The 850,985-nt window shown below is 36.5% G+C and overlaps 2 protein-coding genes and 1 long non-coding RNA gene across 5 annotated transcripts; 1 reads left to right on the top strand and 2 right to left on the bottom strand.

Moving 5' to 3' along the window:
• Window positions 1-6,678: 6,678 nt before the first annotated feature.
• LOC145672741 (mpv17-like protein 2) lies at window positions 6,679-58,455 on the bottom strand. Of its 2 annotated transcripts, XM_081741913.1 has the most exons (4): window positions 58,040-58,442; window positions 55,692-55,930; window positions 51,280-51,408; window positions 6,679-6,920 (listed from the first exon to the last, which is right to left on the bottom strand). In XM_081741913.1, exons 1-4 carry the CDS (start codon window positions 58,245-58,247, stop codon window positions 6,768-6,770), a joined length of 729 nt encoding a protein of 242 aa, XP_081598039.1. In that variant the 5' UTR covers window positions 58,248-58,442; the 3' UTR covers window positions 6,679-6,767. The 2 variants fall into 2 exon arrangements, with proteins under 2 accessions (XP_081598039.1, XP_081598040.1); XM_081741914.1 differs by lacking the exon at window positions 51,280-51,408 and having other exon boundaries at window positions 58,040-58,455.
• A 7,084-nt stretch (window positions 58,456-65,539) lies between these two features.
• Window positions 65,540-624,146, bottom strand: Dscam2 (Down syndrome cell adhesion molecule 2). 2 transcript variants are annotated; one of them, XM_081742257.1, is made up of 31 exons: window positions 623,818-624,146; window positions 560,322-560,483; window positions 452,537-452,683; window positions 378,317-378,434; window positions 349,232-349,680; window positions 334,662-334,806; window positions 296,816-296,967; window positions 266,126-266,236; window positions 245,546-245,707; window positions 205,915-206,199; window positions 167,543-167,662; window positions 155,138-155,314; window positions 152,125-152,272; window positions 149,485-149,633; window positions 146,230-146,361; window positions 143,966-144,266; window positions 141,824-141,996; window positions 138,327-138,473; window positions 131,614-131,769; window positions 127,773-127,890; window positions 125,767-125,945; window positions 119,999-120,268; window positions 117,820-118,001; window positions 112,331-112,580; window positions 107,500-107,643; window positions 101,196-101,333; window positions 95,287-95,427; window positions 84,385-84,521; window positions 81,263-81,422; window positions 76,756-76,843; window positions 65,540-73,014 (listed from the first exon to the last, which is right to left on the bottom strand). In XM_081742257.1, the coding sequence occupies exons 1-31, from the start codon at window positions 624,116-624,118 to the stop codon at window positions 72,762-72,764; spliced, it is 5,595 nt and encodes a 1,864-aa protein (XP_081598383.1). In that variant the 5' UTR covers window positions 624,119-624,146; the 3' UTR covers window positions 65,540-72,761. The 2 variants fall into 2 exon arrangements, with proteins under 2 accessions (XP_081598383.1, XP_081598382.1); XM_081742256.1 differs by lacking the exon at window positions 205,915-206,199 and adding an exon at window positions 205,368-205,652.
• Window positions 624,147-698,692: 74,546 nt separating this feature from the next.
• Window positions 698,693-712,690, top strand: LOC145672740 (uncharacterized). Its single transcript, XR_014128632.1, has 3 exons — window positions 698,693-699,390; window positions 710,218-710,314; window positions 712,618-712,690. It is a non-coding gene; the product is annotated as an uncharacterized LOC145672740 (long non-coding RNA).
• The last annotated feature ends 138,295 nt before the right edge of the window (window positions 712,691-850,985 follow it).

Here is an 850,985-nt window from a genome sequence, read left to right as displayed (position 1 = left end):
CCAGAGAAGATATCCCATGAAAAAAATAGAATAGGAAAGCTGGAAGAAGATTTTACAAAGAAAAACACCCGAGAATTTTACAGAATTTTTAAAGAGGAGCTACAAGGATATCAGCCACCCACCGTCCGATTGAGTCACTCATTCTCCTCTCGCTCTCTAAGACGCTCGAGCGAGCGGTGCAGCCACCATGTCTGTGCTTCAAAAGTTAAGATATTAGTCTAGCGACGGACGACAAGGAAAACTATCAACTTATGGCTGACCATTTCAAAACACTATTAAACTGCGAAGAACCTGTGGAAGGACCAGATACTCAGAATCTATTCCACGTGAACCAGACTCCAAACCACCCTGGACGAGATCAAGTGTATAATCAACAAGCTTAAAAATTATAAAACACAAGTAAGGACGGCATTATCGCAAAAATGTGGAAAATCGGAGTAGATATCGCAGCAGAAACAATTCACCATATCATAGAATAAATCTGGAAAATTGAAAGGATCCCGTAAGACTGGAAATGTGCCCGCATACACCCACTTCACAAGAAGAGCAACAGGACAGACATCAATAACTACAGAGGAATCTCTCTATTTTCAATTACATACAAGATATTGTCCGATGTCCTGCTGAACAGACTCGAAGACCACCTCATCGGTGAATACAAAGCTGGCTTTAGAAAAGAGAGGTCATGCGTTGATCAAATATTTAACCTCACATGCATTCAGAAAGCACGAGCTCTGAGAATATTTGTAGACTTCGAGAAGATGTACCACTTGATTGATAAACAGACTTTATTTAACATCCTGGAAGAGTTTGGAATTGACAGAAAAACAAGAGAAATAATAAAAGAAACTTTGACTGATATAATTTTGAAAGTCAAATTCTTCGTAGAAATCTCTGATCCATTTGAAATAAAAAGAGCAGTCAGACACGAGAACGGTTTATCACCAATTATTTTTAACATCGTTCTGGAGAAAATCATGAGAACATGGGAGGAAGCCTTGGAAGTGGAAGGAATAAGAAGAACCCAGCTCGGAAGCAAATGTCAGAACCTAGAAATTAAAAGTTTGGCTTTCGCATATGATCTTGGCCTTTTAACCCGAAACTGAGAATATGCTCAAAAGAAACTAAATAGTTTGAAGGAAATTGCACACAATACCTCACGAAAACACAATTTATCCATTACCTAAGAATTCAAGTTGTAGATATAAACGTAAGAGATCATGTTCCTGCCCAATTATGTCAGGTCCCCTTGACTTCTACACGTCTCTAAACAGTCGAGTTTGTTTTGAGTGTTTAATTTATTGAACCTATTATTTATTCGACCTCTCTATCTGGAATAGTCTATATGATATAGTACATTTTGGACTCAAAGTTTTGTTTATAGTATGTAAATCTGGACTTAGGAGGATGGAGAGAACTTCCCAGCGCATTTCGGCCAGAGTTGTTGTTGTCACATTGGCCGTGTGAGGGCGGGCATTGTATGGAGAAGAATGACATTTCCAGACAACATCCCAGGTCTTTTCTTGCGAATAGACTTTCGTACAGCACCAGTCAACAATGTGGAGTAATATTGGGCATTAATTGTGCTCCCTTTGTCCAGAAAATCTACATGGATAAAGCCCTTCATGTCCCAAAAGATACTTACCATGATCTTTCCAGCGGACGGCTGCGTTTTGCTTTTCTTGGGCGGCGAGGAACCCTTATGCCACCACTCCATGCTGCTTCTTTTGGTCTCTATGGTTGAATTATGCAACCATGTTCCATCACATATGATGATGGATTGCAACAATTCATCACCTTCGGGTCGAAACCGATTCAGAAGCTGTTCATAGACCGTCATGCGTGTCCACTTCTGATCAAATGTCAGCTGGCGGGGAACCCACCTTGCACAGATTTTACGGAAGCGTAAGTGGTCGTGAATGATTGTCTCAACACTCCCGAAACTGATATTCACCTAGGCAGCAATATCCCGCACTGTTACTCGCCGGTTCTCAAGAATCATTTGCTCACTGGTGTGACTGCAGTCGGACGAATGTGTCCATGCGCTTCATTTGTCACCTGCTCCCGTCCTTCGCGAAACTGTTCACACCATTCGTACACTCTTGCCCGTGACATCGTTTGTTCACCATATTGTGTTTGCAATCTTCTGAAAATCTCAGCTGGTTTAACTTTCTCCTTCACAAGAAATTTGATTACATATCGCTGCTCCAGTTACAGACACACTGCTTGCCGCCATGTTCGCTGCAACTGCTGCGCATGCGCCAAATACGTCATGCCGGGCGGTAGTTACTCGAGAAGGAATATATTACGTCACCAGCAAGTTTCATGATCCAGCTATTCATCGATTATTTACGTACGAAAATCCCTGTCAACCTTGAACGACCCTTGTAAACTTAAATGCCAATCGCAGTGACACTATTAATCTTATCAACCCCGAGTAGGCTACTATGGCCTCCATAGTAATATTGCTATCTTTAATTATTTTTACATGCCATTACCTTTCCACTCCATCCTTACGCGTGCTAGTAGTATCTTATACGCGCAGTATATTTTTCTAGATTGTAAGTCATGAGGTAACAAATTTGGTTAAATTGTTTCAGGCGTTCCAGTGCTATGCTGGAACATACATACATACATATATATATTCCATAAGAATCTGCTATTTAGATAGACATAATTTATCTCGTCCGTAACAGTCTACGTAAAGTTTGCGGACAACAACGCAACGTTAAGAACTTTTAGTGGCGAGTCTGAAAATGTAATTACTGAGAATAGTCCAGTAAAGATAAGGTTGAGAAAGAAACAAATTAGTAACAAACTGAAAAATGGTATGGAAGTAGGGGAATATGTCAGGAATAACATACTAAAAGTCTTTTAAAATTCCACTGTAGTTTTTCCCGCAATTTTCAAAAATGTCTGCCATCTTCAGACGACGACAAGGAATTCATAGAAATCGTCACCCTTTAGGTTTATTCCTCTCGCCACCTCTCTAATTATCACAAAACCATGAATCATATATGATTGGAAATCTTGAAAGACACAAAATAAATATACTTAAATAACATACATCTCCATCGTGCTAATTTTCTAGAAGAACATGAAGAAGAGAACAGATTTTTTTATTACAAAAATGTATATTTTCAGAAATCATAGGAAGTTGCAACACTGACAGTTATTGAACATCAACAAAACAACATCAACAGATGTCCTTGATATTTATCTCAAACATAGCCAACAATGACACAAATCACAGCAATACAAGCTGAGAACAAAAATGATAACCATTATTATTTTCTGAACTCTCTGTATAAAAGTGCATAAAGTGACACACAATCATAGTCAACATCTTGCTAATAAAATCAGAAAAATAAACACACTGCTGAACAAGACTGCACTTATTTAATATAAAAACACATTTACACGTGACGTTTCGATCTTCTAGCCAAGAGTGTACGTCTGATGAGGATCTTGGCTAGAAGATCGAAACGTCACGTGTAAATGTGTTTTTATATTAAATAAGTGCAGTCTTGTTCAGCAGTGTGTTTATTTTTCTGCATAAAGTGACATTCACTTTCACGGCTCTAGTCACCTTTTAAATTACACAGAAGAGTTGTATATCATTGGAAATCTTAAGAAACGTAAATTCGAATGAGGTAAAACTTATACTAATCAAACCCAATCTGTGGAAGAAACGTAAAACCCAAAATTTCGGGACAAATGGAGACCAGTGGGTGTATGGATGCAGAACCAAATGATGAAAACCATGGAGATAAAAGAGGTAAAATGATAATCTCATTGACTTCTAAAAAATAAGTCTGGATGGACTATTTACAAAAGTGTTCTTAAAGTGCATACTAAAGTCTAATATAAACATTAAGTTTGATTTGAAGAATACCAGTAGAAAAATTGCATTCCAGTTATAAGCAAGACATTTAGAAACAAAATTACATTCAAATGACTATTGCAGTTGAGAGTGATTTTAAGTGTGTGAATTACGGTTTTCCCATGCAAAGGAGACTACCAATTTCTGTTACTTTCTAATACTGTCAATAAATAATTTTTCTGCTATATTTGTGTGGTGTAAAACTAAATGTCATAAAAACTTACTCCATTGGGGAAAACATATGCCATTTTTAAAGTAAATTAATAATTATGATAGTGAAAACAGTGATGGAGTTTTGTTAACATACGATAATTATCAGTGTTGCAAATTTTAAACAATATATATGAAAATCGCGTTTTGGCCTGAAATTTTGGGTTTTACGCTTCTTCCACACATTGATTAGTACGAGGGTGGGCTGTTAAGTTCTCGACCCAACCCAGAAGGACTTGAGCTGCAGAATGAAAGTTTGAGGTTATTCAACATAGTCCCCTCGAAGGTCAACACACTTGGCACTTCGATGCTGCAACTTCTCCAACCCCTCCAAAAAAATTCTCAAGGTCTGCAAAAAAACTGTTCCGCAGCTGTTATAATCTCTTCATCACTGTGAAATTTCTGTCCTTTCAGTGCTGTTTTGAGTTTTGGAAACAGATAATAATCAGAAGGGGCAAGATCTCGCGAGTAAGGTGGGTGGTCAATACACTGAAACCCTAGGTTCCTCAGAAAATCCATTGTTCTGCCAGCCTTGTGGACCGGAGCATTGCCCTGCTAGAACAAGACACCTCGTGTCAACTTTCCCCGGCGCTTTTCTTTAATAGCGTCCTTTACCTTAGCCAGCAGACTGCAGTAATACTCTGCAGTTATGGGCTTAGCCCTTTGGAAGGTAGTCTGAGAGCAAAACACCATCCTTATAACACAATATTGAGGCAAGCACCTTCACTGCGGACTTTTGTGCTTTGAATTTTTTGGGCCTTGGAGATCCTGAGTGGCGCCACTTGCATGACTGCTGTTTGGTTTCCGGATCAAAGTAATGCAACCACGTTTCATCCTGCGTAACAAGCCGATTCAAAAAATCGTCCTTGGAGTTCGCAAAATCACTGCGACTGTAAAATCATCTGCGATGATCTCACACGTTCGCGTTTCTGATCTACGTTCAAACATTTCGGAATTCATTTCGCAGTAAGCTTGCGCATGTCCAACTGATCATGGATTATTGACCCAACAGGTTCTTTGAATATGTGCACTTTATCAGCTATCTACTGAAGCGAAATCCGTCTGTTGTTCAAAATCAGGTCATGAATATGGTCCACTTTTTCCGGAGTTGACACTGATACTGGCCTGCCACACCTGTCACCATCTTCTGTAGAAAATTTACCACGCTTGAAGTTCGCACACCATTTCTTCACAGTATATCTAGCATGCAACCATGGACTTCCTTGGGCGACTACTGTTGCAGGAAGAAAAAGTTGATTACACCTTGCAACTCCTCTTTGGCGAATTTGACATCTGGCTCCGCCATGGTTCATTCAATTATCTGTAAACTAAAAACCGTTCATGGTAGAATCGTGAAATTTGGTACTTAAACATATAAAAAGATCAACATTTCACTTGACATCAATTACATGAGGGTAGTACATTCGGAAGGGAGTCGGGCCGAGAACTTATCAGCCGACCATCGTATAATTGTTACATTGATTTGTATACGTGTTACCTTGTTGATTAGTATAAATGTGAGCTTGATTAGATACCTTGATTAGAACACCTAAATTAGTATAGTTACGTTTGATTAGTATAAGCGTTACCTCGTTCGAATTTACGTGCCTTAAGATTTCCAAAGATATACAACTCTTGGTTCTGTGTAATTAAAAAGGTGACTAGAGCCGTGAAAGTGAATGTCACTTTATGCACTTTTATACAGAGGTCAGAAAGTAATATTAGTTATAATTTTTTTCTCAGCTTGTATTGCACTGATTTGTGTTATTGTTGGGTATGTTTGAGATAAATATCAAGAACATCTGTTGGTGTTTTGTTGATGTTCAATAACTGTCAGTGTTGCAAACTTCCCATGACTTCTGAAAATGGAACCGCGGTGGCTCAGTGGTAGAGCGTTCACCTCTGGTGCTTGGGGTCCCGGGTTCGATCCCAGCCCCCGCCAAGTGAACTTTGTGGTGAACAAACACCGTGTGCGTGGGTTTTCTCGGGGTTCTCCCGTTTCCTCCCACTTTTTTCATTCCACCATTTCATTCATTACTCATCATCACCGTCTCCTTTAGCCTAACCGGCATAACCGTGGGACGTAAAACTCAAAGATTTCATTTCATTTCATTTTTTTTTCTGAAAATATACCTTTTTGTAATCATCGAAATAAATGTTTGTAATGAAAAAGCTGTTTTCTTCTTCCTCTTCTTCTAGAAATTTAGCACGATGGGGATATTTGTTATTTAATGATGTTAATTTTGTGTCTCTCAAGCTTTCCAATCATATATGATTCATTGTTTTGTGATAATCAGAACAGTTTATAGAGGAATAAACCTAAAGGGTGACGATTTCTATAAATTCATTGTCGTCGTCTAAAGATGGCGGACATTTTTCAAAATTTCGGAAAAAACTAACGTGGAATTTTAGGAGACTTTTAGTATGTTATTCTTGACGTATTCCCCTACTCCCATACCAATTTTTAGGTTGTTACTAATTTGTTTCTTTCTTGGCAGAAAAATGAGCTGTCTTTACTGGACTAGAACAGACCAGGTCCCTGATAGGCCTTACATTTAGTGCTGAGAAATGATATACAAATAATCTGATATTTTCAAACAGTTTTATAAGAAGTACTTACAAGCTACAGTAACAATCAATTATACAGTTACGTGTTTATATATCACACTTGCTTTTAATACTTTTTAATATTAAATTCATTGTCTGAATCTCTATCAACCACACATGTATAACCTGGTTCACGTAGCGCTTTCCCTCTTCGATTATACAAACTAAAATCTAGTACAGAAGGGAACAAGTCAGCTGGGGTTAGCTTCTCAAACGTATCCTGGAAGCAAAATGAATATATTTGAAACTGTATAGTAGTACAGAACACTACTAACTTAAACAAGAACGCTCCTACAGAGCAATCGAAAAGTAACGCACATCAAAGCAAGCAAGCACATTTTTCTTGTTTAGAGTAAAAGCATCAGTGGTCGTCACTGCACCAGTAGTCGTCATATACGCATTAAAATCTTTAAAATAAGACAAATACATGAGATTAAAAGCTTAGATATACGCTGCTAGCTTCGTTACACTCTTTCTCACAACGTCACGTGACATATAACAACAGAATCCTCGGTGGAGAAATGCTTTGGGGAAAAGGTAGCAAAGTGTGTGATGAAACTATGTGCAGGAGAATGTTCACTTGTGTAAAAGAATAAGCGAATCAAGTATGTATCGAGAATGTTCACTTATCAATTGCGATACTTTACTTTTTATTAACCTGTGTGGTTGAACCTTATATTTAATATCCCTAGAATAAGTTGTCGTGCCAGATTTTATATCTACGAGCAATTTTAAGAGTTAATGGATGTGGCGACTACTAGATCACATTTGACTCACTTGTACTAGAGTTCGCCACACCTGACGACTACTGGATCATACTTTGTATATTAAAGGAACCAATAGTCGTCACGGGAATAAAGTCAGCACAACTTTTGCCTACTTTATTAAAACTGTGAGCCTTGCTCTTTCGCTAGTTACACCCAAGACTGCGAAATCCTAGGGGACGGGGAGAATTCCCTCACTAAATGTTTTTGGAAGAAAATTCCTCCCACTAAAAACCTGCTGGGGGAGAATAAAATGAAATAATATTAGAAGTTTGTAAGATAATTACAGTAATCCATATGTAATTAGAGCGTATTTCATATCTAATTAATGGGTGATCTAGTGGTTAGCAGTATCCCAGACAACACGTACGTGTACGACACATGTGCACTATCCATGCATAAGCCGTACATTTGCACATGTGCATTTGTGTGGATGATGAACACATACATAACCCGTGCATAAGCCGTACACGTGAATTTGCGTGGATGAAGCACACATACATAACCCGTGTATGTGCACATGTGCATTTACGTGGGTAATGAACACGTACATAACCAGTGACTAAGTCGTGCATGTGCACATGTGCATTTGCATGGATAAAGTACACATTTACATAACCCGTGTCTAAGCCGTTACATACACATGTGCATTTGCATGGATGAAGCACAAGTACAGAACCCGTGCTTAAAGCCGCTATGTGCACATGTGCATTTGCATGGATGAAGTACACATTTATATAACCCGTGCTTTAGCCGTTATATACACATGTGCATTTGTGTGGATGCAGCACACGCACGTAACCCGTGCTTAAGCCGTTATGTACACATGTGCATTTGCGTGGATGCAGCGCACGTACAGAACCCGTACTTTAGCCGTTATGTGCGCATGTGCATTTGCATGGATGAAGCACACATTTATATAACCCGTGCTGTAGCCGTTATATACACATGTGCATTTGCATGGATGCAGCGCACGTACTTAACCCGTGATTAAGCCGTTATGTGCACATGTGCATTTGCATGGATGAAGCACACATTTATATAACCCGTGCTGTAGCCGTTATGTACACATGTGCTTTTGCGTGGATACAGCGCATGTACATATCCCATGCTTGAGCCGTGCATGTACACATGTGCATTTGCGTGGATGAAGCACATTTAAATTACCGGTGCTTAAGCCGTTGTGTGCACATGGGTATTTGCACGGCTACTACACGTGTGTATGAGACGTCCATAATACCGTGCAAGCGTATAGTTTTACTTTCATTCTTTTGCTCTCATTCTCATCAACAGAAAGTAACCTCCATTTTTGGTAGGGGTCGTTTTTTCTCCAGGCGGTGTTGTAGATACTTGTCGACGAATAACAGCTGAATGATTGTAAAAACTCCATAACGTCCACTGAACTAGGATACAAGATCAACAGGTGGCAGCATAGTACTGATGTAACTACTGTCAGACAGTTCATAGCTTTACAAAATTATTTTCATGACCTATTACAGCAGAATATGTTGCGTTATTTGTTACTTGGCAAACATGTCAAAGATACTACCTAACGCTTTGCTCGTTGCAAATAATAAACTCCAAAATTAAATTCTCACTGACAATTATTAGTTACTTGTTATATACTTTGAAGGTGATGTCTTTGCAGTTACGACACATCATCAACTCAGAATTCAGAATCGATCTTCGATTCATAGGTCTGAGAATTACTAACGCTCTGTGAGTTACTAATACTACTTTTGTTCACTCAGGGAGGATTGCTCTGCTCCAGGCAATCGACATCCCCTTGAAGTCCGTATTGTTGACTCAAGTGGGAGCCCGTGGCCATCATCATCACCTATTCTTTTCATCATCTGTTTTGTGGAGGGCCAGTGATCGCACTGACCGACATCTCTGCGAGGACGTATTGCTGCCTCAAGTGAGAGCCACAGTGGGCTTCCCCTATCACCTCATCTCATTGCATTTTCCTCTCATCTCCATTGTCAGAGTCGTCTAACATCTCAAGGGATGGCATCAGGTGGCCATCCGGGACTACCGCCGTTACCTCCGGGCCCGTCTATCGAACCTACCTCGGTGGGTAAGGGGGCCGACCGCAGACAGCAAACTACATCGCAAGGCAAGAATACTGGTAGATCCCGCTCTCGTACTCCGGATAAAGCTAACAGCACTTATCATCAACCACCAACTAAACGCCATCATACTGTAAGTGATTCTGAACAATCTGTCAGTTCAATGAATTTAGACGACGACAAAGAATTTCCATCTCTCCAGGATACCACCAAACCGTGTCTGTACTCATTTCTCCTCACCAATTTTGACACAAAGTTTGAAAATACAAAACTAGCTTTCCAGCAGCTTCTAAAATATCTACCACGCGCTTCTGTAGCACAGATAGTTCGCACTCGCAACGGAATCATCTTCAAATCTTACGATTCTAACTTCTTAACTACTGTGCGCAATAAGTGCAGTTTTGAAATCTTTGGAAAGCACGCAAATCTGAAGCGACTTGAACCTAAGGCATTTCGACAAGCACCGCCACCACGGAAAACACCGGCTCTCTCGGTTGTCATTAGAGGGGTCGACCCTTCTCTAACAGACGACGAAGTCATGGAAGAGCTCACTCTTGAGGGACACTCTATTCTAAAGTGCCTTCGTATTAAAAATGACCAAGGAGCTACCTACATGGTACGAGTTTTAACAAATTCACAAACCACTATCGATGATCTCCTCACTCATGGTGCCCTCATCTATAAAAAGAAACATCGAGTTGAGCCATCAAAGTCGCCGCCACCTTTACCATTGCGGTGTGAGCGCTGCCAAGCATACAACTCACACCCAACGTCAAAATGCACCCAGCCGAGCAAGTGTGGGTACTGCAGCGGAAACCACGAAACGAAAGCTTGCACCAACCTAACGAAGCCACCTCAATGCTCTACGTGCCCGGAACAACACCCCACATATAGTTATCGATGCAAAGCAAGGCCAACGGCCGAACCTTTGAATCCGGAGCTCACTGTTCCGTTGCGACCCGTCTTACCAGAAGTTCAACAACATGTAGCACCACAACCTCTTGGTGAAGCAATTTCCGTACAGCAACTCCTTTCATTCTTTACCATAGCTTTGCAAAACATTCACCCGTTTCTCCGTCAGCATATTCTCCAGGTGGTCAATCATGCAGCCCGCATTATCTTTAAATATTCTTTTCAAGCTACTTACTCTGGACCTCATGTTTATTTTCACGCCACCCCTCTTGAGGAATTACATGTCTCCTCCGCCACTTCCAACACTACTGCTGCACCTTAATCATGGGTATTTCTCTACTGTTTCTTAATATTCGATCACTTACTTCCCAGTACACTCTCTTCGAACAGCTACTTCTCGAAGAAACTATTCAGGCCTTTCTTCTGAACAAAACTCTTCTTACTCCATCTATGACGTTCAGGATACCTCGATACACCCTACTCCGTTCTGATTCTACCATCGCAGCACGCCGAGCAAATGGGGGAGTAGCCATTGGCTTCCATCCTTCGATTAGTCACCGCCAATATCACCCTGCATTGACTAATGTTCCAGAGTATCTCATTACTACGCTGTACTTCCATTCCCTTTACGTTACCGTAGCTACCATATATGTACGCCCTGGACACCCCATCCCACGCTCATTCTTTCTCTACATCTCCAATCACTTTAAATACTATATCATCATGGCCGACATCAATATTCATAGCCGCCCGGATAATCAGAAACAAAGCTTCCTTGACTTCATTACTACTCATACCACCGGTCATATTTTTGATATACCTAAAGCAACCAGACCCATCACAAATACCACACCTGACGTAGTCATTTCTTCTAGCAATCTCTTCCAGCGCTGCACTCTCGAAGTGCTCGATTCTATAGGTAGTGATCACCTTCCCATAAAACTTCATATCGACCAACCACAGGCTCCTCCTCTTCGTTTGCTACCTGAACCTCGTCGCGTTCCACGATTTGATCAAGCAAAGTGGGATGATTATCGCACCACTATTACTGAAGAAATGGTAACCATCGAGCCTCCTACTACCGAAGATGATCTCTACGCACGGGTCTCTGAAATCACTCACTCCATTCATCACGCTTCTGACCTTCACATACCCACAACTGAAATATCCAGGTACCAACCACGTTTACCGCCAAACTACCTACCTCTCATACATCGTTCTCGCGAATTCTTTCGCGAATATCAGCGCACTGGTAACCTAGAAGCTCTTCGTCATCATCGCCAACTTCAGCGCACTGTGCGTAACTACGTCAAGGCACATAAACTTCGGAACTGGGTGAAGACGTGTAACAACTTAGCTGAAACTTCACACCCTACTAAGTATTGGAAGCGATTTCATATGTTGACTGGGAAGCTTACTCGCACACCATATCCGCTGTTAGTAAATAACCAACCATTACACACAGACGAAGAGAAAGCGAACGCCTTTGCAGACCACCTGCAGACCACCTTTACCCCATTCCCATCTGATTTTGTTCAAAGACATCCTACTGATCGCTTGAACTTATCATCTCCATATCTACAACCCAGTGCAGCACACATTCTTCCAGACGACAATCCTCTCACAGCTCCAATTTCTACATCTGATATCGCCACCGTCGTAAACCGCAAGCGCAACACAGCTCCTGGTATCGACCACATAACTTATCGTCATATCAAAGAGGCTCCTTACTGTCTTCTTTTGCTTCTTTCATATATATATTCTTTTATTCTCCGGACTGGCTACATCCCCTGTGACTGGAAGACTTCTTCCACTCTCATGTTTCTTAAGCCCAACAAACCTCCAGATTCTGTTGCTTCTTACCGACCAATACAATTAACCTCCGTATTTAGCAAAATTCTTGAGCGTATCATTGTCATCAGATTACATCACCATCTTTCTCAATATAATCTCTTGCCTGTACACCAAGCTGGTTTCCGACCTAATTTCAGCATCAATGATCAATTGCTCAGACTTCTCAACCTAATCACGAATCATTATAACACTGCTCGGCCATCATGCCTCATTCTTTTTGACCTAGAGAAGGCTTTTGATAAAGTGTGGCATTTAGCCCTCATGTTTAAACTTCACCGTTTTAGGCTTCCACTCTGCTACCTCCGTTTCATATTCCATTTTCTTTCTAACCGCCTATCTTATGTTACCATCAATAGTTCCTCATCACATCCGATCTTTATCCATTCTGGTGTACCTCAAGGCTCCGCTCTCTCGCCTCTTCTATACCTTCTGTTTGTAGCTGATATGCCAACTCTTCCTCCCAATGTTCATACTTTTCAATATGCAGATGACACTGCCTTTCTTTGCAAGGCCAGAACTATTCAGCAAATCAATTCTGCACTCCGCCTAGCAATAGACTCTTTTCTCCGATGGTGTGCTAAGTGGCGCCTTCATATTAACTCGACTAAGACTCAAGCTATAGTCTTCATACCACCTCGAAAACGTTCTCGAGTTCAGAAAAACCCCAATCTACTTAATCTAGAGGTTCACGGCACACGAATATCACCTACTAAACAGGTTACCTATCTTGGTATCATAATCGATCATCACTTAACTTGGCGGCCGCATCTTCACGCAATCATTCGTAAAGCGTATGCTCGGCTCAATTTACTAAAACGTCTAGTTGGTACCACCTGGGGATTGCAACCCACTACAATCCTTAATACGTATAAGGTATTCTTACGTCCAGTTCTAACTTATGGTCATCCCGCTTGGGTTGCTGCACTACCTTTTTTCTATCAGAAATTACAAGTTCTTGAAAGGCACGCATTTCGTCTGGCTTATAGGATCAAGCTTCCCAGTCCGACACAGGAGCTTTACGACCGTATCTCTTTTCCTACCATTCTCCGTCATCTTGAACAGTTGCGACTAAAGTTCATCACAAACCGGTTTCAGCAACGTCATCCATTACTTCTAGATACTATGGATGCCGACCGCCACTATAATTTAGGATATCAATTTTCTACTTGCCCTCTATCCCTACTTTTCTCTTTATATCTCAAAACCATTCCACCAGACCATCCAGATCATTTTGTCGCTTCAGCTTATTCTTCTGATCACCTTCCATTTCATATATCACCGTAACCTATTGTGCTAACAGGGCTCCACTTGTCTACATTACTGTCCAGAGCAGCCCCTGGACAAGAAGATAATCCGCATTCGTCTCACTAACATATCCTTGTGTTGTCCTGTCATATGCACTTCATTGTCATTTTTTTCCCCTGTCCTCATGATTATGAACAAAGTTCATAATGTCCAATGAAATTGAATAAAATGCAATAAAAGCAATAAACTGAAATTATGATCTAAATAAAATAAATGATTCTTTCCGCTTACTATTACTTCCCATAGACCACCTCCAATATCCTTCCTTCCCCAGTCTCTGCATTCCTCACCCCGGATAGAGGGCGTAACCCTCGCAAGGGAGCTAGCCTTCGGCTAGCACTAAAAAAAAAAATTTGCAGTTACATACTTTCCCAGAGCTTGCTCTGAAGCGTTATCAAGTGCATGATAACGTGTTTTGAACTATCCTTCCTGTTCCACATCCTGAGTTTCTTGTCTGTCTCTTTCTTGAGATCTTCTCGTCAGACTTATCCAGTCAAGGGCGGTCGGATCTACGGATCGAGCCAGAGGGGCTGCTCCACCTGGACAGCTATCCAAACGGGTTGTCCTACCTTCATCATCTCATTTATCACCCTATCATCGGTCACGGTCACGGCTTATTACTTTCCCGGTCTGCAAGATGGCGGACCCACATGCTTCGGGTGGACCCAAAGTGAATGGTCGACACGCTAATCTACCACCTGTTTTTCTACCTCCTCCCTCCTCTTCGGCCACGAAGGTGGTCAAGCGGAAGGATACGGGTAATAGAGAACGCACTCAATCGGGCAGTTCAAATGCTTCTACGACATGAAACGTTTCCACGCGGTCCAGATCACCACGAAGCAAGCAACTCTATTCTGATACTGTAACGCAGCCTTGCCATCAGGCGAAAAAGCAGCATCGAGATAAGCCATCAGATTCTTCGGATATGGATGCAACCGATGACCACACTGCTAATGAAACCAACCATACTCAGTCATCATTCATGAACAATCACATCTCTCCGGATAAGCCCTGTCTTCACTCATTTCTTCTTCAACAATACGATACAAAGTTCAGCAACGAAAAGTTCATCACAATTCAACTCCGAAAATATCTACCTAGCATATCTTTAACAGAAGTCATTAAAACCAGGAACGGATACATCTTCAAATCGCAAGACCCACAATTCGCCACTACAATCCGGAATAAGGCTTCATTTGAAATCTTCAGCAAACAGGCTACCCTCACCTCCCTCAGCTCAACTCGACGCAAACAAGCACCTCCACCAAAACGACCTCCACTACTCTCAGTAGTGATTCGAGGAGTTGACCCAACCTACAGTGATGAGGAGATTCATGAGGAACTTCAATACGAAGGACATATCATCAGCAAAGTCATACGTATTCGAAACAATTCTGGTCCCACTTACATGGTACGTGTCCTAACTTCCTCTCAAGACACCATCGATAACCTCCTCACGGCAGAGGCACTTATCTATAAACGTAAACATCGTGTCGAACCATCGCGTCCTTCTCCACCTTTGCCTCTCCGGTGTGAAAAATGTCAGGTATACAACTCGCATCATACTTCTCAGTGTACAAACTCTACTGTCTGCGGTTACTGTTCAGGGCCCCATCAAACTCGCATCTGCCCAAACATGCAACAGCCTCCGAAATGTCCCACGTGCAATGATCAACATCCCGCATATAGTTATAAATGTAAAGGTAAACCTACAGCTCAAGAATCTCATCCAGAGCTTGTTGTACCTTTACGGGCAGCAGAACAGACCGCTTCTACCAACCGCACCGTTAACGATCCTGTCACCGTTAGCAAACTACTTGAATTCATTGCTCTGACATTACAAAATATCCATCCATTCCAACGTCAACATGTTCTTCAACATATCATTAATTCCGCCAAATCTACTTTTCATGTGTCATTATACGCTACATACTCCAACAACTACGTTCACTTCCACACCACCAAACTCGAAACAGCAGTATAATTATATCAACTATGGATATCATTTTCTTATTTCTCAATATCCGTTCTCTTCTTAAAAACAAAGCAGTATTTGAGACTCTCTTACTGGAAGAAAACGTTACAGCATTTCTGTTAAATGAAACCTTTCTGAAGCATACTACCTCCTGCACTATTCCGCGCTACACTTTATTACGTCATGATAGTCTCATCCCAGCAAACAGAGCCAACGGAGGCGCTGCGATAGGTTTTCGTCATTCAATTCCATTTCGATCACACCAATCTCCTGTATTACATATCCCCGAATACGTCATCACTACTTTATATTTCAAAAATATCGCTCTTACTCTAGCCACAATCTACATCCGCCCCGGCCTTCCCATTCCTCACGACTTTTTTTCACACATCTCTCAATCATATAAACATTTCATTATACTCGCCGACATCAACCTTCATAGTCGTTCTCAAGCAGAGAGAGATGACTTTACTGACTTCATTACGGTCCATATCAGCGGTACTCTGCTTGCACTACCGTCCCCAACTCGTCCCATCAGTAATACTTCACCCGATATAGCCTTGGTTTCCAATACTATCATCAGCCGTTGTACAGTAACTGTTCTGGACTTAATGGGGAGCGACCATGCGCCCATCAAGCTCACTTATCACTCCGGTCTTACTTCTTCTGCATCATTACCTTCACCACGTCTATCACCACGTTATGATAAAGCTGATTGGCCATCTTATCGCTCCTATATATCAAACGCACTGACAGATTACGAATCCCCAACTACACAAGACGAACTAACGCACCAGGTCGATACTATCACTACTACAATTCAACAGGCTTCCTCTCTATATATCCCACAGTCCGAATCCATCCCGTACCGGCCAAAACTCCCACCACAATATCTAGCTCTTGTCCGTCGCTCACGCCAGTCATATCGGGAATTCCTGCGCACCCGGAATCCTGAAGCACTCCGCCTTCATCGTCAACTCCAAAGAACAGTTCATAACTACATTTCGGCTTATAAATTACGCCAGTGGGTGAAAACCTGCAATCATCTTTCCGACACAGCTCATCCTACCATGTACTGGAAGCGCTTTAATGCACTCTGTGGTAAACATGCCAGGACTCCATACCCTCTCCTACTACATGATGCCCCACTTCATTCAGACACAGATAAAGCAAACGCCTTTGCTGATTATCTGCAAGGAATATTCACCCCATCCGAGTCGGACAACACAGGCATACCTCATCCAGTCGATCAAGTGAATCTTAACTCTAGATCTTTGCAACCGAACACCACCCATGTCCTCCCCGACCACTGTCTCACTAGTCCTATCACAGTTTCCGAAATCTCATCTGTCATCCAGCGAAAACGAAACACTGCACCTGGCTTCGATTCTATCACTTACAGACACATTAAAGAAAGTCCTATAGCACTACTTACACTTTTAGCCTTTATTTATACGTTTATCCTCCGAACAGGATTTTTTCCTACCGACTGGAAAGTGTCTAAAACACTCATGTTCCCCAAACCTAATAAGCCTCCATCGAATGTCTCGTCCTATCGCCCCATACAGTTAACGTCTACATTCAGCAAAATATTCGAACGAATACTTGTGAAACGCCTCCATCCTTATTTACTCGACCGCCAACTACTCCCAACACACCAAGCCGGTTTTCGACCATCATTTTCTATCAACGATCAACTAGTTCGCCTCACCACTCTCATCACCAATCATTACAATTCCATTCAACCTTCCGTTCTACTCCTCTTTGATCTTGAAAAAGCATTTGACAAGGTTTGGCATCTGGCACTCATATACAAACTCATCAAATTTAAGTTTCCGATAACCTATGTTCGCATTATTTATCACTTCCTCGCCTGTCGCATTTCATACATTGCCATTAATGAGCAGCTTTCACATCCTATTTTTCTCATGTGTGGGGTACCTCAAGGCTCTGCTCTTTCCCCTCTCTTATACATCCTGTTTGTTGCAGATCTTCCGCAGCTGCCTCCCAACGTTCACCTCTTCCAGTATGCTGATGACACTGCTTTCCTTGCTCTAGGCAAAACCATCCAAGCCATAAACACTTCATTACAAACAGCTATAAATAATTTCACCCACTGGTGTTCTAAATGGAAGCTCAAAATAAATGCCTCTAAAACTCAAGCAATTACTTTTGTTTCACCTCGGAAACGTACCAAAGTTCATCGCAATCCATCCCTCCTATCGCTCACTGTCCATGATACACCCATCATTCCAACACGCACTGTCACATACTTAGGCATTATCTTCGATCACCATCTCACCTGGAAACCACACCTTCAAAGTGTCAAAACTAAAGCCTACAACCGACTGAACTTGCTCAAACGCTTAACCGGTACTACCTGGGGTCTTAAAGCCAACGTTGTATTAAACACATACAAGGTCTTCCTCAGGCCAGTTCTTACATATGGCTTTCCGGCTTGGATTTCCGCTTCATCCTCCTACTATGAAAAACTAGCCATTTTTGAAAGACATGCCTTTCGCATTGCCTTTCGAATCTCTCTGCCAAGTCCGACTCGTGATCTCTACTCCTTGATCTCATTTCCTATCATCCGCTATCACCTTGAAGCACTCCGTTTAAAGTTCATCACTCAGCGTTACACACACCATCAACCTCTCCTCTTTGAAACAATGCATCATCTTGCACTTCACTTCGCTCCCGCACGATACCATTATACCCCGCTTCACCTTTTGTTTACATTATACTGCTACACTGTACCACCAGACCACCTCGATCGACAACTCCTTGACGACTATCGCCTGCATGTTCATCTCCCTCATATTTTTCCATCATTTTGTGCACAGTGATTCCATCATTACTAACAGGGCTCATCGCGTCTTCATTAGCCTAGAGCAGCCCCTAGGCAGAAGATAACCGCATTTGTCCGTCTAACAGTTCTCATAATGTGTTGTGGCGTCCAGTGCACCTCACTTCATCTCTCATCTCCATTAGTGCTTATAATTTCAAATTGTACGTTAGTTTATATTCCAATTTCGTTAGTTTTCCTTTATTGCTTATTGTTACGAGATCATTTATTCACTATATTTTTTTTCCGCTGCTATATCCACTTAAATTCGATAGTTTATTTCTTTTGTCATGTTTTGTTTTGTATTCTTACATTTACTATATTATTTTCGTTATGTTAACATTTATATAAACATTTGAAGTTCCTTCTACCTTGTTGTATGTTTATGATCGAAAAGATCATAAAGACCTCAAAATAAACGATGATTAAATAAAGATATCAATACAACAGCCCATAGCCCATCCATCAATTTCCTCTCTTCTCCTATACCTTTAACTACCCTTCCCTAAAAGAGGGTGTAGCCCTCTGAAAGGTTGCTAGCCGATGGCTAGCCTTAAAAAAAAATTGCAGTTACACACTTTCCCAGAGCTTTGCTCTGAAGCGCCACTGAGAGAACAGTGACGAGTTTTGAAAATATCCTTTCTTCTCCTGATCCTGAGCTTTTTCCCTGTCTCTTTTGCGCGACCCGTCTGTCAGACTGATCAAGCCAAGGGCAGCCGGTTCTACAGATCGAGGCAGGGGACCTGCTCCCCCTGGACAACTATCCGAACGGGTTGTCCTACCTGCTCATCTACACATATCATCCATCTTCTCGAGTATAACTCCGGTCTCCTGACAACAGCTCGTTATTTACGATGGCAGACCCAGGCTCAGGCAGTGGAGCATCTTTAGAAAGTCGACATGGAGGCTTACCACCAGTCTTCGTTAGCCCACCTGCTATCTCCACGAAGGTGGAGAAGCGGAAGGACTATGCTGAGAGACAAAGACGAGCTTCTGAACGCTCGACCGCCTCCACTACATCAGCTGGTTCTAGATCTCGATCTCGATCTCCACGGAGCCAACCCAGTTACTCTGATAGGGTCAAAAACTCGCCTCCTGCTAAGAAACACCATATTGATGTTACCGAATCATCTGACATGGAATCCGACGTTTCACCGACAGTACGCCGATCATCAACATCTGTTCATCCTGTTTCTTCTTCACCTCACTGCTTTTTGCTTCAAAACTTTGACGCTAAATTCACCAATGAAAAATTCATCATCCTTCAACTTCGAAAGTACCTACCAAGCATTCCACTCACTGAAGTTGTAAAAACCCGCAATGGATTTATTTTCAAATCATCTGATGCTAACTTCCTATCTACAGTCCGTAATAAAGCCTCGTTCGAGATTTTTGGAAAAAATGCTACACTTGTCTCCTTGAACGATCCTCGTCGTAAGATACCACCTCCTCCAAAACGTTCTCCGATGTTATCTGTAGTTATCAGAGGAGTCGATCCATCATATTCTGATGATGAAATACACGAGGAATTGCGCAACGAGGGGCACACCGTTGATAAAATTATTCGCATTCGTAACAACACTGGGCCTACTTACATGGTGCGAGTATTAACCATATCTCAAAATACAATCGACCATCTGCTTACTCATGGTGCCTTCATTTACAAGCGCAAACATCGCGTTGAACCCTCTCGATCGTCTGCGCCATTGCCATTACGATGCGAAAAATGTCAAACGTACAACAATCATGCAACAGCGCATTGCCCAAACCCCACTGTATGTGGGTATTGCTCTGGCCCACATTTAACTCGTGTTTGCCCTAATATGAACCTTCCACCTCAATGTTCTGCGTGCGCGGAACGCCACCCTACCTATAGTTATAAATGTAAACGCAAACCATCACCAGACCAAACACACCCAGAATTAGTAGTTCCATTACGTACTCAGTCTACCTCCACCAACACAGAAACTTCAGTAAATGATCCAGTCACCGTTGGTAAACTGTTAGAATTTCTCACATTAGCACTGCAGAATATTCATCCTTTCCATCGTCCACACATCCTTCAGCAACTCACTCTTGCCGCTAAAGCCACTTTTCATGTAGCTCTGTATGCCACTTACTCAAACAATTATGTTCACTTCCATACTACACCACTCGAAACATCTGTTTAATATCTTGGTCGTCATGGATATTAGCTTTCTGTTTCTAAATATTCGTTCAATCACCAAGAATAAAACTCTTTTCCAAGCACTCCTACAAGAAGAACACATCACTGCTTTTCTTCTGAATGAAACTTTTTTGACTCAGTCCATGCAGTGCAGATTTCCCAACTACACGCTGCTTCGCCATGATAACATGACACCAGCGTTAAGGGCGAACGGTGGAGTTGCTATGGGCTTTCGCCATAATCTACCATTCAGACAACATCGCTGCCCTGCACTAGCATTACCAGAACACATTGTAGCTACTTTGTATTTTAAATCCATCGCTCTTACTTTCGCTACCATCTACGTCAGACCCGGCACTCCAATTCCGTTAGATTTTTTCTCTTACATCTCCAATAACTTCAAACATTTTCTCATCCTCGCAGACGTAAATTTTCATAGCCGCTCTGCTCATGAACGCACCCAATTTCAAGATCATATAGCATCTCACACTTCAGGAATTCTTCTCAACCTTCCTTCGCCCACACGCCCAGTTTCCAATACCACACCCGATATTGCAATTACCTCCAATACAATAGTTACACGTTGTACTGTGGCAGTCTTAGACTTACTAGGTAGTGATCACGCTCCCATTAAAATCACATATCATACTGGTCTCGTCCCTTCACAAGCAGCAGCATCGCCTCATCTCACACCACGCTACGATAAAGCAGATTGGGCCAATTATCGCACTTACATCTCTTCTACCATCGACCATTCTCATTCACCTACCACTCCTGACGAGCTTTCGACGCAAGTCACCACTATAACCACTGCTATTCAGCAAGCTTCAGCTCTATACATTCCACAAACTGAATCAGTACCTTATCGACCTAAACTACCACCTCACTACCTCGCTATGATCCGTCGTTCTCGTCAGTGTTATCGCGAATACCTGCACACTCGAAACCCTGACACCTTACGTCTTCACCATCAACTCCAGAGAACTGTTCGCAACTATATTACCGCTTATAAGCAACGCCAATGGATCAAAACATGCAATCATCTTGCTGAAACATCGCATCCCACACTCTACTGGAAACGCTTTAATGCACTCTGTGGAAAACTCACTAAGACTCCCTACCCCCTTCTACTAGATGATACAGCCATTCATTCCGACCAGGATAAAGCGAACGCTTTCGCCAATCATCTTCAGGCTATCTTTACACCATCTCCACCTGATCATATGTTCCACCCTCATCCTGCTGAGGCAGTAAATACTCAATCTAAATCTCTTCAACCTGCTGTGACTCATAGACTTCCTGAACATGTTCTTACTGCTCCGATTACAGTCGAAGAAATTACTTCTGTTGTCCGGCGAAAACGCAATACAGCTCCAGGATTCGATCGTATCACCTATCGCCATATTAAAGAAAGCCCCATCACACTACTCATGCTTCTATCACTGATATACACCTTTATACTTCGCACTGGCTTTTTCCCGATAGATTGGAAGGTATCAAAAACCCTAATGTTTCCAAAACCGAATAAACCACCATCCGAAACTTCATCCTACAGACCGATTCAGTTAACCTCCACTTTCAGCAAGATTTTCGAACGCATTCTCGTCAAACGCTTACATCCATATCTAGCAGATCGAAACATTATTCCCTCTCATCAGGCTGGTTTTCGACCTTCCTATTCAATAAATGACCAATTACTTCGCCTTTCTACACTTATTACCAATCATTATAACTCCGTACAACCGTCATGTCTGGTTCTCTTTGATCTTGAAAAAGCCTTTGATAAAGTTTGGCATTTGGCACTTATCTATAAACTCATTAAACTCAAACTTCCTATCACAATCATCCGCCTCATCTATCATTTTCTCGTCTGCCGTTTGTCATATGTCGCTATCAATGATGCACTCTCTCATCCTATTTTTTTACTGTGCGGTGTGCCACAAGGATCTGCCTTATCACCTTTATTGTATGTCCTCTTCCTCGCAGACTTTCCCGAGCTACCTCCCAATGTTCACCTGTTACAATACGCCGACGACACAGCTTTTCTGGCACTCTGCCGAACTATCCAACAAATCAATGCCTGTCTTCAGGAAGCTATTAATCGCTTCATAGCCTGGTGTCGCAAATGGAATTTGACAATAAATGCTGCCAAAACCCAAACTATAGTATTTATTCCGCCACGCAAACGCACCAAAGTTCATCGCAACCCTTCTTTACTTTCTCTTACAGTTAACCAGGTTCCCCTCCGGCCTTCAAAAACAGTAACCTATCTTGGGATAGTTTTTGACCACCGTCTGACTTGGACCCCACATCTCAAATCAGTGACAACCAAAGTACGAAACAGACTTAATTTATTGAAGCGTCTCACCGGCACTACCTGGGGCCTATCTCCAAGTATAGTCCTTAATACTTACAAAGTTTTCCTCCGACCAGTCATCACATATGGTTTTCCAGCTTGGATCTCCGCTCCACTATCCTATTATAAGCAACTTGATATTTTCGAACGGCATGCCTTCCGCCTTGCCTTTCGCATATTTCTCCCTAGTCCTACTCGTGACCTGTATTCACTAATCACATTTCCTATTCTCAAATTTCATCTGGAGACACTCCGTCAAAGATTTATCACCACACGTTACACTCAACATCATCCTCTTCTTTTCGCCACTATGCACTATCTTGCACTCCATCCCACCCGACCCCGATATCATTACACACCGTTACACTTACTTTACACCCTTTATTGCTACTCGCTTCCCCCTGATCACCTAGACCTCACACTTCTGGAAGATTATCGTCTGCATGCTCATCTACCTCATGTTTTTCCTTCATATAGTGCACAGTAAATCCTCTTGTAACTAACAGGGCTCCTACTGTCTTCATTAGCCTAGCGTTGCCCCTAGGCAGAAGATAACTGCATTCGTCTTCCTAACATCTCCCTTGTGTTGTCCTGTGCTTGCACCTCATCTCATCTTTCACGTTCATCTTTTTATCATGATTTAACATAATATTATTGAAGCTTACGTACGTCCTTTCTCTGCCACTATATCAATTTGTCATCCATGATCTATGCCTGTATCTCCTTACAGATATCTTCATATGTTCCATTATCTATTATTATCTATATGTATATTTGTTCCTATCATTCATTATATATATATATATATATATATATATATATATATATATATATATATATATATATATATATAGTCATTTTGTACTATGTAATTTATATATGTTTAAGTTATATATATGTGTAGTTTTTCCTCCTCACATCCTAATGATTATGATCGCAAAGATCATAATGACTTACACAATGATATTAAGTTAATAAAGTAAATAAATAAATAAATTACCTTCACTTAGACCAGCCATCCTTAACCAAACTCCTACTTTTCCGTCAAATCTTCTCCTGAAAGAGGGTGTAGCCCTCTCAGAGGTAGCTAGCCTCGCGCTAGCATTAAAAAAAAAATTGCAGTTAACGATGGTGTTACTGCGTAAGACACCAAATATATAAACTCCTTTTTTCGTTGCATCTCAAATTTGCTTTTACATCACCTCTGTACTACGAGGAAATCACCTGTTTACTACATATAAGTCATCTGGGTACTGCTTCAAATAATCTCTATCGTATATGCAAATCATCTGGTTACTGCGTGTAAATCACCTGTGTGTTACGTGTAAATCATCTCTGACCTACATGTAAATCATCTGGGTGTTACGTGTGAATCATCTCTGTCCTACATGTGAATCACCTGGGTACTGCGTGTAAATCACCTGTGTGTTACGTGTAAATCATCTCTGTCCTACATGTAAATCACCTGGGTACTGCGTGTAAATCACTTGTGTGCTACATGTAAATCACCTGTGTGCTACATGTAAATCACCGCTGTCCTACATGTAAATCACCTGTGAACTACATGTAAATCGAATACGTGCTACTTGTAAATCACCTGTGCGGTAGGTGTAAACCACTTTTGCAGGACATGTACGTGTGCATTGCACATGTGCTGTGCACGTGAAGATGTTGAATAGGACCTGGCATGTATATGTGCATCACATGTACAGGCGTGCATTTATACAGATGATGCACATGTTGCATCCGTGCAATTGTACATGTACTATACGGATACTGTACGTGCATTGTGCTGTCTGGGATAATTCCTCTTTTCTTTTACTCTCCAGAATCTTTCCCCCACTTCGATTATCATGATTTCACACCCTGGTTACACCCCGATGTGGTGAATCATGGGCAAGTACGTAGCTAGGGAGTTGGTCCGTAGGGTGTAGTCCCCCCTAGAAGATTAGTTAGCAATTTTCCCATTTATTTTAAAGGTGGTAATAGTTTGAGCCCAAAGCTGTGTGATATTTCGATCGAACAATTGATATTTTTAAATATCAAAATATCGATATCGAAATTTTTGGTCGAAATGTAAATATTTTCAATATATTTTATGTTTCTATATTTTCGGTTTTCATATTCTTTATATTTCGATATTGTGATATTTTGATATGTCGAACAGGTTTCGATATTTTGTCGATATCGATTATCGATATCTAAATCCAGACATCGCAAAGCCCTATGCAATCCCATCCGAAATGAAGTTCTTGGCTGATTAGGGATGGGCACTAGAAGAGACGAAACAGAATTTTCGTTTCGACATTCGAGACGAGACAGAACCTTCACGGCACCTTTTCGAGAAGAGACAGCCTCAAATCTTGTCTTGTCTGTACCCCTAGGCCTGATTGTGAGTTATATATATAACGCTAATGAACAATAACAAGTAAATACAATATAGATAACTAAAAATATTATTTTAATTCTTCAGTCCTTAAAGTGAAGTATAGTTATTAAACGTAGTTTTATATTGTACTCTTAAGGTTAAAGTGATATGCAGTTAACCTTTGAGTTCAGTTAACATTTTTTCCCCTGAAATTGCTTTTAAAAATTATGTAAAAAACATTTTTATTTTCTTTCTTCTGAAGTGACGCACAGTTATTAAGCTTAGTACTTTATACTCTATTCTTAACCTTAAACTGATAAACAATGAGTTTTTGAATAAATTATGTCACGTTATGTGAGTGACGAACACTGGCACAAAACCCTGACGACTACTGGAACATTTCGACTTTGAGATGACGACTACTGGTGTAATATAAGGGATTTAAAAATATATTATTTTTCCTTCAACGATTATTCGACTTTGAATTCTAAATACATGGTCATGTGCAGGAAGGATCAATGTGTCTTTCCAACTATGGTACTGCTCTGAAAGATTCAGGATGCTCAGAGAAGAGACAAAAGAGTAAGTTTTCAATCTTAAAGTGGCGAACTGGGTATTTCACCTTAACGTAAAAACTACAAGACATACAGAACAGTACACATTAATAATGACTAGTATCTTACATAGTACGTGACAAGACAAAACTGAACTACGCAGCTTCAGTGCTGCTGTGCGAATCATTGATGAGAACATATTAAAACATATATACCGTAATTAGATTATCGTTTTCATAGTAGGAGCTCCTTCGTGGCTAAGCGGTTAGCGTACGCGCCTTTGGCGTGGGAGACCCGGGTTCGATTCCCGGCGGGAGCTCATGTGGTTCGGATTCCACGTTAATCAGTAGGTCCACGTCTCATATAGCCTCGCTGCTGAACGGGACGTTAAACTCAAAATCAACTCAACTCAACGTTTTCATAGTAGGAAACTGGCGATGGAGGGACGATTGAGCATTTCGGATTTCATTTCGCAATAACGATTTGTTCAAAGAAACTTGGACAATCAGACTATATATTTTTGAAATTGTACAGATTCTTATATATCTAATAGAAACATCTGAAAAAAGTGCAACTTAGAAAAGATCAATGCAGCGTTGAACCGCCTTTTGGCCTCAGTACAGATCTGATACGATGTGGAATGGAGTCATAGAGGTAGTGAATCGTAGCAAGCGGAATATTACACTACTGAGCATCAGCGCCAGCCCTAGAGAATTTGCCACCCCCTACTCCAGAAAGAACACATCTTAAAAGTCACAATTTTTAGTATGTTACCCATCATGAACAAGGGAGAGGGAAACAGCACTCACACTCAGAAAGGCCTAAACACTACAAATAGAATTTCGTTGTGTCTGTTTTCTTTAAATAATAATCTATTATGTTAGTGAAAGATAAAGCAAACACACCTGCAGAGGAAAGATGGTAATTCTTTTTATAGAATTCAATATCGAGCTTCAATCTCAAAGTATGAGTTTGCAATTCCAGTACAATTAGCTCTTTTATCTTTATTTCTTGATTTTTCTCCTACATCTGCCCAAAAAATAAAAAAATCTTGTTTCCACCTTCAATGATAAGGAACTTGTTTGTAACAAACACAAGACACTAGTTTTCATATCATATCAAAACTGTGATAGCTAACTACATGGAACAGGTGTTTGCTACTGTTTGAGAATTGAAAAATGAAATGAAATCCTTGAGTTTTACGTCCCACGATTATGCCGGTTAGGCTAAAGGAGACGGTGATGATGAGTAACGAATGAAATGGTGGAATGAAGAAAGTGGGAGGGAACGGGAGAACCCCGTGAAAACTCACGCACAAGGTGTTTGTCCACCACAAAGTTCACTTGGCGGGAGCAGGGTGTGAACCCGGGACCCCATGCACCAGAGGTGAACGCTCTACCACTGAGCCACCGCGGGCAGGTGCTCTATAGTGTGCTAATAACGGATCACTGAAGGAAAGAATAGGAGCACGAATCATTGTGATTTGATCCATTCGTTCTAGGCATATGAATTGTTCGGTTGTATATATTAACAGTATTTTATGTATTGTTACGTTGAGAACTGCCCAAGTGAATTTATCGTGTGTATGTTAGTATGCAGCAGTCTGATTGCATTAGGGTATCGGCACTAGTTACTAAGGCAAAGTACCAACATTTTTCAAGTCGCAGTAAAAAGAAGCTCCGTACATTTATAAGTCATATAATAATTTTATTCCAACAGTTAAGTTTTTCAACGAGATTTTGATGATTTCCAGCCAGAGGCAGATCTAGCCCTGGGCCGGAGGGTTGTGATGAGCAAATGCAAGACCATGACCAAGACCCGGCTGGTCTTGGTATTGGTTTCGGTTTTGCACATCCAGTCTTGGTCTTGGTCTTGCGCTGGAACCCTTGATCTTGGTCTTGCACACCCAGTCTTCGTCTTGCTTGCAAGAGTCTTGCTTTTAAGAAAGCATATGCTTTTCATATGTAAAATTTACTCTGAGTATAAGGGGTAATAAATTCTACAATGCGCCAATAGTAACAGAAATACAATGCATGTTTTTAAATGTAATATAGTTTACTTTCATGTAAATAGATGATAATGTACACCCAACCACAAAAGTATCTCCCCCCTAAGTGCTCTAATTTCATTACTTGGGGTCCAGGTCATTTGCAATTGTGAGAACGCCTAGACGGATGCAACCCAACTTGCACGTAACTTTTCTCGTCACTGACAGCAGTTGGTAGCACTGAGTCAAGTTTTTATGCAAATAAAATTGTGAGTAGATGACGCACGAAACATTTCTTCATTCTGAGATCAATCTTTCTGGTTCAGAGCGTGTTGTTCAATGAACATTATATGTTAATCTCAATATTGCTGTGTATGTAATGTATTATTTCTTTATATACTGTATGTTTAGAGAAATAAAAATACTGACCACGCATGAATCAGAAAATGCTTGAAAGTAGCTGAAAATATCAAATCTAAAACAACTGCTGGAAATAAGTTAGTAAATGATTGCCTTCATTGAGAGACCTTCCCCAATTTTTCTCATTCCAACATCTTTTTCTTTCTGGAGGAGAAAAGATCTTTCTTGTGACATTGAGTATGTATTGAAATTGAAACATTTGAAAAAGTTAGAACCTGACCGGGATTCGAACCCGTGTCTACCGAATAGAAGTTCAATGCGCTAACCTACCGCGTCACTTCATCTTCCATCTAAACTATTAGCTAGTTAAAAGCATTGCATGTAAGACTATACACAAAATACTCATACTAATACTCGTATAAGGAGACGTTCCTTATGAGTGTCACAATTACTTACTCGAGGTTTCCTTCTTTAACTCAAAAACAAGTAATATAGACAATCATCAATGAGGAAAATGTCACGAAACGTTCTTCAAGATGAGGCTACCTCATAGTTTTAACTATGGTTCCGATTTACATTACTGCAATTATTCCTCTCCGTAACTTCTAATTTCTAAAGAAGAAAAGCCGGCAGAGATTATTTTCGCATTATTTGAATTGCATCAACACGTGCACGAATAGTGTGTACTATGTTTATTTAACATAACTACTAGTTTATTTTAATATCTTTGTATGAGAAATTGATGGCAGAGAACTGCGCTTACAGTGACCCGGGTGCGAATCCCAGCGTGGCATTTATATTTTTCTTTATTGGAAGGTATCGTTTACGTAATTGATATTGTACTTCTGTTATTCGTTTATTATTATTATTATTATTATTATTATTATTATTATTATTATTATTATTATTATTATTATTATTATTATTGCAAAGGCGAGACTTGGGTATATATTTTATATTTTTTGAATTTTCTGATTGGATTTCACGTCTTTTTGTTGAATAATCAACACACTCCATTGAAAGGGACTTGGCGGAGGGAAATATCATCCTGTTGCTTTTTATTTGTTTACTTGCATGCTACATCAAGCCTGGATACTACATTTCATCTTTCTATATCTAAGGGAAGCGCCCTAAAGGTTTTCATGATCATAAGAGAGTAAGTGAATAAGTGATGAGATCAATAAACTTTGCGTATTAACAACATTTAAAGTATCAGGTTGTCGGAAAAGTCATGACGTATTTCGGTAAAATACGACAAATGATGATTTGTGGATATACTGGAGATGTTCGCATCATGCAATAGTTTTGTCATGAATAGCTAAGATGTTGAGCCCTTTGAGTATTAATATCGCTCTTTGTTTGGTTTGGTTTTAAAGATTTCACGACACATAGAAGATGGAAGACCAAAAATTGCATGTTCTCCATATTTTAATCTTTTACTTGTGTGCTTTTGTCCCTGTTCTTAAAGAGTTACTGGAAAAATTGTAAAAGTGAGTAAAGGGACATTAAATGTCAAATCAAGTCATCAGACTTCTCCATTTCGGATTTTTGTAAAAGAATGGTGCACAACTTTATTTCAGTGGGAGATGAAAAAATTCCAAATATTACCTCTCTCCTCCTGAAAGTGTCCCCGTACAAGGTGTTCACAAATGTCAAAAAGGGCATTTTTTCAGTTACAGTGATTATTAAAAATTGTCATTAAATGGCTAATATGTGCACTACAGACGTGAAACAAACAACATTAGAAAGCCTAAAGATTGCTCTACAAGTTCCATTATATTGAAAAAAGCTGTAAAATAAAAAGTAACAATTGAAAAATTAAAATTAAAATGTGAATTTGAATTTCGCATAGAAATCCCCATGCCGTAAACGTCGCCAACATCTAGTGGCCCACTTGCCGGTAAATGTCAATCGGCACAATAGCGACGCGTCGAAGAATTGCCGCTAGTGTGCCACTGGAGGCAGGATTTCGTCGAGTCGAAAAATATATCTAGAGTTGGGGTATTGAAGTTACCACCGCATAGCAGCGAGGACTTCATTTTGGTCCGCGCTTCTTCGATTTGTCGCGGGGAATCGCAAAGGGACCAACACGAACTATCGCCAGTCATGTGTATGCGGTTATTATTATATATTATTATTTCCTGACGAATTGTTCCTAAAGTGAGCTACGGGGGTCAAGAGTAACCCCTGGCTCTACATCATGAAGTGAAAAATCTTGAGGTGAGTGCGTATAATTGTATGAATTTATATGACAACTGTAGCCGATCATTTGAAAGTGGATATGGGAGAGCCATGAAATAAAGTAAATAGACGCGCATCATTTTGTTATAAAATTACAAGGCGAACGGACTTTATCTGATCTCAAACGGTTATCCTCGAATATACATGGTTGCAGGAGCACTCTGATTAGCCAAATTAACCCGGGAAAGCCCGGTGTCCCCTACAGGGGACAGCAGTTTAAATGCCTCATATTTTCCACCTGAAGGAAGTATTTCGGTTATGTTTGGAGTTTGGGAAAGTATCTAGTCTGAAGATCACCTAGCACTACTGTGCGATTTTAGGTCCGCCTAGCGGCGGAGATATGAAGTACAGAATTACGCATTCTGCGGCCTGAGTGGCTGTTTGCACACTTCACTGCATGAAAATGGCTGCCAAGAAAGGAAACAAGTGACTATATTTTTTTAAACTCTTGATTTATTATCTTGAAGTATTCATGTTCACATATAAAATGTAAGGTTTGGTCACAAATGAATAAAAGTACTTATAATTTTGCAAAAAGAAGGTGTCCCCTGTAGGGGACACTGGGCACTGTACGTACATAATCTGTTTCTTTGTATAATTTCCGATTTTGAGAACATAGTTTGAATATATTATGTCGTAGATTTCTGACACTGTATACAAAATAAATACGCAATACTTTGCTTATTATATACTAAGTTTGATTTACGTCCAGTTTTCGTCAAAGGCGAAAAAGGCCTTCGAGAACGGTTCTTGTCTACAGAAAGGTTTTCAAGATGAATTTATCTAACTACTACATAACAATGCTACTCATTGTTGTAAGTAAAGTAAAAAATTAAAAAAAAAACAATTATAAAAATTGCATTGTATTGCTGAAGTTTACATAACCAAACCAAACCTAATCAAATCTCCCTAGCCCAATCTGTTTGATTACGTTTTCTATGTGTAAGTAGGTTGTGCTTTGTGTGATAATTTACGTGAAGCTAATTTTCTTTCAGCCTCAAGCTCCATGAAATTGTAGAAAATCCACTAAGATTTGACTATAAACTGTGGTCGCTGCCACCCGAACAGGTTTTTTGATTGCTTTTGAACCCTATCAGGGACCTCAGTATAGCAAGCTACCGTATCAAGAGATCTTGGTCTAGATCCAGGTGTTGATTTGGATATGGAGTCTAGGTTACCGCAGGGCCTTGGATCTTACAATTTTTATTTTGATAACTTTATATAACATTGTCACTTATTGAAACTTTGTCAGCGCATGGAAATGGAGGCACTGGTACAGTACGAGAGAACGGTATTCAGAAATAACCGTTGCAAGAGACAAAGGTACTGAAAAATAAGAAGAGAAGCTCGTTCTCTTTGGCAGCAAAAAGTGATATGGCACGATAATAGTATTCTGTTACAAAAATCTCTGTGGACAGCCCATCTCTTATTCAAAAATACAATAAATATATAGGGGGAGTCGACAGATTCGATAAAAATATACACTCAATGCGAATTGCTTTCCAAGGGAAAAAATGGTGGTTCCCTCTCTTCGCGTTTGGTTTGGATGCCATTCTCATAGTGCATGGCTAATGCTAAAAAAAATGCGGCCAAGGTTAAAAACTCACTTATTGTCAATTAATGATTGTTCAAATTTACTGCGGTATTTATGGGAAGCCATCTGTGAAGAGTGTTACTTGTAGTGCACCATTAGATCAACGAGTTCCGAATGGTGTTCCCCTCAACTCTGACCCTAAGGAAAATGTACAACAGAAGTGCACATAAAGAGGTGTGGTTTGTGCCACAAACACACAAGAATCATATGCGAAAACTGTGAGATTGGGTTACATGTTCGTTGTTGGTATGACCTTAAAAGCCAAAAGTAAACATTGGAGGTCCCTATTGTAATTTGCGTTCTGTAATGCTATTGTTTTACCTTGCTTTGAGCAGCGTATTGAAATGTTATAACCAGAATATCCGTATCTAATATTTTGCATTTTGTATAGTTATTCTATGTATACGTGATATTTGTGTTCATTTATATTTTATTTACAATAAAACCTCTATCTTTTAAGTCAATAGTCGTTTCAATATGTGCCCATTGTATTTCTAATGCCCAGTGTCCCCTACAGGGGACACCCCTATTTCTCCGCATTGGGTACACGTATGGAAATATTTTCACGATAATCTCGATTTAGTGTCTATAAAGGACGCAAACAACAAGAAAATTATTCAATACCCACTTTGTAGTAAGTATGGGCTTTCCCGGGTTAAAAATACCTCAAGGATTTATGCATCTACAAGCGACTTTTCTTCATCTCCTTCGTGGACAAGTCGAAAGAGCACGCGCCTAGTAATCCAAAGATTGGTGGTTCGCGCCCACCCCGGGACACTTTTTTCAAACTTTTTTTTAGTGTTTTTCAGACTTTCTTAATGTAAACAAATTACGCATGTAGGCGATTTAACATATTTTCGGGGAGTAATTTTGTGTTTCATTGGCGTTTACCTTTAGTAAACGCCAAGGATAAGACAAAGTTGCTTATATTTTCTTGTTTATATTTTTATTTATATTTTGTTTATATATTTTTTGTTATATTTGAGTATCTTGTTTATATTTTTCCATGAAACGATTTTAACTAGGTATTAGTTTGGATGGAAGGTTAAGTGGCGCGGTAGATCAGTTCTGCTCGTGCTTTCGAGCAGGTCACATCGCTGATTCGTGTGGTCTTACTGAGAGAAGGTACAGCTACCCATACATTCATCGACGTACCTTGTGGTTTATTTCTAAAGTTTATAACCTTCAGGTTTTTGGTGCGTAGTACCTTGAGTTTTCAGTGTTAAGCAGTTTATTCAGTGATCAAGATATGGAATACAAAAAAGATCTACATATTCAGTTACTATTTGACCGGAGATTTCGTAGTTCTAGGCCAAATCCCAGCCAGATATATCTCTAGTTAGCCGATCAGTTTCCTGGTATTTTGATAATCTAAGTACACTACAATTACATGCGGAGTCATAGAGTATTTTTATTAAGTTCAAAAATCAATGTGCTTATGAACAGTTTGCTTCAACCGCTCCGGCTTCTGTTGCATTTCATCATTCGGACGGCAATATCAGTGACGTCAGGATCGTCGCAGTCAGGGATTCAGTGAAAGTAATACATGTGTACGATTACCCTTTAGAGTGTCCTCTTTTGATGCTTGAAGAACATTTTCGTCAGTATGGACTAGTTCGTAAAGTTGAGCCCCAATTATGGAGTGCGCCTTTCTCTTTTGGTATATACAGTGGAGTGCGAGTTATTCATATGGAACTCCAAAAACATATTCCGTCCCGGATTATAGTGCAGGAGTGTAGAGTCAGTGTGTCGTCTGAAGGACAGCCAAGCACCTGTTTCCAATGCCAATTTAATTTCCATACCATCTCCTGCTGCATTCTGAAGAAAGGAAAATCTACTACCAATGTCGTTGAACAGACCCCCTTCGTATGACCGGAATTGGAAAAGTACAACATTCTTGGATCCAGACGGGCCCCTCAACTGCCACCTTGGACTCCAACTCAGGCCCCTCTCGAGTACCTGTAATATCTGATACACATGTGTTTCCATTGCCGACGTAACAATCCACGATTACAACGACTCGTCAAAAGTTTCAGGTGCTCCCTTCCCAGGATAATACTGCGATGGAAGTTCTACCTCTTGCTTCTTCTCATCCCTCCTCTCAGGAAGTTTCTATTGTATTGAGTGGTTCCCCTAGTGAGAATAACAACGCTTTAGTAACCTCTCAAGGAGAACAAACATCAATGTCAATTACATCTGACTCTAATTATAAGCAAAAACGAAGGAAAGTGGCTCGTCCTTCTCAAAAGAAACAAAAACACAGCTTTATTTCTGAAGATGTCCCCGAGATAGACAGAAGAAAACAAGAGAGCTCCGTTCCCAAGTTCATTCTACCTCTGACTCAGAACTGCCGTGACGAATAGTGTTTACATTCTGTGCAGCTGCCTATTGTGCTTCACTTTCAGTACGCCTCAAGCAGTGTTTGTTTTGCTAGCATGTCTTGTAGTATATTTTCTTTTTTTGGAAACGCAAGTGTATTCTTTTCGGGGCATGTTCTTTTCACAACGTGTGTGGTGTTTATAGTTTTGACGAGTCATGTATCCTTTACCTTTAGTATGTATTTATATTATTATTTAATATTTGTATGGTATACAATGTCCCTAGTGAACTATTTTCAGGTTCTTTTGATTAATATACACAGAATTAGTTCAGAGTATAATAAGATTCTACTAAAGAACTTTATTGATAATCGACGTCCAGACGTCTGTTGTATTCAAGAACTAACGTTCCCGTCATTAAATTTTCTCAGTGACTATGATTCAATTGTAAATATAGAACGTTCCACTAGGGTTGCGCCTTTGATTCGTCAGGGACTGCAATATGACAGAGTGGTACTGTCTCCCGGTAGTCGAGCAATTCCTTGTTATATTCAGAATATATGTTTTCTAGGTTTATACTAGGGAAGGCCGATTCCGGAATTTTTACTTTCCGGAATCCGGAAAGTAAAATCGGAAAATTCCGGAATTCAGAAAAATTCCGGAATCCGGAAAAAATCCGGAATTCAGAAAAATTCCGGATTTCGGAAAAAATCCGGAATTCGGAAAAATCCGAAATTCAGAAAAATTCCGGAATTCGGAAAAAATATTTTTTTTCTTTTTGTAATCCTAAGAATTTTGTTCAAATGCAAAGGAACAAATTTCCTTTTTGTAATGCTAAGAATGTATGATGCAAGTTAAGCTGAAACTTACATCCTAAAGTATACACTACTCAATCTTACCATGGTTAATGAGATGTAGTCCAAAAGTACGATGTACTCCTAATATTTAATTTTTGTTTTACTGTAATATTGTCCAGAGGTAATACATATATCACACTGAGATAAACAACTTGACATAGTGAAGATGTTATCATACGTAGTTTTCCAGAAAATCGTGAGAAACGAATTTTTATGAAGTTAAAATATGCGTCTCTTGTTGCCAGTGTGACGCAATTGGTAACTTTTATGCTGGAATAGTCTTATTATTATTATTATTATTATTATTATTATTATTATTATTATTATTATTATTATTATTATTATTATTATTATTAATCGTTTATGTACTGTAAAAGAAAAATATGAACCGTTAAGTAGTAGATTTTATCTGTTGTTTTTGATATCTTCTAACAGTAATAACAAACTGCTTGTAAATACGCAATGATTATCAAGGACAATGGCATATTAATGTAAGGACTACTTTGCAGACTAGCAATAAACAATACCAGATAAACAATAGTTCCAAAAAAAGTAATTAACTTGGGCATGTCAATGTTCGCGAGAATATAGGGACGCATTGAGAGACTAGCAAAGAGCGTTGTGTTATTATTACTCAAAGGGCCGTACGATGGAGGCATTAACGCTAATGTTAATGGCACTAATGAGCACTTGTTCTAACGGTTAACCTCATTTTTGAGATGATTCTTAGAAGTGGGCGTGTTGGCATGCAGTTAGAAGACTTATATCCATTATTTAAAAAGCACACGTTATCTGTGGAGTACTAACGATTTGCGTCACTATCGAACACTAACATAGCACTAGCGACGTTTAAAGTCGAAATTGGAGTCTGACATTAGTGGCTTGTCAACTTCACGGACATTATATTTTCGTTGAATGCGAGAATTTTGCGCCCGGGAAATTTACGCCCTACCACAAAAATAGGAAAAGAATGCGCACGCAATATATTTGCACTGGGATGTTTTCGCCCTACCGCAAAAAGAGGGGAAAATGCGCCGGCTATATATTTGCACTGGGATGTTAGCGCCCTACAATTCAACTTATTTTTGCACTGTGTAAAGTAACTTCCACTCACACTTGAACTAGGCTTGCCTCTCATCGTCTCAGTGAGTTACTCCATCCGTTATAATATTCCGAACAAATGAAAAAAAATAAAATTTTAGTTTACTAAAGGGCAATCCATACAAATACAATTTTTCATTATACTACAAAATTTACAATAAAAGTATAAATGACTGATATATAATTATTTATTAATATAATCAAAGAGTATAATTTAATCTACAAAAGGCTGTTTGGCTCTACCCAGATATCTCTGTTCACAATCCTTGCGAGTTGTTTGGCTTTTTAGGACACAAAATATAGAAAAGAAAATGTAAAGTGAATGTAAAATCAGTTCAGTAATATTATCAAGAAAACTATGTACAGTGTGTTTACTTGCTGGAATTACACTTCAAACACACAATTGCGTTGTCGTTCTTTCAGAAAAAATGTTCCGGGGGGCACAATTAGTATTCCGGAGGGGGTCACTATTATTATATTATTATTATATTACACACTTAGTATTATTATATTATAGACGTATTATTTTGGTCTCCTCCGAGGGGGCACTCTGAGAGCTCTGGGGAGGCCAGTGTTCCCCCAAAATCGTCTCTGGAAGAAGCAGTGATTGCGTTGATCCGTTGTGTTCTTTTGGCTTATATTGAAGTTTATTCTCCCCTTATATAGCCACAATGAAAATAAATCACAAATGGCATGGTTGTGGGGGGAGGATTGTTTATGCTGTAATGTCAGCCCCTCCGAGCAAATGCGTAAGCTCCAATAGGTTCTTTTATTTCGCAGGGCTTAAACTTCCCGGTGGAGGTACATCGCAGGCGCAATTTTCCCTGTTCTTGAGGTAGGGCGCAAATTTCCCAGACGCAAAATTCTCGACACCGTTCGAATGACCTCGGAAGACGATATCTTTTTCAATACTTTTTTAAATATTTTTTACTCGTTATTTCTTCATAGCTTCTTATTAAAATACTTACTAATATATCCTGATTTTATTGTCCTAACCAATCAATATGGGTATGTTGTCAGTAAAATATTTAGATTGATCGAGCCTCTGGTGTGTAACCACAGTATTTCATATCATCCCCCCATTAGAAATCTTGGCTAAACGAACAAATATATGTTGCCAATAAAATAGTTTAGAATGATTGAGCCCCTGGAAAAATAACCACAGTATTTCGTGACAGACCCCCCCTTCCTATTACCATATTCTAGCTACGTGCCTGACTCAGCTAATTCTCTACATGCTTTACCAAGCACACATTTTCTAAAGCGGAAAATGCTCTCTAAATACCTAAGCTCATTATTTTCAGCAGATGCACAAATTGGGTAACATTCTATCTACATGAATGTTATATATGTCGATTACTGGAAACCGCTTCTCGCTATCTATTACGATATTTACTATATAATGATTAACGTTAAAACCGGAAACGGTTGATTTGTACTGCATCCGGTTTGAATATTACATTCATCAGGGAACTCGATTCTTAACTATTGACTCTGTACATCGTGGCCAAAATTGATGGTAATCCATCAGATAGTTCTTGAGACTGTTTGTTTCACTGACGGACAGAATGAATATATGGCTATAGAATTTTGATAAACTAAATTCGTTAATGAGTAATGATGGAACAAATATAAGAAAGGGAACCAAGAGTAGGCCTACCACCGGAAAAATTTTCGAACACAAAATTAGCCATCGAAAACCCACATGTCCTGGGTTAGAATACCATAGATGAAAACTCTACCACTGAGTCATCAATCACCCGCTTATTAGTTTTATTAATTATTATATTAATATAAATTAATGAATGCGTGCTTATGTTAATTATTGAACAATTACATTGTATACTTCGTAGTCAAAAATTATAAATTTGTATTTACTGTACATACAGTGAGCGCAGAAAGTGTTCGTACACCCATGCTGTTGAAACGAGAATGCCTGCGAAAAAGAAACATAAAATTTAAGAAGTGTAATAACACACACAATATGAATAATGAAAACTAAGCTTTATGAATATATCAATAAAGAACCACAAAGACAAGTTTAATGGTCAGAAAGTAAATAAATTCCTTAGAAAGTGTATAGAGTAGACGCAAAAAGAGATCGTACACCTGACGTACGAATACGAAACAAAGATACCACAACTGGGGTTCACTAGTATTCACCTAAGTATACCTTAAATTGCATAAGAAAGGTAAGTCTTTGAGAAAGATAGCAAACCTTGCAGACAGGCCTCGTTCAACAGTACAAACAATAATTGCGATGTATAATGTTTCTATCACTGTGCGAAACAAACAAACAAACAAAAAAACTGGAAGACCAAGAATGTTGAGTGAACAAGATAAACTTTACATTATTAGGGAAAGAAAAAAGGTTCCGAAAAGTAGTGCTGTGCAATTGGCAATGGATCTGGAAACACGCGGTGTTAAAGTATCAGCCAGTACAGTGCGGAATATTTGCAGGGTATCATGGTCGGATAGCCAGGAAAATGTTATGGGTGAACAAGACAAATCGTATAAAGAGACTAAAGTTTGAAAAAGAATATAAAGATAAGGGATCAGGCTTCTTACTGGAATAGGGTCATATTTTCGGACGAAAGTAAATTTAATCTTATCGAATCCAATGGGAGGCGTATGGTATGGCGCAAGGTGAATACAGAGATGAATCCTCAAAATCTCGTCCCTAAAGTAAGACACGGAGGAGGGTCCGTGCTCGTCTGGGGTTGTATGAGTGCCTCAGGAGTGGGTCGTCTCCACTTTATCGATGGAGTGATGATCCACAAAGTGTATATTAACATATTAAAAGAAAATCTCCATACTAGTGCGCAGAAAACAATTTATTGTTCAGCAAGGCAACAACTCCAAACATACAGCGGAAAATACTCGATTGTGGCTACTCTATAATACCTTGAAACAACTTCGCACACCTCCCCAATCCCCAGACATGAACCCCATAGAACATCTATGGTCTGTTCTGGAGACAAGAATGAGAAGGCACAGCTTCTCTACTAAAGAAGGCCTGAGAAAAGCTATTCAAGAAGAATGGGACATAATCAGTCCCGAAGCTACAGAACTACGAACTACTACAGGTGAAATCAATGCCACGAAGGCTACAGACTATCATTAACGCACAGGGTAATCCCACAAAATATTAAATAACGTAATATACTTTATAAGCATTAATTCAATCATAAGTGTACGGTGACTTTTTGCGTTTACAAAAAAGGAATTCTCTCTTTTCTTCTGAACAAAACAGTGATTGTCTTTGTTTGGCCTTTCTCTTGTATATAGAAATAAAATGTATGAATGTGTAGTCTTAATTCTGGTTATATATATATTTTCCACCTCCCGTTCTCATGCTAGCTGTTTTCAATATAAAGTATGCACGGTGTACGAACACTTTCTGCGCTCACTGTAGGTATGTTGACAATAAGCGAATGTTATTAGAATATTTGTTGAGATTTCTTTTCCTTCACTGCCTTTCGCCTGGTTAAAAAGTAGTTTGCAGTGCTTTGGAGCAGCTGCAGGTGGGAACGCGATAATGTTTGAGACATACCGGCGACTTTTTTTTGTGTGAAAATAAGACCTTCCTCATAAAGCAGTAAATAACTGCAGTAGCAATTGTCTACGTAAGTGATAAAGACATATCCAACTACAAGAAACTAATACAGTATATATATTCATTATTGTGTCTCTCTTTTAACAGCTACTAGCTAGGGATGGCCAATTCCAGAATTTTTACTTTCCGGAATCCGGAAAGTAAAATCGGAAAAATTCCGAATTTTTTCTAAATTCCGGATTTTTTCCGGATGTCGGAATTTATCTGAATTCCGGAATTTTTCCGAAATCCGGAATTTTTCCTAATTCGGAATTTTTCTGAATTCCGGAATTTTTCCGAAATCCGGATTTTTCCGAATTCCGGATTTTTTCTGAATTCCGGTATTTTTTGAATTCCGGAATTTTTCCGAATTCCGGAAAGTAAATTTTCCGACTCCGGAAAACAAAATTTCCGGAATCCGGATAATTTTGGCCATCCCTAGTTTATACAGCCCTTCTAGCTTTGTACGTACACAGGAAAGGGGGAATTTTACGCATCTACGATCCCAACTTTATTGCCTCCAGGAATTTCGTATAGTATCTTGGTTGGTGATTTTAACGCTCCCGGGATTCACTCACTCCTGTCCTGTCTTGTCCTTCGTTGGTAGAGCTTGTCCGAGTTATGAAATTGAAAGACGCGTTATTCGTGTTTCAGCCTCTGCATGTTTTTTCATATTGCTCTGTAACTACTAAAAGTCGTATCGATAGGGCCTATATTACTGAACGCCTCTGCTCTGCGGTTCTCCAAATGGCTACAATCCCAATAGTCTTTTCCGATCACGCCGCAATTGAAAATAGTTTTAAATTACCTTTTTGTTGCCACCTTCTAGAGGCTCTTCTTATTGGAAGATGAATCATGAGTTAATGCTACGGGTAGCCTTTTCCCCTCGTTTCCTCTACTAGTGTCGCATGCAGAGATACTACCCAACTGTAAACTAATGGTGGAACCTTTACTGCAAACCGAAAATTCGTAGCTTTTTTCTGTGGCGTGGCCAAATTGTGCGTGCGGATGATCATCATTTACATTAATTCTTGTATCGAGCATTTCGCGAGGTCTGGTTAACCTCTCCTTCGCTTACAAACCTTGCCCATATCAATAGTATCTAACAGCGTTTTAAAACGATTTATTCCCATGATTCCCTCCAAGCCCATTTATCAGATGATTTTACCACCGTTTCCCGGATGAAAGTATTACTATTTACCAAGTCAATTTACTTTTACGACAGAGACGTTATACGACTATTAATTCTCTAGTTCTGGGAAACGGTACGTCCACAAGGGGCGCTACACAAATATTAAGTGAATTTACACACTATTATACGGATTTCACGACCGAGCGCCCCGTGGATGCTAACCAGACCCCGGATTTTCTCTCTATGATATCTCAGCCACTTTCAGGTGCACGATAGCAACACTTTTATGCAACCGATTACTGCGAATGAAATTTTCGCTGCCCTTCGCCGGGTTCGTGGTCGTAGCTCCCCTGGGGAGGACGACTTGACGCTCCAGTTTTATAAATAATATTGGACATACCTCAGCACTCATCTCACGGCTTTATTTAATGCTTACTTATCTGGTGAACCTTTTTGTCGAAACACGGCTCTTATGGTGCTCATTCCCAAATCCACTTCTGCGAAAGTGGTTCAGGACTTTAGGCCCATTTCTTTATTACCCGCGGATATTAAATTATTCACGAAAATCCTTACAGCTCGTCTACGCCCAATTATGCCGCACTACATCCGTTCGTTTCAAGCTGCACTTCACTCCACACATAATCTTACGTATACCCTTCGCTCTTTGCGGGATCTGTTTTTCTACTTCCATTTTCAGCAAGTTCCGGCAGGTGCTCTAGCCGTAGATTTAGAAAAGGCATAGGGCAGTCTCAACCACAGTTTTCTTATGCAGATTCTCGAAGCTTGGCAGTTTCCCATAGCATTCCGTGCAGTCATTGCGAATTTATACTATACGCCTACTTTCAGCATTCAAATTAACGTACATCTTTCCGCTCTTATCCCGATGAAACGGGGTCTTAGACAAGAGTGTAGTTTATCAACTATACTATTTGCTCTCGCTCTAGACCCTTTGCTCAGGAAATGGGCAATATTACATCCTCCCGGGCCTTCTTGTTTTCTTACCCAAAACATTTTCGCGTTTGCTGATGACATCAATATTAGCGGTGTGGTTCCCACGCAGCTGGCGAGAGTCTTCGATGTGTTACAGCGCTATGCCTGTTGTTCAGGATTACATTACAATCCACGAAAAACCCAGGTACTCCAATTCAATGATTTTCGTTTACCCAATTCCGACACCGAGACTCCCCAAATACCGCATGTCTTCTCTGTGCGGATCTTAGGTGTCCCTTTTACGTAAAACCCTACCCCTTTGTATGACAAAGTTTGGTTACCACTCCTAACCGAAATCCGTCACCTGTTGTATTCTCAGCGATTTCGTCGTCTCCACTTATTGCATTGAATCCATTTTATTAATATTTATGTGGTTTGTAAACTATGGTACAGAGCGCGCATTTTCCCATTAGCGGAAATCTACGCGAAACGATTTGAATCTTTATTTTTGTGGAATATTTGGCGCGTTTTTTTCTTTCGCATCCCACGTCCGGCCCTTTACCTTCCCCGTTCTATGGAAAGTTTAGGACTTGTCAATATACGACTTAAATGCCGAACCTTGTTTATGCTTGACTTCTATACAGCCATCTATAACGCCGAGTCCTTTACATACCAGTGGATCCGATGTTTTTGGCCGAGTTATGAGTTCCCTCTCAACCCCCCGTTCATTCAATTCTATGACTGTTGCCCGTCTTACATTCTCTCATTAATACAGTACTGGGCCTATGCTGGTGTTTCACTAAGCCCTGAGGGACATACTTCACGTACCTTGTACCATTTACTTGCGTCTTACACTTTCGATTCGACTCTCTTACGTATCCCCCAGCATTTTCCACAGATTCATTGGTCGCAAGTTTGAGCTAACATCTCTGCCCCCGTTTTGCTTTCCTATTTCCAGGCGATCTGGTTTCAAGTGGCTTCAGTTAATACCCACCCGTGCTCGTCTCTTTGAGCTGCATCGTCTCCCTGACGCTCAGTGCATCAGATGTACCCAGGAAGACATGCTGTCCCACCATTACACTTGTTGCATGGGTGCTCTAATTATTTGCAATTGCCTCACGACTTTATTAGGAAGAATTTGCCGGCGCCTCCCCCCCCCCCCATCAGTTCGCAGTGTCCTATATTTTGTTTCCAGATTTCCAGTTTTTCCCACCTACAAAATATCACGCCGTTCTTTTTCTAGTCGCATGCACCATCGTTTACATTCACCGCTACGCCCCGTTGATGGACGTTCACACTTATTACGACTTTCTTAAACGCACTCGTTACAAGCTTTTTTCGTCTGCGTTGGATAAGCGGTATTTTAGTCAATTTCTAGAAGTAGTACTTTCGTGAGTTCTCCTTTTCCTGTTCGTTACTGCTAGTTTCCATTCGGAAGCGCTCTCAATTGTTATGTTAGTCTTAATAGATATGTTTGTGTCTCCGTATTGTTATCGTGTTTAGCTACGGAGTAAACCGTATTATGTAAACTTTTGTAAAGTCTTATCCAGTCCCGTACATGTATAATAAAACTCAGTAGGTGAGTGGTTAGCGCATTGAACTTCTATTCGGTAGACACGGGTTCGAATCTCGGCCAGGCTGAGACTTTTTCGAGTGTTCCTGTTTCAATTTCAATTTCAATGCATACTCAGTGTGACAAGAAAGATCTCTTCAGTAGAAGAAAAAAGTGTTGGAATAATGAGAACTGGAGAATGGCTGTCAATGGAGACAGTGATTTACAAACTTATTTCCAGCAGTTGATCTAGATTTGATATTTTCGTCTACTTTCGAGCATTTTCTGATTCATGTGTGATCAGTGTTTTTATTTCTTTGAATATACAGTATATAAAGAAATAATACATTACATTCACAGCAATATTGAGATCAACATATGATGTTCACTGGACAACACGCTCTCAATCAGAGAGATTGATCTCAGAATGAAGAAATGTTTCGTGCGTCATCTACTCACAATTTTACTTGCATAAAGACTTGACTCAGTGCTACCAACTGCTGTCAGTGCCGAGAAAAGTTATGTGCAAGTTGGGTTGCATCTGTCTAGGCGTTCTCACAATTACAAATGACCTGGACCCCAAGTAATTGAATTAGAGCACTTAGGGGGAAGATACTTTTGTGAGTGGTTGTACAACATAGTCGATGACCTTTACTTTTTTTAATAGTTGCCCACGCTTTACTACTCATGAGATAAATCACAACGTTTTTAACAGATCTAATACTCAACTGGTTCCCAAAGTGGGGAAGCTATCCCTAAGACACATGAAAGAAAATCAAGACGGCACAGATTACTGAAATATCATGAACTGCAAAATTACTTTTACACTCTAAAGGTGTTAGATTTTTTTTTCTTTTCAGCCACGATTAGCTGATCTTTATGTTGGACCAACTTCCAATTAAATATTGAGACTTTGTTTTACTGTTTACAATATGTTCTCTATGGGACGAAAATATGAACATTACGCAAAAGTGTTTTTTTAATGCAGGCTTTTGATACGTGGGTATGGAGAAAAAAGGGAGAGAATTAGCTGGGTTGAAAAATAAACTAATGAGAAGGTGTTATAAATAATAGCAGTAGGGGAGGAAAGAAGAATTATACATGTAATTAAGAGGAACTGGTAGGGACATTGGCTGAGGAACTGTATTATGAGGGACGTGCTAGAGGGTATTGTAGGAGGAAAGAGAGGGAGGGGTGAAGGAGACTATAGTTAAAGGAAGATATTAAAATAGAAAATTGCTATATCACTCTCACTTATGAATATAGATTATTTATTGTTGTATATAATGTTATATCGTTCAATTCTCGATGTGCCGTATATATATAAGGAAGCTAAAAGTTACATTGATAAACAATTATTCAACGTAAAAACAGTACTGGTATTCAGTTAAGTAATATCGGTACTTGTGCAAGACTTTTGCGCAAAAGTCTTGGTCTTGGTCTTGGTCTTGCACCCCTTGGTCTCGGTCTTGGTCTTGTATCGGGATTCTTGGTCTTGGTCTTGGTCTGGCATGCAAGACTTTTGCACAAACAGCAAGACCCTCTTATGCTCTTCACTACCGGAGGGGCCTAAGCCCCCAGTTTTTTTATGATAAAAATAATTGAAGCTATTACTTATATATTTTTCAAAGTTTATAGTAAATTCACGATATACCTATCATAGTCTGGGTTCTCGTTGCCTCCATTCCCCGCCCCAGTTTTTACCTTCTAAATTCGCCTCTGTTTCCAGCGAATTTGCGTCGTATTACACCTTGTGTAATCTTCAAGGTTTGCATTCCATTTTGAGTTACTCTAGTAATCTGACCTGGTAAAAGCTCACACGATTGACTGAGAGCGGGCGGAGTTGAGCTTCAGGCAGTACTTACCAACCCTGGATGACATTCCGACGGTATTTACCTATACTGGATCCCTGGAAACGTTTCAAACTTTACCAAACTCAATAGAAACAACTTGCATTAGAAATGATGCGGCCTCCAAATATAGAAGCTTGAAGTGGAACGTTGATCATAGTTGGCGCAAAAGGAAATAGAGAAGATCGGCGAGGGGTCTCATTAGGACGAAATTAAACTACCGCTAATTTTACAGTTTTACTGTAATATCTTCAAAACTGTAACTTAGGTTAACGAAATATATATTTTATGTGTAAACGTACTTAGATATCTATTGGGTCGTAAATTACAATGGCCTCATTACCTTCAATAACTTAGGACCCATCAAACCTAAATCTGGCACTGGTAATGACCATATTTAATGATAGATAAGAAAGAAAGAAAGTTGCTAAAAAAGAAAGAGATACGTCACAATCAAATCAATATAAGTTTGTCTCCATCTTTTATCGGTGACGAGTACTATCTATATACCTCTTGTTAACACGATGCATAATATCTTGTACCCGTTTTATTTGTTAGAATATCTGAATGATGATATAGTACTATATATAATGATATAGTACTATATATACTGTTACTACGACTTTACAAAAGTAATTTACAACATAATATACAGAGTGGCGTAGGGAAATGGTAACTTTTAAATCACGTAAAATGAACACGGATAAACACAAGTGATGGAAACGCATCTACAGAATATATGCCATTAGTAATAATAGTTACATATCATTTTACTTCTTAAACACAACATCAGAAGGATACCATTATTTCAGCCCTGCACACGGAAACCTCTCGATTTTTCGATGTATTGTATCTCGAGGAGTGACACTGGTTTCTTGCTCACTATTTCGTTTGTTTCACTTCACCGCTATTGCAGGTGTGTGCTGTACACTTGGCTTTTCCGATGTCTCCACACATGCAAAATCATTGCAAAATGCATTCAGGAGGCAATGGAATAGCACCATTACACAAAGTGACCTGCCTTCCAGTGAACGTAATTCCATTACCTTTCCAATGTTTCATCATTACTACATATAAAGGTAGCCAAGAAAGTTCTCTCGCTTTTTCACCTACCACCTTCGACAGGCCCGTACCCAGCCCAAAAATTTAGGCGGGGGGGCCCGGTAGAAGTTAGGGAGGCCCGACCCAATCATATTATACTTCATCACCATATTATAGTTCATTTGCAAGCCTACCTTGAAACTTTTAGGGGGCCAACCAAAGTTTAGGGGGGCGGCCCCCTAGCCCCCCGTGGATAGTGGCCTGACCTTCGAACGGCGATATGTCACCTAAGACGTACCTGGAAGATCAAAAATAATCCTCATCACCATCGACGACCTTCTCTCAACGTTCTGGAAGACCATCGCGGTAGAACTTGGTGGGCCGTGAAGCGAAGAAGGTATCAAGTGCATTTTACACCTCTACTAAGGATCTGAACTGGCGTCCTCTAAGGTGATTGCACAAGGAATGGAACAGATGATAATCGGACGGTGCAATGTAAGGGGAGTATGGCGGATGCAATACTGTTTCCCATTCAAGGCGTAGAATGATATCCCCTGTCATCCTAGCCACGTGGGGCTTAGCGTTGTCCTGTAACAGGAGGACCCCTTTGCGCTTCAGCGTTTTGCGTTTTCCTTCAAAACGGCTCAACTGCTGACAGTACACAGTTGCATTGATACTCTGACCAGCTGGTAGAAGTTCCTGATGCACGATGTCGTGAGTAGTCCATTAAACACACAGGAGGACCTTCTTTTGGTGCAATGCTGGTGTTACCTGTTTTGGAACCGGTTCATGGGATGCTAACCAGTGACCACAGCGCCGTGAAGCTTCGTACAGGACCCACTTCTCATCATATGTCAACATCCTTTCCAGAAATGGCTCCTTCCTCAGACGAGACAGCAAAGAAATACAAGTGTCTGCAGGGGTGTAGCCAAGGGGGGGCCCATCGGGGCCGTGCCCCCCAAATGGTTTCCTGGCCCCCCCAAATGACCAACTTTTAAAACATAATAGTAAAATTATCTCGCTTCATTCATTTAAAAGTAACAAAGTTTATTGACAATTAATAATTTATGGTAAAATAGTATGGAGAAATTGTTTTTCCATACCGATCGAAAAATAGTATAGTATCTCTTCCTTATACCGATCGAAAAATGGGATACTTTTTGTGACAGCAGATTGCACAATTTACTGCGATTTATATTTGACAGTTTGAAGACAAACGTTTTAACAAGGTACTACAAATACAGCCATAAAACAAAGTACTAAACTGATTTGTAAGTACAGTGTATTTTTATATGCTTTAACAAGTATTTTAAAAGACATAGAGGATGGAAAATTTGGTGAGAAACAATGCTTTTATTCAATTTGGGTTTCATTCGCTCTCTCTTTTATTTCTACTCACGAGGAAACGGTCTTAAATGTAAACAACCGATTTTGCTGGGGTCGGGATATGTGTTACGGGAGACCGAAGTAGGAGACACGTATTTTGGCGTTTGGACCCATACGCAGAAATTTCCGAAATACGGGCTCTCAAAGTGGCCCTACATTCCATAACTAGGAAGCGAATGACGTTACTGGTACAGAATGTTGGCTTGAGTTGGAATGTTATAATATATCCAAAAGTATGGGACTTGTGTTTGTTGTTAGGTCCCACAAAAAGGAATGTCGAATATACAGGGTCCGATATTGCTAGATTTTCAATAAGGCCATGAAGTTAGAAATACAAGCGAAAAACGCAAACATTCTTTCGCTCCGTTGACACCCTCGTGGTCAGCAGATCCCCCTCGACGGCTCGTGCCAGCTGAACATCTGTTCAGAATTGCATGGGTACCACATACGCCGACTTCATGGCCTTATTGAAAATCTAGCAATATCGGACCCTGTACATTCGACATTTCTTTTTGTGGGACCTAACAACAAACACAAGTCTCATACTTTTGGATATATTATAACATTCCAACCCAAGCCAACATTCTGTACCAGGAACGTCATTCCCTTCCCAGTTATGGCATGTAGGGCCACTTTGGGGCCCCGTATTTCGGAAATTTCTGCATATGGGCCCAAACGCCAAATAACGTGTCTCCTACCTTGGTCTCCCGTAACACACATCCAGACCCCAGCCAAATCGGTTGTGTACAAGTAACGTCATTCGTTTCCTAGTTATAGCATGTAGGCCCACTTTAGGGCCCCGTATTTCAGAAATTTCTGCGTATGGGCCCAAACGCCAAAATACGTGCCTCCTACCTTGGTCTCCTGTAATACATATCCGGACCCCAGCCAAATCGGTTGTGTACAAGTAACGTCATTCGCTTCCTAGTTATAGCATGTAGGGCCACTTTGTGGTCCCGAATTTCGGAAATTTCTGCGTATGGGCCCAAACGCCAAAATACGTGTCTCCTACTTTGGTCTCCCGTAACACATATCCGGACCCCAGCCAAATCGGTTGTTTACACTTAAGACCGTTTCCTCATCAGTGTAATAAAATAATTATGTTTTTTTAGTCACGAATAATAAATAAGTATATTTGTCAGGAAACCGTAAAGAAATTAAGTGAAATTTCAAAGAAAATCAATCTTGTATAGATAGGTTCTGTATACAATGTCTTAAATTTAAATATAAAGGTAACCAAGAAACGTGTTGTTGCTTTTTCACACACCGCCTTCGAACATCGATATGCCACCTAACCTGGAAGATGAAAGATAGTCCCCATCAGCATCGACGACCTTCTGAAAACGTTCTGGAAGGCCATGGAATCCATCGCCGTAGAACGTGGTGGGCCGTGAAACGAAGAAAGTATCAGGTGCATTTTGGACTTTTACTAGGGATTTGAAATGGCGTCCTCTAATGTGATTGTCCAAAGAATGGAACAGATGATAATCGGACGGTGCAATACGCTGGGAATATAGTGGTTGCAATATTGTTTCCCATCCAAGGCGAAAAATGGTGTCCTGAGTCATCCTAGCCACGAGGGACTTAGCGTTGTCCCATAAACGAGGACACATTTGCAATTCAGAAGTGATGGCTCCAGAGTTTTGAGTTTTTGTTGAGCACAGCTCAACTGCTGACATTACACAGTTGCATTGATACTCTGACCAGCTGGTAGCAGTTTCCGATGCACGATGTACCAAACACACAGAAGGACCTTCTTCTGGTACAGTGCTGGTTTCGGTTGTTTTGAAATCGGTTCATGGGACACTAACCAATGATGACGACGCCGTGGAGCTTCGTATAGGACACACTTTTTAACACATGTTAACGTCCTGTCCAGAAATGGCTCCGAAACAGTAAATAAACACAGGCGACTGCCGCGTTGCCTTCTGACCCGGAGTCAAAATATGAGAGACCCATGGACCCAACTTGTAGTGCTTCACAAGTTGATGGATGTGCTGCCGAATGGTTTCTCCACACACTGAATTGTAGTCCCAGTTCCTCTTTGTACATGTGTTGGTCTTCTGGCACGTAGTGTTTTCGGGTGTTTTGTCATCGTCCTTAAACTTGTTAAACCATCGCTGCAATGTCTGCGTCATCACGACACTCTCACCAAAGGCCTGGCATATCTTCTGTCCCGCTACAGCGGCGTTTGACCTCCATTTGAACTCGTTCAGCAGACATGCTCTTATGACGCTCTGTGGAAGTCCCATGTTCCCTCTGTCTTTATGCAAGTTCATGGTGTGTCTGAATTGCCACAACCAGGTAGTATGTTGGATATGCCTACAACAACATCTGACTTTCGCCTTATTTCCACTCGCATTCAACTCACGATGTGAGGTCCAATTGAACACAGACCTCCACGAAAAGGGACAGAACTTTCTTGGTTACCTTTATAGTTATGCACAAAAGTATAGCGTTTGGTCCCGGGCAGTAGTTCTGGATTAAGCATAATAAAAACTATCTTGAATATAATTTATGGATAATAATAATAATAATAATAATAATAATAATAATAATAATAATAATAATAATAATAATAATAATAATAATAATAAGAAGAAGAAGAAGAAGAAGAAGAAGAAGAAGAAAAAAAGAAAAAGAAGCTAAAATAGTGTTTTTAGTTTTGCAGACTAGCAGCAATACATTTTTTAGCTTTGCACATTGTAGCTGGCCTTCCCTCAAAAACGACGGGGCCCCCCTACACAAACCTGCTGGCTACACCCCTGAGTGTCTGCTTACATTGCCTTCTGGCCCCGAGTCAAACCATGTGGGGCCCATCGACCAAACTTATGCTTTCCAAGTTGATGGAGGTGCTGCCGAATGGTTTCTCCACTCACATTAAATTGTAGTCCCAGTTCTTTATATGTCTGGCCACTGTTCGCCTCAATTGCTGCCTGAAGATCTTTATTTTGTACATATGTTGGTTTTCCGTCACAAAGTGCGTCTTAGAGTGTTTCGTCACCGTCCTTAAACTTGTTAAACAACCGCTGCACTATTTACGTAATCATGACACCCTCACCAAAGGCCTATCTCCCGCCCGCTGCAGCGGCGTTCGACCCCAGTTTGAACCCGTACAGCATACACACCCTTATGCCGCTCTGTGGAGATTCCATGTTCACTCTGTCCTTACGCAAGTTCACGATGTAACTGAACTTCCACGACCAGGTAGTATGTTGGATATACCAAAACCAACAACTGACCTTCGCCTTATCTTCATTTGCATTCAATTCACGGTGTGAGGGTCAATTGAATAGAGACATTCAGAAAAAGCGACAGAACTTTCTTGGTTATCTTTATAGCAAAGTCTTCTGAATTATCATATCGGTTTCGAACAAATGCACGCGATACAATGTCGCCAATTGTTAGATTCAAATTTGCCGTTTCTCTGTGCCACCCTCCATGAGTAAAAGACTTTTAACCTTACGTTGTGTTTAGCGTATGATAATATGATGTCCCACAAGAGCTGAACAATATTAATGTACATCACTCGATAACGTGAAGGAACGAATCCAAAATTTATAAACTGCGCTGGGGGCCAGATAAACCAGTCACACTGAAACAAATAGATAATAATACCATTAAACATATCCAGCCTCGCTGCTGAAAGAGGCAATAAACTAAAAATCAAATAAAAAATTAAATAATTACGATTTGTATGGGCGGTTGAACCCTAATACTAAATACTAAACTATAATATTTTGTAATACTAAAATACTAAACTATATTTTGTAAAACTAAAATACTAAACTATAATATTTTGTAATACTAAAATACTAAACTATAATATTTTGTAATACTAAACTACAATATTTTGTAATACTAAACTACAATATTTTGTAATACTACAATACTAAACTATAATATTTTGTAATACTAAAATACTAAACTACAATATTTTGTAATACTAAAATACTAAACTACAATATTTTGTAACACTAAAATACTAAACTACAATATTTTGTAACACTAAAATACTAAACTACAATATTTTGTAATACTAAAATACTAAACTACAATATTTTGTAATAATAAAATACTAAACTACAATATTTTGTAATACTAAAATACTAAACTACAATATTTTGTAATACTAAAATACTAAACTACAATATTTTGTAATACTAAAATACTAAACTACAATATTTTGTAATACTAAAATACTAAACTACAATATTTTGTAATAATAAAATACTAAACTACAATATTTTGTAATACTAAAATACTAAACTACATTATTTTGTAATACTAAAATACTAAACTACAATATTTTGTAATACTAAAATACTAAACTACAATATTTTGTAATACTAAAATACTAAACTACAATATTTTGTAATACTAAAATACTAAACTACAATATTTTGTAATACTAAAATACTAAACTACAATATTTTGTAATACTAAAATACTAAACTACAATATTTTGTAATACTAAAATATTATACAGGTGGTATTGTTGGTTCTACTGGAGCTTAGCGCCCCTTTCAGTACCACGATTAGACAAGAAACAGGAATTCGTGAAGTTTTCGCGTGGTTTATTCAATGGGGAACGTGGGAAACCATTTATTGACGGCGAATTAATGAAGGATTGTATAATTACAGCAGTGGAAGAAATGTGCCCTGAAAAAGCTATTTAAAAAACATCAATTTGCCAGCATAATATTGTCGCTCGAAGAGTAGATGGTATTACAGAAAATATATTAATTCAATTATCTGACCAAAATCGACATTTATATTGGTGTTCTTTGGCTCTAGATGAGCCAATAGATGTTTCAGATATTGCTCAAGTGTTGCATTTTATTCGAGGGATAGATAATAAATGTAGTGTAATGTCATAAATGTAGTGTATGAAAAGCTTCCTGATATACGTACACAGTAAAAAAATGCTTGTGTTAATTCAACTCAATTTTAACACAAGGCAGTGGTTCCAGCGTGAGTACCACTATGCGGTGTTACTTCAACACATACCCCGCGGTGTTGGCGTTTAACACAGGGGGTATGTTACGTCTTTAACACAACCACCAACTTTTCGGTTACTAGCCGCGTGCTCTTCCGACTTGGCCACGGAGGCGATGAAGGAAACGTCGCTTGTAGAGGGATAAATTATTGAGATCTTTTGAATGTGGCTAATCAGAGTGCTCCTTTAAGCCGCGTATATTTGACGATAACCGTTCGGGATAAGATAAAATCTACTCGCCATTTAATTTTATAACAAAATAACGACGATCTATTTACTTTATTTTATAGTTCTTCCATATTCACTTTCAAATGATCGGCGACAGTTGCCATCTAATAAAGTTGATGTGTTTGTTGCTTCTAGTACACAATCGCTTAAAAAAAAGAAGCAATAAATGCATCAAATGTGAGAGATGAAATTTTGCGTATACCTGGATTTGTTTAAGTATTTCTTTCTTCTGTGTTTGTCTGCAGCTTCAATTCATAAGCCTTTATAATTAGATGCCCAACATATTTGGCAATCATGCAGAAAACAACACTGAAGATTCTACACTTGTGTTAATTTAACACACAGGTTGTGTGTCATTTCAACTACCGGCATTTGACACACAACTCCAAATGGAGAGTGAGTTGTTCGTGTGTTATATTATAACACAATCGTGCTAACACATAGGCTTGTCATTGAAATAACACAACGATTTTTTACAGTGTGGCATTCACAGCATGACCACTAAACAAAAATATTTTTAAAGGAGTTGAAAATGCTGTGTATCGTTATTGATGGTGGTAAAAACATTTATGCAAAACGAAGTTGTCGTTGCTCTCGTATCAAAGACCGTAGAAAATGACAGTGGTTCAAAAACCATTAATCGTACATTAGAGTTGCCATATTTCAAAAATGAAAATCCAGGACGCTACTAAATTACAAGAATCTTTGAAATGCTTAAAATGAAAAGAAGTGTTATATACTAATTTACTTTCTTCTATTAGATAGAGTTGTTCAAGCATTACGTAAGCATATTTTTTTGTCATTTTAGTAGGCCTACTCCTCCCTAGTTAAGCAAATGTAAGCCCCCCTCCCTCTATCCCTGGTAACCCCAATGTAACGAATGCTTCTCTGAATGCCAAAGTGGTTAAATCGTGAACTTAAGAGTCTTCATCCCGGCGAAATTAAAATACCACTAATTTTACAGTAATTATGTGATATCTTCAAATAGATAAAAGATAATCGAAATATGGAACAAGAGCGCCCTAGACAATATTCTTTTTTTTTTTCATGAGGTACTGTTATCACAAGTCACCTAGTGGCTTTCCGTTTTCAGCTGTTTAGAAACGCGAAAATAAATGCCGATTTTCAAAATAGCTCGAAATCGAAAGCAGATAAGTGAGTCGTGATAACGGTTTCTCATGTAAAATAATATTGTCTAGGGCGCTCTTGTTCCACATTTCGATTATCTTTTATCTATTTGAAGATATCACATAATTACTGTAAAATTAGCGGTATTTTAATTTCGCCGGGATGAAGACTCTTAATTAAATCCATGTTTTATGTACTGAAGTTTTTTTCAACTTTTGAATTGCCATACTCAGAAGTTGAAGAAAATAATTATATACTTAATGCTGTGAAATAAGCAAACTATAATATTCCCTTCCTGTCTTCATCGCTGAAATCCGGGACATTTAAGCGTCCCGAGAAATATTTTTGGGACACCGAGACGCAGATCTCGATCCTGTGACGGTTCCAGATTTTCCTATCGTGCATTGCATCATTCATCAACAGTCTTTGTTTGGAAAATGCTTGGATATGTCAAAAGTTTTAAAGCCAGTCATATCAACTGTTAATTATATCATATCATAAGTGACCAGTTATCATCTATTCACGAGTTTATTGAAGAGATTGTAGAAAATGACTTACCATATTATACTGTAGTACGCTAGCTTATCTACAGAAAAATTCTAACGCGATTATTTGAGCTCTGAACAAATAATCAAAATTTTCTTAAATAAAAAGAATAGTCCTCTGGCTGAGTTACACAACAATGCGTGGTTATGGAAGTTATCATTTTATACAGATGACCTTCATTTAAAATTACAAGGAGAAAAACAGCTTCTGCCTAATTTATACACTCATATTAAGTCCTAAATAAAAAATAAAAAATGTTCTGTTTCAATTCCAATTCTATAAATATTAATATACAGTTTGTTACACGTCTTTAATGGGAATTGCTAGAGCATTGACATTTCTAATTAATTCTCTGGTTTACCGGTAATTTGTCAAATTTGATAAGTCAGAGATAAGTAAAATTTGATGTACTACATAGTTATAGGAGAACAAACTTTAATATGTTCATACGAACCTGGAACTAAACTTTAACAATTTGTTTGCCAGAGGTCATTAATGAATTGCGTAAAACAAACCCAATCATCCCATCATTCTTCACCACGAAACGCCAATTCCCACCCATCACATCAAACTGGTGATTCTTTTTTTGTCCAGTAAAAATGTCGAATTAACGACTCATTGTCCATACTCACTGATTTATCACCTAATGACTTCCTTTTGTTCCCGCACATGAAAAATAAGATGTGTGGTGAGCAATTTTGTCGCCTGAATTGCTCGACTGCTGCACGAATTCCGAACAGCAGTGTCTGAGGAAGCTCTATCAGGATGGAAAGAATGATCTCCAAGATTGGTTTGAGCATATAAAAACGTGTGCCGATCTTAAAGGTGAATACGTAGAAAAACAGCAAACCCATTTCCAGAATTTTACATCTTTTTTTTTTTTAAATATTGATTGCAGAATTTTTTTCCAGCAGCATTCGTAATACTTGAAAGACTTAAGATATTATGTTTTGTACCTTGATGCTAATGCCACTTACCATATAGAGGACTGGAAATTTCTTCAAAAACTCATCGTATCCGACCCATATCGTTCCACGCTCCACTATGCTCATGGTTGCGAAGAAATAAAATGCGAAAGTAGGAGCTGCACAGAGTTGGTCCACGAGTACTTTGCGTAGAACTGTTCTAAAATTCTTAGTCGGTATTTTACGGTCTAACCATGTGTACCAAATATGATTGGGTACACCTATGGCTAGCCCTGTAACAACCATCTTTCCTGAAATCACAGAATTGAAAATAAAATGCTATATAAGGATCACATTTTCAAACATTATCCTAGATTATTGACTGTTAGTGTTTTGCTTTGTTGCACCCTTTAGTCTCCACTAAAATTGTCATGTATTCCCTCTCGACAAAGTTCTTCTGAAGGATGGAATTCAAAACTTGTTGTTGGTTAATTGATAGATACCACTCATTACGAAGCAATGGTATTTCTAAAATAAATTGATTTTTTTTAACTTAACAAAGACTTATAAATTTGTAAAATTCAACCTCTTATATATATTTATCCCTTCTTGGAAGGGAAAAAGGGCCGCGGTTGTTCAGTGGTAGAGCGTTCACATCTGGTGCATGTAGTCCTGGGTTCGATTCCAGCCCGCACCAAGTCAGCTTTGTGGTGGACAAACACCGTGTGGGGAGGTTTCTCGGGGTTCTCCCGTTTCCTCCCACTTTCTTCGTTCCACCATTTCTCATCATCAATGTCTCTTTTAGCCTAGCCGGCATAAGTGTAAGAGGTAAAGCTTCAAGATTTCATTTCATTTTCATTTTTCCACCTAAACCGGTGAAAATTTTTATATTTTAATATACACTGGTTTTCATGAGCATAGCATATTTACAGTTCGTGCAATAAACATTGACCTGAATTGTCCCATGCACCACAAATGTGTATACATGTTTGAAAGAGTAATACCGCAGATGAAACACAAACGGAAAGAAACAGCTCTCTCGCAAGGATTTAGAACTTAATGAGTAATGATGAAGGAATATAACGAAGAAGATTTCAACCTATCATCGTACTTTTTTTCTTTTCTTTTTTTTAAGATAAGGGTAAGTGTAATCTGGGCACTAATGTGTGGTAGGTGGCCAATTCAAACAACCAAGGTTTTGGGGGAGGGGGAAAAACTAGATTTAAAAGAAAAACCATGTTTATAGGAGACATGAGTTCATGTTACGAAAGGGTAATTATTGTGTGAGTAACCCGTAAAGGATGAAAATATAGTATACAAGTTTTTGAAAGTCGTGGCCGATCTATACAAACCGTGAAGGTAAGTACAATTAAAGTTACCATGAAATACCAAGCCTAATTTAACCTAACTTAAACTAACCTAACCAAACCAAAATTAGAAAATATTTATCAAAATTGGAACAATTTTTACCAAAAAATGCTGACCCCAGAAAAGCCAACATATGCCCAACAACTGTATCTATTCCGCATCAGGACAGTACGAAACTGGTGGGTCTGCGGGATACGTCAGTAGGCAGCTGGTGCAAACAACGATAAATTTGAGCGAGCATAAACTATTATTCATGCTATAGGTGGGCTACCTGGCTACTAAAAGCCTCAATTCGATTGCTCTTGTATGCTGTGTTTATAAGTACTGAATTTTAAAGTAGTATACTGTTTTAAAGTGTATGATATATAGGAAACAAGCCCGTATCCACGGGGGGGGGGCTAGGTGGCCCCCTAAACGTTTCACCGTAGGCTTGCAAATGAACTATAATATGGTGATGAAGTACAACAAGATTGGGTCGGGCCCCCCGTAAATTTTTGGGCTGGCTTCGGGCCTGATAGGAAATAACTCTCGTGACAGAAAACACACAAATTGTCTGCTGTAAACACTATTGTAAGTACTCAGAATGGCTTGTGTATAGCCCGCTCCCCCCAGTTCTTTGTCACCGGAACTGGAAGAGTCACTACTACTACTTATATCGAGAACAGAACCCAACCAACCCCTGCGGGGCGTCTAACCCGTTCCTACTACTACTACTACTACTATTGCTACTAACAACAACAACAACAACAACAACAACAACTACTACTACTACTACTACTACTACTACTACTACTACTACTACTGCTACTACTACTACCGCTACTACTACTACTACTACTACTTATACTAAAACTTCCTTACCACAACATTTACATCTTAAATCTTTATAACATGCGATTCCGATTCATTATGAACTAGTATGAATCGTTAGAATCACTATGATTCGTTAAAAATCACTGGGGGGAGCGGGCTATACTCAATCCCTCAGAATTTTCAACAAATAGGCTATACGATAATAGTAATACTCAAAAAAATGACTGATATAAATTTACCTGTTCTGTTCAAACACCATTCTGGCTTTTTATTTGGTGGTGCTAGTTGACGTTCTACACCTTGCTGAATTAAATCCCCAAGACCAAACAAAATTCCACAGCTCGCTGTATTTGTTAGCCAAAGTACTTTGCGACTAAATAATGCATCTCTCGTTACTTTTAGAATTTTTAGTACAGTTCGTACCTTGTTAGTTTGAGAAAGAGGCATATCTCTCGTCTTTTTTTTTTTTAAACTACATTATTCTCTAAATGTTACATTTCACTTCACTTCACTGATAAGATACATGCCCCGGTGATAACAATTTAACTTGGAACCTGGAAATCGTTCACGTTCACATGGACAGGGCAACTTGATACTAACATGTATAAATCAATTTTTATTATCAATCAATATTAGTGATAAACTGGGTTCTATAGCAATAGCTGCGACTACATATATATTAAAACAGACGCAAAGGTTTAAAAAGAAGATACAAGATGTATTTTGTAAACGATTGACAATAGAGTTGACAAAATTCTGAAAATTTACAGGTAGAATGTTTGGCTAAAAGGGAATTACCGTGGCCATGTTTTTTTTTTTTTTTTTTTTTTTTTTAACTTTTTGGGTTTAAAATATAGATTTCGATGAGCTGTATCCAATGGCACCCCTTTTGATTTCTGGAACCGACCGCTTCAAGGATAAAGTAGGGGTCAAAAATAAAAAGTGGGATCATTTGGGCAATGCGGACATAGCTCATCGAACCCTCCCTCTCCTCAAAAAAGTTGAAAAATACTGGTCCACGTTAACTCCCTTTTAACCAAATGTTTTATATTGAAAGAAAACAATATGTTATTGCCTAAGAATGTAATTTAACTACACAACATACCCATAACGTAAGTGATTGTGAAGAAATAAGAGAGCATAAGTCAACTGCGAATACGAATAAGCTTTCCGTAAAGAAAGAATTTTGCAATGCCGAGGCCGAAGGTCAAGTTATGTTTCATCTTTCTCTTCGCAAAAAGTTTATTTACTTGTTTGTTTTGTACTTTGAAGAATGAAATCCAATACCCTGCGTAAAACGCGAAATGAAATGAAATTAAATTTTTCAGTTTTACGTCCCACGATTATGCCGGTTAGGCTAAAGGAGACGGTGATTATGAGAAATCCTACGTAAAACGCGATAATTATAAATAAATATATGATACAAATTAGATAATTTACGGTTTAGCGTAGTGTGCGACTTGAATGTCTCTCAGGGGGGATAAATTCATCCATATTTGTACCAGCCATCACACATACTTACACACATATTTTACAAAACAAATCTTATTCAAAAATCTTAGTAAAAATTAAGCCCAATGATCCGGAAATTGTAGGTCGACTTTTGCATAAATAACATTATATTTATATCCATTATGCTTTTGCTGCCATAAAGTAAATCTGCACCATAGAATGGAGCACAGAAAATATAATTTTTGATGACACTAGAGGGAAAAAGATGTTAGGAGATTTCATCTTGCCTATCAACTCGCACTTCACCTTGCAGTGTATGCAGGCCGGTAGCCAACCCAGAAATGTAGGGGGGGCGGTAGAAGTTAGGGAGGCCCAACCCAACCATATTATAGTTCACTTGCAAGCCTACCGTGAAAATTTTAGGGGGCCAGTGAAAATTTTTGGGGGGGGCCGACCCACCCTAGCCCCCCGTGGATACTGGCCTGAGTGTATGCACCAAACTGTCCCACTTCTTTTCACTTTGACAAGCATCTTTCCAATCATCTCGCTGCACAATTAATATTGTGGTGTTCATTATTTTTTTTCTGACAGAAATTTGATGGAAAGACGCTGTTTAACTTTCGTAAATGGTGCCCATCCGGAAGTAAAATCAATTTCAATTTTTACTACATTTATATTTACGTTACGGAAAATGAAACTCAAAATGCACCACTTTTTATAACAAGTCATATAGCTTCAAAGACGCATATACAAAAGTAAATTCTGAGTTTTTGCATCCCCAACTCAAAGTAAATCTTCTTTGCAAATCTTCCAGTTGTGCCCTTTCATGTTTTACATAGAGGAAAACATGACTTGGAAGAGGTATAAACAGGGTGCGAATTACCGGGGGGGATGAGGGGGATTTCCCCCCTCAATCACATTTTGTTCCCCCCCCCCAAAGAAGTCAGCTGAAGTATCCCCACCGGGGATGCTCGCTTTCCCCCTCAAACTATGCTTAGTATAACTCCAAATTTCACTGATTTTTGTTATTTCTTGTAAATTTAATCTTCTAGCTGTATTTCGAAATGATCGATGTAAACTGTTCAGTTTTGGTCATTTCTACTTACCACCTAATTACCCACTATTTTCAACGTTGTTTAGTAGAACTATATTATTATGACTACGGTTGTTACTTGCAACTGTACCTTCGTACCCTTCAGTTCGTCATCGTTTGTGAATTTGAATGTACTAATTGCGTATAACAAAGCCACATATAGATTTATAAATGTTCTTAGCGGTTGGCCAAGAAGAAATAAACAAATAGCTTCTTCTACCATACATGGCGAAGTTCGGATATGTCTTATTCATCCTCTATATTTGTATCGATTATCATCTTATTTTAATTTTTGTTATAACATGTTATTTCATTTTCCAGTCTATTCTTTGTTAGCACATGGTCTTCATTCCCTAGTAGGTTGTGTGTATACAACTCAACAGTTGCATTTAATTTGTGATAATTAGCATAGTAATCACTGCTTTTACAGTTTACGGAAATGAACTTTTGAAACTGTACTCAAAATCTGAAATATAGGTATTCTCTCGTAAGTATATGTTAACGTACACGCTGGGGGATACGCTCCTAGTGAGCAGACATGTTAATGAAGGTGATTTTTAGGTTAATAAGCGAATAATTCAAGATTTGTTTCAGCATTTGTTAATACGACTGGTTCTCCGTGTCTGTATAAGCATTTCAACTAGAGCGGTTTTTTTTTTTTTTTTTTTTTTTTTTTTTTTTTTTTTTGTAAGTTAACCCTTCATTTTTCCATCTTTTCGCTGTACAGTTTGCTGTCCACGCAATTAATGTTGTCTGAAAAACTTCAGTGTAATGTTTTACTTTATTTGAATAACGTAGCCCATAGTGAATCAACTCATCTTCAACCTAACAGTAAAGTAATTTTTAAGTGTTGACTTTCCGTGCCCATCACGGAATCGATATTTGGAGAAAAAAGTCGTGATGAGCACAGCTTTAGGGGGAAGTAGAAGCACAAGCTCGAAATTTGAATTGAGAGATTTTAAATATTTGGCCTTCGATTTGACCCTGATGTGAGAAATCGGGGCCAGCAACAATCCATTTCTTATTTGATAGGCTAATATCTATTTTTGTAGATTTTCTTAAAAAAAAAAAATGTCCGGTTTAACTGATAATTTTAGTGTTTTTCACAAGACTGAAGTAGGTTTCTTTTCGCAACCTGTATGTATTAATGCAAAGTGGAAGCTTTCAATATGAAAGGAAAACTTAACATATGCTTGTGATCATGGCTCTCGCCCGAGCCAAATTATTAACTAAATAAACCTTAGAGAGCTACGGGGACAAGAGTGAGTACAACATTAAAACACGTTCAGAAAGGTTTAGTGGGGTGTGTGTGTGTCAGACAATATATATGTGCATAGTTATTGTCGGTAGATTTATTAAATTAATAAATCTCTTATTTATTACCAGGGCCCGGATTTTGTTGACAAGTTTTGTTTTAGTCAACTTTTTTCTGTTACGCATAAGACAAGGCAAATTCTAATAAAAACGTTATCCATCAACTCTAGGTTCTAAAAATATATATTTTTAGGGTCAACTTTTGGTCACTTTTTGCCGTTTTGAAATTTCAGGTCATTTTTTAATATCTTAAGGTAACTTTTAGGTCACTTGTGGTCTTTTTATTCGTTTTCTTCTACATAAGGAAATCTTTAAATGAACACGGTTTACAGTTGTGGAAAAGACGAAGTTGAATAATCTCTTTTCTTGCTTCCTGACTATTGGGTGTGGGAAAACTGCATTCTTAACAAGCTAATGAAAACTAAACTGTAACTGGTTAACGAAAAGTGGGGGTTGGTAGGTGTCCAAACAGATAGTTTTGGGTTGTTGACCACAAAGGATGTGATCACCTGAATAACTAAAAATGCATTAGAAGGCGTACAAGGATTTTAAACAGGGTTTTTATCTATTATTTTCATGAAGTCTACACTTGCGAACTTTTATTGTTTAAGAGTGCTTCCTAGTTTCATCTCGGGAGTGAATTGACGCGTTCAGTACGTACAATGCCGTACAATGGACTGATCAATAGAAATAAATGATCAATGGACTGCAACTAACTGAAACAAAACTTTTGAATATGAGAAACAAACGTTAATTAAAATCCAATGGATATTTTAAAAATGTCAATGTTTTACGAAATAAACATTTAAGAAAACGCAAGTTTTAGGTCAATTTTTGTGAATTTTACGGGCATTTTACAGGAATTTTAGTGTCATTTTATAGGTCACTTTCTAGAAAATTTTAGGTCAACAAGATCCGGGCCCTGTTTATTACAGATGTCACACACACACACACACACATATGTATTATGTCTCATTTTGAAATTTGAACCTTCAGACTATGTCCTTTGGCCTAATTTTATCCCCCCCAATGTAGATTATCTAATTCGCACACTGGGTATAAATCTATATAGAGAGCTATAAATGAAAATAACTATGTTAATGACTTAATAACTCTTCAACCACCCAAACGATCTTGATCAAATTTTCAACATAAATGACGTTTGGACCTAGGATAGTGTTCATCATTTCTCTTTGACGATGCAACTTAGTGGAGTAGGAAGGGGAGATATTTAACACATTCGCTGCTGAGGACGCCCATCGGCGTCCAGTAGATAAATTTGGCATCTGCGCCGGGCGCCGCTCGTCCCTGCAGCTGATTCACTTTCCCGCCACCGATAGTGTGCACATGCAGATATTGGCGGGAAAGTGAATCAGCTGCAGGGACAAGCGCCGAGCGGCGTCCGGCGCATATGCCAGATTCATATTTGCGTCATCAGCAGCGAACGTGTTAAAAATGATAAAAAATTACATATTATGGTGTCGAAACCATAGTTTTCAGGGTCACTGAGATGAACAGTGACACTTTCGCTGCCGTTTAAATTCAAATTCAGCCCCTCAACTTGGTGGAGGATATATATATATATATATATATATAGATGATCGATAATGACCGTTATTAGTGTCGAATCCATAGTTTTCGGGGTCGCTGAGACGAACAGTGACACTTCCGATGCTGTTTAAATCCAAATTCAGTCCCGGGACTTTGGAGAGGGAAGATATATATATAAATGATCGGAAATGACAGCGTCGAATCCATAGTTTTCAGGGTCGCTGAGACGAACAGTGACACTTCCGATACCTGTTAAATTCAAATTCAGTCCCGGGACTTTGAATAGGGGAGATATATAAAAATGATCGAAAATACCCACTATTAGAATCGAATCCATAATTTTCGGGGTCGCTGAGACGAACAGTGACACTTCCGGTGCCGTTTAAATACAAATTCAGCTCTTTGTGTCCAAACTAAAATCTATCCTCCCCGTGAGAAGAACAGGTATTCTGCTAATAATAATATAAACACAAACTTGATATCAACAAATATAAATTTTCTTTGTGTTAAGTGTATACATAGCTACATGTGATATGCAATACAAAACTGAAAAGTGCTAATGGTAGTTATAATAGATCTTCAAACAGCATATGATTTGGTTGGGTTAGAACAAATCTTAGAAAAAAATGTACAAATTAAAAATTCCTTCAAATATTATTAGATCAGTATCTATCTATCTTATTATTTAGCAGAGAAACCTGCATTAAAATAAACAACTCTTACAGCCATTCTCGATAAACATCACTTGGAGTACTACAAGGTAGCAAACTGGACACAATGTTATTTAATACTTATATGACTGAGTTACTATAAAAAGTATATGATAAAATTTCTTTCTCTTCTTTTCGCAGATGATTTAAGAATTGTTTTACAGCACATGTAATTTAAATAAATTAAAGATTAAACTAGAAAATACTTTAGTCTGATTCTCATATATTTTGAGTAGCTTATTTGGTTCGAATTATAGGTTATACCGTAGATCCATGTCTCATACAGCCTCACTGCTGAACGGGATGCTAAATTCAATATTGTAATTTCATGTGTAGAAGTTTATTTTTGTCCCTTTTCTTTTTCATTTTTATTTATATTATAAAACTGAAAGTGACTATGTTTGTGATTCTTATTTTCCTGAACCACACAACCGATGTCGATAAAATTTTCAACATTCATGAGGTTCGGACTTGGGATGGTTTTCATCATATCTCTTTGATGGTGTAACTTAGGGGAGAGGGAGGGGAAGATATATAAAAATGATCGAAAATGACTGATATTACTATCAAATCTATAGTTTTCGGTATCGCTGAGATGAACAGGGATACCTTTTAATCCATGCAACTAAAAACAAAAACGGCCAAACGTGCCAACTTAACCCAGCGAAGCGTGTAACTGATGCAAGTTATATACAGTGTTAGAAGTGGGAAAAAAAACAGAGGTGGTATGTTTTATTACGATTTTATCTCGATATACTGGCTATCTAAATGTTGAAATGTAGTGATGGTATGTTGCCTAAAAAATTTCAATTCTTTTTCCATGACTGAAAACCATTGGAGAGCTTCTCTGTAGTAACGGGGGGGGGGGGAGGGGTGATATATGGAGACACTTTGATCCTCGCCAAGAACTTTCTGAAAAAAAGAAAGAAAGAAATATCCCCTTATACTGTATTATAGAGAATTATACACACAAATACTCAAGAACCGAATGAGGATATTAACAATTTCCTGCGGGAAAATTCTAGGTTCCTCACTTGACTGTGGGACATTCCAAACCCCAGGAAGGTCCACCTCCTAGTCCCTGAATCTGCCCATGCCAGGCACTTATATGCATTAAGACAAGAAGACATACACACATAACAAAAAATCAAAAGAATAGTACATCAAAATATAAACTAGATGGACTTCTTTCAAGACACCTCATTTTAAAATCAAAAATTTGGATAAAGATAACAAAAATGTCAGTGTTGTCAACTTGGAAATTATTTCTACATATGAAATAAAATATTTTTACGTGCGCAGTTATTCGTCAATTACTGTGTATAAAAATAGTTTTATTAAATATATCTAGCATCTACTTTACAGCGACGGTATGTTTTAATCATTGATAAACCAGAGGCGGTCAGCCTTTATCACTGAAAAACCAGAGGCGGTATGGCATACCACCGCATTCCGTCTCACTTCGACCACTGGTTATATACATATATATAAAAAAATAAAATTCAGTTTATAATAAAAGTTACAAAAATAAATCATTCACACTCAGTAATAACTATTCATCACGTTTGAAATGAGACAGGGAACAACAGTAAGTAGACAAAATAAAAATGATTTAAATGTAACGAATACTATATTCTTTATTGTAACAATTGTAAAAATAATTGAACAACACATTTAGATACATTTCTTTTCTCTTAAAATATGTACAGGAGAACACAGACAGTCAATCGTATAATGCGTCTTAACATGCGTAAATTTTAAATCATTTTATACAAAGCAACATTTACACTGAAAAGAATAGATACAATTGGGTAAAAGTATCGTATAAATTGTTGGCTCATATCTCGTTACTCACAAGGAAGTTCAACAATATATTTGAATGAAGTTGTATAATCGAGAGACTAATTTGTGTATGTATTTTGATTACAATTTTGTTATTAACAGATTCAGCGAAATTATGAATTTTTGATTGTCACTTCAAAATGATATTTTTATTCCAATAAAGAAACGATAATTTAACATTATATAGGTGTCTACGAATTCACAAACTAATAAATTTGCTAAATTTAACAATGTGATGGTAGAGTAAATGATAACTACTTTATTCTTATGATTAAATATTATTTCGACATATATTTGGTGCATTGACTGATGTTGATGTTTAATTGACAATTAGCGATTTTGTTTTGTTGTTTCTAAATGATTAATCATGTTTAAATTTTTCATGAATTTGGAATTATTTTGTTTTCACAAAATATCTGCGTGTATAATTTGATATAACATACAATGTTTGAAAAAAAAAGGAGAAATATCTGACCACGATTATTTGATTATAAATGTATAAAATATTTTGGTCAAAATATTTCATAAATCAACCGAAATTTTCAACGTAATACTAATGCTGTAAAATATATTTTAAATCAAAATATTTAACCTTTTTTTAAAATCCAAATATCATTGCGATGTATCACTTAATGCCCTGCTTTTTCTTTTTAAAAAATCGGGCTTTAAATATACCAAGAAGTTAATTTTTGTGAGTTCTATTAAATATTATGAAACTTTCAAATAATCTTTTTGTAAAGAAAAAAAAGTTATCTAATATCAACATGATAATAATAATTATTATAGAATATTAAAACGTATTTCTAATAAGAGCAACCGTATACAAAATTAGTTGTTTTAAAAAAGATATTGTTTTCTTAGATCACGAAAACAATAAATATCTTAATTTCAACATTAATATATTTTTATACAGTGTAATTTATATGCTTTAAATTTTAATCAGTACCTTATGTGTTAAGGACATTGCGTTAGGACTTTTCGTATCAGGAGAATGTGTGATATCTGCAAGAAATATTAGCAAACTTTAAACAAATTACCAACAGTGAAATATCAGCTTAAAATATATATTTAAATATCGCGAACTGGCACATTCAATATAGATTAATCATAATCTTTGAAGCCTCATGTTATCGCATTGAATGAGCTCTAATACTAGTTACCAACGGTAACAATAATTTACAGAGCAAAACCAGAGAAATCGTATAAATTTTCGCTTTCTCTCAAAGCATTAAATTGTTGCGTGCAAGTTTACTTTTGGCGCATCACTCGAAAAAATTGTTGAAAACTTATAATTCTTTCATTAATTTCCTTCTTATTGTCTCTTAAATGATTTGAGCTAAGCGACATGAAAATATTTCACTTGGCATAGATAAAATTCAAGGGGCCCATCAGAGGTAATTGCCGAAAAATTACAATTATTTTACAATTTAAGTATTTATACGGAGTCCGGGTGTATGGCATAAAAACTATTGCAAAAACACAACCAACGTGTGCTAGGTGGTTACTAAAAACTACGAATGCCATCTAACCAAGTCAGGACAGGGCGAAGCTGGGAGGCCCGAGTGCTAGCAAGAGATTGAGTCTGAAGGGAGCAGGCACGTCAGCGACGGTGGCTAGGCGCGTAAGGGAGATAATGAAAACAAGTGGGTGCGTGCAATGATACGAGTTGCAATTGCACTTGTCATGGTTTCATTCTAATAGCGCTCCATTTGTAAACATAAAATACAACTTCTGTGCATTGTGCAGAAAAACGCCGCCCGTGGAAAACAGCATCTAATGCAGTCGTCTTTCATATGTACTCACTTATTTTATCCGTCGTAAAGCACTTTAATATTTTTACATTTCAACCCTACACTTGTAAACCTAAAATACAGGTATATTACTTTGTATTTAATTCTATCGCCTGCAGAAATTTGATCTTTATAAATATCTATTTTCATGCAAAGAATTGAATTTTACCTACGAATCTTCCAAAATGTGGTACGCCAAAGTAAACCAGCACTAATTGCTGTTTTGTTTACATTATTGATATTTGGAATTCTTATATTTGTGAGGAATTCATAGAAAACACTGTCATATATGTATGATACACAATGAATGCAATTTACTTTTATTTCCAAAAAGAATATAGTGTAACAGTCAATATTCATTAACCATGTAACAGGTATATTATACATACAATCAAGTATGAAAGTTGAATTTCGTAATAATACAGTTTTGAAATGTAATTTCCATTGAAGAACCGTTAATTTAAAAATCGCTACAATTCTTCATCCGTGCCTACAATAAAATTATTTTTCCTACTCTAATTACAAATCGTATCAAAATTTGTCGTAATTTAGAATAACAATTATGAATCGTGTATATTTTTTTCTAAAGTCACACTTTTAGTGAATCAAAGTTTATAAGCAAATCTTGAACTTCTAAAAAGTTTGTAACTTTTTATTAATTTTTAATAAATATCATTAATATTTTGTTATCTCTTTTCTTAGTAATTCTCAATTATTGAAAGGAACTAATGAAGTATTACATACTCGCCAAAAGATTTAAATTTACCATTTTAAAGTTTTCCAGTAGTAGTAGTAGTGGTGTTGGTAATAATCAATTTTATGGGAAATTTGTATTCTCGTAAATGCGGAGTATTTTCTTTCTACAGTCATAAATAGACATATAGATAGATTGGATAAAAAGAGTAGAGGCAACACTGTTCTTTCGTCAGAGAGCTATGTTCCAGAGTACTACAAGATTTCCGTAGCTGATAAAGGAATGTTAGATGACGAAACGTGGTGAGTGGTAACGACTGTGTGTTATACAGTCAAAAGCAACAGCACTGTAAAATAAAGAAGGAATGTGGAAGCACCATACTACTATCTTTAGCAAAAATGAACAACGTGCGGGATCAAGATTGAAATAGTACAATCTTGTGGGCGCAGGTACAACAATGTTTTCAGGTGCTTTGTGATGATCTTTTAACAAAATGAAGAAACCACTTACAGGAAGCACTGTGACACAAGGGAAGCCATTAACCGTGCCATATGGCAATCTCTGCGCAACATCGACAAAAGATTGGCGCGCTGACGGTGTACGACACCTTCCACGAGTGTGGCAGAAGGTGATAGAGATGGGAAACGAAATGTAACAGGAATTCTTTTGTGTATAAAGCCAGATATGGATTAAAACAATGTTGCTATTACTTTTTATCTACAAAGTTAGGTACATACTTTCTACATGACATTCTGTCATTAATTTCCTAATAAATTGATTAATTAACACACAGATTTCAGTACAACACGAACTCTCTCTGTGTTAATTAAAGAAAGCTGAATTACTATTGGTCGATTCGTCTGGAAGTTATGACAAAGGAACATATATTGTACGAATATCGCTGGTGGCTGCTATTACTGTTCATTACTCTTAATGGAATAATTGATATACTTTTTCTTCAAATTGAGAATTTTGAATAAGTAGCTTTGCAAAGTAATGCGTGAATAGTAATACTTAATCCTTACTTACTGCTGCTTTGTGGAAAGAAACAAAGACGAAATGAAACTGAAAACATTTTTTATTTCACCTTGGTATTATAGGTTTAATTAATGTCTTCGGATCGATTGACATTGGAGTTTAAGTTCCTGTTCAGCATTGAAGTTACATAAGATGTGGACCTACAGCTTAATGTGAAATCTGAGTTACATGAGCTCCCACCAGAAATCGAACCCAGGTTTCCCGTCCGAAAACGCGTACGCTAATCATGTAGCTACAAGGGAGTTCATCCTCGGATCGAAAGATACCAACAACATATTTTATATTCTTTCATTTTACTGTAATTCTACTTATACTTTACAATATTTTTATCTATTTATTCAGTAGTTTCCTATTATGGTTTGCTATATTAAGCCCTTATACTGACATGTAAGAAAACAAATACACCTAGGTATAACATAATAAAGTAATTAAATAAATTCTACTAATCCTTAGAATATATTTCGAAGTAACAATATTTCACAAAAAATCTACTTTCCAATTGATGAATTTGAGCAATGATATAATTTAGTATCATGACGAAGAGAATTTTATTTCCCACAAAAAGTCATAAATAAATTAGTGGTCCAAGTTTGAAGTTTTTACATGATGTACTCATACTAATTACTGCACGAAAAATTGTAAAATGTTAACGTTGTAACGAAATAACGAAACGTCATGACCATCTTTAATCTTATAGATTTAGAAAAAAAGTTGAAAACAGATAAATATAAATTTCAGAATTAGATAGCCGAAAGTCTGGAAAGGTTGGAGGAAATTCTTGTAATTAAGTGTCTAGTATCACCATAATGTATGAAATTGCAAACGAATGAATAAATTTGCATTTCATATTCTAATATACGGTGACTCAAAAGATCTCTAGGAAACGTTAACAGTAGTACTCCCAGAGCTGTAGTCGAGGGTACACGGCGGTACACGGCGTATACCATCTGCTTAATCGTAGTCATTAGAGTGTACCTTCTACTTCAAAGCGTATAGTAGGCCTACTTTTAACTTTTGTTTCGTTTATATTTATTTATTTATTTAGTTAGTTAGTTAGTTGGGCCATGACTCTAATGATAACACGGCGTCGGGATGTGGCGTCCCCATCTTCCAGTTCTTTGGAACTGCAGTCAGCCACTGGTTCTTTAGGTTGGGGGTTATGCCGAACCGATCACCCGGCATTTAAAACTTGGGATCGAGCACTGTAGAAAGATAAGCCTCGGATATGGACTGCTCTTTTTGGGTGCCAACCTTGCTATGGCCTGTTTATGATAAATGGATTTGTGGTTTTAAGACGCATGGACCCGGAGTCGTGGGACGGGAACCGCACGAAATAGATCGAATTATGCCGTGAATGGTTGGTAAGAGTCTTTGGAAGTGGTGATTTAAGTAAGAAGTGTCATCAAGAAGGTGGCATGAAATGCTTTTAGACTATAAAGTAATGTATTCTTTAAATTTTACTTGAATTAATACATGCGTTTTCATTAAAAAAAAAAAAAAAAAAAAAAAAAAAAAGCCTTCTATGTCTTTTATGATGATCGTAGATGGTCACAAAACAGCGTATATCCTCTGAAAATTTTAGGACTACAGCACTGAGTAATCCTAAGACTAGTGGCGACGCTAGAGAAAGCAAGGGGCGAGAGTCCCCCGTTGGTTATGTATACCCCAAACAGGCACGTAGCTATGGAGGATCCGGATCCCGTTCGAAATCAGAAATGAAAAAAATTAAGGATGGAACAAAAAGAAACGAGAAAAAGAAGAATTAGAGTTAGAAATAAATGTTAAATAAGCAGTAGCCAATGATAACGCAAACTTGAGCACAGCGTTGTCGGCATGTGCCCTTTTCATTGTTTCCTCTTCGTTCCACCCTTACGAGGAACGCATTACCCGAATTACTTGCAATATATGGTGGCGAATGAGTAGGATATCCTGGAAAAGTCAGGGAATTTGAAATTTCTAGAAAAGTTACGGAATTCTCAGAATTTCTGCTACTAGTAAGGGAACTTCTAGCTTTTGAAAACATAGTGCCGTTCTGTAATAGTGTGGCGGTTTTTTTAATCATAATTTTTCGTCATCGCTTCTCTGCAATATTAAACATGTTATTTATTTCAGGAACTGTTTTCTATTGCTCCTTTAACTTGTAATTTGGAAGAGACATCAGCTGACGGAATAATAAAAACAAAAAGTTATGTAAAAAGAAAGTTCTGTTAACATTTGATTCAATAGAGAAGGGAAAACTGATATTGTAAAATATTTTACAAGATATTATTGGATATGTACTTTTTATAATAGTTGAGGTGATAATGAAAGGAAAATTGTTATATGTGAATGAACAGAGGAAGGAACGTACATATTGTAAAATCTTTTTCAACGCTTTTTTAAAATATTCTTTTACTCGAGATTTCTTCATAGTTTGTTATTAAAATGCTTACTAGCCTATCCTCATTTTGAAGTCCTAACAAATTAATATATGTTGCCAGTGAAATAATTTAGGTTGATCGAGCCCCTGGTGTGATAACCACAGTATTTCACATCATGCCTCCCCCCTCCCCTTACGAAATCCTGGCTACACGAACCCATGTATGTTGCCTGTAAAATAGTTTAGATTGATCGAGCCCCTACTGTGATAACCACAGTATTTCATGTCACGGACTCCCCATTATGGAAAGGGAGGAATATGAAACTTGTTTACGTTGGTCGCATTTGCTTCAATCTAAAATATACAAGTACCTAAAATAACTTATATCAAATAAGAATAGGGTATGATATTTCTGTATGATTCCACATATGTATGTGGCTAAATTAAGAAAATAAGTAAGTCAGACGTGTTACCAACTTAACATATTTTACTGTACAGCGAAATCTTTGTCAGTTGGACACTCTTAGATCAACATCCAACTTATACAAGTGTCCCAAAAAAAATTATATAATTTGCACATGATCATTTCCATAATGTTCCACACATACACATGTGGCTAGATTGAGAAAGTAGGAAATTTCGAGATATCACCAATTGTATTTTACTGTACAGCAAAATCTTCCTAGAGTGGCTACCTTTAGCTCACTGTCTAGTTCGAGTGACGAAAGTAAACTTATAGCACATGGTTATTTCTACAAATTTCCACAAACATATGGCTAAATTGAGAAAGTAGGTAAGTTAGCGATGTGGCTAACTGAACAGTTTTACTATATAAATATCAAAAGTATCGAGATATCCAAGTTTCGAGGATTCATCCTTAGTTACAACTTCAACAATAAACAAAAAGAAAAAAATGTATGGTAAATTCGTAACAGAACTTGAATCTTTGGTTATTTCGCAATTTTTACTTTCAGCACTTTAGTAAAGTTTATGTTTACTGACCTTTTAGTTCATTCTTTTTAAATAAACTATTAAAGCCAGTACGTCATTTATACTTTAAATATTTAAAGTTCTATTTTTAAAAGATCTTTTTTTCTTCTTTTTCGTTATTAATTAAATTACACGGCAATTGAGAAATCTTGATTGGCTTGGGAACCTGTCTGTGACCACAAAGATGATCTCAGTCCCAATTTTAATTTCTTCAATGTGTCTATGTCACACTCGGCTTCACTCAGTTCTGGTCTGTCGGGTGTTCCCCCAAACGAGGTGGGCTGTGGACAACAAAACGTAGACTCTGCTACTGTGGTCGGAGGGAAACCGTGGCCTCCCATATTTCTGAAGGAGACTTTGCTCGGAACTAGCCACTTCGTTCTGCAAAGAAAGAAAAAAAAAAAAAAGGACGAAAAATGATTTAAAGTAACTTTTCTACATAAAAGATCTTACTTGATCTAATTATCATTAAATTTACAAACAGCACAACAAAGATACCGACAAAAATGGAAGAAATTACCACATATAAAGATTTTGGCGTAAATATTACATGTAATTTATCATTTATTAACCATATCACTGAAGTGGTCCTTAACGTCTATAGACAGCTTGGTTCTATTATACGGAACACCAGAAATTTAAATGATGGTGTAGTTATGTTTATGTTGTATAATAGCTTGATTCGGACCAAAATAGAATATTCATGCCTTGCTTAGACTATATATTATAAATCACTTCACAAGAAAATAGAAAGTATTCAAAAGAAATTCGTAACGTATCTCTATTTTAAAACAATGGGAGCTTTCGCTACAAGAAACAAAATATCGTATAAAACCCTTTTAGATAAATGTAGCTATGTTAGTTTGAGTAACAGACGTGAACTTTTTCAACAATTATTTCTCTATAAAATTACGAATTTTTATGTTGACAATATTAATTTCTTACAAAAAAAAAAAAAAAAAAAAAAAAAAAAAAAAAAAAAAAAAAAAAAAAAAAAAAAGGACTCAATGCTAGACCAGGCTATCTACTGTATGTAAGCAACATCTGTTGACTGTAGATGTTCCAAAAACTGAAATGTATAAAGGCTCATCATTATATAGAATATGCAGTAGGTTTAATAGCATATCAATATTAAACAAAGATCTAGATTTAGCATTACCTCTGTCTCTGCATACAAAGAAATTAATATATATATTGTGTTAGAATGTAAGGCTATTATTTGACTTTTAATGGTTTCTTTACTTGTAATACTGTTCACATTTAATGGCTTTATACTCTGACGATAGTTATGATTGTCGTTGTCAGATATCTACAGGAATTTTGTCAGTATTCTTATAATTACTATTATGTATAATAATATAAATATTATATGAACTATCTATATTATGTACCTTCTGTAACTGGAGATTCTATTCTCCGTTCAAGGACAATAAATAAATAAATAAATTAACGACAGTCCTGTGTTAACGGGATTTCATTCACATTAAAGTCTAAACTCTCATATAGATTGCAAAAAAGTTTGCTTGGAAATATAGTTTACAAAGAAACTTTTCAGAATATTAAAATTATAGTATGGACAACTTGAATTGCTCATGTACTTATTTAGTAACCTGTTAATGCTAACAACCTTAGAATGATTAAAAGGAATGTATTAAATACGGGCTAAGTACTTATCTTACTTTAAGTATACCCCTTAATAAGGTGCAGTTTCTTCATAGAACCTATTAACAAAATGAAAGATCTACTTTTAAATTTTACTTTACTAGAACGAGAGAGCCGAAACTCAATCTTGTTCAAGGTGCACTGGAAAAAAGTTGGACTTACATTATTAAGCTATTTAACTATACAAAATATTACTAATCACCAGTTGGGATTCTTAACTCAATATAGTTTTTCATACGTAGCTTGGAGTATTGTTTTCAAGACAGATCTTTCGATTTCTCCTTGAAGTCTAATTCGTAACATTCAGGTTGTTGTTATCTTGACATTATCCATCTTTTAGAACTTCTTAGCTTTCTGTCGGTTCTCTGATCTGATAAGGACCTATTATCAAGCGCAACGCTTCAAATTTTGTTGATTGCAAGGATTGATTAATTGTATTTCAATTTCATTCTTCAGCACCGACGCTATGCGTGACTAGATGCACTGCTTAAAATTAGATCTGAATTGCTTCTCTTTATCCAAGGCGAACTCCTCTAGTGGAGATCATGAATCCCTGGGTCACACGCAACGAAAGCCGTTGTTAATATATAGTTTAGCTCTGAGAAAAACCAAATTAAATAATTTTGACTCGTGTATGTTTCTCATAATGTCTTGAATGTGCAGGGTGGTAGATGATTTTGGGAGGCGATTCCTTATATGAAATGAAAGAAAAAAGTTCTAATAAACATAGGCCGAAAAAAGTTTCCTTTCTGAGTTATGATCCATTGAAAATTCAAAAAATCACTTTTCAAAACTCCCTAACTTAGAAACTATAGGACCTATCCCAAGCGGTTTAAGGAATTACACAGGAACTATTATGTGCTCTATTTAAATATCCATGTTTTACCATTCTCTGTTATCGGTGAAAGGAACTGTAAAAAGGAAGTTAAAGTATAGAGATACTCCTTTAAGTACTAGTGGTGCGTTCATTTCGCTGGTACCGGTGAATTCTGAAACATGGATATTTAGATAGAGTGTATATTAGTTTCTGTGTAATTCCTTAAACCGCTTGGGATAGGTCCTATAGTTTCTAAGCCAGGGCGTTTTGAAACATGATATTTCGAATTTTCGGTAGTTCATAACTCTGAAAGGAGACGTTTTTCGACCCATGTTTATTAGAACTATTTTCTTTCATTTCGAATAAGGAACCACCTCCCAAAGTTTTTCGGTGGAGTTACCGACCATCCTGTGTATACGATTTTTTCCATTGTTCTGTGTTTGTTCTTTTCTTTCTTTCTTTTTTCTTTTTATCTTTTTTTTTCTTGTAATGGCTGTCTTTTATTAGCTTTACTGTGTAGCATTACAAGAATAATGTAAAATTAATCTCTATTACTTATTGTAAAGGGAACAATAGCTCTGTAATAGGTAATAATGATAAATAAATAAATAAACAAATAACAGATGATATTGTTTTCCAAGATAGATGCCACTTAAGTAAGTGATTCACCACGACCAATCTACGCAAGCGTTCGTGTTCTCTGAAATATTATGAATTGTAATGGTGATGTGTATATTTTTGAAACTACAAACCTCGTTTGTTACAAGAAGTATGTATATGTCAATAATTACCCGATATCATAATTCTTTTCACCACTGAGCCTATATAATACGTGAACTTATAGTTTAATATGGACATGTACCACATGTGTTCTTTGCAAAGAAAGAAAAAATCTTTATGGTCCTTATATGCAAGTATTTTACATTTTGTTCCCGAACGATTCTGTTCTAACTTCTCATCTATATATGTATGTTCTTTGATGTTGTATTCCCTCAACTGATAACAGCTATCTACATCTATGGGTCAGTGGCAAAGCGTTCATCTCTGGTGTATGGGGTCCTTGGTTCAATCCCAGCTCGCGCCAAGTGAGCTTTGTGGTGGACAAACAGTGTGTGAGTGTGTTTTCTCGGGGTTCTCCCGTTTTCTTTCACTTTCTTCATTCCACCATTTCATTCATTTCTCATCACCGTCTCCTTTAGCCTAACCCGCATAACCGTCGGACGTAAAACTAAAATATTTCATTTCATTTTTTTTAACATCTACATCTATGGGTATACTCTCCTATGGGCATTAATGCTAAATTAATTGATACTCTCTTTATCGCATATTAGGTTGTCGTCATGTATCTACAGAAGGGGCGCCTATTAAGTTTAAATGCAATCTAACCCGGAAAAAAATAAAAGCATTAAAAAGAAGTAAACTATGTATCATATAGTAATACTAAGGAGATTAGGTTGAGTTATTTACAGTAGAGTTGGAACTCAAAATATTCCCACAAACAAGTTTCCTTTTGTCTTTTTTTTTTTAACATACATAGATATCATGATTTTAATAGAATGTTTTACATTTTTTTTAAAAAAAAAAATCAGATTGACAGCAAATTAAATATATCTAGTAAAATGAGGTCTTGAAAATAATTTTACCTCAACTTTCCTCTTCGAGGAAACGACCGCTGCTCAGAGATTGATACATCCGAGGATGTCGTTGATTGCGTAGGATGGTAAATTATATCTGAAAAAGAGGGGCAATACTTAAATATAAATTATATCAAATATTTAATATAAAATATTAAGTACAAACAGTCAAAATGTATGATTTTTACCCTGATAGAAATTAAAATAAAACCTAGGTTTTCTTCCAGTTCTCGCATATCCATCAGTTATAAAAATAATCTATTATCTTGAGGAATACTTTCCGAAGAAAAAATTCAAACCGTTATGTTCAATATAGGAAAAGCTAAAAACCAGTATAAAGGGTAAAATAAAGATCTTACTGATTCTAATATGTTTATCACGTGTAAAAATCTTACATATTCAGAAATATTTCTGTAGTTAGAGCAGACACGTAGCCAGGATTTCATAAAGGGGGGGGGGAGGTCCTTTACATGAAATATTGTGGTCATCACACCAGGGGCTCGATCATTCTAAACTATTTTACTGGAACATATACTGGTTCGTTTAGCCAGAATTTCGTAACGGGCGATGGGGGAACGTGACATGAAACACTGAAGACCCAATCAATCTAAACTACTTTACTATCAACATATATTGGTTTGTTAGGACAATAAAATGAGGATATGTTGGTAAGTGTTTTAATAACAAACTACGAAGAAATCTCAAGTAAAATAATAGTAATAATAAAAAAAAGTTTTGAAAATGATTTTACAATATTTACGTTCTTCCTCTGTTCATTCAAATATAACAATTTTCCTTTCATTACGACCTCAACTATTATGAAAAGTACATATTCACTATCATAAAAAGTACACTCATGTCCAAAATGCAGATCCATGACTGTCTTCTTGTAAGAATATAATTTGATAATGATTTTGCAGGATACTTTTAATACTGATACCATGTGTATAATCTGGAATTGTGTAGACCCTATTTGTCTTAAATTTCATAGGAAGAGAATTATGAAAGAATTAAATACGAAAATTATAGTAAATGAAACGAAATGTTGCTAAATGGACAAGAAAGTTTTATTTTTGTTTTATTGTTCTATTTATTGCTCTTTTGACATAATTTGTCACTTACATGTCTTTGCCGATTATACACATATTAACATTATAAGAAATACCGGGCGAATTTGTTATCGAATTATACTCCTACAACATATTTATAGACACGCGACAATAATTTTGGACATGAATGTACAAACTCAATAATGTCTTGTAAAATATTTTACAATATCTGCGTTCCTTTCTCTGTTGAATCAAATGTTAACAGAACTTTCTTTTCACATAAATTTTTGTTTTTATTATTCCTTAAACTATTGTCTGTTCCAAATGACAGGCTAAAGGAGTAGTAGAAAATTGTTTTTGAAATAACATTTTTGATAGTGCAAGGATGCGATGACGAAAAATTATGATCTAAAATGTCCACGCTGTTACACAACCGGCATTATGCTTTCAGAAGCTTGAAATCTCCCTGACTAGTAGCAGAAATTCTAAGGATTGCGTAACTTCCGGAAATTTCAAATTCCCTGACTCTTCCAGGATACCCCACACACCTCGCCACCATGTATTGTAAATAATACAAATCTCATCATAAGAAAGAGTAACCAAAAGCTTTCTGTAGTTTTTTTTTTTTTTTTTAAGTTTTAACGCCGATTCTTCTTTTTCTCATTTCATTTCGTTCTAACCTTCCTTAATTATTTCATTTCTGGTCTCGAAGGGGGGGAAGGGGGGAGAGGTCCGGACTACGTGCCTGGTTAGAGTAAGATTTATGAAAATTGGAAGTGATATTTACTCTGTTTTGTTGACGAGCCTTTCAAAGCTTGAATGTTAAGTGTCTCTAAACAATGGTTTCAGTATGTTTGTATTTTAAGCATTTTTATTTATTTATTTATTTATTTATTTATTTACAAACATAATTCCAGATGCAGGAGAATGCCAGTTTACACTGGAATATCTAACAAATCTAAGAGAAAGTAATAATAATAATAATAATAATAATAATAATAATAATAATAATAATATATATATATATATATATATATATATATATATATATATATATATATATATATAATATCTAAGTAATAACAAGAAAGGTTGACAATATCTGACTAGAATTCATCCATTAAAATTACGTCTTAGTACAGAGTTATATGCAGTTTCAGAATTAAGTAAATCTAGGGTCCATGTGATATTTCATTGTATAACTTAGGAAGCCCATAGAACAGAGAGCGTTGAACTATTGACAGTCTAGATCGTACTACATGAAAAAGATGAGTGTTACGTGTTTGTCTGAATGGAATTCAGAAATACAATTCTGAGAGTAACGTTTCGGATCTGAACTGGCCATGTGTGAGTTTGTAGAGATATTTGAGATCACTGATTTTATGACGAGTGTCAAGTAGTTGAATATTTAACTAACTAACTAACTAACTCTATGGCCTATGGAACCCGGAGGTTCAGTGCCGCGTTCACAAAAGCTCTCCACTGACTTCTATCCGTAGCTAACTGCATCCAGTTTCTACTTTGTATTCCAATCGCTGTGAGATCCATTTTAATATTGTCCTCCCATCTGCGCCTAGGTCTTCCTAATGGTCGTTTTCCGATTGGTCTTCCAGTCAAGACTTTGAAAGCGTTTCTACTTTCTTCCATTCTAGCTACATGACCCGCCCATCTAAGCCTCCTAGACTTGACGACCCTAACAATGTTGGGTAAACCATATAAACTATGTAGTTCCTCGTTATGAAGTTTCCGCCATTCCCCATTCCCGTTCCTCTTGGGTCCGAATATTCGTCTCAGGATCTTGTTCTCAAATACTTTCAGTCTATGTTCTTCCCTCAGAGTAAGTGACCATGTTTCGCAGCCATACAGAACTACAGGCATGATTATCGTTTTATATATTTTAAGTTTCAGATTTCTCGACAGAATTTGCGACAACAAGAAATTTTGAACCGAATAGTAACACGAATTCCCTGCTTTTAGTCGACATTTAATTTCTCCGTGAATATGATTTTCCTCTGTTAATATTGATCCTAGATATTTGAAAGTATCCACTTTATCAAAAGTATTATTTAGTATTTTAACGCGTCCATAATTTGCTGTGTTCCGGTCCCGACGCACTTCCATGTATGTAGTTGAATATTTAGTGTTCGTAATAATTTGTGCTTTGTCATCGCACAAATTGTCATAACAATTTGTGCTCTGAAACGTACTAGTGCCAGGAAGAGGTTTAGAATTGTTTAGTTGGGATAGGTTTGTGGAAGCTGCCATTTTACATATAGGTGAACAATATTCCAATTTAGGAGAATTTATTGTCTTGTAGAACGTTGCTAAGGAAGAGAGGTTCCGCATCTCTGTTAATCTCTACAAAAATCCTAAAAGACGCATCGATCATATATCTATATCTATCTATCTATCGATCTATATATACATATATATATATATATATATATATATATATATATATATATATATATATATGAGGGTGATACTTATTTATCAACTTCCTGGGCGCTCTTATATATATGTGACAGCCTCACCTCCTAAAATGGTTCCATATCAGGCCAATGCAACCCATGAAACAAATTAGTTCAATTAAATAATATAGAATGGTACTCCAAATGATGTCAAATTTTAAATGCCTTTACGGTGTACAATTTGAGACAAGTTTTGAAAGACAGTTGTAAGTTAATAAATAGATATTAGGAAAGTAACAACTATTAAACGATTAGAGATTAGTTGGAAATAACGTCAGATGCGTGTTTGTAATGAACAGTTATCATAAAACGATATGTCACATGACCCCTTTCCTATTATAAAGTTTAGAACTATATCCAAGATGGCGGACTTCAAAATGGCCGCCACGATGGTGGTATACAGTAGAAGTTGCGATTCTATCTCCATTATAACTATCCAAAATATGGTGTTACTCCCTCTAGCCATTCCATACTTACAAGGTATATTTGCTTCACATTGTGTACTGTAAATGTATTTTAAAATTTAAGGTTTCTTGAGACACCATTTTATATTACTTAATTGAACTAATTTCTCTCATGGTTTATTTTGGTCTGATATGGGACTCTTCTTGAGGGTAAGACTCAAAAAGAAGTTAAAAATTAGGACCATCCTAATATATAAAGAGAGACTTGGGGGAACACTATGGAATGTCACATTTTCTAACTTTCGAGTAAGTTGGAAAACAAGGTTTAACAAACATTCCCATGCAATTCAGTGCAATGACACATGCCAAAAAAGGTTCCCCTGTCATTTGTAGATACATATTCAATATTAAACTACCTACATACTGTTCTGTTGTTCAATCCCAACCCATTCCACCCAATAATTTAATTTCACCGCAAATAGTGCACACTATTATGTTTACCCGAGCCGTTCATATGTATGTGTATTGTAACAAAAACGTTACAAATAAGTAATGGCTGAAAACCTTTACAAAATACGCATAATTAACTTACTATGTGTTTTATTTCTTCTGGAGTCTAACTGACTGGAAGACTCAGTACGACTGGACGTCAGGTGTTCCTGATCTGAATCAGAACCCTGTGAATCAAATTCTTCACTTTCTACTTCGGACGATCTTTTGCTCGGTCTTCTGCGGCGAGAAGATTTGGAATCCTGCAAAAAAGTAATATAGAAATAATTTAATACTAATCTTTGGCTACTGGAAGACTATATTAAATCGGAATACCAGAGCGGAGGAAAAATATGACTTACGAATTAATATTGCTTTCGTAAAAGGTACTTTTAGTTATTTACATCTTTATTTATCTGTAACACTGGACATCTTTTTAGCGACGAAGTTCACTCTTACAGATTACAGGTCGTTAATAACGACCTATAAATTTTTGACATACAATATTGTACAACTTCAATTTATGTCACCAAAAACCTGGAGAAATTTTCATAGGTGTTTTACACATCAAATTAAATGAGATTATTTAATTGTGTGGACAAACGATAAACAGGATAGTCACATACATAATGAATGCATTTAACAATTGGAGCAGGTTTTAAGATAATAATGCTTGTCGTCGGAGTGTCGACAGACGATACTAAGAGAGATTCAAAAACCTTGCTTTGTCTTCATCACCGTTATCGGTGTTAATTAAATGCAACAGACATGATGTTCCTATGTGCTACAAATGTATAGAAATGGAATTATGTATTTGAAGAATTGAATTATATATTTGAAAAATTATAAGAAAAATTACAAATGGCGATCGTCGCCATTTGCATTTGTTGGCCAACCAAAGGATTGAAATGCCTGAATTTAAGACTTTATATAATTAATATAATTTAGAAATGTAATGTAATTGAGTCAAAATCGAGTATAAATAAGGTCAAAATCGAGATAGAATGAAATTTTCAAAATTAGGGATGTGTAAGTGTCATAATCAGGAAGGGAGTTCAAGCGGTGAAAGAGGGCTTATCATCCAGGTGGTCGGGCAGAAAAATTGGGGAAAAGTAAGAAATTAGTAAAATAAAATGTGTAAGGTAATTGCGGTTGTGTTTGCAGAGAGTTGTTTAGATGTATATGTAATGTAAAGTGTAAACTTCCCACTTATTTCCCTTTCTCTGCACAGCACAACACTAAAACGATGTTATCACTTTCACTGTCACTGCCGAACTCCTTCTAAAACCTTCTCTTCGGTATCATTGTTTGTTATTCTTTCGCACTATTATCATTTTCTTTTTCTTCCGTCTTTGTTACTCTCCGACGATGAGCTGTTCAAGGCTTGAAAGCAAAATGTGTTTGATGTTTAGTATGCTTAAATGTATGCGCTCTATTTGCTCTTTTTATCTTGATATATTGTTACTATTGTTACTGACTTTTCTAAATACATTTTTACTTTGTTTACACTACACAACAGTATATTTTGTGATATGATATAGTGATATTATACCTAGGTAATAATAATATACGAGGGAAGATCAGAAACTAAGTTACAAGACCGATATTTCTGGAGCAAAGAGGAGTGTGCGGTAATTTTAATACATGGAGTTGGCAACTGTGTAGAATTTCAGCCACCCACCGCCTTTGGCGCTAGTTGTAGGTAAACACAAATGGCGACTCGTTTGGAAACTGGTCTTATGAAGACGTTCGATCAATTATTCGATTTTTGTGGGCGAAACGTGTAACCGCGGCTGAAATTCAAAGGCAACTGGTAGAGGAAAGGAAATTTGCGGCTAGTAGAGGAAACGTCACCGACGAGGAGCGCAGTGGCCGAGCTAGCACGGCGTCAACAGATTTGAATATAGCTCGAGTGGAGGGACTGATTCAAGACAACAGGAAGATGACGTTACGGCATCTGATGGCAGAATTGGGAATGTCGTTCGAAAGGACTTAGGAGGTCGTCGCTTCTCATTAGATGAAGAGGTTACTATCTGTTGACTGTATTGATTGTATGAAGTAATATATACACATTTCACTGTAAGTTTTGTAACCTTACTTTCTGGTCGCCCCTCGTATTATACCTATACACCCCCACACACACATACCGACCCCCCTTATATATATATAACCAAAAGAAACGTCTCTTAGTACTATCAACAATTATATGTAACTTTTTTTTTTATATATAGAAAAGTTTATCATGTCACAACTTTAAGAACGTAATATTAAGGCTCATAGTGGTCTGGTCTCTTGTAAATAGTTGAAAAGTGACTAAAAGCACACGAAAAAGTGACCAAAATCTCATCATGCCCCTTTTTTCCTTTGTCAATTTCTCCATCACCTTTCTGTTTCTTGTTGTTTTGTTTCATCTTTTCTTCTTTACATCTTTTTGAGCTTCCTCCTTTCTTAGGTTTTCTAAGTATGCTTTGTAGTTACGGTAAGCAGACTTTTAGCAGATGTAAGAAGCTTCTGAGTAAGTAGAACCAGTTCTGGCTTATTTCCGAATTTCTTCATCCCAGACATTATATTTAACTTAGCATTGAGAATTTTCAAAGCCATGAAATATTCAAATTCATCACCTACTCTTAAGAAGAACATACAAGAAGCATAACACAAGACGAACATGATGAACCACACACACAACGTTAAGTGGAGCGTCAACTATTACGAGAGAAAACTAATACTATTATAATAGAAGAAAGAATGGACACAGAAGGGTTCTCAACCCCATCTTGAGAGCTTAAGCACCCCACCAACCATCCACTGTGCTTTAGAAAGAATAAAAGCTGAAGTGAGAATAAAGCTGACTGTTTCACATGTGGCAGCAAGTACTGAAGCTTTCAGAAGAGTAATCAGTTACAAGTTTCTGCCTTTTTTCATTTATTTTTGTAATATTTTTCTTAGAAAACTGCCAATGCAAAACATAAATCACACGAAAAAGTTACTTTACCTCCCCCAAAAAGTAACTTTTAGTGACAAGTTTGAAATAAAAAAGTAACTTTTAGTGACCAACTTGCAAAAAAGTAACTTTTAGTTTAAAAAGTGACTCGCTATGAGCCCTGTAATATGACTATCAATATTTCAATTTTGGCTCTTGAGCGACGTCATATCGGTAAAAATTTTAAATGTGATACCATTATTTTAATTTGTAAAACTATACTCAAGAAGCAACACTCAACTTACTGGTTGTGGCGGTGAAGCGCATCCATCCGTTAAGGCGTGCTCGTGATAAATGAAACTGTGGAGTAATGTGTTGCTGGGATGACTCATCGGTTCGGCCAAATGAAATGTTGCATACGGAGAAATATCTTCGGAACTTTCTGTAAACAAAGAAAGAACAATGTAAATAAAATAGGTGACTTTACGGAACTCGCCTGTAACTCTATCCATCACGACTCTGGAACTCACTAAAGAAATAATAAACACTTCTGACCAGAGTATATACACTTGTTTATTAAAAACTAAATTACAGTGTAACGATTTTGACAACTTAACGTTGTATTCATCAGACACTAAGTACCCGGCTATTTGAGGCGATCGCAAAGCGTATTTATTGCTCATGCGTACTCTTGGAATACGCTGACCATGTATTTAAATGTAGATGGCTAATCATAAACGCGAAAGCAATAAAATCGCTGAGAAAACGTCAGCTTGAGCGTATTTGGTGCGGGTCGGAACAATAGACCGCCTGCTGTTTAAAAGATTTCAAAAGGAAGGGGAAAAAAAAGGAAAGACGTGTTGCCAGACAAAGGGATTGTAGCAAGAAACAGCTGCTTGGAAGATGGTTTGTGCAGAGTATTGGAACTCTGCTATTACACACCTGGACCTGGCAAAAAGACCTGGAAACCCTGACTGGCTCACAGTGTGATTTACACATCTGGTGAAAGTAAAATTACTGAATAGCCACTTTGGCCGCGTTCGCTACAGGGGGAAACGCTTTCTCAAATAGCCTAAGACTAACTGAAAGAGATATCTTAGAGCGTAGATATTTATACTAAAAGTGAAAGTACTCAAATTCCTTGTGTACATGGGAAGCCACCTGAGTTATACTTTCCCGCGCGTCATCTGTCGGCCACCTGCCCTGACTTAATTACCCTCCCACCTGTGTTTATCTTTTTCCAGACATCTGTAACACACCTGTAATTGAATTATAAACAGAAACAATATATGTGTTTATTAAGATGCCTTAAATGTGTATTTTGTATTTGGAAGGGGAAAAGAAGGTTGATTTTGGTTTACTATTTACTATAGAAGTTACGAATTCTGTTTCTAATATAAAGGTGCTCCTGTTTACCGATAGCTACATGGATTAATAAAAGTGATAAAAATCTTGTGAATAAAACATTTATCTTTAAACAAAAGTCGATTTGATACGAAAATTCAGTTTCTATTATTATTATTAATCAACTAATAATACCAAGGATTCATTAGAGTAAGATCACAATGTTTAAACTGAAGGGCAAATGGTTTCTTCGTTACGAATCACCCTATGCCGTAAGCGTCGATGGACCACCGATGGACAACTAGCGACATCTCTCCAAAAATTGGCGGCTCCGCAGTGACGATCTGCGGTGGCCCCACTTCCGTTTTGAAAATTACATCACGAGTGGACCACCAGCGGCAGATACGCGACGAAGCGCCAAAGAACCACAAAATTACTCCCCCAAAATATGTTAAATCGCCTATATGTGTATTTTTTTTACATTAAGGTGAGTTTAAAAAACACTAAAAAAGTTTTTAAAAAGTACCCCGGGTTGGGTGCGAACCACCAGTCTTACTATTACTCGGTCCATGTTCTTCCGACTTTTTTTTTAAAGTTCGTCCCAACCGGGATACTGTTCGCCATGAGCAGTTCGCGCAATTTCTGTGTAATCCAAACATGACAGGGACACACACATAGAAAGATTCAGGACAGTTAAAATTCCGACCTTGCTCTTAAGAGGGATTCGAGCCCCCAGTGGATTGCGCCTCATGATCCGAAGCAGAACGCTCGACGAATTGGCCACGGAGGCGATGAAGAAAATGTCGCTTGTAGAGGAATAAATCGTTGAGGTCTTTTTAATTTGGCTAATCAGAGTATTCCTGAAACCATGTATATTCGAGGATAACCGTTTGAGATCAGATAAAGTCCATTCGCCATGTAATTTTATAACAAAATGATGCGCGTCTATTTACTTTATTTCATGGCTCTCCCATATTCAATTTCGAATGATAGATGATTACCAAATGTCTTTTTTTTTTTTTTTTTTTTTTTTTAGGGGAAGGGTGGATACTGTTGAAAGCAATTTTGCATTCTTGACAAACTTGTGAAAAGCTTCTCACACTTTTCTTTTTTTTTTTTTTTTTTAAAAAAAAACTTTTTCATTATTTCATTTCCTTTTATTCATTTTTTCGCTTTTGATTTTTTTCCCTTGAATGATCGACGATAGTTGTCATCGAAATTCATACAATTATACGCACTCATCTCAAGATTTTTGACTTCGTGATATAGAGGCAGGGGTTACTCTTGATCCCTGGAGCTTATTTTAGGAACAATTCTTCAAAAAATATATATATATATATATATATATATATATATATATATATATATATATATATATATACAGACTGTCCCATAATTCGTGTGTAAACTTTAATTTCATAGTACTCAGAACTGGTAAAAGCTAGAACTGTGAAATTTGCAGGCAATTTAGAGGAAGGTCAGAAGATTTGTTTGATAGCAAAATGAGATCGCGGGTATTATTGTTTGCGGAGTTACAGGGTCAAAGGTCAAAATGCGATTTTTTCCTTATGGGATTTCAATGTTAAATAGTAGTCTCACATGCCATTTTTTTGAATATCCATCTCCGGTAGCAAAAATTGGTATATCGACATAAATTCTGATCCGAAACAATGTGATAACGAGAAATTTGGGCAATCGTGACCCGGTGACCTCTAGCAGGTCATCTGTGACCCTTGAAGAAAAAGCTCCCTTTTCAACAGCTTATTGTACACAACTAATTCAGTTGAAGATAATGTTAAAAAGACATATGCACAAAGGATCTACTGAACATCCTTTTTAGCAAAACGAAGAGGTCAGCAATATCATCAGAGGTCAAAGGTCACGTAGTTAAAATGTCATATTTGATGTGTTAACAAATAAGAAAGTGTGACATTGGAAATAATGCTTTGAAGTGCCATAGAACACATGCATAATGATCCTTCCAACGAGTGTGTATGGGCATAGGGAAAAGATCATCATAAGAGGTCAAAGGTCACGCAGTTAAAATTTCATGTTTGATGTGTTAGCAACTATGAAACTGTGACGTTTGAAAAATGATTTGAGCTACCATGGAACACATGCATAAAAGGTCCTTCGAATTGGTGTATATAGGCATAGGAAAAAGGTCAACAATGTCATAAAAGGTCAAAGGTCACGCAGTTAAAATTTCATGTTTGAAGTGTTAAGAAGTATGAAACTGCGATGTTGGAAATAAGAATTTGAGCTGACGCTGGACACATGCAGAAAAGATCTTCCAATTGGTGTGTGTGTGAGGTCAACAGTATCGTAAAAGGTCAAAGGTCACGCAGTTAAAATTTCATGTTTGATGTGTTAGCAAGTATAAAACTGTGGCGTTTTAAATATGGATTTGAGGTTCCATAGAACACATTCAGAAAGATCCTTCCAAGGGGTGCACATGACCATAATGAAAAGGTCAATATTGCCATAAGGTGGAGAAGCCTAATTTTGTAATTCAAATGCTGCAAGCAATGGTAGGCATGTTTCTGTGATGTTTAAAACAATGATGTGCTAAACTTAAGTTCACTCTGGGTATAAGTGTCTTTGTGAAGATTTTTTCAAGAGTGTCTGGAGTTATCTGTTCAATGGTACGCTGTATCGATCGTCGAAGTTCTTCAAGTGATACTGAAGGAGTTTTATAAACTTGTTGCTTAAGAAAGCCCCATAGAAAGAAGTCGCATGGGGTTAGATCAGGACTTCCAGCTGGCCACTCAACATCAGAAACTATACTTATTAAACGGTTTCCAAACCTTCCTCTTAAAATTTGCAATGTTGCCCTAGTACGATGTGCTGGAGCACCATCCTGTTGAAATCACATATCATTGTGTGGATCAAGATTTAAGGGATTAAGTTCATGGAAAAGAAATTCTCGCAACATATTTTGGTATGTAAGTTGATTAACGTTTCTTTCCAAGAAAAATGGCCCTATTACAACAGTTGCTGTTATTCCCATCCACACGATAATACCCCTTTGATCTACACAGCGTTCAATTCTTTCCGCCGGTGGACTGGGTCCCAAGAACCGTTCATGTGACGAAGACACTGTTCCATTAAAAAAAACAGCTTCATCTGACATTATAAGTTGAAATAAAAAATATGGGATTTTCATTTAATTTGTCTATCAACCAGTTACAAAATAAAATTCTGGCACCGAAATAATCATCATGTAATTTATTTACAATCTTCATACGGTACACCTTAACCTCAAGCACACGCAATATCCTACTCAGCGAACTTCTTTTAACGTTGGATGCAACACTCCGGCGACGGATTGATTTTCTTGGTGAACTAAGCACAGAACGAACCACTTTGCGTTTAGTATCCTCGGTAGAGATCCTTACAAGTGGTCCTGCCTTTCGTTGTCGCTGAGAAAGATGTTCCTTTCTAAAACAGTTATTCCGAAACTGTTTGCAAAGATGAAGAATTTGGGTATTGCTTATTTTCACACCCCACCATGCAAACGCCTTTCTCCGCGTTTTTTTAACCTACCTACTAAGAACTGTATGCAAATCGGCACGTTGTTCCTTTGTTAGAATATCCACTGTGACTTACACAATCACACACACACACACACTTCCAAACACGTAGGCCTATGAGTATAGGGAAAATAAGAAATACAACAGCTTTTGTTTTCTTACACACTCACAAGACACACAATACTCCCAAACACTCAAGATACACAAACTCATTTAATTTTAAGCTCAACTCCACACTCCACTGCCTCACTGTCTCTGTACAACCAGATTATCATTCTAGCAACACCAAACCACCCTTGTGAACGAAACAGACTGATTATTTGACGTGAGTTCAAAACATATACAGGTCGTGTTTATGCTTCAGTCATGAAAGGGTATAAATAAACGATAAGAGTGCGTCTCTTCCTACATATGGGGAAGCAATTTATTTCCAGTTGAATTATTTTTATTTTCTATATTTCCTGGGTAAGCATCAAGGAAATATTAAGGCTGCCATATTTATTTTTCATGAGAATAGGGACATCTTTGTTCTCCCCTCAAACTTCACAACACAATGCATTGCTTGGAAACAGATAGTGTCTGATGAAGCCAAAATGTTAGTTGGCGAAACTGTAACATGTATGCAGTTTTTTATGTGAATATATTGTTTTGCTCAGCAAATAGTTTGTTTTTGTTTAAGTATATACAAAGCAAAGCTTCTACTTATGGAAAATATTACCAAATAATATGTTTTTTAGAATCTAGACGAAAGAAAATCCTGCACCCACTATGCCCTAGAATGTCCTGCAAACAATAGTGCGCATTCTATAATGACTTCCTAAAATTAAGTATTCTTGTTATTTAAAAGAAAAGATTTCCGAGAGCCCAAATATTCTTAATTTTATATACCATACCAACTAAATTAGTTCTCAAACATTACCGTCTCATACTTGCCAATATACGAACTATAAACTTCTTATTTCGTGACCTTTGACCTTTTATTACACTGTTGACCATTAATTATGCATGTATTCCATGGGCGCCTTTTTGCATGTATTCTATGGCAGGTCAAATCACTTTTCAAACGTCACACTTTCATATTTGCTAACACAAACAATCATGTTTTAACTGCGTGACCTTTGACCTTTTATGACATTGTTAACCTTTTTCTAAGACCATGGACTCCCCTTGGAAGGACCTTTCTTTATCCATGTGTTCTATGCGAGCTCCAATTATTCTTTCTAACGCCACAGTTTCATACTTGTTAACACATCAAACATGACATTTTAACTGCGTGATCTTTGACCTCTTATGACATTGTTGAGCTTTTTGCTATGCCCATACACACCAATTGGAAAGACCTTTATGCATATTTTCTATGGCAGCTATGGCTCCCTTATTTCCAACATCACAGTTTCATACTTGCTGATATATCAAACATTAAATTTTTACTGCGTGACCTTTGACCTTTAAGGACGTTCTTGAACTTTTTCCTGTGCCCATACACATCCGTTGGAAGGACCTTTCTGTATGTATTCTATGGCACGTCAAATCATTTTCAAACGTCGCCGTTCCATATTTTCTAACACATCAAACATGAAATTTTAACTGCGTGACCTTTGACCTTTTATGACATTGTTGACCTTTTTCCTATGCCCATATACACCAATTCGAAGGACCTTTTATGCATGTGTTCCATGGTAGCTCAAATCATTTTTCAAACGTCACAGTTTCATAGTTGCTAACACATCAAACATGAAATTTTAACTGCGTGACCTTTGACCTCTTATGATGATCTTTTCCCTATGCCCATACACACTCGTTGGAAGGATCATTATGCATGTGTTCTATGGCACTTCAAAGCATTATTTCCAATGTCACACTTTCTTATTTGTTAACGCATCAAATATGACATTTTAACTACGTGACCTTTGACCTCTGATGATATTGCTGACCTCTTCGTTTTGCTAAAAAGGATGTTCAGTAGATCCTTTGTGCATATGTCTTTTTAACATTATCTTCAACTGAATTAGTTGTGTACAATAAGCTGTTGAAAAGGGAGCTTTTTCTTCAAGGGTCACAGATGACCTGCTAGAGGTCACCGGGTCACGATTGCCCAAATTTCTCGTTATCACATTGTTTCGGATCAGAATTTATGTCGATATACCAATTTTTGCTACCGGAGATGGATATTCAAAAAAATGGCATGTGAGACTACTATTTAACATTGAAATCCCATAAGGAAAAAATCGCATTTTGACCTTTGACCCTGTAACTCCGCAAACAATAATACCCGCGATCTCATTTTGCTATCAAACAAATCTTCTGACCTTCCTCTAAATTGCCTGCAAATTTCACAGTTCTAGCTTTTACCAGTTCTGAGTACTATGAAATTAAAGTTTACACACGAATTATGGGACAGTCTGTATATAATAATAATAATAATAATAACCTGATTCATACGACTGGCGATAGTTCGTGTTGGTCCCTTCGCGATTCTCCGTGACGAATCGAAGGAGTGTGAACCAAAATGAAGTTCTCGCTGTTACGCGGTGGTAACTTCAACACCCTGACTCTAGACATCTGTTTCGAATCATGCACTTTTTACTCGAGCACTCCGGATGGTTCCAGAAGATCTAGTAACCACTTTTGTAGCTTAGACTGTCTTTATATATATAGTTCGTTCAAAGTATATATAGTTATATATAGTCGAGTTCAAAATACATTCTACGGGTCTACTGGCTAATGTGCTTAAATATTACCTATGATTAATTAATGTCATTTGTATTTTGCTTATTGTTACAAGCAAATACTTTGTATTATTTACTTTTGTTTACAAAAATTGTATTTCCATTGTAACAAAAGGCTAACTTTAAATTGCTTTCATTGCTGTGCCTGTATTATCGTACAGCAACAACACTATTTTCAGTTAATGATTTAATAGAGGTGAGAGTGAAATCTATTATGTCAATACTTGATACGAAGGATAATAATAATAATAATTGGAAATTATTGAGTATATTCGCGAGAAAATAGATGCACCTCACTGTACCAGTCAGTAATGCACATGTTGAATGAGTGTTTTGTGTAATGAAAGCTTTATGATCCGATGATAGAAACAAGGTGTCAACAGAATTCGTGATAACTAAAAAAATTATGTTCAGTTGAACTTGAAAACGTCATATCAATCTTCCCAAAAACGGTTCTGGAAAACTTTTCTTCAGCAGTGAGGACTTCCAAAAAAAAATATGAATAATAAAGTAAGTGTCTGTAATCACTAATGCTTTGTGTTATTTTCATTTAATTCGCTACAGTACATATTTCATTAGTAATAATGATAGTGTTAGTAATGGTGGTTATAAGTGTTAGAAGCAACAGTGATAACAACATGCAAAAACTAATAAAATAACAAAACTTACTATTGTAACTGTGGTCCTTTTCTTTTAGCTTAAGTTTCGCAATCATTTCGATTTGCTCGAGAGCCATGTTCGCAATCATTTGATGCTCCTTGTAGGCCTGTAATACCATCATTGAGTACTTATCTGAGTCCTGTTAAGAAAATGAATCCCCAGTTTCTTAGCTATACTAGATTAATAAAACACTTACTACAAGGTAATGACACCGTCCTATTACCTACGCAAACTTCTAAGAACAACATAAGCTGACTTGCTGGATGACAAAGCCTACAAAAAATTAACCAAAAATTCGACTCAATCGTCGAGAGGAAAATCAACCTATTGATGAATAAATCTGGACTTTCCGAAGATCTCCGCAAAAGTCTGTCGGCACACAGAAGTCAATCATCTCGACTCTATGATATACGAAAAGTTCACATGAATGGTGTACCTCTGAGGCCTATTGCCAGCGCCATAGAGAGTCCACGTATCGCCTCGAAAAGTACCTCACATCAACGTACTTGGAAACTATCCGTTACTTGGAAACTTGAACATCACATTAAAAATTTATCTGATTTTGTTAAGATCCTGAAGAACCTCAAAGCAAATCCAAACGACCTCCTGGTCAGTTTCGACGTAGTTTCTTCAGTCACAAGAATTCTATCAAGGATACGATGCGGATGGTACGAAATCACTTTAGCTCGGAACTAACTTTCTGAAATTTGTCAACAGTTGCCATCCTCAGACCAATTTACTATGGAATTGGAGCAAAATGAATGCCTCCCTTTTCTTGATATTCTTGTTCGCCGTAAACTTGATGAAACATTATGACACAACGTACATAAGAAGCCTGCATACACGGATGTTTATCTCAATGCAAGCAGCTGTCATCACAAGCCACACTTTCTTACAGTGCTAAACACTTTGGCTCACAGAGCAGTCTTACAAGTCACACTTTCTTACAGTGCTAAACACTTTGGCTCACAGAGCAGTCTTACAAGTCACACTTTCTTACAGTGCTAAACACTTTGGCTCACAGAGCAGTCTTACAAGTCACACTTTCTTACAGTGTTAAACACTTTGGCTCACAGAGCAGTCTTACAAGTCACACTTTCTTACAGTGCTAAACACTTTGGCTCACAGAGCAGTCTTACAAGTCACACTTTCTTACAGTGCTAAACACTTTGGCTCACAGAGCAGTCTTACAAGTCACACTTTCTTACAGTGCTAAACACTTTGGCTCACAGAGCAGTCTTACAAGTCACACTTTCTTACAGTGCTAAACACTTTGGCTCACAGAGCAGTCTTACAAGTCACACTTTCTTACAGTGCTAAACACTTTGGCTCACAGAGCAGTCTTACAAGTCACACTTTCTTACAGTGCTAAACACTTTGGCTCACAGAGCAGTCTTTATAAGTGACCAGGAAAGTTTACAAGAGGAACTCAGACATCTTCGTTCGACCCTACAAAGAATGGCTATAGTCTTACAGATACCAACTTGCCAAAAAAGGAACCGTTACTTCCATGGGCGCCCGAAGGGGAGAGCAGGGTGGGACCCGGGCCCCTCTCTGGCTCACGAAAATAGATACATAATATAGCAAACCAGAAATACCAGACGTAATATACCAACCATGAAGATAGGCCCCCTCTCTAGAAAATTTTCTTCGGGCGCCCCTGGTTACTTCCCAACACAAAGAGATAGAAAAAGTCAAGAGTAAGGATCATTTCTCCACCACCGAATTGTTTTTCATCAGCCACACCTCTAGCAAACTCGGCAGAATACTTGCCAGACTTGGTATAAGAGTTATTCGCAGACCTCCAGCCAACATAAAATCGTTACTGAAATCGGTGACGGACAACCTGCACCTGCGCACTCCTGGAGTATCGTATACCTCGTGAATGTGTCTGATCACATGGAGCAAACTGGACGCACCGTAGAACAACGATGCAAAGAACACAACAGCTACATCAGACTTCAGCAATTGGAGAAGTCAGGAGTAGCAGAGCATAGGTTAGAGCTGGTATATAGAGTTAATTTTAATGCAAATACCACTATAGTAACCAAATGAAGTATTTTTTTGGGACAGAATAATAAAGGACCCCATAGCCATCTCCATGAAAGCAATTATCTCAATAGAGACAATTAGTTTCAACTCAGTTTCATTTGATTAGTCCTTTTCAGGAACAAAAAACAGGCGCTCAACGAAGGCACTTCTCGTAACTACAACAACCAATCAAGAGCCAGCATTTCCTTCAACCAATCACAGGTCTCCATTCATAGCTCCGCCTCTACGTAGTCACTATATATGTATGTCCACATATCTCCGGACTCTTCATCAAAATCCCCGAAGATGAATGCAATGTCTACATTCGAAACGTAAGAAGTCAATGTGTCACCTAACTGTTAGTCTGTGAAAACTTACTAGAATCCCAAACTACCAGAATTCAACATTGAAATTGAAAGTGGTAGTTCTGTAGCTGATCGTTGTAGTAAGGTAATATAAATATCGTCCCCAAAATAGACTAAGTACATCTAGTCAACTATTAATAGCATTTCCATTCATTGAAGTATGAGGCCGCAGTAACTCAATGGTAGAGTGTTCACCTGTGGTGCATGGGGTCCCAGGTTCGATTCCAGCTCGCGCCAAATGGACTTTGTTGTACACAAAAACCGTGTGGATGGATTTTTTGGGGTTCTCCTGTTTTCTTCCACTATACAGCATAACCGTGTTATATAAAACTGAAAGATTTTCATTAAAATATTTACACGAGGTGAACTATAACTTATTAAACTTATTCCATTGACTAATTTGTTAACTCCTTTCTTAAATGCGTACAAGTATTTTAATATACGTATACAAATTTTATCAAATAGTTTCATGTCATAAATAAACTTTACAGGAAATATTGCTACTATATGTGATTTGTTCTTAAGTTAGATCTGTGCAGACATACCTGGTATTTTATCTGCTGCAGAATTTACTTTATGGATTGTAGCATAATATTGTTCCCTTTGTTGAGCTGCGTTGTGTTTGTTATCTAGTGAAGCGGCAAGTTGTGAATCATGTAGAGGTTTCCCTTGTCCGAAAAGGTTTCCTGCAACCAATCATTCAAATAATAATTTTCCAACAATTAATAATTAAAATAACTGGTTTCCAACAATTAATAATTCAAACGATAGGATTCCAGCAATTGAAAATTGAAGAAATATGTTTCCTACAATTAACAATTCAAATAATAGGTTTCCAACAATTAATAATTAAAATAAACGATAGGATTCCAGCAATTGATAATAATTGAAGTAATATGATTCCTACAAGTAATAATTCAAATAATAGGTTTCTAACAATTAATTCAAATAATTGGTTTCCCACAATTGATAATTCAAACGATAGGATTCCAGCAATTGATAATTGAAGTAATATGTTTCCTACAATTAAGAATTCAAATAATAGGTTTCTTACAATTAGTATTCAAGTAACAGCTTTCCCGCAATTAGTAACTCAATTAATGTTTCCTATAATTAATAATTTAAATAATAGGCTTCCTACAATTAATAATTCAAATAACAAGTTTTCTACATTTAATAATTCAATTAATATGTTTCCTACAATTAATAATTCAAATAATAGGTTTCTTACAATTAATAATTAAAATAATTGGTTTCCAACAATTAATAATTCAAACGATAGGATTCCCGCAATTGATAATTGAAGTAATATGTTTCCTACAATTAATAATTCAAATAATAAGTTTCTTACAATTAGTATTCAAGTAACGGCTTAACCGCAATTAGTAACTCAGATAATGTTTTCTATAATTAATAATTTAAATAATAGGCTTCCTACAATTAATGATTCAAATAACAAGTTTTCCACATTTAATAATTCAATTAATATGTTTCCTACAATTAATAATTCAAATAATAGGGTTGTTACAATTAATAATTAAAATAATTGGTTTCCCACAATTAATAATTCAAACGATAGGATTCCAGCAATTGATAATTGAAGTAATATGTTTCCTACAATTAAGAATTCAAATAATAGATTTCTTACAATTAGTATTCAAGTAACAGCTTTCCCGCAATTAGTAACTCAAATAATGTTTTCTATAATTAATAATTTAAATAATAGGCTTCCTTACAATTAATGATTCAAATAACAAGTTTTCTACATTTAATAATTCAATTAATATGTTTCCTACAATTAATAATTCAAATAATAGGTTTCTTACAATTAATAATTAAAATAATTGGTTTCCAACAATTGATAATTCAAACGATAGGATTTCAGCAATTGATAATTGAAGTAATATGTTTCCTACAATTAATAATGCAAATAATATATTTCTTACAATTAGTATTCAAGTAACAGCTTTCCCGCAATTAGTAACTCAAATGATGTTTCCTATAATTAATAATTTAAATAATAGGCTTTCTACAATTAATAATTCAAATAACAAGTTTTCCACATTTAATAATTCAATTAATATGTTTCCTACAATTAATAATTCAAATAATAGATTTCTTACAATTAGTATTCAAGTAACAGCTTTCCCGCAATTAGTAACTCAAATAATGTTTCCTATAATTAATAATTAAAATAATAGGCTTCTTTCAATTATTAATTCAAATAACAAGTTTTCCACATTTAATAATTCAATTAATATGTTTCTAACAATTAATAATTCAAATAATCGATTTAATGCAATTCATAATTCGATACAAAATGTGGTATTATATCAAGATTTTTCCGATCTTCTAAAAATGTTATCTTGCTTGCTAAAGTAAAGTTATCTGATTATATGTGATACATTTAAGTCGTTACATAAAACACTACTGTCTATTATATCGTAGGATTTCATTAAGAATAGGTTTATAGTAAATCATTGATCCTAGCATTTATGGTCTACATTAATATATGCATACTAATGATAGGTATGTACTGAAAATTAAGGGATCAATTTTTATGTAATACTTCATATATCATGGCACAAGCTATAGGATTTATCAGAGATAAGTCTTCTTTTAATATTTCAGCATATATGTCGAAATGAATGATGACTGTGGAGTTGCTCTGTGAGAGAAAGACAGAACACATGAAATTAAATAGTCTGTAGAGAAATAAATTTTACGGACTATTTGTTTTAACTAAACGTACCATTGCGTAAAGTATATTTAGAAATATACTTTACGCAATGGTCCTCATAAAATCCTCACTCTTTTAACTTATTTCCTTGTCCGCTTATCCTTACAGATGAGGTCAGGAAAGAAGGCGTTCCTTTTTGAAGAGTGCTGACGAGTGGATTTTGAGACAGCTGAGGTATAATGGAGTAGATACGGGTTCCCACGATCATGGTATAGAGTAGGAAATATTTGGTATGGTGAGGGTGGGATTCTTTAAATTAAGATGTTACATATTGATGGTAGGTTTGAAGTACTTCAGTATCGAGATGTCCATTCTCAACTCTGACGTCAGCATCGAGGAATATGCTAGCCTGGATGATTCAATGATTGAATTTTATTAAAACATGTATTATTTGGAGACAGTAGAAATAGTTCCAATTCTGTGGGTTTAAATTATGAAAATGTCATCGCTGAATCGAAGCCAGATAAAAGATTTAAGTTTTAAAAAATGGAGAATTTATTTGTCCAAGACTCCTCATAAATAAGTTGGCGCATGAGGGATCCATGGTAGTGCTCTTAACTTGCAAATGTATAGTTGTTTCTAGTTGGTACATATTGACTAACTGGGTTTGTGAGATTCAGGATATATGTTTAAGAATTCTTTAAGGATACTGAGCCATGGTGTAGTGGAATACTGGTACACATTATTATGATTCGGAAGCTAAATCGAAACAACCAAACACAAGATAACAACGTAAAAAATCATTTTATTTTTGATTGAAATTACGTGATACCATGATCAACTCTTATATTTTCCCCTAATTAATCATAATCAATTTAAACTTAAAATAATATTTCATGAAAACAGTCATGAATGATAATTAGAAATACAGGGTGTACAAAAATTTGTCAAAATATTTTTGGGAACAGATTTCTCACATCAAAGTAAGAAAAAAAAAGTTCATATGGATCGGTGGTCGGAAGTGCATAGTTTCGTAGTTAAGGTGCCGAAAACGTGAAAAAATGAACTTTAAAGGTCCATAGTTCTACTATAATAGGACCCATCATAGTCGGGTCAAGACATCACTGAAAAACTACCACGTGAACTACTCTCTTTCCAGCCTTAGAACAAAGTAGACGTAAAGAAAGCGAAATGTATTACTCCGCGGCTCACACGTGCTTTGGCAGCGAGAGACGTGGACAGCAAGATCGTCTGCTAGCTTACTATCGTCGCATAATTTCCAAAGTGTAAGGCTACGGTTGGTTGGTAAGTTAATTAACGCACTGACACTGACTACTGCTGTGATGAAAATATGTATTTTCTTAAATCGTTATATAAACGAGATTGCCTCTGTTCTTGTTGTCCTCTTTTATGTTGTATAACACGAAACGAAGATGGATTATTGTCACTCATCGTCGCTATGAAACTCTGCATTCTACAATTTCAAATGAGCGGGGTCGTCGCGCAAATGCATACGCATGCGCAGTACATGCTATATGTCCAAGTAAAGGTAAGGTTGAAATAAAAGCTACATCTGTTGTTGAATATTATATATATTGCGTTTATCATCACAAAAGACAGAATAATTTCAGATATCTTTATTAGAAATTATTATTTTAGTAGGGATTATATTGCGGTAGGATACTAGTGTAGTGAGATCAACAACCAATCACTGGTCATCGACTCCGTGGTAGTCAGGTGGGTTTGTTTACATCCACTTTTTTCTAAGGCTGGAAAGAGATTATCTAAATGTCCATCTTCCAGAACCTCTGGTACTTGCACAATCATTTCTAGAGAGGCTCTTTGGGAGTACTTGATCACTCTCCACCTACCTCTCTAAAAAATGGTGTGCAAGTACTGGAGCATTCTTAAACATAGATATTTGGATAGTTCACATACCAGTTCCTCAGTGATGTCTTGACCTGACTACGATTGGTTCCATACTAGTGGAGCTATAAACTTTTAAAGTTCACTTGTTTCATGTTTTTGGCACCTTATAACTCCTATACTATCTAGTTTTGAGCATAGGTCCATATGAATTTTTATCTTATTTTGTTGTGAGGAATCTGTTTCCAAAATATTAAGACACATTTTTTGTAACACCCTGTATATAGTTAATAACTTTCTTAATATATTAACAAGGTAATTTGTACAATTTATTATATGTAAATTAACAATCAACTTACGTAGGTGATTATGGTCCGATACCAATATCGATGCTTTTTCTTCAACTTGTTCGGGAGAAGTTTGTAAAGAATATAGTATGCTACTGTAATCTTGTTTAACTTTACAGTGGCGAAGGGTCGTAAGAGGCCCTGAGGTCCGGCCTACCCATTTACTTTTAGAAATTATAATTTATAATTATTTCATTTTCCTGGCACAGAATGTATGATAGTTTTGTAAGTTGAAAAATAATATATTGTTCGATGAAGAAATCGTGGTTAGCACCACTGCTGGGAGGCTCACCGAGTAGTGTCTCAAGCTGCAGTAGAACTACCGCCAAGCTACTCAGAAAATCCCGCGAGAGAACGTGTTTGTAATAAATAACCTGCGAAAGAGACCGGCCTCAGCGCTTATCGACTTTCGTTTCTACATAAAGCGTTTCTCTCGAGACCTTCGATTTCGATTCGATATGTCAAACGAATAAAGAGCAAGAGTGAGGCCCCATTCGGTACGAACTTTGCTTAATTTTGCGGACTATAACGTAACGCAAAAGCTGGAACAAGCTATGTGCCACGCCTATTGTCGCAAACTAACGCCCCTTTATTCCGTTACGTTGGCGCAAATTCATACGAAATCAGATTCGTTGAGTTAATTAGAATTGAGTAGAGAGTGTGTGTTCTTGAGATGTTGTGAGTGACATTTTTTTCTTACATTGGCAAAAATGAATGAGAGAAAATTCCAGTAATTGAAGAATATGAACATAATATAATTCCTATTAAAGAATCCTCTATGTGAGTGGTCTTTTGAAAATTGTGTTATTAAGGAACAAAGACCAACTCCTGTGTTGAAAATAGAACAACAGAGGGCAAGAGAGTTCTGCATGCATTGGTACAAACAAATATTTGTAGTTGTTGACATTAAGAGCAGCATATGAAAAAATATTTAAGTCTGATTCTGTTTTTAAAGGGGAATCAAGTGACAAATAAAATGACTTCGTTGAATGCTTGTCATATGTTTTGAACAATATAATTAAAGACGAAATTTTACAAGCAGAGTTTATTTCAATACAAGTAGACGAAACAGCATGTTTCTTGTGAAGCGCAGATAATGTGATAGTCCATCTTCCCCATCCGATCACACCTAATTGAAACAATTAAATTACATTACGGCGAATTAAGATCAGGTATGAGTCAAATACGTGAATTTCGTTATGAAAATTGAGATCCGGATTGAATAAGTGCTGTCGATGACCTACAATTACATTAAATTCATGTGAATTTGTCTTCTTGTGTTTCTGTAGTAAGATAGTTATGTCCGTCGATAATCTGTTTCTTCTTCTTCTTCTTCTTCTTCTTCTTATTATTATTATTATTATTATTATTATTATTATTATTATTATTATTATTATTATTATTATTATTATTACATTGGGCCTACCCTCTTAAAACTATCACCCTTCGCCACTGTTTAACTATAAAATTAAAATTTAGACTCTAGCCTACAAATACAATTCTTGTTTTACACTACTTTAATTATTCTCTATTCAGTTACTTAAATAAAGTGACCGCTTACTATTTCTTTGGCAAAGACAAGCCGCTACACTTGCCCCTACTAAAGCCAACGTTGAAAGAACAAGAGGAACAATTATTCGAACATCTGTGTAGAACGTCTGGGTTTTTGTAGTTCTCACCAATTCAGGAGGTGGTGGTTCTGTTAAAAAAAAAATCATAAAATAATTAATAATGTAATAAATATTTCTATATATTATTTTTACTAATTGATAAATTATAAAATTTTCAAGTTTTAGCATCAATTACTCGCTTCGCTAGGTTAAAATAAGAAAAAGTAATAGTATATTCCGTTAGTCAGCCACTTTTTACTATTACTGAATTGCTTTCTGATATTGGTCATTTTCGATCATTTTTATACATCTTCCCCTCTCTGTCCCCCAAGTTGCGGGGCTGAATTTGGATTTAAACGGCATCGGAAATGTCCCTGTTCATCTCAGCGACCCCGAAAACTATGGATTCGACACTAATATCGGTCATTTTCGATCATATATATATTTGAACAATTCAACAATCAGCATCCTAGGCTGAAGTTCACCCTTGAACGTGAATCTGATAACAGCCTTCCATTTCTAAACCTATTGATTACCCGATCAAACAATAAATTTATTACAAAAGTATACCGAAAACCTAATGCAGGCACTGCTTACATATATCAACAGTCAGCTTATCCGCCAATGTACAAGGCCAATATTTGGAAGAACTTCTTTCGTAGAGCATTATTAATCTGTGACCGTCAAAAAGATCTCAATGAAGAAATACAGTTTTTATATAAAATAGGACAAGAAAACGGTTATAAGCTGTGTATTTTACAAAAATGGTTTCATCAAACATGTAGATCGCTGAAAGTCCCCAAAACAGTAACTTCCAAAGAAGCAACAACTAGGATTGGAATTCCTTATTTTCCACAACTTTCAACAAAAATTCAGCGTATTCTTGCGAAGCATAACATATCTGCTTCAACTATTTCCCCCAAAAGTTTACAAAAACATCTCACTGGATTTAAAAGCTATTTTGTCGATCCATTAAATAAGGCAGGTATGTAGCGCGTCCATTGCGAATGTGATTCCTCATACATTGGCCAAACTAAACGTAATATTAGCACGGGTGTGAAGGAACATGTTAGACAATCAAAGAAGTAACAAGAAGAAGGCATGTCGGGTTTGGCGCTTCATCTAAAACAACATTCACATAATATAAAACAGGTTAGGGTAATAGGTTCAGCAAAATAAAAATAAAAATAAAAAAAAAACGGGAAATTAAAGAATCATTCTTTATTCATAAATAAAACTACATTGAACCTTGATACTGGCAACATTGATCGAGCTTGGGTACCTACCTTTGATGCATACTTTGGATCTGGCAATAGTGGCCTAACATATACACAGCGTTCTTTTTGATTCAGTTCATTCTTTTTTCACTCTGCTCTGGTCATCTCAGGATCTTTTTTTGTACGTTACTTTTATATAGTGCTATGTATTCCTGGTTTTACTCCTTTTATCTCCTTTCCGTTTTAATCCTGTTTACCTTGCCACTGAGGAAGGAACCAGCTGAGAATTCCGAAACGTCAAAATCTTTAAATTTTTCAAGGGAGGATTCATTGCTAAGTAGCCAATTTTTTGTTAATTTCAATAACCTCTTCATAACAGACAGAAATTATTCTCGGTTCTGCTACACACACACACACACACACACACACACACACATATGTACATAAGAAAATAAAAATACACGCATTATCTTTTGCAGTATACGAATATAGTAACACATCCCCCAGCAATAATATTACTTAACGGAAATGAATTTCTCCTTCATCCCTCCAAGTAACTCAAATACGTATTAAATAGAGTATTTTCATATTGAAGTTTACGTATTTACGCTCAAACATAATGTATTTTCTGTATATTACTGCATACAATTACCGTTGTGAGATATTAAATTTCTGTAACCTCTCTGTAACGGACACCTCTCAGTAACGGACAAAAATTTATGTTCCATTGGTGTCCGTTATTCAGAGCTTTCACTGTATTGCAGAAACGGCTATTTGCACCCGTCACATGTACTGACTATTTAATACACGTATGAAAATGATACTATTTTATTTATAATGAGAAACACCACAGTGCGTCACACTAATTCTTAATAGTAAACAATCACGCTAATAGATGTCGCTACGTGCATTATCGGTTGTGTACGACGAAGTTCTTGAACAATTGCATAAATATATAGTACGAAGTTTATAGTGGTTGGTGAGTAAACTCGACAGAGGAGGCGATGTAGTTTAATCTTACTACTGTAATTTGACGACTAGCACGAAAGATTAATCTTCAATTAAGATATTAGCAATACACTTACAGTTAGACATAAAATTAAACTACAATATTTTCTCTATGTAATTAGATAAATTATTCGCGAGAACGTAAACTAAAAATGTTTATTAATGAAAATCTGCACGGACAGCACATTATCCTATTTTCACTCTTATTTTTTGTATAGTACTTTATGGGTGGGTTAGTTCTTCCGTGTGAAAACCATATTTAAACCATAAAGTCGGAATCAATCCAAGAAAAGGAATATCGTACTCCTTTTAAAGAGATAATTAGGTCCAATAATATATATATTATTAATATATACTTTAATATATAATAATAATAATAATAATATATATATACTTTCCGAAAAAATGTTTCCTATGTTACTCAAACATAAAATATTTTTAGACAGATTGGTGCGAAATTATATACACACCTAAGATTAAAAAAGTGGATCGTAAAAACTTGATAAGCTGCTACAAGAATTAACTAAAATATAAGTTTGTACATTATATTGTATTATGAAATTTCAAGATAAGTCTCGAAGTTACAGTAGAAAGTATTATGTGAGTGCGAGATTGTATTAGTCATCTATATATTAAACTGCTAGATTCATATGTTTGTCTCCAATCCTTTTGACAATGAGATCTCGAAAACCACAGGTACTAACAATGTGCCGTTTTTGCTGGTCGATTCCAAATTTTCTGTAAATTGTCCAATTCTAATTGAATTTTGTAAAAAACGTGGCCGTTATTTCTTTATTACATTGTTTACGGGTACGCTAGAAATGTTGAAATTTTAAAAAAATAAAGCATCATATCCTATTAGTTATACATTCCAACATAACAAAGTTGTATACAGAGGTTGTATGTCTCTCCGTATTTGCTTCATGGCCAAATGATCATGAAAACGAAGGATAACCATTTCTTTAGGCTAAGATGAATCTTTATTTTTTGGAGTGTTTTGCCCAATGAACACCATATATCACTGATATTATAATGAATTATGTATGTAATGTATTTACTTATTACATACTGCATACAAGAAGATAGAAAACATTGATCATACATGAATTAGAAACTCCAATTGGATGTAGGCTCAAATCTTGCAAACGGTGCGAGATATTGACAAAAATAATCGAAAAAAATTTCCTCTTTATGATACCCCTAGCCAATTTTTACCAAGCCGTCCTTCACTTGTGTCTATAAAAGAACATATACAGATGTGAGGAATGACAAGGAGATTCATGCTCATATGTGAATGGTGCGCTGTGTGGAGGGCGCAGGTTCAGCTAGGTTTTTTTTTTTTTTTTTTTTTTTTTTAATAATTCAACTTTGATATTAATTGTAATATAACAATTACACCATAATTGTAGTAAGCGTTAATATGTATATTAAAGAAGAGCCTGACATTGCTTAATACATTTTGCTGATAAATAAGAGCATTCCATTGTCGTTGTTTATAATAAGGAGTATGTTTGGTACATCTTATAGTAAATCAATAGTAAGCACTCAAATTGTCAACGTGATGGCGCTTTAGTATAAGAGAAAAGTTGAAACGAATGTAAAGGAATACATTAGAGATGCGAAGAAGATTCTGCGATTTCAGTTTTGTCAAAACACCTAAGTTTCTGAAACATAAAGGAAATAAAAATCAATCCCAAAACTACTTCACACACCGAAATAAATATTTTTGAGCTATTCTTATAAGATCTAAAATTCTAACGTTGAACTTTAATAAAGGTAATTCAGACAAAAATTGAGACTGTGTCATTAATAGCTTTGTTCGAAAATACGAGGTCCACAGAAACTAATTTTGTCAATTTATAGAATACAGTATTGTTTGTTGATGTTTCGCTTGGAGATGTCATGCAGGAGCAACAGTTGTATATAATTTGGATCTGGCAACAATTAATTTCAAGCATATTTAGTTTATACAGTGTTAATTTCTCGGTGAATATGTAAATATGTAAATAATTTTCAGTGTTTATTAAATCATATATATTTTTCATGTTTTTAAGAATTAGTGTCATGTTTTGAAGCATTTTGTAATAACAAATTGTAGCCATCTTGTGAACTGTTGTAATTACAGCGTTTTCTGTTAGAGGAAGACATTTGGTGTTGTGATAAATGTGAGTTTATCGTTCCCTACTTCTGTTTTTCGAAATACGGCTGACGAAGAGAGCAGTGAATTCCTGAAATATTTCAGCAATAAAGTTTGCAGCATAGGTAAATACTGTATTTAACTTTCGTCGTTCTTGAAAATACATAAAAAAAAGGTAAATTATGATTTATGAAATCCAAAATAGTCCTAAAATCTCTCTTGTTAAGCAAACTGTTTAATTCGTGAAAATCATTTGTATTTATTGTTACATATACATCTTACGGTTCATAATTCAAGCATTGATTCTTTGATAATACAAGTACGATTGCAAGAACCGATTCTAATCTTACACAGTATACTAAAATGGAAAGTGACTATATTTGTAACTTCATAGTTCTTGAACCACCCGACCTATCTCGATCAAATTTCAGCATAAATGAGGTTTTTAATCATTTCACTTTGACGGTGCAACTTAGGAGGGGGAGGGGCAATGGTCGAAGTGAGAAGGTATGCGGTGGTATGCCATACCGCCTCTGGTTTTACAGTGATGAAGGCATACTGTCTCTGGTTTTTTAATGATTAAAACATACCGTCACTGGAAAGTAGATGCTAAATACTTCTAATAAATCAATTTTTATAGACAGTAATTGACGAATAGCTTCGCACGTAAAAGGATTTATTTTTTATGTATAAGTAATTTCTAAGTTGACAACATACATTTTTATTATCTTTTTCCTACTTTTTGTTTTTAAAATGGTCCGTCTTAAAAGAAGTTCACGTAATTTATATTTTGATGTTTATATTGAATTGTTTCTCTTTTTATGTATGTATTTATGTATGTGTGTGTGTGTGTGTGTGTGTGTCTTCTTGCTTTAATGCATATAAATGTCGTGTTTTGAGCACGGGTGGATTTATCGGTTGTCTGCTGTAGGGACGGAACTTCCGGGGGTTTGGCATAACCCACGGTAAAGTGGGGAGACCAGAAGTTTTCCCGCGGGAAATTGTTAATATCCTCATCCGGTTTTTCAGCATTTTCGTGTATACTTCTCTATAAGATAACATAAAGGGAATATTTTTTAATTTTTTTTTTCAGAAAGTTGTTGGCGGGGGATCAAAGTCTCTCCATATTCCCCCCTTGTTACTACAGAAAAGTTCTCCAATGGTTTTCAGTCATTATGTAAATTGAAATGTAATGTTTTAGGCAACATACCCTCACTGTATTTCAACAGTTAGATAGCCGGTATGTCGAGGCAAAATCGTAATTAAACATACCGTCTTTGCTTTTTTTCCACTTCGAACACTGAGGGGAGGGGGGCTATATATAAAAATGATCAAAAATGACCGATTTTAGTGCCGGGGTCGCTCAGATGAACAGTGAAACTTCCGATGCTGTTTAAATCCAAATTCAGCTCCGCAAATTGGAAGAGCGAGTATATATAAAAATGATCGAAAATGACCAATTTTAGTGCCGAAGTAATGTTTTCGGGGTCGCTGAGATGAACAGTGAAACTTTCGATGCCGTTTAAATCCAAATTCAGCCCCGCAACAAGGAGAGAGGGAGATATATATATATAAAAATGATCGAAAATAACTGATATTAGTGTCGAATCCATAGTTTCGGGGTTCGCTGAGACGAATATTGACACTTTCGATGCCGTTTAAATTCAAAGTCATCCCTTTATGTCCAAAATGAAACGTATTCTACCCGTGCAAAGAACGGATATCTGCTAGTAATAGAATAAAAACTAATGGTAATTTCGATACAAACATTGTAATTAGAGGTTATGTTGGGTTGCATTATGTCACAGGAGATCTTACTTTTTATGTAGTTTCGGTTATGAATTTTATTGAAATTATTCTTTCCATTGAAATTATAAGATATATTACACTTACCACCATCTTTTGTCAAAGTAACGAAAGTGTATTCTGCTGTTGTTGACCCAGCTAGATTGTGAGCTGTGATTTGAAGATTATATATCGTTGCTGGGGAAAGGCCTGATATAATAAATTTACGTTGTGGTTTCAAATCGTTAGAAACTGTAATGAAAAATAAAATACTATATAACATTTTATCTATATGATTTTCCTTATACAGTGTGTTTCAAAACAACACCGACAACATTTGGGAGGTGATTCCTGACACCAAGATAAGAAAAAAGTATAAACTAATCTGGGTGGGTGCACAAATGCTTTCTTTCGGAGTTATAGGCGGCCAAAAACATGAAAAAATGAACTTTAAAGGTCCATAGCTCCAACACTAAGGGACCTACCGTAGTCGAGTCAAGACTTCACTTAACTAATATTTGCGCTATCCGACAGTACATGTTTCAGAATTCTAAAGTACTCGCGCAACAATTTGTATAGAGGGAGTTTGGCTACGGACATATAATTTGAAGTACTCGCCAACAACCTCGATAAAAATTGTTGCAGAAGTACCGCAGGATTCTGAAACAACGATACTCGGATGGAGCACATATTAGTTCCTAAGTGAAGTATTGACCCGACTACGGTAGGTCCCATAGTTTTGGAGCTATGGATCTTTAAATTTCATTTTTTCATGTTTTCGACAGCGTATAAGTCCGAAAGGATGAATTTGTGCACCCTGATTTATCTATACTTTTGGTGTCATCTTGGTATCAGGAATCTTCTCCCAAACATTGTCGGTGTTCTTGTGGAACACCCTGTATATATTACGATTTCAAAATTGAAGTATATCTAATTTCTACCTCTTTTACTTATAGAGCAGTATAAATTTCCTTATCTTACATCATTGTTTTCACTCAATGTCAAACGATAGAACAACATTGGGGAAAATATTTACACTATTACTTCATGGAAATTAAATTTAAAAAAAAAAAAAAAATACTGTTTAAACAGAAAAACTACTGAAGTCTACCATAGAATATATTTTACTGCTTGCCTCCGCTATATCAAATTTATTTACGATAGCTATAGAACTGGACGAGAAGATGAAATCTCAATCCAACAACATCGTAATGCTTTTGTCAAAACTAATCAAGACACACATAAACTATTTTGTTAATAATTTCGTCATGCATATCCGGATGAATAAAATAATTTTAAAATACGATATTAAAAAACAAGTATCTTCTTAAACATTACTTTTATCCTTCAGTTGCTACATTTATGCATATGTAAACTATCAATATAATAAATCTCATTATCATACTTTTTTTTAGATTACAATATAGATATGTGTACAGGTTTATAGTTAGATATTCAGAATTCAGATACAATATTATGAATGTATTACAGTAATTTGGTTAGTATTTACTTATTAAATTTTCCAATCTTATACATATACATTCAATATACATATAATGTTGACGTATTTCACTCATACGCATATACTACCGTGTTTACAAAATTCTAAGACGCACTTTTTTGTCGATTTTTTCCCTTCAAAATCAAGGTGTGTCTTAGATTTGAGTTATGCAAATTTAAGCCAGATTAGATGGAGTTTTGCCAAAAATTGCTAATCCCGTTAGTCACGATTCTGTAAAGAATGTATATTTTGTATGTACGAACAAAATGCAGAACTAAAATAGTGCATTTTACGCGAGATAAATGCCCTTTGAAATTAGCCCGCAAATCAGTGGAAAATGAAAGAGATGAATCATTCTTGTAAATTTACGACAGCGGAGATTGTTCCTTCCCCTTCCACATACTGTGGCTGGCGTCTTCCTCTGTTTAAAGAGCACAAACAGGTGAGTCACACATCTTAAAGCACGACAATTGATAACAAAATTAGGAGTTTAAAAATACTGCAAAACAGGAAGTTGGAGGCACAAACGGGTTTGGAAGGGAAGAGGGTGACGCGGGTGAGTAAGTCATTGTTTGGGAATGACAACCTGCTTCCCTGAAGATTTGCAGGTGCAGTTTTAAAGTTGACGCCTTCCGGCATTGGGGCCCGTTTGTTCGTAATATGGCTACCATTTGTTCCTGTGCCATCTGATAGAAAAGAACTGTTGAAAGATTTCCAGAGTGATACCGGTACTTTATGGACACCGGTACTGCGTGATACCGGCCAGAGTGATACCGGTACTGCGTGATGAGTGACAAGCGAGTTCATTATTCTGCTTCTTTCAGGCGAAAAATAATACTTCTTTTATTGAAAACTTCAACAAATCAATGCAGTATACGTTTTTTTCTTTGTTTTATTTATTTTCGCCAAGGGTGTCTTACATTCTAGGACTTTTTTTTTTCAATTTATCTCTCAAAAATTCGGGATACTCTTACATTTGAGGGCGTCTTAGATTCGCGTAAATATGGTATATACGAAAAATACAAATGACAGTTAAATGAATAAATTAATTGTCTTTACATGACAACTTCCACGAAACAAAATCTAACTGTGTTAATGATAGTCTAGTAATAGAATATTCACTAACAACCAGAACATTCTGGTCACTTCACTTATGTTTTTCACTTGATTGATTTTTTTTTTTTTTTCAATACCACGGTTACAAAACCTTTTATCTCTGCTACGGTTATCTTTGATTATGTACACATTGTGGTGTGCATATTTAATAAACTATACACGATTTTTATCACACAATAATAGGACAAAGATTTATCTGAGACTTTGACAATTACTAAGTTAGCTAATAAAATATAGCATATGAGAGGGGTATAAATAGATGCAACCTCAAACAAATATATTATTTTTCCTTTGAACATAATAGCATAATAAAACTATATTGAGTGCAAAAATAGCAATAATAATAATAATAATAATAATAATAATGATAATAATAATAATAATAATAATAATAATAATAATAATAATAATAATAATAATAATAATAATAATAAATTGTACAATGAATAATTTTATTCCTTAGGTAAGCTTGAGAGTCACAGAGGGTCATACCGATAATGTTGAGTTTAGAACGTTTATCTTAATATACTGCTGGGAAAGTAACATGTGCTATCTTCGCTTTTTAACATTGATATATGTATGAAAAAATTTTTTCCTGTTCTCTTTGAAGTAGACAGAAATTTTAATGACTCATGAAGAGTGAAAGACTGGACCAAGACTCAAACCCGGGATTTCCGGCATGCCTGACGATACGTTAGCCGATATACTTCCCAGAACAGTCACACACTCTCTAACTCCTGGAGTCGGTGTTCTCCACTCAGACCATATGGCTTGTATCACAGCCTTGTTGCTGTGCTGGGACAAATCAGTGTCCATATATTGAGGACATCTTTTGACGGTTATAATTTCATATATATTAATGAAAGAAGAAGGTGTAGTGGTTAACGCAAGGGCACGGTATGGCGGAGATCCCGGGTATGAGTCTCGGTTCAATTATTCACTTTTTTACTCTTTGTGTGTTACTGAATTCGCACCTACAGTAAAAATAAGTTTAAATTGTTTGTAGGGATTTTAATGGTTTGATTTTTTTATTGACTTCTTCAAATCCACAGTATAACCAATTTTTAGTTTAAGTAGTATATGTATATAGATATAGATATAAAATAGTAGTATATATATATAATATATATAGTACTACTATATATATATAGATATTGTAGTATATATATATATATATAGATATAGATAAAAGTAAATGACATTTAACTAAACTTGAAGATCATTTTAGTTACAGATTTCTTTAATTCCTGAATTTTTAGAGTATCAAGCTTTCGGCTCTCCCTTGGAGTCTTGGTCCCGAAGGTTAAAAAAGAAAAGAAAAAAAAAAAACATCACAGAATAAAAAGGAACGGACTTACCAAGGGAAGAGCTGTATTGTGCAAAAGCACGTTATCAAGTGCGTTAGCGATCTCCAGATGAGGTTACAGCGAACTAAAATATGGCGGAGTCAATTTGTGCGTCTTTCCCTGTTCCTTGTTGGAAGGTTGCCAACTCATGTTGTTATTTTTATTGTCATACCAATGCTGTGAAAATTTTGTAATTACCCCCTCTTATTCATCACTCAACTATTCTTTATCTAGATTTTATTTTTTATTTTTAATGAATAAATACATTTTCAACAATCAGTTTGTCTACACGATTTCTAGCTCCAAATAAAATTTTCGAATCTTCTATCCTGTGTTGCGTTTCTTTTAAATGTTTCAATAAAGCTGATCCCGGCGGGAGCTCATGTGGTTCGGATTCCACGTTAATCAGTAGGTCCACGTCTCATATAGCCTCGCTGCTGAACGGGACGCTAAACTAAAATCAACTCAACTCAATAAAGCTGACACCGCATTTTCCTGTTTTGAATTGCTAATGTGTTCCTTTACTCGAACTCTTTCTTCCTGTTTTTAACCTCCGTTTGACCAAGACCCCAGGGGAGAGTCGAAAGCTTAGAACTCTAAAAATTCAGAATTACAGAAATATATATGTAGAAAGATAGTTAGAATTCCTGAGCGTAGTTTTACAGTGTCTAAACTTGAACTAATCAGTAAAAATCACATCATTAAAATTTCAACCCATTTCAAAGAAAACAGAATACGTAATTCCTTATATTAATCAATGGGCTAGAAAGTAAATGTGCCGGAAGTATAGAGAAACGTTCAGGCATAAGCAGTTAGAACAAAGTAGTAGGACTGTATAATTGTAATTTTGATCAAGGGTAAAGATTATCCATCCTAACTCTTAATCATTTAAGTAAATTTCAGCATTACTGTTTACCAAAAATACCAGAAACTGCTCTTAACAATAATGTGACAGGAACAACTGTAATCAACTTACCTAGTGTCCAATGGTTATCCTTAGATGTTCTATATTGAACCACGAAGTACAACATTGGACACCCATTATTTGGCCAAGTAAGTAATAATAGGGACACGGAAGTGGAATTTGGATGCAGAATATCTGTGGCGGATGGTATTCCTGGAATATGTCCTTGCGTGCGTACTACTAGTGTAGTACTTGCAGGACTTGCTCCAATACGATTATGAGCTACTAAGTAAATACGATAGTTGGTCCCACATTGAAGGCCCTACGGAGAAGAGAAACTTATTGTTTAAGACAAAGACATAAGAAGTTGTGATTTTGTTTTAACCTAATGTACAAATAATAACAAAGTGACCAAATTCATATGTAACCTCTTAAGATGAAACCCAATCGTAAAGTACAGTATAACAATTCAGTTGGTCATTCTTATAACTAGGCTATACCTTCAATGAATGAAGATCATTCATACTTCATTATTACTTTCTAGACTCTCTTTCATTGAATGAAGAAGACTATTCATACTTCATTATTACTTTCTAGACTCTCTTTCATTGAATGAAGAAGACTATTCATACTTCATTATTACTTTCTAGACTCTCTTTCATTGAATGAAGAAGACTATTCATACTTCATTATTACTTTCTAGACTCTCTTTCATTGAATGAAGAAGACTATTCATACTTCATTATTACTTTCTAGTAGAGATGCAAGGGCTCGGAAAAAAACCGGCTTTTTTGGAAAAAAACTCGTTTTTTTCTGCTTTGCTTTTTTGCTTGGGAAATTTTGGGCTTTTTTCAAAATACTGCTTTAAATTGATAAAACAAACTTTGTATCGCTTCTCTATAACACAAAAAATCATTTAATTAGTGGTTGATGCTGATAATAATATAAAACATCGAAAATAAACTATGAATTTCGAAAAAATATTTCAAACAATTTTTCTTCAACATATTTACATTATGAATTCCACAGGATTAACCAATGTATATAATAAGAATTTTTTAACCTCCTATATACAAAAGTAAGCAGAGCTGGCAAGAACCGTGGTTGTTTTTGAAAATGCCAAAAACCCGTTTTTTGGGGGATGTTTAAACCAGGCTTTTTTGACTTAGATTTTTTGCTTTATGTATTTATATTACATATTCACAGAAATAAGTTTGTTTCGCCTTGATGTTATTATGCAACAGCGGGATTATGCCGGAAGAACTCCCATAAGTTTAAAGAAGTGCGGTCAGTAAATTTATTAAGTTGAGAATCTCCCGCCCTAGCCATTGGGAAAATCCCGTCATTACTTGAAATGTAAGACAATAACGGGAAAATCCTGTTATTGCTTTGCATGTAAAATTTAAAGGTCGACGTACCATAATCAGTACGCTAAAACTGAGGTATTAAATTACAAATACGTAGATATCATTGAAAGTCCAATCCAAGCAAACGTTGGAAGCTACGTAGGCAATCGATAAATTTTGCCAATTTCTATCAATATATTTAAGCAATATTGGCTTCTTTATAAAACAACACGCATTTAGGCATGCAGAAATATACAATTTGGTTTGTTTCGTATATTTAGGCTTAACATCCTTACGAAATACCGAGGTTATCAAGGAGAAGACTTTCGCTTAAACTGACATCCGAACCGCTACTTGGGTTACGCATGAAAGGTTTGTGGTTCGACCGAGAATTGAACATGGGACACCTTGATTAAAAGGTGAAAGGGAAATAAAACTATTGCAGGTGGTTTGATATCTGGAAACGTTACCATGAAGTTCACACGATTCGCATTTTTCATTCTTTTTATTTTTGTGGTTTAAACCAGTTATTAAAAAAAAAAAAAAAGTCGGTGTAAACCAGCCAACCCTAAAAGTAAACACTTCTTTTTAAAGAATACACAAATAACTAGCAAAATAGTATGTAGTATTTTTACTTCAAAATATTCCATACCCTCTTTTTGAAACAAAATAAAATTAAAATAAAACATAAGAGAAATACTTAGATTTATATGATACACTTAAAGGCTGCACATCTAGAGCTTTTGGTTCTGTATATTCTTGAAATTCTACAGTTAAGTTTTATAGAACCACCATCACAGTTTACCCAATCCTCAAGTTTTCTGAATTTTTAACAAGAAGGATTCAACATATCATTACTGAACTCCCCCCTCCCCAAAAAAAAAAAAAAAAAAAAAAAAAACTACGGAATATATTTAAGTTAAGCTAAATACAACTCCACAACAAACATGACTGAGTGATTAGCTTTTGCGCTTCTATCGGGAAGTCCGGGATTCAACCAGCATTCGACCATTCTGACAAAGCTTTTCTTCATTCCATCTGTGAATGTATCAATAGTGCGTGTACTGTGAGTTGGGCGACTTCCTTTTTTATTGTTTTTAAATCGTTATTATTACTAATTACCAGCAGTGACGGTTTTGCGAAGGTTAGGGGGGCGGTCTTTCGGACTGAAGCCCGTTCCCCAAAGTTACGGAATGTCTGCAACAAACGAAATATCTATTATTTATACCTTTACTCATAAACTTTAAGCTCCCGTCAAATAAAAATTACGAATGTTTAAAAAAACTAAACATTAGTAAGAAACCCTTCCCAAAATACTTTTCTAAATCCGTCACTGTTTCTCAGTATAAAATGATTTTTAAAGTTGTATCCGGAAGATTATTGCTAAACATATAAACGAAACGAAATATTATGCCTGTACTCATAAACTTCAAGCACATCCCAAATAAAATTAGGACTTTTTAGGAAACGAAACAATCAGAAAAAACCCTCCTAAAGTACTTTTCTAAATCCGCTACTGATTATTTGTATAAATTGGTATTCAAGGTTGTGTCCGGAAAATTATTGCTAAATCACTTCACAGCTACAGTATAACAGAAATATGGAAGTACGGCTTGACGGATATATTGAAAAACGTACGCTTTGACGGATAAATAGAGAAACGGGCAAGTTTAACTTTTGCGCTAGAAGCTAGAGTACTAAAAGCTCTTAGAAATGAAACACGGATGACAAACTAGAGAAGAAAAGAGATGTCGATAACTCAAAAGTTAAAATAAAGTTAAATAGCCTCTAAAATTACCCTCAAATACTACATTCTTCATGTTAGCTTTAATTCGTAAAACACGTGCTCCATCCATCTTGATGGTGAATTTCAGAGCAAAATATCACATTCAGGTCATGGAATTCTCATCTAACTATAGAATATACTATAAGAAAGCTATTTAGATAGAAAAACCATGAAGTTGAAAAAAGCCAAAATTTCCAAAATTCTCGTTTTTTTCCCAAAAAAGCCGGCTTTTTATGTGAAAAAAAACCATCGATTCAAAAAAGCCGGCTTTTTTGCATCTCTACTTTCTAGACTCTCTTTCATTGAATGAAGAAGACTATTCATACTTCATTATTACTTTCTAGACTCTCTTTCATTGAATGAAGAAGACTATTCATACTTCATTATAACTTTCTAGACTCTCTTTCATTGAATGAAGAAGACTATTCATACTTCATTATAACTTTCTAGACTCTCTTTCATTGAATGAAGAAGACTATTCATACTTCATTATTACTTTCTAGACTCTCTTTCATTGAATGAAGAAGACTATTCATACTTCATTATTACTTTCTAGACTCTCTTTCATTGAATGAAGAAGACTATTCATACTTCATTATTACTTTCTAGACTCTCTTTCATTGAATGAAGAAGACTATTCATACTTCATTATTACTTTCTAGACCTTCCTTCATTGAATGAAGAAGACCATTCATACTTCATTATTACTTTCTAGACCATATTTTCATTGAATGAAGAAGGCCATTCATACTTCATTATTAGTTTCTAGAACATACCTTCATTGAACGAAGACCATTCATACTTCATTTCTTCTTTCTAGATCTTCCTTCATTGAATAAAGAAGACCATTCATACTTCATTATTACTTTCTAGACCGCGCCTTCATTGAATGGAAGACCATTCATACTTCATTATTACTTTGTAGACCACGCCTTCATTGAATGAAGAAGACCATTCATATTTCATTATTACTTTCTAAGTTGTTTACTTGCATAAGATGCACTTCCTTTGAATAGATAGTGGCAAACCTAGACAGGTTTCATAGTAATACATATTTTGACAGATATATTTTGTATATTATTTCTATATCTTTTCTTTAATGTCTCTTGTTGAAGAAACTAACTGTTGGTACAGGAGACTATGAGTTCGATTAGCAGTGGTGGTAAATGTAGTTAAGATCCTACATTAAAGTGTAGATCCATGCATCTATATGTTCATGTGCTCTTCCATACATTTACCATAATACTTCTCGCTAAAAAAGTTCACCTTTAGTGTAGAAGACTCAACTTCGGTTTCCGTAATGGTAATCCATTTATATATTTTTTGACAGTGTTGCCATCACTTTCAGACTTGAAAAAATATGTGTTGTGTCTAAAGGTTTTACAACATTTTGAACAAAAGATCAGTGATGTGTCTCCCCAAAATTTTTTTAACGATTTAAAAAAAAAAAAAAAAGTTTCTCAGTTGCAACAAGTGACCTGCTAATAGTGGCAGCATACCTATGATGATGATGATGATTATTATATATACTGTATATTTGAAATTGTGCTTTATATACAACATGAAAGAATGTGGTAAATGATAAAATTCATAGTCAAAACACATGACATCCCCGATACTATGTAAACATGATAACATGAGCAACACTGTTACTATTAATGTATACGTTCGAAATGAAATGAAATCTTTAAGTTTTACGTCCCACAGTTATGCCGGCTAAAGGAGACGATGATGATGAGAAATGAATGAAATGGTGGAATGAAGAAGGTAGGAAGAAACAGGAGAACCCCGAGAAAACCCACGCACACGATGTTTGTCTACCACAAAGTTCACTTGCCGCGAGCTGGGATCGAAACGAGGATCACATGTACCAGAGGTGAACGCTCTACCACTGAGCCACCGCGGCCCTAATGTGTACGTTCGAAAACACTCATAGTTTACTTCATGATTTCATAAAATTTAACCTTAAAGAACTACAATACAATTAGTTTCTCTTGGCATAAAATGAACTTGTTTTGTTTTTATTAACATGCTCATAGCCTATATAGTAAAGATTACTACTTGTTCCGCAATTTACGAAACATCGTGTTTTTGTACACTCAAATCCCGTGTTTCGCAAAAGTGATCCGAGCGTGTGACGTTTTGTAGATTACGGGACAGATAGCCATTATATTTACAAGCTACCACATAGGCTTAAGTACGTTATTACAATCAAAGCGATTGTCTGTGTATTCGTATTCGTGGGTGTGAAATAATCATTGGCGAATCTAATCAATTAAGATACAAGAAATCGTCAAGATTTCTTTACATATAAAATAAATAACAGTATAACAATAAATTTTTTAAAGATTTTGTACATACTTCCATATTTGATCTACAATTTTGTTGTCGACAAATATTATCATTACTAAGAAACAATTTTCGCTTACCTTAAGTTCATGATCATTAACATAACGCGGAAGATCAACTTCTTGCCAATCGCCATGGTCCCTTCTATAATTCAATGTAAAGGCACTAAGAGGCGCTGCTCCATTGTCTCCGGGTTTCCAGTGGAGTAAAATACTGCTCATCGTTGTACTAGTCACATACAAAGCTGGCGGAGCCGGTGGCACTAGTAAATAGGCAAATAAATAAATAAGTAAATAAATAAATAAATAAATAAATAAATAAATAATAAACTTTATTTACGTGCTGAGAACAGCTGAAATGCAGCAAAAATACTGCACTTTATCATACTCTACAGCATTATTTTAACACTATAATATAGTAAAAGGGATAAATAATAATCAACTTTTTAACATAAATTAATAATAAAGTAAACACTGGCAGTGTAGTTTATGTCAATTCCTGAAACACTGACGAGAGACATTAAAAATTAAAAGTAAAGATAAAAAAAATCACTAAGTTATATTAAAAATTCTAAAATATTATCACATTTTAAGATATGTATCTCTTATAGCTTGTTGTAAAAATCCTAAAGATTAAAATATGCTTTCTATTATGTGGTTACAATATTTTTTTTTCCCCTGTAACATATATTGGAACTTTAAAATCCACATTTTTAAAAATATAGTGTCGGTTACATCGGTTGTCAAGTATTTTTTCTACAACTACAGAGTCAATCAATTTTCTCCTGTCAGTCAGTAGCTCCAATTTTCTAAAATATGTTTTTTAGTGTTCATACATGCTAGGGTAATAATCCAGTTCTAACTTAAAAGAAAGTGTTCTAGAACACTTTTGGACCATTTCAAGTTTGTTCTCTAGAGTATTTGTTAGCCTGTTACAAATCACCGATGGATATTCTAGTTTACAACAACAACAACAGCAACTACCACTACTACTACCAGGGCCGGATCCAGGCTTGTCTCAGGGGGGGGGGGGGGTGCACCAATAACTACCAAACTAACCAATCACACTGAAACTCTTCAAAGTGACATGTGACAATATTCTTTACACCTGACAACACTGATGCATAGAACGGAGGAAAGTATTTTGCAGAACGGAGGATTGCAAGTATTACACAGGAAAAAAATGTTCTCTCCTCCTGGGTTGTGTTTTCTTTCCTACTTGACAATGTTATATTGTTTTTTTTGGTGAATCCTTTTCCTTATACCTTTAGAAAATCGACTTAAACTTTTGCTTTTGCAAAGTTCTGCTTTCTTTTAAGCCGCAAACGGAAATATGATGGCAGAAAGTTTCGAAAAGTGTTGCTATTTTCACTGCTAGCTTCTCATTTTAAATAGTGTATATTTACAACGAGGGAGGGGTGCATTTGCACCTTTGCACCCACTAAATCTGGCCCTGGCTGCTACTACTACTATTACTACTACTACTACTACTACTACTACTACTACTACTACTACTACTACTACTACTACTACTACTACTACTACTACTACTAATAATAATAATAATAATAATAATAATAATAAATACCTAAGATAAAAATTAACGACAATTTTGCTATGGATATTACAATTCTCTGTATCTAAGACACTCTTGCTAGCTTTTAAAGCTAAAATGGACATCAATCGCATGAGCTTGAAATTACTATAACAACGACTACTAAACATATTCTAGAGTACGTTTGTTTTGTCTTGGCACACTTCCAGCAGCTTTTGGTTAGTTTTAAAAGTTTTCTGCTAGCACTCACATAAACGTTTTAATCCAATAGACGTCTTATTAATTTTGTCGTGTAGGTGACGTTAGTTGTCAGCCAGCCCACCAAATGATGTCATTGCTATTTGGCGGGTAATGGAAGTACTTAGTTGCCACACGCGAACAAGTGTGTTACAGTGATTTGTGAGTGGTGTCGTGTTTTGCTGTTTCCTAGCGTATTGTAACTCACAACTTAACTGTGGTGTGGCAAGAATGCGTAACAGACAGATCCATCCTTTAGGCGAGAAGCGTGCCAAGATAAAACAAACGCACTCTAACTATATCTATTTTAGCTATACTAACGATATCTATATCAATTTTGCTATCGATATTACAATTTACTGTATCTCAAGCACTCTTGCTAGTTTTTCAAGCTAAAATAGATATCAATCGCATGAGTTTTAAATTACTATAACAACGACTACTAACTATATATTATTATAAACTTACCTTGTACAACAAGACTATAATGAATACGATCTACACCTTCACTATTTTGAGCCTGACATGTATAATTTGCTGTATCTGATCTTTGGACATCATCAAGACGCAATGCTCCAGTATCCAAAAGATGCAGTCTCCCGGAACGTCCAATCAGAGCAACTCCGCGAAACCACTCCCATCTAGGTGGCGGATTTCCAACCACTTGACAAGAGAGTATAACTTGTGATTTCCATGGTCGAACCATATGCCCACCAAACGAATAAATACGCGCTGGTACTGAAATGAAAAAAAAAAAAAAAAAAAAAAACTTCGAATGTAACTAGATGTTTGGTATTCTTGTAACTACAGATCAGATAGTAGCCACGCGCTTATTTAATAATGTGAGGATATGATAAAAAAATAAACGAATTGAATTTTAATTTGGGGGATCTATGTTTCAGTTTTAGTAAAATTTATTTTGACTGTTGCGTTTCTATATTGCCTATGTTATTGTGTAAATGTCTAATATTGATTATTCTTTGCATTTTCGTCAAAATCAGGACTTTATCTCTTGTTTGAAGAAAAGTTTCCAGAAATTTAGAAAGAACAAAAAACGAACTTTCTTCAGGTTCAGATCAAACTGTATTTCAGTATCTGGAAAGAATAACACCACAAGAAATGTTAGCGAGTTATTGCAACCTAAGAAGAACAAGCACATGTTAAAGAGAATTGGATAAGTGTTCAAAAAGTAAAAGTGTACCATTCCAGAAGTTCTTGCAGAGTTCAAACATGCCTTAATTACATCCGTGAAAATATATTGGTTTAGGTTTTAAAAGTTGTGTTGTACGACCAAAAATACAGAATTATAAATTGATGACTTTACAAAAAAAAAAAAAAAAAAAAAAAAAAAAAAAAAAAAAAAAAAAAAAAGTGGAATCACAATTAATGATTCCTAATGATTGATTACCAAAATGTATTAAGTTAAAATATACACCATGTTTCAAAAAAGAATCATCCGATTTCAAATAATCCTAAGTTGGCAGCTTTATCAAGAATGAACCGTCGGAAAGAAGAAATTCTCAAGTTTCACGTGGTTGAAGGTAGATTGCAGTAATGCTTTTCCTTCACCAGCCACTTCAATCTTTGTAAGGATGTTGACTACACAGCAGATAACATTTTGCGTTCTATGCTTCGCAAGCGTGAGTCCGTAACGATTGTTCAACGTGAATTTTGTCGACAATATTCTGGTTTTAAAGCTCCTACCACTCGAAGTATTAGACGATAGTATAAGCAATTCCTAGCAGTCATCCCCGCGTGTCAGAAGAAAATGTGGACAACATCTGACAGTTTCGCACGTAAGCCTGAAGAATCTACCGTATACCGTGACTATTTTCCAGCCTAGTTTTAGTGCCTATTTCCCATGTTTTAGCACCTATCTTTCTGCCTATTTTCTGTTTTTAATGCTTATTTCCCCGCATATATTCCATGTTTTAGTAACTATTTCCTTGCCTATTCTCTACGTTTTTAGTGCCTATTTTTGTTTTTAGTACCTATTTGCCTGTCTATTTTCTATTCTTTAGTATGCATTTGTCGGCCTATTTTGTGTTTTAGTACCTATTTACCTGCCTACTTTCTATAATTTAGAGCCTATTTACCTGCCTATTTACCATGTTTTTGTGGCTATTTGACTGTCTATTTTGTTTTAGTGCCTGTTTTTCATGTTTTAGTGCCTATTTTCCATGGTTTTTAGTGTCTCAACATATGGTTTTCACTTATATTTGAAATTAATTTTTCATTCATTCATTAGTAGTGATCATCATATATGTTAACTTCCTATAGTTAACATCATATATGTTAAGATATAGTTTCTTAATCAGTAATATACGAGGAAGAGTCAAATGAGAACCTTAAACAGAGCAATCTATCACAGAACTGACACAGTTTCAAAAATTACTACCCCATTCATACACTAATTGCAGGAATAAGCACTTGATATATTCTTTAATGAATTTCGAAAGTTTTGATGTTTTCCTGCTTAAAAGAAATAAAAGAATTGTTTCTCATTGGAGCATTTTGCCATTAGCGTCGCCATTTTTACAGTAGTAATCTATCCTCATGTAACATTCCAATTTAATGCTGCTATCTTTCGGTTATTTTTCAAACCTGCCTTTCATGAATTTAAACGTGCTTTTAAGGTTTTCATTTGGCCTTACTTCATATTAGTAAGTCTACTAATTTGATATCTCAATCTAGATAGATATTGTATACTTTATAAGAGAACATTGTATATCACCGATTTGATTGGTTTACAATTTTAGCGTATCAAAAATAAAATCTCGTATAGTGGATACTGTGCTCTGCCAATCCAATCATTCTGTTATCTACTTAAGGTCTTTTTTTTTTTCCTATTGTCTTCTTATTGTTCTGCCCTATCCAAAGAATTTCTTTCTTGACTCTTTTCAACCCATATTTTATTTATTTATTTATTTTAGATTTTAACGTAACACGATTATGCACTGAGGCGATGATGACGACATTGATGATATAGTGGAATAAAAGAAGTGGAAAGAAACTTATGAACTTTGAAAATATCCTGCATACGGTATTAGCCTACCACAAAGTTCAGTTAGCGAGAACTGAAATCGACCCAAGGAGCCCATGCACTAGACGTGAACGCTCTAACACTGAGCCACCGCCCCCATATTTTATGTATCCCAAACATTTTCATCATGTGAACAGTGTTTTCCTCCATCTTAAACAACCCTCTGTAATTATTCTACTTAAAAACTTTTGTAATTCCTGAATTTTCTTTAAACTTCCAAGCTTTCGACTCTCCCCTTGAGTCTTGGTCACAGAGGTTAAAAACAGGAAGAAAAAAAATAGAAACATCAAGGCGGTAATTACAAAATTTTTCAATAGTATTGGCATGACAATAAAAATAATAATATGAGTTCGTAAACTTCGAAAAGGAACAAGAAAGCGCACAAATTGACTCCACCATATTTTAGTCTCTATTCTTTTTCTTCCTGTTTTTAACCTCCGTGACCAAGACTTCATGCAAGAGTCGAAAGCTTGGATGTTTAAAGAAAATTCAGGAATTACAGAAATCTGTAAGTAGAATGGTTGTTAGAATTGCTGAACGTGGTTTTGTATTGCCTCTGTAATTATTTTGCAGGACATTAAACAACGAGCATGTATTTACGAAGTATCGATGCGTTACCGTGACTAATTTCGTACATTGAACCAATATTTTCTTAGACGAATATTTTTCTCAAAACATTGTTTTTCTTCTTTTAAGGTTTCAGCCGGTATTCACTCCCCTGCAAGTTAACTTGTATCTACCAATTTTTAAATAAATCTCGTATAAAAGCACTCTCAAAAATTTTTCTCTCAGCAAACAGACAAATATGCATATGAGTGTGTGCGTCGCGTCTGCGACGGAGATCGTGGTGATCCTCTCGTCTCCCCAAATAAGGTGCTAAAATTCAGTGCAAAAAGCAAACGTCGTCTCTAAAAATTCCTGCCTATGGGTTGTCATAGCTATTTTTAGCTTTGACATCACCATGCTGTATCGAGAGCCGATCCACTGCATAGCAACGCGAAGAAACGAAAAAAAACTAAGCTAGTCTAACAAGTGTGCCCGGTGAAACAACGAGTCACCATGGAAGCTTGTTGGGGCAAGTAATCACATAACATTTTGTTAAACATAGCACATTAATACGTTAAAAATACATTAATAATAACAAAAATGTAGTCTAAAAATAAAAACTCAAAATCTCAAATCATTTGCACATGATTGTTAACTTTAAAATCATCTTAATAATACGAAGCAGCAAAGCAGCGTAAAGTATCCTGTTCATCGCAAAGAAGATAGAATAACAACAAGGGAATTCGCCCCGAACCTTCAGGACCTTCCCCTCTGGAACCACCAAAAGTGATCTTTCTCCAGCATCAAATCGAGTGAACAGTGACAGTGCAAGATTGTAAAAAATAACGATGTAACAAAACATAACCGGTAACCCGCGACAAACGCGTCTTCCGCGCTTACAGCAATAATTAATGGGCCGAGTATTAAATCTTGTTATCATATTCAATTATCCAAATCAAAGTGCCAAAATGTAAAGTAATATATGTTTGTGCTGTTTTAGTGTTGTTAATTAAAGTAAAAAGTGAAATCTTGAGTATCCTTTACAAAATAATTATCATGGCATAAATTTACATTTGTTAGTTTTAAAAAATAATCTAATTTACTTTTCCATTCAGCACAAATAACCAGTGCCTATGCAACGTAATAATTTCCACATTATTAAATTGCATCAGCACTGAAAATACAATTAAAATCAGCTTTTGTGTCAATTTCCCAAAACGTTCTAACCCGAACTCTAAACCGTGTTGTCCAGTGGCTATATGGTCAGCTTTGGTAAACGATCCAAACTGTTATTCAAATCTAAAGAAAACGTATTAATCGTAAAAAATCGAATCCCGAACCATTGTAAATGCCTTATCCCAACTAAAGACATATAAGGTTCGAAACCCAGTATTGTTATAAAATGTCTTCCCAACCAGGGACATACCAGGTTTGAACCCTGAAATTGTTATAGTACATGGCGTTTGTTCACCACAAAGCCCATTTGGCGCGAGGTGGAATCGAATCAGGGACCCCAAACACCAGAGGTGATCGCTCTATCATTGAAGCACCGCGGTCCCCTCGATATCGAGTTTGCAACTAATACATTATTTATTATTGTCATAACAAGTTCATCAACTTTCATTTTATATCTTACTCATATTACTTGAAAGCACTGATTAAAGCAAATTTAACAATTGACTAGTGTACTTTAAAATACAAAATTATTATCTGGTTCACGCTTGTTTTGATTTAGTAATTAAAAATAGAAATAACACACAGTCTCTGAGCAGCAAAACACAAAGTTTTTTATTAAAATATCGATGTGTAAAAGTTTCGACAGCTAACCAAACCTTTGGCTTCACCAGACATATTATAAGCCAACATTAAGTTTTGTTCTAAGCTGAAAAAAAGTGCCAAAGAAGCTCACGAAATATCAAAATCAGTGTATGGCTTTGAAGTAGTGGCACTCAAGACTGTTTACAAGTGGTATGAACAATTCAGAAATGGTAAGAAATCGGTTGAAAACGAGCAACGATTGAGACGTCATTCGACGTCAAAAACAGATAAAAACGTGCAAAATGTGATAGAAACGATTTTTTTTTAAACACGCGAAATGACTATTTGAGAGTTTTCTGGAGAACTAAACATCTCGTATGGGGCCGTAAATGGCTTTCTTCTTCCTTACGAAAACGAGCCGTGCCACACCTTGCTTTTGATCCGCAAGTTTTTTGGCCGAAAAATTATTCCTGTCTGTCCACATTCGCTGTGCTCTCCAGATATAGCACCATGCGACTTCGGGCTTTTCCCAAAAATTAAAACCGTGCTTAAAAGAAAACGTTTTGACACCATTCCTGACATTGAGAGATTCACAACAGAGCAGCTGAACGCTCTTCCGAAAGAAGCCTTCCAGAAATGCTTCCAGTCATGAATTCAACTTTGGGATAAGTGCATTGCTAGCCAAGTACTGTACTTTGAAGGAGATTAAATCAAATTCCATGTAAGCTTATTAGCTTGCTTTGTTTCTAATAAAATTATTCACCTATTTTTTGATCACACCTCGTATATATATATAGTAATATTAATTACATTGTTACATAATTGACACAAACTTTATATAAATATAAAATTACATTACAGTGTAAAATTGTAAAATATATAAACTTACCTCTTAACGTTGGTGCTTGGGATACGACCCGTGAACTTACTCCTTCTCCCACTCTAGTAGAAGCTGTTACCCAGTACTGGTACTCAACCTGTTGCTTTAGGCCTTTGGCTTCGTACATTGTATTCTGACTAGGTAAATTCCACTTTTCTTGATTCAATTCCTGTCTACCGTCAACTACCCTGGAAAATAATGGAATTCATTTTATCGTTTTGAAAAATGTAAGCAAACAAAGAAGGAACATCAGTGGTAAAGAAGGAAGATCTATGATACTTACTTCCACCAAAAGTTTTATAGTATTTATCTACTTGCGTTTCAATTACATATAAATTTTATATGTTTATATTTATATATATATATTTCTTCATTAATTTTCGATTTCCAATCCTATTTATCTTTTATACAATTTTTCCCAGCAATTTGTCATTTCTTCGCTCTTCTACACAACTACTGACCTACCCATCCTCTTAGTTTTATCTTCTTCACTATACTTCGCATTAACTAAACTTACAACCACTATCATGTGACCACGTGATCTCGATTACAACATGTTTGAGCCAAAATGAGAAAGTTAACACGCAAATTCTTAAATGAAATACAATTAGTTTGTGGTTTCCATGAGAACTTTTAAGAAAATAAAGCTCCAAACATGCTACCATCCTGTAAATCACACTTTGGGCTCAAATGGTATCATTCTTTAAATCAAACTTTGAGATTAAATGATACCATCCTTTAAATCACACTTTGGGCTTAAATGATACCATCTTTTAAATCACACTTTGGGCTCAAATGGTACCATCCTTTAAGTCGCACTTTGGGCTCAATTACAATATCTTCCAGCGAATGTTAAAAGGGGTTCTCTCATATTAAACTTACATTAACTTTATCTAGATCATCTCTATTTGTTGTGACAACTTTTGTACTGTTGTTCATAAGAATAGTACGACCACATCTCACACAGTTTAAACCTAGGAAATATATTGTAAGATTCCACACCTTCTAGTGTATGCTATTTCTTCAAACACATGTCTCAATTGTAAACACGTGTTATTGTATACAAACACAATCATCAGCAGACGATAATAGAAGGACACCAAGAAGACACGAAGTTGGTTCTGATGGGAACCGAAGACGAATGACCCGCTCCTTACTACCTCCACTTGCAGATGACACCCATAAAAGAGGTCCACAACAGAGCAGAAGCATTAGTAAATAGCTGATCATTAACCTTCTCCGGGGGCCGCACTGCGCTATGGAGAATTCCTTTTAAACCCTTATCTCTGAAGACTGCTGTGAGCGAAAGATATATCCTAACAACAACCTATCTCCCGAGGCTGCAATGAGCGACGGAGGATCCCTCTAACCGTCTCCCGAGGTCGTTGTGCACAAAGGAGATTCGTTTAATAAACATACCCCGGAGGCTGCAATGAGCGAAGGGGTTCCTGTATAAAATTGAATCTAAACTGAACCTATATTACACCTATATACTGTGTGCTGAGGATCTACTAAACTTTGGAAACACTTTTTATTGTATTACAAAGAAACTTTGTAAATTGATTAAAGAAAGTTATTTTTATAATAAATTATTGAAGGGTTTAACCCGACCGTTTTATTTGAATCTACCGAAAAACGTTACAACATGGACTCATGGCTGCTTTGAGACCATCATTCTGCAGTTAATACAAAATAAATAAATAAGTAAATCTACAGATGATAAGGGAACATTAGAAGATAAATTAAAGATGTAGAAATTGCTGTAATAACAAATTAATAATGAATTCTAGCGCCTTCTTTTTTTTTATCAGAAGAAAGAAAAACACTGAGGAAAAACGTATTTGCTCAGCACTTAAAATTTGAAAGGAATGAGGGCAAACGCAAAATAGGTAGAATAGAATTGAAATATGGTAATTTCACAATATCTGTAATTAGGATAAACTTTTATAAGGCACCTAAGGAGGAGCAAGAATAGAAACAGGTTTGTGAAAACAAAGCATATGTCAATTACTTACCTGCTGTATAAGTTGTACTTGGTTATAATTCCATTTGGATCTGTTGGAGGAAGCCACGAGATTATTAGAGATTGGGAAGAACTTACAACAACTTTTATATCTGCTGGAGGACCTGGAACTAAGAAAAAAAAGCATATATTACTATTAGAAATAAAAGAATAAATACGAGAAACAAAATCAGAATAAATATAAGGGAATAGTATGATTCAATCTCTTTATTCAATTTATTATGCAGCAGATTATATCGCGAACCATAAGTTTATTATATATGGCAGCGTTTCTCAACCTCTGTGTCGCGATACATTGGTGTGTCGCGAGATTTTTTTAATGTCTTCTTAAGCTCTTCCGCAAAGAAATTATCTTTAAAAGAAAATAAAAATTTATCGCCAATCGACTTGATTTCACACTTGTCTTCCAAGCTTAAAGCTGAAAAGTTTGCTTTTAACGCTGTTAATTTTTGGGTCTCAATCAAAAGTGAATATCCGGATATCACAAATAAAGCCATATCTGTGTTACTGCCATTCTCATTCTACTTATGCGATTCTGGATTCTCTATATTGAAGAACATAAAACGTGACTACATGTCTCGCCTCCTTGATGTGGACGCTAGTAGGTCTGTCAAGAGTTCGTCCACGCATAGATATGCTGTGCAAAAATCGTCAGGGACAAATATTTCACAAGTTTTAAGTTTGATGTCATCTTATATTTCTGATGGTAATATTTCTTTCTCATATTTCTGCTTAAGAGTCATAAGTTTCTTTTATGTTAATATGTTTCTATTCAAGAGTCTTACATAATTTGCTCGTGAGATTTGTATCTCATAGCCGTTCCATAATAATAATAATAATAATAATAATAATAATAATAATAATAATAATAATAATAATAATATATGCATTTTTATGTTTTCTTTTTTGCATCTAGGAAAAGACTCACATGCAGGGGTGTCTCAGAAAGTTTGAAACGTACTTTGGTGTGTCAAAAAAAAAATAAATAAATAAATAAAAGGTTAAAAAACGCTGATATATGGTAACAAGACAAGATTTATACTATATTTATTAATTTTTATTTTAAATAAAAAGTATACACTTGGTATTTATGAACTCTTGCTTATTTCCGCTGCTAGGTTATCTGTTGTCAACTCTATATAATGGACGAAGTAACCATCTAACCTACTGAAACATCTCATGGAACAAGATTACTAGAGTCAGTATTTTTCTTATTTCCAATGTTGTCTAGTTTTACCTACTGAAGTAGCAGAAGAGTTTCTTTGCTCATTTATGTGAATAGTGGGAGAATAACTTATATAGTTGTGTAGCAACATATAAATTTATTGAAAATAACGTGTTCGTTCACGTGCTTGCAAGTACATCTATAATGTGACGACTCTAGAAAACGAACATGAATTGGATTAATACAGCATTAAAGAAAACATGTTACACTATTACAAGTGGAAGATATATCCACAGAATATCAAGTAACGGAGCTTGAACATATTTAAGTTAAGCTAAGCTTGCTCGGGAGAATTTTTAGAAGGAAGAAGAACTTTCCTTTACATGAAACAAAACATGAATTGTACATTTTAACAGTTAATTTCTAAAGCTTGCTGACTTTTTGTCAAGCTCTGGCATTATAAGCTAGATTTTCTTAGCATAACAGAACCGTAAGAATCGAGGTTTGCGAGGATCTAGCAACTATGCGTATGCATCTTCTCTTCGGTGCAAAATACACCGGTTATCCTATCATTATACAGGAATGGAAATTGTAGGATAGTTACCATATTGATACGATTTTTTACTTTGACTTATCGAGCTTCCAAGATTTTAATATTTGAATGGATTGAGATTTGGACAAGTTTTAGGTAAATAAGAAGAAAGAAAAACTAAATTTTACGATAGATACTTTAATCAAAATATTAATTAAAAATAAATAATTATATTATCTGCCATTCTTTCATCTCCGTTTTTAATAGCATTAGAAAGGACGTAACCATGATTGATAAGAGATATTAACAATAAATTAACATTTTTATTAAGATTTTATCGTAGAGTTTATAGAGCAGGTTATTTTCGTTACTTACCCAAAACTTAACTAACTCTTCTTAATTAATTTAAAGTCAAAAGGCTCGGAAGAAGATGGCAGTCACGACCCACCAAAAATTCAGCAAATTTTGTACAAAACAATAGGATACTAACAAAGGAAATACTAATTTTTATAATAATATGTTCCTTGCACAATATTGCGGGATTGCATAAGACTCTAGGATTAATCAATCTGTCATGCGTGGTTTCAGATTTAATTCTATACGAACGCATGGCTTTATTAAGTGAACTCAGTGATATAAGCCGTCGGACAAAGTAAACTAAATCAAACTAATTTCAGTGTTTGAATAGGAAAGTCCTATAGATTCGAATCTTGTTCAGGTCGACCAATTTGACAATTTTCCAATCATCATGCGAATCCACAAACAGAATAACCGCATATTTTCCACAGTGAAAATACACTTTGATAACTACAATCGAAAGGATAAAACCCATAACAGAATACTCGTAAGTGCTTAAATCTTGATTTCAAAGTTGGCTGATCCCATAATTTTCTTAAGAAAGGTCTGATCATAAACAACTATATCTCTGGCAAATAGTTTTATCCTGCTTCGAATTTTTTTTACTACATGAACTTTCTTGTATATTATTGTCAGCTATGAACTCATTTTAATTTTGACCAAAATGTTACGTATATATTTAATTAAATAATTCTGAAAGAATTTGTTCGTTTTAAGAATGTTATTCTGGGGTTTACTTTTTATTATTATTATTATTATTATTATTATTATTATTATTATTATTATTATTATTATTATTATATACATTACCATTAATGGGCAAATTACCATTAATAGAGGCTGTAAATATTTTGTCCCTAACATGTCAATATGAAATTTCAAAAATTTTTAAATGCAATTCTATTCTTATAGATGTCTCTTAAAAGTTGGGAGTATGATACACAGGAACTTGATTATTTAATGGTTTTATTTTGACTGAATGTTAGTTGTACAAACAAGAACCTTTTCAATTATTTTAACATCTTGGCACACATCTCTTTGCACTAGGCAGTCTATCTCTCTCCTTTTTCCTTTTTTTTTTGAACATACACAAAAAAACTTCACTGTTGCCAGATATAAAACTAAACATTATATTTGCAATATCTAACAATGTCCCAGTATATAAATACTTCACAAGTGTTAACGATTATTCACATATTATTGATATCTTTACTGCTGACTTTCTGTCTATTCAGATGCAATTCATTACCAATCACTTGTTATACATTTTATTCTTTTTTTGGATCTTTTGATTTGTATTGGTTTGCTTTTATCTTATTTTGCTGTTTTTCGTGTATGATTCTTATTATTGTCGCTGTAATTTTTTATTCTAATTGTCTTTATTCTATATGTTATACTTCAATGTATTTTTGTACCTTTAAATTTTTAAGCTTTACGATTTTTTATGCATGCTCTTTTGTTTGTATTGTTAACTTATATATTATTGCTGTTTGGAAATTGTAATTGGACTTTTTGTCTGCAATTTCTTAATACCAATAAAATTATTATTATTATTATTATTATTATTATTATTATTATTATTATTATTATTATTATTATTATTATTATTATTTGAAGTATTCGTCTACCAAAGTTAACAAACAACCTTGTTTTACGCTGGTTAGAAGCTACAAATGACCTGGATTGTATTTGGTTGAAAGCGTCTTGCAACAATTCTGTGATTTTTTTTTTTTTTTAAATATTTACTTTAATAGTAGAGAGGCTAGAAAAGAATCTTACCATCTTCATCTGTTCTGCAATATAAAGTACGTGAAATGACTCCATCGCCAACAGATGTATATGCTAGAAGATGGACACTGTAATTAGTAAATTTTCGAAGCCCATTGAAAACTGTTGTAACAGCGGTCGTCTTCTTCATTTCGGGACGCACTTCATCTGAAAATAAATCATTTAGGAAATTAAAAAAAAAACAGTTGTATATAGTTAAACTAATAGAGATTTTCAGTGAGGGCAGTTCATGTTTAACAGTGAGGGCAGTTCATATTTAACAGTAAGGGCAATTTATATTTAACAGTGAGGGTAGTTCACATTTAACAGTGAGGGCAGTTCATATTTAACAGTGAGGGCAGTTCATATTTAACAGTGAGGGCAGTTCATATTTAACAGTGAGGGCAGTTCATATTTAATTTCGCATTAGATAAAAGTTTATAGATCACAATTTACTCAATATTTTACTTAAATGTAGTTTGACAAAAGTCCAAGCATTCACACATACACATAACATAAAACACTTGTAGAACTGTGGTAAACTGCAAATAGACTTATGCAATATTAAGAACTGGTGTGACAATAACAAGTTGAAGTTGAACGTAAATAAATGCAAAACTCTTTCCTTTACCCGCAAAGAAAACACCATTAAATATGACTATTCTATTGAAGGAACTATTTTAGAATCACCTACTTTAATTAAAGATCTAGGAGTTCTATTTGATCCTAAATTAAGTTTTACTTATTATATTGAAACAATTGTTAATAATTCATACAGAAATCTTGGCTTTGTTATGAGAATAGGTAACGAGTTTCAAAACGATGCCACATTAATGAAACTCTACTTTTGTTTTGTGAGATCGCTATTAGAATATGCGACTCTGTCTTGGTCACCAAAAACACAAAAACACATAGGTATGATTGAAAGAATACAATCAAAATTCTTGAGATTACTTGCTTATAGAAAAACTAGCAGCGTTCACCCCGCTTCGCTGCGGTCACCCCGGAACGCAATAAATTTTGTTACTTAGATAATTTTTACTTTTTCGCTTTCAAGTGATATGATAAAAACCATAGAAGATTGCAGTAAATGTTAACATTATATCGCCTGTCATTTATGTTAACCCGCCCCGCTTCGCTGCGGTCACCCCGGAACGCAATAAACTTTGTTACTTAGATAATTTTTACTTTTTCGCTTTCAAGTGATATGATAAAAACCATAGAAGATTGCAGTAAATGTTAACATTATATCGCCTGTCATTTATGTTAACCCGCCCCGCTTCGCTGCGGTCACCCCGGAACGCAATAAACTTTGTTACTTAGATAATTTTTACTTTTTCGCTTTCAAATTGCAGTAAATGTTAAAATTATAGCGCCTGTCATTTATGTTAACCCGCCGAGTCACATGGTCATGCGGGTTGCATATAAATACGTTTATTTTTACCTATGATGAACTAATAACAAAGGATTTGTACGTATGGACACTTGAATGGTCAATTATCTCAAGACACTGGTAATTAAAAATTAAAGTGATATGATAAAAACCATCTAGGGTCCAAATCCTAATAATCCCCCAAAAATGAAAGAAATTGGTTCAGCCGTATTAGCGTGATGAGTTCACAAAGGATTTGTGCGTTCTCTTTTATATATATAGATTGGCATATATCCAAAAAAATGAGTCGTATTCAGAAATAGTACAACACTTCAATATGAACACGTTGAAACAATGGAGAAAACATACGGATCTTTTATTTTTACACAAATTACTACATGGTAAAATTGACTATCTCAATCTTACTTCGAAGATTCAATTGCATGTCCCGTCAGGTAAAACCTGCGTAGGAAATTGCAGTACATTTTACTGCAAAAAAAAGCAAGAACAAATATCCTCTCTAAGTATCCTAGATGGAGGATGAGTGCTTCCTACAATGCAATTGAAAGGATATCTCCTATAGATGTTTTTGGAATGTCGGAGACAGTACATAAGAATAGACTTAAAAATGTGTGTGGTAATGAAAATGTATAAATGTATAATCTTGTTAAAAAATATATTACTGTGGGTAAATGTACTACTAAGGAACAACACTGTAAGTGGGCCTAGAGATTGTTGTGTTGAATAAATAAATAAATAAATAAATAAATAAATAAATAAATAAATATTTGGATGTTCAGAGTGAGTTGCAAAAGTAATGTCTAAACTTAGACATTACGTCAGTAAATAATGCAACGATATCTAGACTTTACAAGCCTCATTTGTAACGTGCTTAGTTCATACTTTCATTTTACCACCGTGAAAAATCACTCTTTTCTTATCAAATATGAATTCTGCAAGATTTCTCTGGGTTGGAGTCTTAAAACGTTGATAACAGATTATTCAAGTGCTGTAAGTTACGGAATAAGGTTTGTTCAATGCATACTTGAATAACTGGAAAAGATGGGATGAATTTTGTTAATATACTATCTTTGAAACATTCATCAAAAATTATCCGGCTGTGAAATGTTTCACAAACTCCTTTAAGAGCGAAAACACGACACTACATCAACTAGAGCGTCTACAAAGTGCTTAATAGAAAGACTTGTCCGTTCTCGGAAAGTGCGTCTAAAGACGCAATCTTTTGGATCTATTCTTAGCATCGTCCTGCCATCACCCCCCCCCCTCAAAAAAAAAAAAAACTATCTGAGGAGTAATGAAAACAAGGTTCTTTTTAAAGGGGTTGTAATAGAATTAGAGGAAACATTTGTAAGAAAGGGAAGTTCAACCATAGTCCAATTTAAATCGTTACTGAGAAGGACAAAACTCTAAAGATGTTTTGGTGCTATTCCAATTATTTTGTAACAATCTGTCAATGTGGCAAGTTTCACTATTTTGCTGCAAAGTATTTCTGCTATTACAAGAGACAAGTTACCATAAAGAAGTGTGTCTCATCTTCAATGACATTGATGTATGGATGGGTGAATCCTAACATACTTCCGGTATAATTTGTATTCAGTGACTGCCAAAGAAATGGGCTACATTTGAAATTTGGATAGTTCGATTTCATTTGGGCCTGTAAATATTATAGTGATAATTGGTTTTATTTTGTCTAAATTTCGGAAACAAAAAACTTTAACGAATCAACTTATCACACCAAAGATATCTAAACTCACGAGTCAGTTGCTCAATCGGGTTCGAGGAGGCAAACTAAAAAAAAAAAAAAAAAAAAAAATGTAGTGAACGTAAGCCGAGCCTGAGGATGAATGAGTGTGGCTGGGCTGAGCGTGAGTGAGATTAGTGACCTTAAGCCTAATGCAAAATGGCTATCTATAGACCAGGCATGGAAGGTATGGAAAAATGCATGAAAATAAATATGTATTATACTAGGTCCGTCAAAAAAAGAATGTATACACACTGATCTATCAGAAAATTTCGTCTCTAACCAGAAGGTTACATGTTTGGGGAAAAGTAGAGTTATATTTCATCAACGGTGACATCAGAATCATCGGACTAGCTGCACAACCCAATTAGTGGCAAAAGAGTTACATCAACATGGCGAACGGATGTTTGAGCTTTAAACAGGGGAAGCAGATTATTAAGTGGTACTGGAAGTTTGAGAATGTTGCTGCGCTTTAGGGACAACGAAATGCAAGTATCTAACTGATATACCTTCAAGGGTAACAACACGTCTGTGTCTGGTTCTTATATATCTGCGAGACAAATTCGAGGTTGATGGAAAAATGTGTGTGATATGCACAGCTAAACCGATCAGAGTGCAAGTGCTGTGTTCTCAGTTGAAGTGAAGCCGTTTCAACGTTCACCACTAAAATCTTTAAGGGAAGAGTCACGTGACAGGGATGTAAATGTTAGTAGTATATTACGCATGCTAAGAAAGGTAAGTTGTGTGTGTACATTCAGGCAAAGGATGGTGCAACAGCTAAGTGACAACGACCTAGATCCTAGAATATAATTCTGTGAATGCGTTCCGGAGATAGTTACACTTAAACCGGGATTTGTGGGTAGCATTGTTTGGTCAATGAAGCACCATTCAAGCTTAATGGAACAGTCAATAGGTATAACTATGTATGTTTGTTTAAAGATAATCCCCATATTACTGTTGAAAAGACTACGAATTCGCCTGATGCAAATGTATGGTGTGGTTTGTCTCCAGGAAATCATTTGGCCTTTCCAATGTAACTGGAGAAGGTACTTAACAATGTTTGCTGATTATAGTTACCCTACCATTCGTGCAATGTACAGCAAAGACATGTTTTATTACCAACAAGATGGCTCCCTGCCGCACTATCATAAGGGTGTGCAAGCATACATGAATCAAAATGTACCGGGCCAGTGGATAAGACGCAGGAGACCAATCGAGTTTCCTAGACGCTACCGAGATCTTACCCTGCTCGTTTTTGTTTTCTTATGGGGAACAATAAAGGATAAGGTGTAAACCACGTAACCTGGGCATACTGTAGGTTGAGATTCAAGGGGTTCACGCAGAAATCCCATTGAACACTTTGGGGCGAAACACGAAAGCATTCATGACATTTTGAACATTTACTTAAACCATCATTTCGAACATTCAGTTTGACGAGAAAGTACACTTACGTTTCAAGTTGAACTGTAACCTTACTTTTTCCAGTAATTTAACCTTGTAGGTTGAAAAATAAATTTCCTATGACAGTTCAAAATGTAAATACATTTTTTGACGCATCCAATATACCGGCCTATGATTTCTTTACTTAGTGTTCAATTACTTCGAAACAAAAATATACAATTTTTGGAACTTTACATTTTCGTTGTCACTCACATGGAAACTTATTTAAGTAATATATTACAAAGAATCTTCCACATACGGAGTTTTCCAGCAGAGTATTGCTCAAATCATCACACTCTGTCCATTAATTTTTGCCTCATGTCGTCGTTTTCCTGGAAAACGTTCCATTTTTATTTATGTAACAACACGACCTCCACTGCCTCAGGGTCAAATACTGATGCACGTGTGTCTACTAGAGAGTTTTCGACGACTAACAACGTTTAATATGGTTATTCAAGCAAATTTTCATCTACGCATCACCGTACACAATATTAACTTTTTATAATTTCTCAACTCGATTACTTCTGTTCGTTCTTTTAACTACATTCCGTTAATCCTTTATTTAAGCAGCTCCACATTTGTCCTCATGACTCAAAGATAACGAAAGTAATGTTGAGCTTCTCCGCATTATGCACACTGAAGATGAATGTTCTGAGCAAAAGTTACGCCATTAGTTTTATAAATTCTAAACACGAATCCACTACCGAATATTCAGAAACTTGTCAACAACATTTTTCCTAAGTGCAGGGTCTCATATTAAAAATAGATGTTCAAGGATGATAGTAACCTAGTCTTCCATTCCCCCCTCCCCCCCAGGGAAGTATACTAAGGCTCTGTAGAAAGAGGAGACTTTGTAGCATTCATGTAAATTTTAAGAAAAAATCTGGGTTGATACCTTCTCTAGGCGGAGGATGCCTTTAGAAAGCCATTTCAAAGACATTAACACTTAAAACCGGATCAGATCTTAATATTCAGATAAATATAACAGTTCATACTTAAGTACAATGTGAGAAATGCCCCATTCCTCCTATGAGCTATGATACAACACTGAAAATTATTCTAGTGACATTAACAGTCAAAGTTCTTACTTCAAATACCTCTCCAGTGATACGATCTTCGTTAAAATGTCTTTTTCTCGTATTATACTATATAGCTTTTATATCTTTAAATTTTTGGGTAAATATTTACATTATTTCTTCTCGAATCACTTCTAAAATTTCAATTGCACATATTGAATTATGGATTCCGTTGCTGGAATATCCGATAATGTTACATGCAATTAAATACAGGGTGTTTTAAAATGAGTGTCGAGGTTTTAAGGGTTTGTAGTATTTATTACATTTAACATACAATTATAAACAATACATCAAATGAAAGAGCAACTCAAACAGTTTTTGCTATAAGTGTTTGATGTGAGCACCATTCGTCACACGGCACACATCAAGTCGATAGACGAGAAAGACCCATAAACTTTCCGCTGGGATATGGTACAAAACACATTCAATTTAAGGGAGTCTTGTTGCAACTGTGCCATCTCGTGGGGATTTGCTGACCTCCAGATGCGAACATTATGAGTGTTCATATCGCCACTTTGGTGACATGTTGACTCATCGCTAAATTTCTCTTTAAAATTCTCCACACAGACGGTTACATTGTAACTACAGATTCAGTCTTTGCAAAACGTAAAACACAGGAGGCTTTCTGTTCACTAATCATCACCTTCGCTACTAGTGCTTTCTAACGGCAAACAGAGGAAACAGTGCATGTGTATACGTGCGTACAAAACTGTTTAAGTTGCTCTTTCGTTTGCTGTACTATTTATAATTTAAGTTAATTGTAATAGATACTACAAAGTCTTAAAACCTGAACATTCATTTTGAAACACCCTATATAAATTCACAAGTGCTATCCCTTCTGAAGGATAGTTGACGATTTTGCTTACATTAAAAAGGAAAATGAAGAAAAAACAAGCTTAAATAATGTTAACTTTAACTAGAATAGCTTAAACAAGTTTATTCTGTAAAATTTTGTCTTTCTTAAGTTAATCTTTAGTATCTACAGAACAATAGTATTTAAATGTATTAATAACAAATGGAAAGGTTTCGTCAATCTATTTAAGTTGACATATGCTAAGGTAGAGTCCATACCCACCATACCATTCCTCCGCTGGTTCGTACTGCAGCTTGTATCCTTTGATGTTCCCATTAGTATGTGACGCTGGTGGAGGCTGCCAACTAACTTGTAAACTCTGAGATGTTAATGCAGTACATCGGATATCCTGTGGTGGCATGCTTGGAACTGGTTCAGAAAAGAAAGTACAAAAATTACAATACATTATTTATCATCATAAGCAATAATGAAACAATGATAACAAGAAAGATTTCGGCATGTTACCCTTCATCCGCTCGCGCCCGCGGCAAATTGGCCGTCATTTTTTAGTTTTTGTGTGCCCTTCTTCCCAGACCTCAAAATTATAGCTGGAGGGGTGTGCACTATTTACACTTCCGCCCTCTAGATTATGTGCGGTTACAGTCTAACCAGCGATTACTTCCAGCTCAGTACAATCCCAAAGTTGGTAGTGGACGGCCAATCTGCTGTCAGCGCAAGCGAAAACGTGATTTTTTTTTTGTTTCGCATTTACATAAAAATGTAAGTAAAAGTTTTAGTATTTTTCATTCGCTGTTTCATTTTTAACTGCCCTAACATAAAAAATAATACAAGAAGACCATATCTGTACGAGTTAGCATTAGAACTAATAAATGAAAACCTGAAAGCTCGTTCTAAAATCTCAACTTTGCAAAAAATTTTGCTGCTGTTCTTGGCACAATACAGAAAGCAAACTACCGATAATGAACCAGTTTAGCCAATCCGAAGAGGTATTTGCTCCATCTACGGGTTAAGAGAAAACAACATAACTCGCCTTGATTGTAATGATTGTGGTAAAAACGTGTCCAGAAAGCACTCAACCATTATTTGCAACACATGCTAGCAATCTCAGAACGAGAGCAGTGACGTGGATGTTGGTTAACTTAGAAACTGCCTTGAATATACAGATTGTGGAAAAACATGTGCAAAAAGCACTCAATTATTACTCCTGCTTGCAGTAAATGTCAGCAATATCACAACGAGCTCAGTGACATGGATGTTGATTAGGTTAGATTCTGTTCTTTTGTGTTTTGTTCACTGTGTGTTTATTCATATTTAGCAGTGTTGTAATTTAATGTAAATGTATATTTTTGGTCAATAATGATTTGTCTTAATTTCCTAAACGTAATTACTCCAAAATATACACTTTGCATCATGTACAATGCTGAAAAATGTGAATAATCGATGACGGTCAAATTGCCGTCGGCGCGAGCGGAAACGTGAATTGGCAGTACGCGAGCGGATGAACGTTAAACGAATAATTTAGTTGCTGATAAATCTATTTATGGATTGAGTATAACCCGCTCCCCCTAGTGATTTTTAACGAATCAGAGTGATTCTAACGATTCATATTAGTTCATCGTGAATCGGAATCGCATGTTATAAAGATTTAAGATGTAAATCTTGTGGTAAGGAAGTTTTAGTATAAGTAGTAGTAGTAGTAATAGTAGTAGTAGTAGTAGTAGTAGTAGTAATAGTGGTAGTAGTTAGTAGCAATAGTAGTAGTAGTACTAGTAGTAGGAACGGGTTAGAAGCCCCGCAGGGGTTGGTTGGGTTCTGTTCTCGATATAAGTAGTACCGGTAGTAGTAATAGTAGTAGTAGTAGTAGTAGTGACTCTTCCAGTTCCGGTGACAAAGAACTGAGGGAGCGGGCTATACACAAGCCCTATTTATTGTTCATATGTCATATTTAACGCGCAAAGCCACAGTAAGAACTATTAGCGAACTGAATGCTTTATCGCATCTATATATTAGCCCTAAGTTCATTATAGTATTATTTCTGGAACTAATTAAAACATAGTTTACTCACTAAATGTTCAATGATAACACTCAAGATAAAATATATATATTTAAACTGATGTATTTTCCGAAGATTTTCTGTTTTTACCTTTTTATTTTTCACAAAATCCCTTCTTTATAATTGAGAATACATCCACTATTAATATATAAGAACCATCTAGAAAAACATGTTTACGGACACAAAACTTAACAAGTTAAATGTTCAGGTCTGGCCGTAAAGAAAAATGATATCATACGATACGAACTGTTGTCCACATCAACATATACATATTTATAAATGTTATCGTTATAGCATATTAAGCAATGATGTTACACTTGTAATAAGATAGATCTTAGAACTATAGAAAAAAATATGTGAATTTGATATTACTCAAAGCAAGACTCGCCAATTAACAAACAAAAATAAATAAATAAATAAAATCTTTTAATCATATGGCCCGTTACTTCTGTTTCATCCAATAGAGCAAATACGAACTAGGGAGATTAGAGTCCCACTTATTCAAATCCCTTACACGAACTTTACGGAAGAATATTAGAGACAGGTTATTATAATTATTATGATACTGTTATCTATATATTAAAATACTAGGTTTATATGTTTGTGGTCAAGAAAAGTTTCTATGTTTGTGGGCAATTCTTTTGATAATGATATCTCGGTAAACCACAAGCTCTAAAAGGATACCGTTTTCACTGATCGATTGCAAATTTCGTGTAGATTGTTCAGTTCTAATTGAATATTTAAAAAATGACCATTATTTCTTTGTTAAATTTTTTAGAGACACATTGGAATTATTGAAATTTAAAAAAAGTAAAGCATCATATCCTACAAGTTATACATTCCAACACCACTTATTTGTATACGGGCTTAGTATATCTTTCAGGTGTTTGTTTCATCGCCAAATCATAATGAAAAACGAAGGATTACCAATTTCTCCAGTCTAAGATGAATTTTTAATGTTTGGAATGTTTTGCTCAATGAACACCATATATCACTGACATTATAAGTCATTGTGTGTGTAATGTATTTACTTATTACATACTGTATGCAAGAAGAAAGAAAACACTGATCATACATAAAGTAGAAACTCCAACCGGAAGTAGGCTCAAATCTTGCAAACATTGCGAGATATTGAAGAAATAATCGAAAAAGATCTCCCCTTTATGATACCCCTTGCCGATTTTTATCACGACATCCTTCACTTGTGTCTTCAAAGGAATATGACAGATGCTATGAGGAATGACAGGAGATTCATGCTCATATGTGAATGATTCGCTGTGTAGAGAGCGTAGGTTCAGTCTATTATAAAATAAAAAGAATTATTATTCAGATGACTATGAATATTTGATAAGACCAAACTTTACTGGAAAAAGAAAATTTATTGATAAATTGTTTATTTAAATGGCGTTGAACAATAAATATTGTAGTGAATATTGTTTTAAAAATATAGGAATAAGAGTGATAACTTATAATATAGGGAATCAATCGACATTACTTGGATGTCGAAAATGTGAAATACGAAAAACAGTGACAAAATTTAAACTGAACTCATGTAAAATAAAAAAATAAATAAATAAATAAATAATATTAAAAAATTACCAGTGACTGAGCGTTCGTCACATAGAGTAAACTAATTATTTGTAGTAACAAAGATCCTCATTATATAGAAGTATTATGTAAATTTGGTAACACATGTACAACTCACCATCTTCCAATGTTTGAGCAGAAACTGGTTCAGACAATGGTCCAGCGCCAACACGGTTAAAAGCCTGAATTTGAACGGTGTATTTTGTGAACTTGTTCAGATCTGTTAACATAAATTCTCCCTTCTCGTCACCTTCAAGCTGTACCGTTGTGTAGTTAAATCCAGAACCTGAGCTATAATACATAAAAACAGGGGTAAAATTAAATATTTTCTGTTTAATATATACTGCATAGGGAAAAAGGTTTATGACTGTTAGTATTTTAATATACACTGTACATAATTTAACTATATGTGAGTTCTATAAAGAATATTTATAACTAATAGAAAATATGGTAACGTATGCATCTTTACGCTCACTCTTTATAATATAAGAATGATTTTATTATTTATTTAAATAGCAATTACTCATGTATATAAATGAATAGGAAAAACATGGCAGTAACTCAGTACAAAAAATGGGAGTATAAATAATTTACTCACAAAACTTTTAATTCTTTTAGTTATATTAGCTCTGTTGGTAATCCAGAAAATCGACATTTATAATCGAAATTTATAATAACAAGCTAAGAAGGCATAAAAGAAGATGGAATGAAATAGCATCTCTGAAGGATCAGCCCGAGGAAGTTAACCATTACTTTAGCTAACGAAATTATTGTTTAAAGAGAATAGGAATCAGATAAAGAAGTGAAATAATTCTTGTATAGTAGTGGAACTTATATCACTGATCATATTGTGCTTTTATTTAAAGATCTTCATCCATGATTTAACAAAAATTAGAAATAAAATAATAATCAACTTTCATATTATTATGTCCCACAGAATGTGATAAAAGTTGCAAGTATAACTAAATAAATATCTAAAAGAAGCCGGAGAAATTAAAAGTGAATTGAACATTGGATACACAGCCATGTCTTCTGCGACTAACGTGATCTCCTCAGATTGGAGATGCAAGGGTTCAGCAAAAAACTGCTTTTTTGCTTGGGAAATTTTGGTATTTTTTGAATATTTCAGCTTTAGTGAAGAAATAACAATATTTCCCATCTTTCTTTTCCCTTTATTTATTTATTTATTTATACATAACATGAAGAAGCATTTAATTACTGTATTTTGAAGAAAAAATATTTATGAAGGTTCATTAGAATTGATTTGAGATCAATTTCTAAGTAAGTTAAATAAAGTCAAAGGATAAACATAAACACGTACACACACACACACACACACACACACACACACACACATATATATATATATATATATATATATATATATATATATATATATATATATATATATATATATATATATATATATAGATAGATAGATATATAGATATATATATGGATTTAGGGGGGGTGCAAATGTGCACGTGCACGTCCACTTCGTTGTAAATATACACTAACCAAAGCTAGCAGTGAGTTTTGCAAAATCAATAGTTTAAGTCAATTTTTTGAAGGTTGAAGGAAAAGAATTCATAGAGAGCAGATACTTAACATTTCCAAAGGAATTTCTCATTCACATCACAGATGCCTAAAGGCATTTAAAAACCTCAAACTTAATTCAAATGCACTGGTAGTTATTGGTGCACCCCCTTCAGAGAACTTTGGATCCGGCCCACGACCTGTCGACCGGATACACGACCTGTCAAAGTTCTATGTAATAGTATATATAAAATTGACATGTATTTAATGATAAGTTTGTAGTTCCCATACAAAAGACACTTAAAAAAATAATTTCTATTTGACAATTGTACCACAGCAACTATAGGCGTTTCTGGTAACAGCATTACGGAATAATTTTGAAAAAGCTTAAAAAGCTTAAAAAAGTATAAACGTTTACACGTGCTACTGAAATAACAAGGATCTTTTATCTATAGTTACTCTGTGTGTCTATTCATAGTTTTATTTATCTTAGTGATGTACATCTATGATAGTTGAACAGTATGTGTTTATTTTTAGTTTTTGTAACATTCCAAGTTTATTTGGATTAGGCAAAATTTTGATTTTTTTGGACAGTATCTTCGGGTGGGCCATATTCATGTTTTATTTTGCTGAATTCTTATTATTTTTATTTTGAAATCCTTTATAAAAGTAATCTTTGAAATAAAATACATTAAGATAGACAAATATTGTTTCCAAACCGTACCTTTCTTCTCTGTAACCAACATAGTATCCTTGTATTCGACCATGTTGTACCTCTTTCAAAGGTGGTAACCAAGTGACTCGTATCGCTGTAGAAGATATGGGCTGAAGAGTTAGATGTTGTGGGGGTCCTGCAGGTCTTTGAGGCTCAGTGGTCACCAGCAGCTCGGCACTAGGTTCACTACGACCAACTGGTCCTTCAGCCATTACACGAAATACGTATTGCGTCGCTGGCTGGAGATTTTCTACAAGGTAAGTCTGCTCAGATCCCTGTTGTTCCTGCATTAAAGCTTTATCCCATGATTCTAAGATAAATACAAACAGATTCTATCGATTAATTTTATTATGGTATAGTACTGATATCTATGTATAATACTGCTAAGTTTTGCAGTTACCCATTATTGCATTCTGTATTTAATTAATCTAAACTGTTTCGGTAATTTCTATTACCTTTATCAGTAGAATTGGGTAATTTGTTGACAAGTCATTTCACCTCTCAACATGTCATCCTGCATTTTTGCATATACCTAACTTAAGAATGAGGCCATAAACCTTGATGATCAAATTTGTTACGCATCATTCTTCATTTACACACAAGTGCAAGACGACATTTTGGGAAAGTGAAATGATTTGCCCATAAGTGATCCAATTTTACTGATGAAGATAGTAAGAAATATCGAAAAGATTTAGATGAATTAATACAAAACGCAATAATTGGTAAGTGCAAAATTCATTTTATCATTATTACAAAAATTAATCAATTTATCTCATTTAAGAAGTATGTCTAGTTATTACTACGGGATTACTTTTTTCTATAGTATACCATACCTTTAGTCAGAGTCGTCATTTGGGGAGGGCAGGGGTAATTGTACCCCTGAGTTTCAGAAACATATGTTTTTTTTTTTTTTTTTTTTTAATAAATTGTATACTAATATATTAATAAAGAACGTCAAATCCTTACGTCGGTGGGCAATCTTGTGTCCTCCTGGCAAAAACTGAAAAGATGCTACTGCCTTCAACTAATTCTTCCCGTAACAAAAGGAAGTATACCGTAGAAGAATGCTTCGTGTTTTACATAACTACATTATACCTTGTAGTTATTATAGTAATCAAAGAGTATATGCAGCAGTTTTAGTATTAATATTAATGTAATTAAAATCGTATTCTTCTTCCAAAACCCATAATGTTGTAGTTCTAAATACAGCATTTCTTTATTGTTGATTAGGTTGCCACCTCTTGACAAGCCTAAGGTGGGACATACTTATCTAACATATATAGATCGTTGCTTTCTCATACCCAAATTTCCACATGGAAGAATTTACTAAGAATAATATAAAGAGATATGTGCATTCATGAATAAAACTTGCGGTGAAAATTTAAACCAAAAACATGAAATCAGGCCGGTAGCCAGCCCAAACATGTAGGGGGCGGTAGAAGTTAGGGGAGCCGGATCCAACCGTATTATAGTTCATCCCCATATTTAGTTCACTTGCAAGCCTATAGTGAAAATTTTAGGGGGCAGTAAAAATTTAGGGGGACCCGGTCCCCCTAGACTCCCCTGGATACGGGTCTGCATGAAATAGACAACTCGTAGCGCCAACTTGCTGAACACAAGTTAGAAACTATTGAACATGCCAAACATGATTGGTGGTGATTTCAATGCAGCTAACGTAAAAAGAAATATTGATATCTTGATAATCATAGTACACTCGTGGGTCGAAATTTACAAATGTTACTATGAATTTCTGTCGCATATTTATTGAATTTATGAATAATCTGGTGTCCCACTATATAATGCACCCCTTTAAGGCGTAATTTGGTAAGTTGAAAATTTTCTTAAAATTCAAGATGAGAACCCTATTGCTGATGAATTCAAAGACACTGTCATACGTGGTTGATTTTATTGCCAGCAAAAGTACAATAGCGGTATATGAAAACTAGTATCACGATGTAGTATGTGCCTGAATGTGTATAATGAATGTGTTGATTGTACATTGATTAAATTTTGTAAATTAAATTAAAGTAAAGCGTGCAAATTCTGTATCATAAATCTTCCCGCAAAATCGTTTGTTGTTTGACACCAAAATGTTCTTACTATTTTCTGGACGACCATCGTATTTACATATTCTGGTTCAAAAATTATATTTTTTCCATTTCTTTCATGTTAAATGTTTATAAATATTAAATATTCGAGATAAACTATACCTATTCTCTACGGTTATCCATGTTAGAAAGAAATATATCTGGTTTAAGTTGTAGTACCCTTACCTCCGGAAATTTTATGCTGTATTATATACTTTGAAACAATGCTATAATCTTCTGAAGAGTGGCGCCATTGGATTTTAACAGCTCTACTGCTCACCATGGTGCTCTCCAAATCAGCTGGTGGTCTAGGAGGCTCTAGGAAGAAGAACAAGTAGGTGACTTAAATAATTGAATGTGGCTTGTGGTAAATAATAATAATAAAAATAAATTCTTGAAATCTTTTTTTTTCAATGATAATTGATATCTACATTGTCCAAGCTTTAAGATATATTAAACTCTGTATGAGAAAACAGTCATTACTAGATCATTTCGTGTCATCACCTCTGATAATCTAGAAAGAGAAAACGTCTATTTTTTTGGTAAAATTATACTGAATATTAATGCATATTATTATAACTAACTAACTCTATGGCTTAAGGTTTAATGCCGCATTTACAAAAGCTCTCCATTAACTTCTATCCTTAGCCAACTGGATCCAGTTTCTACTTTGTATTCCTATTTCTGCGACGCATATTGTTATAAATAAAGAAACCTCTGATTAATCATGTCTTTGAGGAATACTGATCCAACATTTATACACACGTTTAATATTGAAATCCACATTATCACAGTTATTTATAGATAATCATCGAATTGATAGGTAAAGTATGAAGTACTTCCGCTAGTACTTTCGATGCCATATGTTTCTCGTGAGTTCTAGAGAAAAATATTAAATATGAAATTTACAATGATTCTACTTTGTGTTGACCTATGAATTTTATAACGGAAGACAAAATTATAATTTTGGATTAAAAAATAAAATAGATCAAAGATAAGAGAAGTAAGGAAAAGTATTTTGTTGAAATAATATAAATCATACATCGGTCAGTGCTTTTCTTTTTTAAATAATACCCATACTGTTTACAACTGAAATTGCAATTTTCGTACCCTTGCACTTTCGTTGTCATCAGAAGTGACGAAAATACTTGAGTCATTCCTACAGAATATACCACTGGGTTGCATAAAAGCTAAAATGTTTGGGTGAGTAATGCACTTTAGATAAACACACAGTTCTTTTTTCTTTTCATTTCAAATATCATTCTACCTATTACATACGTTATCAAGTTATATATCTATACGAGGATTGCAAAACATGATATGTATATTTGCACAGGAAAATAAATTACAACCTTATGAATTAAATTTAAAATAATACTTTCAGTTCACTAGTGAAAAGGAAATATGTATATATACTGCTAAATAGGGAGACTTTAATTAAACCGTTATCAACTTTTTCAGGATATATATATCAATTTGAACAACTACCAGAGTGAAAAATTAGAATATGGCCAAGAAATAACGTCATGTTTTGCAATCCTCGTATAGATTTAATTCATGAGGTTGTAATTTCCTTGTCTGAATAAATATACATGTCATATTTTGTCATCCTCGTATAGATTTTATTCATAAAATTGTTATTTGCTTTTCTGTATAAATGTACATGTCATGTTTTGCCATCCTCGTATAGGTTTAATTCATAAGATTGTTATTTGCTTGTCTGTATAAATGTACATGTCATGTTTTGCCATCCTCATATAGATTTAATTCATGAGGTTGTAATTTCCTTGTCTGAATAAATGTACATGTCATGTTTTGTCATCTTCGTATAGATTTAATTCATAAAATTGTTATTTGCTTGTCTGTATAAATGTACGTGTCATGTCTTGCCATCCTTGTATAGGTTTAATTCATAAGATTGTTATTTGCTTGTCTGTATAAATGTACATGTCATGTTTTGCCATCCTCATATAGATTTAATTCATGAGGTTGTAATTTCCTTGTCTGAATAAATGTACATGTCATGTTTTGTCATCTTCGTATAGATTTAATTCATGAGGTTGTAATTTCCTTGTCTGTATAAATGTACGTGTCATGTTTTGCCATCCTTGTATAGGTTTAATTCATAAGATTGTTATTTGGTAGTCTGTATAAATGTACATGTCATGTTTTGCCATCCTCATATAGATTTAATTCATGAGGTTGTAATTTCCTTGTCTGAATAAATGTACATGTCATGTTTTGTCATCTTCGTATAGATTTAATTCATAAAATTGTTATTTGCTTGTCTGTATAAATGTACGTGTCATGTCTTGCCATCATTGTATAGGTTTAATTCATAAGATTGTTATTTGCTTGTCTGTATAAATGTACATGTCATGTTTTGCCATCCTCATATAGATTTAATTCATGAGGTTGTAATTTCCTTGTCTGAATAAATTTACATGTCATGTTTTGTCATCTTCGTATAGATTTAATTCATAAAATTGTTATTTGCTTGTCTGTATAAATGTACGTGTCATGTCTTGCCATCCTTGTATAGGTTTAATTCACAAGATTGTTATTTGGTAGTCTGTATAAATGTACATGTCATGTTTTGCCATCCTCATATAGATTTAATTCAAGAGGTTGTAATTTCCTTGTCTGAATAAATGTACATGTCATGTTTTGTCATCTTCGTATAGATTTAATTCATAAAATTGTTATTTGCTTGTCTGTATAAATGTACGTGTCATGTCTTGCCATCCTTGTATAGGTTTAATTCATAAGATTGTTATTTGCTTGTCTGTATAAATGTACATGTCATGTTTTGCCATCCTCATATAGATTTAATTCATGAGGTTGTAATTTCCTTGTCTGAATAAATGTACATGTCATGTTTTGTCATCTTCGTATAGATTTAATTCATAAAATTGTTATTTGCTTGTCTGTATAAATGTACGTGTCATGTCTTGCCATCCTTGTATAGGTTTAATTCATAAGATTGTTATTTGCTTGTCTGTATAAATGTACATGTCATGTTTTGCAATTCTCATACATGTAGATTTATTGATACTGGCAATGTATATTGTAACTTAATTGTTGTCTAAAGTAATAAATAGTTATGAAAGAAATTATTATTTCAGTTTTCACATCTTGCTGATTCAGGAAAAAAGCTCCAGTAAAACCAGCAATCAGAAGTAAAGCTCTTGTTTCCTAGTTTCAACAAGTAGTTCGTGTTCAGAATTTATGTGCAAAAATTGCCGTGCAGTGTCGGAATAACGAAACATACACATAACAACTACAAATAAAGTTTTACTTTTGAAAGAGTTCCTCTCTGAATACTTTTATAGATTATGTTCTATTGGTAGTCTGTATAGATTTAATTCATATAGTTTAGAATTTTATTATCTCGTATCTTACACGTACAGATTAAAGAAGAAGAAGAAGTCAGCAGTTTACCTTGTACTTGAAGCTGGTGTAATTGTTGATCTCTGCCATAGACATTGCTTGCGTGACACACATATCCACCGCTATCCGAGGGTAATGCATGATTGATGTGCAACTTAGAAATGATACCGTTCGAGGTAGCTTCTTGTTTTACTGACATCCTGGATACAATAATGAGAAACAAAGAAAGAATGAGGGGCATATGTAAAAATGAAATTGTGAATACATAAATCGTTCTGACTTCATTGATTGTGATGTTTATATAAAGTCGAGTTGACTAAGAGGTCACTTCGTGGTCGAAATGTGCTTTCTGTCCATGTGTTCCTATGTTCTTGTTTCTAATTAAAAAAATAATAAAAAGAGTAGTGATTCGGTAGTTTGGCGGTTTAAACAATGAGTTCAGTCTCATATAGCCTTTATATTGAAAAGAGATGTTAAGCACCAATCAACGAAATCGGTTATGGTTAAATAGTGTTACGGGCTTCTATGGAGGAGGAGGATACTTTAAGAGCCTTTTTTTAAAAAATACCTTTGACTTGGTTTCTATACAAGCCCTTTTTGGTTGTCATCATTGGGAAAACTGTTGCAAAGCATTACAGATAGCTTGCCAATTTAAAATATTCAAGTTTATTTTTATTTAACTTCCCTTCGTTTAATATTACAGAGTAGAGAGAGTTTCATCATTTAAGTTTATGTAAGAAACAGCATTATGAAATTGGTACTCATTTTAAAAAAATGCCGACCTGTGTATGTACACAGCGTTACACTTCCGTAAATCCGGTCCAGAATATAATGCATTTCGAAGATATAGGAACAAAGTTACAAGGGATTGAAAATGTGATGGTTTTAAAAAGAAAACACCTTAAGTAAGTAACACATTCACTCATGTACATTGTTTTCAATAAACTTAAAAATATCAATTTACAGCAGTTTGATATCTCAAACCGTTCTGGTTATGTTTATTTGCTTTCTGTGATAGTTTCGGTGCACGTAAGTGGTACCGTACACTATTAGTCACCCATGGTTAGTGTTTTATATACTGTTATTTATGGGCCAATATGTATGTGAGCTCTGTGATTTCATTATTCTTCTTATATTAAGCTATTGAGGATAATAACAGGAGCGGCACTCGAAACTATATCTCTGACATGCACACATACATTGGCATTGTAAATATACTATTTATTTAAGAAAACAATTATCAGATAATTTATTTCATTTGGATTCTAAGATTTTATGCCCTGTTTTAAGCATACAATGTGTAAGTAAAATTGATAATTCATGCACGGATTAAATTAATAATACCTATTACTGAATAATTTTCTGGGGAGCTACGAGGGTCATCCAGAAAATAAAGACTGTTTAATTATACAAAATTAAAAACAGAATATTTATTGAAAAAAAAATCTGTCGCATACCTGAAGCTTCTTTCATTTCTCTACATAATCCCCACCTTCATTTAAACATTTGTTGTATCTGTTCAAGAGCTTCAGAATTCTCATGTTATACTCTTAAGCCGCTAGTTTATTAAGCCAATCTGGTCATTACGTTCTCCAACTCTTCAGCACTTTAATAACATTTACCATCCAGAAACTCTTTCAGCTTAGGAAAAAGATGGAAATCGCTAGGAGCAAGACTCGGAGCTGCGCGGCGGAAATGGGCGAACGTTTTTTTTTTTTGTTTGAATACAGTGACCACCTGATTTAATGAACTGGCAGCAGAAGAGTATAACATTTAATTCTGAAGTTCGTGAAAAGATATGATAAATGTTTAAATGATTGTGGTGCTTATGTAGAGAAGTAAGGGAAACCTCAGGTATGTAATCGCCTGGATTCTAGTCGGGTTGCTATTCGTTTGTCAATTTATTTGTAATCGCCTGCATGTACATGTAAATAGAACGTAAAAAAAAGAGTTGACGTTAATTTTAGTCCACTGGCCACCACGCACAAAACATTGCGATAGCTCGACTGTGGGATCATTCAGATAACGAACTGCTAAAGCGATGTGGCTGGCGTCGCCCTGGTGCTCAAGACACCTGGTGTGTGCTTTGGGGTCACAGTATTTCCATAAATGATTGGAGAATACACTTAATTCAGTTCCAAATAACCACAGAACATAGATTTTGCATATTACTAAGTTAGGGAGAAACACTGAGAAGCTTCGTCGCTCACTGAAATGTTCTCACTACAAACTAACGTTTTAGATATATATATGAAAAAACGATAAAAGACATTTTCGTTCAATTAAGTGAGAAAGAAGCAATTCCCACCAAAGAAAGAACTTATTTGTGTCGCAGAATAAAGTATAAACCGAAAAAAAAATAATTACTGTCTTTCCAAACTGTACAAAGCGTTCACAAAAAATATTCTATAACCTGGTGACGGTTATAGGTATATAACTGAATTGTTTCCCTCCCAGAAATATTATGTTTTAAATTTTGCATAATTAAACAGCCCTTACTTTCTGGATGACCCTCATATTTGCCAACACATATAAGATTGTTAAAATCATCTCCTCTGAGGAAAAGATAAATCGCATACTGCTTTATAGTTAACATTTTTAAAGACGAGTAACTGCTCGTGATGAGTAACTATGTATGAATGATAGCTTATATTGATCCAGTAACATTAAATACTGTTAATTTGCAATTACCTGTAGTTAAAAGCAGAGTTAAATATCTCTTTTCCCCTCATCCATGTAACGTTCAAAGGTGAGTCTCCAACAACCTCGCATCTAAGAATCGCAGAATCCCCTTCTTTCACTGTCACCAACCGAGGTTGATTAGGGAAGTAGGGAGCAGCTGAAAATAAACAAAATTTATTCACTTTTAATATTTACTTGTTGGTTTAGAGTTTAACACTTTGAACACCGAAGACGTACGACAATGATTATACAACTAAACGTGAGACCTGTACAAAATTAACTCTACTCGGAAATCAAGTCCGGGTTTCCTGCATAGAAGGTAAACATGTTAACCATTTAGACGAAGGAGTATAGTAAGTTAGTATCAATAACTTACTGTGTAGTATAAGAAGTGGTAAGCCATTTTTAGACCATTATGCAATACAAAGTCCTCAATGCTCACGTGGGCCCGCATGTATTTTTACTAATATGTATTTTTATATGAATTTTAATGGTTATATGTATTTTTTTTTATGGATATAAGATATTTGGCATAATTTGAATTCAATTTGTATTAAAAATCCTCATATATGCCTTCTTTGACCCTTGTCTGCAACCAGACACACATCTGAATGGGTCTCCGCAGAGTTACAGAGAAATCGGCGCTCTTGATACAACATGGTCTCTTTCGTAGGATGTTCCCTATTACATTTGAATAATCGATTGGAGAACTATAACGTGAAATGTAACTTTGAAGAGCGTAACAAAGAATAAAACTATATGGTTCCAAACCATGGATTTGGTACATCATAGTCGCTAGGTGGAATAAGAAGATTTACAGTGGCAACACTGACGTCGATCTTCAGACCTGAACTTTCACTCTCATATATATGACAGTATTTCTGATAGTTGGAAGTGTATTAAATGACAACGCAGATTCAAAATTCTCCTAAATGAAGTGCGCTAAAGACGGTACGTGACGATTCGAGAGTTGCATTGGAGCCTACTCGAGATATCGAGGACTACACATGGTTTTCCGAAATGATTGTCGGGGTTTCATAATTAAATCTGGGTGTTTGGCACAGTTAACGAAAGCGCATATAAGTGTAATATAACTGAACAGGTTCTTGTTCGTCATTTGTTTCAATATCTGTTTCCAGGTTATACCGCTAGGCGACAGTTGTGCAGCGTGGCTGACATTGTTAGTGAAAAGGCTTTTTGTGTCCTTGAATATCCGTCAGAATTGTGCAACGACATTTTCTTACATGTTATAGGAAAGATGCGCCGTCTGGAAATTCTATTAGAAGGTGGTACGCACAGTTCAAGGAAAAAGTTGCATTGGCAAAGCAAAAGCAGAGATAAACCTTCAGCGTCTCAAGATGTTGTGGAACGAGTTCGTGCAGCCTACTTACGAAGCCCGAAGAAATAGATTGCTGCTGGAACTTGTAATTCAATGTACAGCTTTATGACGTATTCTATGTAAACGTCTATCCATGAAACAAGTCTCACTCAGATGCCAATACCTGACGACCGCCATGTACAGGAAAATTTCTGTGCTGATATGTAGGTGTTCATGGCCAAGAATAACAATATTTTTCCGAGATCCTGGCTTTTACAGACGAGGCGACATTTCATGTAAGTGGAAAAGTAAATGCACACAATGTGCGGATTTGGGGAACGGAAAATCTGTACGAGTTTGTTGAGTTAGTTCGAGACTCCTTAAAGTGAATGAATATTGAACTGTGTCAAGAGATAAGGTTTACGGATCCTTCTTTTTTCATGAAGGAAACGGTTACGGGATTCATTTTCCTTGATATGTTGACCGGGTGGTAATTTCATCAACTAGATGAAGATAGTAATACTTACTGACCTACATGCACATTTATTGTGCACAACGAGATGAGATCATCTTGAACAGAAAAACTACCACCAATAGCGTCATTTCAGATTTTACCAGGGAGGGCCAAGATTGTCCACTGACATAAAAGTTCCACATTTTTCATTAGTTTATTAGCATACAACTTATTAATACAAGGGGGCGGCAATTGTCCATTGTCCTCTTGAAATGACGCCACTAGATTGAATATAGAAGTGATGATGACGGCAAACTTCTAGCATGGCCGCCACGTTTCCCAGACCTTTATCCTTGCGACTTTTCTCTGGACCTACGTAAAAGATGTATTTTACTATTCTCCATTACCGCGTACAATTGACGAATTAAAGGCGTGCATAACCAACACCATCCACAGTGTTATACTTGACATACTTGGCAGCGTATTGCAGGAAATGGACTACTGCATAGATATCTGCAAAATTGCCAAAGGAGAGCACATTGAACATTTGTACCTAATAGTTTACAATCAAACTCGGTGAGCTATCTGAAATTTTCTGACATTCTCATATTTGTATGTGTGTATCTTCATTATATAAAATATAGTGCTTGTTTGTAACCCCATTAATCATTTTGGAAAACCCCGTATTTCACGAAGCTGTGACACAATGTTTAGATATATTATGTACAAAATGGATGCTAAAAAATTGACTGGCGAACACAGAAAGAAACGGATCAGTTACACATTTGATCGTAACACAGAAAATAAAAGATTCCGTTTCTGTACAACATTATGACGGGCGATGAAATATGGGTCTGTTATCATACTCCAAATCCGGAACAATGACCGCTTCAAGAGTGGCATACGCATTCCCCTTCATCGAAAAGTTCAAAAGAAGGAGGCGTATGACGTTCGTTCTAGAAGCTGATACCACGACTGAACACAAGTGCTTTGATACTACTGGTGGTGGAAAAAATACTACTGTAAGTTATATCTATATCTTGTATTCTTAGATATATTGTAAAGTAACAGTTGCTACACATGTATAAATGGGGAGAACATACTTTTCGCACATATCTCGTATATTGCATCTACAATTCATCAACAACAGAACATATATAAATGATTTTTAAAATAATAATAATAATAATAATAATAATAATAATAATAATAATAATAATAATAATAATAATAATAATAATAATACTTACAATTTACTGTAAGATGAACAAGTTTCCCAGGAGCTGTACCAATTCCATTAGTTGCTTGACACAAATAGTAACCCTCTTCACTTTCCTTAACGTTCTGCAGCATCAAAGAGCCGTTGCTGAAAAATTTCACTCCTGGAAATTGGCCTTTTATTTCCTGATATTCACCCGACTTCCCATCTGGAAAGAAAGAAGCAATTATAATTATTTTGATGGGTTAAATTCCAATGATAATGTTATCATATTGGTAGGCAGGCTGAAGTTGATGCAGTTGACCAATCTTCAAAAGCAAAGTGGTTTGTGAATCAAGTTTGTAAACCTCATGGTGGAATGTCAATTACTGGTGGTTTATGAAAATGAAGTCTAGAAGTTATGTCTTATAGCTTACCTGGCAAGCGGAAGTATTCTTGGGAGCAAACCTTCAAGACACTTCCGAGGTAATATGGAATGGAAAGTATTGTCTCCTTGATTGACATCATAGCAGTGTTTCCAGGGGCGTCATTTCAACCTTTGCTTGAGAGGGGCAAGAGCACCATCGATAAAAGACTTTCACGTTTAGTACTAGAGGGGCAAAGGGACCGCGGTGGCTCAGTGGTAGAGCGTTCACCTCTGGTGCTGGGGGTCTCGGGTTCGATCCCAGCCCCCGCCAAGTGAACTTTGTGGTGGACAAACACCGTTTGCGTGGGTTTTCTCGGGGTTCTCCCGTTTCCTCCCACTTTCTTCATTTCATTCATTACTCATCATCACCGTCTCCTTTAGCCTAACCGGCATAAACGTTGGACGTAAAACTCAAAGATTTCATTTTTCCCAGGGGAAAATCCAGGACCGACTTCTGAAGGGGGCGGTGGGTTGTCATACTGCTACTTACAGCTACTTTTAAGAGCTTCAAACTCTGGGATGGGTTTTATTTATATACATAAAATAAGAAAGCTTTCTCTTCTGGGGGACGATCGCCCCCTGGATCCCCCACTATGTATTCCTCAAACTCTTGGGGAGATAATTGCCCTGTCCTCCCCCCTAAATGACGTCCCTGAGTGTTTCTGGTCAAAATTAAACAACAATCATATGAATATGCTGTAATGTTTTACCATCGTGACATAATGTATATAATTCCATAGTTTCAAAGACATGTCATATATGCTGTGGACATTATTCATGAGAATGTTTCCAACTCTGTCAATTTTAATATTTTGATTTTGCGCTTTGCATTCATAAAATGACGAAAATGAGGAAACGGTTAACGCTTTTAAAGTGAATTTTTGAACACAGTTGTCAGTTTGGATTGACCTGCGTTTTTATCATCACACTTTGCTTGCAGTGTTTATTCTATGAGAGGAAACGGAGTTTATTTTTTCGCAGAGAATACTGGCTGATTCGCTCTTGAAATGACTTTTTAAGAAATTTGTTCACCAAATCTCCTTTAAATAGGGTGTCACACAAAAGGATTTACAATGTTTGAACTTTAATAACTCGAACTAAAATAAACAAAACATATTTTTTAAGTCACAAAGATGTTCAAAGTATCACTGATGTTCAAAATATTAAATATTGTTCTAAAGTGGAATTTGTTCAAAAATGGCAGCAATATATCGTTGGCAACGTTGTGAAACAGACCGACAACCATGTGATAGAGTTTCCATTGGAATGGATTTACAGGTATCTTCACGTTTCTCATGGGATCCAGTATACGTGGTTTTGTGGCGTAGTCAGTTTTTTACAGAAGCTCTCCACTGCCAAAAAAAGTCTCATTCAGAAATTGCCGAACGTCTCGATGGTAATGTGGTGGTGCGTCGTCTTGTCGAAAAAAATCTTCATTTGGAAATAGTTCATTAACAGCTGGCACAATCCCCCCCCATCAGGATTCTGCCACCTACAGTCGGACAATTTGTCCATGCCGACCAGATGCCGCAGTCGGATTGCCGACGCCGGACGCCGGCGTCTTTCAGCGCAATTTTCGACCGGGACGAATAGTTGCATTGCCGAGGAGTCGGCAAAAAGGCAGAAATGAGCATTACATGCGCTGGCGCCGCCGTCGGAAAGTTGTCTTGCTGAGCAGTCGGCAAACAGCCGTAAAGGCGCAGTAAATGTGCTGGCGTCGCCTTTGAAAAGAGGCCGGCATAAGGAGTCGGCAGAGGGTCGGAAAGAGGCCTTTCCGACTGTTTTGCCGACTGACTTTCGGCAACAGTCGGCAAAGGGCATTTTATTTTACGATTTTCGATCGCTTACCGCCTCGGCAAAAAAAAATTTGAACAAGTAGATCGTCGTGCCGCCGCGGACGGGTGCCGGCTGCCTCCGGCGGTCCGCCACTGTCGACGGCGGCAGTCCCTCTTTCCGACCGCGACTTCCTGATCCTGTACCCTACACTTATCACTGTTCCATCGTGTTCTCCATCCTCCAGGAAGATTAACAGCTCGTTCTTCCATAACATGGGGATTATCTCTTGCCCAGTACACACAGTTTTGGTGATTGATGCTTCCATTCAATTTAAGTCATCTCATTAGACCAAATAATGAAATCAGTCAACTATTCATTATCGTAAATTCATTCATAAAATTTAAAACGCCTATCCGAATCCTCATTGATTGTGTGAAGTAATCTGGGAATGTAGGGTTTCCACTGTGCTTGCTTTAAAATGCGGTGAATATTGGCTTTTTGCTTACACATAATTCACGCGAAGCTTGCCGCATGGACTTCTCACGAGATCTTGTGAAAGTTTGTAACATTTCTTGCACTCTCCTCTTTCCACTACTGTTTTTTCTCTTGTCACACCGTTCCTTCTTCAGTTCACACACAGTTCCTTCCCTCTCAAACTTGTCGCGTAATTTCGTATTTGTTGCACGTGATGGTAGCGTAGTATCAAATTCTACCCGCCATCGTCTCTGCACTTCTTTCATGTTCTCACATTTTCCAGAAACACTTTAAAATCTATTTTTGCTGCTGAAAGGAAAAATTACCAGCAATATTGTCAATTACTTATCGCTACTGGCAACAGGACTAAAAATAGAAGAAAAACAAAACAAATGAATGAGAAAGAAAACATAAACAAATGAATGGCTACACACAGTAGTCATAAGAGCGCCAAAGAATAATAATTGATCAGGTTATCTTTAATACCTTTTCTGTTTTTAATATTCAAATAGTGTAAACTCCTTTGTAGAACACACTGTATTTACCATGTCCGTTAGTCCGTCCGACTGTCCGGGAGACAAAAATCTCGAGAGCTATTGGGTCGAATCATCATCAAATTCAGTCAGAATTTGAAGATTAAAAAGCTAGGAATCGAGTTGATTTTTAGACCCGATATTAAATTTTAAAAAACGTGGTAAAAATTAACCACTTTTGGATTGAACGTTGATCACGAACTGTAGAGCAAATAGATAGACAAGTGAATTTCTGCAATCGATTAAGTGTTCCAAAAATACATTGTCTCCATCATTAACTCTTTACTTAAACCGGAAGAGGTTGAAATTCACTACAACTTCTAGTTTCAATATTGATCTAGAAATACAACAAAAATAATAATAGATTACGAGAAGTATTTTTTTTGGAATCGATTTACCGTTCTAAGAATAGATATCATATATTCTCTTAACTCTCTATTCAAACCGGAAGTAGCACACATCAACCACTTCTGGTTTGGACATTAATAGACATAGAACCAAAGCTGTAATAGATAGCAAGAAACAGTTCCCTGTCATTTAAGCGTCTCAAAAATATATTCCATTTCCACACTAATCTGCCTATTAAAACCGGAAGTGGCAGAAATGTACCACTTCCGGTTTAAACGTTGATCTCTTATAGAGTTGATCCCTAATAGGCTGAGAGAAGGTGTTTTCTTTAATCGATTAAAATTCACAAGGATACTTTTTATTTCCATTTTTAAGTCTCAAACACCGTTTCCCTTGGCCTAACGGACATAATCATGGGAATTCCGATTTCACCATACTACCACTTCCGGTTTGAATAATAATTGAAAAATATCACACCATTAAAAACCAAACTCCTTCACGTGGTATACATGTGATATTGCTACTTGTTCACATTATCAGCACTGAAGTTGAACTATGTTTGATCATTTCATTTTGAATCAAATACGCATCATAAAGGCATGTGAGAAGAAAATTCAAAAATTTTCCATAAACCTATTCTTCCGTGCGAAGAACGGACACTTCAGTCAATGTTATACAACAAAACAGTTTAGTATTTTCTTATAGGCCAAATATCTACAGGTTTAAGTTTATGGTGTGTGAAAGTCTATCGTCCGGTTGTTAATTTTTTATGCTACATAAATGATCTTGGATATTAACATTGAACAGTCTATTAAAAAAAAAAAAAAAAAAAAACTTCGCTGTCAGTAATTTACGAAACTTCTAGAGAAAAGTGGCAGGGAAAACGTGTAAAGCTTTCATTTTCCTCTTTCTGTCTTTCATTTGGGTTCTATTGCTGATCGGCGTTAATGCAATTCAAGTCTAGCATTAAAACAGTAGTTCTAATGTTTTTTACAGCCACGGTGTTGACAAGGAGCACCAAAATCCAAACAAGAAAACAAGAAATAAAACTTTCACAAGGCAAGTACTAGAGGATGGGATAAAACTTTCCTCCGCTAGAAACATTTGTCATTTTAAACTTTGAACATTTTGTGTTTAGATAATCAAATATCTGGAATACTGACAAAAAAAAAAAAAAAAATCTCGTCTTGAAATTTTCATATTCTGCAGAAAGAAAATGTCTTTGATTGGTTGATTTATATTTACATCCTTCGTCAGCAGCAAGGCTATATAGAAGGAGACCCTCAGTTTAAGTTCAGATATGAGAGGCTATAATGTTTTCGATGTCGGAATGCAGTTAGTAGTGGATAGAAAATGTGTATCTCAGACATAACTTTAAGGAAAATTGTTGCTATGTGTGACATTACGAAAATAGTTGGAAACTTGATAGTTATGTTAACGGAAGTCGTAATAAAGTTATCTGAAATATTTAGAATGGAGTAGTGGATTAATCTAGATGATTTATGGAATCCTATGTGAATTAAATAAAATGAAATCTTTAAGTTTTACGTCCCACGATTATGCTGGATAAGCTAAAGGACACGATGATGATGAGAAATGAATGAAATGGTGGAATGAAGAAAGTGGGAGGAAACGGGAGAACCCTGAGAAAACACACGCACTCAGTGTTTATCCACTACAAAGCTCACTTGGCGAGAGCTGGGACCGAACCAAGGACCCCATTCACCAGAGCTGAACGATCAACCACTGAGCCACTGCAGCCCCTATGTGGATTAAACTAGATGAGTTGTGGAATGCTATATGGAGTAATCTAGATGAGTTATGCATTTTAAGTGGATTAATCTAGGTGATTGATGGAATTCTGTGTGGATTAATTTAGGTGATTGACGGAATCCTGTGTGGATTAACCTTGATGATTGATTGAATCCAATGTGGTTTAATCAGTGTTGGGTAAGTTACTTGCAAAAATGTAACGCGTTACAAGTTACTTTACTTTCTCTTAAAATGTAACGCGTTAGTAACACGTTACTTGCCCCCAAAAAGTAACTGTTACTTTACTTCGAAAGTAACGCGTTACTAACGCGTTACTTTTAGGTCCGAAACTTTAAAAATGTGAAAAAAATATGGCTTCATTTTTCCGTACTACTATTACTATCGCTATTATTATTATTATTATTATTATTATTATTATTATTATTATTATTATTATTATTATTATTATTATTATTATTATTATTACTGCACGTTCTGAATCGCTTTATGTAAATGCAAGGACAAATTTTTACTTGATATATGAACATTTTCATATAATGTAACATTGATAAAATGCCATACTGCGTTACTCGTAGGGATGGACACGAGCGAGTTTTCTTTGACACTCGATTCGACTAGAAACAGACATCTTTGAGCTCGACCCGAGAATTCGACTCGAAAAATTTCCTCCAGGTCGACTTGAATTGGGGTCGAGTTTCGAGTCAACTCGAGCCAAATCCGGTGTGTAGTTTCGAGTACATTCTTCAAGTATATTGCATAGACAGTATAATTATTATCAATTACACTACTACAACTTATTATAATAATAATTATTATAATTATTATTATTATTAATAATAATTATAACAACAAAAAGAAAGATAGGCGGTTTGTATTTGAATACTAAAAAAACTAGTTGATTGCCAACCTCGGTAGCCGTGAAGTCTAGGAGTCAAGGACATTGTTCACGAGCTTCTAAATTTGGGTTGAGGGTTTTGAGTATTCGGGCTCGAGCCAAACACTGTTAAAAGTTATAGGGCACTGGCCAGATATCTTCAAAACTGCTCGGCCTGGGTTTAGAATTGTCAATGACTCGAGCAGCTTGGCTCACAGCTCATTCACTATCGACCCGAACCGAGAAGTGAGCCGAGCCAACAGCTTACAAAACCGACTCGGCTAGAGCCCTCGGCTCAGTTGAGCCGAACCGAGCAAATGGCTCATCCCTACCAAGCCAACTCGAGGCGATGGTTCACCCCAAGTGAGCCGGCTCGAGCCATCTTCTCAGTTGAGCCGAGCCGAGCTGAGCTTGTTATAAAAAATCTCTTGTGGTCTCGCTATCGAGACGAGACTAGATGCAAGTAGTGTCCCCTCTCGTGAGCAAAACTAAAAGTATTCCATATTACTGTTTAGCTTACATTTCTCATGGCTTTCAATTCCAGTGTAATCAGGCCATGATTTCAAGGCGACTTAAAACGAACGAGCCATTTATCAAACTCGACTGGACTCGAAAATTGACGCGAAAAACTGAATCAGCTCGGAACTCGACTCGAGGATATTACCCTTGACTTGACTCGAAACTCGACTTGAATTCGAGTCGAGTCGAGTTTTAGCTTGACTCGTGCTCATCCCTTAGCGTTAGAAAAAAATGGTTGCTTATTATTCTGCTAAACTAATTATATAATAATAACAATGTTGTTATGTAAAATTAAAAATAAAGAATATAGAGAAACATTACACTACTCTATAATCAACGGGACTGTAGGATAAGCAAACTGATCTGAAAGAACTCCAATATTACATACCATCAGCAAACTATTTTCTAGTAATAAAGTAGGCCTGCTCATCAGAACACAGTTTATTCATATTAAACCCTTACTGTAAATCGTTAATTATGGCACCCTAGTTGTTGATAAATATTTTCCGCCGGAGCACTTCAGACACTTTACTTTTAAATTCTGTCCACCATCATCCTCAGCTCTTAAGAAAAAAGTATTCTTAAGAGTTGAGTAAAATGTTCGAACGGTAAAATATTTTCGTTCTACATCTTTATAAAAACAACACCAATCAAAGTAAAATAGACTACCGGTATCATTGCACTTCTAGTTCACTCACTGAATGTATTGATTTGGAGCTGTCAAAATCTACGACAAAATCTTCCGGGTGCTTGCAATCAGTATACGTGATTTCCCTAAGGTTGTCCTCATCTTCAAAAAACAGCAAGTGGCACTACGAACTTATCTGTTTCTCTGTGTGTCTGTGACTGTTGGTCACTGACATAGGTAGTTCATGCTCGATTGTTTCATTCTGAGAAATTCACTTACAGGAAAGAAACATTTATTTCCGAAAAAAAGTATACATATATTGTAGTTACTCATCCGAAATGTAACGCGAAAAAAGTAACGCAAACTAGGTACGTTACTTAAAAATTTGTAACGCGTTACCGTTACAGTTACTTTGGAAAAAATGTAACGCGTTACTAGGAAACGTTACTTAAAAAGTAACGCGTTACAAGTAACGCGTTACTTGCGTTACGTTACTTCCCAACACTGGGTTTAATTTAGTCGAGTTATGAAATCCTACGTGTATGTAGATTATTTTAAGTGAGTTATGAAAGCTGGAATGGATTAATCTAGGTGATCTATGGAATCCTATGTAGATTAAACTAAATGAGTTATGGAATCTTATGTGAATTAACCTAGGTGATTTATGAATCCTATGTGGATTAATCTAGGCAGTTATTGAATTCTACGTAGTTTAATCTAGGTGAGTAGTGGAATGCTATGTTGATTAATCAAGGCGACCTAGTGAAAGTCGGAATGGGTTAATTCTGGAAGTTCGAATAAAGATTTCATACATGAACTAAAACATATACATTTTTGTTTGTGATCAATTAGAGTACTTACCAATTAAATACGAGTAAATAATAAGAATAAATCTCTCTACCATAGTAATAAACACAGGAAAAGTATATATACCTATATCAGAAACTTCATATAGGAATGGCACGTGCCCTAACCATTACACCAAAGATGAGGGCCTGAAGAAAATATATGAATTCACTATTGCTTTATATTGTTTGGTCTCCCTTCCTCAATGACTCTTTTACCAATAAAATGTGGCGCATCCCTTTGCTAGCAGTAGTGTATGAATCTGACTTTCAATCAATTCTATACAGTTCAGGACCTTTAAAAAGGAGGAAGATAATTTGAGGACATTCTGTATGTTTGCATTACGTAAGTAACTTGGCTTTTACAAGAAATATCTAACATGACAACCTAAAGAGTAAGTTAACTTAATGTGAACATACCAACTCCATTTGACTGTGAATTGAGAAGCCTGATGGATGAGTAATTATCTCCCCAGGCGCGAAGAGAAGCTTAGACCGAAATATTTACTCTCAACGCGGCGCTTCTCCTTTCATTCTGCTTGAGATCTTAAAAGAACATGAAGAAAATTGATGCTAAGAGAAATTGTATTTTACATCTTTCAAACACCCCAACTACCATTCATCAATTTGGTTCTTCTTCTCCTCTCGTTCTTCTTCTATTTTAACAAACTTTAATTACTGAAAATGTAATTTTACGCTGTCTATACAATTAAAAGCTGTTGCTGTTAATTAAACTATTCGCTTTGACGTTGAAAGATGTAGCCTAGCTAGCTGTTGGAAGGAACGAAGGAAGAAAAAAAATAAAGCAATAAGTAAGCAATATAAGCGCTCACTAGTGACATCTGGTGTTAGCGTCCTTTCTTACTAAAATAGATGAGAAAGCCGTGATGCGTACATTACGAAAGACAAAAATAAATGAAAAACAAAAATCAATAGTATTCTTGAACGAAATTCTTGTACTCTTTGCTTTATATAACGATAAGACAGTGCTTTAAAAATGAAAGTTCCTGGTGGTTCCGGTGCGACCTTTCATTCTAAAAAGCTAATTATGCATCATGTATTATATTTATGATGTAAAATTGAGCTGAATACATTTATCAAAACGTATAAATTTACCTGACATGTAATCTGGATATTCTGAATATAATTTAATAATACAATTTTATTATCATTTAATGAAAATAATAGTAATAATAAAGTCCAAAGATGAGACATCTGAATTGATAGATTTCATTAAGCTCAACAAATTGATATGGGCTAATGTAAATCAGTGATGCCAACTTGGAACATTATAAAATCCCATCTCGAAAGACAGAAATTTCCATTTGGCTCTTAAATTTCCCACACAATATACTAATTACAAAATTAAGCTCCTTCGTGGCTAAGCGGTTAGCATACACGCCTTTGGCGTGGGAGACCGGGGTTCGATTCCCGGCGGGAGCTCATGTGGTGCGGATTCTACGTTAATCAGTAGGTAAAAAGGGATGTTGAACTCAAAATCAACTCAACTAACTAATTACAAAATTTTCAGTTTATAAAATATTAAAAATTGAAACTACTGTATGCCACTTACTTTCTTCAATATTTGAGAAATTTTTTCGTAAATTTTCGATCTTCCAAATTCCTAATACGTATTTTCCTTAATTAAAAGAGACTAATGAAATTGTTGATGGAAACAAGCACATTTTGATGTCAAAAATTTATGATTTCCATCAGGCTTCATTGCCGTAATGTTTTACTGAACGTTATGAAACTAGACTAACTTCATTCTCCACTTAATTGTGTGTGGGACGTTTTAGAAATTGGCTATTTCTTGTTTGATAATTTACTTTCTTCCGTTATGATTCTTTTTTTGTAAACGTCAGGGTACAACTAACGTTCCTTGTTGCTTTTTTTTTTTTTTTTTTTTTTTTTTTAGATTCGCAAGTTCCTACATAAATCACTTTCACACTAACCCTAACAGCACAAGATGTGCTAGGCATGTGTCATTTAAATGTCCCAGCTACTTTTTAGGTACCCGACATTTGGCACATATGATATTCATGTGCTAAGTATGTACTTCAGCTACCTAAAGGTTTAGATACTTGAAAATATAATGAGATTGTATTTGTAGTGTTTAGGACTTCCTGAGTGCGAGTGCGTTTTTTCTCCCCTTCGTTGTTCATGATGGGGTAGCATACTTAAAATCGTGAATTTTAAGATTTGCTCCTTCTGGAGAAGAGGGCGGAAATTTATGCCATTTTACGGGATAGCAAATTACCTATGGCCGGTCCTGTTCACGATTGAACTTTCTTTTTATTCTGCTGGAACATATGGTTTATTTATTTATGTTTCTGAAGTAACAAGAATATACCGTTAACTATTCAATCATATCTATTGCTTTTTATGTCTTCTAACGGTATCACCCATACTACTATCAGTGACGAACATTATCATAACAATGACGCAAATACTACTTGTTGATTGACGTTTAATGATGACATCATCATTCACATATTACTTGTGAAGGAACGAAGAAGCTTCCTTTAAATTTTGCTTATCCATCCTGTTTCCATATTACAGCCTATATATTGGTCACAACATTTAAGAAATCAACCAATAATGTTAAAGTTCTCTACGTAATTTTCCAGGAAGCATTAAATAAAGGGTATCTACATATTAGTTACATAAATGTAACCGTTGATTGTGGAGGCTGTGTATTACATATAGAAATGTTTCATACAGCTATAGGCGGACTCAGGAGAGCGAAGGGTCGTTCATCCCCACCAGCGGCACAGGTACCAGTGTTACAAAAGAGCAGTGAGAAAGAGAAAACTGAGAATTTTAATTGCCTCACTCCGAACCCTCCCAGTGTCCGCCCCTGCATACACTATATCTTAAAGCTGTCCCAGTTATAATCGACCTCTTGACGACAATTCAGTTGAATCACGCCTGTACCGATAGTGGCAACTGTTTGTGTTATCTGGTAACGCAGACGGTTGACGTTACTGAGAAGAGGAAAAGAAATACACATTCTTTAATGTAACCCCGGATGGAGAAATCCAAGAGATTAATTCAGGCGAACGAGATGGCCAGAAAATTGTTCCACCACGAATAATTTACGTCAACACTCTACGATTGAGATAGGCAGTAACTTCATATGGATGAATATGCCCGATCTTGTTGGAATATTTAACATACACCTATGTATTGATAAAATTGTGGTATTAGATAATTCTCAAGTATGCAGGTATGATATGCCAGTGATAGTGGAATCAACAGAAAAGAATGGACTCTAAATTTTGTTCACGCGTGAGACACATTTATCTTTAGTGAGTTCCGTACATGCTTGATCATGTGATGTGAACTCTCCTCGCTCTATAGACCTCAGCGCTGGTGTGAAATATGGCTTCTTCACTAAACACAATTCTGCTCAGGAAATTATCATATAACGAACCTGTTCACAATTTCCCCATAAAATTTAGTTCGATCTTCTTTGTCACTGGCACTTAAAGCTTACAAAATATGTAATTTGCATGATTTAAATTTCGGCTGCAATACCTACCCAGACGGGTGCAACTTGCAATGATGGGGTTTGAGATTGGTAAACTACATGCAACATAAAACGAGATAATATGCCGGTTACAATATTGTATGGAAATTTATTGTAAGTAATACGTTTTCTTCGCAATTAACACTATTTTGCAACAATAGACACGCTATTTTAAGTAATCAAATCAATATTTGTCTTTATACTTGTACAGTTCATAGTCTAACATAAGCACATGACATCATAATTTATTTGATGACGTATTCTTTGAAAAATGGGGACGATATAGACAACAAAAAATATTTCTTTGACTCGTAAATATGTCACACCCTAAATAAACCAAACCTTTAAAAAAATCAATTTAAAAATACGAATATTTTAAATCCGAGAAAGAAAAGAAATCAATTGAATTCTGGAAAAAGAAAGTGCGATTTTACTTTACCATGTCACCATACTCGTATATACGTAGAAGAGGAAGTTGACACCTAATTTAAAAAAACTTCGTTCTCTTGTACACGAGCAAAATACTAACGGTTGCACTGAATCAGCGGTTATGGTGTTGATGTTTAGGAACATTATAAAATAGATGTGTTGGTGATTATTTAAGCTTTCCTTGCTTTCATATATGTATTTAAATAATAAGCTACCAGTGATAGGAAAATTACTTAGTTTTGATTCTACATGCTCTACATAGAAGATAAATAAATAAAAATAGAATGTTGCTATCGTACCTGTAGCTTTTTTCCAAACAATGGTTGGAGTAGGAACTCCTTCGGCTTGACAATGTAGAATAGCGTGCTTATTCCTGGGAACACTTGTATCGGCAGGTTCCACTACAAATCGAGGTGGGACTGTAAACAATCAAGCAGAACAAATAAATATCAAGTGATTAAACAATTTTGAAATTTAAAAGCTCATTTCATAAAAGATTTAGGAGTAATTTAATTGCTTTGTAGATTAATTCAGGCGAATTTCAGGTCTAGCAAGTGCGAATTCCATTCAGGTAGGTGCGACTTAAGTCTAGTGATTGGAACTTCCATTGACGTGAATTGGTTTGAGGTAAAGTAACTGCGAATTTCATTGAGATCTACAGATGAGTTGAGATTAAGGTCTACGGAATACTAGTTTTACGCAGGATGGATGAGTTTGAACTCCAGTGAGTGAGAATTCCATTACGTTGGTGAGTTTGAAGTGCAGTGAGTATTATTGATTGAACTTAATGCCCCATGTCCCTTTTCAGCTATGATACATGAGACGGGACCTGTTGGTTAAAGTGGGACTCAAATTGCAACTCGGGTTTGTGTCTGAGGCAAGCATCCCCACCGAGAAACGAACCTAAGCATCCTCACATGTACATAAAACACGCAGAGCTGTAGTAAGTGTAAATTCCTTTGAGCTCAACGAGTTTGAAGTTTAGAGAGTGTAAATTCCTTTGAACTCAACGAGTTTGAAGTTTAGAGAGTGTAAATTCCTTTGAACTCAACGAGTTTGAAGTTTAGAGTGTAAATTCCTTTGAGCTCAACGAGTTAGGGAGTGTAAATTCCTTTGAGCTTAACAAGTTTGAATTTAGAGAGTATAAATTCCTTTGAGATCAACGAGTTTGAAGTTTAGAGTGTAAATCCTTTTGAGCTCAACGAGTTTCAAGTTTAGAGTGTAAATTCCTTTGAGCTCAACGAGTTAGGGAGTGTAAATTCCTTTGAGCTTAACAAGTTTGAATTTAGAGAGTATAAATTCCTTTGAGATCAACGAGTTTGAAGTTTAGAGTGTAAATCCTTTTGAGCTCAACGAGTTTCAAGTTTAGAGTGTAAATTCCTTTGAGCTCAACGAGTTAGGGAGTGTAAATTCCTTTGAGCTTAACAAGTTTGAAGTTTCGAGTGTGTAAATTTCTTTGAGATCAACGAGTTGAAGTTTAGAGAGTATAAATTTAATAGAGCAAGATGAGTTTGAACTCAAGTGATAGCATAATACATTGAGGCTGGTGAAGTTGAGATATAGTGAGTGTGTGTGTGTGTGTGTGTTTGATAAAGAATTGTGAGTTTGAAATCTAAAGAGTGATAATTCCAGTAAAGCTGACGAAATTGAAATCTAGTCAGTGTATATTAGACAAAAGTTGGTGAGTTTGAGATCTAGTGAGTATGAATTCAGTTGACATCAGTGACTTTGAATTTAAGAGAATGCAAGTTACATTGATTTTCACGATTTTGAGATCAAGCAAGAGCAAATTTCACTGAGGCTGTCAAGTATGAGATCAAGTGGGTTTTCGTTCGGTTGAGGTTTGTGAGTATGAATTCTACTGAAATCACTAAGTTAAGAGTTTAAAGGATGCGATTTCCATTGAGTTCTATATGTTTAGTAATCAAATAATTGAGGTTGGTGGGATTGAAGTCTAATGAGCGTGTTCTAAGTTGGTAAGTTTGAGATCTAGTGAATGCAAGTCCCATTGGGGGTGTTGAATTTGAGGTCTAGTGAGTGTGAGTTTTATTGGAGTTGATGAGTTTGAGGTCTAGTTATTGTGTTCGATTGAAGTTGGTAAGTTTGAGATCTAGTGAGTGCCAGTCCCATCGGGGTGTTGAGTTTGAGGTCTAGAGATTGTAAGTTTTATTGGAAATGATGAATTTGAGTTTCATTGATGTTGGTGAGTTTGAGCTTTAATAAGTGTGAGTTTTATTGCAGTTGATGAGTCCCATTGAGGTTGGTGAATTTGAGGTCTAATGGATGAATTTATTGAGGTTGATGAGTGGGTTTTTATCAAGGTTGGTGAGTTTGAGGTCTAGTGACTCTGTGTTCGATTGAACTTGGTAAATTTGAGATATATTGAGTACAACTCCTATTGCAGCTGGTGAGTTTGAAGTCTGTGAGTTCGAGTTTCATTGAAGTCGGTGAGTTTGAGGTCTAGTAAGTTCAAATTTCATTGAGATCGATGAACACGGAATCGGGTAAGAATGAGATTTATTAATAAGGTAGTGAGTACCAGATTGAAAGAAGGCCCCGAGTGCAAAATACACAGTTATGTGTGAAACAGTTCCCTTCCGCCATTTTGCAAAATAGATGAAATAGATCTAACATTCAATTATCGTTGCTGATAAACAGATAATCAGCTGAATGTTTTATCTTCATTATCACCCACTTCAAACCGTATATATATATATGTATAAACCGTTTGTTGATGACAACTATATTTACTTCATATACGTATATCTATCTATAATATGGTTCCCATGTTTTGTGGTATTGTAGTGGGCTATATATTTATTATCCCGTGACATTGCGTTTATTATTAGAGGAGTAATAAATTAAAAGATCACCAATAAATGTCGTGTATGTTCTTCGCATTAACATGTTCGTTGAGTAAAGGACAAAAGCCAAAATAACAGGAGATTGGGGGGAAGGCGGTGCAACAATAGAATGGTTTGAAAGCGGGGAAAGAGGAATTATATTTTGTTGGCGCTACGCCAGTGTGTCTAGCTGAATGCAGGCAATATTATTTCTCTTGTCGTCGGGATATACACACATACACACTGGTGCTCCTAATTCTGTCTCTCTTGACACTTTGCAACCTATTCCTGTGTTTTAGATTTCATTTATTTCAACCTTATTTTCACATTCTGAAACATAAATGCTTATGAATATATTCTTCTGTATACTAATGAAAATGACGAATTAATTATTTTTTGGTGCAGTCATAAATGGTCGTAAATACTTTTTCTAAACCGTGTATCTAGTGTGCTCGCATGATTTTATAGAAGAAAATGGAAATAATAATAATACTAATAAAAATGGAGCATGAATAAAATAAAATGGCGCATAATTTCCCCATTCAATTGTTATAATATTCTTAAGCGGAACAAGGGAAATGTTAAACTGAATATTATGCATGTAATAAATGGAAGCTGGTTTGGTAAAAACGGGAGTTAACGCGAATTTAATGTTTTAGTAACACCGAATATTTAAGTTAGTGTTTCTGAACCGAAAATTATACTTTCTATTTTCTTTGGAATAAATTATAATTTTACAGATTTGATTTTATTGATTTCTTTTTTTTAAACCTATTTAAATGTCTCATATGTCGTAAAAATTAAATGTTATACGAGGGATGATCGAAAAAAAAAAAGGTTACGGAGCTAAGAAACTTTATGTTGTTCACTGCAACTTAAGGAAAATGTGTTTGTAGATTAATAAGATGTCTGTCTTGGATTCTGATCATGTATACCCGAGAAGCGGACATTAAGAGTCTTCTCCCGGCGAAATTAAAATACCGCTAATTTTACAGTAATTATGTGATATCTTCAAATAGATAAAAGATAATTGAAATATGGAACAAGAGCGCCCTAGACAATATTATTTTGCGTGAGGTACCGTTATCACAAGTCCCCTAGTGGCTTTCCGTTTTCAGCTGTTTAGAAACGCGAAAATAAATGCCGATTTATCAAAATGGCTCGAAATCGAAAGCAGATAAGTGAGTCGTGATAACGGTTTCTCATGTAAAGTAATATTGTCTAGGGCGCTCTTGTTCCACATTTCGATTATCTTTTATCTATTTGAAGATATCACATAATTACTGTAAAATTAGCGGTATTTTAATTTCGCCGGGAGAAGACTCTTAAAAATAAATCGTCTGGAAAATTTGCCAAGAATAGAACTGAGGTCAGTGGCTCGGTTTCTGTCGACGAAAAACACTACACCTCTGACATTCATAAGCAGGTTGTAGAGGTTAATAGATATTGTGGTAGACTTTTTAAACTAGCATTCCCTTTCCCCTCGAGGATGGGTGAATTTTGAAATCTCTTAGAACACACAAAATATCTTATTCTACGGCAGGCTTGTACGCAGGAATTTATTTCGGGGAGGAGGTTCGAAGCATTTAGGTGAAGGACAAATTTAATATGAGAATAATTTACAAAAATCATCCTAAAATTAGACTAAATTTACAGAAATGTCGAAATTTCGGGGAAAGAAGGTCCAAGCCCCTAGTACTCACTTTCTGCATACGTCTCTATACTGCAGTGATTATCAAAATAAAAATGTAACGGATGTTTTCAATAGACTTAGTAGACAATAGCCAGGTAATTATTTAAGATTGGAAAGGAAATGAAAGCAAGTTTATTAGGCCTATTATCTTGTAGTTTCTCACTTCTCCTATACTATAGATAGATACTATAAACATACATTTTTTTAAAAGGCAGTAAATATGTTTTATAATATGCTTTTAATTATCTTACATGAAATATGCCAGGTAGTCTAAAAAGTAGTGAGCCTTTTGCACCCAAGGTGTCGTTAGTATAAAAAATCTCAGCGCATATAAGTCGGAGCGGGACAGCCCTAACGTGTTTGGCAGCTTACAGTTGAAGCTAGTAGAAGTGAAAAAAAAAAGCTACAATTCTTGTAATTAGACGTAAGACACTGCACCGTGAAAATAACTGAACTTTCCGCAAAACTGCGCTACATTTTACAATTTTATTTTGATAAATACCCTAATGCTGCGAAGGGCCCGTGAAGAAAGTTATGCTTCTTATGGATAAGAAATGTTATCAAAAGCAACAGCCAAAAGATGGTTCGGTCGCTTCTATTCTGGAAATTTCGATTTCCATCATGCTTCTCGCGGTAGGCGACCAATCACAGCAAAAGTAGATGATATTCTAACAAACGTCAAGCAATATTTGCATCACCGAGCAGTGTTAAACCATTTAGAAAAAAACTGTCTACGAAAATAAGCTCAACGTACAGATGATATATTATATGACTCAAAAACATTTACTCGATCGAATTTCTATCTGCGATTCTCTACTGAAAGTAACGGACTCGAGCTATTTCTGAAGTGGTTGATAAGTGGATAACCTAGGACAATAATGTGCGAAAAAGACCGTGGTCGAAGCTCCACAGTCTGTAGCAAAGCCCACACTGACACCAAGGAGGTGCTCTGGGTTTAGTAGGACTGGATTCACCTTGAGCTACTGTCATGGGGAAGAACGATAGACTCGGACCTGCACTGTCGACCGAAGATGGACATTCTTCCTAACCCTCTCTCTCACAACCCTCAATCGACTCCTTCACACTCATAATCATTCGCCCTCACACTCAATCAACTCACTCACACTCAAATATTGTTGATGCCCTCACCTTCACTTACGCTCACCCTCAATTGACTCCGTCACATTCACCCACACTCGCTCTCGCCCTCATCTACCAAAATGAGGGCGAGTGAGGATAGATGCAAAAAATAGTGAGGCTGCCCATCTCTGCTGTGCACTTAGGAGTTAGGAATTCAAAAGAACGGCTGGAACTGTTCAACAGAAAGGATGTCGTATACCAAATTGACAAAATTCAAACCGCATATTTAACGACCCATTAAAAATTGAAAGAATCTGGTTAGGAGGTTTTAATGCATGCGCCGTATAATTCTGACCTGGCACCACCAGATTATCATTTGCTTTGGTCTCTGCAGAGCTTCCTGAATGGTATTAAGGTAGCTTCAAAAGAGGCCTATGAAAAGATATGTGTCACAATTTCTTCACCAGAAACCACATATAATTTTGCCGGGGAAAATGATAGAAGACATAAAACAAAATAGTGCGGTGTATGACTTAATAATGTTATTTTCAAATAACAATAAATGTATTCTCAAATTTAATCTCTAAAGGCTCAATATTATTTAGACAACCTGATACTAGAAATATAGAGTAAGTATAAAAGTAATAGTAGAATAGGTGGATAGTTTACCAATAGAAAAATAATGAAATATTACTTTCACTTGCACTATCAATAAGTTAATTTTTGACAATATTTATACAATAGTATCCAAGGGCGCCCATCTGGGGGTGGCAAGGTGGAGCGTTCGCCCCCCGATAGGAAATTGTACTTGGGAATATCGAAAAACCAATAGAATTTTTACATTAGTTAAAGCAAAATTTGAAACTATATTTGAAATATCGCTTATACTTGTTCCCCCTTGGAAACCCCAACATGGGCACCCTTGATAGTATCTGAGACAGAGCTGTACTGGTTTTGAGCAGAAGCGGCACCAAACATTTTTAATTGTAAAACATATAATTAAGATTGTAATAAACATTAAATTGTTTAAAGTAATTGTTAGTAGTAAAAAATTTAATAAAAAATGAGAGCAAACCTCCCGTATATTTATCGATTAAAGCGCCATCTCTTCTCTGTACTGATGTTGAAGCGAAGGACAATTACCCAGAATTGCCAACCTCAGAGATCAAAATTATCGATTTTTGTTTTCAAAATTATCGTATAACAAAAAAAAAAAATAAATAAATAAATAAAAAATCGAATATTCGTTATGTACGTGAATGGCAATAATATTTAATAAACTTGTCTAGTAATCTTCGGTTTCAAACTCAAAATCGGCATCACTATTCACACCATTTTAAAAAAAATCCTTATTACTACAACTCTGCAAGGGTGCCCATCAGGGGAGGCAAAGTGGGTCGCTTGCCCCCTCTAGCAGAAATTGTACTTCGGAAGATGGACAACCCAATAGATTTTTTAGAATAGTTACCGCAAAATTTGAGACTACATGGGCACCCTTGCAACTCTGAACAACAATAGTATATCCACCCACTCGTAAACGTAATTGAATTTGAAGAATGGATGCAGAGTTGCCATTTGCCAATTCTCACATCGTTATTGATATATATTTTTTAGCGGGGATGATTGTCAAAATCCTCAGTGTGTGTGTGTGTGTGTGTGTCTGTGTTTTATAATTATTTAATGCACATCTACAATTTATTTGCGTATTCAAAAAAGAGTGCATGTTTTCAAACTATTGTATATTCACCTATTATCGCAAGACAATTATCATATGTATAGCATTAAGACAGAAATTATCGTATATCACAATAAATTATCATATAGTTGGCAAGTCTGCAATTATCTAGGGTTACTAATTTCTCGTGTAATGTTCTGCAGATTAAAGAAAATCAATAGTTACTGAAAATTTACTAGGCTATTCTAGAAGAGATGATGGTAATAACTAGACTGTCGCAATTTCTAACATCGCGTATGCGGTGTAAATGAAGCTGAAATGAATTGAGAGACAGTCTAACATTATAAGATGAACTAACCATTTCTTCAGTTTTGTATGTATTTTCTTGTTTCGTTTTTTTAAAGTTTTTAACAATGATTTTAGTGTATGCTGTACCTTTCTGTAAAGTAATACACAATAAAATATTATGAGTTGTGAATAACTCACTCCTTATTGCGTAAAACTCAACATTTTTGGTAACTCATCACCTTCTCAGTCCACATTAGGTCGAGTTAGCGGGACTCTACTGTAATATGACAATCATTATAGGCGTTCTCCCATTACTGGCATTCTCCCATTTGCCATAGTTGAGAAACTTCAATGCACCATGGTCCGCCAATAACGTGTTGGTCTTTACATAACAATTTTTGCTTTAAGACCGTCCATCAACTGTAGCCTTTTCAGGATTCTCCTTCCTTTTCCTTCCATCGTACGTTCCAGCACGATCTTCATGATAGAGTTCCTTCTCAAGTAATACCCCAGCCAGTTTCTCTTCTTCTTTCGAATTACATCCAAAATTGCTTTTTTCTCCCCTACTACTTTTCTGTATTTTTAACTTTTCCTTATTGGTTTTCCGTTCGCCTAAGTTAATGTCCTATGTTCTTCTTCACCCTTACATTTCGTAACTATCTATTCTTTTCTCATTGTATTTGAATAGTTTTTTGGTGCTCGTGGGTTTTCTCGGGGTTCTCACGTTTCCTTCCACTTTCTTCATTCCACTATTTCACTCATTTTTCATTATCACCGTCTCCTTTAGCCTAACCGGCATAACCGTGCAACGTTAATCTTAAAGATTTCATTTCATTTTTTGAATAGTATTTATTTATTTATTTATTTATTTATTTTTATTTTTTATTTTATTTATTTATTTATTTATTTATTTTGCTCATACTCCACACGAAATACTTTATGAATTTTTAATCTTTATTGAGAGGCCCACAAAATAGGTTACTCTCGGAATTCCTATCGTTGTTTTTATTTTAGTTCGTACTTCATGTCCTTACTAATAATATAATCTAGATAACGATAACTGAATTGCTCCTATTCTACTTCTATATTCGATATCGACTTCTTCGATTAAGGTTGAGAAAATGCAAAAATTCAACTTATGTATTATGTCAACGACCTTTCTGAAGATTTTGAATGTTATTATGCATATTATATTTCACTTTTGAATCAAGTACGTTGTAATATAGCCTATTACCGTGCAAGATTTGCAATTCTTTATTTTAACAGCCATATGTCAAACGCACAGAAAATTTCTACCTCGCAGTAATATCAGATATCATGAGCGTATATAGCACCTAGCTCCTAAGTCAACAGGCATTTCAGACATCACGAGCGTTCAGAATATGTAACCCGTTAATTCTACTATTGTGTTAAATACTACGAATGTACAGAACCTGTTAGGACCTATATATTCACTCTTCTGTCAATTCACTTACGATGAGAAAACAGATTATTAGCTATGACCAGTGGCGTATTTAGGATTTAGTTTGGGGAGGACAACACGTGAATAAGAACGTATATTTTTCCTTTTAGGTGCTGACAAATTTTAATGACGTTGCGCATAGAACAAATTTATTTCGCGGGCGGGGGGGGGGAAGGGCCTAAGCCCGATAGCCCTCCCCTTAAATACGCCCTTGGCTATGACTATATTCTCATAGGATTTTCCATTTCACTCTCAATACTAGTGATTCCATTTTCAGTCAAGACGAACTTGTTTCCTTTCTTTTCTCTGGAAATATTATGTAATACATTGATTTCGTGCTAGTTACAAACATACTGTGATTGATTATTAGTTACGTTAATCGTTTATTGATTTGAAAGAAATATCAATTTCTTTAAATGAACAGAAATACCGGAAAGAACGAGATTTATTCGATACCTGAAGAGAAAGGAAGGGATATAACCTAGATAAATCGTTCGCTTACTAGAAAACTGTAGATTCACACAATTTTATGAAAACCATCATGCCACTCTGTAAAAGTATTCTCAAACTGCACTCAAATGAATTTTCCTAAGTCACAATCTAGCTAAATAGATTTCTCGCACCCGGAAACGTAGGTTGACAACCATATTATGAAATCGTTATAATGTGCCTATAAGTATATAAGAGTTACTCAAATCGCCACGGAATGAATTTGTTACACACACATATATATAATTAAATATTGCGGTCCCAGTTCCTTTAAAATTACTTTAGTATCCATCAAGACTTACCACGATTACTATTTCAATAAATTATTTTTATTCCTTTTAAACTTTGTAATTCCTTATTACTTATCACTCATTTCACAGAAATTAAAAAAAAAAAAAAAAAAATACACCAATCAACTATGGCTTCCTCACTTATTATTACAGTGAAAATCACAAGTATCCGTACATCGACTGCAAGCTATGAATGCTCTAACTTTGTTGGAGATAGAGCATTAAATCAAACAGCACTGCATTTTCCAATAATTTCCTTTGTTATGTACAACACAAACGCTCTGAGAATGCGAAAACATAGACACAAAATGGCAAAAGAAACAAAAATGAACATGGTTTTGATGTGTCAAAAGTATTCGTACACTGAAATTAAAGACAAAAATATCCAGCTGTTCGAGCTGCTGTTTACATAGAACGCTGTCTGGCGGTTTGCAAAGTTAAACGTAACCACAGGCCAGCGAAACATCATTCAAGTGTAAAGAGTGATTAAAGACGGAAGACGTAATGGGTCGAAAAGGGACGGAGACAACACAAACAGAATGAAAAATAGTTATAAGACTTCATAACGACTGCAAATCCTTACAGGAGATATTAAATATTATCGAAAGACCATGTTCGAACTTGCATTCAATCTAGATAGATACTGCGAAACAAGCACAGTCAGAAACATACCGCAAAGAACAAAGATTGGCTTTCTGGGAAAAAGTTATATTCTCAGACACGTTGATGCTAGTGGTCTACTGTGCCACGCTTAGTTGCATGCATGGAGAGCATGCCCGCGACCGTTCGGTCTATTTGATGGACGGGTTCCGCCAAACAAGGCACCCCGCCCGTAGTTCCTCAATACGCTATTGATTTCACATGCACAAAGTGCACCGTCAAAATTTGCCCCTTAATTCTGACTCGCCTAAGCGATGTAACCCCCATTCACTGAGGGAGTGGGATACGCCCACTGCGCGGCCAGACCGAAGTCCTGAGTGCCTACCAGTAAACCTAGTCCTGAGTGCCTACCATGCCTGCCAGCGAGTCAGTCCTATCATGCTCTACAGGCATGGCGCCCGAGCGTTATAAGGCAAGCTCACCTCCCGCCCGTGTTCACCGTTACCCAGATTCCTGGGATTGTCTCCCACAAGCTACCGAATTCCACAGTATGACCACAGTCCAGCAGAGTCCAACCCAATCCGGGGCCCCAGGCTACGCCCGAGGGGGCTTGTTCAATCCCGGCCCTGCCTACCTTTATCATTCAACTGGCAACCGCCTTGTCGTGTAGAGGTAAAACGCACACGTCGAGATACTTCCGTATCTCATCCCGGACCCAATGGTACGTGTTAAGTCACCATTTGAGTTTGGTGCGGCCCACATCCCACAGTTTCCTCCCTTTAGCAGGACCAGAACCGTTACTCAGATTCCTGGGATTGGCCCCTCCCCCACCTCCATTTGGTCCCTCCGCAGGCTAGAATCCGACATTCCCCCCCGGTAGAGTCGTCCAAGCAATACGGGACTTCCTCTAGTTACGGTAGAGGTACACCGTACATTACCAGAGCCAATAACTGATGTAGACCGTTTGCTCAAGGCAGACATTGTCATTTGGGAGCCGTGTCTCCCGAGGGAGCCATGTCTCCCCTGGTAGGCCCGCCCAAACAATAAGGGGCTACCTATCTTTAACGTGTTTAGGTACCACGTACACGTTGTAGCTAAGCTACTTGTCCAAATCCCAATGGTACGTGTAAACCACCATTAGAAGGGACACCCACACCCTTCCTTCGGTAGGGTCGTTCAAACAATACGGAACTACCTCTTCTTACGTGAGAAGTCAACCGTACATTACCAGACCCAATGGCTGATGTAGACTGTCTACCTTTAAAGACAATGGCCATTTGGGAGCGGCGGCTTTCCTGGTAGGGTCGTGGCTCCTGCACCCAGCTCACACAACTGGGATGAAGGAGTGACCCACTTCCTCAGCGCTCCTGAGGTACGAGTATGCGTTAGGATACTAGGTATCCCATCCCGGTGGTTCCGACGGTAGACAAATGGTGTGGAGGAAGCCAAATACAGAGATAAACCCGAAAACTCTGGGGCCAACCATTAAGCATTGAGGTAGGAGAGTGTTAGTTTGGGAATGCATGCGTGCTTCTTGAGTAGGGAAGCTGACAATTATCGACGGTATTATGTTCCAGCATATGCACACTGACATCTTGAAGAAAAATCTACGTCCTAGTGCTGATCAAATCGGCCTGCAAGACCACTTTATATTTCGACAGGACATCAATCCCAAACATACAGCAAACAATACAAAATTCTGGTTACTATACAGTGTACCAAAACAACTGGTCACTCCTCTTCAATCGCCTGATTTCAATCCGATTGAGCATTTGTGGTGACGTACTTACTCGAAAAGAAAATCCGCAAGCGCAGCATTACGAGTAAACGTTCATTGAAAACTGCAATTAAAGAGAAATGAGCTTCTCGAACAGTCGAAGATACTCGACATTTGGTGCACTCGATGCTAATGTGCCTTCCAGCTGTAACTAGAACCAAAGGGTATCCAACCAAAGTGTTGAATCGTGCACAATCATTTTCTCTCTGGACGTTTCGTAAGTATACGAATACTTTTGACACATCAAAACCATATCCATTTTTTGTTTCTTTTGCCATTATTTGTCTATGTTTTCGTATTCACGGAACGTCTGTTTTGTAAACAATAAAGAACTTAATAGAGAATGCAGTTCCATTTGTGACAACGCTCTATTTTCAACAAAGTCGGAGTTACAGGCATTTAATCATAGCTTGTAGTCAGTGTACGGATACTTATGACTTTCACTGTATATCTTTAACAGCATAAATAAAACAAGTTTAAACAAGTCTGGCCTCAGCTATATCATTTTCTTGCACCCATAAACGGTAGAACTTATCTCATTTCATGAAAATAGCTTTGGTTCTCTCTTAAACGAATTTTCTCAAAATCAGGTTATAAATGTCAAGATTTAACTAAGGTCCTTTGTCGCACCTGGAAACGAAAACTTAAACCGCTTTCTCGCACCCAAAAAACGAGAATTTCATCTCATGTCACGAACATCATTGAATTTGTTTCCAGGATGAAATTTTCAACCAATCAACAAGAATTGTTTACTTCAGAATATATTTATATAATTTTAAAGTCTTGTAAAAAGATCTCAGATTTGGCTTAATATCCCTGTTTGAATAAAATAGTTTATATTTGTGTGTGTATGTTTCTATTAAGTAGTACAACGTCGGTTTTAAATGTTGATTAATTGTGGTATTTTCATATGATTACTAGCGTACGTGAAAGCGAGTGTGTGTGCTCGTAACATTACATACAGCTCTTGAGAGCAAAGCGATCGTTTTAATTTTCAATGGACTTATAATGTCCGTTACTGAATTCTCTGTCTCTCTCTCTCTCTCTCTGTGTGTATGTGTTTGCGCATCTGTGTGTTATTTGCGATTTTTTTTCAATTTTGAGCCCTCCATTCGATGGAGCATTGCGTCACTCTTACCGTTCTCGAGATATTGACCAAAAATGTTCCGATTTCGGGAGATTTAAGGAGCCGTGTCTCGGGAAACGCAAGTCACAGAGAGACATTATATTGGTGTTGATCGATATCAATATTGATTCAATAACAATGTCATTTATTGATTCGATAATGATTGTATCATTAATTATTGACTCAATAACAATGCGTCATTAGTTATTGATTCAATAACAATTGCGTTAGCAACTATTGATTCAAAATTAATTCATTTTAAATTTGTTATGGTAATGGTCTTCGAACATTCTCAAATGGTTTATAATAAATTTCAACTCCAGGTTTAACAGAGTGTCTACTAAAATTCCAAAATGAAATTTCGTGACCTTTTCGTGACCTTTTCTTTACCAAATCATAAAATTGCCTAACATTTTCAAGAGCGAATTTGTGCGCGACTTAGGCCGAATTTTCATCTGTAATATGCCATTACAGTCTAATGATATTATGTTCTTAATAGGAGGGTGCCCGAAATTTTTTGCACCGACTGTACTTGACGTTTAACAAAAAATTTCTGGCTGTTCAGATAATCCGTAAATTTTATTTGTTATTCTATTTCAAATTAACATGGAAAAACTGTAAAAATTCATTAGGAATTATAGTTTTGGGAATCAATACCTTTATTTATATTTTAAATTAGTTATAAGTCTTGTATATGGATATGTAAATGGATTATTACAATTCTTACGGTGTCAGTGCTATCCGAAAATATAGATCCACTATTGGACGGAACTTTCCAGATCAAATAACCAATCTAAAATTCGACAGAATTTTCAGGACCACCCTTCACCTCTCTTTTAGATACCTAGGTCCTTCTAAAATCTAGTTTAATCCAGATTCTACCAAATTTTATTCGTTTCAAAGCCCCACCGCCAAAATGCTTAGTTTTGATTGGCTGATAAACCCACGCTATGATATTAGCGCGCAATTATTCCATTCCAAGCCGGAAAATCTTGCTGACAACAGCCAGATTTCGATCGTCGAGCTTAAAAGGTCGCAACGGAGTGAGAAAAACTGCAAACAAGGTAATATTTGGGAGTTTTTTAACCTAAAATCGTTGGAAGTCTCTAGGAGCCAAAAAACTATTAAATTTCATAGTCAAAACTGGACTAAAAAAAAGCTGAAATAGTAAGTGCAACAGTGACGCCATGTTTTCATCTGCGGATCGCTATGGACAGGATTCAACAGTAGTGTGATTTCCGTCTTTCTTTTCCCAAAACCGGTTCAGAAGATCAGTGTTTCCCATCATATTTCTACCTCCCAATTTTCCTACTAATTGAGGGTTACAAGACCTGTCCATTATAGATTTGTTTATGTAGTTAGTGAGTGATTTTTTTTTTTTAATTACATACATGGCGGTATTTAATTTTGTGGTAGTCAGTCCAGTAATCACAATGCACGTGTAAATTTCAGTAAGGGCTCCTATCTGACTCCCAAATTGGGAGTACGGCTTCCAGCGGGATGAGTTGAACATTCAGTTTGTTCCGGGTTCCTGCCCCTTCAGGGCAGGGGTCCTATTGCTAGCTAATACTCCGATATGTCCCCTCAGGGCATCGATTAAATAGGTCGAGTAAAGAATATGATTTAGTAAATATAAGGGCCAGTTGGCCCTGTTCATTTCTTTCCTTTCGTTACCTTTCATAGAGCCGATTTAACATGGTAAAATCTGAATGATTTCTGTGTATATTTATTAGTATAACATGTATTAATGTAGTGTGTAGTATGAATGTGGCATGATGTGTCTTGTAGTTCGAGTAGTATGTGTATATTTGTAATGTAGTATCAGTGATAGTGATAATTAAGTGATGAAAGAGTGTGTTGGACAGTGTAGTATTTACTATGCGATAAATTTTGATTACTCCGTCATTAAGTGAACGTAATATAGTATAATAATTCCGTGTACAAGGTCACATTCAGTTGTTCAAGGGTTCATTATATCGTCGCTAGCCCTAGTGTCAAAAGTCAGTACTAACCGCCATTCTTCTGTCGAGGTGCTTAGTGATTTAGTTTCCGTGAAATTGACCTTTCTTTTCGAAATAAAACCTAGAAGGTATAATTCACAGCCCATATGAATGTACAGTTAGGTCAAGTGACCCAAGATTAATATATTCTGAAAGTTTCAACATTCTGCATAGTCTAGAAATCTAAATATTTAAATAAATAAACAATACGTAAATTTTTAACAGAAGTCGGGCGATATGATGCTAGTTCTTCGCTTTGAAATTATATTAAATGTCCATTTTTCTTCGTGGCTGTAGAATTTCATTGTTGATGCAGAATTTTATAAACATTAGACATTATCGCAGATAATTCTATTTTCAGTGAACATACATAGGATTTTTTTTTCTTTCTTCTTAATAAAGCTACCAAGTATTACATAGTATTGTGTGTGTGGTAAAAGAGTCTTGGGTTCGAGTGAGGTTGTCGTGCGGTGATCGGAATGGGAAAATGTTTGTAGTGATTATAGATTTTAAAGTATTATGATGAAATGTGTAAATAGGCTGGGCGTAGATAGAGGAAACAGGGTGTTTGTAGAATATAGCGTCGTGGCAAATGAATATTAATGTGAATATGAATATTAATAAGTATATGAATATTGTAGTAAATGAATATAGAATATAGGACACCCATATAGTTAAATATATAGTAGCCCAGTGAATACTTCGCCGTGTGTTGATATATAGATATTGAATAGATACGTGTAGCTACAAACATCTCAGGTTCTGACCCCTGCACCATAATATCACGCGGACCGGAGGGCGATATATAGTCGGACTATGGTAATACTTTGTAGTTTAATGTGTTATAATAATAATCAACCATAGTAATACCATCTGATAGAATGGGTAGCATCATATAATCGCTGACTAGACATATTGAATAATAAATTATGAAAAGACAATAGTAGTTAGACAACAGGGCTGTAGTGAATCATATCTTCTGGTCGGTTTTAAAAATAGAATGTACCACTCCGTGAGATTTTTTTTTTCTTCACGTTACCTACTCAGGCTAGCTTACAATGTTCATGGAGGCGACAGCTCTGACTGGGTACAGAATTAAAACAATTAGTTATTGAAATTTATTTTCGCGTACCCGGATGTCGACCCCTAGTCCCTTTAAGTATTTTCATTTCTTTTCTTAGTTTAATTAGACGAGGGAAATTAACGACATCCCAGACTGTGGCGTGTCTGCGCGGGGTAGCTATCGGTGAAGTTTGGCATAGAAATCACCGATCCAAAATTCAGTTTATTTAATTTTTTTTTATTTCGGCAAATCATTAGTTAGGGATATCTTAGATAATACTTCTATTCTAGTTTCATTACTGTCCTCGAACCTTCTTAGTTTTTTCTAAGGGGTCGAATATTTTTTTTCTTAGAGATTTCAAAATTGGGGACGCAGTTACCTGGTCCCTTTCCCCCTCTCCTTTTATCCTGCTGGTCTGGGCCGGATACGGGGATCGGATTTCAATCTTACAAGCCAACTCTTGTGGGATTGGTATCTGATGGACACAGAACTTGCATCCTTGGCAGCAGGGCGCCCCTTGAGTCTACGTATTTGAGTAGACCACCCTTTTTGGCATGTTAAGAATATTTTGGCTATGGATTTTGTTGAGAGCGAAATTCGACTTTTAACTTTGTAGCGTTAGTTATTTCTCACTTAAGTCTTTGGCGCCCCTATTCTTCGTCTTCCTTCTTCTCTATCTCTCTCTCTGTCTTCATTTCTTCAAGTTTTTTTAATTTTTTCAACCTTCCCCCCCCCAAGATTTTGAACTTGTTACTTACGATTTATTTAACGTACAACTCTGATCTGAAATTACCAGCTGAGACGTTGCAAGACACGATTCATGAATGGAGTAGATAATGATTGGGTCCTCCATCACATTTTGACCTATCGCCGAAATGAACAAAGACTTCGTAGTTGACGACACTTCGATTATGTTCTTTCACCGTCGTCCCTCTTAAGTTTTTTTTTTAATCCGTTGGTCACTTTCCTTTCTGTTTTGGTTTTCAATTACTTTGTAGTTAACCTGGGCCCAGAAATTGTATTTTGATTTACCTAGTTATATCTAGAAATGCTCTGTGTTACGTGCCTGCCTCACAAAGTTTTTTTTTTCCTTCATGATTTAAACACGAATTGATTATATAAAAGTTAAAAATTTATAGACGCGCGGTATCAGATAAAATTTAATTTGTTTCCAAATGTAATGTTGGAAGTCATTTGTTTTCTTGGACAATGTTGCAACCTTGTAAAATTTTATTGTTGGGGATGATTAATTTAAATGTGTGCGCATTTATTATAAATATATATATATAGAGAGAGAGAAATAAATACTTCGAAATATATGTGTAATTAGTATGTGAATATGATGTTAAAGTAAATGTATGATATTAAATGTATTATGAATATATGTAAGAGCGCTCGTGTCTGTCCCCCTAGACGTGTATTGGTTGCTATAGTTTACCAGAAGTCTTCCGACGAATTTAAGAACGTAGATTTTGTTAAGAATACCGCCGTGCACTTAAGTAATTTTCCTTTTCCTCTGAATCAATGTAAGTGATAACCTCTGTACTTATATAATGGCATGCATTGAAAAAATATCGGCAGGTCTAAACGTAACCCACATCATAACAAATATTATCCCTGAACAATTAACCTAAAACCATTGTGGAAAGTGCACCTTGAATCCTTCTCACCTACATGTGTATCCTATGACTTGACCAGTTTTTTTTTTATCCTCAATTTGAACCATCATACTCCGTACACCTGTGGAAGATCATTTTTTTTTTTTAATCCGAACCATGTATAAACATATACGAAAGTGATCCTAATGAAAGGTCTCGTGAAGTGTCCCAGTGTTGGATAAATAACTTGAAATTATTCGATTAATAAATTTGGAAATAGACCGTCTAAGAGGAGAAACTTCCTCTAGTGAAAGTTATTTTCTCGAAATCCCTAGATGGGTATAGACGTAGCAGTGTGCGATTGCAGATATAAACTGTTACCAGTTACAAACCAAATATAGACGACGAATGGTTTTGTAAACCAATAGATATATATATATATACATATAGAGATATATATAAACGACCACAAACTAAGTTAAATGGAGCGAAACGTTTTGGACACTACGACTAGTGCGTGAGTTGTGATTTGGACGCTCGAAATTATTAATATTTTAATATCTCGAAGTGAGGTAGAGACTCATATAAGTTCTAATACACCAAAAAGTTTTTTTCTTTCCTCTTTGTCCAATTTTTTTTTAAGTTAAATAAGTTTTTTTCTTTTGCGTATGTCGCAAATCATCATTTTGCTTTAGCATGCCTAAGATATGATACGTGTAATTATTTTCTTTTTGTTTTCCTTTCTTTTTCGTTTGTCAATATGATTGAATATATAAAAATTTACTAAAATATAACACTATGTACTCTATTAATATATAACCAAGAACTTGTGCGTTTAATATTTTCTTCATAATTATTTGTTTTGTCCTTTTTTTTCACTATGAATGTAATAAACTATTTGTACCTTTGTAGTTAGTTGGTTTCCTTTAAACATATATACACTGTCCTGAGTGAGTGAGCGTGTGAATGCATGATAGATTTAATATAAGTAATTTTAGTGATATCATTTGTCATATTAACATCTGTAATATATGTGTCATGTTTTAATATATGTGTTAAGGTAAATAACCTAGGTCATGAAGGACCGTCACTAATGGTTTAAATCGGCTCGAGGAGTGAAGCAAAAATAGCAGGATAAGCCTAAATACGACATCTTTCTTCCAGGAAGTTGAGACTTCGATTGATACGACACATAAATTTATATTGAGTTTATAAGTTTGATTTTTTTTTCTCTTGGCTAATTCATATGTGTGATCGATCCTAGAGGACAGAGTTCAGATGCTGGATAGTTATCAGTCACGGGTCGGAATAACTTTACAAAGAATTAAATTTCACTTTCTCATTTCCAGGTCTAGGTCTGGGCAACCCCATGATCGTGGTGAATGGAGCTAGGTCTGGGTGGTATGAGGGAACATGTGTTTATTCCGAAGCATTCCAAAATTGATTAGTTGTTAATAACATTTAGAATGATTCATCTTTCAACGACTTTCCCGACCTTTTACTATATTTCCGGAATTATCCAGTAATCTGTTTCTCATTAAAATACCCTATCTCTTTTCTTTCTTCTTTACCTACCTCCTTCTTTTACCCTTCTACTTTCTTCTCTTTCTTTCCTATTTCTAAATGAAAGAAAACGGAGTCATGATTGAGAGTAGTCGCTATTGGCACGGTCAATAAGTTGTTTCGATGAGTTTTCTTCGGGAGTCCGATATGGAATAATTAACAATAACAAAAGGTTTATTGGAAGTTACTCTATTGGAAAATAATCTGGATTTCAATCAGTAAGTGATCTTTCGTAATCGTCCTCGTTAAAGAAAATTAATTTTAGCGACTCCTCTCCAACTCTACATTAGCTCTTTTATCTTCGTTAAATTTTTACGTCTTCTTTCAATTTTGGCTAACCGTGACAGGATCTGTTGCCCTAGAAACGACGGTTTCTATGGCAACGGACAGAAGTTTTCTTTCACATCCATGCGATAGAAACGTACTTTGCTTGCGATTTGGTAGCGTCTAAAGTCGACCATAGACATTTTTGGTGGTGAATTTTGACATTTTATAGAACAAAATTTTCCAATATGTACACCTTGTCTCAAAAAGGTTGAGCGCATTCTTTATTGGTGTTTTGAGGCAATAATTTTCTAAGTCCAGCTTCGGGTATCTTCGGGAAAAAGTAAGCCAGGTTCGAACCTCCAAGCCAGCCTTTGCAATCGGGAAAAAGTTTGCAGATGTGTTTTTCTTCTTTTCAATATAATAAGACTTGTTACCAAGTGTTTAAAACAGCAACATTGATTGAAATACTTCATGATACAATATTTCGAAACTTTTTTTTTTTAATGTCAGCACATGCTTGTTTGTCATTTAGCTCTCCATACGTAATGGAACATTTAAAGACGTTAAAGAATCTTTCCATACGTAAAAGAATGCTCAAAGTTAAGAAATATAACATAATTATCGCCTGAGTACTAAAATAAAAGTCAAAGTAGAATAGAAACAGCGTTTGTAATGGATATGAATGTCATAATTATCTTGAGATCCATTATACATCGCTAGAAGCAGAGTTCTGGAAGTCCTTGTGCTAGCTCATTGGTAAGCTGTCGGATTTCAAATCATAAGGTTGTGAGTTCGAATCCCGTCTAAGTTAATCTTTTTTTTTAAATTATATTTTCCGCAATGCATGAAAAATTATATAAAATAATTACATTAGAATACATAAGTTGTGTATATATAACATAATCATTGCAGAACATAGTAATTATTATGTTTAAAATATAACATCTGAGATAGTTTTCACAGTAGGTCGGTATTATATATGAGGATGTAAATACAAGTTAAGAAACTCGTTCAATAGCAATAAATAAATCATGTAGTGTATTTATTTGCAGCTATTTGTCATATAGAGGGTAATTCTCAACATTCATAATACAGAATGCCATTTATGTTCTTGAAAAGGTATTCGATGCATAAACAGAAGGTATAAACAGATAATCCAAAGTCGGAACGCTCGCAAAAAAAAATTCATGAACCCCAAAGGTCACGTGAGCAGACTGGAATTGTCCTTATGAAGCATGCCACAGCAGAAAGTCTTTACATAGATTTTCAATTCAATTCCTGATATATGCTTTTGCAATGTGGAAGTGCCTTGAGTCGCCCTCTCTCGCTCGCTCGCTCGCTCACTCTCTATTTATACAGAATATAAAAGTGGATTTATGTGTGCATTTCAACATAATTCTGATATATCTAGAGCAATTTTAACTATATTTCTTACAGTCTGGAAAAAGAGTACTGTCGGGATACATATCAAAAATGCTAGAAACGGGTCGATATTAGTATCGAATCCATAGTTTCGTGGTCGCTTAGGTGAATAGTTCTACTTTCAATTCAAGTCCAATTAAGCTCCCATTAGTACCCAGGGTGGTTACGTAGCGACATAAAGATATCGAAATCATTCGATATTAGAATCGAATCGTAAGTTTTCAGCGCCGCTAACAGTGCAGCATTTCCCATTAGTCCACATTAATCCACATTTCACATTGGTCCCATTGCCTAGAGGGCAACATATTTGCAGAGAGCAAAGTTTAAAACTTGAATAATATTTTATTTTTTTCCGTATGAAAAAGTTATAAATCAAGAGCAAATATACTATTTCACGAACAATCCTCTTTTACTATTCTAATATGTTTAATAATAGCGTAAGAAATCTAATAGTAATTCAGAACATGTTTCACAGTTGTTATTTTTTGTTACATAGTTGTAGCTGTAGCATGTAGTGAGTGGAATTTAACTGTAATAAATTCACTAATTAACCATATTCGAATTAAGTTTTATTTTTAAGTTCGGGATGAAGGGGCGGAGAAATATGTAGTTATTGGGGGCACCGAGCTTTTCTACATTTTACTTTCAAGATCTCCATTTTTCTTTTGTCATTTGTTCTTAATAAAAAAGTTCAGTCACTTTTGGATTGTCATAGGATAGTAGGAGTTGGATTTTGGGATGCAGCCTGTGAGATTCTAGAGGAGCTAACTGCTTGAAAAAATATTTTTGAATCATCTGTAACATATGAAATAAGGATATGCATCATAAAAAATTGAAAGTAACTATGTCTGCGTAATCATCACGGTCAAATTGCAAAGTCAAATGAATTGACGTTTGGTATATAATCAGGCTCCAATCCCAACTGGGAAGTTATCATACGCGTGTCACTTTCATTATAATACATATCCTTAGGGGGAGTAGAAGTCCGAATTTTTGCGAAAAATTTAGTATCTCACAAGCCGTTCAACTGAGAGCTGAAATTCAGCATATAACTCTTTATTTAAAATAAAGAGAATATGTCCTGGCATTTTTTAAAATTATCTTTTATGAGCGGGGGGACGGGGGTGCACTTTCTATATATTGGAAATTGGTAGTGGGTTGATTTGTAAAAATAATCGAAAACGATTGATATTAGTTGAGAAACAGATTGAGTAATGCAAACTAAAGTTCTTTTTGAATTTTATACCCACTGCTTTCTATTTATAATTGTTGAAGCTGGTGTTTAATATATGGAGCGTTCCGAGCATAAGGCAATCAAGCCATAAAGTTAGAGAAAAATGGCCATAAAATTTGTAGTCTAAACTTAATTACATGGGCATTTTCAATTAGTACGGCGTGCTTAATTATATAGAAAATTAGTTTCTCTCTCTCTCTCTCTCTCTCTTTTTTTTTTTTTTTACGTTGGTCTACTTTTCCTTGATTTGAAACTTTCAAACTTCACCCTATTTTCTACTAAAATGTGTCTGTAAGGCAACAAAGAAATAATTATATATGATAAATTTAAATTCATTTTAATTTGGAAGATGAGAAACACTTTGCCATTATACAATATCGTAAAGGTCAGACCCACCAGTATTGTAACAGAGAGGTGCTTGAGCCATTAACGGTAGAAATTCAAACTCCGATAAGTGATAATTTCACAGTCTTGTTTTATTACAAGTGTAACCTCTTTATTTAATGGAGAGCAGGGGCGGATCCAGGACCGACTTCTGGGAGGGGCGGTGGGTTGTCATACTGCTACTTTTAAGGGCTTCAAACTTTGGGATGGGTTTTATTTATATATGTAAAATAAGAAAGTTTCCTCTTCTGGGGGGGGCGATCGCCCCCCCCTGAATTCGCCCCTGATGGAGAGGAGGACGTGGGCCATCGGTCAGAGTTGATGTCGATGGATTTTGGTGGGTCGGAGTTGGTCACAATGGTTCAGAGTGGTTCATAGTTGGTGGTGGGTCAGAGTGGATCACGATGGTTGATGGATCAGAGTGGGCCAATGGGGCATTTGGGTGGTGGGTGATAGTGGGTCATGATGGGTCGTGGATCAAATTTTCATTGACCCACACCATCTCTGGTTAAAATTGTACTAAAGATAAGAGGCACCGAAGATGCATGTCGGCTATTATGCTCAAATTTTGCGCATGGATAGTACTCCACCAGAAAGCAATAAATCTGAAACGGTTCACGGTATGACCTCCTAGAATTCGAGATGTAGGGGTTTGTCTGATTGGCTAAATTAAGGCGTCAATGATTTATCCTTCAACAACCAAGCTTTTTATGATCGTTTCCGTGAGGAAGTCAGAAGAACACGTGCCTAGTAATCGTAATATTGATAGTTTGCGTCCACCCCGGGTATTTGTTTTGTGTGTTTTTTTTTTTTGATTCACCTAAATATAAACAAATCACACATATAGGCATTTTGACATATTTTGGGAGAGTAATTTTGTGGTTCGTTGGCGTTTCATCGCGTCTCTGCTGCTGGTAGTAAAGTTTTCAAAATGGAACTTGGGCCACCACGGATCGTCGCTGCGGGGCCACCAATTTCTGGCGAGAGGTCAATAGTTGATCATCTGTAGTCCACCGACGCTTACAGCTTAGAGTAATGAACGATGTCTTTGCCTTGTAAAGTTCATGACTACCGACTTCGGCAGTCAACTAGCTTTTAGTATTCCTTTACTAACCATCTATTGTTCATGTTTGTACACGGTGTTGTCATAATAATAATAATAATAATAATAATAATAATAATAATAATAATAATAATAATAATAATAATAATAATAATAATAATAATAATTATTATTATTATTATTATTATTATTATTATTATTATTATTATTATTATTATTATTTATAGTAATAGTAGTATAATTGATGATAGAATAATTATTGTCTATGTATTGTCTAGGTAGGACTACACACAGGATTTGGCTCGTTTTGGTTCGACTTGACTCTAATCCGAGTCGAGTTGGAAGACATTTTTCGCGCCGAGTCCAAGAGTAGACCTCAAAGATGTCTGTTTCGAGTCGAGTCTAGTTTCAAAGAAAAATCGTTCGTGCCCATCCCTACTAATGAGAGCTTAATCGGAGTTAAGCGAAATTGAAAGTCTCACTATTTATCTAAGCGACCCCGAAAACTATGAATCTAATATCGATCATTTTCTAGCAATCTTTTATATGTATCCCCCTCCCATTCACCATAGGTAACCCGACAGCACTCTTTTTGAAACCATAAGAAATGTGGTTAAAATTACTCTAGGCCAGTGGTTCTCAATCTAATTCCTATCACGATCCCCTTTTATCACACGCTCTTGCCAACGACCCTTTTATAATATGTTTTATAATAAGCTAGTGTGGGATTTTTAACATACCTATTTCTATAATAGTAGAATCCATTTTTTTGTTTATAGTGAACAGTGCCATGGGAAATCAGCGCCCGGGGCGAGAGTATAGTACGATGTCACCGTATATATGAGTGACGTCGACAGACTAGCTACGAAGCGCCACCATGGTTGGCACGAAGCTCAATAACATTTTCAAAATAAACCCTACCTTTCCTTAATTTTGAGCACATTTTATTACGTTTTTCCTTCTATTTTACACATGTGCACATGCACTTTCCTAACATGAGTAACACACTTCCTCCGAAATTTGTGGCCCCTTTTTTCGGCGCCCGGCACTGACAGTGGATACAGTAACTGTAATATCTATATTCCCAACGACGAAGGTGCTGGTTCAAGATGGATGTTAAACTCCTTCATTGAAGAGGCCATTAACGTATCCGATCTAAGCCCACAACTTCTTGACCAAATAATAGAATGATCATGCGACAAGTCTTTGCAACTGTTTTTTTGTAACGAAGACTTGGACAAGTTCTGCCTGATGAGGAGAGAAGAATATCCTGGTCTGGGCATTGCTGCTTTAAAAGTAATAATTCCATTTGCTATATCGTACTTGTGCGAAAGTGTTTTTTTTTATGGTAAACATTAAAACAAAGATAAGAAATCGCTTATCAGTTGAAAATGGCTTGATAATGTTCGTCATGAAGATTGAACCGGACATTGCTGCACTAGTGAAATTACACCAATCTTAGGTGTTTCATTAGGTTTTAATTTTAATTGTATTTCAATGTGCAGATTTTGTTGCATGTGTATTTTTCTAGTATTTCTATATACAGTTCTTATTAGTTTTATATCATACCTCTTTGATTTAAATTCATTTTTAAACAACTCTACTAACTAACTAACTCTATGGCCTATGGAACCCGGAGGTTTAATGCCGCGTTCACAAAAGCTCTACACTGACTTCTATCCTTAGCTAATTGGATCCAGTTTCTACTTTGTATTCTTATCTCAGCGAGATCCATCTTAATATTGTCCTCCCATCTGCGCCTAGGTCTTCCTAATGGTCGTTTTCCGATTGATCTTCCAGTCAAGATTTTGAAAGCATTTCTACTTGCTTCCATTCTAGCTACATGACCTGCCCACCTAAGCCTTCTAGACTTGACGACCCTAACAATGTTGAGTAAACCGTATAAATTATGTAGTTCCTCGTTATGAAGTTTCCGTTCCCCATTCCCGTTCCTCTTGGGTCCGAATATTCGTCTAAGGATCTTGTTCTCAAATACTTTCAGTCTATGTTCTTCCCTCAGATTAAGCGACCATGTTTCGCAACCATACAGAACAACAGGCATGATTATCGTTTTGTATATTTTAAGCTTCAAATTTCTCGACAGAATTCGCGACGACAAGATACTTTGAACCGAATAGTAACACGAATTCTACACCCTTTGATAATGTTCAGTATATCAGAACAAAATTAAAAGTAATATTTAAAAATAATTTCTGGTATTAGATTCTAACTATATTTATATCTTCCGCCTATCTTCGCGATCCCCTAGGGGCCGCGACTTCCAGGTTGAGAAACCCTGCTCTAGGCATACATGAGTTATGTTGGAACATACATACATACACTTTTATGTGTATAAATGCAGATAAGAAAGAGTTGAGAGAAAGCGATTAAGGAATTACCGCTCTCAATCTCTTCACTTTACTTTTGCGATTCGCGAATTTCTTACGTGACAGTTTGGGGCTAGCTAGTTTTTTTTGTCTTGGACCACGATCCGATTTTCGATATGCTCTACCTAAATGCTGTAATGCGAATATTGAGAAGTTATCTGCGATGAAAGTAGCTGCAAATAAATACATTACATAACTTATTTATTGCTATTACACGATTTTTTAAATTTGTATTCAATATTCACACATAACACACCGACGTTCTGTCAATACCTCAGATGTTATATTTTAAAGATAAGAATTACTTATGTCGTGAAATGATATGAATATATATATTCAACTGATATATACAACTGATGATATGAATATATATATTCAACTGATATATACAACTGATGAATTGTAATGTAACTATTTTACATAATTTTCATGCATTGAGGAAAGTAGAATATCATAAAAGAATTTCACCTGAACGGGTATCGAACTCACGATTTTAACGCTCGGTGGTGTACCACTGAGCTAACATGACCGCTTTTCGGAAGTTGCTTCTGAAATATAACTGAGCTCATACGTAAATGCTCTTTTCCGTATGGAAATCACAATGACGAAACGAGAGTGGGAATACATAGTCTCGAAATATTGTATCATTAAGTATTTCAATGTTACTTTTTTCTACACTTAATACCATTTCAACATGTCTTATTATATTTAACAGAAGGAAAAACATATCTGTACATCGTTTCCCGATTACTAAGGTTGGCTTTGGAGGTTCGAACCAGCAGCTTTAGTTTACTGTTTTCCGAAGATACCCGAAGTTGGACTTCGAAAGAGTTTGTCTCAAAACAGCTATTATCATATCGCTCAATCTGTTTGGTATATGGTATATGTTTTTATACGTGTAAAGTCAGTATAACAATTCATTCTTTAAACAGCTTTTCGTATGTATTAATATTCCTTTATAAAAACTGTTTTTTATATCATTATTACGGCGCACCATTTTCAGATTTCTTTCGCGAGTCGTTGACCAAGTCGTTCCCCACTAGCGTTGCCAGACTCACAGCTCGGAATTATTCCAAAACCTGATCGAACTTATGCTAGATTCGGTCAAATTATGCTAGATCCTCATAATTACTAATTCAGGAGTTTTAAAAAAAAACGAAGTTGAGATACGATAACGTAACTTAAAATACACAGAGAGCAAGACTGCATGGATAGAACTCAATACTTCACGCACCAAAATTTTAACTCAGCTAAATTAATGCAGTCGTTGCCAGACTCAATGGCGTATATATCGTATAAATGAATGCAAAGTTTTTGTTTGCATATTTTGAAAGAAAATTACTTCGCAGCATAAGCGGAGTTGGGAATCGTCTGCTGGGGGGGGGGCAGATTTTTGGTCGGTCTCGGAGCTGTCATTTCAGGAATAAATATGATCATGAAGTCAGAAATAAAGATAGTGAAGTTGTCAAAAAGTTGGGGGGAGAATGGCCCCCATAGCTCCGCCCATGCCTCGGAGTTAAAGGATTAGAAAACCCTGGGTGGAGCCACAAAATAGCCCAAAGACGTTTCGAACTTACTTCGGAAAATAAGACTGCCTGTATGGTTTACCGACTGTATGAATCAATGGAAGAGGATACATTTCTGCCGTTCTTTTTCTTACCACGACCAACTTCTTTCTCATCTCCAGGTTTTACGGCTTTTTGATAAACTTGCTGAAATTGTGCTAGATTTGGGCAGGATGCTAAAAGCAAGATGCTAGATGCTAGAGAAATGCAAATTATGCTAGATCTAGCATCATTATGCTAGATCTGGCAACGCTGTTCCCCACAATAGGCGTGTCGTGCAAGTAACCAATCACACGTTAGGTACTAGCTTTTACCTATTGCTTCCTTCTCACAGCTCAGAACATTGGTAACTATGGATAGACGTACAGCAGTAATTACTTTATGGGAGTTGGAAGGTTATTCTGCAACTGCAGCTAGCAGGCGAGTAGGTGTCCCGGCCTCTACAGGAAGGCTATGGATTCGGAAATATGGCGCTACAGGTCAGACTGATAATTTACGATCTCCTGGTCGTCCGCATGTGTCAACCGAAGCCCAAGATGCGAGATTAGTAAACGAAGCCCGGTTAGAACCACTAAGGACGTCTAGACAGCTAAGGGAAGTTTCTCTCTTTCCTGGTAGTAAGCATACAGCTCTGCGAAGACTTCGTCATGCTGGGTTACGTGGCCGTGTTGCTGCCGTGAAGGAAAAACTCTCAGACGACCACAAAATTTACCGTCTCGCGTTTGCACAGGCGAATGTGGGTCTCAATTGGGAAAACGTAGTTTTCTCAGATGAATCCATATTCACAACATCAAAGGAGGGACGCCGTTTTGTGTATCGTCCGAGAGGCACCCGATATGACCATGGATATGTGGCTGCTTGCAATCGCAGTGGCCATGTATCTATTTTATGTTGGGGTTGGATTTCCAGTCGCGGAGCAGGACAGCTTCATAGAATTGAAGGACATATGGACAATGCTCAGTACTTAGACATTATCAGTAATATCATGGTGCTATCTGTACGGGTATTTCAGCCTGATGGTGTAATTCAGTTCCAGCAATACCAGTCGCCAATACATACTTCCCGTGTGATTCAGGAATGGTTCGCAGGGCACCCTGAGATTGATTTAATCGACTGGCCGCTCGTGGAGCAGACCTCAATCTCATGGAAAATATGTGGGCAGAAGTGAAGCGTACTCTAAGGGAAAGTTGGCCTGAGGCAGATCCACCAAGAACTCAGGATGACCTGTGGCATCTTGTTTCCGAAGCATGGCTGGAGGTAGGGGAAGGAGATAGATTTGTCACCCATGTAATAGATTCCATGCCCAGAAGAATGGAGCGTGTAATAAATTCAGAAGGGTCTTGGACACAATATTAATGTCCCCGCCTTAACTCCCGAAAACAGCCCTTTTCAGGGCTACCTAAACGCTTCTGAAAATATTTCTAGAAGTAAACCACTCCTTGTATCCGATTTCTGTGCAATCCTACTAACAAAAGAATGATAATTAGCTGTAGGCTTTGAACTCAAGACCTCTTTATTGGCAAGTCAGTACTCTACCAGTGAGCTAACATGAACACGCAAACCTAACCTGAAGAAACACGACTTTCAATTTCTGGTATTCGATGACAATGATGCTCATATACTTGGCAAATGTTGTATTCAACTTGGGATATTCCGCAACACACACACACACACACATAAACAAAGCGAAAGAGAGAGAGAGAGAGAGATGAATATACAAAAGCATATTCAACGTATTGGAATGAGACACTAAGTAACGACATTCCGTTCTAAAGAGAATTTGTGTTTCTTCCCGTGACGTTAAGGGGATCGGGAAAAGTTATGTGTCTTGAAGCAGGATACGACTTTGGATACTCTGTTTATACACTTTCTATATCCGTAGGAATATATTGTATTTCACGAATGTAAATGACATGCTGTAATGAGAATATTGAGAAGTTACATCTGTATGACAAATAGATGCAAATAAATACACTACATAACTTATTTATTGCTATTAAATGATTTTCCTAACTTGTATTTACATCCTCATATATAATACCGACCTACTGTGAAAATTATCTCAGATGTTATATTTTAAACATAATAATTACTATGTTCTGCAATGATTATGTTATATATACACAACTTATGTATTCTAATGTAATTATTTTATATAATTTTTCATGCATTGCGGAAAATATAATTTAAAAAAAAGGATTAACCTAGACGGGATTCGAACTCTTAACCTTATGATTTGAAATCCGACAGCTTACCAATGAGCTAACACAATGACTTCCAGAACTATGCTTCTAGCGATGTATAACGGATCTCAAGATAATTATGACATTCATATCCATTACAAACGCTGTTTCTATTCTACTTTGACTTTTATTTTAGTACTCAGGCGATAATTATATTCTATTTCTTAACTTTGAGCATTCTTTTACATATGGAAAGATTCTTTAACGTATTTAAATGTTCCATTACGTATGGAGAATTAAATGACAAACAAGCATGTGCTGACATTAAAAAAAAAAATTTCGAAATATTGTATCATTAAGTATTTCAATCAATGTTGCTTTTTTAAACACTTGGTAACAAGTCCTATTATATTGAAAAGAAGAAAAACACATCTGCAAACTTTTTCCCGATTGCAAAGGCTGGCTTGGAGGTTCGAACCTGGCTTACTTTTTCCCGAAGATACCCGAAGCTGGACTTAGAAATTTTTTGCCTCAAAACACCAATAAAGAATGCGCTCAACCTTTTTGAGACAAGGTGTACTTACATTTGTACAGTTTAAAAAAATCGTGACCCAAAAGCTAAATTTTGTGACTCTTTCGTGATTTCCATGACCGTTTTCTGATTTCGTGACTTTTTCGTGACATTCGTGACTTTCGTGACCGATAGACACCCTGAATATCATTTATTGATTCGATAATGATTGCGTCATTAGTTATTGACTCAATAACAATGTGTTATTAGCTATTGATTCTGCGTTAGTAACTATTGATTCAAAATTAATTCATTTTAAATTCGTTTTGGCAATGGTCTTCGAACATTCTCAAATGGTTTATGATAAATTTCAACTCCAGGTTTAATGATTACCAGTACAGCTCTGTCATTTCATCAATGAATTTCACAAAAAAATGTAAAAATTAATTAATTTTAATTTTAATTTTATTATTACCAAATATAGAAAGGAAAAACAAATATGGCGTCCTCAAGAAAGTACAGGTCACAAAGAGGAGAAACAGATACAGTTCCACAGAGGTAGAAAATGGAAACCAATTGTTTATAGAAACAAAGAATATAGACAAAAGGTCAAAGCATGCAAGCAACAGTTGTTAATATAAAAAAACAAAGACTTGTACAACACGAACAAGAAAAACAACACACAAACAACAACGAACACAAAACTACAACAGAAATCACTACACAAACAACTAAAGGAACTAGAGTGCATTTAAAATTACCTTTGTTTAAACAAACCTTTGATTTTTTATTACTTATAATAAGGCTCCAATCACCAACAGGGAAGAAGGATGAATGGTTGTTTTACAATATACCAAGTGCCAAAGCAACACAAAGAGAATGAAAATAAACTAAGAATAATAACATGTAATAGCTAATACAAAATGATTCTAATTTAAGACATTTCCGAATTTTGTTTGTCAGAAATTAATCCTGGGCATAAAATATATTTTTATATAGTAACATCTTGGTTAACTTACACCCTTGTTTCAAAGTTTTTAATTTATTTTATTGTGCATGGGAACAAGAAGTAATAAAGAAGTTGTATATTAGCCTTGTCTTTAAATAAACAATTTACCAAGCGTGCTACGGCCCGCTCAGAAGCACTCGTTGTTTCAGAAAGTGTATTCCGGGGCACACGTAGTATTCCGTGGGGGCACTGCTGCTACTATTTTATTTATTATTATATTATAGACGTATTATTTTGGTCTCGTCCGGGGGGTACTCTCAGAGCTCCTGGGGGAGCAGTGCCCCCAAAAAACATTTCTGGAAGAAACACTGCCTGCGAGAGTAATGCTCCTGGAAGTACGTTTTTTCGCGCGCTACTCTAGCCAGTTGTTTTAAGTTGGTCACAAACTTTATATCGTGGGGGGTCAAGGTGGAGCAAAACGAACCCTGCGGGGCTTCTAACCTGTTCCTGGGGCCGCGGTGGCTCAGTGGTAGAGCGTTCACCTCTGGTGCATAGGGTCACGGGTTCAAACCCTGCTCCCGCCAAGTGAACTTTGTGGTGGACGAACTTTGTGGTGTGCATTGGTTTCCTCGGGGTTCTCCCAATTTCTTCATTTCATTCACTTCTCATAATCACCGTCTCCTTTGGCATAACCGTGGGACGTAAACCTCACAGATTTCATTTCATTTTTTCTAACCCGTTCCTCCTCCTCCTCCTCCTCCTACTACTACTACTACTACTACTTCTTTCCTTCCTCCTTCTACTACTACTACTATATATCTGTACAAAACTAAGTAAATCACTTTTTTGAGTATTATTTTCATCTTATTTCAATAAAAAAATGTTATGAATTTTTTTTAAAAAAATAAATAGAATTTCCTTTTGACAGGGTTGGAACCCGTAGCAGAAGTGATTTACGTTACTAGCAGAAAGCGCTAGCACGCTCGTCTATGAGGGCCGACAGCAGCAAGCGTTTGATTTCTGGTATATGAGTGCTACGTGGCAAGAAATGGATAACGCCAACCAATCAGAACCGTGTATTTGGTTTTTACTTCCGGGAGCATTACTCTCCTGAGCTAGTCCTAGCTTGCTCGTGCCTAGACGCTATCAAAGCAGTGTTTGTAGTAGTGATGCTAGGTCCTCCCTAAGTTAAAATTTCCCTCAGGAATGTTGAAAAATTCCCTTTTTAAGATAAAATTTCCCTAATAAATTTCGTTAGGGAAATGCTGGATTAACTCATATTTCCATGTTGGAAATCAAACTATTGGCCATATGCATAAAATACATTGAATCGGGGACTAACCATTGAATCATCATCATCATCATCATAGGTATTCTGAGATTATTGGCAGGCCACTTACTGCAATTGAGAAGCTGCCATGCTCTACAGTTTTCCGCTAACCTCTTCGTCTTCACGTACGATTTTTCTGTTTTGATATCGTCCATTAATTATAGTCACCTTCGCCCTCTCCCTCTTTTTCTTTTTCTAAAACGTCCCTCATGATACAGTTTATTTTTATCAAATGTCCCAACCAGTTTCTCTTCCTCTTCGTAATAATATCTAACATTGTTATTTTTTCTCCTACTAATTATTTCTAACACCATCTCATTCGTTTTCCGCTCAATCCAGCTAATTCACTCCATTTTTCTCCACACCCACATTTCGAAAGCTTCCAGTCACTTCTCATAATTTTTGTGTAATGTCCATGTTTCTAACCCATACAGTACAATACTCCACACGAAGCATTTCCTGAGTCTTTTTCTCAACTCTTTACTCAAGGTCACACAAAATAGTTTCCTCTTCCTCCTAAAGGCTTCTTTCACCATTCCTATCCTTGCTTTTGTTTCACCTTCACATTTCATATCATTACTAACAATACTACCCAAGTATCGTAGTCACCTGTTCTATTTTCTCCTCTCCTACTTCTATATTTGACATCGATCCCTTCGTTCCAATCACCATCGCTTTAGTCTTTCTAACATTTATTTTCATCCCATATTCTTCACAGCCCTCCCTCAAGTTTTCTAACATCCTATTGCTTTTGGGGGCGATCGCCCCCCCAGAAAAAGAAACTTTCTTATTTTATATATATATATATATATATATATATATATATATATATATATATATATATATATATATATATATATATATATATAACCCATCCCAAAGTTTGAAGCCCTTAAAAGTAGCAGTATGACATCCCACCGCCCCCCCCATCAGAAGTCGGTCCTGGATCCGCCCCTGCGCCATATCATCTGCAAACCGTATAAACTTAATGATTCTACGTCCTACTAAAATGTGCAATATATATATTTGAAGTTAAAGTAATTGCATTTTTCATGACCGGAAACAAACTGAATCAATTTTATTTTTTTTAAAAAATCATTTTAATATTAGAGTTGGATCAAAAATATAGCATAACCATTGGCATCTAAGTAATTAACACAAAAATGCTTCAGCAAATAATACAAAATTACTGGAATGAAGATTGTTTTATGCAATTAAAAACAACGTCTTTTTATATGGAAAACTCTATGCACGTAATTTGGTATTTCTTTTATAACGTACGGTAGCAATAGATTCAGCTGTTGGGTGTTCCTTCATATAGTGTAATATCCAGAGTATCGCATGTAATTTGTTGGAGAACTGTCTCCATGTTTACGGTTGAATTCCTTTGTAATTAATAGCAAATTGCTCAAATACGCTTATGTTTATTGCGCTGAGTAAGCACATCTCACTGCAAAGTCTCTCAACATATTCATTAGCCGGTGAACACCGAATGATATAGCAAGCGTGTCGATTCGCTCATTAAAATGTTTTGCAGCGATGAAGGTTTTGCAAAATATACATGAAAGTGCTTTCGCAAGTCTAATCTTGGGTTAATGTAGTGAACTTTATTACTATATTTTGCTCAAATAATGTGTGAATTTGTGAAATTAAATAACCAGACATATCGGAAAACAGGTATTGTATTTGAAGCGAGCGAATGTGAGCTCCTATTATTCAATACTGTCTATCTGAAATCTGAATGTTTGGTTCCTGAAGTTAGGCTTTTGCCAACATACTTGAACATATTAGGTAATTCCAATTAGCTAGTAGGGTAGATTAAGGTAGTCAAGCTCTCATGTGGTTAAAAAAAATATGGAGGACTGAAAATTAAAATAATTAATATACATACACATTTATTTAAATTTGTGTCCATTGTTTTACTCTGACAAATCCGTTTCCATCTACTTTCCGATTGCGCTATTCTTTCATAATATTTCACTATCAGCTATCGTCCACTTTTACTATCCCGCAGGACATTATCATATGGCACTACAGATTTAATTTCGTTCCTTCTCACTTTTAGTACATACCTTGTCATCTCCAGTGAATTTTGTTCCTTGTTTTCAAGATTTGATAGGCCATCTTTCATCATCATCCATCATTTCATCAACTTTATATTGGATATACAGTATATTATGATACAATATATATCCTATCTTGCCATATCGGGGTGGTACCTAACTTATAGGTCCCAGGCCGCTTCCTTCCTTCCCCAATCCTTTCTTCCTTCCCTTTCCCCGGATTGTGTGCTCGCCGAGGGACGTCACCCCTCAAACGTGAAGGGCTAAATGGCCTTAGATGCTGAAAGCACATACATCTAAATCCTAACCTAACCTAACCTATCCTATCTTGCCAAAAGTTACCTCACACAAGGCACTGTTGGTTTGAAAGGCACCACACGTATAACTAATAGAACATCGGGTCTCTTTTTGGTTGGATTATGGCGTTTATCCTTCGGGGTAGGCAAGCCACTAAGTTCTGGTACACTATTGACGGAATTGTGCACCATTCCTCATGTAGTACGATGAACAGTGCACGTTTGGTTGTTAATCGAGTGGATCTGGCACTCAACCGATGCTCCAATTCATGTCCAAGATTTTCTATAGGATTCAGGTCGGAGCTTTGCGCCGGCCAGGAAAGCACTTCCGCCTGATTATTGTCAAACCACAACTTAATGGCGCATGCTGTATGAACAGGAGCATTATTGCGTTGATACAGAAAGGTGTCTGTCCCCAATTGTTTCCACAGTGTCGACATCATGCTACTGTCTAAAATGTCTTCGTACACACCAGAAGTCATACACCCGTCAATTGAAACTAACAGACCCAACTCAAACAAGGAGAAACGGCCTCAAACCATGACAGTACCACAACCAAATTTTACGGTGGACACAATACACACTGGTAAATACTGTTACGGTGTTCTTACGGTCAAATTACGGTGTTCTTTGTATCATTACAAACGCCTCCGCGCATTGCTGCGTGTGATTAGAGGCTTCCTGGCGGTAACGCGATCATGAAAACCAAGTACTATCACCTCTAGGCGCACTGGCCTTAGTACTTGAGCTGAGTGCAAGTCCTCTGCAACCTCTGACAAAGATGTTTGCCGGTTGTTTCGCATAATACGCTTCAGGGTTTTCCGGTCTCGATCACTTAGTTTTTTGAGCCTACCAGAGCGAGACATCGATTCAGTAGTTTCATGGCGTTTGCACTTGACTATGACATCACTAACTATGTACCGGGACATGTTTAGCTGTTGAGAAATTTCTCTGATCGCATGTCCAAATTTATGAGCACCTGTAATCATGCCCTTTCGAATGCATTCAACTCATTCCGTTGACGCATCGTAAGAGAAGGCACGCGTTTGATGCTCCAACATTTCTGCCTTCACTTATATAGCGTCAGTGATGTGATACGTCATACTGGAATCGTTTACTTGATGTCAAGCTGTGTCCGGTGACTTTTAGCAACATGGTGTAACTATAATAACGTTACTTATTAATATGGGTGACTTACACCTAGTTTTGCATCTCAGGATTTAAGATCCAATTGAGGTTATGAAAGAAAAAAGATCCGATCGGTTGTATGCATGATGAAATTGGCTATATACAGAATTGATAAGGAGCTGATAATAGGCAGACGCGCCCACAGGCGGGTTTAAGGGTACAGGTTGCGCCTGTGCGAATATTTGGGGGGAATAATTCTTCATTGAAAATGATACAATCAAACTGGAGAATGGTAAATTTTGGGGGGGAGGTCAGAATGATAAATTTGAGTAAAGAATGGTAAATTTGGGGACACAGAATAATGGATTTGGGGAGAGGAAGATAAATTTGGGGACAGAATGGTAAATTTGGGAGCGGAGAGTGAGAAATGTGGGAAGAGAAAGGTAAATTTGGGGACAGAGTGGTACATTTGAGGAGAGAATATCAAATTAGGGGGAAGAATGGTAAATTTGGGTTTGGGAGCGGATTTGTAACTTTGAGAAAAATGGGAAGTTTGGGAAAAGAATGGCAAATTTTGGAGGTTGCCCAAGTCCTTTAAAAGATGGGCATTCGGGAAAAGAGGTACAAAATACATAAGAGCAAGGAGTACTTATCGGTAATGTAACATTTAGGTTAAAAAGATTAAGCAATTGATGAGAAATGCTGATGTACAGGATGTAACGGAATAAGGGAAATACAAATCGAATATATTTTATTAAAATGTGTAATAATGCTACTTTAGAAATAAACATTATTACATATCTTAACTGCGTGGTATTGGTCTGGTATAGTCTATAACAGTTACACAGGTCAATCTAGAATAATTATCTTGTGAACTGTCATACTTGGCAATATTGCCAGTTACTTATATTTGTATACATCTTCTATCAAGCAATTACTCTTCCTTTCCAAACCAACTTTTTTTTTTAAAGAGTAAAACACTAAGTTTCCCCATTCTTCTCCATATTCAGATTTCGAAAGTTTCAAGTAATTTTCAATTGTCGTTTCTTAGCGGTCATGTTTCTTCTAGTACAATGTAATATCACACACGAAACATTTGACAAATCTTGTTCTTAATTATTTATTTGAGGACTCATAAGGACTTCGACAAAATGCAAGAGCTTTGAACTTACAATTATTACACTTTAATTCAAGGACAATTTATAATTCTAAGTGAGTTTTTGTAATATGTAGATCAACTGGAAATAATAATCCGGTGCCAATATGACTACTTAGTACAATTACATTGATTTAATTCACAACTTAATACAGGCTGATTCGGACTCATGTTTGTTTTATAATTACTTAGGCACTATTTAATACCTATTTTATACACTTTACAATTTAAAAGACTTTTTAAACAAACTTAGTGTTGTGGTTGACTTCTACTTATAACCCATATTTCTTTTTCAAGACCCATACAATAATATAATAATGTTCTTCATTATAGAATAAGTGTAGACAATGTTGCAATCTATTAAAAAATATGCTTACTTGTTTTAAACCACTTTGAAAGAAATCTAATATATATAATTCGGAAATGTCTTAATAACAAATACAATTCTAATATAAACTTTTTTTTTTTAAAAAAAATAAAATTTGGTAACAAAATTAATACACGAGAGGTTTACAAATTACAGTTTCTTTTAAGACCAGCACGTTAGGAATTTTTGACAAAGAAAAACCTAAAATAAGGAAAAAAATAAACAGGTAAAATTACAAATGAAAGTTATGTATCACTCGTAAACTACTTTACCTTGTACCTGGAGTTTGGCTGTGTACCTCACCTCAGCCGCTGCGTTGGAGGCTATACATGTGTACTCGCCCGAGTGTGAGGCTACTAGTCTAGCAACATTCAGAATGCTAGAATAAGGATCAAAATCGGAGATTTCCACTCCAAGATTGGACTCAATCTTTCTGCCGTCTTTGAGCCAAGTTATACTAATGGGTAGATCTCCCTGACTCACACCACAGACGGTGCGTGTTCGCATCCCTTCTGAAAGCCCTTCTCGGAAGGAAAAAGGCTCAACTTTAGGAGGAACTGGAAGAGTCAAGAATATATGTCAGAAAATAAAAAAGAGAGAGAAAATAATTTGATTTTTTTTTGTTCCACAAGAAAAGGGGAGTAGATTGTAATGTGCTGCTGGCGACAGAAAGCCTTAAAGAAAGGGATTCGGGCTAACAAAATAGAAAAGAATAGACAGAACAGGTAAATAAAACAAAGCCATACATTAAAACAAGCTTCGAAGATTTAAAAAAAATAATATATATAGCAGCAGTGAAGACACCCAATAAGACATTACCGTTAACCATTAACTGTTGCGTGTGTGTTACTGTAGCGGCGGCATTTTTGGCCACACAAGAATAATTGCCGTTATGTTCTGGTGTTAAACTCTCGATCAACAGAACTCTATTATATGGATTCATTTGAGTCACTGATATTCCTGGTCCAGACACCAATGGTTGCCCGTCTTTGAACCACTTTATTGACAATGGAGGGTCTCCTTTAGTCACAGTACATATAATAGTGGTTCTTTCACCCAAGTGGAGTCCCTGATCTACATGGAACGGACTTAGTTTTGGAGGTACTGAAAAAAATAGAAATAAACTTATGAATCATTTAAAAAAAAAAACATTTTTGCACGAGGAGCTAACAAAAAAATAATCGGACAACTTGTGGAAGCCTATTCTGGTGCATGGCTCTCATTGTAGAGATCGTAGTGTAGTAAAATTTGTGAAGCTATCCATATGCTTAACTCAAGCACATTTGAAAAAAGAATTGCGTAGATCAACTATGATATAATATTATTCCGTAAGCTGGTGGCTGTTATGTAAGTTGGATCAAATATTGCTAAGTTTCCACTGAAGTCGTAGAAGAAAGAGTTGTTTCATTTTGATTTGGGATATGAGTATTACTCTTGTTCAAATTTAGTTAATTTTTTAGGCCACTAATTTTTGTACCAAGTTCAATTTCTCATATGGTATTCGTTACACACTTCCACGTAAATATGCTATCTACGTAAATATGCATATGAAACCAACTTTATTTCTAAGGTTTCAGAGTTAAATTTACGTAATGACTTTGGCTAATTAACATGACATATTGCTTAAAATATGCATTTGGTCTCTGGGAAACATAAAACACATATTTAATGAACTTGTTCTCCATAATGTATCACAGTGTTCAAGAAGAATTACACACCAACATTTCCTTAAGAGGTTATCCGAGACCATAAGAAAATGAAATACTTCTCGGACAATATTACCTTAACGTTGAACAGCAATCACTGTCTAACTTATAGTAGCTACATAGTAACCATACCACCCTAGTTCAGTATGATGTAAGTTGTAACAAACAATTGACGAGCAGGAGAAACAAGTAATGAAAGTTGTGTTGTAATGTAGTAATTAATCTTTAAAGACATTTGTTTCACATCCACCTTATTCAGTGAACTATCCCGAAAGAAAATTTTCATAATGATGGTTTTGGTTACTATTAACATTACTGTTTACAAGCTTTTAACATTATTGTTCGTTTGTTTACAATGGAAATGAATGTTTCGTTTTGGGGAGGCAGAAATCAATATGCATTTAAAATGATAATAGTGAATGTTATATGTTGTTGTTTCGGGACATGGTAATGATCCATAGTAGGTTGTCAAATCTTGCAGGAAGACCTACTAACCTCTCTTTTTTTTCTACACTACTGATTATTGATTGGATAATTCTGACTGGTTAACTGCCGAAGAAGATTGTAGTTTATTAAAATAATACTTCAGATAAGTTCAAATGGAACAACAAAAATATTCGATTATGTTCAATATTGGTCGAATAGTTAGAAAAAAAAAGAGAGAACGAAATTGACCACATCTAAATCTGTTAGTCATTTATCCTTTCTTGTTAAAATGTTCGTTTTCTTACAGAAAAAGAGGGAAAAATGATAAATGTAAGTTATGGTTTTAACGATACGAAAACTTCGATGCTTTTCTTTTTTAACCATCATAGCTTCACTGAATTAATTTTGATTTTTTTAGGAGTTGTAAAAATAAAAATAAAAATGATACTTAGACAAAACTTGTTATGGTATTCACAGTATATATATATATATATATATATATATATATATATATATATATATATATATATATATATATATATATATATATATAACAAACTTTACATTAAAAATATTCCTTTTATTTCATAATATCAATTAATATTTAACATTTATTGTTTTGTACTGAAAACATTAATGTGACACAAATATGAATACACAGTAGTTTTATCAAAGGCGCCAAGGCATGAAGAAACCTGTGAAATAGAAGAAACTGACAATTAATATGAAACTAATGCAACTTAAAATTAGATAAATTTCTGTACCGTAGAGCCGAGAAGAATGCAGAGCAGACACCAACAAATGGTTTGTGTTAGTGTATAGTACACGTCGGTCATGTATCCAGGGACAGCGAACATGTAGTTTTTCAGATGGCGCGATTTTATTTTAAGAAAATAAATAACTAAAGCATGGAGCAAACTTGGTGGCGTGTGATCTAAGCGAATAAAAAGAAGGCTGTGGCGCGACTTTCGTAAAAGGGTGTAGTTAAGCAGACGAACTACAGTGCTAGCTCCTTCGTGGTTAAGCGGTTAGCATAAGCGCCTTTGGAGTGGGAGACCCAGATTCGATTCCCAGCGGCAGCTCATGTGGTTCGAGTTCCACATTAATCAGTAGGTCCACGTCTCATATAGCCTCTCTGCTGATAGGGACGTTAAACTAAAAATTAACTCCACGAACTTCAGCGCGAGCAGATGAGTAGGTTGTAGATAAACTGACGTGAATGTGTACAAAGAACCATCTCATTTGCTAACATTGTTTAAAGGGAATTCGGAGCACAACCTTTAAATGCCATCAAGTTTGTTTTATTCTTCATAATAATTATAAAGGTATAAATGACGGTGTACGATAGGAGCTCCTGTAAGGCAAACATAACGCTCCATAAATGACGGTGTACGATAAGAACTCCTGTAAGGCAAACATAACGCTCCATTCGTTAAGTCTTTTGATATTCTTATAACTTACTTCTTGTTATATCCTTTTGTATCTAGTCATTTGTGATTAATGAGCGCATAATTGATGACATTTCTTGATTTAAATCATTGTTGGATGTTCTAAGTGCAGTTTTCTAAATAAACAGTGTTGCAAACGTAACAATAAACAAAATATTAGCTGAGTAAATAAATATGCATACTAAAAAATAATAAAATACATATCTAAATGGTGCAGACATGAACAGAAGAAAACTTTGGTACATAAGCAGTGTGTTCTGCTTTTATGAAATGAACATGATGATGTAAATTGAAAGCAGTGCATGCACGTCACAGTCAGAAACATAGAGTTAAGTACACGAATGCAGGTTAGTTCTTCTGTCTCGGGTCGACTCGAGACTTGATGGCAACAAGGGGAAAACCCAAACTTAATATTCAAGTCAGACATTGTGCTAAAATTGAAACAAAAGTGGAAGATGATCGGGTATATGATATATATCAAACATTTAGTGTCCTGCACCTGTAGGATATGTGGTTTCTAGATATAATGTAACAACGTTTAACACTGTATGCAAATATTTATCCGGGGCGTCAGGTTCAGCATCGGCTTGCAAAATATCTTGAAGTAATGGATGGGAGACTGGTAGGCGAGAGAGTATATATAGTATTTCAAACGAATTTCGACCAGATGATGAATAAGATGGGGAAAATCGATGTGTTTATCTGTCAGGAAGTTCGGATATGGCAATTCTATGCGATACGCAACTCGAATGGCATGTTGCTCCAGTATAGATAAGTGGTCGTAGAACTTTGTTGCAGTGCTGCACCAAGCAATGTGGCCAAAAGTTAAAATGGGCCTAGGGGACATTTTGTATGTATTAATTAAAAGAGGTGTGTGCAAACTCTAAGTAGTTTCGGTTAGATGCCATAGAAGATTGAGCTGCAGATTAACCGTTTGTGTAATTTTCTTTAGATGCGATTTTCAGCTTAATTTAAAATCAAAAACAACTCCGAGATATGTGGTCGTAGGTGTTGGTCGAAGTGGATGGTCTTGTAGAGTAACGATAAGGTTTCGCGGGTTACGATGAACCTTCGAGCGGCGTTTAGGGAGTAGGTCGTTTAAAGTTATTCGCCATGTGTTGCATCATTTCATCAAGTCAGTGAGAGTTGATAGCAAAGTTGTACTGATCTGTTGCATTGTCTTGACTAGAGCTAGAAAGGCCATATTATCAGCATATTGAAAGAGGTACACATTGTGCTTGGGTTGAAGTATATTGGAGGCGTACAGTACAAGAGTGGACTGAGAGCAGAACCCTATGGAACTCCGGAACTTCTTCGTAGCTAAGCGGGTAGCGTACGCGCCTTTGGCGTGGGAGACATGGCTTCCTTTCCCAGCGGGAACTCTGTGGTTCGGAGTCCACGTTAATCAGTAGGTCCTGTCTTATATAACCTCTCTGCTGAAAAAGACGTTAAACTCAAAATCAACTCAACTATGGAACTCCAGAATATGGAAAATAGGGTGTGAAAAAATAGAAGATCCTACGTAAAGATATGCGATTCGATTAGTTAAAAAGGTATATGTAAAATGTACATAACTGGATGGATCGGAAGGTTTATTTTCTGCAACTTTTGAATGAGCCCAAAATGCCAGACTTTGTTGAAAACTTCTTCGAGATTCATTAAGATGAGACAAGATGGAAGGGTCTTGGTAATCACATTAATTGAAAATTCGGGTCAAAAACCTGCTTGGTGCATGGGTAGTAAATTATGTTCTTGGATATGTAGACGAAGTCTCTGTACCAGGGTTGTTTTAACAGTTTACTAAAGATTGTTGTGAGTTAAATAACATGATAAGTTACATCATGTGCCAGTTTATGAGGCTTGAGAAACATGCAAATTTTGGAAATTTTCCAATCCAGAGGATAAAACCCGTTACGGAGAATAGAGTTTAGGCTGCAACATAGGCAGTTGTAGGCAGGTATGTGAAGAGAGCGAAGCCTCGTTTAGTACCTTACGTATAGGAAATACGTCCATCGCCTGGTGCAGTATTGCGTTTCTTATGAAGTGTAAGTTGAAGTTCATGAGAAATAATTGGTGATGTAAGAGGATCTTCGTAATCAAATCAGGGGAAAAAGTGGACCTGAAAAGGTAGAAAGACGCTTGATGTCATGCCGTCCTCCGTGTGTATTTTTCCTCATTGTATTTTTTTTAGAAAGTGGGGGCGCCATAGGTATTTTTGGAAGTGAAGGGACGACATCCACCCGCGTTCCCCCGCACTTTTAACCCTGTCATCAATGATGTGTGAAAGTGATGGATGTAGAGCGGAAATAGTAGCCAAGTCTATGTGGTCGTGAAAGTGAAGTGATATTGCAGGCGTGAAAGCTGACTGAAATTGTATGCAAAAGCGTTGGTTTTATGTAGGCCAGTAAAGAGAAGGACACCATTGTTCAACAAATGATATTAAATTTTAGTACTTCTGCTTGTGAGTGTGGAAATATTTCCAAAGGCGCTGATCCAGGTTCGACCTTTATATGCTATGAGATAATTATTGGGCGATGTCATTGCTGGTGATGACGAAGACATTTTTTTTTTGCCAACATTCTCACAAATGTTGGCATGATTCTTGTATTTAAGAAAGATATTGCAGAGACAAGTTAGGTTTAGAAGGATAAACGTTTTCCTCAGAGATGGTTTGTTGAGCATCAGTGTGGAAGATGTCTGTGATAGAATACACTTCATTTTCAAACGTTGGTGCATGAAGATTAAATACCATACTATACTTAAACTGTCAGAATTTGCGCCTATCTTTTTTTTAAAAGTTAGCTAGCTATGGTGTAGCTAGCACCCATTGCGAGGGCTACACCCTCTATTTGGGAAAGAGATTTAACATTATTATGGCGAAAAAAAATAATTTCTGTTGGGCAAAGAGACATTTATGAACTGTGTTAAACCGCCATAAGTTTTATTTATTTATTTATTTATTTATTTTTGTTATACGTGAGGAGGTCCTGTTTTGTAACAAGCGGGTTTACTGTGTATGATGTGAAGATGAGATATGGGCCAGTACGTGTGATGTGCTGAGGATACTGATGATGTTATAGTCCGGATGATCGGGAGGTACGGTATATTTGTATAATGCGAAAAGCAGTGAGAGAGGTGTAGACGTGTGGAGATGGCTGTGAGTGTAGGGAGCGTCGCTGTAAACGGTTTAAAAAAATAAAGCGTGTTCGCTGTCATACCGTTGAGTTATATATTTAATACGAAGAGCTTCAATATAATAAAGAAGGTGAGGAAATGTGATGCGGTCGTACAATTCACGGGTTGGACTTGGTAATTTAATGCGGTAGGCTAGGCGGAGAGCATGTCGTTCCATTATTAACAGCTTTTCGTAATGTTTTGCGCTCGCTGATATCCATGAGGTAAAACCATATGTAAGTACGGGACAGAGGAAGACCTTGTAGGTGTTGATTACGCCTATCTATCCTGCAATCTTACTTATAGACAACTTCTTACAAAGATATCTGGGGGTGTTAGTTTTTTGAACACAACTGTACATTTGTCAAATATTTGTTGTACATTTTTTTCACGATCACGCACTCAGCATTTAATTAACTATCCTATGGGCGGTATCCCGAGCACGCACTCGCTACATTCAATTCTAAACAATCTAACATTGCTCTGCCATCTGTGATTTTTTTTTAAGCTTTAAAACTCCTATTGGAAGAGCATTATTAAAATTCCACAATTAGGGTAGAGAAGTAGAGATTTAAATGTCAGCTTGAAGAGGTAAGCAATGTATCGTTTTAACAGCTAAAACACTTAGGTAAACTGAAAGCATATCTACTTTTAATTGAAATAATTCACTTCAGAGGCGTCATCTGGGGAGGGGAGGGGCAACTACTCTTCCTGAATTTGAGGAACACATTTAAAAAACACAAAATTCTAATGTCGGTGGGTAATCTCGTTCCCCCTAATATATTCTGAAATGACACTACTGATAACCATAACTAACTTATATGGAACTACGTAACATTTTCTTTAAAGAACACATTATAAGGCATTTATTCCGAAGTTGGGCGTCCGCTTTCCCACGTTTTTTCGCTCTTATCTTCTTTCCACATTTTCTGCAATTTGTTATTAGGTTCATTAATCCGTGCTCTTCACAAATTTTTAAAGATTTTGCTCGTTATCAACGTATTGCTTCGCAAATGTTAAAACTGTTAGTTTATTGCCCTTGTACATTCGCCACGTTGATAACATAAATGCTTGTTACTCTCCCACAATGCAACTGTTCGGTTACCTTGCGCCAAGTAGTTCCCTCCGCTCGGCGTATAGTCCCATGTTTATAACCGCTTATATATAACAAATAAACGGATTTTTCGAGACCCTTATATATTATCAAGCACACAAATGATCAGATTATCCATATTTTTCCTGCAAATTTTAAAAATTTTGCTGGAAACGGACACCCAACTTTGGAACTTAACCCCATTATAAAGTAATGTATATTATGTATGTCATTATTTGTTGTTCTTGTTGGATATGGACATCTATTGTGACGACTTAAATATAATAATCTTCCTTTTACTTTTATGAATAAAAATATAGATCTGCTCAAGTTCAAAAATTGTTATTTTCTGATCTAATTCCCATCGAAATATTTTACACTTTTAACCCTTTCAAGCCGGATGGCTCTAACTTGGAACCACTAACTTTCTTGGCTTTCACAGTGTACCAAATACGCGATGAAGGATTCAAATTGGCATCGAACGTATAGTTCCCATCAGTGATGCTGGGTCCTCAAGTTCAAATTTCTCTCAGGAATTCTTTAAAAAAGTCCTTTTTTAAACATAAAATGTCCCTAATTTTCGTTCGCTAAATACCGAGTAGAAATGGGTTATTCCGATCGATTTCGGAGAGCGGGTGATTCCAATTCAAAGCAATAACTTCGCGACAAATGCTGCCATCTGACTGAGTTTGAATACGACGTCAATGTAGAGTGGGGTGTCCAACATCAGTGACTTTTAGGTGTGAGCGTACATTATTTCTGAGACATGAACAATTGACAGAAAATATGAGCTTGTAGACCGTTGGGTTATATTTTTATAATCACTGTTTATAAGTAGTTTGTGAGAACATACACCTTTTGATACGACCTGGAGTAAGATATTCGAAAACAGAGATGCTTGTGTAAACAAACAATGTGCAATAGGACGCATAATACAATGCCTGATCCAGTATTGCCAACCCAGTGTTCAAAAGTATCTATCAATGTCGGGCGATTCCAATCGACTTTTTGCGGGTGATTACGATCGCGTGTACGAAGTAGTTTATACAATTTTGTTCTTGGAATAGGGTATTCCATCATAAGTACTACACGGGAGAACCCATTTTTCTCGTTGCAAATGGGAAAGTATATCAGGGAAAACGGAAAACGCTGAAGTGATGACGATATGATGGAAGCCTTTCAAGCCGTGCGGGGTGGCTTGGCATTAAAGGCAGCTGCCAAGAGGTTTCATATTACTTATACTACCTTCGAAAAATGATTTGCAGAAGCAATGTGTCATAAACATAGAAAACATGATAAGGCTGAGGCTATGTAGGTGTTTACAGCTGATCAATAGAAACGTTGAAACAACGCATAATTAGGTTGGCGAAGTTCGGGTGTGGTCTTACAAGAAAGAACATCAGGAATGCTGTACATGTTTTTGCAGTAGCTAATGACATCCCTAACAGATTCAGTGCAGCAAAACAAATGGCAGAAAGAGACATTCTTGCATCACCCCCCCCCCAAAAAAAAGGAACATGCCAATTTCGTACCCACGAAGACCGAAACAAAGTGCCACTGTCTTGACATCAACACATCATATTGCTGCACTGAAGTTAAAAACTGGTCGGAAGAGTTTGGTTGCCGTCGCTAAATCTAAATAAAAGACACAATCAGGCAAGTTTACATAGACTAAGAAAAGGTCTCTTGACACACTGAGAAAGATCCATTCTCCGGACAGCGGTATATTGTACAAATATACGGAATCATCTTACTTACTACAGAAATCAGTACGGAGCATACGTTATCCGTATGCTACATAGACACTGCCCTTAGATGTTACATCATGCCGTTGCAAGATGTCTTATATCTAACAGTCTTCCTTATATTACACACACATATATATGTTTCCTTCGTCACCTATATGTCATATATGTCCATTTGTATATGAGATTCTGACCGCCTATATTGTTTCATACGGAAAGTACGTACAGATGGAACACTTATACAGAAAGTACTATAAAACATGCGTTTTCAGTTATACGTTTGCTGTACGTCAAGTCCAAAAACTACAAATGTAACATGCGATTTTATGTACGCCACATACATTGTTTTTTCTCAGTGCACTCTTGACGACACGGGCGACGACTCCGATTCTTGGAACGAACTACCTACCACGAAGTTTACATTTGCATCCTTGCAACGGAGACCCGCACACGATTTCTCTGATCCACGTCAGGGTGAATGTTACCACGAAGGCTGTGTGGGATCTAAGGTGGAAGAAACAATTTGTTTGCAGTAAATGTCGAATCTAAAAACGTCCTTGACATTCGATGATCATTTTCTCCTCTATGTTATAGCATAGCTACGTCTGATATTAGCGCATTATAAATTGTGTTTGTTTACATGTTCTATGCTATCATTTCTATTTATTGTGTGTTCTATGCTATCACTTTCTTTTTACTTGTTTGATCTATGATATTTCCATATTGTATGCTTAATATTAAACATAGTAATCTAGCATTTTTCGTTTTGTGTATAGCGATCGAAATCACCCATCTACATGTAGTAATCACCCGCATAAGGCGGGTATTTCCGATCGACATATATTGTAAAACTTTGTCCGATACAGGTTAAAGGTAGTGCGTTAATAAAAGAGCGTCCGGAATCAATTCTCACTATCGGCTTTTTTAAAAATAAAATTTCCACTGTAAAAAGTATTTTTACAAAATACTGTACAAACAATCTCTCCAAATTTACAAGGTTAGTTATAGGTAGTCTTTGACCGTAAGGTCGCAGATAAGATCTCTGCAAAGCTCCGAAGCAGGCTAGGCAAAGTGGAGTTAGGGGCCCAAAGCTCGGAAGCAAGCAGTGGGTTGGTTAGGTGACCACAGAGCCCTGAAGCAGGCTAAGCGCCTGAGGTTGGGATTCCCGACAAAGCCCCGAAGTAGGCTAGGCCAGGAGAAAGGAAAGGCGTAGTCCCGAAGCAGACTAGAGGCCTGGGGTTAGGTTACTCCTAATGTTCCGAAGCAAACAATAGGAGGGACACCAGTGAACTGGTACAGAAGTGCCGTCGTCCAGCCAATTTATAGGGGTTCTTGGGTGGCGGTGGCGCTGCTTTTCCGTTGACATCGTCTGCTCCGTGGCAGGGGCCAGAAGCCCGTCGTCTGCAGGTGATAGTAGTAGATCAATCTGGTGTGTGGATCTACTATATATATATAATTGTTTAAAGAGAGCATTATTATGTATCTATGGATTATTATACTGTGCTTATATCTCCATAACATACGTTTGTGCTTTTGATCATCTGTAATTACTTCAATATTATAGTGTATAATGACATTCTCAAGCCAGGCCGCTGAAGGCTTGTAAGGGGGAAAAAAGTTTGTCAGTTTGTGTGTGGGATTCTGGAAAGAAACCACGTCTTCCGTCATACTGCCACAGTACTTAGTAACTTAACATTTGTTGAAAAGCTAAATTTCCCTACATTTTATCCCATATTCGTATATCTCCCTTTTTCCTTCGTAAAGAAATTTTTTGCTAAATCTCCCTACACCATGAGAAATCTCCCTCAAACTAACATCACTGGTTCGTATTCTTTATCGGTAAACTGCAGCTGTTTGCAGTTACATCACGACTGCTTCTTTTTCCAGAATTAAATAGAACACAATATCAATGAAAACAAAATTTTCACTTGTAAAACATTTTAGATAAAAAAAAAACAGTTAAGGAAAGAAAATGTTAAAAAAAATGGATGATGAAGCACCGTCTTAACAGCATTATGTACCCCTGGGCAAGGCAGTGTGCTAACGCCCCTGCCAGAACCACTCATGGAAATAAAATGTAAATGAACTAACATGTATATGAGATGCTACTATGGCAAAGATAGACTGCAATACTGACTCTTGGATACTAAATCAGAGACAAATCACAATGTCCATTTGTAACACAAGAACATTGCAGCAATTATTGTTTTACAGCTTAGTATCGTGTGATGATTATGTAGTAGCATTTGTTTATGAAAATTACTTGACATAGACAGATTACCATGAGACCCTATGATAGTGGGACCACTGGGAAAGTGCCATCGGACTCATGCATTAAGATGGCCCTGAATAATTATTTAAAATGGATTGGGGCAAGAAGGAACATTCCAAGAAAATTCACGCAACATAGAAAGTATTATGAGGAAATAATGGGCTCAGTTGTCGTTAATACCGGTTCGAAGTCAATATTGTAGCTATTTTTCTTCTACTGAAGATTTATCGATCCATTAGTTTTAATCAACACATTATATGAGGGTAATCCAAATATTAAGGTCTTCAAAGCGCTGGGGACGCAGGGAAATAGTTTGCACGGCTATTGGCAACAGTGTTGGTTTTCTTTCCTCCCTACTTTGAAATAGCCTGCGCACACCTCACTGAGACGCTCGGTCTATGCTTGGCAGTCATTTGCAATGGTACTTCGGTTCGATGCTATCGCCAAATGTGAAGTCCGCGCTGATCGGTTTCTGAATAAAAACGTGTTAAAGTGATCGAAATTCATCGCCAATTGACAGAAGTACATGACAAGTTGTGCATGGATGTCAGAAACGTCTGCAAGCAGTCTCCAATAACATTGTTCAACAAATTTTGATCGAAAGTATGTAAATTCTTTGAAATTGCGATTTTTACATTCATTTAAGCATAATATGAAAGGAAATGATAATAGAAGAATTTTCTTAGCTCAGGTTGTGAAAAAAAACGCCCTTGTACAACAGTAGCTGTATATATACAAATGTATTAATATTTATAGAACATTTAAGCAAAATCCTTGTGAAAACCTACATTTCACTTTTTTTTATCTATTTCACTGTGATGTGATAAGCTGTGGAGTTAAGAAGTACTCTAACCTATAGCTTTCTATACCCTTGTACTTCCTTTTTCAAAATTGCGCAAATACCAGTTTCACAGCGATACAGAAAATAAAGTAACCGTGGTCAAATTAAACATTAACAATTCCGTAATAAAAATCAGTATTAACACCAAAACATGAAAAATATGTACAAATACCTTTTTGTGCAAGAACTACACTGCAATGTAGACAAAAGTTTCAAGTGATCCCTTGTACAGGATTATGTTTATTTTATTTTGAGCGTCTTTGCTTGGCTTGCCTTTTGTAGGTTACATCTGGAGCATCCCTTGCAATAGTCCAACAGTAGTCGGCCAATATGTTAGAACTCCACTTTCCCTCATATCTCTTCTCCATGGTTGCAATATCTTGATGGAAACGCTCACCATGTTCGTCACTTACTGCTTCACAATCTTCGGGAAAGAAGTCTAGATGTGAATGAAGAAAGTGGAGTTTCAGAGACATATTGCAACCAAGATTTTCGTAGCACAATAACAACTTTGCTACCAGTTGTTTGTAATTTGTTGCTCGGTGTCTTCCCAAGAACTGTGAACAAACACTCTTCAAGCTTTCCTACACAGCTTTCTCCTCACCTTGGAGAATTTCGTCGAACTTGTGATCTTTGAATAGTTGCCTAATCTGTGGCCCTATGAAAACATCTTCTTTAACTTTGGCATCACTTAATCGAGGGAATTGTCCTCTTAGGTACTTAGAGGCCTCATCCTCTTGGTTCATGCTCTTAACAAAACTTTTCATAAGACCTAATTTAATATGTAGAGGGGGAAGCAAAATTCGGTTACGATTTACCAGTGGTTCATGCTGCACATTTTTCACTCCCGGCTGAAGAGTTTCTCTGGTACTCCAATCACTTTTGCGGTAATGAGATCCACGATCTCTACTGTCCCATTCACATATAAAGCAACAATACTTTGTATACCCTAACTGCATACCTAGCAACAGTGCTATTACTTTAAGGTCACCACAAATGAGTCACTGAAAATCGTAATATTTAATGGCTTGAAGTAAACGTTTCAAGTTTTCATAAGATTCCTTCATATGAACTGCGTAACCTACAGGAATTGAAGGAAGTTCATTTCCAATATGTAAAAGCACTGCCTTTAAACTCACCTTGAACCAATCTACAAAGAGCCTCCACTCCGTAGGTTCGTAATTAATTTTAAGTGCCCTCATGAGACCATGTAAATCTTTACATGCCACAAGTGTAAAAAATGAAGTGAACACACACTGAAATATTCCGATACACTGAAATATTTACTTTTTCCTGCAATAAATTCCATTGCTTTAAGCGTGACGCTAAAATTTCGGCTTTGTTTTTCGAGAGGTCCAAGTCTCTGATTAGATCACTTAGTTCCTCTTGAGTAAGTCTATGTGGTTCACATGGAGGTTCTTCTACAACAAACGTAGGGTCCTTCGAAGTACTTGATTCAGGAGCTTCAACTTCTTGATCATCATCAGAAAAAAGATCGTATTCTTTAGATGGGTCAGTAACAGGTAGTCCTTCTCCATGTGGAACAGGGCGCATTGCAGAAGGAATGTTAGGATAGATCAAGGTCCGCTTCTTCTTCGTGGAAATTCCCTTCTTGACGGAAGGAACCATACAAAAATAACAGTCTCTGATGTGGTCGCTTGTTCCCTCCAAATCATGAGCACTGCAAAAGACATTGAGCGCCCCTTCCCATTAATCCAATTTCTTAGATTGCTGGCACAAGTGTTACATACAATGTGGGGTGCCCAAGATTTATCTTGGTCTCAAATTTTACAACTAAAGCAATATTGATAGGCTTTTCTTGTTAGTGGTGTTATAGTCTGCTTTTGTGAGGAAAATGTCACTTCCCCACACACATAGCAGAAGCTATGTGCACTGTTTACACAGTTTCGCGGCATTGTTGTTTATTGAAATCCTCAAAATGTTACTTGAAATAGTTCCAACAACTATTTAAAAATATACATTCGAAATACCAGTATTTTTGCGTACTTGTAGTTGTATTTTTATGTCCTGCACTACACAAACGTCACACCCAAAACGCTGATAACTGCACTAAACCTGTCTTTTCTAACAATAGCAGAACACTACTGACAAGGGACATCACCCAATTGTCCGGCTCCGATTTCAATGAATTTTTTATTGCTGATAGAGGTCATGTATTCATTACTCGTGATGACAGAAATTTTTGCCATGGTGCATATTTTCTATTTTTTAATAATTTTTAAAGGTTGTGATGTGGTTAATAGAGATTACTGCAGAAGTCCCTTACTACCCTTTGTAAACGGAGTGTTAATGAAAGAACAACCATGTAGACACGTATAGGGCCTAGAGGGAAGTCGTATAGTACGTATGACCTTGACGGCAGCCATCTTGAAATCCGCCATTTTGAATTAAGGTCAAGTTTTTTAAATGGAAATAGGGTAATATGATACATAATTTCGGGCTAGAATTTAATCAGGAAGACAATGGTGAAGTTAGTTTTAAGATGCGCCTATTTGGTGAAAAGTTACAGGCACATTAATTGTTTATACTTACTATGTGCGTAAGTCCCTTACCTCCGCTTCTAACCCGCGTATTAATGATGATAAGTGGATAAAGGTTTCGGTAATACATATTATGCCTAGAGGGAAGTGATACGATAAGGGTATCATTGACGGGAGCCATCTTGAAATCCGCCATTTTGAATTAAAGTGAAGTTTTGAAAACTGAAAACCATAGCATGTGGCACCAAATTTTAATAGTAAATTTTCCGCAAAAACCAATGGTATGCTTATTTTTGTTCTATAGTTAACCAGTATGAATTTATGACTCTTCTAATGTGCACGAAACGTCCATTATTCGATCTTTCAAATTGGCACACTCCTAATTTTCACGGCATGTTTTAAGATTCTAACTGGCACTTTGCAATTGTTTCCATGACTCGTATTTTCTAAATTTATTACATTTTAAAAGAGTTGCGATTTGTCAGTTCATGAATACTGTTGGGATAAGCATCCAGCAATCTTTCTGAATTTTGAAGTCTTGCCATGTAATTATTTATTTCCTATACCTGCCCTTCAAAAACTTGTTTACTGACGTGAATCATCGCAGAACGAAAGGACTCCAACTTTGCATTCAGGTAATACCGGAGACGTAGCTTGTAATGGATAGTAGATGAGATGAGAAATAAGTTGAAAATTCACTTCAAAAAAGAAAACGAAATATGATTGTTGTGTAAATCAATGGTCTTTTGTTTTGTTTTGTTTTATACTTGTATTTATTTGTTTATTGTATATTTATTTATTTATTTATTTATTTTCTATGCCAATATTTTAGCTAGACAGACAAAAAAGTCATTCGTTTTCTAGCGATTGCTGTCGATGGTTCATGTTTGTAAGATTTATAGTCAGTATTGATCGGGAACTCATTAAGTTACATCTCTTTATAAACGAGTTACCTGTTTTCATATTTTGTTGATTGTACAATCCGCGGCAAAAAACCTGCAACATGAGGATGTAAGTTTATTATGAAACTACGCCTAACAGCACAGGGAATGAACATAACGTCTAAGTGGAACGAATCATGCCAGGATAAACCTTGGCCTCCTCCCGTGCACACTTATTTTGGAGCAAAAGACTTCGTCATTTCACAATAAACTTATATGCTCATGTTGCAGGTTTTTTGCCGTGGATTGTACAAACAGTGTGTTAGGAACCGTCATATTATGTCTCTTTGATATGTTCTATCATTGCTGGTGATTCTTTAAAGTTATAAAGTTGTATTTATTTTTAAAAAATACTGTTTTTTGTTTGCGCAACATGTAGGCTACATTTCATGATAATTTTGAGTTCATGTTACACCAATTTCTTATCATTTCATTTGTATTTCTTTACACCACATAGGTCCATAGGTTCCTCAAGTACTCTGGGTTAAAATAAATAATTACACTGCCTAGGAAATTAATAATTACATAGCAAGTCTTCAAAATTCAGAAAGATTGCTAGATGCTTATACCAACACTATTCATGAACTAACAAATCGCAACTCTTAAAAAAAATGTAATAAATTTAGAAAATACGAGCCATGGAAACAATTGCAAAGTGCCAGTTGGAATCTTAACACATGCCGTGAAAATTAGGAGTGTTGCCAATTTGAAAGATCGAATAATGGACGTTTCGTACACATTAGAAGAGTCATAAATTCATACTGGTTAACTATAGAACAAAAATAAGCATACCATTGGCTTTTGGGAAAAATTTACTATTAAAATTTGGTGCCACATGCTATGGTTTTCAGTTTTCAAAACTTCACTTTAATTCAAAATGGCGGATTTCAAGATGGCTCCCGTCAATGATACCCTTATCGTATCACTTCCCTCTAGGCATAATATGTATTACCGAAACCTTTATCCACTTATCATCATTAATACGCGGGTTAGAAACGGAGGTAAGGGACTTACGCACATAGTAAGTATAAACAATTAATATGCCTGTAACTTTTCACCAAATAGGCGCATCTTAAAACTAACTTCACCATTGTCTTCCTGATTAAATTCTAGCCCGAAATTATGTATCATATTACCCTATTTCCATTTAAAAAAACTTGACCTTAATTCAAAATGGCGGATTTTAAGATGGCTGCCGTCAAGGTCATACGTATCATACGACTTCCCCTTAGGCCCTATACGTATCTACATGGTTGTTCTTTCATTAACACTCCGTTTACAAAGGGTAGTAAGGGACTTCTGCAGTAATATCTATTAACCATATCACAACCTTTCAAAATTATTAAAAAATAGAAAACATGCACCATGGCAAAAATTTCTGCCATCACGAGTAATGAATACATGTCCTCTATCAGCAATAAAAATTTCATTGAAATCGGAGCCGGACAATTGGGTGATGTCCCTTGTGAGATAAGGAACACAATGAAACCAAGCGTTCATATAGTTTCTCCAGTGTTGCCGGATCAGTGTAACATTTTAACCGAAACGAAGCGAATATATTTATTTTTAAAGCGTTATTATTAGACATGCCTGTAAAACGAAAAGTAGAGCTAATATTCGAAAACTAACTTTCAAATTTGTGATCAGCACCACAAAATCAATAAGAATTTGGCTGATTTTGTTCAATTTACATTTTCGTTGTTGAACAGTGTAATCAGTACGCACGCACCTCACAGAGACGCTGTCTTTGCTTGGCAGCTCGGCGCCATCGCCAAATTTGAAGTTCATGCAGTTCGGTCTTTTGAACACAAAAGGCGTTAAACTGACTGAAAGTCATCGCCAATTCACGGAAGTGAACAACGTCTGCAAGAAGTATAGTGAGTTCCAGTTGGTCGTACTGAAACTCACGACAAAAGAAAGAACTGGGAGATCATCAATTTTCGACAAGAGAGTCGTAAAGGTTGAGCAAACCAGTGGCCAGCACAGGTTTCCTAAGTTAAAAATATATTTGGCCGGAATGTGCTTCAGTAACGACGACGAAGTGAAAGACAGTGTTGCCAGACGAGTCAGTTGGAAAAGCAGGAGATTCGAAGATAAAAAGCAGGAGAAAGCAGTAGACACATACAGTGGTGGCGTTTGAATGTGAATCCGGGGGGGGGGGGGGGCATAAAATTTGCCAGTATTAAGGGGCAGTAGTCAAAACAAGCAATCCAAAATTCATTTCCGATGAACTACGTTGAGCAAATGTAAGGGAAAAGTCCTGATTTATATTAATATTATTTGAGACACACATGTGTGAAGTAAAACGTAGTGAAAGAGCAAAGTGGAGTGGGAAAATGTATTTTCATGCACGTAGCGATAATGTAGCTATATGATGCAGTCACACGTGACCGTGGCGTAAGACGATTTCTTGCTGACGATCGTGGAGAAATGATCTAAGCCACTCGTCCAACCCAAGTCCCAATCTAAACAACACTTATTTGTAAATCTTACATAAAGTCATAAAAACGCTAACCATAATGCATATAGAAGATGGCGTACAGTTGTATCCTTTGGATTCATATTATATACAGTAAAGCTCTATAACTATATGCTCTACAAAGCTTTGTGTATTATAACAGAGAAATTTGGTCTTTCTATGTGAGGAAACATTGAAAATTCAATATTAATAATAATATATTTCTTCAACTTCTCGAAGTAAGGAAAAAGCAGGAGATTGTTCACTTTTCATTTTCTTTCGCAGTAGATCAGTAGAACGTAGAAAAAGCAGGAGATCTCCTGCAAAATCAGTAGATCTGGCAACACTGGTGAAAGATGAGGTTCAAAGCTTGCTCAAACATATGGCTAGGGATGCGCACGAGACGAGTCGAGACAGGACTTTTCTGACAAAATTTGAGTCTAGACACGGCTCTTCCAATAGAGAAATATACATTTTTCGAGTCGAGACATCACTTTTACATCACATTTTCGAGACGAGGCAGCCACAAACCTTGTCTCGTGCGCATCCCTACATATGGCAGTGAGCTGATATGACATGGTTGTTCAAAAACTGCAATAGCGCCAACAAAAATGCATCGACCGAAATGGCGAATATGTACACAAATAAATATAAATAAGCTTTAAAATGATATAAACCTTATTAAATGTAAATGTTTCTTTGCATTTCTAAAATAATAATAAAATAGGCGACATTACTTTTGGAGTTACTATCGTAACAACTTAATACAATATAGTTAAATTATCTATTGTTTTTAATAATTGAAATAACTTTCCTGTTCGATAGAACAACAATATTCGCAATAGGCTAACAAGAATAGGTGATCCATTAATTTTCCTGAAAAGATAAAGACGTAATAGTATGTGTTAATCATTTCATTAGCAAAAGGCAAACGTTCTCATTAAGAGGCCTAATCACTGCGAAATTAAAAATACCGCTAATTTTACAGTAATTATGTGATATCTTCAAATAGATAAAAGATAATCGACACGTGAAACAAGAGCGCCCCATAAAATTATTTTACATGAGGTACCATTATCACGAGTCACCTAACATGTTAGTAGCTTTCCGTTTGTAGTCATTTAGAAACGCGAAAATAAATTCCGATTTTCTAAATGGCTGTAAATCGAAAGCAGATAAGTGAGTCGTGATAACGGTTCTCATGCAAAATAATATTGTCTAGCTAGTTCTTGTTCCACTCTTCGATTATCTTTTATCTATTTGAAGATATCACATAATTACGGTAAAATTAGCGGTATTTTAATTTCGCAGTGATGGAGCCTCTTACTTAAAGAGAATTTAAGCGAAAAGAGAGCGATTGTATTGGCATTCTTCTCAGCTCTTGGTAAAGCTTCCACAAACCTAATAGAGTAAGATACTATCTATAATGAACATATGTAACAGCTTATAATTAGATATATCCACTGTTTGCAAAGGAGTAATTGTAATTTTAGCTATTATATTTTACATTTTATGTTACTGGTTTTAATCGTAGTCAAATTTACGTTTCATAAAATTATTGATATGTTAGAAAAAGTTTTACGAACATAATACGTATCTTTTTTTAAATACTACTTCAACATTTGAGAGCTACAGTGGAGAGCCATCTTCACTTTTATGGGAATAGAAAAATTGAAGCCTACAGTCAGGGCCGGATTTGCTGTTTTTCCGTTCCTAAGCCATAGATATTTGCCGATACTCACCCCGAAATACAATATTTTAGATACAATACAATATTTCTATCAATATCCGATAGAAAATTAAAACAAACAAACAAACACACAAACAAACAAACAAACAAAAAACAAACAATGCATACCTCTGTTTCAACATTTTTGTATAAATTTTGACAAATTTTGGTATGGTAATAGGGCGTTATGAGGTGCTGATGCTCAAGAGCACTGTGCGCGGCCGCGTCGCACAACAATGCAATTGTCTACTGCCAGGTACAGCTTTAAAATTTCATTGTACGTCAAGAACCAATGATTAAAGCCAATAGTCTCGTTAAAGGAATTATTACTTGCAAAGCACTTACTATTACTTTAATCATGTTAATCATGTGTTTACTCTAAGATAGTGATGCCAACTCATGGGAAAAATAACTTTTTGTGCGATTTTTGACATTAATTTCTCCAAAAGGGACAAAGGGAATTTTCGTACAAATTGGCAGCATATATTGGATTTTTCACATATTTACTTCATAGACGTCAATAAACTTCTTTTTGTGGGCGGGAAGTGAACTAATGAGTATTCAATAAACGTGGAATCAGTGATAATTTTCAAAATTTGTTACGGAGTGGTTTATACAGTGACTTGAGAATCTAAAAATAATAAGTACCACCGAACTTATTAACAACTCTGATATTTTAACCCTCCTATGGTCCTTCAAACCTACACACACGCCCGTCCTTGGGGTCTATTTGACCCCAATTATTTAATTTCTTATAAAGGCATGCAAACATGAAAGATAGACTAAATAATAGTTAATTTAGTGTCTTGAGGTGTCTTAATAATAACAATAATAATAGTAATAGTAATATTAATAATGAATAATAACAAAATTATACTATTAGACATTGGGGTCAATATGACCCCAAGGTTTGATGTGTTACCATTTTGTTTAACAACGTTACTTAAAATAATTAAGTTCCAATATTTGGATTATATAAAAAACTAGATTAGGTCGAGGAATACAAAAATAATGAGTAACCGCAAACATAGTGCAGTTTCCTAAAATGTAATAATAGGAAATCTACTATATTAGACTTTGGGGTCAATATAACCCCAAGATCTGATGTGTTACCTTTTTATTTAACAACGTTATTTAAAATAACTAACTTTTAATTTTTGTGTTATGTAAAGAATTAGACTAGGTCGAGGAATACTAAAATAATCAGTAACCGAAAACAAAATACAAAGAAATTATTTAAGAAATATGTGTCCCTTGGGGTCATATTGACCCCAAGGCCATAGGGTTAAAAAAATACCAAACGGAAAAATGAAACATCTTTCAAAACGTTCCATACGAAATTACTGGAGAATAAAGCTTGTCTTATATAGTTTCGTTACGTTCCATCAAAGATTACGACACAAATACGTGATGCAAATACTAATTTCTAACAACAAAAGGTATTTGTTTTCGTTAAAATTTTCAATTCTCTCTCTTAATTACTTATTGGTAAACGGTTTGATTAAGATAGAAGATCTGAATTCATTTATATAATTGAAGAAAGTGAGTGACATAAAGTAGCTTCCCTTTTCATATTTTATAAATGTTGTACAGGGTGAGAAATTCAAGAGCAGAATGGGAATTTTTGCCTCTCCAAATGGGATTTTATAACATTTCAGGTTGGCATCACTGCTCTAAGAACGTTGCTGTACCTAGGTCTAAACATAGTGAAAACCTAGTGGTAAATCCGGCCCCAGTGTTGCCACACTTGGTACAATTGTACCAAATTCAGCCCTTTTTGTCATTCATCGGCCCGTTGGTACCACGTTGGCATTTTCAGCCCCTTTTGTGTAAAAGTTGGTACAATTCTACCCAATTCAGCACCATTTAACAATTACTTGTAACATTGTCTTTCAGGGAAGGTTCTAGGACCCTGAACCGGTTTTACAATTTTTTTTTTTTTTTTTTTACAAATGTCAGTTTACTTACCTTATATTCTTGTTACAGTCTATTATTCTTCTTTGGTCATGAAATGAGCAAGAATAAGGTGCAATAACTTATATTTTAATATTTTATTATAACGCACTGTTTACACAGAAACTCGGAGATGATTGATTTGTTCCTCGTTTTATATATTTTTCAAATATGGCGATAATACCGTTTTGGTTTATTGGTCACTTTGAAATAGAGACGCGTTTGGTTTCCATACAATACATACCGAAGATGATAACTGATTTCCTTTTTAATTTGCGGCCTCTGTTATACTTCCTAAGTGCGAGAAAAGTTTCATCTATTTCCACGGTTATTCGGGGCCTTCCTATTTGGATGTTTTTAAAAAGTAATTTTTTAAAGAGTACTTTCTTCATTTGGACTCTTGAAGGAGGGGGGAGCTGTTCTAGAACTCTACCTCTTTTAGTTTCGTATTATAGAACCATGTATTACACCGGTATAAAATAATGAATTCAGCCCTTTTTGTTTCAATTTGGTACTATTTTTCAGCCCACTCCAGAGCAAGGACTGTGGCAACACTGTCCGGCCCTGATTGCAGTTTGCCTTAAAATAACGGATATCTTTCGTTTGAACTTTAAATTTTCAATGTCAATAGTTCTAAAGTAATTAAAAAAAAAGAAACATTAAGAACAAGAACAAGACAATAGTATTTCAATTTTACGCGCAGTTCATAGTCGTAAGACAGTCTCGAGTATTGTAAGCAGGCCCGTATCCACGGGGGGCTAGGGTGGGCCGGGCCCCCCTAAATTTTTACTGGCCCCCTAAAATTTTCATGATAGGCTTGCAAATGAACTATAATATGGTAATGAACTATGATATGGTTGGGTGGGACCCCCCTAACTTTTACTGGCCTCCCCTAGATTTTTATGCTGGCTACCGCCCTGATTGTAAGTAGGGGAAAATCAACCTCAAAGCCAAACTGAACGTGGTCATTAAATAGTTTAAAATGTGTTCTTCATTGGTAGTATGCAGTGCCAGATTTACGTTTAAGCTAAACAAGCTGTAGCTCAGTGCTCCACTCTCTTGGGGTCCCCAAAAATTAAAGGAAATAACTGGATGTACATTTTCAAAATATAAGAAAAATAATAAATAAAATCTACATATAGCAATAATGCTTCGTGTTGTGTAGAGTCCTATGATGCAATTCTTAAATTCTTATACAGTGTATAGAAATGACATGAAATGAAATGAAATTTTTGAGTTTTACGTCCCACGGTTATGCCGGCTAGGCTAAAGGAGACGGTGATGATGAGTAATGAATGAAATGGTGGAATGAAGAAAGTAGGAGGAAACGGAAGAACCCCGAGAAAACCCACACACACGGTGTTTGTCCCCACAAAGTTCACTTGGCGGGAGCAGGGTTTGAACCCAGGACCCCATACACCAGAGGTGAACGCTCTACCACTGAGCCACCGCGTCCCCCTTATACAGTGTATAGAGTACATATTCATCTTAATACTTAAAGAGCCCCATTACCTTCAATAGCTTAGGTCTCCAACAACCCTAAATCCGACTCTGTATACCGGTATGACCTAAAATACTAGAGGGGTTGTTGGTTCAATTCTCTCTTTTTGTCCGTGTGAAAAGTTGGTGCTAGACAGACGTGTCTACATTTTACGCTCAACACCTACTGTACATTGGTCTTTAACACCACTGGAAATTAAAAGCACTTGACTTAGTTTGACCAAACTACTGATAAATTCCAGCGTAAACATATGTGTTTTAAAATAATGAATGTTATTTAACATTTTAAATAATACAAATTTATTTTGGTACTTATAGTATGAATAAATGATTACATGTTTGTAGGTTGATTACAAGGAGACAAGTTAGTATTAGAACTTCTCTCATAGATGTCACGGAATATATCTTGAAACTCATATCAGATCGATCCACATTTGTTCACTTTTTTCAAGAGATTGCAGAAAACGAGGAATAACATAAAAAAAAATTCTTTGAATAATTTAATAGTACGTTTAATATATTATTCAACAAACTTTTTTTTTTTTTTTTTTTTAATGAGGTGGTCTTCGTTTTTGTTTAACTTGTCATCTGAGGCTACTTTATAACTGATATACAGTATTAGAATTCTTTGGTAATAGTTTTCGAGATAGCGTTGAGGCATTTTATTCGAAGTTGGTCGTCCGCGTATTTTTTTTTTTTTTTTGGCAAAAAGTGTAATGATTGGTTCCTTTCTGTATCAAAATTTAATATTTTTGCAGAGCTCCACAGGGTACGTAGTTTTCTGTCTTTATTACAGCTAAATGGGAATTGGGACTTGTGTTCTAGAACCTTGCCGCCATGTTGGTTATGTTACCGTTGCATTGAAAAGTATAACTTTCTCCACGTTTCTTTAGTTATTTGCTTACCGCATTTTCTACAATTTATTTTTTAGATTTATTAAGCCTTGACTTTACTTACTTTTAATAGATTTTTCTGATTATCACCAGCCATGTTTACAAAACAAATGCTCACTACATTCCCATAATCCTATCATGAAGCCCGATGGCAAAACTTTCTTTGTCTTTCTGCGATGAGCTTTAGTAAGTCAAAAATGTTCTGCAGAAATCCCGAAGTAAAAAAATCAAGATGATACTATCATGTTTTTATTACAGCATTACATGAAGCATGGTAAACAGTTTTAAGCGGTATCCCTAGTTCGAGTTACAACTTGTAAAGTCACATTTTTTGAAAGATTTTTAGTAAAAGAAGCAGATTTAGAATATATTATTCAACAAACTTTTTTTAAAAAAATGAGGTGGTCTTCGTTCTTGTTTAACTTGTCATCTGAGACTACTTTATAACTAATATATAACTAATATATATCTTGATGGGGTCCATTTAGGATAATGTACTGTATGTTCTAATATCATCACTAAGTCCATCCTTTGCTGCTGGCCTTTTCTCCATCACATTAGTTCAGTGGTGTACCCCAGCTTTCACATGTGGCCCCAGACAATGGTACACTCAAACAAAAACATCAACATCATTAGCTTTATTGCTACAGAGTATTTGACGTAAAAGACAGTTCAAACTATATGTATGCGAGTCGTCCGTGCGTTTAAGACATCTACACATAGCAGGCATGTTTTTGTAGTTTTCTATTGGCTATTTATTTATTTATTTATTTATTTATTTATTTATTTTCCCTGTGGCAGTTTTTCTGCGCAGACGCGGCAAATTTTCTGCGACAAATTTTCTGCGACCACATCGCAGATTGCGGCACGTTCTGCTATGAGGCCGTGAAGTAACCTTACGCCAAGTAATTCCCTCCGCTTGCCAAATAGTTCTATGTTTAGAACCATTTATGTAAGAAAATAAACATAACTTTCGCTCTTCTTATACATTATTAAGCACAGAAATAAGCAAAGTATTCATTTCTTCCCAGTAAACTTTCAAAATGTTGCTAGAAACGGACGAGCCAACTTTGGAACTTAGCCCTACGTTGAAGATAAATTTTAACGTTATTCTTTGATAGGTGCAAATTGGGAATAGATATACCAGTACAAAATCACATCCCTTTTGCATAAAATTGACTCTCAGGCCTTTCACAAACGTTCTTTCATAAGCAGATTTAATTTAAGCAAGCATAATCACTATCGCTATTGTAATCACTATGGCTAAATAGAACATTTTCCAGCCCAGCCCAACCAATTATACTCAGGCGGACACTATATACAGTAGGATGGATCGAAAAAATCAAAAGTTCTCCAATTAAATAGCATTGCGTGTCAAAAGTTGTGTATTGACTAGTACAACATTCGTGAATTTTTTCATAATTTTTGTACTTTATCTTCATTCCCCACTGCAAGGGCCTCAAAATTTTGCAATTTTTAATGAAAATTTGATTTTTTGAAAATATTACTTTTTTTTAAAAAAAAAAAAAGTTAGCCAATGAAATTAAACTAGGTGGCAAAAGTTGGATAATGACTAGATTGACTACACCATTCATGATTTTAAAAGTAATTTGCATCTTTATTCCCCGCAAGGGCCTGAAATTCTGCAGTTTTTATGGTATATTCTGAGGCTTATTCTACAGCACTTAGATGGCGCAATAGTGGGTCCTCAAAAGTTCTCGGGAATTACAGGAAAAAGTTTTATCAATTGTGAGGATTTGCCACAGTCGTTGATTTTCAAACGAATGAAGGAACGTTCCCGGCCATGGAAGAAAAAGACGTCAAACCGTAGCACAGACCAAAAATATATGTGGGATATTTGCAAAGCAATTTCTGCCGGTGAGTGTTCACCGAATCTTGCATCAAGAAGTCCTGGAAAATTATTCCATGCAAGATGGATCACAACTATTAACGTAGTGCTTAGAGTGTACATAAGAACTATTGACTCATCTTCCAACTTGAAGGAACTCGTTACATTCATCATGAAAGTGTATGTTCCGATGTGGTTTTACATTAAATGTAACGCTACTATCAAGGATGCTCCTGTGAACTTATATCGTACTATAGCCTTCACGGTACTTAAGCAATAAACTGAAGCTCATTGTGAATAGGACAATTCGGCCAATGGTTTCTTCGCGTATCCGGAGAATTTACTGGTATCTATGGTCGCTGATGATCGAAAGCATATTCGAGAACTAGTTATGCGTAGAATCCTTGACGCAAGGTCAAAAGTTCAAACCAAACACCTCCTGTACGCAAGTTCAGTATTTCAGCAATCCACTTTAGTGCTCAGGCTTACATTGACCTAATCAACTGGCAGGAACGCGAAGTAGCCGAACCAGCCCTGACGAGACATTTGTCGGAGGATGATCTACACAAACGTGTAACAGAAGGTTCATTTGTCCTTCCGGCTGTTTTCCACTTGCCATGTCATACCCAAGCAGTCAAGAGGTGAGTTAAAACTGTTACCGAAACTTTGTCTGAAGTGTGTGGTATCTTAGTTCGAGATGGATATATCAGAGCAAAACTTTCGATATGTCAATTATTTTCACATTCGAAACAAAATCTGAATACAAACCAACGAGTTACAGAGATGATTTTCAAAGATAGGATGGATGGGATGGGAGCATGGGTGGAACTCTATATACAGCCAGGGGGCCACGGTGGTTCAGTGGTAGAGCTTTCACTTTGGTGCTTGGAGTCCCTGGTTCGATCCCAGTTCGCGCCAAGTGAACTTTGAGGTGGACAAACAGTGTGTGCGTGGGTTTTCTCAGGGTTATCCCGTTTCCTCCCACTTTTTCACTCCACCATTTAATTAATCATTTCATCATCACCGTCTCCTTTAGCCTAGCCGGCATAACCGTGGGACGTAAAACTCAAAGATTTCATTTCATTTTCTACATGCACCCACCTCCTCGTGCTGTGTTCTGGGTGTTTCTGGGAACCACCAAAGAAGTGCATATAAAAAATAACTTCAATGCAAAATTATTAAATTTACATAATGTATCTTAATATTATGCTCAATATATTTTTAGATATTGCTGTGAAACTGCATTTTAAAACTTGTTAAAAGTTAACGAAGATGAAGGAAAAAAAATTAGAAATCATCGAAATTGTGCTAGTCACACACAGGGCTTGAAATCTAGGCAATTCTTGAAAACTGTCAGTGTCTTCAATGAATTTTCAGATTTACGGTATGAATTTCAAAATGTTAAGGCCTCTGCAGGTATTAAGATAAAGCAGAAAAATTAATTTTTAAAAATAGGTGTTATGGTAGTGAACACAACACTTCTTAAGCAAGTGTGAAGTGATTTGGAGGATTTTAAAACTTTATATATATATATATATATATATATATATATATATATATATATATATATATATATATATATATATATATATATATATATATATATATATATTAAGTGGAATTTCACAATTTACCGTAAAAACTGCAGAATTTCATGTCTTTGCGGGGCATGAAGATGCAAATTATTTTAAAAATAATAAATGATGTAGTCAATCTAGTCGTTATGCAACTTTTGACACCTAGTTCGATTTCATTGGGCAGCTTTTTTTTACAAAAATCAATATTTTAAAAAAAATCAAATTTTCATAAAAATTACAAAATTTTGAGGCCCTTGCGGGGAATGAAGTACAAAAATTATGAAAAAATTCACGAATGTTATACTAGTCAATACACTACTTTTGACACCTAGTGCTTTTTAATTGGACAACTTTAGATTTTCTCGATCCACCCTAATATACAGTCAATATATATATATATATTTTTTAAGTTTAACGTCTCACAATTATGCTCGTTAGGCTATATAGACCAGTTTACTTTTCTTTCTTCCTGCGAAGTAATGACAAGGAGTAATGACAAGAAGTTACTTCCCCCCTGGGGGGTTTCACTATTCAGAAGTGTAAGAAGTACTGGGAAAATACGGGTAACCTTTGTTTACCACCATAGAAGATTTGTTCCCGAGAGGAATCGCAGCTCCTTTAGGAAATTTCCAACCGGGTCACCCACAGAAATTATCTCTGATGATAGGATTTATGATAAGTACGAGGATAAATCAAAAATTATCCTCAATTTTGACATAACTCTTGTTACATTGTTCATCTGCCTCTGGCCTAGTTTATTTTATTGTTATGCTATTGTGGTCATGCTATTTAAGTTTGATCCTAATTCCTCCATTTGCCTTCCTTTTGTTCCAGATACATCATGGCCGCTCCGTTATTAAACAGATACTTTCTCTTTAAACAAAATATTTCTATTGTTAAATAGCGTAATTGCTTTTGAGATAAATTATATTTTATTAACTAAATATTTAAGTTTAAATGATTTTCTTCAAACAAAGGGCAGCTTTCGTTTCAAAACGACGTAAAAATAAAATAAAGGTTTTAAAAATATTTTTTTTGTTCTAAGGATGTTTTCTGTTTTAAAAAAATATTTTTGTATAATAAAGTACTTTCTCTTTCAATAAAATTCTTTCACTTTAAAAAACACATTATCTTATATATAAAAGAGAACGCACAAATCCTTTGTTACCTCATCACGCTAATACAGCTGAACCAATTTCTTTTATTTTTGGGGGGTTATTAGGATTTGGACCCTAGATGGTTTTTATCATATCACTTTAATTTTTAATTACCAGTGTCTTGAGATAATTGACCATTCAAGTGTCCATAACGTACAAATCCTTTGTTAGTTCATCATAGGTAAAAATAAACGTATTTATATGCAACCCGCATGACCGTGTCACTCGGCGGGTTAACATAAATGACAGGCGATATAATGTTAACATTTACTGCAATCTACTATGGTTTTTATCATATCACTTGAAAGCGAAAAAGTAAAAATTATCTAAGTAACAAAGTTTATTGCGTTCCGGGGTGACCGCAGCGAAGCGGGGCGGGTTAACATAAATGACAGGCGATATAATGTTAACATTTACTGCAATCTTCTATGGTTTTTATCATATCACTTGAAAGCGAAAAAGTAAAAATTATCTAAGTAACAAAGTTTATTGCGTTCCGGGGTGACCGCAGCGAAGCGGGGTGAACGCTGCTAGTTCTTAAATAAAGTATGATTTTTAAAAAGTCCTTTCTTTAAAAAAATAATTTCCTTTTAAAAATATTTTTTCTTTTGTTTTAAAAACAAGGAAACGTAAACTAGACACTGAAAGAGAGAGAGATGAAAAGTTTGCGAAACAAATAAATCACACTAAAATGTATTTTTTTTGAAGAGATTTCATTTGTTTTTTTCCTTTAAAAAAATCTTTTGAAATGCCACGTGGAAATAGAAACACAATGTAGATTTCAATTTTACAAAATGGACTTCAAACATTCTTTAAACTTTTTTTCTTTAAACTGAATTTTTGGAAGGAGAAACTTCTTATAATAACAGATTTGTCCTGATATGTATATAAAAGATGATTTGTGATTTGTATAAAAGTTGGGAGATTGAACGGAAAGAAGTTGAAAACGGTGAGAGAGGAATAATGTTTCTAAAGTATTAAAGTTCGTGTTGTAAAAGTAAAATCCTGTAGGAATATATATTTTCTTTTACATTCTTTCTGGAGAGAAAAATATATTCCTTATCGTCTTCATTCCAGATATTTTTCTATGTTCTGAAGTTTTACACCACCAACAACAAACTACATTCGTATGTGATATATACATACATACATACATATATATATATATATATATATATATATATATATATATATATATATATATATATATATAGGGTGGGCAAATAAAAGTAGCCAGGCAAACAGAGTTTCAGGGTACAAAGAAACACAAGAAAGAAAAGGAAATAGTTCCTTAACCTGCTTATAGCAGATGTTGTAAATAATCATAACTCATCTCTTGAATGACTAAATGAATGAAAACGACACAATTTCAGGTGTTGAGACATCTTTCGGAAGTTTTTTTTTTTTTTTTTTTTTTTGTATTGTTCAAAACAGATTCTGTCTGATGCCATTTTCGGACTAATCGTTGCATTGCACTTTTTGCTGGTACTTTGACACCATGAAATTCATGAACGAACAACTGACCAACACGGGCGCCGATTTGCGGGGGGGGGGGGCACATTCAGATACAGAAAGCATATATGAGGATTTTAAGACATTCAAATTATGCCAAATATTGTAAATTCCTCGAATTTGTTTTCACGTAACTTTCTACAACGAACACCCTCTGCTCACCGATACCATCTTCAACTCACACTGACACAGCCCTTAACAAGATCTGAACCGGTGGTGTTTGTACATGTGGTGTGCGCGTCACATGGTACATTCACGTTCAATCGTATCCACTAGTCCGGGCCACTTTATTTGCCCCACCCATATATATATACCAGGAGCTGTCAAAAAGTTCCCGGAAAAGTTCTAGCTCGTTATTACCACAATATAAACATACATTTACTTGATCGGTTTCAAAGTAGCCATTGTTCTGCGATTGCTGGGAAGATCGACGGAAGTTCTCGTCTGGTATCTTCTTAAGTTCAGCCGTTGCATTGATTTTGATCTCTTCTATGATGGCGAAACGGGTATCTTTAAGGTCCATTTTTAGCTTTTGAAAGAGTGAAACCTCTCACGGTGTTAAACCGTTTTCAAGGTTATCAAAATCTCTGACACAGATTTTCTCCAATTTTTGTCAACTGAACTTGATGTTTGCGCGTTGCTCGATCTGTGAAATTGCATTAACTGATCACCACACACTACTCCGTTCACCTACGCTACTCGACACTACTCGTACACTACCTGTTGTAACATGTTGACACTTGTCAAATTCATGATTAGGCAACGCAAGGACGGTACTGTACAAGATTTATCGTAATTGTATCACAAATGCCAAAGCTACAACAATATTCCGGAAGTTTTTGACTGCTCCTCGTATATATATTCTTCTAAGGTAACTTAAAACGGAATCGGTAATAGTAATATTTTTTGCATGACGTTAAAACATGGAAAAAGGCGACATGTTCTTTGTTTTAAATATTTCTTATAAGTCTTAGTATTAATTAATTAATTGAATTTCCAGAAACACAGCCTTCAAAGGCTAATTTAATCTGGAATTATTAACGATATAGAATACATGCGCCATTTTAAAGGCTAATTTAACCTGAAATTTTTAACGATATAGAAGACATGCGCCATCTTTAAAGGCTAATTTAACCTGGAATTATTAACGATGTAGAATACATGCGCCATCTTTAAAGGCTAATTTAACCTGAAATTATTAACGATGTAGAATGCATTCGTCATCTTTGTATTGTAAGAGCCCTTGATTTCTATGGAGAATTATTTTTGGATTTCTTTAAAATGAACTAAAATTTAAATGGTTAAATTTTTTATTGATTTCTACTTCAAACTTATTTAAATGCCACTTACTTTGTAAATTAATTATTGTTACTTATTCCATAATCAAATTTAAGTAATATTTGATCTTTATATAGGATGCATCAAAAGAGATGGGCACAATTTCAAAACTCAATATTATGGAAATGAAATGTTATAAGAGCACCGGAAATTTTATTCTGTTTAGTGTGTTGTGTTATATGCTCACTATATTGTAAGTGCTCTATATGTGTCCTCCACAGACTACATCGACCAGGTACCTGAATTGTTCCTAAACTCGCTGCAAAGTGCCTTCTTATACTGAAGTCACTGCCAATATGGTTATGCTTCTGAATTCATCACAGTGGCGGATCTAGACAGCAAAAACTGGAGAGGGGGGGCAGCCAGACCCAGACTATGATAGGTATATCATGAGTTTATTATAAACTTTAAAAAATATATGAAGAATAGCTTAAATTATTTGTCACTCAAAAAACTGGGGGCCTAGGTTCCCCGTGAAGCCATATCTAGCATCTTGGTGCTAGATCTAGCATAATTCACATGCATTTAGCATCTAGCATCTTGACTTTAGCATCTTGGCCAAATCTAGCATAATTTCATTATTCCCTCTGATGAACAGAAAAAAGAATGAAAATTTAGATGGTTCACTGACCGTCGGAAATTATTCTTCTTAGTTGAAGCGATAGTTGGAACAATGAGACCAGTCAGTATTTCCGTGGTTGTAATTTATTATTGAATTCAGAGAAATGTTGAAAAATAGCAAAACGTGACTCTACAAAACATATTTACTTACCCATAGTTTTATTACTGTCAACTAAAACCTGAATGTTAGGTTATCTGGGATGTTTCTGTCCCTTTCAATTTACAACTTGAGAGGAGAGGGATATGGACGTCAGGGGACAGCTAGTAATACACTAAAAGAAATGCTTCAGGCCTGTGTCGGAAGCGGCATGTTGTGTATGTAGTTCTTTCGACCTTCCTCTCCTATAATGTGCCATTTACCAATTTATTTCATTATCATTCCTGACAGCGTCATATTAGCTTTGAACATGAATACAGTTGAAACACTTCGTTAAAATAATGGAGAGAGATAAGGGCGGGTCATTAAAATTAGTTAGGAAAGATAATTTGAAAATCTGGCATAATTTACAAAAATCTAGCATAATTCAGACCCGTGTTTGGCATCATCACGAGTCTCAAGTGTGGCAACCCTGGTCCCCCGGCCCTGGGCTAGATCCGCCACTGATCAGTTAGTAATGGAGGCACAAACACATAGTCTACAATCATCTTTCATGATCTCCAACATCATTTCAGAAAATTCTACACGTCTTTTTTTTTGGCAGTAAAGCGAAGAGCATATAATAGTTGCAGTCGGTACGGTCTCATCTGCAAACGTTGTCTCAAAACGCACCAGACAAGTACATGAGGAAGCTGAAGTTCTCTCCTCGCGAGACGACAGGATTGTAAAGGTTGCTTGTCATTTTACCAAGAAACCTATCTTTCTCTTTTGTCAATAAAGCGTTTAGATTGAATTCAACGGAAAATTTTGCTGTAATTGTTGCGTTCCGTTACTCGGCTATTGTTGCATTCGGAGAGACATCTAATATAGGTAATTAGAAACTCTATAAACTACCCTTTCAAGTAACATGCATGTCAATCAAGATAACTCTGAAATTAGAATCATCCGTTTGATAAACTGTGTATAGAAATTCATTTTGAAAAAGTAAGGAATATTTAACAAATGTTCCAAAAAAAAAAAAAAAAAAAAAAAAATCAGTAAAATTTCTTAATTCCACTTACTTTCGAATATAGTAACTCTTCATGTAAATGGATGCACTAAGAACAAAGATGGCGTACTCAACACCGTTAATGATCTACAACAGGATGTTTACTATAATTCCAAAATGAAATTTCGTGACTTTTTTGTGACCTTTTCTTTACCAAACAATAAAATTTCACATTTTCAAGAGAAAATTTGCGTGCGAATTAGGTCGTATTTTCATGCATGCAATAGAAGCGTGCTTTGCTTGCGATTTGATAGCGTCTAAAACCGACCATACACATTTTTGGTGATGAATTTTGACGTTCTATAGAACAAAATTTTCCAGTCTATATTTATATTTGTACAAATAAAAAAAATCGTGACCCAAGAGTAAATTTCTTGACTTTCATTACCGTTTTCTCATTTCGTGACTTTTTCATGACTTTCCTGACTTTCGTGACCGATAGACACCCTGTACAAGAGCAACAACAAGGTGAAACAGAAAAGGAAGGAATCGGCCAGGGTCTATATTTTAAGGTAACATCCAAGTATTGGCCTCGAAAACCCTGGAAAATTCTCGGTTCGGAAGGACAGTCATCAGTTCCGAACCCGAAACCTCCCGATTGCACTATATATTTTTTTTTCAATGTTCGTCTCAACTTGAACTCTGTCCATTTAATTGCCACCTTAATTAATCTAGATTCTAAATTCTGATAGGAACACGGACAAAGAAAACACCGATGATAAATAATTAAAAATGTCCGTGCGCCTCATAGGGACTCTAAGCTCTAATAGATGCCTTCCCAAGATTTTCGGCCTAACAACACAACAAACCCATACTACTCTGAATGTACTACGCAGAAATCATACTCTCCTAAATGTACGATGCACTAATCATTTTCTTCTGCACGTGCAATGCACCAATCATACTCATCTGAATGTACAATGCTCATACTACTCTGAGTATACGACACACTAAATATACTCTCTTGAATGTACGACGTACTAATCACACTTCCCTGGATGTGCGACGCACTAATCATACTCTTCTGAACGTAATATGCACTTATTATACACCCTTGAATGTATGACGTATTAAGCATACTTCCCTGAATGTAAAACGTACAAATCATAATGAGCCTTATGCAGAGTCGTTCTGACGCATGATTAGAGCGATACTAAAGAGTTCGACTAACATATGTTTCCTGCAGTAGTCAGGCCTTCAGTACTCCGCTAATCATACGTCAAAACGACTCTGCATAAGGCGGAATATTTTTAATGTACGACGTACTAATCATTCTCTTTTGAGTATACGATTATTAATTATACTCCTCTGAATGCACGACGCCCTAATCATACTCTTCTAAATATAAGATGCATTTATCATACTGCTCAACGTACGATTCACTAATCATACTCTCTTGAATATACAATGCACTAATTACTCAGAATGTACTAAGGTAATAGTCATTCTGCTCTGCGTGTACGAAGCACTAATCACACTCGTCTGAATGTACGCTACACTAATCATACTACCTTGAATAAAGAATGAGTCAGAAAAAACTTGGCCGCTTTCCTCCCGCCATATTTTCTAGTATATAAGATGAACATTGACAGCACTGTGCATAAGCGAAGACAGACTGCCGATCTTACTCACGAATAGATTGTCAGTTGTGAAGTGCGCGTGGTGTGGTAAAGAACGACGAGTCAGTTAGAAAAACGAAAACTAATTGTGAACAAATACCTCGAAAATCCAATTATGTCCTTAAATAAATTAAGCAAACTCGTAAAGTACCCTCGGTCTACTGTGCAAAATGTAATTAAAAAGTACACACAAGATTTAACTGTTGAAAGAAAACCTGGCTCAGATAGAAAACCAGGGACTAGCCAACCGAAGCTGGAGAAAAGGGTTACTGCATTGCTGCGTTAGAATCCGAATTTATCGGAAAGAGCAGTTGCTGGTGTGGCCAAAGTGTCTCAATCTACAGTGCACAGAATTAAAGCAAGGAAAGGCTTACGATCTTTCAAAGTGCAAAAGGTACCTAACCGAGACGAAAAGCAACAACTGACGGCAAACTCCAGAGCAAGAAAACTCTATGATCAGAGCCTTACTCAATATGAATGTTGCATTATGGACGACGAAACCTATTGTGTCGCTGATTTTAGTCAAATTCCCGGAAAGGAGTACTACGTGGCACTGAAGAGGGGAGATGTGCAGGATAAATTTAAACAACGGAAGGCATCGAAATATCCCAAAAATATTTGATTTGGCAAGCTATTTGTTCATGTGGTAAAAAAAAGCAGGGCGTTCATCACAACAGGGACAATTAACGGCGAAATTTATACGAAGAAGTGTTTGCAAAAACACTTGTATCCATTTGTGATGTTACACAGTAACTCTGTTTTCTTTTGGCCAGATCTTGCTACCTCTCACTACTCTAATGCAGCCACTGATTGTTATAAAGAAAAGGGTATCGTCGGAGTTCGAAGAGAGGCAAATCCATCAAATTGCCCTGAACTTAGGCCAATTGAAAAATATTGGGCCCACATTAAAAGAACATTGAAAACATCAAAAGGGAAAGCGGCTGACTTGAAAACTTTACGTCGCAAGTGGACTGTAGCTGCCAATCAAATAAAGATGATGATGTGCGATCTCTTATGAAACGGATTAAAAGTAATGTACGAGCATTTTTCCATAATTAGTTCTTTATGATATCTTTTGTGTGTTTAATATTTTTTACTTTATAGTCAACTAAAATATTAAAACGACCTTTCTTCTTTTCATTTCTTTACGTACTTTTTAGGTCAAAGTTACTGGCCAAATTTTTTCTGACTCATTCTTTATATGACTTACTAATGCTACTCGCTTGAATACACGACGTACTAATCATTCTCATCTGCATATATGGCGCACTAGTTATTCTCCTCTGAAAAAAATTAAATCTTTGAGTTTTACGTCCAACGCTTATGGCGACTAGGCTAAAGGAGACAGTGATAATGAGAAATTAATGAAGAATGAAGAAAGTGGAGGACATGGGAGAATCACGAGAAAACCCACGCGTACGGTGTTTGTCCACCAGAACGTCACTTGGCGGGAGCAGGGTTTGAACCCGGGACCCCATGCACCAGAGGTGAACACTCTACCACTGAGCCACTGCGGACTCTTATTCTCCTCTGAATGTACGATTACTAATCATTCGCCTCTGAATATACGACACATTATTCACACTCTCTTGAATATACGACACACTCACCATATTCCGATGAATATACGACACGCTAAAGATACTCCCTTTGAATGTACGACGCATTATTGACACTTCCTAGAATGCACGACGCACTAATCATACTTGCCTGAATGTATGACGTACTAATCATAGTTTCGTGAATGTACAATGCACTAACTATTCTCCCTTGAATATACGACACACTATTCACACTCTCTTGAAAGTACGACACACTAACCATACTCCGATGAATATACGACACATTAAACATAGTCCCTTTGAGTGTACGACGCATTATTGACACTTCTTTGAATCCACGACGCACTAATCATACTTGCCTGAACGTACGACGTATTAATAATAGTTTCGTGAGTGTACAACGCACTAACTATTCTCCCCTGAATGTACGACGCACTAATCATACTCTTCTTAATGTAATATGCACTTATCGTACATCCTTTAACGTCCGACGTATTAATCGTACTCCCTTGAATGTATAACGCACTAATCATACTATTTTTAATGGACGACGTACAAATCATGCCTCTCTGAGTGTACGGTTAATCACACTCCACTGAATGTACGACGCATTAATAATACTCCTCTGAATATACGATGCAATATTAATACTACTGTGAATGTACGACGTAATAATCATACTCATCTGAATGCACGATGCACTATAATTATTCTCCTTTGCATGTACGACGCTCGATGTATTAATCATACTACTCGGAATGTAGTGCATTAATCACACTCTCTTGAATGTACGACACACCGATGAATGTACGACGCGCTAATCATACTTCCCTGCATGCACGACACACTAACCATGTTTGCTTGAATGTACGACGTATTCATCAAAGTCTTGTAAGTGTATAGCGCACTAACATTTCTACTCTGAATGTACGACGCAATAAATATACTCATCTGAATGTACGATGTATTAATCACACTACTCGGGACGTATGCTGAACTAACTATATTCCCTTGAAAATACAGCGCACTAATCACACTCTCTTGAATGTACGATACGCCGATGAATATTCGACACACTAACCATCACTAATCATACTCTTCTGAATATTGCGATGCGCTAATCATACTTCCTTGAATTTACGAAGCACTATTCATATTCCCTTGAATGCATGACTTATTCGTGGATCATACTTCCCTGAATGTACGAAGCACAAATTACACTCTTCTGAATGCACGAGGCATTATTCATAGTCTTGTGAATGTACGACGCACTTGTCATACTCTCTTGAATGTACAATGTACTAATCACACTCCTTTGAATGTAGGATGCATTATATATACGAACTAACAGACAGACAGACCTTTCTATAAGACTTCCGATACTTACGCATAGCATAGTTTGGAAGTCTAAAAGACAGAAGCTAATTATTTGGAATCTTATACGTAGGTACGTTTTTATGTTGATTCTTTTTAAACAAATAAATAAAAAAAACAGATTGCGTAAAAATAGAAAGAATGTATTCCACAAAGACACTTGCTCAATTCTCCTCATTACTTGTGGAAAAATGTATATATTCCACGTGCACTGAACTGTATTTACAGATACTCCATTCGTCAACTTTTTCAGGGTTCGTTAGAATATTTTTCTTTTCTAAAAAGAATCTTCTCCATCTAAGTGAGATGCATATAGTTTGTTTATTTTTCTTTTCCATTTCTTTTAAAAAATTTTGATTTTGTTCCTTCCGGTTTGTTTATTACACCCACATTTTATTTTTTCCTTTTTTTAGAGAGAAAGAACTATATACGATGCATATAAAGGATGTCGTATAAAGACTTAAAAATTTAACGAGAAATGTACAAACGAAGATCGTTAGAACAAAAAAAAAAAAAAAAAAGAGTAAAGGAACAAAAAAGGAATGAAAATCTTTAGGAAAATGACATATGCAATTTAAAATATTTATTTTTAAAACATACTATTAGATAGAAAGTATTCTAGAGGCGGATAAATGGTGTATCACGTGATTAACAAAGAAGGAATAGAGCATTAGCGCCAGTACTTCATAGTTGAAGAGATTCTATAATTAGAACAAGAAGTAAGCATGGGTGTGGTGTTCACCAAAAAAGTATAACGAGGAAGAAAATATCAGGGTTTTTAAGTTGTTAGTGCACATGTAGTACAGCACGTGAAATAAAACTATCTCTGGTATTTTGTGCACACTCTAAATTTCATATATTTAGATTTACCATATTCTGATATGCCAAAGCGCAGACATACTTTTACCTCGTTTTCGTGTCTTGTTTCTTATCGGCTCCATTATTATTCACTATAACTCACCAAGAAAAAAAACCAACAAAAAACACAGAAATAAAAATATATCTAAGTACATAAACCGAGCATTGTTTAAGACTTTACTACAGACTACATTAAGTGTTGAAAATCACTGCCATTGGTTTGCAGACGCATTTGAAGTTCAAATTTTGAAAACAATTAAATGAAAGTTTGGAGCTGATATCGACTGAGAGAGTATTATCAGTCAGTTGAAACATAAGAAATTATGCTTAGTAAACATTCTTAATACATAAGGGTCTCAGACTTCCAGGTTCAGTCCAGATAGTCTCAAATTTACATAATTGGTTCCCTTCCTCCAAAGTTGTTGAAAATTCCAAATGTCCCGGTTTTTCTCCAAAACATACGTTAATAACATTCATGATATATTTTTTAAAAATAACTCTTCTATTAGTCATCGATACATAACTGATAGGAATCATTTTCTCTTTTATTAGTCATCGATACTTAACTGATAGGAATAATATACTCTTTCAATAGTCATCGATACTCAACTGATAGGAATAATCTAATCTTCTATTAGTCATTGATACTCAACTGATAGGAATAATCTAATCTTCTATTAGTCATTGATACTCAAGTGATAGGAATAATCTAATCTTCTATTAGTCATTGATACTCAAGTGATAGGAATAATCTAATCTTCTATTAGTCATTGATACTCAAGTGATAGGAATAATCTAATCTTCTATTAGTCATTGATACTCACCTGATAGGAATAATCTAATTTCTGTGAGTCATTGATACTCAACTGATAGGGATAATTTACTTTTGGTTATTTACTTTTACTGAGTCTTTACCTATTATTTAGTTAATTCTGATATTTCAGCAAAACGTTAGAGCTTAGCTATGATTATACCAGTACAAGAAATTTTCATCGGGTGTCCCGGTATTTTAGTCTGAAAATCTGGAAAACCTATCAATATATCAAGTTAATTTATTAAATCAGTACACCAAAACCTAATATACTACTTATTTCTTACAGATACTTCATAAAATTAAAATTCTATTCCAAACAATAGATTAAATATGATTAACAGTACCGATTACGGTAACTTCTCCACTTCTTTTCGCACTATGGCCTTGTTTATTCCTCGCTGTACACGTATACACCCCAGCATCTTCGTTTGCTTGCACTTGTTCGATGACCAATGTTCCATTGGAGAAGACTCGTTGGCGTGGATCGGCCGGCAATTCTCTATTATCTGCAAAATAAACATGTTCTCACTTACGATTTTAATACAGAAGCACGTATAATAAGTTAAACTATAATTATTATTATTCTGCTCCCAAATTTATCATTTTGTCCCTCAAATTTACAATTCTTCACCCCAGAATTTACTATTCTGCCTCCCAAAAATTACCATTATTCTCCCAAATTTACCATTCTGCCTCCAAAAGTATCGTTCGTCCCCAAATTTACCATTCTGCCTTCCACAATTACCATTATTCTCCCAAATTTACAATTCTGCCTCCCATAATTACAATTTTTTCCCACATTTACCATTCTAACCCCAAAATTACCATTCTTTCCCCAAATACAGGATGGTAAGAAACTATTTGAACAAACATCGGGAGCTGATTCCCGGCACTGAAATCAGCAAAATAAAGTCCTCTGGAACTTTGCTCAGTGAGAGAGAGTTTCGACAATATAAGGTGCCGAAAGCGTGGGAAGATAAACTTCAGAGGGCTGTAATTCAAAAACAACGCAACGTAGAGAGTGCGGTTTAGAACATGACACTCGAAGTCGTTTCTGAATAAAACAAAATCTTGCTAAATGGACAAGAAAGTTTTATTTTCGTTTTATTATTCATATTTTGTCTACTGCTCTTTTGACATGGAATTTGTCACATGCATGTCTTTGCCGATTATACACATAGTAAGATTATAAGAAATAACAAGCGAATTCTTTATCAAATTATATTCCTACAACATATTTATTGATATGCGACAATAATTTTGGACATGAGTGTACATCACACTGAGTATGGTGCCCACAAATTAAATTTGCGCAAATTTTTATATTTGTTTATAAGTGTTTTTCAACTCTTCCCTTATGGCGACACAATATCAATACACTTAATTTTACACTACATCCATTCACTGGTATGCGTTATAAAATATAGATTTTACTGTAACAAAAATGATTTATTTTAAACAAAAGTTATTTTTATAGGGGATTTCTGAAGCATAATACGTTAAATACATTTTAAAGTTTCAAACACCCCATCTTTATAATGTTTCATAAATTGTCACAAGTACCTTTCTGACAACAAATTTGTCCATTTCCAGGTATCATTTTGGAGTACTTGTAGTAAAATAATCACACATGTCATGAAGTAAGAAAATAAACGGTAGAAAAATAGTTGAGAATCTTGCACTTTCGCGGTGTGCCAGGATGTCAAAACTCGAAGAGCTCAAACCTAACCGTTAGATTGCGCCAATATATAGGAACAGAGACATCTAGTGGCATTATTCAATTTTACTGACATCAAATTATAGAAACCATCTTCGATCCTGTAGCTAATACGCTGAACGGAAAAATGGAAATTTAGTGTTATTTTATTATTATTTCTTCTTTCATTTTATGTATATGAATTTATAACAAAAAACCTCGCGAAACACTTGACACTGGCACGCGACACCCTAAGCAGTGGCCAGTGGCGTATTTAGGGGGGGATTACAGGCATAAGCCTCCCCTGAAATCTTACTATAGTAAAGTATATGAAATATCTTGCAGAATTTTCACATTTTCAGGCAAAGCCCCCCTCCCGAAAAAATCGTAAATACGCCACTGGCAGTGGCAGATCTAGCCCGGGAGCGGGTGGTCTAGGCCCCCAGTTTTTTGAGTAATGAAAATAAGTTAAGTTGTTATGTATATATTTTTGAAATTTTATAATAAACTCATGACATACCTATCATAGTTGGGTTCTGGTAGCCCCCCCCCCAGTTTTTACATTCTAGATCCGCCAATGACCCCAGGATATTGCAACACCCATTTGGGAAGCTCTGATCTAGAAAATAAATGAAGAAGGCGCCAGAGGCGGATCTAGAAGTTAAAAACTGGGGGAGGGGGCAACCAGAACCCAGACTATGATAGGTATATCATGAGTTTACTATAAACTTTCAAAAATGTATAAGTAATAGCTTCAATTATGTTTGTCATTAAAAGACTGGGAGGCTGAACCCCCCGGCCCCAGGCTAAATCTGCTTCTAGAAGGATTCCCCACTATCCTACATAGTGAGGATAATATTTATGTAGGGAATTGAAGACGGATTAGGTGTATATGATTTGTAGGTCATTCCAAAATCTCAAGAAAATTAATTGGATATTAGGACACTTGAGGAGCAGCTGCACTGAACCTGTCAATTACTAGTACGTTAAATAACTGTGATGTTCAACTTGTTAAGAAAAACCTGGAAGTTTATATTATATTATTTATTATTTCTAATTAAAGAATCATACAGTTTTTTATTTGTAGAAAACATTATGTCTTTTGCGATAAAATAAATACCGGTACTGCTACCTTATAACTCAGCATATATACTTCGAAAATCAGGCCAAGATGGCGTCAAGCTCGAAGTCGATGCAAAGTGGTGCTCTTATTGTTTACCTTTTTTTCGTGGTTGTGTGTAGTGTTTATGTGCGTGCTCTACTGTCTTCATGTAGTATCGGTGCTGTGACTTTCCCAAGTGAAGCATTGCCAATGAAGCATGGACTGAAGTGTAGTGGAAGATCATTTCATTTTATTGCTGCTGCCTTCACACCAAGAGGACCGCCATGTGCTCTCTCTGGTACTGCTAACAGTGACGGAGGAACTACCAGTGATTTTGTGCCAAGGTATGAGTCAAAAGCAAAAAAACAGTGCCTCATTCTCGTTTGTTTTCTCCTCCTTTGTGGTGATATTCACGTAAACCCTGGCCCACCCTGTCCATATTACCCCAGTGCTTTCAATATATATTATCAAAATGTTCGTAGTATTAAAAACAAATTACTTGAGTGCTCATTGAACCTAGGTGAGATAAGGGAACTGGATTGTTTCGCAGTGACCGAATCGTGGCTGAATGAATCAGTGAACGACAGTGAAATGAGCTTTTCAAATAATTTCACCATTTATCGTAAAGACCGCATAACTCGTGGAGGTGGAGTGATGATTTGTGTAAATAATAAGTGGAAGAGCAAGAGAAGACTGGATCTCGAACGGGATTGTGAACTCATTTGGGTGGAAGTATTTATTCCAAAGCGTCGTTCTGTGTTTATTGGGTGCTTCTATAGGCCGCACAAGAACACCCCCCAGCACATCTTAGAAGCTTGCCATGACTCACTGTTACATGCGTTGTCACACGGTGACGTCATCCTATTGGGTGATTTCAATCTTTCCATCACGTGGCAGGACAGCAAGCATGGCGTCACTAAAGATGGAAACGACAGTTATTTCATGGACAATTTTATTCATGGACTTGGTCTAGGTCAACATAATATGCATAATACCCGCAATAATAGCAATCTTGACTATATTCTCTCTAACCTAGAACCTCGTTGTGTTATCCCATGCAGAAATCTTTTTCCATCGGATCACGATTCCTTGGATGTTTCTTTCGATTTCCTCCCCTCCACTACTACAAACCAGCCCCTCAAAAGTAGGTCACAACTTCTTTGGAAGAAAGCCCCCTGGGGTGACATCTGCCGGGCTATTGAACTGTTTCCTTGGTGTTTGTTAGAGGTAGGAACTGTTGACGACGCTGTGGACTTATTTACATCTGTTGTCCACTCAGCCATAAACGACTTTGTACCGGTGAAAGAATCAAAATCGAACAGGTTTCCGGTCTGGTACGACAATGAACTTCGTGAACTTTTTAAAAACAAAAAGCTTGCCTGGACTCTATGGAAATCACATCCGAGTGACTACACATACAAAAACTTTGCTAGAATTAGAAGTCTTGCCAAGAAGGTACAGCGGCGTAAATACTTTGAATACATGGACTCAATTGGTAATTTTACTGTTAGTAACCCTAAAGTCTTTTGGTCTGTAATTAAATCTAGAACAAAATCTCCGGGCATACCGGCAACAGTTCAAGATGAAAATACTGAAGCGAGTGATGATCAAAGACCCGACCTCTTCAATAACTACTTCTGCAAAACATTTACTTCCCTTCCCTCTACACCCCATCTTCCCCCTCTCCGCTCCATCTGTTCGGACACCTTATCCAATCTCTCTACCACCCCGGGCGAAGTTCTGGCTCTCTTGCTATCGTTATCTCCACACAGATCACTTGGACCTGATAAAATTAGTCCTCTCTTTCTCAACAAAACTGCTTCAGTTATTACGGTTCCTCTATCTATCTTATTCAATAGATGCTTCAAGGAAGGGTATTATCCCACCAGTTGGAAACTAGCTCACGTGACCCCAATATATAAATCAGGACTTAAAGATCATGTATCCTCCTATAGGCCAATATCTCTTCTTTCTGTAATATCAATTATCTGCGAAAAAATAATCAAAGACAGGCTACTTAAATTCACCTCACCTTACATCCATAGTTCTCAGCACGGCTTTCTACCGAAAAGCTCAAGTCTCTCAAACTTAAGTACTCTTCTTTCCTGTGCAGTCAAATGTATGAATAACAATACTCAATTAGATGTTATCTATTTTGATCTCTCGAAGGCCTTTGATTCTGTCAGTCACATTCATCTTCTTCATAAACTCTCCAATAGATTTAATGTACATGGCAAATTTCTCTCTCTAATCACAAGCTACTTGAAGGACCGTAAACAGAGAGTTGTTCTTTCAGGGGTGACTTCTAACCCCCAACCCGTGATCTCAGGGGTGCCTCAGGGGAGTGTACTTGGCCCTCTGCTGTTTGTCCTGTATATGGATGATCTCTACACGCACTTATCAGCTCAACCTAGTGGCCTTCTGCTTTTTGCTGACGATTGTAAGTTATACAGAGAAATATCGTGTCTCCATGACACAACTGCTCTACAGGAAGACATAAATTACCTTACAGGCTGGTGTGAAATGTGGCACTTGAAACTCAACAGTAAGAAGTGTGACAGTATTACTATTACTTTGAAAAAGTCTCCTGTTCCCTCCACATACCATATCAACGATTCCCCTATCACACATTCTGCTAGTCATAATGATCTTGGTGTCATCTTTGATTCAAAACTCACATTCTCTGACCACATCTCCTCAATACTAAAGAATTCAATGCGCATGTTGGGACTTCTTTATCGATTCACCGAACTACGCACTGTTTCTTCACTAGCAACTTTTTATAAGACATTAATAGCGCCCAAGATCGAATACTGCTCTCCCATATGGGCCATGGCAGCACCTACACATCTCTCCAGACTTGATTCTGTTCTCAATTTCTTCATCGCTATAGTCCGTTTTCGTGTTCCTGCACTTCGAATATTATCTAAGAAGGAACTCTTGCGACATCTTAATATTCAGACTCCTGAAGTACGCAGAACTATCTCTGACCTGAAATATCTACATAAAATAGTTAATGGAAACTTAAGATCGGAAATATTACTTCAGGAACTATCCTTACGTGTCCCTTCCCGCATCACCCGGAATACCCACCTATTCCATCTTGCCCGTCCTAGGTTGGCTGTTATACAGAGGTCTCTTTTTTATAGAATACCAAACTGTTATAATCAAGTAACAACTGATGTGGACATATTTTCGAGCTATCCAGTGTTTGAAAGAGCAATTAAGCGAGCTTTGATGGAATAGTTTTACTCTTACACTCTTCTTTCTATGTTGTTGTTATTGTTATCTTGTTTTTTTTCTTTCTTTTGTTAGAATGTCCCTGTGTAAAATGGCAAAGTTATGCTGTATCTGGGAATTTGTTCAATAAATAAATAAATAAATAAAATAGAAAGTGGGTTACATAATACAAACTTGTATTTTTGAAACACTTCCTTTGCTAATTAATAATTCTTCAATACTGTGTGTTCGAGAGTTTATATCGCGATTGTGATTGCACTTGATATTGATTTTGTTTGGTTTTGTACAATCTATGTTCATACAGTGGCATTTGTCTCAGCTGTACCATCTACAATCATTAACATCATCTAACCATTCCTGTACGTGTTTTCTGAAAATTTCAATTGCATTATAACGAAATAATTAATCTAACAACACAACAATCAACTTATTGCTCTCAGAGCGTCAAGATCGTCTAGTTAAATTTGTTTTAGAGCTATTTCACAAGAGGTAACTGCAAGATGTGAGATCTGATGAACCTTTGCCTAAATTTTTCCCGAATTCTTTGTTGCCCTCAAAATCATTTCAATTGCTAATCAGTAGGGCAACCCACATTATGCTTTGTTTGCTTAATTATGCTTTATATTTGTTCAAATTCTGCTTTACTGTTAATTTCAATGATTGTTTAACATAAATCGTGTATAATGTATAATATTTACTATACATTGAAAATTCTAAATATCTTGATCTATTTATTAATATTTTATGCAACCAGTTTCTTTCATATTTAATGAACTTTCCACTTAATGCACTTGTAAAGAGATATGCTTTACTCGAGTCAATTTTTTTTATCACTTGTGTGTGCCTTTGAGGTGCATAAATGCAGAAAGGGAAAGTAAAAGATGCCACCAAAAGTGCTCAAGTTCAAGAGGAACACAAGTGGAGTTCTTGTGCACTTTTTGTACATTTCGAATCATCATACATAACTGCGTAGTTACACTTAGAATAAAACTTGTTTATTCATTGTTAGTGGAAAGTTTTCTTCTTGTTTTCCTTTTTTATTTTCTCCACTTCAAAGAATTACATCGAAAAGTTTACAGAAATAAGAATAAGCTCTTCATTGTTGCATTGTTATGTTCTCAAAGGTTTTGCACTGTAAATATTGGTTTTAAAAAATATTATTACAGTATGTTAAACTTGCAGTTAAACAGAATTTCCCAAGAATTGTGCTATATATTGTAAATTATGCTTTATACTTTATTTTCCGAAATTATGCTTTATTATGCTTTTAAAATTAGTTTCTTCTGAACCCTTAGACAATCACAACCATGTTGAAGGTACCAACCATATGTGTAAATTGTTGTTATGCTTTTGGGTTGCCTTACTAATCAGAATACTGAAAATTACATCGATGGTGGAATTTTCGCTTAGGATGCAATTAAATATTCTTTTGGTAGTCTTTCTTCTTCTTCTTTTTTTTAAATAAAGTAAACCTTTTAATTTAACTACCACGATTATGCACGTGATGCTAAGGCAGATGGATGATTTATGCAAGTGAATAGTGGTGGAATAAAAATCTGGGAGGAAACGGGAATATTACGAGAAAACCCATGGGCACGATGTTGTCCACCACAAACTTATTTGATAAACTAAAATAATACAAATGCAATGAAGAGAAGAAGCTCGTCCAATCCTGAATGAGCGGATTGCACTAGTCAATTGTTCCGACAAGAAACATTGTGCCTCAGCCACAGTCTAACATACATAAGATTGAGATTAGGGATGTTCGATAAGGTTGAGGACCGATTGAATTTCCGGAGTGAAAACTTATCGAATTGTCATCGGTTACCCGAAACCGTTCGAGTATTTGAAATTATCGAAGTTTAGGGTATTATCAAAGTTTCGGGGATTATCGAAAGTTCGAGTATTTGCAATTATCGAAGTTTCGGGTATTATCGAAAGTTCGAGTATTATCAGTTTCGGGTTTTATCGAAAGTTCGCATTTTATCGAAGTTTCGAGAATTTGGACGTTCTAGTCAGTGGCGTATTTAAGGGGTGCCTGCCGGACTTAAGTCTCCCGAAATTTTATTTACTATTTTAAAGTAAATGACATATCTGGCAGAATTTTCACATTTCCAGGAATAAAGTTAGCAAAGCTCCCCCGAAACAAAATCGTAAATACGTCACTGGTTCTAGTGCTATAAAAAGAAATCAGGTAATTTTGAAAATTTGATTATTACAGAAATTTCGGGTATATTCGAAACTTCGGGTGTTATCGAAATATCGGGCATTATCCAACCTTTCAATATTACTGACATTTCGATTATTGTCGAACCATTACGAAACTTCATTCGTCGAGTTTTCAAAAGTTTTCGAATGTCACCAAATTTTGTCAACCATGATTTTTTAAAAGTGGTTTTAGGACTGCTTCTTGCGCGCGAGGTTAATGGACCTCCCAAAAAGTGTACATGCTAGACTGACATTTGAGTCAAAATTTATCAATGGTCGCTTCATAGGAGAAAGAGTGAATGTTAGATGTTAAGATGGCTTTCCAAAAAATTGAGTGGTTCAGATCCAAACGTTATAGCTGTCGTGCCGTTCACTCAATTTTTTTTGTCCTTTTTAACTCGCCCTATAAGAAAGGACGGGCTAATGTAATTGCTCGGGCCATGTGTGTGTGTGTGTGTGTATATGCCATGCAAAGGGTACCAGATAGAGCAATGCGCTGTCGTACACACTTTAATATTGTAAGTTAGTGCCACAGACAACAGAATCGGCAGGTAAAAGTTGTCAGTCGCACCATTTCATTTCAAGATGATGGAAAAATAAACACACTGCTGAACAAGACTGCACTTATTTAATATAAAAACACATTTACACGTGACGTTTCGATCTTCTAGTCAAGATCCTCATCAGACGTACACTCTTTACGATCCTCTCAGAGGATCTTGACTAGAAGATCGAAACGTCACGTGTAAATGTGTTTTTATATTAAATAAGTGCAGTCTTGTTCAGCAGTGTGTTTATTTTTCTGTTTTTAGTCGCAAGACGTATGACTATGATTGTGTGTCAGTTCAAGATGGTGGCCAAAAGAAAATGAAGGCAACGAGAAAGTGACGAAGTATAATCGCGCTAATATTCTAAATTGGTGAACCGAATCGAGTAATTTTTTGCACGATTACTGACATTAGTCACTTACAGGTTACAGTCTTATTTCATGGGCTCCGGCGGGTGCCAAAAGGAAAGTTCGAAAACGGCAGAAATGAGAGTTCTTCTGCGATCTTCTCATCCGAGGAGGGAATGGGTCAGATTACTGCGGTATGTGGTCATAGACATTTCAAGATGGTTGCAAAACGGAAATTTTGGCTATAGAAAGGCGCGCTAAAAATAAAAAGACGTTCTCAAGTACCGATTTCTAATCGTTACGTATTACTGCAGTACGTGATCATAGGCATTTCAAAATGGCAGCAAAGAAGAAAATGCGGGCAACAAAATGGCAAAAATGAAAATGCGAACCAGGGGCGTCATTTCAGACTTCTGTTAAGGGGGGCAAGAGCACCACCGACATAAGACTTTTACGTTTTGTACTAGTATATTACTAGACAATCAATTAAAGTATATGTGTTTTCTCAAACTCTTGGGGGGGGTAATTACCATCTCCCACCCCTCCTAAATGATGCCCCTGATGCGAACACTAGTGGAAGAACAGGCTTAGCTTGTTTTTCACTCATATGCAGCAAGTATTTGGTGAAAAGAGATCTATTCTAAAACATATCAATAATTTGGTATAAAATCTACCTACTTCACATAGTCTACATAATACCACAAGTCGACACAGAAGAAAGAAAAGAGTCTAAAAAATATAGCTAGAATCGAAACGTACTAAACGTCAGTTGCAAAATGACAGTAAGAGATTATAGTGGTAGTAAAAATAGTAGCAATAGAAGTAGCAGTAATATTAGTAGTGAGACAACAGTAATATTAATAATAGTCGTAAACATTACGAATACGCTCAAAATAGGAACAAATACCAGGATTCAAGGCAGTTCCCCTCGGCGTAAGGCAAACAAAAATAATATGTGTATGATCGTAGGCGACCAAAGAAAATTTTCTAGGAATGGGCCATCTCTATGGTTGCTATATTACGTATGATATTTAATATACGTGATTTGTTATACGTATTACATATACATTTTCGTGAGACAAGGATTCTGGCGCCCATGTGTATGATGAAAGCAAAGAGAAACATTTTAAAGTAAGTTCCATCAAAATCGTACAATCTGTTCGAAAGTTATCATCGGACTCACATAGAAACAGACAGCGCGATCTATAGGGAGCTTCGCATCTAAAATTCCCAAAGTTTGTTTCAATGATACTCGAAATTGAGATATTACACGCAATTTCGACAATCTCAAATATTCGAAGGGATTCGAGTGCCGGATAATAAATTTTCAAAACCGAAGTTGATAAGACTTCAGCCTTATCGAATTTCCTTACCTCTACCTATATCAGAAGACATCTCCGTCCAGAAATTTAATTTAAATCCTCGAAACCGGATGCAAAATTCTCCTTTTTCTACCTGCCCTGTTGTTGGCGCAATCGGTAAAGTGACAGTATGTAGACTAACGGTGTCTTGGATTCCAATCCATTCATATGATGCATGTTTTATCTCTCTCTCTCTCTCTCTCTATTGGTCTTAAAGACATGGGGAAGAAACTCTTCTTTCACTTCATTTCAAGGGAGGCAACTTCTAAAATGAACACTCTGCATATATGTAGTGCATATTATGTTCATCTATGATAACCTCGAATACATTGTTTCTTCCAAGCACTCCGATAATCCCAAACTTTTCAAAATATTCAAATGACTCAATAAATTACGATCATACTAAGATCTTTCAGTAGTTGCTGCTTTCAAACAATTCGAGACTCACGAGTGCCTCGAACACTTTGAGTGTCTCAAACATTTCGAGAATCTCGAACATTTCGAGTGTCTCGAACAATTCGAGAGTCTCGAAAGTTTGATAATTCGATAAAATTAAAATTCTTTACCGGTGAAACGGTTTTGAAATTTTATCGAATTATTATCGATTACTCGATTATCGGAACAGCCCTAATTGGGATTGGAGATATGGTTTTCTCTCTGAGGGTTCTCAGATCATTGGTTGGACTCTACCAGATTGTGGTTATATCGTAACATTCGGTCCACCAATTAGTATGAGTTGTAGATTAATATTGGCCTATCGCAGTAATTGGAGTATATCATTACCCTTCTTCAGGAAAAAATGAAATCTTTGAGTTTTACGTCCCACGGTTATGCCGGTTAGGCTAAAGGAGACGGTGATGATGAGTAATGGATGAAATGGTGGAATGAAGAAAGTGGGAGGAAACAGGAGAACCCCGAGAAAACCCACGCACACGGTGTTTGTCCACCACAAAGTTCACTTGGCGGGGGCTGGGACCTTCTTCAGGAAGGTTTAGGTATAACGTTTCTGAAAATTCGAACAAAGCAATTATTGCATCTGCGGACCATATTCAAGGAATCAGAAGCTGCCCTTAAGACATACTACTTACTGAACTCTCGAGGGTAACCAGATGCTAAACAATAATTCTACTGCCATGCTACACTGTGAATATGTTCAATTTCTTTGAAAAAACTAAATAAACAATATCTACAACCTGTTTGCTTTTTATTCTAAACAGCCTTTATGTAAATATTTCTTAATTTAAATTTAGGAAACCATATTTCATTCTATTGTCTCCCTGTGATAATGCACTAATCTACACATCCTGAAACAAGTGGACAACTTAAAACAGTGTTGCCAGATACAATAATTATACAAGTCTAGATTACATTTTGAAGGTTCTGCTATATGAATCGTTGAAATTATTAGGCTGAGTTGAGTTGAGTTGATTTTGAGTTTAATGTCCCTTTCAGCAATGAGGCTATATGAGACGGGATCTACTGATTAACGTGGAATTCAAACCACATGAGCTCCCGCCTGGAATCGAACCCGGATCTCCCACACCAAAGGCGCGTACACTAACCGCTTAGCCATGAAGGAGCTCGAAATTATTAGGCGTTGAAACCAATTGAAGTCGGAAACAGTCCTCATGAACACTCTAGCAATCTTAAGTAATACAAGATGTCAATACAAGAATTAAAAACAAAAATGTTACAATTCATTTTCATTTACTCTAAAACGGTTTTACCTTTTCAGGACGGGCAGGGATTTCAAGAAAATCGTAGACCTTTACTTTGGCGGCCCTAGCACCCCTCCTAATTCTTCCATGGGTATGAATTATACCTTGTTGGAAATCTTATGAAACAAAGATTCTAGTAAGATAACTTATGAGGCTACCGTACCCAACCCGTAGAAGAAGAAGAAGAAGAAAGAAAGAGAAAAAGTGAAAAATTTATTTTTTTCGAAATTTGTGAGAGTCTGGCAACACTGTTTCTAGTCTTACGCTAGAAAAAATATTCTGACCTGTAGGCCAAACATTGATAATAATTATACCAAAAAATGAAGGGCAAAGGTACAATAGCTACGTAAAAAAATTCGGAAGATAGAATCTAGGTGAATCATCCTGTTCCTATTTTCCCGAGAAATTTTCGTCTACACTTACATTGGCAGGCTTAGAGACGCCCCTAAATGTCACACATAAACAAATTATATCTCGTTGGAAACCTTATAGAACAGACATTTCAGCAAAGTAACTTTCGTGTCTCTCGGACCAAATTAGTAAAAGAAGAAGAAGACAAAAATCATTTTTTTTTTCAAAAATACATTTCTTCAGATTTTGTCAGACTGTGGCAACGCTGTTAAATATCGTACGCAAGCAAAAAAATCTCAGATTTACGCCATACACTGGAGACTATGATATCAAAAAATGAAGGGTTTAGATTCAATAGGAATGGAGGGAAAAATTCTGAACACCGAACTTACGTGAATCATTCTGCATTTTTTCGATAGATTGTGGTATACGCTAACATTGGCAGGCTTGGCCACGCTCCTAATTGTCACAAACATATCAGCTATACCTCGTTTGAATCCGTATAACACACACATTCCAACAAGGCAACTTTCGTGTCACTCGGGCTAAATTAGTAAAAGAAGAAGAAGAAGACGAAAATGAAAATTTTGGTTGGAAAATCCATTTTTTAAAAATTTGTCGGACTATGGCAACGCTGTTATTGCTCGTACGCAAGAAAAAAATTCTCACATTTACGCCAGACATTGGGGACAATGATATAAAAAATGAATGGTGTAGGTGCAATAGAAATGGAGGGAAAAATTCGGAGCACCGAATCTACGTGGATCATCCGGTATTTTTTTTCGATAGATTGTGGTATACGCTAATATCGGCAGGGTTGGCCACGCTTCTAATTGTCACAAACATATCAGCTATACCTCGTTGGAAAGCTTATGGAACAAACACTCCAACAAGGTAACTTTCGTGTCTGTCGGGCCAAACTAGTAAAAGAAAAAGAAGACGAAAATGAAAATTTTGGGGGAGAAATCAAGTTTTTCGAAATTTGTCGGACTATGGCAACCTGTTGGAACTAATTTTATTTTCTACACCAATCACTTCTGCATGTTCCCAAATATGCTCTCACCAGGGTTGGTTGCATTCTGTCAAGTGCCGAGTTCTCTGAACAGCGATACGTACTTATTTTATGATAACCTGGTATATACATGTTTTTCTAGACAGTACAAATATAATACGTAAAGAAGCCATTAATGGTGGATATGTTTGCAATTATAAAAAAAATAATTTTGTAAAAAAAAATATAAAAGTAAATGCAGAAAATCTTCGGAAAATACATCAGTTTAAATATATTTTATCTTGAGTGTTATTACTGAACATTTAGTGAGTAAACTACGTTTTAATTAGTTCCAGAAATTCTAATATAACGAACCTAGGGCAAAGTAGAGGTTATAGTTGGTACGTTTGCTTTCTTTACAATTGTCTATATTGGCTTTTATTTCTGTAGTTTGTTTCTAATGTTGGTTACTTTCTTTTGCACAAGTCTCCTCTTACTTCGCAGCTTTAGATGGAAACCTGTCTGCAATTTCCTTCTGGAAATCTTATAGAGAAAGAGGTTCTTTCCCTTAAACCTCTTTGTGTTTCGGTGTTTTCTTAACCAAATTCTTTGTTCTCAAAGCAACTTTGTTTTTGTCTTTAAATCTTCCTTTTCTGTTGACGGAAAGACAACGACCAATCTTCTCTTATAAGTTGCTCAGAACCAAAATTAAAAAAAAAAAAAAAATGTCTTTTTGGTCACTCTCCATCGACAAGTTACAGCAATTCTAGCAGGAAAGCAATTAAATGCAATTTTCCTTTGTTTGTGTCTTCCACACGACGACGTTCCTTTTCCAGGAAACAAAAAGGACTTTATGATGTTTTGTTCCTAGTTTTTCCTTCTTTTAAAAAGAAAATATTGTTTCCTTGAAGAGAGAGAAAAAGTTTCTGAGTTGTTAACTACTGTAAGTTCTATATTGGAAAAATTTCTTACGTTTATGAAGAAGCGTCCAAATGAAATCTTCGGTACTTTATTTTATTTTCTTCTCATTCTGAAGGTAAAAAAAACTAAAAACAGAGGTGTAAAGAAAATATTCTTTAATTTTATTCAGTCTTTTTTCTGTATTCGTTTTATTTTCATACTTTATGGAAAATAATCCTTTTTCTTAATTTCTTTTCTAGTCTTTTATGACGTAATTTTTAATTACTCCAAGTAGCTACAAACTATAGTGCTTTAGTTTAGAATAGATTATGTTTTACATCTTCTTCCCCTGTCCTTCTCTTTAAATGAAAAATTGTGCTTTTGTGATTTTTTTCCTCGTTATTATGTGTTTTTTCTTCTTATTTTCGAAATAAACTCCTTCTTTGAGTTTGTTTCTTTTATACTGTCTGTTATTAAAAGTGTAATCCGTTCATTATTAGTTTTCCAGTTCTTGTAAGATTCTTCTCAACGCGTTTTCGCGCGGCCAGGCTTGCAGGCGTCTCCAGTTTTTATGTTTTGCTATGTCGTGGATTTTTCACATTCTTCAGAACACTGCGAAAAACCACATCCTTATTATTAATAATAATATATGTAGGCGTTTTTATAGATATTGCTTTTTGAGTTGAGTTGATTTTGAGTTTAACGTCATTTTCAGCAGCAAGTCTATATGAGACAGGACCAACTGGTTAACGTGGAATCCGAACCACATGAACTCCCACCGAGATTTAAGATTTAGGATTTAGATTACTGGGCTTTCGGCGTCTATGGCCATTTAGCCCGTCACGATTTGAGGATGACGTCCCTCGGCGAGCACACTATCCGGGGAAAGGGAAGGAAGAAAGGATTGGGGAAGGAAGGAATCGGCCTGGGACCAATAAGTTATGTACCACCCCGGCATTTGCCTGGTATGAATGAGGAAAACCCAGGAAAACCTCATTCAAGGTGGCTGGCCTGGAAAAGCGTGTTACACTTTTTCGACTGAGTGACGCCACTGGGAATCGAACCCGGGTCTCACACGCCAAATGCGCGTACACTAACCGCTTAGCCACGAAGGAGCTCGATATTGCTTTTCGCGTGAAAAATAGCTAAATAAATTTTAATATACCTAACAATTTATAAATTTGTATAGCATTTTTGGCAATGAGAAATTATTATTATTATTATTATTATTATTATTATTATTATTATTATTATTATTATTATTATTATTATTATTATTATTATTATGTATTTTATTCTGTTACGTGGACATTAAATAACAAAAATAAACATTTTGTCGCATCATACACAAGTACGATAATGCAAGTAAATTTAAAAAAAAGTAATGACAATAATATTTTAAAAAAGAAGTATCAACTTTCACGTTTTACATTCGATATTATCAAAGTAGTAGCTAATTTTAAACATGTCCCCATAAAGAATATTGCTTAAGTCCTATAGTTTTGCTAGTGATCTAAGTCACGAAAAGAAGGTTTCGGATCTTGCATCTCGGAAACTTTCTGAAGCGTTTTCCTCCAGTTGATATAAAACGTCGCAGTACATAGATGTGGTTTGTTTGTCGAAAATTATATTACAAGTCTCAAGTAATATGGTTTGTATTTCGTAGTTCCATTAAATTCCTGTATTTTTGTTGCGTTTTTCGAGCCGAGTATGTTTTGCGTTATGCTGTTGCAGCTGAGTGCGCTTTTGGTTCACGGACAAGGTGGAGCATACATTCGCTATTTTTGACGTAGAGCAGCATACATTCGCTATTTTTGACGTAGAGCAGCATACATTCACTATTTTTGACGTAGAGCAGCATACATTCACTATGTTTGACGTAGAGCATCATACATTCGCTATTTTTGACATAGAGCAGCATACATTCGCTATTTTTGACGTAAAGCAGCATACATTCGCTATTTTTGACGTAGAGCAGCATATATTCGCTATTTTTGACGTAGAGCATCATACATTCGCTATTTTTGACGTAGAGCAGCATACATTCGCTATTTTTGACGTAGAGCAGCATACATTCGCTATTTTTCACGTAGAGCAGCATACATTCGCTATTTTTCACGTAGAGCAGCATACATTCACTATTTTTGACGTAGAGCAGCATACATTCACTATGTTTGACGTAGAGCATCATACATTCGCTATTTTTGACATAGAGCAGCATACATTCGCTATTTTTGACGTAGAGCAGCATACATTCGCTATTTTTGACGTAGAGCAGCATATATTCGCTATTTTTGACGTAGAGCAGCATACATTCGCTATTTTTGACGTAGAGCAGCATACATTCGCTATTTTTGACGTAGAGCAGCATACATTCGCTATTTTTGACGTAGAGCAGCATACATTTGCTATTTTTGACGTAGAACAGCATACATTTGCTATTTTTGACGTAGAACAGCATACATTTGCTATTTTTGACGTAGAGCAGCATACATTTGCTATTTTTGACGTAGAGCAGCATACATTTGCTATTTTTGACGTAGAGCAGCATATATTTGCTCCAACTGTCCTGAATAAAGGTCAGATTTTAACGTACGACCGTTAGGTATAGGGATGGGCACGAATCGAGCTAAAACTCGACTCGACTCGAAACTCAAAGCGAATTCGAGTCGAGTTTCGAGTCGAGTCAAAGGTAACTTTCTTGAGTCGAGTTCCGAGTCGAGTCACTATTTTCAGGTCGAGTTTCGAGTCGAGTCGAGTTTGATAAATGGCTCGCTCGTTCAGCTCCTTTTAACTCGTTTTGAAAGCATTGCCTGATTAGACTGGGGGAGCGAAAGCCATGAGAAATGTAAGCAGTAATTTGAACTGTTTTTAGTGTTGCTCACGAGGTGATATTTTTAGTGTTGCTCGCTCCTTCTCGTCTCGATTAACGAGACAGACTCAAAAGTCGTGAGCACCAATATAAGTATATAGTAAGTCGTAAGTATATAGTTGTTATCATCAAGACTGAGAATTGCACTGTCGAAGTTTTGAGCCCAAGCAGAAGCTCAACCCTGGTAGTGATGTCAACCTGCTCATCTCGGTTCAACTGAGCGAACAGCTCGAGCCGGCTCGGTTATGATGAGCCACCGACTCGGCTCAGGTGAGCCATCGGCTTGAGCCTGCTCGGTTGGGTGAGTTGTTAGCTCGGCTCGAGAATGAATGAGCTGTGAGCCAAGCCGCTCGAGCCGTTGAGAATCCTAAACCCGGGTCGAAACAGTTTTGAACATGTTTGGCCGGCGCCTTATAACTTTTAACAATTTTTGGCTCGAGCCTAAATACTTGTTCCTTCGGAATTCAAATCCAGAATCTCGTCAATGATGCCCTTGCCTCCTAGACTTGACGATTACCGAGGTCAACAGTCAACCAGTTTTTTGTATTCAGATACAAACTACCTGTCTTTCATGTATATACACAATATTGTTATAATAATAATAATAATAATAATAATAATAATAATAATAATAATAATAATAATAATAATAATAATAATAATAGTAATAATAATAATAATAATAATTTGTAGTAGTAGTAGTAGTAGTAGTAGTAAGTAACATTGATAATAATTATATTGTCTATGTAGGATACTTGAAGAAAGTAATTGGAACTACACACATTTGGCTCGATTTGGCTCGACTCGACTCGAAACTCGAGTCAAATTCGAGTCGAGTTAAGGGAAATTTTTCGAGCCGAGTTCTCGAGTCGAGCTCAAAGATGTCTCTTTCGAGTCGAGTCGAGTTTCAATGGAAATTCGCTCGAACTCGCTCGTGCCCATCTCTAGTTAGGTAGGAACTCGGAGTGAATTGCCCTCCTTGTAGTTCTACAGTACATAGAGCATGATTTTATGCCCAAAACAACTTTGTTTGATGACAGTTCTGGAAGTTGGCCCTTGTTCAACCACTGTTTCTGCACATTTGGATTTTTGAAAAAATCACCCACTTTTCGTCCCATATTACAATTCACTTTAAAATAAGCACATTACGCTGATTTTGGAGCAGTTGTCGTCATATATGCACTCTTCTCTAGGTCCGAGCTGAGGTCAACTCATTAGACATAATACGACAACTGATGTTTTTTCCGAGTTAGTGAAAAAATTGACGCACTGCAGTGGACATGCCGAGTTAGTTTGACAACTGTCGTGTGCTGGTGGAGAGATTTTCCTCAATGGTGTGTAGTATAAACTCAGAATCTGTTACCCTGGGGGAAGCGGACCTTGGCTGATTTTCGACATTTTTACTACATGCACGAAATTTGTAGCACCAACAAGTTGCCGTGCTATGCTTCACTACACCTTCTCCTTTCGCGTAATATATGTTTTGGATTGCTGCCATAGCGCTATGCCCTAGTTCGAACCGATACATTAACATAATCAGACTATGTTGATCACTCATCGTTACTGCCTTTAAAACTAAAGTCTGTGACAAACATCTTGGCATTTCAGCTAAACGAATAAAACGCAAGCTCTGATGCGACGTTGCCAAGTGGTAAAGGGGTGAGGCTATGGCTATCAGGCAAACTACAGCGCGATCAGGTGAGAGGGAATACACGTGGATGTGTGCAAAATAAACGTGGCAGTATCGTTGGCCTCGCATTTGCTAGCAGCATTTAAAGGGAACTTGGAGCGCCGCCTTCAAATGCCAAGATGTTTGTCACGCCATTTAAGTGACTATATTGTATACTCCATGTTAAATAGTCCGCTTGCCATAATACCTCTTGGGCCAGTTTGACTTTGTGCTTACGGTCGATCACGGCGTATACTTCCGGCGTTCCTTTTTTTATTATTTCATTTTATTATTATTTTTTTGGGTGTGGAAATATTGGAAGACTAATGACTTATAATCGTAAAACTTATAGTTGTAGAATCACAAGCAGTTAATTGTTTTCAGCAAACAAATATACTCTTGTCAGTGGCGTATTTAAAGGGGTGGTTATTAGGCTCCAGCCCCTCCTGAAATAAATTTGTTATATACACAATTTCATTAAAGTTTGTCGGCACCCAAAAGGAAAAATATAAGTGTTTATTCCGTGTTGTGCGTAGCCCCGAAACAAAATCCTAAATACGCCACTGACTCTTGTAATACATAGAATGGTCGGTTGCGTGATAAAATGGCCACCCGTTAAAATAGATAGAACTAATAATGCTTTGAACCACGGTTGTTAATGAAAACGGAACCGGAAATGTTTTGAGTTTCCGTTCTGGAATCTAAACCAACGTTTCAATCCAGAAAGAGAACGAAATACATAAAAGAACCTAAAACCATGTTTCGTTATGCTTCAGAAGGAGAACGAACATACATTTTCATGAATCTGTTCTGTTTACAAAACCGAAATACAATTCCACATCGAGTCTGTTCACACGAAACCTAAAACCAAAATCATATTGACGTATGTAATAATAACAGTTTCACCATCATTATCGTTTGCAAACTTCGTTAGCTCAAGAACGATGTTATGCTACTGTGAAATTATAACTCGAGGAAAACACCTCCGCAGGCTCGTATCCACGGGGGGCTAGGGGGGCAGCTCCACCTAAACTTTGGCTGCCCCCCCTAAAAGTTTCACAGTAGGCTTGCAAATGAACTATAATACAGTGTTGAAGTATAATATGATTGGGTCGGGCCCCCTTAACTTCTACCTCCCCCCTAAACTTTTGGGCTGGCTACGGGCCTGCACCTACGGTAACGAAAGATAAAATATTTTGTTAAATATTGGTTCCGGTAAATGGATGCAATGAGTCTTTTCTCCTAGAACTAGGTTTTGGTTCCGGAACCAGAACCGATTTTCTCAGGATAGCAGTTTTAGTAATCAGAAACTAGTGAACGGAATTCTTTTCTTTTTTAAAAGGAAAATCGGTTCCTGTTCCGGTTCAGGCTCGGAAACCGAAACCTAGGGTAAAAAATTTAAGCCAAACAGTTCCGTTACTTGAATAACCCTACTTTGCAGACTTGTAGAGAACTGAATTCGGTGTTAAACACTTCCTTTCAGACGTCTGTATTACATCATTGTACATTATTTCGACGTGTCTGTACATGTACTGTACTTGTACTTTATATCACTTACAATATATCAGATAACAGTTGCTTAAATTGTAGACAAAAGTAAGAATTGGAAAAAAAAACAAGCAAGAGCGCCGATTTCTCTGTAACATTCGGGGGAAACATTCAGATGCAGAAAACATATATGAGGATTTTAAGACAAATTGTATTCAAATTATGCCAAATATTGTATATTCATTAACACAATCCAAGGTGCCCACATGAGCTTTAGGGGGGCGCGGGCCCCCTTGCTCTCCAGGATCGGCGCCCTTGCAAACAAGTGGAGAATTTAATACATACAGTAGTTCAAATTCACATAAAAAGTCTCGGTACTTATTCCTATGTATTTCTCTTGAATAGACTTATATAAACAATAAGAAATTTTTACCTCTTTCCCAGCGGATTTCTTCAATTGGAAAACCTGCTACAGGACATTTGAGCACAAGCGTTTCACCAGCAACAGCTGTCACCTTAGGAATCACTCGAATATATGGAAGTCCTAAAATACAGAGACAAATAAAAATCAGGAGCTTCTAATATCAATGTTACTCGCAATACAATCAATGTTAAATGGTTATTTAAAAATAATAAGAGCATTAGTAATAACCTTTAAACTACGGAGGTAAATTCTTTAACCTTTAAACTAGGGAGGTAATTTTCTTGAACCTTTGAACTACATTTAAAGCGTTTTCGTAAGGGTTTACAAAGAAGTCCATTTCTGCACTCCTATTTATCGAAGATACAAGAAACAAAAAGTGTTACAAACGTTATTGTAGTACAATTTCGAAATCAAAATATCCGTAGTTAAGGCAAGCAACAGGGTATTTTGAAAACATAAAACACGTAAGACGTGTGAGCTGATAAGGATGCGATAGCAGCGCTCCGGCGTTATTAGTAGTGTCTTAGGTGATTATTTGTACCGTCTCATTTAGGCTAACAGGGATAATTGTGGGACGTTAAATTGAAATATTATTTTTTTTTATCTGCAATACTACAGGCAAGGTAGAACGGAGGTGTGTGTTGAAACTGTCAGACGATGGCGATGCAAAATGAGAGAACTCTCTGTCTTTTAAAAAAGACAAATCGTAGTACGCGACTAATTGGCATAAGTGTATCTAAGGTGATTAATGTGCGTCTAGAGGAAAACCGGTCCAAGATAATGGCAATCTACAAAACTCATGGCAAAACAACATTGAAGAAAAGTAATACCAGATGGAGAATCGTAGACTGAATGCGGCAAAAGTGGCTGTAGAACTCAATCAGCAGTTGGAACAACCCATTAGGACAATGATAGTTTAACCGGAGGTGAATAAGCTGAAAATCCATGTTTGGGTTGCAATTTGCAAACCGCTGATTACTGCCAATAACGCTTTAGAACGTGATACCGATGTAAAGCATACCACTGACAATTCGAAACCTAGTTCTCCTTCACTTTATTTCCAAGATATATCGTGCGTATGCATAGCGGACGTCCAAAGAATATTATGCCCTTGACTCTTTCATGCCTTCCTTAAAATATGACAACGGTTCTCTGATGCTGTGGCTCGTAATTTCCATCTATTCCATTTTTCCTGTGACTAATCTCACATGACGCATTACTGCCAGTAATTATACGGTCATAGGTGACTACATGCATCTTATGGTGCAGATGTGATTTCCAGTCAATGAGTAATTCTCCAAGATGGCTACGCTTAATCACGTTGCCAGAGCTACTGAAGCCATAGTTTCATTAACATCAGAATGAACTGCAATTCTCCCCTTCCCTGTCCAATCAACAGATCGTAACATTATTGAACTCCTGTGTTCAAATTTGGAGCAAATATCGGCATCCACCTTCGCTGACTCAACTGAATCTTCCACTGCATAAAGATGAGCTGGAAAGCACTTATAAGTTGAGTGTATCTGTTTCACGACGAGTCAGGTCTGTTCTGGAGGTTAATTGTGGACACATGCCATATTAATAAAGTAAGATGCATTTTCTTCAGGTTTTCCCATTATTTTGATAACCAACCTGTATACATACATAAGGCACGAATTCAATCTGTCCTTTGGTCCATAATATATTGAGCTCCAAATTTATACCAATGAAACTGCACTTTTGGGACTTGATAGTAATTCACAGTACGCAAAACTGCACTTGTGCCCTTGACCAAATCTTCTGGAAAAATGTCTGTACACACACACACACATTCGAGGTTTGGAATTAATACTAAAATGACTTTCTTCGGTGCAGGTTAGTCCATCATATGAAAAAGTCCTTTTCTTGGGTCAGGTGATTCTCTAACACGTTCTGGACTCCTATTACTCTGACACATGTCCAAATAATTGCGTACAGATGGATAATATGCATGCAAACCGATGTGCTTCCCCTTACGGGTATAAGTAGCCCCCCTGAAGTACGCCATAAAAACGACTGTGCAAAAATCACAAATCAACTAGTGATAGATGATCACTGAAAGCGAGAATGCTATCTAACCGAGTGAAGGCAGGAACGCAATAGGGGAGCTCACGCTTTTAACACGGCGGTGCATCCGTAGGAAGCAATCGCGTCAGCGACGGAGAGAATGCACATATAGAGGATAATGCAAAAACAGTTGATATTGAATAAAATCATATAGGTTAGAGCACTTCTAATGGAGTAAATCTACATTTGTGAACATAAAATATAGGTTTCCTACATCGTGTAGAAATACTCCGCTGGTGGACATTACGAGATGCATTCAAATTATAACCTTCAAACAGTTTTCCTCAAGTCAGGACTGGTAACAGAGAGAAACGTGCTGTTTATTTTGAAATACGCAAGCACTCGTTGTCAATGCGTAACATAAATGTCAACATCGTTCGGCACACAGAACTCTACCGGTAGCGTTCTATTTTTGATACTAACTTGTAAAATGGCAACATTTTCATTACAAGAACAGCGTGTAATCATTCCTTTTTTTCCATTTGCGTGGTGTGACACCGTTTGAAATTCATCGCCAGCTGAGAGATACGGATGATGATGATGTCATTGATGTGTTTAATGTGCGTTCGTAGGCGTGACAGTTCAAAGAAGGCAGAACAGTGTGTGACAACAAACCAAAACAATCTCGGCCTCGCACAAGCCCGTCTGATGACATGATCGAACAAGTGGGAAAGTTATTTTGGAGGATCACCGAATGAGTGTGGAATACAGTGCCTCAAAAATTGGTTTTCCGTGGAATCTGTGCACACGATTCTGCATAAAGATCTGAAAATGCGAAGAGCGTCCTCCAGATGGGTGCCACGAATGCTGACGGACGACCACAAGGCTTGTGCGTGGCATGTTGTCAGGCAATGTTGACGTGTGATGGCGGCATGTGACATGGATACCGTTTATTAATTCAGAAACGAAGAGCCAGTCTGCTCAGTGGAAGCACACAGCTTTACCGCTACTCCCCCCCCCCCCGCCAAAAAAAATCGGGTAGACGCCAGTGCTCAAAACATGATCGTATCCATGTTCTGGGAAAGCGATGGAGTAATCCTTACTCATAGGTAAGGATACTACGGTGAAAGGTGCATCATACGAAGATGATTTGAAGAAGAAACTTGTTCCAGTATTGCGTTAAAAACGCTCGAAAAAGGCTGCACCTGTGCTCTTCCCCCAAGACAACGCGCCAGCGCATCGGGCGAACGTGACGAAATAGTTTCTCCGTAACAACGACTTCGCAGTGATTTCTCATGCTTTCTACTCACCTGATCTGGCTCTTAGCGATTTTAGGCTTTTTCCAACGATGAATGTCACTTTCCTTGGTCGCACATTCACTAGCCGTGCCGTTATTGCATCAGTGATTTTCCAGTGGACAAAACAGACTCCTAAAGAAGCTTTCGCTGAGGCCACGGAATCATGGCGTCGATGTTGTGAAAAATATGTACGGCTGCAGGGAGATCACGTCGAGAAGTGACAGAATTGTATTGTGGCTAGTTAGTGAGAAAAAAAATAGGTGGTGTTATAACTTGAATTTACTTCGTAGTATGTAACACAGTCGTCTTTGGTATGCACTTACTCATTTCTAACCCTAGTATATCCCATATAATGGTTTGACAACAGTAACAATTTACTTGAAAATGTAAAATACTATTTTCCTACATTCTGCAGAAATGTGCCGACAATGGAAACTAATATCTTAACCAATCGTCTTTCATATGCATTCACTCATTTTAACCTTAATATTATAATGACGGATAATTCTGCACCAAAACCTTTTCTTCAATCAACATTTTATTATAATGATCAGTTTGAAACTGTTTTGATAATGATCTACTGTTTTGTTTGACAACAGATGACAGTTTTCAATATCTAATTGTGGAATGCATGACCCCATTAAAAGGATATTTACTGTATTAGCAATCTTTCTTCTCGATAATGTTGTCTTAATTTATGGGTTGCCTCTTCACTCAATGGAGAGCCTGTAGGATGTATTAGTAAAATTATGGGAAATTATACTAAATACACTTGCAGTTCTATTTGTAGAGATTTTGTTATTTGTTGCATCACAGCTAAAAGACGGCATAACCGTCTGCGGCCCGCCCATCGTCTGATGGGAATGAAAGACTTGTAAAAAAAAAAAAAAAAAAAAAAGCATGGCAACGTTAAGCTGAATTGTCATCTCTGTATTTTTGTCATTTTGAATATATTTGATCTTTTAAGACCTTGGTTCTTAAAGTTCCTTGTTCAGAGCTGGAAAACATTCATGTCTAGAAATTTTAAATAACTTTTATGATGTAAAAAAAATTAAATTTTCCCGTGTTCTTAAGTGTACCGTACTGTTTCCTTTCTCAGAACTTTAGTGATTGGACTTAATTCCCTTGTGTACTGAACGCCTCATATGTGAAAGAAAGAAGCCAACTGTGAAGGAAAGCTAGTTTTCAAGAAACTGGTATTCAATTATAAATATCAATCACCTGGTCACCTCAGAATGAAATACAAGGGATGACTGAAAACTTTTGAGAATTGAGGAAACTATAAGAAGTACAGATTTGGTAATACCTTTATTTTTCAATATAATCCCCTTGGACAGCAACACACTTGCTCCAACGGTGTTGCAGTGCTCTTATCCTAGTAGGGAAAAAAAATCCTTAGGTTGTGACTACAGAAACTCCTCCACAGCTGTCATGATGTCATTAGCGCTTGCAAAACGTCGTCCTGCTAGCTCTATTTTTAAATTAGGGAACAAGTGGAAGTCTGAGGGGGCTACATCTGGAGAACAGGGTGGACGAGGAAAGAATTCAGTCACATTCGTGAATAGTAGCCGTAGGAACTGCTGATGTGTGGCTGGGAGCATTGTCATAATGGTAGAGAACGCCTCTGGACATCATTTGTGGCTTTGTTTTAAAAAAATTGCACTCGAAGTTCTCTCAAAAGGTCACTATAGTATTCTCCTGTGATGGTATCACATAATATCACACCTTGGAAATAAAAAAAGCCATCACTTTGCCAGCGAAGGGTATCACTTTTGCCTTCTTTGAGGTAGGGAAGGAGAGGTGCTTCCATTGTTTTGATTGTTGTTTTGTTTCTGGCTCGTAATGGTGTACCCAAAACTGTTCCAGAGTCATGAATCGTCAGACAAAAACGCTCACATTACGTTCTAGCAGTTTCAAGTTGTTCACGGGTAGGAGATACCGAGTGCCTTTTTGTTTGGGAATCAGAAGACGTGGGACCCACTTTGTTACAGAAGGCTTTTCCGCGCATGATAGGCCAAATATGAGTCCTTTCCCCACACGTGCTGAATAACCTTGCCCGACCTTGGTCGTTCTCGTTTATCAGGATCGTAGTGTGCGAACTGTGAGTCTTTTTTCGATGGGCCGAAAAATGCCGCCAAAACTTAATCGCCTTTCATAAGGTTACATTGTAGCCCTTTGCGACTTAAATGTTAGTGTTTCAATGATCAGGAAGCAGTGAAAACGCAAGGATGATAACAGCAGCTTGACTTTAACGAAGACTGTGATTGGCAGGTATAAGGATTCCGTAGCCCCAGTGTTCAATTCTGCAATAAAGAGAACGAGATTACGGATGTGCACGCAACTTATCACCAGTATACAGGTGATACTTTGCAAAATATATATACAAGATAATCCCGTAACTCTAAGGCAGATGGTGGATCATCTAAATGCATCTTTGGAAACTGCCAAACCGCAACTTATGCTTAGCACTGAATCTTGAAAAGATCTTCAAGGCGAGCAGTCATCCTTAATCATGCCCACCGATGGGAACGGAAGTGTTGCACTTGGAAGATGTTCGAGCAATAGAAGGTAGCAGTACGTCGCTACATTCGATGAGACGTGGATGTACCTTTCTGAAAAATGCAAGAGTCATCACTTATAGTGAAATAGGAGTGAAACGCTTCACAAAGTGTGACCGAAATGCAAAAGAAGCCTTTCCTGGAAGAGTTCATGGTGGTTACCGACCACTGTCACTGAGACAAAGTGAAAACTCGCAGGGTTCAAATCAACACGCAGCACTACCCGGAGGAAAACCTAAAGCCGATTTACGAGTAGGAGCTACTTGCAATTTACGAAAAGATATTCATATGTTCGCATCCAACGAATCAAAGCTTCACCACACACCTGACATTCTACCAGCGTATGAAGGAATCACGAGAACATAAGCAAGAAACCTGCTTAAGTGCTTATGTGCTTATGTGCTAATGTGGAATATGCTAACGAAAGTGTAATGGACTTTTGTGGATTTGAACTACTTAAAAGACCTTTTCGAAAGAGGTGTGTGGCAAATATGAGTTGACTCTTGGAACTTGAGTAAGTGGAATGGAACAAGATCTCCTTTGTAGCTCTGCAACGGAGCCTACGGCAATGGAAACTATGTTATTGTTCGGAACCAGGGGAGACAAATCGATCACTATCGCAGCTGGCGTCATTGATGTTCGTAACTATTTGGTAAGATTAATTTGGTCACATATGTGTGGAATAGTCTCTAAAGAACTTAGTGGAGCAAGAATCAAAGAAGTGAGTTATGTGGAAGGCTTCGTCGAGGGTTTTATAACTGCCATTTCCCGTAGCTTGTTGTATTACAAATGGAAATAAACGGTAATCCGGTAGTGAAATATCCGGGGAATATGGCAAATGAATATACGTTTCCCAACCGAGTAATTGTGGCACGGTTAACTTTACCACTGTGTGGCTATCAATTCATCTGCCATTCGCAAGCATTAGCTCTGCCGTGTTCAATTTTCTAATGAGTTTGGTTTATCAAAACTGCTTTATATATTCAGAGTGTGTGTCCGTGCTCCCGTCCGTCTAAGAGACAGAAAATCTCAAGCGCTTCATGGGTAATTATCAATTTTGGCCAGGATGCAAAGAGTCAAAAGTTAGGATGACTTGATGGAGGGAATATGAAAACCGGAAGTGATAGAAATCCACTACAATTTCCGGTTTCAATATTATTTACATAGGGCAGAAACAGTAAGAGATACCGGAAGCGGTTTTTTGAAAGCTATTAAGTATCTTAAGAGTACGTAAAAACCTTCTCTCTTAAGCCTTATATTTAAACCGGAAATGACAGAAATCGGTTTTAATTTTGATCAGTATACAATAAGCACGATAAAAGATAGCAAGAAACTGTTTCCTGGAATCAATTGAGCGTCCAATGATATATTACATCTCCACTCTAATATTTTTTTTTACTAAAATTAGAAGTGGTAGAAATCTGCAACCACTTCTGTTTTCAATACTAATTGAAAAAAATATCTTGCTATACAAACCAAACTTTTCACGTGGTGTACATGTGACACTGTTACTTATTCATGCACATATGTACATATTCCGATTCTTGCAAATACATACGTTGATCGTCTGGCCAGTCGCTAATAGTTTATCATGTGAGGACGGCGGAGTAAAATATTGTAACAGAACCCACTTCTTATCGCACGTCAGATAATCCTTTTTCTGACGTGACAATAGCAACAACGAAAAGACATTTGCTCGTATCATTTTCTGAGTCGCAGTAAACTCATGTGGTATCCATTGACCCACTTTAAACCGTTTTTCTAACTTATGGAAGTGTTGGTGAATGGTCTTTGCACTGCAATTAGACGCTTCTGTCCATGCCTTACATGTTTGGTCATTATCGGCCTCAACATTCGAGTCCCTCCTTGTTTATGGCTCTTTATGGATACTTGATGCTACCGATGGATTCATTGTCTTATTAAATTTGTAAAATCTATGTTATACTGTCCGCTGATTTACCACCTCCTTGGAGAGTATCTGGTATATTTTTCTCATCGTTTTATAGTGAGTGCTCCTAGTTTAAGCTCGTATAAGGCATACAGGTTCGTATAACGTTGTTTGAGATTCCCATTTTAATTGCATCGATCACAACCAGCATGCTACAAGAGGAAACAATCACTAACACGTTAACTTGCCTCCTTTTCTGTTTCTCTCTTCGAAACGGAAGTTCTAAGGAACAGGTGCAGTGCCACGGATAGACATTTTTGTTTTCATCTCGAAAGGAAGGTGTAGTGAGCAGGTGAATTGTCATCCCGAGGAACTCCGACAAAAGTTATTTTTATTTTTCACCTGGTAACGAAAAAAGTAGCAAGCAAATACAATGACACCAGGAAGAAATCCGGCAAAAGTTATTTTTTTGTCACCTCGAAACGAAAAGTGCAGCAAGCAGGTGCAGTGTCACCAGGAGGAAATCCTACAAAAGTTTTTTTCCACCTCGAAACGAAAAGTACAGCGAGAATATGTAATGTCACCACGAGGACATCTGATAAAAGCTTCTTTTTTTGTCACTTCGAAACGAAAAGTGTAACGAGCAGATGCAGTGTCACCCCGAGGAATCCCAACATTTTTCCCCACTCGAAACAAAAAACTGTAGCAAGCAGGTGCAGTGTCACACTGAGAAAAATCCATTATCCGGACAGCGGTATATTGTACAAATACAAGGATTCGTTATGTTTACTAAGGAAATCTGTACGGAGCGTACTTTATCCATATACTACATAGGTACTGCCTTTTACCCGCTTAGATATTACATCATGTCTCTGCAGGATGTCTGATATCTAACAATCTTCTGTATTTTACATACGTATACGTATGTTAAATACTTCAGCTATACGTTATATACGTCCATCTGTGTGTAAGATCCAGACCGCCTATAGACACTCTTTCTTTCGCCATGGCTGACGTCATTGAACTACCGTCTTTTGCTTGCGAAACGAGGTTGTTTACAAACGGAACAGAAGAGAGGAAGGAAACCTGGGAAGCCTGGGTAAGTACAATAGTTAACTATTACTTTAGTTAAATATTCCCATTAATTATATATTCTTTTAGTGTAACTTGCTTTAATATAGTACTAAGTAAGTAATGTAGTTTATTACTACAATTCTTACTATTGTAACTCGTAAATGATTGAGGAGAATGGAATGGGTGAATCTGAATTTTGAAAAAACTTTGAATATTAATGTTTTGAAACATATTATGTTTCAAGGTAGCAAAATGAATGTTATGTGTTTATTCATTCCATTTTATATGTGACGATTTATTACTTGGTGCAGATTTACTACAGGACTGCTTAACATAATTGCTAATAAACCGTTTTCAGCGCGGAAATTTCCTTGTGTAGTGAAGATTTAGGATTTAGATTTCTGGGCTTTCGGCATCAATGGCCTTGTTACCCCATATGAGGGATGACTTTCCTCGGCGAGTACACTATCCGGGGAAAGGAAGGGAAGAAAGGATTGGGGAAGGAAGAAAACGGCCTGGGACCTATATGTTAGGTACCACTCCGGCATTTGCCTGCTGTGAATGAGGAAAACCCAAGGAAACCTCATTCAGGATGGCTGGACTTAAAATCTTTTGATACTTTTTCGACCGAGTTCTCCCCCGGGATCGAACCCGGAACCGTTCGCACCGAAGGCGAGAGCGCTAGCGACTACCCTACGCGGGGCCACTTGTGTAGTCTAGAAAACTCATTTTTACTAGGATATTTGCAAATTTTTTTTTCTTTTTTTTCTTTTTTTTTTTTTTGCTTTTAGTTTAACGCCCCATGATTGTACATCAATGTAAGAGAGAAGGTGACAATGAGATACATGATAATGGTGGAATCAAGAAAATGTAAGGAAACTGGAAAGTCTTAAGAATAACCACACCTACAGTGTTCACCAAAAGGCTATTTGTCGGGAGCAGGAATCGAACCAGGGACCTAACGCGTCAGAGGTAAGCGCTCTACTACAAAGCTTTCTTTTGTTTAAAGAACTTGTTTACATTGAAATATATATATTTTACGAAGATACTAACATATTTTACAGCCTCACTGAAATTAAAAAAAAAAAAAAAAGTAGTCAGGGAGAGTTTACTTGTCAGATTTTTATTTTTTAATTTAATTTATTTTTATTTTTATTTATTTTTGCTTTGTTATGTTCCCTAGTTAATTAATGTTTGGGTTACTGAAAATTAAAACCTTTTTAGTATTATTGTTATGTCATCACTTTGGAACCAAAAAAGTTAGATTTTTTTTCTTGTGTTTTCATATAGGAAGTTGGTAAGTTTGTGCCTTAGCATTGGTTTGGTTTCTAGAACGTAATTGAAGGTCATGTTGAGTTGAGTCTTGGCGGGTTTAGAGTTCGTGAAGTGTCAGGCACTGCTTGTGCCCCTGTCTTCTGTCTGTGATGTTTCCTGGCTTTGGGCTGTGAGGTATTTATGTTGAGGAGTACCAACGCAGGCCGCGTGATATACAGGTAGCTTCAACAGCTACGAGTGCCAGATGTTCATCTTTCGTTACGGCGTGACTAATGCAGTATAGTACTAGGTTCAAATTCTATGGGTGGTAAAAATGGTCGTGGTGTGGTAATAAATACAACGTAATTGTTATTAGTTTATTAGTGTTTCTTCATAGTATAGTTTCACTATTTCTAGAAGGAATTAAGTATTAACGAAGTAATAAATAAGCAAAAGCACACTTTGATTGGCGTTAACTATTTCTCATACTCCATTGAGAATGTTTTGATCCTCAGTTGCGCAAACATCCAGTGTGCGTTTTTTTGTTTGCTTACACTGCCTTATAGATGAGCTCCCTCGTGGCTAAGTGGTTAGTGAACACGCCTTTGGCGTGGGACACCCGGGTTCGATTCCCGGCCGGGGGCCGCGGTGGCTCAGTGGTAGAAGGTTCACCTCTGGTGCTTGGGGTCCCGGGTTCGATCCCAGCCCCGCCAAGTGAACCTTGTGGTGGACAAACACCGTGTGCGTGGGTTTTCTCGGGGTTCTCCCGTTTCCTCCCACTTTCTTCATTCCACTATTTAATTCATTACTCATCACCGTCTCCATTAGCCTAACCATCATAACCGTAGGACATAAAACTCAAAGATTTCATTTCATTTTTTCGATTCCCGGCCGGAGCTTATGTGGTTCGGATTCCACGTTAATCTGTAGGTCCACGTCTCATACAGCCTTGCTGCTGAAAGGAACGTTAAAATCAAATCAGCACTGTTTTACAGATGCAATTGTTCGATTCCGAGTTCGAATGAAGCTTTTTACGGGCAGGGGGCGACTTTTATATATACAATCCAAGGATTTTAGTTATTAGTCAGTGATGCAATATATAGACCTATATATATTACAAAATTGAAAGTGACTATGTTTGTGACTCTTAATCTCTTAAGAGCTGCGGTGGCTCAGTGGTAGAGCGTTCACCTCCGGTACTTGGGGTCCCGGGTTCGATCCCAGCCCCCGTCAAATGAACTTTGTGATGGACAAACACCTTGTGCGTGGGTTTCCTCGGGGTTCTCCCGTTTCCTTCCACTTTCTTCATTCCACCTTTCATTCATTGCTTATCATCAGCGTCTCCTTTAGCCTAACCGGCATAACTGTGGGACGTAAAACTCAAAGGTTTCATTTCATTTTTTCTTAATCTCTTTGGAATCTTGTACTTAGGTTCACAGCGGAAGCGACGAAATAACTCGACTCATCCATTGTAGCTCTCTTCGCAACCAGTTTCCAAAATGTTGGCAATAAGTTTGCGAAACGGGATATGACGACTCCAATTTTGGGTGAAAAGTCGCTATAAAAAATAATAGAGAAATTCATTGTCTATAAGCATTGTTTTAAAGTTGTAGATGTAAACTAAACAATATGTTCTACTCACTGGCGCAAATCCGTGGGGGGGGGGATGACGGATACATGTCCCCTCCAATCTTGGAACTGAGGGGGACTTCTCCCCAATAATCCGATTTGAAATGTGTTTTTTGGGAGAAATTTGATTATTTTTGTCCGATTGCTACAAAGGAACGTGAGATAAAATAGATGTCCCCCAGAATAAGCCTCAAATCTGCAGCCTCCCAACGCTGAAAACAACTCTGATCCTCCAGAACATTGTTTTTCAACTTCATAAGTATTTTGGACATCGTCAAAAAAAAGTATGGTAACGGTCTTACCCCCCCCCTCCCAATGTTGAAGACAGATTTGCGCCGCTGGTTCTACTCACATCTTTGTAAATAGGGCGCAACCAATCCTTTAATTCAGGGATCATTTTTTTGTAAAAGAAAAAGTGCAGAATAATTAAAAGACCCCAAAGGACAAATATAACAAACATCTTCTTCGCCTTTATTCACGCAATCTATAGCTAATCTTGTTGCTATCGGTAATGATGTATTACGTGTGTTTCTCAACGGAAACTCTGCGAACTAAAGGACATCAAGTTTGTAGTTGTTCTTCGTTAGAGGGCAAGGGTAACATAACAATGCAGGATTGTGGGGCAGTGAGTATGCTGTATTTCCAAACTCTTCATCAGTTGCGCTGATTAAAACAAACAAACAGAAAAAAAGAACGTAAAAACTGTTTTGAACTAATAATGCTTCTCTACAGATGAACATTTTGTTTGGAGCAGAAAGTCGCTAAATGTGTAAGTAGGTAAATCGTCATTTAAAAATCACCCAAAAAAGTCTCCAATCGGAAAAAAATATTTTTTGTCGCTATCGTAGGGCGACCATACGTCCCGTTTTGACCGGGACAGTCCCGTTTTAGTGGCGTGTCCCGGCCGTCCCGTCAGTAGATGGAAAAAGTAGTATTCGTCCCGTTCTATGTAAATGAAAGAAGTAAATAACAAACCCAGTATCTTTACTCCTTTTAAAAGTATTAATAATTAATAATAACAAAGAGGCAAAAATTGAACTGAAATTCCCTATATTAAACATACTCTATAGTTCGCAGTACTGCTCGAAAGGCAGCAGAGGTTTTAGCAGTTGGTTGTGTGTTGAACAAATTTCAACGTGTCTTTCCTTTTTCATAAGTACCCGTTCTGTAACAAAGAGAGAGAGGAGGAAATCTGATATCAAGGCACTGATAAGAACAAAGGTAGATCTAAAAGTCTAGGGTTGCAAGAACCTGTCCCGTTTTTAACTGAAAATTTTATGGTCAACCTACGCTATCGTTGAGGTCGAATTCCCCTTATTTAGCGACTTTACCCAAAATTGGCAACATTGACCCCCACCGAACAACCAGGGTTGAATTCAGGGGGTAGCCCGGGGGGAATCTCCCCCCCGAAGAAAATTCATTCCCCCCCGGAGAAACTCCCAAAATTTCAGTCACAAAATGTAGAAATTACTTCACCCAATTATTTGCTTTTCTGTCCGTGTACGTGCAGACGAAATCCGATCTCTCAATATACATATAAATGACGCAGACCCATTCTATATAAATGTTAACATGTAACATCTAAGATAGAATACCAAATAGTGAATAAAACTTGTATTTCTTAACGCTATGACTGAGTTTGGCAGAACATGAAATTGTTAACTGTTGAAGAAAGGTTTGTATTTTAGTAGGTACTATACTCTCGCCCTATATTATATATTAGTAGGTAGCACTAGCACAGGTTGAGATACGAAAGGAAAGATAGGGAAGATCTTTCGATCATTCCATATAATCTCTCATGTCAGCAGACTTCAGTTCTTGAAAATATACAGTTCCTACATTATTTGAAATAGGGCGCCTAAATCCCATTTCTCGCATCGGAAGTAACAGACGTAAATGTGTTTTACGATTGTTAAAGTAAACACATCTTTCTTTAATTAAAAATAATTCAGTTAAAGGGTGAGATTCAGTGGGCGTCATTTAGAGGGATCAGGGAGGAACAGTTATCCCTCCTTGATTAGAGACTTATATAGAATTTATCAATATGATAATAGTATATAAGTGAAAGATTGCTATTGAAGGTGGCCAAGATCCTGCTCAGTGCCGTTCCATGGGGGAGGGGCAAGCGGGGCGACGACCCCGGGCGCCGAAGTAAGGGGTGAAAAATTCGGGAGGGAAAAAGAAAAAAGAAGGAAAGAAAAACAGAGGAATGAAATACATGTGGACATATATAAAATGAAAGGAAAAAAGTAATGAAAAGTGCTCAAAATCAAGGAAAAGCAGGGTTTACTTTTTAAAATTTTCCCACCTTTGGCGGCTGGTCTGTCGACCTCACTCATATATACGGGGATGCCGTCGTATACTCTCGCGCCAAGCGCTGATTTTCCACGACACGGCACTAATCCTACTGAAGATTTCGTCAACTAAACTATTGATGTATATGCAGTGAAGAAACCAAGGCTAATATGTTTGATTTAGAATCAGAAGTGTGAGAAAGAATGATAACTTTTTATTAAGATATTCCTAAGTATGTTTGTTTTAGGAGAAAAAATATTTCAGTTAATTTAAATCTTTTTAAAAATTTTTACATTAGTAACAAACAGTAATTACTGAATATAGGAAATAATAAAAATAGTTACTGTAAATAGCAGTTAAAGTTTAGTCTAAACTATTTTTGCCAGTCTTTATTTAATGTTTTAGATGAAATCAAACGATTGTTTTCTTAAAATTATAATCTCATTGAATATTTATCAGCAATTAGTCTCAATATTAGGTAAGATGTGTATGTGAATGGAATTGTTAAATATGCTGCTTTCTTGAAAAAAATACAGAAAAATAACCCTCCCCCGAGCAGTTGACATTCCCCCCCGGGTGTAAATGTCTGAATTCAACACTGCGAACAACACCCCGTTATCTTTAGCCTAGCCAGCATAATAGTGGGACGTAAAACTTAAAGATTTCATTTCGAACAACACTCCCAGAAACCTATTGTTATACCATTCCCAAAACACCCTTTTGTACAGTTCTCCCTATTCGAAAAAAAAATTGTAAATAGCAGTGTTCATATATAAATATGGAACTCAATTTCCCTGAATTTTCCAGGTTTTCCAGGTATTAATTTTTCAATTTCCAGGTCTAGTGGAAGAAACTAATAGTACGAGAACACATAAATTTTAAGAATACTATATTTATATATTTGAGAATGGCCACCCTTCTCCCCAATGAACGATTGCAATTAAATATTGAGTCACAAGAAAATAAATAATTAAAATAAATAAAATTTAAGTTGAAAAATATGAAGTTGAGAAACCTACTAAGGGAATTATATAATACTTTTGTTCCATACTTGAATACATTCAAAATATACAAAAATATTGGCTTGGGGAAGAAAAAAGGGCCCGCGAGATTTTAACTGATTCTTATAGTACTCGACAACAGAAATAAATTACTGAAAGAATTTTCAAAATCGGCGCAGGTAAACATGCAGAAAATCGCATTTTCATGTACCGGTTCAAAATGGGGAAGAAAAGACGACCGCGAGATTTTAATTGATTCTTGTAGTACTCGTCGAGAGAAATCGATTAGTGAAGGAATTTTCAAAATCGGCGCAGGCAAACATAGAGAAAATCTCATTTTCATTTTCCGGTTCAAAGTGGGGAAGAAAAAAGGGCCGCAAGATTTTAACTGTTTCTTGTAGTACTCGACGAGAGAAATCGATTAGTGAAGGAATTTTCAAAATCGGCGCAGGCAAACATGGAGAAAATGGCATTTTCATGTACCGGTTCAAAATGGGGAAGGAAAAAGGTTCCGCGAGTTTGAACCGCTACGATGTATGTTCACGAATGTCCCCGTCTTCTCAAATTTAGTTAATTACTGTGACACTGAAACATGTGACACAGAGTCACATTGTGGATGACTGCAATCGGCAACCACTGCACATATACTCCTCCCGCCCCACAGTTTGATTATTTCGATCCATTCCTCACGTGCTAACGGCATGGTTCAACATCTGCAAGAAAGAGGTAAATGTAACGTTCAATTGGCAATAGCTTTTCACCAAATTAAGCTGCATGAAATCTGATTGCATATTTGACATACTGAGAAAATTCTAGTCCGTGGCCATATGTATCACATATCCCATCAATTCATAAAAATTTTGAACACAAAATTACGGTCGTCCGTGTGACGTACTCCCAAAAGGCCTAATGTGTATCACCCACCTCACATTCAATGAAACCACATCCGTGTAGAATTTAGAAAGGAACTTCTTATGATGTATACAGGATGTCTCAAACGTTCCCTGACATAGGATAACTCTGTTATTATCAGAGTTACAACAAAATGTAAGAGGAAAAACATCTCGAAATATGACGTTTTCAATCTAAAGTGAACACTTTTTAAAAAAAATCGGACGAGATGTTTGTGCTGTATACTCTTTATGCACCCAATTTTAAATGAAAATGCAACGTTGTCATTTACCTGGACCCACAACATAAGTGAATGAAGTTACTGTTTGAAACGGGGGCTGGCCATCGACATGTTAGCGTAAAAGACAGTAACTTCACTCACTTACGTTGTGGGTCCAGGTAAATGGCAATGTTGCATTTTCATTTCACATTGAACGCATAGCGAGTGTACAGCGCAAACGGGTCATCCGATTTTAAAAATTCCTTCACTTTAGAATGAAAACATTATATTTGGAGACGCTTTCCAAAGTAGTATAATTTAGTTTGTTTAAATTTACAATTTAATACAAGTAGATTCGGATTTATATGCGTAGGATTTTGTATGCATCTAACTAATGAATTCTTTATTTTCATGCTTAACTTAGTGACTTGGCTTTGGACTGCAACTGATTATTGTAACCCATTATTGCTTGAGAAGAAACAAGATATCCGAATCTTCATTTGGAGAAATCAAACGTCTATTGGAAAGCTGGGGATTACAATCATTAATTTCTACATTTCAAGGTGCGTAAATTATATATTCTGTGTTTGTTGTTAAATTACTATTACTATTATTGGGTTTAGAATCAATCAAGCACTTCATGATATTTTATGGGGATCAAGATGGGTGCCGGATAGATAAGTATTTGAGCGTCAGGCTCTTATTTCTTTTCAATTTAATATTTAATCAATGATTATTTTTCTCCCTCATTATTCCACCAAATCGTATTCCAAGATCATATATCCATTTTTGATCGATATATCCATATTTTTGATCTCTTTCATATTTCTATATTTTCGATTTTTGATATTGTTTATATTTCGATATTGCTGTATTTTTCGATATTTCGAACAAGTTTCGATAGTTTGTCAATATCGATTATCTATATCTAAATTCGGATATCCCAAAGCCCTATCGAACCCCCTCCGAAATGAAGTTTTTGGCTATGGACCTGATTAGGGATTCGCACGAGACAAGACGAGACAGAATTTTTGTTACGAAATTCGAGACGAGATAGAGCTCTTCCAATAGAAACGGATCCAGTTTTCGAGACGAGACATAACTTTCGCGGCACCTTTTCGAGAGGAGACAATCTCAAATCTTTTCTCTTGCGCATCCCTACACTTGATCATGAGGTATCAAAAAAAAAAAGTTAATGAGAAATACCGGTAACATGTAAATACAATATAGGTAGCTAAAACATTTTTGTTTTCATTCTTCAGTAATGCATTATTATTAATCTCAGGGGGGCGCGGTGGCTCAGTGGTAGAGTGTTAACCTCCGGTGTTTGGGGTCCCTGGTTCGATCCCAACTCGCGCCGTGTGGACTTTGTAGTGGACAAACACCGTGCTCGTGGGTTTTCTCGGGGTTCTCCCGTTTCCTCCCACTTTCTTCATTCCACCATTTCACTCATTTCTCATTATCTCCGTCTCCTGTAGCCTAACCGGCATAATCGTGGGACGTTAAACTTAAAGATTTCATTTTTTATTAATCTCTGTATTTTATAGTGTATTCTCAAGCTTAAGGTGATGTATAATTAAATTTTGAATTCAGTTAACTTATTTTGTTTCTCAGATTGTTTTTAAAATGTATGTACAAACGTTTATTTTCATTCTTGAGAGTTTAAAGTGACGTATAGTTATTAAACATAGTATTTAATATTGTACTCTTAACGTGGAAGTGATATACAGTTAACTTTTGAATTCAGTTAACATTTTTCTCTCTGAAATTGCTTTAAAAAGTATGTAAAAACGTTTTTATTTTATTTCTTGAGTGCTAAAAGTGATGCAAAGTTATTAAGCTTACTACTTTATATTGTATTCTTAACCCTAAACTGATACACAGTGCGTTTTTGAATAAATTATGTCAAGTTATTTGAGTGACGAACACTGGTAGAAAATCCTGACTACTACTGGAACATTTTGATTTTAAGGTGACGACTACTGGTGCAAGGATTTTAAAATATTGTTTTTCCTCCAACGGCTACTCCTTTTTTAATTCTAACTACATGGTCATTATAGGAAGGATCAGTGAGTCTTTCCAACTATGGTACAGCTCCGACAGATTCACGATGCTCAGAGAAGAGACAAAATAGTATGTTTTCAACCTTAAAGTGAGAACCACTGGCGTTTTTACCCTGCTATGCAAAAGTAAGTGAGTACTCCAATGGAGTTCCAATGCGGTACTTAATTTCTGCGTTTTAGATATATGGAAATACATGTCTCTAAAATGTAAAGAACTGATTTTTTTTTTTTTTTTTTTTTTTTTTTTTACTGAAAACTGCAACTCGGTAAGCCTTATGGATACCGAGGTATGGGAAAATAAACTATAGGTATGTGGGGCTTGCATACTTGACGCTACAATTCGGAAATTGAATTAAAATATGACTAACGGCTATCAAGATGTTGTCAAATAAAGGGAGGACCAACACAGTTAAGGGGTTTTCGTGTTAGATGCTAAAATTTCCGAAATCGGTCATGGAAAGTTAATAAACACCAGTAGCAATTTCATCTTAAAGTAATTAGATATCTTCATGGGGTGTTAGAACATCATGGAGTCTACCAAAATTAAATTTTAAAAGCTTTTGAAAATATAATCTGACATTTGTAAACAGTATTTGAAATATGTATTTACCCAAAACTTCCAGCTAGTACATCTAACATCTGGAGAAACACTGTGAAATAAAAGCTTGAAATTTCGGAAACAATTATTGGTCGCAACAAAATTAAATAAGATGGTACTTCTATGGGTTAAATCAGTACCTCAGTACAATTTCGATCGAAAGATTAGTTCAGTCCTAGGTTTTCTTCAGGCAATTCCAAGGGTTCATCGAGCTGTGCAAAAGAATGAAAATTCGCTGTCAATATCTAAGATAGTAAATAAGATATAAGGAATTATATATTTTATGACGTGACAATAGAGATCTTTATGGATTTGTACTTTTGGGTCTTTCCTAAAAGAAAAAAAATTCAGAAAACTACTGTATATACCTTAATAGACAATTCAGTGGGCGGGGACACAGTAGCTTAGTGGTAGGGTATTTAACTAATCTTTTTTTTTTTTTTTTGCAGAAACTATTGGAGTATTCACTTAACCCATAAAAATACGATCATACTTAACTCCCTATTTAATTTTAAAATTAAATAAAAGGAAATATTTCAGTGTAGCGACCCACGATTATGCATTTTAGTCTCAGGGAGATTATGATTAAAGCAAGTGAATGTTGTTGACAGAATTGATGGAATGCAAAGGTGGGAGGAGAGTACCCCGAGAAAACCCACGAATACGATGTCCACTACAAACTGACTTGGCCGTGGATCGAACCAAGAACCCAATACACCAGAGGTAAGCACTCTACCACTAAGCCACTGTGCCCCCGCCCATTTAATTGTCTATTAAGGTATATACGGTTGTTTTCTGAAATTTCTTCTTCTTACAGCAAATACTCAAAAGTACAAATCCATGTGGGTCTCTATTTTTACGACGTCATAAAATACATAATTCCTTATATCTCGCTTGCTATATTAGATATTGACAAAAAATGTTCACTTTATTTCAGAGCCCGATGAACGCTTGGAATTGTCCAAAGAAAATTTAGAGCTGAATTAATCTTTCGATCGAAATTGTACTGACGAGTCTGAGGTTCTCACTTAACCCATATAAGTACCATCTTATTTAACTTTTGTTAGGATCAATAATTGTTTTCTGAAATTTCAAGATCTAATACGCTTTTATTGTATGGTGTCTCTCTAGCTGCTAGATGTACTAGCTGGAACTTTTAGGTAAATACATATTTCTAATACTCTTTACAAATGTTAAAATATATTTTACAAAACTTTTAAAATTTAATCTTGGTAGACCCCATGATGTTCTTAAACTCCATGGAAATACCTAATTATTTTAAGATGAAATTGCTACTGATGCTTATTAACTTTACATGACCGGTTTCGGAAATTTTACCACCTAACACGAAAACCCCATAACTATATGGATCCTCCCTTTATTTGACAATATCTTGATAGTCATATTTTAATTAATTTTCTAAATTGTACTGTCTAATATGCAAGCTCCACGTACCTATGGTGTCGCTTTTTATTTCACCATATTTCGGTAACTGTTAGGCGTACCGACTTGCGGTTTCGGTAAACACACACCTCTAACGTTCTTTAAAACGTTATTAAGACATATTTTAGAATATTTAGAAATGAGAGTTCTGGGAATATCATGGTACCCGAAAACCCCCATCAGGGCGTGTGTGTAGTGTATTTAATTGAAACTACTTTTGAGGTTGTTGTAAGCCCTCGTAATTACGTTTCCGAAACTGCACCATCTAGTACGCAAACTCCACAGTTCTGTAGTGTCGCTCTTTATTTTCCCATATCTCGATATCCATAAGGCTTACCGAGTTGAGGTTTTCGGTAAACAGATGTCAGTTCCTTACATTTTAGAGACATATATTTTCATATATCTAAAAAATACAGACATTAGGTACCCCATGGTAGCCCGAACACCATTGAGGTACCCACTTACTTTTGAATGGTAATACATTTTGAGTTGTTGTTCAGCATCAATAAACACTTCATAGTTTTTCTACGTGCAACCCAAAAGTCCATACCTGACCTAACAGATTTTGTCCATTTAATCTCAAAAATGTTAAGATACTTTGTATTGTTAAGTACAACCAAATTAAGCACACTGAATATAACATTTTAAATATTTTCTGATTTTTGTTGCAGGTATTTCGTGCATCAAACCAGGATTCTGCTTGAAAGACAGTCAAAAGAAGCAGTGTAGGTTGTGGCTAAAAGTACGCCCTTTCTGAAGACAGACTCAGTTGTACTTACATTATTTTGTACGAATATATAACCCTAATAAAGATACTGTACTACAAATTATTTCTTTCTTTCATAAATTATAATAAAATATTATCTCTGTTTAAAGAAAATGATTGTTAATGTTAAGTCATTTTAATTCTTTTTCTCTGTAATAAGAACATTATCCCTAGCAATATTTTTTATCTTTGTGCTATTGCGATTGGATGAAGTAAAATTCTATACGAAGCACTATTATTTCAGACATGCATTAATAACTAATGTATTGTTCTGTATGTAAGACAATGTGTATACTGAACATGTCTAGCGAAGGTGTTGTTTTAATACAGAATCTATAACTCAGCTTTTCAGTAGTCAACTTTATTGGGAATCCGAAGAAAGAAGTTAAAAAAAAAAAAAAAAAAAAAAAAATGTTGGACTTACCAGCGTGTGTGTGTTCGAATTCTGGACTAATCCAAATTATCCAGAGAAATCATTATATATTTCTTTGTTGCTATTTCAGATGTATCCTTTATCCAAGTCGTATGAAACGGAGACTTCATACATCGCTATACTTTGTATGAACTATGTTCCGTATTTACTTAATCACTTTGTAACTTTCTCTAGTGTTGACAAGGCCGCAGGTGTCAATCGAATAGTTTAGTGTTTCACTCATGTCACCTTGTGACTAAGGTACGTCCTGTCGGTATATATATGGTACTGGGTTCAATTAGCGATAAAATACATTTTTAGCGTTAAACAAATGCAAAAATCTATACGAAATGAGATACCGTGATCTCTGACTTACGGATAACACCAAGCAACTAATGGTACTGAGTGTGATTGAGTTTACTAATTACTATTTGGCTAAAATCAGTGTTCCTTTATCTATAGTTCTTTTCGTGCTTTGAATTGCAAAGTTTGAAATAACCGTTTTAAATTATTGTGTATATATATCTTCCGAGTAATTCTGAGAATCATTGCTCTTTCTTTAAGCAATGTATGAGACTGTTAAATTGCTCTTTCCTTAAAATGTTGCACTAAGAAGGATGCATCCAGGAAAGTCCAAATTTGCAGAATGTCTATAGCAGGGAAGAATAAATATGTTTAGTCGATGGCTGCACAACGCCTCCGCTGTCACCACGTTGTCACACAGCGAATACAGCGAACGTTTAAGAGTATTCTGCACTTACTATTAGGTATCGGCCTGGGAACTTTGGCGCATCTACCCAGTCTCCTTCTTGGTGTTTCATTTTTAATGGCGAGTACTGAGTAGGAATAATATTGTAAGCGAATGCGTTTCCGGCTGACACCACACTTTTAATTATTGCAACATTAAAAAAAAAAAAAAAAAAAAAAAAAACTGTTAATTAAAATGTACAGAGAAGTTATTTCTGGAAAATTCTATTCAGGCCTCTTGTGGTAACAACTGCACTTTAGTAGAAGATACTATTAAGGAAAAGAATGAGGTAAAATAATCTTTATATCGTACAAGCAATGGATGATAACAGCTTAATAAATGATTGTACGTAAATCTTGTTTGAGTTTGAATATAGGATTGTATAAGGCTGTGCATTTTGCATTATTATTGAGGTGCTGCAACTAACTAACTGCAAACCATATGATAAATTCTTACAGTAATATATCACATATTGATTTACTCTGTATGGAAACGAAAATAGTTTAATATATGGTTAACCTCCTTTGTGCCAGGGGCGGATCCAGAGTAAATCGCCCCGATCGCCCCCCCCCACAAGAGGAAACTTTCTTATTTTATATATAAATAAACCCATCCATAACAAGTTTGGAGCTCTTAAAAGTAGCAGTATTACCGCCGACCGCCCCCCCCCCAGAAGTCCGTCCTGGATCCGCCCCTGCTTTGTGCCCATAATTTTAAAATTAACGCTTGTGTCACTTTTCAACACTTGACTTTGCAGTAGCTTTCCAACGAATTAGCAGGAAGCCCAAACTTATAGGACACCCTGCAGGTAAATACATTTCTTTGGACAGTTTCACTGCTCCAAACTAAGATTTGAAAAGTGTAGTATTGTTAATTTTATTATTATTGGCACAAAGGAGATCAACCATATTTTAAGCTATTTTTTTTTTTCATACAGAGTAAAACAATATTTGACAACATTACAGTAAGAATGTATCATGCACTTTGCAGTATGTTGCAGCACTTTAATAATGGTGCACTATACGTACACTCTAGATCCTGCATATGTCCGATCCATACATTACAAGAAGGCAATACGTATTCGATACAGGTAAAATCTGTATATTTCATATGGACAACCTATTAGCTATATACATCCAATCTATACATTACATATGGCCAACCTGTACGCGACATACGTATAATCTATATGCTGCATGCAGACAGTCTGTAAGCTACATATATGCGCTCTGTATGGTGCATACGGATATTCTGTATGCTGTATCTGGACAAGCTGTGTGCGACATAAGGAAAATCTGTATAATACATACGTACAATACGTATACTGTATCTAGTCGTACGTATGGGGCACAAGTACAATATAGATGCTGTCTCGGGGTTGAACGCAAGAAACATACGTACAGAACGTATATTGCATACTTCTTGAAATCATGCTCCGTCCTGATAGTCAGTGTATGTCGTCATTATTAACCCACATGCTACATACGACCCTGACGTCACAAAGCTAGATATTACCTCCGTATATACTTGTTACTGCAGATAACGTCACACGAATGACGTCATTGCACTTGTGCAGACAGTACGTATAATACATACTTTTTCAGCTATACGTTTGCTGCAGGATGTTATATACGGTTGTACGTTAAGTCCAGAAACTACAGGAATTACGAATGTAACCTACGTTTTTAAGTATGCCACCTACATTTTTTTTCTCAGTGCACCCCGAGGAAATCCGACAAAAGTTATTTTTTTCTCCACTCGAAATAAAAAGTGTAGCTAACAAGTGCAGTGTCACCACGAGGAAATCCGACAAAAGCTCTTTTCCCACCTCGAAATGAAAAGTGTGGCGAGTACATACAGTCTCACTATAAGGAAATCTGACAAATGTTTTTTCAGCTTGAAACGGAAAGTGTAGCGAGTAGGTGCAGTGTCACAGTGAGGAAATTTAACAGTTGATTTATTTGAGTGCCTAATGGAATATTCCCTAAACATTAAGTTTATTTTTGTACTTTTCTAATACTAACGCGGATTTTAAGCCGAAGGTTTAAAAAAAAAGCAACTTTGGTTTCACGTTTGCATTTCGAAGAGAATATCTTTAAATATATATCAAAGCTTAGAATTTATCAGTTGCACTTTTACTACTTGAATTTCTCAGTTGTACTTTTATTACTTGAATTTCTCAGTTGTACTTTTACTACTTGAATTTATCAGTTGTACTTTTACTACTTGAATTTATCAGTTGTACTTTTACTACTTGAATTTCTCAGTTGTACTTTTATTACTTGAATTTCTCAGTTGTACTTTTATTACTTGAATTTCTCAGTTGTACTTTTACTACTTGAATTTCTCAGTTGTACTTTTACTACTTGAATTTCTCAGTTGTACTTTTACTCTTGAATTTATCAGTTGTACTTTTATTACTTGAATTTATCAGTTGTACTTTTACTACTTGAATTTATCAATTGTACTTTTACTACTTGAATGCATTAAACCCCATAGCTTTTCGTCATCAACAGAACAAAATAAAATATACATAACATGTAGCTTGAACTGCCTCAAGACGAAGTTAAACGAAGAATACTGAAAGATAAAAAATACAATAGCGAAGTGGTTTCTTTAGGTTTATTCGTAAAGGAAAAACAAATATTCTTATCAAATAAAATACAAGAAGAAATGTACAAAAGCTAGTCACAAGTGTACGAGCTCTTATATCTAAACATACTAGCAAATAAAACGGAATGAGTAAAAGAAGAATATCGCAAGAAGAAAAACGTGTGGTACGAGAAAACTAGATAGAACTCGAAGCATTTCCATTGCACAATTTTGGTAGATAAAATTTGTATTGGGAAAGGGAAAGAAAGAAAGGAGCTTGTAACCAAACGAAGAAGGAACATGTAAAAATGCAAATATCCGAGGAAAGTAAAGAAAAACGCTTATATAAAACACATGGAAATTTTAAGACTGAGGTATATAGACAATCTAGCAATGTACGGCTCTTAAAAAAAAAAAAAAAAAAAAAAAAAAATCAGGCACCCACTTCTCTCTTCAAAGAAAACTGTATTTTTTTTCATAAGGGGAAATAAATTAAGTAAAGTAAAGAATTTTTTAGACTTCTAAGCTATGTTATATGGAAGTGTCGGAAGTCTTACAGAAGGGTTATGTCCGTCCGTCTGTACGTCTACCTGTCTGCCGACAAGTATCAGAGCAAAAACGCTAAGATAAATCAAGAAGTGTTTCCTGGGGATGGGTGTAGCTTTCCAGGAATAGGTACCACGTCCTTTGTTAAACTGTTATTTAAACAGGAAGTGGTTAAAATTAGCCATTTCCTATTTTAATTATTTTCGCCGTAGAACAAAACGTGTAATAGATAGGGACAAGCGGTTATTAAGCGACTTAAAACAAAGAGGTAAACTGTTTGAACTGTATGTAAGTATGATTGACTGTCTGTATGAATTTGATTGAATTATCTGGAATATTGTCGCTTCGTACAAAATACATTGGATACACAGGATAAAAATACCGTCAACTATTGATTAATCTTTGGCCAAAGAGAACCCTAGTAGCAGAAACAACTTGAAAACCGCTTGCTGTAAGCGTGAATTGCAAGTAGGCCAAGCTTGCATCCAGCTTGATTGGAAAATGTGCAAGCATGCCGTAGGCTGGATTCCAGTAACGTAGTTAAATGGGGACAACCTTGCATTTAGTATTCCATTCAAACTTGACGCAAGCGTTTTACAAGTCAACTTAAGTAAATAGCCAATGAACGGCCAGTGATGTATGACGCTCTGCGAAGGGTCGAAAGAATCGCTTACAAGTACAACAAATTACAAATTGTATGAAAGCATGCATTTCAAATGCAAGCGTAGAAAGCCAAAAGCCAAGCACGCGCCAACTGGCCTAAAGCTTCCTTGCTACTACGGAAGTTATTGCTCGTCGTCAAATGGGAATTAAATTTGTGTTTATTTAAATGGTTAAAAACCCACCGAAAAAACTTTTTACTTCGAGCTGGAACACTGAGTTGGCCTACGTAAGGTCATGAGAAAAGTCCCATTTAAGTACAGACGGATCCCCATTTTTATTGAATAAGACAGTGCCCTAACTAAATTAAAGGTACCTAGCATCAAACGTGCTTGTGGTATCTTAGCGCCTAACTGAGTTGGCCAGTATTGGGTGAATTCGGACCTTATCGGGGGCTGAGAGGCTTCGGCTGAGTCCGAAATGGGAGACTAACGCGTGCCATTGGTTTGGGAGGTGGTGCTTGTGCATATATTGTACCTCAGCAGCACGGAACTTGAACAATCTGAGGTAAGCAGGAATGGGAATTGCAAGCCCATTCTGGAATTGCGGGAGATCCCGAACTAGAGATGATCGCTGCCGGGTGTTGTCAAACCGTGGGATTCAGTAACTTGGGGTCTCGATCCCACGTAGAAGGTGAGCTTGCTGTAACACTTGGGTCTAACACTGCATATACTGCTAAATTCCGGTTCGAAGGGGAATTCTCTCAACCAGTAGCTATAACCGATAGACACTCACGGGCCCTAACTGCTTGAATAAAATTTCCTTGAAGGTTTAGAGTATTGCATAGGGAATTAGATGGAAGGAGCAATTACCATAAAGTCTTTGCAATCAGTCCCAGCCGTAAGCTTTCAGGCACGTCTTATAAGATAGGATATACGAGTCATTACTGAAACTGTAACACATTGTAAGTATAGTTTTTAATATATTTCATTCTGCTCTGGTTAGAACTGTGTTTTATTTGTTAAGCTACTTATCCAGAGCCATGGTGTTTGTTCATTACGAGTCATTACATACCGGGGAAAATCACGAAGTGATGTGGATGTGTCAGTTTAGTATGTTGAGTTTTTAAATTTATTTATTTTCCTGTACATATAACCGTCTTTTACTCGTCTGAGGAAGGAATAATTTCTTATATACGGTCCATGGAAACAAACTTTGAAAAATGATTCCCGATACGAAAGAGAGTTAAATTTGTATTTTAAATGTTTTACAAAACTGCAAAATAGACACAAGGAAGCACATGTGACGTACCGGTCCAAGGACCACTACCTTATGCACAGTATTGATAGGTATACTACCCGATTAAAGCATCGGATTAGTCTCACAGTCAGTACCACAGTTAATGAGCGCAAAGATAAATTAATAAAGTAGCAAGTTCCTACACCACAATGTGATCCACAGAAGATCATACCTTTTTGTTTAGGAGTGTAACCCTTTGGGGATCCCATGGTACAATTTGTACCATACGGGGTATTTCATGGTACATGCGTTATAACTCTCCTATTTGAGCTTTTTCGTTCGTTTTTTTTTTGTTTGTTTTCCAAGTCCAGAGGCATTGTAGAAGACATTACGTATGGTTTCACACCTTCCTGCGTCGAGACATAGGAGGTAATGAAGTCATAAGTCTAAAATTTATATTTTCGTGTAATACTTTTTTGGGGGGGGTTATGTAAAGTATTTTTGGCGGGCTTATTTTTGCACGTAGAAGATTGAAATTTTGCACAAACCCGCAGTCCACCGTGTAGTATTTACCAGATTTTTTGTCAGATTTCTGCGTTAAAACAGGGGGGATCCAGAGGGTCAAAAAGTTGAAAAAAGGGATATTTTTACCAAAAAATCCCTTTCTTCGCGATTTTCGCGCCTTAGATACATGATGGAGACAAGTGAATGGTACCGCCTGAAAGACAGTTCTACTCTGAAGAGAATGATGGGCGAAACATGACCCTAGGGTAATTAGGGATGTCTCAGGGAATGTTTAAAAATTTCCCTCTCTATACTCGAATATGGGACATTGTCGGTATATTTTTTTTGGCGAGCTTACTTTTGCACCTGGAAAATTGGAGTTGTGCATAAACATTCAGCCCACCGAGTAGTATTTACCAGATTTTTTTCAGATCTCTGTTAAAACAGAATGGTCCAGGGGGGCTAAAAGTTGAAAAAAAGGATATTCAGACCCAAAAAATCCCTTTTTTCGGGATTTTCCCGCCTTAGATACATGATGGATACACGTGAGTCATACCACCTGAAAGGCAGTTCTATTCTGAAGAGAATGATGGGCGAAACATGACCCTAAGGTAATTAGGGATATCTCAGGAAATTTTTACCTGAGATCATGGTGTTTTAGGGTAATTTGGGGCATGGTGGGAATTCTTGATAAAATTTTTCCCGCTTTTGGTATTCAAGATAGAAACTTGAAATTTGGCACACACATTCAGTATACCAAGTACTATTTCTCCGATTTTTTCAGATGGCTACGTTTACACAGGACAGCTCCAGGGGGGGCAAAGTGCGAGAAAAAAATCCCCACCGAAATTTTTTCTTTGATATCATTTTTCCCGCTCCTGGTATATGGTATGAGCATACAAGTGGTACCATTTGAAAGCCAGCTCCATTCTGAAGAGAATGAGGTATGAACCATGATCCTAGGATAAATAGTGACGATGCAGTAGCTGCTTGACTGAAAGTCTAAAAAATAGCCCAAAAAACCGAGTACCGGAAAGGGGTAAAGAAGTGGCGGATGGGATGTATCAAAACAGTGCGCATCTCGTATCTGCTTCGCACTTTCGTATTAATAATAGAAGCCACTGTTTGAGTGATGTTTTGTCCAAAATAGTACATTGATATAAAGTGGCGTTATTTCTACTGCTTTGGTTTTGAATTTATAAGCTTCCTAAATAGCGGAGAACTTTCTACCGCAACTTTTAGTTCATTATATAGGGTGTTACAAAAAATTTGTCACAATATTTTGGAAATAGATTCCTCACATCAAAATAAGAGAAAAAGTTCATATGGACCTGTACCTAAAAGTGGATAGTTTCGGAGTTATAGGGTGCCGAAAACGTGAAAAAAAAAATGAACCTTGAAGATCCATAGTTTCACTATTATAGGACCGATAGTAGTCGGATCAAGACATCACGGAGGAACTAGTATGTAAACTAGAATGTATTCAGAACCTCCGGTATTTGCACAATCATTTTTAGAGAGGCTGTCTGGGAGTACCTCTTTAAAAATTGGAGTGCAAGTACTGGAGCATTCTTAAACATGGATATTTGTATAGCTCATATAGCAATTCATCAGTGATATCCTGACTCAACTGCGATAGGTACCATAGTTGTGAAGCTATCAACTTATAAAGGTCACTTGTTTTAAGTTTACGGCACCCCATAACTCCGAAACTATCTACTTTTGAGCACAGGTCAATATGGACATTTCTTTTTCGTATTTTGATCTAATGAATCTGTTCCCAAAATATTGTAACAATTTTTGTAACACCCTGTATAGGCACCGCTTTTAGTATTCTTTTGTAACACCCTGTATAGGCACCGCTTTTAGTATTCTTTTGTAACACCCTGTATAGGCACCGCTTTTAGTATTCTTTTGTAACACCCTGTATAGGCACTGCTTTTAGTATTCTTTTGTAACACCCTGTATAGGCACCGCTTTAGTATTCTTTTGTAACACCCTGTATAGGCACCGCTTTTAGTATTCTTTTGTAACACCCTGTATAGGCACCGCTTTTAGTATTCTTTTGTAACACCCTGTATAGGCACCGCTTTTAGTATTCTTTTGTAACACCCTGTATAGGAACCGCTTTTAGTATTCTTTTGTAACACCCTGTATAGGCACCGCTTTTAGTATTCTTTTGTAACACCCTGTATAGGCACTGCTTTTAGTATTCTTTTGTAACACCCTCTATAGGCACCGCTTTTAGTATTCTTTTGTAACACCCTGTATAGGCACCGCTTTTAGTATTCTTTTGTAACACCCTGTATAGGAACCGCTTTTAGTATTCTTTTGTAACACCCTGTATAGGCACCGCTTTTAGTATTCTTTTGTAACACCCTGTATAGGCACCGCTTTTAGTATTCTTTTGTAACACCCTGTATAGGCACCGCTTTTAGTATTCTAGTTTGCCTGTTGCCACTATGTTTCTTTTTATTAACGTCAGATTTCCTCTCAGTTCTTTCCCTTCTTGTGATTTACCGAGAAATGGATCAGCAAGATTTCCTCTCAGCTCTTTTCTTTTTTCTTGTGATTTACCGAGAAATGGATCAGCAAGATTTCCTCTCGGCTCTTTCCCTTCTTTTTGTGATTTACCGAGAAGTGGATCAGCAAGATTTCCTCTCAGCTCTTTCCTTTCTTCTTGTGATTTACCGAGAAGTGGATCAGCAAGATTTCCTCTCAGCTCCTTCCTTTCTTCTTGTGATTTACCGAGAAGTGGATCAGCAAGATTTCCTTTCAGCTCTTTCCATTCTTCTTGTGATTAACCGAGAAGTGGATCAGCAAGATTTCCTCTCAGCTCTTTTCCTTCTTCTTGTGACTTACCGAGAAGTGGATCAGCAAGATTTCCTCTCAGCTCTTTCCCTTCTTCTTGTGATTTACCGAGAAGTGGATCAGCAAGCTATAACGTCACAGAGCATTTACTTGGAACTGATTGATGTAAGTACATGACTAGGTAACCTAGAAATTTATTTTAAGGATGAAATATTAGTTTTTAAAAAATCAATTCTTTGCTTACCATAAATATTGAGCCTGGCTGAATGGGACACTTTTCCTGCTCTGTTCTCAGCAAGGCACGTAAACTCTCCTCCATCTTCAACTTTGACTCTGCTTATGTTTACGTGACTGATGACGTCACCGTGTACAGTTACATACTGGCCAATCACAAACCTAAAATAAAAGAAAGAATAAAATATAAGATTGAATCATACAAACTTTCGTTAATAGTTTTAGTATAAGTCGAGTGTGTGGCAGAGAGGATAAGGACTAGTATACAGGGTGGGTTCGAAAGTGTGTAAAAACCAAAATAAACTTGAAATTGATAGACTACATGATATTCTTTACTATTAAAATTCGAGCACTGAGCAGTGAGATTAGATGATTAGGATACGACTAATTCACGAAATACCCCAAAAATCCATCTTCTACTTAATCACTGGTTACAATGATTTGCAATGAACTCCTACTCAAGCTCATCTGAAGATCTCCCACCTAGGGCGGTCACTTGACGCCCATATCATTAGTAGGTTAAGTGGATGATCCTATTTCGCAATAGATCGCGATACCGGAGCATTAACTCCTTTTGGCACCTAAAAGTACTACAAGTTACTAAACCCCACGATATATCCCCAATCCAGCGTGAACAATCCATTTCTGGGATAGTTCCCCTAGTAGCAGAAATAACTTGCAAACCGCTTGCTGTAAGTTTGCATTGGAAGTCTGCTTTATTGGAAAGCGTGCAAACGTGTCGCAAGCTGGAACGAAGTTCACAAGCCCAGTATCGAGGTTACATGGGGGCAACCTTGCATTCAGTGTTCCATTCAAGCTTGGCGCAAGCGGTTTTACGCTTGCCGCAAGTCAATAAACAACGAACGGCCAGTGATGCTATGACGCTCTGCGAACGATCGTTTAGATTGGTTGCAAGTACAACAAAAAGCAGATTGTATGAAAGCACGCATTGAAAGGTCAAGCGTAGAAAGCCAAAGGCCAAGCACGCGCCAACTGGACGAAAGCCTTCTTGCTACTTGGGTCTGGATTGTATAACATCTTATGATTCCCATTTAAGAATTTTGAACAAAATGCAATATGGTGGATTTCAAGAACCTCTCTCCCGTCTTACGTTTTTCTTCTCTTCTCACCCATATCATTCACAAGGTGTTTATATTTTCTATACCATTCCAATGTTGTTTCAATGCTTACACTGCAAAATATGAATCATTGTTTAGATATGATTTGGGCATTTAATACTAATATGTCCAAAAATGTCCACAAAAATGTCTATAATGCATCCTGAACATTACTTAATAGGAACTGTCCTAAGAATGTTTATAAGGTATCTAAGCCTTCCGAAGTCTCTAATGAAAATACGGGGAGAAACAATTTTTAAAATTCGTTTCGACCTATGTAACTATGCACTGGACATATCTGAAGTTCAAGCACATTTTGAACAGTTGAAGCACGTTTTGAACAGTCTTAAAACAGTTCCTATCCACTATTCGTTCAGTGAGAGAACACTTTAGGACTTTCTGAATATGTTAAACAATGACAAGAGTGTTTTTAAAAAAATGCCCGAACCTTGATTTATTTATTTTTATAGTGTATAGACTTTTGGACACTCAGACTAGACTAGACAGGGCAATATGAACCTAATGTGGGTCATAATAATTATTTAGAATATTTTACAGAGCCAAAATGTGAGGAAATCGATCCTGTTCCTGCAGAGCTATATACTTTTTTAAATGTAGGAGTATGATAATATCATTTTCTTGGGAAAGATACAAAGAAGCTAAATAAAATACAGTGGCGTACGCAGAACTTCATCAAGGGAGGGTTCAAATACTCAATCTCATATTCTTTTATGTCAAGCGCAGTGGTAGATCTAGTCCGAGGCTGGGGTCTTACGCCCCCCCCCCCAGTTTTTTGAGTGGCAAAAATAACTTATGGTGCGATATTATTAATATATTTTTGAAAATTTATAGTAAACTCATGCTATACCATCATACGCTTCAAAAAATACAGAAACTACTTTTAGATAGTAGTAGGACACTGTACACATTACCGACACTCTTTGAACACCTTCAGATGATACATATTCATCCCTTGTAGATACTGTATTGTCCAAGTATGTCCGAGATGTATGCACAAAATGTGCAAAATATATAATTTTTTCGAACTGTGTAGAAAATAAGTGCTTTTCATATGCTACACTAGATACTGTTTTTTTTTAGAGAAGTAACGTTTTTGCACACGCAAAGCACACTTTATAAACACTATTTCATCAATTTTTCTTCAATATCTCTGCTAAAAGTGTTTCAATGGTGTTTTATTTTTGCAGATGTAGGTCAAGCGTGATTTTTAACATTATTAAATGTTTATTTTTTCATATCTTGCTCAAGTAGGGGTAATTTAAATCTCGATACACCTCTTGCGTACGCCACTGATAAAATATACCTATTTTACACAAAATTAATTGAAAATAAAGTTTCCAGTAAGAAGTCCTTTTCGAACAAGTTGGTCGGTGGGGAAACTCGATTGGAAAAGTGTTAACAGCTTTTCTAGGCCAGCCATCCTGAGGGAGGTTTTCCTGAGTTTTTCTCATTCACACCAGTACCCGGCATTTGCCGGGATGGTACCTAACATATAGGTCCCAGGCACTTCCTTCCTTTCCAAATCATTTCCTCCCTCCCTTTCCTCGGATAGTGTAATCGTTGAGGGACGTCATCCCTCATACTTGATAGGCTAACATGGCCTTAGAAGCATCTAAATCATAAATTCTAAAATCGAACAAGTTGCTAAGGTGTGTGCTTTCTCTATACACGTAGTTTCAGAGTTTAATGCTGCAGACTATCTGCGCCATCTTTGTTTACTGCCCGTTGATTTTCATTTGAAATTATTATCATTTTCTCTTTGAAATCAATTCAAATTTTAATGATTGGATTCTGGTACCAGCAAATTTATTCTTCAGATCTGGTTTAAAAGTGCTTTCCTTTCTCCAAATACATTTGCATTATACATAAAGTTTATATGACCTGAAATAAATTTGATTTATAAACATTATAAAAGCATGTATCACTAAATATATTTTCCATGACGTAAAGGACGATCAAATAAATTCGAAGGAAAAAAATGAGTTAAATTAATTAAATTTTAAGTTTTTCGGAGAAAATATTTTTTAAAAATTCCTCCTATAAATCAGTTGAAAAAATAGCGAAGATACAGATCATCCATAATTCGGAGCGGTGACACAAACCCTCTAACACAGTGGTTCTCAACCTGGGGGCGCGACCTGTTTAGGCCGGGGTTGCGTGAAGAGCGAACAAGGGAAGACAAATTACTGACAGAAGTAGCCCTATACTACATTCGTAATTACAAATATTACGGATATTGTAACAATGAGACGTTAAATAAAATATCACACAAACACAAAATAAATTGACTGTTGTTCCATTAATAAGAAAGCTAATAATAAATAAATAAATAAATAATACAGCACTACAATGGTGACAGAAGTTTTGCTGGAAATAAATATAAATTGGTGATTATTATTATTATTATTATTATTATTATTATTATTATTATTATTATTATTATTATTATTATTATTATTATTATTATTATTATTATTATTATTATTATTATTGAAGATTTGAGAATTCAATATTGCTTCTGAAGTCTTACAAAGGGTACTGGCAAGAAGAGAATTGGGTGTGAAGTATGGAGGCTCCACGAAGAGAAACGGCAAGTAAACAAAATTGGAAACCACTGCTCTAATAAGTTCGGTTTTCGGACTAGGCAAGCAAAGCAAGCTGACTAGGACCTCAGAAGTCAAGGGGCCACAAAAGAATATATTTTTTAAAAAATCAAAATTTGGAACAATTAATTCTTTCTAAATTATTATTGTTACGTTTTGTTTGGTTTGATACATTTCATTATCAATATGAAATAACTAACATATAAAGGGGAGTCGGGTAATGTGGAATACCACTGTTGCAGCGGTGGTAGTGGGTGACGTTTAGCGGAAATGTCCTCTACTACCCTGCCAAGGGCAATGTAGGCTGCCATGAAAATATGAGCTTACTGTTGTTGCAAGCGTCACAGTACGAGAAGAAAATCTAATTTGTCAGAAATACTAAACTTTTGAAGGTATGTACATTTTACTTATGTAATGTAATTTCTTGTGCGTGAGTGCACGTCATAATTATGGTGCTTAGTAAGGAAAGTATGACGTAAGAAATGAATTATGTTTGATGCGGATTCTGCCAATCAATTGAAAGTGAGGAGTTAAAATATCAAAATAGCGACGGGCGGGTATAGTGGAATACCTGTACGGAGGATAATGTGGAATACTATTCCACATTACCCGTTAATTATTCCTTTCGGTACCGGGAGCGAATGTTTTGGCGTTTTCAATTATTTTATTGTTCTTTAAGTAAATAAAGTAAAATGCATGAATTTGTGATTTGTCTGGTAATAGTTTATTAATGGCGGCACCTTCACAAATAACTCAGATGATTCTTGAAAGTGTGGCAAATCAGCCGTCGAAGATTCACGCCAGCTTCCGACAATAGTTTCTGGGGCCATTCCATCTACCTCATGAGCAGCTTCTTCTGCCATTCCATCTACATCACGAACAAATCATCCTGCCATTTCATAAGTTCCTCTGCGTCAACACACACAGAGATACATCCAAGCGAGTTCTCTCAGTTTCGCCACAAGTTGTTTCACTGTACCCTCATTAAGGAGACGCAGCTCAACTCAAGGGAGAACCAAGTCAGCAGCAGCAGTGATAACATAATCACCTTTCAGGAAGATACACGAGTCTTAAGCCTAGAAACGTCCGTTGAGGAAAAACGTCTGTTATCTACATCCGAACAGCAAGAAGTCTCATTTGCAACTCAGAATGAACAACTCGATGTCAGTCATGACAGTGATGCTACCTAAAGGGCAAATGTTCAGTGCACCTACTGCAATGGGAAAATTTCCAAAGACAATTCAGGTGAACAATGGATTTGGTGTCTCTCGTGTTATCAATGGAGTCATACTGAATGCACTGAAGGATACGGAGTTGACTTCATTTATGATGACTGCTTGCAAATTTCACACACCGTGCAGTATTATAGTGTTCTTCATCACAATTTGTTTATTGTTTTGGATATTGTTTGCTTCTTCTTTTAAGCTCGGTTTTTACGTGGTATATTCATATGTACTCCTGAAGTTGAACAAACGTACCAGTTGACGTCCCATACTGTCGATTTTCTATTCCAGTAGTCATGAAAATATAAATTGTAATATCAATATGTTATTTGGAACAGGTAGAGGATAATGTGGAATACAAATCCACATTACCCTTCACTTTTGCATGATCTCAAATTCTGTCATTTTTTGAAAATGCTTGTCAAACTCACAGAATGTAACGTGTATAGCTTCTGCAGTATTGTTTTCTTAAAGAGCATACATCACAGCATATTTTAGCATCAAACTCACTATTGTAAGTTCATTCACGTCACTTATATCGTTGAAAATAAAAACAGTATTCCACAATACCTGACTTTCCTCTATTTTATGTCAAACCGACTTTATAGTTCGCACTCAACACTGGTTACAAAGCGCTGCATAACCTCATCTACTTAACTATTCACCGCAATGATACCTTTGTGTACAACGATGTTATAAATCTAAGGATTTGGCCATATGTATCTTCATCCTATTACCTCAATGGAGAAAAAAAAAAAAAAAAAAAACGAGCATCGGCACAACAACCGAGTCTAATTGGCTATTCTCGTTTTCGCTATGAGTGTTGGCTCAAAACATTGCAATCTTATTGGGCGGAGCGGGCAGAGTGAGGGTGGCGAAACTATAACGTGTGGCTTCACACTTTTGTTGTGTAGGCAGATCCTCTATTTTATAACAGCCTTTTTTATATATTAAGAAGTATATGCACTGTAAAGTAATCTGTGGCTACAGTAAAATTGTTAAAAGTATACTGTAACGATTCGGTTAGTCTTCATCTGGAAATTGCATGTTGAAAGATTTATTTATGTATTTCGTATGCCTACTTTACTTTTACTACCTGATATATATAGCCTATATATATATATATATATATATATATATATATATATATATATATATATATATATATATATATATATATATATATATATATATATATAATGCACTAAACTGACAGGAGCTTGGAATTGGCGTAGCTATAGCTAGGTATGAGCCCAGAAAAGAATTCTGTTAAGTAAACGAATCCGCAAACTGAAGTTTGTACCCAATACCTTATGGAGCAACATTGCATATGCTAAAACTTCCTAATCCATTGAGACCTACTTCAATTCGTAAGTAAAAGAAATAAAAAAAATCAATATCTACTAAAAATAAAAGAGAAAACACTACGATCTGATGATATATTACTTTAAACTCAACCTTATGTGGTCGTAAATTTAATAAAGTTTTGCGATAACAGTCGTTTAGGGAATATAGCAAAAAACAACCAAGTTTCTTTATTCGCTTTCTAGGAAAGTTCTTGTTTCCATTTGTGCAAAGGTTCGATTACGAAAAATTTGATCCTTGAACGCAAGTTGGGGGAATATGTATGTATGTATTTGTTTTAAAGAATATGAAAAAAAAAAAAAAAAAAAAAAAAAAAACAGAATGTAAGGCATATTTCTAATATTTCACCTTTGATACATATGTTTTTCTTATATATCCATATTACATTTAGTATTACTTGTTGCTACCCTTGTATTTCTCGTGGGGGATAAACAAAAAGCTCAAATATGAATAATAAGATGGATGGGTAATTTCTACTTGTTTCTATGTTGAATGGAAAGAAAAACGCAGGACTAAAAAATGAGGAAAAATTATAGGGCGGAAAACTTTAAACTAACAACACAATTTTCTGAGACAGCTGATATTACAATTCTCTGTTGTTTCGAGGTTAGTTTGGCAATTCATCATGAATAGACTCACGCCGAGCAACGTTTGCAAATTATGCAAATTTATTTTGAACACCATGGCTCTATTCAGCAAACTCATCGGGCATTACGTACATTTCATGGTGCTCATAATTGTCCATCAGAGCAATTAATTCGAGAAACTATGAATCATTTCGCAATACGTTTACTCGAAACGATAATACTCGTACGCATCCCGTAAGACGTCGTACAGTGCAGGCAGAAGTGATTGATGAGTGTGCAGCTTAGTGTTAATGACGAACCACATGTGTCAGTCAATTCGTCGTCGTGCTCAACTTGTGTCCAGCCATTTTATGGAAAAATTGTCCGTCAAGATTCAACTGGTACAGTAATTGAAGCCAGACGATCATTCGCACCGTACATTTGGTGAATGGACTGAAGGAAACATTGCTATTGATCCAGAATTTCTTTTGAAAATTTTGTTCAGTGATCAAGCAAACTTTTGGTTAAATGGCTAGGCCAATAAACAAAATTGCCACATTTGGAGCTATGATAAGCAATAAGCCATTGTCGAAACACCATGCCGTTGGAATCATTGGTCTATATGTCTTCGAAAATGATGCTAGTCAGAACGTTACAGTCAACAATGAGCGGTACAGAGACATGATTACTAACTTTTCGTGCCTCTAGTGAAAGACTTAATGTTGCAGACATGTGGTTTCAGCAGGACGGCGCCACTTGCCACACAACGCGCGCCACAATTAATTTACTGAAAGAAACATTTGACGAACAATTAATTTCACGAAATCGATCTGTTAACTGCCCACCTCATTCGTGCAATTTGACGCCATTCGTTTATTTTATCTGGGGATGTGTAAAGTCACATGTATACACCAAGAAACCAAAAACAATTGAGCACTTGGAAGCCAACATTCGACGCGTTATTGCCAAAATACAGCCTGATTTACTTTGAAGAGTAGGGTAAATGTGAGAATTAGACTTCCAGATTACGCCATGGACACGCCAGTGCGGTGGCCACATGCTCGAAATCATATTCTCAAACATTAATGCCATAAAATTGATTGTTAAATAAAGCCAATTTCATGGATATTAAAAACATCTTTCTGTGCTTTATTTCAACATAAAGTTCTCCACTCCTAAAAAGCACTTTTTATATGTGTATGGAAGATGGAAATTTGATATTGTTATATAACTTTTCCTTTGTACGCAATGCTAGCTGAAATGCTCGTTCTTTGCACTGTAAGAATAGGTTTATGAAAATTGTTTGAGTTCCTTCTTTCTTAGGATATGCATTTCAAAGAAAGCGTAACAATAAAAGCCAGTAAAGTAATTTATTCTTGGTGTAACTTCTTTGAACCTCCTTTACCTACTCAAGATACTTCTTTTAATCAAAGTGATATGATGGAAATCCGGCTTGAGCTAGGTGCTAGCTATGGTCCAAAATGCATTTCGAACGGGTCAGCCGCCACTGCGTGGATCCGCCAATGCGGTGGTGACTATTGTGTGAAGTCATATTAGAAAAAAATTACATTTTCATCACTACAGGCTAAGGGAAGGCAACTTACCTAACAAGAATTAGGACATTACATAAATTTTTCTTCCTTTAGCTTATAATGTTACAAAACATAATTTTTAACAATCCAGAGGAAAATAACACTCCTTTAGTTCTCTCCAGTCCAGAGAGAGGGATAGGTTCAAAGGCCACTGAGAAGTTGTGTGCCGTGTGGAATATTGCACTTACAAGGGATGCGCGTGACTTCGAACGCTCAGAACCGCACGAAAATGTGCTTAGAATACAAAGCACTCGTCCCCAAAACACTGGTATAAGCTAGTCGGATGCAAAACTGCACATCTTACAACGAGAGACATTTGAATGATCACCTAAGCACCGTCAAATGACGCTAGCACACAACAGGTGCGTTTTTTACGGGAATTATTCATACCACTGATTTTGGGATGAGTGATTTATAACCTAAGCATATTTTTGCGCAGTTCTGAGAATTTGACGTCACGCACATTCCTTGTTAGAATGAAAGTGTGGTTACAGAACCGTAATGGTAATTTGGAACATGTATTTCGGCATTCTAGAAGGCACGGTATAGGACTTTGAGATGACTGTTACTGTGAGTTATATGGGAGTCTTTGAAGTTCGTGATAATTAACCAAACCTTTTTCCGGTTCTGTTTCTCTCTTGGACCCTTCTTAACTGGTTTACAGTTACACCCTTTGAATTTATGTAGGAAGACAGTTTTAAAGTGGGAATCGAATCCTATATTGTGTTTGATGCTTTCCATACAGGGAATCGAACTTGGGACCTTGTGCATGAAATACATATGTGCTAGCCACTAGACTAGGAAGAATGGTTTGTAGAGAAGTAGCTAACGTGACTATATACTGAGAATATGATCCTCTATTGGACACGCGCCTCGTAGCTATACAAGCCAAAATGTTACTTCGGATATCGCTTCAAAGTATGGGTCTCGACTCATATAACATTGGGACGTCACAAACTCTAATTAATCAGTGGGCGCGGTGACTAATAGCCAATGGTAGAGCGCGTACTTCTGTCTGGTACATAGGGTTCCTGGTTCGATCCCCGGCAACATGAGTCTGTGGTGGATAACATCGTGTCCGTGTATTTTATCGGGGTACTCCCGTTTCCTCCCACTGTATCATTCCATCAACTCTTCCATCATCATTCACTTGCTTTAATCATTCTCACCCTTAGCTTAACAGGCATAATCGTGGGACATTAAACTCAAAGATTTCATTTATTTTTTTTTCTAATTAATCAGTCAACTTTATTCTGGCCTTATTATTCTTAACAAAAGACTTAATTTGTGTTGGCTCAGTGGCTAGAGCGCTCACTACTGATGAGACAGGATACTAGTTCAATTCCAAACCATGTGAGTTTGCGATAGACAATATCATGTCCATGAGTTTTTCCATATTCTCATTCCGTTAATTCATTTTAATAATCACTCACTCTCATTAATCATCTGCCTTATTTAGTCAACAGGGTAAAGCCATAACTTCAGTTTCATCAGATTCAATTTGTAATATTTATCTTTAATTTGTACAGACAAAAAGTTACGTATTTATTTATTTGCCAAAGTTCCAGATACAGCAAAGCAACCATTTTACACTGAAACTATATAACATAGAATATAAAATTAACAATAATAAGTATAAACAAAAAACTATATAAAGGTCCATAAGTGTAGCAATAGCATTTTGAAATAAAACTAAGGTTCTATAAGTGTAGCAATAATTTCCCGTCAGAATACATTCTCAGATTTAAAAATACCTACGTCAGAAGCAATGGAGTTAAATTCAAAAGCCAGTCTATAGAATAAAGAACGCTGAATAATTGATAATCGAGGCGTGTTGCAATGAAGTAGTTCACTATTTCTAGTTCTTCTTGCAGGTTCCCGAATATTAAGATAGAAGATACGGCTTAGTATTCCCAACATTAGTAAATCTTTAATCAATTCAATCAGTAGCATTATTTTAAGTTTTGCTCAGGAGGAGGGAGAGGGAGGAAATTATGATACTCCATCGATATAGGAAAGTGCCACGTTTTTCATTAGTATGTTATCAAACTATTGATATATCAAACTCAGGGTGGGGGGCACGGTGACTCAGTAATACAGCGTTCACCTCTGGTGCGTGGAGTCCATGGTTCGATCCCAGCTCGTGCGAAGTGGGCTTTGTGGTGGACAAACACCATGTTCGTGAGTTTTCTCTTGGTTCTCCCGTTTCTTCCACTTTTCTTCATTGCACCATTGCATCCATTTCTCATCACCGTCTCCTTTTAGCCTAGCCGACATAACCGTGGGACGTACAACTGAAAGATTTCATTTCATTTTTAATTTAAACTCAGGAAGGGGACAACTGACCCCCCCCAGTAGCTCTAAATTACGCCCCTGGTTGAAATACAATTACCAAACCGAAAACATCAACAAGTTAATATGCAGTACAATTTTACTTCACATTAACACAAAAATCTAGTTATATACACAATTGATAGCGTATCTTTCACATAAGGAAAGCAAAAGTATAGTTTTAGAAAAAAAAATGAAATGAAATCTCTAAGTTTTATGTCCCACGTTTATGCCGGTTAGGCTAAAGGAGGCAGTGATGATGAGAAATGAATATAATGATGGGATGAATAAAGTGAGAGGAAATGGAAAAACCCCGAGAAAACCCATGGGCACGGTATTTGTCAACCACAAAGTCCATTTGGCGCGAGCTGGGATCGAACCAGGGAACCCACTCACTAGAAATGAACGTTCTACTGCTGAGTCACCACGGCCCCATTGTACAGCTTTAAAGAAAATAATCCCCAATAATAATAATAATAATAATAATAATAATAATAATAATAATACGCAATAATTTGCTACCAGGAAAAAATAGTATTGAAAATTAATACTTTTGTTAACTTTATCATATAATTGCACCAAATGTTTCTTTCTTTACTCAAGAGATGGCAGTGCATTACATTTAGAAACAACCATCAATCTACTGTATTAAGAAGTACGAAAAAGAAGAAAAGGAACGAGCGATTCTTATGAATACGTGAAGGATCATGTTGTAGCTATATTATTATTATTATTATGATTGCATATAATTCTCGTGAGGATAAAAAAAAAATATGTATATACATCCAAGTACGAATAATAAAGTGGATGCAAGAAAGAGAAGAAAACGTACAGAACAGAATGAACAGAAAAGAAAAAAAAACTGAAAAAAATAAAACGGAAATATACGTGGAAGAGAGGGAAAATAACGAACTCTATGCATCCAGATGGGACAATGAACAAGAAAAATAAGAATAAAAGAGGAAACGGAGAGCGATGCATGAGAGTTCGTGAGAAAGCAAGAAAGAAAGAAAGAAGGAAAAGAGAAATGGAAAATTACTTGCAGGTAGGAAGGAAGGTCTATAATATAGGCGTTTGAACAAGTCTCTCTTCTTCGTCCTAGTTAAGAACGCTTCAATAGATGTGAATTCTGAATCTCCTCCGCTAGATGGCACAAGTGGGCAGCACGCGCGCTCGTTACCTGTCTCATTTCCCACAACCCTTTTCTTCCCATCTCGTTAAGAAAGAAAAAAAAGCACTTTATTCCTCTTAGTAAAGTACATGTAACGCGTAAAAGCACGCCATATGTATGAAAGAAAGGTTTGTGCTGACGAATATAATATTCCACAGAACAACTGTTTTTTCCACCCTTATCACCAGAGCCATCTACCAATAAGATTTTAATTTTTTTTGATACACCACTACTCCTATCATGTCATGCTCCTTTAATATTCATCATGCTTTTTTTACTTTTCTTTAACATGAAACAAAAATTGTATTACGATCACCATCTCGTGTAGAACGAAAAAAAAAAACTACACTTGTGAATTGAATAATAATCATCACCCCTTTTCAAATCTTTTAACTTGAATCACCCTAGTCAGGGGTAAAACTGGATCTGAAGAGGTAGGGGGACGGTAGGTAGCGGCATCATGTCACGCTGTCCCCCTGCCTATCTTTGGCCATTGTAATTTTTTAGGAACTGGGGGGATGCAGTACATATTTTTTGGAGGTGGGAGGACGATGTCACCCAGCGTTACCCCGCATTTTTACTTCTGACCCTAGTTTAATTTGCGCTTTCGCGCAACTAATGTTGTTAGATAAAAAAAAAAAATACCAGGATGATATAAAATTTATGATATTAAAACAGGGCTCTGAAATTTGCAGAATAAAATAAAAAAAAAAAAAAACTAGTACAATATTGGTTTAAATCAGAGACATCATCTGAGAAGAGCAGGGGACCCCTGAGTTTTTAACAAATCCATACTTTTGAAAAAAATGAAATGAAATGAAATCCCTAAGTTTTACGTCCCACTAGGCTAAAGGAGGCGGTGATGATGAGAAATGAATGAAATAGTGGAATGAAGAAAGTGAGAGGAAACGGGAGAACCCCGAGAACCTTCCCCCACACACGGCGTTTGTCCACCACAAAGCTCACTTGGCGCGAGTTGGGATCGAATCAAGGACCCCATGCATTAAGAAGCAAATGCTCTACCACTGAGACACCGCGGCCTCGTCCATGCTTTTAAAATAGATTGTACTTATACTGATATATTAATAAAAAAAAAGTAAAATTCTTATGTCTGTGAGCATCTTGTCCCCTCCTGGGAAAATCTAAAACGATACTGCTGGTTTAAATACCAGTAAGTATAGTAATTCATAAAGTGCGTTTCGGAATTCTCACATGTATGAAATATAAAACGTATATCAAAATAAGTATTTCACAAGGGCTGTGACTCGATCCATATCTGTTCACAGTATTTCTTAATGATGATTTTACTGAAAATATAACTGGTATTGGAATGCAATAGTAAGATTGATACTTGGGCTAATTTTTGTGTCCCAGGGTTCCTGGTGCAAGGATTGTGGTCCTTGGCTCAAAGGTCATGGTAGAGGTCTGCACGGGCTCGGGTCGAGCCTGCGGGCCTAAGCCCGACTCGGCTTTCCGGTCGGGCTCGGGTCTACAAAGCATATATCACTTCGGGCCCGGGCCGGGTGTGGGCCGTAAATGTTTCAACATACAACCATATTTCTGGGGCCTTTTCTGGCCTCACTTTGTAAATATACAATACAACGTTATATAATTGCACCGTTCTTTCTGGAGAACTTTCAAAATACAACTCCAATGCTGTCAATAAAAATACAATTTTGCGTTAATTATAAATTTTCTGTGATTCGGGCTCTTTTCGGGCTCATTTGATTATCACGCGAGCTCGGGCCGGGCTCGGGCCTCATATTATAAATTCACGGGCCGTGCCGGGCTCGGGCTAAAAATTCAGGCCCGTGCAGACCTCTAGCTCATGGTCCAGGAGTACACAAGCCCATATTCTAAATTTTAACAATTGATGCGTTGAACAATCTCTCAAATTTCGGGAGAGGTTTATAGGACTATTTCTTAAATTTTGGAAACTGCCAAAACTGAACTTTTGGTATGGTAGAATAGGACTATTATGATATGTACAGATAGCAGCAAAATAATTGACGCATCTCTTTAATCTTACTTGTTTTTTGAAAAATTTCCGTTTCCTTTATGTTCGAAATTTTGGAAGGTTTCCACAGCAGAAAAGGTTAATGACAAACACGTTTTTAATGTTTACTGTCAATATTATTTTAAAATAAAGGAATTAGAAACAAAAGACCTTGATATAGGCAAAATTACGATTACCAACTCTGTTGATTTTTTTTTTTTTTTAGATCGGGTCGAAATTCTGTAGTTCAACGCAGAACTGAGACCTCTACGTCACTGATAATTAGTACAATGTGGATTCATATCACACAAACATCACATTTAATCAAATATTTTTAACCTTTCTTATATCTGCAGACTCCATATAAATAAAGCAAACACTAGAAATTATCTATCAAAAGAGACGAATATGGAAACGTAATGAAAATCATACTAGAGCAGATGTTTAGCATGTAAGAAATCGATAGCGCAGTTGGTTAGCACGAGAGCGTAAAACCAATTAATAAACGTGGTTGAAGGCAGTTGAAGCCCCGTACGCACATGTTCTACTATTATATTTGTTTATTTATTTTTTTTGTATGTTAGAAACAATAAATTATACATATGTTTAAAACTCATCATGATACCAAAGAAGAAAAATGTCATTCTTTCACCTGTATTACTATTTTTCATCTTTATTTCCAAAAGTTTCGTAATTATTTTCTGTATGCTCATTGGTACATAAAGAATGCTTTCCAGTAAATTCTATTTCTTAAAAGCAGTAATTTATGTAATTTTATAATTAATTTTCACATTACTTATCGTCTCCAAAGTTATATGATTGTCTCGTCACGTAGCATCACTACGTAATTAAATGCATTTTTAGAACTTTCGCCTTAATAAATGTTTACAGAGAAAATTAAATATTTAACAGGAAAGTCTGTAATGAAACAAGTAGATAGAGGGGAAGTTCTATAATGCATTTAATATCTAAAGAAAACGGAGAAATTAAAAACAAAACACTTCAGATTAAAGAGACATGTCAATTATTTTGCTCATATCTAATTATTTTGCTCATATCTGTACATCTGTGAGTCTCTTGTTCCTTTTTTAGGTAAAAATGCCAAAAATGTAAATTTGGAAGGATTTTAACCTATTTTGTTGTCTTAGATGAGGCTTGATCAAGTTAGATGGTTATACGGGATTGTTAGAAAATATTTGAACAAACTTCGGGAGCTGATTCCCGACACCCAAACCAGCACAAAAGTTCTCTGGAACTTAGATCAGTGAGGGATAGTTTCGGCGTTATAAGGTGCCGAAAGCGTAGGAAAATGAACTTCAGCGGGTTGTCATTCAAAAACAACGCAACGTAGAGAGTGCGGTTTAGAACATGATATAAATGCTCGATTGAAAAATGTATGTTTCAAACCTCCTCAAGATGTGTGCGAGGGATTCTTCAAAGCAACGTAGGGATTAGTTGCTAGGTTATAGGGAATCCCTAAGTTCCTTTGGGGAATCCCTCGCAAACATCTTGCGGAGGTTTGAAGCATACATTATTCAATAGAGCAGGTATGACTTCGAGTATCGTGTTCTAAACCGCACTCTCTACGTTGCTTTGTTTTTGAATTACACCCCTCTTAAGCTCATTTTTCCCACGCTTTCAGCACTTTACATCGACGAAACTATCCCTTACTGACAAAAATTCCAAAGGACTTTTTTTTTTGCTGGTTCGGTGTCAGGAATCTGCTCCCGAACTTTGTTCAAATAGTTTCTTACCATCCAGTATACTGTGGTTGAGTGCAGGACTCCATTCTCTTTCACAAGGCATATGCACATTAACACACCCATTTAAAATTTCGGGAGGTATCTATAAGGTCACCACCCCTTAAATTTCGAAATTATCTGAATACAAAATTTGGAAAATGTTTCTAGGATCCAAATATATTATACAATTCTGCTTATGAAGGTATGGGTAAAGCAAATTGTAATCTGGAATCGATTTCTTTCATTACCAAGTTTTATCACTAAATCCTCTTTTCTATAAACAGTACACGTATATCACAAAAATCACAATGATGTAATACTTGGATAAAATATGGTATCCCAAGCCGCGAGCAGCTTAGGGAAGGACCTCCACAGAACTCCGAGGAAGCTAGGTAGAATGTATTTAGGATCCCCAATGCTCCACGCAAGGAGAGGAGGGTTAAGAGCCTTCATCCTGACGAAATTAAAATACTGCTAATTTTACAGTAATTATGTGATATCTTCAAATACATAAAAGATAATTGAAATATGGAACAAGAGCGCCCTAGACAATATTATTTTGCGTGAGGTACCGTTATCACAAGTCACCTAGTGGCTTTCCGTTTTCAGTTGTTTAGAAACGCGAAAATAAATGCCGATTTTCAAAATGGCTCGAAATCGAAAGCAGATAAGTGAGTCGTGATAACGGTTTCTTATGTAAAATAATATTGTCTAGGGCGCTCTTGTTCCACATTTCGATTATCTTTTATCTATTTGAAGGTATCACATAATTACTGTAAAATTAGCGGTATTTTAATTTCGCCGGGATGAAGACTCTTAAAGGCCACAAAGATTCACGTAAGCTGGGTGGCTGTGGTTAGTAGTCCCACATAGTTCTGAGGAAACTAAGTGGGAAGGAAAAGAGGCCTAGAGTTCCGAGCAAACTAAAGGCTTTGGGTTAAGTTCCTCTCAAAACTCTAGGCAAATTGAGAGAGTGGAGGTGACCAGCTGAAGACTGATAATAGTGGTTGTGATCCTCTTCAGTGTGACGGCGACGATGGTGGTCCTACGTCGTTATGTGACTAACAATGGCACTGGTATTTCTTTCGCCTGCCACCGTAGTAAATCGTAGTAAGACGCACGTGGTTAATGCCTGCAAACATAAGCACGTGTAGATTGTTTGTTAACGAATCCAGTACGGAATATTACAATATAGTTGTAAATGTTGTTGGGCAAGCCTGTTACCTTTCAAAAATTCAAAATTTGGAGGTTTTTAACCTACTATCTCGTCTTTGATGAGACTTTATTAGATTACTTATACGGACGAGTACAAGGGTCAATTTTCTTTCATAAGACAGGGAACACGGTGTCTCAGTGAAGAGCGCTTACCTCTGGTGCATGGAAACCTTGGTTCTATCTCCGGCCAAGTAAGTTTATGGTGCACAACAACATGTCCGTGGGTTTTCACGAGATACTCCCGTTTTCTCCCCCACATTCTCATTCCACCATTTCTTCCATCATCATTCACATGCTTTAATAATCGTCTCCTTTAGCCTAAAAGGGCATAATCGTGGGACGTTAAACTGAAAGATTTCATTTCATTTTCTTTCATAGGACATGGGTACATTCATGTTTTCCTTTCAGAATTTGGAAGGACTACATTGGCTAACCTTTTATATTTAAAAATTGCCAAAAAAAAAAAAAAAGATTGATAAATGTTCTGTTGAACTTGAATATATATACTTCCGTAAATTCGGTTGATTCTTCTGTAAATTTGGTTGATTCTGCTTGTCCCATTCGATAGGTATAAAATTGCTAAAATCAAGTGTAACACTTCATAATTGGTGGGAAATTTGAATTACCATGAAGTGTTGTGCTTAATGTTTACTAAGATCATACTTTATTGTAACCTATGATCATATGAATGTAGGTACCCATTGTTTCTCATTGGACATGTGTAACTTGAGACATTCTTCTTAAATTTCGGGAGAGATACATTTGACCGACCCTTAAATTTTGGAATTGTCAAAAAGTAAAAGTTCGTAATATTTTTTTTAGGACTCGGATATGTGGTTTTGTAAATTTGGATGGTTTAACTTGTGTTCTTCGATGGGTTAAAAATATAAAATTCAAATTAGAAGATTTTTGACCTAATGTATCATCTTAACATTTTGAAATTTAGGGACAATTCATAGTCTAAGGTGTTGGGACAGTTTGATTGGTTGATCTCTCCCTCTGATTCACAATTTCACACTTTGAACCTTAGGATTGTAGTTAAAATAGTGCATGGTGGTCATTAGTTGAAAAAATGAGAACTTTAAACCTGATAGGAAATTATTAAAGTACACAACATCTAATATACAACAACAATAATTCACATTTTGAAGTTTAGTTACAACTTATAGTCTAAGTTCATTGGTAGAAAATTATTTTTGCTGTAATCTGATTAGTTGATAACTTTCAAATCACTGATTAACATTTTTCAAAAGTTATTGAAAAGTTTTGTTTAAAATCTTTAGTTTGAAAAACTTTGAACTATAGTATTGTAGTTTTGACTAATACTGTGATTAGTGGAAAGTTATTATTGATGCAGTCTGATTGGTTGGTCACTTTAAAATCTTTGTTTAAAATTTTTCGAAAGGTTTCAAAAGTTTTGCTTACATTTTTTAGTTTTAAAAGTTTTTCAACCACTGTGCTAAAATTGTAGTTTGAAAATTTTTCGAACCTTAGGACTATAGTTACGACTGAGTGTAAGCTCACTGAAGAAGAAATTAGAACTTGAAACCTGATAGTTAATTATTAAAACTAATTCATATGCCATAACGATAATTACATACTTTTGAACTTTAGTCATAAGTCTTAGTCTAAGTTTACTATTGGAAAGTTGACTTTGGTACAATATAATTGGGTGATCACTTTTCAAATCTTTATTAACATTAAAAAAAGTTTTTGAATTTTTTTTTTTAAATTTCTTGTGCTTTAAACTTATTTTAACCTTAGAATTGTATTTATGACTTATGTAACAAATCTTAGGCCCAAAATACCAGATAGTCAGTTATTAAAACCAACTCCAAAAACAATAATTTCATATTTTGTACCTGTTATAATTTATAGCGTAAAGCTATTAGTGGAAAGCTATCCTTGATGTAATTTGATAGATGATCACTATCAAATTTTAATTTAATCTTGTAAATTTCTTTTTTGATCACTGTTTAATTTTTTTTGTCCTAACATCTTTGTTTCAAGTTCGGACATTTTTGAACGGATTCAAAAGTTTTTTTTTTAAAATTTTTGAATAACATTTTTGTTTGAAAACTATTGCTAAATATTTATCATATATTATGTTTGTTATAGTTTGAGTCCAGAACCCCTACCAAAATTGAAGAATCAAAATTGGATATGAATTTGATAGATACTTTATTTAAAACCTGATAGGTAAATGTTAAAGTTAATTGATTTACAATAGCAATAATTTTCACACGTTTAAATCTTAGGGACAGTCTTGGTCCGGGTCATTGATGAAAAGTTATCTCTGGAGCAAGGGCGCCGATCCTGGAGACCCCTGCCAATGCACATGTAGACCCCATATATTTTTATGAATATGTATCTATATATGCATTTTTATTGTTATATATATTGTTATATGCATTTTTAATGAATATACATACAATATTTGACATAATTTGAATTCAATTTGTCTTAAAATCCTCATATACGGTATGTCTTCTTAGACCCTTGTCTGCAACCAAACACATTTGAATGCCCCCCTTCCCCCTTCAAGTTATAGAGAAATCGGCGCCCTTGCTCTGGAGCACTTTAAACTTTTACGGAAACAAACAATTACATCTTGTTGCTGTATACATGATAAAGTTTTGTAATTTTTATAATTGATTTTGATACCTTTGGGTTCTGTTGTTTAAACATATGAAATGAAAACACAAATATAATTAAAATGCTACACTTATTTCTTTTCTTTTTCTTTCTTTTCTTTTTTTTCTTTTTTTTGAAAATAAGCATCAGTTGATCATTGTCACTGTTAACCGCATACATCAATGGTAGACAAAGTGTTTGGATATTGTTTATGCAATTTATTTTGCATTTCTTGTAACAGATTTTCCTAAGAGCATACTTTTTAAACAAATGAAGTCTTTTCAAATCTATGGCAATATTTATAGATGGAAAACCGATGTCCATATTTTCACAAATTAATTATCTATTCACACAAGTATGTATCTAGGAACAACGATGATAAGCTTCACACAATCTACATACATGCTGTACAAGATGGATTACACAATTTTCAAGATAGTACTTTTTCAGAAATACATTCTGCCAAAAAGTATCTGAAATTTTTCATTTAAAAAGAAACCAGCGTAAAATATTCTGTAACTTTTTTTCTACTGTAAGTTAGCAGTACTATGCCTAGTTATGATGCTCATTTTGTTAGACAATCTCAAGTATGTCGTGCGATTTTGACAAAGAACAAAAATACTGAACAAATAGTTTGCTTGAAATCTAGTCTTGTCAATGGCATTTTGCATGCGTAATTATTATTGGAAATGTTGGGAAAAGAACTATGACGAACAAGCTTTATCCAAAACTCAAGCACACAAGTGGTATAAAGCATTCAAAGGAGGTCGAGAAGCGTGTGAAGATTTGCCTTGTTCTAGTCGTCATTCAAAATATTTGACCGCTGAAAACATCAACGAACCGAAAGAAATTGTGATGGAAAATCGTCATACAATCTTGAGAGATATCGCCTTGCACCTGCACTTTTCATACGAAATTGTTCGTTCTATTTTTATGGGCTTGGCAGTTTTGGAATGTCGTCGCCGCTCGATTTCTTCAAAAAGAGCTGAATTTTCTACAAAAAGAGTATCTGAAGCAAGTTGCTAACAAACACGTTCATTCGGTCCATATCCAATGAAATAGGGTCATTTGCCCAAGTGTCTATTTCCTCAAGTCTCTAAACTAGAGTCATTTCCTACAGTGGTTATCTTTTTTCTTAATCTGATGATCATCAACCGAAACAGAAGGGATACCTGCTGCATTCTTAGCAAATACCAGAAAGGGAGAGGAAGATATTCCGCTGCAGGCTATTATGAAATGTCTCTGATAGACAGGGTTGCAGAGTGTCAGATAAAATTGCATGTGTGTGTGTTTTTTTAAATATGGTAAACTAAGCATAGTTGTTTCAGTGTTTAAAAACGGGGTTATGAGTGAAATAACAACATAGTTTTCCCACTGACATACATGTTTACTAATATACAGTACATTACAAATCTATTCATAATTCAATTTGGCCCAAAATGACACATAATCCCTTTTAACAATGACTGATTCAATTCTACAATGCAGTATTAAATTAGCCACAATCCTACATTCATGAATCTCATTAATACTAAATGGATTTACAAGTTTGGTATGCAAACAAGTCAACTGATTGGTGAATGAAGAGAGTAAAATGAAAAAAATATCATAGGCGCTCCTAAATCAAGATAATGCTGATTGGTTTTGTCGATTACCATGGTCTTGTGCATTCAAAATTCCTACTAAAGGGGCAAACAGTCAACAAAATGTCTACATGAGCGTCATGAAGCATTTACGTGAAAATATCCGTTGTAAAACACCAGATCTGTAGAAGAACTATTCGTCGCATGGGAACCAGAGGAACGTAACTCCATTTTCGTATATTTACAGGCAAGAGGACAAAGATATTATTTTCTTAGAAAGATGTGCTTTTAATAAGCTGGTAATTGAGCTACATTACAACAGGTGATCGACAAGGAGAACAGATGGCGTTACGTTCCATTTCCACCAAGTGGAGCTTACAAAATTATGTCCAAACATGAAGAAAACGAAAACCACATTTTTGGAGTTACGTCCCTCTGGTTCTCATGCGACAAATTCATAGATTGCGCACCACAATAACGTATCAAAAAAGGCGATTATTTTGACCAAAATTTTGGCTTCAAATTCAACAAATGCTCTTTATTGAGCTCCATATTCACCTGACATAACTTTAACTTACTTTTTCTGTTTCCAAAACTCAAATTGGCATTTCGCGGAAGGCGTTTTAGGTCAATCTATCAAACAAAATTCGCTGAAGGAGCCAAAGGCTATTCCGAAAAATGACAATAAAAAGTTGTTTTGATGATTGGGTTAATCGTTTAATACGTGTAATGATTCAAATGGGACGGATTTTGAAGGCGATAAAATAAATATTTATGATTATTTAAATAGATTGTATTTTAGCAATAAATTCCGGATACTTTTTTTTTCTTTTTTTTGACGAAATGTATGCTTGTCTTGCTACACATTTCAACAAAATGCTTCACACACTACAATGCATTTGGGAAAATTTGTTACATTCAGTTTGTGACAGGTACATAGCATTATGGGTAGGGTTGCTACATTTCAAAAATGAAAATCCATGACGCTACTAAATTACGAGAATCTCTGAAATGAAAAGAAGTGTTATATTCCAATTTACTTTCTTCCATTAGATAGAGTTATTCAAGTATTACGTAATCACATTTTCAGTCATTTTAGTAGACTTTCTCCTCCCTAATTAAGGAAAGGTAAGCAGATGATTTATCCCATCCCCACTGGCAAAACTTTTTTTTTTTTTTTTTTTTTTTTAAATTTCAGAATGTGTTATGTTTCGTTGCTTTCAGAGTCTGTTTTAGCTCACTCAAGGTATGATGTTTCCTTTCACACGTTTTGTCTGCGTTGTATCCTTTTTTCAGAACAGTTAATTCATTGGCAATATGTTCTGGCGGCGTTTGCTATTTTCAAATAACTTCTTTCGTTGAATTTTTACTTCATTTCTGTTAAGAGAATAATTATATACCTAATCATATGAAAAAGGCAAACTATAATATTCCCTTCTTTTCTTCTTCGGGACATTTATGCGCCTCGAGAAATATTTTCGGGACGCCGGGACGCAAATCCTCGATTCCGCGACGGTCCCGGATTTTCCCTATTACAAGGAGCCCTATTACAAGCAGGGTTGGGAAACACGGTCTCATTACAAGCGAAGCCTTCATTACTTGCTTCATAAGAGCCTAGCGCATAACAATACAAAATACAGTTGTTGTATGTGTGTTTTATCTTATTTGCTTTCTCTTATTATTTGGAAATTACTGTATATTACAGCCAGTATTTTATCTTTAAAAATTTTTTGAGACCCCAAAAGAGTGGGACCCTAAGCTATAGCTTGTTTAGCTTATACGTAAATCCGACACTGCGTAGAAGTCTTATTTTCTCATCAAGTATTGTATGCAACTCTTCATTATTTGTGTCTAATGATTTCTATAAAGAAAATATCATATTACTCAGTGAAAATGAACCTTTTTCTTTATAATTAGATCATATTTTCAATTAAAATGTAGTGGTGAAACTAAGGAATGTATTATCATCCACTTTCTTTATGGATTACCTCCTTCCCAGTGCTGTTAACCAGAACAAAGAACATAAGTCGCCTATCCGAGTTTGAGTCTTTGACTCGATATTTCACTCTGATGAATGCGGGCTATCAGTTTTGATTATATAAGATAAGTATGATTAACGAGAACAGACGTGCGCTTTCTACGGATTCTTTTGTCACGTAAAATATCCAATATGATTTAAACACTTCGATGTGCTTTTATTAAAATGGGTTCTGATTTCCTTTCAACAAAATATCTCAGGAAAAATGAACTGGATAAATCAAATGTAATATACATTCCGTTAGAGTTCCAGAGAGAAAGAGTGCCAACCATTGAGTTCAGAAAGGCAAAATAAAGTAGCGATAAATGTGTGTGTGTGTGTATTTGGGGAGGGAAGATAATTCATTGTGCTCATTTTATTTGCGACATCTGATAGGACTTTTCTTTCCTTTCCCTTTATAAAAATGGAGAAAAAGTACTTAAGTTACCTCCTTTTGGAAAAATAATTTAAGATTTTTATGAGGTGAGAAGCCAATAGACATTCAGAAGTGTGGACCCTTGTCCCAAGAACAGGGCAGAGGGGAAGAAAAGATCGTCCAAATCCCATATATATAAAGTACGTTGGTAATGGTGGACGTGCGCGAATATTCTATAGAGGGAGCTAGTTGAAGGGGGTTTAGAACGACAGATTAAAGCGGAACCTATGAAGAGAAAAGAGAACTAAATGGGGTGACCGTAAGTTTAGTTTCATTCACGAACCGCCACTGACAACTTGTGCTTCGCTCAACGGGAAACTGTTATACCGAAAATGGTTTAGTCGTATAAAATGAAGAATGATGTCCGTAAAGTAAACGGCGGTAAAGGACCTCTAATATACTTTTGGGAGATATTTCTGCGGATATACACCTTGGAAAGCGCAGGGTAAACTGGTTTTAAAGTTTAACCTGAGAGAGCACCAAAGGTGTTGAGCAAAGTGTAGAGAGGGAGGTTTATATGCGCAGAAAACTTTTTTCGTCTCCTACATTTTATTTTACTTTCTTAAAATTCTTCGCTTCGTCGTCTTGTATCCAGCCACAGCAACGACCTTTTGCTTGATTCAATAAAGTCGAAGTTATACTTTTCCTATCCCCCGCTGGTTAACCTATCCCTTTTTATGAAATAACTTTATATGAGCGAGTTGAGAAATAGTTAAAAAAAATGACGGAAAAAGAAAGAAGTACAACCACAAATGAAAATATATGGGATTTACCCCCCAAAACAAGTTTCCTGTTGTTCCCGAACGTGTCTGGTAACATAAAAGAAAGTTTTCACGCCATTTTCAGTTCTTCTGTTCCCTTTAAAAGCTTTTATTGTTCATAAAGAGTTTCTTCTTCTTCTTCATTTTTTAAATGTCTTCACGAAATATTTCATTTTTCAAAAATCTCATTCATTTGTTCGACTCAGTATAAAAAAGGGAATCAATAAACGACAATATAGAAGAGCATTCCATTCATTATAGGACAAATAGTATGTAGGTCATTGTTAGGGGTGAGTGTGTGACACTATTAGAAGTATGTGTGTCATCATTAAAAGTACGTGTGTCATCAGTGGCGTATTTAGAGGAGGGGGTTTCGGGCTTAAGCCCCCCCCCAAAAAATCTTACTTACTATAGTGAAGTATATGAAATATCTTGCAGAATTTTCATATTTTCAGGCAACCCCCCCGTAAGTTACCAAAGCCCCCCGAAACAAAATGGTAAATACGCCACTATGTGTCATAGTTTGTAAAACAAACAATAGATAACTATCTGCTAGTTATCAATATATTTTTGAAATACCACCATCATAGGTATTTTGACATTATTGGCAGGTCACTTGCTGCAACTGAGAAGCTTCCATACTCCACGGTCTTTTGCTTACCTTTGTTTGTATGTACGATTTTTCTGTTTTGATATCGTACACACATCAATTTTATTATCTTTGACAGGGCCGGATTAAAAAGGCTTAGGGGGGCTATAGCTCCTAGCCTCAAAGTGAATCGTTGCTTCCACTCTGATCAAAATCTGAACTGGCTGTCTAAAAATAATTATGCAAAATATAAGATTAAAATATGACCAAAAATATAAAACATATTCCTTTACCTTTCCTACTGTATTTTCACAGAAATGTGTTACCGATAGACGAAGTCAGCAAGGGCCACATATTTTTTCTGGACTGGGCCTCCAGAAGGGTTAATCCGGCCCTGATCTTTGAACAATTTTTTGGGGGGGGGGGGCGCTAATGCTATTTAAGGGTTTGAAGTTTGATAGTGTGTTTAACAATTCAATTATGTTCAAAAGATGGCTGAGGAAACTTGACTTGAAGAATTAAGGACAATCTCTGCATAGTTTAAAGTTTCAATTTATGCAATGCAAGACATAAAATAAGAAAGAAAATGGAAGACACAAAATATAAAAATCGAAAGATCTCCATCGTTATGCCACTGTCTGCCTATGGTTACTTTTGTGTTGTACGAAGTAGTATCTTGATAAGACATCAATGTGACATCCCGCCCTGGACATCAAGTCTTACACAATAGTGAAATATAACACATACTGTAAGGCAGGACCGTATCCAGGGCAAGTCTAGGGGGGGCAGGCCCCCCTAAATTTTGGCTGCCCCCCTCAAATTTTTACGGTTGGCTTGCAAATTAACTATAATATGGTGATGAACTATAATATGGTTGGATCGGCCCCCCTAATTTCAGCCGCCCTCCTAACTTCAGCCGGCCCCCCAATATTTTTGAGCTGGCTACAGGCTTGCTGTAGGGCAGAAATTTTTTAAAATTTTAATAATAAATAACATGCCTGTCTGTGGCTCTGTCATCAACTTTTCGCATAAAAACGAGTCCCTTAGAGACACCAAATTGTGTGCAAATTATCAAGGGGTGAAAATATATGTAAATTTCTCGCGGTTTCTAAGACAGCCTAGTCTGTTTACAACCCGCCTTACACCTTGTTTATGCGGGATTACATAACTGCAAAGGATAAACAACTGGAAAATGGAATGACATTCTTTTCTCTCTGTTTTTAACCAAATGCTTAATTATTAAGATCATGTAACGACAGACGCTTAAGCTAGTAGTAGTAAAATAATGTGTGACTGTGGGTGACTTTTTAACATAGATCACTTAAAGCCCCCAAATTTTCTACACAGATATACTTCCATCAGATCTAATCGCCTACGAAAGCCTTTTCTCGATTTTTGGGCTCGCGGGATTGGATTCGGGGGAAGGCATGAAAGGTGAGGTTGAATGCTTACAACGAAGAATATTATAGGCGATGAATTGGAGTTTTAATGTCACTTTCAACAGCAAGACTATAAGGGATTCCAACCACATGAATTCCCACCAGGACTCGAACTTGGTTTCCCGTTTCAAAGGCTCGTGCGTTTAACCATATAGCCATGAGGAAACTCCTGATGGATATTAGAGACTAATCCATAGTTTTCGGGGTCGCTCAGAGATGAATAGTCTGGATTTATAAAACTGGCAAAGAACAGATATCCTACAATTTTTGGTTCGTATTGTTTAATTCACAGGCAACCATTAGCTGCAAAAACTTTACCAGGAAACATGAAACAGGCATTATTATTGAGTATTAAAGTTGTTAATTTGGTAAAGTCAAGTTCTCTGAATACTCATCTCTTTGATTCTTTGTGTGACGACCTCAGTGCTGAACATAAAACTTTACTTTTTCATGTGGACTTCGTTGGTTGTCGAAAGGTAATATTGCTGTTTAACCCTTTTAGGATTTCCACTTTTTGAGTTTCACTTAAACAGCTACTGCTTCCTTACTATTTATCGTAGGATTATGGTTCATACCTCGTTTTCTCCAGGATAGATCAGTTTTCAACGATATCATTCTCTTGTCCGTATTATACACCAGAAACAAGAAAATTGAAAAGAACCAGGATATTTTTCGACAACAATTTTTTCAAAATTTTTGTGCCCCTCTGGCCCGGGCCTGGGTTCACGTAGGGATCTGAATTTCTTTTTTTAAAAAATACATTGCTATGTACATAATACGTGTGCAAAATTATGTTCTTGTATCTTGAAAACTGAGTTCGGGAGAAATTTTTGAAAGTCTGAAGGTGACCCAATTTTTCATATATATATATATATATTTCAAAAATGTACTGCGTCATTCCTATTTGACCTAGAGTCATAGCTTAAACATTATTTTCTTCGGTATAAAAAGCCCTTCCCAACGAAACCAATCATATGTCCATATCATACACCTGAACCGAAAAATTAGGGAAAAATCCAGAATTTTTTTTTTGGAAATCCAATCAAAATTTTTTGCTCCTCTGGCCTAGGCTTGGGTAGACATAGGGATCCGAATTGTTTTCTGAAAATACGTTGTTATGTACATAATACGTGTGCAAAATTTCAATGTTGTAACTTGAAAACAAAGGGCAGAAAAATTGTTGAAAGTCTGAATTTAGTCTCTTTCTCTCTCTCTCTCTCTCTCTCTCTCTCTCTCTCTCCCTCTCTCTCTCTCTCTCTCTCTCTCTCTCTCTCTCTCTCTCTCTATATATATATATATATATATATATTTCTTGCGTCATTACTGTTTGGCTTAGAGTCATAGTTCAAACGTTATTTTCTTTAGTATAACAAGTCCTTTCAACGGTATCACTCACATATATGTATCATATAGCTGAACCGGAAAATTTCCTGAAAAAATCACCCCCTCGGAACACTTGCGCCCCTCGTAGCCGGACCCGGTTTCACGTAGGGATCTCGAATAAATTTTCCGCCCAGACCCGTTTGTGCCCCCAGAAAAATTTTTTGGACCTCAAGTGGGTGTTTAGCCAAATGAATTTGCCAGATTGCCTGTTTAGCCAAGAGTTTTCCAGTTACCCAATTTGTTTAGCGAAATGAGATAAGCGGCCGCCGCCTGGGCGACTGTCTGTGAGTTCCACCACACTGATAACAGCTTGCCAGCAGCTCCGGTTTAGGTTAGTGATGGCCACAAAGTTCCGGTTCTGGCAGAACCCGTTCCGAGAGAAACCGATTCTTGGAGATCCGGTTTTCAGAACCGGTTCCAGACCTGGATCCGGAAAACCCGGTTCCGGAACAAGTTCTAAAACCGGGCCCGTTCAGAGCCGAAAATCGGTTCCAATCATCCCTACTTCTTATACGCGGTTTTTCTTTCATGGAAAAGATCCTATGATGGAAACGCCGTCTGAGTGTTTCTACGTCCAATTTTTCATCTTTCCCTCGATTAAATCTACTTCTTGACAATAAAGAGTGTTATTTAAGCATGTGGAGATTTAACATCGGCTCAGACTTACTGTTAGACTCAGTTTACAATTAATTCAAGCGATATTTCCCTGATTTGTGTGAAAATACTGGTAGTGTAAATTAGCAAAAACATCTTTCCATTACCGATGAGGGTTTACTTCCATATGAAATTCAGAAGAAAGCAATTGAATTCAGGTACCAAAGAACTGTTTCAGTCAACGTATTTGGAAGAATTTTGGGTTTTGTTCCCTACATGTTTACCCAAGAGTAACAAAAGAAAGTCTTCAAAAGTTGTTGTTCAGTCGTCGACAACTTACCTCTGTGAATCAAGATTTTCAAATTGTGTACCGGTGCTGGAACCACTGACCTGTGTTAAAATTGTGCCGTATTAACACCGCTATTTTTTGCTGTATACAAACACAAGGGGCATTCAGAAAGTAATACCTCAAGCCCATTACTTGGCCAATAGTACTACATGCATTCTGAGCTGTTTATCATGTAACCGCTAAGATCCACTTGGCTTACCGAAGGACTACAGACCATCCTCAGAAGGACCAGACACCGGCCTGCTCATCTTGTTAGTGTGGGTGAGACTGAATCTTAGTTGCTATTCCCTTGCTCTACCATCTATCCCTTCACGCACCTTAAGCTACCTTTTTCTAATTTGAAACCGTTCTTTTTCTGGACCTGGTTCTTTTTCTCGATTCCAGTCTCCTCCTTGATGGTTCTCTTTGTTATTTACTGTGGCTTCTGTCTTGGATGTCGAATTTGGTTGGCGATTTTTCTTCTTCTTCCCAGACATTTCCCATTCTCCCTGAGCGTTTCCTTCAAGTAACATTGTAACCGCTCGATTAGGGTCATTGTCACAATCATGTAATGCTGTACACACTTCATCCTCTGTTTTCCTTCTGAGGATGGTCTGTAGTCCTTCGGTAAGCCAAGTGGATCTTCGGTGAAGTAGTACTGCAGTTAAGTTACCATCGACTGGTCTCCTCTCAGCAAGTCGACCCGCAACAATGACCAAGCCAAATGACCGGGCTAGAACTGACCAAGATCAAGCTTTCTCAAGTGTATTTGTCTCGACTGTCTCTCTGACGTCATGGAGGAAGCAATGGTACTGACACTCTCTCGATGACATGCACATTCAATTCCCCAAATTGACACAGCCAAAGTACATATCGATGACACAACATAAAGCAGCTATACTTCCTACTAGGCTGCTAACGTTGTCAGAATCACATAGACTAAAACCAGGAAGAGAAAGACTTCCGAGAGTCGAAGTACTTACTACTCATCAACAATATTTCTTTATTGTGTCAATGTTTACCAGGTCGATGGTCGAAGCGAGCATTGATTCGTCGTAGGTGCATGACAATGAGAGTCCAGTAGAAACAAACACATTGAGAAAGCATCTGATCTAAACAAAACTGAATTCCAGTTAACGCGTGTGAGACTGTTTGGTAGGCAAAAGGTAATAGGAAGTTACTACCAGTGTTTATTACATATCATTTACAAATACAAGGACTTCCTTGTAGTAGAGCAGACGTAAGATAATTAATTATTTCCTTGTTGAAAATCTGTCGTCAGCTGATGTCGATATCGGGTGTGAATAACATCTAACAGGCGATGAACTTCCTCTAAACAACACATGTTTGTTTATAATGGATGGATGACAGGTTCCAAACTCCAATAAAGAATATGGTCCTTGGTTCGAGCCATGCAACACTTTTATCATGGGTGAAGGGGAAAAATAGTACTCAGACGAGGAACAGACATAATCGTCTTCAACTACAAAATTAACATGAAATTCTAGAAACGGATTTGTAGTACCAGAAGAGTTTGACGAGGTCACTGTACAAATGCTTCGGAAGGGGTCTTGTCCTTCGCAGCTTGCCTGCCCCTTTCTCATTGGCAGCTGCGGGTCATGTTTTCCGAACTGTTTAACTGTTCTCTCGAATTCGGAGACCCTTCACTGTTACTGCTAGACATCTGTCTAGATCCATCATTTTCTTCTCCTCGGTCATTATTATAACTATTGTTATTGTTGTAGTATCGATTTCCATTATTTCGATATCGATTTCCTCTTCCTCTAAATCGTCGATTTCGATTATTCCCTCGAAACGAGTTCTGATTATAATTATTATTATTATAATTATTATTATTATTATTATTAAAGTTCTGAGAATACTCCGGGTTTCTCTTTTCAGTTTGACAACTACTATCAACCGTTTTATTCTGATTAAAGTTTTGATTAGTTTTGATAACCTTCGCCTGTTTAATAAATGATCTCTTCCTAGAAGGAGGTTCAAACTCGGTACGTGGACCGGTAATCGAAGACAAATTCCCAATCTGAATCATCAGATCGACTAAGTTCTGACTTGGATTAACAGATAATAATCTTACGTCATCGTAAGGTAAGCTTCCCAAAATTAAACCTGAAAGTTCCTGAAAGTTAAGATTTTCGGTAATGTTATAGTACATTTCAACCAAGAACCAAGAAAATTCCAGCAACGAGGAATATTTATTTTTGTCATACTTTAAAGATTGGAGATATCTTTTCTGCATCAGCTCGGTTTTCTTATTACAATACTGACTTTTGAATAACCGGATACAATCATCAAATGAACGGATTTCATGTAGGACAGACTGAATCCAGACTTCAGCTCCATCTCGCAAACAACTTTGAAAAGCTCTAATCTTTTCAAAATCCGAAACGGAATATCTATCTATACAACGTTTGAAATTTCTGAGAAAAGCTCTAGATGCACCAGGACGAATTTCTCCACCAAAAGTAGGAAAATAAGTAAGATCTTTTAATGAGATCTGTTTAGATTCATAATTATATTGCTGACTAGGAATCCTAGACCATATAGGACCATTGTCGAAAGGACTTAAGTTAGACACATTATAGAAAGGTGTAGAACACTGACTCAAAGGATTGATTGGATTACTAATGGAACTACCCCAACTGGGTTGACTGAATGATGAATATTTCGGAGTCGAGTGACTCGAATTCCAATTAGACATAGTATAGACTGGAGAACTACTATTGCCAAAGACAGGCACGGTATTTCCACCAATACTTGCAAAAGTGTCTAAATTAAACGGGGACTTCATCGTCGGAACACTAGGGATTGGTTTAGAAAACCAAGAAGTATTAGTTGCTGTAGTAGCGCCATTAAATAATATTCCATCCGAATGTGAAGTCGGCTGATCACTATACTCATACTTAATCTTTTCAGCAGACGTCCTATCTTTTCTGACATCTGTGAAACAAACTCTCTTAGGAGCAACACTATCGTCTCCCCCTTCAGTCTCAATATTTATTTCTTTCGAAACCGGAAACTTCGCTCTAGCTTCTTTAATTTCCTTCTGAGGCTGCTCATAACGAAGCTCGAGTTTTTGTTGCAAGACAGAGACTCTTTTAGTTAAGCTTCTCTGTTCATCACAAACCGATTCGAGAATAGTGGCAGTAGTTTCATAGCCTTCTTTAATCGAAGTTATCTCCTTGCTATTAGTATCAACTAATTCAGGCAAATTTCGCAATTCACCTTGTAATTCTTCCGCTTTTTGATTTACTTTCAAGAGGTCACTCTCGACAATTTGCAGTCGAGCCTCTTGTTCCAATTGAGATCCAGTTACCACATTTATTTGTTCACGTAGTTTGTTCGATTCCTCAACTATTTCTTTGTGTACTTCTAATTTGACTTCGTTAATTTTCTCAGCTAAGATCAAAATTTCATCATGCTGCCTATCAAACTTCTCATTTTGTTTTTGTAACTCTGCCGAACTTTTCTTGTAAGAACGCAAATAAACGCATTTCCATTGAACTCTCTGATCCACCAATAGGGGACGAGGTAACTACTGGGAATTTTAGAACATCTTGTTCTTCATTTTGGTTGGACTTAACCAAGCCACCATTTTCAAAAGATTTTTCGATTTTCCCATTTCCATTTGAGGGTTGGCAACCCTGACAAATCCATTGGTACGAATCCCGACTTATTAATTCAAACATACTATCGGATTCTTTTATCCCGACACAACGGAAGTGATACCATCGGGTACACTTTTCACACATTACTGAATCTTCCCGTTCAGCAGTTTCTGATGTTACAGACTTAAAACTTTGATTACAGCACGCGTATTCTCTATCAGAATCGGAGCTAGCAACACTGCCCCCAACTGAAATTCGCTCAGACTTTGACATATTAACGAGTACACAACAACACTATCACAAAATATATCACACAATATATATATATATCAATACAATAGAATACTTCCCTTGGGAGAAACCAACACCAGTAACCCCACCAGTGCACGTCACCGAACAGTCTGCCTCACTCTCATTTTCTTTCTCTTCTCTCTCTGTTTTTTTTCACTCTCCTTCCATCCACAATCCTACCATCAGAAAAATCCTGGCTGGGTCGCCAAAAATTGTAACGACCGCTACAATCTAAAAGCCTAGTTCAAGGGAAGTTTAATTATTGCCAATACGTAACGACCTCCTCCCTTGAACTCACCTTCTTGATCCCTGATTCGAAGTCCTAGCAACCTCGAAAGGAATCGAGAAGGGAATCTATCGCGCAACGGAAAGATAATAAAACGAAAACGAAAAAAAATGAAGAACCAGAAACTTACCTCCGGTGGATGCAGATTAGAAGAGAGAGTAATAGCTCCATTCAACTCCTTTAACAAAGTTTAACTTAAATATGTAGGTATATATGAATATTTTACCTTAGTTATATTAAGTGCGTTAGAAAAAAAATCATTTTCATATACGATTTATTAACAATGCTTCAACTCAACTGGTGTGGTAGTTAACCACACTACTACAATTAACGTAAGATGCCCATATAGTTATTATAGTACCAAGCATCGTGAAGAGGAAAAAAAACTTCAAAAGAATACATTTAGATTTCTGTCTGTCAATCTCATATCCAATTTGTTTACAATATTAACCATTATCAGATTTTCATTGTTCATCATCCATGACAGAACAGTCAACAAACCAATAGTTGAAGTAAATTGTACTGTAGGTGTTAGAAACCGTTACCTGACACTTCGTCACACCACATAAGAGAAACAACTGTATTGCCGTCACACAAAGTTACATAACATTTAAGGACTTCATATCACTCATCATAGGTACGACATAATAACAGAACAGAGTGATTCTCGCCTGCGCGAGCATCAGCTGAAAGAAGTGTTACCGCTTCCGGTTCAGTTCAGGTGCCGAAATCACAATTAATAAAGGAACGGAGGTAATATTTACTGACATCCCCGTTATGCAGCTCTAACCATGGGCGCACTTTACTACCTATTATAATGTCATAAAATTTATACGAAGTCAAATATAGTACACCTGACGTCTTAATCACCACTTCAGCATAATCGAACTCCTGTTCACACATTTCGCATAACTTAATATGCCGTAGAAACTCAAATAATAAAGTGTACAGCCGAACATCCACTGGGCAGACACAGCAACTAAAGACTCGGACGATTAGTAATAGTGTTCCCTTACGGGCGAACAAGGTGGACGGATAGTATGGACAGTAGACGGTAGATAGATAATGGACAAGATAGTATATAACACTTCGTAGAGAACAGTTGGATGAGACTTTGTATATCTATATATCAGCTAGACAAATATTGAACGAATGGACGATAGATACGTATGTTCTTATGGACAGACAGTTAACTAACAGATAGCGATTGGACTCGACATAGCTTGGAATGTCCACAACTTTGGAACGTGAAAACACTACTGAGAACAGCATCTGTATCTTGGCAACCTTACTACTATAAACATCTAAACCAATATACCAAGAAACACTGATAAATACTGTCAATATATATATTTATTATACTCAAATTTACTCAACTGGAGCCCTAATAGAAAATGTCTACGTGCACTTATAATACGTTTAACCCAATACTTGATGAACTTCACAGCAGAGAGAGAGAGAGAGAGAGAGAGAGAGAGAGATTTACGCTACTTACGACTTACATAATGAGAGAGCTGGCTAAGACTATTCGGGGCCGCGCACAGGCTAGTCCCCTATGGGAGGAGGTTTCCCCCATAGGACTCTTTACTCGGACATCGTGTCGTGTATAAGATATACCTGTAAGCCATACATTTTAGTACACAAGTGTTAATTTATATTTCTGAAGAACTCAATTCTAATAAACAACTGCAGATTTTAATTTTTAACTCTGATAAACCACTGTAGCGAATACAAAGAAGGAATAGTTTCATTCAGTAGGTTCGTGTCCCAGAATAATTTAACCGAACTAAATATATATCCGTTGACGTTTTGTAGTTCTGGTTTTACTACTAAAGTTTTCAATAAAACAAGGTTAAGTTCACTTTACTCCGACGTTCCCATGCAAAGCAGTCGTTGTAGAAAGACTTAAAGTTAGTCACATTACCTGAAACGCTGCTACCAGAAGAAGAAATGACTAAATTTCACAACATGTCACCTCTCACAAAAGAATCACCATGTGTTCATTAGGCCTTCCCCTTTCGTATCCGAATTATTCACTTTTCGTCCACAATTTAGAAAGAAGTTAGGGAGGATAACATTCTCTCTATAATTTCACTACTTGGAGCGTATTATTATGTAGAGTAAAACGATAAACTCACTCTCAGTCCATCACAAAATACAATTTCTTCTAACAGAAGAAAGAAAATTACGACGCCAACCTTGTTCGTCTTGAGGTGAAGTACACAGTATATATAAAGACAGTCATTTCACCGCTTAGCTTCTCTCTCATTCTCTCTGTTGAAAATTTCGGTGAAATTTTTATTACAGCTTTATTAAACAAAATAAAGATAATTCGCATAAAATATAGACATTCATGAACAAAATATTTATATTAAGAAAGAATACTACAACTTTATTTCGCACTATAAATCAACATTAAAGACTAGCCTCATTCCGTAACGCTCCTATGCTTGTCTATTCTCCTACTATGGACGACTCAATAGAAGAAGAAGAAGAACATTAATAACAAACTCAAGAGCAGATTACTAAGAGAATCAACGTCTAAACACAACAAAGTCTGCATTTCAACGCAATGTTTGCGAAAGAATAATAAATGTAAGGATACTTTAAATTGCCCTATTAAAAAATTACAATAATAATATGAGTAATATGATTCGAAATTCACATTGAGCCTATTAACTTGTCTGTAACAAACAAGGTATGTTTCAGTTCTCACCGAGCCTTGGAAAAGAAAAAAAATTCTATTTTTTTCTTTTCAATTTGTGACTCGACACTTAAAGAAATGAAGACCGAACAAACGATATACATATAATAATAAACAATATTTATTTAAACTAAATCTTAATTAGGATAGTTAGATAATAATTCCCTACGCTTATCTGGAGAACAATCAAATATCTTTAAGTTTTGAAAGTTTTGAGTACCTACAGACTCACCAGACAAGTTATGCAGCACTGCACAATTCTTTAGGAGTTTATGAACCAAAAAGGGCCCAATAAAACAATTAAGATACTTAGAAGTTTCTTTCTTAACAGCTGAAGAAAGATAGTGTGTTTTAACCATCACTAAATCTCCTTCTTTCAATTTTACTTCTCTTCCAGTTCGCTTCATTTTCTGACACTCTTTCTTAGGGTTACATATAGAAGTTACTATATGCTTCCGGGCTTCTGATTCCTCTTGTAGTTCAGGAGGCCACGGGAATGATCGCTTAAATGCTTCTGTAGCAGAATACGAGAGGAATAACTCCGCAGGAGTTTTCCCAGTACTACTGCAAATGGAATGATTCAGAAGCTATTGAGCCATTTTATTGGCTTAAATTGCCCTATTAAAAAATTACAATAATAATATGAGTAATATGATTCGAAATTCACATTGAGCCTATTAACTTGTCTGTAACAAACAAGGTATGTTACAATCATTAAAACATTGATGTTTAAGCTATAGAATGTCACTTGTTTCATCTTCCTATCTGTTCTCATTTCAGAGTAATGGAGCAATTCATGGCATCCAGTGGTGCCGTCCAGTTGAAACAGCGGGTTGTTGTTGAATTTGACTGCGGAAGGTTGTGTGTCCAGGAACATTCATCACCGTGTGAATGTCTACAGAGAATCAATTGATGAAGTACCTTCACGTCCTATCCTCCGCCAAAAAAGAAAAACAAAAAAAACAAAGTTGTCCCGTCTGCTGGCAAAGTGTTGTTGACCCTCTTCTAGGCTTGGGATGGTGTCGCGCGTACTGAATTTCTACGAAATGGTCAGACAGTAAACTCAGATCGCAACGTTGCCACCCTAAAGCGAATGAGGGCCAGATTGCAACGCACTCGCAAAGATAAACAGCAATTTTGCACCACGACAATGCTCATCCGCACACTCAGGAAGCACTGCAGCGCCTGAGGTTCACGGATATTCTATCTCATTCTGCAGGATAATTCGCCCTGCGACTATTGGCTCTTCCTCATACCTCAGAATCACCTTAAGAGGCCTCATCCCGGCGAAATTAATATACCGCTAATTTTACAGTAATTAAGTGATATCTTCAAATAGATAAAAGATAATCGAAATGTGGAACAAGAGCGCCCTAAACAATATCATTTTGCATGAGATACCGTTATCACGACTCACTTCTCTGCTTTCGATTTCGAGCCATTTTGAAAATCGGCATTTATTTTCGCGTTTCTAGACGGCTGAAAACGGAAAGCCACTTAGTGACTTGTGATAACGGTACTTCACGCAAAATAATATTGTCTAGGGCGCTCTTGTTCCATATTTCAATTATCTTTTATCTATTTGAAGATATCTCATAATTACTGTAAAATTAGCGGTATTTTAATTTCGCCGGGATGTGGCCTCTTAAGGGCCAACGGTACTGTTGTGACGCGAAGATGGAAGCAGTAGTTCGACAATGGTGTCGCCAGAAGCCACCACAATTCTTCGCCGACGCCATGAAACACCTTGTTTCGCGTTGGCGCAAGTGCGTTGCCCGTAATAGGGAGTATGTTGAAAAATGATGCCACCATTTGTAGGTGACATTACAAGCTTTCCACTAATATCTGTATTGGTACTATCTGTGAAACACAAATAAGGGTATCACCTTGGAGGCATTATTTCCTGAATCACCCTCGTAAATAAGAATAAAATCCCCAAAAGTTGAGCCAAAAATTACAGAACAAAACAAAACCCTCTCCTGTTAAATTTCAAATTTTGTTACCAGAACCATTATCCCAATCAACAGTTCAATTATAGAGTTATTAAATTATATAGATAGTGAACAAGCTCCGATACAGAAATAAGTATGCTTTGCGTTGATTCACTGACCACATGCCGCTCAATTTGAGCGAATTTCATGTCTCTGATCCTAGCGTTTCAGTTGTAGACTAACTCAAGAATAATAATAATAATAATAATAATAATAATAATAATAATAATAATAAAACTAAATCTTACCGTTCAACGTGAGGCAGTGGAAATCCGTCTAATGTCCATGTGATGTATGGCGGAGGGTTCCCTGCAGCACTACATTTTAAAGACACTGCTGGACCCGGTTGTAATGTCTGTTCGATGAAACTGTACAGCAGGGTTGGCGGTGCGTCTGTCAAGAAGAAAATAGAGAAAATTAATTTATGAATCTTTAATGAAATGTTACAGAATAGATGGTAGTAATAACTTTAAATTGAATCACAACGATAAGTCTGAACGACTAATTATAATCGGTAGCGTGATAGACTATTTTATTTCTAAATTTACGTATTTTATAACGAATTTTTAATAATACAAGGTATCTCCACAATCTTCAACCGATTTTAAAGTATTGTAACTTAAAAACGGGTAATAGCATGTAAAAGAAACAACTATAGTTGGGAATAGGGAAAGGTCACATTCATATGTATATTACATTCATACACACATACACATATCATACAATTACAAATTGCTGTATTCGCGTTCGGAAAACAATACAAACTTGTTATAAAACGTTAAATAAATTGTAATTATATGAAGTTTTTATGTTCGATGTGGCCTCCTCTGCCCACACTACGTACGTAAAGTCGATAGTTAGACTATTTCAATACCATGAAAACTGACGGGAGTTGACAGATGGTTGCTTAACAAACTCTCGATTGTAACAACTCAACGATTATGAAATTATACTAGTGTGTGTCTGGCGTCCTGCAGGGCAATATTAATAACTTTAGTATACACAATTTTAACAGTAACATTCACAAATAGAAACAAGAGGAAATTATCTTGTCAACGATGCCTTGGAATACAAACCTAATCTATTATATAACTCTGTTCAAGTTTAAAAACAAGTTTTTGACTTTAAAGTAATACAAACTTGATTAATCCGTTCCTGGGCTCCACGAACTCGAATTATTTTAACAGTAAGTATACTAGATTTTAAATTAAAATATTACCAAATAATACTTGTGTTGCGGGGTGTCAATGCGGGGACCCGCTTCCTGGGTTCTGGAATGCGATATCTAGCAACGCTAGCAACTTGGTTCCTAAACTTGGCCTGTTTGTGTTGGATCAGCTGAAGGATGCAATAAGGACTTCGTCTGCTTCTATTTGGAGTAATTGAGCACTTCTGTGTGACTTTGGTCTGTATGATGTCAGAGGGACAGGCGGATCAAAAGCAATTGAGAGAGCATTATCTTAGTCATTTGCGATCTGGTCATTCTGCCGATGGTCATTTGTCGTTCGTCTTGGATATTTGGAAATTTGGTCGGCCACTAGCAATTTTGGTAGTCGCCTAACTTTTCGACACACACACAGACTTCGACAACGACGTTTTGTTTCAGCCAGAGGAAGGATCATGGAACAACAAATTCGGTGAGACTATTCTTAAATTAAATTGCTATTGCCACCTCTACCAGCATACCAATTGTTAAACTTACTCTTTATTTGAATTATGCATTTTATTTAACAAAAACTCCCATCTTTTAGTGAGTGTGTGGAACGTTGCTCTTGAATAAGAATAATCTTATTAGCCCATGGCAAACAGTAAGTTGTTATTATATATTTTTTTTTAAAAAAGTAAGACAAAACAGGGACAAAGTCATTAAGTTAGCAGAGAAAATCAAACAGAATGCTTTCACTTCAACTTCTGATAATGACCTGAACGATAAAGCGAAGGGAAAACATATGGAAAAAACACACACAAAGTACGTGTGTATGGCCTTTCGGCTTCCAAAGCAGCTTTCATATTCCCGAAGCGAACAATAAAAATTCAATCATGTTCAGGTCCAGGGATTTAATATGTCAAGGGAGGTGATCAACTTAGTCCCAATGTTCCTCAAAGCTCACCGCAACAGTTCCATGTGTAAATGGGCACATTATTATCCTGGCATATGGCATTATTCCCAGAAAATGATATCTGGATCATACATAGTCAAATAAAATGGAGACATAATAAGAGGCAGTGACGCGGTCGGTAAGCATTAGCACAGGACCTACTGAAAACCAGGACATTAAGACCCACAGAATTACAGAGCCGTCGAAATGTTTTTCGGATGGGCGGAGATTTTTCCGTTCGTACGTTTCTTTAGCAATCCGTAACCCGATCCCGTATGTTTATGTCCAGCGAACTCTGAGTGTCGACACAAACTTTAGAAAGTGCTGCTTGAGTTCCTCCGTCACTTGCACTATAGTCACAGAATGGTTGTGACTGACAATTCTCTTTAATGTTTGCTGAGGCCTGTTACTGAGTGTTTTCTTTCCACCACTCTTCCTCTTTGTCGATGCGATTGAGTTTTGTAGGTCATTACCACCTTGCACGCTATTCCATACAACACGCTTAACACACTTGCTCTTTTCATCGTACTTCCACCACTTAACGGAACATCAACTATTTGCTTTCTTTTAAAATCAGAGGTCGCCCATTTTACACTATCATTATAATCAGTACAGTACACTTTGCTGTTCTACTGTTCCTCATGGTACTGATTTTGAAATCACACAGACACCACTAAAAGCCAGCTCTGCGGTCAACGTCTGACCTTTAGCAACTCAAATCTGATCTGTTTCCAACTACAGGTGTCACCATCAATATGTTCCTTGTGGATTACCCTGTTGTATTACTCCTGTAGTGCGTATTGGTTGGTCAAGGTTCGTAATATACCGTGTTACGATACATGATCGATTTCTCTGCCAGCTGGTAATTCTACAGTGTCCCTAGGAATCCTTCTTAGCTTCTCTTTCTGCCTCCTGGTAATTATATGGTGTCCCCAGGAATCCTTCTTTGCTTGTCACTTTCTGCCTCCTGGTAATTCTACGGTGTCACCAGGAATCCTTCTTAGCTTGTCTCTTTCTGCCTCCTGGTAATTCTAAGGTGTCTCCAGTAATTCTTTTCAGTTCATCTGTTTCTGTCTTCTGGTAATTTTACGGTGTTCCCAGGAATCCTCTCAGCTTGTCTCTTTCTGTCTCCTAGTAATTCTACGGGGCCTCCAGGAATCCTTCTTACACGTTAGCTTATATATTTCTACTTACTGGTAATTCTACGGTGTCCCCAGGAATTCTCTTAGCTTGTTCTTTCTGCCTCCTGGTAATTCTACGCTGTCCCAAGGAATCCTAGTAGCTTGTATTTTTCTGCCTCCTGGTAATTCTACGGTGTGTCCAGGAATCCTTCTTGGCTGGGCTCTTTCTGCCTTCTGCTAATTTTATGCTATCCCTAGAAATTCTATTAGCTTGTCTCTTTCTGCTTAGTGGTAATTCTACAGTGTCTCCAGGAATCTTTCTTAGCTTATCTCTTTTTGCCTCCTGGAAATTCTACGGTGTCCCCAGGAATCCCTCTTAGCTTGTCTCTCAGGCGCTCCTATTGGTAAGTTACCGCTGTTTGTGGATCTCGCGTTCTATAGCCCTTTTTCTGCCTTTTAGGACAGGTACTTTTTTTAACGTTGGGGATACTCCATCTGTCTTTGAGGGTCAATTCTTTGCTCCCATCTATACGGCATTACATTTATCGGGTGCGACTTTCTGTGTAGTCTCTGGACTCGACTGGGATACATTTCTGCATTCATCAGTTGTTCATCATTATATAAACACCTTAACCATGTCGAAACGGTGCTGCTGATGCTTTGGAAGCATATTCATATCTTTTATTAACTAGATCTATACTCGGTTTACAGTTTCGTGAATTCAAGAACTTTATTACTTCAATGACGAAGTACATTGTTCTGTTAATCTTTCTTAGACGCTCTTGAAATACTTTGGCGTGTAAATAATCTTGAAACGAACTTAAAAGAAATGGTAACGAGATTTCACTAGGCACAAATTCTGAATAGAAAATAATATTTTTTTAAAAAAAAATTTCGTTTACTCACTGTTCTTATGAATGGTAAAATCGGTTACAAAACCGAATAATTTATATTAGCAAATTGAGTGCTATCTATTGAAAATAAAGTTAGATTAACTTTCTGTGTTTTGCGTCTGTATGGTATATTGACTTTATGAGAAATGGTACTTCCTACTGACGTGGATTTACATCCACTACTGGGTTTTGAATTTGATACAGTTGGCCAATACATAGGTTACCGTGAAAGATTAGTCCTTATTGTATAAGTTGTTTCTTACTGCACTTTCTTGCCTCCAAGAGTAAAGATAGTGTTTGCTCAGAGGGGTTTCATGGTAGAAGGTAAAATGATTAAGTGAAGTTTTCAGCTGATGTGCCTATATATATATATATATATATATATATATATATATATATATATATATATATATATATATATATATATATATAGGCACATCAGCTGAAAACTTCACTTAATCATTTTACCTATACGATTTTACTTAATCATTTTATATATACAAAGCTCAAAATGGGGGCGCGGTGGCTCAGTGGTAGAGCGTTCACCTCTGGTGCTTGGGGTCCCAGGTTCAAACCCTGCTCCCGCCAAGTGAACTTTGTGGTGGACAAACACCGTGCTCGTGGGTTTTCTCGGGGGGTTCTCCCGTTTTCTCCCACTTTCTTCATTCCACCATTTCACTCATCTCTCATCATCACCGTCTCCTTTAGCCTAACCGGCATAACCTTGGGACGTAAAACTTAGAGATTTGATTTCATTTAGAGGGCTTAAAATTTCCGGTCGTCAGGTCGTCATTGGCGACTAGAAATTTAGAGCTGCCGACCAGTGTTCAGTAGTTTGTTTCGCAGGAAAATAATTACCACTGAGTGAGAGAAAACACGGAATGTGAAGTCTTCAAAACTTTTGTTTTCTTATTTGACTTTGAATCAGACACTGAAAAAGATTTACAGTGAAAACTTCATTACGGGATTCCCGAATTTACTTCCAATTGTCACATTTTGTGCAGTTTTACCTGTGAGTACTGCTTCATGTGCGAGATGCTTCAGCAGTCTCAACAGAGTTAAGACTGCCTACAGGAATTCACTGAAGACTGACACACTGGATGAATTGCTGATTGCACTAACTGCAAGAAAACGTAACAATAACGCTTATACATACGAACTCTACAGCTACTTGTAGCCAATTGCGAGCGAGAAGGGTACTGGGGGTGCCACGTATTCAAGGTCAATCGTCTGCTAGAGGGAGAATAAAAGAAGGTGTTCGGTGTCCGTGCGAAAAGGACTAGCTCGGGAGAGTAATGCTCCCGGAAGTAGAAACGAGAAACACAGTCCTGATTTGTTGGCGTTATCCAGTTCTTGCCACGTTCCGTTAAAATAACAGAAATCAAACGCTTGCTGCTGTCGGCCTTCGTGGCCGAGTGGGCTAGCGCCATATGCTAGTAGTAAAGTTCTCTTTTGGCGTGAGTTCAAACCCGGCCCGAGGAAAGTTTTTTTTTACATTTGTTTTTTACGTTTTTATAACACTTATTAAATTAAAATAATATGAAAATAATAATTAAAAGAGATTTATTTACTTTTGTGCAGATAAGTAGTTGTAGTACTTATGCCCTTGTACTCCATGATATAGGGCTCGTTTTGTTCCCCTTGTACTTCATGATATAAATTTTGTGACCAACTTAAAACAACTGGCTAGGATAGCGCGTAAAACAGCTGGCTAGAGTAGCGCGCGGAAAAACGTACTTCCGGGAGTATTACTCTCCCGAGCGGGTCGTGTGCGAAACGGCTCAGTAGTAGAGCGCTCACGTGTCTACTGCTAGGGATTCCTGGTTCGATCCCAGAGCAAGTAAATTGGTGGTGGACAACAGGGTTTTCTCAAAGTTCTTCCATATCCTTCTACATTCTGATTCCACCAATTCCTTCATTATCACTTATTTTCATTAAATCGTCCGTCTGCGTAAGCCTAAATGGCATAATCGTGGGACATAAAAGCTAAAAATTTAATTTAATTTCATTTAAGTATACCATCTTGCCCCACTCACCTCTACATAAACCATCTCAAAACTGAGAAGAAGATATTTCAAACGAACAAAACGATCTTAAAAAAAAAAATAATTTTTGGCATGGTGACAGGGCAATGTCTAACACCATTGCTACTAGAACAAGCAGCTTATTTGATTAGAAACATATTAGAAGGTACAGGTACATAGGACGTTGTGTCCAACAAGAGAGCATATTCTTCAGATAACAAGCTTAGACAACAAATTAGTATAGAAATGAAAACAGACTTTTCTTACAAAAGGTCTTATACATGCCTTTCCAGGGCTAACAAAAAAAAAAAAAAAAAAAATCGAGACATGATGGCTTTGGAAGTTTGAAAAGCTTGGGGGGAGGGTACAGGGAGGGGAGAAACGTATTTTTTTTTATATTCCTACTGCTTCCCAGAGGCGATTTTCTGCTTACATCTAACATCCATAGAACGACTTCGAATAGATCAACGTTGTTCTCAATACATCAAGTCTTGTTATATTTTGCTCTTGGGATCTTCTGAAGCCTTTATCCTTGGTCCTCCCCCTTCTCCCCCCCTTAGTTCTCTTTGTATAACTTTTATTTCCTTGCTGTTGGAAACTATGTTCTAGAGATGTTTTCCATCAAAAATCAAACTAAAAAAAACTGTCATACAAACACACATATCCATATATATATATATATATATATATATATATATATATATATATATATATATATATATATATATATATATATATAAAGAAAACAAACTTTTTTGCTTCTTTTCTGAAAAGGATTGAAAACCCTTCTTCCAAAGTTCCAAACGAAAACGACAACTGATGATAAGTTCTCAAGGCATCGTCATAATAAAGAAACACAGAAAAGAGAGTGTTGCCAACTAACTGATTATAAATTTCTTTGTTTGGTAACCTAGATTTAAAACAAAATGAATAAACAAATAAATGGATAAATAAATAAATTATACTGAGAATCGATGGTATGAAGTGAATCGAAAAACATTTCTTTTCTAGGTACGTGCTACATACTTGTATACAGGATGTATCAAAAGCCCCCTGACATAGGTTAAGTCTGTTATTGTCAGAGTTACACCAAAATGTAAGAGAGGAAACCGTCTCCAAATATGACGTTTTCAATCTAAAGTGAAGGATTTTTTTTTTAAATCGGACGAGCTGTTTGGGCTGTACACTCTTTTATGTGCCCAATGTTAGATGAAAATGCAACGTTACCATTTAGCTGAACCCACAACATAAAGTGAATGGGTACATGTTTGAAATGGGGCTGACCATCGACACGTTAGCGCAAAAGACAGTAATTTCATTCACTTATGTATGACGTGGGTCCAGGTAAGTGGCAACGTTGCAGTTTCATTTAACATTGGGCACATAAAGAGTATACAGCCCTAAGGGCTCGTCCGATTTAAAAAATTCCTTCACTTTAGATTGAAAACTTCATATTTGGAGACGGCTTTCCCTCTTGCATTTTGTCGTAACTCTGATAATAACAGAGTTACCCTATGTCAGGGGACTTTTGAGACAACGTGTATGCTACGTTCATATACGTACAAATCTTGAATAAATTGCTGCTGGCTTTCTCGTTCGTACATAAAACCAGCCTATTCTATTGATTTCAGGAGATTTACTAAATTTTCAACTTCCAGTAACTTATACTGATCTAATGTTGTATTAATACTATAACGTTAATATTCATAGAATATACAATTTTGCCTTTAGATCTGATTTTTCAGAGACTAAAAGACCCTTACAATAAATAATGTTTACATACAATTTTTTGATTTTGTATTTACTATATTTACAGGAATTGGAGATTTCAAGTTTGGAGGCAGATCATTAACAAGATCGGGTATGCAGATGACGTAGTTACTAGCTAGAATCGAAGAAGAACTACATGAATTGATGAATAAAGTAATTGATACTGGGAAACAATATGGAATGGAAATCAACATCAAAAAATCGAAAGTCATGAGAATATTCCGTGAAAATGCACTTTACGGGTCAGAGAAGAACAAAGAGAACTTGAAGACGTCGATAATTTCAAGTATGTGTGAAATGTTTTGACGAGAGACGTTTACTACACCAAAGAGATCAGGTCAAGAGTTTCTATAGCTAAAGAGGCATTCAGAAAGAAATTGTCTCATCTTAACTAGCAGGATTAATATTAGACAACTAGTCAAGTCTTATATACGGAATATTGGACTGTATGGTTCGAAGACTTGGACATTACGGAAGTTAGAGAAGCATTTCTAGCGTTGTATTAAGAGCTTGACTACGATATGACGCTAACTTCTGTATTTAGAAACATGTTAGTGAAGTTAACAACGACTTATATCGAAGAAGGCCAGTCACAATATCTCCGCAGGGTTATCCAAACACAATTAGAGAAATCATTATAAGAGGGAGAGTAGGCCTCTCTTATCTAGATTTCCCCAAATGTGTTTGGACATCCCTGCAGGGAAGTCGTAGCTGGCCTTCCTCTATATAAATCGTTGTTAACTTAACGAACGTATTTTTAAATACGGAAGTTAGCGTCACGTGTTAGTCAAGCTCTTAATACAACTAGCTGAATCTGCGCTGTCTGCTCAGCGCATCATTCTGTTATCACCACGAATCTCCTTCCCACTGTGCATGTCTCCTTACTCACACAGGTGAAGGACAGGAGACTCACAAAGGGACTGAATTGGTAAAGACAAACAAACAAACATAGCATTTCATGTGTAGATGTTGGCAGACACGTAGCCAAGGGGGGGGGGGTCCGGAGAATCATGATCCCTCTCCGAGACCAGAAATGAAAAATAAAATAAGGAAGGATGAAACAAAATGAAATGAGAAAAAGAAGGATTAGCATTAAAAAATTAAAAAAAAAACTATAGGAAGGTTTTGGTTACTCTTTCTTATGAGGAGATTTGTATTACAGTAGAACGTCGATAATCCGAACGTCAAAAATCCGAAACTTCAAAAATCCGAAAGCGGTCCCTAGAAGCTTTTTATATTTTGTCTTAGCGCTAGCGATAAACAAACAATTGGGTTGTCCGTCGGCATTGTGTGAAGTCAGTGTTTTTACAAAAGCTCATTCATATGTAACTGTTTGTCATGCATATTTTTATTTTTATTTTCCCTTAGCCCTATACAAGTTAAGTTCTAAGTATGAGTTACAAGAACAGTGCAATTTAGTATACGAGCAGGTTCTTCAGACACATTAAAAGTAAGTAGCCTTACGTACGGTATTGTAATTACTGTATGTATTGTATAACCACTGTACCGATAAAAGAGCATACCGTGCAGTATATTTAAGCCTAAATAGCATTTTCCTGGTTATTTTAAAAAATCCGAACAACCTGTAGTTCCAATTAGTTCGGATTTTTGACTTCCTACTGTACTTGCAATACATGGTAGCGAGGTGAGCGAGATATCCTGAAAGAGTCAGGGAATTTGAAATTTCTAGAAAACTTACGGAATTCTCAGAATTTCTGCTACTAGTCAGGGAGATTTCAAGCTTCCGAAAGCATAGTGCCGTTGTGTAACAGCATGAATATTTTTTAACATAATTTTTCTTCATCGCATCCTTGCAGTATAAAAACATGTTATTTCAGAAACAATTTTCTACTCATTCTTTAATCTGTCATTTGGAACCAACAGTAATGGAAGTTGACGGAAGTTCTGTTAGCATTTGATTCAACAGAGAAAGGAACGCAGATAGTGTAAAATATTTTGCAAGACTTTATTGAGTATGTACTTTTTATAATAATGAATATGTACTTTTTATAATAGTTGAGGTCATAATGGAAGAAAAATGGTTATATTTGAATAAACAGAGGAAGGACGTAAATATTGTATAATCTTTTTCAATTTTTTTATTATTATTTTACTCGAGATTTCTTCATAGTTTGTTATTGAAATACTTACCAACATATCCTCATTTTATTATCCTAACAAACCAATATATGTTGATAGTAAAGTAGTTTAGATTGCCCAAGCTTCTGAGTCTCCATAATTTCATGTTACGTCCCTTCCGTTACGAAATCCTGGCTAAACGAACCAATACATGTTCCAGTAAAATAGTTTATATAGGTAATGATCGAGCCTCTGGTGTGATTACCACAGTATTTCATGTCGCGGACCCCCCCATTCACGAAATCCTGGCTACGTGCCTAAATGTTGGAGTGAGTTTGTGGCAGATTTGTAGAAGTGACATGGTATCAAATGAAAATATGTTTTTCCTATAAATTCATATGCATCCAAGTACTCCTCATTGCGATTCTTGAGGCCTTTGAAGTTGCCAGCATGGAAATAGGTTTTGCCATTCAGATTTAAGCAAAGCGCCTGCAATGTCCGTCAACCCACTGTACTTAACTCTTGTACTGGTTGCATAACAAAGATATTAACCTTATCTTCGCCCTAGCTACAATATTAATTTTATAGGCTCAAAACGGCTTCTAAAATGTTGAATAAAACAATAACGAATTGGCCATAAAGATATAAACGGAATTGACCACACACATATGAACTTTTCTTGACCACAAACACATAAACCTAGTATTTTAATATATGGATGCTAAAAACGAATCTGCATAGGACCTAATGAGTCTAAACTTGTAACAAAAGAAATACTGACCAAAGCTGGATTTTAAAACTATTATGCGTTACAGTTTGTGATATCTACCAGATTCTTCATAGATATTATATGTACACACTATAGAACATAATTGAAGATGTCTATATCTTTATTTATTTTCTATAGTGTGTATATAGTAGGGATGAGCAAAACCGGAAACCTGAAAAACCGACGTTTCGGTTTTCTTCGAAACCGGTTCGGTTTTTTTACCGAAACTGGTTTCGGTTTTCTCCAAAAACCGGTGCGGTTTACACCGAAACCGATTCGGTTTTCACCGAAACCAGAAAACACAAAACACTAATTCTGTGGAAACGGAATCGGTTTCCGGAGAACGACGAAACACTATTCTGGTCAGAAATAGAACAAATTTTTGAAAAAACCGGAACTGGCTTTGAAGAATACCGAAACCGGATCCGGTTAAAAACCGAACCGGTTTTGGAGAAAGCCGATAACCAGTTTCGGTGAAAAACCGAACCTGCTTTTGGAGAAAACTGAGACCGGTTTTTTGAAATTTTTGAAAAAACGGTTTCGGTTTTTCTAAAAACCGAAAACCGAAAAACCGGTTTTTGTGCCCACCACTAGTATATAGTGTGTGATGAAGGATATGGTAGATATCAGAAACTGTGACAAATAATAGTTTTAAAATACAGTATGTTTTTAAGCTTTGGTTAGTATTTCTTTAGTTACAATATTCAACCCAAAGCCATTAATAGTGTTATTAGAGTCTAATCTTCACGAATTTTAGTGTTTGCAAATGTCCTTGATAGATGATTGCTTCTCCTTTGTAAAGTGGTGCTTTTATGAAGACTTTAAAAGACCAGTAGATTGTTGAAAAAAATTCTCATCCTATTATGGATTTTTTAAAAACAGATTGCGTAGAGCGAGCTGAATATTTGAAACTCTTCTGTATATCAGGAATTCTATTGCAATGGTTGGTGATTTTATTGAAATTAATTTAAGTTAGTGTGATCCTTAGTTCTTACACGGTAAAAGATCTACTGAGGAGTCCTATATATACACCAAGAACCATATTCCAATTTTTATTGATTTTATTGTAATTACGTGTAATACGTTCGTAACTTCCTACGTGGCGAAAAAGTAGCCCTGAGTCCTACACTGAGAAAAATCCGTTATCCGGACAGCGGTATATTGTACAAATATACGATATCCTTATGTTTACTACAGAAATCAGTACAGAGCATACGCTATTCATATCCTACATACTTTCCCCGCTTAGTTGTTACATCATGTCGCTGCAGGGTGTCTGACATCTAACAGTCTTCCGTATATTGCATATGTATAGGTATGTTACATACGTCAGCCATATGTTACATCTGTCTATCTGTATGTGAGATTCTGACCGCCTATATACAGTTCTTTCGTTAATACGGAAAGTACGTCTAAAATACGCGTATACTCTTTCAGTTACACGTTTGCTGTACGTTAAGTCCAAAAAAAACTACAGGTTTTACGCACGTAACCTACGTTTTTATGTATGCCGTATACGATTGTTCTCCTCAGTGTGTAGATATCAGAAATTATATTCCGATGCTTGAATTTATTCATTAAATACTAAGTATATTTGTTTTATTTTTTTTTAAAGTCTTCACTTTCTTTCCATAAGATGGATAAAGAGAGAGAGAAAGAGAGAAAGAGAGAGAGAGAGAGAGAGAGAATAGAAGAATGGAAGCTGTAGAAGAAGTCCAAAAATTCGCAAGCGCCAAAAGTAAATTTCCCTCAATAAGGATCACTGAACGAGTGGACATAAATCACGGAAAGGGAAAATAGATAAGAAAAACACGGACTTTTCGTTTTCTTTCCCTTCCTTTTGAAAAAGCAGACAGAGAAGAGCAGACAGCGAAAGGGTACTCAGCACTTTTAAGGCCAAGAAAACGCAAAGGAGTCATCCATGATCGTCATTTGCAAAAGATTCCGTCGTCTACTCTTTTCTTCTTCTTGTGCTTTGATTGGTTTTCCATAGATAAAGGACCAAAAAAGAGAAGAGAGAAAGAAGAACACAGAAAGAAAGTACTAAAACTAGTTCGTTTCCTCTTCCCAACCCTTCCCTCAAAGAAAGACTGAAAGTCGATAACATGAATACGTACTTTTATTCTTTACTTTTCGTCCTTATGATTTAAGATAAAAAGCATTTTATATATATATATATATATATATATATATATATATATATATATATATATATATATATATATATATATATATATATATATATATGTTGATGTTATTGTTGTTATCAGAGGGACAAGTTTCCTGGAAACTTTCAAAATTCGGTTTTGTCACGCGCCACCAATAAATGTAAATGATTTTTTTTTTTTTGATGACAAGCAAAATTTTTATCTCCAGTAAAAGATCTGCCGTGTTGTATACAGGCAGGTTTTAGAGCGTAGGTTGTGTCTAATAAGAATATTTGGGAGCAGGGTTGGTTTTGGGTAATTTTTCTACCCCTCTTTCTCCAGAAAGAACAAATCTTGAAACCCACGATTTTAAGTATGCTCCTCATGGCGGAAACATGGACATTACGTAAAAGTGATGAAAAAACGACTGGAAGCCTTCGAAACGTGGGCGTGGAGAAGAATAGAAAGAATTAGTTTTGCCGAGCGGAAAACAAATGAGAGGGTGTTAGAAATGTAGGGGAAAAAAGAGCACTTTTAGATATTATTGAGGAGATGAAGAGAAACTTGTTGGGACATTGCCTGAGAAGAAATTGTATCATGAGAAACGTGCTAGAAGATATGATGGCAGGAAAGAGAGGGAGGGGACGAAGGAGACTACAATTAATGGACGATATCAAAACAGAAAAATCGTACGTGGAGACGAAGAGGTTATGGAAGACCATGGAGCATGGAAGCTTCTCAGCTGTGGCAAGTGATCTGCCAATAAGAGCAGAATACCTATGATGATGATGATGACTCCGTCATGAACAATGAAGGAGACGGAAAGTGCACTCGCACTCAGAAAGGTCTAAATTCTACAAACACAATATCATTGAATCTGTTATGTTTTTCCTTAAATAATAATCTATTATGTTAGTGAAAAATACAGCAAACACATCTGCAGAGGAAAGACGATTATTCTTTCATTGTCGAGCTTCAATGTCATATCAGTTTGCAATTCCAGTGCAACTAGCACTTTTATCTTTATTTCTAGAATTTCCTTATACGTCTGTTAAAAATAAAAAAAATAACTTTTTTCCACCTTCAATGATAACAAACTTGTTTGTGACAAAGACAAGACTAGTTTTCATATCGAAACTGTGATAGCTAACTAAATTCAACAGATGCACGCTATTGTTCGAGAATTGAGTTCTTGCATTTGATAACAATGAAGAAATTCATGCTGGGATTTGTTTGACTATTTGCTTTAGCACCGTCAATATGACCTTCAACTAATGCGACCTGAACATGGTTTATAAATGTGACATTCAGGCAGAAGGTCAGCTTAGTAAATTTAACTACCATCACTACGAAATCTGTTTCCAACAAGAAAATATTAATTTTTAATAATATAGTTACGAGAGATTTTGCCATCCCTCGAAAACTTGCCGCCCCTACAAATGCTCGTATTACACATATGGCAGAGCTGGCCCTGTTTGGCGGACAATTCTTCATTGAAAATAGTGGAATCAAAGTGGAAAATGGTACATTTGATGAGGATAAAAGTAAATTTAGAGGGCAGAATGGTAATTTTATGGGAAGGATGTTAAATCTGGGTGGTTGTTCTGTAGCTCTTTGGGGGGGGGGGGGAATCTGATGATACGGTAGAATTTCTCACATTGGAAACAGAAGAACAGTTAAATATACTACTAAACTACAACATAAACAAATCATTTCTTTGTACATAATCGTACATTAAACCTAAGAACACCAAGGTATTTTGGTTTCCATTAAAAACTAATGACTATGGGCCTCAGAGGGCCCCCCCTTGGTGTTCCTAGGGTTAACTATTGATCAAACACTTTTCGCCCTTCTTACCATTGAATACAGCTGAGTTTAGAAAGTATCACAAAGATAGATAACTTTATGGTACTCACCACCTAAACGGAGCTCAGCTGACGCCTGCGCAGTATCCGTTTCGCTGCGCACGACGCACTGATACATCCCCTTGTCTTCCCTTTGTACTGGCTGGATTTGAAGCCTCATATGTCCACTAAGAAGTAGCCTCGCACGGGGACTGAGGAGTCGACCATCTTTGTACCACGAAACTCCTGTCACAGCAAAATCAGGGACAGCAGAGCAACGAAATTCTGCCGAGCTTCCGAGGTCTACTACTTGAAGCGGTGGAGTTAAGTCTGCGTGCAGAGGAGAAGATACCACCATTCGAAGTTCTGCAGCGGCCTCGCCGCCACTGTTATTAGCAACACAACGATATAGACCAGCGTCGTCCATTTGGACTGCTTCAATTGCCAGTACTGGGCCTAGAACACGTGACCTTGAGCTTGATTGAACAGGTACTGCCTCCCTTCCTGATAGCCTGAACCACCTACAATGAAAAATATAATTTTAAAATTAGTGAAGGAGAAATAAGAATATTTAGAAAAATCATATTGGTAGGTAAACAGTAAACTTTAAGTGTTAAAAAGAAAAAAAAAACTGTTTAATATTAGATTACGAAGAAAAAACGCTACAGAATCCTTAAATGGAAAAGGAACTTCTGCTGTAATACTTTTTAGTAAACGTCACAGCAAATCTATTGTATACACTGACAAGCAGTGACTTAGCATTAGAGAACACCGAGATACCCGGCGTTCCTCGTTCAAAAGAAAAGATGCATATTTTGTTATCCATATAAATTATTTGCTTACTCCAGGTATGCGCAAGTTGGAACAGGGGATGGGCCAATCACAGAAGACTTAGTGGCAGGCCGGTAGCCAGCCCAAAAATTTAGGGTGGGCCCGGCTGAAGTTAGGGGGGCCCGATCCAACAATATTATAGTTCATCACCGTATTATAGTTCATTTGCAAGCCTACCGTGAAAATTTTAGAGGGGGGCGGCCCCCACTAGACCCCCCCTGGATACGGGCCTGCTTACTGGTGTCAAGGGCCTTATGATATAATGTATAACGTTTTAATAACAATCGAATAACCATATTTAATAGAGACCACTAACATCACCGGAACACAAAATCTGTTATAACGGTAACCAAAAGCAGAAAAATCTATTTATTTATCATTTTAATGGGGGAATTTCGTAGTTTCTCAATGTTCCGCACTAGACTGTAAGTTCCAACGCAAATGATGTTTTCCAAAGTGGACATCAGTTATCCAGGAAATATTTTCAATTCAGATTAAGATTATGTAAAAAGGTATATTTTCAATAAGGGGTCAGGAGGGCCGGATGAAAGGGTTCAGCGGGCCGGCTATTGCATATGACTGGATTACACTCAACTTACCACTATTATTTCGATCAAAAGTTTCTCTTCTGGATGCAAGGGTCTGTCGCGTCGCTAGGACAAGCGGAAGCATTGCACATACGTGTTGCTCAGATACATCTCGCTTACCTCTTGTCATATACTACCAGGTTCATTGTTCGTACAAGAGTTGCTAGAAGTATCGGAGTTTCTGCCAAAAGTTTTCTGCTAGGATTAGAATATGCATGTACAAACTAGGAGTAGCAACAGTAAGAAAACAGAAACGACGCTTTTCTAAACCGTACTCCTTATATAAATTATAGAAAAAATGTAATTTTGCGTTATACTGTAATCGTAATTAAGGACGAACTATTAATGTCCATCGCAGATACATTATATACTCTCTCGTTACTCTACTGCGTTTCTGATTTTTATTTGCAACACTGATGATAAAAGGATACGAGTTGGTGACAACAGGTGCGGCCGTGAAAGAGGCAATTTGGAAATCCTGGAAATAGTACGTTACGTTAGAAATCATAAAACAGGAGTGGTGCCATCTGGACAACGAATCTTTACCATTGACCCCAAGGATGTTATAAAATAGAGGATCTGCTCCATATATATATATATATATCTTCATCCTATTAAATAATGAAGCCAAAAAACAATCGAGCATCGGCACATCTGATTGGCTACTCTTGTTTCCAACATCGTCTGATTGGCTACTTTCGTTTCCACCATGTTTGTTGGCTCAAAACATTACGATCCTATTGGACGGAGTGGGCAGAGTAGGGGGTGGCGAAACTGTGACGTATGGCTTCAAGATTTTATTCTAAGGGCCGATCCTCTATTTATAAGATCCTTGTTTGACCCTGATATCGGTATTCAGTCGAGATGGCATTGCGTACCAGTGAAGAACGTGCTTTGCCGTGAAGGCGTTTTACGAAAATAACGACAGCTATGTGGCTGCGCAACGTGTACGTATTTCGTGCTCATTACAATCTCGCACATCATGCCTCAGTCCCGTCGGCGCATGCTATTAAATTGTGGATAGAGAACTTTGAGGAAACGAATGACATGGCGAGAAAGAGGGGTGGAAGTGCAAAACGCGAGAGAATGTTGCAAGAGTGGAAGAAACCTTCAGCCGAATTTCCAGGCGTTCTATACGTAAACGTGTTTTGTACCTTGACATCGGATCGCAGTGTACGGCGAATATTGCACAAGGAACTGCAGTACCACTCATAAAAAATGCAGCTAGTGCAAAATTTGAATGTGGACGATGTCCCAAAGAGGCTATGCTTTTGCCAGGAATTGTTGGAACTAATGACTGACAACCCAGATCTGTGCAACAATCTGATCATGAGCTATGAGGCCAATTTTTACGTGTCAAGCTTTGTTAACAAGCAAAACTTTAGATGCTGGTCACGAGAAAATCCGGAAATAATTAATGAAAAGCCACTTCATAGTCAGAAAGTGGTAGTGTGGTGCGGCGTATCATCATTTGGAATCAACGGGTCTTACTTTCTAAAAGACGACCGCGGCAGTGCTGTTTCTGTGAATACAGAACGTTATGATCACATGTTGAACCATTTCCTAGTTCCACAGCTTACTGATCTTCCTGTAGCTGCAAACACATTCTTCCAACATGGCGGGGCCACATGCCATATCTCGTGGATTTCCATTAACGCGCTACAGAACATCTTTCCTAGTCATCTCATCTTAAAAAAAAAAAAAAAAAAAAAAAAAAAAAGTGAACATTTCCTGGCCTCCAAGATCCCCTGACCTTTCAGCGTGTGATTTCTTCCTTTGGGGTCGCTTGAAATCTGAGATCTTCCGTTGTGACCTACTACACACCATCCAAGAACTGAAGGATCAAATTTGGGAGGAAGTTAATCGAATTCTAGTGCCAAAATTGTAAGATGTGATGTCTAACTTCCGTAAAAGACTTGGAATGTGTGTGAAGGAAAATGGGGACCACCTACGTGATGTCATTTTCAATTGATGGACATTTTGTACCGTATATATATATATATATATATATATATATATATATATATATATATATATATATGTATGTATGTATGTATGTATATATATCGGGTGTTCTAAAAATGTCGCCCACGGACCACAGAGCATTATTCTACAAGTCAAAATAAAGCAAAAAATATACATATTTGTATACCTTTCGAGTCATCGTCTGGAAACACGAATTGCACTATGTGGCAACGTCGCAAATAAAGAACCATAGATTCGATCTACCAATCTATCAAATAGTTAAATCGATTCTTTCCAGATGGAATCTAAAGTCAATATTGATTGACACTAGCATCATTTATTAGTGTAGCAATCTATTCAACTGCTTTGTTGTATTCGTAGAGTAATGCTAATGGCTCCAAGTTAATGTGCGATATTTTTACATTGTGAAATTTTGATTCCCCATAACGGCTGAAGGAGGACCCGGAGGGCAAATTATCATATTACATTTTCGCTTTATTTTGACCTGTAGAAGAGTGCTCTGTGGTGCGTGGGCGCCATTATTAGAACACCCTATATATATATATATATATATATATATATATATATATATATATATATATATATATATATATATATATATATATATATATATATATATATAATTTCTATTATGCCTTTTCGAACAAAAGTTCTCTTTCAATGAAGCTTCATCGATATGAAGATCTGTCTAACCTATATACATACCGGTAACTAATAAATCTTTCGGCTTTGTTCAATAATGTCTAGGGGTTTTATAAAATTTTCTGTATCTCTCTATATTCTCACAATCCTGATTCTGAGCTATTTAAATTCTACATTACTATTTCATAGGTTTGAAGTTTTCTTCAATTATAAAGACAACTGTTGTTTGATATTGTTCTTAACTTTTTTTTTTTTTTTTTTTTTGCGTGGAATCAGTTAAGAGAGAAAGTGTGATTATATTTCTCAGAGTACAAGCTCCTTAACGGTGAGGTTCAGTACCATCGCCTCCTTTCTTTTCTATCCCATTGATTTGTAGGGGAAGTATTCTTCCTTTTCTTTGGAATGAATAAAATTTTTGATGTTCTGATTTTACTGATTTCTTCTGAATATCTATTTAAATGTCCCTTGCTTTGTCAAAATGATCTTTTAGTATATATAAGTATATTATTATTTAAATTAGATGTCATTTATGAATATTAAAAACATACAACACAGAATTTTATTTCCACAAAGTAAGAGACATTTAAATAGACCTGAAGAAAAATAATAAAAAGTAAAACCCTTAAAATCTCAAAGAAAAAGATGGAAGATTTCCTCGTATATATCAATGGGCTAAAAAAGAAAAATGGCTGAGTTATTCAAGACAAAATATGGATAGCAGGAATTCTTTAGAATAATATAGTGCTTTTTTGAACATTGTAATCACTTCATATATATTTGCTTTTCTGATTTTACATACTGTATGAAGGCTATCTGTGTTAAAACTCAATGTTATGGAATGCTACAAATTTCTGTTTAAAAAAAAAAGTAGTAGTACATCCGAAGGTATATTACATATAACTTCTAAATGATGATAAGGTTCATTACATAGGCTAATGTATATAAGTTAATATGATGTACATTGTATTTTGTTAATACAATTTGGTGTGTTTTTAGTGCTAATATAGACCAGAAAAAGTTGTGATCTTCCCTTCATTTATTCTCTTAAAGAATTCCTTTAAAACAAAGGATCTTTGCAAAGTATTATGTTAAAACACTTCATTTTTTATGTAAATGACTTCATTAACCTTTTTTCTCTATATAATGGGTATGCACTATGAGTATACTGTACATGTGGCTGTTTCATTTACGATATAAATTATTTTCTCACATTTTTCTGTTTCATTGTATACAATTAATGTATAAATCATATAGGAACGAATTAAATGAACAATTAGTTACCTACTTAATTGTTATTTTATCTTAATATGATTTCCACTTTTAAAGTGTATTTAAATAAATATTTAAGGCATAGAGTTAGAACTGACAGCTTAGTCGTTAGAACTTGTGTTTAGTGCATTTCAGTGTTTGGTTTCTACGAATCTAGTCATGGGTGTAAGCAGACAAGTGATCGCTCCGGCCACTTTTTTTTCTTTTTTTTAATACCAAAGTTACAACAAATGCAGAGACATTTTGGCTTGGCTGCTTGGATACACGTCTCTGTTTTCCATATATTGACAAACTAACATGGTTACTGTCCACTTTTTTCTTGTTTACTTTAACCTTTTTTTTTTTTTTTTTTTTTTTTTTGCGTGTAGGCTCGGTTTGAATCTCTCCGCCACCACATACCTTTTATTATAGTATTTTTATTTATAATTTTTACTTCATTAATTTTTATTTAAATCTCATTTTCCATTGGGAGTGTGATCCCTGTACTTTAAAAAAATTTAGAAAATCATTGACGTTTAAAATCCTTTTCCAATAGTTGATGGGAAAACGACAACCTAAAAAGACCGTATTTCCGACGGATTGCTGCGGCTTTTTTTTTTTTTTTTCGAAGAAAGCGTTTGCAACTAGCATAATTTGATTGCATAGAACAGTGTTGTTCCTAGTGGTCGTGATAGTGAAAGATGTGCTTTCAGGGGCAAAATGTACTGACTGTTATAAGTTTTTCACATTAGGCGCACAGACATGTTAATTGAATTATTCTTAACGTTCATTATTAGCTGCTCAGTTGTTATTTTTAGTTCGCTTTTAAGCATTTGTAAGTCATTCCCAGATACTTTTCCTCTATATAGCACTTAAATCGTACTGAGAATTGTAGAAATGTACTGCGTATGTACCGAGTGCAATATTACTGGTGGGGGGCGGGCGGTGGCTCAGTGGTAGAGCGTTCACCTCTGGTGTTAGGGGTCTCGGGTTCAAACCCTGCTCCCGCCAAGTGAACCTTGTGGTGGACAAACACCGTATGCGTGGGTTTTCTCGGGGTTCTCCCGTTTCCTCCCACTTTCTTCATTCCACCATTTCATTCATTATTCATCATCACCGTCTCCTTTAGCCTAACCGGCATAACCGTGGGACGTAAAATTAAAGATTTCATTTCATTTTTATTACTGGTGGGAATCCGCCATGATTTTCATTGCAGTGCTACGCATCTTTTCTGTCTGTCGACTGGTCGGAAAGGCAACTTTCCACCGGCGGCGCTGGCGCATTTTATGCGCCTTTCCGGTTGTTTGCCGACTGCTCGAAAGGACCTCTTTTCGATGTCAGCTTCTCAATTCTCCCACAGGCGGCATCCGACCTCTTGCCGCAGTCGAAAAGTAGCCCTTTGCCGACTGGATATCAACCCTTCAGGAAGGCAAAATTTTCACCACTTTTTAGAGTAGCTTTGCCTAAGTTTGCCTCCGTGCTATGATTTCTCATGAAGGGCACAATTGCTAGTTCTGAAAGTATATAATACTTCCATGTCCCATTCAATTTCTTGTTTTTTGGCTGAAAGTGCTGCAAAAAAGCAAAAAGAACAAATTTTGTACTGGGACACACAAAAAAATGCAAGTATTATACTTCAAGAACTTCCAAGGGTGCTTCTTGTCGAGAAATCATAGCATGGAGGAAAACTTAGGCAAGACTAATGTAAAAGCTGATGAAAATTTTGCCTTCATGCCACTTTTCGACGGCGGCAAGAAGTCGGATGCCGCCAGTGGGAGAATCGGGAAGCCGACGTCGAAAAGAGGTCCTTTCCAGCAGTCGGCAAACAACCGGAAAGGCGCATAGAATGCGCCGGCGCCGCCGTCGAACAGTTGACATGCCGAGCAGTCGGCAAACAGCCGGAAATGAGCATTAAATGCGCCGGCGCCGCCGTCGGAAAGTTGCCTTGCCGAGCAGTCGGCAAACAGCCGGTAATTAGCATTAAATGCGCCGGCGCCGCCGTCGAGAAGTTGACTTGCCGAGCAGTCGGCAAACAGCCGGAAATGAGCATTAAATGCGCCGGCGCCGCCGTCGGAAAGTTGCCTTGCCGAGCAGTCGGCAAACAGCCGTAAAGGTGCAGTAAATGCGCCGGCGCCGCCGTCGAAAAGAGGCCGGCATAAGGAGTCGGCAGAGGGTCGGAAAGAGGTCTTTCCGACTGTTTTGCCGACTCTGGCGGTCGGCAACAGTCGGCAAAGAGTCGGCAAAGGGCATTATTTTTTACTATTTTCGACCGCTTGCCGCCTCGGCAAAAGGTCGGCAATTTTGAACAAGTAGATCGTCGTGCCGCCGCGGACGGGTGCCGGCTGCCTACCGGCGGCCTGCCACCGTCGACGGCGGCAATCCCTCTTGCCGACCGCGGCATCCTGATGGGGTAGGTTCAAATATCTTCAGAGTAAAAAAGAAAAAAGTGAGATCTTTTAGGCTGAAAATTAATACTTTCTTTACAATAAATTTGCCTATATTAGGTTATAGGATTTGAACTAGTAGTAACAGAGAACTTAATATAGTTCTCGTCTATATAATAAATTGCTTACCTTTACTAATTATTAATGGAGAAGGCAAGGAGACAAGTTCTGACTTCTTGGGAGACCAAAATTAGGCTAAGGGAGACAAGTTCCGGTTTAGGCTAAGGGAGACGAAGATTAAGAGTCTTCATCCCGGCGAAATTAAAATACCGCTAATTTTACAGTAATTATATGATATCTTCAAATAGATAAAAGATAATCGAAATGTGGAACAAGAGCGCCCTAGACAATATTATTTTGCATGAGAAACCGTTATCACGACTCACTTATCTGCTTTCGATTTACAGCCATTTTGAAAATCGGCATTTATTTTCGCGTTTCTAAACAGCTGAAAACGGAAAGCCGCTAGGTGACTTGTGATAACGGTACCCCACGCAAAATAATATTGTCTAAGGCGCTCTTGTTCCATATTTTCAATTATCTTTTATCTATTTGAAGATATTACATAATTACTGTAAAATTAGCGGTATTTTAATTTCGCCGGGATGAAGCCTCTTAAGTGAAGTGAATGATGGGGAAAGAATTGGTGGAATGAAAATATGGGAGGAAGCGGGAGTACCTCGAGAAAACCCACGGACACCATGTTGTCCACCACAAACTTACTTGGCCGGGATCGTACCCTAGACCAGGGTTGCCAACTTTTCTTAAGAAAAAATTAGGACGGGACAATCGGTGTTGGAGCCCCATTACCCCCCCCCCCGAGACGAATATACATACGGCGAGTCGTTGAAAACAACGTAAATTATCGGCTGAATAACACGAACCTGAATGAATGCAGTCCTTTTTTTTTATTATTATTTTTCTGCATGGAATATGCTATCATAATGTTCGGCTGGATTATCAACTCAAAACAATTAGGGCATAGCTATGTATAAATTAAATGATGATGATGATTTTGAGTTTTACGTCCCGTTCAGCAGCGAGGCTATATGAGACGTGGACCTACTGATTAACGTGGAATCCGAACCAATTGAGCTCCCACCGGGGCTATAAATTAAAGACGAGCTGTTAACTATGTTTACATGAGTTAAATTAAAACACAAATTTGTTAAATTGATTCTATACATAAAACTGTGCGTGTAAAAGAATAAATTATTCCTTTGTAAAAATGGCCAAGTAAAATATTTATTAACTTTGAAAATCGATAAATCGGGACATTATGCGTCCCGACGATTCTCCGGTCGGGACAAGTAAGTTAGAAATTGGTACAGTCCCGACAGAATCGGGACAGTTGGTAACCCTGCCATAGATCCACGCACCAGAGGTAAGCACTCTATCACTAAGCCACCGCCCCCTCCTTTCTCCTGTTAAAATAATGATCTCAATTCAATAATGAAGTATAAAGCTTTGTTAATATTACAAAAGAGACATCCTTGGTTAGCATTATTTATCGGAATCGTCTTCACTTCTTATTTTTTCTATGATGTGGTAGTTCACGTAAATTCTTATTTTGTCGTTTGTATACACATTCATTGTAATGTTTGTGACAGTCTCGTCGTGTGCTGGCAAGGGCGCCCATGTTGTGATTTCCAAGGGGGGCAAGTATAAGCGACGTTTCAAAAATAGTTTCAAATTTTGCTGTAACTAATATAAAAATTCCATTGGATTTTCGATATTCTGAAGTACAATTTCCTCTAGGGGGCGAGCGCCCCACCTTTTCCCCCTGATGGGCGCCCTTAGTGCTGGTTGGATTGCTATATACGTATCACATAAACCATTTTCTCTTAAACCGGGAATGAAAATAAGAGCTTTATTGACGATTTGGCTCATGAACATTTATCATAAGCATTTTTTAAATAGATACATTCACAATCATTCCATGCAATATTAAGGTGAGTTCCAAAGCAAAGATAGTGTACGTTAGATGGTAGAAGATATGTCTTCTCTTTCAATGTTATTTTCTCGGATAATGTTTCATTATAATTCGGGATATATGTTCCAGTATTTTTTAAGGATAAGAAAAGTAAACAGTAGTGTGCGTCGTTTTGTGCTAATCTTGTACCTAAGAGGATGTTGTGTGGTACCATCAAAGGTATCGCAAAATCTTTCATTACATATACCAAGTATAAACGAATCTAAAACTTATTGTAGCGCAATACTAAGTTTTTTTCTTTTTGGTCCTTTATTGGAAGTGATATATTGAGATGTTGATTTCCATAGTTTTGGAGAAGTAACATTCAATGATACTACGAGATGCCCAGGCCCGTAGCCAACCCAAAAATGTAGTGGGACCGATTCAAACTTAATATAGTTCATCACCATATTATAGTTCATTTCAAGGCATTTATTTCGAAGTTGGGTGTCCGATACTTTTCGAGCAAAATCTTCATAAAAGCTATTAAAATTCATAATTTTTCAATTCCTACGTTCTTAACTGACTTTAGGGTTCCTTTCGTTACATCGTGAGATAGGAGAGAGGTTAGGTTTCGTTTGCATATACAACAGAGGTGAACAGAGGTGCACTTGCACGTCCGAACAAAGTTTACTATTTAATGCACACATTATTGCCGAGCGAGCGTTAGCGAGTGAAGGTGGGTTAGAGCCCCGCAGGGCACGTTGTTTTCAGTCTTCATTAAACTCTAATTAATAGTTTTTTTAAAAAAAAAACACTTAGTACTCCGGTTCGTACTGACAACAATAACTTACTCCACGTTTCTTCGCTGTCACTTCCTTTCCCACTTCCCACAATGTGTTGTTAGGTTCATTAATTCATTCTCTTCACATAGTTTTAGAAGATTTTGCTCGTTATGAACGTATTGCTTCACGAAATTTAACACAGTCAGTTCACATCCTGTGCATCGTTTCGGTATATTTGCCGCCATGTTGATAATATAAATGCTCGTTAGTTTCCCACAATGCAACTATTCTGTTACCTTGCGCCAAGTAGTTCCCTCCGCTCGCCGAATAGTTCTATGTTTGTGACCATTTATATATAACAAATAAAGATATTTTTCGAGATTCTTATATATTATCAAGCACACAAACGATCAAATTATCCATATCTTCCCTGTAAATTTTAAAAATTTTCCTGGAAACGGACGCCTAACTTTGGAACTTAACCCTATTTCCAAACCTACCTTGAAAATTCTAGGGGCTCAGTAAAAGTTTAGGGGGGACGGGCCCCACGGATACGAACCTGGAGATGTTTCTGTCCCTAACGGTGTACGAACGCGCGTAATATATTCTAAAAACAGGGTTTTACGCTGTATCGATGATGTTATTTGATATTTGGAGAAGAACTCAACAATGGATGCCGTATAAAATTGTGTGTTAATAGGTGCCGTGCAAAATTGTGTATATTGATAGGTTGCAGACACAAGAAAAAGATCGGAAAGCACTGCTCTAGATCAGGGGCGTACCCACGGGGGATCTACCGGATCCGGACTTTCCCAAAACGTCGTAACTCAACTACACTTTCCTAATACAACTATATTTGTATAGTAGAGAAATACTTGATACAGACTATAGATTTGACCTTACTCATCATTGTACTATTTCTTTTCTGATAAAATCAATCTATTTTTAGAGGAAGTTCGGGTATTATGGAATACCATTTTTATTTCGCTTATAACTCAGTTAATAATTGCACATTGAAACAAAAAGGAAAACATGTATGCGCCTTACATATTTGGCATTACTTATGTGTATCTTGATAAAGAAGTTTCGTTACAGAGGTGGGCAAAATTTATATTTTGTAAAGAACCCACTTTGGAGGGTAATATGAAATAGTCGGGTAATATGGAATACAAAAGCTATATAGAAAAGAAATTAGTTTTCTGTTGAACATACAACGAATACGGTGACAATATTCGTAGCTCACCCCTTGTAGCTCACCCAAGCTCACCCCTTGTATCATCAGAAAATTTGCTATATTAAAAAACACACTTAGCATTGTTGTCATCATAAATGTATATTTAATTGCCCAATACCGATAGATATTTTTGTAATCGGAATACCATACGGAATACCATGCTTTTCTTGCGGGTATTCCATATTGCCCTCCACGCCACCTTGGAAATGAAAGAACTGTTAAACGCATTCGAAGGTGTATAGGATAATGGTGCTTATCAAACTACCACTCTGTATGTTTAACGTCATAGTAAACAAAGAATAGTTGTTCTATTATATTTCAATAGGAAAATACAAGTTGTAAAACATTTACCTGTAAAAGTTTTCGCGAATAAGAAATCAGATTTTCACGTCTACCAACACAACGAATGTCACAATCACAAGGAGACTGACTGTAGAGCATCATGGGAACGTGAAGCAGTAGTTTCTTTTCTCTCTTTTTGGAAGCAACACCTCACAGGCGAGATACGATGAGATATTCCATATTACCCGACTATTCCATAATACCCGAAATCATCTATATTTTTCGTGAGAATGTAGGTGTCAATACTTAAAAATAACTTATCGTTTTTTTTTCGACTGTATACTAAATGTTTTTTCGGCTGTATAATAAATTTTTTCGGCTGTATAATAAATGTTTTTCGGCTGTATAATAAATGATTTTTTCGACTGTATAATAAATGTTTTCTTTTCGGCTGTATAATAAATGTTTTTTTTCGGCTGTATAATAAATGTTTTTTCCGGCTGTATAATACATGTTTTTTCCTGCTGTATAATAAACACCCGTTCGATATTACATAAACATAGTGCCTTGTATTATTGGACCCTCTCACATGTTGGACCTCTTCCAAAAGAAAACAAATTCTGAGTGCGCACCTTTTCGACAAAAGTGATACAAGTCAAAAAATCTTAAGATTCAAGCTCGATCTTTCACGAGATAAATGACATAACTCGTAACTTGTTTTGAAGTTATTTTATAATCACAAAGGTTTGTTCTTTTATGTGCAAAAGTGTTGTAAATATAGCTTTAAAATTATCCCAAATCCCTATTCTTTTGTTCCTATATCGTAGACTTTCAGTGAAATAGCTATTGCATCAACACTGTTCATTAGAAAGCCATGGTTCATTCTCTTCAGCATGAAACAAGCTTTCCAGAAGTGCTATGTGATAGGGTTCATAATGTACTTGAACAGAGAAAATTGGGAGAATGTCGGGAAAATTTCCTCCAGAAAACCCTCCCATCAACTTTGCACCTCTGGAGTGGTACCGGGTAAAAGCACACAATACAAATGTATTTCAAAAAATATTATAGGGGATAAAAAATGTGTATATCAAATTTTGTATTGATAGACGGAATATATGTGAGGGAAAAGTTTGTATACCAATACACGCTTTCCCCTCATACCTATTCTGTATTTCAATGGGAGTCTAAGATTTTCTTTATACTAACAGGATTAATGGACCCCAGGGACTTACTCCGTTGTCCATGGCACCTAACTTTTAGTGCATGAACATACCTTTGTTATGTTTATCGAATGGACTAAGTTTGATTCGGATGTCCGGATGAAAGGTTCATTTCTGTTCCTTGTAAGAAAAAACTCATAAGTCATGTAGTTAACCATGAAACTGAAACCACTCATATCAGTCATGGCTTCACAACTGAAATGTTCTACGTGATCTTGAACGTAGGGATATCAGACAAAGCTTCTAAGCAGGATACAACACAATGTTGCCTGTGACCATGATAAAACAGTGTTACCAATACCTCAACTAAAATTACACTGACACTGTTCTTTCTGATATTCAAACTTAGGGGTACAGGGGCTTCTCGGAAACCTTATAGACCTAATATGACGCTTTTTTAAAAAGAAAAAGATAGATTTAATTCCTCCATTTTAAGAAGGTTACGCCTTCTTTTATATTCAGATACACTGTCAACCTGGGTTATTATTATCATTATTATTATTATTATTATTATTATTATTATTATTATTAATAATAATAATAATAATAATAATAATAATAATAATAATAATAATAATAATAATAATAATAATAATAATTGAAGTTTGAATGTCGCCTTTTTAAAGTAGAGCACTTGGAGTTAGAGATGCAAAAAAGCCGGCTTTTTTGAATCGATGGTTTTTTTCCCATAAAAAGCCGGCTTTTTTGGGAAAAAACGAGAATTTTGGAAATTTTGGCTTTTTTCATTTTCATGATTTTTCTATCTAAATAGCTTTCTTATAGTATATTCTATACTTAGATAAGAATTCCATGACCTAAATGCCATATTTCGCTCTAAAATTCACCATCAAGATGGATGGAGCACATGTTTTACGAATTAAAGCTAACATGAAGAATGTAGTATTTGAGGGCAATTTTAGAGGCTATTTAACTTTATTTTAACTTTTGAGTTATCGATATTTTTTCTTCTCGATATAATTTCAGTTTGTCGTCTGTTTCATTTCTAAGAGTTTAGTACTCTAGCTTCTAACGCAGAAGTTAAACTTACGTTTTTCTATATATCCGTCAAAGCGTACGTTTTTCAATATATCCGTCTAACCGTACTTCCACATTTCTGTTATACTGTAGCTGTGCAACGATTTAGCAATAATTTTCCGTATACAACCTTGAATACTAATTTATACAAATAATCAGTAGCGGATTTAGAAACGTACTTTGGGACGGGTTTCTCTGATTGCTTCATTTTCTAAAATCTCCTAATTTTATTTGGGAGGAGCTTGAAGTTTATGAGTACAGGCATAACTAATATTGTATTTCGTTTCGTTTATATATTTAGCGATAATCTTCCGGATACAACCCTGAAGATCATTTTATACTGAGAATCAGTGGCGGATTTAGAAAAGTATTTTGGGAGGTTTTTCTTTTCTTACTAATGTTTAGTTTTTCTAAACATTCGTAATTTTTATTTGACGGCAGCTTAAAGTTTATGAGTAAAGCCATAAGTAATAGATATTTCCTTTGTTTTAGACATTCCGTAATTTTGGGGAACAGGCTTCAGTCCGAAAGACCGCCCCCCCCCAACCCTCGCAAAACCGTCACTCCTGGTAATTAGTAATAATAACGATTTAAAAACAATAAGAAATGAAGTCAGCGAACTCACAGTACACGCACTATTTCTACTTCATAGACGGAATGAAGAAAAGTTTTGTCAGAATAGTCGAATGCTGAGTTGAATTCCGGACTTCTCGATAGAAGCGCAAAAGCTCCAGTCAATCATGTTTGTTGTGCAGTTGTATTTATCTTAACTTAAATATATTCCGTAGTCCTTTTTTTTGTGTGTGTTGGTGGGGTGGGGAGAGTTCCATAATGATATGAAGGGTGTGAGCCAAGAACATGGTAACTAACAAATTTTCAATTGCTGAGTTACGCAGCATCAGATAGGCAACAACGCATACCGCTTCGTTTAATCCCTCATGTATAGACTTATGTGAAAAATCAGCTTTCCGACTTTGAAAATGGATTGTGCAGCAGAAAATTTCTAATTTCTTAAAATAGTAAAATTATGGGTTACCATGTTCTTATCTCACACCCTTCATGTTCAATCCCTCTTGTTAAAATACAGAAAACTTGAGGACTGAATAAACCGTGATGGTGCTTATATAAAACTGTAGAATTTCAAGAATATACAAAACCAAAAGCTCTAGGTGTGCAGCCTTTAAGTGTATCATATAAATCTAAGTATTTTTCTTATGTTTTATTTTAATTTTATTTTGTTCCAAAAAGAGGGCATGGAATATTTTGAAGTAAAAATACTACATAGAATTTTGCTACTTATTTGAGTATTTTTTTAAAAGAAGTATTTACGTTTAGGGTTGGCTGGTTTACACCAGCTGTTTTTCTTCTTTTTTTAAAAATAAACAACTGGTTTAAACCGAAAAAAAATAAAAGATACGAAAAATGCGAATCGTGTGAACTTCATGGTGACGTTTCCATACATCAAACCATCTGCATTAGTTTTATTTCCTTTTCACCTTTTAATCAAGGTGTCTCATGTTCAATTCTCGGTCGAACCACAACCCTTCTTTCATGCGTAAACAAAGTAGCGGTTCGGATGTCACTTTAAGCGAAAGTCTTTTCCTTGATAACCTCGGTATTACGTAAGGATGTTAAGCCTGAACATACGAAACGAAACTAAATTGTATATTTCTGCATACCTGAATGCCTGTTGTTTTATAAAGGAGCCAAAGTTGCTTAAATATACTGATATAAATTGACAAAATTTATCGATTGCCTACGTAGCTTCCAACATTAGCTTGGATTGTACTTTCAATGATATGTACGCACTAAATTTGTAATTTAATACCTCAGTTTTAGCGTACTGATTATGATACGTTGACCTTTAAATTTTACATGCAAAGCAATAACAGGATTTTTTCCGTTATTGTTTTACATTTAGAGTAATGACGGGATTTTCCCGATGGCTAGGGCGGGAGTTTCTCAATTTAAGAAATTTACTGACCGGACTTCTTTAAGCTTATATGACCTCTTCCAGAATAACTCCGTTGTTGCATAATATCACCAAGGCGAAACAAACTTATTTCTGTCAATATGTAATATAAATACATAAAGCAAAATATCTAAACCCAAAAAAACCTGGTTTAAACCAAAAAAGCCTAGTTTAAACTCTCCCCAAAAAACGGGTTTTTGGCATTTTCAAAAACAACCATGGCTCTTGCCAACCCTGCTTACTTTTGTATGTAGGAGATTAAAAAAAATGTTATTATATACATTGGTTAATCCTTTGGAATTCATAATGTAAATATGTTGAGAAGTAAAACTGTTTGAAATATCTTTTCGAAATTCATAGTTTATTTTCGAGGTTTTATATTATTATCGGCATCAACCACTAATTAAATGACTTTTTGTGTTGTAGAGAAGCGAAACAAAATCTGGTTTATCAATTTAAAGCAGAATTTTCAAAAAAGCCCAAAATTTCCCAAGCAAAAAAGCGAAGCAGAAAAAACCGAGGTTTTTTTCCAAAAAAGCCGGTTTTTTTCCGAGCCCTTGCATCTCTACTTGGAGTATTTTTTAGATATTAGTAACATTATATTAAAGTACATTTTAAATTATTATTATTGTTAATGTAAAAAATTAACACCTAAACGTACTACTTGTGAGAGGTTTATGCATGAGATATGGGGATTTTTATCACTGTTTTGAAAAGATAAAACAGAACTATATGTGTAAATTTAAAATACAAACACAAATAAGGAGTTATATTTAACATGTAGATCTATATTGTTTTAGCTAATATATGTAGGCTTATATGTTTGTGTAGCTGATATATGTCATGTTATTTTAGAGTGAATGACATTTTTAGGCTAGGAGAAAAAAAAAGGTCAACTGGCCCATACTTTACATAGATAATGATGTAGTTTAAAATCAGGAAGTCCACAAGAGGCGTACAGCTATTTTTAATGTATACATTTAGTTTATTTGAAGAACTTGTCAATGCATGTTTTTAGATCTCTATCCTCTATGACTGTTTTACTCTTTTATTTTTTGACTTTTTGTGACTTTTTTAGTATCTATTTTTGACAGACTACAACAAAGTAAACGAACCAAAGTATTTATATTTTTTTTTTAAAAAAGTGTTTGTACCGCAGCTTGTGGGTTTTAAAATTTGGGTTGAAATCATACACATGCCTTTGAGGTTTCTTTTAATCAAGAAATGTTAGTCAACTAACACTTCTTTAAAATTGAGCATTATGTCATTACTTAGAATTTAACATAACTTACCGTATGTCATGCTGTTTGATTAAATGTGTGAAAATTATGTTAACATCATTAAAACATATTACAAAATGTCCTCATTAAAGGAAATTATCTTACACTAAACCTACAACATTACGACGGCTAAAGTGCAAAACCTCATAACTCATTAAAACCAAACCTTTCAGGAGAGCAATAAACCGTTCTGCTTTAACAGTATCTTATATGCGATACGAGGTTTTAAAAGTTAGTTTCTCACGTTGTTTATTGGGTTTTCGTTTACGAGGTTTTACACACACGTAGGTTCAGATGTGGGGAATTGAATGCAACCAAAATCTAAAATTCTATAAAAAGTGAAGATTCAGGTTCAGTGGTATAGCGTTCACCTCTGGTGCATGGAATCGAGGGTACAACCCAGCCCCCGCCGAGTGAACTTTGTGATGGACACACACCGTGTGGGGGAGTTTCCTCGGTGTTCTTCCGTTTCCTCCCACTTTCTTTATTACATTATTTCATTCATTACTCATCATCACCGTCTCCTTTAGCCTAGGCGGCATAACCATGGGGCGTAAAACTCAAAAGATTTTATTTCATTTCATTTTCGCCACTGCATTCATAGACTGTATTGTGAAACTGATTACCAACATGAGTGAGCTTTGGTAACTTTTAAGAATTAAGAATGTTTTCAAGAATAATAAAAAAAACGTGGATAATAATCAGAGGTAAAAGTGGATCTGAAAAGGTAGGGGGGTGGTAGGTAGCGGCATAACGTAGCGCCGTCTCCCTGCTTATCTTTGCCCATTGTAATTTGACTAATTTCTTAGGAACTGGGGAGACGCCTTACATAATTTTTGGAGGCGGGGGAAGGCGTTCCTTCGCGTTCCCCTGCACTTTTACCCCCTGATAATAATAATAAACATAAAATAGTAAAATATATGTAAGTAAATTGTAAAAGTCACAGTTTTAAAGTGTTTAAGAGTTTACCCCCAAAAGTGTTCACGAAAAGCTTTTGCGGAGGGATAAACTGGACGGATCACCTCCAAAAACGACTTCGATTCGTAGCTTTTAAGCCTCTAACAACCCTTGCCAAAATTGATGGTGGTTAATCCAGTAGTTCTTGAGATTTTGTATCTTCCAGACGGACACACGGACAGACAGAGTAAATAAACACTTGTATAAAGAAGTTAAGTAAACTATTTATAACTGAATTTTATTGTTAAAAGGTTACGCCATTCATTAGTTTATGATCAATTTGAAGTTCTAATGGATCATTTGGTGAGACACTTATCAAAATAAGGTACCCTCGCAGGATTCGTCGCAGCTGTGTCATACTTTCTTACTAAAGTTTTTTTGTTTCCTATATGTACTGATCTAGAAGGAGGAAACTCTTCTTTATTAACACTAGGTTTTTTCTCAGTCGTCAATGTTTTTATTTGCCTGCCAATACTGCCTTTATCAACTTCAGGTTTCTTTCCGTTGTGTTTTCTTGTTCGTGTGTGAATACTACCTTTATCAACGGCAGGTTTCTCTCCGTTGTCAATGTTCTTGTTTGCCTGTGAACACTGCCTAATCAACACCAGATTTCTCTCCTTTTGGATCTTCTTGTACACGTGTGATCACTGTTTTTTTTTATTTATTTATCAACGTCAGGTTTTTCTCCGTTGTCAATGTTCTCGTTTGCCTGTGAACACTGCCTAATCAACACCAGATTTCTCTTCCGTTCCAATCTTCTTGTACATGTGTGATCACTGTTTTTTTTTATTTATTTATCAACGTCAGGTTTCTCTCCGTTGTCAATGTTCTTGTTTGACTTTGAACACTACTGCCTTTATCAATGCCAGGTTTCTCTCCGTTGTCAAAGTTCTTGTTTGCCTGTGAACACTGCCTAATCAACACCAGATTTCTCTCCTTTTGGATCTTCTTGTACACGTGTGAACACTGATTTTATCAATGTCAGGTTTCTCTTCGTTGTCAATGTTCTTTTGTTTGCCTTTGAACACTGCCTTTATCAACGCCAGGTTTCTTTCGGTTCTCAATGTCCTTGTTTGCCTGTGAACACTGCCTAATCAAAACAGATTTCTCTCCCTTTCGAATCTTCTTGTACACGTGTGAATGCTGTTTTTATCAACGTCATTTTTCTTTTCGTTGTCAATGTTATTGTTTACCTGTGAACTCTGTCTAATTAACACCAGATTTCTCTCCCTTTCCAATCTTCTTGTACACGTGTGATTACTGTTCTTTTTTTTTAAATTTATTTATCAACGTCAGGTTTCTCTTCGTTATCAATGTTTTTGTTTACCTTTGAACACTACTGCCTTTATCAATGCCAGGTTTCTGTCCGTTGTCAATGTTGTTGTTTGCCTGTGAACACTGCCTTTATCAACTCTATTTTCTTTCATTATCGACGTTCTTGTTTGGCTGCCGCCTCCAGTATTTGTTAACGTTAATTTCTAATTTGTATCGTATGTTGTCGATGATTTTATTTAGCCTACTCACACTGAATTTATGAACGTATATTGCAGAAACTAGCCACTTGCTGCTTTAACATTAAATCAGTATAGCGTAAAAACGGTAATGGTGAAAAGCAATTTTCTAAAATTATTATTGAAGCGTCCGAAGCGTATTTCCTTACTACCACTTCCAGTTACAATAATAATTGAGGAAATATCACACCAAACAAAGCTTCTTCACGTAACACTGCTATCGGTTATATACACAATGAGAAAACATTGTCCGAAGTTTGCCCATGCAATTTCCCTTCTTCTTTCATATTAACAAAAAGTATTGTGCAAGTTGGTATGAAATTGAGAATTTAAATTTTAATAATAACGCATAGATGTCCCCTAAGGCAGAATCCAGAACTTCATTAAAATTTCAGTTTATTATAAAACGTAAAGTAAAAAGCACACACATACTTTTCTAGTCTTTGTACCATTTCAAAGAGAAAAAAGCACTTTAATTATTTGTTGTCCTTGGAAAGGGAGAAGAGTAGTTGTCATATATGTATCCTTTAATAAGTACATAGTTACCATGAATTAATCTTCAGACCGTATCGCTACTTTAAAGAAGACGGCATTCTTAATGTAAAAAAAGAGCACAATTCTGTAGGGAAAGAAAAATAAAAGCTGCAGTGGATACATAAATAAGCAGAAAGCATACGCATCAACTCATGAGGAACTAATCCGAATCTCTGCCACGAGAAAAGCAGAGAAACGATTTCACGGGTGTGACGTCATATAAAAAATTAAGAAAAAGGTTAAACTCTCCGGTTTATGCTATGCGTAATTATAGGAAGTCATATGGAAGGAATTTACCAGTCCATCTGTCTGTCTGTATTCAGGTTTTAGAGCAAAAACGGTAAGAATTAGTGAGACATTTTTGTCAATTTCTGTCCCAAGAACAGACTTCATCTTCTGTGCTGGGGTTACATTTCATACCAATGTCTTGGATCGCACAGTGCTCTTCTGTTCATTGCTTTCACATAAATAGTGGATTTAGAACGGTCGTTTGCATGGAGAGGTAGGTGAATTGCCTCCTGGAAGATTAATACACGATTAATACAATACATTAATACAAAGTTTTAAGTCAAATCAGAATAAATTAGTACAATATATAATATAAACACCTACAAAAAGATAGACTTTACGCCTTGTACGGTCGTCGGTCCCCACGGTCGTCGCTCCTCTCGTTGATCCACCATTTTTTTTTAAATTTTTTTTACATGTGTCGTATCTTAACGTCATACCTTGTACCCAAACCACTTTCGTGCTACCAGAAGCCGTCTTCCCGTGAACCGATCATATGTTACCGTTCGAACATAGTCATCTGGTTACATTGCTCTTCTCCCTGACTCAACAAGGCACAGTGACACTTGACGTTTCCAGCTCGTTTGTGCATGCTTGAATAATGATGCACGTCGAGTTAATATACAGTGAGTACACAGCTAAAAATTTGTGATGTTAACACAATCCTGTGGCACCAGCGTAACTGCGACTTTTGTGTCTTATTTCATTTCTAAGAGCAAGGTGTTGTGGTTAACACAGACCTGGTGTTACCGATTTGACACAAATACGGTGTTTTTTTTTTTTTAAATAAAACCGCGTCGTTGTTACAGATCTACGTAAATGAACGAAGGAGCAAGAAAATAGGAAAAGAGTTACGGTGATTGTTATATATACGAGTGGGATCCCCCACCACAAAAAGCGGAAACATAATATTGAGGATTACCAATGTAGTTATAGCTTGTGCCGCTAGGTGTCATTAGTATGGGATATCTTCTATCAATTTGCAAGCTGGCATTATTCTGGACTGAGAGGTACATTTGAAGTGCTTCAATGTCGTGCTGCGACAAATATGGTTAATTAGTGCGTCTATTGAAGGTGATACAAAGAAACATTTTTATATCATCTGTCGACAAGAAGGAAGCCCAAATATTGCTAATTGAAACCTAAATACCCATTTATATTGTATTATAGCCTATATTTCATAGAGTCACTTAAACATATAACGTTGAATTTTATCCTCTTCACATGCGTATCGTTCAACGCTTTAAAGAATTCTCAAAAAAGTTAGATTATTTAGTTACATACGTGTTAGTGAAATCATTTGATATGAGTAAAAGGCAAGTGTATGCAATTATAAAATTTGAATTTCTCAATTCGTATTAAGAGTTTCCTTGACACATATTTCTTCTTTGGTGCTGGGTGTGGTTCATCACCAATACGTGTATATTCAAATGACAAATTTAATACAAATCGCAGCGATTCTCAACCTATGATTCGTGACTCACCAGTAAGTAACGAGTAAACTTACGGGTAGCGAAACTGTTGTATTAGACTGAACTGCTTCATATAGCTCAGGAGTTTTTAAGGATGTAAGGAACGGTTATTCTGAAATTCAGGATAAACCGTAACATACCTCATGTCACAATCTACTATATGATTAGGTGAAATAAGATTGTGTTCTGGAAGTCAAATGAAAACGAAGCTTGACACATTTTTAGAATTAACACTTTTGGGGTTTTTCGAACAGAAAGAAATAAATATATTATTTTTTTTCCTCAGTTCAAGAAACGTTTGCTTCATATCTAAAATCTAATATTTTTTCTTCTCTGTTCCGTGAAGCATGAGTGGATTCCAATCCTGGACATTGATGGAGCCAGGCCCTCTACAAAGTTTGCTTGCCCTGTCCAAAATCTTAATGTGTGAACGGCTCGGGCGAATATGATGATAAGTCACATCTTCTAATTTTCGAGTAAACTGGTAAAGCAGGTTGACCATTACCATGTAATTCAATGCATTGACACATAACAAACAAGCTTCCCTGCCATCTGGAGGTACATTTTAGAAATTAAACCACCTACATACTTTTCTGTGGTTTAATTACAGCCCATTCCGCCTAATAACTCAATTTCACCTAAAGTGGCGCTTAGTGTCACATTATTTTCGTCCGAACCGCTCATTTTTTTTAAAAAAATATTTGTTTGAAATTATGACAGTTAACACATATTTGAATACAATTCCCCTTCCAAATTTATTCAGAAATCGGCGCCGCTGGTCCCAGACCGGAGAAGGTTGAGAAACTTTGATATGTATGGAGTTGCTGTGAAATTAATGTAGGAATTTCAATTGTAAGTGTAAACTGCCATAAGTTATCTTAAAGGAATTAAATGAACTAAAAATCATAATCAACACAGTTCTCTCTACTATAGAATCCCAGTAAGATAAAAAATTGCCTTTCTGTACTGGCAAAGTCTTCGAAGGCATCATGACTTCTGTCTTGGTTGTCCAAGACAATAGGATTAGGATTAGGAATTAGATTTCTGAGCTTTCACCATCTATGGCCATGTTAGCCCTTTACGTAAGAGGGATGACGTCCCTCGGTTATCACACTGCCCAGGAAATTAGGGAGGAGGAAAGAAATGAACAATTATGTTAGGTACCATCCCGGGATTTATCTGATGTGCATGAGAAAACCCCAAGAGAAGCCCCACTAAGGATAGCTGGCCTGAGAAAAGCTGTTACATCTTTCCGACCGAGTGTCTCCACCGGGAATCGATCGAACCCAGGTTGTTGAAAACATGTCTGTACAAGAATATCTTCGGACGTTGGACAAAGTTAAAGCCGATGAGCGAAGTCTTACGAGTGGTGGATAAGGCAGGGTTTCGTATTGCAATATATGTAACCTCTGCAGTGCTGTTTATTCATATTATTGTCGTGTAATCTTTGCTGTTGACTAACTATTAACATAGATATTGTAGTTTTTTGATACATTTCGCCGATTTCTTGAATTACTAACGCTTGGATTGAGTAAGCTATAGAGGATTAGTGCCGCCACGAAGTACAGAAAGCACTTCACAATCATTATACACGTCTTTGAATGCAACATCTTCGTTGGAAAAGTTTTAGGAACAGAATCGCTATTCAACAACTGATAGAATGTATCGGTTACCAAACAACATTAAGTTTTCCTTTCTGTATGAATGTGTGTAAAATACCGAGTGATCACAACGTCCTGCCACCTCGTATGTATTACATAGACGTTAATGAATTGTTGTTTCTTATTGTTTCAGGTGATCATATACACCTAAATCATTGCTGATGAATCCACTTACACCATGGAGGAACGGGTCGTAATGAGCACATAGGCTCACGAACGACTCCTTACAGGAAAATTAATGGTATATATTTAGCATGCTTTCACTGTAAGGCTTCAGGAACCTTCCCTTCCAAAACCAACAATTTTACGGTGGGAGAAGAAAGCTCTTTGCAACTGGTTTCAGAAAAGATAAGCCTCGCTCTGGACGACCACTAACACGACTGGATTGGACTGGCCTGTGGAGGCTGCAGCGTCAGTCGAACGTTGGCCTAAAAAGTCCATTCATAAGTGGTCACAAGAATTCAGTATTCCATACTCGACATTACTAAAGCATACGAAGAATAATTAGTAGTTAAATGCATTTAAATCATTGTTTGTAAACGATTTGAGTGATAATGATATGCAGAAACGTCAACAGGCTTGTGGGGAAATGCTCGATGTCTTTACAACTCTTCCTTCAAGGGGGAAAGTGTTTTTCTCGGATAATACAACTCTTCCTTCAAGGAGGAAAGTGTTTTTCTCGGACAAGTGTGCAATGTATCCCTGTGCAACCAGAAATGTTCATTTCTGAAGTAAATAAAATCCACATTTTTTATGAAGAACTTGGAATACAACCCATCACATGTCATATCCGAGCTGCAATATCTGCAATCCACTTGGTAGGTCCATATTTCTTTGATGGTGCTGTGAATCACATTGGGTATCTCGCCATGTTACGTGATTGGTTTATTCCATATCTGCAAGACTTCTCGATCGTGTATGGTTCCAGCAGGATGGAGCACCTTCCTTATGTTATTACAATTAGAGAATATGTCAATGAGGATATCTCCTGACAAATGGATTGGATGTGGTTCTGTCTATTTACCTGCACGCGGTAGGGAGTGATCACCCCTGTAGATTTTTTCTATATCTTAGGAGCAACAACAGAGTAGAACAGAATTCAAATCGCTGTTTTATTTTGTTTTCGCTCAATTTATCCATTTTTTCCCGTTTCCCAGTTTCTCTAAACGGTCGAGTGATCAATGCTGAGTTTCTCTGTAAACTCTCGTGTCCCTTTTCACATATCTGCTTCGGTATTTTTTTTTTAATTCCTAGTCATCAGCGACAGAATGACGCCCGTGACCTTTCTTATTTTCCAAGCATGAGATTTCATTAAAGAATTTTCGGAACTGCGTTACATTGTATATTCATTATTGTTTAGAACTGTTTGGGCCCCTCTCTGACCGAGTTTAAATACGTTGAAGTAAATTTTGCGAAGATTATGTTTTGGCATCCTATTGTCTTAGGCCTGAAAATAGACGAATGTACAGAGATATTTCTTATAATGTACTATAAGTGCAGAACATAAACTTTCGAATGATACTAGCATAATATAGAGAAAACATTTATGGCAACTGTTATATGTCAAGTAAAAGCGTCCTGGATTAAATTTGTAGCCCTAACCCAATAGGATATGGCAATATCCTATTAGTTTATCAGTTCATTAGAAGTTTAAATTCTTGGTAGCCTCAAGAAAAACGGTCAATTTATTGTGCACCGCGCCAGTCATGCTGGCTTTAGTCACGGGTTACCACCGATAAAAATTGAGATGGTCCGTAGCAGGAATAGTAGGAAATATATCACGGGTCTCCAATAATCCTGTAGGAATAAAGGCTTACCATACCGGACAGTCATCCATTGAATAGCATTGTTTCGAAAAGGATTTGGGAGTGTTGAGCGTTCAGCTCCTCGATCCTGTCCTCGATACACGGTATATGGAGTTGATTTAACTATCTTGTAGCGAATCAGCAATGCACAGCAAAAAAGTTAGCCACAAAGGGCAAAAGCACACAGCAGTATAAAATATATTGCTGTACGTGCTGGGATACTGCAAAATCGCATTATGTTGGGTGATTCATTATCTTACAGATTTTTAAAAATGGATAAACTACACACTCGCAATTGGATATGATGCATTGAAATGGGAAACATGACTGGTTAATTAACAATCAATGTCATGGATGAAATCAGGTGCTATCATATGAGTCAGGATTGATACGACAGTCCACTGAATTTATGTCACCCTTTGTCTTTCACACCAAGAATCCGAGAATATGCAAGTGATATTAAAAGTAAATAAAACAACAGCCGCTTCTTAGAACATCATCGTCCTGCTTTATGGAGGGATGGCGGTAACTCCAAGCACGACTGCAGACTGTATTTCATAATATTCCCGTTGTCTCAACCACTATCTCGCGCGATTTACTTTGACAATGGGGATGAAAGATCCTTGAAAATCCTTACTTCCCTGATATGAGCACCTGTTACTTGGATCTCTTCCCTTAACTGAAAGAAACATCTAGTAGACAGCGCTTTTCCAATCGAGACGCCATTCTCCATCAATAGGGTGCAGCACTGTAGTAATGGATCATAAGTATGACATTTAAAGGCATGTACACGTTTGTAACTTCTGCAATAAGGGATTTGTACTATGTTGTTGTGCTACTATAGCTTTTTATCCAACCCTCGTAGACACTGTGCTTTAAAAGAGAGAAATGAGTTCGGACTCGATCATCTCCCTTCGTTACACCACTGAAGCGTATAAAAAGTTTTTCTTTTTTGCCAGAGGAGTATCGTGAGGAAAGTCACATCGTTAATAATGTAAAATTTACACCAAAAGCTAATGTACTGATTCAAGAATAGAGCTTTCTGAAGCTGCATAAAGATTTCTTTCCATAGCTTGTAACGATAACATTTAAATTTTTACTATTATGACGTCCCTCGAGAGCCGCCATTGTTTTCTTCATTATTAAGCAATGAAAGATTACCAGTTCTTTTGCCAATAAACGCCACTAAAACGAAATACTACGTAACAGGCAGAACATTTGGTTATCACAACATACACTTGTTATTCCGTGGCATTTCAATAACAGACGTCAGTGGGTTACCAGAGGTTTTGCAGTGGGATTCTCTGTTAAAATGGCTTGCAGTACACGTAGAGATATGTAGACACGGTATTGCGTAATTGCCGCATTGCACAAATTGTTACGTTCAACATAAAAAGGGGTCCGCTTGAATACAAAACAAGGTGAAGAAGATACAAACAGATAAATGAAAAGACCAAAACAACAACACAATATTAGTATGCGCAATGAAACCTCATTGTATTAAAGTGTTTTTTGCAGTGTTAAACTGAAAATAATTACCCTTGCAAAAAAGCGGGGTGATTTTAATTATGCTTTTTCAGCTTTGATGCATTGTATAATAGAGTTCAAAGACCCTTGTCCATCTACATGTGATGAATTCGTTTTTACATATATGTAATCTTTTTTCTTTTCCTTTCCAAAGTTATATAAAACGAATCACGTAATTGCAACCAACAAGAGAAAAAAGAAATTAAATTTAATTTCTCTGCATTAATTTTAGTAAACCAAAAAATATTAATTAACTAGTCTTGTATAATGTATGAAATATAGGAATAAATGCATCACCTTTGCATAAAATAAATTAAAATGTTATTAATTTCTTTTTTAAAAATCATTTTAGAATTGAGTTATTACTGGAGCATGTCTAAAAATTACGTTGTCTTTTAATGTTGATGTCAATTGTGTATAGAGTTTGGACAATTTAATTTGACTCACTTTTTTTAAATGTTGATGTCAGTTGTGTAGAGTTTGTACAATTTAATTTGACTCACTTGAGTTTGAGCTTTTCTAATTTTCATCCTTATATAATAAAAGGTTGTAAAGAACAGGACTTATTGTGAACGTGCAATCCGAAACACAATTGGATTTATTCATAATCCTGGCTCAAATGTACCTCTGTTTCTTGCGGTTTGCTGTATAGAATGTCCCAGTTTGAAACCACAAATAAAAATCACTCGCAATTGTGTGTTCCCATATTGCACTTTCATATGACTGTATTAAACATTGCACTGCGGATCTGGACATCCCAGCCTGTTTGCTGGACATGTACAGAATTTGTGACGTTAGTCATGTGACTTTAGTCCATCCTTCTGTTGTGTTGCTGAGATAAGTTCCCCATCAAAAGACACCTGACCTCAATCCATCCTTGTATTGCTGAGATGAGTTCCCCATCAACGACACATGACCTCAGTCCATCCTTGTGTTGTGTTGCTGACATGAGTTCCCCATCAAACGACACGTGAGCTCAGTCCATCCTTGTGTTATGTTGCTGACTCGACACGTGAGCTCAGTCCATCCTTGTGTTATGTTGCTGAGATGAGTTCCCCATCAACGACACATGACCTCAGTCCATCCTTGTGTTGTGTTGCTGACATGAGTTCCCCATCAAACGACACGGTAGCTCAGTCCATCCTTGTGTTATGTTGCTGACATGAGTTCTCCAACAATCGACACGTGAGCTCAGTCCATCCTTGTGTTATGTTTCTGACATGAGTTCTCCAACAATCGACACGTGACCTCAGTCCATCCTTGTGTTATGTTGTTGACATGAGTTCTTCATCAATCGACACGTGACCTCAGTTCACCCTTGTGCTGTGTTGCTGAGATAAGTTCCCCATCAAAAAACACGTGACCTCAGTCCACGAACATTTAACTAGCACCAACCTAATTATAGATATATGTCAGAAACAAATTTATATTTACCCAGAGTTCTAGCACTAAATATTTTAAACCCATATTCCTTACTGCTTATCGAATAACACACTTAAGGAAATAACATTAAAACTAGTTGAGTCCAGAGTCCTAGAAACATCCACCTTGCATTTGTTGTTTTATTGCAAAAACCACTGCTGTTCTCTGTGTACAAAACAAAATGTGGCGTTAGGTGTATCTTATATAAAGTGTAGTTGTATGTACTTCAAACGTCTAGAGTGTAATAACCACAAGTGCAGGGTTCCCGTAGATACCGGGGCCAATTTAGATCAATAACTCCAGTCTGCTTAAGCCTGAACCTGTCCTTATGAACACCTATGTCAATAAGTATGCATAACCCATCCCAAGCCTGGATAATGTATGAAAGAATGTTAAAATTAATATTGGCATTCTTTTACATTATTTGCAGTCTTTTATTAAGTAATCGTGCAGTACCTTAGTAATGCTTTATCTTTCCATAATAGTAGTAGACCCCTAAGTATAAGGAACAGAAAGACTTACCTGAAATCCGGGACAGGACAGCCTTGTGTAGCACACATGAGGACAGCACCCTCATCTAGCGAAACATGAACGATGGACGTATGGTCTACTATCGCAGGTGGTATCAAGCCTCTATGCTCTACGAACAAACAAAAATAGATCTACGTAAATAAAATTGTAGTAATCAAGGGTTTTTGGATCAAAAGATCCAATATATTTCAACCCAAAATTTTCTTGTATGCCTTATATCTGGAGAACTACATATAGTGTAGCTAAACCTAAACTATCACTTAACTAAGTATGATGTGCTTATTCCGTAGAAAATAAGAAAACTTGATTTAGGGGCCGTTCAAAAACATTGTGGCCCCTGATACAAAAACTAATTATTGCCCAAGATCGCAATCTTTTGATCCATTTTCTTTGATCATTCCTTAAATTCTTGTTGACAATATTTTTATAATTTTTGTTCTGATAAAACATATTACACAATAAATGATTTTCATAATTATACTTTTCTGATCGAGGTATCCTCTCTTAAGTTAAACGACTACCACTATCTCTTGAATTCCAGTGAAAAGTGGCGTGTTTGTTTTTGGACGATGTAACAATGGCATTTTAATCCATATTGGTAAAATCAAACATTTTAGTGAGATTATTATGGGGAAGTCAATTAATGAAGACAAGACATAATATGATGCGAAGTGTTAGAAGAATGCCTATCCCTGTCTCAATGATGCCAACCCGTGGGAAAAATCCCATTCTATGGGATTTTTTGACATGAATTTTTCGAAAAGAGATTTTTTTTATCGAAATTGACCACATTAATGAGATTTTTAATAATCCAACAGAAAACTTTTAGACATGATAATGAATAATATAAATCATTAATAATTGTGAAATCAATGTTAATTGTCAGTAGTGGTGTATTTAGGGGGGCATTCCGGGCTTAAGCCTCCTTAATCTTACTTACTATAGTAAATTATATGAAATATCTTGAAGAATTTTCGCATTTTCAGGCAAAGCCCCCCCCGAAACAAAATCGTAAATACGCCACTGATTGTCAGTTTTTCGACTGAAAGTACCTTATCTGGAAAGTGCATGTGGTTTGTAGAGGGTGACTTAATCATGTGTTCTCAAAAAATCAAGAGCAAAGGCAGTCATTGTACTGCATTTCAGACAACAAATTATAGGTCTACTTGTTCTCAATTAAGGAGAACACTTACTCATAAATTATTCTATAAACCTGCGCCTTTGGCGTGGGAGACCCGGGTTCGATTCCCGGCAGGAGCTCATGTGGTTCGTATTCCAGGTTAATCAGTAGGTCGTTCTCGTCTCATATAGCCTCGCTGCTGAAAGGGATGTTAAATTCAAAATCAATTTAACATTTTATAACTTGGAAAACTCGTTATTCAGATATTGAAAAAAAATTAGTAATATACAGTTGATTATTATCTCTCACATTTTTTTAAAATAATCAGTTGAGTTGAGTTGATGTTGAGTTTAACGTCCCGTTGAGCAGCGAGGCTATATAAGACGTGGACCTACTGATTAATGTGGAATCTAAACTACAGGAGCTCCCGCCGGGAATTGAATCCGGGTCTCCCACGCCAAAGGCGCGTACGCTAACGCTTAGCAACGGAGGAGCTCCTTAAATAATCAGTAATACGAGGGTTGTCTAAAAAGTATCCGACCTTTGGCCAGAAAAATAGTTGCGAATACCTGACAGATTTGGGATCCTAATCCCCTTCAAAGTAGGCCCCTTGTGCTTCCACACACTTAGCCCACCGATCCTTCCACTGCTGGAAACACCGTTGGAAGTCTTCTTTTGGAATGTTGTTCAGCTCCGTCGTCGTGTTCCGCATTATGTCTTCTCTACTCTCAAAACGGGATCCCTTCAGAGGCGTCTTCAATTTTGGAAACATCCAGAAGTCACAAGGAGCCAGGTCTGGAGAGCAGGGAGGTTGGCAAACGGTTGTAATTCCATGTTTGGCTAAGAACGTGTGGATCAATTGGGATGAATGTGCCGGGGCGTTGTCATGATGGACGTGCCAGTTCATCGCTGTCCACATGTCTGGTCTTTTGCATCGGACTGCGTCACGGAGTCGCCTCAGAACATCTTGATAGTACTCCTTTGTCACTGTTTGTCCTTCCGGTACGTACTCGTGATGCACAATTCCACGGGCATCGAAGAAAACAGTCAGCAACACCTTGATTTTGCTTCGCACCTGCCGCGCTTTCTTCGGCCTTGGAGAATCGGGATGCTTCCATTGAGACGATTGTTGTTTTGTTTCTGGGTCGTACCCGTACACCCATGACTCATCTCCAGTTATCACGGAATTCAGATACCCAGGATCAGTGTTGGTGGTGTCCAGAAGGTCCTGTGCAACGTCAAAACGGGTGTCTTTTTGTTCCTGAGACAACAACTTGGGTACAAATTTAGCAGCCACTCGTTTCATGTTCAAATCGTCACGCAAAATTGCATGTGCAGAATCTTTACTCACTCCAACATCTTCTGCAATCTCCCGCACTGTCAAACGGCGATCTGCCATCACCAAATTTCGCACCCGCTCAACAACAGCTGCATTCCGAGCAGTTTGGGGTCTGCCGCTACGCTGCTCACTCTCGACTGATGTGCGGCCATCTTTGAATCGGTTGAACCATTGTTTAATTTGTGTTACACCCATCGCATCTTCTCCAAACACCTGCTGAATCTTACGAATTGTTTGGCTTTGAGAATCACCCAGCCTTTGACAGAATTTAATGCAGTATCTTTGCTCAATTCGTTCAATCATCTTGCGAGAAACACTAAATCCGACGAACACTACCAACAGCACCTCACTTCGCGACCACCAGCTCACGACTCGCACACGCGAACGCAGTGAAAAAATTCAAGCATGCGCATTAAGGTTTCTCCTTCCACCGTGCACGGTGGCGCCGCCTGAGAGTCACTACTTTGCGTGGAAAAAATTAAGGTCGGATACTTTTTAGACAAGCCTCGTACGTGGGAAATTCAACGGCAAAATTGATTTTTTTACCTTTCGAAGTGGGATGTTATAGGTTTTGAGGTTGGCACCATTGCTCTGTCTCCGACCATAGTACAAATGCTTCCTTTCTTTCGCAATATAGAGTAACATATATGATGCATATAGATTAAATAGCTTATTTTTTTAATGTGTCAATTCAATTACTGTATCGGCACTCTTGTGTTCTTTATAAGTAGGGTTGTATCGCTGACATTCTGGCATTTAAAAGTTTCAGAGAAAGAACGTGACATACAAGATGGGAGTCAAATTGTGGTTAACGACCTTGCTTCGCAGTTGAAGTCTTCCGTGTTCGAACCAAGTTGTCCGACAACTTTACTGAGACTGCTTTCAGTTTCTCCAGTTGAATGTCGTGAATATATCTTTAAAACAAGTTTTGGCCGATTTCCTTCCTATTCTTGTTATGTTGTCAGGATCATGCTAGTAGCTCCCTTATAACATTGTAATGTTAATACGTCCACGTCCGTTAGGTCACATCGTGACTCTTGGACGAAACCGAATTTATTTAAGTTCTTTTTTTAAGCAATGTAAATCAGTGAATATTTCAGCTCAGTTCAAATGTTAATGGAATCAATCCTGGTGATTAATGTTAAATGAAAAATAACTTCAGATTCGTATTTATGGTGAAATTCTAGCCTAAAATCATGTGTCGTACTCCCTCTTCTCGTTTGAAATACTGGACCTGAACTCAAAATGGCAGATTTCCAGATGGCTGACATGATTTCAAATGGCACCATCTGGTGCGCCTTACCCCAATTACCCACATCCAAAGTTTCGTCATCATTCGTCAAGCCGTTTCAAAATAAAAACAACGGTAATGGACTTCTGTCTCATCCTGTACTATTGAAACAAAGGCGTTATAAGAATTCTAAAAGTTACAACATCACATCGTTAGATGGCAGCACACACTCTCCAACGGTTGATATTTAACAGACGAAATTGAAATTTGTAGTCGTGATCTGATCACTGGTTCAAGTTTATTGATTTTCGAGGTTACATTGAAATATAAATCTTTGTTTAACGTCCCACGCTTATGACTGTTAGGTTAAGGGAGACGAGTGATAGGCAAGTGAATGATGATGGAAGAATTGGTGGAGTGAGAAAGTATTCCGAGAAAACCCACGGACTCGATGTTGCCCACCACAAACTTACTTGGTCGGTGATCGAACCGCCCCCCCCCCCCCGACACACATACCAGAAGTAAGCGCTCTTCCACTGAGCTACCATGCTCCCCTAAGGTTACACTGTAACGTTGCGTTGCAGATGTAAGTTCGGTAAACTTAAAAAGAAAGAAAAATGTTTCTGACGTAAGTGTTTTGGTTAGAATCCTTCTCTCCTTGGTCTATGGGCTATAACGCACACCTACATTGCAAACAATTTCGGTCACATTTACTGACCAATTACCGTCAATTCTGGCTGCAGACCGAGTACCCTAAAATTATTAGTGTTAAAGTTATGGTAATACGGCATAAATTCGCCCTTTTCATGGCCTTAACCATAAATTTTACAGTAATACCTTAAATTTTAGAGTAATCGGTTGGCAGCCAGAATTGACGGTAATCGGTCAGTAAATGTGAGATATATATATATGTATTACAATGTATGGTACATGAGGTTGTAGATACGATTCTCGGTGAGAAAACGTCGAACGTACTACTATACGTTTCAGATCCCACTTTAATCTGTAGATCTCATTCTATATACACTCATTGCTGAAAAGGGTGTAATTAAACAATCAATCAATCAATTTCATGAAAATTCCCGCATGGCATATAAATGCATCCCTTGGACGTCCAAGAAACGTTAGAGTTAGGATATGAGGATGTTCATGACACATTCCATCTTCACCCGTGTTTATATCCCAGAAACGAGAGTCGCTGTAGGAATCCTATGGGACATTTCTGAACTCTTTGTGGGATATTATAGTGACAACTTTTAGATGTCCAAATATTGTCCCGTAACTGGGACACTTCATTAGTCAAAAACATCAAAGACGTAACTACTTACGAAAAAAAATGGATGAGAAAAAGTGATCTTTCACCATAAGAAGAGTGTTCACTGATTATTGTTGTTTTGAATATCTTATTACTAAAATTTTGTCTAATTTTAGGGGTCCGATTAAATATTTAAAATTTCTTGCAAATTTCTAACTAGTATTTTACAGTAATAACAAGGAACGTACGCAGGAATTTATTTTGGGGGGAAGGATCCAAATTGATTATGAGGATAAATTTTATTAAAATTTGTAAATTTACCCCTAAAATTAGACCAAATTTACAGAAGTCAAGATTTCGCAAGATGGCGGAAACTCCCTGCGTACGTCCCTGGTAGTTACTTCAGATTGAAGTTCGGCATCCATTGATATGATTAAACAAATAAATGTAATCTATTTGTCCTCTTTGATGTTAAGAACACTTTCATGAAAGAAATAAAATGAAAATTGTACCGGATCACGGGTGGGCACCTGGTCACGGGGCCGTAGCCAGCCCAAAAATGTAGGGCGGGCCCGGTAGAAGTTAGACCGGGCCCGCCCCAACCATATTATAGTTCATTTGCAAGCCTACCGTGAAAATTTTAGGGGGCAGTGAAAATTTAGGGGGAGGCCGGCCCACCCTAGCTCCCCCGTGGATACGGGCTTGTCTGGACATATCACAATACATCCATACCCTGCAGTGATGGCTCTGATACTGCTAATAGCAACCTACGTGCTCTGGGTAAAATACACCAAGTCTCACAAATATATTTTGAACTATGACACGTACGGTGATGTCCATATTACTTGTAAATATAAAGAAGCTAGTATTAGTAAAATTATACCACTAATGTTTATCATTATTTTTGTTTCAATGAAAAAGAAAAAAGAATAATTTTTTCATGTAAATCAATGGGCCATGTAAACCTAGATAATACAGATATATATTAACGATAGATGGTACACGATCTCTCAAATGCATCCATGGGGCAAGACTCGGTTAAAAGAAGGGAATGGTTTATTTCTTACAATGCAGATAGTGTAACTTCAATACAAAATCCTGTGATTTGAAACAAATTTTATTCTTCTAGTACACAAATATGAAATTCAGTCTGATTTTATTTAGAAATCATCAATAACCATTGTGGTAAGCAGGAGGAAATTGGAGGATTGCGATAATTCTACATATAAGCGCTCATTCTCTTTCATTCATCTTGATGTGACGTTAGTTAATCCTACAGTGCATGATTCTATTGTTTGTGAGAGAAAGTTTTGTAAGAGAGAAGAAAAATGAGTAAGGGAAGTACCGGCACGCTTCAAATACCATCTCAGCGGAAACTGTGGAATTACAACTAGCTTCGAACGTTCCCAACCTGGTTCAAAATGCATTAACAACTACATACCGTTACGTAGGAAAGCACATATTATATTTACCACGATGACCCATATCTGTCCCACTACATATTGTAGAGTTAATTGTTGAATACTTTATGTCCTTGGGAAATAACTTCTGAAACTCTGTAGTGTTGGATAAGATACATTGTATACATCTATCCAGGGGTAACAGTGCGAGGAACGCGGGGGACGCCGTCCCCCACCTCGTAAAAATATGTACGTCATCCCCCCAGTTCCTACAACATTACAATGGGCAAAAATAGGCAGGGGGAACGGCGTGAAGTCTTGTCGCTACCTACTGCCCCCCACCTTTTCAGATCCACTTTTACCCCTGCACAGTGGCGTATTTACGATTTTGTTTCGGGAGGGGCTTTTCCTCTTTCGGGGGGGGGAGGCTTTGCCTGAAAATGTGAAAATTCTGCAAGATATTTCATATACTTTACTATAGTAAGTAAGATTTCGGGGGGGGGGCTTAAGCCCGGAAGCCCCCCCCCCTAAATACGCCACTGCCCCTGCATCTATCATGAAGTTAAATCTTCAGTTACGCCTTGTACGGATAAAACTGGCAAATTCTTACTAAAAGTGAATGTGAAAGAATTTATAGTTTCAGAATGTCCACGGACATTTTAAAACTTAAGGGTCTAACCAGGAACCCTTCGCACCAGAGGTTAGGTGTTCTGCTACTGAACCAACATGACCCCATACATACATTCATAGCACTACTTACTGGCAGACAGGAATTTAATAGCATTTCCAACATAGTTACCAATGATAAAGTATCTGCATTCGTTTGTGAAACTCAACAAAGAAATAAACCCCGTATTACCTCCTGTACAACCCCTCTCATTTCAGTGTTTCTTCACTTAAAGTTTCTCAGTTATGAATGTGGAGAATGGATCATCACAAAGAATTTAAGAAATATAAATTAATCCAGTAAAAATAGCGTCTCAGTAAGAAGAAAACAGTAACATCCAACACATGTTTATCTGCAAATACTATAAATATCCATAAACCAGGACTTTCGCCTCAATATCTATCGTTTGTCACACTCGATAGCAGTACTTTACAATGTTTATCGCCCTTCTACTCTTCTTTTAGAGCACGCCTTTATGCAGTGGCGGTTTTAACGGGTAGGCCGGATAGACACGAGCCTACCCAAAAATTTTGAAAAATTTGTAAACGCTAAAAGATACAATAAAGAGTAAATAGATTTTTAACTATTTATATTACTGGTAGATAATTAATTAGCAAATAACATCAACCACTACTGTAAAAGTAATTCCCTACTGTTATTAATCAATCACATGTGTATATGTATCCATAATCGAGGGAGCGGGCCTATCTAAAATTAAAATCCTAAAGCCGCCCCTGCTTTTGTGGATAAGCGATTAGCGTACGCGCTTTTGGTCTTGGAGACCCGCGTTCGATTCCCGGCAGGAGCTCATGCAGTTCGGGTTTCACGTTAATCAGCAGGTCCACGTTTCATATAGCATCGCTGCTGAAAGGGACGCTAAACTCAAACTCAACACAATTCTTCTTTTAGATTACCATAATAACATAGAATTAGGTCTTACCTTAGAAGATGCGGGACCCAATTGTAAACAATTTTTGTTGGCCTGAAGTTCCCAGTCAACTATCAATGTATTATTCTTTGTAATTCAGAAGCTGGGAGTATGTATTACACTCAAACTTGGGGCCAAATTTCGAGCAATCAGTCCCACTGGCTTAAAGCCGGCCTTGCTCAGAATGACCCAAAATAATACAGGGCTTAGAAGAAAAGTGAGGTTCATTTCACATTGTGAGAACTCACATATGACACAGTATGCCTGGAAACAATTCAATCCACAATTATTCTCATTTAGGGCTAGAGATGCAAAAAAGCCAGCTTTTTTGAATCGATGGTTTTTTTTTCACATAAAAAGCCGGCTTTTTTGGGAAAAAAACGAGAATTTTGGAAATTTTGGCTTTTTTCAACTTCATGATTTTTCTATCTAAATAGCTTTCTTATAGTATATTCTATAGTTAGATAAGAATTCCATGACCTGAATGTCATATTTCGCTCTGAAATTCACCATCAAGATGGATGGAGCACATGTTTTACGAATTAAAGCTAACATGAAGAATGTAGTATTTGAGGGTAATTTTAGAGGCTATTTAACTTTATTTTAACTTTTGAGTTATCGACATCTTTTTCTTCTCTAGTTTGTCATCCGTGTTTCATTTCTAAGAGCTTTTAGTACTCTAGCTTCTAGCGCAAAAGTTAAACTTGCCCGTTTTTCTATTTATCCGTCAAAGCGTATGTTTTTCAATATATCCGTCAAACCGTACTTCCACATTTCTGTTATACTGTAGCTGTGAAGTGATTTAGCATTAATTTTCCGGACACAACCTTGAATACCAATTTATACAAATAATCAGTAGCGGATTTAGAAAAGTACTTTAGGAGGGGTTTTTCTGATTGTTTCGTTTCCTAAAAAGTCCTAATTTTGTTTGGGAAGTGCTTGAAGTTTATGAGTACAGGCATAACTAATATTTCGCTTCGTTTATATGTTTAGCAATAATCTTCCGGATACAACTTTAAAAATCATTTTATACTGAGAATCAGTGGCGGATTTAGAAAAGTATTTTGGGAAGGGTTTCTTACTAATGTTTAGTTTTTTTAAACATCCGTAATTTTTATTTGACGGGAGCTTAAAGTTTATGAGTAAAGGCATAAATAATAGATATTTCGTTTGTTGCAGACATTCCGTAACTTTGGAGAACGGGCTTCAGTCCGGAAGACCGCCCCCCTAACCTTCGCAAAACCGTCACTGCTGGTAATTAGTAATAATAACGATTTAAAAACAATAAAGAAGGAAGTCGCCCAACTCACAGTACACGCACTATTTCTACATTCACAGATGGAATGAAGAAAAGCTTTGTCAGAATGGTTGAATGCTGGTTGAATCCCGGACTTCCCGATAGAAGCTCAAAAGCTAATCACTCAGTCATGTTTGTTGTGCAGTTGTATTTAGCTTAACTTAAATATATTCCGTAGTCTTTTTTTGGGGGGGAGTTCCGTAATGATATGTTGAATCCCTCTTGTTAAAAATTCAGAAAACTTGAGGATTGGGTAAACTGTGATGGTGGTTCTATAAAACTTAACTGTAGAATTTCAAGAATATACAAAACCAAAAGCTCTAGATGTTCAGCCTTTAAGTGTATCATATAAATCTAAGTATTTCTCTTATGTTTTATTTTATTTTATTTTGTTTCAAAAAGAGGGTATGGAATATTTTGTAGTAAAAATACTACATACTATTTTGCTAGTTATTTGTGTATTCTTTAAAAAGAAGTGTTTACTTTTAGGGTTGGCTGGTTAACACTTTTTTTTTTTTTAAAATAACTGGTTTAAACCACAAAAATAAAAAGAATGAAAAATGCGAATCGTGTGAACTTCATGGTGACGTTTCCAGATATCAAACCACCTGCAATAGTTTTATTTCCCTTTCGCCTTTTAATCAAGGTGTCCCATGTTCAATTCTCGGTCGAACCACAACCCTTCTTTTATGCGTAACCCAAGTAGCGGTTCGGATGTCAGTTTAAGCGAAAGTCTTCTCCTTGATAACATCGGTATTTCGTAAGGATGTTAAGCCTAAATATACGAAACAAACCAAATTGTATATTTCTGCATGCCTAAATGCGTGTTGTTTTATAAAGAAGCCAATATTGCTTAAATATATTGATAGAAATTGGCAAAATTTATCGATTGCCTACGTAGCTTCCAACATTAGCTTGGATTGGACTTTCAATGATATCTACGTACCGGTACTAAATTTGTAATTTAATACCTCAGTTTTAGCGTACTGATTATGGTACGTTGACCTTTAAATTTTACATGCAAAGCAATAACAGGATTTTCCCGTTATTGTCTTACATTTCAAGTAATGACGGGATTTTCCCAATGGCTAGGGCGGGAGATTCTCAACTTAAGAAATTTACTGACCGCACTTCTTTAAGCTTATGGGAGTTCTTCCGGCATAACCCCGCTGTTGCATAATAACAGCAAGGCGAAACAAACATATTTTTGTGAATATGTAATATAAATACATAAAGCAAAAAATCTAAGTCAAAAAAGCCTGGTTCAAAACATCCTCCAAAAAACGGGTTTTCGGCATTTTCAAAAACAACCACGGTTCTTTCCAACTCTGCTTACTTTTGTATATAGGAGGTTAAAAAATTCTTATTATATACATTGGTTAATCCTGTGGAATTCATAATGTAAACATGTTGAAGAAAAATTGTTTGAAATATTTTTTCGAAATTCATAGTTTATTTTCGATGTTTTATATTATTATCAGCATCAACCACTAATTAAATGATTTTTTGTGTTATAGAGAAGCGATACAAAATCTGTTTTATCAATTTAAAGCAGTATTTTGAAAAAAGCCCAAAATTTCCCAAGCAAAAAAGCAAAGCAGAAAAAACCGAGTTTTTTTCCAAAAAAGCCGGTTTTTTTCCGAGCCCTTGCATCTCTATTTAGGGCACACCCAAGTGGGGGTCCAGTGGGTCTGGACCACCCTAAAACTTCGTAACTTGACATAAATTTCTACACTTTGTGTAAAACTATATTTGTTTAGCAGACATATAATTGATATAAACTAAAATTTGACTTTATTTATCATCCGTACTATTTCTTTACTGATATAAACAATCAACTTTTATCATAGTTCGTGAGAATATATATGGCAATATTTAACCAGTTGAGAATGCTCCAAGAGCATTGCCAGGACGAACTTAAGAAGAATGCAGAGATGGAGCGGGATGGATAACTGTGATTATTTTTCTTTGGCGGCAATTATTTTTCTTTTTTACAGCAAATAGCGGTACTTGAGGAGTAGCGATGGGGCCTGTCGTTTCTTTCTGTTTAGTTGTAAAAGTAAATCTTTTTATCCACACCTTCTTCTGTTTCTCGCAATATTCGCAAAATATTCTTTCTCTTTGACTTATGGTTCACGAGATATGGTTCCTTAAATCAGCCGAAATTTGAACTGCTTTTGACCATTATTTGGGGAACGGTGGCCAGTTGGCCAGTGGTCACAGGTTACCATTTGATACCAAAATGTTCACCATCCTCTTAGGAATTGATCACCACCAATATGATCTCCCTATGACTTACGGTTCCCGAGATATGTCTCTTTTAATCTCCCGAAATAGAAACTATTTTTTGGGCCAATGTCTCACAAGGGACGTATGCGAACCGTGACAGCTAGATATTTATGAAAATTGATACCTTGAGTAATTGTGGTTCGTTAATCATCGTGGTGATGGCCACTCGGTGCGGAAATGACTTGTTTACCCACTACGTATAATACATATGCCAAGCAGTTATCGGGTAAGCTGTGCCAAATTATACCCCAAGAAAGCAGGAAAACACAGAAAATGAAAAACGTATGCACGTTACTTGATACATACGGGAGAGGATACGTGATCAAGAACATGGTAGAAGTGTCGCACAAGCAGTGTTGCTATCCCAACACAAACTTATAGTTTTTTTTTCTAAAAAAAAGAACGTATACGATGTTATAGCATTAAAACATTTGGCATAAAACGTGAGAGAAAATAGCAAAACGTGGTTTACCAGTGTTGTCAAATAAGGGAGATATGAGGATCTAAAGTTGATAAATTATGGGGTACGTTCAGAAAAACGAACAAAGACTGTAGAAGGAAGAAATGTACAGTAGGAAGTAAACTACAGAATCCACAGCATCCATTGACTAACGAGCTTGATACAGGACTCACCCGAAAAAGGCCATATGCTAGAGTAGTCGTAGAAAGAAGCCCTATGTGACATAATGCGGAAATATGAACAGCAAGTCTTCCTGTAGTGCAGCAATTCCGATGGCATTTGTGTGGAATCTATATCTCGAACCGTTTTCGAGAGCTATAAAACGGACTGTCTTTGGGTTGCAACACTGCATAAATTCTTGCATGCCTTCCAAACCACAAAAACAACGGCATAGCGCCTGAAAGGAGTACAGAAACGCTGTGGCACGAAAGGTAACAAATATGTGACAATAAAGTACGTCAGATTCACTTCGCATAGACTAATGATCTGTGATAGGTGTCAGTCGAAATTATAGGAAACGTTAGGATGTCAGACAATGATGAAGACAAAACACTACATTCAGGTTAACAATAATATATAGGCGCAAGATATTTTAGCATAATACACCAATGTATACAACAGAAAAAACATAGATAGTACGGCAAAATGCGTACATTTCTCTTCTTAGCTGTACACTCGATATGACTTGATCAAGCCCGTTAGTCACTGGATAATATGCATGCTGTGATTTAATCCCTACTGTACATTTGTTCCTTCTGCAATCTTGTTGTACATTTGTTCGTTGCTGTATACGAACCCCATAATTTATCAATTTAGAGCCTCATATCTCCCTTATTTGACAACACTAGTAAACCACTTTTTGCTTATTTTGTTCATATTTTATGTCAATTGTTTTAATGCCATAAAATGGTAAATGTTCTATTTGAAAAACTATAAGTTTGTGTTGGGATGGCAACACTGCTTGTGTGATACTATTATCGTGTTCTTGGTCACGTGTCTCCTTCCCGTAGATACCAGGTTACCTGCATACATTTTTTATCTTCTGCCTTTTTCCTGTAGTTTTGGGGTATAATTCGACACAGCCTTACCCGGTAACTGCTTGGTATATGTATTATACGTAGCGGGTAAACAAGGCATTTCCGCATTGGATGACTATCCACATGATGATTAGCAATCCACAGTTAGTCAGGGTACCATTTTTTATAAATATCTAGCTGTCATGGTTTGCATACGTCCCTTGTCAGGAACGGTAAGTCACAGAGAGATGATGTTGATATTTATCAATACCTAAGAGGATGGTATACATTTTGGTACCGATATTAACTGGTGGTCATTGGTCAAACCAGTGGCAAGTTGGACAGTGGCCACCGGTTACTATTTGGTACCAAAATGTTCACCATCCTCTTAGGTACTGATCAACACCAATGTCATCTATCTACAACTTATGGTTCCCGAGATATGTCTCCTTAAATCTCCGGAAATCGGACATTTTTTGGGCAATATTTTTGGAACGGTAAGAGTGACGCAAAAAATTCCACTACTTTCTCAGATAGTTTTTGATGCTCTATGGAATGGAGGGTTCAAAATTGAAAAAAAATTGAAAATAACAGACAGACAGACACACAGACACAGAGAATTCAGTAATGAACTATTTAAGTTCGTTGAAAATTGTCTATCGTTCTTTTCGGCTATGGAATAACACCCGTTCGATACTACAGAAACATAGTGTATTGTATCATTAGGACCCCCTCAAAAACCTTGGATCCTTCGCAACAAAATTTTCTGGGTGCAAGCCTGTACCTCATTACTACATTTATAACGGCTATGTATGATAAACGTCTTCTACAACAATTAAACGAGCTGAAATTGCCATAAATACGTATGCACACGTTCACTATAGTGTTTTCTACATCTAAATACGCTCTCACAATTACCAAATATGAGTGGCACTTACTCTGATCATTTTGACTCTACATGACGGATGAAGGCTATTGTTTAATCATTTGTGTTCTTGTTTTTGTTTGCTTTGTTTATATATATCTCTTTCTTTTTGACGATACTTGGGGGTTAATTATTGATGAGTTAGAACCGGTTCGCTGGATCGAGATCTATCAATGTCCAATTACACGGGTTCATCCGACAATGGCAGTCGTCAATCTCCCTCCCGCTTCCTCCCCGCCCGACATCCAGGCAAGAGTCCTCCCGTATATCGCCGCCTTGTTGATTAGCATACGTTGAATATATGTCAGGGAAAGCTGATGATTTGTAATTAAACTCTGGACTATGATGATATAGCTCTTGCGATGCGACGAAACAGTGTTGTTTCAGTGGCGAGATGTGAAGGTTGGTTGGCCTAGGACAGAAATGAGCCCCCCCCCCCTTCCCCCGCTTACGCATCTATGTAGATTCCTGCTATCTGCTTGATAGCGTTGCAAATCGTCTCGTTAATATTCTATTGGGATTTTAGTAAAATTAGGAAGAAGCGTCAATGCATATGTACTATTCTGTAGCACAGACAATGTACGTTCGATTATTGGAGCAGATTTTGCGTTAGCACGTATCACACTATTAATATTCACAGCAAAAGAAAAAAAACGTAATTTTCATTTGTATATATATATATATATATATATATATATATATATATATATATATATATATATATATATATATATATATATATATATATATTTTTAAAAAAAGCGAAATTGCGTGCTTTCATACCAATGCATTTTTTCTTTATTTTGCATTTTTCTAACTTAAAGGTATAATAGCCTCACTGTTAACGTTCACAATCAGTGGACTGAAGTAATTATTTAACATAATTGTGGTGAGATCAGGATGCAAAAACTGACGTCATAACGCTTCGTCATTAGAATTTGAGGGGACGTTGAGAGAGAAAAAAAATAGTGAACAGAATTTGCCTCCGGAGGCAAAAGTTGAGTTTATCTGATCTCGAAAAAATGTCATATGAAAAGCTGTAATAGCTATTATAAAAGCTCTAGTCATAGTTATTATAAAAGCTGTAGTCACAGTTATCATAAAAGCTCTAGTCATAGCTATCATAAAAGTTCTAGTCATAGCTATTATAAAAGCTCTAGTCATAGTTATTATAAAAGCTGTAGTCACAGTTTTCATAAAAGCTCTAGTGATAGCTATCATAAAAGTTCTAGTCATAGCTATTATAAAAGCTCTAGTCATAGTTATTATAAAAGCTGTAGTCACAGTTATCATAAAAGCTATAGTCATAGCAATCATAAAAGCTCTAGTTATAGCTATTATAAAACGTCCAGTCATAGCTAATTATAAAAGCTGTAGTCATGGTTATTATAAAAGCTATAGTTATAGCTATCATAAAAACCACCCATTTCATTGTCTGCTGCATTACCATTGAAACTGCTTTGTTCACAATTTCTTCTATGTTTTGTGGTTTCTATGATTGGTTCTAGCTGTTCAGTTGGTTTGGGCACTTTTGAACTTCTGCGATTGGTTGTTTATCATCTGCTGCTTGGTCCTTTTGATGGTTTTGCACAGGGTCGGATTTGAGCGACAGCCATTTTCTGGTTTTCTGTGTAATGTTGGTTTTACGGAGTGTAGTTGTAATATAAATTACTTGCTGACCTGTAGTCAACTATTCTGCAGGTAAAGTGAGATAGTTTGTTAATCGGTGATTGCAGTTTGCGTATTCTTTCCCACACCTGTGACATATGGGAGAATGGTGGCAGAAATGGCTGGGGTGACCGTAGTGGAATCAATTGTAGCATGGTCTAGTTTTGCTGTGGCTTTGGATGCTTCAGCTCTGTTTTTTTAGAGTCAACTACTTTGTGGATGAAAGAACTTATGAGTTCAGGATTATGTAAGAACACTTGCACCAGTGGAAGAGGCTCCTTGTGTGACTTTATGCGTAGTACGTTGTTTAACTTCACTATGCTGCTATTGAAATTCTTTGCTTAATTTCGGCTACTACATGTTTTAGGTCTACACCGTTTGTGACCCAGGTGTATGATGCCCCTGTGTTCTTCCACTCTTACTATGTAGTTTTTTTGTCGCCTCTTGGTTGTGTTCTTTTCTTCTTATTTACTTCTGGAAAGTAACTACACCTCACATTATCACTTTGCTACTTTTCTCAAATTCTTCTGAGTTGAAATTGTTCGTGAACTCTCCTCTTCTTTTTGTGGTGAGAAAGTTAACATGTATGGCACATCACCGAGAGGTAGCTAAATCATTCTTCAAAAAGGTTTTTGAAAGTTTCTAATTCTATGAGGTGAGGAGAGATGTTTGTTTCCGCTATGTGTTAGGAGAGTTTATCTTTAGTTCTTTTCTGTCTTGTGTGAGATCTGACATTGTGTATGTATGTGTATGCTTATGCATTGCTCTTTTTGCTGCCTATATTGTTTGGTAGTGCAGTTGTGTTCTTCTTTCTGTTGCCTATATCGCTTGGTGGTGCAGTTGTGTTTTTCTTTCAGCTGCTTATATTGTTTGGTGGTGCAGTTGTGTTCCTCTTTTTGCTGCCTATATTGTTTGGTGGTGCAGTTGTGTTCTTTCAGCTGCTTATATTGTTTGGTAGTGCAGTTATGTTCTTCTTTTTGCTGCCTATATTGTTGAGTGGTGCAGTTGTGTTCTTTTTCCTGCCTATATTGTTTGGTAGTGCAGTTGTGTTCTTCTCTTTTGCTGCCTATATTGTTTGGTGGTGTAGTTGTTTTCTTCTTTTAGCTGCCCACATTGTTTGGTTGTGCAGTTGTGTTTCTCTCTGTTTGGTTTACTGAGTCAACCGTTTGTGGAAGCTGGCTACGGCTCCTTCTACTTCATCAGACAGCGATGTGAAAAGCCTGAGTTGCTTCCTGTAGCATCCCTACTTATTACAATCTTGCCCGGAATGGAGAGGTTTTTCACTATCACCAGTTTATGGCTCAGTGTGTAAGAGGGATGCGAAACAAGACGGTGTCTATGGTTTAGCACGGTCTGATTGCTTTTTTTTTTTTTTTTTTTTTTTTTTTTTTTTTTTTTTACAATTAACCATTATTGCACGGAGATGTATAGGTGGTCCAAAGACATGTGCTTGGTATGGAACTTAGCTTAGTTATGTCTTAAAATTGTATTGATGTATAAATATAACGAAGGAGGGAATTCCAATTTTTGTTAAAATTGTCGAAAGAACGAATTTAAAGAGATAAAGAAGGTAAGGAACCGTATTTACATGAAATTAAAGTGGCTTGTGGTTTCTTTACCTTGTAGCAGTGTCGGATCCAAGCGTAGGGCGGTGGGGATGACTGCCCCCCTCCCACACAAAGGCTGCCTTTCATTTAGTAACACATACAAATTATTAGCGTTATAAAGTCCACCAACAAAAATACAACAAATCATGTATATTATTTTGATATTACGTGTTGAGAATTTATGTTATAGTTGCTTGCTTACATAAAAATTGAACCATTTTGATCTAAAAGTCCGTATTTCAAACTTACGTTCATCATCCAGGAGAGGATCAGTCCACCCGCACCCAATCAACTTTCTGCATTTAATTCGCTAATGCCTCGTAGATACATTTTTCGAAACCAAAAATGTAACTTTTTGGAACCATAAATCTAAGTTCAGAGCGGAAGTAACTAAATTACTTGACTCATCCATAAATGACTACTTTATGTTATGCTGGTTAAATTATGTTGTGACAGTGTCATACAATAATTCAATCATTATTTTCTTCATCTGAAAAGTTTCAGAAAGTAAATACACAGCAAAAAACGAGGTGTTGAAACAACACAAAATGACTACCACTTTAGCATGTTACGTTTATGTTAATTCAGCACCAAGCACATCGCCTTCCAAGCATATCAGAAATACTACCTAAGAGAATTTGCATTGGTTTTTATTGTTTTGTATAAGCAAAGCTTTGCAAAATATATTTGGCATTAATGCCAACTAACGAATAATATTCTGTTTTCAGTAATCGGTCATAATAATATCATTGTAAACCTGTGAATAATATGAAAACAATTACAGGTTAACAATTCGGTTATCTTCTGTTCTTACGTGCTACGATACAAGAAGAACAGATAAGGAAAACAGATGGAAGCACTGCTATTCGTGTAACTCACAGCCAGTACCGAGGTATTTCTGATATGCTTGGAAGCCGAGGTGCTTGGTGTTGAATGGTAGTCAGTTTGTGTGGTTTCAACACCTTATTTTTTGCTGTGTACAATTTTTAAAAAAATATCTAAGTAGCAAAAACGAAAAAGTTAAAAATATATAATTAAAACTCACTTTCATATCATTTTTAACCTTTGGTAGATTTCTAGCACTTCCAGTTTGAAAAATGAGATAGGACTGAGGAAGAATCCGTTTCGTGGGGGGCTGAATCCATTTCAGAAAGTAATTTCTTGCTATCTCGTACGCATTTGCTGCATAAAGGTTAATATTGAAACCGGAAGTGGTAGTATATTTCAAGCACTTCCGGTTTAAATAGAAGGATAAGATTACAGACGAAACATTTTCTTGAGAGGCTGAATCCATATTAGAAAGTAATTTCTTGTTACATTTTACGCATTTGTTATATAACCTGAAACCTGAAGTGGTACTAGATTTCTAGAAATTTCTTGTTTTAAGACAGGAAAAAGATTCGAGATGAAACCTACTTTTGAGTAGGGATGGCCAGAACCGGTTCCTGATGAAAACGCTTTCGGCTCTGAACGGATCCGGTTCTAGAATATCCGGTTTCAGAACAGATTTTTCGAATCCAGGTCTGGAACCGGTTCCCAAGATCCAGTTCCGGAACCGGTTCTGAAAACCAGATGTCCAAGAACTGGTTCCTCGCGGAACAGGTTTCGCCGGAACCGGAACTTTGTGGCCATCCCTACTATTGAGACGTTCAATCTATTTCAAGCAGTTGCTTTTTTTCTATTTATCACAACTTTTTCTATCGTGATTAAGTGTTAAATAATGGGGTAAAAAGTGAAGTACGACATATTCTTAGAATAGTCACATTTCCAACTCTCGCTATCTATTATAGTTTTTGCTCTAGTGTGACCAGTTTTGAAGAAGGAAATCATAGATTTATACCACTTCCGGTTTTTTACTCAATGAGATTGAAAGAGTTTGGTGAGGCTCGTCGTCACCGAGGTCTTTCTTACTCAATGAGAAAAGTGTGGAGAAGGAACGAAGTCTGAATCCATAAAGAGGAAGACTCTTTCTTGCCTATCTTTCTTGCCTATTCTTGCTGTTTTTGTTCTATCTCAATCAATGTGTAAATTTTAAACGATTGATTTGTAGGGCCTACCACTTTTCCTGGTTCAATAGAAGATTATGAGAAAAATGCAATAAATTCTTCGGACGCTCAGTCCATATCAGTAAACCGTTTCTCGCAATCTCTTTTCTCATTTTTTTTTTAATACTCTGGTACAAGTAGACTTATTGACCCATATAACCGTTCTACAAGACTTACGGACGAATATAACCGTTCTATAGGACACATGGACGGATATAGCCGTTCTACAAAACTTCCCATTCCCAGTATAGGTTGTGCAAGTCTAAAACGACAAAATAAACTTTGTGTAACACGTCTACAATCAATTGTTATACTGAGAGATTGAAACACTTGGAATGAATAAAATAAGACAACAACACTTCGATGATATCCTATTTAGAACAAATTGTATGGAGTAATTATCTCATATCATCTGATGCATAAATGATTATAATACGAAGGTGGTTGCTCGACCATCTCCGAAAATTTTATGTACTCATATATATGTACAGTGGCGGATCCAAGGGGAGGACTATAGGGGCTACAGCCCCCCCTTGACGGTCAGGTATACACTGGATAAAATGGGCTTCAATCCTGCTTTACACTAGATAAAACGGCAAAATATGTTTTAGCCCCTCCCTTGAACATATCCTGGATCCACCACTGTATATATATATATATATATATATATATATATATATATATATATATATATATATATATATATATATATATATATATATATATATATGAGTATGACGCACCTTGTGTATGAGGAGGTCAATAACACTATTTATGTTGTATGTACATGTGCTTCTGAATGGCAGCCATGTTTGTTGTCGGTGGAGTGCCATTTGTTTGCATTTGCAAGCGTTTACGAAAACTACAGTTGCTCAGGACGTACGTATCAGATGAACACCAAACAAAAGCAAATGTTTAGAGGAGAGATCGAGGTACACGAAAAGTATATACACTTGCTTCTAAATAAGTATTCAGGGTTGCAAAACAATAAATGAAATCACTAGAAAAACTACTTTTAAAGGGGCTGTATTTTGGAACGGCATAAAGTGGGGGGCTGTAGTTTTGTGCTGAATGCTATTGTACGTAAAGAGTCTGCAGAAATATCTATACTTATGATATTGCTGGGACCGTAGATATATGGGGTCCGAAAGTTGAAGTTTGTGATTTTGATGTCATGTTTGGAGCGTAATATTTCAGGAGGGTAAAGTGCTAAAAATTACTGCTTAGGCCATAAACTAATTCTGTATGTGAATAAACTATTGCAAAAAAAATCATAACTGATACTACATGGGCAAAAAAGTGTGGACATGGTAAAAACGCGAAGAAAATACGCGCGTGACGGTGGTCGTAACCCGGAAAAATTGTCCATGTTTTGAAATGTTTTATGCTAGATCTCAAAAACTACGCATAGTTCAGCAATTAGGCCCACTTTTGTTTATGTTCGGTAGTGCAAAAGCTTGCGTGTGGCCAGTGGCCGAGTGGTCGTACGTCCTGAGCAATTGTAATTTTCGTAAAAGCTTGCAAATGCAAAAAAAAAAAAAAAAAAAAAAAAGGCACTCCACCCACAACAAAGATGGCCGCCATTCAGGAATACTTATACTTTTACATACGACAACGTGAATGTTATTGACCTTCTCATACACAAGGTTTCTCACACTCAAATTTCTATAATTTTCGGAAGATGGTCGAGCAACTATTTTCGTTATCTTTGGACCTTTTTATTATCGTTAATTTCATGCTAGATGAGTCTTCCAAATATGAATTGTATTTATAAAGAGGTTCGTCTGTGTTGAGTACTTATTACAATTATTTATATAGTATCTTGGGTGTCATAGATTCTTCCCAAATGTCACAAACGTTACATTAATATTTTTAAATAGCAATAATTAAATATATTCGTTTTATTTTATTTTATTTTATTTTATGGGTTGAATTGTTTTCAATATGTTACCAAATGTTTAGCTCTAAAATGGGCAAAGAACACAATGTTTACACTGCCCTCGTCTATATTCTCGCTTGTATACATTCAAGCTTATGGCTTGACAGTTAATGCCAATATTAAAATATTTCACCTCAAGACGCTAGTGTCCTATTTTGCGCCGCAGTGGTTAGGCACATAATAATAATTAAAAAGAAGGAATAATACGAAGGAATAATAAAAATTAAAAAAAAATCCAAGAGACATTTGATCAAAGAGCATGAACCAGGCCGGTAGCCAGCTCAAAAATGTAAGGGGGCGGCCGAAGTTACGGGGGTGCCCCCTAGACCCCCTTGGATACGGGCCTGGCATGAACCTCTATGGAAACATCATCAAAACGTCCGCCTTGTCAAGAAACATAGGTTCGTTTAAATAATTATATCTCCATTATCAATCATGATATTGTGACAATTCAATACATCATTGGAATTTAAATTAAGCTACGAAAAAGGATCAGTGACTTTTATTGTAACACGAAAGGTTACGTTACAGTAGCAAAAAATTTGGACGTGGAGGAATGCTGGTGAACATTTCAGAAAAGAAAGCTCTCTAAAACGATTTTAAAAGCATTTTCTGCAACAGTTGGGCAATAATGTGACCATATTGAACATAAATATGAACGTTTCAAAGACGAATTTAGCTTCCTTATGTCCGAAATTCAAGTTGGCGGCCAAAATGGCTGCTGCATAAATTAGTTTCTGAAAATAGCTATATGTATTGCCGTGTGATATATCATTTCCTAGATTTTCAGGGTCAAGAAATTCATTTCAGAACTCCAAATTACAATTCGAGCACCGGAAGGGGTTCAAACCACCACGAAAGGCAAGATGGTTGCCAAACTACTGCAGAAAATGATATTTTAATTTGACAAGAAATTCAACTGCTACGTATTAGAGTGTGAGATATTGAGGGTACATGAGATATGGACCTACATTTTTTAGGTGGAATTCGTACCTCATTAATGCATTCAAAATTGAACTCTTCCACCCGGACTCCGTGCACAACAGGGCACCTTAATTGCTTCTAGATCAATGGGAGAGCTCTTCTGTGATGTAATTCTGGTATCGAACTGACCAGTTTAATATCAGAACGCAGAATTTCGTGAAGGATGGAGGAGTTCAGACACTCAATTTCATTTCCCTTTTGGATAAACGTGATTTTTGTGTACATATATAGTAAATATTCATTTTCCCATTATATCTTACTCCAGGGAAATTTAAACTCCGAAACTCTCCTTGCATACGCCACTGCTCGCAGGTATTTCATTACAATTCACCCTTTTGTAATGTTGAAACCATTATGAACTCCAGTTTTGGTGCATAATTCCCGCCACTGTTTATAACGTTAATTGACGTTTCAACCTTAATCAGAGACAGTTGAGTTTTTGATACAAAAGCAAAAAATCTCTTCAGGTAGGGAGTCGATTCATTTTCTTCTTTCTTACATTTTTTTAAAAAAATATTTGACTATATTTTGACATTTTCAATTAAAGAAATAACCTTAATCGCAGTCTGTATTGATATTGATCGTGTGCTGTGTACGTGATAAATTTTCCAAAATTAGTTTCGGAATTACCAGTTGTCACATACGTCACAAAGACATAGCCAATGAGAGAGAAGTAGAGAGAGAGTCAGGAGGATAGGAAAAATTTCGTCTGTGTGCGTATTAGAGTGAGAGACATTGGTGCGTGGCAGAGAGATTAACTCTGACAGCTGACAATCTTGTCACTCACACACCTGCCACTAGAGACCGCCACCGATGTTCGAAACAATTTTCAAGCCTGCCTGCACTGACATTAGCATTTCGTGAAGGAATTAATTATACAGTTACAGTATATACAGTGTGGTCCCAAAGTCATGTTACGGTATCTTTGCGACCCGTGCTTCACAGCGAACTTTTCACTGCACACGAAAATGATAATGAAAAACTTAGATTAGTTCTTGTTTTGAAGTTACAAAGGGAAAATATGCTTTACATTTGCGTCTTTTTTCGCAATTACAACCAGTGCCGCCAAAAGAGCAGAAAATAACTTGGAATAAATTGGCTAGACAAATACATACTTATTCCTTGGTAGACAAAATACAAACTGGGGTGTAGCAGACTCTAGAGCAGAGTTGCCACATTATTCACAGAAAAAGGAAGATTTTACGATTTTTAGGGGAAGAAAGGAAAATGTTACGATTTTTAGGGGGAAAAGGAAAATTTTTAGTTTTTGAGGGAGAAATGGTGATTTTTTTTTAGAACTTTAAGGAAGAAGAAAGAAGATCTTCAGAGAGAGATAGAGAGAGAGAGAGAGGAATTTTTATTACGATTTTCAGGGGAAAAGGAAGATTTATACGATTTTTAGGGGGAAAGAAGAAGTTATTTTTTACTATTTTCAGAGGAAAAATGGATAATTTCTACGATTTTTAAGGGAAAAAAGGGAGATTTGTTTTACGATTTTTATGGGAAAATGGAAAAGTTTTTAATGATTTGTAGGGGAAATAGTAAGATTCTATGATTGTTAGGGGAAAAAGGTTTCAAAACAAAGATATACGATTTCAAATAGTAACATAGATTTGATATGGTTTCACATAGTAACATAGATTTGATTTGATTTGGTTTTTAGTTTAGCGTCCCTTTCAGCAGAGAGGCTATATGAGAGTTGGACTTGCAGTTCAACTCGGAATCTGAAACATACAAGTCCCTGTTGGGAACAGAACGCGAGTCTCCAGAGCCAAAGGTGCGTACCCTAACCGCTTAGTCAGATAGTAACATAGAATATATACAGGGTGTTTGAAAAAGAACTCCCTAGTTTTAAGTATAAATTTAATTGGGAAATGAATGAAAACTTACATCAATGACTACATATCATTAAAGAGAATTCCTTCAAGTTTTGTTTAATGTTGGTAGACTTCAACATGGGATTCATTTGTGGCCCTGCACACGTCGAGACAATATTCCACTTCTACCGTTTTCCTTGAAAGACTTTATCCAATGACGGATAGTTTTTGCTGCAGATAGTTCACCTCCATACTGACGTCTAAAATTACGTTGCACTGTTATAACTGACTCAGTTTTCATAAGCCAAATAACACACTGCGCTTTCTGTTGCGGAGTACACATTGTTGCTGAGTTGCTCTGCACTGCACACCTGCTTGGACTGAACTGAGGAAACAAAAAAAAAAAAAAAAAAAAAAAAAAAGTACTGGTGCCGTCTCAAGGTCAAGCAGATCTGCCAACTGCAGAGAGCGAGACTTGGAGAGTTGATAAATCAAACATCACAAATTAGAATAGTGTATTTCACTTTGTACAGATTTTAGGACACATTAAAACTGGGGATTCTTTTTCAAACACACTGTATATAACTGGAAACTGGTCCAGTTTCATTAAAATAATTTCAACACATAAAACAAATATTATAATAATATTACAGTTCCTGTGAACACTCGTGTTGTTCGGCTTCCTTAAAAAGTTGTAATCCTAGTCTTATATAGCCTCGGTGCTGAAAGGAAACGCTAAACTTAAATTTAACAGACCAAGTATAACATGCAAATTTCTACTGCCTTTTAGTTGTATTTTAATAAAAACTCTGGATCTCTTATCAGTTACACATCATTTTTTCATACGTTGAAAAACATTCTTTCAAGACATCGAAATTCACATCTTGGGAGTTCTGATTTTATTAATTCACAATAGCTTCTATTCCTGACATCAGTATATTTTGCTTTTATTAGCTCACAGTAGCTTCTGTTCCTGACATCAGTATATTCTGCTTTTATTAGTTCACAGTAGTTTCTGTTCCTGACATCAGTATATTCTTCTTTAATAGTTCAGAATAACTTCTATTCCACATTAGTAGTGAACTTTGTGGTGGACAAACACCGTGTGCGTGGGTTTTCTCGGGGTTCTCCCGTTTCCTCCCACTTTCTTCATTCCACCATTTCATTCATTACTCATTATCACCGTCTCCTTTAGCCTAACCGGCATAACCGTGGGACGTAAAACTCAAAATTTCATTTCATTTTTTCCACATTAGTATATTCAGCTTCTAATAGTTAACAGTAGTTTCTGTTCCTGATATGAGTGCATTCTGCTTTTATTAGTTCACAGTAGCTTCTGTTCCTGACATCACTATATTCTGTTTTTATTAGTTCACAGTAGTTTCTGTTTCTGACATCAGTATATTATGCTTTATTACTTCATAATAGCTTCTATTCCTGACTTAAATACACCGCAATCGATTAAAACTTCGATACGACCGAGACAGTGTCGACAGACGAAGGCTAAAATGAGAGGTGATGGTGATAATGAACGAAATGGTACAATATAGAAAATGGGAAAAAATGGGACAACCAAGAGAAAAGTCCCACGCACACGGTATTTGTCCACCAGAAAGCCCATTTGGCGAGAGATAGAATCAAACTGCAAGATGGGTGTCCTCTCATCTAGTGAGCATATTCTCGTATATCTTCGGACAGTATCACGTATATATTCACACAAGCTATTTTGTTGGCTGTCTACCCTGCATTTACATTTATAAAACTCAGGACGCAATTTGCTCTCCCCGCTTGTCTACTGGCTATTTCGTATTTCTTTGAGGCACATTGTCCCTGGTTCGATTCCCGATGGAAGAGCACAAAAAAATAATTTCACAGTCATTCACTTTCATTAACCATCTGCCTCCTTTAGCTTAAAGGACATATCATTGAGGCGTTAAACTTAATAAGGGTCTACAATTCATTTCATTTCAGGGGTCAATTCTTCCCTGTCACTAAATGGTGCCAGTACTTTTTTTCGTCTTTGATTACGATTTAATGATACATTACAGTTCTCATAGTGAATTTGGAAGTTGTTACATGACATTAGCAAAATATTCAGTTTCAGGGTTAGCAGCACTGTTGAACTTTAGAAGCGAAGAGAGAGCAAGAGATAGAAGATAAAAAATACCGCAGAACCTTCGAAAGCAACCGCAAAGCATGTAGTACCTTGAACAAGAACAATAGGGCACGTCAAACAATAACGTCTCCCTCCGGAGTTCTGGCTACTTTTGTGGGTACACATAACGAATGAGCGTACACAAAGATCTCCAGCCGTAAGTAAGTACTGTTACAGGTTTCTTTCGTACGATCATGTTTGTATGCATGTGTATATCTATAACGGGCGTTGCATTCACTCAGTGTAACTGTTCCTCCATGGAAATAAACGCCCACTCGAGTCGGCTCGGTTACCAGGCATTTTGAGGGAAGACCACACAAAACTGAGAAAAGGCCACACCAGGAACAATTATTGTTCGCTATTTTTTATTAAGCCTATTAAAATATCTTGGTGCTTGGTTCTTAATAGATTTTTTAAAAAAAGATTTAGAGTTTCAGTACCGTTGTTTATCTGTTGTTGAAGGCAAGTTATTCCTGATAATATTAATACCCCTATTCCTATCTTCCTTAAAATCTTGAAGAAGACATGTTTCTAGAGTAGGCATTTACAGCTGGCCGATGTATGACGTAGAAGCGGGCTTTTACGCTCAGAGCCAGAAGCAAAAGAGCAGTGTGAACAAAAGAAAAGAAGAGGAAGCGAGGTAGATTGAGTGGAATGAAACAGTGTTGGCAGTATATGAATAGTCAGGAATCCACGAGCAGTGTTTCTTTCAGAAAAAAATGTTCCGGAGGCACACTTAGTATTCGGAGAAGCACAAATTATTTTACATAATACTATTTATTATTATATTATAGATGTATTATTTTGGTCTTCTCCTGGGGGGCAGTGCCCCTCAATAAACATGCCTGGAAGAAATACTATGCACGAGTACCGTATGTACAAAACAATGGAGTAGGCTTTTTTTTTTTTTTTTTTTTTTTGCCTCTCAACACTGTCTTCTAGCAACGCTAGGTTTGCCTTCTCCTTGCTTTGTGTCAGGGACATCTTGAGGAACCGAGCAGCCCTCATGACGTCACGAATCATATTCCATAGGTGCCCTATGGATATTGAGAATGGCTGATCTATAGGTATCTCTATGGGTTTCTGTCGACAGTTGCTTTACAGCATTAGAAATTATTACGGGTGAGTAAAAGCTGAAGATAAGCTGCCAGAAAAGTAAATTCTTCTTTGCTTTCATATTTGTTGATCTAATTTTACATTTGCTGTTATAGCTAAAATATTCAATCACTATTCACTTTCAAAAATACTGAACAGACTGACTCTACATAACGTAAGGAACAGCTATTTCTAAAGCAAACTTCTACATCAGTCATTTTAAACAGTAATTGAATAATAGTATAGCATACACTGTAATTCGTTAAGTATATAGAGAGAACATTTTTAAACAATGCTTTGTCTGCTCTCGTCTTCGAAATTTATATTAAATTGTATATTATTAAATTTATTTGATGAAATTCAATAGATAGTATAATATAGACAATTATATTAATATAAATTATAAGTGTAATGAAATAATTAGAAAATTATAATACAAATTATGTAACGATATAACAATTATAACCTATTACTTTTCATGTTGCATTTCAGCCCATAGTTCGCGTAATTTTTGGATACAGCAATACTATCAAAATACATTAAATTAGACATGTCAACTTGTGTGATTATTACCTTTTATTCCTTTTCACTTAACTTTATTAATTATACTTTTTTCTTTGGTTGTCATAGCAACGTTTCTTTTTTTAAATAAACGGCTGGCTATCTGCTGTTATGATAACTATAATTGCAGATTACATCTATAAAACCAACATATATTTTAACTATTCAGATTAAATCTTAATTTTTTTCTATATATAGTCAATAACATATAAATTATTTTTTCTTCTTCTTCTTCTTTTACGATATCATTGTAAATATACAATATCATTGTAATTATTGGCAATTAATTAAATGAAAAAAAATATATTAGACCTATATTTAAATCTCCCGAAGTCGGAACTTTTTTGTCCAATATCTCGGGAACAGTAAGAGTGACGCGAAAAATTCCATCATTTCTTTCAGACACTTTTTGATGCTTCATCGAATGAAGGGCTCAACATTGAAAAATTCGCAAATAACAGACACACACAGAGAGAGACACAGACAGACATAGAGAATTTAGTAACGAATTTTTGAAGTTCGTTGAAAATGAAACTTTTCCCAGCTTTATTACGACTGAACAAATATATACAAAGTATTTTACAATATTATTTACATGTTTATTTGGCTTCTGATCATCCTGGTGTATACAATCAACTCTGATAGCAGAGCATATTAAATTTGTTGCATGCGGAAGTAAACAGACCTATATTAATTACATTTGAATGTAAATATGTATATTTGCAGGAACATGAAATTTTGATGTAATGTGTCATGTCGATATAATGTTTACAAATACTGTAGATGTAAACTACCTATACATATGACAATTTCAGCTTGGACATACATATAGAAAAGGAAACCATTTTTTAATTGGTGAAGTAATTAAACTTTTATTTTTCTAAACAGTTATTAAAATTATAGGCAAGATTTTACTGAAATTTAATTTTGTCATTTTCATTCTAGACAGTTGCAGTTTTTCCAATCAGAAATATATGTTTAAAACGTGTATAAGTATTTGGAACCACAGAACATTGTTTTACGAAAGTTGCATGAGGAATTTTCTCACATTCTAGAAAGTATATCAAATAGTTAACGTTTATATAGTCGTACAGGCCAGTAACCAGCCCAAAAATATACGGGGGAGAGGGGGGGTTCGCCTGAAGTTCGGGGGGCCCGATCCAATCATATTATATTATAGTTCATCACCATATTATAGTTCATTTCCAAGTGTACCGTGAAAATTTTAGAGGGGCCAGCAAAAATTTAGGGGTGACGGCCCCCCTAGACCCCCCTGGATACGGACCTGAGTCGCTATCGTAGCGCACATTATTCCGCTAACAATACTAATAGTTATTTGTGTATATTGTTTCGGAACTACGGGGACAAATTTCGGGAGGTGAATCTACAAATGTAAACAAGACAACAATTTTCTATCATCCTACCTCCGGTAATGAATAATTTTAGGAGTGTAGGAATCTGAAATGGTGGAGGTAGTGAATCTTCGTTCTAAATAATGCCAAAAATATGCTAATTATAGGCTCGTTATGTGCTCTATTTAAAGATAAACTTTTCAGATTCATACAATGAAGGCGCAGGCCGGCAGCCAGCCCAAAAATGTAGGGTGGACCCGGTAGAAGTTAGCAGGGTGCCCAATCCAACCGTATTATAGTTCACCATATTATAATTCACTTGCAACCCTATCATGAAAATTTTAGGGGCAGTAAAAATTTAGGGGGGACCCGGCCCCCTATTTCCCCGTGGATATGGACCTGTGGAGGTGTATGGGATTTTCTCGTACGGCAGGAACGATTCCTTGCAACTCTGGGAAATAAACACAGGTGCAAATTATCATATATGAATCAACACTACCGATAATTCGTTTGGAAGATGTTGATGTCTCAAATAGCGAATGATGTAATACTCGTAGCATCTACGTGTAAAGGAAAGTGTATGTCATTTTGAATGAGAAATGGATCGGCAAACTTATAGGAGATATGTTCGTCGATCAAAGCAATCACGAACTTCTCTATGACATCGGGTATTAAATCATCTGCTATGTGAGACATTTACATACTGCAAATAAATTATCGATTGTTGGTGGTCAATGGTGCCATAAATGTTAACTTGTTACCTTGTTTACTTTCCAGAGTTGCAAGTAATTTTTTACCATTTATGAGGAACATTCCATACGCCGCCAGTGCATGATTCTCAAACGTGTATTCTTCACTGAGAAAAAAAGGACTAGGATTTCAGAGTGGATAGATCGCATTTACGCGGGGGCGCTTCTTAAGTAATGTAATTTCATGTATAAAAGTACAGCAGGTGGGAACACCATGCCAAGTCTGGATTTCGGCGTCGAACTAGACTCGCTGAGATTGGATAATTTTATTCACATGATTGATTTCGTGTTAAAAACTATAACTCTCGTAAGGTAGGGAGTCACAAATTTAGAAAGAACCAAGAGGGGACAGTCATAGGAAGGTGGTAACAATATTACATACGTAAGGTACCATTGTTGGAATGGGTATGGCGTTAATTCTAGATTTGAAACATTGGTCCCACAATGCAAAATTTTCGCTGGACGGTGGTGTAGATCGTACTACGGATGAAACAACATTTCTTAATGTGGTGACGCGCGTAACCTGGTAAAAACAGCATTTACATGCCGACTGGATTATGCATTTTTCTCCGTGTTGGATACAAGTTACGAATCTCAAATGGGCAAATAGTTTGGCAATATTAATTTTGGAAATTCCTTAACCCATAATTTTGGGACATTGTAAACCCTAAAATACTCATTGCCAAACATGAGTTAACAGGAACTTTTTGTCTTGTTTCACTTGTACAGGGTGATCCAAAAGTCTCCTTACACTCCTATTCAACTATGTTTCCAGTAATGACGTGAAGTTATGTCAGAAAAACGTACCAGAGACGAAAAAGAAAGTTACTCCAGAATGTCCATGTGGAGTCCATCAGTTTTGTAACAAATATTTACGCATCTCCAGATGCATTCTGAAATTCTACGGAACGTTGCGCGAGTAATCGTGGAAAATGCGTGTGTTCCTGTTTCGCAGAAGAAGGTTCAAACTGGTTTTACAAGTTCATCGTTGCCATGTTTCGAAGAACACAAAATAATCAAATGCGTGTGTTCCTGTTTCGCAGAATAAGAGATTTCCCCCCATAAGCTTGTGGAAAGCCTGTACTGCACCAGAAGTACGTCGATTATTTGTATTAATGTTGAGAAATTGATTCCATTGTAATATTCTAATCACATATTCAAATTGTAAGTAACAAACAAATTACTGAGAAAGTCAATATGGCTGGTGTATCAGCATATCGTAAAGTGAAAGGAACGAAAAGATAGTGATGGAGGGGCACTAAAAATCTGTCCACGTCTATTTTCATATATATATATATATATATATATATATATATATATATATATATATATATATATATATATATACATATATATATCGCATGGACACTATTTGGGTCATTTTTTGGGTATATCTGAAATACTATTTGCTGGTGGCAGTTCAGTTACACCGAAAACTTGCATAAGGACAGAGTGAACATTGAACCTCCACATAGTGTCATAAGGGCGTGTATGCTATACGAATTCAAACTGGGGTCAAAGGCTGCAGCGGGGCGGGAGATATGTCAGACCTTCGGCGAGGGTATCGTGACTACGCGGACAATGCAGTGGTGGCTTAACAAGTTTAAGGACTGTGACGAAACTCTCGAAGTCGCACCATGTGCCGAAAGACCAACACATTGTCCAAAATGAAGATCTTGGGCAGCAATTGAGGCGAACAGTGACCAGACATGTGAGGAACTGGAACTACAATTCAGTGTGATTGGAGAAACCATTCAGCAGCACCTCCATCAACTTGGAAAGCACTACAAGTTGGGTCGATGGGTCCCACATGATTTGACTCCGGCAGAGAAGGCAACGTGAGCAGACACCTTTGTTTCTTTGCTATCTTGTATGAGGGTGGAGCCATTTCTGAACAGGATGTTGACATGTGATGAGAAGTAGGTCCTGTACGAAGCTCCACGGAGCAGTCATCATTCGTTAGCATGCCATGAACCGGGTCAAAATCAGCCGAAACCAGCACTGCACCAAAATGTCATCCTGTGTGTTTGGTGGACTATTCGCGGCATCGTCCGTCGGGAACTGCTACCAGCAGGTCAGAGCCTCAATGTACTGTGTACTGTCAGCAATTGAGCGGTGTTCTAGAAAACCTCAAAATTCTGGATCCAGCACTTTGAGTCGCAAAGGGGCCCTCCTGTTAAAAGACAACGTTAAGCCCCACGTGGCTAGGATGACCTAGGACACCATTCTACGCCTTGGATGGGAAACACTATTGAAACGGACATAGTCCCCTGTCATTGCATCGTCCATTTATCAAATGTTTCATTCCTTGGGCAATCACCTTAGAGGACGCCAGTTCAAATCCCTAATAGAGGTGCAACATGCACTTGATAGTTTATTCGCTTCACTCCCTACCAAGTTCTACCGCGATGGAATCCATGGCCTTCCAGAACATTGGCAAAAGGTCGTCGATGGTGATGGGATACTATTTTTGATCTTCCAGGTACATCTTAGGCGACATATCGATGCTCGAAGGTGGTGGGTGAAAAACCGACAGAACTTTCTTCGTTACCTTTATAAGAGTCGCACCTGCATACTAAATTTATTAAGGTTCACCCCATTATTGTTCAATGAAAATTATATTTTTATTTATGTGTCTGTGTGTTTGTAATTTGTTCTTGTTGCAGTAAATCACGATTTCACTTGTGCGACAAGTGTTTATTGCGAGCCATACCTCATTAGATATATGTTGATGTTTTGTTCCTTTTGCCAAATATTCCTAATATTGAGGTGTTACCAAAACTTCTCATGCGATTCTGCTAAACAAGAATGGCTAAACTTGGCAACGTTGAGCACTGATAATACATTCTGCGAAACAGGAAGTAACGTGCATGAGGAACAAGTTCTTTCAGTACATTAGTTGTGTGTGTTGTGTGTCCTGGCAATCTACTATTCGATGTAATTCCACAATGCATTTTCACACGGTGAAGACAGGGACTTTAAGAAAGCTAGTCCAGAAGTGCTGGTAACTATGAAAATCCACCTTCAATACATTTATTACGAAACATTTTGTTCATATATTCTCGCACAGCAACCGAATAATGGGCTGGTCGTCCATCTTGCTGAAACCAAACACAAAGCATAAACCTTTCGGCATGCAGTTAAGGAACAAACCACTCAGTCAATATGTTGCGAAAGGTTTTATTACTGTATTATAGGCTGTGCGGGTGTAACGGGATCACACTGTAGAATCATCACTTGAACTTTGTTCCCACAGTTAAGAAACACCCTGTATGCAAAATTTACTTATTACGGACGAGTTGTAGAACAGTGTGCAAAATTAAGGATGCTAAGGGTCCCATTGTCTTCCTCATCTATCGTGGAGTTTCATTAACGACAGGCGACCATATCGTCTACATAACTATATGTAGCTATGTTGTGTAAGATGCTTTATGTGCGTATGCGTTAGTAAAGAATTAGGTAATAGCTTCTGACCAAAACGTGTAAAAAATTTTCTATTTACCGTACTGGCCCGAATAAAGACATAGAAATTGGACAAAAGCTGTTCTATTTAAAATGGTAAAGAGACAATTTGGAATGGAATGAAGAAAAACGGTATTATGCTTCTTAGTTTGGTTGGATATAAACATAATTGAATTAATTTATAAGGTTTAAATATATTAATCTTTGAGCCAACATCCTGATTGACGTTTAGTGTTAAATACATAAATTGCGCAATAGAACTTTAAACACAAAAATAGTACAATATTTAAGTAATTTGGTGTACCAAAAACTCCTTTATATACTTACTCTGCCTATCCATGCATTATCCGGGAAATATATATCAGAAACTACATGATAGACCACCAAAAATTTTGGCCAGAATGTACAGAGTCAAAAGTGAGAAACCGAGTTCTTTAATGGACATGATTCATCTAGTTGATCCCAATATAGACAATCAAAAATCGATCCCTCATGTATTTCCATGGAAGTAATTATGGCCATCATCCTTGCTTGATAGACTACCCCACACCGTTGTTGCGATTAGCGGGTCAGTATAATGCTCAGGATACAAAACTACTAATATCTCTCGTAACACCGGGTGAGCATAAAGTCCTGCCCTGAATACAAAAAAATTATTACAGAAGAACCGTTTGACATAATAATGTAAATACTGGTCAGTTACATAGGTTAGTATTACAAGTTTTTTTTTTAAGACCACTTACGTTAGACCACTTCAACGTGTGCCCTCTTGGTAGCTCGGAGAATGTCTAAGCGGTATTCCAGTTCCTGCCAGGTGTTTTGTAACATGCCTTGTGTCACAGTACCCACAACTGCTTGTATCCTAGCCTTCAGTTCCTCGACGTCAGCAACAGGTGTGGCATAGACTCTGTCCTTCATATAGCCCCATAAAAAAAGTTGAAACACTTGCCGTTGAAACGCTTGCCGAACACGATCAACAGTTGCCTCACTCACACTAGGCCTGCCACTTCTCGGAAGATCTTCAACGCTTTAATTCTTTCATACCATCGCTTTATTGATTTCACATCCGGAGGGCTGCGGTCATACGAAGTCACAAACTTACGCTGAACACTGATGGGCGATTTCCTTTCGTGATACCACAGCACGCATTGTGCTTTCTCCTGATTCGATGCCATTTCGCCAACTAACCCGCGCGCGTCAAGTAACGTACTGCGTCACTCTTGAGTAGCACTAGTGCCATCTACTGGTCTTAAAAAATGTAATATTAACCTAAGTAACGGACCAGAATTTATATTATACTGTCCAACGGTTATTCCGTAATAAATTTTTATAATCAGTGCAGGACTTTATGCCTACGGTATATAACATTAAAATGAAACTAAATGTCTTTCTGCACAACGAATATAAAGACTGAGATATTCTGTATTTTCGAATATTTATTGATCTTACTAAAGTTTTAAAATGGGAAATGGGCAAATGCATAGGTTCAAACTTCAACTTTCACGTTATGACTCTGTGGCAACCCAAATTCCTTGATGTGATATACACTGCGACACTACCTACTTGTTTCTGACTGAAAAGAATTTTGTAGAAAACGGCTTGAGAAAAAAATGATTTTTAGTCGTCCGGAAATGCAAAATTTAGCAGGATTCTACATCATACACAGAAGAGTTTTCTGTATCAGGCTATCTACAAGCCAGGATCAATCTGTACAGCTGAGAATATATTGTAATCATGTGTGTAACATTTTTTTTAAAGTTGTGCATGGACATTACATAGCAGGGTGGACAGGAAAAAAGTTGCAATTTTGTTTCAAGTCGTAATACCACGGAAAAGTTGAAATTTATCCCAAATGTAAAACATAACTTAGAAGTAAAGAAAAAACTGCAAGAACTAAAAATTTCTCTCATCAGGTCAATAAATTACTGAGGCAAAGGGATAAATAAGAATTAAATATTCATCACCACTTAATACATGAGCACATTAATGGTATATTCCCGTTTATGTAACAGGGAATCATTCTTTAAAAAATGTTCATATCGCACTATAAAAATAAGTGTGAAAAACAGAGCCAGCTTCTCATACATTTATCGTTTTGTTTAACCAGAAAAGGGGTAGAGAGAGTAACTTATTAAGCTAAAATATCATGAGGGGATACGGTATAAAATTTATTCCCAGCACTAAGGTTCCAATTTCATTTTCCCCATTTTAGGATTTCAATGAAATTTAGTATCATTTCAAATTCAGGATGGTTTGAATTACAGTGAACGTTAGACTGGGAGTTTGAACTCTGAAAATATGCCAAATTCTATTGAAATTCTAAAATATGAAAATGAAAACGAAAGTTAGTACTGAGAATATGTTTCATACTAGTAACAAAATAGCAATATGCTATTACTGTTATTATTTGGAGTTTGGTTAACAACCATTCGAAATTCCATACCGTTTTTATGAATATTATTCACGGACTCCGACATACCCAACATTGTGTTGATCTAAAGCGATGGTGCAAGTACTGACATGTTTTAGTGTTATAGCAGGTGATAGCGTAGGTAACATCTATTACCATGACTGTTTATTATTAAGAATTAGCGTTACTCACAGACTAAGCCCCTTTCACACGAAGCTACTGAGTTGCGCCACTGCTTGTGAAAACATTGTTTTAAAGACGTTTCTATTTATGTGACCCCGCATCACGTAGCGTAGTTGCAAACGCTCTCACCTTTTGTAGATCAGTCCTGGATTTGATTCCCGGTATGGACACTCTGTAGACAAAGTGTAAAACTTTTTCAGGTCAACAATCTTAAGTCAGGGTTTTCCTCGTTAACACCAAGGAAACGGCGGAATAGTACCTAACATTCAGGTCCCAGGCTTTCTTGCTTCCCCATTCCTTTCTTCTTCTTCGGTCCATGTGTTCACCGAGTGACGTCATGTTTCATACATGGCGGGCTAACATGGTCATAAATGCCGAACGCCCAGAATTCTTATTTCAAACTATTACAAGGATTATTCTATGACTGGTTAGAACTTTTATAATGACTAGTCATTTATGAGACGTTACTCTAAATCTAATCGGTCTGAAGAAGGACATATACATACAAGATAACATGTCTTATTGGACCGATCCTGTTATTAAATAAAAAAGGCACACGCTGTCTTTGGTTAAGAAATAGTATTCGTAAAGCAAATACGTAACTATAAATAACACAGATGACAATAATAGAGCAACGGAGACTCCTGCAAACAAGAGCTATTTCTAGTTATTAACACGGTAACACGCTCGTTGTGCGATCCAGTGGAAAATATCACAGCGGCTTTGATTCCCTCTTGGCTTTAATTTTTTACTTTCATTTTTAAAATTTTTCAGTAGCTTTAAATAGCTTCTGAAGAAGAAGCTTGTTGTGCGTGTGTGTATATATCATACATGGAAATCAAATTATTTAAAGCAGAACATCCTATTTTGAAGCAAGCTAAACCGATATTCAGGGCTTTCATAGCACATATTATACAATCCATTCAGAAAGTATACAATTACCAAAACAGAAGTGATATAGAAAATCAGGTGTTTTTATTTAAGCTAAAAGGAATGGTTTTAACTTCTAAGAATACGTGCAAGTTTCTAATTTTAAACTTCTAAACGATGCTATGTGGAAGTACACTTAGTCAGATACAGGGTGTTTTAAAACAACACTGACAACGTTTGGGAGGTGATTCTTGACATCAAGGTAAGACGAAAAGTATAGACCAACCTTGGTGCACAAATGTTTCCTTTCTGAGTAATAGACTTCCGAAAGCATGAATGAAAGAACTTTAAAGGTCCATAGGTCCAAAACTATGGAACCTACCATAGTCATATCAAGACTTCACTTAGGAAGTATGTAATATGTGCGCTATCCAAAAGTACGTGTTTAAGGATCTTAAGGCAGTCACGTAACAATTTTTATAGAGGGAGTTTGGCTACGGGCATATAATTTGAAGTACTCACCAACTACTTCTGTAAAAATTGTTGCAGAAATACCGCAGGATTCTAAAACATGGATATTTGGATAGAACACATATAAGCTCCCAAGTGAAGTCTTGACCTTACACGGTAGGTCACATAGTTTTGGAGTTATGGATCTTTATGGTTCATTTTTTTTATGTTTTCGGCAGCCTATAACTCCGAATGGAAGCATTTGTGCACTCAGGTTGATCTATACTTTTTGTCTTATCTTGGTGCCTAGGAATCACCTCCAAAAAGTTGTAGACGCTGTTTTGAAACACCCTATAGAATAACTTTGTCCGTTTGTCGACAAATATCAGAAGGAAAACGGTATGATATATCGATAAGTATAGATTCCATTCCCTTCATTGTTCCTCTATTTAAAACGGAGGTGATGAACTCTTCCATTGTCTATCTCAACATGGGTCGCAATAGAGCAAATTTGGTACAACAAGAATATGTATTTTATGTTGATTTAGGATTACAAGTGTAGGTCCAATTTCCGCCGTTATTTTTCTTCTACTAACACCGGAAGTAGTAGAAATCTACGTCCGGTATCAATATTGCATTTCATGGACATAAACTGTACTATTAAGTTCGTGCGAACGAAATGTCAAATCTTGTAGGAAACTCGCTTCAGCAACATGACACACGGATAGATTAAGGTTAGGCGTGTAACATCACAAACTCTGGACACGTCTATAGCAATTAGGTTCAGGTATCTAGGTAAACAGATGGTAGTACATTGTTGAACAGCGTCGTATGGAACTGAACTTTGGGGAACACATAATTACGAGTATTTTTTTTCTTTTTAAGAATTAAAACTGGGACACTCTGAAGTAGAAAACCCTAGTCTTAATTTTGAACCTTTACCTCTTCAACTTATGTTTCCTTATCTCAGGGTGTGCAACATTCTTTTGAACTACGAGGAGAAAGTAACTGGCCACATCATCCTGCTCTACTGTCCTAGAATGTTAGATAAATGGTCTACAACTATGTGTAATAGTCGGCCCCCAGACCACTTCTGGCCCATTAAACCCTTTTATTCAGCCCGCCTGGGCCGTTATCGAAAACATATTTCTTACGTAATTCTTAAACTGAATTGATTTTTCCCTTGATAACTGACGCCCATCTTGAAAAATTCTACTCGTTGTGACGTTCGGTGTACCATCGAACATTGAGAGACTTTTCCGGAACATAAAGGGTCAAGTTTCCCATTAGAATGGTAAATAAATTGATTTTTCTGCTTTCCTTTAGTAAGTAAATACATATGTCGATTACCGTTATAACAGTTTTTGTGTCCTGTGATGTTAGTACACAATTGTGTAACATGCATGATCTCTTGAACCAGCTTTTGAGCGCCCACTGCTTATGCAACCCCAAAAGCTAATAAATATTATGGGTTGCATATAAGCGAAGCTACCATGTAGATTTTAGAAGCCAGAAGGTGTAAAGTTTTGCAGATAGTAACAAACCCTGTTTCCAATCTCACATATTTCATCATCTTTGCCTAATAGCTATAGCTGCGGTCAGCCACCTGAAAACAAGATTCCTAACCGGCGTGGAAGAAATGGATATACATTCTCATTAAAGGAATTCAGAGTTACATGCATTAGAAAATTTTCAACACTTATTTAAAATTTAAGCTATGTTTAAGTTATTTAGTTTCTATTGTCACTGGAAAAATATTGCCTTGTTTTGTTGAAAATCAGATTTACTAGGAAACTTTGAAATGTAAACAGAACCCGAACTGTAGGGCTTTCATATAGCCAAGCTATCAATTTGTTTTCGATTTAGTCGTGCAAATTTACGATTAATTGATAATGACCCTGATATGAACGACTTCATTATCCAGTTTCAATATTGAGTTTTCTCTCTCTTAACCCTTTATTTAAACTGGGAGTGGTAGTAATCAGATACTTCAGGTTTTAAAGTTGATCGTTTGTATAGCAAAATGTGTAATAAATAGCAAGAACCTTATATTTTTGCATTTAATTAAGGCTTTCAAGAATCGTATTTCATCTCCATTTAATTTTTATCTATTAACCGCGGACGTTCTAGAAATCTTCTACCATTTTCGGTTTTGAATACTCATTTTAGATAATATTACGCCACAGAAACCAAACGCCTTCACATGATGTACACGTGACATTCTTACTTGTTTAAATACGGATTCAGCATTGCCAACTATTTTCCTGTATTCCAACCGGAAGTGAAAGAAATCTATCACTGTTTATACTTCAAATGCTGATTCTCGTAGATCAAAAGTAGTTATAGTTAGAGAGAGGTACGTCGATTATTGAAATCCTCGATGTAGATATACGATCCCGAGAACACATTTTTCTGAACACGTTTTCCTCGTTTGAAGCCATAAGTGGTAGAAATCTTCACTAACTTCCAATTTCAATATTGGTCCCGCATAATTTGGAAATATAATGAAGATTCACAAATGAAATCAACTTGTTGTTTAATAGGCGATCTCCAGGCAACATTTTACTCACCATAGTTCCATTTCACGTTATAAACAAAATTTACAATACTTGTCTCTATCTGCTACTTCCATTAACCCTTTGACTACCACTGTTTTTAATGTGGATATTCTTTTATATGTACATGTACGACTTCTTTAATGTGGAATATTCCTGACATCTGCTCACAGTTTTGGAAACAAAACACAGTCTCCTAGTCACATCTGAACCGATGGGAGAAAAACATGTATTTTTTTAGAAGTTTCTAAAAAAATCCCAACTATGTTTGAATTATTCACATGGGACACATGTGTCCCGTTGGTAGTCAAAGGATTAAAAAAAAGGGCATTGCATGTATATTTCAATTATATATATATAGACAAGACAAGCCAAAGATAAAACAAAAAATATAGACTAACTTGGGTGCACAAATGCTTCTTTTCGGAGTTATAGGCTGCCGAAAATATGAAAAAATGAACTTTAAAGGTTCATATTTCCAAAACTATGGAACCTACTGTAGTCGGATCAAGATTTCACTTAGGAACTATTATGTACCCTATCCAAAAATCCATGTCTTAGAATCATAAGGTATTCACGCAATATTTTTTATTGATATAGGGAATTTTGATACAGGCATATAATTTGAAGTACTCATTAACTACCTCTATAAAAATTGTTGTGGAAGTACCACAGGATTCTGAAACATGGATTTTTTTTTGGATAGAGCACATAATAGTTCCTAATTGAAGTCTTGAACCGATTACGGTAGGTTCCATAGTTTTGGAATTATGAACTTTTAAAATTCATGTTTTCGGCACCCTATAGCTCCAAAAGGAAGCATTTGTGCACCCAAGTTGGTCTATACTTTTTGTGTTATCTTGGTGTCAGAAATCACCTCCCAAACCTTGTGGGTGTTGTTTTCAAACTCCCTATATATATTTGAAATATACATGCAATGTTCTTTCTTAACCCTTTTACTAGGTCGGCCAGTCAATTTTTTTCTCAGTGCAGACATTGTTACTCTGAAGATTGACACCCAAACTTAAATAGTTTTTTTTGTTCGGAACGAAATCTTGTCGGCCAGTCCGAACCTTGTGCGAAATACACGCTGAGTAGTAATCACAGAACGACCATTACGAATACAAATATACTTCTCCACAGCAATTCACGTTGCTCTCCGCGCCACGCCATTGCGACTATTGTCAATGGCACGTAAACTGCTATAGATCGATACCCACTCCGCCGCCCTATCCCCACCACAACACATAGGACGCTCTCTCCAAATACGGGAGGTATTTTTGCCGGACACTGTATATGTATAAAGGTAACAAAGAAAGTTCTGTTGCTTTTTCACCCACCATTTTCGAACATCGATATGTCACCTAAGACGTACCTCGAAGATCAAAAATAGTTCCCATCAGCATCGATGACCTTCTGCCAACGTTCTCGAAGGCCATGGATCCCATCATGGTATAATTTGGTGAGTCGTGAAGCGAAGAATGTATCAAGTGCTTTTTGCACCTCTACTACAGATTTGAACTGAAGTCCTTTGAGGTGATTGTCCAAAGAATGGAACATTTGATAAATGGATGATGCAATGCCAGGGGACTATGTCGGTTGCAATAGTGTTTCCCATCCAAAGCGTAGAGTGGTGTCCTAGGTCATCCTAGCCACATGGGGCTTAACGTTGTCTTTTAACTGGAGGGCCCCTTTGAGATTCAAAGTGCTGGATCCAGAGTTTTGAGATTTTCTAGAACACCGCTCCACTGAAGTATACAGTACATTGATGCTCTGACCAGCTGGTAGCAGTTCCCTATGGACGATGCCGCGAGTAGTCCACCAAACACACAAGATGACTTTCTTTTGGTGCACTGCTGGTTTCGGCTGTTTTTGACCCGGTTCATGGGATGTTAACGAATAATGACTGCTTCGTGGAGTTTCGTACAGGACCTACTTCTCATCACATGTCAACATTCTGTTCAGAAATGGCTCCACCCTCAGAAAGGATAGCGAAGAAACACAGGTGTCTCCTCACGTTGCCTTCTCTCCCGGAGTCAAATCATGTGGGACCCATCGAGCCAACTTGTAGTGCTTCCCAAGTTGATGGAGGTGCTACTGAATGGTTTCTCCAATCACACTGAATTATAGTTCCAGTTCCTCACATGTCTGGCCACTGTTCTCCTCAATTGCCGCCTCAGATCTTCATTTTGGACAATGTGTTGTTGTTCCTGCACGTGGCGCGTCTTCGAGTGTTTCGTCCCAGTCCTTAAACTTGTTAAACCATCGTTGTACTGTCCGCATAGTCACAACACCTTCACAAAAGGCCTGGAATATCTTCCACCCCGCTACAGTGGCGTTTGACCCCAGTTTGAACTCGTACAGCATACAGGTTCTTCCAACGCTCTGTGGGGGTCCCATGTTCACTGTGTCCTTACGCAAGCTCACGGTGTAACTGAACTGCCACAACCAGGATGTATGTTGGATATACCCACACCAACAACTGACCTTGACCTTATCTCCATTCGCATTCAACTGACGATATAAGGGCCATTTGAACACAGACCTCCAGAAAAAGCGACAGAACTTTCTTGGTTACCTTTATATATGTAAATAGCATAAGTTGGATGTCTTAAAAAGAAAATTATAAACAAATTATATAATTCTGAAGACATTTTGTTTGAAATTCAATGTTGGAAACAGTCTCTAACGTAAGAACCACCTACACGATCACTATTATACTTACGAATTGGCATACGAAAGAAGAAAAATAAGTCTTTTTTGAAAAAGGACAAAGATCAGAAAGATCTGTTGTTGGCCACAATTCTTTTGGATTTTCTCATTTCTAGGAAACAAGTTTTTACAGAGATAGAGGGCAGGGCAAAGTGTGTTCGCTCTCTGTGTCTACGTGTTTTTTTTTTCCTATTCTCTGAAAACATTTTCTACGCGCGTAACGTCATAGGCATAAAAGGGGGATGAAAATCACGAGGCGTTCACACGGAACAAAACCTTTCCTTGTCTCATACTGGTGGAGTTCACGCACGTCAGAAATTGGAAAAGGGAACAAGAAAAGCAGTACGAAAAGAATAGAAAAGAAAATGAATTTTGTAAAAAAAAAAAAAAAACTCCAAAGAAAGAAAAAAACAACTATCACAATGCATTACGTATCCAGAATAAAAAAAAAACTCAATGAACGTTTGTGGAAACTTTCTTTCAAAAAAATCTTTTCCTTTTTTTTAAAGCAGATTATTATTAAAAGAACTGTGAAAGTGTGAAAAAGAACTAAAGAAAAAGGATATGCAATAATAATGGCTCATTCAATCAAGAAGAAAACCCAAAGAAAATGTAATTTTTGTTGTGCAGGGAGTTTAGTTGCAGGTGGTGGAACCCATTCGAAAAAGTTTTTTTTTTCTTCGTTCTTCTAAATAACAGAGAGTTTAGTTTGGTCGCTAGAGAAAGGAAAAGCCTTGCAAAGTTCCACTTGATCGAACATATCTTTCTGAGGAATTGAAATCAAATCCTCATTTCTCAAGGGATCAAATTTCACGTCCTTTGCGCCAACTCCCAAAAGTTTTCTAAGAAATGTCTTGAAATATGAAAAAAAAGAAATAATAATAAAAAAAATTCTTCATTTCACCAATAAATGCTTCAACCACTTAGAATTAAAATGTAGGGTTCCTCCTTCTTTGAAGGAAAGGATAATGTTGAAAGGTTAGAAGAATAATGATCACTCTAGGATAATTTAGTTCTGGTGTTGAATTCAGAAATATTTAAGTACAGGCATCTGAGTTGATCTTTCAGTTTTACGTTCCGCGGATATGCTCAATAGGCTAAAGGTTACGTTGATAATTTCAAGTGAATTATTATTAAGAAAAATAAATCTTTAAGTTTTACGTCTCACGTTTATGCCAACTAGGCTAAAAGAGACGGTGATGGTGAAAAATGAAGAAAATGGTGGAATAAAGAAAGTGAGAGGAAAGAGGAGAAGCCTGAGAAAATCCACGCACACGGTGTTTGTCCACTACAAAGTTAACTTGGCGAGAACTGAGATCAAACCAAGGAACCTTTGCACCGGAGGTGAACGCTCTACCACTGAGCCACCACTGCCTCTGAATGATTATTAAATAATTAGTAAGATGAAAATGTTGGAGGAAACAAGATACCCCTATAATAGACATAATGTTGTTCACACAAACTCGCACAAAATATGATTGAATAGGGATCCATTACTTCAGCGTACTACCACTGAAACAACGTATTTCTTCATATGAATTGGTGTCTCTTGATAAAGGTATTATACTGTCGAAAAGCTATATTTATATATATTATAATATAATGTGATCATGTATTTAACGGTCTTTGAAGAACTCCGCAATATAACATAACTACATATGAGGAGTGATCGGAAAGTAAGGTTCCAAAGCCTGCAGTGAAACGTGTATATATTATTTCATACAACCAATACAGCCAACAGATAGTATCTGTATACATTACGTTTTTTTACATAGTCTCCATATCGGTTGACGCACTTGCCACATCGTGGGATGAGTTTGAAGATTCCTTCCTGGTAAAAAAAAAATCTGTCCTTGCACGTTCGAGTACGTTGTCACGAAGTGTTTCACCTCCTCGTCTGAAACGAAGCGACGGCCTCCTAGGTGCTCATCAGATGCCGTAACGTGATTCTTCTGTTGTCCTAAATCAGTTCTTCCACGCGAGCTGTGTTCAATTCTGTTGATGCCATCTCGTTAATGACGTTTTCTCTACTAGCCCCAAACTTCAGACACCATTCTACAGTACATGTGGGACCCACCGACTCAACTTGTAATGCTTCCCAAATTGATGGAGATACTGCCGAATGGTTTCTCCACTCATACTGAATTGTAGTACCAGTTCCTTACATGTCTGGCCACTGTTCGAGTCAATTGCTGCCTGGAGATCTTCATTCTGTACATGTGTTGGTCTTCCGGCACGTTGTTCGTCTTCGAGTGTTTCGTCACCATCCTTAAATTTGTTAAACCACCACTGCACTGTGCGCGTAGACACGAAACCCTCACCAAAGGCCTGGCATATCTTCCGCCCCGCTACCGCGGCGTTTGACCCAGTTTGAACTCGTATAACATACACGCCCTTATGACGTTCTATGGAGATTCCATGTTCACTCTGTCCTTACGCAAGTTCACGGTGTAACTGAATAGCCATAACCAGGAAGTATGTTCGACATACCTTCACCAACACCTGACCTTCGCCTTATCTCCATTCGCTTTCAACTCACAGTGTGAGGTCTAATGGAACAAAGAGCTCCACTAAAAGCGACATAACTTTCTTGGTTACCTTTATAAAATCAGAAAACACTAATCCAATCAGGTAGCAAAACGTTGGCGATGGCTGGTTTGCTTATAACAAGAACCATTTTTGTCAGTCGTATCACCCTAAAATTTACGCCGAATAAAAATGGATAATTTAATTTAAGTATTCTATCTGTATCACTCTTAACTAGCAGGCTTAAGATTGGACTTAGGAAGAAGTTGGTCAAGTTCTATATATTGAGTATCGGACTGCATGGTTTAGAGAGTTGGACAATACGGAAGTTAGAGAAGAAATAGTATATAGAAGACTTCGAAATGTGGTGTTGGAGGAGATATATATACTACACAAATTTGACATAATTTTATGGGTTTCCATCGATTTAGATATACCAGTTTAAAGTAGCTGCTAAAATCTGCTTCAAGCTCTTGGTTATATGTTACAACTTAATTTTTTTGCATCCCCAAAAATCATGAACACGCTACTTAGTGTCAAGGTCGTCATTTGAGGAATGCAAGAGGCAATTGCGTTTGAGAAACTTATCTATGCTTGTTTACAAATTATATATTAAATTACTAATTGGAAAAAAAAAACGTGAAACTCTTATGTCAGTGGATAATCTTGCCTCTGCCCCGGGAAAATCTGAAATGATCCTACTGATTAGTATAGTTACATACATTGTATATTTGTTTTTAATTTTCTTTTATTCATTGACTAGTTCTCATTTTTGTTCACAATTTTTAACCATTTCAAACTGCTGAATATAGTAGAGCCTTGTTTTCTGTATATGGCCTTTAAATGTTGGTGGTTTTGACCAGAGGAAAAACCAAAAAAGACGAAAAAAAAAAAACAGTCTTGGTTTTCCTCTAATCAGGCACATTGCATGCTTCATATCCCATGAGTTGCAGTTGCACCATAGGAGATGATTGATGAGCTGTAAATACATCGGCATCGCCTAGCACCGTCAGTTACACATATCCGTCCTCCTCCCTCATACACATACACACACACACACACACACACATATATATATATATATATATATATATCCGCAGCTTTACCCCTCCTTCACCCCACAAAACACACACACACACAAGCGCAGTATGGGATAACTTCCCTTCCTGTTATGTACACAAACACTAAAGTGTTTCTTTGAAAAGGCACACGCTCTGTTTTACTAAATAGTGGACATAAGAGCATTGGAAAGTGAACGGCAAAATATATATGTGCTGGCAAAAAAATGCAGAGCGTATAAAACTATGGACGGTGCTCATACATGGACGGTGCTATGGACGGTGTGTGGTTAAACATAAAATAAAATAATATAGACTAAATATATGCTTATATATAAAAATGAAAAACAAAAAAAAAACTATCAGTTTAACGTCCCACGATTATGCCTCTTAGGCTGAGGAAGAGTGAGGCAAATGAATGATGATTGGAGGATATTGGTGGAATAAGAATGTGGGAGGAAACGGAAGTACTCCGACAAAAACCACAGATACAACGTTGTCCACTATAAACTTACTTGGTCGGAGACCGAACCACGGACTTTACATACCAGAGGTATGCGCTTTACCTTTGAGCCACCGTATCCTTCACTAATATAAAAAAAAAAAAAGAACGTGGGCGTAGGCCTATATCTGCCACTAGATTCTCTCGTTGATCACTATAGATAAAAAACGGTAATAGATACCGAGCAGCAGTTTTATGCAATTCATTAAGCATTCTAGAATATTATCTCCATCCTTAATTCTCTACTGACACCGGAAATGATAAAAATTCACTATCACTTCCGGTTTCAATATTAATCTTCATACAGTAGAAACGGTAAGGGAAAGCGAGAAGCATTTCTTTTTGGAATCGATTCAGCGTTATAATAATAAGTATACCATCCTAATTCTTAACTGTCATGTATTTGCACCACTGTGGTGTCCAATGAGTGTCCTGATTATTGCCATAGCGGCTTTGTTCGGTATTACTTTGGAGCTGTTTGAGATATGTTTTTGGAGCGTGGCTCCAAACTTGGTGTGCTTACATCAGGACTGATTGTATGCATTTCTTGTATAGATGAGGTTTGGTGTCTGTGCTAGTTGCGGACTCAGGAAGAGCGAGATGGAACTTTGGATTACCTTTTTGGTTGTGGAGGAGGAATGAGAGACACTTGTCAAGGATAACCCTAAGATATTTCGCTTGGGTAATAAGTGGATGTATTACAGATATTGAAGAGGTTGAAGGGTCGGTGCTTTCTGTTCTTAGTGAAGTCCACCTCGGTAGTCTTGGTGAAATTGATGTTGATTCTCCAGTTTCTGGTCCAGTTTTCGATCAGGTGGATGTATTACTGAAAGTATACATCTGCATATTGGTAGTTAAAGTGAGTCGCAAATAGGGCAGTGTCATCGGTATAGATGGCGATCATAGTGTTTTCTGTTGTTGGAATATCACTAGCATAGACATTGTATAGCAGCAGGCAAAGGAGAGAACCTTGTGGAACTCCGGCACTTATCCGTCGAGATGTTGTGAGGTAGCCTACGTGGTTAATGTGAAAACTTCACTGCTTAAGGTAATTTTGCATTAGATTCGCTAAATATTCTGTTCCCGCCTGAAGCAATTTGTGTATGTCACCGTTGTACCACACCATATCAAATGCTTTCTCTATATCCAAGAAGAAGATCATGGTATGACCACGTTTGTTGAAACGGTAAATGATTGCATCTGCAGCTATGAGGAGTTGAACTGCAGTGCCATGGCAGAGTAGAGGTCTGCACGGGTCGGAATTTTTAGACCGGGCCCCGCCCGGTTCGTGAATTTATAACATGAAGCCCGACCCGAGTCCGAAACATGTTTTAGCATTTAGACCCGAGCCCGCCCGGAGCTCGCGTGATAATTAAATGAGCCCGAAATAAACCAGAAATTTAATAATTAAAGCAAAATTGTATTTTTATTCATTTAGAGGATTAATTTTACAGTTGTGCTTTAAAAGTTCTCCAGAAAGAACGGTCCAATAAATATCGTTGTACAGTATATTTACAAAAGTTAGGCCCGAAAATTATCTTTGTATATTTAAAAATTTACTGCCCGAGCCCAGCCCGGGCCCAAACTGATATATGGTTTGTAGACCCGAGCCCGTGCAGATCTCTATGGCAGGGACGGAAGCCAAAGTGATGAGTTGGGATGATGTTCCGCTCCTGAATGTGATGCATCCGCATGAGCCTTGTATGAGCCTTTCCACGAGTTTGCTTAAGTGTGACAGTGGATTGATGGATCTATGATTTTTCAACTCTGTTTTGTTTCCAATCGCTTTAGAAATGAGAACCACTTTTGCTTCTTTCTAAACTGGTCATAAGTGACCGGTGAGGAATATTGTGTTGGTCAATCTGCACAATAGCTCCAGAACTCTTCCTTGCTAATATATATACAGGGTGACATAAAGTCTTGCCCTGATTACAAAAATTTATTATAGAAAAACCGTTTGACATAATAATGTAAATACTGGTCAGTTACATAGGTTAGTATTACAAGTTTTTTTTTTTTAAGACAACTTACGTTAGACCACTTCAACGTGTGCCCCCTTAGTAGCTCGGAGAATGTCTCGCTTTCTCCTGCTTCGATGCCATTTCGCCAACTAACCCGCGCGCGCCAAGTAACGTACTCTTGGGCAGCGCTAGTTCCATCTATTGGTCTTTTAAAAAACTTGTAACACTAACCTATGTAACGGACCAGAATTTACATTATTATGTCCAACGGTTATTCCGTAATAAGTTTTTATAATCAGGGCAGGACTTTATGCTCACGGTATATATATATATATATACATGGTTCTTATACGAGGTGTGTTCAAAAATATCGAATCTTATTTTTCCCGCTTAAATCAATGAAGTGCAGGAGACTTTCTTCAATGTAGATGTAGAAGGGACACTCATGCGCAGTCGGGATTTTTCCCGTCCGCAAAAAGCGCCAATCACTGACAGACAGTGTTGCCACATTTGGTACAATTGTACCAAATTGAGCCCTTTTTTTGTCATACATCGGCCCGTCGGTTCCACGCTGGCATTTTCAGCTCCTTTTGTGAAAAAGTTGGTATAATTTTATCCAATGCAGCACCATTTAACAAATATTTGTCACATTTTCAAAAGTAACAGTAAGACTTCTTACATCTCACGTGTTGGACTTCCAAGATTCTAGGATCCTGGACCGGTTTTACATTTTTTACAAATGTCAGTTCACTAGCCTTATATTCTTCTTACAGTCTTTTACCCTCCTTCGGTCATGCAATGAGCGAGAATAAGTTGCAATAATTTATATTTTAATATTTTGCTATAACATACTGTTTACACAGAAACTCGGAGATGATTGATTTGCTCCTCGTTTTATATATTTTTTCATATATGGCCATAAAACAATTTATTTTATTGGCCACTTTGAAATAGAGGCGCGTTTGGTTTCCTTACAATGCATACCAAAGGTGATAACTGTTTCCCTTTTAATTTACGGCTTCTGTTATACTTCCTACGTGCGAGAAAAAATTCATATATTTCCACGATTGTTCGGGATCCTCCTATTTGGATGTTTTTAAAAAGTAATTTTTAATAGGAACACTTTCTTGATTTGGACTCTTGGAAGAGGGTGGGGAGTAGTGTTCTAGAACTTTACCTCTTTTTAGTTTCCTGTTACAGAGTCATGTAATACACTGGTATAAAATAATAAATTCAGCCTTTTTTTTGTTTCAATTTGGTACTATTTTCTAGCCTACTCCAGAATTAGAACTGTGGCAACACTGCTGGCAGACGGCCAATGAATGAAGACGTGTAGTGAGCAGTCGTCGGATCTCAGTTTTATGTAAAATGACAGAAAAACTTGAGCAGCGATATTGCATCAAACTTTGCCAAAAGGTTGGCGATACCCAAGCGGAAACAATTTAATCGGATAGGTACATTGAATTTTGTCTGAGAAGATTGTCTCCGATTGTCTGAGGGAATGAGGAGATTGTCTGCGAAATGTGAATCAGGCTTTCATCGCTATACCCAATATTCCTATGTGTCGTCAGGCTCACTACTCACCGGACATGGCTCCGTGTGACTTTTGGTTATTTCCCAAGCTGAAAATGCCACTAAAAGGGGCCCGATTTGAGTCAAGAGAAGACATCATGCGGAATGCGAAGGCAGGGTTGCTAACCATTCCAAAAACTGCGTTTCAGAAGTGTACCAAAGAGAGTACTTTGATGGAGATGTTTCTGATGGATATTTCTGATATCCAAATTAATAAATGCATTTTTGCCAAGCAAAGGTTCGATAGTTTTTGAACACATCTCATATATTAATGAATGGGTGAAGGAGGAAAAATTACTTTAATTTTGCTTTGTTGCAATTAGACATAAAATATATAGATATATTGTTTCCTTTAGCAACAAATACAACACTCGTATTCATACTTTTATTCCACATTTCCATAGCTTGACGAAACATGAATGACATTAATGTAATATTATGTAAACAAGTAATATAGAACACTCTTGCTAAAAACAAATTAATTATTTTTTTTTAATCTGCTTCAGGATATTTATCTTTTATTTCCTTTTTTTTTTTCCTCTCTTGATTTTAAATAGCGTTTCATGAATAACTAATGTCAGGAAGATAATTTGGAAAATACAATTACCAAAAAGCTGATTTAAAAAATCAATTACAATTTGTTTATTTATTTTGCGTCTATTTGAATTTTTTTTCTTCTTTTGGTAGTTTGTAGGCAAATTAAAGTTTGCAGCGAAATATATACATACATATCTTCCATTATTATTAAAACTGTTTCTCTGAAGCAAGAAAAAATTATTTCTGTACTAACGGAAAATTGCAGAAAAGTCAATCGTTTTGAGCAAGACCTGGTTCCAAAATACGAGGGCCTTTCGGAAAGTAATAATTGTGAGAAAAGAAAGAAACAGTAAAGTGAATAAAAGTTTATTATATATATCTGAGAACTATTTTTTTGCTCTATTTTTCAACATAGTTTTCATAAACGTTTAATTATTTATCGCGTCTCTGTCTCTGCACTAGCTTAGAAATTCCATCAGTATATATATATATATATATATATATATATATATATATATATATATATATATATATATATATATATATATATATATATATATATATATATATATATATATATATATATATATATATATACCTCCCAACTTTGCCTTGGGCCAGTCTGTGAGCCTGTGATCCAGCCTATGAAGAGAGTCCTAGAAATTTGTGGAAATTCATCGGAAATTTCCGAGATTATGAAACATCGATTTTCACGAACTTTTCCGTCAATTTTCTGAACGAATTCATCCGTGACCACTGATGGCCTGTAGTGTTCAGTTTTTTCCCTACAATGTTTTCAATATGCTGTTTATAATGTTTTTTTCTGTTTTCATTTGTTTATGTAGTTCTGATTATGGTTCACTCTGTTGGTTTGGTGTGTTTGTGATTGTTTGACTAGTGTCTTTACAATTGTCAAAGTTAGTCTTTAAATTTGTATGCTGTGCTTTTGAAAAGAATTTCTGTAAAGAAAGAGAGTAAGTTGAACTGTTCACCGTCCAGAATTGCGCGGCAAGAAAAGTAGAGAAGATTGGATTATGTTACTTATCTCACAATTATTGTTAAATTAACAAATTGATGAGCAGGATAAGTATATCTTTTTAAAGAAATGAAATATTCACAATACTACATTTCTTTGTGAATTTTACTCTTCAAAGTTACGAACGAAAACTAACTGCAAATGCAAATGGAAATAGCAAACGGGTATTGATATAATTATAGTGCTTGAATATGGTGTTTGCACTTATAAGTAATAGTATTGTTCAAAAAATCGGAAACTACTAAAGACTTATTTGCATTTTTAAAGTATTACAGCACAGCTGCAAAGAATCACGTGTATTGGTTACTACGGTAAGATTTTTCGACATACAATTTTACCTGTACAGTAAGTGTTACATAAATTGAATATTTTATTGTCCTTCAGGAATGGCCGCTATAATATTTTCTTTTTAGAATGACTATGGTTCAGATTTAATATGAGGTGTCAAGTGGCAACGAAATTATAATAGCACAAGTCTTGAAGCAACGAACCTGAATACGTGAAGGAAAATTAGTTTGTTGGTAAGTTTTTCTTCTTTTTATAAGAAGTGGCGACCCATGCTAAAAAATATAAGTTGTGTTTTACGTCTTGGCTAGTATGTTTATAAATAATAAGAGAAGGCAACGCAACACAGAATATAGCCAAGCGTTTCCCAAAATACAATTTCCGTTGCATTACAGGCCTATCACTCCTCTCTTCGTCATGAATGTTTGTTTGTCTACTTTTAAAAGAACGAATCCATTCACGAACAACTCCTTCACTTATCACACTTGGTCCATACACGGTACAAAGTTCCTGATTAATAGCTGCTGCTGAATTCTATTGCAGCACACATTTTTAAAATGTTACAATAGTGAAACTGCTCATCAGACAACCTTCACTCTATCACGGCTGGATGCAAACTGATCTACTGCCAACGTCTTTGTAAAGCTAGTAGCGCTGCTCCCACTACTTTACGCACAATGACCAATCGGATATTACTTTCCGAACTCATCTCGTAAGACAAATTATATATATATATATATATATATATATATATATATATATATATATATATATATATATATATATTATGTCTCGGACAACACACATTGTAATGGAGACTAACTAGACTTTTTTAAAAACAAAAACCTACTTTTGAAAATTGTACTGTGTTTTGAGGAAAGTTAAAGGAATTTTAGGAAAACATAAGTTCTAATTTTTAACGCTTACGGGGGCAAATTAAAGCAAATTAGAGGGCCGTTAATTTAACCCGATCTCAATACTATTGTGACCTTGTAGTTAGTGCTGGAGTGGGATTAACCATAACAATCTTCATCGTCATTAATCGAATTTGATAATACTTTGCAGTAAGAGTTGTACAGTCAGAGACAAAAGTTCTTTCTGTTTGATGCAATTAGTTTCGTTAAAATCAGAATGGAAGGACAATTTAGTACAGTTTTCAGTAAATTAAAAAAAAAAGAATGTAATTTGTTGTACGTTCAAGTCACACCACCGTTATACCTTTCAACCTTACTACCGTTCTTCCCAAAATAAATTTTATCAAACGGAAATAACTTTGTTGCTGAGTGTACAAGATTCCCTTCAAAACCATACAGGACTTCTATTAATCTGTTTCAAGAAGCCAGCAAGCTGTTCTGCAGGGTAAAGATCATCCTACCCCAGTGGCGTATTTAAGGGGGCTTAAGCCCCTCCAAACTTTTATTTAATATTTTAAACATAAATTAACTATCTTGCAGAATTTTCACATTTCCAGGAATAAAGTTAGCAAAGCCACCCGAAACAAAATCGTAAATACGCCACTGCCTACGCGACATTAATGGAAATATATCTTTTGTCCAGTGTGTTTCTATATTTTGTCAAGACCCCCGTATAGGACAGTTTTATGTTTTATAATTAATTTAAAAGTCAGAATTCGTACTATTGCCAGGAAAGAACACTACAGGAAGTTTTTTTTTTTAAATAAATCTTCACATGCTGCATAAAAATAGTCCAACGCATTAGAGTTAACATTTTTTTTTTTAAAAAAACGAGAAGGTTAAAAACCTGCGCTCTTAAATAATGGATGATTGCCAGTACGACTCGGTGAATAAATCTGATTTTGCTTTTATTTATTTTTTTAAGAGCATAATTCGTTAATCTAAATAAGCTATTAGTAGAGAAGGCAAACAAAGCAAAATGGTTTAAAAATTTAAATATTTTTTTTTGAAAAAAGGAAAACAGAAAAATGAAAATTAAAAAAAAAAATTAAATGAACGATTAATTTCAACTTTATGTAATCAGAGTTTAAGCTGTATGCATGTTTTGTTTTCTCTCCTGCCATACGTCAAATATATGAGAGAAAATAATAATAATAATAATACCATTCCGTCCTCTCGTTAGAAATAAAAAGATATTTATTGATCGGTTTCCGGTTCAAGAGCTCATAATGCTTCTCTATGCTATTTGTCTCATAATAAAAAAGGTATTGTTTCCTTATTTTTATTGCTGCTACAAAAGTAGAGTTAAATTTTTAACGGTCATTTAATATCTATACAGAATAAAGGGTTAAGACAAAATCAGATTATATAGAAATTTATAGTATGTACAGGGTGTTTCAAAACAACACTAACAACAATTACGCAATTCCGTGTTGTACTTCCGCAACAATTTTTATGGAGATAGTTGGTCAGTACTTCAAATTATATGCCCGTAGCCAAACTCCATCTACAAAAATTGTTGAGTGAGCACCGAAGCATTTTGAAACATATATTTTTTGATAATGTACATATTAGTTCCTAAGTGAAGTCTTGACCTGAATATGGTAGTTCGTATAGTATTGGAGCTACGAATCTTCAAAGTTAATTTTTTTCACGTTTTCGGTAGATTAAAACTCCAAAAGGAAGCATTTGTGCACCCAGGTTGGTCTATACTTTTTGTCTTATCTTGGTATCAGGAATCACCTCCGAAACCTTTGTCGGTGTTGTTTTGAAACACCCTGTATATATGCAATGTACGAGGTTATTTTAAAACGTTTCTGTCCTGCCAATGACATATGCATTACTAAGTGGACTGAAATCCCCAAAAGCTGGTCAAAATATGAAAACGTTGTTCAATTTGCATGATATTATGAATATATAGGGCGGTTACTGATAACGATTATGAGGCCAAAAGTCAAAAATTCAAAATGGCGGATCCAATATGACGGGTAAACATTTTAAAGAATTCTCCAAACGGGCTGAAAGCTAATCTTAGTTTCACCATACTTTTGAGCTCGCTAATAACGATTATGAGGTGAAAATTTAAAAAAAAATAACATGGGGGATCCAAAATGGCGGACAAAATTTATTAAAACTTCTCCAAATAAGCTGAAAACAAGTTTGTTTATATTTTTGAGGTCGCTGGTAAACGATTATAAAGTCAGATTGTCAACATTCAAAATGTTTGTAAAGTAAAACTACAATTTAAGAAGATAATATACATATTTATTAGTGTTATAGTTTCAAATTACTAATCATTGTTAAAAATTGATATTCTAGATATCTATTGAGAAACACATGTATAAAGTTTGCAAGGTCACCTATGGGCAGCGATATTACCGTTCGTTTATAGTATTGCGTGTGCCGTAAAATCAACATGTCTATAGACTTATGCAGAATTCATAACTTTTTTTTATGCATTTATCTACTTTTTTTCTTACTTTTTCTTTATTTTTCGTTAATTTTAACGATAATTTATAATAATTTCAATTATCTTCTCAGTTTAAATTATTTAAATGTCAATTCTACATACCTTTATCTTTTTTATCAATTTTGAAAACACAAAAAATGTTGAAAATTAACAAAGTTATATTTAAATCAAAGTTATTTTTCATTTTCTCGTTCAGTACATCCGAACAGGTCAAACAGCACTTTTCAAATGAATACCTGCTCCGCAGGCAGTGGCGTATTTAGGGGGGGCTTCCGGGCTTAAGCCCCCCCCGAAATCTTACTTGCTATAGTAAAGTATATGAAATATTTTGCAGAATTTTCACATTTTCAGGCAAAGTCCCCCCTGAAAGTTAGCAAAGCCTCTCCCGAAACAAAATCGTAAATACGCCACTGTCCGCAGGTATAACAAGGGGCTGATGTTTTCACGAAATTTTATATCTCAAGCATTCTACTATTCAACCCGAGACCTAAAAAATCTCAAATCGAAACTTTGTGATTTTTGACCAGCTTTTCTGGATTTCAGCACATTGTACATTGGTAGAAAACCGTTCATGGTATATAGTGCCAATTACAAAAGAAATGATACATTAATTTCAACTGTCTAGTTGCAGCAGTTCGTTGGAGGCAGTTATTTGAATCACTTAGAGGTTACTGTGGATTGAAGTGGCGTATTGCATGCCAATACTCCAGCCCACCACACGGCCAGTTTTTCAAAGACTGCAGTGAAAGACTTTATTTTCCGAGAAGATTCAGCAACCACAATACAACTCTAAATTTAGCACTGTATCCTTCGTGACAACAATCGTATGGACTGAAGCATTGTTATGCAGTATGCGAGCTGAATGCACGAAGACTGATTAAAATGACTACTTCCAACGAACTGACGTTGCTAGTCAGTTTAAACTATTACATTATTTCTTTCCATAGATGGCGCAGTATTTTAGTCTCAGGCCGGAAAGTTTTGGAATACCGTTGTATACCTCTTAAAACTAATACATGCGTGTTAGCAACGTTTCCAGTTCCCCAGAAGTTTTAATGGAACGTTCAGCACAGTAGCATATAGTAAAGTGGTACATTATACACAATATGTGAAAATGTTAGATATTCTAAATCCTACCTGGGTAAGACCCTGCCTTAAATTACTCCAAAGGTACAAATTCATCAATGACAGGCCTGGGGATCACGGTGTCCATTGAAGGAGACAAGGGTAAATTGTTACGCGTTTCGAAAACGATCATTTAACTATTGACGAACAACTGACTCGTAATGAGGGGAGGGCATCGTGAAGAAACCTTGAGGGGAAATGGTCAGTTTGTTTTCGGAAACACTTTTATTTTTTTTTCAAGAAAGTGTTAGCAAGTGTTCTTTGCTTTTGTCAATCAAACAAAATTGCAATGTCGTATCTAAAACTCAAGGATTGTGGCGTAGAAGTAACCAATTGATGCGAAACCGAAAAGGTTTATTTTAACCATTTTCGGTTTGAATATATCATCAACACCAACAAAGTCGTCTCCGAACTTTTGACCCTTTACCTACATCGTGACCAATGTTGATGGTAATCCAGAAAATAGTTCTTGAGGTTTCTTTTCGTGTGTGTCCAAGCGGACGGACATGCATTTTCTGCCTTCCGGACGAACTTACACCAGGACAGACAGGGTAAATATACTGAAAAGGAGTTTTACAAACGAAACTCCTCGATAAAGTGAAACCAATTAGACTAAACAAAGAATATTAAAATACATAATTTTAAAATTTTCACAGTAGAAGAGATTGGCATAACTGTCCCCATAAAGAAAAGAAGATTTTGTAATTTGTTTGTTGGTTGAAATTTAGTGTCCTCTTTCAGCACCAAGACTATAATAAGAAACGTGGGTGTAAAATGGAATTCGAACTAATGTCTAATTCGATCAATGCTCTCCCACCGAGAATGAAACCCAGAAACATGTACACGAAAGACGTTAGTATATTAGCCAGCAGAATGACACTCTTAATTTGAGGCAATATTTTAAAATACGAGGGAGGATCAAAAACTAAGGTTATAAGGCCGATATTTGTGGAGTTTCGTCTGTTATAGAGGAATGAGGAGTGTGCGGGCATGGAGTTGTCAGTTATGCAGAGTTTCAGCCACCTGCCACATACGGCGCTAGTTGCAATGTAAACACAAATGGCGACTTGTTTGGAAAACTGGTCTCGCGAAGAAGTCCGCCCAGTTATTCGATTTATGTGGGCGAAACATGTAATCACAGCTGAAACTCATCGGCAGCTGATAGAGGTTTACGGAGAGACTGTAATGTCTCATCAGCATGTCGCGGAATGGTGTCGAAAGTTTGCAGCTGGTAGAGCAAACGACACCGACGAAAAAGTGCAGTGGCTGACCCAGTACAGCATGAACAGATTTGAACAATAGCTGATTCCGGATCTCGTTCCAAGCAACTTTCATATTGAGAAAAATGATTAGGTTGAAACGTGATCACGCAATATGGTTAAAAAAATTTAAACCACATTGGGTTATTTGGGAACGATGGGTGGTTACTTGCAACCCAACTATGTTAACCGTTGGGTCAACAAACTGATTATATGTCACTGTAGAATATTTTAAACCAACACCTGGGTTAAACTCAGTTAACGGAAAGTGTCATGTTGTGTGAAACATACAGTCTAAAGGAACCTTATTTAAGTGGACAACTTACAAGGGACATCATCGAATTGTCCGGCACCGATTCCAATTATTTTATTTTCTGATAGAGGACATGTATGCATTATTTGTGATAACAGAAATTTTTGCCATGGTGCATGTTTTCTATTTTTTTTTATATATATTTTAAAGAGTTGTGATGTGGTTTTTAGAGATTACTGCAGAAGTCCCTTACTATCCTTTGTAAACGGAGTGTTAATGAAAGAATAAACATGTAGATATATATATAAGGCCTAGGGGGTAAGTCGTATGGCAGGTATGATCTTGACGGTAGCCATCTTGAAATCCGCCATTTTGAATTAAGGTCAAGTTTTTTAAATAGGAATACGGTAATATGATACATAATTTCGAGCATTCAGAAAGACAGTGGTGAAGTTAGTTTTAAGATACACACATTAGGGGAAAAGTTAAAGGCATATTAATTGTTTATACTTACTACGTGCGGAAGTCCCTTACTTCCGTTTCTAACTCGCGTATTAATGATAACATGTGAATAAAAGCTTCGGTAATACATATTATGTCTAGAGGCTAGTGATAAGGTAAGGGAAATCTTGACGGCAGCCATCTTGAAGTCCTCCATTTTTGAATTAAAGTGAAGTTTTTGAAAAATGAAAACCATAGAATGTGACACCTCATTTTAATAGCAAATGTTCCCAAAAAGCCAATGGTATGCTTATTTTTGTTCTATAGTTAACCTATATGAACTTAGGACTGCTTTTAATATGCACCAAACGTCTATTATTCGATCTTTCAAATTAGTAACACTCCTTATTTTCATCGCATGTTTTAAGATTCCAACTGGCATTTTCCAATTGTTGCCATGGCTCATGTTTTCAAAATTTATTACATTTTTTTTAAGAGTTGCGATTTATCAGTTCTATTTCCTATTACCTGCGCTTCAAAAACTCGTTTACACTTTATTGGGTCATATACACATTGGGTTAAATGTATTAACCGGTTATGCGATTTCACATCAATTGGGTCGTTGAGTTGGACTTTTACATTTAACTAACCGTTGGGTTGAACTTATTTCAACCCAATTTAACTAAACGTTTTGACCCTATTTGGGTCGGAGCAGTATTAGCTACCTGGTTTGGTTAAAATATACACCAATAGGGTCAATTTCAACCCGATCATTTTTCTCAGTACACCTGTTCCCGCACTTGAAAAAGCACCTAGGAAGTCGTTGCTTCGCTTCAGACGAGGAGGTGAAACACTTCATGACAACGTGGCTGAACACGTAAGGACAGGATTTTTACCAGCAGGGAATCTTCAAACTCATCCCACGATGCGACAAATGCTTCAACCGACATGGAGACTATGTCGAAAAATAAACCTGATGTATGTACTATATGTTGGTTGTATTCGTTGTATGAAACAATATATACACATTTCACTTCAGTCTTTGTAACCTTACTTTCTGATTACCCCTCGTAAATGCTACAAGTAGTACTTCTTTACGACAATTTTTTTTATTGTATTTAAGAGAGATCCATTTAAATTTGTGCAAGGATGTTATAAATAGAGGATCTGCCCATATGTATCTTCATCCTATTAAATCGATGAAGCCGAAAAAACAACCGAGCATCGGCCCGTCTGATTGGCTACTCTCGTTTTTTGCCATTGTCTGATTGGATACTTTCGTTTCCGCCATGATTGTTGGCTCAAAACATTGCGATCCTATTGGGCGGGATGGCGAAATTGTGATGTATGACTTCAAGATTTTGTTGTAAGGGCAGATCCTCTATTTTATAAGATCCTTGATTTTGTGGATGCTTTTTTTAATTGCTTTATAAAATTTTTGCAGTAGAAGAGACGAAAAGGAGAAAGCACGAGAAACAGGCCGCAAGAGTCAGTTAATAACAACTGTGTTCATTATTGCAATATACATAAATTTGATCAAAAAACAAAGAAAGGAAAAAAAGACTTAGAAATAAGGCAGTTGGTTTGTAGATTGGATGCAAATTCTGTGTAGTGGAAAATATTTTCCATTTCGTCCTTTCTGTGAAAGGAAATGGACATACATGTTCATACGGTCTCAGAGAGAGAAAGTTTGAACGTAGTAGATGTATCATACAGACAGAGAGAGAGAATTCTGTTCAAAAATCGGGCTTCAAAGACATGATGAGTCGCTACATGAAAGTGATTGAGAAAATTCTTCAAGTGTTTACGGGCGAAAGAGTCGCTCTCCCTCAAAGGAGTGGCTATCTTTCGTCAAAAGGGTTGGTTTCATTTTGCACTCTAGTGGTCGTATCATTCTCAATTCAGAATGATTACTTGTACTAAAACAGAGAATATATTAAAACAAGCTTCCTATATATATTCGTATATAAAGTTATGAATAGATGACTCTTTTTAAATAATATATGAGTTTAAACGTTACAGTAAATTGCAGGATATATGAGTTTAAATTGCTACATAGAAAAAAAAACGGATGTACATTGAGATGTTGATATTAATTGTATATATACTTCTCTTCTTGACAAAATCGACTTTTTAGTATTTTCGACAATAATATTTAATAGGTAACGTTACATTTCTTGGTGCAGATTAACTTTAAGAGGGCATAGTGTTATGACTATAAATATACTCTTTTTTGAAGCTAACTGTTCTTCCTCAAAATCCACATTTTATTACACATCAATTCCTTTCAGATTTATTTTACAATATATGTGTAAACTTATCTATATTGGAAATGAAAATAACTATCTTTGTTCGCAAACTCTTTTTAGATCACTGGACCGATTTTGGTGATATTTAGTACATGAGTTGATTCTGACCTAGCTGAGAGTTTTATTAAATTACTTTGGTTACAGGCTGTATTGTCGTATGAGATAGAGTTCAAAATTTATGCCAAAAATACGTTATCTCACGGGTCCATCAAGGTAGAAAAATGAAACTTGGTATATAAACTTCTTTAACAATAGCTGAACACATGCCCTAGTGTTTTTGGGAAATTTCCGTCTCGAGATGGAGGTGACATTTTCAATCTATACCTATGTAAATAAAACCGAATATAAGGATGTTTAGCCTCTAAATCTTGCTAAAATATTGGACCAATTTTGATTAATTTTGGTACATGAGTTCGCCCAACCTTACTTTTCTTATTTTTGGCACGGGGTGAGGGTAGGTGGGGATAGGATGGTATATAAACACAAACAATCAGTGTTAGTGTTCAATTCTTAGTTTCCGGAATCACTAAGATGAATAGTGATACTCCAGATGCATAGTAAGGCTAAATTAATCCCCTATAGGCACAGGAGCGAGAGTGGGAAGAAGTGACATATAAAATTAATCAAAATGACCTATTTTAGAGTGAAATCCATAGTTTTCGGGGTCGTTGAGAAGATTAGTGACGCACACGATTCCGTTTATGTCCAAATTCATTCAATATCGGTATGAATGGTGAAGAATTGGAGTAGGAAGGGGATCATATGTAAAAAGAATCGAAAACGACCGACATTATTGTCCAGGGTCGGACTGGCCTACCCGGTAATTGCCAGGTGGACCAACGCTCTTGGATTAGCCAAGAATGATAAAATCAAAACTGTCTATTTCTAGAAATAATATCTTCCAATTGAAAATGTTACCTTAATCACTAAAGCTAGCTAGATAGATCGATCTTATCAACATCTTCTACAACTAGGTAGCATACAATTTCTCTACGAATACTTAAACAAAATCTAAGGAAGACTGCAAAGATTTTTGGTAATGCTGCCAGTTCATTTATTATTCCATTTCCTATGAATATTTTTAATAATGCTCGACCCTAGTCATAGGAGCTAAATACGCTGTTCTGATTGGTTGAAGTTATCCGTTTTTCGCCATGTAGCTTACCTATAGCAGAAATCAAAGACTGCATGTTGTTGCTTCTCGTAACCCAGTGCTAGCGCAACAGGCTAGTAATCATAATCTCTTTTGGCGTGGGTTCAAACCCGGTCCAAGGATTTTTTTAAAATTTTCATAACACTTTTTCTCATTAAAACAAAATGAAAATAATTTGCAGTTTGCAGTTTTGCTATACACAAAAAAGTTTGCAGTTTTGCTATACGAATCCATATAAGTAGTAGTAGTAGTAGTAGTAGTAGTAGTAAGATGAGGGGAGAAGGATGAGTAGCAGTAGTAGTAGTAGTAATAGAATGAGTAGTAGTAGTAGTAGTAGAAACGGGTTAGAAGTCCCGCAGGGCTCGTTTTGTTCCACCTTCACCCCTGCAACCAATCAGAAACCTGTACTTGGTTTTTATGGCTAGGGCCGAGCATGAAAAGTTATGCATTTCCTATATTCTGCACCAAACATTTTGTTTCAATTTAAAGATAGAACAAGACGATAACTTTTCCATAATTGATGCAATCGTATTAATAATGTTCCTGAACATTGTTTAGATTACACGGAAACTGAATGTCTAAGGATCTCTCCTTTTCCACGAGTGCTTCCTTTTCTAATTCAGAAGAACGTTTTGAACGCAGTGGTTCGGGTCACGCATTCAGCTGCAGGTACTGCTCTTAGCAGTTGAAATATTATCTTATAAATTAAAATCGTATTGCTATGAAGCATACTAAATTGTCATCATTGAGTTATTCTAGAATAAAAGAACTACGTACAAATCCTTATTAATTTAGTGGAGTCACCTAGAGTTGGAAACACGTCTGATGTCTAGGTTGGCAACAATCAGGTGGCAACTACCGCGCAGAACTGTTTGATAGTGGCGTGTTAGGACAAAATCCGTACTACGTGAGGATTAATAGAAATTGAGTATGCAGTAAACTGAGCAGACAGTGATAGTGATAGTCAGTTGTATTATTTTAATTTTTTAACGACCGGTCCAGTTTTATATATATAGCGAGAGAGACAGAAAGAGAGATGTTTAGGTATAATTCGCTTAGAAAAAAAACACAAGGTGGACACAAAGGATTTTTTTTACCGGATACCACAAGTGATAAGTAGAAGAATAAATGAAGTTTTACGTCCCACGCTTATGCCGGTTAGGCTAAAGGAGACAGTGATGATGAGAAATAAATGAAATAGTGGAATGAAGAAAGTGGGAGGAAACGGGAGAACCCGTGAAAACCCACGAGCACGGTGTTTGTCCTCCACACGGCGTGAGCTGAGATCGAACCAGGGACCCCAAGCACCGGCGGTGAACGCTTTACCACTGAGGTACCCCCGCCCCCTATAAGTGATAAGTAGAGAACCTACATAGAATCCTAATACAAGGTGGTGTGACGAAATTACGTAGCATTGCGAATATCTTGGAAACAAATTATCCAATATAGATAGTTGTCCAAAAAAATATTGGAAAACCAGCAATGGATATCCAACAATGGATCGATAGTTGTTGATAGTGGTATGTACACGTTTCAAATATAAATAACCCTTACAAATACACTCATGTGATCCCAGTTCTTTAACATTAAGAATTTCTAAAAATAAAGATAATTAAACTAAAATTTATTGTTCCTTTTTATAACTGGGTAGAATTTACTGTTATGTCTGGGTATAATAAACGGTTTTGCGAGCTCGAAATATTTTAACAATCGGTTCTAGAGAACCGGTGCGAACCGGCTGAATAACGTCACTGGTGATAGTCAGCGTCACAAATCTCTCTTGAACATTGGGGGGGGGGACAAGTAAGACCATTTCCTTTTTCTCTCTTTCCTTTTTTTTTTTTTTTTTTTTTTTTGTTGAACGGTGCTTAAAATAGTTGTGAAGTTGAAAAACAATCCTGTGGAGAATCATGGGAGCAGAGTTCTCTTCAACATTGGGAGACGGGTAGATTTGAGGCTTATTCTGGGGGATCATCAATTTCATCTCACTTTCCTTTGTGGCAATCGGACAAAAGTCATAACATTTTGTCCCAAAAAAACACATTACACATTGGATTATTGGGAGGAACAGTCCCGCCAGTTCCAAGATTGGAGGGAACATGTCCCCCTCATTTCTCCGGGATTTGCGCCAGTGCTGATAGTATAAAATGAGCGACTTCTCTGATTTCCAAAGATAGCAACTGTATTGCGTGTATGTGTTGCCGCACAAGAAATAGTATGCAAGATAATGATGATCTACAATACTCACGGCAAAACCACATCCGCGAAAAGCAACAGTGATAGTGTTGCCAACCGTCCACTTCCAATTACGAAACGTTTAACTAATATAAGAGATTTTTTCAGTTGATGATGGGAAATTTATTGTAGAAAATTAACAAACACGAAAATCAAATCAAGAAAATTACAATCAGGCTAAGGCGATCACAAATACTGTCACATGACTATTAGATATTGTACGACTACGTACTCTCAGGTACACTCATGTCCAAAATGATTGTCGCATATCTATAACTGTCTTCTTATAAGAATATACCGGTAATTTGATAATGATTTTGCAGGGTACTTTTAATACTGATACTATGTGTATAATTGGGAAATTTATATTTGTAGTAAATTTCATACGAAAAAAAAATATAAATATGAAAATTACAATGAGTAAAACAAAATATTGGTAAATGGACAAGAACGTTTTATTTTCGTTTTATTGTTCTTATTTACTGCTCTTTTAACATGAAATTTGCCACATACATGTCTTTGTCGATTATACACACACTAACATTATAAGAAATACCGGCGAATTCGTTATCAAATTATATTCCTACAACAACATACTTATAGACATGCGACAATAATTTTGGGCATGAGTATACATTTCAATATAATCTCTTTTAAGGCAAAATAGCTGAATCATACAGAATATTCATTTCCAAGATTTCATTTCAACTTTTAATTATTTCACTCTGATTCGGAACGATGAAAAGAAAACTTTAGTGTGGAGTAGCAACATACATTTTCACCTCTTAATCTGTTTTTATATCTACTTCTTATAATTCATTCCAGATCGGCTAATATGTAATCAAAACAAACTCCATTTCTCCCCACCTCTTTGGCATTGCAGAAGGAGAAAACAAGTCGTCAATCTTGACCAAGTTTTGTGTTTCTGGTAGAAAGTGTGGGAGATAAAGTCGATTGTTTATTTAACAATGGTGGCCTCCAACAATGAAACTATCAACAATACGTGAAATCGACAGGCACCATTCCCTAGATATTTCAATCGTAAATGTTTGTGCTAGTTTCTTGTCGAAAGTATGGAAGATAAAATTAATTGTTTATTTAACAATGGTGGCGTCCAACAATGAAACTAACAACAATATGTGAAATTGGCGTGCACCATTCCCTAGATTTTGTAACGTCCATTAACCAGACTGTATCCATTCTTGTCAAGCTTTTGAATTATTCATTTTATTTTTGATTGTTTTAATGTTATTAGTTGTATATGTTAACATTGGTGACGGTGGCGCCATCTACCGTGTTAGACACGAACTATTTGAACGTTACAAATAACCTTAAATAATTAATATAGTTTAAAATCTATACTTTTATCCGAATCCGCTTGCACCTGATGCTGAGAAGGTTTTTTGTACTGTTTCTGTGAGTCACTACCAAAACCCGTAACCAACAATTAATATTTTTAATATTTGCCTTATTATTGGTCCCTATTTATGCATTAAATGTTTGACTTTAACCGTAGTTTTTAAATTTAATTTCTACGAACAAGAACTAATTTGTTATAAAGTTTATACAATATGAAATTATTGTATGAATACAGCAACTATTCATTTAATTTACAACCTTGTCATCCTTTCTAATTCAAACATCATTTGGAGAGTTCAGTGCCAGAGTCGCCTAAGCACCAAAATAGAATTTTTTTTCAGTTATGTCCACGACCCGCCCGGCCCATAGATGCTATTGTTTACCCAAGGATACATTAACCTATCGGGAAACAGACTCATTCAGTGCTAGAAGGGCGGTGATTTCTTGTTATGTTGTTAAAACTTAAGGAAAAGTTGAAAGTTGAACTTTTGGTCCAATTATCTCGAAAGGATGAGCTTAGTACATAGGCTACTTTGGCACTCAACCTTTTATTTCACAACTCCGACTACCAAGAAGACGACAATTGTCATTTAAATTTACTATTGTTACTAAAAGATGTGTTACCTATCTCACTAATACAGATAAATATTATAAAATATTTTAAAATACGATAGGTAGAACTATCATATTATTCAAGTTATATTTAATTCTTTAGATATGTTTATGTACATTATATTCAGCAGTTGTGGATGTTGGAAGTGAACTACCAACATTCACGTTTATCAGACCACGTGTGTGAACATGGTGGGGAGAAAACTTGTTTGAATTTCCTATCAGCTTATCTGCAATAAACCATAGAACACGTGGTTTGTCCAATAAATACGCGAACTGAGTTAGTAGGGTGACCTTGAGTTGAGTGCTTTGTTAGCAGAAGACCCACTGGAGCGAAAGTAAACGTCAGACCAAAAAGGATAGCGTACAGCCTGAGGTGGCATTGATTTTGTGGTGTCCTATTTCTTTTCGTGTCGACGATGGATATCAATGAACAGATGTTAAATGGAGCAACAAATCAACATCAATTTTTTGGTGAAACTGGGAAAAAGATCTCAGGAAATTCATGAAATGTTGAGGGCTGATTGTGGAAATAACGCACCTAAGAAAATAGCTCTTTTCAAGTGAATCAAGCTTTTCCATGAGGGTCGTGAAGACATCAGATGAGGCAAGGCCAGGACGACCGTCGATGTCCTGTGTTGAAGACAACATTGACCGTGTGTGGTCTCTCGTCTTTTAACTATCCAGATGATTCCTGATCAACTGAATTTAGGAAAATCGTCTGTGCACACGATTTTAAAGAAACATTTGGAGTTGGAAAAAATATGTGCAAAAATTGTCCCAAAGTTGCTAACACCTGACCAAAAGTTGGGAAGGACCAAATGCTGCACGGACTTGGAAAATTCTGTTCTAACTTCCGATTTCGTTGAAAAAGATCATCACTGGTGACGAATCGTGGTTGTACGTAAAACGATCATGTGGAAATGGCATCTGGGACTACGCAGAGAAGATAAACGTGAAATGACAAGATACCTGAAGAATCTGACTTGGCATTACTTCCAGGGATGTTTTCAACAATGGACACGGAGTTGGAACATTGCTAAAAATGGGCAGTATTTTGAAGGAGACAAGATTGATATACCTAATTTTGTAAATACAGTGTTTATGACATCAGTTCGCGTATTTATTGGACAGACAACGAGTATACTTAGATATTTATATTATTTAAGTAATCAACAAAAAGATGTTATTAACAAAGGTTATTTTAAGAATAATAGATCGCGAACATTTAGAGCCGAACATTTAATTTCCATTAAAGAAACTGTAGGAAAACATAAATTTCAGAACCGACATTTTTATTCAGTTACTAAAACAGAACAAAAAAGAGAGAAAAAAAGAAATGTTCACCAGTCAACATATGTTACAAAAATGTTTTTTGTATGTTGTTTTATTCTTTATTTTGTTGTTTCAGCATCCCTCCCCACACCCACTAAAAAAAGAAGGATAGGACCAGAAAATTCAAATATGTACGCTTTCTTCTGTAGCCAAATGGCGTCAAACTGATAAAAAAAAGAACATCGTAATATGAAAACAAAGAAGGATCGTAATATGCTACACTGTTTCATTGTTTTTACTATTATTATTCTCTCAGAAATGGAGGGGCTATTCACAAAAATAATGTCCCAAAAACGTTAGATAAAAGAGGAAAGACGCCTTTAGATATAAAACAAAAGGATGTAAGAAAATATATAACAGTGGATTTTTAGATCTTTTTTAAAATATTTTTTGCGCTTCTTTCCATTTTTTTTTTTTTGTTGTTGACCAGCTTGTGTTCCAGCTGTGTGACACATCTTGTTTCTATTTTTTATTACTATTTTGTTTTCACTCTCTTCAAGAGGCTGCAGCATTCATTGTAATATTTAAAAAATATAAAATCAGTTGTAGGTCTGAATGTATGTTCAAGTTTATTTAAGTCAAGAAACAAGCTGAGTTCGTTTCAAATCAAATGAAATCCTTTGAGTTTAACGTCCCATGATTATGCCCTGTGATTATGATTATGCAAGTGAATGATAATGCAAGAATAGGTGGAATGAGAAAGTGGGAGGAAACGAGAGTAGCCCCGAGAAAACTCACAGACACGGTGTTGCCCACCACAAACTTACTTTGACTGAGGATCGAACCAGAGACCCCACGTGTCAGAGGTAATCGCTCTACCACTGATACCACCGTTCCCCGACGATTTGGGTTCAGATTGAAACTAAGGTAGATGCATAAACCCAAGGATCTTATAAAATAGAGGATCTGCCCTTACAACAAAATCTTGAAGCCGTACGTCACAGTTTCGCCCCCCCCCCTACTCTGCCCACTCAGCCCAATAGGATCGCAATGTTTTGAGTCAACAATCATGGCGGAAACGAAAGTAACCAGTCAGACTATCGCAGAAACGAGAGTAGCCAATCAGACGTGCCGATGCTCGTTTGTTTTTTGGCTTCATCGATTTAATAGGATGAAGATACATATGGGCAGATCCTCTATTTATAACATCCTTGCATAAACCATAGGGACTCAATTTTGACATTAGGGGGCGCGGTGGCTCAGTGGTAGAGCGTTCACCTCTGGTGCTTAGGGTCCCGGGTTCGACCCAGCCACCGCCAAGTGAACTGTGTGGTGGACAAACACCGTGTGCGAGAGTTTTCTCGGGGTTCTCCCGTTTCCTACCACTTTCTTCATTCCACCCTTTCATTCATTACTCATCATCGCCGTCTTCTTTAGCTTAACCTTCATAACGTGGGACGTAAAACTCAAACATTTCATTTCATTTCATTTCAATTTTGACATCGGGGTCGCGCTGGCTCACTGGTAGTTCGCTTCTAGTTCGTGGGGTCCCTGGTTCGATCCCAGCTTGCGCCAAGTGGACTTTGTGTTGGACACACACCGGGTCTATGGGTTTTTTCGGAGTTCTTTCGTTTCCTCATACTTTCTTTATTCCACTATTTCATAAATTTCTCATCATCATCGTCTCTTTTAGCCTGGCCAGCATAAACGGGGGACGTAAAACTGAAAGATTTCATGTCATTTCATTTTCAATTTTGACACTCAAAGCGCGGCAAATGTGTAACTTCTACTTTCAATACATCGATAAAGATGTACATTGAACTTCTTTCTGAAGACACTAACTTTTTATTATTATTTTTTTAAAGGAAAATATTTCTTGCTATGTACTACAATTTTTGGTAGAACAAAATTTACCTTGAAACCAGAAATGAGAGAATATTTCTAGCACATTCAGTTCCAATAGATAGATAGATAGATAGAAAATATATTGCACTTTGGAGAGACTGAATTTATATCAAAAACAATATATCACTATCTACCGTACGTACACCCGCAAATTTTTGTTGGGATGGGTCCAATCTTTGAAAGGGAAGGTCCTATCCTACAAGTCACTACGTCTATGTAGTATTTAAGGGCATTGTTGTATGTTTAGGCGTTTGTTATTACTTCCACTTATATTTTCAGGGAAAAAAATGATAGAAGTAGATTGCTTTTAGAAGAGAAAGAGTACCGATGAAGTGCAAGATCAAATTTTCTTACCACATTCAGTGGCGGATCTAGAAGGTAAAAACTGAGGGGGGGCAGCAAGAATCCAGAGTATGATAGGTATATCATGAGTTTACTATGAACTTTCAAAAATATGTAAATAATAGATTCAATCTCTACAATTGGATTTTAATGCTTCATTTTATATTAATATTTTATAACAATAACAACAATGAAATTTAAACATGATTTCTAAGGAGCAAACGCAATTTGAATAAATATTATGTTACAGGTGGATGGATCAACATTTAAAGTTTAAACCTAAAATACTGTTAAATTTCTCTGAATGTTGATATATTATTTTTATTATTCTACTTTTCGCTTGTTTCTGTTGTACTAGAGAAGAAACACCTCCTCCAGTTCCCATCCAGGCGGCAACGTACCAAGAACTGACGAAACGTTGTCACGTTGGACCGCAATGGATATACGTTGGAATAAGAAGGACGCTGAACGTACATCTCCAGAAACGATAGATATGCGTCTGCCTACCTCTCTGATAAAATTAAGGCTTCTAGAACCCCATGCTCCGCTGGTCTCGATAGTTATTGGAGCAAATATAAATTTATTGAGGAGGATATAGCTTCAATTATTTTTACCACTCAAAAAGCTGGGGCTCAGCTCCCCTGGCCTCGGGCTATATCCTCCATTGGCTACATTAGTAATTTCTCTGTTAAACAAATATAATTTTGTCTAGAAATTGTACAAATATATGTTAGGAAGTTTAGGATGTGGCAGATCCGATGTAGTAGGATCCTCTATTTAGGTGGGACCGTAGGTGGGACCGTGCATACGTATTACCGCTTTTACTGTATGGTAATAAATACTAAAGCCGCCGATAGTAGTACATTTTTTTACCAGTTCCGGTTTCAATAGAAAGATAGGAATTGAAACGGAATCTATTCTTTAGCGATCAATGCTGAAACCGGAAGTGAAAGATTCTACCATTTTAAATTTGGACAGAGGAAAAGGTTGGGAACTGGAGCCTATTGTTGCATGTTTAATTCATATTACCGTATTGGTCCGAAGATAAAATGCTCCCTAAAATTTGAAGAAGCAAGCGGGAAAATAATATCCGAATATAAACGGATTGAAGAAAAGAAATACTCGTAATTGTTTACCGGCAGTTTCAGAGATAATTAGACAGGTACACATTTTATTTTTTGTCCTAGGTTTGATAATGCTTTCTTTTCTGCACGATCGTTCATATCGAAGGTCCATTTCAGTAGAACTGAATATCGGAATAAGCTTAGACAATAACGAAACTAATCTTACTAGTAAAATTAAATAGTACATTTTGTACAATGATATTGTTGGATAACTCTACGGCAGTCTAGCCAAGACGTTCATAAGGTCGTTAACCGGGAAATTACTCCAATTTTGGATGAAATATGGCTAAAAGTTATTCGTCAGATTTAATTCCAAATCTATCTCTCTCGCTATATATATATATATATATATATATATATATATATATATATATATATATATATATATATATATATATATATATATATATATATATATATATATATATATACAGGGTGGTAGGTAACTCTACCGACAAACTTTGGGAGGCGATTCCTTATACGAAATGAAAGAAAAAAGTTCTAATAAACATGGGCCGAAAAATGCCTCCTTTCAGAGTTATGATCCATTGAAACTTCGAAAAATCATTTTTCAAAACTCTCTGACTTAGGAACTATAGGACCTATCTCAAGCGGTTTAAGCAATTACACAGGAACTGATATACGCTCTATCTAAATATCGATGTTTCAGAATTCACTGGTACCAGCGAAACGAACGCACCACTAGTACTTAAAGAAGTATTTCTATACTTCAACTTCCTTTTTACAGTTCCTTTCACCGATAACGGAGGATGGTAAAACATGGATATTTAGATAGAGAACATGCTAGTTCCTGTGTAATTCCTTAAACCGCTTGGGATAGGTCCTATAGTTTCTAAGTTAGGGAGTTTTGAAAAATGATTTTTCGAATTTTCAATGCATCATAACTCTGAAAGGAGGAATTTTTCGGCCCATGTTTATTAGAACTTTTTTCTTTCATTTCGTACCACCCTGTATATATATATATATATATATATATATATATATATATATTAAATCTGTAATCAGTTTCACATCATAGTTCTATCTACGCCATTAAAACATGCCACTAAAATCGTAAACTATTAAATCATATGTAACCAGGGGGAAAAAATGAGTGGGAACGTCCCCCACTTCCAAAAAATATCTTTGACGTCCAAAAAAATTACAATTGGCAAAGATAGGCAGGGAGAATGGTTAATATTATGCGTCCCTGTACCTTTCCAGATCCACTTTTACCCTTGTATGTAACTAACAATAATTTGTCATTTAGATTAGCTTAAAAATGATTTCCTCTTTAGTACGGTAATTTTATGATCAATTTCACTCCAATGAAATAAAAAATGAGTTTTAGAGAAATCCACAAAGAAAAAAAATCATCACTTTAACGCATGGTTCTCACTAGAGGATCTAGAAGTTAAAAACTAGGGGGGAAAAATCATCACTTTAACGCATGGTTCTCACTAGAGGATATAGAAGTTAAAAACTAGGGGGAAAAATCATCACTTTAACGCATGGTTCTCACTAGAGGATATAGAAGTTAAAAACTAGGGGGAAAAATCATCACTTTAACGCATGGTTCTCACTAGAGGATATAGAAGTTAAAAACTAGGGGGAAAAAATCATCACTTTAACGCATGGTTCTCACTAGAGGATCTAGAAGTTAAAAACTAGGGGAAAAAATCATCACTTTAACGCATGGTTCTCACTAGAGGATATAGAAGTTAAAAACTAGGGGGAAAAATCATCACTTTGACGCATGGTTCTCACTAGAGGATCTAGAAGTTAAAAACTAGGGGGAAAAATCATCACTTTAACGCATGGTTCTCACTAGAGGATATAGAAGTTAAAAACTAGGGGGAAAAATCATCACTTTAACGCATGGTTCTCACTAGAGGATCTAGAAGTTAAAAACTAGGGGGGAAAAATCATCACTTTAACGCATGGTTCTCACTAGAGGATCTAGAAGTTAAAAACTAGGGGGGAAAAATCATCACTTTAACGCATGGTTCTCACTAGAGGATATAGAAGTTAAAAACTAGGGGGGGAAAATCATCACTTTAACGCATGGTTCTCACTAGAGGATATAGAAGTTAAAAACTAGGGGGAAAAATCATCACTTTAACGCATGGTTCTCACTAGAGGATCTAGAAGTTAAAAACTAGGGGAAAAAAATCATCACTTTAACGCATGGTTCTCACTAGAGGATATAGAAGTTAAAAACTAGGGGAAAAAAATCATCACTTTAACGCATGGTTCTCACTAGAGGATATAGAAGTTAAAAACTAGGGGGAAAAAATCATCACTTTAACGCATGGTTCTCACTAGAGGATATAGAAGCTAAAAACTAGGGGGAAAAAATCATCACTTTAACGCATGGTTCTCACTAGAGGATATAGAAGTTAAAAACTAGGGGGAAAAATCATCACTTTAACGCATGGTTCTCACTAGAGGATATAGAAGTTAAAAACTAGGGGGAAAAAATCATCACTTTAACGCATGGTTCTCACTAGAGGATATAGAAGTTAAAAACTAGGGGGAAAAAATCATCACTTTAACGCATGGTTCTCACTAGAGGATATAGAAGTTAAAAACTAGGGGGAAAAAATCATCACTTTAACGCATGGTTCTCACTAGAGGATATAGAAGTTAAAAACTAGGGGAAAAAATCATCACCTTAACGCATGGTTCTCACTAGAGGATATAGAAGTTAAAAACTAGGGGAAAAATCATCACTTTAACGCATGGTTCTCACTAGAGGATATAGAAGTTAAAAACTAGGGGGAAAAATCATCACTTTAACGCATGGTTCTCACTAGAGGATCTAGAAGTTAAAAACTAGGGGAAAAAAATCATCACTTTAACGCATGGTTCTCACTAGAGGATATAGAAGTTAAAAACTAGGGGAAAAAAATCATCACTTTAACGCATGGTTCTCACTAGAGGATATAGAAGTTAAAAACTAGGGGAAAAAAATCATCACTTTAACGCATGGTTCTCACTAGAGGATATAGAAGTTAAAAACTAGGGGGAAAAAATCATCACTTTAACGCATGGTTCTCACTAGAGGATATAGAAGTTAAAAACTAGGGGGCAGTCAGAATCTAAACTATGATATGTATATCACGACAAGAAATCATTTTATATTACCTTCATGTATATCCCCCAACTTAAGTGTTGTTTGAGCGGCTGAATAATGCGACCAGCTGAAGCTAGTATTATTCATTATTAATAAAGTTATTGTTCGTTATTAAATATATTTTTTTTGGGTGCCATATAAGGGTGAACGCACTGGACATCTGTCTGGTGTCGCGGAGAGCCCTGATTGTATATGAAAATTCCTAAATTAAATTTTCAGTTTACACATTTTATTCTAAAGATGAAGCAGAATTTTATATATAAAAATAAATTTGTACTCACCACTGACATGTATGCTGGTAGAACTGCTTACAACAACCTGTCTTGTTAAACGGTGAATAGTTCGACATCTATACGAAGAATAACGATCACTCGGGTCTACGTTTTGAATTAGCAGATCTCCAGTTGGAAGTAAATGGAATTTCCCATCTGCAATACAGAAAAAAAGTGGAATCATTCATTTTTAAATACTGTACGTACATTCTGTAAGACAAAATTAATCAACACTCCAAACGTTAAATTATTCAAACTATGCGTCTCGTTTTAAATTGCGGACCTGCAGTAGACAAGTGGGGACAAATTCGTCAATTCCGGTATCAATACTATAGTGGTGCGTTTTGCACTTTTGTTGGAAATTCGATGACGGCTAGTGCGGAAAAGACCTTACTGCATTTTAAATTTTTTTTTGGACAACTCTTTTTCCCTGCCCCAACGGACTTAAAGTTTTTTAAGTGTTTGGTTAGGCAACACGCACAACACCAATGACAGAAAAGCTACTTGTGGTCGATTTCTCAATAGATAATGCTTTACATCCAGAATGTCCAAAAGTAGTGACTGTCCCCGAAATCATGGACATATTTCGTGATATTATAGTTCAAAATTGCAGAATTTCACCGAAACGTGTGTCAGAGATTGTGAGCATTTCTCTGGAATGCGTCGGTAGCATAATTCATAATAACTTGGGCACGTACAAGTTCTCGGCATAATGGGTTCCAAAAAATCTGTTAGGAGACCAAAAGAGTGAAAGAGTGACGGGATCAACAGAAGCCTTCTACTATTTTGAGCGGAATGCCGATCGATTTCTGTCACGAAGTAAAACCGTGGACTAAATTGGTTGTCCCAATACAATCCTGAAACGAAACAACAGTAAACGGAGTGTAGCACTCATTTCCTCCTCGGCCCAAGAAGATCAAGACAGAAGTAGACTGAGAAAGTGTTTGCAAAGTACAAGAAGAAGAAGCTAGATGGCTGAATAAAAAATGTCAGTCTTTTTTATACATAGAGAAATGTTTTGCAAGATATCACACAATTCTTGATTACTGAAAATTATATATTAATTTATTGACAAACAGTAATGTTTGATTAGAATTCAAGAGATTACAGAATTTTTTATATTAGAAAAAGGAGCTCAACAAGCATGTAGACAAATTGAACAATGCAAGAAAATTTAACAATGCAAGATGTAGATTGTATTATTTTATGTATACCTAGTTGCACGCTTCTATAGGGAATATATTTCATAGTACTTTATCATATGCAGAAACAAGGTACACAAGAGCGCCCATCAGGGGGGTACGGTGGGGCGCTCGCCCCCTAGTGGAAATTGTACTTCAGAATATCGAAAATTCAGTAGAATTTTTGCATTAGTTATAGCAAAATTCGGAACTATTTTTGAATCGTCGCTTATACTTGCCCCCCTTGGAAACCACAACATGGGCGCCCTTGAAGATACATAGTAGTTTTTGTCATTTACTTTCACGTAAACATTACAGAAATATACTCTGCTAGTAAACGATTACAAGGTATGTGCATTGTATCGTTTTTCCTGTAATAATTACTTAAAAAAAAACTCCCTGAACGCATTTTAATTTGCAGAAAACTTATGTGTCATTGAGTTAAACTAAGCTAAGAAAGTCTCACTATCATTTAAAGTTTCCGTTGTTGCTGTAATCGTTTACAGTGTACGAAAATTAATATTTGAATGGGAACTGGTTTATAGGCCTATTATTTCCGGTGACCCAATGCAGACAGTCAGACCGAGATTGAACGTATGTTTTAGGACTGTATATTTATTAAATTTCTATCACTTTCGCGTTTCAGAAAAACGTTACGGGTGCAGATAGGATCGCTCTTGGAATGCTATACTGAAATTAAAAGAACGTTCCTCCTCGCTATCTCTTTCCAAGGGCGCCGATTTCTCTGAAAATTTGGGGCGGCCCATTCAGATGCAGAAGGTACATATATGAGGATTTTAAGACAAGTTGCATTCAAATTATTCCAAATATGTATATTCATAAATACAATAGGGGGCGCACATTAGGTTTGGAAGAGCCCGGGCCCCCACGTCCCCCCAGGATCGGCGCACTTGTGTCTATCCATTCTTTTTCTATGGCGATCAACGTTGAAATTGGAAAGAATCGAGTTCTGTCACTTTCAGACATCATAGCGGAAAAGAGCGATAAATAGTGACATACTTAGGGGGGGGGGGCTATGGAGGTCAAGCACCCCCGCTTCTGAAATAAATATCAAAGATTCACCAATCTGCAATCATTGCCATTAAAACTGCAACAAGTATATTTCAGCTTCAATATTTCCTTTCAGGTAAAAACGTACACAGATATGACTGAATATTTCCATTTTTTTTTTCTAAAATGAAATCAGTTAAGTTGAAATGAAATTACAAATATTCAAGGAGCGTCATTTCAGACTAGCAGCGTTCACCCCGCTTCGCTGCGGTCACCCCGGAACGCAATAAACTTTGTTACTTAGATAATTTTTACTTTTTCGCTTTCAAGTGATATGATAAAAACCATAGAAGATTGCAGTAAATCTTAACATTATATCGCCTGTCATTTATGTTAACCCGCCCCGCTTCGCTGCGGTCATCCCGGTGCTGGCATATTGTAAAAGTGTCTGTAAAAATAAGCAAATCAATTAAAAAATTTTAAACAGAAGATTCAAGCGATTTTCCGCTGTATATCGCCTGTCATTTATGTTAACCCGCCGAGTGACACGGTCATGCGGGTTGCATATAAATACGTTTATTTTTACCTATGATGAACTAATAACAAAGGATTTGTACGTTATGGACACTTGAATGGTCAATTATCTCAAGACACTGGTAATTAAAAATTAAAGTGATATGATAAAAACCATCTAGGGTCCAAATCCTAATAACCCCCCAAAAATGAAAGAAATTGGTTCAGCCGTATTAGCGTGATGAGCGGACAAATTTTTGTACGTTCTCTTTTATATATATAGATTTGTCTGGGGGAGGGGTAAAATCCTCCACCGACCTAGGAGTTTCACGTTTTTTTTTTCTAGTATATTAGTGGACAATCGATTAAAATACATTTAATTCTCAAACTCAGGTGGGCAATTGGCCCACTACTTTCCCGTGTTGTGCATAGCTCCTCCCCGAAGCAAAATCCTAAATACGCCACTGGCGATAATGAACCTATTTTTTGAACACAAAATTATATCAAAAAGGTGTTTTTCTTTTATTCTTTCTCTCTCTTACCATTTTTGATCTAATATCTGTAGACGGATGAAGAATTTAGCCATTCTGTTGTTAGCAGAGTAAACGGAAGACGAATTCCGTGAATAATCAAACATAATGTTTCTATGGATTTCGTTTTTGTTTTGCTTTTTATGTAGCCTGGAGTTACAATAGATGGCTAATGGTTAGTACGAAGTTCATGTTATGGTTTCCTGAATGTTGATCTTTGGATCATATACGAAAAATACATACTTGATAGATCGGCGAACCTAGTGCAGTGTTTGTCAACCTGTGGCTCGCGACCTCTAGGGAGGACGTGAGAAGGTTGCGAAGATAAGTGGAAGAGATAAATATAATTAGAATCTAGTGCCGGAAAATATTTTTAAGAATTATTTTGATTTTTTATGATAGGCATGTTTTTTATTTTTATACATATTATTGATAACAACAAAAACTAGATCTACGAAACATTTTCAAGAGGTGGAGAGTTGTTTAAAACTCAATTTAAATAAAAGAGGTACGATGTGAAACTAATGAGTATTCCATACTGAAATACCAGAAAAATGCAAATGCAACGAAACTTGCATGTTGAAATATATATACAATTAAAATTGAAAGCTAATGAGATACGTAAGCATGGTGTGATTTCACTAGTACTGCAATGTCCGGTTCAATCTTCGTGAGCCCACATTTTCAAGTCATCTAAAATACACAATAACTTTTCTTAACAACTGTCCAAGCTTTTTTATCTGTTCAAAATTAGAAATAACTTTATTTTATAATCATATAACCAAAAATTGAGTTATAAAGTTTTAAAATTTCCAAACGGCCTCCATTTTGAAACAGTATGACGGACCGGACTCGATATTTGTGATATGAATAGGGATGCGCACGAGACAAGATTTGTGACTGTCTCGTCTCGAAAATGTGCTGTAAAAGTGATGTCTCGACTCGAAAAATGTATAGTTTTTCTATTTGAAGATCCGTGTCTCGACTCGAATTTTGTCCGGAAAATCCTGTCTCGACTCCTCTCATGCGCATCCCTAGATATGAATGAATTGGCCAAATTTGGTTTTAATCCATTCGCTATAAGGGAAATTACTGTATCTATTATATGTAAGAAATAGATTATACTATTATAGATATAGATGGATATCTTGAGATCTCCGCAATAGGTATATTAAAACTCACACACAAGCTTATTACATACAAACCAGAAATTACAAGAAGATCGCTGGCAAGGAGATGTGATCAAATGGGGGTCGTGATAGAAATTAGGTAGAGAACCATTGATGTAGAGCAAGATAAGCATAGTAACATAGATAAAGTATTAGTTCATGTACTTCTATATATGTCAATGACTGAATTCTAAGGTATTAGAACAGACAGTTCATTATTCAATTAACACATACTCATAGTCGAAGCATCGAGCACAGTAACAAGTTTTTTTCTTTTTCTTTTTCTTTTTTTTTAGACGTCCAACGATTTTACCCTTTAGGCCAAAGTGAACGGATGATTAATGAAAGTGAATGACTATGGAATTAAATTTTTGTGCTCCCTCAACCGAGATTTGAACCTGAGACAAAGTTTACCAAAGAAAACATGCGTTAGCCAAATAGACCAACGGAAGAAGGTCTGGCAAAGTAACACACAACAGATAAAAAAAAAAAAAAAAGATTAGCAGTTATTGGCACAGTCTCATCAATCCAGATCAGTCTGGAGTTCAAGCTCCAAATTATGAAAATCTTCACCAGATATATCTAAGCACGTGTGAAACATTTTACTTTATTTTTTTAATTTTTCGATTTTCAGCTTGAGGATAAATTTATGAAGGGGAGCGGAGTGAAAATGGATGCAAATACGAGAGGAGACCCAAAATAACCGGATGTTTGTTCTAAAAAAAATAACGTATTAATTGTTTCACAAAATACTTTCAGTCTCCTCCAAAGTAATCTCAATTAGATGCCAAGAAATACTCAAGTTTCTCACTGTTTGAAGCATTTCTGGAACTCTTCAAACTTTTATATCATCCAGTGTCCTTTGCAAAGTTCGTTTTACATACTCCACATCATGCGGTGGCTCAGTGGTAGAGCGTTCACCTCCGGTGTTTGGGGTCCCTGTTTCGATCCCAGCTCGCGCTATGTGTACTTTGTGGTGGACAAACACCGTACTCGTGTGTTTTCTCGGGGTTCTCCCGTATCCTCCCACTTTTCTTCATTCCACCATTTCATTCCGTTCTTATCTTCACCGTCTCCTTTAGCCTCACCGTCATAACCATGGGACGTAAAACTCCAACTACACTCCACATCATGAAAATGCCTGCCTTTTAGATTTTTTTCAATCTCGGGAATAGTATAAAAGTCTCACGGGGCTAGGTCTGGCAAATACGGAGGGTAGGGAATGATAGCGCAGTCGTGAGAGCCCAAATATCCAGATTCTGTGTGAGCAGGCGAGGAACAAACTCAGTGGCAACGCATTTCTTTTGCAAATCCTCATCGAAAATCCGCTGACAGGAGCCCCAACTCACTCCTGTCTGTTCAGAAATTTCGTCGCTCGTGAAACAACGATCCTTGTTGATTTTTTGGGCGGATTTTATCAATGTTTTTTGTCGTTTTGAGATGATGAAGAGCGCCCACAACGAGCACGATCTCCAACATTGATCTCCTCATGTTTAAACCACTCAAACCACTCGAAAACTTGTGTGCGCTCATAACACCTTTCTTGAAAGCCTGTTAAAACATTTCAGAAGCTTCCGTTGCAAGTTTGCAAGAAGCAAATTTTCTAACAAAGTTTTTGCTTCTTTAAATCTCCCATGACGATTTCGCAGACGGCAAACGAAAACAGTTGAGAAAATATGACTACAAACAAACATCAAAGTCTTATGCAGACACCACTTGGGCAACTGATTTGAGAAGGTCTCTACTACATCTACCTAGCTGAAGAACTCTCTACTATGTCTAGGAACGACCGCGCGCTTTCAGTATGGCTTTTTGGGCCCCCTCGTATGTATGCAAGATTCTCGTGGTTTCTAGGAACGCCTTGCTTATATGCAACCCAGATTACTTTATGGTTGTGCGGAATTCGATATCTTAGGATAAATACCCTTGAATGGACTAGTTTTAGGAACTTTCCTTTAAGGACATATTTTCCTTCCTCTTTCTATGCAGGCTCTGAATTAAGCTTTGGTAACGACAGGTGCTTACAGGTATAGTAAGTATTATATGCAAGTAGTCATAACGTTAAACCGTTTCTAGCACATGCTATCTTAATTATAATTATTAACCTTTTGACGCCCGCCGGGGATTTTAACAAAATCGTAGACTCTCACGTTGGGGGCTCTGTTGACCCCTCTAATTATTCCAGAGTCATGATTCATATGTCATTGGAAAGCTTATAGAGCGCAAATTCCAACTAGGTAACATTCCTACAATTCCCGCCATATTCGTAAAAGAAGAGGAAGAAACACAAACAATCATAAAAAATATGAAACAATTGATTTTGCGGGCTCTGGCAACCCTTGCAGCCACCCTACGTTGACAAAATGATGCTAATGTGTAGGCCAGACACTTGTGATAATATAAAAAGATGGTAGCTACTACTGCAATACAATGTGAGACATCAATTCATAACGAAATTCCTATATAAATGCCCTGTGTATCAGTTTCGAAGTATTGTTGCAGACTTCCGCGTTGGCGGCCCTGACGACACCCCTAGTAATCACAGAGTCATGATTCGTACACCGTTGGAAACCTTATAGACCACAAGTTCCAACGAGGTAACATTCATGCAATTCCCATCGTATTCATAGAAGGCGTAATCAGAGGCTGAGCTATTCATGTTTGTCGTAAAAATAAATGTAATTTACGTAAAAAAATGAAATTCCAGAAATTGGCCAACTTTATCCCCTCCCTACTCTTCCCATATAAGCAAGAAGTACAAATACAGGATATTTTCATATAGCGGCCTACTTTATTGCTTCACATACCAATTTCTATGACTGTAACCCCAACAGGGAAATGACCCCCGAAAAATAATTAGTAAAACACCTTACCCTCGCCCCCCGCCGTGGTATCTCCCACATTTATAAAATGCACAGCGACGGAATCCTTCAGGAATACATTGGTACCAAAATCATCTTTCTACCTTAATTAGGGGTTAAGGTATTGATGTTTAAAGCCGTAAAGCAATAGTTTCGTCAATGGGCGTTTAAACGTTAATGTTCATATAAGAACAGTGCAACTTTATTTTTTTGGGGGGGAGGGGACTTTTCGACTGTATACTTGGTTCTTCTTTGATTAGTTTGGAAGTCGAAAGTAGTACTAAGTTTAACTAGACTGCACAGGAAATTAGTAAATATAAGTGCTTAAAAATATACATGATAAATTAATATCTCTATGGCAAGCTAATAAGGGACAGATGTTTTACACATACCAAACTTGACCACATCCCTGTTCACTAATTGATATTGATACACATTCATTAATTATACAAAATGACAATATTAAATAAAATAAATTGAAATAATGTATAATTGGTCAAGCTTTGTGAACAAGGATATTTTATTAATAAATTCCATTGACAACATAGAAATGAAACCACGTTGACATAAAATTGTATGTCATATCGTACATTTTGTTGTCCTTACTCAAGGCCCGGGAACGTTGGTGCAAAACCGTCGGCAAACAATATAGCGGTTGGCTACCAGCCAATCTTGTGTCATAATTAGTATAAATGAAAATTAAATCACATTAGTTGGTTGGGAGTTTATACTGTTCCCTTTAAGCACTGATGCTATAGGTGACGTAGACCTAGAGTTGAACGTGGAATGCGAATCACATGAGATCTCATCAGAGATCGAACTCGTGTCTCGAAAGCGTTTAGAATTTTTAGTTTTTCCTAATAGTTCCGAATTTCTCCAAGAACTGAGCATTCAGCACTTTCTAGAAGTGCGTTCTGAATAGTGGGGGGCACAAAAACAGGTTTTTCAGTTTTCGGTATTTAGAAAAACCGAAGCCGTTTTTTAAAAATTTTCAAAAAAAAAAACGGTTTCGATTTTCTCCAAAAACCGGTTATCGGTTTTCTCCAAAATCGGTTCGGTTTTTCACCGGATTCGGTTTCGGTTTTATTCAAAACAGTTCAGGTTTTTTTTTTTAAATTTCTTCTATTTCTGACCAGAATAGTATTTCGTTTTTCTCCGGAAACTGATTCCGTTTCCACAGAAATAGTTTTGTGTTTTCAAAAAGTTTTCACCGAAAACAGTTGCGGTTAAAACCAAACCGGTTTTGTGAAAAATCGAACCGGTTTTTGGAGAAAGCCGAAACCGGTTTCAGTGAAAAAACTAACTGGTTTTGTAGAAAACCGAAATGTTGGTTTTCGGGTTTTGGTTTTTATAGACACCGGTTTCCGGTTTTTATAAAAACGGTTTTGTCCATCCCTAGCTCTGAACTCTGAGACAGACAATACAGGCTTCACAATAATTGTTGAATTCACGCATCTCAAACAGAAATGTGAGATGATATTATCCGATATTCAAACGCACTGGAATAACTTTATCTCAAACACAATGCCTGTCAATTGCTAAAAGTAAGTTTTGCAGAATGGAGATTATTTTAGTTCTCTTGGATAAAATCCGTTTATCATTGAGGAGGGCACGTCGTTCAGTGCTAGAGCTCTTACCTCTGATACGTGCGGTCCCTGTTTCGATCTCCGACCAGGTAAGTTTGTGGTGGACAATATTGTGTTCTTGGGTTTTCTAAGGGTAAGCCTGTTTCCTTCAACTTTCTCATTCCACCAATTCTTCCATCATCATTCACTTCCTTTAACCTACCTTAGCCTAAAGGGCATAATCGTGGGACGTTAAACTGAGATTTCTATTTCATTTTATTCTATAGTATGAGAAATTAAGACAACAAAGTGTGGGCAGGTTCACGCAGTCTCCCACAATTTTGGTTTCTTCATTTCTCATAATCTAGTACGGTTCAACTAAAAACTCACTGTGGTACAATTCGATACTAACCAAGTACTTTCATATGATGTACAAACGTCATGTGTATCCGATGTAAACACCTGAATTGAGGGTCTCCTTGAACTGAGCCCCTATTTTTTCTATTATTTTTCAAAATCTACTGCGGTAGAAACAAAACAAAATTACGGTACAATGAAAGGCGCCGATTTCTTTGTAAATTTGGGGGGGGGGGGGGCATTTAGATGCAGAAGATTTTAAGACAAATTACACGCAAATTATGCCAAATATTGTATATTCACAAATACAGTAGGGGGCCCACATGAGCTTTGGGGGTCCCGGGCCCCCTTGGGTACAATCCGGTACATACAATTCTTTCAAATGAGCCAATTAAATCGATAGTACGACGTGTTGGGGAGGGACTGCGTGAAGAAAGTACTTTCATGTTGTTATTTTCTCATACTATAGTATGATACCAATATATATTTGCGGTAGAAACCGTTACAAACGAAGTACTTTCGATTGATATGCAGAAATTGTTGGTACCGGGAGGTAACGGGGGCCAGGTTCACAAAGGTGAAAAATTCGAGTAAAATGAACGAACCTGTTATCTCACGAGGAGACGTATTCAGTGTAAAATCTGTTAATTGGAATGAGAACTGTTAAAAATATAACAAAATAAAAAGAACATAAAAAAGAGTAGGAAATAAGTTGTTTTATTTTTCACATTCTCTTTATTTTATTTTTTCCTCTCTCTCTGGGTATCCGCTAGAAGTAAAAGGACAGATTGTTTTTTTTTTTTATTTCTTTCTCTGCGTGTGCGTAGCGTCTGTATTTAGTTACAGTGAGCGAATGAGCTAGGAGAGAGAGATTCAACAGGCAAGTTTTGATTGGACGTAGCCGAGGCATGTTAAAACGTTTAATGGGTTAATTTCCCTTTAAACAGTTCGACTGATAACTTCCCCTCACTGTGTAATTTCGCTGCAGATTAGAGTAATTCCTACGGGCATATAAACCTCAATGTATTTCAGTAGGGGAAAAGCTTATACCAGAGTTTATCAGCTGGAAATCCAATCCACATCCATCCGTGGATGAAATAAAAACCATTATGTAACATTTTTTTTTAAAAAAAAATGGAATTTCAGAAGGGGGAGATAATTTCTAATTTTAGACTGTAGTTATCTCTTTTATATGCACTAATTACAAGTGATAACTAATTGAAGACGGAAATTATATCTTAAAAAGCAAAGAAATATATATATATATATTGTCATCCGCAATCCACTGCTTGATGAAAGTCTCTCCAATTCTTCTTTACAACCATATATCTTGGTGAATTCGTTTCCAGGTTATTCCACGATGGTTCGTGATTTCGTCATACCTCACTCTTCGAGAACTTCTCTTAAGTCGTTATATTTCAAGGTGAATTTTCAAAAAAAAAAAAAAAAAAAAAAAAAAAAAAAAAATCTATTTGCCAAGCCTCTAAGTAAATCAATTCACATCTTTTAAGTAACATTACTAATATGAAATGGTGTAAAATTACATTGTTATCAATAAAAATATTATTTTTTTTAATAAATTTACTGTAAATTTGTAACAAAACCTAGCAAATTTTGAAATTTAATCTAAGGAAATGTAGATCAATTTACAAAATAAAGGAAAATGATTTTATATTGATATTTGGTGATTTAAAGTACAGAATTTTATCCCCCAGTGTACTTGTCTTTTTGTAACCGTCAAGAATTGCTTTTGTCCTTCGATCATCGTTTCTTCTTGCAATAGTATATCCAACACACGGCTAGTCTTTATCTTCATGACAATATCCGTCACTCCTGTCATCTTTCTGATTTATGTAGTTCAGCGTTTCCCAACCTTTTTCAACTTGCGGCACACTATGGGTGTAGCTTGAATTCTCGCGGCACACTCATTGATTTTATTATATTTAAATATAAAATACCATGATATCTTTTTTTCTGTAATTACTGATCTCCTCACAGAGAAGAAAGCTTGATCACTGATTTTCCACCATGGTAAACCATTGTGCTTCTTTTTCATTCTAATTTAAAAATAGAAAACAATTGCAATGAAATATTGGACTTAGGTTTTTAAAAATATGCTTTCTTTTTCGAAAACTGCATCCAAACTTTCACTAACAAGGAAGATCACTAAATAACGAACGAACAAACAAATCTACTTTACTTTTAAAATAAAAAAGTAGGTAAGTCGTATGCGTGTTTGTTTTGTCGAAAGGATTGAATATTTTAAAATTTGAACTTACGAAATAGTCTTCAACAATAAAGAAGCAATAATGGTCATAACGTCATAACAATGATAACAAATACCTTTTCCAATATTAAAAATGTACAGAAAAGTAATGCGGTATGAAACTTAAAATTATAGATTCATATTAGAGGTTCATAGTAATGTGCAATACAAATAGACCCTATACTTTTTTCCCCTATGTCCTGCAATTTAATTGCTATAGAATTAATAATTTTGTTTCGATTTACTCGCGGCACACCAGCCGCCCATTCACGGCACACCGGTTGGGAAACGCTGATGTAGTTCTTTTGCTGTTTTCGTGGGTGGTCACTAATATACATCCTTCCGTGCCTTGTTGTTGTAGTTTGCCGGCAGTGAATGGTTTCACATCTCCAATCTGTATGCCGAAACAGGCAGAATACTTTCATTGACTAATTTGACGCTTTGGATACATATTAACATTTCGCTTTTTCATATGAAGCTGTTACTTCTGAATGAACTCCAGTCTAAGTTAATTTGCCTGTTAGTTTCTTCTGTAATATTTGTCATTCATGAATATCTTCTGTCTCAGATAGATTAAATATTCGTCTTTTTCTAATTCCGCATTCTCAACTTCAATCTTTGGCTTCTTTGCAAGTTGTTGAACACAACCTTAATCTTTTTGATATTCATTTTCAAGCCGATTTTTCCTCTTCAAATTAAGCTCTTCTATCATATTTTGCAGTTCTGAGTGGTTGTTTGCGAAGAGATCGACGTCATCAGCGAAATGAATATGGGTCAGATGTTCCCCATTTACAGGGTGGCGCAAAAGTAGATATACAGTACCGTACTGATCAGCTCATTGCATTTTATATCATTTCATAACAGTTTCTTTATTATTTTGTTCTTAAAGCCTTTTACTTATATCTTAATCTCGGAACAGTCGAAGCAAATAGACCCACAATGTGGGGATGTATACCTAGTTTTGGGCCACCCTGTACATCTATCCCTTTATTCTTCTCGTTGAGAGATCGAATCACATACTAAAGTACGTTTGTGTACAAAGCTTGAGATAAATAGTATCACTCTATCGTACTCCTTTTTATTCTGACTTTTGTAGTAGACAAACACCGTGTGTGTGTGTTTTCTCAGGGTTCTCCCGGTTTTCTCCCATTTTCTTCATTACACCATTTCATACCTTTAGAATACATGACATAATCGTGCGACGTAAAACTGAGAGATTTTTATTTCATTTCATTTTCTTTATTCTGACGGTCTTTGTGGGTCAAAGAGTTGGATTTTGCTGTTGTCTTGTTTATAGATACTACATGTAACCTTGATATGTATTATAGCCCAGTAGCCATAGCCGTAGCCATATGGCGCAAATTTAACTATCAGAATTGTAGTCAGTGCACTCCAAAGTTGTCATGCTATTTTAAGCCTCAGTTTGAAGCTTTTAAATTTAAGTTGATTTATGTTTGTCTTACGAGTCTATATCTAGAACAGTGTTTCTTCCAGACATGTTTTTTGGGGGGGACACTGCCCTCCGAAGCAATGAGAGTGGCCCCCTGGACGAAACCAAAATAATACGTCTATAATATAATAATAAATAAAATAGTACCAGCAGTGCCCCCCGGAATACTACGTGTGCCCTCCGGAACCCATTTTTTTTTTTGAAAGAACGACTAATCTAGAAAGCGTGAGAAAAACCCGGGTTCCATTCCCGGTGGAAGCTTTTGTTGTTCGGATTCCTCTATAGGTCCACGTCTCATTTAGTCTTGCTACTGAAATGGGTGCTAAACTCAAAATTAAAAAAAAAAGTCTTCAAACTAGTGTATATCTAGAATAAGCGAAATGTTGCAGTGGAAGGACGCCAGGTTTATTAAAAAAAAGAGCAGGGCTGTATTATGAATTTGAATACAGAACTTAAAATTGACGATCAATCGGGCAAGTTATTGTAGCTTAGTTTTCTGCTGGACGAGGGAGGGAAAGGGATTTACAATATTTAGTTTCACTTTTACCTACTTTTGTTATGATTAGCCGAGTCCGTTCTGACTAGCCAATCAGCGTTCGGAACCAACTTCAGCATTGTTAAAAATAATTTGTTAAATTTAAGAAACCGTTTCTTATCTGTGCACCGAGACAATATTTTCTTAGAAATGAGCTTTGACAATTCTCATTCATAAGGAAAGTAACAGTTTATTTTTCGGTTTCGTTTTATACAACCTCATCTACTTTTGTTCGTTTCTCATTAACGAGAATTTCAAACTCTTGTTTCTAAGAAAAGATATTCTCGGTGCACAGATAAACGATTTCTCAGATTTAAGAAAGTACTTTTAACAGTGTGGGATCCTATTATATTTAGATACAACTCCCTCTTATGTTTACAGTATCTGATTAAGTCAATATGTTCAGTTGACTGGCGAAACTGTTAAACAGTTATTTTTATTAAAATAAAAAAAGCTTTCTTCAGTGATTTGTACGTATTTCTAGTTTAAACAAATGAAGAGTTTATCACTATTAGGCCGAAATCCAACAACAAATCAAGGACCTCTTATTCCTCATCCAAAAGAAGGCAAAGGCCATTCCTTCTGTTAGCAAGGTATCAGTTTTTTTTTGGGGGGGGGGGTTTCAAGGTGTAGCTTTGATGATATTTTCAAAGAGGACATATTATGAGAGACAAGGTGTAGCTTTGATGATATTTTCAAAGAGACATCATCAAAGGACAATATTATGCTGACCTTGTGAAAAATAGGGATGCGCACGAGACGAGTCGAGACAGAATTTTCCTGACAAAATTCGAGTCGAGACACAGCTCTTCCAATTGAAAAATATATATTTTTCGAGTCGAGACATCATTTTTGCAGCACATTTTCGAGACGAGACAATCTCAAATCTTGTCTCGTGCGCATTTCCTAGTGAAAAATCTCAGGGATCTAGTCCAAGAAGGAAAACGCCACAAATACTGACCAGTGGAGTTCTGTATCACCACGACAATAGTCCAGGCTACACCTCAGCAGTATTTATGAATGTAGACTTGAAATCGCTCCTCATCCACACTGTTTAACAGAATTGGGACCCTGTTCCCGAATCTAAGAAAGAAAAAAAAAGGGTCTAACTGGACGATGTACTGCAATTAGTATTGACCTCATTATAGCCGTGGAAGAGTTCATGTGGTTACATTTTTTTTTTACTGGGATACGGGCACTTTATCACTTCTGATGCATATGGAATTATGTTGAAAATGAAGTGGATATCCATATCTGTACTTCTTACATTTTCCCAAGGGCTCAAACCTTTTTAATTATTCCTCGTATATTAACCGTGTTAGAATTTCATATGATTGTGTTAGAATTTTGTAACAAATGTCAAAGGTATTCGGTTAAAGTTCTACTAGTTTTACTACTGTTCCACGAAGAATAAACTTTCTTTTCTGAAAGCTGATAAGGAAAGTGTTACATAATGTTGAGTGAGCAAATGGCTACTTTCTTTGTTTCCTTTGCAGAGTTATCCAAACTTTAGTACAATGGACTATATACTACAAGCCTATTTTATTTCTGCTAGTATCTAAATATGAAATTACAATAGTGGTGCCATGTTTACGTATTGTTTACGAAGAAGAAAACGAAGAGAACTCTCTCTATGGGCCGTTATCTCTCTAGTTGTGAATTGTTCCTAGAGACAGGAGAGAAAAGTCTATCTAAAATCTAAACGGCTTCTGTTCTATGTCAGATTTCCACGTTAAAACCAGTACAGCCAGAGAGAGAGCTATGCTTTCTATGTGTTGCTATTGCCCCCAAGCACCCAATGGCAAAATTTTCACTTCTCTGAATGTTATACGAAAAAAAAGCGTTCGTTTCAGGGGGAGGTTGGTTACGTTTTAGAAGGGTAACAAAAGAGAGAGAAAAATGGGACCAACGCAATGGTCACAACATGGATCTGCACTTTGGATTCGGGCAATGCGGACATGCAACAATGCGACCTCTTGGGGGAAATAGCAGGGGCGGTAAGAGCGGAGCGAGGATCGGAGGGGAATTCCCTTTTCATTGTGAGTTGTGTTATTTTACCACCTACATTTCTCTTTCTGTTCACGTATATTTTTGTTTCTACAGTAAAATACAAAAAAGGCAAAAAGGTACCATAAATGTTATTCTACAGTAGTTCGTAGTTATATGAAAGTTCAAATTTTTTTTCTTTTTGATATGGTGGTTGTAGTTTTGTATACGCATGTGCAGGTACTAATGGGTAAGAGAGAGAGGTGTTGGTGGTTGATAGTTTTGAAACTGTGATACGAGCTGGATGCACTAGAAAAAAAGAGAGAAAAGAAAAGAAGGAAAGAAAGAGAAAAATCTTGTACATTTTTGTTGCCAAACTCTTGATAAAGTTCAAAGCTTTTACACGAAACAACATTGCAAAGAGACAGAGTGAACACAGACATTGAAACTAGAAGAGAGATCGAGAGAAAGAGCAACTTCAAACAAAACCAAAGTTAACAACGACATCTTCAGCTAAAGTACGAAACAGTGTTGCCAGAAGATTGTATGCTCAAGATCGGATTTCGATGCCTTTTTGTTTTTCTCCACTTCCAGACGTACAAACATACTTGAGAGTGGAGAATTGAATATATCATATATATGTAGTTTCTCAGTAAACGTAACAAATATTAAACGGTGACAGAAGAAATTCGCCCAACACCTTCCTAATTCTATCTATTAACCAGTTGTGGCTCTTAACGAAAAGTCATATCGGTAAAATAATAAATAAATAAATAAATTTTATCTCTATAAGTCAAGGGAAGAGAACTTAACTAATATAGTTATTTTTGAATACAGCCTCCTGAAGCTAAAACCTCTCTTAATTTATAACGATAACATTTCTTACATAGCACACGACGTCCCATTTTGATCCCAATTATCCCATGTAGTTCCCGGATTATTGAGACAATGAGTAGACATCCCATGAACGTCCTGTATGGGACGTCTTAAAGGATTTCCACGTAGGATGTCGATGAGACGTCCCGGATGGGACAGGAGATCTCAGGGAAATCCCACTCTGGACATACCTAGAACAACATTATCCCACGATTTACCAGTGGACATCCCTTTGAGGTTCCGTTGAATATCCCATTTTCAGGCGTATTAGCGGACATCTGGATATCTTGCTGAGGTCCTATGGATGTCCCGGGAGCAAATTCGGATATACCGTGTGCTGTGTGAGTTATAAATATTTATATGTTGATATGGACAACAATATGCATCATATGATATCATTTTTCTTTATGGCCAGACCTGAACATTTAACTTGTTAAGTTTTGTGGATAGACATGTATAAATATATTTTTCTTCACAGTTCTGATATAATACGTAAATAAGGTGTTAATAGTAGATGTATTTTCAATTACAAAGAAGTAATTTTGTGAAAAATAAAAAGGTAAATGCAAAAAATCTTTGGAAAATACATCTTTTTAAATATATTTATTTTATCTTGAGTGTTATTATTGAACATTTAGTGAATAAACTACGTTTTCATTAGTTCCAGAAATTATAATATAACCAACTTATGGCTAATAGGCTATTTTAGATTAACATCTGTTATTTCAGAAATAATCAGGTTATTTTGATGCTACCTAGCAGGGACGTACGCAAGGGGTGAGTCCTGGGGGTCCGGACCCCCCGAAATTTCTACTTTTGTGTAAAATTTAGCCTAATTTTAGGGGCAATTTTGGAATTTTAATATAAAATACCCTCAAATTGAGTTTGGACCCCCCGAAATAAATTTCTGGCTACGCTACTGCTACCTAGGTATTACCTACGCGTATGATTTAACTAATTCAGTGGGCCCCGATAACTCGAATGTGAAGGGAATAGATACAAATTCGAGTTATCGAGTTTTTCGGTAATCAAGGTTCGAGTTATCAAAGTGGCCACAACAAAAGTTCGATATATCGATGTTCCGAGTTTCTCATAAAAGATTATTATATAACATCTATAACTCGAAGTTTTATTCATTCAACCTCTATTAACTCGAAGTTGTGAAAGTTCCTTAAATTAAAAATAAGATGACTACAGTCCATTTAATACGACTTGTCCCGTCTGACAGTTGCTTTCCTCTGTTTCTTCCTTCCGGCATGTGGTCACAACAATCAGGAAAGAAGAACTGTTTCTATTGCAACAGCACGTTCAGCCAATTATAATGGCTCATTTCTCTCGCTCTGCAAATGGTAAACATTCCACCCTTTCCGCACGTTGAAAATTTGAATATAAACAAATGCACATTGTTTTAGTCGAATGTCAAGGACTTGCTGGTTATTGAATGCATTATTTCTAGTTCTCTTTTGTGTCATTTAATTTTATAAAACAGATTTACTTGCAGTGAATAACTTCGAGTCCCGACGCAAAACCTGGCAACACAGCGTTGAGCGCCACGTGCACGCAGCGAGCTGTCAGAAGGGACAAGTAGTATGAATTGCAGTATAATAAAAATAAAACAATACACATGAGTATAATACAATTACAGTACCCAATAGCAACAATAAAATTACATACAAGAATGGAGCTACAGAGGGCATGATCGCTCAGTGGTAGAGCGTTCACCGCGTATGCGTGTAGTCCCTGATTCGATCCCAGCTCGGGCCAATTTGGCTTTGTGGTGGACAAACACCAATTTCGTGGCTTTTTCTCTGGGTTCCTCCATTTCCTCTCAGTATATTTAATTCTACCACTGCATTCATTTCTCATTATCACCGTCTTCTTTAACCGAGCCAGCATAATCGTGGGACGTAAAACTGGAAGTTTCGTTTAATTTCGTAGAGCTTAGCTTTGAGTTATCGAGATCACATCAAAAGAAATTCTTCTTATACAAGTAAACTTGGACACATACAGGTTCGCAGATATGAAAGTTCGAATTACCGAGGTTTTCTTAAATATGATTGTGAAGCCCTTAAAAATTCGACTTTCCGAGGTTGTAACTTTTAAACATTCGACTTACAGAGGTTGTTTTAACATTGAGTGTTATGGACAGTGGCAGATTTAGAAACTCGGGGGGCAGCCAGAACTCAGATTATGAAAGGTATGACTTTACTCTAAACTTTCAAAAACAAATAAGTAATAGCTTAAATTAGTTTTGTTGCTCAAAAAACTAGGGGCATAGAACCCCGACCGGGCCTAAATCCGCCGCTGGTTATGGAAAGTTCAAGAGAATGTTTAAAAAAAATAATCTAGTTATGGAGATAAAAATTATCACTTTGAAACTTTCCTTGTAAGAAATGAAATGCTTAAATGCTGTTGTTTTTTTAATAAATAAATTGGTTCAAACAATATGCATTGTAGAAATTTGATACGAAGGTGAAACGTGATTCATTTTTATGTTATATTGGCGCTGAAACACAAGACACACACATATATTATACACACACACACACTTATATATATATATATATATATATATATATATATATATATATATATATATATATATATATATATAAGAGTTTAGGGTTGAATGGAAGCTTGGCGGGGGACGTTATAGAACGCCTAAGACCAGAAGCTAAGTTAAAAAGGGCGCGATATGGCCCACCCAGAGCGCCGCGCTTATCGACCTGTGTGAACCCGCGAATCAAATTCCCATGACCTGACTTTTTCACTTTTTTTCTTTTTTACCTTCCCTTTTCGGTCGCAGCACACTGTTATGAGATTCCCTGCTGAGTCGCTCAGATATTGTGCTAGAATTTCATCACACAGGAAGTAGGCGGAAAAAGAAAAAAAAATAGAAAGCAGAAAAGAACACCACAACGATAAAAAAAAAAACGAGAGAGAGATTGACGGAACATAACATAGAAAAAGAAAAAAAATTGTAAAAACAAGAGAAATAACAGAAAGAATGAAGTGATGTAAGATAAAAAGATTGATATTGATCAAAAAGAGAATCAACGAAGTTTTTTATATATAAGATATCCTGATACTTTCACCTAAAGTTGTATTTCATTCCCCGCTGAGCACAATTTTCAACACTTGGTGATCGCTTAAACTTTTAATATAATAGATGGCGCTACCAGATTACAATACTAAATACTGTGCTTCGGTGCTATTCGCTTTAAGAAGTGTTCAAAAGGTTGAAGAAAGAGGTAAAATTCGAAAAGTAAATGCCTTTCCTTATGTTGACACCTATGATTTCCCGCAGCGGGGCAAAAGGAGTTACCAAGGGCGCCTATCCTAGGAGGCCAGGGGGCCCCGGGGCCCCTCAAAGCTCATGTAGGCCCCCTCAACGCTCATGTAGGCCCCCTCATTGTATTTGTAAATATACAATATTTGGCATTATTTGAATGCAATTTGTCTTTAAATCATCATATATATGCCGTCTGCATCAGAATGCCCCCCCCGCAAATTTACATAGAAATCGGCGCCCTTGGGAGTTATCCCATCAGATTTTCGTTGAGTATTCAGTTCTTGGAAGTACACTCATGCCCAAAATGATTGTCGCATATCTATAACTGTCTTCTTGTAAAAAAATATAATTTGATAATGATTTTGCAGGGTACTTTTAATACACTGATACTATGTCTATAATTGGGAAATGTATATTTGTGGTAAATTTCATAGGAAAAGACTTATAAATACGAAAATTAGAGTGAGTAAAACAAAATGTTGCTAAATGGACAAGAAGGTTTTATTTTCGTTTTATTGTTCTTATTTACTGCTCTTTTGACATGAAATTTTCCACATACATGTCTTTGCCGACATGTATGTCTATGCACATACTGACATTATGAGAAATACCGGGTGAATTCGTTACCAAATTATATTCATACAACAACATATTTATAGACATGTGGCAATAATTTTGGACATGAGTGTACATGTCAAGACATACTATTTTGCTTACTTTCATATTATAGTACTTAATATATGATTTATATTAAATGCTATAGTGATATAATTAATGATATGTGCGTAAGTAACTTGTTTTATATGATGTGTAGTACAACCTCATTTTTTGAGCTCTCGTTGATCCGGTTCTCCGGATAATCCGAATCAGATTTGTAGACAAGAAGAAAGTATAGCGGCGTGCAAATCTACAGCAGGCAGTAAGGAAGAAGATGGCCTAGACGAGGAGGGAGCGATCACATCGCAACAGAAAAACAATACATGCAAATGCTGTGCACCAAGTGACAAACATCATGGCTTACTTGGAGCGCCAGCCAAACACCATTTCAGTTGAACTATTATGGTAAAGCGTTTGCGTGACTGTGCTTCATTCAAATGCCACACATGTTTGAAACAAAAGACAGTGGACTAATTCTTTGTTAAGAAATGATGTGTATAATAAACGGTAAGTCTGCTTATTTAAGGGTCTTCATTACAGCGAAATTAAACTACCGCTAATTTTAGAGTTTTTCTGTAATATTTTCAAAACTAACAAAAAAATATTCGAAAACCAGAAACGTAGTGAACTAGATAATACGATTTTGCATGTGATACCGTTATCACAATTCACTTACCTGCTTTTGGTATGCTGCTATTTACAGAACCCGCAAAAAATGCTAAATATATTGATAGTTGCAAATCGAAAACAGATAGATGAGTTGTGATAACGATATCATATGCAAAATAATGTTGTCTAATGCACTACGTTTTTGCTTTTCGAATATTTTTTTTATCTATTTTGAAAATATTACAGAAATACTCTAAAATTAGCGGTAGTTTAATTTCGCTGTAGTGAAGACCCTTAAGAATTTATTTTGCTTATTTACCCATATTACACAGATTATCTGGATTTTCGATTTTCCAGATTGCAATTGGTACCACTTAGTCCGGATAAACGAGCTTCACTAGGAGTGATGTAATCCATTCGAAACTCAAAACTCACGATTAGCACGTTTGTATAGGTGTAGGAGGACAGCACTTTGAACATCATCTGTAGGTATGTTTATTGTTAGCACGTGTGACCTAGTAGTTTGTAGTGCTATTCTGTTTAAGATACTGCGTTACAAATACAGTACGACGTTGTGGATTCTGCCTGTTATTTCATTACATGACACGACTAGTTACACTTGTTCTTATTTCTACCCTCTGTCTGCAAGCTTCTATCTGATACACCCCTTTCCATTGTCCTTGAGATTATGCAACCATTCTACGTGATCTTTGCTTTGACTCCCATTGTAGATGTGCCTGCAACCGTGAAATGGATAACAACTTCTTTCTGTATGGTTTCCATTTTTACTGCACCGTTTCATTACCCCTTCCGTACAGACATTTGGTGAGTCCCTACATGACGTATGGAGAATCTCTGGCGCATTTATGTAACATACGTTTAACATGTCAAGCCGATATGATTTTTATGTCTTTCTGAATCCCCTTCCTAGCTCCTATCATTATTCCGATGGTAGTTATGAAGTTCCTTTTCCCTCACATTCGAAGCTGTCTCGCTCCGCCCTTATCCATTTCCGGACTATATGTCATTTAGACATTTTTTTCTTGTTTTGGTGCCAGGAATCTGTAGTTTCATTTTTTTATAATTACTTTTCTGACATCCTATATAGCATAATACTTAAACTTAATGTGACTGAAGAGGTTCAACATACCTCTTGACTTTTGCTGCAATTCTATCAAAGTGAAGCAGCAAAATACACTATATTCGCAACTCATGAAAGTTGAAACACATTTTGTGACGTTTGCATGAGAAAGAAATATACGGATAATCTTTATTAAGGCTCCAGACTACTAAATACTTTTGAAAAAGGAATATTTTTTTTGCCCGTTTTTCGTAAGTGGAAAGAGGTAATAAAATGTAACTTGCCACAGTAATAGATAATGTTATTCTACACCCGAAAATACGAATTGGAAGAATTTTCAGTGTTTTCATCCATAGAAATTACAGTGTGACCAGAATTTGAATTACTCAAAAATCTAGGTTAAGGCAGCGACTAGAAAAATGAACTCAACGGTAATTGATGATTTATCATGCTGTCTATGTTCCTTGTTTACTACTTTTTAAATAATATTTCTATTTATTTTATAAACCTTACATAAATTATTACAAAATAAATAAGTCATTACAAAATAAATAGAAACATTATTTCAAAAGTAGTAAACAAGGAACATAGACAGCATGATAAGTCATCAATTACCGTTGAGTTCATTTTTCTAGTCGCTGCCTTAACCTAGATTTTTGAGTAATTCAAATTCTGGTCACACTGTAATTTCTATGGATTGCAACACTGAAATTTCTTCCGCTTCGTATTTTCGTGTGTAGAATAACATTATCTATTATTGTGGTAAGTTACATTTTATTACGTCTTTCCACTTACGAAAAACGGGCAAAAGAAAAATTACTAGTTTTTCAAAAATATTTAGTAGTCTACCCCCTTAAGCGAAGGAAATTGCAACTGTTTTCACTTTCCTCGTTACTCTCTCTAACAATAGTTCAAGCCTCAACATTGAAAGGAAAGTTCTTCATATAAGACATCGCATTTTGTATATACAACACGTATGTAGCTGTAATATAGTACTCGCGCCCAGTTGTGAAGCTTGGGCTCTAAACCAATCACAGCAATATTTTGCTTGAGCTCTGATGCATCGGAAAACTTCGGTACAATTCGTGGAGCCGCTTCCCGAGCGCACACTTGGAGAAACGTCAAACAACTGAAATTCACCAACAATGTTGCCAAACTTTGAAGAGTGAGTAAATAAATATTTAAAAAAGCATTTAAAAATTACCAATTATAATAGTGCACAACAATAACCACTGTAACAATTATTCTAAAACGGTAACAATAACACGAATAGTAACAACGTAAATATAACGCAAAAAAAAAAAAAATAAATAACAAAACGGAACTTGGCGCCAATCCGACAACATTGTACTCTTTGGAGATGTTTTCCCTGTAGCGCGAGAGACGATACTGACAAAATCTGATGGGTGGGGGTTGGTGACTGGAACAAACCCTCGCGTTCTATTAGGTGGTGAAATCGATAGATCTAGGTCAAGCTTCACGACTCAGCGCGAATACTATAACTATCTACTCTCCAACGCTGGGTTGATCGGACTGTGACAAACGACGACGCACTACCTTCATCGCTATTTTTGTCTCTGGGGCTTATAGGTATAAAGTTTTCTTTGGAAATTTGAGAAATAAAAAAGTCTACAACCCGATAGTATACTGCAAACACATGTAGTAGGAACTGTCGTACCATGTGGGATACGTTGTGTTTTAAGCGATGCTACCATTAACACTTATCTATTTTTTATACATTACAATAGAATGGATTTGGTTGGTTATATATACTGTACATTACTAAAGCATGAGATAAACTTGATAGCGTTTAAAGGCGGCGATTCTTATTACGTTTAACGCTGTTAGCAAATGAGAAGGATGCAGTGTTCCAACGTCATTCAACTGCTCATTTGTCTCATGCCCACCTGCTGGCGCTGTAGTGTGTCTGCTTAGCCACGCACTTCTACTTACCCGGCAACATCGCGTCACAGCCTTCGTTTCATTCTCTTAAACCACACACCATCAAGTTTGTTCCACTCTTTAGTGACTGGCGATTTCCCTAATCTCACAGAGTTTAGTAATTAACATGTAATTCATATGTAATTAATGGGCGAACTAAAGTGTGGGACGAACTTAACGGCATTTGAAGGCGGTACACCGAGTTCTCTCTAAGCGCTGTTGACAAATGAGAGGGCTGCGGTGTTGCCACCTCTTTGTATACATTTATGTCCTCTATCTACCACCTGGTTTACCTGCTTGCACTTTGAAGCATCTGCCTATTCACACTCCTTTACGACATGGCAACGTTGCATTACAGCACCATCGTTTCATTTGCTTAAACCATACGCCATCAAGTTTGTCCCATACTTTAGTTCGGAGCTATTATTTTGTTAAACATTTTAATTGTAAGATGTTATGGGTCTTAGGTGGTCCACCTAAGGGAGTAAAATTCTGGCACAGCCCCTCAATATCTCTAAAAGCTAATGGAGTTTTGAAAGTATAACTTTCTTTATAAGCTTCCTTCTACATGCTGGTTATACGTATGTACAAAGCTTTTGTGTATGTGTATGTGTGTGTGTGTGCAATATGGAAGAAGTAGGCCAAGTTGAAAAGGATGTAAGAATGAGATTAAGGAGTAAAGATGATAAGAAGAAGAGAAAACGAGAGACAGAAAGGAAATCAGAGAAGCGTAAAGAAATCTGTTGCATTAATTGAAGTAACTTTTCCCCGCTCTTTTTCTTTCCCTCCAGTCGGCTGACTGGCTACGTTGGATGCTTCGTTGTGATAAATCGTGGGAAAGTGTGCAAGCGAAGCACATTATAACGGAAGGAATGGAAACGTGGAAGGCAAGGAAGAGGGTGCTTATCCTGATGGAAGTAAAAGGATTTTCGTCTCTTTTCTTCTCTACCTTATGCTTTCCGCAAGAACAACTTTCTACTTACTTTCGCTTCTTTTATTATCTTTATTAATTTCTCTCTTTTCCATTGTTCCATTATCTTACTATTGTTGTTGTTACTATTATTATTATTACTCGATAATGTTGTCGTGGTAGTAGAGGAATGGTAGTTTTAGTAATAGTATTGGTAACATCACAATAAGAAAAAAATCGAATGTGACTTACGTAAAAACGTAGGTTACTTGTCTAAATTCTCAAGCTTTTCGATTTAACTTATAGCAAATATATAATTGAAAACGTAGCTATATTTTATACGTATTTTTCATATAAGTGTTTCGAATAAACATACTTTCCGTACGAATGAAAGAACTGTAGATAGGTAGGTAGTCAAGATCTCACATACAGATGCACGTATGTAACATATAGCTGACGTGATATATATGCAGGGCTGGATTTAGGGGGGTACAAAGGTGTACGTGCATCCTCCTTCGTTGTAAATATAAACTATCTAAAATGAGAAGCTAGTAGTGAAAATAGCCACACTTTCCGAAACTTTCTGCCATCATGTTTCCGTTTGAGGCTTAAAGGAAAGCAGAGCTTAGCAAAAGCAATAGTTTTAGTCGATTTTCTAAAAGTTGAAGGAAAAGGATTCACCAAGCAAAACAATATAGCATTTGTCAAGAAGGGAAGAAAACAGAAGCCAGGATAAGAGAACTTTTTTTTACTGCATAACACTTGCGACCCTCTTTAAAATACTCCCTTCCCCTTCGTTCTATGTATCAGCGTTGCCAGGTGTAAATAATATTGTCACATGTCATTTTGAAGAGTTTCAGTATGATTGGTTAGTTTGATAATTATTGTTACACCCCCTCAGACAATCCTGGATTCGACCCTGTATGTATATAATATACGGAAGACTGTTAGATGTCAGACATCCTGCAACGGCATGAAGTAACATCTAAGGACAGTGCGTATGTAGCATATTGATAACGTATAATCCTTACTGATTTCTGTAGTAAACATAAGGATTCCGTATATTTGTACAATATACCGCTATCTGGAGAACGGATTTTTCTCAGTGCAGTTTCTCTCAAACATGTTGAACAATTGGAGGTTAAAATTGATAATACATTTATAGTTATTTCGAAGTAACATTAAGAAAGCTTATATCCACTATTTTGTTCATTGACATTCTGCCATTTTTCGGCAACACCATAATTCTGTAGCTACGGAATTTCTATGGTTCGTGGTCTAAAAATTGTGACCATGGCTTTCACAAGTCTTTTTGAAGCTTTTCTGTTTACCAATTCTGGATACTTCTTTTGACTTGCTATATTGCTATATTTAACAACAGGCCCCTATCTAGCCCAAAAATATAGCGGGGTGGGAGCAGTAAAAGTTAGGGGGGCCCGATCCAACCATAGTATAGTTCATCACCATATTACAGTTCATTTGCAAGGCTATCGTAAAACTTTTAGGGGCTCGTAAAAATTTAAGGGGCCCGGCCTCCTAGCCCCCAGTGGATACGGGCCAGTTTGACACTCACGTTAATTGTTGATAATATAGGCCCGAGTCGATCGTTCTGCCCAGCAACAGCAGCAACTCATAATGCACAAGGGGTCACGATGGCTCGGTGGTTGCTCTCATCGCTGCTCTAGTGGTTAGCACGTGCGCCTTTGGTGAAGAGGTCCCGTGTTCGATTTCCACTGGGAGAACCTTTGGAATTTTAAATGTCCACGATGTGTCTGTGTTTGTGTCCCCTGTTGTTCAAGGTTACTGGAAATAACTGTAAAACAAGTAGAACCGAGTAGAAAATAGACGAAAGTTACTGAGATAACGTTCGATGAATGTAAAAAAGTGGGAGGACGTCCACTTCTGGTATATGAGGTCCTTTGTTCGATTCCTGCTCGCGCCAAGTGAGCTATTTGGTGGACAAACACTGCGTGTGAGTGTTTCTCGGGGTTCCTCCGTTTCCTCCCACTTTCTTCATTCTAACATTTCATACATTTCTAATCATCAGCGTCTTCCTTATCCTCGGTGCATAAACATGGGACGCTAAACTAAATATTTCATTTTTTCATAGTGTACGATGCTCTTGAGTTGAGTTGATTTTTAGATTAAAGTCTCGTTCAGAAGCGAGGCTATATGAGATGTGGACCTACTGATTAATGTGGAATCCGAACCACATGAGCTCCCGCCTGGAGTGGAATCCTGGTCTCCAATGCCAAAGGTGAACGATGTTCTGCGAATCAAACCAAAAACACAGCATAACTTTCCTGGATGTCTGTATGGGCTTTGCCAGAGACTGTGGAGCCTCTCTTTGATTTGAACAAGATCTTTTTTTCACACATGCTTGTAATAGGTTATCCCATTTTCATTATTCGTGATCAAACGCTTCAGATATGGTTCGACTTCATTACGTTTCAGTAGAAACTCGCACGATCGAGTAATTGTTTGAGTCAGATCATATAACACTCAAACGTCGAACTTTGTCCTTTTCCACATACTTAAACAATACTTGATGATGGATATTCCGGCCATTGGCGATGTAATGGCACTTCCTTTATGTTGGTCTACCTCGAGCTTTGACCAAAATATCATCCACTCTTTATCTGATTGGTCAGCCACTGCTAGAAGCATCTTGGCCATGAAAACTTCCAGAACGAAAGCAACTGAACCATCTTTTAGCTGTTGCCTTTGAAAACGATTCTTCCCTACAAATTTCTCTATGGTCCAGTGCAGCACTTGCACCTGTAGTGTTTAATATTTTGTAAAGATCAGTTGAATTATTTTGTATGCATAAAAAAAGAAAAAGAATTGAATTAGTGGTGTTATATTGTAGTTGGATACACTGAGTGTGAAAAGTTAGTTCAATAAGTTAGTTGGAGAGGTACGATCCTAGTGTTAAGACGTCCGTGCGACATTGTAACAATTGTAATAGCTAACGCCAAAATATAATTATATAATATATTAATGAGCAATAATTTAACATACAAACGAATTAACCCGTCCATACGAACTTTTATTATAGTGTGCTATCGAAAGAGATTTATATAAAAGAAGTTTAGTGGAGTCAGATTACAGAAGACGTTATCCTTTTGATAAAGAAGAGAAAAGGAACATTTTACACCTTTATCGAAATAAAATATAAACTCTAGCGCAATTTTGCGGAAAGTTCTTCTCGGCTTAATTCCTTACTTGAAATTAGGATATAGCGATTTGTTGGCTAGAAAGCCATAAATATTAACGTTAGAAGCCGACATAGTGATCATGTAACATCGAATTGAATTTGTGGATTGTTAATTATGACTGTGTGCAGTCATAGTCTATTATTTGCTGTACAATGACTGAATTTAGTTTTAGTAGTAGTAGTAGTAATAATAATACGATGGTGGATTAGATATAAATGAAACTTAAAGGAAAGAATGGAAACTGGAAGGAAAGATAGGAAAAAAGAAGGTACAAAAGTAAGAAGAAAAGTTAGGAAGGAGAAAATAAAAAGGAAAGAAAGAGAGAGGGAAGGAAGCAAATAAATTGTCGGTATCCCTAGCACAACCTAAATAGTAGCTGAAGAAAATTTTCCTTCTGATGAGAGAATTTTTATACATTTTCTTGAGTGTAAAAGTTAACACTATTTTTAGCATTGCACGAAAATACGAACAATCGACTTTAGGATAGACAGGGTGTTCCAGTCCGGACTCCGATCGAGCCGAGGGACATGTGGGAGTATTTGCTTAATGGCGGGTACCCATAGAATGAAGTAGTGTTAGTAGTAGTTCGAGAATTGAGTTCTTCTATTTGACAACAATCAAGCAATTCATGTTGAAATTTGATTGACCATTTGCTTTAGCACTGTCCATATGACCTTAAACAAATGCCACCTAACATGATTTATGAATGTAGTATTCAAATAGAGATGAGCTTAGTAAATTTGACTACATCATCATAAAGTTTGTTTCCAACAATAAACATTTATTTTAAATAATATAGTTAAGACAGATTTGGCCACTTGTCGAAACTTGTCACCCCGTTCAAATGGACGTATTGCACATTTGTTAGAGCTGGACATGGTTGAGTATGTTCTTGAAAATACATAAAATATTCAGTAATATATTCAGTAATATGAAGTTAGAATTTCTACAGATTTCATGCTATCTGCTCATTCGTAGACCCAACTTTGTAACACAACGTCCTATGTGTATTGATTTCCTGTGAAACTGAATATATACTATCCCGCTTCTAACTAACTGTTTAGTGTCCTTGCGTAGCCACCAGGGACACTCGCAGGCTTTTACCTGGGGTAAGGGTGGTGGTCAAAAGACCGACACATAAGCGCAGTCGTGAATACAAACACACACAGACACAAACACACTCTCACACACATATTTACCTTGGTATACCCGTGAACATGATATTTAATGTAAAACAGTAACTATTTACGGGGAGTCACAGTAGCTTTGTACTAAAGGACTGATCTCTTGTATATAGAGTCCGTCGTTAGATTCCAGCTTGCGCCAAGTATACTTTGTGGTGGACAAACACCGTGCTTATGGGTTTCCTTTTGTCCTTTCTCCTTTTTAATACCACCACTTCTTTTATTATCATCATTTTCGACTACTTTAGTCCTGATACATAATCATGGAACTTTAAACTTATATATATATATATATATATATATATATATATATATATATATATATATATATATATATATATATATATATATATACTAGCTGAACCTGCGCTCTCTACATAGCGCATCATGCACATATTAGCATGAATCTTCTTGTCATTCTTCACAACATCTGTACATGTCCCTTTACAGACACAAGTGAAAGACCTCTTAATAAAAATGGGCAAGGGGTACCATAAAGGGGACATTTTTTCGATTATTTTTTTTCAATATCTCACACCGTTTGCAAGATTGAGCCTACTTCCGGTTGGAGTTTCTAACTCATGTATGATCAGTGTTTTCTTTCTTCTTTGCATGCAGTATGTAGTAAGCAAATACATTACACACACAAATAATTATAATGTCAGTGATATATGATGTTCATTGGGCAAGACACTCCAAATAATAAAGGTTCATGTTAGCCTGGAGAGATGGTTGTCCTTCGTTTTTTATTATTATTTGGCAATGAAATAAACGCCTGATAGATATATAACCCCTGTATACAACTATGTTGTGTTTGAATGTATAACTCATAGGACAAATTTAGTATTTTTACTTTTTTCGCTTTAAATTTTTAAAATGTCAACACTTCCAGTGTACCCCTAAAATGTAATAAAAATTAACGGTTTTTAAAAATATTCACTACACAAAATTTGGAAACGATCAGCGAAAACGGCACTTTTCTAGCACTTGTGATTTTCGAGAGCTCATTTAATATTTTTTTAATTCTCTCTCTAATTTTTTCTAACCTTGCAGCTATCAATTTGGGTTATATTCATGGACTTCGTACGACTAAAACTGCGTAGGATCCACACTGCGTAGAATCCAAACTGCGTAGGAACCACACTAGTATCCCAACTGCATAGAAACGAAATTTACAAATAAAATAGTGACAAATCCAGTTAAATAATCATACAGGCGTGTAACCAGGAAGTTTTTCTTGGGGGACTATGACACTTATTCAGAAGGGCTGAAAAAGTTAACCGAAAGTCTTGTCTCAGCAGGGACATAGTTAAGGGGGAGAAAAGGGGAGCCTCCCCCCAAAGTCGCCAACTTCTGATCAAGTTGGCAAATGCCTTGTTCAGAAGATTGTCGTTACGTTCAACTGACTTATTTGGCTTAACATTTTCTTAGTTACCTAATTGCTGTGAATTATCACTTCTTTTTTGGACTTGGCAGTTGGCACAGTAGAAGGTTCATGTAATTTTTCCACGTTTTTGCTAGGTTGGGCTTCGTCCCAAATTTACTAACTTCTGACCAAGTTGGAAAATGAAAATGCATTAGGCTTAGCATTTTTTTTTTTTACTTACCCAGTTGCTGTGATTTTCAATTTCTTTATGAATTTGGTAGTTGGCACAGTTGAATGTTTGTGTAATTAGCCTAGTTTTAAGTAGATGGGAATTTGTCGCCAGATACACAATTTCCTCATCCTACGGCCTCGCACCTCATAAACCTACAAACATACCAAACTTCCTAGTTTTTATTCCGATTTCAATTACGGTTCCTAAAATATGAGATTTTGTACATCCAAAAAAGTCGATTTAAATTACACAGTTTTTTTTTATCTCTTTAAAGCTGCTAAAAATGGAAAATGATCACTTTTGAGAATTTTTATATAGTTCCAGTAGGCTACAAACTTTGCAAATTTAACCGTTGTAGTCCTATTAGAAGTGCCTAATTTTTCTTGGGTGTAGAAAATGTTCCACAAATTCCTTGAGATGCTTTAAATTGAAATAACATGCAATGATTTTCAGTTTCTCATAAAACACAATTAAAATTTTAAACTGTTATTTTATTTATTTATTTACGTATTGTAATTTTCATAGACAACCTTATCCAGATCCTACAATACTAAATTTTAATTGTTTTTTAAATTTCAATTTGTGGCCCTTCTGGCGTAATCGCTAACACTCGGGCAGAAGCCAAGAGCGGTGCCGGGTTCGAGTCCCAGTAGGGCCACTAGGTCGAAAAGGTGAACAGCTTTTTCAGGTTAGCCATCCCGACTGAGGTTTTCCTCACTCACACCAGGCAAATGCCGGGATGGTACTTCACATATAGGCCCCACACCGCTTCCTTCTCCTCCTCATTCCTTTCTTCCCTTTCCTTCCCAAGATTCTGTGCTTACCGAGAGACGTCATTCCTCAAACGTGACGGGCTTAAGGCTGTTGTTGCCGTTAACGCCATAAAATTGTTTAAATATATAATATATAAAACTATATGAACTGACAGAAAATAACGCATACTTCTGGTTAACGTGGAAACTTCAAATTTATTATGTTTGCTCATTTCCGGAAGTGACCGACCGAAAAAAACTGCCAAAAGTGAACATTTTTAGATTTTAGGAGGTCTAATGGGAAGGAGAAAATTTTCTCCATGTTATTCTTATGGATGTTTTTTTGGACATAAAATATTATATTTTAAGTACCTAGAATTGGAATTAATAGTTCAAGGTCGGTATCCTTGTACGTTTCCGATAGCATCATAAATGTAAATCACCAAAAGTAAAAAAAAAAAAAAAAAATCCAAATTATTGAGGTTTTATGGGCAACTGAAAAATTGTATCATTCCGGGATTAACCCACAGGAAAATTCCGAAAAGTGAATATTTTGTGTTTTTAGGGATCTAATGGGAAGGAGAAAATATTTCCCATGTTATTTTTAAGGGAGATGTTTTGGCCACCAAATTATTGGACACTTAGAGTAGGGCCGCAATGGTCAGCTTTCGCATGACTGTAGCATTCCGGGCCTAACCCAAAGTAAAATTCCGAAAAGTGAATATTTTCAGTTTTTTTTGGGGTCTCATCGAGAGGAGAAAATTTTTCCTATGTTATTCTTATGGAAGATTTTCTCGACCTAAAATCTTATGTTTTAGGTACTTACATGAACATTCAACTGTGCCAACTGCCAAGTCCATAAAAGAAGTGATAATTCACAGCAACTAGGTAACTAAGATAATGTTAAGCCAAGTAAGTCAGTTGAACGTAGTGACATTCTTCTAAGTAAATATTGCCAATACGGCATTTTAATTTGCCAGCTTGTTCAGAAGTTGGTAAATTTGGGACGAAGCCCCATCTAGCAAAAGCCTAGACTAGTTACATAAACCACCTGCCACATGACTTCAATTGTGCCACCAGCGAAGTCTATAAAAGAAGTGACAATTCACAGCAACTAGGTAACTAAGAAAATGTTAAGCTAAGTAAGTCAATTGAACGTAACGACAATCTTCTGTACAAGGCATTGTCCAACTTGATCAGAAGTTGGTGACTTTAGGGGAAAGCTCCCCCTTTCTCCCCCTTAACTACGTCCCTACTGAGACAAGACTTTTGGTTAGCTTTTGCGGCTATCCTGAATAAGTCATAGTTCCCCAAGAAAAACTTTCTGGGTACACCCCTGTATGATTATTTCATTATATTTGTCACTATTTTATTTGTCAATTTCGTTTCTATGCAGTTTGTATCGTACACAGTTTGGATCGTACGCAGTTTGGATCGTACGCAGCTTGGATGCTACGAAGTTTTTACCCTACGCATGTAACCCTTTTTGATTGGGGACCGCAGTGTCTCAGAGGTAGAGCATTCACCTCTGGTGGATGTGGTCCCGGGTTCAAGCCCTGCTCCCGCCAAGTGAACTTTGTGTGGACAAACACCGTGTGCATGAGTTTCCTAGGGGTTCTCCCGTTTCCTCCTAATTTCCTCATTCCACCATTTCATTCATTTCTCATCATCACTGTCTCCTTTAGCCTAGTCGGCAAAACCGTAGGACGTAAAACTCAAAAATTTCATTTTATTTTCATTTCAATTTTTGATTGGCTGTAGCGCTGTCAGTGCTGGGGCGAAAGTTGTAAGAACGCCACTTCCGCTCACCATTTTTCTGCCATTTTCAGTCATCATTATGGTTTGGTCAAGAGGTCATCGCGCGTATACATTCGAAATTTGTTTTTCTTAAGCATTAGTACTGTGATTACAGTCCAAATAGCTTTTTGCTTAAAGTTTTCTATTGTACGTGATGATACTATTTCTTCCTGGAAGACTATCTAGTATTGGATAGAGAATTTCCGAACAACAGATTCAACGTTAGAAAAAAGCATCCAGCCGGCCTAAATGTGCTCGCACGTACAAGAATATTGATTCTGTGTAAGAATCTGTTTTGCAGTCCCTCAAATGTTCTGTAAGGAAGCATGTTGCATTCGTTCGGCTTCCTAGGAAGAGTGTGAGACCTTCTACCATCATTTTTTTTTGTTTTATTAGGCTTTGGAATGTGGGAGGTTTTATTGGGTCATTCTGTACTAAACAATCCAACATATAGTTTTTATGCTAGAAAAAAATATAACTAACTCTATGGCCTATGGAACCCGGAGGTTCAATGCCGCGTTCACAAAAGCTCTCCACTGACTTCTATCCTTAGCTAACTGCATCTAGTTTCTACTTTGTATTCCAATCTCTGCGAAATCCATCTTAATATTGTCCTCCCATCTGTGCCTAGGTCTTCCTAATGGTCGTTTTCCGATGGGTCTTCCAGTCAAGACTTTGAAAGCGTTTCTACTTTCTTCCATTCTAGCTACATGACCTGCCTACCTAAGCCTCCTAGACTTGATGACCCTAACAATGTTTGGTAAACCGTATAAATTATGCAGTTCCTCGTTATGAAGTTCCTGCTATTCCCGTTCTTCTTGGGTCCGAATATTCGTCTCAAGATCTTGTTCTCAAATACATTTTGACCGCGTTCTTCCCTCGGAGTAAGCGACCATGTTTCTCAACCATACAGAACAACAAGCATGATTATCGTTTTACATATTTTAAGCTTCAAATTCCTCGACAGAATTCGCGACGAAAAACGAGTTCATAACCTCGAAGTTACAGCAAGAACGTCAATAGAAATTCATCTAGAGAGATATTTTCCTAGAGAAAAATATTACAGTATCTCGCCATAGAAAAATATTAACCAAAAATAAACTGAAGAATCACATAACTAGTAAAGAAAGAGGTAGATAATGGTTTTCACACATGATTTGTGGTCAACACACAGATACCCGTCGTTGCTGCTAGGAAGTAAGATTCCGCTTTGTGTAAACTGAATTAGTTCATTAGAAAAGTATTATGCAATCCTAACAGCTAAACAAAACTTTAGTCGTAGTTTTACTTAGAATCGAGCCCCGAACAACTTATTTTAGGGGTACTCGGAAGCAGATGTACTCAGAGAAAATTTCAAAGTTTTTTTTTACGTCAGACAAGTACTTAGAACTAAACGTATAAGTCTTTATACAATTTCTCTTCCTTTATAAGAAAGAAAAAAAAGAAACATACAGAAGAATACAATAGAAGTATTAGAACATCCTACAAAAAGTTAAAAAAAAAAAAAGATCAAAGGAAGAATACAGACAAGAAACGGTTTGAATCTATTTGTATAGTTTATGGGAAAAGAACACTTTATGAGGAAGAAGAACAAAAAATTACAAAAAAAGATAAAAATAAAAAGAAGTAAAGATTTATCGAAATCTCTTCGTTTGTGCGGGTTGCATAGCAACGCATCGTCCACGCCTCACTCCAACGTATAATATAAAAGGACAAGAAAAATATCCCATGGTGGACACTAAAAGACTCTTTTATGTGGGTCTTCCTCGAGTGAAGCTACATGGAAATAATCTTAAAGGCGACTCCCATAGTTGTGTGTTTTGAGGCATGGGTTTTATGGCTTCTCCCCCAAACTCCTGGAAACCCTGAGAAAACACCTGAAGGTATGAAAAAGACACAACATTATAACTGGAGAGAAATAAAGCCATTTTCATATCTTTACCATTTGCTTTTTCTGTTCTGTTACATCTAAGGGATAGATGTGTGTATGAATTTGGAATTTTAGAGCATTGATAAAACGTCTGAAGATGTTGTCTTTTGAAGACATCGAAATGTTCTAGTATATATATATATATATATATATATATATATATATATATATATATATATATATCAAGGATATTGCCTGCATTTTATATAGCCATCGTCTTAAATATATGTGTAATAAAAATATTGTTCCAGAAACTTTGGTTATGACGTGTATTCAGTCTACGAGTTATTGCAGTTTCGATTTGTTATTGTTTGTTTTGTTTTCCTTCTTTCTTAAAACAAAAAAAAAAAAATCTTCAGTTTTCGTAGAAAGGATATGATTCTAAGGACTGAAAACAAATAAATAGCATATATAGAAATACAGATAGCGTTTAAAATGCATCTATCTATTAAAATGCTACAGCACTATAAAAACTTTTTTTAGAAAGCTAGCCAGAAGGCTAGCACCCTGTGAGAGGGTTACGCCCTCTTGTAGGGAGGAGATGTGGAAAGGATTGGCGAGATTATATTTATTATGGGTGGTCGAAGGGATGCTTCATAATTTTTATTGTAAGAAAGAACTTAAAGCACTTTGCGTTCCTTAACATTTTAAAGGAAAAGGTAGCAAAGAAATACACTTAATAACATCAATAGCATCAAAAGAATACAATCATATACACATGAAGTGCTATGATAAACAAATAGACGAGAGAGAACGTTCATAAAAATATAGTAAATGTATAGAGGAAAGTGACAATAATCATAGAAGGGGGATGTGATGAGGATGCACGATGAGGCGAAGTGCGGTGCAGAGGGTGAACACATGGGTTATGTTAAAGAGACGAATGAGACTATCTTCTGGTCTAGGGGCTACTCTAGACCGTGATAAAGGACGGATGAAGCCTAAGTTATGTCAATGAGGAGTTAGTGTGCAGATAATGACGGAAAGATATGAGGAAGATGAGCGTGAGTGATGTAATCGTTCAGAAAGAGAAGTTGGGGATCGTTTGGCGATAAGGAGAGTTGACAAAGAGTAAGTAATAAGGAATGGGGAGTGTGATAGTAGCGTACAGTGGAAGGAAGAAAGGCGATGTAATGCATGGCGTCGTATAGAAGGGGATGTTGTGATTGGAAACGCTTGGTGTTGTACGTCTGGCGGAGTTTTTCAATATGAAATTCAAGGTTTGGAAAGGTGATGAGGCGATAGAGATCTTGTGTCGGACTTGGAAGCTTTATGCGATGGGTTATGCGAAAGGAGTGCCTTTCCAAGATTAGTAGTTTTTGGTAATATTTGAGTGGGGCAGACATCCAAGCGGTGAAGCCATATGTTAATACTGGGCGAAGAAAAACTTTATATTTTTTAAAAATGGTATGTGGTTTTAGACCCCATGTTGTTCCAGTCAATCGTTTAAGTAAATTTAAACGGCTGTAGGCTTTCTTAGTAACTTGTTGTAGATGTTTGATCCAGGTTAGGTGTGTATCAAGGGTAATGCCAAGATACGTAACTGTTTTGCTAGGATGAAGTGGAACAGAATCTAACGTTAATGAAAGGCGATGTGGACTGCGTCTCACACGAGTGGTCTGTTTGGGAGGTATGAAGACGATAGTTTGAGTTTTTGCGGCATCGATGGTGAGGCGCCAGCGGGTGCACCAGCTGTGGAAACTGGTAATAGCAGTTTGAGCTTTAACGTTGATTTGCTGAATGGTAGTTCTTAATGCTAGAAAGGCTGTGTCGTCAGCGTACTGAAAACTGTAGACGTGGTCAGGAAGCTGTAGCATGTCAGCAACGTAGAGAAGATACAGTAACGGCGAAAGAGCGGATCCTTGAGGAACACCTGAGAGTAAGAAAATTGGATGAGAGAGACTGGAGTGGATGGATATGTATGTGATTCGGCCTGTAAGGAAGTGTACGACCAGTCTGATGAATTCGATCGGGAGCCGGAGTTTGTGTAATTTGTAAATAAGTCAATGGTGCCACACCTTATCAAAGGCCTGTTCCAGATCAAATAGTACTAGACATGATGGTTTGATGGAATTGTAGTGTTGCGTGATGATACTGGTGAGACGTAATAATTGATCATTGATAGAAAATGATGGTCGAAATCCTGCTTGGGTGTCTTGAAGAAGATATCTATCTGTGAGATAGAGATGAAGCCTTTTGACGAGGATGCGTTCGAATATCTTACTAAAAGTAGAGGGAAGTTGTATTGGCCTGTAGGAGCTGATATTTTGAGGAGGTTTATTGGGTTTGAGAAACATTAATGTTTTGGACATTTTCCAAGGCAGTAGAAAGAAGCCAGTTTATAAGACGAATGTATATATAGATGCTAAGAGGAGAAGCAATGTGGGTGGACATTCTTTGATGTGGCGGTATATGATGTCATCTGGACCTGAGGCAATGTTGCGTTTCTTCTGCAGAACGAAATGAATGTCATCAACTGTGATGGGGGCCGATATGGGCGTATCGTTAGGTAGTTGATGCTGAATGTTTGGTTGTAATGAAGGTGCAGAGAGGTTTAGGCAATCTGTTGCGTGTGGAGCAGTTAGGAAAGTATTTGGAGTGAAGATCTGCTGGAGATGATTGGCAAAAGCATTAGCTTTATCTCTGTCAGTGGAGCCGGCTGGTCGTTAATAAGAATAGGAGGTTTTTGTAAGCTTGCCGCACAAGGCATTGAAGCGTTTCCAGTATTTTGTTGGATGAGATATGCCAGCTAGGGTATTACAGATTTTGTCCCAACAGCGAAGTTTGTAGGCTTTGATATAATTATGAACTGTACGATAGAGTTGATGATGGCGAAGTGACTCGGGATTGCAAGTGCGATGATAATCACGGAGGAATTGACGGGAGTGTTGGATCATGGTGAGATACTGTGGTGGAAGTTGGTGTTGTAAGGAATGGAATGACGGACTGGAATGGTAAGTGCGCTAGCTTTTTGGATTCCAGTGGTGATTGTATCAACTGTGGTGTTTAACTCGTCCTCTGTAGTTGGAACAGGTGTTCTGTACGTTGTGAGAGATGAGAGCGATATTGTGAGCAGTTGGCTTTGTCAAACCTCTGGCTAGGGCGAGGTTGTAGGCGTTCTTGGTTTGCTGGGTGGTGTGTACGGTAGGAAAGTTTAATGGGTGCGTGATCGCTGCCCAGAGGACCGAGAACGTCAATGTGGCAATGGGCTGCGAGAGTGGCTGAGGTGATAACAACATCAGGAGTGGTATTTGAGATGAGATGGTGGCAGAAGTTGCATCATATTATAATACTTTACCATGGAAAATTTCAATTCTCTAAAATCATTTTTAGGCGGGGCACAATGGGCCTTAAGTTTGATAGATTATGCAAATAAGTGAAAAGAGGCCAATTTAAAAAATCTAAATTCGAATTTGGATATGGGACAAAAGTTGCATCATATCGTAGTACTTTACAATGGAAAATTTCAATTCTCTAAAATATATTAAGCCGGGGCTCAATGGGTCTTAAGTTGCGTAGATTTTGTAAACAAATACACGTTGTTGTGTATTTGTGTATTATTAGACAGCTCTTTGCTTGAAGTAGACTGTAATTTGAGGGTGTTAAGATTTGTTGTCATGACGAGTTGAATTTCTAAAGCTACCGAAGTTCATATTCTGTGTTACAGGCTACATCAAGCCAGAATTCACCACTAAGAGGTGGCTGCCCTCGAGTTCAATCCAACACACCCGTCAACATTAGATTGAATGTTTCATAAATTTCGTTCACGTCTTCCTGCAAAATACTGCGACTTTGTCTTAAAAATCTGGCATGTATTTTCTCGAATAAATTTTGGAACGAATAAAAAAATCGCTCTCTCGTGCCCCACATACTGAAAGAAGTTTCACTGATTATTTTCACTAATCTTTCCACTATTTGCGTATGACATTTGAACTCAGGGATGCCAACACATGTATTTTCTGAAGGGCGAATTTCATGCATTTTTCATCTGTCTCATAAGTCAGCATTAGCGTTCTGTTATGTTACACACATTCCAGTTTATCATTTCTGTGTAATTATTAGTCTCGAAGTTTAATACTGGCACTTCGAAGGAACAAATTTCAGAAGGTTTACACTGCTTTCTGGATTGGAATATTTTATCAGCAGCAAGGATTCGTGTAGTTGATCTGTCGACACCAATCACTGGAAATTACTTTATTGACTGGAGTCTTGTATGGTTCTTGCAAACATCGCGAAAGTTCTATGGTCAGGAACAAATGTTTAGCTCCGTATTCGACAAGAGGTTTCAGTTTGATGTTGAACTACATGGTGCATATACTTTTACCACGAACTTTGATAGAGTGTTGAGCTCCTCTGAAGGATTTGGCATCGATATATACACCTATAGACGCAAAAGTCTGTAAGCCACTGTTAACCAGCGAACATGCCCAAGTTTCCCACGTTTCTTAATCTGCTAGGCTTTTATCAGTCTCATCTTATTACAGATTGGAGTATTTCACACAAGTACCTCTGATCATAACTGAAATCACGCACATTCAGGAGTGTAGGAGGTTCTGAAAAAATCTTTTCGAAGCCGTACACTGACTTTGTTTCACAATTCACAAATGATCTACCAATAGAGCCAAAGAAAGTGTAAGAGCCAGTACTTACACCTCTGATTTATTTTAGTAAATGACGAAATGGTAGTTCAATGAAATGCAATAAGCATATGCACCACTGCAAGGGTCTCCCTTAATGGTTTTCGAGCACTCTAATCACTCCTCCTTTCGATCCAATATTAGTATTAGTGCCATCGCAGCCGATAGCTACCACATCTGATAGGTCCGCATTATTTGTTTGTAATTCACGGAAGATGAAACTAGCAATATTCTTTGCTGATGCTGATCCGGTCAAAGCATTTTCGGCATAGCCAAGAAATTTGTTACCCGTTTCTACACGGATAGAATAATGTTCTTCTATCTTCATATCTCTGACTTCCGGACATTATGAGCGTTTGGTCCTTCTTCCAATCAAAATAGATTGCACGGGGTTTCACTTTATTAACAGTACTTACACTTATTCCATTTTTCACAACCTCTCTTTGAATTTTACTATGGTCAATTATGGTTTGCAACTGCTCTAGACTCACATATTTAAGATCTTCCAAAACCGCAGTAGCAATTACTGCAATTTTTTCTTCTAGTCACGCCGGTTTTCTCCTTCACTTTTGCCAATGTTGGGACGAATTTTCTCATTTGCGTGCACCCAATCTATGCTTGCTCTCTTGTCTTCTTCTAAGGATATTTCCAACTAAAATATGATCTCCTCCAGCTTCAGTTTGTTCTTTATTGCCTTCCTATCTTGTTTCCGAGGATGACAAGTAGTCTGAAGATTCGGTAATGTAACTAGTAGAGTATAATACTCTTTGGTTGAAAGCTTCACCGTAAGATCGCTTTTTGGCTTTCCTTCCTTCTCTTTTCTTGAATTTCTTTGTCCAAGTAATATCAATAATACCGAATATCATTTTTTACTCACCACCCAGAGACACAACTAGGCTAGTTATCGCCTGGGGCAAGAGCTCGCCCCCCCCCCGACCAACCATACCAAAAGGCTCCCCAACTATACCTGATATTGGCATCAGACTGTAGTTCTTCTATTCCATTCTTTCTTCAAGTGATAAAGCTTGCTTTCAAAATGGTAGTACATATTTTAATTTTTAGTACAAGTTAAAACACTAAAATACTTTGTAATTGATTGACAAATAGTAGCATGCTTGACACATTCTTGTAGTCTTAACGAAATAACTGCAAATCGCAATGTTTTTGGAATTACATTGGGATGTGAATATGTGTAGAATGAATCAACAGTATTTTGCTTTAAAATAGAATATTTTAATTATGAAAAACAATGAAGCTGTTGTCTCGAGTATACTCGAACATTTTACAAATCTCTTAAATCGATGTAAGTTAAATGAAAACACAAAAAGCTGGAACTAAAATTTACCCTTACGGCCTCTTTTGGATTCAAAGGTTTTTATAATTTTCTCAAAAGATAGCTTTGAAGCTAGCTAACTTATGCTCCATGGATATGATCCTAAGGTTGGTGAGTCGTTGTTATCCTGTTAAGTTTCTGAGGTAATTTTTTTTAGTGATCTTTGGTTTGCTAAAACTCCTTTCCTTGCTTTATAGTGAAATAATTATTTGCCCAATTTTGCACTCTCAATTCGACGCCCGGGGCACAAGCCCCGTTCCCCCTATTTACGTCACTGTCACCACCAACCAAGCTATTGTACTATTAACAATACTGCAAAAAGTTCGTTGTAGGATATCAGAAGACTTATTAAATAGCAAAAAGCGTTTTTATGACAAACTCGCAAAATGCTTATAGTTGATAACTTTTCGTCTTGTCATTCCCAAGTTTCAGGACCATTGCGCCGGGGCTAAAAATAATTTTAGACAATTAAAAATTCATGTTGTTATCTATTGACGAAGGATGCATCTTTTGTCTTCTATCCACAATACAAATTAAAGTCTACTTTCAGCGAAGATTTGGTAAATAATTACATAGTAAACGGAAATTGATTTCCAAAATCTCAAATTTAAAGCCCCTTGCGCCCCGGCTAAAAATTATTTTAGAGAATTGAAATTTTCTATGGTAAAGTACTACGATATGATGTAACTTTTGCCCAATATCCAAATTCGTATTTCGAAAAAAAAAATTCGCTCCACCCTACTAAATACACATCCTATATAGGTACGGTATTAGAATTAGTGACAGACGCAAATTTTTTTTTAAAAGAAGAAACAAAACCGGTTTTTGGAAACTTTAAAAAAATGATTTTTGAAAGCTGAAAGCATGTTTCAGTTTACTAGCGAAAACCGGTTTCAATTTTAAAACAAGTACTGTTTTCTATCAAATAAAGTGTCAGCGTTAAAGCTGGATCATTTTTCTATCATATCGATTTTTAGGTTTATATACAAACCTGTTTCAGAATTTTTATGACAACCGGTTTTGATCATCCATAATTACAATCTACGATGGTAAGTAAAAAATTATCTGCAGTTTTGATAAAGCTCCCCCTACATTATTCATACTCAGGGGCGTCATTTCGGGGGGCAGGGAGGGGCAATTGCCCCCCCTGAGTTTGAGATTTATATAGATTTTATCAATAGTGGCAGTAGTAAGTCAGTGAAAAACGAGAAATTTTACTTATATCAAGGGGTTTTGCCCCCCCCCCAAGCCAAATCTGAAATGACGTTACTGTTCATACTGACTTTTGTCCTCATGCATTTTATTGTTATGCTGTTGTGGTCATGCTATGAAAATTTGATTCTAATTTCTCCATTTGTCTTCCCTTTGTTGCAGATAGATCATGGCCGCTCTATTAGAAGTTTGCACCAAAGAGGAACAACGAGTAGTGATCCGGATTTTAAGGTCGAAAGGTGTACTCGTAAGGTACCAGGAGTCGCAATCCATTCATGAAATCCATGAAAAAATTTCAAGAATGACCGAACAAGTGTTACCGCACGAGGAAGGAACCGGACGACCATCACTTGTGCGACCATTTTTTTATTTTTCAATCCATTCGTACACACTCCGTTGCGGCAAGATTTTGTTCACGTATTGTGCCAAAAAATCTTTGATGGATTGCGGCCCCTGATACACCTTCCGACCACAAGAACCGGATCACTGCTCGTTGCTCCTCTTTAGTGCAAATGGAGCGGCCATGATCTGTCTGCAACAAAAGGAAGACAAATGAAGAAATTAGGATCAAACTTTCAAAGCATGAGCACAACAGAATAACAATAAAATAAACGAGGACAGCGGTCAGTATTAACAATGTAAGAAGAGTTTTATCAAAATTGCAGATAATCTTTGACTTACCCTCGTATATAGAGTAAAGGAGCCTAATATGAGATGGTTCCTAATATGAGATACCATGAAAATACCATTTTCCCTTGGTCTAACGTGAATAGGAATTTTTGAGGCAATAGGGGTTGGCTACCCTAGTATAGTGACCTGTTCAAAGATAGTGGGTCATTGTGCATGTGGCTATAGGAGAAGCAAGTCGCAACTCGCTGTGGTGACATATTTCGCAGAGCTTCATTTGCAGGTAAGTATGTGGTATAAAAGTCATTAAGTTAGGCTGATGTTTATCATAGTTATAAAGTGGAAATTCCAAAGATATTTTTGCATGCTTTTGTTTTCAACATATGACGTCGTACAACTTTGCAGAAAACTCGCATTATTTTCTTTTGAAGTTGCCTATTATGAGATACCAAAGGGGTTCTAATACGAGACATGTCTCATATTGAGAACCCTCTTCTCAGTACGTTGTCACAAATCCGGCTGGATTCAGAGTGAATTATTTACGAAATGGATGCAACATTTCATAGATTTCACAAAACCCACCCAAGAAGATCCGATTTTACTAGTGCTAGACGGACACTTTTTTTACACTAGAAATCTTGCCGTAATCGTTAAGGCACGAGAAAATCATGTGAGAATCGTATGTCTCCCTCCTCACTCAACACATGCCATGCAACCATTGGACATTTATTTTATGGGTCCGCCGAAGACATACTATGCACAAGAAATTGAAACATTCCTAAGAAACAATCCAGGCCGTGTTGTAGTAACCCACTACGTTGTGACAAAATTATTCGGTAAAGCTTACAATCGTACTGCTAGCTTGGAGATATCTGCGAGTGGATTTCAAACAAGTGGGCTCTATCCTTGTAACAGGTATGCTTTTCGGGATCATCAGTATGGACTTCATCAGCCGATAGCTTCGAGTTCAGACAGAAAAAGGAGTTCTGAACTTCAAAATTCCATGGAACTAATAAATCAACCAAGTACTTCTGCAACAGTCCATCAGCCCACAACTTCAAGCTCCGACGACGCAACGAATTCTGAAGCTCAAAACTCGACGGAAATGATCGATCAAACAAGAACTCCTTTTGCACCAGTCCACCAGCCCACAATTTCAAGCTCAGACAGCGGTAAGGATTCTAAAACTATGAACTCAATAGAAATGATCGACCAACCAAGTGCTTCTTCTGCAACTGTGTTTGTTAATCACCAGTCCCTTTTTAGAGCAGATAATCGATCTTCGGCTGATCATGAAATTCTAACCCTCACAGACACACTAACCACTATAACACCAAATGATATCATGCCAATCCCTCAGCATACGTCAATGTTTACCGGGCGGAGATCTTCCAGGCAGAGCAGTGCTAAAGTTATAATTTCTCCCCCTCATAAACAGTCATTACTACTGAAACAGAAAAGATGTAACCCTAAATCTACTAAGAGAAGCCAATCAGCGACTACACGCAAGAATTCAAAGAGAAGGAAGAGAGAAGAATCAAGCAGTGACTCGGATGTTCCTGATTTCCAACTAACTGATTCATCGGACGTTGATATTAGTGTTGATGAAGACAGTAACATTAGTGTTGACCAAGACGTTCAGTGCCAATTTTATAACGGGCGTTTCTCGGAAGATACTCGCAGAGAAAAGTGGGCCCAGTGTGTGATGTGCTTCTCATGGGGACACGAGGAATGTGGTGAAAACAAGGAAGCGGCTTTTCTTTGCAGTCACTGTGTCAAGGGCACTCTTTTTGAGTAATATATAACTTTTATTTCATTGCTTTTAGACTGTAAACATATTATCTCATAATAGGAACCCATTTTTTAAAAGTGAGCTTTTCATTCTTTTGTTCAAAATATTCTAGAGGCTTTAAATATTTTAATTTCTTGATATTATTATGATTATAGTAATTCTACATCCTTTTTGTGGTAGACCCGTAAAATTTGTCTGTATCCACTCCCAGATAAAAGCGTAATATAAGTTTGGCAAAAAGTGTCTCATATTCGGGTCGTTTACTCTATGCTGAATATTCTTCTTTCTGCATAATCACTTTTCCGAAAATTGGCAACACTGCGAAACAGCAAGGAAGGGTTGGAAGACAAGGGAACCAAGAAAACCATCAACTGCGATTCTGCTAATCTTTTTCTTTTTTCTACACTTTTAACCCTCACGTAACTTTGTCAATTTTTTTTATTTCATTTTACTTTTTTACTTCCATCTCCACCGTACTCTCCCCCTCTCTATTAAGAAAAAAAGAAAATAAAACTTTTTCAGCCAATTCGTCTTTTGTGTTTTACTTTCGCGTTTCTTTTTTTGTCTTCATTTCCCTCCCGGAAAGGAAGATGGTGTTAGATTATTTGTTTGCAATTCTTTTTCTTTACTTCACTTTGCTTGATTCTCCTCTCTTCTCCTTTGCTCACAAATCTATTCCCTCTCTCTGTCTCCTTCTCTTCTTTTCTCTCTCTCTCTCTCTCTTATTGTTGCCCTGTTGTGTGCTTATACTTTGCCGCGGGTTTTATCTCACACAACAACTTTTGCTCTCGAATACTTTTCCTAGCTAAGTTCAAAAGACGAAAAAGAGAGAAACGAGAGAGATAAAGAGAGAAAGAAGAAAAGGAGGTGAGACTAACTTGTCTTCTTGCTGTTCCTTTTGCTTAATTTTTCTTTCTTTTCTTTTCTTTTTTCGTGTTCCGTTAAAATAGGAAGTGTACCGTATCATTCTTCAACGCGGGGTTAGCACGTAGAGCCTCTTCACCGCTAGATAACAAGCTGTAACGTGATCTCTCTTCCACTAGTTAGAAAAAAGTAGTAAAAAAAGAAAGAAAAAAGATAAAAAAGTTTTTTTGACTGGTTCCAAACTTTTCTCCTGAACGTTTTCCCACTTTTCTAGACATTTCTTTCTTCCTTTTTTTTTTTCTCGACGTCTTGTTGAGGAACTTCAACGAAACTCCAGATAAGACGATGAATCATACAGCATCTGCAAAGAGCACACTTTTCAGAGATACGTTGGCTTAGTGGTAGAGTGCTCATCTTTGTTTCGACGGGGATTCCTGTTTAGATTTGATCTTTTAACGGACAACGTCGTAGGTCTGTCAATAGATCTGCTAATTTCACCCATTGGTTTTTATGCATCTTTTAATAATTAAAACATGTACAGTAGCTGGTGTCTCTATTGTAAAAGTGTGGTCTTATCCGTTTAATAAAATCCTCAGGTTGAATGCACTATGTGCCATTAAACTTCAAAAGTACACAGAGCTAAAATCTCCTTAAACATAATTAATAATTACAATATATGTTCAAAATTACCGCGATTATTTTCTCTAATGTTAGCCATCCACAGATATCAATTATTATGAAGTATCCAATTACCAAGGACTACTAGAACATATAGTCGCTAAATTGGAAACACCCTATATTTATTCGTCTAGACAGCAAAGAACGTGGAAATTATGTAACGATCTACGTCACGTCTTACATAACGGTTTTCTGGATAAATAACAAACGATTTTCTCGTTCTTTCTACACGTGTAACACCTTTGTTTTCCACTTTAGTAACTCACTTTTCTAAGTTCTTTAGTTCTGATTTCCTAGTTATTTACAAACCAAGAAGAGGGTCGGATTAGAGAGAAATTGAAGCATTGAGTGGTATTGCACTTTGAGAATAAGACCGAACATCGAAGACCCTAAGTTTTACTATACGCAAGCCGAGAAGAATTTAACTCGGCGAAGAATTATCTCAGGTGCTTAATCCCTAGCACTGGTCCAAGGAGGAGTTGATCGAGGTCAAGAAACACACACACACACACACAAAATCAGAAGCCAAAGAGACCACCTCGGGAACTCATTCCAATCGTTTGTCCAAACAAGCCATCTGACCAGACATTGCCCTGCGAAGACGACGACGACTAAGTCGAGACCTTATATCAAGTCGACATTATAAAATTAGGCCAGAACATGCAAAAGTACTGTGGATAAGAACTCTCTAAAATCCTCGATCCTCTTAGCCACCGATATTTTACCTTATACTCAAGTCTTTTTTGTCTTGTCATACATATTCCAGTGTAAAATGACAGCTTTATAACTACACTGATAACGCAGTCAAAAACTTTGGGGATGATTTGTTCTGGAAGCTCACTAACAGATGGCAGCACAGGGCTCCACGCAAAATCACAGAAAGCAAGAATGATCATTCGTTAGGAAGTCATCGTCCTAGGTGCATCTAGAACCCTCCACCGCGGATTTGTGACCCCGACCTTGAAGAACTAGAACCAATCAAATCCATGACTCACCAAATCCGATGACCTGAACAGACTCGGACCGGAGTGGCCAGGCCAGTCCCAGAATGACCAGGAAGTGAGCGGTTAATCTGTACAGACCCGGAGATGACGTCACGGTGAGTTTGTATGAGGCTGCTAACGTAATTCTAACGAGCAGAATTTCTTCTTTCTCTATTTTCTTACTAAAATTATATTTTTTCACTTGTTTGCGTCTATGTGTGTCAAAGCATTGCACTGAAAGATAACAACAAGGTTTATCAGAGTATAAACGCATTAGAATCACTGAAAATATAAATTACATGTTTTATTTTATGAGGAATCGTCAGACTTCAATCTAGCAAACATGTAAAAACTTCTTGTTCAGATTGTAAAGGGTGCCACTTAGCACAGCCAAGGTTAAAAACGAAAAAAACTTTCGTATAGTCTATGTTGAGAAAAATACTATTATTTTTCATTATGGGAAGACAAATACACATGAAGCTATATTTGAAATATTCAAGACAGGTATTTGATTAAGAAATGTGACACCGGAAATCAAACAAATCAATGTTAGGGCTCGAGTAATGAACATTATTAATTAAATATAAAATTCTCAGTAATGCTGCAGAGATGATATCCCGGATGTTTCCGGGACGCAGAGTCAATTCGGGCTACCGGGTCTGTCAAGGTGATTGGATCTTAAAAGTGAGACGAAGATTCGAAAGCCCGGACGAAAGTCGTGACTCAAGTGACTTGGTGACCAATGACCCTGACGAAAGTCGTGATCCAAGTGACCTGCTGATCCGTGTCCCTGACGAAAGTCATTATTCAAGTGACCTGGTAACTCATAACCCAGACGAAAGTTGTGACCCAAGTGATTTGGTGACCCGTGTCCCTGACAAAAGTTTTTACTCAAGTGATCTGATGATGCATGATCTCGACGAGTCATTACCCAATTGGCCTGTGACCTATGACGCAGACGAATGACTTTACTCAAGTGACCTTGTGACGCATGACCCGGACGAAAATTGTGATCCAAGTGATCTGGTGACCCATGACCTGGACGAAATCGTGACCCAAGTGACCTGCTAACGCATGATCCGGACAGGTCCGCGGTGGCTCAGTGGAAGAGAGTTCACCTCTGGTGCATGGGGTCCCGGGTTCAAACTCTGCTCCCGCCAAGTGAACTTTGTGGTGGACAAACACCGTGTGCGTGGGTTTCCTAAGGGTTCTCCTGTTTCCTCCCACTTTCTTCATTCCACCATTTCATTCATTTCTCATCATCACCATCTCCTTTAGCCTAGCCGGTATAAGCGTGGGACGTAAAACTTAAAGATTTCATTTTAGTTTTTTCGAAGGATCTGGTGACCCTTTACCCATTCCATCACTGCTTCAACTGATGCTACTCTGACCACATACATTACTACAGCTGCAATTCCATCATAAACATCAAGTTGAACTAACGGCAAACGATACATTCTGAGTTAAACTGAGTAAATCTGCCTCGCAAATGTTTAATATAAAGCTTACGATAATACTGTAATGAGTTTTTTCTGGACTCGCTGTACAGGAAGCAGTGATAAAAGTTTACGGAATAGCTTTTGGTGCCATCTAACCGAGATGATTTCCTATATTTATAAATGTTAGCGTGAGCGAACTATTTCTGTATTTTATTTCTGTACCTCCTACATCATGGTGGTGGTTTCCTATTGCTGATGTTTGTACGGAGGAAAATCGTCCATGCACCAAAGAGAGTTTCTCAGTGAGAAGGAAAAGGGATGAGCACACAACAGACGCTACCTAAAAGGTCTTCATCACTTTGAAGAGTTATTCATGTCAGTTGCAGATAGTCAATTCACATCGCTCGTTACAAACATCGTCTGTTCATAGAGAGGGAGGATTTTGTGTGACTCGGACTCCACCCAGGATATTTCGATTGTTATCAGACTCAAGGTTCATCCACACGGTGGAGTTTGGAGCAAGTATCAAGGATTCATTTTGGTTTCCAAGCTATGTAATGCATAACCAGTGGCGTATTTGGTGGGAGCTATCGGGCTCAAGCCCCACCCCCAAGAAAAAATTGTTAGTTTTACGCATTCCATGTACAACAATAATACTTCTTACCATTTCTAAGAATGCCATTCACTTTCCATTTTCTTATGCTCTTAGTTCATAAGGGACCACGGTGGCTCAGTGGTAGAGCGTTCACCTTTGGTGCTTGGGGTCCCGGGTTCAAACCCTGCTCCCGCCAAGTGAACTTTTGTGGTGGACAAACACCGTGCGCGTGGGTTTTCTCGGGGTTCTCCCGTTTCCTCCCACTTTCTTCATTCCACCATTTCATTCATCTCTCATCCTCACCGTCTCCTTTAACCTAACCGGCATAATCGTGGGACGTAAAACTCAAAAAATTCATTCAACTCATTCTTTGTTCATAAATAATACTGTATTTGTCAAATTTGATTCCATGTAAGAACTGCGTTCTTTTTCTTCTTTCTTTCGTCCATTCTACTCTTCTGTTCCTTTTTCTCAGTTGTTACTTTCTTTCGTTTCTCCTATCATGCTTTCGACCGTTGCTAGTTGTGATTCAAATCGGCAGACGGCCGTCGTCAGTAACACCAGAGCTAAGAGGAGCTGATAAGCGAAACTAGTGTTCCACACCAACTTGCACGGATATCAACATAACGGGACTTTAGTTATTATAGCAAAGGAATATTTATATCGTTTAGTTATAAGGAAAGGTAAATATTTGAATTAAAGAAAATCAAGAGGTGGGAGATTAGTAGCCTGGGAAATTAGGTAGGAAAAGAAGATGTTTTCTTTCTCTTCTATGAATAGAATAAAAGGTTAGATTCACTGCTGAATTTTTGTGTGTATCATATCACATAAGATTCACCAGTCTGCAATTCTTGCCACAAAAACTGCAATCAGTAAGTATATTTCAGTTTCAACTTGTCTCAACATTTTCTTTCAGATAAAAATGTACACAGATAAAAATGGATATTTCCATTTTTGTTTTCTAAAACGAAATCAGTTAAGTTGAAATGAGATTATAAATATCCAACGTGTGTGTTTGCAGGAGCGTCATTTCAGATTTGCCTGAGGGGGGGGGGGAGGTAAGGTAAGATCCTTCAGCGACATACGAGTTTCACATTTTTTTCCTAGTATATTAGTAGACAAACGAACAACATATATTTAATTCTCAAACTAAGTAGGAAATTGCTCCTCCTGCTTCCCTGGGTTGTATATAGCCCTCCCGAAACAAAATCGTAAATACGCCACTGTGCATAACCAATGATTATTTCAGGTTTTCTTCGACGGGATTTCAATATGTGTGGGGTGAAAAGTAGTATTACAAAAACAACATGAATCCATCTTGAGCACGATAGGATATAGGGATTGTAACGTTTCCAATTCAGCAGGCAGCTCGAATGGAAAGTATAAAGACACTCAGAAAGGACAGTGAACGTGCGCATTGTTATGTGGAGGAAACCTACAATACTCATAATTCGTTTCCCAACAATGTTGTATTGTTGGTACGGTGAGGGCCTAAGTTTACAACCTGCTGAAATGTCCAGTTTTTTTTTTTTTTTTAAATCATTTAACATAACGTCGTCTTACTAGTGAATTTCAAATGGATGGTGCAATTAGAAATATTCCACCATTTTATATTAAAAACGATTTATTTCCAAAAACTATCTTCGGTTTCTATTGTTTCGTATCTATATTTATAACGAAGCTAGCAGAATATCCGTTCTTCGCATGGAAAGAATACGTTTCATTTTGGACATAAAGGGCACCAAAACTGTCACCAATCAAATTAGAGACCCCAGAGAACTATGAATTCGACACTGATATCGGTCATTTTCAATTATTTTTACATATCACCATCCCCTCTCAGGAGTACTAATGGGAGTTGAATTTGGATTTAAAGAACATCGGAAGTGTCACTTTCTTCTCACCGACCTCGAAAATATGGATTCGACACTAATATCTACCATTTTCCATCATTTTTATATATCTCCTCACTAGAGATGCAAAAAAGCCGGCTTTTTTGAATCGATGGTTTTTTCACATAAAAAGCCGTCTTTTTTTTTAAAAAAAAACGAAAATTTTGGAAATTTTGGCTTTTTTCATTTTCATGATTTTTCTATCTAAATAGCTTTCTTATAGTATATTCTATACTTAGATAAGAATTCCATGACCTAAATGCCATATTTAGCTCTGTAATTCACCATCAAGATGGATGGAGCACATATTTTACGAATTAAAGCTAATATGAAGAATGTAGTATTTGAGGGCAATTTTACAGGCTATTTAACTTTATTTTAACTTATGAGTTATCGACATTTTTTTCTTCTCTAGATCATTTTAGTTTGTCATCCGTGTTTCATTTCTAAGAGCTTAGTACTCTAGCTTCTAGCACAAAAGTTAAACTTACGTTTTTCTATATATCCGTCAAAGCATACGTTTTTCAATATGTCCGTCAAACCGTACTTCCACATCTCTGTTATACTGTAGTTGTGCAATGATTTAGCAATAATTTTCTGGATACAACCTTGAATACCAATTTATACAAATAATCAGTAGCGTATTTAGAAAAGTATTTTGGGAAGGGTTTCTCTGATTGTTTCGTTTTCTAAAAAGTCCTAATTTTATTTGGGAGGTGCTTGAAGTTTATGAGTACAGGCATAACTAATATTTCGTTTCGTTTATATGTTTAACAATAATCTTCCGGATACAACCTTGAAGATCATTTTATAGTGAGAATCAGTGGCGAATTTAGAAAAGTATTTCGGGAGGGGTTTTTCTTACTAATGTTTAGTTTTTCTAAACATTCGTAATTTTTATTTGACGGGAGCTTAAAGTTTATGAGTAAAGGCATAACTAATATATGTTTCGTTCGTTTTATACATTCCACAACTTTGGGGAATAGGCTTCAGTCCGAAAGATCGACCCCCTAACCTTCGCAAAACCGTCACTGCTGGTAATTTGTAATAATAACGATTTAAAAACAATAAGAAAGGAAATCGGCCAACTCCTACACTCCTAGTCGGCCAGTACACGCACTATTTCTACATTCACAGATGGAATGAAGAAAAGCTTTGTCAGAATGGTCGAATGCTGCGTTGAATCCCGGACTTCCCGATAGAAGCGCAAAAGCAAACCACTCAGTCATGTTTGTTGTGCAGTTGTATTTAGTTTAAATATATTTCGTAGTCCTTTTTTTTTCGTAGAGGGGGGGAGTTCCGTAATGGTATGTTGAATCCCTCTTGTTAAAAATTCAGAAAACTTGAGGATTGGGTAAACCGTGATGGTGGTTATATAAAACTTAACTGTAGAATTTCAAGAATATACAGAACCAAAAGCTCCAAGTATTTCTCTTATGTTTTATTTTAATTTTATTTTGTTTCAAAAAGAGGGTATGGAATATTTTGAAGTAAATATACTACATACAATTTTGGTAGTTATTTGTATATTTTTTAAAAGAAGTTTTTACCTTTAGGGTTGGCTCGTTTACACCAGCTGTTTTTTTTAATAACTGGTTTAAACCAAAAAAAAAAAAAAAAAAAGGAACAAAAATGCGAATCGTGTGAACTTCATGGTGACGTTTCCACATGTCAAACCATCTGCATTAGTCTTATTTGCTTTTCACCTTTTAATCAAGGTGTCCCATGTTCAATTCTCGGTCAAACCACAACCCTTCTTTTATGTGTAAACCAAGTAGCGGTTCGGATGTCACTTTAAGCGAAAGTATTCTCCTTGATAACTTCGGTATTACGTAAGAATGTTAAGCCCAAACATACGAAACGAAACCAAATTATATATTTCTACATGCCTATTGTTGTATAAAGAAGCCAAGATTGCTTAAATATATTGATAGAAATTGGCAAAATTTATCGATTGCCTACGTAGCTTCCAACATTAGCTTGGACTGAACTTCCAATGATATCTACGTACCGGTACTAAATTTGTAATTTAAACCTCAGTTTTAGCGTACTGATTATGATACGTTGACCTTTAAATTTTACATGGAAAGCAATAACAGGATTTTCCCGTTATTGTTTTACATTTAAAATAATGACGGGATTTTCCCGATGGCTAGGAAGGAGTTTCTCAATTTAAGAAATTTACTGACCGGACTTCTTTAAGTTTATGGGACCTCTTCCAGCATAACCCCGTTGTTGCATAATAACACTAAGGCCAAACAAACTTATTTCTGTGAATATGTAATATAAATACATAAAGCAAAATATCTACATCAAAAAAACCTGGTTTAAACTCCCCCCAAAAACTTGTTTTTGGCATTTTCAGAAACAACCATGGTTCTTGCCAACTCTGCTTGCTTTTGTATATAGGAGGTTATTATTATTATTATTATTATATACATTGGTTAATCCTTTGGAATTCATAATGTAAAAATGTTGAAGTAAAATTGTTTGAAATATCTTTTCGAAATTCATGATTTATTTTTGAGGTCTTATATTATTATCGGCATCAACCACTAATTAAATTACTTTTTGTGTAATAGAGAAGCGAAACAAAGTCTGCTTTATCAATTTAAAGCAGAATTTTGAAAAAAGCCCAAAATTTCCCAAGCAAAAAAGCGAAGCAGAAAAAAACCGAGTTTTTTTTTTCAAAAAAGCCGTTTTTTTCCGAGCCCTTGCATCTCTACTCCTCACTCCCCCAAATTGCACCTCCAAAGTAAACGATAAAAACCATCCCAAATCCGAACCTCATTTCTGTTGAAAATATGATGGAGATCAGTCAGGTGGTTCAAAAGTTAGTACGTCACAAACATAGTCACATTAATTTTTATTTATATAGATTGCCCTATAGCCCCAGACTATTGATACAGCGGCTACTAAAATTTGTAAAGTCACCCCTAAAATTAGATTTTGAGCGGTCTGGACTTCTAAAAGCCCACCCCTGTGTACGTTCCTGAAATAATAATAATAATAATAATAATAATAATAATAATAATAATAATAATGATAATAATAATAATAATGCGTATTTATTAGGTAGAATCTTTGTCAAATTCCTTCGTTGTATACATCTCTCCAAGGCGGAAACTATGAAGAAAAACAATGGAAATTTTAGATTTTTCGTTTTTTTTTAAATTATACATTCTCACCATTTTAATTGGAAGTGACACGAGCTCGGAAATGCATTCCATTCTAATCCAAGGTAAGAGAGCGCAAATGAACTGCGAAAGCAAGGGAGCCTGTAATCACAATCCTATATATATATTTCTTTGTAGGCAATTACGAAGCGTGGAAGATTTATTCTTCTTGGTCAATGCTTCGACCTAACAGCTCGGACCCAACACAACTGCTAACCTCTGGCCGGCACCAAAGAACGCGAGACTTCTACAATGCCCAGGGGGAAAAAAAGTTAAAAAAAAAAAAAAAAGCGTTAATGAACAACTTGGATACAAATAGAACCGCTTTTAAATCCACGTATCACCACTAGATGGTACTTAAAGCTGCAGGATTACTAAGAATTGAATCAATTTTTTCTCTCTTTTTCCTTTTACGTTTCTGCAGGTTTTTAAGACTGAATAATATTGTAAAACTACACAAAAGAAGATGACCGAACTAACATAAATTGTCCTTAATACGTGTAAGTGGGTTCTATCTTACATATGGAAACGATAGTAAGACTTTAATATTATAGGAACCCATATTGGATCACATTGAACATTTACTGTAAATATAGAAAACTGAAACTACTCTAAGAACATAGATGGACCTTATTCTTGAGTAGTTGAAAGGGAACATAATCTTGAAAGAGAGAGGTATAAGGACGAGTGAAACTTAGTCTTCGGATGGTTCACTATAGTGACCGTTACGACTCGTGAAGTTACTCTTGTAACAGAGAGAACTTGCAAACAGCTTGCTGTAAGCTTGAATTTCAAGTAGGCCAAACTTGCATCTAGCTTGATTGGAAAACGTGCAAACATGGCGCAAGCTAGATTCTAGTAACGAAGTTACATGAGGTCAACTTTGCATTTAGTGTTTCATTCAAGCTTGACGCAAGTGTTTTACAAGTCAATTCAAGTCAATAGCCAATGAACGGCCAGTGATGCCATCTTCTGCGAAGGGTCTAAAGCATCGCTTGCGAGTACAACAAAAAGGCAGATGGTATGAAAGCATGCGTTTCAAGTGCAAGCATAGGAAGCCAAAATCCAAGCATGCGCCAACTTGCCGAAAGCTTTCTTGCTGTTAGGGTAGACTCTACATGAATCATAGAACTGTTTTCTCTCACATGCGATGAATCGGAAAAGTTCGGTACAATTCGTAGAGCTGCTTTTCGAACGCACACATGAGAAAAAGTGAAGCAACAGAAGTGTACCTACAATTCTGTCAAACTCAGAAGAGATGGCAAACGAGTGACAAAGGAACAGCGCTAAACGAATGGTAACAATAGTAATAGCAAAATTATAAAACAATAATAATAATAATAACAACAAAACTAAACTTAGTGGCTATCCGATAACACTGAAACCTCAGGAGACGTTCTCCGTATAGCACGAGAGACGATACCGGTAAAATATAATGAGTGGAGGTTGAAAATCGGAACACACCCTCGCGTTCTATTAGATGGTGAAATTGGTAAATCTACGTCAAGCTTCACGAGTCCTTGCGATCACTATAACAAAACAAATATTATTCACTTTTTCTTTCATTTTTTCCTTTTACGATACTCACCATAAATAGGATATTACAGAACTCAGCGTAATAAATGTAGGACATGATGCCTTATATCAAACGAGGTTCTAATAAACAGAGATTGGGAAACACATCTTTTCAGAGTTATAAACTACTGAAAATGCGAAACATTACACTGTAAAACATCCTGACTTGTAAACTGTGGAACCTATTAGAAGCGCTTCAAGCAATTATACAGGAATTCGTATGCGAATTATCTAAATATCCACGTTTCAAAATCCCCTGGTATCAACACAAGGAATACCCAATAACAAGTACTTAAAAATGCATCCCCGTATTCCAACTTCCTTTATACAATTCGTTACCCCGGAACAGGAGGATTAGTGCATACGGTACTACTAGTTTCTGTGTAATTGCTTAAATCGCTTGCGAGGGATCCTATACTTTACCTTTTCAGCGTTTTGAAATTCTGAAAGGAGGCGTATCGCGACTCATATTTGTTAAAATGTTTTTCTCCCACTTGATATAAACAATCAATTCCTAAATTTATGACACTGAGTTCATTGACCCCTGTATATATTCCAACTCAGGCCTGTAGCCAGCCCCAAAATGTAGGGGGGCCCGGCTGAAGTTAGGGGGGGCCGATGCAACCATATTATAGTTCATTTACCAGTCTACCGTGCAAAGTTTAGGGGGGGCAGCCAAAATTTAGGAGGCGGCCCCCTAGACTCCCCTGGAAACGGGCCTACTCCAACTTATAATCGCCGCCTACTCAACGTCTTTGGAGTATAATATGAGGGATCTTAGTTTTAAAACCTCAGAGTACATTATTGGTATATAAAAAAATAGTTTGTTTAATTTGGTTTATGTTTTAATGTCCCATTTCGGCCCACAATTATGGGTATTTATTGAAGTTTAATGTCTCTTTTTAGCGCCGAGGCTATATGAGACGTGAATCTCCAGTTGAAAATGGTATCTTTTAAATTTCAGAACTCTGCTTTCTGACCTGGAACGGAATCCGGAACAATGTACACCAAAGGATAGCCTCAACACCAAAAGGGATGGATCTTTTTAGTCTCAAAGCTATCAGGTTAACTAAAACGCATTTAGCCCATGAAAGTCACAATTGAGAAGACATTTACACAGTATGTCTGTCGGAAAGGTAACGGAACTTATTTTCTTTACAGATAACCATCAACTCAATCTATTGAAGCAATGTATAATTAGAAAGCTGAATATCTGCTCAACAAAACGAGATGATAATCATGAGAACCGATTAACGGAGTGTCAAGTTATAGCAAGAAAGGTGAGTATATCTGGTGTCACCTCTTCACAAAAACACGACGGAGCAAAACGCCAGAAGGAACAGAACATTCCTGGAATCGATTGCAACTGATGATGAGACTTGGTGCTTCAAGTATGACCTGCAAACAAAACACCAAAGTATTACGTGGAAGTCGCCAGTTTCTCTGAAAGCGAAAAAAAAAAAAAAAAAAAATCGTTTTCAAAAGTCACGTGAGAAGACAATGCTGATTTGATTTTTACGATTCCAAAGGTATTATTCGTTCGATATGGTCAAACTGTTAACCGTGGATATTACCTAGATGTTATGGAGCGTTTATGGAAGTGAATCGTTCGCGTAAGGCCAGAGTATCAAGCGCCAAGCAGTTGGTGTTTATTGCATGACAATGCACCATGTCACAGAAGCGTCACAGGTCATGACTTTTTGGCTGAAAAACAAATATGTGTGCTTTCACATCCTCTATATTTGCCTAATTTATCGAAATGTGATTATTTGTTATTCCCAAAATTAAAATTGGTCATGAAAGGAATATTTTATGACAATGTTACACACGTCCGATCTGCCGAGAGGAGAATCATTGAGGCGATTCCGAAAAAAGGACATTAAAAACTCTATGCTAGCATTGGTTGAACGTGCCCAGCGGTGTATTGATGCGGAAGAGATGCATTTTGAATTCAGTTGGCAAAATATCTAATTCGTATTAGGCAGAATATGATGCACTTTTGTTCTGAGGAGCAACTTAGATATCAAAATTTTGGGAACAAAATGGACTGAACCATCTTTTGGCTATTGCTTTTGATAACGCATTTTCCTCATAAACAGCACAAATTTCTTCACGAGTCTGCGCAGCATTTTCGCATTTATCGAAATAAAATTGCAAAATGTAGCGCAGTTTTGCGGAAAGTTTACTCATCTTCATGGCTCAATACCTTACGTCTTATTATAAGAATTTTAATGCCTTCTATCCGTCTACTATAGCACGGCCAACAAGAGATAGTCTCTGACGTTTCTTACCACATGCGGTGGGACACTGCAGCTTCTACTTTGATACCAGTGTTACCAACCACGATCACTCTGTCTTATACCATTAATTAAATTGCCACTACAGTTGCGCCGAAAAAACCTTGACACGCGAGTAGTGGCAATGTCACTGCGAGCTCTCAGAGACGTTCTCTTACTGGACACACTATAGCTTCAACTGTCAGCTTTGAAATGACGTTAGACCTAACTCGCTGCGAATCATTAAGTCTGGATCTGCCGCCGCTAAGATGCAAAACTTAAATAACGTGTTCTTATTTTTTTTAGAAAACACTCACAATTTTATGTTTTCAGAAGAGAAAATTGGAAATTCGAAATTCCTAACTTTGTATTGATCGATCTCCTCGTTTTTATATTCATTTCCGTTTCCTTGCAAAATATTCGCTAATTTGGCATCCTTGCTAACATGTGTACGTGTATATACACGGGTGCGTAGGACTAAAAGGAGCACATTAACACAATAGATGAATAGAACAAAATGTTGTACAGAAAAAAGAAAAAAAGGTTGAAACCAGCTCTCTCTGGGAACTCCACCTATTGAATGCTACTTCCATTCAGGTGATTCCAGGTGATGTACAATATCTGAGAAGTGAAGCGTATTTTTTATTTTTTATTTTTCTATTCTAAGCAACTGGTACGTTCAAAGCTGAAACCACAGAAAGAAAGAACACGGGGTTATAAAGTAACAGATAGTACGTGAAGCGTCGATATAATCTCAAGCCAGCTTAATAAAGAAGAATATAATGGCCAAGTTCTATATGAATAGAACTACCAAGCTGGAATATTTCCTAGGTTATTTCCAATTTATGTCGCTTTACTATTTCACTAGTTTTCTGTCTCGTTGCTTTGACTTCACCGTAAAGATTAGTAACGATTCGAGCATATAAAATTAGGAATATTACTGTAATATTGAAGTTCTTCATTATCATTTTATACCATACCTTTGCATAGATAAATTAGCACTAGTGTTTTATAACTAGCATATCTACCGTCTCGTCTAGCCTATAAAGTAGTAAAATGAACAGGTTTAGATTATCCTTGATAATCACATACAGGCCCGTAGCCAGGGCGGGTCTAGAGGGAACACTGCCCCTAAATTATATTTTTGCTCCCTCTGAAAATAACCCTAAGGAGAATTTTCAAACTTACTCAATGCTAATGAAGTTTTTTTGCAATTATATTTATCAAATTAAATTCAACTTAGCAAATTCTACTCACTTCTATGTAAAATTATACGTTTCTTGCTAGATGTATCAAACATCTTAAATTGCCTTTACGTATTTCAAGAATTGCAAACCGTACCCTACTCTTGCAACCATGACAAGCATCCAAGGATACCTGGTGCACTTCCAAACAACAGTATCATAGTCCACAACGTTAGTTGTGAATATTAATCAACTGTAGTGTCTCGCTTATTTTGGAAGGTAGAACATTGAGTGAAAACGTTGAACAAAACATATATTTCTATTTTGTATTGATATAATCTGTAATATAATTTTGTTCTAATGTTTAAAAATAAATAATTCAATTTTTTTAATATGAAACAAAATACCTCACAAAGAGCTTGTATTAAGCACACAAAAATGAAGCTAAAATTTACGGTTTCAACACTTCAAAAATAAATATAGATTCTGTAAATAATAAATAACTACAATTTTACGGTGTTCTTTGATGTATTTGTCATTGCCCCCTCACTATTCAATTCGCCCCCCCCCCCCTAATAAATCAGGCTGGTTACGTGCTGATCACATAGCAAATCAGATAATAACTGGAAAAACCGGTCTTAACAATCAGTGATACGACGATGAAGTTACGGTACATTCAAATACACACAATATCTTTTCAGTGATTTAATTTGGTTAGGAACTTTGTATATATTGAGCTCTATCCCTGGTCTTGTGGCCAGCGAGCGCGTTTTTGGTGTACGGAGTATTAGGTGTCAGTATAGGATTGACATTTGAATTCGTTATGGAGGTTCGGATTCAATCTTGAGCTATAGATTTACGTCTCATAAATAGTCCAGGATCTAAAATGGGACGCTAAACTTCAACTAATGGGTCTTCACTACAGCGAAATTAAACTACTGCTAATTTTAGAGTTTGTCTGTAATATCTTCAAAACAAATAAAAAAAAAAATATTCGAAAAGCAGAAACGTAGTGAACTAGACAACACGATTTTGCATGTGATACCTTTACCACAATTCACCTATCTGCTTTTGATACACCGCTATTTACAGAACCCGCAAAAACTGCTAAGTCTATTTACAGTTGCAAATCGAAAGGAGATAGATGAGTTGTGGAAAAGTATCACATGCAAAATCGTATTGTCTAGTTCACTACGTTTCTGCTTTTCGAATATTTTTATTTGTTTTGAAGATATTTACAGAAAAACTCTAAAATTAGCGGTAATTTAATTTCACTGTAGTGAAAACCCTCAAGGAACAACAATTTCGACGTAGTTTGAAGCATGTATGTATACATATGAAATCAGCAGATCAATCCTTCATTTCCTTCGTTTTCTATGCAGAATTGTCAGAATCTATTGTTATTCATGAATTCATCCGAAAGACGTAATTTTGAGTGACAGTCTCTGGAAAATAGAACTACGTCAATTCCAGTAAAATTTAGGAACGTTTGGGTTTGCTCTCACTTGTAACTAACTGAAAATATTTGACAGTACAAGCGAGAAACAATTCCTGGAACAAACAGCGCACAACCTTATTTAAATAGTATACGCAGTAACCATTAAATGGTCAAAATCTGCCTGGAAACGACATAAAATCATTTTGAAAACCATTAGTGGAATACATTGTACCCTATGGGAGTATTACCTGAAGTAAAATGAAATCTATAGTTTCTCTGCGTACGATAACACCCTGTAATGTGTAAGCTAAAAGAAACGGGTGATTAACTAAGTTAAATTAGTATGAAAGAATTGATGAAATGGAAATCTAGGAGGAAACTACTGTCATAGTCAGTGGCGTATTTACGATTTTGTTTCGGGAGGGCTTTGCTAACTTTCGGGGGGGGGGCTTTGCCTGGAAATGTGAAAATTCTGCAAGATATTTAGATTTACTTTACTATACTAAGTAAGATTTCTGGTGGGGCTTAAGCCCGGAAGCCACCCCCCTAAATACGTCACTGGTCATAGTAATCAAACCAGGAATACCTCGCATCAGACATGAGTACTCTATAACCGAGCTTCTCTGGTATCTGAAAAAAAAATATATCTATTTTAGCCTATGAAAAGGAAAACACTGCTAGATAGAATCCACAAATTAAATCACTCATCTATCTCATAGATAGATAGATAGATTAAAATTTTAGAAGTAACATTGTTTATAATAAACCATTATCATTTAGTAAGATGAGTGAACAATTGATGCATCGCATTAAATAACGCTGTATGGCACATGTCAATGAACTGAAGAAAAAGGAAAACATGCAGTAAGTTCTGTTTTCTGTTTCTGGACTACAGCATTGTTCCGATCAGAGACCAGTTTGCCAGCATACTATTGCTATCACTTGGGTGATGGAGAAACGATCCTTTCAGAACATGTCAGCCATGTTCAGGACAACACTTGATTTCACTAGTAAACCCAAAACTTTCCAAAATATGCCATGCAACGTTATTCGATAAACTATTTTAATTATTTATTTCATCACTCACTAGGTCAAAAAATGTATGTCCATTCGTTGTAATTTGGATGTGTCCGTACCACCTCCAAGTCTAACCAAGGTGACTGAAACGTTCAAGGTTTCTTTTTGACCACATATATGCTGCAATATCTGTAAAAATTACAATTAATTCATCCTCTGATATTCTTAAAAGCAAGTCATTATAATTACAACATGTGTCAATGTCCGAAGTTCGTGTGTTATCGTCAGAAAAGATAAGCAGTAGATAAAACCTACTACGTAACAGTGGTTTTATTTTTACACAAACAGGCATATAGGTAGTGGACATTGAAACTGAAACATCTGCGCAAATGCCACAGGATGTTTGCCAGACTTATCAGAGCCATCTAATATTTTATATTGTAGTTTTGAGTAATGAGTCAAGTGTGCGGGTTCTTGGTAGTCATTCCAGTAGGAAGAGGAACGTCATCACTGAACGTCAAATCGTATGTGTAAAGAGCAGTGGCGGATATAGAAGGTTAAAAACTGGGGGGACCAGCCACAACACAGACTATGATAGTTTACTATATAAACTTTCAAATATATATAAACAATAGCTCTAATTTTTTTGTCACTTAAAAAACTGGCTAGGGCACTCGGCCCGGACTAGACCTGTCACTCGTGGAGCGGTATGATGGGGGACATACCTGATTTCAAAAGAGGGCAGATCGTATGGGCACGTCTAGCAGGTGCATCTGTGTTCAAAACTGCAAGATTTTTGACGTCTCACGAGCTACAGTATCGAGCGTTATGTGTGCATATGAACTGAAAAGGAAGGACGAACCACGTCCAGGAGAAGCAACTGAGGAGAAAATGGAAGATGTCTGAAAGGAACGTCAGGATATTGGCTAGGATTGTTGCACGAAAACGAAAAAACTACTGCATCGGCAATCACCGTAGAAGTGAGTGCATACTGCACAGAACCTGTGTGCACAAAAACAGTTGGTCGATACCTGCATAAGGACCATCATTCATGGCAGGGTTGCGATATCGAAACCTTTCATCAGTAGCACAAATGCAGCACAACAGGTTCAGTGATGCCAGAGGAATAGACCTGGATGTTAGATGACCTAAAACGTGTCACGTTCTCGGATGAGTACAGATACAGTTTCCCAAACAGAGAGAGTGTTCGTCTGGAAAAGCCCCATTGATACAAGTCAGATTGCTTGGTACCCTGAGTCAAACATGGAGGCGGATCCGTGACTGTTTGGGATGTAATATAGTGGCAATCACTGCCAAGGACTATAGGAGCATTCTGGAGGACCATTTACATCGTATGGTTCAAACACTCTTCCAGGACAGTGGTGCAGTTTTCCTGGATTATAACTACCCCATTCAAACGACTACACTTCAGGCCCGTATCCAAGGGGGGCTAAGGTGGGCTGAGCCCCCCTCCCTAAATTTTTTACTGCCCCCCTAAAATTTTCACGGTAGGCTTGCAAATAAACTATAATATGGTGATGAACTGTAATATGGTTGGGTCGGCCCTCGCTAACTTCTACCGCTCCCCTACATTTTTTGCTGGCTATGGCCTGCTACACTTGTCAGACAGTGGTTCGATGGGCATGACAGTGAGGTTTAACATTTGCAATGGCCTGCTCAATCGCCGAATCTCAACATAAAATCATAATTGCACAAAAAATAAAGTTTATGAGTTAATATTAATAATTTTGAACCATATCCAGTGACGGATCTAGAAGGTAAAAACTGGGGGGATCAGACAAAGCCCAGAATATGATAGGTATTTCATGAGCATATTATAAACTTTTCAAAATATATATATATATATATATAATGTTAAATATTTGTGTCACTCAAGAAAGTAATGGGACCTTGGCCCCCCAAATCAGGACTAGATCAGCCACTGACCATATCCTCTTACAATAACCTGTACACTGTTCTCTTGTTAATGTCACAATGAAAATATCGACGAGTGTATTAGTGGTGGCCCCAGAGTTTTATAACAGGAACGTCACAGGGGCTCAGTGATAAGAGCATTCACCTCTGGTATATGGGGTCCCTGCTTTGATCCCAGCTTGCGCCAGGTGGACTTTGTGGTGGACAAATACCATGTTCGCGGGTATTCCCGGGGTTGTCCCGTTTCCTCCTAATTTCTTCATTCCACCATTTCATTCATTTCTCATTATCACTGTCACATTTAGTCTAGTCGACATAAGTGTGAGACGTAAAACTGAAAGATTTCATTTCAATAGGAAAGTCACATTGGCAGATTCAGTGAAATCAGATTACCCTAGCTTCCCCGCAGTACCCCCGTCTTATGGGCCTCTAATGACTATTTACTTTGAAGGCATTCGTTAAATATTACAGGGGCATAAATATTACAGAAAAATAATAACAAATTTTATATTGGCATAATCTATCCAGTATATACCTGTATAAAAATACAAACATAATTTTTGAACTTAATTTTAAATTCACTATTCATTACAAAGAATCCAAGCTATTGAAGAAGTAGAAAAGCAGTCGATAGTGCCAACACTACTGAACCCATTTCTTCAATTTGAATTTCTTAATCGATTCTGTAAAATAATAATAATAATAATAATAATAATAATAATAATAATAATAATAATAATAATAAAAATTCAGTTCCATACCCATTAACATACATACTTAGTAAAAGTGTATTACTAAAGTAATGGACTAAAGTAATGGTAAAAAATTAACTAACCTCATTTCTCATATATATACCCCTAGTATTTATTAACTTTTAAAATAGGGACATGATTATATTTTTCATGATGCACTTAAATTCAAGTATGGATTCGATTTCGATCACTTCTAGAGCAATTTTCAACACTAAGACTTATGCATATCTTTTAAAGTAGAATCTGAATCGCATGTGTTCCTACTGGGAATTGAGCTCTGGTATCATATGCTGAAGACGCATTTACTAATCACATATCCTACAGGACGCTCCAAAATATTCATGAAGTTCGTAAGGAGATCACTGAATCTTGTGACTGTTCCCTATCTTAAACATACGGAACGTGAAACTCGGGTTGGATTTCCGACGAGAGTTCGTGTGGTTCGAATCTCATTTTAACCTGTGGGTTCACGTCGCATACAATCTCGCTGCTGAAAGGAACGCTAAATTCACATACAAAATATGTAGGCTGATCAATAAAAAATGATCATCAGTGTTTATAAGGTGAATACAACAGCAAGGCACAGAAAACAAAAAAATGTCTGTGTAGTGAGAGAAGTGATAAAAAGATCGAGCACGTTTGAATGTCGCAAAAGACAACATGGAAGTGACAGCCGAAGAACAGTACAGAAATTATGTTGATTAACTTGCAAGTATCAATGTTCCAGGTGTACCATATCCTCCATATAGCCCTGATTTAGCCCCTTGTGATTTCTTTCTTTTTCCAACTTTGAAGAAACATCTCAGTGGACAGCGCTTTGCACCTTCAGGGGAAATGCTGAAAGCTGCGGGGTCGATTTTAAAGAACCTGTCCAAAAATGGCTTCCAGCATCTGTTGATAACTGGCACAAACTTTGGGACAAGTGCATTGCATATAATGCAGACCATTTTGAAAAAGATCATCAACATTTGGAGGATTATGTTTTATTAATTTATTATCATTTTTTATTGATCAGCCCTCGTAAGTCGCTGTTAGTAGTATGTGTCACTATTAGGAGTATCAGTGTCATTGTTACGAGTATCTATGTCACTGTTAAGAGATTATGTTGCTGTTAGGAGTATATGTGACATTGTTAGGAGTACTTATGTCACTATTAGGGGTAAATGTGTCGCTGTTAGTAGTATGTTTCACTATTAGGAGTATCAGTGTCATTGTTACGAGTATCTATGTCACTGTTAAGAGATTATGTTGCTGTTAGGAGTATATGTGACATTGTTAGGAGTACTTATGTCACTATTAGGGGTAAATGTGTCGCTGTTAGTAGTATGTGTCACTATTAGGAGTATCAGTGTCATTGTTACGAGTATCTATGTCACTGTTAAGAGATTATGTTGCTGTTAGGAGTATATGTGACATTGTTAGGAGTACTTATGTCACTATTAGGGGTAAATGTGTCGCTGTTAGTAGTATGTTTCACTATTAGGAGTATCAGTGTCATTGTTACGAGTATCTATGTCACTGTTAAGAGATTATGTTGCTGTTAGGAGTATATGTGACATTGTTAGGAGTACATGTGCCACTATTAGGGGTAAATGTGTCGCTGTTAGTAGTATGTGTCACTATTAGGAGTATCAGTGTCATTGTTACGAGTATCTATGTCACTGTTAAGAGATTATGTTGCTGTTAGGAGTACATGTGACACTGTTAGGAGTACATGTGCCACTATTAGGGGTAAATGTGTCGCTGTTAGTAGTATGTGTCACTATTAGGAGTATCAGTGTCATTGTTACGAGTATCTATGTCACTGTTAAGAGATTATGTTGCTGTTAGGAGTATATGTGACATTGTTAGGAGTACTTATGTCACTATTAGGGGTAAATGTGTCGCTGTTAGTAGTATGTGTCACTATTAGGAGTATCAGTGTCATTGTTACGAGTATCTATGTCACTGTTAAGAGATTATGTTGCTGTTAGGAGTATATGTGACATTGTTAGGAGTGCATGTGCCACTATTAGGGGTAAATGTGTCGCTGTTAGTAGTATGTGTCACTATTAGGAGTATCAGTGTCATTGTTACGAGTATCTATGTCACTGTTAAGAGATTATGTTGCTGTTAGGAGTATATGTGACATTGTTAGGAGTACTTATGTCACTATTAGGGGTAAATGTGTCGCTGTTAGTAGTATGTGTCACTATTAGGAGTATCAGTGTCATTGTTACGAGTATCTATGTCACTGTTAAGAGATTATGTTGCTGTTAGGAGTATATGTGACATTGTTAGGAGTACTTATGTCACTATTAGGGGTAAATGTGTCGCTGTTAGTAGTATGTGTCACTATTAGGAGTATCAGTGTCATTGTTACGAGTATCTATGTCACTGTTAAGAGATTATGTTGCTGTTAGGAGTATATGTGACATTGTTAGGAGTACTTATGTCACTATTAGGGGTAAATGTGTCGCTGTTAGTAGTATGTGTCACTATTAGGAGTATCAGTGTCATTGTTACGAGTATCTATGTCACTGTTAAGAGATTATGTTGCTGTTAGGAGTATATGTGACATTGTTAGGAGTACTTATGTCACTATTAGGGGTAAATGTGTCGCTGTTAGTAGTATGTGTCACTATTAGGAGTATCAGTGTCATTGTTACGAGTATCTATGTCACTGTTAAGAGATTATGTTGCTGTTAGGAGTATATGTGACATTGTTAGGAGTACTTATGTCACTATTAGGGGTAAATGTGTCGCTGTTAGTAGTATGTGTCACTATTAGGAGTATCAGTGTCATTGTTACGAGTATCTATGTCACTGTTAAGAGATTATGTTGCTGTTAGGAGTATATGTGACATTGTTAGGAGTACTTATGTCACTATTAGGGGTAAATGTGTCGCTGTTAGTAGTATGTGTCACTATTAGGAGTATCAGTGTCATTGTTACGAGTATCTATGTCACTGTTAAGAGATTATGTTGCTGTTAGGAGTATATGTGACATTGTTAGGAGTACTTATGTCACTATTAGGGGTAAATGTGTCGCTGTTAGTAGTATGTGTCACTATTAGGAGTATCAGTGTCATTGTTACGAGTATCTATGTCACTGTTAAGAGATTATGTTGCTGTTAGGAGTATATGTGACATTGTTAGGAGTACTTATGTCACTATTAGGGGTAAATGTGTCGCTGTTAGTAGTATGTTTCACTATTAGGAGTATCAGTGTCATTGTTACGAGTATCTATGTCACTGTTAAGAGATTATGTTGCTGTTAGGAGTATATGTGACATTGTTAGGAGTGCATGTGCCACTATTAGGGGTAAATGTGTCGCTGTTAGTAGTATGTGTCACTATTAGGAGTATCAGTGTCATTGTTACGAGTATCTATGTCACTGTTAAGAGATTATGTTGCTGTTAGGAGTATATGTGACACTGTTAGGAGTACATGTGCCACTATTAGGGGTAAATGTGTCGCTGTTAGTAGTATGTGTCACTATTAGGAGTATCAGTGTCATTGTTACGAGTATCTATGTCACTGTTAAGAGATTATGTTGCTGTTAGGAGTATATGTGACATTGTTAGGAGTACTTATGTCACTATTAGGGGTAAATGTGTCGCTGTTAGTAGTATGTTTCACTATTAGGAGTATCAGTGTCATTGTTACGAGTATCTATGTCACTGTTAAGAGATTATGTTGCTGTTAGGAGTATATGTGACATTGTTAGGAGTACATGTGCCACTATTAGGGGTAAATGTGTCGCTGTTAGTAGTATGTGTCACTATTAGGAGTATCAGTGTCATTGTTACGAGTATCTATGTCACTGTTAAGAGATTATGTTGCTGTTAGGAGTATATGTGACATTGTTAGGAGTACATGTGCCACTATTAGGGGTAAATGTGTCGCTGTTAGTAGTATGTTTCACTATTAGGAGTATCAGTGTCATTGTTACGAGTATCTATGTCACTGTTAAGAGATTATGTTGCTGTTAGGAGTATATGTGACATTGTTAGGAGTACATGTGCCACTATTAGGGGTAAATGTGTCGCTGTTAGTAGTATGTTTCACTATTAGGAGTATCAGTGTCATTGTTACGAGTATCTATGTCACTGTTAAGAGATTATGTTGCTGTTAGGAGTATATGTGACATTGTTAGGAGTACATGTGCCACTATTAGGGGTAAATGTGTCGCTGTTAGTAGTATGTGTCACTATTAGGAGTATCAGTGTCATTGTTACGAGTATCTATGTCACTGTTAAGAGATTATGTTGCTGTTAGGAGTATATGTGACATTGTTAGGAGTACATGTGCCACTATTAGGGGTAAATGTGTCGCTGTTAGTAGTATGTGTCACTATTAGGAGTATCAGTGTCATTGTTACGAGTATCTATGTCACTGTTAAGAGATTATGTTGCTGTTAGGAGTATATGTGACATTGTTAGGAGTACATGTGCCACTATTAGGGGTAAATGTGTCGCTGTTAGTAGTATGTTTCACTATTAGGAGTATCAGTGTCATTGTTACGAGTATCTATGTCACTGTTAAGAGATTATGTTGCTGTTAGGAGTATATGTGACACTGTTAGGAGTACATGTGCCACTATTAGGGGTAAATGTGTCACTGTTAATAGTATGTGTCACTATTAGGAGTATCAGTGTCATTGTTACGAGCATCTATGTCACTGTTAAGAGATTATGTTGCTGTTAGGAGTATATGTGATACTGTTAGGAGTACATGTGCCACTATTAGGGGTAAATGTGTCACTGTTAATAGTATGTGTCACTATTAGGAGTATCAGTGTCATTGTTACGAGTATCTATGTCACTGTTAAGAGATTATGTTGCTGTTAGGAGTATATGTGATACTGTTAGGAGTACATGTGCCACTATTAGGGGTAAATGTGTCGCTGTTAGTAGTATGTGTCACTATTAGGAGTATCAGTGTCATTGTTACGAGTATCTATGTCACTGTTAAGAGATTATGTTGCTGTTAGGAGTATATGTGATACTGTTAGGAGTACATGTGCCACTATTAGGGGTAAATGTGTCGCTGTTAGTAGTATGTTTCACTATTAGGAGTATCAGTGTCATTGTTACGAGTATCTATGTCACTGTTAAGAGATTATGTTGCTGTTAGGAGTATATGTGATACTGTTAGGAGTACATGTACCACTATTAGGGGTAAATGTGTCACTGTTAATAGTATGTGTCACTATTAGGAGTATCAGTGTCATTGTTACGAGTATCTATGTCACTGTTAAGAGATTATGTTGCTGTTAGGAGTATATGTGATACTGTTAGGAGTACATGTGCCACTATTAGGGGTAAATGTGTCACTGTTAATAGTATGTGTCACTATTAGGAGTATCAGTGTCATTGTTACGAGTATCTATGTCACTGTTAAGAGATTATGTTGCTGTTAGGAGTATATGTGACACTGTTAGGAGTACATGTGCCACTATTAGGGGTAAATGTGTCGCTGTTAGTAGTATGTGTCACTATTAGGAGTATCAGTGTCATTGTTACGAGTATCTATGTCACTGTTAAGAGATTATGTTGCTGTTAGGAGTATATGTGACATTGTTAGGAGTACTTATGTCACTATTAGGGGTAAATGTGTCGCTGTTAGTAGTATGTGTCACTATTAGGAGTATCAGTGTCATTGTTACGAGTATCTATGTCACTGTTAAGAGATTATGTTGCTGTTAGGAGTATATGTGACACTGTTAGGAGTACATGTGCCACTATTAGGGGTAAATGTGTCGCTGTTAGTAGTATGTGTCACTATTAGGAGTATCAGTGTCATTGTTACGAGTATCTATGTCACTGTTAAGAGATTATGTTGCTGTTAGGAGTATATGTGACACTGTTAGGAGTACATGTGCCACTATTAGGGGTAAATGTGTCGCTGTTAGTAGTATGTGTCACTATTAGGAGTATCAGTGTCATTGTTACGAGTATCTATGTCACTGTTAAGAGATTATGTTGCTGTTAGGAGTATATGTGACATTGTTAGGAGTACATGTGCCACTATTAGGGGTAAATGTGTCGCTGTTAGTAGTATGTTTCACTATTAGGAGTATCAGTGTCATTGTTACGAGTATCTATGTCACTGTTAAGAGATTATGTTGCTGTTAGGAGTATATGTGACATTGTTAGGAGTACATGTGCCACTATTAGGGGTAAATGTGTCGCTGTTAGTAGTATGTGTCACTATTAGGAGTATCAGTGTCATTGTTACGAGTATCTATGTCACTGTTAAGAGATTATGTTGCTGTTAGGAGTATATGTGACATTGTTAGGAGTGCATGTGCCACTATTAGGGGTAAATGTGTCGCTGTTAGTAGTATGTGTCACTATTAGGAGTATCAGTGTCATTGTTACGAGTATCTATGTCACTGTTAAGAGATTATGTTGCTGTTAGGAGTATATGTGACACTGTTAGGAGTACATGTGCCACTATTAGGGGTAAATGTGTCGCTGTTAGTAGTATGTGTCACTATTAGGAGTATCAGTGTCATTGTTACGAGTATCTATGTCACTGTTAAGAGATTATGTTGCTGTTAGGAGTATATGTGACATTGTTAGGAGTACATGTGCCACTATTAGGGGTAAATGTGTCGCTGTTAGTAGTATGTGTCACTATTAGGAGTATCAGTGTCATTGTTACGAGTATCTATGTCACTGTTAAGAGATTATGTTGCTGTTAGGAGTATATGTGACACTGTTAGGAGTACATGTGCCACTATTAGGGGTAAATGTGTCACTGTTAATAGTATGTGTCACTATTAGGAATATCAGTGTCGTTGCTACGAGTATGTCACTGTTAGGAGATTATGTCGCTGTTAGGAGTATATGTGTCACTGTTAGGGGTAAATGTGACACTGTTAGTAGTATGTGCCACTATTACGAGTATATTTAAGTGTAAGAATTCGAAACGTGCTTAAATTCTACTCATGATAATTTACATTCACTCTCAATTTGTCCTTAATTTTTCTTCATAGATTTACCCTCAGAAATCTTCTCTATGTATGGCTTTGGCAAGTATAAATTTCAAGTCATGCTTGACAGATGTATCAAAATAAAGGAATATAAAGGCTAGCCCTTTATTATGTATCATTGTCAAGTCTGAAACTAGGTTGTAATCGAGGAATTAGCAAGTTTGTTTTATATTCTTTCTTGAGTCCGCACCTATGTAAGTACAAACTTGTGCAAGCCTACAGACTTACTGTTAGAATAGAAAGTTTAAGTAAGGCTATTACAAGTCTAGAATGCTATTAAGGTATTGAAATTTCATCTTTGAACCACTTTGTTTTATTAAACCCTGTTAATATTGTAGAATTTCATAATTGTATGTAAAACATTTGTGCTTTCGTTTAGTAACCCGAAAAGTCTCGTTTGGCTGGACTGTTCAAGGCTTCTAAAATGAAATGAAATGAAATCTTTGAGTTTAACGTCCCACGATTATGCCATTTACGCTAAAGGAGACAATGATTAAAGGAAGTGAATGATGATTGAAGAATTGGTGGAATGAGACAGTGGAAGGAAAGGGAAGTACCCCGAGAAAAGTAACGGGAACGATGTTGTCCACCACAAACTAACTTGACCGGGGATCGAATCAGAGACTCTCTACTACCGAGCCACCGTTTCCCCCTTCAAGGCCTGTGCTCTACTTACCTTTAAAAACAGTGTTGCTCACAAAATTTCGACCTGTTCGAAAAATTCGTAACTAGACAGAGCTCTTCAAAAAGAAACAAATATAACCTACATTTCGAGGCGGGACAGCGCTTTAACAACATTATTTCCGAGACGACACAACGCCAAATATTGTCTTATAGGCTACACTACTTCAAAAATATCAACACGTAAGCGAATCCCTAAAAAAAAAAAGTTTCTAAATTCATTCGAATCAAATCATTATTTGAACTGCCAAGAGAAAATGCAACATACTGGCAACAGTGTGCCTTTAGACTCGTTGATGAGGAAATTGTCTGATATTTGAAGCCATAAAAAAAAAAAAAAAAACAGAAAGACAATATCAGAGCAAGAGAGAGAAAGAGAGAGTTCTAACCAGCATTGACTGTTGCTTTTTTTCTCTTGTCTTTTGTGGGAAAGAATATATGTTTTATACGCCTCTCAAAGAGATCTTTTGATGTTGAATTGCTTTAGGTATTGAAAGAGAATTGAAAACTAAGATAATGCGGGGGAAATGCCAGAGACAAACAATAATAATAACAATAAAGAAAGAACGAATGAAATAACAGAGACATAGATAAAACAAAAATAAGCACAGATGGTTTAGATTTCTTTTCTTATCTTCTCTGCGATGATAGAATATTTTCTGTTTTGTTCAAAATTGTGACAATTACAATCAAAACGCTACGGTAGTTGATCGTTTTTTTTTTAAACTATTGAGATATACATATATTGCTTTTTAAAAATTGGTATGTTTTTATTGCATGATTATCAACGAATTCAAAAAGTTCGTTACTGAATTATCTATGTCTGTGTGTCTGTCTGTCTGTTATTTGCGTTTTTTTTTCTTCGATTTGGAGCCCTCTATTCGATAGAGCATTAAAAACTACCTGAGAAAGTGTTGGGATTTTTCGCGTCACTCTTATCGTTTCCGAGATATTGGCAGGAGCCGCGGTGGATCAGTGGTAGAGCGTTCACCTTCGGTGCTTGGGGTCCCTGGGTCGATCCCAGCTCGCGCCGTGTAGACTTCGTGGTGGACAAACACCGTGCTCATGAGTTTTCTCGGGGTTCTCCCGTTTCCTCCCACTTTCTTCATTTCACTCATCTCTCATCATAACCGTCTCCTTTAGCTTAACCGGCATAACCGTGGGACGTAAAATTTAAAGATTTCATTTCATTTCATTTTCCGAGATAGCCCAAAAATGTTCGATTTCCGGAGATTTGAGGAGGCATATCTCTGGAGCCGTAAGTTGTAGAGAGATGACATTTTTCGAATTTTGGCGACAAACAGATAAAAAGATTTACTTTTACATCTAGGAACAATCATACTTATCCTTCTCGTTCCATCTCTCCATTCTTTTTAAGTACGTTCTGGCAATGCTCTTGGATTATTCTGAACTGGTTTAATTTTCTTTCCCAATTTGAGTAATAAAAAAAATGTAATATAACTTTTCCTCACTTCAGCTTACCTCAATTTCTTAAAATTTTGCATTCAAATTCATCATTAATAACAAAGCAAAATTTGAATTTTATTTCACATTTTATACGTCGAAGAATGAAGACAAAATTTATTAAATTTGTGAGCTTACCTACCACATTATGTTGTGTGCGGCAGTCGAATTGACGGTTGAACGTGAGTTCTCTCTCTTATATTCATCAATCCGCTTACAGTGGCTTTGTAATCTGGAAATCCGACTTAGTTGACATGTTGTATGTTCTTAGTGCGTATGTCACAACTTTTACCCTTTGAAAGCAGATTTCTTACCGGAGATTTGGCAACCGAAAATATCGCAAGCTCATTGACTCACTTGAAACGTCAATTTGGCTGCCGTGTAGTGCAGAGCCAAATATGGTTTACTTGTAGATTTATTGCTTTAGTCTGAAAATGCAATAGTTTGTTTGTATGTTTGAAGAAATGAAGCCTTTGCTTCCAGTACGAAGGCTATATACACGGATCTAGTACTTGGGAAACGAGACGGGAAATACGTTTCGAATTGAGACGGGACATAAAACATGGTAATTCTCGTTTCGTTTTTGAGATGAGAAATTTTTCGTGTCTTATGTGCAACACTAGTTCACTTAAATCTTAAGATATCAAACACTATTTTAATGTTACATTATTCTTAGTACATAATTTATAAATTGATTAAGTGATTCTACGAACATAACGAAAAACATTAATGAATGTTTAAAGGTACACAAATCATTACACAATATACTGCGATAATAGACATGGTTTAAATATTTATTATACCACACCCTTCATGACCTCTCGTAACGCGGAAAGATTCTGATAATTTCTTAATGAAATTAAGAAAAGATTAGGGCACAAATTTTGCAAATCATAGTTGCAGAGCACATGTATATAATACTTTTTGTAAAAATCTATTACATTGACAAAATATTTCATGCTCAAAGATTTTAATACGGAAACAATAAATTAAAATACACTTAGATGCTTTTAATGTTGAAATTTATGTTAAATGTTTTTTTAAAGTTCAGCGCGTAATTATCGAGATATGTCTTAAGTTATTTTCCGCTAGGCACATTTATCTTCACTGATTAATAAATTTATTAGGATTTAGTGTTTCGTTATCAGCAAGGCATGGTTGGTTGATTAGCATTTAGTCTTTTGTTATGAGCAAAATAAGATCGGTTGATTAGTATTACTCTTTAGTTATCAGTACGACATGGTTGGTTAATTAGTATTTAGTATTCTTTAATCAACGAGATACGACTAATTGATTAATATTAAAATTTTTATTAGTAAATCATGATTGGTATGATTATCATTTAATCTTTTGTATTCAACAAACTATGATTGATAGATTAGCATTTAGTTTTTTGTTATCGGTAAGTCATGATTGATGTGATTATCATTTAGTCTTTTGATATCAGCAAACTAGGTTTGATTGGTTAACATTTAATTTTTTTTTTGTCATCGGTAAGTCATGATTGATATGATTATCATTTAGTCTTTTGTATTCAGCACACTTTAGTTGATTGGTTAGCATTTAGTTTCTTGTCATTGGCAAGTCACGATTGGTATGATTATCATTTAGTCTTTTGTTATCGGCTAACTATGTTTGATTGGTTAGTATTCAGTATCTTGTTATCAGCAACCGGTTGATTAAAATTAGGTCTTTTGTTATCAGCAAGTTATGGTTGATTAATTAATATTTAGTCTTTCTTATCAGCAAGGCTTAATTGATTAATATTGAGTGTTTTGTTATCAGCAAAACGTGATCTTTTGATTAATATTATTCTTTTGTTATCAGGAAGATATGATCGGTTCATTAGTATTTAGTTTTTTATCAGCAGTGTATGATTGGTTCATTAATACTTAGTTTTTTCTTATCAACAGTGTATGATTGGTTGATTAATATTAGATCTTTTGTTATCAGCAAGGCTTGATTGTTTGATTGAGTCTTTTATTATCAGCATGGTAATTGCTGATTAATATTTAGTCTTTTCCTATCAGTAAAATATGGAGTGTTGATTATTATTTATCCTTTTTTATCAACAAGTCATATAGGTGGTGACATATTGTTTCAAGTGAAATCTAAATAACTACGTATAGTTCGTTCGATGTTCCCTTATTTGGATCGAACTATAGACCTCGTGAATAAAAAGCAAGGCAAAATGCTTATTATAGGATCTAATGCACATTACTGTTCCATTCGCTGTGAACGCAGAAATATCTAGAACTACTGTATGTTAATTTATTTCCTTCAGTTACCATTTTCAAGCCGAAACAAGTAATCAAAAAATCCCGGACGCCAGATCACCATGGCGATTGGAAATATGAGCCTGGCACATAGCCTATCATTTTTAGATGTTAGTATTCACAGTTTTTTTTAAAAATATAATTAATTTGTTAATAAGTTTAAAGTTTCCGATTTTTCTTGGACCTTAACATAAATAGCCCATCATTACAGGATTTTGATTCGTCGAGAAAAGCAGGTTATGGGTATTTCAGCGTTCTCGCTACAAGATATGTACAAGATTGTAAACCTTCACATATTCAATTTTTGTTTTCTTGAGGGATAATCAGTAGACTGGTGTAAAGTTGTACCTTTCATACCAGTAACTCTAATTTACAGGTAAAATATGTTACTATGTATATTTATCTAAACTTGACTTGTAATTGTGGTGCATAGTTTTCAGAACTGGTGTCAAAGCCATACTTTTTTTTTTTTTTTTACCGAATCCTGGCAGAAGCTGAATATGAGACACAGACTTAATGTGAAATTCGAACCCTACTTTTTTTTTACCGGGAATCGAACCAGCGCACCAAAGAAGGGTTAGAAGAAAATGATGGAACTGAGAACCACCATAAATATCGTACAGTGAATTCAATGCGAATATACTGTATTAGGATTTCAGAAACAGCCCGTAAATAACCGAACTTCTATTATAAAATCTTGAGATCAACAAGGATTTGGAGTAACCCAACGCTGAATGAATTCAACCCTCGTAAACCCTGTCTAACACAGCCTACGACATACTTCTTATGGAAGAAACATATGAGAAATTGGAGATCTGAGAAGAAAGAAAAAAAACATAACTGAATGGAAGAAAATAGAAATCTCTCAATATCTTCGACAGATACAGATACAAGGGAATGAGAAAAAAATCATAATAAAAGAATCCCCCACCTCTTTCTTGTGGTCCCTTGTATACGGTGTGACGAGAATGTGGTCACGCAATCGATATATAGGAAGCTACGTCTGTCTACCTTTTTTTTCTTCAACCCCGTAGCTGAAAAACAGCTGCCGTTGCAGAAAATTTTGTTTCGATAAAGCAGTTTTTCTCTTTTTCTTTTTCTTCCCTTCTTTGCAGCTTCTCTGCTTACGTTTTCTATCTTTCACGTCTACCTCATATTGTGGTTGCAGCGTTGCCAGACGTGTAAAAATTCTCAGTAGCTTGGTCGGTAGGCACATATCTACCAAGCGAACGGATTTTTTTTATTGTGCAACGTTCTGCCGATGCGGTTTTAGGGGGGTTAACCCAGCTTTCCGAAATGGGAGCTTAGGACAGTGTGCACACAGGTGAGTTTTAGGGTACAAGTTGCATCCCATGATAATATTCTTGGGGGGATTAATTTCTCATTGAAAATACAAGTGTTACGGAAGTACATTTGTGGACCAGAATGTGAAATTTAGAGATATAAGGGTAAATTTGGGAAGAAATGTAAATTTTTTAGGGAAGAATCAATTTGGGGAAGAAAGGTAATTTTTAGGGAAGAATGATAAATTTGGTGAAGAAAGGTAAATGTTTACGAAAGAATGGTAAATTTGGGAAGAAAGGTAAATTTTTAGGGAAGAATGGTAAATTTGGAAAGAAATATATATATATATATATATATATATATATTTAGGAAAGAATGGTAAATTTGTAAAGGAAGGTAAATGTTTAGGAAAGATTGGTAAATTTGGGAAGAATGATAAATTTTCATGAAAGAATGGTAAATTTGGGAAATAAGGTATTTTTTTTAGGGAAGAATGTTAAATTTGGGGGAGAAAGGTAACTTTGGAGAAAAAGGAGAAATTTTTAGGGAAGAATGGTAAATTGGGGAAGAAAGGTAAATTTTTAGGGAAGAATATTAAATTTGGGATGAAAGGTAAATTTTTAGGGAAGAATAGTAAATTTAGGAAGAAGGGTAAATGTTTAGGAAAAATATTAAATTTGGGAAGAAAGATATTTTTTTAGGGAAGAATGGTACATTTAGGAAGAAGGATAAATTTTTAGGGAAGAATGGTTAATTTTGGGAGAAGAAAGATAGTTTTCAGGGAGAATGATAAATTTAGGGCAAGGAAGGTAAATTTGGAGGGAGCAAAATTGTAAAGATGGTGGGAGTATTGTGCCCAAGCCCTTGGAATGGATGTACAACCTTGACTTGAGACAACCTGAGTGTCTGGGTATCGGAAGTGTGGTACTGATTATATCACCACTTTAGGTGCCGAAGCCGAGCACACTTATCTCTACCCGGGTTATTGGGCGAAATCATGATTTCAGAAGGTAGCCCAGAGAGAAATTCCCCCGAAACTACAAAGGTTCCCCAGGTCATATATATCCGATCGTGATCAATGTGAATTACTAGTATACACTGACCAATTAAAACATTATGGCCATCTATCTAATATCTAGAATAATAAGTAAATTTTTGGCTTGTGCCCTATTATGTTCTACCAACCTCGACAATCAACGATGTCCGATATCTTTAACGAAGAGTGACATTTCCATTACTTGTCGCTTGGTGCTCGTTTCACCGTCTTTTCCCGCCTCTGGCAGACAATAATCATGCCAGCTCGCGAACGCAAGACAAGTCACGCTGTTTACAAGTTACCTGTTCCTAGCTTCTTGTCCGTTACAATCTGGATCCTACAACTCGGATATATCACCGGCCTTCCCCATTCTACGAATAAGCATCGCATAGTTGATCGAGTGAGAGCCCTAGCGAACGGTTCTGTTGCGTTCCGTGACTTACGTCAACCCAAGGACTTCGTTCAAAATAGTAACAAATGGCGTAATGTTTTGACTGGTCAGTGTATACTTAACTATTTTCACCACCTATATTGAAAGTCTCCCGAGGGAGAGGTTTTGAAAGCATCACGGCATGAACCATGCATGGCCTGACCAGAATGAGGGCACCTTCAGTTAATTAAGAGAGTAAAGACATGTATCCCGAAGAAAAGCTATATGAATTTTAACGACATAGTGACGAAGCAAATATCCCACAAATACAGAGACGTCTCCTGGATGTCTAAGAGGTGCTCATGGGACGTCCTAATTTTCCCAATGGACTTCCCGTGGACATTGTGGAAATCCATTCGTACGCTTATCCAGAAAATGAGATTTCTTAAGGGATCTCTGTGAAACAGTTCTGAACTTTTCCATGATAAACACAGGACACCTTTTGGGCATCCAAATATTGTTTTGTGACTGGCGCATCCCATGGAAATCCAAAGGAAATTCCCGGACTCCTCCAACAGAAATGATAACTAGAGTTCCTTCTATTAATACGATAACTCCCACTTTCTCCACAGCGCGAGGTGTGCGGTGATGAAAGTTAACGTCACCAGGTGAAGAATAGAATTCAATAACCAATTCGAAAGTAACTGGCTTTTTTGAACGACTCCCGTATCGGATCCTTAGCTAGCTCTATCTAAAGAGCTTTTGGTCACATTAATACGGTGGTGTGCAAAACATAAGGATGAAAGAATTCTCTTGCTGTCATTTTAAAATCACATAGTTTAGTGAAACTTGAACCATACATAGAAATTGGGACTAAGTATGATGGAGGAAACAACAGAAAGAAATATATGAAGAGAAAAACATAAATGGCACTTGTACACAGAGACAGTAACTTAAACTGAAAGCACTGCGACTTGTGATGCTCACCACGACATTGCAGAATGAGTGAAATGGTCCTTCAAAGAGTGTAATTAGAGTCATTCAGGGAATGACGGACAGTTGGGAAATACCGACACTTCTAAGCTTAAAGCGCTGTCAATTCTGCCTGGAAGTAAAGGAGTTGGCGTAATTAGTACTATAATCTGTTTCACGTAAGCTGATAGAAAAAAAAAAGAAGTTTCCCCCCCACCACCACGCTCAAGTATAGGTGAATGTTGGTGTTCCGTCTTCCACCATCAGCCCCCGCACGCGGAAGTATAGAGTGCATTTAAATATGTCTAAATAATAAATTACAACTTCAATAATAACACTACGTATTTTAAAACACTTAATTACATTTGCCCGTATTAGTGAGGTAAGTAACACGTGTTATTATAATGGAAATTTTATTGAACAGTTGTATTGTTTATTTTCCTTCTTCTTGGTAGTCAGACTTGCGACATAATGTTGGAATAGCAAGGGATGGCAGGGTTGGTAATTGAATGGGTGTTTACTTACAATTTAATACAATTATTAATAGTGTTTACAATTATTATAATACTGTTTACAATTATTAATACCGTTTATTAATGCAATTATTTCATAATATAAAATCGAAAACCGAAAATGAAATCTTTATAAATTTTATGTTCCACGATTATGCCGGCTAGAGTTAAGGAGACAGTGATGATGAGAAATGAATGAAATAATGGAATGAAAAAAGTGGAAGGAAACGGGAGAACCCCGAGAAAACCCACGCACACATGTCCGTGAACCTGGCCCCACCCACATCGGCACTAATTTTAAAACATATGCCAAAAATTAGTGCCCAATTAGTGCTGATGACCTGTAATGTTAAAAAAATTTGTGCCGTTACACAGACTTCAAAAAACAAAAAAGATTCTGGGTGGGGCTAGGTTCACGCTAGCCCCACCCACTCAACCGATCGAGATGAAACCTATACCCAAGGTTAGTGTTAAATTAGTGCTGTGGATACCACATAAAAAGAAAATTAGTGCTATTATCAGAAGGCCAAAATATATTCGAAAATGTTCAATGGCGGCACCATCAAAGAAAACAAAAGATCCCTCATTTTTATGATAAGATATAAAGCACGAATCTTCTTTCTATGCAGTATCGTCAGCACTAATTTAGCACTAATTTTTGGCATAGTTTACAAAATTACTGTTCCATTATTAAAAGTGGGTGGGGCTGTCTTCACGTGAACCTGGCCCCACCCACAGCGGCACTAATTTTAAAACATATGACAAAAGTTAGGGCCGAATTAGTGCTGACGACCTGTAATGTTAAAAAAATTAGTGCTGTTACACAAACGTCAAAAAATAAAAAGAAGTGAGTGGGGCTAGCGTGAACCTGGCCCCACCCACTCAACCGATTGAGATGAAACCTATGCACAATGTTAGTGGTAAATTAGTGCTGTCGATACCGCATAAAAAGAAAATTAGTGCTATTATCAGAAGGCCAAATAATTCGAAAATCTAATATGGCGGCATCATCAAAGAATACAATCGATCCTCATTTTTATCATACTATACATAGCACTAATTTTCTTTCTATGCGGCATCGTCTGCACTAATTTAGCACTAATTTTTGGCATAGTTTTCAAAATTAGTGCTGTTACACAAACGACAAAAAACTAAAAAGAAATGGGTGGGGCTAGCGTGAACCTGGCCCCACCCACTCAACCGATTGAGATGAAACCTATACACAATGTTAGTGTTAAATTAGTGCTGTCGATACCGCATAAAAAGAAAATTAGTGCCACTATCACTAGGCCAAATATATTAGAAAATCTAATATGGCGGCATCATCAAAGAATACAATCGATCCTCATTTTTATCATACTATACATAGCACTAATTTTCTTTCTATGCGGCATCGTCAGCACTAATTTAGCACTAATTTTTGGCATACATTTCAAAATTAGTGCTGTTACACAAACGTCAAAAAATAAAAAGAAGTGAGTGGGGCTAGCGTGAACCTGGCCCCACCCACTCAACCGATTGAGATGAAACCTATGCACAATGTTAGTGGTAAATTAGTGCTGTTGATACCGCATAAAAAGAAAATTAGTGCCATTATCACTAGGCCAAATAATTCGAAAACCTAATATGGCGGCATCATCAAAGAATACAATCGATCCTCATTATTATCATACTATACCTAGCACTAATTTTCTTTCTATGCGGCATCGTCAGCACTAATTTAGCACTAATTTTTGGCATAGTTTTCAAAATTAGTGCTGTTACACAAACGTCAAAAAACTAAAAAGAAATGGGTTGGGCTAGCGTGAACCTGGCCCCACCCACTCAACCGATTGAAATGAAACCTATACACAATGTTAGTGTTAAATTAGTGCTGTCGATACCGCATAAAAAGAAAATTAGTGCCACTATCAGTAGGCCAAATATATTCGAAAATCTATTATGGCGGCATCATCAAAGAAAACAATCGATCCTCATTTTTATCATACTATACATAGCACTAATTTTCTACCTACGTGGTATCGTCAGCACTAATACAGCACTAATTTTTCTCATGGTTTTCAAAATTAGTGCTGTTACACAAACGTCAAAAAACTAAGAAGTGGGTTTAGCTAGTGTGAACCTGGCCCCACCCACTCAACCGAGTGAGACGAAACCTATGCACAATGTTAGTGGTAAATTAGTGCTGTCGATACCGCATAAAAAGAAAATTAGTGCCACTATCAGTAGGCCAAATATATTAGAAAATCTAATATGGCGGCATCATCAAAGACAACAATCGATCCTCATTTTTATCATACTATACATAGCACTAATTTTCTTTCTATGCGGCATCGTCAGCACTAATTTAGCACTAATTTTTGGCATACATTTCAAAATTAGTGCTGTTACACTAACGTCAAAAAACTAAAAAGAAATGGGTTGGGCTACCGTGAACCTGGCCCCACCCACTCAACCGATTGAGATGAAACTTATACACAATGTTAGTGTTAAATTAGTGCTGTCCATACCGCACAAAAAGAAAATTAGTGTCATTATCACTAGGCCAAATATATATTTGAAAATCTAATATGGCGGCATCATCAAAGAAAACAATCGATCCTCATTTTTATCATACTATATATAGCACTAATTTTCTTTCTATGCGGCATCGTCAGCACTAATATAGCACTAATTTTTGGCATGGTTTTGAAAATTAGTGCTGTTACACAAACGTCAAAAAACCAAGAATATGTGGGTTGGGCTAGCGTGAACCTGGCCTCACCCACTCAACCGATTGAGATGAAATCTATGCACAATGTTAGTGTTAAATTAGTGCTGTCGATACCGCATAAAAAGAAAATTAGTGCCATTATCATTAGGCCAAATATATTCGAAAATCTAATATGGTGGCATCATCAAAGAAAACAATCGATCCTCATTTTTATCATACTATACAATTTCTCGCTGCTACAGATACTTCAACCACTAACGGAAAAATTAGATCCATTCGTTAGCGCATCGTTAGTGCTTCTTAATGCACCAACACGTAACGTTAGTGCTTCATTAGTATAGGTGCAACATGTAAAATACCTTGGGAAATAGTATGAACTTAGGCCCTACTATAAGCACTTAGGAAAAAATTAGTGCGATTCGTTAATGCATCGTTAGTGCTTCTAGAAAGAGTTTCGTTAGTGTTTATAAGAAATTTATTAGGAATTTCTCGGTATATCAAAGTTCCACCACATTTAAAAGCACTCATGACCTCTTCTAGTGCAATCGTTAGTGCAGTGTTAGTGCTTGTTAGTGTAACAACCCCTAACGTTAGTGCTTCATTAGTGTAAATGCTAAAATTAAAATATATTTGGAAGTTGGCTTGAACTTTCCCCATTTCAAGAACTAACGAGAAAGTTAGTGTCATTCATTAGTTCTAGAAGACACTAACAGCTTGTATACAATTTGATATTTCTGTAGTTTGTTCCCACCGAAAGCCTTGAAGAAATACCAAAATATGGTAGCAATGACATTAGTGCCTAGTGCGTTTAAGTATTCTAACAATGCACTAACGATTTGTCATTAAGCCCATGTTTCTACGTCAATTTGTATAGATTTGGATATTTCTGAAATTGCCCTCACCAAAAATCTTGAATAAATCCCAATATGTGGTAGCACTAACGTTATTGCTTAGTGCGTTTAAGGGCACAACAATGCATTAGTGATTACCGTTGACCCTATGTTTCTACGTCAATTTATATGGAATTTGATATTTCTGAAGTTGCCTCCCCCAAAAATCTTGAATAAATCCCAAAATATGATAGCACTAACGTTAGTGTTTAGTGCGTTTAAGTTATCTACTATCGATGTACAAACGATTGCCGTTAACTCCATGTTTCTACGTCAATTTTTATAGATTTGGATATTTCTGAAGTTGACCCCACCAAAAATCTCCAGTAACTCGTAAACGCTGATAGCACTAACGTTAGTGCTTAGTGAGTTTAAGTGCACTTTCCATGCATTAACGATGTGCGACGTTTGGTATAATTTGGGAGAGGTGGGGGGCTAATTTCAAACACGTGTATACATAGCAATATTTTTATTTCTATGCGACGTGTTTGAAGTTGCCCTCTCCCTACCTCTACCAAATTACAACAAACGTCGTACATCGTTAGTGCATCGTTAGTACACGTTAGTGCAATCACAATTTACGAAATATTGAAGATTTTTGGTAGGGGCTAACTTCATATGTAGTTATTCTCCCCACTAAGATGGATTAGTGATTGCCGTTAACCCCATGTTTCTACGTCCATTTGTACGGGTTTTGATATTTCTGAAGCAGCCCCAATACCAAAAGTATTCAATAAATCACAAAATATGATGGCACTAACGTTAGTGCTTAGTGCGTTTAAGTGCACTAACGATGCACTAACGACTGCCGTTAACTCCATGTTTCTACATAAATTTGTATGGAATCTGATATTTCTGAAGTTCACCCCTCACCAAAAATCTTCAATTACTCGTAAACTCAGATAGCACTACCCTTTGTGCTTAGTGCGTTTAAGTGCACTAATAATGCACTAACGATGTGTGACGTTTGGTGTAATTTGGAAGAGATGGTGAGCCAACTACAAGCACGTTTATACATAGCACTAATATTCTTTCTATGCGACGTGTCTGAAGTTTGGCTCCCACCTTCCAAATTACAACAAACGTAGCAATTGTTAGTGCATCATTATCCACTAAACGCACTAAGCACTAACGTTAGTGATATCAGAGTTTACGAGTTATTGAAGATTTTTGGTGGGGGCCAACTTCAAAAATATCAAATTCCATATAAATTGACGTAGAAATTTGGGGTTAATGGCAATCCTTAGTGCATCGTTAGTGCGCGTAAATACATTAAGCACTAACGTTAGTGGTATCAGAGTTTACGAGTTATTGGAGATTTTTGGTTGGGGACAACTCCAGAAATATCCATATCTATACAAATTGATGTAGAAACATGGGGTTAACGTGAATCGTTATAGCATTGTTAGTGCATTTAAACGTACTAAGCATTAACGTTAGTGCTACCATATATTGTGATTTATTGAAGATTTTTATTGAAGGGCCAACTTCAGAAACATCAATTCCAGACAAGCTGTTAGTGTTTAATGGAAGCACTATCGATATACTAATGAATATCACTATTTTTTTCGGGGGGGGGGGGGAGTTCAAGCAAACCTCGAAAGATATTTTACTTTTAGCACCTACACGAATGAAGCACTAGCGTTAGTGGTTGCTGCACTAAAAAGTACTAATGATGCACTTACGATTGCACTAGAGGAGATCATTAGTGCTTTTGAATTTGGCGGAAATTTGACGCAATGAAAAAATCAACATACATTTCTTATCTGTGTTCTCTGACATGTAATTGGACATAAATACACTAACAGTGAAGCACTAACGAAATTGTTAGTGTTTCATACAACCACTAAAGATGCACTAAGGAATGGTACTAATATTTAGGTTAGTACTTGAAGTGGGGGCGCAAGGTTCACGCACGGCCTATACTAACGAAACACTAACATTAGGTGTTGGTGCACAAAGAAGAACTAAAAATGCATTAACGAGTTCCTTAGAAGAGATTATTAGTGCATATAAATTTGGCGGGAATCAATGCAATGAAAAATTCCCCATACATTTCTTATGTGAATTTCGTGACATGTAATTGGCCATAACTAAACTAATAGTCCAACATTATTGCAACTGTTAGTTTTTTGAAGCACTAACGATGTACTAACGAATGTACTAACTTCACCCTAACGTTCAAACCTATTTTATTTGTAGCACCTATACTAATAAAACATTAACTTCAGTTGTTGGTGCACTACGAAGCACTTACGAATCACTAACAATTGCACTATTAGAGGTAATTAAAGCTTTCGAATGTGATAGAATTGGAACAATAAAATAATCTCATGTATTTCATATGGGAGATTCATGACATATAACTCACAACCTCCGGATAAGCAATAAAGGAAACATTAGTGCGGTTTTAGCAGTTTGTGTAATAGCACTGATTTTGTAAACTATGCCAAAAATTAGTGCTGAATTAGTGCTGACGATATCGCACAGAAAGAAAATTAGTGCTATGTATAGTATGATAAAAATGAGGATCGATTGTTTTCTTTGATGATCCCGCCATATTAGATTTTCGAATATATTTGGCCTACTGATAATGGCACTAATTTACTTTTTATGCGGTATCGACAGCACTAATTTAACACTAACATTGTGTATAGGTTTCATTTCAATCGGTTGAGTGGGTGGGGCCAGGTTCACGCTAGCCCAACCCATTTCTTTTTAGTTTTTTGACGTTTGTGTAACAGCACTAATTTTGAAAACTATGCCAAAAATTAGTGCTAAATTAGTGCTAACGATACCGCATAGAAAGAAAATTAGTGCTATGTATAGTATGATAAAAATGAGGATCGATTGTTTTCTTGGATGATGCCGCCATATTAGATTTTCGAATATATTTGGCCTACTGATAATGGCACTAATTTTCTTTTTATGCGGTATCGACAGCACTAATTTAACACTAACATTGTGCATAGGTTTCATCTCAATCGGTTGAGTGGGTGGGGCCAGGTTCACGCTAGCCCCACCCACATATTCTTGGCTTTTTGAGGTTTGTGTAACAGCACTAATTTTGAAAACTATGCCAAAAATTAGTGCTAAATTAGTGCTAACGATACCGCATAGAAAGAAAATTAGTGCTATGTATAGTATGATAAAAATGAGGATCGATTGTTTTCTTTGATGATGCCGCCATATTAGATTTTCGAATATATTTGGCCTAATGATAATTGCACTAATTTTCTTTTTATGCGGTATCGACAGCACTAATTTAACACTAACATTGTGCATAGGTTTCATCTCAATCGGTTGAGTGGGTGGGGCCAGGTTCACGCTAGCCCCACCCACATATTCTTGTTTTTTTGACGTTTGTGTAACAGCACTAATTTTGAAAACTATGCCAAAAATTAGTACTGTGTTAGTGCTATCGATACTGCATAGAAAGAAGGTTAGTGCTATATATCTTATCATAAAAATGGGGGATCTTTTGTTTTCTTTGATGATGCCGCCATTGAACATTTTCCAGTATATTTTGGCCTTCTGATAATAGCACTAATTTTCTTTTTATGCGGTATCGACAGCACTAATTTAACATTAACTTTTGGTATAGGTTTCATCTCAATCGGTTGAGTGAGTGGGGCTAGCGTGAACTTAGCCCCACCCAGAATCTTTTTTGTTTTTTGAAGTCTGTGTAACGGCACAAAATTTTTTAACATTACAGGTCGTCAGCACTAATTGGACACTAATTTTTGGCATATGTTTTAAAATTAGTGCCGATGTGGGTGGGGCCAGGTTCACGGACATCACGCACACGGTGTAAAATCGAAAACCAAGTACAATATGTATGGGTAAATCATCACAACGTTAAGATGATAACAATAGAACCAGAAAAGCTAAAAAAAAAAAAAACCTTCTCGTTTCCTCTTTTATTAACAGTTGTTTTTACATTAAAAAGAAGAAAAATATATACACTGATAATAACGTTCCAATAATAATTATGTTTGCTGAGCATCTCTTGCATAAGAGAGGAAAATGACTTTTTATTGTCTTAGAAATATTATCGGTCTTCATTAATAGGAATAATCATTTGCAATAATTAAGTTGCAAGAGAGAGACAGTTATGATGTGCAAAATATAAAATGAAATGAAATCTTTGAGTTTTACGTCCCACGGTTATGCCGGTTAGGCTAATTGAGACGGTGATAATGAGAAATGAAAGAAATGGTGGAGTGAAGAAAGTGGGAGGAAACGGGAGATATCCGGAAAAACCAGGGTGTTTGTTCACCACAAAGTTCACTTGGCACGAGCTGGGATCGAACCAGGGACCCCATGCACCATAGGTAAAAACTCTACCACAGAGGCACAGCGTCCCCAAGCGTGCAGGATAGTCTAATGTTGTAACAAGAGTTGATTATTGTATAAGAAAAAAGAGTAACGATGAATACGAGTTTGTTCAATTATACAAAAATAACGAACACTTTGGCTTAGGGCTCAAAGGCTCATCGTAGCAGAAACAAACATTTCCATTAGAATTTAACCTGCGAAAAGTCAATGTACCATGTTTGTTATTAACCATCCTTCATAGATCCTGCTTTATATTGTTCGGAAGCCTTCTCTTTCGCAAAGCTAATAGTCTCTTTCTCCTAGGCTTTTTGAATAGGACTTAGAGACTTAGTGCGTATTTCCCACACAAGCAATGTGTTATGCTTATCTTATACATATTAACTTTACGATTTCTATAATACTCGATGACTTGTAGTTGTGAAATAAAAGCTTGTATATAGTTTTAATTCCCCTGAATGTATGCCTCTTTTGCTCCAAATATTTTTATCAACATTTTATTTTCGAAACCTCGCAGTTCCCGATTTTGTATTTGTGTTAGGGATCAACTTTCACATTCATACAAAATTGGGCAAACTGAGCTCTTATTGATTTTAATGTTTTCGATATTTATTAAGACAATAAAATGTTTTACAGTGGGGTAAACTTTAGTACCTAAATAATACCTACAAGACACAAATTAAAAACTAATTGTTTGTTACTCGTGATTGATAGCTAAAAGGAACAGCAGTACTTTCTCGACATTAAATGCGAGCGAATTGAGGTATAAATAATAAATTTAAGAGTTTACACGATTTTGTTTATTAGAAAAGCTTCCCTCCCTGTGAAGGTCAGCGACTTGCTTTCCCCTTCTGCAGTGGTAAGTTGTGGGAGGTAGAGGAATTCCCTATCAGGTTGCCTGGAACAGAATTTAAGTGAAACTGTGGGGTGTATGGAATGTATATCTGTAAAAGTTTTAAAATGAGTAAAATAATTTGACGAGAAAGGTCTAAGTTTATGAGGTAAGGTGCGAGAGATATGTGAGAAGTGAAGGATCACTGTAAAATTTTAGTATGTTTTGTTAAGCTCTTGTTTGAAGTAAAAGTTGTATTGTTCAGCACTCATGGTGAACAACATACAGCTGAAAGTTGTGCAATCACAGGTAATTGGTTCATCAGTGTGCAATGTTTCTAACTTGGGAAAAATATACTTAAGCGTATCATATACATTCGCTGTACTTTCGACACTCACATTTGGGGCATTTTCGACATATTCTTTTTCCCCCCTTTCGTCTTGATTTTTAATAACTATATATTAAAAATACTAAATTAGTATTAACGTATAGATCAGCATCCTTTTTCTATTGCAAGAGATGCTCCTGGAATTTGAACAAAATTTAATGCAATGCTATGTTATTTACTACTGCTTCAAGAGCTTTTCAAGTCCCTCGGATACCTTACGTGACAGGTTATTGAAAGTTAACTGCAAGAAACATTTTGGTGAACATACAATATTTACTGAAGATGAACATGCACTAGAAAAACAAGTTCATTATATTAGACGAATATGGGTTCATCCAAGAAAATGAGATGTGGCACTGCAAAGCAAAAGACAATAGAGACAAACTTTTAACAAACAGACAAACTGCACAGAAAAAAAATAGTAAGATAGAAAAATCAATAGGTAGGGACATATAAAAAAATGTACAAACATAAAAATTTTGCAAAACACAGTAACAAAAATGAGAAAACTCAAAAAGAAAATTATTGTGCTATCTGCCAAGGTTTGTTTACGGCAAAAACAATTCCGCTGATTGAGTTTAATGTACAAAATATTTTCATCGGTTTAACGAGGATTGTGTTCTTCATCCAGACGATCCTTTCTTTGTGTGTCAACGTGTTAATCTGAAATCTCATACAAATATGAGTACGATGTTTGCTCTTTCCTGTAGATGAAGCAAACACTAATATTTTAATTAATGACCAAACTTTTGGTAACATATAATTAATATAAATTAACAAATACTTTATCATGAAGTACACAATTTTTCTGCTCTCTGCACTAGCTCACATTTAGTACATTATTTTTTTAAAAAATAAATTCTTGTTTCATATATTTCTTGTAACTGAACGCATTTTGTGATTATTCTTTCACTCATTTGTAACTCAGTAACATTTTTAAAAATATTTCCGGAGCTATAAATAAAGGTATTCAACATTCCTAAACTTATAGATTCCAGTGTTGTTTAAAGTTCATGAACTACTTTAACTCCAACAACCTGTCTGTCTTCTCCATAGAGTCGGGAAAGACCGACACTTCTTCGTCGTTCATTTCAATTGTGCTCCACAGCCACACATTGCTTTTGTGTAACATGTATTGTATCTGTCAACTTGCTGAAATATATACTTAATCATGGGCTGTAATTTGTTTCTTTAATAATTCATTGCAATATTGTAGCAGCGTTAATGTCATTAGGGTGTTGGTATTGCCCCAAATGACCAACCACAAATAGGATGCATGCTCTGTAACGTGCATCCATGTTGCTCACAAAGTTGGTAATGAGTTGATGAGTTGTAATAATATGGAGTTCCTTGCTCCCCCAGTGCTGTTGACAACTGCTGAATGGTTCTTGGTGATGCATTTGGATGTGCAATAAAACGTATCCCCGTAACATTCAATACCCCATAGCTCGACGAGGTTCAAGTCAGGTGAAAGGCAGGCAGGCCAATCCATTCGCAGGATATCATCTGCTTCCAAAAGCTTTGCCACCTGCTCTGTTCGATGTGGTCATGCATTGTCATCCACAAAGAAGAAGTTAGAGTGGACTACACCTCCGGAAAAACGCACGTTGAAAAGGATACACTGTTACAATAACCTTACCGGCTATTTTACTGTGTTCACAAATGTGAAAGTTGGTATGACAATGCAACATTATGCCTCCTAACACAAGATCACCGCGTCACCAAAATGAACATGTCCGACAATGTCCTTAGGTTCATTGTGTGTTTCCAGCTTTCACCAGATAAATGCACATCTAGAAACACTATTCGGACTACGTCTGCTCTTATCGAAGAACAGAACGCGAACCCACTCCTAGGTCTAGGTCATGGTACTACTGCAAATGGTGCCGCCAATGTGAGGTTTTCTATGGAATATAAACATAATGGCCATCGGGCAAATATACCACCCTCCATACAGTAGACTTGCCAGTGAGAAGCGTGATATTGGGCCACTTGCAGTCCTCTTTAATGTATTTCTAATTACATACACTATTTGACTTTGTTTCTTTCTTGCCTGTTTCACAATCGTAATGTACTGTAGCTGATCGTGGTCAACCACTACTTCTCTTTTACACAGTATTGCCTGTGGATCGGAATGTCTCACATGCACATGAAAAATGCTGTGGATAACACCAAGATTCTGGATCATACTCGTGGTCACACTTCGTAGTTCTTCCATTATTCTGACGATTCTTCCCCTTATGAAGCTATTCAAATGTCTTCAAGCCATGTTGCTGCAAATAATACCATGCGTCCATCCTCAATGTACCTTAATAGCTTCCTGATTGACACACACTGTTTTGTCCCTTTTGTTCAATTGTTTGGTGTTGTGGAAGCAGATTCATTCATATGCTATGGTCACGCTATGCAACATTTTGCTCCCTGTGTACGCGTGGGAAGCCTCTGGCAATATGCTGCTGGACGACAGCATTCATTTCCACTTACTACGCAATATTTTATGGTACTTTATCTACCTTATACAAGTTTTACACATCAGTTTGGATTCGCATTTGTAGCAATAAGCATTTTGTTTTCCGGAGTAGATCACATATTTGCCAACCACTAACTTCTGGAATCGACAAAGATATGTAATTTATTTCGTGTATACCATGGTAGTTGTGTTAAACCCAGTTATTTCAGGCTTTCCTGCAGGATTTTAAAAAATGTACTTGCTAACTGAACTCCGGAGATTCTATTCATGAATAAAGCAGTTATCAAATGAAATGCAGTTCGTTATGCCCATCTAACAACGATTACTATTGACATTTGTTCTACAAAAGAAGTATACAACAAACTTTTGGGGGATAGCAGACATCTATTAAATATCATTCTTAATTTTAAATTATTACGCAGCATCAATTTGACTGTCCAGGTAAACACCAATGTTATTTGAACGGATTTTCTTTCAAATAGTGCAAAATATTTCAAGCGTTGTGAGGGAGTGATTTTTGCTGCAGATTCAAATGAGCTGAAGTTACTAATTGCTCCAAATAGCAAATCGAAATCGATTAACTAATGATAGCTGAATGGTAGAGAGTCAGGGTTGTAGCTACTTGGAGGAAGTGCGACAAATGCTTCCGAAACGATCTTCTGCCACCCAACAGGGATGGTCTTTTATACGATTACTAAAGTTGTTTAATACTAGGAAATAAAGAATGTTTGTAACAGAAGGTGAAGGCAAAATACTTAAAATATACATATTAAACCACGTAAGCACATTTAAAAAAATTAAAACAATTGATATTGATTATACACTATCTACCCTTAGAAAATATTTATCTAATTGGATGTACACAGGCACGTAGCCAGGATTTCGTGAAGGGGGGAGGTCCGTGACATGAAATACTATGATCATCACACCAGCGGCTCGATCATTCTAAACTATTTTACTGAAACATATATTGGTTCGTTTAGCCAAGATTTCTTAACTGTGGGGGGGGGGGGGGGCGTGATATGAAATTTTGAAGGCTCAGGAGCTTGATCAACTTTACTATCAACATATATTGGTTTGTTAGGACAATAAAATGAGGATATGTTGGTAAGTATTTTAGTAACAAACTATGAAGAAATCTCGAGTAATAAAAGAATAAAAAAGTATTGAAAAAGATTTTACAATATTTACGTTCCTTTCTTTGTTCATTCAAATATAACAATCTTCCTTTCATTATGATCTCAACTACTATGAAAAGTACATATTCACTATTATAAAAAGTACATACTCAATAATGTCTTGTAAAATATTTTACAATATCTGCGTTCCTTTTTCTGTTGAACCAAATCCTAATAGAACTCCTTTTACATATAAAAATTTTTGTTTTTATTATTCCTTCAACTAGTCACTGTGTTCCAAATGACAGGTTAAAGGAGCAGTAGAAAATTGTTTTTGAAACAACATGTTTGATTCTGCAAGAATGCGATGACGAAAAATTATGATACAAAATGTCCACGCTGTTACTCAACGGCACTATGCTTTCGGAAGCTTGAAATTTCCCTGACTAGTAGCAGAAATTCTGAGAATTCTGTAACTTTTCTAGAAATTTCAAATTCCCTGACTCTTCCAGGATATCTCGCTCACCTCGCCACCATGAATTGCAAGTAATACAAATCTCCTCATAAGAAAGAGTAACCAAAAGCCTCCTGTAGTTTTTTATTTTTATTTTTAATACTGATCCTTCTTTTTCTCATTTCATTTTGTTTCAACCTTCCTTAATTTTTTTCATTTCTGGTCTCGAAGGGGGGGGGGAGGTCCGGACCCCCCTTGGCTACATGCCTGATGTACACAGTTGCTAATATGTTACTTGTACTATTGCGTAACGATACCTGAATTTAATCTTATTTATTTAGGTGTTTTTTTAAAACTACTTATACCAATATAAGCGTACTCAAGCAAATGCTCCTACATAAAAATTGTGTTCACTCACGAATAGGTCATTCGTGTGTGTCCTATATCCTACGGTTCTAACACACATTACCAAGATCTGTTTCCAAAAGATGGTTTTATTAGAAATGTAAATGATAATAATATAAAATAAAATCATATCAATCTGTGTGTAATAATAATAGTATGAGAAATTCAATACATTTAAGAGTTACGGGTTTCATACATATCTAGATGAAAATATTTAGATATTTCTTAATCCTTATTGTAAAAGAAAGAATTCTCACTTTGTCACCACAAGGCTGTCACGTGGTCGGGGCGCCTGGGACGATTGGGGCCCCGGGACGACAAATCAACAAAATTCAAGGAATTCAGACTATGTTGGTAAATGATTTTTTAAATTGTATGTTAATTCAGATATTTTAAGAGTAACCGGTAGAGCAACCCACATTATGCTTTATTTTTTTGCTTAATTATGCTTTATTTTGTTCCAAATTATGCTTTATTGGTACTTTCAGTCATTGTTTTACATTAATCGTGTATAATGTATAATATTTACAATATATTAAATATTCAAAATATCTTGATCTATTTATTAATATTTTGTGCAAAGTTTCTTTCATATTTAGCGCACTTTCGACTTAATGCACTTGAAAGAGATATGCTTTACTCGAGTCAGTTTTTTATCACTTGTGTGCGCCTTAAAGATGCATACATACAGAAAGGGAAAGTAAAAGATGCCATGAAAAAGTACAGAAAGTGCTCAAGTTCGAGCTACACATAACAATATAGTGTGGAGTTCTTGTTGGTGGAAAGTTTTCTTCTTCTTTTCCTATTTTCTTTTTTCCACTTCAAAGGATTACACCGAGTTTACAGAAATAAAAATAAGCTTTTCATTTTGCATTGTTATGTTCTCAAAGACTTTGCATCGTAAATATTGGTTGTACAAACTATTAATACAATACGCTAAGCTTGCAGCTAAACAGAATTTTCCAAGAATTGTGCTATATATTTTAAATTATGCTTTATGCTTTATTTTCTAAAATTATGCTTTATTATGTGCTTAAAATTAGTTTCTTCCGTGCTCTTAGACAACCACAACCATGTTCTAGGTACCAACCATATGTGTAAATTGCTGTTATGCTTTTTATGCTTTTGGGTTGCCCTAATGATCAGACTACGGTAGGGTGACCAAATCGTCAACTAGAAAAAACAGAACACCTTTTATTTCTGGATAGGTTGTTCCCCTAAATATACTTTTTTGGCCTCTCCGTTCTCTTCCTCTCTTTGAATCTCTCTCTCTCTCACACACACACACAAAATGGAAAATTTACACTGTTTCATTTTAAAACCTATTGAAGAGGTTCTGGAATTAATTAGATAATAAGTAACTATCATCAACTAACAAAAAATGAAATATTTGAAAACATTACTAAAAATATATGAGCGCTTAAATCTATCTCCGACAGGATTTATAATTACTCTCAGCATCGGATTCCAACTCCTTTTACTTGCATTTTGTTACTTTTAAGCATTATTTCATTTACAACTAGTTTTCGTTTTACTTTCACTTTTATAGTTCTATACTTCTGGTCACCTTTCGTAAATGGAAGTATGTTATATCTTAGTCAAATCACGGAAACACTGTATTGTACTGATGACAGCGCCTCAGTCTTCCACCGCCCGAAACAGAGAGTAAAAACAGGTTACATTTGTTCTCCATAAGACTTTCAGCCCTTTGCACTGTCGCCTGTGAAGTGGAGAGGCCTAGGAGGGAAAACAGTACAGCCACTACATCCAATATTGCAAACGTCGTAATGACGTTGCTCAGTAATTAGACATATTCCAATATAATCACATAGCTTAGAAAATAATAATATAAATTAGGAAATTTTAGTTATTCGAAAGGTTTTTTTTTTGTACCCAATGTATGTAAACACGGGAGATTTTGGTGTCCCGGGAGAAGTTTTCGGGACACCGAGAATGGTAATGAAGAAACGGGACAATCCCATTTTTTACGGGACGGTTGGTCAACCTAGGCTACGGCTAAGTAAACTTTATTTATTTCTTTATTTCAAAAGGACAACACAACAGGCTTAATGCCCAATTATAGTGTTATGTACATAATTATCTAACATATATTGTAAGGCTATATATACATACACAAATATGCGTCGTTTAAATATGCAGAAGTTATTGCCTGACAATTGTTTTGAACTTGTTTTCGGACTTACTAAATACATCTACTACATGAAATTTAATCATTTCGTTATGTGAAGTACACATTCTCCACAGAGGAGAATTATGTAATATGTTACGTCTTGTTTTTCTACAATAAAATGTCCCAGTGTTTCCTGTTCTAGTATTTCCTCTTGGGACACGTAATAACACTTCTGGAACTAATTCTGAACAATCAATTTTAGAACTTTATGTAAGAATAATTTAATAATTTATGTAAGAACAACAAATCACAAACCCATATCCGTTTTTCTAATGTTTGAAAATGTTGATGTGTATGTTTATCTAATTTATATTTCACCTTTCCAATTTTCGTAAAGGCTGCTCTCAAAACTATATTCTCAACGTATATATATATATATATATATATATATATATATATATATATATATAACAGAAAAATGTAGGTGGTGTACTTAATTCCGGTTGGTTACATGCGTAATTCCTGCAGTTTTTTTGGACTTAACGTACAACAAACGTATAACTGAAAACGCATGTTTTATAATACTTTCCGTATAAGTGTTCCATCTATATGTACTTTCCGTATCAAACAATATACGCGGTCAGGATCTCATAAGTGGATAATATAACATATAGCTGAGGAATGTAACATAAGTACATACATGCGATATAAGGAAAGCTCTTACATGTCAGACATCCTGTAACGGCAGGATGCAGCTTCTAAGGGCAGTGCCTATGTAGCATACGGATAACATATGCTCCGTACTGATTTCTATAGTACGCAAGAGGGTACCGTATATTTGTACAATATACCGCTGTCCGGGGAACGGATTTTTCTCAGTGTATATAATCAAGATTAATAGTTATCAGTCATTCTATCATTAGGTAATTAGTTATCAGTGTTTCTATAAAGCTGCACATCCTATATAGTCAAAATACTAATATGATTGCAACTGCTCGGACCAGTGGAGTATTTACGATTTTTTTCGGAGGACTTTGCTAACTTTTGTCCTGGAAATGTGAAAATTCTGTAAGATACTTAATTTACTTTAATATAGTAAATAAAATTTCGGGGGGAGGGCTTAAGCCCGGAAACCCCCTAAATACGCCACTGGCTCGAACTATTTGACATATCTAGGTTTCAACTGATTACTAAACTCTAAATATAAACACAAATATAATTTACAATTGGTTTAGCTTTCGATGTTCGATCCCAGATTTAATCGTTTACAAATTCATATTTCTAAACTGTATTATCAATTAAAATTACAATATCTTCTAACAATTCATCTTTTCTTTTAAAACAAATTCGTTTAATACTTCCGACTGGAAAAATTTCACTTTTCTAAATTTATATCGTACTGTGAGAAACAAAATATTTATTACCGTTTTTTCTACATATGTAATGCGCTGTAGTCTAGTTTCAGGATAACCGCAAATTGCAAGGCTATATGAGACGGGACCTACTGTTAACGTGGAATCCGAGCCATATGAGCTCCGCCGAGAATCGAGCCCAGGTCTCCCACGCCAAAGGCGAGTATGCTAACCGCTTAGCCATGAGGGAGCTCTAGTGCCAAAAGATGTCGCTAGTGTGCAAGCAATTTAAAGACAAGCCGAAGGTTTTGGGTAACAACAACTAATAATAAAATGTACATGTGTGAAGAATGTATGTATGTTTGGTGAATTATTGTTTCTTTAATTGGATCGAGAGGATATGGTGGCAGGAAAGAGAGGGAGGGGGCAAAGGAGACTGTAATTAATGGGCTATATCAAAACAGAAAAATCGTACGTGAAGAGGAAGATGTTAGCTGACGGCCGTGGGGTATGCAATTGCAGCAAGTGACTTGCCAATAATGATAGAAAAGCTATGATCAGTGCCATGCCTTGGAAAATCAGCGCCCGGGGCGAGAGTATACTACGGCACCCCCGTATATATGAGTAAGGTTAACAGACCAGCCTCGAAGCGCCATCATGATCGGCGCGAAGCGTAAGAAAATTTTCAAAAATAAACTCTGCTTTTTCTTGATTTTGAGCACTTTCTATCATTTTTCCTTCTATTTTATATGTATCTTTTCTTTCTTTTCTCCCGAATTTTTGCTCCCGTTTACTTCGGCGCCCGCGTGCCCCCTCCCCATGGCACGGCACTGATGATGATTACTATTGAAACCAGACATTAACTTACACAGTTGATTGTTTAAGAAGTTTGGTTTACCAAAAGTCTTTTATATATTTACTCTATATGTTCCCATCGGTGTGTATGTGTTTACGTCCGTCCAGCAGGCAAGCAATCTCAAAAACTACTCGATGAATCACCACCATTTTTTCCAGGATGAAGAAGGTCAAAAGTAGGAACTAAGTTCATAGCTATAGGTGATTCATACTAGAGATGGCCCCAAAGTTCCAGTTCCGGCGGAACTGGTTCTTGGAAATCCGGTTTTCGGAACCAGTTCCGGAACCGGTTCCAGACCTGAATCCGAAAACCCGGTTCCAGAACCGGATCTTGGGAACCGGTTCCAGACCTGGATTCGAAAACCCGGTTCTGAAAGCGGATCTTCTAGAACCGGATCAGTTCAGATTCGAAAATCGGTTCCACTAGGAACCGGTTCTGGCCATACCTAATTCATACACAGAAGTAGTAGAAATCAACCGTTTACTATCTTAAAGTTGATCAGTATAGAGCGATAATGGTAATATATAGCGAGAAGCGGTTTCTTGAAATCAACTAAGTATTCCAAAAATACACTTAATCTCGAACCTTAACTCTTTACTAAAACGGAAGTGACACAAATGCACTAAAACTTCCGGTTTCAATTTTTATCTACATAGAGTAACAACGATAGAAGAAAGTGAGAAACGGTCTATTCTAGAATAATTTGAGCTTTAGAAATCCATTGAATAATAGTTTTTGTCCTCCTTTCACGAACAAAATAAACGTAGTTGTAGCAACTAAACTATATATGTGTCATTATGTGCATGCATTTATGTTATTTTGTGACTAAACATGCGGTTAATAAATACTAATACTTAAATCTAAACATAATTACGGCCCTTGTCCTGTTTTGATATAATTAAATTAAATTGCAACAGTATAGCTTTCAGTTTCAATTAAATCATCACATTTTCAAACAATTAAAATGATGAAAGAATACCGTTTTCAAGTTGCAATTAAATCGCCTCAACAGTTTTAAAGCAACAAATTTCTTGTACAGTTAAATAACCGATAGGGTAGGTAGTGATATCTATTAGCGTCAAGCAGGCAAGTGATAGCGCAGCTAACATCATCTCCTAGTGTTAAGCAGGCGAGCAATACAGGAAGTAACAACATCTATTAGTGTCAGACAGACAATCAATACAGCATTTAACAACATCTATTAGCGTCAAGCAGGCAAGTAATAGCGCAGCTAACATTATCTCCTAGTGTTAGGCAGGCGAGCAATACAGGAAGTAACAACATCTATTAGTGTCAGACAGGCAATAAATAGAGCAGGTAACAACATCTATTAGCGTCAAGCAGGCAAGTGACAGCGCAGCTAACATCATCTCCTAGTGTTAGGCAGGCAAGCAATACAGGAAGTAACAACATTTATTAGTGTCAGCAGGCAATCAATACAGGAAGTAACAACATCTATTAGCGTCAAGCAGGCAAGTGATAGCGCAGTTAACATCACCTCCCACTGTTAGGCAGGCGAGCAATACAGGAAGTAACAACATCTATTAGTGTCAGCAGGCAATCAATACAGCATTTAACAACATCTATTAGCGTCAAGCAGGCAAGTGATAGCGCAGCTAACATCATCTCCCAGTGTTAGGCAGGCGAGTAATACAGGAAGTAACAACATCTATTAGTGTCAGACAGGCAATAAATAGAGCAGGTAACAACATCTATTAGCGTCAAGCAGGCAAGTGATAGCGCAGCTAACATCATCTCCTAGTGTTAGGCAGGCGAGCAATACAGGAAGTAACAACATCTATTAGTGTCAGACAGGCAATCAATAGAGCAGGTAACAGCATCAGCATCTATTAGTGTTAGACAGGGAAGTAATCCAAGAAGTAACAACATCTATTAGTGTCAGGCAGGCAAGCGATGGCGCAAGTAACATCTATTAGTGTCAGGCAAGCAAGCGATAGCGCAAGTAACACCATTTATTAGTGTCAGGCAGGCAAGCAATACAGAAAGTAACATCATCTATTAGTGTCAGGCAGGCAAGTGATATCGCAGTTAACATCTATTAGTGTTAGGCAGGCAAGCAATAGAGCAAGTAACAACATCTATTAGCGTTATTGCTTAATATTAGGACTAGCGTGACACACAGACAGAGGCATTTGTCGTCCATTGTTAGGTTATGCAACACAAAGGATAGGACCTAGTGTTGTATAAGCTAAGAATGGACAAAGTAGGCACTAAACTTGAATTTTATTCTAGGCATTGCACTTCTAACAGACTCATATGTGTTTACCGTACCGAAAGAGATTGTGCTACCATGACGCTACAGGAGAAATATTGACTGTTTGATGGTTAATTTGGAGTTTAGCATAACATTGAGCATCGTTATAAAAGACGTGGTCCTACAGCTTAAAGTGATATTCGAACCTCATGAATTCCTACCGGGAACAATTTTTGGGATGCTGAATCAAATTGCAGAAAACCACATCTCGATATCTCTTACAGGTTTTCCTCTGTGGAAATCAGTATAGAAACCGGAAGTAATATTAAATTTAACCCCCTTCCGGTTTTAATAGAGTGTTCAGGAGAATTATGGTTTGTTGCTTAGAGACCCTGAATCGTTTGCAAAAAAAATCTTCTTGCTATATATTACCATTTTCGTTCTATGGGGATAAACAGTGAAACCGGAATTGCCTAATTTGAACCACTTCCGGTTTGAAGAGGGAATTAATCAGTGATGAAAATTTTCCGATTCGTAAAAATATACTCCACTTACTCCTACATCGTTGTTTAACCGTGATGTGAGGTGAAAAATTTTCTTCTATAGAGAGAGAGAAACACTGTGTAAAATTTTATTTCCCAACTTGAAATACAAAATTTTCCGGTTCCCGAAAGCTAATTGGAAAATTATAATTTGTTACTGACTAACTTTCCTCTACTGAAATTCAATTTTGTAGCTCTATGTGCAGTTAAATATAGTGGAAAATTTTACACCTAACATCACTATACATAATATCCAAAATTGTCAGGCCTATGAAAAGTGTTTTCCACTTGTTTCTACATCGTGATGAAAATTTTCCTATCTATGAAAATTCCGATCTATGAAAACTTTCCGACTCCTAAAAAATTCTTCAATTTTTCCATATAAGGCAGAAAATATTTCGATTCATGAAAAATTGTTTAACTTGTTCCTACATAGTACTGAAAATTGTCTGAGCCATGAAAATATTCAGATTCTTTAAACGATCTTTTAGTTTCTAACATTTCTATACATGAATTCAATTAATTTCATGATTGCTGAGGAATTGTTACTTGATTACTGATATTTTTTTAGAACGGAAAATTTTCCGGAAAAATATAGCGGAAAATTTTCCCAAATGGAAAATTTTCCGCGGAAAAGTTTCCGCCTCACATCACTAGAATTAATGGAGAATATAGGATCTATTATTGGGACGCTGTGCAAAAACACACATCTCGACGTCTCTTACTGTTTTTACTGTGATACCTGTCGACAGATGGACGGTCAAAACAGTTCTACAGGACTTACAATACTTACGCATAGCCAGTGGCGTATTTACTATTTTGTTTCGGGGGAAGTTTTGCTAATTTTCGAGCGAGGGTTTGCCTGAAAATGTGAAAATTCTGCAAGATATTTCATATACTTTACTATAGTTAGTAAGATTTCGAGGGGGCTTAAGTTCGGAAGCTTCCCTAAGTACGCCACTGCGCATAGCAGAGCTTGGAAGTCTAAGGATTGTCATAATGTTTTGTTACTTTTACTTAATGGTGCACGCATAACTTCAAAGCGAAACATGTGTGGCTACAGTTAAGCAAGTTAAGCCCTTTCATATAGGGCTATGTAAGCATTTTCATAAGAAATTTTACTGTAAAGTCCGAATTATAATACAATCCTTTCTTATTTTGTATGGTTTTTCCGTTTTGTCTGTCTGGTAGCGCTGCACTTGATAAAACTAAAGAATTGTTTTTTCCATGTTACCTTCTAAGATTTGCAACTTTAAAAATCACTTACTAAAAATGACTTTCTAAACCCACACACAATTCTTTAAAAAGTTTTTTAAAAATATATATTTCAAAAGGATTTTCTCATTATTAAAACGTCTTTTCTCGTCCATGAAAAACTGAAATTTTACTTTTTAATGTAACACTTCCTTTGTGCTTTGTTGTATCTTTATTAGCTCTACAAGTTTGTTTTTTATCTTTTTTTTCAGCAACCAGTGATTATTTCAAAATTATCTTCCCAAGGGGATTGACTTGCATTACTAGGCTTCGGATTTTTAGGTCCCCCCCAAAAAAATCAAATTAGGATTTTAAAAAGTGCATTTTAGGTTTTCAAAAACACCGTTTTGGATTTTTAGCGTTATATTACTGAAAACGGAATATTACTACATTTTAAACACTTTGTTAGCTATTTCATACTTAAATGGTAACCTTAATTTAGTAAGCTTTATGCTAACCAGTCTTCTGCGTAATAAAAATAATAAAACTCTTCTTACCTTTGACTTTTTTTTTTGATAGCTGAAATATAGTTTAACATATGTTTGACCTGTCGTACTATAATAGTAGTAGTAGTTTTTTTTTTTTTTTTTGTCAGTTTTCTTATATTTGAAATTTTATACAACACCACAAATATCACTTCACTTTTCTAACGATACACTGAGGAAATACGAATGTTCAAATATTGTTTTTCCGGCACTTTTCATGTTTTCACAATCGCAGCCGCGCATGTTTTCACAATCGCTTATTCACAATTGCAGCCGCAAATTACAAAGAAACATGCTGTGTGAAGGAAACCTTGTTATTGCATTGTTTAAAACTGGTTGACTACGTGTTTGAAAGTATTTTTCAAGTTAAAAAAAACTATAAGGAATCATTTAGGACGTTATAGGTTCTAAAAGCTAATTTAGGATTTTTTAGGTCCTAAACCCCCAATTAGAACATTTTAGGTCCTATAAAACTGATATAGTTCTACTTATAGCAACTTGAAATGTAAAGAAAACACGAATTTTTTGCATTCACTGTACAGGAATAAAATAGGTTCGAACCTAAGAATCCGGAGCCTATTCATTACATAAGGAGCGAAAGTAGAATTTAGGTAATATTAGAATCCTATAATAGAATTGATCATAATCGGAGATATACCATTGGGGTGGACTTTTGAAGCTCAAGCAAGGGGGGGGGGTAATTTTACTCTCTCTGAGCAAACCATGTAATCATCACTGCAATAACCAACTCAGTTATAGCCCTCTACATCACAAATTCTACAATTTTATTGGCGTTTCACGAAAACAAAAATGTCCAATAATGAGATAATCTACAAATGAATAGATTTCTGCCGAACAAAATGATATATATAGGGTGTCCCATAAATAACGCAACTTTTGAAATACCCGCCATTTCCATTCTAGTAAGTTGGTAGCACTGAACGTTACATGATTTTCATCTGCTGTCGTTGTGGTTAGTAGTCACGGATGATCGTCATGTGATTTCTGTACGAGTAGAAAAGGAGCGATTCACGATGGAACAGCGTGTTTTCGTAATGAAAACTATTTACAAATGTGATTACATGTTATGCACAAACTGGTGAATGTTTGGCGACGACGATCATGCGTTATTTGGCGCTCAACGTCTATTAGCGACAAAACTGATGAAAATCGTGTAATGTTTAGTGCTGCCAACTCACTAGAACAGAAATGGCGGGTATTTTAAAAAAATTATGTTCTTTATGTGACATCCTTTAGATGAGTCTAAATTTTGATGCGTATTTTTGAGAAAATAGAGAAAAATTCATTTTCTGAACTTTTTTTTAAAAAAATAATGCTGTTAGATATCCATACTTAGGCCTACTTATTTGTATTAAAATCCTTATTGTTACAATATAGCTGACAAAGCTGAAACCCAATCAATTTGGATAATTTTTATTTTGCTGAAATATAGACTATTTGCCCAACCCCTCTAGCTACATTGTAATACCACTTTTCGTGAGATCAGCGAAGTAAAGCAGTGGCGTATTTCGGTTAAGGAAAAGATGGGTCACTGTTCGTACTCATCAGATGGTGTTATATTACGGCGTCGTGAGGACAAATGAGGATCTACTTGAAATAAAGAACTCCGGTCTAGAAAGCCAGCATGAACAATGAGGAGACTAAATGTGTTGACCACACTTTATCCCAAAGAGCATGAAAGTCACAATTCGGCTATTAGGCCCTCGATAATAAAGGAACAGACCATTTATTTATTCAATAGCAGAATACCCGTTCTTCGCACGGGGAGAATATCTTTCATGTTGAACTGAATTTGGGTTTAAGTGGCATCGAGGTGTCACTGTTCATCTCAGCGACTCCCGAAACTATGGATTCGACACTAATATCGTCAATTTTCGATCATTTAAAAAATTTCTCCCTTCGACCTCCCCTAAGATGCACTGCCAAAGTGAAATGATACAAATCATCCCAGGAACGAACCTCATCTATGTTGAAAATTTGGTCGAGATCGGTCGGGTGGTTCAAGAGTTATTACGTCACAAACATAGTAACTTTCATTTTTATGTAAATATGTAGATTTGTGTACTGTGTACAAAATATATGTATCTTTTTTTTTTGTTGATCTCCTAACATTCACGCCCATACTACTTGGTAAACACCTCAGAAAGATATGAATACATGAGATTCAAAACGTGGCAACACTGCTTGGTTGGGCGCGAAAAGAAACATGAAAGGAGAAGGAGGCAAGGTGACATGGTTGTCAAAGAAATAAGGTTTTACTCCTTGGAGATATGCTTCCTTGCTCGAAACCATCAGAACTCTGTCTGCTTTCTACCATTTTCTATACAACTCATTTTCAAGAAGATGATATGAAGGGAGAACGAAAGGACCAGGACGCAAGGGGATACAAGACAGAATTCCAGAAAAAAAAAGAAAGTAATAAATAAAAAGTATAGAAAGAATCTAGTTTTCAATATATATATATATGTATAGAGAGAGAGCAAAGCCGAATACTGCATCCTAAGTCTGGTTTGGATGTATGTTACTGGAGGGAATTTTTTTCTCCCTGTGTGTTGAAGCAGAAGATTGATTTGGATACGAGGAAAAAATATTGCTTTCTTTTTTTTTTAAAAAAAAAATAATAAGTACATGCCTTTTATTACTTCATAGTTTTATTGTTCAAAATTTTTTCTCCAAAAAATTTCATTTTGCGTTATATTAAGAAACTAACAATCTTGTAAAAATTCTGTAACATATATATAGTATTAAACGTTGAAGAAAAATATTTAGAAATACATTCTGGGAGATCAGCTTGTAAATTTAAGCGTAAAAATTGTTCTATGATATCGTTGCAATATCTTCTTTATATTAAATACTAGCTGTAATACCCTCTCCTCATATGGGGAGAATAATGTTTCTGCAGATTCTTGGGAAGCGGGAAAATGCGTGAAATATATAAAGAAACTTCTCGAACCAGCTAACATGACCGTTCTACTCTCGGTAAGAATAAAATGTTAATGTAAAAGAAATAATAATAATCTGGAAGTATGCAACCTGAGCTACATCAAAAACGATTGGGTTGCCTACCTCACATGCACAATGGTTCACTGTTTATGTCGGTTTCCACACTATCGACCTTTTTACCATGTTTACAATTTCTCAATAACCTACATATTATATAATATTAATGCATGCACAAATACTGTCTTTGCAATAATTACGTATCTATGATAAGTTGTAAATTAAACATTTTGCCTGACGCTATCAAGGCCGAACTCTCCCCCCCCCCCCCCCCGTCAAAAAGTCCGAAGGAATGTCTCATCACTAAAAATGAAAAGAAATGAAACTAACTTATTTGTTAGAATCCAGTTTTACAGATTGCGAATTTGAAATACTTTTGTAGGATCCCTCTCACAACTCTCTCCCCAGAGATAGAACTTAAATAATCTAAACCCTATTTCTCCATCTTCTGAATAATACGTATATCAGAAGTAACGTTACATTTTGAAGAAGCATACTGATGCAGAAATGCTTGGATTCGGTATTGAACATACTAATAAAAATGAAGCCCTATCAGCACAAAGCATGATTAACATTAACTTACAGTCACAAATTATACTGAACGGTTTTTCTTTCTAGTTCTCTTCTTACTTAAGTTGATTTCGAGATTAACGTCCCTTTCAGCAGCAAGGCTATATGAGATGGGACTTACTGACTAACGTTGATCCCGAACCACATGAACTCCCGCCGGAATTCTCTTCTTACTCTAGCGGTCAGAGTGCGTGTTGTTGTTTCATCGGGTCCCGAATAGAACGCACAACAGTGGTCATATCCCATCTCAGACGTAGGGTTCGTCTTGCATACCTTGACTGTTGATGTAGAATGTAAATACAAATCAATTAATCACTTGTTTCCTTTCTCTCCATTGTACCCATGGGCGCCCGAAGCGGAGGGCAGGGTGGGGCTCGGAGCCCCCTCTGGCTCACGAAAATGTATACGTAATTTAGCAAACCACGTATATTAAATACCAGACGTAATATGGCAACCAGGGAGATGCCCCCCCCCATCTAGAAAATTATCTTCGGGCGCCCCTGATTGTACCTCATATATTTCATATTTATTCAAGCGTCATTAACCTACTTCCCGCTTATAGAAAATTTTTATGACCTCGATGAAAAAAATGTAAAAAAAAAAAAAAAAAAAAAACAATCCCATACGTGCTGCTAATTTTGATAAAAATTTTCTTTACCTCTACTTAAAAAATTAATGTGAAAAATCCCACAAAATGGAATTTTTCCCATGGGTTTATATCAAAACAAGATAACTCACGAGTAGAAACATTTTGAAGAAAACAATGGTAATCATTCAAATTAAATTCTATTATTAAAAGCAGCTTTTAATATAATTTTAACTATCAATATTAATACGAGTACATAAATCACAACTAAAAATAAAAGCCAAAAAAGAAATTCTTTTTGAAAGAGTACTTTTAAAAATCGATATTGCGAATTATAAACATATTTCTAAAATTATTCTTAAAAGGAAAAAAAAACTAGCTTGGCAATTATATTGCTAGGTAAAATATTTTAATTTGAAAAAAAAATAATAATAAGTTTGTAACTTACAAACATTGTTATGAAAAATGAAATGAAATCTCTTTGAGTTTTACGCCCTAGAGGGATTCGAGAATACGTACAACGTGTTCCAGAGTGTTTCATGTCTAGTTAAAGTACTTAATCTCTTGAATGAGCAATTTACTGAACGGCTAAACAAAAATAAAGAACGAAAACTTATCTTCAAAGCATTTGCCTCTACAAGTTCATGAACTTTACTTCAAAAGGTAAAGAAGAAGAAGTAATACTTGTAACCTTAATAGAAGAAATAATAAAAAAAAAGAGTAATTCATTTCGAACCATGTATAGTAATTATATCAACACAAAGTTTACCGAACCCTCCTTTAGCCATAATTCATCTTTTGTTGGTATAACAACTTTGGAAAGTTTTTTCGGCAATAAATTGAAAGTTTATTAAATAAGTAATACTCAAAGAGGAGGAGGAGGAGAATAGGGGGAAAGAGAAATATATAATGAATAAGTGCTTACCGCCTTGAAGTGACGGGTAGATGTAGAACGAGGGTTCCTGAACCCACGATGAAACACGCACAAACTCCTTTACATAACTTGGCACAATACAGCGTAGCAGAGCAGAACAGCCTCGCAACGCTGGCATAGAACGAGCTTCTACTTTGTATGCTTGAGTCACCACTGGAAAAGAGAAATTTAAAGAATTGCATTAATATTAGATTAAAATTTTAGCATTTAAAGTTGACCGGTTACTGTTGTATTTGGATTGGATTTGTTGAAGGCAATATCAAAACTTATACTTGGAAAATTCTACGTGTACTTCATAGTGTATTTTTTTTTTTTTTTACATGCGGACACATTACCCTGTTTGTAATAATTTGTATGCATTTCGAAAGCGTTTTCCATGAACATAGTTATTTTACTGTATAGCCGATTGCTCAAGCAGCCCAAATATGTTTCTTGGACGCCCAAAGTAATGGGTGTCCCATAAATAACGGAATTTTGGGAATTCCCGCTATTTCTGTTCTAGTAAGTTGGCAGCACTGGACGTTACAAGATTTTCATATGTTGTATTTGTGGTTAGTAGTAACAGAACGCCGAATAGGGCATGATTGTCATCATCAAACATTCACCAGTCTCTCTGCACAACATTCACCAGTCTCTCTGCACAACATTCACCAGTCTCTCTGCACAACATTCACCAGTCTCTCTGCACGACATTCACCAGTCTCTCTGCACAACATTCACCAGTCTCTCTGCACAAGATTCACCAGTCTCTCTGCACAACATTCATCACATTTGTAGTAAGTATTCATTATGATAACACGCTGTTCCGTCATGAAGCGTTCCATTTCTATCCGTACGGAAAACAGATGACGATTTTGCTCTATACGGCGCTTCGTAATTACTAACCACAAAGGCAACAGATGAAAATCGTGTAACGTTCAGTGTTGCCAACTTACTACAAAAGAAATGGTGGGCATTTCCAAAATTGCGTTCTTTAAGGAATACCCTTTTTATGTTAGTGCCAGAACATCGATATATCCATGTGACGTTTCATTTTCCTAGTGAACGTGTCCCTTGAACATCCTGTGGAAACCAAAATGTCCAGTTATGTTCCGGACATTTTCCGGCTCTTTACAAGATAATTATGTGACGAGTTCCGTTATCACAATATAAATTATCGTCTGACAGATACATTCAATTAAAATACAAGGGAAATCCTGTGGAGATGTCCATTCTCCTTTAACAGTGAACCAAATTGTGGCGGACAGTTATTAATCATGTGGAAAGTCCAAAAAAGTCCTCCGGATATGTATATTGTGCGAGTCTACCTGTATTTGGAAGCGTTTCCTTTTAAAAGGTCGCTTTTGTTGGATTTAGCTAAGGGTAGGTTCGATTAGCTAAAGCAAGCTTTGGTAATGAAGTTGATACGCGCGTTGAATTAAGATGCGAAGCTCCCTTTAGTTATCTACTGAAGTTGCACACTACTTTTCTAATACAAATGGACACAAGACATATACAGTATATACTGTAATATTCAGTGGCGTATTTACGATTTTGTTTCGGGGGGAGGGCTTTGTTAACTTTCGGGGGGGGGGCTTTGCCTGAAATGTGAAAATTCTGCAAGATATTTCATATACTTTACTGTAGTAAGATTTCGGGGGGGGGGGAACTTAAGCCCGGAAGCCCCCCTAAATACGACACTGGTAATAATTAATACTAATATCTTCATTAGCACTTACACTACAGCTCCAAAATTCACCTCAAACATTCTTGTCACATAAAAATATAGAAATGTCCCTATTTAGGCTGGGTACATTTATTCATGTTTCTTTATGTATGCATACTTCGTCTACAAGAAATCAAAACCACTCGATCTGTTAATAGGCATTCTCCTACTCCTTACTAACAAAGATAGTAATGATTATCTTTATTCCCTCTTCTCCATTGTTCTGTCTTCGTTCTTCTCAGTATACTGCAGAAACATTTGGTAAGCTTTGGTTAGATATGCATTTAGATAGTTACAGTTAAATAAGGTTGATTTATGGTAGCGTTTTCGTTAGTTTCGGTTATCTAATATAAAGGTAACCAGAAAGTTCTGTCGCGTTTTCAGCCACCACCTTCAAACATCGATATGTCCCCTAAGCCGTACCTGGAAGGTTAAAAATAGTCCCCATCAGCATCGACGACCTTCTGCTGGAAGGCCATGGATTCCATCGCGGTAGAACATGGAGAGCCGTGAAGCAAAGAAGGTATCAAGTGCATTTTGCAACTCTACTAGAGATTTGAGCTCTAAAGTTATTGTCCAAGGAATGGAACACATGATAATCGGACGATACAATGTCCGGGGAGTATAACGGATGCAATAGAACGGTGTTCCGGGTCATCCTAGCAACGTGGAGCGATTCAGAAGTGCTGGCTCCTGAGTTTTGAGTTTCTCTTGAACACGGCTCAACTGCTGACAATACACAGTTGCATTGATGCTTTGATCAGCTGGTACCAGTTTCAGATACAGAATGCCGCGAGCAGTCCACCAAATACTCAGGAGGATCTTCTTCCGGTGCATTGCTGGTTTCGGTTGTTTTCGAACCGGTTCATGGGATGCTAATCAAGCTTCTACACACTTTTCATCACATGTATACACCTTGTCCAGAAATGGCTCCTTCGTCAGACGAGACAGCAAAGAAACAGGTGTCTGCTCGCGTTTCTTTCTGGCCCGGAGTCAAATCGTGTTGAACCCATCGACCCAACTTGTAGTGCTTCCCAAGTTGAAGCAGGTGCTGCTGAATGGTTTTGCCACTCACACAGAATTGTAGTCCCAGTTTATCACTGGCCACTGTTCGCCTCAATTGCTGCCTGAAAATCTACATTTTGTACATGTGCTGGTCTTCCGGCACATAGTGCGTCTTCGAATGTTTCGTCACCGTCCTTAAACTGGTTAAACCACCGCTGCACTGTCCGCGTAGTCACGACACCCTTACCAAAGGACTGACATGTCTTCCGCTTCGCTGCAGCAGCGTTTGACCCCAGTCTGAACTCGTATAGCATACGAGTCCTTATGATGCTCTGTGGAGGTCCCATGTTCACTCTGTTTTTACGCAAAATCACGGTGTAACTGAACTACCATAACCAAGTAGTATGTTGCATATACCCATACCAACAACTGACTTTCGCCTTATCTCCATTTGCACGCCCTCAGAACTCACGATATGCGGGTAAATTGAACACAGACCTCCATAAAAAGCGACAGAACTTTCTTGGTCGCCTTTATATTATCTTACGTAAGGGTAGACACCAAGGTGAATCGTAAATCATGGTCTTACTCTTTTATTGTCATATTTTAAATATTTTATTTGTAAAATTTGGCTCCGCTTTTCATAAACATCTCTCTCTCAAACGAGAGGATGTCCTCTTGCTAGTATTTGTAAGAGGATTATGCTCAGACATTAAAAATTTAGGATACGTTACATTTCTAGACGAGGAAGACTGTAACTGACAATTGAGAAAAACAGCCAACTTTTAAATCTGGCAAAACGAAGAAGAAAACAAGCCATTCCAGATGAAAATACACAATTTCCTTGTTTACCCAGAAATGTACATTTTTTAAAAAATTATAGTCTATTTATATAACGTAAGTGATGGTATGTTGAAAATATATTCTTTCCCTTGTTTCCATCCTGGGGGCTATTTGTGCGTGGATGACCACAACGGACACAATGGTTGTCATAGGAGCTTTGTCATGCTCTAGCGAGCGTGAATGCACGCGCTTTCAGCTATGCAATCAAACTTTGGTGATCAAACAGAGCGAACAACAGATGTGTTCCCTTCTTCCGTCTTCTACTTCCACAAACCCCCTACCAACGAAGAAGAAGAAGAAGAGGCTATTTTGCCTCTTCCTCTTTCTCCTCCTCCTCCTTCTTCTTCTTCAAACATCAAACTTATTCTTCCACTTGAACCATATTTCTCGTCCAACAGCAAAAACCACATCCTAACCTATACAAAACTATAAGTCTTCACTAGTGTGGTTTCTTGCATTCCTCAAGACTTATGACTCATATATTAAACAAGAAATAAAAAGAAAAAGAGACACGGATATATGTTGTAATATTGCCAAAGATTTAGTTTCGCACATAGATTTCGAGTATGGTCATACTTAGAAAACTTGGCATGGAAATCTTTGGTTAACACACAATAAACTCCAGCAGTTCTTAGGGGCGAGGATCTACTAGCCGACATGTGGTACTCGTGATTTTGGGATAATGCGTGGTCAGCAAACATCGGCCGCCCTCGCTGTTAATGCTTCTTTCTAGAACCGGAGTGTGCTATTTCTTTCTTTCAAACAGGTCCCCAATTGTCCTCCCGCCGTTTGGTATAGTGCGTTTACTCAACTGAAGTGAAGTGCGGCAAATTTCTTTCAAGTTCCCATGCTGACTTTTATAACAGCATCCCTTCCTTTCTCTATGCCTCTTTTGACTGCCTTTGCGGTGTTGCAACGTCTTAACACCTACTGTGGCTGTTTATTCTTCCCAATACTATGACTAATATGACAAAAAAGTCAGGCTATGTAAGAACAAGGAAACTGGTCTTGGAAACAGGAAATAGAGCACTAACTTAAATGACAGAATTTGAAACTGTGTTAACTAAGACTCCACGTGAAAGTTGACAAGTGAAGTCAGTTGTTTGAAATGAGGGTTCTGGTTGGTCATTTAGTTATCGTGGGTGTTTTGTGCAAGATCCCTCGGACGATGACTTACTTATAGCACGAGCCCCACACGTAGAGGGCAACATTCTTTATATACGAACTACGCTTCGGTTGAAGAAACGAACTATAGATGCCGAACGACAACATCATTTGACGAGTACGAACAGTCACTCGTCTTTTCTCGAACCAAACTCGACACTGAGCCAAACCCGTTTGACTTTGCTGATCTCAGGAGAAGTAACATCTTATAGCATACGTGAATGCTCTGTCTAATATCATTTTTTTAAATTCTTGCCAAATTTTGGAAAGTGAAATACGGCTTCTTTGGAATTCTTTAGAAATTTTATTAAAGTTCCAAACTGTGCTATGCGTAAGTATTGGAAGTTGTACAGAATAGCTATGCCCAATGGTCCGTTTGTTTGTCGATACAGATAGTACGTATCGGAATAAAGACAATAAGAGATAGAGAGAAGCACTTTTTTCATATGGATCCTGAGCCACCAGAATAAGCTTCAATTTCCTTTCTTACCGTCCTGTAATGTATTCGTTAGAGTAATGGCACACAGGTTTTCCCTAACCTTTTTTTATTGTTATTATTATGAAAGATGTTATACAGTTTATATACAAGATTACAAATTAAGTAGTTCTCTAGAAAGTCTCTTTCTTAATGGGTCTTCCTGCCCATTGCAACTCGGAGGATTGGAGGATTGCTGGTTAAGAATGACCGTGCCCGTTGCAGCTGGGTTTAAAGGAATCTCTTGCCCGTTACAGCTCAGAGATAGGGTTGACATCTCTTGCCCGTTGCAGCTCAGAGATAGAGTTGATATCTCTTGCCCGTTGCAGCTCAGAGATAGGGTTGATATCTCTTGCCCATTGCAGCTCAGAGATAGGGCTAATATCTCTTGCCCGTTGCAGCTCAGAGATAGGGTTGATATCTCTTGCCCGTTGCAGCTCAGAGATAGGGTTGATATCTCTTGCCCGTTGCAGCTCAGAGATAGGGTTGATATCTCCTGCCCGTTGCAACTTGGAGAGATAGGTAGGATATAACCAGTTTATAACTGTTATATTATACCTGGAGATGTGTATATTTCTATAGCCAGTCTTTGGAGGCGAAACCTGTGGAGTGGTCCCTCTTCGTGTTCCATCGGTGACGGCATCCGTTGGATGTTTCGTGGTACTTGTGCCAAAGCATGTGGTTTTATTTATTACTAAAGGATGCTTCCAATATGAGGGAATATTGCAGTCCATTCATGTCAAAAACAGTAGATATATATACAGTTTCCGGTTGCAACGTTAATTACAATAGAGTGAAAGCTGTACGTTAGAACGAAACAAGATTTTAATGTGGTTCCAACGTTCCAACAAGCTCTTTCTCCGATCTTTTACTTGTATTTAATTCTTTGCTTTGCGTTGTTGTCATGTCATACCGATATTATGAAGAATTGGTTTTAGTATTTAGGAGGGTGCAGAACCTTACCGGGACTTGAATATTTTGCAGTTAGTAGGAGAATAGACCTTCATAAATATATCGTCTTGCGAAGAACAGGCCATTTCCCATTTTACCCGCAAGGAAGCTGGATTACAAGTCGATGATCAATTCACGGCTACTACCCTATAGTGAGTAACCGTGATGTAATTTAGGAGATACTTGAATAAAGATTGATTGATTAGAATTTTTAAAGTTCTCTTTCAGACAGATACTATACGAGACCAGACTATTGTAAGCTTAGTGTAACCACCGAGAATTGAACTCCAAATCACGGGCACAGAAATTACTTACGTTAACGACTATTTGGCTACGACCGGCAATGTATGCCCTCATTACGATAGCTTTCTTCTGACGCCTGAAATCACTGTGGCTCTTATCAGGACCAGAAAATTGTGAAGGGCTTTGCGTGTGCTATGCCGTGCACACAGTTGTATGTGCGTGTGCTGTGTTCACAGAAGGATGCTTCCCGTACATTCATTACACGGCTTGTCTTGGACATTTCTCCCAATCAGTTGAGTCCTTATTGCTTAGTGTCATTGTTTGCACTGCGTGTGTTCATTCGTGCAAATAACCATTCCGCAACTTTGTAACTACGACCACTCACATCAACCAAGATTTCCCAACCGAAATGCCCCATGTGTCCTTGAACGTAGATATTTAATATATTAAACAATACTTGAAAGCAGAAATACGAGACAGTGTTGTCTGTGACAAGTAAAACAGTGTTACCAACCACAAAACGAAAATTATACTAACATTCTTCTCAAAACTGTGAGTACGGGGACTTTTTGGACCATCTGTATATTAAGGTACAATATTAACGTTTGTTTAATAAAAAATGTAACTTAAAAATCTCTATCCGGATCTAGTTAAGATATTTTTTTACAGTAGGAGTCGATTATTTGATGTATTTGTATTGACTTTCTTTGTCGGCAGTGTCGCTAAGGAGCACATGACGATATCTAGAAATTTGAAGTGAAATCTGAACACCTGTAATGGGTTCAATTTTCAAGACTCTCAAACTAGAAATCGAACCCGGATGGTCGTGCATCGAAGGCACTCGAGTGAGTTACTAGACCAGCTAACTAGACACTAGACGATTACAATAAATACAATCATTGCGAAGCCTGCCTTTTGGTGTACTGCTGTTTCTTCTACAGCCCTGCCAGCAATTCTATACTTATTTCTCTTTGCCCTGTTCTGTAGTAATTTACATAATTAATTCTCTCTCCTTAGATGTAGGCAAAACAGCCACACCTGTTTCGCCAGGTAGGCACAAATGTTTCTTAAGGTTGATATAAAGGGACAAGTTTTACCGATAGATGTCACCACAGTCTTCGTATCTCTCATGTATTTTTTGCTTTCACGAAAATTCACGATTTCTCTTACAAATTTCAAACTACAGACTTCAACTATCAAAGGCAACAAGAGAAATCGTGAATTGTAAGAGAAATCGTGAATTTTCGTGAAAGATGAAAACTACATAAGAGAGATACGAGGACTGTAGTGACATCTATCGCCAAAACTTGTCCCTTTAAACCAACCTTAAATAATCAATTAAAGATCATTGTACTCTTATATTTTTAACAATAATTTAGGGTACAGCTCACTACAGTCTTTGGGAGAAAATGAAATATTTGAATTTTACGTCCAACGGTTATGGCGGTTAGGCTAAAGGAGACGGTGATGATGAGAAATGAATGAAATGGTGGAATGAAGAAAGTGGGAGGAAACGGGAGAACCCCGAGAGAACCCACGAGCACGATGCTTGTACACCACAAAGTCCACACGGCGCGAGCTGGGATCGAACCAGGGACCTCAAGCACCGGAGGTGAACGCTCTACCACTGAGCCACCGCGCCCCCTCTTTGAAAAAGTATAAGCAAAGATGACCAAAGCTTTGATAATGATACCCATGCTTCAAATACCTCGATTCGTTCAAAGTGAACCGCTAAAACTGAAAAAAGCACAGAAACATATTAAATAGCCGATTAAATATCATTCCACTCCATATTCTGTAAAGAATTGAGACTACAACTCCTATAGTATTTAGAAAAGTATCGGCAAAGATTACATGTTCGATAATATAATTTATGTTTGAAGTGACTAGGTTCTTTAACCCTTTTCAGACTGCATTATATTTTTCTTGCTATAATTTTGATTTGAGAGTAAATTATATTAAATTGAGGGTACATTAGACTATATAAAAATACATTTTGCTTCTATTGTTGCTCAACAACGTTGAAGCGAAAGGGGACTCAGGAGTCTCGTCAGGGGGATAGGCTTCGACATTATAGCCCACACAGGAGAAATAATGTATGAGCAACGAAAATTGGACTTACAAGTCCCGACAGTTGGAAAAGTGTAAAGCAGAAAAATTGAGATACACTCATTAAGTTGTTAATTAGCTCACGAAAGATCATTATTTCCAATACTCTACACATAATTTAGCATACAGCACAGTACAGGTTTTAGAAAAATTTAATTAACAGTGGCTAAATAAGCAATGTTCGTATTATATAAGATCCCACGAAACATGGGCACTTAATTCGGGAACAAAGCAACACTACTGTAAATGATCATTCGGTAAAAAAAAAAAAAGCAATCACCTCGGTGTACCAAATACATGTAATAAATCGTTGTCGACACATTAGAGACCTGCACGAGCTTAAGTGGACCAACTCTGGTATTTCTTTGGACCATGGCTCGTTTGTTCAGGCCGACATTGCTTTCTCTTGAGGTCGAGCTGGGCTCTGCTCGATTAATTGTATTTCTTTAACAATTATTGACTTACGTTAAACTATGATTGAAACAAAGCCAAATGTTGAAGTTCGTGTGCATAGAGGCGGAATGAAAGGAGTTACAGACAATGCAATATTTATATTTGGTGTTGCTAAGCGGTGGCTTGCTTATCGGAACGTATCGGGCTCGGGACAAAAGTCTCCAAATCTTTCCGAGTACGGGTGGGGCTGGATTGGGCTTGGGCCGAAAAATTCTATCTGTGAAAATCTGTACTACACCTTGTCACTTAATGTGTTGAAAAGTGTGCAAAAACAATATTCAAATCTCTTTTACACCGACAGTGAAACCAGACGCATGTTTCGGTGATGTCATTGTATCGCCAGGTGCTTTGCATTCGGAAAACGTATCGTTTTATTGTTTGTGTATTACCTGAATATCACTTTAAATTACTTTAAGCACAATTTTTTCCATTCTTGTCCATTAGGTACCGCACTAGGTACCCTCTTAGGAACGTTTCGCTTGCTTGCTTGTACTGTGAACTCCGATAGTTATTATATCCAACAGCGTGCGCAGAATTTCGTCAAGAATGGGGAGGGGTTCAACCTCCCACATTATTTCAAGAGTTTTTGTACACATGTTAATATAGTAAACGTTTATTTTTTATATCTTATCAAGGGAATGGGGGTTAAAATCCGAAAACCCTCCTTGCGTACGCTGATTATATCCATTTTAATATATTTTTACAAGTGTTACTAAACAATTGCAAGGTGTCTTTGCTATATAGTATGTGATTCTAAAATCATCAGCAAGCACAAATAACATAAATGTTATAATATACTGTTCTTTCTTTCCCTTCTTTGTCTTCTTCTCCTTCCCTTTCCTTACCATTTCGACAATACAAGATTTCTGCTCTCCACCTCATTCTACTGCAAATGCAAGAATGGAACAACCAAGATATAAAAAATATACCAACAAAATTTTAGCTACAATACCTATCGGCTACAATGCTAAAATGATGAGAAATGCCTGTAAGCTTTCGAAATGTGAGTGTGAAGAAGAATGGAGCGAATTAGCTGAGTTGAGCGGAAAACGAAAGAGAGGGTGTTAGAAATGATAGGGAAGAAAGGAACAATTTTAAACATTATTAAGAAGAGGGAGAGAAACTGGTTGGGACATTGGATAAGAAGGAACTGTAGCATGAGGGACGTGATAGAGGATATGGTGGTAAGAAAGAGAGGGAGGGGGCGAAGAAGACTACAATTAATGGACGATATTAAAACAAAAAAATCGTACGTGAAGACGAAGAGGTTAGCGGAAGACCTTAGAGCATGGAAACTTCTCAGTTGCAGAAAGTGACCTGCCATAATGGCAGAATACCTATGATGATACATGTCAGTGCTGGTTTTAAACTGTACACACTGTAGTTTTGATTTATCATTACCTTAAGAAATGTAATAGTTTTTCAACACAAGATCCTCTTTTATTTTGAAGCATCATACATAAATGAAGATCCATTATTGATCATGCTTATTTTGTACACAAGAGCTATCCTCAAGTAATGTGACATACATTTGAAGCGGTTAGAAGATAAAGGTGCCATATAACAAACTGCACATTTCTGGAAAATTAACTTTCACAACTTTGTCCGTTAACATACCCACTTCATCGTTTCTAAATCTCTGCACTCAGACGAGCACTCAGTAATCGATGTGTTACGTAACATGACTAACATATATAACACGTGCATTAACCGCCAGAATAGAACATTTCAAAAAATGTAACATAATACCTTTATCCTCTAAGCGCTTCATTTCATAGTGAATTTTCTTCCCTGTCAGGTATATGGTATATTCTTTTCCTGTCAGGTATATGACCTAGCTGTACAACATTGAGTTGTAAGTTAGTCTACTATCAAGGATACCACATCTTTAAACAGAATACAGATCTCGTTACTTTTCCTTACTTAAACCTTAGTTTGCTGGTTAATTTTAAATTATGATTTAATCGTCTAGATTATATTCCCCTCGAGACCAATTAGAAGTCTCTTTATGTGCATAATATATTTTCTATTTCCTTTCTCTCGTCTTCATTGAGAAATAATTATTGTTAATCTTAGTTTCTCACTGGAGTAATTCACAATGAACTCATGGATTAGCTCAACGTTTCTCCAACGCAATGATAAGACTTTCCTCATTTCTAATTTATCAGATTTAAAGTAAATTACTTTTCTCACACTTTTCCCTTGATTCTTGTTGATCAATATTTTTGGATCAGTTGAGGATATTATTAAATCATGTTTTTTTTTTTTCCTCAAGGACTGACCCATGGAGCGTAAGTGTGTAACGATCTGAAAACCGATCGCTACAAATCTGATTTGTTTGGTCCACATTGACATTATTGATTGTTTTATTTTATTGTAAATACTTGTTTATTTAATTTTAAGCTTGCTGTTACTAAATAATTGTAAAATGTTATTATCAATTTTCAACTCAAATTTTATTAAAACGAGTCGATGAATTATAGTAGTAGTAATTGCATGACTTGGCCTAACTTTGGACTTTGACCCCGACCTTTATGACGTCATAGGTCAAAGGTCAATGACCTTGGCCCGGGGTCAATGACCTAGGGGTACATAGGACCACCCCCTCTAAATTTTGGCAGGGGTACCATGGCCCACCCCCTAAATTTTGGCAGGGGTACATAGGACCACCCCCTTAAATTTTGGAAATTGCCAAATTTAAAAATTTGGTATGGTAGCCTAGGACCATAGTATGTACCTCTATCCGTATTGGGGGTCTATGTCGTTCCCTTTCATGGGTAAAAAATTGCCAAAAAGTCAAATTTCGGGGTTTTTTGACCTAATTTATCCCCTTGGATGAGGTGTTATTATCCTATATAGTTATATGGGCGTATACAGGGGTCCATTCCCTTTCATAAGACATGGGTATATTAATGCACCCCTTGAAAAATTTGGGAGGGGTACCTTGGCCCACCCCTTAAATTTTGGAAATTGACCAATTTAAACATTGGGTATTATAGTACAGGACCCTAATATGTATTATGATAAATTTGGGTGGTCCACCTCGTTCCCTTTTAGGGGTACAAAATTGCCAAAATATAAACGTAAGCAATACGTAGTACCACGTGTTTGGTTTTTGGTCGATTTTATCCCCTTTGATGAGGTGTTATTATCCTATATAGTTATATGGTCATGTATAGGGGTCCATTACCTTTCATAAGATATGGGTATATTTGTACACTCCTTTAAAAATTTGGGAGGGGTACTTTGGCCCACCCCTTAAATTTTGGAAATTGCTCATTTTATATATTTGGTATTATAGTACTGGACCCTAACATGTATTATAATAAATTTGGGTGGCCCACCTCGTTCCCTTCTAGGGGTACAAAATTGCCAAAATATAAACGTAAGCAATACGTTGTACCACGTGTTTGTTCTTTTGGCCCAATTTATCCTCTTGGATGAGGTTCTATTACCTTATATGGTTATATGGTTATGTATAGGGGTCTATTCCCTATCATAAGACATAGGTACATTTGTGCACTCCTTTAAAAATTTGGGAGGGGTACTTTGGCCCACCCCTTAAATTTTAGAAATTGCTCATTTTATATATTTGGTATTATAGTACTGGACCCTAACATGTATTATAATAAATTTGGGTGGTCCACCTCGTTCCCTTCTAGGGGTACAAAATTGCCAAAATATAAACGTAAGCAATACGTTGTACCACGTGTTTGTTCTTTTGGCCCAATTTATCCTCTTGGATGAGGTTCTATTACCTTATATGGTTATATGGTTATGTATAGGGGTCTATTCCCTATCATAAGACATAGGTACATTTGTGCACTCCTTTAAAAATTTGGGAGGGGTACTTTGGCCCACCCCTTAAATTTTAGAAATTGCTCATTTTATATATTTGGTATTATAGTACTGGACCCTAACATGTATTATGATAAATTTGGGTGGTCCACCTCGTTCCCTTTTAGGGGTACAAAATTGCCAAAATATAAACGTAAGCAATACGTTGTACCACGTGTTTGGTTATGACCTAAGTTATCCCCTTGGATGATGTCCTATTACCTTATATGGTTATATGGTTATGTATAGGGGTCCATTCCCTATCATAAGACATAGGTACATTTGTGCACTCCTTTAAAAATTTGTGAGGGGTACCTTGGCCCACCCCTTAAATTTTAGAAATTGCTCATTTTATATATTTGGTATTATAGTACTGGACCCTAACATGTATTATGATAAATTTGGGTGGTCCACCTCGTTCCCTTTTAGGGGTACAAAATTGCCAAATTTTAGTACAACCACGTGTTTGTTTTGGCTCAATTTATCCCCTTGGATGAGGTCCTATTACCTTATATGATTATATGGTTATGTATATTGGTCCATTCCCTATTATAAGACATGGGTATATTGATGCACCCCGGAGGGGTACCTTGGCCCACCTCTTTATTTTGGAAATTGCCCAATTTAATCATTTGGTATAATAGTATAAGACCCTAATAGAGATTACTATAAATTTGGGTGGTCCATCTCGTTCCCTTTCATGGGTACGAAATTGCCAAATTTTAGTACAACCACGTGTTTCGTTTTTGACCTAATTTACTCACTTGGATGAGGTCCTATTACCTAATATGATTATATGGTCATGTATAGGGGTCCATTTTCTATCATAAGACATAGGTACATTGATGCACCCCGGGAGGGGTACCATAGCCAATCCCTTAAATTTTGGAAATTTTTCAATTTAAGCATACGCTATTATAGTACATGACCTCAATATGTATCATGATAAATTTGGGTGGTCCACCTTGTTCCCTTTCATGAGTAAAAAAAAATGCCAAAATACAAACATAAGCAATATGTTGCATCACGTGTTTGGTTTTTGGCCCAATTTATCCCGTTTGATGCGGTCTTATACCGTATATGGTCATATGGTCATGTATATAGGTTCATTTCCTATCATAAGACATGAGTACATTGATGCACCCTTTAAAAATTTGGGAGGGGTATCTTGACTCATCCACCCAGTTTTAGAAAATGTTTAGTATAAGCATTTGGTATCTTCGTACAGGTCTTCAATATGTACCACTATAAATTTGGATGGTCCACATCGTTCCCTTTCATGGGTAAAGAACTACCAAAAATCAAATTTCGGAGGTTATTGACCCCTATTTAGCACGTTATATGGTTTATTACCTTTATATGTTTATGTTCTCTTTTAAATTTGGGAATTATCAAATAACAACATTCGGTAAACGTTTTCTAGGACCCATTGGTGTTCCTCTTATGGCCAAATATTCAAAATTTAAAGGTTATTGACCGGCTTTATTATTAAATGCGTACAGGATTTATTACTTTTTCATAAGACATAGGTGTATTTGTGTACCAATCTTAAATTTTGGAAGGGGTACATTTCTTATTGTCATATCAATAATTGGTAATTGTTCTTAAAATTGGATAGTATCTCATTCATTGGGTAAATCATTATGATCACGTGATCAGTTATTGACCTATGATGAGATTAGGAGTCCAGGACATTGGTACATTTAAACTTTGTAGGATAATTTGAGAATGCGTCATTGGTATTGATTATTACAGCCAAATATAAACGTAAGCAATACGATGTACCACGTGATTGACCTTGATGAGGTAGTGTACAGGGATACATAGCTAACCTTATTGAATCTTATGACTCATAGTCTTAAGGGAATACATGCTACAACACTGGCAAAGTTATTGTTGATGCAATTTGATTGGTTGATCACTATATTTCGTGCAATCTGATTGGCTGATCACTATCTTTCGTGCAATCTGATTGGTTGCTGATTTTCACATCTTTGCTGCATTCAGTTTTAAGTTTTGTTTAACATTTAAAAATCTTGGTTTCGTTCAACATTTTGCACTCACTGATAAATATGATCAAAACCGTTTATTTGTTAATCGAATAGTTAAAAACCGGATAAAGTTTGACGGTTAACCGTGAAACGTGAAATTTTTTTTTAGTTTGAAAATTTTTTGTTTGAAAGTTTTTGTTTGAAAACTCTTGTTTCAAATTTGTGTTTGAATTTTTTTTTGTTTCAGAATTTTGTTTGAAATTTGTTTCAAAATTTTTTGTTTGAAAATTTCGTTTCCAATTTTTTTTGTTTAAAATTCTTTTGTTTCGAATTTTGTTTTTTCAAAATTTGGTTTGAAATTTTTTTGTTTGAAAATTTTTGTTTCGAAAGTTTTGTTTGAAATTTTGTTTCAAAGTTTGGTTTGACATTTTTAAAAGTTTGTGCACTTATTAGTAAAGAACCGGAACTGTTTAGAACTAAAACCTCTGTCAACATTGTGGTGCAATAGTACACGTCAGAATATGATAATGCAACTTCATCAGTTTTGCATCATATATAAGTATCGTTCGAGTTAGTATTCATGATAACTTCATCATGGCTACTTGGCTGCAGTTTCTAAACACACGTGATGTGATGAAATCATTTACCAAGATTACTGATTTACAACAGAATGTACCTTATAGAATCTTAGCTAGCCAAATGATCCCTACAAAGTTTGGATTAAGAATCGTAGTGAAGCTTGAAAATGATAAGAATATAATTTTACCAGCAAGATATTTACCCATGGAAGCATCAAAACAAGAAGAACTGCTGCGTTTCTTAAATACTGGATCTCTATCTTTATGTTACAAAGGATTCTTGGGTCGAAGTCATCAATTTGAATTTAGTACACAGCCAGATTCGTCAGCAATTGTGATGAAATCATGAATTTAAACGTCAGCACATTCCTTTGACGTCAGACATAGTTGTATGAATTTGGTTGGTCAGCATGACGTCAGCAACTGTGATGAAACCATAAATTCAAACGTCAGCACATTCCTTTCCAATGACGTCAGCCGTAGCTCTATAAATCAACCAATACAGTGTCATCCCACGAAATCATTTGAGCAAGTGCTTTTCAGGAGGAAAGATGTGTACTTCTAACGATAAAGAGTTCATCTTCGCAAGCTATTATCCAATAAATATATTTCAAACAAAACATGTGATGATTGGTATCAGTGCTAGAACATTTGAACCAGTAATTCGATTGGGCAAAGCAGAACAATTTGGTGTACAACTGACCTGTGAAGAATGGCAAATATTATGTTCACGAATCGACCAAATGAACGATTATTTTCATGATGAGCTAAATGTGACCATAGTCAAATCATTAGGCTCAAATCATGAAGTGGTGCTGCGTACAGTCCTCGAAGAGAAGATGGTGCTGTTACGTAAAAAGAGTACATTCCATGTCCCTCGCAACATGGTGTATCTAACACAAACGGAATGGAACAAATTCATCAGCGTATTTCAGTGTGTTAAACATGCAGTGGAAGTGTGCAACAAAACAAGTATATTCCTGAAAAAGTACTATTTTGAAAAATGTGTTATGCATATTGTACAACATGTATCTAGATATTGTGATGGTTGTCAACATCGTTCGTGGATGCATACCTGTATTGATAAACAGTTTATTTGTGATCAAATGGACATTGAGTTTCCACCAATTGATATCGCAATAGACCTTAAAAGACTTCAATTGGAATTAAAATTATACGCTAAAGACAAACTAGTGCAAGAAGTTCAAAATACATTGTATCGACAATATCCAGAACCACTATCTGGTATGGATGTATGTGGAGTGTAATAAAATGATCCATTTCAATGAATTGTTTTTTTCATTTCAAGTACAACCCCATATTCTGATGTGTACTATTGCACCACAATGTTGCCAGAGGTTTTAGTTCTAAACAGTTCCGGTTCTTTACTAATAAGTGCACAAAGTTTTAAAAATGTCAAACCAAACTTTGAAACAAAATTTCAAACAAAACTTTCGAAACAAAAATTTTCAAACAAAAAAATTTCAAACCAAATTTTGAAAAAACAAAATTCGAAAACAAAAGAATTTTAAACAAAAAAATTGGAAACGAAATTTTCAAACGAAAAATTTTAAACAAAAAATTTTAAAACAAAATTTTGCAACAAAAAATTAAAAATTTTCAAACAAAAAAAATTTCAAACAAAAAATTTTGAAACAAATTTCAAACTAAATTCTGAAACAAAAAAAATTCAAACACAAATTTGAAACAAGAGTTTTCAAACAAAAACTTTCAAACAAAAAAATTTTCAAACTAAAAAAAAATTTCACGTTTCACGGTTAACCGTCAAACTTTATCCGGTTTTTAACTATTCGATTAACAAATAAACGGTTTTGATCATATTTATCAGTGAGTGCAAAATGTTGAACGAAACCAAGATTTTTAAATGTTAAACAAAACTTAAAACTGAATGCAGCAAAGATGTGAAAATCAGCAACCAATCAGATTGCACGAAAGATAGTGATCAGCCAATCAGATTGCACGAAATATAGTGATCAACCAATCAAATTGCATCAACAATAACTTTGCCAGTGTTGTAGCATGTATTCCCTTAAGACTATGAGTCATAAGATTCAATAAGGTTAGCTATGTATCCCTGTACACTACCTCATCAAGGTCAATCACGTGGTACATCGTATTGCTTACGTTTATATTTGGCTGTAATAATCAATACCAATGACGCATTCTCAAATTATCCTACAAAGTTTAAATGTACCAATGTCCTGGACTCCTAATCTCATCATAGGTCAATAACTGATCACGTGATCATAATGATTTACCCAATGAATGAGATACTATCCAATTTTAAGAACAATTACCAATTATTAATATGACAATAAGAAATGTACCCCTTCCAAAATTTAAGATTGGTACACAAATACACCTATGTCTTATGAAAAAGTAATAAATCCTGTACGCATTTAATAATAAAGCCGGTCAATAACCTTTAAATTTTGAATATTTGGCCATAAGAGGAACACCAATGGGTCCTAGAAAACGTTTACCGAATGTTGTTATTTGATAATTCCCAAATTTAAAAGAGAACATAAACATATAAAGGTAATAAACCATATAACGTGCTAAATAGGGGTCAATAACCTCCGAAATTTGATTTTTGGTAGTTCTTTACCCATGAAAGGGAACGATGTGGACCATCCAAATTTATAGTGGTACATATTGAAGACCTGTACGAAGATACCAAATGCTTATACTAAACATTTTCTAAAACTGGGTGGATGAGTCAAGATACCCCTCCCAAATTTTTAAAGGGTGCATCAATGTACTCATGTCTTATGATAGGAAATGAACCTATATACATGACCATATGACCATATACGGTATAAGACCGCATCAAACGGGATAAATTGGGCCAAAAACCAAACACGTGATGCAACATATTGCTTATGTTTGTATTTTGGCATTTTTTTTTACTCATGAAAGGGAACAAGGTGGACCACCCAAATTTATCATGATACATATTGAGGTCATGTACTATAATAGCGTATGCTTAAATTGAAAAATTTCCAAAATTTAAGGGATTGGCTATGGTACCCCTCCCGGGGTGCATCAATGTACCTATGTCTTATGATAGAAAATGGACCCCTATACATGACCATATAATCATATTAGGTAATAGGACCTCATCCAAGTGAATAAATTAGGTCAAAAACGAAACACGTGGTTGTACTAAAATTTGGCAATTTCGTATCCATGAAAGGGAACGAGATGGACCACCCAAATTTATAGTAATCTCTATTAGGGTCTTATACTATTATACCAAATGATTAAATTGGGCAATTTCCAAAATAAAGAGGTGGGCCAAGGTACCCCTCCCGGGGTGCATCAATATACCCATGTCTTATAATAGGGAATGGACCAATATACATAACCATATAATCATATAAGGTAATAGGACCTCATCCAAGGGGATAAATTGAGCCAAAACAAACACGTGGTTGTACTAAAATTTGGCAATTTTGTACCCCTAAAAGGGAACGAGGTGGACCACCCAAATTTATCATAATACATGTTAGGGTCCAGTACTATAATACCAAATATATAAAATGAGCAATTTCTAAAATTTAAGGGGTGGGCCAAGGTACCCCTCACAAATTTTTAAAGGAGTGCACAAATGTACCTATGTCTTATGATAGGGAATGGACCCCTATACATAACCATATAACCATATAAGGTAATAGGACATCATCCAAGGGGATAACTTAGGTCAAAACCAAACACGTGGTACAACGTATTGCTTACGTTTATATTTTGGCAATTTTGTACCCCTAAAAGGGAACGAGGTGGACCACCCAAATTTATCATAATACATATTAGGGTCCTGTACTGTAATACCCAATGTTTAAATTGGTCAATTTCCAAAATTTAAGGGGTGGGCCAAGGTACCCCTCCCAAATTTTTCAAGGGGTGCATTAATATACCCATGTCTTATGAAAGGGAATGGACCCCTGTATACGCCCATATAACTATATAGGGTAATAACACCTCATCCAAGGGGATAAATTAGGTCAAAAAACCCCGAAATTTGACTTTTTGGCAATTTTTTACCCATGAAAGGGAACGACATAAACCCCCAATACGGATAGAGGTACATACTATGGTCCTAGGCTACCATACCAAATTTTTAAATTTGGCAATTTCCAAAATTTAAGGGGGTGGTCCTATGTACCCCTGCCAAAATTTAGGGGGTGGGCCATGGTACCCCTGCCAAAATTTAGAGGGGGTGGTCCTATGTACCCCTAGGTCATTGACCCCGGGCCAAGGTCATTGACCTTTGACCTATGACGTCATAAAGGTCGGGGTCAAAGTCCAAAGTTAGGCCAAGTCATGCAATTACTACTATAGTTCTGGAATCCTAAATCAATCACTGGGCGGAAGGTGCTTTAAATTCTGTATACATGCATTTTTTAAATCTTTGTCTTATTATTGATTGATTGATGAATATACAAAAAGTGTCTACGTAAACGGTGAACATTAATAAATGCAAAACCGAATTAATTTGACGTTTAAAGCAATTTTAAGTGTTATTTAATCGAACTGCCATAAAATATTGGGTAATAGTATACATGAGAACGCCGTGATCTGCGTTTCTTCTGTGTTCTATTACCACTTCTACATGAAATACCATAAATTTTCTACGTAGTGCAATAGTAAGAAGTATCCATGTGCACAAGACATGCGATATGCGTTAAACCCCCCCCCCCCACACACATAGTCATAGATAAAGTACAAGGGCACTACACATGCAGATATAAAGTACAGGTACGTTCTTTTTTATTTTCGTATCAGTCGATAAGTAAATCAAAGTCGCTTTGTTACCCCCTTGGTAAGTTCATAGATACTCAATGAATAATCCCTAAAAGTATGAGCGTCCAGCTCCTTCGGGAACTGACGCGGCTTTACGTATACTATATCCAAATATTGAAAATTATATTCTTTTGTGCAGTAAATAAATATAAACGGTAAGATCGTTGTGTGGTGTTTGTGGAACGGTGTTTGTGGAATATCGTTGAGATGTACCATAATATGAATTGCTAAGAGCCTAGGCCCGTCTACTTTCGGATCCCAGATGATTTCCAATGTTAAATTATTAAGTTAGATTTTGTATGCAATAACTATTTTATTAAATAATATGGAGTTTCAAGATTCTAAAAAGCTAATGTTACAGCTTATGTTCTAACACGAGATGGATGTTACAGATGTTTTCTGATATGTATTCTTAGCCATTGTTTTATAAAGCTCTGCAGTCATGTGCAAATATGTCGCTGTCTTCAATTAAGGAATGAATTAAAATATTAGGAACGAATAAAGTATATACGTCGAAGTCTTGATATTAATTGAAATAATATATGTACTGGCTGTAGGAAGTAAAGTGGTGCTAAGATAACTGGTGTATCCTATAATCCGGATCGTTTAAAAGCAGATAGCTGTAATAAAGTTCTTGTATCCTGGTAATTGAAATAAACATTAAATGGTAATAGTATACATGAGAACCCCCTGTCTTCCGTGCGCGAGGATACTTCATATTATATATTTATACGTTACCAAATTAAATCACTGCGTTGTCTTCATTATATGTGCTTAACATTCTATTTTTACTTTCTAGAATAAATTTTGTTGATTTCGATTCGAAAAATGTTAAATATTTTTAAATTTATATCATGATGCAGACCAAAATCCTTGTTGCATATAATGTAATGCGCTATAGCATATAAAGTACAAGGGCAAATAGGTACGGTCTTTTTTATTTTCGTATCAGTGGATAAGTAAATGAAAGTGGGTTTGTTACCCCCTTTCTAAGTTCGTAGATACTCAATGAATAATCCCTAAAAGTATGAGCGTCCAGCTTCTTCTGGAACTCAGACGGTCTTACGTATACTATATCCCATTAAATTTTTGGAACTGAGATTTGGAATGGGTATGACTATTATTATGTTTGTTAAATGCTGTGAATCTGCTTCTACGCATGATATCCGGACCTGCTCGACTGGTTATAATTGGAATGAAAGTCCGAAATACAAATTATATAAAAGTTAAGGTTTTCTTAGGGCAACTAATGGTTGTTACTATAGAAAGAAAATGAGCAGTACCAGTGAGTGTTTTAGAAATAATTAACAGTCACAAGTTTATACGTAAGTAATAAAATAGTACAGTAGCGAGAACTAAAAGACAGAGCGAGATGTTGAGATAATGTTTTAAAGGGTCAACTTGAATTCATTTCACATTCTTAATTATTTATATTGGATTGAGTATAGCCCGCTCCCCCAGTGATTTTTAACGAATCATAGAGATTCTAACGATTCATATTAGTTCATAATGAATCGGAATCGCATGTTATAAAGATGTAAGATGTAAATCTTGTGGTAAGGAAGTTTTAGTATAAGTAGTAGTAGTAGTAGTAGCAGCAGCAGTAGTAGTAGTAGTTAGTAGCAATAGTAGTAGTAGTGGTGGTGGTAGTTAGTAGCAATAGTAGTAGTAGTAGTGGTGGTAGTAGCAATAGTAGTAGTAGTAGTAGGAATGGGTTAGAAGCCCCGCAGGGGTTGGTTGGGTTCTGTTCTCGATATAAGTACTAGAGGTGGCTCTTCCAGTTCCGGTGACAAAGAACTGGGGGGAGCGGGCTATACACAAGCCTTTATATTTGGCATATATTCCGAAGTTGGGTGTCCGCTTTCGCCACTTTTTTTCGCTGTTATCTCCTTTCCACACTTCCAGCAATTTGTTATTAGGTTCATTAATCTGTGCTCTTCACAAACTTTTAAAAGATTTTGCTCGTTATCAACGTATTGCTTCACAAATGTTAAAACTGTTAGTTCATTGCTCTTGTACATTCGCCATGGTTGATAACATAAATACTCGTTTCTTTCACACAATTGCAAATGTTCGGTTAACCTTGCGCCAAGTAGTTCCCTTCGCTCGCCGTATAGTCCCATGTTTATAACCGCTTATATATAACAAATAAACAGATTTTTTTAGACTCTTATATATTATCAAGCACAAAAACGATCAAATTATCCATATCTTTCTTGTAAATTTTAAAAATTTTGTTGGAAACGGACGCCCAACTTTGGAACTTAACCCTTATATTTGATCATTTATTTATAAGTAATTGTGCATCAGCGTTAGAAAAATACAAACTGTGCAGGTATGGTGCCTTCAAGATGAATTGTGCATAATAATAACAGTAATAATTACAAATTTTGGACATAACATATTGGTTTTAATTCTGTGCAAATGATAAACAATATTTATTTGAAATCTGGACAGAGAATTCACTATCAGATTATCGTCAAAGTCATACTTTAATTTCCATTTCCTTTCAGTGCATTAATAATTCATCCAGACATGGAAATATTTCTATTTTTCTGTTCACTTGTTATGTATGTGTATTTCTCAACTAATAAAACTGCAGATTGTTCTCTTTGTCCACGTTTCAACAATCACCTTATTTGAGGATTAATCTGCGTAGCTTGCATTTTCATCATCCACGTAGTATTACATTCAACTATGAAGTGAATGACCACGGACGCCTGATAAAACCAACCAAGTTATGTGGAAACGAAAGAGTTGAAGCCGAGAATTGACACGATTAGAATTTAGATCCGCGGTCCACGATATTGAGTCTGGAAGTCCGTATCTTACCTAAGTCTGAAGTGGGTATTATCTATTGAACACGTTACTGAACATTTGACGAGAATGTTTCAACTCTTGAAAGAGTATTTATATTTCGATACAGTATTCGTTGCTGAAACACCAGTCTATCTGAATATACCTCTCCGGACTTAAATTTGAACAATCTGATCACCAATCGTCTAGAGAAGAGGAAACGCACAAATGGGAAGACTTGAAGCCATCAGAGGAATCAGCGTTGGAGGACCACCAAGAATGTCAGGCAAGTGCCGAGTAGATTAATGAAATGAAATGTAATCTTTATGTCCCACGGGTATGCCGGTTAGGCTAAATAAGACGGTGATGATGAGAGATGAGTGAAATGGTGGAATGAAGAAAGTGGGAGGAAACGGGAGAACTCCGAGAAAACCCACGAGCACGGTGTTTGTCCACCACAAATTCCACACGGCGCGAGCTGGGATCGAACCAGGAACCCCAAGCCCCGGAGGTGAACGCTCTACCACTGAGCCAACGCGCCTTTTCCCCGAGTAGATTAATCCTGTCCCAAATTTATGCTTTCTTTCTTTCGCCCATTTCGCCCCCGGTAACATCACAATTTGCTTTTAATTTAAACATGAACTGTTTTATTCATAAAGTGCTCCAGATCCGATCGCATTACTTTCACTCTAACGATTTTAGTTTACGAAATCCTGGGACGGCTTGACAGCTGCAAGTCCCCAACTCTTAAGTTTGTCTTTAATCAATTTGAGCTACAAGTCCGGACTGTACGTATTAAAATTTGTGGCTGCACAAAACAACAATTGATACAATCCGTTAATAATGTAATTTTCTACATATACAGTACGTATATCAAGGATCTTATAAAATAGAGGATCTGCCCTTACAACAAAATCTTGAAGCCATACGTCATAGTTTCGCCACCCCTACTCTGCCCACTCCGCCCAATAGGATCTCAATGTTTTGAGTCAACAATCATGGCGGAAAGTAAAGTAGCCAATTAGACGATAGTAGAAACGAGAGTAGCCAATCAGACGTGCCGATGCTCGATTGCTTTTTGGCTTCACCGATTTAATAGGATGAAGATACATATGGGTAGATCCTCTATTTATAACATCCTTGACGCGTATATATATTTTTTCCAGCAAAATAAAAACTGTCAGTTATTATTAAAACCAAACGATATTCTTTTTAGAGCCACAAAAATATGATTTTTTATCTTTTCGAAAATTGCACATGAGAATTTATCCACAATCATGTGATTTTGTTTAACTTGATATGATCTCTTGACTGATACACGTATTATCTTTTGGATAAATATTTGAGTTAAACAGAAATTAAAATATAAGAATTAATTATACTTTTTAAGTAGTATTTCATTATCTGTACTACGTATTGTCATATTATTAGTGGTATAATGAAGATCTTAATCTCAGTATATTTGAGAATCAGTTCCATCTCAGTAATCGCCACGCCACGGTTTTCGCACATCATATTATTATGTTTACAAAAAAAAAATCCTTCATTATCTCAAAAATTACGCACATGAATATTTACCATCCCGGCATTTGCCTGGTATGAATGAGGGAAACCTAGAAAAAACCTCACTCAAAATAGGGTTGGCCTGAAAAAATGCTGTTACACTTTTTCGACCGAGTGGCTCCACCGGGAATCGAACCAGGGACCTCTCGCACCAAAGGCGAGAGTGTTAGGGACTACGCAACGTGGGGCCACTCAGCTCAATAATGTCTTATTTTTTGGACAATCTTATTTTCCTTTAAACTTTAAGACTATTGTAGAATTTGAAGAAACAATTAAAAGTTTCAGGGTTGGGGGTCAAGGGTGCCGATTTCTCTGTAAATTTGGGGAGGACCATCCAGATGCAGAAGGTATATATGTGAGGATTTTAAGACAAATTGCATTCAAATTATGCCAAATATTGTATATTTATAAATACAATAGGGAGTCCACATGAGCTTTGGGGGGGCCGGGCCCCCCGGCCCCCCAGGATTACCGCCCCTGTTGGGGGCCGCGAAGGGGCAGAGATTTCCTGGTCGCCGCTAGTTATGGGACCGTAGTAAAATAGAACCACAGTGTCAGTGAGGGATCTACCTACGCAATCAGGCAGCCTGAATACGATCCACCCTACTATCGAAATATATTAAGTTTAAGATGGTTAAAGAAATGACGGATAAGAACTACAATAACAAATTTTCATCTTTTATAAGGGATTAACAAGAAACAGGAGGAAGAAGATAAATGAAGAAGATAATGAACAAGATAAATAGAGAAATAAGTGTCAAGGAAAAGGAGAAGGTATAAAAAGGAAAAAAAATATTTATGTAGGGAATTGATTCGAAGCACAAGTAAATGTGAGTGTGCCCACAAATAGCATACATTTAGAAGAAGAAATAACTTCGATATTGATGGCAATTTACTTATATCTTATATATATATATATATATATATATATATATATATATATATATATATATATATATATATATATATATATGTAGTGTTAATGAAATATACCTACAAAATATAGGAGGCCATTCCTCACATCAAAATAAGAGAAAAACTTCATATGAACCTATGGCAAAAAGTGCCTAAAGTGGCGAACCTATAGTTTCAGAGATAGGGCTGCCCAAATTCCAGAAGCTGTGGATGGTGGTCCTTATTAGCGTACAGGAAGTTACGCATACACAATCCAAAAGTTTATATTTCATCCATTTTCAATAGATGTACAGGGTATTCCCCATAGGGTGTAATTCTCAGATATGCTCTCAATAGAGTTTTCAGATATACCCTGATTTCAAGAAGGGTCCAAAGTAGGTAGGAGGTAAGCCTTAACAACAATGGACATCCAATGCTTCGGAGAAAAGTCGGAAGTGTTAGGAACTGGCAGCTCCATATATGTTTGTGTTCGGAATAACGTGTGCTGCGATGTATTTCGACACAGTATATTTCACGTTTTCTTCAGTAAACAGCGGGAAAGGAAACATGGCAGCATGCGTTTTCCCGAGTACGAAAGACCAGGCTGCTGACGATCATTAACACTTCCGACATCCCGCCAAAGGATTCCGTGTTCATTGCTGCCAAGACTTATCGCTTGCCTACGCTGATAGGGGCCACCATTCACAGTTTGTCGGTATAGTTCATTAGGCCCTACCATCTTTTCTCTCTCTCTCTTGATATATATATATATATATATATATATATATATATATATATATATATATATATATGCGAACCAAAATATGCGAAGTAATTTTATGGACTACTGGAATCACTATTAAATTCTATAATATCATATTATTACCGTATAACGAATAAAATGTCTAAAGATTCAACATAAACTAGTAAACCTTATTGAGGTGTACAAAATAATGTGGGTAGGTATTAATTCTTATGCTTCGTTTCCGAGAAAATCGAAAGAAACAAATTTCTTTTCTTAACCTAAAAAAATAAAGTTGACCAGATATATTGAGATGAAACTGTATAATCAACAAGTTCTTCATTACGACAGTATACAATGTGATTACTAGGGCTTGGAAGTTGAGGAAAAATCCTCTTTTTTACGGTTGCCCTAAGATGAGGCTTAACATAATATATGCTCATTTTGGGTTTGGGTTATTGGGATTTTATTTGTTTCCTTTTTTTTTTTTTTTTTGCCTTTTTCGGCGTTTTTCTGTTTATTGGTCTTTTTTTTAAAGCTTTTCGTAGGTTTTAACGTCTTATTTTGCACTTCATCTTTCGACAATAAATTTACTGGCTATTAACTCAAATCACCACCACCTCTTAATGTTCTTTTCTTTAGTAAAGAAAATTCTAATAAGACATTCTTCAATGATTGGACTGATAAGACCAGATCTGCAACAATCACAAGTCAGATAAGTAGGCGTAACAACGTTCTCCAACAATGGATGATGATGGGAGAAGTTTTCTTTAAATTTTAGTTTGGAAGGACAGACCGTTTACCTACCAGAAGCTTGTATTTCTTGAGCATTATATTCATTAAATATGTAATTCTAATTAAATTGGGCCTTATTTTTACGTCCTTTTTTTTTTAAAAAAAAGTAGGTTTTGTTTTTAAGATATTTTAAAGTCTTTTTATAGGTCCTTTTTAGGCAATTTTTAGGTCTTCAATTTCCAAGCCCTAGTGATTACATTATATATAACTTAAAATTATGGTAAACTCTTAAAGATTTAATCTTTGTTTAAATGTATGTGAAACAAAGATGAGACATTTGTCAATTAATAGATAACATTGAGCTGAACAAAACCACATACTCGAGGATAAATTATCATGCGTACTTTTCGACAAAATTCAGAAAAAATAAAATTCCACGACAATGAGAGGTATGTCGCTTGCTATCTATAATTGTTATTCTGTTACAACACATTATTTATATATTTATGGAGTGTATAATATTTCTAAGGAATATTGTGTTATTTGGCAAATTATGCCTATTGTTGGTTGTCTTCGCGTAACAGTGACACACATATTCTTAACAGTGACACACATACAACTAATAGTGACACAGATGCTTTTAATACTGACACATATACTAACAGTGACACACGTATTACTAATAGTGGCACACATACTCTTAACAGTGACACACACTTCTAACAGTGACACAATACTCCAAACAGTGATATATATAGTCTATTATAGGATTTTAGGATTTTATAATTCTGGGCTGTCGGCATCTAAGGCCATTTAGCCCGTCACGTTTTGAGGGATGACGTCCCTCGGCGAGCACACTATCCGGGGAAAGGGAAGGAAAGAAGCGGTCTGGGACCTATAAGTTAGGTACACTCATGTCCAAAATTATTGTTGAGTGTCTATAAATATGTGGTTGTAGGAATATAATTTGATAACGAATTCGCCCTATATTTCTTATAATGTTTGTATGTGTATAATCGGCAGAGACATGTATGTGGTAAATTTCATGTCAAAAGAGCAGTTAATAAGAATAATAAAACTTTCTTGTCCATTTAGCAACAGTTTGTTTTAGTCATTCTAATTTTCGTATTTATAATTCTTTTCGTACGAAATTTACCATAAATATACATTTACCGATTATACACACAGTATCAGCATTAAAAGTACCTGCAAAATCATTATCAAATTATATTCTTATACGAAGACAGTTATAAAGACGCGACATCATTTTGGATATGAGTGTACCATCCCGGCATTTGCCTGGTGTGAATGAGGAGAACCCAGGATAATCTCATTCAGGTGGCTGGCCTGAAAAAGCTTTGTACACTTTTTCGACCGAGTGGCCTCACCGGAAACCGAACACGGGACCGCTCGCAACGAAGACAATACTCCTAATAATGACATACATACTCTTAATAGCGACACACATATTCTCCTAACAATGACACATATACTCCTGACAATGATTCATGCACTCCTAACAGTGACACATTCACTTCTAACGGTGACACAATTCTCCTAACAGTGACACGCGTACTCCTTAATGACACATACATACACTTAGCAGTGACACATTCACTCCTAATAGTGACACAGTACTTTTAACAGTGACACAATCACTCCTAATAGTGACACAATACCGTACTTCTAACACTGATACATTCACTCTTAATAGTGACACAATACTTCTAACAGTAACACACGTACTCCTTAATGACTAAAAGACTCCTAAAAAGCTACTTTCCCAACTATCTGTCCATCTCTAACGTCATAAATACCTATTAAGACGAAAACATCTCATCTACACGTGTCTAAAGTCAGCAAAATTACCAAAAAATGTTGGTCTTTAAATACTCCCTCCATCCCCAAAACAGGGAGTCACACAAAGCCTTCAAGGTCTCACGGAACCTTTGAAGTCGCTTAAAAACTTTGGAGTCGGTCATCGAAAACTATAGTCGCAAAATTATCAAAAAACAGTCAACAGAGTCGGTCCGGGAAGTGCACAGCAGTCAATCAAACACTTCAAAAATAATTTAAAAAACATACCAAACAATTTATAATTCAATACCCAACATATTAAACACCAGGCAAACAACAAAAAAAAGCCCAGCAAAAAAAAATAAAACTACAAATACTGTAACGTCAGTTTTCTTCCTTTCTCTTCCTCACCTCTCTCCTACCCTCACTCTCTCCAAAAAAAGCTAAAATTCTTATTTTTATTTCTTTTAAAATCAAACAGGTATCATCCAATCCCAAAACTCGTTCTACCCTTAAAAAAAATCCCAAAAATCTCACTTTAACAACACAGCTTTCTTTGAAAATACTTTTCAAATTAAGCACCCGTAAAAATACTTCTAACAGTAACACACGTACTCCTTAATGACACACACTCACGCACACTTAGCAGTGACACATTTACTCCTAATAATGACACAGTACTTCTAACAATGATACGCGTACTCCTTAATGACACACACACACACACACACACACACACACTAAGCAGTGACACATTTACTCCTAATAGTGACACAATATTTCTAACACTGACATATTCACTCCTAATAGTGACACAATACTCCTAACTATGACACATATACTTCTTAAAGTGACTGACACAATCTTAACAGTGTCACATATACTCCTAACAGTGACTCATATACATCTAACAGTGACACACTCCTAAAAATGACACATATATCTCAAACAGTGATTTACATAGTACTTGTCCGTCCATAACTGCTATTTGGCTTTAGCACTTATACAAATACATAAACTAGATGTAAATAAAGATTTGATAACGAACTTTCAACTACGATCTTAGGGCAATGGGATTTCTTTTGTTTCTGCAACTCTCTGTGTATATACATTAGCCAAAATAGTAGTAAAAGACAATATAATTGCCTTGGGCACGCATTGATTGAAGGCAAGAGGAAGACTTTCTGGTTTTGGATGCTTCGAATATCGTTCTGGCTGTTTCATGTCAAATTAATCTTGTGTATTTTAGGGAATCTCTCAGAGGAATATCGGTGGAAGAAACATCGGAGATATATATTTGTCTCTATCTCTTTCTCATTGTTTACCTATCCCCTCTCTCTTGTCTTAGTAAGCAATCAATGGAGCTGTGTTTGGAGAGGGAGAAGAGATTATGTTTGGATATATATACAGGGTGTTTTGGGAGGAAACCGACCAGCGTCGTAGTAGCAGTAGTGATATTCATCATAAGGAAACAGAAAGGAAGCTTATTTTGCACTCTGATATAACATGGTTCGTTACGGAACTATAAGTGAACGAATGAACATGTATACATCACCTCCAACAAGTAAGTAGTGCTGTTCAGGAGACGAGAAATTTTTCTCGATCGATTGTCGATTTTGAGTAGCGAGGCTATATGAGACGTGGATCTACTGATTAAAGCGGAATCCGAACCACATGAGCTCCCGACGGGACTCGAACCCGGATCTCCCACGGCAAAGGTGCGTGTGCTTACCGCTTAGTCACAAAGGAGTTTGAGGAACATTTTTCAATCTATCTCGAAAATGAGACGAAAGGAACATTTTTAACTTTGAGACGGGCATCATCATACGTATTCTGCCATCATTGGTAGGTCACTTGTCGCAACTGAGAAGTTTCCAGGGGCTGCGGTGGCTCAGTGGTAGAGCGTTCATCTCTGGTGCATGGGGCTCCTGGTTCGATCCAAGCTCGTGTCAAGTGAATTTTGTGGTGGACAAACACTGAGTACGTGGGTTTTCTCGGGGTTCTCTCCTTTCCTCCCATTTTCTTCATTCCACCATTTCAATCATTTGTCATCATCATCGTCTTCTTTAGCCTAGCCGGCATAAGCGTAGGACGTAAAACTGAAAGATTTGAGAAGCTTCCATGTTCCATGGTCCAGAGGCGGATCCAGGGAGCCGATCGTCCCCCCGAGAAAAGAAAACTTTTTTATTTTGTATATAAATAAAACCCATCCCAGAGTTTGGAGCTATTAAAAGTGGCTCTAAGTAGAAGTATTACAACCCACCGCCCTACCCAACTTTCCTGTTTTGATATTGTCTATTAATTGTAGTATTCATGGTATAAAAGCTGTAATTGATAAAGTAATTGTACGAATAAAATGAAAAGCATTTATCAATGTATGTAAATACGAAAGTCATTACACAATATGGTCCAACAAAAATATGGTTTGAGTCAGGGGCGGATCCAGGACGGACTTCTGGAGGGGCGGTAGGTTGTAATATTGTTACTTAGAGCTACTTTTAAGAGCTCCAAACTCTGGGATGGGTTTTATTTATATATATAAAATAAGAAAGCTTCGTCTTCTGGAGAGAGGCGATAGCCCCCCTAGATCCGCCCCTGGTTTGAGTGTTGTTGTATCACATCTTTCGGGGACCTCTTCTAACGGGGAGGGGTTCGAATAACTTCTTAGTGAAATCTACACTGTGAAAAATCGTTTTGTTATTTCAACGACATGTCAATGTGTTAACACGATTGTGTTAAAATATAACACAAACAAGTGGTTAGAAAACTCACTCTCCATTTGGAGTTGTGTGTCAAATGCCGGTAGTTGAAATGACATACAACCTGTGTGTTAAATTAACACAAGTGTAGAATCTTCGGTGTTGTTTTCTGCGTGATTGCCAAATATGTTGGGCATCTAATTATAAAGGCCTGTGAATTGAAGCTACAGACAAACACAGTAGAAAGAAATACTTAAACAAATCCAGGTATACGCAAAATTTCATCTCCCACATTTGATGCATTTATTGCTTCAACAAACGCATCAACTTTATTAGATGGCAACTGTCGCCGATCATTTAAAAGTGAATATGGAAGAACTATAAAATAAAGTAGACACTCGTCATTTTGTTATAAAATTACATGGCGAGCAGATTTTATCTTATCCCGAACGGTTATCGTCGAATATACGCGGCTTAAAGGAGCACTCTGATTAGCCAAATTCAAAAGACGCCAACAATTTATCCCTCTACAAGCGACGTTTTATTCATCGCCTCCGTGGCCAAGCCGGAAGAGCACGCGGCTAGTAATCGAAAGATTGGTGGTTCGTTCTCTCCCCCCGCCACTGTAGTAATTTTTTTCACTTGTTTAAAGTGTTTTTTTTAAACTCAGCATAATGTAAACACACTACGCATATAGGCGATTTAACATATTTTGGGGGAGTAATTTTGTGGTTTATTAACGCTTACCGGTTGTATGTTAAAGACATAACACACCCCCTGTGTTAAACGCCAACACCGCGGGGTCTGTTTGAACTAACACCGCATAGTGGTAGTCACGCTGGAACCACTGCCTTGTGTTAAAATTGATTTGAATTAACACAAGCATTTTTTACTGTGTAGATTTAAAAATTAGGCTAAATGATCTTTTTATATAAATTTACAAAAATAACGAGAGAAGTGTAACACTTACGCCATCTCCATTGCAGAATGCAACTAAATACGACAATGATTGCAGAATTCAGAGTAAAAAGTTTGTTCAGAATGCCGCTTTCACCATTTCTCAGATCCCCTCGTTGTGGTCCTCCGTATTTCGGTGGTGTACCACTGTCGGTCGTAACCACACATCCTTCTAAGAATCATTTCACTTCTTTTGCAAAGTCAAGGGCCCATCATAATTCGCAGTGACTCAGGCCCATACCTAGAGGGTCTAGGAAAGGCCGTCCCACCTAAATTTTTGCTGCCCCTCCTCTAAAAGTTTCACGGTAGGCTTGCAAATGAACTATAATATGGTTGGATCGGCCCACCCTACATTTTACATTTTTGGGCTGGTTACCGGCCTGCGTGACTTGACTTCATTTTTGTTCTCCTAATCACTTGTTTCTTCCCGTTGTTTCCTGTATCATACTCAGTGGCGTATTTAGGATTTTGTTTCAGGGGGCTATGCACATTCTCCTGAGTGGGTGTATATGTACTGGTTCTATGTAGGGATACAGTTATTATATATACTATGTATAGATTTATCTATTTCGAGGGGCTTGAGCCCGACAGCCACCCCCCTAAATACGCCACTGATCATACCGTAGCACTACTTTCTGTGTATCGTTCAAAATTTGACCAATGAATGTCTCTTAGGAGTGACACAGCAAGAGAAACTTACTTTCATCGTTAATTTTTGCATATCATCATATGTATACTTGAGTCTGATAAAAATGCCAGTCAGTTGGTAAAATACCGGCAAATAGGCAACCCTAGCTAGAGATGGAACCTATTTTTACGATACCGAACTCGTATTTTTTTTAATTACTTGCTTTCTCGTAGTTTTCTTTCTCTCATAGGGCTACCTACCGGCAGGTGGAGTCTTCCCATACTTCTTAATAGTATAATTAGGAGATATAACAACGTGTGTGAGATAAAGTAAAGAACACGCAAAATCATCAGTGAGCATACCAAGTTTTACAATGTTGCAACAATGTAGAGTATTGCTCATATGGTAAAACAATGCTTTGGTTGGTTTGCTGGATTTTATATTACCTTTGAGGGATAGCTAGGATTGACAATTTGTCAACAAATAGTTAATAACAAGATATTATTATTATTATTATTATTATTATTATTATTATTATTATTATTATTATTATTATTATTATTATTATTATTATTATTATTATTATTATTATTATAGGAAATCAAATACCAATATACCAAGGCACTGGCGCACGTCCCGGGGCATTAGGGGACATGCCCTTCCCACCTTGGAACTGGATTACTGCCTCCCCCCAATAACACGATTTGAAGTTAGTTTTTTTTGGGGGGGGGAAATGTGATGATTTGTGTCCGATTGCCACAAAGGAAAGTAAGATAAAATTGATGCCCCACCAGAATAAGCCTCAGATCTGCCCGCCTCCCAATGTTAAAGACAACTCTGCTCTCCTGATCCTCCACAACATTGTTTTTCAATTTTATAAATATTTTAAACATCACTTAAAAAAAGATTAGAAGAACGGTCCCACCCTTCCCTTGAATGTTGAAGACAGATTTGCGCCGCTGCACGAAGATACAGACAGATGAAGTTGCACAAAACGTGAATAAGAAATTTGGGTGAAACACAATTAACTGTACCAGTGTTCAAAATAGATAAAACTGAAGAAAATATCTTCCATTAGAATCGCTACATCATTCTTATTTTATTTTTTTTTTACTGTAATAGGGTTAGGGATTTGGTAGGTGGTACTTTATTCATCGATTTGTAATTCCAAAAGAATAAATGTTTTTTTCAGTATGTCTTCTAACCCTAGCCATTAGAGGGTTACGCCCTCTCTTTGGCACAGTATTTACGACATTGACGGATTAAATCATGTAGGATGGTCTAAGAGTAGTTTTATAAACAAACAGTACTAAAAAATTACAATAAACAAAATATTAGATAATTGAATAAAGAGAAATGTGCATACAAAAAAAGCAACAAACATCTAAATGGTGCAGATATAAACAGAAAAAAAAACTTTGGTATAGAAACATTGTGTAGTGCTTTTATGAAATAAAGATGATGATGTAAAATGAAATGCAGTGCATACACGCCACAGTCACAAACATAGTGTTAGGTATACGAATGCAGGTTAGTTCTTCTGTCTCGGGGCGACTCGAGACTATTGGAAACAAGGGGGCAGCCCAAGGTTAATATTGAAGTCAGACATTGTGCTACAATGGAAACAAATGAGGAAGATGATCGGGTATATGATATATATTAAAGATGTCGTGTTCTTCGGCTGTAGGATGTGTGGTTTTTAGATATAACGTGAGAAGAATGTTTAACGCTGAATGTAAATATTTATACGGCGCGTCAGTTTCCGCATCAGCTTGTAGAGTATCAAGAAGTAATGGATGGGAGGCTGATAGGCGGGATAGTATGTATTTCAAACGAAGGTCGGCAATATGTTGAATAAGGTGAGGGAAATTGATATGTTCATATGTCAGGAAGTTCGGATATGGTAAGTTTATACGATATGCAAGTCGGATGGCATGGCGTTCCAATATCGAGAAACGGTCGTACAACTTTGTTGGAGCATTGCACCAAGCAATGTGACCAAACGTTAAGATAGGCCTAAGGAACATTTTATATGTATTGAGTAGCAATGGGGCGTTTAATCCCCAAGTAGTTCCAGTTAGCCGACGTAGAAGATTGAGCCGTATATTAGCCTTTTGTGATATTTTTTTAAGATGAGCCTTCCAGTTGAGTTTTGTGTCGAATACAGCCCCGAGATATGTTGCCGTAGATGTTGTTTGCAGAGAATGTTCATTAAGCATGACTTTCAGGTTTCGCGGATTGCGATGAACCTTTGAGCGGCGTTTCGGAGGTAAAAAGACTAACGCTTGTGTTTTATCGCTATTGATAGTAAGTTTCCAGGTTTTACACCATTGCATAAATTCACTGAGAGTGGATTGTAATCTCATGCTAATCTGATGCATAGTTTTGCCAAGAGCCAGAAAGGCCGTGTCATCGGCATATTGAAATAAGTACACATTTTGCATAGGTTTAGGTATATCAGAGGCATACAGTATATATAAGAGTGGACTGAGGGCAGAGCCCTGTGGAACGCCACAATACGGAAAAATGGGATGTGAGATGGAAGATCCTATGTATACATATCCTATTCGATTAGTTAAAAATGAATATATGAAACGTAAGTAGCAAATAGGGAGGTTTAGTTTCTGTAATTTTTGTATAAGCCCATAATGCCACACTTTATCGAAAGCCTTTTCAAGGTCCATTAATACAAGGCAAGATGGAAAGGCCTTGTTATATTGGTTTGTTATTAGTGTAGACAGCCGAAGTAACTGGTCGTTAATGGAAAAACCTGGTCGAAAACCTGCTTGGTGTATGGGCAGTAAGTTATGTTCTTGAATATGTAAATGGAGCCGATGGACAAGAATTTTCTCAAACAGTTTACTGAACACTGTTGTCAGTTGTATAGGGCAATAAGAAGACACAGCGTGTGCTGGTTTATGAGACTTAAGAAACATGCAAATCTTGGATACCTTCCAATCCATTGGGTAAAAGCCGGTGCTCAAAATGAAGTTGTAGAGAGCAACAAGTAGTGTAAGTAAAGTGAGTGGAGCTTCTTTTAGGAGTCGATAGGAAACTTGATCGATGCCTGGTGCAGTGTTTCGTTTCTTACGAAGTGCGCGTTGAAGTTCTTGAGTATTGATTAATGCTGTAAGAGGATGGTCGTTGTCTATGACGTGTGAGAGTGATGGTTGAAGAGCTGGGATAGTACACAAATCTGCGCGGTTATGAGGAATATATGACATTGCAGGCGTAAAGACAGTTTGTAATTGTGTTGCGAATGCATTAGCCTTATTTTGGTCGGTAAAAAGAGGGACATCATTGTCCAACAGCGGGTACGATAGTTTAGTGCTTTTTCCTGTGAGTCTATGAAAGGTTTTCCAATATCGGTTTGGTGAGGCTTCATCGGTTAGTTTATTACATGCGCTGATCCAGTTGCGACGTTTATATGCTACGAGATAATTTGTAACAGTTCTTTGCCATTGTCTGTGTTGACGGAGACATTCTTGGTTGCCGGTTCGTTTATATTCTCGAAATTCTTGGCGTGATTTTTGTATTAGAGAAAGATATTGTGGAGGCAATTTTGGCTTAGATGGATAAATTTTCTCCACAGGAATAGCTTGTTGAGCACCAGTATGTAAAGCATCTGTGATGTGGTTTACAACATTCTACATTTCAGTTTCTGAAGTTGGTGGTTGAAAAGTGGAAACACGGTTATTTACGGTCTGGCGAAATAGAGGCCAATCAGCTTTATCATAACGGTGGATAAGTTGTGGTTCTAGCTTTTGTAAAGATGGCCGAGTCTTCTTGATGGTTAGTTTGATTGGGCAGTGATCGTTTCCAATCGTATCAAGAACCTTCAACTCGCAGTCGTTTATAAGTGCGAGAGACGTAATCACTACATCCGGGGTTGTTTGGCTGGCTGGTCGAGTAGGACCAGGGAGATTATGAATGTGAAGTTGTAGTGTAGTTGAAACAAAGTCTATAAACCGTTGTTTCTCCCTTGCACTTCTGCTATGAATATTTATATCAGCCATGATGATTATGTTTTTAATGTTATGGGCTATATAATCGAAAAAGGTGAAAGGTATTGGGTGGCCAGGCCGTATATATATGGTAGCTACATTAACAGTAAAAGAAGGGTAGTATATAGAGAATAAGAGGTGTTCAGGAAGTTTTGCAAATGTAGTAGGATTGTATTGTCTATAAGGACGTTTGGGAGAAAAGCCAATCAACACCCCTCCTTGAGCGCGTGCTCGTACATCGTGGTAGTCGCAGCGTTAGAGCTGGTAACCAGAAAGTCGTGCAGAAGACGCTGTTTTTAAAGCTGCTTCGTTGAGAGCTACGATATCAATTTTTTCTTCTAACAGAAGAGGTTCTAGAAGTATTTTGTGTTGTTGAAATGATCTGATGTTAACGAATAGTAAAGTAAGGGTCATAATGTATACTGCCATATTGGTTTTAGACTTCTGTCTCTAGAGGTGCGATATGGAAGTGAACGAAAGATCCTGAATATGTGGCAGTAAAGTTAAGATTGAACAAAGATTTAGCTGTTGATATGGCTACACGGAGAATGTGCTCCCGTTGGAAAGGAAAAACATTTTGTAGTACAATGGTGATATAACGAAGAAGATCTTCGACAGTGAGAGGTTGAGCAACAGATTGTGAGGGTGGTATAGTTTTGTCAAAACTTTGTACTGGCACTGTTAGTTCTGGACGTTCCGGTTGTGCCTGTGTTTTTTCCTTACAGCGGTAGCTGTATGTTGGATGATTTTCTTAGCAAGTAGAGCAATGTGGTTGTTGCTGCTGATTTTTGCAAGCTTTTGTGTCGTGAGATTCACCACAGTAGCCACATTTAGATGGATTTGGGCACTGGCGAGTAAAGTGTGAGTTATATGTTTGGCATTTTTCACACCGAATTGGCAAAGGTCCTGGTGTCTTGGACGGCTCGACTCTATGGAGTTTCTTATAGATAGGAGCTCCATGTGCTAACAAGTAGTCAAGTGTTGTCTGATCTTGGGACAAAACGCGTACCATGTAAGTAGGACCATTGTTATTTTTAATACGAATGCATTTGTTGACCTCAATGCCTTCTAGTTTGAGTTCTTCAAGAACTTCTTCATCGCTGATTTCAGGTATTACTCCACGGATAACAACGGAAAACATGGGTGGTTTTCGTGGAGGAGGCGGTTGTTTTGTCTTCCGATCAGCTTGTTTGGTTAATTTAGCCGTTTTGCCAAAGATCTCGTATGACGCTTTGTTCCGAAGTGTGATACCAAAGTTCGGGTCTTTTGAGCGGATGATAAAGCCATTTCTAGTTTTAACAATATTCTCTATACTGGCTCTAGGTAGATACTTGTTTATTTGTAGGAATATCATTTTAGGGTGAGTATATTTGGTGTCAAAATCGGTGAGCAAAAAAGAAAAGATTGGTTCTTTAACTGCATAGAAATTTGAGCCTGAGCCAGAAGCAGTGTCCATTGCCGAGTCCATGTTAGTTGCTACAGGAGACCGAGATCTGTCACGAGGTCGTTTACTTGAATGAGCGGAGTCACCAGAATCAGTTCGATCTCTGGGTCTAGTTGCTCGCGAACTGGTTTGACTGCCCCATGAAAGGTGCCTGGTACGACCGGAACGAGACAAAGTTTCACGGTCTAGTGGAGAGGAACCAGGAGCCGGTGGCCCCACGTACGGGGGGTAGGTTCTTGTGCATCGGTCCAAAGACCAGCACACCCTATCCGTGTGATGTAGCGACGATAAAGTGATGATATAGTGATGACAAAGATGATTCTTATTTTACTACAGATAAAATACTTAAAGATACTTCTAACTAAGTGCATTCTTGAGAAAACTCATTAAGAAAATCTTTCATTGTTTACAGTTGTTATTTGAACTAAAATAAATAAAGATACATGAATAATAAATTAATTTAAAAAGTATTAAATACTTACAGTGGTTCAAACAAATCAGTATGCTTGTAGTACGAAGAGTTTCTTAGTTTAGTATGTAATGTGTTATCTAGTGGCAAAATTAGAAACTATGTGGAAGTTAACTATTCCGCTGCTTTTACTCCTGGGTTTTCCCACCCTTGCTGACTTGGAAGTACGTGGAGATAATTCTGTGTTGCATTTAGCTCACACCACCTGACCTTCCCCAAATAGTTACAGCTGTACGGCTTTTGTTTATTGGAGTGACATGGCAACAACCAAGTGCTTTCAAGGACAATGAGGTTATCCGCAGCCAATAACAAGAGCACTCTTCTGCTTTTAGATGTAATGTTACGTGATGACAGGAAAGTTTATAAAGAATCATTAAGTTCTAAGTAAAGATGTTAAATAATCAGAGTTTTATCAGCACCCAGCACCTAAGATCTAATATGTCCAGGCCCTAGACATTTGTCCAGGACAGCCCTATAGGCAGTAGCGTACCCAGGAATTTATTTCGGGGGGGGTTCAAACTAAATATGAAGCTATTTTATATTAAAATTGCTAAAATTGCCCCTAAAATTAGGCTAAATTTTTAAAAAGTCGAAGTTTCGGGGGGGGTCCGGACCCCCGTGTCCCCCCCCTTCCGTACGTCCCTGCCTATAGGCTATTTTCAGAATTTTCCCGCCTCCCCTTAAAAATTGTTCAGAGGTTCAAATGCACTGTTTCTGTCCAAAATATAAGTAAATATCTTTGGAGCAGTCTATTTTTAATCTTTCTTTTATAAGTCGTCATACTCAACTGATAAGAACAATCAAACTGCTATGAAGAATCAACTGTCTGACACTTACCTTGTTGAGTGTTGACTTAGTGGTCAATACTCAACTGATAGGAACAGTCAACTGTCTGTCATTCACTTTGCTGCGTCAGTTATGGGTCAATCTTTATGCTAATGAAGTAAGATAATTCGGCAAAAAGAATGTTGTGACAAACTGCATCAAAACCGAATTGTGGTAAATTGCTCATATTCATCTCCGAAGGAAGGGCGCCGATTTCTCTATAACTTTGCGTGGTCCCAATCAGATGGGAGAGTGGCTGCAGACAAGAGCATATATGAGGATTTAAGGACAAATTGAATTGAAATTATGCCAAATATTGTTTATTCATAAAAATACGTATAAAAATACATGTAACAATAAAAAAATACATATTCATATATGGGAAGATCACATGAACATTGCCCCCGCCCCACAGGATCGACGCCCTTGCTCCGAAGTATAGCTGAGTCTTAAAAACTAGCAAAGAAATTAGGATATTCTCAAAATGAGTTGTAAAACGCCTACTTGTAACCATAAAAAGGTAATACTGAGTAATTAATATTTCTCCTTAGCAACATTGGTGGGCCGGAAAGAAAGATTTGTAACTACGTGTGAAATCAATACTTCTTCGATGAAAAGAATCACAATGATTCATCACAAAGAAAGAAAGAAAGAAAGAAAAAAGAAAAGTAAAATTTACAAAAGAGACAGGTTTGGAACAAAAGACTTTGTCTTCTTCGTTTTTTTGAATCGAAATAAAAATGATGAAAAGAAAAAGACATGAAAGTAAAAGGGAAGCCATATTGACGAGTCTGATTCATGAGAAGTTATCAAGAAGTTATTGATTTTTGCATCCCCAAAGTTATCTTTTTTTCTTTCCTTCTGACATGTTCAATGATTAAAGCAAAATTAAACGTTGAAAAAAAAGTAAAGTTACTAAAAAAAGCATGTCTATTCATTAGAGTAAAAATTAGTTGTCGTAGAACTTTGTCAATTCAAGTAATTTACATTTTTTAAAGTCTTTTTGTTCATGGTTTAACTGAAATGTAACATTTTTGATGAGTTAATAAGCAAATTTCTAGGTTGATTTCAGCCTCATCTCATTTAGTATAGGTTTGTTTGCTTGGAACAAGCCGGCTTCGACTTTCCTTGTTAAATACGTAGCTACAATCTATCAAACCCCAATAAATGTACCACCATCTCTATTTCCTTAAAAAAAGATTGTTCTTCGGCAGATATATAATGTTAACAATGTACCTACGTGTTCCATCTCAAAAAGATTTAGGTGTTGTCTTTGATGAAAATCTCTCTTTTGCGGATTATATCAGTTGGATCTCATCCAGAGCTATAACAAAAACTTGGTTTACTCTATAGATTTCCGGAAATACAAAGTCTCTCTGTCCTTACGATGTTTTATAACGCTTTTTTTTCACCAATCATTAAATATTGTCCACCTGTATGGAACATGGCAGTACCTACTAATTTATCTCGCATTGACTCTGTGTTACACTTCTTTCTTGCCATTGTTAGATTTAGAATTCTCGAGTCGCGTAATTACTCGAAACAAGAACTAATGTCTTTGATAAACTTACGTTCCTCTGACAAACGACGCCGCGGAGCTGATTTACTTTACCTGTATAAGATCATCAATGGCAAAATTGACTACATTTTTACTATCACAGATTAACTTTCGTTTTCGTCAGAGGAGAACTCGCTCTCTCAATTTGCTAACTTATGAGCCACCTAGGTTATCATTTTGTAAAGCGCTCCTTATTTTACATACTACAGTGAGAGAAATCCGTTCTCCGGACAGCGGTATATTGTACAAATATAGGGAATCCTCTTGCTTACTACAGAAATCAGTACGGAGCATACGTTATCCGTATGCTACATGGCCACTGCCCTTAGATGTTACTTCATGCCGTTGCAGGATGTCTGACATATAACAGTTTTCCGTATATCACATGCATATACTTATGTTACATTCCTCAGCTACATGTTATATACGTCCATTTGTATATGAGATCCTGACCGCCTATATTGTTTCATACGGAAAGTACGTACAGATGGAACATTTATACGGAAAGTATTATAAAACATAGGTTTTCACTTATACGTCTGCTGTACGTTGTCCAAAAACTACAGGAATTATGCATGTAACCTACCTTTTTAAGTACACCACCTACAATTTTTTTTTCTCAGTGTGGCGCATGATTACAATACATTCTCAAGGGAATGTAACATTATTTACCTCTGAGAGAAACTTTAGAATTCAATTGATGAGAACCTTGTATATTGACAGATGAACCTTTTTCTGCATTTTATCTGTTTTTGTTTTCTTTTTGTCTTTATGCTGTACTAGCAGCGTTCACCCCGCTTCGCTGCGGTCACCCCGGAACGCAATAAACTTTGTTACTTAGATAATTTTTACTTTTTCGCTTTCAAATTGCAAGCGCCTGTCATTTATGTTAACCCGCCGAGTCACGTGGTCATGCGGGTTGCATATACATACGTTTATTTTTACCTATGATGAACTATGGAGACTTCAATGGTCCATTATCTCAAGACACTGGTAATTAAAAATTAAAGTGATATGATAAAAACCATCTAGGGTCCAAATCCTAACAACCCCCCAAAAATGAAAGAAATCGGTTCAGCCGTATTACCGTGATGAGTTCACAAAGGATTTGTACGTTCTCTTTTATATATATAGATAGTTTCAGCTAATTGGCCTAGTGCTGTATAAAACTTTGTGAATAAATAAATAAATAAATAAATAAATAAATACATTTCCTAAATAATGACTTATTGTACGGTTAAACTTAATGGTACAAAGGCCAAATACTGAATCAAAGTCATCATCATCATCATAGGTATTCTGCCATTATTGGCAAGTTACTTGCCGCAGCTGAGAAGCTTCCATGCTTCACGGTCTTCTGCTAATCTCTTTATCTTCTGTTGCAATTTTTCTGTTTTGATATAATCCATTAATTATATTCTTCTTCGCCCCTTCCCTCCCTTTCCTGCCACCATACCCTCTAGCACGTCCCTCATGTTACAGTTTCTTCTTAGACAATGACCACCAAGCGTTTCTTCCTCTTCTTAATGATATTTAAAATTGTTCTTTTCTCTCCTACCATTTCTAACACCCTCTCATTCGTTTTCCGCTCGATCGAGCTCATTCTCTCCATTCTTCTCCACACTCACATTTCTAAAACTTCTAGTCGTTTTTTTAAAATCATTTGTGTGTAATGTTCATGTTTCTGACCCATAACTAGTAGTATTTTTTCTCTATTCACTTTTACGTAACGTTGCGAAATTAACAGATATTACTGATCATAGCTAAGTTACAATGCTCCAGAATTCTTATCATAGGATCACCAAAAATACTAACGTGAAACTTAGCAATATACATGAACTATACCCTTCGATTAGCTGGAAACTTCGCATACAGACTTTTGAATTTGCTCGGCCTATAGCCATGCACCTCACATTTCAGCCTTTGCTTCTGTTTGGCGAACGGCAAAAAATAGCATTATTCTTTGCAAAAATTTTAAGCTTCTCTCCTACTTTGAATTCGTATTTGAATCAAACTGAAATGATACAAACCCATATCGGCCCAAGTTTGTAGCCTGTTTTTTTTTTTTTTTTTTCAAATGGTTTAAAATTGGTTGGTGATTGAATGCTTAGGCCCTTGACGATGTTGTCACTGCTCAGACCCCTACATGTCGGTCTTGTTCCACTTTTGTCAGAATTTCATCTACTATTTCAGTGATTTGTCTCCAACTCCGAGAAGAATCTTCGGCATCAAAATTCTCAGCTTATAGTTGTTAACGTATTTTATCTATAAACAGCACGGTCCTGCACAACAATTAGCACCTTTATCGAATAGACTATACACTGATTTTTTTAGAAGCAAATCGGAAATGTGAGTACTGGTAGAAACTCCTATATATCATTCTTGATCCATCAATTAAGCATACAACATTATACAATAATTAATGGTTTCATTACGTACATATTTAAGAGCGATAGTTGTCCGATAGAGGGCTGCCTGATAACTTGTTGCATGGAGATAAGAGATATATGCGAACATATAATAAAATTTAATAAATTAGTTTCTTTATTTGTATTGTAACGCCTTTTTCCTAGAACCATAGATAAATTGAATGTACACTTCCAGCTTAACAAGATATTTGAAATCATATTAGTTTTTGCCAGGAAGGAATGGCAGATTTCCTGCGTTTAAGACTGGAAACAATGCCACGCATCAAGTCAGATTTTATTAAGTGTTTTTTTTTTTTTTAATTTACAGAACTTTTCAAATTTTCTCGTACACAGGGAAAACAATATATGGCCCATGTTTAGCAGAAATGGTCCAGCTCTTTTCTCTAAAAAATGTTACAATATTGGTAATTTCTGTGCACATTCGGTTAGCTGAGAATAGGTTAGGATAGTGTAGGTTAGACTAGGTTAGATTAGTCTAGTTTATGTTATATTAGTGTTGGGGTCCCGCATAATTATCCAAAAAATGATAGAATTTCGCTAATTTCTACTAATATTAGATTAGTTTACGTTACTTCAGGTCAGCTTAGGTTAGTTTATGTTAGGTTAGGTTAGATTTGGTTCCATTATGTTACTTCTAAGTACTTGCATCATTCATTTCTCCTGTAAATTATGTGTTTTTTACGTGCTTCTGGACCCCTTGTACTAAACATACTCCCAATATATATTTGTAGAAATAAAAAAACGGGGATATCATATGGACCACTGGCAAAAAGGGGTCAGGCAGTCAGTGCTGACTTCACAAATAAATTTGTATTTATTATGTATGAAAGTTTCTTCACTGCAATTCATTTCAATAATGGAATACCGAGGCGAGTACAAAGAATAGTTTTATGTTAATTATTAAGTAGCTGAGAGAATTATTGAATTGAAACAGCGGGGTTGATTAATCATTTATACAAGTGAAGTACGAGGGGATTCCCAAAATTGCCCGACCTATCAAAGAGACGAGAAAAAAATTGGAGAAAATATCTTTATTTCTCAACAGTCTCCTTTTAGCTCGATACACATTTCCCAGCGATGTTCAATAGCTTCGATAGCCTGTTTATAGTAGAAACCGTCGAGGTCCTCAAGATAACCATTAACCGCACACTCCATTGTTACCACAGATCCAGTTTTTCAAGTTTGGTAAGAGAAAGTAATCCGAGGGGCTAAATCTGGTGAATAGGGTCCGTGAGGAACCAATCCAAACTTTAACTCGTTAATTTTGGCCATCACGATTACGGATGTGTGGACTTGTGCATTGTATTTATGGAACAACACTTTCTTTTTCGCCAGATGCGGGCGTTTTTTTCTTGATTAAATCACTCAAATGCTGCAATAATTTTGCGTAATACTCGCCGTTGATTGTTTTTTTGTTTTTGTTTTTGTTTTCGAGATAATCAATGAAAAGTATCCCATGTGCACGAGTCGATTCTCCCTTTCAATCCAATGCTTTGAGTGTTCATTCATCTCAGGAATGAATTGATTGACCCAAGTTTCATCTATCGTTATAAATCGACTTTATTGCTATGTAACTTCGCCAAACACTCGATTGAAACATTCTCACGGACATAGCCGTAACTTGTGAGGGATAGGGGGCAACTTCCCTCCCAGGGAAGCTCCCCTTTGTTCGAGGGGGGGCCATTTTCTTACTCCATGTACGATATGAACATGAAATTATAAATGAAGCATCAAACATTTTCACTACATTACATAAATGAAACAGCACACAAAAGGTAAATAAAATAAAAATTAGTCGTGGGCGCATTTCAGTTTTAAAAGTCTACTATTGGGACCCTAGAAATAATATTTATTCGTATGGCTTTGAGATTTGTCAATATTTTCCCCTTAATTAATTTGCCACGTATGGAACGGGCCCAGCAGCGTAAGTAACGGTCCCGCAGACCTTGCCATACGAGAGGGCCCACAGACTTCGGGGCCCATAAAAAGTAAGAGAAAGGTGGAAACAGAGGGGGACAAGAATTAGAAAAACAACTTTTTCTAGGGGGCCCAAATACACGTATTAATGATTGCCACCCCCACCTCGCCCAGAAAAATCTAAGTTACGACGTTGCTCACGGTGCTATTTTTGGTTCCATTGTGAGCAAACGCGGCACCCATATCGCTCACAGCTTTCTCATGTCCGAATTTTCAATCAATATGTGACGTACAGCACTTTCTGAAACGTCTATCACGTCTGCTAGCTTGGGCACGTTTAGTTGACGGTCATCCAACACCATTTTGTGGATTTTGTCACCATATATGGCGTGGTCACCATTATCGTAGCAAAAATGTTGTGACTCACTAGCAGAATCTGAACATTGGGTCTCACTTCCAACCTAACGCCCTATAACAAATACGTGAAAAAGGGCACAGTGAATACCATAATACCAGCATAGCTTAATATTATGACAATACCAAACGAGCTAATTTTAGGTTAATCAAATCTAAAAGGAAAATACACAAATAAGAAGTTAGTCAGTCTATGCTCAGTCTATGGACACAATGCGATTCTATGCTGAGAATGCTGAGAGTTGTCAAACGTTCTTGTATCATGATACTTTGCACGTAGTTCTTAATAGATTTTAACTTCGAAAAATGACCTTTCAGTGTTGGCAACAACACAAGCTGTTTAGGGACTTTTGAGATCTAATGACCTATTAAAATTTTATGTTGCTATTGGACGAAAGCCAGTATGCATTTAACAAATTATCAAAAGTGTAGAAGATTTTTTTTAATAAATAATAATGTAGATTGTCTAAGGCTGGTTTTGAGAACTGAATCCTTTCTCTGGTTCTTAGACTGCTTCGTCTAACGTTCAGCCTTCTGCATGGGTGGATTGGATTAAGATTAGGGGGGCGCTCAGAACACACGCATTTCACCTAAGGGGACGCTAGGCTCAAAGAGGTTAAGAACTACAGTTCTGTGTCAAGTTCAACAACACTTAGAGCCTTGAAAAACATGCACGGATCGCTATCGTATAGTACAATCCTGAAAGTTAATAATTAATAATACCGCGAGAGATTAAAAACTAACTAACTCTGTAGCCTATGGAACCCGAAGGTTCAATGCTGTGTTCACAAAAGTTCTCCACTGATTTCTATCCTTAGCCAACTGGATCCAGTTTCTATTTTGTATTCCTATTTCTGCTAGATCCATCTTAATATCGTCCTCCCATCTTAATATCCTCCCCTCCCGTCTTAATATCGTCCTGCACCTAGGTCTTTCTAATGGTCGTTTTCCGATTGGTCTTCCAGTTAAAACTTTGAAAGCGTTCCTACTTTCTTCCACTCTAGCTACATAACCTGCCCATCTAAGAGTCCTAGATTTGATGACCCTAACAATGTTTGGTAAACCGTATAAATTATGTAGTTCCTCTTTATGAAGTTTCCGCTATTCCACATTCCCGTTCCTCTTGGATCCGAATATTCGTCTCAGGATCTTGTTCTCAAATACTTTCAGTCTATGTTCTTCCTTCAGAGTAAGCGACCATGTTTAGCAAACATGCAGAACAACAGCCATGATTATCGTTTTGTATATTTTAAGCTTCAAATTCCTCGACAGAATTCGCGGCGACAAGAGATTTTGAAAATAATAACACGAATTCCTTGCTTTTAGTCGACATTTAATTTCTTCGTATGATTAGTGTGATTAAAGGGAATATAATTTACCTACGTATAAAGAAAAAATCTCTCCCTGTTAAAAGAAAAATGAGAGAAAATATAAAACTAAAGAGAAAAGTCAGCTTGCTAAATCCATTCTAATTTATTATTATATTTCTTGTTTCTGTACTACATCAGTTTATAACTGCTATATATAGGATGTTACAAAAAAAAATGTATTACAATATTTAGGGGGACAGATTCCTTACATCAAAATAAGAAAGCAAAAGTGGATAGTTTCGGAGTTATAGGGTCCCGAAAACGTGAAACAAGTGAACTTTAAAAGTTCATAGTTCCACTACTATGGGACCTATCCAGGGGGGTCTAGGGGGGCCCTCCCTAAATTTTTGCGGGCCCCCCTAAAATTTTCACGGTAGGCTTGCAAATGAACTATAATATGGTGATGAACTATAATATTTTTGGATCGGGCCCCCCCTAACTTCAGCCGGCCCCCCCTACATTTTTTGGGCTGGCTACCGGCCTGGACCTATCGTAGTCGGGTCAAGACATCACCAAAGGAACTGGTATATAAACCATCCAAATATCCATGTTTAAGAATGCTCCAGTATTTGCATAACAATTTTTTATAGAGGGACAGACAGAGAATGATCAAGTACTCCCAAAACAGCCTCCCTAAAAATGATTGTGCAAGTACCGGAGATTCTGAAAGATGAATATTTAGATAATTCGCATGGTAATTCCTCAGTGATGTCTTGACCCCACTACAATGTGTCCTATAGTAATAGAACTATGAACCTTTGAAATTCATTTCTTTTCACGTTTACGGCGCCTTATAAGTACGAAACTATGCACTTCCGACCACCAATCCATATGAACTTTTCATTTCTTATTTTGATGTGAGGAACTATTCCCAAAATATCGTGACAAATTTTTTTGTAACACCCTGTATATAGAACTCTTACCTAATCTGCACACAAAATTTTAGTCTTGTTTTTCGCACTTTTCTGTATGAGCTCATCTAGTGTTCACATAATCGTATTTGCTTTAAATCTCACCTACAGGAAAGTTGTTATAAAAATCTTACAGACAGGGCCGGATCCAGGATTCTCTAAGGGGGGGGGGTGTACCAATAACTGCCAGTACATTTGAATTAAATTTGAGTTTTTTTAGATGCCTTTAGGCATCTGTGATGTGAATGAGGAATTCCTTTGGAAATGCCAAGTGTCTGCTCTCGATGAATTCTTTTCCCTCAACCTTCAGAAAATTGACTTATAATTATTGATTTTGCAAAACTCAGTGCTAACTTCTCACTTTAGGTAGTGTATATTTACAACGAAGGGAGCGGTGCACGTGCACCTTTGCACCCCCTTAAATCCGGCCCTGTTTACAGATTATCCTAAATATGCTAAGATAAACAAGATTTAAAAAAAAATCGATAACAATGAGGCGACATTACCTTCTGCATAAATTGGAAATAAAAAATAAAAATCTGAGATCTATTCATGGATATTTTAAGAATACGTAATTAGCCCGTTGTAAACTCTCTCTCTCTTTTTTATTTTATATTTGACGATAAAGTTTTACAGACAAGAATTACAATATAACTATCAGATCGGATGATGAATTAATTCAGTTACTAATGGTGACAATTTGGTGGAAAATTTCCTCAGAGGAAAATTAATGACGAGGTATATCTCTCTCAATTCATGCACAAATTTTAACGATCTTCGTACTTGAGCTTTCCCCACCCCCTCTTCCGTCTTACGAACCATTTACAGTCTCTCTCTTTCTCCTGCAGCAGGGAAAAACAACACGAAACTTAAGCGATCATTGGAAAGTGCTTAACCTTATGAATATTCAAAGAAAGAGAAGTCACTTCCGATGGAACAGGAATTATAAAAATCTTTCTTTATTTTTTTCTTAATACCTAAAAGAGCATCGAAAATGGAGATGGTACTAGAAGGAGAGACGTTACAAGTCTGTGTAAAGATAGAGAACTCCGAAACCGTTATGTTCTTAGCAAATGCTGACTGTGCATTCATGGTTATATAACAAAATTGAATCGATAGTATAATGTTTCTGATACTGGCAACTCTGATTCAGCGATTCTCAGCAAAGTCAAGTATACCTTAATAGTAGATATACAGGGTGTTTCAAAACAACACCGACAACGTTTGGGAGGTGATTAGATTATTGATACCAAGATATGACAAAAAGTATAGACCAACCTGGGTGCACAAATGATTCCTTTTGGAGTTATAGGCTGCCGAAAACGTGAAAAATAAAATTTAAAGGTCCATACTTCTAAAACTATGGGACCTACCGTAGTCGGGTCAAAACTTCACTTAGGAACTAGTATGTGCCCTATCCAAATATCTATGTGTTAAAATAATAAGATACTCCTGCAACATTTTTTATAGAGATAGTTGGTGAGTACTTCAGATTATATGCCCGTAGCCAAACTTATTGTATAAAATTGTTGCGTGACTATTTTAGGATTCTGAAACATGGATTTTTGGATAGAGCACATATTAAATTAGTTCGTATATGAAGTCTTGACCCGAATATGGTAGGCCTCATAGGTTTGGAGCTATGGACCTTTAAAGTTTATTTTCTCATGTTTTCGGCAGCCTATAACTCCGAAAGGAAGCATTTCTGCGCCCAGGGTGGTCTATACTTTTTGTCTTATCTTGGTGTCAGGAATCACTTCCCAAACGTGGTCGGTGTTGTTTTGAAACACCTTGTATTTATTTATTAACTAAGATCTTGAAAAATATATTAATTAGTAGGTTTATTTATTAATTTTATTATTAATGAGGCTTCTGAATAATTATTACTTTAGTACTGAAGCCTTGGAAAAGTATACTTAAATAATAAATCTACATTTTATTTATTAACATACTTGGAAAGAGGGTCCGCGATGCTCAGTCGTAGAGCGTTCATCACTGATGCATGGGGTCCTTGGTTCGATACCAGCTCGCGCCAAGTAAGCCTTGTGGTGGACAAACACTGTGTGCATGGGTTTCCTCAGGGTTTTGTCGTTTCCTCCCACTTTTTCATTCCACCATTTCATTCATTTCTCATCATCACTGTCTCCTTTAGCCTAGCCGGCATAAGCGTGGGACGTAAAACTGAAAGATTTCATTTTACTTTTTTATTAAGAAAGCTCAGAAAAATATATTATTAATACATATTTTTATTCATTTATCTATTTAAAAATATACAATAAAGAGAAAATGTACATTTATTTATTTATTTGACAAAAAATTCCAGTAAGTATAGTCTATATCATTATTATAAATTGTTTTTTTTATTTACCAACAAATTCCCAATAATATTGTTCTACTGTAAACATTAGAAATGGTAATAAACGTTTGAAGAAATTAGCTCGGATCTATACTTATACGACAAGTGCGATAACGAGAGTCAATTTCGGAGAAATCACAATCGAAGAACTACTTTTACCAAACTTTGATTTAATTAATAAACTGTACAATGCTACACACATATCACAGAGACATCTAGGAGACGTCAGTCTCGAAATATCGGGATGTTCATTTTACGTTAGATGTAGTATTAGCTTTTCAGCAGATGTCCTGACGATTCAAGTTTCGTTTCAGTCCCAAAAATGAGATTTTCTGCAGGATTCCTGGATATTTTTGAAGGACAGTCACTGTATGACTTTAGGACTGTTCCGTGACAGGCACGTCTCATTGAAATTCTAGAGATATCCTTTAAGTATTTCCATTATCCTCAAAGTTTCTACTGTGACAGGCACATCCTATTCAAATTTAAGGAAAATTCCCGGAATATTTTTATTATTTTCAAACTATATACTGAGTTGGTCACATTGCATTGAAATTTAAGGAAAATCCCTTGAATATTTCCATTATCTTCTAACTTTTTATGGTGAGAGACATATCTCATTCAAATTTAAGGGAAATCTTCTGAATATTTTCAATTCGCCAAAATTTCTATTATGACACACACATCGCATTGAAATTTAAGGGAAATCCCCTTAATACTCTTGTATTTCCATTGCCCACAAAGTTTCTAGGTACATCCCATTCAAATTTAAGAGAAATCTGAATATTTTTAGTATTCTCACAGTTTCTACTGATCTTATTCAAATTTAAGGAAAATCCCGTGATATTTACACTATCCTCAAAGTTTCTTCTGTGCCAGGCATTTCCCAATAAAAGTTAAGAAAAGTTCCCTGAATAGTTCCATTATCGCTAAATTTCTACTGTGTCAGGTACATCCCATTCAAATTTAAGGAAAATCTAAATATTTCCATTATTGCCAAAATTTCTACTCTGATAGGCACATCGCATTGAAATTGAAGGGAAATTCCCTAAATGTTTCCATTATCCTCAAAATTTCTAACGTAATAGGCATCTCCCTTTAAAATTAAGAAAAATACCCTGAGGTAACTCTTGAACAGATACGAATTTTCTCTTAAATAAATAGCTGCAATAAATAGCAAGAACAATTATCTCAGCCAAGTTTGTTGATGCAGTCAATTGAACTAAAGCGACTTTTTGAATTCTGTTTTTACAATAGATAATTAGAGCAATTATTTTGGCCGAATTCGTTAACAGAGTCAATCTGTTAACGTCTTAACGCATAAAAATGGCTTACGTCCATTCGTCACTCCACAACGAGAACTCCTGAACGAAGGCGAATTTTTTGATTATTATTATTATTATTATTATTATTATTATTATTATTATTATTATTTTGCAAGGGTAGTAGAAGTTACACATGTCACCGTAAGATGGCACTAAACGTCCTCAAGCGGCTGATATCTACCGGAAGAAATGGAAATTTCTAGTCCATGTGTGATCTTTCTAACTGTCAAGCAGAGTTAGTATCTATCTTGTAATATAAATAAATTAAAGAGGTTGTTTGTGTGTCTGTCTATCTGTGTGCGGCCTGGGGACCAGATGAGTGGACCGAGAGTTACTAAATTTTGAGCACGGGTACCTTGGCGAGGCCCCAGACCAACAAAAAGCGTTTTTTAAAATTCGAACCAGGGGGTCTCGGGGAGGGGGCGTTTACCGGGGACATCTAAAAGGAGTAGAAATCCATAGTTTTCGCGGTCGCTGAGATGAATGGTGATACTCCCAGAGGCGTTTACTTCCAAATACAGCCCTATCTGCTGGGGATCAGAGGCGTTTTTTTAATTCGAACCAGGGGGTCTCAGGAGGCGTTTACCGGGATATGTAAAAGTAGTAAAAAATGACCGATATTTTTTTCGTTTCGTTGATCAGTTTGTTTACATAGATATTTTATCTGACCCATGAGAAGAATGGGTATTTGAGCTAGTTATAACAAAATATCAATGATACAAAATCTTATGTTAAATAGTTTACATTAGAATCTATTTGTCATAAGGTGTTGTATCATTGATCATATGAAGTTTACTTATGTGAAATACTATTTTAAAGTTTTTCTTAAAATATACCAATTGCACTTATTTTTCTATAAGCTTGTTATATTCCTATAAAATCACTAGTTTGCTGTATTGGCTTATTGTTGTGCAATTTAGTTTCAAAAATCGATACATGTTCTGAAAGATGAAGAAAATGTAAGAACTAAAATAGTTTGTGTTGTATAATCATGGCTAAAAGGCACACATTTACAGGAGAGTTTCGGTTACGTTGAGCAGGAGTTCACCTTCCCTTGTACTAGGCAAAGAAAATGTTTATCATATTCATGCACGGAGTCTGCATCTCCAACACTTTCATGCAACAAGTTGAGATCCTCGAGAAATACGAACAAAACAACAACGTAATCTTCCACGCTCATTAGCACATTGTTTCATATCTGTTTAGAAATGGGAAAGATATTTGCCAAGCCCACACAGAATTCTAATGATCGTATTAGGGAGTCAGCTTTAAAGATTAGAACACTTTCTAATTTCACTCTCTGTTTGTAACATGCACAAGATTAGAGCGCTAAAGATAGCCATTTAACAAATCGATGAGTATTCGAACTTCAGCTGTCTCAGCTTGACTATTCTCAATGTGGTTCGAGCTCACAAATCTCATTGAGCCTAGCTCAGCTTCGGCTCGCTATCCTTAATGATGCTCGGCTCACTAACGTCATTAGGCTCGTGCTCAGGCTCGTTACCCCTACAGAACTGACGATACGAACCTTATTCAGAATCTGGTTTGCTATACCCTTACAGGACTAGTTTTCACACGACCTCAAGTTCAGGAGCCAGGCTTGCAAGTTTGGAGATTCTCTATCAATGACACCTTCAGTCATAAAGACCAGACTGATTACAGTGTCTTATAGAGCACGAAACTGGTAGTTTCAATGTCACCGGACAACACGACGAGCGAAGTTATCTGTGAATACGTTGTGTATGAGTCACAGCGTCTTAAAGAGCATGCTGCTGGTAGTTTCAATGTCTTCGGACAACACGACGGTCAACAGCACTGTGAATACGATGTGTATGGATCACAGCATTTTAGATAGCGTAATGCTGGTAGTTTCAACGTCACCGGAGAACACGACGAGCAAAGTTATATGTGAATACGTCTGTGAATCATAGCGTCTTGAAGAGCATAGTGCTGGTTCTTTAAATGTCACAGGACAACATGATCAACAAAGTTATCTGTGAATAGTTGTGTATGAATCACAGTGCCTTAGATAGTATATTGCTGGTGGTTTAAATGTCACTGGACAACACGACGAGCGAAGTTATTTGTGAATACGTTGTGTATAAATCACAGTACCAAATACAGCATAATGCTGGTAGTTTTAATGTCACCGGACAACATGACGAGCGAAGTTATCTGTGAATACGTTGTGTATAAACCACAGCATCAAATACAGCATAATGCCGGTAGTTTTAATGTCACCGGACAACACGACGAGCGAAGTTATCTGTGAATATGTTGTGTATAAACCACAGCATCAAATACAGCATAATGCCGGTAGTTTTAATGTCACCGGACAACATGACGAGCGAAGTTATCTGTGAATACGTTGTGTATAAACCACAGCATCAAATACAGCATAATGCCGGTAGTTTTAATGTCACCGGACAACACGACGAGCGAAGTTATCTGTGAATACGTTGTGTATAAACCACAGCATCAAATACAGCATAATGCTGGTAGTTTTAACATGGCGAGCAAAGTTATCTGTGAATACGTTGTGTATAGATCACAGCGTTTTCTTGCACAATACTTTTACTTTAAATATCATCCAACAAGACGACGAGTGAAGTTGTGTGAATACGTTGTGTATGGATCACATAAAATGAATCAGATGTGTCTTAACTGCCAAAACTGAGGAAACAGTGTCGCCATTCTAAGACGCCAGTAAAAGCATATTGTGCAATTAACTGAGTGCATGCGTGGCAGTGTATGGTTGTGTTGACAAAGTTTAAAAATGAAAAACAGACCAAAAGTAGGAACAATATAAAAGTGTCAGAAGTGGCAGGCAAGACGAGAAGAAAAACATTGGAGCTAAATATATAGAGGAAAAAGCTGGTTATAACACCAGAAAAATAAGTATTATGACGAACACGCTAGAAGGTACGGTGAAAAGAATGATTGGGATTGTCTACAATTAGTGGACGGTATTAAAATGTAGTGAGATTAAAATATTTCAGTTTAACCTCCCACGATTACGCCTTTCGGCTACGGGAGACAATGTTGAAGGCAAAGTGAATGATGATTGAAGAATTTGTGGAATGATAAAGTGAGAGAAAACGGAAGTATCCCGAGAACCCACGGACACAATGTTGTCCACCATAAACTTGCTGGGCCGGAGATCGAAACAGAGATCTTACACACCAGAGGTAAGCGCTCTACTACACAGCCAGAGTGCAATCCATGGAGTTATTAAAACTGGCAATTCTACGCTAGGAAAAGAAAAGGATGTAAAGCATGGATTCCTCAGTGATTGAAGACTATTATTATTATTATTATTATTATTATTATTATTATTATTATTATTATTATTATTATTATTATTATTATTATTATTATTCGTTACATAACATACATCATAATTCAATAACCGTACACTGTAAAAAATCGTTGTGTTGTTTCAACGACATGCCTATGTGTTAAAACGATTGTGTTAAAATATAACACAAACAAGTGGTTAGAACAACTCCATTTGGAGTTGTGTGTCAAATGCCGGTAGTTGAAATGACACACAGCCTATGTGTTAAATTAACACAAGTGTAGAATCTTCGGTGTTGTTCTCTGCGTGATTGCCAAATATGTTGGACATCTAATTATAAAGGCTTAGGTTAGGTTAAGTTAGGTTAGGTTAGGTTAGGTTAAGTTAGGTTAGGTTAGATTAGGTTCGGTTAGGTTAGGTTAGGTTAGGTTAGGTTCGGTTCGGTTAGGTTAGGTTAGGCTAGGTCATAGTGCGTCCAGTAAGAGAACGTCTCTGACAGCTCGCAGTGACATTGCCACTACTCGCGTGTCAAGGTTTTTTTCGGTGCAACTGTAGTGGCAATTTAATTAATGGTATAAGACAGAGTGATCGTGGTTGGTAACACTTGTATCAAAGTAGGGGCTGCAATGTCCCACTGCATGTGGTAAGAAACGTCAGAGACCATCTCTTGTTGGCCGTGCTATAGGTTAGGTTAGAAAGTAATAAAATTCAAAAATTCACTTACATGTATGGGATATGGAGTACAGATAATCACCGTTAAAGTCGCCGTTATCCATTAATACGTTAACGGATTACTTCATTAACGATTTCGGTCGAGGTAATTGTTCTATTAATAGTTATATATTGCACGAAAAAATCAAAAGTTTGTTTACATGTAAGGAATATGAGTTACATATATCGGCTGTTTCTCGGTTATACGTTAGTGTGTTGCCCAGACCATGGTTAGGCAATCTTTAAATGCTCAACTTGCATGATAATCTTTGGAATCTACATGTAAGTTTTCTTTCCCTCAATAGCTCAAGAAATATGTTTTCCTTGACTACAATTTTTAAGTATCGAAAGGGGTTAAACTGTACAGTCAGCCACATAAGTACCTGGACCCCAAGTAATTGAATTATAACAGTCAGGGGTCCAGGTACTTAGGTGGGTGACTGTACATCCTCATCTCATATCGCTTTGGTTTTAACAAGGGACAACAAACTGCAATAAACAAACAAACAGCAAGTAAAAGAAACAGAACAGTTTTCACTAGCAAATAAAAAGTTGTTTGTGTGTTCATTAAGAAGAGAATTTTCGTCCATTGGACCTAAAAATCTTTTCCCTGTGACCTATACAAAAGAAACTCCATTGCATTACGAAGCCATCAAAAGTGCTAGACGCATCACGGAAAGAGGGAAAAATAAATAAATCAATTGCAAGAAGCGTGTTCCTTTAGTTCCTTTCACAAGCGTTGAAGATGGTACTTTCTTGTCCGTAACAACAGGGTGCCTCTATCCAATCAAAAATAACGAGAAAGGTCTGACTTTTCTGGGAAAAGACGTTCTTTATACAAGGAAACAAGAAGAAAATACACTTTAATTTGAAGAAACATGTTTACTTCTTTTCGCAAGCTACTGAAGCAATTCAAACCAGAACAGTTTGGTATTTGTAAATGTTTGTTTGCTTTTGTTTGTTTCTCGACAGAAGGTTCAAAATAGAATAACAAGAGTAAAAACACACGCACACCTATATAAATAATTATATAGGTGTACTATATATATATATATATATATATATATATATATATATATATATATATATATATATATATATATATATATATGAGGTATGTTAGAAAAGTAATGAGACTTTTCTATTACCTTCCATTCAAAACAATCTACTTGGCTTACGATCGTCAGTTACGTTCTTCCTGATATTATCCAAAGTACCAAAATTGCGCACTTTCAAGCAGTTGTTGAGCAATGAGAAGAAACAGAAGACGCATTTACTGACATCCGGCGAATAAGGAGGTTAGAAACCACAGAAATGCTTCTTGTCAAAACATTCATCGATGGAGCTGCCGTATGACATGGAACGTTGTTGTGCACTATCCAAGTGCGTGAAGTGCCTGGTCTTCCATAATCAGCAATAGTGCTCAAAACTTTTCATATTTGTACCTAATTGAGCACCTGTGGAATGTCACTGAACGGCTGATCCAATTTCTCGAAACACCTCTCATATCCATTCACAGATATCATCCAAAAACTCTCACGTTTGTCTCACATAAAATATTTCCTTACGGCCACGTGGTGCCAGGTTGGTCTCACACAACTTCTTGTTAGCTTGTCCTGTGGTGACTCACTGATCACACTTTTTACATTAAAAGCTATTGCAGTGTATAATAGTCGACCTGGTAGTACGAAAAACAGCCTTTACCTGTGGAATTGTGAGTCCTGCGTCTGCGCACAATCGGCTAAAATTTGTGTGGTGACATGTTGGTCTCACGTGGCCATTAAACCTACTCCGAAACACAGTCTCTCTGGGCCGACGTGAGACCAACGTACCACCACAAGAAAGAATCAATATTACATAGTACCGATACTGCAGAATTACTTCAAATAAATAAATTATTACTTAGAAAGACACATAGAAACCAAAAAATGAAGAAAACACATTTTGGCTATAGGAGATGTTCTTGCAATATACGTAGGCGGCACTTAACCTGTTAAGGTCACATCTGGTGACAACTATTTTTATCTAGGGCTGTAATCGAGACACCGTATATCTTTTGTTTAGTTGCAGTCATTAAGTTACAGCGGAGTCTCTCTAATTCGAAGTCCAAGGGGACAAGAAAAAATTCGAATTATCCAAAATTCGAATTAACTAAAAAACTCTAATTTTAAACTAAAATCAAGGGAACAAAATAACTATACTGTATATGAAAAACTAATTAACATGCAAAGCACCTTACCTATAAAGCACCACATTTTCGTAAGGATCTAGAATAGGCGTCGCGATTCGACATTGTGCATAATGCACGCCAATAGATCACAAACGAATCTGCTTACGTTTTTGTCACTGTTTTAGTTCAGTTAAAAAGAATTGCACAAATATCTTGTTCTTTCAAGTCATTTGCTAGTGGAGGACAGGGTTCAAGGTCATTGATATTTCTACAGAAGGGATGGACACTTCCAGGTTATTGAGGAGGTGGAGAGATGCGTACCAACCATCTTCTGCCGGATTCTCTATAACGGGAGGAAGTCCAGCTGAGGTGGTATCAACAAAATTTCTCTTTCCCATGGTCGCTTCTGGATAAGATAACAGATAAATAAAAAAAACAGTTTAAATTACGTTGTTCTATTTGCAATTTGTCGAACACTGCAAATTTTTCCACTGCAAATACTTCAAATTATCCAAACAGGACGTTCAAATGTTCGATTTACCCACGATTTTTTACCATTGTTTTTAATACAGTTTTCAAGGGGAATAAGCTTCTGTTCGAATTATCCAATAATTCGAATTATCCAAGTTCGAATTAAAAAGAGTCCACTGTATACCTTCAGCTACAAATTATATAATAATACTTTTATTACGTTTAAATGTAACGACTCTAGTGGTAAAGTATCACTTTCTTTTCTATTCTATTCTTAACCGCTGTGGAGATAGAGGGAAGTGCGAGAAAGATAAAATGGAAAGATTACTTTATCTCTGTCTATTAATTTTCGTGTTTTCTTTTGATCAGTGAAAATCAGTAAGAAAATTTTTTTACAATCATGGTATTTGTATTTCCTCCTTAGTTTTCAGCACAATCTTCATCACTTCTTCTGGTACATCTCTGTTCCTATTCACAGTGGGTTGGTTCCTTCTATGTACCTAAAGCCATTTAATTTATTAATAAACTAATTTATCTTAAAGACTCAAGAAAATTCTAGGGGGGCGCAGTGGCTCAGTGGTAGAGCGTTCACCTCTGGTGCTTGGGGTCCCGGGTTCGATCCCAGCCCCCGCCAAGTGAACTTTGTGGTGGACAAACACCGTGCTCGTGGGTTTTCTCGGGGTTCTCCCGTTTCCTCCCACTTTCTTCATTCCACCATTTCACTCATCTCTCATTATCACCGTCTCCTTTAGCCTAATCGGCATAACCGTGGGACGTAAAACTCAAAGATTTCATTTCATTTCAAGAAAATACTATAAAATGTTTCTAGACTATAAAACAGTATCACAGCCTTTATGTTTTATTAGAATACGTTTCTCATGCGTTTTACATTGTTTTCAGTTATATTGTGCCAAAGTCGAAGTCAATGTGTGACTATACCGCGCATGCGCATCATATCGCCATGAGATTGCTTGCTTGGCAAGCAACAGTATCTCATTAGACAAGCAGTAGAGCAATGTAGTACAGCGTAGTTTGATGCCACCAAAACTGAACAGATTCTGAGAGAGTTCATCGTGGCATTTTCCGACGATAAGTTCACAGGGTCGTGCATTGCAGAAATGTGTCAAGTAAGTAATTTTCGTGTTAGTCATGCCACTATAAATGGTATTATACGGAAATATGTGGCACATAGTCCTGGGCCGACCACAGCTACTCAAACAGCCGCTCCCGAGAAGAGGATCAGCCGCTATTGCGTGTGTTTTGGCGACTGGCAACAACTGAAAATCCTTCCACACACAAATATCTTGTAACATCCAGCAAATGATGCTCATCGCAGGTGATATTCAAACGTGCTGTTCACACTGATTTTAGGTTCACGCTCGTTCGCAAGAGCAGTGTGCACGCCCTGAAACCGTGTTATGTAACTAACTGAAAAAGAAATTGCAAGAATTCTATCGCTATATGGATCAGCAAACTGGAATATCGGCTATTTCCTCCTCTGACAACCCTGTCCAGAGACCAGATGCCAGCCGAATGCACTATTGTGCTTTCGGCCTGCTCAAACAGCGCCTGTCCTATCGCCAAAATCCGCACATTCTCCGGCCTGTAGAAAGCTTTGTAAAGAGATGTGGGATCCAATATCCATAGTCTAGCTTCAACGTAGTGTCCTGCAATGGAAACTACCATGCCAGCTAATAGTCAGTAAAGATAGCCTGCAGATTGAATACAACTTTTGGTGGTGGAAACAAGGCATTCCGTAGGTAAGTGGTCCGTTCAAATTCGGTTCAGTATAAATGAAACAAGCTCTTCCCCCTCTCTCTCTATTATATATATATATATATATATATATATATATATATATATATATATATATATATATATATATATATGGGAACAGGTCAAAATTCCCACAGCCAAAACCCCCCACTCAATAAATGTCAAAACGCCCACACAAACGGTCATACTCCCCACACAAATGGACAAATCTCCCAAATACACGAACGGTCATAACCCCCACAGCCAAAACTCCCACACTCAAGAAATGTCAAAACGCCCACACAATCGGTCATAACTCCCACAGAAACGGACAAATCGCCCAAATGCACGAATTGTCATAACTCCTACAGCCAAAACCTCCACACTGCTAATCGGTCATAACCTCCAACGGTCATAACTCCCACACAAATGGACAAAACTCCCACACATAGCAACGGTCACAATCCTCACATAAATGGACAAAACTCCCACATGCAGAAATTGTCACAACTGCCACACAAATGGACAAAACCCCCACACACTCTGAAATGATCCTGGTTGCATGTCTTGCCCTTGTACTTTTTAATAACATTGTTTATTCCACTTAAACTGATGTTGCAACTATTCTTCTTACACTGTTTTCTAATGACAGAAACACTAAAGTGGGCGTCATAAAGAGCCACAACAAAGACGTGCAATCACGATCATTTCAGAGTGTGGGGGATTTGTCCGATTGTGTGGGGGTTTTGTCCATTTGTGTGGCAATTGTGACAATTTCTGCATGTGGGAGTTTTGACCATTTGTGTGGGAGTTTTGTCCATTTATGTGGGGATTATGACCGTTGGTATGTGTGGCTGTTTTGTCCATTTGTGTGGGAGTCATGACCGATTGTGTGGGCGTTTTGACATTTCTTGAGTGTGGGAGTTTTGGCTGTGGGGGTTTTGACCATTCGTGAGTTTCGGAGATTTGTCCATTTGTGTGGGAGTTATGACCGATCTTGTGGGCGTTTTGACATTTCTTGAGTGTGGAAGTTTTGGCTGTGGGGGTTTTGACCTAGACCCATATATCTATCTATCTATCTATCTATCTATCTATCTATCTATCTATCTATATATATATATATATATATATATATATATATATATATATATATATATATATATATATATATATATATATATATATATATATATATAAAATCATAGATATTCTGCTATTTATCTACGGTCTTCAGCTAACTTCTTCGTCTTCACGTAAGTTTTTTTTCTGTTTTCATACCGTTCATGAACTATAGCCTCCTTTATCTCCCTTTTTCCTCCCACACAAAATACCCTCTAGCGTGTTCCTGACGATACAGTTCTTTCTCAATCAATCTCTTCCTCTTATCTATTACATGCTTTTTTCTTTGTTCTCCACTTCTAACATCGTCTCATTCACTTTCCACTCGACCAAGTTAATACTATCCATTATTCTCCATATCTACATTTCGAAAACTTTCAGTCTTTTTTAATTGCTTTTGCATAATATCCATGTTTTTGCCCTGTACAGCCCAATACTCCACACGAAGCATTTTGTGAGCCATTTTCTCAACTCTTTATTCAAGAACCTATAAAATAAAGTTATCTTCCTCTTAAAGGCTTCTTTCGCCATTCCTACCTTTCCTTTTATTTCATGTTCGCTATTTATGTCATCACTAATTATACTGATCAGTATCGAACGGTAATTATCTGTTCTGTTTTAACTCCTTCTACTTTTATATTTGACACCGAGCGCTTCGGTCCAATCAGCATTTTTTTTTGTCTTTCAACATTTATATTTATCCTATATTTTTCACAGCCCTTCCTCGAGTTTTCTAATATTTTAATAGTTTTCTTTTTAGATTTGGATCCACATCCTCAAATTGTATTGACCCAATCATCCTACCTTGTGTAAGTACGATATTCTGGCAGCCTTCGGAAAATACGAGAAGGTAGTGAAAATTTAGCTACGTTTAACTTTGCTGCAACCGATCAAACTCACAATTTACAACAATGATATTACAATAATATATTATGAATGAACGTACTTTTGTTTCTTAGACAGGAATATGTTATAAGATATTAACTACAATATAACGATAGGTATTGATAGTTGACTGCATTAAAAATAAATCAGCTTGTTTGTAGGCAACACACAATACCGCATAGTATTGTTGGTTGCATAAGCAGTAGGTAAACTGGAAATAACTTTTAATTTCATTCGGTTTCAATATTGGTCCCATAGTCGTGCTAGAAGAAAGGAGGGAGAACGAGGGGAAAAAAAACCCATTTTATGTAAATTTTATTAAACAAAATAACATTAAGACTTTGACTATCAACGGGACACATGTGTGCCATGGGAATAATTCAAACATAGTTGGGATTTTTTTTTTTTTAGAAAATTCTAAAAGAAAAAAAAAAAAAAACATGTTGTTCTCCCATCGGTTAAGATGTGACTAGGAGGCTGTGTTTAGTTTCCAAAACTGTGTACAGTTGTCAGGAATATCCAACATTAAAGGAGTCGTACATGTACATATAAAATAATATTCACATTAAAAAAAATGGTAGTCCTTCCGAAGGCAGACACTTGCATGCAGACACTTGTGATGAATTTAAGTACATATTCATGATAAAGAAATCTATAGATGAAGACCATTACATGGTATTTATAAACTTTGATTCTTTTCGAATAGCGATGCTTCTAGCTTCATGTCAAGCGGGCACCATGATTTTCCAATAGCTACAATTTTGTAGTTATCATGGGACAAACAAAATTGTTTGCGGAATAATTCTGCATAGATAATCCGGGTTGCTTACCAAATCTGTTAATAGGGTTTAGGTTTAGATAACCACTCTCTATTCTAAGCTTAATTGTAAATCTTGAAGTATACACTTTAGAATATAAAATAATGCAATTTTTGGAAAGAACACCTAAAAAGAAAAATACTTTATTGAGAAAATTTCCGTAAGGCCAATTTGATTCAACATTTCTAGTCTTACATACAGTTCTTGTGTATACTATATCAATATAGGTTTAAGAGAGCCATGACTTACCTGCTCGAACTTGAACGTCTCTGCTGATAATCCTCCCGACCGAATTAGCAGCCAAACAACGATACACGGAACTATGAATATCTTGGCGGAACGCTCCAGCTGAAAATGGAAGAAACACGAGTGTCCCGTTACGGAGGATACGACGTACGCCGGGCACGTCTCCCATTGTGGAGCCATCGCTAGCCAACCATTCAATTGACGGAGGAGGAGAACCGTGAGCGGAGCAGTCAGCCCAACCGCCGGTCGAATTGGAAAACTCAAGTCTTGAAGGTGGTTCCACGACGAATATAGGGCCTTGCATGTGAGTCTCATAACTGTTCGAGAGATCTGAAAGAAAGCAAAAAAGCAACGTCATATTACTTCTCTATGTAAGACCTGGCAAGAAATTTCAAATATTTTCAATCACTTTAAACTTTTTAGGTAGATAGTTTACAACTAGTCAACTAAGTGGTTTTATCAAAACATTTATATAAGTACAGTTATATATATATATATATATATATATATATATATATATATATATATATATATATATATATATATATATATATATATACTGGCAAGGAGACTTACGGAAATGAAATGCACCGATTTGAATGAACTTTGCATACTTATATATCATCGAAAAATAATCGACAAATATCTTTTTACTTCTGCAATGGTGTGGTTTTAAGGGTAGAAACCACTCTTTAAAGGTCATCCCGAAGCATAGACAGAAAACAATCATTTAATATAAAAGAAAACATATTGCCAGGGGGGTAATACAGCTGAATCAGAATCTGACGACATTCAAAACGGCGGATCCAATATGGTGATTACAATTACAAAAAGTCTTCTGGTTTTGAATGCTATACAGTTAGCCAAGAAGCGGGAGACCCGGGTTCGATTCCCGGCGGGAGATCATGTGGTTCGGATTCCACGTTAATCAGTAGGTCCACGTCTTACATAGCCTCGCTGCTGAAAGGGACGCTAAACTGAAATTCAACTCAACTCAAGTTAGCCAAGAACAATTATAGTTCACACTGCAAGAAAGTTGCAGGCCGATTTGAAACCCCTTTCTGATTTTAAAGGGATGCTTGATTAAAGTGCTTCTCTGCACCTCTTACTATTAGGGGTATTTATTTCTATCGAGTTTTCTAGCCTCTTACTATTCGGGGTACTTATTTTTAGGGAGTCTTTTAGTCTCTTACTATTCGGGGTGCTTATTTAAAGTGATTTCCCTCTCTTCTTACTATTTTGGATGCTTATGTATATTCCATTCAACAATCCATTTTAACGCTAAAGAAAGTGAAGACGAATATTTCAAACATGAGAGTTAAAGAACGAATAACTTGTGTGATCAGAACTAAACTTACTTTTCTAATTTAGTGCCTATTGCGTTCTTCAATGTTTAGTACGGGACCGAAATATAATATAAAACACTATAAATCAGCACCCCGACTAGTGAGAGGCGAGGGAACTTAATTTTAATAAGCACCCCAACTAGTGAGAGGCGAGGGAACTTAATTTTAATAAGCACCCCGACTAGTGAGAGGCGAGGGAACTTAATTTTAGTAAGTGCCCCGACTAGTGAGAAGCGAGGGAACTTAATTTTAATAAGACCCCAACTAGTGAGAGGCGAGGGAACTTAATTTTAGTAAGCACCCCGACTAGTGAGAGGCGAGGGAACTTAATTTTAATAGGCACCCCGAATAGTGAGGAGCAAGGGGATTCACTTTAAATATGAACACCGACTAGTAAGAGGCAAGGCGAGTCACTTTCAATAAGCACCCCGAATAGTGAGAGGCGAGACACTCACTTTAAATAAACAGCCCAATAACGAGTAATGCAGAGATTCACTTTAACTAAGCATCCCGTTAAAATAAGAAGGGGTTTCAAATACCTTTTGCAATCTTCTCACAGAAACCCATGCCAACTATATTCTTGGCTAACTGCAGAGCATTTCAAACCAGAAGACTTTTTGTAATTGTAATCACAATATTGCATCGGTCAATTTGAATTTTGTAATTCAGGTTGTGAATCAGATGTTCTAACCCCTCCCCTTGGCAGCATGTTTTCTTCTACATTAAACGATTATTTTTCTGTCTATGCTTAGAGACCACCACGAATTTAAAGGGTGATTTCTACCCTTAAACCCGCACAATTGCCAAAGTTAAAAAATACGCTTCGATTATTTTTTTTTAAATGTTCTGCATGCAAATTTTCATTCAAATCGGTGAGTCACACATTTCCGTAAGTCTCCTTGTGAGTGGGGCAAAAGAAGTTTTACAGTTAGTTCACTATTGGTTTCAAGTTTTAGATTAAATTTTCCTAAGCAATATTTCCAAATCAGTATCCTTAAACCTTCACCTATGTTTCAGAAATGTTATTAAGCTATTTCCTTATATGTCGGTTATGATTGTTATTGCTTTTTTATTTTTTACAGGCTTATTAGTAGAACAACCCAAATTATGCTTTATTATTTCCAAATTATGTTTTATTACGCTTTATTGTTAATTTCAGTTGTTTTATATTAATCGTGTATAATGTAGAATATTTACTATACATTAAATATTCTAAATATCTTGATCTATTTATTAATATTTTATGCAACCAGTTTCTTTCATATTTAATGAAATTTCTACTTAATGCATTGTAAAGAGATATGCTTCACTCGAGTCAGTTTTTGTTTCACTTGTGTGCACCTTAGAGGTGCATATATACAGAAAGGGAAAGTAAAATATATCACCAAAAAATACAGGAAGTGCTCAAGTTCAAGAGATACACATAACAATATAGTGGAGTTCTTGTGTACTATTCATTGTTGGCGAAAAGTTTTCTTCATTTCCTTTTTTTTTTGCTCTACATCAAAGGATTACACCGAAAAGTTTACAGAAATAAAAATTAGCTTTTCATTGTTGCATTGTTATGTTCTCATTGATTTTGCTTTGGGAGTATTGGTTTTAAAAATATTAATATAATATGTATGTTAAACTTGCAGTTAAACAAAATTTTCCAAGAATTGTACCATATATTTTAAATTATGCTTTATGCTTTATTTTCTAAAATTATGCTTTATTATGCTTTTAAAATTAGTTTCTTCTGGACCCTTAAATAACCACAACCATTTTCAAGGTACCAACCATATGTCTAAATTCCTATTATCCTTTTTATATTTTTTATGCTTTTGAGTTGCTCTACTTATTAGTAATGGCAAATAATCCCTATGAAGGTAGCGAAAGTGGATACTAAAGCAGTATTTGAAGAATGAAAATGCAGAACTAGTTCCCACATTAACACTGTCCTACCTTCACACTAGAAAATTTATCACGTAAGAAATTCACTTAAAATCATAGATTCAGTGATTAGTTTACTTAAATTTTGGTCGTCCTGAAACTTCTATGATTGAAGATAATTAGATGAAGAGTCTAAAGAACAGTCTAACGTTTGTGAACAGTCTAAAGAAGTCTGCACGAGTGCTATCAGGGGCGAATCCTGGACGGACTTCTGGGGGGTGGCGGTGGATTGTAATACTGCTACTTAAAGCTACTTTTAAGAGCTCTAAACTCTAAGATGGGTTTTATTTAAGTTTACTCTTTTTTTTGGGGGGGGAGACGATCAACCCGATCGACCTCCTGGATCTGCCCCTGGTGTTTACTTCTGTAAAAGAAGTTTAGGCTTTTCTCTTCAAAGAAAGTGAGCAACCTACGAGAATAAAATAAACAAGGTGTTCCTTGTCATTATTATTTAGCGAATAGAACCTTTGATACTACATGCATGTCCCGTTATCACTTTCTACTGCACTGGACATAAAACCTTTATCGGATGAAGAACCACTGTATGCTATCCCAAAGTGGTCTCCTTCTTTGGTTTTGTGGTAGCTGTACGTGCTTTGTGTCCATAATAAAGTTCTCGCTTTCTGTAACTGTGAGTGCTGCCATCTGTTCACTAGTTACTGAACTACCCTCGAAACTTTTTGATTGTACTTCGTACTACAGAAATTACATTAAAAAAAATAAAATAAAATTTACTTATTCTACATCATTGTTTTGTACATAATCTTTTATGGGGGGGCACGATGGCTCAGTGGTAAAGCGCTTACCTCTGGTACGTGGGGTTCCTGGTTTGATACCCGGCCAAGTAAGTTTCTGGTGGGCAATATCATTTCCGTGAGTTTGCTCGGGGTACTTCTAGTTCCTCCTACGTTATCATCCCACCGAATCTTCCATCATAATTCACTTGCTTTAATCCTCGTCTCCTTTAGCAGAAAGTGCATAAGCGTAGGACGTTAAACTGAAAGACTTCATTTCATTTTCATAATCTTTTATTCAATATACTTGGCTGTAAATTTAAGGTTTATACATACTTTACATTATTTTGGAAAACATAGCCAAACGAATTGTTGTTCATAGGTATATATATATATATGTGTGAAACTTTCTGCTGTCTCATGTGTCCGTTTGAGGCTTGAAACGAAGCTCAGTTTTGCAAAAGCAATAGTTTAAGTCGATTTTCTGAAGGTTGAAGGAAAAGGATTCACTCAACAAAGTAATAGTCCTCACTGTACAAAAATGGTATGAGGTAAAGCCGTGCAATCTGGTATAACTTTAATCGAAGGACATAAGTTTTGTTTCGCCATAGAAGCATGTCACTTGTACTAAAGATTGAAGAGATTTAGGGTCAAAGATCAAATTTCGATTTTTTTTTCCTTATGGGATTCCAATGGTAAATTCTGAAAGAGCCTGAAAAATCGTAAATCGAAGTGATAACAAAGAAAAAGCTGTATGGTATGATTCTATGTCGCAAGCCGACCAAATATGCGTCAATCAAGTGTCAAGGTCAGAAATCACGGTCAGATCAAGGTCATCTTGAGAACCCATTTGAAATACACTGAAAACAATGCAATGTCCGTACTTCATCATGTCAAATGGGTTCTCAAGGTGACCTATGACCTTGATCTGACAGTGACCTCTGACCATCGCACTTGATAGACGCATATTTGGTCGGCTTGCGACATAGAATCATACCTTACAGCTTTTTCTTTGTTATCACTTCGATTTAGGTTTTTTGAAGGCTCCTTCAGAATTTACCATTGCAGTCCCATAAGAAAAAAATCGAAATTTGACCTTTGACCCTATATCTCTTCAATCTTTAGTACAAGTGACATTCTTCTATGGCGAAACAAAATTTATGTCTTTCGACTAAAGTTATACCAAATTGCACGGCTTTACCTCATACCACTTTTGTACAGTGAACAAATGAAATTGACACACGAATTAATCAACCCTATATATATTGCCGGATCCAGAATTTCTTGAAAGGGGATGCACCAATAACTACCACTACATTTGATTTAAATTTTTAAGTTTTTAAATGCCTTTAGACATCTGTGGTGTGAATGAGAAATATTAATTACTTTGTTGAGTGAATCCATTTCCTTCAACCTTCAGAAAATCGACTTAAACTATTGCTTTTGTAAAACTAAACTTTTTTTAAAGCCTCAAACGGACGCATGAAAGCAGAAAGTTTCGGAGAATGTTGGTTTTTCACTGCTAGGTTCTCATTTTTGATAGTGTATATTTACAGTGAAGGGAGGTGTTCCGGCCCTATATATATATATATATAACCAATAGAACATTCAACAGAGAGGAAAATGGTGGCTACATAATCTGATTTTGGTCTTTGTGACATTTAAGTAGGTTCATTTCTCAACTTTACAAGTGCATATATCATACACATGAGTAATCCCAATATATGGAAAGCGAACATCCAACTTACATATTTACACAAAACCAACTTTTCACAATCAACCTTTCTGCAAATCGTCTTCTATAAATTACTCAAAGATTGTCACATGCATATTCAAAGTATTATATAAAATATGTGTCTTGGAATAAGTTCAAATGATGAGTATGCGATTCATATGTGTGGGAGTTTTTTTTTCAGAAAAGTAAAATAAAAGAGGATCCTAATACTGGTTTGTCTATATAGGCTACACCAAAAAAAAAAGACTATAAAAAGAATTATGATTGAGTGTAGGAACCACGCTCTAACCCATATTTCAAATCCAGTTGTTGTAGGCGTACGAAAATGATGTTAGTATGGAAGTAGTAGTGGTGATGGTCGTGGGAGAGGGGGGGGAACAGTTTCTCATTTCTCATTCTGTTCGTGGTAATCAGTTTTCTTTTTTTTAGTATTTTTTTACGTTGTGGTAAGGCTAAGCAATAGGGGGTAGGGAGGTACAGCTCATTCATGGAATGGTAAACGAGGATAAGGGAACAGTCAGGAAAGGAGCACAAACATACAACACGAGCAGTCAAAAAAGCCATGGCAGGGAGGAGGGTGGGGTGGGGGAAAGAACCAATACAACAAACTCAATAGATCGGTCTTTCCCATACATATATCTATCTTTATATATATATATATATATATATATATATATATATATATATATATATATATATATATATACAGAATTTTACATGTGATTGATTGGACATAGAGATTTTGCGACGTATGAAATTCCTCTTTATGTTATTGTTACTATGTGGCTTTCACACACATATACACTCCCATGACTGTGTTTGTGCGTATCTATATATGTATATCTATGTATGGATATATGCACGCGCCTGTGAATAGAATGTTTTGGGGGAGCTAGTGAAACGGACAACCGCTCGAGGAACCCTCTAATGACAGATTGAGGGCAAGTGGACGTCATTAGTTTGACAACAAAATGTGAAAGAAAAAATGAACAACATAAAATTTACTGCGGTTGACAGTATGCTGTCACACAGTCTTTCACCATTTTTATGTATCTATCATACCGCGTGTTACTTGTACAATTTTAAGTTTCTCTTCAAACTATTGCACAGAAATTATCACTATTATCATAACAAAATATATTTATCGGCTACCTGTTGTTGCACTTTTCCATTACCATCGTTGGAGAGCGCAAAATATGTCACCTTTTTGCAAAATATATTTGTACCATTTCACAGAGCTAAAGATTCTGTAAAGTAAGTTCACTTGTTTTCTACATTGCAACGCACACTATTTTTCCTTTTTTTAAAAACAAATAAAGGAGAGACCTGTCCATTCTCGCCTGTCTGAAAAGTCTTGTATTAGCAATAGGAGGAAATACAGTACTGAACATTAAAAATGTAACATCAAAAATATAAGAGATATCAGCCCGATAAAAGGCGGAGAAATAGTGCAATGTGCAATGTGAAACCGATCTGCCTGTTATAAGAGCCCCGCAAGAGGATGGCAGAAATTGTAGGTCAGTACTGCGTGTCTCTACCATGAGAGTCCAGAAGAGATGCAACACTTTGAAGCATAGAGAGAATCAGCTTTTATATGTCTTCCTGGTATATGAGAAGCCAAGTGCCTGCGACGTGTTTCCGAAGCTTATCAACCCTAATTAAGGAAGGTCTCTGATGTGCACAGCATTGTGCAATCGTGAATCAAACGCGTTCATCTGATGAACACTCTGGACAAGGAAACAGAGATACGTTATCTTAATTTTGGAAGCATAAGACGTTGCGTGATGGTCACGTGTTGTCCTGTTCTGAAGTATCCATGCAGTAAAGTAATTGTAATCGCCTCATCAATATACCGTTCGCTGATCAAATATCGGTCAATGAGTATTAGACGCTATAAGCCACAGAATCCCATGACATCTTATACAATAATGACCAGTCCCGGACCGGTGTTGCAATAGTGCGTGTTGACGTAGCCCAGTCTGTTGACATGGTGCTCTCACTAACGATGCGAGAAGTATGTTGCTACAAACTCAAGCGGGATTCATAGGAAAAGGTGTCATGTCATTGAATTTCCCCCATGTCTCGACGTCCATGGCTACAATTTTAATTCCAGATGCCTATATTATACTGGAAAATGGTGAAGCAAAAGTGAGTGCCATCTCAATGTGTCCTCTCTCCCAGATAGTGACGGGAACACTTGTCGCTGAGCAACAACACGAATTATTTCGCCACAGCTCGCAGGTTGGTTGTTTTCTGCTGTATCGGGAGTACCGCAAGGATCAAACTTCGGACCTTTGTTATTACTCATCACTATCAATGGCATAACTAGCACATTAAGAATTCACATACTGTATTCTTTGATAGTGACTTAAAATTATATGCTCAAGTTAAATCACCAGAAGATTGTAAAATCTTCCAAGAAGACTTGGAAAATATAAAATACTGGTGTGCATTTTGAACAAATTTAGACTAAATATAACTAAATGCAAAGCTACCACATTTGCTAGAAAAGAAAAATACATAAATTATGATTATACTATTGATGGTGAAAACCCTTGTAGATCGGAAACTGTTAAAGACCTTAGTGTTATCTTCGATCCAAAATTGACTTTCTTAAATCACATTGAAAGTACTATTGCAAGCAATGCATATACAAGTCTCGAACTTCTCATAATGCAAGATATACTCAAATGATTGAAAGAGTACAGTGCAAGTTTTTCAAATTACTAACGTATAAAAAACTGGACTGCACCCTGCATACGTATCGTACTTAGAACTAACAAACAACTTCAATATACTGACATTAGCGCAACGTAGGTATGCTAATGATTTAGTTTTTCTGCATAAATACTAAATAATAAAATTGATTGCACTGGACTAAGTTCTAAAATATTTCTGCATGTTCCAACGTCTAGAACGAGGTTGAGCAATAGTAGTACCATATACGGTAAGAAAGTACACACTGACATCTAGGGCCAGATCCAGGAGTTTAGGACGGGGTGCACCAATAAGATAACCAATCACACTGAAACTCTTCAAAGTGATATGTGACAATTATTTATTCCTGACAACACTGATGCATGAAATGGAGGGGGGTATTTTAAAGAAGGTCGTCAGTGGTATGCAAGGAAAAAAATGTTCTTCTCTCCTCTTGGCTTCTGTTGTCTTCACTACTTGAGAAGTGTTATATTATTTCGCTTGGCGAATCCTTTTCCTTCGACCTACAGAAAATCGACTTAAACAGTTGCTTTTGCAGCAATCTGCTTTCTTTAAGCCCCAAACAGAAACATGACGGCGGAAAATTTTGGAAAGTGCTGCTATTTTTGCTGATACCATCTCATTTTAGATAGTGTACATTTACAACGAAGAAGAGGTGCACGTGCACCGGTTCAACCCCCCCCCACTAGATCCAGTCCTGCTGACATCTTATATAAATCCCTTTATGAACTAGGAATGCAATGGATATACCCGATTGCAATGAAATGAGCTGAGCGAGCTTAAACTACGTAATCAGGAAGCGTTTTTCGGTGATTATTCCTCGATGGTACATCGGATTTTTGATTTCGACCTTAAGCTTTTATTCCAATAATATTGAAGACAAATGTGAAAAGATAAATGTATTCGATATGACTGAAAAAGTGTTAAGGAGTACAATTTGTAATATGATAAACTAAATTAATTAGTGAAACAGTAAAAATTTCTGTAAAAATAATGTCGTTCACCATATTTATGTAAACAAACACTGTAAATGGGCAGGATGCCTATTGTTTTGTTGTTACAATAAATAAATTAATTAATTAATAAACAGCTTTACAATCGATATCAGAAGTATGTTGTAGTTAACGGTGATTACTTTGAAGTCCACTGAAGGTATTGTGTTTGCAACTCTTGTTTCATTTATTTTCTGAGGTCATTCACCGAACTTTTCAGTCGCTCCTTGTATAATTAAGGGATTTGGAATTAATACAATTTTTTAAAAAAATATATAAATATACTCATATATACTGAAAATGTTTATAATAAATTTGCTTCTGAACAGAGTACTACAGAAAAGGTCTATAAAACATTTTAACTAATAAAAGTTGCTCCAACTTGAAAAAACTTTGAGAATCACTCTGCTCTAAACTATATAATTTATATATATATATATATATATATATATATATATATATATATATATGTATGTATATACAGTGGCGTATTTACGATTTTGTTTCGGGGGCCTTTGATAACTTTCGGGGGGGCTTTGCCTGAAAATGTGAAAATTCTGCAAGATATTTCATATACTTTAATATAGCAAGTAAGATTTCAGGGAGGGCTTAAGCCCGGAAGCCCCCCTAAATACGCCACTGTATATATATATATATATATATATATATATATATATATATATATATATATATATATATATATATATATATATATATACTGGTACATAACAAATCCAGAAGTTTACACATTCTCATATCATGAAAATGGCAGTGATTAGATGGTGAGAATGATAACACTTTCAGAAACAAAGTAAAACAAGGTACAGTTATAGCTGTATTCCTGCGGTTGTTTATAACGCAACTCTAAACTAAACTAACGCAACTCTAAAACTCTAAACGTCTGCCGTAGGATACCATAGTTATGTCGAAAGAGAGAATCAATTATTTATTTGCGAAAAAAAGAAAGAAAAGTTGCCACAAGATCTATTATGTAAAATGCTGGGAAAAGAACACGAAAATATTGAAACATCAACAACCCGGAATGGCATGTATCTAGGCATTCAGTCATTCTCTATTAACCATGTGAGTGGTCCTGATGCTGACGACGTATTGCAGATGTTAATCAGTTAACGTGTGTGTGTGTGTTCGCGTAACAGTGCTTTTGATGGAATAATATCCTCTTATGTCCTGACACACACGCAGTCAAGCCCACACATCCGATGTCCGAATACGATATGTTTTTCATCACATGACAACCAGCGGATACAGGTTCTCACCGCTCAATTCCCCCTTCCCTCCGGCCCTGTTTTCCGTGTCACATGTGTGAATAGTGCATATGGGTTACATATGGATTCCCACTTATATTTTATGTGTGAATGTATGTGTTGGTGGTATAATGCCCGAATCTGTCTCACTAAGCTGTTATATCCAGGTACTATATATTAAAAAAAAAAAAAAACTCTATTTGATCCAACTGTTCTGCGTACTGGTTTAGATTCCCCTCACTTCAAATCTTAAACGAACCATACCTTTCAAAAAATATCTCTCCTTTCTCCCTCGTTTTGCAGCGTAACACCGTGACCATAGCGTATACGTATCACTGCTACTCTCATGTGATTCAACAAATTGGAAAAGTAAAGCGTTGGTGACCATAGGCCAAATTGCTTTCCTGTTCTCGTCTCCAATCCAACTCCCCCCCCCCCGTTCCTCATCCAAAGTTCATTCTACTCCGCTAATTCCGACGAGAAAAAAAATGACGCATGCACTTTCCGCCAATTTCATGCTCTGCTTTACCTTTTTGTGACATGTGGCCGATCGTAATATTCACAATGTGATATTATGAATGACAGGCTCATGACAAGAGACCGGACGTTCAGGTATAAAAAAACCTGGAAAATAGGAAGCATATAGGCATTTAACATTTAAAAAAATAGGCAGTAAAATAGGTACTAAATAAACTCGAAATACTAAAGATAAATATTCAATACAATTCAAATGGTCATAGATAATGTTCAAAGAATATACAAACATGCCCGTTTGTTAATATCTTCTTTTACTGTATATAGAAAAAACGAAGCTTGGCATGTATTCCATGTATATTTGGTAAATACATTCTATACAGCACTTTATCACTATACATAACAACCTAAATTTTATACACTTTATCAATACATGCAGCAGTCCAAAGTTTTACGGCACTTTATCTGTACACATAACAGTTCAAAGTTTTACGGTATCCTATTACTATCACAAACAGGACTTCTATTTTTCGAAAGAAGCATAATTCTTTCGTAAAACACTAAACTATAAATGTTTCTCCAATAAATTCTTGTTTTGAAGAAAATGCATAGAATAGGCAACATTAGGCACTAAAGCAATTATTTAGACAGGAAGGGGCGAAATAGGCAAAAGAGGAAAAATAAAATTGGCTTAAAGTGAAACTATAACCCCCAACATAAACTTTAAAACGTTATTTTGAATAATATTTTTAACATTAAAGAATAGGCATTTTGCCTAACATCCGGTCTTTACTCATGAGAGCATAACAAAAATGATTTTCTTTTGTTCTTATGAATATCAGGAAACTCTCAAAAGTGTTTACAATATTTATAAATTGGCTTACAAGAATAAACAAAACCTTACTCTTTAAAGAATTTACACACACACACACACACACACACACACACACACACACATATATATATATATATATATACAAAATCCGATCACTGACAATTTTAGCTGTCATTACGTCATTGCTGATTTAGAACGACCTGCAATTGCTGCAATAGTAAACTGTTTTGACTACTAGGCAAACTGTAAGTTTTTCAGACCGAGAGAATAGTTTTGGGGGTATTATTTTAACCACTTTCCACCCTCTAGGGTACATGTTTCAATGAAAGCGCCCACTGTCAGTTTGAGACACATAAATTGATATATTCTTTTATTTGTATACTATGTTACAAAGTGTGCATTATGTAATATGTACATAATTCCGATAGAAGAGCACCAAATAAACTAAAGTGGCTTAAGAGGCCTCATCCCGGCGAAATTAAAATACCGCTAATTTTACAGTAATTATGTGATATCTTCAAATAGATCAAAGATAATAGAAATGCGGAACACCCTAGACAATATCATTTTACATGAGATACCGTTATCACGACTCACTTATCTGCTTTCGATTTCCAGCCATTTAGAAAATCGGCATTTATTTTCGCGGTTACAAATGGCTGTAAACCGAAAGCTACTACAGGTGACTCGTGATAACGGTACCTCACGCAAAATAATACATATTATCTAGGGCGCTCTTGTTCCACATTTCGATTATCTTTGATCTATTTGAAGAAATCACATAATTACTGTAAAATTAGCGGTATTTTAATTTCGCCGGGATGGCCTCTTAAGTCTTAGTTCAAACTCGAGACCTCGTTTTATATAGCCCCATTGCTGTTAAAGTACAAAATAAATACAAACCAATGAATGTTAGAAAACGTCTAAAGATAAGTGGTAACGTAAGGTAATTTAAATATATGATTAATACATGTAAAGAAGTTACTTTTCAAATGAGGTTTTATAGCCACTAACATTAAATTGCCTTCAGAAAATTATGCTTTCACTTGAGCGGGTGATGTTTAGGTGTTAGAAGCAGTGTTGCCAACAGGTGGGTTCATAAAAATAGCTTAATAGTGCACAGAATAAAGGGACGGATACAGGACAGACTTCTAACGCGGGCGGTCGGTAGTAATACTGCTACTTAGAGCTACTTTTAAGAGCTCCAAACTTTTTATGGATGGGTTTATTTATATATAAAGTAAGAACGTTTCCTCTTCTGCGGGAGGCAATCGCCCCGATCGTTCCCCTGGATCCGCCCCTAACAGAATCTAGCTAAAACTGAATGAATAATAAATTCTTCTAGTATTGTATCTATATTTTTAGATAACCAAATTTAATAATAGAACAAGAAAAAAATGTATCATAGTTTTACTCTCCAACTACTGTAATATTGTTTCTAGCATTCTAAAGCCAAACACTAAGATACACAACTCGTACTTAAAATATTTACAGCACACTTGGCTTGAATCATTTATATGCCCTTTGAATTATTTTCTTCCAGTGGCGGATCTAGCCCAGGGCCGATGGACTAGACCCCCAATTTTTTGAATGACAAAAATAATTCAAGGTTTTATTTATATAATTTTGGAAGTTTATAATAAACTCATGATATACCTATCATAGTCTTGGTTTTGGCTTCCCCCCCCCCCAATTTTTAACTTCTAGATTCTTCGTCTTCATCTTTGTGGTAATGTTGGCTGTATTATTGTTGTATCACAACACAATAAGGGTATACTGTCCACCCCGAACATACACTCAAAATTTGCATTGATATTAACTATAGAAAAGTGGAATTTCCGAAATACTGATTCAGAGGCGTCATTTAGGTAGAGCAGAGGGGGCAATTGCCCCCCAAGAGTTTGAGGGGTACATATACTTTAGTCGATTGTCTACTAATATACTAATACAAAACGTGAAAATCTTATGTTGGTGGTGCTCTTGCCGCCCCCCAAGCAAATTTTGAAATGACGCCCCTGTTCTGATTTGCCATGAGACCGTACTAACAAGCAAAAATGATAAAAAAATAAATAAAATAAATTAAGTAAAGTAGATTGTGGTGTGTCAGTCTAAGTATTGTATTCAAAATAGCAAATAATACTTTAGTGTGCTCACATACATAATTTTAGAGAAGTTTTGATCTGTGTTGAAATCAGACTTTTGTACAAGGGGAGCAATAAAAATTTCAGGGGGGGCTTTGTTCTAGATTGCAATAGGGCAGCAGGAATCTGTCGCAACAAAACTGGTGACTTATTGTCTGATCGGTTGCAATAACCAACATATTGCAATTTTCCGTAAGTAACGTTAAAAAAGTATATGTGTGCGTCTGTATCTAATTTCCAAGTTTCTATTTAACTTCGACTTTATACGAGAACGCGGTTTGTTAATTAGAACAATTAAGGTTGGCCAAAAGAGGAAACTAGTTTTCTTTTTAAAAACAAAAATCCTTGCTTTTAAGGTTTTCATTCCCGAAAGAAAAAAAAAAAACAAAGCAAATATTTCAATGCATGTGTAATTATAGATATTCCAGGGAAGCACATATAGGCTATATTCTAAGGGGGTCAGCCCCCCTTGAAATGCCTGAATTCAACACTGGTTTTGATGGAGAAAAATATTCAAATACCGCTGAACACACAGGAAATCCGTTATCCGGATAACAATATATTGTACGGATCATATGTTATACTTATGCTACATACTTTTCTCGCTTAGATGTTACATCATGCCGTTGCAGGATGTATGACATCTAACAGTCTTCCATATATTACATATCTAGACGTGCGTATGTTACAAACGTCAGCCGTATGTTACATATGTCCATATATACGTGAGGCCCTGATATATAGTTCTTTCCTTCGTACTGAAAGTACGTTTATTTGGAACACTTATACGGAAAATATGTATAAAATATACTTTTTCAGTTATACGTTTGATATATTCGTACGTTAAGTCCAAAAACAACAGGATTTACACATGTAACCTACGTTTCTATGAACGCCACATACTTTTTTTTTCTTAGTGCACAAATGGCTAGAAATTGGACATTTACAACGCAGAATTAGCGAAAATGATAACTTAATGGTTAAACCACATTTTTTTTACGTGCCGAACACCATGTAAAATTTACTTCAATTTGCTATATAATATACAAATTAGTAACACTTTTCGCAAGGTTTTAAGGGGTATGTTTAGTACAAGGGGTCCAGAAGCACGTAAAAAGCACAAAATTTACAGGAGAAATGAGTGATGCAAGTACCTAGACGTAACATAACGTAACCAAATCTAACCTAACCTAACATAAACTAACGTAAGCTAACTTGAACTAACCTAAACTAACGTAATATTAGTAGAAATAAGCGAAATTCTATCATTTTTTGGAAAATTATGCGGGACTCGTACACTAATATAACATAAAATAAACTAATCTAACGTAACCTAAACTAGCCTAACCTAACTTAAACTAACCAACCCTACCCAAAACTAACCGAATGTGAACAGAAATTACCAAAATTATAACATTTTTTAGAGAAAAGAGCTGGACCCCTTCTGCTAAACATAGGCCGGTTTTAATGAGGATCAGTACATAAGTAACTTATCTTGAACCACCTATAAACAAATATTTGGAAGCGTTTGTCGTATATCATATTTGATTATCTTCAAATTAGTATGGGTGAAACTTCTTTTAAATAGATATTTCTCTATTAAATTTTTATTTTAGTTAAAAGTAACTTTGAGAACATAAAATTCTTGGAATTACATATCAACTGACATAAAGACCATTCAAATGATGCAATACAATTTACAAATAGGATAATTATATTTTTGTCAGTTTCCGCCCCATCTTTTATTAAAGAAAGAGACCATTTCTATATAGACAAATCTAAACAGTTTTGTTCATTACAAAATATTTCAGAAGTATCTACAGTCATATGTGCAGACTCGTAGCTAGGAGTTGGTCGGAAGGGTTTGTCACAATCTTCACCCCCCTGAAATTTTCAGTTGTTCTTTGATGTGTATGTGTGAATATAAGATGAACTCAAGTCATCCCCCCCGGGAGTCAGTTTGGGAAAGGCAGGGGCCCCCGTGTGTTAGTTTTCTGTCTACGAGCCTACCAATATATGTTAATAATTAACATCCAAGAATTCAATTTTGTCTTTTATTTGTGGATGTTTTTGGCTAAAATTAACGTCTTATAAGTAGAAGCATAGAGTATGAAGATTATTTTAATTATTGTGGCGCGATTCATATCTTAAGAGTCCTGCGATTAGCAAAGTTTCGTTGAAAACATATGTAAATATTTTTTTTGATTAATTAAACAGTAAAACACAGCGAGAAATGTTTATTTGATACAGATTTAAATCAGGCTCGTATCCAGGGAGGTCTAGGGGGACCGCTCCCCATAATTTTTGCTGGTCCCCTAAAATTTTTACAGCAGGCTTGCAAAAACTATAATATGGTGATGAACTACCATATGGTTGGATCGGGCCCCCCTAACTTCAACCGGGCCCCCCTACACTTTGGGGCTAGCTACGGGCCTGATTTAGATATTCAAGAAGAAAAGTTTACTTCACCTCTGTTCCTCAACTGAAATCAAAAGAATTCTCTGAGACTCCATGTGGCTAAGCGGTTGGATGTACACGCCTTTGGAGTAGGTTTGATGCCCAGCAGGAGCCCATGTGGTTCAGATTCCACGTTAAGCTGTAGGTCAAGGTCTCATATAGTCTCGGTGCTGAAGGAGATGCTAAACTCAAAAAAATCAATTGAAGAATTCTCTGATCTTTAAATCATGGTTTTTATTGAAAAATAGTGTGTAATGACTTGGTTATCTCTAAACGTTAATAAAGTATTTTCATTTTGTTTGTACAATCGCTCTATCATTTTATAGTTTTTCAAATATGAACATATAACACTAAAAACGGTATTTGCGAACTAAGACTTGGTTGAACTAGTGTTGCCTATGACACTCAGAAAATTTCTCGTCTCAAAAATCAGATTAGAATGATCAGTGTTGAATATGAGACTCAGAAAATTTCTCGTCTCAAAAATCAGATTAGAATGATCAATGTTGAATATGAGACTGAGAAAATTTCTCGTCTCAAAAATCAGATTAGAATGATCAATGTTGCCTATGAGACTCAGAAAATTTCTCGTCTCAAAAATCAGATTAGAATGATCAGAGTTGCCTATGAGACTCAGAAAATTTCTCGTCTCAAAAATCAGATTAGAATGATCAGTGTTGCCTATGAGACTCAGAAAATTTCTCGTCTCAAAAATCAGATTAGAATGATCAGTGTTGTCTATGAGACTCAGAAAATTTCTCGTCTCAAAAATCAGATTAGAATGATCAGTGTTGCCTATGAGACTCAGAAAATTTATTGTCTCAAATATCAGATTAGAATGATCATAGTTCTTTTCTCGTCTAGAATTTAAAATTCTACTTCTTGTTTCACGGTCTTACGGTCTTACCAGCGAAGGTCTTACCTCCACTATTAAGTTTGTTTGGAGACACTTTTCTCAAAGACAGTTGAGGTTAATTAGTCCTTGCTGCGGCCGCTAGCATTCACTGTGGCATGCAGTGCTGCAACTGTCTTCTACATCATTTCTCTTGATTTTGGCCAACTTCGTGTCGCTTCGTGTGCTCCGAAGAAAGCCGAATTATCGCGGCCGACGAGCCGCGACCGGGCTGGTTTCTCCTCAAGGCGGCCTGTCGGGGCACAGCATGGGAACGGCGTAACTGACCCCTGCCTTTCCCAAACTGATTCCACTGGGCATGTAGATACTGTAAATAGCTTGTTGTTTACAGTTTTCATTCAACTCTCAAAACTATTGTCGAATACAGTGATACATGTAAAAGGATGGTTTCTGTGTTCAAACCCTGTTTCCTTCAAGTAGACATTATAGAAAAATTAACACTGAAGATACATATACAAATATTGCGAAAGTTCTGACACGATATCAATTTGGTTGCTTGAACCTTTCTTGATAAAACTGCATACGCTACTGGTGATATATGGAAATAACAAACAATGACTTGATTTCGGTTCCCTTTAATTTTCTTTACCACCACCGTATAGTATTGCATTTCCGTTTACAAAATATTAATGTTTTGAATATACATGTGTTATTACCTAAATTACATGTATTAGCAAGTTCCTCAAGTTTTTAAGAAAAAACTAACAATGACGTGTGGAATAAAATAATGGATTGCTGAAGAAAAAAATAGGGACTTTTTGCGTCCCGACTTCAGTTGTAAAAAAAAAAAAAAAAAAATAAGACCAGCGTTTCTTTAAAAAAAATGTACCGGGGGCACACTTAGTAAACTATTTGAAGGGGCTCCTTAATTCCACACGGTACTATTCTATTCATTTTATATTATAGAGTATTATTTTAGTTTCCTCCGGAGGCGGCAGTGTCCCCAAAAACATGCCTACAAGAAACAATGGTCAAGACTAGGAGGAAAGAGAAAGGACTGTCCCGACTAAATCGGGATATGTGGCATCTTTAAATACTTGGAAAGCCCTATATTTATATACAGTGGTTACATGGAGCAGCTCAGTAAACAAGCTTCAACATTTGACACAATTCTGGAGTAGATATGGTACCAATATGAAAGCAATCATTGTTCTCAAATAGTATTGCTCAGAGAAACGTATAATTTTTACTTTTCTAATCTTTCTGTATTGAAATACTATACTAATTTGGTTTTATAGGGTAAGTAAGCTTTTAATCTACAATTGTAATGTAAACTGCAGTTATTATTTTGCATTTCTTAGCAATCCTAACTGTACATTAATTTTAAAAATACTTGAAGCCGAAAACATCACGTCCGAACATACATTTGGGTTTGAAATCTAGGCTATGTGATCTGTGTTGAAATTGCTGTTGTTCAATTGAATTTTTACATGTATTAATATCAACAAGATTATTACTAAAATATTTGTGCAAAAAATAAGTTTTTTAAAAAATCTTTTAACTCAACAGATGAATATAATCTATGCCCTGGAGCAAGTTATCTTTATTTTTGGGCATAGAGGATTAATTATCAAAGAAAACTTGAGAATGCAGTAAGGTAAATATTAAGCTTTTATACATTGAACGGTGTAACCTCTATATTTCTATACACATAGGTGAACATTTCAAAAAGCTTCGGCCAATCCCCATATTTACCATTTACCCCCAAATTTTATCTTCATCAGCTCCAAATTTACCAATTTGCTTCCCAAATTAACCATTCTGCTAACCAAATTTACGTCTCTACTCCCCAAATCATCTGCTCCAAGAATTTATCATTCTGCTCCCCAAATTAACCATTCTGCTCCCCAAATTTACCATTCTGCTCCCCAAATTAACTTTTCTGCTCGCCTAATGAACCATTCTGCTCCCCAAATTTACCATTTCGCACCCCAAATTAATCATTATGACCCTCAATTTACCATCTTCAATCCAAAATTTATCATTTTTTCAACTGCATTGTACCTTTATCTTAAAGAGAAAATCATGTGCCCCTCCTCCCCGAGTATTTTCATGGGAGGAAACATGCAATTAAATCTGCCTGTGGACACCATAACAACAGACCAACATAGAGCAAATCAGCGGCGATTTTAGACTCCCCCTCCTGGGGGGGGCGATTTAGTTCACAAGAGATGAAAAGTAGTACTGCAAAAACACTGGTATATTAGTTTCCGAAAATATCGAAGAAAATTATTTTTCTTTCTCTAAAACTTAAAAATGATTCTGTACACTAACCCTCAGTGACTCCGTGGTAGAGAGGTCACTTTTAATCCGTGGGGTCTTTGGTTGGATACCAGCTTGTGGCAATCGGGGTGGTCACGTAATCAGCTCGGCTGCTGACCTCACTTTCTTCGGTGGAGGAGTGGTCGCAATTCAGTGAGCATTTTGTGTATTTTTACAATATATCAGTGTTGAATTCAGGCATGTTCACGGGCAGCTGAGTCTCCCTTGAATATGTATGCGCGCTCTAGAATATCTATATACATGCATTGAAATAGTTACTTTTTTTCAGAAATAAAAATATTAAAAGGAAAGATTTTTTTTAAAAAAAAGAATATTAGTTTCTTCTTTAGCCCATCCTAATTGTTCTAATTAACAAACCATGTTCTCGTATAAAGTCGAAGTTAAATAAAAACTTGGATATTAGATACAGACACACACAAACGTTTTACGACGTTACGTATGGCATTTGTTGGTAATTACAACCGAGGCAGACAATAACAAGTCGCGAATTTTGTTGCGACATATTCCTGCTTTTCTATTGCAATCTAGAACAGAACCCCCCTTAAATTTTTATTGCCCCCTTGTACAATAGTCTGAATTCAACACTGTAATATATAGTCTATGTCCTAGTGCAACAATAAAATAAATTCGTCTTGAATTTTCGTTTGTAATAGTGTGAATATTCAAAACATAAAAAGAAAATTACTAAATCGAATAATAACAATTGTTTTAGTTGTTGAAATTTGTTTCTACTGTCCTACTGTAACACAAAATGATTAGAGTTAATTTTTTTTTCTATATTACAATTATTTTTTATTCATACGATGTATTAAAATCATAAAAGTAAAATGAAACAAGAGAAAAGGGCAATACAAAACTATTTAAAAGACAATTTGTTGTCATTGTCCAAATAAATATATTTGTATACAAGTATTTTACTTTTAAAATAAATTAAGCATGATTTTCTTTTGAAAATTGTTGTCCAACGTTCGGTCGCTACGTTTCTTGGTCCGAGTGTAGTGTGTGTCTTCGTTGATAAATACTTTTTCATTGTGTTCGCATAATCACTTCATCACTTGATAGATATTTTACTATGAATATTATGTAACACTAAAATTGTGTTTGAGATCTAACAACAATACTACGTGGATTAGTGTTGTCTAAGAGATATGTGAAATTTCCCATCTCGTCTCGTCTCGTCTCATCCTGAATTTTAAAATTACTCAGAGGCGGACCTAGTCGGGGGCCGGGAGGCCTAAACCCCCAGTTTTTGGGGTGAGAAAACTAATTTATGCCATTATTTATACATTGTTGAAAGTTTATAGGAAACTCATGATATACCTATCATAGTCTGGCTTCTGGCTGGCCCCCAGTTTTTACCTTTTAGATCCGCCACTGACAGTAATTCTCGTCTCAACTATTTTCTCGTTAGATACTTCCTCGTCTCGCGGGGTAAGAATACTTAAAATGAGACGAGATGGTGCCAAGGAACGAGATTTGAGACGCTTGATCAATAATGGAGCTCTTTCTCCACAACGAACTTGACACTCTGTTACAACATTTGGTAATTTTTACATTAAAATTCAATATGCATATTAGCGTCCCCATGAACTGACTTCGTGAATGTCTCTAAAGCAATTAAATTCACACGATGCAAACTTTTGCGAAATAGACATCATAAAAAGCGAAAGAGACACTATTAAGATACATGTTGGGTGCGCGGTACCCAGTCATTTATCGACTGAAATTTTCCCCTCATCAGCCCAGAAAGCGATAAAATTACCGAAGCGCTTTTGCATTTGCGATGGAAACTAGGTCAGTTTTAGATTGTCTCTGTCAAACGAAACACAAGAGTACAAATTCAAACAGAGAGCAATGCTTCGCAATTAGAGTTGCTTTTGTTCTCTTGCAATGCTAGTAATTATTATAGTCGTTCGTTGTTAGGAAACTAGAATCGGAGATTTTACCAAAATGAAAAAGGAGAATGGCCTCGCTGAACAGACAGAGAAATCGGAGCTGAGGCAGTTATAAATCTTAACGCTTCCTATGTTTGTCGGTTGGTGGTGGCGCTGGTGTGCTTCTGTCTGTCGTCATTAATTCGCCAACATCACGCCGACTGGTAATTGCACTGTCCTTCCCGCCACGCCGCGGGGAGAATTAATAGCACCTCGGAGCTCCTACGGCGAATTAATGATGTTCTCTGGTCGAAGTCTTTAAATGTATTCGTGCGCGCGCACAAGAACGTTTGGAGGGCAAAGGGATTCCTATATCCCCCTCTCGACTAAAACTAATTTTGAATGTATTTATACGTCACAAGAGCTTCTCTACGTAGCTCGAATATCAATGCTATTTTATATGTATTGTAATATTGAACATATTTTCATCGTACATACAATGCCGGTTCTAGATATTTTGACCCCTGTTTGAGTAACTTTTAGCGTCCCTGTTCTCATCACATTCCCCACCTCCCGTCATCTCCTCCTATTCCATTACGTTTGTCAATCTCATTTAATGATGGTCCCTCATGACCACAAACATAAGTTAATGTGATTTCAAGGTACGCGGTAAAGTTTGCTGACATATATGCTAGTTTGCTTTAATGCCTTTATACAGCTTTTCGCAAAATTGTTTACTCTATTAATGTTACAAACTCCGAAAAATAAAAACAAAATAAAACTCCTCCACTGCGCCGCCCTAGGTGGCTGCCTATTTCTCCTATACGGACGAACTTGCTCTGCATAAAACGTACATTATGTATCAGTGGTGTATTTTCAGGATAGGTTTTGGGTCGCTTTATTTATTTAGTAGGATAACCTCTTCTCCAAAGCTTATAAAAATACATTCTCGTATTTTGATGTCATTTTACCAGTTAAGTATCTTCAGTGGCGACTTTTGAGGGAAGTTACATTGATTAGCAGCAGCGCAAATCTGTCTTCAACATTGGGGGAGAAGGGTAAGACCGTTCTCGTAATTTTTTTTTTATAAACGATATTCAAAATATTTTATGAAGGTGAAAAACAATGTTCTGGAGGACTAGGGAAGCAGAGTTGTCTTCAACGTTAGGAGACGGGCAGATTTGAGGCTTATTGTGAGGGGACATCAACTTCATCTCACTATACTTTGTGGCAGTCGGACACAAATCATCACATTTCTCCCCAAAAAACACATTTCAAATCGGATTATTTGGGGGAACAGTCCCCCCAGTTCCAAGATTGGAAGGGACATGTCCCCCTCATCCCCCCTGATTTGCCGCAGTATTGATTAGGTATTGATGTTTTTCGTTTAAAACTAAGGAAAGAAAACTTGCGTAGAGTACTAATTTTTTATACAATAATACATCCGGTAAGTTTTTTTTTTTAAATGGCAGTAATTAACACAGCTGTTGATTGTATTAAGAAGAAAATATTTGTACTAGGATAAAGTTCTGTGCAAGTGTAGAAGTACTGTTTTCATTTTAGGAAGATGTTTTCACACAATGAATCACCCGAAAACTTTTGGTAGAGAACCATATGAATTCGAAATATTACAAAAGTGACGGGTATTAACGTTAAAAAAAAAAAAGGTCAATTGCTGTGGCAATGGGATGGATATATTGAAACCAGAAGCGACTATCGGTGAGCAACAGTAATCTTTGGATTGGATACCAAGGGACAAGAAATGGTCTAGGAAACTCAGGTAGACGGACGAAATCAAGATGCAGTGCGAAGTAGAGTGGAAAAGAATTACCGGAAATGTGGTGAGACTACTACTATGAATCATTCTGGAATGGATTCATAGTAGTTGACTTATGTACAGGATATTGTAAAACAACACACACACAAAAAATCGGAAACTGAATGAAATTTCGGATAAAAGCCGAGTTAAAAATAATACGATAGACTGTGTACTATCCGATGTTATGTGGAGGAAGGACAAGCCGCATAACAAGAACCCGGATAGGTCAGAGATCTATAATTACTCAATTCCTGCCCCCAGTCGTACCGTTAGAAAGACATTAATTTTATCAAAATTCTGTCTTGTTCACATTTTCTGAATGTGGGCCAGAACTTCATAAACGTTTGTCACGTACGGTACTGTATATTTTAGAATTTTACAATAGAAAAAGGAAGTCCAAGGATAAAAAAATATTGTTCATACTTAACCCTTATTCGGGCAAGCAGGGCCTCCCAGGCCCAGTAGCTTCATATTTTTTTTTCGAATTTCTCAATATCGATAAATATTTCGATGCCATAAAATTCTGAATTATTCTATCTTTAGTCGAAATTAAAGTCATGAACATATTGAGTTGGTAAGGCTAATAGAGTTGGTAATTCTCCAGTTGTCGTCTACGTTACAAAAATATCTTGGCCGGACAATGATTAAAGACAAAATTTATAACGTTTAACTAAGCTGTAAGAAACTTAAAGTGATACGTATTGTACAATATGAATACATACTATTTTAAAATATACAATACAATAACGTAAAACGTTGGCCTAATTCTTAAGAATTTTACTATTCATTAATAAATTATTACACAAAACTAAATAAAAGTACGCAGAAGATAAAAAGAGCTCAAGCTTACCGTTTTTAACTTTATCTATGTTTTACATTTTACGTCCCACGATTATGCCGGCTAGGCTAAAGGAGACGGTTATGATGAGAAATGAATGAAATGGTGGAATGAAGAAAGTGGGAGGAAACGCGAAAGTCCCGAGGAAATCTACGCACAAGGAGTTTGTTCACCACAAAGTTCACTTGGCGCGAGTTGGGATCGAACCAAGGACCACATACATCAGAGACAAATGCTCTACCACTAAGCCACCGCGGGCGGCCCGTGAATTTTTTAATTTTAGGAAATTTGATGTGTGTCTGTTTCTCATTTTTAATCTTTTAACGCGTCGCAATGCACATCCAATTACGTAAGTAAAGATATCAACTGAAATGTAGAATAGATCTTTTTAAAAAAAACGTATTGTTTTATTTTGCAGAATTCCTTTCTTTTTTAACTTGGAAGTACAGAGACCGGATAGTCAAGAGTCTACTTTATTTATTTTGTGACTAGATTTCATTAATGTTTTAGCGTATATTCAATATGTGCCGGTTTCCAGTTATTGATCTGTTTTTTTTTTCTTTCTTTCGATTCCAGAAGACTTCATGCTTTGACCCTAATCCTGTCACAGCATTTTTTCCATGTCCAATGTTAAAAGTAGGAACCGTGTTCTTTCACCCAGCCTTAACCCAACATTTCGTTCTCGAGTCACAGTTCCAATTTTATCGTTCCGATCAATTGGTCTACACACACACACTATATATATATATATATATATATATATATATATATATATATATATATATATAAGGGGACAGAGGGGCTCCGTGGTAAGGCGCTCAATTGCTGCTGAGATGGATCGTAGATTTAATCCTCGGACGCGCGAGTTTGTGTCAAACAGTTCCATTTCATTTAATCTAATATATAAAAAAAATATGTAATCATATTTATGGTTACATTACGGCCGAACATTTGAACCGATTGACATGAATTTTTAGACATACACTGAAAAAATCCGTTATCCGGACAACGGTATATTCTACAAATATACGGAATCCTTATGTTTACTACGGAAATCTGTAAAGATCATACGTTCCCCATATGCAACATCAGTACTGTCTTTTTTCCCCCTTAGATGAATATATTATGGCGCTGCAGGGTGTCTGACATCTAACGGTCTTCCGTATATTACATACATATACGTATGTTATATACGTTAGATATATGTTATATATGTCAATCTGTGTGTGAGATCCAGATCGCCTATATATATATATATCTTTGTTTCATGCGGAAGGTTTGTATAGATGGAACACTTATACGAAGGGTGTTATAGAACATACGGTTTTACTTAACGTTTGTCCCAGGGTGTTACGTATAGTCATACGTTAAGTCCAAAAACTACAGGATTTATGCATGTAACATACGTTTTGTGTATGCTACGTACGGTTCTCTTTTCTCTGTGTAGTTATTACCTACCTTGAACTAGTATTTTGTGATATCACTTTGATTAAAATATATAGTAGTGGGGTTGTATGTTGGGTTCAAAGATTTTGCCAGAAACAAAACATTTCATTCCGTAATGTTAATTAGTATATCTGAATGTTATTCATTGTTTAGTGCTGCATATCATTATAATATTTTGTATTACATTTAACGTAGACTTTTAACTTAAACCACACAATGAAACCAAGGAAACGAATGTACAGTGTATTTGAAAAAGAATTCCCTAGTTTTAATGTGTCCTAGAATTTGTACAAAGTAACATACACTATTCTAGTTTGTGGTGTTTGATTCATCAACTCTCCAAGTTTGGCTCCCCTGCAGTTGGCAGGTCTGCTTGACCTTGAGACGGTACCAGTGCTGCTTTCTTCACTCTGTACACTCAATTTCCAGGAAGGTGGATAGGCAGGGCTGGCCCAATACCTTAGCCACCACGAAGCCAAGCCTTAACTCCACTGGACTTTTTCTTTTGGGGCCACATAAAACATGTTGTGTACAGAGAAAAGTTTAGAGACATCAACCATTTACGGGAAAGAATCGTCGCGGCGGTTGGGACAGTTACACTTGAAATGTTGGTGAATACGTGGCGAGAAGTGTAATATCGTCTCGAAGTGTGCAGGGCCACAAATGGATCCCACGTTGAAGTCTACCGACATTAAACAAAACTTGAAGGAATTCTCTTTCAAGATATGTACTCGTTGATGTAAGTTTTCATTCATTTCCCATTTAAATTGATTCTTAAAACTAGGGAGTTATTTTTCAAACACCCTGTACTTAAGAAGCAAAATCCAGTCATTTGATAGCCAACGACAGACTTAGAATAGTTCAGGAAGAGTAGATTACACGAAAGAAGTTAAGCAATTACTGTAACAGTTTGACAATAATAAGGAGAAGAAAACAGTACTGAAAGCAGGCACATATACACAGGAATTTATTTCGTGGGATTCAAATCGTTTCGAGAGGGTGGTATCAAATTTCAATATGAAGATAAATTATATTAATCTAAAGAAAATTCGGAATTTTGGTGAGTCCAGATCCCCAGGACCCATGCCCCCTGCGTACCACCGTGACTGAGGAACAATATCAATTCTAAAGCAGTTTCACAATTAGAGATTGATAGAAATGCGTACTAAACACCCTTCCCCACGAGGTTTAAATATTTCATATAGAATAAAGGCTGCACTGTTTGAAATGAATTTTTGAACACTTGGGTCAAATTGTGTTGTTCAGATTCCATTTCAATTGAAATACTCATTCTAAAGGTAGGAGGAGAATGGGTTTCATGGTTTCATACATACCTGTCAAAATTTCCCATAAACATATTTCTACAGTGCAAAGAACGGGCATTCAACTAACCTTACACACACACACACTCACATACACACACACACACACACACACATATATATATATATATATATATATATATATATATATATATATATAGAGAGAGAGAGAGAGAGAGAGAGAGAGAGAGAGAGAATTTTTATAATTCTGCATATATAATAAACTATAGTTCTGTGTCAGTGTGTGTTTTATTTCGTAAATTTCCCATAGGGCTAAACTTGTCTATTTCTCAACAAATTCCTTTGATGTTTGTTTCGGTTTTTCTGTAGCTCTTGCCGACGTAATGCATGCTGATTGGTCCACGAAAATAATAATAATAATAATACTCAAAAAAAGGAAATACGCGCGGTGGTTTGGTTCAATTCGTTCAACTCTTCATGCATATATATCTTTCTTTTTTTCCTTTTCCTATTACCCGTTTTTGGGAGAACTGGCAACGTCGCAATGGCATATTGCATTCCTCATTTTCCACACTACTGGCATTGAATGCGGACCAGCTGAGTGGAGAGTGTATGCATTACACTGCTGTGTCAAAGCAACCATCTCTCACTCCTACTACTCACCGTACCACAACCCCCTTTCCCGCTGTTGATCGTTTCTCTTTTAAGCCCCCCCCCTTACTACTGCTCTACTCCAATATCCCCCCATCAACCTACGTCACAGCCACCACCTGATAGAACATGTTGGAAAATTCAACACACCACACCCATACACACACACACGCGCGCGCGTATGCAAATACGGATACACAAAAATAGGAAGTAAGAATGTCTACCGAAGCAGCCTTCTATATATGTGTATCGACTTTGGCTTTCCTTCAAGTAATAATTATTTTCGTGGATGAAAAGACACATGGATGAGATCTTGATATTGTATTTTGATAGTTTGGATGACATAATTCTATTTTTATTTATTTTTAATTTTTTCTTGTCTTAGTGTATTGTTTATCATATTTTGTAAATGTTATCAGTGTTACATTATATCAAAGAAGTTTCGCTTTCGCATTTAAATAACTGTGTGAGTTGAAATATAAAAGTTTAACATCTAGGCAGGGGCGGATCCAGGACTGATTTCTGGGGGGGGGGCGCGGTGGGTTGTCATACTGCTACTTTTAAGGGCTCCAAAATTTGGGATGGGTTTTATTTATATATATAAAATAAGAAAGTTTCCCCTTCTGTGGGGGTGATTGCCCCGATCGCCCCCTCCCCCGGATCCACCCCTGCATCTAGGCCGGGGACGGGAAGCCTAGATCCCCCCAGTTTTTTGAATGCCAAAAATAATTTAAGCTATTATTTATAAATTTTTAAAAGTTAATAGCAAACTCATGATATACCTATCATAGTGTGGGTTCTTGCTGCCCCCCAGTTTTTAACTTCTTGATCCGCCACTGTTAACAGCATTGAATTAATTTTAAATTAAGTTCATTTAAAAGTTTCCAATTATAATGAAGAAACATCATGCCCCTACCTTTTCAGATGCACTTTTACCCCTGGATAATTGGATCCATGTCACTGCCAGTGGCGTATTTAGGGGGCTTCCGGTCTTAAGCCGCCCGAAATTGTATTTACTAATTTAATTTTCACGTTTTCAGGAATAAAGTTAGCAAAGGCCCTCCTCCGAAACAAAACCGTAAATACGCCACTGGTCGTTGCTCTACTACAACACGTGGGGTTTCTATTACACTCCCAACAGCGTCAGTCCAGGCTTCGACAACTGTGTATAGTTGGTGAAAGCAGTTGGTGGTATCTGAGCGATGATTTTTCAAACATGTCCAAAATAACTTCAATGTGTTCTTGTACCTTGGAAAGATCTATTGTCTCTCCCTGTAGAGCATTTGTAGTTGGCTCTAGAATAACACTGTATTTGGCCATAATGCACATTGATATTATAAATGTATCAGATGAAGCTGAAAAATGTAAGTAATGAGCATCCTGTTGCGTGCTTCTGTCTGCAAAAGCAACAACGAGCAGCGAAATTATCTTTCCAATTCAAGTGACGGATACTATCATTCGAAATACTTTGACATTGCATTCATCAGGCTGAATATAATCATTACTGAAAAAAATAAAACATCACACGGGAGAGGGGAATTGGATACAATCTTGGAAATGGGTTCGACTAAATTTTGCAAATCCTGATCATTTACTTGAATATTGATTTTAAAAGCCAACTTCCGTCACCAGAAGAGTCTATAAATGAAGCTTTTTCGAAAATCCAGAGGGGGCAAATGCCCCCTTTTGTCCCCTCTCTGGGCGCCCATGAAAGGATGTCATTTGTGGGTTTAAGTGAACAATTGCTCTTCACTCACCTATAGCCTAGTATATACTATACTGATGAGAAGGTGACTTTCAACTGTGATTCATATATTTTTGAAAGTTTATACTAAATTCATGATATACCCTTCACAGTCTGGATTCTAGCTGTCTCCTTTAGTTTTTACCTTCTAGTTCCGCTACTGAAAAAAGTCGATCTCTATTTATATCAGAAAGTTTTGTCACTCTTCTACTAAAACCAAACCTCAAATGACGCTACTCTAATTAAATAAGATTTAAGTGCGTATTTGAACTGCAAGATATGCAGTTTTGCACTCGTTGAAAGATTGGAGAACGAAATAAGAGCTCGGGGATATATGGGTGTGCTTTCTCTGGAGGTCAACAGGGATTAGGTCCCCCTGAAGTTTGTTTGTGCCTTATTTGTATTAAAAATCCATATTGATATATTGTTTCATGATATCTGACAAAACCTGAATACCCTCTGACCAGAAACTTACACAGAAATCAGCGCTGTTGCATGGGAACCAAACAAATTAAAAACAGTTAGATACACTGAGAAAAATCCGTTATCCGGACGGTGTTTATTGTAAAATATCCTGCAGGCGTGAATGGTTGTCTGGTACAATCATATGGACTATAAGATATTTGTGGTGAATGCTTGTATCTTAAAATTGAGGTATGAAGTTTGCACACAAGAAGAGAGAGCATTATTTCGTGACAAAAATTCGAGACGAGACAGAGCTCTTCCGACAGAAAGATACATTTTCGAGAAGAGATAGAGCTCTTCCAGCAGAAAACGATACATTTCCTAGACGAGACAGAGCTGTTCCAAAAGAAATAGATATATTTTCGAGACAATACATCCTTAATACGTGTCTAGTCCACATTCATACTTTGGGACTAGGCGAAAAATCGTCTGGACGAAAGTGGTATGAGTAAAGCGTCAAAGTCGTATTTAATGTACTAACTCACTCTGTAACAGGTGAAACTTTTAGAGAATCCTTCCTGTTCTTTGAGAAATCCCGTGCGCGCAATCATCAAACACGCTTCCCAGCTGCAATTCTGGATAGAGAATCATTGCTACATGTTCATTATTTGCTTGTTCATTATACACACCGCTCTAAAGTTGATTGTCTTTCATTTCGGCAACCTATTGCTGGTAAAGTATGCGGTTCACAATAGTATGGTGCATTCAGTGTATAAAGGAAGCAATTGAATCGGTGCGTAGAAAAAGGAGAATATTCCCCAACACGTTACCTTTGAAAAACGAAAAGTAAAACTGCTTACCGGAAATAACCATTGCTTACGTAAAAGTATCTGTATGGGAGATTTGTAGCGTATGTTAAGACCTTTCATTTCCCAAAATTCTAAAAACGTAATGGGATTGGATATTTAGTTATAGAGAAATTGTTATCGTGGAATGTTATCCTTTATTTTTGGAATGTTCTCCTTTTTCTACTCACCGATTCAATTCTACTCTTTGTAAAGTCATTTTGAACATATTTCATGGTAGTAGCGTCATTTCAAAATTTGCCAGGGAGTGGGAAGGGACAAGACTATTTCAAGTTTGTTATTAGCACCCGTATATTAGCATACAATTTATTAAAAAAAAATTGCCCTGCTCATGCGCGCACTCAGAAATTTTTGTTGGAAGCAGTCGAAGTTTTGGGGAGCGTCCAATACTACAAAACATTACGTCTTGAAAGAACATTATTCCGAACCAACAGTGCCGTACCGTGGAAAATCAGCGCCCGGGGCGAGAGTATACGACGGCGCCCCCAAACATATATTCCAAGTAATTTTCCTTTCTTTTGCTCCTTTTTCTCCCGATTTTTCCGCCCCCTTACTTAGGCGCCCGGAGCCGTCGCCCCGCTCGCCCCCCCACGGCACGGCCCTGCGCACCAAAAAAGGCGATTCGTACTGTCACCTATTTTTTTTTTTTTAATGATAGAACTAGATTGTTCTTATAAGTACAGATGAAGAGCAAGATCAAATTTTCATGTTACATCAACCATTTTCCTGTTGAACAAATATAGTTTTATTGAGAATGTGTACAAATGTATGTTGAGTTAGGAAATGTTGGGGGGAAGATGATCTGAACTCGGTAAACATAGTGCCCTGTAGTTCCTCTTCCCAAATGACATTCCCGATTTCATCTTCGAACTCTGTATCTGAATCTCCTCTCAGAGCATAATAGATTCATATCTAGTTATTGTAAATAACTCTTTTAATGTTAAGATAGAGCGTTCACCTAAGGTGCTTGGGGTCCCTGGTTCGATCCCAGCTCGCGCCGTGTGAACTTTGGGGTGGACAAACACAGTGTTCGTGGGATTTCTCGAGGATCTCCCGTTTCCTCCCACTTTCTTCATTCCATCATTTCACTCATCTCTAATCACCACCGTCTCCTTTAGCCTAACCGCCATAACCGTGGGATATAAAACTTAAAGATTTCATTTTTTTCATTTTCTTTTAATGTTAAAAAAAGTTTTAACTTTTTCATTTATGATAGGTAATCATCTGTTATAAACTTTATAAAAGTGCTATTTTTTTAAAAAAAGTTTTCATACAGTTCTCTTTTCATATTTTCTATTTTTTTTTTTTTTGGTCAGCTCCTCGTGGATAAGCGGTTAGTGCACGTACTTTTGGTGGGGAAGCCCGGGTTCAACTCTCGGCGGAGCTCATGAAGTTGGGATCCTACGTTAAGCTGTAGGCGCCCGCACCATATAGCCTCGCTGCTCAAAAGAACGCTAAAATCAAACTTTATGTTTTGATGTGCACTATCATCTTCCAAACTTATGATACGGGTAATCATTAACATCTTACATATATACACAAACATGTCTAACGTAGGGTGGAAATGAAGACCAGATACAGTACATAAAGGCAGAGACATAGCGATGCTATTTTGCAAATTAAGATGACTCTCGCGTTATCTCAAACCAACAACACGGTACATAGGGAAACCGAGAGGGGAATAAAAAGTATGTTGAGGCAGAAAATGAAAATGTAATTTCTTTTAATTAACATCACAGAGAATCTTTTTAGTGGTTTAATTATTACCGTCAGCTTCACGGTTTCCGCCAACTTGCTTTTGTCTTTGTGCCTCATTATGTATGAATAAATGCACATAACAATTTCCCATTGTTCTTTTTCTCTTGGATGGATACATTGTCTTAAAGCAGATGAAAAGCAGTGTCAATTTAACAAGGGAGTGAAACTACAGTAGATTTACAGAGCTTAGGATTTCAATATTGAAACATGAAGTAGTGAATCTATCATTTTCAATTCTTATAGAGGAACGCTGGAAGTAGTGAATCTATCATTTTCAGTTCTTATAGAGGAATGCCGGAAGTAGTGAATCTGTCACTTTCGGTTCTTATAGGAGAATGCCGGAAGTAGTGAATCTGTCAGTTTCGGTTGTTATAGGAGAATGCCGGAAGTAGTGAATCTATCACTTTCTGTTCTTATATAGGAATGTCGAAAGTAGTGAATCTATCACTTTCGGTTATTATAGAGAATGCCAGGAGTAGTGAATCTATCACTTTCGGTTCTTATAGAGGAATGCTGGAAGTAGAAAATTCATCACTTTCGGAACCCGGGAGACCCTTTAGCAACTTAGCTGGATGCGCAGCACCCACAAGATTATTGTATGATGCCGGAACTCCGGAGAACCCACGTATTCGGTGCGCATGTCAATGAAGGATCGCTAATGTGATACTACCTTGCCGTGGTGGATGGGCTGCTAAAAGTGTCACAATTGTTGGATGACTTAATTGGAAGTCATTTTTTTCTGTCAGAAAACCAAAAGAATCATGCACATTGAACAGTACAGTTGGTTTAATGTGAAACTTATGCCAAAGCCGTCGTATATCGTTTCAAAATGTCATTTGTAGCCGAATCCATTTTCGTTATGCCGCTTACACCACATCACCCTGTATATATACAAAAAAAATTCTCGAAGTAGGGAGTGTGCTTAACCCTTAAACCATTAAAATTCCATCTTATTCCAAAGGAAAGACAAGAAAAGTTCGCATATAACGGAATACACTAGAAGAAAGTCATTGCGCAGGAACTCGACATTCTTAATTATTTTCCATCTAATGATTTACTGGCTATTGAGAAACTCAAGTACCAATCTTGTGGAATACAAACTGGATATTTGCAGCTTCACTAAATGTTGAGAGAAGTGTGTAGTTTCAAATAGCAGGTATGTAGATAATCTTTCAAACTTTATGCTCTCCAGCCCAGGGCAGACCATAGCAGGCTCGTAGCCAGCCCAAAAATGTAGGGGGGGCAGTAGAAGTTAGGGGGCCCCAACCCAACCATATTATAGTTCATCACCATATTATAGTTCATTTGGAAGCCTACCGTGAAAATTTAGGGGGGGCACCCTAGCCCCCCGTGGATACGGGCCTGGACCATAGAGAATCTTTGTTAAACAATTCCCGTATATTATATTGACTGAAAAAAATGTAAGAAATATTAAATGTTAAATGTTATATATCAGAATCGCAGTGACGTAGTTGATAAGAGATCTTACCTACCCACTGAGCTACTCAGGTTCGGTCCTCACTGGGAAATGGCCTTTTTTTTTTTTTTTTTTTTTTTTTTTTTTTTTTCGTTCTACTGTTGTTCTAATGTTGGTCACTGGTCTACCTGGCCCCTTTAAAATCATTACCTTGGGCAATTTGAGGTCAAGATAGTCAGAACATTTTCCTTAGAACGTTACTTCTTTAAATGCTGAAGCTGCGGCAGCATGGATCCTCACTTCTATCCCTGCCATTGAGTTTCAAATGCCAATTCCCAAGTGGAAGGCGACCTTCATATTTTACTTTGCATTTGTATAAATAACCAGAACTCAATGTTAAAAAGAAGTATACTCATGTGTGTAATTTATTTATTAACATATAATTATAAAATTCTATTATAATGCATTAGTGTACAAGGGCCATCCGGAAAGTGGTACCCGTTTGCGCCGCATGAAGCACTGACGACTCGGGGAGCCGCTGTGCAAGGTCAGACCGCGTCAGTGGCTTGTCTGCCTGCTCTGTGCGAGGTTGCGTGACGCTAGCAGTGCCTGTGTTGTGTCTGTGCTCGTTTACAATGATTAAACGAATTGAGAACCCCGCCAGTTGTGAAGTGAGGGCCGTGATTAAATTTCTTAATGCACGAAACGTTCGACCTTGTGAAATTCATCGCCAATTAAAGGAGGTGTATGGAGACAGTGTGATGGACGAGTCGTCTGTTTGGCGCTGGTGTCGCAACTTCAACCTGGGGAAAGGGAGTACACACGACGAGGAGCGTTCAGGGTGACCATCTGTCATTACAGACGAACTGCTGAGGTCAGTAGACGAACGCGTGAGGAACGATCGGCGTGTCACAATTGATTAACTCTGTGAACATTCTGGCGGGAAAGTCTTTAAGTCTGAAAAGCTTAAAGACAGACTTTTTGGCGGTAAAAAGATTTGACAGCGATGAAGAACTTAAACGAGGCGTGACTACGTATCTCAATACGCTGGCGGTGGAGGACTATGACGCTGAAATACAAAAACTCGTCACACGGTATGACAAATGCCTCAATTTGCTTGGTGGTTATGTGGAGAAGTAGTGTAAAGTATGCTCTTTCCAATAAAAATGTGTATATTTGTTAATATGTACTACTGTGTTTTTATTGCACAAACGGGTACCATTTTCCGGATAGCCCTCGTAGAAGTGCTCACATAGAAAGGGAAACGAAACATAAAACTCAAAAATTCAGAACAAAATATGGTACATATGCATTCATTAGTCCGTTTGTGGTGTAGCCAGGGTCATAGCTAGAATATAAAGACAAGGGGAACGTGGCGACTTGTTTTAGGATGGAAGCTGATTTTTTGAGTTCACTTTACTTTCATACACACAGACTAATAAACAGCCGAAAGTTTTTAGAGTTCTGAAGGTGCTCTCAGGGGATTACTGATTCTCTGGCCTTCTCATAGCTATGGGCTTCAGACTAACGTTTCTTTCCAACACTAAGGGTATATTGAACGTGGATCTACAGCTAAACACGGAATCTGGAACACATATACATGCAATGAAAATCGAACTCGGCTCTTCTGCATCAAGACTGAGAACGTACATCATTTATTACCGTACATACAGTAATATTATATCGACTTGGCTGGCAACATTATCAAAGAGAATTTTTCGTTTCTTGACGTCTAGCATTTCTCGTCCGGACCCAAAGCTAATATCAGACATAGTCCTATAGTTTAAGTGGAATCCGAATCACCGTAATCGGTACAAATGTCAAGGCTTTATCACCGGGAATCGAACCCGAACATCATGCACCAAAGATGCTTGTGCTTGCTACTAGCAGAACAGCGAGGAAGACATAAAGATTATTATACAAAGTGGTGCCTCGCAATTTGGACAGCAAGAATATGAATAAAATTACGATTATGAACTTTAGGCTAAAGGAAAGGCGTGATCAATGAAAAAATTGGGGACGTGAGAATGGAAGAGGAAACGGGATAGTATCTAGATAACCACATTATAACATACAATTGTCCACCACAAACTCACATGGTCTGAGATCGAAGCACGGACCTCTAGCACCAAAGCTCAGCGTTCTACCAATGAAACGCCGTGCCTCCTTTACAATACGAAATTGGGAAAATTTTCATAGGTATAACTAAAATGAATGAAAAAGAAAAAACGTTAGAAGAGAAGGGCACATAAAACAGTATTGCCAATCATCATCATTATCATCATAGGTATTCTGCTATTATTGGCAGGTCACTTGCTGCAACTGAAAACTTCCATGTTCTACGGTCTAATGCCAACCTCTCTGTCTTTACATACAACTTTTCTGTTTTTATATCGTCCATTAATTGTGATATCCTTCGCCCCCTTCCTCTCTTTCCTGCCACCATATCCTATAGTACATCCTTCATGATAAATGTTCCTTCTTAGCCAATGTTGCAACCAGTATCTCTCCCTCTTTTTAATAATATCTAAAATAATTATCTTTGCCCCTACTATTAAGACCCTGTTATTCGTTTTCTGCTCGACCCACCTAATTTTCTTCATTCTTCTCCATACTCACATTTCGTAAACTTACAGTCGTTTTTCATCATTTTTACATAATGTCCGTGTTTCTGACCCACATAGAACAATACGATTGGCTGTCTTGGCGATAATTAAAGGGGAAAATGGTATGGAAAGTCCAATAAGGACATTGAAAAAAAAAAATTGGCAAGAATGACCTATATTCTTTTTATTTTATATTCTGTTTGGACTCCATACAGCTTGTTCTGCATTTAGCATATTTCATGCCCAATTTCACTCAGAAACAAGTTTTTCTTCTTTTAAAATTTATATTTGAAACAGAAGTTGAAGCTCCAAAAGAGTTGAATTAACTGTTTCTTTTCTTCTTATTTATGGTAAACAAACTGAAAACACAAAGTATAAAAGCACTAGGGGGTTGTTCAACAACTATTTCTCCCTTTTTATTATTTTTATTGTTGTTGTCCTGAAATAAAAATGTTCATAGAAACAAGATACAGAAAACAAAGACGTTCTCAGTACGGAGATCAATTGAGAGTGAGGGGGGAATTGGGGAAAAGTTGCAAGAGGGAGGGAAAATCTAGACAAGCTTTTCTGCAACGAACCGAATCGTTGCGTGACCAGTTTTTGATTTTATTTCGATGCAATTTTTGTCTCTTTTATGACCTTAAATGGCGCGGAAGATAAGACTTTTATTTTATTTTATTTTTTGAAATCTTTCTTTTCTCTTCGTTAGTCGTTAGTTTATTTTGTTGTTCTATTTTTGTCTTCATATACATATACATCTTCCTCTCTCAGAGCACATAATATATGGAAAATGTCTCTTCTCTACTCCTATGTCCTCTTTTACAAATTCTTTTCATTATTATAATCAGAATAAAAGATTTTTTCCAGTAAAATTACAAGGAAAACCTGACATAACTTTCCGTCATAGTCATCGATAAATTGCAATGAAACATAACAGTAAAACAATAACGTTATTAAAATGATAATACTCATTGAAATGAAATTGAAATGTCATTTCGTTATACTTGCGGTTTTTGTATGCCATCATCCAAGACTGCTTAGGATTTAAATGCTGAATCCTCGGACCAACTTTAGGAAATTTACTGGATCAATTGGAGAATTTATTTTGGTTTGTGAGGAAGAGTGAGTGAAATCAGGTGAGGGGAATAGTTGAAGTTAAGAAAGTGGTTGTTGTTGTTGGTTGTTTTTGATGTTGTGAGCGGCACTATATGTGGAGGCGGATTGGGCTATTTGGCGAAGAGGTACACTTGATATGATTTAGTCACGGGAAAGGCAGTGTGGAAATGGCGCGTATATTTCTACACTGCTGTACACGTTCAAAAATTTTGTGATCTAAAAAAAAATGGATTAAAAGATCCAATCAAAAATTTTCTTGTAGGCTTTATATCTGGAGAACTACATATAGTGTAGCCAAACTAGAGATGGCCACAAAGTTACGGTCCCGGCGGAACCGGTTCTTAGAGATCCGGTTTTCAGAACCGGTTTCGGAACCGGTTCCAGACCTGGATCCGAAAAACCGGTTCCGAAACCGGATCTTCTAGAACCGGATCCGTTCAGACCCGAAAACCGGTTCTGGCCATCCCTAAGCCAAACCCAAACTATCAGTTAACTCAGTATGATGTACTTATTCCGTAAAAAATATGAAAACTCAATTTAGGGGCCGTTCAAACATTTTGTAGTCCCTGATCCAAAAAAATAATTATTGGGCAAGATCGCAATCTTTTGGTCCATTTTTTGGTTTCCTAAAATTTTTGATTTAAAAATTTTTCAATATTCTTTTTGGAAAATCAAATTTATACTTTCGATTTTTTTAAAAACAAAAAAGGAAAAATTATAAAATAGATAAACAAAATTTTGAAAACAAAAACAAAAAAAAATAGAATACATGAAATAGAATATTTTTTCTTCATCAACTTCTTTCCGTGAAAGCTAACAAAACAATATCAAATACTTGACAAATATCCCATTGATTTTTCCACTGTAATGAAGAAAAGAAAGCATTCTTTTCTTTTTAAGGCAAAAGAAAACAAAGAAACAGACACCCATTTTGATAGCAACAAATCTAAAATCGATACAAGATAGCTTTTGTCCACTACTTCGAGACTGGAAGACAGACATAAAGAGAGGGAGACGGAGAGAGAGAGAGAGAGAGAGAGAAGGGTATACAGAACTCTCGAGTTCATCATGAGTTTCCTGGGAAGTATAATATTTCAAGTCTCGGAGATGACATTTCACCCTTCAACTTTGCCTCCTTCTTGTATGTTTATACTCTCTCTCTCTCTCTCTCTCTTAAGGTCAATAGAGAAGCTCCCAGATCGTAATGGTCCTCCAAGAACAACTCTCCTCTGCCAAGACGCGAAAATGCAATATGAAACTTAAAAAAAAAGAAACTTTTTGGGTTCGACTCCTTTTGTGTGTTATATTGTTTTCCCTCCATCCAATCAAACCTGCGTCTTCTTCAACCCCCTCCTCTCCCCTCCTCACCAACTTCTATCCTTCCGATCCACTACAGCGTCAAATAATGTTGGGAATTATAGTCATCATTCATCCCTCTCCAAGAATCCTTTTTCCCTTTTACTATATGATGACCTCTGGCTTTGCCCCCCTCTTCTACCCCCTCACCTCACTTCACCAACCCTTATATGTGCGTTAGTAGAACACGTCTCAAAAGGGTTCCTGGAATTGATTTCCTTTCAGGTTTCACAGTGAGAATTCGGTTGAGAATGGATGGATATATATATATATACTCACTTGCAAGACAGAAATTTTCGATTTTACCTTTTTTCTTCATTCTGAAGAGCGTATGACAAGGATTTAGTAATATATAAAAATAGAAGATACCAATGAACCAAAGAGATTCGTAAATATTATTGGGATTGAAGCTATTAAATCAAAGAGAATTGTAATTTTGGTATATTATATAAGGAAAAAAATATCTAAGCTTATAAGAAAAAAAAATCAAACAAGTATGTATGAGAAAAGGTAGAATCTTATTTCGTGGCATTACAATTTTTTTTTTCATTTGGTTATTTAAATACAATTATGCCCTATAGATTATCTGACGTATTCTTTAGCTTCCGTCTTTCATGTTCCGCTTCTATACAAATCCTTCAGTTAATCGTCCCACAATTATGCTTGTTAGGCTAAGGGAGACGGATGATTAAGGCGAGTGAATTATGGTGGAATGAGTAAGTGGAAGGAAAACGGTAGAAACCCCGAGAAACCCCACGGACACGGTGTTGTCCTTGGCCAGTGATCGAAACAAGGACTCCGCGCACAAGATGTAGCTCTCCTGTGCATACAACGCTATTAATAGAAAAAAGTAATATCTACAGAGTCTTCCAAAAGTCCTGCAAAAAAAGTAAAAAGCTGCAACTTTGAAAGTACTACTTACAATTTTGTATTTTGTTTGTAATGTTTAGTGGAAATCTTAAAAGTTTTGTTGGCAACAATGAGCGGATGTAAACGTTGACGTCATAACTGCAAATCACGTGACAAAGATGGCGTCTACTCAAAAGAAAGCGCAGTGTGTGGCGTGGTTTTGTGAGTTAAAATCTAGTGTTTTGGCGAGAAGAAAATTCCGACAAAAATATCAGAAACAACCACCTGCAGATTGAAGTATCAAGAGATGACACGATAAGTTCCTAGCTACCGGAAGTGTCTTGGACTTGCCTCGTAGCGGATGGCCAACAAGCAGTGTTGATGTGATTCAGTCCGTGCAGGAAAGCGTGTTGCGAAGTCCAAAGAAATCATTGGAAACGCAGATCCTTGGAGCTGCGAGTGCCAATGACAACGCTACACAATAACGTTCGTAAAAGGATGATACAGACGTTTACAAGCAAAAACCGAAAGATGTTCAGGACCTTCGGAAGAAGATACGTGATGTGATTGGGAGTAATACGGATGATGCACGTCGACATGCCATTCTTGGATTCCCGAAAAGACTTCAATAAATGGTGCTCAGCTGCAGTTTTGGCGTTGAAAAAATGCTTGGAAACAAAACTTCAGACTTTCTTACAGGTCCACTAAAAGTTTTGTACAAATACAATAAATGGTTACAAAGTTATAGCTTTTTACTTTTTTGCAGGACTTTTGGAAGACTCTGTACAAATAAAGCTGAAAATGATCTTGTTTTCGATTGCATCACGGGAGAAAGGCTGAACCGTTTGAAATAGATTTTTGAACATAGTATCTGGTTCAAACCGGGTTTTTAGCGTGACTTTTGGAAGACTCTGTGAAAAATAAAGCTGAAAATGATCTTGTTTTCGATTGCATCACGGGAGAAAGGCTGAACCGTTTGAAATAGATTTTTGAACATAGTATCTGGTTCAAACCGGGTTTTTAGCGTGACTTTTGGAAGACTCTGTGAAAAATAAACTGAAAATGATCTTGTTTTCGATTGCATCACGGGAGAAAGGCTGAACCGTTTGAAATAGATTTTTGAACATAGTATCTGGTTCAAACCGGGTTTTTAGCATTTCAATTTGCATGAAGTGCGGATCTTAAGGGGTCGAAAGGGGTTAAAATTGATGCCAAAAATAATGCATCTTAGGAGGAGTACCACAAGTAAGGGAGATGAAATTAGGTATATAAACTTCTCACGAAAAATAAGAGTAAGAATGTCCAACGTATCTGAAAATTTTACTTTTAAAGGGAAGGAAAAGAGGCAATTTCTATATTTAAAAAAAAAAACATTCAAATGATTGTTGTCTGTTTGATCATCATGGATAAAAAATTGAACTGCCTGAAATGAATTTTTGCATTCAGTGGCGTATTTACGATTTTGTTTCGGAGAGGGCTTTGCTAACTTTCGGGAGGGGGGGCTTTACCTGAAAATGTGAAAATTCTGCAAGATATTTCATATACTTTACTATAGTAAGTAAGATTTCGGGAGGGGGGGCTTAAGCACGGAAGTTCCCCCTTAAACACGCCACTGTTTGCAATACTGCTACTGAGTCAGGTTTTTATTATATCCCTTTTTTGCACTAGATTTACAGTATATGCCACAGATAAAGACTAAACGTTTCAATTCGTCCCTTGTGATTAACAATTAACAATTACAAATTATAATTCCGTGATGACAAATTAGCAATTAACAATTCACTTTAAATTTTAACTGCAAATTTTAGGATTGAATTCGATTGCAATTAATATTATTTACAAAGGACAAATTGAAATTAATTGCAATTGAAAACAATTAAAGAGCTCAATTCCAAAACAGCTTAAGTCAAAAAAATTAAGTTTTTCAGGAGACCATTTTTGTGTTTGTTTCCATCATTCTATTTCTGCGAAAGAAAAGAAATCAACATGAAAGAAAATTGCAATTGCCTACTTTTCGTAAGATAGCGTTGAAATTATCATCTATAGCGAGAGTTTTATAAGTGGTTTTAGGCATGAGTCAGAAATTAGCTTCGGAGAATACTGTTAACTTAGGACACCTTGGGAAAGAATGCTGTTTTCTTTTGCCTACAATTAATTTGATTTATAAAGATTTGGCATGAAACCATGTTCACTATACGGATATACTGAAAGGGAACTTAATAGAACCAATATCTCAAAATTGACAAAAATTGACTTAGGCTCTTTTGGAATCCGTCCCTTCAATTTTAATTCCTTTCCAGAGAGATCACATTTAATTGAATCATTAATGCCCAACTCTGATATCAAATGAATGAACAAAAGTTACCAGCAAAAATAGTTTTTGCTTAGCCATACTTTTTCATTTTGTTTAATAGTGCCTATGCTGCAATATCTTTGTTGTTATAGGCTTAGATCCGTAGCTAATGGGTTGCTGGGGTGGGTTCAGCCCCCTGTGATGTCATTTAACCCGCTTGAAACCTTCATTTTTGTGTATGTGTGTATATACGGTTTAGAATTAGGATTTAGATTTGTGGGCTCTCGGCATCTATGACCATGTTAGTCCGTTATGAGGGATAACAAGTTAGAAAACAGTCTCCCCACTGGTCCAGCTGGTCAAGCTAACGCCTCTTAGCTTCACAGAATCCCAGGTTCTCTTCCTTGTAGAAGAGCAATAACATTTAAACATATTAAGGTGATTTGGATTCCCCAGTAAACTAAACTAAAATGAAATGAAATATTTCAGTTTAACGTCTCACGATCATGTCCCTTAGGCTAAGGGAGATGAGTAATTAAGGCAAGTGAATGATTATGGAAGAAATGGTGGAATGAGAAAGTGGGAGGAAACGGGAGTACACCGAGAAAGTCCACATACACAATGTTGTCTACTACAAACTTACTTGGCCGGGAAACGAACCAAGACTCCCACGCACCAGACGTAAACACTTTACCACTGAGCCACCATATCCCCTCCCCATTAAACTGTGGGTTCAGGTGTCTTATAGCCTCGGTGCCGGAAAAAAAAACGCTAAATTTCAACAAATTAAACAAACAATTAAAACTTATCCAGCAGTATTTCCATCATTTATCCGAGAACATATTAGGCGAATATAAACGCCTCTCAAGAATTTTAGACCTACGTTTTGTAAAGAAAAAAAAATAGAACGCTTATATCCGAGTAAATGCTGTAGACAACACTTTGATAATAAAGCAATACTTACGTACAATCAATAAACCAAGTTAATTGGCAAAATAAAAATCATTATTTTGATTACAAACGAAGTAAGCTCTTCAACAAACTTCGTTAAATTACTAAAACGTAATTGCTTTGTTCAGTTAACTTGTGTTCAGGAAACTAATAATTACCGTGACACCTACACCCTTCTTAACGATATCCGCTGTTAAGGATAGCATGAGATAAAATACCCCCTTCCCTTAGCTATAAGTTTTCGTATACGTAATATAATAAACTTGGATGGTAGTCCACTTTCCCATCAATAAATGGGTTATAGACTCTGTAAGCTAACCCTGGAAGTCAGGGTGGGCATTTTAGTACAGACAAAAACAAACAAAATGTCAAAAACATAACAACAAAACTCACATACACACAAAACTGTTGCTAAATTGCAAGAGGACACTGTTCGAAACTCGATCATAAAACGAGAAATAACGGAGGCCGTTACCGGCAGTTTTACAGCTCATCTGCTACGAGCTGATTGTCTCTTAACGACTATGAGTTACGGGGATTCCCCCAGCAGGCATCTAAATACTTTATTGCTCTCCATTGTGAATGTGGTACATCGCATCGAGGACAAAAGGTGGTCTCTATAACTTATATATGTATGAAATACGCATAAAACACAACATTGATTCAAAGATTTGTTCTTTTGCATTTAAAATAAGTACACACAGATATCATTTTTAACATTTAGAGTTGCTCGCAACTTAAGTGTTCGTTGAACATGAAAAAAAAAAAAAAGGAACGTCCTTACTGCCATATATTTTGTACTATATTACTAAATTAAAATACAGGGTGCGGCAGTGAATCGGGCGAAATAGTAATTTTACTGCAAGTAGCTTTACGCCGTGTCCAAGGGTATTTAGGTTAATAATCTCAGTGAAAGTCCTTCGAAATTTTAAAGATGGCGCCCAGTAAGATTCAATGAATAGACGACGCACAATCTATGTCACTTATCATGGGAGAGTGACTAAACACGATCATTAACCTATTCAGATAGTGACTGATATACTCGCCGAAGTTACTCTTAATTAGACAAGCATGAAGGTCACATTACTGCATGCTTAATCAAATGACAGACAAGTAAAGGAATACTAGTCATTTTTGCTTTGTTTTCCAAACCATTGTCTGTCACAAATCAGGATTCAAGCCTGAGTTGTGCCCATATGTCTAGATATTGAAATACTTCTCGTTTCGAATTTATCAGATATGTGAAGCAGGGGCGTCATTTACGGGGGCAGGAGGGGGCAATTGCCTTCCCCAAAGAGTTTCGAGGAATACATATACTTTAATCGATTTTCTATTGATATACTAGTACAAAACGTGAAAATCTTATGTCCATCGTGCTCTTGCCCCCCTCAAGCGAAGTCTGAAATGACACCCCTGATGTGAAGACGAGAAATCTGTTTATGTGTTTCAGCGTATCATTAGTGTGTGAAACACTTCACAGATATAAACACAAACTCATCCATTCAGCATTCAATTTTATTACATATTTCTCTAGATTGAACTGTGATTTTTTTATACCTCTCGCAAACTCCCCAAATTAAATACACTCATTAACAACATTTTTCCATAGTTCAACAGTACGAAAAAAAATAGCGAAAGATTGTAGCGAATTTAACTCCTATACTGGTTCATACCTGTTTGGCCTATTTCCGTGTTTTCTACTGGCATAAACATCAATTTATCTCATTATCTCCATCTTATCTTATCTGTAGGCGGGACTGATATTCTCGATTTGCCTATTCCCATTTCTCCTAGGCCTCAATCAACAAGGGGTATTTTGGGTCGGAGGAAATTTGCTGACATAGATAAATTAATAAGATTCATTTCTTAACGTAAACAAAAGCTCTGACGTGATAGGGTGTGATACTAGCCAAGCACGTGCCATTAGTAATTTTCAGAAGTACATCACTTGAAAAATGGTTCTTTTAGAAATGACTCTCGTTCATTAGCAATTAATTCCTCGAAATTTTAAGGGTATGTTTCAGATAATTTTCGTTTGCTAGCAAACTACAGTCATCTTTAAAAAATCATTAAAATTTAAACTTTTCAACGTACACAAAAGTAGGGGTAAATAAGGAAAGTAATAATAACTTGCATTGTGTTTAACTAAGATAAATTTTGTCTTCCGTCATAAAATTTGGATTTTACGTCAATATGTGCAACAGGGGAGCACTCACAGCAGCTCTACCGGGATCGGACAATCCAAAAACTTCCTATCCCAACATACATTTGTATACTTTCTCAATAAAACTATATTTGTTTAACAGGGAAATGATTGATATAGCACGGAAATTTATCCTTACACTTCCTCTATACTCTTTCTCTTATAAAAACAATCTAATAGTTCTATCTTTTTTTCTTAGTTATCATATTTTCGGGTTAAGTGCCGTATCGCCGGATCAATTTTAGGAAATTTACCGGGTCAATTGGAGAATTTATTTAAGTTTGTGAGGAGAAATGAGTGAAACTGAGATAAGTGAAATAGTAAAAGTGAAGAAAGTTGTTGTTTTTGATGTTGTAAGCGGCACTGTATGTGGAGGCGGAAGGACAATTCCGCGGAGAGGTACATTTCTTATGATATAGTAGCGCGAAAGGCATGGCGTTGGGGAAGAAGGAATATTTATTTAAGGAAAGGAAACCTCAGGAAACTGTTGTACACGACTTTCTTCTTGAAATTGGAAAAGTTTACAAGCCTTTTCAAGGTAAGTCACTTTTAACTGAATGGGAATGTATTTCTGCACAGTGCACAGAAGCTGTGTTGTATGTTAACAAGCGAAGCGTTGCAAGTATGAAACCATGACAAGTGCTATTGAAATTTTTATGATCGCCAAAACCCACATGTTGTCAGTAGCCTCGCTTACGCGTATACCCACCGCCGCTGACGCGCCTGCTCCCTTCTGACGCACCCTCTCGCTCCGCTCCTGCCCTGACTCGGTTAGATAGCATTCGTGCTTTTAGTGACCACCTAGCACAGGTTGGTTTGTGTTTTTGCACTGTAATTTATATGACCCTAACGTAAACTAACGTCATCTAACTTAACTTAATGTAATCCAGTGCAGTAGAGTATAACCGAATGCAGTACATTTTGGTAATTTTTTTTTCAATTTTCAAAGTGGTCCGGCGATACGGCACTAATGCCATATTTTTGGGTGCAGAATAATATCCGTTCAACACTACATAGACGGAGTGGCTTGCAGTATTGAAGCTCCTCTTTCAAAGCTTGGATCTCTCCTAACAAAAATTTTCTGGGTGCGTGACTGGTGTGCAACCACATCTTATAAAGTTTCGTTTGAAATGTTAGGCTAAGAGATGGCATGCAATTATTAATTGCGCAACAGTAGCTTAATTTAGTATCAAAAGTTTATGTATGGCGCTCAATCATGCAGATAATTATGCAAGTATAAATCTGACCAATTAAACTTGAATGATTTGACGCAAAATGAAAGTTGGGCAATTATGAGCAAACAATTTGTAGAGCATATCAAAGAGGTCTGAGCACAACAGTAAATGAAATAGTAGGACTTGGATCGGTAGAACATTGTCTATCACTAGAAAAACATATTTTCTGTACTACGCGAAACTAAACAAGGACCATGTTCATTACTTACACAATGAAACAGCAATTTATTTATAGTTACGCGATTACTAGTTTAATGTATTTACATTTCATTAGTTTGTTACTGTCATTAAAATTTGTTACTCGTAGTTGCCGACAATATATCTGTGAAATATTACAGTACGTAGAATGTTTAACCTTTAAACTACGGGGGTAAATTCTTTAACCTTTAAACTACTGAGGTAATTTACCTCTAACCTTCACACTACATTTAAAGCGTTTTCGTAAGGGTTTACAAGGAAGACCATTTTTTCACTCCTATTTATCGAAGACACATGAAACACACAGTAGTACAATAACTGTTACAAAAGTTACTGTATTACTATTTCGAAATCGAAATGTCCATAGTTAAGACAAGAAACAGGATATTTTGAAAACAAAATATCCCGTAGTTTATAGGCTAAAATAAACGTGAAAAACGTTCCTCAGAGTCAATGCCAACAAAACAAATACCATATTTCGTGAAAATACAGTAATATCTTTAACGATATTGTGTATTTTTAATATCACTACTTTTATTTTTAATATCTTTACTTGTATTTACGGGCAATATGTGCTATTAAAATATGCACAAGCTAGCTAGAAGAAGAAGAAGAAAATATAAAAAAAAATAGAATTAATTTTCTTTTCTGATATTATGATTGATGTTCTGTTGATAAGTAATTGGATGATATATGTTATTGGTCGTCATAGCAACGAGAAATATAAGATATAACAAAGGATCCATCTTGTATAATCTACATGCATTTTATTTAAAGGGTGTAAATATTTACTTCAAGAAAAGGTAATATCAAAATGGAGTGTATAAGTGAATTTTGGTAATGTAGTAGACTAGATTTTGGACATATTCGAACTATTCAAGCCACGGATTGCGTTACATATCTATATAATATATGATTAAACGATTTATATCTATATAATTTGTCCATCCTCTCGCCCCTGCTTGATGGTGAAAATAACCTGTAAAATGAAGACGGCATTTCAGTAGGATGTAGAGTGATTAGATGTATACGGTTTTCAGATGATATGGCTTGTGCTGCGGAAACTAAGGAGAAAATCAGTAAGATGTTAGAAAACTTTAGGAAGAGCTGAGAAGAATATGGGATGAAAATAAACATAAGAAATACAAAAGTCATGGTGATTGGTATCAAATATAGAAGTAGGAGAGAAGAAAATAGAACACGGGTCTAGGTTTCGATACCTAGGTAGTATTATTAGTGATGATATGAAGTGGGAAGGTGAAATAAAAGCAAGGATGAGAATGGTGAAAGAAGCCTTTAGGAGGAAGAAAAGTCTATTTTGTGGGTCCTTGGAAAAAGAGTTGAGGAAAAAAACTCATAAAAATGTTTCGTGTGGAGTATTATACTGTATGGATAAGAATAATAGACATTACGCAAAAGATATACGAAAAACTACTGGAAGCTTTCGAAATATGGGTGTGGAGAAGAATGGAGAGTATTAGCTGTGTCGCTCGTAAAACGAATGAGAGAGTGTTAAAAATGGTGAGGGAGAAAAGAACAATTTTATATGTTATTAAGAAGAGAAAGTGATTGAGACATTGGCTAACAAGGAACTGTATCATGAGGAATATGCTAGAGGGTATAGTGGCAGGAAAGAGAGGGAGAGGGCGAAGGAGACTACAATTAATGGACGATATTAAAACAGGAAAATCGTACGTGAAGACGAAGAGATCAGTGGAAGACCGTGGAGCATGGAACCTTCTCAGCTGCGGCAATAGTGGCAGAATAATAATAATAATGATGATGATACTTTTAAATAACTACTGATCCAAGAACAAAGCTGGTAAAAAATAATACTGTACTACAATACAAAAGTTTTGCTGCAAATAAATATAAATTTTATTATTATTATTATTATTATTATTATTATTATTATTATTATTATTATTATTATTATTATTATTATTATTATTATTATTATTATTGAAGCTAAGGAAATTCAACGCTGTATCCGAAACCACAAATAGCGTCAAACCAACGACCAGCAACCAGGGATGAGCTTGAAGTATATAGATTTCATGAAGAGAGTACCAGATAAACAATGTAGGAAGCCATTGTACTACACGAAAAATCTTTGAGTTGTACATCCAACGTTTATGGCGGTTAGGCTAAAGGAGACGGTGATGATGAGAAATGAATGAAATGGTAGAACAAAGGAAATGAGAGGAAACGGGAGAACCTCGAGGAAACCCACGCGCACAATGTTTGTCCACTCCAAAGTTCACTTGGCGCGAGCTGGGATCGAACCAGCGGCACCATGCACCAGAGGTGAACACTCTACCACTAACCCATCGCGGCCCAGGCCCTACACGGATCTTTATTCTCCTCCTGTTAAACAAAGCGTATCTTCAACTTAAATTTAATGCATTTGCTTTGTGTGTTTTTCTCGCGTTTTTTTTCCTGGCAACTTGTTTTGGGAAGCATAAAGGAAGTAAACAATAACTACGAATGGGAAAGAGCGATACCAAATGGATGTCGTAAACAAATATAATATAACGTGAGAGGGTAAAACAAAATAACAACGTTAAAAGTGTTGTAGCAAGTCGAGCGCTAAGGAAAATTAATCTTTAATACCCCAAAGAATACGGCAGGAGAAAAATAAACAATCTTTAATATTTCTCAACGGAAGAACAACAGCAAACAAACAAATGAAACTCTCATAGCGAGCTTGTTGTTCAAAGATAGCGATTTCATTACTTTTGGGACCAATAATAAAAAAAAGCAGGTCTTATGAATATTAGTCCCCCTTCTCTGTCCCTTGCCAATTCACAACAAACAACTTTCTTTCTTGTTAGCTTTAAAGTCACAAAATATATGGCTCTTTGGAGGATGGTTGACAACCTTAGGATTATAACTTCTCGCGTATTAAGTTAGTTCCTTGCTTTTTTTCACTTTCTGTGTATAAAAGGACATATGGCTGCTTTAAAATTGACTTCTTTCAAGATGAGTGGACATAACAGCGAAAAAAAGCGTTAGTAAACTGTAAGATACCTAGGTACTTGTGTGTTGGTGCCCCAGAGCGTGTTTATGGTAGAATATTCTTAGTGTAGTAGCCAATAATTTTATATGTGTGATTGGAAAGTTTTAAGACTGGGTTTGTAATTTAAAAATGCCAGTCTTTACAGGCTATTACAATGGATCTCCTTCTAAGTAGTCCCCTGCTGTCTGAATACACCGATTCCAACGGTGTTTCCACTTCTGGAAGCATTTCTGAAAATTATCTTTCGTAAAGGTAGAAAACCTCTCTCCGTATTTGCCTGAATGTCTTCAATTGAATCAAATCTCTTCCTTTTCAGCGATAATTTTGTTTTAGAAACAGGTAAAGTCGGCAAAGGCCAACTCAGGAGACTAAGGGGGCTGTGAAAACACAGGAATGTTGAATTTGGCCAGAACTTCCTGGGCTAATAACGAACGATGGGCCGGTGCATTGTCGTAGTGGAGGACCTAATTTTTGTCTTTCTAGAGGACAGGCCTTTTCCACAGCAAATTTTCGCGCAAACGCTTAAGAGCACTTTTGTAGTATTCCTGGTTGACTATCTGACCGCTAGGGGCAAATTTATGATGCACGATACCTGTAGAAACAAACAAACAAAAAAAAAAAAAAAAAAAGCAGGAACATTGTCTTCACATTCGAGTTTTGTTTGGTCGTGGTGAATCTGCGCTCTTACACTGAGAATATTGGACCTTTGTTTCTGGGTCACGCTTATAATCACATGTTTCATCACCTGCTATTACCTTATTTAACAGTTATGGGTCCGTTACGTCCTGATTAAGTAGGTCGTGGGACATTTCAAGTCGGTGTTCTTTCTGCTCTTCTGACAGCAATTTCGGAATACATTTCGCGAACACCGCCGCATGTTCAAATCGTCAGTTAAGATTGACTGAACCGTGTAGAAACTTAAAAATTCAGGTCGTTAGCCATCTCCCTAATTATAAGTCTATGGTCCGAGCGCCTTAAGGATAAATTGCGAACTATTACGTTTTCGACTTCCACTGAGTTGCGGCTATCTTTGAAACCGTTAAACCAGATAAACACGTTTACCAGCTTAGATATTTATCTCCAAAAGCTGTTTTAAGAGTTCAAAAGTCACAGAACCAGATTTCCCGGTTTTAAAACAAAATCTGACACAAACGCGTTGTTAGAATTTCTATTCATTTTGCTCAATTTAATAATCCCCCAGGACACACACACACGCGCTGCACTTAACGGATTGCTATGATGTACTGAACAAAGATATCGGAGTGATTCTTGCAGCATGTATCAAAGTCGCACCAAGTCACCGCTTAGACGCTAATGGGTAATTATATCTACTCCTCTTGAGCAGTGGAGCCACCTGTGTGAAAACTTTCCAATCATATCAAGTATTAGTTTCTGTATTCTTATATAACATTCTGGCCTCAGAATTCAATCGTGCAAATATCGTAAAGGGACCAATACATTTTCAGTTTCACGGTGCATTTTATCCTGTGTGACATCATAACTGAACAATTAACTAGGGGACCTGCGGAGTTTATGCAAGTTTTCACTCAGTTATTTAGACTGAACAACAAGACCATCTTTGCAACGATAAGCTGCACAGTTAACTGAATGAAATAAACTAAATCGATAATCTGAACGTAACTCACTCACTATCAGTTCAGATTATCGTTCAGCCTTTTAAACCAATTTTTAGTATAGTTGCATTTTGCAGCGAAACTAAAAGTGTATGGGTCCCTTAAGAATAGCTGATAAGTTAAAAAGACAAATGAGATACTCATAGTAGTAAATAAAATGTTCTATATTTGATTTTTTAAGTCTAAGATTCACCTTTAATTTATATTTAAACAGTATTTAGTACCGCTTCGTTATGCCTAATATCTTATTTTAGTCATATGTTTATCTATCTTACTGAATTTTAGACATTAAGTCGCATAAAGGATGGGAACATGGGTTAGGAAACAATCGTATAAGGTTGTTACAATGTATAAAGGTTAAGAAATATTTATTTATTTTGTTTCATTTCATTATTAATCAAAAGTATATTTAGGAATTGATAACAATCAGGAATTTTTTTTTCTCTTACAAATATCTATAATAGCTTTAAGCTGATTATGATATTTACTTCAATGAATAAAGGAATGTCTAGATCACATATAATTTTTTATGACGTTAAACGAAGACAAGAGACAAGAAATTCAATTAAAAGCTAAGCTGAATTGTGAACTCATGTCTTCATGACATGGACCACGTAGAAGAAAAATAATGCTTGACAAGTCCACTGTCCTAGCTCTGAAGTGGGCTGAAAAATAGTACGAAAACGAAACAAAAAGGGCTGAATTCATTATTTTTATACCAGTGTAATACATGGCTCTATAACACGAAACTAAAAGAGGTAAAGTTCTAGAACACCTCCCCCCCCCCTCTATCATGAGTCCAAATCAAGAAAATGGTTCTTTTTAAAGTTTACTTTTTAAAAAAACATCCAAATAGGAGGACCCCGAACAACCATGCAAGTAGATGAAACTTTTCTCGCACGTAGGAAGCATAACAAATTAAAAGGGAAAACAGTTATCTTTAGTACGTAGTGTAAGGAAACCAAACGCGCCTCTATTTCAAAGTGACCAATAAACCAAAACGGAATTATGGACATATATGAAAAAAAAAATATATATATATATATATAAAACGGGTTACCAATTAATTATCTCCGAGTTCGTATGTAAACAGTACGTTATAATAAAATGTAAATTATTGCACCTTATTCTCGCTTATTTCACAACCGAAAGAGAATAATAAATTGTAAGAAGAATATAAAGTAAGTAAACTGACATTTGTAGAAAGTGTAACCACCGGTCCAGGTTCCCAGGACCTTGCCTAAAAGACATCACAACACATTACTAATAATTTTAAGTTACAATGGTATCTATTATTGTAAAGTCTTACTGACACTTTTGAAAATGTGACAAGTATTTGTTAAATGGTACTGAATGTGGAAGAATTGTACCAACGTTTCCACAAAAGGGGCTGAAAATGCCAGCGTGGTACCAACGGGCCGACACATGACTAAAAGGACTGAATTTAGTGCAATTGTATCAAGTGTGGCAACACTGACGCTTGAACAATTTTAAAAACGACACACAAAGCGAAAAAAAAGAAAAGAAATATAACAAGTAGGTCATAAAGGTAAATGAATAAAAATAGGAATCAGTTCATTAATTACGAATAGAATAGATATAGATTAACTAGAAACAATTTCAGAAAATGATTCAAATACAACATAAAGATTATGAAACATATTAAGCGGTATTTTTGATTTTAATTTGTCCGGCGAGTCGAGCCGCTGATTTAGCTTCCGAAGCTTCGTCAAGATTAGAATCAATCCTAATCTCTACACTTTTGAAAATCAAAATATAAAGTTACCGGAATTGTCAATCAAACATTGACAATGAAAATATTCAAAATTTTGGAAAAAAAAAAACTGGGCAAGTTAGGCAAATATTTTTCAAAAAGAATGTTAGTTAAGAAGGAAACAATTATTTTGTTTTAGTAAACAGGAAATTAAGAACGCGATAGGCTATTTCCGATTACTTGGTTGCGACAAATCTTAACTATATACGAGCTGACATAAATTAAAGGGGTACTTCCGGTTGACATGGAAAGTTGAAATTTGACATGATTGTAGCTTTCCGAGACTAACCGACAGCAAAATTGTCAAAAGTAAATATTTTTAATTTTTAGGGGGTCTAAAGGGAAGATGAAGAAATTCCCCATGTTATTTAAATGAGCCTTTTTTGGAACTATAATCTCATATTTTAGGTACTTGCAATTGAAATAAAAACATGAAATTCTGTATGCGTATACGTTTTTGTTAGCGTTAACTAAGTAAATCGTTAAAAATAAAAATTTCCAACTTTAGAGTGGTTTTATGGGGAACTGAAAAACCTTTTCCATGTTATTTATATGAGACATCTTCTACACCCTAAAATGTTTAGGAACTTCCGACAGGGTTAGAATGATGAAATTTGGTATGATTGTAGCCTTTTGGGACTAACCTACAGAAAAATTGGCAAAAGTGATTTTTTTTTCTTTTTTTTTTTTTTTTTAGATTTTAAGGAATCTAAAGGGGATGAACAAATTTCTATGTTATTTAAATGGGCGTTTTCTCGGGATACAAAATCTTATCTTTTAGATAGTTGAAGTAGGAAAAAAAACTTGAAATTTGGTAGAATTGTAGATTTAAAAGGTGCAAGTATAACGAGATACTTTGTATAAATTGATAATTACTTGTATTTTTTGGGCAGAAAGTGCTTCTACATAAGCACTATACCAAATATAATGTTAATTTAAAAATAACAAAAGAAGAATGTTTTCAAAATATATAAGAAACATACATTATAATATAGTTAGTTGCTATGTTGTTGTTGATAGATACCTAACAAACATGTACGATTGCAATACAGTCTATGTGCATATTCGTTCAAAGAAAATCAACGAATAAAATTGTTTAATACGTATCATCGTTTTGTGATTTCAATATAAAAGGTGAGAATACTAGTAAATGTAATCACGGAAGATATTTTAATGTGTAAACAATTACTACCACTCGAAATCTACTTATATTATTAGCCGAACCAGGTTGATGACTACCTTTGGTGAGTCGTTGTAAAAATTTTGGTTTACCTCACCCGGGATTCTTGTAAATTCATATCCCGAAGTAAAGTAAGGGTGAATTTACTTCTGTAATAAGGTTAATGACTACAAACTTGACAAGACTTAGAAGTGGTAGAATAATCACAAGAAAAATGAACGGTGAGGCAATGGAGAAAGGAACCAGTGATAGTGATAACGGTGAACGAAGTGTAGCACCTGGAATGACATTAGAAGACCGAATTTTATTAGTCTTACAGCGGCAAGAACAAAGCCGAAAAGACGATATGGAAGCCATGAAGCAGGAATTAAAACAGACGATGGAGCAGAAGTCCGAGGAATCCAACAGACAATATGAAGAATTAAGTAGACGAATGTAGCAGAAGTCAGAAGAGACGAAACAATTTATTATTCAGGCAATGAATGACATCACCTCGCAGTTTGATGAAAAGTTAAAAAGAATATCTAAGGATTGCCAGGATAATCAAAAACATCTAATCCAAGAAGTCAGTGGTGTAAAAAGGGATTTGGAAGTAATAGAATCTTCTGTACAGCAACAAAAGATTCAGGTCACGGATAACTCCAACCAGATACGTGTGAATACACAGTTGATAGCTACCTTACAAGAGAAAATCAGGACACTACAGATCAAGGACAACACATACCACAACAACATGGATAATGATCGTGTAGAATTCCCTTGTTCACAAGAGATGACTTCGCCTTCACCCGTAACTGATGAGGACATTATTTTGGAAGAAATTCATCCGAGGAGTACAGACGGGCGGAAAAGAGATGGTGCAACTACACATCACGCCATAGGTAGGAATTGTCACTCAACAAGAACACGGAATGATAAAAGGAAGGTAAAGTTAAGCGTAAAGATGAGTGAAATACGTGCTATGAGTAAGTTCAGTGGTAAATGTAATGAGAATGCTACTTCTTTCCTAGAAAAATTTCAGGACGAGTGCAATATAATGTGTATAGATAGATCACAATATATGAAACTAATCCCTCATTTATTACTCCCACCATGTTCTTTATGGTTTAAAGCAGTACGAGATCACGTTAGTACGTATGAGGAATTCAAAGCAGCACTAATCGCAAATTACGAAAATGACTTTTTGCTTGCAAATAGAGATGCCACGATTAGAAACCAACATTTCAATCCTCGTTTGCACAAATCTGTTGTCGAGTTTGTTGTAAATACATACAACGAATTAAAAGTTGTAAATCCATTGCAATCGGAATCTAGAATCATAGCCTCAATTCGAAATTTGCTACCGTTTAAGTTACAACAGATCCTGTTTTCTACCCAGTGTATGAGTTTTAACCATTTATTAATGCTTGTTCAATGTTATGAAACTCAATACCATGCTCTGAATCAACAAGCAGGAATAGGCAAAAGTAAAAATAATTCAGATCATTTTGTACCTGTTCGGAATCTAAATATCCGTAGTGTGAACGATACGGAACACAACCTAAACCGAATAAGTTCAAGCAATCAGAACGATCAAAATAGGCAAAGCTATGTTGGGAATCAACCTAACCTAACTAATCGTGACAATAATTATGTCACATCACTCAACCGAAGTAGACATAAAAACAATCGAAATACATGGCGAAATTCTAGAAATGCTACAAATTCTATGTATAGACATAATCGTTGTTCAAGAGATGGCACTTCGTATCAAAATCAGAATCACGACGCCATACATGTACAAAATATTGCGGAACCTAATCATGATAGTGCAGTACAATGTACTTTATTAGAATCATATGCTAATACAAATTTAAACTGACTCTAGTTAATGAAGTAAGGGTTAAACCCATACCAGCTATAGATTCTTGTGAATATTTATTTTTAAGTCTATGTGTTAATATCAATAATGAAAACAATTCTTTTATCACTGGCCATAGAGACGGCATAACCGTCTACGGCCCGCCCATCCTCGGCTGGGAATGAAAGACATGTTAAAAAAAAAACAATTCTTATGACTTCGATATACAAGCATTATACTTGATATGATTAGTTAATGAACTCATAAATATTTTTTCACATTTGTTTCAACAAATGATAATTTTCAAATAATTTTAATTCTTTCTTGTTAATATGAAGAATTATAGTTCGATTCATTAAAAGCAAAGGTTATTTATAGTATATTTGATTTATGTTGAAACTTAATTGTCAAAGATTATGTTAAGTATATGATTCATTCTATTAAGCTAATTATTCAACGACTGTCTTCATGCACAATCTTATATGTTACTTGAATAAGATTCTTCTATATTCTGACGCCTAATTGATACAATGCATACTGTAGAATATCATCTAAAATAACTAATATATAATGCGCCCTTGATCATGGTGACTTATGTTTTAAAATGTAATTGCTTCTTACTATTTTGAATTCGTACCCTTCGTTAATTATATAAATAAGCGACGACGTTTTAATAATAAAATATATATTAATGTAATAAAAGATAAATGATAATGAAATGAAAGATTTATTATAAATATATTTATATGAATGAAAATAAATAATGTTATATATATGCGAGGGTCGATCAAAATGTAAAGGACGTAATTATGGAATATTGTTCTTATAAACGGACCAGTGGTTCTTAAATATAAAAACCAAGCTCCCTTGTAACTTTTATATTCAGTCCCATCGTCGGGCGACATTTTTATACAACGAGATACTTGTATAAATTGATAATTACTTGTATTTTTGGGCAGAAAGTGCTTCTACATAAGCACTATACCAAATATAATGTTAATTTAAAAATAACAAAAGAAGAATGTTTTCAAAATATATAAGAAACATACATTATAATATAGTTAGTTGCTATGTTGTTGTTGATAGATACCTAACAAACATGTACGATTGCAATACAGTCTATGTACATATTCGTTCAAAGAAAATCAACGAATAAAATTGCTTAATACGTCTCATTGTTTTGTGATTTCAATATAAAAGGTGAGAATACTAGTAAATGTAATCACAGAAGATATTTTAATGTGTAAACAATTACTACCACTCGAAATCTATTTATATTATTAGCCGAACCAGGTTGATGACTACCTTTGGTGAGTCGTTGTACAAGGCCGTAGGCCGAGTAAACGTGAGGGTCAGGGGGCAAAGCCCCCAGCTGTGCCAAATTCAGGAAATGCAATTAAAGAGCAAATGCTTAAAATTCACTTTTGATGGAAAGGCTGATACCTAAGAGAAGCGAGGCCGTAGGCCGAGTAAACGCGGGGGTTTGGGGGCGGAGCTCCCAGTTAGCCAAAGGCTAGTTTATTTATAAACACGATCAGTCTTCGGGGACACATTTTGTGAGATGACGCTAATGTAAAACGCCCATAAGGAATTAAAAGCCTCGTTTGATGGTTTTTAACGTATGAGATTTTTTTTAATTGCTCATTTAATTACTATGATTTATATCGAATTAGCCAGTACTTATGGAAATGCCAAATTAATTTTTGTGAACAAATTATTTATAGACATAAAAATTAATTCGCTAAGAGTGGCCCTGCGTAGCGTAGTCTCGCCTTCGGTGCGAGCGGTTCCGGGTTCGGTTCTCGATGAGGCTACTCGGTCGAGAAAGGTGTAAAAAGTTTTTGCAGGCTAGTCATCCTGAATGACGTTTTCCTCATTCACACCAAGCAAATGCCGGAGTGGTACCTAACTTATAGGTTTCAGGCCGCTTGCTTCCTTCCCTTTCCCCTGATAGTGTGCTCGCCGAGGGACGTCATCCCTCAAATGTGATGGGAAATCATGGCCTTAGATGTTGAAAAGCCCAGAAATCTAAATCTTAAATCAAATTCTCAAAAATATTAGAATAAACATATTAAACTACTCTATTATTACATTAATTTAACTATTTTATAATTAAATAAATAAATGTGAATTTTAAACAGGTACTCACGTACTGCAAATATATTTCAAATTCGACAATGTAGAAAATTACTTACCTGAAAAGAGAGAGAAAAATAATAAGATTAGACAGAAACAGTTAACGGATTTCACTATAGCTATTATGAGTTACTGCATAAGATATTGATTCCTACAAATAGGATAAATAATGCAGTAATATACTAGTGCACGAATATAAGAATGTATATGAATATAAGAATATACCAGAATATTGAATACAAATATGAATGCAATTTTATATACATATGAATGTAGCTGAATGAAATGATAACTTGATAACTGCATAACGATAATAACTTAATATTTATAATGATAATGACTGCAGATAGTAATACATATAGACAGTAAGAAGAGTTATAAGAATAGATTAGAGAAGAAAACATTCTTGGGTCAAAGAACACATCTCAAAGAATTGTATGGATATCCCAAATTACCGCATATGATTTATTATAGTCTAGACCAGTGGTTCTCAACCTAATTTCTATAACGACCCCCATTTTATCATATCCTCTTGCCAGCGACTCTCTTATAATTTCTGGTTCGTAATAAGCTTGTGTGGGATTTTTAATATATCTAATATTAAAACTGTTTCACAATGGAGGTCGTTTAAAAATTTTGAAGCTTCATAACTCCCTTAATTTTAGGTTATATGATAGAAAAAAATGTGATTTCTAATTTTGGTTAAAAGAAACGTGGACAGTTGTTAAAAAAAGTTATTGAGAATTTTAATTATCGAAATTCCGCTATGAGTTACCTCATATTGTTGTGCACGTGTTCAGTATCAGCAAAAACTGTTAAAAAGCAACTTGTTTACTTTTAAAATTTATGAAATAAATAAAACCCACACCAAAAATCTACCTTTGTTATGGCCAGCTTGTTGAAAAAAAAAAACTACTCGCTCACTTGTATACGTGCACAATTCTGCAAAGAACAACAAAGGATTCTAAAATAAAAACAAAAGCAATCCCTCTTATTTGCCAACAGAATAATTCGTCCATTGTTGATTTATCAACATACGCAACATAGGTATTGCGGATTCGTGTTTTGGCTCTGTGACTACCTCAACATCACAGCGCTGAAAAAATAATAAATTCTCATATCAATTTGTTTCATATCCTACCTCTTTCATTTAAATTGATTTTTGAACAACTCTGCACCTGTTGAAAATACCTCTATAATTATGTTTTATCTCTTCCGCTTATCTTTGCGACTCACATGAAACCTTCTCGTGTCCCCCTAGGGGTCGCAACCCCAGGTTGAGAAACTCTGGTCTAGGCTAAAAGCAACAACTCTGTACATCACATCACAGCTGGTAACACTACTGTTTATATCTTAGTTACAAAACCGGCCACTTACACTCATTCACTGGTGGGATATACCTCTCGCTAAACACCCCCGGAATTAGTACTAACAAATAACACTTCCCAAGTGTAACACTCCGATTTTGATAAAATTTGTCAGGTAGACACTACATATGAAATAAACGACTGCATGTTGTTTTTATTTTCTGCGGTAAAACGGTTTTAGGTGGCAAAAGTTGACGAACGAAAGGCAAGAAGAAGTAGAGTGAAGTGAACGAAATTGTGCATATACATTGTAGACGTAAAATGAGGGAATGCGTGTTTCGTATTTTCCTAGAAAAACGGTTGTGTGGACCACGGACCCCTCCAAATCTTTGATCACGAAATATCAAAAGTGCTAATAACAGTAGTATGTCAGATGTGCGTAAAGGACATGTAGAATTGCAACGAAACTTTGTGTAGTAATAATATTCAAAAAATAAATGAATATGTTTTTTTATTTTCTTCTGAAAAACGATTTTAGGGGGCAAAACCCCTCACCGAAAATTTTAAAATTTGAAGGATGAAAGGCAAGAAGAAGTGGACCGAAGTGAATGAAACTGTGCACAGATATTGTAGACGCAAAGTGAGGGGATACGGGTTTCCTATTTTCCTATAAAAAAATACGGTTGGGTGGGGCACAGATCTTCTAAACCGTTGATTACGAAACATCAAAAGTGCAAAATATGTATACGTCAGTAGTTCCTAAAAGATATGAAGAATTGCAACGAAATTTTGTATTGGTAAAATTCATATTAATAATAATAATAATAATAATAATAATAATAATAATAATAATAATAATAATAATAATAATAATAATAGGTGAACACGTGTCTAGTTTGTGCGGAAAGACAGTGTTGTGGTCAATCCCCGCTCCGAAGAAAAGTAAATATTACCGTAGTAGCGCAGGAAAGACTGGACCGAAGCAAACCAAATTAGGTATAGATATTGTATATGTAAAATAAGGCCTCTCGTGTTTCCCAAGTATCTCCATCTGATTTTCTTCAAATTTGGAACATTAACAGTAAAAAGGAAATAAATCGAAACGTGTCGTTAAAGGCGCCTCCCGAAATACTTTAAAATACGCTGTACTATTTGTGCTTACTGTTGATGTGCCGAAGAAATCAGACGGGGACACTTGTTGAATACGAAAGGCCTTATTTTACATATACAATTTCATTCGCTCCGGTATACCCTTTCCGCCACCCAATTCTTCGGTCCACCCAAGCTTTTTTTTTTTTTTTTTTTTTTTTTTTTGTTACGGAAAATTAGAAATATGTATTACCTCATCTTATGTCTACAATATCTGTGCATAATTTCATTCCCTTCGGTCCACTTCTTCTTGCCCCTCGGGCGTTAGGCCTAACTTTCAAAATTTTGGGTGGGGACTTTTGCCACCTAAAACCGTTATTCCGCAGAAAATATTAAAAAAAAAAAAAAAACACGTATTCGTTTACTTCATGTGTAGTATCTACCTGCCAAATTTTATCAAAATTGGAGAGTTACATTTGGGAAGCATTACTTGTTAGAATTATGGTGAATCTCAATCTTTAACAAGATTTTTAGTGAACTTAGTATTATTTGCGGCAAACAAAAGTTGATTTGTTATAACAATCGAAGCAATGGAAGCAATGCAAGTATAACTTTACACATTTATTATTATTTTTTAATTGTTACAATTTAATTATTTACGTGTACAATTTATTTTATGGTACTTTTTATCTTGCAAATAGTGGATACTATTTACTATATCAAAGATGGACAAATGAAGGAAATAGTGAAAGGTGAAACATATGTTGATTGATTGTTCCATCTTGTGTGAATTCATACAAATAATGCATTGCAATTCATGCATTATATTTGGATTTAAGCGTTTCTTTACAGCTCCAATGTTCATGATGTATGGGTCTACAAGTAGGATATTGTGCTCACTGCAGGGATAAAGGTGCGGGATAACGTGGGGGAAAACCGTCCTCCCACTTCCAGAAAATATCTGTAGCATCCTCCCATCTTCTAGAAAAACTTATAATGGACAAAGATAGGCACGAAGGACGGCATGACGTTATGCGTCCCCTACTTTTCCAGATCCACTTTTACCCCTGGCTTACTGGCGCAAATCCCGAAGGGGATGAAGGGCACATGGGGACCGTCCCCCCAATAATCCGATTTGAAATGTCTTTTTTTGGGGGGGGAGAAGTGTGATGAGTTGTGTCAGACTGCTACAAAGAAAAGTGAGATGAAATTGATGTTCCTTGTTATATAATATTCAAGAGGTTCATCTTAGAAATCGGATTCATCTACCGTAATATCTGTGTTTCTTTCAGAAATAATGTTCCGGGGGGGGGGGCACACTTAGTATTCCGAGGAGGCATTGCTAATACTATTCTATTTATTATTATATTATAGACATACTATTTTGGTCTCCTCCGGGGGTACTCTCAGAGCTCCGGGGGAGCAGTGCCCTCCCAAAATCAGGTCTGGAAAAAACACTGCGTAATATCAGTCTCATTCTTCCCTTAAATAAGCCTCAAATCTGCCCGCCTTTCAATGTTGAAGACAGCTCTGGTTCCCTAATCCTCCACAGCATTGTTTTTCAAGTTTATAAATATTTTAAACATCGCTTAAAAAAAAGAATGAATGAATGAAAGAAAGAAAGATTATGGGAATGGTCTTACCCGCCGCCCCAATGTTGAAGACAGATTTGCGCCTATGATTGTATTATGAGACAATCAGATACTATCCGCCCTTTCAAATTAAGAGAATATAGTTTATGCAATTTTTAATCAGTAAAAATTAATGTATTTTGTGTTAAATTGAGCATTTTTTTAAAAAAAATAATATTTGATTAATAACGATAATGGTATATCAAATTTGTAAATAATTTTAATTTTTCAAGGTTGGGGAAGAGAAGTAGAGTCTCCATCAAATAACCTAGAGAAAAACATATCTCTGTGCAGCTGAAACAAATCTGTGGAGTTTTTACTTCAAAGCGACGGGTACACATGCCTTTGTAGATTTCTCACTAGGGATGCGCAACAGACAAGATTTGTGGCTGTCTCGTCTCGTAAATGTGCTGTAAAAGTGATGTCTCGACTCGAAAAATGCATATTTTTCTATTGGAAGAGCCGTGTCTCGACTCGAATTTTGTCAGGAAAATCCTGTCTCGACTCGTCTCGTGCGTATCCCTATCTCTCACTAAATGAAACTAAATGGCAGTGAGACATTTAGAAAAAAAATATTTTAGCAGTGATACCATACTTAGCTCACTGGTAGATTTCAGAATATGCATATTTCAAGGAACATCGGTAAAGAATATCTGGAAACAATATGGTACATTATGTGTGTTGTAGTTCTTTGGAAATTGAACATTGCAACAATAGTATATCAACAACTACCCCGTTGATTTCCCAGTGAAGCAGTGGCGGATCTAGCCTGGGACCGGGGGGTCTAGCCCCCAAGTTTTTAAGTGACAAAAATAACTAAGGGATTTTTGATATATTTTTGAAAGTTTATAGGAAACCCCATGATATACCTATCATAGTCTGGGTTCTGACTGTCCCACAGTTTTTGTCTTCTAGATTCCTCACTGCAGTGAAGGGGTCAGTGGCGCCGATTTCAGTATAACTTTGGAGGAACACATTCAAATTTGTTGTATCCAAGTGGAGAATAATGGGGGCTAACCTTTTTATAGGACTATGTATAAAACATTGCACTATTTCTTTCAGATTTTATGTAAGACTCCTTATTTCAAGCCAAGGTGCATTAATCGCCCTCGAGATCATCCTCTTCCTTCAAACAGCACTTCACCTGATAAAACATCAATTAGGATTTTCATGCAAAATACTTCAGTCGAAACAGACTTCACGGGTGAGACGAAATCCCTACCCAGCAGAATCGGCGTCCTTGATGGAGGACCCCGATTTCATAGGTACTCTCAAGTGATTGGTTTCGTACTATGTTCGTTAGGGACCCCATGTCCACCCATAATTGTTGTACATTTTTGACAATAAGATTTTTTCAAACACTGTAGATAAGAGCTCAAATCATATGACGATGTTTTTAAGGTTCCATATTCAATGCAGAAAATACGGTGCACAATGATTTTATAGGTACAAATAAAAAAAAAAAAAGAAAAAGTAACGAAATATGCTTGGTATGACAACCAGTTTTAAAACTAGGCATACCTCTTTTATACATATACATAGGCACATGTCAAATGGTTCTAGGAACATTCTATTTCAAGATTTTATTAAATAAGCTGTTAATAATTTATACATTACTCTTAATGCCAAAGAATGAATTCAAGCCATTGCTTGTGAATTTATTGTCTACAACATCTCTTGGAATATATTTTACAAGTCGTGTTTTAAACATTTAAAATAATACTAAGTGCACTACTAACAAAAAGGAAAGATAAATAAAAAAAGAGAGAAAATACATCACTTTAACCGGTCGACGTACACGTGTACGGACCCTCATAGTGCTGCTGGAGGCTGTTCGATGTACACGTATACCTCCCGTATAGTAGTGATGAAATTATGCATATTCTGCCATCTGTTGTTTTCCCACATGAAAGAAAACGCGTGTCACTCAGAGTAAACTGCAATATGCTGCCAACTGCTGGTTTTTCTTCTTATTACTTGAAATTATGTTCAATTTTGTGATATTATGCGAAAATTGCTGTCTTGGTGATATAATATTACCGCCTCTCGTAGCAGTTGGTAGGTATTTAACTCCCAGCTCGAGGGGTTCCGGAAAAATTTCCTCACTACAGCAATTTATCTGTATCTCCAAAACGAAACTATTTCCTCATTTTTCTATAATCCCCGCCCTGATAATTTTTAAGAGCCAATAAAGAAGACATGTACGGGTAAAAAAAATGGGCCTATGGTAACAAACAGTAGGGCTACATACTCTTTTCCACAAGTCAATACAAACTTTATTTTTGATTTTGATGTAAGAGGACCCGGATTTTAGAGTTTATTGGTGCAGTTCGTCAACACCCTGTATACAATAAATACAAAATATTATATTTACAACTGAAATATCATTAAGCTTTACTCGGATATATGTAGAAAACTGTATGTATATTACGCATGTCGTCGAACACTGCAATTGATTTCATAGACGCAGAAGCAGCAAACGTAATTGTAATTTTATACTTTTACTAGTAGAATGCTCGTTCTTAGCACAGGGAGAATACGTTTTGTTTTGGATATAAAGGGCACGAAAACTGTTACAAATCAACTTAGGGATCCCAAAAACTATGAATTCGACACTAATATTCGTGGAATTTTCAATTATTTTTACATGTCACCATCTTCCCTTAGGAGTACTACTATTATTATTATTATGAGGTATTCTGCCTTTCGGCAGGTCCTGGGACTAATGTTTTTTCTTTTTTCATTCATTTTTACATTTTGGCCTGGAAATGTTTCTTCCACGTTTCTCGATCCTCAGCTTCCTCTTTTAACTCCCAATATTTTCTTCTATTTTTCAATTCATCGAGCAGTTGTGTTCTTCTTCTTCCTATTCCTTGCTTTCCTTCCACCTTTTCTTCTATTTCGGTTTGAAGAAGACAGTTTCTTTGCAAGTTGTGCCCAATTCAATTGGCCTTCCTACTAAGAATGTCCTCTTCTCTCCTATCCATTTTAAAATATCTTCGTTTGTTGCTCTCTCTGTCCATTTTCTTTTCTCCATTTTCCTCCAACACCACATTTCGAAGGTTTCTAAATATTTTTTCTCTAACTTCCACAATGTCCAAATCTCTGAACAATACAATACAGTACTCCAGATATAACACTTGATAAACTTCTTTCTTAGTCCAATATTGAAGTACTGATGGCGGATGAATTTGAATTTAAACAGCATCAGAAGTCTCAATCTTCATCTCAATGACTCCGAAAACTATGGATTCGATACTAATATCGGTCATTTTCGAATATATATATATATATATATATATATATATATATATATATATATATATATATATATATATATATATATATATATATATATATATATATCCCCCTCCCCTTTTCCAAAGTTTCGGGGCTGAATTTGGATTTAAACGGCATCGGAAGTGTCACTATTAATCTCAACGACCCCGAAAATTATAGCTTTGATACTAATATTGGTCATTTTCGGTCATTTTTACATATTTCCCCCTCCCCTGCCCTAAATTGCAGCATAAAGTGAAATGATAAAACCATTCCAGGGCAGAAACTCGTTTATGCTGAAAATTTGATCGAGATTGGTCGGGTGGTTTAAGAGTTATTAAGTGACAAACATAGTCACTTTCATTTATATATATAGATTACTAACTGTGAATTGACGTTAGTCACGTAATCGTTAAGTCAGGATTTACTAAACTTTATTTATTCAACTTTTTAAAACTTTGTCACTGTATATTGTTTTACAGATATAACAAAATTTCCGGACCATCCTGTATAACAAACGAAATGCACTTATAGAAGTTACAAAATAGCATACAGTTACTGAATCGCTTTGTCAGGAGAACTAGCTAAACAATTTTACGCAGAACATTCCAGTTCGCTTTCAGCATTTTTGTACATTTCTCTCTCTCTCTCTCTCTCTCTTTCACAAACACACACACACGAAAATGCATATTCTGTCTGGTCATCCATCTGTCTCGTAAACGAGAGATTTATTTCAACGTGTTGGCACGTACAGAAAATTTTTCTCTTTTCGTTGGTGGTAGCGTCGGTTGTGAACACAAACACCCAATAGATGTCGGACAAACTTGACGGGAGAAAATGCTACACACGAGCCAGAGATATGGCTGAAATGCTGAATTTAGCACATGAGAGTAAGTGAGTCTTGCAAAGCTTTTGGAGATTTAAATGTATCCTTTTAGTACTCATCACTCTATCTGGGTGCAGTTATGTGAAGAGAAAAGAAACCCGCTTCTTAAATAGCAGGAGCTGATTCACTTAATTCTGTGGCCGCAATAAAAAATTCATAATTACTGTATCCGAATTGGCTGAGAACTAATGATTCACGTGTTATGTCTAAATAGTTGAACCATGAAAACAGAAAAATTTAATAATGGATAAACAAAATAATCAGCAAAGAATGGGTTCAGGGAAAGAAACTTGGTGAACATCACTAAAATGAACATCATTTGCCATTTCTCTCCGTGGTGTGGTGGTTATTATGTCGAATTTCCAGCAGGCAGGCAAGGATTCAAATCTTACTCCAACTATTTTTAACGTTCGAGAAAAACAATAGAACAATACAAAACTTCGTACTTAATGTGAGATATCAAATACAATAGAATCCATCTCGTCCGCCCGCGGCTGGTCCGCCACTCCGGTTGATCCGACTGCGCTCGAGCCGAACTTGTTCTATGCCCACTCGTACGAATCTGAAACAGTGGGATAGGTGTAAAAACAAAAACACGGATATGTCACTATTTCAAAACTGTAATGATACAAAGTAAAAGATGTTCCAGTGTCCAACGCAGGGCCCCAGACGAGGTCCAACTCAAAATATTGAAATGAAAAAGAGGTTCAAGTTATTTCACATGATGTGCTTATCCCCCCCCCTCCTTGGCATTTGAAACTTTTGAGTTGGACCCGTCTAGGATCCTGTAGGAGACCCTGGGACATTTCTCTTTTACTATGATACATTCTAGTTCTTTTTTAAACACCTGTTTCACCGCTTCAGGAGTGGTCATAGACTTTTCAATGACGCTTGTGTTGACATTTTGACCCACCGCCATTTTGCACAGGCTTATCATCAAGAATCGAGACTTGTTTCATCTTCTTTCACTTAACATCAGCTTTAATACGATACTCAACTTCAACGCCTTTCCCATTTCAACATTTTGAGCTGGACCCCGTCTGGGACCCTGCGATGGACACTGGAACATCTTCTACTTTGAACCATTATACTTTTAAAATAATGACATATCCATGTTTTTGTTTTTATACCTATCCCACTGTTTCAGATTCATACGAGTGGCCATAGACTTTGCAATGAAGATTGTGTTGATATTTTGACTCACCGCTGTTTTACACAGGCTTATCGTAGAGAGTCGAGACTTGATTTATCTTTTTTTCATTTAACACCAACTTTCATACGATATGCAAGTTGACTCCCCCCTTTCCATTTAAAAATTTTGAGTTGGACTCCGTCTGGGACCCTGCGGGGTACCCTGGGACAAATTATTTTACTTTGGTACGTTGTACTTTTGAAATGATGAAAGACATGTTATTCTGTTTTCATACCTGTCTCACTTTTTTGAGATTTTTTCTAGGTTGCAACGAAGTTATATGGACACGCTTAAAGATTTTAATAAAAATGAATAAAGTGCTGCCCCCAAGCGGAATGCATGAGACCTCCCCAATTTTGGTAACTGGTTTTGATCTTACCTTGACCCAAGCTTTCAGGAAATATATACATCACCTCCACTTCGTGGATTCAGGTTCAAGTACATCCCTAGTTAGACTGGAGAAATAGTATGTCATTTTTCATTATCATTAGGCCATGAAACAATCGCCGGAGATATATTAACCCAGGAAACAAATGTGCATTGTTTGAATATATAACTCGTAGGATATGAGACTAGTCTTTAAAATTTCAATGCTTCCCGTGTGCCCCTAAAAATGTAATAAAGAAATAACGGCCATTTTTGTTTAGAAGGTTAGCTGCGAATATACTGAATAAGCAGTCGCGGACAGACGACTAGGAGTGGTCCTCCAGCTTGGGGGTTTGGGTAAGGCTAAAACCCTCATCCTGTAAAAAAAGGTACTTGTTCAGAAACATTCACAAAAGCCTCGGACAAGGACTGATAACTTGGCACGACATCAGCAAAAGAAAATGGACATGAGATTTGGAACATGGAATATTAGAAGTCTTTATAGGGCAGGCGCGTTAAAATCTGTAACGAGTGAGTTAGAGAAATACAGGATGGACTTAGTAGGAGTTCAGGAAGTTAGGTGGGAAGGAAATGGATCTGATAATTCCGGAAATTTTACGTTCTTTTACGGGGAAGGAAATAAAAATCACCAGTTAGGAACAGGGTTTTTCGTTCACAAACGAATATTACCAGCAATTAAACGGGTTGAATTTGTTACTGACAGACTTTCTTTTATTACCCTTAAGGGACGGTGGTGTGATATTATTGTTTTAAATGTACATGCTCCAACTGAAGATAAGGGTGACGATATAAAAGATAGTTTCTACGAAGAAGTGGAACGGATATTTGACCAACTCCCGCGATACCATATGAAGATTTTATTAGGGGATTTCAATGCGAAGGTAGGACGAGAGGATATTTTCAAACCGATTATAGGGAACGAAAGTTTGCATAAGGAAAGTAATGACAACGGTGTTAGACTCGTGAACTTTGCAACATCCAAAAACCTAATCGTGAAGAGTACAAAATTCCCACATCGCGACGTTCATAAATACACTTGGACATCACCAGACGGAAAAACACATAATCAAATTGATCACGTTTTAGTAGATAGAAGAAGACAATCTAGCATAATTGACGTCCGGTCGTTTAGAGGGGCTGATTGTGACACTGATCACTACCTGGTAGCAGCGATAATACGGGAGAGATTATCGTTGAATAAATGTAATCCTCAATGTCCGAAAACGGAGAGATTTAATTTAAAGAAATTAGAAGAGAGCCAGGTAAGAGAGGAATACCAGATTGAAGTTTCGAATAGATTCTCGGTTTTAGAAGACTCGGAGTGCACTAGTGTTGAGGATACTTGGATTGAAATTAGAGATAGCATTAAAAGTTCAGCAATAGAAAAATTGGGACACGCGGAAATACGTAGGAACAAACCATGGTTCGACCAAGAATGCATTAAACTAGCAGAGAAGAGAAAACAGGCAAAATTACGGTGGCTACAAAATCCGAATGAAATAACTACACAAAATTTCGCAGATACCAGGCGGGAAACTTCCAAAACTTTTAGAACAAAGAAACGGGATTTTTTGAAAGCTAAAATTAAGGAACTTGAAGATAATAGTAAAAATAAAAATATTCGGGACATGTATAAGGGGATCAGCGAATTTAAGAAAAGCTATCAACCTCGTGCTTATATATTAAAGAAATCTGACGGGACAGTTCTCACTGATACGGATAGCCTCTTAAATAGATGGAAAGATTTCTTTGACGATTTGCTGAACACGCAGCCAAAAACTAATGTGCGTGGAGAAAAGGAGATACACACCGCGGAACCGTATATTCCAGAACCCAATCGAATAGAAGTGGAAGCCGCTATAAAGAAATTAAAGAAACACAAATCTCCGGGTGTAGATGAAATTCCGGCTGAGTTAATTTTAGCTGGAGGCGAAAAATTGTGGAACAAAATACACAAACTCATTCTCCTTATCTGGAACAAGGAAGAATTGCCACAAGAGTGGAAAGAGTCAATCATTGTTCCAATTCACAAGAAAGGCGACAAAACTGACTGTAATAATTATCGAGGCATTTCTCTTCTGTCAACATCCTATAAAATCCTTTCAAATATTCTGTTAGCAAGATTGACCCCATACGCAGATGAAATTATTGGAGATTATCAGTGCGGATTTAGACGAAATCGATCAACTATCGACCAAATATTTACCATTCGCCAAATACTCGAAAAGAAGTGGGAATACAATACCCCGGTACATCAACTATTTATTGATTTTAGAAAGGCGTACGACTCGGTTAGGAGAGAAACATTATACAACGTTCTTACAGAGCTTGGAATACCGAGAAAGCTAATTAGATTAATTAAGATATGTTTAAGTGAATCCCAAAGTAAAGTCCGGGTAGGAAAATTTTTGTCCACGAGCTTCCACGTCGAAAATGGCCTGAAACAAGGAGATGCGTTGTCGCCATTATTATTTAACTTTGTGCTGGAATACGCCATAAGGAAAATCAAAGATAGCAACCAGGGCCTAGAGTTGAACGGCATTCACCAAGTTATGGCATATGCTGATGATGTAAATTTAGTAGGGGATGATAGGTGAACAGTAGAAATAAATGCAGAGATATTATTAAATGCTTGCAGGGACATGGGTTTAGAAGTAAATGCAGAGAAAACTAAATACATGGAAGTGCGTCGGGACCGTAATACGGCAAATTGGGGAGGCGTTAAAATATTAAATAATACATTTGATAAAGTGGATACTTTCAAATACTTAGGATCAATATTAACAGACGAAAATCATATTAACGAAGAAATGAAATGTCGACTAAAAGCAGGGAACTCGTGTTACTATTCGGTTCAAAATCTCTTGTCGTCGCGAATTCTGTCGAGGAATTTGAAGCTTAAAATATATAAAACGATAATCATGCCTGTTGTTCTGTATGGTTGCGAAACATGGTCGCTTACTCTGAGGGAAGAACATAGACTGAAAGTATTTGAGAACAGGATCCTGAGAAGAATATTCGGACCCAAGAGGAACGAGAATGGGGAATGGCGGAAGCTTCATAACGAGGAACTACATAGTTTATACGGTTTACCCAACATTGTTAGGGTCGTGAAGTCTAGGAGGCTTAGGTGGGCAGGTCATGTAGCTAGAATGGAAGAAAGTAGAAACGCTTTCAAAGTCTTGACTATTAGACCCATAGGAAAACGACCATTAGGAAGACCTAGGCGCAGATGGGAGGATAATATTAAGATGGATCTCGCAGAGATAGGAATACAAAGTAGAAACTGGATCCAATTAGCTAAGGATAGAAGTCAGTGGAGAGCTTTTGTGAACGCGGCACTGAACCTCCGGGTTCCGTAGGCCATAGAGTTAGTTAGTTAGTTAGTTACCCAGACAACACGTACCTGTACGGCACATGTGCACTTTCCATGCATAAGCCGTACATGTGCACATGTTCATTTGTGTGGATGATGCATACATACATAACCCGTGCTTAAGCCGTACATGTGAATTTGCGTGGATGAAGCACACATACAGAACCCGGGCAAGCGCACATGTGCATTTGCGTGGATGAAGCACACGCACATAAAACGTGATTAAGTCGTGCATGTGCACATGTGCACTTGCATGGATGAAGCACACATTTATATAACCCGTGCTTAAGCCGTTATGTGCACATGTGCATTTGCGTAGATGAAACACACGCACATAACCCGTGATTAAGTGTGCATGTGCACATGTGCACTTGCATGGATGAAATACACATTTATATAATCCGTGCAAAAGCCGTTATATGCACATGTGCATTTGTGTGTATGCTGCACACGTACATAACCCGTGATTAAGAAGTGCGCGTGCACATGTGCATTTCCATGGATGAAAAACACATTTATATAACCCGTGCTTAAGCCGCTATATGCACGTGTGCATTTGCGTAGAATAGGCACACGCACATAACCAGTAATTAAGAAGTGCACGTGCACATGTGCATTAGCATAGATGAAGCACATTTATATAACCCGTGCTTAAGCCGTTATGTACACATGTGCATTTGCGTAGATGAAACACACGCACATAACCCGTGATTAAAAAGTGCATGTGCACATGTGCATTTGCATGGATGAAACACACATTTATATAAATCGTGCATAAGCCGTTATGTGCACATGTGCAGTTGTGTGGATGAAGCACACGCACATAACCAGTGATTAAGAAGTGCACGTGCCCATGTGCACTTGCATGGATGAAGCACACATTTATATAACCCGTGCCTAAGCCGTTTCGTGCATATGTGCATTTGCGTAGAATAGGCACACGCACATAACCAGTAATTAAGAAGTGCACGTGCACATGTGCATTATCATGGATGAAGCACACATTTATATAACCCGTGCTTAAGCCGTTATGTGCACATGTGCAGTTGTGTGGATGAAGCACACGCACATAACCAGTGATTAAGAAGTGCACGTGCCCATGTGCACTTGCATGGATGAAACACACATTTATATAACCCGTGCCTAAGCCGTTTCGTGCATATATGCATTTGCGTAGAATAGGCACACGCACATAACCAGTAATTAAGAAGTGCACGTGCACATATGCATTATCATGGATGAAGCACACATTTATATAACCCTTGCTTAAGCCGCTATATACACGTGTGCATTTGCGTAGAATAGGCACACGTACATAACCAGTGATTAACAAGTGCATGTACGCATGTGCACTTGCATGGATGAAGCAAACATTTATATAACCCGTACCTAAGCCGTTATGTGCACATATGCATTTTCGTAGATGAAGCACACGCACATAATCCGTGATTAAGAAGTGCACGTGCACATGTGCATTAGCATGGATGAAGCACACATTTATATAACCCGTGCTTAAGCCGTTATGTGCACATGTGCAGTTGTGTCAATGAAGCACACGCACATAAAAAGTGATTAAGAAGTGCACGTGCCCATGTGCACTTGCATGGATGAAACACACATTTATATAACCCGTGCCTAAGCCGTTTCGTGCATATATGCATTTGCGTAGAATAGGCACACGCACATAACCAGTAATTAAGAAGTGCACGTGCACATGTGCATTATCATGGATGAAGCACACATTTATATAACCCGTGCTTAAGCCGCTATATACACGTGTGCATTTGCGTAGAATAGGCACACGTACATAACCAGTGATTAACAAGTGCATGTACACATGAGCACTTGCATGGATGAAGCAAACATTTATATAACCCGTGCTTAAGCCGTTATGTACACATGGGCATTTGCGTAGATGAAACACACGCAAATAACCCGTGATTAAGAAGTGCACGTGCACATGTGCATTTGCGTGGATGAGGCACACGCACATAACCAGTGATGAAGAAGTGCATGGGCACATGTGCATTAGCATGGATGAAGCACACATTTGTATATCTCGTGCTTAAGGCGTTATGTGCACATGTGCATTTGCGTGGATGAAGCACACGCACATAACCAGTGATTAAGATGTGCATGTGCACATATCCATTCTTATGGATGAAACACACATTTATATAACCCGTGCATAAGTCGTTTCGTGCATATGTGCATTTGCGTAGAATAGGCACACGTACATAACCAGTGATTAAGAAGTGCACGTGCACATGTGCATTGGCATGGAAGAAGCACACATTTATATAACCCGTACCTAAGCCGTTATGTGCACATGTGCATTTGTGTGGATGAAGAACACGCACATAATCCGTGACTAAGTCATGCATGTGCACATGTGCCCTTGCATGGATGAAGCACACATTTATATAACCCGTGCATAAGCCGTTTCGTGCATATGTGCATTTGCGTAGAATAGGCACACGTACATAACCAGTGATGAAGAAGTGCACGTGCACTTGTGCATTTGCATGGATGAAACATACATTTATATAACCCGTGCATAAGTCGTTTCGTGCATATGTGCATTTGCGTAGAATAGGCACACGTACATAACCAGTGATTAAGAAGTGCACGTGCACATGTGCATTGGCATGGATGAAGCACACATTTATATAACCCGTACATAAGCCGTTATGTGCACATGTGCATTTGCGTGGATGAAGCACACGCACATAATCCGTGATTAAGAATAGCACGTGCATATGTGCTTTAGCATGGATGAAGCACACATTTATATATCCCGTGCTTAAGCCGTTATATGCACATGTGCAGTTGTGTGGATGATGCACACGCACATAACCAGTGATGAAGAAGTGCACGTGCACATGTGCATTAACACGGAAGAAAAACGCATTTATGTAACCCGTCCTTAAGCAGTTATATGCACGTGTGCATTTGCGTAGATGAGGCATACGTACATAACCAGTGATTAAGAAGTGCACGTGCACATGTGCATTATCATGGATGAAGCACACATTTATATATCCCGTGCTTAAGCCGTTATATGCACATGTGCAGTTGTGTGGATGATGCACACGCACATAACCCGTGATGAAGAAGTGCACGTGCACATGTGCATTAACATGGAAGAAAAACGCATTTATGTAACCCGTCCTTAAGCAGTTATATGCACATGTGCATTTGCGTAGATGAGGCATACGTACATAACCAGTGATTAAGAAGTGCACGTGCACATGTGCATTATCATGGATGAAGCACACATTTGTATACCTCGTGCTTAAGCCGTTATGTGCGCATATGCAGTTGTGTGGATGATGCACACGCACATAACCCGTGATTAAGAAGTGCATGTGCACATGTGCATTAGCATGGATGAAGCACACATTTATATAACCTGTGCTTATGCCGTTATGTACACATGTGCATTTGCGTGGATGCAGCGCACGTACATAAGCCGTACATGTGCACAAGTGCATTTGCGTGGATGAAGCACACATTTATATAACCCGTGCTTAAGCCGTTGTGTGCACATGTGCATTTGCACAGCTAGTGCACATGTGTATGACACATTCGTAATACCGTGCAAGTGTACCGTATTTAGTTTCATTCTGCTAATATTTACATTAAATATGACTATAATATTTTTAATTGAAGGTTCATTTTTTAAAAAATTATTATATTACTCATTCGAAATAAACAATATAATATAACCTGCATTTTTCGAAGGCTTAAGTACATTCGAATAAATATTCAATCAAATAAATCTACATGCTATAAATAGACTCTCTCAGTAGCATAAAGAATGTGCAGTGTTCGCTTTGATGTAATAAATGAGGTGAGAACCGAATAGACATGTGTCTGATTATATACATACAAAAAGATATGTAAATATAATAATCTTAATAAGATTATTATTGTTTGCAAGTAAAATATTTTTCTCTATTTGTTATTAATTTAATTTTTATTTCGAATCGCGCATGCGCACTGGTTGCAGCTGTGTATTAGCCAGCGCTCATTTGTGTGGTCGGGTACGATCTGTGGTGTGGTGGTTCCATGTGGTTGAAGGCGAAGAATTCAACATTATATTACAATGAGGTGAGTGATGAAGTTAATTTTAGTGTGAATTTGTAAAATTTAATAGGTAATAGTATACATGAGAACGCCGTGATCTGCGTTTCTTCTGTGTTCTATTACCACTTCTACATGACATACCATAAATTTTCTACATAGTGCAATAGTAAGAAGTATCCATGTGCACAAGACATGCGATATGTGTTAAATACCCCCCCGCCCACACACACACACACATAGCCATTGATAAAGTACAAGGGCACTACACATACAGATATAAAGTACAGGTACGTTCTTTTTTATTTTCGTATCAGTCGATAAGTAAATCAAAGTCGCTTTGTTGCCCCCTTGGGAAGTTCGTAGATACTCAATGAATAATCCCTAAAAGTATGAGCGTCCACCTCCTTCGGGAACTGACGCGGCTTTACGTATACTAATAAAAAAAACGCCAAAATATAGGCGGGTTGCGCGCGCACCTTACAGCTCGCTGTTGTCAAATCTCCCTTGTCATGTGCCACCTCCTTCCCCTCCTGTTGCAGAAGTAAGCAGACGACAGGCGTTTACCTAACCACAGCTCAAAGCCTGCGTTCTGCCGTAACCAATCTTCAACACGCGCGCGAAATATGAAACCTTGACAGTGACTGAGCAAGACAAATGTAAATGTGGCAAGTGCGTAGGTTGCTAGTAGGATATACATTGAAGGCACTGTCATGATTTGCATCTCTTTAAAGAAAGATCTGCAAGAGTCATTATCACGTAGTCCCTTTAACATGAAATAAATTATGCATACATAACCCTACATTTGAAAGGAGGTAGTGTTCCAACGGCAGAACCTCCGAGATAATTTACAATCACAAGCAAGGTATGCTAGTATCATTACCAAATCCAGAATGGGAATTAGGGGTAATAGTTAAAATAGGGAAGGTTCTAGATTACTGGTCCCCCATGTAGATTAGTAGCTGGGTAGGTTTCTTTCTGTACTAAGTTTATACATTTAACTTATACAGTATTGCCGAACGAGCGTTAGCGAGTGAAGGCGGGTTAGAACCCCGCAGGGCACGTTGTTTTTTGTCTTTATTACTGCTCAATGGGAAGGGAGGCCAGCAATCAAGAACCTTGCCGTTAAAATAGAACCTGATCGTATGCATGTATTTTTCTTGAGCCATCTTTTAAGAAAGGCATTACTCGAGCAAACGGTTCTACCAAATTTACACGCATTTATTGCATTTTCCGGTTTGTTTTTGCAAAACATGCACTAAATGAGGAGCTAGTGCATAAACCACGAACCAACTTGTCTAGGTGGCCACTAAAAAGCACGAATGCTATCTAACCGAATCAGGGCAGGAGAGCAGCAGGAGGCCCGAGCGGAGCATAGGGGTGCGTCCGTAGGGAGCAGGCGGGTCAGCAACAAGGGCATACGCATAAACGAGGATAGTGGAAACATACATTAAATATCTGCAATAATTTTTACCTTCAAAAGCACTTATATAATAGTAGTAATTCTTAACTTCAAAATGGCTTCACTGCTTTCTCGCGTACAAATGGTCTGCTGCGAGGAGAAATTCGTCTGCTCTGAATTTTTACTTTTCTACACTTCGCACGGTTGATTGTAGGTTTCAACGTACCATGACGCTTAAAAAACTATAATACGACGCTCTTTATCACTCAATTCTTCGTAATAAAATCGTATGCTTACATTATATCTATCGCAGTCGTCCATTGGTAACACGAACGGAACTTTCCCGCCGTTTATTTTCACCTTCTTCGCATTCTTGTATTCTTCCGCTTCAGTAAATAGTTATATGTAGAATACGTTCACTACAATTGAAAATGTATTTCAATATGATATCCACTGACAGAAATTACGTATATTTACACTCTGCTTTTTTTACGAAAAGTATTTCACATCGTATTTTACCTATAAATTTTGTTTTCGGTAGAACCGCCTGCTCGAGTGAACCCATACAAGCATTTGAAGACCTTACTGCAACATGCAATATTTAAAAAGAATATCTGAATATAGCTCGAATTGATTCAGGATATAGCTTAAGGGCAACTCTTTACTGTAGGTCACACATTTAACATCACTGTGACTTACTTCACAAAATATAACTCTGCGAGGCAGGGTTGGCTGGTTTAAACCAGCTGTTTTTTTCAAAAAAACAACTGGTTTAAACCCCCCCCCCCAAAAAAAAGAACGTTTGTTGTTTGAATCGTGTGAACTTCATGGTGACGTTTCCACATATCAAACCATCCGCATTACGTTTATCTACTTTTCACCTTTTAATCGAGGGGTCCCGTGTTCAATTCTCGGTTGAACCCATCTTTCAAGTGTAAAGCAAGTAGCAATTCGAGGTGTCTCTTTAAGCGAAAGTCCTCTCCGTGATAACGTTGGTATTTCATAAGGAATTTAAGCCTAAACATACGAAATGAAACCAAATTATATATTTCTACTTGTTTTATAAAGAAGCCAAGGTTGCTTAAACATATTGATAGAAATTGGCAAAATTTATCAACTGCCTACGTAGCTTCCAACATCAGCTTGGATTTCGCTTTGTTTTAATTTTATTGAATATCTACATACCCAATTTTTAATTTAATACCTCAGTTTTAGCGTAGTGATTATGATATGTTGACCTTCAAATTTTACACACAAATACATTTAAATAACAGGATTTTCCCAATGGCTAAGGCGGGAGTTTCCCGATTTATATATATATAATTCTGTATAATGTTTTTACTTGTGTAACTGTTTGTCTTTTAGTCCTTCTGAAATGACTCTTGACTAGGGATGGCCACAAAGTTTCGGTTCCAGAACCGGATCTTAGGAACCGGTTCCAGACTTGGATCCGAAAATCCGGTTCCAGAACCGGATCTTAGGAATCTGTTCCAGACCTGGATCCGAAAGCCCCCAAAGACCCGTAAAGGAGGCACAAATTTCACCTTCAAAACACTGCAAAGAGGACCATGCGCTTGTGCCCTCCCCGCCCAGACTCGCTTGTGCCCCCAGAAAAAACTTTTGGTCCACCAGTGTTTTTTGTTTTTATTTTGGTCCACCACTGGGTGTTTAGCCAAATGAGTTGGCCAGTTTGACTGTTTAACAATTAAGTTTGCCAGTTACCCAGTTAATTTAGCCAAATGAGACAAGCGGCCGCCGCCTGGGCCCCTGCCTGTCGCTTCCACCATTTCATCTAGCACACTGTTCACAGCCTTCCAGCAGCTCGTGTTTAGTGTAGGGATCGTCACAAAGTTTCGGTTCCAGACCTGGATCTGAGAACCCGGTTCCAGACCTGGATCCGAAGAACCGGTTCCGGACCTGGATCCGAAAAACCGGTTCTGGCCATCCCTACTCTTGACAATTATAGCTATTAACAAGCAGGCTTATGTAAAGATCAGTACAACGTATTTTTATCAAGAGTCCTTCGTGAGTGAGTCGGCAATCACATTTGTGACCAATTAGCCCCGATTTCGTGTCCAAATGGACAATTTCTCTTGGATGTAAGCCGAGAAGCGGTTTGGATTCCGCTTTAAGCTTATGTGACCCCTTCCAGCATAACCTTGTTGTTGCATAATAACACCAAGGCGAAACAAACTAATTTCTGTCCATATCTAATTTAAATACATAGAGTGAATTATTTAAACAAAAAAAAACCTGGTTTAAACGAGAAAAAAAACTGGTTTAAACCAAAAAACATGGTTTTTTGGTTTTTTCAATAAAAACCATGGTTTTTGCCAACCCTGCTGCGAGGGAAGGGGGTTAGAAGACTTATGGTAACTCTTTACTTTGGGTCGCTAGTAGTAGGGCGGGTCAGAAGCCCCGCAGGGCTTGTTATGGTCTGTTCTCGAAATTAGTAGTAGTAATAGTAGAGCGGGTTAGACGCGATTGAAGTCACTCCGTGACCCAAAGTAAATTTTCTTCTTACAAGGCTCATTGTCGTCTACCTTGGCATTTATGTTAACCCATACCAGTTGGAGTTGGAAGGTCGGTCAAAGATGTACCGTTCTGCGAAATAGTCTCTTTGCGCCTCCTGACATAGTCCCTCATAAAAGTCTACTACAAACAAATAAATACAATCAGTTTCTGCATTAAAAAAAAATTGTGCTTACCTCACATTTACTTCTTCTTTGCAGAGAAATTAACAAATTCTATACCTGTAAATTTTCTAAAATTGGTATGGCGTAACATTTAGCCCTCCACCTTTATGACAATTTGGACAAATGACTACCCTTGACAGCCGAAGAACGGGTTAAAGTCACTGTGCGACTCAAAGTGAATCTTTTCCGGTTTAAGTTTAGAGATCAATGTTCTTAGAATACTGACCCCCCCCCTCTCTATCGACTTGTAATAGAGGAAACGTGCCCTGGGGGCTACTGATCCATCTTCACTCAATATTGCTCGCTCGGTTTTACTATGTGAATTAAGTACAGAAAATAATCAATTGGATAAGTTGGCTTGGAAAGTTACTAAAGCTAAAAGGTAGAGACACGATTTTTTGGTGACACGCGAAAATGCGAAATGTATAAGTTTGGTATAAAACTGTTGTGTACCTAAAATATGTTTTTTCACTATTTGTTAGGCCATTTAACGCTCGCAATTAAACGCGAAATTCTGCCGAATTAGCGAAATTTGCAACAAGTCGCGATATTCCACGAAATTTACGCAAGTGACAATTTTTTAACGCTTTTACCATTTATTCATTACCATTATTTCTGACTTGATAACGTGCTTCGAAAATTCCAACATCCCTTTGGCCCATAAAGTTATTCCAAAAGTAAATGAACTAATGTCCGAATATAAACTTGTGGCACAACTTATATTTAAGGAAGAAACTAATAAAGAATTAGGTGAGTTGAGTGAACAGAGAAAGAAGAGTGTCGAAAAGAAGTTCAAGGAAGTTGGAGTGGCATGCAGCAACACACTGGCTAGCATGCTTAAAAAGGATCCAGCTGGAGATATCTTTAAGACATTGACATCATTATATCATCTTCCCCAGCTCAAACTTGCAAAACCTGATGGTAAGTTTTCTAGCAATGGGATGAAAATTCCCATTTTTGAGAGAATAGACCACTATGAATTTTTGAAATTTTACATGCAGTTACAAAATGAAGTCCAAACGGTGTCGACTGTTGAAGTGGATAGTGTGGAAGGAGCGTTGCGCGATATGTTAGATGAACATTCAGAAATTGCTGGAAATTGTCTCCAACTAATGTACGTACATATCAGTTTCAAATGCTGATGTGGAGAGAGTTCTTTCTTCTTACGACATACCGACAAAAGAACAAATTTAACACGGGAAAACATTAAAACAGTGCTTACGTCTTAATTGCATAAGTAAACTGTGAATACTAAAGTTATGTTTTCTATTAATGTTCTTTATATGTGTGTGTTTTTTCTTTAAATGATACTTTTGAAAAATGATATATGTAAGTTTTACGTCCCAAGATTATGTGTGTTAGGCTAAAGGAGACTGTGATGACACTAATGAAATGGTGGAATGAAGAAAGTGGAAGGAAACTGGAGAACCCCGAGAAAGCCCACGAGCACGGTGTTTGTCCACCACAAAGTCCACAGGGCGCGATCTGGAATCGAACCAGGGACGCCAAGCACAAGAGGTGAACGCTCTACCACTGAGCCACTGCCCCCCAAATGACACTTTTGTTCAATGAGGATGCTTAGTGTTATTTTTTAAAAGCTAAAATATTGTTTCATATAGTCATGCATGAGCTCATGTCATGATGATTGATGAGTGGAAATTAAGGTGAAATAAAAGGTAACTGATTGTAATTGCCAAGGAAAATCGTGTTCTTAAGGAAAATAGTGTTCTTACATTGAAATTTTTATTCACAGATTTTATCTCGCTTTACGCATATTTTTTATAAGGAAATTACGAATTCTTATTTACCACAAAATCGTTGAGTTGAGTTGATTTTGAGTTTAACGTCCCGTTCAGCAACGAGACTATATGAGACGTGGACCTACTGATTAATGTGGAATCCGAACCACATGAGCTCCCACCGGGAATCGAACCCGGATCTCCCACCACAAAATCGTGTCTCTACTAATAGGCCTTCATGTCATTGTGGGAGGCCAGGCTTGTTTATGAGAAAATTGTACAGTATCACTAGTTTATCTTAATATTAGAATAGTTCAATTAGGTCATGACAAAAGGACTAGTGTTACAGAATGGGTCCACATATTGGGAAAAGAATGGACTTGAAAACTTCCTAAAATTTGATATGTGCGTATTAAAATAAAAATTACAATGAACAACAAATATTATTGGTTGTTTTAAGGAAATAATGGAGGAAAAATGTTGAAGCTGAATATGAAGGAATTGTGATGTGCTACACCTCGTATGTTCACTCAGTTTCAACTTAGCACTAGAATTTTTCTACCTATAAGGGCGGATGGGTCATCTTGACCCACGATCAAATTGACCCGAAGGTCCTCGAAGGAGGAAACATGAATAACGTGAAAGTAGTTTTTCGTACATATTTAACATTTTGTTGGAAACACAACTAAAAATAAAGTCAAAGTTAAAAAAAATAGATTGGATTGAGATGACCCTTTGGTCCTTGTTCAGGGTTCAAAATTTAAAGTCTCTAGGTTGTTGGCGACTAGAAATTTAGAGCTGGCGACCAGTGTTCAATAGGAATGGTTTATGCCTAGACTCACAGGGTTGCGCAGTTTGTTTCGCACGAAAATAATTGTCACTTAGTGAGAGAAAACATGGAATGTGAAGTCTTCACAACGTTGTAATTCGCCCTTCCTTTCACACACTCAATCGGAATGGTTTGCCTCCTGGCGCGTCACCGCGAGAGATCGTTTTCCCCGCTGTTTGAAGCTAGAACAGCTGGGGGACAGCCCAGTACCTAGAATAGATAACTGGGTTTCAAATTTTATGCCCTAATGCAATCTCTTTGTCAGACCAAGGACCATGGGAGGGGGACCTGTCATAATTTGTACGTGAGAGATACTGGCGACCATCATTTTTGTATTGGCGAGTGAGTCTGACTTTGAAATTTTGCGCCCTGTTGTCTCTTATGCTATTGTCATTTTCTCTCTCTCTCTCTCTGTAATAATGCACGAAATTTGCACTTCACAAAAAAATCAAAGCTCTGTTCACTCATATCTTTAACCCGTTATGTAGATTCTTACAAAAAATATAGTAGTACGAAAAAAAGCACAATCTTATCAAAAAAGAGCTGAGTTTGAATGATTTATGTGTGTTATCTAGTTAGGATATTTTTTTCCTTCACTGCTATTAAATTTTTCATAATCACTTATGAATCTTTGTAAATAGTGAATTGAAACTAAATTGTCCACAATAATGTAAATGGATTGTGTGTGCTAGATTTGACTTTAAAACTTGTTTTGAGAACACACAAAATTTAAATTTGAGCATATTACAAATGTGATTTGACGCGAAATAACTGTGTAGTAATAGCACTTAAGTCATGTAAGAAAGATTGAAGTGTTTTCTTTCATAAGACTTTCATTTTCTTAGATGTGGGAAACTAGGTCATATCTACGTACTATAAATTTTTCTATATTTTTGGAAACTAATAGGAAGTTTTTAATTATGTATACGACAAACGCCATGAGATATTTATTATTTGTCCACACGGGCCAGTTAGTTTATATATATTAGTATGGCGCTAAATACGTTGTACAACTGTTAGGTGTTACACTACCGAAAACGTGAGAAAATTAACTTTAAGGATCCATGGCTCTAGTACTATGGGACCAATTGTGGTCGGGTCATAGCGTCACATAGGAACTAGTATGTGTCCTATCCAAATATCCACGTTTCAGAATCGTGCGGCATTTGCGCATCAATTTGATTAGTACTTAAATCCGAAATGCCTCTCTAAGCTTTAATGCGCAAATGCCGCACGATTCTGAAACATGGATATTTGGATAAGGCACACACTAGTTCCTAAGTGATGTTATGCAGGGCTCCCAGCTGTCATATTTTCCTATTTTTTCCCAATTTTTTTGAAATGTGTGTATATTTGTCCTATATTTTAATCTTGTCCTATATTTTTAGTGATTGCATTACTAAAAATACAAGCCAAAGACAGTTCCAGTGATGATTTAAGTTGCTATATATTAGCAATATGCTAAATAAGTCATAGCATTTTTTAAGGGACAAGTCACTAATCCTCACTTTTTTTTTTAAATTTGCTCTTTATCCTCCTTTTTTTTTTGTCTGTTTCCTAAGTGCTTATTCTTCCTCAATGAAGCTTAGCTGAGGAACCTTACCGTGCTCCAGTCTCTTGTAACGCAAGCTGTGTTAGCATTTTCTTTCAGCAGTGTGTGCAGCAGTATTGGTTCGGCATTGAGGTGTGTTGGTATTCACCAACATATCCCAACGTCTTCCAATATTGCTGTACATAATATGCAAGGTCCACACGCGTCCTGGAAAACCTGGAAATAAAAGTGTTTCGTAAAAACGTCCTGAAAACGTCATGGAATGCAGAAAAATGGTGAAAATCCTGGAAATGTCCTGGAAATTATTTATAAATTGGAAATGTCCTGAAATTTGTGTTGTATAACAGTTGTTAGAAATGTGTATATATAATTTGCAGGGCTATGAAGAATAAAATGCTGTTATATTATTTATTTTAGAGGGAAATACATTGATCAAATAATTCAATATTTAATTAGATTCAAGTATTTCATTACACAGCTATTATTTTTTATAATAAACATTGCTTTGTTTAGTAACTTTTTTTTTGTTCAAGTTATTTAGATAGCAAAGCTAATGAACCAGTTATTTATATATCAAATCATTTTTTTTTTTCCAAAACAATAGCAGGTCTACTAAAGTAAGACTATCCATGGCTTTGGATTGATTATTTTAACAAAAGAAACACTGATCAAAGCTTAAAACACACTTTATTTTAAATTATAATAACTGTTTCGGATATCTAACATATCCTTCTTCAATATCGAAAATAAATGAAAATAAAGGTCTACTAAGTTTAAAAAGTAAAATGTTGTATATGCTCTTACTCTGTATTAATCTAAATCGTGTTTCCAGTTGCTCACTGGAGTGAAGGGTGGCCTTTCCTTACAATACATTTATTTATTTATTTATTTTTTCGCTTCAGAGCACAATGTTCTATTGTATAAACCAAACTAGCAGCGTTCACCCCGCTTCGCTGCGGTCACCCCGGAACGCAATAAACTTTGTTACTTAGATAATTTTTACTTTTTCGCTTTCAAGTGATATGATAAAAACCATAGAAGATTGCAGTAAATCTTAACATTATATCGCCTGTCATTTATGTTAACCCGCCCCGCTTCGCTGCGGTCATCCCGGTGCTGGCATATTGTAAAAGTGTCTGTAAAAATAAGCAAATCAATTAAAAAATTTTAAACAGAAGATTCAAGCTATTTTCCGCTGTATATCGCCTGTCATTTATGTTAACCCGCCGAGTGACACGGTCATGCGGGTTGCATATAAATACGTTTATTTTTACCTATGATGAACTAATAACAAAGGATTTGTACGTTATGGACACCTGAATGGTCAATTATCTCAAGACACTGGTAATTAAAAATTAAAGTGATATGATAAAAACCATCTAGGGTCCAAATCCTAATAACCCCCCAAAAATGAAAGAAATTGGTTCAGCCGTATTAGCGTGATGAGCGGACAAAAAATTGTACGTTCTCTTTTATATATATAGATAAATGAAAATAAAGGTCTACTAAGTTTAAAAAGTAAAATGTTGTATATGCTCTTACTCTGTATTAATCTAAATCGTGTTTCCAGTTGCTCACTGGAGTGAAGGGTGGCCTTTTCTTACAATACATTTATTTATTTATTTATTTTTTCGCTTCAGAGCACAATGTTCTATTGTATAAACCAAACTAGCAGCGTTCACCCCGCTTCGCTGCGGTCACCCCGGAACGCAATAAACTTTGTTACTTAGATAATTTTTACTTTTTCGCTTTCAAGTGATATGATAAAAACCATAGAAGATTGCAGTAAATCTTAACATTATATCGCCTGTCATTTATGTTAACCCGCCCCGCTTCGCTGCGGTCATCCCGGTGCTGGCATATTGTAAAAGTGTCTGTAAAAATAAGCAAATCAATTAAAAAATTTTAAACAGAAGATTCAAGCTATTTTCCGCTGTATATCGCCTGTCATTTATGTTAACCCGCCGAGTGACACGGTCATGCGGGTTGCATATAAATACGTTTATTTTTACCTATGATGAACTAATAACAAAGGATTTGTACGTTATGGACACCTGAATGGTCAATTATCTCAAGACACTGGTAATTAAAAATTAAAGTGATATGATAAAAACCATCTAGGGTCCAAATCCTAATAACCCCCCAAAAATGAAAGAAATTGGTTCAGCCGTATTAGCGTGATGAGCGGACAAAAAATTGTACGTTCTCTTTTATATATATAGATTGTCCTATATTTTTTCAATGTCCTGCTGGGAGGGCTGTGTTATGACATTGAGAGGGGAGTCATTGGTGTGGTGAGTGACTCACTGCTGGGAATGACAATTTCAACAATCTTCAATACAGAGAGGCAGTGGGAGGGGGGGGGAATCGGAGCATAAACTTCTCTGTACGCTGTATGCGAAATAGTTTTTCTTTATCTGTTCCGTATAAAAATTGCGTGAAGTATTTACTCTCGTAAATACAGCAAATATCATCTCACTACCAAGGTATCATTCAGACGGAAAAGGATTGCATACCAAAATTGTTGTTAGGGTTTCTCTTTCTCACTTTTGATGTTCTTATTTTAGGATTTAAGTTTACTAATGAATGTATAATTTCATATATATCAACATAGTCATATGTACAATTTTTTCTAGCATCTGCAAAGAAATTATATCCTGAGTGTTCGGAGGAGCAAATCAGGGAAGCGATAAGCGATTGGCTGCACCACGCCAAAACAAGGAGGTCACGAAGGTACGTATCATCTCTGATGTTTGGTTTTCATGTATTCGTAAGCCTTTATTTTAACATTTACATACAATTTTGCAGCAGTTTTCAAAATAAGAACGGTTAACAAGTGGTCTCCAAGCTTTAAATTCTCACTATGATCTACATCAGAAGTCGGCAGCAGGGCGGACATTTTTGCATACTTCGGACCTAGCGGGCAAGGAGGTGCGGAACTGTGCATTTACCTTGAAATATGTGCGAGTAGCTAACGGAGTGTAAAATGTGTTTGCTCTCGTAGGTAATTTATAAGCAGTAAAAAAAAAAAAAAAAAAAAAACCTTTGACGTAGTCATTCTTTCAACTTTATAATTTATATGCACCTATTCTCAACGTGTATATTAACGCTCTCCAGCGGCGTTCTCATATCCAAAAGGGACACTAGAACAAAACTGGGCGATTCGGGGGTGTTTGAGATTTCATTATCTTTAACACTTTTTTCTTATTGTACGAAAACGATTATGTATTTTACAAACTATTAGAAATTTGTAGACTTTTTTAGTAAGTTATATATGACAGAAACAAACTTTTTCTTTTTTTTTAAAGGTTAATATCGACGGAAAAGAGAGGCACATTTCATTTTTTTTTCGTCTTGTACAGTGTTCAATATAAATATCGCAACTCGACTACAGTCTTAAGATTTTATCTTATGCAACACATTTGAAATCAATGTTCTGCAGGTTGCTACATAATCAATCTAACCTTAAACTGACGCCTGATAGGCAGGTAACCAGCGAAATATTGATTTTAAATGCATAAAATAAAGTATTGTACTATTATAGAGTTGCGATATTTATGTGGAACACTGTACCACCTGATGATAAAAAAAATTGACTCATTGATAGTAAAAGAAATGTTTCTTAAGAATCTTACTAGTATTGTCCCGTTACTAGTATTGTTTAAATTCAAAATGTACATTATGTTAGTTAAAAAGAAAGTCAGGATTGCAACGCTCAGTTAGGAAGCAGGATAATCCGATGTCCCGTCATTGCACTATGCGATTTGCAGGCACCCAGACAGAGAATATGGATTTTGCCGATCGCTTATCTAGAATATAGGATGTTTTTTTCTTACACAAATTTGCCACGGTGTTTTTGCATATTTTGGGTTAAATTTTAAGTAGTACTTAGTCATCCAGTGTCTCAGTATCAAGTAACATGACTTGAAATATGAATATCTAAATAAATTTATTAATAATGCCATTGTACTTGATAGCATTAAGATTTATAAACTTGTTACACTGTGAGTCATATAAGTCAGGGGCGCACTGACAGGAAGTACGTCGGATCTGAACCCCCATAACGTTTAATTTGTATGAAAATGAATATAATTTCAAGGGCAGATACGTAACTTATTTGCATTTCGTACTCTAAACCATCCTGGGCCACTCGCAGAGAGGAATACAGAGTGCACTACTGTATATACTTCTGCCTATCTTGCATAACGTGGTAGAGATCAGCAGTTATATACAATTGATAATATGGAAAAGGCAACATTTTTTATTGGTTGTTCATGCCACAAAAATAAATCTTTTTCAGCTTGCTTGCTTCTCAGAATGTTGTTTCTTACTTTCAACCCACTTCCCCTAGCTTAGGTAACATAAAACTTCCATTTGTGCTAGATTTTTCTTCGTTATGCATTGCCTCACAGCTTTCGTCTTCATTTTGAACTTTTCAGAAGGCATTCGAAGTGTAGTATTTCGATCATCCGTGAACATTCACCTCAATTTCTCTACCAAATTCACTTCTCATAGTTCTTACTGCATCCAGTCTTCAGTTTATTCTCATCCTTCACTGTCCGTACCAATGAGCACGGGGTGAACAAGCGTGCTCATACATTTACTCCTGTTGTAATAACTCAGTTTTACGTGTACTTAAACCCACACTTTTCAATGTCATTCAAGGTCAGTGCATTTAATATCATTTACTCATGAGATATTCTACCCGTGTTTTCAACACACGTTTGCACAGGATTGCCACCTGTCGATAAAAAGTCAGCCTCGTTTTCAAATTGCTATTTTAAATACTCTTACTGGAATTGATTCAATACCCTAAGAAATCTTATTTCAGAGATGCTGATGGTGGTGATTTATTGAGCTTAAATGATAGTCTTTAGCTTTGTTTCTGGAGAAAATGATATGGCATGTATAATTTGGATGGAGCATATTTAAATTCTTAATCTCAAACTATGCTAAGAATATTACTGTGATTTAGTTTAAATAGATTGATTTAGTGTCTGCACTTACTGTATTACTTTTAAAACTTCTCTTTACAGGATGCAGAGGACTGAGGCCAAGGAATTATTGGAGAAAGTAAATTAAAATAAAGAAAAGAAAAACTACAACCATCTTGTAGATTACTTTTTATATTTAATAACAAATAAATGTATAGATATATATAATCAGTTGTTATCAATGTTGTAATACCTACTATTTCCATAAAATTACAGCGGAGTTGCACCAAGTTATGGGTAATAGAATATATAAACATTTTTGCAGTTGGATTTTTTAAAACTCTAATTTAACTTGTGATTGAGTTGAGGCCACTTTGCTTTATCATGCATATATTTAAAATCTGAAATAGGTCCATGATGGCTTTTGATAAAATCATACTATGTAAAAGCTATGTTGACAAACCAAGCACTGTATTAAAAGAAAAAAAAATATACAAACTACAACTGTTTATAAGTTCAGAACCTAATTATTCAGGCAAGTATGAGTTTTTTCTTTCTTAATATTTTCAGTATCATATATAGGGCTCGGAAGTTAAAGACAGTTTTTCCCAAGTGCCCGAAGGTAAAGAACACCATAATATATATTCATTTTGGGTCATTTTAGGCCAGGAAATGCTTAGTTTTAAGTCATATTTGGCTTATTGGTCCCCATTACCCTTTAAGTCTTAACAGCTGGTTTTGGTACTTGACCTTTTTTCAACTACAGTTTTGCTGCCCATTCTCAATTAGAAACTCTTAAACATAGTTTTCTGTAATAATCTCTGATTAATCTCTGACAATAGGAACCCTTGAATGACTGAAGCAGGTATAGTAGGTATGACCATACAGTAGATTCTTGCGAGGATTGCCCTCCAAGTAGTTCAAAATGAACAGCAGACACAGGGCGATGAAAATGCAAATTTGCATTTTTTTTCTGTTCAACATATCACCAGAATTATGTATTATTTAAATATTATACACATTAAGTGTATCATTATTGATTTTATCACATTTTAAGTATTTTTTTTCCAAATTTTAGGTCATTTTCTTAATATGTTTAGGCTTTTTAAATATATTTTTAGGTAAGGTCTTCAACTTCCAGGCCCTAATGGTACGATACTCAATATGCTGCATAGCAAAATGAAAAGTCTATAATAATATATGTGTAGGAAGAAAGAAAAATATTGTCTACATGCTCGTGACAGTGGTTTGTTAATATATACGCTACTGATAAACAAAGTTTCGTCAGAGTACCATATTGTCTCGTCTTCAGGTGACGAGAATATGCTGTAGCTGCCTTTTGAGGGGGGGATTGGAATCTAGAACTTTGAGATTACTGGCCTGTAACGTTAATGGTGCGGTAGAGTAGTGCACGAGTCAGTAATTTTGGGTAAGTATATAATTGCTTTTTCGTTACATGTAACTCTAAGTTACTTTTCAAGAAGACGTTTACAATGTTGTATTTGAACTGCGTAAGGCACCAAATATATAAACTCCTTTTTTTTCGTTGCATCTCTAATATGCTTTTACATCACCTCTACACTACGAGGAAATCACCTGTGTCCTACATGAAAATCATCTGGGTACTGAGTGTAAATCACCTCTGTCCTACATGAAAATCCTCTGGGTACTGCGTGTAAATCACCTCCGTCATACATGTGAAAAAACCTGGCTACTGCGTGTAAATCAAATGTGCGGAAGGTGTAAATTACTTGTGCAGGACGTGTGCATGGCACAGGTATTGCGCACGTGAAGATGTTGAATAGGACCTGTGACGCTTATGTGCATCACATGTACAGGCGTGCATTCATACAGATGATGCACATGTTGCATTCGTACAATTGTACATGTAGTACGACGAAATCACCTGTGTGCTACATGTAAATCAACTGTGCGGAAGGTGTAAAACACTTGTGCAGGACGTGTGCATGGCAGGTATTGCGCACCCGAAGATGTTGAATAGAACCTGTGACGCTTATGTGTATCACATGTACTACGACGAAATCACCTGTGTGCTACGTGCAAATGCACTGTGCGGAAGGTGTAAATCACTTGTGCAGGACGTGTGCACTGCACCTGTACTATGCACGTGAAGATGTTGAATAGGACCTGTGACGCTTATGTGCATTACATGTACAGGCGTGCATTTATACAGATGATGCACATGTTGCATCCGTGCAATTGTACATGTACTACGTGTAAATCACCTCTGTTCTACATGTAAATCGAATACGTGCTACGTGTACATCAACTGTGCGGAAGGTGTAAATCACTTGTGCAGGACGTGCGCTGCATATGTACTGTGCACGTGAAGATGTTGAATAGGACCTGTGACGATTATGTGCATCGCATGTACAAGCGTGCATTTATACAGATGATGCACATGTTGCATCCGTGCAATTGTACATGTACTACGTGTAAATCACCTCTGTCCTACATGTAAATCGAATACGTGCTACGTGTAAATCGACTGTGCGGAAGGTGTAAACCACTTGTGCAGGACGTGTGCACTGCACATGTACTGTGCACGTGAAGATGTTGAATAGGACCTGTGACGCTTATGTGCATCACATGTACAGACGTGCATTTATACAGATGATGCACATGTTGCATCCGTGCAATTGTACATGTACTACGTGTAAATCACCTCTGTCCTACATGTAAATCGAATACGTGCTACGTGTAAATCGACTGTACGGAAGGTGTAAACCACTTGTGCAGGACGTGTGCACTGCACATGTACTGTGCACGTGAAGATGTTGAATAGGACCTCTGACGCTTATGTGCATCACATGTACAGGCATGCATTTATACAGATGATGCACATGTTGCATCTGTGCAATTGTACATTTACTACATGTAAATCACCTGTGTGCTACGTGTAAATAAACTCTGTCCTACATGTACATCACCTGGGTACTGCGTGTAAATCACCTCTGTCGTACATGTAAATCCCCTCTTTCCTACATGTAAATCATCTGGGTACTGTGTGTAAATCATCTCTGTCCTACATGTAAATCACCTGTGTGCTACGTGTAAGTCACCGCTATCCTAGATGTAAATCACCTGTGCACTACATGTAAATCGAATACGTGGTACTTGTAAATCACCTGCGCGGTAGGTGTATATCACTTGTGCAGGACGTGAACGTGCGCATTGCACATGTCCTGTGCACGTGAAGATGTTGAATAGGACTTGTGATGTATATGTGCATCACATGTACAGGCATGCATTTATACAGACGATGCACATGTTGCATCTGTGCAATTGTACATTTACTACGTGTAAATCACCTGTGTGCTACGTGTAAATAACCTCTGTCCTACATGTACATCACCTGGGTACTGCGTGTAAATCACCTCTGTCGTACATGTAAATCACCTATGTGCTACATGTAAATCCCCTCTTTCCTACATGTAAATCATCTGGGTACTGCGTGTAAATCATCTCTGTCCTACATGTAAATCACCTGTGTGCTACGTGTAAATCACCGCTATCCTAGATGTAAATCACCTGTGCACTACATGTAAATCGAATACGTGGTACTTGTAAATCACCTGCGCGGTAGGTGTATATCACTTGTGCAGGACGTGTACGTGCGCATTGCACATGTCCTGTGCACGTGAAGATGTTGAATAGGACTTGTGATGTATATGTGCATCACATGTACAGGCATGCATTTATACAGATGATGCACATGTTGCATCTGTGCAATTGTACATTTACTACGTGTAAATCACCTGTGTGCTACGTGTACATAACCTCTGTCCTACATGTACATCACCTGGGTACTTCGTGTAAATCACCTCTGTCGTACATGTAAATCACCTATGTGCTACATGTAAATCCCTTCTTTCCTACATGTAAATCATCTGGGTACTGCGTGTAAATCATCTCTGTCCTACATGTAAATCACCTGTGTGCTACGTGTAAATCACCGCTATCCTAGATGTAAATCACCTGTGCACTACATGTAAATCGAATACGTGGTACTTGTAAATCACCTGCGCGGTAGGTGTATATCACTTGTGCAGGACGTGTACGTGCGCATTGCACATGTCCTGTGCACGTGAAGATGTTGAATAGGACTTGTGATGTATATGTGCATCACATGTACAGGCATGCATTTATACAGATGATGCACATGTTGCATCTGTGCAATTGTACATTTACTACGTGTAAATCACCTGTGTGCTACGTGTAAATAACCTCTGTCCTACATGTACATCACCTGGGTACTGCGTGTAAATCACCTCTGTCGTACATGTAAATCACCTATGTGCTACATGTAAATCCCTTCTTTCCTACATGTAAATCATCTGGGTACTGCGTGTAAATCATCTCTGTCCTACATGTAAATCACCTGTGTGCTACGTGTAAATCACCGCTATCCTAGATGTAAATCACCTGTGCACTACATGTAAATCGAATACGTGGTACTTGTAAATCACCTGCGCGGTAGGTGTATATCACTTGTGCAGGACGTGTACGTGCGCATTGTACATGTCCTGTGCACGTGAAGATGTTGAATAGGACTTGTGATGTATATTTGCATCACATGTACAGGCGTGCATTTATACAGATGATGCACATGTTGCATCCGTGCAATTGTACATGTACTATATGGATACTGTACGTGCATTGTGCTGTCTGGGTAGTAAACAATCTACACAAAATTTGCAATCTATCAGTGAAAACGGTATCTTTCTAGAGCTTGCAGTTTCTGAGATATCATTGTCAAAAAATTGGCCAAAAACATACAAAAGTCCACAAACATGTAAACTTTTGTTTACCTCATATCAATCTAGCATTTTTAATATATAGATGGCTTTTCTTAGTTTTGGTTTTTATTCCCGTACGTGTTTGTTATACACAAAAATTACTCATTTTTATTATTCCTTGCACTGAGAAAAATAAGCGGTAACCTAGCGGAGGTTAATGGACAATTTGGCTGCTAGAACCAGTTAATAATTTGCAACAACCCTGCTGAGACAAAAAAAGGTTAATTTTACGAGATCACCGGTAATCAATTGAAACAGGTTACTGTAAAATGCGTAGAAACAAACCAGTGTTTGGTTGTTATTAATCTATAAAGTAGGTTAGAAGAAGGTAACCAATTCAAGAGAGTTTTAATTTAAAACACTTTGTTGTTATCAGCCGATTTTCACACAAGGTAAATTTAACCCTCCAGAACTTGTTTACTGGTACCACTGCATTATTAGAAGCACAAACAGCAACGTCGCCATTTGCAATTTTAAGAACGAAAAGTTTTCACAATTGTGAATACACCCGCAGGAATAGGAAAACAGTTATTAAAATATGTATTCTACATGAATTAATAGAGAAATGTGAAGGAAAGTTTATTTACGAAGGTTTATGCATTTTCTGATATTTAAATTAAAATAAGTTGGAGAAACATCATTCTAGTACAAACAATCACACTCGATAGTAGCACTACTAACCATGCAACTGCCGTCAAATAATCCATACACTCTTAACAATAATTTCGTGATGTTTACAGGAAAGATAATACCTTGTACGTTGCTTTACGGTACAAATACCAAACACATTTTACAGCTTTGCTTATAGGAAAGAGTAACAAGCAAACAAATTCTGTTGGTTGTTACATACTTCGGATATGGTTTGCTTACAAGGGTATCACGTATCTACTACTGACCAATAAGCTTTGGTAGTTTTTTCTTATTTTAATATTGCATTTTTTGATGTTATACATCATCAGAGATGTGGTTGGTTATAAGTAATTTAAAATATGTTATATTAATCAGAATACGCGGTTAGGAAGTTGATGCATCATGTTTCGTTAACCGAGCAGTCGGTTGTTCTAACATGCTAACTTGGTTACCGGTTACAGGTTATGATTGGTAGTGGTAACTACTTGATCGGCTAGCGTACCCCTGTGAGTTATTACACTGTAACCTAGCAATATTAACCTGTAACACAAGGTTGCGATCACCTTCTCTCGTTAACCATTTTCGCTTGGTTGCTGGGACACACGACTTTGTTGTCCATATATTGACAAACTAACTTGGTTATAGTCCACCTTTTTCTTGTTTACTAGTAACCTTTGTTTTTTTACGTGTGTCCGAGAAAAGCGGTAAAATAAATAAATAATTTCCATTTTCTATTACTGCCGAAAATGCTATACAAAAAATATAAAACAAAATGAAATTTTCTTCCGCAAATTGTTATGTAAACAGCAAAATCTAAGAAAAGCGCTTGAATCATATATAATAATCTCAATAATAAAACAAAGCGAAAAAAATTATTGTTGGCTTGGCTATTCCCAGAAATGAAGTACCTTGTTTAGCGTATGTGTCAACATTCATCGCTCTCACATACAAAATACATACCATTGGTCACTTGAAGAGGGAACAATAGAATCAAACCGAATAAAGACAAAACAGCAATATTGACTGATGGACAACTAAGGTATTAAAATAGAAACAATAGTTTAGTACGACCACAGAACATACCACTACAGCAGTATTCCATAATGCAACGCGCGCGCACTCTAAAGACCGCATTTACCAGGCCTAACCAAGCGCAATAGAGTTGGTCTGAAAGCATATGTTACATATGCACCAGGAGAGTGTATATTTGAGCTAGCGGGAAGGAGGAGGCCGGGGAGGAAGAGGAGATGTGTTTCACAAACAATTGTTGATTGTATTTGCATATATGTCCTGATTGTGGTTAGGTCACCCATGTAAATGCCATAGGAACAAACACAATAGTTCTCAAAGTCTTTTTTTTTCTTTTTTAATTCTGGTTTTCACTTGTATTGTTGATTGTTCCATGTTTGAAATTCTTGAAAATAGACAAAGCAACCAATAAAAAATAATTCTATGGAAGAAATCACATAAACAATAAAATAAATAATACTAGTGTTTTTTTCAAGGAAAAGTTACAATAATCAGGAAATCATATCAAATTAAATTTTAATAACTATTGCTATTTCTTCATGTTCAAACATGAAGTTACAATGATTGAATTCCGGTATAATAATTGCATTTCAAACGACATAGGTTGGAATGGGTAATGAATACCTTTTGTTTCAGATCAAACAAATATATGCCGTACATAAAAAATAAATAAAGCACGATTCATGATAAGATCAGTATTCACAATTTAATAATAATACATTTTTCTTATCTATAAGTATTTTTTTAAAATGTAGTTAAGTTTATACAATTATATAACATAACATTTAATTGAAAGCTTAATTAAGTTATAATTGAGCTCGGTTGCATGAGTGAAGATTGTAGGAAGTTGGGGATTTTGAGAGAAGAGATAAAATGTAGTTGAAAGAAAATAACATAGCCTATGCAATATACAGTATCAGAACTGCACCAAGATTTTAAGTTGGGAGGGGTCCAAAGTTTGGTGGGGGAGTCCATTATTATAAGACAATACCTCTATGTATTACTGAATGAGTGTTATCCTACATCTAAAAAGACGATAAGTACGAGGGGAGTGATCAGAACGTTAGGTTACAAAGCCTGCAGTAAAACGTGTATATACTATTTCATACAGCTAACAGATAGTACAGGGTGCGGCACGTAAAACCGGCCCGTAAAGTGAACACATAAAATGAAATGTAATGTATTGAATATGATTAACTACAACACATAAATGAAATGTAATGTATTGAATATGACTACTCACCTTCACAGCAGGTGCTGAAAGTGTCCTCCGCCCACTTCAACACACATGTGAGCACGATTGAGGAGATTCATATATACCCATGTCAGTTCTTGTGTTGTAATGCTATTGAAGACATCCTGGATCCTGGTCTTGAGTTTTTCAATTGTGTGTGGATTTGTTTCGTATGCTCTTTCCTTTAACAGTCCCCATAAGTAAAAGTCACACGTGGACAAGTCTGGTGACCGAGGAGGCCACAAGCCTTTGCTGATTGTCCTCTCTGGTGTAAATATCTCATGCACAAGGGACAATGATGCAGCTGATGTGTGGCATGTTGCACCGTCCTGCTGAAAGTAACATAACTGACGCTCCTCTTCGGTCAAGTGTGTATAAAACTCGAGGACTTCTTGTCATTATTTCCTCCACCTGCATCTTTAATTCAGGTGTGCAGACAGATGGTCGTCTGTTCCTGGGAGCATTTTGAACCAATCCTGTACGCCGCCATTTTTCAATCAATTCCTGAATGGTGCTTTTTGCTGGCACAGAACATCCTGGAAATTTCTCCCGAAACAAATTCTTTGTTTTCACAAAAGATCCAGTGAGAATGAGCCCTTCAACAATGGCAACACGCTCGGGTATCGAACACGGCATTATCACACACTGACACTCACCCGGCTTAACACAACGAGGCCTTTTTCTCAACTGGTTTCGACAAGTTTCACTGGTTAGGCTGTACGTGACTGCTGCAGGTCACGTAAGTCGACCCGACCTCGACACGCCATCTCTTGGTAGGAAGGTAGATTATTTAAGTGTTGCCAAAAACACAATATACCAGAATATTACGACGGGCCGGTTTTACGTGCCGCACCCTGTACATACATTATGTTATTCTTCAACATAGTTTCTATTTCGGTTGAAGCTCTTATCGCATCGTGGGATGAATTTGAAGATTCCCTCCTGGTAAAAATCCTGTGCTTGCGTGTTCAAACACTTTGTCACGAAGTGTTTCACCTCCTCAACTGTAACGTAGTGGCGACCTCCTAGGTTCTCCTTTAAGTGTGGCAACAGGTGAAAATCGCTTGGAGAGAGGTCCGGACTGTAGGGAGGATGGTCAATGATGTATAAGCGAACACTGTTTCAACAGCGTGGTGGTCTTCTGAATTGTATGCTAGCGCTTTTCGTCGGTGACGTTTTCTTTACTATCCGTAAACTTTTGACACTATTCTGCGACATGCTGACAAGACATTACAGCCTCTCCATAAACCTTCACCAGTACAGCTGCCGGAGAATTTCGGCCGCGGTTTAGCGCCCCACAGAAATCGAATGGACTTCTTCGCGAGAGAAGTTTTCCGAACGAGTCGCGATTTGTGTTTACCTCCAACTAGCGCCGTATGTGGCAGGTGGCTGAAACTCGGGTGGCAGGCATAGTTGCCAACTCAATGTATTACAATTACCTCACATATGTCATTTCTCTTTAACATAAATTCCAGAATTCCAGAAATATCGTCCTTGTAACCTTAGTTTCTGATTCTCGTTCGTAATTATTAATTATTATCATCTACTTTCTTAGAAGAAAAAAGATATATAATTATTGTTTTTTATAAGGAGGAGTACAGATGAAGCGTAAGATCAAATCTGCTAAATAAATGTAGTTTTCTTAATAAAGTGTACAAATATATGCCAAGTTATGAAGACCTCTTTGGAAGGGTCCCGATCCTATGCACCACCCGCGTGAGTACACTCCTTTACAGCACTTTGCATTATTTTCTCGGAACAATAATAATATTTCATTGAAAATATGGAAATCATTCAAAAATGTTCTTTATTTCTGATGGTGGATGACAAGTAGTTGGTATCACTGTCCACAAATGTTTCAAACACATACGTATATTTTTGAAGTAGATTGAATTCTGGCATATTTATTTCTAGTATAGATTATGCATATTCTTTTATCAAGTATATCTCTCCTATACAATAATTTGTCTCAGACCAACTTGAGATACGAAGCATGTCCGAAAAATAAATACCGTTTCGTTTGAACGCCACCGCAGCGCTAGTGTCGGTGCTCCGCGCATGCGCGCTAGTTTAACTAGTTCATTGCTTCTCCACTGACGCCAGTACAGTTGAGTTGTCGCGAGTGTACTGTGTCCTGTGGTAGATTACAATGTTTAAAACAATTGCTGAAACCACTGACTCGTTAGATTCGTTCTGTTATCCGGGTTTTGAATTCCAAGGAATTACGCTCGCTGACATTCATCGTCAAATTGTAGAGACTTACAGTGAACATGCAATGGAATGATGCGAAAGTGGATGAAGCAGTTTAAATGAAAGGCAGATAAATGTCCATAATGAACCACAAAGTGGACGGTCTTCTTTTGCGACTGATGAGTTGGTGAGAATAGGGGATGAGAAAATTCATGAGAATAGACAGTGCACAGTGTCAATACTTGCAGATGAAAATGAAATGAAATCTTTGAGTTTTGCGTCCCACGATTATGCCGGTTAGTCTAAAAGTGACAGTGATGATGAGTAATGAATGAAATGGTGGAATGAAGAAAGTGGGAGGAAACGGGAGAACCCCGAGAAAAACCACGCACACGGTGTTTGTCCACCACAAAGTTCACTTGCCGGGGGCTGGGATCGAATCCGGGACCCTAAGCACCAGAGGTGAACGCTCTACCACTGAGCCACCGCGGCCCCTAATTGCAGATGAGTTTCCTCAAGTTTCGAGAACTGTTTTGCATGAGAGTGTTACCGACCGCTTAGGTTATGGATGTCTTCACTGGCGGGATGTTTCTTTGAGGAAGGTTTGGACAGGTTAGTTACCCGTTATGACAAGTGTTTGAACATTTGTAGAAACTATGTCGAAAAATAGTTTACGATGTACTCTTTCATCTAAAAATAAATTTGGCTTGAACAAACCTGCTTTAGTATTTTTTTTTTCAAAACGGTATTTACTTTCCGGACATGCCCCATATTATCCAAATTAACATCCCTTTCTTTGCTTCAAATATTACTTCCTTAGATCTTCTTTATTCTTGATGGTGAATTCACGAACCAAAATAATATCTACACAGCTCAAGATTTGGAATAAAGAAGTAATACAATAATTTCACTTACATTTATGGTTCAATTTTATAACAAATGTATTAACGTGGGGATCCGTGAGCACCTCAATCAATAAACAACTGCCAAGTAATAAACAATATGTCTACATCAGCATCAAATAGAACTTGTAATGTCTTTTTCCTTAATGTGCAATTTCTTCCCCATCCGAAGATGGAAGGGCCGCAGAAGGTAACGCCTTCTCTGGAACCATGAGCATTCATTTATTGATATTGATCTTATAATGACTGAAAGAGGAAATAAATAACAGAGGATAACTAGCCAGATAACAGTGTCACCAACTTTTTTTCCATATAGAAACATTTACCAGATATAAGAGCGCCGATCCTGGGGCCGGGGCACCCTAAGCTTATGTGGGCCTCCCTATTATACTTATGAATATACAGTATTTGGCATAATTTGAATGCAATTTGTCTTAAAATCTTCATATACATACCTTCTGCATCTGAATGCCCCCCCCCAAATTTTCAGAGAAATCGCCGCCCTTGACCAGATATAATATACAGATGGTGATCAAAAAAAATGGAAACACCTGAACGAAATTACAACTTACCAGATTAATATGGTGTCGGGTCACCTTTCGCCTTCACAACAACCTTGATGCTACGTGGGATGGAGACATAGAGGTCGTGAATGGTAGCAAGTGGAATTTTACACCATTCCTCGTGCAGGGCATCGGCCAGTTCTATAAGAGAGGATGGAGGTGGAAATCGTCGCCGGAGTCGTGTTTCCAAGACGGACCACAGATGTCCAACTATGTTGAGATCTGGGGATTGGGTGGGTCAGGGGAGGTGTTGAACTTCATCCCGATGTTCCTCAAACCAAGCTGTAACAACGCCAGCTGTGTGAATGGGTGAATTATCATCCTGGAAGATGGTGTCATTGTCCGGGAACAACATCAGGACCATAGGATGCAAGTGGTCTCCTAAAATTGCGACATAATCGCTGGCAGTGATTCGTCCGCTAAGTGTGACCACAGGACCCAATGAAAACCATGATATGGCGGCCCACAGCATCACCGAGCCGCTGCCATGTTTCACTGCACTTCTTTGGGCGTTTTCCACACATAAACACGGCCCTTGGTTGGGAATAGGGTGAAGGATGACTCATCCGACCATATCACACGTTTCCAGTCCTCAACGGTCCAAGCTGCATGGTCGCGGCACCATTTGCGGCGTGGGAAAGCGTTATGGTCTCTGATGAGTGGTTTGGCCCGTGCAACACGACCCCGTAAGTTCATGTCATGTAATTCGCGGCGGACTGTGATTGTCGAAACAGGGTGGTGGAGGTGCTGATTGAGTTTCTCCGTCACTTGCTCCGCAGTGGCACGAAGGTTCTGCGTGAGAATGCGCTTTAATACCCGACGTGACCTGTCACTCATTATTTTCTTCCGCCCACTGTTCCGCTTCCCTGATGTGGTTTTCCCGTGTATTGTGTAGGCCGTCATCACCTTCGACACTGTCCCACGCGACACACCTAACACAGTAGCCACTGCCGTCACACTCACTCCACATAACCGCGCACCAACAATTTGCCCTCTTTGAAAATCTGAGAGGTCTCCCATTTTACACTACCTCCGTCTGCTGCAGCCACTGGACACTGCTGTTCCACTGCGCCTGACGTAGTATGGAGACCGACCTAACACACCACCACCAGCGGTCCGGCGCTGCGGGCGCCACGACACCACTGCCAACCCATACATCTGACGTGTTGCCAACTACAGGTGTTTCCATTTTTCTGATCACCATCTGTATGTGTTGCGGGGTGCTGGACCCCACGTTAATAACGGAATTTAGGACAAATATTCCTTATGATTACTGTAATAAAGCTTACTTTACGTATTAAGCAATCGTAATGTCTTAGCGCCATGCAATGAAAGAAAATGTTAGGAATGAAACCAACTCAAAAGAATAATGCTCTAAGAATTGCATTTAAGGAATACAGTGCAACAATTTGGCACAAGAATGGAAATTTATGTTGCAAAGCAGGGGGTGCTCAACGTGGTAGAACAGCTTTCAAAATAAAAAGAAGAAACAAAAGAATAAACCACTTTCTTCTCAGATTTTTTTCTATTTTCTTTCTTTGTTTTCGCTTACGAACACCATTTCTAAACAATTCTTCTTAAAATGCCATTTCCTCGCTTGGTTTGAGTTCAGCCCCTCTAGTATTAATCCAACAGAACAACATCCTCTTTATTTAATGCATTCCGTATGTCTTTGTCTGACATAAATAATGGAATACATCTTTATTATGATTTTAAATACCCTTCACACAGAGAATATATATATATGAGGAAAAGGGAACTGAAAAGGAAGGGGGACGCATGACGTCACGTAGTCCCCAATGCCTATCTTTGCATATTGTATTTTTTTTAAGAAAGTGGGGGACGCCACAGATATTTTCTGGAAGTGGGGTAACGAAGTCCCCCGCGTTTGCCCTCACTTTTACCCATATACACAGTATAGTATTTTCTTCAAACTGAATAATTCTCTGTGAGCTCTTCCTGACACAAGAATCAATTACACAAAGCGTAAAAATCATATCATTCGATTGATTGGGATGTTTAAAGGGAAGAGCGGGTAACATACTGTTTTTTTTTTTTTTTTTGCTAACTCTAGTCCTACGGAGGCTCCCTCGTATCTATATGATTAGAGTACGCGTCTTTGGAGCGGGAGACCCGAGTTTGACACCCGCCAAAAGCTCGTGTAGGTTCATAGCCTACAATAAGCTGTGGATCCACATCTCGTATAGCCTTGCCGTTGAAACGGACGCTAAATTTAAATCCAATTCTAGTCCTAGGTTCGATTTCAGACGCGACTGCTCTGTCAATTAATTTTCAACGATTAATCTGCTGGATGGATTGCTCTGATTCACTTTGTTGAAAATAGAAGAAGTTCTAATCTCTTTGCTTTCGTTGTTACGCAAATACTTAACAACAAAATTCACTTCATTTTATTCCAAAACGGACCACGGTGGCTCAGTTGTAGAAAACTTACCTCTTGTACCTGAGGTCTCCGGTTCGTTTCCCTGCCAAGTAAGTTTATGATAGACAACATTTTGTCTGTGGACTTTCTCGGTGTACTCCTGTTTCCTTGCACTTTCTTATTCCACAAATTCTTCCATCATCTTCACTTGCCTAAATCATCGTCTCCCTTAGCCTAAGGGACATGATCATGAGACGTTAAACTGAAAGATTTCAATTCGTTTCATTCCAAGTTAACAAAAAAGGATTTGATAGGAAGCTGAATCGGTTTAGTTAGGGTAACCATACGTCTCGATTAATCTGGGTTGTCCCGTTTTGGGAATACAAAATAGTGTTCCAATTTCTTAAAAAAAGAAAGAATAACACATTTTGTCCCGATTTTTTTTACAGCATCTAAGACCTATAATATTTATACCCTTAGCACAATTATTAACTTAAACCAGTGGTTCTCAACCTAATTCCTATCGCGACCCCCATTTTAGCACATCCTCTTGCTAGCGACCTCTTATAATTTCTGTTTTGTACTAAGCTTGTGTGGGATTTTTGATACACCCATTGCGGAAATCTAATGATATCCATCTAGAATATTTCTATAATAGTAGAATCCATTTCTTGTATTTAGTAGATATAATAACTTCCCTAAAAGCGAATGGATTAAAACCAAATTTTGTCAGTTCATACGTATTAAAAATATCTAATCCGATCCGTCATACTATTTCAAAATGAATACAATTGGACGGAGTGTTTTCTCTTCCATGGTAAGCATTAAAACAAAGACAAAAAAAATCACTTACCAGTTGAAAATGACTTGATAATGTGCGCCACAAAGATTGAACCGGACATTGCCGCACTAGTGAAATCACACCATGCTCAGCTACATCATTACCTTTCAATTTTAATTGTATTTCAATATGCAGGTTTTCTTGAATTTCTATTTTTTTGGTACTTCAATATGCAGGTTTTCTTGAATTTCTGTTTTTTTGGTACTTCAATATGCAGGTTTTCTTGAATTTCTGTTTTTTTGGTACTTCAATATGCAGGTTTTCTTGAATTTCTGTTTTTTTGGTACTTCAATATGCAGGTTTTCTTGAATTTCTATTTTTTTGGTACTTCAATATGCAGGTTTTCTTGAATTTCTATATTTTTGGTACTTCAATATGCAGGTTTTCTTGAATTTCTATTTTTTTGGTACTTCAATATGCAGTTTTAATTAGTTTCATATCGTATCTCTTTTTATTTAAATTGATTTTTAAACAACTATGCACCTGTTGAAAATGTTTAATAGGATCCAAACCTTTTTTTGTTGTTCTTAACAGTATGTACAAAAATAAAAATATGCGTATCAGAACAAAATTCAACATAATATTTAAAAATATTTTCCGGTATTAGATTCTAATTAAATATATGTCTTCCGCTTATCTTCGTGATCCCCCATGAAACCCTCTCGCGACCCCTAGGAGTCGGGACCCCCAGGTTGAGAAACCCTGATTTAGACTGACCAGAGAAGAATATTTCAGCTCGAATTACTACAGAAATTCGTCATGGTATGTCATATGCCTAAAAATATACTGAAAGATGCACTAGCGAATCCCTTCGCGTAGTACTTCTCATTGTCAGCACAGTACTATACACGGTACTATACAGCGCAGTACTTCTCACTGTCAGCACACAATACCAATATAGAATTTTCAGTGTTATGCTCTCACAGTGGACAGATAACAGGAACTGTGTATTATTAGGAGCATTAAGTGTGTTTTACTTAGGGATGCGCAAGAGAAGAGTCGAGACAGGATTTTCCTGACAAAATTTGAGTCGAGACACGGCTGTTCCAATAGAAAAATATACATTTTTCGAGTCGAGACCACTTTTACAGCACATTTTCGAAACGAGACAGCTACAAATCTTGTCTCGTGCGCATCCCTAGTTTTACTCATCTTGTTCTACTTTAACTAACTAACTAAACTCTTTGGCATATGGAACCAGGAGGTTTAATGCCGATTTCACAAAAGCTCACCATTGACTTCTTCCCTTAGCCAACTGGATCCAGTTTCTACCTTGTATTCTTATTTCTGAGGGATCCATTTTAATGTTGACCTCTCATCTGCGCCTAGGTCTTCCAAATGATCATTTACCGATTGGATTCTTCGTTAGTACTTTGAAAGCGTTCCTACTTTCTTTCATTCTGACTACATGAACTGCTCACCTGAGCCTCCTACACTTGACGACCCTAACGGTGTTTGGTGAACGGTATAAATTGTGCCGTTCGTCGTTATGACGTTTCCGCCATTCCCCATTCCCATCCCTCTTGGTTCCGAATATTTGTCTCAGGGTCTTCTTCTCAAATACTTTCAGTCTACGTTCTTCCCTCACACAAAGCGACCATGTTTCGCAACCATAAAGGATAACAGTCATGATTATCATTTTATATATTTTAAGTCTCAAATTCCTCGACAGAGTTCAGGACGACAAAAGAATTGAACTGATCTACTTTCAGAAGTATAATCGTCACAGTAACTTTCATAGTTGCCTAGTTTGTAGGAGCCTAAACCTGCCTTATGGAATTCAAGGAGGACTTTAAGCAAATACGCTTAGAGTAATTAACAGAAGTAAATCACTTTCAATAATCAGTGAGCTAATGAGAATATGTAACACATATTTCTCATAATCTCAAAACACCAAATGAAGTTTTATTGTGATACTTTTGTACCATCATCATCATAGGTATTTTCTCATTATTAGCAAGTCTTTGCCGCAATTGAGAGGCTTACATACTCCACGATCTTCTGCTCACCTCTTCATCTTCACGCACGATTTCTCTGTTTTGATATCGTCCATTAATTGTAGCATCCTTCTCCCTGTCTTCCCTGAAACCGTACTTTCTAATACATCCCTCGTGATACAGTTTATTCTTATCCAATGTCCCAACTAGTTTCTCTTCTTAATAATATCTAAAATTGTTCTTTTCTCCACTGACGTGACTCCCTCTCATTCGTATTCCGTTCAATCTAGCTAATTCTTTCAATTCTTCTCCACACTCAATTTCTACAATTTCTAGTCATTTTTCATCATTTTAGGTGTAATGTCTATGTTTCTGACCCATACAGTACTATACTCCACACGAAGCATTTTATGAGTCTTCCTCTCCACTCTTTATTCAAAGTTCCACAAAATAATATTTTCTTCCCCCTAAAGACTTCTTTTGCCATTCCTATCGTTGTTCCAATTTCACGTTCACACTTCATATCATTATTAGTAATACAAACCAGGAATCGAAAACTAGTCATTTGTTCTATTTTCTCCCCTCCTGTTTCTATATTTGACACCGATTCCTTCATTCTAATCACCATGGCTTTTGTCTTTCTCACATATATTTCCCTTCTATATTCTTCACAGCCCCTCATCAAATTTTCCAACATCTTGTCGATTTTCTCTTCAGATTTCGCAACAAGTTTCATATCATCTGCAAACTGTATACATCTAATCATTCTACCTCCTACCCAAATGCCGTCTTCATTTTATAGGCTCTTTTTTACTCTTTTTCACTATCTCTTCTAGATAAATATAAAATAATAATGTAGGCGAGATACTGCATTTCTGTCGAACTCCTCTTTTAATTGCATTCTCCTTTGTCATTTCCTACCCTATTTTAACAATTACTTGTTTTTTCATACGGAAGTTTCTTATGAATTCTGAGTACTATTACAGTCATTATGTAACATTGCTTTATTTTTATTTCTTGGGTTCGATCTCCTGGCGAGTGAGCTTTGAAATGTTAACTGTAAGTTCATGTTTCATACATCCTCTTTGCTGGAAAGTAATGCCAAACTCCAGCATACTGTTTTTTGTCTCAAAATACATAACAAACAGTATTTTCTTTCACTTTTTTTTTAAGGTATCCCTCATTTAGTTGTCACTCAAGTTTTGATAGAAAATCGATTTCGTTTATTTTATAGAACGCCAAACCTGTTTAGAAAAGCGAAACCAGTTCCATAGAAAACCAAACTGGTTTTTGGAAATCAGTACTGTCTTTGGATTTACGGATTAATTTGATAGAAAACGGAACTGCGTTTGAAAAATAGTTTAAGTGCTTTCGGGTTTTCTAACACCGAAAAACTGATTTTGTACGTAGCACCAGGTGTAAAAGTGGATCTGAAAAGGTAAGGGGACGCTTGACGTCACACTGTCCCCCATGCCTATCTTTCCCCATTATATTTTTTTTCAGAAAGTGGGGGGACGCCATAGAAATTTTCTAGAAGTGGGGGACGACTTCCACCCGCGTTCCCTCGCACTTTTACTTCTACCTGGCACTACTAACTGATGAATGGATGTTACTTTCGCCTTTTGTTATACTAATTTTCTCTGCGAAAAATATTGTCTTATGAATTTCCTTTATCATTTCACTTTTTATCACTGTACTTATCACTACTAGGCAGTTTCGTTGTTACATTCTTCCTCGCTTCACTCTTTAGTCGCTATTCCATTTTGTCCCGAGCTCCATTACAGTGTTGCCAGATCTCAAGATTAAAAAGGAGCGAGATTGTGCTCGAAAAGTAGCATATTAGAATTATTTGTAGCCCAAACATAAACATGATTTTTTTTTGCTGGTATAGACATATCCTTATCTATTTAATGCAAACATTTGTAGTTGGAAATACGTCAAATGTCCGGTTTGGCAACGGTTAGGCGGCGATTCCAGTTTCCGGTTAGGCGACGTGTATTAGATCGATCTTAACACTACGTTAGTATCAGTAGAACTGCAGTGCGTAATGAACTGGGCAGACGGTGATAGTATAAAATAGATTACCTTTCTGACTTGCAAGGAGACATGTTTGCTTAAGTCAGTTTTGTGGGCTCCGAAATACACTTTACAACATTTACAGTACGCTTTTTTACTGTTATTCCTCACTTCTTTAATTCATTTGCTAAATTCCTTATCTGGGAGTCATGGATGTTGAAGGTTTTTTTTTTATTGTACTTTACTCCACTTATTCATTATGTTAGTATGGATTATACACTGGCGTCGTTAGCTTTTTAAATCTGGGGGGAATGGTCCGAAGGATCAAAATCAAAACCCTCTTTCCGAAAAAAGTTATATATACAAAGTAGTACAATTTCTTTAAAAATATTTGACAAAAATCTGGCGGACTCGTCTCGCCTGACCCCCCGCTAACGACGCCCGTGGATTATACAGTAACACAATAACATTGCCGATGTATACATTTACATAGCTCCGTAAAACTACTAGCCTAGGCACTAACCGAGACAACAACACTGTCAGTAATACTACAACAGCTCAAACTCAACAAATGACCAGTGTTGTCAGATCTGGAAATTAAAAAGTACTAAAATAAGAATTAAACTAGTATCAAACATGTTAGTTTCAGCAAAGCTTTTGCTCATTGTGAAGAGAATACTCAACGAACAATTTTTACTGTATTATACAAAAATTACTAATTTGTGGTTTCATATATGAAAATAAGGAAGTGGCACATTCTTAAGAGTTATACACAGTGAAAAAGCGTATGTGGTGTACGTAAAAACGTAGGTTACATGCGTAAATCCTGTAGTTTTTGACTTTAAAGTACGACTTTATAAACTATACTGCAGCAAACGTATAACTGAAAGCGTATATTTTGTAATATTTTCCGTATAAGTGTTCCACTTATACGTACTTCCCGTATGACTATACGTATAGGCAGTAAGAATCTCATATACAGATGGACGTATGTAACATATAGCTGATGTATAAGTATGTAATATATAAAATACTGTTAAATATCACACATCCTGCAGCTGCGTGATATATCATCTAAGAGAGAAAAGTCAATGCGTATGTAGCATATGGATAATGTAAGCATTTTCGTAGTAAACATATGGATTCCGTATATTTGTACAATATACCGCTGTCTGGGTAACGTTTTCTTTTCAGTATAGCCTTTAGATAAATAAAAGTAGCCCAAAAAGTAGCGTGTTGCCCAATTTAAAATTTTGGTAGCTGCCGTGGGTACTTTTTTAAAAAATCGTCCAAACCTCTACATGTAGTCCAATCTGGCAACACTGTTCCACTATTACACTCATCTTCCCATAATAATAGTAATAGCAGCATTAATAGCAACTTAAACTAGGAGAAGTTAATTTGGTGTCCCTTTTTGCTCTTTCTATCTTTTTGAAGAAATTGAACGCTAGGTTGAAAAGAAAGCCAATAATTTAATTTGCTGACAGAAACAGAACTCTCTATTTTATTTAAAAGAACAAAAAAAGAAAAAGAAAAAAAGAAAATGCAAAAAAAAAAAGTTAGTTACAAGGAATTTTCAATATTTCATTTAGTAATTTTTTTGAAAAAAGAAAAAGAAATCTTCAGTTAAAATGCGTGCTAAGTGAAGGTCTCTCATGCGTAATTTTTCAAAAAGCGTAAAATTACTCCATAAAGACTTTTTTAAAAAAAAAATGTCTATAAGAAATACAACGACGCAGATTTTCTCTACTATGTAATGTTAATATAATGCTCATATGTGGAAATTCTAGCGAATAATTGAACATGGTAGGAATATTAAAAGAAAGAAAAAATATTCCTAACCCTTCTACTAATAATGTTAGAACAAGAAAGTCTTGTTTTGTATATTAAAATTTTAAAAATTAATTCTCAGTACTAAGAACGAGCATCTCTTCCAAGAATTTCAACAACTAAGTATCGTTTCTCTCCCTTGGATACAAACTTTAACAAGAAATTTTAAAGAATTTAGTATTAATAATTATAATTCTTACAGTGTGATTGTGAGTGTAATTTCTTTTGTCATTGTCATATTGTCATATTAATACTGATCAAGTACAAATAAAAGCAAGGATAGGAATGGCGAAAGAAGCCTTTAAGAGAGAGAAAAAATCTATTTTGTGGGAACTTTATTAAAGGGTTGAGAAAGAGACTCATAAAATGCTTCGTCTGGAGGATTTGTGCTGTATGGGTCAGAAACATGGACATTACGTAAAGGTGATGAAAATCGACTGGAAGCCTTCGAAATGTGGGTGTGGAGAAGGTTGGGAAGAGTTAGCTGAAAAACGAATGAGAGTGTGTTAAAAAATGGTGGAGGAAGAAAAGACCAATTTTAGATATTATTAAGAAGAGGATGAGGACCTGGTGGGGACATTGGATAAGAAGGAAATGTATTATGAGGGACATGTTAGAGGGTATGGTGGCAGGAAAGAGAGAGAGGGGCGAAGGAGACTAAAATTAATGGATGATATCAAAACAGAGAAAACGTACGTGAAGACGACAGGGGCGGATCCAGGACGGAATTCTGGGGGGGCGGTGGGTTGTAATACTGCTACTTAGAACCACTTATATATAAAATAAGAAAGTTTCTTCTTCTGGTGGGAGGGGCGATTGTCTCGAGCGCCCCTCCTGGATCCGCCACTGGAAGACCAAGAGGGAAGCGGAACAACGCGGAGCGTGGAAGCTTCTCAGTTGTAGCAAGTGATCTGCTAATAATGGCAGAATACCTATAATAATTATGAATCCTGATCATTGCATGGTCAAGTATGAGACAAGGCATGATTAGCTTTAATTTCGCCATGTAAAAAAAAAAAAAAATAAATAAATGAAATCTTTAAGTTTTACGTCCAACGAGTATACCGGCTAGGCTAAAGGAGACGGTGATGATGAGAAATGAATAAAATGGTGGAATGAAGAAAGTAGGAGGAAACGAGAGAACCCCGAGAAAACTCACGCACTCAGTGTTTGTCCACCATAAAGTGCACATGACATGAGCTTGTATCGAACAAATTACTACATGCACCAGAATTCGATATGTAAAATAAGACAAAATAAATAAATAAACTGTTATTATACTGGACCTTATGCAGAGTTGTTTTGAGCTATTTTTAGTGTCATACTAAAGGCCTGACTACTGTAGAAATCATACGTTAGTCGAACTGTCTAGTATGTCACTAATCACGCGCTAGAACGTCTGTGCTTAAGGCCCACTAAATCTCTGTGGTCAGCCAATTTGCTTTTGGCTGACAATGTGTGGTCAGCACATGTTGTCCATCGCTCTTACTTATGGACTGGAGTATCCTACCTCTTAATTAACATAGGTTCCGAATTTTACCTTATGAAGTTGAGTAACACTGAAGTTACTGTTTCATGAGGACTTGTAGATGGAACCACACATATCTAAAGAATTAGTGTTAACTACAGTATTTAATTACATACTAACACCCATAATTACTACTACTATTACCATTATTATTATTATTATTATTATTATTATTATTATTATTATTATTATTATTATTATTATTATTATTATTATTATTATTCCAAAATATATAACTGGATGGGTTGAAGTTGCAATAGTATAAGTAATTTTTTGAACAAAAGAAACTTAGACAAAGAAATCATATCTACGTATGCTAATCTGTTAACAGAGATTGTGAATTAAGTCAGAGCTTTTTCAACTGCGAACAGGCATCTAAAATGGTTACACTACATTTTTTCCCAGAGTTTATTATAGTAGCTTTTATGTTATGTCAATTTCTGGAAATAAAAAAAAAAAGTGACTTACAACACCACTCTAATTTTAACTACTTCAACTACGGGAAAATTTATAAAACTACTATATCCATCCACGCTGATGCTCTCGACAGGTATCAGAGTACAATTGGTAAGAGACAGCTAGAAACAGATTTCTGATAAGTATTCAGCGTTTCGCGAATAGGATCCGTTTTCACCTTTAACTATGTATTCAAACTGTTAGTGGTAGACATATAGCTTTTTTGGTCTCAATGATGACTGCCGTGGAGCAAAAATGAGAAGCCGTATGGGAAAATGGGTTTTTGATATGGACTCTGCGTGTGAATAACAGATATCTTCTCAGTTCTTGAGCAAAAATAATAAGCCGTATCGGGAAATGGGTTTTGATATGGACTCTGCGTGTCAATGACAGATACCTTCTCAGTTCTTGAGCATAAATGATAAGCCGTATCAGGAAATGGGTTTTGATATGGACTCTGCGTGTCAATGACAGATATCTCCTCAGTTCTTGAGCAAAAATGATAAGCCGTATCGGGAAATGGGTTTTTGATATGAACTCCGCGTGTCAATGACAGATACCTTCTCAGTTCTTGAGCATAAATGATAAGCCGTATCAGGAAATGGGTTTTGATATGGACTCTGCGTGTCAATAGCAGATATCTCCTCAGTTCTTGAGCAAAAATGATAAGCCGTATCGGGAAATGGGTTTTTGATATGAACTCCGCGTGTCAATAACAGATATCTTCTCTGTTCTTGAGCGAAAATGTCAAAACGTATCGGGAAATGGGTTTTCCACAATGACTCTAAGTGTCGAGAATAGATATCTTCTCAGCCCTTAACACTCTAGTGAAACCGGAATAAGCTGAAATTCACTGCAACTTCCGGTTACATATTTGACTCTCATACAGTATTAACAATCGTAGAGTGCGAGAAATGGGTGATTTGATATAAATTTATTGTTCAAAGTATATGTTCAATTTCTACTCCTATTTCTCTATTGCAACAGGGGTAGTAGAAATGCACTATCATTTCGGGTTTCGACATTTATCCCTATAAAAGTTAGGGTAAAAGCGGTAATAGATAGCGAGACTCGTTTTTTGTGAGAACTCTTTCAATAGAAACAGATACATTTCTCTCTGAAACAAAATATCACTTCCACAATCACCCTTCTAAGATGAGAGAGTTTTAATTGTTATCCTGTAGCAGTGGCGTATCTACAAGGTAAAAACTAGCGGGAGGCCGGCAGAACTCGGACTGTGATAGGAATCAAGAGTTTATTATAAACTTTCAAAAGTATATAAATAATAGCTTTAAGAAACTGAGGGCTAGGTTTTCCGTCTTTGGGCTAGACCCGCCACTGTCTCGTAGATAACTTTTAAAAGAATAATGCCTATTTCTCAAATGGGGACTCCAATGTCGAGGGCTTCTTTGACATTACTATTCCTACCAAGGATGTTATAAAATAGAGGATCTTCCTAAACAACAAAATCATGAGGCCATACGTCACAGCTTCGTCACCTTCACTCCGCCAGCTCCGCCCAATACGATGCCAACGTTTTGAACCAGCATTCACGGCGAAAACGAGAGCAGCCAATCAGAAGTGCCGATGCTAGGTTGTTTTATGTCTTCATTGAGTTAATAGGTTGAAGATACATTTGGGCAGATCCTCTATTTTAAAACATCCTTGGTTTCTACTTTAATAATAAATAAAAATAAGCACAATCTTTGCATGCTTTTGCTAAATAAGAAAGTAAATTAAAAATTGCAATTATATTTTGTACAAAATTGTTACTTAAGTTTAATTCCTCCATATTGTTCAATTTTTAAAACAGGGAAGAGCTATTCTCTTTTAAAAGATTTCGAGTTTTGTCTCTGAGAATATAACAACCAGTTCAGGTTTTCTTATCTTTTTTCCAGTTTAACAACACCCGCGAGAGAGCCAGAACGTCAGATGGGCGGGAAAGAAAGAAACGATATACTTATTCATAACAGGGCATTTGAATTCTACGTGCAACGATAGAAAAAAAGTAGACCATGTTTTATCCCCTCACAGAGAGAGAGAAGCACTTATAACCAATCAGAAGCCTGGAATGTCCTTTCGATTCTCTCGGGACACACTTTCTAAAAGAGGGGGGGGGGGGAACGAAGAGAAACAGGAAAAGAAGAAAATAAGTATTCAAGGAGACATGAATAACAATTAAAGCCACTTTTCGTTTCGTGTCTTGTTATTTTTTTTTCGCCTTTTCCCTCTAAATTTCAAGGGTACATTTTAGAATCTTTTTCTCCCCTTTTTTTTCTTTGCGGATACTTACAGATCAAAACCCATTTTAGAGAGTTTGTTTCGGTTATGCACACACCTGTGAACCGACATCAAAGTTAACTCGTCATAAAATATTCTTCGCGCGAGTTATCGGAGCTATTTTTACAAGGTCTGAAGATGGAATACTTTTTTTTTTTGGAAAGATCGGGGACTGCCGGGATGGGGGGACGTAAGGGGAAGGAAGAGAACGAAAATAGAAAAATGTGGATTAAAAAAAAGAAAGAAAGCAATCTTCAACTCAAGACTACTTCTACATGCTCAATTAATCTCTGACTTTTCTGTACTTTTAAGGAAATTTATAGTTTAATGTCCCTCGTTAATGCCCTTTAGGCTAAGGGAGACGAATGATTAGGACAAGTGAATGATGATGCAATAATTGGTGGAATGAAAGTGTGGGAGAAATCGGGAGTACCCCTGAGAAAACCCACAGACACAATGTTGCCCACCACAAAATTACTTGGCCGGGGATAGAATCAGGGACCCCATGCACCATAGATAAGCACTACACTACTTGTCTCTGTTTATTTGTCTTTTTTTTTTTTACATGTTCCGCAATAATGTTAGTGTGCTTGTATTTTACTGCATAAAACTTTTATTTGGATTGGAGAAATGAGAAGATATGTCAAAAACAGTTTAATTACAGCTGTACGCTCGTCACTGTATGGAAAAGGCTAAAGTAAGAATAGTTCGCGTAAAATTCAACAAACTTGCATAAAATAAGCAATGTTGAAGCAATATTATTAATAGTCTAATGACGCAGTGTATACTTGACTATCTTGTCTGCAATACCAAAATACACAATCGTTATTGAAAGTTATTGTGCTCTTACTAGCTGTCATTTTTCGAAGTCCCTAATTTGTAGATCTCACCTACAAGAATAGGAGAGATCTCGCACATGGGAGTGAAATCGCATACGATAGTGATAATACAGAAATAGCTTGGTAAGATGAAGAAAATACAAGATATGATTTGGAAACATGCGGGGTTCGAATCCACGAGGGGAATTAGGAAGATTTCCAAATCTCTTCAACTTATAAAGGTAACCAAAAAAGTCCTTTCACTTTTTCATCCACTATCTTCGAACACCAATATGTCACCTAAGACGTGTCTCGAAGATCAAAAAAGTGCCCATCAGCATCGACGACCTTCTGCCAACGTTCTGGAAGACCATGGATTCCACCGCGGTAGAACATGGTGAGCTGTGAGCGGAAGAAAGTATCAAGTTCATTTTTCACCTCTACTACGGATTTGAACTGGAATCCTCTAAGGTGATTGTCCAAGGAATGGAACAAGTGATTTTCGGACGATGCAATGTCCGGGGAGTATGGCAGATGCAATAGTGTTTCCCATCCAAGGCGTAAAATGATATCTTGGGTCATCCTAGCCATGTGGGGCTTAGCGTTGTCCTGTAACAGGAGGATCCGTTTGCGATTCAGAAGTGATGGCTCCAGAGTTTTGAGTTTTTCTTGAACAAGGATCAACTGCTGATAGTACACAGTTGCATTGATGTTCTGACCAGTTGGTAGCAGTTCTCGATTCACGATGCCAAGTCCAGTTCACCAAACACACAGGAATACCTTCTGGTGCAGTGCTGGTTTCGGCTTGTTTGGAACCTGTTCATGGGATGCTAATCAATGATCACGCGCCGTGGAACTGCATACAGGACCCACTTCTCATCACATGTCAACACCCTATACATAAATGTCTCCTTCCCCAGATGAGACAGCAAAGAAACATAGGTGTCTACTCGCATTGTATTCTGACCCAGAGTCAAATCATGTGGGACCCATCGACCCAACTTGTAGTGCTTCCCAAGTTGATAGAGGTGCTGCTGAATGGTTTCTCCACTCAAACTGAATTATAGTCCCAGATCCTCACATGTGTGGCCACTGTTCGTCTCAATTGCTGCCTGAAGATCTTCATTTTGCACATGTGTTGGTCTTCGAGTGTTTCGTCACCGTCTTTAAACTTGTCAAACCACCGCTGCACTGTCCGTGTAGTTACAACACCGTCTCCAAATGCCTAACATATTTTCCGCTCCACTGCAGCAGCGTTTGAGCGCAGTTTGAACTCGTACAGCATCCATGCCCTTATGACGCTCTGTGAAGGTTCCATGTTCATTCTCCTTACGCAAGTTCACGGTATAACTGAACTGCCACAACCAGATCGTATATTGGTTATACCCACGCCAACACCTGACATTCACTTTATCTCCATTCGCATTCAACTCACGATGTGAGGGTCAATGGAACACACCCGGCTCGACAAAGAAGAATTTCTTCTTTCACAGGAAAATATTTAACTCCATTTCATACTTTATGCCCGAAGCTAAAACACTAAGATTGGGTGAGCCATAATCATTCTGAGAGTTAAATTGAATTCACAGTTCATGCATAAGGATTGCAGTCCATCAAACAACAGCTTTGCGTAGAGTAGTCGCTTACGCTCTTGTGCGAGTGGTTCTGAGTTCGAACCACGGTGGGGGGAATCGGTCGATAAAGTGTAACAGCTTCTTCAGGCCAGCCATCTTCAGTGAAGTTTTCCAGGGTTTTCTTCATTTACACCAGGAAGATGACGGGATAGTATTTAACATAATACCCACTTCATTTCCCCTCCATTCCTTTCTTCCAAATTCCCTGGGAAATGTGATCTCCGAGGGAAGTCATGAATCATACACGATGGGTTAACATGGTCATAACTTCCAAAACTGAGAAATCTAATTGCTAATTCCATTCCAATAAAGAACTGAAAGTTTCAGAGGAACTGAAGGTGGCCGCAGGGGTGCTCAGACTTCTTGGTCACCATCTAGCTACGGCCTGATGTACCTATGGAGAACAGTACCATGCTGTGAGGGGGCGACGGTCCTGGGCGCCGAGGTAAGGGGCGCAAATTTCATGAGGAAAATAAAAAATAAAGAAAGTAGAGGGAAAATTATGTTCGATGGTACTACCGTATACTCTCGCCCCGGGCGCTGATTTTCCACTGCACGCCACTAATAGAAAACAACTATAGTTATCGCGTGTTTTCTCATTTCTGTCTCTAGAATGATGTTCACTAACAATATGCAACTTATTCAAGGGAAATTGCTTAAAAATATTTATGAGGATGCTATAATGGGTATCAGCAATGTGTGGCGTTGGGTTAAGAAGTTTCAAAATGATGAAACTGAAATTTCTGATAAACCAAGAAGCGGCTGGCCCACATCAGTCACAAATGTAAATCCAGAACGTACTGATGAATTGATTCAAGGAGACAGGTGCGTTGAAGTTCCGAGTGTTGCTGATACATTGAACATCTCGTGTGTCTCTGACCAAGAAACAATTGCTTATCACGTCGTGTTAAAACAGTTCTAAAATCATGGGTCAAGAAACAAATGCCTGAATTTTTCCAAAATGATTTGAATTCCTGGGTTCGACGATGGCAGAAATGTGTTCAAAATCATAAATGCTATGTTCAACGGCAGTTTTATGTAGAGGACAGTTCAGGTTACGATCTGTAATATCTTTTTTCTATTGTATGTTCATTAATACATTTTTTATGCCATAGGAGGCATTATGTTTTGATTCACCCTCGTACATAGGCTATTTTGTTAAGCAATACCATGGACTCTTTTTTCTGACATGAGAACTGAAAGAATGGCCAAAGTTTCAACCTATAATCCAATGGCATTCCAGAATAGACTATAGCAGGGTTTCTCAACCTGGGGGTCCCGACCCCTAGAATGGTCGCGGGAGGGTTTCGTGACGGTCGCGAAGATAAGTAGAAGATAAATGAACTGACCAAATTTGGTTGTAATCCATTCGCTTTTAGCGAAGTTACTGTATCCACTATATACAAAAAATGGATTCTCTATTATAGAAATAGATGAATACCGTGAGATCTCCACAATAGGTATATTAAAAATTCCACATAAGCTTATTACAAACCAGAAATTATAAGAGGGTCACTGGCAAGATGATGTAATAAAATGGGGGTCGTAATAGGAATTAGGTTGAGAACCACTGGCCTACAGTGTTCTAGAGGGGCAACCCTGCTTGTCTCCCCTGTAGTAACTATCTGATATCTTCCTCTTTCCTTCTGTTTGTCCAAGTTCTAAGTTAATCTGCTGAGCTAAAAAGAGGAGGGCAAAAATATAAGTACTCGCAGATAAACGGAAAAGAATTGCTTTTGCCAGTAGAAAATTTACTAGCTTTGTGTCTTACTAAATGACTCTTCGATTGCAGAAAGAAATCGCTCTTCATCAATTTGAGCAAATCTTTATTATAAGCATTCATTTAATTTGCGTAACGTTTAATAAGTTGTCGTTTGGCACAAATTAACGTTTACAATGTTTTTTTTTTAATTAATTTGCTCATAATTCTTGTTCTTAATCAGGATTAGCATTTTTTTTTTTTAATTGAGGAGTGCTAATATCCAAACCTCATATTAAGAACCAAAGCTATAAACAGGTAAAATATTTCATATGCGCATCGGACAAGGCAAAATTTACTTCCATGTCAAGTTGGGTCGAGAATTGATGAGTTCCGTAGTTTACCTACGATATACGAGGTGAGTACAAAAAGAAACAGAACTTTCGATGCAACGGACAGAGGGAGGCACCTAGCGGCAGGTTTAGGTAGCAAACTGCCATTTGTCCTTTTTCGCTATAACCGCGGAAGTGAGCACGTGCTCAAACTGTTGGTCGATTAATGGGTACATTGACAATGAAAGAGCTTGTAGAACAACGTGTGAATGTGTGTAACATTTTGCTACAAACTTGGCGAAACATTTACAAAGACATTTCAATTGCTTTCCAATTTATTCGGGCTCTTCTCGTTTTAAAAAAAGAAAGTATGAGTTGGTCAAAGATCAAGGTGATATTGTTTTTTTTATATATATATATATTAGAAAAGCATTATCCATCATGAATTTGTATCACTTAGTCAGATATTAAAAGAACAGTTGTACCAGGACATTTTCGCCCGGTTGAGGAATGTGCGCAGGAAGAGGTCTCAATCGTGGTTAAATCAGACTTGGGTGGTTCACCCTGCCAATGCTCCTACTCAAGCTTGGTACCTCGTCGGCAGTTATTTGACAAAACAACAGACTCCCGTTGTGTCCCATCCATCCTATTCTCCCGACCTAGCTACATCCGACTTTTCCTGTTTCCCAAACTTAAAATCACTTTGACAGAACGTCGTTTCTAAACCATAAAGGAGATCCAGGACAATGCTGCAATAGACCTGAGCACCATCATACAAAGTACTTTCTATAAGGATTTCCAAAAATAACAGAAAAGTTGAGAATGGTGTATTGCCAGTGGATGGGACTACTTTGAGGGGGACAATGCTTAAAATGTTGTACAATAAGCAATAAAAAGTGAAAAGCTCGATTTTCGTTTCAACACACCTCGTATGCTGTGAGCCCAACTTCAACTTTGATGGTCGAAAACTTGGGAAAATATTTCTTACTAAGTAGGTGAAGGTCTGCATTCATAGCAAGTTTGATCAATATCAGATGAGTTTTGTGGATAAAGTATGATATACAGATATTTATCAAATTAATAGAAACACGTGAGAGAAAAGTGTAATTTACCTGATTAATATGGGGTTGAACTACGTTTCGTCATTAAAATAGCTTTGATGTGACTTGAAATGGAATCATAGGGGTCGTGAATCAAAACAAAGTAGAATATTACACCACTTTGTGTACAATCCATCGCTCATTTTCATGAGAGAGTATTGAGACGAAAATCTGCGCTAGATTCGTGTCTCCAAACTGGACTACATATGTTTAAACTTACGGATTGGGCAGACAAGAGTGTATCCATTAAATTGATAACTACGTGTATATTGTTCTTGTGGTTGATACCTTTTTAAAACAAATATTAAGGGAAGAAGCAATATAATATGAGAATTTATGAGAAATTTTACTATACAAATTAATAATTCAATAGATATGTATGCTTTAGAGTCATTCCAATATTAATTGAAATAACAAGAATAATGAATAATCAACATATTTTACCCATAATAATTACTGGCATTATGTTTTTTAATTACAATCTAAATTGAGCTAATTATGTCCATAGCAACAACCTGTATTTCAATTTGATATAACAGCACAATTTCTAGTTGATTTGTAATTAGAAATTGTAATCTACTAATAATTATTATTCCTAATCCTATTATGCTTCTCAGTGAACAAAACAATTACAGAGTTGGTAAATTATTCAATATTTTTAATTAGAGAGATACAGGTTATTTATGTCTCTCCAATCAATGTTCTTCTGATGAGAATAAAATAAAATGTTTCCTCCACTTTTGAGAATATAACACTTTTCTTTAGAGACTGTAACATTTTTCTTTTAGAGAACTAACATTTTTCTTTAGAGAATTTAATATTTTTCTTTAGAGAATTTAACATTTTTTAGAGAATTTATCATTTTTCTTTAGAGAATGTAATATTTTTCTTTAGAGAATTTAACATCTTTCTTTAGAGAACTTAATATTTTTCTTTAGAGAATGTCATTTTTCTTTTAGACAACGTAACATTTTTCTTTAGAGACCGTAACATTTTTCTTTAGAGAATTTAACATTTTTTAGAGAATTTATCATTTTTCTTTAGAGAATTTAATATTTTCTTTAGAGAATTTAACATCTTTCTTTAGAGAACTTAATATTTTTCTTTAGAGAATGTAACATTTTTCTTTTAGACAACGTAACATTTTTCTTTAGAGACCGTAACATTTTTCTTTAGAGAATTTAACATTTTTTAGAGAATTTATCATTTTTCTTTAGAGAATTTAATATTTTCTTTAGAGAATTTAACATCTTTCTTTAGAGAACTTAATATTTTTCTTTAGAGAATGTAACATTTTTCTTTTAGACAACGTAACATTTTTCTTTAGAGACCGTAAGATTTTTCTTTAGAGAATTTAACATTTTTTAGAGAATTTATCATTTTTCTTTAGAGAATTTAATATTTTCTTTAGAGAATTTAACACCTTTCTTTAGAGAACAATATTTTTCTTTAGAGAAAGTAACATTTTTCTTTAGAGAGTGTAATATTTTTCTTCAGAGAATGTGACATTTTTCTTTAGAGAATTTAACATTTTTATTTAGAGAATGTAACATTTTTCTTTAGATAATGTAACATTTTTCTTTAAACAATTTAACATTTTTATTTAAGAATTTAATATTTTTCTTTTGAGAATGTAACATTTCTCTTTATACAAATTAGCATTTTTAAAAAGAGAACTAACATTTTTTTTGAGAAATCAAATTTTTCGTTTTTAGAATTTATTGTTTTCTTTTTAGAATTTAAATTTAACATTTTCCTTTTTGGAATTTTTATATTTTTATTTTTGGAATTTAATGATTTTGTCTTAGAATATAACATCTATCGTTTTAAAATGTAATGTTTTTTCTTTCTAAAATAAAATAGTCCTTTTAGACCACAATCATTTTGCTCCTAGAATTTAATATTTTTCTTCTCAGAATTTGATATTTTCCAATGTGATCAACTTCTTCCCGACCCCCATCAATTTTGTAATGATATTTGATATACTAGTGAAAATTTTAGTTTTAAATATTGTATTCCGATGTAGTATTAAAAAAAAACATTATTCGCGAGTGCCGCGATTTTTTTTAAACCCTGCTGAATTCGCACTGAATTATTTTTCATAACTTGTAGCTGTGGACTGACACTCCCCATGAAAATAAGTAGGGTCTACTGTATCTCTGTATGTTCTAAAACAAAAATAAATTGCATTATAAAAATCAATATTTCCAACAATAGTGCACGTTTCGTAATGGAACACTACTCTGATAAGCAGTAGCCAATTGTTGTAAGGTATGAAAAACGGAAATTAAACAAAGCGATTTACATGGAAGTAATTTACATTCATTGTTCAAACTTTTATTATGATTTTCAATACAATAAAGCTAGGGGCGGATCCAGAACGGACTTCTGGGAGGGCGGTGGGTTGTAATAGGAATACTGTTACTTAGAGCTACTTGTAAGAGCTCCAAACTCTGGAATGGGTTTCGTTTATATATAAAATAAGAAAGTTTCCTTTTCTGGGGGGGGGCGGTTTACCCCGATCGCTTCCCCTGGATCCGCCCCTGAATAAAACATAGTTTTCATGTTGAAATATTTTTTCGTGTTTGCATTTTATTTTTAGATTATTTTTGGGTTATCCGCGGTGCCCTTGCCACCCACTTCCGCGGATAAATGTGGCTTTACTGCACGTAAATGTTTGATCCAAAGGTTGATTTCCGTCGCGACACAGTTTTTTTTTTTTTTTTGTATTGCACGTTCACAAGTATATAAATAAGTTAGTTTATAAAAAGGTAAACATAAAATGGCTCGAGTGGGTTAGAAGTCATTGAAACTACGAATGATATAACGACAAAGCAGAGACGCCCACAGAATTTTTGGCAACGTGCAACACAGAAGATCGATTCCAAGGAGGGTAAAAGAGCATCACACAAACACAGTCAATAAACTGTGGCGGATCTACCCTTGAAGTGGGGAGCCTAGGACTCCAGTTTTTGAGTGACAAAAGTAATTTAAGCTATTATTTATATATTTTTATAAATGATAGTAAACTCATGATATAGGATAGAAGGGAGTAATTAAGAGGTATGTTTCTGTCAACATTTTTTTCCTCACAGGTTATAGGTGTTTTTCGAGTTTTAAAGACCTGATTGTATGTTGCAGGTTCTTTTTCACCTACTGTGGTAGTGGTAAGCTTTCCATATCTTTACTTTTGATGCTGCAACATTTTTATTTTTGTGATCTGATTTCTACCCAATTACCCCCTTGGGTGTAATTGGGTGCAAAATGATTAAAGCCATTGCCGGTGCACATAAACCCTTGGGAGCTATTGGGTGTACATGAAGAAAACTATAGGCGGTCAAAACTTTGGCCGAAAACGTAAAAAATAAATAAATAAATAAAAATAGAAAAAACCTGATATTCAAACAAACATAGGAGAAGGTAATAAGACTTACGCTAAATAACTATAAACTATTACAATAGAACATGTGTTGGAACTCTGGATTGATAGACAGGTCCCATTTACAACATCAGCACTACTGTATTGGCATACGCAACGGCTACTGGAGGGCTAAGTTTTAAGCAGAAGTAAACAATCTGGCTCGAAACATTAATACATGAGCGATTTATTGTGACTCACACCAAAACACACACAAACCTGAAACTCGGTTTCAAATATGTCATTTCTCAACCAAATCAGTTTTTTTTTATTATTACACCCTCTCAAAATTCATCTAAGCTTTTTTTCTGATGAACATCTACCCACCCAAAATTGTGGTGTAATTAAATTCCATAAAAATATACTGAAATGCACTATATAAATTTTTAAAAAAGTTTTTCGCCCAATTGCCCCCTTCTACCCTACCTATCATAGTCTGGGGTTTGGCTGCCGTCCAGTTTTTACATCCTAAATCCGCCTCTGTCAAGAACAAATACAAACGTTGATGCACGCGTGTACATAATACATCATATAAAAATAAGTATTTATACATATCGTTGCTCGGTACAGTAAACCATAGTACTGTAGTATATGGGAGCAAATTAGCATGTATTTACAAGAATTGAACATAACTAGAAAATCCAGCGGGGTAACTGTCCCCCATGCCACCCGTTGTAGAAATACATTCTACAAGGTTTGTAATTTTTAAAAGTATACACAGTGGGAAAAAAAATCAATTTATCTAATATAGAAAAGGAATGAACTGGTTACAAATTAAGATGGTATCGAGAAAGAATATTTGGGTCAGATCGATAAACTTATATTTAAATTATTTTGAAACCTGCGTAATAAGGACTCTTGTGTTTTAGACGCATTGGTAAAGGTTAAGGCAGCTAGCAATTTAAAAAAAATCACTTCAAACAGGTGGTTAGGGGAACGTGGTGGCTCAGTGGTAAAGTGCTTATCTCTGGTGCGTAGGATCCTCTGTTCAATCCCGGCCACGTATAACTTTTTGATGGACAACATTGTGCCCGTGGTTATTCTCGTGGTACTATCGTTTTCTCCCACATTCCCATTTCGCCAATTATTCCATCATCATTCACTTGCCTTAATCATCATCTCATTTAGCCTAAAGGGCATAATCGTGGGACGTTAAACTGAAAGAGTTTCAAACAGTTGGTTTCAAGGGAGGCTGGTAGCCAGCCCAAAAATGTAGGGGGGGCTGAAGTTAGGGGGGCCGATCCAACCATATTATAGTTCATCACCATATTATACACGGTGTAGTTCATTTGCAAGCCTACCGTGAAAATTTTAGGGGGGCCCGCAAAAATTTAGGGGGGGGATTGGCTCCGCCTAGACCACCCTGGATACGGGCCAGTTCAAGGAATAACCGCCGCTTCTCAATTAATTCACTGTTTTTATAACTAATTTCGAAACATAATTTACGTTTGGCTTCTAAAAAGTAAAACTCACGTCCTATCTCTTCTAGGAAAGCAAACTCATAAACACCCAGTAATAAAAATAAATAAATAAATAAAAACACTTGAGTAATCACAAGTAGCCATTTTAAGTAGAAATGAATTATAAGGTGTACTTTGCATTAATACGATATTTATATTATCTTGCAACAAAGCACGAATTTCTCTCAGCAGAGTAATACACTTAAATTGTTGCATGTGAACCACTGAACTTTATGCCAAATCAGAAATATCTTTGAGAAGAGTCATAAACATTGAGATATGCAAAAATAGTGGTAAAAACAAGTAGTGATTTTGATTAAGTAGTGCTCTTTACATGTTAAAAATGAAACATTATAAGTAAAATATTAAACATAGAAATGGAGCAGACGTCTTAAGGGAAAACAGTTGATTTCAATCAAAGATAGAAATCTCAGAAAGGAAATGCGTAAGAATCAATTTGTTGTGATCTTTGTGACTGTATATATTTTAATTATCATAAAAAGAACGCACAAATTGGATGACATAAAGAACTATACGATCGTGTTGGTTCTCAATAGATTCACTTCGACGCAGGAACTGAATTAAATACTTCACTTCTTTGTGTTACAAATCCTATCCGGACCATCATCGTAATACAAGATCGGTAGACAGACATAAACGATCGAGTTGGCGAACAAGAACAAGAAGTGAGCACCGTGAAAGATAGCTGCTATAAACGGTTCCTAAAGAAGATAAGTGTTTCGAGGTTACGATCTCATAAGAGCCCAAGCGCCGAAGACGCACAGAAAAACATTTAAAAGATTTCGCGTGGGAAAAGTTCAAGAAGTTGGGTGTTATGTTGAACAAGTTGAGTGTGGTTGAAGTTAACTTTAGATTTGACATGTAGCGAGAGTGTGGTCCAAAGCCATAGACATTACACATCTAAACTTTAATTTGCGCTATGATTTGTTAGCGTGTGTCGACTGCTATCCGGCCTTCGAACCCTGAATAAATTAGTATTTATTTTGAGGAGGCCTAACACAACCTGCCAGTGTCATTGGCGGACTTGTAGCTGACCTCGTGTACCAACGTGTTTGACTTATATGACATGATTTTTTTTTTCAATTGGTATTGAATCAAGAAGTGGTAGTTTCTACCATTTCCGGTATAAGTAGACAGATTAGAGTCGAAATTTAATAAATTTTTCGGACGCTTAATTGATTGCAGAAAACAGATTTTCGTTATCTATTACCATTTACAATTTATACTGATCAACGTTAAAGCCGGAAGTGATTGATTACTGTTACTTTTGGTTTGAATAAAGGGTTAAACCGAATCCCCAACAAGACACTTCTTGCTATCTCTTAACGTTTCTGTAGATCAATATTGAAACCAAATTCCTCTTCCTCCCAAAAAACATTTCATGCTATCTCATCATTTCTCCTCTATGTAAATCAATATTGAAACCGAACCCCCCCCCAAAAAGCACTTCTTGTTATTTTTTATTGCTTCTCCTCTACATAGATCAATATTGAAACCAGATTCCCCCCCAAAAGAAACACTTCTCGCTGTTTCTTATCATTTCTCCTCTATTTAAACCAATTTTCAAACGGGATCCCCATCCCCTCAAAAAATACTTCTTGCTATCTCTTATCGTTTCTCCTCTATTTAAACCAATTTTCAAACGGGATCCCCATCTCCTCAAAAAATACTTCTTGCTATCTCTTATCGTTTCTTCTCTATGTAAACCAAGTTTCAAAGATGATCCCCATCCCCTCAAAAAATACTTCTTGTTATCTCTTATCATTTCTTCTCTATGTAAACCAATTTTCAAACGGGATCCCCATCCCCTCAAAAATACTTCTTGCTATCTCTTATCGTTTCTTCTCTATGTAAACCAATTTTCAAACGGGATCCCCATCCCCTCAAAAAATACTTCTTGCTATCTCTTATCGTTTCTCCTCTATGTAAACCAATTTTCAAACGGAATCCCTATCCCCTCAAAAAATACTTCTTGCTATCTCTTATCGTTTCTTCTCTATTTAAACCAATTTTCAAACGGAATCCCTATCCCCTCAAAACATAATTCTTGCTATCTCTTATCATTTCTCCTCTATATAAACTAATTTTCAAACGGGATCCCCATCCCCTCAAAACATAATTCTTGCTATCTCTTATCGTTTCTCCTCTATTTAAACCAATTTACAAACAGGATCCCCATCCCCTCAAAAAATACTTCTTGCTATCTCTTATCGTTTCTTCTCTATTTAAACCAATTTTCAAACGGAATCCCTATCCTCTCAAAAAATACTTCTTGCTATCTCTTATCATTTCTCCTCTATATAAACTAATTTTCAAACGGGATCCCCATCCCCTCAAAACATAATTCTTGCTATCTCTTATCGTTTCTCCTCTATTTAAACCAATTTTCAAACAGGATCCCCATCCCCTCAAAACATAATTCTTGCTATCTCTTATCATTTCTCCTCTATATAAACTAATTTTCAAACGGGATCCCCATCCCCTCAAAAAATACTTCTTGCTATCTCTTATCGTTTCTTCTCTATTTAAACCAATTTTCAAACGGAATCCCTATCCCCTCAAAAAATACTTCTTGCTATCTCTTATCATTTCTCCTCTATATAAACTAATTTTCAAACGGGATCCCCATCCCCTCAAAACATAATTCTTGCTATCTCTTATCGTTTCTCCTCTATTTAAACCAATTTTCAAACAGGATCCCCATCCCCTCAAAACATAATTCTTGCTATCTCTTATCATTTCTCCTCTATATAAACTAATTTTCAAACGGGATCCCCATCCCCTCAAAAAATACTTCTTGCTATCTCTTATCGTTTCTTCTCTATTTAAACCAATTTTCAAACGGAATCCCTATCCCCTCAAAAAATACTTCTTGCTATCTCTTATCATTTCTCCTCTATATAAACTAATTTTCAAACGGGATCCCCATCCCCTCAAAACATAATTCTTGCTATCTCTTATCGTTTCTCCTCTATTTAAACAAATTTTCAAACAGGATCCCCATCCCCTCAAAACATAATTCTTGCTATCTCTTATCATTTCTCCTCTATATAAACTAATTTTCAAACGGGATCCCCATCCCCTCAAAAAATACTTCTTGCTATCTCTTATCGTTTCTTCTCTATTTAAACCAATTTTCAAACGGAATCCCTATCCCCTCAAAAAAATACTTCTTGCTATCTCTTATCATTTCTCCTCTATATAAACTAATTTTCAAACGGGATCCCCATCCCCTCAAAACATAATTCTTGCTATCTCTTATCGTTTCTCCTCTATTTAAACCAATTTTCAAACAGGATCCCCATCCCCTCAAAACATAATTCTTGCTATCTCTTATCATTTCTCCTCTATATAAACTAATTTTCAAACGGGATCCCCATCCCCTCAAAAAATACTTCTTGCTATCTCTTATCGTTTCTCCTCTATTTAAACCAATTTTCAAACAGGATCCCCATCCCCTCAAAACATAATTCTTGCTATCTCTTATCGTTTCTCCTCTATTTAAACCAATTTTCAAACAGGATCCCCATCCCCTCAAAACATAATTCTTGCTATCTCTTATCGTTTCTCCTCTATTTAAACCAATTTTCAAACGGGATCCCCATCCCCTCAAAAAATACTTCTTGCTATCTCTTATCGTTTCTCCTTTATGTAAATCAATATTCAAACCCAAAATTGTTGTGGATTTTTATGATTACCTCGGGTAATTACTTCGGTTAAAGTTAGAGATTAAATAAGATTTTGGAACGTTTAATCGATTGTATAAAACTGCTTCTCTCCATCTATGACCGTTTTGGTCTTTGGTAAGCAACGTTAACATTGGAAATGGTTGATTTCTACCAGTTGTGTTTTTAGTAGTACCTCCATGAAGAAACTGGATTCCTAAGTTCTGACCATCTACATGTTGGTCAAAATTAATGGTGACACATACAAACACACCTAATCACACACATACACACACACACAGTTGGACAGATAAGATAAATATCATACATAAAGGAGTTTTGGTAAACCAATCTTCTTTTTAAAAAACTATTATAGTATAAATTAATATTTAGGTACGTGTATATGTGATTTTACAGCGTACTAGCGATTATTGAATGTGTATTAAAAGTTAAAGGAAACTTATGAAAGTTGCTTTTATGGTTTAATACGGAAAGTTCACTGAAGAGGAACATGGAACATGACCTAATAAAATTCGTTTAGTAATATCCGTAATGCAACGAGAAAAGGGACTGGAATATATATATATATATATATATATATATATATATATATATATATAATTTTCATCTCTTTCTTGGAAAAGCAAAGTTGAGAAGTTTACTAAAAATGTGTAAAAAGCTTTCGTAGTGACGTAAGAGTATGGAGAGAGAGGAAATAAGCAAGCGAAAGATACTTTCATGTTCTATTTCTCTCAGCTTCTTCATTTTTTTCGGGTCTGCAAGAGTTGATTTAGACGGAAGGGAGACTGAAATCCAGAGATCGTTGAGATGGAATGGACAGCCTGGAGCAATTTTCCATTTATACTATATTCCAGAATTCCAGTGAAGCATCAGCCGAGAGAGGACCAAGAAGAAAGTTTTTCTATGAAGATAACTTCTGAAATTCAAAGAAAGCCAGAAAAGGCAGAAACTGCAGTAACAGGAGAAAGAGGGAGTATAAAATTCAGATATACAAAATACACATCTAAACATATAGCTTATAATAGTGGCAATGTTGAGTCATTTTACACATACTTGACATAAGAAAAAAGAAGTAACAACGAATATCACGTCATACTTTGATACACTTCCACGTAAAGTTCAATTTACCCTCACTCGTTCTGAACCATGTATAATTAACATGACTTATCATCATCATCATCATAGGTATTTTGCCATTATTGGAAGGTCACTTGCTGCAACTGAGAAGCGTCCATGATCCACGGTCTTCCACTAACCTCTTCGTGTTTGTTGGAATATAGGAGTACGTAGGTAAAAAGGGATTTAAAATGTGACACTAGCCGTTGCTTGGAAAGATAGTTATGAGTATGTGTAAATATAGAGATTATATAGCAAGGATGTTATAAATAGAGGATCTACCCATATGTATCTTCATCCTATTAAATCGATGAAGCCAAAAAACAACCAAGCATCGGCACGTCTGATTGGCTACTCTCGTTTCTGCCATTGTCTGATTGGTTACTTTCGTTTCCGCCATGATTGTTGGCCCAAAACATTGCTATCCTAGTGGGCGGAGTGGGCAGAGTAGGGGTGGCGAAACTGTGACGTATTTCTTCGAGATTTTGTTGTAAAGGCAGATCCTCTACTTTATAAGATCCTTGTTATGTAGAGATTATAGAGATTAGATTCATGGAAGATTTTAATGAAGATATTTGGTAGCTAAGAGGCCGTTGGAGATATTTGTGTTAAGAGTTTAAATGGATGATAAATATGAATAGAAGAATGTATGATGATAATGAGTTGTAAAGAAGATAATCAGATAGGTTCTGATTGAGAGTAAAGCAACTTGAGAAGATTTGTGAAGTAGTGATTTTTGTAGTAGGATTGCTGTAGAAGCACGATAGAGATTACTAGGGACATTTTAAGGAAGATTACAAGTTTAGAGAAAGGATAATATTTAATTGGAGAAATCAGAAAAGATAAAAGAACCGAACTTACACACACACATAAGTAATAATAACTCCAACAGTGTTCACGTACTATTTCTGTTTTGATATCATCCATTAATTCTAATCTTCTTCGTCCCTCCCTCTTTTTCCTGCCATCATAAACTCTAGCACGTCCCTCATGATACAGTTCCTTTTTAGCCGATGTCCCAACCAGTTTCTCTTCCTCTTTTTAACAATATTTAAAATTGTTCTTTTTCTCCATCACCATTTCTAACACTCTCTCATTCATTATCCGCTCGATCCAATTAATTCTCCCCATTATTCTCCTCACTCACATTTCGAAAGATTCCAGTCCTTTTCATCATTTTCGCATAAAATCTGTTTCTGACCCATACAGTACAATACTTCACACGAAGCATTTTATGAGTCTTTTTTTCTCCACTCTTTATTCAAGGCCACACAAAATAGTATTTTCTTCTTCCTAAAGGCTTCTTTCGCCATTCCTATCATTGCTTTTATTTCACGTTCACATTTGATATAACTACAAATAGTACTATCCTGGTATCGAAAACTAGTCACCTGTTCAATTTTCTCCCTTTCTTCTTCTATATTTGAAACCGATCCCTCCATTCTAATTACCATGGCTTTTGTATTTCTAATATTTATTTTCATCCGATATTCTTCACAGCCCTTCCTCAAGTTTTCCAACATGTTGTGCCATATCATCTGCAAACCGTATACACCTAATCATTCTATCTTCTACTGAAATGCCGTCTTCATTTTAGTAGGCTCTTTTTCACTATCTCTTCTAGGTAGATGTTAAATAATGTTGGCAAGAGACAGCTTCCTTGTCGAACTCCCTTTCTAATTGCACTCTTCTCTGTCATTTTCTCTCCTATTCTAACACTTACTTGTTGGTTCATAGAAGTTTCTTATGAGTTTTCGATCCATTATTTAAGCGTCTCATTAACATTTTAAAATATTGTCACGGAGATAATCAGGTAATCCTTATAGACGTCCTGACTGACTGACTAAGCAATGCCTAGGTCAACTTTCTCAAGCTAGAATTTTGAAATTTGAACATTGTATTCGACGTAGAGTGGGGTTAAATGGGTGTTTTATTTATTAAAATTAGATGTCCATATCTCAGAATTTCTCAAGGTTGGAGATATGAAATTTGGTATTTGGACTTTTCAATTAAAATGATTAAACACATATTTCACGTCTTCTTGATACTTTGACGAAGTAGAGGAGAGAATGGGGTTGGTTCATTAAGGTAGGCCAGAGGAGGTGTTCAAATTCCATGCAAAACTTGGAGTTCAGTCATGGCACATAAAACTTAAAAAAAAAAAAAAAAAAAAAATGAGATTTCGAATTCAGACGAATTCAATATGAATACGGGTGCCAAATCTTCTATGTATACAGAATTTTCCTGAGTTTTATAATCTAATTTCCTCTTCTGTATGAAAGTTGAACATGACGTACATTTGTCCTGTATTTAGTTACTGGTATCGGTAATTCTTATTTTTAACCCTTGCTTTTAAAAAAAAAAGGATATTCTTACTCTGCTGGTTTCATAGAAGAACTGTAACATCACGTTATCTGATAATGATGTTCCACTCGCGAATGGTTCGGACCTTCTGAACAGCTCTTTTGAATGAGCGAATTAGCCTTGGACAATAAGAGTCGCAGCTACCAAAACTTGAGCTTCCCAGCATATAATTCTAATGTAGTAGAACGTATATTTTCTTTGAAAAGTGTACAGTGGAGTAGGTAGAGAAACAGATTTGAACTGATAGCAGTGGAATCCGTGTTGCTGTGTTGAACGAATTTGAACATTATTTCCAGTGAACTTCTTAATTATATGTTGCAAGACATTTATTTCCTAAGAAATAATAACTCCGTAGATACATATTGATTGGTGTTAGATAACAGATAACGAAAACCGCTGTTAAATATTGATTGGTGTTAGAAATGATGGCCATATGGAATTCAAGAAGTTTCTATTAATCAGAATGTTTAAGTAGTTGAGTTCATGAAGTATTTATTAATCAAACTGGTCAAGTAATTGAATTCATGAAGTATCTGTTAATCAAAATGGTAAAGTAATTCAGATGATGATGTATCCATTAATCAAAATGATCAAATACTTGAGTTCATGAAGTATCTAATCATTAAATGATCAAGTATTTAAGTTAATGAAGTATCTATTAAGTAAAATGGTCCAGAAATTGAGTTCATGAAGTATATTAATCAAAATAGTCAGTTAATTGAGTTCATAAAGTATCTGTTAATCAAAATAGTCAATTAATTCAGTTCATGAAGTACCTGGTAATCAAAATGGTCAAGTACAGTGAGCGTCGATTATCCGAAGTAATTGGGGGACATGGGTGTTCGGAAAACTGGTTTGTTCGGATAATCGAACTGTACATGTTTATTTGCCAAAAAGAAGTACTGTACAGTAAATTTATTCATAAAAAGAAGTGTGCTGATTGTTGAAACACAGCGACTGGCGGCTTGGCCGGTCAGCAGCGCCTTATGAAGGCCCCATTAGAAGCAATGTTCCGCCAGCGGTGGCTCAGTGCGGCGACTACTGTGGGAAACTTGGTTTGGGAGTGAGGGGGATGATGGACGGTAGGGTGGGAGAGTAACAGGTGCGAGCGAGTACACAGTTCGGTTAAGCGGTCGTTCGGTTGACCGACGTTCGGATAATCGACGCTCTACTGTAATCGAGTTCAGGAAGTATCTATTAATGAAAATAGTCAGTTAATTGAGTTCATGAAGTATCTGTTAATGAAAAAAGTCAAGCAATTGAATTCATTAAGTATCTATTAATCAAAATGGTCAAGTATTAAATACAATGGTAAAAAGATAATATATGTATAAATGTCAAAATAGCTTATGAGCATGTGAGTTTATAAATCTGTTTTGAATTTTTTCTCTATAAATCTGTTTTCTGTTTTTCCTCTCTCTTTTTTTATAACGCGCTGAGAGAAATAAATTAGGTAATCCTACATATGAAAGACCCAAAGTAGTGCCCCAGTAACACAGGGGCATTTGCTGGTTATTGGCATATTGTGTTTCAGTTCTCTTTCATTTAATCAACAAGAAAACAATATATATTGAAGTATCTTTCTGTAATCCATAGCTGAATAAACCCTTTTCACTCCCAAATATGTCACTGTCAAATCTTAATGGCGCTAATGGGTTCATACCACTTGCCGACAATAAAGATGAAAACAATAGCCCTGCTTCCTGGATGTAACACTGCCTTCTGAGTTACTTTCAAATGGACAAGTTTCCCTCCTTTAACTTTTGGGTTTATGATCTCCAGAAACATACAACGGCGAAAGAAGTGAAGATTATGAAGATATCCAATATACAAAGGTAAATTTATCATCAAAACTTATATGAATAATGTTGATTCAATGAGGCCAAATTCCAAGATAGGTAGACAACTTACAAATTAATAAGGAATACGTGCCTTAAGAAAAAATGCAGGTTTTATCAAAATTAGGCCAAGTTGGACAGCTGATGAAATTATCGAGATGATCAAGCTAATAGAATTATCTGTATCTGGCAATTTTGAAAATTTGTATATAAACAAGTCTTCATACATTCGATGATCTGCGACACGATGTATAACACTAGTTGGAAAAATGGTGTATCTATTCAAATCTTTCGTATTCATCGTACAGAGACTTTTTCTGTTCAATTTTCTCTCTTTTGTGTAATTTCAATTGTTTTCTATTATTTTACCTGTTTACAAATACATTATTCTACTAGTCAACATCTGTTAGTGTAAATGTAAAAATTCTGTTCTTCTAGGAAATACATTTAGAACACTGTAAACCGGAAAAATTAGCTACAATACGTAAAATCAAAACTTTTTCATACCGAATAAACAGCGTAACTACCTGCGGAAGACGCAAGGAAAATTGTAAATTGCAAAATGTATTATAAAACGACAATATTTATACAGTATGTTCGGAAAGTATCTGTGCACTGAAAATAAGAACATTTTGATTTGGTCGGTTGGATTAGAGTTTAGTTCCTAGTTCAGCAGCGAGGCTATATGAGGCATGGACCGACAGCTTAACGTGGAATAAAATCACAAGAACTCCCGCCGGGAATGAAACCCGGATCTAACGAACCGAAGACCCATGTGCAAACCATTGAGTTCCTAGGAAGCTAGTAGCACTATCTTGAAATGCTTTGTACAAAAATTTTGAAAACGAACTTTCTCGGACATAAGAACATTTCTGTATATATTTCCTGGCGTTGCAAGGAAGTTTATGTTCATAGTACACAGTAAATTTATGGTCACATTGTAGGTTTGTTGATACCTAGAGGTGTGTATGTTGCATCCTAATATAACATCAAGTATATGAAGGACGGGACGTACGTACTATTAATGTTATCTCCGAACCATGTCTGCGGCCAGAATTCTATGCAGTTACCGGGCTCACAAACAGTCATGCAACCCTTACAGTTTAGACCATTTTCCAGTGCACATTATCTTACCTCCAAAGAAAATGGATTACAGGACCATACTTCCGGGCTCGGCTAATAGTATTGCCTATATTTCTAAGTGTATAACATAATAAGAATAAGCCGAACTTTCGGGCTAAGTTAATGAGTACATGTATGCTATTATGTAAGGCTCCACACATAACCGACTTCGGCACGTAAAAGACGTGATGTTTTCAGCACTATGTGGGGAGGCCACCTTCATCCTCCCTCATCAGGTTTTGCAAGCTATCCAGTTTACAGAGGCAGAATGAACCCATGAGCCACATTGAAATGAAGTAAAATCCTTTGCTTTTACGTCCCACGATTATATCGTGTAGGCTACAGAAGATGGTAATTATGCGAATGAACGAAATGGTGGAACGAAGAAAGTGGGAGGAAGCACGAGAACGCCGAGAAAACTCACACGCACGTGTTCGCCCATCACAAAGCTCATTTAACCCATAAGTACTACGCGGAGTCTGTCAGACTCCGCTTTTCGCTATAACTTCAGGTTCAACCGCCTCTCCCGACTGTCACTTCCTCTACCTTCTTGGTTATGTATGGTGTGTATGCAAAAATTAACATCATGTCGGTAGTTTGTCCGCAATCTATTGTTCAGAGTCCGGAGTCGGAGTGACAAAAGACATGCGTAGTACTTAAAACGCGAGTTCTGATCGAAGCGAGACCCAAAGCATAAGAGGTGAACGCTCTATCGTTGAACCACGGCAGGTCCACATGATTCACATTGAAACCAAGACAAAACGACGAATAAATTAAACCCTCAGAGGGAATCGTTCCCAGATTAATAAGTTCGTATGTATTAATTTCCAACTGTCCAATTATAACTTAGGATAGCTTCTTTACAATCACAGAAAATCAGAGAGAGAGGGGACATATTGGCTCAGTAGTAGAGCGCATGTTTCAGCTATACGGAGTCTCTAGTTCGATCCCCGGCGAAGTAAGTTTGTGGTGGACAAGATCTTTTCTCTGGCATTCCAGTTTCCGCCCACATTTCCATTCCACTATTTTTTTCCATCATCATTCACTTGCCTTAAGCAGCTGTCTCCTCTAGCCTAAAGGGCATAAACGTGGGACGTTAAACTGATAGATTTCGTTTCAAAAGCAGAGAGACATACAATGAGCAAAGGAGAGTACAAGATAAGGTAAGAAAATAGAAGAAGTAATTTTTGGTTGGTTGGAGTTATAGCATCACTTTTCAGCATCGATGTTCTATAATATGAGGCGCTGACATGCAGTTTATGATAGAATCCGAATCACCGTAACGCGTTCGAATTTCAATCTGAAAACGAACTTAACATCTGATGCACCAAAGGTGCGCCCATCAGCCACTAGACAAATTGGAAGGGTAGTAAATGAGTGTTTGCAGTGTATGCGTAGTCATGAATCCAAAAATAGTATGTCTGAAAAGAAATCAACGCATTGATGCTCGTGTTCTCATGAATCAACAAATATTATGTCTGGAAACAAATCAACTACGCTATTGGTGCTCGTGTTCTCATGAATCCACAAATAGTATGTCTGGTAACCCATCAATATCGCTATCGATGTTCGCGTACTCACGAATCTACGAGTAGTATACCTAGAAATCCATCAATTACGCTATCGATATTCGCACTCATGAATCCATGAGTAGTATGCCTGGAAACAAATCAACTACGATATCATTGTACGCGTTCTCATAAATCCACGAGTATATATCTGGAAACAATTCAACTACGCTATCGATGTTTGCATATTCATGAACCCACGAATAGTATGTCTGGAAACCTATCAGCTACGCTATCGATGTTCCCGTACTCATGAATCTATGAGTAGTATGCCTGGAAACTCATCAACTACGCTACCGACGTTTATTTACTCATGAATCCACGAGTATGCCTGGTATGCCTATGATAGTATGCCTGGAAACCTATCAATTACGCTATCGATGTTCACGTACTCATGAATTCACGAGTAGTCTGCCTTTAAACCCATCAATTATGCTATCGATGTTTGCGTACTCATAAATCCATGAGTACTATGCCTGGAAAACCATCAACTACGCTATCAATGTTCTTATTTGCATGCAATCACTGTTTATTTTTGATCAATATCAAGTTATCTTTGCATGCATTCTACTTACCGTGGCATTTATTCAGAATGGAATTCGCGAACTGTGGTATCACAAAGGTTTGAGTTAGAAATGACTGATATATTGTTATGTATTATAAAAGGAAGCTTCACTTTGTCAATGACGCTTCTAATAGTTTACAGTCAGGCCAATAGATGTCATTAATTGTATTGCAATCTACCTAATGGCCAAAAGATGTCGTTAACGAGATAAAAAGTTCATGATGGTCAAGTGTCTGTTGATGAGTATAATATGGGTGAATGAAAAGTGGGGATGAATGAATGAACTTAGTAAAGATTCACTTATCAGCATAGTATTTAACAGTCACAAATGATGCAAATCGAAGGGAACATTTCGAAATGTGGGTGTGGAGAAGAATTGAGGGAATTAACTGGGTCAAGAAGAAAACGAATGAGGATCTTAAAATGATGAGGGAGAAAAGAACAATTTTAGATATTATTAAGAAGAGGAAGAGAAACTGGTTGTGAGATTGGCTAAGAAGGAACTGTATCATGGGAGACGTGGTAGAGGATATGGTGACAGGAAAGAGATGGAGAGGGCGAAGGAGACTACAATTAATGGACGATATCAAAACAGAAAAACTGTACATGAAGACGAAGAGATTAGTGGAAGAATGTGGAGCATGGAGGCTTCTCAGTTGCGGCAAGTGACTTGCCAATAATGACAAAATACCTATGATGATGATGGAGACTGGAGAAAACTATATTTACATAAATAGAATAATACAAATTGTACTACTGCATCAGCTAAACTTATGTTACAAGTTTGACACAGATTTCTGCCAGCAAGAAAGATATTATCTTGAAAATATACTGCGAAGTGTGGCAAATGGTAAGCACGCAAGTTAAAGCAGATGTAAGATGTATTGGAAAGGGAAGCATAAGATTGGAGAAAAGTTCGCATTCGATCTCTCCGTAGCAACAAGAATCAGCTATGACATCGAAGTTGGATCTTTTTTTCTTTTCTTTAAAAGGGGGCTCGGTCGTTCGGGTGGGTGGGTTTTGCTTGAACAGAATGGTGGTTGGGTTGTTGGTAGGAGAGAGAGGGAGCATAGAGAAAGTGGGAACTTCTTGCTCCCCTTTTCCCCCCCAAAAAGAAGTAAGACGACGTGTATGCTTCTGTTCGTTCGTTGGAAAGCAAAATCCTCGTGGCCCGTCAGGCGGAAGAATTTGCGGCAGAGGGCGTTCCAACAAATCTCGACCTTGTCAGGAGAGGACAAGAGCAGGAACTGAAAAGAGGGGAAGTAGTAAAGGGTTCTGAGGAGTTTCCTCGAGCGGAAAAGGAAAATCTCACAAGAGGAAAAGAAAAGATAAGGGCAAAGGAAGATGGCGCAAACAGGAAAAGAATATTCATACACGGTTTCTACGGTTCACTATATGGTATATATATATATATATGAAAAATAGAGTGTGGGTTTTCTAACCTACAGAAATCTCTCAAGACGCTGTATCCTCAGCAAATTTCCAACAAGATGGTGCTAGTACTCATATCTACGGGAAGCTACCTTGTTTGAATTTTCGTGAAAATGATGCTGTGTCAGATGCCGGGAGGTTATATATACCTTTATATAACGAGAGACCGAGATACATAGAAAGGGGGTATATGTTGCCAGCTAACACAAATTTATTTCGTAACGGTTTTTTATTTGGATTTGTTGCCTTGGCATTGCCAAGTTTTGACAAATTCAGTTTCGTCATAGACTTTTCTGAACTATGCTGTGTTGTATCAATATAGATAATTTTATAGAATTACTATGTCTGTTTATTTGTACATTGTTACTGGAGCAAAACCAGAAAGAGACAACATGACATGACGTTCTATTAAGGATTGAACATCTCAAGGATAGGTTTCAACTTTTCCCTTATCCGTCAGGAGCAACAGAAAGTATTAGGTTGATTTATTAGTACGTGCCGTAAGGAATTAATGAATACATTTCTTGTTTCATGGTTAAACTAATCACACAGTGGATCATTGATACATTCTCATGCATTATCCACAATCTGTTCTCAACGATCAGGCAGTAGTTGGATCCCTTTGAAAAAAAAAAAAAAAAAAAACTCGATGGTTAGGATGCATTGAAGTTATCAATGAAATTTTCCAGTTGCTCATCGTTTCTGTCACAGCCCGACATTCGATAGGGGCCGTAAAAATATGGTAATCTGTACGAGTCACAAATAGAGAATACGCCGGTTGAAGAAAAGCCTCTTATTGAAACTGATGAACGGTAACGGATGTCATGTATGTCACATCTGGTCTAGCGTTATGCATGTGGATGATAATGTCATGTCGTTTATTCGGCCTTTTCACCCTGGAGTGCTACATGAACACGCTAGAAATGATCATAGTATACAACAGAAGTGGTGGTTTAAAAAAAAAGCCTCTCTTTGTCTATTGCCACTCAACTTTACCTCTGTAGTACGGTAATCGGTTTGTTTAGAGGAGATAGATTTTTCTAATTCGTGTTTAAAGGAGGAAATGAAACTCATTCTTAGGGACATATATAAACTACTGTTTGCTGTCTCTTACATTTTTTTGTCCTGACTTTATCAACAATAAAATGAACGGACGGATACAACTGTTCTCAGTAGAAGATTTACAATGCTTATGAATAGTACAAATAGTGCGTATATCCGAAAAAAAAACTTAATACCAACTCAACTGTTACGGTCTACTGTCCGGTGTTGTTATATGACGGAGTAAAATTAGAAATCAATCAAGTATAAGTTATCTTGAGAGGTGTCGAGAAGAAATTGCTTATATATAGTTAAATCGGCTTTATTGTCAATATTTAACTTAAAGATTTAGCAATATTTAAACATACTTTATGTAATAACAGAATATTTGACATTTCAAAACTTGAAGTGATGGAATGATTTTTGTTCTATCGAGTTATAGATACCTCCGTTCTATATGCATACATCTTTGATCTTAGAAATATATTAGGTTTAAGAATACGGACATTATTTCTACATAGATTATCTGTAGCCATCATATTTGTTCCAAAATAAACATCGGACAGCTTGACAACAATATCTTTCGGGTCTTTAACGAGTTTGAGCAACAAAGTAAAATCTGTACATAATGTTGCTACCACTCCCAAATTTACCGGTATTAGCCATGACTTCCAAGAATTTATATTTATCCAAACTGGATTCAAAACATTCTTCATGAACATAGTCAAAGTGGTTGTCAGCCTCCTAGGATGTCTTTACTTCCGTCTTATTGTGTGTTATAGAAGAAAAATCTCGTCCAATTCTTTACCAGGAGGTAATGTGCCTAAGATCGATGACACATTTCCGCGCTGGATGGTGATGCTGGTACGTTGGAAAAGAAATGCAGTAGCTCGGGGATCACCAGTGTTGATTGCTATTGGATGACCAACTTCATTAATGAAATTAGATCCTTCGTGACCCTAAGACCCACTGGTTTCTATTGCTACTGTTACAAACCAATATTTGTCCAATAGGTTTGAGTATTTTAGTCTTTTGTCTGATTCTCTGTGAGCGGCGACGAGACCTGCCTGAATTGAAGAATGGGATAAGTTGCAAGGAGCAAACGTATCGGAACATGTGAAATCCCAGACTAGTGCTTTTCCATTTTTCCACGATACCAAGGTCATACCATCAGGCCTTTTACCATCAGAGTGGCAACAACCATTTGGTTCTTTTATTGAAGGAACTCCCGCTGAAACGAGGGCTCTACAAATAATGTCGTTTACAATATGATGTCGAGATTGTCTTCCCGCACTTTTTTTAAGTGAAAGATCATGTAATCCTTTATTATCAACATATGCCTTGCAAGGAGAACAAAAGTAAGGCTCAAAAATATTAGCACTTAAGCGCAGAGCTGTAGCAATACGAAAGCTCTCATTAGAAAGGTGTAGGCCGAGTGTGTGAGAAGATAGGGCTTGAAGCAATGCTCCGTTTTTGGAGGAGGAGACAGCTAACAGCCTGGCTTTGTCATCTGGGTTATTAGTTGATGGTAGGAGTGAAGATAAACGAAGCTTGACTATAGGTTCATCCCAAACAGACTGAACATGTCTTTTGTCGTTAGGTGGGGGATCCATTCCAACCAGACTAGTCCATTTATCAATGCATTCTTGTACATCTCGAATCGAGCCTAAGTCAACCTCCTGTTGAAGAGGAGATCCAATTAGTTCTCGTGAGCCATAGAATGATGCGAGGAAAGAAGGTATGGCGATATCCATGGCTCGACGAATCCCAAGGCCTCCATTCTCAACTGGTAAAGAAGTTTGTAACCATGAACTGTCTTTCAAAGAACAGTTTAGAATGGATTCCAGTCTTGTTCTACGAGTGTGGTCGAATTTGTCAAGTAATTTATCATCCCGCCAAGAAGGGGAGCAACGGAGGAAATACAGTAATCATGGAAGTGAGAGTAAAGCTCGTAGTAAATAATAAGCGGGGTGTGCAGAAAGTTTTGATAATTGAGAAAAGAAGAATTCTAATTTTGATATCTTGTCCAATAAAATTTTGCTCCTTGATTCGGTAGAGATGTTAGCCCCTAAAAGTTCCGCATTGGTAAGTGATAAGAGTTTGATACCAGGTGCTACTTCGTTAAACCTTTCATAAAGGTCATGGACTTCATCAACTCTTGCGCTCAGAAACCTCACTTCACATTTAACAGAGTTAAGAAACAATCCAATAGATGAAGCTTCTAGACGAATTTTATTAAAAACGCGTAGTACTACGTCGATATTTCCAGCTATGGTACCGTCATCTAATTACCAGATATTTAAATATGTGCTAATATTCTTAATAATGTAATGGATGGTTAGAGCGAACAGTGCTGGTCCAAGTGGGTCGCCTTGCTGTACTCCACGTTGTGAGTGAATTATGATACCACTTATAAAACGATTGCTTGGTTCGGAGTAGCATTGGTAGATGTATGGATAGTAAGTTGGAAAGTTAGTTGCAGAAATTGTAACATTGAGTCGCAGTTGATTTCGTTAAAGGCGTTGCGGAAATCAATTTTTAAAAAATGCCTATATAACTACATGTATAGATATGTAGATAGATAGATAAGTAGTAGATACATGTGTGTGTGTATATATATAAACTAATTAAATACTTTCTATTGCAAGATTAAAATTTATATTTTTGCGTTAGATTTTGATGCTATTTAATAAAATGTAAGAAATACGGTTCACACCACAAGAAAAATATTTCGCCCGCCATCTTTTAAGCAGTAACATTATTCAACATTTTTACTAAACAGTTTTTACCCAGTAAAAAGTTATTTTTTTTAATTATAAGAGATTATATTAACCAGGTAACTTATTATTAATAGGTAGAGTTTAACCTGACAGAATCGAAATCCAAGCGCTTTGCCTCAAATTGCACCTGCTACCATCATTTTACAAAAGTTCCAGCCACAGAGGGAAAGAGGGAGATATTATGGACATTTATCATGTAGCCAATCCATCATGTTGCGTGTACGTATATTATACCAGTCATGTCATATGTACGACCTTTGTGTGTATCAGTTACGCAAATACACAGTAATTGGAAGTTGCTTTTTTTCTTTTCTTTTCAGAAAACTATACCGCAAGAAGTGATATTGATTTTCTAATGCCACTTCCTCTTAAAAATTGGCTCCAGTTCTGATTGGAAATTTCTGAAATGAAAATACGAAAACTTCAGCTTCCTGACCAGTTTAGGGTAAAATAAATGTCTGTCAGCAGTGGCGTATTTACAATTTTGTTTCGGGAGGGGCTTTGCAAACTTTCGGGGGGGGGAGCTTTGCCTGAAAATGTGAAAATTCTGCAAGATATTTCATATACTTTGCTATAGTAAGTAAGATTTCGGGAGCGGGCTTAAGCCCGGAAGTCCCCCCTAAATACGCTACTGTCTGTCAGTTTAGGGTTGTATGATCTACTAAAACTCAAGATCTAGCTATTGTCCGTACCGCCTTAGTTCTAAGCAAATAAAAACAAAACAACGTGTACATTGATTTGCTGTAGACTTCCTGACGTATGTGCTCTACCGCAAGACAGTTAATCATATAAAGTAGGCTATAATTTTACGATAGTAAAATCATGCAAAACAAAGATATTGCTATGAGATACTGTAACATGATAGAACTTACATAATTGGACGGCAATCAAGTGTTGTTAATGAAATAATAGAAGTATTACGTATGAGGATATGTAAGGTGGTTCATTCCTGGTTCATGCGTTCATGAAACAAAAACAAACAAAGAAACAAACAAAAACAAGGGAGGTATTCCTGTACGTACTAATGGAAGGCAGTTGTGCCAAATGTAGTAATGATATCAGCCATTGGTTGTTCATTGGATATTTTCTACAAAGGAAACAGTACAACGCATTTTCAAGTCAATAGGGTCTTTCTCTAAAGAAAAATCAAAGAATAGAAAATGCACTCTACATAACTAATCAGAGAATAGAAATTGTTGAGTTGAGTTAATTTTAGTTTAGCGTCCCTTTCAGCAGCGAGGCTATATGAGACGTGGACCAGCTGATTAACATGGAATCCGAACCACATGAGCTCCCGACGGGAATCGAACCCGGGTCTTCCACGCCAAAGGCGCGTACGCTAACCGCTTAGCCACGAGGAAGCTCAGAATAGAAATTGTATACTCATTTTATTTTTCTACATAATCCTCTGCTACAGTTATATATTTATTTCTGCGTTTAGCGGCATGGAAAGATATGTGAGTACACCTGAACCACTCTAGGACAGTCTGATTCTTTTCGTACTGAGTAAATTTCACCTCGAGGGAATTATTTTAGAGGTCCAATTATAGGACAGGTTATTCGAAGATTGTCAATGATAAATTGTTCAACACGCAGAGTATTTCGAGGAATGACTGTTGTGGACTCTTATCTACTAGCTTGTAAGAATGGGATCGTCATTGACAGATGTATGAAGATCTTACAAGTTCTTGCACCATTCAATTGTCCTGCTGCAGATGAGTATCTAATCCTTTTATTGTGACTGAAGTGTTCTCTAAAATCCAGCAGCTTCTATGCCCTACATCACTATATACGCTGTTTTGTGTACTGGTTCACAGTGCTGTCCGCCATCTTGAACAACGGTTTCCGAACTGGAGCACGCAATGAATGTCGGTTACCAGAAACATGATATAGTTGCCTGTTTTTACGGCATGCATTACCTCCACCCTCGGATTCGATTTTAAACCTGTAAAATAATTCAGGATTGATTTGAACGTCGTCGTACTAAAAACAGTCTTTTTTTTTTTTTTTTTTTTGCTGAATGCTTGTCACATGACCAAGTCTTGTTGAAAAGCAAATGTATATTTCCTCCTCTTTTTGCAAACATAGAAGTGAAGAATCAATAGCTAAATCAGCTTTTGAGTATCCTGAGGAAATAGACAGTTCTGTTTACTGCCGTCTAGAAGTAAGCGGAAACAGTATAATTTCCTAACATAGCTATAGGCGAAACAATGATTTTAAGGTACTGTAGCTAGTGGAAAGTAACTGTGATTCAAGTTGTACCAAATGGAATAATTTTATAACTGGATGTTTAAATAATAATTTGGAAAGATTTGGCACCCACGTCCAGAATTAAACACACCTTGACTCCCAAAGTTGAAACTATTTTGTAGTTCACTTATGTAGTATAATATATAGTTTTGTCAGAGCTCCTCCGTGGCTAAGCTGTTAGCATACGCGCCTTTGGTGGGGGAGACCCGGGTTCGATTCCTGGCGGGAGCTCACGTGGTTCGGATTCCACGTTAATCAGTAGGTCCACGTCTCATATAGCCTCGCTGCTGAACGGGACGTTAAAACTCAAACTCAACTCAACTATATAGTTTTGTCCCTAGAACCGCATTGAAGTATCTATCAATAAGGCACTATCCACCGACTGGACGACTCGAGTTCTACCCTCGATGAGATGATCATTCATCATTTCCACCCATGTCGAAGCATTCTCTCAGCTTCTGACAAATAGGTTCTTAGTAAAAACTGAGTAGTAAAGGCTACGGGAGTGCAGTGGTGAGCTCATTGCCTTGTCTAATTCCTGAGGTGATGGAAATTGTTTGATTCAGAATTTAATGCCCATCTTCAGCGTCCAATCTATCGCGTATACGAGACTTTCAACTACAGCTCGTTTACCTCTCGCACGTGGGGTCCCTGGTTCGATCCCAGCTCGTGTCAAGTGAACTTTACGGTAAAAAAAACACCGTGTCCGTGGTCTTTCTCGGGGTTGTTCCGTTTTTCCTCACTTCATTCGTTCCACCATTCCATTCATTTCTCATCATCCCCATCTCTTTTAGCCTATGATAACCGTAGGACGTAAAACTGAGATTTTATTTGAAATTTCACCTTAACGTGGTGTTCGAGCCGTGCCACAGAGAATCCAAACATGGTTTCTGCTCCGAAAGTATGTTTATTAAACATACCACTACGAGGATATGTATGGAATTGGGAACGCTTATCTTCACAGCAACCGTTGGCCATATTGGCTGCCCTGAAAAGGTTGTAATTCAACATTGATTTTTTTTATAAACCTTCTTTGGATCTAATATCAACAAGTAGCAGTGCCACGTGTACACCAAGTGAAAGAGTTTGGTTTGTATGTTTTCTTAATTAATATTGTAACCGGAAGTGGTAGTATATTTCCACCACTTCCGTTTTTAAAGCACTGTGTAGAGTGGAGACAAAATATACTCTTTCGAAATTTAATTAGTTGGAGGAAATCGTTTCTCGCCATCTACTATCCTTATCGGACGTGGTTCACTTCTGCATCTTCCGATTTGAATGGAGAGATAATGGTACCTATTCTTAGAACGCTAAATTCCAAAAATAGTATTCCAAAAATAGTATTTCTCGCTACCACGTCCCCTTTTTTCTCTCTGTAGATTAATATTGTAATCGGAAATTGTAGTCGAATTTCATAACTTCCTGTTTTAGAAGAGGGCTTTAATGATGGCGATGAAATATGTTGTTGGGACGTTTGATCGATTGCAGGAAATCGTTTCTCGCTATCTATTACCGTTCTTGTTTATATTGATTAGCCTTAAAACAGGTAAAAGTTGTTTTGTACTACTTCCGGTTAGTATATCACCTACATCAACGAACTCGGGTCGTAATTTTTACATTGGCTTTGTTTATGTTTACTTAGAAGTAAGGCGGTACGGATAATAGTTAGAGCTAGTGTTTTAGCAGAGCACATAATCCTAAACCTTTAGTATGGATACTTATTTAATCCTAAACTGATAAGGAGTTTTCGTGTTTTCATTTTCCAGAACTGGAGCAATTTTTAAGGGGAAATGGCATTAGAAATCAATATAACTTCTTGCGGTATAGTTTTCCAAAAATATTTTTTTTTTTAAAAAAAAGAAACTTCCACTTATTGTGTATTTGCGTTACTGATACACATAAAGGTCGTACATACGACATGACGGGTATGATATACGTACATGAAACATGATGGATTGGCTACATCCAGGTCAAAATTATGGTTGCTATCTTTCAAATGCAAAATGTCGGGATACTTCATGCAGCTATTTGAGAGGGGGAGGGATGTATCAGCGTTTCTTTTTCCATAATATTAAATTATAGGTGATTCTATAGTGACGAGTGAATCATATATATGTATCTATTTGATGGAAGGAAAATAAAACAAATTAAATTATGTAGATCTTATAAAATATAAGATACAATAAAAATATAACCAATTTGAATAATATGTAGCCCAGGTATAGGCTTATATGTTACATACCCAAATACATGCAAAGTAAAACGAATAGAAATAGTTAACTATCCCAATACATTAATATATTTTTTTGTTGTAGTAACAGCAGCATTTGTTGTTGTTATTGCTTCTCCTGCTGTCACACCCAGATCTACTGCTTCACATTTAAATGTATATTTCTAGTAAGTTGCTACTGCTTTGAAAAGTCGATCTTCCTCAATTACAAATTAAGCATAGAATTTCTGTTGCCAGGCACATTGCTAGTGTTACGGGAATCTTCAGAACCTTCACCCTTTAACAGTCTCATACGCGACGCTTTTAATTTGCTTTGTTAGATCAATTGCTTCTCTCAATTGGTTGGACCTCATTGGCCCCTCATAGTCAGGCTACTGCAAGACATTGTCCGTTTCGTTCGTTTACCCACAACACGATGTTACAACAAGGAAGTAACAAATACAGAAGTAAGTACTTTGACTCAGGTGAGTCTCTTTTTGGTTCGTTTACCTGACAACGATAGCAATTTCAGGAGCAACTTTGAGAACTTTGTGTTGAGTCGACGACATGTAGAAACATGGACTTGGTCAATGTCAGTTTTGGGTAATCGACCACGCTCAGGAAATTTTGTGGTGTCACCATCATCTCATTCTGACGTCAGAGGGACAGTCAGGTCAAAAACAATTGAGAGAGCACGATCTTGGTATTTGGATCTCAACTACGACGCGAGACACATCGGAGTCTCCCAGCCTTTGGGGTCCGCCATTCAATGCCATGGTTGATTGTCGACAAGTTTTCATCATGGACTTCATCAAGACAACCCAACCTGCAAGTCACTGGAGCTTCGAGGACAGCACCTAAATATCACCTATGAGTAAGAGGGAGGAGATTGGAACTACTTCATATCCCGTATCACTAGTGAATAAAATATACCTAATGAGTTTGAAAATTGGAACTTTTTTTACGGTCCCGACAGAGTCACATCAGGACGCAGGCCTTTTTCAACAAAATCGTGAGTATTTCAACAAAATCCAGAGCGTTTGGCAACCCTAGCCAGCATTGATGGTAACGCACAAAGTAGGTCTTGAGATTTTAGTAAACCAAATTTCTTAATTAACAGTTTATTAATATAGTGTTGACAATAGCTTAGGATTAAGTATGGCTTGAATTACCACATTGTTTATTGTCAACGCTATATTAATGAACTATTAAGTAGTCCATTACCTTCCGGTATTTCAAAAATACATTATTATTTATTAATAGTTCGACTAGTACAACTATGAGGGTTTTATCAATACTATATTTACAATTCAGTATTTCTTACAATACCCTAGGATTTAGTAAGGTTTGATATAGTAGAACGGGGCATGATGGCTCAGTGGTAGAGCGTTCACCTCTGGTGCATGGGGTCCCTGGTTCGATCTCCAGCCAAATGAATTTGTGGTGGACAACATGTTGTCCGTGGGTTTTTTCGAGGTTATTCCGTTTCCTCCCACTTTCTCATTCTATCAATTGTTCCATCATCATTTATTTGCCTTAATAATCCGTCTCCCTTATCCTAACAGGCATAATCGTGGGCTACTAACCCTCGGACTACCAAGTGTGTGTGTGGGGGGGGGTACTTTGTTCCTACCACAATATATATTTTTGTAATTACCGTTCTAATCGTTTCTTTAAAATCGTATCATTGATTGTACGAAAATATGTTATTGCTGAACATGTTTAACTGAAGCGTATACCTTACGGAGACTCAAATTAAACATCAGTGTGTCTCATAAAATTTGCTATTTCAAGTTAGTGGTCACAAGGTACCCCCCGTTGGTAGATGTGACTCACATTTAGAAGTGTCACTCCTAGATGGCTGTATAGTAGCTTTTAATCTTGTCCTGAGTACTTCCCACTTTCAATATCTGTAGACTTTTGTGGGAGTTCGTAATTGTTTCTTTTGTGAGATACATTTAATCTTAACAGGTGGGCACAAAATGACACCCCCCCCCTTCGTTGGTAGTCCGCGTTACAAAAAGTACCTAGGTAGGGCGAGGGTTAAACTGAAAGAGTTCCTTTCATTTCATTTTTGAAGCTATATTAAAAATTATTTCTTGTGATACGTTTTGATAAATAATTTGTAATACCATATTATTTTGTATGGCCAAAGTAACTTCGGAAATTATTGATGCCAATATTAACAATATCCTTTTTTAAGTTTATTAGCGCGAAGAAAGTGAAGTTAAAAAATAAAGTGATAATGGACACTTCTGAAAATGTCAACACACGCCTTACTGTTTAAGGAAAACACATCACGTACGATATATCATACGCACACTCGCAAAGTTATCGTACATTCGTTTCCCATATTCTACTCAGCATACACTCAAGACGAAACACACAAAATAGGTAAGACTGCCTTTAAAAAATAATACAATCTTGAAAGAAATAACCTGAGAAGTGAATTCTATTAACAAAAATAAGTTTATTTATTCTTCATCTGTTGTCAAGGCTACAATGCATTCTCTTCAATTCCGTTTCGTTCAGTATAAGATCGTTCTACGGAGTTCTACAACGTTTTGTTTCTTTCTCGCTGTCTCCGGCTGCTTTAACCCTAGCCGCATCTTGATAAGGACAATGAAATTCCTTAACCATTTAAGCCCACCAAGTGTGAGTTGAATACTTAACTTTGTTGACGGTTTACAGAACGAAGCAAGGGCGAATCCCATATGAGAAGAAGAAGGCGCGCCAAAAAAATACAATATATTTAAAAGCCTGACGTCACGAACCGTCTTTGACGGTCTCAAAGGAGCAAGTGGTTTGCAATGGAGACATTTTCGTAAACGTATTTCTGTACTCGTAAACAAAAACACGTAACATAGCAGGTTCTTAAACATACGAATGCTCAAAGTTAGGCTTAAATGAAGCTTGGTATGTCATTTTGTTTTCAGGTTTTGAGGATTCATTCCTCGCTATAATATCGAAATAGTTGTATATTTGTATTGCTCGAGTTGTTATTTAAATGATATAGCTACTTTCATGGGTGCTGGAAGGGGAGGGCAGGGTGTGGCCCGGCCCCCCTGGCTCACGAAAATGTATACGTAATATAGCAAATCACGTATATTAAATACCAGTAATATCAGATGTAATATAGCAACCATGGATATATCCCCCAAGAAATTTTCTTCAGGCGCCCCTGACTACTTTAGTTATGTGCAAGTATGTCTATCTATCTCGTTGAAGTATTGTGTGCGGTGTTTCTTTCAGAAAAAAATATTCCGGGAGGCACATTTAATATTCGGAGGGGCACATATTATTTGCACACGGTACTATTCTTTTATTACTATATTATAGACATATTATTTTGTTCTTCTCAGGGAGGCATTCTCATTGCTCCGGGGGAGAAGGCAGTGCACTACAAAACATGTCTGGAAGAAACACTGATTGTGTGTTCGTCATGGTCAAGTAGCTGAGGCATGTGGTCCCTAGTTCGATTACCTGTGAGGTACATGCCTCATATACAAAAATCTAGTAGTGTCGATCTCATTTTAAACTATTTGACCTGTCTCAAAAACTACGCATGAGAGTTTATAGTCATGTTGCTCAGCTCAATGAGGTCTATCAAACAGATTAGACAGTGTGGCAATTTGAAATCGAGACACTTTTTTCAATATGTGGCGCAACCGTACAAGTGAGCTGTGGTGCTAACAAAAGAGGAATGTTTCATGAGTAGCTGTACCAGGATTGCTAACCATACGATAATTTATAGTGATATACGATAATTTAAGCCTTAATATTATATACGACAATGCCCTTGCGATAATAGGTCAATATACGATAATTTTAGAATGCATATTGTTTATTCAGCTTTTGAATGTGCAAATAAATTGTTGGTGTGTATTAAATAATTATAAAACACACTGAGGTTTTTAAAAAACAGTCATCCCCGGCCAGAAAAATGTGTGACAATTTTAGAATTGGCATATGGCAATCCTGTATCCATTCTTTAACGGGTTGGAAATGTTGTTATAGTTCAGATTTGTGCGAATAAGAATTTAAGAAAAGGTGAGGACGGTGACACCGATTTGGACTTCGAAATTGAAGATTACTAGATAAATTTATTAAATGTTATATCTATTATTTAGCACTTTTATACTTGTTTCTCCAATTATCACATGTATAACGAATATACGATAATTTTAAAGACAAAAACCGATAATTTTGTTCTCTGAGATTGGCAACTCTGATTCTGTATAAAGTGCATTGACCTTGACTGACATTTGTATTATGTGGGCGTTGTTGAGTGTAGACAGGTGGTGTTGCTAAGCTGGGTCGTAAGTTCAACATAGAACAAAGAGCGAACATCAGGTTTTGTCCGCGTCAGGGTAACATTATTGCAGGAACTTCCCCAATGTTACAACAAGTGTGTAGGTCCATTTGTTTATCCTGTGCGCGTCTATTTGCATGGTTACAGGCGTTTCACGGAGGGACTTGAGTCAATTGAAGATGACGAACACCTGGGTGCAGCAAGGATAGTGAGAACACAGGAATTGGTGGAGAAAATGAGGACACTCATCAGGAAATATCAAAATGCGACACTGCATATTCTTGCTGATAAGTTGCACGTGAATAAAGAAACTGTGCGGCAAATAATAAATCAGGATCTCAACAAGAGAAAGGTCTGTGCCCATTTCGTGCCTCATTCCTTAACAAATGATCAACAAAGGGACAGAGTAGATCATTGCAAAGAACTGATTGCTACTGCCAATAGGGTTCCTATCTTTGTTGTGAATATCTTTGCTGGGGATGAGACATGGGCTTTTCAATATGACCCGTCTACAAAACGTCAGAGTGCAGAGTGGAGGTCTTCTAACTGTCCACAAGGCAAAAAGCAGTGCCAACTAAAATCCAAAATCAAGTTTTTGCTCATTGTTTTTCTACGATATTACGGGCACTGTGCGTAAGGAATTTTTGGTCATGCGACAGTTAATTTCTCATTTTATCTCGACGTATTGACGCGGTTGCCGCAACGTATCACACGTGTGAGGCCTGAGTATCGGGGCGATGTTCAGTGGTGTCTCCTCCATGACAATGTCCCAAGTTACAAGGGAGTGATTTTGCAAAACTTTTGTCTCAAAAGGTGATCTGTGTATTGTCTCACCCTTCCTATTCCCCGTACTTTATATTTCTAAACTCAAATCTGCACTCAAAACGGTTTGTTCTTTGATGACGTAACGGCCATCAAGATGGCTGCGACAAGGATTTACAACAGCATTCCACAAAAGGATTTTCGAGACGAGAACGTAGACCACATTATATCAAAATTAAAGCCTCTTAAAATTGGCCGAAAAGGTAAAATGGAGGAACATAATTCGAGAACGAAATATCGTATGAAAGTCGAGTGAAAGAATGTATTGCTTTGAGTTTAAATTCCAATAATATAGGCCAAACAGTGAATCTGAAACAGAACCAGTAACAGGGTTAGCCTCGAAGCACAGAAAGGGATTTATGAGATCTTATGCAAACGAAGAAATGATAAATGAAGAACAGAAAACTGACGCACATTCTACATTCATTGGTACGAGGGTAATTCCGGCAGTAAAATCTATTATTTTTAGAAATACAAGCAAAATGTTTATTTTCAATAATGTTGACCTCATTTTAAATATTGCATATTTATCATAATTGCTACTTCAGTCGATACATTTTTGTAGGCTCTGTGGCAGTCTTTTAATGCCCATGTCATACCAGCTCGCCGCCATATGTTTGCAAAAGCGTTGAATCTCATCTTTCACCCCGTCGTAGTTGCTGAAGTGCGTTGCGGTCAAATGTTTTTTTAACTTAGGAAACAGATGCTAGTCACTGGTTTCCTCAACCTTCGCCACTGTCTCGACAAAAATTGATGATGTCCCGTTCCTTTCTTCGTCGTGAATTTCAGTACGAAAAGCATCAAATTCCGTACACCACTCGCGGATGTTTTTGACATCCCATGCACGACTCTCCATATATTTCCGTCAATTTGTCATGAATTTCAAATAGTTCAAAACGCCTTATGCGTTTAAAAACCGAATAACTCTAGTAGCGGCAAGCAGGAGCTCCATTACAAACGGCTGCCAAGTCAAGACTTAGTGTCCCAGCGAGGTGCACGCAGGCTTGTTTGGAAGCGAGGGGAAACACAACAGTGTTGCCAACAGGTCGCATGAACAGTTTCCTTGCGATCCCAGCGCTTTGGAGACCTTACTTTTCGGATCATCATCATATATTAATGATATCTAAATAGAAAATAACTACTACGTTCTTTCATCGGATATTTATTCGACATTTTGTTGCCGATTTATGACCCTTGTTTACCGTTCCGACCAATTTTCGGTGGGCTTGTAACATCGAAATAACGCATTTCTGCACCGATGTTGGTTCATCATTATTTTTATATTTTCACGTGAGGATTTTGTTTGAAAACCCTCTATACGTAGTTGAGTTTTTATAGACTCCTAGAATAAAATTGTGATTATGTTGATACAGAATGCAACAACCAATTACATCTAGACGAGGAACTTAATATAAAGGGTTCTCATGCCTTTTACTGAATACGCATATTTTACATGGTGCTTTTTGTCCAATAGATAACATAGTGTTTAATTAGGACGTTTCCAATTAGGATAATAAAAGTTCTATCAACTAAGCGATGATGAGAGAGAGATACGAAAGAGGAAAAACAATAATCAATCAGATACAAGTTACAATAGTAATGACTTTGAATCATTAGTTTCGCAAGCTAATTGACTAGACTGCAAGTTAATTCTGTAAAGCTAATGCCTTTGTTAACAAATCATGAAACCTTTAGTACTGTTTTAGCCAAAGCAAGTGAGGAGGAACGTAGAGTTCATTTGCTTTGACCCTCATGGAGCAAATTAACAGATATTAGCGTTCATTGAATAATACACAATACCCTTGGGTTTCGTTACGATCAGCAAGCAATATACCTATCAGACTAATACAAGACTAATGTCTGGTAGGAAATATTCTCTTAAATATGTATGGAAACTATCAACGTTTGGCATTTCATTGAACATAGTTTTTAGACTGGCAAACTAAGCAATGCACGTATGGTAAGTCTTAAAAAAACAGCTATGTTCGTCTGTCTGTCTCTTGATCCTATGCACGTGTGGTAAGCCTTAGAGAATGGCTATGTTCGTCTGTCAGTCTGTCTGTCGATGCAATGCACGAGTGGTAAGTCTTATAGAACGTCTATATTCGTCTGTCTGTCTGTCAATGCTATGCACGTGTGGTAAGTTTTATAGAACGGTTATGTTCCCCTGTTCGTCTGTCGATGCTATGCAAGTGTGGTAAATCTTATAGAACGACTATATTCGTCTGTCTGTCGGTCAATACTATGCACGTGTGGTAATTCTTATAAGTTTTATAGAACGGCTACATTCATCTGTCTGTCTGTCGACAGATGTGAGAGCAAGAACTTTAAGCGGTAACGAGAAGTTTTATTTTTTGAATTGATTGAGCTTCTCACGAAAACTCAGCGATCGGACTGTTAATATTTTTATGATGTTATCAGTAAAAGCAATTCGTATATCTTAAACTATCAGCGACGGTTCTTTTAATGTTCATAAAGTTATACATTTTCGGAATCTACATCTATGTTGTGTATCATGGATCTTGTTGTATCCAGGTCGATGAGGGAATGAACGGAATGAAGCACTGTCTTTTCTGCTTTGAATTGGCTCCATGCCAGCGTATTCTAATTGGATGTACAGGTGAAAGTGTGTTGATTATATGTGCAATAAAAATTTTGACCTTATGTCAATGGGTCATGAAAAATATTTATGTCGATTTTCTGTGTGTTCTGCAGATAATTTTTGCGTTTTCCTTGATCGCATGAAGCGGCGGTTCAATACATTTCGTAAGTTATACATTTTATGAAACTGAGTTTAATTCTTCGTATTCTTCTACATGTTTCAACAGTCTAGATCAATTACGGATGAATTAAGAACATTTGAATGTAACTTTATCAAATCTACACTTTTCATTTTTTTAAAAAATAAAAATATCTTCGTTGTTTAATAAAAAATGCAAAATGGGCTTGGCCCCCTATGTCTGCCATATCTGCTGCCTACAGTGTTCGATAAAAATATTTTATTAAAAACTTGGTGGTATTTTGCTGTTAATTATTCTTCTACTTTTTTTGTGATTTACTTTACTCAAAATCCAGTGGCAGAGCGTTTCCAAGTGAGCTTTGTGGTGAACAAACACCTTCTGCGTGGGTTTTCTCGGAGTTCTCACATTTCCTACCACTTTCTTCATTCCACCATTTCATTAATTACTCATCATCACCGTCTTCTTTAGCCTAGCCGGCATAAAACCTAAAAATTCCATTTCATTTTTTCATTTCACTCTCGGACTGAATAATATGACTTTCTTTTTAGTTTAGGGCTTTTTTTTAAAAAAAAATGCGAAAGTGTCCGTTGAACTGAATAAAACTTTTTAAAAAATGATGAAACCATATGTGTAGATTATGACATTGTATGAGTGTGAGAGATATTTTTAAAATTCCTTTTTAATATACGAAATCGTTGGACTGCATACAACTGAAGAAAAGGCTGATGAAAGCATATGTGTGGAGTGTAGCATTATATGGATATGAGGCATGGACTATAGGAGAAAAGGAGAAGCAGAAAATGGAAGCATTTGAAATGTAAGAGTTATGGAAGAATGTTGAGAATTAGATGGAACGACAAGATCCCAAATGAGAAAGTATTGAAAACTGTAGAACAAAGAGGAGAATACTGAAGAACAAGGGCGCCCATCAGGGGAGCAAGGTGGGGCGCTCGTTCCCCCTAGAGGAAATTGTACTTTAGACTATCGAAAATCCAATATAATTTTTACATTAGCTACAGCAAAATTTGAAACTATTTTTGAAAGGTCGCTTATACTTGCCCCTTCCCCTTGGAAACCACAACATGGGCGCCCTTGCTGAAGAATATTTCAAAAAGACGAGATAGGATGATTGCACACATTATGAGACATGGAGAATTCACGCTAGTAGCTATGAAGGGAATTGAGAAGGAAAAATACCTAGCGGAAGGCTACGATTGATATATATAGACCAAGGAATACAAGATAGAGGGGAAGAAACAAAAAGTCTGCCTCAGAATAGAAAAGAGTGGAAAATTGCGACAAACCAATTGACAGATTGCTGATCTGAGATCGTTGCTATAGATATGACCTAATGGCAAAGCGATTTATGACACATAACCACACACACAAGAGCACAGTGTGCAAAAATGGAGGATGATTGGGGTTCCAGACACAAAAGAATAAAGATAACCCAATATATCTTTTTTCTCTCTCTCTCCTCTTGATTTTACTCTCAAATCGTATATAACGATTTATCTTTTTTATTTTATTATTTTTAAAAAGTGAAAGTAGTCATAGAAGGGAAAAAAATTCTTAAAAAGTAGATATCACAAAACGCTCACGATTTAACGAGATAGAATGCAAATAGTCTTTCGTACTTCTGTTTGCGGAAGTTCGCTAAATACAGTAGTTGAAATACAAAAACAAGTCTGGTTCTTTTTTTTTTTTTTAAAAAAAAAGAGAAAAAACAGAAAAAGAATAGCAAACAAGAAAAGAAGTGAAACCAAATAAAAATGTAAAAGAATGGTCCTCGTACAAAGCAAAGTTTTAATCAATGCGAAAGAAGAGACAGAGATACTAAAGCTAAAAAACCCAGTCAAAAAAAAATAAAATAAAAATCAAGACAAAGAGGGGAAGGGGAGAATGGTTAGACAGCAAATCTTGACTCTTACCATACTGTAACCATATAGTGACTGAGTTACTGTACTAGTCTGTGTCTTTTCTAACTTTCCCATGATTCCATGCGTCAAGGAGCAAATTAGATTGGCAGAGACGAGATGCTTCGTATATAGGGTTTAACAAAGGGGAAAGTCACATGGGTGTGAGAGAGTTTGAAGCACATTTTAGGAAGCTTTTTTTTTTTTGAGTGTGTGTGTGTGTGTGATTTTTTCTAGGTTTTTCTGAATTTCACTCTCTATCTATCTAACTATTTTATTTTCTGGTTTTAATTTATCTCCCAGTAGAGATAAAAATGCAAAATTAGGAAGTGCTTTTCTTTTTCTAAAGAGCAAACGAGAACTAGTTACGATTCAATTTTTTCTTTTTCTTCTTTTTTTTTCTAAGTTGGAATGATTTTAACTTTTGCTTCACTGTTGTCTGTATGCGGTACATTACCTTATAGAAAAGTTCAAAACATGAATTTCATACAAACGCACTTTTTTTTATTTGGTTAAATGAAAATATAATTGGGATAAAAGTTCGAGATTATACAACAATGTGTGCCCCCTCTTCCATATGACTTACATAAATGCATTAACTCATTAACTTAATTTCAAATGTATCAAATGATATATTTCCCTCTATTTTTCAAAATTATCTATCTATCTATCTATATAAATGAAAGTGACTATGTTCGTGACTTCATGCATCTTGAATAGATGACGTTCTGGCCTGGGATGGTCTTTATCATTTCACTTTTGACTGTGCAACTTAGGGGAAGGGGATATTTAACAATGATCGAAAATGGCCGATATTAATGTCGAATCCATAGCTTTCGGGGTCGCTGAGATGAACAGTGACACATCCGATGCCGTTTAAATCCAAATCCACTCCTTTATGTCCAAAATGAAATGTATTCACCCTGTTCGAAGAAGGATGTTCGGCTAGTATTTTTATAAAACAACCTAGGAGATAAGACAATTACTGAAAGAGGAAGTAATACTACAAAACATCTTAAAAGTTAGATGAGAGAAATTGAGGTGAAAGAAGAGAAAGAGAAGTTATCCCGAGTAAACCCACGGACACGATGTTGTCCTCCACAAAGTTGGTAGGGGCCGCGGTGGTTCAGTGGTAGAACGTTCACCTCAGATGCTTGGGGGTCCCGGGTTCGATCCCTGCCCCCGCCAAGTAAACTTTGTGGTGGACAAACACCGTGTGCGTGGGTTTTCTCGGGGTTGTCCCGTTTTCTCTCACTTTTTTCATTCCACCATTTCATTCATCTCTCATCATCATCGTCTTCTTTAGCCTAACCGGCATAACCGCGGGACGTAAAACTCAAAAATTTCATTTCATTTTTTCTCCACAAAGGTGGTCGGGGATCGAACCAGGGAGCCCACGAACAAGAGGCAAGCGTTCTACCACTGAGCCACCGTGTTCCCTATTACCTAGTTGGTTTACTCATTACATTGAAAAAGCAGTAAAAAGGAGATCAAACACACTCACAGACCAGTAATAACTGTTTATGGACAGAAAATACACATGCACTTAGATTTGTGGACCATATCGTGATGTCATCGTGATATATATATATATTAGGGATGGCCACAAAGTTCCGGTTCCGGCGGAACCGGTTCTCGGAGATCCGGTTTTCAGAACCGGTTCCGGACCTGGATCCGAAAACCCGGTTCCAGAACCGGATCTTAGGAACCGGTTCCAGACTTCGAAAGATTCTTTAGAACCGGTTCCACATCTGGATATAAAAACCCGGTTCCAAAACCGGATCTTAGGAACCGGTTCCAGACTTCGATCCAATTCTTTAGAACCGGTTCCAGATCTGGATATAAAAATCCGGTTCCAAAACCGGATCTTAGGAATCGGTTCCAGATCTGGATCTGAAAACCCGGTTCCAGAACCGGATCTTAGGAACCGGTTCCAGATCTGGATCTAAAAACCCGGTTCCAGAACCGGATCTTAGGAACCGGTTCCAGAGCTGGATCCGCAAGCACCCAAAGACCCGTAAAGGAGGCAGTAAGTTCACCTTCAAAAAATGCAAAGAGGACCATGCGCTTGTGCCTTCCCCGCCCAGACCCGCTTGTGCCTCCAGAAAAAATTTTGGTCCACCAGTGGGTGTTTAGCCAAATGAGTTGGCCAGTTTGCCTGTTTAGCCAGAGTTTGCCAGTTACCCAGTTTATTTAGCCAAATGAGACAAGCTGTCGTTGCCTGGGCGCCTGCCTGTCGCTTCCACCATTTCATCTAGAATACTGTTCACAGCCTGCCAGCAGCTCGGATTTAGCGTAGGGATGGTCACAAAGTTTCGGTTCCAGCGGAACCGGTTCTACGAGGAACCGGTTCTTGGAGATCCGGTTTTTAGAACCGGTTCTGGATCCGGTTCCAGACCTGGATCCGAAGAACCGGTTCCAGACCTGTATCCGAAAAACCGGTTCCGGAACCGGATCTTTTAGAACCGGATATGTTCAGACCCGAAAACCGGTTCCACCAGGAACAGGTTCTGGCCATCACTAATTTATATATATATATATATATATATATATATATATATATATATATATATATATATATATATATATATATATATATATATATATATATGTGTGTGTGTGTGTGTGTGTGGAGAGAGAGAGAGAGAGAGAGAGAGAGAGAATAGATGCATAGATATAACTCTCTTAGGAAACAAACCATACAAGGTAGACAAAAGCAATATTTTTTACTGGATACCACAAGGGACAAATAGAAACCTACACAGCATCCTCATACAAGGTGGTGTGAGGAAATTAAGAAGCACTGCGAGTATTTTGGAAACGAATTGCCCAACATAGATGGTTGTTAAAAAGTATTGGGAATGTCTTAATCCAGCAATGGATCAACAATTGTTGATAATTGTATTATGAGTTTCAAATATAAATAACAATTACCAATACACTCATGTAATTCAGTTCTCATTCTTGATATCTGAACACTTGAATTTAAGAAATAAACGTTTGTTCTGAGAGATCATATGTCTAACTCTGTAGCTGTAATGAACTTCTAAAAACAAAGACAGTTAAAAATGAAATGAAATCTTTGAGTTTTACGTCCCACGGTTATGCCGGTTAGGCTAAAGGAGACGGTTTTGATGAAAAATGAATGACATGGTGGAATGAAGAAAATGGGAGGAAACGGGAGAACTCCGAGAAAACACACGCACACGGTGTTTGTCCACCACAAAGTCCACTTGGCGGGGGCCGGGATCAAACCCGGGACCCCAAGCACCAGATGTAAACGCTCTACCACTGAGCCACCAAAGATAGTTAAGGCAGGCTATAAGTGGGTAAACTTTACTGTTATATCTGGACATAGCAAACGGTTCTGTGAACTTGAAATATTTTAACAACAGGTTCTAGCAAACCTGTGTGAACCGGCTGAATAGTACCACTACTTAGTAGCAAATTCAATACGAAGATCAACAAAAGCAAAAGAAAAGTTATGGGAATCACTAGAAAAGAAACAACAAGACAAACGAAGATTAAAATCTTTCGAGAGTGGTACAGAAAAATCTGCTACTTAGGAAGTAAAATAACGAGCGATAATAGGTGCAGACAAGAAAATTCAAGATTAATTCAGGCAAAGAAGGCATCTGAAGAAAACAGAAGCTTATAACCAGAATCATCGACATAAAAGTGAAGAAAAGCTTGATGAAAGAATATGTGTGAAGTGTAGCGATGGATGGATTCAAGATATCAACATTAGGAGAAGAGGAAAGACGGAGGATGAAAACCTTCGAAATGTGGTGCTATAGAAGGATGCTGAAAATTAAAAAGGTGAACAAAGTATTATATGAAAGGATATTTGACATAGAGTAGTAGTAGTAGAAGAAAAACAAACATACTGAACAACATATTGAAAAAGTAAATGTAGGATGATTGGATACATTGTGAAACATAGAGGAATTACGCGATAAGGTATGAAGCGAATAATAGGAGCAAAAATGCCTAGAAGGAAGCTACGATTGAAATGTACGAACCAAATAATACAAATATATAGGAAAGAAAAGAAATGCATGGGAATGGGAAGTATGGTTCATGATATGGAGAAATGGAAGACTGCGTCAAACCAATTGACAGATTACTAATCTGAAAATGACAACCTTTGGTAGTTACTGCCTAAACTACTCCAATGGAAAGCGATTAGAAACGCAGCTCTTTCAAAAGTAATAACAATAAGTAAGTGTTATAAATAGTATAGAAGAAAGGAACAATATTGTGAAGATGATTGAAAAGAGATGATGGAAATTGAAGGTTGAGTCATGTCTTGCAATATTTTGGAACACAACATACTTCTATTTATTACATTATAATGAAAGCAGCTCAACATTCAAACTACAGTTACAGTTACAGTACACTTACAACAAGTTACTAGTGTTGTATTGTCAACAGCCACCTTCCTGCAAGTTTCGCGATTCAGCGGTTGGTTGATAAAGCATCATGATTTCGGGAAGTGTGCCATGGATCGAAACATACACTAACCTGAAGTGGCAAGGTCAGGACTATGTACCAGGTGTGGCATCAAGTTCCTGCAATTTTTGTTTCGTTTCTCTAGCCAAGTGTGGATTTGTGCTATTTTGTTGCAACACGGTGTTACTGTATGTCGGTTCATCAATGCAGGATATTTTTGAAGTAGTGCAACATACATCCGGTCCAACTGCTCAGAATAAAGGTCGGTACTGATGGTATGACCGTAGGAACAAAATCGAAGCGAATTATTACTCTTACTTTCACCACACAAAGAGCAAATCTTTATGCTTGAAACGGTCCTATTTTATGACTTGTTCTGAAAGTTGGTCCTTACTCAATCACTGGTTTTACACATTCAGAGTTTGGCAAAACACCCACTTTTTTGGTCGTATGTAACAATCCGTTTCAGAAAACGTACATCACGCAGATTTTCCAGCAGTTGTCGGTACACATCAACTCTCTCCTGGCCTAACTTAGGGTCAACGCATGTGGCCAAGGGCGCCGATCAGGGGGGACAAGGTGAGGCGCTCGCCCCCAAGAGAAAATCGTACTTGGGAATATCGAAAGCCCAATAGAGTTTTTACATTAGTTATAGCAAAATTTGAAACTATATTTGAAACCTCGCTTATATTTGTCCCCCCTTGGAAACCACAACATGGGCGCCCTTGCATGTGGCACAACTCGGAAGCTCCTGATGGTGTTTCCGAGTTCGTGAAAGTGACGCACTACAGTGGACTGGGACGCCCCAAGATGGATTGTCATTTGTAGGTTTCTGGTGGGTGGATTTTCCTCAATTGCGTATCGTATGACCTTTGAACATGTTACCCTATAACTGCCGGACTTTGAACAATCTTCGATATTTTTACGTCATGCACGAAATTTCGGGAACAAGCTAGTTGCTGTGCTGTAGTTTACTATACCTTCTACTTTCGCATGAAAATATTTTGGATGTCTTTCGCAGCGTTATACCCTAGTTCGAATTCTTACAGTAATAGTTCACTACCAGACGTTGTTAAGCACACATCATTGTTGCCACTAAAATCTGATTGAATGTGCTGACGAAGTGGCAGCTTCCGTGTTAAATAGCCCGTTTACCACACTGCCTCTTGAGCTAGTTTGGCCCTGTACTTATGCTCGGTCAGGGCGTGTACTGTGCAAATATTACACAGACTTTTGCTTTATTTTTGTAGTTACAAATTTTTTAAAGAATAAACTGTATTCTAAATTGCGCTTTAGAAGATATAGTGGAACGAAAGAGAGGCAAGAGGAATAAACAGTACTGAAATGGGTAACTCACACGTCAAGATGGAAAAATTAGCTGATGTTAGTAATAAATGGCATTTCTGAAGAGTGATGCAGAATAATTGTGCAGATGATTATGATCTCAAGGTTTCCACAAATTTGAAATACTTTTTCAGTATAATAATGTGCTATTTTGTTCCTGTATTGTCCATGATTTATGTGTTTTTGATGGTTAATGAGTCTCCATGATAACGTTGCCTGAACAAGAGAACTGAAATGCGCGCAATTCACATCTTGTAACCTTACTAAGATACTCTTTGCTATTCATTGTTCCCTCTTACTTTCAAACAGCAATAAACAAACTTTTATCCTGCCGCTATTCAAAACATAAACTACTGCCTGTTATCTTTTTTTTTTTTTTTCTAAATGCGAAGAAATCAAACTACTTATATTCTTCCGCTATTGAAAAGACAAACTACTCTCTGTTTCTTTTGTACTTTTAAACAGTAAATAATAAGACTATTTGAGTCCTTTTGTTCTTCGAAAATCTGATTCGGTGAGGCTTCACTCAAACTTTTCCCGAGGAAAGAGCAAATTATGGAAGTTTTTCGGTGAGACTAAGTATATATGTCGTAAAGAATAAACAGAAATCTGACAGTACTACTTTGCAAAGCAATAACTTTCTTTTTTTTTTACAAAAATATCCTGATTAATTAGTGACTTTAATAATCATACATATAGTGTAACTCATTTTCACTAGTACATAGATACTTGTTCTTGTTTCACCATAATGTTACATATGAATTACTTTGATTTCTACGGTTAACTTCTTCAGACACCTACAACTACTAAATATATTTAAAGCATATAACAAGTATACCTACAATTCCGCTTTGTCTTCTTATAAACGTACTCATTCATCTCCATATTAAGAGACGCTCACATGGTAAAATGTACTCTTTCTCCAGACTTCCAAACATATACAGAATAATAACTCACTCTCTCTATACTATTTTTGGGGTTTAGACGCATTCAGTTCAAGATATATAATCACATTCTACGCAATTACAGTACTTCTACATTACACTATAATAAAGAATCTCAACCCGGGACGTAGTTTCTCCATACTACATTTCTTATTTTTCCCAACTACTACTCAATACAATAGCTTACATCAATGGTTCTCAACTTTTTTTATTGACGAAAAAATTTACTGAACTCTCACAACATTGCGACACACCTCTTCGATATGTTTATTAATAGTGTAAACCTATAAGCCTCTATGAAGTAATGACTCTATAGCTCTGAAGCTGTGTTACTACCGCTAGAAGTGTTGACTGGTACATCCTGGGTTAAAATTGATTTTTAACTAATTATTAAATGCGTCATGATTTTTAAGTTTCAGAATTTCCCTTCACTCTTTATGGGACTGTACGAGTGTGTCGTGACACATCGGTTGAGAACCACTGGTTTATATAATGCAAAAACAACAACTGCAGAAATAACCTTTTCAACTCTTAGGTTAATACTTTCAATTCGGAACCATAACGTTCACAGAACTAGAAGTCTGGCTTCATCCAAACTCAACAGTAGAACATAGTTTGACACCTACATAGTTTGACTGGTTACTCGCAATATTTCTATTATTTCATAAAGTGTTCTTAATTGTAGTATTAATATAAAATTTTTCTTGTTACTATCTCACACTGTAGTGTTTTAGTGAAACTATGATTCTATTGATGAATTATTTTGCGTAAGATTACGTAAATATTCAATAATTATGTAGCAAATCAAGGTGCTTTAGTAGCATATAGGTTTGTTTGTGTTTGTCTGGAAGTACAGTGGTACAAACTATAGTTTGCTTATAAGTTCACGGACAGATTTAGTTAGTTTCCGCAGTTTTTGAGCTGAAAAACTTTGGAAATGAAGTTGTAAATATTTAATAATTCTGTATCAAATCAATGTGCTTTAGTACCATGGATTTGTTTATGTTTGTTTAGAAATAGGGTGGGACAAACTATAGTACGTTTACAAGTTCTCAGAGCTCAATAAGTCAGTAGTAAATCAACGTACTTTAATACCACTGGGTTTGTCTATATTTGTTTAGAAGTATGGTGGAACAAACTATAGTTTGTTTACACGTTCTTGGTCAGATTTAGTTAGTTTCCATAGTTTTTTGAGTTTAATATCTTTAGAAATGAAGTTGTAAATGTTCAATAATTCTGTAGCAAATAAACATGCTTTAGTAGCAGTGGATTTGTTTATGTTTGTTTGGAAGTATTGTGGGACAAACTATAGTTTGTTTACACGTTCTCGGATAGATTTAGTTACTTTGCATAGTTTTTTTTTGAGTAGCAAAATTAAGTCTTCATCGTTGCCAGAAGATTTAAATACTGAAATTGTGCATTTTGATACGTACAAGTACACTTGTTACATTTTTTCTTACCTAATTTAGTGAAAATTTTTTAATCATTTGAAATATTAACAAGACATTTATGTTCACCTTATAAAAACGTTCAGTTCAAGACATCAGAGTCATTCAGAGAACTTTTTAAAGTGGAAACCAAATGAAATAAATTCTTCTTTTTTTGTACGAATTTCATTACTTCTTTCCTTTCTCTGTTTTTGAAAGACGCTTCAGAAGGGCAGAATAACTATTTTATTTAAAAAGAAAAGAAAAAGGAAAGAAAGAAAGGAAAGAAAATGAACTTGCGACGAAAATAAAAGACGGGCGCGTTAAGGAGGAGGGGGGATAGGCACTTGAATCCTTCCCTAAATTAAAAGTAGTGACGAAAGCGAAAGAACGATCACACTAAAAGAACGAGAACAGGAAACTTGTGTTACAAATCTTGTCACGTATAGACATTACGTGAACCGTTCAGTTCCTTTTGACTCGCGCTGCTTTCTTATAGTTTGACCCTCGACGACACTTATCTAACTCTTGCTTTCTTGGAACGAATGCTTGATAACGATTGAAGGAAAGAGAGATGAAAAAGAATGCTAGATTAATTTTTTAGTTCTTTTTTCCCCTGAAACAACATTGAAATTAAACCAAAAGAAAAAACTGTTTGAGTATTCTTGGAATTCTTAACTGAACAGTAATGTTTTGTGGACAAAGGCAATGAATCTTAATAGGTACTAAACATGGCTTACGAATACAATAGCCGTTTTCCTGGTAGAAACAGTATATGAAAAATGAAAATAGCAATTATCATTAGAAAAGAAATGTAAACAAAAATTAAGAAATTAAGGTTTAATTACACACTTTTATAGCACAAAAACGTTAGTTCTGGGATATCGGGATTTTCACAGAATATTCTATACATATTCTGTGGAGATCGAAATGTTTGTTTACGTACCAAAAAGGTAATTTCTTTAGGACTTCCTGTCAGATTCTTCGTTTAATAATCACAGGACGACTTCTGAGCATGCAAATATTGTCCCATAACAAGCATCATCCCATTGTAATTCAAAGAGAATCCCGTGGACATTTGCATTATCCTTAATGTTTCTACTATGTAAAGCGCATTCCATTCAAATCCAAGATAAATCCTTTAAACATTTCCATTATTTTTGAAGTTTTTACTATGACAAGCACATAGTTTTGAAATTCAAAGGAAATATTATGGATATGGATGTTTCAATTACTTTTAAAGTTTCTACTGTGACACTCACACCTCATTGTACTCCAAAGGAAATCCCGTAGATATTTCCATTATCTTTAAAGTTTCTACTGTGACAAGCACATCTCATTGTAATCCAAAGGAAATTCCGTGGATATTTCCATTATCTTTAAAGTTTCTACTGTGACAAGGACATCTCATTGTAATCCAAAGGAAATTCCGTGGATATTTCCATTATCTTTAAAGTTTCTACTGTGATAAGGACATCTCATTGTAATCCAAAGGAAATTCCGTGGATATTTCCATTATCTTTAAAGTTTCTACTGTGACAAGGACATCTCATTGTAATCCGAAGGAAATTCCGTGGATATTTCCATTATCTTTAAAGGTTTTACTGTGACAAGGACATCTCATTGTAATCCAAAGGAAATTCCGTGGATATTTCCATTATCTTTAAAGTTTCTACTGTGATAAGGACATCTCATTGTAATCCAAAGGAAATTCCGTGGATATTTCCATTATCTTTAAATTTTTACTGTGACACTTACATATCATTGTAATCCAAAGGAAATTCCGTGGATATTTCCATTATCTTTAAAGGTTTTACTGTGACACTGACATCTCATTGTAATCCAAAGGAAATTCCGTGGATATTTCCATTATCTTTAAAGTTTCTACTGTGATAAGGACATCTCATTGTAATCCGAAGGAAATTCCGTGGATATTTCCATTATCTTTAAAGTTTCTACTGTGACAAGCACATCTCATTGAAATTCAAACAAAATCCCGAGGATATATACATTATCCTTAAAGTTCTGCTGGGAGTCTGAATGTCCCGGAATACAGGAAAATATTTCATCTTACATTTTTAAGAAAAAAAAATATAGAATTAGAACGCTTTTGTAAGAGAAAGCGTATAGATGAAGTGTAAGATCAAATTTTCATGCTACATCAATGATTTCTCTGTTAAATAATTATAGTTTCATTAAGAAAGTGTACAAATGTATGTTCAGCTAAAAAGTTTGGGGGCGGGGTCCGGGCCCAGTGGGTGCGCCCCTGTTCGGATCCTAAGTTAAGCTGTAGATCCACTTCTTATATAGCCTTGGTTCTGAAAAGGGACTCTAAACTCCAGAGAACTAACCCACCAAAACTGACTTGTTTGTATTTTGACGTGATTTTTTTTTCTTTCGGAGTGTAGTACCCTATCTCATTCTTGTTTCCCAATGTGCATATAAATTCCATTTTGTTTGCCTCTCCAGTTCCGTTACAATATTTTCATGAAAACAGTCGACAGAATAATAGAAACTGAAAATATTTCGATTGAGAACCCCCCCAAAAAAAAAAAATACAACGAAAACAAATATTTAAGCTGATCTGTCGCCAAGGAAGGAATTTTAATCTCAGCTGTCAAGTGTTGAGAACGACAATAATACCTCGTCTTCAGAAAAGTGATTCGATGACAGATGGCGCTGCAGTCGCGTTGTAGGCTTAGGATGGGATGGTGGTGGGGGGATAAAAGACGAGAAAACAAAGTGATTAGGGGAGGGAGAAAGGAACGTCGCTTCAATTTTCTTGCAATGTGAAGATTCGTACCAGAAATGACTCAAATGCCTTCAAGCAACTAAAACGTAGACGAATATTATTGTAATTTTTGTTTCCAGATTTTTTTTCAAAAATAAAAGTATTCAATTACGTTACATCGTCGGAAACAAAAATGTCTAGTTCTGGTATTATGCTTGTCTATATTAAATCCTAATTTTGAGTTCTTTGCCTAAGCCAGAAAATTGTTTTTACATTAAACTTAGATTTACGTCGCTTATAAAATGAAGAAACTCACTAGATTTTTCAAAGTTTAATTACTGTTTAAGAATTGATATGGTATATACTGAAAAAAAAAAAAACTAAGAAACTTATCGCGGATATAGATCAAGACAACATTTTGTAAATTAATTCTTAGAAGTTCGATTTATGAAACAAAATTCCTTTATACAAATGTGGTTACAATTAAAGTGTCGCTATTCACGGCAGTCCAGCGTGGACTGTAATCAACGTATTACATTGAAATTTAGTAAATATGGTAATGAGAGCATGCGGAAGTGAATTACACTGGAAAGAATATTAGTTCTACTTTCCGCCGCCAGGAGAAAGTTTGGCGAGGTACAAGCCGTAACACACACGAGCTCACACTTTATACACATGATCGCGTGAGGAGTAGCATGGCTATTGATAACAGACCGTGCACTGTAGTAAAATTGGTCTATCGAAGCGAGAGCAATTACAGTGCAGTAGTATTGAGAGAATATTTGCGTCGGAAAGCAATGGGCTAAAGAAGATGGTACTGAAATTCGAGACAACGGGTGAGTTACGTGTGGCTCCAGCAAAAGGAAGACGAACCATTCCAACCGAGCTTGTTCACGAGGTTGATGACCACGCAGCACGTGGCCCATATTCCGCTACCAGTGCTCGGACGATGTCACGGGAACTAGCCATCCCATGGTCAACAGTGAGGGAAGTTCTTAGCGTTATTTTACACTGTTATCCTTACAGAATTCACACAGTACAGCAGCTGAAACCCCAAGATCCGCCGCAATGCCTTGAGTTTGTCCTTCGGTTCTTGGCACGAATGGGAGTGGATGACATGTGGCCGTAGGATATCCTGTCGACTGATGAGGCGCATTTTACACTAGAAAGGGCAGTGAATACGCAAAACTGTCCGGTATGGAGCTCGGATAATCTGCACGGTGTGCAGAAATAGCCATTACACTCTGCGTACTTGAATGTATGATGTGGATTTACAGGAGAGTTCATTATTGGTCCGTTTTTCTTTCAGGAGATGATACCCCAAGGAGTTGTCACCTGTTCCACATGACAACGGCACATTATAGGGACCTTTTTGTGCGACATGTGATTCCTGAGTTACAGGCATGAAACTGTTTGGAAGCAATTATTTTCATGCAAGACAGCCAACACTGCACATCGGTCCCCACGTGAAAGATCTGCTTCATGAAACCTTCCCTGCAGATTGCATCACCTGCCAAGGTTTTCCAGATGCCTTGCCAGCAAGAATCCCCGATCTAAATCCATGTAACTTCTGTCTGTGGGGATATCTGAAATAAACCCCCACAAACATAAAACGACATGTCGCAACAATTCCGCCGGAACTGCTGCGAGCAACTGTAGCCACGCCATTTTATGGATGCAACTTGTCGTCGATGTGTCTGGAGGCCATATGAGTATGTTATGTAAATTGGTCACTACAACTGCAAATGTTAATAAAGTTATTTCCATTGCACATTTTGTTACCATTAAATGGAAATACAAGTTTCACGTTTTGTTACCCTCACATTATTTCTAAAGTTGTACCCTTTGCATTATTTGTTACAATGACCTGCCGTTTATTTTGCTTGCATTACATTTATTTCACATGTTTGACCTTTTCGACCTAAATAATAATCTTTTCCATACATTCAGGACCATTTCCAGGTGCATATTACCTGTACAATGCCACATTTTCCCCTGGTGGCGGAAAGTAGAACTAATATTTTTTCCAGCGTAACTCGCTACCGCATTGTCTCATTAGCATAATTGTAAACTTTCAGTGCAATACATTGATTAAAGCCTACGCTGGACCGCCACGAATAGAGGCACTTCATTATAACCACCCTCTATATATACTAGGGGTCATGGTAGCTCAGTGGTAGAGGGCTTAGTTCTAGTACGTGGGATCCCTGGTTCGATCTCAGACCCAGTAACTTTGTGGTGGACAATATCGTGTCCATGGGTTTGCTAAAGGTACTCCCGTTTTCTTCAACATACTCATTCCACCAATTCTTCCATCATCATTCACTTGCATTAATGATCGTCTCTCTTAACCTAACGGACATAACCGTGGGACGTTTTGGTGAAATATTTCATTTCAAATATATACTATCTGTCCGTATGTCCCTCCGCCCGTCTTGTAACGTGTTGAACATACATCACGCAATTTATTATCTGTTATGATTATTCAACTTGTTTTTGGTATATATTAATCAGTTAATTGTAAGAAGGTCATATTTTTTTTTGTATTAAAAGGATCCGCTATCCATGGTTTGAGATTTCTGCAGTCTAGAAGTTACGTAATATTGACTGTTACTGCCATCTACAGGCGTTTTCGGGTAGCAATTTCTAACTTTAAAAAGTTCGTCATTGTATCCGGAAACGTAATAGGGAAAGTTTTCCTACGATGGTATTGTGTCGTTATGTACTGTTTAATGGGAATTAAAACCTTCGTCTCCTACAACGAAACATATTATAAAACTTTCCGTTATAAAAGTGTATAACACAGATAAATACAAAATCCTTTACGTAATTAGGGGCAGAATAGGGATAGGATATCTACAAAGATCCAGACAAGTTGAGTGGAGGTGGTTAGAATTCTCAGTGCTCCACGCAAACAAAGAGATGTTGGAGTAGTCCTGCAATGATCCCTGGCAAGCTGAGCGGAAAGAAAAACCACGAAGCTCCATAGCAAGCTGGGTGGTTGTGACTAGGAATCTCTCGGAGCACCGCAGCAAGCTAAGAAAAATGTAAAGTTACAGGATGCTCCACGGCAAGCAGAGTGGGCAGGAGACCTCAGAGCTCTACTGCAAGCTATGAGGCTTGGCTTAGATTAGGATTCTTTCAGAGGAAGGTAAAAGAGCAGGAGTGATCAGCTGAAACTGACCTCGAGTGAAGCGATGTATGGAATTTTATATCTCCTCCTGGGTAGCAGTGGTGCTGTTGTTCTTCTTCCATCACATGACCAAGGGCTGACGATGATTCCTGTCGTCTGTTTGTTGTAGTATCTTGTAATAGAAACACGTAGTGCTATTTACAAATAAAAGCACATATTGGTGTTTATAAATACGAGGAGCATTCAGAAAATAACATTCCCAAACGTCCCATAGCTAGGAAACAGTATGTTGCTCGAAGCGAGTGCGTGCACGAGAGAGAGTAAGGTCCTAACATAGATCATATGGCAGCGGAACTTCCTTAGTGCTCTCAGTAGCGCCGTGGCAATGGTTGAAGATGGACGTTCCCAATCCAGCTCCCGCCGGTATGAAGTGCGAGCAATGATAAAGTTTTTGAATGCACAAGGCATAGCGCCGATTGAAATCCATCGTCAGCTGTATCGTTGCAAAAATGCCAGTGCTGACTCCATGCTTTGTGTTCTGGAGTCAGTTGCTTCGGCACCCACCTGGCACACAACTTCTTGAACAACATGTGCTCCGTGATAATGGTGTGCAATAAGAAGCGGGAAATCTGTGTGAACTGCTCGCTCATGACGTTAGATCCATAGATTTGGCACAGTTGACGATGGATTTCAATCGGCGCTATGCCCTGTGCACTCAAAAACTTTATCACTGCTCGCACTTCACACGCGACGGGAGCTGGAATAGGAGCGTCTGTCTTCGACCACTGCCACGATGCTACTGAGAGCACTAGGGAAGTTCCGCTGGCGCATGCGCCATGCTAGGACCTTCCTCTTTCACGTGCATGCAGTCGCTTTGCTCAATGTTTTCTCGCTATAGGACGCATGGTAAAGTTACTTTCTTGGTGCGGTTCGTATAACTACGTGCGGTATACTCCATTATTTATTTACTCATATCAATAGGGGCAACGACAAAGGCGTTTCTCGTTGTTATTTATATATTTCACTCACTGATATGGCAGGGGTAATGTCGAAGGATCTTATTTATTTATTTATATCATGTTTTCACTTTCAAATATATTGTATAAATCTTATCCTTCCCGTTTGAAGAACGAATATTTCAGCTATAGTGCGTAAAGTAAGAGAACGTCTCTGACAGCTCGCAGTGACATTGCCACTACTCGCGTGTCAAGGTTTTTTTCGGTGCAATTGTAGTGGCAATTTAATTAATGGTATAAGACAGAGTGATTGTGGTTGGTAACACTGGTACCAAAGTAGGGGCTGCAATGTCCCACCGCATGTCGTAAGAAACGTCAGACACCATCTCTTGTTGGCCGTGCCATAGTATTTCATAAAATGTAGATTTAAAAGTGAATTCAAATTTATTTACGTACGTTCACAGAAAATAGAGAGAGAGATAAAATTATAGTAGTGAGAAGAGACAGAGGGAGTAAAATTAAGCCTGTTAAAATTACGTTAGCAGAAGTTTCATGGTCTCCGGGTCAGCGGATCCGTTCAGATCAAGACTGGTCACGCTTTGTAATGGGTCAGACAAATTCTGAGTCTTACAGGTAACGGGTAACGAAGTTCATGACTCGTTCCGCCACTGTTAGAGACCATTGCACCTTCAAAATTTGGACTTCAGTTTTTTTCCGTGACTATAACACGTATTTACTGCTATGGTAAATACGCTTTAAAAAAAGACACATTTTACGCAGTCAGTTGAAAAGAAAATCGTTGATGCATCCGGCTACTTTCCTTGATGAAATCTAGAAAAAATGTATATATGTTGCAGACACCCCAACCTTCCGTCCTCAGTTTCTCATTCAATTTATCTGATTGGATTGCAAAAGCAAATGAAATTGACTTTTCTATTATTGTTGTTTGCTTCAGCACCAGACATATCCGCTAACGTCTAATATTTTTCATTTGCTTATTTTTTTTTTTTGTGTTTATTTTTCTTTTTAATTCACTCTCGTATGCTGATTGATTGATTGATTCCGTATATAAGTGTCAGTTTCACCGTTGGGAAGTTAGAGATAAAATAGATTTTAGTGAATGATGCAAATATATATATATATATATATATTTCATGTGACCTAATTTCCTTCTGATATTACACTCAAATATTTATCCGCACGTGCAAATATTTACTGCTTAAAATCAATGGCTTTTTATATAAAGTAGGAACTAGCATTTCTATTGTCTGCAATAAGGACAGGAATGGTAAGGAAGAGGTATTTCTGCAGAACAGGGTATATGTAACGGGTGCGCCCCCCCCCCCCTTCCGAACTTCGTAACTATTTTAAAGTAACATTCTTGTATTTCAGTGTCTGCCACATAGCACACTTACTAAGGTTCCGCAGTAGAATATACTTTCGACTTGCGAACTCCCAATAGAAACTTCTCGCTGCGTGCCTACTGCAGAATGCTGCTTCTATATCTTGATTCAATTCTTCCCGCATATTGAGATCCTTCGTGGCTAAACGGTTAGCGTAGCGCCTTTAGCGTGGGAGGCCCGGCTTCGACTCCCAACCGGAGCTCATGTGATTCGGACTCCACGTTAATCAGTAGGTCCTGTCTCATATAGGCTCGCTGCTGAAAGGGTCGTTAAACTCAAAATTAACTCAACTCAACTCTTCTTGTGTACTATGGTGACAAGTAGGCATACGAACATTAAGAATTTCTGACAAAAGATTTGCCAGCTGTAGAATAAAGCTGGTTGCCTATCATAATACAGATAACGTCACCCAATCTGAGATGTTATCATTCAGAGGAACAGGTGTTTCATCATTATGCACTCACACTTGTTCCACGAGACTCTCTTCCTTTCAACCAATAGATATAGTCATGAGCCAAACAGACATTTGAAAGAACTAACGGATAGAGTCACAGAAAAATGCTAAAGAAATGCATGAAAAACAGGCAAGTAACCGTATTTTACTATCGTCAGGGTAGATGACTTCTGACCTGGAGTGTAAAAGTGACAATGAGAGTGGACCTTGATTAACCCTCGACACCCTACTAAAGATATCTCAAACTGGGTATTTATTTAATTTGTTAAGAATAATATTGTGTTATCCATGACATGTTTCTAAGCCATTCTTTTATAAAAATAATTCATGTTTTTGATTTTCTTTGAAACTTGCTTTTACTGTTGACAGACCAAAATCAAAATATATTCTGATCAAAATAATATATAAATAAGTAGGTAATGGGAAAACACCAGCTTCACCCCGTTGGGGCGTGTATTTTATTCCTCCTACTACTCGCACACGATTGTAGGTGCTGCTTTGGATGAAATTGTAAGTAACCAAGGTCTTAATGTGACATTATATGAAATTACAAGTGGCTTAGATTGAAAGTTGCGCCCATGTATGAAATTCTTGGTAACAAGATTCCAGTTGAGGGCTTGTACGGAACATGAATCAGCAAGATTTTAGCTGAGGTTTTATATGAATTCCTTGATGGCCAAGATGCTTGTTGCAGTCTTGTATGAATTCCTTGGTGGACAAGATTCTAGTTACAGTCTTGTATGAAATTCTTGGTGACCAAGATTTTAATGCGACCTTGCATGAAATCACAAGTGACCAAAATCCTATCCTTGTATAGAATCCTAGTTGATCAAGATTCAAGTTGCGATCTTATATAAAATATGGGTAATCAAGATTTTATTTGTGATCTTATACGAAACCAAGATTCTATTTGTGACAAACTCTCAGGTGACCAAGGCACACATAATGACGTATTTGTAACAAAAAGAAAAGAAGGAAAAATAGTGCCTTGTTTTCAGTGTTTATATCCAGCCTGTTCTTTTCTTCTTGTTTACTGCAGAATCTAATGATATCAACATACGTTATAATAGCCATGAGCGAAAGAAGAGGGAAGAAACAATATAAGGTAATGAGCATAGAAAGAAAATAATAATAATGTTTTCAATGTAGGCAGGAAAAGAATAATAAGGAAGAAACAAGATTAAACACGAAAAGGGACCAGTAAAATAAGAAAAAGAACAAGACAAGGAAAAAAAGAAAAGACGAACATGGAAAAAGACAGAAGAAGAACGAATCGACGCTTTGCAAGACAAAGTAAATCGGACCACGTGCTGGGTTGATGCTTATGCCACGATGTAAGAATATTTTAAGAAAGATACGAGAGACAAAGAAAGCAATGTTAGGAGTCTTTTATTTTCTTTCTATTTTTGTCCTAACGAGTATTTCTCAGGGGGCGGTCTCAGTCCTTTAGGAAAAGAACTTGAAGAAGCATCTTTTCTCTACAGTTATGTTAATGATGGCAAAAAGAGAGACATTGAGACAGAGAAAACTTGTAAAAAGAAAATGAGAACACGAGACAGACAACTCCTCATAAAAAGATAATAAGGAGGAAAAAAGAAGATATGGTAGCGATAAGGATGTAAGTGGTGAAGAAATTAGTGAATTAAAATATAATAAATAATAATACTATTATTAATTGTGAGGAAATCAGGAAAAATAAATAATTAAAAAAGTATATATTGTAAAAGTTCTCCTTATGTAGGGGTAGGCAGAGCATGGTAGAGTAAATTATAGGAATAATCTTAAACTGCCAGTTTTTATTACAAAAATTCCCTATAAACAGTATTTTACAGAGATACTACAATGATGTAACTTCACTAATATAAGGTACAAAAAGATGACCCAAGGTCCGAGTAGTCAAGGAATCCCCAATACTCCGAAGGAAGCAGAGAGGATGTTCAGAGTCACAGAGATCCGAGCAAGTTAAGTGACTCAGGTTGGAAATCCTGACAGAGCTTCGAGCAAATTAAACGGGCGGACAGGAAAGCCTATAGTTCCGAAGCAAGCTAGAGCCTTTGGGTAGGGTATATCCTAGAACTCCGGGCAAGCTAAAGCGGGGATTGAATAGCCACGGCTGATAGCTGACAATGAAATCCTCTCGGATATGTATAGGTGCTCCAGGTGAAGTGATGGCGCTACTGTTCCCTCGTCGTCACGTGACTGGTGGTGTCGCTGCTAGTAAAGTGTCACGTGCTTGATGTTTATAAATAGGAGCACGTGTAGAATATTTGTAAACACAAACACGTGTTGTGTGTTTGTAAACAAAAGCACGTGGTATACTTATATTCAGAATGACATAATACCATTTTATATGCAGCAAGCATTACAGTATGCAGCATCCACTTACTAAATTAAATATTACAGTTACAGCCTTCATCGGTTCACGTAGCCCATCAATTTAAGATGGAATACAAGCTACCATAATGCGTTCAAAAGGCTATCCCGCTGGGAATCGAATCCAGGACACCATACACCCAAGAGAAGGTCAAATTTGAAGATTTTTCACAGAACTTGCGGAGAAATTAAATTTATCAGAATTTGTAAAATTTAGAATTGCAGCGACGTCCAAACTACTCAGCCCTCAGCCTTGCTCCGGGATTTAATGAGGCTCAAATTTAATAAGTAAGTGTGAGCCCGCGTGCAGAACTAATGCAAGAAGACAATGATTTTATTACTGTCCAGTTAATGATTCATAACCGACTTTGCTACAGATGTCATCCTTGTTAAGGCACTTGTCGTAACGTTGCATTGGTTTTTGTATACATATAATGAAGAATTTTGCGGTCAATATAAAAACTGGATAAGGAAGGCACTATGCTTCTCCGAGAACATTGTGCACAACACGTTTTGCTCAGATAACGTTTTTTTTTTTTTTTTTTAATTTGGTCTTGATGGTGAAATCGTTATATCGCCAGGGCATGAGCTTTGTTTGGTTTCTGAAGTAATGTAGGACATCTATGTTTTATTCCCGATGACTATGCGATCGATGAACTGTTCACCCTTTCTAGAGATAATGCAGCAGGAAGATGAAAGTGGAAGCTAGGCACTTCTTGTCAGGCTGCGAGATCATTTGTTTCGGAACTCGTCGTGCACACAAGTTGCAAAACTGCAGTCACTGGAGACGATGTCTTGCAGCAGGGAACAAGAGTGGAAACAGAGTTCAGACACTGTGAACCCACAGTTCTGCAGGATTGCTTGCTGTACAATTGCCACCGATTTAGGCATAACATGGATAGAAATAGTCATGCACATTTGTGTGGCTTGCTGTGAATTGTCTCTACCATCTTCAGACCATACCCTCACTCATGGCACCCGGTTAATACTCTTCACACAATTGCCAATAGATCTTTGACTCTGACAGCTTTTTAGTATGGAGACATCAGATTACTGCGCTTACCTCGCCCTCGCCGGGAGACAGCATGCATGTACCCATGTTTACTACGTCACATTTCTCTCACCAATCCCTCCACACAACTGCTCTTACGTCATGTTAAGGCTATGCATTCCTTCTCCGGTATTGTGCAAACGCGTCTCGCTCTGACCACTCATGATATATTGAGGCACTTTTGGAATTTACTTTCTGGATGAACCTCGTATTATTGATGCATCAGACACGAATATTTCACTACTTGTTCTGTAATTGTTTTCTTGCATTTATTTATTTATTTATTTATTTATTTATTTAACAATCACCAGATAAAGCTCAGAGGCCATTTTACACTGGATATCTAGCAACAACAACAATGGAAAGGATTTGGGAAGGTATCGGCCAGGGCCTGTTTAGTAGGTACCATCCCGGCATTTGCCTGGTAGGACTGAGGGAAACCCTGGAAAACCTCAGTCAGGATGGTCGGCAGCGGGATTCGAACCCACGACCTCCCGAATGCGAAGCCAACGCTCTACCACTTGAGCTACTTCGTTCGGTTAAGATAAGCCTTGCAACCAAAAGTCCGTAATCCTCTTATTATTGTTCTTTTCTTTCTAAATATGAATTGATTGATTGATTTTGAGTTTTATGTTCCGTTCAACAGCAAGGCTTATGAGACGTGGACTTACTGATTAACGTGGAATCCGAACCACATGAGCTCCAGCCGGGAATCGAACCCGGGTAAATATGAATTGTTCTCTAATAGATCGTAATCTTATAAACAGGTAAATAAATATACTAATGATAATTTGAGAATTTAGTTACCTGGTTTGATTGGACTTTATTATCTCTTTCAGCACCGAGATGATATGCAACGTGACCCTGCAGTTTAAGATGAAATCCTTAGTAATGGGTTCAAATTTCAAGCCTCTCTTACCGGAAATCAAACCCGAAACTCCCTATACGAATGGCGCGCTCTAGCCACTGGACAATAGTGATCTCTAATTTAAAGGAACTAAGTTTACTTGTGAAGGGACTAAGTTACGACCTTCATTGCTTCTGAAGCAAATAAACTTACAAGAACTTCTCAAATTTATACTTGTAGCTCGTAACGTATTAAATAGTAGGCCTAAACTTGTAGCTTTAAGAAGTAGGTAGAGCTACTAACATTAACATACATATTATAGGTCACAACGCTATCTCAATCTAAGCAAATACTACAATCCAAGCTGTGAAGACGTGGTATTTGACCGATCCATTGTAAAACCGAAAAAAAAAAGCATAGAGCAAATGCTCAATCATTCCATGCAAGATAACATTTAGAAGTTTGGCAACAGAGGGAGTTCATGCAAGGCTGCAACTATAAATCTTCACGTAAACAAAATGATTATTATCACTGAATAGGGTCAATATAATTGTTGAAAATTGGGAATGGGATTTATAAACAATTTGTGTTATTTAACAGTTACGGGTAAATAGTGTATGTCAAAATTGAAAAAAATATACAAAAAGTAATAAAAAATGAAGAATGCCAAAAATAGTTTACTTACGTATGGATAATTAATAATTTCAAAAGAGTAGTTTCAACTCACCTGTAACGAGATTAAAGATAGTTATTATTGTAAAGAACAAATAACAAACGTATTTAACATTCAAAGTATATAATTGGTTTTCACATGAATGTAGAGGGAATTTCAAAATGAATAACAAGTATTTAAGGCTTTGCAGTGTTTATTACATTTAACATACAATTATACATAATGCATCAAATGAAAGAGCAACTCAAACAGTGTTGTATACAAGCATGTGTATGCATTGTTTCCTGGCGTCAGAAAACGCTAGTAGCAAGGATGGCGACTACTAACCAGATAACCTTTTGTGTTTTACATTTCGCAAAGATTCAATCTTTAGTTACAATACAACCGTCTGAGTGAAGAAATTTAAGGAGACGCTTACAGCTACGTCCTTATCGTTTGCATTAGCTACAATACTACAAACTAATGGCCTCGCGTAGCGTAGTCGCAAACGCTCTCGCCTTCGGTGCGAGCGGTGCTGGGTTCGGTTCCCGGTGGAGGCACTCGGTCGAAAAAGCGTAAAAAACGCTTTTCCAGGTTTTCCTCATTCACACCAGGCAAATGTTGGGGTGGCACCTAACTTACAGGTCCCAGGCCGCTTCCCCAATCCTTTCTTCCTTCCCTTTCGCCGAGTGACGTCATTCCTCAAAACGTAACGGGCTCAATCGCCTTAGATACCGAAAGCCCAGAAAACTAAATCCTAAATCCTAATACTACAGACTACGGTTTGCGTGCCAACTTTGCAAATGAAATGTTGTTGCATGACGATGAAGATTTTCTGGATCGTGTCGTCTTCAGTGATGAATCGTCATTTCATCTAAGTGGCGATATGAACACTCATAATAATGTTCGCCTCTGGGGATCAGTAAATCCCCACGAGATGATACAGTCGCAACGAGACTCCCCTAAATTGAATGTGTTTTGTGCCATATCCCGGCGGAAAGTTTATGGGCCTTTCTCGCCCATCGATTCGACGTGTGCCATGTGACTAATATAACTCACATTGAACACTTATAGCAAAAACTGTTTGAGTTGCTCTTTCATCTGATGTGCTATTTTTAATTCTACGTTAAATGTAATAAATACTACAAAGCCAAAAAGCCTAGATATTCAGTCTGAAGTACTCTATATTAATACGAATATTTCTATTAAAACAATAGTATAAAGTTCTAGTAACTCACTTTTAACGTAACAGGTCTTTGGTTTCATTAGTCTATTTGAGTTTGTGGTGGATAAAATTGTGTCTGTGAGTTTCTTTGGGATTCTCTTGTTTACTATCACATCTCCATTCCACCAATCATTTCATAATCATCCGCTTTTAATAATAGTCCGTCCCCTTTAACTTAAAGAGATCCGGCTCTTTTATCTAATTGCTTATTGGATGAAAACCGTTATGAGTTTACAAATTAACAAAAGTTTAGACTTTCTTTTACAAATAATAATATACAGGGTGGCCCAAAAGTAGGTATACACCCCTGTATTGATCAAGTATAAAATTCTAGCATATAGGTTTATTTGCTTCGGCTGTTCTGAGCTTAAGATATAAGTAAAAAGACATTAAGAACAAATTGTAAAGAAACTAAGTCTACCTGATCGATAACAATAAGAAATGATATAAAATGCAATGAGTTGATCAGTACGGGACTGTATATTCTTCAATCTTATTTTAAGAATTCAAGCGTTTTTCTGGTTTTTCTCCAATTCTAACGCAAATCTTACGTTGAGTCTTGTGCATGGATTAATTGTATTAAGATGAAGGGGATACTTAGGAAAGTTACGTTCACCCAAGGAGGCATTAGCCTCGGAAAGGCTGAGAACCACTGAGCTAGCGATAAATGCCACAGCACATTACCACGGACATCACTGGCGTCGATTTCAGTATAACTTTGGAAGCTGGGGAATCCAGGTGTGTTTCCGTGTCTGTCTCTCTTCTCTCCCTTTTTTTTTACCAATTATGATATAATTAAGAACATATTTACATAGCCGTAAAGAAGGTATCTACGAGTATTACAAGCTTTAAATATATTTGTGTAATGTAAAGTAAATTTACTATTAAATCATGCTAAGTTGCAATAAAAGTAAACATATTTCAGTTACGAGCACATAAGGGATAACAAAAAATTCTAGTCTATGCTGAGCCATTACTCAGCTTTTCCCAAACGTGATTCCCCTTTCGTTCAAACTTTCAAACAGGGATGGATCTCTCTTTTTAGTTACAACCCAACATTCACAAATTAATAGAAAATTTCACTGAAGATCACAGAAATTGTTACACTCAACCTTACTCGTACAATCTGAACAACGCAAATATGAAATAATGCAATCTGTAGAATTATATTAAATTCTTCAATATTAAAAAAAGGCTTGTTTGGTTATAACAGAGTATCGCAGCTTTATATACCTGGTGTCTTTCTTTTAGATACTGATAGTCGCTAAGACTCATGTCTTTTGTGCGATCTGTCCCGGATTCGATTCCCGGTAGGGACTTTTGATAGAAAAAAGTATAAAATCTTTTTGAGGCCAGCCCTCCTGAGTGAGATTTTCCTGAGTTTTTCCTAATTCACATCAGGCAAATGTTAGGATGGTACCTAACATATATGTTCCAGATCGCTTCCTTCCTTTTCCAATCCTTTCTTCCTTCCATTTTCTTGTATTATGTGATCGCCGAGAAACATCATCCCTCGTACGTGTTGGGCTCACATGGCCATAGATGCCGAAAGCCCATAAATCTAATTCCTAATTCTTTTAAGTCCTGGATACTTGCCATCCTCTTTTTCCCGTTTGTTGGTTATACGTCCTTTCTGATTGATCTGTTCAAATTGTCAATAACAATAACAACAAACACATAGCAAATGGAGAACAGAAGAGCCCCACGGAGTTTTTAAGAATAATCTAGTTTAGATAAAGTACAAATGTCCAGGTCTAGAAACATAGAATCTTTTCTGAAAAAGTAGCATTTATGATGGTCATCCAGGAGAGAAGGACAGGAAGATGATCATCCAGATAACCCGAAATTACAGTAAATACATATTAAAGGAAGAAATACCAGACAAAAAAGTGAAGATATATAAGAAATAATTGAGCATATCACAGGGTCATGTCACATAATGATTCCCACAGACTATCTGAAAAGACACAACAATGTTGTAAGAAACCATTCGCCAGTTTTTCACACATAACATGGAACTGATGACTGATACGAAGACATACTACTACAAATATCCCCCACGTCCACTACTTGAAAACGATAAATACAAACTATATTGGGATCGAGAAATCAGAAAAAAATGTAGCGGTAGCTGTAAACGGATCAGACATCGTTATAATCAATAAAATGAACCAAGAAGTAACTCTCATAAAAGTAGTGCCACCGACTCATGGAATACGGCACCATGTACCATATATATATATATATATATATATATATATATATATATATATATATATATATATATATAAATGTCTGAATGTTACAGTAAGACCAATCTATTATCCCTGAAAGTACTTCGACGCATGGAACAGATAAACGCAAAACACCGCAAAACGTAAGTCATACACACACACACACACAAATAATAATAATAATAATAATAATAATAATAATAATAATAATAATAATAATAATAATAATAATAATAATAGACTGAAAGTATTTGAGAACAGGATCCTGAGAAGAATATTCGGACCCAAGAGGAACGAGAATGGGGAATGGCGGAAGCTTCATAACGAGGAACTACATAGTTTATACGGTTTGCCCAACATTGTTAGGGTCGTCAAGTCTAGGAGGCTTAGGTGGGCAGGTCATGTAGCTAGAATGGAAGAAAGTAGAAACGCTTTCAAAGTCTTGACTGGTAGACCCATAGGAAAACAACCATTAGGAAGACCTAGGCGCAGATGGGAGGATAATATTAAGATGGATCTCGCAGAGATTGGAATACAAAGTAGAAACTGGATCCAATTGGCTAAGGATAGAAGTCAGTGGAGAGCTTTTGTGAACGCGGCACTGAACCTCCGGGTTCCATAGGCCATAGAGTTAGTTAGTTAGTTAATAATAATAATAATAATAATAATAATAATAATAATAATAATAATAATAATAATAATAATAATAATAATAATAATAATAATAATAATAATTTATTCTTACATGATAAGTTCTTTTGGTGGGCCGCAATGGCTCATGGTGCATAGGGTTGTTGGTTCGATCCCAGCTCGTATCAAGTGAACTTTGTGGTTGACAAACACTATGTGCGTGGGTTTTCTCAGAATTCTTCGTTTTCTCCAACTTTCTTCATTCCACAATTTCATTCATTATTCATCATCACAGTCTCTTTAACCGAGACGGCATATCCGTGGGACGTAAAACTTAAAGATCGCATTTCATTTTTCATTTTGATAAGTTTTTGAAGTCTTAATTGAACGCCTGAAACAGCATTTTGTGCTCAATTTTTTGATAATTTAGTAAAACAATGCATAATTATTTAGTTTTTAATAACGTAGAAACCTTGAACAGGAACAGAAAAAAAAAAACAATGTCAAACACGTACCGTTTAGAAGTTTGTTAAAGCTAAAGTGTAAGCGGTCGTTACTTCTGTTCATAATTTCAAAGATAATTTCTGTGAGTAGCTTAAGCCCCTTTTAACCGTTCTTCATGCTCCCAGGGGGACGTGCTTCTTAGGTACATAACTACTTATCTTTAACGTGCTTATTCTTTCTGTTTTCTTTAATTTAGTATCTTATTTATCCAGTAGTTACAATAGATCAGTGGTTCTCAACCTAATTCCTATCACGAGCCCCCATTTTATCACATCCTCTTGTCAGCTTCCGCCTTATAATTTCTGGTTTCTAATAAGCTTATGTGGTATTTTTAATATACCTATTGCGGAGATCTCACGATATCCATATGTTTTTATAGTAGTAGAGTCCATTTCGTGTTTAGTGGATACAGTACCTTCCCTAAAAGAGAATGGATTAAAACCAACAAGTTCTTGTCACTGGTTTTCTGTAACAAAACACTTGGATACGTTCTGGCTGAGGAGAAGAGAAGAATATCCTGATCTGGTATCTGCTGCTTTAAAATTAATAATTCCATTTGCTACATCGTACCTGCGCAAAAGTTTTTCTTCCATGGTAAACATTAAAACAAAGACATGAAACCGCTTACCAGTTAAATAATGACTTGATAAAGTGCGTCACGAAGATTGAACCGGACATTGCCGCACTAGTGAAATCACATCATGCTCAGGTATCTCAGTGGCTTTCAATTTTAATTGTATATCAATATGCAGGTTTTGTTGCATTTGTATTTTTCTGCTATTTCAATATGCAGTTCTCATTAGTTTCATACTTCTTTCATTTAAATTGATTTTTAAACAACTATGCACCAAAAAATACTTATCAGAACAAAATTTTAAAAAAATATTTTCTGGCATTAAATTCTAATTATATTTATTTTTTCTGCTTATCTTCCCGACCCTCATGAAACCCTCATTAGTGGTCGCAACGACCAGGTTGAGAAAACCTACCATAGATTATTTGAAGCTAAAGGATGCGAAAGTATGTTACTTTTCTTTTGAAGAGTAATGATTCAATATTTTTCAGAGCTAAATGGAAGAAATATGTAACATCTTTCATTTTACGTATAAGAACACACGAGATAAACAAAGTTAACTTCTTTTCCATTTGAAAATGGATCTAGCAAAATACATTCCAGGTTCTCAGCACAAACCATTATTTCCACATGGAAAATATATCTCTTAAAATAGAAATTTTCCACAGAAGTACTAGATGAACTTTATTTAAAAGAAACACACTTTTCTTTGCTTACTTTTCTTCGTTTTTACATCATACACTTCTTTACTTAGTTTTCATTTTTCTCTGTCACTTGTTCAATTTCATTTGTGGAAATTTTCTCACACGTTGCCTTTGTCACAAGAAACACATAACAATATTTTGAAAAGTGCTCTTGAATGTATACGTTGTAGTGGTTAAAAGTAGAGAAAGGAAGAAAAAGAGTAAAGGGAAGAATAAAGAACAAACAGTTTATAACAAAACGCTTTTAGGAGACGAGTATCTGTTTTGCTTTCGAGATAGAATAGACAATAAGGAAATACACTGGTTGGCAATTGTCAGATATGAAACACATTTTTAGCCATAATATTTTCTTTTTAAATAGTCACGTTGCAGTAAGTGACCAATATGTGTGTAAAGATATTATGTAAGCTTTATTGACAAAATATGGCAAGAATTTACCATCATGGATAGGAACAGGATGTGGAAAAATCAGACAAACACATAGAGAGCACTATGGAGAAATGACATGAAATGTAAGGTGTCATGAATAGATAAGATTCCTGAACAAATCAGTAAGACATATGACCACCTCGGGCATCAATCCATACTGCACATCTGTTTGTATCTCACTTTTCACCAGAGAGATCATGAGTTTCACGGGTATGTTGTCCCATTTTCCCCTTAGGGCAGTTTTCAGGTCCGGAATAGTCAAAGGTGGTGGATTATTCTGTGCAACTCGTCGTCACACGTTTGGGAGGTGATTCTTGACACCAAGATAGACAAAAAGTATAGAGCAACCTGAGTGCACAAATGTTTGCTTTTGGAGTTATAGGCTGCCGAAAACGTGAAAATATGAACTTTAAAGATCCATAGCTCCAAAACTATGGGGCCTAACGTAGTCGGGTCAAGACTTCACTTAAGAACTAATGTATGTACTTTTCATAAATACATGTTTCAGAATCCTAAGGTACTCACGCAACGATTTTTATAAAGGGAGTTTCGCTACGGGCATTTAATTTGAATTACTCACAAAATATCTCTATAAAATTGTTGCGAAAGTGCCACAGGATTCTGAAACATGGATATTTGGATTGGGCATATACCATTTCTTAAGTGAAGTCTTAACCCGACTACGGTAGGTTCTATAGTTTTGGAGATATGGACCTTTAAAGTTCATTTTTGCATGTTTTTGGGAGCCTATAACTCCGAAAGGAAGCATTTGCACACCCAGGTTTGTCTATACTTTTTGTCTTATTTTGGTGTCAGAAATCACCTCCCAAACGTTATCGGTGTGGTTTTTGAAACATCCTGTATATACTTGAAAGTTTAACTTGAACCCTCTTATGATACATATTTCAAAGTGAAATGATCAAAACCCCAACTCTGTTCAAGTGCTAAGTATGTTCAAAAATTTATTGCAATTGATTTGGTCATTTCTTCACATTGGATATTTTATGAATACAAAATCGGAAATGAAAATATGCTAGAAAATGTCTGATTTCCCTCCCTTAGAAGCAGAATATCCATACAAGGTGTGATCAAAAAGTACGGTGAATGTGGTTGCACAGTGCCATCTATCGATAGTTGTGTCCATTTCAACTAGCAAGCCTAGTAGCCTAAACTTTTATACAGTCAGTTGTCGAGTTTGAACAAGTTGTGAAATGTTAGTTGGCTTCCGGAAGCAGAAGAGTGAGGACGTGTTAAGAGTGTCTGTCGCGCGCCAACATTAAGTTTCGTTCTAAGCTGCAAAAAAAAGTGCCAAATAAGCTCACGAAATGTCAAAATCAGTGTGTGGCTATGAAGCGATGGCATTCAAACTTGTTTACAAGTGTCATGGGCGATTTAAAAGCGGCAAGTAGTCGGTTGGAAACGAGCAACGATCGAGATGTCCGTTGACGTCATTAACAGATAAAAAAAATGTCACAAATGATTTGTTCAAACAGGCGAATGGCCATTCGGGAGCTTTCCGAAGAACTAAACATCTCGTATGAGTAAATGAAAAACACTTTAATGGCCGATTAAATGGGCAAATGGCTTCCTTCTTCACCATGAAAACACGTCGTACTACAGCTTGCTTTTGATCTTCGACTTTTTGACCGAAAAAAATATCCCTGTCTGTTCACATTCGCTGTGTCTCCAGATATAGCACCATGCGACTTCTGGCTCTTCCCCAAAATTTAAACCGTGCTTAAAGGAAGACGTTTTGCCACCATTTCTGATATTGAGAGAGCCACGACAGAGCAGCCGAAGGCTCTTCCAGAAGAAGCCTTCCAGAAATGCTTCCAGTCATGGATTGAACGTTGGGATACGTGCAGGGCTAGCTAAGAACAGCTCTTTGAAGGAGATTAAATGAAATTCCGTGTAAGATTTTTTTAAGTTTCTAATAAAATTATTCACCGTATCTTTTGATCATATTTTGTAAATATTGAGTTATATTTAATGAATAATTTTCTGCACACAATTCAAGTTTCATCTCCCTAACGTGAGGGGTTCTTAAATACTCTATTTTTGGCAAACATTTTAAACCCCTCGACCCTCCCTTAAATTACACAATGCAAAGTTGAAAGCCCGTCTCAAGGACAATGGTAATAATGTTCAAAATTTCATTTTTTAACGGTTCAGTTCTTTTCTCATGAAAAGACGCTTTAAAAAAATCATTCTTCTCAGTTTGTTTATAGAGGTTGATAGCACCAAAAAAAATCAATAAATTTGTATTGCTAATGGTACTGAAAAAAGAAACCAATAGTTCAGTTAATTTAGGTGGAAATGAAAGACGAAGGGGTTTTGCTTTTAAGAGATTTCTCTTCCCTCTCGAAAGTATATATTTATACTATTAAAAAGAAAGCAACTTTCGATTACTGTTGTATATACCAGATCGGTCTTTATAGAAAGACCATATATATATATATATATATATATATATATATATATATATATATATATATATATATATATATATATATATATATATATATATATATATATATATATATATATATATATATATATATATATATATATATATATATATATATATATATATATATATATATATATATATATATACTGAAAAGATATATAATCGTATCACAACAATGAAAATGCTTTTCGATAAAATTGTTAGAAAAACGAAACAAAAATACAAAATTGCTAATTGTACAATTCTCAAACGAAACAACGTACTTGAGTGAAACGGCGAATAAAACGGGGGAGTAGGGGGGTAAAATGAAAAAGGGCATTAAAGGTAGACAAAAATTAATGGAATAGAACTCTTATCTCTAAAGGAAAAGGGGGGACGGGGAAATCCCGTTTTGGAATCTTACAAGAAAGAGAGAGAAAGTAAAAACGACCATGATGAGAGAAAGCGGAGAAATTTCCCTTTTATGACTGTCATCATCTCTTTAGTTTTCACGGTTAAAGATAAAAAAAGTATATGGTGAATAGAAAGCAAGAAAGAGAAGAAGAAGACGACCTAAGGAGAAGAAGAAGAAGAAGAAACGAAGAAGAGAATGTAGGTAATCGATAAAAAGTCACTTAACTAGGTACAACTCCCTCCGCCCCCCCCCCCCTTTTCGTCGTCGTACTAACGCCTTTTATGATTGGTAAGTCAACTTTCAATAAGAAAACGAAAACTTGTGAACGTTGCTTAGACAGAGAAAGTTGCTACTACCGAAATGGGACAAAATCTCAAAATTATCTGCTTTTACGCCTTCATCCACCTACTCCCCTCCCTCCACAAAGAAACTCTTTCTGCCGCCGAGTAATAATGAAGAACCAGAATTAGGCAAAATGATGAAAGAACCCTTTATTTTATCCACCCTCTTTTTTAGCATTAAAAACTCTTTTTTTTCTTTTATTTATTGTTCGTATCTGAAAACCCTGTTTAAGAGATATGATTGTAACTAACTCTAATAGCATAATGGAAAGTGTTGAATACAATCTAAAGTAAAGCTAAAATTCCTAAAAGTGACAGTGTTTCAGGAAACAAACAAACATTTTTTTCAATATAAAATTAGAGGTAACGTAGTAATATGAGACATACACAGAGAAAAACGCATATAGTGTACGTATAAACGTAGGTTACATGCGTAAATCCTGTAGTTTTTGGACTTAATACACGACTTTATGTAACTTCCTGCAGAAAACGTTTAACTGAAAATGTATGTTTTACAATACTTTCCGTATAAGTGTTCCTTCTGCATGTACTTTTAGTATTAAAGAAATAATTGTATACGGTATAGGCGGTAAGGATCTCACATACAATTGGGCGTATATAACATATAGTTGACGAATGTAACATACGTATACGTATGTAGTATACAGAAGACTGTTTGATGTCAGGCATTCTGCAGCGTATTATGTAACTTCTAAGCGGTAAAAAGGCTTTACGTATGTAACATAGATAACATATGCTCCATACAGATTTCCGTAGTAAACATAAGGATTCTATATATTTGTACAATATACCGCTGTCCGGATGACTGATTTTTTCACAAGAGAACATTCCGGTTTGTTGAATTCAATTGTTAGAAATGATTGCTAGCACTAGATTCAGTACCAAAAGAAATAAAGGAAAAGGGGGTGTTTAGTGGCAGACTGTATACAGGGCGGGAGATAAGTGAATGCAAAGTGTGAAGATAGAACGTAGAAAATGTCTAGAAATGTCATGTTAAGTTTGAAACGACTGGAGGGATTGATGTCAAATTATGGCTATGAGGAATGCATGTAGAGCAGCCCTGAATAGCCGTAATATGAATCATAGGCGCCATGTTGGAATTAGCGCAAGAAGTATATAGGGAAAGGGGTCATGTGATATATGGCTCTTGATGCACACCGTCTATTGAAATCAATAATGGTCAATACAGTTTGAGAACTCTGTAAGAGGAGGAGTTCCACACTATGGTAATGTAGAAATACTGTCATAAAGGTAGCATGAATGAGAAAGTACCTCAAACGTGAATGAGGCCACTGTCCAGCCAACAAACGTCCTGATCCACCCAATATTCTTTCATAAGCTGATAAAAGTGCAAATATGACCAAAGCCAACCTGAAAGAGTTCACGACTAATGTTTTCTGGTCTTTTATGGAGCTGATAAAACTGCTGCTCCTCGTTGATTTATGGAGAACCAATAAACATGAAGAGTTGGTTCAGAAACCGGACAATGTTGAACATACCTCACTCCTTATCCCTAATGGTTGCACGTCACTCATACAATTGTTGGATGTGTTCTTCTTCCGTCCACATAAGAATTTCGTAAAATATGTAACAGACATCATTTTTTGGACATCTAACTTCAAAATATGACAACGGATTACTTCATTAACTTGTATTCACTCACCCACTTCCAGTTTACAGAACCAATTTTCCAAGTTATGATTAGATATGCTTTCTACAAAACTGGATATTTGCAAACAGCACCTGGCGCATTCATGATACTAGTCGAGACTGCTATTTCAATTTCAATACCAGAGGCACCTGTGACGTGTTCGATCGTGTTTCAAATGTGCCCACTGTTGTCCCATTTTTTTTTTTTTTTTGTATCAACCACGCAATCATTGTTAAGATCCATAAGAGTTGCATGCCATATGACCCTTTTCCCGTATATTCTTCTTGGGCTAATTCCAATATGGCGGCTTTTCAGATGTCCCCCATGAATCACGTTACGTCTATTCAGTACAGCTCTACATGGATTCCTCACATCCAACATCTAACTTAAATCCCTTTACTCGTTTCAAAATTGACATGGCATTTCTAGAATTTTCTACGTTCTATCTTCGCATTTTGCCCTCATTTATCTCCCACTCTGTATACGATCTGCCACTAAACACCTTCGTTTTCACTGTTTCCATTAGTGCTGAAATCAGTGCCAGCAGTCATTTTCAGCAATTGAATTCACCAAATCTGAATGTTCCTTTGTCAGTGTAGTATATTCACTTTGAACATAATTAGGAATGATTAGTACCATGAAAAGGGTTGGTGGTTCAGAGAGGGGGATTGAGTTGATTTTGAGTTTAACCTACTTTTCAGCAGCGAGGTTATATGAGACGGGACCTACTGATTAACGTGGATTCTGAACCACATGAGCTCTAGCCGGGAATCAAACCCGGGTCTCCCACGCCAAAGGCGCGTACACTAACTGCTTAGCCACGAAGAAGCTCTCAGATATTGGGGGAAACATATCCATTGACCTACGAGAGGGGAGTATTATGCCATTTATAGATGTATTTTGCTATACACATCATGTAATATGTCTATGACCATAATAATTTTTAGTATAAAATATAATTTTGAAATAAAGATACCTCAAACAAAAATCATTACCAAAAAAGATTCACAATACGTCGCGAATTATTTTGTGTTATTCCACAAAAATAATGTAAACATTTTATTGGAATTAATTTTCGTTATTATGTAGATACGTTTTTCGATGGAGGTGAATAAAGGTAAGGGCGTGTCGGACATTTGGCCAGTTAAATGAAATGAAATGAAATATGTCAGTTTAACGTACCACGATTATGCATTTTTGGTTATAGCAGACGAATGATTAAGACAAGTGAATGATGATGGAAGAATTGTTGGAATGGGAATGTTGGAGGGAACAAGATTACACCGAGAAAACCCACCAACACGATGTTGTCCACCTCAATTACTGGGACTGATCGAACCAGAACCCCGTCCACCAGAGGTAAACGCTCCACCACTGAGCCACTGAAAGGGCAATTGATCCTTGTATACACGTCAATCAACTCCAACAAGAAAATGATATACAAATTCTAAACATTAGTGTTTGGTTTAGCCTTTTGTCTTAGTGTCGACCAAAGTGATAATTATAGTTGCAACCACATTTTTTAATGGTGCAATATCGGGACATAGAAAATGATGGGTTATATTAAGAGCCTGCCTTACTAAAAATAATACAAAATTTACCATTTGTCCTTTGCTTGCTTATTCATAACTAAGAGGAGATAATAAAATGCAACTTACCACAATCACAGATAATGTTATTCCACAACAGAAAATATGGCTCTAAAGAATTTTCAGTGTTACCATCCATAGAAATTACAGTGTTGCCAGAATAATAATTCCCCTAAAATCTAAGTTAAAATAGCGACTAGAGGAACGAACTCAACTGCATATGATTACATATCATGTTGTTTTGGTTTGCTGGGAACTACTTTTTAAATAACTTCATTATTTAATTTTAATAACTGTATGTTAAAACTATTTTGTTTATTACGAACTAAATACAACTCTTACTTAAAAAGTAGTTCACAGCAAATGAAAACATTATACATAATAAAATGCAGTGTAGTTCGTTCCCCTAGTCGCTGCCTTAACTTAGATTTTAGGGGAATTGTCATTCTGGCAACACTGTAATTTCTATGGATGGCAACACTGAAAATTCTTCAGGTTCATATTTTCTGTTGTAGAATAACATTATCTACGATTGTGATAATTTGCATTTTATTATCACCTTTCACTTATGAATAAATAAGCAAACGAAAAATGGTAAATTTTGTATTATTTTTACTAAGGCAGACTCTTAAGGAAAATAATCAGTGCTCTCGTAGTTAAGTAGTGTTATTCTCAAAAAATCACCAAAAAATTAGAGATGTGGTTAATACAAGGTCCATTCAATAAATAACCGGAAAAGTTGTATAACAACTTCAAGTTTGTGCTTCTTCGTTATTTTTTTATTGATGTCCTAGAACTATTATCAGATACAGGATAAGATACCAAAGAAAATTGTTCTTAAACTTGAGGTTGGAAAGCCAGTAAGATAGATAAATACATAAGCTGTTGCATCTTCTCTCTGAATGCTAACAGTAACGTGCCGTGGTAAATCAGCGCCCGGGGAGAGAGTATACGACGGCAGCCCCCGTACATAGGAGTGAGGTCGACAGACCAGCCACGAAGCGCCATCATGGTTGGCGCAAAACGTAAGAAAATTTTCAAAACTAAACCCTGCTTTTCCTTGATTTTGAGCACTTTTTATTACTTTTTCCTTCCATTTTATATATGTGCACACGCATTTTCCTAAAAAGTCTGACACCGGTCGAACTAAATATGATATTTAAGAATACTGCCGTTGATCTATTACAAGTAATTTTTTTCTCTCTCTTTCCTTCTTTTCTTTTTTCCTCCCGAAATTTGTGCCCCTTGTTTCGGCGCCCGGGCCCGTTGCTCCCTCACTTCCCATGACACGGCATTGAATGCTAAGTTACATTGTTGGGTTATGTTGATAACAGTGTGTGAGAAATTAGTTCCTTTAATTAAAAAAAACAGTTTTTAGCATTAACTTATGAAAATATTTTAAATGTATCCAAAAATATATTTCTTTTTTCTATTTACTAAAACCGGAAGAAATCGTTTTACGGAGAAAATGAAAACATATAACACTGTTCAACAACGAAAATGTAAATTGAACAAAATCAGCTAATTCTTATTGATTTTGTGGTGCTGATCACGAATTTCAAAGTTATTTTCGAATATTAGCTCTACTTTTCGTTTTACAGGCATGTCTAATAATAACGCTTTAAAAATAAATATATTCGCTTCGTTTGGGGTAAAATGTTACACTGATCCGGCAACACTGGAGAAACTATATGAACGCTTGGTTTCATTGTTTTCCTTATCTCAATAGTGTTCTGCTATTGTTAGAAAAGACAGGTTTAGTGCAGTTATCAGCGTTTTGGGTGTGACGTTTGTGTAGTGCAGGACATAAAAATACAACTACAAGTACGCAAAAATATTGGTATTTCGAATTTATATTTTTAAATAGTTTCCGGAACTATTTCAAGTGACATTTTGAGGATTTCAATAAACAAAAATGCCGCGAAATTGTGTAAACAGTGCGGATAGCTTCTGCTACGTGTGTGGGGAAGTGACATTTTCCTCACAAAAGCAGACTATAACACCACTAATAAGAAAAGCCTATCAATATTACTTTGGTTGTAAAATTGGAGACCAAGATAAATCTTGGGCACCCCACATTGTGTGTAACACTTGTGCCAGCAATCTAAGAAATTGGATTAATGGGAAGGGGCGCTCAATGCCTTTTGCAGTGCCCATGATTTGGAGGGAGCCAAGCGACCACATCAGAGACTGTTATTTTTGTATGGTTCCTTCCGTAAAGAAGGGAATTTCCACGAAGAAGAAGCGGGCCTTGATCTATCCTAACATTCCTTCTGCAATGCGCCCTGTTCCACATGGAGAAGGACTACCTGTTCCTGACCCACCTAAAGAATACGATCTTTTTTCTGATGATGATCAAGAAGTTGAAGCTCCTGAATCAAGCACTTCGAAGGACCCTACGTTTGTTGTAGAAGAACCTCCATGTGAACCACATAGACTTACTCAAGAGGAACTAAGTGATCTAATCAGAGACTTGGACCTCTCGAAAAGCAAAGCCGAAATTTTAGCGTCACGCTGAAAGCAATGGAATTTATTGCAGGAAAAAGTAAATATTTCAGTGTATCGGAATAGGGAGAAGATGTTCACTTCATTTTTTACTATGGAAGTCACACTTGTGGCATGTACAGATGTAAATGGTCTCATGAGGGTACTTAAAATTAACTACGAACCTACGGAGTGGAGGCTCTTTATAGATTAGTCCAAGGTGAGTTTAAAGGCAGTGCTTTTACATATTGGAAATGAACTTCCTTCAATTCCTGTAGGTTACGCAGTTCATATGAAGAAATCTTATGAAAACTTGAAACGTTTACTTCAAGCCATTAAATATTACGATTTTCAGTGGCTCATTTGTGGTGACCTTAAAGTAATAGCACTGCTGCTAGGTATGCAGTTAGGGTATACAAAGTATTGTTGCTTTATATGTGAATGGGACAGTAGAGATCGTGGATCTCATTACTGCAAAAGTGATTGGAGTACCAGAGAAACTCTTCAGCCGGGAGTGAAAAATGTGCAGCATGAACCACTGGTAGATCGTAACAGAATTTTGCTTCCCCCTCTACATATTAAATTAGGTCTTATGAAAAGTTTTGTTAAGAGCATGAACCAAGAGGATGAGGCCTATAAGTACCTAAGGGGACAATTCCCTCGATTAAGTGATGCCAAAGTTAAAGAGGGTGTTTTCATAGGGCCACAGATTAGGCAACTATTCAAAGATCACAAGTTCGACGAAATTCTCCAAGGTGAGGAGAAAGGTGCGTGGGAAAGCTTGAAGAGTGTTTGTTCACAGTTCTTGGGAAGACACCGAGCAACAAATTACAAACAACTGGTAGCAAAGTTGTTATTGTGCTACGAAAATCTTGGTTGCAATATGTCTGTGAAACTCCACTTTCTTCATTCACATCTAGACTTCTTTCCCGAAGATTGTTGAGCAGTAAGTGACGAACATGGTGAGCGTTTCCATCAAGATATTGCAGCCATGGAGAAGAGATATGAGGGAAAGTGGAGTTCTAACATATTGGCCGAGTACTGTTGGACTATTGCAAGGGATGCTCCAGATGTAACCTACAAAAGTCAAGCCAAGCGAAGACGCTCAAAATAAAATAAACATAATCCTGTACAAGGGATCACTTGAAACTTTTGTCTACATTGCAGTGTAGTTCTTGCACAAAAAGGTATTTGTAGATATTTTTCATGTTTTGATGTTAATACTGATTTTTATTACGGAATTGTTAATGTTTAACTTGACCACGGTTACTTTATTTTCTGTATCGCTGTAAAACTGGTATTTGCGCAATTTTGAAAAAGGAAGTACAAGGGTATAGAAGGCTATAGGTTAGCGTACTTCTTAACTCCCCAGCTTATCACATCACAGTGAAATAGATAAAAAAAAAAGTGAAATGTAGGTTTTTACAAGGATTTTGCTTAAATGTTCTATAAATATTAATACATTTGTATATATACAGCTACTGTTGTACAAGGGCGTTTAGTTCACAATCTGAGCTAAGAAAATTCTTCTATTATCATTTCCTTTCATATTATGCTTAAATGAATGTAAAAATTGCAATTTCAAAGAATTTACATACTTTCGATCAAAATTTGTTGAACAGTGCTACAACGTGCAAGAAAAACTTAAAGCATACGGGAGAAAGGTAGCATCTGGTAACTCTATCAGTAATTTAAATTCGTGCCAGTACATAAAAATATCGTACACTGTCGCTGAGCACCGCCAAATAAAATTCAAGCTAGTTAATGGTGATATTGTATTGTTCAAACCAAAAACCGGCTATAGTAGCGAAATTTGGTAGAAAAAAACTATTTCAGTAGAGTTAATTTTAAAAAATGATAATGAAAAGAAAAACATATAATAGACAATCAATAGTCACCATTTAAGTATAAACCTGAATTATCTTTAAAAATATATTAGGTTGCTGTAGAATGTCCGTTTTGAACGTTTGTTGGAAACTCTTCTCAGCAACAAAGCATAGAAATAGACTGAAATCACACGTCTAAGTTCTTCTGTACATGCCCAGGAAACAGGATAAGGTATTTAAACAGTCAGACAGTAGAGTTCTATGAAAGTGCACCGTGGAGAACACACAATTACCAGTACTTTCTCTTTACAAATTCAAAGTGGAACACTGAGCATAGCAATCAGAAGAAAAATACAATAGTATATTTGAGCGAGGAATTTTGAATGAACGCACCATTTGTCGTTGATTTGTCGAATTTCGTTTCGGAGGCACAGTACTGAAAAATAATCTCCGTGGGAACCGATCTACACATTGTTTGGATTAACACTTAAAAGTCACAGTGGAAGTGGGTTCTCGCAAATGTGTTCGTGTCATTGAACAATATATTATACCACTATCGTCCGACGGCTATGTCGAACGCATTGGCTATATAAGTTGACACCAGCCAATGAAAATCACCGACTGTAGGAATAATTATATTAGGAAAATTACTTTCATTGAAGTATCACTTTAATTTAAAAATTGGATCTACTTTCTAAAATCACAAATTTGATTTGATTTCATTTTAGTTTACCGTTCCTTTCAGCCGCGAGTCTATATGAAACGTGGACCTACAATTTAAAGTGGGATCCGAACCTCGGTCCCCATGTCAAAGACTCATATGCTAACCACTTAGCCACGAGGAAGCTCAACAATCACAAACGGTCGGGACAATAGTTGGATCTTGATCATAATCCAGAAAGATTTTCAGAACCTATAGAATTATTGCTGGTATGGTAATGTATGGTGGGAGTGATCCATTATGTAATCTGTTTAGAAGTGTAAAAAAAGGATCGTTGTTCCAGTGATAAGCAATATGAAATAGACTGCAAGGAATGTTAAAAAGACGGTGTGCTAATGTTGAACGAAGACTAATACGCAAATGTCTCTCAAAGAACATTGCAGATTCGCCATGAGTTTCAGTAAGAAATCCTTCCTCATCCACCAGATTCTCCTGACGTCTCTTCCACCAAGTATAAAATCTTTCGATACATCGATCACTTCTCGAAAGAGGATAAACCTTTGCTGGTGATTTGTCGGTGCAACTTCATTTAAGGAACTCTCCGCATTTCAAACCACAAACTTCTATTATCGTTAGATGAGCGATCACAAAAGCATGTAGTTACAGACAGTGTGACTAGCTTCATTAGTCAGATATATTTAAATTTTCCTGACTGTTGAAAATGACGCAATTTTTGCACGGACATTTCATTCGCACCAGTGCAATATTGAATACATTTCCCTGCTTAATAAACTAATACAATAAATTTTAAATGAATTTGACACAAGAGAAAAAAAGAACTGGGTTTGCACTTAAAATTGAAACCGAAGTTAATTCCCAAATCAATTGAAACAATTTATTCTCTCTTTTTATAAATAGCATTTTCTATTTTAATTTAAATTTCAATTAAATAACGTATTATACATACATTGCATTTTTACGCAAAAAAAATATGTATATACACCCTGGATGCATAGACAAAATAAAGTCGCAATAGAGAAATTAAGGAAATTAAGCATTATAATTAATGGAAAAATATAAGCGCTGTTTCTGGTTAAGAAAATGAAATTAAAATCGACCGATTATGAATTGAATTAAAAACAAATTCATAAATACTTTGTGTGTGTATGTGTGTGTGTTTTATGTGTGTTTGTGTTAGTATACATAATATTAGCTTTGGTTACAGCAGGTTTTCTACCATTACATTTTTGGTATCAACAAATGATATGAAGTTCTATATAGTTTAAGGATGGGAATGAAGTTTACTTTTCAATTACTCTGGTGGTTTATCAGTTTACAGTCGTTTCATCACGATTTTTATGTTGTCTCTAATTACTTTTTTTTAAACCAAATAATATGGTAACTATGATATTTCATATTGCGGATCGAAGGGAGGACAATAGCTCACCTCTAATGTTATGGTTCAAGGGTTCGATTCCCGACTATGAAAGTTTGTATTATACAATATCGTGTCCCTGAGTTTTCTCTCACATCCTTACAATATCAATACGTTTTGTAATCCTAGAATTTCATTAATTATCTGTCTAATTTACCCTAAACCGTGTTAATTTAAATTTTTCAGTTACACAGTCGATAGTGTATCTACAAGTGATCTGTTGTCTTATAATCGTGAGGTCTCTGATTGAAATCTGGTAGTCTTAGTTTTTTTTTTCGCAGCACTTTTCTCTAAATCCAACAAAATTTTATGGCATGTCGCTACTCATCTTGAATACTTATCGCGAAAGGCAACCTTACTCACAGAAACGTGGAAAAGTAAACAAAACACGTTCAACGTAAATCAATCAACATACTTGCTCACTAAAGTGATTTAAAAACATATGACACCTTGCTACTGATACAAAACTAGTCATAATACACGACGAGATTGGCGCCAATCCAGGAAACACTTTTTCACTTCTGAGACAGCCTTTGTATCAATCGTTTCTGATTCTTAGGCAACCCTTTTAGCTCTAATGTAATTTTGGTTGCATATGTGTCAGGCAAATATGCAAGTTTTTATAATGAGTGCCGGACGTTCAGAAATATGTTCCTGTTACTGCATATTTTAATAACCTGCTTGTTCAGATTTTGTCTTTTCTAACATTCACAACATATAGTTAAGGATGGGCGCGAGCGAGTTCGAGCGAGTTTTTATTGAAACTAGACTCGACTCGAAAGAGACATCTTTGAGCTCGACTCGAGAACTCGGCTCGAAAAATTTCATCCAACTCGACTCAAATTTGACACGAGTTTCGAGTCGAGTCGAGCTAAAACGAGCCAAATGTTGTGTGTAGTTTCAAGTACTTTCTTCAAGTATCCTACATAGACAATATAATTATTACCATTGATACTACTACTACTATAACATTATTATTATTATTATTATTATTATTATTATTATTATTATTATTATTATTATTATTATTATTATTATTATTATTATTATAACAACACCGTGTATAAACATGAAAGATAGGTGGTTTGTATCTGAATACTAAAAACTAGTTGACTGCTGACGTCTATAGCCTTAAGTGTAGGAGGCAAGGACATTGTTCAAGAGGTTCTGGGTTTGAGTTCCGGAGGAGAAAGTATCCGGGCTGGAACCGAAAATTGTTAAAAGCTAGAGGGAGCTGGCCACACGTGTTCAAAATTGCCTGGTCCGGGTTTAAAGCTCTCAACGGCTTTAGCGGCTCGACTCACAGCTCACTCTCTATCGAGCCGAGCCAACAGCTCACCCACCCAAACCGACACGAGCCGAAACAAACCGAGCTGATGGCTCACCCCATCCGAGTCGGCTCGAGACGATGGCTCACCTGAGCCGAGTCGGTGCCTCATCTCAAACAAGCCGACTCGAGCTGTTCGCTCAGTTTAACCGAGCTAAGCCGGTTAACATCCTTACACGACTTGGGTTTATGCTTCGACTCAAAACTTTCTCCGTACAGGTTTCAGCCTTGGTGGTGAGAACTACAGTATATACTTATGTTAGTGCTCACGATATTTGAGGCTGTCTCGTTATAAAAATCCATTGTCGTCTTGTGAATCGAGACGAGGCGAAATGCGAGCAGTCTCTCATCTCGTGAGCAACACTAAAAATATTCCACATTATTGTTTACATTTCACGTAGCTTTCGCTTTCCAGTCTAATCAGACAATGATTTCAAAACAAGTTAAAACGAGCTAAACGAGCGAGGTATTTTTCAAACCCGACTCGACTCGAAACTCGACTTCAAAACAGTGACTCGGCTCGGAACTAGACTCGAGAAAATTACCTTTGACTCGACTCGAAACTCGACTCGAATTCGCTCGAGCGAGTTTCGAGTCGAGTCGAGTTTTAGCTCAACTCGTGCTCATTCCTACATGTAGTTTCGTCAACCTCTAAAAGAGAGAGTTGCCGAAAATTCTGGTTGCTGGTAGGTCTATTGAAAAGGATTTATGCGTCCTTAGAATTTCGCGATCTGGTTTCAACAATAATTTCGTTTGAAGTATCATAAAGGAGAAAAAAAAACAAAATGAAATGTTTCAGTTTTACGTCCCATTGTTATGCATTGCAGTTTAAAGGACATGGTGATGATGAAAGTGAATAAAATAATGGTATGAATAAAGTGAGAGGAGACGAGGGTACCTGTACCATGAAGAAACACGTACACGGTGTTTGTCCACTACAAAGCCTATTTGGCACGAGATGAGATCGAACCAGAGATCCCATGCATCACAGAGGAACACACTACCACTGAGTCATTGCGGCCCACTTCATTATAAAAAGAACAACCTTTTATATAACTCTATATGCTAGTCAGAATATAAGTGTAGCTCAAAAGGCTAAAACAATGTGCAGTGCTGAATAGACGCAGCAATATCGATGAGCATAATAAAATTTTTGGTGTAATTACTAAATATTAGAATCATGTCGTCCATAAGATAAAAGCTGTATATTGCATTTGATGTATTAAAAATATATACATTGAGTCCTCCAGTTGCAAAATGGCTCTTGTCCATTTATAGAAACTCTCAAAAAAAAATTAAATGTAGGATCTGCATGTTTTGTAGAACTGAGAATACATCAGTGTATTCATGTGAAAAACGTGAACATCCTCAAATATTTCCAGTTCTACAAATATTTCCATCGATCTTACAGCTTTTCTTTGGAACTGGAGGACTCAATTTTGTGATTGAACTTTAGAGTATTGTTGCTTCTAGTACCTTTCCCAGAAATGTGAAGAAAATGGTATCTTTATTGCCTTGTTCAAATATACAGCCAAACTATTACTTTTTTTTTAATTTCCTCTTTTTCCTTCAAAGAAGAATTTATTGCTACTTCCTGTATTAAGACTAACAATTCTATTTTTCTCTTTATCTTTGTTTATTCAATTTATTAGCAAACTCAACCACCCTTGTTTCTTCAGAAGGCTTTCGATCTATTTCCCTTTTCACATATTTGATTAAAAATTTAGAACTCTTCTTTCGTGTCATCTTTCTTTATATTTTTAATAAAATCATTTGGCTAGTTGTCCATTTCAATTATATTTTTCATTCTTCACTGTTAACGAAGCGTAAATATACGTATTTCGTAAGCAAATTGCACCGTATATATATATATATATATATATATATATATATATATATATATATATATATATATATATATATATATATATATATATATTCTTTATATCAATATCCTGCTGCTATTCCATGTAGAGCGAAGGAAATGACACTAGGATATCCATTTTAGCGTTTCTAAGCGAGGATACTAATGCAGTAGAAAATATATATATATAAACTTTCCGATTCATTTCTTTGTGTTTCAACAGGATATGTGCAAAATTAGAAATTGGAGACCTAGAGAGAGAAATGATAGACTACAAATACGGATATCCGTATACAATAACTGAGTAATTATGAATTCGTTACTCAGATTTTCACTTCTACACTTCAGTTAGTACTCCTCCAACAAATAGCAATCTTACAATGTAGACCGTGTAAAAGAGTTCGGTTGAAAGTAAGTTATTTTCATATTAGCATATATTCAACAGATGTTTTAACATTTTGAATGCTGAGCGTTATACTAACCCGCTAATCTCAACTATACTGCGTGAAGTCTAGCAAGCAAGGATGATACTCATAATTACTCCGATAGAAATACATGTGGAACCAATTTTGGATTGTCTATATCTTGGAATCAATTGAATGGATCATGTCCTAAGTTTTGACTCTCGAATTGATGACCCATTTTTATATTCTGACAACATTCTTCGATCTGCCTACATATTTTTGTACTTGAAACTACAACAGTTACCTACAGAATTAATTTTACTCAGAAACCGTCAATTCTTATATATATATATATATATATATATATATATATATATATATATATATATATATATATATATATATATATAAACTATAGATCAATTGTAGCTATGAGACTCGAGCAAGACCGTTACTTGTATAACAAGATGGCAAAGCAACCGCTGTGACACTATTTGTTTGGTGTTATCATTTTACCATATCTCGTATGAGTATAAAATTTTCTACTGTTCTCAGATAATACTTTAATCAAATGGCAAAACCAAAACGTAAAAAAGAAAGTTCGGGGGAGTTAGATTCGAATCTTAATGTACCGCATAGTAATTCGATACGCTAACCCACTTAACCAAGCCAATTTACTGGTAAACAAAAATCATAGTTGTGATATTTACAGCCCTCTCTTCCTGGCCAGTTTCTTATATGATTATTTTGTTGAATTATTGAATAGTTTTTGCTTTGTATACTTGAAACATTTTTGTATGTGAAATGCATTGTATTAGTTTTGAAACTATTACGTTTGGAATATATTCTTTTTACAAAATATTGAAAGTTAATTAATTTTACTTTCTGACAACCCTGTTGAGTCAGTGAACATATTTTTGTACTTGAAATTGGGACAGTTCTCAGTAAAATACTTTAGTAAAAAACTGCTATCTCTCTCGTCAGGGACGTACGCAGGAATTTATTTCGGGAGTAGTCTAAAGCGTTTCGGGGGGTCCAAATACAATTTGAGGCTAAATTATATGAAAATTTCTAAAATTGCCCCTAAACGTAGACTACATTTACAAAAAAGTTGGGATTTCGGGGGTTCCAGACACCCAGGACCCACTCTTTGCGTACGCCTCTGTCTCTCGTGTATTTTGCTATTAGTAGAAATCAATGTTTTTAAATATCGTAAACTTTGCAACACAGCTGCTTATTCAATATTATGGCCACGGTGGCTCAGTAGTAGAGCGTTTACTTCTGGTGCATGGGGTCCTTGGTTCGATCCCAGCTCGTGCCAAGTGAACTTTGTGATGGACAAACACCATGTTGGGGGGGTTTCACAGTTCTCCCATTTCCTCCCACTTTCTTCATTCTACCATTTCATTCATTTCTTATAATGCCGTTACCATTAACCCCGGCATACCTTGGGACGTAAAACTGAAAGATTTCCTTTCATTTCAATATATATTTGCTTATCTTAAAGCCATCTAGTATATGTAGAAACTTGATACAATGAAATTTGAAAACTTATAAACTGTACTGAGTTGCCAACACTGCATTATTTAAATAAAGCCTTTATAATAATGCTTTTGGATAACCTTTATAGTATATATAATGTTACCAAAATTTCTTACAGTTTGCTTAAGTACGTCTGACGATATTTGAATTTATCTTTTTGAAAAGTACAATTGTTTGCGTACATGTTTCTCAAACCTTTAATACGCCATAACTTCATTATTTATGTCCACAAGTAGCTTCAAGGCTATCTAAATCTGTTTTACGTTTGGCGATATTTGAATTCACCTTTTAAAAATATCCTTGTCTTGATACATGTTTCTCAAACTTTTATTGTGTCAACTTCATTTTTATCCCATTAGTAACTTCAAGACTATCTGAGTTTGTTTTACGTTTGACGATGTTTGAATTCACTTTTCAAAAAATATCCTTGTTTGGCTTCATGTTCCTCAAACTTTTATTGTATCATAACTTCATTATTTATGTCAATTAGTAACTTCCCGGTTATCTAAATCTGTTTTACGTTTGACGATGTTTGAATTCACCTTTTTAAAAATATCCTTGTCTGATAACATGTTTCACAAACATTTATTGTGTCATAACTTCATTATTTATGTCAATTAGTAGCTTCACGATTATCTAAATCTGTTTTACGTTTGACGATGTTTAAATTCACCTTCTAAAAATATCCTTGTCTGATAACATATTTCGCAAACACTTATTGTATCATAATTTCATTTTTTTATGTCATTTAGTAGCTTCAAGGATATCTAAACCTATTTGCAGGTTATTTAAAACCCATTTTCCGGTTAGGAAACGTTTTCCCGGTTAGTGTTTCTTACAAAACAAGATTGTTTTCAACAACAGGGAAAGGACGAAAATCACGAATACTATGAAATGCTACTAAAAGGTCAGACTATTTTTTTGTAGAAATGTGTTTATGACATTTCCTGCTATTTCCCCATCTTTTCAACACCCACAGATATTAGATAAAGAAAGAAACAGAGAAAAAATAACTCTTTTTCTTGGTTACTATTTTATTTAATTCTTTCTTCTTACTCTATCCCTTGATTTCTTTTTCGTTTGTATTTGTCTTCTTCTTTTGAGCTGCTATTTTCTTTTAAGACTTCTCTTCTTTCACTTTTACCATTGTTTTTCTTTCCTTCATTTTGTTCTAAAATTACTATTCTTCAGGTTCTTGTCCACTTAAAGAAGATTCTTTCTTTCACATAGTCTTCTTATATTTCTAAAAAAAAAAAAAAGATTTTTTATTTTTCTCTTATAAGAATCAAATACACAAGATGATTTTTGGGAAAGAAGGAAAATGTAATATCGAAACAAGGAAAACTGAAGTTCTTTTATTATTTTTTTTTTTGTTTTTTACTTTGGTGTAAAGGACTAGTTTCCTAACTTTGTTTTCCAACCACGGCTAATAATGTCGGGTCATTGTCCAATGATCCACTCAAGTTGAAAGAGATCACGTGGAAAGATTGTGACGTAGCACTTCGCTTCCTGGCTTAGCAGGAACGAAATAATAATGAAAAGCGAAAAAAAAAGTTTTCAAAGAGGAGAAATAGAAGCGAGAAAAGAGAGAGAGAGAGAGAGAGAGAAAGAGAAAGACATGTAGGTTTGAACAATCGTTAAATGTCAACACCATTAAGAAGGACTGTCCGTCTCTCTTTTCTTTGCTTTCTTCTTTACTTATGGCTCAACCGAATCCTTTTGAGATGTTGAAAAAAAAAATCACGTTTTTTTATGCTTTCTTATCAAACTTTCTCGTCTTTTGTTTTCTTGCAGGATAAAGAAGAAAGCGTTATCCCTATACTTTTCCGAATAGCAATATTGTACTAAAAGAGTAAAAATAATATTGTAAAACTAAAGAAACTATGTTTTTTTCCTTTAAAGAAACTATGTGTTTTCCTTTTTTCTTTTTTTTCCAAGGGGGGGGGGGGGCGGGAATGGTAGTTTATGAGAAGGTATGAACAAGATCCGATTAATTAATCACGAAAACCAATGGTCATCATGCTGCCACAGCTATAATTTCTAGCTTTGAGCCTACAGTAATTCAGTTGACCATAGCTTTGAAATTTAGTGTATCGATGTCTTCTTGATGTTTCTGTGATTTTGTTTTCATTTAAGACGTCCGCATGGACATCACATTTGTTTTTTACAGGTAGTGATGTTTTGCTTGCCGACAGTTGGTTTGCCCTTGACCTTGTGGTTCGTTTTAGTATTCTGAAGGGCAATTGTTTTACGTACTAAAATCCTCTTGATCTGAGATCTGATCTTCAAAGCATCCGCTGTATGCTTTGTTGGATGGCGGTAAAATTGTTTGGAGCCCCGTAATCGGAGTGGCAAAGACTGAAAGCGAAAGTTCTTCCGGTGGTGCTAGACTCCAACCTGGGAGAAGCATTTCCTGTGGCATTAGAATGGAATAGTTTTATTTATTGTTTCTAGGCGGAGAGACTGCTGTGCCAGTTGGTGGAGTTCACGATAACCTTTAATGCTGGTGAAATGTTCTTTGGCGAGTCTCTATTTTCCAGCCAGGTTAATTGATACCTTAATTATGTCATTATTTAAAGAGTATTTTGCCATCAAATGTAATACACGGAATTCTTGAAGTTTAGCACAAAGTCCAGAGGAACCCACAATCCAAACGGGTACTAGGATCCAGAGAAAAACTGAACCCAAACTGGTACTAGGATCCAGAGACACCCTCAGCGCAAACGGATATTAGGATTCAGAGAAACCCAAAACCCAAACTGGTACTAGGCAAGGCGCCGATCCTGGAGGCTGGGGGTTTGAGCCCCACAAATCTCATATAGGTTCCTTCACTGTATTTACGAATATACAATTTTTGGCATAATTTGAATGCTATTTGTCTTAAAAGAATCATATATGCCTTCTGCATCTGAATGCCCCCCTTAATTTACAGAGAAATCGGGTTTGTGTTGAGGGTACTAGGATCCAGAGAAACCCTCAAACCAAACTGGTACTTGAATAGGCAATAGATTATTTGGTTTAGACATTTATAACTTTAGCAACACACTTCTGTACAAGGGCGGAACTAGAGGGGGATGCCACCGGGTACACACGCCCCACCAATACTTTTAGCTTGACACACGATTCTACACTTTCTTAATAAAAATATATGACTTTAATACAGAGTGGTCCAAAAGTAGGTATACAGACCAGCAGCGATCTAGTATGACATTTTAGTTTATTCCGATAATGAGTTTATTTGCTTTGGTTTGTTCCGAGCTTAAAGTAAAAGTGAAAATAAATTAAGAACAGATAAGAAAGAAACTAAGTCAATACTTTTATGGATAACAACAAGTAAATAATATAAAATGTCATGACTAATCAGTACGGGACTATACACCTACTTTTGGGCCACTCTGTAGAGAAATGAATAATGTAGCATCAAGTATGTCTTACACTTTATCTGTACTCTTTCTTTTCTTACAAAAGCAATCTATTTTTACCATGAGAATACAGGTGGCCGTTGTACCAATTACTTATCATCCTATATGATGGAGACTAACACATATTTAATAGTACGTAGAAATTATGTGTTGTAGTATTTGACCCCTCCCAACAAAAACTTCCTGCTGTGCGCCTGCCAGGGTCACACCCGTCGGAGGCTCCATTCAGTACAGATCCTCAAAACTTCCTAAATCAACATACATTTACACACCTTCTCTATAAAAACTGTAGTTGTTTAACAAGAAAGTGATTGATTTAGCATGAAAATTTGACCTTACACTTCATCTGTACTTTTTCCTCTTACAAAAAAGCAATCTAGTTCTATCATTTTCCCTGAAAATGTAGGTTTGAAAGTATTTTACAATCACTTATCGTGTACAGAATAATACCCGTTTAATACTACATAAACATGAACCGCATCAGCTTTTAGTAGTGAATCGCCCCTCGTATCAAAGCTTGGACTCCCCCCCCCAAACAAAATTTCTAGGTGTTTGCCTGACCGCAGCCTGTTCTCTGAACATGTACGGAACGGAACGGAACGGTGGGATCAACTATAATTTCGGTCTATGCATTGACTACTTAAAGAAGGTGCTTGTACACCAGACATAAAGTATGACATTTCAACAGCAACAAATCCCCACAATTACTTGAGAACCCAATTTCAAGCTCGGCAAGGAAGTCGGATTTACGTTGAGCATATTGCTTGGTGCACTATAGAAATAAATACTTCCACACATAAGAAGAAAGTTAGTTTTAATAGTTGTGAATTTTTATTTTAATGTATATAGCAATAAATGGTAATTACCTTCGTTGGAAATGAAATATAAAATTTAACAATTACTACAAGAATTTTAATAAAAAAATTAAGAAATTTGAACTGAATTACTCTTTATAAAGTGTATAAAATGCATGTGGTCCAAATTTAAAATTATGCAAAACTGTCTAAATACACACAATTCTGTTTGCACTTGATGATTGCGTTTTCTACTGACAAAATTATAAAATTTGTGAAAAATTAAGCTACATGAAAATGCGTATTTCCACTCCGTAGTAAGAAGTATAAAGCTCAGATCATGAAGTTTACTAAACCATCTAGAAACAACTTTTACAACTAGCTCATTATAGAAGAAAGAATTAAAAAAAAAACACAAGAAACAAAAGAAAAACTAACTAAATGAGAATAGACAAAACAAAGCTAAAATAGAGAAAAAAACAAAGAAATACTTGAAAAAGAGAACATAAAAAGATTTTTTTTCATCAAGAGGCAGAGAATATTCAAATGACGTGCTCAATTGTTCGATAACAAGTACAAAGAATACGAAATTCAATTTTGGCTGTGCATTATAATTGCAGATGACATTAAGCGTTTGGGAAATTTCTTTTGTTAAAGAAGACAGAAAGTAACAAAGAATGGTCTGTATATAAGAAATATCTTTTCTTCCGTCTAACTTCTATTCCTTTGTTGTACTTTACAAAGTTAGGAGCGTTCTATCTTTCATCAAATAATTTCTCATTAATTGTGTTTTACAAAGTTTCGTCTTCCAAGGGATACCCATGTAAACAGATACAAATAACTAATGATGGGAATACCTTACCGGCAGGTCCGGCGCAGGTAGAGTAGGGAAGGACTCAGATGGCGGTGGATCTAGAAGATAAAACCTGGGGGGGGAAGAATCCAGTCTTTGATAGGTATATCATAAATTTACTATAAACTTTTAATAATATATAAATAACAGCTTAAATTATTTTTTTTATTTAAAAACCTGGGAGAGCTTAGGTTAACTGGCCCCCACCATTGGACTCAGACAAGAAATAAGATTATCTCGTCTCGTCTCGATTCTAGAAGGTTTCTTTCACGTCTCGAGAGGCGGATCTAGCTTGTGAACGGGGGGCTTAGACCCCCTACTTTTTGAGTGACAAAAATAATTTAAGCTATTATATATTTTTGAAAGTGTATAGTAAACTTATGATAGTCTGGGGTTGGCTGGTCCCCCAGTTTTTACCTTCTAGATTCGCCTTTGATCGTCTTATTTAGAATCTTGGTAGAACTAATAAGAGGAAATTCAAATGTTATATAGGAATAATTGTTGTATAATTACCATTATTAAAAAAGAGATATATAAAATTATATAGGTAGCTTAATCAACATGCATACCCAAACATACGTACAGGTTCATAATATAAAACACTAGCAGAGGCTCACCCACGAGGTCGATCGGGGAGCATATATTTGTACACTTTCTCAATAAATATAATTGTTCAACATGGAAATGATTGATGTAGCATGAAAATTTGATCTTACACTTCATCTGTAATCTTTCCCTCACGAAAATATTATATTTCTTTCATTTTTTCTGATAACATAAGTGGAAATATTTTAGAGTTACTTATCGTGTTTTCGGCTACAGACAGTGGCGGCGATTGGACGTTAAAAGTGGGGGGGCAAGATATGATCTGAATATTTGTATATCAATGTTCGTTTTCCTGGATGTTTCTAACACTTTGACGAAATATTGTATAACTAATAGGATACTATCTTTTTCAGTTAAAATACCATATATCGTATTTCATATTTTATTAACCCCTTCAGTGTGTTATTTTCAGACGCGAACCGCTGTAAAAAGTGTAGTTTTTTTAGAATTTTGGAATTTGTTACCTTTTAATAACTTTTGAACCTCTCAAGCAATCACAATGAAATTTTCGGCAGTATGATCTTTTTTGCTTCTAATGAGCTACTATAACTTGTCATTGTCGTATTTATGGTTATCATCATCATCATCATATGGTTAGGTTACACAAAATTTGGGAATGCCTCAACAGATCAAGCCCAATTTTTCTGTGTGGTCTCTTGGGGTTCCTAGGTGAGCGCAAACTCGCTAAATATTGTCGGGAATAGCATTACTCATACTATGGGGAAGTATATTCGCCATACGCAATACAAAATAGCCAAAGCAAAATGAAAGCGTATATATACGCCATCCGCACAGCAGGTGCGTTTTGAAGACACGAGTTAACTCGCCACTCACACTAAAGGGGTTAAGTAAATTGACAAGAGCAACGCACATTAGGTACTAACCCTTGATTCCTTCCTTATGAACATCTTAAAATTCTGTCTGGAAAATTGTGTGAACAGATTATTTAATAACATATTTGCAAAACAAATAAATAGAAAGGATAATATTAATCATACTAATGAATAATGAGGCTTGTTTTGTAGAAGGTATGTTGAAACTGGGGATTAATAAACAACTTACATTTTTAATTCCACACTTGCCATTAAATGTATGTCATTATTTTTAGAAAATGAAATACAGTAAATACTACAAGCATATGCTACGACGCAATTGTAATATTAATTCCTTTGAATTGCAATTAAAACGCACTTCCTGTAGCTGTCTTATCTCCACGGGAAGACAAATAATCAATACCCACTTACGCAACGACAAATATTATATGGTACCATTTTTTTCTATAAACCAGTAATATATGCAAAAACTTTACATTTCCAAATTAAACTATATACATTAACAATTTTAAATTATGGCTTTTTAAAGGTAAATTATTTAATTTCAGTCAATCAGCTACAGCATCATCCCTATTTATCCTAGGATCATGGTCAGTACCTCATTCTCTTTAGAATAGAACCTTTCAAACGGTTCCATTTACGTTTTCCTATCATGTCCCTAAGGCGGGAAATTTTGAGGGAAATATGGATTTTTTTCTGATTTTTCTCAAACTTTGATCCCCTTTGAACTCCCTATGTTAACGCACAGATCTCAAAATCAACTGAAAAATTCGAAGGGGAGTACTAAATGTGTATAAAAAATTTCAAGCTTCTATCTTGAAAACTAAGTGCGGGAAAATGTTTACCAATGAGCTAAGAACATTCCCACAATGCCACAGATGACCCAGATGTAATATAAAATTTTCCTGAGACATCCCTATTTATCCTAGGATCATTGTTCGTATATTATTCCCTTCAGAATAGATTCTACTTTCAAACGGTACCACTCACATGTCTCCATCTTGTACCTGAGGTGGGAAAATCATGAAAAAATGGATTATTTGTTTTAAAAATATTCCTTCTTTGTTCTTTTTTGCCCCTCTGCAGACACGTAGCCAAGGGGTGGGTCCGGGGGGTCCGGACCCCCCCCTTCGGAACCAAAAATGTAAAAAAAATTAAGGACAAAAAACGAGAAAAAAAGAAGAATCAGCGTTAAAAATATAGTTACAGCAAGCGTTTGGTTACTCTTTCTTATGAGGAGCTTTGTGTGGAGGAAACTGGGGGACGGTTAAGTTGAAATTGAATATTATTATAACGGAGCATTCCGAATTTCATCTAGCTCCATGGTCATCCTATGGACTACAAATGACGATCGATAAATCGATTCTATCAGGTAGTCTCTCAGGAGAACTTAAGAAGATTGAAAGAATATATCTTTTTCAATACTTTTTATATGCTTTACTCGAGATTCTTCATAGTTCTTTATTAAAATACTTACTAACATATCCTAATTTAATAGTCCTAACAAACTAATATGGGTATGTTGCCAGTAAAGTAGTTTAGATTGATCGAGCCCCTGGTGTGTAACCAGACTATTCCATGTCATGCCCCCCCCCATTACGAAATCCTGGCTAAACGAACCAATATATCTTTGCAGTAAAATAGTTTAGAATGATTGAACCCCTGGTGTGATAACCGCAGTAATTTGTCACGGACCCCCCCTATTACGAAATTCTTGCTACCTGCCTGCCCTCTGTACCCCCCTGTTTTAACGCAGAGATCTGAAACAAATCTGAAAAATACTAAAGGGTGTACTAAATATGTGTGCAAAATTTCAATCTTCGAGGTGCAAAAGTAAGCCCGCCAAAAATAATATATCTACAATCCTCCAGATTCTCGTATAAAAAAGAATCTCAGGTAAAAATTCCCTGAGACATCCCTATTTATACTAGGATCATGGTTCGTACATCATTCTTTTCAGAACAGAACAGCCTTTCAAACGGTATCACTCACATGTCTACATCATGTATCTAAGGAGTGGAAATCGCGAAAAAAGGGATCTTTGTTAAAAAGATAACTTTTTTTTTACCTTTTTGCTCCTCTGGACCCCCCTGTTTTACCGCAGAAATCTGAAAAGAATGTGGAAAATATTAAGGGGGTGCACTAAATGTGTGTGCAAAATTTCAATCTTCTAGGTGCAAAAGTAAGCCCTGCAAAAAGTAATCAAAAAAAGTCATAACAAAAAATATTTTTTAAGTTATGACGTCATCACACTACATCTCGACGCAGAAAGGCGTGAAAGGATATGTAACGTGTTCTACAATGCCTCCAGGCTTGAGAAAAAACAGAAGTAAAAAGCTTTTTTGGTACTTTTTAAATCGAATAATGAAGATTCTAGCCTATTACAGAAAAATAGATGATATAATTTAAAAGAGTTAAATGATCACTTCAAAAAAGTGGGGGGGCAACTGCCCCCTCTTGCCCCCCCTAATCGCCGCCCATGGCTACAGAATAATACCTATTCAATACTACATAGATGTAGTGGCTTGTAGTATTTGAGCCCCTCCCCCAAAGTTTGGAACCACAACAAAAATTTCTGGACGCACGCCTGAACACTAGGAACTGATTTTAATAACTGCGTATTTCGGAGTACATGTGAAATGTAAAGATCTTCTACATAGATCAGAACGTAGTTGCTGCAGTATTATAAAAGTATGCAACTTCTGAAGAGATAAATTATAGGAATACCATTTTTAAAATATTTCCTATAATGTTATTTTTTATATTAGCATAAGTTTGTTGAAAATTTCATACACTAATAATATTTATTTGATCTTTCCAAGTTTTCGTTTACGCCAGTTAGTTGTGTTCTGGTTTGACTAGTTTATATGAGGAGTGTAGATGCAAAAGTGGCAATTTCCAATTTTTTGAGAAATTGAGTTAGAGGTGGGACTGTATTATCAAAATTTATTATATCAAAATTTGAGATTTTCTAGAAAACGGCTCTAACGATTTTGTTTATATTTCATAAATCCATTTTTCAAGAACAACTGCATGCAATGGTATGAGTCATTTCTGTAGAAAAAAGTCGAAAAGATATACTTTACTCTTAGGGTGAAATTTTTTTCGGACAATTTTCTAAAAAAAAATGACTGAGGCCATTTTGTTCATATTTTATAAATAGATATTTCATTAAATAACTTGCTACTATGGTGTAACGCATTTGTTCTGAAAAGGTGTACGAGGGTTAACTCTCCTGGGACGATTTTCTCAAAAAAAGACATACGCAATTTTGTTCATATTTTCTAAATAAAAATTCCATTCTGACAACAATGGTACAATAAATTTGTTCTGAAAATAATGTACAAAGGTAGTTTATTATTGGGGATGAGTTTCTACGGACTATTTTAAATGACTCAGGCGATTATGTTCATATTAATGACCTATAATGTATTATAACTCATTTGTCCTGAAAATATATACGAGGGGCACTTTATTCTTAAGGATAATTTTTTCCCGACGATTTTCTGAAAAAGAAAAGCACTCAATCGATACTACTCATATTTCATAAATAAATACTTTATTAATGACTTGACGATATAGTAAAATTGATTAGTCCACAAAAATGTACGAATAGTAGTTTATCCTTGAGATGTCTTTGTTTTCCCGACGATTTTTTCAAAAACAATTTTTGCGACTTTGTTCATATTTCGTAAATAAATGTTCATATTTCATATTACTTTAATAATGTTCATGTTTCGTTAATAACTCTATACAATGTATACATTACTTGTTAGGAATAAATTCACAAAGGGTAGTTTGCTTTTGGGGTAAGTTTTCCTAAACAGTTTTACAAAATAAGATTTTTTTTAGCCTAACCGGAATAACCGTGGGACGTAAAACTCAAAATAAGATTTTACAATTTTGTTATTTCTTATACAAATATTCATTAGTAATTGTAAAATACGGCATAATTCATTTTCCTATGGAAACATCTGAAAGGAGTAGTTAACTTATGGAGGTGAATTTTCTTTGGGCAAAATTTTCCCCAAAAGTGTCTTATAATTTTGTTTATATTTCACAAGAACACGATTCATTTATAACTACAGCACAAAAAGCATTTAGTTAATGAAATTGGAGCTAGTAAGTTTAGTGCAGTGGGCGTTACCTTTTACCTTGATATGGTGTCTTGTTTCAAAATGATGGTTATTTTAAGATTTAAAACATCCATACCTTCCTTATTACTTATCGGAGAGAAAAAATAAGGTATTTTTAACATATTGTAGAATTGGTAGGAAAATATCATTGTGAAGCAGTAGGCCTAGCAAGCAGATGGGGAATCTCAGGACGAAGCCGAAGACTAATCTTTATATATATTGTAAGGATTCCCACATCATAACAGAAGCACATGTCAATACAACACGTGTTATTGATTACAAACAAAGAAGCAAACGAAAAGTCAACATAGAAGATACGAAATCAAGACGGAGGAGCCCGAGGAGGAACGAACCACCAAGAGGACTTCTATAAAAGCGCAACCTGAGGAGGACTTGGCATCAGTCGACCAACTGATCAACTAACCAACACCAGCTCCGAGGTCACATTGGACTAGGGTACACCTACACCTTTCCTCAACCCGAGGTCGCATTGGACTAGGGGTACACCTACACCTTTCCTTACCCCGAGGTCGCATTGGAGTAGAGATACATCTATGCCTTTCCTTAACCCGAGATCGCATTGGACTAGAGGTACATCTACGCCTTTCCTTAACCCGAAGTCGCATTGGACTAGAGGTACACCTACGCCTTTCCTTAACCCGAGATCGCATTGGACTAGAGGTACATCTACGCCTTTCCTTAACCCGAGGTCGCATTGGACTAGGGGTACATCTACGCCTTTCCTTAACCCGAGATCGCATTGGACTAGAGATACATCTACGCCTTTCCTTAACCCGAGGTCGCATTGGACTAGAGGTACACCTACGCCTTTCCTTAACCCGAGGTCGCATTGGACTAGAGGTACATCTACGCCTTTCCTTAACCCGAGGTCGCATTGGACTAGGGGTACATCTACGCCTTTCCTTAACCCGAGATCGCATTGGACTAGAGATACATCTACGCCTTTCCTTAACCCGAGGTCGCATTGGACTAGAGGTACACCTACGCCTTTCCTTAACCCGAAGTCGCATTGGACTAGAGGTACACCTTCGCCTTTCCTTAACCCGAGGTCGCATTGGACTAGAGGTACATCTACGCCTTTCCTTAACCCGAGATCGCATTGGACTAGAGATACATCTACGCCTTTCCTTAACCCGAGGTCGCATTGGACTAGAGGTACACCTACGCCTTTCCTTAACCCGAGGTCGCATTGGACTAGAGATACATCTACGCCTTTTCTTAACCCGAGATCGCATTAGACTAGAGATACATCTACGCCTTTTCTTAACCCGAGATCGCATTAGACTAGAGATACATCTACGCCTTTCCTTAACCCGAAGTCGCATTGGACTAGAGGTACATCTACGCCTTTCCTTAACCCGAGGTCGCATTGGACTAGGGGTACATCTACGCCTTTCCTTAACCCGAGGTCGCATTGGACTAGAGGTACACCTACGCCTTTCCTTAACCCGAGGTCGCATTGGACTAGGGGTACATCTACGCCTTTCCTTAACCCGAGGTCGCATTGGACTAGAGGTACACCTACGCCTTTCCTTAATCCGAGGTTGCATTGGACGAGGGATCCTCACCACAGCCAAACCTCACGAAGCTGCTTTGGGATGAGGGGGTTTTCCTTCAAGACCCACCACAACCTTGCAGTTGCCTTGGGGACTGCTTTGAGAGAAGGGGCACCGTGCAAAACACCGATCTCCTTCATTTGGTCAATAAGAAGAAAAGACACTATTTATCTTTGTAAATCAAAGACATTGTATTTAGGAATTTTTATAATAAATTGGTGAAGGGGAAAAGACTCGCCCGGACCGTTATTTTCTCTCTACCTATAAAAATCATTTCAATATAAAAGAAGTTATGAGTGATTGACTGACTGACTGACAAACGCCCAGGCCAACAACGTAAGAAAGAAATTTTGAAATTTAAACAGTACATAGGATTCACAAAAAAAAAAAAAAAAAAAATATTTCTGCAAATTCGACGAGGAAGGAGGGTAAATAGACGTCGTAGCAATTATTATATTGTAATGTTCATATAGCGGAACCTTTAAGGGTTAGAAACAATAAAATTTGGTATATGAACTTATCATTTAAAATAATTAGACACATGTTTAAGCGTTTTTCTATATTTGACCTAGAAGGACAGAAAATGGGGTGGTCAGTAAAAAGGGATGGGTATGCAATTATATATATTATGTGATCAAAAGTATCCAGACACCCTCCAAAACATTTTTTTCTTATTAGGTGCATTGTGTTGCCACCTACTAACAGGTACTCATTATCAGCGATCTCAGTAGTCATTAGACATCGTGACAAAGCAGAATGGGGCGCTCCGCGGAAAGCACGGACTTCGAACGTGGTCAGGTGATTGGGTGTCACTTGTGTCAGAAGTCTGTACGCAAGATTTCCACAGTCCTAAACATCCCTAGGTCCACTGTGTCTGATTTGATAGTGAAGTGAAAACGTGAAGGGACACGTACAGCACAAAAGCGTACAGGCTGACCTCGTCTGTTGACTAACAGAAACCGCCGACAGTTGAAGAGGGTCGTAAATTGTAAAAGGCAGAGATCTATCCAGACCATCACACAGGAATTCCAAACTGCTCAGGATTCACTCCAAGTACTATGACAGGCGTGAGGTGAGAAAACTTGGATTTCATGGTCGAGCAGCTGCTCATAAGCCACACATCACGCAGGTAAATGCCAAAAGACGCCTCGCTTGGTGTAAGGAGCGTAAACATTGGACGATTGCACAATGGAAAAACGTTGTGTGGGGTGACGAATCACGATACACAATGTGGCGATCCGATGGCAGGGTGTGGGTATGGCGAATGCCCGGTGAACGTCATCTGTCAGCAAGTGTATTGTCAACAGTAAAATTCGGAGGTGATGGTGGTATGGTGTGGTCGTATTTTTCTTGGAGAGGGCTTGCACTCTTTGTTGTTTTGCGTGGCACTCAAAGCGCAGGCCTACATTGATATTTTAAACACCTTCTTGCTTCCCACTGTTGAAGCGGAATTCGGGGTTGGCGATTTCATCTTTCAACACGATCGAGCACCTGTTCATACTGCACGGCTTGTGGCGGAGTGGTTACACGACCATAACTTACCTGTAATGGACTGGCCTGCACAAAGATCTGGCTTCATTCCTATAGAACACCTTTGAGATGTTTTGGTACGCCGACTTCGTGTCAGGCCTCACTGACCTACATTAATACCTCTCTTCAGTTCAGCACTCCGTGGAGAATGGACTGTCATTCCCCAAAAAACCTTCCAGCACCTGATTAAAGTATGCCTGCGAGAATGGAAGCTGTCATCAAGGCTAAGGGTGAGCCAACACCATATTGAATCCCAGCAGTACCGATGGAGGGCGCCACGAACTTGTAAGTCTTTTTCAGCCAGGTGTCCGGATACTTTTGATCACATACTGTATATATAAAGATGTCCATATCTCGGAATCTTTTAAGATTAAAGAGGTAAAGTTTGGTATTTGAACTTTTCATCTAAAATAATGGAAAATGCGTTCCAGCGTTTTGAGATATTTAATCCAGAATAGAAGAAAGGGCTGAGGGACTTACTAAGACGCCCGTAAAACACGTTAGAATTTTGTGCCAGACCCTTGTTTCCGACAAATTCTCTATGAAAAATACCAAAGGTGAAACTCAAAATATTGTTCACAACACACGTTGGGGACATTTGCTAGTTTAACTATAAATTAACAATTTAAGAACAAGGTTAAATAAGTATTCAAAAGGGAAAAACATATTTAAAAAATAATAATAATAAACAAAGACGAAAAAATGTAAGTTATAATTTTTATAATACGAAAAAAAGTGTGAATTCATGGGACAAAAAAATGAAAGCCGAGTTAAAAACTCCTTTTTTACTTCTTTGAAGGAAATGTGAACTCGTTTTGATTCTTTGCTACTTTAGAATCTGTTTTGGCATTTTCAAGATAGACATTAGAAAGCAAGAAGCTAAATTAGATTTTCGTCTTGATAGGGATTTAAAGAAATAAAAAAAGAAAACTATCGTACTCCTTTTTGCATTACGCCACCACTTAAACGTTCCTCTTTTCTCTGTTTCTTTTTCCTGCGCTAGCTAGCTCGGCATTTCTTTTTTGTTCTTTTGGTAGCTTTACTTTCTCCCAAAACGAAAAAGGAAAAAAAGAAAAGAAGGAAGAAGAGGGTGAAGAAGAACAAGAAGATAAAAGATTTTGAAGGTGGATGGAAGTTGACGGCAAATAAAAGCCAAGGTTTTCTTCTTCTTTAACAAGATGGCAGGAAAGAGTTTTTTTTCTTTTTTTTTTACTTAATAAAAGAACTATTTTGTTTCTGTAAGCATAGACAAAGTAGAATTTTAACTGAGAATTACATTATCTTTTTCTACGTAAGTTTATTTAACTTGTTGTCTGTACTTGTAGGTCAAATTTTGCAATAAATTTTTCGCAGTCCAATTCAAAACATGTAAACACAATTGAGAAGATTTTAGACATATTATTTATTATTATTATACTCTTAGAGTATGATGTTTGTTCAACAGATGTGGGAAGTCTCATGGTTGTAACATGTGATGTATAACAACCTGTGATAGTGAAACAAAATGGCTGCTGTATGGTTAAAATTTAACATCTCTGGATGGACTAGGAGACCTTTGAAGAATGTCATGTGTCTCAAGAAGGAAGAAGCTTCCCACATCGGCATGTGTAGCAAATCCCGGGAACACATTGTCCGGCTTTAGTCAAACAACCCGTTATGACTTGTGTCCAACGGCGCCAACTTCCCGAAATTTATGCGGGTGCATAGACCTACCAATAGCGGGACGTCTTAGCCTATGTTTTCAGGAAAACCTGGATATTTTATTGAGATATTTTTAGTTAAAATCTTTTACGAACACTGTCATAAAGAGCTGCGAGAAACGGGTTCAAACCCGGGTCGAAACTAAAACTCTTGTAGATGCACCACAGCTCCCACCCGGAGTACCCACGTAGTCGGCGCGACGTTTGTGCCTGGTCACTAAACAGCAATCACTTTGAATAGCTTCAGTATCTGTGCAGATGCAGAAAACTTGTGTTGTGTTTTATCGTAATATGAGTTAACCTTATCGTATGTAGTGAAGTTCAGCAATTTCTTATAAAAATATATATTTACTTTTTATATTTGATGCTAAGGTTTAATGCTATAAAGGTAACCAAGAAAGTTCTGTCGCTTTTTGTAGAGGTCTGTGTTCAATTGGCCCTCACAGCCTGAGTTGAATGCGAATGGAAATAAGGCAAAGATCAGTTGTTGATGTGGGTATATAAAACTTACTATCTGGTTGTGGCAGTTCAGTTACACCGTGAACTTGCGTAAGGGCAGAGTGAACATGGCACCTCCCATAGCATCATTAGGACGTGTATGCTGTACGAGTTCAAATTGGCGCCAAACGCCGCTGCTGCGGAAGATATGTCAGGCCTTTGATGAGGGTGTCGTGACTGCACGGACAGTGCAGCGGTGGTTTAACAAGTTTAAGGATAGTGACGAAACACTCGAAGACGTAACACATGTCGGAAGACCAACACATGTACAAACTGAAAATCTTCAGGCAGTAATTTAGGCGAACAGGGACCAGATATGTGAGAAACTGGGACTACAATTCAGTGTGAGTAGAGAAACCACTCGGCAGCATCTCCATCAATTTGGGAAGCATTACAATTTGGGTTGATGGGTTCCACATGATTTGATTCTGTGCCAGAAGGCAGCGCGACAGACACCTGTGTTTCTTTGCTGTTTCGTCTGACGAAGGAGCCATTTCTGGACAAAGTGTTGATATGTGATGAGAAGGGGTCCTGCACGAAGCTCCACGGCGGCGTCATCATTGGTTAGCATTGGCGGCGTCATCATTGGCGGCGTCATCATGAACCGGTTCCAAAACAGCCGAAACCAGTACTGCACCAGAAGAAGGTCCTCCTGTGTGTTTGATGGACTGTTTGCAGCATTATACATCGGATACTGCTACCAGCAGGTCAGAGCATCAATAAAACTATACTGTCAACATTTGAAAGGCGTTCAAGGAAAACTCAAACTCTGGAGCGGGCATTTCTGAATCACAAAGGGGTACTCCTGTTACAGGCCATACTAAGCCTAACGTGGCTAAGATGACCCGGGACACCATTCTATGGCTTGGATGGGAAACAATATTCCATCCGCCATACTCCCCGGACATTGCATCATCCAATTATCACCTCTTCCATTCCTTGTACAATCAAATTAGAGGACGCCAGTTCAAATCCCTAGTAGAGATGCAAAATGCACTTGATACTTTCTTCGCTTCACGGCCCACCAAGTTCTATTGCGATGGAGTCCATAACCTTCCAGAACGTTGGTAGAAGGTCGTCGATGCTGATGGGGACTAGTTTTGATCTTCCAGGTACGTCTTAGGTGAGATATCGATGTTCGAAATTGGTGTATGAAAAAGCGACAGAACTTTCTTTCTGTACTTTTATAGTATTACATTCTCTGCCATTTTAACTAGCAGTAACAGTGTATACCATGTTTGTCACAGTGTAGAACAAGTGAAAATTGAATACTATTTTTTTTTTTTAGGATTCAACAATGAGAGTTCCTCTGACGACACCTGACTGTCAAAAATGTCCAGCATTCATCCATCCCGTAACTCCTAACGCAAATATATAATATACTTGAGGGAAGGCTTGATAGGGAAGTTCGAATGTATTGTACACTGCATCCGATCTTCTCTCAATAATACATTTTCCCCTCAGCTTCTATTCAACGCTCAAAATCTTAAGTGTTGACATGGAAACCGATTTTTATTATATTTATGATTTGGTATTGGTGTGATATTTTCTCAGTTAATATTAAAATCAGAAGTCCACTGAGAAATATCTGTTATCGAGACAGTGGCATATTGTACAAATATACAGAATCCTTATGTTTACTACGGGAATCTGTACGGAGCATATGTTATGCATATGCTACATATTTCTTCCCGATTAGATGTTACATCATGCCGTCGCAGGGTGTATGACATCTAACCGTCCTGCATATATTACATACATATACGTATGTTACCTACGTCACTACATACGTCCATTTGTATGGAGATCTTAATAGCCTATAGAGTCTATATATATATATATATATATATATATATATATATATATATATATATATATATATATATATATATATATATATATATATATATATATATATATATATATATATATATATATATATATATTATATAAGATGTATATAGGATGTAGAATTTACACATGCAACGTACGTTTTTATGTATGGCACATACATTTCTTCTCAGTGTGGCAGTAGATATCTATCACTTCCGGTTTAGTAGAAATTGGAGTGGAGATGGAATATATTCTTGGGAAAGTTAATTAGTTAAAAAAAGACTGGTCACGCTACCATTTAACGTTCTACTCTATATCGATTAACGTAAGAACCAGAAGTGATTGATTTTTCGTTTCTCATTTCAATAGAGAATTAAGAAAGAAGATGGTAACACTTATTCTATAAAACGCTAAATGGATTGATTTCAAAATTTATTTTCTTGCTATCTGTTATCAATTTGTAGATCAAAATATTGATACAGGAAGTTATACTAGGTTTGTATTCATGGGCGTCGATCCGGGAATGGGGCAAAAGGGGCAGTTGCCCTCCACTTCTTCGAAATGACCAATTAATGTTTATAGTTTCGTTTGGAAATGTAAAGTTTTTGTATCTTATTACTGGTTCATAGAAAAAATGTTGCCATATAATATTTGCCGTTCCTTGAGTACGGATTGGTTGTCTTCCCGTGGAGTTAAGAAAGCTACAATAATTGGGTTTTAATTGCCCCGCTAAATTGCTCAGAAATTAACTGATTGGAGTGCAACAATTCCAGCGTACTTTCATTTCTTCTTACAAGGGCTCGATATATTAGGCAGCCACTTTAAAACTAATTGAGAGAACATTTCACAAGTTATTCTTTAATTGCACAAAAATTGACAGTTGCTAAAATGTCTTCTCTCTGATAATAAGGAATATTGATTAAAAAGAGAGTAATAAGAAATAACTTCTACTTTTCCCACTGTTTTGCAGTGTAATATACAAGTCAAATGGTGCGTTTAGGGATGTACGAGTGTAAATACAATTAAATTTAGTGAATTCAACATAATTCTAGGATTTAGGATTATTTTGTTTAACTGGAGTGTGGAGTGATTCTAAATATTGTCGTGTTTTAATGTGTTCCAAGAAAGTGAAAGCTGCACCTAATGGCAACGAACATGTTTCGGGAAGCTGTAAAACTAAATATTTCTTTAAATGTCGTAGCATATGCTTGTAGTATTTACTGTCTCTCTAACAGTAATAGCATACATTTAATGGCATGTGTGGAATTAAAAATATAAGTTGTTCGTTAATCCCCAGTTTCAATATAATAACTTTTGCAAAACAAGCCTCATTATTCATTACTATGAGTAACATAATCCTTTCTATTTATTTGTCTTGCAAATTTGTTATTAAATAATCTGATCACACAATTTTCCAGACAGAATTTTAAGATGCTCATGAGCAAAGAATCAAATCTCTTCTTACACTTTCGTTGTTTAAAAGTACAAAGGTCTAATACCTACTTGCGTTGCTCTTGTCAATTCACTTAATAAAATATAAAATACGATAGACGGTATCAAGTCTTTCCCCCCCCCCCCCCCAAATTTTTACGTCCGATCGCCGCCAGTGTTTGTATCACTTCCGGTTTCAGTAAAGAGTTAAGGATGAATTTTAAATGTTCCTGGGACATTTATCGGTATCTAATACCATTTTTGTTCTATAGTAATCAACGTTAAAAGAGGAAATGGTAGTTTGGAAGCATATATTTTAACCACGCTCAACTCTAGCCATAGGAACTAAATACACAGATCTGATTGGTTGGAGCTATCCGTTTCTCGCAACATAGCATACATATAGCAAAAAGCAGGCCTCAGATGTTATCGGCCCCCGTAGGAAAGCGTGCTAGTATTAAAAGTCGCTTTTGGCGTGGGTTCAAGCCCAGCCCAAGGAAAGTTTTTATTATTTTCTAACTGTTCATCACTCTTTTACCATTAAAATAAGATGAAAGTAATACGCATTTGCTCTTGTAGGTAATATATAATGCATAAATTGTGCTTTTTCCCACGATTTACCTAGATATTTCTGGTAGCCCTTATAAACAATGACGTTATATACCAAGAGACGAGTAAGAAGTAAGGTCCTCGCGAAGCGAGGGGTTGTAGAGGGTAGTTGGAAAATAGAGAAGGGGTGGTGCTGGAGGCACCAGGAAAGACTTTGCACACTCAAATTTATTGATACAAAAGTGATTTACTTATGTTACGAAATTGCTGAGCGAGCATCAGCGAGTGAAGGGGGTTAGAAGCTCCTCAGAGCTCGTTTTATTCCACCTTGACCACCCATGATAATACGTCACACTCGTGTGGTGTAACTTCGATACAAATCTAACCTCACCTGCTTCCTTACGAGCAACTTAAAACAATTGGCTAGAGTAGGGCGTGAAAAAAATCTAATTTGAAAGTCTACCGAAAATCTACCATTATAAAGCGAAACTTACGTGTTTATACAGAAAAATAATATAGGCTATTCTTCTTTTGCTCCGGGTTGTACATAAAAGATAAGTAACTTTTTCCCCTTTTTTATCGTTATGATGCTTTGCAAGTATAATAGAATAGAATAAAACAACCTTTTCTAAAGATAAAACAGTTTATCTGTTGATAAACCATTAATTACTTTACATAAAAGGGATTTTTTAAGCCACTGTAATCTTTTTTAATCTACTTTTTCCTGGTTGCATTTGTTGTTTTTATTATTATTATGTAAGAACTCTTTATTTAAGTTTCATTTGTTTTCTTTTCGTAAATGTCAGAGACCAAAGTACTCTCTTCTTTCCTCCTTTTTTCTAAAAAAAATAATTCATGCTTTTTTGTCTTTTAATAAAAAAAAGTTCGATGTTTTTTTAGGTTTCTTGTATTATTTTTCTCTCCCCATTAACAAATCAGCTTCTCGTTTCGAAAATAAAATCTTTTTTAAAACACAAACATATGGCCTCTCATGGGCGGTAAAAATCTGCTATAGTATACAAGTGTATATAAAATCTTCGGCGTTATTAATTACAAGGAAAAAAGGAACTATTGGTTGTTGAATATTAGAACAACCAATGAGAGAACTTTCCATGAGATTTCTTTTTTAACTGTTGCTCTATCTCCACAGTAATGAAATCTTAATGCCATATATTTTAATTTATATTCGTTTTCGACTAAACTGCCGTAGATGGCTGAAGAAGCTAAAGTGATTAATTGGCGAACGTGTTACACGCAGTGGCGAATCTAGCCGCGGTGGCTCAGTGGTAGAGCGTTCCCCTTTGGTACTTGGAGTCCCGGGTTCAATCCCAGCTCTCGCCAAGCAAACTTTGTGGTGGACAAACACCGTGTGCGTGGGTTTTCTCGGGGTTCTTCCGTTTCCTCCCACTTTCTTCATTCCACCATTTCATTCATTACTGTTCATCACCGTCTCCTTTAGCCTAACCGGCATAACCGTGGGAGGTAAAACTCAAAGATTTCATTTCATTTCATTTTAGTACATCCCTCACTTCTCATTCTGAATGCGTGGGACAATCGATCGAATATCCTTCAATCTAGCCCTATTTACATATGCTATAACTTCATTGCTTTTAAAATTAGTTAAATAGGCATAATATCTGTTTAATCATTAAAAAGCATTATACTACCATACTGTATTATTGGACTCGTAATATTAAATTCATAAAGAACATACGTTACTTGTTATAATAGCAAATATACGCGAATTAAAGGATACTTTATATGCCTCCTCTTGTCATTAAACTAGTGTGCAAAAACGAAAAAAATGATATTATCCTACTTCCTATACAATTACACCTGACTTTATTATTAACTCATAAATTAGCACAGTTTACCGGTAACTATGCTTTTTCATTGTGTCCTTAGCTACAAAAAAAAAAAAAAAGAATATTTCACTTTACTAGTAACATTCACAACGTTGATTTAAGTCCGAAAAATATCCACTTTGTATATAGCAATTTTCTGTAATCAAAATGTGAAGCACATTCGTGGAAATTATATCTTTTTGAAACGCAATAAATTTCGTTTTTTTATCTCAAATAAAAAGTTTACAAGGGCAAATTTATATATATATATATATATATATATATATATATATATATATATATATATATATATATATATGCTTATCGTAAAATTATAACTTCCCTTTAATAAAGTTCTGTGTAGATTTTTCAAATTTTATTTTTATTTCCGTACACTGAAATGGCCTATTAAGTTTGAGTAATCGTGCTTCCAGCACCTGGCTCTCTATTTGCGATCATTAAAACGGGAAGTGTTATTACACATATATCTATCCATGATCGAGAATTGCTATCAACATTCCCCAGCTTTCAATTATATCACACAGGAGATGCTTTAACTCAACAATTATAGAGATGGCCATGGATAGCTATGTGAAGTTTTGATTTCTCTTCCTGAAGGATTCAACAAACATACCACGTGTGGGGACACTATTGTTTTAACGCCAGTTTTGTACGTGCTTTTCTTTACACTGTAAAATCAGTTAAATAATACTTAACTTATTTAATTGCACATCTTTTAATTACGTGAATGTTTTTACTGAAAATAACATCGCCTCTCTTTCTATACCACTGGGCAGGCCGGTAGCTAGCCCAAAAATGTAGGGGGGGGGCTGTAGAAGATAAGGGGGCCGACCCAACCATATTATAGTCATTTGTAAGCCTACCGTAAAAATTTTAGGGGGGCAGTGAAAATTTAGATGGGGGCGGACCACCCTAGCCACCCCGTGGATACGGGCCTGCCACTGGGTATAGACATTGGAATAACTCGTGGACGAAGTCACTGATGAAACGAAAAGAAACTTAATCAAATTTCCTAATAAGTTACTATAATTGAAGTAATATATAAAGAACTAGAGATGCCCTGATGCGAGATCTTTGATGGTATCGAACTCGCATATATATATAACTTAAATATAGAATCGATCCATATTTAAAGAGGATAAAGAGGCGTAAAGGCACCATGGTAATTTATGTCTGTTTTATTGTTGATTGTCTGTGTTCCTAGGAAAAATTGTACGACGAAGAAAATCAACGTTAAAGGTCACAGGTGCTATGATTTATCTTTAAAAATAATAATCTTCGATTTAGTGTTATCAAGCGTAGGACGGATAACGTAAAGGATTGTAGCATCTAATATTGTTCAAAAATCTACGGTAATTTTTAGGGACTTGTTCCAAGTTTGCCTTCCACAGATTTTCTTAACTTCCACTTCGCTTGTATCTGCAAGATTGGAAGGATTAAACTTAGTTAAATACCACAAGAGCAGAGCGCTGAAAAACATGACAAGTAATACAATATATGGCAGAAGTGTAGAATACTAGCCCACCATATGTGTACCAAGTTTCACAAAATTAAATCCCCACGTTAAGCGGGTTTGCATATCCAGGCTCCTAACTATGAAAACATTTACGCTCAGTCCAACCTCAATCATTTCACGAATTCAACCTGTTTTACGTATGTTATTAGGACATAATATCGATTGTGATTTATTCTAGCATACATTGCAAGAGCTGTAACGTCCAAATATTTACTGAGAACTCATAGTCGTATCGGAATAAACAAAAGCGAATATGGAACAGTAAACTGCTTTCACAAAAGGAAAAAGAATATGTGCAAAAGGCCTGCAAAACGGTCGAGTGGTTTGGGTCGATACATTGCCAATCACATGTTTGTGAGTTCAAATCCTGTAGCAAGTTGTTTCTTTTTTAAGTGTCTTCCTATTTTCATCCGGAGGCTGAAAATATTTCTTTGAGTAACTCATTGAAAACTTCTTTTGTTTCAAATTCGATTAGAACGGAATATTATATGAATTGCAAATCTAAAATCCATAGCTAAAAAAAATGAAGTATACTCACTACTATATTATACTCTGATTTGTAACGAGTTGAGTGGAGGTGATTTTAGTTTAGCGTCCCTTTCAGCAGCAAGGCTATATGAGACGTGGACCTACTGATTAACGTGGAATCCGAACCACATGAGCTTCCGCCGGGAATCGAACCCGGGTCTCCCACGCCAAAGTCTGATTTGTAACGAAAAGCTATTTATAAACAGTGGTGACTTCAGAAAATTATTCTCGGGGGGAATTTCAATATGCGGGTGGAGGGCAAACATTGGTAGTCCACATTGAGCATGATCGAATATATGGTCCTGAAGGCGGAAATTTCTTAGCTCGAGAGGGGTCTCAAATTCTCCCTCAGATCACGTCCTGAAAGCATCATTGCTTAAAAGCTTTTCGTAACAAATATACTATTGCACTTGTTTCTCGTTCTACATTTAGAATTGGTAAAATCATAACTTATAGAGGATTATAATAAAAGCATAAAAATTACAATACCGAGAAACCCGAGAAAACCCACGCACACGGTGTTTGTCCACCACAAAGTTCACTTGGCGGGAGCAGGGTTTAAGGCGAGGAAGGAAACGCTAACAGACTGTTAGAATGTTTCATCGCTATGAAGTATAAAGAATAGCTAAAATGTATTTTACGCTTGTCATTGCGTAAAGAATCACCAGGTTAATGTTTGTCCAAGTTCTCACTAATCAACTGGACAACTGGACTCATAAAAAATAATTAATATTGTCATTACTGCACAATATGAAGAATAAAGAACGTATATTACACCAAATTGTTCTCGAATTCGAACTTAGCTAAGGAAGGGACAATAAACAAAATGTGATTTATTCATTAGAATTGAGATAATTCAATGAAACTAGAAATTACACAATCAAAAGGAAAAACATCGTTAAAAAGGCAATAATACTTTTATCCGAGATGTGAAATAAAGTTATTAATTAACTGAAATGAAAGTAATATTGGGCATGATATAGAGTAAGGAAAAAGAGTAAATGTATTCTTAGAAACGTTCAAAGTAAATTCACAAATACTTTTTGAAGATATACTACTCTTCCTTTACGTTTTAACGAACTAATAAGTAAGCAAGCAAAGGAAAAGAATGAAGAACGAAAGTATTGCTCTTGAAAAAAATATAATAAATAAATGAAACTTAAATAAATGTTTACACAAAAAATAACACACTAGTACTTCGTGTAGTCACCTCCAGAGTCAGTAACTTCGTGTAGTCACCTCCAGAGTCAGCAACTTCTTGAAGTCTGGAGGGGATACTAGATACAAGTCTCGAGCAATACGATGGTGTGTCACGAAAATGTTGCCACAGTTCCATAACATGATTTTGAAGAAACGTTTGGTCTCTGTCTTCACGTCTCTCTTCCCATTCTTGCACCATGTAGGCCCACAGATGTTCATTTGGGTTCAAATCTGGGGATAAAGGGGGCCATTCAATACAAATTAACTCTGGATGTTCATTTAGCCACTCTCGTGTTTGCCGGGAAGTGTGAACAACACTGTTGTCATGCATAAATATATATTCTTCCTGTTCGGGGAAGTTTCTTTCTAAGGACGGTAACAACGTATTTTCGAGGATATTAATGTAAACACTGCTGTTCATTCTCTCAAGCACCGCAACTAAATCTCCAGGACCAGCAGCCGTGATGTATCCCCAAAAGTGTGCTGATATTCGTCCTAAACAAGAAGTTCTGATAATATTTTGTTGAGCATACCTGGTTCCGCGCGGTCTATACAATATAACTCTGCATTGTTGGTTAGACTTGAAAACCTTCTCGTCGGTCCAGATGACTAAGTCCCAATATGACTGAGGTTGGGTTATGTTA

This window comes from Thermobia domestica, chromosome 16, assembly GCF_964235325.1.
Source record: "Thermobia domestica chromosome 16, izTheDome1.hap1.1, whole genome shotgun sequence".
Lineage (NCBI taxonomy): Eukaryota > Metazoa > Arthropoda > Insecta > Zygentoma > Lepismatidae > Thermobia > Thermobia domestica.
Note: the sequence above shows the minus strand (reverse complement) of the source record. Positions and strands in the feature narration are given on the sequence as shown.

Excerpts from the sequence above, each read along its gene's own strand:
- LOC145672741 (XM_081741913.1), bottom strand. The coding sequence starts at position 58,247 with ATGCCTCTTTCTCAAACTAACAAGGTACGAACTGTACTAAAAATTCTA. Across the intron at positions 51,409-55,691 it reads AATTTCCAGTCCTCTATATG|TGTGACTGGTTTATCTGGCC; the intron begins GTAAGTGGCATT and ends TATTTGTTTCAG. Across the intron at positions 6,921-51,279 it reads TATCATACGCTAAACACAAC|GATACGTTTGAGAAGCTAAC; the intron begins GTAAGGTTAAAA and ends TTTTGCTTCCAG.
- Dscam2 (XM_081742257.1), bottom strand. The coding sequence starts at position 624,118 with ATGCAAGGCCCTATATTCGTCGTGGAACCACCTTCAAGACTTGAGTTT. Across the intron at positions 144,267-146,229 it reads ACAGCATAAAATTTCCGGAG|AATCATGGGATAAAGCTTTA; the intron begins GTAAGGGTACTA and ends TATTTATCTTAG. Across the intron at positions 127,891-131,613 it reads TTGCAGAACAGATGAAGATG|TTCCAGGTCCTCCAGCAGAT; the intron begins GTAAGATTCTTT and ends TTTTTTTCTTAG.